The sequence below is a fragment of the Schistocerca cancellata genome, chromosome 4, assembly GCF_023864275.1.
Source record: "Schistocerca cancellata isolate TAMUIC-IGC-003103 chromosome 4, iqSchCanc2.1, whole genome shotgun sequence".
Taxonomy (NCBI): Eukaryota; Metazoa; Arthropoda; class Insecta; order Orthoptera; family Acrididae; genus Schistocerca; species Schistocerca cancellata.
Window position 1 is genome coordinate 131,003,992 of NC_064629.1, and position 1,153,433 is coordinate 132,157,424.

The 1,153,433-nt window shown below is 43.0% G+C and overlaps 1 protein-coding gene, 1 non-coding gene and 2 pseudogenes across 2 annotated transcripts; 2 read left to right on the forward strand and 2 right to left on the reverse strand.

Moving 5' to 3' along the window:
* Positions 1–13,971: 13,971 nt before the first annotated feature.
* LOC126183923 (dystrophin, isoforms A/C/F/G/H-like) lies at positions 13,972–941,067 on the forward strand (the record flags this gene model as incomplete). The annotated part of the gene is made up of 54 exons (XM_049926269.1): positions 13,972–14,037; positions 56,879–56,971; positions 57,096–57,173; positions 67,303–67,395; positions 69,426–69,515; positions 92,721–92,919; positions 95,429–95,577; positions 98,997–99,188; positions 104,152–104,333; positions 104,932–105,167; positions 116,289–116,527; positions 116,815–116,982; positions 118,576–118,698; positions 118,877–119,159; positions 120,690–120,919; positions 124,261–124,418; positions 124,517–124,694; positions 127,478–127,667; positions 131,329–131,471; positions 131,562–131,768; positions 131,863–132,037; positions 138,432–138,587; positions 138,905–139,008; positions 140,521–140,673; positions 150,063–150,224; positions 150,843–150,971; positions 152,353–152,532; positions 153,031–153,174; positions 153,360–153,536; positions 153,617–153,802; positions 153,889–154,044; positions 156,165–156,317; positions 160,102–161,865; positions 168,593–168,871; positions 169,315–169,488; positions 171,302–171,436; positions 171,617–171,817; positions 175,371–175,517; positions 175,603–175,775; positions 176,011–176,187; positions 177,901–178,044; positions 179,669–179,825; positions 180,817–180,927; positions 181,593–181,769; positions 182,187–182,294; positions 183,451–183,583; positions 599,176–599,363; positions 660,725–660,823; positions 785,916–786,021; positions 921,775–921,831; positions 929,653–929,864; positions 937,041–937,195; positions 940,733–940,922; positions 940,969–941,067. Coding segments are annotated over 54 exons (10,158 nt in total), but the record flags the coding sequence as incomplete, so codon positions are not given.
* Positions 634,012–634,129, reverse strand: LOC126186040 (5S ribosomal RNA; annotated as a pseudogene).
* Trnat-ugu (transfer RNA threonine (anticodon UGU)) lies at positions 732,306–732,380 on the forward strand. Its single transcript has one exon. It is a non-coding gene; the product is annotated as a tRNA-Thr (tRNA).
* A 144,320-nt stretch (positions 941,068–1,085,387) lies between the features above and the next one.
* LOC126185685 (5S ribosomal RNA) lies at positions 1,085,388–1,085,505 on the reverse strand (annotated as a pseudogene).
* Between the last annotated feature and the right edge of the window lie 67,928 nt (positions 1,085,506–1,153,433).

The following is a 1,153,433-nucleotide window of genomic DNA, read 5'->3' on the forward strand; positions in this document are numbered from 1 at the left end:
CTTTGTATATTTTCCCAAGTGGAGTGGGCTTCATGCATCCTGTTGTTAGCCTGCATGTTTCATTAAGGACTGTAGTGACTTCTTTGGCATGTGTGGATCGAGACCATACAGGGCATACATATTCTGCCTTGGAGAAGCAAAGTGCTTGAGCAGTTGTTCGTAATACAGTCGCACTAGCTCCCCATTTACTATTCGTCAGTTTTCTTAAAATATTGTTCCTGGCAGCAACTTTTTGGCAGGTTTTTTCACAGTGATATCTGTACGTCAGTGATCTATCCAGCACGACACCAAGGTATGTTGGTTTGTCCGTATGGTCCAGTTTGTTGCCATTCCAGGTGACGTCCAGCTTCCTGTTTGCCTGTTTTGTGCGGAGGTGGAAAGCGCTAACCTGTGTCTTAGATGGATTTGGTTTGGGGGAGTTCTCTTTATAGTACTCAGACATTACGTATAGCAGACATTACGTGTAGCGAGCTTTCTAATTTCCCTTCTACTTCCTCGAAGCTATTTCCTTGCGCTGTAATGGCCAGATCATCGGCATACAAGAAATGGGTAGTACGTTCCGGTGTTGGTTGATCATTGGTGTATAGGTTAATGCACGGACAGAAAAAAAATCGCAGCGCCAAGAGGGAGTTTCGTGACATAAACGAAAGTTGTAAGGTATGTTTCTACATCTGAAAGAGGATGTCTATTCATATTTCCCGCCGGTCGCATCAGAATGGCGCCAGTAGCGCCACTCTGAGGATGCAAGTCAAATTTGCTTTAAATACGCGCTGTAACGGTCGTGAGCGTTAGTTACCTTTGAGAGTTGACGTGGCGAGTTGATGTCAGTCAAGAATGCCGTTAAGGCGATAAGAACGCCATTATCAACACCTCACTGAGTTGGAACGAGGTCGTGTAATAGAGCTACGAGAAGCTGGATGTTCTCTCTGCGATACTGCAGAAAGAAGTGGCAAGAATCTAGCCACTGTTCATGATTGACGAGAATGTACGGTCGCAAGAAGACCGGGCTCCGGACGGTCACGTGTCACTACCGAGAGGGAAGGCCATTGTGTTCGGCGTTTGGCTCTGGCGCATCGTACTGCATATGCAGCATCAAACTGGGCAGCAACTGGCACCTCAGTGACAACGAACTGTTGACGAATCAGTTATTTTAAGGACAGCTCCGAGCTAGACGCCCTGTAGCGTGCTTTCCACTGTCCGCAAACCACCGCCATTTGTGGCTTCAGTGGTGTCAAGCGAGAGCTCATTGTGATTTCCCTAAATCGCTCCAGGCAAATGCCGGGATGGTTCCTTTCAAAGGGCACGGCCGACTTCCTTCCCCGTCCTTCCCTAATTCGATGAGACCGATGACCTCGCTGTCTGGTCTCCTTCCCCGAACCAACCAACCAACCAACCGAGAGCTCATTGGAGGGCAGAGTGAAGGTCTGTTGTGTTTTCTGATGAAAGCTGGTTGTGCCTCGGCGCCAGTGATGGCCGTGTGTTGGCCAGAAGGTGACCAGCTAACGGCCTACAACCAAACTGTCTGCGTGCTAGACTCGCTGGACGTACACCTGGAGTTACGGTTTCGTCTGAGAGCAGGAGCTTTCTCGTGGTTAGCCCACGCACCATAACTGAAAGTCTGGTGATTCGACCTGTTGTGCAGCCATTCGTGAACATCATTCCAGTGAGTGTTTTCCTAAAGGATGACACTCGCCCACATACCGCTGTTGTAAAGCAACATGTTCTACAGTGTGTTGACATATAGCCTTGGCTTGCTCGATCACCAGTTCTGTCTTCAATCGAGGCGTATGGAGCATCGTGCGACGACGACTCCAGCGTCATCCACAATGCTGTATTGACCGACCAAGTGCAAAAGGCATGGAACTCCAGCCCACAAACTGACTTCCGGCACATGTACTACCCAATGCATGCACGTTTGCATGCTTGCATTCAACATTCTGGCGGTTACACCGATTATTAATATACCATCATGTCACATTTTCAATGACTTATCTCGTGCTTACGTTAACCAATGATCTTGCAATGTTAATCATTTAAATGTGTTACCTAGACAAATGTATCCCCGACATTTCATCACTATACATTTATTGGCGATGGCGATGCAATTTTTTTCCGTCGGCGTAGTAACATAGACTTTTTGGTTATCTTTTTTTTTTTTAATAATCTGGGAACAGAGGACGAAACATTATATTGTAGGAGCATCTGACCGAACATCTACAATTAATGGATGCTTGTATTGCATTCAGGGTAGGTAAATAGTAACCTAAATATTTCTCAATTATTCCAGGCTCCTTTTTGTAATCGTGTCGACACTACACACGTCACATTTCATAAACATCTTTATACAGAGATTGAGATATGCTTCCAGCAGTGGAGATTTAAAAAAACAATGATGAATACGTCAACATGGTCACTGGAAAAAATATTATTCGCCTCAAAAGCGCACACAGGTCGCTTTGGAGCGTTGTGGATGTTGAAGACCTGGTACCAGTGGGACACGGCACCCTTCACCGTTGATGCAAGTCACGGCAATCAAATAACATGTGCCAGTCACTTGCATGGAGTCAGCACTGTAAGATGGGTCGAGATGGGGATCTGCAGAATCGGAGGAAGGATGCATTGTGTTTGGAAGCGCCCATGACCATGCGGTAAATTCCGTTACCAGGTTTGTTGGTGTATTATCGCAGACTGTACAATGTGTCTTAAAGGAATGGTGTACCACATGCAGCTATGTAATACGGCGCAAGAACAATGGTCGTAAAAAATCCTAACAGAGACAGGAGACGAATTTCACGCCTTGGCGATGAAAATCCGTTCCGAACCCGATATGGGTTGCTTCTGTCAGTTAATGCAGGAACCAGTTTCAGAGCGAACATTGCTAAGGGAACTCCGTGCAGTTTGACACATGAAGTCGGGTAACTCCGAAAAGGCCATTATCACAATTATACATAAAGCTCCGTACTCTGAAATGGGACAAAAAAACATAGAAACTGGACAATAGCTGACTGGTGGCTTGTAGTACGAGTCTCGATTTTTGCCTCTGACCAAATGATGAGAGACGTAGAGTTCATCGCTGACCGGAGGTGTTTCTTTGATGTTTTGTGTCTGTTTTTCGTATCACGATTTCGACCCACTCATTCATGTCGTCACGAACATGGCTCAGCACCTCCGTTGCTACATGTTCCGTGATCAAGCGTTGCCCTCTTTTCCACATCTTCATGACGCGTCTGCTTTGGACACTCATATCTTTCAAGATGGTAACTGCTTCGTTCACAGGGTTGCACCCGTACGTTCCTGGTTTGATAAACACTCATCCACCCTGTATCACCTCGACTAGCCCGCTAAGTCACCTGATCTTAATCCCAAAGAAAATATGTGGGACTTTTCGGAATAGTGGTTGAAATGTAGCATTTAACACGGCCTAAGTTGGATAGGTCTACTGGATTTAATCGTCAACAAGTGGTTTCAGGTGAATATACCATACCTGAAGAAGCTTATAGACTCTCTTTGAGATCATTATCAAGGCTAGATGCTGTGTTCCACTGTATTAGCGCGATGTCTCATGAGGGTGACCAACTTTTTGTCCGTTGGGTTCTAAACGCGCCTGTGTGTGTGCGTCTGCTTTACATTAATAAAGGTGACGACCCATTGTGCACGAAACCTGTGAGATATCGACAGCGACTGGGATCCATCCTGATCCCATGCCTCGCAGCAGTACGCCAGGATAGGGCCGGCCGGACCAGGGTAATGAAGGCGGGCTCTTTGGTAGATTTTTTCCACCTTCTAAGTATTCTGCCAATAGAATGCAGTCTTTGGTGCACCTTCCCAACAGCATTTTCAATGTTATGGTTCCAATTTAAGTTGTTCGTCATTATTATCTCTAGATATTTAGCTGGACCGATATTTTTAAATTTGTATGATTCGTCGTTTAACCGAAATTTAACAATTTTTAATACTCTTGTACAAGACCTCCCACTTTTTATATTTCTGGGTCAGTTGCCACTTTTCGCAGCATGTAGATCTTCTTTGCCCTGGCCCTTTCCCTTCTCTTTACGGAATTTACTTGTTAATTTGGATTTAAAAAAGTTACTGGTATAGGGTGACCAGATGCTTTTCTATCGTGACAAAAAATAAAAACACCTACAGCCGACCTATTGATTTTAATTTATTTTGTCGCTGCCAGTTTCTACGCTTCATTGCATCATCTTCAGGCTGTCTTTGATCCGGTACAGGTTGAGATGATCCCCACGCATAACCCATCAGTTGCCAGCATTACTGGATACGCAGAAATGTGGCAGCACTCCAACCATCAACTGCGACATTTCTGCGTATCCAGTGATGCTGGCAACTGATGGGTTATGCGTGGGGATCGTATCAACCCGTAACGGGTCAAAAACAGCCTGAAGATGTTACCTCTGATGAGAAAACATCATGGTGCCATTTTGCAATAGGATATTGCTCGTTCACACGGTACGTATCTACGTGAAGTGCTTGCGTGATGAAGTAACCCCGTGTTGAGCAGGTTCCCCAAATCTGTCCCTGATATAACATTTGTGGAACCAACTCAGACGTCCAGTGCGAGTATCCAGGATATCAGCACCAGTTGGCCCGCATCTCGTGGTCGTGCGGTAGCGTTCTCGCTTCCCACGCCCGGGTTCCCGGGTTCGATTCCCGGTGGGGTCAGGGATTTTCTCTGCCTCGTGATGGCTGGGTGTTGTGTGATGCCCTTAGGTTAGTTAGGTTTAAGTAGTTCTAAGTTCTAGGGGACTGATGACCATAGATGTTAAGTCCCATAGTGCTCAGAGCCATTTGAACCATTTCAGCACCAGTTAGAATATTTGTGAGCTAGATTGCCTCAAGGAAGGATACGCCGGCTTCATGACCCCCTTCCGAACCAAATACGAGTAAGTGCATGCATTCTGGCCAGAGAGGAGCAACTAAATATGAATAAGTGAGCTCATAGTGCCAAGTTCTTTGTTAATTTTACTCGATACTGTAATCGCTGCAATGACATCACATATCCTCTCCACCGAGAAGTTTCATGTCGTTTCGTCCGCCCTTCTTGGTGCTCCTCTGCTGTTTGTGCTTTCTTGGTCTGGCAGTGTACCTTCATTTGTCATCTCTCCTGGTGTTCCAATTCTGATTATCGCCATTGCTCTTGAACACTGTTTTACTCAGAGTAGTATTATTATGCGGAATTCCATCTCTAACATAAAGGTTGTGTTTAGTTAGAAAAAGTAAACGATTTCAAGACTTAGTTCTTACGACGCAGTATCTGAAACTATACGACGAGGAAGTGGTCTTTAATTCGTTGTTGTCTTAATTGACCTGTGGTTGACGTTGTTTCATTGTTTGAAAATTAATCGCGTCACTAGCGACATACCATCTGTTCAAAGGTATCGACGTGGCGGAAATAAACAGAAATTGGCGTGTGGTGACATCGTCGGCATTTGTTTGAGCCTTCTCGAATCATGCAGAGGGATTGCCGATGCTAATGTTGACTTGATTATATGAGTGTCCACTGCTATCGCACCGCGAATCAGATTGTGATCCCATCTCGTTCGCATTACAAATAGGTGTTTCATTGAAGAAGTGCAGATTATGCTAATGAGGTCCACTTCACAGAATCCATCAGTGTAAATAATTAACAAAGCACAGCTCTGTTCACTAACTATAGATGTCCAGAGCAGATAACTGAATGAAAGAAAAGCGTGAAGCGAAAAATGGCAGCTCTTTCAAATTCAAAATTTTCGTTTCTTTTTGATGTGTTGTTTCCATTTGAAGTGTGATATTTTTCAATTAATCTTCCGTTTATAATAATCCTGCGAGGTATTAAACTAACCTACATATTTTGAAACGTAATTAAGTTTTATTTTTCTTCAGAGTTATTTATCACTGGCTCTGGCTGCTTTCTGTTTTGTGTGTGTTCGAAACCGGTACTGTATCGGTTGTACGTGATAGGTAAATACTGATCAGAATTAAGCTAGAAAAGGAATATTCCTCATAAAGACTTCTTCCGCAGCTTTTTACGTATTCAGGAATATTAATTACCTTTTTGTTACATTGAAACGATTTCTCACATCGTTTATTTCATCTTACAAGGCAGCAGATTTTGTGCACCCCGCTTTTCTCCATGTTCTCAATACTCATTTTCACTCTCAGAGGAATTCCAGATTCTTTTTAAACCAAATTTCTCCTGCTATTTGCCTGGTGAGAGCTTTCCATATCCTAAAATGTAATTTGTCCTGCTGCTGACTCTATCATCACTTTCTTTTACCTTTGAGGTGACCCTAGTTTATTTTTCCTCATACATTAGTCGACGGACATAGTTCAGTGACATGCAGTAGGTCCTTCAACTGTAAGAAGTGATGACCATATCAGAACATTCTGTATTTGTCTTTTTTCAACACTAGTGCTTTGCACTTTATACCCATGACAGTGCTAACTGATACAAGTCGATCGCAGATAGCCCGAGATAATGTGCCTTGTGTCGTTTGTAAAAATTTTGATTAGATGTACTATTACCGTTGTATCAACTACCCCGCAGATAAAACGCAACAACAGCAGAAAAGAAAGAGATGTACACGATATTAGTGACGTAGCTGTATGCTTTGTATGCTTTGAAGTATATAGCAGTCGGTGGTGGTGTGTTGTAGATGACTACTCGTCCAAGTGGATAAATTAGGATGCTGTGTCGTATGAATAAATGTTGTAATCGGTTCAACGCTAATCATGAATGTTGCTGAAGGTGTATAAAGCATTTGTTCCTTTATTTGAAACTTTAGAGTTGATTGACTGAATTCAAATATGATCGTACGTGTTTTTTTTCTCAAGTTTTGGACGAGTTACAAAATCAGGCGATCGACATTGAAGAACGCTGATACCATAGGTTTATCACAGGAAAGAATATGGTAGATTTTACGTAAGGAATTAACTATGAGAAACGACTGTGCAAGGTAGATGTAGCATGTTTGAACGCTGGCCAAAATCAAACACGTAATGGAATTTCCCAGGAATGTTTGGACAATTTTTAAAACGAATCCAACTGAGTTTGGTTGGCGATTCCTTACTCAGGATGGGAGGTAGCTCCACACCAGCAGCGAAACAGTGATCAAAGCAACGAGTGGCCCAACATCAAAATACTGACATACAGAAAGGTATGGTCAGTGTTTTTCGGGATCTGGAAAAAGAATTCATGGTATTGGCTACACTTATAGCGAATAAAAAAGTAATTGGAGAAAGCTACGTAAATCGTATGTACTAAAACTGTCGGAACAATACGCAGCAGGTGGTGTGGCTCGTAAAAGAGAAAACAAAAGAAAAAAAAAAGTTCATCAGGAATTGTGGCAATGGGGAAACTGAGGGATCAGAAGTACGAGTTGCTGGGGAAAATGCCTTGTTCTCCCGTTTTGGCATCGTTTAACACCGACCTGTTACCGCATCTGAAAAAGTCTCCATTTGCCCGGCATAGAGCAGCAACTTGGCGTGGCATGGACTCCACAAGTTGTTGGAAGTCCCCTGCAGAAATATTGAGCCATGCTACATTTACATAATCGCGAAAGTGTTGCCGGTGCAGGATTTTGTGCCCGAACTGACCTCTCGACTATGCCCCATATGTGTTCGATGGGATTAATGTCGTCCAATCTGGGTGGCCAGGTCATTCCCTCGAATTTTCCAGAATGTTCTCAAACCAGTCGCGAGCAGTTGTGCCCGGGTGACATAGCCCATTGTCATCCATAAAAATTCCACCGTTGTTTGGGGGCATGAAGTCCACGAATGACTGCAAATGGACTCCAAGTAGCCGAACATAACCATTTCCAGTCTATGACCGGTTCACTTGGTCATGAGGACCCAGTCTATACCACGTAAACACAGCCCACACCGTTACTGAGCCACCACTAGCTTACAACTTGTAGGGTCCATGGCTTCTTGGGGTCTGCGCCACATTCGAACACCACCATCAGCTCTTACAAATTGAAATCGGGACTCGCCTGACCCAGTCACGGTGTTCATCGTCTAGGATCCAATCAATACGGTCACGAGTACAGTAGAGGCGCTGTAGGGGATGCGCTGTTATCAAAGGCACTCGCGATGGTCTCTACTGCAATAGCCCATTAACGCCAAATTGCATCGCACTGTCCTAACGGATACTTTCGTCGCACGTCCCATTTGATTTCTGTTGTTACTTCACGCAGTATTGCTTGTCTTCAGCAGTGAAAACTCTAAGCAAACACCGAAGCTCGCGGTCGGTAAATACAGGCCATCGTTCCCTGCGTTGTCCGTGGTGTGAGGTAATGCCTGAAATTTGGGATTCTCGGCACTTAATTGACACTGTGAATCTCTGAATATTGAATTCCCTAACGATTGCCGAAATAGAATGCCCCATGCTTCTAGCTCCAGCTACCATTCCGAGTGTGTCAATTTCCGTCGTGCGACCATAACCACAAAAATCTCGTGAGTACAAATAACAGCTCTGCCAATGCACTGTGCTTTTCTTTCTTGCGTACGCAATACTACCGGCATCTGTAAGTGTACATCGCTATCCGATGACTTCTGTCACCTCAGTGTAATGTTTATTCTCTAGTTAGTTGTCAACTGTCTGTCGGATTTCTAGGCTATCCTCAGACAACTTAACATTTAAGAGAGAGTCGACACATGAGCGAGAGTTTCTAATTGTACAAGGATCGCTTTTCCAAAGCTACGGCTATGTATGTATACAAAAAAACACGAATCGAATAAATATAGAAAGCAGGTATGGACGTTATACTTGAAGATTAGAAGTATAAGCATGTACAGGCTAAAGGCAGTGCAAAAGTGAATAGTAGCACAGACTGCTATGTTATATAGACAAAATAATTAGTGAATGTGTTGAATGGTTCAAATGGCTCTGAGCACTATGAGACTTAACATCTGAGGTCATCAGTCCCCTAGAACTTAGAACTACTTAAACCTAACTAACCTAAGGACATCACACACACCCATGCCCGAAGCAGGATTCGAACCTGCGACCGTAGCAGTCGCGCGGTTCCGGACTGAAGTGCCACCGCGGGGAGGAAGAACTGTGGGTGGGAAACAGTTATACTGTTTACAAAAAACATGTTAACCTAAGGTGAACAAATTTTAACTGGGGCTATTACTTTAGGAAGTGTGAATAATGGAACTGTATTTGATCCTTCAGGGCTAAGTGAGGAATACGTTATTTGTGTTTACTCATTGGCAGACAACGATCAAATACCATTCCTTCAATCACTCTAGCTAAAGTAACAGCAGCCAGTTAAAATTTCGTCACCGTAAGGTAGTATGCTTTTTGTAAATAGTATAAGTGTCCCCCACTGATTATACTTCTGATCTTTAAGTATAATGCTCATATCTTCTTCATGTATTTAATATGCTTGTGTTTTTATTTAGATATGTAGTTGTAAAGGTCATATAACGTTGGTAAAACGATATTTGTACAGCTGTAAACCCTCAGTGAAGTTTATCTGTTTACCCTTAAGTTGAATAAGCTTGGCCTAGAAAGCGACAATTCACAACAAAGTATAAAATAAATATCATTGTAGAACATCAACACTCAGTCTTTCAGGTTTTAATGTCTGTGTTGTTCTAAGTACCGACAGAATATTCGGTAAATGTTCATCTGTTACAATTGACAAGTCTTCCCTATCGGCATATCCCAGCTGTCTTTATTCCAGCAAGCCGCGAACTAGCATCTGTACTGTTGCTAATATGTGTCTCGGTTTTTTTTTTTTTTTTTCATTCCCGTATCGTCCTCTTTCTTTTTTTCTTTTACTTCCATTTCATTCTTTCTCTTTATCTCTTTGCTAACTTTTAACTAGTCTTCTTCACTCTTCTTCAGCCTAATTAACTCCTTGTCTTAGATTACTTCTATGCTGCTGTCATTTATTATGTACCATTACTCCTAGTTAACGTAACTATTACAATATGAAAATGTTAAAGGGCTGACATTATTGTAATGATTACATCAGTTATGGTTATTTTTTTTCTTTTCCTTCTCCTTATCATTATTTGTGTCTCTTGCTGTTTTATCGTGGCACAGAAACTGTGGAATATATGTAATAAAATGCGTCATCTTGCTGTATTTTCGTCACGTATTGAAGGCGGATGCATTTACGAACTAGAGCGTCACTGATTTTAATTCGGGCTCTCCCTCTCCATCGTGGCCTTTCGAAGCACTCATTCTTTTATTTTACGAAAATTTACTGCATAATCCCTCGGTACAGAATTTGCTCTACACTGTCTCATCTATACAGTACACATTATGTAAAATCTTCGGTCAGTGTTTTCTTCCCTCAATTTTTTGTGAACATGGATGCAGACGACGAGTCAGTGAAAACAATTCGGTTGTGTTTGTGTTGTTTATTATAGGCGTCACAGAAGTAAAGCTGTAAAGCTGACGTCGAATTAAACCCTAGTTCAACACGAATCGGATGGAAAGATCTTCATCACTGTCAGAAGCGTATTGCACTGTTTCATCAGTTCGACTTTAGCGCTGAAGCAGCTGATCGGGAGTCACACGTCCCTTTCCAACCGGTGTTGTTACCACCTTACGGATTCAAACTAACCACTCCTCCACAAAAACTGCCGCCATTTAGTAAACTAATCGACAAAGGTTCGTGCCTTTTTGGCAGCGTAATGGGTTTCAACTGCACAGATGGCATAACGGTCACATGTTGGCGTCAAATACCTCTTCAACGTTCAGGTCTTTCGAGTTGGAGCACTAGTTCAGATGGGAAAGGATGATTAGTGATTGAGCTATGGTCTTGTTGAAGGAACTTGCCTGGATCACGACTGGAATGATTTAGATACGCCACGGGAAATTAAAATGACGATGACAGCTCTTGGTTGATCTTAGTACAGTACTTTCGCTAGTGCGCTTTGCGCCACTTCGCTGGTGGCGTACGTCGAAGTAGTAGTTGTCTGAACCAGCGCCCCCCCCCCCCCCCTCGGGTTAAGACTGCATGACTTGTTTTACCGCCAGCCGCAGGGTAACGCTAATAAGAGGCAACCTGGCTGTGGCCGAGCCGCCGGCGTGCAGGCTGTTTGCTGCGGCCACCCACCATATATAGTCCGCCGCTGCCTGCACCAGGATCCGGTTCTGCCTTTCTTCTGTCTCGCCTGAGACGCGCGTTGATTTCGTATCAGCTGCTATATAGCTGTCGCTGCTCCCATCTCGCCGACGCGTCCCCAGCTCACATCTACAGCGAGGAAGGACGCGCCGCTACTGAGCACGATGGACTCGAATCGACAAAGACTTACAGTCGGATGACCAGTGCTCTTCGTTCGACTAACCTTGACGAGAAGCTTCAACAGTCGGAGGAAACAATATTAATTGATATTTTATATAATCTAGGGACATCTGTGACTCCCGAAATAGCCTGAATAACTTTGATGATGGTTAATGACGGTAAATGGTGTATTGGAACGTTACTATCAGAGGAAATAACTTCTGGGAGGATGCAGGAGAAACATTTCGTGCGAAATATTGTTTTCTCACTGTAGACCACAGAAGCGTCCCTAATATCAGGGAAGTGGGTTATGAACGTGTATAAAGAAGGGCAGCACGGACGGATACAGGTTCATCTGACTCACAGGAGAGTGGCACGGAAATCCTGAAAAATCTGAACTGGCAGACACTTAATGATAGACGCCAATTATCCCACGAAAATTTACTTCCGAACTTTAAACAGCCAGGTTTAAATGAAGAAGAAACTTGTCTCAGCCCCCACGCACCACTCCCGCAGGGACCACGAAGACAAGATGAGAGTAATTACGGCGTACACGGGGGCATGTAAGCAGTCACTCTTCCCGCACTCTATGTGACATTCTGACGGGAAGGAACACCCAGCACTTAGTACAGTGTTAAGTACCCTCTGCCACGAACATCACAGTGGTTCACAGAGTATGTATGTAGATATACAAGGAAGAAAAATTAAGGTTTAACATCCGTACCTAACAGCTGGACGTCTATTCGCCTGCTCCGTAGCCGTAGTTCTCCCCTATCATCTATGGCCCGTGGTGCACCACAGTTGCTTGGGCGCAGGTTGTGCATAGTTTCATTTAGTCATGCACGGTATACTTTAACCACGGCGGTTCGCAAACTGCTTAAAACAACCCACGGCCCGACAGCCGAAGATCTTGCCCTTTTGGATGTCAGATTAATCGCTCCGTTTCCACTTTACGACAACGACAGCTGTGTTTTCCGCGTCCCCCCCCCCCCCCACCCATCATTTATGTACCTACCACTGCTGGTGCTGCCATCTGCCGTCCGTAAGTAGTTATTGCACGTTGACGTCCAACACAGCTGGTGGTCACATTAATGTGAATGGACTGTGTAATACCAGTCGTCAGAAGTATTACAGCTGATGACAGACTGTATAAAAGTACCGGTAGTACTACAGGAGTCACGTAGCAACATAAGAAACAAAAAGTGCTTATAAGTTTTGTGTAGTAAAATCTGATAGTTTGACAGAAAACTACGTCAGTTGTTCTGCGAAATCGTGTAACCCGTCAAATACAGCCGTGCTTCATCAAAATGAAAACAGCATTCCAGGACCGGACTCGGCATCGTGTGGAAACTACTGTAAGTAGGTGCAGTATAGATGTTGACCAGCAGCATCTGCATTGGTACTCGCCTCCGTAGCAGAGTCCCAACGCACGCCTGCGCGGTGGCGCTCGACTCGGAGGTACGCCAGTTCGAATCCCGACGCTAGATGAAATTTTCAATGCCACTATTTGGCCAACAAGGGGAGGAGAGGTGGTGGCGTGAAGTTCCTGGCCACCGGTTCCTGCACCATTGCCTTGGATTCAGTTCCTAGTCTCTCCACAGTATCTCGTGAAGCGAGGGCATGTGACTCTGTTGATCGTGATCTGTCCGTCGATAGGGGACAATAAGCTCGGCGGCGTCCGTGGTGCTATTCGAGAGGAGTAGGGTATATGCCGGCATAGAGTTTCACTTTCTTCCTTCTCTCCATCATCATCAGCCAACAAAAATATCACACTGCACTGCACACGCATCCGTTGCATTAACCTAAACGCCACAAACACACATACGACGTAACTCTCACATACCCGCAAAAAATGGTTCAAATGGCTCTGAGCACTATGAGACTTAACTTCTGAGGTCATCAGTCACCTAGAACTTAGAACAACTTAAACCTAACTAACCTAAGGACATCACACACATCCACGCCCGAGCCAGGATTCGAACCTGCGACCGTAGCGGTCACGCGGTTCCAGACTGAAGCGCCTAGAACCGCTCGGCCACACCGGCCGGCAGCGCTTGCATTCTACGTGGAAAACTCTGGAAATCTGTAAAGTTCGACATGTCATCGTGCGTAATTTAAAACAGATTTTTGTGGCGGAAGACAGAATTTATGTATACATTCTCCTCAATTTAGTGCCACCGGCGCTTGGTTTGACTAACGGAAACATAAATCTAGCTATAGCGAGAATTTTGCCATTATCATTGGTGGTATCGTTTTAAAAAACACTCGAAATGTAGATAGGTAATAAAATTAATCATATTTTCAGTTCTGTTGTTACTCATTCTATGCTGAAGTGATTCTGCACAATTTTCTCTTTCTTTTGTTACATGTGAAGAAGAAAATTGTGCGTAAACTCAAGCGTGCGGTTTGCAAATACAAAATTGGACTGAAGTTAATTATTAATCTAGATACACGAGATAAAAAATCTGTCTGTTACTTTCTCAGTTGTAGATGTCCCCTCTTCGAGGACTGTGATTAATGGATTTCTGAGAAAGAAACCCAAGTAATGTTGGTGAAACTCCCGGAGAGACAAATGAATTTTTCTACATCAATACGAACTTACAAATTTCTTAAGTTGCTACCGACAAAGTCGCCGTACTTGATACCTTAATTTTTGCGGCGCTTTGTTATTTTCAGTATTCGTACGCTGAAAGCTAGTTACTAATTTGCCTGTTTTACATTTGTTTCAGATGAACGTGAAGATGTACAGAAAAAGACATTTGCCAAATGGATCAACTCACAATTGATAAAGGTGAGTCTACTGTGAAAGTATGTTCATCTATCACAAGCAGTTGAGCGGTTTCAAGCAGGAATTTGTTCTTTTTTATGCACAACATTGTCCAAATGATCTGACTGAGTGTGAAAATTTAACTTATTTATCGCTGACTGTTAATAGCAAACGCAGGTGCTAGTGTATAAATCAGCGAGTATTTCCAGTTTCTACTCTACATGAATAATTGAAAATTAAAGGCTACAGTTACTATTACTGATTTTCTCACAATTAGTGTCGGAAGAGCTGTTTTCATTGTGCCCATGCCTTACTTGTCAGTTTCTTGTTCAAGTCTTGCTGTTTTATAGTCGAAACTACCGCAGATGGCTGTTTTTATATCATATTATCTCAGCTGTCAGCGTTCCGTAGTTGCCTGTGCTCTTCGCCTCCATCGTCTGTCTAGTCTTCCACTGTCTTTTACTTGGCTACACCACTCTGCTGCAACCGTTCCAAGTGGTTAGACACTGGACTCGCATTCGGGAGGACGACGGTTCAATCCCGCGTCCGGCCATCCTTATTTAGGTTTTCCGTGATTTCCCTAAATCACTCCAGGCAAATGCTGGGATGGGTCCTCTGAAAGGGCACGGCCGACTTCCTTCCCTAATCCGATGAGACCGATGACCACGCTGTCTGGTCTCCTTCCCCAAACAACCAACCAACCAACCGTTCCATCTTCGAGAAATGTCTTTAATACTCTGTCCGGATAACATTTTAGTTGCTATTTGTTAGAAAATAAAAAAGAAGGAAGATAAGAATGTGACGCCTCGACAGTGACGAGATATTTACAGGTGAGACACAAGCTGAAATTGGTCTCGGATGGAGATCGGAAATGGCCGCGTCCTTTTCAGAGCACCCATTAGTGCATTAAAGTGGTGAAGGCAGATTCCTGAAACCCTACAACGAGATCATCTGCCAGGGATTTGAAGGCCACTCCTCCAGAATACGAGTCCAGTGCCTTGCCACTGCGCACCTCTGCCGGACGCTAAACCGTAGTCTTCTTTCTTCTCTCGTGAGTCACAATTTCAGGCGCGGGAGCACTCGAGTACCCTGCATGTTCAGTGCCTTCCGTGTTGTACACGGTATGTTGGGCCCAGCAGCAACTCCGAGTGTGACGACCTCCAGGTGTTTTACTTGGAGCTCTGTTCGGCAGGGTGTAGAAGATGAACTTAGTGGCGTGGAACCAAAGAGGGCCACGATATGTGCATAAGGAATCATATCCATGCATTGCGCATTTTGCAGGTTGCGCCACCAGTTGTCATGTGTTTCCTGGAGAACTTCAACCACTGCGACATCTCACTTGTTCCTCCTTCATCGACCCATTTCGTCAATATTTTCTGATATTTCGTGGGTCAATTCACTATCAGCTGTGAACGTCGATCTTGGCTTTGTACAATAATACAAGTGCAGTTATAGAATGAACTGCGAATACTTCTTTACAATTCTGATTGCCTCACACATATACAGGGTGTTACAAAAAGGTACGGCCAAACTTTCAGGAAACATTCCTCACACACAAAGAAAGAAAATATGTTATGTCGACATGTGTCCGGAAACGCTTACTTTCCATGTTAGAGCTCATTTTATTACTTCTCTTCAAATCACATTAATCATGGAATGGAAACACACAGCAACAGAACGTGCCAGCGTGACTTCAAACACTTTGTTACAGGAAATGTTCAAAATGTCCTCCGTTAGCGAGGATACATGCATCCACCCTCCGTCGCATGGAATCCCTGATGCGCTGATGCAGCCCTGGAGAACGGCGTATTGTATCACAGCCGTCCACAATACGAGCACGAAGAGTCTCTACATTTGGTACCGGGTTGCGTAGACAAGAGCTTTCAAATGCCCCCATAAATGAAAGTCAAGAGGGTTGAGGTCAGGAGAGCGTGGAGGCCATCGAATTGGTCCGCCTCTACCAATCCATCGGCCACCGAGTCTGTTGTTGAGAAGCGTACGAACACTTCGACTGAAATGTGCAGGAGCTCCATCGTGCATGAACCACATGTTGTGTCGCACTTGTAAAGGCACATGTTCTAGCAGCACAGGTAGAGTATCCCGTATGAAATCATGATAACGTGCTCCATTGAGCGTAGGTGGAAGAACATGGGGCCCAATAAAGACATCACCAACAATGCTTGCCCAAACGTTCACAGAAAATCTGTGTTGATGACGTGTTTGCACAATTGCGTACGGATTCTCGTCAGCCCACACATGTTGATAGTGAAAATTTACAATTTGATCACGTTGGAATGAAGCCTCATCCGTAAAGAGAACATTTGCTCTGATATGAGGATTGACACATTGTTGGATGAATCATTGGCAGAAGTGTACCCGGGGAGGCCAATCAGCTGCTGATAGGTCTTCCCCAGTCACGAGTCATAGGCTGGAATGTTCCTAAGACGCCGATCAATTGCTTCGAACGTCTTCCTGTCGGGACACCTTCGTTCTGGAAATATGTCTCGATACAAACGTACCGCGCCACGGCTTTGCCCCGTGCTAATCCATACATAAAATGGGCATCTGCCAACTCCGCATTTGTAAACATTGCACTGACTACAAAACCACGTTCGTGATGAACACTAACCTGTTGATGCTACGTACTAAAGTGCTTGATGCTAGTACTGTAGAGCAATGAGTCGCATGTCAGCACAAGCACCGAAGTCAACATTACCTTCCTTCAATTGGGCCAGCTGGCGGTGAATCGAGGAAGTACAGTACATACTGACGAAACTAAAATGAGCTCTAACATGGAAATTAAGCGTTTCCGGACACATGTCCACATAACATCTTTTCTTTATTTGTGTGTGAGGAATGTTTCCTGAAAATTTGGCCGTACCTTTTTGTAACACCCTGTAGATCAATCGTCGATGCATAAACTGTATGTGGCGCTTGGCTAGGTCGCAGCTACTGACTTAGCTGAAGGCTATGCTAAATGGCGTATCTGCAGATGAGATCTCTGAAGCTATAACAAGTGAACCATTCCTATTAAAGTCGGCTGTAGAACTGGCCAGTGCTGTAGCTTGTCTCGTAAGACCAGCCGAGTGGCGGCGCTCGGTCTGCTAGCGTCGACAGTGGCGACTTGCGGGTCCGATGTGTACTGACGGACCGCGGCCGATTTGAAGCCTACAACCTAACAAGTGTGGTGCCTTGCGGTGACACCACGCTACTCATCTCTGTTCTTTTCATCGTCATCTATAGCATTTAATAATCTTAATTCTTCAATCTGGCAGTACTGGCATGTTCTTATCTGTCTGGGCCCTATCTATCTCTCTCGACAACAGCAGTTTAGAAGTACTGTGTCAGCATTTGCATACCTTTCTTTCTTCTGCGTATTTGTCACTGTATTCACTTCCTTACTGTCACATTCTTAGGAGTCACTGTTACCCGTAGCTATCGCTCGGTTTTCGTTTTGCTTTACAGGTCATTCTGTTTCAGTGGAAAGAGAAAAGAATGGGAAACATGATCCTTTTAACCTACCTATTAGTAGTGACCCATTTCTTTTCTGAAGCTCGTAGCATTTCTTTCTAAAATGCTTAAATTTTCATATTACACTTGATCCTCCGCAGAAATAAAAAACGTAGTTGTGCTACCTACACATGTGCAAGGCATTTAAGCAAGAATGATCAGAAATCTTGCTAAAAGTCCATCATTTTCCGGAGGTGGATTTCCGAACTGAGCGTTATTTATGAGGGTTGGAACTTACATAGTGACAACTATTTGTTCACAACCGATACAAAAGAGTTACATGTTTGCACCTGTCCTTCAAAGTAGTCACCAGCGTTTTGTAGAACCCGTTGCCAGCTATGTGGATGGCGTAGTATACCGTTAGCAGAGCCTGTTCTGTTGATTGCGCGAATGGAGCGGTGTAAAGTTATGGTGATTCTCGTGTACAACTGTGATGGTGTTATCCTAACGCATTACGTGCCTCCACGGCAGACCTTCAGTGCACAGTATTACTGTTCGTTTTTGGAGCGTCATCTGCGACAAGCTTTGCGAAAGAAGCGGCGACACTTTCTGCGCAACCCACCATAATTTTGCACGACAATGCGCGGACGCATACAGCGCAAGGTGTGGCTGCTCTGTTCGGTCGATGGGACTGGGGAGTACTGTACCATCCACCATACTCCTCGGACTTAACTCCTTGTGACGTTGATTTGATTCCGAAGATGAAGGAACCACTTCGTGGCATTCGCTTCAGAACTGTTCCAGAGATTCGGCAGGCAGTAGAGCGCTCCAATCGCACCATCAACAGAACAGGCTCTGTTAACGGTATACTACACCTTCCACATCGCTGGCAACGAGTTCTAAACAACGATGGTGACTACTTTGAAGGACAGTAACAGGGGCAAACATGTAACTCTTTTGTATCGTTTGTGAATAAATAGTTGTCACTATTTAAGTTCCAACGCTCGTATGAGGATTCCTAGCACATAATGCGATAGTTTCCGAACAATTTTACCTGCAGAATAATTAGATTAAGGCCGCCTGAGAATAATCAGAGCGCAAAGTTTCCAATGATTACGATGGATGGATGTTAGTGTCAAGTAAACTGAACTCTGTAAACAGAAACTGAATTCAATTTCTTGGATACAGTGCCCGTATATGTGCTAAAAACACATTTGCATTTTTTGTGACAGAAATGATGTTGACCGATGCATTACTTGCCTAACGATGCATGATTACGACTGACTGCAGATGTTACTTAGCTGTGGCATGCCCAAGCCTTCAAGCTCCGGTACTGTCAAGGCACAGGCCTCTGCAGAGTGCGGCAACTGATAGAACAGCACGGTTGTGGCTGATGTCACCCACCGAGAAATCGCAAGCGATGGCGGGTATGCCACCAGTCCTGCTCGTAACAAAAAATGGTTCAAATGGCTCTGAGCACTATGGGACTTAACATCTATGGTCATCAGTCCCCTAGAACTTAGAACTACTTAAACCTAACTAACCTAAGGACATCACACAACACCCAGTCATCACGAGGCAGAGAAAATCCCTAACCCCGCCGGGAATCGAACCCGGGAACCCGGGCGTGGGAAGCGAGAACGCTACCGCACGACCACGAGCTGCGGACCTGCTCGTAGCAGATGGCGTAGACTTGTCAAACAGGTCCACATGAACGGCGGTGTTTCAGCATCTAGCGAACACTGGACGCGGCTGTATGGATCACTACGAGCATGCAGAATGATGACTGTGCTCACTTAGTAAGATCCAGTATGCGCTAGTAGCTGGTTATGACGGCAGTCTTATATCCGTCGGTTTTACACGCGCATTACTGTTATAGCAGTGTGCAGTTCGTGATCTGAAATGTCAGTTAATGGCCGAACATTGTGCTGTGTTTGAATTCACACACACGGATGTTGCAGCATTTGACGTCAACGAGGCATACTGCAGTTGGTTGTTAGTTTCTGTTTCGCTTCACGGCTCAACACTGAATGAGCTCAGCGTGCTATTGGCCTGTCCAACTGCACAAAGAGCTCTCTTCTGTTGCGTATATGTACGCCGTCTCTTTGCAGCTGTAACCACTGTTTGCCGGCACACTGTTATCTGCATCCTCAGAGTACGCATTATTTCATGTCATTCTTTGAGTGCTGCAATTTCCATTAACATTAATGTAGTACATTTGTGGAAGATAGTATTTTGAGCGTATTCGTTAACCTTGTGAGGGTACAAGATTTTCTCAAAGGTATATGGGTCTATTTCACTTTTGCAGAAGCACAGGTGTAACACGCAGGTGGGTTATGTCACGATTGATTGGAAAGAAAGAAGATTAAGGTTTAAAGCTCTGTCAATGAAGAGGTCATTAGAGACGGAGCACACGTTCGTATCGGTGAAGTTAATTGTTCCTGCTCTTCCAGAGAAACCATTCCGGCGTTTGCCCTAAATGATTTAGGGAAATCATGGAAAACGCTTACATGGATGGCTGGACGAAGATTTCATTCACCGTTCTCCCGAATGCGAGTTCGGTGACTTACCGCTGTGCTCAGCAATGTCTCAGTTATTCTTTGAGCGGTTCGTATTATAATAATTTTCCAGATCATTGAGTTCTGTTTAGTGTTTCATTTCCGTTACCACCAAAGTTGTAGCATGTCGAACGAGTGCTGTGTCATTCGCGTAGATGAAAGATTCTTAACTTCGTTCTTGCAAATTTTATGCGTTAACATGGCCATCTCATTGCTCTAAGAGATACATATTGTTCGGAGCTTAATGTGCAACACACATAGGATATTTGTCAAGTCGTAATCTATTCAGTAGTATATACACTATATGATCAAAAGTATCCGGACAACTGGCTGAAAATGACTTAAGGATTCGTGACGCCCTCCATCGGTAATGCTGAAATTAGATATGGTGTTGGCCCACCCTCAACCTTGGTGAATGCTTCCACTCTCGCAGGCATACGTTCAATCAGGTGCTGGAAGGTTTCTTGGGGAATGGCAGCCCCTTCTTCACGGAGTGCTGCAGTGAGGAGAGGTATCGCTGTCGATGGGTGAGGCCCGGCACGAAGTCGACGTTCCAAAACATCCCAAAGGTGTGCTATAGGATTCAGGTCAGGACTCTGTGCAGGCTAGACAATTAGAGGGATGTTATTATCGTGTAACCACTCCGCCACAGGCCGTGCATTATGAACAGGTGCTCGAACGCGTTGAAAGATGCAAATCACCATCCCCGAATTGCTCTTCAACAGTGGGAAGCAAGAAGGTGCTTCAAACTTCAATGTAGGCCTGTGCTGTGATAGCGCCACGCAAAACAACAAACCCCTCTCCATGAGAAACACGACTACATCATAACACCACCGCCCCCGAATTTTACTGTTGCCACTACACACGCTCGCAGATGACGTTCACCGGGCATTCGCCATATCCACACCCTGCCATCGGGTCGCCACATTGTATACCGTGATTCGTCACTCCACACAACGTTCTTTCACCGTTCAATCGTCCAATGTTTACGCTCCTTACATCAAGTGAGACGTCGTTTGGCATTTACTCGCCTAATGTGTGGCTTATGAGCAGCCTCTCAACCATGAAATCCAAGTTTTCGTACCTCCTACCTAACTGTCATAGTACTCGGAGTGGATCCTGTTGGTGGTCTTGATAGACATTTTCCTATTACATATTACGACCCTCTTCAACTGTCGGCATCTCTGACAGTCAACACACGCGGTTGGCCTGTACGCTTTTGTGCTGTACGTGTCCCTTCACGTTTCCACTTCACCAATACATCGGAAACAGTGGACCTAGGGATGTTTAGGAGTATGGAAATTCCACGTACCGACGTACGGCACAAGTGACACCCAATCACCTGACCACGTTCGAAGTCCGTGAGTTTTGCGGAGCGCCCCATTCTGCTCTCTCACGATGTCTAATGACTACTGAGGTTGCTGATATGGAGTACCTGGCAGTAGGTGGCAGCACAATGCACCTAATATGAAAAATGAATGTTTCTGGAGGCGTCCTGATTCTTTTTATGACATAATGTATGTTCCCAACCAACTTACCACGTGTAACTGTGTCATATGTTAGATCAGCGAATATCACATGTGTCGTCTTATCTCCTTCAGATCCGTGGTCAGTGTGTTGGATCACATGGGGACTCTGGCAGATCGTGACTTATAGGTAGAATCCACACTGCTGTAACAGCTGGACAAACATATTCCGAGATTTTTCCGTTCTCTCCAAGAATTGACGGGAATCAAACAGGTCATACGCTTTCTAGGATTGACGGCTTCTTTCCAGACTAAAGTAAGGCTTCTCTTGTGTTCTGGTCTTACACATCTGATTATTAGGGCTTTCAATTGCGGGTGAGCTATAATCTGTCGTGAGGTCGAGCCCTCACCACCGGCAGCGCCGCCATTATCCACGCTGGTCACTCTGGCCGCAGTCTGTAGGTGAAGCAATACCTCACCGGCTCGACCACCTGACCACCCCAGTCATTTCGAAACGTCTCTCTTCTCTACCCGAATTAACATGCCGCTAGTGTGTGTCTGACCTCGACTTTCTAACTGCTACTATTTAGGCTAATGCAGGTATAGGAGCTGACGTCTGTACAATTTCCTGCTGACGCGCCACGGACCTCAGAGCTTTACGAAGGCGTGTCTGCTGCTGGTTAAGCTGCTGCTTACTTAGTAACAGGTTTGTGCGACGTAGTCCTGGCGTGTCAGCTAGAAAAGTTGAATTTATAACTTCGTACCCCATATATATATTCATTTGTGAGACGCACCTATTGATTATGTCTTACAAGGGGAGACCACGACGTTGGGAACACGGATCTATTTCAGACTTTGTACACCTTTAGTAGGCCAATAAAAAACAAGGTGTACAGGTAGTAAGGTGCACTACTCTGATAACTGCGAGAAAATCGCAAGACAAGGTTTACGCGTCTATTATGCAACTGATGTATCAGTGCGAAGAAGCTGGCCGCAAGAAGTTGTTCTGGCCAAGTGATTAGCGTTCACGCGTTGCACGAGGGTCGTCGACAAGACGACTGTTCGAATCCTGATAACACTTATTTTTTAATCTATATTTTTTTCATAACTGGTCTCATTATTTAATTTCTGTGACGTTTGAGAGGTTCATTTTTCATAAAGTTGTAGTGAATTTGATATGTTATTTGACCATTTACTATTTGTAATTAAATTTTCGAGGAGGAGGGACAGACTTTGGAAACCGAAGTCAAACCTCATAAATAAAGATGCGAATGATGTTATTCCTAATCAGTAATATTGTAAATCATAATGTCTCAGACCACAAGAGTAATGTACAGTTTCTCGTCCAATGTCCTCTTGACATCACACGTTACACGATAGTATTTGTCATACATGGAAAACATGAATTGAAACTTCATTCAAATCCACTTACATTATCTCTCTAGTCACATACAAATTAAATAATATGATCAGTGACGAAAAAAAGATTAATATTAAGTATGATCGGGAGACGAACCGTCACCTCATACACGTTCGTCCTACGAAGCTCTAACGCTAATGGCTTGACCATCACGAACTCTGAGAAAAAATGTTCAGATGTGTGTGAAATCTAATGGGACTCAACTGCTAAGGTCACTAGTCCCTAAGCTTACACACTACTTAACCTAAATTACCCTAAGGACAACACACACACCCATGCCCGAGGGAGCATTCGAACCTCCGCCGGGACCAGCCGCACAGTCCATGACTGCAGCGCCTTAAGTTACGTTGTGCAAGACGCGACAGTTGGCTGCGACTGCGACGCTGCCCCCTCCTCTTTTCCCACCCTGGCAGACGGCGACACGGCCGCAAGACGACTGGAGTCGTCGCCGTTTCCCAAGCTGCGGCCGGCGGCGGCGGATTCAAATACATAAGAAAAATAAGAATTCCGATTTTCTTGCTGTAAAAAATACTGTATGTTAATGCAACAATGTTACATCGGCTCCCAGAGTTAGTTTTTCGATACAGATTCTCCTTTTACTTTAAAAAATTGAAAAGTATCTCTTCCGGTTTTGCGTGTTTGTTTCGCTGTATATTACTTCTCTATCAATTGTGAGGAAAGTAAAAGGCACAAAAAATTGATGTTTGCGTATCTTACAGTTTCACATCACAGCTTGATAATGAGGTGTCTATTTTTCCGATATTCGTCACAGTTATCCCGATACTTAATTTACAAGTAACCTACTGCATAAAATTTGAATTGTGTACAGTGAAAAATGTGGTCGCTGGCTACTTTACGTATGGTTTACGTTAGGTCATACATCGTTACCGATGAAAAGAAGCTAACATATTGAAATTATTTTTAAAGTTGAGATCAGAATGATATCGAACTCCGTTACCGAGATTTGGGCTCATATATCTCCGGGAGCGTCGCGACTAGCCGCCAGTTCTATCGACGCGCAACGAGAATCGTGTGGTCATCACACGATAGAGAATGCATTTGTTTTGTTTCGCTGACACATTTGGACCTAATGAAACCATTTTATGTCATATTTCTCCGGTATGAGTTACTAATATTTCTCCATATGCTCTTGACAATTTCATTTAAAATGCCACGAAATGTAGGTTTCTTAAACCCAAGTGATCAAGCAGAACCCATTTTCGTGGTTTTGCTGAGGCATCTGAACCTGTTCCAAGCTTTCTTTCTCGTTTATTTCTCTGATACGAGTCCCGAATATTCCTCCATCTGTTTTTGCACATTTCACCTAAAATTCCAATGAAAGATAAGTTTACTAACAATAACTGCACGCTTGCGTCATTGCATTGTTTCAAGTTCCTGACAACAAGATAGGGTTACACCTTAAACATCTCTAGAATTTTCATTCTGAACGTCTACAGTATACACTGGCAGAAATGTGGAAGAAATAATGTCCGTGCTTGTTCACAAAATTTCCCCAAATTATACTTGTCAGTTTCTCCCATGCAGAAACTTTTGGAACAAGCTAAGGCAACTTTCATAGCCGACTGAGTCTTTATTCCCATCCAAATGAACTTCCATATTCTTATATTCTGACAGCATACATCGTTATGGATGACATGAACATTTAATCTTGCCAAGCTGCACTCAAAAGATGACTCCAGGATTTACAAAAGACGAATTTCAATTGTGAACTGTGTCAGACCAGAAGGGCCTTGTAAAACAGTAGTGCACTTTTGGCACAATTTTTTTGAGCACCATCTTCTGCCAATGAATTGAAGCGAATGTGACAAATTACTTATTGCAGCATACTGTTTGCGCAATCTGTTGAGAAACGCCTTCCTCAAAAACGAGCATCTATTGATTACAGAAAGCTGTACAACAATCTGGTGGTGGTTTTTCACAACTAGAAGGTATCATCAAGACACCAATCTACCGTTTACTTTCAAAGTGAAGGTATTGTAAAATGTAACTTTCTCGTTGTTCTTTAGATTGTTCATTTTATAATGTACTTGACGTTTTCAATTTTTATCGTCACAAAAAAGAGTAATGCGAAAATTGACCTTCAAGTTCATTTTCATCATTCTAATTCTACATCTGCATGGATTATACTGATTTTCATAACAGGCCTGAAAAATTTGCATTAATGGGAAAATATTATATATTTCACTCACCTGCCAGTTTCAACTGTGCACCAATTTCTTCGCAAATTCTGTCTCTGAACATAGTGTCTCTATATTTAGGGTTCTTCAAATCGTAAAGGCAAGGATGTCGCGAGACCAGCTCACAGAGCATCACATCCTGTGGGTGGCTCATTTCAGTTTTCCTTGACTGGCTCGACATCTTTCTGGCAGCCGTACGTCTTTGTGTCGTGCGACTCCCGTCGCAACACTGCTCACAGGTGCAGTGCTGCGGCAGCTGTCGCAACAGCCGCGCGTCGCATCCCAAACTCGAACTGCGCATGCGCCAGCAAGCAACTTCTGACGTCACGTAGCGACCCGTCGCAGTCGCTAGTGTGCGTCGCGTCTTGGACAACGTACCTTTAGACCGCTCGGCTTATCCCGCGCGGCACGAACTCTGACGTCTGGCACCTACGCACAGAAACATAAGCCACGTAATTCACACATAAAACTTATCTCGCTATTTTCGAGGAATTGCCAGAGTAGTGCAACTTATTACTTGCACATTATGTCGTTTTAATGGCCTACTGAATGTGTACAAAGTTTGAAGTAAGTCTGCGAGCCCAACGTCGTGGGCTCCCCTTGTTAGTTGCAGGTTCAAATGTTTTGTGTGTTTCACTTGCACGTAATATGAAACCTCAACCTTGTTTGTTCTGACAGGATGACAGTTTCTTCTAGTTGAAAGGAGTTTCAGGATATTCTATCTTCTTCTGTTTCGAAGTCCCGTTCCGCAGTAACTAATGAGCTACTCGTCTGACCTGTCACTTGGGAGATCTTCTGACACTCGTTTTTGATCCTGTCTAGCAGCTACATGGCCAAATGTATTCCTAGTACGCACCCAGAAAGAAAACATGAGTTTTTCACCAGTCTGAAGAGTTCTAATTGAAAACCAATCTTAAGTATAAAGACATTCATACTTCTTAAAATTGTTTCGAGCGTTACCATGCTTGGAATACAGTATCTCATGCTTATTATATTTTTTGTGACGGCTCCCAAACCCAAGGTCCTCGGAGGTACTTTTGGGGCAGCCACCACAAATTGTATAAATCGTGGGTAGTGATCAGGATGTAGCTATGTTTGTCTGCCGAAAAATAATTAATGACAAGAATTGCGCCAGGCTAGAATGAAGAGATAACTTATCTTTATTTCTGACGAAACGTGCGCCAGCAATACGAGTCCAAGTAATATCCAATAGTAATCCGTGTACTGAGCCTAGTCGAATACAATAGCTAATATCACACTGCAATGGCTCCGCTATAAACTCCACGAAAGGCTAGCAATAGACAATAGATTGTCCGTCTCGGGGCCAGCGCTCGTCCTTATATGCAAAAGGCAGAGGGCGCTGCGGACCCGAGCTCAGCCATGGCGCGACCTCTTCCGTCGGCGGTTACGCCCTGAGACGCCGACGGCCGCGACAGGAACTGTGGCCAGCGATGTCACGGTCAGGGCGCGCGTGCGCGAGTTGGTTGGTTGGTTGGTTGGTTGGTCGGGTCCGTGGATACAACAGTATTAGCCTTCTTTTCTCGAAAACTGTTCGTCCAAGCTTTGTCGGATAAAATGTATCTTTGGCAAACCATCAAGGACGAATGTGTGTCTCGCATCGCCATGAGCCTGTTGGAAAGCGGTGGAAAAGATACCAACAGCAGAACAGCTAGTGCGAAAAATCGTACTGTATTCATTGAATAGTGTTCTCATAACATTAACATTATTTTTACTGGAAATTGTGTGGTACTTTGACCGATCTGATAATACCTCAAAACAATATTTCTAGCACTAAAGGAATGAATAAAACATAAGGACGGAATCATGAATAAATGTATTATCTTTCCCTTCTAAAAGTAACCAGAAACCAAAACATATAAATTGCAAATAATCTCCTTGAGTATTGTTAATTGGAAAAAAAGAACGACACAGTTAAACCAGTGAACCGACTGTGTGGAATGCATACATAGTTATTGTTTTTAGGAATAGTTGATTCTCCGTACATGGTTATTTTTTTTTTAGGAATAGTTGATTCTCCGTAGAGTCAGGAAATTATTGGTATTCAGACATTATCAGAAAGTTTCTTAAAAAACCAAGTTGACTGCACAGTTCGTTCAAAACAAAGCATAAATTAACATAAAACTTGAAATTTCCTGGCAGATTAAAATTGTGTGCCGGACCGAGACTCGAACTCGGGACCTTTGCCTTTCGCGGGCAAGTGCTCTACCGACTGAGCTACCCAAGCACGACTCACGCCCCGTCCTCACAGCTTTAATTCCGCCAGTACCTCGTCTCCTACCTTCCAAACTTCACAGAAGTTCTCCTGCGAACCTTGCAGAACTAGGACTCCTGGAAGAAAGGATATTCTAGAAACATAAAACTTGCTTATAAATTTTGTGAATTATTTTCAGTGCCAAAATTACGAATATTCTTGAGTTCCTTAGATAGCAGGCACCTAAATCTGCTTGCACAGAGGTCTACAAGCATACCCTTGAAAGGATCGGGAAGAAATAGTAATGGCACTATAAAACATACCCTCTGCCGAGCACATTACATGTAGATGTAGCTGTAGATGTTCTGATCACGTTCTGCTAGGTTCATTGTGTTCAAATGGCTCTGGGCACTATGGGACTTAACATCTGAGGTTATCAGTCCCCTAGAACTTAGAACTACCTAAACCTAACTAACCTAAGGACATCACACACATTCATGCTCGAGGCAGGATTCGACCCTGCGACCGTAGCAGTCGCGCGGTTCCGGACTGCAGCACCTAGAACCGCTCGGTCACCAGGGCCGGCGTTCTTTGTGTCTTTGAGGTCAGACGTAAAGCCTACTTAAAATAAAATGTGCCATGGTCAATGGAGTGAGATACGTGCACCAGAATTAGTTCGCATTGCTTGTGGTTTTTCTGGGACGCCTCAGAAATGCAGTATAAGATAATGACGATTTTGCTTTTAAAATTCCTAGCAAACACGCGAAGAGAGCCGCCGGACATACCGCGAGAAAGTGCTAATAAAACCCGGTACTTCGCATGCTCCGGTTTCGAGAAAAAGGACAGTTACGACAGGTAGTGTCACCCTATGTTTCATCCTACAGCCTCTGGAAGTAACTTTCATTAATCCGATAAAAATTGTGATTCTTCTGAACAAAGGCAAGATTTAATGTTATGGGACATTGCTCAGTACCGTTATAAAACCCTGAAAGTGCCTTTCGTTAAATTTGTTTTTGAACACATCCACTATCGTACAAAATTTCTCTTTCATTTCATATGTGTTGCTTGACTTCCAAAAAGACTTGAAAGGTTCTTTCGATGATATTCATGTGACCTCGGGGCCAGACATTCCAGATCCTCCCCTTTGATGATGTATGCTTTCTCCCACCCCGTGATCCAAGCATCAAGCTTCGCTCAGTGACTGCTTCTGCTGACCAAGTGCTACTGGTCGAAACGAAAGAAATTGCTGCGTTGAGCTCCACAGTGTGACACCTGTCGAATGCATTCATCCGTTTTCTTGTTAAAAACAGTGTCTAAGAAACTGTCTTGTGCACAGGTACATCGTGGTTTACATATTCAGCATATCTAATGAAATCATGTGACTTTAGGTTGTTAAGTTCAGCGTATTAATAGGTATCTTTCTGTTGGGAGAGCTGCACTACTGTTTGTAAAGAGCGAAACACTCTGAATCAATTATCTGCAACACGCCACGATAAGAGGACGTGTAGAACAGCGAAATAATAATAAGTGATTTAATTGGCAGGGGTGGCATGCACGTAGGACCAACAGCGCTCCCTTTTGTGTGACCGGACAGGTGAGCGTTACGCAACGCTCAGACGGCGTGGAGCAGTCATACGAAGTAGAAATGTGTAACCAAGTGCTACTATACTCACCGGCATCACAGGGTGGAATATCGACATGTGAGTGCATTCGAACGGGGCAGAATGATTGGTCTCGGTGAGGCGTATGTGTAACCAGTAGAGAGAAGAGGGCCGTACACAGCGCCGACACAGTGTGATCACACCATGAGATGAGATGTCCGCTTGTCCGTAACGGACAGAACAGCTCCTCCACAGTGTTGGCGCGAAGCTGGAGCTCTGCAACGGACGTGAACATGTTTGCGCCGACGCTTCGACGCCGTCTTCTGCGGGTTGGACAGGTAGCATGCATGCTATTGCGTCGGCTTCCATGACCGGAACCCACAAACGCTGCAGACTGCAATGGACACGTGAACGCTGCCACTAGCGCGCTGAGTGGCAAAATTCAGTGTTTTCGAACGAATCCCGCTTCAGCTTGTCCTACAGTGATGGCCACTTACGCTTTCGAAGCGAACATGGTGAACAAAATCCGGCAGACTACACTGAAGCGCCAAAGAAACTCGTATAGGAGCGCGTATTCGAATACAGAGATATGTAAACAAGCAGAGTACGGCACTACGGTCGGCAACGCCTATATAAGACAAGTGTCTGGCGCAGTTGTTGGATCGGTTACTGCTGCTACAATGGCAGATTATCCAGATTTAAGTGAGTTAAACGTGGAGTTATAGTCTGCGCGAGAGCGATGGGATATATCTCCGAGTTAGCGATGGAGTGGGGATTTCCCCATACGACCGTTTCAGGAGTGTACCGTGAATATCAGGAATCTGGTAAAACATCAAAACTTAGACATCGCTGCGGCCGGAAAATGATCCTGCAAGAATGGGACCAACGATGACTGAAGAGAATCGTTCAACGTGACAGAAGTGCAACCCTTCCGCACATTGCTGCAGATTTCAGTGCTGGGCCATCAACCAGTGTCAGCGTGAGAACTATTCGACGAAACATCATCGATGTGGGCTTTCTGAACCAAAGGCCCACTCGTGTACCCTTAATGACTGCACGACACAAAGCTTTACGCCTCGCCTGGGCCCGTCGATGCCGACATTGGACTGTTAATGACTAGAAACATGTTTCCTGGTCGGACGAGTCTCGTTTCAAATTGTCTCGAGCGGATGGACGTGTGCGGGTATGGAGACAACCTCTTGAATCCATAGACCTTGCATGTCAGCAAGGGACTGTTCAAGCTGGTGGATGCTGTGTAATGGTGTGGGACGTGTGCAGTTGGAGTGATATGGGACCCCTGATACGTCTAGAGACAACTCTGACAAGTGAGACGTACGTAAGCATCCTGCCTGATCAGCTGCATCCATTCATGTCCATTGTGCATTCCGACGGATCCAGCAGGACAGTGCGACACCCCATACATCCAGAATTGTTACAGAGTGGCTCCAGGAACTCACTTTTGAGTTTAATCAGTTTCGCTGGCCACCAAACTCGTCAGACATAAATATTATGAGTATATCTGGGATGCCTTGTAACCGTGCTGTTTGGATGAGACCTCCACCCCTCATACTCTTACGGATTTATGGACAGTCCTGCAGGATTCATGGTGTCAACTCCCTCCAGCACTTCTGCAGTCATTAGTCGAGTCCATGCCACATCGTTTTGCGGCACTTCTGCGTTCTCGCGGGAGCCCTAAACGGTAATAGGCAGGTGTACCAGTTTCTTTGCCTCCTCAGTACGTATTGTTGAGCGGCATAGCCGACGGACGCCACGTGTGATGGTTTGGGGTGCCAATGCCATATTTCAGCAGGACAAAGTCCAGCCGCGAGTGGCGGGGAATGTGCAAGCATTGCTCGAAGAATGATGGGTACCACTGCTTCCCTGGTCTGCCCGGTCGCCTGACAAGTCGCCCATCGGACATGTCTGGGATATGGCCGGACGGCAAGTTGTTCGTTCAGGTCTACCACAGTTTATGCGTTGTGGACGGGCCTGCAAACCATGTGGCAGAGTATTCCCCAGCAGCATATTCAGGCGCTTATTTATTCCACGCCACGACGTCTAGCGGCTCAGACTGCAGCACGTGATGGCGCAACTCCGTACTGAATTTCCACAGTCACAGTGCACGTACACGTCTCTAATGCTAATCAGTGGAATAAATTTCGTTGTGATGACATCTCTCGGTGTTGGTGTTTCACTTTTTCCAAATACTATTATATTAACACGATCTGCGTGAAGTTTGTGCAGTATTTGTTTTTTTAAAGTGTAGCTGTCAAGATATTGTGACTTTTTTGCATTGAAGACCAGTTCCCACCACGAGATTAAAAGCCGCCTGGTGGAGTTGCTGGCCCGTGTTTCTGTAAGGGAAGTACACACCTGCTCATAAAGTAAGGATAATTGCAGAATTTGGTGCCACACAACGTGGCACTACACAAAACTGGTGCTAATAGCATAGGCACATAGGGAACACACGTGACACAGATCTGTAAGTCCACGGTATTGGTGATAAGTTGAGAAAACCGTCCAGAAACACATGTGCTACAAAACGCCACTGTTTCCTGCGCATGTACCCCGACATCAATATGGGATATGATCACCATGCACACGTACACAGGCCGCAGAACAGGTTGGCATACTCTGGATCAGGTGGTCGAGCAGCTACTGGGGTATAGCCTCCTATTCTTGCACCATAGCCTGTCGGAGCTCCTGAAGTGTCCTAGGGGTGTGAAGATGTGCAGCGATAGCTCGACCGAGAGCATCCCAGACGTGCTCGATGGAGTTTAGATGTGGAGAACAGGCAGGCCACTCCATTCTCCTGATATCTTCTGTTTCAAGGTACTACTCCACCATGGCAGCTCGGTGGGGTAGTGCGTTATCATCCATTAGGAGGAAGGTGGGACCCACTGCACCCCTGAAAAGGCGGACATACTGGTGCAAATAAGGTCCCGATACACCTAACCTGTTACAGTTCCTCTGTTAAAGACATGCACGGGTGTACGTGCACCAATCATAATCCCACCCCACACCATCAAGCCACGATATCCATACAGATCCCTTTCAAGGACATTAAGGGGTTGGTATCTGGTTCCTGGTTCATGCCAGATGAAAACCCGGCGAGGGCTAACATGTTCAGAGTATATCAGGACTCGTCCGTGAACATAATCTGGGACCACTGTTCCAATGAGCAATATTTTGTGATCAACGCAATCAAACGCCTTAGTTAAGTCAGAAAATATGCCTAGCGTTCGAAACCTTTTGTTTGACCCATCCAGTACCTCACAGCGAAAAGAGAATATAGCGTTTTCAGTTGTTAAACGACTTCGAAGCCGAACTGTACATTTGATACCAAATCGTGTGCTATAAAATGATCAATTATTCTTATACACACAGCCTTTTCAATAACTTCAGCAAACACTGATGCCATATAAATAGGTCTAAAATTGTCTACAATATCCCTTTCTCCCTTTTTATAAAGCGGCTTTACTACTAAGTACTTCAATCGTTCAGGAAACTGACTAAAGAAAAAATTACAAATATGGCTAAATACAGGGCTAACATGTGCATCATAGTACTTTAATATTCCTCTAGGAACTCCATCATAACCATGAGAGTCCTTAGTCTTCAGTGATTTAATTATTGACTCAATCCACTCCTTGTCAGTATCACAGAGGAGTATTTCAGACAACAATCCCGGTAAGGCATTTGCCAGGAAAGTTATATGATTCCCTGTAGAAACTAAATTTTTATTTAATTGAACAGCAATGCTAAGAAAATGATTGTTAAATACTGTACATGTATCGGATCTATCAGTAACAGAAATATTTTTACTACCAACTGACTTTATATCGTCGACCTTGTGCTGATGACCAGACACTTCCTTCACAACTGACCATATGGTTTTAATTTTATCCTGTGAATTAGCTATTCTATTTGCATACCACATACTGTTTGCCTTCCTAATAACATTTTTAAGCACCTTACAATACTGTTTGTAATGGGCTACTGCAGATTGATTGTGACTACTTCTGACATTTTGATACAATTTTCGCTTCGTTCTACATGACATCCTTACCCCACTAGTCAGCTGCCTATTGCTGCTAGTATTCCGTTTAAATGACGTGAAGATGTCAAGTAGGACAATAGTAAATTGTATCCGAACATTACAGGTTTGATCTTCCTACTCATTCTCATTAACATACATTTTTCCACATTTAGGGCTAGCTGCCATTCATCACACCAGCTGGAAATTTTCTCTAAGTCGTCTTCTGTCTTCCTACAGTCACACAAGTTAGACACCTTATCGGACACGACGGCATCGTCAGCAAACAACCGCAGACTGCTGCCCTTCCTGTCAGCCAAATCATTTCTGTATGTAGAGAACAATAGCGGTTCTGCCACATTACTCTGGGGCACTTCTGACGGTACCCTTGTCTTTGATTAACACTCGCCGCCGAGGACAACGTACTGTGTTCTAGTATTTAAGAAGTCTTCGAACCACTGATGTATCTGTGGACTTATTCCATATGAAATATTAGCTTGACAGTGCACCCAGTCATAAACCAACATGTGTGAGGCAATGGTTTGTGGACAAAACATTCTTGAAATGGACTGGCCTGCCCAGAATTCTAATCTGAACCCAGTGGAATATCTCTGGGATGGGTTATAACGGCGGCTTCGCTACAAACCCCAGTGTCCAACTTCGCTATCTTCTCTGGTTTCCGCTTTCGAGGATGAATGGGTGTTTCTCCTCCGCAAAAGTTCAGACACCTCGTGCAAAGTGTCCCCAACAGAATCCAATCCGTCATAAAGGCAATGGATGGACACACCCCATAGTAACGCCCACTAACAAGTGGCCGAATATTTGTGATGAAATAGTGTAACTGTTCTATTACAAAAAATGGCTCTGAGCACTATGGGACTTAACATCTGTGGTCATCAGTCCCCTAGAACTTAGAACTACTTAAACCTAACTAACCTAAGGACATCACACACATCCATGCCCGAGGCAGGATTCGAACCTACGGCCGTAGCGGTCACGCGGTTCCAGACTGACGCGCCTAGAACCGCACGGCCACACCGGCCGGCTGTATTGTTCTATTACATCTTCAGTCTTCATCAACATATTGTCTGATCCTACACTGTATAAGAATAATTCTGCAGTTAGCGAAAATTCATATATTATCATGCAGCGTAGGAGCAGGCACTGATACACACAAACAATTCTAGCCTTTTGAAAATCGACGTTGTTGCCCTGAATCGATAGTGTGATGAAATAATGGGTTTTTGGAAATATTTGTCTCTGATTGTGGTATCTCTCAAAAATTGTTTAATTGAGCAGTGGCCGCGTAGTTCAAAAACATCCATCGTGGATAAAGTAACAAAAAACAGTCCCTATTCGTGAGAAATTCTTTATAGTTATTTATAATGACTGCTCACTTCTTTGCGTTTTTCTCATTTACCTTTATGCTGAACTTTTGGAGGCAAGTCAAGAGCAAAATTGAACGAGCTAGCGGAAAAGGCCATACAGCTCTACAGGTGGCGGGACAACGTGGCTCGCAGGGCGAGATGGAACAGGTTCACGAACGACAGATCTGAACTCTGCTAACTGACAAGCTGCCTTCAGACTTTTTGTCTGGTAACACTTGCTGGATTCTGTGTAGTTTATGAGTGTCGCCACCTCTGAATAACCTTCTGGGCAATGCGGTTTAGATTATCATTACAGTGATTATTTATAAATAGAATGAGTGTTACCATTTAATGCACTGTCTCATTAGAGGCGGAGCAATAGCTCAACTGAACGAGAGAGAGAAAGAAAGGAAAGATCGATCGTAGCTTTGTTGAACAGACTGTCCTACTATTACCCTACAGTGATTTAAGAAAACTACGGGAAATTATAAACAGGGCGTCTGACTGAGATTTTCACCCAATTTGTTGGGAATACGGAACCGTTACTGTATTGCGTGGTCCTGAAATATGTGCAGCACTGCCAAATTTTGTCAAATTTTGTTTTAAACAGTCGAACAGCAGCTTAAGTTCTTTCCAATAATAAATAAACATGTGCCAGAAGCACAGGAGTAGTTCCTTCGTATCGACTATGAAATCTATAAATGCTTTGAAACTGTTTCATAATATTCACATCAAGGCTTGTATCTCGTTCCGCTAACACCATTGCGTGAACGCAGTAGTGAAGGCTCTAGAGTGGGTTTTAAGAGTGCGTCGGAATCAACGTCTGCTCGTTCTTATTTCGTAGTTCCCGAAAGCACTTAACGCGAATATCAGCAGTGTTTTTCAAAATAACCACGACCTATTCCATGAAATCACTCATTTCCACTTTCCTGATGCTCTTAGTGTCGACATATCGGTAAACTGTGGCATATTGTCACCATTGCCAGAATCGGATAGAGAATATCAAACCCCGACAGCGTAGGTCTGTATTTAGAGCGTAATTATACAATCAGCTATTCTACATGTACCTGTAACGTACATGTAAAAATGAAATGTAGGGAAGGGAAAGCGTGGGTGGGAGATGGTAATGCGATTGCGAAAGTTAAAAACGTTGTGTCGGACTGGGCCTCGAAACTTGATTTACCGCTTCTCATGAGCGGTTCCCTCAGCCGCTTCGGCCGTCCAGACACGTTTGCTGATTCACTCTGGTTTTCAACTTATCTTTCGTCCCTCGTTCATTAAACTCACTGCCTTCCTCCCAAATCGCCGCGACTCCCTCCCGTCTTCCGACACAGAGACACGAACACGCAAACAACGTTCACCTAAAAGGCGCAAGAGGAGGCGCCTTACGACCTCTGAACCAGGCAGATCACTTCCTCCTGAGGCTCTAGACACCGTCCGGCCCGACAAGGCCTCGGAGAACCTGCACGACGATCTGGCTTTGCCGGTGCCTACTCTGTTGGCTCACTCAGGTGCACCTGAACCAGTAGACTCCACTGCTGCGACTGCCGCCGAGACGTCCTCCCCTCCTACGAACGAAGTGGAACGTAAGAACATAACAACGACAGCGCCTTCAATGGCGTGGAGTGACATCGTGGACGATGGCCCTAACCACACGCTGGGGACGGGGTTACCCCAGACGGAGACCTAGTTACGCCACCAACGCCGTCAGGTGGCGTACGGCACGAGTCGTCGCTGCCTCGCCCCTCTTCAACCACTGCTGATGGAGTTCCCCTCCACGGCGGGGCACGACTCCAAACCTATCGAGTAGCTATGATCAACACTAACAACATTAGGTCCCACGTGAAAATTCAACTGCTGCGAGAGATGATATGGGCATCGGACGTAGACATCGCACTACTACAGAAAGTACATTTGGCCACACTTCCATATGTCGCGGGCTATAATACTTATCCTTGTGACCACCTAGGACGTGGCGTAGCAATCTACGCCCGAGAAGGCATTCCGGTGACTGATATCACATGCTTTCCATCCGGCAGAGGCGTGGCCGTCACCGTCAAGGGGACACGTATTGTCAACATTTGCGCTCCGTCAGGCTCCACCCGCAGACGCGACAGGGCACAATTCTATTCAGAAGAAATCGCCTCTTTGTTTCTTGGAACCTGTGACCATTACTCGCTTAAGGGCGATTTTAATTGTGTCCTGCACCTTAAGGATCATATGCTCCACTACAACACCTGTGAAGAACTACGCCTCGTCGTCCGTGACACTTGGGAAGTTCGGCACGGCGACGCACCTGGACATACGAGACGAATCACTCCGCGAGCCGCCTTGATAGGATTTACGTGTCTGCCGGCCGAAGTGGCCGCGCGGTTCTGGCGCTGCAGTCTGGAACCGCGAGACCGCTACGGTCGCAGGTTCGAATCCTGCCTCTGGCATGGATGTGTGTGATGTCCTTAGGTTAGTTAGGTTTAACTGGTTCTAAGTTCTAGGGGACTGATGACCTCAGCAGTTGAGTCCCATAGTGCTCAGAGCCATTTGAACCATTTACGTGTCTCGGGAACTCTCACCTGCAGAACTTTGGCCCTTAGTCTTTTCGGACCACTGTGCCTACGTCTGCAACATTCTCCCCCCGCAACAATTGGTCTGGCGTAGTCGTGCACCGTGGAAGCTAAACACCTCCCGTATTCACGATCCCGAATGTCTTCTACGCGTTACCGACACATGGGCTACCTGTGAACGTCGATTACTGCACAACTTTGATTTGGCGGCTGGAATGTGCCACACCTACCATTCGACGTACCTTGATTCAGTATGGCAAGGAGGTAGCTGCATGACTCCGGCACACTTCAAACTATTTCTACGCCGTTCTCCGCAGCCTGGACGCCCAGCCGCCCACCCCTGAAACTCAGAAGGAACGCAGCTGGATTAAGGCACCAACTTTAACGCTGACACGCCGTAGACTGCAGGGGGCGATGGTGTGGACCCGACGTCAAGATTTGGCGGAACAGGAACACCCCACCATGCATTATATCACCACCGATAAGAAACATCGACGACAACGACTCATCACCGAGATCTACACCCGTCGCGCCCAATAAGTCACTTGCCAGGTCGTAATCGTCAACGCCTTTGTGGACCACTACCGCACAATGTACCAGGGAGAGACTACCAACAACCGCGCTGAGGAGTTTGAGTTAACACACGTAACTTGCAGCCTCACCGGCGTCGAGGCGGACGAGCTGATGGAGCCGGTTACGTGCGACCAAGTCCACGATGCAGTCAACAAATGTGCTCTGAAGAAGTCACCTGGCGTCGTCGGATTGCCGATAGAATTTTATAGCCCTTTTCTTGCGTTAATGGCGCACGGTGGACGACAGTGATTCATGAACTGTTGACGATGGGGAACGCCGTACCGCCGTCCTTTGTCACGGGAAGTATTATACCCATCCATAAACCGACACCGGGAGTGACAACAGCACGTTACCGTCCCCTAGCTATGCTTAACACAAACTATAAATTTTTTGCACTACTCCTGGCGACGCGATGCCACAAGATTCTGGCCAGCATTCTAATTCCAGAACAGACATCCTGGGTGGCTCAGTTAATATACAAACGGCCACAGGAGAATGTCGCGATTTAACTGCACTGGCAGCGGCGTGCAGACTCCGAGCCGCGGTGGTTGCCATTCATTTTGACAGCGCATTTGACAAGGTGCGGCGTCGTTTTCTGTTCTCAGTAATCAGCCAAATGGGTTTTCCACCAGCCTTTGTCGATGTCTTCCGGCGCCTGTACGGCAGCGCCGAATCACTAATTCAGGTCGTGTGGCGGGACCAGTGACGATCCGTCATTCCATAAGGCAAGGTTGTCCACTTTCGACACTAATCTATGCCATAAATCTGGAGTCACTCATTGGGAATCTGACGAGCCACCTTTCTGGTCTCATTTTGCGACAGCACACTTTCCGGTGTCGAGTGTATGCGGACGACCTCCTACTCTTGGTCCGCTCACGGAATGAAACACAATTGGTTTTTGATTTGATAGCAACGTACGGAACTGCAGCGGGCAGTAACATGAATGTGGCTAAACCCACGACGATGTTCATTGGACGCGGCCTCTCACGCGACGGCTTAGCACTTCTCCCGTATGTACAGAAACTACGATACCTTGGTCTCATTTTCACCTCCACCGTGCGCTGCTCCGCTGCCATCAATTTTCGACGTACTCTCCAAATTATCCTCACGGCGGTGCAACAAAATCTCCTCCGCCGACTCGATTCTTCACAGCGTGTCGAATACCTCAATCAACATGTGGCGTCCAGAATGGTGCACATCGAACAGGTAGTCGCACTACCACCAACTATTGTACGCAGCTTTCTGGCTGCGTTCAAATACTTTCTTATTGCCGGTACGCTTTTTAAGGCCCTCCTTGTCAGTGTGCGACTCCGAGCCGCGTCTTTGTGCATGTCCACCACGCACAAGCAGTGGAACGGGGGCCCTCCCTTACGCGCAGCTTGCTTGAAATTCTTATGCCCGCGACCACAACGCCACCAGTACCGGTCGGACACATTAAGCACCATCTGTCGCACATTTATGATTTCATCGTCGACTTCAGTTATGCTCATACTCGTCTTCCTCGAAATTTTTACGCCCCATTGGTTCGTTACATATCCAGCAACAACATCGAACACAGAAATCCATCGACGCGGTGGCCCACGGTTTGGCGTCATATCCACCAGCGCTTCCTTCCCACCAACTTCTGGGCAACATGGTACCACGTCGCATGTGGAAAATTGGCCATCTTACAAACGGACACTCCACTTTGTTCAGTTTGCCACCTCATGGATGACGATGCCCACGAACTGACTTGTGCTGCCACTAGTGACGTTTAGAAACTAGGTCGACAGTTCGTTGCCCATTACCTCCGCATTCCGCCGGATTCGATTGACCCGTGAACTTTTATCCACCCTGAGGATGTTTATTTCCTCGCCACCAAAAATAATGCATTTGTATGGGTCATGGGGTGGACGATCACCTACGTGTATAATGCTGGCGACAAATCACGTCTTGACTTCTGGCAGTACTTACAAACCGCCCACAGTGAAGTGGAGCACCGACCGTGCTACCGCGCCTCCTTCGCTAATTACCTACACGCGATCTTTACGTCACCCCCTCCCACCCCCCCCCCCCCTCCCACCGCCCCTCCCCACACTCCTGACATCTGAGACTCTTCGCGCTACGTTTCTATATCGTAACCCGCATGGACAAGCGTCCCCTTTCTTTTATGCACTATACCAGATCACGTAGGGGGAGACCAAGAGATCAATACACTAAGCAGATTCAGAAGGATGTAGGTTGCAGTAGGTACTGGGAGATGAAGAAGCTTGCACAGGATAGAGTAGCATGGAGAGCGGCATCAAACCAGTCTCACGACTGAAGACCACAACAACAACAACACCAGATCACGCTGGTCATTCTCCCAACTCTGTTCTCTCTTCCTCCTTGGATTCTACCCTCCTTTCGGTCGCTTCTTCCCGGTGGTGGTGCCGGGGAGATGTGGCCAAGCCTCGCATGTTGACCCCTGCCCACTCTGCCTCCACGCTCCATCTGCCAGGCAGTTGCCCGCAAGTCTTATCATACCCCCGCACCTTTTTCCCTTTTTGTCTATGGTGTCACACCTCTTAGCTTACTTCAGTATTATTATTATTATTATTATTATTTCCCACGCCTTGTTAATGAAGACTTTTGCTCGCCTTGTTCGAGTGTAATGTCTCGTGTTGATTCCCCCGGAAGGATGGCCTTTCTGTTGTCTTTATGCTTGTACAAAAAGGATACTTTGTTTACTTACCCTGTTTCTGGTGAAAAAAATCCCACTAACACTTATATTTCAATCTATATTTTTTTTCGTCACTGTTCACGTTGTTTGACTTACATGACATTTGGGGGAAAGAAAGCTGTTAAAGCAGCTGCTCATGAGAAGCGTTAAATCCGGGTTCGAGGCCCGGTCCGCCATTGCATTACCAGACTGCCCTGTGCTGCTAACCGTCACGATTCCCCACCCAGCCTTTCCCTTCTGTTTCATAACGTCATGTTTGCACGTATGTGCCAGCTGCCTACCAGACGCTACTCAAATATATATATATATCCGCTTGCATCCATATGTGTGGCTAATTATTTCTACATTTTTTTCTGTAAATAGGCTACCATCTATTCCAAAACGCAGCTTTGATTTTTCTCTGATTCCTATTTTGTGAATATTTTCTTGCTTTTGACTGAATTAAAGAGAATCGAAAAAAGAAGAAAGAAACGGGAAAATTTACAAGCGCGGCATTGCAGCCAGCGAACCTTTGTGTTTAATGCCGAGCGAGGTGGCGCAGCGGTCAGCACACTGGACTCGCATTCGGGTGGACGACGGTTCAAATACCCGTTAGGCCATCCTGATTTATGTTTTTCGTGATTTTCCTAAATCGCCGTGCACGGCCTATTTCCTTCTCCATCCTTTATTAATACAAGCTTGTGCTGCGTCCCTAATAATCTCGATGTCGACGGATCGTTAAACACTAATCTTCCTTCCCTGATTCCTTGTTGAACAGGCGTTACACAAGGTTCCTATCCCAAAAATTCAGTAAATATATACTGGTCAGAATGAACAAAAAATAGTGTTTCGTTCTAGAAAAAGCGTCCCGATCGTGACACTTGAAATAATTTCTTGGTCAGGATTTCACACATTGTACCTTGTTGGCATGCTGCGTGTTGAAGTTTAATTTAATTCAAAATACGCATAGTTGGTTAGCCCTTGAGCAAAGCGAATTCGCAAAAAAAAACACGTTTCTGCTGAAGAGTGGTTATATGCTTAATTTTTGGAAACGCGAATCAAGGAAAGGGAAGAAAATGAGGAACATGGGCAAAGCGGGAGAAATTTGTCCGAGAAGATGACACGTCTTTTGTGTTAAACTGGCAGCTAACTTGGAACAAGTAGAAGTGCACCTTGATAATATCAAAAGCCCGTTATCTTTTTGTTTGATTTATTCTACAGTTGCAGTTCTATATTGTTAAACGACTGCTGGTCTCAGTGGCAAGTACCATCACCAGACCATGCTCTGGCGAGTAATCGTAAAACTCGTTAACCCAAATCTGTGTGTCGTCATATGGATGCTAAATGAACAATTGAATTTTGTTAGACATCGTCATTTTAGTAACTATAGCCTTTTCTCACCTCACAGCGTTTCATACAGAATTTATGTAACCCAATAACAATACAAAAGCCAGCTTAACTTTGACATTGAATAGGAGCTTCAATTTCTCCTGAATTTTTATTTACCATACTTACGGACTGGTCTGCTCTGTAAATAAACAAGGGAGGGGGGAGGGAGTGGGCGTGAGTGAAGTGATGTGCTGTGGAGAAATGCCGTTCTCCACGCAAGAGACTATATCGTCAAGAAAAGTTTCTGTTATCATCTCTCGTACATTTCACGCGCTTCACCCGTATTCGTCTTTTCTATCATTTCTTTGATTCGCGTTTTTCGAAAGCTGACACACAACACTTTCATATAAGAACATACATCTCTTCGAAGTCATTTCGCCGGCCGTTGGTGGCCGAGCGGTTCTAGGCGCTTCAGTCTGGAACCGTGAGACCCCTACGGTCGCAGGTTCGAATCCTGCCTCGGGCATGGATGTGTGTGATGTCCTTAGGTTAGTTAGGTTTAAGTAGTTCTAAGTTCTAGGGGACTGATGACCTCAGATGTTAAGTCCCATAGTGCTCAGAGCCAGTTTTTGAAGTAATTTCACTCAAGAGCAGGGGAATTAGTAAAACATTGACGTACGGACCCCGACGTGCGTATTAAAACGCGAATATTTGTCACTAAGGCCAACGTAATTATACTTCAGTTGTTAGAGTATCGTAAGTTGTCCGTCTTGAGTATTACAGCGCTATAGATTGTAACGGTTGGATGAAACCGGCGCTAGTGCTTCTAAGACGTCAATACCATGGCGCAGTCCTGTCTTACTCGCGAGCTATTCCCGTACCTTGTACACAAACGGCCCGCTCATGAAACAGACTGATGTTCTCATCTGTAAAGTGCAGAACCCGCTGAATAGGAGGCGTTAAAACAATCCAGATATATTCGGGTGACACTAAAGCACAAGTGAGACAAATTACATTTTCTGTTTATTCCCTTCGCTTGTGGCCTTAGACAAATAGAGTGACCGAATTTTTAAGTTTTGAGAGCCACTGGCAATTACGATAGATATTTAATTACAGTTCTACTCACTCGATCAGTCTAAGAAGCTGTTAGAAAGGATTTCTATTGGTAATAAAGTTAACACAAATTGTTTGTTAAAATCTCTGCAAATTTTAAAATATACACTGGTAACTAAAATTAAAGCAGCAAACTGCTGTTTCACGTCCTGGGTCTAATTCACGATATAATCATATAACCTGTCAACAGATGTCGTTACGATCGTGTTCTGAACGGATAATGGCATTCCGCGCCAACAGTGACATCACGGCACCTGTCAACATGCCACCTGGACAGTCGAACAGTGGGTCAATGTTCTTTTCACAGATGAGTCCCGATTTGGTCTGGTGAGTGATTCTCGACTCATTCGGATCTAGAGTGTAACACGATTATGGGCCCAAACATTATGGAAAGAGACTGATATCGAGGAGGATCCCTAATGGTATGGGCAAGGATTATGTTGACCACTGCAACACCTCTTCGTGAAATCGTACAGTTAAATTGGCAAGGTTTAACTGCTGACAGGTGTCGTAACGAGATCTGGGGATCTCATGTGCAGTTGTTGCGAAGTGCTGCGGTCCCAGACTTCGTATTGCTGGACAATAATGCTCGACCTCATAGAGCACAGGCGGTTGATACTTTTGGAAACGGAAGATATTGCACGCATGGCGTGGCCTGATCGCTCTCCCGATTTGAATCCCGTAGAGTATGTCCGGGATGCACTAGCGAGGCGGGCTGCAAATGGTTCAGATGGCTCTGAGCACTATGGGACTTAACATCTGAGGTCATCAGTCCCCTAGAACTTAGAACTACTTAAACCTAACTAACCTAAGGACATCACACACATTCATGCCCGAGGCAGGATCCGAACCTGTGACCGTAGCAGTCGCGCGGTTCCGGACTGCAGCGCCTAGAACCGCTCAGCCACCGCGGCCGGCGAGACGGGTTGCATCACGTCAGCATCTACCAACCACTCTCCAAGATTTATGGGCAGCTCTGCAGGAAGAATAGGCGTCATTGCTTCAACATGAGATTGATGACGTCATTCACAACATGTCTGGTCGTTGTCAGGGCTGTATTGGTGCCAGAGATGGACCTTAAAAAGCGTACCGGCAGTAAGAAAGTATTTGAACGCAGCCTGGAAGCTGCGTACAATAGTTGGTGGTAGTGCCAGTACCTGTTCGATGTGCACCATTCTGGACGCCACATGTTGATTGAGGTATTCGACACGCTGTGAAGAATCTGAGAACATTAACCAGTTGTTAGAATGTGTGCAAATCCGTTAACTTAGAAAAAAAGACGAAGGACATGTTGGTCTACTGTTACGCATGTTGCATTTGACTATTTTCTGTATTCTTCACATTAGTTCTTGTTTACTATCACCTGTTTATGCTGTTTTGTGCCAGAATAAACGTAGCCTTGCAAAATTACCGTTTGTTGCTTTAATTTTGGACGCCAGTGTACATAACATTTATTTACCACAAGAAATTTCCGTCTTGTTCATGTGCATCGTATACCACACTTGAAGTTGGAAGCTAACGTAGATTGTGAAATCTGTTCCAATGCATAAATAGGATAGTGCGCATTAACATCACAGATAAAACTCACACCCGTGCCCGAGGCGAGATTCGAGCCCGCGACCTATGCAGCGATGCTACCGCACGCAGTTGTAGCTCTTGCGAAGGTCTGTAGATACATGCCAGGCACTGTAAAAACGAAGCTTTGTATCAGTATACCGGAATGCGCTTGCAGCGACGTTCTGCTGAGCAACGCATCGTCCTCTTCTCCATTCGAGTCGCATAATGGTGACCTCGGACACAAAGTAGTCTTGAATATAAATTGTGCGTTGATGCAGTGCCCTATTCTCTAGATTGAATTTCAGTCACATGGTTGATATTTCTTCCATAGCCGTTACCGTCGGCCACATATTGTTCCGTGTTGCTAATTGGAGCCTTTTGACATCGAAGTCTCAATTTCTAACGTGGGATAATTAGAGAGAGAATATATCTGCTGATTGTGATGATCCATTGATTAACAGTGGAAGGCGATATAAATTCGTCACTTGACCAATTTACACCTCATACGCAGAGTATGCTGATGGTCTTTTGATTTTCAGTTGTCGTTTCAGTAAAAAAAAATGTCAGCCTAATTAATTTGAAATCGTTAAATTTTCTGTAAAACAATATCGGTCGAAAAATCATAGTGATGCTGTTGGATTTCAAAATAGCACAATTAGATGGCAATATGTAGTATAACAGATATATGTAGGATACAAACATACGTCAAACAGCAGTATCAATGCGTAGGAAGTAAGTTGAAATAGATTTCTAAATTCAGGTTGACGTTTTCTGCAGCTGTCCGTGTGAACAGCTTACGAGGTAGGAGGGACAATGGCCCACCACCTTTAATATAAACGTGACTGGTGGAACAAGGTAACAGTGTCTTAGAGTCCCTCTAAAGTATTTACAACTCTGGCTACATCATCGACGAACAGCCGTGCATTTATTACTTTCAGGTCAGTTTTCCTGCAGCTTCAGAGCTTTTTAAAACTGAAAAGACTTTCATCAGCCCTGTGTCTTACGTGGATACCGTCATTATACTTGAGCTCATCATTTGTAACGGCACTGAAGTAGAATAGGTTCCACAAATCATGCAGCATATTATGTCCCAAAATCAGAATGATAAAAAACTGAAATGAAAGCCTGTGAAGTTTTCTCTTAAGGTGATAAACTTATAGGTAAGATACTTACGTTCACGGGTTAATTGGTGCACCTGGGTAGCGTTATGACGTCACAAAACCAGGTTTTCGTTGGCGCCAACAGCCGCATCGGTGCAGAAACTGCTGCGTTTGGTAAACTGACTTGGAATGTCTCTCTGTTCTGTGATCTGCAAGCTCTCTGCGTACAAATCTAATGTCGTCCCTACGCTTCTGTACGCCTCAGAAAGTAGCTCTTCTTGGAGTTACATCAAGATAATCAACCGATTTCATCTAAGACTTTACACCTAAAGTGGAATGATAGTGTGAAAAATTCCATGTACCAAAGACGCCAAAACTTACAGGTTTTCAGACTATCTTGCTGAATAAACAGCTCATGTGGATGGGACATCACTTGTCGAAGATTATGTTCTGTTGTGTGCTACGACATGACCGGCCGGTGTGGCCGAGCGGTTCTAGGCGCTTCAGTCTGGAACCGCGCGACTGCTACGGTCGCAGGTTCGAACTCAGCTTCGGCCATGGATGTGTGTGATGTCCTTAGGTTAGTTAGGTTTAAGTAGTCCTAAGTTCTGGGGGACTGATGACCTCAGAAGTTTAGTCCCATAGTGCTCAGAGCCATTTGAACCAGCCTATGATGCGGTGAAAATTGCAAACGCTGAACGACGAGAAAGCTCCAATAATAAAATAGGCCCAAAGCGATAGTACACCTAGAAATACAACGCGAATAACATCCTCGAATGTAAATGCTGTCAAGGCGTCTTCAAGAACATAACTATATTCACTTGCCATAGAACATTACTGACTTGTCATAGAACATTACTGGATTCACTTGCTATGCACAACACTATGACAGGATTAGGTTCCGGTATAAACTACTTGTTGGAGCCGATCATAGCAAGAATTGTGCATAGAAACATGCAAAATAAAGCACTTTGATATTCAAACCATCTTTCAACGTGAAAAGAGATTACGATCTAATTTGTTCTACTCCAGACAAAAAAAAAGTATAAGTCTGGAAACAGGAAAAAATAAGGTGTATGACCCTCTTAGAGGGAACAGTGCAAACTTTATTTGAGCAAAGGGGTATTAGCCTAACTGAATTCTTTAACATTAAGGTTTTATTTTGTGTGTGTGTGTGTGTGTGTGTGTGTGTGTGTGTGTGTGTGTGTGTGTTTCAGGTTAACATGCACGGATATGAATAACATTAGGGAAGAAGGATATAACTGTCTGCTGTCAAATTGTCGAAATTGGACGTCTGCCGAAAGGCGAGCGAATGCATCGGACAGTTCATAGTAAAATCAAACGCTTGGAGAATTTCTAAAACACTGTGCAATGTTTCAAAGAGGGGAATGGTGTTTCTGTGTGGCACGCGGGTAAATGCAGAAGAGGATAGTGGCAGCAGCAGCGTTACCGTATACAAGATAATGGGATTAAAGCGGTGGCCACGCTGGCGTGATTGAGAGCGGCTGCCGTCCATGGAGACCATGTCGCACACGCGCCCTTTGTCGCACACTCACCTGGTCCGTTCGAGATAAAACGCTCTGTTCAGCTGTCTCCCACATTTCACCCAGTCCAACTTCACACGCTTACGAAGTGTAGTCCTCCCACCCATATATGCACATAGACATTGTTCCTCAACATAAACCATCGTGAAGAAAACCCATGTTACACCGAAATTAATACTCGGCTTACCTTAACACATCCGTATCGTGTACCAGCTGACAATGTTCCCACATCCTACCAAACACATGGAATAACTTCACCAGTCCAATGTTTCCACATCTACTTAAACAGCTACATCTGTAGTCTGCAAACCACTGTGAAGCGCATGGCAGAGGGTAAATCCCATTGTTCCAGTTATTGAGTTTCCGCAAAATCGAATCCCAGCGCCCCGCGGTGTCCCTCGTCCTTGAGAATAGTGTCCTATTGACGTGCCTGTGTCATCATGTCTCATCCTACTGACCTCTCCACACACTCCGTGTCCTTTCCCAGGGAAGTTTCAACCACCTTTCCTTCCAAGACCTGCAATTCAACCATCCTGTCAGCTATAAACTATGCTGTCTCTTCTTTTACAAAAGAAAACTCCACCTTATCGTTTCCCTTCATAATTGTGTCTCCTTCCAACTACATTCCGCTTCTGGACCCTTCTCAGTACTTATTCTATATCCTTTTCATATCGCTTTCCCTCAGATGCCATCTCCACCCATATTCCCTAGCCGGCCGCTGTGGCCGAGCGGTTCGAGGCGCTTCAGTCCGGAACCGCGCGATTGCTACGGTCGCAGGTTCGAATCCTGCCTCGGGAATGGATGTGTGTGATGTCCTTAGGTTAGTTACATTTAAGTAGTTTTAAGTCTTGGGGACTGATGACCTCAGATGTTAAGTCCCATTGTGCTTTGAACCATATTCCCTAACTAGAAAATATCAGTAGCAGCCCACAACTTCATCAGACTCTCCGGACTCAAGACCACACACATCACTTACATCTCTTCAGGCTTCAGATCATCGTTATATTTCTTAGCAATATATTTTCATTTATTCTTATTGTTTATTCAAACGCTGAGTTCGCCTCCGTGGTTGAGCGTTCGGCGAGTCTGACTACAGTACGAAGGATGTGTTTTCAATTCCCACTACTGTCAGGGATTTTTTTCGCGGCGGTGGGACTAGAAGGCGGTGCGATCAGCCTCGTGACGCCAATTGCAGAACTACTTGACTTAGAAATATCAACTCCATGGTATGGAAAGCTGACAGCGACCGAGCGAGCAGTGTGCTGACTGACCCCATGCACCTCTGCACTGCTTCCAAATGACGCCATGTTGCCGAGGATGACACGGCGGCTGGCCGGCGTCCTATTATCAACTATACCGGATCGCAGAATTGCTTGTTTATTATCATTATTTTTATGATGATGATTATTATTATTATTATTATTGTTAAGACTGGTATAGCAGCAATTATACATATCAGTGTGCAAGCAATTCGGCCAAATGATTTTGAATCCAGAGTTCCATTTTGTCAGTGGGATTACCCAACACAGTACTGCAGTTCCGAAAGTCATAAAGTTCTTATTGTTCTTTAAACTGTACTGGCGTTTACAAGTGTCTCAACAGCCATGACTGGAGTGAAGAAATCCATAACATACACCAGTCTCAGATCATTATCAACGACTTTATTAACTAGTGGTTCAAATGGCTCTGAGCACTATGGGACTTAACATCTATGGTCATCAGTCCCCTAGAACTTAGAACTACTTAAACCTAACTAACCTAAGGACATCACACAACACCCAGTCATCACGAGGCAGAGAAAATCCCTGACCCCGTCGGGAATCGAACCCGGGCGCGGGAAGCGAGAACGCTACCGCACGACCACGAGCTGCGGACTATTAACTAGTGGTCTGGCATATTACAATAACAGCTAATAGGACCTTATTTATTGCCACCCAATCTGAATGCTGCACGTTACATACCTGTAGTTTAATTTTGAGATGCATCGGCGATTGTACTTCTTGTTGTCCGCGACAGGATGTGGTTTCAGCTGGACTTGTTATTTATGTCTGTCGGTACATGAACGAGAGACCCGCCATCGTTGGTTTTAAGGGGGAGGGGTTCTGTCTCATGGACAGCACAATCACTGGATCTGACTGCCACGGATGTACTCTCATTTGAGTTACACGAAGTAGTTGGTATATGAAACTCTTCTAGAAACTGAAGAGGAACACTGGTAAAATAGCTGTTGCCCGCCTCATTTTACAGTAGACAGTAGCGATATTTGAGAGAGTTCGGCAAAATTTTATGCCCCTGTGAAATGTATGCAATGCGACTGGCGGTAGTCACTTTGAACAGAAAAAAATTAAATACGCACTACCTACCACTCGTTACTTATCTCAAAGTACCCAGTGTATAACCCTCTGCCCTCTTCATAATTTTGACTCCAACGACTGGGACACTGTATAGACGTGGTTCAAATGGTTCAAATGGCTCTGGGCACTATGGGACTTAACATCTATGGTCATCAGTCCCCTAGAACTTAGAACTACTTAATCCTAACTAACCTAAGGACAGCACACAACACCCAGCCATCACGAGGCAGAGAAAATCCCTGACCCCGCCGGGAATCGAACCCGGGAACCCGGGCGTGGGAAGCGAGAACGCTACCGCACGACTACGAGATGCGGGCTGTATAGACGTGGGACACTTGCTGATTCTGTACGTCCTTATGCAGTAAGTGATTACTGTGTACTTGAAGACGACAGTCACGACTAGGCTGGGAGGGGAATTATATCGCCTATTTAGGAGGCTGGTCACCAGATTGTTGTTCGACTAATTCTAGTGTACAGTTTGTCGGTCTGGGACACTCAATATATTGGATTAACGGAAGAGATACAGAAGATTCTGAGAAGAACTGCACAGTTCTTACTGCAGTTTTTTAGCGACAGCGAAAGCGTCGCAGAAAAGCGAGAGATGTCGCAAGAAAAGGATTACACATTTTTGCAATTTTCAGAAGTTCGGGAACCCACATTTCAATGCGAGTTATAAGGATATTACTTACTACAACATGAATCTCTCGTGATGACCATGAGGGTAAAATTACAGTAATTCAACCTTAGCCGGCCTTGGTGGCCGAGCGGTTCTAGGCGCTACAGTCTGGAACCGGCGACCGCTACGGTCGCAGGTTCGAATCCTGCCTCGGGCATGGATGTGTGTAATGTCCTTAGGTTAGTTAGGTTTAAGTAGTTCTAAGTTCTAGGGGACTGATGACCTTAGAAGTTAAGTCCCATAGTGCTCAGAGCCATTTGAACCAATCCAACCTTAAAAGGAAGAGGTATCAACAGTCTTTGTTCGCGTGTACCGTCCGCAAATGGAGCAGGAAGAGAGGAAGATGCTTGTGGTACTCTTATGTTCTGTACCCTGGATTTCGTGCTGGAGACCTAGACGTAGAGGAAACTGGTGGCGGTGTTGTTGAAAGAGAAGCTGACGCTTTGCGGAAGAAGGTACAGATATTAAATGTTTACCTGCAGGGCAAAAGAAGTCAAAGCAGGAGGTGATTATATATTCCTAAGATTTTTATTCTCTATTTGTGTAAGTTCTTCGCATAATTTCAGTATCGCAGCATCAACATCTACGTCAAGACGGCAGAATATTCTCGGGTTTCATGTCGCGCCAATTGCATGTGTGTCATCGATGTTTCGAAAAACGTTGAGAGCGCATGCCTTCCGAAATGTCACGGACACTCAGCAAATTAATGCGGTAATTTACCCGAGAATATTCGACTGCACTAATTTGCCGTGAAAACCTACGTATGGATCCTAGCTATCCATGTATACAAACACACAAATGCAAACACACACACACACACACACACACACACACACACACACACAACTAAAGTTTTGTATCACCCATTTATTTCGAAATTCATGGCATGGAAAACAAAAATTGGTTCTGAGGAATGCGTATATATTCATTTCCAATGTGTCCAAATCATTTCTATAACGATAAACCGTCTGTTTCCCCTGCAAAGTTTCTCGCAGCACGCCTGAGCAACGCCAGTACATTGTGCAACGTCCCCTTGCTCGGATGCAGGCTTCATTCAGTCGTTGCATATCATCGATCAGATTATCAAGCCAGCTCTGATCCGAATTATCTCTCATCATTGGCGATTCTGTGATAAGTGGCGCAGAGTACGTGGCCGTTGTCGACGTCCCAAAACAGCTCGCTTCAAAAAAATGGCTCAAATGCCTCTGACCACTATCAGACTTAACATCGGAGGTCATCAGTCCCCTAGACTTAGAACTACTTGAACCTAACTAACCTAAGGACATCACACACATCCATGGCCGAAGCAGAATTCGAACCTGCGACCGTAGCAGTCGCGCGGTTCCGTACTGAAGTGCCTAGAACCGCTCGGCCACCGCGGCCGGCCAGCTCGCTTCAGTCGATCCCACACATGTTTCACTGGGTGCATGACCGTGGAACAGGCAGGCCTCTCCATATTAGTGATCGTAGCATGCTGAAGGAACATATTCACAAGTACAGCACGATGAACACAAGAGTTGTCATCCGTCCATATGGAACGTGCCACCATAATTCTGTCGATACCATTCCACTACTGGTTGCAGAATCTCGTCCCTGTACAGTAGGGCAGTGAGGTTGCCCTCACCAACTCCGAGAGCTGCAGTTGATCGGTCGAATGTAATGCTAGCCCAGAACGTCGCTCCACAACCGCGTTGTGGCACACGTGGGACACAGCGTAGGAGGCGTTCGATATTACCGGGCTGTATCCAGAGAAGTTATCTGCGATTATCAGGGTACAAACAGATCAGAGTTTCGTCCGTAAACAAGAACCGACGCCAATCTCCGGGCGTCCATTCTGCATGATGTCTCGCCCATCTGTAACGGAGTCCACGGTGTTCTGATGCACGACGTGGTACTCACAGTGTCATCGGGAATGTCGATCCACATCTCGTAACAGTATGATGCGGTACATGACGTCCTGCAGTCTCTTCCAACGCCGAATTCACTTCTGGAGCACTTAGCCCACAGTTCCTTTGACTCAAAATTCGCAGATATAGTTTATCTTTTTCACTTGTCGGACGTGACGGGCTGTGCGGTGTAAATCCGCAACACTGTTCACCAATTAGAATCTATTCCATGTCTGCACCACATCATCTTCCTTGGTTGACAAGCCTTCTGCGCGTAACGTGATGATGCGGACCCCATCATTAGTCGCGATTGTCCTTCGTGGCATAATGGATGTTCGCTACTGTTCCACAGACGTCTTCGGTGCGTCACGACTGGTGCCTTACTTTCACAGAAAATTCTGCAATCCATTCGAGTGCAGTAGGTAGCACTCCTGGTAGCTGTGTGTATGTTTACAAACAACGTCAGAGGTGACCTTCCGGTCAGTACATGAACAGTCACAATAACAACACACTTACACAACCCTTCGGAGTGATGTACTAGCTTCCCGGTAATTTCGACTTTGGAGTTTGTGCTTACAGCTGGTAGAGAGAGAGCTGGGATGGGATGTGAGAACTGAGTATGCACTGCCTGAAGGGGAAGAGAAAACGAAATGAAATGTCACGGTCCGAGGTGATATGTGATGTTATTTCAGTGACTACAGTATCGATTGAAATTTGCAAAGAACATGGCTTTATGAGCCCAATTTTAAGGATGATGTTGCGTCCCCCTCTGGCCTGGATACATGCGCCGATTCGCTCAAGAATTGTGTCATAAAGCTGGCCCACAACTGTTGTAACTGGTCTCTGATATCCCGTACACCGACATTGGGACAGAGTTGATGTCTTAGCTGTTCTCACACATGTTCTGTCGGGGACAGATCTAGGGCTTTTCCTTTCCACGGGAGTACCTCATAGTCCCGCAGGAACTTCATAGAAACACGTAAAAAGTTCGGAAGAATATGGTCATATTGAAACATGGCCCCGATATTGTTGTGGGGACACAAGATGTGGTGTCACCGCCAGACACCACACTTGCTAGGTGGTAGCTTTTAAATCGGCCGCGGTCCGCTAGTATACGACGGACCCGCGTGTCGCCACTGTCAGTAATTGCAGACCGAGCGCCACTACACGGCAGGTCTAGAGAGACGTACTAGCACTCGCCCCAGTTGTATAGCCGACTTAGCGAGCAATGGTTCACTGACAAATACGCTCTCATTTGCCGAGACGATAGTTAGCATAGCCTTCAGCTACGTCTGTTGCTACGACCGAGCAAGGCGCCATTACCAGTATCAGTTAATATTTATCTATGGGTGCCTGTATAATCAAGACCTATGTTCTCCAATTATGGAATAAAGTTGAGTATTACTTCAACGACGTACTTTAATTGCTACATTAAATTACATTGACCTGTTCCAGACCTCACGCCATCCTGCGTGAGCTTAGCGTGCATTTCGGCCTCCTCAAAATACAAGGTGTTGGCACTTCTGCCAACACTTCACAAGATGCCAGTGACGTACCGTTGTGTACCCAGAGTTGCCTCAATCACTATCACCCGTGACCTGGTCATATCTGATGGCTCTCCATACAACGACACCAGGAGTAACAGCACCGCGCCTCCATAAAACATGAGGACATCACCAGGTCGCCCCCATACTCGCCGCCGATGATCATCCGGAGTAGTATAGAAACGTGATTAGTCGTTGAAGACAATATGACGCGTTCATCACCAGCCAGTCCTTACCAATTACGGCAGCCTACACATGGTTCGGTAATTTCCTAGTCTGGCTGCCGCTAGTCTCCAACCAATGATGCGATATGGCACAGAGTGTTGCAGGGAGCCCATTACTTGTTCTCGGACGGCAAGTACAGGCGTGTAGGGGTTACGATGTATCTGGTGCATAGTATGGCGATCTTCCCTTGTGGCGGTCAGACGTGGTCGAATGGAACCTTGATGACGAGTGTGCCTGCCCCCAAGTTCCCACTTAGTACAGCATCGTGCCACTGTTACGCCCGAATGTTCCACAAATCTAAATATTGCTCTGTTCGACAAGCCGGCCGATTGGACACCCATAATGGCGCCCTCACAAATTCTGCGGGGTGCTGATAACGCTGTCTTAAACGTGTATCCGGAATCTCCGTGCCCTTCAGTGATCAATCAACATCTGACGGTCTTCACACCCATTATACATTGAAGCACCACAGAAACTAGTATAGGTATTCGTATTCAAGTACAGAGATATGCAAACAGGCAGAATACAGCGCTGCGGTTGACAACGCCTATATAAGACAAGTGTCTGACACAGTTGTTAGATCGGTTGCTGCTGCTACAATGGTAGGTAATCAAGATTTAAGTGAGTTTGAACGTAGTGTTACAGTCGGCGCACGAGCGATTGGACACAGCATCTCCTAGGTAGCGATGAAGTGGGGATTTTCCCGTACGACCATTTCACCAGAGTACCGTGAATATCAGGAATCCGGCAAAACATCGAATCTCTGACATCGCTGCGGCCGGAAAAAGATCCTGAAAGAACGGGACTAACGATGACTGAAGAGAAGCGTCCAACGTGACAGAAGTGCAACACTTCCGCAAATTGCTGCCGATTTCAATGCCGAGCCATCAAGTAGAGTCAGCGTACGAACCATTCAACGAAACCAATATGGGCCTTCGGAGCCGAAGGCCCACTCGTGTACCCTTGATCACTGGACGACACAAAGCTTTATGCCTCGCCTGGACCCATCAATACTGACTTTGTACTGTTGAAGACTGGAAACATGTTGCCTGCTCGGACGGGTCTCGTTTCAAATTGTATCTAGCGGATGGACGTTTACGGGTATGGAGATAACTTCATGAATCCATAGACCTTGCATGTCTTCAGGGGACTGTTCAAGCTGGTGAAGGCTCTGTAATGGTGTCGGCGTGTATAGTTGGAGTGGTATGAGATCCCTGATACGTCTAGATACGACTGTAACAGGTAACACGTACGTAAGCATCCTGTCTGATGACCTCATTCATGTCCATTGTGAATTCCGACGGGCTTGGTCAATTCCATCAGGATAATGCGACACCTCATATGTCCAAAATAGCTGCAGAGTAGCTCCAGGAACATTCTTCCGAGTTTAAAGACTTCCACTGGCCACCAAACTCCCCAGACATGAACATTATTGAGGATATGTAGAAGGCCTTGCAACGTGCTGTTCATAAGAAATCTCCATTCCCTCGTACTCTTACGGATTTATGGACAGTTCTGCGGGATTCACGGTGTCATTTGCCTCCAGAACTGCTTCAGACATTAGTCGAGTCCATGCAATGTCGTGTTGCGGCACTTCTGCGTGCTCGCGTGGGGCCTACACGATATTAGGCAGGTGTATCAGTTTATTTGGCTAGTCAGTGTATATCCTACTACGTCTGGTAACAACGCTAAACACATACAACACTAATGCACTCTACCGATGGTGAGTTACATTGACAGCTGACCATGTGTTTTGGTTGCTTCACTTTTTTTCTTTTTTCAAGGAGTGTATTCCGTAACCGCTGCCATTAACACCATCATCGTTGTGTGTGTTGTATTGATACGTGTCTTGGGTCGGCCGAGAGGTAGTTGCCAAGGAATCCTGTGATACAGAGCAAAACTAAAGAGAAACACACGTAATATATACATAACTCTGGTTTACTAAACTTCAGTTGAGCAAGTTCAACTATAGTCGAAACTATTCCGCGAGACAGGCAGATTCGTCATATACAGAAGCTGACTAGTAAGGCATCGAATGCGCAGATAGAACGCTACGAACAGACGGAGCGCCGTCTTCTTTAATCGGTTGCATGGTGGCGCTAGACACGCGTTCTGTGTTGTGAATTGGCAGGAGCCAATTCACGGGGTTTGGAGGAAGCCGAAAGGCACGCGTTTAAGCTCACGCAGGCTGGCGTGAGGTCTGGAACAGGTCAGAGAAATAAGACTAGCAAAACAGGAGGTAACTGGTAGAATACTTAACTTTAATCCATAATTGGAGAACATCACTCTTGTTGATACATTAATAACAATCTCAATATAAACTGGTAATGGCGCCTTGCTAGGTCGTCGCAAATGACGTAGCTGAAGGCTATGCTAACTATCGTCTCGGCAAATGAGAGCGTATTTGTCAGTGTAGCATCGCCAGCAATGTCGGTTGTACAACTGGGACGAGTGCTAGGACGTCTCTCTAGACCTGTCGTGTGGCGGCGCTTGGTCTGCAGCCACTGACAGTGGCGACACGCGGGTCCGTCGTATACTATCGGACCGCGGCCGATTTAAAGGCTACCACCTAGCAAGTGTGGTGTCTGGCGTTGACACCACGTTCTGCATAGGGTGTCTCGGAGCCGGCCGCAGATTGGTACTGCCAACTTCTCGACGTGGAGTACCTCGCATGGCATCGATAGCATACGACACCATGTATTAACGATACTTACACCCCGTATTAACAACACTAAAGCTGTATCAATCTGACACATCCCTTGTGCACACTGCAGACGCGTTATAACTATGAACATAAATTATTTATCTTAAACACTTCATTCACGCCGTGTCATGGGTTTTGCTCTAAAATAACATTTCGTCAGATTCAGCACACGGCGTTATAAATTTCGCTGTATTTGAGATATGGAAACCACTGCGCTGCGTAACAAAGTCTTAGCGTATAAACAGCACACCACGATACTCGAACTGAGCAGAATTATGAGATTGTTTCTAAGTAATCGCTTTCTTCGTGAAGTCTTTCTTGCTCTGTGTAGTGCACTTGTGTAATAATTACAATTCTGTTGAATGGACTTCTTGTGGGGTTAAAAATGCGGTTCACATGGAAAGGGGTACGCAGTGAGGGGCAGAGTGGTCCCCAGCCCCTCTCCAAACCCTCCCCCAAGCCTTCACAACAAACTCGCATCCTGCCCGCCAGACAGACAGACGTGTCTGTTCAGAATCACTTTAAAGAAAACTAGAACATGTAAGGGACGTTGACTAGTAGGACGTGTACCCGTTGCTCGTGAGCCCTCAAATGTATGCCGTTACTCACCACGAAACTAGCTCATATTCTGGTTACGCTCTTGCTCAGCTGTAGAAACTTGATTTAATGTGACAAGTGTTTGTAAATAATTTTTGTTTGCTTGTGTTTCAGAGCACGCAACCACCGATCACAGACTTATTTGTCGACCTCCAGGATGGCAACAGGTTGCTGGCTCTGCTCGAAGTGCTCACGGGCAAACAATATGCAAGTATCCAATTGCCATATACATCAGTAGTTGCTCTGTTTATGCTCTGAAATGCAGTTTTGATCCTGAAATACAATTCTCTCCACTGATACATTTTTCTTTTTCTTTTCTTTTTCCTATCAGAAACGGGAAAAAGGTCGAATGAGGGTGCACCATCTAAACAATGTGAACAAGGCACTGCAGATCTTGGAGCAAAACAATGTAAGTAACGGCTATTAAAACTTCCAGTAGATTTGCTTTGCACGGAGTTCTTCAGGAGCTCTAATTCTAAAATATAATATAGTATTTATTATTATTATTATTTCTTTCCTTTCTCAGACGTTATGTCTGGTTAAAAATGGAAAGTGACGCGGACCTTGATCAAGCGTCACTTCCTCTTAACTGTACGGTATATGTTACATTGCATTTAGGAACTTTCAGGTAATTGAACATGTATCAATAATTACATATTTCTGTAGTTGCGTTGATGTACTGGTGGATATTTTTGTGGCGGCGTTCGTAGCGACAAACACTTCGCTGTAGAAACGGCTTACGAAGTCACCGCCACACTTTTAATAGCGGACCGACCGGTCCGCTGGAACAGTGAACAGAAAGATGAAAACCCAAACACTCTGATTAAATAAAAGTCGGTACTAATCTTTATTAACGAAGATACAGAAACACAGTAGTGAACTCCGTGTCTACAGAAATCTGTCTAGTTCGAGTCGGAGCGGCTAGGTCAGCGTCGGCTGACGACAAACAACAACTTTGCTGCGATGAACACACAACTGACTAGCAAGTACACAAATCGGTGGCGAGTATACAACTGAGCGGCGAATACAGAACTGTCCTAGCGCTCGCGACTCCAGCGCTTAAGAAGCCAGAAGCCAGCGGTGGCGCGCGCAGACTTGCGGCGATTTCTTGTATCGCTGGCGCAGCTTATGCGGACGGCGTCCGGAATTTGATGCTGCCAACCTTTTGGCAGCGGGCTCGGTTGGCATTACTGGCTAGGATATAACAGATATTGTGTGGTATGACTCCTGTAGTTGATAGTATAATTGGTATAATGTCAACTTTATTATTATTATTATTATTATTATTGATGGAAACCTCTCGGGTTTCCAGCCGGGTGGCAGTGTGTCTGACTCATGTTCACCAGAAGGCCTGGCCGATTATTGACATTAATTGTTACAGAGTTGTCTTCTGCAATTCAGTTTAGAATATCGGGACAAGATTGCCATTTTAACCAATCAACCTCCTGAAACAGAATAACATTATGTATTTCAGACTGGTATCCGCCAAATCCGCATCCTAGTTCTCATCCGAAGACGACGTGACTTCACAGCATTCATTCTGTTCCACCGGTGGTTCATACCTTGTGTTATGTGACAATCTCTCTTAGCAATACGCAACCTGCTAACCATTGTCTCGCCGCCAATAATAAACTCCTCACAGACAAATATTACTAATTCCCTGTGAACAGTAATAAGGCCGGCCTGATGCTTAACATACCATAATATGTAACGAAATGCGACGGTGATAGAAGATAACAACTCTACTGTAATGTTACTATTTTAGCCATAATACATGTTTTACTTCCTTCTTAGATTCTGTACGATTAACACCAACACCTGCATGCAGTTGTATTCAGTCTCTATATAGCGAGTGTTGCAACATTTCCATTTTACGAACGGCTACCGGGCTGTGTCGCTCCCAGAAGTAACTCCGGTTCTGACGTCTCCAGTGCAGGAGAAGAGTACAACTAGTGTAGTCAAGCTGTTGGCGAAGCGAGCGACGGTTATCAGACCAATGTTGCATATTCGCCAGAAGATGAAGAGTATGACACTATTGGAAACTTCGTGCTATTTTAACACTGCCATTCGAGAGCTTTTCATCAGTAGTAGACGCTGGGAAAGTCAACATTGACACACATTACTATTATTACAGGGTTATTACAAATGATTGAAGCAATTTCACAGCTCTACAATAACTTTATTATTTGAGATATTTTCACAATGCTTTGCACACACATACAACAACTCAAAAAGATTTTTAGGCATTCACAAATGTTCGATATGTGCCCCTTTAGTGATTCGGCAGACATCAAGCCGATAATCAAGTTCCTCCCACACTCGGCGCAGCATGTCCCCATAAGTGAGTTCGAAAGCATCGTTGATGCGAGCTTGCAGTTCTGGCACGTTTCTTGGTAGAGGAGGTTTAAACACTGAATCTTTCACATAACCCCACAGAAAGAAATCGCATGGGGTTAAGCCGGGAGAGCGTGGAGGCCATGACATGAATTGCTGATCATGATCTCCACCACGACCGATCCATCGGTTTTCCAATCTCCTGTTTAAGAAATGCCGAACATCATGATGGAAGTGCGGTGGAGCACCATCCTGTTGAAAGATGAAGTCGGCGCTGTCGGTCTCCAGTTGTGGCATGAGCCAATTTTCCGCGGGCTACGCGTGAAACTTGCCCGCACGCGTTCAACCGTTTCTTCGCTCACTGCAGGCCGACCCGTTGATTTCCCCTTACAGAGGCATCCAGAACCTTTAAACTGCGCATACCTTCGCCGAATGGAGTTAGCAGTTGGTGGATCTTTGTTGAACTTCGTCCTGAAGTGTCGTTGCACTGTTATGACTGACTGATGTGAGTGCATTTCAAGCACGACATACGCTTTCTCGGCTCCTGTCGCCATTTTGTCTCACTGCGCTCTCGAGCGCTCTGACGGCAGAAACCTGAAGTGCGGCTTCAGCCGAACAAAACTTTATGAGTTTTTCTACGTATCTGTAGTGTGTCGTGACCATATGTCAGTGAATGGAGCTACGGTGAATTTATGAAATCGCTTCAATCATTTGTAATAGCCCTGTATTGTTGTTGTTGTTGTTGAATTCCTTATCATGCACCAGTCCATTGTTAACAGAGAAACCCTGTATTTGAATTGTATTCACCCTTAAAGTTTGTCATAGCCAAAGTGAGAACTGGTATAGCAGGCTAATCGTAAACTTTCGTTTTCAGACACGTGGGAACATATTTTTAATTTTGAAAGCTCTGTTTAGTATACTAAAAGCACTTTATTCTTTTCTGTTTCTTTTCTTGTCCATATGGGCATTGTCGTCATTTCTCCAGATTAAAAAAAAACTCACCTCATTATTATTTCTTTCATTATTATTTCTTTTTGATATGTTGCTTGTTTTTTATCGTACTCTTATTTTAATTGATTTTCAAGCCTACTTTCAAACTTACCGTATGAAGTTCTTCCGTTCGTTTTTCAAGTTTATCTGCAGGAGACGTAGACAGTATAGTGTCCCAACAAAATTTAACTGCATCAGATGTGCTCTACTATCAGATATTTCTCCTTAGTTTTAAAAGTTTCTCGCGGGCTGTTAGTGCAGATTTTGTTAAAACTGTGGCACAAGCTTTCTCAGTGTCCGTGTACCTCCAACAAGTGATAATTCATACTTGTGACTTTGTTCCAAAATTTTGCTCTTGAAATGCAAATGGTCCTATACTACTTATCTACTTATAGAACAAGTTGGTTTCTTTTCCTGGTTAAAACCAAATGGTTGTTCTACTCGACTGGCTATAGTAATAAAAACAATTTTCTGATTATTACGGACTTCTAGATACATTGCATGCATCAGGCGGAGAAATGCCGAATGACTACGTAGAAGGCTGTTGGTGGGAGACGGGTGTTTAACTTTCTGCCGACGCAGACGATGTCATTGTCTGGGCATAGGCTCATTATCACAAGGCATAGGGAAGAACTCACCTGCACAACTTACGGTATGGATTAGCCCAGCATTCGCCTGAAGCGATGCAAGGAAATCATCGAAATCATACGTCATGTAATGGGTTTGAACTTCCACATTCCTAGATACGAACCCAGTGCCTTTTAACACTGTGCCATCTAACTCAGAAAATCTGCTAGATGGTGGAAGGTATACAGGGTGTTAAAAATCAGCGTCCAATATTTTGAGAGGTGGTAGTTCTCATCAAAACAGGAAAGAAAGTCCAGGACACATGGACTCTAACGCGTATACCTTAAGAGCTATGAACACTTGTTCAATAGAATAGATGTATTTCACAGTATCCAAAAGTAACAAGAGTTCATATCTCTTAAGGTATGCATTTTAAAGCCATGTTTTCTAGGCTTTCTTTCTTGTTTTGGTGAGTACTACCGCCTCTCAAAATATTGGACACTTTTTTTTAACTCTCTGTATTTAGTGAGACAGATACGAAATATCTTAGTTTCTTACAGCCGAAGAAAACTTAAAATTTCTGCATTAGCTCATGGCCGGCCGGGGTGGCGGAGCGGTTCTAGGCGCTACAGTCTGGAACCGGGCGACCGCTACGGTCGCAGGTTCGAATCCTGCCTCGGGCATGGATGTGTGTGATGTCCTTAGGTTAGTTAGGTTGAAGTAGTTCTAAGTTCTAGGGGACTGATGACCTCAGATGTTAAGTCCTATAGTGCTCAGAGCCATTTGAACCATTTTGAACCATTAGCTCATGAAGGTATGGGAATTAGTAACGGAAAAATGGCAGAGGCAGGAGGAGACAACTTGCTTAGAGAAATTTGGTTTCATGGATGAGATAGGATAAGCACATACCGTACTGATCTTACGGTCAGAAATGGAAAAACGTGTGAGGAAAATAGCAAAAATTAAGTGGCATGAAATGTCACAAGACTAATGGCATGGACAGAAAAAACCACAGTCGTGAGGGAAGATGGGACACCAAGCCTTTCCCCGTTTGTAGCAGTGATTACGAACCGAGCGACGTGGCACCGTGACTAAAGGCACTGGACTCTCTTTTTTTTTATGGCCGGGGGGGGGGGGGGGGGCCTACGGGGGTTTTCAGATCCCTGGCCAGCCATCCAGTACGTTTTCTGTAGCTCCCTAAATCACTTAAGGTGCATAACGAGATGCCTTCATAAATGGTTGGTTGGTTGGTTGATTTGGCTGAGGAGACCAAACAGCGAGGTTATCGGTCCCATACCTTTATACAAGATACAATTATTGAACTATATGAAATAAAGTTGTCATAACTTCTGAACGGTTTGCGTTAGGACGTTCAAACTGCGCAGTTGGCCGCGAGACGTGATGGGTATGAGTATGCGCTGACGCGCCTTATTGTTGTCGGCCATTTGCACGTGAAAATGTCTGAGCGTATAGCGCTTTTGAAGGCCTGCTATGCGAGCAATAACAGCACAACTGCGCCTCAAGGGAAGTTTGCGACCGAGTTCAAGCTGAAGACAATCAGCCCAAGTGTGCTTACAACCAAGAATTTGATTCGCAGGTTTGAGAGAACCGGCAGTGTTCGTGATGACAGTGTTGGCAATGTCGGTCGCACTAAAAGGGTGAAAACGGCTGAAAACACCGGGAAGACACGCGCTGTGATTCAAACCACGCCCACGAAATCGATCAGAAGGGCAGCACAACAGGTGGGAATCAACCGGGAGACACTGCGATAAATTGTTGTTGAAGACCTGCATCTCTTCCATACAAAATTCAAACCTATCAGCCATTTAGCCCCAGGGCCATGGAACAGCGGTTGTGTTTCTCCAACACTATTGTCCACAGAATTGACGAACAGGACTTTGATGTGAATATGGTGTGGTTTAGCAACGAAGCCCACTTTCATTTGGATGGGTTCGTCAATAAGCAAAACTGGCGCATCTGAGGGACAGAGAATCCGCATTTTGCGATCGAGAAGTCTTTTCACCCTCAAGGGGTAACTGTGTGGTATGCGATGTCCAGTCACGGAGCAATCGGTGCGATATTCCTTGATGGCATGGTGACTATACGAGGGTTTAGATAATGACGTCATCAAAAATGGTTCAAATGGCTCTGAGCACTATGGGTCATCAGTCCCCTAGAACTTAGAACTACTTAAACCTAACCAACCTAAGGACATCACACACATCCATGCCCGAGGCAGGATTCGAACCTGCGACCGTAGCAGTCGCGCGGTTCCGGACTGAGCGCCTAGAACCGCACGGCCACTTCGGCCGGCTTTTATCTGTTTCCTCATCCCTTTCTGTAATATTGTCTTGCAGTTCGTTTCCCTTGTATAGCCCCTCTATACATTCCTTTCACCTTTCAGCCTTCCCTTCTTAGCGTAATACTGGCTTGCCCTGTGAGGTTTAGATGTTCGTATAGCTGCTTTCCCCTCTTCGAAAGGTCTGTTGTATGCGGCATCTATCTTTTTCGGACTTTGTTGTTTGCCTATTTGATCCCACGATGCCTCCACAATTTTGTTTCTCAAAGCAACAATCTATACATTATCTGCTGTATTCCTATCTCCCGTTTGACAGTCAATTGTTGGTGGCTGATGATCCCTTTGAAACTGTTCAAATCAGTAGTTCTTTCAATTTATCCAAGTCTGATATCCTAAATTTCCTACTTTTCTGCAGCTTCTTTTGTTTTAATTTGCAGTTCACAACCAATAGATCATGGTCAGAGCCTACATTTGCCCTAAAAGACGTTTTGCAGTTTAAAATCTGGTTTCGAAATCTGTTTCTTTCCAGTATACAGTATTTCTGTACGAAAACTGCAAGACATACAGAACAATTTGGCGTATTAATGGATAGAGCACATCCACAAGTTTCGATTCGTAATACGCGCCGATCATGAGTCCAGCAGGGGAAGGGCGTGTCAGAACATGTAGACAAACCATCCTCCCCGTACTGTAGCATCGAATTAGTTCACGCTTCCAGGTAGGCAATCCAATCAACAGATTTGGAAAGCGGGCCGCCGTCGCTGTTGCCGGCCAATTCGTGTCACTGACTTCATTGAACTACACACGCGTATCGATATGTGAAGTGTCACCTACGATGCCCATATTGAGCACTGGAGTTAACGTTGTAGAGATGCCCTGTCCACTTATATGAGTCTATTTTCTGTATATCTTGTAGGTTTCAGGCACTCGTCTTCTGAAACCTTGCATAATAAGTCTCAAATTTTCCAGTGTGCCCATGTCAGTTCCACGTACACAAGCTTTTCATATGATTCTTCACCCTAGTTTCTGCAGTTAATAAGTTGTGCTCTGTGTAAAATTCTACCAGTCAGGTCCTTCCTCCGTCCCCCAAATCCTTACCTTTCCACAATCCAGGTTTTCCTATTATTTTTCCTTCGCTTCCTTTCCCTACACTGGAATTTTGGTCCCTTGCCACAGATTAAATTTTTGTTCCCTTAGCTACCCGAATAATTTCTTTCATCTGATCATATAGTCTTTCAATACCTTCGTCATCTGCGGAGCTATCTTGGCAACTACCGGGTGGTGATAATTAAACTTTCCCTATTTAACACGTTATAACACGTAAACTAATTCCCGTACGAGTACCAAACTTGGTAGCATTAATGTCCAGAGTATGGGTGCTTGATTTCCATGCGTCACAGCGCCACCGTCCAGTTCCAACTATGGCCACGAGGTGCCGTGATCACTCATCGTGATTCATAGTATCAAACACCTCACCAGCCGCAATACACTTGTTGACGTGTCAACATGAGTTCGGACAAAACGAGCAGGATGTTATTGGTGAAGCACTATTATCAAAACAACAGTGATGCTGCAGCTGCATTTCCGGAATATAGCCGGTTGAAAGGATTACGGAAGGGTCCTCTTCCTCCACATGCTGAGCGGAGCATGATGAAGTTTGAATCAACTTGAGAACTGGGGAAGAGGCCGATGACCGGTTGCACAGAGGTGGTTGATGAAATCGCTGTTGCTATGACAACGCTGCGCGCAGTTCCCGATGGTCAGACAGTTCAACATCCCGTGGTCCATTGTACGGAAGGTGCTTGGAACCACTCTCAAATGGTATCCATACAAGATCTATATCGTACAGCAGCTTGCACGACAAGACGCACATCGACGTGTTGACTTCGCTCTCCGCTTTCTCGCAAGGATTGAAGTTGACGAGGGCTGGCCTTTGACCATCCTATGGACGGACAAAGCTCATTTTTCTCTGATGGGTGAGGTGAGCATACAGAACTGCCGAGTATGGGGATCCTCACCTCCAGTCACTGTGCATGGAGTTCCTCTGTATGGTGAACGTGTCACCGTGTGGTGTGGCTTCACGGCTACGTTCATCATTGGCCCATTCTTTTTCGAACAGGTTGGCGCTCGAGGGCCAAAGACGTGCAGTGTGACTGGCCAGCGTTACTGCGATATGTTTCGCCAGCATGTCATACCCGCCCTAAGGGAGAGAGACGCATTGCACTCAACAGTTTTCAAACAAGATGGGGCCCCACCGCACATCTATCGTGAAGTTCACCTGCTTCTCCGAAATACATTTGAAAACGGTCGAATTATCAATCGATCGTTTTCAAATGCTTGGTCGGCACGATCACCTGATCTCACTCCCTGTGATTTCTGGTTGTGGGGATACCTTAAGGACAGGCTTTACCAGGGGAACATTCATGCATGTACTGATCTGAAGCGCAACATATCAAGAGAGGTTCAAATGGCTCTGAGCACTATGGGACTTAACATCGGAGGTCATCAGTCCCCTAGAACTTAGAATTACTTAAACCTAACTAACCTAAGGACATCACACACATCCATGCCCGAGGCAGGATTCGAACCTGCGACCGTAGCGATCGCGCGGTTCCAGACTGAAGCGCCTAGAACCGCTCGGCCACAGCGGCCGGCTCAAGGGAGATAGCCAGCATACCTACGGACGTGCTTCGTTCTGATGGGCACCATATTGAGCCCCTGTTGTAGTATAATGTACCGTAGCAGTACATTAAAAGTGTTTCAATCGAAATGATTCTGCATTATTTCATTTCCCTATGTCCTTGACATTAATGCTACCAAGTTATTTTCCGTGTTATAACGTGTTAAACAAGGGAAGTTTAATTATAACCGCCCAGTATAATGCATTCACTATACTTATAGTAGCTAACCCGTATTCTGTTTTGCCATTCATCATTGGAACTACTCCTGCATTACTTGTATTTCGTTTCTTATTCATAACCCCGTACTCACCTGATGAGAAGTCCTGTTCTCCCTGCCATCACACTTCACTAGTTCAAACTACATCTAACATTAACCTATCCATATCTCTTTTTAAATTCTCTAGCCGCCCTATCCGGTTAATGGACTCAACGTCCCACGCTCCAACCAATAGAATGACAGTCTTGTTTCTTCTGACGACAAAATCCTTTTGCCAGATCCCCGCACGGAGATCCGAATTGGGGACTAGTTTATCTCCGGAATATGTTACCCAAGAGAACGGCTTGATCATTAACCGTAACAGAAGAGCTGCAAGTCCTCGCGTTAAGTATCGGTTGTAGTTCGCCCTTGTTTTCAGACGATCCCAGTACCAACATAGCCAAGACACTTTTGGTTAATATTACAGGGTGAAATCAGTCATTCAGACTCTTCCCCCTACAGCTACTGAAAAGGCTGTTGCCCCTCTTCAGAAACCACTTGTTTTTCTCTCCTCTCCGCAGATACCCCTCCAGTGTGGTTGGACCTATGGTACGGGCAGCTGTATCGTAGAGGAACGCAGTCTACCCCTTCTCGGCGAGGTACATGGTTCGCTGGGGTGTGGGGAGAGGGGAGCGGGAGGGTCCACTCTCGATAGAGTAATTTCTCAAGAAACGGTTTAGCTGTGTTGGGTCGAAGGCCTAAAAGTCGCCAGAGGCTGTATGTTTTACAGCATTAAAATGTTACAAACTTTCTACTTTCATCATTTTATTACAATTTGTAGCGTTACAGAAACTTACCATTTTTGAAATAATGAAATGTGACAGTAAGATGTACTAAGAATCAATACATCGAGTATGTACATCATTATTTTAATTACAAACATTATTTTATTCGAAATTCAAAGAGGTGGCTACAATATTTATTGTCACTGTTTACTCCATTCGTCAGAAGCACTTTAAAATTTTTTGTAGCATGCGACTGGCCTTGTTCCTAATTGTAGTCTCGTTGTTCGGGATGTAAATTTCAAGCTGGAGATGTGTATTCAACTGAAGCTTCATAACTTAATACAGATACCGCTATACGCCGTGGCCGAGTGAGGTGACGTAGTTACGGAACAACGAGATTCCAATCCCCGTCCACCAATTCAGATTAAGGTTTTCCGTAACCTGAATGTAAATCACGTGAGGCGAATTCTGAAATGGTTCCTCCAATTAGGCCACCACTGCGTCCCTCCTCAGGTCTTGCCCATTTCGAGCTTGCTCTCTTCTCAGAGATCGGCCTGACATTAAAATAAAAATCTCGTTTCTTCTCTATCTTTAGTCCCGTTGCTGGATGTCTTACTAGTTCCTCCTTAATAGTAGGAAGACAGGATTCACATTTACGGTGGTAATTTTTCATATTTATTTTTCAGGTGAAACTCGTCAATATTAGCAACAATGACATTGTGGATGGCAACCCGAAGTTGACCCTCGGCCTAGTATGGAGCATAATTCTTCATTGGCAGGTAAATAAGTGTAGAGCTTTGACATTGTGTGTGTGTGTGTGTGTGTGTGTGTGTGTGTTTTCTACAGCTACTGAAGAATACAATGGGAACATTTTCGAAATATTTTTGTATCAGCTTTTCGACAGATTTTTTACGTGTTATTGACGCTGAGGGTATATCAGAGGTAGAATATCGATATTTTCGAAATACCAAAACAGTGATTCTTTCTTGAAAAATGTATTAGCTTTGGGACAAGAAGCTGTTTTTATTTACATTTGTTATTTGAGAAGTCTGTCTGACTTACGTACAAGTTTTGGTCAAGAAATTATAAGTTTCTTGGCAACAATTTTAACGTTTTTATTTTTTAGCCATAGAACATTTGTAGAGCTGGTTAATTACATTAAACATATATTAATATAGATATCGGAGACAGAATAGTTCTTTAATTTGCAAATTAACTTTTTAAAGTTGTTTTAGCACGTTAGTTTTATGTTAGCTTAATGGAATGTTAATAATTAGTGGTCTCAATACAATTGCTAACATGAAATTATAAATTCAGATATAAGATCACTCTTTAAGAAAACTAAAATGTCCGAAAAATCACGAAGGCCTTTCTAAAACTGAGAATTTTTTGTTTTCCACGGAAGGTCTTTTTCTCTATTTAAACGTGACAGTAACACCATTTGTTAAGCATGTATAGTGACTTACACTAACATATGGCATCGCACACCTCCAATATTTTTGAGACAGTCCAAAAATTAAAAAAAAGTGCTTGCCACATAGTCTGTTTCTGTTTTCACACATGGTGTTGAGAACCTCGTAAATTAGCCTCTCAGATGCACCAGAAATCACAAAAAACATCAAATACCATGCGACTGATTCAGCCTGTCCCAGAACACTCACCATTATGCATCTGCATCTACATGGCTACTTTGCAGGTCACACTTGAAGTGTCTGGCAGGGGTTCATCAAACCACTTTCACACTATTACTCCTCCGTACCACTTTCTAAGAGCATGGGAGAAACTGAAAAGATCTCGTCGCAACGAAAAACGCTTTTGTTTTCATGATGGCCATCCCAACTCGCGTATCGATCCATGACACTATCTCCCCTATTTCTCTCTTCTTTGAACTTCTGCAGTGTCCTCTGTCAACCTAATATAGTACGGATCCCACACTGCCCACTGCTTGAATACTGCTCAGCAGTGTGGGATCCGTACCAGATAGGGTTGATACAAGACATAGAGAAGATCCAACGGAGAGCAGCGCGCTTCGTTACAGGATCATTTAGTAATCGCGAAAGCGTTACGGAGATGATAGATAAACTCCAGTGGAAGACTCTGCAGGAGAGACGCTCAGTGGCTCGGTACGGGCTTTTGTCAAAGTTTCGAGAACATACCTTCACCGAAGAGTCAAGCAGTATATTGCTCCCTCCTACGTATATCTCGCGAAGAGACCATGACGATAAAATCAGAGAGATTAGAGCCCACACAGAGGCATACCGACAATCCTTCTTTCCACGAACAATACGAGACTGGAATAGAAGGGAGAACCGATAGAGGTACTGAAGGTACCCTCCGCCAGACACCGTCAGGTGGCTTGCGGAGTATAGATGTAGATGCAGATGTAGAACAGCCGCTGCGAAATGTTAAAATTGCTACTGAGTAAGCGGTTGCCGAGCTAGTTGGCCACCCATGTACATGCAGAAGTGCTGCAAACCTGTTCCATTTTAGGCACCATTGTATTGTTTAACTTTTGATGGTTGTGAAGTAAATGGATAAAATCGGGTATCTCAGCTATTAGTGTTCAATTGTTTTCTGTGCGTTTTTAACTTCAGTGCTGACAGAAAAGTTATTGTGTCCTTGACGTACGTTACGCCAACACGTGCTAATTATATACAGTAGAAACAATGACGTGAACCATGCGGGCAGGAACCAACGAAATAAAAGTTATTCCAATAAGAACAGAAGCAGTTTAGCATGTCTAACTACTTTTTCAATTCAAGGGTGCCTGTGTGTACAGAAACAAGTCAATTTTGTGGTTCTGTTTCAGGTCCATTACCATCTGAAGGATCTCATGTCCGATCTGCAGCAGACTAACCTGGAGAAGACGCTACTCGCCTGGTGCCGACAAAACACGAAAGTAAGTTTCGTATTACTTTACCCTTCTTTTCACAATTACTTCCACTGTAACAGTTGTCCTAATCCCAGGTGACAGGCTATGAATTTTTGTTAATAAATTTATCACTTGCCACACTGAAGTTTTAAGTTCTGAGTTTTAAATCCCAGAGAACGGGCACAGTGCTTTCACATTGATACGAATAGAGCACGTGAACCTCCAATTCATTTTAACAAGAATCATTGAGCTGAAGTTCAACTTTGAGTAACGAGAGAGAATGTATTCGTCTACTACATTGCTAAATTTCAATCACTTTTTTTAAACAAACTGTCATCTCAGTGGCCAGCTACGATGATTTACTCATAGAAGTGGTTTCGTCTCAGTTACGAGTCATTTTCAAGTGTGTCAAGTGTTTATGTCGCGGATAGCACGGTCACGTAATGAAAGGTATACATTCAGACGTCTTTGTCAGCTCCACCCCTATTACTTTTACTTCCTTCGGTGGTTTATTTCGGTAGCTATGTCATCCCTCTTCAAACCTACCACATTAATAGCATCTCTCTCTCTCTCTCTCTCTCTCTCTCTCTCTCTCTCTCTTTTCCAAGCTGAGATAGGGGAAGCAAACCCACAATGTTACAGACCAATATACCTTACACCGGTTTGATGCACAATCCTTGAACATATTCTCAGTTCCAATGTAATAAATTTTCTTAAGACTGAGGGACTTACGTCCACGAATCAGCACGGTTTTAGAAAGCATCGCTCATGCAAAACTCAGCTCGTCCTTTTCTCACACGATATACTGCGAACTATGGATGATGGAGAACGGGCAGATTCCATATCTCCAGATTTTCGGAAAGCATTTGTCGCGGTGCCTCATTGCAGGCTGTTAACGAAGGTACGAGCACGTGGAATAAGTTGACATACGTGAATGGTTCGAAGACTTCTTAAATAATAGAATGTTTTCTTCGACGACGAGTGTTCATCAGAGACAAGGGTATTGTCAGGAGTGCCCCACGGCTCTTATTTTCTGTGAAATAAATGATCTGGTGGACAAGGTGGGTTGCAATCTGCGGTTGTTTTGTCGAAGTTGAGCGAATGTAGGGCGATATAAGATGATTTAGACAAAATTTCTAGTTGGTGGAATGAATGACAGCTAGTTCTAATTCTGGAAAAATGTGAGTTAATGCGTATGAATAGGAAAAACAGCCCCACGATGTTCGGATAAAGCATCAGTAATGTCCTGCTGGACACAGTCACGTTGTTCAAATATCTGGGTACAACGTTGCAAAGCGATATGAAATAGAACGAGCATGTGAGGACTGTGGTAGAGAAGTCTTCAGTTTATTGGGAGAATTTTGGGGAAGTGTGGATCATCTGTAAAGGGACAGCATGTAGGACGCTAGTGCGTCCTATTCTTGAGTTCTGCTCGAGAGTTTTGGATCTGCACCAGGTCAGACTAAAGGAAGACATCGAAGCAATTAAGGGGCGACCTTCTAGATTTGTTACCTGTAGGTTCGAACAAAACGCAAGTGTTAAGGAGATGTTCGGGAACTCAAACGGGAATCCCTGGAGGAAAGACGAGGTTCTTTTCGAGGAATATTGTTGAGAAAATTTAGGCATTTGAAGCTGACTGCAGAACGATCCTACTGCCGTCAACATATATTTACATTTCGCGCTAGGACCACGACGATAAGATAGGAGAAATTAGGGCTCATACGGAGGCATATAGATAGTCATTTTTCCCTCTCTCTATTCGTGAGTGGAACACTGGCAGTGGCACAGGGTATCCTCCGCCACGCCTTGTACGGCGGCTTGCGGAGAATGTACATACACTACTGGCCATTAAAATTGCTACACCACGAAGATGACGTGCTACAGACGCGAAATTTAACCGGCAGGAAGAAGATGCTGTGATACGCAAATGATTAGCTTTTCAGAGCATTCACGCAAGGTTGGCGCCGGTGGCCATACCTACAACGTGCTGACATGCGGAAAGTTTCCAAACCATTTCTCATACATTAACAGCAGTTGACCGGCGTTGCATGGTGAAACGTCGTTGTGATGCCTCGTGTAAGGAGGAGAAATGCGTACCATCACGTTTCCGACTTTGATAAAGGTCGCATTGTAGCCTGTCGCGATTGCGGTTTATCGTATCGCGACATTGCTGCTCGCGTTGGTCGAGATCCAATGACTGTTAGCAGAATATGGAATCGGTGGGTTCAGGAGGGCAATACGGAACGCCGTGCTGGATCCCAACGGCCTCGTATCACTAGCAGTCGGGATGACAGGCATCTTATCCGCATGGCTGTAGCGGATCGTCCAGCCACGTCTCGATCCCTGAGTCAATAGATGGGGACGTTTGCAACACAACAACCATCTGCACGAACAGTTCGACGACGTTTGCAGCAGCATGGCCTATCAGCTCGTAGGCCATGGCTGTGGTTACCCTTGACGCTGCATCACAGACAGGAGCGCCTGCGATGGTGTACTCAACGACGAACCTGGGTGCACGAATGGCAAAACGTCATTTTTTCGGATGAATCCAGGTTCTGTTTACAGCATCATGATGGTCGCATCCGTGTTTGGCGACATCGCGATGAACGCACATTGGAAGCGTGTATTCTTCATCGCCGTACTGGCGTATCATCCGGCGTGATGGTATGGGGTGCTATTGGTTACACGTCTCGGTCACCTCTTGTTCGCATTGACGGCACTCTGAACAGTGGACGTTACATTTCAGATGTGTTACGACCCGTGGCTCTACCCTTCATTCGATCCCTGCGAAACCCTACATTTCAGCAGGATAATGCACGACCGCATGTTGCAGGTCCTGTACGGGCCCTTCTGGATACAGAAAATGTTCGACTGCTGCCCTGGCCAGCACATTCTGCAGGTCTCTCACCAATTGAAAACGTCCGGTCAATGGTGGCCGAGCAACTGGCTCGTCACAATACACCAGTCACTACTCTTGATGAAGTGTGGTATCGCGTTGAAGCTGCATGGGCAGCTGTACCTGTACACGCCATCCAAGCTCTGTCTGACTCAATGCCCAGGCGTATCAAGGCCTTATTACGGCCAGAGGTGGTAGTTCTGGATACTGATTTCTCAGGATCTATGCACCCAAATTGCGTGAACATGTAATCACACGTTAGTTCTAGTATAATATATTTGTCCAATGAATACCGGTTTAACATCTGCATTTCTTCTTGGTGTAGCAATTTTAATGGCCAGTAGTGTATATGTAGATATGGTGTCGAAATAACCACTCTGGCATTCGCCTGAAGTCAACCAGGGAAAACGCAGAAAATCTAAATCGGAATGGGTGAATGGGGACTTGAACCACAGTCTTACCGAGTGCGCAACTGATGATACCACAGAATTAAAATAGATCGTAAGAGTGCCAGTGAGTGTCGTCTCGTAGGACTGCTTTTGTACGTAGAAGTCTGCCATCTTGTGATGTGATGGGTTAAATCCCTGCGAGTTCTGCTCCCAGGGCGGCTAGCGCCTCCCAACTCGACCTTTCAGGTATTTCCGCTGCCTACGTGCTGCTATTGTCTTGCGAGGAGGGACAGAGTGGGAGATGAATAGAATCGATCACGATAGCCAAGTTTTGCAGTAGCGCAATAAAAGATCTGAGCACTTGGACATCGCCAAAGCAGTTTAACTAGTTTTCTGCACAAGGCTCGTACAGTACCAAGAGGCAGCGCACAAGCGCGTCTCTCTCTTTTTTCGGCCTTAACATGGCGGGGACGGTGCACTCAATCAGACTTGACAGTTGCTGGGGACAGAACCGGTCCCAGTGTTTTATGCTGGGGCGACGCTGCGTCTGCCGTGCAGCACCCTATTCTCCCTGCACCAGCTGTTGCGTACGCCAATCTACTCTTACCGACGCACAGGGATGAATAATTTATCTTGTGTCACTGTTTTGTATCCATTGTACGTTATTATACTATGCAGTAAATTCAGTACAGCTTACAGTTTAAGCAAACGTCAGAATGAAGCTTTGAGACTAAAGAAGCTAAAACTGTGCATCGGACTTAAAAGGGAAGCATACCCCCAACGAGTCATCAATTTAGTTGATCGTTGGCACAGTTGAAGTAAATAGTAGATTTAACGCATGTTGTTACAGTACGATACGCTTTTCAAGCGTTTTCGAGAAATAGAGATTCAAATTTTTACATGTTTATTGGATACAATACGAAAACGCCAGTTGCTTAGCTGCGGCCTAAGCACAACCGGTTAAGGCTGCAGCCTGCACCTTAGCTCATACTGCGTAGGAATATTCATTTTCTTTTCTTTTTGTCTTCCTCATCTTCCACTAAACACATGTATCCTTACGATGTATTATATCTTTTCGGAAGCGAATAACAGTAGTAGTAGTAGTAGTAGTAGTAGTAGTAGTATATTCGTGAGGAGATGCAGTCAATATATGTATAATAAAGAATCGTGGTAGCACATTCAGCAGTACATTGATACATGTATCGCAGTGAAGTCACACACCTGCTTTACATATACACTGTGGAACTTCCTGGCAGATTAAAACTGCGTGATGGATCGAGACTTGAGCTCGGGACCTTTGCTTTTCCCTGTCAAGTGATCTACTAACTGAGCTAGACATGCGCGACTGCCCTATATCCTTTCTTCCAGGAGTGCTAACCCCACAAGTTCCGCAGAACTTCTCTGAAGTGTGAAGGATAGGAGATGAGGTACTGACGGAAGAAAATATGTGTGGACAATAAAGCAGTCTGAAATACAGCCTGGTGGAACAATGTTGTTCTTCATATTTATTGAGGTTGTAGTGCCTACACAGAAGAAAATGATCGATGTTTTTGACGCGGCTGACATTCTAAGTCTATATCAATTCACCGCAACCTACCGATGATGTGTGGAAGAGGGTCTTCTTGTGGTGTCACCGCCAGACACCACACTTGCTAGGTGGTAGCCTTTAAATCGACCGCAGTCCGTTAGTATACGTCGGACCCGCGTGTCGCCACTATCAGTGATTGCAGACCGAGCGCCGCCACACGGCAGGTCTAGAGAGACTTCCTAGCACTCGCCCCAGTTGTTCAACCGACTTTGCTAGCGATGGTTCACTGACAAAATACGCTCTCATTTGCCGAGACGATAGTTAGCATAGCCTTCGGCTACGTCATTTGCTACGACCTAGCAAGGCGCCATTACCAGTTACTATTGATGCTGTAAAACATGTACCGTCAAGAGCGATGTTCACCTATTATGGATTAAAGTTAAGTATTCCAACAGATACGTACTATTTTTGCTAGTCTCAAGTCCTTGTCATGTTCCAGACCTCACGCCAGCCTGCGTAAGCTTAAACGCGTGCCTTTCGGCTTCCTGTCATAGTGAATTGGCTGTTTTGCCAATCCACAACACTTCTGGTATCACTAATTGATCGCCATGCCCCTTATCCATTCGCGGATGGCGCATGGGAAGGGTGGTTGTCGGTAAGCCTCTTTATTAGCTCTAATTGCTCGAATTTTCTCGCCGGCCATTGTGTGGCCGAGTCGCAGCCACGGTAGCTCGGCGTGTTCGGTCAGAGGGCCGCTTGTCCTCTGTAATAAAAAAACTGACAAGGGAACCTCCCCATCGCACCCCCCTCAGATTTAGTTATAAGTTGGCACAGAGGATAGGCCTTGAAAAACTGAACACAGATCAATTGAGAAAACAGGAAGAAGTTGTGTGGAACTGTGAAAAAATAAGCAAAATATACAAACTGAGTAGTTCATGGGAAGATAGGCAACATCAAGGACAATGGGACCGCAGGAGCGCCGTGGTCTCGTGGTAACGTGAGCAGCTGCGGAGCGAAAGGTCCTTGGTTCAAATCTTCCATCGAGTGAAAACTTTAATTTTTTAATTTCAGTTTATGTGGTAACGTGGTAACGTGAGCAGCTGCGGAGCGAAAGGTCCTTGGTTCAAATCTTCCATCGAGTGAAAACTTTAATTTTTTAATTTCAGTTTATGTGACAAACTCTTATGTATTCATCACTTTTTTGGGAGTGATTATCACATCCACAAGAAAACCTAAATCGGGCAAGGTAGAAGAATCTTTTTACCCATTCGCCAAGTGTACAAGTTAGGTGGGTCGACAACATATTTCTGTCATGTGACGCACATGCCGTCACCAGTGTCGTATAGAATATATCAGATGTGTTTTCCTGTGGGGGAATCGGTTGACCTATGACCTTGCGATCAAATGTTTTCGGTTCCGATTGGAGAGGCACGTCCTTTCGCCAACTAATCGCACGGTTTTGCGATGCGGTCGCAAAACACAGACACTAAACTTATCACAGTGAACAGAGACGTCAATGAGCGAACGGACAGATAATAACTATGCAAAAGTAAAGAAAGTAAAATTTTCACTCGTGGGAAGGCTTGAACCAAGGACCTCTTCTTCTGCAGCTGCTCACGCTACCACAGGACCACGGCGCTCCTGAACTCACATTCTCCTTGATGTTGCCTATGTGGCCCATGGACTACTCAGTTTGTATATTTTGCTTATTTTTTCATAGTTCCACAGAACTTCTTCCTGTTTTCTCAATCGATCTGTGTTCAGTTTATCAAGGCCTATCCACTGTGCCAAGTTATAACTAAATCTGAGGGGGGTGCGATGGGGAGGTTCCCTTGTGAGTAAAGGAATCAACGATCAACCGGAACGAAAGTCATGTGACGTCCGCCCAGACCAAACGAAAACGAAGAATACGGAAAAAAAGCTGGTCTAGGCGGTTCAGTCTGGAACCGCGCAGGTTCGAATCCTGCCTTGGGCATGGATGTGTGTGATGTCCTTAGGTTAGTTAGGTTTAAGTGGTTCTAAGTTCTAGGGGACTGATGACCTCAGAAGTTAAGTCCCATAGTGCTCTGAGCCATTTGAATATTTTCGAATTTTCTCGTCGTGGTCATTTCCCGAAATGTATGTGGGAAGAAGTAATACCTGTATGTTGTCCGACTCTTCTCGGAAAGAGCTCCATCGCAAATTCAATAGTACAGCTCTCCGCGATGCGCAACGCCGCTCTTGTGGAGTCTGCTGCTGGAGTTCGTAGAGCATATCTGTAACGGTCTCGCGCCGACTAAACGATCCTGTGACGAAATGCGCCACTCGCCCTTGCATCTTCTCTAGCTCTTCTATCTGTCCAACCTGGTAATGGTCCCATATTGGTGAACAATACGAGGGTTTTCAGTAAAAATGCTGCTGAAACTGTTTTAATATTAAAAACAGCCTACCAAGATGACACTATGGGAAAAGCTCAGGTATATGAGTGGTTTGCTCGATTTAAAAATGGTGAAATGTCGATTGACGACAAACCTCGTTCTGGACGTCCGTGGACTGCCCGAATCGGCGAATATATTGAAAAAACTCGAGAGTTTGTGCTCACAGATCGCCAGCAGACAATTCATCAACTGTCAGAGATTAGTGGGTTATGTCGGAGTTCGGTTCAGCGAATTTTAAAAGGTTTGCTACCAAGTTTGTTTCTCGGGTTCTAACTGACAGTCAAAAGCGTGTTGTGCTTTGAAACAACAGCTTGAAACTGATCCAGATTTTCTGTCGAAGGTCATTACTGGTGATGAGTCATGGTTACGACCTAGAAACAAAGCAACAGTCAAGCCAATGAAAGACGTCGTCGTCACGCCGCCCAAAAAAAGTCTTCAAGTCAACTCAAACATCAGAACGATGCTGATTTGCTTTTTTGATGCTGATGGCATAGTTCATTCAGAGTTTGTTACCCCAGGCCAGACCGACAATCAAATCTTTCATTTGGGAGTTTTAAGAAGATTGGCAGTAGTGTTCGTCAAAAAAGACCCGATTTGTAGCTGACAGAAGACTGGTTCTTCCACGATGGAAACGCACCTGCACACACAGTCATCTCTGTTACACAGTTTTTGGCTAAAAATGGCACGGTTCCACTGCCCACGCACCTTACTCGCCTGACCTGGTTCCGTGCGCTTTTTTTTTATTTCTACACATGAAAAGGGGCATTAAAGGACACCAATTTGACAACACTGAAGAAGTCGAAAAAAAACTAAGTCGTAACTGTCAGGCATGTCTGAAGATGACTACAGATAATGGTTCGAGCAGTGGAATCACCGGTGGGACAAATGTATTAGTTGTAATGGAGAATACTTTGAAAGAGATAAGGTTATTTTGTAAACAGTTTAAAAATTTATAGCTTTTAAAAAATAATTTCGGTTTTTTGGGTACCCTCTCGCACTCAAGAATCGGTTGAACAACTGCCTTATAAGGCAGTTCCCTCGTAGATGTGTTACATTTCCTTAAGATTCTTCGTATGAATCTGTCTGGCATCTGCTTTTTCCTACTATTTGTTTTGTTTCCACTTACGATCGTTCCTAGATATTTTACAGATGCTGTTTCCAGCAGTTTGTCATCAGTAGTGTAGTTGCACAGTAGTGGATTCTGTTCCTATTTATGTGCAACATGCTACACTTATTTACTTTCAGGGTGAGCTGCCAGTCGCTGCACCATTCATGAATCCTCTGCAGCTCATTCTGCAAATCGATTCTGTCTTCTGGTGTTGTTACTTTCTTAGAGACAACCGCATCATCTGCGAACAGTCTTACAGATTCCGACACAATCTATTAGATCATTCATATACATTGTAAACAGTAACGGTCCTATCACACTTCCTTGGGTAACTCCGAAATTACCTTTTCATCTGTCGTTTTCTTCCGTTAAGAGCGACGAATTCTGCAAGCAAGCCTTGAATACAGCCACAAATCTGTTTCGATACTCAGTAAGCTCGTATTTTTTCACTAACCGACAGTGCGGGACAGTGTCGAATGCCTTCCTGAAGTCAAGGAACACGACATTCGAGGAAACAGATCGCCATACCTATGCTTCACAAAATTTTTACCTATGTCCACATGTCAGTACAGCTACACAAAAACACATTTTGTACACAAAATGGCCGACCGGTTGTAGACGCTTCAGTCCGGAACCGCGCGACTGCTACGGTCGCAGGTTCGAAGCCTGCCTCGGGCATGGATGTGTGTGATGTCCGTAGGTTAGTTAGGTTTAAGTAGTTCTAAGTTGTAGGGGACTGATTACCTCAGATGTTACGTCCCATAGTGCTCACAGCCATTTGAACCATTTTGTACACAAAACAAATCTTTTACAGCTCAGGACAAGCCAAATACTACAATGTTAAGGCCCAAGACTGGCGTATAACACGATTTTTACCTTATAATACATTTTAAAGATTGGATAGTAAACAAAAGTGCGACGTAGACGATATCCTAACATCCCTCATGTTTGCAGAAGACATGGTGTACTGACTTACAATTAGACATATGGCTGATTTCGGTTGGCAGACACAGAACACACACAGTGCAAAATAAAGGGTAAAAAGCATTAGTAATGTAAATAACAACAAAATCCAATGTAACCATATTTCCTAACTTAAACATAGCAACATTTTGGAATTGTGTGGTTAAGTTCCTATGGGACCAAACTGCAGAGGTCATCGGTCGCTAGGCTGACACACTACTTAATCTAACTTACGCTAAGGACCACACACACACACACACACACACACACACACACACACACACACACACACGCAGGAGGACTGGAACATCCGACGGGGAGAGCCGCGCGAACCGTGGCAAGGCGCCTAGACCACGCGGCCTAAACATAGCCTGTAAATATGTATTTCAGAAAAATAAAAGAAAAAACTCACTGAGGATAGCACAACTGTGATGAAACATCTGTGGGTGTCGAAGCAAAATAATAATTTGTGTACCTGAATAAGTCGGACCTATCCTTAATTCATTATTAATTAAATAATACTGAAAATTTGTTTCGTTTTGTGGTCTGAGTTGTTGAGAAATGTGCAAAGTAATATGAAACCGAGTTGTATGCAGTGCAACTGCATTGCCATGTAAGTACGGTCCCCTCTTAGCCCATCTGCCCCTCGTGCGACTCGGGCAGCGTGGCAGTGGGGGAAGTGTGCACCCAGGCCGACTGCTACGCCTCGCGATCGAGGCACGGCCGCCCCTCTCCCAACTAGTCCTCACTCCTGCGTAGCTTTCTTGTGAAAGAAAAAAGAACATCCATTTCTGCATTTTGGTCCAAAAATAATTGTAAACCACCACGAAGGTTCGGTTTGACATACGTGTGATTTTTATTTTTTTCAGTACCAAGTCGATTCTTTGATCCTGCTGGAATGCGTATTTCACATAAAAGAGACGTGTAGTGTACGTTGCTCTAGTTTTCGAAAATAATGAGGAGTTCACCTGTCACTTGCTGTAAACGTGATGCGAGAACTGACTTCAGATGCGGGAATCCACTAGGCACTTATTAGGTACTTGTAGGAAAGCAGAGCTAAGATGTGGAAAAAAAATTTGATTATTTATTATTACTAAAACTATTGGTGCTTTCCTCAAAGTATACACGGAGGTTTAGTTTGCAAAAATGTATCGGCGTTATCGGAGTATTATTACTGTAGATACAGGCGCAGCAAAGTTTAAGCCCAGGTGTTTACTATTTAAGGCCCTTACGTTAATATCGACTCGATGCTAAGAACCTACAGAACACAGGTGGCAAGTGGTTAGCACACTGGACTCTCATTCGGGAGGACGACAGTTCAAACGTACGTCCGGCCTTCCAGATTTAGGTTTCCCGTGATTTCCCTAAATCAAATGGTTCAAATGGCTCTGAGCACTATGGGACTTAACATCTGAGGTCATCAGTCCCCTAGAACTTAGAACTACTTCAACCTAACTAACCTAAGGACATGACACACATCCATGCCCGAGGCAGGATTCGAACCTGCGACCGTAGCGGTCGCGCGGTTCCAGACTGAAGCGCCTAGAACCACTCGGCCACAACGTCCGGCTTCCCTAAATCGCTCCAGACAAATGCTGGGATGGTTCCTTTGAAAGGGTGCGGCCGATTTCCTTCCTCATCGCTGACACAATCCGAGCTTGTGCTCCGTCTCTAATTACCACGATGTCGACGGGACGTTAAACCCAATCTTCCTTCCTCCTTCCAACAATATCAGAATAATATGAGTTTCACAGTTTTGTGAGGTATTTTAGATTGTGTTACTTGTGATACAACGGCAGCTGCCGCCATAAGACAATCCAACAACGTTCACGGACGATGTGTACACGCACGCTGAAATACACATTCTTGGCTATGCTCCGATACGTGGGATGAGGGAAGTCCGGATTAGCAAGCACGACTTATGAGGCCAGCATAGTTATAGTAACAAGTTAACAGAAAACGTGGCTAACAGCCTTAACGACGTATGAGGTTGTGCGGTGTGTTCTGAGAGTCTGTCCTCACACACCTCCGGAAGCGCTCCACCGACTGCTAAGTCTCGGCGCCACAGGAGCAATGGCCCGACACTTCCGCAACGCCTCCTTGTCTGTCCGCTTTAAGCTCGTGCCTCTGGCTGCTGTCACTTCGGCTGTTTGCCGCACCTGTCTATATCCATTCAAGAAAGTAACACGGAAGTGTGCCCACGACAAGAGCCGAAACTGCACTCCAGCCACGTCGTTGGGCTTCCGGTTATTGGAGTCGCTGTTTCGTTGGCACTTGCTCCCTTTTACTGACTGACTGCTGATTCGCTATCCAAGTTGCATGTATTCGTGCCAGAATGAGATCTTTCTGCCTACGTGCATTACTATGCTTGTGTGCGCCTTTCTCACTGTTCTTAACTTGATATTACAGTATATGTACTGCTTGTTCACAAAGAGGAGCTAATTCTGAGGGGGGGGGGGGGGGGCAGGAGGGGTGCAGGGTATAGAGGAGGTAAGCTCCGCCCACCGGCACACAGCGTATTGGCGGGGTAATAAGTCGCGCTAACGTTACGCAGTACTGGCAACACTCTGGCGTCCACATAAAAGTTGTGCTCCAAGCGGTATACACAGTGCCATCTATTAACCGCAGCAGCAACTGTTAATGTTGCGCATATACTAGCGCAAAAGCGGACAGCGGCATAATAAAAGATTGCAGGATACGTGGAATTATTTATGTGTAAAACCCAATATTGCAGTTTCGACGGTTGGCCGTTATGAAGTGAAATCTAAAGTCTCATATTGAATGATACTGCCTATTGCTACTAATTTCGTAAGAATTCTCTAGGACAATTTGGAAGTGTACAGAACTAGTAGAAAAACTTACATTGTGGCAATAAAAAGAGAAGGAATAAATTTGGAAAATTTATTGACAATTGTTACGCTATATTGTACTCTCAAATACATCACTCAGAATCACTTTCATTGTACTCCTCTTCTGTGTGTGCTTCGTGTTCGTCGCTATTGTCGGTTTCGGCAGTGTTAATAATGATATCGTCTATTGCTAGTTCAACTTCACCATCGCGCCTCCAATATTCTTCTTCTAGTTGTTGGACCTTCCTGCAGTACTCTTCCCAGTCATCGGCAGTTACAGACAAAAGGGATTCACTTGCTGTCGCAAAAAGGTTAACTTTCGAAATGTCCCCTGAAATTTTGCGTCTCCTAAACAACCGTTTTAATTTCGCCCATGCCAGTTCTACTTCACTCAAACCACAATTGTAGGGAGGCTAGCGTACAACCATGTGGCCTTCCTCTTTCGCCATTTCGTCAATAACATATGGTTTTTTACCAGGTCTATGATCTTGTATTAAAGCGAAAAGAACCTGCTTTCTCATGCTCTCATTACAGGTGACACGCCTATTTTGAAGCCATTCCAACATCCTCACTTTGGTGTCATGCCGTGTGGGTGTTTTCTCATCCTGTCTGTTATGGTATGGAGCGTTGTCCATCACAATTACCGACTTCGGAGGAAGTTTCGGAAGCACCATGCTTGAAAACCACTTTTCAATATTTCCTGAATTCATCTGACCATGGTAGTCACCATTAGTTGATTTAGCCCAAAATTTTAGTTCGGCTTCCCTGACAAATCCCTTCCTTGATCCAACGCTTCCAATAATCAGTCTTTTGGAGGACGTTCCCCAACCCACAACGCTGACAGTATCACTAACTAACCTAAGGACATCATCACACACATCCATGCCCGAGGCAGGATTCGAACCTGCGACTGTAGCGGTCGCGCGGTTTCGGACTGAAGCACCTCGAACCGCTCGGTCACAGCGGCCGGCTCCGGAAGTCTTAATGAAGTAGTATTTTATATAATAATGATCACAAATATTGCCACAGTAATTGTATCACTCGCTGGCACGGTGAAATATCGGTCCTGACGGTGATAACAGCTGTGACTCAAAATAGTGTACAGGCTGTGCATGGCTGCGAACACCGATCAGTCGGATTTTGCTGCGAGTGATTTACATGCCTAGTGTAGTGAATGTCCCGTGATTGAATGGGTAAACGTTGACTGCAAATAATAAAAAAAATCGAGATTTCGTTCTCCGTTCGGTCTTAAATACACTCCTGGAAATGGAAAATAGAACACATTGACACCGGTGTGTCAGACCCACCATACTAGCTCCGGACACTGCGAGAGGGCTGTACAAGCAATGATCACATGCAAGGCACAGCGGACACACCAGGAACCGCGGTGTTGGCCGTCGAATGGCGCTAGCTGCGCAGCATTTGTGCACCGCCGCCGTCAGTGTCAGCCAGTTTGCCGTGGCATACGGAGCTCCATCGCAGTCTTTAACACTGGTAGCATGCCGCGACAGCGTGGACGTGAACCGTATGTGCAGTTGACGGACTTTGAGCGAGGGCGTATAGTGGGCATGCGGGAGGCCGGGTGGACGTACCGCCGAATTGCTCAACACGTGGGGCGTGAGGTCTCCACAGTACATCGATGTTGTCGCCAGTGGTCGGCGGAAGGTGCACGTGCCCGTCGACCCGGGACCGGACCGCAGCGACGCACGGATGCACGCCAAGACCGTAGGATCCTACGCAGTGCCGTAGGGGACCGCACCGCCACTTCCCAACAAATTAGGGACACTGTTGCTCCTGGGGTATCGGCGAGGACCATTCGCAACCGTCTCCATGAAGCTGGGCTACGGTCCCGCACACCGTTAGGCCGTCTTCCGCTCACGCCCCAACATCGTGCAGCCCGCCTCCAGTGGTGTCGCGACAGGCGTGAATGGAGGGACGAATGGAGACGTGTCGTCTTCAGCGATGAGAGTCGCTTCTACCTTGGTGCCAATGATGGTCGTGTGCGTGTTTGGCGCCGTGCAGGTGAGCGCCACAATCAGGACTGCATACGACCGAGGCACACAGGGCCAACACCCGGCATCATGGTGTGGGGAGCGATCTCCTACACTGGCCGTACACCACTGGTGATCGTCGAGGGGACACTGAATAGTGCACGGTACATCCAAACCGTCATCGAACCCATCGTTCTACCATTCCTAGACCGGCAAGGGAACTTGCTGTTCCAACAGGACAATGCACGTCCGCATGTATCCCGTGCCACCCAACGTGCTCTAGAAGGTGTAAGTCAACTACCCTGGCCAGCAAGATCTCCGGATCTGTCCCCCATTGAGCATGTTTGGGACTGGATGAAGCGTCGTCTCACGCGGTCTGCACGTCCAGCACGAACGCTGGTCCAACTGAGGCGCCAGGTGGAAATGGCATGGCAAGCCGTTCCACAGGACTACATCCAGCATCTCTACGACCGTCTCCATGGGAGAATAGCAGCCTGCATTGCTGCGAAAGGTGGATATACACTGTACTAGTGCCGACATTGTGCATGCTCTGTTGCCTGTGTCTATGTGCCTGTGGTTCTGTCAGTGTGATCATGTGATGTATCTGACCCCAGGAATGTGTCAATAAAGTTTCCCCTTCCTGGGACAATGAATTCACGGTGTTCTTATTTCAATTTCCAGGAGTGTATGTTTTGTCGCCTGTCGATTCTTTCGTCTCTGGCAATCATGTATATGTGAGAAAGTCCCCATTCCGTTTCAGATTGAACGTTGAACTGGTATCGGCATGCGTATTCAAATACAGAGATACGTAACCAGGCAGTATATGGCGATGTGGCCGGCAACGCCTATATAAGACAAGTGTCTGGCGCAGTTGTTAGATCGGTTAATGTTGCTTCAATGGAGGTTATCAAGATTTAAGTGAGTTCGAACGTGGTGTTATTGTCGGTGCACGAGCGATGGGACACGGCATCTTTGAGGTAGCGATGAAGTAAGGATTTTCCCGTACGACCATTTCACGAGTGTACCATGAATATCAGGAAATCGGTAAAACATCAAATCTCCGACATCACTGCGGCCGGAAAAAGATCCTGAAAGAACGGGACTAACGATGACTGAAGAGAATCGTCCAACGTGACAGAAGTGCAACACTTCCGCAAATTGCTGCAGATTTCAATGCTGGGCCATCAATAAGTGTCAGCGTGCCAACCATTCAACGAAACATCGTCGATATGGCATTTTGGAGCCGAAGGCCCACACGTGTACCCCTTATGACTGCAACACGCAAAGCTTTACGCCTCGGTTTGGCCTGTCAACACCGACTTTGGACTGTTGATGACTGGAAATATGTTATCTGGTCGGATGGGTCTCGTTTCAAACTGTATCGAGCGGGTGGATGTGTATGGGTATGGAGACAAACTCATGAATCCATGGACCCTGCAGGTCAGCAGGGAACTGTTCAAGCTGGTGGAGGCTCTGTAATGGTGTGGGACGTGTGCAGTTGGAGTGATAGGGGACCCCTGATACTTCTGTATACGACTTGACAGGTGACTCGTACATAAGCATCCTGTCTGATCACCTTCATCCATTCATGTCCATTGTGCATTCCGACGGACTTGGGCAATTCTAGCAGGACAATGTGACACCCCACACGTCCAGAATTACTACAGAATTGCTCCAGGAACACTCTTCTGAGTTTGAGCACTTCTGCTGGCCACCAGACTCTCCATACATTAACATTATTGAGCATATTTGGGTTCCCTTGCAACGTGCTGTTCAGAAGAGATCTCCACCCCCTCATACACTTACGGATTTATGGACAGCCTTGCGAGATCCATGGTATCAGTTCCCTCCAGCACTACTTCAGACGTTAGTCGAGCCCATGCCACGTCGTGTTCCGGCACTTGAGCGTGCTCACCGGGGCCCTACACGACACGAGGCAGGTGTGCCAGTTTCTTTGGCTTTTCAGTGTATAAAGTTCTGTGATTGGTTTGACGACAGCCTTAGTGAATTCTGAAAATAATATTCGTACGCTGAGTTTTTCACGTTCTGTTTAGGAGGAGCATGTTATCGTTACGAGATAAAGCTCGTTTATTAAAACTGTATAATCAGAACGTCGAATATATAACTGTTGCTTTGATCTCATTTCGTTCGTCGGTATTGGAACTGTGGATGGCCGCTATCTCACTAGCAAGTGAAAATTATCTGGAGAAGTTCATAGACACGGGCTGTTATGAAGTATCTGTAAAAATCATTAGACTCCCCCCTCCCACCGTGTGCAGGAGTGTCGAGTTTGCTTGTGGTCACTCATTGGTGACAGTGTGGCAGAGGTACGAAATCGCTTATTATTGATCACTTTGTCTACGGAGAATTCCGCAACAGTACGTTACCAAACGTCTGTGTGCCAGGTGAGACGTTTTAAGAGAGAGAGACATCATTATTTCCTGTTTGCAAGAGAGAGAGAGAGAGAGAGAGAGAGAGAGAGAGAGAGAGAGAGAGACAAGTGCTTAGAGAATTCCTTTTGATGGAGCGCCTTCTCACATTGCACAAAGTACTGTGCATCTGCTGCGATCGAAATGAGGCGATAACCGTGCCCCCAATCGGGCTTCCTTGCACGAATGATCTCAGATGGCTCCAGGCCTGGCCTTAACAACGTTTAGCTAGAGCGCTATTTGGCGTCACAGACCTACAGACGTGGTGATGTTGGAAGACCTCTTGGTCGTCATATATCTCGGAAATAACAGTAGGTACTGACAAGGGAAACTCTCCATCGCAACTCCACTCAGATGTAGTGGTAAGAGGATCCACTGGACAGCCCGTCAAAAACTTAACACAGATCAGGCTGTTAAAAGATAGCAAAATAGAAACAGTGAACGGTTCTAGCACAAGAAGTGCAACAGGCCAGCATCGTGGGGCTACGGCGTCGTGGGTAAGTTTTGTCTTTGTGTCGGTGTAACGTCCGCTTGCAACAGCGAGGTGTAAGGAATGGACCTATAATGAAAGCTGATTCTACGTAACTAATCTGTTAGCAGCCGAAAGGAAGTGGCTTACGAATGGGAGCCGCAAACGTTTGATGACAAGGCGATATGTCAACCGAATCCTCCACAGTAAAACACGTCTGGTGTGTCATACACGGCATTAGTGACAGTGTGTGTGTGTCATATGATAGGAATCTCTTACCGATGCACCTAATTTGCACGCGTGGTGAGTGAGTGAGTGAGTGAGTGAGTGAGGTATGCCTCCTTGCGCAATTCAGGTATTCGTGCCGGCCAGAGTGGCAGAGCGGTTCTAGGCGCTTCAGTTTGGAACCGCTCGACCTCAGAAGTTAAGTCCCATAGTGCTCAGAGCCATTTGAACATAAACTGCAACATATGAACGCAACAGTTTCACAATCGTACAGTTTCCCTTTTCTCTGTCAAAACATATGTTTTTGACGTTTTTGAAGTTGCGTTCGGTTTTGGAAGTTTTAACTCCTGAATTCCTTTGTTGTAACGTAGTTCACACCCGTTTACTTGCTGTTTTCATTTCTATGAGACTTCTTAGTGGTAGCTCGCCTGCTCTCACTATTCATCACATTTACTTGCGGTGGTAATGTATTCTTACCACATGACTCATTCTACAACCAGTGTATATTACGACAACTGCCAAGGCTATAGAAAGAGAACAAACATTTCAGTGACCGGTCAGACAGTTCATAATGTTGTGGAAAAAAAGTAAATGCCACGAGTGAGTTTTGAACCAGACTCGTTTCCTTTGCAGTCAAAACACTGTGACCACTTACTCACGACGGCGCTGCTCTTCCATTTCACTGTTTCTATTCCCTTTTTTTTTTTTTTTTTTTTTTTTTTTTTTTTTTTTTTTTTTTTTTTTTTTTTTTTTTTGCAGTTCAGTACACCTTCTTCCTGTTTTCGTGCTTGATCTGAGTTCGGTTTATGACGGGTTATTCCCTGGGCCATCTTACCACAAAATCTGAGGGGTAATGGCATGCTTAGTGTTGACGGCTGTTCTCACTGTTGAGGCCTATCACCTTGTATATCTATAATCGCGAAGATCTTGTGCTAACTATACTTTGTCACCACAGACAGTGAATGTCTGGATCATTTCTGCAGCTGCCCTCTTCGGGATGCGCTGAAGAGGACAGTTACAAAGAAAGTGAAAACGTCAGCCTAACACCCAAAATTATTTTATTCGCATTCCATGGTTTATTTCTTAATCCACAGAGCTTCCTGCAAGGCAAGGTACCAATCCGATAGACAATACACACCGTCCGTCCAAAACGTTCCGAGGCTGATTTTACTTGTATTCCTGGCGTGTAAGCGACGTTAGCACAGCAACTACGATGGCAACTTGAATTAACAACTGTAAACAACAGTGAGTCGTGACCAGACAAGCGGCTGTAGGTCTGATGGAGGAACATCACTAAATCACGCTTTTATGACAGTCTCCAGAATGTTTAGATAAAGAGAAAAGTCTGTGCAAAGTTTGTTGTGCACACCCTAACGCTCGGACGAAAACGACAACACGTGAACTCAAGCCGCGACGACATAATCGTCATTCGAGCCAACATAACGCACCAGTTGAACAACATCCCAAAAAAGGACTTTCGTTAAAGTTTCGCGTGGTTGTATGCTATGTCAACTATTCCCTGTTTTTTATTAATCCAGTATCGCAACTTTATTGGACTGATTGCGTATGTTGTAAACTAAGAGAGCGAGCGAGATTTTGACACTACCTGGCAGGTAATATTAATGGTTACTTCAGACTTACTGCAGCTGATGCAGTTACCTGTAACGACTTACTGTCTGAAAAAAGCTGTACAAACATCTAGTGAAATTTAGAAATGGTGCAAAGAGTGGCATCTTGCTTTAAATGTCCATAAATGTCCAATTGTACACGTCACAACACGAAAAAACACAGTATCCTATGATTGCCATATCAGTGAGTCCCTATTGGAAATAGGGTGTAACGACTTGCAGGGACCATGAAATAGAATCGTAGGTAAAAAGGTGGCTGACGTCGGTTCAGTGGTAGGTTACTTGGAAAATGTTATGAGTCTGTAAAGGAGACAGCTTACAGAACACTCGTGCGACCCATCCTAGAATATTCCGTAAGTGTTTACGGCTCGTACTAATTAGGACTAACAGGCGGTATTGGACGTATAGAGAGAAGGGTAGCACGGGTGGCCCATGCTTTTCTCAGTCCATGGGTGAGCGCCACGGAGATGCTGAAAACTTTGAACTGGCAAATGCTTGAGTATAGACACCAACTACGACGCGAAATGCTGCCGACAAAGTTTAAAAATCCAATATGAATTGGGAACTCAAGAAACTACTGACGTCTCGCTTCCTTATGGACTGTGAAGACAAGATTAGACTAATTACGGCATTCAGAGAAGCATTTAAGCATTCATTCTTCTCGCATTCCATACACAAACAGAACGGGAATGGTACAATGGGAAATACCATCTACTATGCACTTCAGTGATTTGCCGACTGTGGGTGTAGATTCGCCAGTTATTGTTTCATCCTTTGAAGGTAATCAGTAGAAAACAATACCATTTGCATTTCTGGAAACATTGGCCATTGCGTTTCCGGCATTTTAAATCGACGTCACCTTTTTTTGATGTGGTGCCACCGGTCTTCACCTACTGTTTGGATTATTGTTTAGTTTCTGGCATGAACTGAATGGAACTACGTATCATTCACAGCTCCACATTGGCGCACAAAATCTGTTTGTTGCATTTTTTTTTTAAACAGTCAAAACACTATTTGCTTTCAGTACTCAACAAATGCGGTGCTCATCTAGATGCACATATGTATGGCGCAAGCCACCTTCGGTACGTGTCGGAGGGTACTTGGTGTAACAACATCACTTGCCCCATTCCTATTCCTGTAACGAACGGTAAGCGGAAAGAATAACCGTTGGTGAGCCTCCTTATAGCCTTGTATCTTGAATCTATCTATTCTTACATTCACGGATATTCCCCAGATATAAGTGGGAAGAAGCAATATCGGTTAACTTTTCTAGGAATTTTGTGAATACGTATACTTCTCCGTGTTGCACAATACGTTTCTTTCTGATACTTGAGTTGGATGAACATATCGAACTCATCCTCCACACAGAATTTTCATAGTTAATTCTTCATGTAAAAAGTAGTGTACTGTTTCTTTTGAAATGACTGTGGTGTCAGTTATCTGACCATGGTGGAATTCAATAGTTCATTTCTTGATCGTTCAAAATGATGCAGAGTCCTTATTAACCTCCACAAACTTTGGTTGGTGCTAAATCATCCGAAACAAAGAACTCTATGGGTACACAATACAGTATTTCAGTTCATCTGTACATGCATAAACAAGGCTGTTCTAAAAGCCGTACAAAGAAAGCAGTTCGGCAGATGAAGATAACCCTTGACTTCCACTTTGGCGCTACGTGTGCCAGACGCGAATCCAGGATTTGGTTTTGGGGAAGGGGTCACAGTTTTTTAAGCCTACTATCCCCCCCCCCAATTAAATACATAAAAATTTAATATAGTAGTTTGTTTACATCGGTGTTTACTGGCGTAACTTAAAGGGAAATGGAGTGCAGAGAAGCATTTGAAAAGCATATGTTCAAAAATAAAATTAATTTTTAGCTCTCACAACTTCGACAACCTTGTAATTTACTCGATTTAAAATTGAACTGTACATTCATCATTACCACCACCACCACCACCACCACCACCACCATCATCAGTATTTCACTTACCACTGCAACTGTGAACACGGGTGCGCAGACTGCGACTATGCGAGCGTGTAATTGCGGAGAATACTATTTCTTTCCGCCTACATTTGGGATAGTCTATCTGTTACAGTTTTCTTAGTGGAAGCTATTTCTCTTTCTGTCTGCTGTGCATTGCCCAACTCCTTGTGGGTTGCCGGTTCCCCATATGGTTAGCTTGTGTATGGGCACCCTTACCTCGTAGGAATGTTTCTTGCTGTAAGCCATCCGTGGGGCAATCCCTCAGGCAAGCAACTGAAAAGTATCTGATGTGTTGGCAGAAGCGCCAACACCGTGTTGCTAGAGGAGGCCGAAATGCACGCGTTTAAGCTCACGCAGGCTGGCGTGAGGTCTGGAACAGGTCAATGTAATTAATATAGCCAATAAGGTACGTTGCTGCTGGAATACTGAACTTTAATCCATAATTGGTGTACATCGCTCTTGACGGTACATTAATAATCTCAATGTAAATTGGTTATGGCGCCTTGCTAGGTCGTAGCAAATGACGTAGCCGAAGGCTACGCTAACTATCGTCTCGGCAAATGAGAGCGTATTTGTCAGTGAACCATTGCTCGCTTAGTCGGCTGTACAACTGGTCCGAGTGCTAGGACGTCTCTCTAGACCTGCCGTGTGGCGGCGCTCGGTCTGCAATCACTGACAGTGGCGACACGCGGGTCTGACGTATACTAATGGACCGCGGCCGATTTAAAGGCTACCACCTAGCAAGTGTGGTGTCTGGCGGTGACACCACAGTATCTTACGATAAATATAGGTTTTAATTTTCTAGGATTCCTCGCCATTTTGATGATACTTAATTTTTATACTAGTTCATTCTCTGAAAGTTACCGGAGAAATTCGGAAATTGGTATACACTGGTAAGCCAGAACATTATGATCATGTACCGGCACCTAATAGTCGGTATGTTCACCTTTGGCACGGATAACTGTGATGACACTTCGTGGCATGGAAGCAGTGAGATCTTGGTAGATCGCTAGAGTGAGTTGGCACCACAGCTGCACTCACAAGTCACCTAATTCTCGTAAATTCAGGGGAGGGGCAATGAGCTCTGACGCCACATTCAGTCACATCCCCGATGTGTTCGATCGGGTTCAGATCTGGATAGTTGGAGAGGGGGATCCTGCACATCAATTGGAACTCGGCATTGTGTTCCTCAAACCACTCCATGACACTCCTGGTGTTGTGACATTTCCCATTATCATGTTGAAAAATGCCACAGCCGTTAGGAAACATGATCATCTTAAAGGGTTGTACATGGTCTGCAACCAGTATAAAATACTCCTTGGCCATCATGGTCCCTTGTACGAGTTGCACTGGACCCATAGATGTCCTCGTAAATGTTCCCCAGAGGATAATTGAGCTGCCACCAGATTGTCTCCATCCCACAGTACAGGTGTCAAGGAGATTTTCGTCTGGAAGATGATGGATTCGCGCCCTCCCATAGGCGTGATGAACAAGGTATTGGGATTCATCAGTTTGTGCACTGTTCTGCCACTGTGCCAGTGTCCAGTGCCAGTGGTCACATGGCCATTTCAGTCATAGTTGACGATGTTGTGGTGTTAACATTGGCACATGCACGGGTCGTCGACTGCGGAGTCCCGTTGTTAGAAGTCTTTGGTGCACTGTGTGTTGAGACACACGTGTACTGTGCCCAGAATTAAAGTCTGATGTTAGTTCCACCACAGTTCACAGCTTGTTCTGTTTTATGAGCCTGTCCAGCCCACGACGGCGGACATCTGTAATGACGGGTTGCCGCCCAACCTCATGACGTCTGGACATGGTTTCACCTTGGTTTTGCCACTTGGTGAAGACACTCGGCACAGAACTCCTCGTACACCCGACAAATCGTGCTGTTTCCAAAATGATTGTACCGAGCCTCCAGGCCGTCACAGTCTACCTTTGGTTAAACTCAGATAGATTGAATGCCTTCCACATTGTACACATGGACAGCACACTTACTGATACTACATGTATCATGTGCTTGTCAGACAAACAGTCAGTCCTCACCAAATACCACTGCTGTTGCCTGGACGGGTTTATGCTGATACTAGGCTGGTGGTTATAATGTTCAGGCTGATCAGTGTATGTAAAAATATAAAAGAGTTTTGTCCTTTGGAGGTGGTTATGATCCCTCCCTCTCCACGTGCCCCCTCTCCCTCCCACTGTATCCATGTAAGATGTACAGCAATATAATAAAAGCAAAACTCCTGTGATTTTAATTCCGTATCTCTGTCAAGTCGAGAACTGTAATCCTTCCCCTCTGACAATAAGATCTGACATAGTAGCAGCAGCCGTGTTAGTGATATCCTTGGTGTCGCAGGACTACCAGGGAGTGGATGTGAAGAACTTCACGACATCATGGTCAGATGGGCTGGCGTTCAATGCGCTGATCCACCACTGGCGGCCGCAGCTGTTCGACTTCAACAACATTGCACGCAAACATCCGAATGCACGCCTGGAGCATGCCTTCCGCATTGCGCAGGAGCACCTACACATCGACAGGCTGCTGGACCCCGAGGGTATGTGTCCTTTAGCCTTTGCTCTCTGTGCTCTCAAGTCTTATCCCTGCTACCACTTTCTTTCCTTTTTTCCGGAATACACTAACTCAATAAGCCAATAAAAAGAAAATGATCAGACAGTGACAAAACTGCAACACAATAATTCCGCTTACTGTTGGTAAAATTGTTGTTTTATAGATGCAAAACCAGTTTCATGGCCTAAAGCCACATCATCAGGTGCAGTCTACAGGGTAAAGAGTAATATACTGTGCTTCAACTTTTTGGATATTAAAATTGATAAAAGTAATATCTTAAATATACTCAAAATATATTTACCCATCACTATTAGTCAAGATATACACTCCTGGAAATGGAAAAAAGAACACATTGACACCGGTGTGTCAGACCCACCATACTTGCTCCGGACACTGCGAGAGGGCTGTACAAGCAATGATCACACGCACGGCACAGCGGACACACCAGGAACCGCGGTGTTGGCCGTCGAATGGCGCTAGCTGCGCAGCATTTGTGCACCGCCGCCGTCAGTGTCAGCCAGTTTGCCGTGGCATACGGAGCTCCATCGCAGTCTTTAACGCTGGTAGCATGCCGCGACAGCGTGGACGTGAACCGTATGTGCAGTTGACGGACTTTGAGCGAGGGCGTATAGTGGGCATGCGGGAGGCCGGGTGGACGTACCGCCGAATTGCTCAACACGTGGGGCATGAGGTCTCCACAGTACATCGATGTTGTCGCCAGTGGTCGGCGGAAGGTGCACGTGCCCGTCGACCTGGGACCGGACCGCAGCGACGCACGGATGCACGCCAAGACCGTAGGATCCTACGCAGTGCCGTAGGGGACCGCACCGCCACTTCCCAGCAAATTAGGGACACTGTTGCTCCTGGGGTATCGGCGAGGACCATTCGCAACCGTCTCCATGAAGCTGGGCTACGGTCCCGCACACCGTTAGGCCGTCTTCCGCTCACGGCCCAACATCGTGCATCCCGCCTCCAGTGGTGTCGCGACAGGCGTGAATCGAGGGACGAATGGAGACGTGTCGTCTTCAGCGATGAGAGTCGCTTCTGCCTTGGTGCCAATGATGGTCGTATGCGTGTTTGGCGCCGTGCAGGTGAGCGCCACAATCAGGACTGCATACGACCGAGGCACACAGGGCCAACACCCGGCATCATGGTGTGGGGAGCGATCTCCTACACTGGCCGTACACCACTGGTGATCGTCGAGGGGACACTGAATAGTGCACGGTACATCCAAACCGTCATCGAACCCATCGTTCTACCATTCCTAGACCGGCAAGGGAACTTGCTGTTCCAACAGGACAATGCACGTCCGCATGTATCCCGTGCCACCCAACGTGCTCTAGAAGGTGTAAGTCAACTACCCTGGCCAGCAAGATCTCCGGATCTGTCCCCCATTGAGCATGTTTGGGAGTGGATGAAGCGTCGTCTCACGCGGTCTGCACGTCCAGCACGAACGCTGGTCCAACTGAGGCGCCAGGTGGAAATGGCATGGCACGCCATTCCACAGGACTACATCCACCATCTCTACGATCGTCTCCATGGGAGAATAGCAGCCTGCATTGCTGTGAAAGGTGGATATACACTGTACTAGTGCCGACATTGTGCATGCTCTGTTGCCTGTGTCTATGTGCCTGTGGTTCTGTCAGTGTGATCATGTGATGTATCTGACCCCAGGAATGTGTCAATAAAGTTTCCCCTTCCTGGGACAATGAATTCACGGTGTTCTTATTTCAATTTCCAGGAGTGTATTATTCAGTGAATATTGTTTTCATTACATTGGTGAATGATGGGTGACAAAGATGTGATATGTTAATTTTATAAAAATTGCTGGTGCATAGATCATGAGTTTAGATGTTACCTTTATTAATTTAAACAGACAAAAACTTGAGATACTGTATATTACTCCTTACCATGAGGGTTGTACCTGATGATGAGGCTTTAGGCTGCAAAACCAGTTGTTCATAATAAAAGAACCATTTTTATCAGCAGAATTCTTCTTAATATCATGCCTTCAGCTACGGATACCAAGATGAGAAAATATTTTGTGACATACACAATTTTGTTGTACAAGATAACCAGAGCGTTTGAGATTTACAAAAGAAAGTAAGTTAGCGGATGTTTCAGATGCAATTATGTAGCTGGCATAGTAGTGTGCAGGCACGTGACTATGATGTTGGAATCTCGCTGTCATAGTCCCTCGTTTGTCAATTACATCGTACAATGACAAAAAGCTAGACACCTATGTACTAGTTTTTAGATTTTCTTTTATAACAATGTCTGTTTTGAAACTTTTAAATGTCAAGCTCTGAACTCTTAGCTATCTTTATTGACTTATACACCTAAAGCTGCAATAAAATGATTTCTTAGCAAAAGAATGTGCATTTATTTCCATTGTAAATCTTTTGGTGCATTTCATTACAGCCATACTTGTATGACATATGTTATTGGTAGTGTAGTGGCCGTTATTCCTATTTATTTTCGTATTTTGTTTGCAGATGTAAACACTTCAGTACCTGACAAGAAATCCATCATGATGTATGTAATGTGTTTATTTCAATCACTACCTCATTCAGAAGTGGATGCAAGCACTCTTGAATCTTCAATTAATCCAGAAACTGGTTCTCTGATGTCTCCAGCGGCAGAGGTAAATGAAAATAGACATGAAAATTTCATTAGTCTTGTCTCTTGGCCTAATAAGAAAAGCAAGTTAGCAGATCAGTCATACACAGTTTCTGTATGAAATAAATTAAATAATATTGTGTGACAATAGCTTCTCAGTGTAATGTCAGAGCAGTTTACATATAAAACAAGAAAGCGTGTTGTGGAAATTGAAAATATAAATATTGATCGGCTAAAGTAATTTTAATTATTAGCAGGAAGTACAGATCCTGAAATGGTCAGTGGACACACATTTGTGTAGGTAGTTGTAGCTCCATATTTTGGTCAACATAGGGGACAAAAACAAAAACGGTAAAAAGACACTGTAGCTAACATGCAGGAAGTGTTTGGAGGTAGGTGATCATGTGCTAAATCAGATGTCACTCATCCTACAACTTGAAAACATTTGTTTGTTAAGAAAATGAGCTTTTCTGCCTTACATAATCTTATGTGTGAACAGGAACTGCAACTGATAATACTGTGATGAGTGTTTTACTCCATTTTGATTATGTAGTATATGGAGAGCATGTGTCACATCCACAGTACTAAAATATGAGGATGCTGAGGAGTCAGTTTCAAATATAAATTTTAAAATTACTTTAAGAACTATTTTTTGTTGTCTTTTGAGTATATAGATTGTATGGATTTCATGTGATCAGGTCCACAGGTTTCCTTGATAATGTAATATGAATAAACATACTTCATATACAGCTGTTCTGTAGTCTGCCTCCATAGCTGAGTGGTAAGTGGGTATGATTGATTGCCATGTGGCGGAACAGTGTTCAATTTCCAATACTGCCAGGGATTTTTCCTTTGTGGGAGGACTGGAATGGGGTCCACTCAGCCTTCTGATGCCAACTGAGGAGTCAACTGAAAGAAAAGAAGTGGCACAAAGGTCCACATACTGGTGTGAAGCCAGGGTTTCAATTGTGGGGGGTTACTGTTTGTTACTACATCCTTCTCCCCCTTGCCCCCCCCCCCCCCACTATCCCCCCCCCCTCATGCACCCCCATCCTCCGCAAATATGTGTGTACAATTTTTAAAATGTATGAAATGTTTTAATGTAATAATAATAATAATAATAAAAAAGAGTAAAATTTTCTTAAAGTGTTTTAATGTAATAATCATGGCAGTGATGTGTGTAGATCAGTAAACAGTACACTGCTTATGCATAATAACCAAGATATTTCAATTCAGAAAAATATAGCCTATGAATAACATGCATCTGAAAATTTGAGAAGTAATGTACATGCGTTGCATAATTAATTTAAGAACTGTAATAAGAACAGGCTCAAAAATTTGATTACATTGTAATTGACTCAATATAAAATAAAAGAGTGCTTTCACAAGCTTAGTATTTCACTGAGCACAAAGGCTGTGAACAATGGTCTGCAAACTATGACTGTATGAGTGGGTAAATGAGGGGAATGCGATTTCTTTCAGTCATTTCTCCTACATTCAGGAATTTAGTTTATCTCCCTTCTTTAGTGGAGGGTCTTTTCATTTCTTCCTTCCCTTACACAGCTTTCTATGGTCTGCTGGCTGTATCTATGGACTCACGTAACATGCCACTTTGTTTTTTACAGCAGGTAGGTCAGCATTTGCTTATGTGACTTAACTGGACTGGAACATGAGCGGGCTCTCACACGAGCAACTGAAAAATATCCAGTGTTCAGCATAGCTATACTCAAGTGCCAAAGAAACTGGTAAAGGCATGTGTATTCAAATACAGATATATGTAAGCAGGTATAATATGGCTCTGTGGTCAGCAACGACTTAGTAAGACAACAAGTGTCTGGCACAGTTGTTAGATCGGTTGCTGCTGCTACAGTGGAAGGTTATCAAGATTTAAGTGAGTTTGAATATGGTGTTATAGTTGGTGCACAAGTGGTGGAACGAAGCATCTCCGAGGTAGCAATGAAGTGGGAATTTTCCCATATGACCATTTCATGGGACCGACGACAACTGAAGAGAATCGTTCAATGTGACAGAAGTGCAACCCTTCCACAAATTGCTGCAGATTTCAATGCTGGGCCATCAGCAAGGGTCAGCATGTGAACCATTCAACGAATCATCATCGATATGGGATTTCAGAGCCGGAGACCTGCTCGTGTATCCTTGATGACTGCACAACACAAAGCTTTACACCTCGCCTGGGCCTGATAACAATAATATTTGACTGTTGATGACTGGAAACATGTTGCCTCATCAGATGAGTCTAATTTCATATTGTATCGAGCAGATGGATGTGTATGGGTATGGAGACAATCTTATGAATCCATGGACCTTGCATGCCAGCAGAGAACTGTTCAAGCTGGTGGAGACTCTGTAAGGGTGTGGGGTATGTGCAGTTGGAGTGATATGGGACCCTTGACACATCTACATACAACTCTGACAGGTGACGTGTACGTAAGCATCCTGTCTGATTACCTGCATCCACTGTGCATTCCGATGGACTTAGGCGATTCCAGCAGGACAATGTGACACACCACACATCCAGAATTGCTACAGAGTGCCTCCAGGCACCCTTCTGAGTATAAACACTTCTGCTGTCCACCATACCCCCAAGACATGAAAATTATTGAGCATACATGGGATGCCTTGCAACATGCTGTTCAGAAGAGATCTTCACCCACTCATACTCTTATGCATTTATGGATAGCCCCGAAGGATTCATGGTGTCAATTCCCGCCAGCACTACTTCAGATGTTAGTCGAGTCCATGCCACGTCGTGTTGCGGCACTTGTGCATGCTCACGGGGGCCCTACACTATAGTCAGGTGTACCAGTTTCTTTGTCTCTTCAGTGTAGTAAGTTCTAGAATAACTTGCCATTTTTGAGAGTCATAGCTTATATGCTATTTTGTTTTCACAAAATTATCTGAGTATTTTGGAAACTGAAATGTGTAAAAATATATATGCATCTACTAAAATTTACTTTTAGGGGTTGTGGCCCCCTTCTTGGATCCACACCTAATGCTGTGTAGCAGAGAATAATTAAAATTTTTATGTGGCTCAGTGCTCAAATGCAAATCTTTCAATTGGATGCCACATTGATGAATTGTGTGTCCCTAATCTACTCCAGTTATTGAACTGGGCAAAGGGGACCTACTGTTTAACTTGGAGTCTAAACCATGTGTCCTTCCTGGCAAGTTCTCACTGAGAAGTAAAGGTAAATTGATGGTAGACTGAAAATATTTGTGGTCCAATCAGGATTTGATCCCATGACCTCGATGGTTCTAGGCACGCAATTCACCACTTGACAACACAGCACAAGATGATGCGGTGGCAAGTCGGCAAATGTTGAATTTAGTTTAGTATTTATAGTTCTTGTGTTGGTATGTTTCAGCATTATTTTACACAGACTAATATTTCACTGTCCCTGTTTCTTATTTTTTTATTACCAGGCCCTACCATTTAGTGCTCCACCATCCCGACCTATCAGCCTCGCAACAAATGTGTCTGTCGAATTGGGAGGTTACCAAGTTGCCCTGGAAGAAGTTCTTACATGGCTGCTAGAAGCTGAGGATAAGCTTAGCCAGTCACCTGTGTTGGCTGGTGATTTAGAAACAGTCAAATCCCAGTTTCATGCACATGAGGTGAGTTTACTGACTAGTATACAAGATGAATTTACTCATATTTTTTAATCTTGTTGAGTCAAGTGTAGAATAATATTCCTATTAACTGTACTGTGACATCATCATGTGATATTAACACACGTGCCATCACATAATAAGTGAAAGAAGGAAAATAAAATTTGTATTGTCTGGATATTTCACTTAAATACTTTCATCTTCTGTACTCTTCCAACACATTTTCTTTTGTGATCGTTTTCTTCCCTTTCATGTATAAAATATCCCATTACTTTCTTTATTACTGCTTGGTTATATAATTTTTATTGGACATTCCTTGTAAGTACTTGCCAAGACAAAACTATTTATTTTCTCTGGTTTTAAGGAGTTCAGCTAAAAAAATTGATATGCGGGAATTGGAATGCTGGTCTCTCAGGCTGCTTCAGAAGACATTGCAGTCGTATTGAGTGACTTGAAAATCTGTTGTAATACATCACAGATGTATAACAGTGAAAAAGAATCGTATGTAGCCAACTGTCTGGTTCATTGTCACCAAAGCAAAAATGAGCTAATAATGCTCTGACAGTAAAACAAAAGCAGCAAATTCTACATAAATGTGGTCAAAGTGGTGAGAAGACTAAAACACAGGTTGCAGAACACTTTCAGATCCCAAAGTCTGCTCTTTCATCACAAATAAGTCCAAGACAGATAATAGAGCCAAGTTTGGCAAGATGTTAATTTAGCAGCAATAGCAAATGCATGAGTCCAGCCAAACATGAAGTGAAGGATTTGCTGTTTGAACAGTTTGAACATGTCCACTCATAGCATATTCCATTGGCTATGCCATTCTTCAAGAAAAGGCTCATGAAAGTGTCCACAGAAAAGGGCATTTCTCAGTTTTTGTAAAGATATATGACAATTGAGTTCATTTTTTCTCTTTTCATGGAGACCAGTAAAAGAGAATACTCTATTTTCATCAACAAATAAAATTAACTACACTGTATATGTGGCATTTCAGAAGAGGCATAAAATAAGTGCTCTCAGTGTCTGGGGGAAGGCATTTAGTGTGAAAGAGAAAGATGCCAATGAGTTGGTGTGGGGATTTCAATCCAAGCTCTCTCAGTCATATCACCCAAGATATGTGTTTAATATTGGACAAGCCACCAGTTTTCATAAGCTGATGTCTGAAAAACACATGTCTTGGGTGAAAAATTTCATGGAGAAAAGTGCAGCAAAGAGAGACTGATAGTGGTCTTGTGTTTTAATTCAGATTGTTCTAAGAGGCTTAAACCATTAATGATAGGAAAATACAAAAATCCACATTGTTTTAAAAGTGTGAACCTGTTCAGTCTGTCATGCCGCTACGAGAATAACAATAAAGCCTGGAATACCAAATTTCTCTTCGATAGCTGTCCCTTGAAGGTTCAACAAAAAAATTCTTGCAAGGAAGAGAAATATTTTTCTAGCATTGGATCACTGTGTGGCACATCAGTTTGATGACCTGTGACTTCTGAACATAGAAGTTGTCTTCTTACTAGCTGACACCATGAGTCATCTGGAGCTATTGGATCAACGAATTATCACTTCAATGAAATGAAATTACAGATGCTAACGTGTTAAGGCTGTCATCCTTGCAATCGAACTACAGGCAACGGTTTCACATCGGAATGTACTGCAAGCTATCTGCAACTTACCTGCTACTTGGAATGAAGTTACAACAGACGTCATAACTAACTATTTTAAGAAGATCTGGACAGCAACTGATAATGCTGCTGGAACTGAAGAGAAAACCAACAATCCAACATATGAACTATCTCATAATGTGGATACAACTTTGTATTGTGATGCTGCACTTCTACAGGCTTATATCTGGTTGGCTCACTCCTTGTATCAACATTATGGAAGAATGGAAGCAGGCAGACAACATCTGTGCTCCTGAAGAACTAGTCATCAGTTCTGCTGATGAAGTAGAAGAGAATGATAATGCTTTACTGCCATCTTCTGAGGAGGGACATGAAGATATGACACTGCCACACCGTGCTGACATTGCAGCTGCATTTGCCGTTCATGAGAGAGATGCAACAATTTCTGACACTTCCATGGCATTTAAGGCTGATCTGGATGTTGTATCTTCAGAGAATGCCGTAAGATTATGAACAACAGTCTGACAAGAATTTTTTTTTTTTTTATTAATGTATAGAAGTAAAATGTGTAATGGATATGTTGTGAACAGAACGTGTTCTGGATAGTCTGCTAAAGTGTGCTAAAGAACAGTATATTAAGGGGTTTCTTAAGATTACTTTTTATTGTATTACATGACACACTAATTCAATGGGTACAGTACTGTCTCACAATATGCCTGTAATTGTATGGTCTTCAAAAAAATGATGACAAGCATTTCACAAATACTTCATCAGCTAAAAAAATGCCAGAAATAATGTTGTACATATACAGTGTAGTTAATTTTATTTGTTGATGAAAATAGAGCATTCTATTTTATTGGTACCCATAACGAGAGAAAAAATAAACTCAATAGTCATATATTTTTACAAAAAAGCTCATTAATTCAAATTGTGTTAAACCAAATTGGCCATTCTTCTGTGCCTTGAAAGATGGTTAAACGAGAATCTACTATAACTGGTTGATAAAAATGTGACATGATTATTCAATAATGTTGAAAACTGACAGTTGTTACAGATTAAGTTTGTGGTGCCCAGATATTCTTGGTATGCATAATCACAGATTGTAGAGAGAGATAAGTAATTATGCTGAGAACATTGCTCTTCTGGAGTTGGCATGTATTAATGGTTAGTTTACATGGAAATAGGTAGCTATATTTTTGCCTGTGTTCAATAACTTTCACCATTTGTACGTTATTGATCAGTACAACTGATAAACAGATTTAAGTATCAACAGTATTATGAAAAGAACAGATTACTACTGACCATAAAGATGACATTTTGAGTTGCAGACAGGCACAACAAGGAGACTATTACACATTGGTTTTTTGGGCAAAACCTTCTTCAGAAAGGGGGAAACACCAAGTGGCCAGAGACAGCAGTCATGTGTGTGTGTGAGGTATGCTTGCTTGGGTGAAAATAAAAGAGAGAGAGAGAGAGAGAGAGAGAGAGAGAGAGAGAGAGTGTGTGTGTGTGTGTGTGTGTGTGTGTGTGTTTCCTTTCTGAAGAAGGCTTTGGCCAAAAGCTCGATGTGTAACAGTCTTTTCATTGTACCTGTCTGCAACACATTGTATCATCTTGAAAGTGAGCCGCTATCTATCCTTTTTATAATATTGTTGGATAACAGGTTCTGTGGGTACCCAACACTTTACCCAGGGTCCAGCTATTTGTAGCAACAGGTGTAAAAACTACAATAATCGGTGTACTTCATTCTTCTCATTCATTTTAGAGCCGTAAGTCTCTGGTTTCATGAAAGAGATACTTTTTTTCTTGTTGTCTATTACTACATTGCATCAACTAGTCCTATGTGAACTACATGTTTAATGAGAGTCTAACTTCTACCATCTCTTCCTGCAGTTGTCCCTTTTACATTTATGTCCTTACCAAACTGTACTATTCCTTATCTTTCTTACACATTTAGTAACTAATTTTATATGCCAGAGTAACTTTTTTTCTGGCTTTTTAATAATACAAAACTGTCAACAGATGTCTGTACAATTGTGTCCTGCACAGATGATGACATTCTGGTCAATGGAAAACCATGCCAACGATGACATCAGGGCACCTACCAAATGGAATGGTGTTTACCGGGTAGTCTTACATCCACAATCGCTGTGTACACAGTCACAGACAGTGCAGTATGGCACAGAGAAGATGCCTGTTAGGCTTTCTGTGGATGAGGGCCATGGGAAGAATGGAAGCAGGACAGTTGCACACTGAGGGTGGCCTGATGGCTTAATGTGAATTGTTCTGTTGTTTTTTTGGATGTGGCAATGATTTATGAAGAGTGAAACTGTATCCCAAAGACCAGGATGGAGCTGACCACATGTAACATCAATCTATGAAGTGTCTTCACAGAAGGGAACTTCTAGAGTGGACCCGTCAACATGCCACCTGTTTGGTTGAACAGAGGGTCAGTGTTCTTTTCATAGATGAGTCCTGATTTGGTTTGGATCGCATCTGGAGTGAACATGGAACATGATTTCTGGACCCAACCATTGTGGAAAGAGACTGAAATGAGGAAGATTCCTAATGGTGTGGGCAGGGATTATGTTGACCACTCAAGCACCTCTTTCTGAAATTGTATGGTTAAATTAGCAAGGTTTAACTTCTGTCAGATATCATGTTGAGATCTTGGGACCTAATGTGCAGTTGTTGCGAGTGCTGTGGGTCCAGACTTCGTATTGCTGGACGATAATGCTCAACCTCATAGAGCGCGGGTGGTTGATGTTTTCCTGGAAATGGAAGATATTGCACGCATGGCATGGCCTGCTCGCTCTCCTGATTTGAATCTTCTAGAGCATGTTTGGGATGCACTAGGGACACAGGTTGCATCACGTCAGCCCTCACCAACCACTCTCAAAGATGTGCGAGCAGTGCTCCAATATGAGATTTATGGCATCATTTACAGCATCCTCCATCATTTGTCAGGCTTGTATTGGTGCCAGAGGTAGTCACACCCCATAGAGTGAGCACATTAATGAGTTGTCAGAATGTGTGTGTAAATCTGTTAAGTTGGAGAAAATGAAGAACATCTTTGTCTACCATTATGCATGTTGCAGTTGTTTATGTTGTGTATTATTTATATTGTTTCTACTTTACTATCACCAGATTATACTGTTTTGTGGCAAAATAAATGCAGCCTTGCAAAATTTTAGTTTGTTGCTTTAATTTTGTACACCAGTGTAATTGAATCAATTGACGATAAGTTTGTCATTAGAGAAAGCTTAATATTACCACTGAAAATTCATTGGAAAGAAAACTTCGATTCACCCCAGTAAAAAAGACTAAAAAGAAATTAATGTATACAGGAATTTCTGCATGAACTGGCTGGCCATCAGGAAGGTGTGCGAGCAGTCCTAGAAGAAGGAGCCCATATGGTTTCTGAAGGTGGTTTGTCTCATGACGAAGAAGATGAAGTGAGGGTACAAATGAGACTACTTAATTCCCGTTGGGAGGATCTAAGGATCAAAGCTATGGAACGTCAAACAAGGTTTGTTTTGTGTTTACTCTTGTTATTATCATCTTATATTTACCAAAGATGCATTCTTTTTTTTTAAGACATTAAATTTAGCTTACCTGAAAAATAATAATGATACTAAAAAGAAAGTAAGGGAGAATAGGGTCCGACACACCTTTGACAATGGGGTCAGTACAGGTGGAGCCAAAGTTCAGATTGAGACAACAAGAGGAAATAAACTGACCATATTCGATTCCAAAGAACCATCTCAGCATCTGTGTGAAGTGATTTAATGAAACCGTGTTAAACCTAAATATGGGTGCCTAAATAGGAAATTAACCACAGCTCTCCCCTCTCCGTGCGACTCCGCCCTCTTGAACAAAAAACTTTGTCATGTATTCTTAAGGCTTTTCTTTTCATTTAGTTGTTTTGTGCACTAGGACAAAGAAAGTTAATTAATTTTGTCTACACTCTACCAATGTGAAAATATGCTGCCTACAGTCGCATCTTATTTTTACTTAGTATATATGACTCAGTTTATAAAGTATAAGTGATAACACACGAGTTGTGGAGTGACTAACGAGTTTCAAATTGTTTGCTGTATCCTAACAAAGAGGTTTCTGATTTACAGGATCCATGAACTCTTGATGTCACTGCAGCAGCAACAGTTAGATCAACTGAGACAATGGTTGACAGACACAGAAGATCGCATTTCACACATGGCTGAAGTTGCAAATGATCCTGAAACTCTGCAGGAGCAGATAGAACGTCATCGTGAACTGCAGAACGATTTGTGTGCACAGCAGAAGGTGGTTGATGCACTGTCACACATGGTGGTGGTTGTTGACGACAATAGTCCTGAGAGTGGTAAGCTTAGACAGTCAGTAAAGCAGCATATAAATATAAAATAAAATAAAGTGTACTGACAGTTATTTAGAAAGATGACTTGTATTCTTCTTGTCTCTACATAACTCATTTAGAAATCATATTATTAGTAATATTCAAATTCTTTTATGTGAACTATGTTATTGGCAGAATTCCTTCATAGAAATAACAGGAAATTAAAAGGAATTCAGAGTTTTATTATAATTTTTTCTTATACTGTATCAGAAATAGTGTCCTGGTTCTCCAGTTGTAGGCTCTAATTAGCACCAGAAGCACTGAAAGTAATTTCAATAATTATTTTGTATATCTTAGTTTAGTTGATTATGTGCTTCTTGGTGGAAGAGATGAGAAGTAGTTCGTTAGTACTTACTTTATGGAGTAGATGACTGCTCCCCACAGTCAGCTGCAGGCTATGTTCACAACAGTTGATTGGCTTCATATGTATACTGCAACTTGCACTGGTAGACTAATAGCAAGGTGACCTTCTGTTGTCACCAAAGCATAGCAGAGTTTGCCAATTTCTCTTCTTGCCTGCATGGATGACAGAGAACCCTGATCCTGTATCAAGAAGCCACATGAAGGTGGCTGACAGGTTATGCCCCAATCTGGAACTGTTTTATGGGAAAAGATAAATGTGACAGATGGCTTAATGAAGATATTTGAAGCACTGCACCCTGCTGATCAAGATACTGAGAATGGGTTGCAGGCAGCTGCAGACTGTGAACCTACTGTAACCAACAACATCTGTCAACTGCGATCTGGGACCATTAATGATTATTTTCATATACTGTCAGAACTCCTGAAGACAACTATCCTACTTACAGTGTTCCAGCACAGCTTTTGCTTTGCAGTATCATTTCAAGGATGGAGGGTGAAGGAGTGTATGAAGCAGAAGCATTATCAGTTTTGTGGTGATCTTATCTTCATCTTCCTCAAATTGTGACGCAGGGTGGAGGCTTGTAGAATCAGCCTGGTTAAGTCAGGCATGCACAGTACATCAGAAGCAGTCATCAGCAAAGCAGAATATGTGTGGAATACACTTTTATTATTATTATTATTATTATTATTATTATTATTATTCTGCAAAACTTTGGGATTGCCAGATGAAAAATGGCCATCTAGGAAACAATTTGGATATCAAATTTTGAGATTAAAAATTCACCACTCTCCAAGAAAGTGATCACCCTCAAATAATACTAGAAACTGAGAGAGCTAGCTGAAATGCAAGGTGGAAAGTAGAAATATTCAGCAACACATGGAATGCATATCACAAAGATAATTAGGCCCCCTGTGAAAAAAGTTTTGTGATAACAACCAGAGGGGTTAAATCTAGCAAGGTTCAAAATTAACCTGACTGTGAACTTACATGGACAAGTGTGACAAGCAATTATTGACTCCCATAACTTGTATTAATAATCAAATTTCCCACTGGCCTCCAGATTCAGATATATTGGTCATTGAGTCATTCAAAGATTGCCTAAATTAGATAGCACTGAAATAATCAAACTACTTAGTGAGTGTAATCAACATGAAAAACTATACATTCATTACTTATATATGGAAAACAGTCTTGAGAAGTAATGCTGAACACCAACTTGTGCATCAGTAAGAAGGGCTGTCTAGCTTACAACTTACCAGTCAGCCCCAGGTAGAATAACTATCAGAAAAATCCCAGAAAAATTTGAACTTCTGAAAGGTCAACAAATTTATCAAAATTCTGAAAGGTCAACTAATCTATCAAAACTATCCATTCAGGCTCTTGTGAACTGGTCTGTATGGAAACTGAAGACAACTGAGAAAAAGCTGAAATATTTAATTCCACATTTAGAAATGTATTCATACATGGAGGTGCTGCCACTGTGCCAATGCTTGACTGTTACGTACACTTACAAATGAGAGGCATTGAAATGATAATTCCCAGTAAATATGTAAAAAATGTTAAGATACATGAGGCACCAGGTCCTTATGAAATTTGTGTTAGGCTTTACATTGAATAAATCGCAAAATTGGCCCCCTTCCTTGCTCATATTTAATGAGAATCTCTTGTATAAAAAATAGTCTTGCACAACTGGAAGGAGAAAGTCACTCCTGCTTATAAGAAGGGTATGCAAACAGATGCAAAGAATTACATACCCCTGTATCTGATGATGTTCCTTGAAGCAAATTATCTTATCTCAAAGAATTAACACATCTACATCCACATAAATACTCTGCAGGTCACCGTATTGTGCATGGCGGAGGGTACCCTGTACCATTACTTGTTGTTTCCCTTACTGTTCCAGTCACAAATAGAGCGAGGGAAAAATGACTGCCCGTATGCCTTCATATGAGCCCTAATTTCTTGTACTTTATCTTCTTGGTCCTTATGCTCAGAGTATGTTGGCAGCAGTAGAATCGTTTAGCAGTCAGCTTCAAATGCCGGTTCTCTAAATTTTCTCAATAGTGTTTCTTGAAAAGAACATCACCTCCCCTGCAGGGATTCCCATTTAAGTTCCAGTAGCATCTTCATAATACTTGCATTTTGTTCAAATCTATTAATAACAAAATTTAGCAGCTTGCCTCTAAATTGCTGTATTGTCTTCCTTTAATCTGACCTGGTACAGATCCCAAACATTTAAGCAATACTCCAGAATAGGTGGTCGCAGCAGCATCCCGCATGCAGTCTCCTTTACAGGTGTACCACTCTTTACTAAAATTCTTCCAGTAAACTGAAGTTGACCATTTGCCTTCTCTACTACAGTTCTCACATGCTAGTTCCACCTCGTATCACTTTGCAATGTTATGTCCAGATATTTTAACAATTTGACTGTGTCTAGCAAGACACTAATATTACTGTATCTGAACATGAAAGGTTTGATCTTCCTACTCATCCACATTAAGCTACAGTTTTCCACATTTGGTGCTTGCTGCCATTCATCACACCAACTGGAAATTTTGTCCATATTATCTTGAATCTTCCTACAGTCACTCAACTTCGACAACTTACTGTACACCATGGCATCATCACCAAACAGCTGAAGATTGCTGCCCGCCCTATCCACCAAATCATTTACGTACATAGAGAACAACAACCTGTCCTATCTCACTTCCCTGAGGCACTCCTGGCGATACCCTCATCTCTGATGAGCACTCACCTTTGAGGACAACATACTGGGTTCTATTGTTTAAGAAGTCTTCCAGCTATTCACATATCTGTGAACTTATTTCATATGTTCATGCCTCTGTTAACAGCCTGCAATGGGGCACTGTGTCAAATGCTTTCCAGAAATCTAGAAATATGGAATCTATCTGTTGCCCTTTATCTGTAGTTCTCAGTATATCATGTAAGAAAATGGCAAGCTGAGTTTCGCCCGACCAATGCTTTCTAAAACCATGCTGATTTGTGGACATAAGGTTCTCAGTCTCAAGAAAGTTTGAACTACAACCAAAATGTGGTTGTACTGCCTATCTTCATAAATATGTGATGGTCTCAAAAGTTTGTTAACTTATAGAACCCACTGCAGTACAATGAATGGTGTAAGCTCAAAAACCTGCTTATGTTCTCAAGGTAAATACACAATTTTTCAGTCAGTTGCCACTCAAACTCTTTGCTGACAATACTGTTGTCAGAAGGAAAGTATAATTAGTAGATGGCTGTAAGGAAATGTTGAATGAATCCAACAGTATTTCCACTTTGTGTACTGAGTAGCAGTTTTCCCTTTGAATGTGAGTAATTGTAAGATAATGCCCATTAACAAACAGAAAGTACCTCAAAGTATCCAATTACAAGTGGTAAACTTCTGGTGCATGTCACATTGTCTATAACTTTAAGAGTAATACTATAGCTGAATGAGCACTTGAAGGCAAATATAAGACCTGATTATGGAAAAGTGCAGTCCATCTGTAAAAGAAACTGCCGATAGGATACTGATGTGACACTAATGTGACCTATTCTACAGTACTGCTCTGCGGTTTGGAGTCCTTTCAAATAGGCATGAAAACAGACATCAAAAAATTCAGAGGCATTCTGCAAAGATTAAAAAGTTCAGTACTGCCTGCATGAAAGTGTAATGGAAATAATTGTGGAACTGAAATGAGTGTCTTTGGAAGAATGGCAACATCATTCTCATGAAACACAAATGGATGAATTTGTAGAACTGGTGTTTAAGAAAGACTGAGCAACAATTCTGATGCCTCCACCTCATATTGGGGGGTTGTGATGCCTCCAACTCATATTGGGGGGGGGGGGGGGTCGTAACACAAAGAACTGTTGTGTAACATAAGCATAAGGTGGTAGGCATTGGTAGGCATGTTCCTACATCTAAAAGGTGATGTTTTTTCAAATTTCACACCAGTTACATAATAGTGTTATTAATAGTGCCACTGTGAGGATGAAAATCTAGTTCACTTTAAATAAATGCTGTAATGGTTGTGAGTCTTAGATACCTTTGAGACTGGACTTGGTGAGTTGGTGTTAGTCAAGGATGCCTTTGCAGTGACAAAGACGCCATTATCAGCTCTTCGTTGAGCTTGAATGAGGTCAGTTAATAGGGCTATGAGGAGCCGGATGTTTCTTTGGAGATACTGCAGAAAGATTTGGCAGGAATGTAGCCACTGTACATGATTGCTGACAGCAATGGTTACAAGAATATACAGTCTCAAGAAGACTGGGCTCCAAAAATCCATGTGGCACTGTCGAGAAAAAAGACCATTGTATTCGGTGTATGGCTCTGGTGCATCATATTGCACCAGAAGCAGCAATCTGAGCAGCAGTTGGCACTATAGTGACACAATGAACTTACTTAGGGACAGATCTGAGCCGGACGCCCTGTAGCATGCATTTCGTTGACCCCAAATCACCGTCATTTGTGACTTCAATGGTGTCAAGCGAGAGCTCATTGGAGGGCAGGTTGGAGGTCTATTTTGTGTTCTGATGAAAGCTGGTTTTGCCTTGGTGCCTATGATGGCTATGTGTTGGTTAGGAGGAGGCCAGTTGAGGGCCTGCAACCAACCTGTCTGTGTGCAAGACACGGGGACCAACACATACAGTTATGGGCTGACGCGTGATTTCTTATGACAGCAGGAACAATCTCGTGACTATCCCATGCATTCTGACTGCAGATTTGTATGTCAATCTCGTGATTCTGCCTGTTGTGATGCCATTTGTGAGCAGCATTCCAAGGGATATTTCCCAACAGGGTAACACTCAGTCACATACTGATGTTGTAACCCAACATGCTGTACAGTGTGTTGACATGTTGCCTTGATCTGCTTAATGAGCAAATTTGGAACATCAGATGGCAACTACAGCATCATCCACAACCAGCACTCGCTGTCCATGTATTAACCAAAAAAGTGCATCAGGCATGGAAATCCAGCCCCTGAACCGATAACGAGTACCTGTACAACACAATGCATGCATGTTTGCATGCTTGCATTCAGCTTTCTGGCAGTTACATCAGTTATGAAGGTACCAGCATTTCAAATTTGCAGTGGCTTATCTCATGCTGACGTTATCCTGTGACCTTGCAATGTTAATCACTTACATATGTTACCTAGACAAATGTATTCTGAAATTTCATTGCTCTAAATTAATTATTTTTTGGCAGTGCAAGTTTTCTGCATCAGTCTATGTATAATGAGAAAAACATAAGAGAGAGTAAGGTGCATCCTGAGGCATGTAAATAGTAATTTTCCCTTCACTCCATGCATAAATTCCAATAAGACAGAAGATTGCTGATATTGGTATGAAGTACCATCCACTGTTTGTACAGTTTGTTGTGAAACATGTACGTAGATTTAGAAATACCTAACTCCCCTCTTGATGACTATTATACAGTGATAAACACTTGCATGATAATATTGTTTGCTGCCACCAGAAATATTTAAGTAAAAAAATTGGGATGTTGGTTTGAACTCCTCTCTGCTTTATTAGGCTTTTTGAGGAGATATATCCTTGCTTTTCTTTGTCCAATTGCTGCTAGACATGCTTCTATGATGGGCTTAGAACTAATGTTCAGCTTTGTTGTTTTCGCACATAAAATACAAATCATTATCAGAGGAGAATGATGTGCTAATTGATAGGAGAAAGCTCTTATAACCATGTGAGTATCAAACTATGAACCTTTGAATTTTTACTCTGATGCTTACCTACACAGCCATCAAGCTAATTCAGTAATACATATACTATTCAGTTGTTTCCACTCTATTATCCATAAACATTATACTTCCAATTTTTATGGCCATCTTAACCTATTGCATATTCTTAAATGAAGCATTGCAATATCTATATCTGTCACAAAAGGGTTTGTTTTTGTGTTATTTTACTCACTATGTGTTTAGGTGGTCTCACTGTCATCATTAAGTGGATGACCTGTTTTTACACAACAGTTTCTAGAAAAAATCACTGGTAGATTTTTAAATTATTGTGCGAGGTGGCCAATAATCTATTTTTCATCTTGCAATGGTAGTAACAGGTTAAGCTGGACATAGTATTTGTAGATGTGATACAATGAATAACTGTTCCGATATGAAAAGTGATATACAACTATTTTTCTTTTAATGGTAAAATTTATAGATTGAATAGTTGAATTTCAATGACTGCAAGTACATCAGGGACCATGTTGGTGGATATTTCTCAAACAGCTTGACAACAAATTATTAGAGAAAAATCCCCCATTCTTAGAATGTGTTAATATTTCTATGGGGGATGCATGGATGACACATTCCTCATCAGTGAAATGGTTGTTGAAGATATACACTGCATTCTTCAGTAGTATATGTGGCTACTATTTACAGAATTAAACTGTTAGCTTGATACACAAAACATTTTCTTAAGAGATAATACCTCTTCTGGTTCTCAGTTCCTAAATGGAAAGACAAAGAAAGAAATAAAAATTCCACCCACAGACAAATTTGATGGCACTTTGGGACATGCAGTATGTCGAAAACTGGCCCATATGGATTTATATTTATGTGCAAATAGCTGCAACCATCCCATGCAAACTATGAATGTACTCAGAACCCTGGCACACACAACACACATCATTGCCAACGAGAGAAGTCTGGAGGAAGAGCTTCTACACCTGAGAAGAGTTTTTGAAGCCAACGGGTACACTCCACAGCAGATATGTAAGGCACTATAAATGAAACCAACAGTGGGTATAAAAAATGCAGAAGAAGACACGGAAAGTTTTAAATCCATAGATTTTCTGTCATATGTGGGAAGCCTATCACCAAAATGGGAAGGATCCTCAGTAAATACAAAGTGAAAGTGATTTTTTGCCCTCCACCAAACACAGCAGCACTCCTGGGTTCTGTTAAAGATGATTTTGGTGCTTCAGAAGCCTGGGGTTTACAAGATCCCCTGTGAGTGTGTCCGTTCATACATTGGAAAGACGACACGTATAGCCAGTAGAGATGCACAGAGTACCGCAGGTACAGCCGGCTCTTACAGCCTAATAAATCTGTGGTGGCAGAGCATTGTAGTGACACTGGCACTCTATGATGTATGATAGTGTCAAAATTTTGGCCTCAACTTCATCTTTCTCAGACTCAGTAGTGAAATGAGCAATTGAAATTTGGTTGGTGATGAATTTAATTAAGAGACATAGCAGCTTCAGCTTGAATAAATCATGGAATCTGGCAGTTTCTGTAGTAAACTCACAAAGATGCCGCAACGGTGCAGCTGACAGTGATACATCTATATCACTGTGTGGATCGGCAGTGCAGTCATAGATTTAATTCCATGCATATGTCATACCTCTTTGCCACTGATCAACCTCTCTGGCACCTTTTTTATCTGTGGCACACGCACAGTGGTGCGGTCCATGGGTTTAAAAGGATGGAGCTAGTACTGGAGCATCAGTCACCTCAGCTCACTCTGATGATGGCTGGACAGTATTCAGCCAAAACATTAGAAGAAGAAATCAAATTTATGTGGCTGCATGCTTGAAATTTTATGGGACAAAAGGAGATTATCGACACTAGCAACAGGTTCTACATATCCATTACTTTTCAGTGTTTTGCTTTAGAGATAGTTTTACTTTTGTCTTTGTTCATAATTTTATTTTACTGATATTGGTATTCTTTCCCTGGATGGTTGCCCATTATGCAACCAAAAATATAAGTGTATACTGTGGGATGCCACAGCTGCAGTTTGCAGGCAACACTACTGCAGGAGATTGTATATAACATGACAATAACATAACTAGACTACTTCATTTTCAACCAATCTTCCAGCTGCCATCACAGCAAGAGATGGCACCAGCCTCACAGCTGGCAGCATGCCTGTAACAGTACACAGAGCTGCAATCATGGGCACCTGTTACCTTCTGCAAGATCAGGTGCCTGCTGTATGCACACCTATATCCTTTTGCCAGACGGGTATTAAGGCACCATTTGGCCAATCTATGGCAGTGTGCTTGGTGTGCATTCACCGTGTACATCGCCAAGCTGGTCGAGGATCAGTTACCACCTCATCCAAGTCATCAGGCCACCACTGGGTGCCTCCTCTGTGCCATCTTGCTGGACTTTACCTTCAGCCCATCCTCCAGCTCACCACTGACCATCCAGGGCTGTCGCATCATTGGACATCACTTCTGAGCATCCGTGGCCTGCCTCACTGGATGTCATCTCTGACCTTATAAGGCTCTCGCTTCACTGGATGTCATTGCCAACTGTCCAAGCCTCCCACTGCTCTGGATTTCAACCCTGATCATCTAGGGCTCCCATCTTGCCATCTCTGTACTTATGCCATCTCTGGCCATTCAGGACTGCCATCTCACTGAACGCCATCTCTGAATATCCAGGGCTACCACCTCACTGGAAGCCATCTCAGACCATCCAGGGCTACTAAATCGCAGAACTTTGACTGTTACTTGTCATTGAGTGTGCTGCCACTTCAGCTGACCACAGCCTCATCAGATTGTACCTGTGCCATTGTGATTCTGTTCATTATTGTCAATAAAAGTATAGTTTTTCTCTGCTAACTGTGCGCCTCATTTGCAGTGCACCACTCCCTTTGATCGTGAACACAAAACTTGGCTTTGTGGTTAAGGATCAAAGTAAAAATATAAATGATGACTGAAGAAAACTTCAGAAACCAAGATCACCAAAAAACCATTTTATCGGATGAAAAGTTTAGACAGAGCTATGCTGACATTATTGGATCTGCAAGAGGATGAACAGTAGTTGATAGGAAATGGAATTATAACATAGCTCTACTTTAAAATTTCTACCATGTACTGTCCATTGTTGTTGCAAGTCATTTCACACTGCACATGCACTTTTAACTACCATGGAGATCACTAAACATCAGCACATCAAAAACTTACCTAAAAACCTAATTATATTGTGCTGACTGTAAGTGTTAATGTTCGGTACCAGCTGGCAACTGACACAATCATCACAATGTATGTCCACTGGCACTGTGGCAGTTGACCAGATTATTATCTTGTGAATAACATAAAACAGATACATAATATGATTTTAACCCCCGGGCAGAGCTTTGCACATATTAAGCATGTACAGTTGGACCATGGTTCAGATCCCCTAATACTAGCTGGATGAGACAGTTATCATGTTGAAGGAAAGAAAATGCATACCATTTTCAATAGGAGAGTAATTAATTAAGTTCTATGATGGTCCAATCAACCTCCAGGTTGATAACTTTTATTTTGACAATAATAGATGACTTCATTTTACGAGGGCTATCCAGAAAGCAAGGGATGTTTTGAAGTAAAAAATTAACAGTGTGGAAAAATTTTTTTACATACATTTTATAGATACTCTGAAGCTATTGTTCCACATAATCGCCATTCAAATTGAGGCACTTATCATACCGTGGAACAAGTTTTTTAGTACTCTCTCTGTAGAAATCTGCCACCTGTGATGGTAACAACTGGTTTGTACTGGCATGCAGTTTAGTGTCAGTATCAGGGCCTTGTGTAGTGATTCATATCTTCATTGCTGGCAAGATGTGGTAGTTACTCAGTGCCAAATCCGAGCTGTCTGGTGCATGATCAAACACTTTCCATCCAAAACCCCATAGGAGCTCTTGGGTGTGACTGGCCATTTGTTGATGTGCATTGTTTTGAGAAAAGAAAACTTTAATGCTAAGTTTTCCTCAATACTTGTTTTGTATCACCTGCCATAATTTTGTCAGTATTTAACAATACCTCTCTGAGTTAACTGTTGTGCCACGTTCAAGGAAATCAATGAGAATCACTCTCTTGGAGTCCCAAAATGCAGTATCCATAATCTTCCTTGTCAACAGTGTTTGCAAACACTTCAGTGGTTTCTTAGGATTATTTGTGTCTCGCCATTCCATTGACTGCCTTTTTGTTTCACGATCAACATGCTTCACACAAGTCTCTTCTCCAGTTGTGATAGAGTCAGTAACTTTGTTACCATTTTTCTCATAATCATCTAGGAAGGTCAGTGCTGCAGTCTGTCTCTATTTTTTGTGGTCTTCCATTAGAATTTTGGGAACCAACCTAGCACAAAATTTGTGGTAATCACACTTCTCTGCCACAGTTTCATGCACCAACCGCCATTAAATTTGGGGAAAGTGTTGAAAAAATTCCATAATTGTGAAATAAGAGTTTTCATGAATTTTTTCATTGATTTTCATAACCAGTTCATCAGTCTCAAGGCTACGCCTACCACTGCAGTCTTCATCGTGAACATTGGTATGGCCATTTTTAAAATCACTCAGCTTTTGTTCATTATTCCTTTTCCATACACATCACAGTTGCAATAAATTTCAGTTGGTTGGCAGCTTCCTCCCCCCCCCCCCAAAAAAAAAAAAAACAAAAAAAAACCCTGATCACAGAATAGAATGCGTCTCCCAAGTGGCAGGATTTTCTATTAACACATCACAGAAAACAAAGTAGCAGAGAGAAAAAACACACACTACCACTGCTGGATGTGTATAGAGTGTAGGAATGTTACGGTCCCAAGATGGCAGCTGTAGCTCACCCACCACCGCAATAGAACAAAATGTCTGTTACTTTCAGGATATCCCTCGCAGTTTTAATCACTATAATAGTTATTTCTTCTACATACCCATATTTCCAATGTGAATTTGAGTTCCCATTTTAAGTTTGAGATTAACTGTTTCAGCATATGCTCAGATGGAGGACCAGCTGACAGCTTTGGGAGAGCGCTGGGCGCATATATGCCAATGGACAGAAGATCGATGGGCGCAGCTGCAACATCAAGCAACAGTATGGGGTCCAGTTACAAAGAAGCTACAGTTTGTGCAGTCAGCACTTGATACCTGTGAAACACAGCTTAAAACAATGGAGGCTACACCATTAGAGGAGATGGGCCAGGTTATGGAAAGAGTTCGCACACTGCAGGTACATGCTATTTTTGGAACATTGTTGGAATGCATTAATTTATTGGACTATAGCTTGACCATAATTGTAAGAAACTGAACTGTTATATGTTTTTTTCATAATAAAAACATTTGAGAAAATTTGGAGTTGATTTTGGCTTGTCTGAAATTATGTTGTTTTGTGTGCATACACACTTTTGTGTGTGTATGAAGTACCTAAATTGTAGCATAAAATAGAATTGGCCTTAAATTAACAATTTTAGATCTCTTTTTCTGTTTATATTCACAGTTACATGTTTTCCTTTGTAGACAATCCGAGTTGAAATGGATGATCACCAGAAAAAAATCATTGCCCTTCAGGATTTAGCTCAAAAGCTGCAGGCCGGTTCTGCTACTGACAAAATTCTTGAAAAGATAGAAATGCTGCAGGACCGATGGGATGCTCTGATACAAATAATGGAAGTTCAAGGTCAACGTGTAAGTCTAATTTTGTGTACAAACTTCTTCAGTGTATGTATAGAAAAGCCAGTGTTAAATGATTTCCTTAAGAATATAGCAGTTGACTAACATATGGCTGTTAGTTGCAGAAATATTTATTACCCTACAGTAATTGCAAATCCTGTTCAATGTGGAAAATTGTTGTCTTGACACAGTTACATTAAAGTGTTTGAACAGTGTGTGTCATGAGTATACCATGTTAAATGATTCTTCTATTGCTGCTTAGTAAAACAACTTCATGTTTATAAGTGAAAACCACAAATATTTGGATGTTCCATAGTATTAACTTATTCAGTTAACTGGTTTTCGTTGTGCAAACTCTTCGAACCACGATGTCACATTTGACCATGCAATTACACAAGATGTCTACAGTAGGGTACATGGATTCCTGTGGGGAGGGGGGAGAGGGAGTGCTGTTAGTGCGGTAACCCCCTTGTAATAATAGTCTATGTACAGGTGTGGTTGGTTCTCCTAGAAATTGGATAAGTACTACACCATTCATGACCTTACACTGGCTGAATAAAGGGCACCAGAAGGAAGAACGGGTGTTTGCATGATGGTAGCATTGTAAGCCAAAAACCAGTAAACTAAATAAATTAATATTGTAAAATATCCACTTTTGGTGCTTTTCTTTTGTAATTTGTAGGTGTATGTGGTCCTCTAAGCTCTGAAGATATATGTTATTCATGTTTCTTGTTTGTGTATCTGTCCACTACACAAAACCACCACATTATGGTGAATGATTAGCTTTACCCATTCCATTCATCCAAAAATATTTATAGAACACTCTGAATTCCTCGCTGCAGAAAGTGCCAAAATATTTACCACGAATATTGTATCCCACTACACCGATATCAGGGACGTGCCTACCTTCTTTGTATTTCAGTGTCTTGTAGAAGATTTTCGCAGTTATTTATATTTTTTCTTTAGATGAATTTCTCACGAAACAAACTAGAGCATCAGCCTAACAGCTACATAATTATCATACAAGCTACACTGATATTTTAAAATGATATAACTTCCTCAGAAAAATAAAATGGAAACAATGCTAGCCTAGACAAAACAAGCAATTAGAAGATGTCATTTAGGAAAACTACATTTTATTTGTCTGTGTGAATGAATGAAACTTGAGAGAAAATAACAAGTGGCTACATATTGTTAAATAAGAGAACTTCTGCTTATTTCTCTGATTTTCTTCATTCAATTTTATTTTCTTCAGAAGAAAAAGTATTGAGATATTTGCATTGTTTTCTGATGAAAATTCATCACCCTACCTTCCAATCTGCACAATAATGCATTACATTTTTATTCATTATTTCTCCCCGATCTGCTCCCACCACTCCCTTTTTGCATAGTTTGGCTAGAAACCGGTACCATTATTCTGCTGCTTACTCAAAAAATGTATCAGTAAGGTTGATACATGTGTTTCTTATACATTGATATTTGATTAGTAAGGTATAATAATAATCAATCAAGTGGATTCACATTGTAGTATAATAATTCCTTGGTACTGATAAAACCTGAAATGTTAGGGTGTACCTTATTCATGCAGTTTTGTTTCCTTTCAAACAGATAAATAGCTCCGGATTTGAATTTAGCATAAAACCAATTGCTACTGAAAACAGGTCGGAAGTATCCTCTCAAGATGATGAATGGAGCAGGAGTTCTAATTTTACTTTGCAGTCTAGTCAAGAGGTAATGGTTTTACACAATTAAAATTTATATAAGTTTTGATTGATGCTGTTATTTTCAATAAATGCATATTGTTTGTTGGTGAATTTGTTGCTGGTTTCGTCATTCACCAACTAACATTAATGTCTGCAGAGTTCAGAAGATCCAACATGAATTAAAAAAATATGTAATGTGTTTCCAGATTCTACAACATGCAAGTCCAAAGAAACGTCGTCTCGCAACTGTTAATCGGCTTGAGTTTGATACAAAACTTGCACTTTTTCAAAAATGGTTGGACCATATTGAATCAAGGTTAGATACCTGTAAAGAAGGAAGTAGTTCTGAAGGCAGCACATTTAACAACTACAGTTTGGAAGAACAAATAGCAATTTATGAAGAAAGTCAGTCAGATATAGAGATTCATGAGGAAGATTATAAGCAGCTTGTAAGCCTTGCCAAAGTGATGATAAGGGAGCTGCAGATCCGTAAGTTACAAACTTTGCCTGAGGTTTCTCTCTTCTACAGTTTGACACCTTAAGAGTTAAAACCTTATTCATTCATTTGCATTTTTGACTGCTTGTCACCCCTATATCAACACATTTATAATAATATGAAAACCTACTTAACAATTGTCATCTTAAACTTGTGCAATGATATGAACATGATGATTATTGATATTTCCAAAGTTGTCTTTTCTATACTGTAATATCAGTTAAGTGATAACTGTACAAACATTAAAATATCTTAAGGATCATCAGCTGATTGGCCAGAAACAATCGTAGAACTTACACAATAATTAGGCATAATACAGTATTGCCACCATCTGGTGTAATGATACATTGACCTCTGGATTGGTAATGTTAGTGTTTCCAGCATAAAATAAACTTGGTACAGAGAAGAAACAACATAGCTGCTTCTTGTTTAACAACAACAGAGTGCATTTGTTACGTCTGATTCTGGTAGTGCCATAAGCTTCCAAAACATCATGTTGTGAGGTCTATTAAGGTCTCTGACCAAGCAACCTACAACTTTCCAGGAATTCATTACTTAAGAAAAAATTTATGATCCAATACAATTTCAGTTTACTTACATTCCAGTAATCATTGTTTCAATCATTAGCTTTTTCATGTGTTGGTGAAAATTATGTTTTTTATATTTTTAATTGTACTAATTATTTCTCACATAATTTAATGGAACAATTATCACCTTTTCATTGTAAGAATTTAGTTCAGCTGATATTTGTATGTAGAAGCAAATATTTACATGTTCTCACTATGCATCTGAAGCCTCTGCAGGCACTGACATGGGACCAGTTTATTTATGTTTCTGTCTCCTCCTCAGTTTTAGCATCTTGAAGGCAACACAATCATGATGTATACATTATCCTGTTGTACAGAATAAAGAATCTGTGGGACATGAGAACATGTTCTAAGGCCATATGAAACATCAGATTTATGCACAGTCATGTCTCGTGAGCAAATTCCGGTGCGTCCTCCATGTACCCATTCCACTCCCTTCTAATAACTAATTTCCATTTAGTGTAGGGAGGGCACTAGGAAAGTCCAGAAAGGCATTGAAGTTGGTCTCATAACCAGCATAATAGGCCAGGAAGCTATAGGATTCCAGTCAACCACTTACATGTAATACATCAGAGGCAGTCATATGGTTAGTTATGTGTATGAGAAAGGCTCATAATTAATTTTCTCCTTGAACTATTCTACATCCAGATCAAGTATTCATTTCCATGTTCAGTGCAGAGCCACAGGATGTTTGTTGTCAATTATCATAAAAGTGACAATTCAGTGGAATCTGCGTGGGTGTTTTAACCAGGATCATAAGATTCTACCAGAATCATTTGGGGGAGTTTACACTGCCTAATTCAGAACAGTAGGCCCTACTTTTTGCCTTAGTTTTGAATTCATAATTTATTATTATTATTATTGTTGTTGTTGTTGTTGTTGTTGTTCTTGTTGTTGTATTTCGTAGATGTATTATTTTTATTATTATTATTGTAGAAAATGAACAAACTGATGCAGAAGAAAAAATTGTAAATGACTTGGAAACAAGATGGCATGGTGTACAACAGTTACTACAACACCACAGGCAAACTATAGATTTTATGAACGATAGAAAACTCTTTTATAATGAAGTTCTCAGTTTAGAATTGCTGTTGGAAGGTTATGAGAAATGGCTCGAATCTCCAAAAATGTCAGTGAGTCTTGCGCATCAGCTTGAACAATGCAGGGTGAGTAACAGCTACAGAAACACAAATATTTGTGTTATATTGTATTACTATTTTTCCCAGTTGCATATAATTTAAAATTGTACTTACATCTTATCACTTTTAAAAGTCAAAAGTTTGACTAACTAAAACTTTTCAATCGAGGATGATATTATATTTTCGAGTATTATCACTCAAATAGTCCTTGGTGTATTTTCCTGTAATCTCAAAATTCTTTCATTGATTCTGTGTGTTATTTGATTCTCTCCAACTTGTAGCAAAATAATTTATCTCAATGGTAGACAGTTGCTTGCTAACATCATTGTGAGCTCTTAGTTTATGGCACTAAAATCAGAATGTGAAACAACCACAGTCCAAATTACTGGCAACAGTAGTCATTATTATAGAGCATGCAGGTGTTAAGAGAAAGAAATTATGTAGTCTTATGTCATTATCTTGTTTTGGATTTCTCTGTGTTCTCTAGGGTAGCCGATGGCTTGCAGGGAAGCAGCAAGTCTATGGGGAGAGGAATGTGGGATGGAGAAACAGCTGGCATATGGGATAGAAATGTGACACACAGGCACCAGAGCTGATGATTTATTTAATTTATAGGTTCTTCCATTATGTCTTGGCAGAAAAAATCCATATTTAAATTTGAGTAACAAGTACACTTTTTTTTCCTATTAACTTTTGTCTATTTCAAACTAGTTTTTAGCTTATTAGGCCATCTTCAGGAAACAACTGTCTAGCATCTGAAAGGGACACAAGTTCTTAGGTAATCAAACTGTGGTGTCACCGCCAGACACCACAATTGCTAGGTGGTAGCCTTTAAATCGGCCACGGTCCATTAGTATACGTCGGACCCGGGTGTTGCCACTATCAGTGATTGCAGACCGAGCGCCGCCACACGGCAGGTCTAGAGACACTTCCTAGCACTCGCCCCAGTTGTACAGGCGACTTTGCTAGTGATGGTTCACTGACAAAATACACTCTCACTTGCCGAGACGATAGTTAGCATAGCCTTCAGCTACGCCATTTGCTACGACCTAGCAAGGCGCCATTACCAGTTACTATTGATGCTGTAAAACATGTACCGTCAAGAGCGATGTTCACCATTTATGGATTAAGGTTAAGTATTCCACAGCTACGTCCTTGTTTGCTAGTCTAATTTCCTTGACCTGTTCCAGACCTCACGCCAGCCTGCGTGAGCTAAAACGCGTGCCTTTCGGCTTCCTCTCATAGTGGGTTGGCTCTCTTGCCAATCTACAACACAAACATTGTACGCAAAGATATAATCACTTGCATAGAGTGTTGTGCATCAAACTTGTTTTTTAATGTTGAAATGCACTTTACATGATGGACAATGTTAAGCATAATAAATAATTAGACAACATTGTATTACAGGTTAAATGGTTATAATATTAAATTTTGTGAGGTCAGACATTGGCTGATTAACTGTTAAACTGAGCACTCTTCATTTATGTTGTGCGACAAACATGTTTTTTAACATTGTAAACTAAACTTTAGGCAATGGACACTGCCTAAAGTTTAGTTTACAATGTAAGAAAAACATGTTTGTTGCACATTAATGAGGAGTGCTCAGTTTAAGAGTTAATCAGCCAGTGTCAAGACATCCCAAAATTAAACATTGTAACCATTTAACCTGTAATATTGTGTCGTTTAATTATTTATTGTGTTTAACAGTGTCCATTGTGTAAAGTGTAATTTCAATGTTAAGAAACAAGTTTGATGCACATCACTCTATGCAAGTGATTGTTTCTTTGTCTATAATCTTTGATTACCTAAAAACTAGTGCTGTGTCAGAAGCTAGTGACTTGCTTCTTGAAAAGGGCCTAATAAGCCAAAAACTAGTTTCAAAATAACAAAAATCAGTAGAACAAAAACAGTGTACATGTTATTCAACCTTAAATAGAGCTAATGAATTTGTGGAGAGTATGATGACAATCACATGGAGTGGGTTGAGAGGGAGTGGCAGGACACAGGAAGAGGGGCTGTAGGGTAGAGGGTGTTACTATGGTAGATTTTTGGAGATTGAGATAGGAGGATTACAGGAGCATTGTATATGTTGCAAGGATGACTCCAATTTGCATAGTTCAGAGAAGCTGGTGCTGGGGGAAAGGATCCTGATGGCACAGATTTCGGTGCAGCCATTGAATTTGAGCATGTTGTGCTCATAGCATGTTCTGCCAACGGGTGGTCAACTCTGCTCTCAGCCACAGTTTGGTGGTGGCTATTCATTCTGATGGATAGCTAGTTGGTGGTCATGCTCACATAAAATGCTGTGCAGAAATTGCAATAGAGCTGCTATATGACATGGCTGTTTTCACATGTGACACAACCTCTTATGTGTGGCATAAGCTTGTGATGGAACTACAATAGGATGTGATGGGTGGGTGAATTGGGCAGGTATTGCACCTAGGTCTTGCACAGAAATATGACCCCTGAGGCAAGGGATTGGGGTAGGTTCGGTGCAGAGATGGTCCAAGATGGTGTGTAGGTTGGGTGGATGGTGGAATACTGCTTTAGGAGGGATGGGAAGGATTGTGGGTAGGATGGCGCTCATTGCGTTGACTATCTATTATTATGCACTGAAAAGAGTAACAACCTACTCATGAGGCTTTACATCTTGCCAAAAATGGTATTTTGCCACCTACCCATCCTACACAATGTCCTGGTCCATCCCTATGCCACTCCCACATCCAGCCCTTGCCACAGGCAGACCCTTCTGCAAGACCTGCCCAATTTTCCCACCCAGCGTGTGCTACTCTAGTCCTGTCACAGGCTTATCCTATCCTATCAGAGGCAATGCCTCATGTGAAAGCAGCCTTGTCATACACCAACTCTACTGCCATTTCTGCACAGCATTTTGTCTGTGCATTACCATTAACCAGCTGTCCACCAGACTGAATGGCCACCACCAAATTGTGGCCAAGAGCACAAACAAACTCCCTCACTCTGGTGGTTGCCTGTCATATTCCTATCTTGTGTGTCTGCTGTCTCCCTCAAAGCCATCAGTTACTCTTCCCGAAACACTCCCCTCACTTCCTGTCACATTCTCCATCTATTTACCCCATCATACACAACCTCTCACCTCAACCTACTTGCTGAAGTCACAAATACAGTCAGTGGAATGTGCAAATGACTAGTTCAAAGTGCTGTATATGACTGAGACTGGCACACATTTTGGAGCAAGATGGAAACCCTGAATACTCGACATCTCCAGCCTTCTTAATAATTAACACAAAGTGAAAAGTCTATGACAGTCCTCCATATTTTTTGATGTATTTGATCAACAGAGTTTTTTTTTTTTTTTTGTAATTTATAATTATTAAAATTTGCTCCAGGCTAAACTCAAAACTCTAAAGTCCAATGAAGAGCGCTTCACAAAGTTGAAAAAGAGATCAGCTGAGCTCTCTGCAAATGAAACTGCAGGACCTTATGCTGAAGATATTGATGCTGATGCAGACAAAGTTCTTCAGAGATGGAACAGTTTATTGTTGAGGTAATGGAAGAGAGCTTTTAATTCTATAAAAAGAAAAAGTGTGCACATTTCAGTATTTTGACTTGTGTTGCTGATTTCCAACATGCATTATTATTTAGGCTGACTGAAAAACAGACTGAACTAACCAGCGCCATTGATAGAACACCACCCAAGAAGTATCTTGAAGCAAAAGAAGCACTGATGAAATGGGTGCACAATGTTGAAGGTGTGCTGCTTTCAGAACATGCTGTTGTGTCTGATATTACCACAATGGAGGACCAGCTTCAGAAGTTCAGGGTAACATATTTCTACATTCTATTTTTATTAATGTAATTTTCATCCAAACAGCATTGCTTGGAACAGTCTTACACCTTCTTTTAAATTTGTACTACTACACACCTCTATTATAACACACACTCATAGCAAATGGCAATTCAGGAACATGGTCCGCATGAAGTTTTTTTGTCTGTTTCTAATATTATCTTCAAAATTTAGTCCAGAAACAAACAATAGTGACTGTTTTGTTTATATAACGGCAGCTGAGTTGTAACTAACTTGACCTGGAACTGCATTTTGGAAGTCTTGTAACATTTCTTCTTTGATCATCCTCTTGCTACTGATGGATTTGATGAACATTTTTAAAATAAAGTACACAGCTTTGCAACTATCCATTATTGATCTCTGCATGTTTATTGACTCACAGTGTTCACCTGTTCTCTGATTATCTTTGTAACATGTGAGAAATCAATGTTGGACACAGATCAGTAAGTAACACTAATTAACAAACATTTTCAATGTTCACTAGTGGTGGTCTAAAATATTACTTTACCTAGCTCTGGCATAATATCTTTACTGTTTGAATGTTGAAACATAGATTATGCAAAAGTTCACAGCTAGGTCCTTACTGACACACGCAAAGAAACTGTACATTTTTTACTTCATGGTGGTTAAACACAAACTGACTGAAATTTGCATGATGAAGCATAAACCAAAAACTACATGATGTTTACAATGTCACTAGCAGACCCACATAGTACAAACTAAACTGAAAACTACATAATGGGATGTAGACCGTTCGCATAATAACTGTTAGATTCTGATGGACTTGATAACATATTGTCAAATAGATAGATAGTTACATTTTGATACTTAAACACAGAGTGACACAGGCTTTGTGTACTTGCACCTACTTACAGGTGTGCATGATATGGAAAAATACAATTGTTTGAATTATATATGTACTACATTGTAAGTATTTACATACAGATCTAGAAATTTAAAAGGGACGAAGACACAATAGACAGTGATGTAAGTTTGTTCAACTAACAGCAGTACAATTAGAAAATGACAAAATAGTGCAGTTCATTGTTAAAGGAGATTCCCACAATTTGCTAGAAATTCTTGAGAAAGTGAAATTTTCTGATTGGAATAATGAACAAATTAACAAGCCGATTTAATGAAAACTGGTAACTTTTGGAAACAAAAAAATTGAGGGTATAAAACTATGCTACTAAATTTTGAATAAATTACATTTTAAGATGTGACCATTCTAGAACATGAAAATTTTGAGTATGCATATCTGTTAAAATTAATAGTTTTCGGAAAAAATGAAATGTTTTTGAAAAAAATTTCATCATCCCTTGGTTTGCATGTATAGCAAATCACAAATATTTCTCTGAATAAAATATTTGCTGGTGAACTAACTATAGTACAGTCATCAGTAATTTGAAAATTATACAGTGAATAATAAAGTTTTACACATCACTGCTTGAATAAGAAATTCTATACTGTTGTACACGTATTATTAATAAAATGAGATCAGAAGAGGAAAAAATGTTAACATTAGGAGTGGTATATGAATAAGTAAGATATTCCAACATTGCTCTGTAACACAATTCCATTATTGTTACCTATAATGAACACTATGAGAAGAGGAGAGCAGTTACCAAATGTACAATATCTCAACAATTGTAGCTAAATGTTCAATGCATACTCAGAAAAAGTGTGACTGATTAGCAGTCATGTCAAGTGGTACACTTCTGTTTCTCATGTGAATCCCACACTGTTTGCCTTCATATGTGTAAATTACTAGAACAACTGTTGCTGGATTGTCATTACTTGCATGTTTCTTTTACAACCACAATTGGGGCACTTTACCTATCAGACCACCAGTATTGGCTGAAAAAAATGGATTTTTTGGAAAAATTTGCTTGTTTTGGTTAGCTGTAGTCAAATTTTGAACATTCTTTCTCATTATGCACATTGGAATATATATTCTACACATAAGTTTAACATAATCTGCAAATAATTTATGTTGTACATGTAAGTGTGTTCTTGACATGCAGAATATACTGTTTACTGTATACAGTTGAAACATATACCATTGTAAATGATGTGTGTTATAAAATGAAAACCACTGCACTCTTCTATTTGAAGTAATCTCCTGTGGGGCACACTAGAAAAATAAGAAAGTGTAACAAAGTTTCTAGGAAATTTGTAAAGGCGTCAGTTTGAGAATAGTTTCATACGTATAGATATGTCATGCAGTTACAGTTACAGTGAAATGACAGAATTTGTGTGTAGTGAATATGCTACACTCTCTCAGGAATCTGCCTTTTTATTATCTTATTGGACAAAATATTTGTTTCACGTGGGTATGAACATTTAAGTCAGAATACAAGACTGACTGTGGAGAGCAAAGTGAGAGGCTGTGAAATGTGACTGCATATTTGGTGTAAAGCAATATTGAAGCAACTAATAAATGTATAATGATGGTGATAATATTTGATAATGATGATGAAATGAAAAAGAATTGTTATTTGCTGGGTACCATATGTAGCAAATTTCATGATGAGAACATTCAAAAATTGATTTAATGTTATAAGGTGTTGTACTGGATAGAAGTAGTAGATACATACTTGCATGGACATTAAGAAACATCGTGTTAAAAAAAGCATAACTTGCTTATGGAATGACCTTCATAATTGCACCGAAATTAAGTCCTGTGTGGAACCTTAGGTAATATAATATGGAATGCTAAACGGAACTCATTATTAGTAAAAAAAATATTTATCATACAGGAACTACAAAACACCATTGATGAACAGCAAGACAGTTTCGAGTACGTGAACAAAACTGGGCAAGAGCTGATACAGCATGCTGGTTCAGAAGCACAGAGTCAAAGATTAAGGGAAGAGCTCCAAGACCTAAATACACGGTGGAGTGATATCCCAGCCATCTTAGAGGAAAGGCAGTGCAGACTTACGAAAGGTAAGTAATTCATTATTATTATTAATATTATCATCTGAGACACTCAAAAAATATGACCCATGCAAACCACACTTAGGTTGACAAAAAAACGTAGCTTTCCATTACTTTTACAGTGAAAATAAGCTGAGGAAAAATCAAAAGTTTGAAAGCAATGTACTAAAAAAAATTACAAGAACTATGCCAGAAATGAAAAAAAACTAACACTGATAATGGTACAGACAAACCAGGTGCCACATTAAAGTAAAGTAGGAAGAAAGGGAAGAAATTATTTCTCCAAAATAAAACCGTTAATTTGTTGGAAGATTTGTCAACATACACTGCCGGGGGGGGGGATTTGGTACACCTGGAAAGATGACATCGATTTTCATCTGATGATGGCATATGCCAACTGGAGGATAGTAGATGTACTGATAATGGTTTCAATGTCACCTGCAAACAGATAGCATAGCTACCATAGCATCATCTGTGTCAATCCTTTAATAGGAAATGCTCACAGCCAGAAGGCAGAAGGCTCAGTATGGTGTAAACTTGTGAAGCAAGTGGGCAACCATGCCACGGAGAAACACTTGTGCTCCTTACAGCCAACTGAGCGAGTTTGAAAGGGGTGAAATTGTGGCCTTCCAAGTGGCAGAGTGGTCCTTTTGGAGAATTAATACCAAAGTTGGATGTGCTCTGTGAGTTGTTCAAAGATACTGGTATCAGTGATCATGTGAACATTCTCATACCCTCAGATGAGGTTCTGGATGTCCATGCAGCACAGATGCCCACCAGGATGCCCCCAGGCAGCAGTGGCAGATCATACAGCTACCACAGCACAGGTAAGAGGGCTTGTGAGCCTAAACATGTCTACACAAACTGTTGTGAAGTGGTTATTAGTAGTGGGACTACAGACACACACAACTCTAGCTCATCTTCCACTCACGCCATGGCATTGACATTGCATGACTCAACTGGTGCCATCAGAGGATCACTTGGAAGATGGAATGATGTGCCACAGTTTTCAGCAATGAAGGTAGATTCTGCCTGCATGCAAGTGACAGTCATTTGCACATACAATGTAGACTTGGTGAGTGCTGTATTGGAAAGTGTATTTTTCCAAGACATACTGGTCACACCCAGGCTATCTGGTCTGGGGAGCGCTAAGCTACAACTCTTGTTCACCTTTGGTGTTTCTGGTGGGGACAGTAACCAGCACTAGTTACATGTCTTGTTCACCTTTGGTGTTTCTGGTGGGGACAGTAACCAGCACTAGTTACATGTAGAATGTTTTTGGACCCATTATTTTGTTGTTCTTGCAACAGGAGGGTGGTGTGTTGTTCCAACAGGATAATACTTGCCCACACACTACCTGTGAAACTCAATGTGCTCTTTAAGATGTGCAGCAACTTTCCTGGCCATAAAAATATCCAGACTTGTCTCCAATTGAGCATGTGTGAGATATGATGGGATGAGAAGTGACTTGTGCTACTGGTCAACAAACAACTCTTACAGATTTATGTGAATAGGTCAAGCAGGCACGATATAACGTATCCCAGGATGGTATTCACCATCTGTATGATTAACTGGATGCCCGAGTCAGCACCTACACTGTGTACTAATTTGGGTGTTTCACCTGTGCAGTAGCCACCAGAAAGATCGCGGGAGGCGCACATTGGCACGGCACGTCACGGACGGTAGTTGCCGCAAGTAGAGTCCCGTCCACTGTCCTCCAGCAGCACGGGCCGGGCCCAATCAGTGAACATCGGGCAGGCCTAGGACACAGTCCCGGTCTACGCTAAGAGTAGTGCGACGTAAACATGAACAGTGTTACTACAACCTGTGTTCTTGATCTGTAAATGTAACCATTTCACGTACCCCATATGCACTGTTGCAACAATAAATCTTGAGTGACTTGAAAACCCTGAAAAGGGTGTCTTCACTTTTATTCCAGCAATGTTTATTACAAGAGACAAAATCAATAAGAGTAGTTGAAGTTTGTATAATTTTAGATTAACAGAATTTATGCGGGTAAAAGACATAGAATATTAATTGGTCACTATTTATCTAGAAGATAAGTGCATAATTCAGTCTGTCACAGCACTAAAGAACATCACTGCTCATGCTGTTTGTGCACTCATACCTGCTTTGCCCTTTAGTCTACAATTTCCCACTACTGTTTCCATGCAGATGAGACTTGAAGCATTTGGTTGATGAGAAAGATACAAGAGGATGCATATGAAAAAATGAAAAGTAGGTCTGTTGAGATAATATGTCATTGTATTTTATTACACAAAAATTTTGTGTAAAGAAAAAGCTTGATGGAGAAATATTCTTTTAGGATTCATACATTTTTGTATTAGGAACTAATGATGAAATATAGAGACATAGAATATGTAGCAATGTGGGAGAGCAGTCACAAATTTGAGCCAAGAGAATGAGTAAGTGAATGAGTGAGTGAGATTATGTAATAGGAATGTACCAAGCAGTATGTTGAATGATTCAGAAGCTAAACTCTCATTTAACAGAAGTTAAGTTCATATTCCACACAAGCCATTTTGACTCACGTTATCAATGGCTTCTTTAAATTATTTGAGGGAATGTCACAATTACTTTTTCAGTGTCTCATGGCTAATTTTTCTCTAGGTCCTTCAATATTTAGCTAACATTGCCGCTCATTTGGTGGGACCAGAAGGTGTACAGATACAGCATTAAAGAACTGGAGACAATATAAAGGTGTAGTGGCTTTTAGACACAAAAAGCTTGTTCTAATATAGTGTGAAATCAGTTACAGTGTAGTGCATATGAATGAAGACATTGAAGACATAACTGTACTTGAACGAACAGTGGCAAATAAATAGATGAAAACTACTGAAAGTTCATAAGTGGAAAATTAAGGAAAGTTCAAAGTAAGTATAATAAATAAATAGAGAGGAAAGTGCCAGGCAGAAAAAAACAACAAAAAAAGCAGTGCGCAAATAGATGGTTAGTTACATTTTCCAAAGTAATTTCTATGATGTACCATAGTGACTCAGAATGATTCAGTTTACTCATCTTTCTAGTGTGAGACATCAGCACGGAAAACACAGGACTGGACAGAAAATATAAAGGAAAAGGTGGAAAGAAGACATTGAATGAAATAAAATTTTTATCACTTACTAATTTCACTTCTGCTAAAACTTTGTGTGTGGCATGTAAAAATGATGTATCACAAAGTGATTCAGAGTATGTGATGAACTACAAGTATCCCCATAACTAAATACATATCACGGTACTCAAATGAAATGAGTTTACACAGTCCCCCTCCCCAATTAGGTCCCTACTTAATGAAGTCCTCTGGTGCTCAGATCAGCCTCATTATTACCTTGTTATCAGCAAATTTGTTACTGACTGGTAACACATAATTGAAGGAGTGAGTATAATCTCTCATTGTTGAATGGGTGAGGCATTGGGATGTCAAGAGACACATACAAGACTGAAATAGTCCCATTGTTTTTGGGCAATGATTTTTCTCAGAGCTAATAGACAACAAAAAGAACATGCATATGGTGACATTTTCCTGGCTGGATACATTAGATACACACCCAGATGTTAATTACCTGAACTGGCCATTTCAGTCATAAAACTCACTTTGTATTAAATTAATATTCTAAATATTATGTAACTTGTTTCTCATTTGTTTAAGATGTTGAAACATTGCGCCAGTTTAATGATGAGATGGATGGTCTCAATTCGTGGCTGCAAGAAGTTGAAACTTTTCTACAAGCAGATGATGCCATACCAATTGGTGAATTAGAGACATTAGAAGCCCAACTGGAACAGTCCAATGTAAGTTAATATACTGTGATAGCCCTATGAAAATTCCAGTATACTTCTGAGTCAAAGATTGTAACTAGTTTAATGAATCTCTTGTAACAGGCTCTTCAGGATGATGTGGAAACACTTCAGCCAAATTTCAACAAAATAAAAACCACAGCAGAGAAGCTTTTGGACAATGCAGAACCTGCCTTTGCAGAACAACTGAAATTACAATTAGAAGCCTTAAGCAAGAAATGGGAGAAAGTAACCGGAGACTCAAAACAACAAAATACTGCACTGAAAGAGGCATTAGAAAAGACCAGAAAGGTATATGCTTTTAACGTTTTACATGCTTCACATGCAGTTAATCTCTCAACACATTCATAAGCTTGAAGATCTGTATGTATATTTTTTCTACTAGGTGATCAGTGGTGTTGAAGATTTCAAGGCTTGGCTTTGCAAACTTGAGACTGAAATACCACCATCACCTTTAGTCAACTCCTCAACAGAACTTTACCAGATGAAAGGAAGATACCAACTTCTTAAAGATAAGGTTGATAGCAGGACAGAAGATTTTCGCAACCTGAATGAAATGGGTATGTGATTATAAGTCATTTCTTTATCTCTTGCAGCTTTGTTCTGTGTGAAAGTCTTGAAATGTATGTGTTAGTGTCAGATTGTGCTCATGTGCTTCAAAGGAGATTGCGTAAATTTGTTTTAACATCACATCCAGAATGTCTTATAATGCAGTAACTTACCTTCTCAGTGCATAACATTACAATAGCTACAAGATATGCAAGTCCGCCTTCATAGCTGAGTGGTGAGTGAAGATGGCTGCTGTGAGAAGGACCTGGGTTCAATTGCGGGTACTACCAAGAATTTTTTGTCAGTGGGAGGACTGGTATGGGATGCACTCAGCTTTGTGATACCAATTGAGAAGCTGCTTGACATAGAGGTAGTGGCTCAACGGTCTGGAAAGTTTTTAAAGGGACTGGGAGAGCAGTGTGCTGACCACTAGCCCCCCATACCACATCCACATGACACCACAAGGTAGAGGAAGGCACAGCCTTCACAGCCAGAACTCATATGTATACATACTAGATGTGCAACACCTGCATCTATCCATTGTTACAATTAATCACTCTTTAGCAGTTCAGCTTTCATATACAGTAATACATAAAATAAATCACCTGAAGATGAAACCACAAAATTTTATGTGCAGTGCAAATTTCAAAAGTGTAACAACATATTGCAAAGATAATTACATGTGGTTAATAAAAAAACTGAAATATAATTTGTTCATAACAGTGTCATCCCAAAAATGAACCAGTATGTGTAAATTGTTATTTATGCATTTTTTCTCTCTGAACTTGCAGTAAAATGTGACAATCATCCACTTATTTAACAGTTGTGTGTGTAATAATCTAACCCTCCAATTCCATTCTCGATAGCAGAGATTTAGCCACTACTGGCTTGCTGGACCTGACGTAGTTTCATCAGAGCCCCATTCGCCATCACTTTTCATGGTTCCTGTAGGACCTCCACAGTTACTTCAGGGCATATACAGTCCCCACTGTACTTTGCCCCAACAGGCAATCCTCTAATTCATGCCACCGTCAATCATCCATGATGTGGCCAAGGGGTTGGACTGATATATGTCTCAGAGATCTGAGTAATGAAAGGAAGAGAGAAGCAAAATACAAGCTACTGAGATGAAATTCTAGAGAAACTTTTGGAATGACAAAGATGGACAGGTTAAAAAATGAAAGGGTCAGAGACTTGCTGAAAGAAGAACCATTACAGGATAGGATAGCGGAATCCAGGCTTAGATGATATGGGTATGTTAACTGAATGGAGGGGAAGATGACACCCAGGAGCATACACAAGATGAAAGGGAAGGGGAAAAGACCAAGAGACAGTTGGCTGGAAGGAGTCAAGGACAGTGTGTAAAAGAAAGGACAAGACTGGATCAGGGTAGGGACAGAAATATGGTGGGAAGACAGAAAATCATGAAGAGGCTTAGGTTCCAAATGGACCCATTCAGCAGCTGAAAACTGTACATAATTACGATGTGCAATAATGGATTCATATAACAAAAAAAACTTGAAACTGGTAACACAGACTAATACAAAGTGTGTATGGAGAGAAGTACAATAATTATTTTTGGACTCCTATTGGTTCCAACCTGTTAGGACCAGTTGGTTTTTTGTGTGGGTGGGAGAGGATGATGCTCTTAGCTTTCTTGTGCTCTCTGGCTCAGTCTGCTTCAGTCTCTTGGGAGCATAAATATCACTACTCCTTCAAATATTTTGATAGTACATGTCCCTGTCTTGCAATTTGCAATGAGTGTTAACACTCGAACAATGGTGTACGATCAAGTTCTCTAATAAACGCAACAAAAGTCTTGTCAACAACAAGCTGGCAGTTAATTAGTAGACATCTCTGGGGTTTGTTCCATGGCCATTCCTAAAATTTTTATTGTCAGTTACCATTTCCTTCACCTATGGCAGTCTTTGTTTAGTGAAAAGTGGGGGTTTTGATTTTGGTTCAGAGACAACTATAACTGATTGGGTAAGTCAGTTCAGAGGCTGGATGAAAGCAAGAGCATACCACCAGTGAAAGGAATGTGCCTAGTAAAAAAAGAAACCTTTAGGTTGATGTCAAAATTATTACACTATGTGATCAAATGTATCCGGACACCTGGCTGAAAATTACTTACAAGTTTGTGGCACCCACCATTGATAATGCTGGAATTCAGTATGCTGTTGGCCGACCATTAGCCTTAATGACAGCTTCCACTCTCGCAGGCATACATTCAGTCAGGTGCTGGAAGGTTTCTTGGGGAATGGCAGCCCATTCTTCACGGAGTGCTGCGATGAGGAGAGGTGTTGCCTAGCATGAAGTCAGCATTCCAAAACATCCCAAAGGTGTTCTATAGGATTCAGGTCAGGACTCTTTGCAGGCCAGTCCATTACAGGAATGTTATTTTCGTGTAACCACTCCATCAGGCCGTGAATTATGAACAGGTGTTCAGTTGTGTTGAAAGATGCAATCGCCATCCCGGAATTTCTCTTCAACAGTGGGAAGCAAGAAGGTTCTTAAAAACATCAATGTGGGCTTGTGCTGTGATAGTGCCATGCAAAACAACCAGGGGTGCAAGCCCCCTCCATGAGAAACACGATCACACCATAACACCACCAGTTCCGAATTTTACTATTGGCACTACACATGCTGGCAGATGACGTTCATCGGGTATATGTCATACCCATATCTTGCCATCAATTCACCACATTGTGTACTGTGATTCATCATTCCACACAATGTTTTTCCACTGTTCAGTTGTCCGATTTTTATGCCCCTTACACCACGTGAGGTGTCGTTTGGCATTTACCGGCATGATGTGTGGCATATGAGCAGCTGCTCGACCATGAAATCCAAGTTTTCTCACCTCCCGCCTAACTATCATATTAATTGCAGTGGATCCTGATGCAATTTGAAATTTCTGTGTGATGCTCTGGATAGATGTCTGCCTATTACACATTACGACCCTCTTCAAGTGTTGCAGTCTCTGTCAGTTATCAGATGAGGTCGGCCTGTACGCTTTTGTGCTGTACATATCCCTTCACATTTCCACTTCACTATCATTGGAAACAGTGGACCTAGGGATGTTTAGGAGTGTGGAAATATCATGTACAGACATATGACACAAGTGACACCCTATCACCTGACTATGTTAGAAGTCCCTGAGTTCCGTGGAGTGCCCCATTCTGCTATCTCACAATGTCTAATGATTACTGAGGTTTCTGATATGGAGTAACCTAGCAGTAGGTGGCAGCACAATACACCTAATATGAAAAGCTATGTTTTTGGGGGTGTCTGGATACTTTTGATCATGTATTGTATTTGTTTATTTACTTACTACAAATTCCATGAATCCACATTGTGATGAGTCCCAAAGGTGTGGAACAAGTCAGGTTTACATGATTAAAGAGACACAGTAAACAACTGTACAATACTGGAAATGTAGCAAATAGATATATAAACTTAACAGTTGAAGTAAAATTAATAATGTACGGTTCAACTAAACATGACATAAATTACTCAGAATAACCTAAGGATCATAAAAAGGAGTATTTATATATTGATCATCTTAAACAAGGAAGACAGATTATGGCTAACACATTATAACTACAAAGTCTCAAAACATAAATACAAATGACAATACAAATTTACAAAAACTATCATTGATTAATTTGCATGTTCTCATCAAGAGAGCAGAACAAGTTATCCAGAACATAGTTTCTTCATTTAGTTTTAAATGTAGGTAGGACATTAATGTGGACTTTAATTTCTGATGGAAGTGAATTGAAAATTTCATGGCAGGATAGTGAACACCATTTTTTACAAGGCTTAGACATTTTGGATGTGTATGTAAATCATTGTTAGACTTTGAATTGTGATCGTGGTATGCACTATTAGATGTAAAATGAGAATGGTTATTAGATATGAAAAAGCATCGAAGAAAATAGTTTTGAGATATGGAGGTTAATATTTGCAGCTTGTGGAATAGGCTGGTGCAAGAATAACTTAATGACATCTATGACTGTAACTGCTCTCTTATGTGCAATAAAGATTTGTGTGGCTAAAGGATGATTACTCCAAACAATTATACCATATGACACAATAGAGTGAAAATAGCCAAAATAAACAACCTTGATATCATGGATATAGCCAAGAGGAGTAATTACACACCATACTGAGTCTTTTCGAAAGTCTAGAATATGCTCATACCAGTTTAACGTGGCATCCATTACAATTCCTGGTAATTTGGAGGATTGACAATGTAAAGTATTTTCATTGTAACAGTTCAAGTGGATTACATCATTTACTTGTTGAGTTGCATGAAACTGCATGTATTGCGTTTCTTCAATATTTAGCATTAATCCGTTAGCTGTAAACCAGCATAGGATGTCTGCTGGTACAGAATTATGTTTATTTTGTAGTTCACTAACTGTTTGGCTTTCAGGCAGAATAGTAGTGTCATAATCAAAAAGAGTAAATTTGCTCTCAGTGTTTGTACGAAGTGGGAGATCATTCACAAAGATAAGGAACGGTAATGGCCCCAGATTTGATCCTTGTGGCACTACACAATTCAGTGTGCTCCAGTCATATGAAGCAGGACAGCCATCAGTACCATTACCTTCTACTTTCTGTTGTGTAGATATGAGTCAATCCACTTACTGGTGCTAACTGGCATTAAGAGAATATTGTGCTTGACACAGTGAAAGGCCTTTGACGAGTCACAGAAAATTCTGATAGGTGGCCCATTGTTATTTATTGACATAAGAATTTCTTTTGTGAGAGAGGAAATAGCTAACTCCGTTAATCTGTTTTTAATGACATTGGTTTCTACTGAAACTGGTCTCTCTTCTTTTTCTAATGAAATTGGTTTCCATTGAGGATGTTCTGAATGTTGAGGTGTTCTAGAGTTCTTTTATACATTAGGTTCTCCGATATTTCTCAGAAGCAACTTAGCAGGCATGCTAAACAGTAGTTGGATAAATTAGTTTTCTCACCCTTCTTGAAAATTTGTCTTACAGTAACAAACTTTAAGCTCTCTGGGGCAACACATTGTTGCAAAGGTTCATTGAAAATGTGGCAGAGAACTTGATATATACCATCACTACAGTGCTTCATAACTTTAGATGAAATGTTGTCAATACCTGTGGTATTTTTCTTTTTTAAGGCCTTGATTTTTATTTTTAAGTGCATTAATAGTGACTGGAGCTATACAAATTGGATCATATATTTTGTAGTCAGGTCACTGTAATAAAATTGTGGCTGTATTTAGGGAGCCCTTACAACCTACGTGTCCTGCTGCAATTAAGAAGTGATTGTCAAATATGTTAGAAATTGTTACAGGCTTATGTACCAAATTATCATTATACCTTATCTATATAGACTTATAATTCTTGCTGCTATGGCCACACTCTGTCTTTATGATATTCAAACTGATTTTATTTTGTTATTAGAGTTATCCATTTCAGATTGAGTAGATAAGGTTCTGGATTTGTTTATCATTGATTTTAAAACTTTGTGGTACAATTAATAATAAGATCTTTCAAGAGGATGATTTGATACTCTTAATGAGGCACATAATTCCCTCTTAGCCCTGCAAGAAATTTTAATTCCCTACATAATCCATGGATTGCTGGATGAAATGTCAATGCTCTTCCTGGGTAGATGAATTCATTTAAGAACATATTACATTTATCATTTACATTAGTTATTTTATACACTGGATCCCAATCAGTTTGTAAGCAATGGTAATTAAAAGCAGAAAGAGGTTCAGCATTTACACATATAAAGGTAGGATAAGTGTGGGAAAATTTCCTACACAAATTTAGTTAGCTGATTATGTAAATGATTTATCACTGCTAAACACCAAGACATTTCATGTAGAAATTATTTTGAAATGTGTTCTTTTTCATTTGTAGTAGTAGTAGTACACATATAGAGTAAACAGCATTTAAGTCAGACGGAATTTCATTACGTGCAGTTTAAATGAATTCTAGTACATTAAACTAGTACTAGAAGTTGTGGAACTATGAAAATTGGAGTTTCAATCTTATCATTCAAGACCATGTTTTGGTTTTGACAGGTAAGTGTCTATTTATTTGTAGTGTGTCTTCTGGCATATCTAACATGTTACTGCTACTGGACATAATGCGGTAAGTACAGATGAGGCATACAGATCTTAGGAAGGGATGCGAAAGTTTATCACAATTTTTCCCTTGAAAAACAGTGTATTCCCAACCCATTTTTTAAGTTTTGGTCTCTGGTTTTGGTAGTTCAGGGTTAGCTGTGGAGACAGGTACTGCAGAGATTATTGTTGCATTTACTTATGAGAACTAACTGTTTCCAAAAGCCATGTTTAACTGAATACAGTTCAGATTTTCATCTTTATTACCAATTAAGTTTTTTCCCTAGGTAATGACATGATGCTGAGCAGTGAAGGGAGTTCTGTTCAGGAACTGGCAAGAAGGTTCACCCAGCTGAATGCCAAGTGGAGTGAAGTTACTGACCACATTTATGACAGACATAGAATACTGAAGGATGCCTCACATGAATATGGAGAGTTCAGAGGTACTAAATAACTTTCTTGAAGTATTTGAAATACATTACTATTATGGAAGCAGTATCATTGCATGTAGAAAGTTGTGATTGATTATAGTTGGTAATTAAGTTGTTTTGATAAATGAGGGAGGTTGGTGCCAGTTGATTACATTATAACATATATTCAGCAGGAAGAATTATGAGGCTCTGGAAGACTTGGTGCACAGGATAAGTAATTCATTTGCTGGTTGCATTTTTTATCATGCAGAAAAATGTAGAGTTCACGAATGGTTCAAAGTTACGTACTGGATTAACCTATAATATTAAAAATATCATGTGATTTTCAGCTCTTGTTGCACAAGAAATGGACTGGCTGGATAAACTGGAGAAACGACTTCGAAAGTCTCCCAAATCAGCTGCAGATGCTGAGGAGATATCAGAGGAGCTTGATGTAAGAAATGAAATTATTTCCTCATTTATTTATGAGAAAATAACCCTTGATTTTAGTTTTAATCTGATTTTATGTGTGTGTGTGTGGGGGGGGGGGGGGGGGGTGTCATTTGCATATGTGCGTGGGCACGCGCACCCTAATAATTTCTTGTAAATCAGTTATAGTGATATTTAGAATCCCTGTTTCACATTGCATATTTAGCAGAATATGCAGTAGTTGTTGTTGTTGTGGTCTTCAGTCCTGATACTGATTTGATGCAGCTCTCCATGCTACTCTATCCTGTGCAAGCTTCTTCACCTCCCAGTACCTACCACAACTTACATCCTTCTGAATCTGCTTAGTGTATTCATCTCTTGGTCTCCCTCTACGATTTTTTACCCTCCACACTGCCCTCCTATACTAAAGTGGTGATCCCTTGATGCCTCAGAACATGTCCTACCACCCGATCCCTACTTCTAGTCAAGTTGTGCCACAAACTCCTCTTCTCCCCAATTCTATTCAATAAGCAGTAAATCTAAAAATATGGAGTAAAAAGATTAAAACGTGATGAAGCTGCACGTATATTTCAGTTCAATCCTTATTTGTTAATAATGTTTCCAGTTACATATGCCTATCATAAGATTAGGCTATAATAACATGCAAATGTGATATATTTTATTCATCCATTATCAGGCATACAGAATGGGGAATGAATACATTTGCTCTAATGCACTGATATTGTTTGGGAGAAAAGTGAGGTTTAAGTGTTTCGTTCTTACTGATGTTAGTATTATGCCTGTGCTTCCTGTTTCAGTAGTGTGATCCTGTAGTCCTGTAACAGTGGTGGTGAAGTACTAGCATAGAAATATTAATAATGTCAGTGAAGTCCCTAAACTAGTGAGACAAACAATCAACTATGTCTCAGGTACAATATTAAGTGATTTTTAACATAATCCAGCATGAAGTTTATGTACATAATTCCTTACTACTAGAGACCTGCTGCAACTTGTATAGGTTGATAGGATTGCATTATAGAAACCAGGAAACAGACCTGCTAGTAAACACCAGGAAATGTTAATCTCTAAAGCCCCCTAACTCAACAAATTCGTATTTGTATAGGGCACATATGTAAACTAAGCTATAGGCTGGGTTAAGGGGAGATGTACTAATTGTGTATGCTATATGAGTGACGATGAATAGAGAACAATGATGTTAACAACAATGTTGGAACCAACATGATATTATAAATAAAAAAAAAGTAGAAAAGTGAATGGATCAATGGGTAGAGAAGTGAATAACACTAAAGCACAGAGCAATTACATGTAATTTTCCTCAATTCATATCTCTCCAACAGTAGCATATTCATTGGATCAATGTAGGAAATACATCATTGTAAGTTCTGCACTGTAAAGTTATGAGTCTGATCAGTTTTTCACACTCCATATTCCAGCAAACACTTTAAGAATGAATATTCTAATGCAATTATTTTTTCACCTGTACATTAATTGGTGTAAATGGGTTTCTAATTTACAGGATCTAGAAAATTACATTCGGAACCATCCAGAAGCAAGGCTTGCTAAATTGCAAAACATTGGCCGAAAACTAGTTGAAGCCCTTGTTATGCCACAGTCAGTTCAAGGTGATGTGGAAAAAATTACAGAGAGGTGGAGTTTGCTTAGTCAAAAGGTCAGTCCTATTACCCTTCCTATTGCAGAAAATGCCTATGATTGTTTTTCAGGTTGTATTTACAATACAAGGTCATTTGTTAATCATTTATAGAACATTAATAGGAATAATATAAATGCATTGTGTCTGTTCTTTCAGACAGGTCCAAAAGGACAGACATCATGCGGAATCTGCAACTGTTTTAGGAACTGTAACTTTCTGCATTGTTTTGCATATTTAATTATGTGTATGAATACCTTATTGAGGTGAAAGCAAATACAGTGCAAAATTTGAGGTATTAATTAATGCATACTCTTTTGCAGAAGAAGCACTGGCAGAATTCATTAAGTTTATAAGAAAGGGCTAACGTGTTATAGAACAAAAAAGTAAATTTTAACTTTTCTCCCTTGCACTTGTTTCCCATTATCTCAGATACTTACTCATGTATCACTGCAGCACAGCTATGAACTCACCATAGTGTGTCACACTGCTACTCTTTGATTTGCAATTCATGTGTCTAATTGTGGTGTATGTCATCACACCATTACCCCCTTGGAACACTTTTCATATACCATTTGATTTACAATCAACAACGACCACTTTTCAGAACTTACATTTCCTTGAATATTATCTCTGGTCATAATTGGGTTTATTTTTGATAGAATGAGGGGGACTTCATAAATGAGCATGAATGAAAGTAGGTTGGAGAGCATTACAGTGATGCATTTGGGATTAAGTTTTTCTGATACTTTAGTCTTATTTGATGGATGAGTTCAATGTTGAATATACTTCACTGTGTTTGGCAACCACAACATAAGGTCATCCTTCAGGTGAGTAATGATCCACCAACCTTTCCCAGAAACTAAGCTTTAGACATTGATTTGACCTAACAGCTTTGTGGTTTACAGCCTTTAAAAGGAAAGTCAACTTGGTGAAATTTTTGGGACAGCGGTTGTAAAAGATTGAAAGTAATTTCTGTTGTGGGCTTCTGAAGCACAGCGAAAAGGATAAATTTTCAATTAATGCCAGAGTCCCTGGGTGCATATTTGTTCCAATAAAAATGTCTAAGGTGGTACTCAAGTTAATCAATTTAAGGGAATTATGGCTGGGTCACAGACTTCTCGTGTCACGACTTTTAAAATCATTCAGTTTTAGCATTTTGAACATTCTTGTTTAGGGACATTCAACTGAAGATTATTTTCTGCACATATTGTGTGACTATATTCAGTTAATACCAGTTCTCTACCATTGTTCTTTTTGAGTGTATAAAAAAGTCCATTCAATTCTTCAGACACGTTCAAATGCTCAGCTGTGATGCCCATGCTAGAAAATAGTTGTAATTAAACAAACATACACCTTTGAACATTTTTATAACATGAAAGTACTGTAGGTCTTTCACACAGCTACACACACAAGAAACAGGAAACATAGCTACACACACAAGTAGCAAGAAATGGAATAATCTTCAACCTTGGTTTTCATGTTCCTCTCTACTAAATGTAAATGTATGGTTGTTGTAACTGGCTCAACTTACATGTTTTAAATGAATGGTGTGTGGAAAATTGTGTAAGTTCAGGTTTTGGCTTGAGCATAAAAGAAATTTCAAGCTTCTGTCACAAATATAATTTACTAAATCAACTGTTAGAACATCACCATCCTTCAGTTTTTTAATGCATTATATCTAACACATTATGAAACTAATTTGTCCAGTTGTAACAATGGTGTCTGTGTCTGTGGTTCATGTAATGCATGATATTTAATTGTCCTCTAGTAACAGTAATAGTAAGCATATGAACCTAAGCTGTGAGTTTGTGAACTAAAACACATAACTTTATTAAAAATTTTGTTGCATGTATCATAACAGACAGACTTTGTTAAGGAGCCACGATGGTCTTCTCTGTTGCTATAATAATCTCCTTGTAAAACAGTACACAGAAAACACACAATGATGCTATAAAGACAGAGCAAACATCCTAATAGTGATGCGTGCCCCCCTCCTCTCTCTCTCCCTCTCTCCCCCCCTTCTCCCCCTCTCCCTCCCTTCCCTACAACCCCTCCCCCCTGCCCCACAACAACAACAGTAACAACAACAATAACAACCACCAACACCACTACCACCTTCCTTTCTCAAGTATCTTCATTAAAAACAATTTATCCATTGGAAATAAGTGTATATATCCTAATCTACTTCGTGGTTTTCTGTTCATTGAGTGTGAAGAATGAAATCAGTATACTTGTTTTCTGTGCTGTATACAAAAAACATTTTTGGACAATGTTTGCACTTTTCTAGAGTGCGTGATTTCTGAAAAAAAGAAAAGAGGTTCTGGTACTGTGACCTTCTGGGAGGGGGCAGGGAGTAGGAGGGTGGGGGGTTCTTTAAAGTTATTTAAATGCTTTCCTGCACATTTTAAAAATGCAGATACAAAATTTGTGCTGGTAAAAAAAATAAAGTTCAATCATATCACACCACAAAATATGCAGTTCTGGTTTTTTTCCAAAGAGGTAAGAGTACCGGTGCATACTGCCACAAATCAAGCACTGCTTCTCTTTGTCACTATGTTACATCATATCATTCCTTTGTCTTTGGAATGTAATGAACAATAAACACAATGTCATAGTGAAATATATAACTAAGTTACAACATAAACCAAGGTACTTATACAGGGTGTTTCAAAAATGACCGGTATATTTGAAACGGCAATAAAAACTAAACGAGCAGTGATAGAAATACACCGTTTGTTGCAATATGCTTGGGACAACAGTACATTTTCAGGCGGACAAACTTTCGAAATTACAGTAATTACAATTTTCAACAACAGATGGCGCTGCAAGTGATGTGAAAGATATAGAAGACAACACAGTCTGTGGGTGCGCCATTCTGTACATCGTCTTTCTGCTGTAAGCGTGTGCTGTTCACAACGTGCAAGTGTGCTGTAGACAACATGGTTTATTCCTTAGAACAGAGGATTTTTCTGGTGCTGGAATTCCACCGCCTAGAACACAGTGTTGTTGCAACAAGACGAAGTTTTCAACGGAGGTTTAATGTAACCAAAGGACCGAAAAGCGATACAATAAAGGATCTGTTTGAAAAATTTCAACGGACTGGGAACGTGACGGATGAACGTGCTGGAAAGGTAGGGCGACTGCGTACGGCAACCACAGAGGGCAACGCGCAGCTAGTGCAGCAGGTGATCCAACAGCGGCCTCGGGTTTCCATTCGCCGTGTTGCAGCTGCGGCCCAAATGACGCCAACGTCCACGTATCATCTCATTCGCCAGAGTTTACACCTCTATCCATACAAAATTCAAACGCGGCAACCCCTCAGCGCCGCTACCATTGCTGCATGAGAGACATTCACTAACGATATAGTGCACAGGATTGATGACGGCGATATGCATGTGGGCAGCATTTGGTTTACTGACGAAGCTTATTTTTACCTGGACGGCTTCGTCAATAAACAGAACTGGCGCATATGGGGAACCGAAAAGCCCCATGTTGCAGTCCCATCGTCCCTGCATCCTCAAAAAGTACTGGTCTGGGCCGCCATTTCTTCCAAAGGAATCATTGGCCCATTTTTCAGATCCAAAACGATTACTGCATCACGCTATCTGGACATTCTTCGTGAATTTGTGGCAGTGCAAACTGCCTTAGACGACAGTGCGAACACCTCGTGGTTTGTGCAAGATGTAATTTCCTGAATGAATATTTCGATGATCATGTGATTGCTTTGGGCTATCCGAAACATACAGGAGGCGGCGTGGATTGGCCTCCCTATTCGCCAGACATGAACCCCTGTGACTTCTTTCTGTGGGGACACTTGAAAGACCAGGTGTACCACCAGAATCCAGAAACAATTGAACAGCTGAAGCAGTACATCTCATCTGCATGTGAAGCCATTCCGCCAGACACGTTGTCAAAGGTTTCGGGTAATTTCATTCAGAGACTATGCCATATTATTGCTACGCATGGTGGATATGTGGAAAATATCGTACTATAGAGTTTCCCAGACCGCAGCGCCATCTGTTGTCGAAAATTGTAACTACTGTAATTTCGAAAGTTTGTCTGCCTGAAAATGTACTGTTGTCCCAAGCATATTGCAACAAACTGTGTATTTCTATCGCTGCTCGTTTAGTTTTTATTGCCGTTTCAAATATACCGGTCATTTTTGAAACACCCTGTACCTGCAAATGGACTTAATAATTTTTTTTTACTCTTCAAGGAAGTTCAATGCTGCAGTGTTGCAGCTCTGTTTTTTTGTGGTCTTCCATTAGAATTTTGGGAACCAACCTTGCACAAAATTGGTGGTAACCAAGCCTCTCCACCAAAAATTTGTGCACCAAACCCCATGAAATTTGGAAAAAGTGTTGCAAAAATTCCATAATTGTGAAATGATTTTCATAAATTTTGTCATTGATTTTAATCACTGGTTCGTCAGTCCTTCACTCATTCTTCTTTTTCTGTACACATCACAGAGGTCATGATAAATTTCAATTGATTTACAGTTTTTGCCAACAAATACCTAATCACAGAACACACCTCACAAGTGGTGGGATTTTCTATTGCAGCACACATTTTAAAATGTCACAGAAAGCAAAGTAGCAGAGACACGGACCACATGCTACCACCACAAGATGCAGACTGAGTCCAGGAACATTACGGAACCATGATGGCAGCTGTATGCCCGCCCACTGTTGTGATAGATCGAAATGTCTGTTATTTTCTAGATAGCCCTTGTACATTAGCAATATTGCAAGCAAATAAAATGTGCCAGATTCCATTACATGGTGGCACATCAGCTATTAGTGACAACAGAAAATTGTGGTATTTGAAATCTGTCACTTGTATTGGGAGATTTAAGTTAGCATATTCTTTTCTTTCATCAGTTATAGTTGTTTCTGCCATTATGAAATTGGATATGGCCATTGTTGTTTGCTTGTAATATTGCTAATGTATGCCAGAACATTTTATATGGATGCAACAAAACTGGAATCACAACAAATATATAAACTAACAGCCATAAACAGTATTTATTGTGTTCTGAAATTTTAAACGTGTCATGGACCTTTGCTTCTAAAAGTATTAATAATAATCTTACTGAGTAGATGACCTATAATTTTGTATCAGGGAGACTTTAACAAAACTAAACAGTAGCCATACTAAACTGGAAATGAGAAGAATGCAAATAGAAAAGGTTTTACATTATTCCATGTACACAATAAAAGTTAATATTAGATTTATTAAAGTGCGCAGTATAATTGTTAGTACAAAATGGTTGAGAATGCTGCTCCTTTTTCTGGAGAAATTACTACCTTAAATGTGAAGCAGGTTGAAGAGACATTTTTACCCTATACACAGTCGGTTCCAGTCCTTCTGCAGACAGGAATTTAGTTTTTTATGCCAATCTTATGAAATGAAATGATTGTATGGCATTGTTGGCCAGGAGGCCCCATGCGGGGAAGTTTGGCCACCGTATTGCAAGTCCTCTTTAGTTGACGCCACTTCGGCAACTTGCGAGTCAATGATGATGAAATTTTTACCCTATACACAGTCGGTTCCAGTCCTTCTGCAGACAGGAATTTAGTTTTTTATGCCAATCTTATGAAATGAAATGATTGTATGGCATTGTTGGCCAGGAGGCCCCATGCGGGGAAGTTTGGCCACCGTATTGCAAGTCCTCTTTAGTTGACGCCACTTCGGCAACTTGCGAGTCAATGATGATGAAATTATGATGAAAGACACACAAAACCCAGTCATCATGAGGCAGAGAAAATCCCTGACCCCACCGGGAATCGAACCCGGGACCCCGTGCACAGGAAGCGAGAATGCTACCGCAAGACCATGAGCTGCGGGCTGCCAATCTTAAATAATACATAATAAACAATCTTGAAAAAGATGCTCATGTTCTATTATTTATATTATTTTTTTATAATTGATCTTACTTTTCTAAAACACTGCTGTCACATCAGTCAGAGCTCTGTAGGTCAGTTTGTGATTAATAGACTTAGTAGTTTGAAATGAAACGTCCATTTGACAGTCATGTACCCCACTGAAACACAAATATCCCTTGTGCAATTCATTTCTTGTTCAATTTATAGAATTCCTCATACAGTTTTGTTTAAATCAAAATACCTGTCAGTTTGTCTTGGATAACAGTAACAAGGCACTGTTTCTGAGTTATCACCTTAGATGACAAGCAACTCTGTGAATGAAGCAAAATAATATATTGCATTATATATGCTAGAGGGATCTATGGATTGAATAATTAATCTAATCTAATCTAATTCTTTTTGCTACCTATTTCACTTTTTTTTTCATCAGTGCATATATTCCCTTTAACACAGTAAATCACAAATGGATCAAACAATTTAACCAAATTAAAAGACCTCAGTTCTATGTTTTAGTATCATACATAATTTGCAGATTAACTGAGAAGTTAAATAACATTATCTTCCTTTTTTGTGAGAATGAAGCTATATGTGGTTGTAAAACACGTTACATAAAATTACACTCTCAAATTTTCTGACAACTATTTTGAAGGAAATAGTAGTTGATTGGTAGTTTAATACAGAAAATTACACTGTCAATTTTGACAGTGATAGTTTAAGTAGGGCACCATCTTTTTCACTTCTGTAAAAATAAATGAATGTGTAAATAGAGTGTATACTCTTACATGATAAAAAAATTAAATAAGAATTTTGCACTACTTTAGCATAAATAATGCACATCATAGATAAATGAATCATTTATGGTTAAATGAGAGAGAGGCTCTGAAATGGGCAGCTTACTTTAATGTATCATCAGTGTTTTTTTTATTTTTATTACTTTCTTTTATTCATCTAGATATTTCGGTACAGTCAATAAATTCACAGCTAAAAATTACAGAAAGTACTATGTATCACATCAGTGACACTCATATTTAGAATTCAGAGTGTACAGAATGGTGTATTTTCTACTGCTCACACTTATCAAAGTATTTTGGGCTATTACACTGAGGTGCCAAAAGTCATGGGATACCTCATAATATTGTGTCAGGCCTCCTTTCACCTGGCATAGTGCAGAAACTTCATGTGGCATGAACTCGACAACTTACTGGAAGTCCTCTGCAGAAATACTGAGGTGTGCTGCCTCTATAGCCATCCATAAATGTGAAAATGTGGCCGATGCTGGATTTTGTGCACGAACCGACCACTCAGTTTTGTCCCATAACTGTTTGATGGGATTCATGTTGGATGATCTGGGTGGCTAAATCATTTGCTTGATCTGTCCCAAAATGTTCTTCAAACCAGTTGCAAACAATTGTCGCCTTGTGACGCAGCAAACTTGTCATCCGTAAACATTCCTTCATTGTGTGGGAACATGAAGTCCATGAATGGTTGCAAATGGTCTCCAAGTAGTCAAACATAACCATTTCCAGTAAATTATTGGTTCATTTAGACCAGAGGGTCCAGAAAATTCTATGTAAAGACAGCCCACATCATGATGGAGTCACCACCAGCTTACACAGTATCTTGTTGACAACGTGGGTCTACAGCTTTGTGGGACCTGCACCACACTCAAACCGTACTGTCAGCTCTTACCAACTTAACTCGGGACTTATGTGACCGTGACACAGTTTTCCAGACCGAGCGATGTGGCGCAGTGGTTAGCACACTGGACTCGCGTTCGGGAGGACGACGGTTCAATCCCGTCTCCGGCCATCCTGATTTAGGTTTTCCATGATTTCCCTAAATCGCTTCAGGCAAATGCTGGGATGGTTCCTTTGAAAGGGCATGGCCGATTTCCTTCCTCATCCTTCCCTCACCCTTCCTTCACCCGAGCTTGCGCTCCGTCTCTAATGACCTCGTTGTCGACGGGACGTTAAACACTAATCTCCTCCTCCTCCACAGTTTTCCAGTCATCTAGGGTCCAGCCGATACGGTCACAAGCCCAAGCTGGCAATGTCATGCTGTTAGCAAAGGCACTTGTCCTAACAAATATCTTCATTGCCTGTCACACATTGATTTCTGTGGTTATTTCATGTGGTGTTGCTCATCCGTTAAAATACACACCTCTATGCAAACACCACTGGTCTTAATTGTGGGCCTCAGAATATTGAATTCTGTAATGATTTCCAAAATGAAATGTCCTATACATCTAGCTCCAACTACCATTTCACATTCAAAATCTGTTAATTCCCATCATGCAGCCATAATCACATCAGACACCTCTTCATATGAAACACCTGAGTACATATGACAGTTCTGCCAGAGAACTGCCCTTTCATACCTTGTGTATGCGATACTACCACCATCTGCATATGTTGCATATCTCAATCCCATTACTTCTGTCACCTCATTGTACATAAGCTGTGGTCAAATGAATTCCTTGCTGAAAGCTAACATTTTGTCCTTACCCATAGAGGACATTTTCAAGGGGGCTTGTAGTTTTTTCGGAGGTCTGACGCATAACCTGGCTTCCTTACTGGTTTGAAGGCGTCCTGTGCAGGTGGGGATGAAACATTGGGTTTCAACAAAAAATTCATCTGACCACAGCATAATAATCCAGAATATTTTAATAAATGTGATATTTTTGGCCATGAAAGTTCACAACATTTTACAATTTTCTACTGCTGCAAACTTGTTAAAACCTCCAGTCACTCAAAAACCCATGACTGCAGATGAATTTAATTGCATGTTACATATTTATACCCAGAGACTTCACATTCTTCCTCAAAGGCTTTCATGTGTTGAATTATTTTAATTAGCCATCAATAACAATACCTGTTTAAGAAGTTCCTGTGTTCTTTATTTGTAATTTTCCTTATCTCAGAAACTAATGCATTTTTATTAAAGTATTTGAAAAATTATGATTACTTGCTTACTGTCTTTGTTCTCTTTATTAGAAAGCTTCTGCCTCTTTCGCACTGAAACTTCTATGCTTTTATCAGTCACAAAGTGAGACATTTGAATGTGTTAAATTCAGCTTAATGTTTCATGAGTTTAGTTTCTTGACTCAATTTGATAACAACATGTGGGTTAAAGTTCTTCCACTGGATCATTTGAACAAATAGGAACCAATTACAGCCTCAGTATATGAATAATGTTCTTGACCTGTGTTCAAGTTATGTTATTGTACGCCTCAGTATATGAATAATGTTCTTGACCTGTGTTCAAGTTATGTTAACTTGAACACAGGTCAAGATCATTATTCATATACTGAGGCGTACAATAACTGCACTTGAACTTGATGCACGATCAAATAACATTTCTATCGCATTAGATTTTATGCAGTATAGCTGACATGATGGAAGAATAATATTATAACTTAACTCATGAACATAAGGTTGAGTTAATATTAATTAATACTACTGTGCACTACTCTATGCAACGGCATCTGAGCCAAGTCAGGGCTTATTGCATCTTGCTTTGTAGGCTAGGGATCGAACCATATTGCTTGAAGGCTCTGTCCAAGAAGCTCAGGAGTCAGAAAGCCATATCCTAGAGTTTCAAGAATGGGTAACTCAAGTAGACAGACTACTAACTGCACGTGTTGAAAACGACGTCACCGCAGATGATTTGCCGGACGATGACCAGGTGTGTGTTGTAGCTTGGTGGTTTATGGCTCTCGTAATTCTATTTTTATCAAATAAGTTGTCCTGGGAAACATTACCTTCATCAACTATTTGTGTGAAATTACATAAGTGATGTTTAAAGTTGTGTTTTTACTCATTCTATTTTATTTTATTGGTGGCATCAAAAAGTTTTGTTAGAATTTCATAAGCATGTAATCATAAAACTGTGTCTGTAATATAAGACATAAGTTAATCAGACCATGCATGTGCTTTATTGAAAAAATATGAATGTTGTAAAAAAAAAAAAAAATGAAACACACACACACACACACACACACACACACACACACACAGCCTTTTTTCATGTTAGTAATGCAGTGATCCAACAGCATCTTTTATTTATAAGGAAAGGTGGTTTATTTAAACAATGAACTTTAATTCCTTTCATATTATTGAAAAGAAAGTAAATGGTCTGCTTGATCCTCTTTTTAAGCCATTTTGTGCTGTCAATATTTTTTGCTACATTCAGAAATATTCATCATTTTCTTGAAATTTCATTTTTCTTGTAGTCTGTCCTAGGTAAGCAATGAGTGTTTATATTCATAAGTAACACAAAATACATTTCTTTCGTTTGATACAGCGTCTAGTTGAAGAATTTGAGACACAGGAAAGTACACTGAAAGAAATGGAAGAGCAAGTGAGAACTTACCATGAAGCTGGAAAACATGAAGCTGCTGCCAGGTTGCAGGAACAGATGCTCCTTCTGCAGGTAGTGGAACATGTTACTTAAGAGTTTGGAGTTCTTGAAAGGTGACTGTTATACACTGAAGAACCAAAGAAACTGGTACACCTGCCTAATATTGTGTAGGGTTCCCATGAACATGCAGAAGTGTCACAGCAAAACGTGGCATGGACTTCACTAATGTCTAAAGTAGTGCTCGAGAGAATTGACACCATGAATCCCACAGGGCTGTCCATAAATCTGTAAGAGTACGAAGGGGGTGGAAATCTGTTCTGAACAGGATGTTGCTATGCATCCCATATATGCTCAATAATGTTCATGTTTGGGGAGTTTGGTGGCCAGCGGAAGTGTTTAAACTCAGAAGAGTGTTCCTGGAGACACTCTGTAGCAATTCTGAATGTGTGAGATATCACATTGTCCTGCTGGAATTCCCCAAGTCTGTTGGAATGCACAATGGACATGAATGGATGCAAGTGATCAGAGTGCTTACATATGTGTCACCTGTCAGTCATATCTAGACATATCAGGGGTCTCATATCACTCCAACTGCACATGCCCCACACCATTACAGACCCTCCCCTGCTGACCTGCAGGGTCCATGGATTCATGAGGTTGTCTCCATACCCATACACGTCCATTCAATACAATTTGAAATGAGTCTTGTCTGACCAGGCAACATGTTTCCAGTCATCAACAGTCCAATGTTGGTGTTGAGGAACCCAGGTGAGGTGTAAAGCTTTGTGTCATGTAGTCATCAAGGGTACACGAGTGGACTGCTCGAAAAGCCTATATCACTGATGTTTCTTTGGATGGTTTGCGTGCTGACACTTACTAATGGCCCAGCATTGAAATCTGCAGCAATTTGCAGAAGGGTTGCACTTCTGTCACATTGAATGATTCTCTTCAGTCGTCATTGGTCCCGTTCTAGCAGGGTCTTTTTCCGGTCGCAGCGATGTCAGAGATTTTATGTTTTACTGGATTCCTGATATTCACAGTACACTTGTGAAATGGCCATATGGAAAAATCCTCACTTCATCCCTACCTCAGAGATGCTGCATCCCATCGCTCATGAGCTGACTGTAACTCCATGTTCAAACCCACTTAAATATTGATAACCTGCTATTGTAGCAGCCGTAACCAATCTAACAAATGCACCAGACACTTGTCATCTCATGTAGGTGTTGCCGACTGCAGTGCCATATACTGCATGTTTACATTTCCCTGTATTTGCACATGCATGCCTATACCAGCTTCTCTGGTGCTTCAGTGTGTGAACTATAACACAGACTTACTTGGTTCTTTCTATGCCTATGTCACAGAAATGGTATCACAGAGAGAGACAATTTTATTGCAGATGAATGGTATATCCTTTGGCAGACACTGGTATATTTAAAATAATTTGTTACAGCAACGATTTGCTGAAGTCCAGAAGAAATTTCAACGATTTCGGTCACCCCCTCATTCACATTTGGAACCACGTTTATCAAGAGCACTTCGAGAACTGCGTGGTGTTGAAGAAGCCACTTGTTTACTTGAACTTGCCTCTGATGATCCTGAGGGTATTGAGGGACAACTAAAACACTGCATGGTTAGTTACACATACATACTGATAGTAATTGTCAGAAACACACTGCTGAAATGGAATTGATAATAGTGATGATGATGATAATAATAACAATAAACTGTCAAATCCAGCAACAAGTTACATTATTTGAAAAATTTTGTGAGCATGCCATAGAAAAGTAAATAGTCACATTAGAACTGTGACATGTAAGGTATGGTAAATTTACCTTAAATTTAATAACAAAATGTTTATTAGCTATTCTTGTACTACACAACTTGTATTAATGTTGCTTTTTATTAATTGCTCTTTCTCATAAATTAGTCCACTATACAGTTTCAGAGATATTAAAAACTGTACCATTTGCTCCATAATATGCAATAGTTGTTTTCTTTTGATGTACCCTTCTTTCTTCTGTTTTGGCTGGTAGGGTGATGTATACTGTGGGTACATTTTCAGACTTACTTGTTTCTTTAGGGTGCCATTTTATCCATATTTATGTATGTTTGTTCAATTTTGTAACAGAGGTTTTATCACAAACTGAGTGAAATCAAAGCTGAAGTGGAAAGCATCATAAAAGCTGGTCGTAAACTGGTTGAGGAGAAAGCTGTTTCTGAACCTCAGAAATTTTCTGTGCGATTAGACACCCTTAAGGAGTTATATAATAAGGTAGGTATCTAGTCATTGCCTGTCACTTCTTTCTGTACCAGAAACTTTCAGTACAAATATGAGTAACTGCCTACTGTTCGCCTCGCAGTAATGGCAATGTAGACTATTTAAATAATCATTGCTTGCTTAGAAGTATTGTTTGGACAGCAAAAATATTTAAAGCTTTTTTGCAATCCATTTTCCAGCTTGGACTGCAAATAACAGAGGCCAAAACAGCTTTAGACTCAGCCCTGGAACTGTCAAAAAGTTTACATTCAAATATTCCACTTTTAAATGAATATATAGATAATTTAGAAAGGAAGTTGACTGATAATGAGAAACATGGAAATTTTAATAACAAAACTTACATTCAGCTTATAAAGGTATGTTGTCTCTAATAAATAGCTCAATATGTTTCAAAAACATTATTTTTTTCCATTAATGTTTTTGTCCAACATTACAGAGAGCAGTGAATGACGACTTCCCAGTATATATTAAAGTTAAAGACAACATAAAAACCAACTTTAAGGCATTTTCAGCACTGTGTGATCCTGTTTATTTAGAAGTACTGAAAGATCGAATCAATGACACTTTAAGCAAGTGGGATAAACTATATGACCGTGTTACAAATATTGATAAACGTCACCAGGTAAAGTGATATCCAAAGATTTCTGGGGATTTGTAACTATATGGATTGTATTCCAAATTTAATTTTTCTAATTGATTTGATTTCAGGAAATTTCCATAAAGGATTGTGAAACAAAACTTACTGATATCAGTAAGACAGCAGATGAAATCAATAGGTGGTTTTTGGAAACTGAAGAGAAACTGAACCTTCATTTCAGTCTACCAGGAGATAAAATGTCAGAGAAGCAAGTTTTAGATTACAAAGTAAGTAATTATTATGATCATGATATTATCTGTTATTCATGTTCTCTACTCTGTTGTAACTTCTTTATATTAATGTATAGTTTTTCTTAGTTGACCTTCTTACTTCTGTGAGCATTTATAGGGGAAGTCTTTAAACTGTACAATTTTTTCATTGGTTGTGTTCCACAGTTTTGACACATTGTAAAAATGACATCATATAACACTGTAAGCCACAGTTTAATTTATTCTGTATTGTGAGACCTATCTTCATCAAAGACCATTAGCCACGCATCCACTTCTGCATGATTAAACATTATTTAAAATATTGTGTTTCTGATATTGTTTTTATGTATATATGCAGCTGTTTCCATTAACAAAAATCTATCCTAGATAATGAACTTTGACCAGAACCAAGCGCACAATAAAGAATAAATTAAGCAGCAGCTTAAGGTGCTACTTGATGTCATTTCTACAATATCATCAAATTGTAGTTTCACCATATGATTTGCCTGGATTGAAATAATTTCATGTTTTCTAATTGAAAGCATTTTCACCATACATATTTGCCTAACAGAGGAGGACAGATGATGTAGTTCCTTTTGCTAATCACTGCTGGGTGTACATTTCCCATCGGTTAAAACTGAAATCTCTGCACATTATTTGGTAGTATTAGTAAATAATACATTCATAACCAAATGTCATCCACCAACTGGGGATGTGAAGCCAACAGCCTATGTGTTTCTTCAGTACTTCTTTAAACTCAAAAAGCAGTGTAATTCACCTCATGCATTAATCTTTAGGTCGTTTCATAACTGTCCAGGTGAAGTAATTATCTTGCAAGAAGAAGACACGTGCATACACCATCCAGTAGGATCATTCTTGGCAACACACTGTGTTGTGAAAAATTAAGCTTATGGTTGATGAAGCTTTACTTTTTTATGACTTTTTATATATTGAGATCTTGTATCACTGGTCCCCTTCTGGAGTTTAGATAATTAGCCATCAAAGCAACAGGCATAACACTAGATTTGAAGCATCCTTCCCATAGTCAACAGCTTTGCTCAACTTCACTTGAAGCAAGGGGTATAAATGCTTGTGCAAGGGTTTCATTAATTTCTCAACATGTGGGCCTATATCTCCAGTGGCATAATAAACAGGAACCACAATTTATAAAGTTCTTCACAGTGCAGAATGAGACGAGTCCCATATTGCTGTTGTTAACTGAGAATGGATTGTGCTATGGCACTTTGGCAGTTTGTAACATCTGTTTATTTCATCCATTGTCTTGTGCAGCTATTTATTTTCACTTCTGGTCCAGGTCTACGAGTTACCAAACTTGTCTGTAATTCCTAACATAACTCATAGAGCTTCTTCATGTGATTCTCGTAACATCCATATGTCTTCTAAAAAGGAATTCTGGAGAAGTATGGTAAACCTTCATCTGACCATCTAGAACTGGGTTCTCAAATGATTTCCCAAAATTGTTTGAGCATCTGCTGGACTAGTTCCTTCAGTAACCCCACAACCGTTATTGGTGGTGTTCTGGTAAGACCCAGCTCTCACGTTTGGGAGGATGGCATTTCAAATCCCTGACCAGTCAGTCAGATTCAGGTTTTCTATGGTTTCCCTAAATTGTTTAGGAAAAATGTTGGGAGTGTTTCTCTGGGCTCCTGCTATTCTTCCTTGACTATTAGTACATTCACATTACCTTTCACAAACATAATGTGTCTTCTTTCACCATGCAGTTTCTCAACTGTTCCGTGTAACACCATTTTTGCAATAGTGTAAAAAAATGTCTAAATGAGTTTGGGATTTCAGTATAAAATTCCTTACAAATTAAAACTGTTAGTCAGATAGAGAGTTGTCTATGCAACCCCGTCTTTTATGGGTAATGGAGATTTGGAAAGCAGGATAGGGATAGGCAGAACAGAATTGAAGCTGTATGGGCGAGTCATAAATCATGCTTGGATAACTTAGCAGATATCGTCATTGCCCATGAAAGGCAAAATTCCAAGTTTGAGCTCTGGTTAGGTACACAGTTTTAATCTTTCAGGAGGTTTCAACACAACAGATACCACTGCAAAATGAAATATATGTTTCAGATTTTAATGTATTTTAATAAACTGTTTCCATTTTAATAGGAACTGCAAAAACTTTTGACTGTGAAGAAGACAAAGATTAATGACCTGCATGAACTTGCAGATAGCTTGGGCACTTTTCCAGGAACTGTAATTGTAAATCTCAAACTTGATCAGCTGGATTCAATGTGGTCAAGAATAATGAGTAAACTTGATGTGAGTAGTATGCATTGTTTGAAATATCTTTTTGTTTACAGTATAAACTGCAACTGCACTTTATTTATGCTACAATATTATTTTCACTTCCAATTTGTTTCCATTTTATCTAAGAACTGAGCTGCTTAAACTGTAAAGCCTCAATTCAGCTGCAACCATTTTTATTTACCTCTTCTGGTCAGTTCACACCACTGCACATCAAATTTTATTATAGGCCATCTAATTTATTTCTATTTTTACTTGGTCATATTTGCTCTTAAGTTATTTGGTAGAAATACAGGAAGTTCAGTATGTTCTTAGCATGCCTGAAAATTGAGACTGATATGTCAGACAAAGTGATTTTCATTACACACAACACAAGTAGTTTTCATTCAGTCTCTCTTACTGTTTCTTTTCTTCTTTACAGTATTTTCCCACAGGTGATGAACATTCACTCTATTTATTATTCTGCATTTATGTACATTATTTTTGTATCATCTTCCATTCTACATACATAAATTCTACATACATAAACAGTGAAACATCAACAGTGAAACTTCTTAAAGAACAACTTGGTTCAAGGATATACATGAAGGATATTCTGAAGCCACAAAATTATTTTTTATGATTATTATACATAAACTGCTTATGAAGTCTATTCTTATGTGAGTTTTCATGTACATTATTGTGCAGGTAAATATAATTTTTCTGTGGGGTTTACTCTATTGTTTTCATTGACCATTGTAGTGTCTCTCATATTTGTTTTCCAGTTTATAAATCTGACGGAAAAAATCTGTGCTGTAAGTGTCATAGTTTGTGTGTCCAGATCCAATGCTGTCATTTTTGTGTATAGTGGGAGAAATTTTTTAGATTTTTTTAAAATTTAAAACTTAAATGGGTCATCCTTGTGACTCAGAGAATCTCTAACATGAAAATTACTTGAGTTGCCCCAATAGTGTTCAAGCTAGATGTGAATTGTTTCCATTCAATTTAATTTTAATAGCCATTTAAGTTTATTGGTTCCAAATTATTCACACAAGACACACACAAATTGTTATAATAGCATGTCTTTGACATTTGGGCAACATGCTGCCACACTTTTCTTTCTGTGTGTATATGACACATTATGTAAATTAATTAGTGGCTATTATGCAGAATAATAATTTTCCTTCTGTCAGATTTGCTACCTGAAAATTTTTTCCATTTTATTTGTAGCATCAGGAAAATAAAAGTTTGGTCCTTGCATTTAATAAAAGATACTTTTATGAATGCTGATGTTCTCAGCTATGTCTGCTACTTAACTACTAATAGCAATAATTGCTTCTAGTACAGATGATGTATCATATGGGACAATGTCATGAAATCAAGCTTCTTCTGGCATAAAGACAGTCTGAATAGCTCATGGGATTGTGGCATGGTAAAATTTTTGTCATTATTATCGGCGACATGTTGGTGGTAGATATCTTTAGTTTGTGCATGAAACAAGTGTTTACTGTGTGTGTAATTTTACCATTTTTCACAGTCATATATTACCATGCTGCCACAGTTCCAAGCACTGTGAATTTAAATTTCACAGTCATATATTACCATGCTGCCACAGTTCCAAGCACTGTGAATTTAAATTTCAGAACACAAGAAGGTTGTGCTGTGCTTCGTGCTTTGTGAATGATAGAAGTTACTTGTCGAAATATCAGCAATGTTTGACTGTACCTGCACCATTCTCAATAGCTATTCAAACTGGGACCATTTAATTAACATATGAAAACTACATTTTCCATACATGTGAACTGTATCTTGCTTATTGCACTTGTTTTGTTGTGTTTTGCCATACGCATTGGTGGAGGTGGATGTTGTGCTTTCTTTTAAATGTGGTATTAATGGTAGCTGGTAATACTTGGTACTTGTAAAATGCAAACTGTCATGGTTAAACAGTTTTAATAAGTTCAATAAATAGCTTTTGTAAGTTGGAAAATAGGTCTTCTTTTTACTTTAGAAAGGAGAAGTTAAAATACTTTATATGGGACGAATGTAACAGTCATTTATTTTGTTTTGTGTGTTCATTATAATATCATATAAGGAAAGTAAAAGATGGTTCAAAACAAAAGCTCAAATAAATTTCAAATGGGTGAAATGCATTCATTTACTAAAACAGCTTGTGATGATAAAGCTGACAGTATCTGTTTTTGCTGTTGTCTTTACTGTTGCATTCTTTAATAGGTTCAGCCTGCTTCTTGTTTTAGGGAGGGTTGATCACTATACATTGTAATATGGCTGTGTCAATATAAAGTAAAGAACCACAGGGTAAAGGTTATGTTGATTAAATATTGCTACCATATTAACTATCATAAATTTTAATCATACACACTTTCACTGTTTTTGGAAAAGTTCATCTCTTTTATTCTGTTGTGTTTAATTCATCTTGGGATTCATTATCTGAAATGACAGTAACTTACTCAGTTTTTACATCTAATTTGAGTCTTTAGAAAAAAGTAAAATAACTTATGTACATGATAAACAGAGGTTTTCTACATGTAATATTATTAGCCTTTGATATGCTTTACTGCTTGATGTATGTTTTTGTTGTATGATATTTTGACTGTTAATTAGAAATTGTATCTGTAAATATATCTGTAATACATTAACAAAAATAGCTATTCACTAATCGGATACTAATTTATGTTCTGCAAAAATAATTCTCCCCCTTAGTGCACATAATAACCTGATATTACTACACAAGTTTCTGTCACATACTGATTTATGGCTGTAAAAACTTAACAAGCTCTCAGTCAATAGGCAACCCAAATTATTCATATAACTTGTCTGTTGTAGAAGAAAATTAGCTGGAGCTGCTGATATTATGAACTGTAACAAACTATCATTAAGTGTCAAAGAAAATTAATTGAAGATAATTGTTCCTATTTGTGATTGATGCTTGCTGTTTGTGCAGTGTTTGTATTAATATGTCAATGTTCATGGAATGAGTGCATTTATGTTCTTTATTTTGTGATGCAAAAGGATTCATGTGAAACTTTTAAATAAAAAAAAAGAAGTTTGCTTAATGTTGGTGAAGTGGTTGCTTGTGGTTTTATTTGCAATATAGATTTGAATATGTAGAAGTGCTGTAAATCTGTGTTACATTTTATGGGAACTGGTGATTCAGTGGTGCAGGTGTTCTGTTAAATGAACTGTAAAAATGTGAAAACGGTTTATTGTCATCAGTTAGCAGTTCATTAAAGTGAATAATATGCCTGGATTTGGTCTCTCTCCCCCTGTCTCCAAAGCTGCTGTAATCTTCATTGCTTGGTTTCTTAACTAGCTGCACGTATAGAAAAAAATAACACATAGTTTTCCTACTGACCGTGTAAAAATTGAAGAAGAATGTGACTTTCAATGTTGTCTGTTGGCTTCACTTACATGTAAAATGTTCTCATTGCTCCCACGAAGAGCATTGCTGCATTACATGGTAGTTGATGTAATGAATATTTTATGCACTTTCTGCTGTGCTATGCATCACGTTGCACGAACGGTGATGGTTTCTTTTAGAAACTCGGAGCAGAACTTTCAAACTGCATGACATCTGTCATATTTAAACTGCACTACTATTATTAACAGACAAATAATAATTCATAATAAAACTAATATCAGATATTTTTAAGGCTCAGTTATTGCGTTACATCATCAGACACAAGATTCAAATATTTTGCACTTAACATTTACTTTCAAAACTTTTTTTTTTTTTTCACAAAGAAAGTGCACATATGTTAATGAGTTACTCCAAAAATCTTAAAAGCCCTTGTTTTTCCAGGGCTGGACACAAAAAGTCAATAATTCGAACAAGAACGAAACAGCCAATCCTGGTGATAATTCGCTAGCTGCAGAACCAACAAGTGGAGACTCTAGGGGGAGAGAGCCACAAGAAATGTATCATAAAATTCATGAGGCTTCTCCTTTGGTTTCTGTAAAGGGAACTGAAGGGCAAGTAGTAGCAGATGAACCTGCAGCATTCCAGGAATTGCTTGTTGAACCTCCCACAACTAATTCAGATGCATCATCATCACCAGTTGTCAGTGACTTTTCTAACAAATTTGAAGGAACACATTTTGATGTGGGCGTTGGTTACCTGAACCCAGCGTTTGAAGACACAGCAACATTAGAAGAGTCAGTGAAGGTTAATAATCATCATTATAATGCAGTTCCAACAAATAACAAAGAGACAGTGTCTGCAGTGGATACTGGAGGCCCTGTTATGGAAGAAGATGTGGTAAATGAAACAGCAGTAAAGGGCCTGGTTGTGAATAAAATGGTTATTCCAGATGTTATACAAATGACAGAGCCAAAAATTGCCAGTGGTAGCACCAAAACATCTACTAGTGAATTAGAGGATAGTGTCAGAGACGGTTCGTCAAATGACGACAGTGATACGTTCCGTTTAGCAAAAGACAGTGTTCTATTCTCACAGGTGTCAAACAATACTCTGATTAGTTCCTCTCCAGACACTAATTTCAGTGATATCTCCCAGCATCAGGCAGCAGATCCATGTCAAATGGTTGAAGTAAAAGCAATTGAAATAGTGAAACATGTCATGTATCCAAGTAGGAATGTGGAAACATCAATGCATTATGGGCCCCAGGCTGTTGAAATGGTTGAAATTGTTGAAGACACTGAAGAAGAACCAGAAGAATCTGCTGCAGAAACAGATAATGAAGACAAAGGTCAAACTGAAGATACAACAGTTACTGATACTGGAGTGCAAGAAAATGACAAAGATGGATTATTTGACACTGTGATATCGAATAAAAAACTTGCCAAGCAAGAGACTGTACAGGGCTCACCCAAAGTGCAGAGGAAAGAGACTGATGAAGAAATCATCAGGGTGAGTCCCAAGAACAGCATGATCAGTGTGTCAAATGCATGTACTCAACCCCTAGATCAACTTTTAACTGAAACTGCACATTCCCTGAATATATCACCAACTCCTAAACTTTCTATCCCAGGTTATGAAGTAGAAGTGCATGTGACACCCACCCCACCTCCTACACCATTAGCAGTACCCACTGAAACTCCACCTGAACTTTGCCTCCAAATAACCGATAGAGTTAATAAAACTGAGCGGACGACAGTGACTGCATGGCGTGAACCAGAGTGTGCCGAGTACTTAATAATAGACACTGACAATGAACAGTTTGTGCCTGAACTTACTAACAATAAGGCTCTACCTGCATCACAAAAAGATGGAAAAATATTGGAGAAGAATACATCATCAGCTCTCAAAGAAGTAATACTGAAGAAGGAAATAGAAGTTTCAAAAACTTATAAAATTACTGGGAGCTTCTGTAACCCTGAAATATCATCAGCCATAGATGACATTCCTAAAGAAAATGTAACTTTGCCATTGACCACTTTAGAGGCTGAAGAGTATGACAGTTTTTATGGAAGTGACAAAGAAACTGATGATGTTGTGGAGTTTTCAGATGATGGCGTATCTCCTCTTGAGCTGAATAACAGCTCAAGTTCAGATGATGATGAAAGTGCATCGTTTGGTCACCTTATTTCTCAGCATCTGGACAAGGTGGGTTAAGCATCGCTCTAAAAATAAGGTAAATAATGGGTCTCTGAGTGATAAAATTGATACCAATCTATTTTTGTTTTGATTGTATAAGTAAACTGTTGTATTGTTTTACATGTACATACATACTTAATAAAATTATTTATTATTGTCTGTAAAATACATTTTAAAGTTTACAGCTGCATAAACTCATGTGTTGTTTAGTTAATATTATCGTTTCAAATGTTAATGATTGCTACTCAGTTTCTTAAGACTGTTACTGAAGTGTGTGAGCCAAATATCTAGGATGATATAATATTTTAGCTGTATATTTATAAGTGTGCTTGGCTACTAGAATACTAACATTTTGTTCCACATCTTTTGCCACCTCATAGAAGGGTGCCTCACTACTTGTGGGATAAAAAATCTAAAGATGATGATGTTCTTTTTATTGTCACCAGAGATGACGTCTCTTGTTTTTGAACTTTTTTCATCCGTAGACCAGAAACAAAAGTGGCTAACCATTTTCATCACCAACATAAAAATACAAACCACAAGTGTAACAGTATGTTCTACTGACATTAAATCTCACTAACAAGATAAATGCAATAACTTTGGGATTTTCTCTCCTGACCTAAAGTATCTGCACGCACCAAATCTACCATTTAAGAATTTTTTATACTAAACGTATGTCTTTTTGCATTGTATCACATCAGTGTGTTCCCTATTGATAAGTGTAACTTTCTATTCCATACTGCAAACTTTCTAAACTGACATATACCTTCTTTGCTACCTTGAACTGCCTGTGCTGTGTTTTAGGCTCACTGTCACTCTCTTGGCTTCACTGACAACAAATTCATGTACTTCTGTCTAACACACTGAAAACTTGGTTCTTCAATTGTGCTGCAGTCAGAAAATGGATTAGTTCAAAATCATGGGATGTCAACTTTGTTATAAAATTACTACTGTTGACATTATTATGTTTTGTAAAGTCTTGCTGATACAGCAGTATAACTGCACTGAAAATAACATTGTAATTATCAAAGTAGACATTAACTCAGGTGTTAAAAATTTAAGTGGACAGTGAGTGGATTCCAAGAAAAGCCTTTATGTTTCATTACATGTTACTATCTAGATAAAGGGACAGGACAGAAGCTGCTGGTTGTGTGGTGAGCAGCAATGAAATGCCATGTGAAGCAAAGTAACTTCAGCATTTTTTAAAAGTAGTAATTGTTATCCCTTTATATCATCTGGATTAATTATATAATTAAAGTCATGTTGCTAAAGTGTAGAAGTACAGTTTTAACTATGGTTATTAATTTGGTAACAACTATTTTCTGCTGTGTAAACTAATTTGTTTAGCTATGTCTATTCTGAAATGCAAGACTTTATTAACTTGGGATTTATAAGTGCCATTTACATGTATAATTGAATTTCAAGATGTGTTGATGGAGTTGTATATGAAATAATGTATTTATATGGTCTTTCCTGTTGCTGTTCATATTTATCATGATTGAGATATTACAAAGTATGTGTTACCATGAGAGATAACAATATTCATTTGCTATAGGATCAGATGGGGAAAAACTGTTGCAGATTAATGGAAGTTAATGCAAGTGATAGCACCTGGCAAAGTGTTATTAACTGAGATTGTAGGGGAAGGAAGATAAATGGAATCAGTTCATTTAAGAGCTATGAGAAGTTGAGTGGTGATCATAATTGTGAAAATAAAAAGAGAAGACCTAATATTTTCAAAACATGAATTAAATTTTCTCTTTATTTGAGTCAGAAGTTTATACAGATCAAACCAAATTATCTATATAAATTGCTTAAAGATAAAAGAAGTGTTCAAACTAAGTTTAAGATAAAGCAACCTATATTATTTAAAACTAATTAATGGGCAGTCACACAAAAAATTTGAAGAGTTTTGCTTAACTATCAAATTTCCCTTGTCCACCATTTTCCCCTTGCATTTTCATTCCTGTGTGCTTAATTTTCTAGTTGACTTGTAATTGCACCTAATAATAATTGTTAATTACGTAGAATGAGGTTTCCTATGCCCTTTCTATTATTGGAAAGATGAAATAATTTCAAACTTTTAAGACTAGGGTTTTTTCTGTCCAGGGAAAAACAGGTGAGAGTGTAAAAGAATAGGGATTTTATTTATCTAGAATTGATCAGACATTAACCCAGGATTGTGTGCAAAAAAGTGATTGAACAGGACAAGATATAAATGAACAGTAGACAACAACTGCCATTGATTTTTTTATTGAAATTCTGCCTGACAGAAAAAGTGAAGCACCCAGAAGACATGGTCAGATGTCAATGTGACATATTACATTTACACACCATTGGTGGTGGTGGTGGTTGGGGTGGGGGGTGGGGTGTATGTAAATACGAATTGAATTAGAACTATCTGTGACAGATAGAATGGTCAACAGAGTGCATTAGTGTTGTTCATATTTAGTGTTATTATAGTGTCTGGTAGGACATAAAAGGGGCCTGAACAGTGATGGATGTTGTGTGATCACTGCAAAGGACACGGGGTTGCTGTCTACTTGCATGAGACAGCGTTTTCAGTAACTGATGAAGTTTGAACTTAACCTCATTCTGGGCCTCCATTTGGTTGGCTGACCAAATTGTGCAGTATCCAAATTTTTGGGGCATTCAAATATGGCAGTGGCCTGATATTGGACTGCATTGGGACATGAGAACAGGTGTACTCATTGTCAAGGTTCCAGTCAACCATGCAACATTGTGTCATCCCACACCATTTGGCATCAGACACCTGCAGCAGCCAGACTAGGCAATTTCCGTCACATGAATAAGCTGCTGTTAACACAACAACACAAAAAGCTCCATTTGTATTGTGCTGTGACCAGGAAGCATGGACTGCTGATGAACGGCATTGCATTTTGTTCAGCAATAAATCACGGTTTTTGCACTACCCTGGATGACCGTCATCAGTGAGTATGGCAGCAACCTGGAGAGAGGTTCCATTCTTCCAATGTTTTGGAAAGGCACAGCAATGTTACTTTTGGTTTTGTGGTGTGGGCAGCGATTGGGTATGATTTCTGGTCATGACTGGTAGTGATTGAAGGAATTTGACAGCACAGTGGTATGTCATGATTTTCCTCTGTGCTCATGTGTCACCTCTCATGTGACAGTATTGTGGTGTCAGAGTTCTACAAAACAATGATTGTCCATACCTGCCTTCATGAACTGTCTGCATGATGCTGATGTACTCCTGTGGCCAGCCATATCCCCAGATCTGTCCCTAGTAGAAAATGTGGGACTAGCTCGAATGTCATTTCTGTCCAGTTGCTAGTATACAAGATATCAGGAACCAGTTACAACAGTTGTGAGCCACTTTGCCTCTGGAGAGGACACAATGCCTTTATAACCTTCTCAACCAAATTAATGCATGCATCCAGGCCAGAGGGGTTGCACCATCATATTGGTAAGTGTGCCCATACTGCCAAGTCCTTTGTAAATTTGACTTGATGTTGTAACCACTTAAATAACATACCATTACATAACCTCTCAACCCTTGAAATCTCATTGTGTTTCTTCTTCTCATTTGGGTGGTTAACTTTTTATATCGGATAGTGTAAATTGTCATTGATCCAATTAGCAGAAGTGAATACAGTAACTGAAAATCCTGGATGAAATTGCATGAAAAGGCAACTAACCACATCATAAAACATATATCTTCCCCAGTACTTAAATGTGTCTCTGATGTTCTGTTCTGTATTACTTCTATCTTATATTCTCCCCATCATTTTATTATGTACCTAGTTTACTTCATCTACTCATCAAAGTTCTTTGTAACCTACATGGAGTTAATTATAACATACATGTGCTGTTAATTATGTGAGTGCACATACACATTTTTGTGCTGATGCCTTTTCAAGTGGGCTTGGTGATGCATTTTTATCACAGATTTACATGTCTCAGTAGTTCACAAAATTTCTATCATGTCTGGGAAAAATGTAAAATATCTTGATGGAACATGCAAATACTTTTGGATTAAAGGAGGCTGTCCACCAAAAAGCAGAAGTGTTGAGATTTCTGCAGCCGGTTTGCCGACTAGAATTGCAGGAGGGTGGGGTGGCAGGTATGTGGGCCGAGTATGTAATGCACAGTTGTGGGGGCCAATAGGAAACAGAGCACATAGAAAGTGATGTGAGGACATTGTTTGGAAGGGGTAACAGGAGGAATGGGAAATAATGTTACTTAAAATCCGTCTTGATTGCAAAAATTTTTTTTATTATTCATATGACCTGTTTCGGTTCATTCAGAACCATCTTCAGATCTGATATTTCAGTTACAGGAGTAACCCGTCCAAATCCAGCACCTTTCACATGCTACGTCACTGGATTTGGACGGGTTACTCCTGTAACTGAAATATCAGATCTGAAGATGATTCTGAATGAACCGAAACCGGTCATATGAATAATAAAAAAAATTTTTGCAATCAAGACGGATTTTAAGTAACATTATAGAATCACGGATTGCTGTTGTCCCATAAGACATTATGTCTGTTTTTGCAAAGGAATGGGAAATATTGGGTGGAGGTTGCAGGTCAGCAGGTTATCTGAGATTTCGGTCTGGACAATCATGGGAGCAGATGATGTGCTTTTGATGTATGAGGATATGGCATGGGAAATCTGTTTGTGGACTAGGACTCAGAGCTGCTAGCCACACAACCGCAGTCCACCTCCTTGCCTCTTTCCTGCCTCTCCCTCTATGCACCGTACCTGACACTACCTCCATCACAACCAGTCCACCTGCTTGAATACAGCATTGGTACTGTTAGTGCAGCCAGCCCAATGTTGAGGCATTTTTGAAGGATAACTCTGTAAGCTAGCAAGTTTTCTGTCTTTTGTGTGTGTCTAACATCAACTCAGTGCCTCTGCTTTTCAGTGATTGGTCTCCTTTAATCCAAAAGTATTTATATTCTGCAAGAAATTTCCTACAACATTTAATGGAATATGTGTCAGATGCTAGATTCATTTAATCATTCCACAGACCTTGTAGTATTTATAGTGTATTCTAATAGCACTTACATTGGTGGCCTTTAATGCACTTTTTTGTGTCCATCACACATTTTAAAACTCTGTTCCTGGCAGTCTTGTGTTGCACAAAATGCACTATGCAATATATTTGGGGCAATAACTGTAACTGCATCCCAAATATGACTTATCAGACCCTGTAGATTATTCACTTCACCTACACAAAACTTTAATTTCATGGAGCCATGTGCTAAAAATGAGTCTTCTGGTGTCTATGATAAGGTCATTAGAAATTAAGCTCAAACACAGAGTGGACAAGGCTGGGAAAGGAAATTGGCCGGGGGAACTTTCCCATCTTTTATGTTGAGCAATTTACAGAAACCTTGGAAAATGTAAATCTGGATGGGCGGGGGTGTGAATAAAATCTGCTTAGGGGGATGTTGTATCCAGAAACAAGTGGAAATTGTAACAATCCACTCACATGCTGGGGAAAATGGTATTTCTGTAGTACTCCATGACAGTGGCAAGAGGGAGAGGTTCTATGCATTGTTGTAATATTGTGATGACTGCAATGCCATCCTTCAAATTTGAAAATGTAATGAGTGCAATTACATGTAACAGTAATTTGTGCTGGAGAATGTCGTTTCTTTAAAACAGAGGGCTGATTGCTGTTGTACCTAATCTGTTATTTACTTTTGAGGTTCCCACTCCTCAACCACATGTTGCTGTTCATCTGTATGTTTGTGATGATTATATGTGGAGTGTTACTTTGTTGTTGGACATCATGTGTTGCATCAACTGGTCATCACTGGCACCTTTCAGGAGCTGTAGATACAGTGACTTGTGAACAGCATTGTGTTTACCTACTTACTTAAATAGGATTTATAGATGTCAGTCTATTAATGTTAAAAACAGAACTTCCCATACTGGTATGGTTTATGTTGTACTTAAATATGATGCAATTGTTCAACACTTGTAATGTAATTCAGTCACCTCTAGAGTCAACTGTGCAGTGTCAGCAGACATGGATGATCTCACGATGTCTTACATCATGGAAACTTTCTATTTGATTAAATATAATCATATTTGATTATATTCATTCATGATCAGCTGGAAAGAGATGTGTTTTGTGTTGGGTTTTGGAACTGTTAGGCACCAAAGACTTGTCCCTAGGTCAGCTCACATGAGCATAAACTCCCAGTGGTTATTGTTTTCTTTTTCATCAATATAGGGACTCATATCTCCTGCAACAAGGGAACAAAGTATTAACTATTTTCAGTAATGTAGACATATTACAAGCACAGTGTATACCATCGTTTTATAAAAATCCCTGTATTACTGGCAGTGCAAGTATAGTATGTGTAAATATAATGGTCACTATTTGTCTCTGTATCTGTGTTTAGTAATGCACTGCTAATATTTTTAACTAAGATTGTTTTCTGTAACTAAATAGTGTAAATTACTGTAAAGAAGTGAGATTTTTATATAATTTTCATTTTTAGAAACTGGTTTTCTTGTAGTGTTTTGATTCTGTCATTTCAGAGACTGAGAATGTTTGAACTCCAATCTGGGCTGTAGTTATTTCTCTTACATACTTCAAAGAAATGTATTTTCTCAGGGAAGTATGATTGTCAGTTCATCTGAAATCTGTTGTAGTCCTAATTATGTCTCTTTTATATAAATGAACATTTTACTTGTAAGAACTGTCTTTAACACTATATCTACAATACTTTCAGGCCATTCTTTCTTCGCGAAAGGAAGCCAGTGTCCGAAAGGCTGAGAAGCTTCCTCCCAGCTCCACAACTGCAGTTACAGTGAAATCTGAACGTAGCTTTCCATCACAGCTGAAACACTCAGGAACACCACCAGTAGCACAAGCATTACTCAGCCAATCACTTGTTACTGAGATTGCTGAATTTGAGGATGAAGCACAGCATATGCTATGCAGAATGGATGCTATGCTGGAAACTGTACGAGCTGTTACAAATGAAAAAGATCCCATAAAAAGGCTCGAGGTGAGATAATATGTCTCCCTCTCAAATCCATAGTATTACTTCTTTCATTTGTAATATGTTAAACTGTTTGAAATTGATCTTCAGTGGGATATTAGTGAAACATTATTGTGTGCTGTCATAGCATCAACTATGAACGAAAATTTTATTTCACAGTGAAAACTAATAAGAAACAGATTTTTTTTTTCAAAATGCTCATTTATAACACTGTTTCATTGTATACCTCTAGAAGAATCTGTGTATTGCTTCATGTGATCTGTCAAGAAACTAACAGAGAGGTAGGATTGAGTTGCCTTAAATGTGGTTGTTTTCTCTCTCTCTCTCTCTCTCTCTCTCTCTCTCTCTATCAGCAATATTTTTTTCTTATCTCTTGATTACCTGATGTAGATGTATCATAGCATCAACTTAGTAGTCACTGCTATTATGACATCAGAAGGAAATTTCAGGTACTTGAGCGAGAATTCAGTTTGCTTGCTCCTGATGCTGCTACATTGATAAGCAGAGGAGATGGACTTGTACTTACAGTCCACTCTAGTGATCCTTCAAGAGCTGAACAGCTTAAAGAATCTTCCCAAGACAAACTTCGTGATAAGTGGCATCAAGTGAAGTCAGAAACTGAGGTACATAGTTTCTTTTGAAATCATTTTATTTATCATAACCTGTACATAATACTTTAATTTGGAAGATTCCCTTGAATGCCTCTTACTTTACAGTTCTCTAGATGGGAAACTGTTAAAAATATAGACATCCACAATTTCTCATCTTGCAGAATACCTATAAGAATTAAATGTAGTGTATAAAGTTATCTGAAAGTTATTTACAAGTTACTGGAAACACTAACAATGCATAAAAACTATACGTTTGTAATTATAATCTCACCAGTCATTTAGAAATAAAAATAAAGTTTTGCTCACTTTTAAGATGTTTTCATTGTCATATCAATACACATTCAAGAGTTAAATTTTACAACATATCTCAAAATTGAAAACAGTCTTCACCCAAATACTAATGTAGGTGTAACCTAGAAGTGTTGTCTGGTTTACTACTTACTATGTCGCACTTTCAACATAGGCATGATTTCTGGATTAATCTCTTGACTCATTAATTAATCATTTCATCAAACACTGTCATTTCTTTATTTGTAAAGGTCCATTTTGAACACACAGTTTGTACCAAACAAAAAAAATTCTTACAAAGAAGGCCCCAGGTAGCACCACTACAATTCCACACCACATGTGTCATTGTCTATCAAGATTTTAGTTAATAGTCCCATCTTTTAAATTATCTTACTCTTACATTTATGTTTAATAGTTTTGTCAAGCTGAAAGGTTTCGATTCATAAGTGTGTAGTAACTTTTAAACTTTTTATTCTGCCTCTTACGTGATTATGTGTTGTATACTTTGACAGGTTAAGAGCTTACAAATTATTATACTTTACACATTTTATGTTGATTTTAAGTATGGGTTTTATTTCCACATATTGTATGTCAGTTCATGTTTTATTAGCAGATGCTTATTTATGACACTAATTACTCATGTACCCTAGCATTAATGCCCTTTACAGGCCCTCAGTAGCACTTACTATGTACCTAGATATACAGAATGATCAGAAGCAGTATGAAGAGCTTGTGAGGGTGTTGTGGCGTAGTTTTTGCTGAGAAATAATTGTTAATAAAAATTCAGTACATTGTGCCATTTTTGAGTTAATAAGCTTTGAAGTTAGCCAGTCAGGCCATAGTGCATGCAAATTCCAGTGGCCTGCCAGATGTGGTTAGTGTCAGTTGTTCTTATAGTGTGGATGATAGCACATGAGGCTGCTCAACCTTCAGCTCAAGTTCAAACTTTACTACCATCTCATGTCCAATTTTTGTATCACTCTCTTGCTTAGTTTTGGGAAACCAAAACAACACATTTTGAGGCACCATCTCTGGTGGACCACTTGAATCTGATCATGCAATGTATTGAATTTTTTTCTTAACAATTATTTCTCAGCACAACCTACACTACAATAGCCTTACAAACTTTACAGACTGTTTCTGACCACCCAGTATAGATATTGATGGTGATAATTACATCAGAATATGTTTATGGTGCATATGGCTGTTATGCATGGTTGTTAACCATATTAATATTTCTTATTTTCTTATGTATCACTAGGCCTGTTACATATTTTACTTCAGCTAATTGAACTTAGGTTGCTACACCACTCTTTGTAACAGATCCAAAGATGGCAATGGCTGAAAGTGGTAATTGTGAATTATACAATTTATGTGATTAAGGTGGACCTAATAAAATGCTATAACACAATCACAAACTTATTTACAGACATTGCTCTCAATTGATAAAATTGTCATTTCTTGGTGTAATACTCTATAACTGAAAGAGCTCTTCACCATACATGAATCAAAATTTTTATTGTACAAAATTTTACAGTTCCAGAAATCTCAAGCCCAACAAGCAGAACAGAAATTTAAAGCCTTTAGCAAATTAGTAGATGAGCTGGAGGTTTGGTTAAGAGATGCCAGACGAAAAATTGACCTGGCAAATAATGATGAAGGACAGTTGCAGGTAGGTGGATCTATATTTTAAATTGGGTTGTACTAATTGTACATTTTGTGTAATAATGGAACAATAGGTAATGTTAAAAATATTTGTTTTAGCTATATCCTCAACATTCTTTTGATATAACTGTAGAGGTTTGTGACTCATATAACTGTAGAGGTTTGTGACTCAAAAGTGTGTTTCTAGGGTGTAAAAGCTGCATTTGATAAGAAGCATCTGGAGTTCTCAAGACTGAATGACATGTCCAATGAATTAACTAAATTAAATGTTGGTCATGGTGAAGGTACAGTGGCAAAGATAAATGATACATGGACTGACATACAGGAAAAATTCTGTCAGCTACATAAGGGATCCAAAGAGAAGGAAAAAGTGCTTCCAGAGAGCAAGGTAGTATTTGTAATTAGTTAATGTATTAAATGTATAAGTTGCAAAATTTTCATAGTTAAATTAATTAGTTTTTTGTACAGCATGGAATGTAAGGGTTTACAAATGTCACCAAGCCAACTGGTGTTTTGTGCACAAATCGTCTGCTATTTAAGCTTGTAATTTCAGACATAATTTGGAAAATGATGCTTAAAAAATGAAAAAAATTTCAGAGTGCTTTGTATGAATTCACCAACAAAAACAAAACAAAAAACATTGGTTTGCAGTTCTGAACTAATATTGCCTTTACATTGATCAAAATTGCCTGATGATACAGATTGTGTGTTAAATAAGGCTCTTGAACCATTTTCCTACTGCATTGTTCACCTGTCTGACTATCCCATCTAAAAAAAAATCAGTATAAACACTTACCACAACCTACCTAAAAGTGGCAAGATGTGTTTCATCGAGATAGAAATATTTTATACCACTACATTTTACTTAAATACCAGCACTCTGCATATTCTAAACTGGCCTGATCATTGTAAAGCTTCTGATACAAATAAATGCTCATGAATTAGGGCTCTGTGCTACCAAAGAACAAAGTATTATTAGAAAATGTGCTCCATGATGCAGTTGCATGGACATGGTTGGTTATTTCCATGCCTTGCTTCTTTAGATATCTCTTGTTAACATTCTTCTTTCCTTTGCATACCAGCCCATATTTCTCTTGTTTCCCATCTCTTCTCTCATTCCCTCAATTGAGTCTATCTGAAAAAAGACTTTTGGGCTTTAATTGTGTATTGCACCACAATACATATTATTTATCAATTTTGTACTTTGATCACTTAATTTTATTTCTTTCCCTTGACATATTTTTAGCCTTCTCTTGATATTCCAACAGTTATTTTAAATTTACATATATTTTTTAGTCCAAGCTTTCTTTTTACTTAACAAATCTGTAATTTTAACTTTATTTCTGTGTTCATTTACTTTCTCTTTAATGTTATTTATTTATTTGCATTGTCTCATTCTGCGTATGACATTCAGTGTAAATGGACCTTCACTTTTGCATCAATTCACTCATTTGTATTTTCTTTTTCTTTCCTTTTTCTCTTCATTCTCAGAAACAAAATATTTTGTTCCTGAAACATGATATTGTTTTTCAGTTCTTATGATTATTCCTCTAAATTTGTAATTGCAATATTGAAGAAAGATTGGAGTTGTGAGTTTGAGATCATCAGTGCATGATTGGTTCTGATGTAGTTTAGCTCAAAATGTCCATATTGAAGCAAAAGGAATGGTGTAACGTGGGCTGTAAGAAACTTCCTGTCAGATTAAAACTGTGTGCTGGACCGAGACTCAAACTTGGGACCTTTGCCCATGAAAGGCAAAGGTCCCGAGTTCAAAATCTCTGTCTGGCACACAGTTTTAATGATGTTTCATATCAGTGCACACTCTGCTTGTGAGTGAAAATTTTTTTATGTTTTTCAATTGGTATTTCATGTGGAAAACACATTCAGTTGTCAATGTTGAACTCATGATGAAAAATTTGTATACTATTTAGCATATTTTTTCAGATTTGAACAGATGGATTATATTACCTCCAGCTTGCTATGTGTGTATGATTAACTCACCACACAGCACCACACAGCAATGTGTTTGTGTTGCTAGTGGTTCATGAGCATGTGGCAGATCCTCAAAATTTGCATAACTCTTGCAGGATGAACACTTTTGCAACATGGCGACAATCTCTACTTTTGTCACGTAAACCCCATCAAGACAGTCACATAATTTGAGTACTGCTACAGAGAATATTCACAACAAGTGTTAGTAATGTTCTTCTGTTATTGCTCCAATTATTTTTGATGTCCCTGTCCTCTATTAGAAGCTCTCCACAGGCATATTAATACTCAGATTGGGAACAAGCTTATTCCTATAGAAATATTATTTCATATTATTCTGTTGCACCATTGCGTGTGTTCAACCATTTGTATACCAGCCTAGTACCTGGCATAACAAACTAAGAAAGTAAAGACCTGATTGTTTTTTCATGGATCATCATCAAATGATTTTCAGAAGGAAATGTGGTGTGTTGATGTGTTGGGAAGTCCTTGCATAACACAGCTAAGATTTGAGATAGGTAAATAGTGTACAGTTTATGGAGTATAGTACAGGTTGTTAATATTACTAATGAATTCATTTGAAACTGCATTTGACAAATGGGTAAAGGCTACAAGTATGATTTTTGAAGTTGTGGAGAAATAGTCAAACTAGATCTTAATGAAAATATGTTATAATTTCTCTTCTGGTGTCAGTGTGACTCAGCACACAGTTCTGTCATATTTCGCAACCACAATTTTATACATGACTTCTGTGAACTCCATGATGGATACATAAGAAAAAGATTTCTGACCATAAAGAAGAACATTGGTTTCTTCCTCTGTTCTTGCAATGTTCCACATCAGTCATATATTCACAAGCTATAACATGCTCATAGATTAAAACAGTGATCCAGGAAATGTAGAACAAATTTATTTCCTGTCAATAAGCACAAAACATTTTGATCATTAGGTTACCGGTTTTAGTCAACACTGACCATCTTACAATCTGTTTTACAACATGTCTTATTATAATTAAGCCACAGTGGCATCATCAAGAAATCCACACAAAATCAGCTTAACTTCATCACACATAATTAAAATATGGTGTACACTAGGCCACAGTGGCAGCAGAGTCATCCTGTTAACAGTACTACTGTTCAAAATAAAGCTTATTTTACACCATATTTTCAAAATAAAGTTTATTTAGATGAGCAGTGCTGTTAACAGGATGACTCTGCTGGCACTGTGGCCTAGTTTACACCATACTGTAAGTATGTAAGACGAAGCTGAGCTGATTTTGTGTTTATTTCTTGATGGTGCCACTACAGCTTCATTATATTAGGATGTGTTGTAAAACAGATCTGTAGATGTTCAGCACTGACTGAAACTGGTAGTCTTAATGACCAAAAGATTTTGTGATCATTGACAGAAATAAAAGAAATTTATTCAGTTATATATGTTTGCAAGAAGTCTTTGGCAAGGCATACATTTCATTCCTACTTTCATTGATATATTTTTCTGTAACCTCAAATTAAAAATACATAGAAAATCCTTGTCCTCCATCTACACCACATACCACCTGTGTTAGTTGCTGACAATGAAACAGTGGCTCACAAGGAAGAAAACTGGTAAATTAATTCATTTTCAAGGACTGACCCAGAACGTGTTTCATAGAAGTTCCTTCTTTGCAACAAAGTTTAATCATCATTCCTTTTTTTGTCATGACTGCTAGTTCCATAGATATCATAGATATATAATTAAATCAGTTTCATGCTGCTTATATCAGTCTCATAATTTATGGTGTTAATTGCAAAAAGAAACAGAAAAATAAAACAGAAAGAAAAAGAAAACAGCTGCACATATGTCCTAAAGAAATAGGGCCATGTGGCTACACTTATGAGTATAGTTCCAAATAATTGAATTTTTACATGATTCAAGAATGTTGAAAAAAAACTCTTCTTCAATTTTTTCAGAGCAGTGCAGCAGTTCAGGCTGCAGATTTTGTTACTCATGTAAACAAAGTAAGGGAAGTTGTCTCTTCTGTATCCAGACAACTCAATTCATATCCTCTCAATGGTAAAGATTATGATACATTCCCAGCACAAGAAGAAACTTTAAAGGTTCGTGAATTGCTGTAATGATGGTGTAAACACAGTAATCATTTTCCCTTGAATTGTGTGATTAATTTATAATTCACTCTTGCAGATAGTCAAAGAAGGGCTGCTTTCATTAAAGCCTAGGATTGATGAAATTGAACAGCAGAGAGATGCTGTGATGAGACACATTAGGCGAGACCATTCTGAGCAAGTGAGACGGGTTGTCGATAAACTCAGAGAAGAATGGTCACTTGTCAATCGTGGCTATACAGAAAGACATAGGTAAGAGGAAAATATTTTTGCACTGTATTTTCTTTCTCTGCCTTTTATATTAGTTTGAACAATTATTTTTAATACATAATATGATGCATAGCTATGCAGAATCTTTTTGTGTAAACTTCTTTTTATGAAACTTGCATAACAGTAGAACTCTAGTTATAAGCCTTTTATACTATAAGTAAATGTGTGAACATGCATAAGAACATTTTTTATCAGTCCTATGTTTCCTTTTTTCCAGTCGTTGGTTGAAATGTACAGAAATTTGGAGAGGAATGCATAATAATTGTGACACATTCTCAGAATGGCTTTGCTCTGCAGAGGCAATGATTAGTGAGTGGAATACCAAAACTTTAACTCTGCAAGAGGCAAAGTCAAAGTTAAAAGAACTAGAAAAACAAATCACTATGAAGCACAGGTACAAATTCCATTATTAAATAAAGTGTTTAACAATAACTGAATTTTCCATCGGTGCTTAGCAGAATATGATACCAGTATTAAATAGAAAACACTTCCTAATGTTCTGCAAAATTATAATTATTTGATCATGAACCAGTGGTCAGCTACTTAGGGCACTGTCAGATGATAACTTGTCTCCTGATGATGACCTAAGAAGTTGAAAGGTGTGTTGTGACCAAATAAATATAATTTTGCAGAATATTAAGAAGTTCTTCCCATTTCATATTAATAAAGTGTTAAATAGTTTAATTTTATGGACTGTCATTTTTAATTAGACCCCCTCTATACCAAAGTGATACTGATGCTGACTACCATGCAGCAGGAATTCTGCTCTGGTTCTGCCACTAATTTGTTTTCTTTGGTTTAAAGACTTGAATGGGGTGGGGGTGCACTTGGCCTTGCAAGGAAAACTGAGTAGCTATTCTAAGAAGAACCATCAGCTTTTAATTGAAAGTTGGCTCTAACTGTCATGAGATAGATATGCTAAAATGTGCCCCTCTGGGTTGGCATTAAATTATGCCATTGACAATTAATGGTCCAGTAGCTGGTAGGAAAAGGGTGATCTTCTGGAACTGATCATGAATTTATATCCATAGGGACTTCAGAAAGTAAGATACACATATTGTCCCATGCTAAGACCATTACACAGCAATAGTGGCACATTTTCAGATTACAGTACATGTTCAGGATTTCACACAGACATTTCTGCTGTGGCAGGGATAACAGGCGCAATGTAAGTTGTGAGTGAAATTGCAAGGCAACTGCAAATGTACTCAAAAGTTGAAGTATATGGGACAACATGATTTATGTGGGCAAAATCTCTAAACTGACACAGATTCACAATGAAATTCTGGCAGAATATGAACAGGCTGCAATTTTGCATCAAGCCATAGTGAAATGGTGACAACAGTTTGAGAAAAGCTGCACAGGCATTGGTGATGTTGATCTGGAAGGAAGGCCACCACAGAGGGCAATGTCTAGGCAATGGAGAAAAGACATATAGGGGAAAGAAATGTTCCAATAATTAGGACATTCATACAGCAGTTCTTGAATTTGTTTGCGGAGACTTAGTGGCTATGTTGGAAAATAGTTTCATGTATCTGTGTCACTACGAAGTATAGTGCAGCACTGAGTAGAAGTTATTCTGCCTGCTAAATAATGCATAATTTGCTTTTCAAACTCCCCACATATGTCATTTTGTGAATAATCAAGACTGCAGTAAATCCGAAGACTGCAAAAATATCTTTGTTTCATATCATTTCAAATTAGCTGAATCCATCCTCAGGTGTTGCAATATCACAGAAACTTCTGTCGGCATGCATAATGATGTGTACACATTTATTAGCCTTTCAGACAATCCATCACCTTAAGATAAAGTTAAAAATTAAGATTATCGTTGTGCAAAATTTAAATTAGATACATTTGTGAATGAAATGGTATTTTTGTGCCTCTTGCAATATATATTTCATAATTTAATGTTTAAATCAGCAGCTGAAGGCTGTAACATTTAGAGCTAGATATTCAGTGTGTAATGCATGTCAGTGATAAACTGCCTCCCTATTGTGAGCTATTAGCATAGTTGCTCCTGTCATGTAGAATGTTACTTCTGTTGCAGATGATTAAGTTGTACCTATTTTTATCATCTGAAATATACCAGTTGTTTTGTTTTCAGGATGATGAATAATATTAGCTCATCGTGCCGTATCATACTGAGCCAGTCCCAGCCACCGGAGAGCACTATAATACAGGAGAAGGTTGAAAGGCTTCGGAAACGGTGGCAGTTTGTGCTTTCTGAACTTACAGCACGGAGAGACAAGTAAGCCACATATGTCGTGCCTATTTATTTATTCACTTATGGTGGACTCACTTTTTGTATTGTGATATGTGCAAAACTTTTGTGGTATCATTCAACTTATGTGATATCATTCAACTATGGATATACAGGGTGGTCAGAAACAGTCTGAGAATCTTGTAAGGGTGTTGCAGAGAAAGTTGTGCTGGGAAATAATTGTACTGTTTGTGTGTTACTTAGCTTTGAAGTTAGTCAACCAGCTCATTGTGTGTGCAAATTCAAGCAAATGCACTCGCTAAAATGCAGTAATGCACTGATATCTGTGGATCTGTGAGTTACTACTTATTCAGATGCTCATTACCAGTTAAAATGTACCTTTTTATGAATTGATGAATTTAAGTTAGGTGAGCAACATGTTTGTTCAGTTTGCATTTGGTGACACTCACTCTCTTGGGCTGCACGGATGTGCATGCACAATAGCCTGACTAGCTGACTTCGATGTTAAATAACTCAGAAATGGTACCACATATCGAATTTTTGTCTTAACAGCTATTTCTCAGCTCACCATTATCTACAACACCCTTACAGGCTTTTCAGAGAGTCTCTGACCACTCTGTATACAATGAACACCTTGTTCTGGGACAGTTTACACTCTGGTAAAGTTGTGTAACCAAATACGGCCATTTCACATTTTCAGGATAATTTCTAGAAAATATTCCAGAATAAGAAATCAGTACCAGTAGTGGCTTTAGAACTGTAATAAAATTACTGAGAGGCAGTTTGAAATTGTCCATTTACTTGTATTCAATGTACAGCTTTTATCTAGTGATCTAGTTGGAAAACTAATGTATATAAATAGAATATAATTCATTACCAGAAAATTTAGTTCCTGTTTGATCTTGTTAATATAACAACATGAAAACTGTTGATGTGGAAAGATACGGAGTGTTACTTCATGCGTGATATTTGAGTTGACAGTTTTCCTGACATCGCAAGACAATTGGTAATAAGCTGCATCCAGCCGAACAAATGCACTGTACTCTGTGACTTGAGTTATGAAATAACCTTTACTTACATGAGTGGTTCCATGTTATGGATTTACAAATGTCATACTGGTATCTGAATCTCTTCTGTAGTGATTATCTCTACTGTGTTTGCATTTTTTCTTTTGTTTCCTTTCTGCTACATACCATAGTTGTACCTGTGGCAGCAGCAGAAGCTATGCTTCAGCTTGTAAGTGTCATAGTTGTATTCACCACCATTTCTCAGTGCACCAAAGCAAACAACATTCAAAAGTGTAGAACTGTCTTTTGCCTTCCATTCCACTAAATAAATAGGTTTGTATATCAACAACCATAATAACCTATTACAGCACTTTCGTACTTCCAGTGTTCACAGGGCTATTAAATCATACTTTAACATATGTAATGTATTTACAACATACTACATACTTTGCTCTGTAACATAAATACTATTACTACAAGCTGTGTGTGCTTCTCAGTACTTCAGATCTCTATCTGTAATACACAGCTAAACACTCAGATAAGAAATTTCAATTTAATTTTATTGCTTTATTCAATGTGTTCAACGGCATCCAGACGAAAGGAAAATGATCCAACGAAGTCCTCTATGTGATTTTTTTTTAAAGAATTGCTGCAATGGAAGTGAGTAATTTACCGAAGAGTGATCCATCATCCTTTATAACTGCTGCATCAGCTACTTTGGATCAAGTAAGAATTCTCCTTGCTTCAAGTGCAAACCCATCAGATGACACTTCACTGGCTGTTAGGCTTAGCATGGTTAAGGTAAGGGCAATTAGTGGAATAATCACATCTGTTATGGCAATCTGTTGTTGAAACTAGTAATGTGAACATAGTAAATTATTATTTAATAACATTTATAAAGTCCCATTCTTGCATGTGGCAACATGGCAATTCTGGATAAATTATAATGATAAAGAAGAAAGTATTAAACTGTGTTGTAAATGATTCTTATTATTTTGGAGTGTTAAAAATGGTGGCTGATTTAAGAAAATACATTTTATTATATTGTTTAAGTTAGTGTGTGTGAGATGGAAAATAACACTTGTAGGCAATATTCCGTGTTTCATAAAGGAGCAATTGCATGTTTGATCCTGCTGCTTAATGTAGTAACAACTGAGTGTGTGTTACTATAGTGAAAACTAAATTCCTTCCATATTTGTATTTATAAAAAAATTATCACATAAGCAATGCTATAAAACATGAAAACATACGAAAGTTTGGAGAGAGGAGAGAGAGAGAGAGAGAGAGAGAGAGAGAGAGAGAGAGTGAGTGAGTGAGTGAGTGTTTTTCTCTCTTAGCTTACACTATCACTGACACAATGTGGCCTACCTCAAGTGCTAGAGAGCTTCCAACCCAAACAGTAACCACACTCAAACTAACGAAAATGTTAAAGTTTTACCAGCATGAGACACTTAGCAGTGAGACAGAAGCCTGAGCCAAGTTTTATAAATAGAACGATGAGCTGAATGGGCTAGCTAGGTTTTTTGATTGTTTTGTTTTGAATCACAACCAGATTGTGGCTTGGTGTGAAGTATAACTCACTGGATTATTTCAGGATTAAAAATTTTTTTTTTTTTTTTTTTGCTTTGTGACACACGCAACTGAAATGCTGAGAATGTAGTTCTGTTAACTAAGCATGGAACAAACTGTTTGAACAAGATATTTTAGTATTTTGTTTGACACTATAGACACATTGTATGCAGCAACCCCATGAAGAGTAATAAAACCTCTAATGCTTGTATTTGATCATTAGGCTAGAGAGGAAGAACTATTGGGTAGGAAACAAGAAATGGAGGCTTTAAATAAATCAAAACAGTTACCTGCCACAGACCAAGTCAAAAGTTTGAGTGCAGCTTTGGAAAAGGTGAGTGTGCTTGTGTATTTTGATTTAAATGAGTTCATTTTATATAATCAATGTCAGTTCATATTTATTCAAAATGTATCCATATTGTTGCAGACAGAATTGCTGAAGGTAAATTGTAGGAGTTACGTATAGAATTTTTGTAGTTTTGGATTTAGTAAACAGAGTGTGTATTAATAGGCAGAAAAGTGGCTAAATTTAAACTATCTGTTGAATCTAACACATTTACATAATATAATAAGAGTTTTGTTGTTTCACTGACAATATCATTACTGAAAGTTTAAAATTGAATATAGTAAATGCATGAAGGAGTGTCAAGAAAGGAACTCTAGACATAAAACAAAGTACTTAGTTTTGAATCTACAAGAGTAGTATTTGACATCATTAATGCATGAACATTTATGTTCAAGTAGAATGAATGTTTGTAATAAACTCCAACACACTTTTAAATGATGCACATACATCATAGACTCCATTTTTGTTTTTGAAATTTCATTTGGAGCATTTTAGTCCGTGTACTAAAATTCTCATGTATAACATAAAACAGTGTAATATTGCTTTGTGAAACAAGTATAATGTTTTGAATGATGTAAATTTCAAATCAAGATACCATTTCTATAACATTGTTCAATTCATACTGTCTTTGACTGCGTTTGTGTATTTTGCAGGCATCATATGATATGGCAGCTCATCGAGAATATGTAGACTGCAAATTAGTGACATTGAAGAAGTATACATCAAATGTGGACTCTGTACTTGCTTGGATAATGGAAACGAAAACGAGAATAAATATTAGCAAAGAACTTCCTGAAAAAGAAAAGAGAAGAGTGATTGACAACATCTTGGTTAGTTCATACTCCATAATATTAGAAGTAGGTGTTGTGTGCACATGTACAGGCAGATGTGCGTGCACGCCATCGTGCTCTCTCTCTCTCTCTCTCTCTCTCTCTCTCTCTCTCTCTCTCTCTCTCACGCACACACGCACACACACACACACACACACACACACACACACACACAAAAAATCACAATTTATATGTATAGTTGGGCAGGAAGGCAGGGGAACAGCAGTCAAAAGCTCATAAATAAAGATTTTACTCTGTGTGTGTGTGTGTGTGTGTGTGTGTTTGTTTGTTTTGGTTATGGTGGAGGTGGTAGTAATAGTCGTAGTAGTGGTAATAGTAATAGCAACAATAGTAGTTGTAGTAGTAGTAACTAGAAACTGTAACTGAATCATAAATGCATTAACTTTTCTTTTACAGGCATCTGTTCTTAGTCGTGAAGGAGAGGTAACTGAAGTCCTTGACAATTTCTCAAATTTGGAGGAGGAGTGTGAGACAGCTAAACAACCAGTGTCTGTAGAACTTCAGGTATTTGTTTTCACGAGGAAATTATCTATTTACTAGTGAACTAATTACTTGATTTTATGATGACATACATCATTCCTATAGGCTGAAACTTGATAATTCATACTTAGTGGTATTTTTAGAGATTGTTGTCATTTTTTTCTTTGCAGTTGATATTTCCCTATTTATTTCCCTTATTTTGGATATTGTTGACCTTACATTTTACTTTCCTTTTGGTGAACAATAAGTAAAAATCCAATGAGTCATTTATTTTTTAATGTTAGAGCCGGTGTTGATTGCATATTTTGATTCACTTTCTCTAAAAAGAACATCACTTTTTTTCTTTAACTTTAGGATGAAAGCCAGCATTGTTGCTTAAGAAGGGTCATTGATTTGCTGTCTTGCTCTTCAGCAATTGAGTTATTGCTCTGTCTTTTACGGTTTTGCAGTCAAAGAGAACTTAAACTCTGATCTTTCTTTTTTAGTGTTATCATATTGCACCAGAAAATGTTCTTCCACCAGTTAAAAAAAAAATCTGGAATGATTGACAAACCATACTTTCCTTGTATTAAGCATGCTCTCTATGCTCTACATCTAACTATGATGTCAAGAAGACAGTGAACACTAATGCAAGGAGCACATTCTGCTGTTATAGCAAAATGTCTCGAATTATAAAAGTATTGTTGTTCTTGGTAATAAATTTATAGTTAAGAATGAGACAACTCTTACTAATAACATTCACATCTACATGCAAGGCATGTGAGAAATTACACACAACTAAAAATAAGGTCTTTCCTTTGCAGTATGTTTGTAATCATATGTACCATTCACAATCTCCTTATCCTATATTCATGTTAACATGAGATAATTTTCCATCCTTCTGATATTTATTGTCATTTACAAAGAACCAGGGAGTAATTATTTGAATAAAATGAATACAAACACGTCTCCTCCTTTCTAACATAAAGTAGAAATTGGTGACAACAGACTGATATGTTTTACATACTTGCAGGTAAATGTTACTGTCACAGTGCAACTATGCATTTAGACGATATAGTCTGTAGTATTTTCTTTGAAAGGAAAATTGAGTATGTTATTGACATAAGAAACACATTGATAATTTACGTATGAAAGTAAACACAAATTAATATTTTTTATTTATTATTATTTTTGTTAACAGGAGAAAATTAAGAAGTTGATTGAAGATTGGCAGTATGTAAAGTGCCGAGGTGAAGTTGCTGTAGTTGATGGTGTAGAAAATGCTGCTTCAGTAGCCAGTACACTGAGTCAGGTTCCCAGGATTCGAACAACAGGTAGGTGAAAAACTGTACCATTCTACTGATAGCCGGTGTGTGTGTGTGTATGTGTGTGTGTGTGTGTGTGTGTGTGTGAGAGAGAGAGAGAGAGAGAGAGAGAGAGAGATGTCAAAGTAATTTATATTTGTAGTAAGTTGTTGGTTTACTGGCACCAAGGCGAATACTGTGAGAGACTGTTTTTACAGAAAAATGCCTGTTTCCTTCTGCCAGCCTTATCCAGCAAAACTAGTAGTCCATCTTTAATTAACATAGTGGCCACAATAGTTCAAATACTTCTAAAGAAACTGATACACTCATTTTTGTTTCTATAAAGATATTGTTTTTGCAGACATATTTGCCACAAACTTCTCACATTTCTCTGCTGAACATAAAACATTGTTAGCAGTCTCATGTTTGTGTGAAAAATCTCTTTCTGGGCAGTAACATTACGATTTTTATGTTCTCTTTACTGTCTTCATAAATAATTTGACTACCTGTCATAATGTGTTCCTGCACAGTTTCTTTTATATCTGTGAGCCAATTTCATTATAATATTACTAACTAAAGGGCCAACAGCCTTGCCACAGTGTTAATACCGGTTCCTGTCAGATAATCAGAGTTAAGCTCTCTCGGGCTGGGCTAGCACTTGGATAGGTCTTGTAAACTGACATACAGCTGGGAGAGTGGTGTGCTGACCACATGGCCCTCCATATCCACATCCAGTGACTCCTGTGGGCTGCGGATGATATGGCGGCTGGTTGATAATGTTGGGCCTTTGTGGCCTGTTCTGGTGAAGTTTTTTTTTTTTTACTATCTAAAGACTCCCTCAGTGAAAATGAGAACTTTTATTCTGCTCTTTCATTCTCTCTGGATGGTTCCTTGATGATTTTGCCCTGTTATTTTAGATTACTCCATGAATTTAGTAACTGTTGAAAGCACCTTACACTATTCCTACAATATGTCCTATAGCTCTAAATTGATGAATCTATTCATCTACACATCTCAGCACACAATGTTGAATGGTACACTGAACTTTACAGGAAGAGTACAATTGCCCGTATGAACACTTGACAATTTGTGGATCCATGTGTGTTTAGTGGGTAATGATGTTAATGTGGAAAAGGTAGCGCATATCTAGAGGGTGATGCATATCTTGGCTTAGTGTTCTGCCTTCCTCCTTAATAAGTTCAAAATATATTCCTTTACCCAGTTAAATATTGCCACCAATACCTTTGGTCATTAAAATTTGATTATATTTTATGCACGTCAGTTACCATTGTGAAGGTAGCAACAAAAAAGGCATCCAGACACAAACTTAAAATACAATCATTTGCTAAATCTTAAAAAATGCAGACCCTGTATGATGGGATAGGTGCTAGGAAAAAGTATGTTACATTAATTCATAATTATATGATTGAACACGTGAGTAGAAGTTATGTGAAAGACACAGATTTACTAACCAGTGAAAAATTCACACCTTCTCTGGAGAGTAAGGGTGTAATACATTTCACACAGGAATGCAGTACAGTGTCTATACAGTACAGTGCTTGCATGTGATCCATGATGTACACTAAAATATTGGCAGAGATTTTCTTAATATATCATGTGTCATAGAGGGAAATCTTTCTCAGATTTTTCTTTTCCCTGGTGAAAATGGGGATAAGATTTATTTTGTTTTCAAATCCTTCTCTTTGTGTTACTCCCAAGTGACTTCTTACCCTTCCACTTCTCATTATCATCCATATTGTTATGATATACTGTCACTCATTTTTAATCATTTAAATGATAAGTTTTTTGTGGCTTTTTGAGAGCACACTAGTGGGGGCTGATGATATTTAATGTTAAGATAATGGCATACAAGAAAGATTAGGGTTTGATGTCCCACAGAGGTCATGACGGATGGAGCACAGATTCAGTCTAATGGTAGATGGGGAAGGAAATTGGCTGTACCATTTCAAAGGAACCATCTCATCATTTGCCTCAACTGATTTTGAAAACTAAAGAAAAAATTAATTATTCTTACATGTCAGTATTAGACATTGTCCAATATGTGCACATCATTTCAGCAGCTATATTTGGTCATTATCATACATTCTTTCAGATGTAATGTAAATGTTTGACTAGGGAAGCGGCAAGCAATTAAGCAGGCCAGCAGAAGTGTTGAACCTCATCCACAAATTTATCAGACTGTGATAAATTGTCCTAACAGCTGACTCTGACTTTACTATCTTGGAAGATGGCTTATTGTGAACTATATGCACTATGTGATACAACTGTTGCCCAAAAATGTCCACAACTTACCCAAAAATGTCCACAACTTGTGTTAGTTTTCCAGTGAATGTCAAAACACTTTGGAGATTTCACAGTAAATGTGCTACTGTTCAATACCCATTACATATTTTTTTCTTACTTCAAACTATTACTGAATTACCCCATATTCTGGAAGGTCTTTGAAGATATTTATGGATGATGATGATGATGATGATGATGATGGTTATGATGATACTGTAAATAGTAACAGTAGCAAAATATCTAAGAGTGACTGTCAAGAGCAACATAAAGTGTAGGCACCTCATACAACGAGTTTTAGCAACAGCATACGTCAGGCTAACAAGGGGAGGTTGTGGGATGGGACTCTATATTTTGGCTCAATCTGTATGAGTAGAAGCAGGTAGATGCCCTTTCCAAGTTCCTAGTATATACCACCTGATTGGGTCATTGTTAAAGACAAAATGCTCTGTGAAGATTTTTGAGCAGAATATGATGGATTCTCTCCCCCTGTCCCTCAAAGTAAGTCAGTCGTGGGTCATGTTGCGCCATTGATCAAGTGCACTGTCTGACAACCCACTGGCTCAGATTTGGTTCTTGCTGCTACTATTTTATTCCCCCAATTTTATTTTACTCCTTGCAGTGTTAAACTGTTAATTATAAAATTTAAATATATGCAGCCAGTCAAATTTATATACATAAAATTAATATATTCAATTTACTTAGGATTAATTTCATTAATTAATATATTTAAACAGTTAATTTAAATGATTTGGCAAAGTTCTGAAACTTTATTTATCTATTATTAAAAGATACATTACCTTTTTTTAAGGTGATAATTATCAGAGAAACATTTAAAACAAAAATTGTTCACACCTGCACACTTTACAAAGGCACTTTGTGAGCAAGAACATTTTTTGAAATATGTTTCATTGGAAAGTATACTTCAAGTTTTCAAATGAAGATAATTTCGTTGTTAGTAGTAATGCATACCAAGCACACTGAAACATTGAAGCGAAAACTGAAGCACTGAATTGATGCTGCATGATAATATATATTTTAATTGCAAGTTCTCATGACAATAATTATTGCTGTTGTTGTTGTACTTCAGGAGCACTTTGTAGTCTTTTAATTAGATTTAGGACTTGGTGATAGAAATAGACACCATGAAGTTAAATGAGAAGAGTATAGTTTGGTGGATTGATCTCCACAGTACACATTACTTTGCCTTCCTCATTGATGACTGTTGCATCATACATAGTCAAATCTGATTTTCCATTTCAAAAATTCACCAACAGAAGGAATCTATCATTATTTTCAAGAATTTGGCATATAGCTCTTTTGTTAGTTCCCCGACTTGGAGCAAGTAACGACAACAGTTTTATTTTCTTCTTCCAATTTCTTAACAGTACCAACAACTCTAGGGACAAATTTATTAGTGGTCTCTTGCATACATAAAAATATAATGGCTAACAGTTTCCCTGAAGTGGTTAAACTGTGTTGTGCTGTGTGAGAGTGGGTAATGGTGGAGAGATTGAGTTTTTTCTCCAAAACTGTCTTTGCACCATTGTAATTCAGTGACTTGTTATATGTTGATTCATACTGGCACCCAGTTAGGTGAATGTTATTTATACAATCAAGGCTGAAGCCTGCTGTTATACATCTTGTCTGTGTACAAAACTTCTCTGTTGTTTCCACCGTTTCGTTCAAAGGTGCAACATGATTTTTGCTGAAAAATTTGGTGATTATTTGCTAGCTTATTGAATGTTTAGGTTTGAAGCTTTTTACCCAGGTGTCAGTGGAAATAAATTGAAATTTTTCTGACAAATATGGGAATGATACTGTCATTGCCCACTGTTATAATGTTCCCATCTTCACTTGTTCATAACAGCTTCATTTTCCATGTCTTGGAGTTGATGATTGCAGTTTTTTCATTTCTAGTGCTGCCTATTTCTATTTCTTTTCTCCAAATTTGAAGATATATATTTCCAATTTGGATGAGCATCAGCAAAATCAGTGGCTCTTCTTATCAGCCAAGAACACCAAAGTACAAGAGGTACTTCCTAAGTTATATTCTGTAACATCATAATCATCATCATCATTCATGTCTGTTCTTTAAGAAGAAATCTGGACTGTGTATACTAAAAATGCGTCTGGGCAGAAAAAGAGAGAGAGAGAGAGAGAGAGAGAGAGAGAGAGAGATTTAGAGAAATGGTGAGAAAAATCCAAGGACCTGTTCACAAAGATTTTGTTCGTCAGGTTTGGTGTATAATAACAATCATCATCATTTACTATGGAATTTATCATTCATAATTCAATAGCGTTCCCTGCAATTACTTGGCCCATAGCTCTTGCTACAGGACTCACAGACATGGGAGGAGTGTCAATGACCATGTTTTTTCTTTGTAAATTGAAAAAGGCTTATGAAGAACAATGGTGAAATATTTTAAAGAAATCTTCGTCAAAAGCCTCGATTTTTTTCACCAGTCAACCGGGTAGAAAATTCTCATTGGGTTCCCCTTTTCCAATAAAATAATAAGTTTATATGTAAAATAACTGGAGACATGTAGTGAGTTGCTGTTCACAGCTGCAGAAAGCATCACAAATTGTTGGAAAAAAGGTATAGTAAGGGACAACTACAGGGGATTTTAAACAGCTGCCCAAGTCCTGTGCTTTGAATACATCAAAGAGAACAAAGAAAAAGGACAGTGTGTGTATATGATAACAACAGAATGTTGCTACTGAAGGGCAGTTGAAATCACAAACCATGCTCTACAGTAAATACACTTTAGAAATGTCTGCATCTACATCTACATCTATATGCTGCAAACCACCATGAAGTGCATGACAGAGGTTAAGTTCCATTATTCCATTTACTAGGGTTTCTTCCAATTCCATTCTTATATGGAGTGCAGGAAGAATGATTGCTTCAATACCTCTGTGCGTGCTTTAATTATTCTAATCTTATCCTGACAATCCCTATGTGAGCAATACATAGGGGGTTGTAGCATATTCCCAGATTCATCATTTAAAGCCTGTTCTTGAAACTTTTTAGTAGACTTTCTCGGGATAGTTTATATTTGTCTTCAAGGGTCCACCAGTTCGGTTTCTTCAGTATCTCTGTGACACTCTCCCATGGATCAAACAAACTTGTGCTGACTTTTGCTGTATACATTCAACATCCCCAGTGAGTCCCAATTTGGTATGGGTCTCACACACTTGAGCAATATTCTAGAACTGGTCGCACAAGTGATTTGTAAGCAATCTCCTTTGTAGACTGATTGCATTTCTACTAGTAAGCGGAAGTCTTCCACCTGCTTTATCCACAACTGAGCCAGTGTGGTCATTACATTTTATATCCCTACAATGTGTTACACCCAGGTATTTGTAAGAGTTGGCCAATTACAGCAGGGACTCATTGATATTATAGTCATAGGATACTATGTTTTTATGTTTTCTGAATTGCACAATTTTACATTTTTTAACATTTAAAGCAAGTTGCCAATCTTTGTGCCACTTTCAGATCTTTTCAAGATGTGCCGAAATATTTATGCAGCTTCTTTCAGACAGTACTCCATTATAGATAACTGCATCATCTGCAAAAGTCTGAGGCTACTATTAATATTGCCTGCAAGGTCATTAATCTAAAACGTGAACAGCAAGGGCCACAACACATATCCGGCACATCTTTTCAAGATGTGCCAGAATATTTATGCAGCTTCTTTCAGACAGTACTTCATTATAGATAATTGCATCATCTGCAAAAGTCTGAGGCTACTATTAATATTGCCTGCAAGGTCATTAATCTAAAATGTGAACAGCAAGGGTCACAACACATTTCCCTGGGGGCACACTCGAAGTTACTTCTACATCTGATGATGACTCACCATCCAAGATAACAAGCTGTGTCCTCCCTACCAGAAAATCCTTAATCTAGTCACAAATTTCACTTGATACACCATGTGAATAAGCATAGATATGGTACTGAGTCAAATGTTTTTCAGAAATCAATAAATACTGCATCTACCCACCTGCCTTGATCCAAAGCTTTCAGTACGTTGTGTGGGAAAAGTGCGAGTTTAGTTTCACATGATCGATGTTTTTGTAGTACATGCTGGTTGGCATGGAGGAGGTCATTCTGTTTGAGATACTTCACTATGTTTGAGCTCAGAATATGTTCTAAGGTTCTACAACAAACTGGTGTCAAGGACACTGTATGGTAGTTAAGTAGATCACCCCTACTATCCTTCTTGTAGACCAGTGTGACCTGTGCTTTTTGCCTAGAACTGTGCATGGTTTTTTGTCAGAGGGATCTACATTATAGTCGGAAGAGGGGCTAACTCAGCCTCAAATTCAGTGTAGAACTTGATAGGGATTCCATCAGGCTGTGGAGTTTTAATGACATCAGTTGTTTCTCAATACCACTAATACTAAAACTTGTTTCACTCTTCTTTCCAGTAGTATGAGGATTAAATTAGGGAAATTCTCCTGGGTTTTCCTTTGTAAAGGAACATTTGAAAATGGAGTTAAGCATGTCATCTTTTGCTTTGCTACCCTCAGTTTCAGTTCCTGTTTCATTCACTACGGGCTGGACACCAACTTTGGTGCCACTAACAGTCTTTACAAATGACCAGAACTTCTTTGGGTTTTGTGAAAGATCATTTGATAATATTCTGCTTTGGTAGTCACTGAAGGCTTCAAGTATTGCTCTCTTGACAGTCAAACATGTTTCATTCAGCATCTCTCTATCTATAGCCCTGTGCTTTGATTTAACCTATTATGCAGTAGTCTTTGTTCCCTTAGATGTATAACATGGAGGACCCTCCAATTACATACTGTTCTATTAGGTTAATATCTGCCCAGTGCATGGTCAATTATTCTTTTAAACTTGAGCCATTATTCCTCTACATGCTCCTGACCAGTGCTGAAAGTTTCAAGTTCCTCATTGAGTTATGATGCTACTTAATTTTTATCTGGTTTACTGAACATATGTATCTTTCTGCTAGTATGTTGTTTTTGTCATTGTCTGCAATACAAAGACTGGTTTGGTGTACCTCTCCACAGTACTCTGTCCTGTGCAAGCCTCTTCATCTATGACAACCTACATCCTTCTGAATCTGCTTACTGCATTCATCTCTTGGTCTCTCTCAATGATTTTTATCCCCTGCAGCTCTCTCCAGTACTAAATTTGTTATCCCTTGATGTCTCAGACTGTGTCCTATCAACCAATCCTTTCTTTTAGGCAATTTGCGACATGAAATTCATTTCTCTCCAATTATATTTAGTGCCACCTCATTAGTTATGTGATCTACCCATCTAATCTTCAACACTCTTCTGTAGTACTACATTCCAAAAGCTTCTATTCTCTTCTTGTGTAAACAGTTTATAACCTTTGTTTCACTTCCATGCACATCTAATATAAGACAATTCATGTTTACACATATTAATTAATTAATTACTCTTAATTAAATTGAAAATACAAATTTTGAGTATATAAATTTAACTGTTTAAGTATATTTAAATTTTGTGATTAATATTTTTAACATTGCAAGCAGTAAATTAAAGTGGAAAAAATATTATTATCAAGAATCAAACCTGAGCCAGCAAGTTGCCATAAAGTGCTCTTGATCCATAAATTATTGGAATAAAAACCCCCCTCACACTCTACTTGAAAATTTTTTAAGTGTGTTTTACCCTCTCCTGTGGCTCACTCAGGTGAAATATGCTAGGAATTCAAAAGTCATCTACTTGCTTCTACTCGCACAGTTTGAGCCAAGTTGGTGAGTTCCATTCTGCACCCTCCACTTGTAAGATTCATCCATTAAATTATGGAACTCATCCATGACCGTACTTCATTTTATGCTAATATTTTAGCTGTAAAACATTTAGCCATCTTTTCAGTGAGTCAGACAGGCTGATGGCTCCCATCTGTCTTATACACTAGTACTGTGGACTTGGCGTGTAGAAGTACACAGCAAGTCATGTTGAAAGAAAACCACACATTGACATGTGCCACTGTGACTCCTCTATCAAGGATATTGTTGAACAACTTTTGGTCAGCAGTCCCAGTGCTATTGTGTTTGAGAGCTAACTATTGCCCGTGCCCAGTTCCACATTTTATCAAGTTTAAAACCATCACCATTATTAATTAAATCATTCATCAAACATAGTTCAATAATTTCCCTGAAATCTGAATCCCAGAATGATGAAACAGATGTTTATATCTGGAAGTTATCATAGTCCAAAGTGTGACTTTACTGTGTGCAGTGCTCAGCTATGGCAGATTTATCAGGCTGTAGCAGGCAGGAACAGTGTCAGTGTTCCACGCAACATTACTGAATTTTACATGAAGTATATCTGATGCATGACAAACCATATTGATGGGGAGTCTTATATGTGCATATTTTCTGTAAAATCAAGTCATCTTTAACTTAGCCATTGAGCATGGCTGTCTGTGACGTTAGCAGAAAAATGATGTTGGCTTTATGTTCAGAGCAAATGTGAATTATTTTAGAAGAAAGACTCCATGCAAATGGTAGGGAGGCCATGGACTTTAATCTTTCCTCTTCAGATTCTTGAGGTAGGGTACACATCTTTAGTTTGAATTGTAAAGCTTTGCAGATCTCCCATAGTGGACAGGCATTATTTCCAAAAACTTTGTTTGAAATGTTCAGGTTCATCCTGTTGATGGTCCTTACCAGCAGTCATATGTGCCCCAAGACCAGGTGTACTCAGGACACCACTGGTTTGTGCAGCATGATGACAGCTGCCTGCTCACAGGTACAAGTGTCAGTTTGTGGCAGACACTGTGCCCCAAGGTGCTGTTGGTTTTCTGAGGAACTGTAATGTCCAAAAAAAGGTAGCTATCAATCCTTTCCCAACTCCATGGGGAATTGCATGTTCCCATGAATGGAATTTGTATGGTTCCAGACCTGATTAAGTTTCTCATCACCATGGGGCCACAGTACAAAATGTCATTCACAAGACTCCAAAAGATAACAGGCTTATAACTTGCAGAGACCAACATCTTCTCCTCAAAGCCCGGGTTCGATTCCCGGCGGGGTCAGGGATTTTCTCTGCCTCGTGATGACTGGGTGTTGTGTGATGTCCTTAGGTTAGTTAGGTTTAAGTAGTTCTAAGTTCTAGGGGGCTGATGACCATAGATGTTAAGTCCCATAGTGCTCAGAGCCATTTGAACCATTTTTTTCTCCTCAAAATCTTCCACAAAAAAGTTGGCCATGAAAAGAGGCAAGAGGCTTCCTATGGCAACTCTCTCAATTTGTTCGTAAATTTGTTATTAAATAAACAGTTGAGGAGAGCACGTGTCAAGGGATAACCTTTTTGGTTAAAATGTTTTGCAATCAGGAATAAAGACTCTGCAAGTGGAACTTTGGTAAATAATGACACAACATCCAAACCAACCATAAAACATAAAGTCGAGGTTATTTTTCTGCCAGTAACAGAGGTAGCCACATTCATTGATTGTGTCAAGTATGACTTGATTCTACGCATAGCAGGCGTGTATAAGATTCCCTTTCTTTTTCCTTGCGTGTCGTTACTGTTATTTCATCACTCGTGCATCATATGGGCTGGTTGGGCTGTCAGTAGTACAAAAATTTTGCCCAAAGCTTTAAAAATACAAATAAAGGTGAAACAAATACAGTTAAAAGTTGAAAATGTTTTTAAAATGTGTAAAAGAATTAATTTTGTTGGCCTTTACATAACACTAAAACCTATCAATTTCCCTTGTTGTTCGAATTAAAATTTACATTATGAAAAATAAAGATAAAACAAACATATATGTTTAAAAAATGTTACAGAAAACGTTGATAGCCTTCCTAAAACTAAGAGCAATGCACTTGCACTAAGAAACTGAACGAGCTCTGCTAGGGAAAAAAGGGATATGTCGAGGGCAAAATATACTCAGTAGCTTTGAAACAGGTGTGTATAAATAAAGGGGTCTGTCAGGTATTATCTTTGGAGACAAAGATAGGTGTTAAGGTGGATAGTGTGAGGTCAGGAAGCGAGGAGGAAAATGGAGGGGAAGGAGGGAGGGGGAGCCCTGATATGGTGTTGGATAGCTGGGAAATAGTTTAGTAAGACAGATGAATATCAGGACAGATTTCATTCTGGGAGAGGGAGTGAGCTGAAGTTGCATTGGGATAGGATACAGCGGCATACCAATATTGGTGATCGGAAGGGAAACTGTGGGGTTCTCAGAGTCTAGTTGGTGTATAATGTAGGATAAATAACAGTGTTTAGTATTGGTGAGGAAGGGTGGGATTAGAGAATCCACAAAGAGGAAGGTAAATGAGTGCAAAAAGCGAGACGGAGTGTGTGGTACTCGAAGATTCAGAGTGATTTATGAAACTCGGGTGGAGTGGATATCTGGACATTACAGTAGGAGAGGATAGGGTAGATCAACATTCTGTTGGTGTGAATCACATTTTCTACATTTCAGGTAGTCACCAAACCCACGAAATGACAGTCTGTACTGAAAATGTGGTCATTTTGCCCAGCTATAAAGCGTCTGAAGATAGTGCCCTGCAAAACGGGCTCGAAATGGCAACTTCATGACATTATGTTGTGAAGTTCACCAAGAGTCTACGAGGGGTGGTAATAAAGTTTTAATTATCACCTTGCAAAAATCAAGCTGTGATTACAAAACTTGTCGGTGGTGTTAGTCCTCCTCTGCGTATCTACCCATCAATGTGACGCATTTTTCCTGACACTTAATGACTTAGTGGAGACCTAGCTCCTATAAATCCACATTTTGGTTGTTCATGAAATGTTCCATCTCTAAAATCACCTCATTAATGGTTTCTTTGTCTGAGGAATGAGGAAGAAGTCACTGAGTGCCATGTCAGGAGAATACTGGGCTGAGACAAAATTTGACAGCTCAGAGCTGCACCATGTGTGACAGCACGTGAATGATCTGGGGTGTTGTCACAGAACAAAAACATTCCCTCGGACAGCTTCCCACGAGGGTTCATCTTGACAGTCTCCTGTAACCTCACCAGGACATTTCAGTAGTATGATACACTCACGGTTTGCTACTAAGACAGTGATCTGCGAGTACCACACAGAGTTGCACTCTACCAAAACCACGGTTCAAAAGTTTTGATACAGTACATAAATGATGCAGTAAAAGATAGGATTACCGGTAGTACTGGTTGCATTGATAAGGGAAGAAACATACCTGAAAGTGTGAGAGAGAAACTGGGAGGTGATGACTTCTCTTTGTTTTTTGTTTGTTTGTTTTCCATATAATTGGAACCAAATTTAGCATTAGTCCATTGTGTATCTCATATCCTTACAAAACATAAAGTGCTTTTTATAAGTAATAAAAATTATATATGCTGTTTATTGTTAAGTAACACACAGGAAGATAACCATGTAGAAGAAAAGATTTCCATATAGTACGTGGTCCTTCATGTATCCTCACTCAGTTTCTATATGGCTCACAGCTTAAGATTTCTAGGGGAATCTAGTAAGACACTGATAGCATACGGAAACAAAGGGATTGAAAAGAGTTAATGCCCAATAGGTACGCAACACACCCAACACACAGATAAAGCAGTTACAATCTTATTTGAGTGAGGCTGCTAGTAAAACTACCACATTGTACAATTACATATGACGGTCTGCAGTAGCCTGTGGTAGTTTTACAACTCAAATAGTTACAGTCCAAAAATGCACACAGCATCACCTTGCCCTATGACGGTTGCACCTTCAGGTTTTTTGCCTCGGTGTCATAGTGATACACCCAACTCATTCAAAGTGATTAAGTGGTTAACGTAGTAATTTGTAATACCCTGACAGCTGCCTCTGTTCGTGGCCTTTTTAGGTGGATGTGAGAAGTCGTGGAACTCAGTGGCCTGTGACCTCTGTCTCATTCAAAATGTTGTGCGAAATGTCAAAAACAGATCCACGAGTGATTTTCACCTTTTCCACTATCGTCTCAAATGTTATTCATCGGTCTCGGGACACTGACACCTTCATTTCTCTTGCAATTCTCGATTCTTCACAGAATGATGATGTGCCACTTCATTCTTCGTCACTTAGACTTGCTCGACCACGCTGGAAGCATCTGCAGCACCTAACTGCTGAGTAGTGTGATGGTGCATTGTCGTCATACACTTTCATCAACTCGGCACGGATTGTTGCAGCATTGTTGCCCTTCAAATACAGAAAATGAATTGCCGCACGATATTCCACTTTGTCATTGGGCTGTGGCGTTTTGTTGTGGCTACTCTTGCAGCGTGCTGTTTTACTGTGGTGCAGGGACTGTAGTGTTTTCCAGGTCTGCAGACATGTTGTTCCAGACAAAAAAATTGAAGTCGAATAACTTTGGTGCCTTTGAAATGCTAATCAGAATTTTATGACTAGCCCTAGTACACTCTGAGTACACGGAAAGTTAAACACGTTGGTAAATAATGAGGCTACTGTCCTACTTTTTTTTAACCGAGAGTCTATCTTAAGGTGGCCATCGCAGCATATGCGAGAAACTGTAACCTCCGAAGCTCGTCCTTGGTTATAGCCAGTTGATTGATATTGGGTGGTTATAATTAAAGTGCTGCTTCTCACTGAGGAGTGTGTGGGCTGTAATTTTTGAATTTTTGTATGGCAGCAAAACTTGGAAGATCCAAATCCAGCACTAAACAGCATCTCGTCGACGTCTCCGATGCTCGTATTGAACAAATTGTATAAGCAACTTTTAATAATGCAATCAGTCTTTCTCATTTGTTTGATGTTTGCTACCCACGTCTCGCTCCTAATCCATTACATACGGAAATATTTGTATGCGGCTTTTTTGCGTTCACAGCACCAGATTTGTATCTTATGGCCAAAATTAGAACTTTTAGCAGCGTAAATCGGTTGCGCATTAACGCATTAGAATATCTAGAAAGTTTCGCTGCTATACGACAGTTACAGCCTGTATTGGACCTCCGCGAGGGACCTCTGTGAGTAGGTGTATTTTAATTACAACCCTCCGATACGGACGTGCGGAGAAGAGCCGTGTTGCGGGCAATACCGTGAGGTTAGATTTTTGCACAGCGGAAGCGCCTGGAGAGGCAGTAGAACGCCAGTGACTGGTGATTCCCTGCCGCCGGCCGGCAATTATAGAAAATCAATGGAATGCTAGTAGAGTAATTAGACGCGCGCGTTTATCCCAGTTAGGACGCCGTCGTGCGACCGCCATTTCAAACCCCAGTCTGCGAATCCCAGCTTACACCAAACCCCCCCCCCCCCCCCCACCACCACCACCACACACACACACACACCATTCGTGTGAATGTGTTTGCTCTGCGTGCTTAATGGCTGATCCTTCTGAACGATAAATAGGTGAATAGGCTGTTCAGTAACGCTGGATTAGTAAGTTTGTACTACAACGTCGACCTCAATTTGTGGTACATATTTCTTGGTCGCATAGAGCTTGCCTGTATAACGTAACGCGAAAACCGCTACGTAGAGCTACAGGGAATGTCGGCCAAACTTGGATCGAATCCAAACCAACACATTTTATGGGAGTATCTTTGCTAAACTTATGTTCACTGTGCGAGAATCAGCTCTCTTCGACAAAAAGTGTGAAGTTTTCTCTCATTTAGCTCCTCTTTATATTTTTTATAATACCGCAGAAATTAATACCATCTAGAGCATTTATGTATAATCAACGGAATACTTACTTTGTTTCCCCTTGAAGCAAATCCTGAAACCCAGTTCCTCGTGATCGAGTTTCACTGCCCGTAATCAGCAAACCATCGAGCCATGTTCAGCGCTTACCGCGCACGTTCTGTCGCCTTCTCTACCTGCACTGTCACCAGTTTCCCCAACTCATCGTCAATAAATTATCTGACTTGAAAAACACAAGCCTGTCAGACAAGATGTTTCACGCAATCGCTTCCAGTTGCACTTCGGTATAATATTGCGTACAGCTTTGGCCTGTACCTAGGTACACTACTAAGTAATTTCAAGTTTCCTTTTTCTTCTTTATTGGTCATTTCATTGCGGGGCGAGCTGGATAACTTAAAGATATGACAGTGATATGTGGAAGATGCTGCCGTGTGGCGAGTCTTTTGAGGTCAGCTCCTAGTTAAGTATTGTGAGGGTAAGAAAGGAGGCTAGCAGGAAGCAGCGAGGGCTGGTCAAGAGGTGGGAAGGGTGATTGGAACCTTAATCTAAGGAAAGAATATGGGGGGATGGGGCTATAACTGGTGTGGTGGGTACGTGCGTGGACGTGTTTCTGGATCAGGAAGGGAGAGCCGGTTGAAGTTGCCTTGTGATAGGATATGAATGGAGTGGAAGACGAGACAAAGTGTAATTCGTTCACGCTACAGTGAGGTAACGGAAAGGGAAAAAAAAACGAGACTTCTGCATTCCTTAAAAGGATAAGAAACAGAGAGGCCCTAGTCGCACAGTGGTGCTCTCTTCCCAGTTAGGCTGTTTGCTTGGTCACGACATAACTGACCTAATTTTATCCTGTCAAAAGGTACGTAAGTGTCTTGAGCAGCCTTGGGCATGATTAGAAAGAGCCTTTCACTTTGCAACGGAAGGAAGGAGGATTACGGTTTGTTGTTCCGTCGCGACGAGATCATTAGAGATGGAGGACAAGCTCGGATTGTGAAATTGTGGAAGGGTAGGGAGGGAAATCGTCCGTACCCTTTTCAAAGGAATCAAGCCAGAATTTGCCTTTAGCGATGTAGGGAAACCGCGGAAAAGTTAAACCTGGATGGCGAGTTCAGTGTATTGACCACTGCGCCACCTCGCTCGGTCACGCTGTCAAGAGTGTACGCTGTTACAAAAATTCTTGACCAGATTGAAACTCTGTGCCGAACCGGAACCCTTGCTTTCGGAGGACAGTACCCTGATCAATAAAAAGTGTGTTGGACAGTTGGAAAGTAAGCGAGTGGGACTGTGGGGCGGACTGTCAGCCTGGGCGGTAAGAAAGCTAGGAAAGAAGACTATGATTTCGATGACGAGGTTAATAGAAACAGCTAGGTAGTCAGTAATAGCTGTGCCAAGAGTCAGGGTTCGCATTTCAGTCCGATGCATATTCCTAATTTCTCGTGACGTTTCAGCACATAGCTGGTCTCAAATTCGTTGGTTTCTGTTTTCCTACTCGTGGAGTCCAACCGATTCATGACTCGGCTTCTAGTTTCCGCGTATTCGTTGCTCACATTTCTGATAAGACAGTAGCCGGCCGCTGTGACCGAGCGGTTTTAGGCGCTTCAGTCTGGAACCGCGGGACCGCTACGGTCGCAGATTCGAATTGTGCTTCGGGCATGGATGTGTGTGATGCCCTCAGGTTAGTTAGGTTTAAGTAGTTGTATGTTCTAGGGGACTGATTACCTCAGATGTTAAGTCCCATAGTACTCAGAGCCATTTGAACCATCTGATAAGACACTTAACAAGTATTTGAGTCTGTAATCAGATCAACACAGCTATGTGCTGTATTTGTATTTGTTCCAGCATTTGCCCAGGTCTCTACTGATACACCTACAGAAGCTGCGAATCATATCAACGATAATACCACTGACAGATTTGTCCTTTACATTGATCCATTGAATCAGAGCAATACTTTTTGTTGGTATGCCAGGTGAATAAAATTAAATAGATCGATAAGGTTCAGTGTTCACATCTACACAGCGCAATAAAACTAAAGGGAGCCCTTTTTCGAAACAGTGTCATTTTCTCCCGTTGCGACGCAGGAGTTCGAAATTTGCCTACAACCTTTCTCTATAATGGTGTAAAGGCGTGGCAGCCGTCACTCGGGACTCATCTGACCTGGCCGCAGTTTTCCAGACGTCTAGGGTCCAACCGATATGGTCACGAGCTCAGGCGAGGCGCTGAAGGCGATGTCGTGCTGTTACCAAAGGCACACGCGGCGTTTGTCTGCTGCCGTAGGTCATTAACTCCACATTTCGCCGCACTTACGGATACATTCCTCATACGCCCCACTTTGATTTGTGCGTTTATTTGATGCGGTTTTCCTTGCCTGTTAGCACAGATAACTCTGAGCAAACGCCGCTGCCCTCGCTCGTTAAGTGACGGCCATTGGTCACTGCATTTGCATTGTCCTTGGTGATAGGTACTGCCTGACATTTGATGTTCTCAGCACACTCTTGACACTGTAGATCTCGGAATATTGAATTCCCTAACAATTTCCGAACTGGAAAACGCATGCGTCTAGCTCTAACTACCTTTGCGCGTTCTAAGTCTGTTAGTTTACGTCGTGCGGCCATAATCACGTCTGAAACCATTTCACACGAATCACCCGAGTATAAATGACAACTCCGCCAGTACACTGCTCTTTTATACCTTATGTACGCGATACTACCACCATCTGTATTATGTGCATATCAGTTTCCCAAGATATTTGTCACCTCAGTGTAATAACGAGTTAAAGGAGGGCGACGTCCCGTCCACGACAGTCATCACATGGAGCACTAGCTCTACAGGAAAAACTTGTGGTGTATAAAAACACTTCTGTTTCATCTTGCAAGATTTTAGTTGGTGTGTAAAAACAAGTAAGTGCGTCCAGTCACTTATGTAAAATTTGTTTATTTCCATAAACTAGTTTTCGAACCTTTTCGGACACATCTTTAAATGCGGAATTTAGAAGTTACATATTTATTTTCGTCGCGTGATGCTGGGCACTGGGTCGCGGCAGCGTTTGTAGCGAACAGTGATTACTTCGTGGCCATTTTGCAACAAAAATGGAAGCTGTCATGTAGGCATTAACAGCCAGCGGAAAAATGCTTCATTTGGAGCACAAAAAAGCCAACATGTTCCTCTTTAAACGACAGTGACAGGAAAGTGGGGAACCAGCTGCCCCCACGAAAAATTTATTGCATGCGAACATATTCACGCACTTTCAACGCGAAACATTTCAAATCCTTTCACCTAGTCTGTATTTGTGGTTAGGCCTACATACTCACCATCTCCACTGCACTGACACTATATATATATATATACATATATATAAAATCACTGTCTCCGTGTTCTCCCACTGATTCACAATATATCCTACCGCCACTGTCTTCACCATATATCGGCAGCTCAAAAAAAATTTTCCCCTGTAGTCACGTGTTTCGAATTTTGGTCCATACGCGCTCTCCCGTGTAGCTACATGTTATAGTTCGTCGGCCTGGGAGAGTCCTGCCAGCAAAGCCTAAGGATGATCTCCACTCGTCTGTATTTTTCATTTCCGCTGTCTACTGTCTCTTTCGCTCCCACTGTTTCTATCTGCATCCGTATCTCTTTCTCTTTTGCTGCCACTGCCTTTCACTTACCGCGACTATCTCATTTCTCTTTGGCTCCAACTGCTAGTGTCTTTATCTATGTCTCTTTCTTTTTCACTGCGTTTTCTTCTCTCTCTTTCTCTCCCACTGGCACTGTCTCCTCTCTCTGCTTCTATCACTGTCTGCCTCTTCCACTGTCATGTCTCTCTGTTACTCCCTTTCAGCAGAGAAAAAGTGCAAATATGTTGCACACCAAAATTTTTTGGTGAGCAAGGTGGAATGTAGAGTGAGCTAGCTGGTTTCATACTTTTCTCTCAGAGTCTTTTACAGAAGAGAATATTCGCATTTTTTATGCTCCAACAGGAGCATTTTTCCGCTTGTTCCGTTCCTTTCCCTGCTATAGCAGAGCTTGTTCAGTAAACTTTTTACAATTTTTTTATATACACCGACAGAAAAAATTTCAACTACGAGAAGTAATTAATGTACAGTTATGAATTTTCGGGATTACATTTGTCCTGGTAACATATTTAAGTATTTAATGTTGCAAAATCACAGGGTAGTGTAAGCGCGAGACAAAACACTGCAAATATGAAATGCTGGAACATTAATAACCGGTGTAAGCGCCAAAATGTTGAATGCAAGCATGAAAACGTGTACGCATTGTTTCGTACAGGTGCCGTATGTTTGTGTTGTACTTGATCGGTCAATACAGGATTCTCGTGGTCGTGCGGTAGCGTTCTCGCTTCCCACGCCCGGGTTCCCGGGTTCGATTCCCGGCGGGGTCAGGGATTTCCTCTGCCTCGTGATGGCTGGGTGTTGTGTGCTGTCCTTAGGTTAGTTAGGTTTAAGTAGTTCTATGTTCTAGGGGACTGATGACCATAGATGTTAAGTCCCATAGTGCTCAGAGCCATTTGGTCAATACAGGGAAGATTAATGCTGGTTGTGGATGACGCTGGAGCTCTCTTGCGATGGAGTTCAGCACATGCCCGATTGGAGACAGATCTGATGATGGAGCAGACAAAGCAACAAGTCGACGTATTGGGTTGGGTTGGAGCATGTCGGGTTTCAACAGCAGTATCTGAGCAAGCATTATACTGTTGGAAAGCACCACCTGAAAGCTGTTTGTGAATGACAGCACAATAGATCGAATCGCCAGACTGATTTACAAATTCGCAGTCAGGGTGCATGGGATAATCACGGGAGTGCTTCTGCTGTCATACGAAATCGTAGGCCAGACCACAACTCCAGGTGTGTCTAGGCTGCAGACAGCTTGTTTGCAGGTGCTCATCTGACCTCCCAATCGACACACAGCCATCACTGGCACCGAGACAGAACAGAAAAACAACAGACCTCCAGTCCGCCATCCATTGAGCTCTCTCTTTACACCACAGAACTCAAAATGACAGTGGTTTGTGTTCATCGCAATGCACGCTACAGGGCGTCTGGCTAGGAGCTGTCTTTTAAGTATCCTATTTGTAATGCTTCGGTGTGTCACTGTTGTACCAGCTGCTTCTCGAATTGCAGCTACAGACGTAGTACGACACGCCACAGACGTAAGCCGAACACGACGGCCTTCCCTCTCGGTGAATCATATACAGTGGCTACACCATGTGATCAAAAGTATCAGGACACCCCCAGAAACATACGTTTTTCATATTAAGTGCATTGTGCTGCCACCTACTGCCAGGTACTCCATACCAGCGACCTCACTAGTCATTAGACATCGTGAGGGAGCAGAATGGGACCCTCCGTGGAACTCACGGACTTCGAACGTGGTCAGGTGATACGATCGTGTGTCACTTGCGTCATACGTCTGTACGCGAGATTTCCACACTCCTAAACACCCCTAGCTCCACTATTTCCGATGTGATAGTGAAGTGGAAACGTGAAGGGACACATACAGCATAAAAGCATACAGGCCGACCTCGTCTGCTGACTGACAGAGACCGCCGACAGTTTAAGAGGGTCGTAATGTGTAATAGGCCGACATGTATCCACACCATCACGCGGGAATTCCAAACTGCATCGGGATCCACTGCAAGTACTATGACAGTTAGGCGGGAGCTGAGAAAACTTGGATTTCATGGTCGAGCTGCTGCTCATAAGCCACACATCACGCCGGTAAATGCCAAACGACACCTCGCTTGGTGTAAGGAGAGCATTGGACAACTGAACAGTCGAGAAACGTTGTGTGGTACACAATGTGGCGACCCGGTGGCAGGGCGTCGGTACGGCGAATGCCCGGTGAACATCATCTGCCAGCGTGTGTAGTGCCAACAGTATAACTCGGAGGCGGTGGTGTTATGGTGTGGTCGTGTTTTTCAAGGAGGGGGCTTGCACCCTTGTTGTTTTGTGTGGCACTATCACAGTACTGGCCTACATTCGTGTTTTGAGCACCTTCTTGCTTCCCACTATTTAAGAGCAATTCAGGGATGGCGATTGCATCTTTCAACACGATCGAATACCTGTTCATAATGCACGGCCTGTGATGGAGTGGTTACACGAAAATAACATCCCTGTAATGGACTGGCCTGCAAAGAGTTTCTGACCTGAATCCTATAGCACACCTTTGGTATGTTTTGGAACGCCGACTTCGTGCCAGGCCTCACCGACCGACAGCGATACCTCTCCTTTGCAGCACTCCGTGAAGAATGGGCTGCCACTCCTCAAGAAACCTTCTAGCACCTGATTGAACGTATGCCTGCGAGAGTGGAAGTTGTCATCAATGCTAAGTGTGAGCCAACACCATATTGAATTCCAGCATTACCGATGGAGGGCGTCACGAACTTGTAAGTCATATTGAGCCAGATGTCCGGATACGTTTGATCACATAGCGTATATCCGTGCCACGTCTTTCTCCAGATCGCGCAAGGAACATCCAGCTCGTAGCCCTAATATACAACCTCGTTTAAACTCAGTGAGCGGTTAGTACTGGCATCTTCGTTGTCTTCAAGTCATTCTTGATTACAACTCACTACGTCTAGTCCCGTAAGTAACTAATGCTCACGACATTACAGCGCTTATTTAAAGCAAACTTGATTTACATTCTCATAGTGGCGCTACTAACGCCACTCATATGCGCCTGGCACTATATATGAATAGACTTCATCTTTCATATGTATAGATATGCCTGTCAACTTTCTCTTATTTCGCACAACTGCTTCTTCGTGTTGGTATTATTGCTTCCATCAGTATACTTCGAGATATATATCAACTTATGTCCTTTAACACACATTAACAACAAACAAGTACCCCTAATTCCAGCTTAACACAGAATCGTTTCCTTTGCATTTTTTTCTGGATACGTTGTTCATCGATCGCAATTCACAGAAAACGCCCGCCTTATGATTTGTATCTTTAAATAATAAAAATGTTGATAGAATTCTTTTACTGGATTTGCAGTTTTTCTGGTCTTATATAATTTTTGGCAGTCATTTTAAGATCTTTTCAGGCATGCTAAGACCCTTTTTAGTCCCTTTTTTTTCCAGCGAAGTACCACTTTCGCCATATTTCTGTAGGTGCGAGGGTCCCATTTTACAGACACCGTGTCATAAAGTTTTGATGGTGAAAAAATTCTGCCTAAAAACGTAGTTCGATGATCTCAGAACCCCTGGGATGACTCTAGAACCCTTGCCATGTGTTCATTATGGCCCTTAAAACTACAGACCATCAAGCGAGGTGGCACAGTGGTTAGAACACTGGACTCGCATTCGGAAGGATGACGATTCAAACCAGCGCCCGGCCATCCTGATTTAGGTTTTCCGTGATTTCCCTTAATCGCTTCAGGAAAATGCCGGGATGGTTCCTTCGAATGGTCACGGACGATTTCCTTCTCCTGTACTTCCCTAATCCGAGCTTGTGCTCCGTCTCCAATGACCTTGTTATCGACAGGACGTTAAACACTAATCTCTTCCTCCAACGTCTCAGACCATATATTACGTTGATATTTTATGTGTCAGATTGCGGTAATTTTGAATGGTTCAAATGGCTCTGAGCACTATGGGACTTAACATCTGAGGTCATCAGTCCCCTAGACCTAGAACTACTTAAACCTAACTAACCTAAGGACATCACAGACATCCATGCGCGAGGCAGGATTCGAACCTGCGACCGTAGCTGTCATGTGGTTCCGGACTGAAGCGTCTAGAACCGCTCAGCCACAGCGGCCGGCGGTAACTTTGAACCTTTGGATCCTGTCTAACGGATGATATCTAAAAAGAATGTCGATATTTCGTAAGATAGTCATCTTAAGAACATACGGCAAAAATTTCAACAATCTGCCATGAATAGAAATTATAGACGTGGCCTTTCCCACAATTGCTACTTTTCATATGCAAAAATCGTGGTATTACGGGGTTTTCTCAGAAACTGCCGTGAATAATTGGTGGTCGTATAAGCCGCCTAAGGCCCACCCTAGACCACACGTAATGCAAAAGAAGGAACCGATTTGCTGGAGGAAGTGTGTAATATTTAAATTATGAATGTTGACCGTAGGATAGCTTCAGTATGCGCGTTCTCCCGATGGATAAACAAATGGTCGCTAGGCCAAGGGTTGTCCAAAACACTTGACCACTTATCTCTGTGACCAATACGACCCGAGATATGACCTTCGCGCGCGGCTTTTTGGGTCATACAGTTCCCGTGCACTGTCATGCACGGACCGATAATACCGTCCACATTACCGCAAGTCCCCGTTAACACCCGCTTCTGGATGCCGCGTTTCAAGATGAACCTGAAAAGATTCGAAAACTTGTTTCTGATACAAAGACATCTCTCTCTCTTTCTCTCTTTCGCTCCCTCTCCCTCTCCCTCTGTCTCCACCCGTGCCCCCACACCCTCACTCTCTCTCTCTCTCTCTCTCTCTCTCTCTCTCTCTCTCCCCCCGCCCCATTGATTTTATTGAAAGACTTTCACATATTCCATTCAGTCGACAATAGACATGTATTTCGTTGGATTAATGCCTTCAGATCACAGAGTTCGACCATAAATATTTTAAGAACTCATCAGGTGGCAAAAAGTTTGTCAACCACTTGACGGCAACAGTATTTCTAAATGACTGAATTTAAATCAATTTTGGGGGAACTTTCGAGAGGACATTTGCAGTTACCACATGTGCCTAACAACCTCTCATATAATTGGTTGGAATCTGGGGACTGAGACTGATTTTAGTGTAAACCTGAGACGAGTTTGCAAAGTCAAGAATATGTAAGCTAAGTGTGTGCGCGCGTGTTTTTATGTGTGTATCGCTCAGTGCGTTAATTCGATAACCAATTCGATATATATGTAAGTACACTTGCCACAAATTTGCGATTGACGTTCATGAATCTGATTTCACGTATGGAATGCTGTTCTTGCGTCCGACGGACTTTGCTGTCGTCCTCGACAGGTAGCAAGTGAGTGAGTGGAAACTACGCTTTATTCACTCGTGAATCAAAATATAAAGTGTGAATGTTTATTGCAGCAACTGAGGAATCCATTATTACGCTTTATTAATTGAATAATAAAAGTTAGACTGAAACATTGTGTCGACGTGAAAGCAATGAGCGACATAATAGTATTTCAGTTGGACAAAGCATCGAGAAGAATCTAGCGCTGGTCTTGTCGGAGGAACCATTTCGATGTTCGTTTGAAGGGACTGACAGCAACCACAGAAAAATTAATCAATAGTACCAGAGGTACGAACCCCGCCAACCTAAGTACTCTGTTACGAGTCTGTCGTTCCAGTCACTGTGTCACTTCGCTGAATAATTTAATTAAAAAAAAATTTTTTTTTGCTTAACTCCTTCAAAAGTACACATATCTCCATACACTACTGGCCATTAAAATTGCTACACCACGAAGATGACGTGCTACAGACGCGAAATTTAACCGACAGGAAGAAGATGCTGTGATATGCAAATGATTAGCTTTTCAGAGCATTCACACGAGGTTGGCGCCGGTGACGACACCTACAACGTGCTGACATGAGGAAAGTTTCCCACCGATTTCTCGTACACAAACAGTAGTTGACCGGCGTTGCCTGATGAAACGTTGTTGTGATGCCTCGTGTAAGGAGGAGAAATGCGTACCATCACGTTTCCGACTTTGATAAAGGTAGGATTGTAGCCTATAGCGATTGCTGCTCGCATTGGTCGAGATCCAGTGACTGTTAGCAGAATATGGAATCGGTGGGTTCAGGAGGGTAATACGGAACGCCGTGCAGGATCCCAACGGCCTCGCATCACTAGCAGTCGAGATGACAGGCATCTTATCCGCATGGCTGTAACAGATCCCGGAGTCAACAGATGGGGACGTTTGCAAGACAACATGCATCTGCACGAACAGTTCGACGACGTTTGCAGCAGCGTGGACTATCAGCACGGAGACCATGGCTGCGGTTACCCTTGACGCTGCATCTCAGACAGGAGCGCCTGCGATGGTGTACTCAACGTCGAACCCGGGTGCACGAATGGCAAAATGTCATTATTTCGGACGAATCCAGGTTATATGTACAGCATCATGATGGTCGCATCCGTGTTTGGCGACATCGCGGTGAACGCACATCGGAAGCGTGTATTCGTCATCGCCATACTGGTGTATCACCCGGCGTGATGGAATGGGGTGCCATTGGTTACACGTCTCGGTCACCTCTTGTTCGCATTGACGGCACTTTGAACAGTGGACGTTACATTTCAGATGTGTTACGACCCGTGGCTCCACCCTTCATTGGATCCCTGCGAAACCCTACATTTCAGCAGGATAATGCACGACCGCATGTTGCAGGTCCTGTACGGGCCTTTCTGGATACAGAAAATATTCGACTGCTGCCCTGGCCAGCGCATTCTCCAGATCTCTCACCAACTGAAAACGTCTGGTCAGTGGTGGCCGAGCAACTGGCTCGTCGCAATACGCCGGTCACTACTCTTGATGAACTGTGGTATCGTGTTGAAGCTGCATGGGCAGCTGTGCCTGTACACGCCATGCAAGCTCTGTTTGACTCAATGCCCAGGCGTATCAAGGCCGTTATTACTGCCAGAGGTGGTTGTTCTGGGTACTGATTTCTCAGGATCTATGCACCCAAATTGCGTGAAAATGTAATCACATGTCATTTCTAGTATAATATATTTGTCCAATGAATACCCGTTTATCATCTGCATTTCTTCTTGGTGTAGCAGTTTTAATGGCCAGCAGTGTACCATAATGTAGATAACGACATTGTAACTATTTCCACTTTGATTGCAGGCAAGTACGCCGACTTATAAGAATGTTTTTAATTTTGTATCTTTGTAGCTAATGACTACGATTTTACATGAACTTGTGGCAACAGATGAATATGAAACTGTACTGAAAGTAAAGTATAATTTTCTGCTCAAACGTCAGTCTTAACTTCGGTGTCCTTTAAAGTCTTACTGCTTACTAGAACAAGGCACCGCTGCATTCTTCGTGCAACGGTAACAGTCGGAAGATAGTGGTGTATCTTTGATCTTGCAGAGAAACTCGGGGAGAGAGTTTTGGCGCGGTAAGGCTGCGTGAAAGTGATGCGTATCGGAAAGCGGCATCGGAAGCTTTTTCTCTTTAAATTTCCTCTGGCGGCTCAGATTTAGGGGAGGACAATAAAAACTCTTTATTGACGCGTTACGGCGCTATCTGTAGAGGTAGCCTTCCCTTCTCATCGATCAAACGCGGGCCCCGGAGTAAAGAGTGCTTGCGCAGTTCACAGCCGCCAACTCGACAGCGTGTGAAACGTTATTTGCCTTCTTGCAACGCTGCAAATATTTATTGGACCTTCTCAGCGATGCTATATTCAGTCAGGGATTTTGCTTGATTTGTTTACAGCCGAAATAATCTGTATGCGTTTCATCGAGATGTTAGTGTGTAAAGACGCACGTTACGTCTAAACAGTCTCGAGAAATATTTGAATAAAATCCTTTCTGGTATTTGGGCGCACCTTTATTTGACGCTAACACAACATTAAAGCTGACTTTTGACCGCCCTCTTCAGGGCGACTAAACAGCAAAGACAGTTCAAACGTCGGCTTTATGGTTGCTTAGAGTTTCATAATGACGTGGAGTAACACCCAAAAGTATTTAATTTAAATTGACACTGTCCGTGGATGGCTATGCGCTTAGATCTCGACAACAGCTTTCCAAACGTTAATCATATGGTATAGATGCGAGTAAATATGAGAATTAGGAGCCCACAGTTCATAATAAGTTAACATTTTCTTGAAGTTTCCTGCAGCGATGCGAGATCAAAATTGCGGCGAAATAAAAATGTGAGGGTTAATGATCAACAAGTACCAGTAGTATGTACGACCATAATACAGGGTGTATCAAAAAGAATCATCCGATTTTAAATAATCATAACTATTATGTTATTTGAGATGTGTGCGTGAACAACGTACTGATGGAAAGAGCAAACTCGAGAGTTTTACGTGGTTCCCGCTAGGCAGCAGCAGTGTGCGCCCACCTCAGTTCTAGTAAAGCGTTTTGTGTTCTACGTTTTATGCAGTACGGGGTCAGTAATACCTATTCAGTGTGAATTTCGTACTACGTATGGAGTGGATTCTCCTAGAGCACAGAGCATTAGACAATGGCCTAAACAATTCCGAGAAACGGATTGTCTGTGGAAAGGCAAATCGCCGGGCCGTCCGCGAGTGTCTGATACAGACGTCGAACGCACCTGCCATAGTTTCACGAGGAGTCCGCAGAAATCCGTTCGCTGTGAAGCACGACAGCTCAACATGGTCCCGGTGTCCGATGATGATGATGATGATGATTGGTTTGTGGGGCGCTCAACTGCGTGGTTATCAGCGCCCGTACAATTTCCCAACCTTTGCTCAGTCCAATTTCGCCACTTTCCTGGATGATGATGAAATGAGGAGGACAACACAAACACCCAGTCATCTCGAGGCAGGTGAAAATCCCTGACCCCGCCGGAAATCGAACCCGGGACCCCGTGCTCGGGAAGCGAGAACGCTACCGCGAGACCACGAGCGGCGGAGTCCCGGTGTCCGTCTGACGTGCGTTGCGTCGACATTTACACATGAAACCATATAAAATTCAGCTACTGCAAACTCTTCGTGAAGGTGACAAACAACAACTTGTAAAGTTCTGTAATATCGTTCTTGGCAAGATAGAGGATGACAGTTTTCTTCCACGCTTAGTGTTTAGTGACGAGGCGACATTCCATTTAATGGAAAGCGAACAGTCGTAATGTGAGTACGACATGACCATATGAAGTTGTACAACATGAGAGGGACTCTCCAGATTTTAATGTGTTTTGTGCAGTTTCTCGGGAAAAGGTGTATGGTCCATTTTTCTTTGCCGAGAACACTGTTACATGAAGCACATATCTTGATATGCTTTAGAACTTTCTTATCCCACAGTTGGAGACTGATTCGAAAGACTTTACCATTTACCATTAGGATGGGGCACCACCATACATCTGCCCCCGGTAGCTGAGTGGCCACCGCGACAAAATGTTAATCCTTAGGGCCCGGGTTCGATTCCCGGCTGGATCGGAAATTCTTTGCGCTCAGGGACTCGGTGTTGTGTTGTCATCATCATCATCATCATTTCATCCCCATCGACGTGCAAGTCGCCGAAGTGGCGTCAAATCGAAAGACTTGCATCCGGCGAACGGTCTACCCGACGGGAGGCCCTAGTCACGCGACCGCCATACTGGCATCTGGAATTGCGGGAATTTTTAAATCAAAGAATTACTGAACGATGGACCGGTCACACTGGACCAAATGATTCAGCGTTACATTACTGGCCTCCAAGGTCACCAGGCCTGACTATGTGATTATTTCTTGTGGGGGCTTATAAAACACTCTGTTTATGTGCCTCCGTTACAACAACAATGAATGAACTGAGACATCACACAACAGCAACTGTGGGAGCTGTAACTCGAGCCATGCTTGCTGCAGTGTTGGAACAACTTGAATACCGCATTGACATTTGCCGCACACCTTAAGGCGGGGGGGGGGGTCATATTGAACACCTATGAAACGGTATGAAAAAAAACTTTTTGAGTTTCCCGCTCATCAAACAACAAAATTCATTTTATATGTTTATTAGTTTCAGTAATGTAGACGTGCCAAATCGGATGATTCTTTTTGGTACACCCTGTATTACTAGCAAAAAGAATGGTTAGAGTTTAATGCCCTACCTTGGTCGAGATTATCATTCTCAGTTGGAGGAGAATCGTGGAAGGAACCATCCGTGGCCTGGGTGTGAAGCTCTTGCGTTCGGCTACAATGATTTGAGGACACTACGTGTAGCGTGAACCAGGATGGCCAGACGGGAGTTGAGCGTGATACTCCCGAATACGAAACCAGCTTTTTAACCTCTGCGCCACATCACTCGGTGTGCTTAATACACTCCTGGAAATTGAAATAAGAACACCGTGAATTCATTGTCCCAGGAAGGGGAAACTTTATTGACACATTCCTGGGGTCAGATACATCACATGATCACACTGACAGAACCACAGGCACATAGACACAGGCAACAGAGCATGCACAATGTCGGCACTAGTACAGTGTATATCCACCTTTCGCAGCAATGCAGGCTGCTATTCTCCCATGGAGACGATCGTAGAGATGCTGGATGTAGTCCTGTAGAACGGCTTGCCATGCCGTTTCCACCTGGCGCCTCAGTTGGACCAGCGTTCGTGCTGGACGTGCAGACCGCGTGAGACGACGCTTCATCCAGTCCCAAACATGCTCAATGGGGGACAGATCCGGAGATCTTGCTGGCCAGGGTAGTTGACTTACACCTTCTAGAGCACGTTGGGTGGCACGGGATACATGCGGACGTGCATTGTCCTGTTGGAACAGCAAGTTCCCTTGCCGGTCTAGGAATGGTAGAACGATGGGTTCGATGACGGTTTGGATGTACCGTGCACTATTCAGTGTCCCCTCGACGATCACCAGTGTGTACGGCCAGTGTAGGAGATCGCTCCCCACACCATGATGCCGGGTGTTGGCCCTGTGTGCCTCGGTCGTATGCAGTCCTGATTGTGGCGCTCACCTGCACGGCGCCAAACACGCATACGACCATCATTGGCACCAAGGCAGAAGCGACTCTCATCGCTGAAGACGACACGTCTCCATTCGTCCCTCCATTCACGCCTGTCGCGACACCACTGGAGGCGGGCTGCACGATGTTGGGGCGTGAGCGGAAGACGGCCTAACGGTGTGCGGGACCGTAGCCCAGCTTCATGGAGACGGTTGCGAATGGTCCTCGCCGATACCCCAGGAGCAACAGTGTCCCTAATTTGCTGGGAAGTGGCGGTGCGGTCCCCTACGGCACTGCGTAGGATCCTACGGTCTTGGCGTGCATCCGTGCGTCGCTGCGGTCCGGTCCCAGGTCGACGGGCACGTGCACCTTCCGCCGACCACTGGCGACAACATCGATGTACTGTGGAGACCTCACGCCCCACGTGTTGAGCAATTCGGCGGTACGTCCACCCGGCCTCCCGCACGCCCACTATACGCCCTCGCTCAAAGTCCGTCAACTGCACATACGGTTCACGTCCACGCTGTCGCGGCATGCTACCAGTGTTAAAGACTGCGATGGAGCTCCGTATGCCACGGCAAACTGGCTGACACTGACGGCGGCGGTGCACAAATGCTGCGCAGCTAGCGCCATTCGACGGCCAACACCGCGGTTCCTGGTGTGTCCGTTGTGCCGTGCGTGTGATCATTGCTTGTACAGCCCTCTCGCAGTGTCCGGAGCAAGTATGGTGGGTCTGACACACCGGTGTCAATGTGTTCTTTTTTCCATTTCCAGGAGTGTATTAATCGGCCAGCTTCGAGAATATTACAACAGGTCTTTACACAGCAGGTCATGTGTCCTGAACACAGATCTGTTATTTTAGTTGTACGTTCTAGTAATAGGGTGCCTTGAGGAAGGGGGAGGGGTGGGCTACGTAACTGAAGGTTTCTCGTTTGCTTCCTGCAACCAGATGTGAAGAGTCTGTAGTTTTCTGTGTCCTGTGCTTGTGCAAGATAGTGTTGTGGGTTTGTTGTTGTCTATAAAAGGTGAGATCTAGTGGCAGCAAATAAACTGCTCCTCATGAAAAGATGCTAGGGGGCCCCTAAGCGCCGAGATTAATTTATGTATCCGGCTGACAGATCATCATCTACAGCGTTATCTGCTCTCGCATCACTCTATGACTCAATAAAGTGTGTTTTTTTTTTTCAGTTTAACCTCGGTTCAAACCAGGTATCTCATAGTTGAGCATCATCGCACAGTAGCTGATTAGCAGTGGCCACTACGAAGGCGCATTCTTTCGATAATCTGGGCCAAGTTTCGCCTATCTATTTCTGGATCACGGGTCTGAGAGCCTGTGACTGCAGATACATTTCATTTTATGTCATAATAATCTGGGTTACCGGTTCCTTTTATAGTACTTAATTGCCGTAAGACGTTATCTTCGGCTGGAGAAGTAGTGCAGACAATGTCGTGCTGTTAGCAAAGGCTCTCGCGGCGATCGTTTGCTGCGATGGCCCATTAATGCCCCATTTTGTGGCACTGTCCTAAGGTATATGTTCGACGTACGTCCCACATTGATTTCTGAGATTATTTCACACAGTGTTGCTTGTCTGTTAACACTGCCAATTCTACGCAGACGCCGGTGCTCTACCGGCCGCTGTGGCCGAGCGGTTCTAGGCGCCACAGTCTGGCACCGCGCGACCGCTACGGTCGCAGGTTCGAATCCTGCCTCGGGCATGGATGTGTGCGATGTCCTTAGGTTATTAAGGTTTAAGTAGTTCTAAGTCTAGGGGACTGATGTCCTCAGATGTTTAGTCTCAAAAGTGCTTAGAGCCATTTGAACCATTTGAGCCGGTTCTCTCGCTCGTTAAGCGAAAGCCGTCGGCGACTGCGTTGTCTGTGGTGAGATGTAATGCCTGCACACTCTTGACGCTGTGGATCTCGGAATACTGAATTTCCTAGCGATTCCCGAAAGGGAATGTCCCATGTCCAAGTACCTTTCCGCGTTCAAAGTGTGTTAAATCCCGTCGTGCGGCCATAACACGTCGGAAACCTTTTCACGTGAATCATCTGAGTACAAATGACAGCCCGCCAAGGCACTGCCCCTTTATACCTTGTGTACGCTATACTACCGCCATCTGTATATGTGCATATCGCTATCACCTCAGTGTATAACACCCAGGCTTCGTCCCGCAATGCGTTATTGTTCATCAGAACTCAATCAAACCAATGTACATTTTGTTTGAAAATTGATAGACCTGATGTAGTATTTGTTGGAGTATTGGTCTCTGCAAGTTTTAAGCCTGTTATCTTTTGGAGACTTGTGAATGACATTTTGTACTGTGGCCCCATGGTGATGAGAAACTTAATCAGGTCTGGAACCATACCCCAAAGCCAATAATCGCACGGACTGAGGTCTGGGGACCTGGGAGGGCAAGCATGACGAAAGTGGCGGCTAAGCACACGATCATCACCAAACGACGCGCATCTGTCGGACATTTTGTGAACTTTGTTTTTTTTCTGTTCTAATAAAACCACATGTCATTCCAAGCACGTGTGCCAATTTTTACCTCTCTATCTACATTATTCCGTGGTTTATTAAGTTTTCAAATTTATACTGACTTTTTGATCACCCGGTATGTTTGAGACTTGAAAAGGTCTCTGGAGCCATATAGTTTCATTTGTTTTTTGTTTTTATGGATCTCGTAAAGAGTACCTAGTATGATATTCGTAAAAAAAGATGGGCATTTCTGTAATAGATGGTACCACTTGTGTAGATATGTAGGCACGCTCCATACTACTTATGTATTTACAACTGTAGAACTACTGGTTAATAATCGTATAAACTGCAGTAAAGAATTCTTAACAACTACTCCCTACTCATATGAGATGAGTTTTACTCATTCGACGCTTACATGACTGTCTACTCACACGTTGTTAAAATGTTCTCGCTGACACGGTACTTACCTTTAAAAACTGCTCTACAGACCTGCAAAGAGGTAAGCGTATTCTGCACCGGAGGGAATGCATCACTCTTCGGACAGCGTGCTCCACAAGAATGAGATATAGTTATTTATTTACACGTTTTTTTGCCCGTAAGTCGTTAGCGATACGAGCGACTACAAGTGATTTACGCGTTGCGCCAGCTGCCGGCGCTTGCAACCAACCAACTTCTCATTTGTTCCCCATCGCTACGCTCCCTCGTTCCCCCCTTCCCGCCCCTTCCATCCCCTCCCTCCACGCCCCCCCTCCCCCCCCCCCCACAATATCCATTCACTTTTGTCCGGCTGCAGCTCATATTCCGGCGAGCTGTTGACTGCGGCACAGTGTGACGCCCGGCACAATTTATCGGCTCGCGTCACACTGCGTCGACCCACGTACTGCTCGAAGCTGTCGAGACACGCGTAATGTATTCACGTTCGTAATAACCACTGTTTCTCGACGCAGTATTACTGTTGAATAGATACACTTACGGCTACGCCGTATGCATCCATCACTTCAACCTAAACGAACTTTTAAAAACCTCTAAACCAAAATATGAATGTTGCCAAACCAGAACTAAGAGAATGGTGCATCTACAGGGGACAGGCAAAATAATGTGAACAGTGTTAGTAATGGAATGGTTGTGTTTGACGGTTAACATCGCAGGTAATACACGTGTCGTGCTGGACTGTGCGTGTTCGGTACGGACTAGGCATCAGTGCAGGTTGTTTACGAGTACTGCACACTTCGTATTTTCATTCAGTGGCCTAGTTCGACGTGCAATGAAAGACCTAACAGAGTTCCAAAGAGAGCAGCTTATGGGGGCCCGATTAGCTGGAGCATCAGTAACCAAGACAGCCAACTTATTGAATGTTTCAAGAGCAACTGTTCCGACAGTCATGACAGTCTACACAAAACATGGAAAGGCATCGTCGTGTAAATGTAATAGTGGGCGCAAATCAAAACTAAATGACAGAGATCGTCGTACACTAACACGAACTGTGTCAAAACAACACAAAATTACGGCGGATAAAGTGACTGCAGAGCTCAATAGCCATCTTCGAGACTGTCCGCCGAGAACTCCATAAGGCGAATATTCGTGGACGAGCTGCTATACCGAATTGGTGAAGACAATCAACGCAAAGAAGCGTAAAACGTGGTGTCAGGAGCATGAATCCTGAACGGCTGATTAGTGGAAACACGTCATATGGTCCGACGAGTCAACGTTTTCGTTATTTCCAACATCGGGCCAGGTTTACGTCTGGACAACGCCAAAAGAAGCCTACAGTCCTACGATCAAGCATGGAGGTGGAAATGTGATGGTGTGGGCAGCCATATCATGGTATTCTGTAGGTCCCATCATTACTCTCAAAGGCCGAGTTGCAGCCAACGATTAGGTGAACATTTTAGGCGATCAGGTGCTCACCATAATTCAAATGATGTTCCCAACAATGATGCCATATTTCAGGAGGATAAAGCACCCACTCACACAGCCACGACAGTACAGTCGTGGTATGAGGAGCATGCAACTGAACTGCAGCGTCTTCCCTGGCCAGCACAGTCCCCAAACTTGAACATCATCGAACCCTTGTGGGCGGTATTGAAGCGCAGATTCCAAAGCAGATTTCCGTCTCCTTCGTCGCTACGGGAGTTAGAAGAGGTTCTGATCGAAGAGTGGCATAACATTCCACTGGAGACTATACAGTCATTATATGCCAGTATTCCAAGAAGAATCTTAGCTGTATTGCGGGCAAATGATGATCTAACCCCTTATTAATAAATCATTGCCAAGTAAGTACCGGTATTCACATTGTTTTGCCTATCTTCAGTACACTCGCGTCCAAAATTAAAGCAACAAATGGAAATTTTTCAAGGCTGCGTTTATTTTGACACTAAAGGTGTAAACAGTGAAACGTCCCCTTAGAATAATTTTACATATGAAATGTCCACTTAGAACAATTGTACAAGACTGTGCTTAACCTGGCACACAATAATTTTAGCGCAACGCAATCTGACTATCTAAAAATCCCTGCAAAAGAATGGCCCTGACAAACATTAAACTATACCTTTCACAAATCACTTACCTCACAAAAATCTTCGCTGCTCGAACTACTGCAATACGGCGCGCGACACTACTGCCAGCTAAATAAAAGATTCAAACTACTGAAGGCACTAACTACTGATAGGGATAGTTAGCAAATAAAAGATTTTAATAGAGAACAAACACTGTATTTACCTTAATATTCATAATTAACATCCAGTATTACAAAACTCCGCCATCTCTCTCCCCACATCCACCACTGCTGGCGGCTCACCTCCAACTGCCCAACGCTACGCGCTGTTCACATCCAGCTGTAGCAGTTCATGACAACAATGGCAGACAACAATGCAAACTAGCCACATACTGCACACAGCACAGCCAGTGATTTTCATACAGAGAGCGCTACGTAACGTTGCCAATAAGAAAACATAAACAGCAAACTTACATAAAGAAAACATAAACAGCCTACTTAAAAAACATAAACAGCCTACTTACATAGCCCCCATGCTCCCCACAAAAAATTTTACAAATGTTTTTGGCCAGTGGCCAATACAGATTTGAAAAATTTTTTCATAATTACAGTAAGAAAGATATCAAATGCGCACACTTATTAATACAATGTTGGTCAACAGCTAAAATTTTCTCACAGTCAATAAAGACAGTCCTGATCATTCACCACAGTAAAACTGCCATTTCTTTTATCAAAGTCTGAGCAATAAAAGGCAATGCACACGGAAGTAGTGGATGTCCATGCAGTCTTGAAGAAGTAGTATTGTCCTTCCAACGGTAAGATAGTGCTGACTCTTGACATGCTGACATGTAATGGGCCACAACAGAGCAAACCCACAGCAGAGTCATTCGACATTTTGAAGAAGATTGGTAGGTAGGTCATCACAGAGCAGACCCTCTGCAGTCCTGGTAGAGAGTGTGGACAGGCCCACTGTAGTCCTGGTAGAGATTGTGGTATTGGTGGGCCACCAGAGATGCAGACCCACTGTAGTCCTTGTAGAGACGGCCAGCAGCCATCTGCTGCGACTGTGCAGGTGCACAATCACCATCGAAGAGTCTTGCAGAGAAGATAGCAAGTCCATAAACAACCACTTGTGCACTCACAAAGTTTGTGGAATTGTCCTTAGAACCAGCAATGCTGTTATCCAGTCCCTTGCTGAATTATTAACACACGTGCAAACACTAGCAGTCCCAACTTCTCACATATTGTCCATATACTATGACCAACAGAAAAGTGTGCAGTGAAATGTAACTAACAAGTTAATAATATGATGAACTGGTGTCAATTACAATTTTATAACATAAGAATACAATTACAAAGATACAAAATACAACATTAAAGACATAACAATACAGATAATATTTGTAGTAATAGGGGCTTTACAAAAGAATAGAAATAAACATATACATCAGTGTTACAGGAATGATAACATGAGTACATACATAAAAGATCAGAATCACTTTTGAAACGTCAACTTCACACATGAGCATGAAAACAACACAGAATAAATAATGTCTAAGCATCTTTACAAAGTAAATAACATATTATTAGAAAAAGTCTACAACAGAGCTCTCATCAGCTAAACACATAAAGACAGGAAAAACACAAATACACAAGGGTACACAAACACATAGTGGGATAACACCAAAAGGAAAGGACAACACACAATTACATATTTGGAAAAAGCAGCAAAGAGGAAAGGACAGGGTTTGGTTTACTGCAGTATTTTGCTTGGAGATCTCCCTTCATTCCATAGATCGTTCGTCTTATTTCAACCTTTGCTTCCACCAAAAAAAATCCTATCCAAGCATGCTTTCTGTATTTATGTGTTCACATATTTCTTACCTCATTATTTATTTCCAAGATAATCCTACCTATACCTCCTTCCTGTATTCTATTCATATTTCTTTCAAAATAATTATTTCTGATTGTACAATACTCATTGGGGCCCAAATCTTTCTTCGCAATGCATTCTTTACCTATTCTCCATAGTCAGTTTCTTATATAGTCTACCCCCTCTTAAGCTAACTTAAATCTACTGAGCTCAGATATATATACCAAGGGACGAGGCAATGCAGCATCACAACAAATCAACACAAACAAAAATGACAAAAAATGCAAATTGGCAAAGCTAGCAGCATAAATTAGCAAAGCAAGTGCAATATTACAACTAATATAAGGCAATGCAGGAAACAAGAAAAACTAGCTTAGAAGAGTAACACAAAGTCAAATTCAGTAACACTATGCCTGACAAACAGCAGCAACTTATACCTAAACATGACATAGCTCAAGCAGAAAAAATATTACAGGAAAAACAACAATGCAGACAAGGGAAATGCATATTCACATCTTAATGTCTATGTAATTAAAGTGGTGCACCATAACAACTGATTGTAAAAAAATATTACCATGTACCTGAAAAGAAAATTAAGTGTTACTGTTATTAGTTACTTCTTATTGTTCTTTCCTTTCCAAGTGCTCCTTTTTTAAAGAATGTGGATTACAAAATTATCATTTAATAGATCTGTTGACAGAAAGATTTCACATTAGCAAATGCATCTCATTTTATAAAAGCAATGCTGCAACACAGCTGGAAACCAGATATCAAATGAAATAAGCAATTACGCAAACCAAAGCATAAAAATGTCATTCAGTAGTCATGTGACATTTTATTTCATAAGTTAATTGCTCTCAACTCTCGTACAAAGACTCTTGTCATAATCAGGTGTGCAGATGTAAAAATATTTCTTGTCAATTCATAAGCATTTCAATAATTAGCACAAAGTGCGAGTAATCATATGTTTTTTTTAAGTAACGAGGGTGTCGCATTAGCGATGAAAGGCACGCCCTAATGGCTTGTTCTCCAGGTGTTTGACACAGCTGTGTGCCCACAACGCATTACAAAAATCATATGTTTTCAAGTAACGAGCGTGTCGCATTAGCGATGCCCTCTACAAAGGAATGTCATAAACAGGGGTATAGGCCTCTCTTTGTCCTTCTCTTCCACCTGTGCCTCTGGCACACCCTAATGGCTTTCTTTTCTACCTGAGCGTCTGAAAAGGCTTGTTCTCCAGGTGTCTGACACACCTGGGTGCCCACGTCGCATTATGTGCAGGAGGTCACTTAACTTTCTTACGGAAACATTTACGACAGCAGTTTTCGCTACAGTGACAGTCTCATATACAAAATTTCACAGGTCAAGAATTAGCGTTGCAAATCTGTAGAAACAAAATGCTATTGATATGACAGTGTCCAAAATATTTTCGCTTGCATTGTGATACATTCACGCATGTACACACACATTTCATAACTCTTAAAGTACGATTCTTGGTTTCCAACATCCTATTTCACAAGTCAAGAGTCCCTAACTTCTATTCATTACACCTTACCTTATTCGTCGACACTTTTTCCATTTTTCATCATGGCAGATACATAGCATAATCAAATAACTCATATGGCATCAGCTTATGGATCATAAACTTACCGCAACAGCATAATACACATCGTCGTCGTAAAAATAACATCATAACACCTCAGTCAAATGTCAAAAACGTTGTAGCTTCCTCCAATGATTTCAAAACCTAAAGAAAATTCTCTGCTCATTTCAGTAGTGTCATCTACCTCAAACGTACTTTAAAAATTATGATCTCATACCAAAATACATCATTCAAAGCTCTCATAGTATCACAATGGTACCAAAAAAATATGAAGAGTTCACACAGTACAGACAAAATACAATTTCTTAAGTGTGAAATAATCCAATTCTGTAATTACGTAAACATGTGTCACTGACGTAGTAAAAAGATGTTTGTTTCTCTGTTAAATGATCAGATAGCTGTGTAATTTATGTGTTAGAGAAATATGGTACCGATGTGTTAAATTGTATAAGCAAATACCATATTAGCTAGGGCTCCTTGTGCTTGCCAAACACATGGTACACAAAGTAGGCGTGTACCCCCCTGAGGTTTATTGTAATTGTATCCTCAGGTATAATAGCTTACAGCAATGGAATGAAATGTATCACAAAAAACTTCTTTGTAATTCAAAAATCTTTAAAAATAAATGTTTTAAGTACAAAATTAATCACTCAAATACGTGTCCTGTAGCGCTAAATATGCGTCTTTCTGTCAAATAATCTCTGGGAAGTGTCGTAGTTATTGTCCTCCGAAAGCTAAGTTCTGCAGAAGTCAATGTACTTACCTCATGATAAACAAAGTGAAATGCTTTGCGTATAGGTAACTTAGTTATTACGCTTATTGCCGTGATGAGGAAAGTACTGTGCTGTAACGTATTGTTGTCCTACGGAAAAGGCTGTCTCCTTGTAGCAATAGCACAAAAGTCACCACTAAAACATGTCTCACTTTATAGAAGAATTCAGAAAAAACTGTGCAGATATAAAACAGATACACCGCAAAAGCAACATTGTAAATTGTCACTCATTAGTAACGTCGTGATAAAATCGTGCAACTAACAAGGAAGAATGTATAAATAACAACACTGTGTCGTCTGTTCGCAATAACAATGCATTCGCAATTACTTGTCTAAGTTAGCTATGTTCTTGACTGGATAGTTAGTTAGCTTTAAAACATAGTTGCATGTTAACAGTTTCTCAGTGTGACAAATTGTACAAGTAGCGTGAAGTGAAAATTGCAAAGACTAAGTTAAAAAGCAGATTATCTGTCAATAAATGGTTTTACATGAGAAATGTGGTGTAAACCTTTACTCTTCCTAGTACGCAGAGTTTCAACTTCAACGCAATTATCATGTGGCATACGTCGGATTCTGTAAGGTCCATTGTAAACTAGAAAGAATTTGTGACTCAAGTGTTTCTTCTTATGTGACAATGAATGAGCTTTAATGAGAACTTTCTGACCAATATATAATTTCTTTGCATTTGCTTTACCGTGTAGTTTTCTCCTTTTGTCTGCTGCAGATTTTATATTTTTAAGAGCCAAATCAATTATGTCTTTGTGGCGAAGTTTACGTGTATTCGGGAAAGGTACAAGCTCTCTGATTCTGTTCGGAGGTTCTACATTCTTCAGTACAAGAGTAGGTGGTAAAGCAGTGGAATCATGAGGCATTTCATTCAGCACATTTTGAAATAAGTGTAAATATCTGTCCCAATGCTGATGCTTTCTGTGACAATAAAGTCTGCAAAGCTTATTGATTTCTTTCATAATCCGTTCAGACGGGTTACAATGTGGTGAATACAATGAAATAAAAACAGGTTTGATTTTATGATTCCGAAGCATGCGTGACCAAACAGCAGATCTGAATTGCGGTCCGTTATCTGAAATGACTTTACTAACGTGTCCAACTTCACGTAAGAAATTTTTAACAAAGGCGTTGGATACAGACCGTCCAGTGGCTTTACGTAACGGAGTGAAAGAAACAAATTTTGAAGTAAGTTCAACAGCGACTAGAACGTACGAAAATCCATTCGATGTTCTGACAAGGGGTCCCAAAAGATCAACAGCAGCAAATTCTTTTAATTTAGAAGGAATGATAGGAAACAGCGGAGCACGATGTGAGATAGTAGACGGTTTCGCCTTTTGACAAAGTTTACAAATAGACAAGACTCTTCGAATTCGCTTTTCCATATTGTTAAAATAACAAGTCGTTCGAAGAATATGAAAACATTTTCGTGGGCCAAAATGTGCATAGCTGAAATGAATGTACCAAATGAGCTTATTAACAAAATCGTCTGGAATGCAAAGTACCCATAGCTTGTCATCAACAGTGCAGCGTTTGAAGAGTATGTTGTTTCTAACCAGGTAATAATGCCGAATCTGAGTGTGTGTCTTTTCATGCCATTTACCTTTGATGTCTTTCCAAATCGGATCTTTATCTTGTTCATGAGCAATGTCCTTTAAAGATGTGGTGATGAAGTTTTCAAAGGCGACTTTCTGAATGTAAAGAATACTGAAATTTTTCTCGAGGTTGCCTTCTGTGTTACTTTTCTCAAGCCCAGCCGGTGCGCGTGACAGCGCGTCCGCAACAATGTTCTCCTTGCCGGGTATGTAGACTATTGTGAAGCGGAATTCTTGCAGAAACAATGCCCAACGTTTTAACCTATCATGATTTAATTTTGAAGACATAAGAAATTGTAATGCACGATGATCACTGTATACTTTTACGTGCTTACCAGAAAGAAAGAAACGGAATTTGTTAAATGCCCAAACGATAGCTAAAGCTTCTAATTCAGTAACGGAATAATTTTTTTCAGATTTTGTTAGCACTCGGCTAGCAAAAGCAATGGTTTTCTGAACAGTAGTGTCATTTTCTATGGCTTCTTGAAATAAGTGGGCACCAAGACCGACTTTAGAAGAATCCGTGCTAAGGCAGAAATCTTGTGACAGATCTGGATGAGCTAGTATTGGCGCGTGAAGTAACGCTTCTTTCAAAGAATTGAATTCCAACTGTGCTTGTTCGTCCCAGTTCCAAGTAGTATTTTTTCCAGTGAGAGAACAAAGTTTTGGTGTAACTAGAATTTGCATATTCAGAAAACGACGGTAAAAATTTACGAGACCTAGAAAACTGCGGACTTGTCTTTTTGTGGATGGAACTGGAATGGCTCTGATTGCTTCTAACTTTTCAGGATCCGGCTGAATGCCTTCAGAAGAAATAATATGTCCCAAAAACTTCACCTTTGACCTACCGAATTCAGACTTTTCCAAGTTAACTGTAATTCCAGACTCTGCAAAAATACGTAACAAACTGTTGAGGATGCGGTTATGTTGTTCCCATGAAGCTTCTGCTATTAGAATATCGTCCACATATAAGGTGATGTGACGTTTTAAGAACTCAGGTAATATGGAATTTAACCCACGAATGAATGCTGCCGAAGAAATGTTCAAACCAAAAGGAAGTTTCCGAAACTGATAACAAACGCCGAAACAAAGGAAAGCTGTGTATTTTCTACATTCTGGATGAAGTTCGATCTGATAAAAGCTGGATCTGAGATCAATGGAAGATAACACTTTTACACCATTAAAATTTTGAAGAAGTTCTTCCATCGTCTGCGGCCTGTCTGTTTCAGGAATGATGATAGTATTGATTTGTCTCGAATCTAAGACAAGTCTGATCGATCCATTTTTCTTCTCAACAACATGTAACGGATTGTTGTATGAGCTTACTGCAGGCTCAATAATGCCCTCGTCAAGCATAGATTGTATTTCTGTTCTAACACGGTCCCTATAATGCGCCGGAATTACGTATGGTCTAACACAAAATTTAGTATGCTCACGAACACGAAATTGGTATTGAAATCCCTTGATTGTTCCTGTTTTGTGAGTAAAAACTGTGGAATGTGCTTGTAAAATCTCAAAAAGTTCCTGCCTATCAGTGTCATTACAATTCTCAATTGTTTGAATTTTATTCTGAATTAACTCATTAATTTCAAATATGCCGTCGATGTCATCCCTGTCAGTACTTGCAGAGTGATTGTTAGTGTCTAGTTCCGTAGAAAATTCCGAACTGTTATCTAACAGAAGGTAAAGCCGATTAATTTCCACATCATGGTTTGAGAGCCAGTCTTCAAATTTCAAAGCTATTGACATACCTTCTTTCTCTAAACTTATTTCAGCATCGTGAAAGCTTAAAATTGCTTTGTATTCATTCAAAAAGTCTACTCCCAGTATAATTTCCGTCGACAATAATGGAACAATAAGGAAGTTCATAGAGAAGCTGTGGCTTTGACAAAAGAATTCTAAGTTGGTTTGTTGGCGTACATCTACACTTTTTCCAAAGATTGCACCTTGTAATTTAATCTTACGTAACGGAAGTGTGGGGCAATCGTTCGGTTTGTTGCATTTGCTAAAAGCTGTTTCGCTAATTACTGAAATGGGACTGCCAGAGTCAAGTACTGCCGGAAATTTTACGTCATTTACAGTAATATGAATCACAGGATATGCAATGTTGTTATGTTTTACGTCGTGTTCCTGGAGTAAGATGTCCCTAATGTCTTCCATTTTTACGTAATTACTAGCTACGGCAGCTGCGTCGTCAGTTTCATAAGTACGTCTTGTGGCTGCCAGTGGTGTGAGTCATCGCCTATTGTCTCTTTGTTGGCGCGCGTCGTTATTGGGATTTGGAGACCTAACTTCTACAAATTCATCGTGACGAGAGTGCTCTGCTCTATTTAAATCTCGCCAGTTCTGATGCAATTCAGGTCTGTCGTTACGATCATATCGTCTGTCGTCATGTCGGTAGTTTCCATAGTTTCTTTCTTGTCGGTCACATGGTGGAGAATTTCTCCTTGAATCGTAACTACGCGCTGGACCGTTGCGTCTAAAGTTATTCTGTCTCCCTTGATAATAGTTATTTTGGTTCCCATATTGTCTGTTTCTCTGATTGTCTCTGTGATAGTCATTACCGCGGAAAGGTGATCTTTCCCTGTAACTATTACTCTGCCAGTGGTTATCATATGGGTGGTGTCTGTTTTGGTCACGATTTACGTTGTAAGAATAGGTTTGTCGTGGCCATTTATTGTTTCTGTCGTCACGGAATTGTGACGGATGTGACCTGTAATGATTGTTTTCCTGTTTTCGCATCCCACGACTGTCTGTGTCAATTTCCAGTTCTTGTAACAGTCCCTGAAAAGCTTCAATGTCGTCTTTGCAACGTCCTGCCAAAATAATGTGTCGTAAATGTTCAGGCAGTTTGATTAAGCAAATGCGGATGAGTTCTGAGGGGCTGTATGGGTTTGATAGGTACTGATTCTTGTGCAACATGTCTTCAAAATATTTGCCAAGACTCGAAAATTCAGATTGTTCAAAGTGTTTCATCATCATGATGCTATGTTTTACGCGGTCTTGTGTAGCTTGAGACCAATATGCTGAGAGGAAGGCGTGGTAAAATTCTCCTTCACTGTGACAATCGTGAATGACCGATCGCATTCTTACAGCTGGTTCATTCTCCAAGTAGCCACACATAAATTCTAATCTGTGTTCTAATGACCAGTTGGGAGGAAAACAATGAGAGAATTGATGGAGCCACGCTTGTGGATGAATGTCGTTGCCAGAATTCTTAAATGTTTTGAATTTACGTGTAGTAATGAACAGCTTATAGTCAAAATCATCATGTCGGCGAGTCACATATCGGTCATTGTTACGTCGTGTCGGCGGTTCCATCTCAAAATTCGGTGCACCTTGCCAATTTCTTTCATAATTACCGAAATGCTCTGTGTTATTATATTGTGGCTTTTCCGTATTTCTATGTCCCTCTTCCAGTATTGGGGCGCGAGTGTCCTCTGAAATACGTAATTCTTGTATCACCTGCGTCAACTGATCTTGTACTTCCCGGATTTCTCTTTTATACTGTGTATTAATTTGATTTTGATTTTGTTTGAATTTTCTTATTTGTTCATAGTCTTCTGTGTCAGTGAAGGCTACGGCTCTTGTGTCATTCAGATCATCATCTACCTTTGTAGATAAATTAGTGACCTGATTCGAAAGTTCAGCTACTTTCTCCGATAGTGAACACATTTCCTCAGTGTGTTTTTCTGAACCAAGTTTCAGAGTGTCCATTTGTGTTGAAATCGAATCTACTGTGTTCTTTAAGTTTTCCTGAGTTTTTGCCAGTTGCGTAACCGAATCGGTAGATGCAACTGAGTCAATTTTAGCCCACAAGGTCTCATGATTTTCATGAACAATGGTTTGCAGCTCTTTTATGGCTGCTTCGTGATTCTGTAATACATTCTCATGACGCGAAAAAATAGGTTGGAAATGCTCACAAATTTGTGTTTTTACGTCATTACAGACTTTCTGACATTTCGATTCTATTTTATGTAACTCAGTAGTTAAATCTTCACGTGTTTGTTCAAGCATATGTTCCACTGAGTCTAACTTTTGAAGCTTTTGTTCCATTGTGTCTAACTTTTGAAGCTTTTGCTGTGTTTGTCTCTGATTTTGTTCCATTGTGTCTAACTTTTGAAGATTTTGTCCCATCTGTCTCTGATTTTGTTCCATTTGTTGCATTAATTGCAATAATAATGTATTAGTGTCTGGAATCTGTTTCTCTACGCTTTTTAGCAGTGCATTTTCACCGGCAACATTCACATTTTGACAAGCAGAAAATGTGTCTTGACTCATTTGAGAAAAAGGTGAGGACCCAAAACCGAAGTCTACAGTATTTGCAGTATTGTGTTCTGTCATTTCGGATTCCTGAGGCGAGCTGTTGCCGACCGATCGATCGATAATGCTTCCTTGTTCACTACCTGTTTGACTGTCTACGCCATTGTTTGACGCCCGCTCCATTTCCCTATGCACAGTTACCAAATTACTACTTTGAACATTAGTTAACTCATTACACAGTGGCGCTAACACATTGCTTTCGTCTTCACTGTCGTTTCTTAGTTTACTTTGGAGCCGAGTGTTACGTTTTTCACACGCCATTATTGTCACAATATTTCACACGATAACACAGAAAAGCACAATTTGAATAGCAAAAATAAGAGAACACATTAACATAGCACTGAAAATAATATCTAGTTAATTGCAGCTGCGAAATACTTGCTGCAAATCTACATGCATGCCACAACTGTTTTACAGTACAACAATGAAAGGCTGCAACTACAAAGGAGATTCCCTCTACAATTACGCGCTAGCAATAAACAAAAGCTACACTAAATACACAAACTACAAGAAAAAATCAGAAGATTCCAGTGAGGTATCCTAGGCTAAGGGTCGACATATGAAACGTCCCCTTAGAATAATTTTACATATGAAACGTCCACTTAGAACAATTATACAAGCCTGTGCTTGACCTGACACACAATATTATTTAGCGCAACGCAATCTGACTTTCAATAACCCCTACAAAACAATGGCCCTGACTAACATTAAACTATACCTTTCACAAATCACTTACCTCACAAAAATCTTCGCTGCTCGAACTACTGCAATACGGCGCGCGACACTACTGCCAGCTAAATAAAAGATTCAAACTACTGAAGGCACTAACTACTGATAGGGATAGTTAGCAAATAAAAGATTTTAATAGAGAACAAACACTGTATTTACCTTAATATTCATAATTAACATCCAGTATTACAAAACTCCGCCATCTCTCTCCCCACATCCACCACTGCTGGCGGCTCACCTCCAACTGCCCAACGCTACGCGCTGTTCACATCCAGCTGTAGCAGTTCATGACAACAATGGCAGACAACAATGCAAACTAGCCACATACTGCACACAGCACAGCCAGTGATTTTCATACAGAGAGCGCTACGTAACGTTGCCAATAAGAAAACATAAACAGCAAACTTACATAAAGAAAACATAAACAGCCTACTTAAAAAACATAAACAGCCTACTTACAACAGGTGATAGTAATGTAGAAACAGTGTAAACAACACAGAACGTAAACCACTGTTATATGCATAACGGTAGACAAAAATGTTCTTAGTTTTTTCCAACTTAACTGATTTGCACACACATGCCGACAATGGTCAGTGTGCACAGCATGGGGTGTTACCACGTCAGGCTGCAATACAGGCCTGACGACGACGAAGCATTTTGTGAGTGATGTCATCCGTCTCATGTTGAGTTAATAGCGCCCATTCTTCCTGCAGAGCTGCTCGCAAGTCTTGGAGAGTGGATGCTGACTGTCTCCTTAGTGCATCCCTGCCCTGCTCTATGGAATTCAAATCGGGAGAACGACCGGGCCACGCCATGCATGCAGTATCTTCCGTTTCCAATAAAACATCAACCACCCGTGTTCTATGAGGTTGAGCGCTATCATCCATCAATACGAAGTGTGGGCCCACACCACCTCGCGACAGCCGCACATACGGCCCCAAGAACTCGTCGCGGTACCTGACAGCAGTTAAACCTTGCCGATTCACTCGTACAACTTAATGAACAGGTGTTGCAGTGGTCAACATGCCCACACCATTAAGGATCCTCCTCGATATCGGTCTTTTTCCACAATGTTTGGGTCCCGAAATCGTGTTCCACGTTTCCTCCAGATGCGAATACGTCGAGAATCACTCACCAGACCAAATCGGGAGTGATCTGCGGAAAGAACATTGGCCCACTGTTCGACCGTCTAGGCGGCATGTTGACGACTCCACTCTAGACGTTCCCTTCTCTGAAGACGCATCAGAGGTACACATACAAAAGGTAGACGACAATAAAGGCTACTCTGGCGGAGCCTTCTGTACAGCTTTTGTATCGATACAATACGTCCAGTGGATGCTGCGAGGTCAGATGCCAGTTGTCGTGCAGTACTAAGGCAGTACCGTCGTGCCCTTACGGCCAAATAGTGGTCCTCCCTTTTTGATATCACGCATGGTCGGTCCTACCCTGGTACTGGGATACTGTTTCGGTCTCTATACATTGTCGCCACATCCGAGAAACAACAGAGCGATTCACATTAAGCCTTCGGGCCACATCAGCTTGCGACTGTCGTGCTTCCAATCTTCCTATGGCCCTCCACTGCAGAGAGTCTGGTAGGTACCTTGTTTGTACCATACTGCACCGTCTGTGACTATACACAGCGATTGTGGATGTGGGACTACCTGCCACGTTACCCCGTTTGAAAGGTGCCCTGACGTCATCGTTGTCGTGGTTGTCCGTTAACTGGCATGTCATCCTTCGTGCAGAACACGATTGTTCAGACATTTGTTGATATTTTGCATAATTATACCGCGAATTAGACACAAGACTGGGAAATAGCGGTTTGTTGCTTTAATTTTGGACACCAGTGTATATCCCTGCTTTGACATCATATTAACTATTACTTAAACTACCCTTCTCAGGTTAGGATTCCATCCCACCTTCCTTCTGTCTACGTGGAATATTGCCCACCTCAAGACACCGACATCCTGTTTGTTTCGTCAATGGTTGTCAGCGTTTTCGAGTTCATGGCTCCCTTCTAGGATACCTTGTGAAAATTGAAGTAATTAGTAAAAAAATGTTACGTATAAAATACCACTCACCTCAGTGCTACGCTTGAGCTAGTGCTTCTTGTTACGCAACTTGTCAAATCTTTGACTAGCTTCTTGTTACGCAACTTTTTGTCAAATCTTTGTAGCAAGTGAGATAAAGCTACTCTCATTTCCTTCTACACACCAAGTCTTGATATGTACTTGGTTTTAATGATAGCTAATGCCGAAAGCACACACTCGCAAAGATAGGAGGTTGAGGAAGGAATTAATGAATATCGTCAGTGCTTCCTTGCTCAATCTTGCAAACTATTTCATTACTGAATAGCAAAATGGTGACAATGTGACTGATCAAAACTCCACTTTTAGTGAAGAACCTGATGAAATTTATACCAGCTCTTCCTCTTCTACAGTACTGAAATCAGAAGGAGAATCATTACTGAAGGGATTTTGAATCCACTGAGACCTACCACAGTTTTCAGAAAAGTATTTTTCAAAATGAACGTGAAGTTCAGATAAATGTCCTTCAGTTACACAAAAAATACCTGCTGTAAGACGTATCTCATTGTCGTATATAAAATGCTGCAAACATCGTCTTTTTGAAAGCCGAAACTTCAGCAATATGCTGAATGAAATGAGTTGCACTTCCTTGCACAGACTCATTCAGTTACTTTAACTTCTCAAATTTACTACATAATTGTGCAACCTTTAATAGAAAGTCAGTGTCTTAGAAAGCACGTAGCAGTGATATGATTTTGTTCTTCCACGTAAGAACAGCCTTCTCGCCTAAGTTAATGCCCCTGAAAAAACAAACGAGTGCTGTTATAAAATTAATCCCTCCTCCTAATTTTTTCCGTCATTTGTTCATGACGTTCCGCTCCTAAACCTTGAATTCGACAACTAATGTAATGTCAGGCAAAGGAATGGGCAAAAGCTGTTTTGCCATGAACTGTCAACACACAATGGATATCATGTCAATACCACACGGTAGAGTTTGTTCTCGTGCGCTGCAGTCATGGGCTGTGCGACTGGTCCCGGCGGAGTTTCGAGTCCTCCCTCGGGTATGGGTGTGTGTGTTTGTCCTCAGGATAATTTAAGTTAAGTAGTGTGTAGGCTTAGGGACTGCTGATCTTAGCAGTTAAGTCCCATAAGATTTCACACACATTTGAACATTTTTTTGTTCTCGTGCAGTCGTATGTGCTTTTTTACATTTTGCTACTCAGAAAACTGCATTGTAGGACGTTAGAAGTGATTTGTTAGTGTGTTTCGCCTGCTTAGAAATTATGATTTTTGTTTTTTCATTTGACTCAGTTTTCTAGAAAAATACTATCTTGGTTTTACCACGTCATTCTTGTAAACACTTTCTAAATGACGCCTAAATTTGCTTGGTATTATACATTCAACAAAAATACTGTCAAACCCAGCTGTCGATGCTAATCATTGTTCACAACAGTGTTCGTGATACTGAAATTTAAATGACTATGGTCGTATCTTTAGTACTTGAGTTTCCTATCTTCATTACCACTTTCCTTGTTGTCCTCAGAAAGTTCTCCATCTTCACTTCCACTTAACAAATTTGAAGATTTTTCCAATGTTTATCTCCTTTATCAACGTTATAACAAAGTCACAATATAGTGAAAACTGGATAACAACAGAATAATCGCTGCCGGTGCCGTGTGTGACGCGCGCTAATTCAGCTTCGAGGTTATGACTGCTTACGCAGGCTGGCCAATTACTAAAGTGAAATTCTCCGAGGCACCTGCGGCACCTTGTGTGAACTCAGGCCAACGGCAACTGCATACTTGCAAAGAGGTCACGCATGTTTTCTATATCTATCTAATGGTTTACATATAGGCCAAGAAGCAGTGGGTAACTTCAGTGACGTTTAAATTACAAGCGTGTATACTCTACAGTTTAAAGTAAAATACGGTAATATTTTAGATTTACGAGGGCGTACTGGAAAGTAATGCTTCCGATTCTTTTGTATCAAAACTCTTTAAAATGTTTTAAAAATAAAATAAACATTGATAGCATTCTACATCTTTGTTCTTCGTGTATACATACATTTTTTCTCTCAGCTGAGTCACTTTGGTGACGAACGCATTTCTCCCTGCGAGGGACCAGTTTTTGATACGGTGTTTGACCTTGTTGACGGAACCACAACCTCACTTCTACTTGGCATCGCTTCATCACTATCAAAGTGAAATCATAAAAAGTTTTCCTTAAGTTTTGAAAACGTAAAAATCGGATGGGGCAAGTCGGGACTGTATGAAGGATGGATGGTCGATAACAGTGAATCCAGGGCGTCGGATTGTTGCAAACGTCGCAGCGCTCGTATGTGGTCTGGCATTGTCATACTCAAGGGGAGAGATCTCCATGTGGGGATGAACTCTTCGAATTCGAAACTCGCTTACAGCGGTTCTAGGCGCTTCAGTCCGGAACCGCGCTACTGCTACGGTCTCAGGCTCGAATCCTGCCTCCGGCATGGATGTGCCTGATGTCCTTAGATTGGTTAGATTTAAGTAGTTCTAAGTTCTAGGGGACTGATGACGTCAGCAGTTGAGTCCCATAGTACTTAGAGCTATTTGAACCATTTGAAGAATGTAATAGTAGACATAAAAGCTTTATAAGTGTGGTACCGTGTTATAATGTAAAAAATTGTAGTGGGGAAGCCAACGTTGGTTTCCCTGATGTTATTTAATCTGTACATTTAACAAGTAGTTAAGGGAAAGAAAAGAAAAATTTGGGAAAGGAATTAAAGTTCAAGAAGAAGAAACAAAAACCGCGAGGTTTGCGGTTGACATTGTAATTCTGTCAGAGACTGCAAAGGACTTCGAAGAGCAGCTGAACGAAGTGGAAAGGGTCTTGAAAAGTAGATGTATAAGAAAAACAACAAGAAAATAAAAATATGGATGATGGACTGCAGTCTAATTAAATCGGGCGATACTCAAGGAACTAGATTAGGAAACGATACACTGGAATTAATAGATGAGTATTGCTATTTGGGCAGTAAAATAACTGATTATGCCGAATTACAGAAGATAGAAAATGTAGACTGCAAACGGCAAGAAAAGTGTTCAAAAAAATGGTTCAAATGGCTCTGAGCACTATGGGACACAACTGCTGCGGTCATAAGTCCCCTAGAACTTAGAACTACTTAAACCTAACTAACCTAAGGACATCACACACATCCATGCCCGAGGCAGGATTCGAACCTGCGACCGTAGCGGTCGTGCGGTTCCAGACTGTAGCGCCTTTAACCGCTCGGCCACTCTGGCCGGCAAGAAAAGTGTTCGACAAGAAGAGAAATGTGTATGGACATCGAATACAGATTTCAGTATTAGGAAGTCGCTTTTGAAGGCATTTTTCTGAGTGTAGGCCTCTATGGACGTGAAACGTGGGCAATAAACAGTCCAGACAAGAAGAGAATAGAGGCTTTTGAATCGTGGTGCTACAGAAGACTGCTGAAGATTACGAGGGCGTGCTGTAAAGCAAAGCCTCCGATTTTTTTTGTGAAAACTCTTAAAATTTTGTAAATAAAACTAATGTTATTCACATTCTACAGAGATTTTCACTTTGCAGCGGAGTGTGCGCTGATAGTAAACTTCCTGACAGATTAAAACTGTGTGCCGGACCGAGACTCGAACTCGGGACCTTTGCCTTTCGCGGGCAAGTGCTCTACCGTCTGAGCTACCCAAGCACGACTCACGCCCAGTCCTCACAGCTTTACTTCTGCCAGTATCTCGTCTCCTACCTTCCAAACTGCACAGAAGTTCTTCTGCGAACCTAGGTAGAGCACTTGCCCGCGAAAGGCAAAGGTCCGAGTTCGAGTCTCGGTCCGGTACACAGTTTTAATATGTCAGGAAGTTTTACATCTTTGTTGTTCACGACTACATATTTGCAGCTCTCTTCCGCTAGAGGGCTCCGAATTCTATCGTGTAACGTGGTGGAGTGTAACGCAACTGTGTAAGTGCGTGAAAAGCAGCGTGCCGTAACCGAGTTTCGAATTCGATGAGTTCATCCACCCACGGAGCACCGTGTTCTTCCGCACTACAAAGCCAGACCACACATGAGCGCCGCGACGCCTGCAACGATTCGACACTTCGGGTTCACTGTGATCGATCATCATCAGTACATTCCCAATTTGGCGCCAAACGATTTTCATCTGTTTCCAAAACCTAAAGAACACATCGTAGGACTTTACTTTGACAGTGATGAAGCGGTGAAAGAATAGGTGAGGTTGCTGTTTCATCAACAACGTCAAACATTCTACAGTGACGGTATCAACAAACTGATCTCTCGTTGGGAGAAATGTGAAGTCAGGTCTGTGTTAAGAAACAATATTTAGACTCGAAGAATAAAGATATAGAATGTTAATAACGTTTGTTTTATGTATAAAGCTTAAGAGTTTTCACAAAACAACTAGGAGACATTACTTTTCAGCACGCCCTCATAGATGGGTAGATTATGTAACTAACGAGGAGGTACTGAACAGAATTGGGGAGAAAAGAAGTTTCTGGTTTAACTCGACTATAAGATGGGAGACATTCTGACACATCAACGGGGGTAGAGGGGCAGGGAATTGTAGAGGGAAACTAACAATGAATATAGTATGTAGGATAAAAATGATGTAGGCCGCAGAAGTTATGAAGAGGCTTGCACAGACTAGAGCAGTATGGAGAGCTGCATCAAACCAATCTTCGGACTGAAGGCCAGAACAACAACAACATGTACGTAATCTGAATTTCGTGTTCCATTTACCTGCCACTGTCCTGTAGAATAATTGCGTAGTTTCCTGTACGTCTGTTAGGCTTTCATTCGCGCGTTTTCTTCGTAGTAGTGGTTGTGGCGCGTAGACGAAATCGCGGAACATAAATACTTGTTCTGCTTTAATAAAGCAAAAACACGACGAACTCTATCCGCCTCTCTTGCTGGCGCCCTCTTCTCCATTACAGCTTATCATTTATTTTCGACGGGAAAGTTCGACAAAGCGTCCTCGAAATAACTAATCTTCCCTCAGCGTTAATTAAATCCTTTTGCTGCACTAGCCCGTAACGCTCCGTATACACAGTCGAGAACTTAGTGCCGTGGATCGAAAGTGGGACGCAGTTCTTCACCACGACCTCTTTTAGATAGTAATCTACAGTCTGTATGATAGTATCGAAAGGGAAATCCTGTCAGTTCAGTTCTATGACTCTCACGAATTTCAGCTTTTTAAAAAATAACTTTTAGTTGTTAAATCTTATTTTCTACATTAAACCTCATTGCTTACTCTTTCATTAGTCGTTTTTCATCTTTCCTGACATCGCAAGAAAATTATATTTCCACAGTCACTGCATTACGGCGTGTTTCCACTAATCACTGTAGCAGTCGTTATTTTTATTCGGAAACATGTGACCCCTTGTTTCTGTAAGTAGTCATTAACGTTGCACATGGCTCTAGATATATCATTTCTGAAGCATGAATGATTCGTATCAGAGTCGCTGCCAGTCGCTGCTTACTCAAACGAAAGATTCAAAAACTGTCAATGTACGCTTTCACGTATCCGGAACCATTAATTAACGCTCGCTGATAAACTTCTCGGACGTTTCTAATATTTCCAGTTATTAACATTTTCATAACATTCACTAATGTTCCCAGTATATTCATAGCAAATCTGTGAAAGCATATTTGACCAACGGAGATACTTAAGCAGTAATCCAGAAGTACTTTCGTGAACATTGTAGTGCACGGTCTCAAATCATGGGAGAGGGAAGGCAGAGATGTGAGAAAATGTATTCAAATTGCTGTTCTTCCATTTTTTCCGTTTCTAAAAGATTATTATGTAGTAATATTTGTTACTTCCCATTGAGAATAAACTTTACCGTTACAAGTATTTTTTTCTTTTCAAATCTTGTTCCTGATGTTAAATGAAAATTATTTTGAGCCAAACGAGGTGCCCAAGCGCTTACTGGACTCTCATTTAGGAAGACTGTTGTCTAAATTCCACTTCAACTATTGAGATTTAGTGTTTCCGCCCTCTCCGAATGTTTACAGAAAATTCCGGTACTGTTGCTTCGAAAGTGGCAAGCCCACTTTCCTCCTCCATCCATGTAAAATCCGAACTATTGTTTCGCTTTCAATACTGGAATTTGAACCCTAATCTTAATTCTCTTTTGCCTATTCGTAATATGCTGAAATGTTTCGAAGACTGGCTGACAATCTGCAGTTTATCACGTGCATGTTTGTGCGTTTAACTGAAAAACTGTATCCACACGATCTCTTTCTGCAAAGTGAATCCAACAATGCTCGACTCCTAGCCCCAACCCTACTCCCATCAGTAGAAGGCCACACCAACCGACAAGACGCAGTTATCTGCCCGCTGGCTGTTATAGCGACTCCTTAACATCATCTGAAAGAGTTCTGCTAGAGTCACAAGTTATGTTGATGAAACTTTCGTGCTACACTCTTCTATGGCAGCAATGAACTCATCAGCCTTCTTTTTTATGTCTATCTTTGTGCAACGAGGAGTTAGAGGTGGAGTGTTACACGTACCGACAAAGAAGAACATCTGGCCTAGTTTTTCTCCCGATTCTTACTGTTCGACAGTGATGCAGAACATTGTCAGTTGGATTCCATTGTGGCTGTAGTCCATCTTTTGACGACTTTGGTCGACATTTGCCTGGGCAGACTTTTACACTGAAACGTGGAATCTCGATAGAAGCTGCTGTCGGTTGGCTCAGAGACCGCTGATTTGTAGAGGAATTGAGGAATTACCTTCCTCTTTCAATTGGTTGCTCCATAGTTCCTAGAAAAATACCTTGAACTGAGGTCACCCCGAATTAATAAATGCCGGCCGGGGTGGCCGAGCGGTTCTAGGCGCTACAGTGTGGAACCGCACGACCGCTGCGGTCGCAGGTTCGAATCCTGCCTCGGGCATGGATGTGTGTGATGTCCTTAGGTTAGTTGGGTTTAAGTAGTTCTAAGTTCTAGGGGACTGATGACCTTAGAAGTTAAGTCCCATAGCGGTCAGAGCCATTTGAGCCAATTAATAAATGCTGATATAGGCTGGTCCATCAACTGCATCTTGTGTGCCGTTGACGTGAGCAGTAGTTCTGGTCATTTGAGTTTCAGTGATTGCTGTCTATTCAAATGGTTCTAAGCACTATGGGACTTAACATCTGAGGCCATCCGTCCCCTAAACTTAGAACTACTTAAACCTAACTAACCTAAGGACATCACACGCATCCATGCCCGAGACAGGATTCGAACATGCCACCGTAGCAGACGCGTGGTTCCGGACTGAAGCGCCTAGAACCGGTCGGCCACAGCGGCCGGCCTGATGCCTATTCTCTGATGAGTTATGGGGAATTGTCTACGGCGAGCAAGACAGCTTTTTAATGAGAAAAGTAGACGTGGTAATTCATGTTTTTATTTGCCTAGACAGTATGTAAGTGGGTCATGCATTAACGAGGCACTAGCCATTGTATAGGAATTGAGGAAATCTCTCTAATGGAGCCAAATGGCATTCCAGTCAAAACTACGAACTATTTGCTTCTCATCTGAATGGCCCAGTAGAATTTCCGGCTATTTCATATGGCTCCTCCCTTTTGTCAGGCGTCGTTTTTATGTGCGCCTGCCGCATAATCTATGTATTGTGCAGGGAGCTATTCGTGGACCGAAATCTTTTCGCCGCATACAGCACCCAAGAGTTGTCTGGTAGAATTATTTTTTGTCTCGGTTCTTTCCACAACGTTCTGTTTTTTTCCTAACATTGCACGAAGGGGGGGGGGGGGTGAGAGAGGCGATGCTGACATGTGATGCGGATATAGTTTATGAACTGTGGCTGATGCGGCGAATTCTGTGGCTACCATCGCGATGTCCTTCAGTGCAAACCGTTTACTATCGTTCCGTGTGACGGAGCATCCAACATTGGAAAAACGTACACCACGATAGATAAACCAAAGTTGAAAATCTAAATGAACGCGGTTCAGGCTCCTCATCCAGGCCATATTCATATCTTACATCTTTGCCGACAAATTCTCGCAATGGAATTAGACAGCAAAGCACAATCCATTGTCGTATCCAAGTATTTGGGCAGTGGCAATGGTTCGCTTCTCGTTGTCACATTCAACTGCCTCCCAATCCACCTTTTGCAAGTCCATCTTGCACGGTGAACGACAAAGTGAAGATAAGTCTTACTGTATTCAAGCTTTCGTCTCCCTCTTCAAGTTATCGCCGCCCTCACAGTTTCCCTCAATTACAAAATAAACTATTCCTTGATGACTTGGGATGTGGTCGCTCAACCAATCCCATCTATTAGTCAAGTTTTCTCATTAAGCTCTTTCCTCCCCGATTCGATTCCGTAGCTCTTCACTAGTTATCCGAGCGACGCTTCTAAACTTCAACAATCTCCTGAAGCATCACATCTGGAAAGCTTCTCTTCTTGCCTGAACTGTTTATCGTCCACGTTTCCCTTCTGTACAAGGCTACATTCAAGGAAAATACCTTAAGAAAAGGCTTCATGACATTTAAATTGATATTCCATGGTAATGAATTTATCCTTCAGAAAAGCTTCCATGCTGTTGCCACTCTTCATTTAATATCGTAATTACTTCGGTCATCGTAATTTACTTTGTTGCCTTATTTCGGCTTAGGTCTTTCAGTTGTTAACATAATTATATTTGTTGACAGTAGAAATGGGTGAAAGTCGACTGAGGGACACGATACAGAGGTACTTTAAATAAGTCATCTACCACAACAAGCAACATTCTTACAATAAGTGTTCTATATAAATATGCTATCAGGCAGCAATTTATACGATACTACCATTTGTTACAAGGGTTCGGACGCGGATGCTTTGTTTGGACAGCAACTAAACTCTCGTAAATTAGTTACGAAAAAAATATGCCAAAGTTGCTATGAACGAGTAGGCTTATCGAAGAAAATTGTCGATCAACACTCACCTGTTGCGAAATGTACAATGAAGCACCAGAGAAACTAGTATAGGCAGGCGTATTCAAATATACAGATATGTAAACAGGCAGAATACGGCTTTGCGATTGGCAACGACTATGTAAGACAACAAGTACATGGCGCAGTTGTTAGATCGGTTACTGCACCTACAATGGCAGGTTATCAAGATTTAAGTGAGTTTTAACGTGGTGTTATAGCCGACGCATCTCCGAGGTAGCGATGAAAGGGGGATTTTCCCGTACGACCATTTCACGAGTGTACCGTGAATATCAGGAATCCGGCAAAATATCAAATCTCCGACATCGCTGCGGCCGGAAAAAGATACTGCAAGAATGGGACCAACGACGGCTGAACAGAATCGTTCAACGTGATAGAAGTGCAACCCTTCCACAAATTGCTGCAGATTTCAATGCTGGGCCACCATCAAGTGTCAGCGCGAACCATTCAGCGGAGCATCATGGACATGGACTTTCGGAGCCGAAGACTCACTCGTGTACCCTTGATGGCTGCACGACACAAGGCTTTACGCCTCGCCTGGACCCGTCAACACCAATATTTGACTGTTGATGACTGGAAACGGGTCTCGTTTCAAATTGTCAAATTGTGACGAGAGAAAGGACGTTTACGAGTATGGAGACAACCGCATGAATCCATGGACCCTGAATGTCGGCAGGTGACTGTTCAAGCTGGTGGAGGCTCTGTAATGGTGTGGGGCGTGTGCAGTTGGAGTGATATAGGACCCCTGATAGGTCTAGATACGACTCTGACAGGTGACACGTATCCTGTCTGATCATCCGCGTCCATTCATGTCCACTGTGCATTCCGACAGAGTTGGGCAATTCCAGGAGGACAATGCGACACCCCACACGTCTGTAATTGCTAGAGAGTGGCTCCAGGAATACTCTTCTGGGTTTAAACACTTCCGCTGGCCACCAACCTCCCCAGACATGAACATTATTGAGCATATCTGGGATGCCTTGCAATGTGCTGTTCAGAAGAGATCTCCACCCCCTGGTACTCTTACGGATTTATGGACAACCCTGCAGGATTCATGATTTCATTTCCCTCCAGCACAGCTTCAGGCATTAGTCGAGTCCATGCCACGTCATGTTGCGGCACTACTTCCTGCTCTCTGGGACCCTACACGATATTAGGCATGTACCAGTTTCTTTTGCTCTTCAATGTATAACGCGTGACAGCGCCCCTTTCGTGCGCTGTTGCTACCCCTCTCTCTTTCTTCCTCGGGATTAAACACGAAGTAGCTGCCATTGGCCGGGACTTAAATTCTTCTCAGGTAATACGCTTCTACGGATTTCTCGGTTTTCACACCAGTTACACTGCCCAGCAGAGACTTTGGCAGCTGTGCGTCGTTTAACAAGGGCTTAACATGGAAAGAGCTGAGGTGGATATTGCTTTCGCTGTGGTTGAGATCGTAAGATTTATTATAGGGAGCGAACGTTTCCAAGGCCGGAGTTACTTTCAGGATCCCAGTTCTTCTGAATTCACACGGGAGTAAACTATACGCACAATTTTGATCGTCGTTATATTTTAGGCTTTTCCTCATTATGGTGGAACGCGCTGGGCCTGCAGTTGCGATTTGTACTGTACAAGGAAAATATTTCATTACGCATGTACTAAATATCTTTATTTTGCATACCGGTTTGAGAGAATTATATTTCCGTTTTCAATACAACCAATCCATTTAATCCATGTCAGTATGTCTACGTACTGTCTTTGTCTTTGTGATGGTCAACAGGATACTTGAACTTCGTGTATTGTTGAGACGTGCTCCAGCGTTTGAAACTTTTGAAATTGGCCATCTTTCCACTTTGGTTTTCTTATATACATAGGGCAACGAACATGTAGTAGTATGTTGATTGTTATTAAAAAGCGTCTATTTATACAAAATCAGAGTTTAGCATTTCTGTTTGATTTACGCAGTCACTTAAGAAAAAATTACATCATCCAAGAGGCGGCCATTCTCTGTAGAACAATTTTCATCTCACTCCCAGAAGTTACAACTTAGGCCAACAGGCTTTGGTCGATCCAATCCACACTATTTTTGATGACCTTATTAAACTTTGTTAACGTAGATTCAGTCTTTCAATACCGTCACAAGAAATAGTCTCTGATGATGGTGACTTGATCACATCACCGAAACGAGAAATGAGAGTTCACGGGAACATGTTCCAGACAACTGCCATGCAGACATTTGCAGTGTGTAATGTTGCACCATCCGGTTGAAAATAAACACTCCTCCTGTTTAACCGTCGTCTCCGCAGTTCTGGAAGAAAGAATGCCCTAAGCATGTGAACGTAAAATTTGGAGTTCGCTGCCACTATTACGCCGTCCCCCTCAAAAAATAATGCGCGATTACACCAAAGGTAGCTACAGCGCACCACACAGTCACTCGTGGGGAGTGAAGAGATCTTTTATGCACTATGAAATGTCGATGAGGGATCCACAATCGATAATTCAGTTTAACTGATCCATTTAAGTGAAAATGCATGTTATCGCTCATAAACATACTGCACAAAAGAATTAAAAAGTCATTTTTTTGAATAGCCACATTGCAATGACTAAGTGTGAAATTGGGCTCAAAGTTTCGTAAGACATTCCTCTGGCATGCTGCAAAGGCAATGAGTCGACACATGCCAGAGTTGAGAAGTTCGAGTTATGTGGGTTAATGGTGTGACATAGGTACCAAATTCCACCACAGCTCTGCCAATGCCACCGTCGACGTGTCACACAATGCCAAGGTCGTCACACCCACCCCCACCCCCACGCACACACATCTCACCCCTTCTTTTGACGCCTCTGCGATGAAGGTTGTAGTATCCTCGTCGCCACTGTAGTATCCTTGTACTGTAAGGAAGCAAGGGAGAGGATGTTGTTATGGGTGTCCGGAATCCTCTTTCTGCAACACAAATGCACACGTGGATTAATACGGTTCTTCATTTGCTAGAACAGGCAGTTTTACTTAACTGAAATGGAGTCCATGTTCTGTGGTACAGGCTCATAAGCAATATTCCTCTTGCAAAAAGTAACGGTAATCTTGCTATTACAAGCTCTAGTCTCGCTGCTAGTCCCGCTCCGCACGTATACTAACAGAAGCCATCTGGAAGAGTGAGTCAGTGCGGCTATCTGGTCAGCGGCGGCGGCCTAAATACCTGCTTTCGAGAGGGCGTTGGCGGCATTTTGCTTGTCAGTGTGTCTCTGGCCCCTCTCGTGATACGCGCACTCGATCTAGCGCCTTCTATCGATCTTCGCGCAATATCTGTGCCGACCGGTGTGCTGGCGACAGCACAGAGGTCACTATTGAAATCACGCTGTTTGCTTATGAGTAGCCAATGCCGGCCATGGTGGCCGAGCTGTTCTAGGTGCTTCAGTCTGGAACCACGCAGCTGCTACAGTCGCAGGTTCGAATCCTGCCTCGGGCATGGATGTGAATGATGTCCTTAGGTTTGTTAGGTTTATGTAGTTCTAAGTCTAGGGGACTGATGACCTTAGATGTTAAGTCACATAGTGCTTAGAGACATTTGAACCGTTTTTGAGTTGCCGAGGAAAACATTTCAGATATGTCAGTGCTCAGAATTGACTTCAGGAGGTGGCACGAATCACGTCAATGAAATCACCCCTTCATTTGGGAGCATTAATTTACACATATTTCGTGGTCGAAAACGACAGTTTAGAGAGCGAGGTGCATCAGGTGCCACTGCTGACATACTCCGGACAGTTCAACCCTTTTCTAAGGACACTGTTGGGCTGGAACTACATTGAACGTAATCTAACTATTTGGAGTGCAGCACAACCACAATTTGTGCTCTTGCGTACTGGGTGGAGCCACTAAGGACCGATCAAAACCTTTCGACGAAATTTGAACGTGATACGAATAAGTAAAGAGTGTTTGTGCTTTTTCAACCCTGCTGCTTCGCACCCTCCCGTGACGTGCTCTCGGGGAGGTGCGACACTGTCATGTGCGTGAATAAAATGGCAAAGGGTCCCCTTTGCTGAACACTTTAAAAATATACCCGTACAGAGAGAACCCTCGACCGATTCGAGGTTGCCTGCGGGTAGGAAACCTCATCGACACCGTACAGCACAGTGGTGCTACACTGCTGCTGTAGCACCTAGGAATCAGTGAAGGGTTCTCTCTGTACCGGTAAATACTGAAAGTGCTCAACAAAGGTGTGCAGGCGGCGCCGAATGTATTATCGAAGTGGGGGGAGGGGGTCTTCAAATGGTTCAAATGGCTCTGAGCACTATGCGACTTAACTTCTGAAGTCATCAGTCCCCTACACGTAGAACTACTTAAACCTAACTAACATAAGGACATCACACACATCCATGCCCGAGGCAGGATTCGAACCTGCGACCGTAGCAGTCACGCGGTTCAAGACTGAAGCGCCTAGAACCGCACGGGCACAAAAGGCCGGCGGAGGGGGTCTCATAGGGCCTATTCCATTTTATTCGTGCAAGTGTCAGTGCACCTCCCCGTGATCACGCTACAGGAGTCTGCGAAATAGGAGAGCTGAAAAAGCATGAACACCCTTTGCTGCTTCTTATGACATTAAAATTTCGTCGAATGGTTGTGAAGAGTCCTTATTGGTTCCACTGCGTATACCAGAGCAAAAGTTGTTGCGCTACATTTCAAAGCGGTCAGATCACGCTCATTGGGGTTACAGTCCCACGATGTCCTGAAAGAAGGCTTAGATCGTCCGGGGAGAGGGGGGGGGGGGGTGTATCAACAGCGTCAAAGGTTGTCAAGAACGTCATCCCACTGCTTATCGCAGTACAAACTGTCGTTTTAGACCGGGAAATTTATGTAAATAAACACCCCAAGAGAACGGCTGGTTTTATTGGCGCTCATTATGCCACTTCCTGAGGGCTTTTGGTGTCGATTCTGAACAGCCTGCGATGTGTCTGAAATGTTTGTCCTTGGGCACCCATAACAGCGTGATTGCAACGCTGGACGTCGCGACTCTGACGTCCATCGCAGAGGCCTCGAGAGAACGGGTGAAATGTGGATGAGGGAGGTGGGGACACACTTCTGATCGTGTGACAAGTCCAGGGTGGTGATGTGCGGAAGTGTGGTGAGATTCGGTGCCAACGTGATATCATTAACCCAACTTAAACGCCACACGAACTTCTGAGCTCTGGCTTGTTTTCCTCAGTTGTTGACAAGTTGCTGTCTGAAGCGTCGCCGAGTCCGAGGGTGACGTCGCAGGGTGCCACGCCGCGGGATTACAAGTGTGACGAAATTAGCGCCGTGTTTCAACGACAGCCTCAGCATTTAGCACAAAGGTATCGTACAAGATCATGCGATGCTCTATCGCCCACTGTTTCCCCGAAAGGAATGGCATATGCGCCATCTCCTTCCCACCTCTGACAGCGTTGTACTAGCCAATCTAAAAACTTGCGCTTGCCGTAGGTCACACTATACTTTAATGAACACGTGCCGTTTTCGAGGGCGCACGTACCTGTTTGACTTCGGATAAGACATTTCTCTCACGCGACGCTGGACAGTACTTGCAAAAACCCGAACGGTTTGTTTCCGCTGAAAGTAGAGCTATAATCTCCGAAACCGGTCATGAAAAAAATGGGGACTGTATGGTGAAATATTTTCCCCTCATACACGGTCGAAGTATTATCAAGAGAGGTACAGTTGTCTCGGAGACAAGAAACGGAAATTTGTATACCCCGTGTTACGGATACCTTATGATGAGAACCACGTGTAGGTAGTGCAAGCTCCGAGATGAGGAAGCGGGCGCATCGGAAGGCAGGTAGTTCTAATACGGGAGCGGTGGCCACGACGCACCGGTAATTACTTGTTCCCGGGCAGGGCGCCAGGACCGGGGGAGAAGGGACCGAAAAAATGGCCGCGACCGGACAGCGGGGGACAGAGGAATTCATTTGTCTCGTCAGCCGGCGCCATTGTCTGCTGCCGATAAGCTCGACCCATATTTTATGCACTTTGAGCTTCGCGGCAGTCATTTCCCGGACGCGTGGAAACTTCCCCCTCTTTAAATTCACGTCCTGCACCGCACGCTTTTCAGACCTTTATCGAAATCCCCCTCAAGGCGGTCTGTGTATTGCAGGGAATGCGATTCGGATCCAGCACAGTGTCTTCGAGAGCACATAGGTGGGGTTAAGTGTTGTTATGTTGGTATTTGTTGCTTGGTGTCAACTTTACATGTGAATATTCAATTCCTATGGCTTTCTAAAGGAGGCTGTGTTTCGTTCGAATGGACAAACCGAAATATTGTGTCCTCATCAGATTATTTCTTCTGAATGATATTGCGAACGGACATTTATTCAAAAATGGTCAAGGTTTTGAAGGAACTAGGGTGCTCATTTTCAGTAGTAAATATTTGCGTAGCCCAAGTCAAATGCTATCGTACTCGTCTTGGTGGTGAACCACATGAAGAACGTCCGAGAACTTCAGCCACAGTTGAATATTTTGAGAAAGTGCACAGTGTGGTATTAGATATTTAAATATGTGTGAAACACATAGACAAAATTTTACAGTGCATTTTACTTCGATACAATAAAGTGAGAATGTGGAACAAGCTCAAATGTGTAAAGAAGTAAGAGGAACTTTATGAAAGAACCACATCGTAATTCTCGTGAAGTTATTTATGGAAACCCCACGAATCGAAATCAGGATGACAAGAAGAGGGTTCTTGCCGAATACGAGTCGTGTGCGTTAATCACTGTACCAGTTCACTGAGTGTTTGTCGTCCCCTTCCATCAGCACTGTAGATTTCGTTAATATTCAGATGTTACTTGAGTAACAAGCCCTGTCCGTTCTCACTGGTTCCCATATCAAGGGAGGTTTAACATCAGTCTTCTTATATTTACGAGAGCGGGATGAAAAGTTTCAGTGTGGGAGTTTCATCACTGATGTTCGATTTGGCAAAGTTTGCAAAATACCCATGCAGAGCATTGCAGCAATCGATAATCCAAGTTCCGTACTCAGATGACATTATTATGAACATTGCTTTTCCTTGGCTCAGTAACGTATCATACAGGGTTCTTTACTGTACGTTTTGCGTTTCAATATAAGATATAGAAAGCTGGAAAATTCTGGCTGAAAAGCATAAGGATTTGGACGCTAACAAAGCAGAAGCACCGATAAAACTGTGTACAGAACTTGTTTACCTGACAAACTAAGTATGAACTCATTAGTTGCACTTAATTGTATAGATAATAAGGTTGCACAAATTTGGTAATTCTAAGTCTAGAGGACTGATGATCTCAGATGTTAAGTCCCATGTGCTTAGAGCCATTTGAGCCAATTGTATGTGTTAGGAAAATGTGACTTGTGTGGAAAGTGCTGTGCGGTCGAGGTACGTGGATGCTAACTGGATGGTTTCATGGATGCTGTTCGGTTCCTCTTCAGTATAGCAGACGACAGATCTGGATTCCTCTAATTATGATATGGAAGAACTTGTGAGATTGCCAGACGACTGATTGTAAGTTTTGCTCTCTGTGGCTTCAGTATTTTGTTGAGCGGGGAAATCACAGTACGCTTTTACATTACACATAACTCACGCAGATAAAACATGCTGTGTTTGCATTAGGATTTTAAGCTGCTCGTACTCCATCGTAACTCACGCTTTTCAACTGATCAGTTGTGAAACGCATAGTGTTTCATTCTTCTTAAAAAATCTTGCTAAATGGAATTTAAAGTTATACTGTTCCCCTGCTTTTCATTACTTATGTGAGCCGCTTTATACAGTGATATAAATGAAAAAACACCGTCTGGATTGTTATTTCTTGTATTAATGATTACCTGTATTGATCTGCCCAGCAAACGATCTTCTGATCTGGTACCCCAAAGTGCAGTTTGTCAACGATGGTGTGAATGACACACTGTATCATTCACACCATTGGTGAGAAACTGCTCCCTGCGGCACCAGAGCTGAACACGATCTGCTGGGCAAATCGAAACCCATAATCATTAATAAAAGAAATAGTGATCCAGATGGGATTCGTTCATTCATTATAACAACGGACATCACGGTTCCTGATACATAGCGTCAATTATGAAACGTTTGCTGGGAATGTGTCGTTTTATTGGTCGGCTATATTGCGTCTACGCTACAGTAGTAGTCTAGTCATTGCCTGGCGCAGACCCATCTGCAAGGAGGGCAGCGCATCCCTTTAAGTTACATCCGCAAGTAAGGCAAAATGAGAGTTGCGAGGCTCCAGCACAAACGGTCCGAACAATCACAGAGCGTGATGTGCGTTCTGCGCGAATGAGGTTCCAGTGAGGTAGAAACAAACGAGGAGGAATACATAACACAATATTTACTTACGTGTTAGCTTAAGATAAACAGAGTATAGACGAAAGCGTCAGCTGTTGCAACTGCTGACCTGTAGGAGATGAGGACTGATTTCTAAACTCGCTGCCCTGTGTCTAACGATAGGAACCATGCACATTATTATGGAACGAAGTAAAGAACGAAATTACCGCCGGCCGTTGTGGCCGAGCGGTTCTAGGCGCTTCAGTCCGGAACCGCGGTGCTGCTACGGTCGCGGGTTCGAATCCTGCCTCGAGCGTGGATGTGTGCGATCTCCTTAGGTTAATTAGGTTTAAGTAGTTCTAAGTCTAGAGGACTGATGAACTCAGATGTTAAGTCATATAGTGCTTAGAGCCATTTTTGAACGAAATTACCGCTGTCGCAAGAAATGTTTCAACACCATGTTGATAGCTGTGTAAGAACTGAGGCAATAGACACACCTTGCGGTTCGCCTGGAAATCAGTACTCCTGCCTCGTCTGTTTTCCCTTTGATTTCTTCAGCTAAACACACATCTCAGCGCGATGTTCCAAACCTAGAGCTGGTTGTAGATCTCCTTCGGGGTCCTATTCCAGTACACTAATCGCGTAACACTGGGGTTCAGCAGCAGAGGAGACGAATCCTCGCGGCACGTTGTTACTGCATCAACATTCTCTAAACCTCTCGAGTTCTGTCGACAACGAGAAGCATGCGGGGATCTGGCTGGCGCTGCTTGTAAAGCATGCTTGCTAGCGGAGCCCTTAATCGTGGCTGTTGGGATGCCAGCGTGATGAGTTTAATATCGTGCGTGCTAGGGGAGCTCAGTGCGTGATTCACGTTGCGCACGTTGCCGTCTCGCTGCCACACACACACACAGTGGAGGGTGGTGCTGGCTGTTTGCGCTTTGCCGTGCGGCGTGTCGCGGACCGGAAACTGTGGAGAGGTTTGCTAACGCGCGACGAGGTGGCAAAAGGCAGCTGCAATTGGAAATACCTGGCCAGTGAAACGCGTTCCGCCCAACCCAACAGCACTGTGTGCTGCTGCTGCCGCCTGTACCGGATTTACCACTGCACTGAAAATTTCTTTGCACACCGACTGTAGAGATATCCACCGGCACAGTAATAATATTCCGTGTGCCCTAGACTGTGCATTAGTGGTTTAGCGAATATTATTTATCGTAATGTCAGACTTTCCACGGATAATGCTGTTATACATGACTTTTATCTGATAAAAACAGTTGTGAAGTTCAGTTCAATATTGACAAAAGAAACAGTGACTGCGCAGTATAGAGAAACGTGAAGTTCTGCTGCATACGATGAACGAGTCAAGGTTCCAGTCATCTTAGTATAAAAATCCGTTATGGCAAGATAAGCCTCTGACCTCTGCCGAACCGGCCGGTGTGGCCGAGCGGTTATAGGCGATTCAGTCTGGAACCGCGCGACCGCTACGGTCGCAGATTCGAATCCTGTCTCGGGCATAGATGTGTGTGATGTCCTTAGGTTAGTTAGGTTTAAGTAGTTCTAAGTTATAGGGGACTGATGACCTCAGATGTTGTCCCATAGTGCTCAGAGCCATTTGAACCATTTTTTTTTACCTCTGCCAACTCCGTTCCTCCCCCTCCCCCCCCCCCCCCTTACCCACCCTATGAGGCTCTTCTCACATACCCTGTCGGAGGACCTATGGCAGCATTGTTCGTAAATCATAGTTTGAAACATTGATAACGATGGAATTTTGAGTCGGACCTGGAGGCGTGAAGAGCAGGAATTCTGGGTTGCAGTCTTCGTCTAGCACAAATTTTCGTTAGTCGCGACGTCTTCGAATTCCTTGTAGAGACACTGTGTTCAGATGTTATCACGTAAGCAGAGATGTGCGTAAAGCAAGCGGTGCAACAATCTGAGACTGTTTGCTCATGACGATCGTTGTGTACGGGAAAGTGTCGTTGTTCAATGACCATAGTGAAATTCACGATGGCTTGGCTGGATTTTCTGCCTGGTGAGATGACTGACAATTTGTCTTAAATTTGGGTAAATACAGGGTGAGTCACCTAACGTTACCGCTGGATATATTTCGTAAACCACATCAAATACTGACGAATCGATTCCACAGACCGAACGTGAGGAGAGGGGCTAGTGTAACTGGTTAATACAAATCATAAAAAAATGCACGGAAGTATGTTTTTTAACACAAACCTACGTTTTTTTTAAATGGAACCCCGTTAGTTTTGTTAGCACATCTGAACATATAAACAAATACGTAATCAGTGCCGTTTGTTGAATTGTAAAATGTTAATTACATCCGGAGATATTGTAACCTAAAGTTGACGCTTGAGTACCACTCGTCCGCTGTTCGATCGTGTTTATCGGAGAGCACCGAATTACGTAGGGAGCCAAAGGAACGGTGATGGACCTTAGGTACAGAAGAGACTGGAACAGCACATTACGTCCACATGCTAACACCTTTTTACTGGTCTTTTTCACTGACGCACATGTACATTACCATGAGGGGTGAGGTACACGTACACACGTGGTTTCCGTTTTCAATTACGGAGTGGATGATTCTGCGATATTAACTCCACAATACTTCTCCAAACGCCTGGGGTGGTTCCTTTGAAAAGGATACAGCTGAAGAATCAACACAATATACAACGCACTATAACCCACCGCCATTAAACTAGAAAGACTCTAGTCGTATCCTGTTCTTTCGTCAGTAAGATTTGAGAAGCATCCATACGCCACACTGCATTTCAGTTTACAACTTACAAACTCGGACATTAAATGATCGCTGGGCAGGTAACGGAGTGAATAGTAGTCAATTTGTAGAGAGGTACCGTCCCGTGAAACAGAAACGAAACTATTGATTTAATGGAATTACATTTACGAGTACCTGGCGACATATTGAGTCTCAACGTTATAATCGATAAGGATAAAAGATGAAGTGCCACGGCTGGGCCTTGAACCTGGATCTGCTGCTTACTAAGTAGATAGCTATAGAGAAAAAGAAAATTTTTCAGCACGTTCATGATTTAGAAGACCAACGAAATATTTCATTCTTTCAATGAAAGGATAAAGTTAATAAAAGAAATCGTTTAGAAATTTGTTTATGAAAGAATCTTGATCGTGTCGATTCCAGCTAACTTCAGATTGTTGATAACGTATATTTGCACATACAGCACTGAGAAAGGAACCAGTAATTGTTTTGTAGTGTTTGAAATGCCTCTCCTGTGGACAGTGTGAGTTGTAAGCGGCTCGTTGTGCACGCGAAGCTTTTCGGAGGCACCGCACAGCGATTGAAATTCTCGTTATTGTTCAGTTCCATAAACAGGGCACGCGTTGTGTTGAGCCCTTATATATATGCAACAGGAACAGGCAATCCAGAGTCTTTTTATCGCTGTGAAAGCAGCGCGTGTACACTGGTCTTTTACATTCACCTGAGAGAACGATTTACTCTCTACACAATGTACCCGCAGTCGATTTAGTACCACTGTTATTCCAGCAGCCTTTCTCTACAGTTCAGAACGATTTTTTTAACGCCCCCTTTCTGCCATTCGATCAGCGTTACTTTGGAGATGTATTTACTGGCACTGGGCTACGAAGGTATATGGGAGGTATAAAGACGCCGTGGGAGGTGTTTTATGGCAGCAGAATGCTAAATCTGTATTGTAAGTCGAATAAATTTCCAACAGTGACAGTTGTTTGAAGTTCAAACTTGTGTATCGTGTTATTGCTATAAATCCGGGGGCATTGCTCTAAGCTGGTTTATATTAGGTAATAAAACTGTTGTTGACTGTATTACTTGAAAGCCCGCCGCCGTAACAGGGTGATCAGCGTGGCAGACTGTCATGTGGAGGATGCCAGTTCGATTCCCGGTACTGCCATGGATTTTTGCTTGGTGAGAGGGCTGGAACGGGGTCCAGTCTGCCTCGTGATGCCAACTGGTAAGCTACTTGAGTGAGATGTAGCGGCGTAAAGGTCAAGAAAGCTCACAACGACCGAGAAGTGTATGCTCCAGACAGCATACAATGACGCCACTGACAAAGGACGACACGGCGGCCGGTCGATCCCCATTGTCCCGTCTGAGGTCAGAACGGAGTAGCTTTATCGTTTGTTTTGAAAAAAAAAAACAAGATTAGCGTCTAGGTACTTTATAGATGGATGGAGCAGTAGTGGGGAAAGAAATAGATCGTGTCCTTTTCAAAAGAATAATCACCAGCATTTGTCAAGCAACTTGCGGAAACCACAGAAAAAATATAAATATAGGTAGACGGACGAAAATTTTAACGCAGCTACACCCGAATGCAAGCTCAGTTTGTTAACCACTGCTCCAAGACAGTATTTATCTTCGCGTCAACTCTGTCACTTTACCTTCTTCGGTTTTAATTTGTTTGTAGTTTGCCGTTCTTTCGTGAAAGCTTAACCATGGGCTGCAGTGAATATTAACCTCTTCAGTCCCGCGGGTACACATATATGGAAACTGAGGTTTCATTTCGTAAAATTAATTTAAAGGGTACAGTACCGCCCGACATTGAAAATAGGTACAGCATTATTCGTTATTCTTGTCAGTACAACATATTTTTTCTAATAATAACTCAATTTCAATTAATATAGCGAAGCCGGATACCAGTGTGGGAAAAAATGACAATTTATTTATTTAATTGATCACATGTGCACTCTCATAAAATAAATCCCTACATCCAGTTTGGTGAGATCTGTGAAATGAATGAATGTATGGTCGTCTGCTAACCGCAGATAGTGAATGTGTATATATGATCATCTTTGAGACGATCTTTTGGTCCCCTTTGGTGGAACCAAAGGGATGAAATTTACCGGAGCTTTGAGCGCCTGAAATGTGGCTGACCAATGGGTAGCATGGTCTTCCCCCAACTCGATGGAGGTGCGAGATAACCTGAAGAACGGCCATGTTTCAGCCCTCTGCCGCTGGATCTAGTGTTGGTAAGACCTGTCTTAGGTGTGCTCCGTAAAGACAAAAGAGTGGACACATGGTATGCATGTGGAATACTTAAGAGTAGTTTGAAATAATAATTTCTCTATATCAGGAACTTTTGTGGGGAGAATTAAATGTCAGGCAGGTAATATTAATGGGATCGTAGTAATCTTCGGAAGTGACCAACGGTCACAATGAAACCACGTGTAGCAATAAGTTGAAATACTTCCGTGTGCTTAAGTTAAGCTGAATTACTAGCGTGTGTACTATAAGCTGAAATATTTAAGAAATGGCGTGTGCAGGACTTGAAATTAGAGATGAGTACTTCCACGTGGTGAGTACTGTGTGAGTCTCAATCTGTATATGAGGCAAAGGATAAAGAGAAGTACTCGTCCATGGTATCAGTTGAGGACTCGCGTGTGTGATGAATATTTTCTTAATATTACTTTGCGTGTTATGTTTCCGTGTGACGCTTGATTCAAACTATAATACTCTGAGAGAGAAGCAAGGTGAGACAGCCGTCTATCCAGCAACGCCACTTGGCTTGCATTGCACAGGAAGACGTGCATATATCCTCCAGAGTTCAGAGTAGGAAAGAAAAGTTACGAAGTGGGGCAGTGTCGTGTGAAACTGGGATAAATACTAATTGAACTGGGAAAGCTGAAAGTGATGTGATTATAACGTTGTGACTATTCTTTGTATTGTATGTTGCCAGTGTTATGTAGTTCATGAAATTTAAGTATGTGTGGCCGGCCGGTGTGGCCGTGCGGTTCTAAGCGCTTCAGTTTGGAACCGCGTGCCGCTATGGTCGCAGGTTCGAATCCTGCCTCGGGCATGGATGTGTGTGATGTCCTTAGGTTAGTAAGGTTTAAGTAGTTCTAAGTTCTAGGGGACTGATGACCTCAGTAGTTAAGTCCCATAGTGCTCAGAGCCATTTGAACGATTTTTGAAGTATGTGTGGTTGGCATGGGAGAGTAACAAGATAGTTTCAGAGGCAGTGGGTTATGCATGTTCCTTTTTGTGCCGCTCGGTCTGGAGTAAATTTTCGTGATGATGGGTGTGAGAGTCGAAGTGTGAGATATAGCAAAAGATCCACCATCCTATCCAGAGAGTGCACTGCAGCGTTCAATAATTACGAGACCATAAGATAGAGAATCACCAATGTAAAGCCATGCCCACTGGGCGGAATTTCTCATGTGTTATTGTTGTAGGTTATAGAATTGCCAGTGCGTAGTGAACGGTCAGAGTTGTGTAAATTACTAATAGTCAGATGTGCGTTTCCGTTGCGTAATATCCAAACAGGAGAATAACTTTTAACTTAATTGTGAGTACTAGAGTTCATGTTACTCGATAAATAAGAATGAGTCCACTCGCTTGGCAGACCACTCATCTTGCAGGCCTGACTGCTTGATGCCACAGTATGAGCAAGGCATGTGGGTGCCTCTCATAATAAACGGTTTTTACGATCTCAAGACCTCTAGTACACGTTCGTGTAGGTTGCACAGGTTTAGTTTTTGCCGCTAGACCGCGCCACATGAGTTGGTAAAAACCGTTTACTAATTTTACGAAGTGGAGCCTCGAAGTCCCCATAGCGCAACCCGGAAAGAACTATTGAATGCTGTAAGCTTCCTTTAATTTTCACGTAACTATTGTTAGCAATAAATTCCATTATATTTTTCCTGCGTGTTAGGATACTCCACATGTATTTTTCAGTTACGGACTAAAAATGGCCGTTTTTCGACTTGGACAACTTTCCTTGCCTGGGTACGATGTGGATATCCACGGACTGAAGATACTGACTCTGTGGGCGTTCTATGCTAGATGAAGCGGTGGAAACATAATTGTCAAATAAGTAATGACACGGATATCTTGATTTTAATTAAGTATAGAAAAGAGAAAAATGAGAAAACTGTGACGGTTAATTTACTTCCCCAACCTTCATCATTGTGTGCTGGTGACCTGTGTCAAATGACGTCTTTGCCGACGGGTGTTAGACCTTAACCTTCCATCCTTGCTACATAGCGAAAACAAATCTGTAAGGCAAGAACACTGATTTTTTGAAGCAATGATGGTTCAAATGGCTCTGAGCTCTATGGGACTTAACTTCTGAGGTCATCAGTCGCCTAGAACGTAGAACTACTTAAACCTAACTAACCTAAGGACATCACACACATTCATGCCCGAGGCAGGATTCGAACCTGCGACCGTAGCGGTCCCGCGGTTCCAGACTGTAGTGCCTAGAACCGCACGGCCACCGCGGCCGGCTGAAGCAATGAGAAAGAAAGGCTGATTACAATGCTAACTCAGCTGGAAAAGGATACAGACCACGATAACCCTAATTCATAATGGCCGAACTAGTATTTTAACCCCGTCCTTGCCGTCCTTGCCGAATAATAATATTTCTGTGCCTGCTGAGGCACACCACTCATTCTGTGGTCGACAATGCTGTCTAGTGCGCCGAACTTAATAGCCACGCCATCAAAGGTCCTATTACAAGTTACATACTATTGATCCTTATTGTCTAAGAATCGCAACACAGAAATGGCAGGTAAATATTCCTTTGTGAATGATATTGCATGTCAAACTTTTAAAATGGCACTATACCGTACCTATCTTGTATATGACACAGCAAATCCGGTATCTTTAGAAGTAGGTTACTACCCTGCCACTATATTGTTGCTCTTGGCCTCCCGTGGCCGTTATCGGGAAAACGCGTTGACATAACTGTAAACAAAAACATTAGCAAGTTGGCTGGTCGTTAAAAGAGCTGAGCACATTCTGATTGACTTCCAAGTGCACAGGTAAACTCGCGGGCCGACAGAGGTACCCTCACTCCTAGGTGCAGTGCTATTGTGGTCGACTAATAGGAGTATGTGCATGTAGTGGTACACAATTGAAATATATCACTTTGTGATCTGTCAACGAAATAATGAACCTGTGACTAGTTCAGCCGATTGGAAAAGTATGAAAGGATGATCTTTCGCTAGAGTGGTTACATAGACATGGGGCATCTGCCCATTTGGTTCAAATGGCTCTGAGCACTACGCGACGTAACTTCTGAGGTCATCAGTCGCCTAGAACTTGGAACTAATTAAACCTAACTAACCTAAGGACATCACACACATCCATGCCCGAGGCAGGATTCGAACCTGCGACCGTAGCGGTCGCTCGGTTCCAGACTGCAGCGCCTAGAACCGCACGGCCACTCCGGCCGGCCTGCCCATTTGGACAAGAAGTAAAGGAAGACGTGAGCAGTGAGTATGTACAAATGAAGGATATGTTCTGGCATTTCTCTCAAGTTGGTAGAGGAATCTTAACGATAACGCAGATCGCTATCATCAGACGTGGATCCGAACCTGCCTCTCCTGGAGTCCAGTATGTTAACACATGACGCACTTAGCATGATGCAAGCAATTTCTGATTATCTTATCGGAACTGTAATTTTCTGCAATGACAAGAAAGGGTTTCCAGGAAGTCAGTTTCCTGACAGCTGTATTTTTTATGAAGAAACAAACAGTCAGTCTTGGTTGCAGAGCTGTATTTATCATTTATTTACCAATGACTGATTTCGCCGTTTTTTAGGCCAATCTGAAGATACCTGAATCAGGTGAAACGCGTTATTGGTAAATAAATACATTCCTGCATCCAAGACTGTTCGTTTCTTCACCGTGTATTACTGGTTACTGTTCCATCCCTGCCATGTGTTAGAAAGCGTTTGTACTTTTTATGTTTGTCTCATGTACGTATAAACGATTTGAAGACAATATTGTCCCATCTTCAGATACCTGTTAGGCGTGCTTCATAAATCAAATCCCGTAAGTACTGTAACTGTCTTCTATCAGTGGAGGCGCATATAATACGAAGTTGACCTCCCTTGATGCAATGGCATTTACAGCACTTATGGCATTCGATTCACGAAGCACGCCTAACAGGTGCCTGAAGATGAGACTATATTGTTTTGATATGGCTTGGACATAAATTAAATAAACATTAAAGTAAAATAAAAATCGGTCTAAGGCGCTGTAGTCATGGACTGTGCGGCTGGTCCCAGCGGAGGTTCGAGTCCTCCCTCGGGCATGGGTGTGTGTGTGTTTGTCCTTAGGATAATTTAGGTTTGTGTAAGCTTGGGAACTGATGACCTTAGCAGTTAGGTCTCATAATACTTCACACAAATTTGAACATTTTTAAAATAAAAATACAGCTGCAAGGAAACTGACTTTATTGAAATAAATAACAACTGAAAGAACTACGGATGTATGCACGGATTTTAAGTTCCATGTGTCTAACCTTGGATTTTTAATTCCAGGATGTGCTAAAAGTGTTCGACGTGAAAGTCTGAAAAGAAAGTCCCAGTAATGGAAAAGTACGTAATTGAGAAGAAAATTAATGTGCCAGGTTGTCGGCGTTGCGTAGGACTGTCCGATTGACTAATACGTGTTTTGACTTGAGTGATAAAATGATGCCTCATCAACACACAGTGGACGCAAGCTCTGATTAGCGTTTGAGGGAAGAGCACATCATTAAACCGCATCACAAGGAACATTCATTGTGCACTCTCAGCTGTCGAAAGCGAGAACAGGACGTACTGCTTAGTCCTGGCTTTTGCCTCTAATTATCTGGCGAGCCTAATTTTCGTTTGCTTACTTTGTCATGTTTTTTTCTCTTTTCATCGCTTTACTCTCGGCCTCTTCTTTCTCTCATCTCTCCCCCTAATTGACTTGTCTTGCTTAGCTTTCGCAGTGGTATAGGAGCTGTCGTTCCTTTTCGATGTATCTTCCAGTTTTTGCCTATATTCCTTCTATCTTCGCTCCACTAATGATTTCGTGTCCTTCATTCATTTCGTAACTGGCTATTCAGAATTTCTGAACCGAACTTACATGTCTCCTTAGCTCAGTCTGCACTGTGCGCGCGGGGAAACAATGCTGTTCGGGTAAATAAGTGTAGTTCATAAAAACAGAAGGATGGAAGATAAGTTTAACGTCCCGTCGACAACACGGTCGTTACAGACTGAGCACAAGTTATGAATAGAAATGAATGGGAAAGAAAATTTGTCATTTCCAGCAAAATTACCCTCTCATTCGCTTTAAGTGATTCAGGGAAACCAGCGGGTGGGAACTTGAAGCCCGCTTCTCCACAGTGCCAGTTCAGTATCTTAACTATTGCGCTGCTATCACTCGGTGTGGAATTCACATAAAAAAAGCTCAAATTTACACTGAAGCCTGTTAATAATTTTGAGTTCCTCTCTTTTTCTATACTTTAACGTTTGCGAAAACTCAAGTACGAACTCATTCTCCGAGGCTGTGTACATACATACATACATACATACATACATCCTTGTTCCATAGATCATGAGTACGACATTTCGTGATGATGAGGAACGTCTCACTTTAACATACGATTTCTTTACAAAATATATATATATATATTTTTACTGTTACTACTTCATAACTAAAAATTCATCTATTGAGTAGAAGCAGTTGTCATTCAGAAATTCTTTTAATTTGCTTTTAAATGTGGGTTGGCTATCTATCAGACTTTTAAAATTATTTGACAAATGACCAAAGATTTTTGTGGCAGCATAATTCACCCCTTTCTGTGCCAAAGTGAGATTTAATCCACGATAGTGAAGATCATCCTTTCATGTGGTGTTGTAGCTATTCACTTCGCCGTTATTTTTGAATTGTGATGGGTTAATAATGACAAATTTCATAAGTGAGTATATGTATTGCGAAGGTACTGTGAATATCCCGAGTTCCATAAATAAATGTCTGCAAGATGATGTTGGGTAGGCTCCAGCTATTATTCTGATTACACGCTTTTGGCAATGAATATTTTCTCTCTGAATGTTGAATTGCCCCAAATTCCTGGTCGTTGTTCTTGGACGTTCTCTGCAAGACGTCTCAGTTGATGAAAATAAATGTCGACAATGATTCTTACACCTCGGGGAAGCAATTCTTAGTACACCACACCGTCGCTGTTACATTCCTTTCTTTTGGTTATGTTAGCATAAATACACAATTTCTCGTCAACAGTAACAATACAGAATAGGAGTGGTCCGTGTTGTTCACGATCCAGTTGATGACCAGCAGGCAGAGATGCACATACGGCCAACAGCTGATTCTTGTGATTCCTGCTAAATATGCGCTACCCATTCACCCGATTTTTGAACCTTTCCCGTTGCGTGCAATTGTCACACTATGGTTGAATGATCACATTTCATCACATTCGCCAGTCCTCGAGTACATTGACATGGATCATTGTGGAGTAATGCCTTTAAAGATCTTCATTAAACCCACGGATCTTCCTGAACGTGGAGAGTCACTAACGTCAAAACGATCCTCCTTAAAACGAGAAAACCATTTTCTTCAAAAATGGTTCAAATGGCTCTGAGCACTATAGGACTTAACATCTGAGGTCATCAGTCCCCTAGAACTTAGAACTACTTAAACCTAACAAACCTAAGGACATCACACACCTCCATGCCCGAGGCAGGATTCGAACCTGCGACCGTAGCGGTTTCGCGGTTCCAGAATGAAGCGCCTAGAACCGCTCTGCCACACTAAACCATTTTCTTGTCGTGCTGTGTCCAATGGCGTTATCCCCATATACGGCGCAAATTTTTCTGTCCGACTCCGCTGTTGTCACCCGTCTGTTGAATTCAAACAGTTGAATATCTCGGAAATGTTCAGATTTCTGCATTTGGCACTCAATTTTCTAGCGTTCACAGCTACCAATCACTCTCTCCAAATGACAATATGTAAACTCAGGTAGCAACAGTGAACTACAAATAGTGACAATCGATAAACTAATCCGTAGCAACCGGAACATCGACATACAAAACAAAAACGTTACGAACTAATGCACCAGTCTAATAGTTGTGGACGTGTTTGATATCCAGCAGACAAACCTCGTTTGAATGGACGTTGGAACTGAGTGGGTAGGTGGCGCGGCATGCCCGCGGTAAGGACTGCGGCCGGCAGGTCCGGCTGCGGCTGCGGCTGGCATTTTATGCCTCGGCTGCTCGTTTCCCTGGCGCTATTCATTTGGCCGCCTTGCTGCCGGCTTTATTTAGCCGCCGCCGTTGTACTGCCAGTGCCGAGTCGAGATAGCGGGCCTCCGCCGAATTAATTTGAGGACGCCCTGCTGCGGGGGTCGCCTTACCGGAAAAGGTGCGCTCTAATTAATATTCGCCAGCTCCTCACAGCCCTGCTGCTGCACGCTCCTCAGAGTTTCATCGACAGCGCCGAGGGTTCACCGCATGGGCAAGAGGAATTTACTGTCGCGTATACAGTGCAACAGGTCGTACGAACAATTATATTTCCATTCTGGACCCGAATTCTCATTTATACTACAACGTGTTGTCATTCACAGCCCCGAAGTTCTGGTTGGAGTTCAACGATTCAAGAATGGTTCAAATGACTGAGCACTATGGGACTCAACTTCTGAGGTCATTAGTCCCCTAGAACTTAGAACTAGTTAAACCTAACTAACCTAAGGACATCACACACATCGAACCTGCGACCGTAGCGGTCTTGCGGTTCCAGACTGCAGCGCCTAGAACCGCACGGCCACTTCGGCCGGCGGAGTTCAACGATCCTCTCAATAATTCTCGAGCGACATAAAAAGTCAAAATTTGAAAGCTAGTTCAACGGTAAATAGCTTGAACTAAGAAAGGAGAAACGGACGTGGAGGCAAGTAGACGGTCAAGAATAATTGCTGAGAGGTGTCGTGCTATACGAAGAAATGAGTGCCTTGTATTTGTAGTTCTGGTAAATACGAGGGTTGGAACTTTAATAGTGGCAACTATTAATTTACAGCTCGTACAAAATAGATACGTGTTTCCAAGTTTTACTGACCTTCAGAGTAGTCACCAGTGTTGTGTATAACCCGTTACCAGCGATGTGGAAGTCGTAGGATACCCTTAGCAGTGCCAATCGTGTTGACAGTTCGAGCGGCGCGGTCTTTATCGTTCACTATTCACTGGCACGAATACGAATAACGTTCCCGTACAGAGACCGCCATTCACTGAGTCGTACACGCTAGCGTGACAGGCATCCCTTACGACACCCCTTAGATTTCACATACGGGCAGAGGGCGCCAATTCAGTGACGTCTGCCACTCCGCTGAGGTGTGTCGAAATGAAATCCTCTTAGTCTACTCGTGCCATCCATTTCTTTATTAAATGATATTATTTTGTAAATATGAAATAATAATTGCTTTGTAAACACACAAATGACAAAGATCGCTTCCGAATAGATAAGAAATATATTGTTTTCGCCTCTTCATATTGAAATCGTCATGAAATTTTAGATCAGCCTGATTTTGGCATACATTTAGGAGTAAAGCACATTGATCGAAATGATGAAATATTAGCGTTCTTTATAGAGGACGAAAGTTCCAATACCACTGCGGCTATTTCACATAGGTTTACAGTTGTTGTTGTTGTTCTGAAAATGATTCTGGAAAGTGTGGAATGATTATTTAAACGGAGAAACAGTCCTCCCTGTCCGTTACTTTTAAATACATGCATAAACATTATCAAATTATTGCACATTGCATCAGGCTTATGGCAAAATATAATCTCGCAGACTACCAAAAATCTTATTGATTCCGTGCCAAATAGGTTAAAAGGAGTGACACTTAGAAGAGGAATGCGTACAAAGTATTAACATTGTCATTATATTACGTACATTGTATTTTTCTTTGTTCGTGTGAGTACTTTTTCCCCCATTGTGCGAAGCCAGCAGACACAGAATTATTTACTTTTTCCAGAAGGGTAGTTTAGTTAATCCTTGTATATTTACAGATTACGAAGGAAACCTCTTACTGTTAGTCTACTAATAACATCTCTGGTTGTGAGCTTCAGTTCTAATAAATAAAGTTATTTTGCATGACCAGCGGTATATGAATATATTTTTCCACGACTGTAGATTGTGCGCGGTCGAGTTCTCGGCTATCGAATTTATGTTCGATTACCTTTGATTCTCTAGAACAGAGTTCTCTATTCTACCGGACGTAGCCCTGCTGTCTTATAAATGTCCGCTTTGCTCATATGTCTGAAGTATCAGGTAGCGGCAAGCTGGCGGCATGAGGCTTCGGCTAGCCAGCCAGGTATTGACATTTCGCAGTCCACCTATCCGACGTGGAATCTGCGCCGGCCGTCTGAATCCCAAGTTGACGAGTAGGCTTGTGCTGGGCTTCCATCTGTTTAAGTAGGCGCGGCTTTATTGTGGGGGGCCGGCATTGTGGCGGTGAAGCAGCGCGTGCCATCCGCCACCTCTTTGTTCAGAGGCCGGCTTCCGGCGCTCCGGCCAGCCCGCACTAATTTCTGCTCGGAGGGACCCAGGTATCTGCACCACGACAATCTGGCCTGAAAGCCAGTGTCTCTGCCATACTCTGTCAAACGTTTGACACACTATTACGGATAACAGATACGCGAGATACTGGGTTGTTTAATTGAAGTGCAGTCCTGTGTGGGCTGTCATTATCGTATGCGGCGAAACCTGGTAGAAAAGCTCAAGTACTCTTGGGTCCTCTGCTGTTCTTAATATATATTAATGACTTACCATTCTATATTCACCAAGATGCAAAGCTGGTACCTTTTGCCGATGATACAAGTATAACTATCACACCCAATAGACAAGAATTAACTGGTGAAATTGTAAACGATGTTTTTCAGAAGATCATTAAGTGATTCTCTGCAAACGGGCTCTCATTAAACTTTGACAAAACGGAGTATATAGTAAATGGAACGACACCATTAATAATTATAGACTTCGATTAGAAATCGGTAGCTAAGGTAGAATATTCAAAATTCCTAGGTGTATACATTGATGAGGGATTAAACTGGAAGAAACACACTGAAGATCTGCTGAAACTTATGCTATTTGGGTCATTGCAAATTTTGGCAATATACGTCTCAGTAAATTAGCTTACCACGCCTATTTTCATTCTCTGCTTTCGTATGGCGTCATATTCTGGGGTAACTCATCATTGAGTAAAACAGTGTTCATTGCACAAAAGCGTTTAATCTGAATAATTGCTGGAGCTCATCCAAGATCATCCTGCAGACACTTATTTAAAGAGCTAGAGATCTTCACTGTAGCCTCACAATATATATATTCACTTATGAAATTTGTTATTAACAATCCCAACGAATTGAAAAGTAATAGCAGTGTACATGGCTACAACACTAGGAGAAAGGATGATCTTCACTACTCAAGGTTAAATCTAACTTTGGCTCAGAAGGGGGTAAATTATGCAGCCACAAAAGTCTTTGGTCACTTACCTAGTAGCATCAGAAGTCTGACAGATAGCCATATAGCATTTAAAAGAAAATTAAAAGAATTTCTTAATGACAACTCCTTCTACTCATTAGATGAATTTTTGGATATAGTAAGTGGGTAATTTCCCCAACCCCCACAAAAAAATTAAATATTAAGTATCGTGTAATATTTTTTGTAATGTAATATCTTGTATAGACACCTTTTATTAACCTTACAGGTTCCACATCATTACAGAGTGTCGTATTCATGATCTATGGAACAAGTACTAATCTAATCTAATGTACTAATGCGTTAATGCGGAACCGATTTACGCTGGAAAGAATTAGCTCCAATAATGGCCACCACGTGCAAATCTGGCGCTGTACAGCATCACGCCGACATCTCCGGTATTCATATTGAACAAACTGTGTAAGCGGCGGCTAGTAATAAAATCAATATTACGCCTTTCTCACTTGTTTGATCTTTTCTGCCCACGTCCCGTTCCTAATCCGTTAAATACGGAAAATTTCTAAATGTCATTCTTGCATCACAGCGCCAGATTTGCACCTGGTGGCCAAAACTGGAACTACTTCTTTTCAGTGTAAATCGGTTCCGCGTTAAGGCATAAAATATCTACCCACGTTACGCTTCCGTGCGACAATGACAGCCAACATTGATCCTTCGTGAGTAGCTGCACTTCAGTTACAACCATCCCATGGAAGCACATATGGTCACAGAGAATGGGAGTTCCTAAACATATAAGGGCTATCGCAATTATTAGTAATAGCTGACAGGGGTGAAAACATGCGATAATAATTTAAATTATCATGCTTTCGGCATTTCACGTATTTATTTCCTTCTGGATATGCTATTATAATATAGGCAGTTGCAGCTGTTGTCAAGTGATTCATTATTGTCCTTACATTGCATGTCCTAGTACATTTCAAGAACGTCATATTCACTATTTGACAATACTTGAAGTGTCATATTAATGCCAATTACGTGGTGTGTTACTGTACGAAGCGAAAGTGTCATTTAAGTTGTTAAAACTTTTACACAAGAGACTTGGTTAACATTGTTGACAACCTACGTGATACTTTTACTCTGACATACCCCTTAAGTAGCATTGATACGGGTTAAACGCCAGGTATATGTTGGTCGATTCGCATCTGGGGCAGGTGTTACTATAATCCTCCACTCTGCGTTTGTGTGCACAGGCTTCCTGAGAGATTAAAACGGTATATTGGACCAGGACTTTCATTTCATTTATTGCACTGTTTAAAAACAGGTATTGCGTTTTACAGTTTTCGTTGTAATAACATACATTGTTCCACATTACTAGCAGATAGTTTTTTCAACAATGAACAAACAGATAATAATAATGAGCTACAAAGAAAATTAAGTTAATTAAAGGAAACGGAGACTGTTAATTAAATAATCATACGCAACCAAATCAGGACTTTAATCTTGACCCGAATCTTTCACAATAAATGCAGTTACCATCTGAGTTATCCAATCAGGTGCAATAATGGTAGGCCCGGAAATAGTCGGTCTAATCCCGTTCGTGGAGGAAGAATGCCGATAACACGAGGTGACGGGGGGTGAGGGTGGTGGCATCGTCTAGTTCATCATCACTAGTACTGCACCAGTGACGTGGGTTAAATTACGAACGTGTTCCCCGTCTCGCGTGTAATAAAGGTATGTGGCATGTCGATGGTTATGCATTCGTCGGATGAGGACATTGAATGCGGCAGCTCTCTCTGTGCTGTTGGAGACTAACAGCCAATGTGTAGGCGGCACAATGGGTTTCACTCTCTCGTGTATTTCACCCGTAACAACACAAATACTGCACTGCCCAAGGACTCGTCACAGTAATCTACGCTGTGGACGTATACATCTGACACCGAGGTGAGACGGAGAGTTCCGCTCAGAACTTCGCGCAAACACCAATGAAAACGGGTCGAAACTGTGAAAGACTTGCTGGCCGGGCATCCATTCACCACAGTTTGTTATCTCATCGTCGGCGACAGCGCTGCAGCTGTATTTTAACTAGTTCTGTTAATTTAAGGCGGTTGTTGACATTCCCTGTAATCTATTGTTGCCAGTGGAGCTTCTTGGTGACCAGTGAGGTGCTGCATTGGATGCTCTGTACGTGGCTTAAATACAAAGCGTACACAGAGAACAGAAGAAGAGTAGTTTTTGTCTTTGTCTTGAAAATATCATTCATCGATTCTTGCACTTCTAGCGCATTTGAGCACGATGCTTTCAGGCTGATCATCTGAAACTGTAAGGCAGTTATATACACTATTTGATCGAGAGTATCCGGACACCTATTAGTGGACATTGAGTGCTATTGACAAGGAATTTCAGGTCGATTCCGTATTCCTGGATTTCTGGAAGGTTGTTGACACTATGCCACACAAGCGGCTCGCAGTAAAATTGCGTGCTTATGGAATATCGTCCGAGTTATGTGACTGGATTTGCGATTTCCTGTCAGAGAGGTCACAGTTTGTAGTAATTGACGGAAAGTCATCGAGTAAAACAGAAGTGATTTCAGGCGCTCCCCCAAGGTAGTGTTATAGGCCCTTTGCTGTTCCTTTTCTATATAAACGATTTGGGAGACAATCTGGGCAGCCGTCTTCGGTTGTTTGCAGATGACGCTGTCGTTTATCGACTAATAAAGTCATCAGAAGATCAAAACAAACTGCAAAACTATTCAGAAGAAATATCTGAATGGTGTGAAAAGTGGCAGTTGACCCTAAATAACGAAAAGTGTGAGGTCATCCACATGAGTGCTAAAAGGAGCTTGTTAAACTTCGGTTACCCGATAAATCAGTCTAATGTAAAAGCCGTAAATTCGACTAAATACCTTGGTATTACAATTACGAACATCTTAAATTGGAAGGAACACATAGGAAATGTTGTGGGGGAAGGCTAACCGAAGGCTGCGTTTTATTCGCAGGACTCTTAGAAAATGTAACAGACCTACTAAGGAAACTGCCTACACTACGCTTGTCCGTCCTCTTTTAGAATAGTGCTGCGCGGTGTGGTGTCCTTACCAGGTAGGACTGACGGAGTACATCGAAAAAGTTCAAAGAAAGGGAGCACGTTTTGTATTATCGAGAAATATGGAGAGAGTGTCACAGAAATGATACAGGATTTGGGCTGTAAATCATTAAAAGAAAGCCATTTTTCGTTGCGACGGAATCTTCTCACGAAATTCCAGTCACCAACTTTCTCCTCCGAATGCGAAAATATTTTGTTGACACAGACCTACATAGGGCGGAACGATCACCACGATAAAATAAGGGAAATCAGAGCTCGTACGGAAAGATATAGGTGTTCATTATTTCCGCGCGCTATACGAGAGTGGAATAATAGAGAATTGTGAAGGTGGTTCGATGAACCCATCTGCCAGGCACTTAAATGTGATTTGCAGAGGATCGATGCAGATGCAGACGTTAATATGGGGATGGCCTTAATTCTGCTGGAGACACTTTAGTAGACATCAGCATGGGGATGGCCTAAATTCTGCTGGAGACACTTTAATTGAGGTGTCTAATGTCTGTGGAGAAATGGCAGCTGAGTTTTCCTCAATAGCGTAAGCCAAAGTAGGTAGCGATGTTGGACACAGCGGTCTGGAGCGAAGTCCACGTTCTAATTCATCCCAAAGGTGTTTCATTGGATTCAGGTCAGAACTCTGGGCACGGCAGTCAGTTTCAGGTACGCTTCTGTCCACACAAGCTGTTGCCTCACAGAGATGGTTTATGACAGGTCGCATTGTCGCGTTGGTACAATCGTCGCCTCCGAACGGTTCCTCCTTGTATGCAGTACACGACACTGTAAAATGCGTTCATATCCTTCCACATCCAGCATTTTGTGAAGCGCAATATGGGGACCAGACCCTAACCGTGACAAACCCCTCCGTACTGTAACCACTTCTCCGTACTTCACTGTTGGCAGGTAACATTCTCTACGCATTCGCCAAATCCCAACACTTCCATCGGATTGCCAGAGGGCATAGCGTGATTCGTCACTCCAATTTACACGTTCCCAGTCAACCACTATCCAGTGGCGTCGCTTAGCATTGATTACAGAAACGCGTGGCTTATGAGGAGCTGCCCGACCAATGCTCCCCATGCTTTTCATCTCACCTATGCAATGCTCTTATGCTAGGTGGACTGCTGATAATACTTCAGAGCTCACAAGTGATTCCTTCCACTGGTTGTTACAACCATCCTCCGCAATGCTCGACGACCCCTCCCCGTCACTACATGAGGCTTGCCTCAGCTTAATTGTGGTTTTTCCTTCGCGTTTCCACTTCACAGTCGAGCTGGGCAGGCTCAGGATTGAAATGTCACTAATGGATTTGTTACTAGGAAGATACCCGATGAGTAGTACACGATCCAAGTCACTGAGCTCTCCTGACCGACGCGTTCTGCCATTTCTGCCTCTCTGCTGATAACAGAATTCACCTCACACTGGCTGGTCCGCCTGTCGTCACATCTATTGGTCATTTCCGCATTATATAGGGACGTCTGGATTATTTTGGTCGCGTGGTGTATAATAATGAAAGCATATAAAATCCAGGCTAGGGGCCCGCACCAAAAAAATTTAAAATAAAAAGGTGTTTGTTTTCATAGTGTACAAAAGAGGTTCACGTAATTACTTTGTAAGGAGGTGTTCAGCAAATTTTTTCAGTGCACAGCTGATACGAATAATTAAAACCCGCGTTCGCTCTAGCCAAATTCACGGTGGTGCCCAGGCAAACGCACAGGCTTTGAGTTGTCAAAATCGCTAAACCTTTAAACACGATGGGTAACGGAATTTGGCAGCCGACACTAAGTTACATTTCGTGGAGGGTCGACTTCTTCCAAATTAGAATCTGTAAGCTGTTTTTAAATGCTGTCACCAGATGCGAATTTTTGAGCTCTTGAAGCTTGGGATAACCATGCTCAGATATATCCATTTTTTATAGAGATATTATGGGAAACCTACAAAATGCTTCAAGGCGCATACCATCTTTCAGACAGGATGGTCAAGTGAAGACCGCGGTCGTTTTGCTTTGAATAAATTATAAGTAACTCCCGTGTATGTTACATTCCTTTCATTATTTTCGATTGTGTGTCAAAAAATAATGCTTCCTGTGCCAAAAAAATAAAGAACATTTAAAAGCGAAGTTAGCCAACACTAGCGTTCAACATAGTCACCATGCATGTGTAAACATTTGCGCCATCGTTGAATCCAGGCATCAAAAGCATTTTGGAAAAATTCAGTGTTTTGCTTCTTGACCCATGATTTTAAAAAACCCAGGTGTCGGCGCCCATTGTGAACTGTAACGCCTCTCTCTCCACGAATCACTTCATAAGGACGTCCTCGATTGGCATCCACGACAAAACTAATGTTGTCCGCCGGCCGCTGCGCGATTGATCTGCAATGTCCGTTTCTCCGTTACCAAACTTGTCCATGCAACGCCGCACATTGTGTTGTCCATTACAGTGACCCTATAATTTTCTTCGTGGATCAGGTTGAAATAGCTAAAAGAACGTGGATCAAGAAGCAAAACCCTGAAGTTTTCAGAACTGGTTTTGATGCCTGGATTAACGATGGCGTAAATATGTACGAATGCTTGCTGACTACGTTGAACGGTGATGTTCTGTGGAGTACAATTCCGCTGTTATACTCTCATTATTAAATTTCTCATGACACAGGAGGAATTACTTTTTGATCAACCCTCGTAGCATTTGGCTAACAAGGATGTATGCTTATACAAGAAACGTGTATGGGGATGCGTATTCAAATACAGAGAGATGTAAACAAGCGGAATAGATCGCTGGGGTCGGCAACGCCTATATAAGACAACAAGTGTCTGGCACAGATGTTAGGTCGGTTACTGCTGCTACAATGGCAGGTTATCAAGATTTAAGTGAGTTTGAACGTGGTGTTATAGTCGGCGCACGAGCGATGGGACACACGCGAGGTAGGAGTGAAGTGGGAATTTTCCCTTACGATCATTTCGCGAGTGTACCGTGAATATCAGGAATCTGACAAAACATCAGATCTCCGACATAGCTGCTGCCAGAAAAAGATACTGCAAGAACGGGGCCAACGACGACTGAACAGAATAGTTCAACGTGGCAGAAGTGCAACCCTTCCGCATATTGCTGCAGATTTCAGTGCTGGGCCATCAACAAGTGTCAGCGCGCGAAACATTCAACGAAACATCATCGACATGTGCTTTCGGAGCCGAGGGCCCACTCGTGTACCGTTGATGACTGCACGAGACAAAGCTTTACACCTCGCATGGGCCCGTCGACACTGACATTGGACTGTTGATGACCGGAAACATGTTGCCTGGTCGGACGAGTCTCGTTTCAGATTGTATCGAGCAGCTGATCGTATACGGTTATGGAGACAACCTCATGAATCCATAGACCCTGTATGTCAGCAAGGGACTGTTCAAGCTGGTAGAGGCTCTGTAATGGTGTGGGGCGTGTGCAGTTGGAGGGTTATGGGACCCCTGATACGTCTAGATATGACTCTGACAGGTGACACGTAGGTAAGCATCCTGTCTGATCACCTGCATCCATTTATGTCCATTATGCATTCCGATGGACTTGGGCAATTCCAACAGGGCAATGCGACACCCCACACGTCCAGAATTGCTACAGAGTGGCTCCAGGAACACTCTTTTGAGGTTAGACACATCTGCTGGCCACCAGACTCCCCAGACATGAACATTATGGAGGATATCGGGAATGCCTTGCAACGTGCTCTTCAGAAGAGATCTCCACCCCTCGTACTCTTACGGATTTATGGACAGCCCTGCAGGATTTATGATGTCAGTTCTCTGCAGCACTTCTTCAGGCATTAGTCGAGTCCATGTCACGCCGTGTTGCAGCACTTCTACGTGCTCGCGGGGGCCCTACACGATATTATGCTGGTGTACCAGTTTCTTTGGCTCTTCAGTGTAGGTAGAATATGTTATTTTTAAACTTGAAATATTGATTTTTGCAACGAAAACATTTTGTTCTATTTAAAAATGTATAGTCATTCACAGCGACGTTATAAACTGTGCTGAATCCCTAAATCATGAAATTGTTTCACTATTTTATCTCATCGATTCATTAACTTATAAATTTTTCAGTCAAATGGTGTGCAGTCTAATAATGAAGATTTAAGTGTTGCGTTATGGCTTCAATACGAAAATAAGTCTCAAACGCTATATTTGCGGTTTAATGACCGCCCCCTTACCTGAGAGCGTTCAGTTCGTCTGACATCCATTCACTGGTCCCGGGTGTGATTCCCGGCCTGAGTGTTGTGTTGTGCTCATCATCATCGACACACAAGTCGCCTAATGTGGCGTTAATTGAAGAGACTTGCAACTCGCCCCCCCCCCCCCCCCTGGGTGGCGACTCGCGGCCGTCAGTGTCATACAATCACTTCATATAATTTGCTGTTTAATTATCACAAAATTTCCTCTGGTAGGGCCCATGTCACAGGTTCAGCCTAGATTTCTATAGATCATATGGTCCTGATCAGGACAACATGTCTAGTATGACCAGCGAAGTGTGTGCGTTTCGTAACTACATGTTGTGTAATATCTGAAGATCTTTAGTGTCGTACTCTATTTTTATCATTCACGTAGAAAAGATCTGTAAAAGGTTAACCGTTGTTTTCAAATTAGTGACGAATAGCGTTGTTTCCATCGTAAGCGTAAGAGGATTCAGTGCCCTCACTCGGCTCCGTCGAGCAGTAAGCTAGAGAACGAAAGGACGCGTGGGAGGGGGCTAAACAGGTGGTCTGCCGTTCTTGCTACACGTTGTCCCGTAATCCCGTAGCTAAGGGAAAACAGGGCAGCCCGTCAGGTCTACTGAAGTGCAAGTGAAACGCGACAAGAGGAATAAGAGGCTTAGGGACGTGTCGCGGGTGGCGGACTGGCCATTTAGCACCGCTTCTGGTCAAAGCTAATTACTCCCCCTTCCTGAGCGGGTTACTTCGCGGAATTCCTCTTCATGCCGGCCCACGCTCCATCGCTCTCAAAGCCCGGCCAAACGAGCCTCGCCAACACTCTGCGGTCTGACTTCCCGCAAACTCTCCCCCCAGACGCTTTACGTAACTGTGCACCTGGCTTTCGTGCTTTCGTATGTACGTTGGACGTATCTTTACGAACGTTCTTACTAGAAATCAGTAGTCTCGAACGTTTCAAAAGTAATAGAAAACTGAAATTACGTCTGAATTCACAGTGAGTTTCAGGACGAGTAATAAATATTTTAGGAAGTGATAGTGAAGACTAATAACAATAAAGCATTCTACACATGTGAACAAGTTTTATTCGTTACAGAGATACAGCTGTTTACAGAGATAAGATTTAATTTCCTGTGTTGATACTCCTCTGCTATGGATTTATTTATCGATTGCCCCTTTTTTTTTTGGAAGCTGAAGTTGTGCTTTGTTGTGTACATAGTTCCGCATAGTCAGCGCCTACACAACTTTCCCGCTACAGCAAGCTCCGCTAAGCACAACAGCGCAGGCGCAGCGCTCGTCCGTCTCCGCACTACGAGATGGCGCTGTCTTAGAGACGGACTAAATTCTGCTTCCGCCGATCCGCGTATTAATATCCAAGGCAGCCAATGAGATTGCTGCTAACGTAGAACCTTTTCTCCTCGCGGATCACACTCGCGCAGTGATACCTGAACGCTCGAGGTATTATAACGAGTGTACAGACCGCCGATTAGTCAGTCTGCATTAGTCTATAGTCAAGTTTCAGTCTGCGCCTAATAAGATTATCATATTCCTGTACATAGTCATGAAGAGAAATGTATAGACACTTTGTCAAGTATCAGAGATATATGTGAGAATAAGATTATCGTATCAAGACCAAAGGAACTTTAGACTGTCAATTTTAAATCCAGAATCAAGTTAAGTAAGGTTTATGATTGTTATTATTTTAATAAATGTGTGTGAAAATTATTCAAGTTCTGTTTAAAGTTGGTCACCGTCAATCTGATACTCTAAGCGTGCAAGTGGCATTTCTATCGTCTGACCTAACGGCAAAAAATAAACACGCCACGATAAGACCACGAGACATATTGCTGACACTCGCCTACTTCGCTAGAGCGACAAGTCAAATAATCTGATGGTGTGTGTACCGAAAGTCTTACAGTACGCACAACACATGCTTGATATTACATATTTAAATATTTCGTGAATAACTGTGATCTTTTGACGAATTCCGCTGTATCGTTTAAGCGTGAGGCACATTTTAACAAATACTGACAAGGGAAACTCCCAATCACCCCTCCCCCCCCCCCTCTTCTCTCAGGTTAAGTTGTAAGATGGCCCAGTGGATAGCCCGTCGAAAATTGAACACAGATCAAGCATAAAAAGAGGAAGCAGGTGTACTGAACTGTGATAAAAGATACAAACTACAAACAGTGAACGGTCCAAGCTCAAGATGTGTAACATCGAGTGAATTTCCGTAGTCACGGCGTTGGATTGCGGAGGGGGAGATCTGTGTTCAAATCTCCCTCGAGCCACCTTTTTTTCTTTTTTTTTCTTTTTTCAACAATATTATGAACCGTCCGTCCTGTCACTGACGTGTCTCTTCACTGTGTTCAGATTTGTGTCTGTGTCGCGATGTAACGTCCGTCTGCAACAGCGAGGTGTAAGGAAGGGACATCCAGACGTACGTACCTCCTATTTGTTCTACACAAGTACCACATGGTATTAGTGTTGCGTTTTGTTTTGGAAGTCTTGACTCTTGAATTGCTTTGTTGTAACATAGTTCACACCAGTTTATTTGCTGTATTTCATTTCTATGAGAGGTCTATGCGGCATCTCGCTGGCTCTCTCACTATTCATCACGTTTACTTGCGATGGTAATATATTCTTGCCACATGACTCACAGTCTATAATAAATGTATAGTATGACAATTAGCAAGACTACAGAAGGAGAACAGAAAAAATGGTTCAAATGGCTCTGAGCACTATGGGACTTAACAGCGATGGTCATCAGTCCCTTAGAACTTAGAACTACTTAAACCTAACTAACCTAAGGACAGCACACAACACCCAGCCATCACGAGGCAGAGAAAATCCCAGACCCCGCCGGGAATCGAACCCGGGAACCCGGGCGTGGGAAGCGAGAACGCTACCGCACGACCACGAGATGCGGGCGAAGGAGAACAGACACGTCAGAGAGCGGACGAAAAGTTAATAATTTGGGGAAAAAACGGGGACGAGGGAGATTTGAAAACCGATCTCCCGCTTTGCAGTTGAACACCATGGCCACACAACCACTTCTCCGCCGTTGCACTTCGCTCGATGTTGCACGTCTTGAGTTCGGATCGTTTCCTGTTTGTATTTTGCTTCATTTTTCACAGTTCAGTAGACCTTGTTTGTGTTTTCGTGCTTGATCTGATGGGCTATCCATTGAGCCACCTTAGCACTAAATCTGAGGGGGAGATTCCCTTGTGAGTATGCCGATATGCTTGTAGAAAATACGGTAGACTTTTTCCCAACCGCTGAGTACAAGAGCGTTACCCGTGTTTTCACTGAACGGCCTGAGACTGGTGCAGACGCAGCAGTTATATATAATCTGAACGGCAAACGAACAGAGTGTGGATGAAGTAGAAGGATTATTCTGTTAGTAGAACCTTGTCCTTCAACAAAGACACGCAGTATTTTTAGACTTATCGGTGTTCCGCATACAGTAACAGGCAGATATTGCATGTTCACTGTCTCTGCCCTTATCATGTACAACGGATTCAACACCTCCGGGAAAGGGATGGAGGTAGACGGTTGCAGTTTTACCGTTTGATAATTGCAAATGGCCATCACTAATTAAGCCACTTTCACTCATGACGGTTTCAATAACACTCGGCACTCATACCAGTCGTCCGAAGGAAACCCATATGCCTTCGCGCAGATACATCTACACTCCTGGAAATGGAAAAAAGAACACATTGACACCGGTGTGTCAGACCCACCATACTTGCTCCGGACACTGCGAGAGGGCTGTACAAGCAATGATCACACGCACGGCACAGCGGACACACCAGGAACCGCGGTGTTGGCCGTCGAATGGCGCTAGCTGCGCAGCATTTGTGCACCGCCGCCGTCAGTGTCAGCCAGTTTGCCGTGGCATACGGAGCTCCATCGCAGTCTTTAACACTGGTAGCATGCCGCGACAGCGTGGACGTGAACCGTATGTGCAGTTGACGGACTTTGAGCGAGGGCGTATAGTGGGCATGCGGGAGGCCGGGCGGACGTACCGCCGAATTGCTCAACACGTGGGGCGTGAGGTCTCCACAGTACATCGATGTTGTCGCCAGTGGTCGGCGGAAGGTGCACGTACCCGTCGACCTGGGACCGGACCGCAGCGACGCACGGATGCACGCCAAGACCGTAGTGCCGTAGGGGACCGCACCGCCACTTCCCAGCAAATTAGGGACACTGTTGCTCCTGGGGTATCGGCGAGGACCATTCGCAACCGTCTCCATGAAGCTGGGCTACGGTCCCGCACACCGTTAGGCCGTCTTCCGATCACGCCCCAACATCGTGCAGCCCGCCTCCAGTGGTGTCGCGACAGGCGTGAATGGAGGGACGAATGGAGACGTGTCGTCTTCAGCGATGAGAGTCGCTTCTGCCTTGGTGCCAATGATGGTCGTATGCGTGTTTGGCGCCGTGCAGGTGAGCGCCACAATCAGGACTGCATACGACCGAGGCACACAGGGCCAACACCCGGCATCATGGTGTGGGGAGCGATCTCCTACACTGGCCGTACACCACTGGTGATCGTCGAGGGGACACTGAATAGTGCACGGTACATCCAAACCGTCATCGAACCCATCGTTCTACCATTCCTAGACCGGCAAGGGAACTTGCTGTTCCAACAGGACAATGCACGTCCGCATGTATCCCGTGCCACCCAACGTGCTCTAGAAGGTGTAAGTCAACTACCCTGGCCAGCAAGATCTCCGGATCTGTCCCCCATTGAGCATGTTTGGGACTGGATGAAGCGTCGTCTCACGCGGTCTGCACGTCCAGCACGAGCGCTGGTCCAACTGAGGCGCCAGGTGGAAATGGCATGGCAAGCCGTTCCACAGGACTACATCCAGCATCTCTACGATCGTCTCCATGGGAGAATAGCAGCCTGCATTGCTGCGAAAGGCGGATATACACTGTACTAGTGCCGACATTGTGCATGCTCTGTTGCCTGTGTCTATGTGACTGTGGTTCTGTCAGTGTGATCATGTGATGTATCTGACCCCAGGAATGTGTCAATAAAGTTTCCCCTTCCTGGGACAATGAATTCACGGTGTTCTTATTTCAATTTCCAGGAGTGTACAAGAACGCGTCTCTGTAAATGTGTGGTGTGGTATGACAGACATTCAGTGCTGGGCCTGCTGTGTTACCGTATCGTCTTACAGAGAGACTCGTTATCTAGACTGACTTTTGAAAACGAGCTTCCAGCATTATTGGAAGATATTCATTTAGCTGCACGGATAAGTATGTTTTTCAAGCATAACGGGGCATCTGCACATTCCAATTGTCTGTTGACACATCACCTGAACCTAACATTCCCCGAAAGACTGACCAGCAGAAGTGTTCACGTTTCTTGGCCACTAAGGTCCCCGGTTCTTACCTCTTTGATTTTTTTCCTGTGGGGATAGCTTAAAGGTGAAGTCTACCTATGACGCAAATGGTTTTGTAACATTTTTCGAATATTTTTGGTAGGTGATGATCCACAACTTCCAGATACGTTACTACCAATTTCAGTTAACAAATGGCTCTGAGCACTATGGGACTTAACATCTGAGGCCATCGGTCCCCTAGAACTTAGAACTACTTAAGCCTAACTAACCTAAGGACATCACACACATCCATGCCCGAGGCAGGATTCGAACCTGCGACCGTAGCAGTCGCGTGGTTCCGGACTGAAGTGCCTAGAACCGCTCGGCCATCGCGGCTGGCTTCAGTTAACACTAATAATAATAATAATAATAATAGTAATAGTAATAATAATAATAACGCGTCAATTAAACAATCAGAGGAAAACGAAATCTTAAGACAGCCACCAGAACAAGCACAAATAGAACACGAAGTGACACACATGTTAGATACAGAAGAAAAATTTCAGCTGACATATATAGAATACAAAGTCACAAATACAGACATTAGACCATTCTTGCATAGACCACCAAATAACCCACAAGTCGAAACAACAATAACAACTATCAACACAATCATACACAACAAAATAAATGAAAATACAACTATGGAAGAGTTACAACTACTGGTTTATGTAGGAGCACTCACTACTCTAAATATACACACTAGGCAGAGATCAGAACCAACCAACACGCAAAAGAAACCCACAAAACCAGCATGGCAACACAGGCTACAAATCAGAATAGAAAAACTGAGAAAAGACGTCGGACAGCTAACACAATTTATATGAAATGAAATGTCAGACAAAAAACGAAAAAGGTTAGGTAAAATCTCACAACAAGAAGCGATAGAGCAATTAGATGAAAAGAAGCAGAAATTACAAGCATTGGCCAAACGACTTAGAAGATACAAAAAAAGTGAAAATAGAAGGAAACAAAACCAGACATGCAACACAAACCAAAAGAAATTTTACCAGACAATAGATAACACACACATTAAAATAGACAGTCCACCAAACATAACAGACATGGAACACTTCTGGAGCAACATATGGTCAAACCCGGTACAGCATAACAGGCACGCACAGTGGATACAAGCAGAAACGGACGCATACAAGATGATACCAGAAATGCCTGAAGTCATAATTTTGCAACATGAAGTCACCCAAGCAATTAATTCTACTCACAATTGGAAAGCCCCTGTAAATGATAAAATAGCAAATTTCTGGCTAAAGAAGTTCTCCTCAACACATTCACATCTAACTAAATTATTTAACAGTTACATTGCAGACCCATACACATTTCCCGATACACTTACACAAGGAATAACTTATCTGAAACCTAAAGATCAAGCAGACACAGCAAACCCAGGTAAATATCGCCCCATAACATGCCTACCAGCAATATACAAAATATTAACTTCAGTCATTACACAGAAATTAATGACACATGCAACACAGAACAAAATTATAAATTAAGAACAAAAAGCCTGTTGCAAAGGAGCACGAGGATGTAAAGAGCAACTGATAATAGATGCAGAGGTGACATATCAAGCTAAAACTAAACAAAGGTCGCTACACTACGCATACATTGATTGATTACCAAAAAGCTTTTGATAGTGTACCCCACTCATGGTTACTACAAATATTGGAAATATACAAAGTAGATCCTAAATTGATACAGTTCCTAAACATAGTAATGAAAAATTGGAAAACCACACTTAATATCCAAACAAATTCAAATAATATCACATCACAGCCAATACAGATTAAGCGTGGAATATACCAAGGAAGCTCATTAAGTCCTTTCTGGTTCTGCCTTGCTCTGAACTCACTATCCAACCTGCTATATAATACAAATTATGGATACAATATTACTGGAACATACCAACACAAAATCACACTTTTGCTATACATGGATGATCTAAAACTACTGGCAGCAACAAATCAACAACTCAACCAATTACTAAAGATAACAGAAGTATTCAGCAATGATATAAGTATGGCTTTTGGAACAGACAAATGTAAGAAAAATAGCATAGTCAAGGGCAAACACACTAAACAAGAAGATTACATATTGGATAACCACAGCGACTGCATAGAAGCGATGGAAAAAACAGATGCCTATAAATACCTAGGATACAGACAAAAAATAGGAATAGATACTACAAATATTAAAGAAGAACTAAAAGAAAAATATAGACAAAGACTAACAAAAATACTGAAAACAGAATTGACAGCAAGAAACAAGACAAAAGCTATAAATACTTATGCTATACCAATATTGACGTTCTCATTTGGAGTAGTGAAATGGAGTAACACAGACCTAAAAGCACTCAATACACTTACACGATCATAAGACCACAAATATAGAATACATCACATACACTCAGCAACAGAAAGATTCACACTAAGCAGAAAGGAAGGAGGAAGGGGATTTATCGACATAAAAACCTACATTATGGACAGGTAGACAATTTAAGAAAATTCTCTCTAGAACGAGCAGAAACTAGCAAAATACACAAAGCAATCACTCATAAAAATACATCGGCTACACCACTGCAATTTCATAACCACTTCTACAACCCTTTAGTTCACATAACATCAACAGATACGGAGACAGGAAATTGGAAAAAGAAAACACTACATGGCAAGCACCCGTATCATCTAACACAGCCACACATCGATCAAGACGCATCCAACACATGGCTAAGAAGAGGCAATATATACAGTGAGACGGAAGGATTCATGATTGCAATACAGGATCAAACAATAAACACCAGATATTACAGCAAGCGTATTATTAAAGATCCCAATACCACAACAGATAAATGCAGACTTTGCAAACAACAAATAGAAACAGTAGATGACATCACAAGCGGATGTACAATACTAGCAAATACAGAATACCCCAGAAGACATGACAATGTAGCAAAAATAATACATCAACAACTTGCCATACAACATAAACTAATAAAACAACACGCTCCCACATACAAGTATGCACCACAAAATGTACTGGAGAATGATGAATACAAATTATACTGGAACAGAACCATTATAACAGATAAAACACCACCACATAACAAACCTAACATCAAACTCACCAATAAAAAGAAGAAATTAACACAACTAATCGAAATATCAATACCCAACTCTACAAATATACAGAAGAAAACAGGAGAAAAAATTGAAAAATACATCCGACTGGCTGAGGAAGTCAAGGACATGTGGCATCAGGATAAAGTTGACATTATACCAATTGTACTATGAACTATAGGAGTCATACCACGCAATATCCACCAGTACATCAACGCAATACAGCTACATCCAAACGTATATATACAACTACAGAAATCTGTACTTATTGATACATGTTCAATTACCCGAAAGTTCCTAAATGCAATGTAACATATACCGTACAGTTAAAAGGAAGTGACGCTTGATCAAGGTCCGCGTCACTTTCCATTTTTAACCAGACTGAACGTCTGAGAAACTAAAGAAATAATAATAATAATAATAATAATAATAATAATAATAGTCCTCATCGTCGTCTTCAGTATTAAGAAGATGGTTGCGTTACACTGTTTTAATAATGTCCACATTTGATCTTCTGCACAATGTTCAGATTTTATGATACCTGATTCCAATTTTCAGTTTACGTTTTCTACCGTACACAGTATGTCTCTCAAAGTCTTTTACGTTTTCACACAAATACCATGATTGTAAACCTGTCTTTGTCAGATGGTTATTTGTGATAATCGAAACTGATGGCAATAATAAACGTATTTTATAGCAGCTGATGATTTCACAATATTATTTTCGATTTTTCCGACAAACTTCCAAATAAATACAAATATTAAATATGGTTACACCATACTTCCGTTTTCGTTCACAAATTACGCTTTTCTCGTATATTGTAAAAGTAAATAAACACACAAAAATAGTGTAAGACAACAAAGAGAACAAAAATGTAGTCCACTGTAATACCGATATATGGCTAACTTCCATTGATAAATTAAAATGTCGCAAAACGGCAATAAAACTGGTTTTCAGTATCGTATTTTATATTCTGCTGTTGGTTTTCTTTCTTCTAAGCGTTCTTGCATGTTTCTCATTGCCTTTGGTTGATGTTACAGATGAGTACTAGGGAATTCATCCCTCATTCTTGTTTGTAGACATTACAATGACAAAACACTAATTTGCCTTGCTCTTCCATGAAAAAACGGTTTGAGTGTTGAAAACAGGCCCAGTTTTTATACCATGGGTGTTAACTTCCATTTGTCACTGATTGAAATTTGTCTGCCATTTTGCCGGCCGGAGTGGCCGAGCGGTTCTGGGCGCTACAGTCTGGAACCGAGCGACCGCTACGGTCGCAGGTTCGAATGCTGCCTCGGGCATGGATGTGTGTGATGTCCTTAGGTTAGTTAGGTTTAAATAGTTCTAAGTTCTAGGGGACTGATGACCCCAGAAGTTGAGTCCCATAGTGGTCAGAGCCATTTTTGTCTGCCATTTTTCCGCAGTATCAAGTGATGATTTGTTTCAACTGCAACTTTACAACCAAGAACCTAAATCATATGTTTTATGTCAAGATTTCGCGACAGTGAAGTTGTCGCTTGAAATGTCCGTACGTAATGGACCTAATAACAGTCAGAGCGTGGGGGAGTCTTCAGCAACTTGTCATTTCACAAAATCAGTGATTTCGTATTACGTGCTCAGTATTGTGTCTCACTGTTTAGAGGCACAAAACGCGTGGGTGTTTTCAGCTCGTTACTAAATGCAAATAAGTAGAGGCAGAGTTGATAGGAGCTGAAGGAGTCTAGGTTGCAATAATATGTGGTACGGCACACTGTTAGAGAGAAGGATTATTATTCAAGAAACACATAGTACAATGAAAATTACTTATCTTCAGTCGTTTGTAGGACTGCAGCTACGGCTATAACTAACACAACATATTCTCAGGGACTAAGCCTGATGGGCCCTCCTCAGAGAATCAATGCAAACAGAACTGGGTGAGGGCCGATTATGAAAGTGCGTCTGCCTAGGTTGAAATCTAGCTAAGAAGTGACCGAGGCACACTCCAGTTCCGTCGAGCTGCACAGCCCGTTAGAGTGCGCTGTGCTCGGCAGACGACGGGCTGCCAACCGTGTGTTGGCGCGGCGTTGTAGTAGTATCTGTGGCAATGATACTACAATCAGAATTGTGTAGCAGCGATTCTCTTGCTGAGTGGAGCTACTCTTCGTACTATTACGGCACTCTTCAGTGTGTTGTAATCATTCGTATCAGTCACGAACGCAGAATTTGAGATGATTTAGATATTACACCGTGAAGTAGCAAAGCAGTGGTAATGGCGAATGTAAGTCGTAAGCAGAAGTGGCAAATGGTTCTGAAGTGATGATCCAACATCTATGAACAGTAACAGGCAGCTGAAGTGGATATGAAACTTCCTGAAAGACTAAGCTACGAGACGATGAACGTTCGTGCTCTGCTACAATGTACAACGCGCAGAGTTCGTAACATTCGAGGCAGAGAACGTTGCACCAGGCACTTGGTGCACACAGGAGAAAACTTGGTGTCATTAGCAGAGTTTCTAAGGTTTGAAGAAATGAATGGCACGAGGAAATGAATGGTATTAGAGTAGATGGGAGGACTACGTTTACAGTGTGGATAGTCGAGAATTATGGCTACATCTAGTCAGGAAGGGTATCGAGATGTGGAAGTGGAGGGTGGCATCATGTCCTGAAAATAAATGTGAGAGAGGAGCAAAGAATTGATGGCAGTCTGTGGGGGAGGAGGAGGAGAAGAGTGTTTAACATCCCGTGGACGAGGTCATTTGAGACGGAGCAGAAGCTCGGATACAGAAAGGATGGGGAAGGAAATCGGCCGCGCCCTTTCAAAGAAACCATCCCAACATTTGCCTCAAGTTATTTAGGAAAATCACGGAAAACCTAAAACAGGAAAACAGGACACGGGTTCGAACCGTCTTCCTCTGAATGAGAGTCCAATGTGCTTATCACTGCGCCACCTCGCTTGGTGACGGCAGTCTGATTCAGTTACGTATTGTCTTCACTGTGGTCTGCAGTCTTGTCCCTAACTTCTCATCCCAGAATCTCCGCAGTATATCCCGCTTTTGTTTTCTTTGTTCATTTTCCCCCCTTCCTCTTTCCGCTCTCTTGCACGCCATAATGGGTCGTCACGAGAACTTAAAATTAAAACAAGTGTCCGGGCCTGGAATTGAAACAGTGTGAAGGAGTCACTGGAACACACTGGAATGACCGAATCAACACTTCAGCCTTCCTCTTATATTTCTGAACCCTACATACGATCCCCTGTATGCTCAGCGTCATTTTTTTCCAATTCATGTACTTTCAGGCCTTGCGCATTCAGCCTTCTCAATAGTAATGTCAATTATGACGACAGGAAAGTAAGGACAACACAAGACGCAGCCCCCGAGCGGAGAACATCTCCGACCTGGCCGGGAATCGAACCCGAGCCCCTTCGCTTAGCCATCCACCGCGCTGTTACTTTCAGCGTTATTTCGGTTCACCTCATCTGATTTCCAAATATCAGTCGCGAATCACGCCACGCCAGGTCAGGTCCCGGTGGCATTCGATGTGGCTCGGGTTAACCCATTTGCCCGAGATCCCTTGCGTGTTTATTTGTGTCAATTTCGGAATATCATTTCCTTTTCATAGATCTCTGATGCTGAGGTCGGCTAATTCACTCCGTGTATTCCACGACCATTGTATCGGATTCCTAGGAATAACAATGCCTGACAGCCTTTGGAACCGCTTAATAATGAGATCCTTCCACATTTAATTACGACTTGCACAACTGCACCATGGATTTCCTGCTTTTATGTCGAGACACCACCCGAGGATGGTTGGATGTTGAGCTATGATCCGTCTCTCATAGTTCAAATAGCCTGAAATAAAGTTACCTATAATAAATTCTATTATATTGAACAGAAACATGTCATTTTCTTTCTTAAAAATGTATAAATCTGCTTTCAGTATGGAGTTTCTTACGGATCGTCCTGTGTATATTTCAATTAGAGATGTAACTACTGAAGATGTTAAAAATATTTGAAAAAGGCCGATGTCATCTCCTTGGGTTATCAGCTGACATCATCGCCTTGATGAAACGATAACATAATTTTCCTTCTTGTCATATTCAGAGGAAGTGTCCTTCTAATGACAACGATTAAGAAACTTACCATAATAATGAATCAAAGCGACTCTGTTATTCCACTGATAAATAGAGGTGATCTCATCAGTTTGATTCGTCGAGAAAGCCCGAGTATCGCAAAAAACAGCGACATTTCTAAAGTAATGCAGTGTGACGTCACCTGAACCATTGTTAGAGTTTGTGTTCCCGCTGCCAGAGTATTCGCTCACACTTACTGAAACTATGCGGGCTGCATGTTGGCTGCGACGCCCACAATATGCCTTTGCCGTGCGCCGAAGAGACCGTTGGAATTCGGTACGAATGGGATTCCAGTTCGCTTTGCTTGATCTGTGACATGCCGCTCACAAAGCTCTCTAGCCACCGTGAACTGGAACCTAGCTCTGGTCTGGTCCGATTGTTTTCTGCTCAAGGACGCGGCATTGATGACAGCGTCGTATCAGTATCTGAATTACCAACAACTGAGTGGATTATTTGCTATAGCTGTTTAGGGTCGTAAGTTTTAATACCACCTCAGACGTTTTATACTCAAATAAAACTTCGTACAATAAATGAACAGAATGTTGAGGGAAGTGGAGTAATATTTAGTCCGGCTGTTAGGTATTGCCGGCCGGGGTGGCCGAGCGGTTCTAGGCGCTACAGTCTGGAACAGCGCGACCGCTACGGTCGCAGGTTCGAATCCTGCCTCGGGCATGGGTGTGTGTGATGTCCTTAGGTTAGTTAGGTTTAAGTAGTTCTAAGTTCTAGGGGACTGATGACCTCAGAAGTTAAGTCCCATAGTGCTCAGAGCCATTTGAACCATTTTTTGTTAGGTATTGTATCTGTAAATTTACGAAGGACGACAGCGCATATACTAAAGCATGGATATTTGTGAAAATTTTGCCGTATTTCATCTTTGAATTTCTTGCCGCTGTTTATTTTGAAAGACCGAAATTCGTGTGCAAGTTGGAATTGATGTCAAATTGCAAAAAGCAACGTCCGTAAGCCTGCAGTGCAGCATGTACAGACCACATTGCAATAAAAGAAGAGTGATCAGACACAGCAGTAACAGATCTTCCTGACAGCTCAAAAATTTCAGGAAATCGCAAACAATCCGAATTTTATTGTAGATCCATTTCAACTATAGAATGGTCATTAAAAACAGTACAAAGAACAAAAAATCAGTAACGTTACAAAAGATACAGCCCGTGGAACCAAAATGGCCGAAGTCTAATACAAAACTGAAAGCTGTGGCGTACAGAAGACTGTAACGGCCTCTCATTTCGTCATATCCGAACATTCACACCCTTTGTACGGGAATACCATTAATTGCGTTAGACCAAACCATTTTTTCGCAAATAAATTACAAAAATCAATGGAAATATACTTCAGGTGTATAATACAGTGCAACTTTTTTATGTATTTTTAATTTACGCAATGAGAGGCCGTTGCAGTCTTTCCTTGCAGTCACCGCTTCCTTGGTTTTGCATCTCCACATATACAGGGTGTAAACGGTATATGGCGCCAAAATTATGCAGATGGTACATCTCGGTGTGCTTGACAAAAAAGTCTAATGACATTTTCTTGTATCATGTACTTTATTTTTGTAATATTAAAACCAAATGTTCGTAGGATGGATAGTATACACATTTCTGTTTACGTAGCCAACCGACAGTTCACGGCGTACCGAGCTTATTGCCTACAATGACGGGGCGGCCAGAGAAAGGCAACGAGCCGACCGGAGGATTGAAATCATTAGACGTGTACAACGACGTGGTGTGATAATCAGGTTGTACCGAAAAAAGGAATGTAAACGGTTTTTGGGTTGTCAAGAATGTGTAATTCGCTTTACGTGAACTGAATACAACCAGTCTGTTTCTCAACAAGTCGATAACGAAGGTCGTACTAGTAATGACAAGCTAATATCAAACACATTGTATTTCCATTAGAACAAATTCAATCAATCACCAAGTAGATACGATGTTTAGGAACCAAGTAGATAGGTTTGCATTAGTTACAATCAATTGTTTCACCTTTTTACGGCAATGTCATAACGAATACTAAATTCACATTATTTTTCTTCTGTACAACAACATCGTAACGAAAAGAAAACCCATCACTTCGTTTCCTCTTACACCAATACTACAATAAATGTTCGAAATGACCACCATTCGCTTCTACACATGCTTCATTACGGCGAACCCAGCTTCGTCGCACTCGTTCACACACATGCACATTGGCCTTTATGGTATTGGCAGCATCTAAAATCTTCTGCGTCAATTCGTCCACATTATTTACTGGCTCAGCATAAACAAGTTCCTTCATATGGCCCCAAAAGTAAAAATCCAGTGGATTTAAATCAGGGCTGCGTGCTGGCCATCGACGTGGACCCGAACGCCCGATCCATCGTCCTGGAAATCGACTATCCAAAAATCTGCGTACTCTGTGACCAATGTGGGGTGGAGCACCATCGTGGATTAACCACATGTTATGACGTATGCCTAACGGAATGTCTTCTAACGACGTTGGTAACAATATTTCCTCTAGAAACGTTCGGTAATAGTTACCAGTCAAACGTGTAGGTAAAACATATTGCCCAATAGTGTAATTATCGAGCATACCCGCCCACAAATTTACGGAAAATCGTCGCTGAAAATGTGTTGCCACTACGTGGCGAGGATTGTGTACACTCCACATGTGCGTGTGTCCGCCGCTCGTGGTAGCGTTCTCGCTTCCCGAACACGGGCACGGGTCCCGGGTTCGATTCCCGGCGGGGTCAGGGATTTTCACCTGCCTCGAGATGACTGGGTGTTTGTGTTGTCCTCATCATTTCATCATCATCCAGGAAAGTGGCGAAATTGGACTGAACAAAGACTGGGTAATTGTAGGGGCGCTGATAACCACGCAATTGAGCGCCCCACAAACCAAACATCATCATCATCACTCCACATGTGCATGTTATGGAAATTAGTTATTCCGTCGGGAGTGAAACACGCTTCATCTGTGACGAGTTTTGTTGGCAAAATCATGCTGCGCACTGTGTAACAAAAACCACTCTGAGAATTCACGTCGTGGAGGGAAATCTTGTTCTTCCAATGCTTGTACGCGTTGAATGTGGTAAGGCCGCAGACGCTCCTCTTGCAAAGTGCGATGAACGACAGAGTGCGACATTCCCACGTGGCGGGCGATGCTTCTAGTACTCTGAGAAGGATCCTCCTGGATGCGGTCCAGAATTCTTTCCTCAGCTTCCAATGTACGATCGGCGCGTTGTGGGCCTCTGCCTTCTGCGCGGGGCAGTAAATATCCAGTATCTCCCAGTCTAAGGAAATTAAATACGTACTCGTCAGTTGTATTCCGTCATGATGTAACAAAAACGGAAAGCATATCAGAACAGAAGATACGTTTCGCATACGGACGAAAACTTACAAAGGTGCAGATAACTACTGTACTTTATTAAGATGTAAATGCATAATAATCGCATACAAGTAGAGAATTACAATGACACAAACTTTTGGTGCACAGCAGCAAATGTCTTTCGTGCAGGAAGTCGTCGTTGTGGGAAGCGTTCTCGATAAATTCGTACAGCTGCCCTCGCAACACCTTTTGCCTCGCCATAAATTAAATGCATATCGCATAGTTCAGCTATAGTAAATCTCCTTTCCATCCTAACAGTTAACAGAGTTGCAATAACATCTACACAGGTTACTCGCCTACTGTCGTCGCTCGGTGTATTACGATGACGCAGCCACTCAGGCCGCAGTTGCCTATATGTTTACGATTTACGCTCGCGATGTCAATACGCGCAGCGGGCAATAACAGGAACCGATTGCTTACGTACGTGCACGGCCAAGTATCAAGTTTTCCAAAAACCATTATTCTGGGACGAACTGTTTTTTTCTGGGACAACCGTAGGAAATACGCAAACATGTTACTAGACTTTTTTGTCAAGCATTCCGAGATGTGCCATCTGTATATAAAAATTGTTGATCTTATTAACACATCTACGGGGCATGAAAGTAGCTTTGATTCCACACATTAATTCAGAAATACAGAATTTAGCACTCTGGTAGACAAGCAATCTCAGACAGAAACAAAATACTGACGTAATACGACGCGGAGCACTGCGCACACCGATTGATGCACAGTTCTGAGAATGTGCTGAAGGCCGTCGCCTCGCATTACAACGTTCGTATGTTATAACTGCGTGAAACACAACACTCATGTGTGATTTGAGTGGCACACCTGGTATAACAAGAAAACGAGAGGAAAAAAGGAAATGAGGACGTAGAGAACTTCGTACAGCACTAAAACGGGACATAAAGAATAAAAATTGTCTTTTTCGAATTCATCATACCAACATCTGTAAAGATCGGGTGTTTTTTCTTTATGTAAAAATTTCATTGTTGAACAGTTAAATTGGAGCCAATGACTGGAAATGATCAGAACCGTAAAATAGGAAAGTGCCTCCGGAGTGTTTAAAAATCGAACGTCTACATTAGAGAGGCTGAGAACATTCTGAGGATGTGTAATTGACCGAGGTGTCTTACTAAGCCCATTTAGACCGATTAGTGGTTAATGTTCGTCACTCTGGCGCCCGTAGCAGATAGTGGTAATATAGGAGGAAAGTGAGAGTTTTTAACGAAGAGCAGAATCTTTCATCACTGGCTCATTTAGTCGGCGCAAGAGCGTCGTAGAGATGTTCCCTAAGTCCAGTAGCAGACGAACTTATTGTTATGTAGGAAAAATAAAAAGAAATCAACCGAATTTTCTTGTTCATGTCACCAGTTCCGAATTACAAACTTTTGGTAGTAACGGCAGAACTATAAACGTTACGAGCACCTGTAAAGACATTTTATGAAATGCTTTGCAAAGTGGAGGAAGGCACATCATCGGTCAGCAGAGGCCGTTCTTTTACGGCGCCGTTACTGTAGACCGACAGCTGTGAGGGCAGTTCTTCGCAGATGTCATATGTGAGGCTGCCCCACTCTGGATTTTTTCTCGGCCGCTCTTTAGCAAACATCTTAATAGGAAAACTCAATCCACCGGAAGTTGTAGTTTTTCTACGTTTCTTGAAAAGTCCTCGGCCAGGCTCAGTGACTGAACGGCTGACACAACGTAAATTTCAGACTAGAGAAAATAAATATGTAGTCGACCTCCATAGAAGTGAAACCAGTGGCGTCAGCTCGCTGGCGTATTTCAGAATGGCGCCTCGGCAGTTGGCAGGGCAGTGCCGGAACCGTTCATTAAAAGTGCCACGGCCAGTTAACCCCTTGTTCCGAACGTGAGAGGTTGTAAAAGGCATTCCGTGTTCAGTGACCTTTTCGTTTGAAAAGGCTTTTTTTGCTGTTTGAATACCTGCGATGAGACCAGTATTGTAAAGCAAGGTGATTCGGCTACTAAGACCTGGATTTGTAACTGGAAGAATGTGAATCCTTTCCTAATGGCACCCTTGATAAAACTTACGTAAACCGTAAATGTGTGAGACACGTCATACAATGTCCATAAAGCGAGTAACGGAAACAAAAAATGTTCAAATGTGTGTGAAATATTATGGGGCTTAACTGCTAAGGTCATCAGTCCCTAAGCTTACACACTACTTAAACTAAATTATCCTAAGGACAAACATACACACCCATGCCCGAGGGAGGACTCGAACCCTGGGATCAGCCGCACAGTCCACGACTGCAGCGCCTTAGACCGCACGGCAACGGGAACCGTGAGAAAGGACGTGGGGGTAAGGATCGAAATAAAAATGCAGTCGGTTGTTCGATTCGGATAAATTTGCAAAAAAAGGATCATCCTAATATTGATTATGTTTGTGTTACAACACATGTATGAATTCTGCTGAAGTTTCGTTAAGAGCATAACCTGTGTTAAATATCAGAAAACATGGTCGAATTGGTGTTATTCTGTTGTTTCGGCGGGCTAGTGTTGCCCACGTGGATGAAGAGACCTGCATTTAAGCAGCAGAGATGACGTACTAGTAATACTGTTTTAGAAACGAGATTATATCGCGTTCTCGAAATTGTAATTATCATGTTTAGCAGCTCACTAAAGCGAGTTGCAATGAGCAGAGGGTACTAGTTTAGATTCATGTCACGAACAGGAGTCCTGGGTTTTAAACTATATCTTCTCTGACGATATCTGTTGGCTGCATTACTTGCCTGTAATTACTCTGCTTGTGTGTGTGCGCCTGGCATATTCTGAAAAAAAAATTAAATTATAAGACGAAATGCTTTACTGCTTGTAGTTAACGAGATTTCGCACACACACACACACACACACACACACACACACACACACACACCACATTTAAAGTGCGTAGTGTTGCTGGAGGTACCAAAAGTTTTGTAATCCACGTGCATACCCGAATGGCTTAGAGATTTCAGTTTAAAAGTTTCCGGTATCAAAACGTGCAAAATACACTATGTGATCAAAAGTATGTGGACACCCCAAAAACATACGTTTTTCATACTATGTGCATTGTGCTGCCACCTGCTGCCAGGTCCTCCATATCAGCGACCTCACTAGTCATTAGACATCGTGAGAGAGCAGAATGGGGCGCTCCGCGGAACTCACGGACTTCGAACGTTGTCAGGTGATTGGGTGTCACTTGTGTCATATGTCTGTACGCGAGATTTCCACACTCCTAAACATCCCTAGGTCCACTGTTTCCGATGTGACAGTGAAGTGGGAACGTGAAGGGACACGTACAGCACAAAAGCTTACAGCCCGACCTCGTCTGTTGACTGACAAAGAGCGCCGACAATTGAAGAGGATCATAATGTGTAATAGACAGACATCTATCGAGACCATCACACAGGAATTCCAAACTGCATCAAGATCCACTGTAAGTACTATGACTGTTTGGCGGGAGGTGAGAAAACTTGGATTTCATGGTCGAGCGGCTGCTCATAAGAGCACATCACGCCGGTAAGTGCCAAACGACGCCTTGGTTGGTGTAAGAAACGTAAACATTGGACGACTGAACAGTGGAACAACGTTGAGTGACGAATCACGATACACAATGTGGCGATCCGATGGCAGGGTGTGGGTATGGCGAATGCCCGGTGAACGTCATCTGCCAGCGAGTGTATGGCCAACAGTAAAATTCGGAGGCGGTGGTGTTATGGTGTGGTCGTGTTTTTCAAGGAGGGGGCTTGCACCACTTGTTGTTTTGCGTGGCACGATCACAGCACAGGCCTACATTGATGTCTTATGCACCTTCTTGCTTCCCACTGTTGAAGAGCAATTCTGGGATGGCTATTGCATCTTTCAAGACGAGCGGAGTGGTTATACGACAATAACATCCCTGTAATGGAGTGGCCTGCACTGAGTCCTGACCTGAATCCTATAGGACACCTTTTGGATGTTCTGGAACGCCGACTTCATGCCAGGCCTCACCGACAGACATCGATACCTCTCTGCAGTTCAGCACTCCGTGAAGCATGGGCTGCCACTCCCCAAGAAACCTTCCAGCACCTAACTGAACGAATGCCTGCGAGAGTGGAAACTGTCATCAAGTCTAAGGATGGGTCAGCACCATATCGAATTCCAGCATTACCGATGGAGGGCGCCCTAACTTGTAAGTCATTTTCAGCCTGGTGTCCGAATACTTTTGATCATATAGTGTACATAGCAATAAGTGAATCTAATACAGTTGTTGAATTGGCGTCCAAAAGAAATTGAGTATACTATTAGCTTCTCTAATCTTACACTTTACATTGTTCTGTAAAGCCGTATTTTTATCAGTGTCAGGTGGATGTTCTCTATCTAAAGATATTGGCTGCTGTTTCACGAAGTCTCAGTTATCACGAACCTTGGTTTCCGTTCCTGATAACTTTTGCATGTCTGTGCGCTTGATGGGAGTTCATTGCTGAGTTAGGAGACAGACTGCTATGTAGTCACGGTGTACGTACTGTCGTTCGGATGAATGTGTGTCATTAATGATAACCTGGTTAAATATTCGCAGGCTAACCTTTGTATTCAGAGACTCACACAGACAAACAGCTGACCGTGATATTTCCAAAATACGCAGCCTAGCTGTCCCAAGTGTTTAGTGCCAAATTTAGAGACGGTTGAGGATCCTACGCAACGTATTTTGAGGTGACGAACCAACTATCAAAAGTTAATATTTCAGGCGTTCCGTGTACTTGAATGAGCAATAAGAGTGCGGTACGTAGTTATAAACTGATCATATTTCATAACAAACAAGTGCGTGCACCATTGGTGGTCGAAAACGTAGAAGAAATAGAATCGTTCAATTCACAAAGACCTGGTTAAGGTTCTCCCCAAGAATAGTTTGCGCAGTTGATTTTGAGGCGATGGTGTTAAAACATGTAGCCTCTGTCAAGTTACCAGCGAAATGCACACTTGTTAGAAGACAGTCCGGAGCGCACTGGTGGAGTAGCAATTACGGCCACGTCATAAACTACGGGTGCGAGCATTAGGACCAAATGATTCGGAACTCGCAATTGAGTTGTGTCACATAATTGTCCAACTTAATACTGCACTGTCGAACATCCTGTGGTTTATGCTGTTCAAAGACGAGGCTTCTTCCAATCTTACCGTTTTTTCAACTGTCGTAACACCCACGTTCGCCTCAGATCACTAGCAGCGATTGTCTGTCATCTTGTATACTTGATTTGTGTATAAACCTTCTGCCACGTTGCATGAGAAGAGCATATTCTCTGGTTTCATATCGACGTTCTGCTACATTTTTCTGAGACTGCGCCTCTGGTTGTGTCTGTGTGGATGTTGTTTCAACACTATGGTGCACCATCCTACTTCTGTATTAATATCCGTGAGCAACTAAACGACAGAATTCCTTGTGGTTGGATTGGAAGGAGATGTCCTGTGGCATGGCCTACGCTACCGTCGGACCTCCGTAATTTTTTTCATGGTACTACATGAATTCTTTGGTGTATAAAACGCCTGGTACGATGTCTGTGTCATTATATAACAGGCAACACAGATAGCGCGAAGAAATTTTGTGCGCTGCTGCAAAGCTTGCACTGTGACAGGCCGTTGTTGCTTCGAACAGCTGCTATGAGCTTAAGTTGTTAATATAAGATATAAGTCGTTAATGCCAATAAAAAACTAGTTATTTCCGACTAGTATTTCCTTATCTCAAAGTACTGTGCAATACGTTTAAATTGAACGTTGGGGACACTGTAGTAAGCCGGCCGCTGGGGTCGAGTGGTTCTAGGCGCTTCAGTTCGGAACCACGCAGCTGCTACGGTCGCAGGTTCGAATCCTGTCTCGGGCATGGATGTGTGTGATGTCCTTAGGTTAGTTAGGTTTAGGTAGTTCTAAGTTCTAGGGCACTGATGACCTCAGATGTTAAGTCCCATAGTGCTTAGAGCCATTTGAACCATTTGGACACTGTAGTAATATGACTCGTCATGTGCTACAAAGACCACGCTGCTACTCTGGACCTCGACGTAAATGGTTTACTGTTTGGATCGATTGATACTCTGGTTACAATGACCAAGGCCATTTTTCACGGATTCCGTGGTAGCCCCATTTGAAAATTAATTATTTTGCACAATACAACTCCGAAGTACTGTATAACGATTTTATCAGTGTAAATTGTTCCCAAACAGTTTTCTGCAATTATAATAAAATCTTTGTATATTATGGCACATAAGGGCAATTAGTTAGTTTAATGAAGTGGAACGAGACATTTTACGTTCACATTGCAAATTAATTTACAAATATGACTGCATGTCAAACATTTCTAAGTCCTTTTTATTTTTTTTTAAATATAGAGATGTGAGTTAGTAATTCCTACACACAACCTTTTGCACATTACAATAATATAAATTCTTCTAAAGACTAGCACTAGTTGTCAAGGAGAAACTTTCTCACTTTGTCTTCAAATTTTGCTTTTCTGTCTGTCAGACATCTTATATCACTAGGTAAATGATGAAAACTTTTTGTTGTAGCATTATGCACCCCTTTTCGTGCCAAAGACAACCTTAACATGGAGTAATGAATACCCTTTTACGCCGGCCGGAGTGGCCGAGCGGTTCTGGGCTCTATATTCTGGAACCGCGCGACCGTTACGGTCGCAGGTTCGAATCCTGCCTCGGGCATGGATGTGTGTGATGTTTTTAGGTTGGTTAGGTTTAAGTAATTCTAAGTTCTAGCGGACTGATGACCTCAGATGTTAAGTCCCATAGTGCTCAGAGCCATTTGAACCATTTTTTTGCCATTTTTCCCTCTGGTATTGTAATTGTGTGAATCATTGTTCCCTTTTGACTGGAGTGGATTTTTTACAACAAACTTCATGAGGGAATAAATAAACTATGAAGCAATAGTCAGAATGCCCAACTTCTTAAACAGACGTCTACAATATTCTTACAATACGTTTTTGAGTAATGAAGACTTTCTTTCTTAAATATGAGTTACCCCAGAACATTATTGCATGAAAAGAGGATATCAGCTTACTGATTTGACTCTCCTCAAGATCTGCAATCATTCTAAGTGCAAATTTGGCTGAACTAAGTTGTTTTAGGAGTTCCAAAATGTGCTTTTCCAGTTTAATTTCCCATCATTATGGACACCTTAGGATTTTGAAGTTTCCACACTGTTTATTATTTCCCCACCATATGTTACACTTATCATTGGTGTAGTACCACTAGATGCGCAGAACTCAATATTTTGTGTCTTTTTTTCAAGATTGATTGTGAGACTATTTGCAGAAAACCAGTCAGTGATACTTTTAAGAACAGTGTTCATATTTCTTCTGTTTCTGTATTTCTGCTTGGATTCTTTGCAATACTTGAGTCACATGCAAAAAGAACTAACTTTGTTTGTTGTGTATTAGGCGGAACGTCTTTTACGTATATGAGGAACAATAGCGGACTTAAGACTGAGCCAGGGGGAACGCCGAACGTGATTTTTCCCCAGTCAGAATTACATTCCCGGATTATATTGGTTGAATGTCTAAGAACAGATTTTTGCGTTCTTTTGGCTAGATACGACATCCATTGGTAGGCTAAACCATCAGTCCCATAAAACTTCAATTTATCTAAGAGAATGCTGTGAGTCATACAAAATGGTTCAAATGGCTCTGAGCACTATGGGACTTAACATCTGTGGTCATCAGTCCCCTAGAACTTAGAACTACTTAAACCTAACTAACCTAAGGACATCACACACATCCATGCCCGAGGCAGGATTCGAACCTGCGACCGTAGCAATCGCGCGGTTCCGGACTGCGCGCCTAGAACCGCTAGACCACCGCGGCCGGCCTGTGATTCATGCACTCAAATGTCTTAGGTAGGTGGCAGAAAATACCAAATGGCGCTATATTATTATTTAATGCTCATAAAATTTGGTAAGTGAACTTGCAAATGGCATTCTCAGTAGAGAAACTCTATTGAAACCCAAATTGTGATTTTATGAGGAGATTATTTTTCCTAAGGCGAGACACTAAACCAAAATACATCACCCTCTTAAAGATTTTGGAAAATGATGTCAGCAGTGAAACAGGTCGGCAGTTGTTGACATCTCTCTCATCACTTTCCACAAAGAGAGGTTTAACAGCAGCATATTTCAGTCTCTGTGGAAAACTGTCTTGAGTTATTGATGTATTACATATTTCAGATTTGATTGGGCGTATTATATGGGAACAAACCTACAGGACTCTATTGGAAACGCTATCAAAACCAGATGAGCTTTTATTTTTGAGAGAGTGTGTAATTTTCTTAATTTCACAAGAAGTTGTTGTTACATTCATATGATTGAACATTATGGGAGTTACTTTTTGCACATACTGCTGCGGTTTTTCTCTTCAGCTGTTTGTGCCTATGCTTTCTACTGGACTTAAGAAATAATTATTAAATGTATTTGCTAACTGTGACTCATAATTTATAGCCTTTCCATTTAGGTCAATAGTGATGTTACGCCGCCCGGGTTTAGCCGAGCGGTCTCAGGCGCTGCAGTCGTGGACTGTGCGGCTGATCCCGGTGGAGGTTCGAGTCCTCCCTCGGGCATGGGTGTGTGTGTTTGTCCTTAGGATAATTTACGTTAAGTAGTGTGTAAGCTTAGGGACTGATGACCTTAGCAGTTAAGTCCCATAAGATTTCACGCAGATTTGAACATTTTTTGAGTGATGTTATCCTGTTGTGTGGCTAGTTGTCCTGTCTCTCGTTTCACTACATTCCGTATAACCATCAGTATGTTGTTGTAATTACTGATTTCTGACATGTACATGTTCCTTGAGTTTTTAGTTGCCTTTCGTAGTAATTTTGAGTAATTTCGAGTAATTTCTGTGTTGCGATACTAGAGCAGGATCTCTGCTTGTTCTTGGCGATAGATACATTTCCGTTTTCCTATCACATGATATTTTAATGCCTCTAGTTATCCATGGTTTAAAAAACCATGTCTGTTTAATGTCCTTTCTGAGCAACTTACGTGGAAAAGCAAATAATGATGTGGATCTATAATGGAGTAGATTAAATTTTATATTAGCATTTGGTTCATTATAAATTTCATCCCAGGTCATCTCTTCTAAACTGTTCGCAAAAATATTTGTCTTTGTGTCATCAATTATTCTGACTGATTTCCACTGAGGAGTACAAGTACTGTACGGCATTATGTTATTTATCCTAACTAACTGTGCATCATGATCAGAGAGAGTCTTTGTTACTGGGTAAACAGTCTCTTTCTTGCTTTTAGTTTCACCAAGGAAAACATCAATTAGAGTCCTACTGTCTTTATCCACCTGTGTTGGAAAGTTAATTAGTGAAATCAGTTTGTAGGATCTAAATGAGTTTTTCAGATCGTTTGCCTTATCAGAATCCTTTAGAACATCTACACTGAAGTCATCACAGACTATTAATTGCTTGTTGCTGTGTAATAGATAGCTCAATAAGGAATCAAGATTCTTCATAAACAGTTCAAAATTTCCCAGGGGGTATCCATATGAAATTACAATTAAAAGATAACTGTTTTCTAGTATTCACAAGCGCGCACCTGTACGTATTGATCGCAACAAAATCTACTTCTCTCAGCATTTTTTAACTTATGTTCTATCTTAATATATGTAACATTCCTCCTTTTCCCATAATAGTTCTGCATAAGTAAGCTCCTAGGATGTAAACTTTTTTATGTAACTTACTAATCCTGTGGTTATGTGGTGCTCAGATAGGCACACGACGTCTGTCGTTTCAGAGCTCGCTAATTTTTCAAACAGACACGGAGCTCGTCTACCTTATTACTATATCCTGTAATATTTTTTTGAAATAAGCTAACCTCATTTTTCTGTGCATACTGAAATATTTTGTGGTTTTCTTCTGTTATTTTGGCTTCATTCGAAACAGGGTACCTGAATGCTGAATCTAACCTTAAAAAGAAGACGCCTCTTTGACACCAGTAACCACAGGGGTCTTGCTTTCTGTGATGGTTCCCCATACATTATGTGCAACAAGCTCAACCAACCCACCTTTCCCTCTCCAATTAAGGTGTAGCAACAGGCACTGCACCCATATGAGATTTAATTTCAGTCTGCAGCAGCCTGCTCAACTCAGTGTTCGCATTGGTAACCCAGGGCTGGTCATGGTGCTGCAGGACCTCCACAAAACTCACATTGTGTATGTGCTTGCTACTCCTGTTCCATCCAGATCTCCCCTAATGCCGCAGTTACTGTCCCTAGCCAAACTGAGCCCTGCTCCACTAATAACGCGATGCTCTTTGCTGCCGAAAGCTTTGCCCAAATCCCTATGTCATCTGTCACCTGGATAAGGATCGTACTTTGTGACCTGATACTCTCCCTAAGCTGTCCTGTACCATCTGGCCAACACCGCTCCCGTGGCTACTACCTAGCAGAAGATCTTTTCTTCCAACTCTCTTTGGTTACCGACCTACACTGAGTTTCTTTGCTAGCAGTCTGCTGCACCCTACTGTGACGAACAGCTGGATGAGGCTCTTCTCCACCTGCACCAGGTAACAAATCAAACTTATTCGATACTGTAAGCTGAAATGTAGATGAAGTTGAAGATCTCTGTTCCCCTTTCGCCTGTTACTTGTTACTTTCACCCAATTCCCATGGTCTTCTTTCTCCCTCAACCCATTTAGCTCAAATTTCGCATCTTTCAATTCAGCCTTAAGTGCACAAATCTTTACCTCTTGCTCAGTGATTTTTTTTATTTTTTATTTCTTTTCGCAAACCCTACAGTTCCGTAGGAGAGAGTCGTTGTCTACACATACTACTACCCTCCAACTATCCTACGGCAACATCCACACCTGTGACGCATTTCATCACCGATTAACGCCTGAAAATAAAATTAAATCACTTAACACACTTTATAGTACACAAAGTTTCGTTATTTACGAGCCGCAAAAGTTAGGCTTACAAGTTAGCACTTCAGGTGTATGATACGATGTAAAAAGTTAATTGTTTCCATAAGAACTCAGCACTCAGTTAACTCTAGTATCTGTTAAATACCTTAATCACAATAGACTGTAGCTTCTAATGCAACTTAAATGTACAAAAACTGTATGTAACAAACTACTAGTGCAAATGTTGCTAAACCAAACAACTTAAGATTTACATTACTTTCCGGAAACATGGACGTAATGATGAATGGGCCCACTCTGCTTACATTGCTGGAAAGGAAAACGGAGAAGTTAAACGGGATTCTCTACGTTAAGTTTGCCAGACATAAACAAAAATACGACTACATCCCGATTTTACGATATTTTCGTATTTTATTGAGTAATACGTTAAGAAAAGTGATATTTTTAATAGCAGTCTTAAACATGTACCAATACACGTATTTAAATGTATAACACCGTCGATAAGTGGCGAATGACTTCAGATATTGCATACGGTGAAAGTGAAGGTCTCAAGCTATGCAATTAGACTACAGATACCGCCTGTACCAGGGCAGACTTAACATACCGGACGTCGATATACGTGTTCCCCTAATTCTTTTGATCAGCGTGTAAATTATCCATAACAACATTAATACAAGCTCTTGGCTCTGAGCACTATGGGACTTAACATCTGATGTCATCAGTCCCCTAGAACTTAGAACTACTTAAACCTAACTAACCTAAGGACATCACACACATCCATGCCCGAGGCAGGATTCGAACCTGCGACCGTAGCAGTCGCGCGGTTCCGGACTGAAGCGCCTAGAACCGCTTGCCCACCGCGGCCGGCTACAAGCTCTTATCACAGCCTTTAAGCACCATACGGATACACACGTAACATAAGAGAGTGATGCAAGAAGACGGACTCAGCGTTTCATGATTTCCCAAGAGCACCCAATAAAAGAAGTAAGAGCGTTCTGCAGTTAATTTAGATATAATATGTTCTGGTTGAAATCGTGAAGCACTTGCCAGAGTACTTGACAATAACGTTTTATCAGTTATTTTTTCCGGTCGTGGCTGTCTATATTGAAAGATATGGAAGCTATTAATACAAGTCGTTAATATTGAAGTAAATGTATGCGGAATCTGTCACACAGACCCGTGTCACCCAAGTGACGCACATGGGTTTCATCAATTCACACATTAGCCACAAGTTAACCGTTGTCGTAGTCTTCGTAATTTCTGAAACGTCTTGTCAAGACACTGATGTGTCTTCAGAGCCATGAAATGTGACCTAGAACCTTGGCGAGCAAACGTAGCGAGCTCTATGCGGCTTGCGGCTGTGCATTCGAAACATTGTGACAACTACTCTGGCGATCACTTTGTCACCTGTAGTGAGATAGAATTATAAGGCAGATAAAGTTACCTTGCGGATAATCACGTTGCTCCTTTTCGTAATAAGTTGGCGGCCTTCGCGAAAGTGTTCGCTGTCGCACTCAGATTTTACATTTAATTTCTACAGGAACATTGCATTTTGGTGGATGCCAGAGTTGTGAAATACTGCTAGAAAGTAAACTGTTGGTAACTGTGAATGTGAACAGATATAATTAAATTATTGCCCGAAAAAAGTGTATTGTGACCCTGTCGGAGTGGAAGCCCCTTCGCTTTTACGTCCGTGAAATAGTCGGAGATAGGAATAGGATAAGCTTCTTGTTGTTGCAAGCGGTGCGCCGTCACTAGCTACCTCTGAATAAGTGCGCAGTTGGAATAAGAGCAGCCAGGTGGGTAGGAACAGGTGTTAACGCGACGGAGAGGTACGCCGGCTCGGAATCGGATCTGCCCGATGGATTAACGACGAGGGATCAGTGTGCCGCCCAGCCTGGATGTGTTCTCTTTTTTTTCTCTCTCACACATACTAATAGGTGAATATCGACTTCCTTTCCATGTTCCGCTTGAGACACATGCTACGCAAACGTTTAGAACAGGTTCTCATACTTTCACACAGAATTTACTCTATACGCACACAGATTGGGTACACTGCTTCTGTCAAAAATGGTTCAAATGGCTCTGAGCACTATGGGACCCAACATCTTAGGTCATAAGTCCCCTAGAACTTAGAACTACTTAAACCTAACTAACCTAAGGACATCACACACACCCATGCCCGAGGCAGGATTCGAACCTGCGACCGTAGCAGTCCCGCGGTTCCGGACTGCAGCGCCAGAACCGCTAGACCACCGCGGCCGGCACACTGCTTCTGTCCCGCAGAGTGAATAGGAAACTGATGATCGTCACTGTTCAGTCTCATTAAACACTTAGTCAGCATCAGCACAAGAACATAAACACAGCCTGTAATGTTTCCTTAGATTTTTGTTTCGTAATTTATACCAGGCCATGCCTCTGTTTGACTTTGTAGTGAACTAGAAAAGGGTGGGTCAGTTCCTGTTTGTCATAAGGAGCTTCGTCTAAGACGACTGTACTTCTAAGAGACAGACCAGTCTCTACGTTTTCTTCATATTTTTTACAATACTTTTCGGAATGGTGGTATAACGTTTTTTAGTATGAGGTGTGAATCCCGATTGAAACCCATGACATATACATGAGCAACAATTAAACATGGATGGCACTAGGGTGCAGTACTCCCTGCACGCTGTCGCGCTACCAGCCTTTATTCATAATTTATTGTTTATAAATTCACATCTCGTGTAAATACTCTACTAGTGGGCTAAATTCTAATGCTACATTTTTTACTTTTTGTAGAGGTCTAATTTAGTGTCTGTTATTGGCAACTGTGCCCCTTCGATCATACAGAATCACTCTGTTACTCTGATACCATGTAACTTCGAGTCCTGTGTAACTCTGCCGTTCTGACCTAAGGCAGTCTAGTCGGGACCGACTGGCTGCCGTATCAACCTCAGTGGTATGGAGGGGCATAGGTTCAGTACACCGGTCTCCCGGCCGATGTCGGCTTTGCAGGCCGTGAAACCTCTACTTCTCATTCAAGCCTCATCACGAGGCTGACTGGAGCCCCTTCCAGTCTTCCCACAAAGGGAAAATCCCTGGCAGTACCGGGAACTGAACCAGGGCCCTTTATATGGCAGTCAGTCGCGCTGACCCCTTAGCTACAGAAGGCGGGGGTGGGGGGGGGGGGGGCGTCTGTACCCGCAGCATCTGTCTAGCAGCATCCCTTCTAGCCTGTAGGGTTCACCACTGCATATAATATTTCCTTACAGTGTTCATTCAGAAACAAGCCCTTGCGTGTTTATAGGCTGCTTCTCGGATTCGGACAGGCTCGCCGTCCCGGATCGAATGCGCCCGCGGATAAACGACGAGAGCTGTCGAGCCAGCCAGTCTGGACACGGCTTTTACACGGTTCCCACATCCGACTAGGTACCCACGTCCCACCTCAGATACACGATTCACAACATTTAGAAAACGCCCACACACTTTCACATGGACACACAGACACTTAAGGTACACAGATTCCGTCCCAGCAGGTGTAGGGGTGGCGAGAGACAGGGCATCCGGCCATCATCTTGTATTGGAATGACATGAAGTCCCATGCTTCTTGACAGAGCGTAGGGGAACGATGCGGGATGAATGATGATCATGGAGACGACACAAGACCATCCAGTCATCTCGGGGCATGTGAAAATCTCTGACCCCGCCAGGAATCGAACCCGGGACCCCGTGCTCGGGAAGCGAGAACGCTTCCACGAGACCACGACCTGCGCACACCATCTTATATTAACAGTGCCAAATCCAGTAATAACCACTCTGACCCCTTGTAGGTACGGGATAATGGCAAAAGAAAATAAAGTTCAGTCGGAATACCTGCGCTGTAGCACATTTTTCTCTGTTACCATTGGAACGGATATAAAATGTAGACTGGTACTGGCAAGGAAAGGGTTTCAGAAGGAGAGGAATTTGTTGATATCGAGTACAGATGTGTCAGGAAGTCGTTTCTGAAAGTATTTGTATGGAATGTAGCCATGTATGGAAGTGAAACGTGGACGATAAATAGTTTGGACAAGAAGAGAATAGAAACTTTCGAAATGTGGTGCTACAGAAGAATGCTGAAGATTAGATGGGTAGATATTGAATAGAATTGGGGAGAAAAGGAGTTCGTGGCACAACTTGACTAGAAGACGGGATCGGTTGGTAGGACATGTTCTGAGGCATCAAGGGATCACCAATTTAGTATTGGAGGGCAGCGTGGAGGGTAAAAATCGTGGTAGAGGGGGACCAAGACATGAATACATTAAGCAGATTCAGAAGGATGTAGGTTGCAGTAGGTACTGGGAGATGAAGCAGCTTGCACAGGATAGAGTAGCAAGGAGAGCTGCATCAAACCAGTCTCAGGACTGAAGACCACAACAACAACAACAACAACAACAACAACAATGGAACACTTTTTTGGGAGCATGCATCTTTTTCTTTGTGACAAATAATTGAATTCTAATCCTCATGTTGTTGTGTCTGTCCTACAATAATTTGCACGCCTTCACCCGCAACTTAGTCACTTCAACCTCTTGCAAGCATGTTCCTTCACCTGCTTCAGCTGTATTCTTACTCGTTTCTCCTCATTAATGTCAAATAAGCTAAATGATAATTTAATTACGTTGTTATCACATTTGTAGAAGACGAATGTAGAAGACAGATGAGCTGTAGGTCTAAATAAACTATGGATTTGGCTCTCTTAATCATATTTTAGTTTATTTGAATCATCAGATCTTTAGAAAAGCACCATACAGAGGACAAGTTTACGCCAGCGCGTCCGTCTTGTCGTTCCCTTGTTGATACCTGGTAATGGCCGTAGAACCGCAACCAGTCATCGATTCAAAAAAATTAAAAGACCAACTCTGCGAATTCTGCTTATTAAAATTTAATAACCCTAGCAAACTGTAGAGCTTTTCCGCGAAGAAATGTACCGTAGTTTGTTTTTACGACTTCGCTGCGAGGTAACTACGCGCTCTGCTTTGAACTCGAACGTGACTAAATTAGGTCCTGCTGTGGTTGGGCGCTTAACGCTGCTATGTCGTGAACATCTAGAGAAATGGTTCTCATATATTTTAGCTTCGTGGTAAACCGTTGAGTCACACTGACTAAACGTTTGACGTTGGGGGGGGGGGGGGGGTGAGGTGTCAGGGAAAATTACCTAAAATGAAATGACCGCGTGAATTTCGCAGTTGGTACAGCATAATCCAGACTGCGTTGCATTTCGGGTCTTGTGAGCTAGTACACATTATCTGCAGAAGAGAGCGCTGTTCTTGATGTTCGCTCCTTTACTGTCATATTTGTACTTCACAAGCCACCTTGGTGTGTGAAGAGGAGGTACACAGTATACGATTATTCATCCCTCATCCTTTCGACACTACAACTCTTTTCCTTTTTTCTTGTTGCCTTCACGGAAACGACAAATGTCGATATGATTTTGAATAAAACTCTGTGTACCAGGACTGTTCTTCGAACGCATGCTTTACGAATGTTAACGCTGAACTTCTATATCGCGGTGCGCAACACCTCTTGTAGCGACTGCGACTTGATTGTATAAGCCTCCTCGTGGCACCCTGGTGCTACCGAAACGAATACGTGGCGGTGCCTTACCCGGTCGGAATGACTTGCGACGTGGAGAGAGTTTAAAGGAAAGCTACAAAAGACACAGCTGTTTCAGGTACTCACGATGACAACGTTATTGAGCCCCTCGGTGAACTCTATTGCGACACACACCACAAGAAACGCGTCTTTTAAGACTACTGGTATGGATGTGTCGCTACAAGTCGGTGAAAGTGGTTGAGGACGTCGAAGACGAAACTAGAGAAGAATGCTACAAAGTGCTTTGCGGGTCAGAAATGTAGCGGTGGGTGTAGGTAGTGAACTGAATGTAAAATTGTGAGTGACGAGAGGAATGGGTTCGTAAACGCAGGTATCTTGTGTGTGGAGGGCTGTGTGGCGCGTGAGTGGTGGGCAATGCATGCTAATTGCGCAGTGGGCAGTGACGGGGGAGGACAGGCGCCGCCGCCCACGCCGGCAGGGTGGGGCCGTGATACACGGCGGAAGCCCGGCTCTTAGCAGCGCCTATTACGCGACACTGCTCCACGAGCTTAGTAGCCGACCAACAGTCTTCTGTCATAATTACGCTTTTTCGCCAATATACAGGTCTTAACTATTTAGGCACGCGCCTGATTAAACGATTTTTCCCGAGGGCATGCAGCTCTGTTGTATGGTTAAATGATAATGGCATCCTCTCGGGTAAAATATTCCGGAGGTAAAATAGTCACCCATTCGTATCTCCGGGCCGGGACTAATCAGGAGGGCGTTGTTATCAGGAGAAAGAAAACTGGCGTTCTTCGTATCGGAGCGTGGAATGTCAGATCCCTTAATCGGGTAAGTAGGTTAGAAAATTTAAAAGGGGAAATGGATAGGTCGAAGTTGAATATTGTGGGAATTAGTGAAGTTCTGTGGCAGGAGGAACAAGACTTCTGGTCAAGTGAATATATGGTTATAAATACAAAATCAAATAGGGGTAATGCAGGAGTAGGTTCAATAATCAATAAAAACAAATAGGAGTGCAGCTAAGCTACTACGTACAGCATAGCGAACGCATTATTGTAGCCAAGATAAACACGAAGCCCACGCGTACCACAGTAGTACAAGTTTATATGCCAACTAGCTCCGCAGATGAAGATATAGAAGAAATGTGTGATGAGATAAAAGAAATTATTCAGATAGTGAAGGGAGACGAAAATTTAATAGTCATGGGGAACTGGAATTCGGTAGTAGAAAAAGGAAGAGAAGGAAATGTAGTAGGAGGATATGGAATGGGGGTAAGGGATGAAAGAGGAAGCCGCCTGGTAGAATTTTGCACAGAGCATAACTTAATCATAGCTAACACTTGGGTTAAGAATCATGAAAGGAGGTTGTATACGTGGAAGTGTCCTGGAGACGCTAGAAGGTTTCAGGTAGATTACATAATGCTAAGGCAGAGATTTAGGAACCAGTTCTTAAACTGAGCACAATCTATTAGTTATGAAATGTAGATTAAAATTGAATAAATTGCAAAAAGGTGGGGATTTAAGGAGATGGCACCTGGATAAACCGAAAGAACCAGAGGTTGTAGAGAGTTTCAGAGAGAGCATTATTGAACGATTGACAAGAATGGGGGAAAGAAATACAGTAGAAGAATAATGGGTAGCTTTGAGAGGTGAAATAGTGAAGCAAAGAGGATAAAGTAGGTAAAAGGACAAGGGCTAGTAGAAATCCTTGGGTAACAGAAGAGATACTGAATTTAATTGATGAAAGGAGAAAATGTAAAAATGCAGTAAATGAAGGAGGCGAAAACGAATACAAATATCTCAAAAGTGAGATCGACATGAAGTGCAAAATGGCTAGCAGGTATGGCTAGAGGAGAAATGTAAGGATGTAGATGCATATATGATCGATACTGCCTACAGGAAAATTAAAAAGATCTTTGGAGAAAAGAGAACCATTTGCATGAATATTAAGAGCTCAGATGGAAACCCAGTTTTAAGCCAAGAAGGGAAAGCAGAAAAGTGGAAGGAATATACAGAGGGTCTGTACAAGGGCGATGTACTTGAGGGCAATGTTATGGAAATGGAAGAGGACGTAGATGAAATGGAGATATGATACTGCGTGAAGAATTTGACATGGCACTGAAAGACCTAAGTTGAAACAAGGCCCCGTGAGTAGACAACATTCCATTAGAACTACTGATGGCCTTGGGAGAGCCAGTCCTGACAAAACTCTACCATCCGGTGTGCGAGATGTATGAGACAGGCGAAATACCCTCAGCCTTCAAGAAGAATGTAATAATTCCAGTTCCAAAGAAAGCAGGTGTTGACAGGTGTGAAAATTACCGAATTATCAGTTTAATAAGTCACGGCTGCAAAATACTAACCCGAATTCTTTACAGACGAATGGAAAAACTGGTAGAAACAGACCTCGGGGAAGACCAGTTTGGATTCCGTAGAAATTTTGGAACACGTGAGGCAATACTGACGCTACGACTTATCTTCGAAGATAGTTTAAGGAAAGGGCAAACCTACGTTTTTAGCATTGTAGACTTAGAGAAAGCTTTTGACAATGTTGGTTGGAGTTTAGGGAGCGAAAGGCTATTTACAATTTGTACAGAAACCGGAGAGTTAGAAGAGTCGAGGGGCGCGAAAGGGTAGCAGTGATTGAAATGGGAGTGAGACAGCGTTGTAGCCTATCACCGATGTTATTCAGTCTGTATATTGAGCAAGCAGTAAAGAAAACAAAAAAATTGGGAGTAGAAATTAAAATCCATGGAGAAGAAAGAAAAACTTCCAGGATTGCTGCCGGCCGGAGTGGCCGTGCGGTTCTAGGCGCTACAGTCTGGAACCGAGCGACCGGTACGGTCGCAGGTTCGAATCCTGCCTCGGGCATGGATGTGTGTGATTTCCTTAGGTTAGTTAGGTTTAATTAGTTCTAAGTTCTAGGAGACTGATGACCTCAGAAGTTAAGTCGCATAGTGCTCAGACCCATTTGAACCAGGATTGCCGATGACATTGTAATTCTGTCAGGGACAGCAAAGGACCTGGAAGAGTAGTTGATCGGAATGGACAGTGTCTTGAAGGGAGGATATAAGATGAACATCAAGAAAAGCAAAACGAAGGTAATAAAATGTAGTCGAATTAAATCAGGTGACGCTGAGGGAATTAGGTTAGGAAATGAGACACTTAAAGTAATAGATGAGTTTTGCTATTTGGGGTGCAAAATAACTGATGATGGTCGAAGTGGAGAGGATATAAAATGTAGACTGGCAATGGCAAGAAAAGCGTTTCTGAAGAAAAGTTTTTTAACATCGAGTATAGATTTAAGTGTCAGGCAGTTTCTTCTGAAAGCATTTGTATGGATTGCAGCCGTGTATGGAAGTGAAACATGGACGATAAATATTTTAGACAAGAAGAGAATAGAAGCTACAGAAGAATGCTGAAGATTAGATGGGTAAATCACGTAACTAATGAAGAGGTACTTAATAGACTAGGGGAGAACAGAAATTTGTTCAGATGGTTCAAATGGCTCTGAGCACTATGGGACTTAACATCGGAGGTCATCAGTCCCCTAGAACTTAGAACTACTTAAACCTAACTAACCTAAGGACATCACACACATCCATGTCCGAAGCAGGATTCGAACCTGCGACCGTAGCGTTCGCGCGGTTCCAGACCGAAGCGCCTAGAAACGCGTGGCCACACTGGCCGGCTAGGAATTTGTGGCACACCTTGACTAGAAGAAGGGATCGGTTGGTAGGAGTCGTTCTGTGGCGTCAAGGGGAAATGTGGGGGGGAGGGGGGGTAAAATCGTAGAGGGAGACCAAGGGATGAATATACTAAGCGCATTCAGAAGGATGTAGGTTGCAGAAGTTACTTGGAGATGAAGAAGCTTGCACAGGATAGAGTAGCATGAAGAGCTGCATCTAACCAGTCTCTGGACTGGAGACAACAGCAGCAACAACAGCAACAAGAGGTATGAGCATTTCTTTGTCTTCGATACTGGGAAGGAAATCTCTTCCACTGCTAGCTCTTTGCTTGCCATATTTAGGAGGGGATAGTATGGATCAAAAGAAGAAAAAAAGTCAAGTACACATGGGCTCAACCGTGCGTGCCGTAGGAGCTACGTGCATTTATTGATCTTTGCTGCTGTGAAGTACTTCTCTTCTACTGAACAAATTCTCACAGCTCTTAAGGTATGCATTTACAGCCAATGTTTATTAGACTGTTTTTGCATCGAATGATCGTTCCTGTCATATCATTGAAGACTGACCATTCTTCCTGGGACACTGTGTACGGGTTTGGTACAAAGTTATGGAAACAACATTCTATTCCATGACGTGGTAGAAACTGTGTTACTAACTTTCGAAGACACCATCTTGAATGCGGATCGTAATTTTAAATGTAGACGGAGGCATTTGAACTCAGAGGAGTAGAGAATTACACGATAAAACTAATGATATCTTTCATATGAGCAAAGCTTTATTTTTTTAAAAAAGTAAAGTTCTATGGCATGTTGGCTGGGGGCCACCTAACCGAAAAGGTTTTTCCGCCCTTCGCGCACAGTGATAACTTTGTGGGATTTGTGTATAAGTGTATGTGGTGAGTGTAGGGGTGTGTGAAGCGTGGTGTTATGTTATTGTGTTGGACGATGATGAGAGAAGGGGAAGGGCGAGATCCGGTGCCGACACACAGGGGCCGCCGAACTTAACGTCCCTAGTCGACGGACGAATCGATTACCAAAGTGTCACATGCCGTCACTCCGTGAGACACTGTGGAAAAGTTTGGCATTTAATCCAGGACTTCGGCACAAAGTCTGGTGATCAGGAACTTTACGCCACCACTTCCCCTTTAAGGTAAAGGGAAAGCAGCCAACAGCACGTGGCGCATCCAAGCGGTTACCCGTCCAGCTATTGGCCAAGTCCGATGCAGCTTACCTTCGGTGGTCTGGCGAGAACCGGTGTATTCTACGAAGCAAGGCGGTTGGTTTAGCTTTATTCGTCCTCGAGTTACGTCGTATCTTGTACAGAACGAGGAAAATGCTGACGATAACTCAAGAAAGCTAGAGGCTATGTACGACGTGTTGTCAAGCACGTTGTACGTTTGTTGTAATCTGCTTCACCCATTCCTCGTGGAGTCTATTAATGAACGATGCTTCGCCATCAGTATCCGTTTGCAATCGTCCAAATTTTGGTTTGTCTGTGGCAGAACCATTTTGACGGATTTTCTCGAGAAATTTCATCATCCTGTTACGGGTAATAGGTGGTCTGTGTTGGTGACGTTGGCTGAAATCCTCTCGCGATAAGACGAGTGTTCATCTCTTCTGGAGTCAGGAGTTCGGCTAGCGTTAACGCCATCAGTTTTCACGTCACCTTCGAGGAAGAAATGCCAGTCGTAACGCCAAAATGACAGGTATGCTCAAATGAGTCACCATTGTTTATCTCGTGTAATCCTTTATCCGTCTCACGTGTCATTTTACATTTGAAGACTGCGAGTTGTGCCCAATATGGTGGCTTTCAAAATGGCCGCCATGCTGGTAAGATAGCCTTGCCTTAAAATTTCTTATTCTCAAGCTGCTGTTTGTCTTTGAAGATTGGGCCCCTCACCTGTGGACCACAGGGTGAGCTACAACCATTGTTCCAGGCGTGAAAGACACAAAGATACCGATTTGCATATTGTTTTTTATGTTTCGAGGAAATGCCGTTCGACGTATTTCGTCGCCGCCGTCGTTCTTCTAGTTACAAGGATTTAAAATACAGTTCGAATCTTTAAATGGAGCCCCGTGCTAATTTTTGACGCATCAGAATGACCCGAGGGAGACTGTTTCAGATATGTGCCTTGGTATTCATGGGAACAGTGCGTTTAGAAACAAGGTTTTCTTGTGTCATTGTTTCATAGTAGTAGTATCGAGACGTGAGGCCGTTTCCTTGCCTTGTTGCCTGACTTCCACCTTCTTACAAACGACGCGAGGGCTTATTAAAAAAAAGTACCTGTTTCCACAAGAGATGTTGTTTAAACGCGAAGATATACATATTTCGAGACATCGACTTACGATCGTTCCAATAAACCTAAACATACATTGCGGCTTTATTTTTAAAAGTGTCACTTGATCTGGTATCTTTGAAATATATGTGCAGATACGAAATATTTACTGTCTTTCTCCTCTCTTCCGCCCTTTCGCTCTCCCCTAATCAGTAACAGCGATACAAACGGCATCTTTACGTCTTAAGCAGTGAAAATCGATAGCCTTTATGTTTTAAATTCACAATTCATTTATTTTGTATGTATAAAGCTTCTGTTGCTCCTGAAAGTTCTGTATAAACACTGAACCTTTTTTAAATTTTGATATGTAAACGCCTCTGGGTATAGTTGCCTGTTCACCTCACATTTGCGAGGTCGCTGTTCATCTTTTGTCTTTGGCCTGCAGGTGTTATTTACAAAGTTACGAAGTTTCCTAAGGGCGATATTTTTTTTATCTTGAACATTAGTGTACACTAGACCAGCTAGTAACAGCGTTGTGCTCGAAAGACAAAGCACCAGTTTCGATTACTTGAGCTGTCACCCAGTATTAAGCTCTGATGGAATTTAGTTGCGCTATACACTTCACTGCTAGTTCCACACTGATAATACTATATCTTACGTAAAACGAATTGCTTTTGTTTGAATATTGGAGAAATAAGGCGCGATTCCTGACAATCTTACAGCCTCGTAATAGATGGAAAAGCCGGCCGGAGTGGCCGAGCGGTTCTAGGTGCTTCAGTCTGGAACCACGCGACCGCTACGGTCGCAGGTTCCAATCCTGCCTCGGGCATGGATGTGTGTGATGTCCTTAGGTTAGTTAGGTTTAAGTAGTTCTAAGTTGTAGGGGACTGATGACCTCAGATGTTAAGTCCCACAGTGCTCAGAGCCATTTGAACCATTTTTTAGATGGAAAAATAAGTTCTCATTTCCCCAAGTCTCGATATTTCTGAAAGATCTGCTTTTCTTTTAAAACCGTGTATTTTTTCTAATGAAGTGTGACAGTCTTAAAATGTTGAACCCTTATGAAGAAGGAGACCGGTCCATTTCCCAGCCCGAATACCCTAATTCAAATTTTCCGTCTCCTATCGTGTGTACTCGAACTATTGAGAAGCGTCATCTGTACAGCTCCCACCCCCTCCTTCCCCCAATTGGCCATACATTACTACCTCCTATCAAACAGATATGAAGAGCGAATTAGGATAATTTTTTTTTTGGAAATGATGTATTCCATGCAGAAAAACGTATCGTTTTTGGTGAGATAGGGCATTTCAGATTTAGAGATTTCTCAGGCCCTGGTACAGCATACATGTACAACTCCTGTTGCTGCCCGAGGTAGACATACAGTCGAAACTACAGTGTTTCCAAACTGTAGAAATCGTTATTAAAATTCCCCAACGAACAGAAAGTGATTACCATTGCCAGCCATCGTTTCCATTTCCAAATATGGAGAGGAACGAAGGGAAGGAGGGAAGGGAAGATAAATGTTTAACGTCCCGTCAACACTAAGGTCGTTAAAGATTGGTCACGAATCCCGATTGGAGACGGATGTGGAAGAAATTCAGCCGTGTCCTTTTCAAAGGCACCAAACCGGAATTTGCCTTAGTGATTTCGGAAATTCACGATAAATGTGTGTATGGCCGGACGGGAATTTGAATTTCCACCCACTCGAATTTGACTCCCCGTGTCTTGGCTCTGCGCCATCACTGTTAATCGCTGGTACGGGACCCGTGCCTGTGTAAAGAGGACTACTGTGGTCGTAATTCTTGTTGAGAAACCATTGTCATTGCTTCCTCACATGTACATGAGGTTGTGTTTTGTCCTGCCTCGGTGGACAAACTGTGAGGTACATCCAGCGATATTGGCCTATGTTTCTGTTACATGCGTTACTCTGAATACAAAGTGTGGTGTGCGTACTGTAAGACCTTCGGTACACACACCATCAGATTATTTGAATTGTCGCTCTAACGATGTAGGCGAGTGTCAGCAATATGTCTCGTGGTCTTATCGTGGCGTGTTTATCTTCTGCCGCTAGGTCAGACGATAGAAATGCCACTTGCACGCTTAGAGTAGTAGATTGACGGTGACCAACTTTAAATAGAACTTGATTAATTTTCACACACATTTATTAAAATAATAAAAAGTATAGATATTACGTAACTTGATTCTGGATGCTGTTTACAATTGACAATCTGAAGTTCCTTTGGTCTTGGTATGTTAATCTTATTCTCACATATCTCTGATACTTGACAAAGTGTCTATACATTTCTCTTCATGGCTATGTATAGGAATATGATAATCTTATTAGGCGCAGACTGAAACTTCGACTATAGACTGGTACAGACTAATGCAGACTGACTGATCGGAGGTCTGTACACTCGTTATAATACCTCGCGCGTTCAAGTATCACTGCGCGAGTGTGATCCGCGAGGAGAAAAGGTTCTACGTTAGCAGCAATCTCATTGGCTGCGTTACATATTAATACGCGGATCGGCGGGAGCAGAACTTGGTCCGTCTCTAAGGCAGCGCCATCTCGTAGTGCGGAGACGGACGGGCGCTGCGCTTGGCGGGGCGCGCTCTAGTGGGAAAGTTGTGTACGCGCTGACTACGCGGAACTGTGTACACAGCACAGTCATAGTGACTTGAGACAGGCTGGGACGTCAAATGCCTAACGTTTTCATTTTCACCCCCCCCCCCCCGCCCCCCTCCGATCACACCACTGAGAAAACTCCGCTTTCGTTTTGTATTTGTATTGGAATCGCCCTCCCCCTTTCTCTCTCTCTCTTCTTCTTTTTTCTTTTTTTAAAGGAAGTGACGACCAATTTCCTTCCCCCATTCATCACTTTCGACACATGGATTGACTTCGGCATGGCTGGCGGGCCGAAGGCGCAATCACAGCAGAGGCAGTCATCTTGTGGCCGAGGGGGCATCAGCCTTTGTAGCAGAGGTTCTCGCGCGCCTGGGGGCAGCCCTGCACGGCTTGTTCGTTTATCGACGCTGCTTTCCCCGGCGGGGGAAGTGTCAACCCTCCCCTGCACTTCGTTTCTGCATTCTCGCAGGGACGCGGCGCCAGGCGCGTTGCCAACACACCTGCTACGCGAGAATTCCTTCTCTCTCGTCTCCTGTTTTCTGATTAAAGTCTGGCAAGTGTTGGCTGTAACTTGTAAGGGAGGCTTAAAATGTTGAAACCACGCGCTTACTTCATTTCCCAGGACCATCAAAAAAGTAATGCTTGGCGCTTTCGCACGAGAATTAAAAGGGATAGGAGGTGCTTCACACTGTGCGAGATGGCGCCATCGGGAGGAGCGAGACTCAGTTACTCGTTGCGACATCAAGATTTGAAATATCTGTGATTTTCCACAATTTCTTTCAAAAGCACACGGCCGATTTACTTCCACATCCTTGTCCAATCCGAGCTTGTGTTCCGTCTGTAAGAATTTTGCTTACGCCAGGAATTAAACAGTAGCGTAATAGTTTTCAACGCTATTACCCACTTTATCTACGCAGACTTTCCATTGATGAACAAATTCTCGCGTGCCGAGTTTCTAAACAGTGGTAGAAACAGAATCCCACATCTGTTCGGATGCTGCTATGATAACGTCGTTGGTGAAGAAGAGTTTCCTCCACAAATTCTATTTCTGCATTGATTTTCACTGTCGTCTGTTACCTGGTACTCGTCGCGTTTCATATTCTCATCACACATTATTTTTATTCGTTGAGATAGTTTCACTGAAATGAATTGAACATATCCTGGTCCTGGAACCAGATGAAATGACATGAAATTATATCAGTGGCACCATTATAGAATTTAGAGCACCATAATATAACTTTGGGTTCATTAGTGTCTTGTACCCATTCATTGCATACAAACCATGTTAAAACATGCTTGCACATATTTTTCTTGAACGTCTCTTCACAAGAGTTATCGGCGTACTCTGTTACACATACTATCACTTTATTACTTTGCTGCACTAAAGTCAAATTCACCATCGGGCTCAGTAGTCCTCCGACTGGTAAACACTCCGGGATAACTGAGTTACAATAGACAGTTTTTCGTAAATGAAAAACGTGTTGTAACAATACCGTCGTGAAGCAACTTAATCTATAACGTCTGTGTTAAAACCTTCATAAGACAGTTCCGCTGATTCTTGGGAATTCCTAACCTCTATTTTGACAGATTTGCAACATGATAGAAGCGATTGATAGATTTCCAGAAAATCCGTGTTTAGCGGTTTCCTGTTTATAGGGATCATCGCAAGAAAGCGCTAACTTTCAGTTTAATAAAGATGAGACTGAGCACATTATCTGTTCTGTTTTCGAATGCACCACACGGTAGTACTTGGTTTTCCATACGTGCCGCTAGAAAGACCTGTCTGTTATGTAATTTGCTTTTTCTTGCTGAATTTATGTTTTCGTCTTTGTGGGTTAGCTCTTTCTTTCGCAGACACTTTCATTTCAAAGTGCAATGTGGATAGCTTTATCTCTGATGGTTGATTCATGTATCGTCACTCTTTTGTCTGCCTCTTCTACTTCAGCACCTGCTACTAACGGCACATTTCTCCACCGGTCTTGGCCTACCTCAGAAAATTATCGTTATTGTGATCGTATGGGTCCAGTAGTTCGTCACAAAATCCTTATGAACTCGTACAATTTTTTTCTTGGGAGAAGTGGAATTAAACTGTTCCTGGAAATTTAAACGACACGTACAAAGTGTGTGAGCTTAATAGTTCTGTAGGTATGCTGCTATGCGGCACAGCGAAGAGGGAAAAGACATTTGGATGTACACTTCGATAATCACTAAAATAACATAGTTACCTGTTCTTTAACTTAAAGGAGAAAAGTATTTATTACTACGAGTTGATTATTTTCGTGATCTCTTCGAAAGTGATTTTCGCCTTTATGTTCGCATTAAACATGCTACGACCGAACTTTCTAGCGGATTAAAATTGTGTGCCGGACCGCGGTGAAAAATCATTTACTATACGAGCGATCTAACGTTCGCCTAAAGGACTCCTTTCATTCTAGTCTACTAAAGTAGTGAACAGATATTAGCTTTACGTAGCTGTGCTGGGCGGTTTTACGCAGCTTTCCTATGATCGTTTTGCTATACTCCACGTGTAATTCAGCAGTATAGATGGGTATAGTGGGTGCTTGCAATGTTTAGCGTTGTATCTAAACACCGCAGTTCTGTAGAATACCTCATTGTTAACATCCACATCAACATCACTCGCCGGCCGAAGTGGCCGTGCGGTTAAAGGCGCTGCAGTCTGGAACCGCAAGACCGCTACGGTCGCAGGTTCGAATCCTGCCTCGGGCATGGATGTTTGTGATGTCCTTAGGCTAGTTAGGTTTAACTAGTTCTAAGTTCTAGGGGACTAATGACCTCAGCAGTTGAGTCCCATAGTGCTCAGAGCCATTTGAACCAACATCACTCCATAAGATAGTGTTGTGACAGGGGATTACAAAAAGTTAATTCTTTATTCTAGTGCAAAAAAAAAAATAGTTTGTCAGTCTCAGTTTATTACTAACAACCACGACGTGTCTCGACGAGATGTACCCACACTGTAGCGCGAATGTAGATAACGTCTAAATGTGTGTTTATACTGCATTTAACTAGTCATCTGCTTACGGTTTCATTTTACAATAAAATAGTTGTGTCTTACTGTGTTCAGCACGTGGCACCAAAGTCATACCGCATGAAAAGTCGTTACATCACTCGCAAATAGTGACGGTGGCAGCATGCTCTTTGCTGGAATACCTGGTGAGAAATTTTACATCCGTTGAGAATGTATGAATTCTCTGAAGCAGACGATTAGTTGCACCTAGGAGGAATACGAATGCAAAGATCAAACGTGTGTGCCCGAAGACTTGGGGTAAAGAACATGGAAACGCATCGTGGATGTTAATGGAATAGAATGACTGACACACAAAACTGTTTTGTTTTATTATTTTTTATTTATCAGTTTTCGTAAGATCATGAGAGCCAAAGCTATTTGGAGATAGAATGCGTCAGTACATAGTTTACAGAATGATAATTTAAAAATGTATAAACTATAGAATTAAAGAATTAATAAAACACAAAAAACTGGGAGCTTGTAAATAAGTAACACATTAAACAGGGAAGCACTGAACTTCTGTGAGGAATTCCTGTTCAGATAAGTGAGCTACAAGGAAGCATTCAACATGGATTTGAATACATGGGAGTTACCTTTTTTTTTTTTTCAATTCTGCTGGAAGCCTGTTGGAAGTGAAACCTGTTGAACAGTGAACATCTTTCTGTAAAGTGCTTAAGGAAGTGCTAGCCCAGTGCTTATCGTTTTTCCGTCCAGTGTTCTCTGAATGAATGTTGCAGTTTCTTACAAATGAGTCATTGTTGTGAACAAAAAATAGCGAATATGTAGAGGATGCCAGAGTTAGAATTCCGAGACACCTGACAGCGACCTACAACACAGATCAGTCCTTTTCTGGGATAAAGTCGGATTTTCCGAGGAGCAGGAATTTTGCGTCGCGTAGTACTAATGCGCCCGGCGTATTTCGCCGTCCCCTCGACTGTGAGAAAATACTGAAGATGTTCCCGACACAGCGCCTTGCGTAGTACGCCAACGCTTTAAGTAAGGCGTGACAGGCCAGCTGTGTCTAATGTGTCGTACGCTGCGTTCTAGTGAAGCAACTTCTGCAAGTCAGGTGAAGTTTGTGTACAGAATGGCTGAAAAATGTGCTAAAACACTCAAAGTGCGCTTTAGTGCTGAGAAAGATGAACTGTTAATTGACACAGTGTCAGAAACATATTGCTGACCGTTTTTCCGCACACCGCATAAGTCCGGAGCAAACAGTCCTTTTCTTCGTCGTCCTTTATATGTTTAGCTATGAGAAAACGCGAGAGTTACCTTTCCTCTACTCCCATGTGACGCGTCAATGCTGTACAGTATGTTAGCACTTTGGTTAAGGAACAAAACTTCAAAATGTTCAAATGTGTGTGAAATCTTATGGGACTTAACTGTTAGGGTCATCAGTCCCTAAAGTTACACACTACTTAACCTAAATTACCCTAAGAACAAACACACACACCCATGCACGGTAGAGGACTCGAACCTCCGCCGGGACCAAACAAAACTTCCTTGGAATACTTTCCTAGATAGCTGGTGTGGACTGAATTGGTTTCAATTTATGGGAAAAAACAAATCCGCCACACACACTGCGTGACAATTTCCAAGGAATAACTACCCATTGAAATGGAACTGCCGAATATTATTACGGAACACCCGGCCAATGATCGTAAAAGGTAACATAGGGGGCGGGACGTGTTGACTGCAGCGAAGACTGTGTACAAACGCTCTGTAAGCGTTCGACAGTTCACGCTGTACGGTGTTTGACGAAGGTTGCTGTGGAACCGATTAGAGTGACATTCCGTTCTGTGTCTCAACATGGCTGCTTCCTATCGTGGACGAGTGTGGCTAACGTGACCACAGAAATGGGTGTGTCCAAAAGTGTTATCTCGCTACTAAAGAAAGGCCGCTGAAGGCTTAAATGCTATGCGAAAGCATGCCGGTGGTCACAGACGGACCACCACACCGCAAGAGGATCGATACGTAGCTCTAGTAGTGAAAAGGAACAGACATCTCACTCCTAGGCACATTGCTGCAGTCCTTGCAACGGTTACCGGTTCACGTATCTGTGCCAGAACCATTTCACAGCGATTAAATCAGGCTGGTTTGTATGATCGGAGGCCTGTTACATGCATCTCACTTCAACCACGCCATCGTCGAGAAAGAGTTCGTTGTTGTAGGGAGCATGTTGGCTGGTGTCAGTAACAGTGGTCCAGAGTGATGTTCTCCGACGAACCACGCTTCGCTGTGGCAAGTGAGTGGTCACCAGTTAGTGTGGAGAGAGAGAGGGGACCACGTTACACGTCACAGAATGTTCATGAAGGTCATCAGTATTGCCTAGGCGTTATGGTGTGGGCAAACATTATGCAGGATGGCCGAACACCGCTGAATATCTTTGGGCGTAGTGCCGTTACAGCACAGTGGTTTTGCAGGGAGATTATTCTGGATGATATCCGTCTGTTTAGAGGTGCAGTAGTTCCCAACTTTCCGTTGATGGACGACGATGCCCGGCCATCCAGGACCGCTGGCGTGTGGGACACACTGGAAAGTGAAGATATTGAACGCATAGAATGGCCTGCGTATTCCGAAACTTTATAATGCTACCAGTTCCCAAATTAGAGCTATGCGAAATAATGTTATTGAAATGAATATCATCACAGATCCAGCATCTGGAGAAATCTCTCACACCCCGTGTTCCGTTGATCCCAACCGATTTAGTTATTGATTTTAAGCGACTTCAGTTTCCAATCAAGATTTCGTTTGCGGCAACAATAAACAAGCCCCAAGACCAGACATTCAGATAAGTTGGAGTTGATTTACGATCAGAGTTTTTTTGCGTGGTCACTTGTATGTTGCTCTTTCACGAACTGGTGGTTCAGAAAACCAGTTCATACTCCTACCACGAAGTTCAAAAGAACGAAAAAAACGACAACTAAGGAGTCTTAATTATTCGTAATCTATACGATTTATTATAATTTCGGGTTCAGTGCCTTCAATGCGGAGGAAGTCGCTACGAGAAGCCAAAATTTGCATTCTGATACAATTTCCAGGGGTACCCAGCCCAGATTACAACATCTAACAGTTTTCGTACGTATGTAACAATTGCGAAACATTATCGCGTTACGTATAAGTATTATAAATCGAAATTTCTTCTGCGTATTTCTCGAACCACTTAATATGCCCTTTTAGTTTCCACTCAGTCACGCTATGCATTAGTCAATACATTAGAATAGTAAGTGGAGGGATAGACGTTCGTATATGTGCTGGCTGGCGTTACTGGTAAATATTAAATCCACTAAGGGAATCCTGTCGTAATCCCGTCAACAAAGCGTGAGCGGATTCCATGACCTTTCATAGTTTATCTGATGTCGTGTTCCATTTCTAATGACCTCTATATCGACGGGGTGTTAAACTGGGCTGCCCCTCTTCTCTCGAATGCCAACACAAATCCGTGATGTTACGACCGCGGATCAGGTTCACTGTGGCTTGGAGAGTCCTGAGGGGCTGAGAAGGCAGTTGTTTTATTTGCGTCGGTGTGCTGGCAATCTCGTAGCCCTGACGGCACACCTGGATATTGCCACAAGCTCCCCTCCCCACCGACTCCTTCCCTTTTCTCGCGTCCTCACGAGGCGCCACCCGGATGCCGCAGCATTGCGACATCCCCTTTCGCCTTTCCTTCAAATCCTCCGCTCCTCGCCACCTCCTTGCTCCGCGTTTGTCGGCAATATCGAGATCGGAATGCTGTTTTGGGTACGAAAGAAGTTACCCTGCCTTCTGCAGCGCTTCCAGCGATCGCTGTTCACATATGATGCCCGCACGTTGGAATCTTTCGTTGTTACACCCAGCAGATATTGTCGTTGCAGTTCAGTGTGCTTTCCATCCGGCATGCACGTGTTATTTGTTGACTTCTTTGAAAGAACCTGCAAACGAGCCGGTACAACTTAAACGCAGCCCTATAATACATAATTGGCAAATGCTGATACAGCTTTGTAAAGTGATCGATCATTAACTAATTTTTTCGTATACTCCGAAAAGCGTGTCCAGTTGCAAAATATTCATTGCGAATTCGTAAGTGTCTCAACAGCAATCATAGTTCCACAGGTAGAGCAATGGCCTTTCCTTAACGCTGGAATGTTGTAATTTTTGTTTGTTGCTACCTTTTATTCTGTCAGATTACGGCACCATCGTGCTGCAGCCTTTGCACTGATCAGCAGGTTCCACATATCGACGATAGATGATAGCATTAGTCATTTCATGGGCTGCTAACAAGAGGAAAATTTCTGCGTTGCTGAGAAGACTTATTGATGTGTTCATCAAAAATTAAGCTTTAAAAAACCTCATTGTTTTATTTTTCTACATACTGTTATAGCTGCACTTCCTGCCAGTCCAACATAGACCATCAATGGGCAGTTCGTGGATTCGTAGGTATTATTGCAGGAACGATGTGTGGTTGCGAAAGTAATGTCTTAAACATCCCAGAACCTAGTACGTTTGAAAATTAGTGTCCAAGATGCCCAAATCGTTGACAAATTACTCCATTTGGTGAGAGTATTCGTTTGCTGGCGCAAAGACAACTCCAATATTACTACAATTAAACTGAAAAGTGCTGTTCCTCTTATTAGTTGCATATCGACATATATTACTGAAAAATTGAAAATCGTCCTCTCTTTGCATGTGTGATACTTAAATGTGTGATACAGCAATGATTAATTAATGATTAATGTGTGTGAAATCTTATGGGACTTAACTGCTAAGGTCATCAGTCCCTAAGCTTACACACTATTTAACCTAAATTATGCTAAGGACAAACACACACACCCATGCCCGAGGGAGGACTCGAACCTCCGCCGGAACCAGCCGCACAGTCTACGACTGCAGCGCCTGAGACCGCGATACAGCAATGAAGCCGGGTTCTTCAGCAATAGAAACCTCAGTGATTGAAATATTCACGTTTGTGTTTGTGTAAATCTCAGTGCCAGAGTTATGAAGGCAACTAAGAAAACTCTACAGTGAACGTTGATGATGCGTTGGTGTGGACACGCGGCAACCTGGTCTCGAGCGTCCATTCTAGAATCCTTTATGTGACGAGCGTGGTTAAAAATAACGAATGTTGGAACACATGGTTCTATTCTTGAGCCATTGCTTCCACCTGCAATATCGCTCGATTTTTTTTTTCCCCCGTATGGATTCATGTGAGAAGCCTTGCCACGGGACACCCGGAGAGAACAAAGAACAGAAACTGATTGCTCCAGTATGCCAATATCGATACGTTTAAGAATCGGTACATATGAGGTCCACAAGGGGCCTGAAGATGACATACTGAATTGCTAAAACTGCTTGTCAAAAGAAAATAACTTCTCAAATTGCACGGCTGTTTAGCGATTTTCCTTGTTAAATACACATCTAGCTTCCATTAGCCCGTGACTAACTTGTAAGTTACCCATACGCGGAAGGAGGCAGTGCATCGGTTGGATATAGCGTCAGCTGCACAGGGAGTGTGCTAGTAATTGTGTGCTGTTTCGAGGTCTGACGCATACATCTATCCATGCATTTGCAACAATCTATTACGAATGGAACATATTTTCGTAAACATAGATGTCGAATTAGTAAACCACAAATCGAGGCGCAATAGAGCCTACGAGGTTGAAAATTTGAGATATAAATCGATTTGGAGCACAGCTATCTGTATACCGACAACGGGAATACGCTATACTGCAAAATATGTGCAGAACGGCCTGATGCTCGTGAATTGAAGCAGTTCTCTTTCTTGTCATCATCACTCCCTAGCGTTCAGTCTCTCTCTCTCTCTCTCTCTCTCTCTCTCTCTCTCTCTCTCTCTCTCTCTCTCTCTATTACGTGCAAGAACGAGTTTCCTATTACTGTCACCCAGAAAGCAGAATGATGGCGAGCGAGGCAATGCTACAAAACAAAAGGAGCAAACGGTAACACAAAATAAACTTTGAGGGTAGTTTACATATTCATGAGAATGGGAAGTTACTAGGCGCACAGCAGAATATGAGACACAGAGTCCCACGAGTAAAGCAGTGTGGTTACAAGCAGTGACAGTTGGATGTCTGCACCGAACCCCATTAGTCAGGACATTATTCGCTCTCTCACTGTTCAGTAGTCTTTGAACCAGCGGTTATGCCACATTTCTTACCTTTTATTTTCTCCGCTTCCACGCCACGCCCTAGCTTCCATTCTGCAAGCTCGGGTTAATGGTGAGGCTGTTAACGGATGTTCGACGAAGGGCTTTGATTTTCTAGTACGGTTGTACAAGTGCATTGATGAGAATTTAGGGTTTCTGAAAAATGGGTGTGAGGCTGTCGCAAATTCGCATCCGTGTAACTTCCGTAATTACATTGAAGAACAGTTTAATCATTATTTAAGTTCTTTCCTTCTCTCGTGGTATAAATTGAATTGCATTTTACGTTGCAAATAAAGTATCTCATTTACTATTGGAAGTAAACCCATAATCGGAATGATAGGATAATTTTAGCAGAAACAGGGAAAGTCGCGATATTGTCTATCCGAAAAGTAAATATATCCACGAACAAGTTTCAAAGTTTCGAGAAACTCGTCTACAGTACGATACGTCGTAAAGAGTGGGCAGATCAGAGTTCAAGTTTTATCGGAGGGGAAAAGATACACTGAGGTGACAAAAGTTACTGGATGCCTAGTGATACCGTGTCGGACCTCTCTTTTTTCCTGACGTAGTGCAGGAGTTCGACGTGGTATGGACTCAACAAGTCTTTTGATGTCCCCTGCAGAAATACTGAGCCACGCTGCCTCGATACCCGCTCATAATTGCGGAAGTTTTGTCGCTGCAGAATTTTGAGCACAATCTGGCCTCTCGATCATGTCCCATAAATGTTTGATGGGATTAATGTCGGACGATCTGGGTGACCAAATCATTCTCTCGAATTCCATAATGTTTTTTCAAACCAATCGCGAACAATTGTGGCCTGGTGATATAGCGCAATGTCATCCATAAATATTCTCCATCGTTGTTTGGGAACATGACGTCCATGAATGTCTGCAAATGGCTTCAGAGTAGCCGAACAGTACCATTTCCAGTCAGTGATCGGTTCAGTTGGACCAGAAGACCCAATTCATTCCATAAAACACAGCCCAAGCCATTATGGAGCCACCACCAGCTTACACAGTTCTTTTTTTTGCCAATTTGGGTTCGTAGCTTCGTGGGTTCTGCGTCACACTCTCATCCTACCATCAGCTCTTACCAACTGAAATTGGGACTCATCTGACCAGGCTACGGTATTCCTGTCGTCTAGGGTCCGACCGACACGGTCACGAGCCCAGGCGAGGCGCTGTAGGCGTTTTTTGCTATTAGCGAAGGAACTCGCGTCGGTCGTCTGCGGCCATAGCCCATGAACGCCACACTTCGCCGCCCGGTCCTATCGGGTACGTTCGTCGTACGTCCCACATTAATTTTTGCGATTATTTCACAGCGTTGCTTGTCTGTTAGCAATTTCTGCTTTCGGTGGTTAAGTGAAGGCCGTCGCCCACTGCGTTGTTCGTGGCGACGCATAATACCTGAAATTTGGTATTCTCGGCACACTCTTGACACTGCGGATCTCAGAATATTTAATTTCTAAAGATTTTAGAAATGGAATGTCTGATGCGTCTACCTGCAACTACCGTTCCGCGTTCAAAGTCTGTTAATTCACATCGTGCGGCCGTAATCACGCCGGACACCTTTTCACACGAATCACCTGAGTACAAATGACAACTCCTCCAGTGCACTGCCCATTTTTATCTTGCGTATGCGTTGCTGTAATCATCTGTGTATGTGTATATTGCTATCGCATGATCTCTGTAACCTTAGTGCATGTAAGAAGCGATCAGAAAGTTTCTCGCCGCGCGGGATTAGCCGAGCAGTCTATGGCGCTGCAGTCATGGACTGTGCGGTTGATCCCGGCGGAGGTTCGAGTCCTCCCGCGGGCATGAGTGTGTGTGTTTGTCCTTAGGATAATTTAGGTTAAGTAGTGTGTAAGCTTAGGGACTGATGACCTTAGCAGTTAAGTCCCGTTGGATTTCACACACATTTGAACATTTTTTTGAAAGTTTCCGTTCGACAGCTTTCATGCAGCATAAAGGGAAGTAGCGTGACTCCGACGGGGGTATATAAGCGCGGACATGTAGGCAAGGGATCAGTCTGGCATTCTTGTCCTTATGAAGTCCGTGCGGTGAACGCAAAATCGTGAACTATAGCGACGTTATTACCAAATACGTCCAAAGAGAGCCAATGTCTGTTATTATTTTCTTGGCTGCCGGAGGGCAAACACCGGTTCACATCCATTGGAGGATGAATGACTTGTAGGGTCAGAATGTCAGTCAAAGACGACCATTGTGGAAAGGTGAGCCAGGTTCCGTGCTGCTTCGTGACAACGCTCGTCCTCAAATCGCAAATGTCGTAACAGAGAAGTTACGTCAACTAATGTGAGAGACACTTCAGCACCGGCCTTATGGGCTTCATCTCTCCCCATGCGATTATCATTCCTTCGGTCCCTTCAAAAAAGTTCTTGGAAGGCAGAGAATTCCTGTCAGAGGAGGCTGTGCAGTAGGCAGTTAACACGTTTCCACCAGCAGGACATGGCATTTTACCAAACGTGTATCTTCGATGGGATGATTGCCTCAATGCTCACGGCGGTTTTGCCTGATTTGCATATCGATTCTGAACTGTACGGACATGGAAAATGAACGTTTTGCTCGCCCCTTATATATAAGGACTGAATCTGATATTAAATAAACAAAGAAATTTTTGGATCTGCATAGTTATTACTACGTACGAGTTGTAACAAAAGTTCTGATGCAAAGAGTACCTGACGAAAACTGTGTGGAATTTGTTCTTGGGCTCATTTAAAGAATGGACGCCTGTGTTGAAGTGCCGGGGTGTTGACATTGATGAAGATTTTTAAAGTTGCAATATGTTCCTTCTTCGATTCTTTCTGTTACCAAAAATATTCTTATACTGATCGCTGTTGCTGTACTGAAAGTGTTTTATTATTTAGGTGACAAAATACAACGATGCAACTATTCTATGATCAGTTAACTTAATTTGTTCTGTTTTCACAACCTCGCTAAATTTTATAAAGGACAATAGGTTCGCCTTAGACTATTTCTGTTGTATTCTTAAAAAACACACAGTTCGTCTTGTTAAACCTAGTCTACGAAATATGAGTGTTTATTCAAAATTACAGAGTACTAAGTAAATTAGCAGGATTTTTAATAGATGATTGAGACAGACTATTATATACTCATATGCAACCCCCATATCTTCACTTGTTTAATCCACTAATGATGTTTTCCTTCTCTTATTTCAGGTAAGCACTGGAATTTCAGCCACGACAAAAGGTAGGAATGCGGTGTCCTTAATTGTGTGAACTACGGCATGGCTTTATAAGCAAAAGTTCTGATTAGATTTCAGACTGTTCGGCATCATTTTAGTACTCTGAGTACGCTGTTATTTGCAAACAAAACTTTATTACTTTTTCGCTTTTACTCAGACTTTTTGCTTTTGTTGCATAATCATCAGTGTCTCTGTTTTAGATAGCGTATAAATGTAGTGTAAAATGTATTTTATATTGGAATTCAAGTATGGCTGTCGACATCAAATTCCACTGTAGGTCTTTGCAAAATATTTACTCTTGATTAACTACAGCTTATCTCTAACTATAAATGAAACTAATCAATCGAAAAATAAGAAATATCACCGAAACATACGTACCTTGTGAAAGCGAATGATATACACTACTGGGCATTAAAATTGCTACACCTAGAAGAAATGCAGATGATAAACGGGTATTCATTGGATAAATATATCATACTAGAACTGACATGTGATAACATTTTCACGCAATTTGGGTGCATAGATCCTTAGAAATCAGTACCCAGAACAACCACCTCTGGCCGTAATAACAGCCTTGATACGCCTGGGCATTGAGCCAAACAGAGCTTGGATGACGTGTACAGGTACAGCTGCCCATGCAGCTTCAACACGATACCACAGTTCATCAAGAGTAGTGACTGGCGTATTGTGACGAGCCAGTTGCTCGACCACCATTGACCAGACGTTTTCAGTTGGTGAGAGATCTGCAGAATGCGCTGGCCAGGGCAGCAGTCGAACATTTTCTGTATCCAGAAAGGCCCGTACATGATCTGCAACATGCGGTCGTGCATTATCCTGCTGAAATGTAGGGTTTCGCAGGGATCGAATGAAGGGTAGAACCACGGGTCGTAACACATCTGATATGTAACGTCCACCGTTCAAAGTGCCTTCAATGTGAACAAGACCTGACCGAGACGTGTAACCAATGGCACCCCATACCATCACGCCGGGTAATACGTCAGTATAGCGATGACGAATACACGCTTCCAATGTGCTTTCATCGCGATGTCGCCAAACACGGATGCGATCATCATGATGCTGTAAACAGAACCTGGATTCATCTGAAAAAATGACGTTTTGCCATTCGTGCACCCAGGTCCGTCGTTGAGTACACCATCGCAGCCGCTCCTGTCTGTGATGCAGCGTCAAAGGTAACCGCAGCTATGGTCTCCGAGCTGATAGTCCATGCTGCTGCAAACGTCTTCGAACTGTTCATGCAGATGGCTGTTGTCTTGCAAACGTCCCCATCTGTTGACTCAGGGATCGAGACGTTGCTCCATGATCCGTTACAGCCATGCGGATAAGATGCCTGTCATCTCGACCGATAGTGATACGAGGCCGTTGGGATCCAGCACGGCGTTCCGTATTACCCTCCTGAACCCACCGATTCCATATTCTGCTAACAGTCAGTGTATCTCGGCCAACGAGAGCAGGAATGTCGCGATACGATAAACCGCAATCGCTATAGGCTACAATCCGACCTTTATCAAAGTCAGAAACGTGATGGTACGCATTTCTCCTCCTTACACGAGGCATCACAACAACGTTTCACAAGGCAACCGCGGTCAACTGCTGTTTGTGTATGAGAAATCGGTTGGAAACTTTCCTCATGTCAGCACGTTGTAGGTGTCGCCACCGGCGCCAACCTTGTGTGAATGCTCTGAAAAGCTAATCATTTGCATATCACAGCATCTTCTTCCTGTCGGTTAAATTTCGCGTCTGTAACACGTCATCTTCGTGGTGTAGCAATTTTAATGGCCAGTAGTGTATAAAACTGTCTCCTGCTCGACGCGGCATCCTAAACTGAGTTGTTAGGCCAACAGACGTAAGTACTTAGCTTCAAACAACCGAAGATGGTCATATCGTCAACTGACTTGCGCTTTGTTAGTATTCTGCAATAGCATTGTTGAGAGTACATTTCAAGTCTAAAACAATGCGCTAAAATCTCTAGCAAGTAAACAACACTGGTGTCCAAAATTAAAGCAACAAACGGAAATTTTTCAAGATTACGTTTGTTGTGCCACAAAATGGCATAAACATTTGATAGCAAAGTAGAAACAATGTAAATAATACAGAACGTAAACAAATACAACGTGCGAAACGGTAGAAAAATGTTTTTCTTATTTCCCCAACTTAACGGATTTGCACCCACATTCCGACAACCGGTTGATGTGCTCAGGATGGGGTGTGGCCACCTGTGGGAGCAGTTCAGGCCTGACCACGGTGGAACATGCTGTGAATGTAACCATCAATCTCATATTGAGGCAGTAGTGCCCATTCTTCCTGCAGAGCTGGATGCTGGATGCTGGCGTGACGCAATTTGTCTCTCTAGTGCATTCCAGACATGCTCTATCGGATTCAAATCGACAGAACGAGTAGGCCTCTCTGTGCGTGTAATATCTTACGTTTCCAAGAAAACGTAAACCACCGGTGCGCTATGAGATCGAGCATTATCATCCATCAGTATGAAGTCCGGACCCAGAGCACCTCGCAGCAACCGCACATGAGCTCGTCTCACGATACCTGGCAGCAGTTTAACCTTGCCGATTCCATACAATTTCATAAAGAGATGTTAGAGTGGTCAACATAATCATTGTCCACACTAGTAGGGATCCTCGGTCTCTTTCCACGATATTTGGATCCCGAAATCCTGTTCCACGTTGCCTCCAGATGGGAATCCGTTGCCGGCTGGCGTGACCGAGTAGTTCTAGGCGCTACAGTCTGGAACCGCGCGACCGCTACGGTCGCAGGTTCGAATCCTGTCTCGGGCATGGATGTGGGTGATGTCCTTAGGTTAGTTAGGTTTAAGTAGTTCTAAGTTCTAGGGGACTGATGACCTCAGTAATTAAGTCCCATAGTGCTCAAAGCAACATATCTCCGACAATTAAGGCCACTCTGCCTAAGCTTCCTGTACATCTTTTGTCTCGATACAACACATCCAGTGGATGCTACAAGGTCAGATGCCTGTTGCAGTGCAGTATTAAGGCTGTACCGTCGTGCCCTTACAACCAAATAACGGTCCTCTTTTTGTGATGCCACGCGTGGTCGGCCTTGACTTGGTCTTTGGGATCTACTTTTGATCTCTGTAACCTGTCTCCACATCGAAGAAACAACAGAACGGTTCACATTAAGCCGTAGAGCCACATCAGTTTGCGACTGTCCTGCTTCCGTATTTTTCTATAGCAGTCTACCGCAGAGAGTCTGGTAGGCAAGTTCTCTGTGTCATATTGCACCGTCTGTGACTATGTACATAGCGATTGTGGGTGTGGAACTCTCGGTAAACACTACCCCGTTTGATAGGTGCCCTGGCATCATTATTGACTTGGTTGCCTGTTGACCGGAATGCCCTCTTTTTCAGAATACGATCGTACTGACATATGTTGGGTTCGTATGATTATATCGTGAATTAGACACAGGAAGGGAAGTAGTGATTTGTTGCTTTAATTTTGAACACCTGTGTAATTAAAATATTTTCATATGGTAGGGTAACGGCTGTACTGTGGCCCACTACAGTGTGTAAAAACTGTTTTATCGCGTGCGTCTCTTTTTGTGGCTCCCGTTCTCAGTTGTGGCCATACACAACTTGACGCGAAATTTTATCTACTTCCTGTTTGACAGTACTTGCATATTGTAGCTTTGTCAAACTGGGGAGGGTGCTGGAAGTACTCTGGGTGATTAGCATTGACGGGCTCGGCTTTCTAAAGCCGTGTGAAGAAGAGCATCCAGTGAAGTTAGTAAGCATTGAGGCTTTTATATGACTGTCATTCACGTAAGCTAAACACGTTGTTTATATGAAGAGACGAGCAGTGCTAAAATGAATGTTGAGCCCCTTTCTGTTGAAGTTCTTCCTTAGTGTCTGGGAAAGAGCCGTCAAATGTAGTGACGAGAGAGAGAGAGAGAGAGAGAGAGAGAGAGAGAGAGAGAGAGAGAGACTGGAAGTAGGCTTCAGGCCGGGTGTTGGCCTTTCAGATTGTGAGCCATTTGTTCCCCCGTCTGTACACTCCAATGGCTTCTCGCATGCAGCGACGACTATTGTTTGGCTCCGAACACAGCCCGGCAGTGCGCATAAAGCCAATCCCTCAAGGCGCTGCCTCGTCCCGGCACACGCCACAGCGATCGCTTCCCAACACATCAGCTCGCAGCTGGCAGTTATGAAATCGAAACCACCAACAAATATTATCACTGATAGTGGAGTTTTCTGCTTCAGGGTTAATTAATAAGATGATTACAGTCTTCTCACTGGTGTTAGTACCTCTACTTTAGAGGCATGGAAATTACAGTTTCGTTCTGACGTCTTTCGGTTAATTTCTTAGGGTGTTGGGAATCACATGTTTAGGGGAACAGCGGATTTCTCTCCAAATTCTGTCAAATGTATAAAACGCATGAAAGGTTAGATTAGATTCATTATCTGTACTGTAAACCAATAGCGAGAATATCCTCGTAAATGTGAAGCGCATCAAAAGACGTAATACAAAATATATATTTTGCAAAAAAAAAAAAAAAAAAAAAAAATGTTGAAATGTTGTTTACAGTTAATGTTCATCTACCTACCGAAGTGGTCCGGAAGACTTTTGAACGAGTAAAAACAAATTAAATATAATTTTCATTCACAAAATAATAGAAAATGTGTACCTTTTGTAATCTGCTATTTTTATCCACTTGACATCTTGTGCGTGAGGTCAGCGGAAAAAGAACATGTTTTACAACAAAAAGGTTTTAAGACCTAAAGATGAAAACACGGTCTGTTGAAACCGGTTGTCTTACATAAAGAAATGTTTTATGTGATCTCGGCTGTTCAATACTCTGTAACAATGAAGCAGATCGCCCTTCAGTTGTCTCAAAATGAGAAAATTCTATTAAAATGAAAAGAATTTTAGATCATTATATAACGTACTTGGGATATGCAGTAGTCAAATATTTAGTAGCACTCAGGTTTTTGATATTGTTAATACTGCGTATATTAGTTGGCGCTCTTTAGAAATTCTTAGATGGATCGAAATGAGCTGGCCATGTATGGTCTTCGGAAAGTTACTGAAGTATTTCGGCTAGAAGTTGGCTGATAGTCTACCGTATAGGAAAGTACATGTGTGTCTTCTGATGTGACGAATTAAAGCAGACAGTTTTTGTAGAAGTTATTGTACACAGTAGTACAAGAAAGTTTGGTTTCGTACGTTCAGGTAAACTGGTAGCTTCAGAAGGAATAAACAAACCGGAGGATTAAGCGCCACTGAAAACGTCGAACATATGCTACAGCGAAGCATTCGAAACTCATAAAAAATCTGTCCTTTATTAGTTAAAATTTCCGGTCTGAGGGGCCATGGTCAGTCTGTAAAACTACTTCTTCGTGACATTTCGTTGCCAACTGCGCGCAACATCTTCCGAGGCGAGTCAGCGACTGACTGCCAGGCCTTCTTCTTCTTCTTATTCTTTTTTTTTCATGTTGTGTCCAACGACTAATCGCATTTTGGCGAGTTTTTTCCTTCTGGAGTGGCAAGGTGTGTGAAGTAGTTTCACTTTATTGTGTATTTGCTTGCAAAGGGACTTGGGCTCTCTGTGGGTCCTTGAGTCGTTGGAAGGTGTTGGTTAAGTAGTTGTACGATTGATTGACAGTAACTATTTACATGTAAAATACCGAATAACTGAGGATTACATCATCTCTGATGGTCCTGTGGCAGTGCCTTTTATTTGTGCCATTGTCGTGGTAGGGCCTGGCCTACATTCCTAAGTTGGCGGAATTTCCCCGATACTCGTCTGATTTGTGAAACAGACGAGTAGCCAGGTATTTATCTACTCAGTGACGTATTTTTCTCCAGTCAGCTCGTGTATTTCTCTCGTCTTGGCTCACCTCGGGGCGCCCAGACTCCACTTCAAACACCTGTTTTGTAGTGGTTGCAAACTGCGTATATTAGTCACATGTTGTTCCCCAAGACGTAGAGCCGTACAGCAGGGAGGGTTGTACCATTGCTCTGTAAAGTTTTAATTTCGTTGACGGGTTTAGATTCCTGCTCGTGAAAAACGGCGTGAGTGCCTGGATCTTCTTCATAGTATTCAATTTTCTGTCTCGTATGTGTGGGGTAAAAGTCATCCCTTTGTCCAGTGGGTATTTCGTCCTCGTAGTCCAAGGTATTGGCAGTCCATTGATGGAAAGTCGTTTCCTCAGTTCTGACCGTTTCTTCGTGAACAGTATTGCTGCAGTTTTCGTAGGGTTTAGGGTGATTTTATTGCTCTTTTCCCATTGTTCGGTGATGACAAGTTGTCGCTGCATCCTGTTGACAAGTTGGTCGATGTTCCTTCCAGAGGCTAGGAAGGCCGTGTCATCGGCGTACAGACTGGCGGTGACGTGTTGAATGGTGGGAATGTCGTTAATATACAAATTAAACAGGCATTGTGATATCACCGCTCCCTGTGGGATTTCTTCCCATCTATTTGTACAAACAGACGCCTGTCTTGCAGAAAGCTATCAATTAGCTTCATGTAACAGTCGGTGAGACGGGTTTGATCGACTAGGTTGACTATAAGCTTGTCACGTCACGCCCGATCATATGCCTTTTCGATATTTAGGAACCTCCAGCTGTGGAGTTCCCTCTATTCTGGTTGAGTTGTATGAATTCTATGATCCGAAGCAGCTGAAGCTCTGCCGATAACAGTGGCTGGAAGCCAAACTGTTCGTGTCTGATGATGTTATTTTCTTCCAGATAGTCTTTGAGACGCTGTAGCAGCACCCGTTCCAATATTTCCTCGAGTGTGGCAACAGACTAATATGGAGGTAGCTGTTTGGCAGCGTTGGGTTTTTTCCTCTTTTGGGAATAGGGATTGCCTTCACCGTGTTCCAGTCTGCAGGGAAGTAGCCGTTGAGTAAGCAGCTGTTGACAATTCGAGTTAAGGGAACGACAGTTTTTCTCGGAAGATGCTTAAGATCGGCGTTGGTCACAGAGTCCTTGCCAGGCGCCGAGTTGTTTGTCTTCCTGATGAGTTGTCTAACTTCAGCGGGAGTGCTAAGAACATGCCTCTGTTGTGTAGGGAGTTGGCGGAAGTCGGCGATTCGCTGTCGGATATGGTCCTCTTCTCTTGCGTCCTCTGCATCCTGTGGGGGCGGACCTGTCGTGTGGTGTTCATATACGTCGGCATACAGTTCAGCTTGGCCAAGAGAGTCGTATATGAGACCATCGGGGCCGCGTATTACTCTCTTTGGTGGTTTCGGTTGACGTAGTGCCCTGACAAGTTGTCACTCTTCCCTAGTGTGGAGAAACATGTCGTCCATCCTCGTTTCCCAGAGGTCTTGCCGCCATTCTTCAGCTCGGCGGCGTAGCTCCCGGGACAAAAGATGCATCAGCCGTCTGTCTTTTGGATGTCTGTATCGTTGCCGTCGTTTTCTGTGAGTATTCCGGCGATGCTTGACGTCGGTGGGATGAGGCAATGTTTCAAATTGATGTACATGACGAAAGATATCAGACGCTGCACGTCTTGTTGCCCGTTGGATTTTAGCTGTCAAAGTTGCCACAGCGATGTCAATTTCCGGAATTGTAGGGACTGTTTTGGTCAGTAGGACATTATTGTTGAGGTATGTCTCAAAGAGATCCCAGTTAACAGCTCTGGAGCTTGGAGGCGGTACTGGGAGGCCGCCAACCTCGAGAAGTCCGAGAACTGGTAGATGATCAGAGGATAGGTCTGGATGGTCTTGAGCTGTAGATTTGCAGCGATATTGTTACCAGCCGCTATATCGAGAACGTAAGCCTCCTGGACAGCGACCTCAGGGATGCGTGTCGGCTCCCTTGGCCCATAGATGGTGACTTGAAGATCGTTCTCTAGATCGTAGTGGAGCCGTCCCTTTCGGTTGGCCCTTCTTTAATGCCAAGCTCCACGTTTGGATTAAGGTCTCCTCCCAGCAAGACCTTATTAAAACTGACAAAGACAGCATGAAGATCTCTGGCCACCCACTGTTTCTTAGGGCTGAGATCCTCTTGATGATGTCGTATAGTGTTTTTGACGAACAGTGAAGTTCCACCACCTTGTTGTCCAACCCAGTCCGTCCTGTAAGCAAGTATCTTGCGTGATTTGAAACTAGCCATCTCCGTCAGATGCGTTTCCGGTATCAGAACAATGTCCAACCTGTGCCAACTAACAAATCCGTTCAGTTCAGTTTGTTTACGTCTTTCTCCATTGGCATTCCAGATGCAGAGTCGGAGGTGTCTTGTTCTGCGGCCGTTGTCCATTTCTTAAAGAGCGGTAAACGCCTTGATTATTCCCTCCACCAGGTGAGGATTCCTGTCAGTTTTTGTTGAAGTTATACAAGGTGGGCTGTGATGTCCGATATGGCTGGTTTCAAGGTGCCTAGGATGGCTGCAGTAGACGCAGATGTTGAAGGTTGGTCTCTCCTAGGCGACTGTGTGTCGGCATGGGATCGTGAAATCCGTCGCCTTGGAGTCCTCTGTAGGGTAGCTGATATTTGGGGCTGGCCAGATGGTTGTTGTTCTGGTGCCTCACAGTCCATCTAGCTAGTCGTCGCTGGCGTTGTCGATTGTTGAACGATCTTCACCGTCGGGTTCTTGGCCCGCTGTTGCGGCTGGACTTTATATTTCCGGAGGAGTGCTTGGTATTTTTCGCATCCGCGCCATGAGGCGCAGTGGTCTTTGTCACAGTTAGCACATTTTGCTTTGGAGGTGCAGGGCAGACTGCAGTCTTTGGTTCGATGGTCTCGCTTTAGGCAGCGGGGTGGCATCCGGCAATAATTTGCCGTATGCTCGAAGCGTTGACAATTTTTGCACTGTTTCGGCCCATCCTTGGACCCATAATCTTTAATGCGCACCTTCGTGTAGAGAAGGTACCGGATGTCGTAGATTTTATGGTTGTCTTTTGCCTTAGGAAGGCTGACACAGTACGTTGACAGCCTAACTAATTCACCATTGACTTGATCTCCTCCTCTCCTTTTATACTGATGTACCCTGGCGTGGGGGAATCCTTTATCACTTAATGCTTCCTGGAGTTGACGTTCTGTGACCTGTGCAGGCAATTGTTTGATCGCCGTGGTTGATGTGTGAAGTTTGGCAAGTCGTAGGTCTCAAAAAATTCGAGCCTTTCTTTGATCCTCAAATGACTCGAAGTGGTATTTAATCCGGTCCTTCTGGAAGATGGCCTTCAGGGTTCCGGAGAGTTGCTGTTTTAGCGCATTATTCAGTTCCACATACTGGCCAGTATAATAAATCGTTACTGGTGGAAGACGTTTTTGTTTTGCTGCGTCAGATGCAGCAGCTGCTTGTTGTCGCGACGTTCCTATTTCGCGGTTTCGTGTCTGCGTGCAGTCGTCTTTGTCATCTCTGGGGGTAATAGGTGTGAACCTATTGGTAGTCTCAGTCATCTCAGCTCGTCGTTTCTGAGGCTTCGCGTCTTCTTTCGAGCTTGTCCGATAGTGACGTTTGTGTCGCACTAGGACGAAATCATCCGTTTCTGCAAAGCTGTCGTCTCTTTCCAGTGGTTCTTGGTCCATCAATTCCATGTTCTCGCCCAATTCCAGCGGTGTTGTCCTCTCCTGGTGCACATCAGGTTCGTCGCGAAGGACGCTACCCTGCGGGGGGTACGAGTTTTCTTCGTCCGTGAAGGTTTCAGTTTTGCGCGGCGCCGACGGCTTCCGCTAACGTTTTTGTTTAGCGATAGAAGCGGCTGTTGGTGTCAGTCTAACGCGTTGTTCTGTTGTCGTTGCGGCGCCAGGTGGTTGCATAGCTCCGCCCGAGTGAAACGTTGAACTCTGACAAACCATTTCCATAGCCTGTGTCGTCCCCCTCCGATGTCCATCTGCCAGTGCCGAAGTCGTCGTAAGTGGAGTGGCCGATGGGGCCTGCGCCGGGGCAGCCCGGCGATCGACGCCCTCCTATGCGCGCGCTGCACGGTTTGCTGGCGTTGACATCGCGCTCTCGACTGTGATTGTCAGGCCATGGGATGGGGCCCCTCCACGCCCACAACAACGTGGTGACCAAACCAAAAGTTCTACTGTCACCTTCGTATAACATGTTAGTTTTTGAATCAGGAGTCACAGGATCTGGACTGTGATGTTATCCATGCGTCTGGGTAAGATTACTCATTTACATGGTCCATCAGGAGATAGAAAGTGGACGAAAGCGATCGAAGCGTAGCGGTTGTAAGGGTAGAGGAAAAAAAGTGCCAAGGCAAGCGCCAAGGGAAAAAAACTTCTGCGACAGTAGGGCGGGTAGTAAGGGCAGTAGCGGCTTGCTAGCTGCGACAGTGCATGCAAGGTGTGGTTATATGAGGTGCGAGGTATCGTGCGTCGTTACCTTGTCGTTGCGTAAGCTCGTTGTAGGGCTTGTTGCAGCTGCTGCGTCCCTGTACACAGTTCGAGGTCGTCATACATTAGTGGGTGATCGGACAGAGATCAGCTCACAGTGTAGGGGGTGTGTGTGTCTGGTTTGCGTGCTGTGTACAGTACGTTTTCCCTGGGATTGCCTGTTTTTCGGCGGGTCGAGCATCTGGGGTTACCAGTAGTAGTTGTGTTGCAGGGGATCGCCAGTACTGTCGTGTTAGCGTGCTATGGACCATAGATGTTTACTTTCTTGCTAATATTGACTTTAGTCTGTTATGTTTCCATCTATGTTTGTGGTCGTAGTTACCCAGAGAAAGGATAAACGGGTTACGCGTGTGTAGTGCGGAGCGTTGCTTATGATTCTGAGTACTTTGTTCTGTATGAGCTGCAGACGGCGCAGTCGTGTGGGCGCATCGTATCCCCAGACAGGGGCTCCGTACATTATCAGGGGTCGAATAAGTATCATGTACATGGACCTGGACACCCTCCTATTCAGTGTGTTACGTCTCTTAAGCATAGGGTAGTGTTTGCTTTGTTGGTCACGTGTTGAATGTTGTCCTCCCCAGAGTAGTTTCCGGTCCAGCCAGACACCGAGGTATTTGACCTTCTCGCGGAAACGTATTGGGCGCGCATGTAGTGTTCTTGGGTTGTAGTGCTGATGTTTGCGCAGTAGTTTCGGTCTTGTGGTGAACAGAATGGCTTCGCACTTGTCGACGTTTACTCTTACACGCCCTTTCACCAGCCAAGGCTCTGCCGCTCTGAGTGCAGTTTGTAGTCGTGAGTTAATGTTCGACGGCTTCCAATCTTGCGCAAGGATGGCAGTGTCATCAGCGTTGATTGCCACCGTCGTGTCGTGTGTAGCTGGGAGGTCGTTAATGTAGAGGTTAAACAGTAAGGGCCCTAGGATGCTTTCTTGGGGTACTCCTGCCTGGATACCATGTCGTGTCGATTTTTTGCCCTGCACGTCGGTGTTGAAACTCCTATCCGTGAGATATGAGTGTATGAGACGTACGAGCCTGTCGGGGAACCTTGCGCCGCTGAGTTTGCGTATAAGGCTGTTGTGCCATAGACGATGGAAAGCCTTTTCGATGTCCAGGAACACCGCCCCAGTTGCTTTGTTTGTGTTGTATCCGTGTGTTATGTATTCAGCGACGCGGAGGAGTAGTTGTGTTGTCGAGTGTGATTCCTGAAACCGAATTGCTCCGGTCTCAGGGTGTAGTTTGTGATGCAGTGCCTAGTGAGTCGTTTTAGTATTACCTTCTCAACTATCTTGCTGAGCGCGCTCAGCAGGCTGATGGGTTGGTAATTTTGTGGGAGGGAGTAGTCTTTCCCCGGCTTCCTGAACATCGAAAAGGCGGGGAAATGTTGGTGTTTAAGTATGGCATTCGTGATGTGTGTGTATTCTACTCACTACTGCTTTATCCGTGAACTCCTGTAGAAGTTCAATCGAGAATAATGACATTAGCCAGAGATAGACTTACAGTCAGCCCCATGTGATGCCCTGTACGCGCTCTATATAAACGGGACCTCCACGGCCTGGCAGCCAGTTGTTGACTCACCTCGGAAGATGTTGCCCGCAGTTGGCAACGAAACGTCAGGAAGAAGAAGTTTTACAGATCGACCACGGTCTCTCAGCCCGGATGTTTTAAGTAATGAAGACGCCGGCAGTGAAAGCCTACACGTCATGATTAATCTGTCCTTTGTCGTAGTAGTTTTCAGCTTGAAACACTGACTTGTGTTTACGTGATGCTATGTAGAGAGATCCCTATTCTATGAATACTGATTTCCACCATGTCCCGCAATCTAAAAAACGAACTGTCTTAAATGTGTCGAATTTGCAAACGTTACGCCAGCGAAGATCTTTCACGAGTGAAAGTTATTTATGAGTATGGTTTTCACAAATGAGTATTTTCGTCATAACGTATGCGTATATTGGCCGGCCGGGGTGGCCGAGCGGTTCTAGGCGCTTCAGTCTGGAGCCGCGCGACCGCTACGGTCGCAGGTTCGAATCCTGCCTCGGGCATGGATGTGTGTGATGTCCTTAGGTTAGTTAGGTATATGTAGTTCTAAGTTCTAGGGGACTGATGACCTCAGAAGTTAAGTCCCATAGTGCTCAGAGCCATTTGAGCCATATGGGTATATTGCAACTAAATTAATATTTGTTGGCAGTGCAGCGGTTGTGTGGGATAAGTTACCCAGAAGTTGTAGCTTACTTTTCGTCATTGAAAATTCGTACAGGAGAGCCGAAAATTTCGAAATATGCTCAATGGATGGAGGTTAGCCTACAGCGGGAGCACTTTTGAAGTGTAATTGAGACGTGGGCTCTAGTTAGTGCAGTCCGTGTAGCATCTCCAGGAGCAACTTCCAGGGTATATCTTCTGCTGTAAAACAATACGGAAAAGATGCAATCGCAGCTCAGGCGGCTTCACTGAATACAGATTTCGTCTGCAAATTGTAGTTCGTTTTTAGGAAATGCATGTATCTGCCACTCGTATTTATCTACGAAAACGGTACCCGACAACATATCATCGAATATTTCACGTCGTACCCTACTTACTTTGATTTTTGTCACACATCAAATGTTTTTGTAATTAAAAGTTAAGCAAATAATTGATCCTAATTTGACCGCTCTTAGGTTGGACAATTAATCCTCTTACATGTTTTGTACATTCAGTAGTCTTCCCGAATAAAACACACACACACACACACACACACACACACACACACACACACTATAATTTCAAAAGTCAACTATACGGCCGTGGAATCGTGCCCTAAAAGTCGTTATTTCTGATAAAGTCGCTCCGTGCCACTAGGGAAACGCAATCCTTGCAGCGAATGTATTTGTCGATACATCGCGTGCTGCGCATGTGTTGCAGTGACAGTGCTACAGATATAAATCACTTACATTGTGCGCTGCACAAAGCACACGAAACTGCTAACGGGGCACTATTTGGAAACAGGTCTACACTGCCATATGTATTCGTTGCATGGGCTTTTGGAAACACATTCTGCGCATATACCTAACACGCATTCGTGTAATGTTTGTTGTGAATTGCTTTCCTTGTCGACAAACAGGTAGTGTCAGCAAGAGGACGAAAAACCGCTTCTCGTGAATCACTGCTCTGCGTACAGTGCTCTGTAGTAAAGGGCGTTAATTGTGCACTGCCGTTGAATAATGTTTATAACCAATTGGACTTTTTTTATTATTTACTCTATTTTCTATCTGGATAATTGTTTGCGTTAGTACGTCTTGTATGCGCTGTTAAATTACGGTGACCCGTGAATCGCGCGTAACAAAGCGTTGATGAGATCAACAGGTCCGGAAACCGCTGATTGCAGTGCTGTCGAAAATGGTTCCGTACTTCAAGCTGTGATGTGGGATTCGCTGAGAACATAATTTGCCTGGCGATCAGATCCATTTTCTTTTTATTGCTTTATATTTTTGCGAGGATATACTTCTGGCAGTGAAATCTTATCAATTGTTACTACAGCTTTAATTTGTCTGAGCGATTCCTTTCATCACTAGGTGCTTACTTGCAGTGGTTCATGCACAACTGCCTCAAACATTGGACGACAGCTGTAACACAGCGTGCCATGTTGCTGTTTGTGGTGTAATATCAGGCAGTGGTTTAATTTGCTGCACAAGGGACAGTGCGTTTTCATTCCTTATGGAAAACAAAAACAGATTGCGTTGCCACAATAGGAAAATCAGTGGATGATTCTAAGCAAACAGCTTAGATTATGTGTGTCCTGGAAGACAGCTCTTTTTACGTGTGAATGAATGCACGATAATTCCCTTAACAAAAGAAAAAATGCGATGGCATTTGATTATAAGATTCATGGTATGCTCTGGAGTTTACATTTCGTTTGAACGGCAAGAGGTAATACCACGAAGATAAATGAAATGGAACGAAAACGTGAAATATGTTACAAGGAAGACAACAAAAAGAGAAATTTGCTGGGAGGGTTCCGTGGAAAAATTACGTGCATCTGTTGTGCGAATGGCACAGTGGCGGATACAGAAAAACCTCAAGGAGGGAGCGCTGAAGATACCATGCGCTACCTTTACTTTTACCGTAACAAAAAATAATCAAGTCATATGAAAAGTTTAAGAACGTTTTATTTGAACTGATTATACACATATACAAGACAATGCCATCTTATGATATAAAAAAGTTACAGTTGTGGTTCTCTTCGTCCGCAGCTCGTGGTCGTGCGGTAGCGTTCTCGCTTCCCGCGCCCGGGTTCCCGGGTTCGATTCCCGGCGGGGTCAGGGATTTTCTCTGCCTCGTGATGACTGGGTGTTGTGTGATGTCCTTAGGTTAGTTAGGTTTAAGTAGTTCTAAGTTCTAGGGGACTGATGACCATAGCTGTTAAGTCCCATAGTGCTCAGAGCCATTTTTTGAACCATAGATGTTAAGTCCCATAGTGCTCAGAACCATTTGAACCATTTTGTGGTTCTCTTCCTTAAATGATGAATTCTATGCGCCTATTCTTCCGGGCAACATGGTAAATTACATCGTGAATAGGTCAGTCAATGTCAGGGTGTGTTCAACAGAGCTAAGACATTAAGTCGATCCTGACCTCTTCCACTCTTGACTAATCTTCACACTTGCAGTTGCTACAACTAGGACTTTTTACTTATTCATTTTTCAGTCTTAATATTTCTGCTTATTAATGTAAACTAGCTTCCTATTCGGTGAATGGTCCGTATTTATAACGCTACGTATCAAAGGTTCTCGGTACAAGGAAGCAGTAGAATATTCGCGACTTTTCTCGAACAATCGCCAGACAGAATAACGTATCTAGATCACTGGAATGGCCGCGACTTTTCTCGTAGGTGTGTGTTAGCTATCGATGTGCCAGACACAAACGTATCAAATACGATGACGCCGACACGCGTGCTACATAGGAAAGTACAACTACTCGATAACTCGATTCAGTCGAGTCGACTGACGAAAGAAACAACCAATAGCGTGGAGGCTGAATGGCGGGGGCGGCGCGGGTGGCAATGCGGGCTGCCCCGCAAGGGGGAGGGGGTTGGGGGGAATGGTATTTATGGTATTTATATAACATTAGTGCAACCTGTTACGGGGTGTTGATGCAGTAACATGCACTGAACACGTCTAAGGGATCCATAGATGCACTAAAAATACTGTATCATAATAGGTCGAAATGAACGTGGAACAGGTTATTTACGACGAGCTTATTGATGTTCTGCATCAACATTAGAAGACAGCTACAAACCCGAAACTAGTTGCATACGTGACGCGACCAAAACGAGATTCTAATAAATGTTTCAATTTGAGTGGTAAAATGCCGTTCTCATTTAACAAATTTATGACTGGTGCGCACTATGAAGAAAATGGACATCGTCTGCATCTACAACTGAATCTATGCTCCGCAGGGGTATTTCGTGTACCATTGTCACCGCCCACTTATCCTGCTGCTGTCAGGAATAGTGCCCAGGTAGAACGATTGTTAGTAAGAATGCGTGAGAGCTGGAATCTCTCTGTTTACTTTCATGGTCTCGTCAAGAGAACTACGTGGGAAGAAGCGTTGGAGAAAAATTCCGCCTAATGCAGTACACTGTTTAATTAGTTACGTTTTACCCAAACACGTTCCAGAACTTCGTTTGCTGTCTTCAGTGGAATTTTATCTTCTTTCTCGTATGACGCTATCAGTTATGTATGTTGTTAGTTTTAAGTCTTCCGTGTACGTATGTCGTAGCTTCTTGATGTCGCGACCTTGCTTCCTTTGTTTATGGCGTGTTAAAACACTTAAAACGAAAGGTGAAATGGCGGCAAAAGCCTTGTGTTTTGGTGATACAATATATCAAGTACGTGTATAATGGATAAATCGATAATAGGAAAAGCACAGCATCAACACAGAACAAGAGACAGAATGGAGGGAAAGAGTTTATTTGGAATACTGTTGTAGGATTCCCACTCCACAGGTACGGGGCTAAAAGCTTTTAGTTTTATTAGAAATGGGGCGGAGTAACGAGGCGAAGGCAGACGTACATGACACGTTAGCCGGCGCCTTCGCTCCCCCGACAGCTCCGAGCACTTCCGGGTCGCGCCTTCTCCTCTGTGGGGAGTCAAGGGTTCGAGTGTTGGTGTACCGTGCGCTGACTCACGCCCTCCGTCGAGCACGGGGCGCCGCCGGTGACAGCAACCTCTTCATACACCGCGTGCGCTCAATACTAAACAACATTATGCTATTGGAGGGCTTCACACTACGTTCCGAATCTGTGCTAGTTACGTGGATTGTATCTGATATTTCTTTGTTAGGGTGGCGATTTTGTTTCATCAAAGGATTTTCCTGGGATTTCCGGGTTATCCCAGGTTGAAGTTCCAAATTTACCAGAAACAATATTTTGTTGTTTTAGAGAGGGACCCAGTTTCGGACAAACATGAACTTTTTTGTTGCTACGTGACTTGTTGGTAGTTATCCCAGGTACCGCTAGCATTTACAGTTTTATCAGCAATGCTGAAAGTTAGCCATTTTTTCGGCCGCGGGACGTACTTGTGTTATTGTCGTACGTCACCATTCCGTGCCATGCCGTGTCATTGTACGATAACTTCGAGAATGTGAGAAATCGTCGCAGGAACGCTGGAATGGTGTACGAATAGTACATGATACCAGCGGTGCATCATTTCTGAAATCAGACGCTCTTCACACTATGATCATCAACTTGAAGCATGACATCCCGAGAACGTCGGCAAAGTATCGCCACCCATTGAAATTACTAAAACAGAGACGAAATCTCAATATTCCGTCCTCATTTACAAAATATGCGTTTTCATATTGGATCCGTATTTATATATAAACCCAAAAAATAAAAAGAAATACCGTTGGAAGCGACAAACATTGCAGTTGTTCAACACCCTTCTTTAAGTTCCTGTACACGACTCCACAAAATATTGTTTCCGAAGCACATTCTCAGAGTGATTTTTAACAAAAAAATTGCTCTCAATATATCTTTCCGTATGTGGGCAGTTAGACTCCATCTACAGTCTCTCAGTCTCTCTTCGCTGATAATTGTCGATTTTCCAGACAAGGAGCCACTCTACTTACGAGGAAGTTAGTAGTTTGACGAAAAGCAAAATGACAGATAGCGAAGAAAGTAATTGCGGGATATAACGTGATGTTCATCGTAGATCCGAAATAACTGAAATCGATCACTGCGAAAGAGGTGTAAACGCCTGAAGTTTGCTGGTTTCTTGTTGTGCTGTCCAATGTGCACAGCGTTGGTATCCGTATCAGTTTTATTAATTCATTCGACAGTTATTTCGGGGATGACCTCGTATGTGATTGGAGAAACAGCGCGACGATCAATCGAGGCGTCTGGTATTGAAGTTAAAATGCTTACTTGTGTTCTATGGTAATTTCTCAGACATGTGCAAAACATTATGATGGTGGTGGTGATGATTTTGTCTCATAAGTACGTGTAAGTAACATACAGGGTCAGAAACGACGTGAAGAGTGTCTAAGGGTGTTGCAGCGTACGTTGTTATGAGAAATAATTGTTAAGGAAAAAATTCGATACGTTGCGCTATTTTCGAGTTAATTAGCGTTGAAGTTAGCCCATTGGGCTGTTGCGCGCACAAACTGAATCGTGCCACCAGATACAATTAGTATCATTTGCTCTCATAGCGTACATAATAGCGAAGGAGACTGCGCAGTCTTTGGCTCGCGTTCCATCCATACTACCATCCCATGTCCAATTTTTGTATCGCTCTCTTGTCCAGTTTTAGAAAACCAAAGGAAAAACACGTTTGGCGACAACGACTCGGGCGGGCAGCTTGAATTTTCACGCGCAACGGCATGATTGGCTAACTGCAATGTTAGTTAACCGGAAATGGCGCACAATATAGAATATATAAAGCTTATGTTGACTAGCTTAGATCACAGGCCAAAAAATAAAGATAAGACACCTAGAAGCGTTAGAAAAATAAATTTTTGGAATCAAAGCGTTACAAATGGGAGTATTCCACGGTAAGAAGCAGAGAAAAACAAATCTAAGAAGGCAAGATAAAGAACAGACTGGACAAGGAAAGTGGAGAATGCTGGAGACGACGAAGGAAACAACAGAGGATGAAGCTATGAAGTTGTCGGTGATACTTAACCCAAACGGAAAATGAATGAATGATGGTAATACTGACAGCGAATGTAGAACATGCTAATTTAAACACGATGAAAAATACAAAATAAGTCTGTTAATTCATTAACGATATCTAACGAAGAGAAATTCATGTGGACTTTTCAGCGAGGGGTTTTAGAGTAGGGTATGTTTACCGCGGTCAGATTCCCATATTTTGAAGTGTTGGAAAAATCCAGGAGATGAAGCGCTCTCTCCGTGCGTACCGTGAGGAAGAGAAATCCTGTCATATGCACGTGGTGCTTCGCGACTACGAATTTAACTTTTTAAAAGAACTGCTCGTTAATAGAAAAGAGTCCGCGAGGAAGGACTCAGTCGCATGTTTCGTCGCAGCCGCTTAATGGCAGCTAGTCGGTCTTTGTCACGTGTCACGAGTGGTACACGAATGGGAAAAGAAAAAATGCGATAGCAGTTACGCCGTAACTGCGAGGCGTGCGACGCAGCGCTGACGCTGGAATCCGTAATCGGGAACTATTTGGTTCTGCTAACGGCACCCAATTGTGAGGCGCGAGTGCTTCCACGTATCTCTGAAGCGGAGCAATCGATGTGTCGTCGCGGGCGCGTCGTTAGCGCGCGACACACCTGCCGGCTGTGCGCGACTCGTAAGCAGCTTACGCCGAGTTTGCTGAATGCCCACCGCCGCTTCCGCCTCCGCCACCGCCGAGCCGCCTGACAACTTCCTTCCTCGCCTCTCGTGTCACGGCGCAGGCCCAGCGTTAAATGCTTCTTAAATATTCTCGCCACCTTGCTCTTACGCCGTAGAGCATTTTCATTTTTATTATTTTATGAGTTCCATCAGTAGGTACTTCGTGACTACCAGCCGTGCTCCACGAAGCTGCAAGAAAAAGCGAAATAACGCGCAGCGCGGTGCAACGCTGAAAGACCACGACTCGCGGGTCGATACGGGTTACAGTTCGTTGTGCGGAAATGTAAGGCTCGTACGTGCCGAGGCTCGTTGAGTAACAACTAAGGATGCCGAATGAGAGAAATGTAACCAGTAGAACGAGGGAAAGCCGGCCGCGGTGGTCGTGCGGTTCTAGGCGCTCCAGTCCGGAGCCGCGCTGCTGCTACGTTCGCAGGTTCGAATCCTGCCTCGGGCATGGGTGTGTGTGATGCCCTTAGGTTAGTTAGGTTTAAGTAGTTCTAAGTTCTAGGGGACTGATGACCACAGCAGTTGAGTCCCATAGTGCTCAGAGCCATTTGAACCATTTTTGAGAACGAGGGAAACGAAACCGAGAGAAACAGAAATAGCGTTTGTGTTGCAAATAGGGTTGGATCGAACAAAACAAAACTGTTAACCTTTATTTGGCAGTATCCACGACTCCATAACAGACTGCACGGTGCATGGTGCAGTGTATGTGGTACACCACAATTATTCATCATCCTCCTCTTCTATTCCAGCCGTGGATAGTGCTCACGAAGGAAGATTATTGGTATCTCTGTGTATACTCGAATCAGCAGGTGGGATCAGTTCCTCTTTGTATATGATACAAGCAGTATTGTTAAGCCAAGCAAAGAAAAATCAACACGTAAACCAGTATATGATACACTACTGGCCATTAAAATGCTACACCACGAAGATGACGTGCTACACACGCGAAATTTATCCGACAGGAAGAAGATGCAGTGATATGCAAATGACTATCTTTTCAGAGCATTCACACAAGGTTGGCGCCGGTGGCGACATCTACAACGTGCTGACAAGAGGAAAGTTTCCAAACGATTACTCATAAACAAACAGCAGTTGACCGGTGTTGCCTGGTGAAACGTTGTTGTGATGCCTCGTGTAAGGAGGAGAAATGCGTACCATCACGTTTCCGACTCTGATAAAGGTCGGATTGTAGCCTATCTCGATTCGATTTATCGTATCGTGACATTGCTGCCGGCGTTGGTCAAGATCCAATGACTGTTAGCAGAATATGGAATCGGTGGGTTCAGGAGGGTAATACGGAACGCAGTGCTGGATCGCAACGGCCTCGTATCACTAGCAGTCGGGATGACAGGTATCTTATCCGCATGGCTGTAACGGATCGTGCAGCCACGTCTCGCTCCCTGTGTCAACAGATGGAGACGTTTGCAAGACAACAGCCATCTGCACGAACAGTTCGAAGACGTTTGCAGCAGCATGGACTATAAGCTCGGAGACCATGGCTGCGGTTACCCTTGACGCTGCATCAGAGACAGGAGCGCCTGCAATGTCGTACTCAACGACGAACCTGGGTGCACGAACTGCAGAACGTCATTTTTTCGGACGAATCCAGGTTCTGTTTACAGCATCATGATGGTCGCATACGTGTTTGGCGACATCGCGGTGAATGCACTGGAAGCGTGTATTCGTCATAGCCATACTGGCGTATCACCCGGCGTGATGGATGGTATGGGGTGCCATTGGTTAAACGTCTGGGTCACCTCTTGTTCGCATTGAAGTCATTTTGAATAGTGGACGTTACATTTCAGATGTGTTACGACCCGTGGCTCTACCCTTCATTTGATCCCTGCGAAACCCTACATTTCAGCAGGATAATGCACGACCGCATGTTGCAGGTCCTGTACCGGCCTTTCTGGATACAGAAAATGTTCGGCTGCTGCCCTGGCCAGCACATTTTCCAGATCTCTCCCCAATTGAAAACGTCTGGTCAATGGTGGCCGAATACGCCAGTCACTACTCTTGATGAACTGTGGTATCGTGTTGAAGCTGCATGGGCAGCTGTACCTGTACACGCCATCCAAGCTCTGTTTGACTCAATGCCCAGGCGTATCAAGGCCGTTATTACAGCCAGAGGTGGTTGTCCTGGGTACTGATTTCTCAGGATCTATGCACTTAAATTTTGTGAAAATGTAATCACATGTCAGTTCTAGTATAATATATTTGTCCAATGAATACCCGTTTATCTCCTGCATTTCTTCTTTGTGTAGCAATTTTCACGGCCAGTAGTGTATTTCTGAATACTTTATTAACTGGTTTCGCAGAAATGGACTAGCTTTGAATTTTAAAGAAATGTACTGGCGTCGGACAAAAATACGGGAACACAGCGAGAAATGCATGCTTGAACATAAATGAAGATGCAAGCCAAGCCAGCAGGTTGCGCAGTTGTATGTGACCACGAACGGCACACCTGCCCTTTCCTTAGTGCGTTGCACGTGTCGGTCGTGGTAATAACATTGTCTGCGCAGTTGTGAGTTGTTCGAACGCGAAGTGTTGGTGGTCGTACGATGGCTGCTTCCGTAACCAAAGTAGCCGAAGTGCTCTGTGTTTCAAAAGGCACCATAGAGAGGATTTACACCGCATACAGAGAAAGCGGAGAAACATCACACGCTAAGTCACAACTAGGACGAGCGTGTGTGTTGAGTAATCGTGACGGACGGTCTTTAAAGAGGATTGTGACGAAAAATAAGAACGACAGCTGCAAAACTCACTGCAGAACTGAATGTCGCACTCGGCGAACCCTATCAGCGCCAAAACACGAGGGGAGCTCCGTAAGCTGGTAATTGCAACGTCGAGCTGGAATTCCGAAATGGCTCATCAGTGATGCAAGTGCCCTCAACAGGGAATAGATGGTTCAGAAACCATGAAACCTGGACTATACAGCAACGGAAGAAAGCCATTTGCTCGAATGAGTTTTGTTTCACACTGTTTCCAACGGCTGCTGATTTTGTCCCAAAAGCGAAACATGGCGCGGGTTCTATGATGATTCGGGCATCCATATCGTGGTATTTCATGGGCTCCAAGGATATTATGCAAGGTCGCATTAATACCAAGGGTTATGTGACCATTTTGCTGATCAGGTCCGTCCCATGTACGTTGTTTGTTTCCCAATGTTGATGATTGTTCCAAAACAATAGGGCCCTTGTTCACGTAAGTCGCATCGTCCACGACTGGATTTTGAGCCGGAATGTGAATTGTTTTGAGGGAAGGGTGCGTGATGGTTATGCAGCTCCATCTTCGTTTTTAGAACTTGCCACTATTTTTCAGGAACAGTGGTATAAGATTCCCTTGAAAACCATATAGAACCTGTATTCGGGATTCCGAAGCGACTGAAAATAGTTTTGAATGCCAACGAGCTTCCTACTCCGTACTAGACATGGCAGTGTATTGTATTTTTGCTGTTAATGTTTTTGTTCAACCACTGTAGCTCATTCAGCTTTGTACTGTCAAAAATACACCACCACCTAATAATGTAGAATATCAACAAAAATAATAAAGAAGGTAGAAAGATCTTAGTTGTGCGTATTGATGAAATCTTAAAATTGGAAAAAATATGCAGTAGACCTATTGAAATGTTTAGGTTCAGCTACTTTTGCCAAAGAATAATTGCCAAGTTTGGGATCATGGAAACCAGTACGTTAACGTATTTTACGTTTTTTCATTCACTGATATTCTATGGGATAATATTCTAGGGTAACTTCTCACCTAGGCAAGCAATACTCACTACACGAAAGAAAGTAATTGAAACTGTTTGTGAAGTTTACAGACGGTCATCTTGCAGGCGATTATTCAAGCAATTGGGAATATTTATCACTGCCATGCAGTACATTTATTCACTGGTGAATTTTTTGTCAAAAATAGAGATATTCATCAATACAGTACTAGAATGAAAGATGACTGAATTTCCCACTAGTGAACCAAACTTCGTAACTTCGGTTCAGAAAGAAAGAAGTGAACTACATAGCTATAAGACTCTTTGACAATCTGACCATAGAAACAATCTAATATAAAGTCCTGTCTACAGAATCGAGAAGGAGAACTCTACCGGTTGAGAGAGGAAAGACAAGGCATTTGTTAATTGGTCGTTTAATGCGCCTAGGAAAGTTGCCTAAAATTGAGTTTACGTTGGCAAACAGAGAAACAACTTTAGGCAGTTTAGAATAACTGAACATTTGACGAACGAACGACAGGGATGGAGAAAGAAATCGGTCGTCTCCCTTTCTAAGGAACCATATACGCCAGTGGTTTCCAACCCTTGAGTGTAATCAGTTGTTAACTAGTACCTCCCTTTCTCCCCTCACCATCATCATCATTAGCAGTTAACTAAATCTTAGAATGGAAAATAATTTTTGTTGAACTCTTTCTTTTTTAAAATTACGGAAGAGAAATAATAATTAGTTTTTGTGGGTGTTTTATTAAACCACGAACTGATTAAGCAATGAAGTAATAATTGATACAGCTTATTTCTAGCAACTTTTTTTTTAAAATGATGAAGCGGTTCTCACTGAATCGCGAGTGCTACTTACAGCACTTCTCCTCCGAAAAGAAAGCTAACTGTCCACACTGGAGGTAGACACTTGTTACAGAACATGGTTCTTCTGCACCACTCCTCTCCCTAGCTACGCTTGCTTCACCCACACCCTGCAACCCCATCTAAATACACCAAATACAAACGTGGGCTATTCCTACTATTTGTAAATTGTTCGATTATGGACATCTTACTCCTGGATTGGCAGAAATTAGAAGACTTCTAGCCGCCAGTGCTTTATGTCTGACCACTACCGCCAATAATAACGATAATAATAATACTGTATAGGTCCCGCAGTGTATAGCCATTACGTAGTTACTGTTGTGTTGTACTATCAGTTTAGTTCGTTTATAGTTGGGAAAAGAATAATGAAGCAATTTCTGTTTCTATGACAAGATCTACCTAGAACTCGGAGAATTTAATTTCATGATGTATTTAAGCATATACGATGTATATGTCTCAATTTTTCTGTCAAAGATGCATAGTACAAAGTGTAAAGTATGTGTGTAGTGTGCGGACAATGTGAGGACTGTGTTGTTCATACATGCGTCTCACAAACTGTAACCTTCACGACATAGCGTCACACGATAATGCAATTGTTTGAAAAAGAAACGTGTAACTATTGGTAATCAGTGTTACAAAATAGTGATAATAGTAATGATTTTTTTATATTTATTTAGTTTCGTGACCGAAACTCAACTGAAGCCTTTAGTTTTTATACTCAGAAAATTGCGTTTTGCCTTTCAGGGAGCAATTAACTCCAGGTTGGGAACCATCGATCCAGGCATTACTGCCAGTGCTTTAGGAAAGCCACGGAAAGCTTGAATCTGTATAGGCGAAATGAAATTCGAACCGAGATCCTCCCGTCTAGCGAATCCACTTTTCTTCCAAGTGTGTTAACGCAACTAATGTACTATTTGGCAGTATGACGTTTATCAAATGCCAGTACGGCCTTTGTGACAGGCGTCCTCACTCTAGCTCCACCGATGACGCCTTCCAGTGTGTGAATACTGGGCATCTTGTCTGTACACAAATGCAAGGGTCAGCTTAACGTATCCGTAAGTAGAAAATGAGGCCGAACGTTAATTTGAGTACCACAGCACTCTGCTAGCCGTGTTTCAGTTGGTAGCAATCTACCCTTGGATTTTTCCGATCAGAAACGTGTCCTACACAATCAATTCTAGCAGGAGAGACAGGTTACAACGGAATCGAAACCACTATCCGCATAGCATGTGAAACATAAACGGTGACGTTTCAGATGCGCTAACCGACAGGAGAAAAAAAATCTTGGATGGATATTTAGCCCGATAATTACCTACTCTGCCTCCGAGACCGACTAACTTCAGGGTGGCGGAAATAGTGAGTCGAAACTGAGCACGTGTGAAGAATCAGGTATCAGTCTACATGTATAATACTGCGGTAAGGTCTAACTAATGCGGTAAAACTACCAATCTGAATCTAAGCATGTCACACAAAATAGCCTACAGGTATGAGAACCTGAAACAAGAGTGGCTTGTACAGTCTGAGGCGTCTAATTTCTTAACCTCTGAAATATTTTTTCGCTTATGACAATGGTGATCAGGGTTCATAAAAGTAAGAACGAATCACCTTCACAACATGATTCGACCGTCATTCAGCGATCAACCCCATTTTTAATGGAGCTGCGGTTGTTGCGACATACAGCAAATATTTGCGAGAGAAATTCAGTGAAATAACTCTCTTTGAAGTCTGACCAGGAATCACGGAGGCAAAGTGGCTTAAGCATGAGGAGTTTTTGCGTTGTTTTTGTGGCCTTTTGACTGCCGGGGCGCTCGAAACTTCATTCCACTCTTCGTCGATGAGAGTTGCGTAAGTATCGCATTTCGCTTGCTTTGGCAGGCTAGTTTCCATGTAGAGTGACGTAAATTTCCGAGTCGCGCCATACGAACGACCGCAAAGCGGCACATCGATCCCCATATTCATGATATGCCTTCAAAAGAACTACACCACTGAACTTTTCTGATACAGGTCTGTTATTCCCATTTAAAAGAAGTAAAATGAGTTCCTATATGTCGACGATTAATGAAGCTGTGACATACAGTGTATCTTCGTTTCATGAGGCCCTGATCCTTTTTCATCTAGTGAAAAGAGATGATAAATACGTTTAATGGGATAAAAGATACTTACGTTACTTGAAGTGAAAGTCAAGCACTTCACCACACAAATGCACAATAGCTGTCACTGACGAACCACTGCTGTATATCAAATGCAACGTCAAAATATTATGTACACTGATAAGCCAAAACATTATGATCACTGCCGTGGTGGCGTTGCAGGCACGTGACGTGATAACAAGAGTATGTAAACGGAGCAGACACGGAAGGGGGATCGCCCTAGCGAAGATATGGGCTGCAAATGGAGAAATCATTGCGATAAGTGACTTTCACAGAGGATAGATTATTATTCTTATTATGCAGAGCCTGTGAACGAGTATCTCGAAAACGGCAATGCTGGTCGAATGTTCACGTGCTGCTGTCGTGAGCATCTACGGAAAGAGGTAGGAGGACGGTGAAACTACCAATAGGCGCTAAATGGTTGGAGGTCCACGAGTCTTCACAGAAGGTGGGGTTCGGAGGCTCGTCTGCTCTGTAAAGTAGGACAGATGGTGATCTGTGGCATCTCCGCCGACGGACCAAAATGCTGGTGCACGCACAAGTATTTCGGAGCACACCGGTCCTCGTACACAGACATCCACAGCATATTGTCCATACGTGTTCATATGTTGGCTCAACGACACCGTCAATAACGATTGCAGTGGGCACGACACCATCGGGATTCGACAATCGATCAATGAAAACGTGTCGGCTCTTCGGGTGGATCGCATTTTATTACACTTGGCCGTCTTCACTAACAACATTACGAGGTGAACGGCGGCCCGAAACGTGCAGCGCGCCACGGACGCAGGCTTGTGGGAGCAGTATCATGTTATGGGAGACATTCCCCTGCGCTTGCGTGGTATTTGTGGTAGTAAGCGAAGACACGCTCACAGCTGCGAACCACCTACGTCCCTTCAAGCTTGATGTCTTCCCCGATGACGATGTCATCTTTCAGCAGTATAACTGGCCGGTTCTTGGAGCCCGAACCGTGCTACAGTAGTTCGACGATCGTTATAATGAACTCATGTTGATGTGTCGGCGACGAAATTCGCCCGATGTAAATTCTATGGAACCCATCTGAGTCGCTATCGGGCGCCATCACCGCGTATGCTGATCAGCGGCCCGTTATTTACGCGAATTACGACCTTTATGTAGACATGTAATGCAACTTACCTCCGCAAACTTACCGACAAACTGTCGGATTCCCGATGCGCAGAATCGGTGATGTATTTCGTTCCAAAGACGGACAAACAAGCTATTAACTAGGTGGTCGCATCGTTTTGGGTCATCAGTGTATACACGCCGATCAAGTAGCTGAACTGCGATTCGAGAAATGTTTGCTGCGCGTACAGTTTGAGAGGGAAGGAAGGAAATACACAGCGACTAGCTGGTGATGGGCCCTTGTGTACAGGTGTCGGGTAGCCGAGATGCTGAGGTGGTTAGCTCCTTTACCCTGCCTTACGCCCTGATACGTAATCCTGCAGTGGCTCGTCCAATCCATCAGCGGCAGTTTAGCACGGTAATTAAACTAGCGCCGCGTCTCTCAGCCTCAGTAACCGCAAGTTGGATGACTCACCCTAAGGACGAAGCTCTCTCGCTCCCCCCGCCCCCCCTCTTTTAAAATTTGAATACCTATAGTTTACAAAACAATAGCTCCGTAGCAGTAGGCGACTGTTGCACAGCTGCTGGCGGAGAACCTCCTCACAAAGCGTGTTTGGAGGCCCAACACTCAACATTACAACCGACGCATTCGCCGCCACAGTACTCAAATGAAGAATTGGTGTGGATATTAAACTTATTTTTTGTGTTTTGTTTTAGTAACGAGTAATTAAAACAAACTTCTCTAACACACTGCTGTTAGAAAAGTCTTAGACAAAAACGGAATTTCTATTAGCATTGTGTACGCAGGATAAACCCGTAATCCACAGATAAAATTTTCGAGATTGATCGGGGATATTTTCTTAATATTTTCACCCGTGGTCTTCGTTGACTCATAACAAAGTAATAATGTAATTACGATTTATTCACTTTGTTTACTCAGTTACCTTCGTTTCTGTGAAAGTAACTTCAAAACAGCGAAATGGCCTATAATATGCAGTCGGTGATACGTGCAACACAAAAATCAGCGTAATGCAACAACCCTGGGATGCAGATGTACTGTGCTTTGCGACTTAGCGTCGTTGTGCTGCTCTCCCATTGCACTCAGTGAACCCGCACAGGAGGTGCGCACCGATCCGTATTGCTATGTACAACTAACACAACCGGAGAAACAAATCCAAGTGAGAACCGAGCAGTACTGAATGCAAGCTTGAGGGCGAAGAGTAATGTGGCATTACTGTTGTCAACAGCAACAACCGTGAGTGAATGGGACAAGCTTGTTTCTGAACAAGACACGCAGTGCATACCGTTTACATTTGCACTGTTGTGCAGATCTCTCTGTGCATTCCAGATACAGAGATAAATGAGGGGGAAAAAAAAACGAAATGTGATTAGTCTGTAACGTACCACCACAGGACTGTCTTATCGAAATAATCAGGAAATGTCGTTGAAAAATATCCGAGACGGTGAAATATGGGTTCATCCTCCATACTCCTTTTAATTTTCCGTTATCAAGGTGGGGAGGTAACTAGCTTCTGTGTCCACTCTGTGATGTTCCCTGATCTATTTTGCTTAAGGTCCTCCATACCTACTCTTCCTTCTGAGGCGCCACTGCACCCAACTGGGGAGCTATTGCAGGCAGTTCACCATTCGACGCCAGTATTAGGAGAAGTAGGTCGAATCACCTCTGCCACACTAAGTTCCATCTGGGAGATCGAGCCGGCCGGGTGGCCGAGCGGTTCTAGGCGCTACAGTCTGGAACCGCGCGACCACTACGGTCGCAGGTTCGAATCCTGCCTCGGGCATGGATGTGTGTGATGTCCTTAGGTTAGTTAGGTTTAAGTAGTTCTAAGTTCCAGGGGACTGATGACCTCAGAAGTTAAGTCCCATAGTGCTCAGAGCCATTTGAACCATTTGGAAGATCGAGCTTTCTCCTTCTGTCTTTCTATATTAGTACTCGAGAGTTTTCTTGCTTAGCGTATGTTGATATACCCTCTCGCATTTTTGCAGATATAAAAATTACTTCGGAATTTCCTAATATTGGATTAACATTATTGGTAGTAATTGAGTGCCTCTACGTGCAGACAACCCTCACGTATGTTGGACAGTCGTATGCTGTGTGTTGAGACACACGTTTTCTAGCGCCACAGCTGCTTTCTGTGTTTGGTTTTCTTCCTACACAGTGGAAATATTCCTGTGAGATGGTGTATGAATCCTCTTCGGATTGGAGGGCTTAATTCAGCCTCCACGTTGCTACACGAGTGTTTCATGTAAATGTATATTTTGGGTGTGGTTTCTACGTTTATCTTACCGGAATTGGCATTAACATCTCGCAATGTCTGACAATGACAATGTGTCGAAATTGCGATCGTAATAAATGTTTTTAAAAGCCAGATGCAGAATGAGGAGATCCGAATGGGGGACTATTTTACCTCCGGAATATTTTACCCAAGAAGACACCATCATCATTTAACCATAGCTGCATGCCCTCGGGAAAAATTACGGCTGTAGTTTCCCCTTGCTTTCAGCCGTTCGCAGTACCAGCACAGCAAGGCCGTTTTGGTTAATGTTACAAGGCCAGATCAGTCAATCATCCAGACTGTTGCCCCTGCAACTACTGAAGAGGCTGCTGCTCCTCTTCAGGAATCACACGTTTGTCTGGCCTCTCAACAGATACCCCTCCGTTGTAGTTTAACCTACGGTACAGCTATCTGTGTCGCTAAGACACGCAAGCCTTCCCACCAACGGCTAAGTCCATGGTCCATGGGGAGGGGGGGAGGACGCTCTTTGTATAGGCAATAAAAAATATACCAAGTATTGTGGTTTGGAAAGCAGCGTCCCCACCAGTATATCTTTTACCCGGCAGTCACGGAATTGCGATGAAGAAGTAATTATGTCCACAGAGATTAAATCCTTTTAAGTAGCTACGAAAGTGATCCATCTGGTTTCCACGTCAGTAAGTGTGAACTTCTTTGAAGTTGAGATATTATAGGTCTTTATAACAGAGTCTAATAATGAAGTGGTCCTACAGACGAGTTCTTGCCACCGGGTTAGCTCTATTGCACCGTTAGCCAAGTTTCGATATTGGTCTGCAGAGATCATCAGAAATACGTTATATTAACCCAAATAATGCTGCAATAGTTTTTTCATGGGTTCACTGCTTCCAGTAAACAAGCCAGGAAATGATCCCACTTTCTGTTTTTACTGCGAAAGCTAACATTATCTGATCTTGATCAAAACCATTACTTTCGTATGCTGTCGACACTGCACCATTGCCTACTAGGTTCCAGACATTTCCCGCCTTCTGCCTATGAACTAGGCCTTCGAAAGTAAAAAAAGGTGATTCTGGTTAATCTAGAAGCGTTAAATTCTTTTGTCAAAATTATTTCTATAATTGTGTGCATTTGCAGATGATACACTGTAACAAGGAAAAATTTAAAGAGAAGAACTACGTTGTGTCCCATAAGCATTATGGAAGAGGAGAATTTTTCTATCCTACTCAGCTTGCATGAACACTCTTCATGATCACTCGCCTTGACACAGAGGCCGTTGGACCAAACAGGCTGTTCGTCTGGTCTATGACGGCGGAGTTCACAAAGTGAACAACCAGCCAGAAGCAAAGTCCAGAACGTAGCTAAGGTCATTGCAAGTGTACGTGTGGAAACAGTCCGACGGGCGATCGGAATCGAAAAAGTTAAATGCGGGCATGGTCAATCATACTTAGAGTTGTGAGACTACTGTAGGCTGCCATAAGTAATAGTAGGGTACAATAGTTTTCCTAGCAGCTTTGTTTGGTTAAGATCATAACCGCGTTACGTGTACGTTAGGTGTGTTGCGTACGTATAGGGCGTTACCTCATTTCGATCCCTTTGTTTTTCATATGCGATCGGTGTCTTGCTAGATTTCTCTAGAAACCAGAAGCGGTTAACTGTCTAGAAACTGAGTGAGGATATATAAAGGACTGCTGCGTAACCCACAGAATATTTTTTCTCTATATAGTTATCCTCCTGTTTGTTACTTAAAGATAAACAATATTTATAGAAAAAGTGAAATTGTAAATGTGTAATTCAGGTTTTATTCTAAAATTGTTGATTTGTAACGTGAAGAGAGGGATCAAATAGTTCAAATGGCTCTGAGCACTATGGGACTTAACATCTATGGTCATCAGTCCCCTAGAACTTCGAACTACTTAAACCTAACTAACCTAAGGACATCACACACATCCATGCCCGAGGCAGGATTCGAACCTGCGACCGTAGCGGTCTCGCGGTTCTAGACGGAAGCTCCTAGAACCTCTCGGCCACACCGGCCGGCCAAAAATAAAGAGAGACTATTTCATGGCATAGCGCAAGAAGACACAATTTCCTAAAAAAAAAAAGTAAAATTAAAAAAAAACACACATCAACATTGCTTCAATGCTTTGTCGAGCATTTATAAAACATGTGTTTGTTATTCATGAAGAACTTTTGCTCTTATCAGTAATAACAGGAAACTTTTGCCTGTCATCAAGAACATCCTATTGAGTATAAAACAACAACAATAACTATACAGACTTTTTTTATATTTGTGCTTGTGAAGTGTACTTGCACCAAAAGTGCAGAGTTACATAAAAGTACAGAAGTTAAACGTTTAACTAATTTTTATTACTTATAAATTCAATTTATATTTTGTAAGAATATAAAACACTCAATGGACAAACAAACAAAAAACAGAAAGAAGTCCTCGGCTCCCAGTTTCCCTCTCACACATTCAGTTATGTTTCCCTCCCTACCAGTGATACCACGGCTGCCGGTAATCCTACGATTTACTGCGTCATTAACGTACTATACCAAAACTACTGTACTGCAGTTTTGGTAGAGCGCAACTGTAATCACACTGCTGTCAATGGTGTGTTCCGAAGATTTCGTCCGCAGCTCGTGGTCTAGTGGCTAGCGTTGCTGCCTCTGAATCACAGGGTCGCGGGCCCGATTCCCGGCCGGCTTGGAGATTTTCTCTGCCCGGGGACTGGATGTTTGTGGTGTCCTCATCATTCGTGAAAGTGGCTGGATTGGACTGTGTACAGGTTGGGAATTTGTACTGGCGCTGATGACCGCGCAGTTGAGCGCCCCACAAGCCAATAATCATCATCATCATCATCGAAGATTTGAGAGAGTAGCGAGAACTGCCGGACGAGTGCGGTGCCGTGGTATTTGTGGACTGTGTAGGGTCCGCGGATGGCCACGTGTGACGTGCCCGCAGCGGCGCACCGCCCTCTGAGGAAGCGCGGCCGTCGTCTCTCTTTCCTTCGTGAAGTAGCACCGTAGTTTAAAACCAAAGTATTTTTCGCCTCATAAACAATGCCCGAACAAAATTTCAACCGATTAAAAAAATGAGCGCCCACTTAAAATCATTAAACTGCGTTGAAATATGTTTGGGATGTAAACACATATTGAATATTTTGCAAAGACAGTCGTCTATAAAGATTTGTTGGTTCCAAGATTTGAAGAAAAATTAGCAGAAGAATATGTGGTCCTCCTAATATATTTTTGATCTGCTTCTTCTCGAATATTTTCTAGACTATTAGGAATTTCTTTGAAGACGTGCCTGTAACTGTACTGACAGTTTGTGACGACTGCTGACCTTTTTCTTATTGAATGCTAGATCATGGTATGACTCTTGTCACCTTAATGTCAAACAGTGAATGTAAAAGGAGTCTGCGCCTATTGGTTGCTCCTTGGTCGTTTTTGTTTGTGTCGAGTAAGGCGGTGTAGTGGCTAACGCATTGACCAAATTTATTCTTCGGAATTTACAACCTGTTATTTTGATAGCCAATACAGGCCGTATAATTCCATACATGTGTGAGAAGTGATTGCTCCAACTTGCTACATCAAATGGTTCAAATGGCTCTGAGCACTATGGGACTTAACATCTGAGGTCATCAGTCCCCTAGAACTAAGAACTACTTAAACCTAACTAACTTAAGGACATCACAGACATCCATGCCCGAGGCAGGATTCGAACATGCGACCGTAGCGGTCACGCGGTTCCAGACTGAAGTGCCTAGAACCGCTCGACCACACCGGCCGGCTGGTGGTAGGGACTTTGTGATATGAATACCAGCACACTGATTGACCATCAGCTGACAAAAGACGCTCTTTCTTTACGGCTGTTTCGATTCTGGATACAGCTCCGAACAAAAATGGAAAATTCCTTAATTCGTATAAGGCCTGGCTGGTTCTTGTTAGAAGGACACAGACCATTTGCTTCAAAATTTTTGTCCTGTCAAAGCTTATGCTCTGTCAATAATGATATTAATCCGGACGAAGTGGCCCGGTGGTAGGGTACTGCACATTCATTTGGAAGGACGGAGGTTCACATCCCACGGTAAGTGCCGGGATGGTTTTAAAAAGCTCCGTCTGTAATGACCTCGACGTCGACGAGATATGAAACCCGAATCGGCCGTCCTTCCTGTTTGTAATCTCAACGATGATACACCACTGAAGCTCGGTTTAGCTTACTCTCTTGCCGCCATATCGTTATTTTTAAGCCAGCACAGATTTGTGTGTACCCGTCGCCTAAAAAAGAAATAAAATAAACACTTCCGCTGCCGACAGTTTAATGAGCTGAAACAGTGTTTCCTTCCAGGTGTGCTGGCGCGCTGCCGATGAGGGATTAGTTTGTCCGAGGTTCCGTGTCTATTGCAGTACGCGTTGCAGGTGAGGGGGAAGTGGGTCACTATTTTGAGGCCGCGCGCCGGGGTATTTTGATCCGGTTGTTGTCGGAAGCGGTCCGGCGGCTGACCGGGGTCGCAGCCCCCGTGCGCCGGAGAAAGTGAAATTGTCCTGAAAGGGAAAGTGGCGACTCACGTGCGAGTGCCGGTCGGGCCGCAGCACCTTTTCGCCCTCGGTCCTTTCCTTTTTTCGCACACGAGCCTAGTGCCGCATCTGTTGCTTTTAGTGTGGGACTGTGGGTCGGGCAGGCCCGAAGTGCGCCGGTTTGGGCCGAGCGTGGCCCGAGATCGATGCGGAGTTCCCCAGGGGTGCGTCGCGCCGCCCAGACAACGTGTCTGTAGCGAGTGTGCCGCGGCGCGCTCGCCACAGCCGTGCCCGCGCGCCTGCTCGTCGCCCGCTTCTCCGCTCTCTCATGGCACCTCTAAGGTACGCACTTTTCACCACTACCTTCCTCTCCTCGCCCGCCGTACAATTTTCTAATTTTAATTTTTACCGCTTTTCCGAAACTGGCACCCGGAAAAAAATAGCGTCTTTTTTTTTTTCTTCTTTGGCGCTTCTGCTCTCGTAGATTACGTAGTCCTTTTTATTTTTGGTGCCATAAGCTTGAAATGATTTTTGAAGGTCACTAGGGCGCATTTTGCTATCGAGTTGTGACTGTTGTAACCACGTTTATAGCACGAGTTGTTTATTTGCATTTTCCTGTTTTTTATATTGTTTTTTATTTCGAAAACGAAGACTGCGCGGAGATATAACGCTTCGCACTTCAATTTTCCTGTCTTACACGATTTTTTGTAAATTTTTGCTCCGGTTTAAGTATTCGGGGACATATTTTCGTGCTCGTAACGCGAATCGTTTATCTACGCTATATTGCAGATCGTCGGTCTCAGTTATTCGGTAGTTATCTTAAGTATCCTCTCCCGGCATTAACTGCTAATCATCGTAATTGCTGACACTAGAGACTCGGCGAATGCTCACGTGTACACGAGAAAGTTTGGCAGGCATGCCGGCGTATACTGTTGCTGTGTCCGTTAAATAGTGCAATCAGCTGGTAACGTGCCGGTTCGGGCGTAATTCGCGGAAGCACCACTCACCACTCGTGCGTCGGAGCGGCGGTGGCATGTGGCCAGCGGGGAAATAATTTGTGCTCTCTCTCGTGCGCCGGAGTGAGGTGTAAGGTTTAGTGGAGAGCCGGTCAGCGAGCTGTAATGCGGTTCGGGAAAAACGCGCGCGGCAGCCTGTGAATGGGGGGCGCTGCGTATTCTACGGCAGGGGGAGCGGCGCGCTCCACGCGGCCGGCGTTGCTATGGAGATGCCCGCTGCCGCTGCCGCTAGCGCTCTGCCTTCCTGGAAGTCGCTCTCGGAAGCGGATTGTCGGATAATGCAGCCACCGCCACGCCACTCCCATTCATCCCTCTCCACGCTCACCGGAAAAAAGCGTACTCGCTCCTCCCACCCACACTGGCTACACCTATACTCTGTAAATTACTCTAAAATGCGCCCCGAACGCTTCGTTTTAATGCACCGTATATTAACGTGTCTTTTCGTCCCATTCACGGATGGAGCGGTGAAAGCATGCGTATCTCACTCGAAAACGCTGCTACTGGTACAATTTTACGTTTACGGTCTCTAATGGAACTATGCGTCGTTCCGAGAACATTGTATACCAGAGGGCCCGTGTCAAAGTTTCGCAGTTTAATAGTTTCAAATAATGACACGATTTGAAATAAGCATAGTCGTTGGGATAAGGGTCGCTGTGGGAACGATGAGGAAACATCTCAAAAATGAAACGAACGACGTGAAATTTAATGCTCTTGACGATATTTGACTGTCATCGGTTGCTTGTAATTTTTGACTTTCGACAGTAATATTTATATTTGTCTGTTGTTGGAAGAGAAGTTTAGTGAGAAATAAGAATATGAAATACAAACAAGTAAATAAATGTGGAATGTATAGGATAGAACGTTACTATCTGGTATATCACTAAGGTCACAATAACCTGCAACTGTGTTTTGAGATTTTAGTTGCATTTCGTACTTTATGTAAGCACGTTAGGCCGTAGTAGCAATAGGTAAATCACAATTCAAGGTGACAAGGACAAATATGTCTGTCGTTCCGGAAAGTGTATTCGCGTAGAAAAGTCAGCTTTTACGACAAGTAGAGATAATGAACTACCGCAGTTGTCAGGGTTATTACCTATGACAATACTGCATACAAATTATCCAGTGAATAAAGTACTTTAAGACGAATAAAATGGTGTTTGTAATAAGAAAATATGAAAAAGAAATCAATTATTCGTGGTTAATAAGTTAGCTTCTTACAGTACACTGGGCATCCATGATGTCCTTTTGCCTATGATAGAAGTGTTCCATGTTAAAATTTTTCACATATAGTAAGTTTTAGCGGAAAAGGGGTACGAAATGTCAGAAGATGGTCAAAAACATTTATGATACGTCAGTCATCCGTCTACGATCAGTATGTGTATACAAAAAGGGATGTTGACTTGAGAAATAATATACAGCACATGAACAGCTTCTTTTCTGTAAATTGATTTGTAGTTTTTCCTAATTAGATTTGAAGGAGACATTAGACGAATTTTTTTCATCTTTCTGACATTTGAAAACTTAATTACTTCTATTATTCTTGAAACCAAGCCTTTGACTATCCGTATTGGCCTACTCGTAACCAAATCTTACAAATAGGGTGTACCATACATACGGAATGGCCTTTATATCGAAAACGGTACACCCGAGTTTTTTCGAGTAATACGCAGCCCACGCACATAATTAAGAATAAATAGAAAGAAAAACCTCACATTGCTTCGAATTTGCAGCTAACTGGATGTTAGGAGGTCACCTTCATAATCTGAAATTGGAAGATGGCAGAAAAGATATTATTATTGAATATAACTCGTAAAACTGACTGTCAGTTTTTTTCAGTGTGTATCGTTCATTCAGTTATAAAATCCAAACAATCTTCCTAGTACTCTTGAGTCGAGCAACACTTAAAAGATAAAAAAATATTGCAGGATGAAAAGTATTTAAAAATTATCTTATTCTTTTGGCGAGAAAAATGCTCTCTACTTTTTTTAAAAAAAGAGTAAAATTACGACTTCTAAATTGGAAGTAATGTTTTTAGTAGGAAATTATTACAAAAGAGCTCTCCATTTTCTATCTCATTTCAGGCAAGGTTAGGCTTGCTTTTTAATACGTTCTTAACCCATTATCTCAAATGCATTTTATCCCAAAAAACTTCGCAGTCACCATTTTAGAGAAAAAGGGTTTGTATTGTATATTTGCGACCACTTGGAGATAATATACACCTCAGCAATATCCTAGTTTAGACTGCACAGTTTTATATATATATATATATATATATATATATATATATATATATATATATATATATATATATATATAAAGGTCGACTGAAATTATCGCTGTATCATACTTCTTTGATCAATACGTTGCTACTGCCAGTTATTTGGAGGACTATTGACTGACTCTAATTGCGACTCATAAATTGTGCGTTAGAGTTCTATGACATTGGCACGTTTATTATATTGCACAAATTTACATTTTTGTTCATGAAGTGCTAGTTGCCAATCTTTACGCCAGGCTGATAGTTTTTAATTGTTTCCCTAGATATTACCGATTATTTATCGGATAATATTTCCGCAAAGAGTGTCCTTAATACTACTCACTGAGACATCACACGCAAAATCGTGGCCTCGTCACACTTCTCTGAGACACAATGAGAATTAACTGGTCTGTTGACTTGACGGCCACGACAATGCTCCGCCCACTGCCTGTGCCTCAGGTGCATAGATACACAACTAATACTAACTTATTTTATTTAGCAGGCGGTGATGTAGTACAGGATCGAAATGTTTTCGAATAATAGAAGCAACGAATCTGCCTGATTACCTCTATCAATGATTTTCAGAGTACTATGACGAGCACGTGTTGGGTTTCGCATCACCGATTTATTTTTTTATTTCGGAAACTTGGTTAGTCGCCAATAAATAATAGAGGTGGTCACATTCCACTTCTGAGTATGGCATTATAGTTCAATTAATTTGCAACTATGTATATTAATGCTAAAAAGGTCAAGCGCGGAAACAACGAAAGTGTGGTGTACAGAACTTCAATTGTAATTTAGATAACGGAAGTGACCGGGATTGATGATGTTCCAAAACCTCGGGGAAAAAGAGTAACGTTTCCTACTTCCTCTTTATTTGCGTTTTAGTGGTAACTGTTGTTTTTATATCTTATGTGGATTTCTCGATAACTACAGTATCTGCATGTGGCTCCGTAATCTTTCCCGGCGTAGTAACTGATGATATTCATATCGGGTCTCCACTGGAACATAACGTCATCTCGTGTCAAGATGACGTTCTGTTCCGGCTGGAGACCCGATATGAATATCATTCTTACTGTATCTGCATCTCAACCAATAATTTTCTTGAACTTTGGATCACTTTTACAGGCCACACCGCAAGGAGAAAAGTAAGATCGAAATTGGTAATCAGTACAGTAAATTAGCGAAAGTAGAAGACCTTCTGAAGAGGTTCACACTTCCGTCGCTTCATATGAGAGGGTAAAGGGGCGTGGTTGCTGGTCTAGTATGACGTATGAAAAGGGTGTGCCGCGCGCCAGTGTGGCTCCGTGAAAATAATTTCTGATTGAGAAAGTGCGTGGTTAAAGGAAGACCAGGCGGTTAAGTACTAATTAATTTCACATTTGCGCATCCTCTATTTTTCACAGTCTTCTTGTGACATGTATAGAATGAAAACCAGAATTTCAAATAATGGTGACAAAGTGACGGTTACGACCTTTATAACGATAATGTTGCCTACAGCTGTTTTTTATGATCAGTCCGTTGATTTGAGTATATGCAAATAAGCCTCTTTCATCTCCTCGATACCAGGAATTTTCCATCGGATCTCTTCATTTCGGAGGCCCATTTCTTTCACTAGTTGCAGATTCGTATCACCTACCATGTAATACTCACTCTCAGAACACGATTAGTGCACGTTCATAACAATTCACTGTTCATTGAATTCTATAAATGTATATTTCGTACGTACTACAAGTTTTAGCGTCTTTCCTCGGTTCTGATGCTACCATGAATATAGCAGAAAGTACGCGGTCAGTATGGTTCCCTGTACTGGTTTCAGTCATCGTCATCGACACATCTGTTTTGGTTCTGAGGACAGCTTTCTTCTTTTTTTCTCCAACTTCGCTACAAAAGAGCAAAATAAGTTAGAACAGTGGCGACACAACATTAAGCTGTGCTGTCTCCGGGAAATACAGTTCCATGTGAATGCAGAGACAGCGAATGCGGTTACACTTGACAAAACGGGAATTAGTTTCGTGACTGAGACAGAACGTGACCACGTAGGTTGGCTGAAACGACGGCAGAGTTTGCGGTTTGCTGTCACCGTTGTGAAATGACATCGGCTCTCCCTTTCTCGTTGCAACGTCGCCGCCCTAGCAGGTCTACTCAGTTTTATTGTAACGCTAGCTGATTCGTCCTTGGTGTACAGCGTGGTACGAGTTCCTCCTAATCTCACGTTGAGGACATAGTTTGAATATATGAAATTTTATTTATGAATTTCATTATTACAGTTACGCTACGCCACCAGGGCTCATACCTCCGCCAAACCCATGATGGATGATTGAGAGGTTAAGCTTATGCAGTTTTCAGTGATGAACGTGGAGCGGTATTTCCTCTTGTGTCCGTTATTTTATTTACTTTTAGGCGGGATATTCGTCGACAGTTTGCTTTTCATTTGTAATTAATTTTGTTTCGATTTCGGGGCATGTTCGCGATTGCGGCAGTCGGAAGCCCACCAAAAACTTTAAGCTAATTGAGGGGAATCATGCCAAGATAATGGAATTTCCGTAGGCAGCATTAATTCCTGGTTGTTAGCAAATATCGTTGTATGTTGGTGAGATAGATCAGTGTTCTCTAGTTTGGCGCAAAATGTTCTATTGTTATTGCTTATCAGTTGTACTGATGATTTTATTCTCATTGGAGCTTCACTGAGTTTTGTGTACTCAGTTTTAATTCATTTGAGCACCTGTGTCACAACATACGCAGAAACTGTTGAAGGAAAACACGAAGCGATGTCGCTGCGAGGTTAAGACACTAGACTCGTATTCGGGAGGACGACGGCGTGGATTTCCACTCGGCATCCCAGATTTAAATCACATAAGGCAAGTGCCGGTGTGATTCGTTTGAAAACAATACGGACGATTTCCTCTCCATCCTTCCCTGCTCCGAACTTGTGCTCTACCTCTAATGATTTCGTTGTCAGGACGGTCACCCAGATTTTTTTGCCTTTGAATGAAAACGAAACCTAAAAATGAAGGTACAATGAAAAGTAAAAATAATTTAAGGTTGAAAAACAAAATGGATTTTTGTTCTACTAATATAAATCTTCTACAAACAGGCTTTGCGCCATGACCAAGTAGGCCAAAAACTGGAAAAAAATCAGATACTGGTAGAACAAACATACAGTTCGTTTGTTTTTCAACCCTGAAAATGAAATTGTTCTACCAACTAACGACGGTTGAGACCATTAGTATGAATATGAATAATAATAATAATACAAAGTTGGACATAAAACGTATTTCATTTTGCAAGGTTCACTCGTTAAACCAAAATATTGCACAATATTTCTTAACGCGTAGACTAATACTACGAAATACAAAACAGCCCAGCAAGACATATGGAAATCAATTTGGAAGAACGTAATTAACCTGTTGACAAGCTGCAGTCACGTCCACATGGTGCAGAGCAGTTCGTGGCAACGAAGAAAAAAAAAAAAAAAAACTTGATCCTTCAGTCGTATCTTATTAGTAAAACGTCCGTAGCACTTCGCAGCACAGTCTGCAGTGGCCCTCCACGGCAGCGTAGCTGCTTGACTTTGCTTGAGAGAAGAGCTAGCACGTATGAGGACAGTTATCCACATATAGTCTCCCTCATGCTTTCTAAGTACAAGTGTCCTCTTATAAGCAGAGGTGGAGAGACCAGCCCTGAGAACGTGCATCTACGTTCACGCTCTACAAGCCACATTGCATGGCGAGGGTACTTTGTACCATCACGGGGTTCCAGGTTCGATTCCCGGCCGGGTCGGGGCATTTCTTCGCCCGCGGACTGGATGTTTGTGTTGTCCTCATCGTTTTATCATCATTCAGCAAAGTGGCGAGACTGTACAGTGGAAAGATTGGGAATCGGTACGGGCGCTGATAACCACGCAGTTCAGTGCCTCACAAACCAAATGTCATCATCTTCGCGGTACTACGTATCATTGAGAGTCATTCTCTTTCCTGTTTCACTTGCAAATGGAGCGAGGGAAAAACAGTTGCCTCTGTACGAACCCTAATCTTTCCAAACCGATTTAAAATACCTTTTATAATTTCCGTTTATTTTCACGGAGTACTTCCGGAATAGTGTCGCACGAATAGACAAAAACAATGAGTCTTTGCGTCCAGTCAACATCTAGGTCATTAGAGGCGGAGCACAAGCTCGAACTGATTCAAGCATCCACAAATGTTACGTCATTCTGCCGCTAAAGTCTTTTTTCAGATGCTCTTCCCACACTCACGTAAAAATGTATACCGTTTCATTAAAAAAGGAAGTGTTGTGTTTTGGCAGCTATAAACGTTGAAAATTAATTGAATTCCGTAGAAAATTCTAACATTTTCGTATACAACTTAGCGAAAACCGATGATGGGCCAAAGTATGATAGCCATCTTCTTAACAGTTTGTTGGAACACTTACGGAACGCTCTACAGCAGCGATTCTGTGTGGCATGGGTTCGAGAAGTCGTTGGTATGTCTTCGGAGGTTTAAGGATTCAGACGTCTACGAACGAGTCACACAGTTTCTGTAACCACGGTTCGGTGGTATGTGGACTCGGAGATGGATCACGATACCGCCCCCTATATTTTCCATTGGATTCAGAGAAGACGAATTCGGTGGGTGGACATCAACTTGAGTTCACTAGCACGCTCCTCAAACCACTGTAGCACGTCTGTGTCCTTGCCACGTGGATAGTTATCCTGCTGGAAGATGTCATCGCCGTCGGTGAAGGCATCAGGCGTGAAAGGATGTATGTGGTCCGAAAAAAATGTTCAAGTTGTCCACAGCTGTTATGGTGCTGATGTCACTACCACAAGTCCCGTGAAAGCCCAGGTGGACGTCGCCAGTAGCATAATACGGGCTCCAACAGCCTGTATTCGTGGCTCGATGCGTGTTACATGCAGCCGTTTACCTGGATGACGACGTATTGGAACACGACCATCGATCTACTATAACAAGAAACGCGCTTCATCTAACCAGGCGTCACGTTTCCACTGATCCACGGTGCCATCTCGATGATCCCTTGCCTACTGAAATCTCAACTGACGATGTCGTTGACTGGACATGGGAACACATAGCGAGCCGGCCGGGGTGGCCAAGCGGTTAAAGGCGCTACAGTCTGGAACCGCGCGACCGCTACGGTCGCAGGTTCGAATCCTGCCTCGGGCATGGATGTCTGTGATGTCCTTAGGTTAGTTAGGTTTAAGTAGTTCTAAGTTCTAGGGGACTGATGACCTTAGAAGTTAAGTCCCATAGTGCTCAGAGCGATTTGAACCATTTTGGAACACATAGTGGTCATCTGCAGCGGAACCCGATATTCAGCAGAGCGTGCTTAATGGTGTGCTCTGAACCACTTGTGGCTGTGCCAGCATTGTACTCTCAGATATGCCGTCCTGTTTTATAGAACGGGCAAGGCTCCGACTTCAGTGATGAGGCGTGGAATTCCAGCACCTTGTCGCCTACTCGTGGTTTCACAACTCCTCAACCACTTTTCATTGGCGCTCACGACTAACAGCGCGCCAACAGCCTATCAGCTTTGCCGTCTCCGAGATGTTCGTTCACGGCTCTGGCGTTGAGTTGGTGAAATGAATGATACACACAGTGCTCTCATTGTTCGCAACCGGTTTGGATCGTGGACCATGTTCACACTGGAAAAGTGCACAGGACCATTGTGCCCAAGCAGTGGTGCTCTGCCCTTACTGCTGTTACATGTTTTCAGTGTTTTCTGCTCGCTAAAGCCCGTATTATGGCGTTGAGTAATATTTTCTGACGTTTTCAGGTCAGCAATAGAGTATACTTTTCTGGCTAAATAGCATGTATGACGTGTGAAGTTGTCACAATAGATATTTTTTACTGTGAAGATGATCCATGATCGAAACCGGTTGTGAATAAATATAAGACAGCATAATGTTTATCGTGCATTTCTCCAAGTATATCGCTGCTGTTGATAGTCGCCTGAAAAATATTTTAATCTATCGTTTGCCAAAGTCGCTTATGTCAGTGGATTTCCCCATGTGCCGCGCGTAAAAACACTAGTATGATTCCCCATTCGCCTCTGCTCGTCTTACATACTTTCGTTACAGCGCCACGTGTTCGCAGCTCCACCATACGGCATTCGCGATTCGTGATATTGATGTTTTGGTTCACTAGTGTGTTCACTTGTTCGGGATTTTGTTTGGGGTTGCCTGAATAAGCTGAATCACTTTGTATCTTCTTTTCTGTAGAAGCTTTCTGTCCCACTGAAGATCTGAATCAGTTACGATACATTTAAAAATAACACTATGGCCTACCTGGGTCTCGAACTGACGACCTCCGCTTTTCGAATTAGAAATGTTATCCCGCAATAGATGAGACCGTGTAAAAATGACACACTAAGGCGTTGCAGCGTTATTAATTGTCGTCACATCTGGCCTAATAGCAATAATCATAGGCACGTCCTAAAGTGGATGAAATAGCCTTGGCTCACATTATCTGAAGATGCATTCCCACTGTCTTCTGAAGTGCCCAAGAAGTATCTCCAGTAAAGCCAACACTGACTACTTGCACACAATTCTCTTCCGAAATCAGGTATTATCTCGTGTCTAATGACCATCTAGTCAACTGGATATTACGCTTTAGCACAAAAGTGTGGAGAAGAGAGGTCCGTCGTCATCGACATTAAGATAAACGAAAACAGAAAATGGGAAAAAATTATTCTTCTTGAAGAAGACATCCGAGAATTCATGTAAAATGACTTTGGGAACAGCGATGTGCAGCTACTCTGGAATCTTTGCTAGCCGTGCCTTTGTCCCTGCCCTTCCGCGAACAATCACCATTTTATTTTGAATGCCTCAGTCGCGAGTACGTTATCTGTTTTTGTATTTTACAACATAATACCATCTTCTCTCTTTACATTTGCCGAAGCTGTGCTGACACGTAATTACTGTTGCCGAGAGAGAATTGACGCTTAGCTCTCAGTTCGATCACGTCAACTGTACGCTTTTTCTGATTGCCCACTAAAAGGATTTTGCACTATTGCGTCAGTGTACACCAAATAGATTTGCGGCAGTTATTAGATTTCAATCGGATAACGCGTCAAAGACTATCCAATTACAAGCCTCTATGAAGTTCGTTTGTGTTCGTTACGGGCGCAGCGCAGTGTGTCGATTGTGACCGTCAGTTGATGTTAGGCGAGCAATATAGATAACGGGTTTCACCGGAACAACGTTAACGTGTGCCCACAGCAACAAATCGCATTAGAGACGAGTTTCTGCTGTTCGTTGTCGGTGTCCTGGCAACCCTTTGCAGTTTTTAGGCGCACACAAACGTGTAGGTGAAGAGCAACGCCTCAGTTTAAACATAAATCATTACTATGAGCGATTAGTTAGCATGCACCCTGCAGCCCATCTTCCGGTCTCCTTCCCACCATATTGCTTCCCCCTTTCCCTCACGACGCACTACTCGCAGTAATGCACTTGCTGAGACACTGGACTCGTAGTCGGGACGACAGCAGGTGAATTATCCGTCCAGGTGTTCGGTGATGTCCCTAAATCACTCAAGTCAAATGTGGGGTGGTTCCTTTGAAAAGGGCACAGTCGATTTCCTTCCCCATTTCTCTCGTCCTCGTCGGGAAGTTAAATCCTAAATTGACGTTCTTGCCGTGGTTCTCTCAACGAAGTCACAACAGATTTCCTTTGTTTCTAATATTCGTTCAGTTGAGCCTCCGATCATATCAATGTCGTATGTGATTCTATTGAGTTTGGCCTTAGTGAGTGTATCTCCTTGTTTTTCATGTTATATGTTTGCTCTTCATCACCTTAAACTGGTACAAATTTACTTCTTACGCGTCTTGTCCGTATTTTACAGAATAGCTTCATATTTACGATACTTACCCAGTTGAAGTGTGTAGAGACGCTTATCGTATCTTTCTCATATCATACTACAGGATTGGTATACAAGCCTGTTCTTAATACGTAATACTTAGTAAGTTACATTAGAGTTACGGAACGTTTCACGTGACCTAATATACAAGGAAACAAAGTGTAGACTTCAGCGTCCCGTCAACGACGAAGTCATTACAGAGGAAATGCAAGATTGGTCTGAGAAGGGATGGAGAAAGAAACCGCCCGTTTCCTTTTCAAAGGAACCGTATTGGCATTTCCCTTAAGCGATGTAGTGAAACTACAGAAAACCTAAATTTGGTTGGTGAGACGTGGATTTCAACAGTAAAAGCGAAGGAATTTATCGTTTAGTATGCGACTGGAATATCGTTTAGCTCAAACGTGTATTCGTATAAAAATCCATCCTTTGTTTGGGGTGGTGAATATTTGCATTTTATCACACTCCAGTCAAAGATACTGTATTAATAATGGGCGTTAGGCACCGTGGGCAAATTCTGTACACCGAAAATAGGCCGCCGAAAAGTCTTTTCCCTCAAAGTCCTATTACTTAAACTAGGCACCGCCAGCAGTAAAAATCACAGTATTGTGGTCTAGCTGTATGATACCTAGACGAAAACAGTCTATACGAATGGATGGACTCGACTCATCCAAAATATCCCCACATTCCTTGACAGTGACCCGATATTGCTAGATGACGACGTGGTCGACGTATTGCCACGTTGTGGCTGCCCAAATCGTGACGGATTGTACGCAGTGCTTCAGCCATGAATTGCGGTAGTCTGGGCGTTCGCTTTGGCAAATGGCTACCAGTTGCTGTAAACTGCGTGAAGAACGATTCTTAGGGCCAAATTTCAATTTTACTTCGGCAGGCACCACTTTGCAGCAGGTTCGCCGCTCTGCACAATTGTGTAAATTGAACAGTTTGGCAGCTGGCTCGCTGATGAATAATTATTTTAATTCGTCACCCATGCTTCGTTTGTCGGACACGGGGTTTCAGGTACTTACATGTGGTGTCGCAAACCGTCAGGGTCAAAATTCCACAGCTCAACGAGAGTCTTAAACTGAGTACTTTGTTATGAAAAACTAAGGGTTTGAAACGAATGATTAGTTTTTTTATTGACATGGACAGCATTAATCTTAAGAAAACAACTGAAGTTCATAGCGACTGTTGAAAGCGACGACCGCCAGTCGCAGTGCTTGCATTACAAGATAATACATTAGCAGAATTGAGCTCAGGTTTAGAAACAATTGTCCCCAGTGCTTGCACACGTTGTTTACTATTGGAATGCAATTTATGCTGTATCGGTCCTCTCCACGCGTTTAATCGAAGTGAGAATTTCATCAACAAGCTGTCAGGTGTTTACTGAGGTGTCCTCTCCCACCCAATCCGATGGCGTTTCCTCACAATTCCGATGTTCCAACAATTATTTGCCGATAACCTCGGCCAATTCTCTTTGCTTTGAACAGTCCAGTTTCTGGAAGGTTTCTACTCACATTTCTTGCGGTTACGTTGGCGCCTTTCGAGAGACTTTTCTGTGCACATTCGTTTGGATTTATGGGCTCTCCACGGCTGCATCACGCTACTTGTCTGTAAGATACTGTTATTATTAATGCTTTGTCTTCGATAGCCAGTCATTACGATGGTGTATTGTTTCTCACTGTAGCACCTTAACGTCGATGCTGTAGGCAACTTATGATGATGGGACTCACGAACTTTAGTTATTCATGTCATCTCATAAACATTTGTGAGCGTTGTTTCTTAATATCAATATTGCCCGTTTATAGTCGTCTGCTTTGTGTACAGGGTGGTCCATTGATCGTGACCGAGCCAAATATCTCACGAAATAAGTATCAAACGAAAAACTTACAAAGAACGAAACTTGTCTAGCTTGAAGGGGGAAACCAGATGGCGCTATGGTTGGCCCGCTAGATGGCGCTGCCATAGGTCAAACTCATATCAACTGCGTTTTTTTAAAATAGGAACCCCATTTTTATTACATATTCGTGTAGTACGTAAAGAAATATGAATGTTTTAGTTGGACCACTTTTTTGGCTTTTTGATAGGTGGCGCTGTAATAGTCAAAAACATATGGCTCACAATTTTAGACGAACAGTTGGCAACAGGTAGGTTTTTTAAATTAAAATACAGAACGTAGGTATGTTTGAACATTTTATTTCGGTTGTTCTAATGTGATACACGTACCTTTGTGAACTTATCATTTCTGAGAACGCATGCTGTTAGAGCGTGATTACCTGTAAATACCACATTAATGCAATAAATGCTCAAAATGATGTCCGTCAACCTCAATGTATTTGGCAATACGTGTAACGACATCCCTCTCAACAGCGAGTAGTTCGCCTTCCGAAATGTTCGCACATGCATTGACAATGCGCTGACGCATGTTGTTAGGCGTTGTTGGTGGATCACGATAGCAAATATCCTTCAACTTTCCCCACAGAAAGAAATCCGGGGACGTCAAATCCGGTGAAAGTGCGGGCCATGGTATGGTGCTTCGACGACCAATACACCTGTCATGAAATGTGCTATTCAGTACAGCTTCAACCGCACGCGAGCTATGTGCCAGACATCCATCATGTTGGAAGTACGTCGCCATTCTGTGATGCAGTGAAACATCTTGTAGTAACATCGGTAGAACATTACGTAGGAAATCAGCATACATTGCACCATTTAGATTGCCATCGATAAAATGGGGGCCAATTATCCTTCCTCCCATAATGCTGCACCATACATTAACCCGAGAAGGTCGCTGATGTTTCACTTGTCGCCGCCATCGTGGCTTTTCCGTTGCCAAATAGTGCATATTATGCCGGTTTACGTTACCGCTGTAGGTGAATGACGCTTCGTCGCTAAATAGAACGCGTGCAAAAAATTTGTCATCGTCCCGTAATTTCTCTTGTGCCCAGTGGCAGAACTGTACACAACGTTCAATGTCGTCGCCATGCAGTTCCTGGTGCATAGAAATATGGTACGGGTGCAATCGATGTTGATGTAGCATTCTCAACACCGACGTTTTTGAGATTCCCGATTCTCGTACAGTTTGTCTGCTACTGATGTTCGGATTAGCCGCGACAGCAGTTAAAACACCTACTTGGGCATCATCATTTGTTGCAGGTCGTGGTTAACGTTTCACATGTGGCTGAACACTTCCTGTTTCCTTAAATAACGCAACTATCCGGGGAACGGTCCGGACAGTTGGATGATGTCGTCCAGGATACCGAGTAGCATACATAGCACACGCCCGTTGGGCATTTTGATCACAATAGTCATACATCAACACGATATCGACCTTTTCCGCAATTGGTAAACGGTCCATTTTAACACTGGTAATGTATAACGAAGCAAATACCGTCCTCACTGACGGAGTGTTACGTGATACCACGTACTTATACATTTGTGACTATTACAGCGCCATCTATCACAAAGCGAAAAAGTGGTCCAACTAAAACATTCATATTTCTTTACGTACTACACGAATATGTAATAAAAATGGGGGTTCCTGTTTAAAAAAAGAAAAAAAAACGCTGTTGATATCCGTTTGACCTATCGCAGCGCCATGCAGCGGGCCAACCATAGCGCCATCTGGTTTCCCCCTTCAAGCTAGACGAGTTTCGTTCTTTGTAGTTTTTTCGTTTTATGCTTATTTCGTGAGATATTTGGCGCGGTCACTATCAATGGACCACCCTGTAAAATTTTGTCCCAATGTATGCTATGCATCTCCCCCTAAAAAGCATCTCGGTGACTCGGTTGTGAAGCGCTATATTAAAGTTACCAACTTCTCGGGTTCGATCCCTGGTAAGTCCTAGGAATTTAATGTCTCTTTTTTTTTAACTTCTTTTAACTCTGGCAATGTTTGTTAATGTGAAAAATACAGAATTTTGGAATCCATGTTAAATCGTATGTCGCCGTATTACTGGACGAGTGAGTTGGTTCAAAAGTCGGAGGAGACCACGGTATGCCGCCTGTAATAAGTAAGGTCTTCAGAAAATAAGTTACGTACGTCGTCCCACTGCTAAGACTATTACGCAACGTGGGGGGCGCGGTGTTCCGGATGTGCTGCAAACACAGTTCTTCTGCGGTACGGATAACAGTTAAATCACAGATTGCGAGTGAAATGGTCGGTAGCTGGAAACGTACTCCAAAGCTGAAGTACGCGGGACAGTACTACGGTTCTAATAGGCAAAACATCTGAACTACACAGAGATCTACCGTAAAATTATGACGGTATATGGACCTAATACAGTGTCACATCCAGCCGTAGTGAAATGGTGTCAGCAGTTTGTCCAGGGTCGCACAGGCATTGGTGACACTGATCGGGAAGTCCAGATCTTGCACCATGCGCTTTCCGTCATTTCGGCGAGCTGAAAGAACATCTGTTGTGAAAGATATTAACCAACGAAGAGGGCGTTCTCACAGCTGTGGAGCAGCATTCAGTAACAGTTACTTCCCCTGCCATGATAATCTGTAATGGATTGTTTGAAATCCTCTCGTGTCAACATACCTAGTAAAGCACTGTGTGCTCAAACCAGTTGACAGTTCGGGTTGACGACAGCTTCATTTTACAAGTAAATGCGACATTATGCCCGATATGTTGTATGGTATGTCATGATCTCGGGTACAGTATCTTGCGAAACTCCAGTAGCAGACGCTAGAGCAGAGGCGTTGCGCATCACAGAGAAATGTAACAGTAAAAATTAGGAGTGCATACTTTCCCACATCAGTCAGGTAACATATTACTTCCTCCCTCATTAATGTCGCAAAATGCGAACGACGAGAAAATCAGAAAAATTGAAAGTTTATCGACGGTTGTTTTTACCACGCACTACTCACTTTCGGCCGATGTGGCCGAGTGGTTCTAGGCGCTACAGTCTGGAAACGCGCGACCACTACGGTCGCAGGTTCGAATCCTGCCTCGGGCATGGATGTGTGTGATGTCCTTAGGTTAGTTAGGTTTAGGTAGTTCTAAGTTCTAGGGGACTGGTGACCTCAGATGTTAAGTCCCATAATGGTCAGAGCCATTTTAACCATTCACGTACGAAACAGGAAAGAAGGGAAAATGACAACGATACCACAACCATCTTCCGGGACACACCGTTGGTTGGTTGATTTGAGGGAGAGCACCGAACAGCGAGGCCCTCGGTCCCATTGGATTAGGGAAGGATGGGGCAGGAAATCGGCCGTGCCTTTCCAAAGGAATCATCCCGACATTTGTCTGAAGCGATTTAGGGAAATCAAGAAAAATCTAAATCATGGTGGTCGGACACGGGTTTGAACTGTCGTCCTTCCGATTGCGAGTCCAGTGTGGTATCCACTGCGCCGCCTCGCTCGGTCTACATACCTTACGATGGCATTCAGAGTATAGCTATTGCTGTAGAAATTAAAATGAATCAAAGTCAGGAAAATCAGAGTTCAATAACTTGTCGACCTTCAGATCGTAAAATAAAAATCCTGATTAAGTCTGAGAAACGACAAGGCCACTGCCGTACCTCAACCTTGGCTTCGTCTGTAGCGTCTCGTCGACTTACAGTGTACTGAACTAAAATCACATTTTTCCTAATTGTTTGGAAATGTGGATCGTAGATAAATCAAGCTGGTGCTCACAACAGGCCGCCTCCTGTCGAAGAAAATTCTGTGCTTGTCTGTACAATACGTCCTCTGCCTGCGTAATATGAACTCAGAAATATTAATACAGTATTAGCACCACATCCTGTTTAAAGTGTAAAACTCGGACCCGTGAGATTCCACGGTGTTTTCGTTAAGGTCCTGTAGAGTGTGTTCGCTTTGCCGAAGTACGTTCAGTGTGTGTACAGGGTCAGTCTCTGAAGCAGACAACCGCGATGAGATCACTAAACGCACTGAAAGCTCTTTACATAAACTTTTTTTTCAGATTAGAATTTCTTAACCCACTAATGGCTCAAATGGCTCTGAGCACTATGGGACTCAACATCTTAGGTCATAAGTCCCCTAGAACTTAGAACTACTTAAACCTAACTAACCTAAGGACATCACACACACCCATGCCCGAGGCAGGATTCGAACCTGCGACCGTAGCAGTCCCGGACTGCAGCGCCAGAACCGCTAGACCACCGCGGCCGGCAACCCACTAATGACTTTAATTGAAGAAAATAGGTAAGTAGACGCTAAACTGGGCTCTGCGGTTAATGGTCAGTCGAGAGTCGCTGGAAGCCTGCCGGGGAAGGGCTACGGTCGTTTTCTCACTGTGCGTAATTTATTTGCGAGCGACTGCGCGCAAATAGCAACTTAGAGGCGGAACATTAAAAGCTGAAAATATAAGTCGACGCTACTCGATCTTACGTTTTCCCCAACAACCTGCTGCGGTTGCAAGACAAGGAGGAACTAATTTTTGAGATGATTAATGTAACTAGCAATTCATTAGAGTTACCACTGAAGTGCAGCAGCCACCTCGTACTCTCGGTCTTGATAAAGTTAATTAACTCATTATACTTTCTCTATTTATTAACACGCTTTGTTAATTTTACTCTGAAATTTTCTTCCTTGCACCTGAAAAAATACAAGAGTATTTTTCGTACGCAAAGATAACCCATTTCTACCTTGTGCAGTGCAACTACTAAATTTCATGTTACCGTGAACTGCAACTACTAAAATTCACGTTATAGTCGTTTTCAATTCCATTACACTGCGTGTTCACAGTTTTTGGACTTTTCGACAGCTAAAGCTACGGTCACAGGCTCCAGTCGTCTCATTATTCTTTCGAGATTGTACCACATTATCGACTAACAATCAAGGTACCATCACAGGAAATGTCTTCTGAATTATGTGAGTGGTTAGAACAGTACTGACGAGCGATAATGTTGTGTCCGCAGCTCGTGGTCGTGCGGTAGCGTTCTCGCTTCCCACGCCCGAGTTTCCTGGTTCGATTCCCGGCGGGGTCACATATTTTCTCTGCCTCGTGCTGACTGGGTGTTGTGTGCTGTCCTTAGGTTAGTTACGTTTAAGTAGTTCTAAGTTCTAGGGGACTGATGACCATAGATGTTAAGTCCCATAGTGCTCAGAGCCATTTGAACCATTTTTGATAATGTTGTGTACGGGAAGTCCTCGGATGATGTTGAGAAACTGCCGAATCCATGTACTACAGGGAAGCTTTTATTAAATGTGGATAAATAAATACACTGCTCACAGTCAGCGAAGATGTAAACCTCTGGAGCCTGTCGTATCGTTTAAGTGAGTAGGGCTAATATTACGAAGCAACATGAAGCGAGTAGTAGGGAAGGAGGTTTCTTATGCTGGAAGCAGTCTGGGAAAATGCGTCGTAACTGGTAGGAAAACGACCAACAAGACCCCAAGTAGACCAGTTGTAGAATATACCTCCATTTCTAGGAATCCTTATGACATTCACAATATACATAAATGACCTTGTGGGTAACATTGGAAGTTCACTGAGGCTTTTTGCGGATGATGCTGTGGTATATCGCGAGGTTGTAACAATGGAAAATTGTACGGAAATGCAGGAGAATCTGCAACGAATTGACGCATGGTGCAGGGAATGGCAATTGAATCTCAATGTAGACAAGTGTAATGTGCTGCGAATACATAGAAAAAAGATCCTTTATCATTTAGCTACAGTATAACAGTTCAGCAACTGGAAGCAGTTAATTCCGTGAATTATCTGGGAGTCGGTATTAGGAGTGATTTAAAATGGAATGATCATATAATGTTGATCGTCGGTAAAGCAGATGCCAGGCTGAGATTCATTGGAAGAATCCTAAGGAAATGCAATCCGAAAACAAAGGAAGTAGGTTACAGTACGCTTGTTCGCCCACTGCTTGAATACTGCTCAGCAGTGTGGGATCCGTACCAGATAGGGTTGATAGAAGATATAGAGAAGATCCAACGGAGAGCAGCGCGCTTCGTTACAGGATCATTTAGTAATCGCGAAAGCGTTACGGAGATGATAGATAAACTCCAGTGGAAGACTCTGCAGGAGAGACGCTCAGTAGCTCGGCACGGGCTTTTGTTGAAGTTTCGAAAACATACCTTCACCGAGGAGTCAAGCAGTATATTGCTCCCTCCTACGTATATCTCGCGAAGAGACCATGACGATAAAATCAGAGAGATTAGAGTCCAGACAGAGGCATACCGACAATCTTTATTTCCACGAACAATACGAGACTGGAATAGAAGGGAGAACCGATAGAGGTACTCAAGGTATCCTCCGCCACACGCCGTCAGGTGGCTTGTGGAGTATGGATGTAGATGTAGATTAACCTGACTGCAGACTATAGTGACCCACTACGTCTAAGTTGCGCTTTTAGTTAGAACTAAAGTTAGCCAGGTGGGATTGACCGGTGTGTATTTGAGTAAAGTCTTCAGAGATGAGAAAGAGTGAAGAATCTCCTCTGTTGCTGAAATGCGGGGTTTTATTAGGTAAAATAATTGGAGGCTGTATATTCTATACATATTCAGGGGAATCCTGACACCTTAATTCACTACTTCCTCTCTCCTACTTTCATCGACTCCTCAGAGCAACTGTCACTGTATTGCTGCTCTATTACTGACGTGTACTACACAGACAGGCCCCAGTGTCCTTCTTTCCCCTCCCTTTGTCCATTTCATCCTCCCACAATAGTCTGTGGTAATGTGTGAACACCTTCGTTGCTCTTGCTTCAGAGATCATTGTTACTTGCTGAACAGCCAAATTTGGCTTCACTCAGTTCAGACAGAACGGTCTTATCTGGAGTTCTATGTATTAAAATTTACATGGTTTTGGCAGTATCATCACCTCTTATTTTCTTTGGACCTCGGTATCGGCTCACTTGTCAAGTCAGTAGAGCTGGCGTGACTTCCTTACTGTGAGACAGAGGGAAATTTGTTATGATCAAAATTTTCTCTTAGCTGTGATTACTAGGCATCGAAGTAAATCAGAGCTGCAGTGTTTTGTATTCTCACAGGTCTGCACACTTCGTAGGACAACGTAACAAGGGGATGATTAGGGTACTTCGATTAGGCTCCTTGGAGGAAAGGGGCGTTGTTCTCTTAAAGTGCTTTTGGGTGGGTAGATGCGCAATTCTTCGGCCTTTGTAGTATATGTCCTGTAGGAATCATTTTGTAAGCTATATTTAGGCGTTTATGGAGGCATGTGGTGTCACGATCCCTTCCCCTCTAAACGCGCAAAAGTGAAGAAAATGGCTAATATTACTATGAAATTCGTCATGTATTGTATAGTGGCTTATGCAATGCATAAACGTCTCAAAGTAAGATTTGCACCAGCCGCATATCTGCGTAGTGTGGATATAGAGTCCGAGGAAGTAGGCAATTATAGGAAAAGCTTTACCAATCTTAAGGTAAACTATAAAAGGCTACAACAGCCAAATAAAGGCAATCAGTTCGAAAGTGCCCGTTTTACGCAGCTATGAAATCAAAATTTGCTGTTGGGTGACATTCAGTGCCGTGTTGTTCTTTCCCGTACCGTGTAAGACGCCTGGATCCTCCTCGGAATGCTGTCGACATGCCTGTCACGACGTTGTTGCTCAAGCATGTCCCTCCGCAGGTCATCCAGTGTGTGAGGACGCTTCTCGCAGTTCTGCTGGTACCGCAGAGCATTCCATTAACTTGTGCCATATATCCTGCCATACGTCGGTGACGTTTTCTCTGGCTCATTACTCGCTACCAGCGGATAGTCTGCTCCTCTTCCCCAGGCTCTCCTGCACCGGAGACAGCACGCGCCGAGTGTTTGGGGAACATTGCTGCTGACAAAGAATAACAAGCGAGTTGATACGCTCACCTTCAGCAGACACCACCGGAGGCGTCAGCCTCGACCACAAGCAAGCGGCTCTGCAATCGCAGGGAGTATACAGGGTGTTACAAAAAGGTACGGCCAAACTTTCAGGAAACATTCCTCACACACAAATAAAGAAAAGATGTTATGTGGACATGTGTTCGGAAACGTTTAATTTCCATGTTAGAGCTCATTTTAGTTTCGTCAGTATGTACTGTACTTCCTCGATTCACCGCCAGTTGGCCCAATTGAAGGAAGGTAATGTTGACTTCGGTGCTTGTGTTGACATGCGACTCATTGCTCTACAGTACTAGCATCAAGCACATCAGTACGTAGCATCAACAGATTAGTGTTCATCACGAACGTGGTTTTGCAGTCAGTGCAATGTTTACAAATGCGGAGTTGGCAGATGCCCATTTGATGTATGGATTAGCACAGGGCAATAGCCGTGGCGCGGTACGTTTGTATCGAGACAGATTTCCAGAACGAAGGTGTCCCGACAGGAAGACGTTCGAAGCAATTGATCGGCGTCTTAGGGAGCACGGAACATCCCAGCCTATAACTCGCGACTGGAGAAGACCTAGAACGACGAGGACACCTGCAATGGACGAGGCAATTCTTCGTGCAGTTGACGATAACCCTAATGTCAGCGTCAGAAAGTTGCTGCTGTACAAGGTAACGTTGACCACGTCACTGTATGGAGAGTGCTACGGGAGAACCAGTTGTTTCCGTACCATGTACAGCGTGTGCAGGCACTATCAGCAGCTGATTGGCCTCCACGGGTACACTTCTTCGAATGGTTCATCCAACAATGTGTCAATCCTCATTTCAGTGCAAATGTTCTCTTTACGGATGAGGCTTCATTCCAACGTGATCAAATTGTAAATTTTCACTATCAACATGTGTGGGCTGACGAGAATCCGCACGCAATTGTGCAATCACGTCATCAACACAGATTTTCTGTGAACGTTTGGGCAGGCATTGTTGGTGATGTCTTGATTGGGCCCCATGTTCTCCCACCTACGCTCAATGGAGCACGTTATCATGATTTCATACGGGATACTCTACCTGTGCTGCTAGAACATGTACCTTTACAAGTACGACACAACATGTGGTTCATGCACGATGGAGCTCCTGTACATTTCAGTGGAAGTGTTCGTACGCTTCTCAACAACAGATTCGGTGACCGATGGATCGGTAGAGGCGGACCAATTCCATGGCCTCCATGCTCTCCTGACCTCAACACTCTTGACTATCATTTATGCGGGCATTTGAAAGCTCTTGTTTACGCAACCCCGGTACCAAATGTAGAGACTTTTCGTGCTCGTATTGTGGACGGCTGTGATACAATACGCCATTCTCCAGGGCTGCATCAGCGCATCAGGGATTCCATGCGACGGAGGGTGGATGCATGTATCCTCGCTAACGGAGGACATTTTGAACATTTCCTGTAACAAAGTGTTTGAAGTCACGCTGGTACTTTCCTTTGCTCTGTTGCTGTGTGTATCCATTCCATGATTAATGTGATTTGAAGAGAAGTAATAAAATGAGCTCTAACATGGAAAGTAAGCGTTTCCGGACACATGTTCACATAATATATTTTCTTTCTTTGTGTGTGAGGAATGTTTCCTGCAAGTTTGGCCTTACGTTTTTGTAACACCCTGTATAGCATCACTAGGTCACGTGTTGGCCGGGTGATGGGTGATACCCTTCCACCTGCGGCCTACTTTAGCCACGGCTCGATCGTGGTCGAACTTAGCGGCTTGTTTAAGAGGGTCATAATCGCCCGCCTTTTGGAGTCCATTATCGCGGAAGGCACGATTCGAACAGAGCAGTATGGTTCCATCGTAAGCTCTCTGCGGAGTTAACAACTTCTATGCTTGGCGGAAATCGTGACACGAAGTCTGAATGGGACTAAAGCCACTGCTGCAGTATGTTTCTATATCGCTAACGTCTACGAACCGCGAACTACATGAGAATACGTCAATTCCTGATTATTACGTTAAGCTCATTGCTAGTTTTCTTGTGGGCAGGAAGATGGTAGTCACTATAGAGAATCAATCGTCTGACTCACAGGCGGCGAGTACGTCACTGCCTCAGGGATCCGTGTTGTCCCCGATCCTATTTAAACTACATTAATGACATGCCGACTGTTTAAGGGGTCCAAATAACGTGATTTGCTGAAGACACAACCTTTGTCAGCAGCGAACGGCATGTACAGGTCAGTATCAGACGCCTCCAGACCCAATTCGACACCACGGCTGCTTGGCGAACGACTAAAAAGGTGCAACCTAATCCGGCTGAGACGGCGGCTATCTACTTTAGTAGGAAACTGCCTTTACTTACTGCTAATTTGACGTTACATGGGTAAAATATCCCGTGGAGTTAGACTGTAAAGTATCTGGGGGTCACCTTGGATAAACATTTTTTTCTCCGTAAACACACTAAAGAACTTAGGAATAATGCTTATGGCATGGCCAAACAACTCGTCCCGCTTTTTTATGAATACTGAATTGAGCATCACAGCGAAATTTCGGCTGTACAAAGCGACGGTTCTCTTCACGATTCTCTATGGCAGCTCGATCTGGAGGTTAGTCAGCGCAAATCAAATCGACTACCTTCAGGTTCTCCAAAATAAGGTCCTTAGATGCTGGGTGCCAGACGGTACGTTCGCATTGTCGACTTGCGTCCAGAACTCCATCTGGACACGGTCATGGAAACAGTACGTTAATGGACTTGAAATTGCACCACATGACTGATGTCCTGCGAGATTCCGTACATAACAAACTCTAGGCTGGACTATTCCTCTCCCATGGCACAGGTATAAGGTGCCGCTTTCCCTGCTACAATAGCAATATGACGCCATTACACAGGTTGGAGGTATCTTACGGGCCGACATATGGACCCTGATTAGCTGACCCCAAAAGTATATTAATAAAGTGATTCCCTACATCTCCTCTGTTGTATCCTGCCTACTCGTCAAATATGGGGTGTCTCGGAAACCTGCTCTCTCGGATCGCTAGACAAAAATTCAAGCAAATCGTATTAATGAAATTTATTACAAAAGAAAATGAGTTCAGTGCTTGACTTTGTGAGAGACAGACGTGTCACGAGCAAAGGGCGACAGACAATCAAGAAATCCCTTTAGTATATACAATTCGTAATGCAAGTAATACAGTTCCTAAGTCTCCTATACAAGTGCCTATTTTTGATGCCGCTGTGGAAGTCGTAGAGCTGCTAGTCTTGAACTGGACCGCGGCCAGGAGGCGCGGTGCTTATGTCCTCGGGTTGTCGTCCTAGAGAGCGGTCGGTCCGCGTGCAGTTGGCTGACGTCTTCTTGACAGCCCTCTCTGCTCTAACGTTCCCGACCGGCGTGCCGGCGCTTGAATTTACGCCGGAACATGCTCACCTATCACTTTGAAGTCGGAACTTGGACGTATACCATGATTCTGCTGTTTAACGCCAGCCCTCGCGGCCCGTCACTTGGAGCTCACACCTGCCGCGCCACGCCAATCTGCCAGCCGTCGCCCTTCCGACCCTGGCCTTCACCGCATTCGTAGCTCCGACTTCCTCCGCGGTATACGCAAGAGCATACGTACCAGTCCGCCACCTGTCACTCTCGGAGTCTTCACATTTTTTCTGACGCTGACGTCGCCGGATTCGGTGTCCCAGGAACTGGTGTTGTATGTGAACCTGCACCAAGTAGTTATCGTCATCACCTACGTCACTATATCGTTACGTCCGACGTCACGACAGACTCTTCGTTTCGTCACATTCGTAGTAGATCAGAAGGATCTCTTTCAGTTGCATCTGTTGTATGTTACATTATGTTCTATGCTGTGTAATGAAGTGTTACTTTACGCGTTGCTTGGGAACTTTTTTATTGCTTGCAGCCTACCACTCAGGACACATCCGGTTGATCGCTGTTCACGAGGAGAGCGCGATCTACTCCTGCATTATTGTTTTGAAAGCCGAATCTATCGCCGATACGTTAAGTATGTGGATGGGCGGTAGGTAGACGATCCTGCCCCGATACTGCACAGTTAATTACTCTCGACACCAGTGAGAGCCGTCAGACGTCTGTACATGACAGACCAGCTTTCTTGCTGAGCCCATACATGCCTGAGACGTGCGTTGGTACATGACCGCCTCCACACTCGTGTACTTCGATCAACAGACGTCGGGCAAATTCTGTCGCCATCGACGAACAGAATCCGACGCCGCTGATTCACGTTCCATTCTAGATGTTCGCTCACCCACCCTGTTGGTGCACCACGCCGCCGGAGGTTTTGTGCTGTTGTTGTTGTAGTAGCGGTTGAGTACTGTCTGCGACGACTCAAACCCCCCAGTTGTCTCCAGAATGTCACGTGTAGTTCTGTTGCATTCTTTTCGGGCAAGTTCCGAGTGAGTATTTGTAGGTAGCGATCGCCAGATGGTTGTGCTGATTGCGGGCGATCACCATGAGGCATATCCTCAGTGTCTTCTGTCTCACGATAACGGTTAATTTTTCGAATAGCTTCGATGTGGTGTACTTCAGTAAGCCGGGAGATTTATTTACTTTAAACCCTTCTTGTCACAAAGTGACAATGCGTCCGGAATCTAAGCATGAAACTGCCCTTCGATAAATGTTGTCACATACACTGAAGCGCCAAAAAAGCTGGTACAGGCATGCGTAAACAGGAAGAATACGGCGCTGTGGTCGGCAACGCCTATATAAGACAACAAGTGCCTGGCGCAGTAGTTAGATCGGTTACTGTAGCTACAATGGCAGGTTGTCAAGATTGAAATCAGTTTGAACCTTGTGTTATAGTCGGCGCACGAGCGATAGGACACAGCATCTCGGCGGTAGCGATGAAGTGGGGATTTTCGCGCACGACCATTTCACGAATGTACCTTGTATATCAGGGATCCGTTAAAGCATCAAATCCCTGACATCGCTGCGGCCGGAAAAAAATGCTGCAAGAACGGGGCCAACGACGACTGAAGAGAATCGTTCAATGTGATAGAAGTGCAAATGGTTCAAATGGCTCTGAGCACTATGGGACTCAATATCTGTGGTCATCAGTCCCCTAGAACTTAGAACTACTTAAACCTAACTAACCTAAGGACATCACACACATCCATGCCCGAGGCAGGATTCGAAGCTGCGACCGTAGCGGTCGCGCGGTTCCGGACTGAAGTGCCTAGAACCGCTAGACCACCGCGGCCGGCATAGAAGTGCAGCCCTTCCACAAATTGGTGCAGATTTCAATGCTGGGCCATCAACAAGTGTCAGCGTGCGAACCATTCAACGACATGGGCTTTCGGACGGAAGGGCAACTCGTGTGCCCTTGATGACTGCACGAGACAAAGTTTTACCCTTCGCCTGGGCCCGTCAACATCGACACTGGACTGTTGATGACTGGAAACATGTTGCCTAGTCGGACGAGTCTCGTTTCAAATTTCATCAAGCGGATGGACGTGTACGAGTATATAGACAACCTCATGAATCCATGGACCCTGCATGTCAGCATGGGACTGTTCAAGCGGGTGGAGGTTCTGTAATGGTATGGGGTGTGTGCAGTTGGAGTGAACTGGGGCCACTGATACGTGTAGACACGACTCTGACAGGTGACATCTACGTTAGCATCCTGTCTGATCACCTGAATACATTCAAGTCCATTGTTCTTTCCGACGGACCTGGGCAATTTCAGCAGGACAATGCGATACCTCAAACGTCCAGAATTGCTACAGAGTGGCTCCAGGAACACTCTTCTGAGTTTAAACACTTCCGCTGGCCACCAAACTCGCCAGATATGAATATTATTGAGCATATCCGGGATGCCCAGCAACTTGCTCTTCAGAGGAGATCTCCATGCCCTTGTACTCTTATGGATTTATGGACAACCCTGCAGGATTCATGGTGTCAGTTCACTCCAGCATTACTTTAGACGTTAGTCGAGTCCATGCACGTCGTGTTGTGACACTTCTGCGTGCTCGCGGGGGCCATACTTGATTTAGGCAGATGTACCAGTTTCCTGGGTTCTTCAGTGTAGAAGGGTGTGTCCCGTTCCCTATTGGAGGCACAGTGCACTCCCCTGAACTGCGCTGAGAATGCATGGTTGCTTCCACCACTGTTGCTCAGGAGGCTGTTAGTAGCGGTTTCCTCCGGTCGAAAGAGTGTTGAGATGGGTTCCGATAAAAAAAAAGTACTAACAAAGCAAGCGATGAAGGTCTTGGGGAAACTCCATTGAGTACTTTATTTATTTACATCGTTTACGCCCACATTGGAGCACTAAAATCAAACATAATACAACAGAGACTACAATGATTAAGTTTAGGTCTTAGCAGTCAGCAATTTCTTCGCTTCCCAAAATTTCTTCATTCGGTGTGATCAGACTGCTCGTTCTTCTGCAGATACGACATATTACTTCTGTTCTGATGGTTTGAATGTCAGACGTGTGTATTTATTTTTCAGAAGCGGTTTCTCATCTCTGTGTTGAATTGGGTGTGTGGTGATGTTCAATTCATCCAGATCACTTTGTACTTCTTTAAACCAGATGTTTTTGGTTTTAGTGCTCCAGAAGTATTCAAAAAGTTGCTTCAGAATTCTAGTATTTGGTAGGCAAGATATGTGGCCGAAAAATGCAATCCTTCTTTTCCGCCTTGTGTCAATAATGGACTCACTTTCTTTATACACTACTGAATTGGGCAAAAGTCTCCACTACCCATTAACTTGATGTTTTTTACCGATAATTGTTCGGAGTATTCTTCTATCAACATTCTGCAATTTTTCAGTTGTTGCTTGAGTATTTAGTTTGAATAGTGTTTCACTTGCATATGTTGCTTCCGGTTTAACGACGGGGAAGTAATGTCGAAATTTAGCATTTATTGAGAGAGATCGTTTTTTGTAGGTTGGCCATGTGGTTCTTTGCGCTCGCTGTAGTTTTAATGTTCTACTATCTATTGATGCTCTTTCGTTAGCATTCCAGGCAATAATCTCACCAAGATATTTAAACTTTTTTACTACTTTAATTTTATGATCATTATGGAGTATGATATGGGATGTATCAACTGGGAAGCTGGGCATCATTTCTGTTTTCTCAAACGAAATTTGCAATCCAGCCTTTGCCGCTAATCGTTCTGGTTGTTCTATCTGAACCTGTGCTTCATCAGTATTGTTTGCTAACAGCGCCAAATCATCTGCAAATGCAAGACAGTTAAGTCGAATCTTAAGCACATGGTGGGCATATCTTGTTCCATTCACGCATGATTTTCTCCAGCACACAATTGAACAATAATGGAGACAATCTATCACCTTGTCGAAGGCCAGTTTGAATCTCAAGAAATTCAGAGAATTCATATTTGCCGGCCGGAGTGGCCGAGCGGTTCTAGGCGCTACAGTCTGGAATCACGCGACCGCTACAGTCGCAGGTTCGAATCCTGCCTCGGGCATGGATGTGTGTGATGTCCATACGTTAGTTAGGTTTAGGTAGTTCTAATTTCTAGGGGACTGATGACCTCAGAAGTTAAGTCCCATAGCGCTCAGAGCCATTTGAATTCATATCTGAACCTTACTCTAACTTTGGTATTTCGAAGGGTGACTGCAACGAGGTTGACAAGTTTCTGATGGAAACTGAGAACTTTGTATATGATGTTGATTATGTTTTCGTGATATGTTTATCCGGCTTTCAGATAGCAGTGGACGCTCAGAATCTTGCTAAAAAGATTTTGTGTATTGACGTGAGAACGACAGTACAAGAGAAGACTTAGTTTTGGGAGCATGTGTTTGTCTTACACATGAATTGTCGGAGTTATTATGTAAATTACAGATTTTTATGTACTGACAGATGGTGCTACTGTATCAAAAACTGATTGATGTGATGGTTAGCGTCTTTGGTAGCAGATATTTTCCACACGTCACACAGTGATGTTCTGTATCACGACAATGGTATATTTCATATGGTTAACAGCACCAGCTTGCTTGCATGGTGCTGACAGTTTTATTAGTTCCTGTGTGGTAAGTCTGTTTCTATTACTGTGGAAGCAAGATGCTGATTATCCCAGTACAATTACATTAACAGCTGCGCAGCTATTGTTGTAGCACTTCGCTCGAATTCGTGTTGGTTAGGAAAATTAGCACTTTGCATAGTCTCCTGTATCGCAGGTATTTTTCATACCTGTTGTATCTCTGAGGGAGATGGCAGGCTGGGGCAGGATGGAGCCTTTTTCAACTGTTTGTAGCTAATGCTGTTGTGGCACTGTTAAATTTTTAGGGGATTCTTATTCGGTTAAGACATAGTATCTAATGAAACGTCCTGGCAAATGGCAGATTAAAACTGTGTTCCTGACCGAGACTCGAACTCGAGACCTTTGCTGAAGTGTGATGCCGACCGTTGTTAGTAGAGCAGCGGTCATGTACCAAATAGTTTTATCTTGTGACTTCGGTTTTTCATATCTGATGGAAAAGAATGAGCATGAGAGCAGTTGTTTTTATTTTTTGTGACAGTGATTTTATATCAGCTGGTCTGCCTCACGTATAATTATATCCAAATTGGTTTTGAATGTTAAGCTACATTCAGATCCGATGATGGCACCTTAAGTGTGTTGAAACCGGTTATCCAGTAAACAGTATTTAAGCGATCTTGGCTTTTGAATTATTTCTACAACAAAGTGATCGCCCCACTACGTACTATGTGTTCACTGAAAAACCTTCCTTCGTGTTCTTTGAAGTAGAACCAGCGGCATTCCCTCATTGATTTTTAGAGCTGTTCCGTTCCTGGGGTGGGGTGGTGGACCGATATACTTCTTCAGTGACAAGTTGGCTCACAAAATCAGTTGAATTCTTTTCAAAATTTTACTGAGAAATTTATGTTTGCTTTGCTTTTTGTCTGCATATACACTCCTGGAAATGGAAAAAAGAACACATTGACACCGGTGTGTCAGACCCACAATACTTGCTCTGGACACTGCGAGAGGGCTGTACAAGCAATGATCACACGCACGGCACAGCGGACACACCAGGAACCGCGGTGTTGGCCGTCGAATGGCGCTAGCTGCGCAGCATTTGTGCACTGCCGGCGTCAGTGTCAGCCAGTTTGCCGTGGCATACGGAGCTCCATCGCAGTCTTTAACACTGGTAGCATGCCGCGACAGCGTGGACGTGAACCGTATGTGCAGTTGACGGACTTTGAGCGAGGGCGTATAGTGGGCATGCGGGAGGCCGGGTGGACGTACCGCCGAATTGCTCAACACGTGGGGCGTGAGGTCTCCACAGTACATCGATGTTGTCGCCAGTGGTCGGCGGAAGGTGCACGTGCCCGTCGACCTGGGACCGGACCGCAGCGACGCACGGATGCACGCCAAGACCGTAGGATCCTACGCAGTGCCGTAGGGGACCGCACCGCCACTTCCCAGCAAATTAGGGACACTGTTGCTCCTGGGGTATCGGCGAGGACCATTCGCAACGGTCTCCATGAAGCTGGGCTACGGTCCCGCACACCGTTAGGCCGTCTTCCGCTCACGCCCCAACATCGTGCAGCCCGCCTCCAGTGGTGTCGCGACAGGCGTGAATCGAGGGACGAATGGAGTCGTGTTGTCTTCAGCGATGAGAGTCGCTTCTGCCTTGGTGCCAATGATGGTCGTATGCGTGTTTGGCGCCGTGCAGGTGAGCGCCACAATCAGGACTGCATACGACCGAGGCACGCAGGGCCAACACCCGTCATCATGGTGTGGGGAGCGATCTCCTACACTGGCCGTACACCACTGGTGATCGTCGAGGGGACACTGAATAGTGCACGGTACATCCAAACCGTCATCGAACCCATCGTGCTACCATTCCTAGACCGGCAAGGGAACTTGCTGTTCCAACAGGACAATGCACGTCCGCATGTATCCCGTGCCACCCAACGTGCTCTAGAAGGTGTAAGTCAACTACCCTGGCGGCACCAATCTTATACAGAGCTTTCTCGCAGTTAAGGTTTGATGTACCGTGCTCTTTCTTCTGATATTGTGTGAGATCCAGTTATTTCACAATCGTATAATCATCGGTCGTCAAATACCCTGATGTGCGCTTCCCTTTTTCTCCTCCGCTGTTGCAGTTTTGGGATTTCTTTCACACGGATCATTTAAAGAGCAAAATGCATCACCCTATTTCTGAAAAGTTAAAAATAAAGGCGTAACCCTCTTTATAAACCTTTACCAGATTTGCATTAATTTCTTTGACGGTAAAACGCCCACAGCAAAATATTGTGACGACACGGTAATCTAATCCATTCATTTGAAGGAAACAAGCACACAACACGGCAACTGTAAAAATACGTTTAGTCGAAACTGTTCTGTAGATAAAGTTGACGTATAAAATTCGTTAGTGCACAACATATGCCAACATAAGAAAACAAACATTCATCTTGCTCTCGCTCGCTGCCAGCGTTACATAAATATAATGTGTGTGTGTGTGTGTGTGTGTGTGTGTGTGTGTGTGTGTGTGTGTGTGAGTACACTTACCCATCATGTACGTTATCACTCAATATGAAAAGGTTTGAAGCAACATATCCATTGTAGCGGAGAAAGAACAAGAACGCTGTGTTTCGTTTCCTCGCCAATAGAGCGGTGAAGCTCGACGCTGCGAAAGCTGGCTGCTCCTCTTTCGATTAGTTTTCGTTAGATTTCGCTGTTTGCGGAGCAGTCACTTGCAGTGCATGCCGCGAAATGAACCGTGAGAAAATTTCATCACGCAAATGGGATATGCTGGTCCATTCTCTGAATTAACCAATCAACGGGAAGTGACGCTGGCAGCGAGACTGCAGCTTATGGAACTCGGAAGCAGGCGAGTCGGCGCGACCAATCTCGTACCCGCTTATTTTGCGTAACATAGTACCTGATGATTATCTATGAATTTAAAGCAGTTTCTTTCCCTTAAAGATCACATGCTATGCTATAACCCCTCGCAAACAGCTATTGTCTTAGTCCTTTTTCTAAAATCGTTTTCTTCTCTTTTTTACTTTTACGTTATTGCTCGGCTGTCTTCACATCCAAACGATATAATTTACATCAAATATTATCACGAACCTTTCTGTGCTGTGTTAATAACTTGAATACTCAGTATTAATGTTCAACAATTATTTATTTAATAGTTCGTTACGAACCGGCTATCGGCTTCTTAGGCCTTCATCACATCACATAACAAATGGTTCAAATGGCTCTGAGCACTATGGGACTTAACAGCTGAGGTCATCAGTCCCCTAGAACTTAGAACTACTTAAACCTAACTAACCTAAGGACATCACACACATCCATGCCCGAGGCAGAATTCGAACCTGCGACCGTAGCGGTCGCGCGGATCCAGACTGAAGCGCCTATAACCGCTCGGCCACCAAGGCCGGCATCACATAACATAATACTAAACAGATAGTCCACACAACGTCAGTGGAAATTCACAGCTGTACAAAGATGGTTGTACAAAGAATGTGACATTCTACGATTATAAATTTCTTTTATTTCACGTCAAACTTGTAGATCCTGGGACTATCGGTTTGGGTCAGCAATGACCATCTTCAGATCTGCAGCAAAATATGGGAAAAGACAAATCCAAATAGCAGATTGTTTACAGCTTGAAACAATAAAATAGGCCGTGATGCAAAGTATTACTGACATATATGTGAATTTAAGCGCTTTAAATATGATGAGATGTCTGTTCTATAAAAACATGTCCCAATATACTGGAGCCATAGCGACATAGTCAAATGCTAAACACAAAATCAGCTCTAGCATCCTCACACATATATAAATGATAGTATACCCATGAATCATCTTGTCAGCAGCACTACTGTTCAAAACAAACTGCCGTGCAGTAGCCACAAAATGTTTCTGTCGCAAGTTCGCCAGATGTTGCTACTGTAGGCGTCCACACATTCTTGAATTATAATTGGACGATGTAGAATAAAAAGAGGGATACAATTAGTAAAGTCTGTAGTGGGTTTATAAGGTGTAAAAGTCATTACAGTAATAAAATACAATGAAATAAAACACGACAAATGTTAGATCGTTAGCCCGCATCTCGTGGTCGTGCGGTAGCGTTCTCGCTTCCCACGCCCGGGTTCCCGGGTTCGATTCCCGGCGGGGTCAGGGATTTTCTCTGCCTCGTGATGGCTGGGTGTTGTGTGCTGTCCTTAGGTTAGTTAGGTTTAAGTAGTTCTAAGTTCTAGGGGACTTATGACCACAGCAGTTGAGTCCCATAGTGCTCAGAGCCATTTGAACCATTTTGTTAGATCGTTAAAATGGAAAACGTTACGAGACAGTAATTGATATACGCTCTAGTGGCGATATTTTAGACAGTGATACAAATAAAAAACAGTTTCCCGAATACACAGAATAATATAAATATTACCAGACAAACAGCTATAGAAGCCCAATGACGACTTTATCGATACAAAAGACAAGCATAATATAATATCTAAAGTGACTCTGAAGAAATAAACCTTCTATTACAGTATGTTCAAATATTAAACGTATATGAATATACAAGCCAGAAACTTTGTACAAATGAGTAATGGCACAGGCTACTATGTCATATGGACAAACTGGTGAATGTGATGAATTGACTGAAAAAGGGAGGGGGCGGAGGGGGGGCAGAAAGAAGTCTATAGAATGTAGATCAGTTACAACAAGCTTGTTACCTAATAGTGAGAGAAATAATAACTGGCTGCTGCTTTTATGCGGGTGAGTAATGGAAATGTGTTTGGTCATTAAGGACCAGGTCAGGATTCTCTGACTGGTGTTTATTAATGGCCAGAATTTCAAGTAATGTTAGTTTTCTGCCTGTAGTACCCTTGTGGTTGGGTGGTTGATTTATTTGGGGGAGGGAACCAAACAGCGAGGTCACCGGTCTCATCGGATTAGGGAAGGAAGTCGGCCGTGCCCTTTCACAGGAACCGTCCCGGCATTTGCCTGAAGTGATTTAGGGAAATCACGGAAAATCGTTGTCCTCCCGAATTCGAGTCCAGTGAGGTAAGCACTGGGCCACCTCGCCCGGTGTTCCTTTCTGGAGAAAATCACATTTCGCATCATATAAGTGATATTCATTCTGAGCATGTTCAGCATAGTGGAATCTTTCGTTTTTAATCTCCAGCTCCTTTCATGTTCAATCAGCCTAGCAGTTATAGTCCTACCTGATCGACCTACTTATAATTTGCCACACTGGTTGCACGAAATTCTGTAAGTTTCACGCTGTTCTAAAGGTGAATCTTGTCTTCATAGTTGAAGCAGAAGGTTGGCAACAGTATTCCTAGTGTAATAAACTGGAGTATATTTCCTGGATTTTACTTTCCTGGCAAGAATCTGTGAAGTCCTACCCACGTAAAGCATGACGGACCATTTGTCATCAGTGTGGTTGTTTGCTGTCTGAGGTGGATAAAGGAGTACAGTTATCCTCTGTCTCTTCTGTTTGCAGAGTATTTTGTCAACGAGGGTAGGACTATAACCATTGTTGTATGCTATTTCTTAATTATTTTCAATTCATTTTCAGAATCCGGTTTGGTTTGTGGTATAGATAGTAGGTGGTGTACCATGTAGTGGAAGGCTGCATGTTTGTATGCTACGGGATGCTGGAAACTGGCTGGTATTACTGTCTGTTGAATTTACTTTCCTATATATTTTAATAAATGCCGATGCTTACTGTTGTCAATGGTGAGGTCTAAAAAGTAGATGAAGTCTGCTCCCAGCTCCATTGTAAATTTCATTTTGCTGTAGTGTGAATTCAGAAGTTAAAAAAGGGAGCAAAGATCATTGTACATATTAAAGAAAAAACTGTCGTATCCAGATGTGATTGCCACCAAGGGGGACAAAGGGAACAACATAGTGTTACTTAACAAGTCAGAATATATTGAAAATTTGTCGTTTAAATCTTACTGAATGAGTCACGCAATGAAACTGAAATATCAAGGGAAGTTGTTTGGGCATATCGGTTTATAGCTTTTGACGTGGGCAAAGTCCGAGGCAGATTAATGTTGAATATTGCAGCTGAGGCTCACAATGTCGTTACTACCTATATTTTGTTTCATGAAGTTAATGTAGATTTTGATAACTGCAGACCACGTTTTGTGTAAGAAGTGATGACACATATGTTAGACGTCGGCCCCGTTAGTCACGTTATGCAATATGTTGTTGTTGTTGTCTTCAGTCCTGAGACTGGTTTGATGCAGCTCTCCATGCTACTCTATCCTGTGCAAGCTTCTTCATCTCCCAGTACCTATTGCAACCTACATCCTTCTGAATCTGCTTAGTGTATTCATCTCTTGGTCTCCCTCTACGATTTTTACCCTCCACACTGCCCTCCAATGCTAAATTTGTGATCCCTTGATGCCTCAAAACATGTCCTACCAACCGATCCCTTCTTCTAGTCAAGTTGTGCCACAAACTTCTCTTCTCCCCAATCCTATTCAATACCTCCTCATTAGTTACGTGATCTACCCACCTTATCTTCAGCATTCTTCTGTAGCACCACATTTCGAAAGCTTCTATTCTCTTCTTGTCCAAACTAGTTATCGTCCATGTTTCACTTCCATACATGGCTACACTCCATACAATTACTTTCAGAAACGACTTCCTGACACTTAAATCTATACTCGATGTTAACAAATTCCTCTTCTTGAGAAACGCTTTCCTTGCCATTGCCAGTCTACATTTTATATCCTCTCTACTTCGACCATCATCGGTTATTTTACTCCCTAAATAGCAAAACTCCTTTACAACTTTAAGTGTCTCATTTCCTAATCTAATTCCCTCAGCATCACCCGACTTAATTCGACTACATTCCATTATCCTCGTTTTCCTTTTGTTGATGTTCATCTTATATCCTCCTTTCAAGACACTGTCCATTCCATTCAACTGCTCTTCCAAGTCCTTTGCTGTCTCTGACAGAATTACAATGTCATCAGCGAACCTCAAAGTTTTTACTTCTTCTCCATGAATTTTAATACCTACTCCGAATTTTTCTTTTGTTTCCTTTACTGCTTGCTCAATATACAGATTGAATAACATCGGGGAGAGGCTACAACCCTGTCTTACTCCTTTCCCAACCACTGCTTCCCTTTCATGCCCCTCGACTCTTATAACTGCCATCTGGTTTCTGTACAAACTGTAAATAGCCTTTCGCTCCCTGTATTTTACCCCTGCCACCTTCAGAAATTGAAAGAGAGTATTCCAGTTAACATTGTCAAAAGCTTTCTCTAAGTCTACAAATGCTAGAAACGTAGGTTTGCCTTTTCTTAATCTTTCTTCTAAGATAAGTCGTAAGGTCAGTATTGCCTCACGTGTTCCAACATTTCTACGGAATCCAAACTGATCTTCCCCGAGGTCGGCTTCTACCAGTTTTTCCATTCGTCTGTAAAGAATTCGCGTTAGTATTTTGCAGCTGTGACTTATTAAACTGATAGTTCGGTAATTTTCACATCTGTCAACACCTGCTTTCTTTGGGATTGGAATTATTATATTCTTCTTGAAGTCTGAGGGTATTTCGCCTGTCTCATACATCGTGCTCACCAGATGGTAGAGTTTTGTCATGACTGGCTCTCCCGAGGCCATCAGTAGTTCTAATGGAATGTTGTCTACTCCCGGGGCCTTGTTTCGACTCAGGTCTTTCAGTGCTCGGTCAAACTCTTCACGCAATATCTTATCTCCCATTTCGTCTTCATCTACATCCTCTTCCATTTCCATAATATTGTCCTCAAGTACATCGCCCTTGTATAAACCCTCTATATACTCCTTCCACCTTTCTGCCTTCCCTTCTTTGCTTAGAACTGGGTTGCCATCTGAGCTATTGATATTCATACAAGTGGTTCTCTTCTCTCCAAATGTCTCTTTAATTTTCCTGTAGGCAGTATCTATCTTACCCCTAGTGAGACAAGCCTCTACATCCTTACATTTGTCCTCTAGCCATCCCTGCTTAGCCATTTTGCACTTCCTGTCAATCTCATTTTTGAGACATCTGTATTCCTTTTTGCCTGCTTCATTTACTGCACTTTTGTATTTTCTCCTTTCATCAATTAAATTCAATATTTCTTCTGTTACCCAAGGATTTCTATTAGCCCTCGTCTTTTTACCTACTTGATCCTCTGCTGCCTTCACTACTTCATCCCTCAGAGCTACCCATTCTTCTTCTACTGTATTTCTTTCCCCCATTCCTGTCAATTGTTCCCTTATGCTCTCCCTGAAACTCTCTACAACCTCTGGTTCTTTCAGTTTATCCAGGTCCCATCTCCTTAAATTCCCACCTTTCTGCAGTTTCTTCAGTTTCAATCTGCAGTTCATAACCAATAGATTGTGGTCAGAATCCACATCTGCCCCAGGAAATGTCTTACAATTTAAAACCTGGTTCCTAAATCTCTGTCTGACCATTATATAATCTATCTGATACCTACTAGTATCTCCAGGATTCTTCCAGGTATACAACCTTCTTTTATGATTCTTGAACCAAGTGTTGGCTATGATTAAGTTATGCTCTGTGCAAAATTCTACAAGGCGGCTTCCTCTTTCATTCCTTCCCCCCAATCCATATTCACCTACTATGTTTCCTTCTCTCCCTTTTCCTACTGACGAATTCCAATCACCCATGACTATTAAATTTTCGTCTCCTTTCACTGCCTGAATAATTTCTTTTATCTCGTCATACATTTCATCTATTTCTTCATCATCTGCAGAGGTAGTTGGCATATAAACTTGTACTACTGTAGTAGGCATGGGCTTTGTGTCTATCTTGGCCACAATAATGCGTTCACTATGCTGTTTGTAGTAGCTAACCCGCACTCCTATTTTTTTATTCATTATTAAACCTACTCCTGCATTACCCCTATTTGATTTTGTATTTATAACCCTGTAATCACCTGACCAAAAGTCTTGTTCCTCCTGCCACCGAACTTCACTAATTCCCACTATATCTAACTTTAACGTATCCATTTCCCTTTTTAAATTTTCTAACCTACCTGCCCGATTAAGGGATCTGACATTCCACGCTCCGATCCGTAGAACGCCAGTTTTCTTTCTCCTGATAACGACGTCCTCCTGAGTAGTCCCCGCCCGGAGATCCGAATGGGGGACTATTTTACCTCCGGAATATTTTACCCAAGAGGACGACATCACCATTTAATCATACAGTAGAGCTGCATGTCCTCGGGAAAAATTACGGCTGTAGTTTCCCCTTGCTTTCAGCCGTTCGCAGTACCAGCACAGCAAGGCCGTTTTGGTTAATGTTACAAGGCCAGATCAGTCAATCATCCAGACTGTTGCCCCTGCAACTACTGAAAAGGCTGCTGCCCCTCTTCAGGAACCACATGTTTGTCTGGCCTCTCAACAGATACCCCTCCGTTGTGGTTGCACCTACGGTACGGCCATCTGTATCGCTGAGGCACGCAAGCCTCCCCACCAGCGGCAAGGTCCATGGTTCATGGGGGTTATGCAATAAACTCAAAATATTGGAACTTAATTCCGAAATATTTACGTCAGCTATTGTCTCCGTGGAATAGTCTCTTTCACGGTTACTTCACACCTAAAAGAAAGCAATGCTGTAATTCGTCAGGCATTTAACGGAAACGACGATGAAAGAAATAAGTTCGAATTATTGTGCATCTGCCAGCCGTTATCGGCTCATGACATGTAACCCGACCATGTGAAATGCATATTTACAAGGAGATCAATGCATCTTGGAACTAAGCGCGATATAGTAAGCCAAGGGAGTTTTTCTTTTTGCTATTCCAAAACTACGCGAGAAACGACAGTAATAAGAATTGTAAAAATTTATAGTAAATTCATGACATCGACGAGGTGTTAAAATTTCAATATTCATTTTTACTTTCAGGTATAATGTATATAATACATTACAGAACTCAATAAAAGGTGCAATGAGCAAAAAATGTAAGACGAAAGCCAAGAAAAGGCCTCTGACGTAAAAGTACCTTGGGTCCTGCTGCCGTATTACTGTTCTGTTTCTAGCCATCTACACCCCGCTACTAATTTCTGACAGTTGAATTAGTGAGATTCAGCAATGTATTTGTGAATAATAACAATGAAATACTTCTCTAGATTTACCTATTAAATTATGGGAAGCGTATTTGGAAGCCAGTTTGCCGTTGCAATCCACATATTTTTTTTCTCCTCTCATGTTATGTTGCTTACAGAAGGAATTTCAGGTGATGCAGAATGGCTCGCCGTTTTATCGAGTAGGGCATTGGCGCGTAACCTGGGACGCAGGTGACCGATACATACGCGGTTGCGCTCCATTAAACAGACACGCAACATCAAACTGCTGCACGCACATATTGTGGATGCCATTGGCCGTCCTGCTTCCACAAGCACCTTGATGTAGGTGTAACCTGTACAGAGAGGCCAATAGTATGTGTCCATAGGGCCACAGAGTGAGTCCGTATTGGGCTAGAAAATATTTCAGTCTGACCTATGAGTAGTGGCGTTCAGCAATGTTCACTGACCAGAAATTCACGTGCTCTTGGCAGGCGACCTGTTACAAACCATCCGCCGGCCGGAGTGGCCGAGCGGTTCTAAGCGCTACAGACTGGCACCGCGCGACCGCTACGCTCGCAGGTCTGAATCCTGCCTCGGGCATGGATGTGTGTGATGTCCTTAGGATAGCTAGGTTTAAGTATTTCAAAGTTCTAGGGGACTGATGACCTCAGATGTTAAGTCCCATAGTGTTCAGAGCCATTTTTGAACAAACCATCCAGTACTTGCCTCTGTAGCCTAATCGCTAATTCACGCAAACGGAGGCCCATTCGATCCGGGCACCGTGGAAGGAACTCTCATCATCAGTGTTAAGACAGTAAAGGAGAGAGAGATGGGCTAATGCACCAGCGTCCTGGCTTCTATCCGAAGTTGGCACGCCCCATGCCTACATGGCGTAAGGGCATGCTGCACTGTTGGTTGTGATCAGCCATAGGTTGGAATGCTGGTATCAGCAGCCTCCTACATACAAAAACACAACGATAAAAGCTACACGCTAATGAAGATTTATTATCTACACATTAGAAGCTGTTCTCTCGGCTGGCAAAGAACGCATTGAGGTGCAACACACGTGGGTGGACCCAGCGACGGCAGGCGAGGCCTGCAACCCACGCCTCCCGCAAATGAACTCGCGCGTCCTGCCATCCAAACAGAGTCGCATTAATCAAGAATCAGTTTGAAGGAAGCATACTGTCCAACAACGGATCTACACAGAAATCTGAAACCTGTTTCACTACGAAATTAATGAGTTGCCTACCTTCCCCCCTGTCCCAACTATTACTGGATGTCCTTGGTACGCGCTTGGCTGCAAGTAAGGAAGGCGTTTCACTTGAAGCGACTGTATCCTCGTTGTTATTACAACCAACAATGACCTAGTCAGTATTCGCGGACTGCAGATATCCATTTGAGACGTGCATTTGAGATTTTATTGTGGACTTTGTCTTGGAAGACACACAGTACAAGGTGTGCTCTTGTTTGGAATAGCGTGTGCTTGGATATTCAAGGATGTACACTATGTGATCAAAAGTATCCGAACACCTGGCTGAAAATGACTTAGAAGTTCGTGACGCCATCCATTGGTAATGTTGGAATTCAATATGGTATTGGCCCACTCTTAGCCTTGATGACAGCTCCTACTCTCGCAGGCATGTCCAATCAGGTGGTGGAATGTTTCTTGGGGAATGGCAGCCCATTCTTTATGGAGTGCTACACTGAGGAGAGGTATCGATATTGGTCAGTGAGGCCTGGCGTCCTAAAACATCCCAAAGATGTTCTATAGAATACAGGTCAGGACTCTGTGCAGGCCAGTCTATTACACGGATGTTATTATCCTGCATTATGAACAGGTGCTCGATCGTGTTGAAAGATGCAATCGTCATCCCCGAATTGCTCTTCAACAGTGGGGAGCAAGAGAGTGCCTAAAACATCAATGTAGGCCTGTGCTGTGATAGTGCCACGCAAAACAAGGGGTGCAAGCCCCCTCCATGAAAAACACGACCACACCATAACGCCACCGCCCCCGAATTTTACTGTTGGCACTACACACGCTGGCAGATGACGTTCACCGGGCATTCGCCATACCCACACCCTGCCATCGGACCGCGACATTGTGTACCGTGATTCGTCACTCCGCCGGCCGGTGTGGCCAAGCGGTTCTAGGTGCTTCAGTCTGGAACAGCGCGTCCGCTACGGTCGCAGGTTCGATTCCTGCCTAGGGCGTGGATGTGTGTGATGTCCTTTGGTTAGTTAGGTTCAATTAGTTCTAACTTCTAGGGGACTGATGACATCAGATGTTAAGTCCCATAGTGCTCAGAGCCATTTGAACCATTTTGATTCGTCACTCCACAGAACGTTTTTCCACTGTTCAGTCGTCAAATGTTTACACTCCTTACACCAAGCGAGGCGTCGTTTGGCATTTACCGGTGTGATGTGTGGATTATGTGCAGCCGCTCGACCATGAAAACAAAGTATTCTCACCTCCCGCCTAACTGTCACAGTACTTTCAGTGGATCCTGATGCAGTTTGGAATTCTTGTGTGATGGTCTGGATAGATGTCTGGCTATTACACATAACGACCCTCATCAACTGTCGGCAGTCTCTGTTAGTCAACAGACAAGGTCGGTCTGTACGCTTTTGTGCTGTACGTGTCCCTTCACGCTTGCACTCCACTATCATATCGGAAACAGTGGACATATGGATGTTTAGGAGTGTGGAGATCTCGTGTATCGACGTATGACACAAGTGACACCCAATCATCTGACCACGTTCGAAGTCCGTGAGTTCCGCGGAGCGCCCCATTCTGCTCTCTCACGATGTCTACTACTGAGGTCGCCGGTATGGAGTACCTGCCAGTAGGTGGCAGCACAATGCACCTAATATGAAAAACGTATGTCTTTGGGGGTGTCTCGATACTTTTGATCACATAGTGTATTTTTATGTGCAACGAAAGCATTCATAAACTCCAAAGTTTGATTTGTGTGACACACTGATTCACGAAGCATTTTTCTTGTTTACGGTAGTATGCCAGTTCCTCCTCTAATCTGTAATCTCACCGCGATTATGGTTGACTTTTTTGCCCATATGCTGTTTTCTCCCTTGGCGAAAGTTGTGTTAAAAACGAAGAAAAAAATGGTTCAAATGGCTCTGCGCACTATGGGACTTAACATCGATGGTCATCAGTCCCCTAGAACTTAGAACTACTTAAACCTAAGGACAGCACACACATCCATGCCCGAGGCAGGATTCGAACGTGCGACCGTAGCAGTCGCGCGGCTCCGGACTGAGCACCTAGAACCGCTAGACCACCGCGGCCGGCCCTAAAAACGAAGAAAAAATTGTAAGTCCACTTTGTGGTAGAAAACTGTACCGTTTAACCGGTAGTGTGAAACATTTATTCAGCCACAATGCTGCACGATAATACAACGTCGTATTACAAAATTCTCACATACAGGAATAATTTTCCAAGCTGAAAATTCGCTTACTCATGGCGCACGTGCAGTCGCCTAGTGCCTGGAAGAGCGCAGTGTGAGAAAGTGGAGTGGTCGGCAAATTCCCCGGACCTTAATTCTCTCGAGTGCATCTGAGCGAGCGCGTTTCTGGCTGCCATTCTTCCACGATACCTAAATGAACTGCTGAGCTGCTCTTCACAAACAAGGAACAAGGATATAAACACTGGTGTTTCACTCGCTTACCGAGTGCGTTTATCCTTTATAAAAAGAAAAAAACAATATTTCTGTCACCTGATGGGATTTGTTATGAGATCTTGGTTGCAACATTCTTGTAATATTGCAGACTGAAAAATCTCTAAGATTGTCTTCGCATGAGATAAAACTTTGAAAAACGCTATTTAACCACAATTATTTCGTCAGTGCGTTATGTTATTCCTAACATTTGTATTCTTTATTATATGGCAAAGGAAGCAACAAGTTGAAAAATACTTGCAAAATAACGGGTCCAGATAAGTTACGGTGTTAAACATATGAGAGTAGTATTCCATGTGATAGCTGAAACATAAAATCCAGGTAATACAAAAATTGTATCTCAGCAGAACTGTCGAGGGAAGTCAGTTGGGTGCGTCATTAATTAACTTGATTTGTGATGCTTCATACTAGCACATAGATCAGACAGACGCGGGCTCAAAGTCATTCTCTTGGGAGAAACAAATTTTCAAATAAATTACAAAAGGAAGTCATTCGTGGTTTCCCTAATTCACCTAGGGCTAATTTCGGGATATTTCCTCCAAACGAAAAGGCCCGTTCACTGTCACGTCAAAGTCGAGTACGATCTTGTGTTCAGTTTCTAATAATCTCATATATGGCGAGAACGGACGTCAAACCGTATTTTTCCATCCTTGCAAGTAATAAAGCATAACATTCTGTCTTACATTTTGACGGAAGTATATATCACATTTATTATAAAACTATGATAAACCCAGTGGTATATGAAGAAACATGTAATTGTGGACATGAATTTGCCTGAGAACAAAGAATATTTTTAGTGTCATATTTTTCAGAGACGAGACCTGTTAGGACGGAGTTAAGAGGAGGAATCAAAAATAAGTATCAAGGGCCTATTGTAAAATCGACGAATGAACACCCAATATATATCCTGCTTATTAAGTTGAGGATATTTTTTTGGTTTCCTAACTGTGTAACATGTTAACAGTACTTGGCACACACAAGTTTTCGGTGATACTACTCGCGTGGTAGCCAGAGCAACACCCCGAGTAAACATCCATATTTTGTGGGTTTTAATATACGTGTTCCGTCTTGGCGTTCTTCTCAGCTTCTTCGGCCGAGAATTCTTTGATTGTTTTTCTGACGTTTCGCCAGAGCGAGCGGCTGGCGTTGTGAAGGATTCACCCTCCGTTACTGGTAGTGAACTGTATGGGGACGGAGAATGAATATTTCAGAATAGAGCCACCATTTAGGCGAAACTTCAGAAATTCAATCGAACAACCGTCAGCCAAAGTATCCGAAAAGACAGCAAACAGACAGTGCATGAAGAACATTTCGTTGTTAAGAAAAATTGATATCGAACGTATACGAAAAATTACGTTAAAGGAGACTATAGTAAAGATTATGTAAGTCTGGGCGTAATATGGCGTCTTTTCCAGAATACCGAATTTTGCTAATGCCTTTCCCTGGACGATTTGCGAACAAAGGATACATAATAGAAGTCACTACTGTCTCAGAGATCACAAGTGCTTGATTTAAGTATTGGCGTGAGGAATCCAACAGCTGAAAATATGTTCCAGTTTAGGAAGTTGCGGAGCACATTAATGGCGAACGCGGTGACAAATTCGAGATTAATTGGGAATTTGGCGCGGGCCAGCTTATTGCGCTGTAGGGGGCCGGACGCGGCGCGCGGTAATAACGCGCACGAGAAACTGCGTTCGTTTAATATTCAGAGGAAGCGGCGGCGCCAGCATTCGATTGCTCGCCGCGCCGGTAGGGGCGCTGCGATCCGAGTCATCAACGGGCGCCGCGCCGTATTGAGAGGCGAGGGAGCAGGGAGCAAGGATATTCGCAGGAGGCGCAGGGGCGGCTGAAATAGTGATATGGCTTGAAAGCGTCCTCCCCCTGCGCTGTAAATAGCTGCCGCTACGTTTCCTCTCCAGAGACGCGCAAGCTGCTGCTGCCTTCCTACGAGCACTCCGCCAATCCCGGCCGCCATTATTTGCAGCCTTACTGCGTACACTGGCGTCCCTAAGTTGAGGAAACTACGAAATAACATGAGCCATGGAGATAATGTGAACAGTGTGACACGTCGCACAGCATTACCGAGACAACATATATTCGGAAACATGCACGTGGGCACGTTTATGGATCGCGTCTCCCCGCCGGTCGTTCACAGAATATCGTCACGGCTCAGACGCTGTGGTACGGCAATGCAAAATGCTCATATTCTCCCGATACTGTGGCTCATACAATCCTCCACCCTTTGCTGGATACTTAGTGATGGCACTGTTAATGCTGTAATCCTTCTGTCTAGAAAAGTGATTTCAAACTTTTCACCAACCATTGATCCTTACCGAGAACAGATACCAGCCAGTACTCCCAATAACTTTAGCACTTCTCTAAACTATAGATAAAAAGGCCACAGTTTTTCAATTTAACGGAAGATAAACTTAACGTCCAAAGAGCTGAAACTCGCATGTTATTATAGTTTTTTTTTTACGAAAAACGGTTTTGAAATTATAGGTACTGCTTATTTCTAACAATTCATGTTATATTCTGCTTGGTGTTAATCAGTGTGCATCGTACTTGACGTTCAAAGTTTATTTAGCTCCTCGCTTTTGACGCTTATTGCTACCACCATCGACAATCCAGATGAACTTTTTGTTTATCAGTGTTCCTCAGACTTGGTCCGATTATAATGGATACTCTTCACCAATCTTCCGCTAAAATGGTCCTATTTCTGAGTTATCAACATCTATTTTTGGTATATTACGAGGGCGTGCTGAAAAGTAATACCTACAAAATTTTTATGTGAGAACTGTTCAAACTTTTTTAATAAAACTAACGTTAGTAACATTCAGCATCTTTGTTCTTCATGCCTACATACTTATTTCTCCACACAATCACTCTGGCGACGAACACGTCTCCCAGCGAGAGACCAGTTTGTTGATAACGTCACTGTAGAACGTTTGTCTTCGTTGTCGGAGCTACAACCTCGCCTACGCTTGCACAGGTTCATCGCTATCAAAGTGAAGTGCTCGAAGGTATTCTTAAGTTTTGGGAACAGACGAAAATCGGGTGGGGCCAAGTGTTGCTGGAGGGGCGAATGCTCCATGTGTGGACTAACTCTTCGAATTCGAAACTCGATTGCAGCACTCTGTTTCTCACCCACTGATATAGTTATGTCACACACCGCCACGTTACACGCTACAATTCGGAGCCCTCTAGAAGCACAAGGCTTGCAAATATGTAGACACGAAGAATAAAGATGTTAAAGTTAATGTCTGGAACCTAGCGACTGCTACGGTCGCAGGTTAGAATCCTGCCTCGGGCATGGATGTGTGTGATGTCCTTAGGTTAGTTAGGTTTAATTAGTTCTAAGTTCTAGGCGACTGATGACCTCAGAAGTTAAGTCGCATAGTGCTCAGAGCCATTTTAAAGTTAATAGCGTTTGTTTTGTTTAGAGCTGCATTACTTATTCAACGCCCATGCTCCTATTTGTCGTAGTTACAAAAATATTTCATTTAAGTTGTACAGATGATTAAATATTATTGCTCCTCACACGTGACGTTCCGTATCGCAAAACATTTACCAGTTGCTGAGTACACTGAAGCGTCTGATTTGTGTAAAGTGTTCACTATCCTGGAGGGTAACTGGATGTTGTTAAATATTATTGCAGCGTACGGTTTCCTTCTTTGCTCTGTACGTAATGACTGTAAAGCTCGAAAAAGTAAGCTGAATAAATCTGGATTTCCTATTCTTTACACTTCGTCTTGCTCACTACCAGTAGTTTACAATTTAATTTTGCTGTGCGTCTATGTAAATAACAATTCGGCCTTGGCTGATGGTTTTCTCACATGTTTTTAAATAAATCTCGAATATGCGAAAATTACAATGTTGTGATCTAGATTTATGCCAAAAGGTGCCCACCACGTTATGGCTAAAATTTCTGTTATATAAATACTAATTTCCACGGGAAGGGAGATTTTTGTCTTAGTACCCGATTATTGAACAGAAAATTAACTCATACTTGTCGCGGCTTTGAACGCGTCTGTCCAAACATGTAAATAGTCTCGCGGAAGATCCACGAGCAAATTCCCCCATTCTCTTCCAGCTGAATTAGTCTTATGTGTCTAATGAATTAGCTGTCAACGAAACATTAAAACTATGAATTAAATTTACATTGCTTCGTGCTGTGGGAGGAAATTACAAGCTTCACGCACCCTGCCTCCGTGAGCCAGCAAACAGGAGACCAACTGAAAATACTGTCTATCCACAGTTCTTCCATAGACATCAACAAATTCCAGACAGTGCTTTTCGCACGGATGAAGCGATGTTATACACTATGTGATCAAAAGTATCCGGACACCTCCAAAAACACACGGTTTCCATATTAGCTGCATTGTGCTGCCACCTACTGCCAGGTACTCCGTATCAGCGACCTCAGTAGTCATTAGACATCGTGAGAGAGCAGAAGGGGGCACTTCGCGGAACTCACGGACTTCGAACGTGGTCAGGTGATTGGGTGTCACTTGCGTTATGAGTCTGTACGCGAGACTTCCACACTCCTAAACATCCCTATGTCCACTGTTTCCGATCTGACAGTGAAGTGGAAACGTGAAGGGACACGTACAGCACAAAAGCGTACAGGCCGACCTCGTCTGTTGACTGACAGAGACCGCCGACAATTGAAGAGGATCATAATGTGTAATTGGCAGACATCTATCCAGACCATCACACTGGAATTTGAAACTGCATCACGATCCACTGCAAGTACTGTGACAGTTACGCGGGATGTGAGAAAACTTGGATTTCATGGTCGAGCGGCTGCTCGTAAGCCACACATTACACGGGTAGATGACAAACGACGACTCGCTTGGTGTAAGGAGCGTAAACATTAGACTATTGAACAGTGGAAAATTGTTGTGTGGTGTGACAAATCACGGTGGACAATGTGGCGATCGGATAGCAGAGTGTGGGTATTCGCGAATGACCGGTGTACGTCATCTGCCAACGTGTGTAGTGCCAAAAGTAGGGGGCAATGGTGTTATGGGGTGGTCGTTTTTTTCATGGAGGGAGCTTGCACCCCTTGTTGTTTTGCAAGGCACTATCACAGCACAGGCCTACATTGATGTTTTAAGCACTTTCTTGCTACTGAAGAGGAATTCGGGGATGGGAAATGCATCTTTTAACACGATCAAGAGCCTCTTCATAATGCATAGCCTGTAGCGCAGTTGTTACATGACAATAATATCTCTGTAAAGGACTAGACTGCACAGAGTCTTGTCCTGAATCCTATAGAACACCTTTGGGATATGTGGCAACAAGGGTTGTGCAAACTAGTAGCGCTGCTACAGACAACATTTTTATAGACACGTCGAGACTGCAACGCCTTAGTGTAAATACTTGTAGCTAAACCTCAAGACTTGAGGACTTCAAGGCGCTCTTGTGAAATGCAGTTTGGAAACATGTACACAACACAGCCGGCCGAAGTGGCCGAGCGGCTCTAGGCGCTACAGTCTGGAACCGCGCGACCGCTACGGACGCAGGTTCGAATCCTGCCTCGGGCATGGATGTGTGTGATGTCCTTAGGTCAGTTAGGTTTAAGTAGTTCTAAGTTTTAAGGGACTGATGACCTTAGCAGTTAAGTTTCATAGTGCTAAGTGCCATACTCACCTGGCACCAATAAAAATGTAATTTATTCGGTTGCATAGCCTTGAAATATAACACGTGGAAATCAGTTGTCACTGCTACCAAACATGGAAATTAATTTTTCGTTGGAAGGAGACGGAGACTTGACTTGAGCAACCAGGTTCTAATAGACGTACGTTGCAGCGTTATGCATTGGCGAACACGTGTTCACGGGATAGACAAGCGGAGCAGCTGCATTATATCCGTCTTCGGACTGAAGGCAACAACAATAACGACAGAATCTTATGACACAGTGCGTTCGAAAAACTGGTTGAAATCGTTTGGTGAATCGTTCGTGTGTGATGGGGTCGAAGCTAGAGATCTGTTGCAGGCAAAATTGCTGCCGAGATTACCAACAATATATCGATCGTTAATGTGGCCCTTTTAGATGAACAGCGGCATTCTCTTTAAGGGAAATAACCACGGAATTACGCGAAGGCGACTGGGGGTCGGTTCATTCCTCGAACGTTCAGTCGCACAAGAACGTCTCATTTTGGACGTATTCGGACATCTGCTGTTCAAAAATGTGTGGTGAGTATTGTGTTGGCAGAAGAGCCAACACCGTGTTGCTAGAGGAGGCCGAAATGCACGCTTTTAAGCTCACGCAGGCTGGCGTGAGGTCTGGAAAATGAAATGTAATTAATATAGTAGCCAAAAATAGTACATAGCTTCTGGAATACTTAACTTTAATTCATAATTGGTGAACATCGGTCTGACGGTACAGGCATCCATAGATAAATAACAAATGTGAATGGCGCCTTGCTAGGTCGTAGCAAATGACGTAGCTGAAGGCTATGCTAACTATCGTCTCGGCAGATGAGAGCGTATTTGTCAGTTTAGGTTCGCTAGCAAAGTCGGCTGTACAACTGGGGCGAGTGCTAGGACGTCTCACTAGACCTGCCGTGTGGCGGCGCTGGGTCTGCAATCACTGACAGTGGCGACACGCGGGTCCGACGTATACTAGCGGACCGCGGCTGATTTAAAGGCTGCCACCTAGCAAGTGTGGTGTCTGGCGGTGACACCACAGTGAGATGAATGCAACACGGTAATTTAGGAAAATTCCTAGCGACCGGCAGAGGACGATTTGCGTATCTCCAGCACTAACCAGATCGGCACTATTCCGTCCTAACAGGCGACATGGCATCTCGGTTCAACGTTAACGGGTTCTGTGGTATGCGGCTGCCACGTCGACTATAATGTAAGCGATACAATGGGAGAAATCGAAGCGAAGAGGTCCGCATTGCAGCAGGCCCGGAAATGCGCTCGCTCCCCTGTTGCGCGTAGGAATGCGATAAAATTTGTGCTGTGTAATTTCCTTCCCCGTAAACTCGCTGCTTTTATTGGATTCCTCGCGTTGTCGCCCAGCCGCAAATAACTGTCCAACACACCTCTTCCGAGGTAATTACATCGGTACAGAACATTATCTGGCGGGAAGTGTGCGTGTGACGTAAGATAAGAGACATTCGTTGCTCTTGTACAGCTCATTGGTCTCTTAACCGGGCAACAATTTTCAGCAGCGCGTAGGTATAGGCAACGCTGTGTAGTGCAAGACAAAGATTTACAACAGCCACACTAGGCCACTGCGCCACTATGCCATATTGTTCGGGTGACGTAAACTACTGTCATCTGTGCGTTATCTTGCTTTAAAGCACCTATAATAAGAGCAGTCGTGTAATTACTTAGTCATTGTGGTCTCAGAGAGACTCTGTATGGTCTAAAAACTGCTTCTTTATTTAAGAGAAAAGTTTTCTTTAGTAAAGACACTCACTAAGTTGTGCAATAAAATATTTTCGATTTGTATCAGGACTTTTTTTCGAAATGGAAAACTACTATCAGTTCGCATGTGTTATCCCATTTTTCGTCGGCAATGCTGTAGTTGACGAGCTGGATTGAATTTCAAATCATCACTGACAACATTTCTGGGTAATTTCTGTTTGCGACGAGATCGAATTACGGCCGATATCTGAGTGCGTTATATCGGCAAATTTCTGCATCGTATGATTCATACATTACCACTGACCAACAAGATAATCCAGCGGCGCCATCCTTAGAAATTAAGGAGATAATTATACTCCTGAGGGACATTCGTGAACTAAACTCATTCTTAGTCAAAACAGACTTATGAGCTGGAAAAATAATTAGATTCATACTGAAGTTGTATTAAATAAATCTGTAAAATTTGACCATCGAAGGGAATACGTCATCCAAGAATCGCGAACGAAATGTGGGCAACTGTAGCTGGAACGTGCAGGACGGTGTTGTTAGAGAAGCGGTCGAGCCAGTGAGTCAGAATATAGCATCCTTCCACCCACGTCAGTGATATCATGGCTGTAATTTCGTTCAAAATGATTTCATTCTGTTTCCTTAACGCTCTGCATACACGATACACAGTAATAACATAGTGGGAGTATTACAGTTATCAAACCGCCAGGGTAGCCGAGAGCGCTAACGCGCTGCTTCCTGGCCTCGGGTAGGCGCGCCGGGCCCGGATCGAATCCGCCCAGCGGATTAACGACGGGGGCCGGTGTGCCGGCCAGCCTGGATGTGGTTTTTAGGCGGTTTTCCACAGCCTGCTAGGTGAATACCGCGCCGGTCCCCACGTTCCGCCTCAGTTACACGCATAGCAGACATTTGAAACACCTCCTCACTATTTCACGATTTACACTAGACGCAGACAGTTGGGGTACACTGATTTCGTCCTGGGGGCTACGGGGTGGCGGCATGAAGGGCATCCGGTCATCCCTAAAACTAACATTGCCAAATCCGTTGTAACCGCGCCGACCCTGCGATCGCTGCGGAACTATGGCGTAAGCGAAAGAAAGAACAGTATTACGTTATCAGCTGCAGAGGGTATCGACACTTCGCTCCAAGCGAGTCCTATTGTGGCCAGCAACGCGAACGATAGTCTCTTACAAACATTAGCGACGGTGGGGCGCGGGGCAGTTAGTTTCAGTTCCTGTGGTGTATGCGCGCAAACAATTGATAATTGAATGTGAGGCAGACTAGTGACGTTGGTTGCGACGGTCACTACTAGACCTAAGTACACAGTTTAGGTACCACGGAAGCATTACTAGTCTCCTGGCACCGACGAGTTGCGGGAAGACCAGCATCGGAGTAGCCGAAGGCTACGAGGGAGACGGCTGGCGGCTCGGCGTGGTTGCTGGAGGGCCATCGTAGTGCGGTGTGGCTGCGGGCCGGGACTGGGCTCGGTAAGAGCGCCGACGGATGGGCCTCGGGACATGGCCGGCGTTAAGCCCGACGCTGCCGTATGCTGAGTAGGCCACAGGCGGAGGAGGGATGACGCACATCACTCGGCGAAAATGTGACTTACAGATGGAACTAGTCCAGCCGACTGCAGCGCCGCTGTCGACGATGCGCGAGCTGCTCGTGGACGAGGCTGGCTCCTGCTAGACACTAGCATGTCAGCAGGCGCGTTGTTGTTCGTCTGCTCTAAAGTTTCAAAACACGTGGAGTACTAGAGCTTGGCGTATAACTTTCTTCGGAGGAGCGTCTGCAGCGCTATAGCAGACTACCTGCTGGTCGCGGGCGTTGTGCTAGAAGCAGAAGTGGCAGGCGAGCGGCCAGTTACAAGAGGTATTGAGTCCATACCACTATATTCGTCACACTACCGTAGGCTACCGTAAACAAGCGTACACAACGGTAGTTTTGGTTAGTTAAGGTCGTACCCGCGTTACCTGTACGTTAGGTGTGTTCCATACCTATCGGGAGTTACCTCGTAACGATCGCTTTCATTGCGTATGCGATCAGTGTCTACTGGAATCCCCTAAAAACGGGAAGCTGTGAACCGTATAGAAACAGAGTGAGGATATAAACTGACGAGCCAAAACATTATGACTACCTGCTCAGTAGATTGTATGACCGACTTTGGAATGAAATACATCAATGATACCGTTTGCCAGTTTATTTATTTAATCGTATGGCTAGGGCTCCCCGTCGGGCAGACCTTCCCCGTGTGCCGGTCTTTCAATTTGACGCCACTTTGGCGACCTGCAGTCGGTGAGGATGATAGGATGATGATGAGGACAGCACAACACCCAGTCCCTGGACGGAGAAAATTCCTCGACCCAGCTGGGAGTCGAACCCGGGCCCAGAGGACTGACAATCCGCCACGCTGACCATTCAGCTACCGGGGGCGGACGTGTTTGCCACTGGTCTGACAGTTTATTGCTAGGTTTGTGGAGGTATGTGGCATTAGATGTCTACGCCAAGGTCATGTAATTCGTGGAAATAACGGGCCGCTGATCTACGTACACGGTGATGGCACCCGATAGTGACCTAGATGGCTTCCATAGGATTTACATCAGGCGAATTTGGTCGCCGACACATCAATGTGAGTTCACTATAACGCTCCTGAAACCACTGTAGCATGTCAGCAGGCGCGTTGTTGTTTGTCTGCTCTAAAGTTTCAAAACACGCGGAGTACTTGAGATCCGAGACACGGACAGTCCTGCTTAAAGATGACACCGTCATCAGGGAAGGGATACAGGCTCACACCATCGGGAGGTATGTAAGTGATTCGAGCTGTGACAGGTAGAACGGGCACAATAGTGCATAAGTGTTGTTGGTATTTAGTGTTGTTACCAGGGATTAAACTTCCCTATTTAACACGATATAACAGGGAAACTAATTACCATGCGAGTACCAAACATTGATAGCATTAATGTGAAGGACATGGGGAAGAGAAATAATGCTGAATCAATTCATTTGAAGCACTCTTAATATGCTGCTGCGGTACATCATACCATTCATACCTGTACCATTACTGCTACAAAAGTGGCTCAGTATGGCGCCCATCAGTGTCCACAAGAGTCTGAAAGTGTAGGGTTGCATTCTGCACAGCAGAACGAAGCATGTCCGTACATACCATGGCTTCCTCTCTTGATATGCTGCGCTTCAGATCAGCACGTGGGTGAAAGCTCCCCTGGTAAACTCTGTCCTTCAGATAGACCCAGAACCAGAAATCACAGGGAGTGAGATCAGGTGGTAGTGCCGGACAAGCATTTGGAGACGATCGGTTGGTAATTCGAGCGTTTCCAAATCTGTTTCGGGGAAGCAGGTGAACTTCACGAGCGATGTGCGGTGGGGCCCCATCTTGCATGAAAATGGTCTCTTTCCTGTAGGGCTAGCATCACTTGTTGGCGAAGCATACCGCAGGAACATTGGCCAGTCACACTGCACGTCTTTGGTACTAGAGCGCCAACCTGTTCAAAACATAATGGGGCAATTATGCACATAGCCGTGAAGCCACACCATACGGTCACACCTTCACCATACGGAGGAACTTCATGCTCAGTGACTAGTGGTGAAAATCCCCACACTGGGCAATTCTGTGTGCTCACCTCACGCGTCAGACAAAAATCGGCTTCGTCTGTCCATAGGATGGTCCCGGGCCAGCCCTCATCAACTTCAGTCCTCGCGAGAAAGCGGAGAGCGAATTCAACACGTCGTTGTGCGCCGTGTGGTGCAAGCTGCTGTACGATGTGGACCTTGTATGGGTACCATTTGAGAATTGTTCGAAGCACCTTCCGTACAGTGGGCCACGGGATGTTCGACCGTCGTGACACAGCACGCGCACTGACTGATGATCGGGAACTGTGCACAGCGTTGTCATAGCAACAGTGATTTCATCAGCCATCTGTGGTGGAACCGCTCGTCGGCCTCTTTCGGAGCGACGCCCAGTTCTCCAGTTGATTCGAACTTCATCATGCTCCGCACAGCAGGTGGAGAAAGAGGACCCTTCCGTAATCCTTTCAGCCGGCGATATTCTCCAAGTGGAGCTGCTATATTACTGTTGTTTTATCCGCAGCTCGTGGTCTAGTGGCTAGCGTTGCTGGCTCTGGATCCCGGGATCCCGGGTTCGATTCCCGACCGGGTTGGGGATTTTCTCTGGGTGTTTGTGTTGTCTTCATCATCATCATCATCATTCGTGGCAGTGGCTCGATTGGACTGTGTAAAAAATTGAACTGTGAAAAAAGTTGGGACTTTGTACGGGCGCTGATGTCCGTGCAGTTGAGGGCCTTACAAACCAAACATCATCATTACTGTTGTTTCGATAGTAGAGCTTCACCAATAATGCCCTGTTCCTGTTGTCCAAGCTCATGTTGACACGTCAAGAAATGCACTGCGACTGGTCAGGTGTGTGAGACTAAGAATCATGATGACTGATCACTGCACGTGGTGACCATAGTAGAAACTGGATGGTGGCGCTGTGACGCTTGGAAATCATGCACACCATACTCTGGACATTAATTCTATCAAGTTTGGTACTCGTACGGTAATTAGTTTCCGTGCTATAACGTGTTAAATAGGGAAAGTTTAATTATAACCACGCGGTATATAAAGGGCGTGTGCAGATCCGGGTGTTGAGTGATCACGGAGTTGCTGCGTACTCTGTGAGCCGGCGTTTTCAGTGCCTGACAGAGTTTGAAACGAGCCTCATTGTGGTCCTCGATTTGGAAGGCTGGACGAATCGTCCCATATCCACATGTATGGGGCTTTCGGATGTGACAGAGAGCCGACGTTCGACTGCGTGGGAACGTGAGGGCACACATACTAGTCAAGGTTCCAGTCGACCACCACGAGCAGAATGTAACCCGCTCGCATAATATCGTATACACACTGTAACGGCTTAAACAAGACATCCGGGACCGCAGCCCAGCAACCGAAACCGGCCAATGCCCTGACAGCGTAGCAGCGTCAGCAGACACGGCTTCCGCAGCCAGTGCTTCACGTGAGGGACGTCACGCGGACTCCTGTCACACGAGCGATGACGCCACACCGTGCCGTCGACCCCGCTCCAGATGTTTCGAGGCAGCCTGGATACGGGCAAGTCGTCACTTAGGGCCCGTCCGATGACACAGAGACTGTGCCGGTCGTCGCCGCATCTGTGACACTGCCCCCGCCGGGCCGCGAACCGACGAGCGCTTCCTGAGTGTCCGGGCGCCGCCTTGCTGCAGCTCCGTCACGCCGCAGCCGGCAGCATGCTGTGCTAGCCGTCCACGGGAAACGCCTGGGTCGGCACTCCCGTAGTCTGTGAGCTGAGGTCCGAGGAACACCTCCCGTCGTCTGCAGTCTGTATGTTGCAGATGTGTTGGAGCGTGTTGTTTGTGTTCATCGATAAAGTATTCTATCAACTGACTGGCTGCCGTCTTCGCTCGCTCCATCCCCAGCCTCCAGGAGAGACTCGATCGCCCACTCCTAGCGTACAGTAAACCGAGCTACACCTCTCAACCCGCCAAGTTTCATTTCGTCTCCTCCTCCGCTTCTGAGAGCTTCGTCATTTTTGCCAGGCATTACATGAACAATGGTGTCAGCTTATGTGTCGACGAAAAATAAATACCGCGTCGAGATCGTGAGAATTCAGCTTCCAACAATAAAGTCGAATGATAGATATACCTGTAAAATAAGAACCGGTACCACTCACCTCATTAACATTTAAATGTCATGTTTGATTATGGTAGCATAGATTTAAATTACGTAAAGAACTTTTGGCTTAATTTTGTAATTGATTTTTTGACTGAATTAATATAAATGTCATTTTTGACGAAAATAATCTATTTACAGAATGTTGCATTAAAAACAAGCTGTGGCAAAAATGCAGAGGTTTCGCGAAAAACTAGGTATTAAAAAGGGTCCCACTTATCCATAACATTAAGAAACACTGCTGTGGGGTATGCTCTTGACTCATACACGTGCGTGTCGGATGAGCAACCTGTGTAAAACAATGATGGAGACTAAGGCTATTAAATCGTTTAAAGAAATTCAAGGTAATTGAAATTCGTTCATTTAAATTCTTTATATAGATGTCCAAAATTTCTTAGTGCTTCAAGCTTTGGCCGACGATATAAGAAACGCAAAGAATTCAAACACACCCGTAGCTGCCAGTGTCGCAAGATTCGTCGAATTTAGGCAGTGTAATTGTCAAATAACCAATACCGTGACGAGAGTTCTCACGAAAGAGATTATGTGACGGGTACAATATTAGTAACGTTAGAAGGAATTCACGCTTTCCATAAATTTTAATGTTCCGTTTTATCGGAAAAACCACCATTAGGGCGTCGTGGTAAAAAGCCACGTACCTGAAATTCAGTTCTGGAGAATAAGTTTTGAAAACATCGAAATATCCATGGTTGTTTGTAGTAAATTCGTTCTGTAAATCTATAACTACACCATTTGTACTGTCAAATGACCATTTGCGTACGTATGGAATTGCAAATGATAAAGTTAACTGTGGTGGAGAACCTTATTTCTGACACGGCACAGTTAACGTTAGAACTCAGCCAGCATGGCGAATAACTTGTACGGCAATCGCGTGCCTTTGCGAGCGTCACGATTTGCTGTGGGTCAATTTCCGAACGTCTGGTAAGCAAGAAGAGTGCGTTATCCGGTAACGAAGCATTAAGTGTCGACCAACAGCGAATGCTTTTCTTCACTGTGTTGAAGGTTATCTGCTTAGTTTTTAATGGAGCTGAAACGTTGGGTAGCCGGATGTAATCCGTTAAGCAGAGCTGCGTGTCAGCGCACACGGTGCACGTCTACCACCAGCCTGCGGGTATCGCTGAAAATCTTTGGGAAGCATTTCTTCCACGTTTCAACAGAAATACCTCACTAAAACGACGAGTCCTCGATTAAGCGTCAGCGAAGATGAAGGCACACGCTAACAGAAAATTCAGCTAACGTGAAACGGATGAATACATAAGACTATCAACGGCGTCTTATTAAAGGGAAGCACAAACGTCTAGTGCGACTGTAAGGCCATCACTGTGCGTCGTGTATTAAACTATTGTTTGCACACTTGCACGACAGTACGAGTATACCAAAAAAATGTGCAAATGTGTGTGAAATCTTATGGGACTTAACTGCTAAGGTCATCAGTCCCTAAGCTTACACACTACTTAACCTAAATTATCCTAACGACAAACACACACACACCCATGCCCTGCCCGAGGGAGGACTCGAACCTCCGCCGGGACCAGCCGCTCAGTCCACGAATATACCGATAATCATGTCAGTAGAGCTGTGGACCATTAAATTGTAAGTTTGAAACTGTTAATGATAAAATATTATTTTTCACAAGATTTCATTAAGTAGCGAGAAGATAAAAATGAAGTTAGCTTTTTGGGAATATGAATATTCCAGAGTCCATCATTCTTTCCTTCTCAAAAATATTTATGCTTGCACATGCATCATTTATGTTCGTACAGTAATACATGTAGAGGGTGCTAAAGTGCTATACTTGTAGATACTTGATAGAAAGGTAGCATTTAGGTTTGTTAAGGTTCTAATAACTTTAAAAATCCAAAACATGGACCCAAGAGTCACACACAAATACGTGACATCATCAAATTTTTTTCTCGGTATCTATAACATTAAGTTTCAACGTGTCAGTAAATAGATGATCTGAGAAAACGGTACGGCTAGCAGAAGCAATGTTTGGTTGCTCTGGTTGACCTCCCTGGAGCGAACTCCATCAGAATTGTAGATGCATGTCGGAAACTATTATTTTCAGACATGCTCACGTTCGAAGCTATAGTATTCACATTCTCGTAAACAAAAACACAGAAAGGAAATACATACTCCATCCACTGGGTGCGCTGAAGGTACCGCTGACTCCGAAAAGACCAAACAGTGCCTCGAACCAACCAGGAATCAGTATCTGGACACGTATCTGTGAAGCCACACTTTTTTAAAAATTTTGTTCAGTCTGATTCCGCGAATACGACTTACAAACATATGCTTTTTCTTATCATACGCATTTCGCTGGAAAAAATTGGAGTGTTCCGAAAAAATATACATTTTCTTCATTTTGTTTGTTATAAATCTGAAACAGTTCTCTTCGAGTCTCGGTCTGGCACACAGTTTTAATCTGCCAGGAAGTTTCAGTTCTCTTTTGAGGCTGAAACCGGGCTTCTTTACTCACAATCAGTGCTTTACTTTGCCTCATCTTGGCTCATCTGCGTCTGAAGGTGTTTGTTTGCACGTATTTCAAAAGTCTGTTAAATAATGATCTTTCTTCCTCGCCGCAAACAATTTATGCGTCGAAGACTGAGGAATGTTTAGTTCTGCTAATGGCAGATAGTGGCTAAGGGATGACGAAAAGATTGTATTTGCTGCCACTTAAAGAGCTAAATTTCTATTGATTCAGGATGATATCCTCATCTAGTAATAACGTTTACCATTTTGTTTTTTCCAGGTCTCTATAACTAAAAAAAAGAAAAAATAGAGTTTAATGGAGAGTGTTGCAAAACTAAAATCGCACAGTTGTTGTAAATGGAGAATACCGTGCCTGAGTTACTAAGAGATGTCCTCCATCTCCTTCTCCGGCAAAGAAGTGAAGAGTCAAATAGCGGCGGTTGACGTCACTTATTAAGATGTGTGGGGATAAAATATACGCGTGGAAATGACCGCTGCATTGAAACTTGAAAATATCGACAATCGATCGTGCGACAATGAAAGCACAGTGTGAAGCTGTAATGCGAATGTTGTGGAACTGCTGCCTGGTTGCGGCGAGTAAGGAGGCAGGGGAAGGGGGGGGGGGGCGCAGTTGCTGTGTATTCCCAGTAGCCGCCTGGCGCTGAGTGCAGAACGGAATCAGCGTTCGCCTGCTGATTGGTATGGTAGCCCCGAGAGTATTGTGCGCTCTTTGGAGCGTGCCAAATTCGTGCTATTTGAAGTTCCCAACTGCTGACTGCTGTTGTCGGTCTCTGGTACGTATTCCAGTGACGATATTTAAACTATCGTTCCAGTTTGCTGTTACATCCGTGACTGATTCACTTGTTGGTGTGACGGCCCACGGATCAGTATGTCCGTATATCGTATCGGTAGGCCGTCTTTCTGCTATAGAAGATATTGCAATGTGGCTTGGTTCGAATTAGTTCCGAGCGGTCTAAAGCGCTGCAGTCATGGACCGTGCGGCTGGTCCCGGCGGAGGTTTGAGTCCTCCCTCGGGCATGGGTGTGAGTGTTTGTCCTTAGGATAATTTAGATTAAGTTCAAAATGGTTCAAATGGCTCTGAGCACTATGGGACTTAACATCTATGGTCATCAGTCCCCTAGAACTTAGAACTACTTAAACGTAACAAACCTAATGACATCACACAACACCCAATCATCACGAGGCAGAGAAAATCGATGACCCCGTCAGGAATCGAACCCGGGCGTGGGAAGCGAGAACGCTACCGCACGACCACGAGCTGCGGACACTTAGATTAAGTAGTGTGTAAGCTTCAACTTAACAGTTAAGTCCCATAAGATTTCATACACATCTGAACATTCGAATTAGTTACTCGAAGAAGCATTTATGCAGAACAACGTGAACTATTCGTTTCCTGTGATGTCTACTGTTGCAGATTTGGCTGTAACGCACATATACTGTACTCATGATACTACCGTTAGCGTGGATGCATGATTCGTTTGCTGTGTAGACTACGTTGTCATGAAATGCCGAGAACACTTGTCGGATCAGTTTTATTTTCGCTATCCTGTACACTCGATGTTGGGAGCACGTACCTAGTGTCCAGTCTTGACATAGCTTAGTAGGTTGTTTCACGTTCATGATAGCTTTTCCTGACAAACGTTGCTATCAAGCAAACAAAAATTGGTCCATACGAAAATTGTGTTTTCGGGACTTTTCACGGTAATACAGTTTCTGAAAAATCTGTACACTTATTGTAACCACAAAAGTTTCTTATCGATGGGTAAGTCCCGTGACTGCCAATAATCGTCGAGCAAACTATGTAACACGGAGGTGAACATCTCTAAATAAATAAGTAAATAAAAAAGACTGCATGAGCAGCTACTATGAATTCCTCATTCAAGTCATTCAGTGGCAGCCACGGTTATGTGAAAAGACGATTTAGCGAATCCTCATACGTATTTTGATATGAAGCAAAACGGCCATCACTACACCTTTGCTATAAACAGATGCACGTTGGCATGTCGGCGATAAATAGCGAACACACACAGTGCAGGCATTGTTTCAATTACTCGTGTCACTGTCAGCAGATTTTGTTAAGTGAAGAATATCTTAATTGCTGTCGCAGCTACCATGTACGCATGCAGAAGGCAGTCTTGTTTGCACTTCTTTTAAAGTTCCTTCTGTAATGAAAATAAGACAGGCAACACTGATACTGATTGTGTGCGTGTGTGTGTGCGTGCGTGCGTCCGTGCGTGCCCGTGGCTTGGAGGCTACGATCAGAGGCTGTTCGACGCTGTGTGTTTTACGTGCACCGTTAACTGTACAAAACAGTACCAGGCTGAAAGATGCTAGTTGTATGAACTGCGCGGAGACGGAAAATAAAGTCGCAAAATTGGATTGTGCAAGCTTGTGGGGTAGAAGGGACACTTAACTGCGCAGTTTTGACTCTGTTGGCTTGCTGCTCCGTTGCAGTACTGACGGTTGGTTTTGATACAGAAGTAGCGTAGTATGATTTAAATTTTTCAAAGTTTCAATGTTAGTACAAAAATGGTTCAAATGGCTCTGAGCACTATGGGACTTAACATTTGAGGTCGTCAGTCCCGCCCGCATCTCGTGGTCGTGCGGTAGCGTTCTCGCTTCCCACGCCCGGGTTCCCGGGTTCGATTCCCGGCGGGGTCAGGGATTTTCTCTGCCTCGTGATGGCTGGGTGTTGTGTGATGTCCTTAGGTTAGTTCGGTTTAAGTAGTTCTAAGTTCTAGGGGACTGATGACCATAGATGTTAAGTCCCATAGTGCTCAGAGCCAGCCTCGTCAGTCCCCTAGAACTTAGAACTACTCAAACCTAACTAACCTAAGGACATCACACACATCCATGCCCGAGCCTGGATTCGAACCTGCAACCGTAGCGGTCGTGCAGTTCCAGACTGAAGCGCGTAGAACCCCTCTGCCACACCGGCCGGCCAATGTTAGTAGTTTGTGTGTCATGGAAACCATCAATACATAGAAGAGTTTCATCCGAATTCATTCTGTTAAAAAAAAAAAAAAATTGTTTGAAATCTTATGGTACTTAACTGCTAAGGTCATCAGTCCCTAAGCTTACGCACTACTTAACCTAAATTATCCTGACGACAAACACACACACCCATGCCCGAGGGAGGACTCGAACCTCCGCTGGGACCAGCCGCACAGTCCATGACTGCACCGCCCTAGACCATTCGGCTAATCCCGCGCGTCCGAATTCATTCCGTTGTGTAGAAGCATCTGTATGTGTGTTGAGTAAAATGAAGAGCGTGAAGTGATCGCGATAAAGAGGCTGCAACATATTAATACTTTATAGAGGTATGAAAGAGTATGAAACCGTGTGTCAATATGTCAGTGCTTCAACTGAGATTCGTAGGTCAATTTGCTCATATTCATATTCATCGTTTGAATTTTTTATAATAAGTTGCATATATTAGTCGCAGCAGTTGTTTCTCTTTGATGAAGTGTGTGAACAAATAATTCCTTACGGCGGCATCGTGTGTCTCAGGAAAGCAAAACGTAGTGGAGTAAAGCGCAGGAAAGTTTCAGAAATGTTAAATATTGCTTTTAGTGAGGGGTTGGGTTGTTTGAGGAAGAAGACCAGACAGCGAGGTCATCGGTCTCACCGGATTAGGGAAGGATGGGGAAGGAAGTCGGCGGTGCGCTTTCAAAGGAACCATCCCGGCATTTGCCGGGAGAGATTTAGGGAAATCACGGAAAACCTAAATCAGAATGGCCGGACGCGGGATTGAACCGTCTTCCTCCCGAATGCGAATCCAGTGTCTAACCACTGCGCCACCTCGCTCGGTTCTCTTTTAGTGAGGCTTCAGAAGTTCAGGCACGATCCTTACGGCATTGATTCCCCGGATCCCATATAGGGGATCACGTCGCTCGTCGTTTTGGTGTGTAAACTCCCCTCCTGGCTGCCTGCCGTGGCCTACACTGCAGACAGAACGCTCCAGATTCCCTTGACATCCTGCCACCGTCTTACTTTAGGATATATTATACCGCACAAAGCAGTCGGCTTGTTATTATCGTTGGATAATTGTGCAAAAAATGCGTAACGACTTGGAAATAATGTTGGAATGACTAGCATATCACTGTAAATGCATGATAATATCCATAAACAACAGAAAGAACCTGCTAGTGTCCCATTATTATGAGATCAGTGAAACATTTCTGGAGCCTGCCGCATCTGTAGTAACACTACGACGCAGTATAAAATGGGCAAACATAAATAACCAGCAGTAAAGATGCTGAATTCAAGAATTACTGGTAAAATTGTAGAAATCTGCGGTGCACCTGTAAAGGAATGTACGACACGACGTAGAATACTGTTACAGTGTTTGGAATTCGTATAAAGTACGAGGTTTGTTCAAATAACGGTAATTTGTCATATTCGTGACATTTTTTGGTTGTTTTGTGACGAAATATGCCTGACATGTATTTGTACCGTAGTAAGGATATCAGCTATTTGGTGTGTTGTCATCTGTCTGTAAGGTTAAGTGTGCTTCTGTAGTGTCAATGATTAATCTGGTGTGACACTGGATGAGAGGATTTGTATTAAATTTCGATATAAGAGGGGAATAAAGTGTAGGAAAGTTTCAGAAATGTTAAATATTGCTTTTAATGAGGCTTCTATGTGTAAAACAAAAGTTTACGAGTGGTGTAAGCGTTTCGAAGAAGGCCGCAAAGATGTTGAAGATGAGGCGCGCCCTGGAGGCCTACCACATCGTGCGAAAAGGAAAAGAAATGATTATGAACGATCACCGAATCACGATCAGAGGAGTCTCTGAGATAGCATGTTAACTGGCTCGTTCTATGAACTTTTTCCGATTTTTCACCTATTAAACGTGCGACAGCAAAATTAATTCCTCAATTGTATAGTGCCGAACAAAAACATCGGCGAATGCAAGTTGCTCGGGAGTCGCTACATGAAATCAGCAAAGATGCACACAGTGTAGGCGCGTTGGATCTTACAGGATAAAATGCATTGCTAGCAGTGAATTGTGTTTGAAAATCAGGTATATTGTGAGGTACGTCTTGTATGTATTTAAATAACTGTGTATATCTGAACCACGGCGTAACAGTTGTCGAAACATAACTTACGGTTACGATGCCGAAACTAAGGTCAATCACCCGTGGAAGCCTTTTTGATCGCCAAGTCCGAAAACAGCTGACGTATGCGATAAGTTTAGTCTCTCTGTTTTCGATTTTAACGGAATTGCGCAGCAAATGTGATTTACTTTTCTTAACACACATATCTTTCCTCTACGGTAAGAGCATAACGCGCAGTGTGAGACAGGGAGAAAAACTGCGGAAAAAGAAAGCACATTTGCTGAGTTCTTCGGTATTTTTACAACGCTGCTGGGACAAGGAGTTAATTCTTCGCTTTGATGTAGTCAAGCAGCACATTCAAACTTCTGCAGTGGACAGAATTTTGAAGAGGACTAGTCATCCGCTGAGACAGCAGATACGACAGACAGGGAATGAGCGTGGACTTCATGCCAGGAATCTGTTTGTCATCAACCTTGTCACCATTCGATTGGAAGTGGGTGGCGGTAGCCACGTCGACACAACAGCAAGCAACTTTGTAAAAGACAACATCTAAGCAGTGTGACAAGTTTGACCCCTTAATTCACCGAGGAACTGAAGTGGAATGATAATGCCCATAGAACAGTTATTCATCTCTCCAACCAAGAACTGGACGACTGCCCTATGTTAGCGCTGAATAGAGGTCTTTATTTTTCTCCAGCCCCGCGACGTCCACCAATATTGGACATTGTTTGTGGAACAGAGCAGTGCATTTGGGATCTCCCGCGCGACCTAGCTGAGGGCGTCAGGCTAACCACCAGCCGTATTCTGAAGAAAGCTGAGCCACCGATATTTAACATTAGCCACGAGGAACGTCGTGACTTTTGCGTATTACGTGTAAGCGGGGTCTCGGTTGTTTTGCCAGCCGACAGAGTAAATGCCACTGAACACCGAAGACTACCACCTTAAGGTGCTACATTTGTTAGAAGATGATGTGTTCCGGAAGTTTAGTCGTAATCCGGCACAGGCCATCGTCAGAAAGACAGGAAGGTAATTAAAGCACTCTGGTTTACCAGACGAAGTGGTGAACAAATTATTGCCTCGTGCCAACAGACCTCCCAGGCTTTATGGGTTGCCGAAGACACACAAAGAAAATGTCCCTCTTAGGACCATTGCTAGTGCAATCAGTTCGCCAACATAGAGACTGGCAAAACATCCAGCTGGGTTGCTAGCACCAAAACTGAGACATTGTGAACACCATGCCGTTAACTCGCAGACTTTTGTTGAAACACTTAAGAAAATAAGAATAGACCGAAACGACGTAATGATTAGTCCGGACGTAGTGTCACTTTTTACGAGGGTGCCAGACGAGACACGCTGGACCTTTGGCCGAACAGTTCCAACTGGAATCGTCAAGTTGTTCCATCATTTCCTAACGACAGCGTATTTCTTGTACCACGACGAATATTATGAAATAACGAATGGCACAGCGATGGGGTCACCACTGCCCCAACAAGTAGCGAATTTCTTCGTGGAGCACTTTGAGGAACAAGCTCTAAACACTGCAGCGATGCGTCCGTCTTGCTTCCTAAGTACCTTCCTACATGGCCTGACGGCAAAAATTCACTGCAGCAGTTCGTCGATCATATGAACGGTGTCCATCCCAAAATTAAATTTACTATCGAAATGGAGAAGGATGGCAAGCTACCGTTTTTGGGTGATTCAGTTGCGCGGAAGGCGGGAGGCCGGCTCGATCAATCAGTGTACAGGAAGCGAATCCGCACTCATCGATACTTGAACACCGGTAGTTTTGGCAATCCGGCACACAAGAAAGCGGTCGTGAACACGCTAGTACATAGAAAAATGATTATTCCTGGCGACGTCCAACAGAGGAACAACACCAAAAATGGAACAGCAGCGTAATATGTACAAAATCGTCCACGCAACCTGTAAGTACAGTTCAAAATAATACTACATAACAACAAAACACCAACCACCAGAACTGTGCCGGCCGGTGTGGCCGAGCGGTTCTAGGCGCTACAGTCTGGAACCGCGCGACCGCTACAGTCGCAGGTTCGAATCCTGCCTCGGGCATGGGTGTGTGTGATGTCCTTAGGTTAGTTATATTTAAGTAGTTCTAAGTTCTAGGGGACTGATGACTTCAGAAGTTGAGTCCCATAGTGCTCAGAGCCATTTGAACCATTTTTTGAGCCAGAACTGTTTATAACCTATAGGTACATTGACCAAAATGTAAACTAAATAGCAAAAATATGTACTTCTACCAGGCCACTGAAGATGCCTTGCAGAAAAAAAGGAGAAACGCGTATGGCACGAAAATTTTGTTTCATTCAGTTATAGTCAGACGGTCCATAAAGTAAAAATTATCCATGTACCGTAATGTATCTGAAGCATGAAGTATACTGAAATCATCTCTCACCGCTAAGAGGTAACAGTAATGATGGAGCTGCGTCGTTGTGACTGTTCTGCATGTGTCCACCCCCGGTAGGTGAGTTGTCAGCGCGACAGAATGTCAGTCCTAAGGGCCCGGGTTCCGTTCCCGGCTGCGTCGGAGATTTTCTCCACTCAGGGACTGGGTGTTGTGTTGTCCTAATCATCATCATTTCGTCCCCATCGACGCGCAAGTCGCCGAAGTGGCGTCAGATCGAAAGACTTGCCTCCTGCGAACGGTCTACCCGACGGGAGGCCCTAGTCACACGACGGCAACAACTTCAATATGTGAGTTACCTACAGTCCACCCAGTCACAACACGGCCAAAACAACGGACAGCACATTGGATCAAAATGCGGCTTCAAGTAAGATATTGTAGTAAGCTGCACCAGTTCTTGTAGAGTAGATGACAAAATCAAAATTGCCTGGTGGTAGTCTGTTATCATCGATTAAAAACAGCAGCCACCACACACAGTGTAGGCGCGTTGGATCTTCCAGGATAAAATCCATTGCTAGCAGTGAATTGTGTTTGAAAATCAGGTATATTGTGAGTTACGTCTTGTATGTATTTAAATAACTGTGTATATCAAGCATTGCTTGGAAAGTAACCATTATTTCCCTGCAACAAGTTCTGTTGACTTTGCTCTGTATACGATGTTGTAATGCGTTATCAGAATCTACACTGTCCAGTCACATTAATGTGACCACCCGTGAAAAGCCTGAATAACCACCGTTTGCAGCGCGGATCGCCGCGAGACGTGCAGGAAGGGAGCCTATGAGGTTCAGGACGGTGCTGACAGGGATGTGGAGCCATGCCGTGGCCAGCTGCACTAGGTTTCTCGGTTGAGGATCCATGGCGGGTACAGCCCGATGAGGTGGTCCCACAGGTTCGCGATTGGATTTAAATCCGGGGAGTTTCGTGGCCAGGGGAGTACGGTAAACTCACCCTGTTGCTCGTAGAACCAGGCGCGTGCACTGCGAGTTGTGTGATACGTTGCATTGTCCTGCAGATAGAGGCCATCGTGCCGAGGAAAACAACAAACCGTACGTGTGGTTAGACATGGTCCCCAATGATAGATGCACGCTTGTGCAGATCCATTGTGCCTTCCGGAATGACGAGATCGCCCAGTTCCGCACTGTCGCCTGATAAACAAAGTAAGAGCCTACGGAATATCAGACCAGCTGTGTGGCTGGATTGAAGAGTTTTTAGCAAACAGAACACAGCATGTTATTGTCGTCAATGGAGAGACGTCTACAGACGTTAAACTAACCTCTGGCGTGCCACAGGGGAGTGTTATGAGACCATTGCTTTTCACAATACATATAAATGACCTAGTAGATAGTGTCGGAAGTTCCATGCGGCTTTACGCGGATGATGCTTTAGTATACAGAGAAGTTGCAGCATTAGAAAATTGGAGCGAAATGCAGGAAGATCTGCAGCGGATAGGCACTTGGTACAGGGAGTGGCAACTGACCCTTGACGAAGACAAATCTAATGTATTGCGAATTCATAGAAACAAGGATCCTTTATTGTATGATTATATGATAGCGGAACAAACACTGGTAGCAGTTACTTCTGTAAAATATCTGGGAGTATGTGTGCGGAACGATTTGAAGTGGAATGATCATATGAAATTAATTGTTGGTAAGGCGGGTACCAGGTTGAGATTCATTGGGAGAGTCCTTAGAAATTGTAGTCCATCAACAAAGGAGGTGGCTTACCAAACACTCGTTCGACCTATACTTGAGTATTGTTCATCAGTGTGGGATCCGTACCAGATCGGGTTGACGGAGGAGATAGAGAAGATCCAAAGAAGAGCGGCGCGTTTCGTCACAGGGTTATTTGGTAAGCGTGATAGCGTTACGGAGATGTTTAGCAAAGTCGAGTGGCAGACATTGCAAGAGAGGCGCTCTGCATCGCGGTGTAGCTTGCTGTCCAGGTTTCGAGAGGGTGCGTTTCTGGATGAGGTATCGAATATATTGCTTCCCCCTACTTATACCTCCCGAGGAGATCACGAATGTAGAATTACAGAGATTCGAGCGCGCACGGAGACTTTCCGGCAGTCGTTCTTCCCGCGAACCATACGCGACTGGAACAGGAAAGGGAGGCAATGACCGTGCCACGTAAAGTGCCCTCCGTCGCACATCGTTGGGTGCCTTGCGGAGTATAGATGTAGATGTAGATGGAACGCCACGACAACATTCCACAGACCATACCGCTCTCTCCTCCAGCCTGGACCCTTCCGACAATTGTTGAAGGCTGTTCGGTTTCGTACGTTTCACGCCGTACACGCAAACGGCCATCTGCCCTATGGAGCATAAAACGTGGTTCACCTGGCAAGGCCACCTCTCGACTCTCAGTGGACGCCCAGTTGCGGTACTGACGTGCAAACTCCAGCCTTTATCGCCGACGAACAGCAGTCAGCGTGGGTGCATGAACTAGGCTTGCTGTGGAGGCACGTACGCAGCAACGTTCGCTGAACGGTCGTTGGGGGGGACACTGTTGCTAGCCACCTCGTTCGGTCAGTTGCTCATAGTTGCTGCAGTCGTTGTCCACTCTGTCATCTATGGGCCGGGGTGCACCACAGGTGGCTCAACGCCGGTTTTGGATAGCCCTTTTGCCATGCACGGTACACTGTAATCACGGCGGTATTTGATCAGTTTACATGCTGAGCCGTTTCGAAAATTCTTCCAATTTTGGCCCGGAAGCCAATGATCGTGCCCTCTTGGACGTCCGATAAATCGCTCCGCTTCGCATTACGACAATGACTGCACTGTTTGTCCGCGACCCCCTCGAGACGCTTTATACACCCTCCATTGCTAGTGCTGCCACCTGCCGTCTGTGAGCAGCTACTGCGCGTTGACGTCGAACATAAGCGGTGGTCGCATTAATGTGACTAGACGGTGTACAATGCAGAGGCCAGCGTGAGTTGGTGCAGCTCCCGCAGGAGGTTGCTGTCTTCCTTCCATATGAGACACCTGCCCTTTGTGACGCGTGCCCCCGGACTCCAATTGCGTGCTGATGTAGTCGACGCTTTAGAGCTGCTACTGCCACAGCTCTCGCGGCAGAGTAGAGACACGATGCGATATAACGTCAGTCCCCGTAGTTTAACGGGAGAAAAAAAAAAACCTGAAAAACTTCCGAAAAGGCGTTCCTCGCGTAGTCGTTGTATCTCAATTACAAGTCCGCGGCGTTTCCACTTATACGAACTCGTATAATTGATGCTTTTTATTATTAATATTGTATTGTTAATTGCCCGGATTTGCAGTAGTTATTAATTCTTCTCTCGTTCGCATAGCACACACCACTGATCGCGAGGAAATATTTTACTTAACAGTTTTTTCTTACGCTCTTGTCTCGTTGGTATGGAATTGTTGTGCTGGTATGCAGCGAGATCCAGAGATACTCTTTGATTCAATCTTTGTAAGATTGCGTCGCAATACGAAAACATTTTAAAGTTCACTTCTCAACTAATGACGTGAATATTTGCACTTCAATGAAATAGTCTTTCATGAGTAGTCGTTGATTTAGTCATTTATCAAACTATTTAATGATGTAGTCCACACCGGGTATTTAACTGGTAACGATCAGTTTATTGTTATTTTGTTACTAAATACTTATAACTCCCGCACCACACGCACACGGAATAGTTTAGTTAAGTCAGTCCGATTGAGTTATAGTTTCTTCGCAATTACCACAACTCAACACTTTAGCGTACTTGTCTTATCTTCATGATGTCGTGTACTTGGGTCCTACTCAAGACTAATTGCGTGTATTCTTTCATAGAATGTTCACTTCTCCTTAAGGTCCAACTAATTTAAAGTCAAGTCCAATGTTCACTAATTCCGTTATTAGATTTCAATTAACCCGTAGTGCGCGGTTAAATGAGTCTTTTCTGTTCCTGTCTCAGTTCATAAATCAGTTTCTTAAGCCGTGAATCCCGTCACGCAACAAACACGCAACTCGAAAACAATCTCGTCACGATTCGCAATCTCAATAATTCAGATTAGAACTGCTCTCGTACGTCTGCACTGGATGAGTTCTAGCAAGCTACTTCTTCTGGGGAATAGCATTGTAGGCGCATTGAATTTCTTCGTTGCGCTTACAACTCTCTTCCACATAAAAATTATCTCTGATGACATTACTTTGGACTTAACTTTTGAGATATTAATTTCACATTTGTCACATGGATATTTGTCCATTGCTGAAATAAGATGTTTCTTCTTTCTCTTTTGCTAACAAATATGCTCAGTGGTGTACAATGTAGTCGTTGACAAAACTCTTTCGTGTTAGCTCATCGGCAAAGATTTCGTAACTGCCAAGATAACTTTCCCTACTTCATGTTCTTTCTTAATTGACTTTAAGGTGGTCGTTGGGACGTTACACCTTGCATTTTTAACAATATAGACTACTGCCACGAATATCGCCCGAGCTAAACTGAAGTGAAACAAATGTTAGAGTATTGTCAACTTATCTAATATTTTTCAGGTAGTTCTTAATATAGTCATTATTCTGCTCTATGGTGTTTTGGAGCTCTTCACAAACTTCTAAGTTAACCTTTACCTTGAGACTACACACTAAGTGAAATGCCACTGAAATACCCTGCAAACAACCCTGCACAGCGATGTACACACGTTTCGTCCATATCATCAACACTGTGTTTTTACAGTTCATTATCTTTAGGGAAAGGCGGACAGAGCAATATGTTTTTGGAAGTTTAGCCGGCCGCGGTGGTCTCGCGGTTCTAGGCGCTCAGTCCGGAACCGCGCGACTGCTGCGGTTGCAGGTTCGAATCCTGCCTCGGGCATGGATGTGTGTGATGTCCTTAGGTTAGTTAGGTTTAAGTAGTTCTAAGTTCTAGGGGACTGATGACCACAGATGTTGAGTCCCATAGTGCTCAGAGCCATTTGAACCATTTTTTTGGAAGTTTATGTAGTTTTCTTGCACTGATAACTTGATAGTGATAAAGTAGGTTAAATGGTACACAAAGTCGTTGTCTTGCACTGACTGTTGCCCCTGAGCATTGAATCTGTCTTCTCTGCGATTGCGCCGATCTTCTTTACCTTGCTGAAGTGAAAGTTATGGTCTTTAGTCTCTTTGGCTGGCAATTCTACTTCTTCTTCTTCTTCTTCTTCTTCTTCTTCTTCTTCTTCTGTGACACGTTCCAATGACGTGGAACGCCCTCTGGCTGGAGGTCATCCTCGCAGTTTACATGTTGTGACCACTGGCATCGTGGAAATTTGACATACAGAAGAAAAGAGTTAGCAGACATTCAACAGTATTATGCTTGCTTAAAGGAAGTAAACAACTCTAACCTGTGCTGTGCATAATAGTAAAATTATATTGTCAATAGATGTCACCTTTTCTATAAAAAAGTTTTCTAAATAATTTTTTTTACGAAACAGTAACTTTAAACTTTTGTGTATTTTCGTCACTAGCGGTGAACGAAATCTTGAAAATTACGATTTAAGTACTAATTTTATTAAGTAATACGGGACATATGACGGACAGACATAAAGAGAGAGAGAGAGAGAGAGAGAGAGAGAGATGATGATGATGTGGCTTGTAGTAAGTTATTGCGCGTCAGATAGTTCTGTTTCTGATTGCTGGGTTGGGTTGTTTGTGGGAAGAGACCAAACTGCGAGGTCATCGGTCTCGTCGGATCGGGAAGGGACGGGGAAGGCCGTGCCCTTTCAGAGGAACCATCCCGGCATTTGCCTGGAGCGATGTAGGGAAATCACGGAAAACCTAAATCAGGATGGCCGGACGCGGGATTGAATCGTCGCCCTCCCGAATGCGTCTGATTGCTGGTTCCGATCATACCTAGCAGGTAGTGTACAATGAGTGGAGATAATAACATACCTCAAATGAGGCTACGATTCTAGAGAGACAGATACGAGCACCAAGATACATCAATATACGCATTCCTCAGGGTAGAATATTATGACCAATACAATTCCTCATAAACACCAATGTCTTTCACACTAGTGCTAATCATGGGTAATATATCCTCTTTGCTGGAAACAAAAACATTATAGTCACTCAGAAAGCAACATAGCTCCTTTCAGAGAAAACAACTGGAACACCCAAGGAAGTTTACAGTTGATCAATATACAATAATGTGACATTAAGAAAAGAAAACAAATGGCATGAATTTCAGTTTGAAGTGGGAAACTAACACCATTAAATTAAACGTTGATGGCATCCATGTGGACTCTCCGTAAGAAACACTACATCTTTATGAATGAATACTGGTTCTCAGTTGAAGCGGTGTGAACACACAATGATACCTGCAAAAACGGAAAGTCATCAGCACGTTAAGTCCTTAGAGTCCTGTCATCAGTGTGTAACAGTCAGTGTAGTTTAGTTACTTTTTCTTCATATGTACACTTGGTTCTTAGCTACAGAGTTCTTTTCTGGAAAACAAATGCCCAAAATGTAAATACAGTTTTCTAACTACAGGAAGGGCCGTAATAATAATAATGATCATAATGAATAACAGTAAAGATCTTACAAAAATACAGGGGATTTAAACTACACCATATAATTACATTACCTAAGCTGGTCTAACAGTCTCTGTTAAGATATTCATCTATAGAGTAGGACGAGTTGCCAATAAAAAAATCTTTCAAACTCTGTTTAAACTGTGCTTTATCTGAAACCGATTTTTAATGGTTGCTGCAATTTATTGAAAATATATGTTCCTGTATATTGGACCCCTTTTTGGACCAAGGTAAGGTATTTTAGGTCTTTGTGTAGATTATTTTTATTCCCAGTGTTTATATATATTGAGCTATTGGTTGGAAATAGAGACATATTATTTGCAATAAATTTCATTAAGGAATAAATATAATGAGAAGCAGTGGTTCAAATACCCAATTCCTTGAACAAGTTTCTACATGGTGGTCTTGAATTTACACCACGAATGAGTCCTATTACACGCGTTTTGCACTATAAAATCTTTGGCTCGGTTTGACGAGTTCCCCAGAGTGAGATAATAGAATGAAAGTAGGCAAAGTATGCAAGTTTTTTATGTTTATATCTCCTACATTTGACATCATTCACATTGCAAATATAGACTTGTTTAGCTTCAGCAATTCTATTGTGTGCCCTTCCCAACTGAATTTACTATCGAGCTGTAATCCCAAAAATTTAACACTGTCAACCTCTTCGATGCACACGTCCTCATATGTTATACGCATCCTGAAAGTAAATCTGTAACAGGCTCAGAACTGCATATAGTGGGTCTTTTCATAGTTTAATGACAGTGAATTAACTTTAAACCATTTATTAATGTTGGTGGAAATTTGAAGGGCAGCCATTTCTGAATCTGTACTTGACTTGCTGCTTATTGCGATGTTTGTATCTTATCAAACAAAACATAACAGAACGAATAAACATAAAACTCAAAGCAGCCTTTTCTTCCAAGGGATAAAACTGTACAATAATTTGTCCAAGGATGTTACAGTGATTAGCAAACCGAAAAAGGCAGTTACGAAGTACATGTTAAGCAGTATGTTCTATACGGAGAAGGAATACTTATTTAGATAACACAAGGTAGAGGTTTGGTAAAAAGCGTAATCCAAGTAATTAATAGTAACGTTATCATAATACATACCACTTTCATATTATTTTTTTATTTTCAGGAAATTTTGCTCCCAAAGTTGTACAGTGCATAATGCTAACACGTCATCCCATTTCTGAGCCTAATATCTCACTCATTATTGAGGGATGATGACTCATTTTTTCTGGCTAGTAAATGGGCATTTGCGCCACAAAAAATTGAAACCAAACATCGACACTATGGGCTTGACGTCCGTTAACAATATGTGTAATGCTTCTTTGTGTGACTGAGAGTGAGAAATGAATGGACAGTATTGCATTAGCCTTTTGCATTATTAAATAACTTCTTTGCAAAACACTATTGTAGACTATGGATAAACCAGATGAGATAGCACTGTTTTAAACAGACTGGCGTCGTTTTCGGGAGGATGGAGACTCCAGTCTTCTTCATGCCGGGATGGTTCCTGCTTTAAGGCAACGGCCGACTACTTGTCCTGTCCTTGTCAGACCGTACCTGAAAGTGTGTAAACGCTTGTGTATATGAATTATATTATTTTTGTTGTTCTAAAATTATAATATCACGACATGTCCGTATCCTTGTAAAACTGATCTTCGGATGAATGAAGCTACTATTACTACTACTGCTACTGAGACGTCGTGTGTACTCGAGCGTTTGCCGATGAAGCCTAGGTGCGCTAGTTGCTCAGTATCTACAATAGCGTGGCAGTGCGGCTGAAGTGAGGAGCGGCGTTGTGCTTCCGGCGGCCGCATTGACCTATCCGGCGCAAAAGGCGCGCTGCTGAAACAGTGCCGTGCCCCATGAATCAATATGAGGCTGAGGCTGCAGCCGCCCGTTTAGACAACTGCACAGTCAAGCGCGCCCGCTCGCTACACGCCCCATCTTCGGATCCAGTCTCGCCGCAATTTCATTCCTTCCAGCATTTTTTGTAGCCGCCTGTCGGAGTGCAAATGCCCAGAAGCGAGGTAAATCTCGAAGCCACACTCATTTAAAAAAAATTGTAAATGGTACGTAATCAGAATGGTTCATTTCTTTGCAGCAAGAAACAATCAATGCCAGTTCTCTTAACGAAAAAGGGCTATAAATCTAAAAATACTTAACTGTTCTTTGTTTGAAAAATTTATTTCATTATTGTATTTCAGCAAAATACGGATGTAAAGCGTCAAAATACGTTCTCTCTTCAAGCGTATGACATTCCTCATCCAAGTTGAACAAATTTTAGGTCTCGTTAGAAAATTATAAGTTTTTTAGTTACTTATTAAAAATAAATATATCTAAATTAATTACCTGATATATACAGGGGATTTTCTACCCTAATTCGTCATTAAGCGGCAGCTAATGAAGACTTTTGAAACTGGAGTCACCATCATTCTTTCGTATGGCTCCTCAAATGACTTTTTAAGGCTGTGTAGGCTCATGCCATTTTCTGCTGTGTAGGCTCATGTCATTTTCTGGCAGGTATCGAACACTAGTGCTTTGAGTGGTGTTTATTCTTTATTCGTGTTAGTAGCAAGGGTAATCAAGGAAAATAAAGGTAGTAATAATAAAATGTTGTGCAGTTGAAGACAAGAGAAAAATAAAACCTAGTGTTTCGCAAGATGAGTAATACTAAAATTTTAAAAGAAACTTGTTTATGTAAGACAGATAATGAATGAATACGTCTCAGAATACCTACAGAAAGCACGATTGTTTTCAACTGTGACCACCAAATCGCATATTGCATGTGATAATTATTGGTAGTATTGTGTCTTGTTGTGTGCAGTTTCGTTTGGTTTTCAAAAATAATATTTCCTACTACTGCTACTACTTCTAATAATAATAATAATAATAATAATAATAATAATAATCATTATTATTATTATTTCTTTACTTTCTCAGACGTTAAGTCTGGTTAAAAATGGAAAGTGACGCGGACCTTGATCAAGCGTCACTTACTTTTAATTGTACAGTATATGTTATATTGCATTTAATTGCATTATTATTATTATTATTATTATTATTATTATTATTTTATAACAATAACAGTAATAATTTCCTACTACTACTACTACTACTTCTAATAATAATAATAATAATAATAATAATAATAATAATAATCATTATTATTATTATTTCTTTCCTTTCTCAGACTTTAAGTCTGGTTAAAAATGGAAAGTGACGCGGACCTTGATCAAGCGTCACTTCCTTTTAATTGTGTATGTTATATTGCATTTAATTGCATTATTATTATTATTATTATTATTATTATTATTATTATTATTATTATAACAATAACAGTAATAATACGGAAAATGTCACTCCACTTCATGTAGGATATTTTCCTTTGGTTTCTTGGGATGTATTTACTTTGCCTCTTCACAACCTGTACTTCTAACGTCTCAAACGTACAACTGTATCATGTAAATGGTTTGTATGGGAGCCTGCGAAATACACAAATTTGAATGTGGTGTTGCGGATGGAGGTAACCTAAAGGACATAATTAAACCCAACTCCAGCACATAGCCTATCGTCCTGAAAAGTGTTTAAGAGACCACAGATGCTATTCCTCACCCTCTCCCTGTAGAATTTCAATCTTGGGTTTATTTTTGAGCAGATGGATCGAGATGAATCTAGTGATATGTGGTCTCATTCTATAGGAAACTGTGAAGACTTCAACATCTGCGAGTCGGCTAGAAATATGATCTCTCACCTTCCATTGTGTTGTCGCGGTGTTTCAGAGATATCGATAGACAGCACCAATGCGTTTTCTTAACTTAGCGACTTCGAGTGCAGAGGTGAATTTACGATAAATACATAACAACTAAAGTATTTTTTTCTACTTGACGCCTTATAATTTGCAAAATAACTTACTTAGTGAATGCCTTATGTATTTTTATGACTGTTCAGTTCAGACTAAGTAGTCGAGTGCTGGACATGTGATACCTTACATTATATTGCATCGCAAATCCGTGGGAAACCTTAATTATGATTTCTGTCTTATTAGTAAATAATAAGTTTTAAAATGTTTATTGCATGAAATACATCTACTAAAAATTTTTATCAAAATTTCATCAGCTTGGATTTTTCGTGAGGTAATCAGTTCGAGGTATTCTCTATGTGATTCACCAGTCAGTACAGAATCAACATTGAAATGGTCGTCACGAATGAACTCACGTGACTGCACCAAGTGGGTGACACACAAATCGTCAGGACAATTGTTTTCGTTGAAAAAGAAAAAAAGAAAAAAATTCAAAACGAAGTTCGTATGCGTTTTGTTGCTGTGGAAAAACAATCTCACGAAACCATTTCAAACTGTTCTAAATAACCGGTTGCCACGAAAGATTGTAGTTTAATCCCGTTATATTTTCTACTTTATGCGCTTCAAAATGATCAAATATTGCAGCACGCATATTTTTTTCTGTTCTGTTGCTCTCAACAAATGAACCTATTATGTTGCATGGTAGTCCAGATAAACCCGTAATTCGTAATTGCCAGAGTATTGCTAATGAGAAACTCCCCGGAGCGTATCAAATACGATTAAAAATGTGACTCTCGTTTATTTTAACAGGAAATGAAAATACATAAATCTATTTGCCCTTAATTGTAATTAGTATTACTTAAGTGCAGGTGACGCACTGGGTAAATTTGAAAAATGAAAGGAAGTTACAGTGTAACGTATCGTGGACATCTTGACCAGTAGTGGCGGAGATGTTCCTCATGTGGAGGTGCGAAGGGTTAAAAAAACATTCAAATGTGTGTGAATTCCTAAGGGACAAAACTGCTGAGGTCATCGGTCGTTGCGAAGGGGTAGTGACCCCTGTTAGGAACCGCATCAGCGATTTAGAGGAGTGATATGGAAAGAATGGAAATCTAGATCAGTACACGTGCCGGCCGGGGTGGCCGAGCGGTTCTAGGCACTGCAGTCTGGAACCGCGAGACCGCTACGGTCGCAGGTTCGAATCCGGCCTCGGGCATGGACGTGTGTGATGTCCTTAGGTTAGTTAGGTTTAGTTAGTTCTAAGTTCTAGGGGACTGATGACGTCAGATGTTAAGTCCCGTAGTGCTCAGTGCCTTCAGTACACGTGGGTTGACATTCGTTCAGAGAATCAGTCACTGCTCTACCTTCCCAAGTACAGGCTTTGCATTCACTCACACTTTAGTATTTTATGTTGTGACCTTAGGTATTAGTGAACCTGTAATCTCGGGCATCTGCGTTGATAACCCTGGCGACATGTGATTTAGGTTTCCCATGGCAAACTTGAATTAGTCAACGGAGATACGGGAATAATTGAGTACTGCAGTTTTCTACTTTTCTCCTTTTACAACTATCGTAGTGGCCAGTCTGTCACGGACTAGTTGTAAGATACATATAAGGAAATGAGTCCTTCTCTTGAACGTCAGAGGCTCATTGTCAACAAAACTGGTTGCCATGATCACCTACACTAATAAGCCAAAACATTATGACCACTTGATAAATAGCGTGTTTGTCCAGATTTAGAACGCAATACGGCTGCGATTCTGCGTGGCATGGATTTGACAAGTCGTGTTAGATTTCCACAGGTATGTCGGGCCATATATCTACGCACCGGTCACACATTTCCCGTAAATGGGCTGGTAGTTCACACTGATTCCCCTTGCAGCGACTGTCGCAAGCAACATCGGAATTTCAGTTCAGGTATTCTGAGCCCGTGTTTCCATCCTTTCTATGAACCGCTGAGATGAACGTCAGCGTGGGTGCTGCAAGTTACAGAAGATACCTTCCCGTCTTTTCGATAACTGAGATAGTTTTCTGCCCCATTTGATCTCACAGCTAAAGTGGCAGTTAACGCTGTACGGGAAAGAATCTCTAAACTGAAAGCTTCTTTGTATTTTAACGAGAATGCAAAGACATAAAATTATTTGAAACACGGGTAAAGAATAAGCAACAAAGTTTTTCGGTTTTCATTTTTCGTACTAGTACCAATGAAGTGCAACGTACGGACAGAAATAATTTTGGTTATCGTGTGAATTCAGAAATGATGCCAGATTAAAGTACTGACAGTGATGTTTGAGGAAAGAAAGGAAGATTAGTGTTTGAAATCCTGGCGAGGGCGAGGTCATTAGAGACGGAGTACAAGCTCGGGTTTGTGAAGGACGGCGAAGGAAATTTGCCGTGCCCTATCAAAGGAACCATCCCGGCATTTGCTTTAAGTGATTCGAGGAAATTACGAAAAACTTAAATCTGGATTGCGGAACGCCGATCTGAACCGTCGCCCACCCGAACTCAAGTCCAGTGTGCTAACTATTGCGTCACCTCGCTCGGTATTCGTCTTTGGACTGGGGTGTATACAGTATATGCGCCACTGGTTGTCCCGATTAAGTAAGTGCCAAAGTATAAGCCTGTAGAAAGAAAAATAGAGACTTATATTCTCAATGCTATCGTCCCTGGACGCTCTGTTATACGAGCGAACGTAGTAATCACAAATTAGACAAGTAAGAAACGATTGAAACCTCGCATATCGAGTTCGGTTGAAGCGTAGTCGATAATTGACACGGTTGTTCATTGCCTAAAGGTCGATTCACACTGGATGTCACGTCACGTCAGTGTGTCCTTCGATGTGTCTCAAATGGCGTTATTGATACCAGTGTTACGTCACGAATTGTCTGGAAGATTGTTTTGAAGTTGCGACGGTTATGTTACGTGAATGTCTCGTTTAGCGAAGTCCGTCGCCTGCCAGCACTGAAAGATAATCTGTTATCGCCATGCTAAATCGTGCTGTTGTAGTATAGTGTGTGCTTTTGTGGCTTCCAAATACTTATTTTATTGCGTGCTTTGTTCTCATGACATATTTCGTAGATTGCACGAGGACTTAATATCTCCCCTCTGGCCGAGCGGTTAAAGGCGCTACAGTCTGGAACCGCACGACCGCTACGGTCGCAGGTTCGAATCCTGCCTCGGGCATGGATGTGTGTGATGTCTTTAGGTTAGTTAGGTTTAAGTAGTTCTAAGTTCTAGGGGACTTATGACCACAGCAGTTGAGTCCCATAGTGCTCAGAGCCATTTGAACCATTTTTATCTCCCCTCTAAACGTTCTCCCGCGAAAAATATCCAGTATCTGAAAGTGAAACAATACACGGGGATTAAAATTCAACTTCTGCTGCATGAGCCATTGTAGACAGTAAACTACACTACTGGCCATTAAAACTGCTACAACAAGAAGAAATGCAGATGATAAAAGGGTACTCATTGGACAAATATATTATACTAGAACTGACATGTGATTACATTTTCACGCAATTTGGGTGCATAGTTCCTGAAAAATCAGTACCCAGAACGACCACCTCTGGCAGTAATAACAGCCTTGATACGCCTGGGCATTGATTCAAACAGAGCTTGGATGGCGTGTACAGGTACAGCTGCCCATGCAGCTTGAACACGATACCACAGTTCATGAAGAATAGTGAATGGTCTATTGTGACGAGCCAGTTACTCGGCCACCATTGACCAGACGTTTTTAATTGGTCAGAGATCTGGAGAATATGCTGGCCAGGGCAGCAGTCGAACATTTTCTGTATCCACAAAGGCCCGTACAGGACCTGCAACATGCGGTCGTGCATTATCCTGCTGAAATGTTGGGTTTTGCAGGGATCGAATGAAGGGTAGAGCCACGGTTCGTAAGACATCTGAAATGTAACGTGCACTGTTCAAAGTGCCGTCAATGCGAACAAGAGGTGACCGAGACGTGTAACCAATGGCACCCCATACCATCACGCCGGGTGATACGCCAGTATGGCGATGACGAATACACGCTTCCAATGTGCGTTCACCGCGATGTAGCCAAACACGGATGCGACCAATATGATGCTGTAAACAGAACCTGGATTCATCCGAAAAAATGACATTTTGCCATTCGTGGATCCAGGTTCGTCGGTGAGTACACCATCGCAGGCGCTCCTGTCTGTGATGCAGCGCCGGCCGCGGTGGCCGTGCGGTTCTGGCGCTGCAGTCCGGAACCGCGGGACTGCTAAGGTCGCAGGTTCGAATCCTGCCTCGGGCATGGGTGTGTGTGATGTCCTTAGGTTAGTTAGGTTTAAATAGTTCTAAGTTCTAGGGGACTTATGACCTAAGATGTTGAGTCCCATAGTGCTCAGAGCCATCTGAACCATTTATGTGATGCAGCGTCAAGGGTAACCGCAGCCATGATCTCCGAGCTGATAGTCCACGCTGCTGCAAACGTCGTCGAACTGTTCGTGCAGATGGTTGTTGTCTTGCAAACGCCCCCATCTGTTGACTCAGGGATCAAGACGTGGATGCACGATCCGTTACAGCCATGCAGATAAGATGCCTGTCATCTCGACTGCTAGTGATACGAGGTCGTTGGGATCCAGCACGGTGTTCCTTATTACCCTCCTGAACCCACCTATTCCATATTCTGCTAACAGTCATTGGATCTCGACCAACGCGAACAGCAATGTCGCGATGCGATAAACCGCAATCGCTATAGGCTACAATCCGACCTTTATCAAAGTCGGAAACGTGATGGTACGCCTTTCTCCTCCTTACACGAGGCATCACAACAAAGTTTCACCAGGCAACGCCGGTAAACTGCTATTTGTGTATGAGAAATCGGTTGGAAACTTTCCTCATGTCAGCACGTTTTAGGTGACGTCACCGGCGCCAGCCTTGTGTGAATGCTCTGAAAAGCTAATCATTTGCATATCACAGCATCTTCTTCCTGTCGGTTAAATTTCGCGTCTGTAGCACGTCATCTTCGTGGAGTAGCAATTTTAATGGCCAGTAGTGTATTTACCATATGGGTATCTAACTTTACAGGAATGATGTTCAGACTGTGTGCTACAGGATTTGGGTTGTTAGTAGTGTTAGTATCGTGACTAACTAACTGTTAGGCACCAGTACTGGTACGGCGACGTAAGGTTGAAAATCAGTGTTAATTACAGTTGTAGACAGTCAGCGTGGGTCTGGACGAGGTGTCCAGGCGTTACTCGTAAAGTTGCTTTTTCAAAACAGTATTAATAGTGCTGCTGCTCTTCGCGAGTTACTAACGCATTGAAAGAATACGATGAGGTCCTCTTTTCGAAACGGGATTTAAAAACACCAGTCGGAAATTCGAATTAATTGGAGATTTGGGAATAGCTCCTAGGAAAGGCCGACGCCGATTGCTCCACAAATTGTTGAAGAAGGTACTGTTGCCGTGGCTGGGAATACTGGACACAGTGTGCCATCTTCAAGCAGTGCGCGAGTTGTGTCATGGAAACTTAACATTTCATGCTCCATCGGTTTTCGGGCAGCAATAGACAAATCTCTTCTGCCGTTCCAGGCTGTTGTGGGTGCAGATGCTCTTCACACTGAACACTGTTTGTAATCTGGAACGTAACCATGGTTCGCAGTTAACAAATATTACCATCTCATGTTGAAATTAAAATGTGTTTCTTTCAATGGGTTATTCGTTTTTTTTTTTTCCAGATGTCCTTACAAATATTTCCACTAAGTATCATTGCCCTACAAACAATCGTTTTACATGGGGGCCCACTCATGTAGCGAACGTCTAGTTATAGCCACCCTGTATGTCCGTTTTACAATACACGCACAAAATAAACACTATATCGCGCATAAATAAGAAGATAAATAGACTTTCTGTAAAGCTATTTTGCAATTAGAAAACAAGGCGTGATGTATAGTATTTTCTAACCAGTAATGTTGTGTGTGTTTATATTCTAGGACAAATAAAGTCGATTTTCGTATGTTCTAAAATGCAATTCCTTATTCTTCCAACTTACAGCAATGTACACTATTTGTCACACGAGCTATGTCAAGAACATCCATTACTAATATATCTAAATTATTTCAGCTACTACCGTTGCTAGTTCCTTAACTATTTACGCACTTCTTGAAAGATGGATATCCCTCATTTTTAACTTTCACCGTTCAGTATCGGGTCTATTCGGCGAAGGAAGGAAGGACTAAGTGCAGACTAGGGTTTAAAATTTCGTCGACGGCGCTGTCATCAGAGAGGTAGCAGAAGCTGGGGCAGAGAAGGAAACGACGATGTCCCTCTCGTTTTAAGGGAACCGTTCCTCCATTTGTCTTTAGCTATTGAGGGAACCACGGAAACTTAAGTCTCTAAAGCCAGAGTGGTATGTGAACCGCCGCGCGGGATTAGCCGAATGGTCTCGGGCGGTGCAGTCATGGACTGTGTGGCTGGTCCCAGCGGAGGTTCGAGTCCTCCCTCGCGCATGGGTGTGTGTGTGTTTGTCCTTAGGATAATTTAGGTTAAGTAGTGTGTAAGCTTAGGGACTGATGACCTTAGCAGTTAAGTACCATAAGATTTCACACACATTTGAACATTTTTTGGTATGTGAACCGCCGTCCTCCCATATGTGAGACCAGTGTGTTAACTACTGCACCATCTCCCTCGGGTAGCGTTGCGACAAGACGTGATGTTGATTTCCTTCTAGTGCGAACACACAATCTTTTGCGGGAACCGAGCGAGGTGGCGCAGTGCTTAGCACACTGGACTCGCATTCGGGAGGACGACGGTTTAAACCCGCGTCCGGCCATCCTGATTAAGGTTTTCCGTGATTTCCCTAAATCGCTTCAGGCAAATGCCGGGATGGTTCCTGTGAAAGGGCACGGCGTATTTCCTTCCCCGTGTTTCCGTAATTCGAGCGTGTGCTCCGTCTCTAATGAGCTCGTTGTCGACGGGACGTTAAACACTAATCCGCCGGCCTGGGTGGCCGAGCTGTTCTAGGCGTTACAGTCTGGAACCGCGCGACCGCTACGGTCGCAGGTTCAAATCCTGCCTCGGGCATGGATGTGTGTGATGTCCTTAGGTTAGTTAGGTTTAAGTAGTTCTAAGTTCTAGGGGACTGATGACCTGAGAATTTAAGTCCCATAGTGCTCAGAGCCATTTGAACCAACCTAACACTAATCTCCTCCGCAAATGCCGGGACAATTCCTTTGAAAAGGCACGGCTGATTTCTTCCCCATCCTCGAAACAATCCGAGCTAGTGCTCAATCTTTTACGGGAACTTCGCCATGAGGCAACGAACACATCGTGCCGATGACGTCCGGTGTGAATTGTCTTTAATAAGTCCTTGAAGATCAAAAGGAATCATTGTTTTAGGTGCATAAAAGCAGATGGAACGAAAGAGAGTCCTACCTTGGAAAGCGTCTCACTTGCTGCGCTCAGCTGAAGCGGCTGTATAGGCACAGTTTGCTGTGAGTGGCCTCCTCCTCCTCCTCCTCCTCCAATGCTGCGGCTGCCCATAACGACGTTATGACCCTGAACGATATTGCTTTATAAAATCTGCCTGCGGGCCAGTACCTCCGGTGTTCCGTTATGAGGAAGCGCTCGGTTAACGGACGAAATTGCGTTCAGCTGAGGCGTCAGGAGGTGGCTGGCCCAGCGGTTGCTGTCAAATGGGGGCGCGGTCTGTCTACTTAGGTCTTAAGGGTCTTTATTGGCTGGCAGCACTTTCTCTGCGCTACAGCGTGTTTCAAAATGTTTTGACGGTGTCAAATTTGAATAACACACAAACTATTCGTGAAACAAAGATGAACATTTTACACAAGGTTCAAAATTTATTTTAGTAACTTGTGAAATACTTTGTCAGACAAATAACGACTATTCGCGGCTACACAATATTCCAATCGTTTCACCCAGTTTTTTTAACACATCTTTCATAACTGCTGGCGGAATTCTGGATGTTTCATTGTCAATTCGATCTTCTGACTGCTGCAAGCTTCTCGGCAGATTGGAATACACCCTCACCTACAAATAACGCCATAGGTAAATATTGGGCACTATTAAATCAGGCGAGGGAGGCGGCAATTCGACATACGAAATGTGTAGCCTTTGCCCACGTTTTCGTAACGAACGGCAAGGGCTTGCCTGTAAACTGGTACGCACACTTTCGATGTTTTTGGGATTTTCGAACCGTTTTCCGAGGGCCGTTTGGCTTTCGATTCATCGCACTGGCAGTTGCACAGAAGTTTCTTAACTAATTCGGTATTGTTCCAGGAGCGGGAATTGGATGTCGCAGCTGAATGAATCTTGAAATTCTTACGAAAGGCACGTTGTACGCGCACGACAGATTCGCCGTAGCGAAAATAACACTTCACTGCGAACTTCGATGTTGCTTAGACCAGTACAACATAATTACTGACCTGTATATGGGATGAAGCTTGACACTCCGCACTACTAATATTCGGTACCACCGTCGCTGTATCTTGTCTTAGGCGCGCTTTATCAAATTTGAAATCGACAAACTATTGTGAATCACCCTGTTCGATGACGGCTCCTGTTTATCTCATATTCTTAATGTTTCCAGATTTTCAATTATTCTGCAACTGCGTTTTCGTTCTGCTCAATGACTTGGGTGCCTGAGGTGGTAGAAATGCTGCAACGAAATTAGACAAATATGTGATCTCCCAAATGAACGAAAGGGTAACCTAGTCACTTTATATCAGAAACGAGCCCCCCAATACAGGGATCAGAACGGACGTATATGTAAGCTTATAGTACCAAGGCAGAAGTTTCAAGTCAAATACCGAGGACAACCCATACCGTCAACGTATTTCCGCTGTTAATACGGAATGTGGCCTAATTAGGTTAGTATTAGAGCACACGGGCCCAGTCCATCTTGAGCCAAGTCAAACAAGTACAGAATTTGAAGCACTGGGTGTCGGATTCAAAGGATCGTAGAAGAAACCAATATCAGCGTTATTACAAATGTCGTTCGACTTAATGTATGGCTGCCATACTTACAAATGAAAAAACCCGGGGGGGGGGGTATTAAAATTAATTTTTATGTGAACCACAATTGCTTACTTTTTTACAAAGGCTTTCAAATATGTTCAAATGTGTGTGAAATCCTATGGGACTTAACTGCTAAGGTCAAACTGCTAAGGTCATCAGTCCCTAAGCTTACACACTACTTAACCTAAATTATCCTAAGGACAAACACACACACACACACACACACACACACACACACACACACACACACACACACACACCCATGCCCAAGGGAGGACTCGAACCTCCGCCGGGACCAGCCGCACAGTCCATGACTGCAGCGCCTTGACCGCTCGGTGCAAAGGCGTATTTCTCGCTTCATCGCACCTTCTTAAGTAACTCTTTCTTGAATCTGATGTTATCACAGTATTGAGACCAAGTTAGACCTTTATAGTTCTAAGTGACGATCAACAAACTCTTTACGTATTGTACAGAAACTCTTGTTTCTTTCCTCAGTCGCCGGCCGGGGTGGCCGAGCGGTTCTAGGCACTACAGTCTGGAACCGCGGGACCGCAGGTTCGAATCCTGCCTCGGACATGGATGTGTGTGATGTCCTTAGGTTGGTTAGGTTTAAGTAGTTCTAAGTTCTAGGGGACTGATGACCTCAGATGTTGAGTCCCATGGTGCTCAGAGCCATTTTTTTCCTCAGTCCAATGCATATTTAAAAAGGAAAATATCTTCTCCGCAACTGCACTGCGAGAAGGGATTGCAAAAAAGTATTCCACAATTTTCAGAAGTCCTGAACATTCATATCCAGAACGATTGTTCATGAAACAACACCATCTATCAGATACAGTTTTCTCTAAAAATGTGAATATGGTTTACGATTTGAACTGTTCACTTAGGAACATTTTAGGCGATTTACTTCATCAATCTTTAGGCGTATCCGAAACGTTCTGTACAATGACAACACCTAATATCAATGACGACGTCACGATGTGACGTACAGTACTGGGGAGGAGCTAAGCTGAACAAGTCGCCGTGCCACTACAGTCGACTACTGCCTGAAATGTTGCCAACCTGATTTTATCTCTCCCAGTATATGTCCAGTTTCGATTTCAGTCCGTCAGATTACACTTGACACGGAAGTCCAAAAATCGGGAGTTATGTTATCGTTTTATAAATTATAACCAGGGATTGAAATAAAGCATTTAAAACCGGGTGGAATCGGAGTAAATTGAGTGATTTGGTAACGCTAACTTAATGAAAACAGTTACAAGCACGATGCTTACTAAGACTGACAGCTCAGCTAGGGTAGGCAGATTATTTAGGGAGACTGTTAGAAGCATTTTGTACCAATCAAAAAATTCATCAGCTTTCCGTAAATTAACCATCCCTAGCCTACGGTCCCCATAAAATCGCCATCCCATAATCCATACTAAGCTTTTTTCAAATTGACTGAGTTGAATACCGAGATGGTTCAAATGGCTCTGAGCACTATGGGACTTAACATCTGTGGTCATCAGTCCCCTAGAACTTAGAACTACTTAAACCTAACTAACCTAAGGACATCACACACATCCATGCCCGAGGCAGGGTGCGAACCTGCGACCGTAGCAGTCGCGCGGCTCCGGACTGAGCGCCCAGAACCGCTAGAGCACCGCGGCCGGCTACCGACATGGTTCCTTTGAAATGGACACGGCACAATTCCTACCCATCCTTACGGAATCCAACCATTTGCTGCGTCACTTACAGACGGGATGTGAAATCTTAGCCGTCTGTTTAGAAGTTTTAATAGAAAGGAAGTTTTAAGGAGAGTATGAGGGCAGACTTTATGCTCCATCTATCGTTAGTAAGTCATTCCATAAATTAATCATACTCATTTAATAAAATTGTGTTACACGGTTGTGGGTGGGTGCACCACCTAACACTCTGGTACATAGATTTACAGAGATACCGGCAATGCTGTGTGTCATCTTAGTGGAGCACAAAGACTCCAGAGGGAAACAATTTAAGGCGTTTGAGCAGAAAACACAGCCCACAATCCTGCTTGTCGGAAATACAGTCTCCGTAAAATATGTGTAACCTGTCATCTAGTCGAACATTTGTTATATTTAACAATAAATAAATAAAACAGAGAAGGAAATGGAATGTTTCGCTATATTTCATAATAAATGCAGAGCCGATAAACCCTCCTAAATTGTTTGGAAAATTTTCGTAACGGTATTCATGTTGCCTGCATCAGTGATTTATCGTTGAATTGTTACATCAAACAGCACTCATTTCCAGCATTGCACATGAAAACAAACTTCGGGTATAACTCTGCCTGTTCAGTAATGCTTTATTCTCCCTTCTGAAAGGCAGATACCAGTTCATAATAGGACAGTTACTAGGAAACATTTTGGTTTACAAGAGGCAAAGATAATGGTTACAATCCGTGCCTTCGCCAGTTCCTTTCAGTGCAAAGTGCTACAGAGCATCAGTCTCTGGAGCATTTCTGGTTATTGTATTGCAGTAAATGGTAGCCGTGTAACGTGTGTGAAATTCGAAATAGCTAGATTATGAATAGCTTTCTGGCAAAGCCGAAAGTGGATATTTGGATCACAATACACTATGGATATAATGGTTCACAGAAACGAATTTGACACATCTGTAATGGTATACTCTTATCAGTTCGCTAATGCTCGGCAGAGATGCACGCAGACATAGCAGAAGAAATATTGTGTTCCGTAATTTAGCCATCTAGGGAAGTTACGTGACTGAGTGCTTTCGCTAGTTGCAGGTGGTGCATCAAACCTGTGTTAAATCCGAAACCTCTGCACAGTGTCTTATGGACAGAAAGCAGAAGATTCTGTTGGTTGTTTCTCTTTCCCTTCAGATTAAAATAGACGGCATTCTTGGTGCTTTTAGTGGTTTTAGAGTGGAATGAGTAATGTCACACACACGCACACACACACACACACACACACACACACACACACACACACAAAATCCTGTTGCCACAAGGGTTTATTTTCTAGTAACAAAACGAAAATTAAGTTTCATAAAATTATTTTAACCTCTCAACAAGAAACTTTTTTTTTCATTTTAGTTGTACTTTAATTTGAGTTACAAGTGGTCCACATCGTTTGTGAGGTAATAAAAAGAAATGCCAAAATTTCCGACCGAGCGATGTGAAGCACTTGTCAGACACTGAACTTGTTTATGGGAGTTCGGCCATCTATATTTAATATTTCCGTGTTTTCCCTGATTCGCTAAAAGCAAATGCCTGGATAGTTTGGTTTGAAAAGGACGCGGCTGATTTATTTCTCCATCCTTACACAGTTATCTTCCATCTCTAATGACCTCGTAGTCGACGGGACGTAAAACCGTAATATTTTTACCTTATTTGCTAATTTCCCTTCTTTGGAGAAGCAGTTACGTGATTTTTTTTTTGCGAAATGTGTTTTCTCATATGTGGTGTTCGTCATATTAGTGAAGTCCATAGTGCGGCGTAGTTTCGGGGTTTACCTTGGACGAAGGCTTTATTCATCGGTAGAAGAGAGGTGAAACCCTCCAAGCGCGCTTCGTTTACCCGCGTCAACAAGCGAAGGGGAACTGCGCTGGATATATTGCAGCGCAAATGAGATTGCGATAAGTGGATTTATGAAATTACGAGAACAACCTAAGTTAATATTCCCCGAAACGGCAAACGAGCATTTAGCCTGTCGAGTTGGTGACTATGCGTGAAGAGCAGGTAGCGATTAAACATGAGAACGATTCTGTTCCTCACTTACGCGAAGCGCGCAGCCAACGGTTGTAATAGCACTCTGTAAAAATATCGCTCACAGATAAATTCGTTCTGTGTGGCGAATGTAACTGAAAGAGCAGACGTAGAGCAAACGCATTCGTGGAATTCGTGTTCAGCTGACTTGTCGTGTCTTCACTGCTAAGCAGTTATAGCGCTGCTGTTTGTTGACGTAGAAATGGGACGACTGCTGAGATTTGAAGTATCAGAATACTTACCAAATATTTGTCAGTAGTACCTACGTATAGTATACTATGGAACCTTGTGATTTAGCACTGTACGTAGCCTTAAATTCTTTAGTAAAAAGTAGCTATGTTAAATAGTGGCATGGCTTAGTGTATAAGAGCCAGGCTACAAGTCCCAAGGTTCGCAGCTCGATCACCAGTCAGTACTAGCATTTTTCTTTATCTGTCATCTCCTCTTGGACCACTGGAAATGCTTTGTTTATGCAGAAAAACGCAGTGTTGCTTCGTGGTTCGGAGTGAACGTCAAACTTTACATTTTCCTGCCACTGTCTGAATAAGCCAGTTCAGAGGTCTTCGGAACGCAGTGACATATCACCAGTTAACAAAGTGCCTATACAATGAATGAAACAGGTTTACAGAGATATTTTGTTCAGTTCGTCATCCAGAGCACACCATATTGAGGAAGGCGTTAACTTGCACCTAATTTCCCAGTATGAAACTGATCATAGATGCTCTAAAATGTCCAATTTGGGTTTTGGGGTGGGCTGCAAGTTAGGTGTGTGTGTGTGTGTGTGTGTGTGTGTGTGTGTGTGTGAGAGAGAGAGAGAGAGAGAGAGAGAGAGAGACAGAGACAGAGACAGAGACAGAGACAATGGAGAACATAATGTAAATTATCCTGCAGAAGACTCTTCGGGTCGCTAGGAACGCCATCTGGGGTTGCCCCCAAGTGGCAACCAGGAAATGCCATTTTTGTATCACCATCCCCATTGCGGGAATGGAGGTAAAAATAGAGAAAACGAAAGATAACCATCCGACGTACTGCTAGGAATGTTCCTAAATGTCGTATCAGAGCTTGGCTACTGCAGTATATTTAAGGCTGTCAGTATATTTCTGACACCTGGTATAAGACTACTTCAGATTGCGTGGAAATTTGGTTATAATTTCCAGATGTAGCATTGGGATAGTAGCGCTGAAACATCTACGTTACATTCTCCGGATCTGCAGAAATTACTTTTTTTGTTTTTCTTTATGTTAATACCGAGTGAGGGAAAGATCCCTGTCAGCGTTGTGACAAGCTGAGTCAGTCGCGCTTGTAGTTAAAAAAGCTTGCACTGAGATGTAAGCCAGTTGTTATTGGTGGGGGGTACCAAGCGGGTGACAGGCATTCACATGTAATAGATGGCCTCGTCCATTATTTTGGCTTGCGGCTAGTAGCTTGCCAGCATTACAATAGAAAGCCTGTAATACTGCAATCACGGAGTCTCTATTGTGTGCCGTGGTTCGTTAATGAACGGGGTACAAAAAATGCGACTGATCTCCTTAATTAGCGCTCGCGCGAAATTCTGCACAAACGAGCGAACTGCTGAAATGAAGGTCGTGGCTAACACGCATACGTTGGGGTGTAGGGGTTCCAGCAGCTCGGGTGGTGCGGTTACTGCGTGGTCGGGCACATAGTATAGTCTGCGTTGTGTACGTACTTCTGATGGCTACTAAATTATAATTAAGGCTACCGTTTTCAGTCTCTTTACCTATTTTACGCCGCGCCTCAAAAAAAAAAAAAAAATGAGATAACAAGGCGTGCGAAAACGAATTTCATGTTCGTTTTTCTTTTTCTAATACCAGCCGTGAGATACTGGTTGTGTAGCATATACTGATACCTTGTAGTATAGTATTTCGCCTATTATTCGGTTTCTGACCTGATTAATAACAATCGTAGCTAACAGTCACGGAATTTTAGTATGACTGTGGTTTTTAGGGTTCCATACCTCAAACGAAACCCTTTTAGGATGGCTTTCTTACCAGTCTGTCTGTCAGTCTGTCCCACTGTCAAGAATCCTTTTCTGAGGAATTGGAAGGCTTATCAAGTTGAGATATGTCACATACTAATTCCTACGGTCCCTTTGGTGTAGAAACATGCAATTTGGCAAGAAGTAGATTTCACAGTACAAGCAAAGGGGGGAAAAACAGGAAATTGTTAATTTGTAATTGTATCACACGTAAAAATTACTTCTTTTGCCATTTGTTTTCCAGCATCAAACTTGGAATTAAACCATTGCTGAAAGTTTTGGAATCACTGGTACCGATATATCGTCAGTATCAATGTCGATAACAGGCAAAACTAGCCGAAATTCTCGATTCCCGGAATGTACTGTCTATATAAATAATGAAGTTTGTGTGCAACCCTCAGTGCGCTAGTACTGTTCGCACATGCCCAATTTTTTTTATACTTCTCACTGGGATATTGTATCCGTTTTAGTGCTAGACGTTGTTGCAACTATGTGATCCTGGCGGTAAGACAATTTTTCATCTGCGATATTTGGCAGCATGGGGAGAATAGGTGGCGGTGGCGTGATTATGTGGTAATGGTCAGGTAGTGCACCACTCTTTTCATTAATTTTCGTCCTTTCCGGATTGTCAGTCGTAGTTGCATCATTGGGCGACGTTGAATTGATGACGTGTCCGTCAGATGTAGGTAGTGAACTAGATCGGTTGGACAAGGATGTGGAGGAAAGGTGGGAAGAAATCCGCCATTCGCCTGAAGTGATACAGCAGATCTTACGGCGATATGAACACGACTGCTGCCAAGTAGCAATCAGACTGTTAGCAGTGAGCGAGGTGGCGTACTGGTAAGACACTGGCTCGTATTCGCCTATTCAGTTCCCCGTGCGACGTCAGTTCCCCGTGCGACGATTCAGATTCGGGTTTTCTGTGATTTTTCTAAATCGATTGAGCCCAATGCCTGGACGGTTCCTTTGAAAAGGCACTGGCGATTTTTTTACCCATCCTTCTTTAGTATGAGGCTGTGCTCCGCCGCTAATGACCTCGTAGCTGACGGGACGTCAAACCTTATTCTTTTTCCCGTCCTTCCTTCCTTCCAGTTTGTTAACAATGTGCTGCCTTGCTCAACCGCCGATCATATACACTTCAAACACATTGACACGAGAAATTTTGAAATATTGAGAACAATGAAGGAACATTTAAAAAAGCTTTGAGGTTCAAAATATGTCGTACAGGACTAGAAATTGCATTAGGCATAATTTCTGAAAAATTAATCAAATGCAGTTTGTTTCGCTACACGCATTCAGTAAGTAGTAGTTGGGGGTTTTCCATAGCGCACCGCAAAATGTCGCCTGGGGTGTTGGCGATTTCCTTTTCAATCTGTGTGCTGAGCTGAGCTATGGTTCTTGGTCTAATCTGGCACAAGACGCTTTTCAGAAGTTCCCATAAAAATAAGTCACTTTTGAAAAGTGTCGACAGCGGTGCCTAAGTAATTTTAGCATTTCTCGAAATTACGTGATCCCCGAACAAAAGTTTCACAGAAACCAGGTGCGCTTAATGTGAAGGTTTGAAAAGACATGGAGTCAGAGAGCGAGACCCGTATCTAACATACAGGCGCAACGTTCAGCCACCCCAGTAATAGCTGCGCCTCGTTCACCCTCAATAAGGTAAGGAAAGTAACACTGCACACCTTAGGATAATTTCGATACTGTGTAGAGGGCGTCGGTGAAACTGTCTTGTAACGGAAGTTCTGCGTATTCGCGTAACCACGTAAGTTAAATTGGGCTTTTCGGTTATCTGAAGCACAAAAATGGCTCTGAGCACTATGCGACTTAACTTCTGAGGTCATTAGTGACCTAGAACTTAGAACTAATTAAACCTAACTAACCTTAGGACATCACACACATCCATGCCCGAGGCAGGATTCGAACCTGCGACCGTAGCGGTCGCTCGGTTCCAGACTGTAGCGCCTAGAACCGCTCGGCCACTCCGGCCGGCCTATCTGAAGCACAATGGACTCACATTCGGGAGGATGACGGTTCAAAGCTGCGCCCGGTCATCGTAATTAAGGTTTTCCGTGATTTCGCTAAATTGCTTTAAAGAAATGCCGGGATGGTTCCTTCGGAAGGGTACGGCCGCTTTCCTTCTCCATCCTTCCTTAATTAGAGCTTGTGCTCCGTCTCTAATGACCTCGTTGTCGACGGGACGTTGAACATTTATTACCACCACCACAAGTTATCTAAAGAAATTGAAGTTTGTATCCTCACTTTCAGCTAATTATTAGTCACAAATTTTCAGATGCAGAAGATATTCATTCGAAATCAACTGTTACAGAATATGAAGTTTTTACCCGCACGACATTATTGTTTTCATGGATATGAACCCACGCTGCAATAGCGTGTAGCGGTGGAACTTGACCGCGAGACGGGGTCTGATAGTGGCCCGAAGCTGTCGTTGTGCGGCTGTCAAACGTACGCCACGTACGGCGACTTCATGCTCTGCACCGCTCCATTGCTCCATAATAACGAAATGCCCATTACATTGCATTTTCCCTGCTTCTGTTACCACTTCTTTTCAACCAACATCAGTTTCTAACTTTCCCGTTTCTCTGCGCCACCCTACTTTGTTTGGAGCCTAGTAATGGCGAAGCACCACCACTTCTCGTATAACCTGTACAGGAATGTCGGATTCTTACATTAACATAAAGCCGAGTAACTAAACAGAGGCCGGCCGTTTGTGGCCGAGCGGTTCTAGGCGCTACAGTCTGGAACCGCGCGACCGCTCCGATCGCAGGTTCGAATCCTGCCTCGGGCATGGACGTGTGTAATGTCCTTAGGTTAGTTAGGTTTAAGTAGTTCAAAGTTCTAGGGGACTGATGACCTCAGAAGTTAAGTCCCATAGTGCTCAGAGCCAAACCAAACCAACTAAACAGAGCAAGGTGGAATACTCTATAACAAGAACTAATCCGCCATGTGGAATCGACCACGATCGCTACGTTACGTATGCGCCAGGTAACGTTTTTTTCGATATTCTTGGCTGCAGTATAACCACCTGTCCGTACAGAAAATATGCTGCAATGTTCAAGGCGCTGGACTCACATTCAGCAAACCGGGAAATTTCTTAATAAGGCTATCCTTATGTCGCTTTTGAGTAATTTCACAACTAACGAAAGGACGAGACATTTCGTGCAAAAAGTCAGTGGTCGAGTCCTGCATACTTCCTTATCCCATTCGGCCATGGTGCGTCTCTAATGATTACGTTAGTGATCACGAAAAGAAAAGGGGAAAATCTGCGGAAGTCGTTATGTGAGAAGATAAGGAACTAATGTGGTCAACAAACTCAAATGAACAGACGTTCGTAATGCGTGATTCACGTGCTAGAGACCGCCGTGGAACATTCTCTACAGTACATTTAAATTGTAAGAGGAAGTTTTTATTCGCATGATGGAAATGGTATTGTTTATTATACTTTATTGAGAAACCTTGTTGTGGAAATTTAGAAACTAGAATTCGAGGAGCATTCCAACAGTTTTGCTTCTGTCGTACATTATCCGTAGTTGTCATAAGAATACAATATGACAGATTAGAGTGAGCACTGCAGAAAATAGTCATTTTACGGTCTGGCAGTATTCAAATGAAGTGGGAAAGGAAACCACCTATACTGTTACGAAGTTCATTACGTCATGCACTTTAAGGGGTTTGCGGGCTGTATATTTAGATGCAGATATGTTCCTTATTCTCTCGAGATTCGCCTGTCGCAGCCAGTCCCAGTTGTGCAAAATCGCCGTGTAGGATATACGTTGCTCTACTGTTGTGCCTTTCGAGGCCAGTGCGTGTTGAAACGTGAGGTGCGTGCCGATACTCAGACTACCTCCGCTAACTCGGCGCACTCCATCTGTTGTTCTCGTATTCCACGAAAACATTTATTCCGGACCACGGCTTAGCCTCCGCTATCGACCCGTTTACGGCTTTCAGCAGAACACGCTTCAGAGATAAATAGTCGTAGATAAAAAAGGCGGTATATTGCTCGAGAGCACGAATGAAATATCCCGAGTATTGACAAATCAACGGTCACATGTTGAGCTTTTGTGCGAAACTGCACCCAGCTCACGTTATATCTGTGAAGTAGGTGGGAACTGCTAACTTATTTAAAGAAAATAGGTAGTGTTTATTATAGGTCGTATAACAACTAAGAGAGTGATTCATTACTAATAAAACTGAATGAGTGAACGTAGTGCGTAGCGCACTTGACTCACATTCGAAAAGAGCCGAGTTGAAATTCGGGTCCAGTCATTCTGATTTTAGTTTTGATGGTTGAACTTAATCATTTAAGTGAATACTGGGGTTTTTCCTTTGAAAATGACATGACTTATTTCCTGTTCATAGTTAGTGACTAAATCTTGAAGAATAACGGTAGGAAGTGGTCAGTCAGCCTCGCGGTAATTTCATATAGCCCAGTTACGAAATGCCAAATGGGAACACTAGCTATTTGAGCTGGATAGATATAATTTGATTTATTTGTGTTACTTCCAGTGTGTACGCTAAGGGAAGAGAAAAGACGCACCACGAAGGTTCAAATGGCTCTGAGCACTATGGGACTCAACTTCTGAGGTCATCAGTCCCCTAGAACTTAGAACTACTTCAACCTAACTAACCTAAGGACATCACATAAATCCGTGCCCTAAACAGGATTCGAACCTGCGACCGTAGCGGTCTCCCGGTTCCAGACTGTAGCGCCCAAAACCGCACGGCCACTCCGTCCGGCCACCACGAAGGAATTATCCGTATGGGACGAAAATTGCTAGATGTGATGTACATGTACAGACAAACAAATTACAATTTCCGAAAAACTGAATGATGTATTCAAAAGAAAGACCTTAACAAATTGAACAAATCAATAACGCTCTGGTCTGCTTCTAGCACATACGAAAGCAGCTATTTGGCAAAGTATTGCTTAATAGAGTTGTTAGATGTCCTCCTGAGGGATACCGTGCCAAATTCTGTCCAATTGGCGTTTTAGATGGTCATAACGCCGAGCTGGTTGAAGGACCCTGTCCACAATGCTCCAAACGTTCTCAGTTGGAGAGAGACCCGGCGACCTTGCTGATCAAGGTAGGGTTTGGCAAGCACGAAGACCAGCCGTACAAACTGTCGCCGTGTCTGCGCTGGCGTTAGCATGCTGAAATGTTAGCCCAGGATGGCTTGCCGTGAAGGGCAACGAAACGGGGCGTGGAATATCGTCGACGTACTGCTGTGCTGTAAGGATGCCGCGTCTGACAACCAAAGGGGTCCTGCTACGAAAAGAAATAGCACACCAGACCACCACTCTTTGTTGTCGGGCCGTTCGTGGGGCGACATTCGGGTCGGTATCCCACCACTGTCCGGTGCGTCTCCAAACACGCCTTCTCTGGTCATCGGGGCTCAGTTGGAACTGGGATTCATCACAGAAGATAATTCTATTCCAGTCAATGACATTCCACGTCGAATGTGCGCGACACCACTACGAGTGGGCTTGTTGGTGTACAGAAGCCAATGGTAGTCGGCGCAAGGGGCGCCCTCAGACCAGTCCCCTTTCTGTGAGTCGCTTATTAATGGTCTTTGTGGCCACTGAAGCACAAATTGCACATCGGATCGATTATAATGACGAATCCGGGGCTCTGAGTGGCTCTCTCACGACCGTTTATTCCTCTTGTTCGCCGCACGGAGTGGCCCCGCGGTTTGAGGCGCTATGTCACGAATTGCGCGGCCCTTCCCGCCGGATGTTCCAGTGCTCCCTTGGGAATGGGTGTGTCTGTTGTTCTTAGCATCAATTAGTTTAAGTAGTGTGTAAGTCTAGGGACCGATGACGTCAACAGTTTGGCCCCTTAGGAATTCACACACATTTGAACATTTTCCTGTCGTTCTGTCGTCTCTCTAGGTCGACTTCCGCCTTCTTGACGCTGTATTCGGCCTCGGTGTACCCATTCCTGCCAACATCGTCCAATAGTGGCGTAGCCCCTCTTCAAATGTTGAGCGATTCACTTCTTTGTGCCCAAGTACACGTCCTGTAGCATTTGCTGATACCTGAGTGTATTGTTCACGCATCTGTCTGCGAGGCATAGTTACTTTCCAGCTGAGTACTCGGAATGAAATTCGTAGCCTTTATGCCCTGGTATCGACATGTCCTCTGTCCTTGCCAGCTGCGCGGTGAAATTGTTGTGCTGAAGCGCCACACATTATCCATAGGCCTCCGAAGTTCACCATTTTGAATTTTCCGTCGATACTCATATGAATATTAATTTGTGACCAATTTGCATACCTCTTTCGTGTGCAACGTTCTTTTGTCTTTGAACATATTTTACCGTGATCAGATTTGGCGTAGCTAAACGCATTTCAGGAAAGTTTCATGGTTATACTAGACTACAGACAAAGGCAGTAATTATGATAGTAGCAGGAATATAGCTCCAGCGTAACGTCCTGTCGACGTTGAGGATGTTACACGCGTAAAACCAATGTCACTATTCATCTCACCATAAATAGATTTTTACTGTAAGTAAGTGTCGTGCTACAAATGGACCGTTCCACTAAATTAATGGGCGCTGCAACTGTTGTGTCATTCCCGTCTAAGAAATTGCTACTTGCTAAGAAGAGGGACAAGGGACATTTGGTGCTGTAATATTGTAACTGCTGTTCCGCAGCGCTTTTTATCCAGTCATAGAGGTTTGAGAATGAGAACATAGCTGTTAGTATCCCCCCACCCCCAAATCCCATAACTGGTAGTGTGCATGAGACAATCACAGCATGCTTGAGACAGATAGAGAGGAACGCGTAAAGAGGGAAGATTCGTACGGTCTTTTGCCTAGTTTAAGTTAACACACAGCAGCAGGGTAGGATATTTGCAATGGGTTTTCTGCCTGTTACGTTGTTTAAGCCGCGTGATTTGACAGTTCACTGTATTTTCTAAATTTTGTCCACATTTTCTTCAGATCACACGTAAACAGAATAACAGTGGAAGAGTCATACTCTCTTCTTTGGAGACTACATTAACCTAGGGATTATCTTACGCGCTTTAGTATATACGTAAACATTTTTGTGATAGTAATTTCTAAAAAAAAAACATTATGTTAAGAATTATTTCACTTGTTCCACATCGTTGAGGACTGCCTTAATTGGGATCTGCGGAAGAGAAATTAACATATTAGATCTTTTGCAAATATTAATTTCTGTTTTTATTGCTTGTCCTACATATCTGACGATATTCTCGCTATGAGTCTATGGAACGACCATTACATTGATTGAGGGCATGCAGTTGATGGTGATCCGCTTGTCAGATAGGGACGTTAAGTTTGATGACCTCTGTGTTGCTGTTTGTTGTCACCACGTCTTACCCTCTCCCGTCCATTCGTCCTCAACAACAACTCAGACAACTAAACTGCACAATCACTCGTCACAATTATCCATACGATGCTAATAAAAACTTGGCATGCCATAACATGTGAGAAGAATGCAACGATAAACTACCTACGCTGCGAATTTGCGTGTCAATGTAAAGATTCCCGTACTGTCTCGATTGCCATTGGCTTAAAGTATACAACAGAGGTTGAGTAGTGTGTCTAATTAGCGGACCACTGTCGTTATCAGCTAACTAGCAGAGGCCGAAGTTTGTCAGCTCTCACCACCATATCAGATCACTGAGAATTTACAAGGGTAACCTATTTCTGTCGAGGTCCGACAGTTCTCTCTCTCCTCGCTTGTTTCCCACTATCTCGTGCTTCTCTGTGGAACTGCCCCAGGAACACAGATGGTATTGTTTGTAGCTTAGGAACGCCATCACCACGACATCACCCGTGATGTGTTCGACATGGCGGAAAAGAGGAAAGAAGCAGGGAGTCGGAAGTGGCTGCTAGCTATCCGACAGGAACTGCAAGCTGTGTCCAGTACCCGTGAAGGTGGCGTGGTCATCGAGCCACTAGTCTCGTTTTAGACAGAAAAAAAAAAACCAGAGCCCAGATGCTCTTCTCACCAGCCGGATTTGAATTTCTGGTTTTTTCCTAAATGACCTCAAACTAACAATTGTATGGTTCTTTCTACATGGCTGGGTGCTTATAAGGAAACACAGAACAACTTTCATTCGGTGTACTGAGTAGCAATTATTTCTGAATGAGGAAAAATGCAACGTAACGCTTATACAAATTTCACTTTCGGACCCTGAGGTGTAAGCGACGCCGACAGGCTCGGCCAGTGGTGTCGTGGTGTCACTTGGTTGCGGTATGTAAGGCACGGGGTGAGCGCCCGTTTTTTCCAGCGCTTGACAGCTTTCCAGACCTAGGAACCGCTCTCATTCCAGCAGATCCTCACTGGTATCAGGAAATGAACCCGGCTCTCCCGCGTGCTAGTCAGACACGCTGACCGCCGAGCATCGGATGCACGCTGAAAACAAACCGATACCGTCCAATCACAAGATGCGTCGTGCGAGATATGTCATGTCGTTCAAACACTCGGAAGTAATAACACGAACTGATATGATAATGAAACGAACACGTGAAGTCCGTATCAGTTTTGTTGAGAGGATATTGAGAAGTGTTAGTGCATTTGTTAGGGTAACTGCGTGTACGAACCTAGTGCCATCTATTTCAGATTACCAGTCGTTTCGAGTCGTTACACAGTAGGACTGACCGTAGACGTAGAAGCAATTCAGAGATGAGTTGACAGCCTCGTAATATGTCGTTGCATATCATGTGAAAGTGCAGAAGAGATGCCGAGAGAAGTTACGTGGGAACCGTTCGAACAAATACAACTTTGTTCTTGCGAATTGCTTTCGGATAAATGTTGATAACCGATATTCGAAGAAGACTGCACTCCAGTTCTGCTGTTTTAATCGATTATCTCGCGTGGGTTCCGTGAGCAAAAGACAAGATACGAGTATATTATGACGGAGGCATAAAGACCTTTTTCCTCTCGTTTCGTACACAAGTGGAGTGGGATATGGAGTTGTCGTTATTAGTACTCTAGAAATGGCGGCTTGCGGATCGTATTTGTAGATGCAGATGGAGGCCGCCTGCGGAGTTGAAGATAACTGACGATGCGGTTCTGCACGATCGCAACATTTTCCGTTGTCAAGAGTTAATGCAATAGCGATCCCGCCCGCATGCAGCCTGTGGAATGAGCGTTGCTGACGAAGCGTATCCCGCTTCCTGCCAGCGGCCCATGGATGACGTCACTTCTCTGAATGGGAATCATCACGCCCTCCGTTACAGCTTGGGGCAACAGATGGGCTGGCTGAGATATTTTCTCTGCGTGGTCTGCCAGATTTCCTGATTAAAATCTGTTAGATTCTTTAGGAGTGGATGGAAGCCTACTTCGTACAAACCAGTATCTTTGCCATCACACTGTGCAGTTCGTGTCACTGGTAGTAAGTGAAATTCTGAGACCTCTAGGCGTGTCGCAGTGATTAATACACTTGGTAATAACCTTCTCCTCTTGTCTGGAAGTCACGAAAGTAACAACTGCTGGTGCACTCCCGCACGCGACACTGCTGCGTCACAATTACGCCTCCGATGTAGAAGGAAAGTTTTTATTTGACGACCCGGAGAAACCTACACTCGTAAAAGTGTTTTAACAAGTTTTGCAATTTACGGGTCAGTTTTCTTTTGGTCGCCTTGCAGAAAAATCGAGCGTTCGTAGAGTTGCGCTCTACCATAACTACCTTTCGGTAGTTTTGGTACAGTACATAGGTGCCGTAGTTAATGGTAGGATTAGCGGCAGCAGTGGTAGGGGAAGACACGTAAATGAATGTGTGAGAGAGAAACTGCGAGCTGGCGACTTCTCATAGTTTTTTGTTTGTTTGTTTTGCATATAATTGCAGTATTAATCCACTGTGTATTTCAAATCCTTATGAAATGTAAACAACGTTTAAAAAGGAAAAGAATTAGTTAATTTCGTAACTTCTGCGCTTTTATGTAATCAAAGCAATTACTTTTGATGTAGTTACAATTTACATGCAGAAAAATAAAAAAAATATAATTATTTTTGTTTTTTTGTGCTCAATAGTAAGTAACAGACAGGAGGATGACTGTGCAGAAAAAAAAAATATTCCGTATGTTACATGTCCCTTTAGATATCCATACTCAATTTCTAGAGTGTTCACAGCTTCCGGTCTCAATGGAGTCTAGCAAAACACCGATCGCCTACCGAAACAAAGGTATCGAAATGAGGTAACGCCCAGTAGATATGCAACACACCTAGAGTACAAGTAACGCGGCTAAGATCTTAATTGATGTAGGCTACATGGAAAACTTACGATAGTCTACGGTAACTTAGGGTAGTTTTTCATCTGTAGTCATACTGTGAAACAGCGATGAGAATTTAGAGCTCAAGTATAAAACTGTGCAAATATTAAATCGAAAATACTTTGACTATTTACGGTCACTGGCGGTATTCACCTCATTATCATGATGACATATATGTGGATAACAAGCTTAACCTTAGTGCCGATGCTGTTTACGATTACGGTTGTTAGTTGGCGCTAAAGCTTTACACCAGTGGTATGACGTTATGACGCAGTTACGTGCTGTTGAACACGAACATCTCGTTTACACGTATCTGGGATTATAAAACGACACTGCGCTGCTGTTATTAATTTTGCTGCTTGATGACTGGTAGCCGATCGCGCTTAACTGCCAGCAACTCCTCCATTCGGAGAAGTTACGTAACAACTATTCCAAAATGCGATATTTAAAAATCTCGTTCAAACGGAGTTCTCTTGGAGAGATTTCGTCAGTTTACTTGCAGAACGACGTAACTAATTTCCGGTTGAGGTAGGTGTGTGGCCTATTAAGCTTTGGCGCACTTGCTGATTTGCGTTATAGCCCCGCAAGTAAGTATACAAGACACAATGAATTTTATGTGTCGAAAAAGTAATTTGAAGGTTTCGATATATATTGAATGTGACCGCGAGGTGTGACTGTCACTCGGTATAATTTTCCATGACTAAACACTGTTGCAAATTAAGAGGTGTAATGACTTCTCTTTTTTTCCCTCCAAATATTTTTCCCCTCGCGTAGCTAATTATTTACGGAATATTTTAATTTCGTAACATAAATCAAGTCGCTACATCTAAGGTTTTGTATCTCGTCGACTGATAAAGCAACAGAACTATACGTTTCTCACACTAAATGGATTGGTCATATCTTTTTAATTACCTAGATGTTGATATATTTTAAATGGGGTGCTTTGACAAAATTTGGAAATTATAATTCGGTTGATAACACAATCTTTGTGTGCCACTCATGACGCGGGACGTTAACACCGTTCTTTCTCATTACTTTCTTTTTTTTTTGCAGGACCAACGCAGTTTTACATGTTTCGAGTTTCATTGGCGTCGCAAGAGATTTGAGCGGCGTATCTAAGGAAACACTTTCTTGTATTGAGTGTTTGTTCCAAACGTCGTCTGCACACGTCTCTATCTCTGCTACAGAACGGGTGGGAAACAGCTGTGTGGGACAGCACTAAGAATAAACTGACCCTCCACCTCGCTAAGCCGACAGATCTCTCTTCCTCCGCTTCCTCCCCCTCAGCGCCCCAGAACGACGACAGTCACAGGCGATTGTACGACTTGTCTCCCCCTCCGTGATGTTCGTCGGTAGCAGCGAGCACCGCATTTTCTTTCTGCGCGTGCGCAGACGGGGTCAGAAAGCGGCGTGTGCCGCAAATTGGTCGCGCTTTGCTTGCGTGATCAACCACACACTGTGTCACTCACAGAAAGTGGTATTCAAGTGAACGAGATGGACGTGAGATTAATTTATTTATACTAAATAAAGTGAGATTTGTATCTAGCTGTATCTTGTCCTACAGTTAGTTACCTGTGCGCTAACTCTTCTCTCCTTTGCAACGACTGGGTGAATGAAAAATGAAATACTTGTTTTGTAGGAAAAATGAAATATTCTCCTCTCTTTCCTGCTGGCGCTTCCTGGCTTCACAGTAAACGTAGTTTTCAGTCCCAACTAATTTGCCACTCTTTCTGTAGCCCAGAGCCAAACATACACTCGTCTTTGTAGCCAACGATTACGACAAACCTGTTTAGCTTTCCCGAGGAGATGCAGGCTTTGCTCCGCATGTAATTTCCTGGTGAATTATCTTTAAGAGTCGAACACTGCGAGAAGTGAAGTCCCGTTCTTTGTGGCACCACCTTCGTGTTTAGGCCCCAGAAAGAGAGACGGAGGTAACAACAGTGTAGCTCCAGCGTTGTCTTTCTTTTTTACAAAATTGTATTTCACAAGTTATAACAGTTCACACAGTTACATCACAGAGGCAACAAACTCAATTTGTAAATATTGTACATTGTAACGTATTCATACTTCAGTGTTCAGTCCGTGAATTGAGGGAGTACGCCTTCCATTTGGTTTGAGACTTGTTTGACTTCCTTGGGGTCGGACTTTATAAACCACGCTTCCTTTGTGGCACATGTATCTTTGTATCATCTTCTCTCGGCTGTGACCGTTCTCTTTTCTTTTGCGCTGCACTTGTTTACGGCTTGACCATCTAGTACCGCATAATTACCGTCAAGATGGTTGCATTTCTAATGTTTCTGTTTTTCGTTAAGTTTCATAGAAATGTGTCACCAGTAACCCTTCAGGCTTGTCTCGTCTTCTACGATGTAACGCAGCTGGCCAATAACCAGCAGAATGCATTCATTTTCATGTACTTGTTTGGTGGGTGTCCAGAAGTGGTATCTTTTGTGGTGGGGATCCTCGTTATAACCGAGAATTTTTCTATCATCCAGCTCCATTTTTCCATTGTTTCATCTTTCATAAGTTAGTTCTCTTACTGTGTCTTTCCAGTTGCATGGCGGACACGTGGATCAAGGACTAGCTCGTATTTGGAATACTTTGTCCATGTGTTATGATCTTCCTACACACCGCTCTGTACCAGAGCTAGCGGGTATTGACAGCTAATCGATGGTTTGTGTGTATTTAACCGGATTTGCTTCCACTTTCTGTGTCAGTTTATATTTTGAATTTTGTCTGGTATTTGTTTGTACCACATTTTTTTCGTTCCGACATTTCGGTTTGTGGATACAGCACAACGGGTCTTGAGTAGGCACACATGGGCTCTCGTTTCTAACACACGCGCCTGTCGGAAAGGGCAGTGATGGTCCAGCTCAGGGGGCGGTTTTTAAGTGGGCCTTTTTTGTCTGTCTCGGTTACGGTCTGGATAACAGCAGCGATGGAGAGAGATCTTTGTGCGGTGTATCGGCCGTACTGTGTGTGAAAGATTATAAATTTACGCTATGTGCTGAATGCTATCTTAATTCATCATTCACGGGTGATAACTGTTTGCAGACTGTGAGAACTTTAACTTTCTATAGGTGTTAGATACTGAAGATAGCTGAAACGATACGTTTTGCAGTGTGTCGCGATGTGGTGCAGTGAACTAAAGCCTGTTTGAATTAATATAGCCCGCAGGTTGTTCCTTTTTCCCCTCTGTAGTACTATTTCTCCAGTTAAATAGCCTGTAAGTGTGAGAACACGAAGTTGGTGGTCTGCTTATTGACTAGCCTCATGTCCAGCGCAGTAATAGCGGGAGCACACGGAGAACGCTGACCAGCCCGCTGGTCAAGCTCCAGCAGTACCGCTACGAGTTCAACTTCCTCCTCAGCTGCTAGCGACTTGTTTCCTCGATATCTTCGTTTATTTCCCTTCCATCACTTTTCTGCTGAAGTGATTTCGGTCCCCTTATGTAATCGGCCTCCATTTTCAAAATTTTTTTCTGTAGTGTGGACTGAAGAGACGACAACGCCTTTAATAACATTCATTGATTTCATACAGTTTTGACGACCCTCTGTGCACAATAACTGCTTAGACTCATATCTGGGCTTAAAAGCCAACACGGTAGCCCGTCTGACGTGGTGGGGTCGTTACGTACTCTTTCGGTAGATCACCCTGACAACAAGAGGATAACGCTTCTGATGCCTGAGCTTCTAGTTCCCCACGCATGCCATGTAGTCGATGCACGTCTCCCTGGGGCATCAGGCCTCCGGCAATGGCCGTCGTGCTAGACGACCTTTACTGCGGGCGCTTGATCACAGTAGGTGGCATTCTGGTCGCACGTTTCGTACAAGAAACGTATCAAATTGAAGGAACACAATGGGCGTTCCGATTCGCCCGTCTGAAGAGGCAGGTCTAAATATTTCAACATGTACAACTGCAATCTTACAAATTTGCCTAGCTTGGCTGCCCCGTGAGAAGAGGGACAAACCAGACGAGTTGGAGCGAAACAGTTTAGTTAATACCTGGTGTCTACTAGACCAGATGTAGATTCTTTTACGGTGACAAAACCTTTATTTTTTGTGGAAAACATGGAAGACAAATTTGGTGAAACTTCCTGGCAGATTAAAACTGTGTGCCGGACCGAGACTCGAACTCAGGACCTTTGCCTTTCGCGGGCAAGTGCTCTACCATCTGAGCTACCCAAGCACGACTCACACCCCGTCCTCACAGCTTTACTTCCGCCAGTACCTCGTCTCCTACTTTCCAAACTTCAAAGAAGCTCTCCTGCGAACCTTGCAGAACTAGCACTCCTGGAAGAAAAACTTCTGTGAGATTTGGAAAGTAGGAGACGAGGTACTGGCTGAAGTAAAGCTGTGAGGACGGGGCGTGAGTCGTGCTTGGGTAGCTCAGATGGTAGAGCACTTGCCCGCGAAAGGCAAAGGTACCGAGTTCGAGTATCGGTCCGGCACACAGTTTTAATCTGCCACGAAGTTTCATATCAGCGCACACTCCGATGCAGAGTGAAAATCTCATTCTGGAAATTTGGTGAAGATGACTAATTGGAAAAATGCCCAGTGGATCACTACTGATTAATACCGCCTCTGCTGTGTAATCTCAAGCTCTTCAGGCGTGTGAATGGCTGGGTGACATACCAGTGATTACTGCTTCCACAAATAACTTTGAATATGTTGCACAGAGTTGTCTTTCACAGAGACCTTACACTCCAGATAGGCGGGCGACGAGCTAATATCGAAAGGCGAGGTGTATGTTTTGTCCGACAAGTAAAAAAGAAAAGGTCCCAAAAATAATTGAACAGGTACAGGAGATTTCATCCTAGCCTCCGAAGAAGATTCCCTCCCAGAGCAATTTAAAACCGTTGTGTAAAAGTGTGATGTGAAACCGTGTGTCCCACCATCCATGAGGATGCGGAAACTGCAGACAGTCACTCCACCCAAGTTGTCCAAGTGAAGACCTGCCTTTGTGTGTCAGATACACAGAAGACCATCCTTCACCTTCGCCATATTCTTCAGTATTTAAAAAAGTAAAGAAAATGCCAACTACACAAAAGTCTCTGCTGTCACCACCCCACCCCAACTCAGTTTTTTCCAAACCATATCTACCGCCGCCATCACTCTCGCGGTTCCTGTGATACTATCTTCCTTCCCACAGCTGACTGGAGAAGCAGCTTCCACCTCTAGCATCTACCAGAGACAGGACTCCCCATCAGTACCCCTGTCGCCGGAACCTATCGATCATAGGTCTGACGTCGGCAGTGTGCTACCACAAATGATGTAACAATTTCATTTTCATAATTTGTAATATCTGTTACGTATCTGTATGAGTAACACCTCTGTACTTCTTTGGCCGTAATTTCTGTTTTCTAAACGTTCAATGTTGTGAGATCTTGTCTTTCTTGAGTTACTAACATCTAAAATGCCACTACTTTATCAAAGGCATAATATGGAAGCACCAATAATTACCATGGTGACTAATATGCAGTTAACGTGTAAAAAACGAAACATTTTTGTAAAAAATGTCGTAAATATAATGTGAAAAAGGTTCGGATACACCAACTGTATGTAAGTACTATAATATCCAGCAACACATGTCGCTCAGACACTTCCGAAAGTTTCATTTGTGTCTATGTAGCCATCGTCACACTATTTGTTTTTGATTTAAATAGTGGTCTCCATCAGTGACTATAGTAACATGTACATGGATGTAAACCACATGAAGATCTACAACAGCTCGAAACTGGTCGTATGTTAAATAAAATCACCTTCTACTGTGACTGGCAGCGGTTACTAGTCTACGCCCGACAGAAAAGGTATTTACAGCAACGTTTGAATGAATTCAGATGTTCAAATGTGTGTGTGTTCCTAAGGCACCAAACTGCTGAGGCCATCGGTCACTAGACGTACATACTACTTAAACTATCTTACGCTAAGAACAACACTCACACCCATTCCCGAGGGAGGACTCGAACCTCCGGCGAGAGGGGCCGCACGACTAGTGACATGTCGCCTCTAACCACGCGGCTTTCAAAGACTTGTTCCGTTCTTGTAGCGTTGTGCCTTGTTCTGCCGTATGGACGCTACTATCTAACAAGGCGAGGCCACAGCGTTGGGATCACTGAGTTACTTCAAACTTAGTACCAAAACAACGTGCCGGCCTGTGTGGCCGAGCGGTTCTAGGCGCTTCAGTCTGGAACCGCGCGACCGCTACGGTCGAAGGTTCGAATCCTGCCTCGGGCATGGATGTGTGTGATGTCCTTAGGTTCTAGGGGACTGATGACCACAGCTGTTAAGTCCCATAGTGCTCAGAGCCATTTGAACCATTTTGAACCAAAACAGCGTAATGAGCAAGTAGTAAGGTGCTCTATTGTGGCTATTCCGAGAAAATCGCAGTTTTATATGTCTGTTGTGTAAATCATGTATCTGTGCAAAGGGGCTACCCGCAACAATTCATGCAGGCACGGTAGCTCAGCGTGTTAGCTCAGAGATCTGGTTGGTCTATGTAATAAGAAAAACTGAGTGAAGAGATCAACAACGAACTTCAACGGATGTCATGTGACGTCGCTACGACCAAATACAACGAAGTATAACGAACAAAATGCATAAAAAAGAAAAAAAAGTGGTCATTTGCAAAAAAAGTGGTCATTTGCTTAGCGTTCGCGCATGGCAAGAGTGTCATGGACGCGGATCCGGTTCGAATCCCGCAAACACTTATTTCTTAATCTGTTTTCATAATGACTGGTCCCATTATTTTATTTATACGTATTTTTAGAGTTGTAGTGAATTTCATATGTTATTTGTCTATTTACTATTTGTAATTAAATTTTCAAGGGCGAGGGTGAGGCTTGGAGAGCCCAAGTCAAACGCCGATAAATAATGATGGGAATGACGTTATTCACAATCAGTAATATAGTAAGTTACAATGTGCCAGACCACAACAGTAATATATAGTTATTTGTCGGATGCGCTCTCGACATCACACGTTGCAGGATGGTATTTGCCATACAGACATGAAAAACACAAATTGAAGCTTCATAAAGATGCACGTGTTTTTTGCATTATATTACCTCTCAAATGTCATATAGCAAAATAATAATGTAATGAGAACTGTGATGAAAAAACATAGATTAAAAAATAAGTGTAAGCGGGATTCGAAACGTCGCCTCGTCCACGACCCTCTTACCATGCGCAAACGCTAACCACACGACCACAATGAATTCTTACGGTCCCACCCCATGCCCTCACCCCCCTTTGTGCAGATACATGATTTTCATAATAGACCCGTGAAACTTCTCTCGCGATTTTCTCATTATGTTGTTTCAATGGCCTACTAAAGGTGTACAGAGTGTGAAGTAAATCCGTGATCCCAACATCGTGGCCTCCGCTTGTAAGTGTCGAATTGCTCGGACTGTACTCATCACAATAAGAAACACGCAGTCCGAAAATGTGCGATTCTCGCCACAGACGCGTCGTGCTGCCTCCAACATATGCATTTACGTTTGACAGAGAGAGAGAAGTTGCCTAAATGCTACAAAAGTTTGTTTACAAGAAAACAAACATTTGTAACGCTGCCGCCGTACAGAAGGGAGGTAGGCGCAGAGGCAGCGCACTCACGGGTAGCAGTCCAGGGCGCGGCAGGTGCCCGTCGCAGCAAATGTTTTCATGACGCAAGTGCTATTGAGCGACGCTTTAACGGATTACCAGCTGGCAGGTGTGGCCTGCGGCGGCCGGTGCGTGTTCGCTTAATTACGGACATTTGCCGAGAACGCGCCAATTACTACGCGGGCACACCTGTTTCTGCCTCCTGTCCCTTCCGTTCGAGCCACCAGCCTGATTAAATACGAGCCTCCCTCACTCCTCGCTCGTACGGCAAAATAATCAAATATCCTGTCTCGTGTAGACCCTGGATGTTTTCACTTACAGACGCGCGGAAAGCGGAAGGGAAAAGTGTTGAGGCGCGTGTTGCAGCTGAGGTCGAGTTGCGTTTACGGGATATGAGTACGGTAGGATTTAAGCCATCAGACATACGAAACATTTTGCACTGTTCCCAGTACTTCTCCATGTGTGTCGCGAATACAGGTTGTTACAAAAAGGTACGGCCAAACTTTCAGGAAACATTCCTCACACACAAATAAAGAAAAGATGTTATGTGGACATGTGTCCGGAAACGCTTAATTTCCATGTTAGAGCTCATTTTAGTTTCGTCAGTATGTACTGTACTTCCTCGATTCACCGCCAGTTGGCCCAATTGAAGGAAGTTAATGTTGACTTCGGTGCTTGTGTTGACATGCGACTCATTGCTCTACTCTGCTAGCATCAAACACATCAGTATGTAGCATCAACAGGTTAGTGTTCATCACGAACGTGGTTTTGCAGTCAGTGCAATGTTTACAAATGTGGAGTTGGCAGATTCCCATTTTATGTATGGATTAGCACGGGGCAATAGCCGTGGCGCGGTACGTTTGTATCGAGACTGATATCCTGATGAACGAAGGTGTCCCGACAGGAAGACGTTCGAAACAATTGATCGGCGTCTTAGGGAGCACGGAACATTCCAGCCTATGACTCGCGACTGGGGAAGACCTAGAACGTCGAGGACACCTGCAATGGACGACGCAATTCTTCGTCCAGTTGACGATAACCCTAATGTCAGCGTCAGAGAAGTTGCTGCTGTACAAGGTAACGTTGACCACGTCACTGTATGGAGAGTGCTACGGGAGAACCAGTTGTTTCCGTACCATGTACAGCGTGTACAGGCACTATCAGCAGCTGATCGGCCTCCACGGGTACATTTCTGCGAATGGTTCATCCAACAATGTGTCAGTCCTCATTTCAGTGCAAATGTTCTCTTTGAGATGAGGCTTCATTCCAACGTGATAAAATTGTAAATTTTCACAATCACCATGTGTGGGCTGACGAGAATCCGCACGCAATTGGGGAATCACGTCATCAACACAGATTTTCTGTGAACGTTTGGGCAGGCATTGTTGGTGATGTCTTGATTGGGCCCCATGTTCTTCCACCTGCGCTCAATGGAGCACATTATCATGATTTCATACTACCTGTGCTGCTAGAACATGTGCCTTTACAAGTACGACACAACATGAGGTTCATGCACGATGGAGCTCCTGCACATTTCAGTCGAAGTGTTAGTACGCTTCTCAACAACAGATTCGGTGACCGATGGATTGGTAGAGGCGGACCAATTCCATGGCCTTCACGCTCTCCTGACCTCAACCCTCTTGACTTTCATTTTTGGGGGCATTTGAAAGCTCTTGTCTACGCAACCCCGGTACCAAATGTAGAGACTCTTCGTGCTCGTATTGTGGACGGCTGTGATACAATACACCATTCTCCAGGGCTTCATCAGCGCATCAGGGATTCCATGCGACGGAGGGTGGATGCATGTATCCTCGCTAACGGAGGACATTTTGAACATTTCCTGTAACAAAGTGTTTGAAGTCACGCTGGTACGTTCTGTTGCTGTGTGTTTCCATTCCATGATTAATGTGATTTGAAGAGAAGTAATAAAATGAGCTCTAACACGGAAAGTAAGCGTTTCCGGACACACGTCTTCGTAACATATTTTCTTTCTTTGTGTGTGAGGAATGTTTCCTGAAAGTTTGGCAGTACCTTTTTGTAACACCCTGTATAAGGGCCCGCCAAATGAAAACGAGGTACACAGAAGAAAAGTAAGTAAATTGTTTATTATTTCAAAAGTAATCGCCATTACTGTTAATACATTCATCCCTCTGTAAGAGTAGAGGGTCTACGCCTTCGTGGAAAAATGCTTGTGGTTGTTTACGGAACCGTGATGGTACCTTGCCGGCCGCTGTGGCCGAGCGGTTCTAGGCGCTTCAGTCAGGAACCGCGCTGCTGCTACGGTCGCAGGTTCGAATCCTGCCTCGGGCATGGATGTGTGTGTCGTCCTTAGGTTAGTTAGGTTTAAGTAGTTCTAAGTTCTAGGGGACTGATGGCCTCAGATGTTAAGTCCCAGAGTGCTTAAAGCCATTTGAAAAAAATGGCTCTGAGCATTATGGGACTCAACTGCTGAGGTCATTAGTCCCCTAGAACTTAGAACTAGTTAAACCTAACTAACCTAAGGACATCACAAACAGCCATGCCCGAGGCAGGATTCGAACCTGCGGCCGTAGCGGTCTTGCGGTTCCAGACTGCAGCGCCTTTAACCGCACGGCCACTTCGGCCGGCAAAGCCATTTGAACCATTTGTTTGTACCTAGTCGTGCACCTCTTCGTCCGAAGCAAATCAGCGGCCACGAATTTGTTTCTTAAGGGCTCGAAAAATATGAAAATCGCATGGGGAGAGAGAGTGAAAAAAAAGTGTGTGTGAATTCCTAACGGACCAAACTGCTGAGGACATCGGTTCACACCAACGTAAACTAACTTATGCTAAGAACAAGACACACACACCGATGCCCTAGGGGTGTACTTCTGGCGGGAGGGGCCGCGCAACCCGTAACATGCCATGGCACCTCGAACCGCGCGGCCACTCCGTGCGGCTAGGGATCAGGATTCTGGAGGATGTGTAAGGGCGTCCCAACGAAATCTCTGCTGCGTCATGAAACGACCTTGGTAAAACGTGGTCGGGCAGTATCCTGTAACGGGTATGATGTCATCCTTCAACATTCCTGGGCGTTGGGACTTCTCATGCTTCTGTTTTTTCAAAGTGTCCACGTACAACTGTGCGTTAATCGTCGCGCTGTGTTCCAGAAAGTCAATGAACAGCGGGGCTTTGCAGTCAAAGAAAGAGGTCGGCATGACTTACCCTGAGCTGACGTCTTTGTTGTTTCGAATACGCTGCAGAAATTTTGCCGGAAAGCCCTTATACATCTTCCATACAGTCCCGATCTCTGCCCATGCGATTTCAATCTTTTTGGAGCCCTGATAAAAACACTCGTGGTCTCAACGCCTGGGTACAATCGTGGTTCCGTAGGCAACCGCAAAAATCTTTCCATTAAGGCACTAACCACCTTGTGTCACAGTGGCGTAAATGTTTTATCAGTTATGGCGGTTATTTTTGAAATGATAAAAACAGTACTTACTTTATGCCAATTGTATTGTCATTTGACTGCACCTTATAATATAGAGTGGGAAGGAAATTTTAAATCTTTGACACAGTAACTGATATTGACATTACTTAATTCTTTCCCGTCTTCTCCGTGTTAGTGGCATGTGCCTACACATATATGAAATTTCTAAGTACTCTAATACCCATTTACTTTCAGAAAGACGCGTAGTATGACTTTCACAAGACCAGATTTCGAAAACAGATCTTTGTGACCGTGTGTTTGTGAAGATGCTGTTCCTAACTCCTCGGATTTTTCTCTGAGCACTGGACTCACATTGAGATGGACTGAGATTCAGATGCCATCCGGCTGTATTGATTTAGGCATTCCATTGTTTCTCCACATGGACTAACGTAGTTGTCGTGGTGTTTCCTTTGAAATAGACAGTGCCAATGTGTTTCCCCCGTCAATCCTCAATTGCACCTTGTGCTCCATCTCTGATTCTCTGATGACTTTTTCGTCGACGGAACTTAAAACCCCTTACAGAAACAGTTTGCTGGCACATCAGTTTCACAGCTCCTGGTCAGTGAATAAAAGTTGTGATATTTGCCTCGAGAAATGGACTTTAATCAGAACAGGCGAAGGCAGCCATATGTTAAACGACTTGGCAGGTACCCCAGCGACGGCTACGGACTTCGTAATCACCCGCGCTCGCAGCCGAGAGCATAAATCTTTGTTAATTGTCGGAACGGACTCACCTTTATATAACGGTCTACGCACGCGAAGTGGACCAACTTACTTAACGGCAGAGTAGCTGCGTACAATTCGAGCACAACAGATACTGCCGGGAACTGAAAGAGACCTCGTAGTATAGAGAAAGCGTTTTATGCCTGTCATACATCATTAAAGGAGAGTTTAATCCTTAATCGAATAAAGGCTTGCTTTCCTTCTGCTTTCTGAATACCATCACAATAAAAATAAGGACCCTGCTTAAGTTGGTGTCCATTTGCTTCGTTGCATTCATGGAATTATTTTGTTTTGGAAACTTACCCACTTTTCATTTTTGTTTTATATTTTGTTCTGTTTTGAGTTTCTTGTCCATTTATGCGCTTACACTATATCTTCATTCAGGTACGTTTGCCTTTCAATTTTTCAAAATGTTATACTTTTTTCTTGTTAGCTTCCAAGGATTCATTCTGTAAATGGGCACCCATAGAACCTTGATAATGCTTTTCTAATTTCATCTATAATTTTTCCACCTATTAAAATAGTTCTGTGCTATTTCTTAGTTTAAATGTTAGTGCTTTTTCTTTATTGCACGATATTCTCAAAATCTTTCTCGTGTCCCTACTTCTCTCTTTTTATCGACCTCAGACGTACTGGTTTTGATACACATGTGCATTCCATCTGAATCACTGTCGTATAATAATTAGTTTTCCTATCTTGCGAGAGTGATTTTTAAATAACTTTTGGTGAGTGGAATATTAAGTCCATCTTTCATAATTTTAATTAGATTGATTTTCTTTCGTCTTAATTAGGCCGAATAATTTTTCCTAGGTACTTGAACTTACTTATTTTCCACATTTTCCCACATTTTGCGCTTCATTTTGATGATACACTCCTCCTCCTTTGATCCCGGCGGAGGTTCGAGTCCTCCCTCGGGCATGGGTGTGTGTATTTGTCCTTAGGATAACTTAGGTTAAGGAGGGTGTAAGCTTAGGGACTGATGACTTTAGCAGTTAAGTCCCATAAGATTTCACACACACTCACTTTCCTCTTTCCTTTTGCAGCAAAGCAGGCTGCAATTCTCCCATGGAGATGATCGGAGAGGTGACGAATGTAGTCTTGCTGAAAGGCTTGCCATGCAATTTCCACCTGGTGCCTCAACTGGGTAGACTGCACAAGATGATGTTTCGTCCGGCCTCATGCGTGCTAAATGGGCATCAGATCTGAGGATCGTTCTGACCACAGTAGTTGGTATACACCTTGGTTGGCGCAGGATACATGTAGAAGTGCACTGGAGAAACACGTAGCCTTGTTTGTGCATGAGCGGAAGCACAACAGGCTGAATGATGTTTTGGATGTACTGTGCACTGTTCAATGTCCCCTTTACATTCAGCAGAAGAGAACAGTCATTGCAAGATATGGTTCCCTACACCATGATGCTGGGTGTTGGCCCTTCATGCCACTGTCGTAGACACTCCAGAGTTGGTGTGTTACAAGTACGAACCTACCATAAAACGACCAGGTGCACAAATTACATTAAAGCCTATGTAATGAGTGAGTTGAAAAACATCACCGGCTGGTCCCGGTGGGGGTTCGAGTCCTCCCTCGGGCGCGTGTGTGTGTGTGTGTGTGTGTGTGTGTGTGTGTTTGTCCTTAGGATAATTTAGGTTAAGTAGGGTATAACCTTAGGGACTGATGACCTTAGCAGTTAAGTCCCATAAGATTTCACACACATTTGAACATGTTCCTCCTTTAATGGTAATCGACTCAGAGAAAATAATTTCTGTCTTGCTGCAAAGCGTTTAAGTCTTCAAATGTTAACTCATACTTACGAAGATTGTCTGTGTAATGGCTTGTGTAGGTCTAATATTTACAGTACTTCATTCACATGACTTACTTAAATTTCTTTTTACTACAGACAAAATCACATCATTTGATGACAGTTATAACAGCCATATGTTCACCGTCTTACGGATTCTAAAATAGGGAAAGAAAAAGGTTTACATTAAAAACTTAAAATCCGTAAAAGTTTTGCCAGTTACATTGCATGCAGCTTATACCTATACGTCATGGGCGGAAGATTGTGGGTGAAGCTTTCACAACATGCGACAGAGAGGCAAAATACACATATCAAAAAAAAATTTGCATCACCTCGGTTCCGAGAGTTCCGGAACCTGTACAGACAATTGAAACAGATATCAAAATAAACATCATTTCCACCCTTTTTTATTACTCATGAAATCCATACATTGCGTGTTGTACCACCATACAGCGAGACCTTCGGAAGTGGTGCTCCAAATTGCTGTACACACCGGTACCTCTGATACCCAGTAGCATGTCCTCTTGAATTGATGCATGCCTGTATTCGTCGAGGCATACTATCCACAAGTTCATCAAGGCACTGTTGGTCCAAATTATCCCACTCCTCAACGGCGATTCGCGCGTAGATCCCTCAGAGTGGTTGGTGGGGTCACGTCGTCCATAAACAGCCCTTTTCAATCTATCCCAGGCATATTTGATAGGGTTCATGTCTGGAGAACATGCTGGTCACTCTAGTCGAGCGATGTCGTTACCCTGAAGGAAGTCATTCACAAGATGTGCACGGTTGGGGGGGGGGGGGGGGAGGGCGCGAATTGTCCCCCATGAAGACGAATGCCTCGCCAATATGCTACCGATATAGTTGCACTATCGGTCGGAGGATGGTATTCACGTATCGTACAGCCGTTACGGCGCCTTCCATGACCACAAGTGGCATACGTCGGCCCCACATAATGCCACCCCAAAACGCCATGGAACCTCCACCTTGCTGCACTCGCTGGACAGTGTGTGTAAGGCGTTCAGCCTGACCGGGTTGCCTCCAAACACGGCTCCGATGATTGTGTGGTTGAAGGAGTATGCGACACTGATCGGTGAAGAGAACGTGATGCCAATCCTGAATGGCCCATTCGGCATGTTGTTGGCTCCATGTGTACCGCGCTGCATGGTGTCGTGGTTGCAAAGATGGACCTCGCCATGGACGTCTGGAGTGTAGCTGCACATCTTGCTGCCTATTGCGCACAGTTTGAGTCGTAACACGACGTCCTGTGGCTGCACGAAAAGCATTATTCAACATGGTGGCATTGCTGTCAGGGTTCCTCCGAGCCATAATCCGTAGGCAGCGGTCATCCACTGCAGTAGTAGCCCTTCGGCGTCCTGAGCGAGGCATGTCATCGACATTTCCTGTCTCTTCTATATCTCCTCCATATCCGAACAACATATACGATTGGGTTTAAATGCGGGAAGTTTGGTGGCCAGGGCTGTACTATAAACTCATCCTGGTGCTCTTCGAACCACGGACGTACACTGCTATCTGTGTGACACGTTGCATTGTCCTGCTGGTAGATGCCGTCGTGCCGAGGAGAAACAAGCTGCATGTAGAAGTGGACATGGTGTCCAAGGATAGATGCCTATTTGTGTTGATCCATTGTGCTTTCCAGAACGACAAGATCACCAAGGGCATAACGCTTTTTCCCCCGTCCTGGACCCTTCAGACGATCCTCCGTCCATCTGTGTTAGGCAGCACAAAACGTAATTCACCATAAAGGGCCACCTGTCACCACTCAGTGGGGGTGCAGTCGAGGTATTGGTGTCCAAATTCTATTGTTCGTCGCCGATATACAGGGCTATTACAAATGATTGAAGCGATTTCATAAATTCACTGTAGCTCCATTCATTGACATATGGTCACGACACACTACAGATACGTAGGAAAAACTCATAAAGTTTTGTTCGGGTTAAGCCGCACTTCAGGTTTCTGCCGCCAGAGCGCTCGAGAGCGCAGTGAGACAAAATGGCGACAGGAGCCGAGAAAGCGTATGTCGTGCTTGAAATGCACTCACATCAGTCAGTCATAACTGTGCAACGACACTTCAGGACAAAGTTCAACAAAGATCCACCAACTGCTAACTCCATTCGGCGATGGTATGCGCAGTTTAAAGCTTCTGGATGCCTCTGTAAGGGGTAATCAACGGGTCGGCCTGCAGTGAGCGAAGAAACGGTTGAACGCGTGCGGGCAAGTTTCACGCGTAGCCTGCGGAAGTCGACGAATAAAGCAAGCAGGGAACTAAAAGTACCGCAGCCGACGGTTTGGAAAATCTTAGGGAAAAGGCTAAAGCAGAAGCCTTACCGTTTACAATTGCTACAAGCCCTGACACCCGATGACAAAGTCAAACGCTTTGAATTTTCGGCGCGGTTGCTACAGCTCATGGAAGAGGATGCGTTCAGTGCGAAACTTGTTTTCAGTGATGAAGCAACATTTTTTCTTAATGGTGAAGTGAACAGACAATGTGCGAATCTGGGCGGTAGCGAATCCTCACGCATTCGTGCAGCAAATTCGCAATTCACCAAAAGTTAACGTGTTTTGTGCAATCTCACGTTTTAAAGTTTACGGCCCCTTTTTCTTCTGCGAAAAAAACGTTACAGGACACGTGTATCTGGACACGCTGGAAAATTGGCTCATGCCACAACTGGAGACCGACAGCGCCGACTTCATCTTTCAATAGGATGGTGCTCCACCGCACTTCCATCATGATATTCGGCATTTCTTAAACAGGAGATTGGAAAACCGATGGATCGGTCGTGGTGGAGATCATGATCAGCAATTCATGTCATGGCCTCCACGTTCTCCCGACTTAACCCCATGCGATTTCTTTCTGTGGGGTTATGTGAAAGATTCAGTGTTTAAACCTCCTCTACCAAGAAACGTGCCAGAACTGCGAGCTCGCATCAACGATGCTTTTGAACTCATTGATGGGGACATGCTGCGCCGAGTGTGGGAGGAACTTGATTATCGGCTTGATGTCTGCCGAATCACTAAAGGGGCACATATCGAACATTTGTGAATGCCTAAAAAACTTTTTGAGTTTTTGTATGTGTGTGCAAAGCATTGTGAAAATATCTCAAATAATAAAGTTATTGTAGAGCTGTGAAATCGCTTCAATCATTTGTAATAACCCTGTACAGCAGTTAGCATGGGTGCGTGACCCAGGCGCCTGCTGCGGAAACGCGTACACAGCAACGTTCGCCGAACGATCGTTGAGGAGACACAGTTGGTAGACCCTTGGCTCATCTGGCTGGCCCGCTGCTCAGCAGTTGAGCGTCAACTCGGCCGCACTCATCTCCGCAGCCGTCGTTCTTCCCTGCTATCTGTTGCTCGTGGTGACCGCACCAGCCTCGCCGCCTGTTTTGGATAGCGCAGTTTTGTCATATACGGTATATTGTAACCACGGCGGCACACGAACAGTTTACAGTATTTGCCATTTCGGAAATGCTTCCATCCTTGGCCCGAAATCCTGTAATCGTGCCCTACTGGACGTCAGGTAACTCGCTCAGTTTCATCTTTACGATAACGACTGTACTGTTTGCCGCGTTCCCCTGACGCTCTTTATATACATTCCACTGCTAGTACTGCCACGTGCTCTCTGTGAGAGATGTCGCACGTTGACGTCGAACATAGGCAGTCTTCACATTAATCTGAGTGGACCGTTTATTTACAAATGATTCAGCTGGAGCACATGTTTCCTTCCACGTCAGCGTCTTTTTTGACACTATTTTTTTTATTGGTTATGACGAGCGCCGTACAAAAATGCGTTTACACGCACTAAATGAAATAACCTTTAGTTTTCTTCAAATATTTGTCACACTTGCCAGCCGCGATCTGGTCCTCTGTAAAATCCCAAACTGCCCTCAGCCCGCAGTAGAAGAGGGCGGTGCAGCTCCCATTTGATCCGGACGGTGTCACAGCGTGCAGAACAGACACCACGTGGTCTGCGGCCGCTGCCCGTTCTCCTGTTTTCTGATCATTCGGATTTAATATGACATGCTGTCTAGAGGGATGTGCACGCCACGAATCTTGCCCAAACCAATTTGTGTGGCTTGTGGGACAATCGTTGAGAGGCATCTCAAACTTTGCAATTGCTGCTTGAAGTACGTGACAACAGGTTGCCGCTGCCGCCATTGGGAAAGGGTGCAGTATCCTGTTTGAGAAAATGAGTGTGGTTCAAGTACCGACGTAACTCTCTAGAGGACTTGTTTTTGGCTTCCTAGTAGTGTGTGTGTGTGTGTGTGTGTGTGTGTGTGTGTGTGTCTGCTGAAAATTAGTATAGTTGGTTATCATTACTAAATTAGCTAAAATTCATTCCAGAAGAAACCAGAAAAATGTTCCTTGATAAGAATATGACACTTCCTTAGCACATGCGTTTATGTCAGAGTGGTGTTCCTTCTATTATGTACACTTTTTCTCTGTTAAACCCCAACAAATCAGAGAAACGGGAAATTTGGACACAATAGTGTTATTGCATTACATAATTTATAGAAATTGATAAAATGGTACCTATGTTTCTCCATGTATTTGCAGCCAGCTCTATGATAGACATGAGTCGAAGGGAACTGGTTCTTGTACTGAAACATTTTCATACAATGTATAAAGCAGCGTTCAGAATAATTGATACTTTATTTCATAAGTGTTACATTTTTATTGATTAAAGTGTTAAAAAGTGCTTATGCTAAAGACAACTCCAGCGGGGATCTGTTAGTGGAATCTGCCCTCCAGCTCTTTTCTGTATTCGGAGATAAGTGGCAAGATCGCTGACAATGCTGTAAACTATGTCGTTTCCTCCTTCGTCTCTGGTGATACTTTGAAATGAAAAAAAAAAAACCAGAAATTTATAATAACCAGCGGGTTGTTAATCAGACGCACAGTCCCTGCGCTGAAGTACTGCTACCAAATTTATATACGTATCGAAAGAAGTACAGCACTCAGATTCAAAATTTGTTGCCAGGAAACGAAAAAATAACCAACTCTGACGTTATCCTTTACTTGTGGCAGAAGAGATGCACTCACAGCAATTTTGTATTTTCCCGCTTTTCAGAAAATTCCTCAAAGCTCAGCATACATATCTGCGGTGCGGAAGTCTCAGAAAAGGTAGTTTAAAAGTTTTTTGCGAGTGACAGAGCCATAGTCTGTAGTGTAAGTACCACTCAGGTGATGCTGCTATTGATAAAGTTTACAGCGTTGCCTCACAGATGCGCAAATATCCTAAACTGGCAGCTGGTACTGGGAACGACGATACTGGGACGAGCGCACTAACAAGCGCGTAGCCTCACTTCTAATGATGCGGCTGCTCACGGCCCTCTAAGCTCCGCAAGAAAGAAGAAGGGCTAATCCGCTTCGTTATGCTTAAATGAAAGTCCCGAGCCAAGGACGGACTCCACCAAATGAAAGTCTTTGCGTACACAGCAATTATGCTCGGGCAGGGATGCTCTTGGAGGTGACCTCGATGTACTGCGTCGCGCCAGAGAAAAACGTGAATGTTTGTGGTTGAAATGAAATTTTATAGACTTTCATGACATTTAATTTGATGCTATCTCATTTGTTCATATATTTCAAAAAATACATAACCAGTTTGGACGGTGTGTGTATGAGGCGAATAAAGGTACTTACTAACAATAACGTTGAAGAGAGATCATCTTGTAGCCTCTGACACCTCTTCCCGCTTCCACATAAACTTCTGCGTCTAGCGCTGTGTCATTAACGATCTTCTCTTATGATGATATTGATTAGTCTGTATTAACTCGTTTAAAAATCGCGCTGACGAGAATACGCCAATCTGTTCAAAAATGGTTCAAATGGCTCTGAGCACTATGGGACTTAACTTCTGTGGTCATCAGTCCCCTAGAACTTAAAACCTACTTATACTCAACTAACCTAAGGACATCACACACATCCATGCCCGAGGCAGGATTCGAACCTGCGACCGTAGCGGTCACGCGGTTCCAGACTGAAGCGCCTAGAACCGCACGGCCACACCGGCCGGCTCGCCAATCTGTACTTCTTTTTTAATAGGGAAGGTTGTTAACAGCTGGAGAACTAAGTCAGACGTTAAAACAAAAATTAAAAGCAACATTGAAAGGTTTTGGTGAATTATGCCCTCTTCTTGACATGCAAAGATCTCCGGTCACGTTAGTGCCTCGTATAACATCTATGGCAATCAGAAGGGTCTGAACTTGGTCGGCAGATGACGGCATTAGCTTTCGAACAAGCGTAGAATATTCTGGGAGATAACTGGCTATCCTGGACAGATCGCTTCCAACTGGAACAATTCGCCAGCCTTTCCATTCTTACCGGGTTCCAGTTCGCGTCCGTCAGATAGTTTTAATTCGCTACAAGTGATCAGCAAAGCGTACCGTACAGGTGCAGAACGGACCTGGTCAGGGTCGGCAAGGTGTGGGCATCCTCTAGGAGCCGTTGAATTATATGATGTACAGTTTCACAAACAAAAAGGAACTTTATTCCTTGTTTGAAATAAAAATGGGCTCGACGAGGTTGGTTTGTGAGGCCATTAGCCAGTCCTGGCTGTCATAAGAAGACGTTAATGTCGGTGGCGGAACGAAGTCGGAGAAAAAGAGTAGGAAAGGAATCACGTCATTGCTAGCAAAAAACCGGGATGAGAGGGAGCGTTCAGCGTGCAGCCGACGCTCCGAGTGCGGCGAGAAGTTAACGCCTGAGTTCCCACCCACGCTCGGTATTGGCTACCCACTGTGAATGTACAGTCGGCATGTTGTCAGCAGATCAAGCTTCAGAGGTACAAACCACCTTTGCTGAAGCGACGATCTTAATCGGCACGTAGGCCACGATGAATTGTATTTGAACATTACAGAAAATATTAAAATTAAAAATTTAAAATAAAATATTTTAAACAGCAATAGAATTAGTTAGACGATATGGACAGTACAAATGGTTCAAATGGCTCTGAGCACTATGGGACTTAACAGCTGTGGTTATCAGTCCCCTAGAACTTAGAACTACTTAAACCTAACTAACCTAAGGACATCACACACATCCATGCCCGAGGCAGGATTCGAACCTGTGACTGGGTGCCTAGAACCGCGAGACCACCGCGGCCGGCTATGGACAGTACAGTCAGCTAGAGTAAAACAGTTTCATCTGTAAGAAACTTCTGTCTTTTCCAATTTCATTTAGCTCAATTTCCAAAAACTTGTGCACCATTTACCGTAGACATAGGTGGTGTACGAAAGAAGACACCAGGAAATTGAAGATTTAATTTTGCACTCTAAGCTGTAATATTTATTAAGTCTTCTTTATGGTGACGTCATACATGCAACTCGTTGCCCTTTTTACAGGATGGAGAAAAACAACCGAATAATTTCAGCGCACAGTAGGCGTCATCTAGTAGAGCAAAATTTTCCGATAGCCATAAGTCTGAAATGCCCCGTAGTGAAACTACAATCGTAAAACAGACCGCTAATCGGCGAAGAGCGCGCGGAAGTTTGTCCGGTAAGCAAACGTGTTTTTGTGCGTCTACTGTCTGGTAGCGCGGTTTTGTGCGACTAATCACTGTGCTGCTGATGTGCTGTACATGTTATCTTTACAAATTAATGCCATTGCGGTACATTTAGCGTAGTTGATTTAGTAGTCAAGCTTCAGTCAGTAAATATCACAGGACATTCGCGTCTAACTTAAACAACCATTGATGGGAATTTAGTTTGCCTAGCTTTGACTGCTCAGCTGAAACGATTCTGTTCAGGAAATTTAATTTGTGATTGGCTCTTTTATCAGAACAGGTGTCAGCTGGGGTAAGCTAGTTTAAATGCATACGCTGGCGCACTCTCCTCATTGAGTGGTTGTCGTTTTATGGCTGTAGCTCCACATCGGTGCGTTTCCGACCTATGGTTATCAGATTTATTTGGTTCGTTTCGGTATTGCCTACCCTATTAACAATTTGTTATTCTGCACCCTCTATAACTGTACTCAGATGTTTTCTTTCATCAATAGTAACTATGTAAATAATAAAAATAGCTCTGAGCACTATGGAACTCACCATCTGAGGTCATCAGTCCTCTAGAACTTAGAACTACTTAAACCTAACTAACCTAAGGACATCACACACATCCATGCCCGAGGCTGGATTCGAACCTGCGACCGTAGCGGTCACGCGGTTCCAGACTGAAGCGCCTAGAACCGCTCAGCCACACTGGCCGGCTGTAAATAATAAGTTACAGGTTCACTACATCTGTCTTAATGAGCGCCAAAAGTTTAAGTCTGCAATCACGTTGACAATATTACTCGTATATTCTAGTGCCAGTGTTGTTGCGCGGTCCCTCTTTTTTTTTTCCTTAATATACAGTGAAGCGTCGAAGAAACTGGTATAGGTATGCGTATTCAAAGACAGGGATATGTAAACAGGCAGAATACGGCGCTGCGGCGAGGTAGCGATGAAGTGGGGATTTTCCCGTACGACCATTTCACTAATGACTGTGAATGTCAGGAATCTCGTAAAACATCAAATCTTCGACATCGCTGCGGCCGGAAAAGATGCTGCAAGAACGGGACCAACGACGACTGAAGAGAAGCGTTCAGCGTGCCAGAAGTACAACCCTTCCACAAATTACTGCAGATTTCAGTGACTGACCATCAACAAGTGTCAGCGTGCGTAAAATTCAACGGAACATCATCGATATGGGCTTTTGGAGCTGAATGCCCACGCATGTACCCTCTATGACTGCACGACAAGCCGGCCGATGTGGCCGAGCGGTTCTAGGTGCTTCAGTCTGGAACCGCGCGACCGCTACGGTCGCAGGTTCGAATGATGCCTCGGGCATGGATGTGTGTGATGTCCTTAGGTTAGTTAGGTTTAAGTAGTTCTAAGTTCTAGGGGAATGATGACCTCAGATGTTAAGTCCCATAGTGCTCAGAGTCATTTGAATCATTTGAACTGTACTACACAAAGCTTTACGCCTCTCTTGGTCCCGTCAACACTCACATTGCACTTTTGATGACTGGAAATACGTTGCCTGGTCGGATAAGTCTCATTTCAAATTGTATCGACCGGATGGGCGTGTGTGGGTATGGAGAAAACCTCATGAAACCATGGACTCTGCATGTCAGCAGGGGACTGTTCGAGCTGGTGGAGATTCTGTAATGGTGCGGGGCGTGTGCAGTTGGAGTGATATGGGAACACTGATACGCCTAGGTACGACTCTGACAGGTGACACGTAAGCAAGCATCCTGTTTGATCACCTGCATCCATTCATGTCCATTGTGCATTCCGACGCACTTGGGCAATTCTAGCAGGAGAATACGACACCTCACACGTCCAGAATTGCTACAGAGTGGTTCCAGGAACACTCTCCTGAGTTTAGACACTCCGCTGGCCACCAAACTGACCAAACATGAACATTATTGAGCATATCCGGGATCCTTGCAACGTGATGTTCAGAAGAGATCTCCACCCCCTCGTACTCTTACGAATTTGTGCACAGCCCTGCAGGATTCATGGAGTCAGATCCCTCCAGCACTACTTCAGACATTAATCGAGTCCATGCCACGTCGTGTTGCGGCACTTCTGTGTGCTCGCGTAGGCCCTACACGATATTAGGCAGTTGTACCAGTTTGTCTGGCTCTTCAGTGAATAATGTTATATAAATTTAGTATGCAATTGTTGGCTGGAATATCCCACGGGCTGGGTTCAACCGCTTAGCGAAAAGGATGTTCTTTCTCCGCGCGCACAGGCCTCTTCTGTTGCAGATATATGAGAGCTGCCTCTTACGTGAATTTGTAGAATGTAGGTGAATGTAATGGATGAGTGTGTTGTGTAGTGCTATGTTCTACTTGTATGATGTTGGTTACATTGATATTGATGATGATGATGAGGATGATGATGAGAGATGGGAGAGGGTGAAATTCCGTGCCGGTACATAACCTACTCCTCTCGAATGGCACCAATGGAGTGGCCGAGCTTAACGCGCCCATCCGACGGACGGTTCACCATGAACAGTGTCACGTGCCGTCATATCTTGAGACACTGCGGAGAGGATCGGAGTCGACTTACCTCTGAGTCGGGCGCCAGCGCATAGGCGTGCATGGGCGACATTCTTTTTTTTTTTAAATCGAAACCGGACACTGAGTTTCTCTAGAACGGTTGCCCGAACTGCCTTTTTTTGTGGAGAAAGAAGGCAGGTTAAAGAAACAATGTTTGTTCGTACAGTTGCGCACTTCTAGGGGGAAAGAAAGTATCTGAACAGCAAAAACAAAATCAAAACTTAAGTACAAAGTAAAGGCCTCCCTTCCGGTGGAACCAAAATTAGACACTACCCCAACGGCTGGTAGCGACAAGATGTCTGCGAATATTTCTAACCCGCCATTGGGTCCGGGCTCGTCTTAACAAAGATGGGGGTCTGTATGGTGCTATCACTTGTTCCGGTCCGTAAAACTGACTCGCTGCTAAGGTTAACTTTTCACATGCGGTACACCGCAATTGCGGGGAGTGTCCAAGAAGACCTGGCCAGGTAATTAGCGAAGTAGTGGCGCTAGCGCGGGTGCCGAATCGTCCAAATACGAAGGTCCAAACATTGAGAAAGTGCTTAAAAACTTCGGCTACGGAGACTCGTATATAATCTTTCAGTAGCATGGCAATGTCACGACATTACATTATTTGTTGACAATTTTACGTACGCAGCGCGACAGTAAATATGTAGTACGCAATTACATAAATCTATTTGATAAAGAAACAAATTGTTTGCGAGGCAGTATTTTGAAACCGAGTCAGATGTCGATAACGCAAAAGCTGAATTATTCTCGGTCAGTAGATAGTGTGGCATTCATTTTGAGCTAATAAGGAACGACGCGTATTTTGTTTGTGTTTTACCTCTTTCTGAGGGGCGCTCTTTGCGGAGTGGTATTTCCATCCGAGCTGAGGCAGGTTGTTCAGCACGCTGCACTCGGCTTTTGATCTCCCGAGAGAGCCCCTTTGTCGATGTCGGCTAATGGACCTTACCCAGGAAGTCTCTGTAACAGCTTCTACCTGTTCTAAAGCTATCACTGCCCCACATATGACGGCTTCCTCTCGACTCGTGATTCTGTTCGCCAAGAAAGTACTACTTGTGAGAGTTTCGTAAACGAGTCAAACCGTGTGTAGGGTTGCTTCCTCGGCTCACTTTCCGAACGTTGTAGTTTGTTGTTAAAAAATAAAAAAAAGACTAGAATACACTTGTGCGGGGACCCACGTTGCCTGTTACGAATACCAAAATTGTGCCAATAATTTACATTTAATGTACAATTTGATGCTAACAGTTCCATTTATTACTTTACATGACGGATACAGATTCGGTTACGGAGTTCGACTACTGGAATCGTCACTCGCCTATATGCAATCTGTTCACTCTTTTCATATGTTGCAAGTGCTATATAACTAGCGGACCCGGTGTGCTTGGCAACTGACAAATGTGTGTGGAAATTGGGCCTTTTCTTTTTCTCCTCAGCTCCTTATCATTCTCGTGATCTCCTCTTTCCCCTTATCTGTGTCCATTGCCTCCACCCTCTCTGTCCATCTCCTCTCTCACCTCCAACCTTGTTTATTGCTTTTGCAAATTCAGATTTTGTAGCAATTTTCTAATGATAAGCCGAAGCCCGACTGTAAGGGGCGATAACAAAATATCCCGTTGTTGTATATTCAGTTTTTGTTTACAATATATGTAACGAGAAGTAATGTATGTGTGAAAAACAATTTCTGTAGTGGTTTGGGAGCACAGTTCCCAACTATCGCAGTTAAAACTCAGTGCAAGAAGAAAGCAAAACCCCTCATTTTCACTCCAGAGCACAGCACATCAGGTTCTTTCTCGCAGTTCGTTTTAATATAAAACATGTAGAGTGCTTAAAAAAACATAGCCTTCATCCAGTTAATGTTAATTAGAGTGCCGTCAAAAAAATTTGAAGTAAATCGGACCGTGCCTTTTTCAGATTTTTGATAAATATGTTTCCCCATGTATAGCCCATGTCTATTTCAACATTTATTAGAGTTACCTGTAAAAATTTGCGAGGTTTTTGGTAACACCGTTAAACAGCGACTTGTCTATATACAGGGTATTACAAAAAGGTACGGCTAAACTTTCAGGAAACATTCCTCACACACAAATAAAGAAAAGATGTTATGTGGACATGTGTCCGGAAACGCTTAGTTTCCATGTTAGAGCTCATTTTAGTTTCGTCACCTACGCTTCCACCTACGCTCAATGGAGCACGTTATCATGATTTCATACGGGATACTCTACCTGTGCTGCTAGAACATGTACCTTTACAAGTACGACACAACATGTGGTTCATGCACGAAGGAGCTCCTGCACATTTCAGTCGAATTGTTCGTACGCTTCTCAACAACATATTCGGTGACCGATGCATTGGTAGAGGCGGACCAATTCCATGGCCTCCACGCTCTCCTGACCTCAACCCTCTTGACTTTCATTTATGGGGGCATTTGAAAGTTCTTGTCTACGCAACCCCGGTACCAAATGTAGAGACTCTTCGTGCTCGTAATGTGGACGGCTGTGATACAATACGCCATTCTCCAGGGCTGCATCAGCGCATCAGGGATTCCATGCGACGGAGGGTGCATGCATGTATCCTCACTAACGGAGGACATTTTGAACATTTCCTGTAACAAAGTGTTTGAAGCCACGCTGGTACGTTCTGTTGCTGTGTGTTTCCATTCCATGATTAATGTGATTTGAAGAGAAGTAATAAAATGAGCTCTAACATGGAAAGTAAGCTTTCCGGACACATGTCCACATAACATATTTTCTTTCTTTGTGTGTGAAGAATGTTTCCTGAAAGTTTGGCCGTACCTTTTTGTAACAACCTGTATAGTAGTGTAGATTTCATTTGACCCTTAAAAGAACACGTCGAACTGCATGGCTTTTGCCTTAATGTTCCTCTTATCTTCTTAAAACTATTTCCTCTTGTCATTTTGGATCTGTCAATGCCCATGCGTTTTGTAGTTCCACACATTTTTTTCTGTTAGTTGCTAGGGCGTGGACATTCGACTGTCGGTCGTCCGTGTACTTGCCAGTGGACCAACAGCGACTCCCTTGAGGTCCATACATTAAACGTATTCGTAGTTGGGAATAAGGACAACCATCGGCTGTAGAATGGAATGACGACAGTGAAAATTTGTACCGGACCAGTATTCGAACCCGGATTTCCCTCTTATCGCGAGCGGTCGCCTTACCATTTGGCTATCCATGCACGACTCGTTGCTAGAGCCAAACTTCCGTATGTCGTCAACCATGCGCCTACGACCTGTACTCGTACATCCGCTATGTATATTCCCGTACAGGTCAGACGTTGCACTTGAGATAGTGCACTGCAGTATCATATTTCTCTGCCGATACCGGGCAAGTGACTTTCGTGTAAAAGTCTGACCTTTACAGCAATATACGTCGTACATGTACAGGTCGTAGACGCATGGTTGACGACATATGGAAGTTTGAGTCTAACCCTGACTTGTGCACGGATAGCCAGACGGTAAGGCGGCCGCTCGCGATAAGCGGGAAATCCGGGTTCGACTCCCCGTCCGGTCCAAATTTTCAATTTCGTCATTCCGTTCTACAGCTGATGGTTGTCCTTATTCGCAAATGCAAATACATTTAATGTCTTTCATAATGGCTGTAGCCGCCGCACTGCCTGTTCCTGTGGACATGCAAGCATGTTCGAAGGAACTTTGCGTTGCAATCAGAATAACACAGGCACTGCAATATTGTATCCTTGAGGTACTTCTGGGTGTCAGCTAGTGATTGTAGTTTTTTTTTCGGGTCTCGTTTATGATGTTGATGGTTTTCTTGGATAACAGCAAAGTGACCATATTCGTGCTATATGTCCATAAAATGCCTAACATCTTTTCCTTTCAATAAAACTAAATCCCCCCAATTCGAGGTGTCTGCAACGGATCGTAATATTATCTTATGGAAACGCATATGTGCAAATTGCTATCCCATGATCTGTCACCTGAGTGTACGTCTTCAGTTGATAAGTTTCTGCCTAGTCTGGCCAACAATGAGGTAAAATGTTTCTTAAAATAAAAACGCGCATTATGGAAGATATACTGAAAATAAGGTTAAATAAATTCTGTTTGGATGTGCGGATTGTTACTAAATGTGTTAATGTCGAAATTTAATAATCGTTCTGCAGGAGCGGTGCATGTGAAGCGCAGAAGTACAAATAAAATGCATTAAGGCCTAAAGCGGGTCTCAGACGGCAATGCAACATCGTGCTGCAGTAATCAAGGCACTGGATTTGTATTGGTGACTGAACGGACGAGGTGCCACGGTGATTTGGACACTGGAGGAAAGCGGTTCAAATTGGCATCCGGTTTAGAGTAACGTAATCCTGTCGCGATTCGAGTTTTTGCTGTGTCCGAGATGACCTCGCCCGTGACCTCCTTTACTTTGTTTACCTGGAAATAACAACGCTAAAATCGATATATGGCCAATCTACTTTCGTTTGCTTCACTGGAATTTGTATTTCCTTAATGATGCCCCGTCCAACGCCTTCCCGTTTCCATCTGAACTAGTGGTCTGTCTTTCACATCCTCGATGTCTACAGTATCCACAGTACCTACAGCATGAAATGTACTGGAGTAGAGAAACAATTATTCATGCAAAACCGAGATTTGAGTCAACGGTCAGTTTTCTGGAGGTACATATTAGGCTGTTGGTCATGTTCCGCTTCGAAGCCCGTGTTGGGAGCAGATAAGCCTGCCGGAGATACGAGAACTTAGCGTGACTCGCGCCGTAGGCAAAATTACGCGTGCGTGTCTTCTCTCGCGTGTCCTTGCGACCGGTCGTTTCTGAAGAGCGCTAGTCACCTGATAAGGGCGGCTGTGAAATATTGGGGTGTTCGCACTGCTTTATAAGATTATTCCTCAACCTGTATACAGTGGTAAAGTGAAATTTTGATAATAATTTTAAAAGCCGGCACTTCTCTTTCGTTAATTACGTCTGCCATCAGTTATTGTTCGTAGAAATAGAACCGATGGCGGACGTTTGTAGAGCGGGATGAGACTTAGTAGTGAGTAGACAAGTGTTGCTTTATCTCGTTTGATGTTATAAACCTTAAGCAGGCAGTTAATGTTTCAGTCGCGTGCGTCAATGCTGAAGTTTTTTTTCCTCTCTGAGACACATCTCACTTCATACTCGCAAACGTGGTAAACTAAACTGTGATTGTGTTACACGTGTTTGTGATGTTTTGAAGACGAGCTCAGTATTTGCTTAGGTGAGCTCATAAAGAAGTCTGAAAATTGAAATATTACCTTTCGCTATTTCGACATCTGGTCACTTATCACCAACACTCTTTGAATCTCAGAGCGTAACGGAAGAATGTGCACTTACGTCTGTTGACTGATTCTCTTACGTAGTATGTAAAGAAATGCATTTCCTTGTCAGTAAATAAAATACGTTAAATCTGCATTAGTTACTGGTAACTGTGAACTTGACAGCACCTAATGACGACGTGGAAATGGCGAGTGTAGAACTAAAATAAAGCACGTTGCGTAGTTCTTTCAAAGTCATGATCTGTTTATTCTTCTTTCCATAAACGGAAAAACTAACACATTTTTAGAACCATTGCGTTCAATTTTGTTTTTGCTAAATGGTTTTCTGCACTAATAGTCATTAATTTTGCGCGTCTTAAATTCATGGAAAATTTCATATAAATGATTTAGAATTGAACTGTAACACCATTACGAAGATATACGTTACGGTGAGCATTAATACAGTTAAAATTTCGCAAATAAAACGTTAAATTACCCTCGACGAAACTGAGTAGGTGATTATAAATTAAAGCATCCCAATTATGTCAGAAAATGTAAGTACATGTTATTAAAGAGATCCGCAGCTAAAACCTTGCAATGGAGATTTTAAGAACATCAAGAACGTGCTGGCCGTTTGCAACGTCCATTCGTTGACAGTTACAACTTGTTGATGACTTGGGTGACGAAATACAGTACGTTGAAATATCAAAAGTTATTGCGTCAGAGGCCTGTGGAACACTTTGATCTTCCGTCAACACATATCTCACGTCTACGCCGTCAGATGAAAATCATGTAGTGCGCACACTTCTCCGAGAGAAAGTTCTGTATGCTTTCCCTGTGTGGCACGTGGCAGCGGCGATGAAAGGCGTCTGCCTGTGTCCAATCGCTGCGGCCTGCCCTTAGTAATCTTGTCTGCTGACTTTATTCCGCTCTTCATCTTCCACGGTAGCCGTTGCGCACTTTTATTAATAGTGGAAAATCTCGCGCGATTGTAAGGTGGTTCTCTGCGCGTTTACATCGTGCACTGTTACACAAAAATAGTAAAACAAAACTGAAATTTACGTCTTAACTCTCACATAAAAAGTAGAAGTTGGAAAAGTTGATATTTTTTTATTGTTTCGCCTCCACTTTGTGTTATCAACCTGACAGAGCGGCATCGTACAGCAAGTACTATAGTAGTTCACGGAAATAGTTTGGAGACGACGCTGTTGCAGAGAGGATCATGAAGTCGTTGGGAATTTGTTCCGAAATTCACGAAGACCAACACATCTAAAACTACTGACAACCTACGTGTAACTCTGACTTCGTACTGTGACGATCCATATATGTATCATTGTATCCGTGGTCAATTAATGTTAATAATGTTCGTGACATACACTACGACATGTAATGTCACCAATTTCGGAAGGACAGTACAGAATATCTGCAAAATGACTTCAAAGCCGAAATTGAAATACTGTAGCTAGAAGGAAATAAAAAAGTCATGTGACGAAAACACTATCATCTAAACATTTCTTCCTGACCGAGACTCCTAATACTCAGAAAATTAACTATTCCCTTATTCACCAGTAGACACATGCACAGGACATCGCTCCTCGCGCGCAAATAGATTCACTCAGATGGCAAAATTTTCTGACGAATTGCTAAATCGTCATTTTATATCTGAGTAATATCAATACTGCCGATAATCGGATGCAAACTATCTATAATCGGATGCAAACTATCGATTTTATACAGGCTGTCGCTCGTAGAAGACACAGGTGCATTTGTTCTGGTGTTTCGGCAGGTATTTGCACTTTCGTTTCTGCTATCTGTAGCTCAAAAAATTCAGCTCATCATAACTTTCACGCGACGCGCAGTGTCGACGACACCCTCAGTTTGTTTCCCCTTACAAATAAAATGACTTTTAAATCGGGGTTTTACGTGCCCATTCGATAAAGCGGCTCCAACTTATTCTACTGCGATCTAGGAGAGGCACTCTGTACTCACGATTTTGGATATATTGAAAAGGTTTTGAAAAAAGTTGTACACTTTGAAATAGGAAGCTAGTAATAATTGAATTTGTTCTATGAGTGACAGGTCCGAAGGAACATTGCACCGAATTACACAGACACAGTCAAATAGACACACTACACTAATGCAGTTCATACCAAAGCCAAGGCAACCTGACGTGAAACATAAGCAAGTCTCGCTGTGCGGGAATCACGTAACAGTGCGTGCACTGTGGGGAAACAGGCACGGGGTCATACGAAAATTTGGCTCAGTCCTGGAGGCGTCCTCGGATAGCCGAAGTGGTTAATACGACGAACGGGAAATCCGGGTTCGAGTTCCGGTCTGGCACACATTTTCATACGTTTCAAGTAAATTGTATAGCTACTGTGGTATCTTATTTGCATATTTGCGAATACATTTCTTGATAGCTCTTTACACAACCTCAAGCGTTGCTTATTGCTATGTACAGAAATGTGTAGCTTACGAGGAGCTGCTCGACTATTGTAGCCCACGCTTTTTAACTCCCTACAAACAGTCATTGTGATGGCTGGACAGCTGGTAAAATTTTGGAGCTCTACAGTGATTTCTTCCGCAGATTTCATGCGGTTTTTACAACCACCTTGCGCAATGCTCGACGATCCCTCTCCGTCTATAGACAGGTTGATTTTTTCCACCGTGTACAACTCTGGGGATTGACCGATAAGAGAATACAGAACAAAAAAGGTCTAATGAATTTATGTCCGGAAATGCGTAGTTTCCATGCTGGAGACCATTTGTTCAGTCATACTTTATTACGGAGACTGTGGTCTAATAGGCGCTGTACCATGCAGCCACAGTTAAAGTATACATACTTTCCTCCTAGAGCAGGGCTTCACAACATACGTGCTCGCGGAGCAAGCTGTGAGCAGCCAGGCGCGAGCACGGAGCAGCGCGAGCACGCTACCCACTACCGAACCAGAGCGGAGAGTGGGGAGAGTCACGTGGGGCACACAACAGCTGCCGCCAGTCAATGTAAATCCGCGGCCACCTGCAGGGATATCACTCATGAATTATTACTGCGACAAATGAAACAAATAAAGGGGAATGTACATGTGCCACTTAATTTTATTAGCTTAGTGTATGCCTCTACATTCGTATAAATTTGTGAACTGTTAGACAATAAAAGGTGTCACTGAAGTGTGGGATTCTCGGTTATCTTGTACTTTTTGCCCTTTACAATTGCGTCTATGTTCGGAGTAATTGTTCTTGTGCGCTGTAGGCGCAGCGTGCAGTTTAAATTTCGATCAGACAATGCGTTTCTCAGGCGCATATTGTTACATTTCATTCCAGAGAACAGTTGTTCACAAACATACGTGGAACCCAACATTGATATTATTGTAACCGCCAGTTTGTGCAAACGAGGAAATCTATCCTGAGGGAAGTGTCTGCAGAAATCCAAAATGTTTTTCTTGTTCTGAAATTTGTCTCTGTATTCTGTCACACTGCAGGTCAATAAGTTCTAGTTGCAGCCCAGGACGAATCTCTTCAATATTCGCTGAATATGGAGAGGAGAACAGATCAAAATCACTGTCTAGTGCTGTCAGATCTTGAAAGCGTTGATCAAATTCTTCCTTAAGGGCAACTAAACTATGTGAATCACGTTCACAGCCTTTGTGAACATATTGCATGGATGATAATTTAGGAAAATGAGCTAGATTTTGCCGGCCGGAGTGGCCGAGCGGTTCTAGGCGCTACAGTCTGGAACCGCGCGACCGCTTCGGTCGCAGGTTCGAATCCTGCATCGGGCATGGATGTGTGTGATGTCCTTATGTTAGTTAGGTTTAAGTAGTTCTGAGTTCTAGGGGACTGATGACCTAAGATGTTAAGTCCCATAGTGCTCAGAGCCATTTGAACCATTTTGAGCTAGATTTCCTGTTTCCAGCTGACTCACCCGAAGTGTCAATTTCATTTTAAAAGCTCGTATTCGATCTATGAAATGAGTAATTAGCAGATCTTTACCTTGCAGTGAAATGTTCAAAGCATTCAGATGGCTAGTTAAATCTGCTAAGAACGCGAGATCACATTTCCATGAAGGCTCTTTCAATTCAGGAACACACATGTTATTTATTTCCATGAACATATTTGTCTTATCTAATAGGGAAAAAAAATCGATTTAATAATTCGCCACGACTAAGCCAGCGGACCTCGCTGTAATAAGGCAGGCTACCATACTGGCTTTCTACATCCTCAAGAAAGCTTTTAAATTGCCTGTGTTGTAGCCCATGCTTCCTTATATAATTGGTTGTACGAACAACAACACTCATCACATTTTTTAGAGTGATACTCTTTGCACATACGTTTTCCTGGTGGATCACTCAGTGAACGCCCCTTATTTCATTCGGCACGGTCAGTTTTTTCATTTTCTCCTTCAACAGCGCAACATCGCTGGTGCACCGTCTGTAGACAATGAAACTAAGGAATTCCACGAAAATCCTATATTTTCAACACTTTCTTCAACACTACTTAAAATATTACCTCCGGTTGTAATGTTCTTCATGGCTACTACATCGAGGAGCTCCCTCACCTGAAGATCTCTATTAACACCTCTAATAAATATGGCAAGCTGCGCTGTTCCAGTGATATCAAAACTTTCGTCCAGAGCTAGAGAATACGCCATAAAATCTTTACAGATATTTGCTAGCTGGCTCTGGACGTCGTCTGCCTTGTCCTGTATGCGACGCATAATGGTCGTGTTAGATAATGGCACAATCCGAAACTGTTCAAGTTGAGATGGGCACAAATGTTCCGCTGCAACTACTAAACATTCTTTTATTAAATCGCCATCAGTGAAGGGGCGCAGGGATTTTGCTAAAAGCAAAGCAATTTTCTAACTCACTCTGAGAGCTGCCTCAGTTGATTTTTCTTCGTCGTCCAGATGATCTTCGGATAGCTTCCTTTTAAGTTTAATAACTTCCTGTGCACGATCTGGTCCATCACATTTTCCACTTCCGTAGTCTTTCGCGCGGTACGACATATAATGTCGCTGCAAATTAAATTTCCTAAAAGAATTCAGCGTTTTGTGACGTACTAAACATTTTGCAACACCATCTTTTACTGTAAACGGATACAATTCCTCCCAATGGGGGTTGAACTGCGAAAATATGGTTGGGGTTACACAACGGCGACTTGACATGATTCTTAACCTGCGAAGTGACTGTTAGAGCTGATCGTAGTACTTTAAACGTTACACAGTCGGCGCGAATTCAATAGGCATGCTGCGGCCCTATTCAAACGTGCGCGCGCATTTCCCTTCCCTACCCTCCTGCCCTACTCCGCGACCGTGCACCTGCTCGCGAGTACGTGCCTGAGCAGACGCGAGTACTCGCTCTCAAAACCGGCCAGTTGTTAAGCCCTGTCCTAGAGGGTAGCGCCGTCTCCTGCCATAGTAATTGGTAATGTTGTGTCCCATTCACTTCTGTTGGTGTCTTGCCCTGTAGTGGATGTGATACAGCGTTGTACACAATGATTCCACCCGTATTAGAATTGAGAGCTTGCCGACATGGTGTTTACCTACGGGAAGTCAAATGGCAACTGGCGGCGGGCAGCAAAGCTGATCAGGAGACCTATCCTCGCCGACAACAACCACAGCATTCAATGTATGCAACAGTGTTTCGCCGTTTGTCTGAGACAGGGTCGTTTCAGGAAGCAGGACATCATGAAGGACGTATCCGAAATGTTCGGACACCACACTGGGAGGAAAATGTGATTAACACTGTGGATGGCGACCGCCGTGTCATTACCAGGCAGTTGGCCCGCCAGTACAGGGTAAGCCAGACGACAGTGAGGAACATTTTCTATGACAGTTGTTACTACCCTTGTCACTTATAACTTGTGCAGGGCTTACTAGCGACAGACTTTCCTCAACGGGCGCAATTTTATCACTGGTTTCTTCACCAGGCAACCTCGATTCCAGAATTTGTGTCATCCATCCATGCTATTTAGAGATGAGGCCACCTTAATGCGGAGTCTTATCTTCAACTTTGATAACAGTCATTTGTGGGACAATATGCAGAATCCCCGTGGTGTGTTGACAAGCGGATCATCAGCATCGGTGCAGCCGGAATGTGTGGACCGGGGTAATTTGCGACCGTATTTTGGGGCCAGTCTTCCTTCCACATCACCAAACAGGTCGAGCCTATCGGCGTTTCTTGAGGGTGACTTTACCTCCCCTTCAGTCCACTTTGCCGTTAGCGTGCGGACGCATCTCAGTCGTGTCTGGTCGATGGATCGGACGAGGGGTTCAGTTACGTGGCCCGATCGTTCACCGGATCTCAACCCGTGCGATTTCTGATTATGGGGCCATCTCAAAAGTATCGTGTATCGAGATGTGGAGAGACTGGAGCAGCATATTCGTGCTGCCTTTGACACTGTTCTGATGCAGCCTAGCCGATGTGCACGTGTGAGACAGAACATACCGCGGTGCTACACGCATGCATTGATGCACGTGGAAACTATTTTCAACACATGTTGTAACTGTGGTTGCGTGGTACAGCGCGTATTTTTCTACAGCATTCTCTGTAACAATGTGTGATTGAATAAATGGTTTCTAGCATGGAAACCATGCATTTCCGGACACAAGTTCATTAGACCTTTTTTCTCCCGTATCCTCTCATCGGTCAATCCCTAGAGTTTGTACACGGCGGGTTTGTGCACCGCGGGAAAAAAAATCACCCTTCAGCTCTGCCTGTCCTTGGTTTTCCTGCGGTTGTTCCACGTTACAGTCACACTACCAGCTGGAGACTTGGACAGCTTTAGAATTGTTGACATGTGCCTGACGAATTTATTTCATCGAATAGGCAGTCCACTGATCTCTGGTAACCACCCCATTCTGGTGTTGTTGTTTGTCCACCGACAATACAGTGCTCCCCGTTTCCTTTTATAGAGGGACTTCGCGTCTCATCACATCTACTAGTCAATTTCGCATTACATTCTGGGTCGGGATACTTTTGGTTAGATAGTGTACATACGCGTGGGATGAGGTGTCATACAGAATGTAATACTTGAAATACATTATTAATCTACGTTCGGTAGTATTTTTCCAACGTATCGATATTTACGATACATCGTTATCGTCTGTGTATGCATCTAGCACGATAAAAGTCAGAGCCACTGTTGCTTGTCTCCGTAAGAGGAAAAAATCGTGCGCCCTCTTTAAATTGTAAATGTCCCAGCGGTCCAACTTTCTCACCTTTTGTACGAACACTGTTATAGACTTATACCCAACGTGACGACGTTGCAGTGTTGTTAACCAGTGATATCTTTCATTCGGACAGCAAGGTAAGTACAACAAAAAAAAGTGATGGTTGTTCGGAAAAATGTCTGTATGTATCGTGCCTTTATCAGCATGAAGAGCCCACAAGCAATACTACTTCTTTGTTACCAGCTCTCCCTGGAGCTACTTTAAATTTTTCCATATTCATAATATGCAAATTGCGGTACCTCCAGTGTAGAAATTTTAGTGGACAGGACTGACTCACTTCATTCACTACTGCTCATTTTCCCTGCGTGTTATTTTGCAGTTCGCGTAATGAATTTTCTGTCAAGTTGGAGAACCCATAATTTCAGAAATGCGCAGGATTTCAGCTCCCATAAAAGCTCAGATAATTTCATGATCATAAGTACGAAGAAACTTGGCTTCAGCTCTCACTGTTGCACTAGAAGACAATAGGGTGTTTGCTCGAATAACGCTGTGGCATGTGAAAAGTAAATGTATGTGCTCTATCAGCGGTGATATCGTTGTTAGAAGTTCTGGATTCTTCATTACTGTTCTCCTAAGGGGAGAAACGCTCTGCAGGAGAGAAATTCATATAGGGATGACTAGCAACGGTCTCGAGGTGATTGAGGCGTACATAAAGATTTAAAAAATCGAGCCGGCCGGAGTGGCTGAGCGGTTCTAGGCGCTACAGTCTGGAGCCGCGCGACCGCTACGGTCGCAGGTTCGAATCCTGCCTCGGGCATGGATGTGTGTGTTGTCCTCAGTTTAGTTAGGTTTAAGTAGTTCTACGTTCTAGGGGACTGATGACCACAGCAGTTAAGTCCCATAGTGCTCAGAGCCATTTGAGCCTTTTTTTTTTTTTTTTTTTTTAATCGAATAGAAATTTTCAGTTTAAAGACTTAAGGGCGACTGGTGCTTCGCCAGTGCCTGACGTTGCTGTGTCACGTATATGACCTGTACCGAAACACCGTTCGAGCCCTTCGTATCGAAAACGTTACGGTCAAGGCCAACCATTAAGGACTGCTGAGTCTCAAGTCGGCTAGAAACTGGAGGAAACGAGAGCACAATGACGAATGAGTTGATTGTCTAAAATTGGTCTAGTCGAATAACGCTCTCACTCCTAAAGTTATTTTTCTGGAAGGTTTTTCTGCTACTTTGTGGCAGTTTCAAAACAATCTTGCTGACGCTGAATGGTTGAACAACGCGCAAGGAAAAATAAGAACTGCTTAATGTTTGGTGAGGAAAAGAAAATCTCCTCGAACTGTATCGTTTTTAAATTGCAAATAACTGCTTCTCTTACTCCTGCTTCAAATTTCCTGAATAATTTGACTTATCTTCATATAAACGCTTTGGTCAGTAAGTTTGTCGAGGGGGAACAACTTAACTCGTTTTGATTAATTTTGTCTGTCAAGATGACAGACGATATTCAGAAACCGTGCCGAACTTTGAAAGTTGCCAATACAATATACCTTGGGGTTCCGAGTCAGTACAGAGACGGAGCACGAACGTGCTTGCAACAAGAAGAAAAGCGTTTTGTATTTGTGCGTGGGGCAAGGGCCTCCCGTCAGGTAGAACGGTCGCCTGGTGCAAGTCCTTTTAGTTGACAGCACTTAGGCAACTTGGATTTCGATGAGGATGATATGAGGATGAAGAGAACACGACACCCTGTCGCCGAGCGGAGTAAATCTCCGACCTGGCCGGGAGTCAAACGTGGGCCCCTCCCTTGGGATTCTGCCGCGCTAACCACTCAGATGATAAGGCGAACTTCTCCCGGTAATTTGTATACGGATTATTTAAGTGCATCCATTATGAAGGCCGGTTCGGGTACATTTTCCCATCCGAGCGACTTATCATTTGCCCCCCCTCCCTCCCACATGCCTCCTTTCCCTCGTACCCTTCGACACCTGTCAGTTGTGGCTGCTAATTGTAATACGTACTGTATACAACTCTTGCACTTGCGTACCGTTGGATTCCTCGCAGCTGGGCGGCGCACGGCGCTTGGAGCTTAAAGCGGCCTTGTCCATTTTCCTGTTTCTTTCTCCTACGTTTCAGCGCCAGGACGGTTGTTTTGATGATTTTGTCTAATCGGGTAAAGTATAAGGTCCGATCAAAAAGTTTCCGTTTGAGGGTTTTGCTGCAGCATATATGCAACGCATCGTGACTCTGATGCGGCTCAAATTTACTGCAGGGAAAGATAAATAACGGATGAACAACATATACACTCCTGGAAATTGAAATAAGAACACCGTGAATTCATTGTCCCAGGAAGGGGAAACTTTATTGGCACATTCCTGGGGTCAGATACATCACATGATCACACTGATAGAACCACGGGCACATAGACACAGGCAACAGAGCATGCACAATGTCGGCACTAGTACAGTGTATATCCACCTTTCGCAGCAATGCAGGCTGCTATTCTCCCATGGAGACGATCGTAGAGATGCTGGATGTAGTCCTGTGGAACGGCTTGCCATGCCATTTCCACCTGGCGCCTCAGTTGGACCAGCGTTCGTGCTGGACGTGCAGACCGCGTGAGACGACGCTTCATCCAGTCCCAAACATGCTCAATGGGGGACAGATCCGGAGATCTTGCTGGCCAGGGTAGTTGACTTACACCTTCTAGAGCACGTTGGGTGGCACGGGATACATGCGGAGGTGCATTGTCCTGTTGGAACAGCAAGTTCCCTTGCCGGTCTAGGAATGGTAGAACGATGGGTTGGATGACGGTTTGGATGTACCGTGCACTATTCAGTGTCCCCTCGACGATCACCAGTGGAGTACGGCCAGTGTAAGAGATCGCTCCCCACACCATGATGCCGGGTGTTGGCCCTGTGTGCCTCGGTCGTATGCAGTCCTGATTGTGGCGCTCACCTGCACGGCGCCAAACACGCATACGACCATCATTGGCACCAAGGCAGAAGCGACTCTCATCGCTGAAGACGATACGTCTCCATTCGTCCCTCCATTCACGCCTGTAGCGACACCACTGGAGGCGGGCTGCACGATGTTGGGGCGTGAGCGGAAGACGGCCTAACGGTGTGCGGGACCGTAGCCCAGCTTCATGGAGACGGTTGCGAATGGTCCTCGCCGATACCCCAGCAGCAACAGTGTCCCTAATTTGCTGGGAAGTGGCGGTGCGGTCCCCTACGGCACTGCGTAGGATCCTATGGTCTTGGCGTGCATCCGTGCGTCGCTGCGGTCCGGTCCCAGGTCGACGGGCACGTGCACCTTCCGCCGACCACTGGCGACAACATCGATGTACTGTGGAGACCTCACGCCCCACGTGTTGAGCAATTCGGCGGTACGTCCACCCGGCCTCCCGCATGCCCCCTATACGTTCTCGCTCAAAGTCCGTCAACTGCACATACGGTTCACGTCCACGCTGTCGTGGCATGCTACCAGTGTTAAAGACTGCGATGGAGCTCCGTATGCCACGGCAAACTGGCTGACACTGACGACGGCGGTGCACAAATGCTGCGCAGCTAGCGCCATTCGACGGCCAACACCGCGGTTCGTGGTGTGTCCGCTGTGCCGTGCGTGTGATCATTGCTTGTACAGCCCTCTCGCAGTGTCCGGAGCAAGTATGGTGGGTCTGACACACCGGTGTCAATGTGTTCTTTTTTCCATTTCCAGGAGTGTATGAACTATAAGAACTAATTGCTGTAGATTTAAATTATATGTAGCATAACTCAACGTTATGTAATATACGGTTATAACCCATACCTTGGCGTAAAAGCCGACAGTCCATGGGTCACAACCGGACAGTGGTAAATTTTCCGTCTGAGACATGGTGCACGCCGATACTCGCGCGGGTAATCTTCGTTGCACTCCGTACAACCCTCGTGGGTCCACGTCTTACACTTTTAACGCTTTGATCAACTATCTGCTTTTCTTGTTGACGAGTAAGTTTCTTTGCAAAGACGAAAAGGCTTCCCGTTTACTTCTTCACAAGAGCTATTTGCTTGACACGTCTTCTGACTCGTTTTTGATGGTCTAGATCCGGGGTCCTTCAACAGATTTCTTTTCACCTGCCGGGAAGATGCTGTGGTTGCATTGAGTTAAATTTTCGTAAGGAGGCTGCGTGATTACAGTGCGTTTTCTTCTTCCCCTGGTTGCTGTCGCTCTTTCGTAATGACGAATTGGCTTTACACTCTGTGGTGATACAATGAATGAAGACTGTGTTTGCACGTCGCTCGACAGACCAGGTTTTGGCGAAGAAGCAGTAGCTGACTATTGTGTAATCTAGTATTATTCTTTGTGTTGTATCTGATGGCACAAATTCGTCTTCGCCAAATGCATTTGCATTAAGCATCAAATTCCTGTCTCGGTAAATCTAGATATGACATTTTGTATTGTTGCTGCTGTAGCATATGCAAGTCCGAACAACTGAGTTATTTCGTACCGGGTTGCCACAGTTCCCGGATGGTTGCCAAGCCACATATTAATTTCCTGACCGTAGAACGTGCTTAACTGTTCCATACAACTGTGATCTAGCGGTTGCAACTTACGGGTGCACTGTTGTGGGAAGCAGTAAACTACCTCACCGTGTTTTCTTGTAAGGTCGATAGCCTCCAGTGTTTTCACATCAGTTGCATGGCCATCAAGCAGCAGAAGAACTGGTCCACTCTTGGAAGGCTTCGTGTGAGATCTGAAGTGATGCAGCCACAGGACGCTTGCATCCACCCACTCGCATGACACACTGGTACTGTTTCTGGCGGTGCTCCATCTAAAAGTTCCTCTTTGATTCTAAATCTTGAAAATACTATAAGTGGCCTGCTGCAGAAAGACAAATTGCCCTCGCCCAGCTGATGACAAGACTCCCACCCTCCGTCTTCCCTTTTGCTCTCTAATCTTAATTGCGACTTCGTACTGTTGTCAGCCCCGCTTCATCAGCGTTATAAACTTTGTTGTGTGGGAATTTGTACTTTTCGAAGCAGTTGGATAATATTTCAAAAAAAGTTTGCAACAGCTGTTTGGTTAAAACACATTACACGCGATTGCGAAGGTGGCTCAGGTTTCCAGAGTCTGAAAGAGTGGAGCATAGGGAAGTTACTTAGCCAGTTTAGGCCGGCAATTTTCTCTTCCATATTGGAATTGTGCTTGAGATTATTCTTCTCCGCCAGTTCATACGCCAAACGGATGATGTCTTTCGTTGGTAGTCCAAATAAACGGTATTTCATTAATTTGATGTAGAACACCAGTTCACATTCGTGATCCGCTGTCAACATGATCCGCTGTCAAGATGATTAAAGGATTTGGTTGTTCTATCTACCCAGCTATTTTCAGCATTTTTCGTCAGCACAACATTTTAAATGCTTCTGTTTCATTCTTGTTTAGGAGTGGTATATGTGGGATAATGATATAATATTTCAGTGACAAGGCCTCGTGTATCTCGTTCTTTCGGTCGAGCGCTGAATCATCTTGTACCATTTGCATCTTTTTGGTGAGGCACGTATTTAGAACACGGCTTTCTCGTCGTTGATGTCTTCATTCCTATCCCGCAGTCGCTGCTTCTTCATTAACGTCTTAGTAGTCCTCATGAGGCTGCGCATTCACACTGAAGTAAATTATTGTCAGCACTAGAAACCAAACGTAAGTCCTCCAGGGGAAGTCAGACGCTGAGTGCACACCTAAGGAGACGGTCGTATATGGAATGCTGTTGATTGATTCCTCATTTAGCTAGAATTCCAGTTTCTTACGGATCAGCTGTTAAAGACTTTTTTGCCACAATGTAGAATATAAGCTCTAATACCAAAGAATTTACATATCCGCCGTGTTCTAATGGAGAGTAAAAACTGTCTCTTGGGCGGTAAAATGGTTTACACAGTCGTTGGTGCCACGTGAAGGGAATGCAGACGATTTACATTTAACGCTTTCTGTGATATGTCTTTAGTATCAAGTTTCCGGTTAGGAACGTTGCCGCGTATAAAACCGTGTCTAAACGAGATGTAATACATTTAATTGAAAAATCTGACGGCTTTAATCGGCAGACCGATATTGGTTTTTGTCATATGATATTTACTCCGCTTCGCACTTCACTGTACGGGCGAAAAAATAGAAGGCCTGTTACTGACTGACAGCTGAATCGCGTTAGCGTGTCGGTGTGAAAACGCTCATGAGCGTAGTTCCGTCTGACGCGGCTGTCATCAGTTGCCACAAAGACAGACACACACACACACACACACACACACGTCAAAAAATTAAATCCAGTCTTTTCAAAACGAACGCTGATCTGTCAGTTGGGTTTTATCAGCTCACACAATACGAAGTTTTACTTTTTCGCTTTTCTCTCGTTTCTTCTTTCTTTACGAAGATCACCTTAGTGTGTGGTTTTAGTATTCAGAGGAACATACTTCACCTCTTTTGCCGGTCGTTGTCGCCGAGCGGTTCTAGGCGCTTCAGTCCGGAACCGCGCTGCTGCTACGGTCGCAGGTTCGAATCCCGCCTCGGGCATGGATGTGTGTGATGTCCGTAGGTCAGTTAGGTGTAAGTAGTTGTAAGTGTAGGGGACTGATGACCTCCCATAGTGCTTAGAGCCATTTTCACCCCTTTTCATTGGTCTGTAAGCTATTTCTGCATACACTGGGATAGTGAGCCGAAATGGAATAGAGTTATTTTTTTTAATACCTCGCACGTATACCTGAAATAATGTCTAAGACTTTGTGCGATTTACATTACTGTTCAGTCGAAAAATTTTCCGAAATAGTTGGGTCGTTCTGTAAATAACTGTATCTTGATGTATCTGTGGCATAGTCGAGAGGTCAGTGAAATCTGTTCGCCCACGAGGAAGTAAGATTCCCGGTACTTTTAAGGATTTATAATAAGCGGGGGTTCTGTAATTGGGTTCGCTCAGCAACGTGAGGATCAATAGGCAGCTATCTGAAGGATGCGTGGGCTTTCCTCAAATTCGCACCCTTACTTTTAAGATCGGGACAATTAGGCTTAACTCTCCACACTGACGCCTTTGGCAGTGGATGGCAGCGGTCAGTCGCAGCGCATTGTCTACTTGCCCGGAATATGGAGTTGATATTTAAGCCCACACGATAAAAAAAAATTCACCATTTCGTATCATCAAGATTTTTTGACGTCTGGAGGTGTAAATGCAGCTATTTTTGTCGTTTGAGTACAAGTCCTACACATTCTCCCTTTCTCCAACAAGCCGGAGGTAGAGACATGCTACCTAATTTTCAGAAATTGTTGTATCACCTAGAGGACTGAAAATCTCCGATGGTTTTCCGAGACTATACTCATGGCCCTCCCGCTCCTCAGGAAATATTACTACCTTTATTTTGTGTAAGCAATTTTGTACTGCCTATGATGTTGAACGTGTTTAGTGTTGATCGAAGTAAGTGGTTCAAATGGCTCTGAGCACTATGGGTCTTAACATCCGTGGTCATCAGTCCCCTAGACCTAGAACTACTTAAACCTAACTAACCTAAGGACATCACACACATCCACGCCCGAGGCAGGATTCGAACCTGCGACCGTATCAGCCGCGTGGTTCCGGACTGAAGCGTCTAGAACCGCTCGGCCACCGCGGCCGGCTTTTCAGCAAGGTGATTCGAGATTTAAGTTCGGAAAGAATGATGTTAAATGTGTCTCCCGATAGGAGGGCATCTTTTATAGCTTCCAAGATGACTGTAAACTTTGTGATAATGATTATTTAGTTTGCATCTGGCATCGTGCCGTCGTACTGGCTCCAAATATGTACTAAGACTAGAGTTACGTACAGAAAGTGCCGAGATGTTGGACGTAGCAGATCTTGCACTGTAGTTACAGAACGATGATACTTAATTGTTTTTCGAGGAGTGAGCATTTTTGCCACTGCTCGGCACCTCGTGCGAACGTGAATGTGGGATTGCAGGCTGTCGGCTGGAACGCTGCTAAAAATACTGCTTTTTGCTGGAAGGTACGACGCGGGGGTTTTGAAGTGCTGTGCGTAAACTTAGGCCGAGTTGGCAGCTGTAGAGGCGGCCTGGCAGTATTGATTTCCGCTGTAAATCCGCATTACCGTTTGCATTCGGGGTCGCGCACATGGGACCTGCGGCCGCGACGCGCTGCTTGTTTACTCGCAAACTGAAACGCAACGCTCCTCTCGGTTTACTCTGTCCGTTTGATCCCCTGACCGTGACTTTCTAGCGTCGGCGCCGACGGCGGCTGTTTGAACTGCCGCGCCGCCCCCGCGGACACGTCTCAACTCCACGGCTATATGTCACAGCGCTCTCGACCTGCGCGTTTCTGTAAGTTCCAAAAAATTCACACTGTGTTTGTCAGATAAAATCTCACTGTTCGAGCCTTGCGTAAGGTGTACGAAAGAAAAAAAGACACGAAGATGCTTCCAAACAACAATTTATTTCTTTATTTAAACTATACATCGCTAATGGGAGTACGAGGAACGCGTTTGTACAATTAATTAGAAAAAATTATCGCACTTCAGTTAAATGCTCGTCATTTTATTATACCGTGATCAATATTGAGGCATCTAGTCTCACCATCTGATACACCTGTTCACAGTAGACGTACAGTATTTCATTCCAGTCGTGAGATTAATTATCGGTCATTACGTTAATACCTAGAATGTTGACCTGCATAAATTATAAATATGTGTAGTAACTGACAAGCCACATGTATGGCGAAAATGGTTCAAATGGCTCTGAGCACTATGGGACTTCACATCTGAGGTCCTCAGTCCCCTAGAACTCAGAACTACTTAAACCTAACCAACCTAAGGACATCACACACATCCATGCCCGAGGCAGGATTCGAACCTGCGACCGTACCAGTCGCGCGGTTCCGGACTGAAGCGCCTACAACCGCTCGACCACCGCGGCCGGCGCCACATGTATACGATGATGATGTCTGACTTAATTATTTCAGACTATCTTGTTGGTGTTAGCAGTTTGTTTATACTTTAACTTCACAAGAATTGGAGAAGAGGGTGTGCGGCATATTCCCTTGAATATGACGTTTTTGCACTACAATCAAAATCAGTACAGTGGGACCAATGAGTAAATTATTATAAAACAAATTACCGTTCTGTAAAAAATGGAACACGGTTAAAAAGTCAGTTCTAATCAATTTAAAGGTGACCATGGTAAACCACATACTGTTATGGTATCCGGGATTTTTACCCAATCACATTACGGACTAAATTGTGTACATGCCCTTTTTATCAGATGCTATTACATCACATAGAGACACGATATTTGTAGATGGCTCCAGGCTGGTGGAGACATCCTTGAAAGGGACAAATCTGCTACCATTCTATATTAAGTCACCTGAATGGTCATAGTGTTAATTAGAAATTTGTGGTAATGTCTTATGGGACCAAACTGCTGAGGTCATCGGTCCCTAAGCTTACGCACGACTTAATCTAATTGAAACTAACTTGCGCTAAGGACGACACACATACTAACGCCCGAAGGAGGACTCGAAACTCCGACGGAGGGAGCCACGCGGGCCGTGACAAGACGCCCCCTAGACCGCGCGGCCATAGTGCTAAAATTAAAAGTGTTATTCTCCTGTGAGAACGGTTACACGTAGTATAAAACAGTTAATAAAACCAAACATGGGCTATCATGTTTCTATACATGACATATTATCCCGTTCTCATATGTGGTTAGAAGCAGCTCATTGAAAGTATTGGATTTGTACAAAATGCGAACGCATCAATTGTAGGAACGTGCAGTCACCTAAATTGCCATTGCCAACAGGTTATTCTAAAATACCTAAGTTACACAACATCATTGTATCCACGTGGATCATCTGTTACTATACACAGTTGAAATTTATGTATAATTTCGATAGTAATGTAAAGGACATTAGTTAATCTCACGACCGAGGAAGTTCACTAACTTTATGAATGAAACACACAAAACGCTGGTGTAATATTCTACAATATTTATTATTTGTTACACGAACCGGTTTTCGGCTGTTACGCCATCGTCAGGTACGTGGTGCAGTGAAATTTTGTTAGATCGAAGATTGCAAACTAGTGCATGTGCAGAGTATATCCATTTCCAGAGATGTAAAATGTTAATGTTAGAATTGGGAATAAAACAAGATGGATTATTTCAGTGTAAATGCGATGTAAGATATTTAACTAAGATAAAATATGTGACACATTAATTTAAAAACTATAGACAAATTACAACAGTCGTAGTTAGAAGAAACTAATAGAACAATAAAATTTGGTTACACATTCCAAAGAGGTGGCTGAAAAAAATAATCTTGACTCTAAAAGGTCCTAAATTACAAACATATAAGATATAATAGTGGTATTAAGCTTCGTGTAACAAATAATAAATACTGTAGAATATTACGCCAGTGTAGTATGTATTTCATTCATAATATATAAAGTATTCTACCAAGAAACGACGGAACAGTTAATCAATGCAATAACTTTGTTAGCTCATACACAATGTTTAATATAGTTGTATTATATATTGCACTGGTTTTTATATCTCTCTGCTTTTGACGTTTACGTCTGATGATGAAGCTCGTGGCCTCGAAGTCGAGTATAATAAAAGAGTATTAATTGCACTCTGCAACAGTTTTATCTTCGTTAATTATTTATTTGTCGATAACGCCTAGGAATAATTATTTTTGTTATTACGCCTAGCTGTCATCTTGGCAACCATTCGTATAAATTCGGGGTAACCTAACTTAGAGCGTTGTCTAAAATATCGCACTGTTGATGCAGGCGAGGAGGGAGGACGAGATGTCTGCCGTACTACAGTCGCGAAAGCGTAGTTTTTCTGTAATATTATAGTGCATGTTATGAGCAGACTCATAGGCGGAGTCCGGTGTTAAGTCAGTTCGTGGTTGAGTTGATACGCCATTTCCTGAGAAGCGCGGGAGCCTGGGTTTCTGAAATTTGTTTTCATGTTCAGCATACCGAATACTTCGGAACGAGCAAACTTTTTACAGTCTAATCTCCCTTATCGTCTACGTGATGGCCAGCTCACCCATTCAGTACTGAAAACAGCCACTATGTAAAGAGAAAATTCCCAATATGTTGAACCTAACAATACCGAACGTCGGATTTTGCCCGTGATGCGGCGTGTGAAATCATAGGTGCACAAACATAGATAGAACGCTGTACTGTTGGTACTTGTATTCCTTTTATTTTTCTTTAAAGAATGTAAGCTGTCGTGACTGACTGAACTGTACTTTACACTGACAAGTGTAGTTGACAATTTTGTTGCAAGTTGACGAAGCCAAGAAATGCAATGTCACGAGAACAGCTATATTATTATTATGGCGCTTATTTTACCTGTATTGTATTTCGATGAAAGTTTTATTTCCATCATTATTATGATTTGATTTGTCAAAGCACATGTGTAGTATCTGTGATTTCAGCATTTCCGCTCTGATTTTACTTCACTTTCGCCGTTGCATCCTCCTCCTCCTCCTCCAAGCGTGTCTTCCGTTTCTCGTATCTGTTGCTAATTTATGTGTTTAAACTCTGTCCCTGCCATGCTATAGCTCGGCCAAGCGAAGTTTGGGAAGTCAGCGATGCAATATCCCACAGCGTCTTTTGTATTCTTTCTCGGGGAGGAGAGTAACAGCGGACTGTAACGACACGCCCTGATACTGTCATTTTTAATACGCCGTGAGTACACGAATAACTCCGTTTCTTGCCAGAGCATTCCACAGCCTTCATTTCCAGATGCAGTTTCTTGGTCAGTGTATACATATAACCTTCACAAGATACTAATCATTTATGTTTGGTTCTTTCCACACATGCACCAAAAATTGTAACTGTCATATCTTTTCAGACTGGGGAAAGTACACCATGAGGGGAGCTTAAATTAAATTTTCTTACGGGTAATACCATTCCTGACGACAACTTTTATTTCATTAGGCTCTAATATTCGTCAGATCATCATCATTAAGTCCTTGACATCCACTGCTGGATAAAGGTTTCATCTAGACTTTTCCATCGATTGCGGTCTTCAGGTACGCGTATCTATGCTGCATGTGCGTGTTGTGTAGTGTGATCTAGCCATCTTTCGTAGTTCGCCGCTTGCGTCTTGTCGTGTCTCTTGCAATCCAACAAACACCTTTCTTGGCCCAGCTGTAATCCATCCACCTGACCTCACACAAAACGCACCTTCATTTCACGCTCATTACAATCATAACTTCGTCTTTTCACTCCAGTCTCTTCCCTCGTTCATTGATTATTTTTTTCCAACGTTTATGGCATTCTCCCACTTTCACGCTGCACAACCCTTAGTTTTTGAATGGTTTTTGCATTTCAAGTCATTGTCTTACTGCCATAATGCAGAACTGATGATACATGGCGTGCTTTCGAGACTCATAGGAAGCATCGTTTTGAAATCTCTGTTGAGTTAACTAAAAGTGCACCATGCCATTTTTGCAGATCAGTTTATTTCTTTTGCTGTACATTACCTACAGCAGTCAGCACTTGTCATCTGTAGTAAATTCTGCTTTCCTGACTTGGGAACACGACAAGCAATTGGCTAGGTCCTAAAGCCATTTTCATTGAATGAAGCTACATTTTTAATTAGGGAATTTTGAGCTGAAATTGAATCTCTACGACTCCGCGAAGACAAAACCCAAAGTAGACTCTGATAAAACATAAATGGCAATATGTTCGAAGAAGTCGGTGACTAGTATCCATTACTATTAGAAAAAGCCTTAAAAATGATGATTCTGTTTGCCACAATGTGTAGATACGAATGTAGACTTTCAGATATGGTAGCAGTTAAAACAAAAGCTAGTTTCTGAATAAAATTTGAGTTCTACTTACGATGTGCATTATTTGACACCTAAATAAGTATTTGAAAAAAAAATGTTAGAAATTAGCATTAACAATAGTGGCATTTACTTGCTTAGTGGTGCGATAAAACGCCTGGAAAAACCTAAGTTTTAAGTTTTTTAATTTTAACTAAATATTATTTAGCTCTCGCCATTTGAAAGAAAGGAGGGTCATTTTCTGAAGTTTTGTAATGTCCTAAACGTTGTTGTAGGTATTGGTTGATAATTGATGATGTTTAACGGGGTTAATGTTCTCAGAAGAATTAGGAACCGCTATTGTAAATGCGTCATCAAAACGTTTTTGCGCTTCATTAGCTGCGAAGCAGTGTCTAGAGACTAACTGTATTTTAGTGATTGTGATAGAATTCTGTTTAAGTGAGTTTTCTCTCTCTGTTTCAGGTAAATACATGATCGACACCAAGTTTTCGGCGGTAATGCAGTGACATGTATGTATACGCATATTGCAAGCTCAGCATTATCATGGATGATGCTCGTAGGGCGAATCTAAAACAGTGAATATAATAGATATCATTATGCACTGTTACTCCTGTTTTCCAGCAACATGCATCAAAAAGTAATGAGAGCACAGTACAATACTCAGCAATGCTGGCAATATCATTTTCACGTGTTAAAGTTGCTCGGTATAGAACTAACTAGAAAGCAATATTAACGTAGAGCTGCATGTTTGGAAATTCACTCTGTCGTCACTTACCTGTCTATGTTTATCCTGAATAAATATAACGATTGAGTAATGATCACTCTATCGGCTCTGTAAGGTGGATAATATTGAAACATTTCTTTTTATTCCAGATGCAAACGTACGTTAATAATGTGACTACATCCATATTAAAATGTTTAGAATAGATTGGAAGTGTAGTATACTATATTCCAATACTGAATAGAAGGTGAAGCTCTCATTGATCCAGAGGTTGGTTTGAACACCCTAGTGTTTAGTACTTGAGGTGGTTTGCCGTTGTCTTCCTCTGACTTTTGAACGGACTTGCCTACTCAGTTCTATGGGCCAATACATTTTATCGTGTACACCAAACCACGTGCTATTCGAGATTATTCGCATTAACGAATATTTGGCACTATACCACAGAGGCACCGAGCCAGCAGAATTTAAGAAACGCATGTTGTTATTACGTAATACGTAGTTGTGGAAAGTCGATGTGACAAAAGCATTCTCGAAGAATTTCAGCGACAAAGCTCTAGTATTAAGAACCGAATACAGGCTTGAACTAGATGGCGATTCGGATATAAAAACGTTGAGGAATCGCAGCACGATGCTGCTGCTGTGTTCAGAACCCAGGTTTCCTCAAAAAGAGTGTTTGTTGTGTGCAAATATACCGCGCTCCACAATCAGAATCAAGATATGAGTTCGAAAGCTCTTAGTAACATGCTATTTGTGTCAATGAGCCATACTCGGTAATATTTGCCCATTTTGTATAGATCAATCATTCAGGAGAAGCACGTGAATCATCAAGAGCAGAGATATCACATTTCGGCCGTACGGCGTGTCATCGGTGTTGAGTGGCTGTCTACCCTACAACCAATTTTTATCATTCCATAGGAGAGTCGTAGATGATATTCGCAGTTCCCCTGTGATTCTGCATCAGCTGATGTACTCACTGAATGCGCCATCGGAAACTCCAGCTGTGCGATAATTTCTACAAAAAAAAAAAAAAAAATGGCTCTGAGCACTATGGGACTTAACATCTATGGTCATTAGTCCCCTAGAACTTAGAACTACTTAAACCTAACTAACCTAAGGACATCACACAACACTCAGTCATCACGAGGCAGAGAAAATCCCTGACCCCGCCGGGAATCGAACCCGGGAACCCGGGCGCGGGATAATTTCTACATCAGGACAGTAAGTCAGTTTCTCGTTTTAACACTAGTGCTCGAACCACCTTGTCGCGGCGGCTAGGTACGGCAATTAATCCAGCCAAGGTGTCAGATAGGAATGTTCAATTTTGGTTCACTACAGAATGTACGCAGTTAGTCTGTTGAATATTAGAGTCGCGCTACCTCTGTTCTTCAGTAAAAAAACACATTTTGCACTTACAGCTGCATCTGCACCTCATAAGCCACTGTGAACTGTGTGTTGGAGCGTTCTTAGTTACCAAATTCATTTGTCCGCGTTCCTATTCCATTTTCGGATGGTAGGTCGGAAGACTGCGGTCCTGAGTGCGCGCTAAACTGTAGATTATCATAGAGTTATAGCTGGCTGGGTAAGACATTTCAAAGGGCGTATAAAGGCAAGAGCCATAGGACCAGCACTGTGCTATTCAATCCTAACTTCAAATTGAACACAGCGTTTCTTTTTATATATATTTGAAGGGAGAAAGTTCGTCGGGCTCCCGTCGTGTTGTTTTTGTGCTCTTCTTTCGGAAGGCCGGTTTGATACAGCTCTCTTGCAAGTCCCATCTCCCTCATATACAGGCTGACTCACCTAAAACTTACAACCCGTTGCAGGGATTGTTGAAAATAGAAATATATGCTAACTTTTATCATATTAGAAGGGGTATACGAAAAATATTTGAAAATTGTGTACATACTCAGGTGGAGGTGTACAACTTTTGTTCAAACAAGTAATGTCGAAAGACACTATTCGATGGCGGAGTCTGTCATTAGGCCTCACTTATGGGAGTTCGTACGGCAGTTGTCTATTCTGGCCGCTTTTCCTTTCGTCGTTAGCACATTTCGCGGATGCTGTTGCGAGTAGTTCGAACCCCAACGACAACGAGCGTTCTGTCACTTCACTCGAATTCGCGAGATCTTTCGAATGCCGTCAATAAAGTACGAGGGGCGACCAATAAGTAATTCAACTTTTTTTCTGTAAGCAGGTTGGTTTCAATCAGGATTCCAATACATCATATCATTCCCGACTCTTTTGGCTACAAAACACTGTTTTTTCAACATAATCTCCGTTCAATGCAACGGACTTCCGCCGCCTTACTCGGAGAGCCTGTATGCCTAGATGGTACCACTCTACTGGTTGTCGTCAGAGTCGTTTCTTCAATTTCCTGGGGGTAACACAGTACACTTCAGAGTTAATCGTTGCACCATGAGAGAGGACGTCAAACAGAATACCTCCTTTTTGAGTCTCAGAAGACCGTCGGCATGACTTTACTGGCTAAAGGCGCGGCTTTGAACTTTTTCTTCGGAGGGAGGTGGTGTGGCGCCACCCCGTGAGTTGCCGTTTTGTTTACCGGTTCGAAGTGATGAACCCATGTTGCATCGCCTGTGACGATGTTCGACAAAAATTGTCACGATCAACGTCGTAACGCGCAAGCATTTCCGCACAGATGATCCTTCGTTGGCCTTCGTGGCCTTGTTAAACTCCGAGTGACCCAGCGTCCACCCTCCTTTGAGTACCCCAACAAGTGGTCGAGTGTATAAGCGTTATCAACAGAGACGTCCAGTTGAATAGCGATGTTTTTGATTGTGATCCGCCTATCACCTCGAATGAGAGTGTCCGCACGTCTCAACACTGCTCAAGTCACAGCTGTGTTAGGTCGGACGGCACGTGGGAGATCTGACAGGTTTGCGCTACCTTGCTGCGGTGATGAGAGACGCTTCGGCCAACGACTCACCGTGCTTTTGTTCACTGCCAGGTCTCCGTAGACATTTTGTAATCACCTGTGAATGTCTACGATGAACTGATTTTCCGCCAAGAGAGACTCAGTGACAGCTCTCTGCTTGGAACGCACCTCCGTTACAGACGCGGTTTTGAAGGCTACGTATAGCGCTGCCACCTATCAAAACTTCATGACACAGTTGTGGGTTACCAACACAAGTACAAGGATAGCGTACCAATAGGGACAAGAAAGGAGGCATGAAGGGCGCCAACAGAAATAACAATCATCCATTTATTGCACCATTATACACGCACATCATGATATATGAGACATTATGACAAACAGTGTGCATGATGAAGGCCACACAATTTTACCAATGTAATAAATTAAAATAATACTAGCACAAAATTAAGTAAAGTGTCTTGAAGGAAATGTTTATAAGAAGAACACGACGGGGCCGCAAGGGAGGAAGCAACACAGTACTTAACTCAGGTGCACCAAAACAAACAACGGACACCAGGCCGCGCCAACAACGGACACGGAAGGCACGCAACTACTCTCTCTGCGCATTCCACCCAAGTAATAGCTACCTGAAACATTTTAATACTTGGAACAGTACACCAGTGATCAGCAAATTTAAAAAAAACAATAACATGTCATAAAAATACAATAATTTAAGAAAATCACATCGTATGAGTATGAGCTTAAGGTCTTTCGGTAATTAACAGATTACGAAAGGTAAAGGGGCATGTGCCACTATTAAATCTTGCATAATTATACTACTAAATTTTTCAGTACCCAAGTTGCAATTAACGCAACAAAAATTAAATTATTTAAGTGATAATGTTACTTTAAAATAATAATAAAATTATTTCATACAAAGAAAAGCAAGAATGGCCCGAGCAGTACTCCCCAGTGAAGCAGTTCAGACAAATTGTACTCCACGGCTCCGAGCACACAGCCCCATACAAAATGCAACACAACCACAGCGACCCGGCGAACTACCAGAACCACCAGGCAGTAAACTAAAATCGTACTAAGCCAAAACAAGGACCGGCCTTCAAAATAACGAGACCTAGCTCGGGCCGGACAACAGACCAAATCCCGGGAAATCCATAAGGAACCTCAGCCAACTTGATACCAAAACAACAATTTATGAACAATATGCAAAACACAAGACCTCTCAGTCCAAAGGCTTCCGTTTAGTCGCGAAGGTGGCTCCAACCCGCCTGCTGAGGTGCCAAGCGTCGTACGGAGTGCCGAATCAAGCTTAACCTTCGTTGACGGAAAGCGGAAGCACCACAAGACAAAATAAACTCCAATCTAACTCCGCAAGGCAAACTCTAAGGTGTGTCACTCGAAGAATATGCACTTGAAGATCAAACATAAAGCACCCAGACTAACGTGCCGCTGAACGACGCACTTCCATCACCAGCGTCTAGATGAGTACGGAGAGCAGCGTAGCCCATCGATATACATCCATGGGACGGTAAACGAGGATAGCAATCCCAGCGACGGAGAGACAGGAGGACGAAATGACATCCCGCCGCACATAGAAGGTATTTCAAACTCGGGCTCGACAAACTACAAGAGGCGAGATTTTGCTCCCCTTGCGAATCAAGTTAAACGGCACACGACGGCGCTGTCCACACTATTAATCGTAAAATCACGGTCCGGTCTTCCCATCGGGCCCTACTCGGCGTCCAGACACAAACCACCCCAGCCGAGCCGACTGTCTTCACGCCGAGGCAGCCACCTCTCACCTCCTCACACGCCTCCAGCTAACTCCGGCCAGCGATCACACACGGGAACGACCGCCTGACGCCAAAGCGCCATCTGAGTGAAAACTCAGCACTAAGATCGATATGGACCTGGAAATAAACGAGCACCGTAACAGACACTATAGGGCTGAAGGGGGAATATTCTATGATGTCACACAACAAATTCCGCATTTTTTCAACCAAAACTGGTCGACAATAAATGTGTTGTATTACTTATTGAACGCCCCTCGTATATCGTTACAGTCAAAGAAATCACGTAATCAATGTCTCGGTTAAATTAAAGATTATTACCATGCAAAAGACATACGTGGCACCCGGTCTACTATGAGCTGCGAAAACCTCACTTCGATATCTTGATTCATTTATGAAATAAAATTACTGTAAATACTTGGTGATTCGCCTAAATATATATATGCCCGAATAGCTTTAATTGCGCGAGCTGTATGTTGCAGGAAGTGATACATTTCTTGTCTCGTTTTTAAACTTGGGATCGTATTGTGGTCGTAAATCTCACGGCAGTCGACAACACCATTCTCGTAACGTGCCCTTGCAAATTTCTGAAAGTTTCAGTGACGATTTCACACTCATTAAGCGAACTCGAGACGCAGCGCGCGGCTCTTGTTGCACTGAACTGTATCGGACATCGGACACATTACGGTTTTAATGTGCCATCTGCTCCACACCAACTCTACGACGAGTGTCTTAGTCATGTTGTATTGGCCATCGAACATCAAATGCCCAGGAATTATACATGTTCATCATTCGCTGCTAAGACATTAGCAGTTATAGTGGTAAAGCCGTTACAAATCGAAAAGTTGCCCTGTACCCCCAACTTGTTTCTCTAGACGTTGGGCTACTAAAGACGATTTTGGCTTTCTCCGACCTATAAACGGCAAACCCAGCAACAAAACATGAAATGTCAGTCATCGTGTAAGTTTATTTTTTCACATTCTTAACGCACTGACAGACGCGAAAGTCACGATAAGAAATTATTTCGAACCTAGTGGTGACAGAGGCCCAGATCTCTGAATTTTTACCTACCAACGGCAAGAAGATCAAGCTCCAAAATTATATAAAACCTTAGAGGTCGCACGAAGATAACTTCACAAACGATTCCACGATTCGCTGGCGATGAGGAGTATTGCTAGCTCCAGTTTTTGTCTTCTAGTTCGGAATCGCTATGGGCTCTCTTCCGGTCATTATAGTGCGTCATCAGCAATAAAGCTTAAAGGAGTAACGCAAAAAGGAAATTTGGTTGAGCAGCGCCTAGCCCTTTCTCTGATGAATAGCCATGGCTTAACGAACGGGCTGCGTAATCCTTTGAAGCTCATTTCTGCATAAAACTGATTCAATTTACGCGCACGTTTCGCCGTAAAATAAATGAAGCGGGACTCTCTAATGCGTCTAGAATCCTGGCCATAAAAAGGAAAAGATAAGTTAAACCTATTTTCACACTTAATATATTGTAGACACTACGTCTCGGAAAAACTTTATAATTTTTTGATAAAATGTCACTGGTAGTATTTGCCGTGAAAAGCGGCGATGTATTGATGGTAGAGTAATGAAAATACCTCAGCGTGTGCGATATTCCCGCACTGGACTACCTTCGGCCTTCGATAGCGCTGTGATGGTGAATGCGTGTCAGTAGTTCCTGGTCTTGTATTGGCGTTGCTGAGTCTCGATGACAGGGCCCCGCGTTAGATTCCCGCCCGGATCGGGGATTTTCTCTGCTTGGGACTGGTGTGTGTTTTGTCCTCATTATCATTTCATCATCATCGATGCGCAAGTCGCCAAAGTGGCTTCAAATAAAAAGACTTGCACCAGGCGGCTGAAGGGGACTTCGGCCCAAAATAACCATACGCACGCACATTTTTGGAATGGATGCAGCGAACGTTTGAACTGAAAGCCGTGCGTCTTCTAGTGGCGTGATGACGGTTAAAAAAGTTCCACCTTCGACCCCTCGTGACTGGTTCGTCGTCTGTAGGGTGGAAGGGTTCATCAGTAGACCTCAGCATTGATAGAGACTTCTCGAGACAGAAGTTGATGAGAAATAAACTGACAGAATAAAAGTCGCAGCACCAAGAATGAGTTGTGCGACATAAAGAAAAGTTGGTGGGCGTGTTTCTACATCTGAAAGATTATGACTGTTCCAATAGCGCACCAATAGTACAATAGGAGGTTGCAAGTAAAATTTGTTTTAAATAAACGCAGTAACGGTCGTCAGCGTTAGTTACTTTGATGTGGTGAACTGATCGTACTTCAGAATGCCTTTAAGGCAGTATCAAACACCTCATTCAGTTTGAACAGGGCTACGAGAAGTTGGATGTCCCATCTGAAGTACTGTAGGAAGTCTTCACACGAATGTAGACACTGTACGTGATAGATGGCAAAGTACGATCGCAAGAAGACCGGGCTCCGGACGGCCACGTTGCACAACCGAGAGGGAAGACCATCGTGTTCGATAAATAGCTCTGGCGCATAGTACTGCAGTCAGAGCAGCAGTTGGCACCACAGTGAGACAACGAACTGTTACAAATGGGTTACTTCAACGACAGCTCCGAGCCAGACGTCCTATAGCGTGCTTTCCACTGACCCCAAACCACCGCCATTCGCGACTTCAGTGGTGTGAAGCTGGAGCTCATTGGAGGGCAGTGTGGAGATCTGTTGTTTTCTAATGAAAGCTGGTTCTGCCTCGGTGCCAGTGATGGCTGTGTTTTGGTTAGAAGGAGGCCAGTTGAGGTCCTGTAACCAACCTGTCAGCGTGCCAGACACAACGGACCTACACCTGGAGTGTTGGTCTGGAGTGTGATTGTGAAAGACAGAGGGGGCGCTCTCGTCGTTATCCCACGCACCCTGCCTGCAAATTTATACGTCAGTCTGGTGATTCGACCTGTTGTGCTACCATTTATTAACAGCATTCCATGGGGGTGTTTTCCAACAAGATAATGCTTGCCCTCATACCGCTGTTGTAACCCAACATTCTCTAGTGTTGCCTTGGCCTGCTCTATCACCAGATCCTTTTATAATCGAGCACATATGGGACACCATCGGACTACAGCTGCAGCGTCATACACAACCAGAATTAACCGTCCCTGTATTGACCGATCAAGTGCAGCAACCGTGGAACTCCGAACCACAAACTGACGTCCGGCTCCTGTACAACACAATGCATTCTGTCGGTAGTTAATGAACCAGCGTTTCACATTTTCACTGGCTTATCTCTCGCTTACACTAAATTGTGATCTTGTGACGTTAATGAGTTACATATGTTTCCCAGACAAATTTATTCCCGAAATTTCATTACTCTTCATTAATTAATTTTTGCTGTTGTAATGTTTTTCCGTCAGTGTATATTATTCTGTCCATAAAAATTACTGCTATGCTTCTTCCGCGTTAAGTTAAAATTACCAACAGTTTCGTTGAAGAAGAATGTGTGTGCGCCCCAGAAATTCATCTCGTTTTCTGTTCAATCACAGACTGCACCGTGTTAGCCGGCCGCGGTGGTCTAGCGGTTCTAGGCGCTCAGTCCGGAATCGCGCGACTGCTACGGTCGCAGGTTCGAATCCTGCCTCGGGCACGGATGTGTGTGATGTCCTTAGGTTGGTTAGGTTTACGTAGTTCTAAGTTCTAGGGGACTGATGACCACAGATGTTAAGTCCCATAGTGCTCAGAGCCATTTGAACCATTTTGCACCAGGTTAGAGTCGGAATCGACCCGGCAAATGTGAATGCCATTTGAAACACAATTGAGCTGTGCTGAGTTACCGCAGTCACACGGACAATAAATGATACTCCAATGCCTGAGAACGATGAAAGAATAACTTTCGTAACGTTGTTATTAGACTGGTGTTAACCTTGTAGATAACTTTCGAGTTGAAAGTGATTCTGTCACATGCTTTAGGTCTTCGCGAGTATCTGGAGCTCTCTGCGGCTCTTCCCACAGCTACTTAATAACGCGTGATGGAGAATTAGAATGCGTCGCGGAGGATTTCAAAAGCGAACATGACGTTCGGGTTGGTCCTATGTGCATTCCTTTGATTTAGGATACTGTGAAATTTTGATCATCCTCCTCAGACATTTCTTGAATGTTTCAGCGGAACGAAAACATAGGAATGATAGTGAGGACTTGTGCTATTGATGTAATGAAACCCCTGGTGCTGTATCCTTCCTGTTGCGTCAGAGGGCTGGGTCATCGGCCATTGTAGTCCCTCAGCTCGAGCACGGTACCTGAGGGACACTTAAATGGTTCAAATGGCTCTGAGCACTATGGGACTTAACTACTGAGGTCATCAGTCCCCTAGAACTCAGAACTACTTAAACCTAACTAACCTAAGGACATCACACACATCCATGCCCGAGGCAGGATTCGAACCTGCGACCGTAGCGGTCACGCGGTTCCAAACTGACGCGCTTAGAACCGCACGGCCACACCGGCCGGCTGAGGGACACTTACCTTTGTCAAACATGGATCCATCTAAAGTGGCTGTGATCGGAGCAAACTATGATGGCATAAGCGCTAGTACTTCTTCATGACGGCACCTATCGGAAATAAACTTTGAACAGCCTTAGCAGAAAGCTCTTTGAGGAAGACTGATGTTAGCGGAATCAAGAAATGGCCAGTGCAATTGTTCGATATGTGCCCCTGAATCTGATTGACTGAAAGGCCTGGACGTAAAATAACTTCGTTAGTCCACGTATTATGATGGCCGTTTCGGTATTGTAATGTTCATTAACAGCACCATTAAGCAAATAATCCGAATATTAATAGCCAGTACACTGCTGTCTTATACCGTTACAGCTTGTCAGTCCTGTCATATTATCAACTTGATCAGTGCACACTGAGGCATACGTGTCGCGAGCTATGCTCTGTAGACGATACGTTTAAGGTGGCGGCAATTAAAATGGACTCGAATAATAAATGTCGGTTTAAAAATCTGACAACAGTGCTTGGAGTTCGTTGTTTAGAACTCCGTATTTGGTTGTATTAAATTCCGGTCGGAGTCTGTAGTGATTTGCTGTACGCACCGTTTCGGAAGGCCGGCAATTTCAGAAAGCAGCAAATGGGAGCCTTTGTTAAGCGCGCTGGGCCGCCAATACGTGGCCGGTGAATAGCGAGTGGCTGCCGATAGAAAGGGCCCCATTAAGCGGCCGGCTAATGCGTGTACCGTGGCCTCTGTACGCAGGTGCGCGTCACTGCCGTACGCACTTGGTCGCTAATGGCCAGCAGGTCCACCTGTAACTGCCAGCTATGCACTGGCGCGGTATCGGCTTAGCGTGCCTTGCTGTCGCTAAGTATCGAGACCGCAGGCTCTGCTCCCTTGTGATGTCCAGCGCTACGGCGCGTTCACAGTCCGCTCGCATCCCCTCTGCGAAGCCAGGTTCTGTAGTCTTTATGACCCTTTGTAATTAGCATTTTAGTCAAAATTTCTTTGCAGATAGAAGAAGTACGGATTAGGAATACGCCAGTGCAAAACGAGAATGTTTCTGTCCACAGTCTGGAAAATCCACCTGCGGTGGTGTATCTTGGCAGAAAACATCGACACTGATTTCCACATTATGAATTGGGTTGACAAGATTAATCACCCGCATGATGTTTTCGGAACGGCAGTTGCGCGGTAAATCCACGCACTGCTACGGCGCACAGGGTAGATACAGCAGTCCACTTGTGGCGGAAAGTCTGCGGCTGCGGAATTTCGCCGCCTCCTGCCACACCGCCCATAGCGTGACGGATCGCGCGACGGCAGCGGCAATGCAATTAGCCCGCTCATCGAAGAAGAAAAAAAATGTTTGTACAGTGGAAACAGGTAGTGCTATGAACAACATATCAAAATTCTTGACCGGTAGGTTGTGAGTGTGAAGATGGTGGGTGGGAGCATTTAAAGGTCACTTTTTTTTACGTTTCTCTTCAGTAATTCGAAAACGGCGTCATCTAGTGAAAATAATCCTCAGTACAAAATTAAATTGCATTAAATTTCCTACAAAAAAGTGATGTCCATTTTTTCTCTAGGACTAACAGTTTATACGTTAAGGGGGATGAAAATATCGCAAGTTATTAAAATAGTGTTGTAATTGATTAAAATTAATGTTTATTATTAAAATGAAGTAGATTAATAGCAAATATTATATGTGGGTAACACATCTAACTTCAGTAGAGGTGCAATAAGGGATATACTGTATTGTGCGGTGTAACAGGTTGGAAAGGGAGGGGGGTTAGGTCGCCAGATAGTGGTCATGTTCTTCCCTCTTTACTGGACCTGCAAGTTGAAGAGCGAGCAGGCGACTGCCCACTTTCTCTACCGCACTGTCACAAGTTCTGCAGCTTGCCTTACGAATTACTTTGCCCTCTCCGCGCGGGATTAGCCGAGCTGTTTGAGGCGCTGCAGTCATGGACTGTGCGGCTGATGCCGGCGGAAGTTCCTCCCTCGGACACGGGTGTGTGTGTGTTTGTACTTAAGATAATTTAGGTTACGTAGTGTGTAAACTTAGGGACTGATGACCTTAGCAATTAAGTCCCATACGCTTTCACACACATTTTAACAATTTTTTTTTTAACTTTGTCTTCACCAACTCAGCACGCGCTGAAAGGAACCGAGGATGGACTCAGAACCCAAGCGGCAGGCGTTATTCGCGCCGACATGTGTCACTATTTGCAGCCAGCATGATAACAATCAGGTGACTTACCTTACCTCACGCTTCTTCCTTCCATCACATTACAGCCCCAAACTCAATTTATCTATTAATACGGTTGTACTGCGTTTAGATGATACACCAGCTTTTCCATCCTCGGCAACGCGGAAACTATTTGTCCTAGAGAAAAAATGAATAGGACAGTTTTTGTAGGGAATTTAATGTAATTCAATTCTGTACTGGGAAACATTTTCGCTAGAAGCTGAGGTTTTCGACTTGCTGAAAAAAAAATATTAAAAAATGACTTTAAAACGCTCACCAGCTTTTAATTTCGACTTGCACAGTCGGAGTTTTCTGCAGCCTTTCTGTCACTTGAACATTGTTTACAGGTTGGAATAGTTTCAGATAGTGTTGTCATGCTACCTGTGGTGTTTAGATTCCTTTTGCAAAATGCCGGAAACACTTCAGACCAGTTTTTATTTTATTTATTTGTTTATTTATTTATTTTTTTGGCCAACAAGAAGATACTCGTAGTTTCCTAAAAGAGAGGCTCTCACCTTGAAAACGTATGTTTGGTGTTATTACATTGCCTTAGATCGCAAAATAAACATTGCTTTTTAAATTTTCATTGCTTCTATGCTCATGTAGGACATTATTCAACGCACACAATATGAAGGTCTGTGCCTCACGTCCACAGGTTTCTTCACACCGGAAATTGAGAGATCTGAAACTACAAAGTTTGCTTTTTCTTTTTAGCCAGGTTCTGCCGATACTAAAATAGAAAAGAAGTTTGCTAAGACATATAAACAGTGACGGACACGTCATTTGTTTGATTACCTTTATTCACCATGGGAATAGGGGCTTATGATGTTTATTCTATTTTTCATCGCTTAAGTTGTATACGAACCTGACACTCCATTATCTCTTAAGGCGTATCAGAAACTCCACACTCGTATTTCATTTTTTTTTAACCGAACTAACGGCGAGACTTTAAACCATTAAAAAAAATCTATGTTAGTTTCTCGACGGACTGTAAAAGCGTTAGTGAGAAAGACAAAACGTAATACAGCTTCACCGATGAAGTAGGAAAACAACCAGTATTTGCTAATGTCGTTTGAATTAAGTGGTAATCCATAGTTTACTCATACGAACTGATTCTATTTTCCTTGAAGAAGTTGATCAAGGCAAAAAGTTGGAGTTTCTTGATGAACTGACGTCCCACAGTTTTCTCGCTCTTGCTCGTAATGGATGGCAAGTTAGAAGTTGTGGATGTTCTGTGCTGGCCTTGTTCTGGCAGTGATTTATTACCTCTGCGACGCCTCATTCGCAGCCTTGTCCAGAAGAAGCAAACGTAAGGTCGAATTGTTAACTGGACTAAAATTTTTTCAAAGTCAATGTTCGTAGCAGTTCATACCATTTCCAATCTACGAGCTTTGCTTTTATCTAGACTTTTAGAGAAATACAGCTGGAAACCAAATAATTTCTAATTACACGCTAACAAGGAACCCCTTGAATGCGAGGTCGCAAAAGGCCTATAGTATTTACAGAATTCGACGTCCCACATATTGTCTAATATGCAACCACAATATTGGCTACCAATGGCAACACTGCTTAGTCGACAACTAACTCCAGTAATGTTAAAGTGATAGTGATGTTGATACAAAGCAGAGCAATGGAAAAGATAAACAAAACAGACATTGCGTTATATCTCAGCAATAGTTGCCGAAGTTGACATTTCGTCAGAAAGAAAACCAAGGAATTTCGCAGAGTGAGTAAGAAGTGAAGATGAAATATTTGCGTTTCTTCAAGACGATTCAGCGGTGTGTGTGTGGTATCGTATACGTTCGACTGTTCGGACAATGTTCATGAGGAGTACAATGATGACGATACGTGAAAGTGATACTGAAACAGGTGTCGCGCCATGTAGTTCATTATCCTCGTCGGGCAGGGAGCCACAAATCCCATCTTCCGTGAAACGTGGTAAAGAACAATCGTTCTCCAGCGAGAGGGTACTAAACATAGTTACGTACATGGAAGGTCAACCGCACCAGAGTAAAAAAGACAATTACGAGCAGATTTCGAATAAGTCCGCAGTAATATGACTGTGTAGCGCATAAGAAAAACTACGGATATTCAGGGGAGGACAAGGCTCACGTGTCACAAAAACTGGCGTTTGCACGTTTCGAGGATGCTCGATACAATTTGCTGGATGTACGTGATAATTTCCTATTACGTTATGTACGTCAAATTGCGCGCGGCGTAGATTACAATGATTTCAAGGGAAGCAGTGGATGATTGCATAACTTTAAATAATGCTACAGAACTGGAAGGCGTAAGGTAACAAAATTTTAAACAAAGCGTTCAAATGTGTGTATGAAATCTTATGGGACTTAACTGCTAAGGTCATCAGTCCCTAAGCTTACACACTACTTAACCTAAATTATCCTAAGGACAAACACACACACACCCATGCCCGAGGGAGGACTCGAAATTCCGCCGGGACCAGCCGCATAGTAAAACAAAGCGTCAACTTGACGATATACAGCAAACCGCGGAATCGATCCGAAAATATGTAGATGAGATAAACAAACGTATCCCATCGTTCAGTAAGGACTTTATTTTCAACTCTGATCAGTCGGGGTTTGAAGAGGAAATGCATATGAAAGGTATTGTGTTGGCAGAAGAGCCACCGTGTTGCTAGAGGAGGCCGAAATGCACGGCTTTAAGCTCACGCAGGCTGGCGTGAGGTCTGGAAAATGACAATGTAATTAATATAGCCAATGAGGTACGTTGCTGCTGGAATACTTAACTTTAATCCATAATTGGTGTACATCGCCCTTGACTGTACATGTTTTATAATCTCAATATAAACTGGTAATGGCGCCTTGCTAGGTCATAGCAAATGCCGTAGCTGAAGGCTATGCTAGCTATCGTCTCGGCAAATGAGAGCGTAGTTGTCAGCGTAGCATCGCTAGCAAAGTCGTCTGTACAACTGGGGCGAGTGCTAGGACGTCTCTCTAGACCTGCCGTGTGGCGGCGCTCGGTCTGCAATCACTGACAGTGGCGACACGCGGGTCCGACGTATACTAGCGGACCGCGGCCGATTTAAAGGCTACCACCTAGCAAGTGTGGTGTCTGGCGGTGACACCACAAAAGGAACCCTGGAAATTAGGAGTACCAAGAAAGTCGTCTCAAGATCAACTAACATCAGTGCCTTTACACATTCGTATACAAGTATGACGACTGTTAATCAGGATGGCAAATTGGATGGAAAGTTATATGTTGTGCTGCGAGAAGTTGGTGTTCTGCCCCCTACGATTCTTTCTCGTGTGCGTAATCTTGCAAGGACAGCAGGGAATATTAACGTCACAGCAAGAAAGAGTGAGAAAATGGGCGTAAGAGCACTACAACTACGGTATGAGGACTGCTTTTGGCCAATATCAAGTCAAAATAACTTGCTTTTGCATGATTCGTAGTCTGCATATAAAATTCATACACATTTAGAGTGAATTGTCCCTCTTGAAAAGTGTTTGACATTGTAGATCATACCACTTGCAACGAATAGACAAATTCACCCTCTGGATATGTTTTTTCCCGTACCCATAAAATCTATCATCGCAGTATCTGCAGCTACGCCTCATAGGATTGGCAGTTTCACGATAATCTCCACGACATACTGTTGCGCATTCGATTGCATGCCATCACATTTTATCAGTTCTCATCACCTCTTACACCAGTGTGATTCTATACGCATTCTTTTAAGAGTGAATACCTAGCTGAGCGTCCTGCACGGTTTGTAACTCTCAAGAAGTTCGCCTTCGATCTTGATGGTGCGAATCTTTCTGATCACTGTGGCGCACAATTTTTCATTCGATGTTCAGGGTGCGAGTTAATAGTTTGTTTGGACATTTCTTGAATGTCGACGATGTCCATTTTTTGAAATGTAATACATACATCCCATAAAAGGTTGGTCTCTGCACTTTCCGGACACTAATTTTCTGACGGCCTCCACATGCACGTGTTGAGACATTAGCAGCTATTATTTCTCCAGTCCTAATAGTTAACACAACACTTTCAGATGGACCTTACTAAAAACTTGAGCAACTCAATAACGCGTTGGTCCTCCTCTGGCCCTTAGGCGAACTGCTATTCGGCTTAGCATTGATTAATAGAGTTGTTGGATGTCCTCTTGTCCAACTGGCGCGTTATATCGTCAAAATCCTGAGACAGAGAGAGTGCTACGGGCAAGATACGTGAATTAGCGTGGCAATAATTGAAACAAAGGCCTTTCTCCTTGCGGCACGATCTTCTCTTGAAATGTCAACCACGAATTTTATTCTCCGACTGCGAAAATATTCTGTTGGTGCTCACCTATATCGGGAGAAATGATCATCATGATAAAATAAGAGAAATCAGAGCTCGCACAGAAAGATTTAAGTCTCGTTTCTCCCGCACGCCGTTCGAGAGTGGAACGGCAGAGAAACAGCTTGAAGGTGGTTCGATGAACGCTCTTCCAGGCACTTAATTGTGAATTTGCAGACTAATCATGTAGATGTAGATGGTTGGAGGGACCTGCCCATTATGCTCCAGACGTTCGCCATTGGGGAGAAATTCAGCGACCCCTGCTGGCGAAGGTAGGTTTTGGCAAGCATGAAGATAAGCAGTAGAAACTCTCGCAGTATGTGGGCGGGCATTATCTTGCTGAAATGTAAACCCAGGATGGCTTGCCATGAAGAGCAGCTAAACGGAGCGTAGAGTATGGTCGACATAATGCTGTGCTGTAAGAGTGCCGCGTATAATAACAAAGGGTCCCGTTATGAAAAGAAGTGGCACCCCGGACGGTCACTCCTGATTATCTGGCCGTATGGCGGGGAACAACCAGATCGGTATCCCAACGCTATCTGTAGCGTCTCCAGGCACATCTTCGGCATGGAATATCATTTACTGGAGTAGATCTGTGTTGAGTGATGACTCCTGCTTCGAACTGAGCCCCGATGACCAGCAAAGACGTGTCTGGAGGCGCCCCGGACAGTGGTGGGGTGCCATCCTGACTGTCGTCTGCCATGCGGCCTGACAACTAGAAGTGGTGGTCTGGGGTGCCATTTCATTTAATAGCAGGATCCCTTCGGTTGTGCCCGCATCTCGTGGTCGTGCGGTAGCGTTCTCGCTTCCCACGCCCGGGTTCCCGGGTTCGATTCCCGGCGGGGTCAGGGATTTTCTCTGCCTCGTGATGGCTGGGTGTTGTGTGCTGTCCTTAGGTTAGTTAGGTTTAAGTAGTTCTACGTTCTAGGGGACTGATGACCATAGCTGTTAAGTCCCATAGTGCTCAGAGCCATTTTGAACTTTCGGTTGTCATCCGCGGCACCCTGACGGCACAGCGGTACGTCGACGATTTACTACTCCCCGTTTTGTTCTCCTTCATGGCAAGCCATCCTGGGCTTACATGTCAGCAAGACAATGGCCGCCCGCACACGGAAAGAGTTTTTACTGCTTCTCTTCGTGCTTGACAAACCCTACCTTGGCCAGCAACGTCACTGGATCTCTCCTCAGTTGAGAGCTTTTGGAGGGTCCTCCAAGAAGCTCGGGATCTTGACGATCTAACACGCCAATCTGACAAAATTTCCACAATGTCCCTCAGGAGGACTGGGTAGTCGAACCCGGAAACTTGCCTTTCGTGTCCAGTAGTTATGCAGCAAGAATATCGGCCGCGGAAGGAAAGATTCAAAACAACATACGCTCCGCTGAAGAGTGAAAGGCCGGCCACTGTGACCGAGCAGTTCTAGGCGCTTCAGTCCGGAACAGCGTGGCTGCTACGGTCGCAGGCTCGAATCCTGCCTCGGGCATGGATGTGTGTGATGTCCTTAGGGTAGTTAGGTTTAAGTAGTTCTAAGTTCTAGGGGACTGATGTCCTCAGATGTTGAGTCCCATAGTGCTCAGAACCATTTGAAGAGTGGAAGATTCATTGTAGACTGGATAATGTGTCACATATTTACATGAAAAGCGTTTGACCTTTTACAGTTGTCTTGCGTTTCTGTTCTTAAGGATGAATTGAAAATAATATCTAGGGCGAAATGAAGTCACTGGCTTAACACTTGACGAGAGCTAGGCTAAAATTTACGTGCAGCATTAAAACTACGTAGGTTTCCCTAAATGATGTGAGGCCGGCCACGACCCTAGTGCTTTGTTGTTAGTGACTTACGCGCAGTCGTAACACACTGGATTCGCTTTTAGGAGGACGTCGTTTCAAATCCCCGTCGTGCCATCGAGATTTACGTATTCCGTGGTTTTTCTTAACCGATTACAGACGATGCTAGGACATTTCCACTGTAAAACAACACCAACGATTTCTTTACCAATTCTTACCCACTCCGAGTTAGTGCTTCGCCCCAAAGACGAAAAACGCTAATGATGCTTCGTTCTATAATCCTCTGCCACCTGTTCCTCGTCCAGAAGATCAAAAATGTGGTCGCTGAACTTACTGTGCACATTGGTACTATCTTGCGAAAAAGTTTGCAATCCAGCGCACGATACTGGTACACAGGTCGGTAAAAAAACAAGTGTACTTCACCGTATTTCCGACCAAGTTCTGATGAAAATTTGGCCCACCATTACCAGTCAAGCCAGGGAACCGCGTCTCATTTTACTTGATTGTTTATTTACATGTTCCATTATTTCATAATATTAATCGTGATGTCTTGGAAAGAATCACTTTACAGAGTTGTTAATTAAATATGGCTATTTGCTGACTGTTTACTGATGAGTTCACATAAGAGAAAAATATTTAATCACACAAGTGAGTATGTAGTATTTTTACTTAGAGAACTGCATTTTTATCCATCAGCTACATAAGCAAACATTTATTCTGTACTGGTTTCCGTATCTCAGACCATCATCAGTGTAAGGCTATCAACGGAATGATCAAAAACGTAATGTACGCATTTTGTCCAGCAAGTGACGTTAACACGAAGGTTAAAGAGAAATATAAATGGACTTATGAAGGGAAATACATTGGATGGAAAAGCAGTTCATCTTTCTCTTAGGTGTTTCGAAGGTTCTCAACGTTGTAACGATTGTACATGCCCATCTATTATGTAACCTTAAATAGCAACTTTAGCATGACGACCAAATGTAAAAGAACTATCACGAAGACGGATCCTAGTGGATTCGAGAATAACACAAATCACATTGTTAGTAAGAACTCCAAGGAACTCGATGCAGACTGTGTCTTACCATATTCAGCGTCGACTGTCAACAAACCTTTAATATACTACCAGCAATAAAAAAGCGTAGAAACAAAATATATCTTTGAAATCATCATATTTACGGTGTGATTACGTTGTCAATATGGGGAGAGCAATAGTATAAATTAAACTAAGCTAACTCGTTACTCAAGTAGTGCTACATACAAGTAAAGAAACATGAGAAGTGGAACTACCTGTTGTCTGAATCCTAAGTTATCGATATAACAAATACCTCCAGAAAATACGTCGTTTATATAAGTTTCAGCTACAAAGTTATGTCGGAAATAAAATAAACAGGCTCCAAACACTTTTAAGTACAATTTCTTTAAATCCTAAGTTGTATACGCTATCATGTATGAATATGCATACGTATGTGTCAGTTGGTACATAAGGAGTCACATTGTTGACAGTCAGCATCTAAACTGAGGTGACAAAAGTCGTGGGATAGCGATATGCAGATATAGAAATGACGCTAGTATCGCGTACACAAGGTATAAAAGAGCAGTTCATTGGCGGAGGTGTCACTTGTACTCACCTGATTCATGTGAAAACGTTTCCGACGTTATTACAGCCGTGCGACGGGAATTACCAGAATGGTACTTGGGGCTAGACACTTGGGACATTCCATTTCGGAAATCGATACGGAATTCAACATTCCGAGATCCACAGTGTCAAAAGTGTACCGAGAATACCAAAATTCAGGCACTACCTCTCACCACAGACGAGGCAGTGGTCGACGACATTCACTTAACGACCGAGGGCAACGGCGTTTGCTTAAGTTGGTAGTGTTGAGAGACAAGCAACAGTTAGTGAAGTAATCGTAGAAAATGGAAATGAGCGTAGGGCATCGTTGGCCGGAAGGCCCCTTTTCGGGGAAGTTCGGACGCCAAGTGCAAGTCTTATTTCATTCGACGCCACACTGGGCGACTTGTGCGCCGGTGATGAGGATGAAATGATGATGAGGACAACACAACACCCAGTCCCCGAGCGGAGAAAATCTCCAACACGACCGGGCATCGAACCCGGGCCCGCTTGCATGGGAGGCGAGCACGTTACCACCCAGCTAAGCAGGCGGACCGTAACCGTGGAAATCAATGTGGGATGTACGACGAACGTATCCATTAGGACGGTGCGGCGAAATTTGGAGTTGATGGGCTACGGCAGCAGGCGACCAACGCTAGTGCTTTTGCCAGCAGCACTACATCTCCTGCAGCGCCTCTCCTGAGCTCGTGACCATATCGGTTGAACCCTAGGCTGTTGGAAAACTGTTGCCTGGTCGGATGAGTCCCGATTTCAGTTGGTAAGAACTGATGGTACGGTTCGAGTGTGGCGCAGACCCCACGAAGCTGTGGACCAAAGTTGTCAACAAGCCACTGTGCAAGCTGCTGGTGGCTCCATAATTGTGTGGGTTGAGTTTACATGGAGGGAACTGGATCCTCTGGTCCATCTAGACCGTTCATTGGCTGGAAATGTTTATGTTCGGTTACCTGGAGACCATCTGCATCCACGGACCTCATGTTCCCAAACAACTTTGTCTCCGGTCCACAATTATTCGCGATTGGTTTGAGGAACGTTCTGGAGAATTGGAGTTAATGATTTGGCCAGCCAGATCGCCCGACATGAATCCCATCGAACATTTGTGGGAATAATCGAGGCGTCAGTTATAGCACATAATACTGCACTGGCAACGCTTCCACAGTTATGGACGGCCATAGACGCAGTATGGCGCAATATTTGTGCAGGGGACTTCCAAAGACTTGTTGAGTGTGTGCCACGTCCAGCTACCGCACTACGCCGGGCAAAAGGTTGTCCGACACGATATTACAAGGTAGCCCAGTGTATCAACCAATTGTATCGTTAAAAAACGCAAATCACAAGTGCTGGGGCGTAAATGTCTGATAGTCTTTCGACCATAAAGATTTTGAGTCATACATTCTGATTAACCAAGGTCTCGATCATCAGGTAACTTAGATCACGGTTACTATGTATCATAAGAAGGGTAATACACAGAACCTCTTGCATGTATTACAATATTTTGAAGCCCTTGTGCCATATATCCGTGGGTCTGGGGCACTGCAATAACGTCATAAACCTCAATAGCTGAGATTTAGGTATATAGCTTATACACACAGTCGTATAATATAACATCAACAAAAGGTACATGCGTTATAAGATGCAACGACATACTGTAAAATAAATACCATTGGATAAAAGCGATGTTTTGGTCACGATTCAGTGACCCTGCTCCGGGTGTAAAGGACCACAGCAGCCATGCCCGAAACAACGTTATATTCAAAAAATGGTTCAATTGGCTCTAAGCAATATGAGACTTAACATCTGAGGTCATCAGTCCCTTAGACTTAGAACTACTTAGACCTAACTAACCTAAGGACATCACACACATCCGTGCCCGAGGCAGGATTCGAATCTACGACCGTAGCAGCAGCGCGGTTCCGGGCTGAAGCGCCTAGAACCGCTTGGTCACAGCGGCCGGCACGTTTTATTCGTTGGAAGTTATTTTATAATATGACGGAGCACCGTAAACAGAAAACTTTTACATTAACTTTTTCAGCTTCCTTTCACATTTAACTTTGTTTTCTGTCATTGTCCACTGGATGATTTCATAACAGCTATTAATGACTTCAAGCAGAAGTGTGCGCCTCGAATGTGTAAATATTTTATTAAAGTATCTCGAGAATATCACAGCCGATTACTAGGACGAGGATTTTGAGGTAAAAAGAGAAATTGTCTATTCTTGTGATTTATATAAGCGTGTAAGTATGTTAATTCCTGTAGAGGATTGTAATAAAAGCATCCAGTTCATATTCAGGGGTGGGGGTGGGGAACGTGTAATATCATCATTAGATAACTAGTTGCTTTAATAAACAGGGTCATTAAGCTGCCCCTACCGATCCGTTTTATGCGACTTGCACTACGTCTATATCAGGAACGGCGACCAGATAGGCGACAGCCACGCAGTCGATGTAAGTTCCATCTCATATCGTTGGGCGACTGTTCGTGAACGTAATCGTATTGTAAAAAATGCAAGTGAGGGTTGGTCATGAGTAACGCGGTATTTTTCAACCAAGATATACCTTACTTCTGCCATTTTTATCCAAGTGTCTCCAACCTTTCTTTGTGTAATTAGCGGTTTAGTCATACAAGTTTCGGATGTCCCTGGAACTTTATTCCGTTTATAGTACTTAATCTTTTGCAAATAGTTCAGAAATGTTGCATTATAAAGTGTGTTTCACCATGGGAAACAACGAAATTACCACGAGATATTAAAACGGGAAGTGTGAAAGTTACAGATTTCTGGTATATAACACAATGAACAGATTAATACACAGGATGATTCCGCTGCCCCTATCGATGTCGTTTTATGCAACCCCACATAACGGAACAATGTTGTTGGCCATTTCAGTCAGGAGATGTGAAGCACATTATCAGAATGTCGCAGAATAACTGGTAAGGTATACGAACACATCTTAGACCTATTGTACACATTTTGTTTGTGAAACTACCTTACAACCTAAGCGCTGCGAGTCATACAGCAATTTTTTCAGTGGGTTACACAGCGGAAAGTTGTTACCTTCCGCGTTTGCTTTTGATATCGCCTGTTAATTTCGTTATTTCCTATGGTGAAACATACTTTACAAGGCAACGTTTCTCAACAAATTACAAAAGATTAAGTACTGTGAACGGAGCAAACTCAAAGAGACATCCAAGACCTGTATGATTACAACCCTAACTGAACAAAGAAAGTTTGGAGACACTTGTATAAGTGTGGAAGAAGTAAGGTATATCTGAGTCCATTCATAACTCGGTCCCAAGCGAGCTATAGTTAAAAGTGTTCAAAAACACGAGACACCAAAAGCAAGGTTTACAAGTAAAACGGTGTATATGTTGTCGCATGAGTAATAATTTTAACTTCTAATATCCACCGTGATGCTCAAATATCAATGTTTTCTTTTAAACGACGTTAGACAGATCGTGAATATAATGCAACATACTTACCTGTTTGCGGTGAGGTCTTCCTAAAATAGCTGGTAAGTGTACTAAGCGTTGCCCACCCAAGCAGCACCGGTTCATGTTAGCCGCTGTCAAACGATAGCATAAAGGGATCGAAATTGATCTTTGTTTGCCAGATTTCTGCTTCACATTTAGAATATTGCACGGTGATATTTGTCAAACCTTTCAATGCAAGCCTTAATGCATATTATACTGCTCGTTATATAGGCTACTGAATGCTGTCAGTAAATCATTCTTTTATTTGGTAAAAAAAGGAGCCTTAGTGCCTAAACTATCGCTGTAGATATGAGTTACTATAGTTCAATTCTTTTATCTTGGCGGTTCGCGCATGCCCGCCCAGACGCGGGAGATTGCTGCGTTGCCAGTTGCAAAACGACGCACGTGGCAAGAGAAGCAGCGCCATAGTATAGTATAGTTCGCAAACTTACGTTCAGGGGGGAGCGCGCAGTTTATGAAGCAAAGCCACCACGGCCGCGTTAACCCTTTCGCTGCTACAGAGACGTGCTCCCCGCATTCCGCGCTGTGCACGATTTTGTCATCACTGCACTGCCCGCCTGTGCAGAGACACGGTGTTCCGACTGCTTTGACACACTTTATCATTCGATTTCACAAAAACTATTTGGCCCAAAAATTTGATTTTTACACATCTTCTTGGCTGATACCTTCCCCCCATAAATGACTTAATTTTGTTTCGATGTCCAATGCAGTTATTGTGCAGCATTAAATGTAGTAAACCATTGCACGAAATTTTGAAGAATTTTATAGCGTATACTTTCCGTATGGTCGATTTTAGTTGCCACAATGTTGAGAATGAAATGTGGACATGATACCTAAATGTCATATAAAATTTACTGTATAACAACATCTCATTTAATGTAAGTACCAGATAGGTGTGACACTGGACTCGCATTCGGAAGGACGACGGTTCAATCCCGCGTCCGGCCATCCTGATTTAGGTTTTCCGTGATTTCCCTAAATCACTCCAGGCAAATGCCGGGATGGTTCCTCTGAAAGGGCACGGCCGACTTCCTTCCCCATCCTTCCCTAATCCGATGAGACCGATGACGACGCTGTCTGGTCTCCTTCCCCAAACCAACCAACCAACCAACCAGATAGGTGTCGTATGTAATACTGAGAAATATTCTGTCTTTCGCGAGTGTAATAAAAGTTTTATTTACACCGTGCGCGTTTGGCTTTATTTTAAAGCATTTCAATCAATGAAAAGGAAGTAGACAAAAAACATTAATCAAAACTGTGGTCTAACAAAAGCATATCCCCAGTTAAAATGAACACCCTTTATAACATAAACAGTGTTCACAAATTGGGAAATATTCCATCTTTAACGACTGTAGTAAAACTTTTATTTATAATAGAGTCATTTCACTTTTTTCCAAAACGTTCTGATGAAAACAAAGTTGGCGAACTACACAAAACTGAATTGTGGACGTAATAAAATATAGAAACTAAAATATATTGTTAGTGAGGCGCAGTGCGCAAACAGTATGTGTTTGTCACAACGGGCAGCAAATACTTGCCAAAACATAGGTCAGTCGACGAAAATATTGAATATGATGTTGCCAAAGCATCGAAGCAAGGAATTGCGTCAGACAATGAAGTAGCTCGGCAACGTACGAGCCGAAATTCTGCTCTAAATAATACTTTTAAGACTGCCGCAAAAGAATATACCTCAATATGAATAGTAAAACAGCGACTGCGGAAGAGAAGATGTACAAACAAAACAGATAACATGAATATTGTAGGTGTGCCTTTTCATTGTTTTTAATTGCTGTGAAAAGAAGTATTGGAGGAGAAAATTAGAAAAACCGAGAACTTATTATGATTATAATGAAGAGACAAAGCACTAGAAATTTCAGAAAATTACATTCAAACGAATAAAATTAATGAAGTAAGACGCTTCGATATTGTTTTTAAATAAAGAAAATATTAAGCTCCGAAAGAGGTTTGAACAAAGAACCTTTTCCCTAGCAGCCAAACACCTTAACCATTACGCTATCGCAGGTCGCTGTTGAATAGAATTCCTGGAGGACTATAAAATGTCACGCAAAATACCTACAAACACTGTTGGTATGACTATGAATTACTCACGTTTCGTCGAAGTACAATAGGAAATAAACAATTACCGCTGTTCTTTATTGCGAAAAAGCGGTTCGTGAGAATGATAGAAACACCTTTCCTTGCTATCGCCTGAATTAGGAGGCTTATTGCTTGTTTGGTTTAATTAATTAATAGAATATGAAGCAATTGGTATAAAGAATGCTTTTTCCAAACTTTCTATAAAAGAAAGTCTGCTATCAAGACATTGCTTTTGTTCAATTGCTTTGTTTATGATGAACGTTTCTAAAACTGAAGACACTCGTCCGTGCTCTGCACTGCAGTCGAGCTCTGGCAACGTCGTTCTCTGTTCATTGGCTGACTGTGTTTTGTGACGTCAGATGCGCAGAACGAACCTAAACTCGGCCGCCATCGTAAATGACGCGCACTATAGTATCGTTGCACTTTCCACTATTTGAATCATTTCTGATATAGAAGGGATTTACATTTTAAGTGCTGTACTAGTTGTGTAACTGCGTTCTGTCTTCGTTCTGTATTCGTTAATCGGTCTAAATGAATAGTTTCAGATGTAATCCGTAGGGATTCTGTAAAATGGAATCGTTTGGGAGTGGAACACGGCATCATCAGTAACTGTGGAAACGTATTGTCGATTAGACGGCGGCAAACAGCTACCAGCGCGGAGCGCTGCCGCTGTCCGTTGCACAAACACCACGGCAAGCGCTTAAAGCCGTTAGCTAGACAGCGACGTGTGCTGTTACTACCGAGAGACTAGTGGCACAGCCGTTTTAAATGGGGTGCGTGATGGGTTCATTATTTCTGATGCATGCGTTGGAGTGTGAGGGGGGGAGGGGGGAAGTGGGAGGGAGGGAGGGAGGGAGGGAGAGAGAGAGAGAGAGAGAGAGAGAGGCTGCTGACAGCTGCGTAGTGGCCCCGTCTACTGAACCCGCTGCACTGCAAGCGACAGAGCGTGCGGTGGTAAGCGGCGGGCAATCAATAGAGATTTGCGGGCGGTATGTCGCCTCCTTTGAGCGCATGGGGTGCTTTCCGCCGGAGAATGGGGTGGGATGGGAGGGAGGGGGCTGCGAAGGCTTCCTTTGTGCCCAAGTCTCTGTGGGCGTCTCCGCCTTGCCACCCGTGGTCCCCACAGGCACGCACTTGGAGGAACATTGTCGGAAATAGTTTCCTGTTCGCAGCGTCAATGGGCAGTCTCCCTCCGCTAATAGCCGAATGGCGTGTCAGCCGTAAATAAAGCACTGCGTCACTTCGGCGCCGAGTTCCTTTTACTACGAAAGAACGCTTTAATTCTTATTTTTCCTTGCAAGTGGAACGGTGTTCTTGACTTGTGTTCACATACTGACGAAGGAAAAACTGTAGCCAGTGCATTTTGTTACCATGTAAATTCAGTGTATCCCGACCTCCAGATATTTGACGAAGTACTCTGCTGCAAAAATAGCAGTTCTGACGAATTTTGTCTTGAAGAAAACGGTTGACAATTTACGACTACTTGTCAGACATCAGTTACCCTAATAGATGTAGTGTTCTTTCCACTTAAGAGGCTGTCAGTGTTGTTGTAGCGAACTTGAATACAGAGACACGCCTCTTCAGCAACATTTATTTATGAGTACTATATGGGCCCTTTTGTGTGCCCAACTAAGCGGAGCTGTGTCTTTTACATTCTATTGTCGACCCTGAATTATGTCTCGTAGGCTTCTCAGCAAATTTATGTTTCTGAATTAGGGTTCTAAGTTTCTTCTGAAAATCTTGAATGATTTCGTCATAGATGCCAATTTATTTTTGGTCTTCATCAACCACTGTTAGTCAGTTGTAAGTTATCGTCGATAATGCTATGTTTAGAACTTACGTTGTGAGTATATCGTGCGTTCTGTATGCAGTGCTGTGTAGGTAGCTGTAATCGCCCTTTCCTGATGGTATCTCTGAGTTTTTTCTGTAACATGATAGATCTCCTGTGATTTCTGGTTTTTATTAAACACCTGCCAATTGTCATGGTTCCAGAGGCGTAAAGAGCTTCAACTTTAACAACTGTGTTCTGTAATTTCTATATTTTCCCATTTGTGATATTTTCTTTCCTTTTTTATTGTGTCTCTTGCAGGTGAGTTAGTATTCTCTTTGTAATTTTGCAATTTTTTCTTTGTTAGCTTTCCAATATAGCTCCGCCTTTTCAGTAATTTCTGTCATCGTCCTTAAATTTATCTACTTGCCTGACTTTGCTGAATTTGGTGATTAAAGATTGATTGCTGATCTGATCCCTTACACATAGTGCGACTTCGCATGTAAAATTTAGAGCCCAGTTTTTGCTGCTGTTTCGCGGAATTTCTCTAGATATTAGATTTAGTCTGGTCTGTTATTCGAGAGAAATGGAATGTCGTCTGCAAATACTAGACAGCGAAAGTGAGTTTTCTTTCGGATACTTCTGCCATTATTTATAGGTTTAGTTGCATTTTGCACACTTCATGATCACTTTTTTCCGGAACTAACTTGCGACAAAGCGATAGATCGTAGGCTTAGAACATGCCGACTCCGGATGTCTCAAAACCAGAAAGCACTTGGCAAGGATTCCTCGAAATTCAGAACCATTCGTTAAAATGGTATTATTATTATTATTATTATTTTCGATTATTCCCATTTAAGAGAGCGTTTGAACTTGAATTCCTTTATGATGATTGTTTATGTTTTTTCTGAGCCCAAATTTTCTTCATGTGTTCACTGTGTTGTTTCTTTCGCTCCGCTGTCCATTTGCATCCTGGTCTCTTCTGTATTGTGGTGTCAAATTTATGTTTTTTGATTATGTTCCTGAATTCAGTTCTATTTTCTGCATCGTTTACTGTTATGTGTGGTTGTCTGAGGTCCTCGTCAACTTCTTTTATCCATTTTTTTTTCCCCTGCCTGAGTTGATGACTTTAAGAATTCGCTTTGAAATTCTGTTTTCATTCATCCTGTGGATATGTCCGTAGAACTGCATTCTTCTTTTCCTTATTGTATCCGTAATCTTGTCTGTGTATTTATATAATTCTGACGTTGGTCTCTTCTTCCAGATTCCTTGCTCTTGTATCGGGCAAAAAATTTTCCTGAGAATTTTCCTTTCTTGTTTCTCTATTTCTTTGATTTTTGTTTACCCACCTATTTGTGTTCTTTCAGATGCATACAGTGCCTCCCGAAGTACGACAGTGTTGTAGTGCCTTAATTTTGCGTTAATGGATATGGACTTTTTGTTATAATAGTTCCACGTGAGTTTATATGCTTTCTGTAGTTTTTTTATTCTTTCCTCATTGGCCTTTAGGTTGATCCCTGATGGCTGGATGATTTCTCCCAGGTACTTAAAATGTGGTACTTGTATGATTTTCCCATGGGTTGTCACAATAGGCAATTTGTCTTATTATTATTATTGCTCCCACGAATTCTTGGGGAAAACTTGTGTTCCCTCCATTCACATGCTCCAGGCGAAATGTAAGTGACCGTAATTTCTACACGCGACTTACTTAATTCATCATTTGGCGGAGGTATAGTTTTATGCGTGACACAGATCAGTGTTCTACACACTTACACTCGTAAAATCATTTATATAAAGGTGGATTGCGTCGCTTTGACTCGGGAAACAGGATTAAAAAAGCGCAACCCCGCCACCGCTGATAAAGAGTCTTACATTTGTCTGACGACATTCACACAGGATAACGAACAGGTTAATTTACCAGATATGTTGCACGAACAGTTTACCACCCAAGTAGTTGCTTGAGGCCCCCGCGTAATCTCAGGATAGTATTTCAGGAGAACTAGGGCCCAAACAGTGACTCGAATTTACACTACTGGCCATTAAAATTGCTACACGCGGAAGATGACGTGCTACAGACGCGAAATTTAACCGACAAGAAGAAGATGCTGTGATACGCAAATGATTAGTTTTTGAGAGCATTCACACAAGGTTGGCGCCGGTGGCGAAACCTACAACGTGCTGACATGAGGAAAGTTTCCAACCGATTTCTCATACACAAACAGCAGTTGACCAGCGTTGCCTGGTGAAACGTTGTTGTGATGCCTCGTGTAAGGAAGAGAAATACGCACCATCTCGTTTCCGACTTTGATAACGGTCGGATTGTAGCCTATCGCGATTGCGGTTTATTCTATCTCGACATTGCTGCTCGCGTTGGTCGAGATCCAATGACTGTTAGCAGAATATCGAATCGGTGGGTTCAGGAGGGTAGTACGGAACGCCGTGCTGGATCCCAACGGCCTCGTATCACTAGCAGTCGAGATACAGGCACCTTATCCGCATGGCTGTAACGGATCGTGCAGCCACGTCTCGATCCCTGAGTCAACAGATGGGGACGTTTGCAACACAACCACCATCTGCACGAAAAGTTCGACGACGTTGGCAGCAGCATGGACTATCAGCTAGCCGGCCGGAGTGGCCGAGCGGTTAAAGGCGCTACAGTTTGGAACCGCACGACCGCTACGGTCGCAGGTTCGAATCCTGCCTCGGGCATGGATGTGTGTGATGTCCTTAGGTTAGTTAGGTTTAAGTAGTTCTAAGTTCTAGGGGACTTACGACCACAGCAGTTGAGTCCCATAGTGCTCAGAGCCATTTGAACCCATTTGACTATCAGCTCGGAGACCATGGCTGCGGTTACACTTGACGCTACATCGCAGACAGGAGCGCCTGCGATGGTGTACTCAACGACGAACCTGGGTGCACGAACGGCAGAACGTCATTTTTTCGGACGAATCCAGGTTCTGTTTACAGCGTCATGATGGTCGCATCCGTGTTTGGCGACATCGCGGTGAACGCACATTGGAAGCGTGTATTCGTCATAGCCATACTGGCGTATCACCCGGCGTGATGGTATGGGGTGCCATTGGTTACACGTCTCGGTCCCCTCTTGTTCGCATCAACAGCACTTTGAACAGTGGACGTTACATTTCAGATGTGTTACGACCCGTGGCTCTACCCTTCATTCGATCCCTGCGAAACCCTACATTTCAGCAGGATAATGCACGACCGCATATTGCAGGTCCTGTGCGGTCCTTTCTGGGTACAGAAAATGTTCGACTGCTGCCCTGGCCAGCTCATTCCCCAGATCTCTCACCAACTGAAAACGTCTGGTCAATGGTGGCCGAGCAACTGGCTCGTCACAATATGTCAGTCATTACTCTTGATGAACTGTGGTATCGTGTTGAAGCTGCATAGGCAGCTGTACCTGTACACGCCATCCAAGCTCTGTTCGACTCAATGGCCAGGCGTATCAAGGCCGTTATTACATCCAGAAGTGGTTGTCCTGGGTACTGATTTCTCAGGATCTATGCACCCAAACTGCGTGAAAATGTAATCACATGTCAGTTCTAGTATAATATATTTGTCCAATGAATACCCGTTTATCATCTGCATTTCTTCTTGCTGTAGCAATTTTAATGGCCAGTAGTGTATTAACACTTATACTCAGTACTTACTGGCGAAAGCCATATGCCTTCATTTCTCCGGGTTTTTATCGTTACACACCAGTTACTCATGCGTGCTTTGTCCCACGTAGCTGGGTGGTGGCATAAATACTCGAAGTAAATAAAGAATCCGCCTACGTTCAGTGTAGGTTGCCTTCGATATTTGTGAGTGTTCGCCTAATAATTGTACACTGATAAAGCAAATCATTATGACTTTTTTTTCTACTGCCAATCGCGACGCTGGATGTTGCCTGGTGGTGTAGTGGGGACTTGACGCGGTGACAGAAGTATGTAAGCGTAGTAGACACGGGCGGAGTATCACCTTAGCGAAGACTTGGACTTCAAATGGGGAAATCACTTGAGATAAGCGACTTTGACGAAGGGTAGATTATTATCACACAGAGCCCGTGAACGAGTATCTAGAAAACGGCGAAACTGGTCGAATGTTCCATGATTCTGTCGTAAGCATCTACGGAAAGAGGTAGGACAGTGAAACCACTAGGTGCTAAATGGTTGGACGTCCACGATTATTCACAGAACGTGGGCTCCGGAGGCTTGGAGGAGATTAGTGTTTAACGTCCCGTAGACAACGAGGTCATTGGAGACGGGGCACAAGCTCGGATTAGGGAGGGACAGGGAAGGAAATCGGCCGTGCCCTTCTCGAAGAAGAAATCTCGGCATTTGCCTGAAGCGAATTAGGAAAATCACGGAAAACTTAAATCCGGATGGCCGGACGCGGGTCTGAACCGTCGTCCTCCCGAATGCGAGGCCACCTCGCTCGGTCCGGAGGCTTGTCTGCCCTGTGAAGTAGCATAGATGGTGATCTGTGACATCTCTGACGAAAGAGAAAAGTGCTGGTGCACGCACAAGTGCTTCGGAGCACACCGTTCATTGTACAATGTTGAACATGGAGCTCAGCAGCGGACCATCCCTCCGTGTTCACATGTTGACCCAACGACATCCTCAGTTGCGATTGCAGTGGGCACGGAACCATCGGGATTCTACCGTCGATCAATGGAAACGTTTTGGCTTTTCGGGTGAATCACATTTTTGCCACACTAGGTTGACGGTCGTCTACACACCTGCCGTCATCGAGGTGAACGGCGGCTCGAAACGTGCAGCACGCCACGGACGCAGGCTGGTTGGAACACAGTTGTGCTGTGGGAGACATTCCTCTGCTCTTGCAGGGGACATGTGGTAGTAATCGAAGACACGCTGACAGCTGCGAACCGCCTTAACCCCTTCGTGCTTGACGCCTTCCCCGACGGCGATGCTGTCTTTTAGCACTCTAACTGTCCGTGGCTCGGCGAGGGTCATTATAGTGAACGCACGTAGGTGTCTCGGAGACCAAATTCGCCTGTTGTAAATCCTATGGAACCCATCTGGGTCGCTAACGGGCGCTATTACCGCGTACGCAAATTTTCAGTCCGTTATTTACCCGAATTACATGATCTGTGCGTAGACACATACATTATGTGATCAAAAGTGTATGGGCACCCCCAAAAACATATGTTTTTCATATTATGTGCAGTGTGCTGTCACCTATTGCCAGAATGACATCGTGAGAGAGCAGGATGGGGTGCTTCGCGGAACTCACGGACTTCGAACGTGGTCAGGTGATTGGTGTCACTTGTGTCATACGTCTGTAAGCGAGATTTCCACAGTCCTAAACATCCGTAGGTCCACTGTTTCCGATGTGATAGTGAAGTGGAAACGTGAAGGGACAGGTACAGCACAAAAGCGTACAAGCCGACCTCGTCTGTAGACTAACACAGAACGCCGACAGTTGAAAGGGTCGTAATGTGTAATAAGCAGACGTCTATCCAGACCATCACATATGAATTCCAGACTGCATCAGGATCCACGGCAAGTACAGTTAGGCTGCTCGTAAGCCACACATCATGCCGGTAAATGCGAAACGACGCCTCACTTGGTGTAAGGAGCGCAAACATTGGACGATTGAACAGTGGAAAAACAAGATCGAGCACCTGTTTATAATGCACAGCCTGTGGCGGAGTAGTTACACGACAATAACATCGCTGTAATGGACTGGGCTACAGAGAGTCCTGACGTGAATCCTATAGAACACCTTTGGGATATTTTGGAACGCCGACTTCGTGCCAGGCCTCACCGACCGACATCGATACCTCTCCTCAGTGCAGCACTCCATGAAGAATGGGCTGCCATTCCACAATAAACCTTTCAACACCTGATTGAACGTATACCTGCGACAGTGGAAGCTGTCATCACGGCTAAGGGTGGGCCAACACCAATTTGAATTCCAGCGTTACTGATGGAGGGCGCCACGAACTTGTAAGCCATTTTCAGCCTGGTGCCCGTATACTTTTGATCACATGGTGTACCTTCACAAACCTAGCGACAAACTATCGGTCCCTGATACGCAGAATCAGAGATGTATTTCGTTCCAAAGACGGACAAACAAGCTATTAAACAGATGATTATAATGTTTTGGCTCGTCAGTGTACATTTCTCGGCTTGAGGAAGTAATTTAGACTTGACCTGAGTTCAATTTCCGCTGTTGCCAGGGTCTCTTCCTTGGGGGGGGGGGGGGGGGGTATTTAAATGAGAGGTAGCACCTTCAAGATCTGGAAAGCCAACAATCGCCGTGAGAGCGGTGTGGTAATGGCTTCCACACCTCTGCATACCTCATCCAAATGACGAAATTGACAAAGGATGACAAGGCAGCCGGTCGTTATTGGATGCTCTTCAGGTCCGGAAAGCGGAGTTTACGCCATCAAACTGTGGCGCTGGAACGAATTCACAACAGAAGAGCACCATAAAATCACTAAAATTTTCTAAACTCGTTCTTTTTTTCCAGTCATTACCTACGTGATGTTAATATTCCACTGCTTTCGCGAACGATTTGAATGTGGCGTTAGGATGGATGTGTGCTTTTGTACGTGTGAATTATGATACTATTTTTTTAACGTGCTTTTATTTAAGAGAAAGTTTATGATAATCGCTCCCGCAATTTTATTGCTGTTGTCGCCTTTATCATGAATGCTTTTTGATGCGACTGTTCACCTTAGTCTCTTTTCTGGAAGTCGCTTCCTCTCTGTATAGTTGCTGGAGGCTACATCCACTCGAACCTGGTTGTTGTATTCAAGATAGAAACTTTGAATTTGCAAAAATTATTGGCTCTCTCCTATACTAGCTTCGTTTTTTGGTACCTGGTGCTTGCTGAGTTTGCGGATTCATCGTTAGCTTCTATTATTCGTCAAACAGATTGAATGCGCAAAAAGTTTGAGGCAGATTTTTAATTTGATGTGAATGTTAGTGTACATGATATAAGCACCCTTGTAAAGGCAGAGCGTGATCTTTTTCTGTACCTGGCGTATTGCACGGGTAATGAAATCGATGCTGACAATCTGTAACCACGAAACCGCTATTAATATTGCAGGACCGCCATTCCGCGATTGGAGATTGAACCCCCTCCATCTCGCCGGGCTACAACGGCTATAGGAAAAGGACTGTGTGTTTGTGTGGATGTATACCTGTGCGTGTGATGTGGCTTTGGGAAATTGAGAATGAGAGAGGAGAGAGGATAATGAAATTGTAAGTAAGTTTGTACTCTCTTAAAAGTTACATGATTTACAGTTTAATTAATATGCGAAATTAATTAGAATCATTTACGCATTGAAAATTGTGGTCTTACCATCTCTTCCCGTTCTTTCAAATACGGCTCATTTCGCATTTGTAAAAAAAAAAAGGAAAAGTTTATTGATTGGTTTTCTATTACGCTTCTGGATAGGAAAGCGATATTCATTTGATGACTTTCCGCTAAGGACGAAATATACAGCGGAAGATTCCAGTGTAGATATTTATTTTTAGCGTCTAAAGACAGCGAGGAATAGGTGTCGCCGGCCGCGGTGGTCTAGCGGTTCTAGGCGCGCAGTTCGGAACCGCGCGACTGCTACGGTCGCAGGTTCGAATCCTGCCTCGGGCATGGATGTGTGTGATGTCCTTAGGTTAGTTAGGTTTAAGTAGTTCTAAGTTCTAGGGGACTGATGACCTCAGAAGTTAAGTCCCATAGCGGTCAGAGCAATTTGAACCATTTAGTACCTCCCACCAAACACTACGACATTTGAGGTGGTGGTTCCATATGTGCTAATGATTTCCACAAGTTCTGCAGCAACTTTCTGCTCGGGAATTCCTTTGTTGTATCAGCGACGCAGTATAACTTTGAAATCTTGAGAACGATCTAAGGAAATGCACTGTTTTTTCCACGATGGCACGCGGTGAGTTCCATCACTGTTATTTCGTCAAAGATTACTGTAATTTTTTATTTATTTATTTATTTATTTATTTTTTTTTTTTTTTGCCAGTACTAGTATCGAACAGTATTCAAGTCTTCACGCCGCTACATTTACGCTGACTACATAATCGAGGTTGTCAGCTAGTCATCTGTTAGTTTCAACTTCTTGAATTTCTCATCGTTTGTGGCATTTGTGCGTAAATTGTCACTTAAACTACCTTTTATATAAGGTCGCCCTGTGCGTTAACTATTTCTCCAGTTTAATGTTGATGTAAGATAGGTCATACCTGCCGACGATCGATCCAGGCTGCGCATTTGGAAGGAATGAGGTTCGAATCCTCGGCCGGTCACCTACATCAAGTTTTTCCGGGGCGGAACTAATCTAATCTTAAGGCTAATGGAGGGGGGGGGGAGGGCGTTCGTTTGAGAAGGACGTGGCCGATTCTTTCCATATCGTCCTCATGGCGCAGCTTGTGTTCTGTCCCTCCTGAGCTGAGCAGCGACTCAGGTTGAATCCTAATCTTTTTTCCTTCTTCTTTCCTGCGTCTTAATGCAACGTTTACTGCACGCGCAATAGATATAAGTCATTCCTATTCCACAAATAATTGAATGGAAAAGTAACATGGTCATGAATGGCAGACGAGTGAGAACCTCCTGCGGAACAGCTACAAAAAATGGTTCAAATGGCTCTGAGCAGCATGGGACTTAACATCTGAGGTCATCAGTCCCCTAGAACGTAGAACTACTTAAACCTAACCAACCTAAGGACATCACACACATCTATGCCCCAGGCAGGATTCGAACCTGCGACCGTAGCGGTCACGCGGTTCCAGACTGAAGCGCCTAGAACCGCTCGGCCACACAGGCCGGCAGAACAGCAACAAAAGTTTCCTCTGAAAAATACTTAGAGCATATGGTTTGACAACCTATCTATGACGGAAACAAAATACACTTGGCAACGACCAGAACCGACTCGGATAATGTTCACGTACACTGGTGGATTTTGTGGTGCAATTGTTGCAACACTGGGCACCAAAATACAGAAGGCTGGTCAACATATCGAGAAAGTGTGTCTCAAGTAAAAAACGAAGATGCGACCTTAGTCTCTAAAAATAAGTTCCCAGAATACTGGTTGAGAATGGTGGGGGCCCGCCTTCATATACAGGGTGTTACGAAAAGGTACGGCCAAACTTTCAGGAAACAATCTTCACACACAAAAAAAGAAAATATGTTATGTGGACATGTGTCCGGAAACGCTTCTCTTCCATGTTAGAGCTCATTTTATTACTTCTCTTCAAATCACATTAATCATGGAATGGAAACGCACAACAACAGTACGTACCAGCGTGACTTCAAACACTTTGTTACAGGAAATGTTCAAAATGTCCTCCGTTAGCGAGGATACATGCATCCACCCTCCGTCGCATGGAATCCCTGATGCGCTGATGCAGCCCTGGAGAATGGCGTATTGTATCACAGCCGTCCACAATACGAACACGAAGAGTGTCTACATTCGGTACCGGGTTGCGTAGACAAGAGCTTTCAAATGCCCCCATAAATGAAAGTCAAGAGGGTTGAGGTCAGGAGAGCGTGGAGGCCATAGAAGTGGTGCGCTTCTACCAATCCATCGGTCACCGAATCTGTTGTTGAGAAGCGTACGAACACTTCGACTGAAATGTGCAGGAGCTCCATAGTGCATGAACCACATGTTGTGTCGTACTTGTAAAGGCACATGTTCTAGCAGCACAGGTAGAGTATCCCGTATGAAATCATGCTAACGTGCTCCATTGAGCGTATGTGGAAGAACATGGGGCCCAATCAAGACATCACAAACAATGCCTGCCCAAACGTTCACAGAAAATCTGTGTTGATGACGTGATTGCACAATTGCGTGCGGATTCTCGTTAGCCCACACATGTTGATTGTGAAAATTTACGATTTGATCACGGTGGAATGAAGCCACATCCGTAAAGAGAACATTTGCACTGAAATGAGGACTGACACATTGTTGGATGAACCATTCGCAGAAGTGTACCCGTGGAGGCCAATCAGCTGCTGATACTGCCTGCACACGCTGTACATGGTACGGAAACAATTGGTTCTCCCGTAGCACTCTCCATACAGTGACGTGGTCAACGTTACCTTGTACAGCAGCTACTTCTCTGACGCTGACATTAGGGTTATCGTCAACTGCACGAAGAATTGCCTCGTCCATTGCAGGTGTCCTCGTTCTAGGTCTTCCCCAGTCGCGAGTCATAGGCTGGAATGTTCCGTGCTCCCTAAGACGCCGATCAATTGCTTCGAACGTCTTCCTGTCGGGACACCTTCGTTCTGGAAATCTGTCTCGATACAAACGTACCGCGCCACGGCTATAACCCCGTGCTAATCCATATATCAAATGGACATCTGCCAACTCCGCATTTGTAAACATTGCACCGAATGCAAAGCCACGTTCGCGATGAACACTAACCTGTTGATGCTACGTACTGATGTGCTTGATGCTAGTACTGCAGAGCAATGAGTCGCATGTCAACACAAGCACCGAAGTCAACATTACCTTCCTATAATTGGGCCAACTGGCGGTGAATCGAGGAAGTACAGAACATACTGATGAAACTAAAATGAGCTCTAACATGGAAAGTAAGCGTTTCCGGACACATGTCCACATAACATCTTTTCTTTATTTGTGTGTGAGAAATGTTTCCTGAAAGTTTGGCCGTACCTTTTTTAACATCCTGTATAGGCAATATCGTAAGGCATCTTACGAAACAGCACCTACTAACGAAACAGATTATAGGCGATCGGATACCAGAAGGGCAACACGAAAAGCCTTCAACAGCTACCGTACAAACATGTTATCACAGGAGCAGACCAAAATAGCCAAGAAATTTTGGCCATGTCCTGTAGCTGTCATTTTCACAAAAATCAGTGCCCAAAGACTTGTGGTTGCTATAAGTCATTTGAGCAGAGAGCTGTCTCCAGTGACTGGAAAAGAAGACAGGTCACACACATCTACAAAAATTGAAGTATGAGAATTCTGCAGAACTGCTGTCCTGTATCGCTCACACCTGTTTCTGTGAGAATCCTAGAACACAGTTTCAGCCCAGACATTATGACTTACTTAGAACAAAATAATCTCCTGCATGGAAGCCAGTATGGGTCCTGAAGGCATCGCTCAAGTGGAAGACAACTCCCATGTCCCACACAGAATATCGTCAGAACCGTGGGTAGAGGTAACCAGGTTAATTATGCTTTTCTAGGCATCCAAAAAAATTGATTGCTAGTCACATCGTTGCTTCTATAGGGAAAAAACCTTTCCTGTCAGGAAATCTAAGGAAGTCGGCGACTGTGTTTTTCTGACAGGCAGTAAGCAGCATATATTGACCATTTGCATCATTCACATGCGGACCATCGGCTACAGACAGAAGCGGAAGGATTTTTTTCTTGGTGTGTCAGAGGTAACTGTTGTCTCAGTAGTTTACAGTGATCGAGAAAAAACCGGTGAAAGCTCACATCATTGTAGCCGAATTAGGATTCATTCCGTAGATGAGTCCTCTGTCTTCACCAGTGCGCTGCAATCCTGGGTAGCCTCGAAACAGCAACGAAATGTAGTCAAGCTGCGTCATGTTACAAACTGGACAGAATACTTGAGTGGTGCCACATTGTGCTAACTGCCAATGCTCCATAGTGAGCTAGCCTATATACGCTACGTGATAAAAAGCATCCGGACACCTGGCTGAAAGTGACTTAACAACTTCGTGGCGTCCTCCAATCGATAATTCTGGAAATCAGTATGATGTTGGCTTACCCTTATCCTTGATGACATTTTCCACTCTCGCAGGCATACGTTCAGTCAGGTGCTGGAAGATTTCTTGGGGAATGGCAGTCCATTCTTCACGGAGTGCTGCACTGAGGAGAGGTATTGATGTCGGTCGGTGAGGCCTGGCACGAAGTCGGCGTTCCAAAACATCACAAAAGTGTTCTATAGGATTCAGGTCAGGACTCTCTGCAGGTCAGTCCATGACAGGGATGTTATTGTCGTGTAACCACTCCGCCACAGGCCGTACATTATGAACAGGTGCCCAATCGTGTTGGAAGATGCAACCACCATCCCTGAATTGCTCTTCAACAGTGGGAAGCAAGAGGGTGCTTAAAACATCAATGTAGGCCTGTGCTGTGATAGTGCCTTCCAAAACAACAAGGGGTGCAACCCACCTCCATGAGAAACACGACCACACCATAACAGCACCGTCTCCGAATTTTACTGTTGACAGTACACACGCTGGCAGATGACGTTCACCGGGCATTCGTCATACACACACCCTGCCATCGGACCGCCACATTGTGTACCGTGATTCGTCACTGCACACAACGTTTTTCCACTATTCAATCGTCCAATGTTTACACTCCTTACACCAAGTGAGGCGTCGTTTGGCATTTACCGGCGTGATATGTGGCTTATGAGCAGCCGCTCGACCATGAAATCCAACTTTTCCTCCCTTCCGCCTAACTGTCATAGTACTTGCAGTGGGTCCCTATGCAGTTTGGAATTCCTTTTTGATGGTCTGGATAGATTTCTGCCTATTACACATAACGACCATCTTCAACTGTCGGCGGTCTCTGTCAGTCAACAACGAGGTCGACCTGTACGCTTTTGTGCTGTACGTGTCCCTTCACGTTTCCACTTCACTATCAAATCGGAAACAGTAGACCGAGGGATGTTTAGGAGTGTGGAAATCTCGCGTACAGACGTATGACACAAGTGACACCCAATTACCTGACTTCGTTCGAAGTCCGTGAGTTCCGCGGAGCGCCCCATTCTGCTCTCGCACGACGTCTAATGACTACCGAGGTCGCTGAAAAGGATTACGTGGCAGTAGGTGGCAGCACAATGTATCTAATATGAAAAACGTATGTTTTTGGGGATGTCCGGATACTTTTGATCGCATAGTGTAGCGTAACAGTGTGAACCCCTTTATATTATGAGGCTCTCTCGGAAGTAAAAGGATGTTTTAGTATACAAAGGTGTGGTTACCAGCACAAAAAAAAACAAAAAAATATATATTTATATACGTAATATTTCTGCTGGTACTTACTTCGGTATATTTCTCTTCAAAGTCACATAAACATTGATGCATTTGTCTTATCTCGCCATTAGTTTACTTTGTTCCTCGTTATACCATGACACCAATTGTGTTATCATCCCAGAGGTCATTATTGGCCAAGAGCTTATAAGCGCAAGATATTCCTTCTCTAGTGAAAAGAGGTGAAAATTCGACGTTGCCTGTTCGTTATTCTACAGATAATTCAACGTCGAATATCGGAATTCGTAGCGCAGTGGGTTACCTTACAGAATGTGGGTGTGCGTTTCGTGGATGAAAACAATGTCATAAGAGGCGCAACCTCTGGATACGATTCTGCACAGACTTACCAACATTGTAATTATGTTAGCGAACACAGTTTTGTGTCCATGTCTGATACAAAAGTATAAACCGTAAACAGAGTAATAGTCTTCGTAAGCGGCGCACTGAACGTGCACCAATAGCGAAACCGAGGCAATCCTGGAAGTAAGCAAGGTCGTTGTAGTCGCAGCGGTATGACGATGAACTTTCAGCTTGTACAGTACGGGACAACAGTACGGCCTAGCTCCGCGGCCCATTTGACAAGCCGCTGCTTACCTACGGTTATACAGTTCTGAGTTTTTGAAGATTTTTGGACAATTTGGGAACATACATCGTGCAGATTGTGCTGTCATCAAGATGTTCATTGTCATTTTCACACTCAGCTGTACATGACCCATTTAGACATTGGTCTGGAATATCCCTGATCCTTAACGTCAATACATCTTGATGATGGAACCAGTCTGTCTTCGAGTTAATTTGTGAGACGACGAAGTGTTTCTCCGGTCTCACCGTGTTATGCAAATGTGTTTGCCTACAGTTAATTTTTGCGCGCCATACGCGCACTATGGCTGTATTCCTAACAACTCCGCCCTTTGACTGCAATCTCCTCTGATGAACAGCAAAAAATTAATATTTTTGCCTGGAAAACCTAAGACTCCTCACCTCGAAATTTACAATCACAACGTTGCCAGAATTCATTACGTACATCACCTGAGTAAGTTTCTGTCTAGAATGAACTAAAATTTATTTGTTCCTGCTTATTCGCTTTTCGTTGGGAGATAAGCTTAGTAGATGCTATGTTTTGTACTTTAACTCGAATGTGAATTTGTACGGTTCTTTCGCGAGAACTGTCTGGCAAATTGGAGCATTAACGGCAATTTGAAATTTTGAAACAGTCCATAGGGGCTGTTCGCATCACTCAGATGGAAGAAGCAAAGAACTGCCTCGCAGCCGGCCGGGGTGGTCGAGCGGTTCTAGGCGCTACAGTCTGGAACCGCGTGACCGCTACGGTCGCAGGTTCGAATCCTGCCTCGGACATGGATGTGTGTGATGTCCTTAGGTTAGTTAGGTTTAAGTAGTTCTAAGTTCTAGGGGACTGATGACCTCAGATGTTAAGTCCCATAGTGCTCAGAGCCATTTGAACTGCCTCGCAATGATACTAATCAAAAAACTACAATCCTGAAAGGAATTACATCCGGTTGTGATTTTCTTCGTGTACTGTAGCTGCTCTCTGTATGGTAAATTTACTGCGCCAGTTTTGTGGTTATCGTGAATGCCATATATCACAGCTACTTGTGTTTTTCGAACCTTAGAAATGCAATCGGATTTAGGTTTCACTCAGATTACTAGTGTAAAGCATGCACAACTATACACTTGTTAATGTTGTCTAATCTTATAATTACTTTATTTCGACGCGCAAGTCGCCAAAGTGGCGTCAAATCGAAAGACTTGCACCAGGCGAACGGTCTACCTGACGGGAGGCCCTCGTCACACGACATTTTTTTATTACTTTGTTTAATAATATTTGAAATTGGATTCAGTATTGAATACTCAGTTCAGTTTGTTGTAATATGTGAAATTCCTATCAATATTGAGGTTGCATGAAAGGAAAATAATATTTATACGCTAGAATGTGAGGAAATTACCGCGAAATGCTTAAAAAAATTAGCAATACGCTTCACGTGACGACTAATTGTTGCTTTAAACTGCAAAGAAATAAGAAGTCGTATGGTATATGTGAGTTATTCTTTCCTACTTCAACGAGTTTAGCTAGCTGCTATTTTGCATGTTGTGTCACTATGAAATTTATACCCAGCATGTGATGATGTGGGCTTTGTTGGAGCTATATTTCGAAATCAATCTTGTTAACGTTCAAGATGACGGTACAATATTTGCCGGAGTTACGTTATTCTGTCCCCAGTCAGATTATAGAGTGTACCGGACTGCCAACAAAGGTAAATAATGGTTAAAATTGTGTGTAGTGTAGTAAGAATTACATCTTCATGACCATCGACATAGTCATGCACCCTCTAAACACACATCATGAAACGTGGGTAGTCTGAGCCCTGCAGTTATAAATTTGGGAAAGAACGGAACAGGGATAAATGCCTCGATTCTGGAGTTGCTAATTTTAATTCTAAATTGCACTGAGGTAAAGCTAACTATTATGCGACGCAGTAATGAAGAAAAGTTTTAGGTGACTCAGTGAGATGAATATCGAATTCATTTTTCAGATACCTCTGCAAATTATTTACGGAATGTATTCAAAGTCTCCATCCAGGATATTTATTACACCGTCGTAGCAATTACTTTCGAACAATGTGAATGTTTGCGCTTTGTCTTGAATTATCTCGAATTCTATTAAAGGAAGTAAGTATTGGCAGAATCAGCTCCGCTCTAACTCCCAATGAGTGGTATAAACATTATTAATAGATTCCAAATATTATGGGATGCCTTTCAAACGGATGCATGCATCTAAATTTCTTTGTATTTTTCAAAAGTCTCCAGAATTAATAGTTGGAACATACATCCTTCTGTGGAAAAATAAATAAATAAGTGAATCCATGGTTTGCGTCTTTATTTTCGTTTAGTTGTGATCATCACGACTCAACTCTTTGCTTCAGAGTCTGGCAGTTTCATCGTTATAAAACGTGACTGGTTCGTGTCCCAAACTTTAGCTGCTCTTTTTACTTGTGGGAACTGCCCCTAATTTGCCACTGGATTGGAGTCTTAATATGCCCATAGTGGTTGCACCTGTAACGTGCGCTTTTCACAAATGGTTATTCCTTTGCATTCAGCATCTGTGTGCCCTTGTTCATCACAGCGATAGCAAAAATTCTGGAAGATCTTGACTTCTTCCTTCTTTGTGGGTGTCGCTACCCCTCGCGTTCGTCGTTGGCTTTCCACAGTCTCTATCTGTGTGACCACTCTGGCTACAGTTATAACATCTTCTTCCTGTGTTACTTCGAATTTCGTCTTCCTTACAAGCCATTCCGGGAACTGATTTTTCTCTCGCGGACAATAGTGTGCTTTCCTCGTCCGATGCGTCACCTAAGCCAATTTATTCACCGCAGCTTCGTAGAACTGTCTGGATCCGGTCATCTGCTACGCCCTGTATGAACCGAGCCTGTCCAAGGGCACATGCCGGTTGTGTATGCACCTTGTAGTTGTCGCCCCTGTCTCTCTGGTGACCACTCCTCTGAATGACTTTGGTTATACATCTATTCAGTGCCCTTATGATGCAACTGCTTGTGGTGTGAAATATCCTACAGGAGTAGTAGTCTATAGTGCAGATAGCTGAATAATTTTCTTCCAAGATTACCTTCACTTCATCACAATTGTTAACTCTGTCCTAGACACTTGATTTCACTCTAGCTTGTTCCATAATTTTAGACATGATGTATTGAAATACCATTACATTTGGCCTGCTTCGAACATTGCATTCACATTCTTGATGAACTCCTTAAATTCTGACTTAGCCCCATTAAGTGACTTATATCTTAATACAAGAGCATCCTTTGTACTGATGCCTCTAACATCTGAACGGCTAGCTTAAGTCATATTATGTTAATGCAATGTTATATACAGAGGCTTAAAACTGTTGGTGTTCTCACTAAACTGAAGTCTTTGTCTTGATAATGCTGTAGTTGTGCTGGTTTCCCTTGTAGTTTTTTCTACAAGTATTTCTCCATCTGCTGGGCTCTCGGAATTGTTTCTGCTTCTTTTGACCTGTTTCGGCGCCCTGGTCGTTCATCTTCTGGCTGTACATAGTTCCAGGGGCTGATTATGACGCTCTTCCTGCTTCCCCTCCAATATTCTGTCACCCAATTCCCTACTACGGAATGCTTCTACTCAGCACACCCCATACACCAGATGGCAGAAGTCATATGTCGCATCCCGGCATAGGTTTTATCTCCAGCTTTGGTGGAAGGTGTGGCCTGCACAGTGCACCCAGGATGTTGATAACAGTGTGGGCTGAAGTCTACAAAGTTACCTTTAACGGACAGAGAGGGGACAAGTCTACTAACATGCGTAGCGGAGGTGATTTAGAAATCGAGAGGAGAAGTAGTTGACTTCGTAGAAAGTGAGTAAGGTTGAAAACACTAAGCATTGAACTGAAGAACAATTAATTTCCCAATAGTTAAACCTTATTTGGAGAGGTGTCGTACTTGCAAACCAAGAACTACACCCTACGTCTCCATATGTTAGTCTCTTCCAGTAAGTCCCAGTTCCCGAGTTCTACCTTTCACTATCAGAGATGAGTGCTCTGCTTGCAACTTATCCAACACACAATCAACTACTTTTACCTCAGTGGGAGAGAAGTGCGGGACAGCACTTGTTCCGCTTTATACTGTGACACGCAGAAAGTATCAAATATGGTTCGTTGCTAATACTAGAGACAAACTCGACAGAATTTGTTCTTCATTTAAGGCGGGCCGGCCTCTGTGGCCGAGCGGTTCTAGGCGCTTCAGTTCGGAACCGTGCGGCTGATACGGTCTCAGGTTCGAATCCTGCCTCGGGCATGGATGTGTGTGATGTCCTTAGGTTCGTTAGGTTTAAGTAGTTCTAAGTTCTAGGGGACTGATGACTTCAGATGTTAAGTCCCATAGTGCTAAGAGCCATTTGAACTATTTGAACTTAAGATGGAAAACTGAAGATGATAACTGTTGCTGGATACTTACCAGAGACTAAGTTGTCTTTTCTCTAATGTGTACAGACTTCTCGTAATTTTTGCTTCGTCAGCTTCATAGTGTCGCTCTGCAGTGAGTACACCCATCGAAGGCCTTTTGTACTGCTCCTAAAGCCGCACGGAGTGGCCGCGCTGTTTGAGGCGCCATGTCACAAATTGCGCGGCCTCCTCCCTCTGGCATAGGTGTGTGCGTTGTTCTTAGCGTAAGTTAGTTTAAGTAGTGTGCAAGTCTAGGGACCGATGACCTCAGCAGTTTGGTTCCTTCGGAATTCACACACATTTGAACACTGCTCCTAAATTCTTTCTGGCAATCACTATCTTGACCTTACACAGTGGTCGTTTATATACTGGTATTAGAGTTTCTCCCGTAGAGATATTTTTCCTGACTCTTCCGAAGGTCTTGCTAAAGACGGTTCCAGAACATAGTGCCCGTATGCTCGTATGCCAGTACCTGCTAGTCCCCATGGTGCCCGAGTGTGTTGTCCTCGCCCAGCCACTACAGCACTGCTGCTTCCTCAGCAGGTTGTCAACAAGTCTGATTTCATACGGAGCACTGGCTCACTTTCTGGTTCGATGTATTAAATACTACTGTTGATAAAGTTTCTCTACTTTCCTTATAGCCATGCCACTTCTTAAATTAATAAAATTCTGTACCGTGACAGCTCTTAGTTGTAACTGTCTACAGTACACAGTGGATGTAATGACAATTTTTAGTATACAGTACAGTTGACGTAAGAAATATTTTCATTACACACCTAAATCTTTGTATGTGAGCTCCGATTTCTGTTAAAGTATCTGTGCACTGTGGCTCCATCTCACATGAGGGTGATGGACGAAGTATATGCTGTTTCTATGTACACATGTAGACGTGAGCCGGGATATTTAAGCCAGCCGCCGCCCAACGCGAGGGTGTGGCTGTCACCAGAGGGCGCAGTTGGCAGTGTGAAGCCAGTCCTGATTTTCTGTCTTAAATACTGTGTGCATTTGTGCCGGTCAGTGGTGATTACACTAAGGTATTTTTGAGGTTACATTGGGTTGAAAGCTAACAAAAGGTGTCAGAGATTCACCCTAAGCATCCCCCCCCTTTTTTCCTCTCCTCCCTCCTTGTTTCCCCCCTCATCTGCCCTAGGCTATGGTGTGTCCTCTTTGTGCTGACATTTTAGTGCAGTGTTTACAGTGAGTGTTCAGTGTTGCGAACGGCCATCATACTGTCGCTGGGTGTGATTTTATATCTCTTGCGAACGGAAACCAGACTGTCGCCATGTCTTTTTAATTGTGTGTCTACTATGTTACCTGTCTGCATCCTTTGTATTTTATTCGCTTTGCCAACCCTTTGCTTTATGCTTTAACTTCCCACAATTTTCCGCCGTTTTACAATGTAAGTCTCCGTTTTATCGCCTGCTTTTATTGTTCCTTAACTTCTTCTTACGTTTTACAAAGTCTGTAGGCTGCAGAGCAGCGTAATAAGCTGCTGCCAGCCCGCTCCCTTCGGGGGGAATCCAAATACAATAAAGGAAAAAAAAAAGAGAAAACACCCTAAGCACTGTCTACTTGCGCACATATGAGAGGACTTCAAAAAGTAAGTTACAAATGTCATTGGCGCTAAAACCGTTGCGCAACGAGAATTACACACTGTAAGAAGAGTGTACATGTTCTGGGTGACTTGTAGACACTGTTCTGCTGCCGGTCGGATAACATGTTCCTGACAGGGTGGGAGTGAAGTGTCGTGCCAACCGGAAACATATTCCATAGTTAAAGTACGTGGGACAGTACGATTCTTGTAGGGAAAACGTTTAAATTCCACAGATTCACCATGAAATTCTGGCGGTAAATGCACCCAGTGCAGTGATGCGTCCAGCCATAGCGAAATGGTGCCAACAACTTGACAAAGGCCGCACAGGCGTGGGTGATGCTCAGGCCATCGACTTCGACCACAAACGACGCTGTCCCGGAAATCGAGAAACTGATTTGCAGCAATCACGGACCTTCCGTCGATGAGAACGTTCTCAGAACGGTTCTCGAATACCTCCGTGGCTAAGGAGCGGACTTGTATCGTCTAGGAATTGAACAATTGGTAGAACTTTCCGAGTGTTGGTAGGTGAGGATACACTTCACATGGTCTGCACTTAAATAGGAAGGGGAAAGATAAGTTAGCTTCTCTATTAGCAGATACTGGAAGGGGGGGGGGCACAGTCATAGAAGCGATAATCCCTGTTGTTAATGGGATCAGGCAGACAGGTTTTTTAGGTTAAAGCCAAAGTCTTGGCAGACAATAATCAAGAAAAATAGCATAAAAAAGCTTCTTGTGCAGTAAACAGGGATAAAGCTAAGGTTAGTATCAATTTACTTCATCAAAATATTATCAGGGGGATAAAAGATAAAGTGGATGAGCTGTTAGTGTGTTTAGATGATCTCAAAAATAAGAATGAGATTTATATACTTTGTCTGTCTGAACACCATGTAACTGTGGGGATGGAAATTGTCAGTATAAATGGGTATAATTTAGCATCTTACGCTTGAAAATCTAGCATGGATAAAGGACGAGTTGCCATTTACACAAAACATGGGTATAAGTACAAAACTGTAGAGGTAAGAAAATTTTGTATCGATCAGCACTTTGAAGCTCGTGCATCTGAACTACAGCTAGATAATGTAGTGTTGATACTAGCAACTGTGTACATGTCCCCGTTAGGAGATTGGGAGCTATTCATAAAAAAGTTTGACTCCCTATTATACTGTCTATCAGACAAAAAGGAAAAGTTATTAATCTGTGGTTATTTCAACGTAAACTTTATAAGCATTTCTGATAGAGAAAGTGAACTCGAAGTGTTATTAATGTAATATAACTTAGAATCAGTGATCACGTATAGCTCAAGACAGTAGCACCCTAATAGATAATGTATTTGTGCAGCAAGGGGATGTAAAACTAACGCATGATTTCCCGTGGATAAATGGATTATCGGATAATGATGCACAAGTGATTAACTTGCAAAACTTAGCAATTTGTACTGTTCAGAAACCATTAAGTAAAAGTGTAAGGCTGTTCAACCCAGTATCTATAGAGCAATTTGGAGAAAGTTTAAAAAATGTTTACTGGGGAGATGTACATAATGAGCCAAATGCCAATCGTAAATGCAACATATTTTTTGATGAATTTATATCCCTTTTTGAACGCTGTTGCCCCCAAAAAACTACTAAAAGTAGCACCATACAGTTTTCAAAGAAACTGTGGATCACTACAGGTGTTAAAGTGTCTTCAGAAAGGAAAAGAAAAATGTGTGAGACAGCAAGAATTACTAAAGACAGAGTTGAAATTAACAACTCGGGCAATAAAATCAAATCAGTATGGATGTTGCTTGAAGAGCGACAGGAATAGTAATCACTGGGGAAAATAATACTACTATTAAGGAGCATGAGACCATCTTAACAAACAGTACACAAATAGCTAATATATTTAACAACCATTTCTTAAGTGTAGCTGAAAAAATTGGTGAGAATAGTTCAAAAGGAAAAGCCAAGCAGTACATGGAAGAGTCAGTTTTGAGAAATCCTAGTCAGATTAATTTTCATCTAACTGCCTCTTGTGAAATAAGGAAAATAATTAAATCTTTGAAAAATAAATGGTCTGCTGGAGTATATTACATCTCCAAAAAGATATTAAAACAATGTGGAGCAGTTACAGCTGATGTTCTGAGTCACAACTGTAATGTATCACTAAATCAAACTATTAGCCCAGGCAGGTTAAAATATACCATTGTCAAGTCTCTCTACAAAAAAGGGGACATCACAGATTACAATAATTACCGGCCAGTAGCTGTGCTCATATCATTTTCAAAAATTGTCAAGAAAGTAATGTACTCAAGAGCGTTTAACCATCTCAGCAGTAAGGGGTACTTAGTAAATCACAGTTTGGATTTCAAAAATGCTGTTACACTGAGACAGCAATATGAAATTTCACTGCTCACATACTAGAGTCTTCAAATGGTAAACTGTCACCAATAGGAATTTTCTGTGACGTATCCAAAGCGTTTGATTGTGTGAACCATGACAGTATGTTACAGAAATTAAAATTCTATGGTATAAATGGAACAGCGTATGAGTGGTTTAAGTCATATCTACAGAACAGGAAGAAAACGTTTCTTTATATGGTTTAAGTGATTTAAGTGACTTTCCTACTTCATCTAACTGGGGTGAAATTGCATTAGATGTTCCACAGGGTTCGATCATGTCCTTCATACGTTCTGTTCTTGATATATGTGACTTATCTCCCTTCTTATCTGAAACAAGAAGCTAAACTGACACTGTTTGCTGATGATACAAGCATCATCATGAATCCCGTAAAAGAAACTCCAATGGAAGATGATATAAATAATGTCTTTGGAAAAGTTTTTGATTGGTTTTCTGCGAATGGGCTTGCACTGAACTTTGATTTGAAAAAACACAGTACATCCAATTTTATACCCCAAGGAGTACAGTTCATTCAATAAATATAACATATCAACAGAAGTCAGTAGCCAGGGTAGAGCATAATAAGTTTTTGGGTGTACATATAGATGAGAATCTTAATTGGAAAATTCATCTTTTGGATTTCCTAAAGGGACTGGTTCAGCAACTTTTGCAATCAGAATAATTGCTAATTTTGAGGATATAGAAACTAGCAAGCTAACATACTTTACATACTTTCACTCTCTGATGTTACACGGAATAATATGTTGTGGTAAGTCAACATTTAGGCAAAAATTATTCACTGCTCAAAAGAAAGTGGTTAGAATAACTTGTGGGGTTCATAGTCGCACATCTTGTAGGTATCCTTTAAAAGGTTATGAATTTTTACAACAGCCTCACAGTACATTTACTTAGTAATGAAACTTGTTCTCAGCGGCATGGACCATTATAAAAAAAAAACAATGACATTCATGATTATAATACCAGAAGAAAGAAAGACTTACACTATTCTCTACTTAACCTATTTTTGGCACAGAGAGGGGTAAAATATGCTGCTGTAAAACCTTTCGATAAATTACCAGATGAAATAAAATGTCGGACAGACAGCAGTAACAGTTTTAAAAATAAATTGAAATCGTATCTCCTTGACAACTCCTTCTATAGCATAGTTGAATTCTTGAATAGGAATAAATAAATTTATAGGTATAATATACACATTTAGTGCCATTTAAGGGAATGGGGTGGGTAATAAAAATTTTAAGCTCTAAACAAAAATCTTGTGTGCATTTCTTATGCACTTTACTCGTTCCACATCATAACAGATACCGTGAGATCAATCAGTGGAGCACCTAACTGAATCATGGTGACTATACCGAGAAAGAGTAATACGTATCGGTGTCTCTTCAATAAAAGTTACATGGCCTGTCGTAATAATGAATAACTTACTTTCTAAAGTCTTCTCGCATATGAAATAATTCTTCAGTGTGGTAAAATGTAGTCTACATAGGAAAAACAATATGCAGTACACAAGGACGGTGCTTTGAACACCAGAGACACATCCGCCTTTTACAGACCAACAAATCTGCATTAGCTGGCATTGTATTTATGCTGGCCATTCCAATGATTACGCGAAAGTCATGATTATGGCCACAGCTTAATCCTGTTGCGATTCAGTGGTGAAGAAACTGTGGAAATACAATTAAGAGACAACCAGATCAACAGAAACGACGATTTTAAGGTTGACAACGAATAGAAACCACTGATTTCCCGTCTTCTTCCTCAGAGGAATTATTGTTCTGAGCCTTAATTGTTCGGTATTGTAACACATGTCATCCATTTTAATAGTTAACCACATAATTTGTAAGCACTGGGGATTTGCTGAGTCTACACTTGCTATGTTTCTTTGTGACTGACAATCTTGTTCCGACATTATCTCTGATAGATGCGCATTTACTCCACAGTATTGTGTCAAGTGGTTTTAATTCTGTCATCGACTCACTTTGAAGATGGCTGTACAGTTACCAGCCTAAATCTCGAAAGAAGAAGTAATGCACTATCCTGGACTAGTGTCCGAAGGACGGTGGACTATAAATGTCGACCCTTATGAGCGGTGTTCATTGCAGTGCGTTTGTGACCGATGGTTAACAAAAAAAAAAAAAAAAAAAAAAAAAAAAAAAAAAAAAAAAAAGAAAGGTTCAAATAGCTCTGAGCACTATGGGACTTAACTTCTGAGGTTATTAGTCCCCTATAACTTAGAACTACTGAAACCTAACTAACCTAAGGACATCACACACATCCATGCCCGAGGCAGGATTCGAACCTGCGACCGTAGCGGTTCCAGACTGTAGCTCCTAGAACCGATCGGCCACTACGGCCGGCGATGGTTAACAGATGCGGATCAATACAAAGACTTTGCATGGCCAAATGTATAATGTGGAATGTGTCTGACGTATTTTATCAGTGTCTTCGCAATCTCAGAGATCTCGCAAACTTTCAGTCGGCGATGAATTAGTGGCACAATATCTTCAAACATACCGTGTTTTTGACGTCTTGAGCGCTCATGATTTTTAATGACTTCCCGACCACTTTTCAACCATTTCTAGACCAAAGAAAACGAAAAGAGAGGATTCTTTAACGTCAAACCTTTAAAACGGAGCATGTTATCGTAGCTAGTAACTCAGTTATATCAACTTTTCGGTGGAAACTAATCGATACGTCTCCGAAACTCCATCGTCCCGTTGAAAGAGGCGTACTATCCAAAATTCACATAAAAGAAATAGAGCGAAGATTAGGATTTAAAATTCCGTCAACGGCGAGGTCATTAGAGACGGAGAACAAGGTCAGAAATCGATCGGGTCCTTTTTATTTGCCTTCATCGCTTTAGGAAAACCACAGGAAACCTAAATCTGGGTGATCAAATAGAGATTTGAACCTGCGTCCTCTTGAATACGAGTCCAGTGCGTAATCCAGGACGCCACGGCGACTGGTAAAATTCACAGAATTTCGTCTTCATTCATTCGTATTCTGTGTAGTCCGCCGCTCGTGGTCTCGCGGTAGCGTTCTCGCTTCCCGAGCACGGGGTCCCGGGTTCGATTCCCGGCGGGGTCAGGGATTTTCACCTGCCTCGAGATGACTGGGTGTTTGTGTTGTCCTCATCATTTCATCATCATCCAGGAAAGTGGCGAAATTGGACTGAGCAAAGGTTGGGAAATTGTACGGGCGCTGATAACCACGCAGTTGAGCGCCCCACAAACCAAACATCATCACAAACATCGTATTCTGTGCAAAACATCCCTTTCAGCTCTTCTTTCTGAGTGTTCCTAACAGTTCGCGCATTAAGAGGCTTGAGGTGAAACGTGGTGAAAAGAATGTAGGTGGAGAGGAGAGGAGAGAATGTAATGTAAAAGGAGTAGTAAAGTTAAGGAAACTTACTCGTGAACGGTGGGGGAACTAAAAGTTTTGGTACGACTTTTAGGGCGGAGTCGTCGCACTTGTCGGACATGTGACGTGAAACCGGCGGGAAGGACGCTGTTGGGCACGGAAGGAATGTAAGTGGTATGGGTGGTTCTTCTCACACAGGATGAGTATCTACGACGCAGACGCTCTCCCTCTCCCTCGCCCCCGGCCACGCTCCACACACACACACAGAACACAAGTTTGTTGGCTCTTGAGGCCCGCAGCCTGTGTTAATTAGAGTGGCGTTAGCGGTGTGGTGTCACCCCGCCCCGAGTTACGTACGGTTCGCGGTCTCCAGGCTGCCCGCAGTAAGCTTCGTCATTAGCGTCTCCCTGGCACTACTTGTCTACTCTAAAAGACACTACTGCCCGAGCTAATGCGCATTTCATTTACTACTAATTCTTACTTGTCCTGTGGGAAACGCCGAGGTTTGGCGGTCACTTTTACAACGCGAGAAAACTATTTGACCCAATCAAATGTGATGGGCGCTTCGTACTTAATAAGATCTTCGGCTGTAAAGCTGAGATTTGTCCATAGCTTGCGCATGGTGGCAAAACACTTTGACAATCGGAAAAATGATGCATGCTGCCATCTTAACAAGGTTTTAGGTAGACGACGTATTCTTTTAAATAATAATTAGTGTCGGCAGTAGATTGAATGGTATGAAGTAATTCATATTATTATCTGCATCAACTAGATGCTGCATCGAGAAAAAGGAAACAATGACAGAACGTTACAGTGTAACGTTCTGTAACGTTCCCTCGTTACGATTGTTGGATACATCAGTAGAAAGGAATGAAGGAAGAAGGAAGATTAGTGCTTAACGTCCTTTCGACAACGAGGTTATTAGAGCACAAGTTTGGAATGTTTGAAGGATGGGGGAGAAAATCGGCCGTTCGCTTTCAAAGGAACCATTCCGGCATTTACCTTAAGCGATTTAGGAAAACCTAAATAAGGACGGCCGGACGGGGAATTTAACTGTCGTCCTTCTGAATGCGATTCCGATCTGAAAGGAATGTACAGTGTGTTGGAAAGAGATTATAAAATGAATATCAACAGAAGTAAAATCAGAGTAATCGAACGCAGTGGAATTAAATTAGGCACTGCTGAGGGAATTAGATTAGGAAACGAGACGCTAATAGCATTAGCTGTCAAGATACAAAGGAATTAAAGACATTAACTGCCGGTGCGCATTGATGTATATCCGTGGGGCGAGTTGAATATTTGTGCCCTACTGGGTTCCGAACATGGATTTTCTGCTATGTAGGCAGATGCGCTGACCACTACGGCACAGTCGTCACCAAAACCGCACGGACTACCGTGCCTCCCCTCAGATCCAAATTCTCAACCTACACCACACACTACTCATGTAGTGCCCCTGCTAAACAGCCTCATGACTCGCGGGACCTCGCCGATTACCGTAAGAGTTCGAGCTTGGTACGCATCTGCACTGAACGGATCACTGGCCGCCATAGCCGTAATTATACATACATCAAAATGAGTTTTTCATCACCCAGTTTCCCAGAACTCCTGAAGACAGACGTTGACTGTGGATATTATATCACAGACAGAGTCCCTTTGACGGTTCAGAGATGTTACTAAACCCGCCCAAAGATGAGCAGCGCATATTAGACGGAGGGGGTCCGACAGCCGATCAGTTGCAGTTATTTCACCAGGAAGTAGGTACACGGTTCGTGTTGTCTGTAGTTCAACCATGCCTAGACGGTCAGTACCGCGGTTCGATCGCGTCCACATTGTTACTTTGTGCTAGGAAGGGCTCTCAACAAGGGAAGGGTGCAGGCGTCTCGGAGTGAACCAAAGCGATGTTGTTCGGAGACGGAGGAGACACTGAAGACAGGAACCGTCGATGACATGCCTCGCTCAGGCCGCCAAAGGGCTTCTGCTGCAGTGGATGACCGGCCCCTACGGATTATAGCTTGGAGGAATCCTGACACCAACGCCACTATGTTGAATAATACTTTTCGTGCAGCCACAGGACGTCGTGTTACGACTCAAACTGAGCGCAACAGGCTGCATGATACACAACTTCACTCCCGACGTCCATGGCGAGGTCCATCTTTGCAACCACGATACCATGCAGCGTGGTACAGATGGGTCCAACAACATGCCGAATGGACCGCTCAGGATTGGCATCACGTTCTCTTCGCCGATGAGTGTCGCATATTCCTTCAACCAGACAATCGTTGGAGACGTGTTTGGAGGCAACCCGGTCAGGCTGAACGCCTTACACACATTGTCCAGTGAGTGCAGCAAAAAATGTGGAGGTTCCCTGATGTTTTGAGGTAGCATTATGTGGGGCCAACGTATGTCGCTGGTGGTCATGGAAGGCGCCATAACTGCTGTACGATACGTGAATGCCATCCTCCGACCGATAGTTCAACTATATCGGTAGCATATGAGCGAGGCATTCGTCTTCGTGTAGGACAATTCGCGCCCCCATGTTGCACATCTTGTGATAACATCGCTCGACTCGAGTGGCCAGCATGTGCTCCAGACATGAACCCTATCGAACATGCCTGGGATAGATTGGAAAGGGCTGTTTATGGACGACGTGACCCACCAACCACTCTGATGGATCTACCCCGTATCGCCGTTGAGGAGTGGGGCAATCTGGACCAATAGTGACGTGATGGACTTGTGGATAGTATGCCACGATGAATACAGGCATGCATCAGTGCAAGAGGACGTGCTACTGGGTATTAGACGTACCTTTATGGAAAGCAATCTGGTCCAACACCTCTGAAGGTTTTGCTGTATGGTGGTACAACATGCAATGCGTGGTTTTCATGAGCAATAAAAAGGGCGGAAATGATGTTTATGTTGATCTCTCTTCCAGTTTTCTGTTTAGTTTCCGGAACTCTCGGAACCGAGGTGATTGCAAAACTCTTTTTGTTGTGTGTTTATGTGGTGGTTGTTCTTTTGGACATGTCCAAAACGGCCCTACATCAGTAGTATGTGGTACGAGTTGAAAATTTGGTCTGACGGGAGGCGTGCTTGAGTAGTCTGTGTTGTTGTAGTGACCACTGTGTTCGGACAGCATAGTGGTCAGCGCATCTGCCTAGTAACCGGGAGACCTAGGTTCAAATCCCGTTCGGGATTTGAATTTTCAACTTGCCCCATGGATATACATCAATGCACACTCCAATTATTGTCTTCAATTCTTTCGTGTCTTGTCTCGTAGTGGCTGCAGAATGAAAAAGGTCTCTGTCCTTTTGGTAATACTCGAAAAACCAGATACGACTTATATTGTAGTAGACGTGTCTGGCTATTTGGGCAGCAAATTAATTCTTCTGTGTTGTAGTAGATAGACTGTAAAATGGATATTGGAAATAGGAAGGAAATCGTTTCAGAAAAAGAAGAATGTGTTAAAGTCGAATAAAAACTGGAGTGTTAGGAAATACTCTCTGAAGGTGTCTGGAGTGTAGTCCTGTACGGTAATGAAACGTATACGATAAAAATCGCATACAAGAAGAAAGTGGAAGTTTCTGAAATGTGGTGCTATAGGAGAATGCTGAAGATTAGATGGGTAGATCGAATGACCTGCTCTTAGTCTGTTAAGAGTAAAAATTTATCTCACTAAATTCATGCAACAAATTGTTGCCACTCGTAGCCGCGCGTCCTCCGCTCTTTTAAGGTAGTCAATTGCCTCGTCACCAGACTAAACACATTAGCTGCCTCAAGGTCACACTACGCCTAGCGCGTAACCAAGCGCTAAAAGCGTACGTAAGTGAATATATGTATATTTCTTTTTTGGAAAGATGAGGAATTAGGAAAGGAGATAAGGAATTTTTGTTGTCCATAATACAACATACAGTCATCAGTAATCTTTATTTTACATTTGTTATTGCCTACTTTGGCCCAAATAAAGAGATATTCGTCAGCATTCAGCTTCTTCGTTCTTCTTCTAGACAAAGTAAAGGATTTGTCTGGAACCAATGTACCATAGGGAACCATAGCTACTAGGCCATAATCTGCATGGTTGCGCCGGTTGGTGTGGCCGAGCGGTTCTAGGCGCTTCAGTCTGGAACCGCGCGACCACTACGGTCGGAGGATCAAATCCTGCTTCCTGCATGGATGTGTGTGATGTCCTTAGGTTAGTTAGGTTTGTTAGGTTTAAGTAGTTGTAAGTTCTAGGGGACTGATGACCTCAGATGTTAAGTCCCAAAGTGCTCAGAGCCATTTGAACCATTTTTTGCATGGTTGCCCCATACAACAGCCAAGGTCAACCATATACTGCCTCCAAAGACATCTGATACATCACACGTGAATTGTGTTCTTAGTCCACGAGTAAACTGCTTCTTATCGAATTATCCAGCAAGGTCAAGGTCTATTGCCTTCAAAGACTTGTACACAGGAACACTGCGCCGCCAACGGCGACGATAGCCACGTCGCACAGGCACTGCAGTGGTACACGTTATGGTGGCCTTGATGCTTTCCCAGATGCAAACATTTTGTCTTCGAAGACGTGGAGTATAGCGGAGAGTACACGCCTACTAGCTAAGGTTCCCTATGGTACATTGGTTCCAGACAAACCCTTTTACTTTGAGTACAAAAAGAAAGAATAAGCTGAATGCTGACGAATACCTCTTTATTTGGGCCAAAGTAGGCAATAACAATCGTAAAATAAAGATTACTGGTGACTGTATGTTGCATTATAAACAATGAAAATTCCTTATCTCCTTTCCTAATTCCTTACCTTTCAAAAAAAAAAAAAAAAAAAAAAAACCAACTTCACTTATGTACGCTTTTAGCGCATGGTTACGCCCTAGGCGTAGTGTGACCTTGAGGCAGCTGATGTGCTTTGTCTGATGACGAGGCACTTGCCTACCTTTTTAATATTTTTTCTTTGAAGTAATTTGCTCTTGCAGACCCCACCGCTTTTTCTTTAAATATTAGTCGTAAATTTACTTGTTCCTGCACAAATTAAGGCCTACTCCTTGTGCAGGAAACTCTTCTTCCTAATATAAATACTATAGTAAAATCTCAGATTTGTCGTAGTTTCAATTAAATGACTTTAAAATTGAAAACAACGTTTGTTCTAATGATCTGCATTTGAATTTCTAAGTTTAGATACACTGAGAGGCAAAAGTATTACTACATAGTGGAGAAGAAGAAGACGATGCACTTGCTTTCGTGAAGAAAGATGGAAAAGGAATGGTTCATGGCCTTGTCCTTACAACTAGCCAGGCATTCGCATGCAACAGCTTCAGAAAAATTGGAAAAATCTTTAATGAGGAGCAGCAGAGAGGAATGGAAACCTCGCTGCTGCCGGGCGTGTTAATGCGTGATCCATTGGTTAGGACACAGAAATTCCATTTGGTATGAGTGGGGTTCAGATCCTCGTCCCGCCATTCTCACTTCCGTTTTCCGTCGTTTACCTAAATCGATTCCTGAGTATTTCGCGCTGGATCCTTCTACAAAACCTCAGTCGAATTTCAGAATACTTGGCGGTCTGAGCTAATGTTCTCTCTTTTCTGACTGAGTGACGACATAACTGTGAAGCGTAACGCATTGACTTAACCCCTGCAGGAATGCAAATAATCGCCGATACTAGGTCTCGTCTGGACAGTTAGTGGCTTTTCCCATGACTTCTCAAATTGGTTCAAATGGCTCTGAGCATTATGGGACTTAACATCTGAGGTCATCAGTCCCCTAGAACTTTGAACTACTTAAACCTAACTAACCTAAGGACATCACACACATCAATGCCCGAGGCAGGATTCGAACCTGCGACCGTAGTGGTCGCGCGGTTTCAGACTGAAGCGCCTAGAATCGCTCGGCCACAACGGCCGGCCATGACTTCCCATATACCATCGTATAGGATATTGTAAAAATGGTTCATTCGATCCCACAGTACTATATCTTCAACACTAATGAAGGCGAAAACTTCAGGTGAATTTTAACTTGTGCGTACAGCTATAAGTTTTTATTTTGAAAGGAATCAACCCATTGCGTAAGGGTTCATATTTTGCATATACAGCCTTGGTACTTTCCAAAATAAGGATCAAAGTTTTCATTTAGTTTTCACTGGTATTCAATGTGCCCTCCACTCGGTGCGCGACGAACATCCCGACGAGAATCGGATTCGCCCCATACTTTTGCGAGCGTGTCAGGAATCACTGCTGTCCCTATGCGGCATTGCAGTTCACCCAAAGTTGTTAGAAAGCGAAGCCCATCGACACTCTTTCATAAACCCCTGCAAAAAAATCACATACTCAGGGAAAAAAATCACATACTCAGAGACCAGGCGAGTTTTGAGGCCCTTGGTGCAATGCGACGTCCGTTCGCCCCTTACGTCCTGATCCGTCGTTGAGGCAACTCAGCGTTAAGAAATGCTCTTACATACAGGTGCCAGTGTAATGGTGCCCTGCTCTGTTTAAGAATTAAGATTTCGGCATGGTCTCGCAAATGGGCAAAAAGCCAGGTTTCCAACACACCCAGGTTCGCGATTTCTCGTAAGTCTTTTCCGAAGAAAGAACGGGCCACAATCTTGACGAAAATCAGGCGTCATAGTTGTAACTGAATTGCACGTCTAGAATCTGAGAGCACTAAACGCCTTTTGTTGCTATGTTGTCGCCGCTTGGACTCGATGCACAATGGTTAATTAACCAGGCAGGCTCGCAGGGCTAAAACATGAACCACCAATATCAACTTCCGTCGTGGTGCATTTTTGGATTCGATGCATAAATTAAAATTTACTTCAAGTTTCTATCTTAATTCATGTGGAAGATACAATCTGGTGTAATCGGATGAATCTTTCTGAAACACTCTTCCCTTGTTAAATAAATACAGGAGGTTATCTGCAGGTAAAATTAGCTGTTGTTGATAGTCTTGTGTAAAACATAGAGCTTGATGCATGGTGTGGACTACACGATTCACTGTTTACTGACTGCAGAGAGCATTGACACGGTTAAAACAATCTCTTGAATGTAACAGTTGAAGTATGATACAGCAGCGTCATTAGAAAGAGAATATCTAGTTTGACAGACAGTGCTCTAAATAAGTGGACCGAGAAGCTCTCAGAGCTTCGGTGCTGTCCCGGGGTCCTTGATTCGAGGCACTTACATCGTTGCTTCATTTATGGCAAAAAAACTGTTAGAGAAGAGCGGATCTCACAAGTATAAGCATCCGCTCGTAGAAGTTCATTTCGCGCAGTTTGTGTCGTACAAAAGAAAGCATCAAGTCCGATTCTTTGAGAAGACCAAAGTTTATGAATATTGCCTGGGAATGGGCTGCCAGCAGACGCTAAACTTTCCACCAAGACGTCGAGTAGCTCCATAACGGGATGCGGCCAACTTGAACGTACACGCTGGCTGAGGGGTTTGTAAAAGGCCCTCCCCTCCCCATTTCTCCAGCTATTATTCCGTTGCAGTGGTGGCTGTGCAAGCCTCACTATTTTCTTCCTTTTCTCGCTTGCAGATATTCAGCCGTTACTACATTTCGTAGCGGAAATGCGCTGCAATCCTGATTCCCACCGTGTCACTTTCATCCCTATTAGGTTTCCAGGGAGGAGACATTACTGATTTCTTATGTAGTACTTGCTGTTTTCAAGATTGCAGTAGCGCTCTGGAAGGCCAGTATGAATACATCGTCAGTAAATTTACTAAGAAATTGTGATTGAAAATACATCATTCGCTCTAAGAACATTGTTCCGCATCTAGCCTCAGTAATAGGCTATCTGTATGAAGGTTGTCCGCAGGTCGCGGTTTAGCGGCTAGCGTTTCTGCCTCTGGATCACAGGGTCGCGGGTTCGATTCCCGGCCGGGTTGAGGATTTTTCTCTGCACGGGGACTGGGTGTTTGTGTTGTCCTCCTCATTTCATCATCATCATTATTCGTGATAGTGGTTAGATTGAACTGCGTAAATCACTGGAGTGTGAAAAAATTGGGACTATGTAAGGGCGCTGATGAGGGCGCAGTTGAGCCCCCCACAAACCAAACATCATCATCTGTATGAAGGTTTCGCATCATCTTTGTGGTGTCCGATAAGAGCTGAATCTTCTGTGCTTCTTTTTGCAGTCAGCACTAACATTTCAAAAAAATGTATCTAGCGGCAGTATACTAATTTACCAACGTAATACGGCCCATACACGAAAAATACATGGTGAATTAGGAATTAGAATTGTAGATTTCATCTGCGTCTCTTCAGAAGTATTTCTCTCAAGTAGAAACATTCAGTTCACGAGCTGCCTTTGCACAATATTTTTCTATCCATACCACTTGTGTAGACGCTGCATCATTTCTATGAAATAATCCGTATCCATACATATATACATATGATAAAAACGGATGTACGTATATAACAATGAAAATCCAGATTGTAATATCAACAATATAAGGAGAAGTATAAATTGATACTCACCGTACAGCTGACACGTTGTGAATGTTTGCCGGCCGGAGTGGCCGAACGGTTCTAGGCGCTACGGTCGCAGGTTCGAATCCTGCCTCGGGCATGGATGTGTGTGATGTCCTTAGGTTAGTTAGGTTTAAGTAATTCTAAGTTCTAGGGGACTGATAACCTCAGAAGTTAAGTCCCATAGTGCTCAGAGCCATGTGAACCATTTGAAGAGCTCTTAGTAACTTGGAACAGACTTTAGACATAATTTCAAACCTTCACGAAACTATTTCTCGATGATAGCTCCCACAAAATGATGAAGGAAATAAGTTTATCGCTCACTGCATTTTCACTGTTCATGCAGTAAAAGTGCCGCATGAAACGTTACTTTTTAATTTACTGCTTCTTCACTGCTAACTGTATTCGCACCTGTTTTTGTGGGCAATAGCCAGATATACCACTGGATGTATCTGCTATATTATATCATTGTACAGTACATAGTTCAGGAGACACGACATCATAAACATTATGCTGAGTGTAAATGAAAGCGCGGGGCGAAATTTGCTAGTGTTACAGGATATATATGTACGAATACTTGTGAAATCCTCCCCCCAAGAACCATGGACCTTGCCGTTGGTGGGGAGGCTTGCGTGCCTCAGCGATACAGGTAGCCGTACCGTAGGTGAAACCACAACGGAGGGGTATCTGTTGAGAGGCTAGACAAACGTGTGGTTCCTGAAGAGGGGCAGCAGCCTTTTCAGTAGTTGCAAGGGCAACAGTCTGGATGATTGACTGATCTGGCCTTGTAACAATAACCAAAACGGCCTTGCTGTGCTGGTACTGCGAACGGCTGAAAGCAAGGGGAAACTACGGCCGTAATTTTTCCCGAGGGCATGCAGCTTTACTGTTAGGTTAAATGGTGATGGCGTCCTCTTGGGTAAAATATTCCGGAGGTAAAATAGTCCCCCATTCGGATCTCCGGGCGGGGACTACTCAGGAGGACGTCGTTATCAGGAGAAAGAAAACTGGCGTTCTACGGGTCGGAGCATGGAATGTCACATCCCTTACTTGGGCAGGTAGGTTAGAAAATTTAAAAATGGAAATGGATAGGTTAAAGTTAGATATAGTGGGAATTAGTGAAGTTCGGTGGCAGCAGGAACAAGACTTCTGGTCAGGTGAATACAGGGTTATAAATACAAAATCAAAGAGGGGTAATGCAGGAGTCGGTTTAATAATGAATAAAAAAAATAGGAGTGCGGGTAAGCTCCTACAAACACCATAGTGAACGCATTATTGTGGCCAAGATAGACACGAAGCCCACGCCTACTACAGTAGTACAAGTTTATATGCCAACTAGCTCTGCAGATGACGAAGTAATTGAAGAAATGTATAATGAAATAAAAGAAATTATTCAGATAGTGAAGGGAGACGAAAATTTAATAGTCATGGGTGACTGGAATTCGGTAGTAGGAAAACGGAGAGAAGGAAACGTAGTAGGTGAATATGGACCGGGGCTAAGAAATGAAAGAGGAAGCCGCCTGATAGAATTTTGCACAGAGCACAACTTAATCATAGCTAACACTTGGTTCAAGAATCATAAAAGAAGGTTGTATACATGGAAGAAGCCTGGAGATACTGACAGGTTTCAGATAGATTATATAATGGTAAGACAGAGATTTAGGAACCAGGTTTTAAATTGTAAGACATTTCCAGGGGCAGCTGTGGACCCTGATCACAATCTATTGGTTATGAAGTGTAGATTAAAACTGAAGAAACTGCAAAAAGGTGGGAATTTAAGGAGATGGAACCTGGATAAACTGAAAGAACCAGAGCCGGCCGGAGTGGCCGTGTGGTTCTGGGCGCTACAGTCTGGAGCCGAGCGACCGGTACGGTCGCAGGTTCGAATCCTGCCTCTGGCATGGATGTGTGTGATGTCCTTAGGTTAGTTAGGTTTAATTAGTTCTAAGTTCTAGGCGACTTATGACCTCAGAAGTTAATTCGCATAGTGCTCAGATCCACTTGAACCATTTGAAAGAACCAGAGGTTGTACAGAGTTTCAGGGAGAGCATAAGGGAAAAATTGACAGGAATGGGGGAAAGAAATACAGTAGAAGAGGAATGGGTAGCTCTGAGGGATGAAGTAGTGAAGGCAGCAGAGGACCTAGTATGTAAAAAGACGAGGGCTAGTAGAAATCCTGGGGTAACAGAAGAAATACTGAATTTAATGGATGAAAGGAGAAAATATAAAAATGCAGTAAATGAAGCAGGCAAAAAGGAATACAAATGTCTCAAAAACGAGATCGACAGGAATTGCAAAATGGCTAAACAGGGATGGCTAGAGGACAAATGTAAGGATGTAGAGGGTTATCTCACTAGGGGTAAGATAGATACTGCCTACAGGAAAATTAAAGAGACCTTTGGAGAACAGAGAACCACTTGTATGAATATCAAGAGCTCAGATGGAAACCCAGTTCTAAGAAAAGAAGGGAAAGCAGAAAGGTGGAGGGAGTATAAAGAGGGCCTATACATGGGCAATGTACTTGAGGGCAATATTATGGAAATGGAAGAGGATGTAGATGAAGATGAAATGGGAGATACGATACCGCGTGAAGAGTTTGACAGAGCATTGAAAGACCTAAGTCGAAACAAGGCCCCGGGAGTAGACAACATTCCATTAGAACTACTGACGGCCTTGGGAGAGCCAGTCCTGACAAAACTCTACCATCTGGTGAGCAAGATGTATGAAACAGGCGAAATACCCTCAGACTTCAAGAAGAACATAATAATTCCGATCCCAAAGAAAGCAGGTGCTGACAGATGTGAAAATTACCGAACAATCAGTTTAATAAGTCAGGGATGCAAAATACTAACGCGTATTCTCTACAGACGAATGGAAAAACTGGTAGGAGCTGACCTCGGGGAAGATCAGTTTGGATTCCGTAGAAATGTTGGAACACGTGAGGCAATACTGACCCTACGACTTATCTTAGAAGCTAGATTATGGAAAGGCAAACCTACGTTTCTAGCATTTGTAGACTTAGAGAAAGCTTTTGACAATGTTGACTGGAATACTCTCTTTCAAATTCTGAAGGTGGCAGGGGTAAAATACAGGGAGGGAAAGGCTATTTACAATTTGTACAGAAATCAGATGGCAGTTATAAGAGTCGAGGGGCACGAAAGGGAAGCAGTGGTTGGGAAAGGAGTGAGACAGGGTTGTAGCCTATCCCCGATGTTATTCAATCTGTATATTGAGCAAGCAGTGAAGGAAACAAAAGAAAAATTCGGAGTAGGTATTAAAATCCATGGAGAAGAAATAAAAACTTTGAGGTTCGCCGATGACATTGTAATTCTGTCAGAGACAGCAAAGGACTTGGAAGAGCAGTTGAACGGAATGGACAGTGTCATGAAAGGAGGGTGTACGATGAACATCAACAAAAGCAAAACGAGGATAATGGAATGTAGTCGAATTAAGTCGGGTGATGCTGAGGGAATTAGATTAGGAAATGAGACACTTAAAGTAGTAAAGGAGTTTTGCTATTTGGGGAGCAAAATAACTGATGATGGTCGAAGTAGAGAGGATATAAAATGTAGACTGGCAATGACAAGGAAAGCGTTTCTGAAGAAGAGAAATTTGTTAACATCGAGAATTGATTTAAGTGTCAGGAAGTCGTATCTGGAAGTATTTGTATGGAGCGTAGCCATGTATGGAAGTGAAACATGGACGAAAACTAGTTTGGACAAGAAGAGAATAGAAGCTTTCGAAATGTGGTGCTACAGAAGAATGCTGCAGATTAGATGGGTAGATTATATAACTAATTAGGAGGTATTGAATAGGATTGGGGAGAAGAGAAGTTGTGGCACAACTTAACTAGAAGAAGGGATCGGTTGGTAGGACATGTTCTGAGGCATCAAGGGATCACCAATTTAGTATTGGAGGGCAGCGTGGAGGGTAATTCTGTCAGAGACAGCAAAGGACTTGGAAGAGCAGTTGAACGGAATGGACAGTGTCATGAAAGGAGGGTGTACGATGAACATCAACAAAAGCAAAACGAGGATAATGGAATGTAGTCGAATTAAGTCGGGTGATGCTGAGGGAATTAGATTAGGAAATGAGACACTTAAAGTAGTAAAGGAGTTTTGCTATTTGGGGAGCAAAATAACTGATGATGGTCGAAGTAGAGAGGATATAAAATGTAGACTGGCAATGACAAGGAAAGCGTTTCTGAAGAAGAGAAATTTGTTAACATCGAGAATTGATTTAAGTGTCAGGAAGTCGTTTCTGGAAGTATTTGTATGGAGCGTAGCCATGTATGGAAGTGAAACATGGACGAAAACTAGTTTGGACAAGAAGAGAATAGAAGCTTTCGAAATGTGGTGCTACAGAAGAATGCTGCAGATTAGATGGGTAGATTATATAACTAATTAGGAGGTATTGAATAGGATTGGGGAGAAGAGAAGTTGTGGCACAACTTAACTAGAAGAAGGGATCGGTTGGTAGGACATGTTCTGAGGCATCAAGGGATCACCAATTTAGTATTGGAGGGCAGCGTGGAGGGTAAAAATCGTAGAGGGAGACCAAGAGATGAATACATTAAACAGATTCAGAAGGATGTAGGTTGCAGTAGGTACTGGAAGATGAAGAAGCTTGTACAGGATAGAGTAGCATGGAGAGCTGCATCAAACCAGTCTCAGGACTGAAGACCACAACAACAACAACAACGTGTGAAATAAGTTAAATATTCGTGAAATTTATTTGACATTGGTGTACGCGGATAAAACAACGAGTAAAAAGCTCATCCTAAAACCCAAGAACGATTTCAATCAAATATGGAACACACATTAGTTACTCTATGGAAAGAAAGACTCTGGGGGCAAGATCCACCACCGTCCTAATGGGGCGAGCGTGATGACGCGGAGAGAGAAGGGGGCAGGAGATGGATAGACAGCGAGGGGAATGGAGGAGATGGTCACAGACAAGGGGAGGAGAAGTTGGGTTGAGAGAGTGGGAGGGGCAAATGGACATAAAGAGAAGGAGATGGACAGAAAAAGGAAAGAGGAAGAGATTGGCAGAGAGGGGTGGTAGGAGAAGGTGAACAGAGAAAAGGAGAGGAGGAAATGCACAGAGTAAGGGAAGAGGAGTAGATAGACAGAGAGAGGGGAGAAGAGGAGATGGAGAGAGAGAAACGAGCAGGAGATGAACAAGAAGAGGGGGGAGAAGGAGGGTGGACAGGTAGAGAGAGGGGGGCAGAGTGAAGGGTGAGATGGACAGAGATAAGGGTAGGGGGAGATGGCTAATGAAAGACAGTAATAAATATATACCCGGGAAACGCCGGGTAATCAGCTAACTGTATAATAAACTGATAGAGAAGAAAATACCCATTCTAACGCTGTTTTTAATATATGATATAATTTAATTAGCTTCTCTCAACTTACGCCGTGTGCTGGTATTCGATGCTTGCCACTGTGTATTCGATATCGTTTCTAATTAAAAAGGTCGTATAAGCTGTCGGTCAAACGGGCACCGATACAGAAAACCAGACCATTGTCAACTACTGAGCATCTTCATTCTGTCTTATCCTTTCCCGTACCCGTATTCGTCAGCATAAAATTCAGTCAAATTCTGTGACAAATTTTGATGTACTTACAAAGGGTTACGGACCCAGTGTGGCCCACATTTGATTCGCAGGTAGAACTTGCGGAAGATCTAATTGTAGGTCGTGAAGGATTCACATCATGCTGAATTCTCTAAATCGAAAGCACAAGTTTTGTAATTCTAATCGCTTGTACATAACCTGTGATGTAAATTTCGTTCGAGTGAGGTGTGTTTCCTTCGATTTTGCAATTTTCATACAGGTCAGTGCATTTTGTGGTTCCCCTTCTGTTCGTTGTTTCTAAATCGTTTGATTATACTCCCAAGAGATTTCGTGCTTCATATATATTGTATTGTATTGTGTGTGTGTGTGTGTGTGTGTGTGTGTGTGTGTGTGTGTGAATTCCTAAGGGACCAAATTGCTTAGGTCAGCGGTCCCTAGACTTAAACACTAATTAAACTAACCTAACCTAACCTGTGATAAGAACAACACACACACCCATGCCCGAGGGAGGACTCGAACTGCGGCGGGAGGGGCCGCGCAGTCCGTGACATGGCGCCCCAAACCGCGCGGCGACACCGCGTGGCATATATATTGTTCTGTAGCAGTTTTTTCTTCAGTCTTTGTCATACTCACAATAAAACATGAACGCTGCCGGGCGTAAATCTGAAACTTATATCTTTTACCGTTTGTGTACATTTTTATTGGTATTGTGGCGTTTTTGCTAGTTGTATAAACGCTTTACTCTGAAGAACGCAGAAAGGACGCTATCTCATAAAATTAAATAGAAATAAATTTCCGTTACTACCTCGCAGCGGAGAATGTCTTTCGCAAGAAAGGAGAAATAATTTCGACCATATATCGTCTTCACCGAGACACAAGTAAGCGAAAAATCGTTTTCGGCCAGAGAGGCAGTGCTGGGTCGGTTCGCTGTTCCCTTGACATTCCTCTTTTCTCGTTCTCGGAAGCGTTTTTTCGTTTTGTAGCGCCTCGCTGGAGCGGATTTGCGGCCGAATCCAATAACGTTAGGAAAACACGACGGCCCTCGGGTTAAGCCCACCCACTCCTTCCGCCCGGCCTCGGTCAATTAACCCCTTAGACGGCACTTGTCGCTGCCACACCAGCTCAATGTCACCACTCGCCCCTAATCCGACCTTTCGTTGTCGCTTTTTATGTTTTTAGCTTTGCGTCTGCGCATGAGCTCGTGACCTGAAGACGGTCGTGATACTGTAGTTGGGTGCCGGACCGGGTTTTCTGTCATATTCCCTTCGCCTACTGAGCGAGGGAAAAATGTTTAAAAAAGCGACACGTATTCCTACAGGAGGTAGTATTGGTCAAAACTCGTTGAACAAAAGTTCCAGTTACGATATGGCCGGAAACCAATCTACATCTACATACAAACTCCGCAAGCCACCTTATGGAGCGTGGCGGAGGGTACCCTGCACAGCTACTAGTCATTTTCTTTCCTGTTCCACTTGCAAACAGAGCGAGGGAAAACCGACTGTCTACGTGCCTCTGCATGTGCTCTGATTTCTCGTATTTTATATTCGTGGTCCGTACTCGAAATTTATGCAGTTAGCTTCAGATTCCTGTTCTCTAAATTTTTTCGATAGTGTTCCTCGAAAACAACGTCGTCTTCGCTCCAGATATTCCCGTTTAAGTTCCCGAAGCGTATCCGCAATACTTCTGTGCCGGCCGTTGTGGCCGTGCGGTTCTAGGCGCTAAAGTCTGGAACCACGTGACCGCTGCGGTCGCAGGTGCGAATCCTACCTCGGGCATGGATGTGTGTGATGTCCTTAGGTTAGTTAGGTTTAAGTAGTTCTAAGTTCTAGGGGACTGATGACCTCAGAAGTTAAGTCCCATAGTGCTCAGAGCCATTTGAACCATTACACCACTACAAATCTAGCGGCCCGCCTTTGGACTTCTTAGAGCTCTTCCTTTGATTCGACCGGGTGCGGATCCCAAACACTCGAGCGGTACCCACGAACAGATCGCACTAGCGTCCTATTTTCGGTCTTCTTTTCAGATGAATCACACTTTCTCAAAATTGTTCCAGTGAATCCTAATCGACCATTCGCCTTCCCTACCACAACCCTCACTTGCTCGCTTTGCAGCGTTACTCCCAGATATCTGAACTACGTGGCTGTGTGATTCAGGACACTACTAACGCTTCATCGGAAGGCTACAGGTTTGTTTTCCTTACTCATCCGCAGTAACTCATATTTTTCTACATTTAGAGCCAGCTCCCATTCCTATAACCAACACGTATTGAGTCATGCGCCAATCTGTCCTCTAACAGCGACCTATGTGTTACGTAGAACCAGACACTATAAGCAGTGCCTCTCTCTGTCTATCTCCTCCTCTTCCCTTTCTCTGTGCATTTCTTCCTCACCTTCTCTCTGTTCACCTTCTCCTCCCGCCCCTCTCTGCCTATCTCTTCCTCCCCCTGTCACTGTCCATCTCTTCCTCTTTTCTTCAGCTCTTCTTCGCGGTGAATCACGCACTCTTTCAAATACGCCTGGCTCCATACGGACTGCGTCGCATGCATTGGTCACAGGCCCCTGTAACGTTTGCGCGTTGCCGATTGGTTGACCTCATAACCGGAAATCCAGCAACAGTGTCCTGCAAAGACATGCACAGTGAAATGCAACCGTAAGACGGCCAACACCACCAAATACTACACATTACTCGTCAAAAGTAAAACGTCCCATACCTGAGCATGTATTGGCTTCCGGATAAATAATGATATGACACTTTTTTTTCAAATACCCTGCATATGTCTCTGTACTTACCTTAATCTCTCTCGTCTTACTATCACATGCCTACGTGAGATATGAGATACTGGCAGCATAATGTCATCTAGTCTTCTCAGAACATGGCATTAACGAACATGGCTTCGAGAGAACTACTTCGCCTTTTTTTTTTTTTTTTTTAATGAATTCCTATTTAAATTCCTGGACCATTTCTGTTACAAGGATGTCTGTAGGCCTACGTTTGGTGCTCTGCAGCTTGTAGAAATTGTAAATATGTCAAATTATTAGTTAATTGTTCGAAAAAAGCTGCTTTGATGTAGTATTTTATTTCACCGGACTAGATTCGGGCGTTTCCCGTCATCGGCGGTATCTGTATTCCACAAAAGACATATTTTTATCATAAGTTACTTACAGTGGTTTTTCAGTTCATTGTAATTCGACTTGCCTTATATGTAATAGTACGATTACATGACTCATATATACATATATGTAATCAGAATAAAGATTTCCGGGTTCCCGGGTTCGATTCCCGGCGGGGTCAGGGGTTTTCTCTGCCTCGTGATGACTGGGTGTTGTGTGATGTCCTTAGGTTAGTTAGGTTTAAGTAGTTCTAAGTTCTAGGGGACTGATGACTATAGATGTTAAGTCCCATAGTGCTCAGAGCCATTTGAACGATTTTTGAATAAAGATTTTTTTTTACTAATTACACAGACGGAAAAAAATAAGAACACCATGGTGGATTTACGCGACATAAAAGAAAGTTGGCAGTTGGGTTTCTACATCTGTAAGGTGGTCATGTCGGTTGGTTTTTGTGTGTCAGCGACGTGCAAATCAAAGAGAGAGCAAGTTAAGTTACTGTTAAACAATCATTGGTCTTGTCGTGGTACAGTCTTTGCCTCTGCGCGGTCTATTACGTTCTTAGTAGGAGCAACTCAAATCGCTTGATACGGGCAAGTCTTCAGGTCCAGATTGTATACCGATTAGGTTCCTTTCAGATTACGCTGATACAATAGCTCCCTACTTAGCAATCATATACAACCACTCGCTCACCTATAGATCTGTACCTACAGATTGGAAAATTGCGCAGGTCGCACCAGTGTTTAAGAAGGGTAGTAGGAGTATTCCATCGAACCACAGACCTATATCATTCACTTCGGTTTGCAGTAGGGTTTTGGAGCATATACTGTATTCAAACATTATGAATCACCTCGAAGGGAACGATCTATTGATAAGTAGTCAACATGGTTTCAGAAAACATCGTTCTTGTGCAACGCAGCTAGCTCTATTCGCACGAAGTAATGGCCGCTATCGACAGGGGATCTCAGGTTCATTCTGTATTTCTTGATTTCCGGAAAGCTTTTGACACCGTTCCTCACAAGCGACTTCTAATCAAGCTACGGGCCTATGGGGTATCGTCTCAGTTGTGCGACTGGATTCGTGATTTCCTGTCAGGAAGGTCGCAGTTCGTAGTAATAGACGGCAAATCATCGAGTAAAACTGAAGTGATATCAGGTGTTCCCCAGGGAAGCGTCCTGGGACCTCTGATGTTCCTGTTCTATATAAATGACCTGGGTGACAATCTGAGCAGTTCTCTTAGGTTGTTCGCAGATGATGCTGTAATTTACCGTCTAGTAAGGTCATCCGAAGACCAGTATCAGTTGCAAAGCGATTTAGAAAAGATTGCTGTATGGTGTGGCAGGTGGCAGTTGACGCTAAATAACGAAAAGTGTGAGGTGATCCACATGAGTTCCAAAAGAAATCCGTTGGAATTCGATTACTCGATAAATGGTACAATTCTCAAGGCTGTCAATTCAACTAAGTACCTGGGTGTTAAAATTACGAACAACTTCAGTTGGAAAGACCACATAGATAATATTGTGGGGAAGGCGAGCCAAAGGTTGCGTTTCATTGGCAGGACACTTAGAAGATGCAAGTCGACTAAAGAGACAGCTTACACTACACTCGTTCGTCCTCTGTTAGAATATTGCTGCGGAGTGTGGGATCCTTACCAGGTGGGATTGACGGAGGACATCGAAAGGGTGCAAAAAAGGGCAGCTCGTTTTGTATTATCACGTAATAGGGAAGAGAGTGTGGCAGATATGATACGCGAGTTGGGATGGAAGTCATTAAAGCAAAGACGTTTTTCGTCGCGGCGAGATCTATTTACGAAATTTCAGTCGCCAAATTTCTCTTCCGAATGCGAAAATATTTTGTTGAGCCCAACCTACATAGGTAGCAATGATCATCAAAATAAAATAAGAGAAATCAGAGCTCGAACAGAAAGGTTTAGGTGTTCGTTATGCACGCGCGCTGTTCGGGAGTGTAATGGTAGAGAGATAGTATGATTGTGGTTCGATGAACCCTCTGCCAAGCACTTAAATGTGAATTGCAGAATAGTCATGTAGATGTAGATGTAGAAGTATGGGTATGTGATGGACCTATTCAGTAGTGCTGTGTTGATTTGTGATTATATCTGTCAGATGAGGACTATTGTAAAGGACAGCAAGAATGAATAAGATGGATATAATAGCAAATGAAAAGAATATAAATTTTTAATAACGTTATGTTTTGAGCAGGAGTTTGAGGTAAGGCCGCAGCACATTGCAGCTAGGAATGATTATTGTCAGCTACAGCTGAGAGAAAAAGCTCCCCACTTCCCTTAGTTATGCACTAACATATTAATTGATTAAGCTGTTTGATTTTCATAGAAATTTTCTATTAATACTGTACCCTCTTTAAATCACTGTTCACATTGTTAAGCATAGTATTGTCTAGACCTATGTTTTGTTAAAGATCATGCGAAGTATTACTCTTTCTTTTTGAATATATACTTCATTCTAAAATGTTGTCTTGGCATATCATTTCATAGGAATATTTACTCTCGCCAACCCACTGGCCGGCCGGTGTGGCCGAGCGGTTCTAGGCGCTTCAGTCTGGAACCGCGCAACCGCTACGGTCGCAGGTTCGAATCCTGCCTCGGGCATGGATGTGTGTGATGTCCGTAGGTTAGTTAGGTTTAAGTAGTTCTAAGTTCTAGGGGACTGATGACCTGAGATGTTAAGTCCCATAGTGCTCAGAGCCATTTTGAACCAACCCACTGTTTGTCATAACGCATTACCACTTGCAACAATTCGAATATGTATTTAGAAATGGAAATCTAGCTTAGCCGCTGCCTGATGGCTGTTCGCTGTCGTGATTTCGAGAAATCTGCAGCAATGTTGTCAAGACGCGAGGTAACGGGAAATTTTGATTAGGGCCAGATAACTGTGTTACTTTTTTTGCGCATTTAACATGAAGTCATGTTGCATTCAGATCAGTTACAGTTAAATTCATATCGGTTCTGTCTAGTGAAAGTTTAGCATACGACTTTAAGTTGTGTAACAGTTTGTGGGGCATGGTTTTTTGTAATACGTAGATTTTATAGAGTGGGAGGTAAATTTGGGCTAAATTTCATTTAAATTCTGTACAGTAACCAGATATATTGGGGAGGTTATATATCTGAAAGATGATGTACACTACGTGATCAAAAGTATCCGGACACCCCCAAAAACATATAGTTTTTCGTATTATGTGCATTGTGCTGCCACTTACTGCCAGGTACTCCGTATCAGCGACCTCAGTAGTCATTAGAGGTCGTGAGAGAGCAGAATGGGGCGTTACGCTGAACTCACGGACTTCGAACGTGGTCAGGTGATTGGGTGTCGCTTATGTCATACGTCTGTACGCGAGATTTCCACGCTCCTAAACATCCCTATGTCCTCTGTTTCCGATGTGATAGTGAAGTGGAAACGTGAAGCGTACAGGGCGACCTCGTATGTTGACTGACAGACCGCCGACAGTTGGAGAAGGTCGTAATGTGTAACAGGCAGACATTTATTCAGACAGTTACACAGGAATTCCAGACTGCATCAGGATCCACTGCAAGTACTATGACAGTTAGGCGGGAGGTGAGAAAACTTGGATTACATGGTCGAGCGGCTGCTCATAAGCCACAAATCACGCCCGTGTGCCAAACAACGCCTCTCTTGGTGTAAGGAGCGTAAACATTGGACGATTGAACAGTGGAAAAACTTTGTGTGCAGTGATGAATCACGGTACACAATGTGGCGACCCGATGGCAGTGTGAGGGTATGGCGAATGCCCGGTGCACGTCATCTGCCAGCGTGTGTACTGCCAACAGTAAAATTCGGAGACGGTGCTGTTATGGTGTGGCCGTGTTTTTCATGGAGGGGGCTTGCACCCCTTGTTGTTTTGGGGGGCACTATCACAGCACAGGCCTACATTGACGTTTTAAGCACCTTCTTGCTTCCCACTGTTGAAGAGCAATTCGGGGATGGCGATTGCATCTTTCATAATGCACGGTCTATGGCTGAGTGGTTACACGACAATAACATCCCTGTAATGGAATGGCCTGCACAGAGTCGTGACCTGAATCCTATACAAAACCTCTGAGATGTTTTGGAACGCGGACTTCGTGCCAGGCCTCACCGACCGATGTCGATACCTCACCTCAGTGCAGCACTCCGTGAAGAATGGACTGCCATTCCACAAGAAATCTTCCAGCACCTGACTGAACGTATGCCTGTGAGAGTGTAAGCTGTCACCAAGATTGAGGGCGGGCCAACATCATATTGAATTTCAGCATTATCGATGGTGGGGGCCACGAACTTGGAAGTCATTTTCAGCCAGGTGTCCTGATACTTCTGATTACATAGTGTAGGTCATGTAACCGTCTTATTAGATAAACATTAAGAAATATCTTCAATACGATAGACTAAAGAACGTTACATACAAAATTGAAAAATCGCATATTCATAAAACACTACAAGATGCACTGCAAGTAAGTAATTATAGGAAATATGTCTTTTGTGGAATGATGACCAAAGCCAGAAACTAATCCGTTGAAATAAAATTCTACCACAAGAGAGCTTTTGTCGAACTTTAGTACGGGCAGTGACGATTCTAGCAGAACGTCTCTGAATTCGTTGGGCTTCTTTTGTGATGCCTGCTTAGTTGTCTTTTGTGATGCGGAGGAATACTGTAGAATTTGTCCCACTGTCGTCATGTATACGATTTTCTTCATGGCTGCGTTACCCGTATCCAGAACCGTTCCAACAAATCTGCCTTCCATTCACTTTCCCTGATGGCGGTTTTGCATGATCGTCCCGTTTCATATCGCCTCCTAGTATTACCCCTAAATACTTATATGAAGTAACGTGTAGTACAAGTTATTCACGACTACTTTGTAACGGGCTGTCAGATATAACGAGACAGATAGAAAGAAGTAAGTAAACTGTTTATCATTTGAAAAGTAATCGCCATGACAGTTCATCCATTTATCACACAGTGAGACAATATCGTCAATGCCTAAGTGGAAAATGTTGTGAGGTCGCGTACGGAACCGTGGTTGTACCCAATCACACACCTATACGTCCGAAGCAAATCGACGACCACGAGTGTCTGTCTTGACGAGTCCAAAAATATGAAAATCACATGGGGAGAGATCGGGAGTGTATGGAGGATGTGTCAGGGCTTCCCAGCGACGCTTCTGCAGCGTAGTCCAAATAACCTTGGCAACATACAGGCGGGCATTCCTGGGCGTTCGGAGTTGATGACGTGCTTCAATTATTGCAAAGTGTCCACAACGTTGCTTCTCTCTCTCTGTTATAGAGATTTTTTTTACATTTATCCACATTTAGAGAGAGTTTGCTATTCATTATACCAAGTGAAAATTTTGTTCAAATCTTTCTACATTTCCTTACCATCGTTCTGTGACGATACTTTCCTGTAGAAAACATTGTCAGCTGATAAACTTATAGTGCAGCTGATTGTCTGATATTTTTTTTATGTAGTGAAAATATTAGAGGTCCTTTTTACGCCGCCATGTTCCACTCACGATGTCAGTTTTGCTTCTGTAGGACATTCGCGGTCATGTATAACGCTTAGGTTCTTTTAGCCAGATATATGGGCTTGTGTCTCATGCATTACTTATGGCAGAGGTGACAAGTAACGGATATGTGACGATCAGGGCTCAGGTCTTTATAAATAACATCTAATAAGGCATTTGGTGGTGTTATCCAGGCCAAGCATTGCTACGACCACATAATTTGATGATTTACTTCTTCCGTAGCTGATATCTATAATGCACTCTTGTGCGGTAGCTCTCGACTTGTGGGTAGCTAATGTGAATATTTGTAGTGAAAGAAATTTTTATGTCACATATATTTTGGGCGAAGAGAGTAGAAATGGGAAAGTTCGTGATCACCACACCGGGGTTAAACTTCCAAACTGTGCAGCAGGAGGTCGTGTGGCTCTACTGGTCATTTGTCCATTGGGAGAGAACGTTAGCATCGGCTTGCACGTTGATGGGCTCTGCATGTAACGTGCCAATACCGTGATTCACCGTAATTTGGGTTTCACCGTCTTCCTTGCTATCGTTCAATACTCATTCACAACAACTCAGTCACGTGAAACAGAGCGAGGGGGCGCAATGGTAAGAAACTGGACTCGCATGCTGGAGGACGACCGTTTAAGACATTTACCGGAAAGGTTCTTTTAAAACGACATATTCTTTTGTCTTTCCCACTCTGAACTTAAGCTCCCTCTCTAATAACCTCGTCGTCGATGATACTCTAAACCTTAATCGTCTTTCCATCCTGCAATCGTCACTCACTGCTCGAACACTAATCACTGCCCTTCAACGATACACATATACATTTGTCATTTCTTGTCAGATCAGAGGAAGGCAACTGAATCTTCTTGCAGTGCTGCTCTCGCTCGTTCTCTGTGTGAGTATGGGGCAGAATATGACTCCGCGTTATTACATTTTACACCTGTAGTTCCGTAGGACCAAATTGAGGAGCAAATCTGCATGTTGCTGAACTTCTTCTGAGTTTCATACCATTTGCGATGATTTTATCGTGACGTTACAGTTTTCTGCTTGTTCTCGAATTAGCCTGAAGCACTGTGCACTACTCAGCGCTGTTTGCGTCAGCAGCCAGCCGTAGTGTCGAATCGACAGGTTTATTTCCGGAGCGCGGTAAAATGTTCATTCGCTGCTCGCCGCCGGAGATGCTCGCGCTGCCACAGAAGTATTTGTTTTGCGGCGCTTTCGTTGTCCAGCTTGTCTATTTCGTAATGCGGATAGCTCAAAGATTTCATTCGCACTTTACGTGCAGACTGACAGAATTTTATTTATAGGGGCGCGGCATGTCCATCCAACAAGAGAGTGCAAGAATTGTTGCACCGGACGCAAGGAAGTGTATACGAAGAAAATTGGTAACGAGGGAAGCGAAGAATTATAACTAAAAGTAGAAATGTGGTCAGTGTCTCTAGGACAATCTCGTGTATCTCTGGTCTTATTTTGTATGCAGTCAGACTTCACTCATCATACGTACCTCGAACGTGAGTTACTATGTTCCTCATTCCTTACGAATTTCTGTGAAAAGAAAGTACTTTGTACGAAAAATAATTTTCCGCTGGAGAGGAGCATTTCAGGAACATATTAAATACGTAAAGCTCGGCTACATACTTTTTATACACTTCCAGCTAAATCATTTAGTGAGGTTCAGTGTCTGAGAAATATGGATATGGAACCATTGATAGAGTCCTGCAGTTGACTTAGATTTTTGTGCCGTGGAGTGTCTTGTGGTACGGATAGCACTGAAGGAACGCAGTTGCATTTTGGGCTACCTGTGTACAGCCAGATTGTAGGACGTGTATGTGGGGTGTAGGGTGCTAAACATTTGCTTCTGTGCTGATCAGATTTAAAGGAGATCAAATGTACGACTACGGGAAGAATACTTGGGCGTAGTGTGTCCCTAATATAACAAGGTTCCATTTTAAGCAGGTCGCAAACGGCTGTTTAGTGATACACACCACTCTGAAAATAGCTGTTGTGCTTAGTGAGGTGCGAAATTTGTTATGGCGCAGATTCTTCTTCGCTTTTAGTGTTGCTGTACATTATATCGTTTGCCGTTTCGTTAGGAGCAAAGAAACAACTAGGCTAACAAGAAAACAGTTCGCGTGGTGTGAGTGAAATGGAGCGAGCAGTGTGTTACGAAAGCCAATGCCACACCACAGCGGCGTTCGTAGTTAATTTTGTAATGGACGACCCGTCTGCTCCGTAACTGCTGGTAGTGAATAAACTCTCATTTCCAGTTCCAGAGTTTGCTTCCAAAAAGCCTCTTCACGGCGAGACTGATCCATGGAAGGACTCTCGACTTAGCGGTGGTGGTAGTGGTGGTAGTAGTAGTAGTATTAGTTAAAGCAATGGGAGCCCTAAGACGATTAACGCTGCATGAAGAGGAATTCAAAGAAAACAATCTGTGTAATGCTCTCTCTGTCTCTCTCCCTCTCTTCTTATTCTTCTTCTTCTTCTTCTTCTGCTGCTGCTGCTGCTGCTGCTGCTGATGTTGAGGATACGAAGTAGCGCAATGACGCGAAGATGTGCTATTTGAAGCTAACTGTAAGCTTTAATTTTTCTAACACCATTTGAGCCACTGCTAAGATAAAAAATGTTGCATATTGCTTCAGATTACTTCATAAAGACGCGATCAGTAGGGAAGCTAGTAATGTTTACACAGGAAACTGCGTAATGTGGTTAGCAATACATTTGATGGGAAGGGCTGATGTCTGCAGTGGCATTGATTTACTATTTAACATACTAAGCGCGAGTGAAGCGATACAGTGTAAATCGAAAGCAATACGGTTCGAATCGCCAAGTGCGCATCCTGAAGTGTTTTCTGCGCTTTCGTTTTCTTAGGCATGTGTTCCTTTTATGCTAGATCCGCTAATCACGATAATCCAAAGAGATTTACTTACATTACGTGGTTAAATGTTCGTTGTGTCACAGTATACCTCAGTTACTCTAACATGGGGGTCGCGCCAGTCGTCATCATTTATCTCCGAGATTTGTCGTATATGCAGAGCTTGGCCAGAAACGAAAATAACAGAAGCGGGAGCCCCAGATGGCCAATCGTTAAGAAAAAAATAACATTTTTGCCACGGGATGGGCGAGGCACGAGCTTTTTATGTTAGCATATTCACCATGCACAGCGGAAAGAGTGCTGAACGGTAATCCGGTAATCCGAGACTCGTTATGGTCAGCCCGTATTCTGTAACATTTCTGATTCTAACGTTTTACGTATTTGCGCTGCAACTAAACCGAAATAATGTTCAGTACATTGTACTTATTAATATTTTCCTAGAAGGCTTTCAGGAAAGGCAAAGGGAAGTTAGGGATTTCAAATAAATTTCCAGGGAGGGATTTTACCTCGTACAACAGAGCTTTGTATGTAAAATGAGATACTTTCATTAATTTATAGTTGATGTTTTACACGTGCTGCGATGATACTCGGCGAAGCAGGAAAAACAGTAATTGACTCGGAAACAAGCACACACCGTCAGGTGGCTTGCGGAGTATGGATGTAGATGTAGATGTTATAAACGCCACATTTTTACGATGACGTGGTTGTTTCAAATTTTCTATGACAAAACAAGCTTGGTTTACATTATTGAACGGTTCTCTCTCATCGCACAGTTTGACATCAGTTCGCCAAATATTGGCAAAGATTACTGGATAGTAATGTACAGTAGAATATATTTTGATGCAGTCTTCTTGGGATATGATTTCCTTAAGTCTCTCAATAGGTCGATTTTACCCGCACGGGGAACCTACTGTTTGCGTGCAGCTGCCGAGAATTGCTAAAAACTCAAAATGAAACTAACGCAGTACGAATTCGTCTTTACTTTAGTTACAATCCCTACTTGGAGAATTATTTCCAGAATCCTCGTGGACACTGTAATTACAGTGCTTCCTCGGAAATTTATTTGCCATTCCAGATGTTGCCATGTCTTTCCTTTTCATGTGTTTTATGAAAATATTAATAAATACAACATATATGGCATTTTTTCTGTTCATTTATAGTCTAAGTAACGTAAAAATTGAAAATAGAAGTTTAGAAACGTTTCCACCTATGGACTCGATTCCCCGACCCTCGGATTACCATTCTGCACTGTCCCGCTGCGCCACCGCTGCTTGGAAGCTACACTGTAGCTCATAACGCAGCTGACATGCGCCAAAAACAGCTTTTTTTTTCAAAATGATTGGCCATCTGAAGTACCCATTCCCGTCATTTTCATTTCTGGCAAGAAGCCCTACATGCAGCATATATTTGCACGAAGAGTCCGCAGCTCGTGGTCGTGCGGTAGCTTTCTCGCTTCCCACGCCCGGGTTCCCGGGTTCGATTCCCGGCGGGGTCAGGGATTTTCTCTGCCTCGTGATGACTGGGTGTTGTGTGCTGTCCTTAGGTTAGTTAGGTTTAAGTAGTTCTAAGTTCTAGGGGACTGATGACCATAGATGTTAAGTCCCATAGTGCTCAGAGCCATTTGAACTATTTGCACGAAGTCGGTGATGACGACTGGGCGTGGTTCCCTCGTAAGTGAGGAAAACTGTGTGCCAAACCCGTCTGTAAATAGCGTGAACTGGATGTGTTCGCATGTTAACGGTTTTTGCCTTGTCTTTATAAGACGGAAATGAGGAATGAACACGGCATTTGCCTAGACTAGCGTGGAAAACGGCCTAAAACTTAACTTTACCTATCTTCCGATGCGTGATGACAATGGTCGTTTATCCGGCCTGGGTCCGATCTGGCTATGGGTCGCCCTTCTCTTCCGTGTTTAACCGAGCGAGGTGGCGCAGTGGTTAGCACACTGGACTCGCATTCGGGGGGACGACGGTTCAATCCCGTCTCCGGCCATCCTGATTTAGGTTTTCCGTGATTTCCCTAAATCGTTTCAGGCAAATGCCGGGATGGTTCCTTTGAAAGGGCACGGCCGATTTCCTTCCCCATCCTTCCCTAACCCGAGCTTGCGCTCCGTCTCTAATGACCTCGTTGTCGACGGGACGTTAAACACCACTAACCTAACCATCTTCCGTGTTTAGCAAGCTAGTGTGCTGTGCGTTAAGCTTTATCAGCAGATTATCCGCGGCCTCAGGCGTCTCCAGTGGGGGTGAAGATAGGGGGCACTTATTCCCTCCTGGAATCTGTGTACATCGTTTTTATTTATTACGGAATTCCGTCGAGTTTCTAGCAAACTTTGTCTGCCACTCCACTAAACTGTAGCTTTAACGGTGTGAATCGCGGCAAGAAATATTGCGGCTTTAGCAGTCACTAAGTATCTCGGATTTTCTAATTTGTCACTATGTTCACGGGAAATTACGACGATTTCATGCTGCGGCTGTGGTTTCAGCGCTGACTGCAGTCAAGTTGGATACGAACCTTTACAGAACCGTGCCAAAATAATGTGTTATAGGAATGAGAGAGGAGAGACACTAATTGAGTTCTGTAACAAGTTTCAGCTAGTAATAGCAAATACTCTGTTCAAGAATCACAAGAGGAGGGGGTATACTTGGAAAAGGTCGGGTGGTACGGGAAGGTTTCAGTTAGATTACATCATGGTCAGAAAGAGGTTCTGAAATCAGGTACTGGATTGTAAGGCTTACCCAAGAGCAGACATAGACTCAGATCACAATATAGTAGTGATGAAGAATAGGCTGAAGTTTAAGGCGTTACTCAGGAATAATCAATACGCAAAGAAGTGGGATGCGGAAGTACTAAGGAATAATGAGATACGCTTGAAGTTCTCTAAGGCTATAGATACAGCAATAAGGAATAGCTCAGTAGGCAGTTGAAGAGGAATGGACGTCTCTAAAAAGGGCCATCATAGAAGTTGGGAAGAAAAACATAGGTACAAAGATGGTAACTTCGAAGAAACGATGGGTAAGAGAAGAAATACTTCAACTGATACACTACTGGCCACTAAAATTGCTACACCAAGAAGAAATGCAGATGATAAACGAATATTCATTGGACAAATATATTATCCTAGAACTGACATGTGATTACATTTTCACGCAATTGGGGTGCATAGATCCTGAGAAATCAGTACCCAGAACAACCACGTCTCGCCGTAATAACGGCCTTGATACGCCTGGGCATTGAGTCAAACAGAGCTTGGATGGCGTGTACAGGTACAGCTGCCCATGCAGCTTCAACACGATACCACAGTTCATCAAGAGTAGTGACTGGCGTACTGTGACGAGCCAGTTTCTCGGCCACCATTGACCAAACGTTTTCAATTGGTGAGAGATCTGGAGAATGTGCTGGCCAGGGCAGCGCTCGAACATTTTCTGTATCCAGAAAGGCCCATACAGGACCTGCAACATGCGGTACCCACGGGTCGTAACACATCTGAAATGTAACGTCCACTGTTCAAAGTGCCGTCAGTGCGAACCAGAGGTGACCGAGACGTGTAACCAATGGCACCCCATACCATCACGCCGGGTGATACGCCAGTATGGCAATGACGAAGACACGCTTCCAATGTGCGTTCACCGTGATGTCGCCAAACACGGATGCGACCATCATGATGCTGTAAACAGATCCTGGATTCATCCTAAAAAATAAGGTTTTGCCATTCCTGCACCCAGGTTCGTAGTTGAGTACACCATCGCAGGCGCTCCTGTCTGTGATGCAGCGTGAACAGTAACCGCAGATATGGTCTCCGAGCTGATAGTCCATGCTGCTGCAAACGTCGTCGAACTGTTCGTGCAGATGGTTGTCGTCTTGCAAACGTCCCCATCTGTTGACTCAAGGATCGAGACGTGGCTGCACGATCCGTTACAGCCATGCGTATAAGATGCCTGTCATCTCGACTGCTAGTGATACGAGGCCGTTGGGATCCAGCACGGCGTTCCGTATTACCCTCCTAAACCCACCGATCCCATATTCTGCTAACAGTCATTGGATCTCGACCAACGCGAGCAGCAGTGTCGTGATACGATAAACCGCAGTCGCGATATGCTACAATCCGACCTTAATCAAAGTCGGAAACGTGATGGTACGCATTTCTTCTCCTTACACGAGGCATCACAACAACGTTTCACCAGGCATTCGGTCAACTACTGTTTGTGTATGAGAAATCGGTTGGAAACTTTCCTCATGTCAGCACGTTGTAGGTGTCGGCACCGGCGCCAACCTTGTGTGAATGCTCTGAAAAACTGATCATTTGCATATCACAGCATCTTCTTGCTGTCGGTTAAATTTCGCGTCTGTAGCACGTCATCGACGTGGTGTTGCAATTTTAATGGCCAGTAGTGTAGATGAAAGGAGGAAGTACAAAAGTGTTCCGGGAAACTCAGGAATAGAGAAATAAATGTCGCTGAGGGATGAAATAAATAAGAAGTACAGGGAAGCTAAGACGAAATGGCTGCAGGGAAAATGTGAAGACATCGAAAAAGAAATGATTGCCGGAAGGATAGACTGAGCATACAGGAAAGTCAAAACAACCTTCGGTGACATTAAAAGCAAGGGCATAGAGTGCATCGGGAATTCCATTGTTAAATGTAGAGGAGAGAGTGGATAGGTGGAAAGAATGCATTGAATGCCTCTATGAGAGGGATGATTTGTCTAATGTGATAGAAGAAGAAATAGGGCCCGCATCTCGTGGTCGTGCGGTAGCGTTCTCGCTTCCCACGCCCGGGTTCCCGGGTTCGATTCCCGGCGGGGTCAGGGATTTTCTCTGCCTCGTGATGGCTGGGTGTTGTGTACTGTCCTTAGGTTAGTTAAGTTTAAGTAGTTCTATGTTCTAGGGGACTTATGACCACAACAGTTGATCCCATAGTGCTCAGAGCCATTTTTTGAAGAAATAGGAATCGATTTAGAAGAGACAGGGGATCCAGTATTAGAATCAGAATTTAAAAGAGCTTTGGAGGACTTAAGATCAAATAAGTCTGAAGGGATTCCATCAGAATTTCTAAAATCATTGGGGGAAGTGGTAACAAAAAGACTATTATTCACTTTGGTGTGCAGAATGTATGAGTCTGGCGACGTATCATCTGGCTTTCGGAAAAGCATCATCCACACTATTCCGAAGACAGCAAGAGCTGACAAGTGCGAGAATTGCCGCACAATTATCTCAACAGCTCATGCATCCAAGTTGCTTACAAGAATAGTATACGTAAGAATGGAAAAGAAAATTGAGGATGTGCTAGATGAGTTTGGCTTTAGGAAAGGTAAAGGCACGAGAGAGGCAGTTCTGACGTTGCGGTTAATAATGGAAGCAAGACCAAAGTAAAATCAAGACAGGTTCATAGGATTTGTCGACCTGGAAAAAGCGTTCGACAATGTAAAATGGTGCATGATTTTCGAAATTCTGAGAAAAGTAGGGATAAGCTGTAGGGAGAGACGGGTTATATACAATATGTACAACACCCACAAGGGAATAATCAGAGTGGACGACCAAGAACGAAGTGCTCGTATTAAAAAGGGTGTAAGTCAAGGATATAGCCTTTCGCCGCTACTGTTGAATCTCTACATCGAGAAAGGAATGATGGAAATGAAAGAAAGGTTCAGGAGTGGAATTAAAATTCAAGGTGAAAGGATATCAATGATAAGATTCGCTGATGATATTGCTATCCTGAGTGAAAGTGAGGAGCATTACATGATCTGCTGAACGAAATGAACAGTGTAATGAGTACAGAGTATGGATTAAGATTAACTCGAAGAAAGACGAAGTTAATGAGAAGTAGTAGAAATGAGAACAGCGAGAAACTTTAACATCAGGATTGATGGTCACGAAGTAGGTAAAGTTAAGAATTCTGCAACCTAGGCAGTAATATAACCAATGAACGACGGAGAAAGGAGGACTAGCAATAGGAAAAAGTCCATTCTTGGCCAACAGAAGTCTACTAATATCAAATATCGGCCTTAATTTGCAGAAAAAATTACTGAGAATGTACGTCTGGAGTACAGCATTGTATGGTAGTGAAACATGGACATTGGGAAAACCATAACAGAAAAGAATCGAAGCATTTGAGATGTAGTGCTAAGACGAATTTTGAAAATTAGGTGGACTGATAAGGTAAGGAGTGAGGAAGCTCTGCGCAGAATCGGAGAGGGAAGGAATATGTGGGAAACACTGATAAGGAGAAGGGACAGGATGATAGGACATCTGCTAAGACATGAGGGAATGACTTCCATGGCACTAGAGGGAGCTGTAGAGGGCAAAAACTGTAGAGGAAGACAGAGATCGGAATACATCCAGCAAATAATTGGGGACGTAGGTTGCATGTGCTACTCTGACATGAAGAGGTTAAAGAGGTTAGCACAGGAGAGGAATTTGTGGCGGGTCCCATCGAACCAGCCAGAAGACTGATGACGAATAAAAAAGTTTTTGTGTCGCTTTCTCGTTCAACACTTACGGAGCTGAAGAAAGGAGCCGGTATATCATCCTGGTGCACGGATTCCGTCGTCGATTCCGAACGAACAAGCATGGCAGCAGCATACATGCCATTCATCCGTCTCCAATTCCCGAGGAAGCCTCCTATCCTTGATGCAAAACGGAATCACAACAGTAGTTTACCATTACTCGTTGTAAAAGAAAACACAAAATGGCGTGTTGATTCTGCATTCAGTTTTACACGAGAGAGCTATTCTGCTACACTCGGAAGACACAGGTGTCTACATCCTCGTATACGTAATCTCAAACATATCAGAAGAAAAAAGAAAAGATCAGTCTTCGCGCTAGAAGAGATGGGAATCAAGTGTGAAATTTCAGGGTCGAAAAAAATGTGCTCTCCAGGATTGCGATTTTCTCAGAGTCTGGGAGCGCTGCACATTAATTGAAAATGTTGGCATGTGGATATTCGTTTGTAAATCGAAATTTTGCGAATTTAAACGCACGGTTTTTTTTTTCACCTTCGTCACCTGCAACGAAATGTGCGGGCCTCCAATCGCTTTTGTATTCTAAAAGTCACGCAGTATGGAAGTTTGGGCCACTTTACGCATGTGACTCTGCTCTCTACCAAAAAGAACCATTTCTACAGCAGTTAATTTCTCATGTAGAGTTAACCACACAGTAATCTGTTAAATCACAGAAAAAAGAGACCCGTTCCCAAAATAACCCTTAGCATGTTTGGTGTTATAAAACACAAGAGTTAATACCCGAAATTTGAAGAAATTGCGTCAGTGACGTAAGAAACATTAGTAATGTTTTTGTTTGGATCTTCTTACTTGCTGTATGTGGTGGTGATAGCGGCTATGAAAGACTATTCTGCAGCCTTTCTTCATGTTTCTTTTTGTTAATGATTCGGCGTTCATCCGCTTACTATACGATTTAAAAAATGTTAATATTTTAATCAGCCTATATTGAAGTTTTATACTTCAATCGTTCTCATCAGGTACATGAAATACGACACAGCATTCGTTCTCTCATTTAAGTGCGCTCAGTTACATACCTGTCTCTTTTACGGAAGTGTTTTCAAATGTTGTGTGGTGTCCCATTTAGTGTATTTAATTTTTTTATTTTTTTACGGTGTCCTAGGTCAGCGTCTTTCAACCGCCGTGTCGCTGTTCATTAGTGTGACGCGAATACATGTCAGGTGTGTCGCGAGATTTTCAGTGACTTCTAAACTTCCGCAGATAAAATATCTAGAAAACAAAAAATTCCCTGTAAAATCATTTCTTGGACTAATGAATTGGTAAAATATATATCTCACAGTCGTTCCTAAATTTTAAAAAGTGTGCTGTATGTACTCTGTGTGTTTGCTATTTTGCATCTAGGAGGAAAATCACAGGTAAGGGCGTTGCGAAAGATTGAAAAGTACTTTGGTGTCTCCAAAGGAAAAAGGTTCAGAACAAAGGCTCCGAGAACCACTGAAGTGCTCCCGCTCGACCGACCGCAAAAGTCGGAAGAACTTGATATCGTAAAAACAGTCCGGCGAGGAAATCCTAAACCTGGACAGTGAGCTAGGGTTGCGATATCCAAACCCCTTTATTACACAAGAAAACGGTTGACATTCAAGGACCCGGTTAAGGGGGATGAACTCAGTGTTGATGACTACAGAGAGTTAATACAGGCTGTCGTCTTGCAAATTGCTACGGATGTACTTTGGAGAAAACTGAAAGAAAATATGCTACCTGCTTGATACCTATTACTGTAATGCAAGAAAGTGGACCTGTGGCTATTTCGCCTTTAATATCAGTGGTACGGAAATAGAAAATTTCTTTTCTTTCAAACAAATAATACAGCTATGACGAACTTTCGAAATGTTGTATTCTCCTTTTTCACTTTTAGTTTTTTTAATGTCTAATTATTAGTATCGTTGTAACTTGGATATTTCAACTTCATGTATAAATCATAGATTCAACATATGTATGAGTGTGAAACTTCTTGACAGATTAAAACTTTGGGCCGGACCGAGACTCGAACACGGGACTTTGCCTGGTTCAAGTCTCGGTCCGGCACACAGCTTTAATCTGCCAGGAAGTTTCATATCAGCGCACACTCCGCTACAGAGTGAAAATTTAATTCTGGTGTGTATTTCTTTGTAACAAAAGCTTGCGAAGTCGACATGAAGTATTGATTGTGAAAATGTGGGAGCTGGTGGGTGCGCGTATGTGGCCGCTCGCGGATTTTGCGTTTTTCGTGATCGAATTAACATGTGGTTACCACTGGGTGAATCTAATTAGAAACGTGATTTCCCTAAATAGTTTCAGGCCAATGCTGGGATGGTTCCTCTGAAAGGGCACGGCCGATTTTCTTCCTAATCCTTCCCTATCCGAGCTTGTGCTCCGTCTCTAATGACCTCGTTGTCGACGGGACGTTAAACACTAGTTCCCTCCTCCTCCTCCAATTAGAAAGTACAGCCGGTGGACAGTGAAAAAGGGAAGACTACGACGTCAAAGTTTCTACAGTAATTAATACAGTAAGATATTGGTCGGAAAACCACCTAAAATGGATGAATAATTAACCACGAGCAATTAGCTGCAGTATGAGATCTACGAATACCAATACCAGCCACAGTCGACGTAAAATTTCAGAATTCATTCAATAAGCATTGTTTACTTAAATTTGAAGAGTAGTTCGTGTTGTAATCGTAAATTATTTGTATGCTCATTGTCGTATCTGGCGCGAACAAGCTCATCACTTATTTAGTATTCTTTCTCCATCAGTCGATTCATTCTTCGCATTAACTTTTATGATCTCAACTACAATTATTTTAAATTACTGAATGAATTTTCACAATTCAGCTGAGCGTGCGCTGATTTGTTACTTCGTGGCAGATTAAAACTTTTTTTTTACTATCCTTAATTGTTTAAGACAATGTCTTAAATTAGTAGACTCTAATTTTCGGCACAATAATTAATTCGAAGTGTGAAATGCTGAAAGTTTATGCCCGCAATTATTCGGCATGCGTGCAAATCTACTACAATCTATGCCTAATTTCTGGTTGTCCAAAAGCCGCTGACAGGGTTGTAAACAAACTGAACGTGTTGCTGTTGATGCATATATTATTCCACTTGTCTGTATTTAAATGTTTGCGTGGGAATGTGAGGTCCAATGCCATTGAACTGTTGGGTCTGTGAAATTGCTGTCAGTAGTTGTGCTAAAAGTTAATCGGTAACTAAATTTAATGTAATTTTCTAAACTGCTAAAAGTTAATCGGTAACTAAATTTAATGTAATTTTCTAAACTTTTAGTTTTCTATTTTCGTAAATAAGAAAGTGTTTCGGCTTTTGGAGAGAATAAATGGTCAATATTCCTGTAGTATAGAAATGAAATCCTCTTCATTGGTTATGTTACAAGGACTATGTAAATCACATAGTAATTAATAAATTTAGAAAATTACATTCAAGACAAATTCATGTCTACACACGCGCATATACGGTCAATTCTAATATTTAAAATAGTTGTACCAAATTCGCTTTTCAAACATTATCTAAATATAGAAGCTCATCCGTAAAAATTTGCAGTTTTCCAAGAGGATCTCACACAGTTTGGAGATCACGGCTATGAACTTCATCAACTTCCCAGAGCAGTTCAGTGTGACTTTGCCAGTATGATGCGTTTAAGAGATGCATTTGTGCCTATGTGAACCTGACATTGTCATGGTTATCAAGAGTAAGGCAGGCTTGCCTGTTGTGGTTCCTCTGTCCTTATTTCCTTTTCTCACCTAATATTTCCTCTCTCGTGTTGTGGATACTACAGATCGTAAAGTGTGTTGGTGGCCACTTCATATGAAGACATCATGTATATCATTCAAGTCAAATGTTCTTATACCGAGAGGGGTGATTTTCCATGATTATCCTCAATCATTTAAGGCGAATGCCAGGGTGGTTCCTTTGAAAAGTTAGGACCAATTATCTTTTCCATGCTTCCCCCATTAGAGTTGGTGCTCCGTATATAATGACCTCGTTGTCGACGGGGCATTAGACCATGCTGTCATTTCTTTTCAAATGTCTTCATTTCTTCTCGGATTGTGTCATTTTTCATGCCGTCTAATCTCGTAAATCTTCTAGTACATCTTAAGCATTTAAATAGCCTGACCGCTGCTTATGCACTTGGTTACTCATATCGGTGTTACGATATTACAAAGTCGCCCGTGGTGGTCTAGCGGTTCTAGGCGCTCAGTCCGGAGCCGCGCGACTGCTACGGTCGCAGGTTCGAATCCTGCCTCGGGCATGGATGTGTGTGATGTCCTTAGATTAGATAGGTTTAAGTAGTTCTAAGTTCTAGGGGACTGATGACCATAGATGTTAAGTCCCATAGTGCTCAGAGCCATTTGAACCATTTTTTTTTTTTTTGATATTACAGAAGTCTGATCAGATTCATCGCTGTATAAAATTTCTTTTATGAATATTTTCTCACAGTTGTCCTGGAAGTATAATAATTCTTTGGAGTATTCTTCAATTTTTCTATACTCCATGTGAACGTCACATTCGAGGGCATTCATGTAATACGCAACTTTCATCAGCGTACCGCTACGAACTGAAGACACAACTATGTCGAAAGTGCCGCACTTTTAGAGAAACAATTTCTAATTCTCTCGTTTGACCTTGTGATAGCGCAGTGCCTGTGTTATTCAGATTTACGATGCAAACTTCCGTTGGACATGCATAAGGAACAGGCACTGCGGCGACTACAGGCGTTATGAAGTGCATTAAATGTTTTCGCGATTGCGGATATGGACAACCATCAGCTGTAGAATGGAATGCCCACAGTGAAAATTTGTGCCTGACCGCGACTCAAACCCGGATTTCCCGCATATCGCGAGCGATCGCCTTACCATTTGGTCATCCGTGCACTACTTACGGCCAGACACAAGCTTCCACATGTCGTCAACCATGCGGCTACGACTTATACTCGTACATCCACTATGTATTTTCCCTTACAGGTAAGACAGTTTACTTGGAAGTTGCTTCCCGGTGTCATGCATGCATGTATGTCCAAAGGAACATCGCATTGTAATCCGGAATAAAACAGGCACCACAGTATCGTATTTATCAGCCGACATTGGTAAGCGGCTTTCAAATAAAATGCCTCGCCTGTACGGGAATATACATAATGGATGTACGACATATGAAAGTTTGGGTCGGGTCGTGAGGCGTGCACGGATGGGAAGGCGACCGCTCGTCATAAGCGGGAAATCCGGATTTGAGTCCCGGTCAGGCACAAATTTTCTGCAGCTGATGATTGTCTATATTCGCAATTGCAAATGCATTTAATGTACTCTTTCGACCAGGTTCTAGCTATAAATATTCGATTAACATACTCACAGATTACGAGTCTCAGTTAAGTTCAATGAAATGCTTGGTGTGTATACTTATTTTGTTGGTTTCGACAACTTTTCTGCACCATTTCAATGTTAATTGTGGTACACGATATTAATTGCCTCACTGCATAAATACCAGGAGTCAGTGTGAAGACCCGATGATATTTAATAATCTATACCAACTTATACCTCGCATTTTGTGTTAATGTTTATATTGTTCCAAAACATTCATACAATGCACATCTCAAATAAACTGACTTTACAGATCATGTACTGAAAGCAATGGCCGCTCTACTGCCACACCCCAGCTCTTCGGCTCACTGCTTGTATAGTTTAACAATACAAGTTCTTTGAAAGTATTGTTAAACAAAATCACATTAATTGAGTTACAATTAAACTCGGTTGTTTCATAAGAAATTACAGTTACAGTTTTCAAGATAATAAATGACTGGCTATAATAAAAGTGATTTCTAAAATTGCTCATCAAATTTTGCATCGAAATTCTGTTTGATAATTGTAACAATACTTGATAAAAAATGCTAACGTATTTTGAAGTACATCTCATTTCGACCAAATAATAGAAATAATTATTGGTTTATGACAGAAAATTCTAGAACTCGTAGTTACAGAATTAATTACAGTCAATCTTTTTTGAGTTTTTATAGAAATGTGATATCTTGAGAGTGAACATAACTTTCAGTGCATCAGTTAAATTTTCAAGTTTTATGAAATAATCAAATTTTGACAACTAATTTCCCATTTAATGGCTGAACTGATTTTAACAGTAATATTTTTACGTGTGATTATTGTCAGATAATTACACATATGAAATAATTACCTTTATTATAAATTTCGTAAAACTGATGATTATAGTAAGATACTTTTCCACTAATTAAAGATGCCTGTTAATTCTATTTAAAAGAGCTGTTGTTGACTAAATGGATATGTTACATTTTACATATCTCGTGTACAGTGCTGCTTGATACAATACACAGCACCAGAAGTTGTATTTAACATTTGCTGTGCCGTGAAATGTGTATCGTATAATACGTAAAGGCGTGCTACCGAATACTTCATATAAGGATCTTAATAGTATGTCCTATCACAAGTCTTCAACATACGTATCGGTATACTGTAGGATCATCTTTGCAGTCAACACGTCTCTGGTTGAGCAGCCGAGCCCGACGCTCCCGTACTCATCTCGAGCCTCGATACTGCGTCATATTGGACTGTTCTGCTCGCCTACAGGTCGTGTGAGCACAAGCACATATCCGAAACCTTCTCTTGCCGATGGAGACGATCTTCATCCTCAGAGGTCCTCCTACATTCGCGAAAGTATTTAAAATGTCTTACTGATAGTACAATAACGCAGTCTAGGTATAGCATCATATCTGCCAGAGGCCTCCTAATAGAGGCATCGTTTGACGCAGCGATAGCCCTTGAAATATTTATGAGTATTCACGGACATCTATGGATAATAACTAGTCAGTTGAAATCGGTTTAACCATCAACGAATTTGTGTGAACATTTGAACGAAATAATCCTTATTGTACAATCTTGTACGTCGTACAGGTTTTCAAACGACGTGACCGCTAGTCATATTGGGTGAGTTCATGGTCCACACGTACATTCAGTAGTCCATTTCTTTACACTGAAAGTAAAAGGGATTATTCATTCGACGTTGAATTGGACTTAATTATCCTTTACGCACTTTTTTCACAGAATATTAAGCTCGCTTGTATACATGAACGCGACAAACAAGCAACGTAAACGTATATCGTTTGACTACGCTATCGGCTTTTCATTACTGATTACTGGAAACAGATAGAACCTTCAAGTATTGAGGAATTTCTGTCCAGATACAATTAAAGCTGAATGGTCAAGTATTTTAGCGTGGCTAAGGCAGTTGCAAGAGTCCGGTTTATTGAATGAATCCTAAAAAGGTGTTACTCACGCACGGAAATTTGTCGCTTACGAAACCCATGTATCACTAATTATTGAGTGTTGTTCGTCGTTCTGGCACCCTTTGCACCTCGAATTAACGGTAGAGACAGACAAGATGCGAAAAGCTGCAGGATTCGTGTCAAGTTTGTTCAGTAAACGTGAGAGTGTCACAGAGCAGTTCGACATGTTGCAATGGAAAACGTTACAAGAAAGATGTTCAGCATCACACACAGACTTACTAAAAATTCTGAAATCTCGTTGCAAAATGAGTCAAAAGCTTATCATTTCCTCGAACTTCTATCTCACGTAATGAATACCACACAAGAAATTAGAGAGATCCGATGTAAAACAAAGTAGGCGCTCACGCGTGCCATGCGCTAATGGATTAGAAGGGTGGATAATGATACTGGTAGTGCCGTACGGTGCTCGCCGAACACAAATGCGTCTGCGACACTTAATAAAGACGAGTGAAAGAGTGGTACTTTTTGGTGTGGTTGCAGAGAGCAGTGGGGCGGTGAGTGCGGGGGAGCGCCCTCTGCGGTCAGTGCACGTGCAGACGCCCACGCCCACGCCGGCGGCAGCAGCCTCCGCCAGCGCCAGCGCCAGCGCCAGCGCCGCCCCCGCCACTAGCCACCACCGCTCCGCGTCTGCCGCGCTCGTCGCCAGCTTCGACAAGTCCATCCTGCAGGTCAGTACTCCCAGCCTCTACACTTCCCGCACGCAGCGTCTCCATCGCGCACAACCATTCTCCCACCGAGCTTGGTGTCGCAGTACTCATTTACATTGTCCAGCAAAAACGATTTGACGACTGGCCAGCGCGACGTTGCGGGAACTTGACACGGTAACAAAAGTGTGTAAGCGGAGCAGACACGGACGGGGGATCATCCTAGCGAAAACGTAGGCTGCAAATGGGGAAACCAATTGAGATAATGACTGGGTGTTGTGCTGTCCTCATCGTTTCATCATCATTCATGAAAGTGGCGAGATTGGGCTGAGAAAAGGTTGGGAATTTGTTCGGGCGCCCAAAAACCAATCGTCATCATCATCCATTGAGATAAGCGACTTTGACGAAGGGCTGATTATTATTATGCGAGCCTGTGACCGAGTATCTAGAAAACGGCGAATCTGTTCGAATGTTCACGTGCTTCTGTCGTGATCATCTACGAAAAGAGGTAGAAGGACAGTGAAAGTACCACTAGGCGCTAAATGGCTGGACGTCCACGACTCTGTACAGAACGTGGGTTTCGGAAGCTTGTCTACTATGTAACGTAGGATAGATGGTGATCTGAAGCGTCTATGACGAAAGAGCACAGTGCTGGTGCACGCGCAATTGTTTCGAAGCTCCGTTCATCGTACAATGCTGAACATGGAGTTTCGCAACATACCACCCCTATGTGTTCACATTTTGACCCAACGACATTATCAATTACGATTGCAGTGGGTACGGGGCAATCGGGATTTGATCGATGTAAACGTGTCGGCTCTTCCCGTGAATCACATTTTTGATAGACTAGGTCGATGATAAGTGTCCACAAACGCCGTCATCGACGTGAACGGCTGCTCGAAACGTGAAACGCTTCACTGAGGCAGGCTGGTGGGAGCAGTATTATGTTGTGGGAGACATTCTGTGGTGCTTGCATGGGACCTGCGGTTGTAGTCGAAGACACGCTAACAGTAGCGAACTACCTGCATACCTTCATGTTTGATGTCTTCCCCGAAGGCGATGTCATCTTTCAGCAGTAATATTATCCGTGGTTTGGAGCCAGAACCGTGCTACAGTCCTTTGAAGAGCATTACAGTGCACTCACGTTAATGTTTCGGTGACCAGATTCATCTGATGTAAATCCTATGGAACCCCTCTGGGTTGCTATCGGTAGCATCGGGTACGCAAATCAGCGGCCCGTTATTTACGCGAATTACATGACCTGTGCGTAGGCGTCTAATGCCACGTACTTCCACAAACGTAACAACAAACTGTTCGATCCTTGATACGCAGAATCAGTGATGTATAGCGGACAAATAAGCTATTAAGCAGGTGGTCATAATGTTTTGACTCATAAATGAATAGGCCTAAGTAAACACCCACCGCTCACGGATTAGGCTCTAGGCTGGTCCAACTGGCTGACTGCTCCCTAAAAGATAGTATCAAGAGCAGTCTGTGATAATGTGACAAGTGATAAGCATGTCGCCGATTCCTCCAGCAGTTATTGCCAGTAAATAATTCTTCATGACGTCACTGTTTCTCTTTTCAAGCAGCTCTTCGTTTTGCCTCACAAGGGCTGAGTGGACCATGTACCGGACCATATATTTTTATGATTATATTTTTATACCCTTTGCTACACACAGAGTGTCTTAAATCGTAACATACATAGAGTCAAGCTGCGACCATGAGACTTGGTGATGATTGTCCTTTACATATTCGCCTTTCAGTGCGACACTTTTTTTCAAACGGTCGATGACTTGGCCACACATTTTTGCAAACGATGGATGACTTGCCGGACACTTCTGTTTTAGAAGCCTGCATTTTGGTTGTTCGAGAAGCCTTCCACTTCAAAAATCGCCTCTTTCTCCTGGAAATGCCTGTCACGCAATTTCCATTCGAGGGAAGAGAAAGAAGTCACTGCATGCTGTGTCAGGAGAATGTGGGGATGAGGCAAAATTTGACAACCCAGAGAAATAGCAACGTGACTGTCCCCCGTGCACAATTTGTTGCGACGTTGTCGTGCAGAAAAAGTACCCCCTCGGAGAGCTTCGCACTGTAATGTGGTGGCGGTGCGAACCCCGATTTATTGCCAGGATGGCCGTCTCTTAACTCAGGATGCGGCGTGGTAGGTTTCGTAACACCGACTCGGCGGTTGTGGAATCAGCAGACCTCAAGTGGAAGTACACTCTTTATTTAGCAAAGTGGTATTAGGTTGAAGGCGACGACTCGAAGGCGTGCATTGACCCCAGGCGGCAAAGTTTGTCTCAGCAAAGCACAAGGCGACGTGTTTGGCAGCGACGTCGCGTGGTCGACGGCCAAGCAAGCGGTCTCGGCGAAGTAACAGCGGTAGCGGCCCTGACGGTTGCGAGACCAGCGTCAGGCGCTTCTGCGCCAGCAGGACGCGTCTGTTCCGGAGAGTCAGATGGTCAACCGCGGTGGAGTGCAGGCTTGAAATCTGAGACTCCTTGGAGACGCCCAGAGACCAACCGAAGTCCCCCTGGAGGTGATCCCATCGTGGTGGCTCCGGCTCGGGCTCCGGAATCGCCAGGTGAAGCGGCGCCACGTAGACCAGCAGCTAACAGAGAAACAGATGTAGACCGAGCTGGTTGGCCCCCATGGGACTGTCGGCTGACATGGAGTATGTCTCGGTGTCGGCAGTAGTCGAAGCCAAGATACTAATAGGTCCGAGAACTGAGTATTTTTGTAGATATGCCCAGCTTCGTTATGACCGTGCCCTGCTTCGGTCTCGCAAGGAACCGAGCATTGCAGTATCAGCCCACATCAAGAGGTACCGTAATTCAGCTCGCTACTGCGTGAGACTAGTGACCCGTATCATGCCACTTTAACAATAATCCGGCCCTGCCAGCGGAATTTCACAGACAGCTGCCTGTCCGCCTCGTCACAGCTTGTGAAGTCTGCTCGGTTGTTGCTGCAGCATTGCCATGCTTCATCTTGACATTCTCTAGTAACCTTCCCAGGAGATTTTGATACTTTTCGCCTGTGACGGCTTGTTCTTTGCGAGCTCTGTCTGTTTCCACCACGCTTTGGCAGTCCTAAAAAACTCGTAACATCACTCTTACCGGTGATGGTTGGGTTTTCGCTCTTTTCTGTGACAGTGAATCCACATGTTTCCACTGCTCGCTCTGCTCCTTTGTATCAGGGTTACAGTGATACGTCCAGCACGCGTCCCTGCTGTTTAGGGGGGCAAAGGAGTCATCTCGAATGTCCTGACGTTGCTGCAATATTTCCGCTGCCACCTCTGTTCGATGGAGTTTTTGAATGAGTATGAGCAGTCGTGTGATTCAGGGGGCAGCGACTTGTGAAATACTCCAAATGTTGCGCAACATGTTGAAAATAGATCCATGACTTATTTTAAGATTTTCCAGTATCGCCTCAAGTTGGTCTTGCAGCACCAGCGGCTCCAGTTCTCTTACAAATCCTGGTTCCTTGCAGAGAGATGGTTTGCCGCTTCGTTTGATACACACTGGAAGCGTCTGCACAACCGAACCACTGTTGTCATCTTATGATGGCGCATTGTTGCCGGACACTTACACGAACCCAGCACGAACTGATGCAGCGTTGTTCCTCTTCAAATGCATAAAACGAGGCACCCCACGATACTCCACTGTACCATTTTATTTTGACGCCTCCCGCGTGGTACGGTACTGTTGATCGGGTATTTCACTGTATGACATAACCGCAACCAAACCAAAAAAATAAATAAAAAAGTATTTAGTACTTTTTTGGATGTGATAATTAAAACTTAACGACTACTCTTTGGATTAATAGGAGAAATAGACCCATGAAACGTAGAATTAAAATATTACTGTTAATATTTCCCGCATCCATAGCTGAGGACGCTTGCGCGATGCCACTCGATTCCTGGGTAACTAGTTCGAGTCCTGGTGCTGGAACAAATTTTCATCTCTAGAATTTGGCCCCCCAACGGGAGGGGAGCTGCTGGCGTACAGTTACTTACCGCTGCAATCTGCGCCAGCGGCCTGTGTTAAATTCAAAAACTAGCTACAGTGTCTATCATTTGATGACAATCAGTTCGCCCGACGGGGATTAAACTCAGCGGCTCACTTGGAGGCATTCAAGAGGGTTAGGCTTCCCTTCAGTGCGATATTAAGGAGAGGAATTAGCGACGAGTTACAGCATTGAGATGAGCCGTAATTGTTGTCCGGTAGCGCAACTGGTAGTGTAGTACTTGCTGAGGAAAGAGGTCAGGATGCCAAACCCTCTTCCGCACAATGTATGACTTGTCACAAGTGTCATCATAAGTTGGATAATAGAAACTGACGTTTCCATTTGTTTCTTAATCGAATTCTTGAGAACTGTTATGGACAATCCTGAACACTATTGACACCAATCTTTCGTGGAATTTTCCTCGGCGCTCTGTTGATGCACAAGAGTCAGCGGTTCGCTGATATTGTTTGAGGGCAGAAGTGGGAGAAACGAATTCGTTGTAGTAGTGGGTAAGCTCGCCAGTTTACCGTCATGAGTCTGACGACTTCCTTTCAGTGCTCCCATCAATTCGTTTAGGTACCAGAAGGAAGTCAGTGAGAGTCTAAGTCTTCTACACAGCGACTGTATTTTGGAAAAAGATAATCGTAGCTGTGTTAAAATTCTGGCCCATTCGAACATAACTGAGTACCTGAAAAGTAAATGGTCGTATACCAAAACCACAACTTTCTTCAACGCCGCAACTTCGGTCACATGAGTCGTCTTTTTTTCCCCCCAGAAACCATATCAAAGTGTAGTACCCTGCAATCGGAGTGTTTGCTTGTGCACCAAATTGTTTTACTCGACTTAGCTCTGTTGCGGCTTATGGTTCTCTTGTTTCCATCCTCAGTCGGTCCCGGAATTTTTCTGTCGCTTGTCACTTTTTCTACTTCGGATAGTTATTTGTTAATGGAAAAAGTGACACAGTTAAAAGATTTTCGGAGTCCACGGTAAATTGTAGGACACCCTACAACCGGCTGGTTGTCATTTCAAAGGTCATATTAAGGGCGAGGATATGACGGACCTTTCGAGTGACCATTCTTTGAGACCAAACAAGTACTCACTAGAGTTTACCTGAGGAACTTGGAAGTCACTTACATGAAAATCGTGAAATCGGTACTGTTCTCTTTGAACTAGTAACGTACAGTTAGCGTCCACTGGCTAAGATGGCTGCTGCATTGTGACATGCACTTGGTCAACACGCAGATTGCAATAACGAAAACCAATTAAATGTTTTTACTTTAAATGCGAACATTTTAGGTTAGGCTTTACCGTGACTGTTACTGACATTGAATGTTACCAGTCACCGTTTCATTTATTTCCACGACGCGTTTCAGAGGTTTAAACCTCCATCATCGGGTGGATTTACATTAGCTAGTATGACATTTGTGTGTGTGTTGTGTTACGATGATGGAGGCTTTAACCTTTGAAACGCGTCGTGGAAGCAAATAAAACGGTTACTGGTAACAGTAAACTTGTTGTTTCATTTAATGTCAATTAAATGTTCCTTTACGGGCACCAGAAGCATCTCCCACACCATACTCCCCACGCCCTAAGCCTATTCTGAGCGTTTCACGCAGAGTCTTTACTCTTAACACGCACTAGCTATAATCGTGACCAGGCGCTTCAGTATGGAACCGCACGACCGCTCCGGTCCCAGGTTCGAATGCTGTCTCGGGCATAGATGTGTGTGTTGTCCTTAGGTTAGTTAGGTTTAAGTAGTTCTAAGTCTAGGGGACTGATGACCTCAGAAGTTAAGTCCCATAGTGCTCAGAGCCATTTTCTATAATCGTGACTAACAGATTTTTCCCACACGTAAATTATACAACTGGCTTACTCATTGAACCAAATAAGTCGTTTTCGCCTACACTCGAGGCGTAGATGAAGTAGTAGATCTCTCTAGATGAGGGTATCCAAGGCGCCGTCATTCAGGGTGTGTTTATAGTTAGGACACATTTGTATCGTGTCTACCAGCACGCAGAATTTGCCAATTCTGGTGCTCGCGTTGGCTATCAATCTTCCGCTGTCGTCCACAGTTGCACCGACGGCACTTTGTTTCCAGCGTTGACAAATATCTCGACACGTCTTAATGAAACTGTTCTCCACACACCACGATTGTAGTCGGCTACTGTGACTGGCTCTTTATGGAACCATGATAAATCCTTTCCTCATCACGCTAGAGCGATCACTACGCAGTTACTGACAACGTCCCTTTTCCTCCGCGCTGCAAATGACACCGTGATTTGTCAGAACCCTCACATGACTACACAGCCGAGTGTACAGTTGGGTGAGAAGATTATACCTCCGTTTATATGTAATGGGCAATGGCAGTAACAGAACCAGGTACCAGAAAGAGTTCATTTGATACCGCAAACATGGTGCCAAATATATCTGTGTAAATCAACGAGATAGCTGTTGACCGTCGTGTTCTGCGTTCCTAACTGCTTCCCTTTGGAATGATAAGGTTTTTTCATCTTAAAGCTGGTAGAATAGGCTTTGATTCAAACTTCAAAATTTTTACATAGGCAAAAATATGCCAGGAGCTAATATTCGCCAGTTTGGTTTAGAAACTGCAGTCCTTAACCAATTGTCATGTAAAAATAAGATTGCTACCTTAATAGTAAATCATTCAGTTTTGCCATCTAAGCTTTTCTTCAACATTTATCGCATAATAAAAATTAATTATCAAACTGTCGTAAGAAGTTATGTAATACATTTTATTTCGTTTAAGGTTTGTGAAAACATTTCACTACCATTGTAAACTCATAATCTTGTAATTATGGAGATAGATAATGTCGATAATTAATTTCAGTCACAATATGTGCTCATGTTACGAATGGCATCATATGTGATGAAACGCATCGTGTACCCTTTTGATGGGGTTTGTGAATAGAAAACGAACATATTGAAATTCTTCGGGATATTATTAGTAGCACACGACATAGAAAATGACGTTAAGATTACCATAGATCTTCCGAAATCTTTTACGGTTCTCAGAATTACAAGCCCATCGACGATGGCGAAATCTCGCTGAAAATAATTTGGGCAAACTACGAAAAAGAAATTGTTTCGCATCAAGGCGGAGCCAAGACTCAACTGTTTAAATGCACAACCACCGTTACTGCATCATAGTCAGCCGTAATTCTCGACAATAGGCGAGATGACAGTGCAACACAAAGCCGACTGTTTTCTTCGCGAAGCCAAGTATGATGATAGGAGGCCAACTCATCATTGGTCTTCGAAGAAACCTAACTTCCTTATATTCGCCGTATAAACTAGTTTCCCGATTTTATTTTCAGCCAGGGCTTGTTTTGGCTAGGTAAGATTCGTTTCTCCTCATTATTGTTTCTGCATTTTGTTGTCTTGGGAGGACTTAGAGAATGATGACACACAGGCGTTTATACATTACTCCTTGGAGCTAGGGTTACGAGAAAAATGACTATACCGATCCTTGAAAACATAAATCGCGTCGTACACCTTTCCACTGAATAATAGGCATCAGTTTTAATGATAAACATTTACGTGTATGTGGGACATGCCACTGAAAATTTGTTCCAAAAGCTTTTACTGAGCAATAAAAATGCAAACAAACCCAACTTCGTAACTGCATTAGACAAACATTTTTCTTTTCTTTTTACGTAGGCTGCAAAATGTTCCTGTTTCGAAAACCTGATATCAGCACAATAAGTTTGTGGAAACAAACCATCTAAAGGCCCGTCCAAATTTTACATATTGTACGAAACACACAAATCGCAACAGGAGGTGATGTGAAGCTGAAATTTGGAAATAGATTAATAAGGCAGTAGAGAAATATTACCGCTTACAATGGCCCCATATATGGCGAAGATTTGGCGAAAATACGAAGAAATTTTTAATTTTCCACTAAATTTCGCATATGCGTAACATATCAGAAATGCAGTCTGCATCCTTTGAAAAAACGGTGAAGGAAAGAATGGTCGTTTAACTTGAACAAACGTAAAGTCTGTTATTTAAGAAAGGTCTATTACTTAAAATTTTCTACTCGTAATTTATGAATCTCAAGGAAAATATACAAGAAGAATAATAAGAAACATCAATTTTGATCCTGAAGCATAGAAAAATATTAAAACAGAATTCTGTCTGTAATAGTTTTTGAGTCACTGATTGAGAATATGCAACAAATTGCAAGAAAAGCTATTAAGCAAGAGAAAAACTTCCAAAACAAAACCGTAAGAGAATTTACCTGCTTTTAGATCTCATATATTTGGATTTTTTTTCGTTGCCTCCACGTTGTAGTTTCCTTTACTTATTACGTCTTACTTCCTCCGAGATGTTTAAACACCACATAAAAAAATGGTTCAAATGGCTCTGAGCACTATGGGACTCAACTGCTGTGATCATAAGTCCGCTAGAACTTAGAACTACTTAAACCTAACTAACCTAAGGACATCACACAAATCCATGTCCGAGGCAGGATTCGAACCTGCGACCGTAGCAGTCGCGCGGTTCTAGACTGTAGTGCCTAGAACCGCTCGGCCACTCCGGCCGGCTTAGATTTGCAGGTTCGGCATTTTACGGCGTGTCAAGGAAAATGTAATAGAATACGTCGGGTAGGGGTGACGACTGCAGTAAAGCTAGTGATATATCTGTCGTCAGTAGCATTTATTAAATCGCCACTGAGCGGCACAGAACTTCAGTATACGGTACAAAAATAACATCACATTCTTATCTTTTAAAGATGTCTTCAAATTCGTAATTTAGTTAACTTTTGTTGTACGACTCAAGCACATCTCTCCAGACTCCAACATATAATAGAAATTATAACTTGTTCTTACGACGAAATTAATTTCCGTCTTCTCCATAAAATTAAATACACGCAAATCCAGAGCAACTACTGCATTGGCTTTCCAGCTTTAGCAAACATTTATTTGTGTTATAAGCTTTCAGCAGTAGAATGAAAAACAGGGATAATATGAGGGCGTGCTAAAAGGTAATGCTTCCGAATTTTTTATGGGTAAACTTTTACAGATTTTTAAATAAAACAAACGTTATTAATATTCTATATATCTGTTCTTCAGTTCTACAAATTTGTAGTTCCCTGCCACTAGAGTGGTCCGAACTATAGCGTGCGACATGGCTGTGTGTAACGTAAAGCCGTCGGCCCACGGACCATGCATTGGAACGCTGTGTGTGCCGAGTTTCTGACGTCATAGCGTGCAAAAAGCGCGTTGAGGAGATTTCCTGAACGTGCTGGTCAATATTAGCATGTCAGATATAATGAACGTACTTTTGAACGTAGACCAGTGAGATAGAAGAACTCGAGCTACGTCAGATGAAGCAATTTCTCTTCAGTAGAGCCGGGATACGCTATTTTGGGTCTCCATAGACCCCAACTGTATACAAGGTGATTTTTTACACCGTGTAAAAACTCTAGCGATTGATCGATGAGAGGATACAGAAAAAAAGTTTAATGATCTTATGTCCGAAAATGCGGTCTATTACGCACGGTACCATACAGCTATAGTTACAGTATGCGGTGGAAATGGTTTCCATGTGCCTCAACGCTTGCGTGTACGCACCGTAGCATGTTCTGTCTCACATGTTCACATTAGCCAGGCTGCATCCGAACACTGTCAAAGGCAGCATGAATACGTTGCTCCAGTGTCTCCACATCTGGAATATGCTCTGCATACCCTGTACTTTCGAGATTTCCCCATAACCAGAAATCGCACGGATTGAGATACGGTGAACGAGTAGGTCATGCAACTGGAGCCCTTGTCCCATCTATCGACCAGGGAAGACACGACTGAGATGCTTCCGGACGTTAACGGCAGAGTGGACTGGAGCAATATCATGTAGCAGGACGCAGATCCTGGAATCGTGGTGGCCTGGTGAAAAAACCAGTGATAAAACAGCTCCCGCTGTGGAAAGTCTGTCGCTAGTAATCTGTAAGTGAGAAGGGTAATAACAATTGTCATGGAGAATGTTCCACATGGTCGTCTGGTATACCTGTACGAGGTGCATTCAAGTTCTAAGGCCTTCGATTTTTTTTCTCCAGACTGGAAAGAGATAGAAACATGGGCATTGTTTCAAAATGAGGCCGCGTTCATTGTCAATACGTCCCAGAGATAGCAGCACCATACGGCAGATGGAATTTTACCGCCAGCGGCGAGAATGAGAACTGTTTTAAATACTTAAAATGGCGATGTTTTCCTTACTTGAACAGCGTGCAATCATTCGTTTTCTGAATTTGCGTGGTGTGAAACCAATTGAAATTCATCGACAGTTAAAGGAGACATGTGGTGATGGAGTTATGGATGTTTCGAAAGTGCATTCGTGGCTGCAACAGTTTAATGAAGACAGAACATCGTGTGACAACAAACCGAAACAACGTCGGGCTCGCACAAGCTGGTCTGACGACATGATCGAGAAAGTGGAGAGAATTGTTTTGGGGGATCGCCGAATGACTGTTGAACAGATCGCCTCCAGAGTTGGCATTTCTGTGGGTTCTGTGCACACAATCCTGCATCACGACCTGAAAATGCAAAAAGTGTCATCCAGGTGGGTGCCACGAATGCTGACGGACGACCACATGGCTGCCCGTGTGGCATGTTGCCGAGCAATGTTGACGCGCAACGACAGCATGAATGGGACTTTCTTTTCGTCGATTGTGACAATAGATGAGACGTGGATGCCATTTTTCAATCCAGAAACAAAGCGCCAGTCAGCTCAATGGAAGCACACAGATTCACCGCCACCAAAAAAATTTCGGGTAACCGCCAGTGTTGAAAAAATGATGGTGTCCATGTTCTGGGACAGCGAGGGCGTAATCCTTACCCATTGCGTTCCAAAGGGCACTACGGTAACAGGTGCATCCTACGAAAATGTTTTGAAGAACAAATTCCTTCCTGCACTGCAACAATAACGTCCGGGAAGGGCTGCGCGTGTGCTGTTTCACCAAGACAACGCACCCGCACATCGAGCTAACGTTACGCAACAGTTTCTTCGTGATAACGACTTTGAAGTGATTCTTCATGCTCCCTGCTCGCCTGACCTGGCTCCTAGTGACTTTTGGCTTTTTCCAACAATGAACGACACTCACCGTGGCCGCATATTCACCAGCCGTGCTGCTATTGCCTCAGCGATTGTCCAGTGGTCAAAACAGACTCCTAAAGAAGCCTTCGCCGCTGCCATGGAATCATGGCGTCAGCGTTGTGAAAAATGTGTACGTCTGCAGGGCGATTACGTCGAGAAGTAACGCCAGTTTCATCGATTTCGGGTGAGTAGTTAATTAGAAAAAAAATCGGAGGCCTTAGAACTTGAATGCACCTCGTACTGACGGGCCAACTGCCTGGTACCTACACAGCGGTCGCCTTCCACAGTATGAATCATATTTTTCCGTAAGCCTGGTGTCCGAACATTTCCTGCTTCCTGAAACGACCCTGGCTCAGACAAACAGCCAACAGCGAAACACAGTTGCAGACATTGAATGTTGTGGTTGTTGTCGGCTGGGATAGGTCTTCTGATACAACCTTGCGGCCAGCCTCCGTTTCCATTTGCCTGGAAGTAAGTAAACACCATGTCGGCAAGCTCTCGATTCGGGTACGGAACCATTGTGTACAACGTTGTATTACATCCAATACAAGGTGAGTCAGCAAGAGAAGTGAATCGGACACAACGTTAACAATTACTATGGTAGGAGAGGGCGCTAGGGCATGACGTATGAGGAACAGTACCACCCTCTAGGAGGAAACAGTGCATACTGTAACTGTGGCTGCATGGTACAGCGCTTGTTAGACCGCAGTCTCTGTAACAAAGTATGATTGAATAAATGGTCTCTAGCATGAAACCATGAATTTCCGGGAACAATTTCATTAGACCTTTTTTGTTCCGCATCCTCTCATTAATCAGTTCCTAGAGTTTGTACACGGTGGAAAAAATCACCCTGTATATCCCGTTTCTAACCATCAGCAAACTGCGGATCTCTCGAAAACCAGTCGCTAAATTACGATTTCTTGTAATAAAATTACGGCAAACGTCATATCGGTTATTAACGAATTATTGTAGCTTGCGTAGCTTGCGTATTATGAAAGTACGCCGTTTCAAGGCAACGGAATATAGAGGATCCATCAAAAACACATTGTTCTTGGCACAATTTGTTATAATTAACTGTCCGTTAGTAACATACGTACGATTAAAACTTTCAGTAGATGGTAACATGCAAAGTACTGTCGAACATTGCTTCTGGTCGGTGTTGCGTAACGAGTAGAGAAGCAGATTAGTATTGTTGCACATGCCCCGTTGGTGGTTCGCATCCCACTCGCTTCAAATATTTGTTTTACTAACCTTTGCGTTTTCTGATAGGTTCTGATACTTTATTAGTTTAATAGAAGCGTATTCTGTAATATTCGATATTATGTAAATATAAGCGCGCTCTTCCTCAGGATTGGCTTTATCTACAAGACAGTTTGCACAACTTGCAGAAGATGTTTTGCACTTCCTTGTTACAAGCTTCTTATTTCACATGTTGTAAAGGTTCTGCTTCTCATTGGGAACATTGATCAAGTAAGAATGACGTTAGAGTTTTACTAAAAAACGGGAATGATGAAGTAATTTAGGCCTTATGTGCAGAACTATTGCAAATTTGTATCGAGCTATTTGTAATGGAACTTTTTTAAGCCAATGCCCTTACTGATTGGACACGGTAACGCCCGTCAAATTCGTAAACAGTCTGATTTGCGAGCCAGTTCCGGGCGACAACTTCCGCTGCAGCGCGCTGCATTCGCCTGTATCACGTCGAGGCAAACGTAACGTACGCACAAGGCCTGTAGTTTCTTAGCGTTCAGCAGCACGTTGAACTCAGCACGACAACGTGGGCGTTAGAAAGCACGGCCCGTGTGCCAAGCCCGCATCTCGTGGTCGTGCGGTAGCGTTCTCGCTTCCCACGCCCGAGTTACCGGGTTCGATTCCCGGAGGGGTCAGGGATTTTCTCTGCCTCGTGACGGCTGGGTGTTGTCTGATGTCCTTAGGTTACTTAGGTTTAAGTAGTTCTAAGTTCTAGGGGACTGATGACCATAGATGTTAAGTCCCATAGTGCTCAGAGCCATTTGAACCGTGTGCCAACGGCGTAACCACGTCGGTACGTGAGAAACAGCGGGCTGTAATTGAGTTTCGAATTGAAAAAGTTCGTCTACACATGGAGCATCCTGTCCTTCAGCATGACAATGCTAGACAACACACGAACGCTGCCACATCTACAACGTTTCGACGACTTGGTCTGTCATTGACCGACATCCACGCAGTCCCGACTTGGTCCACCCGATTTTTATCTAAAAAACTTAAAGAACGTCTTCGAGCACTTCACTTTGATAGAGATGAGGCGGTGCAAGCAGAGATGAGGTTGTGCCTCCGTCAACAAAGTTAGAGATTCTGCAGTGACGGTATCAGCAAACTGATCTCTCGTTGGGAGAAATGTGTTCGTCGCGAGGGTGACCATGTTGAGAAATAAATATGTGTGAGGTTCATTCAAATGAAACCTGGTCAGTGCGTCTACCTTTGCCTTACACGTAAGGTGGCACCACGTAACTGTGGGTATGGTTGCGTTATCTACTGGTAGGGAGACTGACGCGTGCGCACCATTTGATGTTGCATAGCGCCAATGTGGTTTCACGCCGAAGAGAAGGTGGTCACACAAGTTATCGTCTACTACCGAACATGCAGGCGAGTAAGCTGGAACAACGAGGAGTGATTCGATTTTTGGCGGCAGAGGGAGTTGGAGGCCGTGAAATGTGTCGACGGATGAAGGCTGTGTACGGTTCAAGTGTTGTGGAATGGCGCAAACGATTCCTTGAGGGGCGCGAGTGACTGGAAGACGATGCCCGTCCTGGACAGGCTCATCGTGTCATCAGACCGGAAATGGTTGCGGAAGTGAATGCTTTAGTCTTGGACAACCGCAGAATCACCGTGGAGGAGATCCATCGGTTACTGGGTATTAGTGTGGGCACCGCCCACACCGTAATGCATCAACACTTGAACTTTCGAGCTGGCCGGGGTGACCGAGCAGTTCTAGGCGCTACAGTCTGGAACCGCTCGACCGCCACGGTCGCAGGTTCGAGTCCTGCCTCGGCCATGGGTGTGTGTGATGTCCTTAGGTTAGTTAGGTTTAAGTAGTTCTAAGTTCTCGGGGACTGATGACCTCATATGTTAAGTCCCATAGTGCTCAGAGCCACTTGAACCATTTGAACTTTCGCAAAAATATGTACGCAGTGGGTTCCCCACCAACTGAACGCCGAACAGCGCAATACTCGAATAGGGCTGTCTTTCAGTCACCTGCAATGTTATCATGAGGAGGAATTCGGCTTTTTGTCGCGTCAGAGCAAGCAGTGGAAATATGCGGCTTCACCACCTCCAAAGAAATCAAAAGCTGTGCTCACCAGCTGTGGTAAGGTCATGATGTCCTCTTTTTTTTACCACTAGGGCCCACTGCTTGTTGAGTGCCTGGAACGGGGAACCACCATCAATGCCAAGTGTTAGCAAGCCACTTTCAGAACCTTAGATGAGCCATCAAGTCGAAACGCCGAGGCGTGTTGTCCAATGGTGTTATCCTCCTGCATGATAATGCCTACCCACACACGTCCATTGCGGTGAAGACGACATTGCAGCAGCTTCGGTGCGAAACGCTGGAACATACACCGTACAGTTCCGACCTTCCACCGTGTGACTTTCATGTGTTTGCACCACTAAACCAAGCTATTCGCAGAAACCGATTCGCAACGGACGACGAAGTGTGTGACAGGGTTCAGGCCTGGATGCGACAGCAGCCACCTAACTTCTTCAAGGATGGACTCGACCGGCTAGTGTCGCAACGGTATAAATGTGCCAACAGTTCTGGCGATTATTTTTGAGTATGTGTACTCTGTATAACTTCATTTTTGAGTTAATAAAATCCTTACCGTTACTTTACACTTGTGACCGGGTTTCGTTTGAATGCCCCTTATAGAGATGAAGAATAAAGATGCAGAATATTAATAACGTTTGTTTTGTTCAAAAAACCAGTATAGCTTTCATATAAAAAATTCGGAGGCATTACGTTTCAGCACGCCCTCGTATATATTTGCTAAAGCAATAGCGTAATATACCATTTTCAAGGAAAATCGCTGGTGGACTGGACTATCTCGACTGCCGTCTTTCATTATTTCAGATTTTATAATCTTTTGCGTAACTTTCTCTTCAAAAGTTCGTAGGTTCCCAGTTTGTATATCGTTTATATATTTTTATTACGCATGTCGATGTTCTCCGTATCGCTCGCGGAAGAATCACTCGTGAAGAAACAACTCCTTCGTTCCATTTGTGCGAACTTGATGTTAATCGTAGTATTTGACTTCACCAGCGACTTAAAAAACGGCAACATAGAGTTGCTGTAAAGCTGCGGTAGTTGACGTTTAAAGCATTGCTTCAGCCTCAGTTGAGCTCTGTAAGTTAGCTTCTTATTGAGAATCTTCATTTTAGTAGTTTTGGTCACGTTTTCGCAATTTGATAGAACCGCACGTAATCGAGTATTAAAACGTCGGATTCATATTTGGTTCCTTTGAGCCACCACAGTAAGGGTTCAGCCTTAACGAAATACTCCATCCTTAAAACAAATACAACCTTCACCATAAAATCCTGTAGCAGACCTAACGCTGACAAGAGAATAATTTACTCTCCGCTTTAGCGGCCACTGACAGGTCCATTAGTCCGTCGCGAGTTGATATCTCTTAATCGTAGGACTAGGGGAAAAACAGTACGACGCTGAACTAATCTGACTGCGATATCGACTAGTCAGAGTTCCCACATGCTCCATCTTGCAGAAATGAACTGGATTGGTTCTAGTTTGTGTACAGCTTCGTGTAATAGCAAAAAAAGTGAAGGAAAAGAATCTGGCCAATAAACGACATAAAATAGCTTTAACTAGATAAAAACAGTGACAGAAAACAATACAAAAAAAATGCTGTCGAAATTTGCGTGTAGGAACCAGGAAGGTAATCGATTTTTTAATGTATAGGATGCCACTAATGTGGCATGGATTTACGTTACTGATGCTGATCTGTAGCCAGTTCTAACACAACGTAGTGGTCACATTATGTTCAAGTGCCAAACTATCGTCCGTAAATTTTCTTTGACGCTAATAGCGAGCCTGTAAACCGCTAATGGAGTGTCATTTTCGGGAGCGTTGCCTGAAAAACACCTATTTATCTGCTTATTAACGGCAAATGGCTCCGCGCCTGTGACTGCTTTGCGCGGAGACTCTCCACAGTGCAACATTTGCAATATTCCATCTCTCTCTCTCTCTCTCTCTCTCTCTATCCCTTCTCCCTCCCGTCCCCTCTTTTCCATTTCCGCTCCCATTCCCTATTTCGTCACATTAAGGACCGGATATTTTTGTTGGGTCTTACTGCAGTAGCCGCGTATTGCGCGCTGCCTTGAGCTGCATGCGGCCGCACAACGGTAACTGTCTTTCAGGTTCTCTAATATCCGTTCGGTTCAGCCGTTTACTGTAGAAAACGCAATTTTTTTGGCTAGCTGTTTTGGTTTTGTGTTTTTGCGTGTGCATACGTATTTATATATCATCAACTCTGCATCGTATTTATTTTAAAATTTCAATGTTTTTACATAAAACGTTTCTCCACACTGCGTAACAATAATGTTGTACTGCGTAACAGCTTAGAGCCTATACACAAAATGGTTCAAATGGCTCTGAGCACTATGGGACTTAACTTCTGTGGTCATCAGTCCCCTAGAACTTAGAACTACTTAAACCTAACTAACCTAAGGACATCACACACATCCATGCCCGACGCAGGATTCGAATCTGCGACCGTAGCGATCACGCGGTTCCAGACTGAAGCGCCTAGAACCGCACGGTCACACCGGCCGGCCCTTATACACAAACAAAGGTTCCTAGTACGAGGGCATGCTGAAATGTAAGCCCTCTGAATTTTTTATGCGAAAACGCTTACAGGTTTTTAAATCAAACTAACGTTATTCACATTCTACATCTTTATTTATATCTACATATTTGCAGCTCTTTGCTGTCAGAGGGCTCCGAATTGTAGCGTGTAAGATGGCGGTCTGTAACGTAAATACGTCACTGTGTGAGAAACAGCATGCTGTAATCGAGAATTTGGAATTTGTTGAGTTCGTCTACACATGTAGCAGCCTCTCCTTCAGCATGACAATACCAGACCACACACGAGTACTGCGACATCTGCAACAATCTGACACCGTGTCTGCCCTGCTCGCTGTAATCGATCATCCTCCACAGACTCCTGACTTGGCCCCATCATATTATCATCTGTTTCCGAAACTTAAAGAACACCTTCGAGGCCTCGAATTTGATAGTGAAGAAACGGTTCAAGCAGATGTGAGTTCGTGGCTCCGTTAACAAAGTTATACATTCTACAGTGATTTTACGAACAAACTAGTCTCTCGTTGGGACAAATGTGTCCGGCGCCAGGGCAAAGAAAAATTATCTACGTCGCTGGTAGCTCGTCTTTCAGATAAATCGCTGTTTTATTTTATTTTGTCTTATTTCCCAATCTATTCCAGAAATTAGATGAACATTTTAAAATTAGCTGGCACATTCAGTTGTGGAAGTCAGTACACCTCTGATGAAATCCATGTCTTATCTGTTGTGTAGTTTGAGTTTATTTTTCAGACTAAAAGAAGTATCGGTTTGGTTTACTGCTATACTATTGCAGCTTCCATCGTATTGACGAATATCTGATTCCCTCTGTGATTACTTGTCTGTAGTGTCTGTAAGCTTTTAGCGTACTTCGGTCCAGTTCTACACCCATGGAACATCATTGGCAGTGACAGGCGCTACATTCTGGCCCTCCACGTAGTAGTCACACACGCTGACCCCTGAACCTGGTAGGCAAGATTGCATTAAACTGAGAAAAAGTAAACGCTGTAAATTAGTTAGTTTAGGATGATTAATGTTTTAGGTGTGGTGTTTCCCGTCTATAAATGACGCCTCCATACCTGTATCGACGGAAACAGAGGACAAATCAGACAACTTGGGGCAACTTCGAGCACTTGAATAGAAAAGTGGTGTTATTCCGCTGTATTTTTACGGCGGTGTTTTTACCTCGAGCGGTACAGAGCTGAATAAAGACGCTAGATTCTCTCATTGCTCGTAAAGTTCCCCCTTTGTTTGCATTATAGCCCTTTTTATATGACTGAAATCAAGATCAGTTGTCTTTACGTACTCTCGAATGTTGTTATTCAGGTTGTGAATACAGTACACGTTTGTTACTTCTGCGCTGGCCGGGGTGGCCGAGCGGTACAAGGCGCTACAGTCTGGAACCGCGCGACCACTACGGCCGCAGGTTCGAATCCTGCCTCGGGCATGAATGTGTGTGATGTCCTTAGGTTAGTTAGGTTTGAGTAGTTCTAAGTTCTAGGGGACTGATGACCTTAGAAGTCAAGCCCCATAGTGCTCAGAGCCGTTTGAACCATTGTTACTTCTGCCAGATAACACGGAGTTTAATGTTCGCTGCGCCGCGCGGGATTAGCCGAGCGGTCTCAGGCGCTGCAGTCATGGACTGTGCGGCTGGTCCCCACGGAGGTTCGAGTCCTCGCTCAGGCATGGGTGTGTGTGTTTGTCCTTAAAATAATTTAGGTTAACTAGTGTGTAAGCTTAGGGACTGATGACCTTAGCAGTTAAGTCCCATAAGATTTCACACACATTTGAACACATTTTTGAATGTTCGCTGCCAATAAGGAAGAAGGTCCCTATATGCGACGGTCCATTGTAGCATTCTCCATTTTAAGCTATGCACGGAATAAAACAGGTGTTTCCATACTGCAGTCGTTCGTTTTCAGTTAAATAGAATTCAAAAGCTGGATAAAACTCTGGCGTATAAGATGATCTGGTTTCTTGTGCTAGTGACAGTTAAGGAAACGATGAGCTGCATATTTTTGGCACAGTTGGACCAGAGGCCAAGAACTCGGCGAAAGAAGTGAAATAGTGTGCCACTCTACTGTGCAGTTGGAAAACACAACACTAAAAAATGACCGAAAGAAGTAATGTTACTCGGCTAATGCAATCGTACTGAAGACCATAGTGGATTGTATTGCCTGTTTACCGGGGCCCTAGAAACGACGCACGGCCTCCGTACCCGTCGCAGCCGCAGTAGTCCACAACCCCACGACGACTGCCGCAGTCCACTTCACCCGTCCGTCGCCCCACACCGAATCACTCTTTCAGGATTATTTTGCGGTTCGGTCCCCGGTGGGACCCCACAGGGAACGTCTCAAACCAGACGAGTGTAACCCCTATGTTTGCGTGGTAGAGTAATGGTGGTGTACGCGTACGTGGAGAACTTGTTTGCGCAGCAAAAAAAAAATGAAACAAGGCTCTGAGCACTATGGGACTTAACATCTATGGTCATCAGTCCCCTAGAACTTAGAACTACTTAAACCTAACTAACCTAAGGACATCACACACATCTATGCCCGAGACAGGATTCGAACCTGGGACCGGAGCGGCCGCGTGGTTCCAGACTGTAGCGCCTAGAACCGCTCGGCCACTCCGGCCGGCTGTTTGCGCAGCTGAGGCGGAGTAAGGGGAACCAGTCTGCATTCGCCGAGGCAGATGGAAAACCGCCTAAAAACCATACACATACTGGTCGGCTCACCGGACCCCGACCGGGCGGATTCGTGCCGGGGACCAGGCGCTCCTTCCCAATCCGTAAAGCCGTGCGTTAGACCGCACGGCTAACTGGGCGGGCCGACATAGTGGATGCTAACATGGTCACGTGGCTAGTTGAAGTTCAGAGCAGTACGCACTGTACCAGCAACAAAGTGATCGCGGAAGATGTCCTCTGCTACAGGAGCAATAGTGTCATATTGAAATCATTAAATTTATTAAATACTGGAAGCGAAATGAGTGACAGTGGCGACGGTTAAGGCGCCTGGAGTTCTTGCAAAGGAAGTCTACAGTGTGCAAATTACAGAAGAAAACAGGGTATCGAGAAGAATAGGATTCGAGTGTCTCTCCAAAAACAAAGAGATCTTAATAAATATTCTCTTGATGTGGTGCAGAAGAACGCAAATACACTACTAAAATTTTGTTGCATGGAATTAAAATTGTAGGGCTAGCGAAGAAACTTTCAGGTAAATTACAGTATTAAGGGGATTCAGTTTTAAAAGGGGGCTAGCACTTTGTTGCAAAAACCACATAGCACATTCTACATTTGAAAAATGAATGAAGCGACGTACTGCAAACATCCAGTATCGTGGATGCGCACTCATTAGGCTATGAATAAATGCTGTGAAAGTAACAGCGTACATGGAGAAGAGCATCTTTGCCAGACGTTGAGTGCTTAGCGTCCCACTTGTCAGCACATCTACACTCCTGGAAATGGAAAAAAGAACACTTTGACACCGGTGTGTCAGACCCACCATACTTGCTCCGGACACTGCGAGAGGGCTGTACAAGCAATGATCACACGCACGGCACAGCGGACACACCAGGAACCGCGGTGTTGGCCGTCGAATGGCGCTAGCTGCGCAGCATTTGTGCACCGCCGCCGTCAGTGTCAGCCAGTTTGCCGTGGCATACGGAGCTCCATCGCAGTCTTTAACACTGGTAGCATGCCGCGACAGCGTGGACGTGAACCGTATGTGCAGTTGACGGACTTTGAGCGAGGGCGTATAGTGGGCATGCGGGAGGCCGGGTGGACGTACCGCCGAATTGCTCAACACGTGGGGCGTGAGGTCTCCACAGCACATCGATGTTGTCGCCAGTGGTCGGCGGAAGGTGCACGTGCCCGTCGACCTGGGACCGGACCGCAACGACGCACGGATGCACGCCAAGACCGTAGGATCCTACGCAGTGCCGTAGGGGACCGCACCGCCACTTCCCAGCAAATTAGGGACACTGTTGCTCCTGGGGTATCGGCGAGGACCATTCGCAACCGTCTCCATGAAGCTGGGTTACGGTCCCGCACACCGTTAGGCCGTCTTCCGCTCACGCCCCAGCATCGTGCAGCCCGCCTCCAGTGGTGTCGCGACAGGCGTGAATGGAGGGACGAATGGAGACGTGTCGTCTTCAGCGATGAGAGTCGCTTCTGCCTTGGTGCCAATGATGGTCGTATGCGTGTTTGGCGCCGTGCAGGTGAGCGCCACAATCAGGACTGCATACGACAGAGGCACACAGGGCCAACACCCGGCATCATGGTGTGGGGAGCGATCTCCTACACTGGCCGTACACCACTGGTGATCGTCGAGGGGACACTGAATAGTGCACGGTACATCCAAACCGTCATCGAACCCATCGTTCTACCATTCCTAGACCGGCAAGGGAACTTGCTGTTCCAACAGGACAATGCACGTCCGCATGTATCCCGTGCTACCCAATGTGCTCTAGAAGGTGTAAGTCAACTACCCTGGCCAGCAAGGTCTCCGGATCTGTCCCCCATTGAGCATGTTTGGGACTGGATGAAGCGTCGTCTCACGCGGTCTGCACGTCCAGCACGAACGCTGGTCCAACTGAGGCGCCAGGTGGAAATGGCATGGCAAGCCGTTCCACAGGACTACATCCAGCATCTCTACGATCGTCTCCATGGGAGAATAGCAGCCTGCATTGCTGCGAAAGGTGGATATACACTGTACTAGTGCCGACATTGTGCATGCTCTGTTGCCTGTGTCTATGTGCCTGTGGTTCTGTCAGTGTGATCATGTGATGTATCTGACCCCAGGAATGTGCCAATAAAGTTTCCCCTTCCTGGGACAATGAATTCACGGTGTTCTTATTTCAATTTCCAGGAGTGTATTTCTGAGGCGTTGAAATGACTTTCCTAGACACACACTCCGGGACCTCTGTCTATTTTCAATAAAGCAAGAGTTTACCAAAGTTCACATTGTGTCTTCAGTTTTGATTTTTATGATTTTTGTCTTTTGCCTAACTTGGTGGGTTGTCGTAATTACTTTCATGGTCTGGACCTTATTCCCTTGCCGGTCACTAATGGCCGAGCAGTTCTAGGCGCTTCAGTCGGGAACCGCGCTGCTGCTACGGTCGCAGGGTCGAATCCTGCCTTGGGCATGGATATGTGTGATGTCCTTAGGTTAGTTAGATTTAAGTAGTTCTACATCTAGTGGACGGATGGCCTCAGATGTTGAGTCCCATAGTGCTTGGAGCCATTTGAACTTACTCCCATGTCGGGCAATATAGTGTAACATCTCGAGGATATAAATCTTTTATGACATATTCGACATGCAGTTTGCAGATGAATTTTGTGCGTTTGAGTGTAATTGATTAATCATATTAAAGAAGAATGAAGTCATTTTCTATGACGTATTTGAGAAATTGAAAACATTATCCGGATTAACAACATATCTGTGGCATATCCCTGTTTATTTTCCAAAAAAATTGCAGCTATTCCAAAGGATTTTGAGTACACATGGGGGAAATGAACGAAAAACTGATAAAATTTTAAATGTGAGTTGTGTGTTGTTATATTTGAGACTATAGTACGGGAAACTTGTATCACTCCTTAATTTCTAATTCGCTGCTGGCAGGTACAAAGAAATGCTGAATAAGATCAAAACTTGGACGTATCTCTTTCACATCTTCACGAATAACTAACGTATTTCCTGCCAAAGCACTGATGTGATACCTATTCTATTCTCTAACCAGTAGGGAATGAAATCAGTTTTCAAATTTCGATAAAGGTATCTGCTTCCGCAGAAAGACACATTCCCTGGCAGTCTTTAATGTCCTTGCAGTTCTGGCGCTGCAGTCCGGAACCGCGGGACTGCTACGGTCGCAGGTTCGAATCCTGCCTCGGGCATGGGTGTTTGTGATGTCCTTAGGTTAGTTAGGTTTAAGTAGTTCTAAGTTCTAGGGGACTTATGACCTAAGATGTTGAGTCCCATAGTGCTCAGAGCCATTTGAACCAGTTTTTTTGTCCTTGCAGTCAACAGGACATTAAATTGTTGACTTTACTGTCCTTTCGTAGTGCCGGCGACTCAAAATCAGACTCTCAGGACCTATGTCTTGTCGCTCAGTGTTTGCAACCCCTAATATTCTATAAAGATGAAAGAAGAACATTGAATTCGTTCACACGATTGAGAATCGTGACGGACATGACCTTCTGTTCATTCACGTACGTCGTAATATTTTCAGCTTACCGTGAACCATCTTACCGACATTTCGTATCTATATCGTCAGAATTCCTGTGCAGAATGCCGTTTTGGTAGTAATCCCGGCGTAATAGTAGGCCTAATCTGATAACTAAACGACAATCGGATTAATAAAATGGTTCAAATGGCTCTGAGCACTATGGGACTTAACTTCTAAGGTCATCAGTCCCCTAGAACTTAGAACTACTTAAACCTAACTAACCTAAGGACATCACACACATCCATGCCCGAGGCAGGATTCGAACCTGCGACCGTAGCGGTCACGCGGTTCCAGACTGAAGCGCCTAGAACCGCACGGCCACATCGGCCGGCCAATCGGATTAATAAAGACGGGTGTATTGAATGGTGGTCAAAACAAAAGAGAGACGAAAAGTGATTTCGGAATTTCGTGAGAATGTAATCTGAGCGGTTTGGATATCGTCAGCAAGACAGAGCAGCAGCACTCTCCATACATGCAACCTTTCCATGAGTCTTCCCTGAGGGGAAGGCAGCCAGCAAAGACAGTAAATACTCCTGGCCCCAATATCGCCTGATCTTTCTGCCTATGGGTTTTTACATGCGAGCCAAGCTGAAGAGGCACGTATAGTCAGATAAAAACCTCACACTGGGAAAGTTACAGCAGAAGATAGAGAACATTCTGAAGTGCAGGGCTGTTACGTGTGTCTCACTCCACTGCAGTGACGTCAACGGTGGCCACGTCTTGCGTGTTCGGTAAAGAGCAGGCCTCCTGTTCATTAAATAGGGTTACATATGCCATGTCCGTCTTAAAAATGTTTTCCGAATGTAAGTCATTTTCGCCTCGCTATAATAGATCAGTGGTTCAAAAATGGTTCAAATGGCTCTGAGCACTAAGGGACTCAACATCTTAGGTCATAAGTCCCCTAGAACTTAGAACTACTTAAACCTAACTAACCTAAGGACATCACACACACCCATGCCCGAGGCAGGATTCGAACCTGCGACCGTAGCAGTCCCGCGGTTCCGGACGGCAGCGCCAAGAGATCAGTGAAACAGTACACTTCTTACGACTGCACTATGGAAATCCTAGGTGAATTCTCCCCGAATGTAGTTACCATTAAAAAGTTTGCCTATAATTATATAAATTAGATTTCACTGCAATCAAGGCAATGCTGGTTCAGAGCTAGGCGACTTAATCATTGATACAAGTTACTAAATGAAAGGCCGGCCGCGGTGGTCTAGCGGTTCTAGGCGCTCAGTCCGGAACCGCGCGACCGCTACGGTCGCAGGTTCGAATCCTGCCTCGGGCATGGATGTGTGTGATGTCCTTAGGTTAGTTAGGTTTAGGTAGTTCTAAGTTCTAGGGGACTAATGACCACAGATGTTGAGTCCCATAGTGCTCAGAGCCATTTTTGTACTAAATGAAAATTAAGCATTGTCTCTCACATTCCTATCGACACACACATTCTACTCACATTTTCATGAACATAAAAATATTATTTAACATACAACATCAGTACCATGGCATTAATTAGAATAGCGTTGTCAATAAACTGTAATGAATAAGCCAATATATTTCAGTACGGCGATATGAATAACAATTAATCTTTTGTGACATATCTAGTCTAATATCATAAAGATACATGAAATTTAAAATTACTGAAAATATGTTGCTACATGTATTAACTAACAGTATTTCAACCATTGTCTCTCAGTAATGGCGCTTATTGTATCACTGATGCGGCTACAGGAGGAAATGCGACCATGACTACGGATATTAAAATTTCTGAACACTCATAAATAAAATGCGTCTGAAAATATTTCTTCAGATAAACATTTTATCCTGAGAGAGTGGTTCAGACTGGACAGTTCTATTCTCTCCCAAGCTGCAGCCGCGGAAACAATTATCCGTTAACAAGTACAGCATCATTGCTTCTCGTCCCTGTGCATTAAGCACACGCCTAATTTTTTCGGTGCTGGTATAATTCTTGGTGGCATCCCCTCCTCAACAGACTAGTGAGTGCTGTCATCACACCAATAATAATTTCATCTTTCCAGCCTAGCACTTTAAGTACAGAGTGCTCTCTTCTACCTCAAGTGGAAGTTTGCTGTGCAAGAGCGTGAACAACGCTTTTCGCGTTTTCTAACAGTACCTTCCCTGACCGCTGAAGTATAGAGAGTGAATCACCTAAAATTTGCACTGCAATTACTTCGGACATGGAAGGTGCTATCGATACACGGTTTTCACAGAACTGAATTGCAGGCGTTGGCCGGGGTGGCCGAGTGGTTCTAGGCGCTACAGTTTTGAACCGCGCGACCGCTACGTCGCAGGTTCGAATTCTGCCTCGGGCATGGATGTGTGTGATGTCCTTAGGTTAGTTAGGTTTAAGTAGGTCTAAGTTCTAGGGGACTGATGTCCTCAGAAGTTAAGTCCCATAATGGTCAGAGCCATTTGAACCATTTTATTTAATTCATTTTTTTTAAATTGCAGGCAAGGGCGCGTGTTGGCAGACACTACACAGATTTTGAGACTTCGACAAAAGTGTAGTTTTTCAATGGGACAGTGCCTGTTGACAGTAAAATCCTCAAAGTAGCGTAAATGAGAATGTCAGTAGTTTCTTTTGTAGGAAGCTAGCACATGTAGTTTACGAGTTATTGTAATGTGTACACTGTAAACACCGGCAGCTGTTTGTTCCATCCCTGTGCTTAGATGCTAGGCGACGATGTTATGTTTGTTTACATTGTGTTGTGTGTGCACTGCGATTGCATTGCGATAGTTCTGTCGCTTACTGTGTGAGAGTGGACGTAACAGGGCGTGCTTGGAAGATGGTATTTTCTTAATGGGATGATCAGGTGCGACAGACAGGTAGGTTCAAACGCTGCACGTGTGACGAGGCATGTCATCAGTTGAAGTCACGCGCTCAATATTTGTCATCCTATTTTGGTGTATTTCGCGATGTTTGTGGCCCCATGTGTCGTACATTAAATTACTTTTCTGAGCTTCATCTATGTCACTTCGGAGGTTCTTAAAAGTTAATGAGAATAACAGTGTATGATCAGCCAAAAACTGAAGACTCTAACAATGGATGAAGAGTCTGGAATCGGGCGCCGCGGAGGTTGAATGTTCGCCAGAGGCGATGCACTTGGATGGCCGTTAGGGGGCACCGCGGCCGAGCGGCGCAGTGCTCGCGCAGCTTTGCCCCTGGAGACGAGCAGTGGAAACAGCAGCGGCGCTCCCTCCCGCGTGGCCTGGTCCCCCACCACCAGGGAAAGAGCCGAAGGGTGGGGGGAGGGAGGGGGGCTGGCCCCGTGATGCAGAACTGAGGCAGACAGCGCCAGCTCGCTGAGAAGAGAAAGTCGTTGCAGTGGCAGAAGGTGACGCAACAACACATTGCGAGGCTGGCTGCTGGTGCGCCGTGGTGGACGCTGCTCTGCAGGAGGCGGAGTGCAGATATAGGGGACGCCCCACACACAGACGGAGGCTGCCTGTCTCCTGCTGAGTTAAACGTGTCACCGGTGGCTACAAGCAGTCGCGAGCGGTTCAAACTAGGCATTCCGGTTATCGCCCAAGCAACCGGTTTTCTGTTATACCCCTTTTTTTTCTTCTTCTTTCGACGCCTGTTAAATCGGACTGTTTAAACCGGTCAAAGTAACCGGCTTCTGAAATAACCGAATTTTTTTTTCTTTTTTTGTTGCTATTATTTCCTGTGCCGGCCGTGTGGCCGAGCGGTTCTAGGCGCTTCAGTCTGGAACCGCGCGACCACTACGTCGCAGGTTCGAATCCTACATCGGGCATGGATGTGTGTGATGTCCTTAGCTTAGTTATGTTTAAGTTATTCTAAGTTCTGGGGGACTCATGACCTCAGATGTTAAGTCGCATAGGTGGTCAGAGTCCGCAGCTCGTGGTCTTGCGGTAGCGTTCTCGCTTCCCGCGCACGGGGTCCCGGGTTCGATTCCCTGCGGCCTCGAGACGACTGGGTGTTGTGTGTCTTTCATCATCATTGACTCGCAAGTCGCCGAAGTGGCGTCAGCTAAAAAGGACTTGCACTTTCGGCGGCCGAACACCCCGCTTGGGTCTCCCGGCCAACAATGCCGTACGATCATTTCATTTCATAGTGCTCAGAGCCATTTGAACCATTTTTTATTTCCTGTAATTACCATAAAAATCGAAGAGAGATCAAAAAATTTTGACACTCTCAGTTTCAGGGCACATAGAATCAAAATATTGAACTAAATAGCCAAATAAAATAAAACTTAGACTGTCCACCGTTCGCCGCTTTTCCCGAAACTTCATAAGTGGTTGAATACTACAAAAAATCACCAGTAGTCTTCTAGTGATTCAAATTCTTTGTAACTCTACGCAAAAATCTTGTAATTTTAGATCATACCACTATTTAGGCACTACAAACAGCCAGTGCTAAAGGGTGAAAACTGAGGCTGAAGAACTATGTTTTTCGTGTCAGTTAGCCAGTTTTTAAGGGCTAAAAGACGATACAGGCATATTATATAGACACAGCCAGTAGATCAGATACTTTCAATTTTTATTGTAGACTATGAATAAGTTAAGTTGTTAAGTTTTTAATTTGTACTGTTACCATAATTTGCTTCCTCAAAAAATCGTTCAAATGGCTCTGAGCACTATGGGACTTAACATGTGAGGTCATCAGTCCCCTAGAACTTAGAACTACTTAAACCTAACAAACCTAACGACATCACAAACATCCATGCCCGAGGCAGCATTCGAACCCGCGACCGTAGCGGTCGCGCGGTTCCAGACTAAAGTGCCTAGAACCGCTCGGCACACCGGCCGGCTTTGCTTCCTCTTCAATGATTTCATAGAAATGGCAGACAAATCTTCGATCTTTTACAGCGAATGAAATATTGAACTTCATTGCTACGTCACTACCTAAAAATATTTTCAGACTGGATTGGTGCCATTCTGCAATACTACGGACGTCCGGCAATGACAGAGAGAAACTACCGTACAGATCAGGTGAGAGCAAGTGTTACACACTGCACGTACACATGTGCGTTCAGCCGCGACTCGCGGCAGCAGGGACATTATCATCTCAGCAATACTGTACCAGTTCTTATGCCGTGTATTTGTTGTTCGTTTCTGTCAGCATTGTTATAAGAATAGCATTGATCGCGTTTCCCATTTTGTATAATAACGTGGTATTTCAATTCAACGCAAATCTATTGAATAAAAATTATTCCTTTTTTAAAGAAGATTAATTTAAAAGCGAATAATTTTAGCACTGCTGCTATGGCTGATTGATATTACGTTTTTTTAATTCAGTTATTAGTAAAAAATTAAAATTACCTGTTATTACCGAGACGAAACAAATATCGAAAAATACGGGTTATTCAGAACTAAAATACCGGTATCAGTTTTAACTAGTCGGTTTTTCCATCCCTAGAACAAACCATCGAGCACACGATCACATCGATGTCCTGATAGACTGAGTAGCACCCAGAACAACGAAAGCACACGCAGTCACAGACGACACAAACGTCCGAGCAACTGAGCGGTACAGCCTTCTCGGACGAACGCAAGCAACGTGCAGAGATGATCAGCAAAAAATGCGCAGACCATCTTAGCCACTTACGGAAATAGGATCAAAACCATGACGATGAGGACAGAGTACGAAGAAAGTGTCATAGAATGGCGTGACGGAAGGACCTACTGCAGATGGTGAGAATCCAACCAAAAGGTGGAAAGACCAACAGCTCTAGCAAGAGTTTTCGGAGGTTTCCCCTCGGCCGTAAGACGAATGTCAGAACTGGGCCTTGCAACTTTACCTATAGTGCCGATTGGGATCCCCGCCTCAGTGCCCTAGAATCGAATGCAACGTTAATGAATAAAGATTCGAAACAGTATAACCTTGCCGCTTTGGTTCAAAAGGAGCACATTTGCAAGCTCTTGTAAAGCCCCCTCCGTTCTCAGAGGAGGGAATGAAACGTGCCAAAAAAAGAAAATAAAGCACAACTGGACAGTTCAGTGCTCGCGCTTGATATGTCTTCACTGTACTAGTACTTGATAACTACCTTGCTTGTCACCCGGTTACTCTCTTTGGTGGCGTCTTGGATTTCTCTCTCCGCTGCTCGTGGTCTTGTCATTGTTGTGACCCTTCATATGACTTGCTGCACTTTGACGTTTTCTGGTAGTCTCGTCTTGATAATACCATGTCTCGTCACCCCGTATGGTTTTTTCCATAAAAGAATTGTCCGCGTTTCGCATTTCATTCAGGTCATTGCAGGTGCCCACGCGTCTGTTATAGTTAGAGAGTCAAGGTGTACTGGAAGAAGTTTGTAACTATTCTCTTCTTCAAAATATTCCGGAGACTGTCTTGAACACTTCAAAATGGTTCAAATAGCTCTAAGCACTATGGGACTTAACATCTTAGGTCATCAGTCCCCTAGACTAAGAACTATATAAACCTAACTAACCTAAGGACATAACACGCAACCATGCCCGAGGCAGGATTCTAACCTGTGACGGTAGCAGCAGCGCGGTTCCGGACTGCAGCGCCTAGAACCGCTCGGCCAATGCGGCCGGCTTGAACACTTCATTTAGAGATATCGCTCCATGCGGTTTCTGACATAATAACGTTGTCACACTATGAACGAACATCCACTGCGTAACACTGCCTGCTCACAACTGACTGGTCGAGTACAGATCTTTTGTTTAGAGTTGTTAGTTCAGGCTACCACCGTAGTTTCTGCGCTGACGTCCCTTGTCCGCCAGGAAAAATATCAGTTTCGGAACTTTTTGGACGGAAGGTGTATAGTGTGTGAATCAGTATTAAGTACATACCAGAGGGTCCTTTTAATCGTGCCATTTATTAAAGTTCTTCTCGTTCCATTCACGAACTGAGCGTGGAAAAAATGACTGACTGTGCGCCTTTGTGCGACTGGATTGAGACAGATTTGGGAACAGGCTGCGGTTTGAAAGTGAGATGCGATTTCTGTGATTACCAAATGCGAAATCTTATGGTGCGCAACGGAACATCGCCTGCTGAGTAGCTTCGGGATGTTAAATTCAGCGTTAGGGAGAGGGAGCTTCTGCATAGATTCTGTATATGAATGTGAACTTCCATATTAGAGAAAGAAATTTAAAATTTTCTGCAGAATTGGTTGTGCTGAAAAGGTGAACTTAATGATTTTAGATGTGTTTTGTATAGTTTAGTTGCTGTCGTTAAGTATTTATTCCACTGAATTACCTTCACCCTCTTAATTTGTAATTTTACTTGCTTGGAACTTGATATAGTATTTTTTAGAAAGGTTTCACTGATTTTGAGACGCCATTAGGGAGTATCTCAGCAACGCACGTTTCTCCGTCCTGCTACGTTTCAGAAACAGCGTAGCCCTCACACGCAGTTTATAATTTTTTGGTCTGGATACCGTTATTTTATTATCCAATGAGTAGCGAATTGTTTTCAGACAAATTGTGTACCATATGGGGTCTCGTACCCGATGTTTGCATTTCACGTACATCGATTTACGGAATGGCCCATCCGAGTACTGAACGCATCCAAACACCGTGGAGGCTTCTTCGTACACGTTGCTGAACTAGAAGCTCCGAGAGATACCGGAAAAATCTGTTTTCGATTTCTTCTCGGACAAAAAGTTTCGATCAGTTCGGAAGTTCCATCGTAGCGTTCGCTGCGCTGCGGAGTGAAAGATTCCCACTAGATATGTTTTGATGTATTTAGTAATGTACAAGTGGCTATCTCAAACCAACGCCTTTTTCTTGACCTTCTTGTAGGAAGATATTCGTACACTCTCACCTGTTCTTAAGAATCCGGCATTCGCCTTTAAATGACCTTTTTTATCAGCTTCCTCTCTTAACGTTTACTTTTATTTTGTCATTTCGCTTTTTCTGCTTATTGCTTTTCCTGATCTCGCCTCCCTTTAACGTTTGTACACTTCTTACGTCAGTTCAGATACTCTACACACACGTGACGATTTCTCTGATTCTTTTCAGCACAATATCAATTGCTCTGGCCACATGCATAGTATTCAGTGTAAAAACATTCGACGACGTATTGTTAGTTATTTTTGTTATGAGTGGATGAAGTGAGATACAGATGTTATATCGGATTCCTTTGGGTTTTGTCAGTAATCCATGTACCTAACCACGTGAATTTAACTAATGGAAGAATTTTCTTAAACTTCTGCTACGAAAGAATGAAACGTAAATGACAGTAGAAGATGTTGGGGACTCAAGTATTTCCCCGTATCCCAAGTCTAAAGTTTAAGTGTAGGACGAGAAGTGCATGTTGTTGACCTTGTTATAAAGTCTGTGAAAGCAGAAATGTTTTACAAGTTCGTGACCAGGCGAGTTAATGGAAGAGCCGCGTTGCACTTACAGCTTATTTGGTCGTCGGATGTAATTAACTTGGCTAGTCACACACACATACACACACACACACACACACACACACACACACACAGAGAGAGAGAGAGAGAGAGAGAGAGAGAGAGAGAGAGAGAGAGAGAGATGTATAAATAAAGAAATTTATCAGTTACGGCGCAATTAATTAGAACCGTAAGATTACGCTAAAATAAATTCCCAAGACGTAACACAAATCATATATGCGTATACGCCTTTCTATTAAAATCTGTTATAAAATTTCATATTCTATATTGTCTTGTGCTGCAAGCGAAGTCTTGACACTTGTCGGGAGTCCAATAAAGGAAGAAACAAAGTCGGGATGACAGTTTCCTTTAAATCTTGAAGTCTTATACGAACACTTTATTTACCAAGTTTGGAATTACTTGTACAGTGATTACTAGTTTCGGCAAATTTGAAATGCTACTTTCAAATCACATTAGTTCAGACAGAAGCGTTTTCAACAACCATTTTAGATAGACTCTTCGTCGATAATAATGTCACTCATAGTAGAGGTGATACTATTTTACGTTCCGTGGCAATTGGAGAAATAAAATGTACATCAAGTATTGCATGTCATTGACAGCAATTAAATTTAGTCAGTACTATGTTAGATATCACGTCCGTGTTAATATCTGGAGGAAGACTCTTCGTCTAGGAAGACATCTATTTGGAAGAAATTTCCTAGACGCAGTCCCACATTTCGAAACTTCCCTGAACTAATAACCCCTAAAACAAGTAACAGTCCCAAATAACAAGCAAAAATGAGCCAAAAATTTAATAACTGTACACTGATCAGCCAGAACAGTGTGACCACCTACCTAACAGCCGGTATATCTACCTTTGGCACGGATAACAGCGGCGACGCGCTGTGGTATGGAAGCAGTGAGGTCTTAGTAGGTCGCTGGAGGGAGTTGGCACTGCATCTACACACACACACACACACGTCACCCAGTTCCCTAAATTCCGGGGACGGGGCGATGATCTCTGATGCCACATTCAAAGACATCCCAGACGTGTTTGATCGGGTTCAGTTCTGGCAAGTTGGGGGGCCAGCACATCAATTGGAACTCACTATTGTGTTCCTCGAACCACTCCATTGCACTGCTTGCCTTTTTACCTGGTGCATTATCTTGTTGAAAAATGTCACTGTCGTCGGGAAACATAAGCGTCATGAAGGGCCGTACGTCGTGTGCAATCTGTGTGCGATACTCTTTGGGCGTCATGGAGCCTTGCACGGGTTCCACTAAAGCCACGGATGCTCACGTGAATGTTCCCCACAACATAATGAAGCCACCGCAGCACAGGTGTTAAGGTGCTGTTCCCGTGGAAGATGACGGATTCACGCCCTCCCATTGGCATTATGAAGAAGGTATCGGGATTCAACAGACCATGCAACGTTCTGCCGCTGCGCCAGCGTCCAGTACCGATGGTCAGGCGCCCATTTCAGTCGTGGTTGCCGATGTCGTGGTGTTAACATTGGCCCATCCATGGGTCGTCGGCTGCGTAGGCCCATCGTTAGGAGTGTTCGCTGCACTGTGTGTTCAGGCTCACTTATACTCCGCCCAGCATTGGAGATTGAAGTCTGATGTTAGTTTCGCTGCCGCGCGGAGTAGTCGCGCGGTCTAGGCGCCTTGCCACGGTTCGCATGGCTCCCCCCCCCCCCCCCCCACCTGTCGGAAGATCGAGTCCTCCCTCGGGCATGAGTGTGTCGTGCCCTTAGTGTAAGTTAGTTTACGTTAGAGTAAGTGGTGTGTAAGCCAAGGGACCGATGACCTGAACAGTGTGGTCCCATAGGAACTTACCACAAATATCAATTAGTTCCGCCACAGTTCACCGCCTGTCCTGTTTCACCAGTCTGCCCAGTCTAGGACGCCCGACAGCTTCAATGAGGAGTGGCCGCCTAACCCCACGACGTCTGGACGTGGTTTGACCTTGTGTTGAAGACACTCACCTCGGCACTCCTCGAACACCCGACAAGTCTTGCAGTTTCCGAAATGCTCGTGCCGAGCCTCCTGGCCATCACAATCTGCCCTCGGTCAAACTCTGATAGATGGAGCGCCTTCTCCACTCTCATTGATACTACGTGCACCTTGCATGTGTCTTACCAGCAGTCACATTGCCTATTTAAATTTTTTTTCCATATGCCATCTGTAAATCTGTCTTTATTATTAATGTCACATAAATCCCTCTAGAATTTCTGTGTTTTCTGTCAAACAGTCTTCAAAGCTGTATCTGAATTCTGTTAGGAGTAACAGTTCCCTACATTTAACATTTGTGGGTGTTAAAAGCTTACTTATGCTCTTTAATATCTTTGTTACATTCTTCGTCGCATCACGTAGGCGGCGCTTACATCTAAGGATGGAGTGCACAGCTTAGTGGAAGTGATTTAGATGGCATTCTCTGAATAACATTAGTGAAAGCGTCTTACTCCACCGACAGAGACCTTCGGGTCCAGACCTTGATTGTCCTGTCAGTCACCCTTCCAATATTTCCCAAGTGGCAACATGTTTCGGCCTTATTGTAAACCGCCACAGTCTTATATTGCTTTGCTGCAAGTTCTCTAAGGGATGATGAAATTCGATTGAATGCAAACAAGCTGAAACGCTTGTCTAGGATAGTTTCAAGTTACGACCATTAGAATACATTTTCAGTCACCTTGTAAATGTCTGTGCAAGATAAATTTATGACTATTTTTAGAATCAGTTCGTCGACAGAATAATGAAGTTACTAGAATTCATTAAGATAGTTATTCTGGATGGTGTAAAGTCTGAAGTAGCTGTAATATACATTGTTAATGAACCATACAGGTGCATACAATATTATTCCCACTCGACCTCTGGACGAATTCTGCTATTTTTATCCAAGCTTTGTACTTCACGGTGTGGTATCCATAGACTGGACTAGCACTCCGTCTTCAGGCCACAAGTGGCCCATCGGAACCATCAGACCGCCGTGTCATCCTCAGCTGAGGATGCGGATAGGAGGGGCGTGTGGTCAGCACACCGCTCTCCCGGTCGTTATGATGGTTTTGTGTGACCGGAGCCGCAACTGTTCGGTAGGCCAGCTCCTCAGTTGGCATCACGAGGCTGAGTGCACCCCGAAAAATGGCAACAGCGCATGGCGGCCTGGATGGTCACCCATCCAAGTGCCGGCCCCGCCCGACAGCGCTTAACTTCGGTGATCTGACGGGAACCGGTGTATCCACTGCGGCAAGGCCCGTGCCTTCGTAGGCTGAATTGCCCACATGTAAATAAAGAAAGTTAGAGACCGCTTCGACCAATATGTCATCTAGCAGCAACGTAAATGACACTTGCAGTAGGAGGCGTATTGATGAACATCGGCAGCTGCTCTGCTCTGGATGCGGTGTGCCCCCGCCACTCCTGCTGTCGCTCACCGTAGACAGCTGACACGGGTAAAGACTCAACCGAATTCCCGCATATCGGCTGCCACTGGGTCACATGTCAGCGCATTTCGACCAATGGCGTCCGGGGTGCGTTTGGTACAGTTTTGTATGTAGTCTGCAGAAAGCCGTGTAGGTCGCGAGGTAATAAGTCATTCACTAAATACAAAATAAGTTTATTGATCCAGAATGACCCCTTTCGGCGTATGCCATCATCAGATAATCTGTCAAAAACAGAACATTACATGAAATGTAAGAACGGCTATAAAATCAATATACACAATTCTTATAAACGTGTAGACATAATGCACATACCCTGAATGTAACAATTGGGCCTGGTGGCTGCATGACATTAACGTAACCAACATGAACAGACTGGACAAGAATCCTGAGTTTCGTTCAAAGTAAATAAATTTTATCACCAGATGGCGTTACGTGAATAGATATTGAATATTACAGCGGCATCAAGCTAGGCGAAAACTTTATTATGACAATAACTCAGCACAGTATTTCAAATTGATAATAGGTAGATACAACAATATTTAGAAAAAGATTTTTTTAATAAAGTAGAGGCTGCTTACAGGTCATCATATGATTTCCGATAATAAAAGAGTAAGCATATGACGTCAAACAATTCAGTCCATCACTGAAAATGACGTTTATGGCTTGTGCTAGTGAGCGCACACGCACTGTACAATAACACAATTTCAGCAGACAAGGAACGACAAATTATTAAACCGTAAGCAGAGCAACACACAGCAGTCATGTGACACTGGTCAAGGAATGGAAATGAAGTACTATAGACCATTATACGGCAGTATGCTCAAAAATGAAATTCAATGTCAATAATAAAAAATGTGCGGGACAGGAAAAAATGATGAGGGGGGGGGGAGGGGGGTTGGGGAGGGTTGGAGAAAAGGAAGGGAGGAGGGGTTATGTCGTTTTTATACCTATAGTCAGTGAATGCTAATAACTGAAATACTCCAAAATTCTTAAATTTGAATCCATCCATCAGCCCGCGCTTTACTCCTTTTATTGTGATTTGTTTCAACTTTTATCCATTGATAGTTTCGTATGTATTAACAATTTGCCGTAAGTGTATTCTGTTACCTGTTTGTCTTAAATGTTTTTACTTATTATAACTTACGTATCACGTTTTTATGCTACATCTCGCGATGCCTTGGTCATATGCACTACTCACATGTCGGTATACACAGGATCAGTGATCTTGTAGTTTAAGTCACATGTATTACATCTTCTTTATGACAGAGCTTTTGTTTAGGTGATATGTGGGGCCACACAAGCACGCTAATGTCCGTGAAGTATACTGCACAACACAAGTAAGGATCACTTTTTCGAAAGGCCGTAATTGCCTCCGGTGCGACACATGAGTTTGAAATCAGGCAAAAAGATGCCTACTACCTTCCTCTGTAATGGTGCAAAAGCTTGGCTGCCTGGTTCGTCATCCAGGAGCTCGGCGATGCTACACGTGAGGTGTAATGTGTGTTAATGATCTCACATGGGCAACGAATTTCACTACAATTCTGATCAACGTCACCGTCAAAGTGTCACATCCACCTTCAACCACTTTTCACCCCCTTCTTTTGACGCCTCTGCCAGGGAGGTCGGAACTGCGACGCTCAGCGATGAAATCGCGCGATTTTCTTATGGGTGGCCGAGGAAAACGTTTAAGAGATATCGCCACTCATAATCGATACGGATAGGCCTTAGGGGATGGCATGAATGGCGTCATTGAAACTACACCTTTCTTTGGGGTGTTTATTACCACACCATTCGCAGTCGAAAACGACAGTTGAAGTACACAAGACAGTTTTGACATATGACCAAACCTGTGATGACAAAGCAGGATACGAGTATGAAGTGTGGTCTCTAAACGATAATTAATTATTGAAATTAGTTTACAGTAGTCTTCATAAAAGTTACTGATGTAGATGATAAGCTACACAACTCGCTATTAGTGTAAGTTGGCAGGACAAAAAGGATACATAACTAAAGCGTTTGTTGGTCGCAGAGACGTAGCAGTGACGTTGCTCTGTGCCCAGATTGCGTTTGACACTGCAAATACCTGTTCCATGGTGGAAGTGAAATAAACGAGACTAGAGCCGTTTTGTTTGCGTTGGACGAACTTTTTTCACGTTTTTAGTCTTAAGAGTGGACTATAAAATCGAACGTTTTCCAGACCTCACTCTTTTTCTAATGGATGACACTAACTGCATCACTTAATTTCCATCTTACACCCTCCACAGTCTCACAACACACAACTTCGTCAGAGCCCAACTGATCCGGACAAAGTGTCATTTCGCCCTGTTAGTGCTACTTCACAACAGCATGATCGTGCACTCAGCTTCTCGCATTCGGGAGGACGACGGTTCAATCCCGCGTCCGGCCATCCTGATTTAGGTTTTCCGTGATTTGCCTAAATCGCTCCAGGCAAATGCCGGGATGGTTCCTTTCAAAGGGCACGGCCGACTTCCTTCCCCGTCCTTCCCTAATCCGATGAGACCGATGACCTCGCTGTCTGGTCTCCTTCCCCAAAAACAACAACAACAACAACACTGAGCTTCTGTACCAACAAGGGAAACTACCCATCGTACTCTCCTCATGTTTAGTGGTAAGTTGGTGCAGTGGATAATCCTTCAAAAACTGAACACAGATCACACATGAAAACAGATAGAAGATATACTGAACTGCGAAAAAAAAAAGCAAAATAGAAGCAGTGAACGGTCCAAGAACAAGAAATGCAATAAAGAGCAGCCGCAAATAGCAACGGCGTCTCGGGTAAGTGGTTACGGACTGCCAAGCGGGCTAGGCGTGCTCGAAACTCCCTCGTGCCATTTACTATTATTTTTCACAACCTTGTGAACTGTCCGTCCGGTCATTGAAATGTTTGTCCTCTTTCTGCATTCTTGGCAGTCGTCATACTATACATTGGTTATAGAATATCAGTCGTGTGGTAAGAATACGTTACCGTCGCAAGCAAATGCGATGAATAGTCAGATCAGGCGAGACACCACATAGACGTCTCACAGAAATGAAAACAACAAATAAAGGGTGTGAACAATGTTACAACAAAGGCATTCAAGACTCAAGACTTCCAAAACGGGACGCGACTTCAAAAACATTAAAAACATATGTTTTCACAGAGTACAGAGAAACTGTGTGACCGTGGAACTGTCGCATTCATTTGTTGCAGCTTATGTGACAAACTATTACGTTTTCATCATTTCCATGGGAGAGGTCACATTCATACGAACACCTGTATCCTACAAGTAGGCATATCTCGTTCACTTACCAGTCGTACAGATTAGGTGCGTCGATAAGAGATTCCTATCAAATGGCGCGTACTGTCACTAATGCCGTGTATGACACACCAGACGTGTTTTCCGCTGGAGAACTCGGTTGACTTGTCGTCTTGTCATCAACCGTTTGCGGTTTGCATTCCAAAGCCACTTTCTTTCGGCTGCTAATAAAGTAGTTGTGCCGAGTCAACTGTCATTATAGCCCCGTACCTTACACATCGCTGTTGCAAACAGACGTTACACCACGACACAGACACAAATTTGAATAAAGCGAAAAGCGGAAAAAGAGTTGGCTCGATTGATGTTTTCTAGCGGTTCTAGGCGCTCAGTCCGGAACCGCGCGACTGCTACGGTCGCAGGTTCGAATCCTGTCTCGGGCATGGATGTGTGTGATGTCCTTAGGTTAGTTAGGTTTAAGTAGTTCTAAGTTCTAGGGGACTGATGACCACAGATGTTAAGTCCCATAGTGCTCAGAGCCATTTGAACCATTTTTTTATTATTGATGTTTGAACGCGGCTCGCCCACTTCGCAGTCCATTGCCGTAACCACTTAACCACGACGCCACTGCTCTTAGCGTCTTCTCTACATTGCACTTCTTGTTCACTGTTTGTATTTTGCTTTTTTTTTCACAGTTCAGTTCACTTTTTTCCTGTTTTCATGCTTAATCTGTGTTCAGTTTTTGACGGGCTGTCCACTGCCCTCTACTACCACTACATCTGATGGGGGTGCGCACTTCAGTAAGACAGAATGACTCGACGTGCAGGAGGCGACCTCAGCGCTAGTGTTGTCAGACTCATACAACTGGCGGAACTACAGCAGGAAGGTAGGAAGCTGACGTAAAAGTGGCGCCTTCATTACTGGTGTATGCGGTCTCAACATTAGACTGGTACTCACCCCTTTTCTGATCTCTACCACCTACCTGAACCGTGTCCTGGTGACAATCGTGATGAATCGCTTGATGCGGATTCAAACCAACTCGTACCACGTCATCGACGTGTACCAACTTTTCTCATAGAGCCCACACGTGCACTTTGGGTAATGGTAAATAAACTGTCAAATACTGGCCGTCAGATAATCGTGTGATCTCTTGGCCATAAGACACATTCTACGTATCTCAGGGAGCAACAGTGCTGTCAGACTACATTGTTCTTCTCGGGACCTATCGACCAGAAAACTGAAGCCCTCAGTTCGAATTTGTTTTCTCAAATGAGAAAAGATAAGATACTCCAAAAACCAGTACCTATCAAAAAGCGAAAATAATAATATCGACCTAGTCGCGATACAAGAAATGGGGGTAGGGGAAGGGAAGGGAAGGGAAGGGAAGGAGGTGGTTGTACCAGGAGTACCGTCGACAACACAGAGCAAGATAGCTTTCGGCTATAGAACAACATAACTCTGCTAGGAGGTCATCGGGACAGGTGGCTTTCCCTCTCTTCATCTCCTTCAGAGCAGCCTGAACTTTAGAAGTTAATAATTTCGTTGCTAAATATAAACATTTTTTATTTGGGTTTGCTATTAGAATCATACACTCCTGGAAATTGAAATAAGAACACCGTGAATTCATTGTCCCAGGAAGGGGAAACTTTATTGACACATTCCTGGGGTCAGATACATCACATGATCACACTGACAGAACCACAGGCACATAGACACAGGCAACAGAGCATGCACAATGTCGGCACTAGTACAGTGTATATCCACCTTTCGCAGCAATGCAGGCTGCTATTCTCCCATGGAGACGATCGTAGAGATGCTGGATGTAGTCCTGTGGAACGGCTTGCCATGCCATTTCCACCTGGCGCCTCAGTTGGACCAGCGTTCGTGCTGGACGTGCAGACCGCGTGAGACGACGCTTCATCCAGTCCCAAACATGCTCAATGGGGGACAGATCCGGAGATCTTGCTGGCCAGGGTAGTTGACTTACACCTTCTAGAGCACGTTGGGTGGCACGGGATACATGCGGACGTGCATTGTCCTGTTGGAACAGCAAGTTCCCTTGCCGATCTAGGAATGGTAGAACGATGGGTTCGATGATGGTTTGGATGTACCGTGCACTAATCAGTGTCCCCTCGACGATCACCAGTGGTGTACGGCCAGTGTAGGAGATCGCTCCCCACACCATGATGCCGGGTGTTGGCCCTGTGTGCCTCGGTCGTATGCAGTCCTGATTGTGGCGCTCACCTGCACGGCGCCAAACACGCATACGACCATCATTGGCACCAAGGCAGAAGCGACTCTCATCGCTGAAGACGACACGTCTCCATTCGTCCCTCCATTCACGCCTGTCGCGACACCACTGGAGGCGGGCTGCACGATGTTGGGGCGTGAGCGGAAGACGGCCTAACGGTGTGCGGAACCGTAGCCCAGCTTCATGGAGACGGTTGCGAATGGTCCTCGCCGATACCCCAGGAGCAACAGTGTCCCTAATTTTCTGGGAAGTGGCGGTGCGGTCCCCTACGGCACTGCATAGGATCCTACGGTGTTGGCGTGCATCCGTGCGTCGCTGCGGTCCGGTCCCAGGTCGACGGGCACGTGCACCTTCCGCCGACCACTGGCAACAACATCGATGTACTGTGGAGACCTCACGCCCCACGTGTTGAGCAATTCGCCGGTACGTCCACCCGGCCTCCCGCATGCCCACTGTACGCCCTCGCTCAAAGTCCGTCAACTGCACATACGGTTCACGTCCACGCTGTCGCGGCACGCTACCAGTGTTAAAGACTGCGATGGAGCTCCGTATGCCACGGCAAACTGGCTGACACTGACGGCGGCGGTGCACAAATGCTGCGCAGCTAGCGCCATTCGACGGCCAACACCGCGGTTCCTGGTGTGTCCGCTGTGCCGTGCGTGTGATCATTGCTTGTACAGCCCTCTCGCAGTGTCCGGAGCAAGTATGGTGGGTCTCACACACCGGTGTCAATGTGTTCTTTTTTCCATTTCCAGGAGTGTATATTATCTGCTAGCAACTTACTGCATGCTGGTTCATGCTGTAATTTTTTCGTAGTTAATCTGCGATATAGAAAAAGATCCACTAAAGTGTGCGATAAGCTTATGAAACACCGAAACATATCTCGTCCACAGTGTTTGGTTAGTGGCGTTAGGTATATTAGCGTTGAAAACTTCTAGAATTGTGTAAGGGACACTCAAATGAAAACGAAGCAGACAGAAAAAATTAAGTAAACTGTGTATTATTTCAAAAGTAATCGCCATAACTGTTAATACATTTGCATTATTCTAAAACATAAGGTGCTCCAGGAGTGCTTGCATATCTTTTTATTGACCACCCGTTTCTATAGATCTGTGCTATTATCATCGAATCTTGTAACACATTAACTAAAGTTCATGATCTTCAGAAACGTGCAAATGACATAGCGATGTTGCATAGTTTTACAGTGAAAGATTACAAAGAACATCAACATGCCAAACGTAAAACTCCACAAATAGAAAACATACGTGATGCTGTGTTGGTGTCTTAGCGCACGCGCTCGCTTAACACCGCATTTGTACTATCTCAGTCGCCATTGTGGTGTCAGGTGAACGAGCGCGCTGAGACATGAGCACAACGCGGTGTACGTTTTACGTTTGTGGTATTTTACGCTCGACAATCTGATGTTCCTTGCAGCCTTTCATTTTAAAACGACGCAACATCATTATGTGACTTGCGAGATCATGAACTTCTGTTAATGTGTTAAAAGATCTGACGATGTCACCACAGATCTGTCGAAACCGGTAATCAATAAAAAGATTTACAAGCTATCTTGGCGTACTTGATATTTCCGAATAATATAACAATTCAGATTAGTTGACACAGTGTCAAAGATACAGTTAATACATTCATCCCACTGTGAGGCAAGACGGTCAGTTCCTTCATGTAGAAAGGTATGCGGTTGCCTACGGAATCGTGATCATATCCAGGTGTGCACCTCTTCGTCTGAAGAAAATCGCCGGCCACGAATGTCTTTCTTCAGGATTGTAATAATAAGGAAACGGCATGCAGAGTAATGTCCAAGGTTGTTTGGAGTACGCGCAGAAGTTTCGCTGGAAAGCTGTAGGTGGAAACTGTACAAACTCTTCGGAATCGTACTTCATTTCTAGAATCTATCCAGTAGGCGAAACAAATGACAATTTTTGTTCTTTTTTGCCCCAAATAATATAGACATCGATAAGCTACTTTGAAGGTTACTTAAGACAGTTCAATTTGAAGTACAGAGTTATTTTATGCATGTGTAGACATACATACATTAGTATTTGATGTTTCAGAGATTTATGTCCGCTTCATGCAGATAACGTATTATTACATTCTTAATTTCGAAATTTTTATGGCTCATTAGTGTTTTAATAAACGATGACAGGGAAACCCATATGTTCACGTGTTACTGTCACAATTTATTTTGTTGTGCATGTCATTTAGGGGGAAAATGGTCAAAGGAAACTTACCTAGAAGGGAATACGTAAAAAAAAAAAAAAAACCTAAGCGCTATGTTTTACCCGAAATAAAAGCTCTACACTGCCAGGACTGGCAAAGTTATCCTCTCCCTGGAAAATGAGACCGGGGATGCGTGTCGCAGTATATTATCGCCCTATCCCGCAGTTTTTGTTACGGCGAAATGATGAGTAGCGCACTCATCTCAGTGGGATCATATTTACAGCGGGACTGTGGCGCGTGACATATTAATTAAAGTTGCATTGTAGGCGGAGGCGGGCAGGCAACGGCAGCAGGAAACCGGATTAGACGGAGCGTCGGCGAGCTACTTCTGAGAGGGCGGAATATGGGATGAGTTCATGAATTGGCGGAGGATATGGCGATGGCGCCCCGTATCGACAAGCCACGCAGGCGCCGCCACCGCCCGCTCAGCAAATACCAAACTTCCTGCGCCGCTATTTGCCTTCTCCTCTCTTCCCCAGTTCAAAATGCCATCCCACTTCTCGGAAGATACACCTCCGTCCTCCTTGCTCGCTACGTTTGCCACTCTTCTGTGATCGTCTGTTCAAACATTCGACTTGCTTTCATCCTTGAGTTCTTGTTAATGAATTATCCCACATTTACATCTATACTCTGAAAGGCACCTTACGGTATATTGCGGAAGGTAATTCGTGTGCCACAGTCTGTCCCCCTCTACTCTTTTTATCCAGTTCCAGTCGCAAGTGGTGCGAGGTAAGAACAACTAAGCCGGCCGCGGTGGTCTAGCGGTTCTGGCGCTGCAGTCCGGAACCGCGGGACTGCTACGGTCGCAGGTTCGAATTCTGCCTCGGGCATGACTGTGTGTGATGTCCTTAGGTTAGTTAGGTTTAAGTAGTTCTAAGTTCTAGGGGACTTATGACCTAAGATGTTGAGTCCCATAGTGCTCAGAGCCATTTGAACCATTTTTTAAGAACAACTGTTGATATTCTTCCGGCCGAGCTCGAATGTCTCTAATTTTATCTTTATGGTCATTTCGCAGGATACGCGTACGGGTCAGCAAATGTTTGTCTAGGAACGCATACTCTCGAAATTTGAAAAATAAACCGCACTGCGATGTACACTGTCTCTCATGTAATGTTTAACACTGGATTGGATGCACTCTCCGTAAGGCGGATTCCTCGAGCCTGCTCTGGGCGCAGGATGTCATTTCGTCTGAGACAACTGTTAATCATGATTTATTTTTAAATTATTTTTGGGAACGATGATCTACACTAGGTATTTCGGTGTTCTTATTACATTGAAGAGCCAAAGAAACTAGTTCACCTGCCTAATATCGTGTAGGGCCCCGCAGAGGTGTCGCAACAGGACGTGGAATGGACTAGACTAATGTCTGAGGTAGTGCTGGAGGGAATTCACACGATGAATCTTGCAGGTCCGTCTATAAATCCGTAAGAGCACGAGGCGCTGGAAATCTCTTCTGAACAGCACACCCCAGATATGCTCAATAATGCTCATGTATGAGGAGTTTGGTGACCAGCGGAGGTGTTTAAACTCAGAAGAGTGTTCCTGGAGCCACTCTGTAGCAATTCTGGACGTGTGGGATGTCGCATTGTACTGCTGGAACTGCCGAAGTCCACCAGAATGCCCAAATGGACATAAATGGATGCAGGTGATCAGACAGGATGCTTACGTACGTGTCACCCGTCAGAGTAGTATCTAGACGTATCAGGGGTCCCCTATCACTCCGACTGCACTTGTGCCACACCATCAAAGGGCCTCCACCAGCTTGCACAGTCCCCTGCTGGCATGCAGGGTCCATGGATCATGAGGTTGTCTCCATACCCGTAAATTTTAAACGAGACTCGTCCGACCAGGCAACGTGTTTCCAGTCATCAACAGTGCAATGTCGTGTTGACGGGCGCAGGCGAGGCAGTCATAAAGGGTACATGAATGATGATGTTTCGTTGAATGGGTCGCACGCTGACATTTGCTGATGGTCCAACAGTGAGATCTGCAGCAATTTGCGGAAGGGTTGCACTTCTGTCATGTTGAACGATTCTCTTCAGTCGTCGTTGGTCCCGTTCTTACAGGATCTTTATCCGGCAGCAGAGATGTCCGAGATTTGATGTTTTTCCGGATTCTGGATATTCACGGGTACTCGTGAAATGGTCGACGGGAAAATCGCCACTTCATCGTTATCTCGGAGATGCTGTGTCCCATCTGTCGTGCGCCGACTACAACACCACATTCAGTCTCACTTAAATCGTGATAACCTGCCATTGTAGGAGCAGTAACCGATCTAACAACCGCGATAGACACTTGCACCAGACACTTGTTGTCTTATATAGGCGTTTCCGACCTCAGCGCCGTATTCTGCCTGTTTACATATCTCTGTATTTGAATTCGCATGCCTATACCAGTTTCTTTGGTGCTTCAGTGTATGTCCTAGGACTTAACCATAGATATTCTATAATCCTGTTACGATTTTAGCATAGTGAAATTAATGACTCATCATTTCTGTGGAATACAAGAACCGTCGCTAATGTGTATTTGCTAAATAAACTACTCCAAAGAACATTTTACATCACTTCCATATCTGCGAATGTGTGTCGAATTACAGTCAACGGGAGCACGGAATGAAAGAATAAGCCGTAGAAACAAAAGAAAAAATATACTGTGAAATGAAAACAAAAAAATAATGGCACAAGGTACATGGATGAAATCAAAATCTGCTGCTACGTAGCATTCGAATATCCCGTACATACTGACGGTGATAGATCCCGATTGCCATGCTGGCCACAAGCAGCTCAAGTCCGCCCACTTGTTAGACAGGGGCTGACCTGAGGTCACTCAGTGTGTGAGGACGATTCCAGCGACGACCCACTGGGCCAAGGCATGCTCAGCCGGATTCATGTTTAGATGTACCGCAGGCCATTCCATTCGTTTGAATCGTACCTCCTGGGTGCGATTTACTCGTGGTTTAACGTCGCGAAAACGAACTTTTCACCGAAATAATTACTTAAGGACTGAAGAAAAGATTGGGAGGCCCTGTCCCGATAATGCGCAGACATCGAATTACCATCGACAGGAATGAGGGATATTTCGATCCAAGGCATGACTGGCCCACTTCGGTGCTGAACTTTGAAAACTATATGCTTGGGCCGTGTATTTGTACATTCATAGATGCCCATCAACAAGCGTCAAACATGTCTTTCACTCTTCGGTGAAGAGAACCTGACTGCTTTGGTCCAAGTTCGATTACAGACGTTTCCTCCATCATCTTTTACGCAGGTTTCTACTGTTTCACTGGGGCTTTATACTGTTACTCGTAGTGGACACCCAGAAACCAAAATTTTCGTGTGGAGGCGGCTGTGTGCTGTGTAGGTCGACACTGCCCTCTTTGGTTCCTCCTACAAGGCAACACGTTCTCCTCTGTGTACGTATGGGTGTTATATGTTACCGTCTGGTGGTGTTGACCATTAGCGGCTACAAGGTAGATCTTCTACGTCGTTTTTCTCACTACAGTGGCTTAATATTCGAATGGCGTCGCTGTGATGTGGGCAGCCTCATGTGCTGACAGTAGTTCTTCACGTAAAGTGATCCTATTCGCTCGGCCTAAGCAGGAAATGACCGTTCGAGTTACTTTGACAGACTCAACTGTGTACGTAAACCGCATTGTTCCGTCTTTATTGGCGATACAACTCGCTTTATTGAACTGCCCTGAGAATACAGGTTATCTTTTACAGGTGGCTGCAGGTACCGATTTCCTGTAGCCAGAAGAGTATTGAGAAAGAGGTTTCCGATAAAAGAACACAAACTATGCAACACATAAAGGTCTTATGTACAGTATAACTTCACGCTGTTGTTCTTTGCAAGCAGTATCTAGCATTATCTCGATCAGAAGTTTGCGTGACGATGGAGTGGCTGTTACGACCCAGCCGTTCGCCGTAACCGTTCGCCACATTTAAACCCGCTCGGTAGTTTGCTATGGGGGAACTTGAAGCACCTGATTTACGATACATAACAGAGCCAAATCAGTTGTTCTGTTGTAAAGTCTGTGCGAAAACTCAGAGGTAGTTGCAACATTTGATCTAACTGTATTTTTATAGCTGGCAATAAGACAATGTTCTTACCGACGTACTTTCTTATTCGAGGCCTACTACAAATCGTTTGTAAACTTGAGAAATTATGTATACGCAGTTTCACTCCCATAGCCCCTGCGGAATTGGAAACTTTGTCCCTCACGTACCCTAGGTCTCGAATAACATAAAAATAAAAGTTTCCCGATTTATGGTGACTCTTCTTTTCACTCATATTCAGCCGCACTCAAATAACCGGTTTAGAGCTATCGCATTAGTTTGTTTTTCAAACATAATTGTTTATTAGTATTATGGTTTTTCCTGACAACGAGAAACGATTACTAGTAGTATGTAAAGGAAAGAAACTCATCCTGTGGCAGCGATCTTGTTAGCTGCGACTGCGGCAGCTACTGCGACTATCTTTAGCCTCCAGCAATTCCTTCAGAAAACGTTTTATGACTACCTCACAGTTCAAAACAAACTACACAAAATTTGCAACTCCCACAACTTTTCACCCAGATGTTCCCACTTCCCCAAAACAAGTGAAAGTCACGTAAAGCAAGAGTTGGATTTGACGATAGATGCACATACAATTTCCTGTAGCTCCTACCCTCTTCTTCAATGCACGAATGTGTGGGTAACAAACTCCCTGCAACAATTTTGTTATGGTTAAAAAAAATGGCTCTGAGTACTATGGGACTTAACATCTGAGGTCATCAGTCCCCTAGAACTTAGAACTACTTAAACCTAACTAACCTAAAGACATCACACACATCCATGCCCGAGGCAGGATTCGAACCTGCGACCGTAGCAGTCGCGCGGTTCCGGACTGAAGCGCCTAGAACCGCTCGGCCACCGCGGCCGGCTCAATTTTGTTATGTCCGCACTATAACACAACAAATATTCCGTGATAACCAAATTTATTTGGCCTTCTGTCACTCAAAACAAAACTTAAGTTCGACTACACAACACTTCGCTGGCTGTAGCGCCGAGGAGAAATCAGAGTCACTAGTGGAGAATACAAGTCCAAACCACTGCGAACCAGTCGATACCGACGCATCGCAAGTTTCCAGCGAGGGAGGTCACAGTACGGTTCGGTCGTCGTGAATCCAGCAGCCGGGTAGTAACACAGTCATCGGCGAAGATTGAACTGGTTAAACGGGCTCAGGGAGCTCGCTTAAAGCCGCAGGTCCGGCCAATCAGTGTGTTGGTAGATGGCGCCCTTATACGGTTGCTCACTCTGGTGGCAAGGGCAGCGCCGCCAGGGTAATCCGTATCGATAGTGGTGTGTACGCTGGCGCTAACCCCGCGACGACGCGTTCACTGGCGCCAGTTGTTGACATCGTGTGCGGCGCCAGAGGTACTCGCTGTGTGCCTCGCGTGTTGTAGCACGGCGCGCCGAGTTGACGGCTGCTGTGCGGCGGCCGATGCGACGAATTTGTTTGCTGCTCATCAGTTTTAGAACGTGTAATAGCAAATATAACCATCGTTCTTGTATTTTCGAGGTTGTAGTCCGAGAATAAGTGGTGATCTCATGTGTTAAAAAACGGTTGCTATGATTCTTCTGTCTGAAACTGAGGAACTGGTATTATTTCCTAATTTGCAAGTAGGCGCAGCACCATTTCAGTAATCATTACTTACGCACTTACGTGTGGTAAGCTATCCTTCTTTCGTCACTCTCCCACGTTATGAGTTTAAACGCTAAAAAGACGACAACATTTCTAGATATTTTTTGTACCTCATCACACTTCATTTTAAAACTGTCTTTCCTTATTCATTGCAGTTGTCCTTTTCTTAATGTGTTGATCAACAGCTCGTTCTGAAAGCAGTTGGGCGGTCATGAATTTCGTTGGCAGATTTTAAATGCCAATACTACACTGAAGAGCCAAATAAACCGATATACCTGCCTAATACCGTGTAGGGAACCCGCGAGCACGCAGAAGTGTCGCAACACTACGTGGTGTGGACTCAATTAATGTTTGAAGTAATGCTGGAGGAAATGGACACCGTGAGTCCTGCAGAGCTGTCCATAAATCCGTAAGAGTACGAGGGGGTGTAAATCTCTTCTGAACATCACGTTGCAAGGCATCCCAGATATGCTCAATATTTTTCATGTCTGCGGAGTCTGGCGGCCAGCGGAAGTGTTTAAACTCAGAAGAGTGTTTCTGGAACCACTCTGTAGCAATTCTGGACGTGTGGGATGTCGCATTGAACTGCTGGAACTGTCCAAGTCCATCAGAATGCACAATGGACATGAATGGATGCAGGTGATCAGACAGGATGCTTACGTACGTCTCACCCGTCAGAGTCGTATCTAGACGTATCACGCGATTACAGAGCCCCAACTAGCTGTAACAGTCCCCTGCTGACATGGAGGATCCATGAATTCTTGATGTTGTCTCCATACCCGTACACGTCCATCCACTCGATACAGTTTGAAACGAGACTCGTCCGACCAGGCAACACGTTTCCAGCCATCAACAGTCCAATGTCAGTGTCAACGGGCCCAAGCGAGGCGTAAAACTCTGTGTCGTGCCCTCATCAAGGATACACGAGTGGGCCTTCGGCTTCGAAAGCCGATATCGATGATGTTTCGTTGAACGGTTCTCACGCTGACACTTTATGATGCTCCCTGCGGAAGGGTTGCACTTTTCTCTCGTTGAACGATTCTCTTCAGTCGTCGTTGGCCCCGTTCTTCCAGGATCTCTTTCCAGCGCAACGATGTCGGAGATTTTATGTTTTACCGGATTCCTGATATTCACAGTACCCTCGTCAAATGGTCGTTCGGGTAAATCCCTCGGAGGCGCTGTGCCTCATCGCTCGTGCGCCGATTATAACACAACTCACTTGAATCTTGATAACCTGCCATTGTAGCAGCAGTAACCGATCGAAAAACTGCGGCACACTTGTTGTCTAATATAGGCGTTGCCGACTGCGGCGCCGTGTTCTGCCTGTATACATATCTCTGTGTTTCAATACGCATACCTCTGCCAGTTTCTTTGGCGCTTCAGTGTATAAATAAACAAGTCTGTTCTCATCTCGGTGTCGTTGGAAAAAGCTTTGCCACTAAATAACAAGCACACCGTCGTATACAGGGTGAATCACCTAAAACTTGCACGTCAAATATTGCCTAAAGGGAAAGTGCTACTGATGTTCGGTTTTCATAGAATGGATAGGTAGTCAGGAGCTCGTGCTGTCAACCAATCAACATATTGTAATTATACTTAGAAGGTGTATTTCTGTGCAAACATACAGATTTTTAAATGGAACAATGCCTGTTCACATTAACAGACTAAAAGTAGGGTAAATTAGAGTGTCAGTGGTGTTCGTGCAGAATTGTTGTGCAAGTCGTTTACAAGATACGGTATGTTGAAAAGTTCTCACACCGACTCTTGTGCAATACCTGTGGTAGCACATACTAAAGAACAACGCCAAGTGCATACACTCGTTATGTGGATTCTGACCACCGGCAGCGGCACTACACGCTTCCAGTCTGGTACGGAACGACTGCTGCACAGGTGCTGCCATTTCAGTGGAGATGTCCCAGCAGCCTGCAGTAATACGTCTTTGCTTATCAGTGGGTGTAGTTGTTATGTCCTTGTAGACAGCGTCTTTCAGCTTTCGCCAAAGAAAAAAGTGTCTACAGGTGTCGAATCCGGGAAAAGGGCCGGCCAAGGTACAGGTCGTCTGCTTCCAATCCAATAATTGGGAACAGTTCGTGAAGACACGCTGTAGTGCTTCGTGCACTATGTGCTGGACAGCTACATGTTGCCATCACACGTTTCTCATAGTCTACAGAGGGAACGTCTTCTAGCTGATGACCTGTTAGGAGGTTGCGCTACTTGTGCGCGTTCAGTGTTCCATCTATGAAAAACGAGCCTGTGAGCTGATGGTTCACTTTCCCACACCAGACGTTTACACTCCATGAACGCAGACGTTCCACCTGACGAGGCCAACGGAAATTGTCAAAAGACCAAGAGAGTACATGTTTCTGGCGTCACTTGGTTCATCCTGTTACGTCGTGTACGTGCTTGCTACACTACCACTTTCACGCAACTGGTTGGGGAGACTGATAAATAAGTGCCGAGATGGTTGACGTCTGTTGGGATATCTTGCCGTATACACCGTACAAGAACGTACTGCATTCCACCTACACTCTCCATACACCATGAGCATGTTGGCCTTCTCTGCATTTGTAAGTACCATTGTCCACTCATGGCCTTCTGCTTGGACTGTCATACAAGAACTGACTAGTAAGTCGCAGTGCACTGAAAGAACACACAAGCACACTGTAAGCAAACACAACAAATCGCACCTAGCAACTACGCACGTTGAATGGCACAGACAAGCGTCGGTGTGGAAACTTTTCAAAATACGATATCTCGTAAACGACTCGCATTACACTCCTGCAACAAACACCACTGTCGTTCTAATTCAACCTACTTGTAGTCTGTTGATGTCAATAGCCATTGTTCCATTTAAAATGTGTGTGTTTGCGCAGAAAGTATACTTTATGTGTATTATTACAACCCGTTTATTGGCTAAAAATACGAGGCCCTCATCACCAATCTATTCTGTGAACCCCCGCACATAAATAGCACATTCCATTTCCGAAATATTTGCGGCGCAGGTTTTAAGTGATTAACCCTGTATATTCCATATATGTGTGTGCCAGTATTGTGTATTACATTACTTCTCTGCTTTCCGTGGCTGTCACGCAAGAAGAAAAGCAACTTGTATCGAATTGCACTTGCATGGAAGCAAAAAATTAGCCTGCGCCAGAGTGCAGCAGAAGTTATCGTCGCTTTGCCGTGTTCGATGCCATCAAATGTTCCGGCTACATTAATTGCCTCTGTTGTCGTTAACTTTCCAGTCACTGCTAAGTTTTGCTCCACCTCCCCCCGCCACCCAACCCCAAATATTGCCTGAGCTGTGTGCGTATTGTTTCGTCATTCCGATTTCCGTCTACTACACCAAAGTATGAAACCTCAAACCGCTATTTTACCGTGTAATCTTAGGCGATTTTCCATGAGGTAGCGCGTTCACATACTAGGAGCAAATGATGGCGGTCCATCCATGAGATGAGAGTGCTAAGAAATCTGTGACAGATCATTCATCTGACTGGAACATGTGGACATTACGGTGCCCGTTCTTTGTGGGTGAAACTAAGTTCAGTGAGCATTCAGTATTTATAACCGATTTTGGTGGCATCTCTTCGACATTCTAACATCATAAAACACCTGTAAGCGTTTCTGAAAGCGAGGGATTTGCTACGACTGAATCTAAATTGATGTGTTAGAGAGTCTTTCTGAAGGTAATCGACCTGAATGTAGCCTCGTAGGAAGTGAAGTTTGGTTGATGAACAGTTTAGAGAAGAAGAGAATAGAAGCTTTTGAAATATGTACTGTAGAAGCATGCCGAACATTAGAGTGGTTTTTCTTTTCCCATCTCTGTCTTCCTCTACAGTTGTTATCCTCTACAGCTCCCTCTGCTACCATGGAAGTTATTCCCTGATGTCTTAACAGACGTCCTATCATCCTGTCCCTTCTTCTTGTCAGTGTTTTCCATATATTCCTTTCCTCTCAGATTCTGCGCTGAACGTCCTCACTCCTTAACTTACAGTCCACTTAATTTTGAACATTCGTCTGTAGCACCGCATCTTAAATGCTTCGATTCTCTTCTGTTCCGGTTTGCTTTCACAAGGCCTATGTTCGATACTAGCAGACTTCTCTTGGCCAGTGCTAGTCTGTTTTGGATGTCCTTGCTCCGTCCGTCATGCGTCTTTTTTTTTTTTTGCATACGTAACAGAATTGCTTAACTTCATCTTCTTCGTGCCCATCCTGATGTTAAGTTTTTCACTGTTCTCGTTCTGCTACGTCTCATTTCTTCGTCTTTCTTAGATTTACTCTCAGTCCATATTCTGTACTCATTAGACCGTTCATTCCATTCGACAGATCCTGTAATCCTTCTTCACTTTTTTACGTGAGGATAGTAATGTCGTCAGAGAATCTTACCGCTGATATCCTTTTCTCTTGAATTTTAATTCCACTCTTGAACGCTTATTTTATTTCTATCATTTCTTCTTCGACGTATAGATTGAAAAGTAGAGGGGCAAGACTGCAACCCTGTGTTACACGCAATTTAATCCGAGCAATTCGTTCTTGGTCTTCCACTCTTATTATTCCCTTTTGGCTCTTGTGCATGTTGTATATCACCCGTCTATCTCTATAGTTTATCCCTAGTTTCCTCAGAATTTCGAACATCTTGCGCTAGTTGACATTGTGGAACGCTTTCTCCAGGTCGACAAATCCTATGAGGCGTAGATTGTATTATTAATCTGGTGGTACTGAATCTAACTGGGGAGAAAAGAAATTTATGGTGCAGATTGACTAAAGGTAGAGATCGCGTGATAGGACGTATTTTGAGGCATCAAGAAACTGTCAGTTTGATTTTGGAGGGAACTGTAGACGTATACGAAGTGATGATTCTGTTCGCAGGTTCAAATGGGTATGGGCCGCAGTAGTTAGGCAGAGGTGAAGAGGCCTGGCGGAGGTGAAGAGGCCTGCACAGAGCAGACTAGCGTGGCGAGCTGCATAAAACCAGTCTTTGGACTGAAAACCAGGACAACAAAAACACAAAATGCACCAGATTCTCGCGATTACTTATAAATAGCGATTAAACAACTGAGTAGTCTTTGGGTAATGTAAAATAATTTCCTAAAAAGCTGGATACCTTAAATCATTCAAAAATGTCTTCAACATTAATAATAGGCTCCTAGGAGTATAATTTGTCCTCCTTCGGTTGTGAATGTACTGCAGTGAAGTTGTTAGGACCAAGGTAGTACATTTTGATTAGCGAATAGTGGCGATGACTGGGACAAGTTGATCGTGACATACGTTTTATTGCAATTTAGAGCCAGCTGTAAACAATTCTTGACGTTCTCCAGTCACTATTGAGAACTACCTTGTGTAAATGCAATAAAGTAGAAAGATCCGTGCTCATTTTAACCGATAAGTTAATATTATCAGTTCTGAGCTGATTCGAGTTTTGTTTTGACTTTTAATAACCGCTTATTATGACTGCTGGTAGGCGTTCATGCTTTGGGGTGCGCTTCCATTTTCTATATGTCTACTACCACACTTGCCCGCTGTTTGTCGTAGTCATGAAACATCATGCTGCCGGAACCGTATACCACACGAAAACAACTCATTATGATTTAATCTGATGCCTCATTAATACTTACCGTCCATATCTTTTCTGCATGATATAGCGAGGAAACTAACTGATCCAAAGAAGAGGGCGAGGGTCGTAAATTCCCCATGCAGATCCTATGAAGTCATTTTGAAGACTTTAATATTCGACTTAAGGATCGCTCCTGGAAAACGGAGCCTCAGTATTGTCTGCAGGATTTTGAGGTCAATGGTAGCTGCGGTCGGAACTCGGGTGTGCTATTCCTCGCCCCATTGATATTAGCAATACCGAGTGTCTGGCCATGTTCGACCCTCCTGTTGCCCTTTAAATTTTTAAAATGCAACAGTTCTGCGCTGCTGGGTCACGTCCATTAGCATCCAGGGCGATTAGAACGAGGGTAGAACACTGTCTTAGCTTCTAGCAGGTAGTGGGTTTATTCACGATCAACTTCCACGAACGAGCTAACTTTGGGTTCTTGCTTTCATCTCATGTAACCCATATTAATATATAGCTTATGATACGGCCTCCAAGATGTTGTGCTTAACAGTAGTTTCTATAGGTATGGCGAATGTTCTATTGTCTTTCTCCAGTTAAAATTCAGTAAAAGGCTTGTCATTCTGAGGAGTAGTAATTCTGAAGCGAATGTCTCTCCTTTGTTCACTCTCTTCAGTGAAAGGTTAGAGGCTCCAACGCTACGTCCCGTCTATACCTTGACCCCAGACATAATAAATCCTATCAAATTGTATCGTTGTACCAGCTAGTTCTGAGCCGATATTGCCTAAATAGGGCCGCACATGATGGAATATTCCTTTTCGAAGGTCGATGCTTTTACTCTTTACTTCAACACATCTTTGTTTGAAAGTTATTTCTATCCACTGATCTAGCAGTCGAAAGACTTTTAAAACGACAGTTGACAACTTTTTTTGCGGTACCACATTAAATGACTAAATATACCCTATGTAACTGATAACAGGCATAACTATGGCGAAACAAAGAAGCAGACATATACAGGACAGGGCAAAGAAACAAATTTGCCTCACTTCAACTCCAAATTTACAGTTCTCTCCACATTTGCATAAAGACTTTCAAGTCGTGAGTAGTGGTCTGGCACTGCTCGGCTATAATATCTTAAGTTGCCTTATCGATGCACACTTACGCTTAGACAGGAAGATAATGTTTGCCGAAGCAATATGTGGCTTAGGATCTACATATACGACCACCCTTTCAGTGCGGATATCTCAGGAAGTTCGCAGTGGACCACACCCGTAAAAGCGAACTGAAGTTTTTCCTGTAGAAGTGGCGATGATCTATATCGGTCGTTTCGTTGATATTTGGAATTGCAGTCACCCTATACACTGATGCCCAACGTTAAGCATAATTAAGAAATTATATGGTAATTGTTGGGCAGGATTTCGAAAGAATTAGAGAGTAATGCAGAGAGCATCATCACAAGGCAGTGGACCTACAATATCGTCTAAGCTGTAGTTAGATACACGTAAAAACCCGGGAAAATCTCTTCTAGAAATCCATCCACCAAAGCATTGACTGAGACTGCTGCATAACTCGTAAGAAAGCAGTTTGGAACAACTCCAGCTCTGAAAAGTCATGTATGGGCTTACGGTGCCTCACGTGTCTACCTTAGAATGTTAACAGTATTCGTCTGACAGCCATCGAAGAAAACAATCTCAGTAGCACCCATTTAACGTGATGCTTTTCCACACCATGACACGAGTACCACATCTCTTTTCATAGTGGCGTCGTGATTGTACCACAACCGCTTCCTCTCCACAGTAAACTCTGTGTAAACAGAATCGAGATCCATTCTCGAAGAACATGTTTCTCTATTCCTTCGTGGTCCAGTCTCGATATTGTTGATTTCGCAATGCATAGGCCTTGATGATTGGGTCGTAGACCATCTACTTGGAGTATCAGACACGCAGTTTGTCGAGAAACTACGGCTCCAAAGGCAGCAGTAAGTTCTGCAGGCATTTATGTTGCAGATATTCCTGAATTTCTTTGTGCACTTAAGCTCAAATATCGGCCATGTTGGCGAGCTATTATTCTTGGGCCGGCCGTTGTGGCCGAGCAGTTCTAGGCGCTTCAGTCCGGAACCGCGCTCCTGCCACGGTCGCAGGTTCGAATCCTGCCTCGGGCATGGATGTGTGTGAAGTCCTTAGGTTAGTTAGGTTTAAGTAGTTCTAAGTCTAGGCGACTGATGACCTCAAGTGTTAAGTCCTATAGTGCTTAGAGCCATTTGAACCATTTGTTATCCGCGGTCTACCTTGTACTGACGTACGATAACAGTTTTGTGTTAATTGGAGCCGTCATGAAAGCATTCAAATGGCTCTTTGTAGCATACTAAATCCTGCTATGACTATCGTCTGTGTCTGACCTCCATCCTGGAATTCTGCACTGCAAAATCGTGTCATTTGCAGCAACGACCATAGCTTTCTCCTGAATGTTATATTATAGTTATCTATTAGTCCTGGTTCTAATCCGGTCCGAAGGAAAATTTTAATTTATTTTTAAACGACTCAGCAGTTCTCTCATACGAAAACCAAATCACACTTACAAAACTTCACAACACCGACCAGGAACATAGTATTGTTGACCTTTCCCTGCCATTTACATGCACTTACATTTGCAATCACTATTAATACGCGTGATCTTTTTATCTTCGCACTGTCCGACTCGGATCCTTGTTGTTTAAAGTTTCATCATCTGAGGTTAGAGTCCACTCACAAACATCCCACCACTTATGTTGGTGTTACCTGCATGTTTCACAGGCTTTGTACCTTTCCACGTACAAAAGCTGATCGTCCCCACACCTTATTGTACACTGGGCGTGTGTCAATACCTTTACCACTAGCAATGCTTTCCAAAATAGTGAGTAGTGTACACGCAAATTAAGTGGGTTGTTGTACTCGTCTCCGACTGAAATTAATGCAAAGCTATATACACTGAAGAGCTAAAGAAACTGGTACACCTGGCTAATATCGTGTAGGGCACCCGGGAGCACGTACAAGCGCCGCAACAAGACGTGTCATGAGCTCGACTAGTTTCTGAAGTAAAGCCAGAGGGAACTAACACCATGAATCCTGAAGGGCTGTCCATAAATCCGTAAGAGTTCGATCGGTTGCAGATCTCTTCTGAACAGCACGTTCCAAGGCATCCTAGATATGCTCAGTAATGTTCATGTCCGGGGAGTTTGTCGGCCAGCGAAATTCTTTAAACTCAGAGGAGTGTTCCTGGAGCCACTGTGTAGTTATTATGGACGTGTTGGGTGTCGCATTTTCCTGCTGGAATTGCCCAAGTGCGACGGAATGCAAAATTGACATGAATTGATGCACGTGATTGGACGTATATGTCACCTGTCAGAGTCGTATGTAGACGCATCGGGGGTCCCATATCGCTCCTACAGAGCCTCCACCAGCTTGAACAGTCCCCTGCTGACATGCAGGGTCCATGGATTCATGAGGTTGTCTCCATACCCGTACACGTCCATCTGCTCGATATAATTTGAAACGAGACTCGTCCGACCAGGCAACATGTTTCCAGTCATCAGCAGTCCAATGTCGGTGTTGGCGGACCCAGGCGAGGCGTAAAGCTTTGTGTCGTGCTGTCATCAAGGTACACGGGTGGGCCTTCGGCACCAAAGAAACATATCGATGATGTTTCGTTGAATGGTTCGCACGCTGACGTTTGTTGATGGCCCCGAATTGAAATCTGCAGCAATTTGTGGAAGGGTTGCACTTCTGTCACGTTGAACGATTCTCTTCAGTCGTCGTTGGTTCCGTTCTTGCAGGATCTTTTTCCGGCGGAGCGATGTCGGAGATATGTTTTACCGAAGTCCTGATATTCACGGTACATTTGTGAAATGAAACGGTCGTACGGGAAAATCTCCGCTTCATCGCTACGTCGGAGATGCGCCGACTATAACACCACGTTCAAATTCATTTAAATCTTGATAACCTGCCATTGTAGAAGCAGTAACCGATCTGAAAGCTGCGCCAGACACTTTTTGTCTTACATAGGCGTTGCCGACCGCAGTGCCGTCTTCTACTTGTTTACATCTCCCTGTATTTGAATACCCATGCCCATACCAGTTTCATTGGGACTTCGGTGTATAATGCATCTCACCATGACCTCAGATGTTAAGTCCCATAGTGCTCAGAGCCATTTGAACCATCACTTCTCCTGCACACACACACACACACACACACACACACACACACACACACACACACACCAGTTTACGCGCACCACCCTGGAACAGCCGCGCCATGTCACTTGACACTGACACTTTAGGGCAGTCCAATTGTAATGCCACTCGTCAGGCTTGCATACTTGTTAATAGAGATGTGAAATTCAACGAGTATCTTCGTCGACGTGTCGGAAGTGGTTGTAAGCGAGTGCAGGCAGCGCCGGGCTCGGATGGGGCTCTGCGTGGCAGGGAGGTCACGCCCGCCCCAGCTCCGCTGCGCGGCCATCGGCTGCATTAGTGATAGATTAAAGCTGCGTGCGGCTCGCCAACACAACTTCGATCTCCGGCGGCAACCGCAGGGTCTGCCTTCTCACCTTTACACGTCACGCTACTCACGTGGAACACCTGGAAGCACTTCGCAGCAAGGCTGGCGTTCACTGAGAATTTAACAACGGGGCGGACAGCGAAAGAAATAAAGAGTAAAATGGCCTTGAGTGATTTTGATAAACTAAGTAGGTAAACGGAGATTTAAAATTAGTATATATTACAGGATCACAATTATTGAACTATATGAAATAAAATCGTCCACACTTCTGAATGGTTTGCGTTAGGACGTTGAAACTGCGCGATAGGCCGCAGGGTATAATAGGAATTAGCATGATTTGGTTTACCGACGAAGCCCACTTTCATTTGGATGGGTTCGTCAATAAGCCAAATTGGCTCATTTGGGGAACTGAGAATCCGCATTTCGCGATCGAGAAGTCTCTTCGCCCTCAAAGGGTGACCGTGTGGTGTGCAGTGTCCAGTCACGGAATAATCAGTGCGATATTCCTTGATGGCATGGTCACTACCGAACGGTACGTGAAGGTTTTGGTAGATGATTTCATCCTCATTATCCAAAGTGACCCTAATTTTGACAAGATGTGGTTCATGCAAGACGGAGCTCGACACCATCGAAGCAGGAGAGTGTTTGATGTCCTGGAGGAGCACTTTGGGGACCGAATACTGGCTCTGGGGTACCCAGAGGCCACTGGCATGGGCCTCGATTGGCCGCCATATTCTCCGGATCTGAACACATGCGAATCCATTTTGTGGGGCTGTACTAAAGACAAGGTGTACAGCAATAACCCCAAAACCACTGCTGAGCTGAAAACGGCCATTCAGGAGGTCATGGATGTTCCGATACTTGAGCGGGTCATGCAGAATTTCGCTATTCGTATGCGCCACATCATCGCCAATGATGGCAGGCATATCGAACATGTCATAACCTAAATCCGAATGTCTGTAGTGACGTTTACATGTTGAATAAAGTGTGTGCACGCTGTAGTTTGTAACTAATTTACGGTTTCTTTTCATGTAGTTCAGTAATTGTCACCCTGTATCAGTTTGGACTTACGACAGTGGGACGTGGACTTTTAAAAATCATGATTTAGCACAATAGGTGCGTGTAAAATTATTAGAGATACCAATTTCAATCGAGCAAAGACTATCCTCAGGCATAATGTCGTTTTTTTATGATGTTCGACAGTAACATGTAGTTTCAATAAGATGACAAACAGTTATTGTACCAAATAATTATTTTTCAAAAATATTTAAAGGCTGTAGATTATCTCCTTCTTAAAATAAGATGCTATATCCACTCCCAAACTGAGAGCTGCTCTGCGGATAATGGACCGATGCATGATGGAAAATAATAGGAAAGATACTGACGTTATTATAACTGTCGGGAAAATGAAATGGAGGCGGTAGAATGTGGTGGATGGTAGACGGGTCAAGAAAGCCAGATTCGAAGTGATGAGAAGAATATGAGAAAACGACCAACTGGAAGACAGGAAGGTGGTGTTAGAAAATATGCAAATCACAATACATGGAAATCTGTGGAGGAGGCATTTATCAAGGCGGGTGGTAAATAACTGATGATAATGACATAGTAATAGTTGTTCCTCACTTAGAACGCTGGAGATCATGTGGTAATTCTTCTGTCCAGTAACAGCAGTAAAAATTCGTATTACAAATGTAATAACGAAACATAAGTGATATTAATTTTTGTATAACGTACCAAGGGAGTTCCAGATTTTTCTCTGTGCCCGTCACTTTCGGAACAACTCTTACGTCATTGTCTCCTAGAAAACTGATCAGTACGAACACCATGCTCGATGTACGTAATTTCTATCTTTTCTCTTTAATATAATTATGTATGCTGTGATGCTTCATGTTTGTAGGCAAATATAGACCACGCAATTATGAATTAATGAGTATACTACTTCTTTCTGGATGTAAATGGTCTGTAAACAAAATTTTTACAGCGTAATACGTAATGACAACTTTGCTTTAACTTGCATCGTAATATTACTTACGAAGTCTAAAATACAAGATTGGTGCGGGGACTAGAGGTTGAGCTTGAAAGTAAATATCTGTAGTGTATTTCGCGTAAACAGGCGGAAAGAACGATTACCGTAGGATTACCCTCCTGACGACAAATCGGCGATAAGAGGAACTGCCGTAAAATACCTACGAGTAAACATTCGGAGCAAGCTAAAGTGATATAATTCAGCAAATTAGTTGTGGCTTGAGAAATGTGGATGTAAATTTAGAATATATTCCTCATTTATGTACCGAGCGGGATAGCGCAGTGGTTAGCACACTTGCCTCGCATCCGAGAGGACGACGGTTCAAATCCGCTTCCGGCCATCCTGGTTTAAATTTTCCACGATTTCCCTAAATCGGTTAAGGAAATGCCGGGATGGTTCCTTCGAAAGGGCACGGCCGCTTACCCTCTCCATCCGTTCCTTATCCGAGCTTGTACTGTGTTTCTAATGACCTTGTTGTCGACGGGACGTTAAACACTAATCTCCCCCTCATCATCATCATCTGTGGCTTCTATTAAACACTGAATACCTGCGTGACTTAGAACACCAGCCTTATATCGATGTCACAATAAGTTAGTTATGTAGCTTCCCTCGCATATGTTCTGCTACTTATGACGCCGTATCTTAGAGACGCGTATAGAAACTCCTGAAATTTAAATCATTTCTTACACACTTCTTGCTTATTTGACTTTATGGCCACGGCAAACCATATACAACAAATGCACTCATAGGGAAATATTTTTGGTGTTGTCTTTCTGCTGTGCTGTTAACGCATGCGGGCTACTTACTTCAGGAACTAAATGAACTTGCTGTGAGCTTAACTGCGCTGACAAAGTGGTGTTTTTGTTTACAGATTCGTGACTCGTTGGCTGTAGAAGAAGAGATGCTACGTCAACAGACTGTCGTCGTTGGAGACGTGGAGGATATCCTCCAGGTCCTCGACAAGCAGAAGGTAGGTGACTCTTACCAAATCATATTAATGGTGATGACATCCTTATACTGTGTGGAATTTAATATTAGTTAAGGGGAAGGTCTGGTCGAACTAGGAGTACGGACTATGAAAGTACCTCCTCCCGTGACTCACATTCAGATGCAAATTGTTCTCTGGACCGCAGTTAACACTGCATTGTGCGATATTATATATTTTAAGAGTGAAGTTTTAATACAGCGACTGGGAATATGAATATTTAATACGAGCTGTTAACAAAAATATAGTAGTATTCGAATTGTGTTAGGAATCAGAGATTTCCACCTTGAGGAACGATGATTGTTATGAATATTGCACTCTAACTCTGCACCCACTAGGTACCGCTGGGAAGATTCATGCCGCAGTCACGATTCTAAATCCTCATCAGGACGCTTTCTTATGCTGTCTGAGGAAGACGATGGTAAATGATTTTGTGAGGGCAGTAGTCATGGTAGCATAGTAGGCGTAACGTCTTCAGTGATCTACTTACTACCTTTGTGGGTGGAGTACGGGGCCTTAGATATTAGTCTGTGATATTTCATTAACAGAGGCAATGAAATCTACACAAACGTCTTTCAGACCTAAATTTATTCCCTCTGGCGCCCCCCCCCCCCCACCTCACCCCGCCCCACGTTTTCCACTACTGAACTTGCCTACCGAAGATAATGATTGATATCAGTATGGTAAATGTATCCATCGGAAAGTAGTGATTATTATAAAAGGGACAATTATTTCGTGGAGGTCAATCCAGGTCATGCGTGCGAAAACTACTTGAGAAAATATCTTCTGCGTTTCTTTACTTTAAAATGGGTAAAATAATACGAAGATAAGTGTATCAAAGTATTGGTAGTACGTTTCTATGGTTAATAATCGACGCCTCAGAATGTCATTTTAAGAAGAATTCTCAGTCTCTCTGCTGCCCTCTGGGCTCTGCGTTTCGTGTACGAGCGCTACATGACAGTTCCTAGTGCACCTGTTATTTCGGTATTCGAGAGCGGGTCTTAAATTCCGTCCGATCGTCCTGATTTACGTTTTCCGCACGTTTTGTAAATCACTTCGACTCAGTGTCATGGTCCTTCCCATTCCGTGCACGTGCCTCTCGAGGCTAGTGTTACGCCTGTGATGAATCCGATTCGACGAGACACTAAAACCCTGACTTCCGGCGTAGCTGTGCTGCCTTGTAACGCGTAGGTTGCCTATCCGAGCCCAGCGTCTGGCTTAAATTACTGCGTGTTCATTAGAAAGCAGTTCATAAGTTACATTGGTTTCGAATTTGAATGAAAAATAAAACAAAAATTGAAAGTAATAAAATCAAGTGTGGGGAGCATAAATATATGTTCAACAGTGGCGTGCTGGCTTTAGTCACAGAACAGATTTCATCGTCATCAGTCATTGATCGGTCTTAGATCTGTTACACCCATCGTAGTTTCGGTTTACTCATTTTACGATACCTCTTAGGTCTTTAGTTCGTTAGCTGTGCTGGTAATCTGTTATTTTAAATCCGTTTCACGTGTGCCAATCATTTGCTATGTAATTCTTTAATAATGGTGGAACTTTATATATTTTGACACTTTCCACGAACTAAAAATTACGAGCTCCAATTTTCACTAGAAATCTATAAATAAATATACTTGGCAGGCAAGAGGACTAAGATGTCTGATTCCGTACGTCACCGCAAATTAAAAAACGAGGAAATCTGTTTTGAACAAATCAGACATAATTTCTTTCTTTCCTTCCTTTCTTTTCTTTCTTCTTTCGTTGTTGTTTGAGCTTTTCGCATACAGTTATGAGCGCCGGGGAATAGTTGTGGATGTTGTGTGTGTTGTGTGCGTAGCTGTTTTGAAACTGTAATAAAAGAAAAATGATAGACTTGAACGTCTCCTCGACACTGCAGTTATTCTAGACGCTTTTGGGTTCGTGTCCACATCGCAGAACTAATGCTGTCAGTGATGTTTAAGAGTATCTGTTTCTGGAGGTCTTTTTCAGTTGATAGGTGCTACTTGGCGTTTCTTAAATTATCAAATCGTGTAATTATGAGCACTAAAGAAGTGTTCCCTTCGTTGAACTCCACGGCATACAGTGAGAGCGTAGAAAGTAATGTGCTCCTACGGATGTTGAACACATCACAGAGGTAGTACTTACAAGTCTCATGGGGCTGTTTTATAACCACTTTTTCGCAGTATGACATGCCGTACTGCCTGGCGGAGAGATTCGATCTCGTCCCATTCGCTGCATGAAGGAAGTAGCATCTCTCAGTGTGTGTTATGGTCACGGAAAGATTCGAGACCGACCAGAGCTTTTTCACATGGATGAATAATTTCTTAGATCCTGCGAAAAAATTGTTTTCGTTCTGGTATGGCCCTGTTATTTAAAACGTATGCCGCTGATGGACTGTTCTTGTCACAAGGCAAGTGACAAGGCATTCGCTTCTAGATTCCATGCACAGCAGGGTTTTCTGAATTGTTATTTGTGACTCGCGCCTTGGTAGAAGAAATGTTGCCGCTGACTCATTTTGACTGTGAAGATTTGCTCATGCACCTCTGTAGCTGATAGTGATCCCTGATATCAGACACTCCTGAAGCACGTCAGTTCTTTGCAAAGGTGCTATTTGTATAGCCACTGTACATATCCACGGCAGCAGCACGCAAACAGTTCGTGCTGTTCCAGAAATAGCTCCACTCTTGTCTCTAAAGCCGATATGCATCCTTTTCTCAGCCCGCTTTTGTAGACGAGATCGCTTATCACGCAGTAAGTGGTACTGTGCCACCTGATCAGTATTTGGCCTACAAGAAGAGTTTAGGCGATTACATACTGATCATTATCATGTGACTGCGCCCTAATATCCCGGATTAATGGCAAACCTTTCTGAAAGTCTTAGTAGTGTGGGAGCATCAGCCACTATGGCTGAACATAGGTTCCGGAAGAGTAGACTGCCATACTGAAACGCACTACTTCACTCAACAAGTACATCATCTACAATTAATAGTTAGGCTTAAGACAACCATTTATACTTCGCAAGAAATTTCAGAGAATGTGCGAAACCTTCGTAATAAAAACCGCTCTGGGTTCTTTCTCTTCTTTATCTAATTCTTGTTATAACTCGAGATTTAGTCTCCTTCAAACCGTGGCAGAATTGAGTGATACATGTGCAAACGTCATTGGTATCCAGCAAGCCAGCTCATGGCATTTGACGAACATCAACGGGTTCGCAATCCACTATAGGCGACGATCGTAACAATGTTCTTTTTATGAGCATAATGAGGTGTCGTGATGAGCAACCGTCAAAAGCGCAGTGGCTGTAGTGGATGAGCAACTACACATCTGTCCTTGCCATAGGCTTTCCTCAAATAAAAAAAAATAAAAAAAAACTGTGAACGATTTCCGTGGCATACGTTATGGTGAAAATACAAATAATTAATACAAAAACATTTAATAGATTGAGTCAATCTTGAGTTAACATTGGTTCGAATATATTGCCTGTATTTTTTCTGTTATTGTAATATACTATTGGTTGTCCAGTAAATGGTCTATTAGCCGAGAATAATCTTCTGAATTACACATAGGTCCTCTAATTCTAAATGCGAATATCCTTAGAAAAGTACCTAAGTGACATTATGGAGCTTGGATGTCGATATCTCGTTCACCTAACAGTTTACAGTCTCCATTTTGTTTTTATATTCTTTTCTTTTTCAGTTGAAAGTGTTTTAAATGATGCGACATGTACGGCTTCTTCGAGCCCTGACAGGTTTCTAAAACTTGTTTAGTATCCAGCTTAGGTGTTTCCATTGATTTTCCTCCCTATGCTGCTGTGTGCATCCCTCTACTTGGAACTGCCACATAAAGAATTTTTCGTCACTTCTGTTTACATCATAATGAACAGCAAGATTTCAGCAGATTAACACTCTGACATTTAGACCAACCAATAAATTCTTGCAAGAATATACTGCTGTAACTATGAATTGTCGGCTGTGATGTTGGTGAGAAGAAATTAATCCCAAGTTACTGTGACCTTAGCGTCGTAATTAATGTACGTGGAACTGCCACCTAACCACCTCCCCCCCCCCCCCCACCCCCCACCCCAATAAAAATCAGATTTGATTGTTACTTGTATGATACGCCCGTTCCCTTTGGTATGTTAAATTTCATACATCTATGATTGTCAGCAAAAGGGCGTTTTTTTTAACTCATACCCATGATAAAGATAATTTGTATGAAATACTGTGTAGGTAATCCACATGAAAATACATGTGTTTGTAAATAGGCGTTGCACTGCATTCGTTCGATCAGCCATCCCGCAGAACAGCACCACAGGTATTACCAGCAACAAACAAGGACACCAGTACAACTGCCGGCTGGAGTGGCCGAGCGGTTCTAGGCGCTACAGTCTGGAACCGCTCGACCGCTACGGTCGCAGGTTCGAATCCTGCCTCGAGCATGGAGGTGTGTGATGTCCTTAGGTTACTTAGGTTTAAGTAGTTCTAAGTTCTAGACGACTCATGACCTCAGAAGTTAAGTCCCATAGTGCTCAGAGCCAGAGGCAATCTCCCGTTTCCGGGAATGTGGAACAGTTGCAGACAAGAAGAGAGCTGGGGGGACTATCAATTTTGTCGGGTGCTTAACTACGTGAGGTGAGGGACGTGATGCCGTGTTAACCCGCAAAAAGTTGGAAGGAGGCTATCTGTACAATATCAGATTTCGTATAATCGTGTTCAGAAAGCTATGTACACTCCTGGAAATGGAAAAAAGAACACATTGACACCGGTGTGTCAGACCCACCATACTTGCTCCGGACACTGCGAGAGGGCTGTACAAGCAATGATCACACGCACGGCACAGCGGACACACCAGGAACCGCGGTGTTGGCCGTCGAATGGCGCTAGCTGCGCAGCATTTGTGCACCGCCGCCGTCAGTGTCAGCCAGTTTGCCGTGGCATACGGAGCTCCATCGCAGTCTTTAACACTGGTGGCATGCCGCGACAGCGTGGACGTGAACCGTATGTGCAGCTGACGGACTTTGAGCGAGGGCGTATAGTGGGCACGCGGGAGGCCGGGTGGACGTACCGCCGAATTGCTCAACACGTGGGGCGTGAGGTCTCCACAGTACATCGATGTTGTCGCCAGTGGCCGGCGGAAGGTGCACGTGCCCGTCGACCTGGGACCGGACCGCAGCGACGCACGGATGCACGCCAAGACCGTAGGATCCTACGCAGTGCCGTAGGGGACCGCACCGCCACTTCCCAGCAAATTAGGGACACTGTTGCTCCTGGGGTATCGGCGAGGACCATTCGCAACCGTCTCCATGAAGCTGGGCTACGGTCCCGCACACCGTTAGGCCGTCTTCCGCTCACGCCCCAACATAGTGCAGCCCGCCTCCAGTGGTGTCGCGATAGGCGTGAATGGAGGGACGAATGGAGACGTGTCGTCTTCAGCGATGAGAGTCGCTTCTGCCTTGGTGCCAATGATGGTCGTATGCGTGTTTGGCGCCGTGCAGGTGAGCGCCACAATCAGGACTGCATACGACCGAGGCACACAGGGCCAACACCCGGCATCATGGTGTGGGGAGCGATCTCCTACACTGGCCGTACACCACTGGTGATCGTCGAGGGGACACTGAATAGTGCACGGTACATCCAAACCATCATCGAACCCATCGTTCTACCATTCCTAGACCGGCAAGGGAACTTGCTGTTCCAACAGGACAATGCACGTCCGCATGTATCCCGTGCCACCCAACGTGCTCTAGAAGGTGTAAGTCAACTACCCTGGCCAGCAAGATCTCCGGATCTGTCCCCCATTGAGCATGTTTGGGACTGGATGAAGCGTCGTCTCACGCGGTCTGCACGTCCAGCACGAACGCTGGTCCAACTGAGGCGCCAGGTGGAAATGGCATGGCAAGCCGTTCCACAGGACTACATCCAGCATCTCTACGATCGTCTCCATGGGAGAATAGCAGCCTGCATTGCTGCGAAAGGTGGATATACACTGTACTAGTGCCGACATTGTGCATGCTCTGTTGCCTGTGTCTATGTGCCTGTGGTTCTGTCAGTGTGATCATGTGATGTATCTGACCCCAGGAATGTGTCAATAAAGTTTCCCCTTCCTGGGACAATGAATTCACGGTGTTCTTATTTCAATTTCCAGGAGTGTATAAGTTTAAATTTCGTGCATATAATGTTCGTAGTGCACGGAAATTGAGGACGCCGAATAAAGAAAAGCGTACTGTACATAGTTTCGATCAGTTTCTGATGTCCATGATATCACAGAACTAGACCATGTTTTCTCCATTGATGAAGCGTAGTTTCACCTTAGTGGATACCTGAATAGTCAGAACACAAGAATTTGGTCAACCTTTTTCATGAAAACACCATTCACGGTCAGAAAATTGGAATGTGGTGTACCGTATGGCGTCGTGGAATAGTGGTCACTATTTTCTAAGCAACTACAGTCAATAGTGTTGTCTACCAAGACATCATTACACAATTTCTTTCGTTTTTTTTTTTTTGGCAGATGCTATTGTTGCTTTCAGCAAGACGGGGCAAATTGTCACACGTCTACTGAAAAATTCCAATTCTTACGTAAATTTTTTGGTGATCGAATCATCAGTAAAGGATTATGGCCACTACGTTTCTTATTTAACGTCTCCAAACTTCTTCCTATTGCGCTATCTTGAACGAAGAGCCTATAAAATCAGGGTGCACACAAATTGGAACTGAAGGTTAACAAAACTATGGACGTTAACATCAGTGTCAACGTGGTCCACGGGGTGGCATCAGAATGGTAAAACTAGTGAACGGGGCAACACTTTTGAGAATTTGTTATAAAAAACCTGATTGTGTAGGAGTGTGAGGTTGTGAAAGAAATGTAAGTACTTTTTGATATCCGGGACTTTGCCCAGTAATTTTCCGACGGTAGTCGGTTTCTTTCAGCATTCGGTGCAAGTATGATAGGACTGCGTTTATTCTGTATATGCATAAATGAACTGGTGGACACGTTGAGCAACAATCTGCGACTGTTCGCTGAGGACGATGAGATATACGGGAGGGTGTCGTCCTTTAGTGACTGTAGGAGGGTACAAGACGACTTAGATGAAATGTCTGGTTGGTGTGATGAATAACAGCTCCCTCAAAACGTGGTAAAATGTGAATTAATGCAAATGCCGTAATGTTCGAATACAGCATTGGTAGCGTGCTGCTTGACAAAGTCCCGTCGGTTAAAAATCTTGGCGTAACGTTGCAAAACCATATTACATGGACCGAGGACGGAAGTGTAGCTCCTCTGTAAAAGAGGACGCATATACAGGCGGAACACTTGTGCGACCATTCTACTGATCGAGCGTGTGGGATCTCCAGCAGGTCGGATGAAACGAACACATCGAAGCACTTCAGTGGCGAGCTACTAGGTTTGTTGCCGGTATTGTCGATCAACACTCCAGTGTTACGGAGGTGCTTCGTGAACTCAAATGGAAATCCCTGGAGGGAAGACGTTCTTTTCGTGGAACACAACTGAGAAAATATAGAGAACCGGCTTTTGAAGCTGACTGCAGAACTATTCCTTCGCCGCCAACATACCTTTCGCCTAAGGACGACGAAGGTAGGAGAAAATCGGGCTCGTACGCAAGCATAGAGACAGTTGTATTTCCCCCGCTCTATTTGTGAGAGGAAAAGGAAAGGAAATGACTAGTAGTGGTACAAAGTACTCTCCGGCATTCACCATACGGTGGCTTGCGTAATATATATGCGGATATAGATGTAGAAAAAACTTCTGAAGGTCTTGTTAGGAAGCAGCGACTTCTGGAGAAGTTCCGTTGGCAGGAACAGGAAATGGGAATTGGAAATGTCTGAATTCTGTTCTGGAGACTGATTGGCTGAATGGGCGGAAAAAAATTCGATAAGCGATCTGGATGTCGCGAAATGAGGAGTCGGCCTGCGGCTCTCGCGTGATTAGGGGAAGTCTTGCGGCTTCTAGTGTTTAAAGTGCTTAACTTTCTGAAGATGGGAGTTAGTTCAAAAATGGTTCAAATGGCTCTGAGCACTATGGGACTTAACATCTTAGGTCATCAGTCCCCTAGGACTTAGAACTACTTAAACGTAACTAACCTAAGGACATCACACACATCCATGCCCGAGGCAGGATTCGAACCTGCGACCGTAGCAGTCCCGCGGTTCCGGACTGCAGCGCGTAGAACCGCAAGACCACCGCGGCCGGCAATGGGAGTTAGTGATCCTTCGCGGTCGACAAAGTTAATTTTCAAATACGGTAAGACTACAACAATCTGAAGAGTGTTCCCGTACGCAGGCGTTGAATTCTGTTTAGTTCCTTTTTTTCTTTTTTTTATTGTTGTACAGCATAAATACGCAGAGGCGATGAACGAAGTAAACTTCGCGAGGTTTAATTGGAGTCAATAAATTGTATTGTTTCCGTGGAAATTTGAGTGTGGTATTTTTGTGTGACACTTTCCTATTGGCCTAAAACTTTATTCTTGTTTTGTTGCTGTGGAGAGTGTCGGTTGAAGTTGCTAGGGGCGAACTGGAAGCGTGTGTCAACTGTTTTGTATTGTTGTGATCTTTAATCTGAAAACTGGTTTGATGCAGCTGTCTATGCATCTCTATCCTTTGGAAGCCTCTTTATCTTCGAATAACTACTGCAACCTACATCCATCTGAACCTGCTTACTGCGTTCTTGTATTCAGTACCTCCTCATTAGTTTCGCATTCTACCCATATAATCCTCACCATGCTTCTGTAGCACCCCCTTTCAAAAGCTTCTACTCTGTCTTGTCTGAGCTGTTTATCGTCCACATCTCACTTCCGTACAAGGCTACACCTCAGACAAATACTTTCAGAAACGACTTCTTATTACTTAAATCTATATTCGATGTTAACAATCTTCTCTTCGAATGAAACGATTTTGTTGCCATTGCCGGTCTACATTTTATACCCTCTGTACTTCAGCCATCATCAGTTGTTTTACTGCTCAAATAACAAAATCATTTAATACTTTTAGTGCCTCATTTTGTAGTTTGATTCCGTCAACATCGGCTGATTTAATTCGACTTGTTTTGCTTTTGTTGATGTTCATCCTTTTCTCATTTCAAGATACTGCTCTTCCAACTCCTTTGCTGTCTCTGACAGAATTACAGTGTTATCGGCAAACTTCAAAGTTTTTATTTCTTCTTCCAGAAGTTTAATTCCATCTCCAAATTTTTCTTGCGATTCTTTCTGCCCAATGCACGGATAGGCTACAACCCTGTCTCGGTCTCTTCTGAACCACTGCTTCCATTTCATGTCCTTCGGCTATTATATCTGCCGTCGGGTTGCTGTACAAATTGTAAATAGCCTTTCACTTCCTGTATTTTATTCCTGCTACCTTCAAAATTTCAAAAGAGTGTACCTCAGTCGACAATGTGAAAAGCTTTCTCCAGAGCTACAAAGAGAAATCGTTGGGTCAGTACTTCTTCGCATGTTCCTATTTTTCTCCGAAATCGAAACTGGTCTTCCCCGATGTTGGCTTCTACCAGTTTTTACTTTCTTCTCTAAATAATTCGTGTTAGTGTTTCACAAACATGACTTACTAAGGAGATAGTTCAGTAATGTTCACACCTATCAGCACGTGTTTGCTTTGTTATATTTTTCTTGAAGGCTGAGGGTATGTCGCTTGTCTCTTACATTTTGCATACCACGTTGAATAGTGCTGTTATGGCTGGCTCATCCAACGATATCAGTAGTTCCGAGGCATTGTAGTCTGCTCCGGGGGCCTTGTTTCGACTTAGGTCTTTCAGTGCCTTGTCGAATTCTTCTCGCAGTATCGTATCTTCCAATTGATTTTCATCTATGTCCTCTTCTCTTTCTGTAAAACTGCGTTCAAGTACATTTACTTTGTATAGCCCTTCTACAGGGTGTTTCAGTAGAGCAGTTACAAACTTTCAGGAGAGGTAGGGTACACCTAGACGGTGGAAAATCACGTAGCAACGCATTATCGTAAACGATTTTATGGCGCGGTAGTGACGACACAAAACAACAGAAAGGAAGGACACGAATAGGGTGAGAAAACGTGTTTATTATGCTTAGCACAGCAGGAACCAAGAAATAAGAATAAAATCAGACAACGATCGTCGTCAAAGAAGTTGTTCGAAATTACGACCCCAGACCTGGTTGCAGGCCTCACATCTCCGGCGCCTAACCTTCTTTTCTATCCGCAGTGCTATAATGAGTCTACTTCCTTTCTCTTATTTCTTCATGTCTCACGTCGACGGCCAGAGTGGCCGAGCGGTTCTAGGCGCTACAGTCTGGAACCGCGCCGGTCGCAGGTTCGAATCCTGCCTCGGGCATGGATGTGTGTGATGTCCTTAGGTTAGTTAGCTTTAAGTAGTTCTAAGTTCTAGGGGACTGATGACCTCAGAAGTTAAGTCCCATGGTGCTCAGAGCCATTTGAACCATTTGTCTCACGTCCTCAAGTCGGTAAACTCTACATGCTCTTCTCAAGTGGTCCACTTCTAAAGCTCCAAGTTTCTTTTTATTTCTTTCTGTTAGTTCCCAACACTCACTCCCGTAGCTTATTACTGGTTCCACGATGGACTTGCGTAAACGCTTTTTAACCTTCAAACCAATTTTTGAGGACTGAAGTACAAGATTTATTTTTAACATAGGCTCCCTTCCCTGCCTGATCCGTTGTTGTATATCTCTGTCACATCTTCCATCACGTAATAGAATAATACTCAGATACATAAACACTTTTCACACTCTAATACGATATCCTCCAATGTCCAGGTTGCTTCTCTCCTCTTACGTAGATATTCCATCTTCTCATAATTAATTTTTAAACTCCATTTTTATACTCTTACAACAACTTTCTAAGCGTATAAGATATATACTCTTCATCGTTTGCTGTAACGACGTGATCATTATCATAAGAAAGTGTGTGCATACACTGGTCCTCTGCTTCAGTCCCCATGCTCATACTCTTCATACATCATAGATCCAGTGCCTTCTGAACGTACATGTTAAAGAGTGTAGGAGACAGATAACATCCTTGTTCCAGTCCTATAACTCAGAATCCCTACCTGCCCGGTGTCCACAAGTTAGCAACTTCACATGTATCGAATCAACGACAGCCGCTAGTTCACGCTGAACTGATCGATGAGATGATAAATCTTATTGTTATTATCATTCATCACACGCGACAAAACAGTGTTACGGATGATAACGACATCAGGCACCTAATAACAGGCATATTAAATTGCCTTCCAGGCTAAACGATAGAGCATGTAAAAGTACTGTAGTGGAATGCAAGATCTTCTAACAGAAGAAAGCTTGCAGAGAGAAGGACTCGTAAATCAGTCTGATACAGTCCTGGTAGGTGAATCATGGTTTCAGTACCGGCAGACTCTTTGCTTTAAAAATTGTTACGTAATAAGGAAGGACCGTCCCCATGAGAAAGGTGGTATCGTTATATTTGTGAAAAGAATTCGCTGCAACATAAAAACTACCCGCTCAATAGAACAAATAAAGAAGTCAAATTAGTCGCCGTGCAAATAAAATCAGCTCTCAAAACCTTTCACAGTTGCGTCAGTGTATAGAGCTGTTAAATATAACATCGTGGAAGACCTGTGGAGTCACTTAACAAGCAAACTTCGACCTCCCTTCATAACAAGTGGAGGCCAGAATTCCGGTCATGTAGCAAGGGAGGAGACATGACAGACAGGAACACTAGAGCTCTGATCAATGTTTTCCAAACAATAACCTTGTGATAACGATGGAGCCTGTAGTATGGTATATTCTCCTTTCAATAGAAGTTCTGCAACACGTGTAACGTTTTGCATCCCTTGTTCTACAGAACTTTCTAACTGGCAAGTTAAAACGGATTCAGTGGGGTCAGACCATCACCTATTAGATTTCTCCATTGACATAAACATTTGTGCTAAACAAAAATGTACTACGCAATTGCAGAATCCAATAGGGACAAATATAAGAAAACACTTCGAAGGAAACTCGAAATTATGAGGCATGACTTACAGGAAAAGACGAATACCAAGCTTTAACGAACGTTATGGAAGTAGCGGCGGATGTCGGCATTCCAAAGAAAAAAGATTTTACTATAGTGAAGAATTATTCCTTTCCTCGGTGGAATCTTGAGTGTTCTAGGGAAATTGCAATAGGCAGACTTGCTTTGGAAACTCATCACCAGAATTCTAACTTGGATAAATTTTTGGAAATGAAAACAAAAGAAGTAAATTATATTAAATTTTGTTCTTCGTTCAGTAAAGCAACCAATATGACAAGAATTAGGTACAAAATAAAGACTTTCTGAAACGACCGACTAGCATTCACTCTTCCAACTACACCTGCGTGGATTGAGGAATTGCCGGCCGTTGTGGCCAAGCGGTTCTAGGCCTTCAGTCCGGAACCGCGCTGCTGCTACGGTCGCAGGTTCGAATCCTGCCTCGGGCATGGATGTGTGTGATGTCCTTAGGTTAGTTTGGTTTAATTAATTCTAGGTTCTAGGGGACGGATGACCTCAGATGTTAAGTCCCATAGTGCTCAGAGCCATTTGAACCATTTTGATTGAGGAATTTATCGATACGCTCACTTCTCTCGCGGTCCCATTGCAAAATCATCCATCTCCTGTTTAAGATGACTATCGTCATATCCTGGTTCGTCCTTCTCAAAAGAAAAACTAAATGATGCTGTTACATCGTCGAGTGACGTAACTGGTGCTATTAAATCATTGAGTGATGTAAGTGATGCTATTAACTTATCGAGTGACAGCTGTCCTGTATATGATTTCATTTGTTTTTCTGACCTTGCAAATCTGCCCATGGAAGCAAAACAATTACTCCTCTTAATTTTTAATCAGTATTGAATGGAAAGAATCTAATGGAAACATGGAATAAGCCATTTATAATTCTAGTTCTGAAAAGTGGGAAACCAAATATCGCCGTTAACTACCGACCGGTCGAGTTGTCGTGTTGTTTAGAAAAACGGTGGCGCCGGCCGGAGTGGCCGAGCGGTTCTAGGTGCTTCAGTCTGGAACCGCGCGACCGCTACGGTCGCAGGTTCGAATCCTGCCTCGGGCATGGATATGTGTGATGTCCTTAGGTTAGTTAGGTTTAAGTAGTTCTAAGTTCTAGGGGACTGATGATCTCAGAAGTCAAGTCCCATAGTGCTCAGAGCCATTTGAACCAAAAACGATGGCGCCAATAGTAAACAGGAGAATGGAATGATGGCTTCAAAACAGTAAAATGATGCCTCGGAGGCAGTACGAATTCATAAAAGACAAAGGGACTATGGCCCATGGGTATTCACTTGCTACGGATATCATATCAACCTTCCAATCTAAAACAACGGTCGTCACCGCTTTTCTTGACGTTAAGGGGGCTTATGATGACGTTCAGATACCGATGCTTGTTGGCAAGCTGATGGAATTCGGAATTTCTTCGAGGATGGTATATGGTATCAGTACCCTGTTCGCTCATGGAGCAATCTGTGTCATATTCACCATGAAACTCGCCCAGAGCGCTGTTGTCTCCCAGGGTGCAATTTAAGCCGTCTCATTTGTTCACTGTATACTCATGATTTAGAACGAACCGTCAATCCAACGAAAAATATTACAGTAATCACAGACCATGTATACGTTTATCCAACTGCAGACTCGTGTATTCATTGTGGATACATAGTGTGAATAGCGTCTCGGGATGGCTTCGGTGGAGGAGGGAATTCGAATCTCAACTTTTGACTGAAGTATAAAATTCTGGCATCCTTCATCCAATGAATTAATTGCCACAGCAGGAGTTTTCCTGTCCTCGGGCGGTTAAGTAGCGGGTTAGATTAGATTAGATTAGTACTTGTTCCATAGATCATGAATACGACACTTCGTAAAGATGTGGAACGTGTCAGGGTAATAAAAGGTGTCTATATAAGATATTACATTACACAAAATATTACACGACACTTAATATTTAATTTTTTTCTGGGGATTGGGGAAATTACCCACTTACTATATCCAAAAATTCATCTAATGAGTAGAAGGAGTTGCCATTCAGAAAGTCTTTTAATTTCCTTTTAAATGATATATTGCATTTGTCAGACTTTTGATGCTATTAGGTGAGTGACCAAATACTTTTGTGGCAGCATAATTTACCGCTTTCTGAGTCAAAGTTAGATTTAACCGTGAGTAGTGAAGATCATCCTTTCTCCTAGTGTTGTAGCCATGTACACTGCTATTACTTTTCAATTCGTTCGTATTGTTAATAACAAATTTCATAAGTGAATATATATATATATATATATATATATATATATATATATATATAGTGAGATTACACACTTTAAATAAGTGTATGCAGGATAATCTTGGATGGGCTCCAGCAATTATTCTGATTACATGCTTTTGTGCAATGAACACTCTTTTACTCAATGATGAGTTACCTCAGAATATGATGCCATACGAAAGCAGAGAATGAAAAAGGTGCGGTAAGCTAATTTACTGAGATGTATATCGGCAAAATTTGCAGTGACCCTAATAGCATAAGTAGCTGAACTCAAACGTTTCAGCATATCTTCAGTGTGTTTTTTCCAGTTCAACCCCTCATCAGTACATACACATAGAAATTTTGAATATTCTACCTTAGCTACCGATTTCTGATCGAAGTCTGTAATTATTAATGGTGTCATTCCATTTACTGTGTGGAACTGTATATACTGTGTTTTGTCAAAGGTTAATGAGAGCCCATTTGTAGTGAACCACTTAATGATTTTCTGAAAAACATCGTTTACAATTTCATCCGTTAATTCTTGTCTGTTGGGTGTGATAGCTATACTTGTATCGTCGGCAAAAAGTACCAGCTTTGCATCTTCGTGAATACAGAATGCAAATCATTAATATACATTAAGAACAGCAGAGGACCCAAGACCGAACCTTGCGGCACCACATTCTTGATTGTTCCCCAGTTTGAGAAATCACCGGTTTTTTGCATATTATGTGAACTCCATATTTCAACTTTCTGCACTCTTCCAGTTAGGTATGATTTAAACCAATTGAGCGCTGTCCCATTCATACCACATTACTTGAGCTTATCTGGAAGTATTCCATGATTTACACAATCAAAAGCCTTTGAGAGATCACAAAAAATCCCAACGGGTCACTTCCGGTTATCCAGAGCATTTAATATTTCATTACTGAAAGTATATATAGCATTTTCCGTTGAGAAATCTTTCTGGAAACCATACTGACATTTTGTTAAAACTTTATTTTTACAAAGGTGTGAAGCTACTGTACAATACATTACTTTTTCAAGAATTTTGGATAAGGCAGTCAGAAGAGAGATTGGGCGGTAGTTATTGACATCAGACGTATCCCCTTTTTTATGCAGTGGTTTAACAATGGCACACTTCAGTCTATCTGGGAAAATACCCTGCTTCAGAGAGCCCACCACGTGGATGTTGGCAAACATGTATTTTGGAACGGAATAAATACTGTGAAATTATGACGCTGTTTATTGACAGCAGCATTATATCTAAGTTAACCGGGCGCCAATTTATTGATTTTTATATACTGAGCCCGGTATGACTACCACCCAGCGTCAGTTCGGAATGCGCATGTGTTCTACCATAGCTCGGAATCTACACGCACGTACACCATTGGTTCCCCATTAATGGCCTCTACGTCGACAGTTCGTTATGCTCTTCAAATTCACTCCGTTTTTGCGAATACTGCCAGCGTTCTAGTTTTGTCAGAGACCCGCCTATTGTTTCGTCAGCACAGATTGCTCTGAGCACTATGGTACTTAACTTCTGAGGTCATCAGTCCCCTAGGACTAGAACTACTTAAACCTAACTAACCTAAGGACATCACACACATCCATGCCCGAGGCAGGATTCGAACCTGCGACCGTAGCGGTCACGCAGTTCCAGACTGTAGCGCCTAGAACCGCTCGGCCACCTCGGCCGGCTCGTCAGCACACAGTACATTTGAATTTTCTTTATTATTTCGGTTGCTGTGCAAGTGTAGGGCACACATAGCAAGGGAACTTTCAAAACCGATAACCATTCCTGATGGTGTTTAGCCTACGACATCCATATTAGAAGACAGTGAACAGATATTACTCATTCCGCTAATAAAGCCCGCGAACACTTCTGATAGTTTAAGTGAGATTGTCTATCTTCTGTCTTTTCACCGATCAGAGGCCTTGTAGACCACGCGCTGCGTCAGCGCTCTGCTTCCATTTTCTTCTATCCCTCGCTCTCTGTCTCTCTCTCTCTCTCTCTCTCTCTCTCTCTCTCTCTCTCTCTCTCTCTCTCCACCCTGCGGGGATTCCATATGCTGCGACATTCTTCTTTTATCTTTCCACCGTGTGCGAGGTCGGCCCAATGTTCTTGTTGCTTAGAGAGTGCCCTCAAACATCTTAGGAATTTTGTTGCTTTCCATTCTAACCCATTGCAGTCTCCTCCTTTTTGTTTCTGGACGATAGTGGGGTTGCTTCATTAACTGATAAAATTTGATTGTTCTTTCGAACTCTACAGATGTCATCCTCCAGCGCAGGTCCCCAGACGTTTCTCATCATGTTTCTTTCGAAAACATTCAGTTTTTCTCTTTCTTTATGGTAAGCGTTCAGATTACCGAACCATGCAGTACTACTGGGACAGATGATGGTGGTATATATATCTTCATCTTTGTGGTGATTGACAAAGCTTTAATTTTGAGTGGGTTGCTTAGAGCGTACAGACATCTTGATCCTTAGTCTATTCTCTCATTTATCTCCAGTGTTACGATATTTTTGCTGCTGAAGCGCGATCTGACGTAGTTAAACTGATGAACTGTTCTAAATCTAAATTGGTGGTCAATCTCAAAGTGTGAATTTTGTTTTATGACTCGACCTATTGCAGTATATTGTGTTTTCTCTTGGTTTATCAAAAGTCCCATTTTTCTGGCACTGTGCCTCAGAACTCTTTACGTGTCTTTCAGTTCTTCTTCTATTTCATTGAGTAAGACATCATCTACGTATGCCAGGAGTTTTACTTCACCGAATTCGAATCGGTGACCATTGTATAGCTGTAAAATACTCTCTCGAACCACTTTCTCCAGTGCAAGGTTGAAGAGAACACATGAAAGAGCACATCCTTGTCGTAAGCTTGTTTAGTTTGGGAATTTGAGGGATATGGATCCTCTGAACTTAACTACTGCCTGTGAGCCATCCACGTACAGTTGCATCATCCTAAGGTTTTACTGGGTACTCTAAATTCTCGTAGTGTATTGTAGAGGCTATTTCTGTGGATGCTGTCATAGGCTCGCCGTTTGGTCGAAATCCAGTCTGGTATTCTTGAATACTGTTTTCTGTGTAAGGCTTAATTTTGTTGAGAATGATCACTAACAGAATTTTGTATGTTATGTTCAGCAAATTGATTCGTCTGTAATGTCCACATTCCATTTTGTTTTCTTTCTTGTGTATGGGGTAAATTATTGCAGTTTTCCACTCTTCAGGTAGTGTTTCAGTTTTCCAGATGATTGTGATAAGGTTTCTTTGTATAGTTTGTTTCCACTCTCTTTTAACACCTTTGCCGATATCTGGACCTCGCCTGCAGCCTTGTTGTTTTTCAGATTTTGGATGGTGTGTACCTGTTCTGTAATGCTGTATTCTTCAGTATTGCTGCTGTTACTCTCGATCATTGCGTAGTTGACTGTTATGTGAGTGTCAGTGCAATTTAACATTTCTGAGAAACACTCTTTCCCTCTTGCTAAAGACTGAATAATTGAAAAATGGGTTTAGTGTTTGGCATCGTAAGAGAAGGCAAGAGTGCAAAATATTAGTCATGTGTTTATAAAAGGAGGATTGCGGAGAGGAAGCTTCCGTGCTTCAGTCCATGTTAGATTTTATTTGTAATTCATTACGTGTCGTTCACAGCTTTCTGACGAAGTAAAAATTCTCGTAATTACGAAGGCTACTATTGTGAACAAGATATCATCTAGTTCAAGGTATCTTTCGTTACAAAGTATCTCACATCGCTCTTGAAAATATTTTATTTTTGCAATTTACATTAAGGTGATTATTAATTGCGATAGCCTCATCTCTTACTGCTTTCTCCAGATATGTCAAACGTTTAAAAGCATCCATCTTAACAGGCTTTTTCTGCGAGATGGTATTGAGAGTGCTAGGCATGTCGTTCAGGTAGGTGGCCAATTTCTTTTATTTCATCTCTGGGTGACACACAGTTTCAAACAGGTGACAGTCTACGAAGACTTCCAGGAAGTCATTTTCACCCAAGTACTGCGGAACAAGTAAGCACTGGTTGAGTATAATGAGTGAACACAGTGTTTCGTGTTGCCTAGGTTCTCTGGGTCAGTTTGGTTAATTGATTCTATAAAGATGAACCCTGTCATTTCCTATGTCCTCAGCGCTACAGACATAACTTCAGTAAGTAGCCTACTTTGAACAGTCGAATATCATACTAACACTGAATAATGAACCAGGCAATTGATTACGAATAAGTTAACATAGAGTAAGCTTTTAGAAATATGTGTAATGTATATAAAAATAAGTTTCTTATAAACTGCTGTTGTACATGATCCGACGAATACATTGTGATTTTCGTACACGTTATTAAATCCAAGTGAGAAGTAAAATCACTAAGATGAAGCCACTGTTCGAACTGTACCTGCTTTTTCTCTTTTGCATTAGTCAGAAGCGCCGTAATTCAGATGGAAGTAAGATTGTACGGTACTATTCATATGAACAGCGTTGGATTTTCAGTGTTATTCAGATATTATTGATAGATTGAGCACATAATAAATGTAAAGGGTAAACTACACTTGTTCCTCCGCGTATACAGGGCATAATCAGAAATGAAAGCAGTGTTTCGAAATACATGTAGAGTACTGGTGTTCTACAATTTACTGTGTTTGCGATATTACACATACGCAACCTTTCTGACTGTCACATGTCTAAGTTCTCCCTCCAGTAAAAGATACACATTACAAGTAGTGTGCTCACAATCGAATACGTTGTATTTAGTAATAACAGTTGTATTTTTATTTGTTTTACCTTTATGAAATTGTTGGTGTGAAGTAATTCGTTTCAGGGTGTTTCAAAACGCGTATTACGTTTGCGACGACCAGTGAAATGGCGCGTAAATTTGAATTTCTGTGTAGCCTTTCGTGAGGAGCGAATGAGACCGCAACGCCATCTGTTGGCGACGTTGGAGGTTGGTGGCAGCACTGTAGCGAACCGCACGCCACCTGCTGAACCCTGCGCTTGGTAGTGACGGGGAATACCGCTAGGTGGTGCGCGCCATCTCACAAGAGCTTCTACGTAGCGTGCATTACAAATCGTTGCCGCGTTTTATCCATTCATAAACGCGAGACAGCAGACACGTGCGAGGTTTGCGTACACGCTGCTCGCCCCCTGGAGCGCTGCTAAATAAAGACCAGCTGCTCTGTTGGCCGTGCTTAGCACTATAATTAGAAACAACGAAAGTCAGCATGGCCCGTTTGGAATGCTTCCCGTGGCGCGAGTTAGATTGTAAATATTTGCATTCGTATCACTTTTACATTCAAGTCTCGCTTATTAAGTCCCAGGCGTGCTCCCATGTTCTTCAAATAAGATTTATTCCTCTAATAAAGAAAAGTCGGTTGTTATTTTGTATAGAATCACGTCAAGTGCCTGATTTGTAAGCAAAATTTATTTCGAGTAGTTCAGAAACTTGCTCTGGGCTGTGTAATGATTAACACGCTCTTCAGCGTATATAGCACGTAGTACCAGACATTTACACAAACTATTATGAAAATTACACACTGAGGCGTACTTGTATATGTACGAAACCTCCCCGTCCATACAAACTGGAATGACACGCAAAGATTCAAACGACAGAGCGAAATTGCATTTGTAGCACTGTGTTATTGACCATGTTAGACCTGCACAGTATTTCCCACATAATGTGGAAAACCTCGATTTTTCATAGATGATCCAGCATATCAAAATGATTTACTGGCAAATGTTTATAAGCAAATAGGGACACATATTTCTACAGGGTTAATACACTTTAATTTTTTATCTACCTACAAATGGAAGCTTTTATAATAAATAGGTGTAAGAGGTCTCTTAAATAACCAAACTACTGTTTTAGGCTTCAGTTTCTTCGTGTCATCTGATTTTTAACCGAAAAACTGAACAAACATCGAGTAGATGCAAAGTTTGATGATCGAAGAGCAGAAGGAACATCGAGTGAACGTTGCAAGGAACTCCTTGAATTAGCTGATAATGATGAACCATTCATGCATATTGACGAAACAGGAAACGTGTGTTTATTTTACGGTTACGACATTGACACAAAAAGTCCTATTGCCAAATTTTTCGGTATCAGTGAAATTATGCATTTCGAATTTTTCTCCTAGTGGAACAGCCACCCGTCATTAATATGCAAATGTTTTGGAAACGTAGCTTGCGAAAATATGTAGAAAGACACCACGCCTGCGGGAAGACAGTTCCCGCTTCCTTCGATGCGACACCACGCCTGTCCAGTTATCTTAGTCCGTTCACGACCTTTGGGCTATGAACAGGTTTTCCGTGTTCCCCAGTCTGCTGACTGCCTATGCCTCGCTCTGTGTGAAATTTTTTATTGTTTAAGTGCTTAAAATCGGTGCAGGAGGAAGACATCTCGACGTCACTGGTGACATTAAGGAAAAAGTCTATTGAGGAGAATTTACAGAAACCGGAGCGCGTCTCCAAATAAGTTTTCCAGGACTTTACGCCGAAGTGGAAAGACCAATGGCAGAAGCGCGAAAAGAGGAGGGTGCTACTCGTACTTCGAAAGAGACAAGGACTAAACATCTGTCAAGTGAAGAAAGATATTATTAAAAACTTCAGTTATTTTTTAAACATGCCTCGAAGTTTTTAATTGCGTTCGAGGCCGCTTAAGAAGGGAAGTACAATGATACACTGTTTCTTGACGTTTGCGCTGCGCTTTTTCTTTTGCCCAAAATTAAATGCACCACATATAGGAACAACTTTATCGGAATGCGCAATTTCCGTCCTGTTGTTCTATATTTACCTGTAAATTTTTGGAACCTTTTTGGATAAAATTTTACGTAGAACATTAAGAAGTAGTATATCACTATACACTCTAATGTCGATAATGTTACGTCGTTCCATTAAACCTAAACTATATTTGTTCCGACATCTCGGTAGATAGAAAAATTACGAGTCGGACGTGTTCGTAGCATCATATGGGCAAACCATTTTTCCAATACCTAGAATTGTTTGTTTGATACTAGTGGTGTCTGTCACTTGTGACACCACGTATCTGAAGGGTAGGAGTAGGAAATATATCTGTCCCGTTAGGCTTGGGTATCTGTAAACGTCTTCTTAAATTAGCTGCTGTCTGGTGACATAAGGAAATACATGCAACTTAACAAAATCTAAGTACTGACGTATTAACTGTGCAGTAAAACATTGAAGTTAGTACACTTGCTTTCGAATACATTCATAAGCAGTTCTGATGCAGTGGAAAAGTCTTATTGTAGATAATACCAGATGATGTTTCCTTAACGCGAGGGTTTCAAAAGTTTTCTTTTTTATGTACGAGGGCCATCCAGAAAGAAAAGAACGTTTGCGCCTACAGTACGCGCACCTGTATTGTGGTAACCACTCATTGGTTTTTGGCGTTCAGACGCCGCATGTGGTTGTAGACTGAGGTGACAAAAGTCATGGGACAGTGATGTGAATATATACATATGGCGGTACTAACGCGTAAACAAGGTACAAAAGAGCAGTGCTTCACGTGAAAAGGTTTCCGATGTGATTATGGCCGCACAACAGGAATTAACAGACTTTGGCAGCAGGATGGTAGTTGGAGGTAGGCGCAAGCGGCATTCCATTTCGGAAATCGTCAGGGAATTCAGCATTCCGAGATCCACACGGCCAAGAATACAAAATATCAGGCATTATCTCTCGTCACGGACAACGCAGTGGCCGATGGCCTTCACATAACTACCGAGAGCAGCGGCGTTTACGTAGAGTTGCCGGTGCTAACAAACAAGCTGGAAGCCGATTAGGTATCGGGGATACGGGCTGCTCGAAATTTGAAGGCGCAATGACAGCTACATCAGGGAACCATAAAGGTTATGTGCTTCCCTTCCCATAACGCATCCCTGGACTCATATTCAGACAAGACAGTGTTATTCCAAATAATACTAAAGATGTTCAAGAGTTACTCTGCACGACTAATGAGCTTCTTCCCTGACTTCTCCATTTACCCGTCAACCCACCTATTCAGCATCATCCGGCCCTCGTATGACAACAACTCATTCGTCAGTGTGACTTACGATGCGTGTGTAAGCCCCCTTCGTTAGCATATGTGAAGCCTGTTTGATTAGTCGCTGCTAGGTATAGGCTGTTATCCCCATCCGTGGAGATTTTACAGAAAGGTCTTTTTAAGTACGTAATAGGATTTGGTCTACATGTTTAATCGTGTTTCATCTGACTGTAAGTGATTTATGAACAAAATTTTGTTAGTTAATAGCCATTTCGTACGGTTGTTACAACATAACTGAAGTGGCAAATCAAAGTTTGTGCCTGGGGCAACACACGTATTAGGATTTCGATGCTTTTCGCAAGAATTTCCTTATTATTCGGCTATCCAGGCATGCAGCAGGGAACGTACTGTGAAACTGAGAATTTGAGTAATATGATCAACGGGCGTGAACAGATATCCTAATGGTCAGACGACTGCCCGAGAAAAGCAGGAATTGCTGTTTTGGCGTAAGTTTTCACGTGACCATACTTAGGCGATTACTGTGATAAGAAACAGTTGTCATGTAAGTGATTTTGTGTTATATACGAGGCGTATTCGGAAAGTAATGTCCGATTAGGCGCGAAATGGAAACCACTGGGAAAATACGATGGAACTTTGCACAGACGTGTTGGGCCTGTCGATCGCTTCATGTCGCTCTTTTCAGTTTAGAGCGCAACGTGGTCACGTAGAAATGCCTAAAACAGCAATGTCTCCCGCCAAGTATGTGGATCTGGTGGGAGATTACGCCTGAAGCTATGCAGTCCACATAACATAAATGTCATGCGTTTCTTCCTCCAAGACAATTTTCAGCCGTTTCTGCAGGGGCAATGCAGACGCTCCTGCAGCGTTTTGGATGGGAAGTGTTTGCTCATCCACGATACAGCCCTTAATTGGCTCCCTTAGTTGTTTTTCTCTGCTCACATGAACCGCTGGCTACGAAGACAACATTTTGGCACAAACAACGAAAGGCAGACCAGCGTAAAGAATTGGCAGAAGGCACAGGGGGTGCTTTCTATGACGAGGGTACTGGAAAGTTTGTACAACGCCACGACAAACGTGTAAGTCGGAGCGGCGACTGTTTAGAGAGGTAGCTGGAAGGTGTGGCTAACTGTTGCGAATAAAAGAATTTTTGATATTCACTGTGGTATTCATTTCGCGACTGATTGAACCTTACTTTCCTAACAGTCCTCGTTTTACAGCGTGACTTTTTGACGTCCAGAAAAGATCACATAATACTGGAAGAAATCGAAAAGTTATGTACAATTTATGTAATTAGGGTTACTTTTGTATAGCTTGCAGACGACAATTTGATACGATGAAAGATCACGTAATAAAGGTCTCTATGGAGCTGATTCGTTTGCACGAAACACGTTGGTCGCAAAATTCACAACGAGCTACATTAGTGAATGAAGTGAAGGAGTGTCGTAACTTCACAAACACTGTACATCCTCCAGGTTCTGCTAAAAGAGCTAGTTGGGGAATGTTGTGGAGCGGTTCCAGCATACTTTTCCTTGTATACAGGGTGAACCAGAACGCCACCGACGAACTTTAAGAGGTGGACAAAAACAAGAAGAAAAGTGTAGTAAACTTGGTTGGTTCAAATGGCTGCGAGCACTATGGGACTTAACATCTGTGGTCATAAGTCCCCTAGAACTTAGAACTACTTAAACCTAACTAACTTAAGGACAGCACACACATTCATGCCCGAGGCAGGATTCGAACCTGTGACCGTAGCGGTCGCGCGGTTTCAGGCTGAAGCGCCTAGAACCTCTCGGCCACTGCGGCCGGCAGTAAACTTGGACTCTAAGGTACATACCCTAAGAGCTATCAGCACTTCTTCAGTAGAAGAGATGTGTTTTACTGTAGCGAAGATGAACAAGTGCTCACAGTTCTCAAGCTATGCATTTAGGAGCCCATGTTTACTAGAATTTTTTTGTTTTTTAATGCATACTACCACTCACGAACCGTCGTCGGCGGATTTCTGGTTTTCTCTGTATATCCAGCATGTATTATCGAGATGAACCTGGAAGTCTCATTGTCGGCTACTCGTCCCGTCATCGGTACGCGGCTGCAAGTTACAAACACAGTTCAAATGGTTCAAATGGCTCTAAGCACTATGGGACTTGAGGCCATCAGTCCCCTAGACTTAGAACTACTTAAACCTAACTAAACTAAGAACATCACACACACACACACGCCCGAGGCAGGATTTGAACCTGCGACCGTAACACCAGCGCGATTCCGGACTGAAGCGCTTAGAACCGCTCGGTCACAACGGCTGGCACAGACACAGTCAGTGGATGAAGGTCGTTTCTACAAACGAAAATCTTATAGTTATTTATTGTCTAAACTGTTGGCCAAACAAAGAAGTGGAAGACGGATTTTGTTCTACTAATTATCTGTACTTTCTGCAACGACTATTCCGTACACAGCGAAAAGTCATCCTGTATATGTTTCACAAACCCCAAAAAGCCCACTACAGCTAAGATTTGAAAAAGATTTTTGGCAAACAGTTGTATAGTATATGAGGAGTTGAAAAAGTTTACTACAAGCTGAAGTTGCATAAAAGGTAACAGACTAAGGCAATTTAAGAGAAAGAATCTACATCGATGAGCCAAAACAATATGTCCGTCTGCTTAATTGCGTGGTGGTCCTCGTTTGGGACGCAGTTCAACAGCGATTGTGCGTGGCACTGTTATAACAATTCCTTGACAGATTTCCGGAGGTATTCGGCATCAGATGTCTACCCCGGTGGTTTGTGGGCGCGCAGATGTTTTCCATTGGGTTCAGATCAGGCATATTTGCTTGCCAAGACAACAACTTGAATTCGCTATCATGCTACTTAAATCCTGCAGCACGACTGTGACCTTGTGGCACGGTCGGCTATTCTGCTGGAAGATGCCATCGTCGTCGGGGCAGATATCCAATGTGAAGGGATACGTGTGGTCCGCAATAATTTCCTTTATTTCACAAATGTCCTGATGTCTTCGAGTACTTCCACAAGTCACATGGAATCCCAGGCGAATGTCCCCCATAGCATTAGAAGTACTGCCCCCACCGAACTGCGTCCGTAACGCGAGGCACGTTTCGGTTAGCCGTTCGCCTGGGTGACAGCCTATACGGACATAACCATCGACGTGGTGTAACAAGAAACGTGATTCATCCGACCAGATGACACGCTTTCACTGATCTACTGTCCAGCCTCGATGATCTGGTGGCCATCCGTAACTGGCGATGTCGTTTGATCAACATGGGAACACATAGGGGTCAACTGCTACTCGACCTAGAGTTCAGTACCGTGCGTTGAACAGTATGCTTCAAAACAGTTATACTTGCACAGCAGTTTACTCTGTCATCAGACCTGCCACAGATCCCTCCAACCCTCCCCCTCCCCCCGTTCCCTATTCTGCTTTACAGAGCGGGCACGCTGGAGAGGGTAGAATGTTCGTGATATCTGTAAGGGCTAAAGATGGCGACCTACCCTCCTTCCTGCTTTAGCGCATAATTATACGTGCAGCATTTTTGCCTGTCCGTTTCACTGCCGATTCATTTACATTAACAGTTATAAGTTTTGCAATTACCGAAAACTGTCATAAAGCGACATGAGATGCGTTCTAGGACACTGCTTCGTGTCTAATCTTCTCTTCATGTTCTGATTCCTGTTTATGTTTCACATAAATAATGAACGGTATAAAATCAGTGAGCGTCTCTTAAATATTATTTAACACTAAACATTGAAAGGCTGATTACATTTGGAAATGTAGAACGTTAAGATACTTTATTGTCATAGTGCATTAACGTACATTTTATAAACGGACTACGTTACAAACATTTGGCTGTTTGCAATAAGTGACAATTGGTAACGACTTCACTTTCTTCATAATGCTGCGAAAATGTTTCGTAGAAAAATTTGTAAAATCGGTTTCAGTAATTACGACAAGAAACTGTAAATTATGGAACTTATGTAGAATATGATAATCAAATCAAAAGATATGGCTACAGAGACCTTTTCAAGTCTCAAACATCTATGATGTATATATGCAGCCGCGCGGGATTAGCCAAGCGGTCTTAGGCGCTGCAGTCGTGGACTGTGCGGCTGGTCCCGGCGGAGGTTCGAGTCCTCCCTCGGGCATGGGTGTGTGTGTGTGTTTGCCCTTAGGATACTTTAGGTTAAGTATGTGTAAGCTTAGGGACTGATGACCTTAGCAGTTAAGTCTCATAAGATTTCACACACATTTGAACATTTTTTGTATATATGCAGACTGAAGCGAAGAATGACACTTTGTTCCAGGGATGGAATTCGAACCAGGTATCCGCCTCACTAGGCAGCTGCGCTAACCACTACACCATCCTCGCACAGTGGCTTCGCACTAATGTGTGGACTACTTAACACGCTCCCCTCCTCAATCCAAATTCCCATTCGCGCCTCAGCCCACTTAGATGGTTCGCGCATATGACTAATGAACGGAAGACCTGGATTCGAATCGCGGCCTCGGTATAAATTTTCTTTCGTCGCTTCACTCTGCACATATTCATCGTAGGATGTGAGAAATTATGTTTTATTAAACTGTGATCATGATCCGCGTTTACGGAAGGTCTAAGGAATCTAAAACTAAGAGACCCGACTTCACTAGGCGAAAACACGGGCCACGCACAAGCTTGCCAACAGAGCCTGTGCTTACGAAAAGGAGTACCGTAATTTCCAGAACTTTAATATCCGCAGATGCGGTAAAGGGACTTCGGGATGCATGCTACCTGTAACCGGGAGGTGTTGTATGTATCCAGTGGATCACCGTGCTATATGAGGTTTCTCTCTCTCTCTTTCGCACGCTACCCCCTCTCCCCCCCCCCCCTTCCACACACACACACACACACACACACACACACACACACACACACACTTCCATGCCGACCGCGGTGAGCACATAGGGCAGTGATGAAAAACAGTTGTGTCGGGTGGTGATTAAAGCTACTTTGTGTTGCAGATGTGAGTTTCTTATGTTTCGGCAGTAGGTGAGACGGTAGCGCTAGCGTCCCTGTAGGCGACGGCAGGAGAGCAGAGAAAGCAATTTCCTGCAGACACGGACCGAGCCCCTAGGGGCCGGCGGCGCGCTGCTAGTGCTTGTCACCTGAGAGCCGTGTCTCTGCAGCCCGCGCCGCTCTTCATCCCTGCTTTTCTCTGCCCGAGTAATTGACTCAGCTGAATTCCCCCCTGAATCCTGTGAGCGTTTACGTGACACCAAATCCTAGGCATCACCGTTCTCCGGGTTTTCCGTCGGTGTGGATGCACGGCTGAGCTCATGGGCTTCACGCCCACCTCCCCTCCACCCCTTCACAAAACCTTTTGGGTAAGAGCACTTGTACTTTCACATAAATGAATCCCCAAATATCTAATTATACATTTGGAGATTAAAATAAAGTGGAAATTGGAGTCACGAAAATGGCAATGTATTTTAGAGATTTCAGACTAAGTTAACAATTTCAGTTTGTTGGCTTTCATCGTGACCGACTGCGAAGAACATTCCAGCCAGGTAATAGCTGAGTGTAACTGCTGCCGACAATTATTCCGAATCGGTTCGTGCGTCTGTGTGAGCAACCGACAAATCATATATAGTTGAGTAAAGGGAGGTAGAAAGAGAAAGACGTTCTACTAAGCAAAAATTTACAGAAGGTAGGCAGAAACGAGTAAGAGAAACAGCGGTACCTCATTTACACTCTCGCACAGCCACAGTCGGCACACCTGTGTTCAAAATCATAATGCTAAGCAACTAGAACACGGCAAGTGCCATAACCCGATTTCCCAGAAACTTCGCTCAGTGGAACAGGGGTCAAAATAAGCCAACACGTGTCTCAGCTTACCCGTAGATATTCGATTGCTTCTGAGAAAACTACGATCAAAGTTTTGGACGTAATTTAGATGTCTTTTAGCACGCGATGAAATCAGCCGAAATTGTGGCTCAGTGGCTAACGTGCGGCCCGTTACTATTGCGCTCTGTGTTCGAAACCCGATTATTGTTCTTGTTTATTTTTTTTTTTTCATTTATGTACCCATCTCCGTAAAAGTTTACTATACGAATGTTTCTTATCAAGTCAGGGGATACAAGGGCGTTATATTAATTGTAAAACTACAACTCAGTTTCACAGTAATAGTCATACATTCATTGTATAATACATGAGTGTGTGGTAGTTTCAGCTGTTACAAACTTTTTGGTGCATTCTGTTGGATGAAACCGATCGTAGAGACATTGTAAACATAAAAATTCGGAACACTAAGAGCATCGCGTGAAGGCAAGTTTGCCACAGCGACATTTCTTCGTATGAATTTCACTCGGGAAATAAGCGTCGTTAACACGCGTTGGCAATAATTTCGCTGGAAACCACGGACAATGGATCACTCTACCGAAAATTGGCGCTTGCAGTTAATCATGAATCAAGATACACTACAGGAATTTCATCGAAAACAATTTCAAGTAATTTTTTCATTCATTTATTGCTCCTTTTTTTTAAAAAAAATCATTCACCAATTAGTTCATACAGTTAGTAGACGGATAAGAACACCGTTATTTCACTATACATTGGAAACCATGCGTGTAGTAATTTTCTATGGACACGGGTAAGTAAACGAAAAACAAAAATAATAATCGGGTTTCGAACTCGGGTGATCCGTCGATTCGGTTGAACTATTTACATGTTAAAGGCACATTAAACTTCGAGCGTCTTTCTCAGAAACGATCGAACATCTACGGATAAGCCGAGGCACATGTTCACTTCTTTTGACCCCTCTTCAACTGAGCGAAGTTTTAGGGAAATTGGGTTATGGCACTTGCCGTGTTCTCCTCGTAAGTAAAATATTGATAATGGTGACTGCATATTTAGGTTTGATATTGTGTGAATTAAGACAATCAATTCCATGACACATGTACTTTTCAAATTTTCAGCCGCTTGCGTTTTAAGTGCTTTATGTCTGTCAACTGCAATTAGAAGCTATGCTAAAGCGATATATAAACCACTCATGTGAACTAATTATAATTCTTACATTAAAATATTTACTATATTACATTCTTATTATTGTTAAATCGTCGGCATCTATGGCACGTTACAATGGGAGTGACGGCAAAATATATTTGGGGAAGGGGGAGGGGAAAGAGATTGTAGTAAACTGTGGTTCTCCTCCCCCCCCCCCCTCCCGTATAACCGAACGCTGGATCCACGCTTGTACTTCCGTCGATAGCGTGGACCACTACTGCCTAATCTGAGGGTTGGTCACGTTTACTTATCTGTTTGGCAAGACGAAGCAACAAGTGTACGACCGACACTACCTTGTTACAACGAGAGCAAGTGGAAAATTTTTCAGTGGTGCCGAATTTCGTTGATTGCAATGAAATTTTTTACATCTTGAATGGTAAACATGATAGGTGGAGCAGTTTTGTTTATACGGCTTTCTAAAAATATGTGTGTGTGTGTGTGTGTGTGTGTGTGTGTGTGTGTGTGTGTGTGTGTTTCGTAGCGTTCAAATTGAGACACTGGAGTGCCGTCAAAAAATGTTTTCGTTTTTTACTCTTTATCGCCAAGAGAAAATCATTTGAAATTCTTGAAGGTTTTTGAATGTTCTGCTTAATTTTCAACAGTACTGAAAAGAGCGGTATTACTAGACAGAATGAACTGCGTTCATGCCGCAGCTGAAATTAGTGTTTTATGTAACGACGAGGAACAGGACAAGTTACAATACTTCCAGTAAACTAAAATCTTGAAACGTAAAATGGTCAGTAACTGATTAAATCAATCAAACCACTTTAACACAATGGCTGAGGGGATGATGTATGGCAACAAAAGGAAGAAAGCCACAAGAGGAGCACTTGGTTGAAGAAAAAAAGAAAGACAACTACGTATTAGTATTCATTTTGGCTCGTCTGCACCTGCTCCATTATTGTTCAATACATTGTGTGAGCCATAGATAGTTATCAGCAACAGCATACATCATCGTGCGATCATATATCTGTATCTGGAACTTGAACAGGGAATACGTCTGTATATGGTAGGATGTATGCTTGTACGTTGCTGTCCACTTCGGCTTTATCTGGCTTGTCATGTGTGGCTCTTAATTCTTTAGGCTTGATGCATGTGAATAACATTTGGTTTCCTTATACAGGGTGTTACAAAAAGGTACGGCCAAACTTTCAGGAAACCTTCTTCACACACAAAGGAAGAAAATATGTTATGTGGACATGTGTCCGGAAACGCTTACTTTCCATGTTAGAGCTCATTTTATTACTTCTCTTCAAATCACATTAATCATGGAATGGAAACACACAGCAACAGAACGTACCAGCGTGACTTCAAACACTTTGTTACAGGAAATGTTCAAAATGTCCTCCGTTAGCGAGGATACATGCATCCACCCTCCGTCGCATGGAATCCCTGATGCGCTGATGCAGCCCTGGAGAATGGCGTATTGTATCACAGCCGTCCACAATACGAGCACAAAGAGTCTCTACATTTGGTACCGGGGTTGCGTAGACAAGAGCTTTCAAATGCCCCCATAAATGAAAGTCAAGAGGGTTGAGGTCAGGAGAGCGTGGAGGCCAATCAAGACATCACCAACAATGCCTACCCAAACATTCACAGAAAATCTGTGTTGATGACGTGATTGCACAATCCTTCCTTCAATTGGGGCAACTGGCGGTGAATCGAGGAAGTACAGTACATACTGACGAAACTAAAATGAGCTCTAACATGAAAATTAAGCGTTTCCGGACACATGTCCACATAACATCTTTTCTTTGTTTGTGTGTGAGGAATGTTTCCTGAAAGCTTGGCCGTACCTTTTTGTAACACCCTGTATATTTAGCACCTATACATACAAGACCTCTACCAGGTTAGACAAATTTCGATTTTTATAGTAACATAGCCATTAACGAACAGCAAATCGTTGCACAAGTAAGTTCTTTTGTCTATTAGTGTTCGCGGATATCGACAGCGAAATATGAGACAAAAACAAAACGATGAATGGCGTATGCTGTAGTTTAGGACAGACCGACAGTTGAAAATTTATAACTATATTTGTACTGCATTTTCATCATAACAGATGTGATCAAAATTTTACAGTACTTTGAGCTGTGAATTTAGTTCTGCATATGTCTAGAATATTGAGCTAAAAACTATATTATTCTTTTGTGATATCACCCCATAATTATTGTTTCATTACTACAGCCTACACTTATATCAATAAGACTGGCTGTGTTGGAAGATAGTTGCACTAAATGTCTCTATATATTTCCTTAATGCAGTCTGAAACTTGGAATGCTGCGTAAAGTAGACTCCGAGGAAAAATTAAAATTACAACTTAGCAAAATGCTTGTTCAAGAGTAACATGCAAACTATCGCTTTTTATTTCCTCTGATTGTTCATCGTTTTAGAGTTTATGCTTACCTGTGTTAGTAATTATGAGAGAGAACTTGAAATTAGATCACGGTTTAGGGAGAAATTATGCTAGTTAAAAGATACAAGCGCACGTAATGGTAGATAATAAATTGTAAAAGGCGGAAAAACACAGTCATCCACCTAAATTCAGTTACTGAACTAAATCCAGTATTAATTAGAAATTAAATTGCAAATTTAGTACAGTTAGTGGCGAAATATATAGATGTAGAATATTTCAAATGTCTTATTCAGTCGAGCCGGCCTTCCATTTTCTGCTAAGGTTTATTGACCCACAATCATCAAATTTGTTTGAAATGGATCATGATTTTCCTGGAGTCTGTAACAATATACATATGCTTTCTTTCGGCTTCTTGATCGCCGTGAGGGGAAAAGAAGAAACGATAGTGGATTAAGACTGGGTGATGAACTGGGAGATAAAGGGATGAAATTGCAGACCTAAACGGCAGTGACGTGTACTTAGATCCCGTTATTTGATGTTCCCCATACCACTTTATGATTCCATATCGATTCTTTCCTTCTACATTGTGGAACTGAGTAACGTCTCACAGCCTAGTGTAAAACATTCAATATAAGATTGCTTGGGCGGCTTGCATGTTTTTATTGCTGCTTCTTTGAAGCAGCTTCTCATTTAGCATGACAAGGCAGACTGGGATCGTTCCATATTTTCACACCTAAGGTGACCACCGTGGTTCGGAACCGCGATTCTTCCATCAATAGCAAAGGCTGCTGAACCGCCAAGTCGGTCTCCCAGTATAATGGCGGTGTCTTAATCACTTGAAAAGTATGGAAAAGCGGTTGTAGGAAAATTTATCGTCCTAAAGAATGTTTTGAATTCGGAAGGACACTACCAATTTTTTTTAAGAACCATTAAAATAGTGAAAGATTTATAGAGACATCGTGTTCATAATTTCTGCTAGAAAACTAAATTTTCAGTGTCCACACTCATAAATTTTTGTTGCAGTACTGCATAAATTTGTAGTACGCATGAGATTTATTACTTTTAGCCGTTGTTACAAGTACTTTTGCTATCGCACGTGACGGTTTGTCACAGTTCTTTGCAGAATGGCACTACAGTTTATTTTGCAGAGAAATGTAACCGGCTTCAGTGTACGAAACAAGTACCAAAATGTTCGTAAATGCCAATAACTTGTAATCGGCAACATTAGTCAGCCTTGACAAGAGCTTAATAAATGTGATTAGCCATGTAATAAATGGGTATTTTGGAGAGTATTAGAGGTCGACTTTGCCATCAAAGGATGGGAACCCTCCTGCATGCAGAACAGCCATCAAACAAAAGTCATTTGCAATGCAGATGTAGCATTGCACGCCAATCGTAGTTGTCCAGCCGGCAGGTAATACAGCGAAATTCAGTACTCAGTATCCGAATTTAAGCATAAAGTACTAAAGACCACTTGTTAATAACAGCAGGAATAATCTACGATAATAGTAACAGTTACAGTGCAAATTCCATACATGTATGACAGAGAAAACTAGCTATCTGCTTCTGTGAAGAATTTCACATCCTCCTGCCTTTTTGTCGCAATGTACTTCATATTTCGCATTAGCCTCTGGTGAAATGCCAGGCCTCTTGTATTGGTATTTGCGCAGTTTTCTGCCTAAAGACAAGGGCGTCATACTGACGTAATTACAGCATTTTCAAATTCGCTGTCACGCCTACTATGACACTCGAACCCACGACCCTTTGGCTACTGTTAATTCGTGTTACCGATCACGGCTAATCAGACTTATGGAAGCCATCACATTATGTAATGTTAGCAACCAAAGTGTAACTGAGTAAACAGCGGTTCAGTATGCACGCGCTTCTTTATTCTCCCTTTCTTCAAATAGGGAGGCGACGAATTCGGAAAGATTATACAACTTGTTTGACGAATCTCCACCGTTGACATTGAGACAGATGGTCAGAAGGTATAATAGTTTTAAAGTGTGGCGGAAATATCATCATCATCATCATCAACTGTTCCATTGCGTTACGGTCGTCAGACACACGTATCCATGTTTTGTCACATGATCTGCCAACCTACTATCATATCGTCGACTCGGTTTTTTCTTACCTCTTTGAGTCCAGCAAAAAACTTCATAGTTGAATCTATCTTCCATTTGCCTAGTTATATGTCCCGATCACCTCCATTTCATTTTCGCCCGTCTCTCCATTCTGTCCCCCGATACATTGTTTCTTTTCCTGTCTCATATAGTAATTCCCACCATACCTCTCCCTAACTCTCTGGGCAAACATCAGTTTTGACAGTTTTCGCATTAAAACTTCGTGTCACTGTCATAAATCAAAACTGGTACTACACAAGTTGCAAACTTCCTACTTCTGACACACTAGAAGACCAATTTAGAAAACCCTATTTATCTTACCAAAATCATTCTAGGCCACTCCTACTTATACATTTATTTTTTTGTTGTCCATACATCTACTGTCTTTAGCTGCACTAAATATAAAATCTTGAACTGGTTGCATGACTATTACGTTGTACTGTTTTCTTCGATGCGTTGATTATACATTACTTTGCTTTTGCTGTAACTGATTTTCAAGCCTAGTTTCAAATTTCCTATATTAAACCCTTCCATTTCATAATGGATATTATCTACAATAGAGGCTAAAAGTACATTATTATCAGGAAAAGGAAGAGGATCCAGGATATCCTCCTTGCTCTTCCGGCTTAAGAATCGGAAAACTTCCTCTGGGATCGCTGAGAAAAGTTTTTGTGGTTTGGTATCCACTTGCCTACTTCACTCTCATTTCGGAGTTTCCCATTAGCCTAATAAAGTCTAATGGAAGCATAAGAATTGGCATGTGTATCCTTCAGTATACTGACATTGGTTAGAATAATGCCTTGTTTTTCAAGAGCTCTCAGTACTGTTTTTGTTAAAACAGACTGCAAGGCCTTCTTAGTACTTATATACTCCAGCCAAAGCCGTAATTCATACTCATTGCTACATTCTTAATTTCATTCAAGATTTGCAAGAGGTCCATCGTAATTTTTCCTCTTCTAAAGATAACTTGTTCCACTGGCTGACAAAATCTGATTTATTTTCATGCGGTCTATAATAATTTTAGTGAGTACCTTGTACACTGTGGATAGGAGGCTAATAAGGCTACAATTTTTTGCATATATCCTTCCACTTTCGACTGAAAAAGAATAAACACAGCGTTGTTCAAATATTGGGCAATATTCCTCTGTCACAAACATCGTGTAAATAATTTAGCAAGTTCCTTTCGTTAAACTTTTCCTCCAACCTTAGTCATTTCTAGTGAAACACTGCCTCTAGGCGCCTGCCCTATATTTACATAGGGCTTGGCTTTATACTTTCATTACTGTCTGTTTGTGTTACTGAGTCATCTCTTGAGCTATACAAACATTTAACGAAATCAAAGAATGACTTACAGTTTTCTTTCTACTGTTAGTTATGGTGTCATCCTAGCTGATGAAATGTTATGACTACTCAACATGAGTTTGAGTTTTGATTTCTATGTATAATAGGTTATTATTTTGAATTATTTCTCGTCAGAAAGTTTCATTGTATCTTCTTGTGTACGCATGTAGACACTTACGAGAATTCAAAAAGAAGATCCTGTTATTCACAAATGTCTTCATAGAAGTAAATCAGCAAAATTTTATTCCGCATCAACTAATAATTCTGTTTTGACGTAATGGGCGCTGCGGAGGTCTCCCGCCGATCCTCCTACAGTTCTATGTCATGCAAATACTTTTTAATGGTCCCACTGCTAATGATATGTCATACGAGTTATTCTTAGGGTTCCATTTTTCATTTGGCGTGACTATAAGAATACATCCGCACATCTCACTTTTAAACACAACACGACACTATGCGGCTCTGATTCCCTGGCACATAGTTAAAAAAAAAAATTTTTTTTAACTTACGAGTGTGCCGTAGTGAATGCTAAAACATATTTGTGGTGCACACAGAAGGATTTGGTTTTCCTCTTATGTGTTTAACGTAGCAACAACAGCGTTATTGCTTACGAATACATTTTAGTACGCTCAAAGCAAGATTTAAGATAATCAGTTGAACGTATTGCAGCCATCTATGTACAGGAATACGCCCACACATTGCAGTCATCATTGTGAAATAGTAATTTTATAATCAACCTTAGACTGAGAACTCTGAAGGGAAATGGAATCGTCGAGGCATTTACCCGGTAATTTGAGATAAAATAAACTAAATCTAATTCAGGCTGACCATTCATCCTAAACATGAGTCCACTGCCATAATCAATGTTCCACACCGCATCGGCTTATCGTCGAGCGCCACTTTCTCATTCGTTTTGAAAAACGTCAAATATTCTTTGTGATTTAAATAGCACAGTTATCTTTCCATGATTGATGGAGATGATGAACAGTCTTATATTTTGGCTCCATTCTTTGACATTTTTCTGTGGCCATTACTGCAACCCCTCAAAACTGACACAGTTTCGAGCTAGACAACAATATTTTATTAAGAGAAGTATAGCTAGTTTCCACGATTTCTGCTTGTCTGTGAAAGCACTGAGTACGACTGAATGATATTTAAAAACATGTTCCGTTTTGGTATTTATATAAGAAACATAATAAAACATAATACCGATAAACGAAATAATGTAAATAGAATTTAAAATGCAGACTGGCAATGAGCTTAATAGAAGTTAGAGAACGATAGGGTACATAAGAAAACAGTAAAGACGCAAACGACTAATGAACATACGTCCCATCGCGACCCTGATGCTTTCGAACATTTGCAGTGTATATGAATACTGAGAAAGAATTGCAAATTACTGTCTGGCTGGCAATGTAGTTTACTTTGCGTAGCGAGTCTCGTCCATTATACCCTCTGCTATGGAAGTAGCGGTAAGGGCGACCTCGGCGGCACTTAGTTTTTTCATACTCCATACACAGCAAGGATATTAGAGTAACAAGCTTTGTCCGACCATATGCCGCTGCATTAAGCAAAATATCTGTTCCCTGGCTATAGAAATGACACTAATTGCTTATAGACTACTTCTCTTAGTAAACTACCTTCGGCTGTATAGATGTTTCTTTGTTTTATCGCTCACCTTGATAAATCCAAGTGGGGCGAATAGGGACTTCGACGAAACAATAAAGTTGGTACACTTCTTGCTAGGTTTGACAACTTTTCAACTGAATTTAGCCCTAAGTGTAGCACGGAAAATTTTTAGTGATAGTGAAGTGAAAGGTGAAGTTTTTGACTCTGAGGAGAGCAGTGTTTATATCATTAGAGGAACGAAAAACGTATTTTGGGTTCTAAAATATGTTTGTATAACACCAGCGATTACGTTGCAGAATAATAAAGTTGATTTAAAATAAAACAATTTAATTGCAAAATTTATGTTCATTTTATTGTTATATGGTCCTCATTCACATAAAGAAAAGGCATTTGCTGTTTCGTTATGAGACTCTGCTGTTACATACCTTCTTTTAAATATTGCACACGCGAAAAATTAGATTTTTGCGTTCCTTACAGCGGCTGGCAGAAATTATTGGTGTTACTCGATGATAGTAAAATAGATAATATGTTTTGTCTAACCGGCTTCATAATTAAGGTAATCTGTTTCTACAGAGGTCTGGAATTTACTTTAGGCACGTGAGTTTGAAAGTTTGGTTTTACATGTTAGTCTTCCGTAATGCTCTCAAATTGTCTCAGGAAGATAGAACTGCATTTTGTGAAGACTATCGAGATCTACTCAAGTCAAGGAAAATTTCATAGTTAATGTTACCTTGCTTTAAGTTATGAGAATTGTAAGATGATATTACAAATGCAACGTTTTTTATGCAACTTTTCCTATATCCCTGTTCCCCTGTACACCATTCTGTTGAAAGTGTTGCAGCTCGTTCCTTTAGTCTTGTAACATGTGTGTTCTGTGTCTGCCTCTTGATATTCTTCCCAGAATTTTTCTTACGGTAATGGTCTCTACATAATCGTTGTATGAAATGAGGTGCCATTTAACTACAGTTTTCTTTTGTGTCTGATTTTAGTCAGCTATTTCTTATTCATTATTTTAGCTGTTTTGCTATAGCTTCTAATTTTTTCGTGTCCTTTTTTTTCACAATACACGATTCCCGACTACATCTTGTGACACTCCAAACTTTTTTTGCTCATTTCTATACCACTGTTGTGGTTTATAAAGCAGTTATATATATATAATAGATTGATTGATTCTTCTTTTAGTATCCATTAGTTTTCCACTGTCCATAGTTATTGTACTACCAAAAAATATAATTTTTTATTGCATCAGAGCTGCGTTAATGTTTGATCTCCCGTGTCTGTACAGTTTTTAGATTTGTTTGTGTTTATCCTTAGCGTCTTTGTTTCAGACAGTTACTCATTATTGTAACACATTAACTTATTACCAAATTTTCGTACGAAGTCTGCATGATAACCGATTGTATGTCAACAGTTCCGTCTTAATTTGTCGTGCAATCTTCAGTGTGCAAACAATATTGACATACTTGGGTTTCTATGGAAAGACACCACAAACAGCGATGCGCGTAACACTTGTTTTACTTCACACACTTCACACATTTTTCCCATTGTGTCTACACGCTGGGATGTTCTATTCGCTTAATAGGCGGATCGCTTCAGTATAGCCGGCCGCTGTGGACGAGCGGTTCTAGGCGCTTCAGTAGGGAACCGCGCGACTACTACGGTCGCAGGTTCGAATCCTGCCTCGGGCATGGATGTGTCTGATGTCCTTATGTAGTTCTAAGTCTAGGGGACTGATGACCTCAGATGTTAAGGCCCAAAGTGCTCAGAGCCATTTGAACCATCTTGTGTGCTAGAGGCAGCATGGGCGGCAAAACTTCCTCAGGAAAAGTGACATGGGCGCTGTTGTGCACGTTACACGAAAATGAATTTATCAGTCGTATCAACAGCAGAGAGGTGATTTCTGATAAAGACTGTTGGGACTTTCAGGAGGATGAGCGAAAGATCAGCGCTCGGTGCGACACTAGCTGCTACTTCTAAAAACGAGCAAATGCAGAGGTGGACGAAACACATTTGTATTGTTCCAGCAAAGGAATTGCGAAGTCCTGTCGATGTCGGTGACATAGTTCAAATACGGACCAGACCACAGGCAAAAGTTCTCCAGTTGCTGGTAATCGTTAGGTGCGAAATCCTGCACTCATTGCAGATGATATGGGTACACAGACTGCCCGTTACGTATCCTCAGTTTACAATAAAGTCTGCAGATGGTTAGCTTTTAGTACTGTCAGGGTCGTCGGAAACATGTTGCTCAATACATTCCCCCATGTGAGGTACATGGGCGATTCACGATCTCACTCGGTCCTTGATTCGCGGTCGTAAGCAACCTGTTACCTCAAGTCTCTAATAAACACTGTCGTTTTTTTCGTGATTTCACCGTCAGACGGCGTGGAGTGCTCATATATACAGCCGTGTTGTCCTCATTTACAGTCAGCATGACCGAACGTGGAAATCATGTCCACCTGATCGTGAAATCTATAACCCTCACGTGTTGCTGGAATGTGGCACAGCATAGGTTGCGGGTAGCGATAAGCTGATTTTCATCTAGTGTACTGATTGGGGATGAAAAATTGTGTTGCCACGACCTGAACGGATGACGCAGTTGCTTGACTCGACAAATCATTTGATTGAGGGAGGACTCGAACCTCCGACGACGGGAGCCGCGTGGACCGTGGCAAGGCGCATGAGACAGCACGGGTACCCCGCGAAAACCGGCATTACACGTGTTTCCGAACACTGGTTGTTTTAACATTTGTTAGTTATCTTGATGTGAATAATCTGTCCTCAAGTTTGTACTCATATTTTAGAAGGGGCAACACTTTCCTCCTGGACTGTTATTAAATGTACTTAAAAAATATAAATGTTATATAGAGCATTGTTGGCTGGGAAATCCTACGGGGTAGGTTGGAAAGCCTGTTCTCCGCACACATTGGACACTTCCCTCGCGAATAGGGACAGTTCCATTTCATTCTGCGCCACACAAAACCTTGCATTTTTTGTGGGAGTTCAATTTTCTGTCCTCTACAGTAGACGATAAGTTAATATCATCTGCAAACTCGCAACTCTGATGAAAATAGTGCTTCTGGTTTATTTTAAGGGTCAAAGTTGCCGTAATTTAATAAAATCACGCGGCTGTAAGACTCGTAGCTCACAAGGGAAACTCCACATCGCACCCCCTTCAGATTCAGTGATAAGAGGGCCAGTGAACAGCCCGTGAAAAGCTGAACACAGATCAAGCACGAAAACAGGAAGAAGTTGTACTGAACTGTAAAAAAAAAAAAAAAAAAAAAAATGTATATATATATATATATATATATATATATATATATATATATATATATATGTATATATATATATATATATATATGTATATATATTTATATATTTATTTCCATAGAAACAGTGAACAATCTAAGCACAAGAAGTGCAATATAGAGAAACGAAATACAGCAACGGCGTTCTGGTTACATGGTCACGGTGTTGAACTGGCAAGCGGGCGAGCCGTGTACAATACTTCCTCTCGCCAGTTTTTCCGCTGTTCGCTGTATTCAAATTTGGGTCTGTGTCGCGGTGTAACGTCCATTTGCAACAGAGAGGTATAAGAAAGGGACCTAAAATGACAGTTGACTCTGCACAACTACTCCATTAGAAGCCCAAAGGAAGTGGCTTTCGAACGGGAACCACAAACATTTGGTGACAAGGCGACAAGTTAACCGAATCAAATGGTTCAAATGGCTATAACTTAGAACTACTTAAACCTAACTAACCTATGGACATCACACACATCCATGCCCGAGGCAGGATTCGAACCTGCGACCGTAGCGGTCTCGCGGTTCCAGACTTCAGCGCCTAGAACTGCACGGCCACTTCGGCCGGCTAACCGAATCCTCCACCGCATAACACATCTGGTGTGTTATACACGGCATTAGTAACTCTGCGTGTGTGATGTGACGGGAATCTCTTATCGACGCACTTAATCTGTACGCCTGGTGGGCGAGGGAGATATGCCTCCTTGGCCGATTTATGTGTTCGTATGAATGTGAATGTGATCACTCTCAAGGAAATGATGAAAACATAATAGTTTGCCAAATAAGCTACAAGAAATGGGCGCAACAGTTTCACAATCATACAGTTTCCCTTTGCTCTGTCAAAGCATATGTTTTTAACGTTTTTGAAGTTGCTTTCCGTTTTGGAAGTATTGACTCTTTTTCTGTAACATAGTTCACACCAGTTTATTTGTTGTTTTCATTTCTGTGAAACAGCTATGTGGTATCTCACCTGCTCTCACTATTCATCACATTTACTTGCGATGGTAACGTATCCTTATCACATGACTCATATTCTATAACCAATGTACAGTACGACAAGTGCCAAGGCTACAGAAAGAGAACAAACTTTTCAATGGCCGGACGGACGGTTCATAATGTTGTGAAAAAAAGTAAATAAATAAAGTTAAATGGCACAGCGGGGTTTTGAACACGGCTCGTCCGGTTTACAGTCCCGCACCGTAACCACTCCCGCCGTGGCGGTTCAACTGTGCTTATTATTGCAGTTATTAAGGTTCAACCGTTCACCGTTTCTATTTTGCCTTTTTTTTCACAGTTCAGTACACCTTTTTCCTGTTTTCATGCTTGATCTGTGTTCGGTTTCTGACGGGCTATCCACTGGACCATCTTACCACTAAATCTGAGGGGGGTGTGGTGGAGAGTTTCCCTTTTCAGAAACTACTAAAAGTAAAATTCTCAAATAAAATTAAAAATATAGGTAATATGAATAGTTGGATGCAATATTCCCGCGAAACTATTGGAACTCTAAATTTAATGTTAATTTTAATTTTTTTCATATTTCTTGTAAAATACACCAGTTTCAATGGAATAAAAATTATGCCATATTGTTCAGCATTTCAGTTAAAACCGATGTTAGTAAACTTTCTTATGGTATCTTCAATGGAGGACTGTAGAAAAAGGAAATAGAAACAGCAGCAACACCCACGAATCATGACGAGGCCGACGTCGATCGCTTGCTGCATAAGCTTCACGGCAGCTCATCGCAGCCTACGTACAACGTGAGCCAAAATATTTTTTCCTTGTTTCACACAAGGGGCTCCATGAATCTTAAAACTGAAATGAGTGTGCAATGAAAAAGAGGTTCAGATCTATTGTAAGTTTAACCTTCATGGTTCAAATGGCTCTAAGCACTATGGGATTTAACATCTGAGGTCATCAGTCCCCTGGACTTAGAACTACTTAAAGCTAACTAACCTACGGACAGCACACACATCCATGCCTGAGGCAGGATTCGAACCTGCGACCGTAGCAGCAGCGCGGTTCCGGACTGAAGCGCCTAAAACCGCTCGGCCACAGCGGCCGACTTAATCTTCATGAAAATGGAAAAAAAGATTTTTTAAAATTATATTAATTATTGTTATATGCCACAAATAAGAACAAACATTCACCTTTTAAATTTATCGCCATTCACTAAAATCCGAAATAAGGTTCTTGAGGTACACGGAATCAAATTATCCCGGGCGGAAAATTAACGCAAAATTTATCGAATTTTAACTCGAAAACTAATAAACATTTATGAGTTAACTTCCTAAAAACCGTTTTCTTTAATAATAATTCGTGTCCGACGAAACAGATGGAAACGGTCGAGAGGCGACACGACTATACCACAACAAGTACCCTCACAGACACCACATTTGAAGCCCTATGCGGGCGTTTGTGTGATCATTGGCCCTTTCGGACAGACGAACGTGCAGGGAGGCGGCGGACCGTGCGTACACCAGATTTGGAGGACCACGCTCTACAGGATACTGAAACGAACCCTAGTGTAAGCTCCAGGCAAGTGGCCCGGCCACATGATGTAGCCAAAGTACGATTATGTATATTCTACATGACAACCGCTACTATCCATATCACCGCAAACGAGTGCGAGGATTATCTGCAGCGGATTTCCCTTTATGGGAAGGATTTTGTCGATGGTTTTTGCAACAGGCCCGCACAATTATGGGGTTTCAGTTAACAGTTCTCTTTACCAGAACTGGCATCATCAATGTGCGTAATCGTCATCTGTGGACTACAGACAATCCTCGGGGTATGGCGACGTGGATGCGATGCACTGTGTTCCGGGAAGATTCGATGACGTTGCACGCACGCCGTTCATTTCCGGACACATGTTCATATCACCTTTTTTCTTCCATTTCCAGTCAGGAATGTGTCCCTGCAGTTTGCCGATTTTATTGGTGTTCACCCTATATTGGAAGCCTAGTTCTTGACATATTAGAAAAATCCACACACTTTCAAATCTCTCTTTGATAATGGAGTCACTGGTTACTGGAATGACGAGGTTGTCATAGTCAGATGGAGTTACGAAGTTTTCATTGCCTGCCATCGATATGCTGAAATATTGGTTTCTCCATTATTTCGTATTTAAAACAGGCTTTGATGTACAAAATGAGAAGAAAAAAATCACTCCAGCAATAGAAATTAAAATGAGTGCACAATTAAGGGAAGGCGTTGTATGTTTCTTTCTAAAATATAAAGCTTCTGTTTATTCGAGCGTAGAGGAAAGGAGATACACATTTCACTAAGAAAAAATGAAAATAATGTGAGTGTGGCTGAGTACATAATCTCCTGCTAGCAATACTCTTGGAGTCGAGGTCATTTGTATTTAGCAACCTGACGAAAGAAACGTTGAACTTACTACTGTACATGCCATACTCCGGTGGTTGTACTAAGCAAAGGGGCTTTCTCTTCGTCACTAATCTAAACAAATTAAGAATGCTTAAAGCGGAAGCAGAAAAGGAGGTGTAGAGAGTCCCGTTGGTGATGTAAGAGGTGCGCAGTGTGGGAGCAAGAGCTAGGTAGTTTTTGCGCTCCGTGACTGATAGGAAGGGGGAAATGAGCAGCGATCCTCTACTAGGTGGACACGTGACCTGAGCCTCCTCTGCACCGCAGGCGGCGGTCGTAAATCGAAAATCGATGACTGGCGACCCGCGTTGGCTCCTCGACCTTCTGTATTCCCCGAGGTACGTTCAGGCCCTTCCCGTCGCTGCTCCAGCGGCTTTCTCAAAGCAAAACACTACGCCACTTAATAGAGTAATAAGATTGTATTCTTGTTCCATGTCGTATCAGGCTGTCTCACCTTCTGAATCCAACAAGTTCATAGGTGTCTAGATACTTCAGTGTTTCTCTAGAGAATACGGCGGAAAGTGTCTGGAACGTACAGGAGCAGTACGAGGCCTCACTGAAAAGTAATGCCTCCGAATTTTTTAATTAAAACTTTTAAAACTTTTAGAATGAAACTAACGTTGTTAACATTGACATCTTTATTTTTCATGTGAACATATTTATTGGTTAAAATAGTCACACTGGCGACTAACAAAAAAAAAAAAAATGGTTCAAATGGCTCTGAGCACTATGGGACTCAACTGCTGTGGTCATGTCTCCTAGAACTTAGAACTACTTAAACCTAACTAACCTAAGGACATCACACACATCCATGCCCGAGGCAGGATTCGAACCTGCGACCGTAGCGGTCGTGCGGTTCCAGACTGTAGCGCCTTTAACCGCTCGGCCACTCCGGCCGGCGGCGACTAACACATCAGTCCCAACGAGACACCAGTATGTTCATACCGCCACTGTAGAATATTTGACTTCGTTGACGGAACCACAACCTCACCACTGCTTGCACCGTTTGATCACTATCAAATTGGGAGTTGTGGAAGGTGTTCTTTAAGTGTTGGAAACAGATGAAAATCGGATTGGACTAAGTTGAGACTGTATAGAGGGGAATCGATTACAGTGAACCCAAGGCGTTGGATTCTTGCAAGGTCGCAGCGCTCGTGTGTGTTCTGCATTGTCGAGCTGACTGAGAGGGTGCGCCATATGTGAACGAACTGTTTGAGTTCGAAAATCGATTACAGCATGCCGTTTCTCACGCACCGACGTATTATTCGAACACAATATTAGTGCACGTGGGAGAACAGAGATCACCCATTCATATAATTGATTCGCCTATATGGGCAATGGATTCACCTTCAGTGTAAATGCACAAGTACGTCCGACTTTCTACGGGAATCTCAGAGTAGCGAGCGTGGAGGAAATGGACAGGGACTAAGTATAGGTGGCGCTCGGTGGGAATATGGGTCGGCCTGAGGCGTGCCGAGGTAGTCCATGCAGCTGCGATAACACCGTGTCCCGGATGGCGCAGTAGTTAACGCCCCTGCCTAGTAAGCAGGGGATCCTGCGTTCGAGTCCCGGTCCAGTACACATTTTCGCTCATCGCCGCCGATCCCGCGTAATGTCCTGATACAGATGGCATCAGTAATCCTTTCCTTTCCTCTCCCCTCCCCTCTAGACCTTCAACTTAAATGTAATCTATCGTGAGTTTTAATCGTGAGAATTCACGATGACACGTTCTTGTTATTGGTTGGGTTGTTTGGGGGAAGAGACCAAACAGCTAGGTCATCGGATTAGGGAAGGACTGGGAAGGAAGTCGGCCGTGCCCTTTCAAAGGAACCATCCTGGTTCAAATCAAATGGCTCTTAGCACTATGAGACTTCTGTGGTTATCATTCCCCTAGAACTTAGAACTACTTAAACCTAACTAACCTAAGCACATCACACACATCCATGCCGGAGGCAGGATTCGAACCTGCGACCGTAGCGGTCGCGCGGTTCCAGACTGTAGCGCCTAGAACCGCTCGGCCACCCCGGCCAGCGAACCATCCTGGCTTTTGCCTGGAGCGATGTAGGGAAATCACGGAAAGCCTAAATCAGGCTGGCCGGACGGGGGATTGAACCGATGTCCTCCCGAATGCGAGTCTAGTGTTCTAACCTCTAGAGTGGTCGAGCGGTTCTAGGCGCTACAGTCTGGAACCGCGCCACCGCTACGGTCGCAGGTTCCAGTCCTGCTCGGGCATGGATGTGTGTGATGTCCTTAGGTTAGTTAGGTTTAAGTAGTTCTAACTTCTAGTGGACTGATGATCTCAGAATTAAGTCCCATAGTGCTCAGAGCCATTTGTTCTAACCTCTGCGCCACCTCGCTCGGTCGTTGTTACTGGTTTTGGGGATGTACGGGCGCTCAACGACGAGGTTACCAGCGCCCAAAACAAGCGGAACAACTTGATAATAGATGCACAGCCACCTTGAAATCATTCACTGTGCGATGCGTTTTCCTCGGTCACCACGCATTTCCGATTACGGCCACGGGAGGCCAAGTGCAATAATAAAATGGCCGGCTTAAGGTGGTGTCACAGATTTCGGGGCCGGGTCAAGAGCGAGCGTCGAACGACTGACGCCCGTGTTCTGGCCCGTTCCAGTAGTAACCGCACATAACATAGGCTTATCCGCGTTTCTGTTGTTTCTTGTAGTGACTCGGATGTGGAGGCCTATGTTTCTGTTTGTGGAATTTACAAATATAATCACCAGTTTTCGAAATAGTGAATTAGGACTTACAGCACTTGCTTTAGAGGAAGAAGAAAAACAAGCAAGGGAAAAAAACAGAAGAAATATGTGGATCCACAGTGCCTGGAAAATAAGACCGGTACAGCGAGAATTTCGGACATCATTTTGTCATCTCATGGATGGTGAAACAAAGTTATATGAATATTTTAAGATAACGCAGCATACCTTCTGTCAACTTCTGTTTCGTTTGACTCGGGCAAGAAGGATGTCCGAAAACGCAGTCGGTATCTTGCTACAGGAATTTCGAATATTTAGAAGAATCCATCAGGGAGATCTTAAAAACCTTACAACGGTAGTGACGGCGGCATGTGTATTGTACAACTCTATTCGAAAAATGGAAGGTTATAGGGTGGCCGAATAAAGAATGGATCAAAAGGAAACCGCCTAAGGGTGCGAAGGGTCATCAGATCTTCGAAACGTACCTCGAATTCGTGGGAGATCAGCAGATGCTGCATTTGCTGTAAGAGACCAACTAAAAGGCTTTTTTAAATTCACCATAAGGGAGTGTGGAATGGCAAGAACGTAAAGTAAAAAGTAAATAAATATCATACTGGTATTAAAATTTGTATAATTTTTATCGTACTTCTGTTGCAGTTTTTTTTTCCCATATTCTGTCTTCTTACTCGGCATTCCAGTCGTAAAGCACAGGAAACTTACGAACTTATTCTGTTACTCTTTCTCAACCAATTCTTGTTCACAAAACTGTCTAGCACAGTTGCACAGCCTGCAGAACAGTCCCACCGTCGCGTCCACCGTTATTTGAAAAATTAAACAGAACAAATTCCACTCGGCACGCTCTCGACTCACTGAAGTTCATCGAGCACAGCCCGGTAATGTCTGGACCGCAACATTTATTTAATGATATATTTCGTCTTCTGGGTGACGGCCGACACTTTGGGGTGTCACGGCATGGACACAGCCCGGACATGTGTGACCGGATTCTTATAATTACGTTACACAACGCCACATTCCACGTCGCAATTCGGAGCCCTCTAGAGGCAGAGAGCAGCAAATATGCAGACACGAGGAATGAAGATGTAGAATGTTAATAACGTTTTATTTAAAAACCTTTAAGAGTTCTCACAAAAAAATTCTGGGGCATTACTTTTCAGCACGCCATCGTAATTTCCTCGGCACAAACAACGTTAACCTCTACTTTAAAGGATTGATTTGGTATCTCCGTGCGTTTTAAAATACACTATGTGATCAAAAGTATCTGGACTTAGATTTAGAAGTTCGCAGCGTCTTCCATCGGTAATGCTGGAATTCAGTATGGTGTTGGCCCACCCTTAGCCTTGATGACAGCTTTCACTCTCGCATGCATACGTTCAATCAGGTGCTGCAAGGTTTCCGGGGGAATGGCAGCTCATTTTTCACGGAGTGCTGCACTGAGGAGAGGTATCGATGTCGGTCGGTGAGGCCTGGCACGAAGTCGGCGTTCCGACACATCCCAAAGGTGTTCTATAGGATTCAGGTCAGGACTCTGTGTAGGCCAGTCCATTACAGAGATGCTATTGTCGTGTAACCGCCACAGGCAGTGCATTATGAACAGGTGCTCGATCGTCTAGAAAGATGCAATCGCCATCCCCGAATTGCTCTTCGACAGTGGGAAGCAAGAAGGTGCTTAAAACATCAATCTAGGCCTGTGCTGTGATAGTGCCACGCAAAACAACAAGGGGTGCAAGCCCCTCCATGAAAAACACGACCACGCCTTAACACCATCGCCTCCGAATTTTACTGTTGGCACTACACACTTTGGCAGATGACGTTCACCGGGCATTCGCCATACCCACACTCTGCCATCGGATCGCGACATTGTGGACCGTGATTCGTCACTCCACACAACGTTTTTCCACTGTTGAATCGTCCAATTCTTGCACCAAGCGAGGCGTCGTTTGGCATTTACCGGCGTGATGTGTGGCTTATGAGCAGCCGCTCGCCTAACTGTCATAGTACTTGCAGTGGATCCTGATGCAGTTTGATAGATGTCTGCCCATTACACATTACGACGCTCTTCAACTGTCGGCGGTCTTTGTCAGTCAACAGACAAGGTCGGCCTGTATGCTTTTGTGCTGTACGAGTCGCTTCACATTAGCACTTCACTCCCACATCGGAAACAGTGGACCTAGGGATGTTTAGGAGTGTGGAAAGCTCGCGTACAGACGAATGACATAAATGACACCCAGTCATCTGAACACGTTCGAAGTCACTGAGTTCCGCGGAGCGCCCCATTCTGCTATCTAATGATCTTTAATGACTACTGAGGTCTCTGATATGGAGTACCAGGCAGTAGGTGGCAGCACAATGCACCTAATGTGAAAAACGTATGTTTTTGATCACTTTGTGTATGTGATCGCTAATATCGAAATGTGTGGTGAACAAAAAAATCTGAAGATAATTGTATGATCTACGTGGTTAAAAATTGTCATGTGCATTGCACGGAATCATTGTGAAGCTGCTTAGGTTTATGAGGATAACCCTTCATTTTCGCCTCTAACTACACAGATCATTCAGAAGCCTCAACATGCGAAGGAGAGGGATTTGGAAACCACTACTTCGATTAACAGTCATTAACGTGACTAGTAGGCCGCCACTTGTGTGTCAGTCTGCGTTTTTCGGAGATTGTTTGATTTTTTCCTATTTCATCACGAAGACGAGCAACACATATTCCTTAACATGCCTAAGGCGAAAGTTGAGGTGTTGCTGGATTTCGCTAAGAGAACTGAAGCGATTCACTGTTCCCTAAACCTGTTGAAAATGAAGAATGAAGATTTCTAAAGATGTGATATGGAACCGACGTTTGTATGTGGCTCACTAATATCGGGCAGTAAAAAGGTAAAGTCTGTGGTATAAACCCGTGATCGGTCTATCTGCCTGACTGCAGGTAGAGTGAAGCCTTTCTATTCACCGCGGCGCATTGAAGAGCAGGTGAGGTGTCGGCGATGGGAGGGGGGAGATGGCGGCTCGCTCCGGCCGCATTTTACCCTTCTTCCTCCTCCCCTCTCCCCCACCAACCACCACCGCCACCGCGGAAAGATCCCAGGGACTCATATTGACAGCACGCAGGGCGGACCTGGAGCCGATCTGGAGTTTCTTGAACGTGGAAAAGTCCTATTTTTACTCGGGACTGAACCTGAGACCCGCTAGACCACCATGGTCACGATATCGTCAGTAAACGTAAAAATTCCAAGTGCTGTGCTGCTAACGTCGTAGGACCCAGTCAGTGTTCGTAACAATGCTGAGCGCTTATTAAATATACTTGACTTCCTCTAAGGATGGTTTATGTACAGTTTACGTAATATTAGCAATTATTATTACAATGTGGACACAATTACCTTGAGACACGTAAATGTGTATCAGTTCAGTCATGAAGTTTGTCTGTAACACATACCAAGAATTACATCCTTAAAAACTATTTTCAGAAATAACAGAGCAGTACCATTTCAGAATCAACACTGAATATGCGTAGTATACTGTGTGTCCCAGAAGTTTTGCTACAATCTTCAAGGAGTTGTAGAGCGCGTCTTGAGGAACAAATCTAGGAAGGAACCTGTGCTTGGAAGCATCATCCAATGACGCTACGGAGCGTCGAAGATAGGGATGCCGTCGTCTGCCACTAGGGAATTCATTCGGCAGCAAACGTGACTTTTTACGCTGACGGGCCGCAGGCGGAACGTGTCGCAGTGTTGATTGTTATTTATTGATCGTGACTGATTAACACGATCGCCAGTGGAGAAGATGGAGCAAGCTGCTGCGTAGAAATGCGTTGTTTCCTATGAATGCGATGCGCTGTTGCATTGGTGGATGACAACGTCGGACGTCGGTTTCCATCTGCATTTTACTTTTCTCCTGGAACCCCCTAAACTCTCCAAAAATTCGGTATACAGGAAAAAATAAACTGCAGATGGAAACCCGTTCCCGAAACCGTCATCCGCCTAAGCAACAGAGCATCGCATTCATAGGAGACGGGGCATTTCTATGCAGCAGCTAGCTCCATCTTCTCCACTAGCGATCTTGGCAGTCAGTCTCCATCACTGAATAATGAACAACATTGCGAAACGTTCCGCCTTCGGTTCGTCAGCGTACAAAATCACGTTTGCTGCCTAAGGCGGGGCCTAATGGCAGGATTCAGGGCCAATAACTTCGATGCTTTGCAGCGCCGTTGGATGAGTTTCCGAACGCAATTCATCAAAGGCTGAGACCAGACAAAAGAAGCTCAGGCAAATTTAGCAATGTTGGAAAATACCATCTTACCTGTAACTCCTGTCACGCCCAATACATAGAACAATGAAGCAGAAACTTCCGAACAGCGTACACAAGGGCACATGAGAGCTCTAAAGAGTGACAGCACACATTCCACTTTCGCAGAACACGTAATGAATGAAAACCATAACCCCACTAATATCGAAACTAAGCATCGTGCAACACAGCAACTGTTTACATAAATACAAAAGGCTATAGTGGAAACGAGAAAAACGTAATAAACGAAAACATAACACTTTGCAACAGTACAATCGTTACCGCTGCTAACCACTTCCGCATCACACACAGAGAAATAAACAAGGGACAGAAGTCGTCAGAACACCCTCTACAGTTTTCATAACCTTCACGCAATACGCGATGCATTTCTCGGGACGTGTGCGAACAGCAATATCGTGTGAAAGTTATGTTTTTCTGTGTCTAAAATCAGCTGCAGGCCGTCCAACGAACGTGAGTACATGACGCACTACGTAATAACCTAGTACACACCGGAACTGTATCCACAACACTACCGCAATGCCAGCTGTATAACGCTGGCATACATAATTGCCATTTTCGTATTTATTTACAAACTGGCACTCATACAGTTGCAGATGACTTGATGTATGCCGAGAAAATGGCGATATTGTCGCTGAAACTAATTTGAAAATAAAAGTGTTTTGCACCCACAATCCCATGTTATTGTGATAGGTATAGATATACTACCTTAAGTGACATACGAAAATTTGTGTCAGATCGGGACTCGAACGCGGATTTCCTGCTTATCGCGAGCTGTCGCCATAGTCTTCTGTGAGAAGAAATGGATAGATGGGTGACTTGTGGTTTGGGTCGGCCCGAGGAAAGTGCACGGATAACTTGCGTCGTAAGGCGACCGCCCGCGATAAGCACGAAATCCGGGTTCAAGTTACGGTCTGGCAAAACTTTTCATATGTCGCTTTAGGTAGTGCTTATATACCTATAATTTGAGGAATAAATTTCAAGATTTGAAACTGTAGTTCGTCTTCAAATATAAAAATTTTAGACGTGTGTTTGCACCATCTGAAAAGGTAAAGGAAAAAGCAGAAATATATTGTTTGATGTCAACTTACATCAAAAAATGAAGGGGCAGAACGAGACTCCATCGTATTCTGCCACGTTTCGTTCCGTCCCGAGAGCACATTACAGGTTGACAACTTTTATGGAGCATAATAACTAACGGATTTAAACGTATTACGTAACTAAGTAGAGCGAATAGAATGCACGTGAAGATTACATGTAATTTAATGACGTAGTATTAAGAATTAACGGCTTATCATTTGTAAAATTCACCGAAAGATACAAAAACATAACTGGAAACAAGAGGGACAACCGTTCACTTAAAAGTAGCACTCCAAACGAAGTCAAAATGGTTGGCGCGCCTTCCCTTCTATTGAGAGACATAGCTGCATAACACTGTAATAAGGTGCAACATTCTTCTCGCTAAAAAACAGCGCAATACCGTTGTGTCCAGCGTTCCCATACTTAATTCAGTTAACCATAATGTTGACAGTTTAGACAAAAAGAGAATAAAATCTTTTGAAATGTGGTGCTACAGAAGAATGCTGAAGATTAGTGAAGATTAGGTGGGTAGATCGCGTAACTAATGAGGAGGTACTGAACACAACTGGGGAGAAAAGAAATTTGTGGCAGAACCTGAGTAGAACAAAGAATCGGTTCGCAGGACACATTCTGAGACATCAAGGGATCACCAATTTAGTACTGGAGTGGAGCGTGGGGAATAAAAATCGTAGAGACAGACAAAGAGATGAATACAGTAAGCAGATTCAGAAGTATGTAGGTTGTGGTAGTTACTCGGAGATGAAGAGGCTTGCACAGGATAGAGTAGCACGGAGAGCTGCATCAGACCTGGATTCAGATTGAAGACCACAACAACAACAACATAGTGTTGACAGTGTCACATGATATTTACAGATGCCACATACAACAGGAAGCGGTATTCTTCTTCTTTGTGTTCTTAAGGTTGAAAACGCTCCTTTAAATTAATCTAAAAGTGTGATATTAAGGTTTATGGCCTTTTATTCTACCGTTGTAAAGTGAAGTAAACCATTCTGCTTTAGATTTAGTTACGCCACTTTCTTTCCTCTGTGTCAATCAGGACACTTTGTTTCAACACGGATGTTGTATCTCATGTTGTCATTCAGTTGCTGTCCACTGGTGCCGCATGCGCAAGTCTAGCTTTCAGACAAATGTGATGCAGTATCTTCAACCTTAAGGACGAAAAGAAAAGGTTTCGCTAAAGGTTCCATTTGGTACTGTCGATAAAAGGCAATATTTCCTCTTTGTAAGGAAACTCCAACTCTATTATTTTGATAGTTCTAAAGATAGTGTTTCCTTGCCTTAAACGGGCCATACATTATCATCAGCGTACCTCGACGCCAGATCACACGTCACGGGCATGAGATGTCCCACGTAGGAGTAACTGCGAATATAATTGAGTTTTGTAAAATAAATTTAAGCCTAATTTTAAGAACTTATCCAAAAACTATTTGCTTTTACAAGGAATAAAAGAAACCACATAAATGTATACGTAAATATGTGGTCAATCTGAAGATCGGTAGAGACACCACATAGCCACAGGGGGACCTACAGTTTACGTGGATTCCGAACCACGGAGCAGCTTGGCATTTTTCACTTCAGGAAACTTTGTCAGGCGTGAAAGAGCTTCACAACTGCTAAATAGGTATGGAAATTGTATATACATCGTAATCTCCTTCTGCCCCTTCTCCTTGTACATCTCGTCATCTTCCCCCTCTATTTGTCTCCTCCTCCTCCTCCTCCTCCTCCTCTCACTGTATATTCCCCCTCCTGCCCGAATCACTCTACACCCCACCTCATTCCACTCTCTGTCCATCCCCTTCCTCCTTCTCCTCCTCTCCCTGTCAATTTCCCCCCTTCCCCTCTCTGTCAATCTCCTCCTCTCCCCCCTCTCTTTGTCCATCTCCTCCTCCTCCTCCACCGAGCGAGGTGGCGCAGTGGTTAGCACACTGGACTCGCATTCGGGAGGACGACGGTTCAATCCCGTCTCCAGCCATCCTGATTTAGGTTTTCCGTGATTTCCCTAAATCGTTTCAGGCAAATGCCGGGATGGTTCCTTTGAAAGGGCACGGCCGATTTCCTTCCCAATCCTTCCCTAACCCGAGCTTGCGCTCCGTCTCTAATGACCTCGTTGTCGACGGGACGTTAAACACTAATCACCACCACCATCCTCCTCCTCCGCTCTCTCACTGTCCTCCTACCCCCAATCCCTCTCCATATCCACCTCGCTCCTCTCTCCATCCATCTCCTCCTCCTCCTCCTCCTCCCACCTCCCCCAACGCCTTCCCCCCCACCTCCCCCAACGCCTCCCCCCCCCTCTCTGTCCAACTCCTCTTTCCTTTCGACTTTGAGTTCTATTTATTGTTATTGCAAACGAAACTTCGACTAGGAAATAAAATAATTTCAAGTGAATGGGCAAATTAATGTAAGGGGAGCAGGAAAGACTTTTCCAGGTGCTGGATCCGCGATGATAACTAGCTTCAGTGACAGTATTTCTCATAGTTTCAATCTGTGGACGGAAAGGACTGCAAAGTTGCGGATGATTCACATTCCATAATAGTATTCTAATCATAAGTCGATAAGCCATAGATAACAACATTCCTCTTTCTTCATAAAACTGACTGCGACGAAGAATACAAAACAATACACTGTTGAAATACAATTTTTGTTTAAAATTATAAATAAGGAGAAAGAATATATGCGGAGAAAATAATTTGTCTAATGAGTCCAAAATGAGATTTTCGCTCTCCACCGGAGTGTGCGCTGTTATGAAACTTTCCTGGCAGATTAAAACTGTGTGCTAGACCGAGACTCGAACTCGGGACCTTCGCCTTTCGCGGGCAAATGCTCTACCATCTGAGCTACCCAAGCACGACTCACGCCCCGTCCTCACAGCTTCTTCTGCGAACCTAGCAGAGCTAGCACTCATGGAAGAAAGGATATTGCGGAGACATGGCTTAGCTACAGCCTGGGAGATGTTTCCAGAATGAGATTTTCACCCTACAGCGGAGTGTGCGCTGTTATTAAACTTCTGCGAACCCAGCAGAAGAGCTTCTGTGAAGTTTGGAAAGTAGGAGACGAGGTACTGGCGGTTGTAAAGCTGTGAGCACGGGGCGTGAGTCGTGCTTGGGTACCTCAGATGGTAGAGCACTTGTCCCCGAATGGCAAAAGTCCCGAGTTCGAGTCTCGGTCCGGCACACAGTTTTAATCTGCCAGGAAAGTTTTAATTTGTGTAATGGTTTAAATGTCCTGATATCTGAGTTACAACTGTCTGCGAGAGCAAAACGAAAACACATATTGTGACAGCACAGCATTTTCCTTCTCGTGGTCGATTTTAACAGGGAATCTGTAAATTGTTGATAAAAAAAGTATGTAGCTTATATGCGTCTGAATATTAGTAGAGTATCGTGTAACAATTTGAAACAAAACGACCAAGAAATTCCCGAGAATTTTACTAACCACGTTTCCCTTTGATATGTTAAATATATACTTATACAGTACATATATTTAAAAGACATTGTCTGAATGTTTATTACAGCAACATGTAAAAATTTGAAGTAAGTCCATCAAGAACTTTTTGAGATGTTCGTAAAAGCTTTAAGAAACTACTTGTCATTATATAGTAGTATAGATTTACATACCATATGTATTTAAAAAATATGCAACCTAGCTCTGTCTAAACGTTTATTACAGTATCACGTAGGAATTTGAAGTATATTGCTCTAGAACTTCCCGAGATTTTTTGCTAGAAACCTGTTGTCTTTATATATACACTGAAGAGCCAAAGAAACAGGTACACCTGCCTAATATCATGTAAGGCCCCGCGAGCACGCAGAAGTGCCGCAAAACGACATGGCATGAACTCGACTAATGTCTGAAGTAGTTCTGGTGGGAACTGACACCATGAATCCTGCAGGGCTGTCCAAAAATCTGTAAGAGTACGAGGGGGTGGAGATCTCTTCTGAACAGCACGTTGCAAGGCATCCCAGACGTGCTCAATAATGTTCATGTCTGGGGAGTCTGGTGAGCAGCGGAAGGGTTTAAACTCAGAAGCAGTGTTCCTGGAGCTACTCTGTAGCTATTCTGGACGTGTGCGGTGTCGCATTGTCCTGCTGGAATTGCCTAAGTCCATCGGAATGCACAATGGGCATGAATGCCGATGATCAGGCAGGATCCTTACGTACGTGTTACCCGTCAGAGTCGTATCACGACGTATCAGGGGTCCCATATCACTCCAACTGCACACGTCCCACAGCATTACAGAGCCTCCACCAGCGTGAACAGTATCCTGCTGACGTACAGGTTTCACGGATTCATGATGTTGTCTCCATACCCAAACACGTCCATCCGCTCTATACAATTCGAAACGAGACTCGTCCGACCAGGCAACATGTTTCCAGTCACCAACAGTCCAGTGTCGGTGTTAACGGGCCCTGGCGAGGCTTAAAGCTTTGTGTCGTGCCGTCATCAAGGGTACACGAGTAGGCTTTAGGCTCCGAAAGCCCATATCGATGGTGTTTCGTTGAATGGTTCGCACGCTGATACTTTTGATGGTTCAGCGTTGAAATCTACAGCAATCTGCGGAAGGGTTGCACTTCTGTCACATTGAACGATTTTCTTCAGTCGTCGTTGGTCCCGTTCTTGCAGGATCTTTTTCCGGCCACAGTTATGTCGGGGATTTGATGTTTTACCGGATTCCTGATATTCACGGTACACGCGTGAAATATTCGTGCGAGAAAATGCCCACTTCATCGCTACCTAGGAATGGAGTGTCCCATCGCTCGTGCGCCGATTATAACACCACGTTAAAAAGCACTTACATCTAGATAACCTGCCATTATACCTGCAGTAACCGATCTAACAATTGCACCAGACGCTTTGTTGTCTTATATAGGCGTTCCCGACCGCGGCGCCATATTCTGCCTGTTTACATATCTCAGTATTTGAATATGCATGCCTACACCAGTTTCTTTGGCTCTTCAGTGTATGTATATCGTGTAAAAATTTCAAGTAAGTCGGTGACTAACTTTTCGAAATTTTTGGCAACAAACTACAGGTTGTATTTATATGGTAGTAGAAATAAGTGAAGACATTTTTGTCTTGTGCTAAGTGGAATATAAGAAAACAGTTTCCTCTGCGAACCCGGAAGTCGTAGGAGCTAGAAAGACGATGACTGCAACAATGGTGCTTTCACACTAAAGCGCAAATAAACAATTCGTGTGCTAGTCGCTGTATAAGTGAAGACCTCAGAAATTCGTGGCTTTCTCACTTGAGTTCCTCGTGTCGTATCTCCTAGACATAAGGAACCTCTTGAGGTAGTCGGTGACACTTACTTAGAGAGAGGAATGATATATTTTGGCTGTCAGCTCATTGTTAGAATTTATTCTGCAAAGGACAGTTCCGACACATTACGAAGTCTTGATCGGTATTCACTCTGTGATGTTGAGGTTGCTGTAAACTACAGATGGCACGTTATTGTCGTTTGTTGATGAAGTGTATAACATAGCTCCATGAGCGAGTAGAACATTTTCCTGATGTAGTGTTTAACGTCCCTGGCTACAGACACAAATGTCCCACATTCTAATCCAGATAACCCCTCTGATAATTTTCTGTGTTCGAGAATCCGCGCAAAACATTGTCTCCGTGGGTAGCAGGAAAGTACACGGCCAAACCGACCATCTGAGTTAAAGCAATCATAAGCCTTCTAACTGCTTCAGGATAACACTGATGGAGCGAGGTGTGTGTGTAGTAAAATACTGAATTCGTATTTGAGAAGAGTCAGACTGACATACCCGTTCGCCTGTTATGAATCAGTATTTTTGTGTCTTTAAATTACTTTGAATGACTTCTGATAAAAGAATGAACCTTTTTTTTCTGCATGTAAAATGCATTTCATAATAGAACAACTGTTGAGATTAAAACTCTTGCCACACAGTAACGTGTGTTACGTGGAAAATGCTCTTACCAATTGAGCTATTTGATAACATTTCGTGGTCCTACTAACGACAATTCACCGACGAATACAAAGGGACCAGTTTTCATTTCCGTTCAAACGCTCAGGTTAAATCTGTCGGGAAGCTTTTTATAACGATATTCAACGTTAGATTTGCGCGGGAATACAATTAAAGTACACGAGGTTCAATTGTGATAACAAAATGGAAGTTCCAAATATACCGTGCTAACTCGCCTCCATTAGCAGCTAAATTCTCGACTGGCGTAAGCTACCATCGTTTCACGGCCCAATGAATACACTTAGTTAGCCCGGCAGCAACTGGCAACGTTTCATCGCAGGCTGAAGATGTGCCCGCACGTGAGCCGCACTAATTGCTTGTTAGCTACGGCGAGCGCTTGTTACTTTGTAGAGCAAATTAATGGCTCTTGCTTCAAACACAGCTGCTAATGTCGAATGACATTCTGCAGTATCGCTCAATCACGGTTGCTATTGTTACGATGATTGCTTTGTGGATAAATATCTTTTGTTCTCTTTAATATAATTTCTGTTGCTGAAATCTGTTCGGATGCTCTTTTTTTCTGTTCTCGGCCTATAAAGTCCACGTTCGTTCTCATAACATGACACGCAAGGCACATGCCGATCAACATCTATTGGTGTTTGAAGCGTATAGATTGAAACTAATAATTTTCCGGCAGCGCCAGCTATTTGCTCTTATGAACACAGCTCAGTAAGAAAGCCGTCCATTCAGAAGGCACGGTTACGGTGACGTGGACCGAGCAGTACAGAATGTGAGCTTGAGGATGAAGAGTGAAGTAGGCCTTACTGTTGTCAATAACAAATACCTTGAGTGAATGGAAGAAGTTTGTTTCCAAACAAGACACGCAGCACATATCGCTGACATTTGCACTGTTGTGTAGATATTTTCAAAGCAATACCGATGCAGGGGGTAAGAAATCAAACGAAATGTAATTACTGTGTAACGAAGCACGTGAGACAACGTGTAACTTATATCAAAATAGCCAGAAAATATCCCGGAACAACCATCGGTAGAGTTCTGGTTCATCCTGTACATTTCATGCCTTGAACGAACACATCAAACATTTGAAAGTTTTTTCGGGTACGTAACTGACAATATGGCTCTTTAGCGTGTGGTATAAGTGGAAAAATACCCATTTTGTTTCAAACGTAAGATAATTCGATGCAGTAGTTCGCCTCTTCGTGGACCAGTTTGTCTCCTGTGCGCACAGGATCGGATTGGTTTTGAAGTGCGTAATCGTGCCATTTGGCGGCACCTTTTGAATAATGAAACTGATTTCAGATTCTCCATCATGTGATTGTTGAAGTGACTGAGTCCACATGGAGACTGTAATTCTTAAACGGATAAAGTGCTAAAGTAAATTTGTTAATTCAGAGCGTCTGTTAGACGTGTTATTCCTCCAAATATAAGGCTGGTGCTGGAGTTATTGTATTCATTCACGACCCTTTGTGTACAAGTTTTAGGACGTAAGACCCCAGATAACGCGAAATTACAGTTTCAGATTTTTGTTTTCGCTCGTGACACGTTACCAAATCGCAATTTACAGGGTGAGTCACTAACTATTCCCACCAAGAATAACTTCGGATAGTATGATAGGAGCTGAAAAGTTTATGGAGAAAAAGTTTCATGGGACAACGGAGGCCATAATATGTCGTTGGTTCTTTGTTGCTTGGTGGAGTCGCTTCAGAGATATGAAGGTCAACTTTGTTTTTTTTTTTTTTTAAAAATGGAATGCTCTTGGCTTAAATGGCTCTGAGCACTATGGTACTTAACATCTGAGGTCATCAGTTCCCTAGAACTTAGACTTACTTAAACCTAACTAACCAAAGGACGTTACACACATCCATGCCCGAGGCAGGTTTCGAACCTGCGACCGTAGCGGTCGCGCGGTTCCAGACTGCAGCGTCTAGAACCGCTCGGTCACAGCGGCCGGCGGAATGCTCTAGTTTGGTACTTATTTTCTGATAGCGGCTATCGAGACGAATCCAATGATGTGTAACAGTAAGTTCTTTGAAGGTCAGCGAAGGTCACAAAGGTTGCATGAACGTCCATCTACAGGTGTTCGAAGTGATGACCATTGGTATCAATGCAGTGCTGCAATCTTCTTATCATGGACTGAGTGGTGTTCTTTATCACTTCGGCACTTATCGAATCACATGCTCTGACATTTCTCTCTCGCATATCTTCAAGTGTAGTTGGAACGTCTTTCTAAACAATGTCTTTTACGAATCCCCACAAGAAAAAATCCAGAGGCGTCATTTCTGGCGAACGAGCCATCGCCCGCAGCTCGTGGTCGTGCGGTAGCGTTCTCGCTTCCCGCGCCCGGGTTCCCGTGTTCGATTCCCGGCGGGGTCAGGGATTTTTCTCTGCCTAGTGATGGCTGGGTGTTGTGTGATGTCCTTAGGTTAGTTAGGTTTAATTGTTCTAAGTTCTAGGGGACTGATGACCATAGATGTTAAGTCCCATAGTGCTCAGAGCCATTTGAACCATTTGAACGAGCCATCTCCTCTGTGTCCAATCCAACGATTTGGGAATTGTCTCTGCTTCTCATTTCTAGCCATCAGCGAAAAATGTGCCGGACATCCACGTGTTGATATCACATTCTGTTCCTTGTTCCTAAAGGTATTTCTTCCATTAACAGACCTAATGTTTCTTGCAGGAATGTGGTGTACTTCCTACTATTCAGATTTCATTTGATGAAATAGGGGCCTATAATTCTGTCCTCCAGAATCTCACACCATACATTCGCCGACCACGGTTTTTTGGTGTGCAACTTCCAGCAGCCAACATATATTTTCAGTTGCCCACTAATGCATGTTATGCAATTAACATTTCCATGGTTCGTGAATGTAGCCTCGTCAGTAAATAAAATCAAATTAATAAATATGTCATCCCTCGGAATCTGAAGTTGAGCCCATCGGCAAAATTCAATACGACGCATACAATCCGTACCAGTTGATTCTTGGTGGAGACTGATATGGTAAGGATGATATTTATGGCGATGCAGAACACGAACAACACTACTCTGGCTCATGTCAGATTCCCTTGCGATTTGACGCGAACTAACACAAGGATCTCGACCACAGTGCAAGAGTACCAATTCCCGTTTCCTCGTTGGTAACTTTCCTTTGCCGGATGTGTTTGGTTCAAATGGCTCTGAGCACTATGGGACTTAACTTCTGAGGTGATCAGTCCCCTAGAACTTAGAACTACTTAAACCTAACTAACCTAAGGACATCACACACATCCATGCCCGATGCAGGATTCGAACCTGCGACCGTAGCGGTCGAGCGGTTCCAGACTGTAGCGCCTAGAACCGCTCGCCCACTCCGGCCGGCTCCGGATGTTTCCGATGCTTTAAAGATCCAGTTGTTCTCAATTTATCATACATATATTTAAATGTACGACGTGTAGGGTGAGTACGTTGAGGATATCTTTCAGCGTGTAGGTCTCTAGCTCTCACGGGATTTCGTTGGCATTCTCCATAAATGAGAAGCATATCGACTTGTTCTTCGAAGGAATACGTCATTCACATTCGCTTTATTCGACGACACTGGTCTTACCGTTCTTATTAGTGTTGCATTGCGAAACCATCGAATGTGTTTACACGTCAATGGCACGTTAGATGGATACGCCGTATTCGGCGAATATTTACACGATATTCGAGAGAGAAATGTCAGAGCATGTGCTTCGATAAGTGACGAAGTGATAAGGAATACCACTCACTTCATGGTAAGAAGATTGCAGCTCTGCATTGATACCAATGGTCATCAAAGACCTTACTGTTACACATCATTGGATTCGTCTCGATAGCCGCTGATATGGTACGTACTAAACTATAGCATCCAATTAAAAAAAAAAAAGTTGACCTTCATATCTCTGACGCAGCCCCACCACGTAAAAAAAAAAAGAAAAAAAAGGGTCATGTTATGACCCCCATTGTCCCATGTGTCCCCTGCAACATTTGTCCCACAAACTTTTCAGCTACTGTTATACTTTCTTCGGAGTTATTCTAGGTGGCAATAGTTAGTGACTCACCCTGTATATTTATACATGCACCTAGCACTGCTGGAAGTACTCTGAATTTCGGGGTTAATTTTGTTCCTTTTTTGTGTTGCATACACATTAATTACATTTTAAAAATATCTTCTCGATCAAATACGTGTATTTTATTGGATTAAAAAGATGGGTCAGCCAAAGAACAGAGATCTAATAGCATAAATATAAACAATCAGAATGAAGTAAAACAAATCCCAATTTATGCGAAGTGATCAAATGTATTTCGTTAGCTAAAGCTGTTAGAATAAGTAGAATAATTTTGACGATCATTCTTAAGTCATAGAATTTTAATACTGGAACGTAAAGCCAGCGTCAACATACATAAAAAACTGCTTTGCTTAAGTCGAAGTGGATTGTATTGGCTATATATGTATCCCAATATTCAGTATTACAGTTGCAAATACAAGAAATGTTTCCCATGTTTTCCCTGGTAATTTTTTTCACGCTTACCTTGTATTCTTTTCCTTTTAATTTTTAGCCAGTTATCAGTATCTTTCAAGACGTAATACATAACGTTTCGGATCAGGGGAACTTTTTCACGAACTTATTAAATAAAAAAGGACTTAGAATCGTTAAACGTGAAGAAGGAACGGCAGGGTACAGGCATGTACCGTGTGAGGCAGTAGTACTTTCTAAAACTTCGGTTAGGAGTTTATGCCCTCTGTTCCCTGCTGCGGCAGTTCTGGTTCGACGACATAGTAACAGGTAGTGGAGAAGCCAAGATGTGCGCCGTTAGGCGGGGTCCCCTCTTGCGGATGCCTCCTGCGGCTCGAGTGTCTTTCACTGTTGCGCTGCCCGGCCGCGTGCAACTTGAACTATTGACACTGGCAAGCCCCCCCTTACCCCTGTTCCTTTGTAACCGCCTTGTTCCGGCTATCGACCTTTTTGTGTCGCTTCGACTGAACAGCGCCGTGCTGTGGCGCAGGAGGGGTTTCGCGCGCCACGAGACACAGGCCGGCGAGAGGCCAGTAGCGGCAGTGAAAGAGATCGTGTTAGCTGGTAGTGGGAGGGGGCTGACAGCAGAGTGGCAATCACAGTAGCCGACACGTCAGGTATGGATCGCCGCGCCGCTCGCCAGTTCTGTGCTCGCCTCGCAGTGCCGTTACAGCACACAGTTTGGCATTCTCTTTCCCGTGCTTCTTTTCCGTTGTTATGTTTTGTTATCAACTCACTTTGGTAGCCGCGGTGCATAAAGTACGCTGGTTCAGTGGCCATTGACCAGAGGGTACCCGGCTGGTATCCTGGTTGTGGAAAAATTTTCATCATCATATAGCCGGCAGAAGGATAAGTGTGGCTTACGGTTCTTCATTACCAGGCTGAATTCCGAAGTCTCGGCAGGTTCTCGTGGTGTGAGAACGTATTATGTTGTTAATGGTGATTCTACGGATAGAGATATGGAGCGCTACGCTCCCGTTACTGCGATTTTATGATAGTAGGCTACGTCCGACGTCGAATTTTACTTCTCCCGTCGTCTCATTTTGATAATCACTTATTATAACACAAACTCTACATTACATTGTGCATAGAATTATAACAACGATATTCAATAGCTTTCATCAGCCGCGCGTCGTCCCGTGTGAAATCTAATTTCTCCGATTTTCCGTAATTTGACTAGATATATATGGGAGTAAATAATGTGCTGCTTGACTTTTCTTGGGACGTGCTTTTCTCGGAATGTTAACAATTGACCAAACTGCGATGCATAACACCCCTTTTGTTCACTTGAATCAAAGTAAGAAATTGATGGAAAGCTAATTGTTTTAGACGACAGCTACAACAAAAACAAATTCAGAGAATGACTATAACCAAGCCATCTGTTCACTGCGTCATTGTTGTATCGATCTACTACGTCGATTGCCGATTTCCACATTCAGTCGCGGAAGACAGTTACGACAGGTGATGTGTTTTTCGTGTGACATTTCTTTCTCTGTATGTTTATTTTACGCATTAGAATGTCAAATGGTAGTAGCGAAAGTGCGCAGAAAAATTAGGCTATTAGGATCCAGCCCAACGAACTCATTACTACACGCCAATGGAGAGAGTGTGATTGCATTCAGTGCAGAGCTGCACTGTCGCCGTCGCAGCCATATTTCATGTGTGGGTAGCAGCGATACGACAACGTTGGGCCCTTCTGCGCACAACTGTTCTCGAATGTCAATCATTTCGTTACTCTCATTCAGTTGTAGCTTCTTCAGCTGGAGTTGGATGACAATCTCCTGTGACGCTCTGCAACATATCGAATAAACCTGTGACGAAACGCGTCGCTCTTCTTTGGATTTTGCCTTATCTCCTGTATTAACCCCACTTTACATGGACCCAGACTAAAGCATTGCATCCGCGTGACCAAACTGCGTGAGTAGCACGCACACGTTGTGGGAGCATGCGACCGGCAGTTTCCGCACTCGGTACGACGCGGAACACTCTCGTCATCACGCGGCTGTGTCACTGAGAGCGGGGCAACAGGGTCACCCTGCCACCGGGTTCAGGAAACGTGGACTCTATACAACTTCGTCCTAACACAGCGGCACTAATGGGCCCGGAAAGCCTTCGAATTCATTTAGAATTAGAATTTCTTTTTGGCTTCCCATTTTCCATGTTTTCTACTGAGAATGCGTATTGTATATATCCGAGATTCATCTAATATTACCACTGCGACTGAATATGATGATGTATATTGAAACGTAATGTGATGATCGAATAATGAATGTTAGTGAAGGCCATTGACTTAACTGTGGAAGTCTAAACTTGTGTGAATTAAAGCTGCTAAAATAATGCTTCTGTTCAGTCTATAACTGACAATGAGACATAATTTGGACAGACCAAATTAAAAAGATATATGTCGATGAGCGTGACAAGCCATTATAATTGTCTACTTTGTTCATAATTTACATAACAACGTCAATCCAGCTACACTGTAGGTAGTCGTGATTAAATCCAGCAGACGAACTAACAGGACTCTTTCCAGCTGATAATATTAAACTGCAATGAAAAAAAAAAATGGTTCAAATGGCTCTGAGCACTATGAGACTTAACATCTTAGGTCATCAGTCGCCTAGAACTTAGAACTACTTAAACCTAACCTAACCTAAGGATATCACACACATCCATGCCCGAGGCAGGATTCGAACCTGCGACCGTAGCAGTCCCGCGGTTCCGGACTGCAGCGCCTAGAACCGCACGGACACCGCGGCCGGCAAACTGCAATGAGCGGAAAGAGGAAAGAAACGTTGGGTGTAATGGTAAGCAAAGAGGAGCATTATCCGAATAAATCTGTACCTGGATAATTAGTCGAAAAGTAGATCAATCAAGCAAATTTATTCGTGAATAAATTATTTGTAACTTAAATAACGAATAACTTAGTGGGGCATAGTATTCTTTTTGTTCACATCTTCTACAGAATTCGATAGCCAGCGTTTGTTTTCCTGGCTCCGTGCAGTCTCTGTTTGACAAATAACTTACTAAAAGTTTGTACAGTAATGTGCCTCGGTGGGTTAAGTTCCAGGCTACAAAACTAAAAGTTTGGGGTTCGGTATCTCGCTGGTCCTACGATGTTCTGTTGCTTATCGCTTATTTCACGCCTAACAGTGACAAAAACGCGAAGTCAGCTTGCACCAACTTTCGGTGTACATGTTGAAATGTAACTGGCTGTATAAGTCGGTTCAGAGGTTGGAGGAAGGCAAGGGCACACTACGATGCCTACTGTAGCACTGCAATGTTCAAACCAACCTTCGGGTTGAGCACAACTTTACTTGTATTACAGCGTAAAAAATGAAACTAAAATAGATGTAGGCCGACGGACGTAGCAGTTACATAACAGACGTGGCTCTATTCAACTGTCTCTGCACTTACCATTGTTTCCGCCCCCCTCCTCCCTGCCTTGCTAAGATTCGAAAGTACTTTACGGAAGTATCCAAAGATTAGGATGCAGCTGCCAAACACTCTTAATCTGCAACACCTTCCTTTGATTGCTAACACTGTCAGGTATGGATATCTCCTGGACACAATTACGCAATTCGTTCCTATTTATACTTCTACAAAATTAGTGAGCCAAGCAAGACCTTAATGGTAGCTAATGATTAACATCAACAGCCTTTTGATCTAAAGTCCTCTAAAACGTTTTTAGAATGCTGCTGAAAATTCATTCGAAAATGTTTCACAGTTAACTCAGAGTGAGTTTTCCGTTAGAAAATGGAATAGTATTTTGATGCTACAGGTTTCTATGCAGTTACACAGAACTTTTGAAACATGCCAGGAGGAGACATTGGGTTTGGATACGTAAGAGCTCATAATGTTGTAGCACGCTGCCAACTGCATATCGAAAAAGTGTCAAGAGACGATTGGAAGACTTCTTTCGCTTTTCAACACCAACAACAGTTATTGCTGCAAGTCATACAAAAGATTTAAAAACAGACGTGTTCATCTGCATTATTGTCACGACCAAGGGAGGCTCACAACATATTGCAGAATATACGCACATCAAAAAATGTTTTGCATCACCTCGGTTCCGAGAGTTCCGGAACCTGTACAGAAAATTGGAATAGAGATCAACATAAATATCATTCACGCACTTTTTATTGCTCATGAAAACCACACATTGCATGTTGTACCACCATACAGCGAGGCCTTCAGAGGTGGTGGTCCAAATTGCTGTACACACCGGTACCTTTAATACCCAGTATCACGTGGTCTTGCATTGATGCATGCCTGTATTCGTCGTGGCAGACTATCCACAAGTTCATCAAGGCACTATTGGTCCAGATTGTCCCATTTCTAAACGGCGATTCGGCGTAGATCCCTCAGAGTGGTTGGTGGGTCACGTCGTCCATAAACAGCCCTTTTCAATCTATCTCAGGCACGTTCGATAGGTTTCATGTCCGGAGAACATGCTGGCCACTCGAGTCGAGCGATGTCGTTATCCTGAAGGAAGTTATTCACAAGATGTGCACGATGTGGGCACACATTGTCGTCCACGAAGACGAATGCCTCGCCGATGTGCTGCCGATATGGTTGCACTATCGCTCGGAGGGAGGCATTCACGTATTGTACAGCTGTTACGGCGCCTTCCGTGACCACGTCGGTCCCACATAATGCCACCCTAAAACAGCAGGGTACCTCCCCCTTGGCGCACTCGCTGGACACTGTATCTAAGGCGTTCCGCCTGACCAGGTTGCCTAAAAACATGTCTCCGACGATTGTCTGGTTGAAGGCATATGCGACACACATCGGTGAAGAGAACGTGATGCCAATCCTGGGCGGTCCATTCGGTATGTTGCTGGGCCCATGTGTACCGCGCTGCATGGTGTCGTGGTTGCAAAGATGGACCTCGCCATGGACGTTGGGAGTGAAGTTGCGAACACGAAGTCCTTTGCCTGCACGAAAAGCATTATTCAACATGGTGACGTTGCTGTCAGGGTTCCTCCGAGCCATAATCCGTAGGTAGCGGTCATCCACTGCGGTAGTAGCCCTTGGGCGGCCTGAGCGAGGCATGTCATCAACAATTCCTGCCTCTCTGTGTCGTCTCCATGTCCGAATAACATCGCTTTGGTTCACTCCGACACGCCTTTGCACTTTCCTTGTTGAGAGCCCTTCCTGGAACAAGGTAACAATGTGGACGCGATCGGTATTGACCGTCTAGGCATGGTTGAACTACAGACAACACGAGCCGTGTACCTCCTTCCTGGTGGAATGACTGGAAATGATCGGCTGTCGGACCCCCTCCTTCTAATAGGCGCTGCTCATGCATGGTTGTTTACATCTTTGAGCAGGTTTAGTAACATTTCTGAACAGTCAAAGAGACTGTCTCTGTGATACAATACCCACAGTCAAAGTCTATATTCAAGATTTCAGGGGACCGAGGTGATGCAAAACTTTTTTTGATGTGTGTAATAGCCAAAGAAATATCAAGGAAATCGGAATGTTGCTATGACGTAAAAAGAAGATTTTGTTTGGAATGCGATTTGAGAAATGAAGCTATCGTGGAAGCACAACGAAACTGACGATTTCTCAATTTTTGCTGAAGACTACAATGAGTTGAAGTTTTCGTGAAATAAAGACTAATTCAGGAGATATAACACACAGATGTTCTATTTTCTTTAGTGTCGCATCGGTAAATCTTCGAAAATCAAATAAAGTTTCTGATGAGATGTTTGCGAACCCGATTTGTATTGAAAACTAATTTAAAAGAAACAAAAATTGCATTCGTTAAATAAATGACAAACTTTTGGAGCAGTAAATTTCAGATTTATGTATTAATTGTGGCCGCGCGGGATTAGACGAGCGGTCTCAGGCGCTGCAGTCATGGACTGTGCGGCTGGTCCCGGCGGAGGTTTAAGTCCTCCCTCGGGCATGGGTGTGTGTGTTTGTCCTTAGGATAATTTAGGTTATGTAGTGTGTAAGCTGAGGGACTGATGACCTTAGCAGTTAAATCAAATGGTTCAAATGGCTCTGAGCACTATGGGACTTAACTTCTGAGGTCATCAGTCCCCTAGAACTTAGAACTACTTAAACCTAACTAATCTAAGGACGTCACACACATCCATGCCCGAGGCAGGATTCGAACCTGCGACCGTAGCAGCAGCGCGGTTCTGGACTGAAGCGCCTAGAACCGCTTGGCCACTCCGGCCGGCGTAGCAGTTAAGTCCCATAAGATTTCACACACATTTCAACATTTGAACTACTGCGTATTCTCAGCTTCTGCTGAGATGGATGGTCAACGTGCAAACATATGTAATGGAAAAATAGGATCAAACGCTAAAGCCTTAACAAATAACGAAGATAAACTCTCATGAAGAAAAACGACAATGTTTTCTAACGCCCTTAGCGAGAACTATGGAGAGAGCAGTAGCAACGTTGGGAAGTAGTATAAGGATAGTTCGTAATGTGTTAATGAAGGTGCAGATTTAACTTTACGGGATAATGAAGAACTACCTGGAAAATTGTAAAGGAAATTGAGTTTCGTTTTAAACAAAATTTAAAAATAATAAAAGAACTTTACTGAGTTTTGTGTAGAAAATTCCAAGTGGGACTCACCACTGAGGACAGTTCTATTCCAGTCAATGAGATTCCAGGCGCCACCCCAGAGAGCAGCGTGATTCATTCCTGACTGTTGCCTGCCATACGGCCCGAAAACCGTGAATGATAGCCTGGGGTGCCATTTCTTTTCTTAGCAGGACACCTTTGGTTATCATCCGCACTCTTACAGACCAGCGATACGTCGGCGATATTCTATGTCTCGTTTTGTTGCCCTTCATGGCAAGTTATAGTGGGATTACGTTTCAGCAAGATAATGCCCGCCCGCACACTGCGAGAGTTTTTACTCCTTGTCTTTGTGCTTGCCAAACCGAACCCTGGCCAGCAAGTTCGCCGGATCTCTCCTCAGTTGAGAACGGTTGGAGCAGTATGCGCAGGGCCCTCCAACCAGCTCGGGAGTTTGACGATCTAACGCCCAATTGGACAAAAGATTTGCACGATATGCCTCAGAAAGATATAAAAAAAACTTCATCAATCAATGCCACGCAGCCGGCATTCGTGGTCGTGCGGTAGCGTTCTCGCTTCCCGCGCCCGGGTTCCCGGGTTCGATTCCCGGCGGGGTCAGGGATTTTCTCTGCCTCGTGATGGCTGGGTGTTGTGTGCTGTCCTTAGGTTAGTTAAGTTTAAGTAGTTCTAAGTTCTAGGGGACTGATGACCATAGATGTTAAGTCCCATAGTGCTCAGAGCCATTTGAACCATTTGAACCATCAATGCCACGCAGAATAACTGCTTACATAAGTTCAAATGGCTCTGAGTACCAATGGACTTAACATCTATGGTCATCAGTCCCCTAGAACTTATAATTACTTAAACCTAAGTAACCTAAGGACAGCACACAACACCCAGTCATCACGAGGCAGAGAAAATCCCTGACCACGGCGGGAATCGAACCCGGGAACCCGGGCGCGGGAAGCGAGAACGCTACCGCACGACCACGAGCTGCGGACTGCTTACATAAGTGCCAGAGGTGGACCAAAGCGTCATAGATTTGCTCAATTTGTGATGCTTTTTCTCTTTAATAATCTATTCTGTCCTTCTGAAATTGTAATCATTTGTTTGCCTGTACATGTACATCACATCTACCGATTCCCGTGCCATTCAGCTAATTCCTTCTTGTTGCGCCCCCCCCCTTTTATTGTCTTAAGAGTCTATTTAGAGAATGTGTGCTGTGAGTCACACTTTTTAGTCCAAAAAATAATCATATGAGATTTTGTCATCGTCATGCCACAGGTAAAATGAAAAAACTCTCGAAATATTTTGTGAGCGTAGGATGTCGTTAAATGTGGCACTCGATACACACATCTTTACCATAATTTTGATCCTATTGTGAGCCAATTTCTTACCTTATTAATTCATTGCATGTATATATATATATATATATATAATGTGTATTAGATTTAATAATGTGCAAAGTCTGCCGACGTAACTGTGTGTCGCTTTACTCCCAATATGTGTTTGACATATATCACATATATCGCTACAAGTCGGCAGTTTTTGCGACTTTGACGCCATGTTTTCCTCTGCTGCCAGAAGCTGCACAAAAACTATTGTGTTATTACATACAACTGCTCGGTGAATGCGTGCCCTGTAGTGCATAACAAAGCAATTAGCGATGAAGCTATTCCTGGCCCATTGGGGTAAAAATTCATGACTAAAAATTGGTATCACATTTGAAAATGATTCCCCCTATAATATACGTTCACGAAACGTTGTTACTTCAGGGTGCCATTTCTACCATAGCTGCTGATACATGGTGGCGCCTGAGTTCGTAGCAATGCAATACTAAGAGAAACACATCCCCTCCCCCCCCCCCACCCCTTTCACCGTTTGTCACAACGCAGCGACCATCTTTTACTTCCTCTTCACCCCACTCTCAAGAGAGGCATTTATGTCGACGAATTATAGGTACTTACGCAAAGAAGTAAAATATTATTATTTACTGATTATAGGTGCAATATATGGCCTTCGTACCTTTAATGTGTCAGGCCCAGGACCCAAGAGAGATGGAGGTATCAGGAAAGAATGGGTATGTGGTTCTGCAAAAAGAAAAGCTGAGGCAGTTCTATAGTATCTGGTTTATGAGTAGCTACCATGAAGTTTCTAAAAGAAAGTTCATCTGGTAGTACGGAATTACCTGAATCGATTGCTTAGACTTCCAAAAAAGAAAGAGTCACGTCCGATACTCCTCTGAATTTGGGAAGGACTCGGGAAGCACTGAGTAACGAACCACAGAAGTCGGAAATAGACGCAGAATCAAACTCTAGCCGATCAGAATCTGAAACACTTATGCTGAACAGCGAAACTCAAGAAGAACAGCTGTGTTAACTGTTAGTTAGCAGGGATGTCAGTGATGAAGTTAAAGAAGCATTTGTTGATTCGGATCTGGGAATGAGGACGTTTCCATAACGGATTCTCAGCATCATGATACTGTTCAAAGCGGCCCTACACATCCGTTAAATAACAGAGCTGAAGATTATCCCAAAGAGGATAATCATAAATACTTTTCTAATTTTCATTTCTCAAGAAAAGTAAATAACAGCGAAACTCAACATTGTCACTGGTTATACTTATATGGTTATGGTGTATGTTCTTTCTGATATGTCCGAAAGAACAGACACCATATCCATATTAGTATATAGTTTTGGCAACACCGGCCATGACCTCCTCCTTCTGTGCGGATGCACACATATTCCCCGAACTCTTACGGGACGTGGTAAGAATGTCTCCCACGAGCAATGAGTGTGTTGTTGGGGTGGGACGCTACGAATGTAGTGTGTGGACATATAAGGTGAGAATGTGGGTCCAGCGCGAGATAGTCCCTGAAGTCGCGCTATCCTCTGTGCCCTCGGTGGCTCAGATGGATAGAGCGTCTGCCATGTAAGCAGGAGATCCTGGGTTCGAGTCCCGGTCTGGGCACACATTTTCACCTGTCCCCGTAGATATATACCAACGCATGTTAGCAGCTGAAGGTATTAAGATACTTCTAATTTTGTCACTGGTTGGTTTAGTCAGATTCTCATAATAATGTTTTCCGTTTTCCATGCAGACTATTTGGCAGTTCACAAACTCATATAGTACAAGGAGGGTGCTGTGACTGGAAACATTTAATTAGTATTTTACAGAGACGTGAGAATACCAAAGAACATACAGCATTTACTATGTGTTCCAATGAATGGCATTAGCGAAAGGAATAAAGCATGGAAAAACAATAGACAAAAATGAAAGGCTAATTCTTGAATCCCATAAACATTGTCACCGTTTGTTTCAGAGATTAACTGGATATCGTTAATTTCTTAGCGCCTCAAATCTAGCATTCAGTAAAGGCGACGACAGTGGGAAGTCTGGTAATTTCATAGACTTGATTAAACTGATATCTAAATATTATGCTACATCACGGGAACACTTGACACGTATTAATGACAAGCAACTTACAAACCATTATCTAACACACGAATTCAGAATGCACTGATCATATTGCTGTCAAAAACAGTTACTGATCAAGTGAATCTTACGGTAAAAGAGGCAAAATATTCGATTTTACTCGACTGTAATCGAGTTGAACAAATGTCAGTTATCTTAAGATTTTATAATACACCAATTGGCACAATAGCAGAAAAACAAATTACCAGATTTCTAGCTGTCGCTGAAACGACTGTAGAATACATTGCTAATGCAATACTGGAAGAGCTAGAAAAAAATAGATTAGATATTCAAAACTGTCTTGTACAAGGATACGACAATAGAGCAAATAAGGCGGATGTAAATATTAGAATTAAAACAAAAAAAAAATATACACTCCTGGAAATTGAAATAAGAACACCGTGAATTCATTGTCCCAGGAAGGGAAAACTTTATTGACACATTCCTGGGGTCAGATACATCACATGATCACACTGACAGAACCACAGGCACATAGACACAGGCAACAGAGCATGCACAATGTCGGCACTAGTACAGTGTATATCCACCTTTCGCAGCAATGCAGGCTGCTATTCTCCCATGGAGACGATCGTAGGGATGCTGGATGTAGTCCTGTGGAACGGCTTGCATGCCATTTCCACCTGGCGCCTCAGTTGGACCAGCGTTCGTGCTGGACGTGCAGACCGCGTGAGACGACGCTTCATCCAGTCCCAAACATGCTCAATGGGGGACAGATCCGGAGATCTTGCTGGCCAGGGTAGTTGACTTACACCTTCTAGAGCACGTTGGGTGGCACGGGATACATGCGGACGTGCATTGTCCTGTTGGAACAGCAAGTTCCCTTGCCGGTCTAGGAATGGTAGAACGATGGGTTCGATGACGGTTTGGATGTACCGTGCACTATTCAGTGTCCCCTCGACGATCACCAGTGGTGTACGGCCAGTGTAGGAGATCGCTCCCCACACCATGATGCCGGGTGTTGGCCCTGTGTGCCTCGGTCGTATGCAGTCCTGATTGTGGCGCTCACCTGCACGGCGCCAAACACGCATACGACCATCATTGGCACCAAGGCAGAAGCGACTCTCATCGCTGAAGACGACACGTCTCCATTCGTCCCTCCATTCACGCCTGTCGCGACACCACTGGAGGCGGGCTGCACGATGTTGGGGCGTGAGCGGAAGACGGCCTAACGGTGTGCGGGACCGTAGCCCAGCTTCATGGAGACGGTTGCGAATGGTCCTCGCCGATACCCCAGGAGCAACAGTGTCCCTAATTTGCTGGGAAGTGGCGGTGCGGTCCCCTACGGCACTGCGTAGGATCCTACGGTCTTGGCGTGCATCCGTGCGTCGCTGCGGTCCGGTCCCAGGTCGACGGGCACGTGCACCTTCCGCCGACCACTGGCGACAACATCGATGTACTGTGGAGACCTCACGCCCCACGTGTTGAGCAATTCGGCGGTACGTCCACCCGGCCTCCCGCATGCCCACTATACGCCCTCGCTCAAAGTCCGTCAACTGCTCATACGGTTCACGTCCACGCTGTCGCGGCATGCTACCAGTGTTAAAGACTGCGATGGAGCTCCGTATGCCACGGCAAACTGGCTGACACTGACGGCGGCGGTGCACAAATGCTGCGCAGCTAGCGCCATTCGACGGCCAACACCGCGGTTCCTGGTGTGTCCGCTGTGCCGTGCGTGTGATCATTGCTTGTACAGCTCTCTCGCAGTGTCCGGAGCAAGTATGGTGGGTCTGACACACCGGTGTCAATGTGTTCTTTTTTCCATTTCCAGGAGTGTAAATCGCAGAGCATTTCTTACACCATGTGGGTGTCTTAGTTAGAATCTAGTGTTGGTGGACGCTGCTAATTCTTCAGCGCCTGCAAAAACAGTTTTTTGATTTTATTCGGAAAATTAATTTACTATTTCCAAGATCCAGCAAACGCTGGAAATTAATGACAGGTAAAGTATAGCTTATTATCAAATCTTTTCAGACATGAGGTGGGAAAGCGACTCGAGGCACTGAAGGAAATACCACTGCAGTTTGATGGAGTTGAATGCACTGAAAGTTTAAGAAAGTTACACGGAAGTATCAGACATACTCAGTGACAGTGATTCAGTTTTGAACGAAATAAACAGCGTAGAATATGTCAATTGCATTGATGGTTTGAGATATTATAGCGTGTTAAAATTAGGTCTATAAGTGAACTGCAGCAACCAGTACAAGTCTGTTTGAGTACTGCTCTTGAACGTTTGCGTACATTTTGTGATTGGTTCAAAGAATATCAAAAAACGGGATTCGAGCAATGCTTGTCTGACGCTCGTCAATTGATTGAGAAAAGCCGTTAAATAATGATCTGCAAAAGATTTTAAAAATAAAAGCTTAGCCAGAAAGGAAAGCAGTGATGAACCTATACAGCCTCCTAAAAGCCGCCACGAAACAGATTTTTTTATAAACCGTGATTGGTTCCGTATTGGGCAAAATGGAGTCAAAATTTATATACTCAAAACAACATTTTGAAAATTTTGTTTACTTCTGTGATCTAAATAAGTTCAAAGTTATTCCAAAAGAACATATATTAAAAATCTGTCAAGGTTTACTCACATTCCTGCGAGCGGGTGAGATCTGTGAATTCCAACTGTAGAAATTATATGAAGAATTTCAAATAACGAACCCATATTTACTTGACTTAATTAAAGATTAGAAATAGCTGCTGCAGTACATAACAGAAAATAACTTGAAAGAAATCTGCCCAAATATTTATATTGTCATTCGAATTATTTTGTTAACAATGCTAGTAACTGCAGTCACTGCAGAGAGGAGCTTTTCAAAACGAAAACTAACTCAAAATTACTTATGAAGTACAGTGAATCGGCAACAACAGCTTTTCCAGTTTTATCTATTGAAGCAGATAGAGCATCTAAACTGGGTTATGATACAATTTTTAAGGAGTTCAGTAAGGTTAAAAGTACGAAATTTTTGTTTCATTCATGTTTAACTGTTAGGTGTCAGTTATTGCTGAAATTACTGAACAATATTCCATAAAATGTAAATGTTTGACGACAGCTCTATGGCGCTATCTTGGGTTCGGCTGTACCTATTTTCATATCTTACGACCTCTACCGTTTAGAACTGCGTGTTAGAAACATTTGAATCCAATCCATACTAGTTAGATATTGCAGAAGCATCTATTTTGCAAGTAGGCTACAGAATGGAACTGTATCGAATGAGTGCGGGAAGTCAAAGCACATGACACAGAATCCGTCTACCATCGAATTGTAACACATAGTACCGTCATATTGGTTGCCTACCCTACTCAGGCGCGAACTGATGGCACCCAGTATTATCCCCTTACAAACTGTTTCAGAGAAAGTAGAACATCAGTCACAGGTGTCAAAGACGTCTTCAGCGGCTTTTGTCCGTGTTGCATCCTCGTCTTGTTGGTCAGTTAGTGCGACGCAGTTTGGGAAGAGATCCTCCACTCAGGCAAAAGTTTTTTAATAACATTGTTCTTACCATTCTCCTGGTATCAATCTCACAATGAGACCTCCCAGAAATTGGATTTTTGTAATTTTTTATATGAAGAGGTCGTGAAGTTAAGAACTCAGATACCAATGTCTGTATACTGTCAATGCAAGTCTCAAAAATTCTCGAGAAAATCGTCTTTAATGTTTTCCGAGAGGTTGAGGAACCTTAATTGCCTAAATTGAAGGCGATTTTCACGACGGGCTGTGTGGCTCAGTTGGTAGCCTTCGCAAGCAGTAATCGGGTAAACAGTGGATTGCTCGTTCGAATCTCGCTATGGTATTTTTTACATTTTTTTCGCTCATTTCGAATGCCTACACCATTTCATATGATATTGATTAAATATATGCTAATGAACACATATCTAATCGTCATTTTTAAGACAAATGCACTTCTTCTTGTTTCTAATTACGTATCGCAAGCAAAATTCTAGTTTTCATTGCAAATATAAATTCTTAACTATCGATAATATATAAAAGATGGTTAATTAAGATTGTTTAAATTTATTAACAATCTTTCATAAAATATCGACCATTGAGAAGTTATATATGCAATGAAAACCGGAATTTTGCGTGATATATACCCTGCTCAGTCACATTAATGTGAAAAGCCTGAGTAATCACCTTTTGCAGCCCATATCGCTGCAGGACGTGCGAGAAGAGATGAGGTTCTGGAAGGTATCAGTGGGGACGTGGAACCGTGCCGATTTCAGTGCCGCGGCCAGCCGCTCTGGATTTCTCAGTTGAAGATACGTGGCACGAATAGCCCGATCGAGGTGGTCCCACGGATTCTCGAGTGGCGAGTCTGGTTCCTAAGGGAGTACGGGAAACGCATTCTGATGCCCTTCGGACCACGAACGTACACTGCGAGCAGTGTGACACGCGGCATTTTCTGTTGGTAGATGCCATCGTGGCCAGGAAAACACGTAGGGGCGGACATAGTCCCCAAAATCGATGCATTGTGCCTTTCTGAATGACGAGATCACCCAGCGAATGCCTCGAAAACATTCCCCAGACCGTAACACTCCCTCCTCCGGACTAGAGGGTGTTTGCTTTCTGTCCGATGGAGCACAAAACGCGATTCATCTGAAAAGACCACCTGTCGCCGCTCAGTATACGTCCCACGTACGGTACTGGCGAGACAGTTCCAGCATTCGTGTCGGAACAACAGTAGTCTGCACGGATGCACGGACGAGCCGCCTAGCGCGGAGGCCAGTATACGAGGCACGCGAGCAGTTTACAAACTTTGGCGTATCGGAAATGCTTCCACCTCTGGCCCGAAAGCCAATGATCGTGCCCTCTTGGACGTCAGATAAATTGCTCCAGTTAGGCAGTATAACGATTGCGCTGTTTTCCATGTCCCACCAACACGCTTTATACCCCCTCCACTGCTAGTGCTGCCACGGGCCATCTTTCAGTGGTTATTGCACGTGGACGGCGAAAAATGGTGGTCATTAATGTGACTGAACCGTTTGCAATTAGAAACAAAAAATGAGCATTTTTCATAAAATTAATTATTAGATATGTGTTAATTAGCATATATTTGATGAATTTTGTTTTTAAGTGATGTAGGTATTCGAACTGAATGAAAAAATGAAATGAAAAAGACCGTAGCGACATACCAACCAGCGATCCATTCATTACCCGATTAGCATTCTCCGACGCTACCCAGTGAGCCACGCTGCCTGCCGTGAAAACCACCTTCGGTTTAGGGAAAACCTTAAAGTCAATTTTATGGCAAATTTTTGAGAGTTGCATCGCATTGCTTTAAGTTCTGAACTTCACGTGCCACAAATATAAAAAAATTACAAATATAAGTTTGTCAGGTAGCCTTGTCACACTGACTCACTCATTTTGTGGTCGTATTTGTTCAGTTGCTCGATACGGTTTCTCACGCCCTTTGACGTTCGATGCGAAGTGGGCGCACCGTCAATAATTTCCTTCTCCTCCTAAAAGCGTTTGAGCCAGTCGCACGGCATCTCTTCCGCACGCTAACACGAGCGTTCTAACAAACCTCAATGTTATTGCACCCGGCTTGTCGCTGCAGACTATTATGCTTCACCTTACTGCGTCGCGCCTATGATGCGCTTCTCGAAAATGCACGTTGCCGAATTCGTTCAGGGGAAATTTTTGAAAAAAATTTATTGCTATTTCGTATCCTGCACCTTATTATATGGGTAGTAAATCTGATGATTAAAAAATTGGACATGCAGAGAAATATACTGTTAAAATACGCCGTGGTAACTGAACTCTTAAGATTTACTAGTAGTCAGAAAAGATATATTTAAAGTTGTCAAACTGAATTAGTGATTCGCTTCTTTTATTGAAAATTTCGACGACTGACCCAGTATTTCTTAGATTCACTGACGACGAGCCAGTCTGAGGTTACGGTTAGCAGCAGCTGAAGAAGATGCCTACTTCAGTTGACATAACACAGTCGTCAAGCTAGCTGGACCCTGGGAAATGTGTGCAAAAATATCTGGACAAACGTTGAGGACTGGTTTCTCAAATGAATGTCATGTGAATTCGTGTCAATTAATACTTGGGTTTTGAATTGCTATAGGAAGTGAGCAGTAGAACAGCACATAATTTGGTTTTAACTTTCAGGGAAAGATGTTTTTAGAATCTCACCTCACAAAAATTCAAATAAAATGTCCATCCTGCTATATTCCTGGTACACTGTCACATCCTTTCTCATACTCAGGACAGTGTTAAAAGTTTATCGCAGGTTTACACGACACATTCATGAAGAGTGTCTCTATATGGAAGGTTCATTACAAAAACCTGTTGATTAATATGTTACCGGTATGTCGGAAGAATGGAAAATAATGTGACTGGCCCTTCTTTACTCATGACATGGTAGACACTGATCAGTGAATCTGGAACATTGTGGAATAAAACGCTAAATGCGAACAGATTACTCCGTTAGTTAAAATATTCTTTTAATAACAGCTCATTACGAGTAATTTCAAGATATGCGTAAACGTTTCTTTTTTCCCCCTTTGGTTTGTAGCGAATCCTCCTGCATAGTTTGTCTAACGAGGGGAAGACCTCTCACGCGGCCATCCGTTTCGGCTCATATTAGGCGGTGGCTTGTGCACAACCTGACATGAAAGACTCTAAGATATAGGCTGGTTATAATTAAAGTTTCGCTACTTGAGGCAGCGCCACGAAAGGCTAGTGATCGTAGGACAATGAAACTTTGTGAAAACATTTGTAAGGACATGCGGAAGAGAAGTAACAAATGGTTCAAATGGCTCTGAGCGCTATGGGACTTAACATCTGAGGTCATCAGTCCCTAAGCTTACACACTACGTAACCTAAATTATCCTAAGGACAAACACACACACACCCATGCCCGAGGGAGGACTCGAACCTCCGCCGGGTCTAGCGGCACAGCACATGACTGCAGCGCCCTAGACCGCTCGGCTAATCCTGCACGGCAGAGAAGTAACAAATAAAGCATTGAAACATATTTTAATTTCTACGTGAGAGGATAACATTCGTTAATTGCGTACCATGTTTACGATCCAGTTTACGAACGTTGGTCAATGTGACGACCGTCTGCATCCACGACAGTCTGAAACCGCACTATAGATACTATTCCACAATAGTGTTCGTCCAGCTGTCCCGACACAGCTCGTGCGCTGCTTGAGGATCACACAACGCGTCCACCATTCTGAGCCATGGCGACACTAACTTCTTCGGCAGTTGGTGGAGCAATCGGCTGTCGGCCTCTTCCAGTAGAAATTTCCAAATCACCGGATAATTCGAACTTCTGAATCATGTCCTTCAACCCCGTGCGAAAAGGGGACCTCTCCGTGTTCCTTTAATACATCGGTACTCATGTAGAGCAGCAGCATTTTTTCTGTTGTATTGATAATACAGCTTTACGAGTAAAGCCCTGCTCACCTTCTCCAGATCCACGTTGATTGTCTGCAACTATAATCCAATCTGATGCTTGTGTCTCAATGCTACATCGCCGTATCGACGTCTAACGGCATGTCATGACACTAATCCTACTAACAACGAAAGTCCTGCATCGCACTGTCCGAACATAATTCCTTTAAGTTGGGTATCCATACGGTAAATAGTCTTCCGTCTACCCTGACTCAAGCAGCGGAAGTTTAATTATAGCCACCCTGTATTTTGACTCAACCCCCCACTCCCCCTCCCCCTCCCTACCCACCATTTTTGAAAAGACCACCCCTAAAGTTCATGTCGCGCAATCGACTCAGAATTGACGAGGTCGATAGATAAATGAAAACCGAGCATTTTTCATTGTCATGTATGGGGTCTACGAACGCATAATTTCCAAAAAATCGAGGAAAGGAACTTTTTTCACTGCCGCTTACGTACCCCTAACGTAAACGCTATGCAACAAAAGCGCCGCTGGCGTAGCGACCAAGGCATCTGGCTGGCAAGCAGAGGAAGTGCGTTCATTTTTCTCATTTGTATTTTTTTCTGTTCCGAAATTGGTAGGAATAGGAGGGTTAATAAAGTAACTAAATCAGTAAGGAGTAACAACAAAGTAGGCAAATAAATATCTCAAACGACTTGGCTTATTAAGGAATTAAACATTCAGTGCTGGCCGCTTTACAGTGGCTCTTTCAATGACCGTGTTACATGTCCTCCAGTTGTTTCGAACAACTAGATGGATAGAATTTGTGATATAAACATTCAAAGCAAATATATTCGCGGCACCATAACAGGTAATGAATGCAATATTTGCACAATTACAGTATTCCTTTCGAATATTTGACGGAAAACAGACCTTGTTTACATTTAAAAATATTTCGTTTTCGGGAATTGATGATGATGCATATCACACATACGATAACATGGACTGAAAAATCGGCGCTAGAAGTTGGTCATAAATTGTTTCAATGATTATTATTATGTGAAATTCGTGCTGAATTTTCAAAAACAGACTGCAGTTATGAAGTCTCGAAATAAAGTTTTTAACTTGGCGATAAAAATAAACATCACATGGCTGGTACACAGGTGCGCAATTTGGCGGCATTCCACCGTGCAAATCGTCATCTACAAACATGCAGTCATACAAACGGTATTAGTATATCCACTCCATGAACCCAATATCAGACACAATGTGTTACAAGCAATGTACAGTTTCATAATGTTCTCTAGATATATTCTGTAAATTTAATTTGTCAGTTAACCGCACATGTAACAAGTGATGCAAACATTTTTAATGAATCTGTTAAACTAGTGAACTCTTCTGTAACCCGACGACCAAATTAATCATTAGATTCTTAGAAGCACAGGAGAACTTAAAGCAACAGTTTTTCAGACGCTGTGATAGAACATTGCGCCTTGTAAAAACGCTTATTTTTTGTATATTATCAGTTGCGACAAGCTTTTGATTTTCTCCCTTACGTGATAAGGTGCGTCGAATGCTCGTCTTTGCAGCTGTCTTACTCTGAATTTCTGACATACAACGAGGCCTTAAAGTTTAATTCTTTATTAATCCAAAACGATTGAGAAATTTATTTGCCTAACTTCTAATTGTTCCTTATCGATTTGCTTACCTTATTAACCCTCCTACTCTGACCAATTTCGAAACGGAAAAAATACAGCTGAAAAAAAAATGAATGCATATGATAATCGAACACAGGTTCTCTGCTCTTCAGCCAGGTGCCCGATTGCTACGGCAGCGGTGCTTTCGTTGCATAGCATTTACGTTACGGGTACGTAAGCGGCAGTGAAAAAAGTTCCTTTCCTCAATTTCTAGGCATATATGAATTTGCAGACGCTGTGTGTGACGATGAAAAATGCTCGGTTTTCTGTTATCAATTGATCTCATCAGTTGTAAATTGATTGCAAGTCGTGAACTTCAGGGGTGGTTTTATGAAAAAGGGAGAAGGGGGGGGGGGGGGGTTTGAGCAAAAGTCTCTCGCAGTATGCCATTTTAGCTTGCACACAAGCGACCTGTCAATTATTAGCCGAATCGGTTGGCCGCGTCTGACACCTTCCCCTTGTAAGTATCAGTCAAGCCGGAAAAATCTCATAAACTATATTTGCACGCACGTGTTCCGTCGTAATTCAGTGAAAACAGATGACAATATTTGTGCTAATTTGCTCTGGAATTCGGTGGAAGTTGACGTGTGCTTATGTTTTTGTACAACAGTCCGGTATAGCTTTGTCATTTAGCGTTATGACAATTTAAGAGCGAACTTATGTACTCCGATGGTAAGACTTTGCTGTTTGTGAAATCCATGTTATTAATTTTGGATTCATGCCCGAACTTGGTGGAGGACGTGGTAGTTGCGACTTTCTTTTAAGCGGCTTTGCTCCCATGTTTAGTGTTGCTGCACTGAAGTACCCAGGAAGCGTTTGCTACGTAAGCAATACGCTCCGCCGACATGCGTAGATGCTTGCCGCATCGCAAGGCGCAACCCGCGGAGCACATTTCGAAAACATCGGCTGTTGCAACTCCCATTAACTCTACCGTTCCATGCACCTGCGAGTGTGTTTGTTTTCCTCTACATTTTGTCATGCCTCTTTGTTCATTAAAAATCTGTTTTACATTCCGTCACGCGTCAATATTTACAGACATTCATATTTCATCCCGCAGTGGAATTTTGCCTAATGGGTAGCCTTGCGAAAGTGCTGTTGGTTTTTGTCTTCTAACACAGTGTTTTTCGGAAATTTGTGGTAAGGTCTTATGGGACCAAACTGCTGAGGTCATCGGACCCTAGGCTTACACACTACTTAATTTAACTTAAACTAACTTACGCTATGGACAACACACACACCCGAGGGAGGACTCGAACCTCCGACTGCGGGAGCCGCGCGGGCCGTGACAAGGCGCCTAGACCGCGCGGCTATCCCGCGCGGCACAATGTTTATTTTTCACTTCCTTAAGGCTTTTCACGATTGCTTTTGCTTCTCATTATTCCACATCGTCTTCTGTGTAATGAATTCAGCTAGTATATGAATGAATAATTTAATTTTATTGTTCGATATCTACCATTCCATGTTTATTTTCGTTTTTTCAAGTACTGTGTGACTTTTCGTTGTGATCTATCAGTTTGTATTATTATAAAGGATATTCTTCTGACTGGATTGTGTTTTACGATGCGATAAAGCGAAACGGATCTATATTTCAACGACAGCTTTGAAGAAGGATCGACAATATGGATGAATTTTGACATTGACTATACTCATAGCTCGAGGCAATGATTTGGAGGTTATTTATTAAGGTGAAGTAAACTGTCATTTTAATAATCTATAACTTCGACTAAGACCATCATTTAAGATTAGTAGGTGCTACGTCCTGGTTTCAGTGAATCAGTTCTTGTTATGGTTGTCCTAATTCAAAGGTCAAGTAGTATTAAAATGTTTTTCTTATTTAGCAAGAACGATAAGCGTTATCGTTTCAGTTCGACGGCTTAGGTGAGTATTGTAGTTGCATGTTAGCTGCTACTATGTTTTATTTGTGTACCCAGTGTCAAATTTTGAGTACCTTGTGTATTATTTCTTTGTTATTGGGTACTTTTGTCTGAAGATTGTTTTCGTGATGCACAGGGCCTCGTACGTATAGCGAAAAGATCGCAATTCTTAAAGAAATTTTTCTAACATTTTGACGTGAATATAAAGTTTAATGATTTGTAAAATGTTAATTTTGTAATATCTTGATTATTCATAAAGTTTTTGTTCAGGGACGGACGTAATAACCGCTTTATACAAATATGATAGTGAGATAAACTGATTTTTCATGGGACAAGCACGATGTGTGATTTCTTTCGTGCCCTTAATAAAGATTGTCAGAAGGCTGCAAAAAGCTACATTCGAGTAAACACCCACGCTAATAATAAGTTTAGAACGTGTATATCTGAGAAATGGGTAGTAATATCGTGACCCGCAATTTTGGTATAACGGAGAGTTTAGTAGTACGCACTGATTACTGGTTAGTGAGTGCCATATACTGACTGTGTAAAGTAGAGGCAAAGAGAAGATGGCTTGCGATCCTGTGACGGTGAGTTCCACGAATGGGAGCTAACGTGAGGGGAGTACGCGTTTCCGCGTTTACGCACGCGCGTGTCGGCGTCCGGCCAGCACGGAGCTGTGATCTCTTCGCGGTTGGAGCTCACAGGCGAAGCGCGCTGCCCGTTTTGATTGTGGTCTTAGCAGGGGCGGCTGTTTGTGTTGTACCGGCTGAGAGAACGGCGACATCTCATCATGTGGCAGGCTACTAATACTCTTCAGCACCGCTTCAACGTAAGCCCAGCTTGCAGACGTAGCCCGCGTGTCGCACGGCTTTCGTCGCATTACAGCACCGGCTTGCGATGTGCCATCCTTGCTCTCCCGCTTCGCGCATTTGCATGCTGTAGTTAGCCAACATTCGCCGCCTTTGCAAATAGAATTCTGATTATCACTTCATCAGAGAACTCCCAGTATCCTTTCAACAGCTAGTTAATTAAAGACGGTGCTGTGCTTGCGTTTCTAAAAATCATTAACATTACAAATGTTCGCCACGAATTTGTTACTCTCGCATATTAGTTTTGGAGTGCTTTAGAATTCTCACAGACTGCTAAAATTAAATATTACATCTGCTGATGTCAACGTGAACCTTAATGATGTATAAACAAAAGGGTGGTTAACGTCAGTTGCTTATATCTTTTTTATTTATTTTGAAAATTTGAGGAATGTCACAATGTGCTCCTATCATCTCTGTTGATTGCGGCAGTTGACCACGGAATGTCTGTTCGAATTGTGCGAATGTTGATAGTTTTGAAAGTTAACGTTACTAATAGACTGTAATTGGGTAGTATATGCAGTTGTTTTAAGGACTGTATTTGATTCACACGATCGATTTCGAAATAATACAGTGTGATTTTGAGAGGTGAGCCAAGCGCTGTAGTACATAAACTGATTTAAACGTAACCACATCGAAAAACGGTAGTACTTCCCAGCTATTTATGACTTAGTTTCCCTGGGCAGGTATGAAACTTCATTTACGCTTATTTCTATTTGACTTTCATATTGAGAAGCACTGTTTATTGTCCATGTGATTACATTTTGAATCACTTGATGTACTGCAACGTTTCGATTGAGATGGGCGTCTGAGGATGAAATTGTGTAGTTTCGAAAGCGATAATGTGAATTAAATTCCATCTATAAAACAGGTGAATGGATTGTGAATACATAAAACTGCAACCAGCCCCTTTTTTTAAAATAGTTATCTATTCATTCCATGAACCGGTCTTCGAATCTTTTGATGCTCATCTTCAGATGATTTTCCGGAAGGACATTATGCTTCAAATAGCTATGCAACTTCTGGAAAACCATCTGAAGATGAGGGTGAAAAGGTTCGAAAACCGGTTCGTGGAATGAATAAATAAATAACTATTTTAAAAAAGTTACTGGCTGCAGTTTTATGTATTTAAATAAACAGTTACGGGTTTTGAAACACCCGTAATGGATAAGCTTAATCAACTGAATGGATTATCCAGCAACAGTATGTTATTGAAATACAGCGAAACACCTCGAAGGTTCCATTCGTGCACATAAATCACACAAATGCAAACATTAATACTCTTACAGGTGGATTCTTACTGAATTACTGTTGATGTTACTGTTTCTACGTTCATCTGTTATTTTATAAAATCGCGTACCGTTCTTAGTACCTGGCGAGGTAAGCGGGATTCTGTTTTATTGTGTATTGACACAATGCGAACACGGATATGTGGAAAAGCAAGTGAATCGTTACTGAAAGCAGAAATAGAAATGACCATTTGTTTTAACGGCGGCCGTACGAATCCACATATTTTTAACACAGATGCGGGCTCATTAATTTACTTTGACAAAACAGCATGTTTCAATAGACGGACACAGTCGGTTCGGCATTGTGCGTGGGGCAGCGGCAACGAGTGTTGCAGGTCCCATTGATGCTGGCTGTAGGAGCCGCCCCAACCAGTAACGATGTGGGGAGAATCCCCCTTACAATGTTGCACTGCGCATGCCTTTCCGGCTTGCCATTCCGCGGAAATCAATTCCTATCCGGATTGTTAGTACACTTCGTTCGTTATGCACAGCCACGGGAGGTACAGCATTTTGCCCCAGGCTGTGTTAGCAGTCTGGATGGACCTTCCCGTAATTCGCAATAGTTTTTGATTAGATTGTTGACGATTTTATTGAATTCAGTTCAGACACTTAAGGATGATGACTTCGCCATTACTGTCCTAATGCTCTAAATATTATCGCTTCGAATGTAATTTTTCCTACTTTTTTACCAGGGAGTGCTGTGGGAGAGAAGTCTTCTTTTTTGGCATTTCATTAATGACTGTAGCCTTTTTAGAATTGTAATTTTAGATGCAACTGGTAGTACAATTCGTTGATGTTACTCTATATTTACACACAAACGCATTCACCACGTGTTGCATGTAAATTTGAAATTATACGTTCCTGACAATTGGGATGAAGAAAAAAATAGCGCTGTATTTGCGGCTGATGTATAGTCCATGAAATTTCCTCCGTGTCTGCAGATGTAACTTTTGTGGTTCTTCTCTTGTCATTGGTGGTAAACACAAGATCCGTACACCGCTGGTAACACATTACAGCGCCAAAAGAAAAATCATACGAACGCATGCGGTCGCAAAGGAGACTGAGAATAATACGTCGACAGAAAAATCAGTTCATCAGAACATTTAGAGCAGACAAGGCAGTGAACATATCCACACTATTTGAATTATTCAGTGGTAGCAACAATTTGATATGAAGAAGTTCAGTGTGAGAAATCAACTTCTTGAGTAAAGGCTCATCTGGGCACAAACACGTGTCTGGTACATGTGGCGCTCTGCAGTTTAACGCAGCACACTGCTTTATCCACCGACCAAACCAGTCACAGATTATCAGATAATTCAGGCTTACCAGATGACTATTTTCCAGTCTACAGAAATTTTCACATTTCTCTTAAGTCAAAAGTGTTACGCTAACAGAAAGCGTGGCTAGTTCCCTGCTGGGGGATATATGCAGGCTATCAGTTTCCATCACAATTCATGAAGCGAAGAAGCAGAGTGACAGTGTCAGGACTTCTGTTTTAGTTTAATGGAAAAAAAACAAAGCTGCCACAGTACCAGACGTGACAACATGAAAAATGATGGAGTTGGTTCGGCAGTGATAATGGAACAGGATCTAATTGTCCCGCAGCAGACCCAAGTTTATTTCTGTTTGTTTATTGGGAACTATTTTTATTCCTTTTGTTTCAGTAAGAAACATTAATTTTTAGCGCTTTTGTTCCTTTTTTGTTCCACCATAGAAAAACAATCTTGAAATTTCTGAACAAGTAGTTTAATTAGGTTTTAAATTTTTCTATTTGAGGGTCTTGAACATGGTAATCGTTATGCCAGAGTATATGGTTGGATGATCGAGAGATGATAAAATATTTCTGACCACAATGAAGTGGTGCATTTGGATGCAAATCAGATTATTCTCATTCCATACTTCATGGACAATATGATGGAAATGGAAGAGGATGTAGATGAAGATGAAATGGGAGATACGATATTGCGTGAAGAGTTTGACAGAGCACTGAAAGACCTGAGTCGAAAAAAGGCCCCGGGAGTAGACAACATTCCATTAGAACTACTGATGGTCTTGGGAGAGCCAGTCCTGACAAAACTCTACCATCTGGTGAGCAAGATGTATGAGACAGGCGAAATACCCTCAGACTTCAAGAAGAATATAATAATTCCAATCCCAAAGAAAGCAGATGTTGACAGATGTGAAAATTACCGAACTATCAGTTTAATAAGTCAAACCTGCAGAATACTAACGCGAATTCTTTACAGACGAATGGAAAAACTGGTAGAAGCCGACATCGGGGAAGATCAGTTTGGATTCCGTAGAAATATTGGAACACGTGAGGCAATACTGACCTTACGACTCGTCTTAGAAGAAAGATTAAGGAAAGGCAAACCTACGTTTCTAGCATTTGTAGACTTAGAGAAAGCTTTTGACAATGTTGACTGGAATACTCTCTTTCAAATTCTAAAGGTGGCAGGGGTAAATTACAGGGAGCGAAAGGCTATTTACAATTTGTACAGAAACCAGATGGCAGTTATAAGAGTCGAGGGGCATGAAAGGGAAGCAGTGGTTGGGAAGGGAGTGAGACAGGGTTGTAGCCTCTCCACGATGTTATTCAATCTGTATATTGAGCAAGCAGCAAAGGAAACAAAAGAAAAATTCGGAGTAGGTATTAAAATCCATGGAGAAGAAATAAAAACTTTGAGGTTCGCCGATGACATTGTAATTCCATCAGAGACAGCAAAGAACTAGGAAGAGCAGTTGAACGGAATGGACAGTGTCTTGAAAGGAGGATATAAGATGAACATCAACAAAAGCAAAACGAGGATAATGGAATGAGTTGAATTAAGTCGGGTGATGCTGAGGGAATTAGATTAGGAAATGAGACATTTAAAGTAGTAAAGGAGTTTTGCTATTTGGGGAGCAAAATAACTGATGATGGTCGAAGTAGAGAGGATATAAAATGTAGACTGGCAATGGCAAGGAAAGCGTTTCTGAAGAAGAGAAATTTGTTAACATCGAGTATAGATTTAAGTGTCAGGAAGTCATTTCTGAAAGTATTTGTATGGAGTGTAGCCATGTATGGAAGTGAAACATGGACGGTAAATAGTTTGGACAAGAAGAGAATAGAAGCTTTCGAAATGTGGTGCTAGAGAAGAATACTGAAGACTAGATGGGTAGATCACGTAACTAATGAGGAGGTATTGAATAGAATTTGGGAGAAGAGGAGTATGTGGCACAACTTGACAAAAAGAAGGGACCGGTTAGTAGGACATGTTCTGAGGCATCAAGGGATCACAAATTTAGCATTGGAGGGCAGCGTGGAGGGTAAAAATCGTAGAGGGAGATCAAGAGATGACTATACTAAGCATATTCAGAAGGATGTGGGTTGCAGTAAGTACTGGGAGATGAAGAAGCTTGCACAGGATAGGGTAGCATGGAGAGCTGCATCAAACCAGTCTCAGGACTGAAGACCACAACAACAACAACTCCATGGCGGGATCTAAAAAAAAAGCCAGTGACAAGTAAATCATCGTACGTGTTGGTGTTTCAAAGAATACTCTGTGCAGCTATCTTAAAAATAAACGAGTTCAATTACTTTAAGCTTTCATGCTTACGTGCTCTTGATGAGTTTCAGCTTTGCCATTAGATGGACTGCTTTTTTTCTAACTATTCAGGTTATATGTTTACTTACACGTGCTAGAAGTTGCAGAATATAAATACGATAATAGGAACGGTTAAAATAGTTAAATCCTTATAAATTGATGACATAATTAAAGAGCCATTAGCTGAGACATTAAACAGTCTCCACTTAAAATCTGCACAGGCTTCGTCTCAGAGCACCAACGCATCACCTTCTCATGACAACTCTTGTCCCCAGTCGTATTTTACTGTATCTTCGGAGAGTCCCGTTTCACAAGATTATCTTCGGTCCTTCCTTTTCTCGAGCCATTGAGCGTCCTCCTTGTGGACTAGTCGAAATTTTCTCTAGCTTGCATGCGTTCTTTTGGTTCTATCCATGCTGTGAAAAGGAACACTTCAGTAAATGTCAGGGAAATTTCTTAAACTTTCTCCAACTTTAAGGACACCAATTGGGATCGTACAAAATCCATTCGCTCTGTATCCATTTCGAAATCACCAAACACCACAGTCTTAAATAAAAACTAAATGAACTGAAGAGGTCAGTAAATATACATGCGTGCGAGGAATTTTCTTTGCTGCATCATAAAATAAGCTGATACCACCACGTGCTGTTGGATCACACTACTGTTATTACAACAGAGATGGCAACACCATAACTGCCTGCTTGTAAATATGGTTATGTTTATTTTTTGTATGAAAAAAGTGATACTTGTGGTCGAAACATGGTTTTCGAAAATAATTGTGTGGATTCGCTTAAAGTTACGTGCAGGCTGGTAGATACGTTGGCGAGTAACCATCTCCTGGCTCCTATCGTATAATTTACTTATTGCCGCCTGGAATTACAAATATAGAAAATATAGAAAGCTATGAAAAGTCCAAGAAAACATGTTATCAGTGTCTTTGTTATTCCTTCTAAATACCTACTACATGTGAAACTAAAGATGACATCATAGTGGTATTACAGGTACTAAAGTGGTTCACTGTGGTACAGAACTATGGACATCGTATGCTTCTGTCTGTAATAAGAGGTGATGAAGTTGTTATTCGTCAAATGTTCATTTAACTTGAGGCACAGTGTTCGTGGCAGGAAATAACTGTACTCCTGGAAGCACCTATTACCGTAATGTGTTAATATTTTAAATGGTAATAATTATTTATTTAAAGCCAGCAGTTTGGCTAGTAACCTGAAATTTTGTTGCGTTACACACCATCACAGATACTTGACGATTCTTTAAAAAAATTGAGGAAGCACCGAATATAACATTCGCTGGACGTTCTTCCTGTTGTCAAAAGCCATATGAAATATATTTACATCTAGCGATCGCATTGGTTTCAGTAATAAAATGTCGGGGCCTTGCAGTCTTTCCCTAGACGTTCGGCTTATCATCTACTCGACGAAACTCTGTCGAAGAACCAGATTCCATAGAAATATGTGAATGTGTGCAGCGAAATGTGATACATTACTATTTACGATTATTTGCAAGAGTGCTCTCTATTATTCTGTAATGTCTATCACTTACCCGTTATCTCCGGCCAGTCTCACCTTAACTGTTGTTTCTTCTCCTGTATTTGCGTAGACAGTCACTGGCTTACGCACTGAAACTGCGTAGTCAACGAATAACGTCATAGTTTTGGCAACTAATGCTTCTGTTTCAGTTGTACCATACGTCTGGTCTAGTCACACTCTGCATTCACCATTTCATACACCTTACGTAAGACTTTCTTCACAAAAGACTTCAAAATACAAGAGATTGAATACTGTGCATTGTACGAGAATATCGCATGGTAAATATGCAGTCATCGTATCGTCGATACCATTATCAGAAACTGCAGCAAGTATACTGGGTGCACATGTATTCCACTGCAAAATTTCAAATTTTGTTCGTGATATTTTCCGAGTATTTTGATATCAGGAACCCGTGGTCCCCGGTGGCTCGTTACACAGTAATAATGTAATTACGTTTTATTCGGTTTGTTGCCCCGATTACCTTCGTTTCTATGACAGTACAATACCTTATCAGTAGTTCAATACCCTGTGAGATATGGTCTCCAAAATCTGCGACACGAAACAGAGTAATAAAACGAAGCTCCAATGTACGATTAATGTGATGTGATGTCGTCGTTGCGGGAAAAGTTCAGCATAGCGTTGTCATGCCGTTCTTCCATTGCGTTCAGCGAAACCGTAGAAGAGATGAATATCGGCCGAATCTTCATCGGTAAATCTATCCATACTGCTGTGTATCACTGTTAACGTACAACCAACAATGGCAGAGAAACAAACCTATGACAGAGCCGAGCAGTATTGAATACAAGCAGGAGGTCGAGAGTGGACGTTCTTGGTGGCAACAAGCAAGTACCGTGAGCGACTGGAACACGTTCGTATCCAAACAAGACGCACAATGCATACCGCTGACATATCCACTGTTCTGCAAATATTTTCACTGCAATAGAGATGTACAGATAATCGAGGGTAAAAGATCAGTCGAACTGCAGTGAGTCTGTAGGGAGCCACCTGATACCAACAGTCCCTGATATGAAAGTACTCAGAAGATATCCCTGAACAACTTCCGAAAATTTGTCGTCAGAGTTGGGGTTTACCCTGAAGAAAAATGTGCTGTCGAACTGTAGAACAGATATTCCCCGCCCTTGCTTGAACACTGACTTGTTTGCTCGTAACTATTGAACTTCACGCTTCTCTGGATAGTGTTGTTTGGCGTCAACAATGATACGTTCGTTTAGTGCTCATCGTCGCTGCCTACAGACATGGAAGTCTCAGGTTTGATTCCCTGAGACATTTCCAGAGACCTGGTCAGATTTTCCAGGAGTAGAAACGTATATAAGGGCAAGATGAAAAAGTACTTGATTAAAACGGAGTTTTATAGGAAGGATTTCATCGGACCGTGAGCCATTCATTTATTTTTTTTATTCTGCTGACAAAATAGTGAGACAAAAGGTTCCTACGTGTGCTTTATCACTCGCTGTTTCCGTACTCACATGTACGTGAAAGCACAACAGACGCTTTGATACGGCAGGATAGTTTGTTCCTCCTGTTCCGTGACTATTTGGTTCGTTCGGAGTAGACATGCAGGTCCGCCTGTGATCGGCACGGGCCGTCACGGTTGCATTCAGAAAGCGCCGCGTGTATAGAACAATGTAACTGCCCAACTGTGGAACAGGTAGCAGTGCGTTCGAGAGCAGGCTTTGTGTGTTCTCTGCGAGCCGGACCAGGTGCCCGCCTGGCAGCTATGCAAGCACCAGTAATGGCCGCAGCATCGCTCAGCGTAATGCGCTTTCGTATGATTAAAACGACTGTTGTAAGCTGGGAAACCCGATCGGGAAACTACATAAAGAATGAAGTAACCGAATGGGACATACTAGTGAACGTAATGTTTTCCGTCTTTCTCTCTCTCTCTCTCTCTCTCTCTCTCTCACACACACACATACACACACACACACACACACACACACACCTTGTTTAAATTTTCCGCCTATTTTCTTCCAGTGTATAACTTTATTGCACGGTTTCACTTAAGCAAGTTTACGAAAGTTGAAATGATAAGTTTGTAACGGTTTAAGGACTCCGCTATAATCGTTTCAGTTAGTGGTAGCGTTAACTCTCAGCGTCGCTATTGCTCGTTTACCAGCTAAGGCGATGAGTGGAACAGCACGTACCAGATGCACTTCGGTGTTATTTCTTAGCAGCTGTGAACACATCCGTTTGTGTGCCTGAGGTTAATAATTTAAGGTGACGCTTGAGCTCGAGGTTGTTTGGCGGGAGAGAAGAAAAGTCACAGAGCAAATTTTTCATCACGAGTTGTTCTAGTGGCCAAGTCTGTAGTCCCAACTTCACAGCCGTGCCTTAGCGAAAGAAGGTGCATCACACTTTTGAAAGTGATCCCATCAAATGTTACGTAAATCCTGGTCAGTCTGTCGATGACTGTTTAAGTTATTGATCGTTATATCGTCGTCTTCCTTTTTATTTCTTGCTCGTCCATGGCATCACAGATCCAGCTTTACAGTGTGATATGGTTTCGTTTGCGTCATCCAACGGTACAGGCACACGTTGTCCTCAGTGAACCGGATGACACTCGTAAATTATCTTCTGCGTACATAAGCAAGGAAACAGTGTAAGAGTGTTAACGTTTTGTTTTAGACTGACCTTGAACCATATTTCATCTTCTCATTTTTCATTTGTATCTTTTACATTTCACGATAGCATGCTGAGTGTCGGTCTCCATATCATTTGCATGGGAGCGATAATAATAATACACGTAAAGGCTGCAAGTTCTTTTAAGGGTTATTACAATATTTTTCTTAGAACAGATGCTTGTGTTAGACAAGACACTTCATTAGTTTGAGGTCATTGTTAGTAGTCGTAAGCAAACTCTTATGCACAACCATGCAAGTCATTTTTGTTCCTGCACAAAAAGTAAAATACCATATTTTTTCGGAAGTATAATGCTTGCCTGTTACGTTTGTCATTTACTGAAAACTTACACTCCCATTCATTTTGTTCTTATTACTATTACTAGAATCCTGTCCGCCCCCGGTCAGCGCGACAGAATGTCAATCCTAAGGGCCTGGGTTCGATTCCGGGCTGGGTCGGAGATTTTTTCCGCTCAGAGTCTGGGTGTTGTGTTGTCCTGATCATCATCATTTCATCTCCATCGACGCGCAAGTGGCCGAAGTGGTGTCAGATCGAAAGACTTGCACCCGGAGAACGGTCTACCCGACGGGAGGCTTTATCCACACGACATTTTTAGAATCCTCAATTGAAACTGGAAGTAGCTTATCGCATGAAGTGGATCCATTCGTAATTCTATTCTCTGTAGTTATTTAATCATACTGTTGTTTACGTATTAGTCCCGTAATCATAGCGAGTACCCAACCGAAGAACAACTCCTTTCTTTTCGTGGCAAGTGACAGTCTTCGATCTACAGTAAATTCATCAGCTCGGTTGAGCTCAAATGTACGCAAATATTCAGCACTGCTAATTGTCGAGATACAAAGAGTTTCTAAATTTTCCGCATAAATTCCTAAACGTCTTAAGGATGCTTGATAGATAAGGATTTTAAGAGGAATCCATGTCAAAAGTCGTTCTATTTATGTGCTACAGTAACAAACATATCATTTTTGTGTCTAACTCTTTCGTGCCTCTCAGTTAAAAATTCACTGTTATTGCAGTGTGTATATATTTTGTAGCCAAATAATTGTGCAAATGTGCCTGATCATAACCTCGGTTGCCTGGATACATATCGTAAGTAGCTACACAAGGAGAGTTCTGGCACCAAATTGCGACACCGACGCCATCAACCTCCCCGGCTGTATGGCTACTTACAAAATTCTCCTGCATACTACTTCTGCTAACTCCAGTTCCTCGAATTCGCCGTGGAGTCGTGTCACCGTCCACCGGTGACAGCTTCGTGCACAGAGACGCCACACTCATAGTGTTGTTTCAGCAGCCTTATGAGAAGTGGAGGATAAAAGTTCTGATCTCCCCGCAGTAGTATGCTGTTTGTGTTAGCGATGCTGGTCCTAAGTTGAGGTCCACGTGTGCTGTGTTTAAAACAACTGCTGGGAATAGGACAGTAACAATTGCGTCTTCATTTAAACAAATGCAGTGGAGAACCCCTTCCGTGATGACAAAGCTCTTGATCGGCAGAATGCTTTAGAAGTCCGCAGTAGCACGCGAAAATAACCTATAACCCACACATAGGTTATGCTTGAAAACTGAAAAACTCGAGGGATGCAGATTTGTCCTCCTGGCAGTGGAGAGTTGTGCAAAAAAATCATAGCCAACCACCACAGAGCATCCAAACACACGAACTTCCATTGACGAGCCAAAACACTATGATCATTGCCTTCCTTGACATTGGCTGCCTCGTGGTGACGTTGCGGGCACGTGACGCGTTAACAAAAATATGTCCGCGGAGCAGTCACGGATGAGGGATCACCCTAGCGAAGATATGGGCAACAAATGGGGAAATTCATTGAGATTAGCGACTCTGACGAAGGGCAGATTAATATTACGCAGAGCCTGTGAACGAGCATCTCAAAAACGGCGAAGCTGATCGAATGTTCAGTGGTACTATCGTGAGCATCTACGGAAGGAGATAGAAGGACATTGAAACTACCACTTGGCGCTGAATGGTTGGATGGCCACGACTCTTCACAGAAAGTGAGTTTCGGAGGCTTGTCTGCTCTGTACAGGAGGGTAGATGGTGATCTGTGGCATCTCTGCCGAAAGAGCACATTGCTGGTGCATGCACAAGTGTTTTGGAGCACACCGATCTTCGTACGTTGTTGAACATGGAGTTCCGCAGCAGACTTCACGTGTTCACCAAACGACATCGTCAGTTACGATTCTTGTGGATACGTGAGCGTCGGGATTCGACCGTCAATGGAATCGTGTCGGCTCTCGGGTGAACCACATTTTTGCTAGACTAGGTAGATGGTCGTCTCCACAAACGCCGTCATCGAGATGAAACGCGGCTCGGAACGTGAAGCGCGCCACTGACGCAGGCTGGTGGGGGACATTCTGCGGCGCTTGCATGGGACCTGTGGTAGTAATCGAAGATAGCTGACACCTGCGAACCACTTCCAATCCCTTCATGATTGATGTCTTTCCCGACGGCGATGTCATCTTTCAGCAGTATAATTGTCCGTGTCTCGGAGCCAGAACCGTGCTACAGTGGTTTGAGGAGCATAGTGAACTCAGGCTGATATTTCAGCGACAAAATTCGGCTGATGTAAATCCTATGGAACCCATGTGGGTCACTATCGAGCGTCATCGCCGCGTAAGCAAATCAGCGGCCCGTTATTTACGCAAATTACATTACCTGTGCGTAGACATCTAATGCCACATACCTCCACAAACTTAAAAACGAACTGTCGTATCCATGATACGCAGATTGAATGATGTATTTCGTTCCAAAGATGGACCACCCAGAAATTAAGCAGGTTGTCATAATCTTTTGGCTCATCAGCGTATTTTGTGGATCGTTAGCATAAAAATCGTGGTAAACACATATGACGAGAAAGAACGACATTTTTAGAAGAATAGCGGTCTGTAATCATTTCGCGCGAAATATTTCATGACGAAAAAACTCTGTTACCTTCACTACAGATTGCAGAGTCAGCTGAGTGCAGATGACCGTAGCTATCGGCAGCGGCATAGCAGAAACCCACCTGTATCAAACGAAGACATCGACTGACTGATAATAGAGCCCTTCCATTCATAATCATTTCCAGGTATACTTCATTCGCCGCCCACGCCTTTCACAGGGCATAATCACCCGCCAACTGCCGGTGGCTGACGGGTGTTCAGGCCACTGCCTCCGTATGGTGGAGGGAATATAAACGTTATTCCTCGAAACTGCAACCAGAGATCTAACGGGAAATTAGTAGCGCGGTAGAGATATGCAACATGCGGGCTGGTGAACTGACGGCAGCACGCGGCGAGGACAATAGCGCAATTCAGCCAGGTACGGCACGTCCCGCTGCAGACACTCGACCGCTGATAGCTGATGTGGCTTCTCTCTGCAGGTCCGGTCCGCATCCCCCACCTGTCTCCCAACATGCAGCACGGCTATTGTGCCTTACGCCGCGCATATAACATCAGACGCCTACACAGAATTTCTGATTAGGACAGCCAGCATACGTACATCAAATCATCGAATTTTCATGTCAATTGTATGGTGATTTCAACGTATATTGTACCAAAAGCAATGAATTTTTCACTTAAAGATGAGTAAAACACACTACAGGTGTAGTGTTACTCTTTTTAAATGAATATTGTACCGAAAACACTGAATTTTGCGTAGTAACACTGTCAGCCACTAGCTGGCGATGAACTGAGTGAGCCGTGAGCGGTTTGTTTACCAATGGCAAATTGTTTACAAACTGAATCTCTTTGGATCTGTGGTTTGTCTCTGGCACTAGCTACGGTCGTCTTCCGTAATTTGGCGCTGCACCCTGCTGTGAAAGTAACTGAGGTCTGTCGTCATGAAATATCTCATGCAAAATGTTTACAGACCGTTACTCTCGTAAAAATGACGTTCTTTCCTGTCACATGTATTTACCGCAATTGTGATGGTTACGATTTACCTTCTCACTTCATATAAACACGTTGAGCTCTACAATGTTGCCGGCCGCGGTGGCCGAGCGGTTCTAGGCGCTACAATCTGGAACCGCGCGACCGTTACGGTCGCAGGTTCGAATCCTGCCTCGGGATGGATGTGTGTGATGTCCTTAGGTTAGTTAGGTTTAAGTAGTTCTAAGTTCTAGGGGACTGATGACCTCAGAAGTTAAGTCCCATAGTGCTCAGAGCCATTTGAACCATTTTCTCCAATGTTATTCCCACATGCCTGATCAGCCAGAACGTTATGACCACCTACCTAATAGCCAGCATGTCCACCTTTGGCACAATAACAGCAGTGACGCGTCGTGGCATGGAAGCAGTGGGGCCTTGGCACATCGCTGCCGGAAGTTGGCACCACATCTGCACACACATGTCACGTAATTTCCATACATTCCGGGGAGGGAAGCGATGAGATCTGACGCCTCGTTAAGTCACATCCCAGATGTCTTCGATCGGGGTCAGATCTGGCGAGCTGGGAGGGCAGCACATCAAGTGGAACTCGCCACTGTGTTCCTCAAACCACTCCATCACACTCCTGTCCTTGTGACATGGCGCATTATCTTGTTGAAAAATGCCACTGCCGTCGGGAAACATGATCGTCACGAAGGGGTGTACGTGGTGTGCAACCAGTGCACGATATTCCTTGGCCGTCATGGCGCCTTGCACGAGCTCCACTGGACCCATAGATGACCATGTGAATATTCCCTAGACCAGGGCTTTACAACATACGTGCTCGCGGAGCAAGCTGTGAGCAGCCAGGCGCGAGCACGGAGCAGCGCGAGCACGCTACCCCCACTACCGAACCAGAGCGGAGAGTGGGGAGAGTCACGTGGGGCACACAACAGCTGCCGCCAGTCAATGTAAATCCGCGGCCACCTGCAGGGATATCACTCACGAATTATTACTGCGACAAATGAAACAAATAAGGGAGAATGTACACCTGCCACATAATTTTATTAGCTTAGTGTATGCCTCTACATTCGTATTAATTTGTGAACTGTTACACAATAAAAGGTGTCACTGAAGTGTGGTATTCTCTGTTATCTTGTACTTTTTGCCCTTTACAATTGCGTCTATGTTCGGAGTAATTGTTCTTGTGCATCGTAGGCGCAGCGTGCAGTTTAAATTTCGATCAGACAATGCGTTTCTCAGGCGCATCTTGTTACATTTCATTGCAGAGAACAGTTATTCACAAACATACATAGAACCGAACATTGATATTATTGTAGCCGCCAGTTTGTGGAAATGAGGAAATCTATCCTGAGGGAAGTGTCTGTAAAATTCCAAAATGTTTTTCTTGTTCTGAAATTTGTCTCTGTATTCTCTGTCACACTGCAGGTCAATAATTTCTAGTTGCAGCTCAGGACGAATCTCTTCAATATTCGCTGAATATGGAGAGGAGAACAGATCAGAATCACTGTCTAGTGCTGTCAGATCTTGAAAGCGTTGATCAAATTCTTCCTTAAGGGCAACTAAACTATGTGAATAACGTTCACAGTCTTTGTGAACATCTTGCATGGATGATAATTTAGGAAAATGAGCTAGATTTCCTGTTTCCAGCTGACTCACCCAAAGTGTTAATTTCAGTTTAAAAGCTCGTATTCGATCTATGAAATGAGTAGCAAATCTTTTCCTTGTAGTGAAATGTTCAAAGCATTCAGATGGCTAGTTAAATCTGCTAAGAACGCGAGATCACATTTCCATGAAGGCTCTTTCAATTCAGGAACACACATGTTATTTATTTCCATGAACATATTTATCTCATCTAATAGGCAAAAATTCGATTTAATAATTCGCCACGACTAAGCCAGCGGACCTCGCTGTAATAAGGGAGGCTACCATACTGGCTTTCTACATCCTCAAGAAAGCTTTTAAATTGCCTATGTTGTAGCCCATGGTTCCTTATATAATTGGTTGTACGAACAACAACACTCATCACATTTTTTAGAGTGATACTCTTTGCACATAAGTTTTCCTGGTGGATCACACAGTGAACGCCCCTTATTTCATTCGGCACGGTCAGTTTTTGCATTTTCTCCTTCAACAGCGCGTTCCCTGTCATCGCTGGTGAACCGTCTGTAGACACTGAAACTAAAGAATTCCACGACAATCATACACTCCTGGAAATTGAAATAAGAACACCGTGAATTCATTGTCCCAGGAAGGGGAAACTTTATTGACACATTCCTGGGGTCAGATACATCACATGATCACACTGACAGAACCACAGGCACATAGACACAGGCAACAGAGCATGCACAATGTCGGCACTAGTACAGTGTATATCCACCTTTCGCAGCAATGCAGGCTGCTATTCTCCCATGGAGACGATCGTAGAGATGCTGGATGTAGTCCTGTGGAACGGCTTGCCATGCCATTTCCACCTGGCGCCTCAGTTGGACCAGCGTTCGTGCTGGACGTGCAGACCGCGTGAGACGACGCTTCATCCAGTCCCAAACATGCTCAATGGGGGACAGATCCGGAGATCTTGCTGGCCAGGGTAGTTGACTTACACCTTCTAGAGCACGTTGGGTGGCACGGGATACATGCGGACGTGCATTGTCCTGTTGGAACAGCAAGTTCCCTTGCCGGTCTAGGAATGGTAGAACGATGGGTTCGATGACGGTTTGGATGTACTGTGCACTATTCAGTGTCCCCTCGACGATCACCAGTGGTGTACGGCCAGTGTAGGAGATCGCTCCCCACACCATGATGCCGGGTGTTGGCCCTGTGTGCCTCGGTCGTATGCAGTCCTGATTGTGGCGCTCACCTGCACGGCGCCAAACACGCATACGACCATCATTGGCACCAAGGCAGAAGCGACTCTCATCGCTGAAGACGACACGTCTCCATTCGTCCCTCCATTCACGCCTGTCGCGACACCACTGGAGGCGGGCCGCACGATGTTGGGGCGTGAGCGGAAGACGGCCTAACGGTGTGCGGGACCGTAGCCCAGCTTCATGGAGACGGTTGCGAATGGTCCTCGCCGATACCCCAGGAGCAACAGTGTCCCTAATTTGCTGGGAAGTGGCGGTGCGGTCCCCTACGGCACTGCGTAGGATCCTACGGTCTTGGCGTGCATCCGTGCGTCGCTGCGGTCCGGTCCCAGGTCGACGGGCACGTGCACCTTCCGCCGACCACTGGCGACAACATCGATGTACTGTGGAGACCTCACGCCCCACGTGTTGAGCAATTCGGCGGTACGTCCACCCGGCCTCCCGCATGCCCACTATACGCCCTCGCTCAAAGTCCGTCAACTGCACATACGGTTCACGTCCACGCTGTCGCGGCATGCTACCAGTGTTAAAGACTGCGATGGAGCTCCGTATGCCACGGCAAACTGGCTGACACTGACGGCGGCGGTGCACAAATGCTGCGCAGCTAGCGCCATTCGACGGCCAACACCGCGGTTCCTGGTGTGTCCGCTGTGCCGTGCGTGTGATCATTGCTTGTACAGCCCTCTCGCAGTGTCCGGAGCAAGTATGGTGGGTCTGACACACCGGTGTCAATGTGTTCTTTTTTCCATTTCCAGGAGTGTATATTTTCAACACTTTCTTCAACACTACTTAAAGTAACACCTTCGGTTGTAGTGTTCTTCATGGCTACTACATCGAGGAGCTCCTCCATCACCTGAAGATCTCTATTAACACCTCTAATAAATATGGCAAGCTGCGCTGTTCCAGTGATATCAACACTTTCGTCCAGAGCTAGAGAATACGCCATAAAATCTTTATCGATATTTGCAAGCTGGCTGTGGACGTCGTCTGCCATGTCCTGTATGCGACGCATAATGGTCATGTCAGATAATGGCAGAATCCGAAACTGTTCGACTTGAGATGGACACAAATGTTCCGCTGCAACTACCAAACATTCTTTTATTAAATCGCCATCAATGAAGGGGCGCAAGGATTTTGTTAAAAGCAAAGCAATTTTGTAACTGAGAGCTGCCTCAGTTGATTTTTCTTCGTCGTCCAGATCTTCTTCGGATAGCTTCCTTTTAAGTTTAATAACTTCCTGTGTACGGTCTGGTCCATCACATTTTCCACTTCCGTAGTCTTTCGCGTGGTAGGACATATAATGTCGCTGCAAATTAAATTTCCTAAAAGAATTCAGCGTTTTGTGACATACTAAACATTCTGCAACACCATCTTTTTCTGTAAACAGATACAATTCCTCCCAATGGGGGTTGAACTGCGAAAGCATGGTTGGGGTTACACAATGGCGACTTTACATGATTCTTAACCAGCGAAGTGACTGTTAGAGCTGATCGTAGTACTTTAAACGTTACACAGTCGGCGCGAATTCAAGGGGCACGCTGCGGCCCTATTCAAAAGTGCGCGCGCTTTTCCCCTCCCTTCCTACTCCGCGACCTTGCACCTGCTCGCGAGCCCGTGCCTGAGCAGACGTGAGTACTCGCGCTCAAAACCGGCCAGTTGTTAAGCTCTGCCCTAGACCATAATGGAGCCACCGCCAGCTTGCCTCCGCCCCACAGAACAGGTGTCAAGGAGCTGTTCCCTCGCAAGACGACGGATTCGCGCCATCCCATCGGGATTCATCAAACCATGCAACGTTCTGCAACTGCACCAGCGTTCAGTGTCGATGGTCACGCACCCATTTCAGTCGTAGTTGCCGATGTCGCGTTGTTAACATTCGGCACAAGCATGGGGCGTCGGCCGCGGTCGCCCATCATTAGAAATGTTCGGTGCAGACACACTTGTACTCTGCCCAGCATTAAAGTCTGCTGTTAATTTCGCCACAGTTCGCCACATGTCTTGTTTCACCAGTCTGCCCAGTCTACGACGCCCGACAGCTTCAATGAGGAGTGGCCGCCTAACCCCACGACGTCTGGACGTGGTTTCACCTTGTGTTGAAGACACTCACCTCGGCACTCCTCGAACACCCGACAAGTCGTGCAGTTTTTGAAATGCTCGTGCCGAGCCTCCTGGCCATCACAGTTTGCCCTCGGTCAAACTCTGTTAGATTGCGCTTTCTCCGTTCAACACACCGACAACCCGCTCACTCGTACTGCATGCACGGTTCTTGTATCTAAGTGTCATCCCTCGCCAGGCGACGCTGCTATCGCCTGGACGGGTTTATAGCGATAGTAGGTCGGTTCTGGCTGATCAGTGTAGAAGTTCGTGTGGTTGGCAGCTTTGTGGTGGTTGGTTCTGTTACTGCCAGTGAAATAGCCACCATTCTTTCCAGGCATTTTTTTTTTTTTGTTAATTTCGCAAGCATGGTGCCTGAATCTATTTTTGCCTTTGAGACACGGCACAGATCTCCACTGCTGGGAGGGCATACCTGTATTTCCTAATTTTTCAATTTCTAAGGAGAAATTAGTTTCGGTTATAGGTTACGTTAGCGTGCTAATGTGAACTTCTCAACTGGCTTGGCCATCAAGAACGTAACTCAGCATAAAACGTAGCCTTATGATTATACCTCCTGTACTGGCCACTACGAAAAGAGGGGTCTCCGCGATGTTGGTTTGAATAAAGACGCAACTGTTACTATTCCCAGCAGTTGTCTTAAACATAGCACATGCGGACTCAAACTTAGGACAAGGGGCTGTGGCTGCAGCGCTAACGCAAACAGCATATTACTGGATGGAGAGCAGAACATCTTGACTGTACTGGTCACAACTTGGCTTCCGGTCCTCGTGAAACGAAATCCAATGAGATTCAAGCAAACGCGGAAGAATATATGGCGTAACGTTTACATCAGCTTTATTCTTATAATGGACAGAGTATAGAGCACTAGTATCAGATTTACTATAAAGATGTTACATCTACACTGAGAATTTCCTCGTCGAAATTCCTTTCTCATCATCGCAGTATCGTACCTTTTCCAAAGAACTAGCACAAACGTATGAAATATTGTATTTCCCGCTTCTGTGTCGATTATATGAAAGAGGGGCAATAAGGTGTTGTAACTGTGATAATTATTACTGTTTTAATCAACTGACTAATATGGGAAGGGGTAAACGAAATGTGACTCATCGGAAGGCGCACTGTAGGCTACATTCGGGGTATCTTCTTTCACAGATGATTCGCAGGCTGTTCTGCTAGTACAACAGTGGTTAGCACTGGAAGCTTTTTTATCACGTTCGGTTGCTGACTGCAAATAAAACTGCTAGAGTCACAATAAATTAATGTGGCTCCTTCAACCAGCAAATGAAAGGATCGATATATACACCGCCTGATAAAACACGTGTAGCACCCAGAAAACATGGTCGGAAGCAATATAAATTCGTACACGCACACACCATCGGCGGGTATATAAATTTGCAATTCTCTGTGACAACTAGAAAGGCCTTCGGAGTGCGTTAGTGCTGTTACCAGGCCCGGTACGGTGTATAAGGAGCGTGAACAGCGTCAGGTGTACAGTGACGACTCTGAAGGACAAGCAGTTGCTGCGTTCTCGTGTGAGACAGCTATCAGTTCCAACAAATGCAGTGGCCTAACAGCCGAAACTGCATAAACACGAATAAGGGTTAAAAATTCAGCCAATTCTGGTAGAATCTTGTTACTCAGATAAGTTGAACTGCTTAGCAAAACCTCCAGAACTGTGAAACAGTTTGAGCAGAGAGCATATGGCAGCGGCGCTGGGAAGGCACGACTGCACGCTGGCCACTACACCGCCGCCACGGCACTTGACTCGAGTAGAAGCGAATGCGGGGAGCAACAGGTACCCAACGCCACCAGTTCAGCATACCCCTACGCTCTGCTGCTGCTGCATAATCCTCATTCCTCGCAAATGCCTCCATCCACAAAATATTCCAATTCTCATTAGACCATTACTAGACAAGACTCTGGAAGCCTAAAACTTTTTTTACGGGCTAGTAAACGCACAATCCCTTACGACCTACAGGATTATTTTCAGTGTCCGAATCACTAAACAGGATACATATCGATAGACAAACGGTGCAGACCTTATATATATATATATCAGGATATCGGTCCGTTGCCAAGAAAAAAAGAAAAAAACACGGTCACAGTTCTGAAATATCAACTTCTGAGAAACACGTTCCAGGCGCATTCGTCGACAACGTTTGTAAGTAACAGAGGTTTCACATAGAAGTTTGTATCTGTTATCTCCTCCGTAGCGTAGGGAAATAATGTTTCACATCCAAATATGGCAATTCAGGTCGTCTCGTCCTCCGTCGTCTCTTGGTACTGTCCTGGTCTCATAAAACACAGATCACGAAATCGGGCAGCACGTTGGCCATGAATGAGTCAAAATATGCCTTTACTGTGTATGTCATTTATATATGCTTGGACACTGAAAAGATAAAGAAACTGGTACACCCACCCAATGTCGTGTAAGGCCCCCGCGAACACGCAGAAACGACGTAACATCGACTCGACTAATGTCTGAAGTAGTGCTGGAGGGAACTCACACCATGAATCTTGCAGGGTTGTCCATAAATCCGTAAGAGTACAAGGGGATGGAGATCTCTTCTGAACAGCACGTTACATGACATCCCAGATATGCTCAATAATGTTCATGTCTGGAGGCAGCGGAAATGTTTAAACTCAGAAGAGTGTTCTTGGAGCTACATGAATGGATGCAGGTGACCAGACAGGATGCTTAGGTATGTGACATCTGTCAGAGTCGTATCCAGACGTATCAGTGGTCCCGTATCATTCCAACTGCACACGCCGCACGTTATTCCAGAACCTCCACCAGCTTTCTTTTTCCACTTTGAGTCTAAATGTCCATATATAGTTCAGAAGTATCTGTCGACCTTTCAATAAAATGTAACTGTTTCTACTGATTAAAAAAAGTCGAGAAAAGGGAAGAGCTGAAGCATTCCACGTTCACCTGTTCATTTGTCACATATTGGACGGAGGAAAAAACTATTTTCAGGCAAACAACTTGTTGTACCATGTGCCCAGGTGTTATGAAACACTTTTAGGACAGACACAGACGCAATGTGCGAACTTGCAACATAATAATCGGGCTTTGCGGAAAAAGCGACGAGCTCCTAAAATGTGGAGTACATGCTACGTCAATTTTCAGCGTGGTAATGTGTCACACCCAAGATCATTCAGTTCTCGCTTCGCTCTTAAGGAAAACCTGAGTATACTACAAGAGAGATAGGACGAGCACAGGACACATGTAACCAAAAATGGAACATTCTCAAGACCTACGCGACCGAATTATGAAAACTGACAAAATCATTAGTAGTACACGCAGCTGTGGATGGAAACTGGACAGTAACTATGCTCATCTGGACAGTAACTATGCTCATATTATGCAAGTGTGTTACTCGCGCATATCTACGAATAAGTAAGAACTTTATTCAACAGCTCTACTCCACCTACCGAAATCGTACAGCTTTATACCTGAAATCCAGTCAAATACCATACACGCAAAAGTAATCCTTAATGACTGATTTATTTTATTTTAATGTCATAAATTATTTCCTTTGACCACTCTGACTAAAAGATAAATCTCTCACAAAAATAAAAATTTTAGCTACAAATGTGACACTCCATTTTATCGATTTTCGTAACGATATTATTATCCCACTGGAACTTTCTAAGACCCAGCGTTTTACCATCACTTTGAAAACATAAAGAACCACGAAACGCTCGTGTGACGAACTGGATGAATTCGAGAACTCAAGTGGCATCTCAAATTTTACGTCTCGTTTGTAAAGAGGACATTGGAGATGGACATTTACCTCACATATATAAGTATCGTGGCCCTGTTTCAGAAACCACTCCAGCATTTCTTAAAAGCAGTTTCTGTGATGCAGGAGCCAATATATAACTTAACACAATGTGTGATCGAATATCTTTCTTTGCTCACGCTTGCTTCATAATATGTAGTAAGGAAATGTAGTTCTGCCTTGAGTAAACACAATTTTTCTTGTTTTACTACTCATAAATGTTTCGGAGAAGTTTGTCCAAGTTCAGTGGGGTTTCTTTAGTATCTAATTATTACATATTGGCGTTCACAAGTCTTTGACATTTGCAGCGCAGCTGCAATTTCAGCCTTCCAGTACATCGTTTTTTTTTTTTTTTTTTATCTCGCATTTTCGTGGTTCTGCAGGGTGTTTGAGTGGAGCTTCCTAACAAATACTGTTTCACTGTTTGTGTGATGTTCCTTTGTTCAGAATACAGTGAAAAAGTGTGTATTAGGAAGCTCCAGTCAAACACCCTGCAAAACCACGAAGACGCAGATCTACAAAAAATGACTTTCGGGAAGCCAATAGTTGCAGCTGTTCTGAAAATACCAGGCAGACTTCTGAACACCAATAAATAATAATAAAATAATAAAGAAAATCCACTGAAGACGGAGAAACTTCTCCAAAACATATACGGGTATGAAAATGCGCAAAATTGTGTTTTCTCAAGGCAGAACCACATTATTAGATATTAATACACCGTGTTTGATCGATACATTCAATCGAGTCACTGGAGAGCGCTACCCGCTCTGAGTTCTTTGTATCTGAGGGACAATGGACTGCAGGCCACCCCTCCGAGGGCGCCTCAAACCGGCAGCACATGTAAGTGCATGACTGCGCAAGCAGGTTTGCGCAAGAATGCAGAGATTACTTGCGGCTCCGCACGGTTCAATAATGCAATGTGTTTAACAGAAAATATCGAGCTCAGACGACGATGAACTGACTCTGGAAGCCGTCTAGCTTGTGTTACGAAAAAAATAAAAAACAAAAAGAGGAAAGATAACATGTGGAGTAAAGAGTGGCTAAAGAAACGAAAATATTCTTCCCATATTAACTATTCGCCGTAGACACGCTATGGAACCTATCTCACATTTTGCTCTTTTTCTTCTCTTTTTCTCCAGGTAGTATTCTTCGACTTGTCCCACATTACAGCACAAACTTTGTACAAAATATAATTTAACGGGACCACTTAAAAATTAAATCATATAAAAATCACTGAAGAATGGTTGCACAAGCATCTCCATTGTTGGTACACACGATAAACAATGCACACGCTTGAACGGTTGCACAGGCTTGCATAATCGAAATTCGATCATCAACAGACCTGATGCTTGTACAAATGTATCCTACACACGCTCAATCATGATTATGCAAGCACTCCTGCGCTTGAGTGCTTGTCAAGCACGTAGTTACGTGTGTGGCCGCTTTAATGGTACACTCGCTCCAGAGGGGGTGATTACGGTAGTGAACAGACTCTCGGAAGGTCGGCTGTCCTAAGAGCGTGGCCTGCGTGTTATGTACGCTACACGGGGAGTATGTATATTTTAATTTGTGACTATTAACTTTATATGAATAATAAGAGGTTCTCTAACAGTCGTCATCATTCATTATAATCCGAATGGATCTGAACCATTACACAGTCCTATCAGTTTATACATCCACTTCCGGACGCAAACCCACTGTTCGACAACTAAAGTGAAGCATACAGAAGGGGAGGAGGAAACGAAATGAAATTTCAGGTGTTGAGAGAGGTAAATGATGTTTCCCCGTCATTACACAATCGAGTCAAATGTATAAAGAACTTGCCACTTATCAGAATAACTTTTCATCCCCTCGTAGGTTGGATGCATGCACAGATTCGGTTGGGAATTCTGTAGTACTCTCTCCCGAGGCATGCTGGTCCAGAAGTGTTGCAACTGGTACTCGATATCGTCGATACTGGCACTGGGGGTGAGTTGACATCCCAACTGGTCTCACACATGCTCTATCGACGACAGGTCTGCGGAGCCTGCTGGCTACGGGAGTATCGCCACATCACGCAAACAGTTCTTAGAGAAAAAAATGGGACTCAACTCTGAGGTCATCAGTCCCCTAGAACCTAGAACTACTTAAACCTAACTAACCTAAGGACATCACACACATCCATGCCCGAGGCAGGATTCGAACCTGCGACCGTAGCGGTCACGCGGTTCCAGACTGTAGCGCCTAGAACCGCTCGGCCACTCCGGCCGGCTAGTTCTTAGAGACACGCGCAATGTGTGGACGAGCGTTGTCCTGTTGAAATATGGTACCACGATACTGTTGTAGCAGATTTAATACATGAGAATGCAGGCTGTCCGTGTTGCACAGTTGTGCCGTCCAAACAGTAGCATCTGTGAGCTGAAGTTACACCCGATGCCTTCCCACACCATAAAGTCACCGTGCCTCTCCAGAACACTCGAAGAATGGGACCTCGCACCAGGTCGCCGCCACACTCGGTGATGGTCGTAGGATTAGTGCAAACCGCGATTCAGCGCAGAACGCCATTCATCAGCAGTCCATGCTTCCCGGTCAAGGCACCGCTCAAACTCACCCGTTTGTGTTGTGGTGTTAACGGCAACCTACGTAATTGCCTAGTCCCGATGCTTCTGGTCTCCGACCACTGCTACAAGATGACACAGGATGATGTAGAGTTCTCGGATAGCAGGCACAGTTGTGAAGGGGTTACGACGTGCTTGCTGCAAAATAGGGTGATCCTCTTTAGTGGTGGCCAGACGTGGTCGGTCGGAACTTTCACGAAAAGAGTGTCTACGCTCATATTCCCGTGCAGTCCAGCATCGGACCACTATCGTATTCGATCAGCCGGCCGAATGGAGACGCACAAGTAGACTCCTTCCGAACATAACGCGTTGTTTATGCTTTAAACCATAGTACTGTAAAGATGAAATTAAACCGAGTTGCAATACTGAGTAATTTTCGCAATCCTATGTGCCAGCGGAACTTGTTTTAGTTGAAGCCGAAATATCAGTAACGCTAATAAAGGTTACAAATTCAGCCATCTCATCATTTGGAAAATTCATAGTCACTGAGGACCCACAAACAACAAAATCAACTTACTTGGTGCCATATTAATGTCATCACACAGTGAGCACCTCATTACATTAGTTTAACAATTACTTAATACAGTTGACAACAACAACAAATAATAATAATAATAATAATAATAATATATGACTTCATAAATCGTCACGGTGACTGATAATGAGCAGTGAATGAGGAAGATGACGACCTTGACTTATTTGTGCCTCTTCAGTCTTAAACATATATTTAAAGTGCAAGTGGACTGCGTTTGTGTTATTTGCTTTGTGTTAATAATGAATTACCCTCAAAAAATTTTTAAACCGTAGTGAATTTTTTGTAGGTGGTATCATTCATCATACCTGGGACTCAACCAGTACAATTCTCGAGTTCATGTTGCTTTGTTGAAAGAAAGGGTGATTAACATAACAGATACTCCTCGTCTTTACTGTAGATTTCCACATGGGTCAAAACACAGACTTCGTATCAAAACTTTCAACAATAGTAAGTAAACAGTTCAAAATATTTCAACAAAGTTTTTCAGAGTGTTGTCAGTATTTTTATAATACAACAGGTATTAGAGTTAACATTACTTGTCCTTATTTAATTTTAGCTTTTGTGCAATGACTTAAAGTTCCTGTCGTTAGTGAAGGGAAGGAACACTTGTGCACTCCTCACATCGTACAGACGTGAGGTCTCTGCAGCCTTATGCTCGTCATTTTGACCTGTACTTGTGAATATGGTTCACCAGTTCGGTAAAATGAAGCATGCTTGCTTGGTTTATTGATTATAGTGGAGCATTTTGATCTTCTTCTTGTTTCTGAAAAAAAAATCTTCGTCTTTGGAGTCTAGCCACATGTGTTCAATTTGCAAACTTGAGCTTTGGTGAAAATATTTTACGTTTTCGGCAGTATCAAGCATGAACTGATAGTATAGCATAGTATGTTTCTTTGCAATACCATTTTGCGTTGCAGTCTCCATATACTCTAACCATGCAGCAGCACTTCACACCATCCTAACAGGTCCACACCTCCCATGTAGATGCTGTACGCCTTTACTGCACATAGACGGTGAACTTTACTGCACTTGTTTTTCTTTTTTAGCCAGCGAGTGCAGTATTCGTTTGGCTCAACACGAGATTCTGTTGAAGTCAAATAAAACGCCGCTATCAAACCATTTCACAGTTGCTAGTTTTCCGTCATTCTTTGCGACCTAATCATGGCTACGACTTGTTTTTCTCATTTTTGCATCTCCCTGAAACAGTATGCTTGTGTGCGGGTCAGCAGTCTTGTGCCAGCATCAGTAATGTTTCTGTAACTCAGTGATTCATTACCAGAGAAGTCATCAATTTACATTGACAGATATTTGACTTCTGTTCCACTCCTCGCAAGTTACTGAGTTTCAGTTATACTCCGCTTCTGAAAGTAAGCGTAACACAATACCCAGTCTGTGAGTGGAAAGAAAAGCTCGACTTTGCTGGGATTCGAACCTGTGACCCTTCAGGACGCAATCCGCCGCGTTGACCACGCAGCTACCCAGGCAAACGAAAGTTTGCTGAAAATTACTCTGGACATAACACAAAATTATTGCCCCTCTTTATATGAAAATGGTACCAATCAGATAAAAATACAGGTTTAATGACCTGAATTAAAAAGGCAATGCACTTTCATTTTACTTATTTTTGTGAGTGAATGGTGGGTGGTGAGTCATGAAAAAGATCTAGTTCATTCCAGTGAGTGTCCAGTTCTGATCCAGTCTCTCAAAAGACCAGTTTTGCTCATCTGTAGTCCAGAGCGTGCATTTTGGAAGGGACTGAGCAACAGATGTTCGTGCTACAGGGAATTCAGTCGGTTTGCCAAAGTGGAGGGAGACTTGATTCTCTGACGTAAATCCCCTCAGGTTTATTACGAATCTCTAGTTACAAAGTGGCTTTCCTTTCTGAGGTGCTATCACACTAAAACCAAGACGTTACACAACGACAGTGACTGTTTTCACTGCTATGTCTCCACCGCGCCTATACGACGTGTTGCTATTTGTCTGCCCAGCAGAGGTGAAAGAGTACGTAGGAAGTGACAGACGAGGGTGTCGTATGTAGGTGGTCTAACAATCTTAAAGAATGCCGTCAGGCATATAGCTTTTTCAGCTGTAATAGATTTTAATATCTCCTCGATATGCTTCCAACAATTGTTTTCACATTCTCATGAGGAAGAAATTTTTTTTTTTATTTTTTACCTTGTGATATGGGATGCTTACCCAAGAGAATCGTCAGAGGACATGGTACGGTACAATGAAGGGCGGCCTATTCGCTTCGGTAGCTGCGCGGCAGCTATGTAACCTAAGGATCCCGGGTTCGATTCCCGGCTAGGTCGAAGATTTTTCTCCGTTCGGGGACTGAATGCCCTATTGTCCTTACGTTCGTATCGTCATAATTGGCATTCTACAATTGAGATAGCTGTATGGTCTCGTCCCGAAAGCCAGTGGATAAAAAGAAAGGGCATCCCGATTTTTATTATAGCGAAATAGGAGAGGGCGTGTCACAATGTGATAAGAGAGTTGGTGAGACAATTACTGAAACAAAGGCGTTTTTGACCTTTCTTCTCTGAATGCCAAAATACTTTATTGACTCACGCCTGGCCGGCCAGTATGGCCGAGCGGTTCTAGGCACTACAGTCTCGAAGCGCGCGACCGCTACGGTCGCAGGTTCGAATCCTGCCTCGGGCATAGGTGTATGTGATGTCCTTAGGTTAGTTTCTTTTAAGTAGTTCTAAGTTCTAGGGGACTGATGACCTCAGAAGTTAAGTACCATAGTGCTCAGAGCCATTTGAACCATTTGACTCACGCCTGCACAGGGAGAAATCACAGTCGTAATAAAATAAGATAAATCAGATCTGGTACCGAAAGATTTAGGTTTTCTTTTATCCCACATGCTATTCGAGAGTGGAACGGCCGAGAAATAGTCTGAAAGTGGTTCTCTGAACCCTATGCTAAACATTTACGAGTGAATTGCAGAGCAATCATGGAGACGTGTATTCTGTATTGAAATGACTTGCTTTGATGATAACGTACCATCCCTTTGTGGACACGGACTATGACATGGGTGACGTAATGGTGGCTCCACTGTTAGGTCCTTTGGACCACGGGCGGTATTCACAGGGCAGCGGAGCTGTCAGCGACACGCGCGCTGCGAGAGGCCCTTGAATTTGCCCCAGTCCGCGGCTATGCTGTCAGGGTGCGCCACACCAAACCTCTCAACCGTGAGCTTGCGACTAGTGAGTCTCGTTCCGTCCTGGTTTTAAGTTGTTTTACTGTGCTCACAAATCACAGACGTACAAACTTTAACGAAAGCAAACAGTACTCATGTACATTGACCTATCGTAGATGCAAGACACGACGTATACGGAAGGCGTGATAAATTTTAAGAAGGGGAGACCACGACGTTAGTATCATAGATTTACTTCAAACTTTGTACACGTTTTGTAGACCATTGAAACAACTTAATGTGTAATTAGTAATGTGCACTGCTCTGGCAGTTCCGAGAAAATCGCAACAGAAGTTTTACGCGTCTTGCACCGTTCGTTTTCCTCAGAGCCTTCGGACACGAATAGGTCCATCGTGATGCTGTACACAGAAACTGCTCTCGTCCGAACAGACGAAATGGTGTCACTCATGTGTCCAGTGTTACACGTCGGGGCGCCCCTTCTTTCCTCCGTATCAAGGGAAGCTGCAACAATGTTTGCCTTTCTGACAGTCCCTAGTCCTTCAGACGACGACACACTGCCCTTGGTGCACTTTGACTCGAGATACGTGATGTGGCCGAGGAATCCTGTACGGACGAACGAACAGCATGTCTGTCCTCCCACTCGCTAGTTGCGAAGGGCCCTTGAGATCCTGTACGGCGTTAGTTATAGCTGACCTGAACCCATAGATTCAATATCTGCCTTCAATATCTGCCTGACGTGAGCAGCAATATAGCAGAACCGTTAAATGCAGTCCTGACGGGACACTATCTAGTCGCTGTCGAATTTAGACTTGTGCTGGAAGACGTTTCCTCTTCGCTAAGGATGTTTGATTACTCGAAAATTGGTGAGATACTTAAATTTGATGTGTATTTAGTGCTGCTGAATTGTTTCGATTAGTTTCTTAACCGGTTACGTTTTGCAGTTTCTGTTCAGTGTTCTTGGATTTTTAGTATGTTTCAGATAATTGCTATAATTTCAGGTATTAGATAAAAATGTAAGTAGACTTGTTATTAGGATGAAAAAATTGTGAAATACAATATATACGTGATATTTGTGGCTTCGATGTAATATCCGATATTTTTTGGGTTCCGTACCTCAATCGGTATAATGGAACATTTGTAGGACTGTTAAGATCCATTTTTCAAAGGAACTGAAGGGTGCGTCAAGCTGAAATTTATGTGACATACCAAGGACACTGGACTCGCATTCGGAAGGAAGACGGTTCAATCCCGCGTCCGGCCATCCTGATTTAGGTTTTCCGTGATTTCCCTAAATCGCTCCAGGCAAATGCCAGGATGGTTCCTTTGAAAGGGCACGGCCGACATCCTTTCCTAATCCGATGAGACCGATGACCTCGCTGTCTGGTCTCCTTCCCCAAAACAACCCCCCCAACATACCAAGTTACGGTCCCTTGGGGGTGTAAATAAATTAATCTGTGCAATCCAATGTACGGCCGTATATACCACATACTTTGATACTCGCAAACTCTTTCATCAAAACCTGTAGATGACCCACATATATACATATCGGGCCAGGTGTTCTAGCGGAATCATGAAAAAATAAAAAATTGGAGACTTGGATCCCTATCACCGTGGGCCAGTTTTTGAGAGTAATTAGAGGCAACGTCTGAAGAGGAATAATATATTTCTTTTGCGGTGTAAAAGTGGCGGTCCCAAGTAGAGTGGGTTTTGATTTATGTTTCATTTCTTTAAAGATTAAACAAAAAAAAAATGGAAAAGGGCGTCCTGGAAACAGAGACATTGCAGAATCGAATATCGGTCGGACCATGGATTTTTTAGTCTTTGTTTTAACCTTTCTTTCACCTGTCACCGATGTTAGGAGCCCCCAGAAATAACCCGCAGTTGGGATTCCACGTTAAACTGTAGGTAATCTTTTCCCCGGGTGGGTAATTGGGGTAGGTGTGGACACGGAAGACGCCGAAGTGGCGTCCAATAGTAAGACTTGCAGCAGGCCACTGAGTTACACGAAATTATTATTATTATTATTATTATTATTATTTAATACGTAATGAAGTCTGTACCGACACCTCAGAGCGCGAGCCCTAGTCGCAGTTGTCGGGTTTTTTAATTCCTAACTGCCCCTCCCTCCTTCCACACTCGTGTCCTCGAGTCTTGCACATTCACTACAACCATATACGTAAATTTCAAAATGCAAACACCCTTATTCATCGCGCATACTCGATATATGCACTATTTGATTATATGGACCTTGCCGTTATCTAATTACCATTTGTTTATGTTCAAATGGCGACTGGTTGGTCCCTAAAATCAGTTCACACTGAAAGAAGCCCCCCCTCCCTCCCCGGGAACATCTCATACCTGATGAGTTTAACCCCAAATATTGCGTGGTAGAGTGGTTATGGTGTACGCGTACGTGGAGACAGTGTTTGCGCAGCAATCGCCGACATAGTGTAACTGAGGCGGAATAAGGGGAACCATCCCGCATTCGCCGAGGCGGATGGAAATCCGCCTTGGAAACCATCCACACGCTGGCCGACACACCGGACCTTGACACTAAACCGCCGGGCGGATAGGCAATGTTGCAAGCACTTCTCGTGTGGTACAGGTTTCGCGAAAGTACTAGCTCAGCAAAACGGCTAAATACGAGCACCAACCCTTAAAATTGCTTAAAGTGAAAAGTTTACACCAAGCTGGGAATTCCCATGGTATTTATGTTCGTTAATCGTAAGAAAATTCAAATTATGGTACAGGAATGGTATGAAAACGTATGTATAAGCGTAATTGTTACGATGATTTACCAGATTGCCTAAATAATATCAGCTGATAGGACGTTATTAATTGCTGTAATTGCTGAGATTTAGTGTGTGTGTGTGTGTGTGTGTGTGTGTGTGTGTGTGTGTGTGTTTGTGTTTGTTTGTGTGTATTTGTGGGGAGGGGTTTACTGTGCAAATTGATTGATGTCAAGTCGTCTGTGCGGGTGCATCCCACCAGAATGGTGATGTGTGGTATTGGTACGACGTCGCTGGCTGTTTGCCGTGCCACGACTAAAGCCTGCTTAGCATAAGAATGCACAACTACCGGAGCGAAGCGCTGACGATGCGTGGAAACTCCGCCTTGACGGTCACAGCCTGCTAGTAAAAGTGTGCCCTCTCTGCAGTGTTTGGCTTTCACGCTGTCATATAGTTTCGCCCTGAAAAAATAATGGTCAGTGTTTTTTTTACCGAACTTCTGTTCAACTTGTGACAGGTAGTTTGTACAGCGAAGAAAAATTATCGTGTAACTTTTTAATGAAAGCGATATAAGAATTTGATTTTTAAACGTAGGTAATAAAGAGGTATCCTCTATTATGGAGTAATTAACTAAGCAGTTTCGCCGTTTTGGTGAGTTCGTTCGATGTTCAGAAGATTAGGACAGCACAGGCCTTCTGATTCTTCAGTTAATTTGTGGTCTGTCACGAAGCGAACGTATGCAAGATAAGAATTTCAAATGTTGTCTGCAGTGAGGATATGTTTAGGCATGGCACATTAATGCGGTTGGCATCAATGAAAGATGTGTTTTTGTCACGTTGATACATGTTAACCAGAAATGTAAGTTAAATGTCAAGTTGAACTGAACCAGCCTATGTGGCCGAGCGGTTCTAGGCGCTTCAGTCCGGAACCGCACTGGTGCTACGGTCGCAGGTTCGAATCCTGCCTCGGGCATGGATGTGTGTCATGTCCTTAGGTTTGCTAGGTTTAAGTAGTTCTATTTCAAGGGGACTGGTGATCTCAGATGTTAAGTCCCATAGTGCTCAGAGCCATTTGAATCATTTTCAAATTGAAGTGAGGAACAGTTAACGAATGCTCATCTCTTGAGAGTTTCGTTGCTTAAGAGGAAGCTGCTTAGCTTCATATGTTTGTTGTACTTATTTACAACAGGATTTTTCGTCATGTGGTTTGATTAGGTTTTTATGTAAAGAAACAGAAAGCAAACTGAAATTTAGCCGTGAGGTCATTAGATGTTACGTCCCAAACTAAAATAACTGACTAATGGAGAATCAGGATCGGGAGAAGACACATGCTATGAAAAGTAGGTGAGCCGTGAAAATAAAATAATTTATAAACTGCTGAACATAGAAAAAAAATCCTGAAATCTGCTTTTACAGAATTTTGACATATTATGGGCACATTTTCCGTACATGATGGTTTTCTTGGAGTGGACATTCCTCTGGCGCGACAAGTCTCTTCCCAGCTGTGTGTCAAGTTTGTGTTACGAGATTTCACGTGCAGCGACGTAGAGTACTAACAGCAATGGGAGTTAGTAGGCGCGTAAACAAGTGTGAAGCATAGACAGTGACACAAATACACTGCTGGCCACCGTAAATGCAACACCCCGAAGGAAGCATCCGAATCAAGTGAAATTTACGCCATGAGTTTGCAGCGATGAGATATGCAACTGATTAGAATTTCAGCGCAGACGCACATCACGCGCGCCTGTGGCGCCACCTCATAGCGCCATTTAAGGCTTGGCGATTTCGACGAGTGTACGTTCGGCACGTGTGTTTACCTTGTGTTTGTTTCACAAGACGATCAGTTATGCCTCGTAGAAAACAGCGAACATCGTTTGATCAAGTATCCGAGTTCGACAGAGGAAGGATAGTGGCTTACCGAGATTGTGGATTATCATACAGAGAAATCGCTAGTCGTGTTGGACGAAACCAAACAACTGTAATGCGGATATGTGACCGTTGGATGCAGGATGGTACGACGGACCGACGTGGTCGATCGCATTCACCTCGGTGCACCACTGCACGTGCTGATAGGCAAATTGTGCGCATGGCAGTGACGGATCGCTCAGTGACATCCCGAACCATAGCACAGCACATTGCGTCTGTAACGCATCATCCAGTGTCTGCGCGTATCATTCGACGCCGTTTACAGCAGAGTGGTCTGTCCGCAAGACGTCCATTGCTTCGTCTACCATTGACGCAGAACCACAGACGTCTCCGTCGCCAATGGTGTGATGACAGACGGATGTGGACGGCAGAATGGAATGACGTTGTCTTTACTGACGAGGCACGCTTCTGTCTGCAGCACCACAATGGTCGGATTCGAGTGTGGAGACACCGTGGAGAGAGGATGCTGGACAGCTGCATTATGCACCGCCACACTGGACTTGCACCGGGTATTATGGTATGGGGCGATATTGGATATTACTCTGGCACGCCTCTAGTACGCATTGCCGGTACTTTAAATAGCCGGCGCTACATATCCGAGGTGCTGGAGCCAGTTGTCCTTCCTTACCTTCAGGGCTCGGTCACAGCCATATTTCAACAGGATAATGCGCGACCACACGTGGCACGCATTGTCCAAAGGTTCTTCGTCAATAACCAGATTGAATTGCTTCCCTGGCGGCTCGCTCTCCGGATTTTTCGCTGATAGAAAATATGTGGTCCATGGTTGCTCAACGAGTGACCCAGATTACATCCCCAGCTACCACCCCAGATGATTTTTGGCAACGTGTGGAAGCTGCTTGGGCTGCTGTACCCTAGGAACACATCCCATGTCTCTTTGACTCAATGCCGAGACTTGTGGCAGCGGTGATCTCCAACAATGGCGGCTACTCTGGCTACTGATTCTGGCAGGAACCACATGTCACAGACGTCTGTAAACGTAATCATTTGATACTTGGTCAACATGTTATCTACAAAATAAATGTTGTTGTGCTACCTCTTGTCTTTCTTGGTGTTGCATTTACGGTGGCCAGCAGTGTACATTAAGACCGATCGTAAGGAATGTTTCACTAAGACACGCTAATGGGCGGTCCACTGTAAATCAGGATTTTGTCTCAAAACACATAATAAGTTTTGAACCTTACATAAATATTTAATACAGGTAATACTCTTCAACATTTAAATCACTTCAACGTGTGTGCTCCTGGTAATACACAGAATATCAAGCAAGTATTCAATCTCTTGCCACACATTCTGCGACACGTCTGGTGTGGTTATGCCAAAGGCATCTCTGAGACGTTGTTGCAATGTCACAATGTAAGGAACTGTTGTTTTGTACACATAGTCCCAAAGAAAGAAATCTAAGGAAGTAATGTCAGATGATTTCGAGGGCCGTGGAATTGGGTCGCCTCTGCTAATGGGGAAGGTTTTATGAAGAAAATTTCATACTTCTAGCCCCCAATGAGAGAGAACGCCATTTTGCTGGAAGATGATAGTGTCTTGTGTATCCTGCAGCTGAGGAACAGAGTATTTCACAAACATACCTAGGTAAACGTACCCACTTATACTGCTGTCAAGGAAGAAGAATGGGCCAATAACTCGATTACACATTAACCCCCACCACACAAAAACCTGTGGATTGTCCCGAATGTGTTCGCGCTCGACATGAGGTTTTTCTGATACCCAGATCCGGACATTATGGCGGTAAACTGAGCCACAAACATGATACGTAGCCTCATCGGAAAAGCACACACACTTCGAGAAATTACTGTCGTATCGAAACGGTTTAGCATGCCCGTTGCAAATTATTCGTGTTTTGGGCGATCATCTGGTTGTAACGCCTGAACAAGCTGGACCTCGCACGCATGCAGTTTAAGACGTTTGTGAACCAATTCATGCACTGTGCTCTTTGCCACTCGAAGCTCTCGCGAAGCTTGTCTAATCGATTTCTGTGGTGACCTCACAAATGCGGTTTGAACTGCCTGCACCGTCTCCTCCGAAACACCTGATTTGCCGCTGCTTGTACGTTTCTGAACCGACCCAGTTGCTAAAAATATTTCCATCCATGTTCTGATTAACTTGACATCAGGTGCTTTCTTTCCATAATGGGACACAAACTTTCGCTGCCCAATAATCGGTGATTTGATTTCTGCTAGCTACACAAGACACTGAGTTTTCTCCTGTGGGGAAGCCATTTTTATGACAGCTCACACAGTGCGTCTAGTGGCGAAAGTGTTGAATGAGACACAGCAGTATAGAAACTTCGTGGGTTCCCTTCTAGAAGTGTAACGAAAAAACAAACTTACCATAGTAAAATAATTAATATTTAATCTCGAAATGAGGATAAACATTTATGAAAACCATCTACAATGTGTTTAGACTAATCACATTTAAGCTGCGAATACTAACAGCCATAAAGTAGCATCCTTACGGAGACTGGAAAAGGGAAACTGTTATGACCAACTCTTTGGCCTCACTATGTGAGGTAAAGAGTGATGTACGTCATTTCCGAAGTAGTTAGTTAGTTAGTGGGTGTGTATCTTTGACGACCGAGCGTTAGAATTTAATATGCCGTCAAAGACGAACACATTAGTGACGGATGGTATCGTAGAATAGATAAAACGAAAAAATATTTGTAAGAATTGTCAAGCAGTTCGTTAGGGTCTTTCGTCTCATCAAAAGCTCTCTAATAACGTTAATATTCGTGCGATATCAAATAGGTCCAAGTTGTTACCTATAGTGCGGAAGGAATTGGCAGTCCGTAACTGATGGCAATTTTATTCTTTTTCTCGAAGTAATTAGGGTGTTACATTCACTTAAAATTGCTTTTTCATGAGGGCTCTGCTATCTTGGGTGTTTCATTCCTGTTTTCGTGCCGCGGACGTATCTTTGTTTCGATAGAACGGCTGTATTTTCGTAGAAACCAGCAATAAACGGACGGCCGCTTGCCGCAATTAGCGGAGTGTCCTAAGAACAATGGATGGCGCTCGTTGGAGACGGCGTGACGGCTTCCATTAGGCAAATCATTAGACCGGACCGACCACCAGAAAGAAACTGGGGAGTCGCAGCTGCGGGCCAGCAAGGGAAATGCGTTCGAGGTTGACAGCGCGGAACAAAAGCGAGATGTTGCGCAGTTGGATATGACAAGTCCTGCGCAGCTTCCTGTAATGTATCACTTCCAGTTTTCTTTGGATAAGAAAGAAAGCGTTTTATTCATGTATAGTTTTAAACTGAGATAGTTTTCAAAAAATAAGGAAAACTTAATTTTATAGTACCCATAATGTCTGTGTTTTGCTAAACTAAACAGTAAATGAGTGGAACATTAAATGAAAAAAAATCGTCCAACGGTTTATTTTATTTGCTAATTTACATTTAGAATCGCAGCTTCATGTTTAATACTTCATGGGGCTCTTTAAGGCTCTTCATTGCTATGTCATTGCCATGGAAACGGGTATCCCTGACATTTGCCTCCTAGCCTGTGACGTAAGATTATAGTTTCTGCTTCATGTTATTTACAGCTATTTTGTTTTCACTTGAGTACACTGAGTACGCTGTTACCGGAGATGAAATTGCACTGAAAATAAACTGAAGGCGAAATTAGAGCGTCATTTCGTACGACAGGAAACGACAACGTTCTTAGGTGCCTATTTCAGTCGCACTGATATCACAAAGGAGACTTTCCCAAAGGCAGCTGAACCGAAGCTGCGAAATTTATGTTGGTTGACTAGATAAGTTGATGTGAGACAGCAGATAGACTGCGCTATTTAATTTTCGATTCAAAAAAATGTTAAAGGCTCGTTAATTCAATAAATGATAATGATGATTCAAAAATAAATTCCCTTGTTGATGATTTAACTGTACCGAAAGTCGTTGGACACAGAAGCCAAGTAGTAGAAAGTACTGCAAACTTCATTATCTTTTTGATCTCAATATAATTTTTAAGGTCTGACTTAAATCTTTTGCTTTTCTGTACACTTCCACAAAACTTAAGTTCCCAGTATTGTTATGCTCCCAGTATTCCCAGTATTATTTGTTCGCTTCGTTGTGAGTATAACCTCCGTTATAACACCTGAGGGAAAGCGTAACTCTAAGAAGTAGTAAATGACGAGAACCAGGTCGTCAGCAATAATCGAATTATCTAAATGTAGCAGAATCATTAGTAGTGAGTGTTGTTTTTTTGTTCTCGTAGAATCATTTTCGTATACAGACGCTGAATGGTCCCAAGCCAAGTTCTCTGTCATGCACTTTGAGGAGTATGGCTCGGAGTTTTTAATGATAGCTTGTGGGGAAGTGCAACTGAACTCTCGTCTGTAGAGGAGACAGCAGCAGCTCATTAGTGTCGAAATGAGGGCGACGCAGGTGGCCAGAGAAGGAGTTCAAATTCTAGCCATTGCTCTTTAAACAGAACTACGATGTATCTTTACGTAAGTTTATATAATCCATAATGCTTCGGTGCGGATTAAATGACATAAAAATGAAGGTATTCATTATTTCACACGTTTTTTTCATTCAGAATTTTTCCTTGTTGAGCAATGGCAGTCGTGGCGGAGAATTTACTGAAAGTGCTCCTGAAATACCCAAAATGGTCAAGTATATTCTTGCGCATTCTTGTATTGCTTCAAAACACAGCGCTTATTCGCTAAGAAACAGATTTACTGCTTTTCTTAACGCTTCACAATGGACACGATGTGACGCGGTGCGGGGAGCGATGCGGGTGGCTGATAGAACATATGTAACACATTACTGCCCTAAAGTTTCTTCGCTTCATTCTCGTTCTTCAGAAGCTCCAGTTCTTTGATGTTGGTTTTCATCCAATCTCTCTTCGTTTTTGTTATGAGTCCTCGTTTCAGTCCTTTTCTTCTTCATAAACTTCCACCATTGCTACTGCAAAATTTCATTTCAGCGTTCTTACGTATATATTGTTCTTTTCCTCCGTTGCTATCTATTACTTAATATCAAACTGTGAAGAACTTTTGCGCCTTGTTTCAATTCCCAGTGTTTCATTTGCTGACATCTCCACTGCGCTCTTCATCACATCCGTGGTGTTAAAATGGTTCAAATGGCTGGTTCAAATGGCTCTGAGCACTATGCGACTCAACTTCTGAGGTCATTAGTCGCCTAGAACTTAGAACTAATTAAACCTAACTAACCTAAGGACATCACACACATCCATGCCCGAGGCAGGATTCGAACCTGCGACCGTAGCGGTCACGCGGTTCCAGACTGAAGCGCCTTTAACCGCACGGCCACACCGGCCGGATTCCGTGGTGTTATTTCACTCCTCAGCGCTCTGAAGAATCTGTGATATCTTTTCCATCTATTGTCCTCTAATTGCAGATGGTTTAGTGTTGTTTGTTTATGTGTATTGGTTCGGCTTCTTTCGGCTGAATTAGAGATTCTAGCCGTCATTCGTGACCACATCCACAAGTGATCCGAATGAACATTTGGGTCTCTGAGCCTCCTCACATCCAAGAGGTCCCACTTGCGTGTTTTATCGGTCAACACATGATACATTTAATTAAAAATGTTCCGATTTGGTAACTTCCCTTTGTGTATGTCTTTGTGTGGTAACAATGAGGAACCCAAGACAACGTTTCAGGATGATTTGAATAAGATGAAACTTGTTCCCTTATCGTTGATTTTTGTATGTTTCCTGTGGGGTCCATTTGTTGGTTTAAATGTCTGTTCCCTTCCCACCTAAGCATTTACATTTGCCATATACTGTACTAGCAATCCCAGCAATGCCCCGCAATTGCTCAATATGTATGAGAATGAGATATACGTCCTCGTCGTCTTTCCCACCCATCTTTGTCGATCTCCTCCTCTGTCTCCTCATCCTCCCCCCCCCCAAAAAATCACTGTCCATCACCTCCTCCCCCTCTCTCTGTCCATCTTCTCCTCCCCCCTTCCCTCCATTTGCCGGGCGGCGTGGCCGAGCGGTTCTAGGCGATACAGTCTGGAACCGCGCCACCGCTACGGTCGCAGGTTCGAATCCTGCCTCGGGCATGGATGTGTGTGATGTCCTTAGGTTAGTTAGGTTTAAGTACTTCTAAGTTCTAGAGGACTGATGACCTCAGAAGTTAAGTCCATGGTGCTCAGAGCCATTTGAACCACTTTTGAACCCTCCATTTCTTCCTGCTGACCCCTCTCTGTCCATCTCCTCCTTCCACCTCTCCACTTCCTACCTCCCCCCACCCCCTTTATATCTCCTCTTCCTCCCTCTCTCTGATCTTACGCCTTGATTATTTTTATTGCAAATTAAAGATGCCGTAGAATTATTCTAATTATATGCCGACAAGCTATAAATAAAATTTCTCTGTTTTTTGTGAAAACCATCTGCGAGGAAGAAAACGAAACTTGCTTACCTTCTAGCAGTAATTTATGGTAGATCGCTCAAGCAACGAAAGGTACCTAACGAAAAAAGGCGCATGTCATTCCCGTTTTTAAGAAAGGCTGTAAGACAGATCTACACAATTATGGACCTATATCGTTGACTTCAATCTGTTGTAGAATTATGGAAAGTGTTTTATGCTCAAGAATTATGTCATTCTTGGAAAATGAACATCTCTTCTATAAAAATCAACATCGATTCCGCAAACAGAGATCCTGCGAAACTCAGCTCGCCTTGTTCCTCCATGAGATCCACAGCGCAGTGGACAGCGGCGCTCAGGTTGATGCCGTGTTCCTTGATTTCAGTAAGGCATTTGACACCGTCCCGAATTGCCGTTTAATGAAAAAAATACGAGCTTACGGAGTATCTGAGCAGACCTGCGACTGGATTCTAGAATTCAACACGTCGCTCTTAACGGAACTAAATCGACAGATGTAAAGATAATATCCGGAGTACCACAGGGAAGTGTGATAGGACCGTTGCTGTTTAAAAATATTTTTAAATGATCTAGCAGAAAGCGTCGGATGCTCTTTAAGGCTATTCGTAGATGATGCAGTTGTCTATACCAAACTAGCAACGCAGTTGACCCTGAACGTAAATAAATGAACATTTGCGCATAAATAGGGAAAGAAGTCCACATCTGTACAGCTGCACTGTTGATGACAAACAGCTGGAGACAGCGTCTGCCGTAAAATATCTAGGAGTAACTATCCAGAGCGCCCTTAAGTGGAATGACTATATAAATTAGATAGTGGGAAAAGCAGACACCAGACTCAGATTCATCGGAAGAATCTTAAGGAAATGTATCTCATCCACGAAAGAAGTGTCTTATAAGGGGCTTGCTTGCCCGATTCTTGGGTATTGTTCATCTATCCAGGATCCCTATCAGATAGGACTGATAGAGAAGATAGAGAAGATCCAACGAAGAGTGGCGCGTTTCGTTACGCGATCGTTTAGCTGGCGACAGAGCGTTACGGAGATGTCAAACCAACTCCGCTGGCAGACGTTACAAGAAAGGCGCTGTGCATCACGAAGAGCTTTACTATTGAAATTTCGGGACAGCACTTTTCAGGAGGAGTCGAACAACATATTACATCCCTCCACATACATCTCGCGTATTGACAACGAGGAGAAAATTCGAGAAATTAGAGCCAATACAGAGACTTACCGACAATAATTTTTCCCACGCACTGTTCGGGAGTGGAACAGGCTTGGAGGGATTAGATAGCGGTACCGAAAGTACACCCCGCCACACACCATTAGGTGGCTTGCGGAGTATGATGTAGAGGTAGATAGTTGCGTACACAGTTTTTAAAGAATATGTGTGAGAAACAATTTTTCTCGTGCTGGGAATGTCCTGATATCGTATTAAAACTGAGTATGAGAAAGGATGCAAAATTGCACATTTTCTGAACAGTGTACAGCGCATCAGTTTCTTTCACGCAGACGGGACTAATAGATGACCTGTGCGTTGTTCTTAAAACGCCGGCGTGGAATGGCCGCGCGGTTAGAGGCACCATGTCACGGACTGCGCAGCCCCTCCCGCCGGAGGTTCGAGTCCTTCCTCGAGCATGGATGTTAGTTGTTCTTAGCATAAGTTAGTTGAAGTAATGTATTAGTCTAGGGACCGATGACCTCGGCAGGTTGGTCCCTTAGGAATTCTCTCTCTCTCTCTCTCTCTCTCTCTCTCTCTCTCTCTCTCACACACACACACACACACACACACACACACATATATATATATATATATATATGTTGTTAAAAAAATTTATGTCATATTTCTGTTTGAATCTTTATTAGAGTGTCGTGTATAAATTTGAAGCAAATCTGTTAACAACCTTTCGAGATTTTTGGTAACAACGTTAAACAATCACTTCTCCTTATATAGTAGTATAGATAACACATGAATGTTGCTGTCTGAAGCTTAGCATAGATGCTCAGAACCGGCCATGGCGGACATAAAAAAGAAATTTTGTGAAACTATGCAATTGTTTGCTCAAGATTATCACCACCACCACCACCACCACCACCATCAACATAGTTAATACTGTCACAAAACTTTGTTAAAAAGAATAACGTGACACTACTATTGGTATTTGTTTTTTGCAGAATGTCCTGCGTGAGCTGGAGCAGAAGAAGCCCCAGCTCGACGAGCTGGTTCACACGGCAGAAAACCTCAAAGCCGATTCCAACCGTCAACAGTTGCACGGCAAAGGTATGTCGCAATTTGTATTGTGTCTGGCGGGAAGGGGTATAACCACGTTGCTTCCTTCATGTCTTTTTAATAACTTCAAAATCTACCTATTCTTTCATTTTTCGCAAAGTATCATTCACACATTTTTGAAGTTGGAAATGTTTATTGTCATCCAAGTCTTACTTAATATAGGTACATCAATACAGTAAGTTGATCTTGTTGCTTTCGGACAGTGCTATCATTTTCACTCACAGAGGAACAGGTACAGCATATTTTAAAGCGCAGTACGCTGCAATGTATTTGATATATTTACACCTACTAATGCAAATTTACATTTTTTAAAGTACTCATAATACTGTGTGTGAACGTAGCGTTTCTGTTCTACGCCGTTGAAATGACGTTAAGGCAAAATCTTCATTTTATTGCTCTTTGCGCGTTGGGACGATACACGCCTACTTAAAAATATTAGAAGACACGGGATATTATTGACGAAATATAAGCTTTTGAAAGATACTAGACGGTGCTACATTTGCGGAGCGAGATCGGAACTAATTTCTCTGTCACATAAAGTACAGTTTAACTGCTGTAGCATCACGGGTTTCCCTCCCGTAAAAAAACAGTTAAGCTTTCAGAACTGTTCAGCACTGGAATGTTGGCACCGGATTTAGCTTTATTTTCGTAGTGTATTATCTGCAAGAGTTTTATTATTTTCTTTACGTATGTTTCCCCCCATGATCTAGGGGTTTGCCGGCACGGTTGCTCAGCGTGTTTGGTCAGACGGTTAGCTGTCCTCTGTAATAAAATCTGAGTGAAGGGATCAACGATGAACTTGAACAAGTTTCACGAGACGTCCCCCCTCCCCCCCACCCCTGACAAATCCAACGAACATTAAAGAACAAAATGAGATCAGGGCAAAAAAGGGGGTAACATATTTGAGTACTAATCAGAACGGCCTCGGTCCTGGGTTCGAAACCCGCCATTGCTTAAATTTTGAATCAAAAGTGTCAACAATGACGGCCGAAGACTTCCGGCATACGAAGTTACACTCATTCAGCCAGCGGCCTTGTCCAAGTGGGCAGAGGAGCGGGCACAGGCTCTGGGCAGTCTGTTGCCCGTCGTGTGGGAAACTGCCCCTAAAGGCGGAAGTATCGGCAGTGATCAACGGCATGAGGATGCGAAAGGAAATGGACACCATTGCATTAAAGGCCCACAGGACATGTGGCCTGTAATTGAAAAAGTGTCACGATGATCTCGCCATTGGCAAAAGATTCCGGACAAGTCCATCATTCGGATATCCGGGAGGGGACTGTCAAGGAGGAGGTGACCCTGAGAAGAAAGACTGAGTAATCAACGGAAGGATAAAGTTCTACGAGTTGGGGATAGAATTCCATATGTCTGAAAGTGGTAGGGAAACTAAACGTTTGAAAAGGGAAGTGCCAAGGCTCAATCTATACATAGTGGGGGTCAGTGAAGTGAAATTGAAAGAAGACAAGGATTACTGGTCAACTGAGTATAGGGTGTATCAACAACCGCAGAAAATGATATAACGGAAAGTGGATCAGGTATGAATAGGAGGGTAGAGCAGATAACAGTACACTGACAGCTTTATTCTCGTCACAATCGACAGCAAACTAACACCAACCACGATAGTTCAGGTATACGTGCCGACGTCGCATTCCGAAGATGAAGAGAGAGAGAAAATATATGAGGATACTGAACGGATAATTCGGTAAGTAAAGGGAGATGAAACTCTAATAGTCATGGGGGGATGGAATGTGGTTGTAGGGGAAGGAGAGAAGAAAGAATTGCTAGAGAATATGGGCTTAGTAGTAGGAATAAGAGAGGAGAAAGATTAATTGAGTTCTGCAATAAATTTTAGCTATTAATAGCGAATACTCTGTTCAATAATCATAAAAGGAGGAGGTATACTTGGAGAAGGCCAGCAGATACGGGAAGAGTTCAGTTAGATAACATCATGGTCAGGCAGAGATTCCAAAATCAGATACTGGATTGTTAGGCGTACCCAGGAGCAGATCACAATTTAGTAGTGATGAAGTTTAGGAGGCTAGTTAGGAGGAATCAGTGCGCAAAGAAGTGGGATACGGAAGTTCTACTGAAGGAATTTTCGCCCGTTATTGATACTGCGATAAGGAATAGCTCAGCGAGCAGTTCAGCTGAAGAAGAATGGACATCTCATTAAAGGCAATCATGGAAGTTGCAAAGGAAAACCGGTACAAAGAAGAGAAGTGAGAAGGAACCGTGGGTAACAGAAGAAATACGCCAGTTAATCGATGAAAGAAGGAAGTACAAAAATGTTCAGGGAGATTCAGGAATACAGAAGTACAAATCACTTAGAAACGAAAAAATGGGAAGTGCGGGGAAGCTAAGGTGAAATGATTGCATGAAAAATGTGAAGAAATCGAAAAAGATATGACTGTCGGAAGGACTGGGTCAGCATATAGAAAAGTCAAAACAGCCTTCGGTGAAATTAAAAGCAAGGGTGATAACATTAAGAGTGCAGTGGGAATTGCACTGTTAAATACAAAGGTTGAGAGCGGATACGTGGAAGAGTACATTGAAAGCCTCTATGAGGGAGGACTTGTCTCATGAGGTGATAGAAGAAAAAACGGGAGTCGATGTAAAAGAGAGAGGAGATCCAGTATTAGAATTGGAATTTAAAAGAGCTTTGGAAGACTTAAAAGTCAAGAAAGGCAGAAGGAATGTACAACATTCCATCAGAATTTCTTAAATCATTGGGGGAAGTAGCAACCAAACAACTATTCACGTTGGTGTGTAGAATGTATTGAGTCTGGCGATATACCATCCGACTTTTGGAAAAACGTCATCTACACAATTCCGAATTCTGCAAGAACTGACAAGTGTGAGAATTACCACACAATCAGCGGAAAAGAAAACTGAGGATGTGTTAGATAACGATCAGTTTGGCTTTAGGAAAGGTAAAGGCACCAAAGAGGCAATCCTGACGTTGCGGTTGATAATGGAAGCAGCACTAAAGAAAAATCCAGACACGTTCATTGTATTTGTCGATCTGGAAAAGCATTCGACAGTGTAAAATGTGCAAGATGTTCTAAATTCTGAGAAAAAATGGGGTAGGTTATAGGGAAATACGGGTAATGTACAATATGTACAAGCGCCAAGAGGGAACAATTAGAGTGGAAGACCAAGAGCGAAGTGCTCGGATTAAAAAGGGTGTAATACAATGATTTATTATTTCGTCCCTACTGTTTAATCTATACTTCGAAGAAGAAATGACGGAAATAAAAGGAAGGTTCATGAGTGATAAGATTCGCTGATGACATGGCTGTCCTCAGTAAATGTGAAGAAGAATTACAGCATGTGTTGAATGGAACGAACAGCGTAATGAATACAGAATATGGACTAAGAGTAATTTGAAGGAAGACGAAAGTAGTGAGAGAGAGAGCAGAAATGAGAACTGGGGGAAATTTAACATCGGGGTTGTTAATCATGAAGTAATGAAGTTAAGAAATTCTACTACCTAGGTAGCAAAATAATTCATGACAGTCGGAGCAATATGGACATAAAAAGCTGACTAGCACTGGCAAAAACGGCGTTCCTGGCTAAGAAAAGTTTACTGGAATCAAACATAGGTCTTAATTTGGGGAAGAAATTTCTGAGAATGTACGTTTGAAGGAGAGCATTGTATGGTAGTGAAACATGGACTGTGGGAAAATTGGGAAAGAAGAGAATCGAAGCATATGAAATATGGTTCTACAGAAGAATTTTGAAAATTAGATGGACTGATAAGGTAACGAATGAGGAGGTTCTCCAGAGAATCGGCGAAAAAAGGAATATATGGAAAACACTGACAAGCAGAAGGGATAGGATGGTAACATATCTGTTAAGACATCAGGAAATAACTTCCATTGTACTAGAGGGAGCTTTCGAGGGCAAAATCTACAGAGGAACGTAGAGATTGGAATATATCTCGCAAATAACTGAGGACGTAGATTGTAAGTGCTACTCCGAAATGATGAGGTTTGCACAGCAGAGGAATTCGTGGCGGGCCGCATCAAACCGATCAGAAGACTGATGACAGAAAAATATCCGGTATGAGTTGATTGTTCCATTGTGAAAGCACACTTCTTGGCACGTGAACTGTACTGATGTTGTTTTCAAGGGCTGACCTATTTTTTCTCTTTCTTTCGGATTAAGGCAGAAGACGTATGTAGTATTCGTAATTTATTATCCTGACATTTTCGATATAATCGTTGAGAAGAACATATTGTCCCTCCTACAATCCTACAAAACAGTGTCAATTATCCTTCTGCAGCTAAGTTTGACTTCGCCAATTTTTGGTGGGTGCGTCTCGGTTGTCAAAAACTGCTTTGGTTGCTGCTTGATCTCTGACGTGAAGTGGTGGAGTCACTCGTCTACAGCAACAAATCACCGCTCAAAATGTGCTATATTCTTCCTAAAGAGATGAAAAAACGTAGCTGGGAAATTCGTGAGCGTCTGTAAAAAGCAACTGGACAAAGAAACCACGAGGAAGCGACGAAGAGTTGAATGTTCACTCCTCACCAGAGAACGTGGAGTTCGGAGGCTTACCCGCTCTGCAAAGCAGAATAGGCGGCCATTTGTCGAATACATGACGACAGATTACATTACTGGTGCGGGAAAATGTTCCGGAGCACACTGTTGAATATGGGGCTATGCAGCAGAGCAGCGGTCGTGTCCAGATACGGCGTCACCTAGTACGGTCTTCGCCAGTGATGCAGGTGGGTAGGGCAGCATTCTGCTGTGGGGGACATTTATCTCGTTTTCCATGCGACATGTGGTTGTAATCGAAGGTACCGTGGCAGCGTGGACTACGTGAACATTATAGCGGACCAACAAGATAACTTCGCGTGTCACAAAGCTAGAATTGTGCTACAGTGGTCAGAAGAACTTCATAAAGAGCGGACTTTGAAATCTTGGTCACAAAATTCGCCTGATCTGAATCCAATGGCACACGTATGGTACGCTCGGTCCCTGATTTACGCGAACTGCGTGACCTGTGCATAAGTATTTGGTGTAACATGCCTCCGAAATATTCCGAGGACTTGTCACTGCTGTTTTGCGCTCGAGAGGTCGACTAACACGCTATTTACTTGTTTGTCTTAACATTTTAATGTAACTGGGTGTTGTTTGTTCTGTCGGCCCATCCGGGTTCGAGTCTTGGTCCAGCACTCATTTTCAACTTTCGCTATGGCAATACCGCCACGCCCTTTGCGCCGGGGAGTCGCGTTTTCCCACCTACCCCTTTCTGTTTCTTCCCCGTTCCTCTAATCTAGTTAATATCTTGGTTCATGAATGGAAGTTATCATAGTGTTCCAGGTTATCTATTTAACCAAACACACTCAGTACGAATGCTGTATGAAGAAAACTATTCCGTAATCAAGAAGTCACGCAACTACATTACAATGCAGTGTGGGCTAACATTAGAAATGCTTTATTTGAAACAAATCTTCGTGTCAAGCTGTGTAAATTTCTGCATGCGTTCAGAAATCACTGGAAATGATATAGAGAATCCATGAAAACCTAAATTCTGGATGGCCGGAAGGCGATTTGAACCACTATCCTTCTAAGTACGAGTCGAGTGTCTTACCACTGCCGCACCTTGCTCGGCGTCTGGAATAACAGTCGGTTGTCTTAAGCACTACCGCATATCAGCGATTGAATTACGGTTTCGGAAGCTGTCCAGTGTTCAGTACGATAATCAGATTAACCTTTGTCTGTGTGTAATTTCCAGAAAGATGGAGTGAATTCTGATTGAACGTCCCTCGCAGATTAAAATCGCGTGTCGTATAACGTTTTGCCGGAAACGTACAAGCTCTCCGACGCAAATGTTCAGTAAACCAGACATGTAAAATGCGCCATCAGTGTGTCATCTATTACATCACAGGCGTTCGGAACTTTTGCAAGAGTCTGCTGGCACTACTTTACTTTTTCTTAGATCTTTTCAGCTGTGCGCAACTTTTTCATCTTTGTTTCTTAATTTACGAGGCGCAGTATGGACGTGACACCGTCCGTCCGTGGAAACTTCAGAAGGCTGGGCGACACACTCCACGGCGGCGGGCATTTCAACATTCCGGCTGGCGCGCTCTTCTTGGCTGAAGTTGTTTCCGTGAGCGCCAAGTTCAACAAAGCCATCGGAATCTTTCTTTGCCGTTCGCGCAGGGCATATCTTATTTCGGCGCAATACTCTTCTTGTCAAAATAGCTTTTTTTTCTGTTGACATGTTTGAGGTGAAATCTCTCGAAAATATGTGGACTAAAACATCATGTACTACAAACGTAAGATTTTACGCCTTTAATAACGTATACAATAATTGTGCGCTGGCAGATTGCTTAATGGTTCGACACATGCTTCTGTCGATTCCGAGAAATTGAGAGAGAACCGTAAATGGATTATAGCACAAAGGGCCATGACTTAATCAAATTTTCTCGCTTCAGAAAGCCGAGTGAGACAGTGTTTGTGTTTCTGCGGTCTCTCCGCGCTTATATTAAGCGCAGTGCACCGACTGGGAACAAGGCAGGGCGAGTGCTACAGTGACACGCATTCACGCTCACCTCCCAGCAGAGCATCCGAATTAACGTCTAGTCTTTTGTGACAGCCTCGAATTCACATTCCTGGTATTTCGTCCTTGCTGTCGACATCGTAATCAGACGTGTGCTATTCGAGTAAATCTCCCATTCTCTGCAGCAGTTTTCATTATGAAAAGACCTGAGAATAGTGAAGTACCGTATTTTATTTTCGTAAAGAATGTATGTTTATCTAATGATTTAGCTCCAATCTAGAGGCGTTTTGAATACATACATCTCAATACAAAAGTGTTAACAGTTGAATTAGCAGTACCTACCAGATCGGAACGTTTTGAGAACACATTATCATATCTGTTTTATGCACTAGCTGCACATCACAAACATAGTTTTAGCTACTTTTTCCGATTTAGTTACAAAACTTAATATTTCACTGTTCTGTGTCACACAAGTTTCCAGATGTATGAGTGGCTGCAGTAACAGACACAGCTGCTTTATATTAGTTTGTTCTTTACTGCAAGACGTTTCTCTGCATCTCTGATGGTGTATTTACTTATTTTTAAGATATGTTGCCAGATATATATCAGTTAATTCACCGTACTGTTCTTGGAATCTGGTGTGTGCTATTGGGTTGGTGCATAAATTCCTAGCTTTTTTCTATAGTGTTAATATACGCTACAGATAAACATAAGACACTTTAGTCACCAATAATATATTCTCTTTCACTGTTTACAACAGTCTACCAACGCTGGGGTAATTTTTCGATTCCCTGACTGTAGAAATCACTTGGTTTTGAGGCGAAGAACTTGTCGAGCCGCTTTTGGAGCGCATTTTCACCCGGGAAGGAAATTCGTTGAATTTGTTCCATAAAGAGCGGAAAAGGTGAAAATCTGAGGGCACAACATCAGGTGAATAAGGTGGGTGGGGAATGACTTCCCGACACAGACCTTAATTTGAGGCAGAAATTTCTGAGGATGTATGTTTGGAGCACAGAATTCCATGGCAGTGAAACATCGAAACTCAGAAAAGAAGAGAATCGAAGCTTTTTGTCAGTCTTACAGAATGCAGGCGGGTATTATCGTGCAGTAGCATCACTTCACGCAGTCTTCCTGTTCGTTATTTTTGAACTGCGTATGGAATACGTCTCAGATATTGACGATAAATGCAGTAGTGATGGTAACACCTCGGGGAAGCAGTTGGTAGTGCACCACACCGTCGCTGATCCACCAGATGCATAACATTACTTTCTGTGGATGTGTGCAGGTCTTTCTGCGGGGTAGTTTCTACTTTGTTTGTACTCAACCATTTCTTTCTATTCCTTATGTTAGCATAAAGTCATTATTTCCCGTCAACAGTAACGATACAGAACAGGAATGGTTGGTGTTGTTCACGAGCCCATTGCTGACGAGCAAGCAGAGATACATATCTAACCACACGTTGATCTGTGTGATTTTGGCTTAGAGCATGCGATACCCGTACACCCTATTTTTGGACGTTTTAAATTGCATGAAAATGTTGCACGATGTTAGAATGATCACAGTTCCATCACATTTATCAGTTCTCGAGTACACTGATGTGGATCATTGTTTCCCGGCGGGGTCAGGGATTTTCTCTGCCTCGTGATGGCTGGGTGTTGTGTGCTGTCCTTAGGTTAGTTAGGTTTAAGTAGTTCTAAGTTCTAGGGGACTGATGACCATAGATGTTAAGTCCCATAGTGCTCAGAGCCATTTGAACCATTTTGGATCATTGTGTATTAATGTGTTTAAACGATCTTCATGAAACCCCAACAGTCTTCCTGAACGTAGAGAGTCATTAATGTATAAACGATCGTCTTTAAAACTAGAAAACCATTTTCTTGCCATGCTCTGTTTACTAGTATTATCCCATACACGGCGCAAATGTTTCTGCTGCCTCCGCTACTGTTACCCTTTTGTTGAACTCAGACAGGAGAATATGGCGCCCGCATCTCGTGGTCGTGCGGGTAGCGTTCTCGCTTCCCACGCCCGGGTTCCCGGGTTTGATTCCCGGCGGGGTCAGGGATTTTCTCTGCCTCGTGATGGCTGGGTGTTGTGTGCTGTCCTTAGGTTAGTTAGGTTTAAGTAGTTCTAAATTCTAGGGGACTGATGACCATGGAAGTTAAGTCCCATAGTGCTCAGAGCCATTTGAACCATTTTGAGAATATGGCTCTCCATTTTCTAGCGTCCACAGCTCCACCCACTGTCTCGAAATGAGAAAATGACAGTATGTAAACTCAAATAGCAAACTACAGACAAAAAAATGACAGTCGATAAATAAACCCATAGCAACTGGAATACCGGCATGCTCACCTTTAACGATGTGGTTTCCATTATACTGTAGCTTTTAAATGCTTAGCATTCATATAGTCTAGCTATATTGTTACTTCACTTTGTTGTCACCATTGGTGTTAAATTTACGTTCCATCCACTCCTCTACCTTTCCGTCGTTTATGTTCCCATACCAAGTGCACTGATTTCACGGCGAAACCAATATCCTATAAATCCGTTTTTCACTTCAAGCCACGAATTTTCGTAAGTGAAATACTTGCTCTGTTCTTCGTTCCAACAACCGGGAAAATCTGAAGCTTCACAAGTCACCACATCTGCTTCACCTACATCGTCACTATTCAGACACGTTGAACACTGAGTTATCAACGCACTGCTTTTTGCTTATAGTTTCAGCTGTCTCTTCTGTCGTTGGTCTTATCTGCAGCCAATTCACAAAATTCGTGATAGCATAATAAGAACACGATATAAAAGTAGTGTTACTCATTTTTTAATCAGAACATGGGCCACTTCGGAAATGCAAGTACTAATTCCGTTTCCACCCGCCAATGAAAATTGTGTTAAGACTTGCGCCACAAGTGTCGCTCTAGTGTAGCTGTAGACTGTAGCGTGGGAAAACAGACGTGTCCTTGTACTCAACGAATTTTGAGGTTGTTGATTGCAACAAAATTTATATAGATGCGGTTTGGGATACATACTTCCCGAAACGCCGTTCTCATCGAGCTAAAGCACTGAGTATATGTCACAGTATGAGCGTACATACCAACTATGTACGTAACTTAATCCATCCTGACGTTTACGTCCACCAAGCATGGTAGTATTCAGATTATTATGGTAAGACAAAAGTTATTATACAGAGTGGGGCAAATATAAGTAACCTGGAGAACAGAGTTCCAGGGTACAAAGAAACACAGCAGGGGAAGGAAATAGAGCACTAACATGACTATAGCAGATATTGAAAGTGACCACCATTTATCTCTTTGGCACTTTGATAATTTGAGCCACATAGACGTGCAGATTTTCAGAAATCTCAATCCTGAAAATTACACACATCAAAAAAAGTTTTGCTTTGCCCCGGTTCTCAAAACTCCTAAAGATATACGTTGTCTGTGGATATTGTATCACAGACGCAGTCCCTTTGACTGTTCAGAAATGTCACTAAACCCGTCGAAAGATGTAAACATCCATGCATGAGCAGCGCGTATTAGACGGAGGGGGTCCGACAGCCGTTCAGTTCCAGTCATTCCGCCAGGAAAGAGGTTCACCGCTCGTGTTCTCTGTAATTCAACCATACCTAGACGGTCAGTACCGCGGCTCGATCGCGTCCGCATTGTTACTTTGTGCCAGGAAGGGCTCTCAGCAAGGGAAGAAGTGTCCAGGCGTCTCGGAGTAAACCAAAGCGATGTTGTTCGGCCGTTGAGAAGACGCAGAGAGACAGGAACTGTCGATGACATGACTCGCTCAGGCCGCCCAAGGGTTACAACTGCAGTGGATGACCGCTACCTACGGATTATGGCTCGAAGGAACCCTGACAGCAACGCCATAATGTTAAACAATGCTTTTCGTGTAGCCACAGAACGTCGTGTTACGGCTCAAACTGTGCGCAATAGGCTGCATGATGCCCAGCTTCACTCCCGACGTCCATGGCGAGGTCCATCTTTGCAACCACGACATCATGCAGCGCGGTACAGATGGGCCCAACAACATGCCGAATGGACCGCCCAGGATTGGCGTCACGTTCTCTTCACCGATGTGTGTCGCATATACCTTCAACCCGTTTGGCGGCAACCCGGGCAGGCTGAACGCCTTAGACTAGTGGTCGTCAAAGCTGTTTGCTCAAGAGCCAGTATTAATATTGGGGGACGACACCGCGGGCCGCATGTGTACCAATCGTATTATTAAGTGGTAAACTATACAAATTGGTATGTTTCAAGCTGCAGTAGACTAGTTGTGGTAAAGGCGCGATAAGTTGGCAGCTGGCCCCCATGTAGTGGTCGTTAAAAATCGGTACCATTCAGACCACTTCGTGTCAGCTGTTTTCATTTCAGATTGTTGCACCCTCAGTGACCGCAAAGTCGTAGCACAGCTTTGCCTAACTAGGTCTAGTGTTGTCTGTGTGAACGGATGGTTCGTTAATAAAAGAAACTGTACTTACGTTTCAAAGCATTATTCAGTATGAGACACAATAATATATGATTTGAATGTCAGTTTTACTCTACTCATTGCACTGTGTTATAAGATATATTAAATGGTTCAAATGGCTCTGAGCACTATGGGACTCAACATCTTAGGTCATAAGTCCCCTAGAACTTAGAACTGCTTAAACCTAACTAACCTAAGGACATCACACACACCCATGCCCGAGGCAGGATTCGAACCTGCGACCGTAGCAGTCCCGCGGTTCCGGACTGCAGCGCCAGAACCGCTAGACCACCGCGGCCAGCTAAGATATATTATGTAATGGTCCTTACTGCAAGTAAATATCAGATTTGAAGATGGCCGTCTCTGTAACGTGCATTCATAAATCCATGTTACTTCCGTCTCAAAATTCATACCGTACCAGCTGATCGCTACGGAACCGAGGTGCTGCAAAACTTTTTTGATGCGTTTATTTACCGCTTTCAGATACAATTTTATGTAAAGTATTAAAGAATAGCTTATGCAAGGTGGCGTCGGTTTACCCCCGTCACTTCCGTAAATTTCGTTCTATGCTCCATTTAGTAATTACATCGCGCGTTTAATAAAGTGAGTCTCCGGCCAGCAGGATGTGAGGCGGCTCGTCGGCACGGCGGTCATTTTGCTCCCTGGCGGCGTACGTGCGCGGTGTGGAGTTAATATAAATTAACACGCGCCACGGCTCGTGGGGCGGAAAAGTGGCCATCGTTAAGCCGCGCGGCCGGAGGAGCGGTGTAGAGTGCGCTGTTACGCCACCCACTCGCTCTGCACGCCTTTGAGCGCAGCCAACAAGCCTCCTTCAGCTGTAAAAACAACGGCCAACACATGGCGCCTCCTCTGCCATCTTCTGCACAGATTTCGAAATTAGTGGCCACTGGATCTCAGGAATAGACGTTATCGATGCATCGCATGTGTTGTCTACATTTCACTTGGCACCTTTTATTAACAGGAGAGACGTATCACTGACAATTTACTCCAGACTAACAATTATGATTTGCGTCGAGACGTGAAGCATCGTGGCAGGAAGTTCAGATTCTAAAATCCGCCTCTTGTTCCCGTTCTACATCTACATCTACATCTACATTTATACTCCGCAAGCCACCCAACGGTGTGTGGCGGAGGGCACTTTACTTGCCACTGTCATTACCTCCCTTTCCTGTTCCAGTCGCGTATGGTTCGCGGGAAGAACGACTGCCGGAAAGCCTCCGTGCGCGCTCGAATCTTTCTAATTTTACATTCGTGGTCTCCTCGGGAGGTATAAGTAGGGGAAAGCAATATATTCGATACCTCATCCAGAAACGCACCCTCTCGAAACCTGGACAGCAAGCTACACCGCGCTGCAGAGCGCCTCTCTTGCAGAGTCTGCCATTTGAGTTTGCTTAACATCTCAGTAACGCTGTCACGCTTACTAAATAACCGTGTAACGAAACGCGCCGCTCTTCTTTGGATCTTCTGTATCTCCTCTGTGAACCCGACCTGGTACGGATCCCACACTGATGAGCAATACTCAAGTATAGGTCGAACGAGTGGTTTGTCAATCGCCTCCTTTGCTGATGCACTACATTTTCTAAGGACTCTCCCAATGAATATCAACCTGGCACCCGCCTTACCAACACTTAATTTTATATGATCATTCCACTTCAAATCATTCCGCACGCATACTCCCAGATATTTTACAGAAGTAACTGCTACCAATGTTTGTTCCACTATCATATAATCATACAATAAAGAATCCTTCTTTCTATGTATTCGCAATACATTACATTTGTCTATTTTAAGGGTCAGTTGCCATTCCCTACACAAAGTGCCTATCCACTGCAGATCTTTCTGCATTCCGCTGCAATTTTCTAATGCTGCAACTTCTCTGTATACTACAGCATCATCCGTGAAAAGCCGCATGGAACTTCCGACAATATCTACTAGGTCATTTATATACACTCCTGGAAATGGAAAAAAGAACACATTGACACCGGTGTGTCAGACCCACCATACTTGCTCCGGACACTGCGAGAGGGCTGTACAAGCAATGATCACACGCACGGCACAGCGGACACACCAGGAACCGCGGTGTTGGCCGTCGAATGGCGCTAGCTGCGCAGCATTTGTGCACCGCCGCCGTCAGTGTCAGCCAGTTTGCCGTGGCATACGGAGCTCCATCGCAGTCTTTAACACTGGTAGCATGCCACGACAGCGTGGACGTGAACCGTATGTGCAGTTGACGGACTTTGAGCGAGGGCGTATAGTGGGCATGCGGGAGGCCGGGTGGACGTACCGCCGAATTGCTCAACACGTGGGGCGTGAGGTCTCCACAGTACATCGATGTTGTCGCCAGTGGTCGGCGGAAGGTGCACGTGCCCGTCGACCTGGGACCGGACCGCAGCGACGCACGGATGCACGCCAAGACCGTAGGATCCTACGCAGTGCCGTAGGGGACCGCACCGCCACTTCCCAGCAAATTAGGGACACTGTTGCTCCTGGGGTATCGGCGAGGACCATTCGCAACCGTCTCCATGAAGCTGGGCTACGGTCCCGCACACCGTTAGGCCGTCTTCCGCTCACGCCCCAACATCGTGCAGCCCGCCTCCAGTGGTGTCGCGACAGGCGTGAATGGAGGGACGAATGGAGACGTGTCGTCTTCAGCGATGAGAGTCGCTTCTGCCTTGGTGCCAATGATGGTCGTATGCGTGTTTGGCGCCGTGCAGGTGAGCGCCACAATCAGGACTGCATACGACCGAGGCACACAGGGCCAACACCCGGCATCATGGTGTGGAGAGCGATCTCCTACACTGGCCGTACACCACTGGTGATCGTCGAGGGGACACTGAATAGTGCACGGTACATCCAAACCGTCATCGAACCCATCGTTCTACCATTCTTAGACCGGCAAGGGAACTTGCTGTTCCAATAGGACAATGCACGTCCGCATGTATCCCGTGCCACCCAACGTGCTCTAGAAGGTGTAAGTCAACGACCCTGGCCAGCAAGATCTCCGGATCTGTCCCCCATTGAGCATGTTTGGGACTGGATGAAGCGTCGTCTCACGCGGTCTGCACGTCCAGCACGAACGCTGGTCCAACTGAGGCGCCAGGTGGAAATGGCATGGCAAGCCGTTCCACAGGACTACATCCAGCATCTCTACGATCGTCTCCATGGGAGAATAGCAGCCTGCATTGCTGCGAAAGGTGGATATACACTGTACTAGTGCCGACATTGTGCATGCTCTGTTGCCTGTGTCTATGTGCCTGTGGTTCTGTCAGTGTGATCATGTGATGTATCTGACCCCAGGAATGTGTCAATAAAGTTTCCCCTTCCTGGGACAATGAATTCACGGTGTTCTTATTTCAATTTCCAGGAGTGTATATTGTGAAAAGCAATGGTCCCATAACACTCCCCTGTGGCACGCCAGAGGTTACTTTAACGTCTGTAGATGTTTCGCCATTGAGAACAACATGCTGTGTTCTGTTTGTTAAAAACTCTTCAATCCAGCCACACAGCTGGTCTGATATTCCGTAGGCGTGATAGTTATAGTTATAGGCGTTATAGTTAAAATATTAAACTTAAATACACATCATTGATGTTCCAAACTAATTGCTTTCCAGTTCGTTGTGAACCGGCTTTCTATGCCATCCTCCGACAATTTGATATTGTGTGGACTGTCTATTCAATCTTAAAGATAGATTATAGCTGTACAAAGATCGTTTTTGCAAATATTCTTGGTGATTCCGTGATAATGCCGCAAACTTCCAGGGATGAAATGAAATGCCGTGTGGCGAGGGCCTCCCGGCGGGTAGAGCTGATTCCCTGGTGCAAGTCTTTTGAGGTGGCGACACTTCGGCGTGATGAAGACGGGTAAATGTACCAATTTTATGTAAGCGACACTGGTCCGGAAACGACGGAGTCTTTAGATCGTAGAATGAAGGGCTTCACGTCCGGGTGACATAGCTGCTGGTAAACCTTCCTGAGGATGTCCAGCGCAGTCCTGCACGAAACGTCAGGCACAGAAGTGTTTCTTGGACCACGACCTCACATCCCGAAAGGTTTACCAGCATTTATTTCTCCTTTGGACACTGATAGTTGTAGTCTAATTTTTACTTGTTCTGCAGAACTTTACTTTTTATGTTTTACACAGCACACAGCAATGCATAGTTCTGCAGAGCAAGTAAAAATTATGCTACAACTATCAGTTTCTAAAGAAGAACAACATCAACGACGTGCTAGCAGACGTCATTTTCCGATGTAGGCGAGAAATCAAGCGGAAATCACCGTGAAAAAAAAAAAAAGAAAAAAAAAATTGTTCACGAACCGTTTTTCGATCTTAAAGCAAATCCAAATGTACATAACGTAATTACAGACCAGTGATGATGATTTACGTCAGTAAAGCGAAACGCGTCTGGTTAAAAAAAACACTCATTTTTGGTAGTTGCAACGACAGAACGAAAATGCCCTCAAGAATTGTAAAGCAGCTACGGACAATATGACCACACAAATGAAGAATTTAATTCATGCTATAAGGCTTTTCGTTTTTACTCATTGGGGCACGGAACCTAAAAACGTTTCAAATCGCCTTGCAGTCGAAGCAGTGAGATGCTCTCTGCAAAATTCTAATACCCTGACTGGGGCCGTATTTCTCTTTTGATGCTAGGAGCACGACACGGGACACAGAGATTCTTTACTGGAGTATTATCGCAGCTCATTCTTTGTAGTATTACTCCAATTACGGCGCCATCGTTGCGCTTCTCTTCACCTTTAATATCTCACGCTTTGAATCGTGCTTCTCTTTTTGCCTCAGTGTTCGAAGTCCTTTTTCCTGCTCTTCAGTAATAAAGTTATGGCTTCGTAATTAGATCAGTTTACACTCTGAATTATTTGCAGTTCTGTAATGGAGACAAAAGCGTCTGGCACTGTCGGCTACACGCAGTCTTCTCGGTTCATCCTTTTGTGGAGACTGCAGAAGCGTGGGGAAGCTTTCAGCATCAGTTGAGAAGACTGAACAGAATAAGTTATTTTAATGTTCGTCCATATTAATGCACTGCATATTTTCTCCACTACCAAGACGAGTCAATTAAGAATGTAACAGTAATAAAGCGTTTTCAGGGACACGCTGTAAGGAGGAGGCGCCGAGATCAATAAAGACGGAACACTTCCTTAGTTCGACGATTTTTAGGTTCCCATGCCTCAACCTGTAAAAACGGAAGCCTTGTAGCATCGCTTTGTTGTCTGTCTGTCCAACTGTTAAGAAACTGTTTCTCAGGAACGAGTAGACGTATCAACTTCAAATTTATGTCACATAGTAAGGTCTGTATCCCTTGGCAGTGTAAAAGTTTTAAGCTTCTAAGTCAATGCACTCGAGAGATTAAGCCATTTTAGTCACATATACTAGAAAACTCACTCATCAAAACCTTAGGGTGCTTCCCGTTGACGCAGAATCATGAAATTTGGCAAAAAGCGAGGTTTTACAGTAAAAGTAGACGGAAAAATCCTAACTTGTCGATTTGTAATTATGTCACCCGAAAAAAATGCGTATTCTATCATTTCTTATCATACCTCATACTTCAAATTAAAACATTCTCGAAAGTCTTGGAATTCCTGGGACCGATATCTTGTCAGTATCGATGTCGGTAAAGTCGTCAGTATCCTCGATTCCTGGATTGGATAAATTGCCTATATTCATAACTAAGTTTGTACTGAAACCTCACTGCGCGAGTCCTACTCGCATTTGGCCGATTTTTGAGGAAAGGAATCGATTGGTTTTTTTTAAAAGGAACCATGAACGTATTCACCACAAGCTATGATTAAGATTAGGATGGCCAGATGATTATTTAAACCATGTCCATCCCAATGGGATTCCATAGTTGCAGCCATTGTACCAATGTCTTGATTTGTGTGATAATGTACTGACGGACAAAAACATTTTGACTACTGCCCACCGCGAGATTGAATGTCGCCTGGTTGCGTTTCGGACAGGTGACGTGCTAAGGCAAGTACGAGTATATAAGCGGACCAGAGACGAATGGGGCTCATTCTAGTGACGATACGGACTGCAAGTGAGCAAATCTACTGACATAAGCGACTTTCACGGAGTTCAGGTTGTTAAGGCAGGCAATCTGGGAACGAGCACCTCGGAAACGGCGAAGCTGGTCGGTTGTTCGGGTACCACTATCGAGAGCATCTATGGAAAAGGTTTGAACGACGTTTAAACGACAAGTAGGCGACAGGCTGTTGGACGTCCACGCATAATAACACAACGGTAGAGGTCGGAGGTTTTCTCGCTCTGTAAATCAGGACAGGGGCGATCTGTGGCAGATGTGTCAACAGAATATAATGCTGGAGCAGGCACAAGCGTTTGGGAGCACATCGTGCAACACATCGCTGAACATGGCGCTGCGTAGTAGACGACTCGTACGCGTTCCCATGTTGACCCAACGATATTGCAAATTCCGATTGCAGTGGGCACGGGATCATCGATATTGGATCGTGTCGACTGGTCGGTTGGGTCACGTGTCTTGATACACCAGGTCGATGGTCTTGTTTGGATACGCCGTTCGCCAGGCGAACAACTGCTCGCTGGCCGGTGTGGCCGAGCAGTTCTAGGCGCTTCAGTCTGGAAACGGGCGACCGCTACGGTCGCAGGTTCGAATCGTGCCTCGGGCATGGATGTGTGTGATGTCCTTAGGTTAGTTAGGTTTAAGTAGTTCTAAGTTCTAGGGGACTGATGATCTCAGAGGTTACGTCCCATAGATCCCAGAGCCATTTGAACCATTTTTGTTTTGGGGATACATTGACCGGCCTATACTTCCACCACAACTGTCAACTACCATTCAATTACTATTCCATTTGCGGTCAGTATTTCAAAAACACAATGAAACTTGGACAACCCAGAAATAAATAGATTTATCTGAAGATTTTTGAGTGTTTTATTAGGCTTCATAAGTATCTGTAATCCTGAGTTAAAGGAACCTCAAACCGAAAAATCATGCCGTGACCTCAGAAATCGTAATATACTGGCAGATATATACATGTGAACAAAAAACTAATCAATGGTCGGTTTTGAGAAGGGCTCGAGTAACATGTACGATATAGCTGAAAACACCAGTGGTTTTGCAGTTAAATAATATAAGTGGCTTCTACACACTAGATTTTAACACACTTTTTCGTATAGAAATATGAGTCGCAACAGGTTCGCCAACTACTGCACAAGAAAATCGGTACTGCGTGGCGTTATACAGTGTAATTGATGGAGCCGTCAAACAGTGCAAACTAAACACTCAACTAAGATCCAGCAGAGAGCAATAAACTTTCGGTGTATGAGTGGTTAAAGTAACCACAGCAGTCAAAGTACACCCGGTTTACTGTACTTAATGTATTGTAGCTGATGTGTGGCTGGTCTATATCTTCGCTCTGCAGTCTACATTTTAGAACTTCTTTTTCTAATGACCATCTTATTTGTAATTGCTCATGCGATAAAGCAATGGGGATAATTATATTTTGTGTTAAAGAATAATGGGGTAAAGGAGCTAGATTGCTTTAGCACGTCGAGCACATGTACACGTGGGTACAGTAAACTACCAAGATCTTACAAACTGGATAGCCAGCACGCTGTCTGCTTTGAAATGTACAGATGGTAGCTATCTTGTGTCCTGGATAAAACAGAGATTTAATAAGTTCGTTGAACCAAATACTCTACAACAAGGACTGACTGAAGGTTAGAACTGGCGCCTTGAAGACGGGATCGTTAATTGAGATAGATTACTTACTCGGGTGAAGAAAGATGCGGGCGGTATCGACAGTGGTCTGCTGAGTGCAACTATGCTAACATTAGCCAGAAGCTATGTAGGAAAACCTCGAACTGGATGATGGAACGAAATTCGAACCACGCCCTTCCAGAACACGAGTACAGTATCTCAATTACTGCACCGCATTGTTCGATTTAAAACTATCTGGGAATAATGACAAGGGTTTCACTGCTGTCTCACCAATTCTACATCACTGCCAAGCTGGAAGATGAAATACACTTGGAAGGGTTGTTATTACTCATTTCAGCTGTCGATTATAGAGAAAAATTTATGACAATTTACTGGACTTCAGTTGATCTAGTAAAGATACAGATATACACATTACACTAATACATCGGAGCCAAGGTACCTAGGGGTCACGTTAGACAGAACCTAGCCATTTAAATCACACCTTACAAAAGCAGCTGCCAAGGTGAGAACAAGAAATAACCTCATCCATAAACTCTGCGGGACCATATGGGGATCAACGGCAACAACTCTGAGGACGCCTGCGCTGAGCCTCGTATACTCTGTGGCTAAACAGTAGTCATGTGATTCACATGATGTGAACAAAGTCGATGTCAAACTTAACAACACCATGCGCATTATTTCAGGAACCGTTAGGTCTACCCCTAACATATGGCTACCTGTCCTGAGTCATATACCACCGCCAAAAATATGACGTGAAGCACGCTTGGTCAGGGAATACAACAAGATCGAAGCAAATCCTGAACTACCGGTACACACCGATATACCTGATCTGAGTATTAAGAGGCTTCGTTCTAGACGTCCTCCTCTTGCTCTCGACAGCCTCACTAGGTCTGACATCAACTCTTGGAGAAGAGAATGGCTCTAGAATGCTCCAACAACTTGCCACCTAATGCCTTGTATTACTGACAAGGGAACCTCCCCATCGCACCCTCCTCAGATTTAGTTATAAGTTGGCCCAGTGGATAGGCCTTGAAAAACTGAACACAGGTCAATGGAGAAAACAGGAAGAAGTTGTGTGGAACTATAAAAAAAATAAGCAAAATATACAAACTGAGTAGTCCATGTGCAAGATAGGCAACATCAAGGACAACGTGACTTCAGGAGCGCCGTGGTCTCGTGGTTAGCGTGAGCAACAGCAGAACGAAAGGTCCTTGGTTCAAATCTTCCCTTGAGTGAAAATTTTAATTTTTTATCTTCAGACAATTATGTGACGTACATACCGTCACCAGTGTCGTATAGAATATATCAAACGTGTTTTCCTGTGGAGGAATCGGTTGACTTATGACCTTGCTATCAAATGTTATCGGTTCCCATTGGAGAGGCACGTCCTTTCGCCTACTAATCGCACGGTTTTGCGGTGCGGTCGCAAAACACACACACTAAACTTATTACAGTGAACAGAGACGTCAATGAACGAACGGACAGATCATAACTTTGCGGAAAAAAAGAAGTAAATTTTTCACTCGAGGGAAGACTTGAACCTAGGACCTCTCGATCCGCAGCTGCTCACGCTAACCACGGGACCACGGCGCTTCTTAACCTGGTACCACAACCATGAGGTTGCTTATTATGCGCATGGACTACTCAGTTTGTATACTTTGCTTTTTTTTTCATAGTTCCACACAACTTCTTCCTGTTTTATCGATTGATCTGTGTTCAGTTTTTCAAGGCCTATCCACTGTGCCAACTTATAACTAAATATGAGGGGGGTGCGATGGGGAAGTTCCCTTGTGAGGCAGTTCCTGGGTTTGATCAGCCCCGCAAGATTTGGTTAACTCGGAAACGACTAAGAACTGGGCATAGAAGATGTGCTGACTCACTCTTCAAATGGGGACTCCTGTCTTCGCCAGCATGTGACTGCGGCGCGCCTAACCAAACCATCCAACACATCAGAGAAGAATGCAGTGCTAAAAAACACTATCTGTATGACTCCGTATCAGCCCTAATTATCTTCGTGGTCCTTAAGTGAAATGTATGCTGGCGACAATTCTGCAGTCAGCTTCAAATGCCGGTTTTCTGAATTTTCTCAATAGCGTTCCTCGAAAAGAACTTGCCCTTCCCTCCAGGGATTTTCGTTTGTGTTCCCGAAGCATCTCCTTAATACTTGCGTGTCGTTCAGACTTACCAGTAACAAATCTAACTGCCCACCTCTTAACTGTTTCGATGTCTTCCTTTAATCTCAAACAGTCGAGCAGTATTGAAGAATGGGTCGCACTAGCCTCCTGTATGCGATTTTCTTTACAGATGGATCACAGTTTCCAAAAATTCTCCCGATAAATCGAAGTCGACCATTTGCCTTCGCTATCACAATCCACACTTTAAACGTCGAGACTGTGTCAAGCAGGACACTACTAATGCTGTATCCGAATATTGCAGGTTTGTCTTACCTCCTCATCCACAGTAACTTACGTTATTCTGAATTTAGAACTAGCTGTCATTCATTACACCAACTAGAAATTTGCTTGTGTGTCGTCTTGTATCCTCGCAACTTCGACACTTTCCTGTATACCAAAGCATCATCAACAAACAACCACAGAATGCTGCCCACCCTGTTCGCCAGGCCATTTATGTGTACAGAAAATAATAGCAGTCTTATCATACTTCCCTGGGGCACTCCGAACGATAGTCTTGTCTCTGATGAACACTCGCCGTCCAGGACAACATACTGCGTTCTACTGCTTAAGAAGTCTGCGAGCCACTCATATATTTGGAAAAAAATGCCACATCACGTCAAGGTATACATGTTAATCGTGCGGAGTCTTTCGTCTGTGACGAGGAATGAATGCGGGTTAAAGTTTCTTGCAAGAGGTTTATTCGAAATTAGCCTGTGGCATTTCGGCATCTACTGTCTAAAGTCAGCCGTGGATGAAAAATAATTTTTCAAGTGTTAAACACACGGCCGGCCGGGGTGGCCGAGCGGTTCTAGGCGCTACAGTCTGGAACCGCGCGAGCGCTACAGTCGCAGGTTCGAATCCTGCCTCGGGCATGGGTGTGTGTGATGTCCTTAGGTTAATTAGGTTTAAGTAATTCTAAGTTCTAGGGGACTGGTTATCTCAGAGGTTAAGTCCCATAGATCCCAGAGCCATTTGAACCATTTTTAAAACACACGGATCAAAGGTTAGTACGAAGCGAGTTGGCGCAGTGATCAAAATACTGAACTGAAATTCCGGTGGATAACAGTTAAAATCCCCAATATAGCGAAATTATTAGGTTTCCTATAGCTTTCCATTAACCATTAAGGCGAATGGCTCGATAGTTCATTCGATAAATCCACGTCCGCTTGCTTCCTCTAGACATCTCCTGCTGAGCTAGAATTACAGGTGCGTCACTTATGGTCTCGTTGTTGACAGGAAATTACACCTTAATCTTCTTTGCATTGCAGATTATCTGTATATTAAAGGAAGTCATGTAGCATTCGTGGTCTATACACATATTTAGAGAGTGACGTTCTCGTTGACAGCTGGAGGTATTAAGAGACACTAGTAAACCAGGAATCCATTTTAATTGCTAGGAACAGTGTGGCCGGGTGAACGTAGGAAGCAAAAAATTGCAATTTGATACCATAATTTTCGACGATAATAATAGGTAATTTGAACGTATGTCCGCGGCTTCAGATAATTGATTGCGAGCGTTGCCGTTCATCCGCAGAAACACAGAGCAAAATTATTACAGCATTTAGCGTGATTCGCGTTCGAATTTTTTGTACTGTGCCCTGCCGTAATTTGAATCCCAATAAATGGGCTCAAATGTCAGAATTTCGTTTGGGAGATCAAGTTTCAGTCGGTGGCGACTGACAGGAGAGAAACCAGATTCCGTATAATGGCCGTTTTAATGGCCGGCATAGCAGCATTGACAACCACGCGCAGTGTCCGGCTGGACGCATTTTGTTTATTTCACAAATTACTGCTTTGCGCTTCACTCACTGGTGGCATCTGCCGAACGATGGAGGCCGTGATCGCGTCGCAGCGTTGACAAACAATCGGCAGCTTCCCGTTGTATATGAAATGCTACACCTCATGCTAAGACATATGCGGGCAACACCGTGCTATTGTAATTAGTTTCTCAGTTTATATCGAAGCTTTATCTACATTTTTGTTTCCCGTCGACAGTGAGAGCAATAGAAATATGACAGTATTACAGTTTTAACGGGGGAGAAGGAAGAATTAGTATCCACCTCTTGCCAAATACAAATGTGGCCTTTTATTGTTTCGCTCTGTATATGTATTGCGTTTCGCTGGATAGTTCCATGCCAGAGTGGAACCTGAACTGGAAGAAATCGTACATTTCCTGCGGAAGAGCTACAGTTAAACCACGTCAACGGTAAGTCGACTGGTCGTAGAACGAAGTCAGCAATCGTAATTCATCCCCGTGTTGTTTATTGGAATTATGATTTGTCATTTTATTTCTGGATCGTCCGCCCAGAAGCCGTCTGCGGCAAGTAACGTTCCCACGAAGTATTTACAGTGCAATGAATATTCACCTGTAAACCGTATATAAAAATGCTTAGTGCATTAGTAGCTTCATCACAGGACGAATAAGTCTGGTTAAATCATCTGCATGTGGTAGTGTTACCATCTCCGAGTTTCAGTATTGCAGTTCCTTGCTGTTATTCCGCAAATCGTCACTAGAGTGATTCCTCGGTCGTCGCCCAAAACTTGCGTCGCAAATATTGCGGAAATGGAAAGTGCTGTTGATGTACGGTTTTCACAGAATGGATAAGTAGTCAGGAACTCTCATTATTAGCCAACAGTGAGATTGTAATGATACTTAGAAAGCGTTCTTTTTATGCTAACATGCTCTTTTTTTAAATGGAACAGCGCCTACTGAAACTAACAAACTTAAAGTAGGATAAATTAAAGCGTTAGTCGCAGGATTCTAGTGCGAGTCGTTTACGAGATATCGAATTTGACAGTTCCCACATCAACACTGGTGCAATACCTGAAGCAGCACGCGCTAAAGAACAACACAAGTGCATACACTAGTTATATCGATTCTGACCAGTAACAAGACAACTGACCAACACAGGTTGTGTTCAAAATGACCACCGGCAGCGACAATACACGCATCCAGTCTGGCATGCAATGACTGCTGCACACATAGTAGCATTTCAGATGAGGTGTCGAGCAGGCTTTAGTAACACGTCGTTGATTATCATGTGGCGTAGCTGGTATGTCCTTGCAGACAGCGTGTTTCAGCTTTCCCAGTAGAAAAATTGTCTACAGGCATGAAATCCGAGGAAAGGGCCGGCCAAGGTGCGGGTCTTGTGCGTCTAGTCAACGACTTGGACGCAATTCGTGAAGACATGCTGTAGTGCGTCGTGCCATATTTGGGGTGGACACCCATCATGTTGGTACCTTAGATTCCTCCTAGTCTGCAGAGGAACGTCTTCTAGCATCTGTAGAAGATGCTTTGTTATGAGGCTGCGATACTTGTGCGCGTTCAGTGCTTCGCCAATGAAAACCGGGCCTGTGAGCTGATGGTTTACTATCCCACACCACAAGTTTACACTCCATGGATGCTGACGTTCTGCCTGACGAAGCCAACGGTGATTGTCAACAGACCAATAGTGCATGTTTCGGTGGTTTACCTGGCCATGATTGGTATCTGTGACTTCATCACCAAACAAGACATGATACATCTGGATTATCCTGTCTTAATGCCCATGTGTAGAAGTTAATACGATTCTCATTATAGTTTCCATGCAGCTCTTGATAGAGAGAGATGTTTTAGGGATGGAACCTATGTCGGCGGAAAATGCGTAGGGCACTTGCCTGACTTACGCTACTTTTTAGTGCGATTTCGCGGGAACTAACGTGCGGATTAACTGCAACAGCAGCAAAAAAATTAATTTCCCCCTCTTCTGTCATCACATGTTTCTTTCTGTTACGTTGTGTAGGTGTTACACTACCACGTTCACGCAAGTGGCTAAAGAAGTTGATAAATAACTTTCCAGATAGTTGACGTCTATTGGGAAAAAAAAAATGGTTCAAATGGCTCTGAGCACTATGGGACTCAACTGCTGTGGTCATAGGTCCCCTAGAACTTAGAACTACTTAAACCTAACTAACCTAAGGACAGCACACAACACCCAGCCATCACGAGGCAGAGAAAATCCCTGACCCCGCCGGGAATCGAACCCGGGAACCCGGGCGTGGGAAGCGAGAACGCTACCGCACGACCACGAGATGCGGGCTGTATATTGGGATATCTTGTTACATACACCGTACAAGAACGTACTGCATTCTTCCTACACTCTCCACACAAAATGAGCATGTCGGCTATTTCTGCATTGGTAAATCCCATCGGTCACTCACAACTTTCTGCTTGGGCTGTCAAACACTAACTGACTAGCAAGCCACAATGCATTTAAGGAACACACAAGCACACTGTAAGCAAACACAACAACATCGCACCCACCAGCTACGCACGTTGAATGGCGCAAACAAGTGACAGTGTGAAAACTTTTCAAAATACGGTACCTTGTGAACGACTCAACTAGAATACTGCAATAAACCCCACCTATGATGACTGGGTGTTGTGTGATGTCCTTAGGTTAGTTAGGTTTAAGTAGTTCTAAGTTCTAGGGGACTTATGACCATAGATGTTAAGTCCCATAGTGCTCAGAGCCAAACCCCACCGACATTCTAATTTACTGTAATTTTGGTATGTCAGTAGGCATTGTTCCAATTAAAAAAGTGTATGTTTATACTTAGAGGGTATTCTTCAGGGAGCTTGGTGGTATAGAAAAAGGCATAAAAGTTGATGGATGCTTCAATAAAAACATTCGTTATGCTGGTTACACAGTATTAACTGCTGATAGTTTATATGGACATCAACAACTCGTGAACATAGTAGGAGATAACAGCAGTAATCTAGATCTAAATATTAACAACAAAAAGACGCATTTTATGATTGTCACACGACAGCACGAGTCCTTTATAGATGCGTATCTACCATTCAGTCGCTCGTTAATACAAAGAGTAGACAAATTTAAGTACCTTGAAGCTTGGCCCTGTGAAGCGTGAGACCAGACTTGGAGATAAAACTTCGTTCATAAATTTAAGAAAATTCTCACAATTGGAGACCTAGACCTAAAACCTTAGAGTGCGAATTAAAAGGTGTTTCGTCTGCTCTGTACTTCTACAGAGTTTTGAAAGTTAGTTGCTAAATATGAAACTGCAAGGAAGATCGAGGCTTTTGAAATGTGGATTTACCGCAAAATGCTTAAAATACCGGAGAATGCAAGCGTAACTAACACAGAAGTATTACGAAGAATACACAAACAGTAAGCAATGTTAACAACGTTTAAAAGAAGAAAAGCTGCATATTTGGGACATATGTTATGGAACACCAAATATATGCTTCTACAGTTGGTGATTGAAGGGAAAAAGAAGAAAAGGGCGAAAAAGACTATGTTGGCTAGGTAACATAAAGCAGTGGACAGGATTTAACAAGTGCTTATGAATTACTACATGCTGCGGTTCATAGAATACAGATGCATCGTGTGGTCGTCAACACCCATTAATGGATAAGCGGAAGAAGCAAGAGAAATTTTAAAAAGCTTATTAAGTTGGTTGTGTTGTTTGCCTTTATCTCAATAGATAAACTGGAATACTGTGTCATCATAAAAGTGTATGTTGCGGACGATGGAACTTATCACGGACAGGAGTTGGTGGAGATTTAAAAGGATCCTACCCCTTAATTTTCATTATATGAAATCATCAGGTATATAGTACTGGAAGATCAGTGATAATGCTTTATGACATAGCTGACGCGATAAGCAAGTCAAAACAAAAAGAGACAGGTACATTTTACGTTGATACTTATCTGTAGTGTTTGCTCGTTTGTAGCAAATGGGATAACGGATATTTTAGAAATGTTTGCCCGAATTATTGCCGTGGGTGAATCGACGATCGGCCATTTGAAGTCAACATGAAGTAGTAATCAAAGCGGTGGAAGGAAGCTGGAGGCCATACTTCAAAAACGTTTAAGTCGGTTTCATCTTCTGGAAAAGTGTTTTATTTTTGTGTTTTTGTAGTTCAAAAGGATTACTCTTATTATCACCTTGCAGTGGATAAAATAACAGTTCCTTACCATTGCACTAGTTTTCTGGATCAAGGGATCAAAACACAGGCGAGAAGCGACATGGATTTGGAAAACAAGAAAACTGTTTCAACCAGGCACAGGAAGCTTTATGGCAGTGGGAAAATTGATGAGCATAATTGAAGACATGAGGTCTTTGGGAAACCGTGACTACTGTTAGTACAATTAAAAAACACCGTGTTGAGTCACTCATATTTTTTGTATTGTTTTTCCTTTGTTCTCCGGGTATTCTGCCTTCCGAAGCTTAACTGCCACTTGATGTTGATCTCCTTGATGAGAAAGGGTCCAACGGACGTACGTCAAATAATGTACACCAGACTGCAGTAATTAACTTTCCGTTTCTTCGTGTTTCTGTATAACCAATATTCACGGTCTGATGGTCATTTTTGTCACAGGCAACAGCACAAATATATGAACCAGGCGAACAGTTACGTTCACAGACACTATATTACAGTTATTTGGTGGCATATTTATATTTAGATTTACATTATTTGAAGACGAAATGTACATTCTTGACGATTAAATCATAAAAAAGTTAACTTATTTGTATTTTGAAGCGAAATGACTAATGTCGATTCTCAGACGTTGATAGTTTAACTACTCATAACACTTTGGCTGTACACTGTTGAGATGAATCCCGACTAACGACTGACTATGAATATACACTTCAACTGATACCTAAACAGGGTGCTCGCTTAATGACTGTAATCACTGTAGGACTCGCATACTTGTAGGCGCGCGTAATATTATAAAAAAATTTATTCTTATATTTTGAATGTTAACATAAAAGATAGGAAAATTGAAGACACACAATTACAACAAGCAAAAGAGCAATTCTGTTTAACTATGAGACGTATAACCAAAGATAGACAAAGTTACAGGTATTTCCATTTCCATTTTCGAGGGAGGGGGCTTCCCAAAACTCTCCAAAAGTTTCGAGAAAATAAAATTTTCCAAATTGAATAATTAACTAAAAATTAATCTAGTGAAAGTGGACATTTTTTGGATCAGAAAAATTGGTGTTACAAATCTATGGTAGTGAATTTTGGTAATAACCACTATTTTAAGATACTAACTTCTTGTAACAAGAAAATTTTGAAAATGAATAACTTTTTAAATAGGGAGTTTTTGGGAAATGTAAAACGTTTATTGAAAAGAGAAGAACAAGGGTTTTTAAACGAGTTATATCAATTTAGAAATAACTATCTGTTCACTAAGAACTTCACCTTCGCCAGGTTTGTGTGTATCGTAAATCATGGATATTTTGTTTAGAAAAAATAATTCCAGGTGATCTAACTACAACATTAGCAGCAGTAATTGAGAAACTATACGGTGAATAATAAAGTTAGTTGAAATAAAATGTGAATAAGAAAATAGCTATTGTATGTTATTATGGTACATATGCTATTAACAAAATTAGATCAGTTAAAGGGAGAAAAACTGCATTGACGCCATGATAGGTATAAGAGTACGAAAGATAGTCCCAGATTTGTTCTGTTAGATAGTCAGTCTCCACCAAACGCGGGGGTAATCTTCAGATTCAAAATGGAATTGAAAATGGTTATGAAAATAAAAAGAAATGCTACTAAGAAATCCTGATTGTGTTATGTCATAGAAGTAGTTGATTTGAAGCACAAGAAATTGTAGGCTCGGCCAACTGTTCGGCAGATTAGATATTTATTTCCTCACGTAAAGGAATTTGTGTTTCGAGTCCAACGAAATGGACCTTTCCCCGCTGTTGAATGCCTCAGCGTTATGGCCGTATCGGGTGAGGGGAGGGGGACAGCGGTTGAAAACGGGGGGAAACTACAGCTGTTTATTTTCCGAGGACATGCAGCTCTTCTGCACAATTTAATTATATGACGTCTTCTTTGGTAAAATATTGAGATATGAAGAGGCTTGTATTGAATGGGACAGCGGGGACAGCTGCATAAAATTTGTCGGATTGAATACCACAACAACAACAGCAGGTTGGTATTTTGTAGGCGTTCAGACTTCTCGCTTATGGCACGGTGCCTACTCTCTGGAAGAACATGGACGATGTACATTGTGCTGGAAAGGTCTTCGGCGAAGCAAACAAGATCGTTTTTATTCTAAATGCAACATCTTTCACTGCGTGTTCGAAAATTTGTGCTTTGACCCGTAAATAAGTTGGTCTCCTCTTCCAGGAGAATAATTACAAAAGATGCTAAACGTTGACGAGGAAATGACTGTGAGAGAAGTTGGCGGTTTGGCAGCATCTGCAGCTGGAGAGCGTGTCGTTTGTGGTGGGGGTGGGTGTGGGTGTGGGGGGAGTGGTTGGCCAGACGGCGCGCCGCCCTGATGGGGGCCGGGTTTTCCTTACGCATCCCCAACCCTATTACCCCTACACGCGAGTCCCGCCCCCGACCTCAGACAGGCGCGGGCCCCCGCCGATCGATAAGAGACCAGCGTTGCCGAAACTGCGGGCTGGCTAGGCGCGCGGCGCCCGCGCCGCCGGCGGTCGCCTGCAGCTTGCCTAATTACAGGGGCGCGCCTGCCACCAAGCAATGCCCCCTCCCCCAGCACCGCGCGCCGCTCCTTTCACCGGCCCTCACTGTCCTCCTTACCTTCGCTTTCATTTTCTCGTCTAATTCTTTTCCCTCTTGGAAATACGTAGGACTTTGTTATTTCGGTGTTCTCTGCCTCTTTATCTAATACTTTCTACCGTGATTTTAGAACGTTTCACGACAGGAAAAAAGCCGAAGCAGTCCACATATCATCAGTGTCTGTCAGGCTCGGTTTACATCGCTCCGAACCAAACGCAGCTATTTTCATCGATTAACACTAGAGAAGTGCATCAACGTAGCGCGCCAGGGAGAGAGAAATTTTGTCACCAATTACGAAGCCAAATATTTCCCAGCCTTCCTTCCACCAAGACTGTAGGTTCAGATTCTGGAAGAGCAGGATTCAAATGCAAGTCCTCCCTTCTTAATTTAACTTTTCAGACGCTTCTCTGAATCAAATCACTGTAGGTGATAATGGCGGAATGGCTTCTCAAGATTACGACAGCCGCTTCCTTCCCCAATCCACCAAGTAATGCTGCCTTTCTAGGCAACGGGACGTTCGAGATTAATCTCCCTTCTCTCTAGTTATGCCCCCTCCCCCTCCAAGACAATATCTCCTCTCCCCCTCACCTCTCTCTCTCTCTCTCTCTCTCTCTCTCTCTCTCTCTCTTTCTCTCTCTCTATCTCTCTCCCTTCTCCCCTCCCCTTTCAGCGAGCGAGGTGGCGCTGTGGTTAGCACACTGGACTCGCATTCGGGAGGACGACGGTTGAGACCCGCGTCCGGCCATCCTGGTTCAAGTTTTACGTGATTTCCCTAAGTCGCGTCAGGAAAATGCCGGAATGGTTCCTTTGAAAGGGCACGGCCGATTTCCTTCCTCGTATTTTCCTAATCCGAGCTATTGCGCCACCTCTAATAACCTCATCGTCGAGAGGACGTTAAACACTAATCTCTTGCTCCTCCTGCTCCCTTCTGCTTCCGTCCTCTGTTCTATCGCTCTCACAGGTAAATGCTGAAAATAGAGCAGAGTCTAATTTCTTTTCTTGCGCTCGCGGGTTCGAGAGACATTGTGTAACGTAAGTCACCTCCACTTTGAGCGCTCGGTGGCTTCTTAGAAAATTGCACTCCAATCTGCACGCAAGGCGATAGGGGACATACACCTACCCCAGAGACGGTTGCTATCGCCGTTCACTATATCGTTCCACCACAATGCTGGGTAGTAAATTTTTAGCCCCAAAACGATAGGATGTACACTTGATAAGGAAAAAACGTGATGTGGACCACTTTCTGACATGTTTCATGATGTTTTGATGAAACACGTTTTGTTTGTTAAAGCCATCATAAAGGCGAAGGGTGGACACTAACAAGTGTTCGGATACTTTTGATCAGATAGTGCACCACATAAATTCGCTGGCACATGGAACTTCCAATTACAGCAACTTCTATCGACGCTTACAACCGTGCGCCATTCATACGTAGGTAGGCTTCAACGGATGGGTAAATATTATAACCGAAAACGAAGGAGAAAATAGTTAGTGTTTAACGTTTCACCGATGACGAGATCGTTAGAGAATAAACTCAAGTTACCATCAAGGAAATCTACGACAGCCCTTTTAAAGAAAGAACCTATTTACTGATTTAGGGAGTTAATGGAAATCTGAAACCTACAAGGCCGTGCGGGTATTTGAGCCTCACTCTTTCCGAACACGAATCCTCTGGCTTAACCACTTCCCTCGGTAGATGTTATAGCTGTTATTCGCAATTATTTTCTGCAATAGAGGGTGTCCCAAAGATATTGCTACAAATTTCGAGGTGTTGTGTAGGGTGTCGATGATAGGATCATGTGTTCAGAAACGCTGTCCAATGACGCTGCAGTGTGTTGAATTTATAAGAATTACTTTCTGGGGAGCACTAGGCCATGAATGCGTTTGTCATTGAAGAGAGGTAAAACAAAACTACCCACACTGATTTTCTCAGATCTTCAATGCTACTAACGTTTTGCATGACCATTCGCTTTTGCGCATTATGTATGCACTCCTGCCTAGTGACAGTTACGTTTTCTCTGTATGGCTTCCGTTCTTCAACTCCTTTGAAAGCTTTTGAACCCTCATCTCCTAAATAATTTTCCTCAGAGTAGGGGGATTTAAAAAATCAAATTTCAGTCTGAGCACTAATGTAGTACATGATCACACACGCACAGTAATTTTTTTAAATATGAATAAATGAGAAATAAAGCAATAATATGTATGTGATACGTATTATTGGAAAGGAGGAATTCCTTAGATTATGATCAATGAAAAAAACTGAAAAATTCCAGATTTCTACTCGTCCGTTGCCCTTTAAGATTAGGTTAAGAAACGTATTATCATTGTAGTGCGACTAGGCCGCCCCGTCGGGAGCAAAAGTGACTCTGCACTCTGACGGGTCGTTGCGCAACGTCTCGCACTGTTGTTTGATATTCAGTGATCGTGACTGATTTCCACGATCACCAGTGCAGAAGATGGAGCTAGCTCCTGCGTAAAAAGGCCTTGTCTCCTATGATTGCGATTCTCTTCTGCCTCGGTGGAGGACGGTTTCGAACACGGGTTTAAATCCACAGTTTATTTTTCTCACGGAATCTTCCCAAAACTCCATTGTTTTTCTGTACACATGAAGAAAATAAACTGCAGATTGAAACCCGTGTCCGAAACTGTCATTCACCCAAGTAACAGAGCATCGCATTTGAAGGAGGCAGGACCTCTCTACGCAGCAACGAGCTCCATCTTCTCCACTGGCGATCGTGGCAATCAGTCGCGAGACGTTCCGCCCACGGTCCGTCAGCGTACAAAGTCACGTTTGCCACCGAAGGGGTGGTCTAGTGACATCTTTAACTTTTGACACTCTGTAGCGTTGTTGGATGACGTTTCCTAACACAGGTTTCTGTCCCCGATTTGTTCCTCATGACACCCTCAAGACAACCCCTGTCACAACATTTCTGGGACCTCTTCTACGTGGACTAAATTTTTTATCTGTCGACCAGGTTCTCACTTCGTTTTATTAATTTATAAAATGGACTCAGTATTGTTGAAACAGAAAATGATAGCGAGAGTAGCCGGCCGCTGTGGTCGAGCGGTTGTAGGCGCTTCAGTCGGAAACCACGAGGCTCCTATGGTCGCAGGTTCGAATCCTGCCTCTGGCATGGATGTGTGTGATGGCTTTAGGTTAGTTAGGTTTACGTAGTTCTAAGTCTAGGGGACTGATGACCTCAGATGTTAAGTTCCATAGTGCTTCGAGCCATTTCTTGATAGGGAGAGTGCGAAACAAAAATCTTATATGTTGTCTCTTTAAAATGATTACTTTTCTTTAGGATGCAACATCAAAGTTACAAAGCCTATATGTTCATCATCAAATTATTCCATAGATTACTCTAGAACTAGTGGATTGATGTCAACTTCACTCGCTCGGACTTATTTTCTTACATATGTAGATTATTATATTTTTTATGTTTGGAAATCGTAAGATTACGTAAAAGTCTTTGTACTATATTGGAACGAAAATTTAATTATTTTGTGAAAATGCCACAAATTTTATCATAGTTTCTGATTAATAAATTTTCAATAAATTTTGATATAAACTGTGCGTCTTTTGCGAATATGGAGAATGAACTCAGTATTTCTCTAAGGTGTGGATCCCTAAAGAATGCAGGTGCAATTTTACTGAAAAATACCAGATGTCGAAGATGTTAAATGAGATAACAGTAGCTAAAGGTAGAAAGCGGGAGCCACTTTACTGAAAAACACCAGCTGTCAAAGATGGTAAATAATAGGTACAGATTCTCGCGGTACTAAAACTGTGTCCGCAGCTCGTGGTCGTGCGGTAGCATTCTCGCTTCCCGCGCGCAGGTTCCCGGGTTCGATTCCCGGCGGGGTCAGGGATTTTCTCTGCCTCGTGATGACTGGGTGTTGTGTGATGTACTTAGGTTAGTTAGGTTTAAGTAGTTCTAAGTTCTAGGGGACTTTCCAGAATGAAATTTTCACTCTGCAGCGGAGTGTGCGCTGATATGAAACTTCCTTCCAGATTAAAACTGTGTGCCCGACCGAGACTCGAACTCGGGACCTTTGCCTTTCGCGGGCATGTGCTCTACCAACTGAGCTACCGAAGCACGACTCACGTCTGGTACTCACAGCTTTACTTCCGCTAGTATCTCGTCTCCTACCTTCCAAACTTTACAGAAGCTCTCCTGCGAACCTTGCAGAACTAGCACTCCTGAAAGAAAGGATATTGCGGAGACATGGCTTAGCCACAGCCTGGGGCATGTTTCCAGAATGAAATTTTCACTCTGCAGCGGAGTGTGCGCTGTTATGAAACTTTCTAGGGGACTGATGACCATAGATGTTAAGTCCCATAGTGCTCAGAGCCATTTGAACCATTTTTTACTAAAACTGTATTTTGTTACCTCACCATCCCGCGTAACAACAAAAACCTTACTCTTCGTACGTATTTGTGCCTAAGAAATGAATAGGGAAGCTCAGATAGTAAAATGATAGAGAGTGCGCCAGAGGACAGTGTCTAAACGAAGTTTTGGCATCTTATCGTGGGGGAGCCGTGCAGCTGACATAGCTGTCTGTATTAAAACATCGTGCATTAAGTCTGTGGATACAGCCCCGAGGGAGCGAGGCGCTGGAGCAGGTGTATAAATCCCCCTTAAAGTTCTTGTGATTTCTCTGATTCAGTGAAGTCGAATGCTGGAATGGTTCAGTTGAAAAGAGCATAACCGATTTCCTTATCCATTCCCTTCCTATGCGAGGTTCTGCTTCATCTGTAACTCCCACGTAATCAACGGGAGTTAAACTATAATGTTCTTTCCATTCTAGACACGGCGTTGCGCTACTCTGCTGTATTTTTTAAAATTTTCATGTGGCTCTAAGCACTATGGAACTTAACATCTAAGGTCATCAGTCCCCTAGACTTAGAACTACTTAAACCTAACTAACCTAAGGACATCGCACACATCCATGCCCGAGGCAGGATTCGAACCTGTGACCATAGCAGCAGCGCAGTACCGGACTGAAGCTCCTGGAACCGCTCGGCCACAGCGGCCGGCTTCTAAATTTTCTTCAGTTGTACTTGTTTCGATTAGAAGTACAGTTTTGTTTCTGAACTATGTTGCGTAAATAACTGTAGAGGTCTTCAACTGAATTATGAGTGGTTAGATGTGAAAGATATTTCGCAGCCACTTTAAGAAGTGCGGTTCCTATTGTTAAATTCTTCAACAGGTATAAGACAAGTAGCAACCGTTACTTTTCCAGTAATGTTCTCGGGCGAAGACGTGCTGTTTCCATGAACCACAAGTGGACTTCTGTTCCTAACCTCAGTCTCTGTGATGATGCCACCGTTGCATAAATTTATATAAGAATAGTGATAGTTGTACGCAAAAGCGAAAATGTTGATAGATTTATCGTTCGGTCATATCGTCAATGTGTCGTGCTTGATGGAGCCACATAATTTATATGAGAGACTTTATTTAATGAACTGAGAACATCCGTGTTCGTGTAGAAAGTAAGTAGAGAGGTTGAACTATACATCTATTAAAAGAACAAAATTTATTGAGAACTTAAGTTATGAATATGTCTGCCTGGAAAACAAACTGCATATTTCAGTTTTAACAGGAAACTAGCCATGTATTCTCCTATCATATGAAGTACAATAATACACTACCTTCCAAAAACATTCGAGTCCCAAGAAGAAGAGGAGAAAACGAAATGAAACTTCAGGAGATAGGAGGATAGGTTGTACTAATTCAGTGATTACAAAATCGACTCGTATTTACAAGAAACGTGGCAGTATAGGCTCACTTATCAGTATGACCTGGCACCGCCTCTGGCCTGGATGCATGCACTGATTTGGTTGATAACTGCGTCATAAAACCGTTGTATCCTCTGCTGAGGCAAGATGGTCCAAAACTGCTGTAACTGGTCCTCGATATCTCGGACACTGCTACTGGAACGGAATTGACATCTGAGCCGGTCGCACACTTGCTCTGTCGGGGCCAGACGTAGGGATCGTGGTGACGACGGGAGTACCTCAGCATCAAGAAACTCAGTTTATAGACACACGTACTATGTGTGGACGAGCATTGTGCTGTTGAGAACGGCACCAAGATACTGTTCGTGAGGTATTACACACGAAGACGCAGGATGCCTGAGATATACTGTTGTGCCGTCGCAGTTCCCTCACAAACCCTGACCTGGAGTCATACCCTATGGCTCCCGACAGCATAGTGCCAGCAGTGACACCGCTGTGCCTCTCCAAAACATTGGAAGAATGGGGTCTCAGCCCTAGTCGGCGGCATGCTCACCGAAGATGATTGTTCGGGTTAGTGCAGAAACGTCGTTCTTCGCTGGCGCCATTCGTCAGCTTCCCGCTGACCGTACCACCCCAAACGCAGCTGTTTATGTTGTGATATCAATGGCAGCCTACTCGAGGGCCGATATTTCCCTAGTACGGCTGCTGCTTGCCTCGGACCAATGGCGCAGCATGACACAAATACTGCAGCGAGTCCATTACTTGTTCTCGAACGGCAGACGCAGACGTAAAAGGGTTACGATTTGCTCGGTGCGCAATAGGGCGATCCTCCCTTGTGGTGGCCAGACGTGCTCGAACGGAACCTTGACGATCAGTATGACAGCCCTCACATTCCCACGTAGTTCAATCTCGGGCCACTGACACATCCTAATGTCCCCAAATCTGAATATTGCACGAGTCGACCAGCTGTTTAAACTGAGATCCACAACGAAGCCGCCGGCCGAGGTGGCCGAGTGGTTCTAGGCGCTACAGTCTGGAACCGAGCGACCGCTACGGTCGCAGGTTCGAATCCTGCCTCGAGCATGGATGTGTGTGATGTCCTTGGGTTAGTTAGGTTTAAGTAGTTCTACGTTCTAGGGGACTGATGACCTCAAAAGTTAAGTCCCATAGTGCTCACTTGTCAGAGCCATTTGAACCATAACGAGGCCGATTTCAAACTTTGTCAGGTGCTGATAACGCTGTCTCATACGAGTAGGTTGCATCTGCGTGTCCTTTGCAGTGATCGCGCAACATTTAACGGTATTCACACCTCGTATGTACCACATCAGACTAGGTAACATCACTAAACAGGAACGGCACAATGCGTGTACACTGACAGGCGCTCGTATCTTCTAAGTGCTTCACTTCTTTGCCAGGCAGTGCATGTTTAAATGTTTATGTAAACGAAATATTTCGAATAGTTATTATCACCCATATGTACTTTACGTTTCGTCCTTCACGGAGTAAGGACCACGGATTCATTTATTCTGCTACGGTTATTATCCAGTAATGATACTGCCTGGTTATTAGCGAGTAATAGCTGTGACTGCCGTCGACATTTCTCATTTGCTTCCCTTGTTCCGTAGGGACGAGATCGGGTTCATTATATGATAGGTAACTGAATTTTTTCTGCAAAGCTATATAAGAGCGATAAATCAGTTTGCTGCTTGCTACTGGAAAAACATACAATCTATCTTTAAGTATAGAGCTTGAGAGCTTGTTGTATTCGTTTGTGGACACAAAGAACATGTCAGCTGCGTAGTGCTGGTATAGACGGCTGTGGAAGGTCTCAAAGAAAACTAATATATGTCGGAACAGAGCTTTTTTTCCGTAAAGTTGTAGTACTGAAACGTGCGATATTTCGTCGATCTAGAATATTTTTATCTCTCTTAATGGTGCGCTGTGGCATTTCCTCTTGTGCGTCGTATGTGTCATTTAGAAGATGTAAAATTGGTGTAGTCATTTCCTTATATTTTCTCTTTTGTTGTGAATCATAGTGATAGAATGTATATCATCGTTATTGGTGGATAGTACCACGTACTCCTATTTAACAGTAGTGCTATGACACCTAACACCTATCATATGACACAACAGAGCAGCGGACACACGAAATCTCTGAAGCCGTTCTACTAACGGGCTACACAGTAGGGAGATAATTAACGGAGACAATAAGGCTCTCTGGCTGCTGCAGGAGCTCCTACTGAGAGCGCATGAATTGTGGTGTAACGGTCAGTGGAGGACAAAGCATTAGGCAACCATGCCGTATTCAGGGACGTAAACGCTCAACAACCAACGAAAACTAAATGCTCTCCCGTACCTGGCAGACAGTTGTTCTGACTAACAAGTGTGTACCTTTTTCAAGCAGTTGATCGTTACATAAAATGTTTTTTATTGAATGACGTATTAAAATAGAGTGGTTCACCAGCCTGGTATAAACAGCTCATCACAAGAGTTTATTTTACACCTAACCTTGTAACTCAAAGGCGTAGGTTTCTGTTCTCGAAATATATTGTGACACCCTTAGAAATTTTCAGGCCTCGAGTTCGTTTATAATCCCTGTGTTGATTACAACCACCCCCATGTTGATTCTTTGCGACGAGGATGGGGCATCTGTGAAGAGAGCAGTTTCTACCGCTACTGTATGTATTATTCTGTCAGAACTTCTTCCGCTAAAAACGATAGTGAAAGAAGAAAAAAATGAAACTTTGCTGATGGACAGGAAGGTGTTCAATACTACAAAAGTAATATCTGTGGTAAACATGCATCTAGAGGAAGCCCATTAATTGTAATTGCACCTTGTAAGGCAGGTGATTGGAAATAGAGGTTTCGGTGGTGCAAAGGGAATAAACGTGGACTACCAACTAAGAGCAACGTAAGCAAAATCTACTTTTACATTGTTGCCTACCAAAGTAGCTGTTAACATTTGGGGAACGCTGTGGGCAGTGTAAAATTCAAATATTTTCCCTCGACTGTTCTGTAAGGTTTAATGCAGAGACTTTCGGTGGGTTCAATGATCACAGTTTATGGCAAGGTGACAGATCAGGTCAGTGAACCTATTTGCGATGACCTTGCTCATTCATGTACTTCGGTCATACGACATCTTAAGGAGACACGACTGGAAGTATATAATATAGATTTGATCAACATGTGAGTGGAATAACACTTCTTCTCTCATCATTTACGTTGAATGGAATGAACTACTCTTTAGTACTATTAATAGTAATGTAAATAACCATCGATTTCCTGGAAGATTTAGGCTTGTGGATAACAAAGGTGGCTCCAAAAAATATTAGATTTATGTTAATACTATTTATCCAATCCCTCCATTACTCTGTAGAGTGTATAATTATCATCTTTATTCTGTTGTCGCCAACAGATTGAAGTTTATGGATAATGTTAGCCCAATCAGTGAAGTGGTATTGTCTCAGTGTAGGATGTCGTTCAGCATCTATGTTTTATGGAAATTAGCATGGTTTTTCCTAAAACAGAAACGTATCTAGCACCAACATACCGTGGACCTAAAGTGTTCAGATTCATCTTTCTGAAACCTTTGAGCCGCCAAAGACAGGCTTAGAATGTTATTTATGTCTGCACACGCCATGAATCGGCCACTGCTACGTTAGGACTTCTGTTTACCTCGATCTTACCTAATGTAAAGATGTCGTTTGACTGGTCCGAGAATAAGCCGATATCCGTTACTAAACAAAACACGGTACCACGGAGTATTATCGGAACCACTGTATTTCCCGCCCAATGCCTTCTGTGTGTCATTGCTAATAGAACATGTACCATAGATTTATCGGCGTAAAAGCCATCTTCAAAAAAGCAGTTGCTGTTAGAGAGAGGAAACATCCTTGAATTTGCTTTAAGCGATTTATTTAAATTAAGCATAATCAAAATTTGGACCGCTGAAAGTGTATTTGAATTGCGTCCTCACGAATTAATGTCCGGTGGACCACCTCCCTCGTCTCTGATTACTGCTGCTAATCAGTCGTAATGTCCTGCTGCTGTTTGAATGGGTAACATTCATTTTACAACACTTCCCGCATACGTGACGTCATTTTGACGCTATGCGCAATATCGACGACTGTGCAAACTCCTACTGACTTTCGTTAACGTTCGATACGGACCTCTCACAAGAATTCATGTAATATATCCGATATTTATAAAACAAGCCATTCCTGAAATTATTTATTGTAATTATTGTTATAACTAAACGCCACATAATTATTTATCTACGGTTAATGACTTCATATAAGACTGCTCACTCAGGAGTGACTTGTTATCGTCAACAATTTACAAAGCAACTATGAAACACGCTTGTATTATAATTTGCAATATGTCGTTTCAAGGTAAAGGAGCGTTGAAAATTTATCAAAAACACGCCACCATTATAATTAAGTGTCAGTTAATAACGCATCAACCATATAACCCTTTAAGAGGAACTATGATAACCGAGACAGGAGACTAATTCCAGTTTAATGAACAACGCCGTGGTTTCTGGAGTCGAAAGATGCAAATTTACATCCCGCTACATGTAATTTTATTTTTCATTTTAGCGTTGTCAACACATTATGAAAATTCATCACGAACGATGTTATTTACATTTCTGTCTGATTAGAGAACGAAGAATGAAATAAATATTTGGCGATTTCCGAGTGTGTGGTTAGACAGGAACCGAAGAGGACAGTTTAAATTGCTGCGAGTGAAACGAGGAGCAATAAAATTCATATTATTTCTCGTCACAAAGTCGACAGCAGTTCCTGCGGTCGTCGATATTGCGCGTGACGTCAAAAGACGTAACGTTGCGGGAAGTGTTGTGAACAGTGTCTAACCTCTTTGAAGCTCCCCCGTTGGTTGGAAACGAGTAGTGGCATTACACTTTAGAACAAATGGGATTCATTGTCTCCTGCTGTTGTTGACCAACAAGGACACACATTTCGGTAAAGCATTATAGTGAGAATTTGTACCAACAAACTACGAGTGAAAGATGGAACGTTCTCTGCTCGGTGCAGAAAGACTGTAATAATTGGATAAAAATGCACTTCCTTTCAATACACTCGCCTTTTAGGTGAATGCGCTTATTAAACGTAACTTGGGGAATAAAGTAACGAAAGTACTATCCCCCAAGATCGTAAAAATACCTATCCAGGGTTGCTAAAATCATTTCACGGGGTTCACAACTTTGAATGAGAACGTACACTGAATACAGAGGGTGCTAAATCGGGCAAATAAATTTCGAATAATTCGTTATTCAAATCTCCCAGTTTTCTCATCACAAAAGGCCACCAGCTTCCGGGCATTGCTGTCCTAGCTGGTCACGTTTTAGAGTGAAGTAGTAGACCGATGGCTCATTCCAATTAACTTTCTGAGCATAAAATGTTTTTTTTCTTTTTCAAACAGTCCAAAATATGCAGAGAAATACGTTTTCACTTTTGTGTATGTGCATCTATAATGCAGTCATCTTGCACAAAGCTTTTGGATAGTTAGTTTTTGTCGTAAAATATACCGTACTCTTTCTTCTGATATACATATGCCGTCACCATTTCTCACATTTTTCAGCACTGTTCGTCTGTGCAGTTTCGGGACGGCATTTACGGATGCTACTCATTTCTTAACTATCGGAATTTAAGGAGCAGACTCCTTATAAATTTTCCCCAAATTTCGTTGAATTTCTTTTGATGGTAAACCGTTCAAAATAGAATTCAATGTCAACATTGTATTCTGATTTTCATATTTGACCAAACACATGCAGCACAACTATGTATAAATGCCGTACGAACAAATGTAGTCCTTTGATCAAGAGTCATACTGTATCGCAACATGTACCATCATGAAGTTCAGCAGCCACACAATTCCTCCAGACCAAGAACCGTTCGCATTACTCTCGTATCACGTAGGAGCGACCACCTGTGGATTACCCGTATTTGAGCACTTATCCTCTCAGTCACGAGTTTATAGCAGGTATTTAGGTGAGCGGAAGAGCATTTTCCGCGATACCATAGAAACACTAAGCGACTGCACTGCAAACCGTTTCACGTTCAACGAGAAATCTTATCTCATACCGCAACCGGCATAAACCATCGCTTTAACTTCAAATTCATTTATTTCATGAACGTTGGGAGTCAATCTAGGTAGGTGTCAACTTTTTCCTCGGCTTCATAGCACATAAGCATGCAGTTAGTAATCTAGTGCATTTCCATTTACTACTTGCACTGAAACATTTATTCGAATTCTGAGTTACAAGGAAAGGGAGAAAGAGAAGATATTGAATATTCAGTCGATACATTGCATTGTACACGCTGCAACAATAGCCAGGCAGCCAGTTGGCCTACAAGAGACGAAGTACCCCATTACTCTCAACGCTTAGAAGTTCTGCTAGCCTTCGCCGCACTTGCGAAGCTTTAACTGCCACATTACCACGTCAGAAACTTTCTAAATACTTTGTTCAAAATTTTTGTGCATAGCATTTGACCGTCTGTCTCTCGAAACTGTTAGAACGTTAGGCGACACTGAATGTGAGGATTCACCTGTTTTACGTTATGAAACAAATTTCGTTTTTTAGGGTTCTGTACCTCAATCGGTAAAAATGGAACACTTATAACAGCACTTTGCTGCCCTCTGTCTGTCTGTCCGTCCGTCCGTATGTCCGTGCATCCGACTACTAAAACCCATTTTTCTCCGGAACTGGTAGTGACGTTAAAGTTAAAATTTATGTGACATACTGAGGTTTACAGCGATGTGACAAATGTAACCTTCTAAGGCAGTGCAATCAAAAGATTGAGCCATTTGTCACATATTTCAATTCTCGCAAACTCACTTCTCAAAACCTATAGGGTACTTCCCGTTGACCAATAATCATGAAATTTGACAAGAAGCAAAGTTTTCACAGAACAACTAAAGAAAAAAATCCGTAGATATGCCCTTTGTTGTCTGTTTGCCTGTTTGTCAACACCCTCACCCCCCCTCTTTTTCTTTCTTTTTTTTAAAAAAATTCATTGACAGGTAGAGATATAAACTGGGAATTTATGTCAGGTACCGAGATCTGCGCCGGCTGTTGTGACCGTGCGGTTCTAGGCGCTTCAGTTTGGAACCGCGTGACCGCTACGGTCGCAGGTTCGAATCCTGCCTCGGGCATGGATGTGTGTGATGTCCTTAGGTTAGTTAGGTTTAAGTAGTTCTAAGTTCTAGGGGACTGATGACCTCAGTAGTTAAGTCCCATAGTGCGCAGAGCCATTTGAACCATTTTTTGAACCATTGAACAGAGATCTACGGTCCCTTCGCGCTGTAAACAGTTTAAGCTTCTAAGTTAATGCAAACAGCGATACAGCCAATCAAGACATATATTTTGATACTAGCAAACTAATTCATCACAACCTGTAGCTGTCTTGGTGGTCTAGCAGCACAGTCACCGTGGTGTAGTGGTTATGATACTAGACTGTTGCATGGAGGGTCGTGAGTTCAAAACTCACCTGAACTGTAAAATTCAGCCGGCACGGTAGCTCAGCGTGCTCGGTCAGAGGGGTAGATGGCCTCTGTAATCAAAAAAAAAAAAAAAAAAAACTGAGTTATTCGCTCAACGATGAACTTGAACAAGCGTAATCGGTCGTCTGCCCCGAACAAATAAAATGAACGAAAACGAACAAAATGAGATAAAAAAAGCAGTAAAGCGCGTGCGTGGTAAGCGAGAGGTCACGGGATCGAATCTCGGTCGGACAACGGATTTTTCAGTCTTCGTTTTAACCTGCTTTTTACCTCTCAACAATGTTAGGAGTCGCCAGAAACAACACGTGGTCGGATTCCACGTTAAACTATAGGTCCTCTTTCCATAGTTGGATAACTGGAGTACTCTGGGACACGTAGTCGCCGATGTGGCGTCTGGTAAAAATACGTACATCAGGCTAATGATGTACACGAAATTATTATTATTTCTTTACTTTCTCAGACGTTACGTCTGGTTAAAAATGGAAAGTGACGCGGACCTTGATCAAGCGTCACTTCCTTTTAACTGTACGGTATATGTTGCATTATATTTAGGAACTGTCGGGTAATTGAACATGTATCAATAATTACGGATTTCTGTAGTTGTATATATAAGTTTGGATGTAGCTGTATTGCATTGAAGTACTGGTGGATATTGTGTGGTATGACTCCTGTAGTTGATAGTATAATTGGTATAATGTCAACTTTATCCTGATGCCACATGTCCTTGACTTCCTCAGCCAGTTGGATGTATTTTTCAATTTTTCTTTTGTATATTTGTTGTATTGGGTATGGATATTTCGATTAGTTGTGTTAATTCCTTCTTTTTATTGGTGAGTATGATGTCAGGTTTGTTATGTGGTGTTGTTTTATCTGTTATAATGGTTCTGTTCCAGTATAATTTGTATTCATCATTCTCCAGTACATTTTGTGGTGCATACTTGTATGTGGGAACGTGTTGTTTTATTAGTTTGTATTGTATGGCAAGTTGTTGGTGAATTATTTTTGCTACATTGTCATGTCTTCTGGGGTATTCTGTATTTGCTAATATTGTACATCCGCTTGTGATGTGATCTACTGTTTCTATTTGTTGTTCGCAAAGTCTGCATTTATCTGTTGTGGTATTGGGATCTTTAATACACTCCTGGAAATGGAAAAAAGAACACATTGACACCGGTGTGTCAGACCCACCATACTTGCTCCGGACACTGCGAGAGGGCTGTACAAGCAATGATCACACGCACGGCACAGCGGACACACCAGGAACCGCGGTGTTGGCCGTCGAATGGCGCTAGCTGCGCAGCATTTGTGCACCGCCGCCGTCAGTGTCAGCCAGTTTGCCGTGGCATACGGAGCTCCATCGCAGTCTTTAACACTGGTAGCATGCCGCGACAGCGTGGACGTGAACCGTATGTGCAGTTGACGGACTTTGAGCGAGGGCGTATAGTGGGCATGCGGGAGGCCGGGTGGACGTACCGCCGAATTGCTCAACACGTGGGGCGTGAGGTCTCCACAGTACATCGATGTTGTCGCCAGTGGTCGGCGGAAGGTGCACGTGCCCGTCGACCTGGGACCGGACCGCAGCGACGCACGGATGCACGCCAAGACCGTAGGATCCTACGCAGTGCCGTAGGGGACCGCACCGCCACTTCCCAGCAAATTAGGGACACTGTTGCTCCTGGGGTATCGGCGAGGACCATTCGCAACCGTCTCCATGAAGCTGGGCTACGGTCCCGCACACCGTTAGGCCGTCTTCCGCTCACGCCCCAACATCGTGCAGCCCGCCTCCAGTGGTGTCGCGACAGGCGTGAATGGAGGGACGAATGGAGGCGTGTCGTCTTCAGCGATGAGAGTCGCTTCTGCCTTGGTGCCAATGATGGTCGTATGCGTGTTTGGCGCCGTGCAGGTGAGCGCCACAATCAGGACTGCATACGACCAAGGCACACAGGGCCAACACCCGGCATCATGGTGTGGGGAGCGATCTCCTACACTGGCCGTACACCACTGGTGATCGTCGAGGGGACACTGAATAGTGCACGGTACATCCAAACCGTCATCGAACCCATCGTTCTACCATTCCTAGACCGGCAAGGGAACTTGCTGTTCCAACAGGACAATGCACGTCCGCATGTATCCCGTGCCACCCAACGTGCTCTAGAAGGTGTAAGTCAACTACCCTGGCCAGCAAGATCTCCGGATCTGTCCCCCATTGAGCATGTTTGGGACTGGATGAAGCGTCGTCTCACGCGGTCTGCACGTCCAGCACGAACGCTGGTCCAACTGAGGCGCCAGGTGGAAATGGCATGGCAAGCCGTTCCACAGGGCTACATCCAGCATCTCTACGATCGTCTCCATGGGAGAATAGCAGCCTGCATTGCTGCGAAAGGTGGGTATACACTGTACTAGTGCCGACATTGTGCATGCTGTGTTGCCTGTGTCTATGTGCCTGTGGTTCTGTCAGTGTGATCATGTGATGTATCTGACCCCAGGAATGTGTCAATAAAGTTTCCCCTTCCTGGGACAATGAATTCACGGTGTTCTTATTTCAATTTCCAGGAGTGTAATATGCTTGCTGTAATATCTGGTGTTTATTGTTTGATCCTATATTGCAATCATGAATCCTTCCGTCTCACTGTATATATTGCCTTTTCTTAGCCATGTGTTGGATGCGTCTTGATCGATGTGTGGCTGTGTTAGATGATACGGGTGCTTGGCATGTAGTGTTTTCTTTTTCCAATTTACTTTCTTCGTATCTGTTGATGTTATGTGATCTAAAGGGTTGTAGTTGTGGTTATGAAGTTGCAGTGGTGTAGCCGATGTTTTTATATGAGTGATTGCTTTGTGTATTTTGCTAGTTTCTGCTCGTTCTAGAAAGAATTTTCTTAAATTATTATTATTATTATTGTTATTATTATTATTATTACCATTACCTATACGTATACGTGACTGTGTTTTTAGGGAACCCCTGAGAGCGCGAGTCCTACGCTCAGTTGTCCGTTTTTTTATATGGAGGCATATGAAGGCACGCTGTTAGCACATCACGTGAGCACACTGAAAAAATGAAACACAAAATAACGTACAGCTTGTGATTTGCGTCATACTGACAGTCATTCGTGCTTACTATAAGGCTGGTGCGTACTTTGTGTTGAGTGTAGCCTTACTTTCTCCTTTCATCTTAACTTAATTCACATACACTGCTCGACTAGCGTCAAATTACAGTAAAATCCCGGCCGACGACAAACTCCATTGTCGTCGTCAGGACCAAGTGACTGTCGTAAGGCCATCAAAGTGCCATTTACTCCTGACTGAGATGATAGATTGTCGTCGAAAGCCGAAGTTACGCGCCGGGAAGACCGAGAGAAAATACCGTTGCGAGAAACTTCATTTCCATTTTACAACAATCTACGTAGCAGCATGATACTGCGCATATAGCACACAGAAAGCCTGAAATCGTCTGGGCGTCAATTCTAAAAGTACTTGTTATATTGTTGAATGCAGATGGTACTGGATTCCCGCCGCACTTACTACTCACATTCGATAAAATACCAAGAGGTATGCTCTGTTCTCTTATGAAGTACGACATACATTCGACAGAGATGGTATCGGGTAAATGTGGAAATAAAAATATGAAATGGAATAAAAATATGAAATGGATCTCATGCGCTTCACTTGCATGTTACGTAATGTTATTATTGGAGTTACCTTGCAAAGTGCAGGTCAAGGCAAAGAGTGAACTGCCAAACACGTCGAATAGGCTGTTTTGATGGCAGACGTATCTAAGCCTATATTTTTATCGGTGACCGCATGTTACATCTTTCAAAACATACGTAGCGTGCGAGACGGCTCATTGGTTAAAAGATACTGGACAGGTATGAAACCTCTGCCAAGTTTCTGTCATTACGGTTTCTGTTTTCTCAAAATCTTGTGCGGCTATGCTGGTACGATTGGTTAAAAGGACGTGGCCGTTTTCTCCTTCTGTCCGCCTCTAAGAGAGGTTGTCCTCTTTTTCGAATTGCCTCAGTATCGAAGTGACTTCAACCCTGGTCTCTGAAGTGTTAAGTTGAATTTTCTGTTTTCCCCGCTTCATTACGACGTCAGTGTTTAAAGTAACAACTGTGCAAAACGTGTACAGAAGATAAACCCTAGCAAATTAATAATTAATTCTATCTTCGTAGACTTTCAGGCCAGAGTTAGTTTCCGCATTATTCTTTTGGATTGTAAAATGGACTGATATTTTGGCCAGATGTACCTTAGTACCTGTGTATGGTTCAAATGGCTCTGAGCACTATGGGACTTAACATCTGTGGTCATCAGTCCCCTAGAACTTCGAACTACTTAAACCTAACTAACCTAAGGTCATCACACACATCCATGCCCGAGGCAGGATTCGAACCTGCGACCGTAGCAGTCGCGTGGTTACGGAATGAGCGCCTAGAACCGCTAGACCACCGAGGCCGGATACCTGTGTATGTATGATGCCTCAGATGAGATTAATCATTCCTTCCGTAACATGTCAGCAGTGACTATTCTGGCATAAGCATTCGGAATGTGTTGTTTTATTGTGCTAATCAGATCAGGCGTGTTTCTGGGCCTCTGTTATTCCGTGAGAATTGGGAATATGAAAAAAAATACCTGGGTCGTTTTGTGAAAATCAGTAATTTTTCTGAATTACGATGAGCCGTAAAGTAAAATACATTAGATACCCTTAGTTTAGAGGCATTATACGTACGATTTTCTGTGTGATGATTCAGTATGACGATGATAGCAAGATTCAGCAGCATTCTTGTTCGTAACTTGTATTTTATACCACGTCTCCCGTGTATCATTTCGGTTTAGTCTGGCTGGTGGCAGTGAAATGCTTGCACGAAGTTTTGGATTATATTCGGTGATACTCTCACGAAGTTCTGGAATGAGCCTGTGGGGAATGGCCATTCCAGATAGCAAATGGTCGCAGCGAGGTTGGCATCTAACGTGCCACGAGAATGGTGCCATTACCGAAGGGCCCGTTCTGTGCTCGGCCCGCACCACAGTTTCTCCACAAATCGATAATGAACTGAAGACTTCTTTCTGACTGGAAGAGAATGTGTCACGTCCGTCAGAGTTGGCAAATTGGTAGGTGGCGCCTCCGTACTTGAATAAATCCGAATTACCATAGATTCGACAGCCTCTTCATTTACATTCACGTTCCGTACGGTACTATTCTATTCGTGAATATGAATATTGGGTTGATGCACAAGTTCGTACCTTTTTTCCATAAGTGTAATAAACACAACAGAAACAAATAACAGAGACTTTTGTCATAAATAATTTATTCTCCTTCACTATTTACAACAGTCTGCCAACTCTTGGGTAACATTTCGATTCCACGACTGCAGAAATCACGTGGTTTTTGAACTCGTAAAGGTATGTACGGAACGCATTTTCCTCCGGAAACGAAGTTCCTTGTACGTTGTTCAGTAGAAAGCAGGAAATGTGAAAAATCTGAGGGCGCAAGATCAGGTGAATAAGGTGGATGCGGAATGACTTCACAAGTATTTCTTGTCAGTCTAGCAGAATGCAGGCGGGCGTTATCTTGAAGTAGCATCACTTCACGCAGTCTTCCTGGTCGTTGTTATTGGATTTCGTCTGCAAAAAGTCTCAGTTCTTAACAGTAAATGACAATAGTGATGGTTACAAGTCGGGGGAGCAATTAGTTGTACACCACATAGTCGCTGTTCCAGCAGATGAATGACATTATCTTTTGTGGATGCGCGTAGGTCTTTCTGCGGGAAGTGGCAGCTTTGTTTGGGCTCAATCATTCTTTTCTCTTTCATTATTTTAGCATGAAGACACCATTTTTCGCCACCAGTAACCATACAGGATAGGAATAGTCGGTGTTGTTCACGAGCCAATTGATAACGAGCAAGCAGAGACTCACGTCTAGTTACCCGCAGATTTTTTTGATTTTGTCTTAGAACATGCGATACCCATACGCCCGATTTTTGAACCTTTCCGATTACATGCAAATGTCATACGATGGTGTAAATGTGATGAACCGTGATATTCCCAGTTCTCGAGTACAGTGACGTGAATCATTGAGGATTAATACGTTTAAGCAATCTTTATCAAACCCCGATGGTATTCCTGAACGTGGAGAGTAACTAACGTCAAAGCGATCCTTCTCAAAACGAGAAAACTGTTTACTTGCCGTGCTCTGTTCATTGGCATTATCCCTACAACGGGTCAAATGTCCGCTACTGCCACTCCTCTGTTGAACTCAAACAGATGAATATGTCGGAAATGTTCCGAGTTCTCCACTTGGCACTCTATCTTCTAGCGTCCACAGCTCCACTCACTGTTTCCAAATGAGAAAGTGATAATATGTAAACTCAAATAGCAACAATTAACTACAAATAAAAAATGACAGTCGATAAATAAATCCATAGCAACCGGAATGCCAACATGCAAAACATATGTTCCATGTATAACAGAGAATACTTGGTGTTAACACGACTCTTGTCCCTCGTCTTGTAGCTTTGGTGTCTCGTTCGAGATACAAACGATTGTTGGAATTCCGCTGTACGCAACGTTCACTTCTCGTTGCGTTTTGATCCTTAGGCGAAAGGTGATTTGGAGAAGCGCTAGCGTTTATGAGACATGAGGAATCGTCGCTGTGTTTGTAACAGGAGAAGTTACATGTCATTTGTTTGGCACTGTTCTAGTTCGTTTATCACAAATAAAAGCATAGGCTAATGTGCATATACAGGGTGTTTCACGTACGACACAAGCGCTGTGTCCAGCTTTGTGTGTGAACCAATTCCCGCGTATGGAGGGCCCGATCGACGCATGACACACCAGCTCGTTGTTCAGAAAGAAGTCCTAGAAAATCGTGTTGCTGTTTACCACTGCAAACAATTGTTTCATTAGCGTCTGCTGAACCTCAAACTTAAACCGCACAAAGTAATGAAAGTGCATCGACAGAGATATTCAGACACAAATCGTCGACGTCTGTATTCCAACTGGCTATTGAAGTCTGTGCGTGATGGATGCTGGGTTTCATTCTCAAATGCTCTTTCCTTTTGATGAATACGGTTGCAGGTTCAAATCCTGCCTCGGGCATGGATGTGTGTGATTTCCTTAGGTTAGCTAGGTTTAAGTAGTTCTAATTTCTAGGGGACTGATGACCTCAGCAGTTAAGTTCTATAGTGTTCAGAGCCACTTGAACCTTTTGATGAAGCATGGCTGGGTACGTGCATCTGTAGAAGAATCGATTCTGGAGTTTTAAAATCCTTATCAGTTGCATCAAGAGCCTCTGCAGGTTGTGCAAACAGGAGAGTGGTGTGCAGTTAGTGTGACACGAATCATTGGACCTATCTTTTTGCACCAAATCATGACTTCTGACAGGTAAAACCTCTTTCTAAGATTGCTCCTGAGTCGTCTAGTATGCAACTATCAGGTCCTGCACTGGTTCCCAGACAACGTGCCGTCCAGAGCGCTGGTGTCTTGCGTGAAACACCCTGCACTTCGTGTACCTTCTGCGATTGATATTGTCCCATTACAAGAATTTCACCTTCTCGTCCGACAGTGCCTCGTGTTCACGCCTATGTTGGTGAACCTGTGGATGCAATTCAGACTAAGGGTAGCCCTCCTCTTCACCCGTCCTGAACATATCGGTTTCTCTGAACTGCTTTAGAATGGGAAATGCAGTTCCAGTATCCTCCTCATCATACCTGAGGAAAGCAAGTGCCCTTCTATAAGGAAGACACGGCAAGTGCCGTAACCCGATTTCCCAGAAACGTCGCACTGTGGAAGAGTGGTTAATAGAGTGAACACTTGTTTCACCTTATCCGTATACACTCGACTATTCTGACAAAATGATAGGTAAAATTTTCGAATCAAATTAGATGCCTTTTATCACGCGATACGTTCAAATGAAGCGTTGGCGCAGTGGCTAGCGTCGCGACTTCACGTTTTTGCGCCGCGTGTTCGAATCCCCATTATTGTCCGTAGAACGTTACTACACGAATGTTTCTGGTCAAGTATGGGGATGCGAGGGCGTTATATTAATTGTAAAATTAATAAGTGTTGTTAATTTATTATGTAATATATGTGTGTGTGTATTGTCGATTGTTGTCTGCTCACTTTTAGAAATAATTCGGTAATGATGTGTTTCCATTACTGATTCTCTCAAGAGGGCAAAATCAGTTGGACAGATCAAAATCGACTGAATACAAGACACTCATTGCGAGCTGCACGAATATATGGGTATAGCTGCTGGCCGACGAAACCCACTTCTCGGTAACAAGTAAACAACACACAACAGGAATTTCACTGAAAACAAAATTTTTTCTCTTCCATTAATTGTTTTCCACATTCGTGTAGTAATCTACAGATGCTTATGGATAAATGAAAAAAATGTAAACAATAATCGGGTTTCCAACACGTGGCACAAAGCCGTGAAGCCACAACGCTAACCATTGTGCTACCGCTTAGTTTGAACTAGGTACTTCCGAAAAGGCACATAAAGTACCTCGAAAACTTTGACTTTCGTTTTCTCAGAAACAGTTGAGTAGCTACGGATAAGCTGAGACACATGTTCGCTTATTTTGACACCTCTTCAACTGAGGCGACGTTCCTCAGAAATCAGTTTATGGTACCTGCCATGTTCTTCTCGTGAGTATCGAACAATACGTAATTGTCTGTAAACAATTAAAACGTTTTATGTATGAACTCCGTGACGAAGCACAATGTCTCACAGGCTGCCATTGTATGAGAGCTGGTTCTGCTGCCTCTGTCATTTTGATTCGCTATTATACGTAGTGACGTTGTCACTTTGAAATAGCCTGAGAGATTTCGGACCATACTTCTGTTTTCTTATTGAGATTGACGAGGAGACATTCAGGCATCTGTTGGTGAGATATGTCTAATCTAGGATTGGGACGGGTAATCCACACAGTTGTAGTTATGTTCTGAAACAAACAGTGAGAGGGCGTCGGTATACGAATACCAGGATATGCTACAGGCTTGCAGTTGTTTGAGCGAGCTTAAAGTATTGATTTGTGTGTAGGGTTGTTGACTATTAAAATAAACGTTTTTCCTCTTTTGGCAGCTTTGAAAATTAAATTCTATAACTGCATAGTAGCCACAACCCTTTTACCTTTTTCAGGTTATTTCTTGTATAACACGAGTTAGATGGTTGTGTAAGTAGCTGTTAGAAACTGTGAAGCAGCTGCTATGTCAGCGAGTTTGAACTGCTCACCGCATCACTCTGGAGCTAGATGCACGATCGATTATTCCCTGCGGTTACTCTCAGATTAAGCGGTAACGACGTGCTGCAGATTGGAGAACAGGTATTCGATGAAATTCCCCTCACTTGTCGTCACCGCGTGTTACATTACCAGCTCCAAGTGTATACATGAAAGTTCCTGTGTGCCTGTTCACAGGCTCAAAGGCAGGGCATATCTCAGTGTACGTATATCTGACGTATTAGCGTGTGTGTATATTTTTATTCCCATTAGCAAATTTATTCCAAGTGGAGCGTGACTCTAGTCCGTTGATGTTGCCATTCTTTGCAATACAGCGTCCAACACCAGCGTTACAAGTGTCACACATACACGCACATTTTATGAGTATTTTGGTATAATTACGCGTCATGTCCGGTAACTCGTTACGGAGCAATAATTTAACTATGACTTATTCGGGTTCTTACGACAGTTACCTTCGTTTCTGTGAAAATACCTTAATAGCACTAACATAGCCTGAGTATACAATCACTGGAACGTACAACTCAAAACAAAATAGTTTGACACTCTCAGATACCGTCGCTGTAGGAACAGCTAAGCAAAGCGTCATTGTGCCGCTTTTCCACTGCACTCAGTGAAGCCATGCAAGAGATCCATATCGGCCAACTCTTCATCAGGTCGGTTTTACTAAAATACTCAGAAAATATCCGTGAACGGCCTCGGAAATTTATTCGGTAGAGTTCTGGTTCACCCTATATACACATCTTGGCAAAAGAAAAGAAAAAAAATGGGAGGAGGAAAAGAAATAAAATTTCACGGGTTGAGAGGTTATGCGAGGATGCAGTGATTACAAAATCGAGTCACATTTTCAAAGAACTTGTACTATGAGCTCACTTATCAGATGACGGTGCACCCTTCCCTGGCCTTGATGCATGCACAGGTTCGTTTGGGAAGGGAGTCATGAAAATATTGTATCCTCTCTTGACGCAAGCTGACCTTCAACTGTTGCATCTGATCCTCGATATACTGGCACTGGGGAGGAGTTAACGTCCGATCCGGTCCTACAAATGTTCCATCGGGGCGATATCTGGGGGGGATCTTACTGGTCACGGGAGTACCGCAACATCACGTTGAACCGAGCGAGGTGGCGCAGTGGCTAGCACACTGGACTCGCATTCGGGAGGACTACGGTTCAACCTCGCGTCCGGCCATCCTGATTTAGGTTTTCCGTGATTTCCCTAAATCGTTCTAGACAAATGCCGTAATGGTTGCTTTGAAAGGGCACGGCCGGCTTCCTTCTCCGTCCTTCCCTAATCCGATGAGACCGATGACCTCGCTGTCTGGTCTCCTCCTCCAAACAATCCAATCCAATCCAATCCATCACGTTGACATTTCGTAAAGACAGGTGACTTGTGTACACGAGCATTGTCCTGCTAAAAAAATGGTGCTATGGTGCTGTCGCATGAGACATTACAGATGAGGATGCACGATGTCTGTGACACATCGTTGTTCCCTTATAGTTACCTCAGTCACTACCACCACGATGGCTCCCTACATAATGACGCTAGGAGAAGCAGCGCTGTGCCTCTCCAAAACATTGGAAGCATGGGAACCCTTCCCAGGTCGTTCCCATACATACCAACGACGGTCATCTGGGGCAATACAGAGCCGTGATTTACTGTTGAACACAATACGACGCCATTCAGCAACAGTCCATGTTTCCACGTCACGGCACCACTTCAACCTGAAGCCGTTATTGTTCTGATGTTAAAATCAGCCTACTGAAAGAAAGGTCAGGTGTCTATTAGTCTCCCACCCGTGGTGCAAAATGACACAGAACATTGTAGGGGGTTTTCCAATGTCAGGAGCATATATTGAAGGTTTACGATGTGCTTAATACACAGTGCAGCGATTCGCCCTAGTGATTGTTAGATATGATCACCCGGAACCTTTACGAAGAGTATGTCTGCCCCCCCACGCTGTCTAACGTTGGGCCACTGTCACATTCAAATGCCCCACAAATGTGGATACCACGCGTTTCGACTAGCTGGCGAAATGGAGACCTACAATGAGTTCCCTGTCAAACTCGGTCAGATGCTGATAACGCACATGTATATACTATGATTCAACTGCTCCTACCTAAATGTTTTATGCAACCTCCAATGCCTTCAAATACTACGCGCAAGATTTTCCGTATTCTCTCGCTCGCTACGCGCAAACTGTTAGTCCTACAGAAAAAAAAAAAAAAAAATCGACGGGATTCTTTTGTAGGAAATTTATTATAGTTTAACTTTGTACTGGGAAACGTTTTTGCTAGAGAAACTATTCGAAAAAAGTCGTACAAAAGCGAGCTTTAGACGCGTTCTTCTCGAATGACTCGCAAACCTCGGCTTCCAGCGATAACGTATCTGAGTATAAAATTTAACTATATTAAATTTCCGAGAAAAAATACTATTCATTTTTTCTTTCTGCACGTAGCGAGCGAGAGAACATGAAAATCTAGCGCGTGGTTTTTCAGGGCATTGCGGAATGCATAAAAGCCATAGCTTCCTGCCTTTCCTGTCCCAGTCGTTAATGGTGCAAGGGAGGAAATGTTGTCCGTTGTCCTCCGTGTAAGCTCGAATCTCTAATTTTACGTACTTAGTCTTTTCGCGAAACACACGTAGTAGGAAACACTATATTGGTTGACTCTGCTAGGAATGTACGCTCACCGAAATTTAGTTATAAACGACAACGTGATGCACAACGCCTCTCTTGTACCATCTGACAATGGAATTGGATGAACATCTCCATGACGTTTTCGCTCTTAGTACGAGAACACGGTGCTCTTTGGATGTCCTCTGTTTCCTCTGCCAATCCTATCTGATACTGGCCAGAAATACTCGAGTAACGGTCGAACGATGGTTCTGAGAAGAATAAATAAGTGACGAAATAAAAATACGAAATTTAATAACTAGCCAGGTATTCACTTTATAAACTCGGCAGATAACTTTTCCTGAAGACTACACCTTAACTCGTTCTTAGAGTAAGCATCTGACAGAAGGCTGAAAATACACACAAATTGTTCGAAATATGTGACACCGACATGCCATTGTTACATCAAATAGGAAGCATGTTTTGAGTTAATTTGAAAGTTACTCCGTATTGGACGGAACTGTTTCGGCTAAAATACAAAGTACTGAATACGTAGTGAATCCTGTTGACTGTGTGTGCGTATATGGAGTGCTGACACTGGAGTGGCAAGCTGCCTGGTAGTGTGAGATGCATTGATTTCTGCGAACAACTTGTAAGGCGCTATCCCATCAGTGAAGTTGTTGGTTCACCGGAGACGCGGAGAAGGTAACTGAAGGTTATTTTCGTATTACCAGCCTGTTGATGTATGACAATTATAGAACATTTCTCGTTGCAAAATTCTCTACTTACATGGCCGGTTTGCACTAATGATTAGCAATCATCAGCTTTGTTATCGCGCCTCGAGGCCAAGTGGTAAAGCACATGCCTGGAAACCTATTGGTCGCAAGATGGAATCCCGATCTGACCAGGGAAGTTTTCTGCCTGCCTTTGGTCTAACCTTTACCTCTCAATGACGTGAAGAGCAGCCAGGAACGACACGTAGTTCGGATTTCACGTTATTCTTTAGGTCCCTTTTCACCGGTTTGATAACTGTTAGGTTAGGGACATGCAATTCGCCGAAGTTGCGTCCAGTTGGAAGACTTCCACTTGGCCATTGAGCCACACGAAATTTTATTAGTATCAGCTTTCCTTTCAGCATTCTGTATTTAATTAGATTATGAGGAATTAGTTCCTACGCGAATAGTAGTTTCTGATGTATGTAATAACATGTAAACGCATTTTGAAATATACAGAATTTCTTTCTTGTAATATATCATAGTTTCGATATGTTCTCAGGATTTCACCAAAATTACTTTCGTTTTATTTGTACTAGCGATACTTTTATGTAAATATATTACACTGTTTCTCTCAATGGTTAGAAATACGTTATACTTATGTGTTAGTGCCACTCATTTAAAGTAACTTAGCTCTGTTGTATATCGTTATTACGGCTACATTCTCAGGATTGGTATCTATTTAACTCGTGTCCACGTATTATTTTTATCTCTATTTCCGACCAGTTAAGAGTAGGGTTTACTCTTCTGTTTATGTTGTTTGGTGCCAACAGTTTTATGAGCTGAAGACAAGAAGAAAAAAATTAACTAGTGTCTGGTGACCATTTGTGTGTATTCCACTTCTCAGTTTGAGGTAATACGCTAGTGCTGTTATTCATAGAAGTACCAAACTGTTAGCAGGACAACTCATTCGAGGCTAGATGGTTTCTTACAATCGTCGAGACGAGTGGATGCCTCAAGGAAGAGGACTGTTATGTAACAGTATTTTCACACTTTAGTCCAGAAATATATAAGCGCGCTACGCCAGAAGCATATTACTGTCTCTTATAAAACACCTCTGCTGCAGTAGCAAATTGCTGCTCTCTGGCGGCTAACGATTTCACCACCGTCGTGGAGCAGTTTCACTGGAGATTCCGTCAGCTGCTAAGCCGTTTATACGACGCTGTTAAGTTTAACAGAGAACCGTTGTGAGGGCGATTGTAGGTAGTGGAGTGAAGTTGCGGGCCTGTTAAACGCTGCTCTCGTATTACGGCGAACTGAGGCCCAAGTCTGGTCCTTCCATTGTTCCTACCTTTACGTCACGAGTCCGCTACCGAGACTGTCCTCACTTTTGTACGCACGTTCTGTGACTTTACTGTGTACAACATTAAGAGTGTTAGTTATTAATCAGTGCAGTAAACAATTAAACGTAGTGCAAAAAGAAGTGACCAGAACGAAGATCACAACGTTTAGTGAATGAGACATGAACACCGGCTCATAATTTCTTGCACCAGAAACTGAATATTTAGATTTTAAAGTGATGATGATTATGTTCTCATTCATTATGAACTCCACCAGTAGGGAACGATGAATTGTATATACGTGTGTTGGATCCCAATAATACCTACGACAGCAGGTTAACGTTTTCCAGAAAATCAATGACAAAATGGGTTCGTTTCAATCGTTGCTTAACCTGGTTGTCTTATATCTCTTGCATCTGGAACATACGATTTTTTAAACACTTTTTCTATAAAATGAAAAATAACGCATAGAGCAAAAAACAATGCGTCATTAATCTTAAAATGTAATGCTGTCACTAGTCTAAAATGCTAATGTTCTACTGGTTCTGCATCTAAGGCACGGAATAACAATTTCTTAAATGTTGATACTACTGCAGTATTAAGTTATCTTCCATTTCCGTTTGCTTGTTAGGCTCTAACTTCCTGCAACGGCAGAGTCATTGGAAAGGACTATACATTTGTTATGAATAGTTGCAGGAACCATCCCAGTATTAGCAGTTGCAGGCATCATCCCGTTGTTAACATTACATTAATGGAAACTTCGTTGTATTTAAGAAAAGGATGGTGGTTAGGGGATGAAACTGACTAGGCCCAAGTGTAAGTATGCATTTTTACCGCCTTGACATCGCGATTTCTAACCATAATATCGATCACCAGATGTATTATTTCTGATATCGCTGTATTTTCTTGATATTCATTTAATATAGCATCAGACATTGCACGAGGCACTTTTAACGTCCATTTCACTCTTAAATACAAAACTTCTTCTTTTGATAACGAGTTACTTGCTAACATTTTCGAGAGCCGATCTAGATTGGTTAATGACCGCTACCGTCATTCATTTACTCTCCCGCACAGGGCGCATTTTCGTCAAAGATCCGACATCTTCGCCGTCATTCGTCATATCATTTTGTTTCGTTTATTCTTAATAAATAATGTTGCAAATATGAAACGTCAGTGTGGGTAAGGAATCCAATAAGGTCACCTCGGTTTTTTAGCAAGTTACTTATTATTACTCGAATTTATGCTTATTTCCACCAATTTAGCACGAGATTTTCTACTGTCTGCCTTAGCTCAACGAGAAAGTTTGCTGCAGACTGAAAATTAACCACCCTGCGGGTCCAAGTGCCATAATGGAGTTCGTAGCGCACCTATCTATTCTGACATCTACAACCGTAGCCTTGAATGCAACTCATTCTTTTTCCTGACCCTGTCTTGTGTCCGCACGGGCCAGCATGTTAATCTGGATTTGGCAATGTTAGTGACAAAAGAGGGCCGAATACCCTTATTGTGGCCACCTCTCGTCCCCTCCCTTTTATCCGGGACGGGATTTGTGTTTGCCATCTGTCTCCGTCTACTATTATCCAGTGTGAAAGTTTGAGACGTTTTCGGAATGTTCGCGAACGGAGGCGGAGCGTGTATACCAGCCCGGTATTCACCTAATCTGATGTGGGAAACTGCATAAACACCCGGGCTCAGCGAACTTCCCCGAATCCCGGAAGCAGGGTGCTAACACGCGCGGCTATCCATGTGGATTACGGGAAATGTCATGGGAAAAAACAGAAACAATAAACTTGTGTACCCCTTCGCACAAGAAGAAATTAGGCAAATAATTTTAAGACTGAAAAAGAAAAAATCTCCAGGACCGGGCGGGATCCCTGCCAAAGCAATACAAGTCCTATGTTACCAAATAGATAGATACTTGTGGGATCTGTACAATGAATGTTTCTTGCAAGGAAGGGTCCTTGCACCGTGGAAGAACGCTGAAGTGGTAGTAATTAGCAAAGGGCGAGATAAGGATCCAGTGATACCCAAAACCTATAGACCAGTTTCTCTTTTGAACGTTCTCGGCAAGCTATTGAAAACTATTATGCAAAACATTATAAGATCACAGACTGCTACATGGGATGAGCACTTACCATTACGGGCCTAGAGGAGGCAACTCAGCTGAAGATGCAATTAATAAGGCGATCTCGCTAGCTATAGATACACTACGTACGCTCCTGTGATGATAACTGATATTTCTGGCTCTTTCGATAACTTATGGTAGCCGATTTGGAGTGTCTAGAAGCTCTAATTGCCTGAGAGATTAGTGGCATGGGCGACGTTCTTCTTTAACATGCCCTGGAAAGAAAGTAATGAAGACTGACAAAAGGCTGTCCGCAGGGGTCAGTGTTTGTCCGGAGGTTTGGGCTGTAGCACTGGAGCCCATACTACAGGGTATACATGACAGCGGTAATATAATGGACTGGTGGCATTTGCAGATGACGTGCTGTTCGTTGTACGCGGTGACTGCAGAAGAATTATAGAAGACAAATGTAATGTGGCCCTCCACGAACTTGAGGGCTGGTGTCGATTTGTTAAATTGTCACTAGGACCTTACAAAACAACGGACCTCCTGCTGTTTAGGGAACCTAATAAGAAACCCAAAAATAAAATTAAATGCCGTAACGATTACGAGAAGCGTAGTAGCGAGATATCTAGGGGTATTTCTGGACGAACGTCGTAACTTCGCATATCATGTAGACGAAGCAGGCAGAAAAGGTACAAACCTGATGAATAAAATTATAATCATTGCAAAGAGGCAATTTCGGTTTCTCTTGAAGACAGAGTATACCACCAGTCTATATTAGCGTCATTTTTAGGATATGGTGCGAGCGTTTGGGCTCGTAGAGTACAGTTCTTGAAACCAGCCTCAGTAATGGGAAGAGTTCATCGAGGCATGCTACTATGATTAACGGGCGCCTACTGCACTACCTCGAATGATGCTTTGCTAGTAATTCTAGGAATAATCTCACAGGACTTGGAAATTAGAAGGGGAGCCTTTTACTGGCTAAAGAAAGGCAATCAAATGGAAGTACGAAGGGTGCTTGGAACTGAAGCCAATCCGAAAAAGGCAATAAAAGATCGCATATTACAGCTGTGGCAAAGTGAGTAGGACATTTCAGGCACAGGCAGGAGAACGTATGAATTTCTCCCAAACGTCAGGGAAAGACTAAAAATGAGATTACTTAATCTGTCGAGTGGACTGATACATTACTTGACTGGCCATGGCCCTTATGCCACGTATCTATACAGAATCGGAAGGCAGATGAGTAATAGCTACGCCTGCGGCAGTTTGGGCACACCAGAACACACATTGTGGGTCTGCGCGCTGTATGAAGATGCAGCAGCTAATGGACGTAAGGTGGTATCAGAAATAAATAATTAATACATAATTTATTACAGTCCAAGGAAATGTAATTTGTATGGCCCGTTTTAGCTTTTCAGATAATAGGCTGTAATTATAAAGATTAAATAAATAAAGATAAATATCCAGTCGGGTCTTAGCAGCGAATGTGACTGTATTGAAATTAAATCACGCAACGTGGCATAAACGTCAGAACGTGTCGAGATTAAGATTGGCGTCTACTAGATCTGCAAACTATGTCCCTGTTCATGGTTACACTCTTTCCTTCGCTCCGTGTCTATCAGCAACAGCGTAACAACAAACTTCACCTCAAGTGCGGTCGTCGTAGTTTCTTACCGTCAGAATTACACTGTACGCACATCTCGCCTTCGGTGCAGCAGGATGGCAGTTATTGTTCCGTGACCAAACTACTCCGAGCGGTCCCTCCAGCAGTCATGTCATTATGACGTAGTCTACTCAGTATAGAGAATACGAATTACTACCAAATACTATGAAATGTGCCTGACGTTGTGAAAACTGGATTACAACTCACTGGCGAAAGAGGTCAGTTTCGTGATAGGTGGAGTGTTGTCTCGGCGGCCTCGAGTACCATTAATTCACGTAGAAAGCACTCGCGAGATAACGGCTAGAGGTTTCCGATTTCGTGGCTCCTAACCACCGAGGAAGTAACTAGCAGACAGCACCGTACGGGAAATGTAAAAAGTATCAAGAATCCACCTAGGCTGCACTATAATATACTATTACAGTGTGGATAGAGTTCAGTTTTTTTACGGTATGGGTAAAGGCGCATGTTTTTGTTGAAACATTTTGTTTATTCTCCCCAAACGTGTTGCATAGTACGGATGAAATGTAGGTTGTTACATAATGGAACTTCGTTAATGTTCAAATTTTGTTTCTTCTTTCCTTGCTTACATACAAAAATAAAATGTTCCATTGCGTAATAATTTATACTTCATGTGTTTTGCAATAAAAAACTCGCTGATTGTCACTGAAATAATTCTGAGGTGCCGGCCGGAGTGGCCAAGCGGTTAAAGGCGCTACAGTCTGGAACCGCGCGAATGCTGCGGTCGCAGGTTTGAATCCTGCCTCGGGCATGGATGTGTGTGATGTCCTTAGGTTAGTTAGGTTGAAGTAGTTCTAAGTTCTAGGGGACTGATGACCTTAGAAGTTAAGTCCCATAGTGCTCAGAGCCAACCAATTCTGAGGTGAATAAACAAAACGATTGTATCAAGGCGGACCAACAGTTCCTCAGCTATTTCTTCTCCTGACCGGATGAATAATGAGAGGAATTGATACGAGGTTCGTTCAGCAAGTAACATAACACATGTTTTTTCTCGGCCAATTTCCTTGCAAAAATGCTGAATTTCTTGTGGGAAATCGTGGAATATAACCACTTCAGCCCTTACAGTTTCACGAAATTCCGATGGGTGGTGGCCCTGTACGTAGCCTTCAAAATGGCGTCTGTAACAGAGGTACGTTCCAAGCAGAGAGTTGTCATTGAGTTTCCTTAGGCGGAAAACCAGAGCGTCATTTATGTTCATAGGCGCTTGCAGAAAGTCTACTGAGACCTGGCAATAAACAAAAGTGGGATGAGTCGTTGGGTGAGGCGTCTTTCATCATCGCAACAAGGACGCGCAGATCTGTCCGATCACACACGTGCCGTCCGGCTGCACACAATTGTGACTTCTGCAATGTTGGAACATACGGACACTGTCAATCAAACACGTCACTCCTCATCTGGACGTCTCTGTTGGTTGTGCTGACCCACTCGTCCGCCAGTTGGCTGAGTTCATCGCCGCCAAACAGAAGCCCATATACAACAACGAACATCTCTGTACGTAACTGCTTCCGCATTGCGAGGCTGATGGTGACAATTTTTTGTCGAACATCGTCACAGGCGATGAAACATGGGTTCATCACTTCGAACCGCAAACAAAAAGGCAATCCATGCAGTGGCGCCACACCACCTGTCGTACTAAGAAAAAGTTGAAAGCCGCACCCTCAGCCGGTAAAGTCATGGAGAGGGTTATTCTGTTTCATTTTCTCTGTCATGGTTCAGCGGTCAACTCTGAAGTGTACTGTGCTACCATCATGAAGTTGAAGAAGCGACCGCAGCATGTTCATCGCCACAAAAGTGCAAACGATTTTCTCCAGGACAACACAAGGCGTCACACAAGTCTGCGAATCGAGAGGAGCTCACAGAACTGCATTGGACTGTTCTTGCTCATCCTCCCTATAGCCAGGATCTCGTACCTTCCGACTTCCATCTGTTTGACCTAATCAAGGATGCTTTCCGCGGGAAACAGTGCGTGGATGACTGGGAACTTTTTGATACAGTAAGACGTCGGCTCCAACGTCGACCAATAAAGTGGTACCACGTGGAAGTAAAGGCCCTTTTAGTAAGGTGGAGTAAGGTCGTAGTATTGGCCGAGTTTATGTTGAGAACTAGGGTTTTGTAGTCAAAAGAGTGGGGAATCATTGGTGTATTGTAATCCTGAATAAAACCAAATCGCTGTAAAAAAAAAGTATTACTTTTTGACCGCCCCTCATAGTTTTATTTGTGATTTGTTTTGGTAATACCCCATTCACTGGCTCTCTGCGGAATTTTTACCCACAATTGCTCCGCCTCATATCGAACACTTATTTGTTACAGCTACATCGATATTCGACCGCTTTCATCCACCTGTACCGTATACAGTAGATGCGGGAAAATCTCCGCCGTAGGGATCGAAACTTGTTGAAGCAGAAGAAAAAGGATAGAAGCTGAAATAATGAACTAAAATCTGTGCCAATACCGAACCTCCTGCTTACTAGGCAGATGTGTTATCCATTACTCCACTCTGGCATTGTGACTAACTCACCAGATAAGAAAAAAAATTATTGGGCCTAATCATCCAGAAAGCTGTACTTACATCTTTACCTCATTACTTGTTTGGTTTGCAATCTTATCTTGGAGGCACACTGACCCGTTTATGATTATGATCTACCATAGGGGCCACGCAATCACTGAGAAACATAATGCTTCGTAGTTTGGTTGAAATGGCTCTGAGCGCTATGGGAAGGTCATCTGACCTCTAGAACTTAGAACTACTTAAACCTATCTAACCTAAGGATATCACACACATCCATGCCCGAGGCAGGATTCGAACCTGCGACCGTAGCAGTCACGCGGTTCCGGACTGAAGCGCCTAGAACCGCTCGGCCACCGCGGCCGCCGCTTCGTAGCTAAAAGTGTCAGTAAACAGCTAGGAGAGCTCCAGCGTGGTGTCAAATTAATTCACTGCCTCCAAAACTCCTCAGGTTCTAACACAAATGAAGTCCGTGATACTAGCACGCTCGTCGTTCTTGTTGTTTGTATCTTTCTTTCACGCACGCATCAACCGTTGTGAGGAAGACAGTTAACATGGTTCCGAGCAAAGACGAAGATCTATCAGCACGAAAAAATTGCTCCTAACTGGTGCGACAGAGATGTCAACTGTATGTTCGATCGGCTGGTAATACCAGGGACATATCATAAATAATACACAAGTTGGTATTACTGTGGATTATATGATGCAACAAGACTTAAAATTATGTCAGACATTGTTGGGAGCTTCAGGAGGAACGACGTGTTTTTGTTTTTTCGCTGTGTAGTCTAATATAAAATTGGCGAGAGGTAGAAATGAACCCTGCAGGGACTCGGGTATTTTGACTATTGAAGTCTGGAGGTCGTACATCGACATCGAAACTTCACGCGGCAGAAACCAGACAGAAACCCCCAGTGCGTTAAGTGAAGTATGTGGTGAGTTTACAGGGGGCTTTAGTGAAGTTTCACGTTGTGTTAATCGTTTTAGTGGTGATGGTATGAACATCGACGATAATCCAAGATCCGGAAGGTCAAAAACGACAGCAAATGAACGGAGTGTGAAACTTTTGGCAGATTATCTTGAAGATCGCAGTTCGACTTGTGAGGAAATCTCTGAGGCCACATGAATATCCCCAACATCAGTATTCCGTGTTTTGATAAATGATTTGAATAAGAAAAAAAATTCTGCGAGAAGGGTCCCACATTCTTTGACTGCCGAAAAGAAACAGAAACGCCTGGGTCTTGCAACCTTGCTCAAACAGGAATTCGACCGTGAAGGTCAAGGATTCTTATGGTGAATTGTCACTATTGATGAAATGTGGATTAGAGACTTTGTACTGGAGTTGAACTCACAGTCCGATTCTCCACGTCTAAAAAAAATTTGACGCGCTCATTCAAAGATCAAGCAGATGATGATTTTCGGTTATAATGACCAAGTAATTATAACATGTGAAACAGCTGTCACAGACAGCAGTGTATTATCATAACTTCGTGCAAAACCTGCGCAGAAAGAATGCACAAAACCCGACCTCAGTGTATGTGTGAGTTCCTAAGGGACCAAACTGCTGAGGTCATCGGACCGTAGACTTCGCACTACTTAAACTAACTTAAACGAGGAACAACACACACACCCATGCCCGAGGGAGGACTCGAACCTCCGGCGGGAGGGGCCGCGCAATCTGTGACATGGCGCCTCAAATCTCGCGGTCATTTAGCGCGGCCCGACCTCAATACAATTCTCGCCCGCATATCGGCAATGTGGTAGCCCAAAAACTGCGCGAATACAGATGGGAAGTCTCTGTATGTACATCTTTATATCGATGGTTGCAGGACGTCGACTCTTCAGTACAGAATCTCGAATCAAAACGCCTCTCAACCGCCTAAATTTCCAGTTTTGGTGATGTGCACTGTAGCGCCAAACTGGTATAGGCATACGTGTTCAAATACAGAGATATGTAAACTGGCGGAATATGGCACTGCGGTGGGCAACGCCTATATAAGACAAAAAAGTGTCTGGCGCAGTTGTTAGATCGGTTACAGCTCGAGGGGTCTAAGGCGCTGCAGTCATGGACTGTGCGGCTGGTCCCGGCGGAGGTTCGAGTCCTCCCTCGGGGATGGGTGTGTGTGTTTGTCCTTAAGATAATTTAGGTTAAGTAGTGTGTAAGCTTAGGGACTGATGACCTTAGCAGTTAAGTCGCGTAAGATTTCACACACATTTGAATATTCATTACAGTTGCTTCAATGGCACGTTATCAATATTTAAGTGAGTTTGAACGTGGTGTTACAGTCGGTGCACGAACGATGAGACACAGCATCTGCGAGGTAGCGATGAAGTGGGGGCTATCCCGTACGACCATTTCACGAGTGTACCGTGAATATCAGGAATCCGGTAAAACATCAAATCTCCGACATCGCTGTGGCCGGAAAATGATTCTGCAAGAACGGGGCTAACGACGACTGAAGAGAATTGTTCAGCGTGACAGAAGTGCAACCCTTCCGCAAATTGCTGCAGATTTAAGTGCTGGGCCATCGACAAGTGTTAGCGTGCGAACCATTCAAAGAAACATCATCGATATGGGCTTTCGGAGCCGAAGGTCCACTAGTGTACCCTTGATGACAGCAAGCCAGCCGAAGTGGCCGAGCGGTTCTAGACGCTACAATCTGAAACCGCGCGACCGCTACGGTCGCAGGTTCGAATCCTGCCTCGGGCGTGGATGTTTGTGATATCCTTAGATTAATTAGGTTTAAGTAGTTCTAAGTTCTAGGGGACTGATGACCGCAGCAGTTAAGTCCCGTAGTGCTCAGAGCCATTTGAACCATTTGATGACAGCACGACACACAGCTTTACGCCTCGCCTAGGCCCGTCAACACAGACAATGGATTTTGATGACCGGAAACATGTTACCTGATCGGACATTCCTCGTTTCAAATTGTGTCGAGAGGATCCGTTCATGCTGACGGCCTTGGGCAATTCCAGCAGAACAATGCGACACCCCACACGTCCAGAATTGCTACAGTGTGGCTCCAGGAATACTCTTCTGAGTTTGAACACTTTGGATGGCCACCAAACTTCCCAGACATGAGCATTATTGAGCATATCTGGGATGCCTTGCAACGTGCTGTTCATAAGAAATTATGAAACATCCCCCTTAGAAAATTTTTATAAATGACAGTGCTGGAAAACCTCTACGTTATTTGATTTTCAAACAGCTGAGCAAAACTGAACGTACTCAGACATTCACTAAACTGACACACAATATTTATAGCACAACGCAGTCTGACTTACAATAATCCCTACAAAAGAATGGCCCTTACGAAGAATAACCTATACCTTTCATGAATCACATTACCTCACAAAAATCTTCGTTACCCAAACTACTGCAATACAGCGAGCGCCAATACTGCTGCTAAATAAAAGATTCTAACTACTGAAGGCACTAACTACGGAGAGGCATATTTAGCAAATGAAAGATTTTAATAGAGAACAAACAATGTATTTACCTTAATAGTGTTCAAAAATCAAGATAACAAAAAGGTACGGCCAAACTTTCAGGAAACATTCCTCACACACAAAGAATGAAAATATGTTATGTGGACATGTGTCCGGAAACGCTTACTTTCCATGTTAGAGCTCATTTTATTACTTCTCTTCAAATCACATTAATCATGGAATGGAAACACACAGCAACAGAACGTACCAACGTGACTTCAAACACTTTGCTACAGGAAATGTTCAAAATGTCCTCCGTTAGCGAGGATACATGCATCCACCCTCCGTCGCATGGAATCCCTGATGCGCTGATGCAGCCCTGGAGAATGGCGTATTGTATCACAGCCGTCCACAATACGAGCACGAAGAGTCTTTACATTTGGTACCGGGGTTGCGTAGACAAGAGCTTTCAAATGCCCCCATAAATGAAAGTCAAGAGGGTTGAGGTCAGGAGAGCGTGGAGGCCATGGAATTGGTCCGCCTCTACCAATCCATCGGTCACCGAATCAGTTGTTGAGAAGCGTACGAACACTTCGACTGAAATGTGCAGGAGCTCCATCGTGCATGAACCACATGTTGTGTCGTACTTACAAAGGCACATGCTCTAGAAGCGCAGGTAGAGTATCCCGTAGGAAATCATGATAACGTGCTCCATTGAGCGTAGGTGGAAAAAACTAAAATGAGCTCTAACATGGAAATTAAGCGTTTCCGAACACATGTCCACATCACATCTTTTCTTTATTTGTGTGTGAGGAATGTTTGCTGAAGGTTTGGCCGTACCTTTTTGTAACACCCTGTATATATATATCAGTTCATGACATCCAGTCTTACAAATTTACTCTTTCTGATGGACACACGTCCAGACCATCCGCTTTCAAAACTCCGCCATCTCTCTCCCCCACATCCAACACTGCTAGCGGCTCACCTCCAACTGCGCAGCGCTATGCGCTGTTCACATCCAACTGCCCAACACTACAGTGGCAAATGTTCCAGCAATGCAAACCAGCCACAGACTGCACACAACACAGTCAGTGATTTTCGTACAGAGCGCTACGTGACGTTACCAACATAAAAACGTAAACAGCCTACTTACAAAATATCCATCCCCTCGTACTCTTACGGATTTATGGAGAGCCCTGCGGGATTTACGATGTCATTTGCCTCCAGCTCTACTTCAGACGTTAGTCGAGTCCATGCAATGTCGTGTTGCGGCACTCGTGCGTGCTCACGGGGGCCCTACACGATATTAGGTAGGTGTGGCAGTTTCTACATCTACATCTACATGACTACTCTGCAATTCACATTTAAGGGCTTGGCAGAGGATTCATCGAACCACAATCATACTATCTCTCTACCATTCCACTCCCGAACAGCGCGCGGGAAAAACGAACACCTAAACCTTTCTGTTCGAGCTCTGATTTCTCTTATTTTATTTTGATGATGATTCCTGCCTGTGTAGGTTGGGCTCAACAAAATATTTTCGCATTCGGAAGAGAAAGTTGGTGACTGAAATTTCGTTAATAGATCTCGCCGCCACGAAAAACGTGTTTGCTTTAATGACTTCCATCCCAACTCGCGTATCATATCTGACACACTCTCTCCCCTATTACGTAATAACACAAAACGAGCTGCCCTTTTTTGCACCCTTTCGATGTCCTCCGTCAGTCCCACCTGGTAAGGATCCCACACCCAGCAGCAGTATTCTAACAGAGGACGAACGAGTGTATTGTAAGCTGTCTCTTTAGTGGACTGCCAATAAAACGCAACCTTTGGCTCACCTTCCCCACAATATTATCTACGAGTATGTGGTCTTTCCAACTGAAGTTGTTCGTAATTTTAACACCCAGGTACTTAGTTGAATTGACAGCCTTGAGTATTATACCATTTATCGAGTAATCGAATTCCGACGGATTTCTTTTGGAACTCATGTGGATCACTTCACACTTTTCGTTATTTAGCGTCAACTGCCACCTGCCACCTGCCACACCATACAGCAATCTTTTCTAAATCGCTTTGCAACTGATACTTGTCTTCGGATGACCTTACTAGACGGTAAATTACAGCATCATCTGCGAACAACCTAAGAGAACTGCTCAGATTGTCACCCAGGTCATTTATATAAATCAGGAATAGCAGAGGTCCCAGGACGCTTCCCTGGGGAACACCTGATATCACTTCAGTTTTACTCGACGATTTGCCGTCTATTACTACGAACTGCGACCTTCCTGACAGGAAATCACGAATCCAGTCGCACAACTGAGACGATACCCCATAGGCCCGTAGCTTGATTAGAAGTCGTTTGTGAGGAACGGTGTCAAAAGCTTTCCGGAAACCTAGAAGTACGGAATCAGCTTGAGATCCCCTGTCGATAGCGGCCATTACTTCGTGCGAATAAAGAGCTAGCTGCGTTGCACAAGAACGATGTTTTCTGAAACCATGGTGATTGCGTATCAATAGATCGTTCCCTTCGAGGTGATTCATAATGTTTGAATACAGTATATGCTCCAAAACCCTGCTGCAAACCGACGTCAATGATATAGGTCTGTAGTTCGATGGATTACTCCTAATAGCCTTCTTAAACACTGGTGCGACCTGCGCAATTTTCCAATCTGTTGGTACAGATCTATCGGTGAGCAATCGGTTGTATATGATTGCTAAGTAGGGAGCTATCGTATCAGCGTAATCTGAAAGGAACGTAATCGGTATACAATCTGGACCTGAAGACTTGCCCGTATCAAGCGATTTGAGTTGTTTCGAAACCCCTAAGGTATCTACTTCTAAGAAACTCATGCTAGCAGCTGTTCGTGTTTCAAATTCTGGAATATTCCATTCGTCTTCTTTGGCTCTTCAGTGTATTACGCCATCTTGAGGCCTCCTTACTGACGTGTAGGAAGATTCTCACCTCTGGTCCAGTCAAAATAGGTACCAGCACTCAGTGACTGGTACCAGTAGATTTTTGACACAGCGATCACTCCGATCATCAGTTGATGTTTGTGTAACAGTCGGGGAAAAAGGTGTAAGTAAAAAAAAATTAGTGAGCGTTATTTAGGAAATGTCCGACGTACTGGGTGCGTAATCGGGGCAGAGAAGGGCGTGCGCGTGTGCGTCGCGACGGCAGGGCTGCGTGGCGTCGGCGTCGGCGTCGCGCGGTGGAGGGGCGTGCGGGCGGCAGCGGCGGCCGCGGCCGCGGCGCCAGTAAGTAGGCGACCGCCCGCCATGGAGCAGCAGCGCCAGTACGAGGCCGCGGGCGCGCGCCCCCGCTCCCGCCTGCTGCCGCCGCCGCTGCACGCCTCCCCGCTGCCCGGTAAGGCACTCCTCCCACCTGTCAAACGAGTTGCTGTTTGTACACAGTACACGTCTTCTCACGCAACTACGTGTTGTGTGTTTGGCGATACGTTTTCACAAATAAATCGACACTGTAGCAGTAGCCTTTTATATTATTAAATAACTTACTTGCATAGTAGTGTTGTACATCTACATCTACATCTGCATGGATACTCTGCAGGTCACACATAAGTGCCAGGCAGGGGGGTCATCGAACCACCTCCATAATAATTCTCTATTATTTCACTCTCGAACAGCGCGCGGAAAAAACGAATACCTATAACTTTCTCTGCGATCTCTGATTTCCCTTATGTTATTATTATGGCCGTTTCTCCTTATGTAAGTCGGTGTCAGCAAAATATTTTAGCATTCGGAGGAGAAAGTGGGTGACTAATTTCGTGAGAAGATCCCGTAGCATCGAGGAACGCCTGTGTTTTAATAATGTCCGTCACACTCTCTCCTCTATTTTGCGCCAATACAGTATGTGCTGCCCATCTTTGAACTTGCTCGATGCACTCTGTTAACCCTCTATGATAAGGATCCCACACCACGCAGCAGTACTCCAAAAGACGGGGGACAAGCGTTGTGTGGTCAGTCTCTTTAGTAGATCTATTGCATCTTATAAGTGTTCTGATAGTAAAAGGTAGTCCTTGATTCGCCTTCACCACAGCATTTTCTGTGTGCCCTTTCCAATTTAAACTGCTCATAATTGTAATTCATAGGTATCCAGTTGAATTTACGGCCTTTAGGTTTGACTGATTCATCGTGTAACCGAAGTTTGATTCCTTTTAGCAGTCACGTGGACGATCTCACACTTTTCATTATTTATGACCAACTACCAATTTTCGCAACATACAGGTATGTTTTCTAAATCGTTTTGCAATTTGTTTTGATCTCCATTACTTAACTAGACGATAACGACAGCATCATCGCCGGCCAAAGTGGCCGAGCCGTTCTAGGCGCTTCAGTCTGGAACCTCGTGACCGCTACGGTCGCAGGTTCTAATCCTGCCTCGGACATGGATGTGTGTGAGGTCCTTTGGTTAGTTAGGTTTAAGTAGTTCTAAGGTATAGGGGACTGATGACCTCAGATGTTAAGTCCCATAGTGCTCAGATGCATTTGAAAAAATTTTTTGACAGCATCATCTACAAACAGCCTAAGACGGCTGCTCAAATTGTGTCCTAAATCGTTGATATAGATAAAGAACAGCAGATGGCCTATAACAATACCTTGGGAAACGCCTAGAAATTAGTTCTGTTTTACTCTATGACTTTCCGTCAATTACTACCAACCGTGACCCCTCTGACAGGAAATTACGAATCCATTCACATAACTGAGATGATATTCCATAAGCACGCAATTGGATTACAAGCCGCTTGTGAGATACTGTGTCGAAAGCCTCCTGGAAATCTAAAAATACGCAATCAGTATGAAATCCGTAGTCGATAGCACTCAGCATTTATTGTTAGTGAGAGCAAAGAGGTAGTTGTGGTTCACAAGAACGATGTGCACCAGGAATAAACCGATTGAGGTTGTGCAGTATTAAACAGACTTGCCTTGTATTTGGCAGGATGGGGGCTCCAGGTTCCCGTCCCGATTCGTCGATCCTGATTTAGGTTTTCCATCGTTTCCTAAATTACGTCAGGCAAACGCTGGAATGGTTCCTGCTGTAAGCCGGGCCGACTACTTATTCCTGCCCCATGATTTCCAAACTAAACCTCTAAGTGTGTATCTACCTGTACATACAATTTTTTGTATTAGACCGTAATACCGTGACATTAACAATATATTTGTCAAAGTGATCCAGGAATAAATAAAACTACTGCTACGTCACTTTATACTTTTTGTAGTCTTTTTTTAACGGCTTTTGAGTACTCTCCGACAGGGGAGAACATTGCTAGGAGGCTTTTAATAGATTAAGAGAAGTGTGCAAAGTCATACTCGTAAATTTTTATTTATCTTTAATTTCTTTATTGCAAATTTAAAGACATGTTACCTGATATTTTAAAAAAAAAGGTCGTACACATTAGAGTTTTCGTTTGTTATCTTTATGGCAGTCTTTTTGTTTCATTTTTATTTGCAACATTTGACAACGAATAATACTTTTTTAAAGTAACAATAATTTGAGGTTGTAATATAAATATTTTTTTGTTTTGAGAAGAATGTGAAAATACGATAAATAGAGTAGAGATTTGTCAGTGGCATCACCAATTGTGACTGGCGGTGAATAGCGGAATAGTTTTTTTGAGTTGTTGACCGCCAGTCATTACAAAATACTTAATAGTTAGTAGTGTAGAGAAATAGTACCGTTAAATCTAATAGTTAGTAGTAGAAAATAGTACCGCTAAATCTATGCATCAGTATCAGGTATTCATCCATGTACAACACTGGGTGCTTTCTCGGCTAGAATGTCAGCATCTTACACTACATTTGCTCTAGTATTCACTATCATATTCTACTCGTAAATTTGAAGGTGGAGGATACTGATAAGAAGGAAGATTTCGTGCGGTGTATGCTGTTTACATGTCGAAGTTCGTGAATCTACACCGACGCCGATCTTGAGGTTCATTTTTAGTACCTTTACAGCGTCTTTTTGGGGCAGATTCGCTGGAGATCATAACAAGCGTCATACCATTATGTTGCTCAGACACTGCTTGTACATTCTGTATAAGACAAGAGGTATAATCAATAAACATAGAACACGGCGGAAACGAAATACATGAAACTTATTGTGTAAAATTGCTGGATGTGGATATTGATCAGAACTTGAGTTACAATTCACATAATACAGATCCTGTCAAATGACGGAGTTCAGCAGCATTTGATCTACACGTAAGAGCTGTTGAGGTGTTCAGGGCTTAATGATGAAATATTTGAAATTGTGTTGTCTACGATTTCATCCTGAAACATTTTTGAGCATTCTGCATACATTACTCAAGATTTCAAACTACAGGTTCCTAGATGAATGTACTTCAAACCTATTATCAGGTTTTTCTAGCAACCTAAGATTTTCGCTCCGCTCATTACGCGCGCATTTCGGAATTTAGTATGTCGAAATATTATAGCCGTTCTCAGTCTAGGATGAACATCCCGCCCAGAATGCCATATCTTTCTGTAGCAGTCTTTGAATATAATTTAGGGAATCTGTTGCTCCAATAATTAGCTGGGGTTTGAAGGTCGTTTGCGTTATTTCTGAAAGTGAAATGAGCTGCCAAATGTGGAAACAGTACACCTTTTTAACATTAATGGAACACATTAGGTTCTTTGTAATCATATAATATCTTTTTGTACAACAACAAAAAAGTGACGTATTCATATATCTACTGCCCTATGGTCTGGACACTGCCGGTAAAAAAAAAAAAAAAAAAAAAAAAAACTACTACTAAATTTATCACAAACAGTGAAATTTCTTCGTGCACGTGCATCCGAACAGTTTCAAGAACTGCTGAGAAAAATTTTAATACAGCAAAGAATTATTTTACTAGCTACCACATGACATTAACAGCAAGGTACAGATATTTATCTTGTTTCAAGGTCTAGTCAATGATTGTTTACAGAAAAGAGAAAGATCGTAAAACAGTTTCAATCCTCTTCTGATTTTTTTTCTGTGTGGTTAATTTTCTTGAGAGATAGAAGTAAAAACATTAGGAGACAGAGAAAGACCTGCTAACCCTTAATACAGTAAAACCTGAGAGACTAAAGCGTCAGTAGGAGCTTTTGGGTAACAATAGTTATTTTCTCTGACGTAATTTTCAAACAAACAAAATCATTTCAGTTCTTCGGTCCATTTGCCTCATGTCGCCATGGCATTTTGATTCTGCCGTTCCACTGCAAAGTTAGCTTGGTCTTTAGGCGATTATCAGTAGCTACTTGTTGCACCTGTCGGATTAATCTGAGTTTCGAACTTCGCAGGAGGAATGTGGCATCAGTTTTGTATGGTATCTGCATAAAAGTACTGTGTCTAACTTTTTTAAACATTAAGCTACATCTACATAGAAAGTTTACAAAAGGCAGTGAAGTGCATGACAGTTAGTACTTAGTATGATGAGGGTATTTTCCAGTTTTCAGCCGCGTATGAAGCGCGGGAAGAAGACTGCTCAAGATCATCTGTGCGCAGTGTAATTAGTCTAACCTCGTCTTGACGGTTTCTCCGGGAGAGATGTATAAGGAGCTGAAGCATACTGCTTGATTTTTCATCTTATACTAGTTCCTGATGTTTTGTAAGTAGGCTTTCGCGGGATAATTTGCGTCTCTCTTCCAGCGTCTGCCAATTCGGGATTTTCGGCATTTCCTTCGCGCTCTTTCTTTAGTCAAACAAACCTATGACCATCGTACTGCTCTTCTTTTAACAAGTTCAGTACGCCCTATTAGTCTTATTTGGTATGGGTTTAGTAATGGTTTTTCGACAGTATTTAGACTAATTCAAAGTTTTATTATTTATGTACACTAATAATTTGTCTTGTTTTGTTTTAAAAGAACTGCCAATTGAGCGCAGTTACAAGTGGGAAAAGAGCTGCTAATTATTCCTGGTAAAAAAAAATTCGGAATTAAATACGCTGCAAGCATAATTTCAGTTTATTATGAGGCTCTCCAAATATGAAATTTTCTCTCTCTCTCTCTCTCTCTCTCTCTCTCTCTCTCTCTCTCCATTAAAGCACTTTTTATATTATCACTGTTTCCAGAAGTTTGTCCATAGTCGTTTGTCTCATAAGAAGGAAAGCACCTACTGTATCTTACGGAGGCATTCGTTACAGTACGATTATTTGTGGCTTAAAGTAAATGGTAAAAATTAAAACGGATAAAAATTTAAATTTAAGTTGTTTGTGTGATTTTCTTGGCTTGACTATGGAAGAAATATTTATGGATATATAGCGACATCGTGATAATTTCTCCTCCACGGCATGTCGGCGACTGACAGTGTCTGCATGTTCGGATGACCTTTGATCAGGCAGATTGATTTCCAGACGGCGAGTACGTCTAAGAGCACCGTTCGCAGTTGATTCCATCCAGTCTATGGTTGCCACAAACTCTGCGTTGGATTCAAGCCTTTTCTCACCCGCAGTTTTCTTGTGTGTGGGAATAGTTGACAAATCTGATGGATATTCAAACAATCCGTATTTTTTATCCCTTGGTTTTCTCATTGAAAACATTCGTTAGTGAGCCGATACCGTGTCTGACGAGGAGGAGGAGGAGGAGGAGGAGGAGATGTGTTCAAAAAATGGTTCAAATGGCTCTGAGCACTATGGGACTTAACAGCTGAGGTCATCAGTCCCCTAGAACTTAGAACTACTTAAACCTAACTAACCTAAGGACATCACACACATCCATGCCCGAGGCAGGATTCGAACCTGCGACCGTAGCGGTCGCGCGGTTCCACACTGAGGCGCCTAGAACCACTCGGCCTCACCGGCCGGCTGAGAAGATGTGTGTTTAACGTCCTGTCGACAACGAGGTCATTAGAGACGGGTATCTTACGAAGAGTGGTTTTAGTTTTATTTTGTAGTTCGAGCAGCTTCTCATTATTTTTTTATCCGGTTTTTCATAAGCCTTGCGTTAAATTCAGAAATTACAACTTTTTTATCCTTTGGGAGGTATATGAAAACTCCCTGTTACATCCAAACAAATCCCTGGTCATAATCTTCAGCATTTTCTGGTGCAGGGACCCAGAATTCCACCCACTCCTTTGACTGATACTTCATATCTGGTGTGAAGTGATGGACTGACGTGTATCCAGAGAAGTAAATCGTGGCACAAATCAGGTGGATTATATTCAAAACAGTTCATCCTTACGGTTCCGCATTTGCGTTTTCCATCGCACTCAACAAATGCCGTACTCACGTTACGAAAACGTTTCTCTGAACTAATTCGCTATGAAAAATGTACCAGTCTCTTCCTTCTGAAATTCCTGTGGCGACAACAATTTCAGACATCGTCATTCTCGAATTGTCTAATACCATACTGTGTGAATATTTCGTCCATAAAGGACGGCATTATGAGGGCTGCGACCGTTGATCAATACAAATGAAACAGTTTCGGCGACAGTCTCGTGTTTATTTTGCCACTACGCGTTTAGATCGTTCACACCATTATCTTGAGGTGGAGAATTGTTTATTTACATAGCTGGTGTTGGTGAAGAGTACAGACGTCCTTTCACAGTCGCGCACCAAGGGCAGTGTAGGTTATTTTGCGGTTTTTGAGGGTTGCAAAAGATCTGCATATTGTCGCCTGATGTATGTCCTCTCCGCTGCACAATAATTTACACTGTCGTTTCAAAGATGGTAACATGTACAACTTCTTTGAAACTACAGTGTAGAGATAGCGTGCAGTGAAGAGAACACACATCAAGCAACAGTATGCAGATCTTATACAACTCTACCGTCCCTCAAGAGACGCAAAATAATCTACACTACCCTTGGTCTGTGACTTTGAAAAGACGTTTTTACTCTTCACCAACACCAGCCATGTAAGTAAACAATTATCCACCTGAAGGTAATGGTGTGAACCATCTAAACGCGTAGTGACAAAATAAATAAGTGATTGACGCAGAAACTGTCTTATTTGTACCATATTGTGTACGAATCGAACTTTTCGTTTGTTGGAGGAGTTTTGTGCGACCTTCACGTCGTTCATTAGTAGCAGAAGTACGACATTTTAAAATGTTACACCCGCTTATTAACTGTTAATATTAAAGAAGCAGATTCTTTATCGTAATTCACCAGAAACAAAGAATTATATTTATTAAAGATATTTGAAATCTATCTTTGAAACTACTAAAAATCCGTATTTTCTTTAGCATTTTTATTTATTTTTTTACTTTTGAAACTTTCTGAATGGTCTGGAATGAAACATATTTACCGCATAGATTTGCTTCTAGATCTGAGAACAGTTGGCTATAAAAATATATAAGTGTATGATTTTTGCTTCCAGCATTTTTGTCCGATTTCCGCTTACATTTGGAAGTGTTGTCTGTTTGTATACTTGCCTGGTTTTGGCTCTGATGCACACTGCCTAATTTCGTATTGACTTGGAGCACTGCGCAAAATTATGCAGAAAACATCAGTGTGTCTGTAGCGAACACTTTTTAGATCTGTAAGCAAACAAAAACTGTAAATATGTTTCTTTGTAGATCACTGACGATGTTTTAATTCAAGAAATAAAACGCATATTGTCAAATAAATACACAGTTCCAGTAACTGCAAAGACAGAATTCAAAGACCTTTAAGAGTTTTAAAGCAATTGTGGGCAGTATGGCCAGACAAGTGAATAAATAATTTTATGACGGCACCTTATTCCAGCGTGTCCACTGGAATGAAAACATACGACAGGAATTTGTCACTCGAAGTTTTCCGGGTGTCTAGAAAATTCCACCATTTTTTGTGCCTGATTCCGGGACATTATTATTTCCTCTTCGGGTATTTCGAATGTTAACAGTACAGCCATATTGAAGGAAAGTCGGCGACAAAATTGAAACTACTTGACACAATAGCCGTACAGATAAAACTGTCACTCGTATGAAGCTGACATTTGTCAGGTTATTACGCAACTCGTACCGACGAACAAAAACTAAATTTCAGTCATTTCTGTAATAGGTAAAGAACATTTATCGCTGGCCTGGTTTAGCAGCAACGAACGTAAATGATGGTGTTCAGACAGAGGTTAAGTTATAAGCGAAACAAAGCTCGGGGCGCTCTCCGGCCGCGGCGCGGTAATTAGAGTACAGGCTGGCGCGGGACAAGTGCTGTGAAGAGCGGCCGCACCGCCATCCACCTGTTGGCTGGCCCGCCAGCTCGCGTCAGTTTGCGGTCGCACCGCCGGACGGGGATTTGCGCTAATCGCGTGTGTGCACCGCCGATACATCGCTCTGCCTCGCCGCCCTTCCTAGCTCCCTCTGTTGCACAGGGCAGGCAGAATACTCACCGCCTCTGCGGATCTCGACACCAGCATATCATCTAATCATTGTTGTTTGTATTTACCATAGTTCGCAGCTGTTTTGCATTCCACATGTAAACGTGAATACTGGTTACAGCTTTTATTTGCACTGCTCCCTACGTCGTGAGTGGCTGATGTTAGGAATAAATCATTGCTTGAACGATGTGGTATTTGACCGAAGTTTGGTAACTGTTTTGTTATGTTACACATTCTGTGTTCATTATTATAGTTATTATTCGCTTTCGGGAGGTGCCCATTCAGTTAGTTCAACAGTGAAATGTCGGTTACAACGATACGAACGTAAGGACAACGCAGCAGCCAGTCCCCGAGCGGAAAAATCTCCGGCCCGGCCGGGAATCGAACCCAGACCACTTCGCTCGGCACTCAACCGCGCACTGTTTGTCCGATGTACTTCTGGCCACACTCACAAGGTATTTCGTAGACTCCATGTCTTCTGAGACCTACTGCGTCTTTGACTGGTCTCAGTAATTGACGGATTTTCGTTGGAGGCCTGGAGATTGATTTTATCTTGTGTCTTTTCAACAGGCGGCTTATCTTGCCCAACAAACGGTGCGCACTGTGGAACAACGCAGGAAAGAATATGAGAGGTATTATCGCCTACGCTATCCAGAGAAATCTGCGTTAGCTGAGCATGCGTTAGAAAACGGTCTCCACAAAAAATTTGACGATACCTTTGCCGTGGCTCGCACTAATGGCTTCTGGGACAGTTTAATAAAGGAAGCTATTGAAATAAAAATTACCACAAACACCCTGAATGGAGACGGTGGCTTACAGCTCAGCGCTGTGTGGGATCCAGCGACCGCGCGGTTGAAGAGGGCACATCGAACGCCGACTCAAAACATGCCCATATATGGCAATGTCAGTCACGAGCACCAGTGACGTCACAGCCGGCAGCTAGCGTATATAAGGGCGCACCAACAGCCCACTGGCGGTCATATCACTTGACGATGGCCAAGAAGTGCTTGGCCGAAAGCTCGTGTAGTTTTAAGCAATTGACGCTGTTGGAAACCCGAGAACATTTTATTCAGTTACTTAAAAAGTGTTCTTCAGCACGTGATACGTAAAGAAAAACTTCTCGGAACTTAACCATCAGGCTGTCAGAGGACGACTGCAGGCATGCGGCTGTGACTTAACCTGCCATAAGGGATGTTATGTACACTCACGTTCAGAAAAAAACAGAACAGTTTGAATGACTAGAGACGGGGCGTTCATATTGACAGGACATGTACGAGTATATTAGTGTGTTCTGCAGAAATGATTAGCATTTAAGTCACCTAGGCACAGGGACGCCATGAACCGTGAGAACTTGTTGCATGCGTGATGGCATCCTATGGCGTCCTATCGTATAGCTATCTTTGCTGCATTCACCTGGTTCCGAAGCTCGTGAGGTGGTTGGCATTGGATCACAGCGCTGCACTCATCGATTCTCCATATCCTACAGATCACAAGTCTGTTGATCTGGTGGGCCATGGTAAAAGGCTGACATGCTGTGATCTCAAGAAGACACGTGTTCGTACTGCAACATGTGGTCGTGCATTTTCTTGCTGAAAAATGGCGTCTGGGATGATGTGCAGAAAGGGTATGGTTTCAGGTCCCAGGATATCACACTGATCACAGTGCCCTGGATACACAACAACTGTGATTTCTGGTTGTACTTAATAGCACCCCACATTATAAAGCCTTTAATTGATTCTGTATGTCTTGTGGGAATACAGTCACTGTGATGCCGCTTCCGCTGTCTGTGGCAACCGAAAATGCGGCCATCATTTTCAAACAAGCGGAATCTGGATTAGTACGAAAACACTGTCTGATGGCATTCCTGTCCCCAGTGACGACTTTCCATTCGCTATTACCATCTAGCATGTTTCTGCACATTCGTCGAAGGTATGCGGTAAAGTGGGAGTTGCGCGCGTGACTCATGCAATAATAAACGGTGACAGACCGCCACCTCTGATAGTGTACAATGTGTTCCACTGTTCCACTATGGCACTAGAGGTGAGGAGGATACAGACCTGTCCTGCGATGCCATTCGGATGAGGCGTCGATCTCCTCGAGCATTGATCTGGTTGGTGTAGTCTGACCCATCTCGTCCTGTTCTACGGCCTTCCGTGAACCATTCTGCACACACCCTTTGCACTGCCGATATACTTCGTCCCACGTGAGCAGCAATATCCCAGATGGATGCATCACATTCCCTCATACCAGTAATGCGCCCTCCTTCTAACTCACTGATTCGATGCTACGGTTCAAACATACATCCGCGAGGCATTCTGCACGTCTGCTCAAGTCGCACTCGTCCGTTACATTCAGTTTATAGCGACAACGAGAGCCGCAAGCACGTTTTACCGGTAGGTGGTGTTGCACCGTGATATGGATGTGTACCTTCAATCCAAGGGCCGACATGGTTGAAATGGTATTCATTTCTGCAGAACGTACTAATGTACATGTCCTGTGAATATGAACATCCTATCAATAGTCAACCAAGGTGTTCTGTTTTTGCTGAACATGAGTGTACTTTGAACGTGTTCTTGAGACACAGTCACAAATGGTTCAAATGGCTCTGAGCACTATGGGACTCAACTGCTGTGGTCATAAGTCCCCTAGAACTTAGAACTACTTAAACCTAACTAACCTAAGGACAGCACACAACACCCAGCCATCACGAGGCAGAGAAAATCCCTGACCCCGCCGGTAATCGAACCCGGGAACCCGGGCGTGGGAAGCGAGAACGCTACCGCACGACCACGAGATGCGGGCAGACACAGTCACATTTTACGACAAAATCTGTTTCCAATGGCCACCTTAACGTGCATTTCTGCTAAAGTGAAATCCTCCTCGTTATCCGCACTTATTCACATCTCAGCAATAAACCGTAATAATCAGATATCTTTTGTTATTTTACCAAAAAAAATGGTTCAAATGGCTCTGAGCACTATGGGACTTAACTACTCAGGTCATCAGTCCCCTAGAACTTAGAACTACTTAAACCTAACTAACCTAAGGACATCACACACATCCATGCCCGAGGCAGGATTCGAACCTGCAACCGTAGCGGTCTCGCGGTTCCAAACTGAAGCGCTTAGAACCGCACGGCCACACCGGCCGGCGTTATTTTACCACTTTAGCGGAAATGCATCTCCAGATCGCCAATGGACGCCAAAACCGATTGTGTCATAGAATGTTGCTGTGTCTAAAGTAAAGGGAAATTCATTGATTATAGGTGGATACATTAATGACAATGAAAATTTCAGTCAGAATTTGAGGTGTGCTGAGATAGAAAACAAGAAACACGGTTTCGGTCTGGTATAAATTTCGGTTGTCACGACAAATTCAGAATGTTATAGGTTCAGCATTTCTGGACGGTCTACATTGATACCATTACACGTCACTGCATCTTCATCGAATTCATCCCCAACGTTCCATCCATTTAATTGAATTTACTGAAATGAAATATCAGTTATTTTGGAGAATTTCGATAAAAATAATTTGTTATTTACATTAATAAGGAATATTCGCACAAATATAAACGAGACTTCCCTCTTGTGAAAAGAATCCACGCGGTGTAAATATGAGGGAGACGCTGAGCAGTGCATTACGTCGCCAAGTTCCAACAGTGATCTGCCATAGTAATTTGTGCAGTGATGCGTAGAGTATTTTCTCTTTGGCGACTTCCTTTTTAGCGGGAGTGTATAAAAGCAGCGCGGCTAGCCTTTTTAAGCTGCGCTGGAACAGCGTTCCTCCGGAGCGCGCGTGTGTTTGCGGCGCTGGCGCTTTCGCGTGGTGGTGCTTAACAGACCGTTCAGCTGCTTTGCGCCGGCTTTGTTGTCAGGTGTGACAAAGCGAGGCGCCGCGCCTTTGACATCGGTGCAGCATAACCAGACCAGGGCAGTTAGCGCTCGCGTAGGACTAGGCGCCCAGTGTAAACTCGGACCAGCAACACCTCGCCACTGCCCACATCAAACGTCTGTCACTCCACAGGGCAACACCAAATTTGCGTAGGCCCTGGGAGGAGACCTTTACAGCTCTTTGTGACAAGCAAGTGAAGCGTGTTATTATCCAGTTTATTGAGGACGTGCAGGACCACTCAAGTCAGAGTAATATTGGACGTTGTTTCCCCGTTGCCTTCCTGCGTGTGACTGATCAGATGTGTAACTGTTGAGCGTTTATGAAGTGGTTATTGTATAAAAACTTCACATCTCGCTTAATAGAGAACTGAATAAAGCAACAGAAAGAAAAAATACGAAAAATTCGGAAGGATTGAGACAGAATCGAGTGGGTTCTCCTTTGGTATGAGGTTATATCCTAAACTTTCAGAAATTAGAAATTTTGCGTCTAAATAGTAGGTTGGTGCATAAGTTCGTAGCGTTTTTGCATTTAATTTGGTATTCCCGTTCCAATGGGTTTATTTATCGAGTGTTGTTTTTATTTGTAGTTCACTGTTGCTATTTGAGTGTACATAATGTCATTTTGACGTAGTGTGTGGAGCTGTGGAAGCTGGAAAGTGGAGTGCCAAGTGGAGAAATCGGAACATTTCTGACAAGTTCTTCTGTTGGAGTTCAGTAGAGGGGTGACAGCAGCGGAGGCAGCCAGAAATTTTTGCTTCGTGTATAGGGATAATGCAGCTGGACAGAGCACGACAAGAAAATGGTTCCCTCGTTTTAATGGCTCTGAGCACTATGGGACTTAACTACTGCTGTCGTCAGTCCCCTAGAACTTAGAACTACTTAAACCTAACTAACCTAAGGGCGTCACACACATCCATGCCCGAGACAGGATTCGAACCTGCGACCGTAGCGGTCGCACGGTTCCAGATTGTAGCGCTTAGAACCGCGCGGCTACTCCGGCCGGCCCTCGTTTTAAGGAGGATCGTTTTGACATTAGTGACTCTCCACGTTCAGGAAGACCTTCAGAGTTTGATGAAGATCGTTTAAAGGCATTAATCCACAATTATCCGTGTCAGTGTAGTCGAGAAGTGGCAAATGTGATGAACTGTGATCATTCCACCATCGTGCGACATTTGCATGCAATGGGGAAGGTTCAAAAATCGGGAGCTTTGAAGCCAAAATCACAAAAATGAGCGGGTGGTTATATGTGCAGCTCTGCTTGCTCTTCATCGTGAATAATACCAACCATTCCTACCTATCCTGTATCGTTACCGTTGACGATAAATGGTATGTTTCTGCTAACGTTAGGAAAAGGAAGGAATGGCTGGGCCGAAACGAAGCTCCAGCTTCTTGTACAAAGACCTGCGCGCATCCACAAAAGATAGTGTTATGCATCTGGTGGAACAGCGACAGCGTGGAGTACTACGAATTGCTTCCCCGTGGTGTAACCATCACTGCTGACATTTATTGTCAACAATTGAGACGTCTTGCAGAGTCAGTCCAAGAACAGCGACCAGGAAGACGTGAGGTGCTGCTACTCCATGATAACGCCCGCCTGCATTTTGCTAGACTGACAAAAAACACTATACAGGAGTTGGCTTATTCACGTGATCTCAGGCCCTCACATTTTCACCTTTTCCGCTCTCTATCGAACAATCTTCAAGGAAGTTCCTTTCCAGATGAAAATGCACTCTGAAGACGGCTCGACGAAATGTTCACCTCAAAACCAAGTGATTTCTACAGTCGCGGAATTGAAAACTTATCGCAGCGTTGGCAGACTTGTAAATAGTGAAGGAGAATATGTTATTGATGACTAAAGTCTCTGTTATGTGTATATTTTATGTTTATTAAACGTGTGGAAAGACGCTACGAACTTACGCACCAACCCAATAGATAAGAGAACCCACAAATACCAGTAGGTGTCTCACCGTGTTCTTGAATCAGTGTGGTAAGAGACTGCGAACTGAGTGGTTTGGTTGGTTGTTGGTGAGCATATTTCCACTGTCGTGCACCCGTGAGTTTGCGATTTTGCGGTGGCTGATTTGAGAGGGCTGCATGTATTAAACTGGGGAAAACTGCTGTAGAACGGATGAAATTTTCAAGCAATCTTTTGTAAACACCGCTTTAGGTCAAACACAAAATTGGCTCTGAGCACTATGCGACATAACTTCTGAAGTCATCAGTCGCCTAAAACTTAGAACTAATTATACCTAACCAACCTAAGGACATCACAAGCATCCATGCCCGAGGCAGGATTCGAACCTGCGACCGTAGCGGTCGCTCGGCTCCAGACTGTACCGCCTAGGCCGGCCGGAGTGGCCGCGCGGTTCTAGGCGCTACAGTCTGGAGCCGCGCGACCGCTACGGTCGCAGGTTCGAATCCTGCCTCGGGCATGGATGCTTGTGATGTCCTCAGGTTAGTTAGGTTTAAGTAGTTCTAAGTTCTAGGGGACTGATGACCACAGCAGTTAAGTCCCATAGTGCTCAGAGCCATTTGAACCATTTTGTAGCGCCTAGAACCGCACGACCGCTCCGGCCGGCTGTCAAACACAAATTTACGACTTTTATAACCATTTCACAAACGAGTGAACATCGACCGGTAACGACCCTTCCGGTCTGCCGTCAACTGGCATTACACGAGAAAATGTTCAGGAAATTAGGGCTCTGATGTTAAAAGATCATCTATCCGTGCAACATCTTGGGCACAAGTTATGGTACAAACGAACGTATTATGTAAGAAGAGTTGAACATAAGAAGGGCTGTGGCAGAGTTGTTGCCACGACTGCTTCAAGATGATCTGACGCAACATCGCGCTGGAGTCTACGAGGATGCCAAACAGCAGCTTCAGGACATTCGAAACAGTCTTTCAAAGACTGTCATTCGTGACGAAAGTTTGCTTGCTGGGTATAACAGTGAAACTGAGCAACAATCTGCGCAATGAAAGTGTCGCCTCTTGCTTCGTCCAAAAAAAGCGTGACAGATACGACCACATACGGCAAACATTATTCAAGAATTTTTGACTTAAAACAAGGTGTCGGCTGTTCCCTACCTGCCGTACATGGACAGAATTAGCTGCGTGTGGCTTCTTCCTCTCTCACACCTCACACGATTAAAATCAAGGGGAAGGGACGAAGATCTGGTACAACGGAGGAGATTCAATAGCAGAGGGTAGTAAACAGCTTCCTAAGCTTTAATGGAATTGGCAAGAATCTCGTGTTTTTATTATTATTATTAGTAGTAGTAGTAGTCATCAAACCTCTGAGTGGTCCGATGTGACCGGCACACATTCGACGGTCGTGGTGACCGAGCGGTTCTAGGCGCTATAGTCTGGAACCGCGTGACCGCTACGGTCGCAGGTTCGAATCCTGCCTCGGGCATGGGTGTATCTGATATCCTCAGACGTCAAGTCCCATAGTGCTCAGAGCCATTGAACCATTTCTTGGCGCGAATTCCTCTCTTGTTGCAACCGCTTTATCTGAGAGTAGCAAGTACTTGCACTCGCCACCATCAAGTATTTGTTAAGTGTATTCCAGTCTCTGTCTTCTCCTATAATTTTTTTACCATCTACAGTTCCCTCCAGTATCATGGAAAATATTCCCTGATGTCGTAACACGTGTCCCTTTTTTCTTTATGTTCCTTTCTTCGATGATTCCTTGGATATTTTGACTGTTGTAGGTAAAACGTCACACACTGCAATCTTACGTTACGAAAACGGAATAGCGCTTTAGGTGACGTTTGCCGGGAGCCAGCACTGATCTGTAGTGCAGGTTCTGGTATACAGAGCCTGAAATTTATGAAAGATGCTTATGGAGATGGTCTTACGTCACGTGAGGAGGTTTCTGAGCCTACAGGGAATTCACGACCCTTTGTAGTAATAATTTTTACAAATGACTCGAACGAGAGAGGACTGTCGACACGCTGGGTCATTTACAGTTTGATGATTGACAGAATCTAGGAACAATAGGTGAAACGAAGATTCAACGTTAGCCACTTCGAACAAGTGTGATACCAGCGATATGTAAGGGGACTTCCTTTAATTTGTAGATGTATCCCCATGCGCTCAGTCCGTGGAATACTGCAGAGAGCTTTTTAATTTAATTAGAATTTTAGCTGGGTTTTCAGTGCTTCGTGTATTTCGTCCCACAGCTTTCCGTAATCAGCAGTTTGTTCGCGTTTATTTGATGAAGTCATAAATTGCATTTTCACAAGTAGAACTACCTCTTTCGTCACAGTTTACACAAATAGCATAGGGAGGGGGGGGGGGGGGGGTGGTGAGAGAAATGAGAGTGAAATTTGTGTGTGTGTGTGTGTGTGTGTGTGTGTGTGTGTGTGTGTGTGTGTGTGACGAAACTCCAGTGTAGATAAGAGTGTCCCTGTTCCACTAGACAGTGCCGAATCTCGTTACAACACAAAGTTATTGCGATTTAACGAAGTAGGTTCGTGCGAATTCTGGATGATTTCTTGTTGGAAAGTACAGTCAGAAACTTCACTAAACTTGTCGTATTAGATATTATATTCTAATTTTAATGACGTACTGTGCTGCAGTCATACGCATAATGAAAACGTTAATGTTAACACAGTGGTTTGAGACAGTAAGCTGCGTATATAATGAAAGCGTGCAAAAAATTACAAGGCACTCAGTTGCAAAAAAGATACCTGAACAGTTGATTAATAAATGCATGAAAGAAATTTATTATGTTTTTGTATTCGGTTGCAGTTCATACATTGCACATAATTTCCTGTAGGAATTTTGATAAAGTGTTTTGTTTTTTTGTTCGAGAAAACAGAGTTAATTCGATAAAGTGTCGGAATAACAGAATAAAAATTTCGGGATATAATTTTTTTTAAATAACTTATTGGGTTTCCTATGGCTTCGTACTGTTTTAAGATCGTAATAGGAAAAACAAAAAAAAATTGAAACCATTACACCAAAAGAATCTTTAGCCGACCTCTCTTACACGAATTTACAAAAAAAACTTAGATCGGGCAACGCAGGCGAAAGCTCTTAAAAACGAAATTCATTTTCTTTTCTAGATAGAAGGGTAAAAACTCTCGTAAGGGAACCTCGGCTTAGGGGTTTCGTAGTTCCCTAATTCACTCAAGGAGAATATAAGATTGGTTTCTTAGTCAATACTTCTACCGAATTCCTTTTCCATCTCTTTTTTTTTCAATTGAAGCACACGTTTCTTCTCTTATGACCTTAAAAATCCTTCCTTTAAGTGTCCTGTATGATCAAACAGTACTAAATGACGTTTCTTTTTTCACTGTTTGTTTGCTGTCTACATATTTTCTTATACCTCAGTTATTTGTGCCATATGTATGTTTTTTATGGGCATGTGCTGGTAAAATTTATTCTATGATTGTCGGTACTAAACCAACTCGGGAAAGAGTTGAGTCACGTAAGTACCAACATTAATAGTATTCTTTAGGCGCTAACGGAAATATATGCACCCGCTTAAGCAAGACAGAATTGTCGTCCATAACAGTCAGATGCAGTACTATTTTACAAAAAGTATCGACAGTCATTGGGAATAGACTGTTGTATTTGCTTCCTATTCTTCATATTCAGAGAGCATATGGTCTTAGAAACTTTTGTCCAGGAGGTACAAAAAATGGTTCAAATGGCTCTGAGCACTATGGGACTTAACATCTATGGTCATCAGTCCCCTAGAACTTAGAACTACTTAAACCTAACTAACCTAAGGACAGCACACAACACCCAGTCATCACGAGGCAGAGAAAATCCCTGCCCCGCCGGGAATCGAACCCGGGAACCCGGGCGCGGGAAGCGAGAACGCTACCGCACGACCACGAGCTGCGGACTTTGTCCAGGAGGAAGAACATTAATTTGCCGTTGTATAAAACTGGATCATCGTTTTTCATTATTCTAATCACTACCCGTTTGTGTGAGTCTGCCGCTATAAAAGCTACAGAAATAAGGCCCCCCTTCTTCAGTACCAAACAATTTCCATAATAAATTCTTAGTAATTAATATAATGTAGCGAGTACTACTTATGCACATGACTGCTTTGCGTATACCCAGTAGACGTTCGAAATATCGTATCGGCATCGTTTAAAAGATTACAGTTTCCATTCACCAAAGAAATGAGCATGAAACTAGATATTTCAAATTTTATTAAAGGACAGCGAATTTCTTCTGCGCTCCCTGCAGCAGTCGTCAGTTAGTAGAAAGTGTCTTACAACCACGTTCATACGACTATCGTAATGAAATGGATTATGTCTTAGATAAAATTCTGCTATCGCCACTTTGATTAATATCTGATGTCATTGTTTTCATAAGTGAATCAAATAAAAAAAAAATGTTTTATGTACGCTCAAAACGATTTCATTCAAGTTGACAGTGAATGTGAATACCGCATACTAACTCATACCTTAATTTAATTTATGTTATCTGCGCAATGATTTTTTTTTTCGTGGACTGTAGTGAAAACACCGTCGAGTCGACAACATTTCTGTAAGGTGTGTACGTTGTTTAGTTGCCAAACATGCTCTAATAGGCAAAGGCAAATTTGTGTATAGTCTCTGGATCAGAGGCGCTGATACTAGAAATAAACGAAGAACTTACGAAATAAATTAGAGCATCTGCTTTTCATCTTCGCTCGTAAGTAGTTGTTTACGCACAGACAAAATTGATCTATTCTCAACAGTGTTTGAGGTACAGCTGTTTGAGAATTGTGATAATGGAGATGCTGCTGATGTGAGTAATTTATTAGATGGTTCGTTGTCGATTTTATTACAAATTTACGTTTGTAGGTCATGTTGTAAAGCTTCACTGGATTTTGTGGGTCATGTAGACATGTACTGTGTAGTATACTCCGTGGGGGATGATAACAAAGGTAATATACAAAGCTCTAGTTACAATGTGTTTGATACGGCCGGTTTCGACCCTAGTTTGGGTCATCCAACGACATGTACGACAAGACTGCCACTGTTGGTCCTGCAACAACACTACCGATCCAACGACGTGGATAGGTTATACTGAGCGACTGTGTCACTGGTAGTGAGGAAGTTCATTACAGCCGTAGTGCTACCAAAAGAACATCCTGTAAGTAATTCACCAGCATGTTCTCCTGAAACTGCCACGTTAAGACTTTTGTGTACAAGACGTACACCAGTTATATAACTGGAAAACAACACTGAAATTCAGTCTACACGAAAGTGCTATGATTTTCATCTGCTCATGTTTGAAAGTTGCGACAGATATTTGCTACGTCACTGATTTATCAACAAACATATTCTGTAAAATCAATACGTCAGTGGTACTTTGTCAGTCATAAAATTCCTTCCAGCTTGCACCTCGAAGTGCTGTGTATGGTGGCGGTATATGGATACTGTCCCGCGTAACATAAGCGCCGGCACGTTGGCATGGACCGTAACCACAGAGAAGGCTGTGAGACGACGTCAGCCAATAGTACGCTGACTAGGACCGCACCACGACTGGAGCGGCCTCTAGCCGAAGAGAATATAAGTGCCGCTTCAGCCAACCTCGGCCACACTGGAAGACCGGCACCAGAAGACGCACTAGAAGAACACCACTAGAAGACGATCCGTCATCCTAACTGTTTACCTGAGACTTGTGCATATATTAATTGCTTGCATGGAAATTATATACAGGGTGGTCCATTGATCGCGACCGGGCCAAATATCTCACGAAATAAGCGTCAAACGAAAAAAACTACAAAGAATGAAACTTGTCTAGCTTGAAGGGGGAAACCAGATGGCACTATGGTTGGCCCGCTAGATGGCGCTGCCATAGGTCAAACGGATATCAACTGCGTTTTTTAAAAATAGGAATCCTCATTTTTTATCACATATTCGTGTAGTACGTAACTATTTAAAAAAACACAGTTGATATCCGTTTGACCTACGGCAGTGCCATCTAGCGGGCCAACCATAGAGCCATCTGGTTTCCCCCTTCAAGTTATACGAGTTTCGTTCTTTGTAGTTTTTTCATTTGATGCTTATTTCGTGAGATATTTGGCCCGGTCACTATCAATGGACCACCCTGTATAGCGAAGGACATTGATTATTTGTATGCCGCCAATAGCTTCAGTGTTATATGTATTGTCAATTAACTTTATTGTAATAAACTCCTTTAATATGATTTGCTTGTATGTTGTTTAGCTATCCGACAAAACAGCTCCCTAGGCGTCCTATATTACACGAGTGGGCGGGATCCCTCTGATAAAAAGCACCGGAAGTGAATCGCGCATCACACTCCTGTTTCGTAGAAATTCTCCTTCAGTCGTTGACTGAGCTGTGTTTTAATTTAGTGGTTTCGATACAACAGGGATATCGTGAAAGGAGACGTGTATTTATTTATTTATTTTGCTTTTAGGTGCGCAGTTTACAATTTCTCTCTCTTGCTTGCGCATTGTGCCTCCCCCCCCCCCCCTCTCTCTCTCTCTCTCTCTCTCTCTCTCTCTCTCTCTCTCTCTCTCACACACACACACACACACACACACACACACGTTAACAGGTAAAGCAAAACACTCTGTCCAGTGATAGCAGAATGTCAACAATGTCGGTGCTCGAGGCAGGGAAAGTAGTACTAGGAAGACATGATGAACAAATGTTTACCGATGCAACAAGTGCCGGAGGGTATTGGTTGTTTTTCTATACCAGAGCGTAGCAAAATATAACAAATTTTTTCATGCTAGGGATATTTAAACTGAAGTTTCAGAACTTCTACGTGTTACGATAAACGTAATACTGTACGGAGCTATGTTAGTATTGTGGCAACGTGATTTGCTCTCAAACAGTCTGTCTTGTAGTCGATAATTGTACGGACTCCGAAAGATGGGTAAACATTTGTTCGACACACATTCCTTACCCGAATCATGAGCTCGCACGCGTCCGGTATTTAAATTAGAAGCCTGCCAGAAATCGTAGAGAATGGAGCACGTGACAGTAATGTTTACCTTCAAAATGATTAGTATTACGGCATGTTACGATATGTCTTTCTTCCTCTTTTAACACTTGTATACAACTAACATTTGCTAATAGTTTTTCTTAGTAATTATATCTATTTCTAAATCTATTGTACTGTTCGAGTGCTACTTACTGCGAAGCACATGTTCGTGCGCACTGACACTCTGAGAATATCTGTGTGTCAGCAGATTGATGAATTATCCGTGGTGTGCTTGAGACATTCCGCAAATAATGGTGAACGCTTGGCGGTATTACGTCGGCGTGTCCAGTTCATCAGGAATTCCCCCGATGCGGCACGGGCCCTTGCTTAATACACGGCACGCTTGCCTCGCCCGATGATTACGCGCGGACTCAAATTACAGCGTTGGACGTCCAGGCTCGCACCCTGCCTCTTCCTAGCTGCCACAAGACGTCGCTGGCTTCGTCAAAGCCTCCCACCGGCCGAGCCAATTCTTACTTCGTTCGAGGCACCACAACGAAGCGACCGCAACAAAGGTCTTTAAAGTAACGTGCCGAAATTCTCCGAGCTACTGACCGCCGAAGAACGCGAGGGCTCCGTCGGCACGTTCCACTAGCAAACAGTGTTCTCGAGTGGTCACCGTGGTCCAGGTGGTTTATTTGCTAGTTTGAAGTTAAACTTAGCGTCTAAGACGATCTGTTCGACGTTTGAAGTGGGCGGCAGGACTATTACTTCATAACGCTGGTTGATTTCAGGTCGAAATGTAAAAGCAGAATTCCGATGCGTATCCGAGTGGATTAATATTCGCCTAGTTAGGAAACGTACGGAAATCAAATGTGGATCGATTTTTTAAACACAATTACTTTTTCAACTTCACCTGATGAGCTTATTATCTTGCCCATAATCCTACGATATGTCACAAAAGTAGTACCAACGTGAATGTAGCAATCGCTCGCAGAAATAGTAAATAGGTTTCTTGTCTCAACGATATTCCTACGAATTCTGCCCCAGATGGAAATGTCCTTCTTGGAATGTGGTTTAATTTGGCATAAATGGCGTAATACTCGGACCCTGGGCAAAAAAGGATTATCTTTGCTCGTAAATTTCTCTCGTAACATACTCTAATAAATTATAAACCTCCGTTTAATTCTCATTGCGGCACGTTCGTTGGAAGATGGGACATTACGTAGGACAAATCCATGACGCTTAGTTATGAAAAACTGAGAATATTCAGGTTCCAGGGTTGTAATTCACTTTATAATTCGATGTGAAAGGTATCTCAAAAAATTTGTTACCGTACAGTGTCAAAAATCGCCAAAGAAGTACTCTAACGAACGGTGGAGATATCATTGAACCCTGAAAGGGTGGATTTCACTTGAACCAATTATCCGTAAATGCGCATCCTCTGAGAGTCTTTCAAATATTTAGGAACTGCTGCTCTCTGGAAAGTAGTGGCTAGTTAAAGGAACTGTAGATGTAAAAATACTTCTCTATATTTCTCTTCATATTCTTTCCAGACTTGTCTTCCTTCATTTTCTTATATTATCCGTTCCTACAAGTTTTAATACCTACAACTGACAACTGGAAACAAATCCTGCAAGCGTGTTACATTTCTTCCTGCGTGAGTAGAATGTTCTCTAAAGAAAAGAAGAGTGAGAATCTTCGTGACGGTTGGAGCTGAATTACAAATCTAAGGTTCAATTGTATTGGTATCTTTTTGCGATAGCATTTTCGACAGAACTTTTATGTCCATTTGTCTGTAGCAATTAGTTGGTACCACACCTTCTCGGCAGCCCGTATAGGACAACATACAGGGTGATAATTATTGAACTATATGAAATCAAATCGTCCTAGCTTGTGAACGGTTTGCGTTAAGACGTTCAAAGTGCACGGTTGGCTGTGGGGCATGATGGGAAGTAGTATGTTGGTTTAGCGACGAAGCCCACTTTCATTTGGATGGGTTCGTCAGTAAGCAAAATGGCGCATTTGGGGGACTGAGAATCCGCATTTCGCGATCGAGAAGTCTCTTCACCCTCAACGGGTGACTGTGGTGTACAATGTCCAGTCACGGAATAATTGGTGCGATATTCCTTGATGGCACGTTGACTACGATTGGTTGACATACTTTCCGGATCAGAACACATGCGTCTCCTTTTTGTGGGGCTATATTAAAGACAAGGTGTACAGCAATAACCTCAAAAGCGTTGCTGAGCTGAAAACAGCCATTCAGGAGGTCATCGATAGCATCAATCATCAGACGCTTCAGCGGTTCATGAAGAATTTCGCTATTCGTCTGCGCCACATCATCGCCAATGATATCAGACGTATCAAACGTCATAACCTGAATCCGAATATCTTTAGTGACGTTTACATTTTGAATTAAGTGTGCGCACGCCGTAGTTTGTAACTAGTTTACGTTCTTTTTTCATATACTTCAATAATTGTCGCCCTGTAAATGCATAATCTGTCAAGCCTGTGTGAGGAGGTAAATTTTTAAACCGTTGCAAGGAATCGAAGCACTGATACTGAACCTTTTATAATTCAACATTGGATAGCGAAGAAGACAAAAAATACCGTACCAATAAGTACAGAGATAGAGACAGGTTAATCTCAGCAATTTGTTGGAATCAGTTGAGAACGATGTTTGTGATTATTCTTTTGTTAGAACCTAATTCTTCCCTATACTGTTTTCTGCGACAATCGAGGTTGCTTAAACTGGTAGTTACACTTAGAGATAAATTCATTTCTTTCTCAATCTAAACACTGTCTAGTTGTTGCACTAGTTTCCATTATAATTAAATAACCTACAAAAACTAGTCAACTAAAAAGATAAATTCCTGTAAATGAGGTAAATGTGTAATAACGACTACTTATTGTTACGCGTAGCATTGGCTCAAGTTTTACATAGTTAGTGTTCGCTACCTTTGAAAATATAAATAATCGATACGAAAGAAGAGCAAAGAGAGAATTTTAATATAAACAACTTGTTGCAATATTCTTTTAAGTCAACCATGCTAAATAAAAATACGTCTAACTTAATGTCGAGTGATAAGAGATGTAGCCTAAGAAAACAAGCTTGGAAACACTCATTAACGACAATTAAAATTACAGAGTACTGGGACGCCAGGATGAAATTAACACTTCAGTCCTATGAAATTCCACACCAGCTTACTTGGATTACGCGCGTCATTTAGCGAGTAGTTAGTGCAGGAAGGATAACGTCCCGCATTACTGGTGCTGGCGGCGGTAGTAGCCATGTGTACGACTCTGAAAGCCGAGACACCAGCTAGCGCACGGAGATTGTATTACCCCGAAATTATGCCTTCACCTGCTGAATGCTTCGTTACATCGCAAATGAACGCCACAGAACTACGTGGCCCCGATGCAGTTGGAACCACTGCCACGGACTGTCATTAATCAAATCGCCAGCCTGCATCATATTTGGTTAACTGTTCGCTATCCTCGTGCCGTCCTACGGCCCACAGTTCCACGCCAGTAGTCGCTGCCTTCCCTGCGATCACAGTGTTCATAATTCCTCGTCGTTCAGTCAAAATAAATTTCTTCGATTTTTAGGTATTGTAATAATTACAGAACTCGATGTGATTTACGCGAATTTGTTAATGATTTCGACCTGTTCACTCTGCAACATGGAATGTGCTTCGTCGTGGCGACCCATATACCGGGTGTCTATCCTACGGGTCGTCAGCACATTTTCTCTGGTGTTCCGAGAGATGTTTTCAATTTAGTTTTTGCTAGATATAGCTGGAGTCCACCCAAACAAATACTGCTCGTCATGTCATTCGTGTGAGGCGCGGCGTCAACGGAGAGCGCCGGTTTGTTTTAAATCGGAATTTTGTGTGTCCATTCGATTGAGCGGTACTAGATTAGCGTAGTGCGTCGATATGTCGGGAACAGTAAAACACGAAGAATAATCAGTACACCAGCAGCGAATTAGCAGCGCTTCTGCACGGCTGTAGCAGTCAGCGTGAGCCAGGGCGGCGTTGCGTTGTATTTGCGGGAGTACTGGTTATTCACGTTATACTGCCCCTGTTAATATTCATCGATAAAATTAATACTGCACAAGACTTGTTCGGGACGTTTCCGTCGAATGGGCTCGTAAGATTCCACTTTAAAAGTACGAGGGTCACTCCAAAAGAAATGCACACTATTTTTTTTAAAAAATACATCTTTTATTCTACATGTTTGAAAGTTTTACAGTATGTAGATACATCCTTTAGAAACAACATTTTCATTTCTCCACATAATTTCCATCCCTCTCAACTGTCTGGAACCAGCGCCTGTATACCCGCACGGTAAAATTCTGGACCAACCTGTTGGAGCCACTGTTTGTCAGCGTGCCAAAGGAGTCATCATCTTCAAACCTTGTTCCACGAAGAGAGTTTTTGATTTTCCCAAAGAGATGATATTCACATGGAGTCAGGTCAGGACCGTAAGGCGGGTGTTTCAGTGTTGTCCATCCGAGTTTTGTGATCGCTTCCGTGGTTTTTTGGCTGACATGTGGCCGTGCATTGTCGTGCAACAGCAAAACACCCTGCGTTAGCCGATGTGGTCGAACACGACTCAGTCGAGGTTGAAGTTTCTTCAGTGTCGTCACATATGCATCAGAATTTATGGTGGTTCCACTTGGCATGATGTGCACAAGCAAGAGTCTTTCGGAATCGAAAAAACACCGTAGCCATAACCTTTCCAGCAGAAGGTGTGGTTTTTAATTTTTTTCTTGGATGACTTTGCATGATGACACTCCATTGATTGCCTCTTCGTCTCTGGTGAAAAATGATGGAGCCATGTTTCATCACCTGTCACAATTCTTCCAAGAAATTCATCTCCACCATTCTCGTACTGTTCCAAAATTTCGCTGCATACAGTTTTTCTTGTTTCTTTGTGAGCCACTTTCAACATCCTGGGAAACCACCTGCACAAACCTTTTTTAACGCCAACAATTTCAGTATTCTGCAAACACCTCCTTCCCCTATCCCAATGTAGCGTGACAATTCGTTCACTGTGATGCGTCTGTCAGCAGTTACCAATTCGTTAACATTCTGCACATTGTCGGGACTGTGTGCAGTACGAGGCCTGCCGCTGCGAGGACAATCCTCAATATTGCCGTGCCCACTTTCATCATGTAACCTGCTTGCTCACCGACTAACTGTACTGCGATCGACAGCAGCATCTCCATACACCTTTTTCAACCTCTTGTGGATGTTTTCACAGCACAGGAATTCTATGACAGCACGTTGCTTCTGACGAACGTCAAGTGTAGCAGCCATCTTGAAGACATGCTGTGACGGCGCCACTCACGGGAACAGGTTGAACTAAGATTGAAACAAGCGGGAAGGATGTATCTACACACCGTAAAACTTTCACACATGCAAAATGAAAACTGTATTTTTACAAAAATAGTGTGCATTTCTTTTGGAGTGACCCTCGTAATTTTGCTTGTTGTGAGAAACAAACCGATGCTTTCCACCGACACTGGGCGTCGCATCTACATCTTCATCTACATGTGCATTCACATACATACTCCGCAAGCCACCGTACGGTGCGTGGCGGAGGGTACACTGCTCCACAACTAGTCGTTTCTTTACTTGTTCCACTCGCAGATAAAACGAGGGAGAAAAGACGCTCTACTCCGTGTGAGCCCTAATTTCTCGTATCTTTTCTTCGTGGTCCTTATGCGAAATGTATGTTGGCGGTGTTACGGCGTAAAGTCAAGCGCCAGCATGACAGTCGGGAACGATAGAGCAGAGACGGCTGTGAGAAGTCAGCCACTATCACGCTGACTGACCCCCTTCCAGGACGACAACGCGACAGCAGCGGCCCAATGTGAAGAGGACATAAGCGCCGCGCCCGACTGGTCGCGGCCCAGTTCAGTTGTAGCTTCAAGATGAGCGATTTGGATGGAAGCGTCAACGATAGTTACTTCGCTTGTACTGTGTATGTAGCACCGACTTGTAATTGTTTATACTGAAGATGATTACTTATTTTGTATATCGCCCTTTGCTTGCGACACTTCTGTGTAATTGCAAAGTATTCTTTCTTTTCATTTTGTAATAAAACTCATTAATACGACTTGTTTGTTTGAATGTTGTCTAGCGATCCGAGTAAGCAGGTTTCCTAGACACCCTATATTTGACGACAAGGCTGGAAACATAATAGGCGGGTTGGTTGGTTGGTTGGTTTGGGGAAGGAGACCAGACAGCGTGGTCATCGGTCTCATCGGATTAGGGAAGGATTGGGAAGGAAGTCGGCCGTGCCCTTTCAAAGGAACCATCCCGGCATTTGCCTGGAGTGATTTAGGGAAATCACGGAAAACCTAAATCAGGACGGCCGGACGCGGGATTGAACCGTCGTCCTCCCGAATGCGAGTCCAGTGTCTAACCACTGCGCCACCCCGCTCGGTATATAATAGGCGGGAGCAGGATCGTTCTGCGGTCAGCATTAAATGCCGGTTCTCTAAATTTTTTGAGTAGTTTTCCTCGAAAAGAATGTCGCCTTCTCTGCAGGGATTCCGATTTGAATTCCCGAAGCATCTCCGTATTACTTGCGTGTCGTTCCAACCTACCGGTAACAAATCTAGCTGCCCACCTCTGAATTGCTTCGATATCTTCCTTTAATCCGACTTGTTGCGGATCTCAAACACACGGGCAGTACTCAAAAATAGATCACACTAACGTCCTAACATTCTCCCAGTAAACCGAAGTCGACTGTTCGCCTTCCCTACCACAATCTTCACATGCTCGTTCCATTTTATATCGATTTGCAGCCTTACGCCTAGATACTTAAATGATGCGGCTGTGTCAAACAGGAGACTACTAATACTATACCCGAACATTACGGTTTTGTTTTTCCTCCTACTCATACGCATTAACATATGTGAAAGAGGTGACGAGCAGTATTTGTTTGGACTGAATGCAGCTATACGCTGCAAAAACGAAATTGCAAATATCTTCCGGAACACCAGGGGAAATCCGCCTGAAAACTCTTAGGAAAGACTCCCTGTATAACGTCGACAATAATAGAGTATCTTAACATCAACTACAGACGGTACTTCTATAATACGAAAAATATAGTCTGAACATGAGCATCAGCTACATAGAAATCGGTAACAGAGTAGTGCAACCTAATTTATGATGTTACTTGATTGAAGTACACAAGCACGCTCGACAAACCTAAGAATATATCACGCTAATAGCGTATAACCTTAATAACGGCCTCAGTTCGGTAAGGAAGAGAGTTCACGAGTTTCTTCCGGTATGCCATACCCAGCTGAACCCACTCTTTGACGATTAGATGCCGTTAAGCTACTAGATAGTGGAGATATTCACTGCTATCTTTTACCCGCCATTTCACAAAGTCGCAGATGTTTTATGTGGAAGTAAGATCGGCCAACTTACGAGGAGTATACGGCAGCTGCCGTAACCCGATTTCCCAGAAACTTTGCTGAGAGGAAGAGGAGTCAAAATAAGCGAACATGTGTCTCGGCTTAACTTTACATATTCGACCGTTTCTAAGAAAACGGCGGTCAAAGTTTTCGATGTAATTTAGGTGCTTTTTAGCGGGCGACAATAGTAGCAGAGTGGCTAGCGCCGCGGCCTATCACTCTTGTGCCCCGCCTTCAAAAGCCGAATATTATTTTTGTTTTATTTTATGTTTCATTTTATCAACACATTTCCATAGAAAGTTACAGTGCGAATATTTCCTATGACGTTATGAGTTACAAGGGCGTTATATTAATTGTAAAATTACAACTGGGTTTCACAATAAGTGTTCTACATTTATTATACAATATAGGTGTGTGTAGTATTTTCATGGGTTAAAATCTTTTTAAATTCTCATGTTCTTATATTTCATTCTCATATCAATTTCTATATTTTGGTTGGTTCAAATGGCTCTGAGCACTGTGGGACTTAACATCTGAGGTCATCAGTCCCCTAAAACTTAGAACTACTTAAACCTAACTAACCTAAGGACATCACACACATCCATGCCCGAGGCAGGATTCGAACCTGCGACCGTAGCAGTCACGCGGTTCCAGACTGAAGCGCCTAGAACTGCTCGGCCACACCGGCCGGCTTCTATATTTTATTCTTATGTTTATTCTTTAGGAAGATTTGCTGAATTCCTTTAGACGATAGCGATCGTAGAAACACGACGAGGTTTGCTACAGTGAAATTACTTCGTATGAATCTCACTCAGGAGAGAAACGGCGTTAACGTGTTGGCAATAATTTTGCGACAAACCACGCATAACGTATCACTTCACCGAAAACTGGTGGTTGCAAAAGATTATAAATAAAATACGATACAGAAATTTCACCCAAATCAATTTCAAAGAATTTTCTTATTAATTTTGTTCTTTTTTATTTCTTTCCCCAGACATACAATTAGTAGACGAATAGGGACAACGGTACTCAATATTCATTAAAAACATTCGTGTAGCAATCTTCTACGGACAGTAGTAGATAAATGGAAAAAAATAATAATCCAGTTTCGAATATGGGGCGCAAAAATGCGAAGCCGCAATGCTAGCCACTGTGCCACCGCTTCGATTGAACTATTTATTGTCTAAGAGGCACATAAAATATTTCGAAAATGTTGACCGTCGTTGTCTCAGAAACGGTAGAGTATCTACGGATAAGCCGAGACAAGTCTTCGCTTCCAGAATGAGATTTTCACTCTGCAGCGGAGAGTGCGCTGATATGAAACTTATATGGTAGAGCACTTGCCCGCGAAAGGCAAAGGTCCCGAGTTCGAGTTTCGGTCCGGCACACATTTTTAATCTGCCAGGATGTTTCAAGTCTTCGCTTATTTTGACACCCTTTTCCATTGAGCAAAGTTTCTGAAGAGTCACGTTACGGCACTTGCCGTGTTCTCCTCGTTAGCGGACCAGTAGAGATGCGAGTGGGAGCCTGACTGTTCGTCTAAACAGGAGCGAATACCTGCAGCCCTCTGAACACGATGTTGCCACCTTGTGAGCCGGGATTCTCCCACTGCATGCTCTTCATCAAGATGCAGAACAAAGGGCAACACTTGCACTCTAAGAATGTTGAAATCAACTTCTAGGTTCATTTTCGCCGTAACCTGAATTGGTTAGTCCAAGTCATGGAACGAAAAATAGTCCCCAAAACCGTACATAAACACCTCCGGGCTGAACAACATGTGCCACGCACCGTAGATTAAATGCCTCATTGGTCCGTCGATACACTCGACGCCTTGCATCAGTTGATCAAAGTCGCGGAACAAAGGACCACGCCACACCCTTCCAATCAGAGAGGGTTCAATTTCTGCGTGTTTTGCCCACTAAAGACGTGCTGCTTTATGTGCCGCGGAGCGCAATGACGTTTCCCGAAGTTCCCGGCTGCGAATGTCCATTGCATGCAGTCGATCGCTATGATCACTCGGAGACTGGTTGAAATGGATCTGCATTCACTAACAGGTAACGGTCTGACACCGACTGTCATTGACAAGGCGTGACATTGGTCTCCCCTGTTGGCCAGGTTCAGTTTTACAACTGATGTTCTTCCGTCGAATCACCGGGCTGCGAGTGGTACACTATTCCTTGTTGGCGACATTCACTGTGTGGACATAGTCACGTATAAACACAAGAACTTGTTTCTGCCGTGTCGCCACAATGATTCATCTTATTACTCTGATTCCATACAAATGATTGAGACATACACATCATTTCATTGCCATGACTTTCGTCAGCGGTAAAGAGTCATGTCACTGCGCGCTTCAAGTTCTAAACCACCTACAGTAATCAGTTTGCACTTTGTAGAGAGTGACCAATATAATATACAGTTGTTTTTCTACATAAGACGTTAAGTCTAAATGTATTACCCTCTCGTCCAAAAAAAAAAAAAAAAATGGTTCAAATGGCTCTGAGCACTATGGCACTTAACTGCTGAGGTCATCAGTCCCCTAGAACTTAGAACTCCTTAAACCTAACTAACCTAAGGACATCACACACATCCATGCCCGAGGCAGGATTCGAACCTGGGACCGTAGCGGTCACGCGGTTCCAGACTGTAGCGCCTAGAACTGCTCGGCCTCTCGTCAACGTTAGTGAACTTAACAGTCGTTTAGGGGGGAGTAGGATTTCCATGGTTTCCCTAAATCAGTTGTGGCGAATGCTGGGATGGTACTTTCAACAAGGGCGTGGCTTCGTGTCTTGCCTGTCATCCGCCAACTGAGCTAGTGCTCCTTCTCAAATGTCCTTAAAATCGACGGAACGTTAATCTTTTTTTTTTCTAATTCTCTAATAATGTGAGACATTAATATGTTTTAGAATGTATAAAATGTTTCTCTCGCAGTATCTCTACTTTGTTCTTACTCGATTAGCCTATTCTTTAATATGGAGTATGTCTCCATTACCAGCGACCTCTCAGTTTACGTGAAAATGCCTTCGATAAGCATAATCACCACGCTCTTGTAACTGCGAAATAACGTCTTTAGTCAGGATCAGAAGTCAACATGTAAATGACAAAGCAGGTGGCAGTTAAAGAATTTATCAAATGTGAAAGAAACAGGATTCTCAATTATAGGTCAGCATCAGTATTGTTTAATAGTATGATGGGAGAAAGGGAAAAGTTTACTGGACGTAACTTCGACAGTGAGCAATCATAACATTACTTTCTTTTCCAGTCACGTGCTGATTACGTCTGGTGTCCAATATCAATTGGGCACGGTTATGTAAAAGCGTAGGTCCTTCCTGTGATGTGAGACGAATCTATACACTATAATCCGGAAGCTTACGTGAAGTTGATCTAGGTCATAAGAGGACGTACAGATATTAAAACATCAAGAGTTCGAGACCAGAAAAGTTTTACGTTTCGTGTTATGATGGTTGTGGCCTACTTCTTACAAACATCTGTCTCAACTGACGGAAAAATGACACCATTGGAACCTTGAATCAACAGTTATTAAAGATCTTGTAAAGTTTTCTACTGCGTCTCATACTTCAGCCGTCCGTAAGGGTAATAACTAATTAGAATCACGGAGAATATGTGGGGCGCCATTGTATGGAGGTTCTTTTACCACTATTAAGTTACTCCTTTTCACCGGGAATGATATATAAGTTAGAAAACTTGTGTGTGCAAAACTTTCGTGAACAAACGTATACTTCCCGAGTTTGTGTTACAACGGTTTGACTTTGTTCCACCGCTGCGTATTGATGCCGAAGAAATTCTTTCCAAACTGCATCTTCTCGTGAAGTACAAGGGAGAAATGAGACTCACAAAAAAGTGTCCTTTAGTTTTTTCTCCGTCGAGGTGAAGAACGAGGAGGACAACTTTCCGTGTCAGGTATATTTTACAATACACTATTAATATAAGACTACAATGTACGACAGCAATATGTGCCGTAAATTGCTCTTTAAGCTGCCTTTTACGGTTAATGGGAGTCCTTTTGCAGCCAGATGCATTGTTTTCGTGTTGTAGGTAACAAGACTTTTGCTTAAGTTTACCGTAGTCAGTAATGCAAGCACATGGAAAACTTTCCGTTCTCAGCTGTTATGTTAAGACAATCCGTTCGCTCGCCGCTAGAACAAGAAAGTCCTGTTACGCTACATAAGTAACATCTTGATGGCGAATGATGCTCGATGATTGCAGGAAAAAGGACTGAAAGAATGGGAAAAAGGAAATTCATGTATTAGTAACTACCTACAGGGCATTGTACGTCTGTAGAAACAGGTGACACAAATTTGGTCCGTTCATTTTTGTAGCCCCCATTCACGGTTGTCTGAAATTAGCCAGATGACGTGTTGAAGGAGTTTAAAGTGTGAAATACATCAAATTTGTCGCTCATTATGTTCATTACAGTTGAAAGCTCGTGAAACAATGTCGTTCAAAATTACTCCATTAACCGTAGTATACGTTTTAGCAAAGTTTATTAAGCTGTTGGAATTTGTCAGTCAAGGGGTCTTTGGAATCGATGTAACATTAAAGCCAAACGTCATTCTATGTGCACCGAAATGTGATGGACACAGCTGCGTATTGTGATCGAGAGGATTGACATCCTACTATATTGCGAACTCTTGAAACGAGATGGCGTTCCGTGCAATGATGATTTATAAAAATTATGGATTTCAGTCATATCCCAGATAAATATAAGCGGTTTCTATTCAAGTTGCCTTAACTCGTCAGACACCTCGGGTGCTGAAAGTCGAAAATAGATCTTCAGTTTACGGCATTAACGCGGTAAATGCTAATCCCTAGTTCCATGTATATCAGTTTCAGCGAAATTTATCTATTTTTTCAGAGTTTGTCGCTCTTGCTTCATATTGTGTGTCGTTAGGTTTATTGACGGTTTATATCATCGCGGCACATCATCATCATCATCATCATCATCATCATCATCATCACCATCATCATCATCATCATCATCATCGGTTTCCCTTCCGCCACGAAAGAAGTTGAATCAATCGCTGTAACTAATCATGGTCTTTCTACACTGATCCGTTTCATTGTAATTGTAACCTTTACACTCGGTGCGTGCGACTAGCCGCAGGAGAATAATTTCTGCAGCCTAGTTTCTTCGCTGCTTCTCTAATTGTTCTAATTGTCACTCAGTGTCCACTTGCGCAATTATGATACACGCTGCCATGTGGGTATTGGTCCATTCACAGAACGTTTTAGATGCACGTTTTGATTTTAAGGTTACTGAAAAGTCATTACCAGTATAAACCATTGTCTCGCACCAATGTGGGACTGCGGCTCCGAGCTCTACATGCATGTATCTCTTTCCGCCGCGCTGGCGTAACTGATAAAATAGAATTGAACTATTTGTCCAGCCCGCCGTCTGTTCTGTTTTATCAATCCCATCCTCAGATTTAAAGGCTCACAGTCGGGTCGTTAGGTATGACATTCCGTCGCGCTGACCTCTCAGCTACCAGGGGCGGACATCATTAGAAATGCAAAATTAGTATTTAAAATGGTTCAGATTTAAGAAACTTTTTGCCTGATTTTAACTTTTTATCTAATACTGTTAAATAAATGGAGATTAGTAATTACGTACAGTCGACACTACTGGTACGGGCTAGAGCGTTTATGAGCCACAAGGCCAAGGTAGATGTGGCCAACGCATGTGTGATGGATGTGGTTGTTACATGATATGTATATCGAAAACGCAGATGCTTCTCTCGAATATAGTGGTTGTGTTACTATTTCTACTTCGTGGTTGTATAAACTCTCCAAACACAGTTCCGAGTGCCGATACTGCAACACATAATGCCAGATTTAGGCTTTTTATTTTTACATTCCAGAAGCTGCTTAGAGCAGAGGCTTTCTAATTTTAATAGTCATTATCTTCAGATTTTTTTGGTCTGCGTCTGCTGGTATTTCATGTCTGCGGATATTTAAAGCAGTATTTCAGAATTACATTTTTTTTGCCTTTTTCCTTATAATTGGTATTTATCAGTTGTTCAAAAATGGTTCAAATGGCTCAAAGCACTATGGGACTTAACATCTGAGGTCATCATCCCCCTTGACTTAGAACTACTTAAACCTAACTAACCTAAGGATATCACACACATCCATGCCCGAGTCAGGATTCGAACCTGCGACCGTGTCAGCAACGCGTTTCTGGACTGAAGCGCCTAGAACCGCTCGGCCATAGCAGCCGGCTTATCAATTGCACTGGAAAAAGTAACTTACTGCTCACACCAGCTTTGATTCTTTTTAACAGTGAACATATCCTCGGTCGATAGCAGAACACAGATTTTGAATAATAACGGCTTTCTTCAGTGTCAAAATCAATTGAAGAAGAGGAGACCGCGGGAGTTTGCAAAACCATAATTTTTTTTTCTTAATGTACTGATAATGCACTTCTAACTAAGAAACCAAAAATCGAGTACCAGGAGTGTCGCTAAAGCTTCTTTGTCAGTAAATAAAGAAAGCTTCCTTTGAGGAGCCTAAAAAATGAAATTTTGGAAAGATTGTCTCATAAAGGTAGAATTTTACCATTATAACGAAACACCCCTATACGGGAAAATGCTCGTTAGAGGAAATGCAAGAGCTCGAAGATGCTGGAAGGTAGAACACCAAGTACTGACGAGAAGCCTTCCAGAAGATACAACCCAATTATGAGCCACCTACGCGTCATGTAATTGGAGAAGGCCTTCTAGACGCTGGTTAACAACGTGTGCAGGCAGCTGTAATGCAGAAGACCTAGAAGTTACATACGTTAGCATTAATTGTGGATGGCTGGAAGGATGTGTGGGCCTCAGTGTCGTTAATTTCATAACAAGCACTTTGGATTCAGTATTTTACAAGAGCAAAAGGAAACTGCGCAACATTGTGCGAACACTATCACCGACGTTATCGCTGACATAGCCAACGAAAAGTTTGCCACTGTTGTCACAGACAATGCTCGAAACAGCTACCTGCAGGCAAAATTTTACACCAACGAGATCCCCGTGTCGCTAGCATTTGCAGCACAGCGAGCGTTATCGACCTACTGGTACAAGACATGATGTCTCTAGAAGTACTTCATGAACTTAACCGTGTAGCAAAAAAATTCTTCGAAGTATAGCCCTGTACCGAATGTAGTATTGCACTTCACCAGTCACACTTAAACTTCCATCTCGAACGTGATGGGCTGCTGCAGCAGTATTTTTAATAGATTGTTAAAGAACATGGTAGATACATTGGAAACAACCGTTTGTTCCAATGTGCAGTCGGAGAAGTGCCGTGAAGACCACCGCGCTAAAGGATGTGACATGACAGGAAATGGGACAGGATTTTCGGTTCCTGAAACCTATGTACAACGTGGGAATAAGCAGACAATACTGTACTGTGCAGACAATACCGTACTGTCGGAAGTACATGACCTTTTTACCGTGATTTCAGTTTACGTAGAGGCAATGCGGAACGAGACTAAAATATTTTCTGCAGAGAGACCAATCAGTTACAGAAGTTGCAGCGAAACTCGGGAAAGAATTTACATGCAAAACGATCCACACAGTAGCAAACCTTCTGAGCCCACAGGAAAAAGCGAGGAGCTCTTACTACAAATGAGAAAAGTCAAGCAAAGGAGTATTTAGCAACACTAACTAATTTGCTTCAGTCTGGACAGTAGCTCTGCAGAATCACTAGACAGTTTTATCTTTGACAAGACGACAATCGATGGTTAAGTTTCATCTCGGGCAAGGATTATCTCTGCTCATCACGTTTTACTTTGACCACGCACCCTTCCTATCCTTGGTAAGTGTCCGGAGGTTTGTAGCACAAGACGTCAATTGTATACTCAGTGGTCACGAAATTCCTGTAAATTAAGGGTCGATTGTTTTTGCGCGCGGAGCCGGCGACCAGAAACATCCCAGATGTTTGTTTTCCATCGGGTTCAGATCAGGCGAATTTGGTTGTTGAAACATCAACACGAGTTCCTGTCATGCCCCTAACGACTGCGGCGCGGTTTTAGCCTTGTGACAAGTAAAATTATATTGCTGGAATATAGCATCGTCGTCTCGGAAGACGCCATTATGAAGGGATGCAGGTGTTTCGCAGTAGTGTCCACGTAGAACACAGCCGACAGGGTGCCCCCGATAACTACCAGAGGTTCCGTGGAAGACCGGATGAATGTCCCATATATCACAATACTGCCCTTACCTGCCTGGGGCCGGCTGGGATGGCCGAGCGGTTCTAGGCGCTACAGTCTGGAACCGCGCGACCGTTACGGTCGCAGGTTCGAATCCATTTTTGGAAAGAGATGGATAATTTCAACGAATTTTACATTGTAGCTGAAAGTGTGTGTTATATTACATCAGAACTAACGTGTATTAGCCGTACATGTAGGTCGCTGTGAACGAAGGGCTTTGCATATGGAGCAGTCGCGGAGGTATAGGCCGAGTGGTCGCTACCGATATTTGATTGACGGAAAGAGGAGATAATTCAGTAGAGTTGTATGACACCACCACGAGGAGTAAGATGAGAGTTAGCATTACTTTTACCTTCCTTCGTGTTGTTGGTTTGTTTCTGTTCATATCGAATACTGTCCCATTACTATTAAACGCCACTAGCAACGCTCCAAATGATTCATATTGTTTTCAACACGATGAGGTACTGCTAGTCACTGCTACAGAGAAGATAATCGCCTCTCTTCCAGTGCGGATAAATAAGCACTAGACCGCTGAGCCGTTTTAATTCGTCCTCCTTCGGAGGAGAGTTCGATGAGAGTCGTCAGGAATTGCAGGCAGTGAAACAGAAGAGGATGTAGCAGTGTCTGCCGGGCCACGAGTGTTTGTGGCAGCCTGTGCATTCTTGCGGAGCGAGGAAATTGCTCCGGCTGTGTGTACGTTTGCGTGCGCGGGGCAGAAATAGTGCGTGTGTTTATTGCGTGGCTGGCTGACGCCGCACGCAGCCTGGTCCGCTCGCCCCACCTCACTTTTACTACCGAGCTGGCATCGCCAGCAAGCCTGCTTTTTTTCAATACCTGGGTGACTTTGCACCTATACTGCACTAGTTCGCCGAATTGTGTTCACGACGCCATCGATTTCGTTAGGCGCGAGAGGCATCTTTGTTGTGGCACACGCCACGTTATTTCGAACCAGTGTTTCAAGAGTGGCACCCTTAAGGCTAGAATAAGTATATATTCCATCCACTCCATTATCCTGATAGTAAACAACCTTTCAAATATATAATGTATTTAATTATCATGTTATTGAGATTATGTTGTATTTGTGCAAATGAAATGTTTGTGTGAGGGGAACATGGGTATTACTACAGTTATATCTGTAGTTTGCGATTACTGCTAGCCGGCCGCTGTGACCGAGCAGTTCTAGGCGTTTCAGTCCGGAAACGTGCTGCTGCTACGGCTGCAGGTTGGAATCCTGCCTCGGGCATGGATGTGTGTGATGTCCTTAGGTTAGTTAGGTTTAAGTAGTTTAAGTCTAGGGGACTGATGACCTCAGATGTTAAGTCCCATAGTGCTTAGAACCATTTGAACCATTTCTGATTACTGCTAATTTTCTTGAGTAACTTGAGCACAATTTCTTCTGTTTGTGTGATAATGAATAATATTGTCCCAGTATTACATCAGACCCCATCCTAGCAAAACACTATATTTTAATTCAATTACACGTGGGTCATAGGTAAACGCTTTTCTCGTTTGTTCTCTCTCCTCGAAAACACAGCTTTTTGCTTTGCCTACAGTAGTAACAGTTTATTAGAACACGTACAGCCACTAAATTATTATCACTATTATTATTCAACATCGTGGTTGACAATCTAAAATACCAGATATTTAAAAATGTCAGTCGTCAAAGTTTTTCTCATCAGTCACAAACGCACCCTCCAACTTGAATGTCAGTACATATACAACGAATTTTTAAATCAAATAAAAACGGATCACTCGTTGAAGTGTTACTGAAGGTCGGTTAGAACAAAAATAATTTTCATAACTTTCAAGAAATGTGCCCTTTAGGAGAAATACTATCAATTATCCTCCGTAAGTCTGCAGGCAGCTGACGGCACCACAGTCAGGGATGGCTGCTAACGAATTTCTTCCAATCTTCAGAACTTGGGATTTCGCTTGATACGTTAGAGGTGTAGAACGGGTGCTGAAGTGTATTCCTGGTCGGTTTGTAAATGTGTTCTTGGTCGTGGAGGACAGCACTCCAGGACATCTCGAGACAAGCGACCACCTTATAGTCCAGATTGTTCCAAGTCAGACTGACGTATTTGCGCCGTTTTTCAGAACGAGTTTGGTGGAGACATGTCAAAGAAATATCATGTACACTAGAACTTATGATAGTAATTCAGTGAGAAGGAAATTAACTGTTTTGTGTTACGTTTGGGTATTAGTCTTAACCGTTACTTCGGTAACGAGGCATTGGAGTAACTGACACACTTCCCCTTCATTGCACCAATACATTAGTGCATTCGAAATGATCGATGTGCGATTAAGGATGATACTATGAGACTGGAGGATTACGAGGATCACTTGACCGTGTATTTGCAGTTACGAAGCGCCGAAGGTGCAATTTGATTTCAAATTTCACTTTGCGTTTCCATCATAACATTAATATTGTTAAATACAAGTTGTACTCTTATGTGTAACGCCAATCAGCATAATACATCATAGATCTGTTAACTGTTCGCATTGTGACACACATCGTATTTTACAAAAACAATACTGAGATATACCTGCAATGTCCAATCAGAGCTAGCTTATTCAAATGTTTAAAAAGGCCGACACTGATTCCTCTCTGTTCACGACTCTCAAGTAACAACCAGCAATAAACAAAAAATGTCTATTGGGTATTAAACAGGTCCTTTTTCGGATCTATTGGGTCAGCTTAGTACGTATTTCATGCTATATTTTTCTCATTAAGCCTCTGTTTTCCCCGAACGGTAGCCAACCTCCCAGTGTTGATGGCGTTGTTGGCTTCTGGGAAGCGCAGCGATGTGTGTTCACAGAGCTCTCACAGCGCTCTTAGCGCTGATTGTGGGCGATTGAAAACTTCCGCTCATCGGTTACAGCCTCCAGTAGAGGACATTCGACGGGCCTGTGAAGACAGTGTCTGCTGGCTATGCCTGGCATAAGAGGTAGTAACGTTGAGAGCGCTTGCTCTGCTGCCGACCCTGCAAGAAAGTGCTCATCGTTCTAACACAAGATTGTTGGCGTTGTGATATACATCGAGGCTTCGGATAAAGTTTTGAGAAGTACTTCATATGCACAGTTAGGCTCACAGTGTTTCATTTAGTACTTATATGATGCCAGGTTACATTTACCTACTGATGTGGCTAGTTGCAATTGTTCAAATGAAAACTTTTTCTGTTTGTGTCATAGGACAGCTTTGAGCTTTGTCCTTGGCAAAGACAAAATTCATACGATGCCATTCTAATTTTTTTTCCTTTTGAGGACTTATTTGCATTCCCATTGCAGTTTGTCAAATTGTGTAGAAATAAGTTTTAACACCGAGAGAATACAGATGTCAGATCGACGCAGTAAAAGATAAAATCGCCGTCTTTACTGCGTATCTGTAGAGCGCATGTTAGTAGTAACTGGAACATGGCGTACATGTTAGGGTAATGGATTAGAAACACTGTAGAAAGCGACACGTGCTGTGTCTGAATAGTAAACGTCGTGTGTCAAGGTATAACTGGCACCAGAACAACCTAGACGCCACGTCTTAGCCACCATTTAGAATTAATATGCGTTCTTCGCTAACAGTTTTTGCAAGACAATATGAAAATTCAAAAATGGTTCAAATGGCTCTGAGCACTATGGGACTCAACATCTGTGGTCATCAGTCCCCTAGAACGTAGAACTACTTAAACCTAACTAACCTGAGGACATCACATACATCCATGCCCGAAGCAGGATTCGAACCTGCGACCGTAGCAGTCGCGCGGTTCCGGACTGAGCGCCTAGAACCGCTAGACCACCGCGGCCGGCCAATATGAAAATTAAACAGTCATTTTGAAGTCGTTTCTATGCTAAATTTAATCAAATTCGTTGGGTGTACAATGTGCCAAACCAGTGTACAAATAATATAAGTCATCAGTCATTATATATAGGTCATCAGTCCCTAAGCTTACACACTATTTAACCTAAATTATCCTAAGGACAAACACACACATCTATGTCCGAGGGAGGACTCGAACCTCCGCCGGGACCAGCCGCACAGTCCATGACTGCAGCGCCCCTGACCTCTCGGCTAATCCCGCGCGGTATATGTCATTTATCGGCGACTGTTGTGCACTTTGTGTCTCGATCCGGTGTGTTTGTCTCAGTGTTGTGCATTTGACGCGATGATTGATACCCTTCTTGTCATTCTGGTAAACTGATAATATGAAAACCGCCGAAATCTCACGTCTAGAATAGCTGATGTGGTGGATCATCAGCTAGGAATGGGAAGACAGGGAATGGGGTTACGAAGGTACTGATAAAAGCGCAAAAAACTCATTGCGCTCGCGAGCAGCGTCAAGACAAGGACGTAACCAGCGAGGGGCACGGGAGGGTAGAAATCGAAATCGCGTCCTACCTCACTGAACAAACAGACGTAGGCCTGTCAGTACAGTATAAGTTAGAAGGAAGCCAGAACATGTAATATACACAGGGTGGTCCATTGATAGTGACCGGGCCAAATATCTCACGAAATAAGCATCAAACGAAAATACTACAAAGAACGAAACTTATCTAGCTTGAAGGGGGAAACCAGATGGCGCTATGTCTGGTCCGCTAGATGGCGCTGCCATAGGTCAAACGGATATCAACTGCGTTTTTTAAACTAAGAACCCCAATTTTTATTACATTTTCGTGTAGTACGTTAAGAAATGTGTATGTTTTAGTTGGACCACTTATTCGCTTTGTGATAGATGGCGCTGTAATAGTCACAAACGTATAAGTATGTAGTATCACGTAACATTCCGCCAGTGCGGACGGTATTTGCCTCGTGATAAATTACCCGTGTTAAAATGGACCGTTTACCAATTGCGGAAAACGTCGATATCGTGTTGATAATTGCTGTTGTGATCAAAATGCGCAACGGGTGTGTGCTATGTATGCTCCTCGGTATCCTGAACGACATCACACAAGTGTCCGGACCGTTCGCCGGATAGTTACGTTATTTAAGGAAACAGGAAGTGTTCAGCCACACGTGAAACGTCAACCACGACCTGCAACAAATGATGATGCCCAAGTAGGTGTTTTAGCTGCTGTCGCGGCTAATCTGCACATCAATTGCAGACAAATTGTGCCAGAATCGGGAATCTCAAAAACGTCGGTGTTGAGAATGCTACATCAACATCGATTGCACCCGTACCATATTTCTATGCAACGGGAATTGCATGGCGACGACTTTGAACGTCGTGTATAGTTCTGTCACTGGGCACAAGAGAAATTACGGGACGATGACAAATTTTTTGCACGCGTTCTATTTAGCGACGAAGCGTCATTCACCTACAGCGGTAACGTAAACCGGCATAAGATGCACTATTGGGCTACGGAAAATCCACGATAGCTGCGACAAGTGGAACATCAGCGACTTTGGCGGGTTAATGTATGGTGCGGCATTATGGGAGGAAGGATAATTGGCCCCCATTTTATCGATGGCAATCTAAATGGTGCCATGTACTTCCAACATGATGGATGTCCGGCACACAGTTCGCGTGCGGTTGAAGCGGTACTGAATAGCATATTTCATGACAGATGGATTGGTCGTCGAAGCACCATGGCCCGCACGTTCACCGGATCTGACGTCCCCGGATTTCTTTCTGTGGGGAAAGTTGAAGGATTTTTTCAATCGTGATCCACCAACAACTATTTTAAAAAACTCAGTTGATATCCGTTTTACCTATGGCAGCGCCATCTAGCGGGCCAACCGTAGCGCCATCTGGTTTCCCCCTTCAAGCTAGACGAGTTTCGTTCTTTGTAGTTTTTCCGTTTGATGCTTATTTCGTGAGATATTTGGCCCGGTCACGATCTATGGACCACCCTGTATATTGACTAGTAGAAAGTGTATTCAGACATCTCTCGTGAAATCTCAAAAATGCTGTGTATCAACTGAAGTTGGAGAGGGGAGAAAGGAAAGGTAAGTGAAGGGATTATTAGTGTCAGCTGTATCGGGATATTACGCGGCGACGAGTGAAAATGTATGCCGGACCGGGAATTGAACGCGGGATCTCCTACTTACTAAAGCAAGTGCGTTAACCACTGCTCCATCCGGCGTACAGTATTATCGCAACTGCGCGGACTATCTCGGCACGCCTCACGGCCGACTCACACGCCCACCGAGCGCCACCTATCCGCAGTCCCTGCCCATTTCCTCCACGCTCGCTTCTCTGAGATTCCCGCTGGAGGTCGGACGTACTTGTGCATCCGCATTGAAGAACGTGGATTGGTTGATTGGTTGGTTGATTTGGTGGAAGAGACCAAACAGCGATGTCATCGGTCTGGTCGGATTAGGGAAGGAGTGAGGAGGAAGTCGGCCGTGCCCTTTCAAAGGAACTATCGCGGCATTTGCCTGAGGCGATTTAGGGAAATCACGGAAAACCTAAATGAGGTTGGCCGGACGCGGGATTGAACCGTCGTCATCCCGAATGCGAAGAACGTGGACCCATTGCCCATTTAGGCGAATCAGTTAGACGAATGCGTGGTGTCTGTTCTGAAGGACATGCCCGAAAGACCGTGGAGTATAATGGACAGGGACTGTGCGGATAAATGGCGCTGGGTGGGAATGTGGGTCGGCCGTGAAGCGTGCCTAGATAGTGTGCGCAGTTACGATAATACCGAACTCCGGATCGCGCAGTGGTTAACGTACCTCTCTTAGTAAGCAGGCGATCCCGGGTTCGAATCCCGGTCCGGCATACATTTTCACTCGTCACCATTGATTCCACATAATGTCCCGATACAGCTGACACTAGTAATACCTGTCCTTTCCTTTCTCTCCCTCCGTCTTCCATTTACATACAATGTATCACAGCTGCGAATTCCGCGTGGTGTCTGTTCTTTCGGACATGTCCGAAAGAGCAGCTACCGAGCACTCGTTTAAAAAGATATACCATTTACGGTGAAACTAACACGTGGTCGAGTTCAGATTCTGGGTACGTTCGTGATCCAGGCATCATCTGCGGGACATACTGTTCTTCGACGGTGTCACATTCACTTGATGGGACACATCATTCTGGCGTCAGGGACATCTTTGACTACATAACCAAGCGCTTATGTGCGGTGCGCTGTTACGAAAGTCCCGGAGTTGATAATTATTACAACTTTGCCTAATAACTAACGAAAACGTTATTAAATATTGGCGGAATTGTGTATAGACGGTGCCCGTAAAATGCCTTGCAAGACACACTATACTGAAATAAAATCATTAAAAACACAGTTTACGACCTATGTTCCATCGCACTGCATGATTTTCGTAGTGCAGTTGTTTCTTATGTCGATTCAGAGAGCCCAGCATTGACGTTTCCTCGAGAGTCGAGCGAAAACTAATCCCATCCGAGTAACCCACAGTTAAATATGAAGTGATGGTCAGATAATTTCAGTGTTTTGTTCCGTCCGCCATATGCACTGTGTATTAATCCTACCAGAAGCAAATATAAATTACTGTAATCTAATAATGTGTCATTTCCCTCATGGAATAACAAATTGGCATATGTTTGACTTTATTATCATCATTCATAATTTCAAGTACTGAAGTTAGCACAGGTAAGCGGCCGAAGTCGTTCGGGCCCCTTCCCTCCTTTCCATATCTCTGTACGTGTGACTTTCCATTGTATCGACACAGGAAGAATAGTTGAGGAGGATCGGTTTTACTATAAATCCAACTGTTTAGGACCTTCGATTACAAATGAGCCCAGTTACCCAAAGAAACGTCTAAAAATTTTAGCTGTCTATTATTTTGGAAGGTTACTCGCAGCTTGCGATAAAAAAATGCATTCCGAAATGAAAAATAAGCTACAAAGATTCTAGTATAGTTCTTAGACTTTGAAAAATGTTCGTTTGTTGCGCAAGATGTAGATAGTAGAAAGTTGACAGTTAGCATCTCAGACATAACTGCCTACTTCTCATATATTTCTGTACTGTTTCACTTAGCAGAATTTAGGTTCTTATTACGTATATCAAATAAAAGCCCTTACTAAATTTTCCTTAGCATTTGTCATTTCAAAATCAACTAGCAGTCGGAAAGAAAATAAGTTTTCATCGAAAGCATCGCACTCAAATCGGACCTCAGTGACTGATGTACTCTCTCTGCACCTATTGAAGGTGGTGCTAGAGCACATGACGTCAGTCAGACTCGTGTTTGACGAGGGATTTGCCTGATGTAGTTAGTTGTTATCCTCTCGGAAGTAAAATTCAGAAAAGGGGACGTAAAGTTCTAGCAAACAAAATAAAAATCGTAGTGATCGAAACCAAAATTATTATTACCTCTCCCCTTTCCCCGTTTGGTTCACCTCGTTCATTTGCTTTCATAATATTTTCGATCACTGAAAATCAACATAAGGCATGCATTTTGGTGCACATTATACCGATCTCTTGGAGGCTACCGTATTTTCCACTAGACTATCACACGACCTGTATTGGTATACGCTAGTATACAGTTTGGCAGGAGGGAACAGTATTTGGATTTGTAAGGCACCGCTCTCAGGTGGCATTTCAGACAGCTCGTACTGTTAAACATTGAATCAGCAGCGAATATAAACACTGTTACACTGAGCGCAGCATTCGACTACAAATGATTTTGTGTCGGATCAAGAAACACTCGTCTTAGACGATGGTACAGTGAATTTTATTTCGCCATTTGGAAAGTGCTGCTTTAATTGTTCGGGGCCTTCGGAGAGAGTCATTGACAAAGTTTGGGATTGTTTCTGCGGACGTCTGGGCCGCGTGGAGGCGACTCAATTGAGATGTCAGATGCATAAGTCCTACACAGCTCGCTGTCCTGTCTGGCTGACCGGCTGAATCCGACGACTTGGCCCTGTTTTAGTTCTGCGTCGCGTTGCATCAACTGGAACTATGAGTATAGCAATCTAAATCCTGCTGTTGAGTTTGTAAATGAAATTTTTAACGAACATTGATGCAGTCTTCTTCGTGCTGTAAATATACGTGGATTTAGTTTAGTTTTATACGAAAACTCTGTACTTGATCGTCTACTGACAGTATGAATAACTTCTTCACTGTTGACACTAGTTTGTTGTGTTTATGGAACTGATTGTTTTTAATGCTAAACTTTCTTGATAATATTTTATGCTGTTTTTACTAAAAATACATGATGCTTATAGTCCCGCTAGAACGTCATCTTTGCGAAGGCGTGGAGCCGCAAGTAAAGATAACAGATATCATTTCTCCTGTTGTTTGTCCATTTGTTTTCAGTTGTACTAGCAAGGGAGGTATCAGATATTTACGGCTTGTTATGGGAGCTGTCGTGGCATAACTGTTACAGTACATTGGCTGTATCTCTGTAGGCTGTAAACATGCTTTAATAGCCGGCCGAAGTAGCCGTGCGGTTCTAGGCGCTTTAGTCTGGAACCGCGAGACCGCTACGGTCGCAGGTTCGAATCCTGCCTCGGGCATGGATGTGTGTGACGTCCTTAGGTTAGTTAGGTTTAACTAGTTCTAAGTTCTAGTGGACTAATTACCTCAGAAGTTGAGTCCCATAGTGCTCATCGCCATGTGAACCATGCTTTAATATTTGATTTACTCTATTGGTTTAAGAATTATAAGCCGACAGCTAGCACAATTTTTTTCTCTTGACCATGAAAACTGGTTTATTAATGTCAGCACAGTCTCGTACCGGTCAAATAACTACTGTGTTGAGTTACGTAAACTGTCGTTAAAAAGTATATAGTTCTATTTTTTAAAAACTGTACTTGCCTGTTAAATATGTCAGTTGATACAAGAGTTAAGAGGATCAAACATACAACAAAATTACACGCTCTTCTCCGTCTATCATTTTCTCAAAACTTCGTTTCGATATTTTAAACAATTCAAGAAATAAAAAGGTTATTTTTTCTAACGCGACGATGTAGCTCGCTGAGCTAATTTTGGAAGTTGACTCGCATTTGGTTTTGTTGAGTGCTGACATAACTTTTACTTAAAGTAGGTGGTGCTGCGACCGATGTAAATTCAGAGACGTAGGTTAATTAATTGTAATGCTGTCAAGATGGAAAAAGAGTTTCTTTAAGAATTTGTCAAATTTTAGCTATTACGGAACGTTTTATATTGAGAGTTCACACTGTCTTCTTCAACTGACACCTCAGGTTTCGTCTGACGCAGCAACAAGTCTAAGAATCATTTTTCCGCTTCTTTATAGACTCTAAAAAGAAGATACCAAGTTTAGCCCCTTGTGTACCCCATAATTATTTTCGTATTATCCGAAAAGACACAGGTAAGTGTTAACGTTATTCATAAGCACACTTTCTACATCTACATCTACAGCCATACTCCGCAAGCCACCTGACGGTGTGTGGCGGAGGATACCCTTAGTACCTCTATCGGTTCTCCCTTCTATTCCAGTCTCGTATTGTTCGTGGAAAGAATGATTGTCGGTATGCTTCTGTGTGGGCTCTAATCTCTCTGATTTTATCCTCATGGTCTCTTCGCGAGATATACGTAGGAGGGAGCAATATACTGCTTGACTCTTCGGTGAAGGTATGTTCTCGAAACTTTAACAAAAGCCACTGAGCGACTCTCCCGCAGAGTCTTCCACTGGAGTTCATCTGTCATCTCCGTAACGCTTTCGCGATTACTAAATGATCCTGTAACGATGCGCGCTGCTCTCCGTTGGATCTCCTCTGTCTCTTCTATCAACCCTATCTGGTATGGATCCCACACTGCTGAGCAGTATTCAAGCAGTGGGCGAACAAGCGTACTGTAACCTACTTCCTTTGTTTTCGGATTGCATTTCCTTAGGATACTTCGAATGAATCTCAGTCTGGCATCTGCTTTACCGACGATCAACTTTATATGATCATTCCATTATAAATCACTCCTAATGCGTACTCCCAGATAATTTATGGAATTAACTGCTTCCAGTTGCTGACCTGCTATTTTGTAGCTAAATGATAAGGGAACTATCTTTCTATGTATTCGCAGCACATTACACTTGTCTACATTGAGATTCAATTGGCATTCCCTGCACCATGCGTCAATTCGCTGCAGATCCTCCTGCATTTCAGTACAATTTTCAATTGTTACAACTTCTCGATGCACCACAGCATCATCCGCAAAAAGCCTCAGTGAACTTCCGATGTGATCCCCGTCGCTCAGGTGTCAGCTAGGCTTAAAGCGTCACTACGTCGATATTAAAGGGCATCCGCGACAGAAATAAATCCTGAATCCACAGTGAGCGAGTGCTTGACACCTAGCAGGGAATAGACATGGAAATACAAAGTTTGTCACTACGTCTTGAACTTCGGCTGTGCTCTAACAGTGTGATGCTGTTTTATCGTTTATTGGCAAAAGCATCCATTTACAAGGTCATAGTGAACTTTAGTTCCTATTTTTACGCCATACTGTAATGGAAGGACGTGGCACAGTGGTTAAGGCATTGGATTTCCAGTCACGAGGCCCGTAAATCAAATTTATGTCCAGTCACCCAGATTTAATTTTTCCTTGACTTCCATAAATCATAGAATGTGAATGACAGAAGAGTATAAAAAAGTGCTCGATAATTTCATGTCAGTTCACCGACAGGACATTAAACCGTAACTTTCCTCTCTACGCCGGAGCATCAATACGCAAGCACTATATTTGTGAGCCGACATTAGGTGCTTTCGGTACCCAGTACTCAGAACCAACGCAACGGACGCGATTATTCAGATAGCAAACTGACGATTATCCGTGATCTGAGGAGAGGACGTGTCAGTCTGGTCTCGGAAATGGGTAGGATGTCGGAATGAGGATGTGGAGGGTACCCTTTGACGGTGACCAGACACTATTGTTCTACTCCCTTCTTGAAAGAAAGTGGTCGGTTATTCCCCCGCGGATCTCTGTGGTCTCCTCATTGTATTCAGCCGTGATGCGTCTGCAGATGGTCTTGTTGGAAACAAGTTATAATCCCAGGAGCGGACTCGTTCCCCGCCGGCCCGCGGCGCTCTTGCCGGCTAAGCCTCTCCTCTGCTCAGCACATCGCCTAATCGACCCGCTCTAAGGGTTTGCTACTACGGTGTTCTTGCCACGTAGATTATGTCTGGACTCCCAGTTACGTTGCGGCTCCTGTTTCATCTCTAATGTGGAAAGCAGCCGCAAGAGTAAAGCGAGGAGATAATGGTTGCTCGTTATATGCGACGAAACTGATACTTTCCCAGATAGAGGAGTGCCTGTAAATCTTTAAGAAACTTTTTATATTTATATCTCTTGAAATATCTCTGTCTTCCATTAATCTTTTAGACCTTTTCCAATAGAGTCGGTAAACAAGGTTAGTTTCCGCGTACGTCTGGCGACCTGGGAAGTAGGTTACAGCTGTGAATTCACCAAAGAAAAACGCAAGAGCACAATTTCCACTATTCGTATGGATAGTTCAGTGAATTGATATCAGGCTTATGCCGTAACCCACCGTACAATCTACTGCGCTTATCGAGCTAAAGAAAATGTCTATCTGGAGGCCCATATTCACGCCTTGATATCTCTTATCTTATGTTCACAGTACCTAAGCGAGATGTACAGTGGAGATCGTAGAACTGTTACACATTCTCCCTCGAACATTGTTTTTCTGTCTGTCTCGGTTTTATGAGAATAAAGTCACCTCTCTTCTAAAGGATTTCTGTTACACTTTTGTAATTGCTGTAATGAACTCTTACGATCCTAGCAGTATGTCTTTGAATTGGTTTGATTCCTGCCAAAAGATAGGGACTGTAAACGATGGATCAAAATTCTTTGAATTTGTCGCACCTGCATCTTGTACGCAGTTTCTTTTACAGATGCACTGCAATTTCCTGGAACTCTCCTTAGACTTCTAAGTTTTCCATTCGCTTTACCTACTGCTGATATTAGATATTCGTTTCATTTCATATCGACTCGTTGTATTACCGCTACGTATACCTAAATGAAATGATATTATAGCAGTGATGGCCGGAAATCCCCACCTGGGGAAGTTCGGCCGCCGAGTTGCAAGTCTTTGCAGTTGATGATACCACACTGGGCGACTTGTGTGTCGGTTATGATGAAGTGATGATGAGGAAACCACAATCCCCAGTCCCGGAACGGCGAAAATCTCCGACCTGACCTGTGTGAACGCTACATGTACTGAAATGACATCACACACTCCACAATCAGTTGCTCCAGTTTCTCTTAATGCGTTACGTGCGTCATGTTCAACTGAAATCAGGCAATGCCTAAAGGTAGTATTTCCAACTCTTCAAGATACGTGTGAATTCAATTGCATATCGCGGGGATAATGCTGACAATTACATTAAATGCAAGAAAAAATAATTACATTTCTTTCGACCTTATACTGTATTTCTGACATATTAATGAAAGCATCTGATTCCTATACTGCATGTCAAACAAAGCAGCCTTTTTGTACGAATGCAGAATGGCGTAGTCATAATGCCGTAATGCAATTATAGATATACACTTGTTGAACTTTGATAAGTATAACTAAAAATAAACAAGTATCAGAGGAGATATGTTTTCTTTTGATTACTATTTTTTGTGAAGTATCAGTAGGGCCAGTACATTCTCCATTAATTTCACAACCTTCTTCATCGCTAATTTCAGCTAGAGCGTTACACAGTTTTTATGTCTGAAATACATAGATGAGGCTTTACATGTTTCTTTCCTTATTCGCGCAATCTACATTTGCCACTAAAAAATAATCAATACAGTTATAAAGCTTTTCCCTTGTCAATGGTCTATTTCGAAAAGACACATTTTAGAAATCTTCTATAATAATCGTCATTCCTTCATATTTCCTTTGCGACTGTTATCATTAATTCTTGACAGGCATATGACCTTCGTGGTTTACCAATTCTGTGCAATTACCATTGCTCAGAGAACAGGAATGAAATGTTAGTGAAGAGCACCTATTTTGCATACGAGTTCCATGTTAACAACAACACTGTCTTGTGAAATCACTGTTTTGACACCAACACCTTTCGAGGATGCTATACGTGTAAAGTGGTGCATAGTACGTAACCTTTTTTTTTTGGTAGAGGTGATAAGCGATATGTAGTGCATGGTTATTCACAGGGATGAGCCTGCTACGAAATTTAAGTCTCCATAACTTATGGTGTTAAGATATAACGTATATTTCTGGTACAGCGATCATCCGTTAAGACTATAGGACAAATCTCCATCATTCAGTTGTTACCCCTAATTCAAGTGCAAACCTTTCTTGAAGAGACTCTGTGCAGCTTCAAGTAGCAGGTTTGTGTGACATTGAAAATTTTACCAATACGTGCTGACCAAACGTATGGTTCCTGAAACGTTTCTAGTTCGCTTTATTATCCTACTTATGTGACTTCTTTTGTACCTGTACATAATATTTGCTGTTTACTTCAATGTCATTACTAGCGACTGCTGCGAAAAATGGTAGCGAACTTCCTGTAATATCTGCAGTAAGTGGAGATGTTAAACTATATTTTCATCCGCGAACTGAATATATACCTCGTTTATTGATACAATTAGATTCAATAAAAACATACAGAGTTAGTATTCTGTATCATGAATATAATCCTACTAATAACGACTACAGAGTCAGCTATGGTAACTTATCAGCGCGTTGCGGATAGCGAGATAATAAGAGCTGGAAGCACGACCTAAGTCTTAGAAATCAGAGAATATTTGTGATTTATGATTTTTTTAATCCTTCCTTCAGGCATTAAATTAATACGATGAATAAAGTAAATCAAGATATATGTCTGGAATTTGAACCCATCTCATCACAAATAACACTCCTGATTTATCTCTGTCGGCAAGGAATTTCTGGTTTTATTTGCTTTTTAGGAGCGACGAATTTAAGATCTGACCTCCTCCGCCTGTAACTCCCAAGTTAATGAAAGTCATAGCAACGGGGAACGGAAAACCATCGCCTCTGGAAACCTGGTGTAGGTGACTCGGCTGCTTTTAGTGAAGGGAACGGCGGCGGTGTGAGACCCTTATTGGAAAATTTCTGCACTCATTAAGAGCCCTATAAAGTTTAATCTTAGGAGTTCTGGAGGCGAATAAATCTCTTTATGGCAGACAACTTCAACTTCACAGGAACTTGTCGAGGTGTACGTTCTGCACAGGACACAATCTCATAAGGGAAATGCTATGAGGTGCTTTCCTCAATGTGAAACGGATGCGAACGTTTTACAGGGAGCATCGTATTGGTTCCGTGCAAGGGCCACGATCCATGGACACATGAGGAGGTGCCTCATCAGTCTCCTCATCTAATCTTCGGAAGCAATGTGCCGCATCGTTACAGGGCCGCCACGCTTCGGTACAACTGAATCAAATGTTTCTCGTTGAATAGATTCCAGTTTCGTTGAGTCCGTTGCAGAAGTACTTCAGTTTGCAGTATTGCTTGTGCGATATAACGAAACCATTTTCCACCGTTAATCAGAAATTCATAGGCGGTATGATTTCCATTACCGCTCCAGCCTTAAAAGGATGATGCTGGCCTACGAAATCACACAATACATGTGCTTGTATAAAATCATCCAAGTAGTATGATGGTGGTGGCCACTACGATGTGAACACTTCGTAAGTGATCCTTCAGAAGGGAAATAGCTCCATTCACAAAACGTGGCTCTATTTTAGTTTATGTGAATGACTGAGATTGTGTGGTAGTGATCCATGAAATTATTTTTTTATTTTCGTTTTGAATAAACACTGAGGTGAAAAAAGTCATGCGATAGCGATCTGCACATTTACAAATGGCTGTAGTATCGCGTACACAGGGTATAAAAGGAGTGCATTGGCGGAGCTCTCTTTTGAATTCAGGTCATTCACGTGAAAATAAGGTTTCTGACGTGATCTCACGACTGGAAGTAACGGACTTCGAACGCGGAATGGTTCTTGGAACTAGACGCATGCACATTCAGTTTAGGAAATCGTTAAGGAATCGAGTACTCTGTGAACCACAGTGTAAAGACAGTGCCGAGAATACCACATTTCGGGCATTGCCTCTCACCGCGGACAACACAGCCGCCGACCGAGAGCAGCGGTGTTTGCGTAGAGTTTTCAGTGCTAATGGACAAGCAACACTGCATGAAATAACCACAGAAATCAATGTGGGACGTACGACGAACATGTCCATTAGGACTATGTGGCAAAACTTGCCGTCAGTGGGCTACGACAGACTTCCTGGGCTCGAGACCGTATCGGTTGGATCCTAGACGACTGGGAAGCCGTGACCTGGTCAGCTGAGTTCCGATATCAGTTGGTAAGAGCTGATGGTAGGGCTCGAGTGTGGCTCACGCCCCACGAAGCCATGGAACTAAGTTGTCAGTAAGGCACTGTACAAGCTGGTGGTGGCTGCATAACGGTTTGGACGGTGTTTACATGGTCCAACTGAACCGATCAATAACTGGAAATTGTTAGATTCGGTTACTTGGAGACCATTCGCAGCCATTCATGACTTCATGTTCCCATGATAATGCCCCCTATCATCGGTCCACAACTGTTCGTGACTGGTTTGAAATCTCTCTTGGTAATTCAAGTGCATGGTTTGGTCACCCAGATCGCCCGACATCGAACATTTATGGGACATAATCGAGAGGCCAGTTTGTGCGCAAAATTCCGCACAGGCAACACTTCCGCAGTTTTGGATGGCTATAGAGGAAGCATGGCTCAGTATCTCTGTAAGGGCCTTCCAATGATTTGTTGAGTCCGTGCCACGTCAAGTTTCTGCACTACGCCGGTAGGAGGAGGTTCGACACGATATTAGAAGGTATCCCATGACTTTTGTCCCCTTATTGTACATTCATATGGCCTCTCATGGTGTGTGATGTCCGGCTGCTTCGGATACCACTATAGTTTTCCCGCCTTTGCAATTCCATTTGTGAATGGTGTGCAAGACGATCACCTGTTGGTAACCTTACGTGTAGGTTTGAATTCATAGCGTTTTTCCGTCATAATCATTTCACGTGATGTGTGTAATTTCTTTCTTGAGACTTCTTGGAAGATACACTCTCGGAATTGCAACAGGAACCTCTCTGTGATGACGCACAACCCCTTTCTTGAATTGTTTGCCTCCGAATTTTGTCGATCGTGTTCATAATGCCCTCACGCTTACTAAATTAACCCTTCAAGGAATGTGGTGCTTTTATTGGGAGTTATTTATTCCCTATACTAGCCCCACCTGAATGAGCTACAGATCAACGAGCAGCACTTGTTGCTTCTGTCACAGCTGAATTATGTTGCCTCAGGATTCTTTCAGTGGAACTCAGCCTGGAATACTCCTTCCCTGCAACTGATTTTGTGTGGTCCTTCCAGTTTAGGAGGTAGTTTACGACGTGTAGTCCTACATTTTTTTACTGTCAAGTACCAGTGATTGACAACCACACGAGACAGAACAGTAACGGATATTTCCACTTATTTATACGAAATACTTTTTTTGTGTTGAGGATCAGCTATCAGTCCGTGCATCATGATAGTCAAGTGTTCAAGAATGATTCGGAAATTTTCTGTCGTTTGAAGTTCCCTATACACAGACATCATCATCGCTCATCCTCATGCATTTCCGATCTTATCCTATCATTTCAATGTTACATTGTGAACAGCGACGGCAGTATAACTGTACCCTGGAGCACGTCCGAAGCTACTTTCACAGCTGACGAATTCTTATCGTTAAGAACGACGCGCTGACCTCTGCCTGTGAGTGGGTTCCCATCCAGTCACGAAGCTCTTTTTCACTAAGCAGCAGTGAGTTACTGCATCGAACCCCCTTTCGCAGGTTCCTATGTCCTCGCCTCTGGATTTCATGGACGACAAAGTTAGCCGAGATTCACAAGATCGTAAATATGGATCGGTGTTGATTGGTGCGCGGTAGTTTTTCAGTCTCCAAAAAGTTATAAAACGCGAACGTAAAACGTGTTCTACAAATCTGCAAGATATTTACGTAAGCGATATATGTTTATAGGTATTCATATCACTCCGAAGACTCTTCTTGAAGGCCGGCCGGAGTGGCATTCCCGTGCTGTCACGTATTGTTTATTTAAGTCAGGGAATGACAATGAATGACAGTGAAGATCTCCTCACAAACCGAAACTATGCGTTGTGTAGCAGAAAGGTACGTCTCGCTTCGCATAGCCATGTGATTAAAAAATAAAAGGAGTATTTTGAGCCGTTCTCACACGATACGTCACCGCGAATGTGGTACGTGACGTGAAAGTGATTGCTGAGCGCTCAAAAACGATTACGTAGGACGTATACACCAATTTGATTGCTCTCACCACTGGTCAGCCACGATTTTCGGCTGTTTCTTTTGCGTGAACGACAGATTTTACTTCCGAATGCGGGCACACTTGAAACAGCTGCCGTTAAGTTTGTTAATGCTGTTCGAAGATGAGTAGAGACGTTTTGAATTCAAGGGCACTTACTATGTTGAAAATGAGAGTTTCAGAAATTTTGCGTATCCTCTTACAAGAAAACAGTACCTACTTGACGTCATATTTTAAGAAGGGAGAAAGCACACTTGCAAGATATCAGCCCCAGAAATCTACCCGCACAAAAATTCGGGCTAGAATTCTGATAGTACGCAGCTGGGACCTTCTGAAAATACAGCTTTTAAACTTCCGCTCGCACCACTTTTTTGTCACCTGCTCCGTCCCACTGCAGCCGCCTGACGCTTGAACGTGCATACAGGAGGTGGACACATCTGCCAAACGCGTTTTGCTAATTTTGTTAGAGAACACATGCTTTTCTACGAGAAAAATAGTAAGTAATATGAGTACGTGCCAACCTCATAATTATATAAGTTCAGTATTATTTTAACAATATTCTCGTAACGAGTTTCTTCAGCAATATATACCCCCCAAAATCAGAATGAATAAACCTAAGCGACTGAAGGATTATTATGAAATGAAGTTAATGATTTTCGATTTACAATTTAATCATGCCAGTCACGTTGAAGAATAGCGGATCTCCTGCATACATGCAATATTGCACCTTAACATTGTTAGCGCTTTAAAACCCGAGGCAAATAACGCAAAACAGCAATTTAATAATTAGATAGCGCTATGTTACTTCTTTAACTACGCAAAAAATCGTTTCATCCATTTACAAATGATTCAAATGGCTCTGAACACTATGGGACTTAACATCTGAGGTCATCAGTCCCCTAGAACTTAGAACTACTGAAACCTAAGTAATGTAAGGACATCACACACATCCATGCCCGAGGCAGGATTCGAACCTGCGACCGCAGCGGTCGCGCGGTTCCAGACTGTAGCGCCTAGAACCGCTCGGCCACTCTGGCCGGTTTGAGTTGAAGTCTATAGGAAGTACAATAGTACTATTCACCACCCATTTACACTGCATTTGTGAATCTCAACATAAAAGTGTTCAAAGCAGAGAGGTCGTTGGCGCGTTAGAAACCGCGCTCTTTGGCGCGATGGACAAAGCATGTTAACAATGTGTAAACAAAACTCTCGCTCAACCCACTGTACAGCACTTGGCGCTCGGGCATTAAGCAGTTCCAGTGGGGCGAAGCGAATGGAAAATTGATGCGCATGAAAGTTTACAAGCTGTATTCTCAAAAAGTCGTAACTGTATATTATCAGAATTATTGCCCAAATTTTCGAGCGGGAGCTGTTGCTAGGGCTACTGTCTTGCAAGTGTGCTTTTTCCTCCTCAACCCTATAACAACAAGGGTTAGGGAGGAGGGGGGGATTTTACATTGTTACTAAGCCGTCGTAAATTTTAGTACTCCTTATTTTATTCAAAGGAAGCCACAATTTATAGTTTATGCAATAGCTAATTACAATAATAAGTTGCCAGTGGTATGTCACATACAAAATTTCCTATTTTACACCCTATACTGACAATATCAGATTTGCAGCAATCGCGAACTGGTACCAACTGTAGTCGTAAATTTCACGAGGGTTTAGTAATTATGGATTAAAATCTGAGGTCAAGTTGGTGGTGTTTCCTTGTTAGTCAGTGCATATTTTTACAGAAAAATAATTCAGATATTTTTCTGGAGTTAATATCAGATTCTCTATAGTAATAAAATTCATATCAGTGACTTTTGAAACACAGTACGCAAAAATGCGCAGTTTCGTTATTTATTATTATTAACTTCGGTTTGTGCATACGTTATTGATATCCTCGTAGTTTGTATTTCTAATTTTTTGAACACTATACCTGCCACGATGGTCTTAACAAAAAAGTTTTCAGTTCTGCCTAATCTGTGGAGATGAACAGAACCATTGGCTAAATTAAACGCCTAGGGAACTTAACGTTCCAATGCAGATCTTTGCAATTACAGCTATCATATCACTTCCAGCTACTTAACTACCATATCCAGCTATTTAATATAGCGAACATTATCAGCAACAACGCGTTCTTCTTAGGTCTTTATTTCATCAAAGCCTTGAAATAGCATATTTCCATAGCACACATAACACCAAATATGGCACAGTTATATTTCAATATGGTGTATGTTCAGTCTTAGTTTGCATTTCGCAATACGTTGATACGTTGAGGTATGTATACTGCAGAGAAATAGCTTAACCGCAGCTTAGGTCTAGAGAATTGTTTCCAAAATTAATTTTCACTCTGTCGCCGTCTCGAATGCGAAATTTTGTCAGCGAAAGGGCATATTCTTTCTGTAAGGTATGATACTCCCGCAAAGTAATCAGGGGAACTCCTATGAAGTTTGGAAAGTATGAGAGAGGGCCGGCAGAAGTGAGGGAGGATGAGTCGTGCCCGGATAGAACAATCGGTAATAATGTTGCCAGAGAAGACAAGGATACGGATTCGAATCCCGGTCCGGCACGTAGTTTTAATCTGCCAGGAAGTTACATACCAGATTCGGTAGTGTATTTCCCTCTCAACGCAGCGCACCGGTGGGTCCGCTTAGTGTGGAGTAAGTAACATTGCCAATGGAACATAAATGAATCCTGGAATTTGCTCTTCACAGATGATTGCTGCATCTGGTTGCAGAGCGAGAGTTGTCGCAGATAGGAATAGAGAAAAAATGATAACCAGTACGATCACAAGAACATCTTGAAAAGAGATTTACGTGGTGCTTCTGAAGGCGTGGTGTAGAGTAATATAGTGTTGGATATGCATAGAGAACCACACCTATTCCTTGTTGGTCAACGAAATACCGTTAACACACTGACGTACAATAATAGGCAATGTAACGAACAACGTACGTTACTTGTCAGGAGGACACTTTGTTGGGAGAGCCTCCTCATGGATGACGATGCCTACCTGAATGCAGCTACTCGTCTGGACGGAATCATCACAGGTCAAGGTATGATTACCACAGGGCCTTTTCAATAAGCTCTCCAGGTCTGAATCCTGGACAGCATGTCTGTGATGCTTTGGGCAGACGAATTGCATCTCGTCAGCCGACAACCAGATCTGTTCCAGATATTGGTGCTGTAGTGCACACATAAAATTCACGAGAAACTGTCGCCTGCCAACGAAAGTACAAACGTTAATATCTGCTGTAAAGTGTGTTATTCGTAGAAGTCTAGAGATAATGAAATACATTTGTTTACACCATCGACTCGACTCTATGTAAATTGTGGAATACAGTGGGGAGAGTCTACAGTAAAGTAATACGGAATTTCAAATCGTTAAGTTGGGGACCATGAAATCTGTGCTGTGATTATTTTTCTACTTCAGTAGTATTATTTGAAATTGTAGGGTCATTTAATCGTCTTTTTAACAACTCATGAATATCCTCCCTCGTCCCCCCGTCAGTTAACATCCTAACACTTCTACACATGCAAATCCAATTCCTCATCATCTTGTACTACCCTGACAAGTCACCTTCGTCTCCGTCGATCCAAAACCACATACTTCGGATCTCCTCAGACAACCAGCAGGTTTTCTATCTTAACCAGCTAAGCGATTTTGATCTGTCAATACGTTGCGTTTGTTGACGCTATTTCCTCTGCTGATACTACTAAATCCGTCCTTGTACCACTTACAGTTCTAATTTATTGTAAATTTTGTTGTTGTTATTCTGCTGGTACCACTTTTTAAATCATTAACAGGTCCAAGGTTTCTCCTTGTAACCTTTCTTTTGAAGCTATTAGGGCTGTTTTTATCAGCCGTAATAGCGTCCGCATTTCGGAGCTGCAGCGTACAGTTAGTTGAAATTTGAATTATATTTTTCTTTATCGTAATTTTATATTTAATGTATGATAAGATCACAAGTGAGATCAGGCGACAGCAACACACTTTGCACTCGTGTTTGAAAAGACTATGTTTAAATTTCACTCTAATAAATCATACGAACATAATGCTGAGGTCACTTCTTCACCACGTCAGCAGTTAATACTACCTGCAGTACTTCTCGTATTTGAACCAGTGCTCCATTTCTGACCTTACTACGTTACGCAATAAAGGTGCCCCCATGCCATCCACTGGTCGGCAGTGTCGGCGTCCAGTCCCTTCTGCGCCACGGCTACAAAAATCGTCTTTGAAATAAGAAGGGTTACATTTCCGTCAGGCTACCGTCACTAAGTCTTTCTGTGTATCCCTTAAACAAATAAATCCGTTCCTGGGTTTACAGAAAACTACAGCTGATTTCCTTCTCACCCTTTTCCAATCTAAGCTAACGCTCCGTCCTACTGAAATTAACGTCATTCTAACTCTTAACATCACTTCCTTCCATCCTTTGTTGCCCCCTTCCTCTCCAGCCCTTTAGGCATTCTTGAATGTTTCCTCGTTTACCAGTAAAGTCAATCGCATTTTCTCGCTAGGAAACAAAGAAAATAGTCTCTCGTTTTGGAAAACTCGTCACTTGATAAGTGCCTGTAAAACTGCTCCCATCTACACTACCGAATAAAAATGGTGTCTACAGGTGCTTATAAAACTCTCTTCTCTCTTGCTTAAGAATTTCTAATTTTCCTTTTAGCAGTGATATTTTCGGAGAAAACACACTGATGTTACCATGTAGTAATTAAAATGAAAGAAGGGAAAATACAACTTCAATTTGATCCATAATGTACCTAAATCAGATCACTCTTGTGAGACGCTTCACATAGTTTACTATTCCTGTAGAGCATCTGTATTGTATTTATTACTGCCTTATAATTCATAAAAAAAGTCGTTGCGTAGTGTAATAATGCATTAGGGCGCGTCTTGGGTTTCGCTAGCTGAGGTGCGGTGACCGCGAATGAACCTTGCCGAGGACGATTGCTGAAGCAGCTTTTTCCGCTTCTCTCATTACGCCTGCCTTTGTTTGCAACAGTGGCAGCAGCAATGAGAGTTTTCGGCGAAGCTCGGTCCGATTTCGCCGCCACCGACTTCGGCTCAACTGAAACAAATATAAGGGGTGATCAAAAAGTTTCAGTTTGAGGGCGGTGCTGCAGCGTATATGCAACGAAGCCCCACTCCGATGCGGGTATATAAGAACCGACATGTGGGCAAGGTATTAGTGCGGTGAATGCGGAATAGTTATTACCAAATGCGTCCAAGCAGGACCAAAGTGCAGTTATTGTTTTCCCGGCTGCCTAAGGACAAGTACCGGTAATATCCTTCGGAGAATGAAGAAGGTGTACGGGACAGCATGTGTGCGGAATTCCACAGTTGTGGAATGGTGCGCCAAGTTCCATGCTTCTTCGTGATAATGAACGTCCCCATATCGCAAATGTCATAACGCAGAAGTTACGCCAACTCAAGTGAGAGATCCCGCCCTATTGTCTTGATCCCTCCCCACGCGATTATCGTGCCGTCGGTCAGTTAAAAAAAGACTCCTATCGGAGGAGGCTGCTCAGCAGACACTTACGACTTCGTCACGCAGCAGGAGACGGTGTTTTACCAAAAGGCTATATTCTACCTGGTGCTTCGGTACGATGATTGTATCAACGCTCACATCGATTTTGCCTGATTGGCATACTGACTCTTGACTGTATGACCTTCAAACGGAAACTTTTTGATCGCCCTTTGTACTTCTGTCACTTCATGCGCACCACATACGCTTCTTCCACTACTATATCTTTGAGCATAATGATATACTAAACCGTATAGACGAACGCTGTGGATCGACAGCTATTTGATTCCCCCATTTCGTAATTTAATACGACTTCCAATCCTTTTAATGCTGCAACGAGGAGCAAGATTTTAATCTCTGTTCATCCTTCCTTACTAAATTTTTCTGTGATTTGTTTAATTTACTTCGTGCCAACGCCGTCAATGTTCTACAGTCCATTCTCAATGAAACCCCTTCCTGTCAGTTTTCAGATGGAGCAGAGTTCATTCTCTAGTGATGATAACATCGGAAAAGATGAAACTGTAAGCTTCCTTTCTTATTTTCGTGTTAAAAGTGGTTTTCCTTACCGCACAAGATAAGTTCTCAATTAGACACACAGAGAAAAAAAAGTATTGATGAAATACTCCAGAGTGGTGACTCTGGATAGAAAGTTCGTCGTATTTGTTGATGTGAAAGAATATCACGTCGTTTTGAGATATGTCAACGAATCGAGGATAACAAGTTCCAGTGTTAGGAATAAAGGAATTACTGTTGTAACAAAGCCAGGGTTACACATTTTAACCGACTTCCCTGTGATTTTTAACCCATCAAATTGTCGAGCTGTCTATAATACGACTCTGTCTCGACGATGACTTCCCCATTTGAGTTTAATTCTGTACACATGAGCTATTTCTTAATAACGCAAATGAACATGCTATCACGTTTTCGTGGTGAAACGATACTCTCTTCTTCGCCTAATGAGACCGTGTTTACGACAATATCTTGTCGAAGCGGTCAATTACCTCATGATAATATTGTCCAGTGATGGCTAAGTGTCCAACTTAATTTTTATCTCGTTACGTGTTTTCTCATCCAACAGCAAAAAGCGAATCACTAAACGGTACTGTACTATTGCCAGATCGATGAAAGCCACTTCTCGTACCTTACTATAATGCCTGCCATAATACAAACAAACCTATGAATGAGTGTTATTTTCGCTTTTGTGTCACCTAACAGATGGCGGCATTTGGTGTTAACACCCACAAGCGTTAGCAACATTTTTCTCTGAGGGCGGGTACTTTGACATACTGTTGTTGTACATATACTGCCCAAGTCAGCTCGTGTGGCAGCCATCATGAGTTGAAGTTCAAAAAATGGTTCAAATGGCTCTGAGCACTATGGGACTTAACATCTGAGGTCATCAGTCCCCTAGAACTTAGAACTACTTAAACCTAACTAACCTAAGGACATGACAAACACCCATGCCCGAGGCAGGATTCGAACCTGCGACCGCAGCGGTCGCGCGGTTCCAGACTGTAGCGCCTAGAACCGCTCGGCCACTCTGGCCTACTTGAGTTGAAGTCTATAGGAAGTACAGTAGTACTATTCAGTTCTACCAAGAAATAAGCTTCACAGATAATGCTAGATCCTAATGCATTATTAACCTGACAAAGATAACAAAAATTAGTTTATTTTTTCAGTCATGATTGTTCCAGTTACAAAATTCAGGAGGATAGATGTTGCAGGTCTACCGTCTCCCATGATGTGGCGTTACTAAATGCACGCTGGTGAATCTCCTGCTGCCGTTTAACATAAATGCCACTGGACGCCTGGTATTGAGTTGGATAAACGTCTTATAGTTCTAAATTTAATTTCTGATGTCACGTTTGGCAGCGTGTGTTGATGACTGCTTCGTTTAATTGGTGTAGTCACTGGTCATGAGCACGAAATAGCCGTAGGCTAACCGTGCGAAGTACACGGCCCACGGTTAAGTCTTGCGTGCAGTGCTGCCGCCACATGCATGACTCACTGTGCGAAGTAATGTCAGATGTCCTCACAGCTTCTGAAACTGGAGTAAAGCAACCATCGTGCATCCGATGTAACAGCCGGTACCAAGTACGTTAAGCAGTTTCCACCAGCTGATGTAATTCTACGGGCGTACAAGTTTTTCATGGTGCACGCTTTTGCCACACTTACAGAATACCTTTTCTCCAGTTAGTGTGGAACTGTGGGTACTTACTCACACATGGTGTTTGGGTAAGAGCGCGCAAAAATGTAACAAGACATAGAGATTGCTCCACTGAACTATTTGAGGTAGGGAACCTGGGGTCGGAGAAGCCAGCTAAAACAGATGTGGAAGTAAACTTCGATGCCGCTTTGTCTAGCGTTACTGTTTTCCAGATTATTTACAACTAACATACGTACAAGTTTACACGTACTGTGTTGTTTATTTACACGTACATTCTTTATTTTCTGCAAGGAAACAAGGAGGACCAGCCTGATTACTAGAAAGTCACGATGCAGGTTTTGTTTACTGTTGTATTGTATTTACATTGTCCCATGACAGAACGTGCTATGGATCAGCGACAGACCCATTCATTAGTCAGTGCTATTCAGAAACGTACAGTACAATACGATGGAGCTGTACCGGTATAGTATTTCCTTGTCGCTGAATTGGAACGGCAAGTCCTATTCCATGGCCTGCGAGCTCACCTGACCGGAATCCCCTTGATTATGTCTTATGGTTGTATCTAAAATCACTTGTGTATGAGACCCCAGTTATTTCGGATATGGAATTAGTTGCCAAAATTGTAGCTGCCTGTGATGTGATTCGAAACACACAAGGGATATTTGTCAAGATGCGTCAGAATCTTGTTCGCCGATGTCATGCTTGCATTGAGGTTGATGGCCGTCCGTTTCACCACATTTTGTAAGATACAGTAAAAATGGTACGTTCATAGTGTCAACGATGGTATTTGCAGTTAATTGTAACGAATGTAAATAAAAAGTACACATAAAGTGATTTAATTCCTATTATCTCCTGAAACTGGCTTCTCCGACCACAGGTTCCCTGCCTCAAGTTGTTCAGTGGAGCATCCTTTATGTCTTGTTGGATTTTTGCACGCTCTTGCGGAAACACCCTGTATAGCTTAACACGTAACGCTTGACAGGGAAGTGAGCCAGATCCACATCGATCCCACGCGATGGATTAACGATCAGTCATTTGGTACACGCGAGTACGATGTTTAGACGTTTTCCAAATGCCGGGCTGATTATCCATTTCATTTTCGGAAACAGAACACACATACGTCAAACACAAAAACAGGCATTCACAAATCCGTATCCACTTCAAAATAAACGACAATAATCTACGTTGTACAAGAGCCCGTGACACGCAGACGTCAGGAAAAAAGATCAACTGTATATCTGTGCGTAATGTTTGGAAAGAGATTGCAGTCAGGTAAGAAAAAATTCAGTTTATTAGTGACGGCTGCTGTTGATTCGAATTAGTGGTTATCACTACGTCATGCGGTGGTATGTATCTTCCAGACTGAAGATAAACTGATGACATTTGGGTTTTAAGATTTGGGGGACGGCAGTAAATGTGCTTGCGCGGTGTGTGGAAGAAGAACGTGCGAACGCTGTTCGCGCAAGCCAGGAGATGTCGTGCCGCTAATCCGCTTTGGCAAAGGAACTTAGCCAATTTTTGGGCAAGCTGATATGATTTCCGAGCGAGAGAAGTTGGGCGCCGAGCGTTGCGGAAGTGGGATGGAGAGGCGGCAAAGCACGTTACAGCTATAAATTGCAGGCTCGAAGACGGTTTCTGTCGCGGCGCCGAGTTCTGCCTCGCTGGTAAACCAAACTGCACAGTAATTCTGATTTATGGCGTCTCCTTCCCTTTTTACACCTCCTGCTACGCGTCCAAACAGCTGCGAAGCGATGGAAGTATTCATATTGTGTTGTATTATTTTATTGAATACAAGGAACCCACTCAGTCACATTCGTGATACCAAATGTTAGCGGATTACTCCCTCCCCCTTCTTTTTTTCTTTTTAGGAAACGCATAAAGCGACAGCTTGCTTCACAGGGAGAGAACAGCGTCCTTCCTGATAGAGTAAGCACGACGGTGTAGCGTCCGTACAAAATTCAGCATAGGTGCGATTTTGAGTTTCTATTTATTGAATGTCTATTTATTGAGGCATCTTTTTAATTAAACTACTAGTTTCAACATTAAAAACCATTTTAGAGTCTACCCCTAACGGGCGCCATACCCATGAAAATGTCAGCGAATTCGCACGGTAGGTTACCATTTGTGATGGATTACGAAGTAAAGTGATCGTGATGGTTTTGCAATGGGTGCAGTTAAGGCGGGAAAACAGCTTTTCCCGACAAGGGCAGCACTCACCATCTGTCAAGATTTTTTCCCACTGTAAGTGCACGGATTGTCTATCAAGCCATCACGTACGGTAAAACATTGTGTGAATTCGCTTCGATTTTCATGGTAATGGCACCTAATTCTGGGTAAACATTCGAAAATGACGTAAGCCGTAACTAGGTGTATAATTGAGATGCCGTCGTAATAAATATACAGCCTAAGCAGGAAAATGTCCCCTTCATTTCACTAATTTATTGCTGTGATGGCCACTACGCGGAAGATCCCCAGTCACAAGCTCCCATGTACAGCGAAATTTCGTTCCCAGCTTCCGTGGAACGTTACGGAGTGCCGACAAGAAAATTATCCGGTCAAAGGAACAAATGCAAAGTCCTGATTAATGCTCCTGATGTGTAATAATGTGGCAGCTAGCATCTAAGAAGATTTTAACTGAAAATTCCCGGTAAAATGTGTTTTAAACACAGTTGCAAGGTGGCGCGGTTTGGAGTTCACATCCGAGGAAATCGAAACGTAACATTCGGGGAAAGAGGGTAGTCTAAGTGGACAACATGTCTCATTTACACTCTTTCTTGTGGAGATACATGTGGACTTTCGTTTGCTGCATCCTCTAGTGCCGGGAAAGGACCTGCTTGCTTACAACACGTGGCGTGTTTGAAGGAACAGTCGCGAAATTCGTCTGGAGGTACAGAAATCCTTTGAATGTTTTACAGGATACCTAGCCCAGCTTCTGAAATACAAATTCAGTGCCTAAAACAATGCTCCAGTTCCGTTGTTCTGCTAAAGTCATCGTTTCCATTCATCTAAGAATTCCCGCATCAGAGCTCATTCTCTCTACGCCAAACACTGATGTCTGAGTTTCCATTTGTCATTTCCGGTTTAGATTCGTTACGTTTTTTGGCATTAGCACGTCGCAGAGAAGAATAAGATTATAATAATAGACCTTTTAGTCTCATTTTTCTGCTTAGATGGACCTGGACTATTTAAGGAAATCAAGGCTACACCAGTTCTGGAAACTACGATGATTTCATTTGTTTTCTTCCTAGCTCGCAATGTTTGCAGTATAACAGTAAAAGAAAATGAGTATACTTGTTTCTATACTAACATGTCACATGATGAATATCTTACATCACTTAATACAAAACAGCTGCTGAATGCTTGTGATGTGTTCAGATACGCAGGATATGAAACAAAGTTGAATGATTAGTCCTCTCACCAGTTGTTGCATTTCACAGTAGTTCTTGACTTACAGAGCTGCATTATTGATAACTTCTACATTTTTTATTTTTTCATTGCCTTCAGTATTTTGAATGCTTACTGTATGTTTGAACGCAGTAACTTGATTGTGTTCTTTATTTTTTTATACGATTGTTCTGTTTTTAATACACGTCTAATTGCCGTGTGTGCGTGGGACATACGTGTGAACGTTCTCTTGTACTTTTCTAATTATTTTTAGAGGTAACAATATATGCATTTTATCACTGTATTTATCTCATTTTCTGTCTCAAAATATTTTTTTTAATTTTTCGCAGTTTTTGAATATTTTTGATGTTAATTGTTGCTTTTGTTTTACTTTGTGACGAGCGTTTCTGTTGTCTGCAGCTCTGTGCGATTCACTGTGTTCGCCAATCTTGTACCACCTTCGGACGTATCTGAAAGGTAACCAGTAACCAACGTAACGTCTGTGTTCTTTTTTCACATTACCTTGTTCTGAGATCACCTCCTTTGTGCTCCCACTGGCCACCGTGAGCTCCTGGCGTTGTTCTCAAGTAGGGGCTTCCACTGTAACTAATCCGCAAGCTGTGTGGCTCTGCGCTATAGCTAAGTGTGCTTCGTGACGACTCAATAGCTCTGCGGCAGACAAAAAGTTGTCGTGTAACAGCTATACCGTTCAGGTCCCGTCTTTTGAAGTTATATTTTAATTGCTAGATCTGCGGTTCTTCGTTTGATTCGCCCCAAGTTGGTAAGCTCACTGGAAATTCAGCGAGAAGTGTTAACATCTGAAAAGTGTAATCGCAAAAGTCAGAAAATTACTGTTTCGCCATTGTGCTCCTATGGGCTGTGCTATGGAATGGAGGAAAACCGATACATTGGTTGGTAGGCATATGGGTAACGGGATACGTCAGAGTTAGGCGTGTCGTCAATAGCGAAGCCATTAAGCACAGAATATTAGCCTATTAGAGAATAGGCGCAAAACTAGGGCGTGGCCTCGCTGAAGGAGTATTCGCAGCATTCTGCTGACGTGGCTTAGGGAAAGTACAGCAGACGCAAGTCAGCGCGCACAAACGGGAAATACAAGTCCAGTGCAATTACCACTACACTACAGTGTGTGATCACTGAATTATTGCCACCTATATAATACCGTGTAGCTCCAATAAGGTGAACATTCACCATTACACGGTTTTAATGAGAATCTTGTTTCTTGCTTTTGCAATGCGACCTTTTGTCAGTTGGATTGTGGGACGTACTGAGCGAACAGAAGTGTCACGAATGCTCAGTAGGACACGAAACTGATTAGTTTGTGAAACACTGAAAATTATGAAAGAAAGAGTTATTTTCTTTGAATGGACGCTAGAGATTCAAGTTGTACTTACGCAAACATGTTACACATCTTACCGGCGTCCCCTTTGCACACAAGCACAGTAGATCTAATCCTCATGCTGAAACACTTACGTCCAGACGGGGAATGAACGGACCCATACTGATCATGATAGCTGAACGTTTTCGTGTCTAAATTAGCAAAATCTGTATACGATGAGTATCGAATATGCTGATGAAACAGTATGGCATTTGGTAGAGACAGAGAGCGTTGTTGAAATAGTTTACCTGCGAGTGTGCATTACATGATGGAGATGGTATAATATTGAGCACTGATATGTTGGATCGTCAGATGTTACAAAGTGATGTGTCTGGCAGTGTGTACCAGTTGCCGAAGTGGACGCGATAGCCATGGCTTTGAAGGTTTCTGTCGCCTCCACGGCTGTCTCCGCAGTTCGTCTTTTCGTCGTGTTCAGAGCAGCCTCCATACTCCACAGAATGTAACTACTGCAGCTCTCTAACACTTTTTTGCAGTGTTGAGACACCGTACCCGCAGGATTTCATCGTCATGCCAGAACATTAATTACCAGATGCCTTTCTTGTTTTATCGCTGTGCATTATAAAGTTTTGCGATGAAAGAAGGACGGAAATATAGGAGTTTAATGAACACCGTATCGATGGACTCCAGAGAACCAGAAACATCTAGGACTTTCACTAGGATGAGGAAGGAAATGGGCCATTGCCTTCTCCAACGGATCAGCCAAACTTTGAAATGAATGTATTTCGAGACATATCAGTAAATCTAAATGTGGATTGCCGGACGAAGATTGTATTCCTCTCGAGTCCACTATTTCGCTATACCTCGCCATTAATGTCGCACGGCTACACGGTCGAGTTTATCGATTAGCGATGTGGTCGTAATGCAGTGATCACTCTTTGTAAACCATATTTATTTTTAAATAACCGTTAAATAATAAGTATACTCAATCGAAAAGAAGTTTCCTGCCAGTGCGTACGAGCACAAGAGTAGGATCCACTTCATGGTGTTTCAGCCGTGTCGTGCCAAAATTAAATTTTTACGTGACATCTGTCCGCATTCATTGCTTTAAGACAGACGGTAAAGTTGAAAGCGTTTGAAAAAATTCCTCAGATTTCTATTCAAATTCAAAGAGACGATAATTCGAGCATCACATGAAACTTGTTTTTGGAGGGGCGTGGTGTTGTTAATATGTGGGTCATTGTTTCCGTGTATCGTGAACTTCTACCAAACTCCTTGTATCAGTGATAGTGTATAGTTAACCTAGGAGTCTGAGGTGGCCAGGTTCATCACTACCACGTGCATTTTAACAGACACAGACCTTCTACCCGAGATTCATTTCAGCAGCACAATTTCCAGCACATAACGTTTTCACCACGTAGCGTAGTCGAACTACTTTCCTTGTTTTGAGGGGTTGGGTTTGTGATAATTAATATAATAAATTTGTAAATATTAATCGTCGAACTTCTCTGCGGATATCAGAAACGTAGCAAGGATACTATGCTGAAACAATGTCTAAGGAATAGCAATTTAGCAGGTAAAAAGGTGAATGAAAACAATAGTACTGCGTTAAAAACAATACAGGAAGCAAGAAATCTGCAGTCCTATAAGCTTCCTACGTTGATATCGCTGTAGCGGAAACTTCGAAACGAAATGACACTTGCTCTGGTTGCTGGCAGTAGTCTAACAAGTAAAAGATTAAAACTGTCTATCGTTTAATCTACCGTTAATTCTGATAGCATTTAATACTAACAGTTTACAATTACATTGCTGCACAGCACCCAGTGATTTCATTTCACTGTGTAGTCTGCCATTGCAACCACAGATTCTTGTGAAAAAAAATGCTCACTTTTTATAGCAGGCATACTGGGTACCGTAGACATGTTGTCATGGGCGGTGTTGCCCTCCCAGCTAGATCCGTTCGATACAATGATAATAGTGCATAACAAGGCCATCGGCAACATCTTGGGTAATATGCAGGCGTTACGCTGCTGGCTGTGATCCGGGTGAGGAAAAGACATAAAACGAAATATTTTGAACGCTTCCAACCTGTACCAACGAGAGCCAAGGACAATGCTTTCCACCTCATTATGCCTCCACTACCGCCAGTATCTTGCTCAGCAGCTAAGACTGTATTTCTGCAATGTACGGGCTCTTTATGTACCATCGTGTGGTAGTCTTAACCACACTGCAGCCTAAGTTCATATAATTTGAGTGTGGATTGTAGCTGTCGGAAGAGAGATTGCAAATCCACTTACGCCACCTCTGCGTTAATTGTTATGGAAGCACTGAAGTGGAGAAAAGGGAGGAAATTATTCGAATTCGCCTCTTTGCTAAGATAGAATCGTTGTCCGTTGTTTCCTGTGTGACACTCAGTCCCACAAACATTCTGCTTTCATTGTTATCGTGTTCTACCTAAGGCCACTCACGTTAGCTCGATTGTAGAATTGATGAATCTGCTTGCAGCCGAGTTAAAAATAGTTGCTGTCTTACCCTTGATGAGACTATATTTGAATTTTACGTCTGTATGATTACTTAACCGTCAAGATTGATTGTGGCAAGCTTGTATTTTGTTACCGAAATATAGAATTTCAGAAAACAGTAAAGTTTATCACTAACAAGTGTGGAGAGCATGTCTGTTATGAACTGACCTAGAAATATTGGGGAATTACCGCTAAATGAGTCACTGATGTTTACATCAAACTACTCCTTTATTCATATACACTGATAAGCCAAAACATTATGACCTCTCCCCACCGCAAGGTTGAACGTCACCTGGTGGGGTAGCGGGCGCATGACGCAGTAGAGAAAGTGTGTAAGCGGAGCAGACAAGGACAGGGGATCACCATGGCGAAGACAAGGGCGGCAAATGGGGAAATCCATTGCGATAACCATCTTTGACAAAGGGTGGATTATTATTACGCAGAGCCTTTGAACGACGAAGCAAGTCAAGTGTTCGCGTGCTACTGTCGTGAGCATCTACGAAAAGAGATAGGGCAGTGAAATTACCACTAGGCGCCAAATGGTTGGACGTCCGCGGCTCGTCACATAACGTGGGGTTCGGAGGCTTGTCTGCTCTGTGGAGTAGGATATATAGTGATGTACGGCATCTCTGCCGAAAGAGCGCACTGCTGGTGTTGCACGCACAAGTATTTGGGTGCGCACCGTTGATCGCACGTTGTTGAACATGGAGCGCCATAGCAGACCACGAGTTCACGAGTTAACCCAACGTCATTGTCAATTACGATTACAGTGGCCACAGGACCATCGAGATTCGACCATCGATCAATTGCTCTTCGGGTGAATCACATTTTTGCTACTCTAGTTCGCTGGTCGTCTCCGCAGTCGCCGTCATCGAGGTGAACGGCGGTTCGAGACGTTATCCTGCAGTTGCATAGGACATGTAGTAATCGAAGACACGCTGACAGCTACAAAACACCTTCATCCTTTCATGCTTAATGCCTTCCCCGACGGCGATGTTATCTTTCTACAGTATAATGTCTAAGTCTCGGAGCCAGAACCTTGCTACAGTGTTTTGAGAAGCATCATAGTGAACTCACGTTGATGTCCCAGCGACCAAATTCGCCTGATGTAAATCCTATGGAACCCATCTGGATCTCTGACGGGTGCCGTCACCGCGTCCACGAATCAGTGGCCCGTTAATTACGCTAATCACATGATCTTTGCGTAGACATCTAATGCCACATACCTCAACAAACCTATTAAAAAACTGTCCAATCCCTGATACGCAGAATCAATTATGTATTTCGTTCCAAAGACGGACAATAAAGCTATTAAGCAGGTGGTCATAAGGTTTTGGCTCACCAGTGTAATGGAATATCTACGATCTTGGGAAATTTTCAGATTACCCATCAGTATCAGTGGTCTCAGTTATTACGAGTGTTAATATTTGCATTGCTGCTTTCTAAGACGTTGGCGTAAACGGAGAGGTACAATTGCATTTCAAGCTTGCTGTTTCGTAGAACGAATTGGAGAGATGTAGCATGCAAAATATCAAGAAATTTCTCTCCACTTTTTAGGCAATGAGACGGAATACTATTCGTGACTAACAGGACTGAATGTGTGTATTAACTGAGTAAGCTCTGCTAAGTGCACCTCTTATTAACAGCATGCGGTGATTTACAGGGATCTGTCTTCTCTTCAAATTTCCTGTGCACCTGGTGTTAATGCAGTCCCTTTCGCTAACGCACTGCAGCTTTTCTGAGTATTTTTTCCCTTACAAGCACCGAGGAATCAGTGGCAAAATGGTCTTAAAACTCTCTGAGGCGTGTTGCTGACACTCGCTTAAACTGACATGTGCTGAATTTAGAATATGTGCAATTCCTCTGAGAATTGGGCTGCGTGTTGTAGCTTAACAGTTTACCTTACAGCAGATAATATTTATCCTGTTATTTAAGCTGTGTAGTAGCGTAGAGCTGTTATGCCAGACGAGTGAGGCAAATAAACGCAAAAACCCTTGTCGTAAAGGCTATTAGAAGACAGCACGCGCCAGGCATAGTAGGCTTGCTACAAAGTGTGTTGTGTTTTTTGTTGAACTGTGTGTATACAAGTCTGTTTGTGTCTTTGTACCTTTCCCTTCTTCCCTAGGTCATGGGTATTATGTATGCAAAGAGTAACTAACGAAACTGCACGTGATACATCTATCCAGTGGTGGAAGGTTTGTAGCTACATTCCTCACATCAGACTGTGTGTTTTGCATTTCGTGTGATTGCCCTTTCCCTGCCAGGATCGTAACTCCCCTGTGAGATAAGACATCTCCCTCAGTAGAAACGTAGTGCATATTTAAGTTACTGCTGGGATAACAAGCGACACAGTTTACATGGCCAAGAACCGCCTGCGCGTGTGAGATAGTGCTGTTCTTGCTCTCACACAGAGTGACAGTGTTTGCAGTCGTTTGTCTTCGTTCCAAAGTAGGATGTGTCCAAAACCATTTCTAGCAAGATGCGAAGCTTGCTTTGATAGGATATGGTCAAAGAAGATGGCACTCTTAAGTTTGCAGCCCTGTTAAATTCATCTAGGCGAATTAGCATTCCGCTGGAAACCATTAATGTGAAACATGAAATATCAAGTAACACGTTTTCATTTTACACAGCATTTAATCCCAGAAACAAAAGTCAAATCTGGCAAGCGTTATTCATTTTAAGTGTAACCGAATAAATGAGACTACTGTCCTTTCAAGCTTTCTCTGTTACTTTGCCCGTGGACAAATACCATGGTAGTTGTCGTCCGATCATACCGAAAAAGAACGATTTGTTTTGTCTAATACGGGTTTTATGAATTAATGGAGCAAACATACTGTTTAAATTAGATCCGTACGCTCACGACTGACAGTTTTCGTGCAACTTTGAAGTATAAGTGAATGCTCGTAAATCTATATTAAATGAAATCTCGCCTATAACTTTAGTAACTTCTGTCTTATTAGGACTGCTGCATTCAAAGTGGAATGTTCCGAAAAGTCCGCAGCTCGTGGTCGTGCGGTAGCGTTCTCGCTTCCCACGCTCGGGTTCGATTCCCGGCGGGGTCAGGGATTTTCTCTGCCTCGTGATGACTGGGTGTTGTGTGATGTCCTTAGGTTAGTTAGGTTTAAGTAGTTCTAAGTTCTAGGGGACTGATGAACATAGATGTTAAGTCCCATAGTGCTCAGAGCCATTTCAACCATTTGTTCCGAAAATACTGTTTCATCCGGAATGCTGATTCACTTAACAACTGTCGAGTTAGATTTTAAAGGGAATATGATGTGTATTTTTACACCCGCCAGGTTAGCCAAGAGCGCTAATGTGCTGCTTCCTGGACTCGGGTAGGCGCGCTGGCCCCGGATCGAATCCACCCGCCAGATTAACGACGAGGGCCGATGTGCCCGCCAGCCTGGATGTGGTTTTTAGGCGGTTTTCCACATCCCTCTAGGTGAATACCGGGATGGTCCCCCCGTCCCGCCTCAGTTCCACGACTCAAAGACATTTGACACACATCCGCACTTATCCATGATTTACACTAGATGCAGACAGATGGGGTACTCCAGCAGGAAGGGCATCCGGCCACCCCTTCAAATTAAAATGCCACATCCGATTTAACCACGCCAATCCCGCGCACAATACGGGACAAAGGCGCAAGCGATAGATAGAATGATGTGTATTTTTACGTACTTTTGTGTTAACTTGCAAAATTCTGTTAGTAAATTGATTCAGAATCTTTCATTACCTCGAAGTATTTCACACGTACGCTTTCCATGCGACGCTTTAGTCAAGTCCATGAGCCCGAGGTGGAAGGGGTAGAGGGTGGAGGGTGCCGGCGACTGAGTACGAGATGTAAGTTCTTCGTGATCAATTAAATTAAAGGGTCAAGAAACAAATCACGTAAACGCGTTAGAAAACTTGCGAATCTTTATCAGCATTCTAAGATACGGAGCAGCTACTGTCAGTTGGCCGGCCGGAGTGGCCGAGCGGTTCTAGGCGCTACAGTCTGGAACCGCGCGACCGCTACGGTCGCAGGTTCGAATCCTGCCTCGGGCATGGATGTGTGTGATGTCCTTAGGTTAGTTAGGTTTAAGTAGTTCTAAGTTCTAGGGGACTGACCGAATCGACGAATATTTATCTCTATCACTGAAGGAAAAAAATAGTTCAGGAATCATCACCGTTAGTGTTCAGTACACAATGAAAGCGTTTCTTGGCCATACTTTCTGCTGTCGTTTGATGAACAGCTCTTATTTTACTAGCATTTTTTGATATTAGCTCTAGGTTTGTAATTGTGACGTGCATAATATCGCAGATTTGACACGCACTTTCACAATCACTGTAGCTCGTGCTAGTGTTACGCGTAAAATGTTGCTATCGTATGCTATATAAAAAAAATAGTGTGGATGCGTAACAGGAAATGTTTGTCGACAGTGACGAAGCTGCGGGAGCACTGGGACGAGACGAATGCCAAGGTGATGCAGCGGAAGTCTCAGCTGGACGCGATGCTGTCGGACAGTCAGCGCTACGAGGGCAAGCGCCTCGAGGTGGAGGCGTGGCTGACGCGCATGGAGACGCGGCTCGAGCGCATGGCCGCCGTCGGCCACACGGCGGACGTGCTCGAGGCCCAGCTGCGCGAGCAGAAGGTACGTTCTTCTGCAACCTGCTCACACCTCTCCCTCACACTGGCCTCCATTATCCAGCTGACGGTTCCTTACTGGCTCACGATGTCTACTCTTTTAGTCAAGTTATGACATACATTTCTTTTATGCCCAGTTCCATTCAGTATCTCATAATCTGCAGCATTCTCGAATAGCACTCACATTTCGAAAGTGTCTATTATGTTTTTATGAGAACTGCTTGTTGATCACCTTTCACCCTTTGATTGTCTATGTGATCTCTGCCTACCTTTCTATAGAGTATTTTATCGTTTCATGTTGCGCTTGTCGGACAGAAAACTCACGTTTATTGTAATAGAATGGTAGAAGATAATTTAGCGAAGGTAGTGTCCTTCGGCAGCTACAACCATCCCCCCAACTTTTGGTCTACCAAATGCATTCCTTTATAAAAACAGCTCAGTTTCTCTTGAGCTGATCTACTCATGGAACCAGTTTTCAAGAGCGTTTAAAGATGTGGTGTACAGAAAGACCATGCTGCATGGACCGAAACAAATGCTACACTGAAGCGCCAAAGTAACTGATACAGGCATGAGTATTCAGATACAGAGATAGGTAAATAGGCGGAATACGACGCTGCGGTCGGCAGCGACTATATAAGACAACAAGTCTCTGGCGCAGTTGATATATCGGTTCTGCTGCTACAATGGCAGGTTATCAAGATTTAAGTGAGTTTCAACGTGGTGTTATAATCGGCGCATGAGCGGTGGGACGCAGCATCTCCGAGGCAGCGATGAAGTGGGGATTTTCCCGTACGACCATACCACTAGTGTACCGTGAATATCAGGAATCCAGTAAAACATCAAATACCCGACATCGCTGTGGCCGGAAAAAGATCCTGCCAGAACAGGACCAACGAAGACCGAAGACAATCGTTCAACGTGACAGAAGTGCAACCCTTCCGCAAATTACTGTAGATTTCAGTGCTGGGCTATCAACAACTGTCAGCGTGCGAACCATTCAACGGAACGTCATCGATATGGACTTTTGGAGCCGAAGGCGCTCTCGTGTACCCTTGATGACTACACGACACAAAGCTTTACGCCTCGCCTTGGCCCGTCAACACCGACATTGGATTGTTGATGACTGGAAACATGTTTCCTGGACAGACGAGTCTTGTTTCAAATTGTACCGAGTGGATGGACGTGTACGGGTATGGAGACAACCTCATGAATCCATGGACCCTGCATGTCAGCAGGGGACGGTTCAAGCTGGTGGAGGTTCTGTAATAGTGTGGGGCGTGTGCAATTGGAGTGATGTGGGACCCCTGATACGTCTAGGTACGACTCTGACAGGTGACACGTACACAAGCATCCTGTCTGATCACCTGCATTCATTCATGTCTGTTGTGCATTCCAACGGACTTGGGCAATTCCAGCAGGACAGTGCGACACCCCACACGTTCAGAATTGCTTCAGAGTGGCTTCAGGAACACTGTTCTGAGTTTAAACACTTCCGCTGGCCACCAAACGCTACAGACATGAACATTGTTGAGCATATCTTGGATGCCATGCAACGTCCTGTTCAGAAGAGATCTCAACACCCTTGTACTCTTACGATTTTATAGACAGCCATGCAAGATTCATGGAGTCACTTCCCTCCAACACTACTTCAGACATTAATCGAGTCCATGCCACGTCGTGTTGCGGCACTTCTGCGTGTTCTCCGGGGCCCTACACGATATTAGGCAAGTATATCAGTTTCTTTGGCTCTTTGTTGTAATAGGCGAATATGGCTGGGCGACGGTTGGGTGTGTAATACATCCTATCGAAGTCCCTTCAAGGATTCCTTCACTTGATATGCAGTGTGTGGTTGGGCGTTATCATGAATCAGAATGTCATGTCTCTGAGTATATTGTGGACGTCCTTTTAAGTACGCAATTCGAATTGATTAACGGCACTTCGTAGAATTCAGTCTTCACCGTTAGACTTGGTTGCAGCAGCTCATAGCACGCCACATCGACCAGACGCATTTTGGCAATCACCTTAACCTTGTTGTCTCTGACTTGTCGAAATCTATCTCTCTACGTTGTTTTCGATACAACATGCTCTCCATACACTTCCACTAGCAAACGATGACTTTCCGCAGCAGAATTCTTGAGACGAAAAGCAGTAGAGCACACTTCCCGTAAATGCTGTTTTGTAGTTAGAAAACGCGACATATTCAATGTACTATATAGGTATGTTCTTTTCACTTCACTCGAAAGTCATTAGCAGATCTGAAACTCTAAAGTTTCTGCTGTTAAACAGATCTCGCGTAGCTGTCCGCTATGCTGCACTCTTACAGCTTCTGTCTTCTCTTTTTCAACAGCGAGAAGTGATTCAAGCTCCAACAACTGACCGCACCTCACTGCCTCTTTCGTAATTCGTTCCGTCTTCTTTACTGCAAGAATGACTTGTAAATGTTCTGCCTGCTTGCCCAATTTAATATAATTTTATTTTACTGGTCACATATTGACGCCAAGTGCTTTATTTGATATTTCATTCATATGTGGTTGGTCAATAAGATTTTAATTTTCACACCATAGCCATTAAATACTCCGAGTATCTTCCTTCTTGTCTTAAAACTCCTTTCATTTTTTGCGTTGAGGACGGACTTGTATCTCGCAATCCTTTGTTTATCATGTTGGGATATGACTCAGCCTTGCTTTCTTGTACTGGCAGTGCTTGTGTGTCACGATCCGACAGCAGAATATTCATTTTTGTAACGCTTTGCCCTTAACCAAAGGCCGTTCTATGAGGGCGTTAACTGTGACTGATACTGTTGCTCCACACTGTGATGTATACCGTCTATTTCAAATTAGCGTTTAATTCAGTGGTAGTGATAGGTAAAATGACTTCTTAGTCAACACGACATGTGGCTTTGTGGTGAATGAGGCGGTCGAAGGCGCAGCTTGACCCGTGGCACACCTTCGGATAAAGAAGAAAATGAATCAGTAACATCCATTTCCTTGAAGAGCCAATCAAAAAGTTAATACTGAATTCCCCGCTCAAAAGTGAACTCTGCTTGTTGTTTCCAGTTCATAGTGTGAGGTTATGAAATGCCATAATTCGTCATCACATTATCAGTTAGTCGAATATTACAAGCAAATAAGCGGATATGTAAGTACTCTTCATTTCGTGATCCGCCAAGACAATAAGACGTTTTGTGGCTTCATCTACGAAGTGAAGAGATTAGTCAGATTTCAGTTGTGATAGTTAGTTACCGCGCTTCAGTCTTCTACAAAACGCTTTGGTTAAATGTGAGCACGGTTTCTTTGTTGATGTATAAATTTCTTAACGAGGAAGTTCAGTTTAATAAACGCAGTTAAAACGAATAATTTGAGTCGTAATTGCAGTTCTTGTCTAAGATAAACATGCAGAACTAAAAACAGACGTTGAACACCCTGTTCTACTATGTAGCGTCGTAGAGGTGGAACAGATATGAATTTATGACTTGGAGATTTTTCGGTTTCGTTTGTCACGTCACTTCGACGCTTGTGTCCAGTCCTAGCGAAGAAGTACGTGACGTCGCTATTGCCGCCGTCGGTGGGGTGCGGCATTTAACTTCGACGTTTTGAATATTTCTCGGGTATATAGTCAGCGCCAACGTCTGAAGATTGCTTGTTGCAGTATTACGTCTTCTGGACGATGTCACTCGGCTAAATACCCGAGGAATATTCAAAATTTTCCTACGTCGGGAAAACCTAAAATCACATACCTTCGATGTATCGTACATATGTGATTCAGGCCTCTAGGTGGACTTGGCCTTGTTTAATCTTTTGCAAAAAAAAAAAAAAAAACATTATTCCATGACTCCCTCATCCGCAGGATGAAAGTTCATAATCGTATCATATCTATGACATACCAAGAGATGATTTACTGAAATTGGACAGTCTGGTTTTCAGAAACGCTCAGAACTATTTTCCGCTTAAATTTAATTATACTTTTACGATTTCTTTACTGTCTTTCAAACTCTGTGGTTAAAGTGGGTGTTTTTCAATATTCATGAACAGTCGAACCTACCTGCTGATAATAAGAGTACCAGTAACAATGCTTTTAAGTAATACGCTTTATATGTTATAGTATTTTCCTCCTGAAAGGCAAAGGGTGTATCTGTAAATAGATTCCATGGAAAATAATTTTATAAATGCTTTGTCTATGAATTAAATAAAACATTTATATTGCTCATAGACTGTAGTTGCCCTAACATGTGGTTTGGCCAGTGTTCAGTAAGCATTCGAAATTCATGTATTATCCAATGAACAAAACTTTATAGGAAATTCAATTTCGTGACAAGTACCGAAAAATCTCTAATTTACAACCTAAATATGGCGAATTCATTTTGTCATCGAGCATCATGCTGTCAGTTTGTAATCCATGTGAGTCATTTGTTTCTAGATATTTCTAACAATAAACCCATATCTTCCTTTCCCTCAGAACATTTCTCACGATTTGGTCGCATACACGACAAAAAGTCGTGTAAGATCTTTTTTCGCACAATTTGTTCCCCTCGTCCTTTCCAGTCTCTCAATAGGCTACATCAATTTCGACTACAAAAAAAAAAAAAAAAAAAAAAAACCGTAATCATTCTTAGCGGCTGCAGTTTCCCGATAAATAAAGCATTCATAACGCGCGTACATCATTTTTGAAGTCGCTGCAAGAAAATATCCACGATAATTAGTTTCTGTCATAAAAATCAATATTATACATATCTACTCGGAGAAGCGTATCAGCTTCAGCCTTCTGAATAAAGCCTGCCAATTCGAAAAAGTCCCTCTTGTTTTCTTTTTAAATATTGTCACAGGACATTCATACTTACAGCGTATTATCGTGCTGACTTTTTTGACATGTGAGGAATGCGAAAGTCACTCTGTTCTCTTTTCTCAAGGTTGGAGATGAAATAAAACTAACATTCTGTAGTTTGCACGGCAGTGCTAATGCGTGGTCGTGTAGGCCACGACAGAGTACGGCGTTGCGGAGTACAACATGGCTCCAGAATAAGCAAGTGTCTGTTTTCTTTTCTGGGCTGGCATCAGAGAAAGGACGCGCTGTCTTTCTGTTATAGCTCTCTCTGTTGATACAACCCTCACCATACCACCACGTTCACGCTGTGTGTACGAAACCTTGCAGAAAAATCAAGGTCTCCATCTCGAAAAACTATTCTGATGTGACTGTCTGTCTTGACACGGAGCTACGAACGAGTCTTACGCAGACAACGTCGCAAAGGGGAATGCCGTATGTTTTTCTCTTCGGTTCGTTTCCGATATACTGCCGTATTTTATGACGCCACGCGTTCTAGTCAAAGAATGAGTGCCTATTGTTGGCAGTGTTAATATGACTCGGTGTCGAAATAGCAGTCTTGTATCTTGTAACTCATATCTGTGAAGGTTGTTAACATAATCATTATTCATCGAATTATATCGTGACTAACGCACAACTAGGCATCAGGTTATGGACGGCGGTAAGTTTTCGATTTCCAATAAAGATTTAATACCGAGTAATTTTTTCTGTCGTATTTCTGTACTGTGTCTTGTTTCTTCATGTGCGAGTTGTTGGTACTCCACTTGATCCTTAGAAATATGATATAATGTAAGCTTACGTATACAAATATCTCTCATAATAATAAAAATAATAATAATGGAAAATAAAATAAAATTAAGTTGAAGAGAACACATACACACATCAAAAAAAATTCGGCATCACCCAGGTTCCCAGAACTCCTGAAGATAGACGTTGACTGTGGCTATTGTATCACAGACACAGTCCCTTTCACTATTCAGAAGTATCACTAAACCCACCCAAAGATGTAAACAACCGTGCATAAGCAGCGCCTATGAGACGGAGAGGGTTCGACATCCGATCAGTGCCAGTCATTCCACCAGAAAGGAGGTACACGGCTCGTGTTATCTGTAGTTCAATCATGCCTAGACTGTCAGTACCGCGGTTCGATCGCGTCCTCATTGTTACTTTGTGCCAGGAAGGGCTCTCAACAAGGTAAGTGTCCAGGCGTCTCGGAGTGAACCAAAGCGATGTTGATCGGATAATGGAGGAGATACAGAGAGACAGGAACTGTCGATGATATGCCTCACTCAGGCCGCCCAAGGGCTACTACTGGAGTGGATGACCGCTACCTACGGATTATGGCTCGAAGGAACACTGACAGCAACGCCACCATGTTGAATAATGCTTTTCGTGCAGCCACAGGGCGTCGTGTTACGACTCGTCCATGGCGAGGTCCCTCTTTGCAACCACGACACCATGCAGTGCGGTACAGATGGGCCCAACAACATGCCGAATGGACCGCTCAGGATTGGCATCACATTTTCTTCACCGATGAGTGTCGCAAATGCTTTCAACCAGACTATCGTAGGAGACGTGTTTGGAGGCAACCCGTTCAGGCTGAACGCCTTAAACACATTGTCTAGAGAGTGCAGCAAGGTGGAGGTAACCTGCTGTTTTGGGGTGGCATTATGTGGGGCCGACGTGGTCATGGAAGGCGCAGTAATGGCGGTACGATACCTGAATGCCATCCTCCGACCGATAGTGCAACCATATCGACAGCATATTGGCTAGGCATTCGTCTTCATGGACGACAATTTGCGCCCCCATCGTGCGCATCTTGTGAATGACTTCCTTCAGGAAAACGACATCGCTCGACTAGAGTGGCCAGCATGTTCTCCAGACATGAACCCTATCGAACATGCCTGGGATAGATTGAAAAGTTCTGTTTATGGACGACGTGACCCACCAACCTTTCTGAGGGATCTACGCCGAAAAACTTTTTTTGATGTGTGTGTATATAAAACATGATGTCCCTATTTTTGATCGATACTGTCTTTGATGACGTTTTATGATTACCTTCATGGTACTGGTTTTGGCTGATGCCTATCCTTCGAGATACTGTGTAATAAAATTGCTGAAAACAGATAAATGGCTATTTACTTTTGATAATGGAAAGAAAACAGTATAAAAATGTGTCAACTAAACTTAAGCTTATCCGAGATCGTTTCCTGTTTAACAAGTATTGGAAGGTGTATGTACTTAGCAACCAGTCTTTCAACATACTAAATCTTTGCATTGAAAAAAATTCTCTCCCTGGTTAACAACAGAAATTAATTATGTGTAATTGTTAGCTATAACTAAAGCTTTTTTCTTTTCTTTACAGTCATACCACGCCGAACTTCATCAGTACAAACATCACATCGAAATATTCAATCAGCTGACTCAGAAACTAATTGCTGTTTACCAGCAAGATGACACGAGTCGTGTCAAGAAAATGACAGAGGCGGTCAACCAAAGATATGGAAATTTGAATTCAAGGTTAGTAAACTTCTTTTGTATAATTATGTGATATTTTCATAAGGTCGGAACATCCATTCCTTTTTAGGCTACTCTTTTCTTTCCATACTGAGAATGACCTTTCTGTTGTTCCTTTTTCTGTACAATGTCTTCCTGGGCACACAGTTTGACCCGAAATGATTTTATAACTTCATATACTTTCGACCTGGAGTAATTTGATAAGGGTCTCTCTCCAGAAAGTGCTATACGAAGATCTGGTAACCTGCTGATTCACTATGACTGTTCTTCGTGTCATCGGTTTCTCGCTGTATAGTTTGGCAACTCATTGTATGTTCTTCAATTGCAGCGACACGCGAAAAATTTAAAAACCGTTCTGTTTCAAATTTACAGCCACTGATCACTTGATGGTCTTTAATAGTTCTTATTTTCAAATCTGATAATTGTCCCCACGACACTTGACATCAGTTATTTATACGAGTGAACACAACCCCTCTCCAACTCAACATAACCGTGAGCCGAATGATTTCGTAAGTTACACCTTACAGCTTTTACATTAGCACCGCGCTCTCAGTACTACAATATTATGACGTTTTATAATATCAGATGTCTCTTACATCTTTAGGCTATCCAAAATCCAAATCGAAGAGAAAATTATTTTTATTAGGTGCTAAATGGTCGATTGTAAAGCTACCCCATTTAATAGTATTGTAAATTTCCTAACCCTGTCGCTCGCAACTAATTAACCATCGATCTTGCCTACGAATTCCACAGTTTTTTCGTGAAGTATGCCGGCTAAGGAACCTCTGCCTGCTGATGGCACGTGATAAAAACATACTTCCAGAATCCTGCTTCCGAGGTATGGGATCGGGGTATAGGTTTCTCTGATTGCTGAAATCCGTCGTCCTGCACCTGATTTCTGAATATTACCTGCTTCGTGTGTTTGTAGGGTAAACCGAACGGATATATTTCGAAATAACAGTTCGTATCCAGAAACGTAGAGTTTCCTCTGAAAAAAAAGAAAGTATTCCGCCCTCTTCTTTCAGCTGTGAAAAGCGGTTATATTTTATTATGACGTAATTGTTAAACTTATAAGCAGCTAATTTGTAACAGTGCTCAACGTTAACCACTGAAATTGGATTCAGGCTGTCATTCGAATGCTAGATATAGAATGAGAAAGGTGGCTAATGGTTGAGGCACTGGACTCGGATTTTGGAAAATCAGATTTGAAACCCAGTTTGACCACCCAGATTAGGCTTGCCGTTGTTTCCCTAAGACGACTGAGGTGAAAGTGATGAAGGTTCCCCTGAATAAGACACGACCGTTCACCTACCTTATCGTTAACCTTATCCATCCGAGCTGTTGCTCCGTATCTAATAACCTCCTCGTCGACGAGACGTTAAACCTTATTCTTCTGTACCTTTTCTTTAAGGGACATATAGTATAAGAGCGAAATAACCACGATGAGAAAATTCGAGAAATTAGAGCTGATACAGAGGCTTACTGACAGTCATTTTTTCCACGTGCCATTCGCGAGTGGAATAGGGGAGGAGTGATCGGATAGTGGTACCAGAAATACCCTGCATCACACACCGTCAGGTGGCTTGCGTTGAATTGATGTAGATGTAAAGACCTCAGATCTGCATACTGTATGTTTCTTTTCCCCTTTGCATTGTGTGACACTACCATTTGAATAATTAATGAATTTGTAGTCAATATAGACGCGGTGAAATACAATCTTTCTTTCCCTCAGCAGATATAGGAAAATGGAAACACACTAAGTTTTGATAAAATTGCTAGAAAGGATGAATCAGAAGGCAGGTGATGGCAGGGCGACCCATAGGGCAATGTGGAACTTGTAACATAATGAAAATTTATTTTAATTTCAGTTTACGTATCCAGAACTCTTAATACCAAGTCTATGGCGACAGGAATTCAGGAATTTTGGAATTCGCCTGTCGAAAATAAGGAATTTCTGTTCACTATTTAAGAGACCCATATTTAATACATATTTTGTACAAAGTACTCACCGAACCTCGTTTGCAGGGGATAGACTACGCAATAACTGACAAAAGGAATTTCTGGTTTACTAAAATATGTAGGAATCAACGTGCACAAAGTGTATCAATCATTTTTTTTCCCGATCGTAATTTTTTTCAGAAAATGAATTCATATGCTTGACACATGAACATGATCAGTAGTTCAGTACATGACTCATATTTGTAATATTTAAACAACTAAGAAAATCAATGGAGTCAGTAGATGGGAGGATATTACGCTCGTAAGTCCTCGAACTGATAACTGTTGTACAATAAATAATTCTTAAAAGCGACTACATACTGCAGTTTTCTCCAGAAATTTAATACCTATTTGATGAGCTTGCACGGTGCAGGTTTCGCAAATGAAACATCTTAAAAGTGGGTTTGGCTGTATTTTATGGAAATGCGTAATTATAAACGAAAATTAGCGTCCACTGAGCAAGATTTTTGTTGATGTGAAATTTAAAATTTTCCCGGTGAATTAAATGTTCGAAGAGATTACGGGATTGTAGCCGGTCGTCGAAAACTTAACTCCACGATATTTCAACTGGGCACCTGCCAGTCATCTTCAGGTGAGCCGTCGAAGATTGGCGAAGACTTCGATGGCAGATATATCATCTTAAGATGACTGGCAGGTGCCCAGTTGAAATATCGTGGCCGGCCGGGGTGGCCGAGCGGTTATAGGCGCTACAGTCTGGAACCACGCGACCGTTACGGTCGCAGGTTCAAATCCTGCCTCGGGCATGGATGTGTGTGATGTCCTTAGGTTGGTTAGGTTTAAGTAGTTCTATGTTCTAGGGGACTGATGACCGCAGATGTTAAGTCCCACAGTACTCAGAGCCATTTGAACCATTTTGAAATATCGTGGAGTGAAGTTTTTGACGACGGGCTACAATCCCGAAATCTCTTCGAACAAAATTTTCCTTATTGTTTCAATATATATTAAAGTACTGACAACAATAGTCCTTTTTAAGGGAAGAAAGTGACTAACCATCGCGAAGAAGTGGTGAAAAGAATAAATATTAAAAAATTATAAACTAAAAACAAGTTGAATTTTTCTCCTGTTTATAATGAAACCTCGAATCATCATTAACCAGAAGTGTTCTGGCGCTCGATATATGAGAATCACTACATTCTTTTGCGATTTATTTTATTTATTTTTAAGCGAATTATTTTTTCAATACGACCTATCGGGAGATAGCATTCCCACCTACCAATAGTTCGTCTTCTAGTTACTTCAGACATTAGAAGAAACTAATGTATTTCTCGGCCTGATATTGGCCATGAATCGTATTCAAAGGCTGTTTTATCGAAGATTAACTCGAGTGAACTCCATTCCGCAAGAATGTTTACTGTTATTTCAGACTTTTCCAGATATCACCTGTCTGTGTTTCCTTCCCAAAATAAGCATAAGTTGGGTAAATACGACTGGAAGAAACAAATGTATTGTGAAGGTTTAACTCCGGTGATACTTGATTTTATGTCAAGATGAATTGTCAGCAAACTTTTTCTCTGGTTGCAGCATCATCAACAGGGGCAAGTTGCTGCATTCGGCGATGAGCTCGCTGCACAACTTCGACCGTTCGCTGGACAAGTTTCTGGCCTGGCTGTCGGAAGCGGAATCCTCCATGGAGTGCGTGGAATCGGACGCCGACCGCCTGGGCAGTCGGCGCGACGCAGGGGCGATCCGGCAGCCGCTGCACCAGCTCAAGGTAGGTGCTCTGGAACTGTCAGTACTGCGTGTCTCTTTGTGTACAGAGTAAGGAAGACTGCAATCTGGAGCAGTTACGTAAAAACCCCATTTCTGTAGTTCCGTACACAGTACCTGTATTAAGAAATTATTGGTACAGCAGCTAGGTACTGATGCTGTGTACACACAAATGGAGAATTTGACTGAAGCATCAGTGCATTGAAGAGACGAGACGATTTAATGTACAGGGCTATTCGAAAAGAAGGAACTGATTTTAAACATTTATTGTTTCCAAACTACAGAAGAAAGAAACACAATTCTAACGTTCCAGAAAAGACGAAAGTCCAAATTTTAAAGCGTTCGGCGTGAGTACCATGTGTTACACGACAAATATGAAAACGGTGCCTCATTTCCTACCACACACGAGGCAGCTGGTCTCTCGTTATCGAATTCACAGCTTCAACAATGCGATGTCGCAAACTTCAACCCCACACATAAAAGTCACAAGATGTGAGGTATGGAGACGTGGGATGCCACTGTCGCTAAAGTTCATTTCCGCTCCTCCTCCTCTTCCAATCCAACGTCGTGGAATGGCGTCATTCAGGTAACGTCGGACGTTCCTTCCGTGGACATTTTTCCCACCTGAGGGGTGGGAGGGATGAAATTTTCTGAGGATTAAAAACAAAAAGGGGTCGTTTATAGTTCAATAAGGAATCAAAATTATTTTAAGGGTCATATTTATTATTACTATTTCGCTGGACGCCAATATTTTTAGCTCAAATTTTCAGACGCTCGCAATAAGAGGGAGCCTCAGCTTGTGAAATGCCTTTACAAACGGCTAATTTAACGTTCGAGTCACTCACGGAAATTACCACAGTCGGTATTTTGTCTAGCGTGGCGCGTCCTGTGGTCACACCGATTTGTAACGTTGCTTGTCGTTCAGTGTTGCGCCAGTTAGTTGTTCGCTCGTCGACTGAGCCGTAAGAACAGAGAATGTATTTACACCCAGACTGGTATAAGATGTGGGCTTCTTTCGAAAGAGAAAAAAAAATTACAAAACAGAGGACAAACAGAATGTGTAAACGTGTTAGAAATAAACACCATCAACAGTTTCTTCGTTCGTTATTCTCTGGAGTGACAAAATACCTGAACAACTCTTAATTTTTGTTTCGTTAAAAGTTAACTAAACAATATTTCTCTTTCGTTATTTTAAACATTGGTGTTCTTTTTCTTGTGCGAAGGGATAACCATGACGGCAGTAGCAATTGACCTCAGTACTTGAAACAATGAGGCTAAATTTGTGATTAAACGCACGATATAGATGCACACGCTGTTAATGAGAGAACTTGTGTTGTCTCCCCCACTTCTCCCTCTTACTCTTTGTCCCCCCCGAATCCGGATGGTGAGAAGTTCTTCCACGACGAGGATTCAAACCGCATATCTGCAAGCTGCACAGTAGAATTTTGCACAGAGCATAATTAAATCATCACTAACATTTAGTTGAAGTATCTTGAAAGAAAATTCTATGTGTGGGGAAGACCTGGAGGTATCGGAAGGTTTCAGATTGATATAAAATGATAATCAGAACTTTCTGAATCACAATTTAGATTTCAATATATTTCCACCGGCAGTTGTGGCTTCAGAGTTTAATGTTTGGTTGTGAACTGTAGATTAAAACTGGAGCATTTGCAAGAAAGTAGGAAAGTAGGGAGATGAAATTTGGTTAAGTTGAAAGTACCATAAGTTGTGAGAGTTTCAAAGGGAGCATTAGGCAACGATTGACTGAAACGGGGGAAAGGATACAGTATAAGATGAATGGGTAACTTTGAAAGATGATATACACTCCTGGAAATTGAAATAAGAACACCGTGAATTCATTGTCCCAGGAAGGGGAAACTTTATTGACACATTCCTGGGGTCAGATACATCACATGATCACACTGACAGAACCACAGGCACATAGACACAGGCAACAGAGCATGCACAATGTCGGCACTAGTACAGTGTATATCCACCTTTCGCAGCAATGCAGGCTGCTATTCTCCCATGGAGACGATCGTAGAGATGCTGGATGTAGTCCTGTGGAACGGCTTGCCATGCCATTTCCACCTGGCGCCTCAGTTGGGCCAGCGTTCGTGCTGGACGTGCAGACCGCGTGAGACGACGCTTCATCCAGTCCCAAACATGCTCAATGGGGGACAGATCCGGAGATCTTGCTGGCCAGGGTAATTGACTTACACCTTCTAGAGCACGTTGGGTGGCACGGGATACATGCGGACGTGCATTGTCCTGTTGGAACAGCAAGTTCCCTTGCCGGTCTAGGAATGGTAGAACGATGGGTTCGATGACGGTTTGGATGTACCGTGCACTATTCAGTGTCCCCTCGACGATCACCAGTGGTGTACGGCCAGTGTAGGAGATCGCTCCCCACACCATGATGCCGGGTGTTGGCCCTGTGTGCCTCGGTCGTATGCAGTCCTGATTGTGGCGCTCACCTGCACGGCGCCAAACACGCATACGACCATCATTGGCACCAAGGCAGAAGCGACTCTCATCGCTGAAGACGACACGTCTCCATTCGTCCCTCCATTCACGCCTGTCGCGACACCACTGGAGGCGGGCTGCACGATGTTGGGGCGTGAGCGGAAGACGGCCTAACAGTGTGCGGGACCGTAGCCCAGCTTCATGGAGACGGTTGCGAATGGTCCTCGCCGATACCCCAGGAGCAACAGTGTCCCTAATCTGCTGGGAAGTGGCGGTGCGGTCCCCTACGGCACTGCGTAGAATCCTACGGTCTTGGCGTGCATCCGTGCGTCGCTGCGGTCCGGTCCCAGGTCGACGGGCACGTGCACCTTCCGCCGACCACTGGCGACAACATCGATGTACTGTGGAGACCTCACGCCCCACGTGTTGAGCAATTCGGCGGTACGTCCACCCGGCCTCCCGCATGCCCACTATACGCCCTCGCTCAAAGTCCGTCAACTGCACATACGGTTCACGTCCACGCTGTCGCGGCATGCTACCAGTGTTAAAGACTGCGATGGAGCTCCGTATGCCACGGCAAACTGGCTGACACTGACGGCGGCGGTGCACAAATGCTGCGCAGCTAGCGCCATTCGACGGCCAACACCGCGGTTCCTGGTGTGTCCGCTGTGCCGTGCGTGTGATCATTGCTTGTACAGCCCTCTCGCAGTGTCCGGAGCAAGTATGGTGGGTCTGACACACCGGTGTCAATGTGTTCTTTTTTCCATTTCCAGGAGTGTAGTAAAGGGAGCAAGGGATCAAATAGGCCTAGGAGAAATCCATGGATATCACAGAAGATATTCAGTTTAACTGATTAAAGGAGAAAATATAAGAATGAAACGAATGAAGCAAGCGAAAGGGAATATTAATGCCTAAAAATGAGATTGACAGAAAGAGCAAAATGGCTAAGTAGTAATGGCGAGAGCACAAATGGAAGTCTATAGAAGCATTTATATCTAGGGAAAATTAGAAGGTAATTAAAGATAAGAGTAGCAGCTGTATGAATATCAAGATTTCAGATGGAAAACAAGTACTAAACAAAGAAGAGAAAACAGAAAGGTGGAAGGAATATATGAAGGGACTCTGAAAGGGAAATGAACTTGAAGGCAGTATTAAAGAAAGGGAAGAAGTAGTAGATAAAGACGAGATGGGAGATATGATACTGCGAGAAGAATTTGACAAAGCACTGAAAGACTTAAGTCGAAACAAGGCCCTGCGAGTTGACGACATTCCGTTAGAACTACTGACAACCTTGGGAGAGCCAGCCGTGACAAAACTGTTCCATCTGGTGTGCAAGATGTATGAGACAGCCGAAGTACCCTCAGACTTAACGTAGAATGTAATAATTCCAATTCCAAAGAAAGAAGGTGCAGACAGGCGTGAATATTACCGAACTGTCAGTTTAACAAGTCACGCTTATAAAATACTGACACAAAATATTTTGTGGTAGAAGTCAACTTCGGAGATCATTTTGGGTTCCAGAGAAATGTTGGAAAGTGGTAGGCAGTACTGACCCTACGACTTATTTTGGGAGATAGGTTAAAGAAAGGCAAACGTGTATAGCTTTTATAAAATTGGAGAAAGCTTTTAACAATATTTACTGGAGTAGACTCTTTGAAATTCTGAATGTAGGAGGAGTAAAATACAAGAAGTGAAAGGTTATACACAAGTTGTATAGAAATTAGAGGGATGATTTAAGAGTCTGAGGACATGAAAGGGAAACAGTGGTTGAGAAGGGAATGTGACAGGGCTGTAGCCTATCCACAATGTTCATAAATCTATACATTGAGCAAGCAGTAAAGGAAGCCAAAGAAAAATTTGGAGAAGGAATTAAAGTTCATGGAGAAATAAAACTGAGTATTACCGATGACTCTGTAATTCTGTCAGAGACAGCAAAGTACTTGGAAGTGCAGCTGAACGGAAAGAACTTCGTTTTGAAAGGTGGATTAATGTGATCATTAACAAAGGCAAAAGAACGGTAATGGAATGTATTCGAATTAAATCAGGTGATGCTGAGAGAATTACTTCAGTATCTCATTTCCTAATGCAATAGAGGACTTTCGCTATTTGCGCAGTGAAATAACTGATAATGACCGAGGTGGAGAGGATATAAAATGTAGACTGGCAATGGCAAGAAGAGAAATTTTGGCAAGAAGAGAAATTCGTCAGCATCGAATTTAAAGCAAAGTATTAAGAAGTCTTTTCTGATGGCATTTCTCTGGAGTGTAGCTTTGAACGGAAATTAAACGTGGACGATATAGCCCAGGCAACGAACAGGGGAAAAATTCGTGTAGTCGCAAATACAGGGTGTTTCAAAAATGACCGGTATATTTGAAACGGCAATAAAAACTAAACGAGCAGCGATAGAAATACATCGTTTGTTGCAATATGCTTGGGACAACAGTACATTTTCAGGCGGACAAACTTTCGAAATTACAGTAGTTAGAATTTTCAACAACAGATGGCGCTGCAAGTGATGTGAAAGATATAGAAGACAACGCAGTCTGTGGGTGCGCCATTCTGTACGTCGTCTTTCTGCTGTAAGCGTGTGCTGTTCACAGCGTGCAAGTGTGCTGTAGACAACATGGTTTATTCCTTAGAACAGAGGATTTTTCTGATGTTGGAATTCCACCGCCTAGAACACAGTGTTGTTGCAACAAGACGAAGTTTTCAACGGAGGTTTAATGTAACCAAAGGACCGAAAAGCGATACAAACAAGGATCTGTTTGAAAAATTTCAACGGACTGGGAACGTGACGGATAGGTAGGGCGACCGCGTACGGCAACCACAGAGGGCAACGCGCAGCTAGTGCAGCAGGTGATCCAACAGCGGCCTCGGGTTTCCGTTCGCCGTGTTGCAGCTGCGGTCCAAATGACGCCAACGTCCACGTATCGTCTCATGCGCCAGAGTTTACACCTCTATCCATACAAAATTCAAACGCGGCAACCCCTCATCGCCGCTACCATTGCTGCACAAGAGACATTCGCTAACGATATAGTGCACAGGATTGATGACGGCGATATGCATGTGGGCAGCATTTGGTTTACTGACGAAGCTCATTTTTACCTGGACGGCTTCGTCAATAAACAGAACTGGCGCATATGGGGAACCGAAAAGCCCCATGTTGCAGTCCCATCGTCCCTGCATCCTCAAAAAGTACTGGTCTGGGCCGCCATTTCTTCCAAAAGAATCATTGGCCCATTTTTCAGATCCGAAACGATTACTGCATCACGCTATCTGGACATTCTTCGTGAATTTGTGGCGGTACAAACTTTCTTAGACGACACTGCGAACACCTCGTGGCTTATGCAAGATGGTGCCCGGCCACATCGCACGGCCGACGTCTTTAATTTCCTGAATGAATATTTCGATGATCGTGTGATTGCTTTGGGCTATCCGAAACATACAGGAGGCGGCGTGGATTGGCCTCCCTATTCGCCAGACATGAACCCCTGTGACTTCTTTCTGTGGGGACACTTGAAAGACCAGGTGTACCGCCAGAATCCAGAAACAATTGAACAGCTGAAGCAGTACATCTCATCTACATGTGAAGCCATTCCGCCAGACACGTTGTCAAAGGTTTCGGGTAATTTCATTCAGAGACTACGCCATATTATTGCTACGCATGGTGGATATGTGGAAAATATCGTACTATAGAGTTTCCCAGACCGCAGCGCCATCTGTTGTTGAAAATTGTAACTACTGTAATTTAGAAAGTTTGTCCGCCTGAAAATGTACTGTTGTCCCAAGCATATTGCAACAAACGGTGTATTTCTATCGCTGCTCGTTTAGTTTTTATTGCCGTTTCAAATATACCGGTCATTTTTGAAACACCCTGTATTTGTACGGTGATAAGAGGCTGTGTCATGAACAACATACAAAAAATTCCCATCTGTGGGGTATGAGTGTGAGTGTGGGGTTGAAGGTGTTTAAAAGATCACTTTTTCACGTTTTCCTTGAATAATTCGAAAATCGCGGCTTATAGCGAAAATGTTTCCCGGCAAAAAATTAAACTACATTAAATTTAGTACAAAAAAGTTCCTTCTCCATTTTTCTGTAGGACTAATATTGTCCGCGCAGCAGGGCATGCAATATTCGCAAACTGAAAAACATAGTGTTTTAATGGTATAAAATTACTGTTTACTGTTAAATGAAGTGGATTAAGAACGAATATTAAATTTGTGTACTACGACTTTATTGCAGTAGAACCGTATTAAGGGATAATTGTTTTCGGGGGGGGGGGGGGGGGCGGGTGTGTAGAAGAAGTGTCAGGGCAAGTAGGTCGTCGTATTATGGTCATACACTTCCGTCCTTCTTGTGTGTCCAAACTTGCAGGCGAGCAGATGAATCCCCACTCTATCTACCCCAGTAGTATCAACTACAGGATGTTTCACGAAATTACACTGACCCTCTGTAGGGCACCTTAAGAATCACTGGCGACTCAGTGCATAGACTAGCCCACGGAGGACGCTGAGGGAGGGTGTTTATGTGCCACAAAGTGCATTAACACTATATGGAATACAGATATGAGGTGCTAACGGTACTAACTCTAGAAACGCAAATGGACAGAAACTACGGAAATGTGTGCACACTATTCTACATTGCTAGAGGGGAAATTTATTCTGAGTCATCCAGTACAGCAGCTGTAGCATTCTTTCACGAAAGGCAATTTGGAGCGCTGCTCGCTCTTCATTTCCTGTCTAGTTCTCGTATATGAGTAGACAATACGAATTCTCTTAGCTTTTGTTTATATAGTGGAGTTATTTTTAGTTTATTAAATGAATACCTATTTACAGTTGTTATGTGAGCGATTATGTTACGACAAACAGGGAGGGAGATCAAGAGACGAGTGCATTAAGCAGGTTCCAATCAATGTGGTTTGCAGTAATTCTTCGGAAATGAAGAGGCTTGCACTGGATAGAGTAGCACGGAGAGTTGCATGAAACCAATCTTTGGACTGAAGACTACAACAATAGCCACCTTCTCTTCTAAAATCACTGGCGACCTCACCATAACGTTATGGCTTACGAAGGCGGTTTGAACGTCTATAAATCACGAATTTTTGGCAGTTTTTATGAAATATTTGTGTACAAAATCAGCCATGTGGCGGAGGTTGGTAAGACTTCCCGAGGCCATAGCAGCGATTTTTATTAACTGTTGAAGTTTAGGACAAATTAAAGAATAATTTAAAACTCCATACATCACGGAATTAAGCGTAATTTATGGGCAGCGTTTCTAGAGATTCGATATAAACACATTTGTTGGAAATGTCGCTGTTGAACAGCACTCTTTTAGTGGTGATTAAGGCTTGACGCCGCTAAGCAGGAAATGAAGCGGAATTTTCATTTGTGGCTAAAAATCCCATGTTTTATGTTATGTGTTTATCGTCCCGTCCGGTCATCACAGAGAAAGTCCTGAGGCAGCCGAGGACCGGGCGAGGAATTGGTTGCTGGCTCTTTCATTTAATCTAGGTGTTAATTGCTTCGTGTGGATCATACACAACCTTTTGCCACAAAACTTCCTCGTTGAGACTGATGACACAGCAGCTAAGAAACTGAGAACGTGTTTTGGAAGGATCTGGATTTAATTCCCCTTTCGGTCATTCTGATTCAGATTTCGGTACTTCCCCTAAATCATTTCATCAGAATGAAAGGATAGGCCTTTCTCAAAACGTCACAACCGTGTTTTCCTGTTGCATCTCCAGCGCCCTTTTCGTTGACTGCACATTAGAACCTAATTTTGTCTCCCTCCGTCCTTATTGGATCATGTCTCGTAATACATTAATCGAAATATGTGTACACATTACATGCTTTTGCTTGCCAGGTAAGTCTAATTTAGGGAATCGTGGCCAAGTTGTTGAACGACACAGTTATATTTGCTGGCTTATAGCCACAGCCAACAGTTGTAAAGGGATTTTTATGTAACGGAAAGTTAAGTTTTTTAAAAAATTCGTAACTCACGTCGTTTCACTGTTATGACTGTGTAGCTACCTCGACTACACATTCGTGTTAACAGTAAACAGCAACTACACAAGGTCTGGATCTTCTTCAGTGCTTTTTAATATGACTCTTTATATTTGACTGTAAAAAATGCGTGTCTCAAATTGAAGATATAATCTGTGTATGACAGAGAAAAATTAACCTCAGTAAGTGTCAATGCGTGTTTCCATAACGGATCCATCCTTTCAAATGCTATAAGATAAATACCGCCGTGTCCAGTTGTGTCCTTACGACGTCGTTATGATGACCTGCAGACGAAAACTCTGCAGAGGCAACGAATTTTAATCACTGTACGCTTCGAAAAGTCGTTTCGTACCACTAATAGCGACTCCTAACAATTGATTTCCATTTCAAGCTTCCGTTGTATACTGTTGGAAAGTAAACAAACTTGTCGCATACCAGATTGTTGATTTATCAGCAGTAACTGTTTGAACCGACGGTTTGTGTTGTGGTGTTCGTGGAAAGATCACTTGTATTTAAATTGCAGTTGTTTCAAAGAAAATGCCTTTTTTGCATGCTGCACATCGAAATTTTTATTTTTATTTATGCACCCAGACTCGTTTCGCCTTTTTTTACAAGGCATCTTCAGTAGGTTCCTGAAATATTACATGATTTGTCCATTTTTACACATAGATTATGGTTTCACATCTAGGTTACAGATTTAAAAACAGTTCCTTAAATTTTTTTTTAAGAAATGGAAAGGTACTTGTGTTTAAATACGTCAGTTTGGCAACGATCTACATTTTCTGTATGTTGCTTCAAAATATATAGTCTGATATTTCCTTAGTCTACAATCTGCACCATACGTCGTATGTTTTGGTCTGCGCAGAGTATATGTTTACGTCCGAGGCCAATGTAGGAGCGGATATAAAATCCTCGTGTGCCTAACATGATTTATATTTTCTATGCTTTTCCTCTATCAGTTCGACGAATGCCGGTATAGTTCCTTAAAAAGGAAATGTCTGCTTTCTTCACTCCCTCTCTCTCAAGTTGTGATACAGATTCTTTTATAATAACCTCGCTGCTGACGAGACGTTAAACTCGTAGTACATTGATGATTTAGCTACAAACTTAGGTGCTTTGTCTGTCTGCTCAGATGACATTCAGCTGTAATTTTTGACAGAATTATTATTTATTTATTTCTGTGGTAACTTACGGCTCTACTGGATTTCTAAATATTAAATTGTTGTTGTAGTCCATATGGCTAAGTTTTTGCTGTGTTAATGGAGAAGACGGTACCCAGAGAACGGATATTACTCTGTACCCACTAGAACGTGATAAGCAAACTGTAAACTTCGGAACTGTATTATCGTTTGTTTTCCATTTTGTTGTGACATATACGTTTCAGAGACGGAAAGTTTAATTTCGCCAAATTATTGTGCATTGATCAGTTTCATATTTCAAATAAACTTGGAAAGGCCACTGTATACGAAGCCAGGAGCTTTCTGCGCACACGTTAAACAATACTCAGGTTTCACACGGGCAACGAAAGGTGCCGGTTTGAATGGCGGCCGTAAACCACGTACCTCCGTTACAAAACAGACGATATTATGACCTCGGTGCTGTGCAGTAATGAACAACGCCGGATTACAACGACTGCTCCCGTGCGGTAAATGTTTCTTCCGTTTTTACAGCCGGGAAGCTCATAAAATTGCCTAGCGGAAAATTTAAAATCCAGCGCGTCCCTCGTAATTGGACGGAAGGCAGTTAGCTCCGTTGGTTGCAGGTCAGGATGAGGATCGTCATAATCCTTCCTAGCGTCGCGTGACAAGCAACTCCAGCCGCAACTCGGTTTCGGTGCTAACAGCGGCTGCCAAATAAAAATACCCTCGAAGCAGTTGTTCGGATAGAATCTAGTAAACTACACTGGTGTGCAAAACTAGGGGATGAAAGTAACTTTCGCGTGATGTGTCGCTGCCAAGTAACATAGCTCGTTGAAACTTGGACCGTACACAGAAGGAACTGTTACAGTTTAGTACAGAAGGTAACTGAAAGAAATAAGCAATGAGGCGAACATAAATTACACTTTTCTCAATTGTAAGTGACCACGATTAATGATAGTACCCCGGACATTACAAAGAGCAGGACATGCTTCTCAACCCTAACCTCGTAAAATTTACGGTTGCAGTTGGTACCAACTCGCGGTTCCCGCCAATCTGGTGTTGTCAGTACAGTGTGTAAAAGAGGGCATTCTGTACTTAATTTGGTATGTGACTTATCACTGGATAACTTATAATTGTGCTTAACTGGTGCATAACCCATAAATGACGACTTCCTTTGAAAAAAAAAATGAAGTAAGAAGGTTTAGCAACAATATAACATCCCCCCCCCTTTATTGTTGACTGCAGACGCCAATGCATGCTGACCATAAGGTCCTTGTGGGAGAGCTTTCCATTCCTCCACCAGCGTAACTGACAACGGCTGGATGGACGCTGATGTATGTGGTCATCCCCCCCCCCCCCAACGCATTCAAGTCTCGGAAACGGCACACTAAAACATTCGCATATTATCCTCTCGTTGTAAGACCTCATTCACCTGCGCTGTTCGATGCGGTCGCGCATTTTCATCCATAAAAGTCGATTCAGGGTCAAATGCACCCCTGAAAAGACGCACGTGGAGAAGGAATACAGTGCCACAGCCGGCCGGAGTGGCCGAGGAGTTCTAGGCGCTACAGTCCGGAACCGCGCGACCGCTAAGTTCTAGCGGACTGATGACCTCAGAAGTTAAGTCCCATAGTGCTCAGAGCCATTTGAACAGTGCCACAATTGTGTTGCGCCGGTGGCTGTACCGTATTCAAAGATTTGGAGGACAGTTCGCTCATACAACAGTATCCTCCCCACACAATGAAACCTGGGCCACCAAAACGATCGTGTTCGACAGTGCCGTAGCTACCCTCATATGGCGAGAGGTGGGAACGCGTGATGCACCCAGGAACCTTATTCGATGTGTGTTCTATTTTGGTTTCCCATGTTCGAATTTCACTCCAATAAAACGAGTTTTTCTATTTAGGAGTCTAACATGTGCCTACACCAACACTTCTGAAAACGTTTTCTCAGTATGCATCAAATGCCTGTAGTGAAGCCGGCAGGGGTAGCCGAGCGGTTCTAGGCGCTACAGTCTGGAACCGCGCGACCCCTACGGTCGCATGTTCAAATCCTGCCTCGGGCATGGATGTGTGTGTGTGATGTCCTTAGGTTAGTTAGGTTTAAGTAGTTCTAAGTTCCAGGGGAGTGATGACCACAGCAGTTAAGTCCCATAGTGCTCAGAACCATTTGAACCTGTAGTGAAGACACGCGACGTATTACTTGTCCATTTGATTTGCTACAGCGTTTCATTATATGTTAAAACGAGGAGTTTAATCCATACTGATGTACATTTCTGTTTTTCGCGGTTTCATTCATATCTGTTACTATCACGTTATAGAGAGTTACAGAGATCCCTATGTATAGCTTATTTTTGACTCTGTGATTTCTCCAGCGTTATGCAAAAATCAGTAGGAAGTACTAATTTGTTGAAAAATCTCATTTCCTGAAAGATCTGAATTTGCGGATTTTCAGCAGCGCATAATACTTGTTACTGAACCTATAGGGTACTCAATTTTCAAAGTTGCTCTGAGAAACATTTCTTCCACCGCAGTGTGACGTATGTGCAGGGAAGAATCCACCGTTGGATGTAGTACCCCACGTTCTGCTTCATGTTAATTAACGATGGAGAACAGGAATTCTGTAGGGAGCCTGATAAGTGACGTCGGTTAATGTGGCATTATGCAGGAGCTACATGTAATCGACAGGGTAATGAATGTTCATTAGCTTAAACAACAGCGGAACTTATCAGATAATGAGGTGATCATTAGCTTATATGAGAGCAGAGTGACCACCAATGTGTGTGTGTGTGTGTGTGTGTGTGTGTGTGTGTGTGTGTGTGTGTGTGTGTATGAAACAGCTTATTCTCAAACAGATAGTGGAACCGAGGCGCGGTGTGACGGGATGAAGGCAGTGGTTGTTTGGAATTGGTGGGGCATTTTATAGCGTAGACTGCAAGAAGCAATGCTTTAGTGCTTTCAAAGATGCAGACTTAATCCAAATATCGTCCTATACATGTGAGTGGACGGGTCGAGTTTTAGTCGGCTTGGAGACTACACTCCTGGAAATGGAAAAAAGAACACATTGACACCGGTGTGTCAGACCCACCATACTTGCTCCGGACACTGCGAGAGGGCTGTACAAGCAATGATCACACGCACGGCACAGCGGACACACCAGGAACCGCGGTGTTGGCCGTCGAATGGCGCTAGCTGCGCAGCATTTGTGCACCGCCGCCGTCAGTGTCAGCCAGTTTGCCGTGGCATACGGAGCTCCATCGCAGTCTTTAACACTGGTAGCATGCCGCGACAGCGTGGACGTGAACCGTATGTGCAGTTGACGGACTTTGAGCGAGGGCGTATAGTGGGCATGCGGGAGGCCGGGTGGACGTACCGCCGAATTGCTCAACACGTGGGGCGTGAGGTCTCCACAGTACATCGATGTTGTCGCCAGTGGTCGGCGGAAGGTGCACGTGCCCGTCGACCTGGGACCGGACCGCAGCGACGCACGGATGCACGCCAAGACCGTAGGATCCTACGCAGTGCCGTAGGGGACCGCACCGCCACTTCCCAGCAAATTAGGGACACTGTTGCTCCTGGGGTATCGGCGAGGACCATTCGCAACCGTCTCCATGAAGCTGGGCTACGGTCCCGCACACCGTTAGGCCGTCTTCCGCTCACGCCCCAACATCGTGCAGCCCGCCTCCAGTGGTGTCGCGACAGGCGTGAATGGAGGGACGAATGGAGACGTGTCGTCTTCAGCGATGAGAGTCGCTTCTGCCTTGGTGCCAATGATGGTCGTATGCGTGTTTGGCGCCGTGCAGGTGAGCGCCACAATCAGGACTGCATACGACCGAGGCACACAGGGCCAACACCCGGCATCATGGTGTGGGGAGCGATCTCCTACACTGGCCGTACACCACTGGTGATCGTCGAGGGGACACTGAATAGTGCACGGTACATCCAAACCGTCATCGAACCCATCGTTCTACCATTCCTAGACCGGCAAGGGAACTTGCTGTTCCAACAGGACAATGCACGTCCGCATGTATCCCGTGCCACCCAACGTGCTCTAGAAGGTGTAAGTCAACTACCCTGGCCAGCAAGATCTCCGGATCTGTCCCCCATTGAGCATGTTTGGGACTGGATGAAGCGTCGTCTCACGCGGTCTGCACGTCCAGCACGAACGCTGGTCCAACTGAGGCGCCAGGTGGAAATGGCATGGCAAGCTGTTCCACAGGACTACATCCAGCATCTCTACGATCGTCTCCATGGGAGAATAGCAGCCTGCATTGCTGCGAAAGGTGGATATACACTGTACTAGTGCCGACATTGTGCATGCTCTGTTGCCTGTGTCTATGTGCCTGTGGTTCTGTCAGTGTGATCATGTGATGTATCTGACCCCAGGAATGTGTCAATAAAGTTTCCCCTTCCTGGGACAATGAATTCACGGTGTTCTTATTTCAATTTCCAGGAGTGTATTTTGACCTCGTCTTGCGAGTCACATAGCACAAGCAAAAGAAAATTTGAAGGAGTCAGTGGAAGGAAGTGCTAACCTACAAGAGCATATTTTGAGCTGCTGCGTCTTGTAAGCTTGGCTAAAGTCAGTGACTAGCACATGAATACCGTAAGACAAAAAGTGTTACATAGTAGACAGTGCTATCTAGAAATACACGTTACGAGCGTGTGGTGTACTCGGAAACACAACAGTTAGTATACTACCCGAAAACAGTTATCTTTCGTTATGATCGTAACGCAACGTCTGACTTACCTAATATCCTGGCTTTACCGATACATAGACAAAACATTGCCCTGCCCCTGCATTATAATGAATACATCGCGACAAATGATGATGTGTGCCATACTGGGATTGGAACTTTGATGGTTGATTGACTGGTTTTGACTGTCCAATCAGATTAGGGAAGAAGGTGGGCCGTGGCCTTTCGAAGGAACCATCCCGACATTTGCCTGAATCGATTTAGGGAAATCACACCAACATTGATCTTCCACTTACCGCGAGCAGTCAAATTACGGCAGCCAAGCATGCCTCCAGGAAGGATATAAACATTCAGTGTCACTCTTGTTTTGCTACTATTTTTCCTAAAAAAAAAACAAGATGTCATCCTTTGGGAATAGCCCCACTATAAGAGCGGCGGATATGACATTGGACCATGTCTTTCCTCAACATTAAGATAATTCGAAAATGTTGGTGTGAGAATGTTGCGATCGGACATTTGGCGCACTGGGATGATCCAACCGATTAAGATGACTGATAAAGATAAGCAGGAGATCCACTTTTAAATCCCATTATGGCACAGATTTCCTTGTGGCACGACATATTCATTACATAGCAGATTTGGAATTTGCGAATAAATATCACTTGTATTGTTTCGATTGAGGCATTTCACCGAATTCATCCGTTTAATTTTAGTGATTGTAATTCAGTTTGCTACGGTCGCAGGTTCGAATCCTGCCTCGGGCATGGGTGTGTGTGATGTCCTTAGGTTATTTAGATTTAAGTAGTTCTAAGTTCTAGGGGACTTATGACCTAAGATGTTGAGTCCCATAGTGCTCAGAGCCAATTTTTTTTTTTTTTTTTTTTTTTTTTTTTTTGTAATTCAGTTTTTCCTTCTTCATTGTTTCGGTCTGCCTCTGTAAGAAAGTACCCTGCAGTCTTCGATAAATTATACACTAAGAGCATATACGGAAATAAAACCAAAAAAACAGATTTGCTTCATTTTCTCATTTTACTAAGACCTCTCTTAAAAACTAATAATGGCAATTTTTGTATACCAACGGTTTAGCACATACTCATTTCTTCTTCGGGTACACTTATTTTCATTCCTGATTCGCTGTCCTGATCCTCTTATACACCACATCCTTTCTTTACGTCTACTGACGCCGAATTCCACAGCTTCGATCTACCTACTTATGTTATTATCCACATTATTCTCATGTTACTAGAGGAGAAGATTAGAGTTTAACGTCCTGTCGACGGCGAGGTCAATAGAGACGGAGCAGAAGCTCGGATTATGGAAGAATGGGGAGGGAGAGAAATCGGCCGTGCCCTTTTAGAGGAACCATCCGGGCATTTGCCTGGAGCGATTTAGGTAAATCGCGGGAAACCGAAATCTAAATGACCGGTCGCGGATTTGAACCGTCGTCCTCCCGAATGCGAGTCCAGTGCGCCACCTCGCACGAGCTAATGTTCCCACACAAGTATTATTTCTGTTGTGTGAGTTGCTGTTGTTCCACTGTCTAAATATTAGATCAGATATTAAATATAAGACGTACTATGTCTCATGTATTGTGTGTATGATGACTGTACTGTTAAAATATGAAGAATTCCTGATGTAATGTAAGAGAGACCCTTGAGCTTTACAGTATAAATTAAGCCACAAATCTCTTGTTGTCTCTCTGTGTCGCAACATGTGTTCGAATAACAGCAGCAGCAAGAACGACGTTTTCGTTTTACAGCTTCTTGAAGTGAAAGAGGTAGAAACCCGAAGGTTGGTCACAACAGCATATTGCTATTTTAGGCTCGGTGGTATCGTTGTCGGTACTGAGCGATTTTCCTGTTGTGACCTCTTCACTAACTTATGATTTACAGTATACACGCCGCCTGAAGTATGATACAATTTAGGACACAACGTGTACACATAACATTGCCAGAGGTGATTGAAACGATAAGTGACAGAACAAACCGCGTAGTCGATCCTCCAAGCGTTAGTTTAGTAGTTTGACACTAACCCACAGAGTCAGCGAACCACTAACAACTCTAATTTAACCTTCACGCCGTAGAACGTTGATCAGAAATTGAACAATGCTACACACTGTTGATATGATTACAGGCATGTCAGCGAATCGGGAAATAAACACGTCCCGAGAAGCATTGTAAATGTGTCTGCTCAGAGTCTTTCAGCACGTTTTAGTTATAATATCAGTAGTTATGACTGAAGTCGAAATACTGAGGAAGAGAATAACACAACTTTTTTCATTGTCGGCATTAAGTGCTTGAGATATACTGCAGACGCTCCCGTTCACAGAAAACCAAATTATGCAACGCCTCTAATGCAAAAGGAAGGCTGATTTACTCGTACATCGCACTGCCTTAGGCGAGGTTATCTGGCAGCGCTGTATGCAAACATTCGAGTCACGTTTTTCGATAATCATTTTTCAGATACTCAGATACGCTTACCTCGTCTCGTAAGCGCGTCCACCACTGTCCCTACGCAATATTGTGGCTCTGAATCAATGAAACGCTCGTCTTCCAGCTATCAGAGCTCTGTTTTTTTTTTAAACTATTTGGCCATTTGACTTGTGAACATAATCTAACAGCCGGCAATGTATATATACCTAAGCCAGTATACTACATATAATCTCTCTCTCTCTCTCTCTCTCTCTCTCTCTCTCTCTCTCTTTCCCCTGCGCGCGCGCACACACACACACACACACACACACACAAACACCACCTCGCGCGCTTAATTACGCATATGTAATAACGATGTAGATTAACATGTAGAGAAAAAGCATGACAATCATTGTAAGAAGCGACCTCTGCTTTCAATAATAAAGAGGCTGCTGTTACCGAAGACGCTGACCAAATTTCGTATTCCTTTTACTGTCGTGTTAATTCGGACAGTCAAAGATGTAGTTCACTAACACGTTTTATCACAGTTGCCAACATATAACACAATGAATGCGCCGTAAATTAAATGATACAAGGAACCTATCAATATGAATGTAATTCGTACTTCCTCCTGAGCTAAGTGAGGACTCTAGAAAAAGCATTCAAAGTGTATTCAACCACGTTCTAATCATTTTACTTCTGTGACCAAGCTCGGCTGTTGTAAAAGTCTGTGCCTGCGCAAACAAAAAGCCTGATGTGTGTTAAAATGTTGTGAGTTTTCACAGCATGTTTGTACTGAAGATGTTATGCAAATTCTTTTTTTGCTTAGTTAGAGAGCTTGTGAAACTTACAAAGCAAGCACTGGATATAATTTAGTTCATAAACATGAGTTCCTCATTCCATTTATTTGTATGAAAAAATATTATTCGATAGTCATTGGATCTAACATATTGTAGTTGCTTGTAGGTTTTTTGCATTTAGTGACCGATAGTTGTACTGTGTTTAATTCTATCATTTACCTGCAGTCAAAATTCTCTTTAACCTGAATTACAAGACCACTGTCCCATTTCACCGCTTTTATTTTACTGTCAAACTTAATAATTCTGGATGCATTCCATGTCTCGCCGTGCCGTAACAGTTTCTAGTGCAAACAAATCCATAGATTTCTTGTTGCCTACGTTCTATCAGTAACTTCATGTTTCGTATTCTGTCTAAGGCTTTTTTCTCTGCTGGAGAACCACACTTTACATGCCTTCGAATGCTTTTGTTTTCTACGTCGACAACTGTTTCCGTTTGACGCCTGTATTCGTAATTAAAAAAGTTTTACTTTTGCTTTACCTGTTACTGGTTTTCTATTTTGAAGAAAGATACAGGCCTGTAGAAGTTTATCTTACATACGTTCTCTGTCTCTACCGTCTGCTGTTGTTTCTAATCTTCACTAGCTGAATGTTTTCGCCTGTTATTTCCTAGCTTACGTGGTTAGCAGATTCTTACTTTAACTCCTCCCGTCATGTCATTCTTGCCAACGATTTGAGAATTGTTAAACTGAGTTGCTCATGAAGTGGCCCGTCCGTTCCACCCAGTTTTTGTTCTTGTGTGTGTGTGTGTGTGTGTGTGTGTGGGTGGGGGGGGGGGGGGGCAGGGGCGAGGTTCCGCCCTGTAACCGTAGTTTCAACCGTTGAGTATTGTTAGAAGTATCATTGGCTTTGTTTATGCTGATTTTCAAAGTTTCCTCTAATTTCATTCCAACAGCCAAAGTCGTACACCGTATCTTCCTCTCGGCTTAACAAGAAATTACCCCCCTTTTAAAACTCGACTTTTATTACTGGCACTTGCTGTTTGCAAATGCAGTGGATGTCTTGTCGCTCTTCGTACGTCAACTATTATTCTTCTGACTTAAAATATATTATTTTTTCCCAGAAAAAGTCTCCACATTTACAAATGCTCTAAATGCATATTGTCTATCCGTAAACATGTCTCTTATTTCAAGTGAGTAATATTTCGTTAATAATATTTAAATCAGCTTTAGTGATCGTGAACATATCTAACACACGAAGCAATTTTCGAATACGATTTTCTGTCGTTGTGACTACTAATGCAAGTTAATAAGGTGGTGGAAAGATGGAATCATTTCTGAATAATCCTGACTTTACGTCCCCAAATATGTCCAGGGACCTATAATAGCTTTCAATCAAACAGTGATTTTTAACTGACGACAAAGATTAATTTATTTATGGTGGTAACAGCATCAAAGATATTATATATATTTTTGGTGTCTTTGTTTCTATGGGTATTAACCAATATTTACTTTATCAACATATATTGGGAGAAGAGTATTATTTGTATTCATAAAATCAATTACCGTCGCTCTAGGTGAGACATTCAAGAGACGTCGTATTACTTACTGGTTAGTATGAGCACTGAGAGTAGCGACGCAGGATTCAAAGCTTTGGACTCTCACGCTTGTGGAAGAAATGTCAAATCCCCTTCCTGTCATCCAAACAAAGTATATCCAAAAGTCACGTCACGGGAATGCTGGGATAGTTCATTTGAAAAGCTCACGACCAAGTCCCAGATTGTGCTCTGCCTCTAGTTTGTGATAAATAATAATAATAATAATAATAATAATAATACGTTTTTATAATAATTCTGGCCACATAAAAGTTGTATGTTTACATGATCGCCCGCAGTAAGTAGCAGATCTCGCTCTGCGTCTACCGCAACTAAATCGCTAATTGTGTAGAGGGCTGGATACACAACGAAGTGCTAATTGCAGAATAATTTTCTCCCATGAGAAACGTATGCGTGCAGAAACTCCTGGAGTCATGTAGAAATGAAATGAATGGGCTTAAAGCTTTAAAGCTGAACACGCCTAGTTATGGCTTCATCAAACTCTCAGAAATTAGAGCTTCAAACAACTCAGTTGTAATAAATGTCTTGAACGTTGTCACCATTTTAAGATGTAGCGTGTGCCGACCACCAGCACATCTAGTGTAACTAAGCGTAGAAGGATTGTAATTTTGTCATATAATGGGAGGGTAGTAATTTTTAAAATGTGTACTTTTTCTGCTGCCTTAATGAAGGGCTTAGTACGCGTAAAATTAGCATTTAAAAAGTTTTATAAGTGTGATTCGCGTAGTTGCTGGATAGTACGAGTACTGAAAGATCTCAGCTTTTAACGTGAAGCACATTGCACTTTAATCATTCTTATCCTGTCTCGCGTATTTCCTCTACGTCATTGCTTGCTAGTAAAACCTTCCGGTTGAAAAGCCTTTATTTCGGATTTGGAAGTATCTTTGTTTCGGAGAATGGTTGATATACGAAGGAGAGGTCAAAGTTGGTGGGTAGCGCTGTTGTAGGATTTTCTAGTTAAAAGTCCCAGGAAAATAATTAATGTATAAGCAGGGGATTATGTTAAAATATCATATTCATTTTTATGAGTTAGACGGACAGACTGAACCGCCACGCTTCCACAACTGAGTAAAGTAAGAGTTTCGGCATCTTATGGAAAATGACATGCAATAATCAGGAGTTTAACGTAAAAAGTATACAACGTAGTACGTACTTAGCCATGTAATAACTTTCTCCAAAATAGATCTTTATAATATTGACACACTAGTATCCATGTAGTGCTGCTATGTCAAAGTAGATAGTGCATTGTTTATCTTGGCTTCACCCCTAGCAATACGAAGTATCAGTTGTTTTCCCACCAAGGCGACGACGATTACACATTATCCGTAGTTTATTTTTCCGATATTATGTACACTTTTAAAAAATTCACGTGATTCAAAGTGTGTAAGAACGCAATTTTTATTGTACAGCTCACGAAAAAAAAATTGTGCATTTTATCCTATTCCTAAATTTAAATTTGCTCTGTCTCCATCATGAATTCTTTGAGACAACGGCGACAACAATTTAAAGTTGCCCAAACTTACCTTATCCGGCTGTATATGCGATCTAATAGTATACATGAAATTTTTTATGTCATTTTAGATTTTGTTGTTTGTTGTGGTCTTCAGTCCTGAGACTGATTTGATGCAGCTCTCCATGCTACTGTATCCTGTGCAAGCTGTTCGTCTCCCAGTACCTACATCCTTCTGAATCTGCTTAGTGTATTCATCATTTTAGATTTAAGAGATTCCATTTTTTATTGCACAGCTCGTAAAAGCAAAATTTTGTATCTGTTGTCTTTTTTCTGCATATACAATGTTTGCTGAATTACCACTACCTTAGAGTTCGGACTCTGAAAGTGTTCATTTGAAAATTAATAAAATTTTACGGGCTATTATGCCGTGGTCGAACGGATTTCACATTAAAACCCAACGTTTCGCGCATAACTGCGGAGGACATTTTCAGGGGGGATCTTAGTTCTTTGAATGTCCGATTCACACCCTGGCTCGCTACTGGCTGCTGCAAAATTCTACTCCTGCGTTGTGGCGTGACGTAACATGTTTTGAATACCCAAACGCAATTGGCCGTTGTCGACTGCCGTCTTTCGCTGTTGGTTGCTTGGTTAATTTGGGGAGGGGACCAAACAGCGAGGTCATGGGTCCCATTGGATCAGGGAAGGACGGGGAAGGAGGTCGTTCGTGACCTTTCTAAGGAACTATCCCGGCATTTGCCTGAAGCGGTTTAGAGAAATCACGGAAAACCTAAATCAGGATGGCCAACGCGGGTTTGAACCGTAGTCAAAAAATGGTTCAAATGGCTCTGAGCGCTATGGGTCATCAGTCCCCTAGAACTTAGAACTACTTAAACCTAACTAACCTAAGGACATCACACAACGCCCAGTCATCACGAGGCAGAGAAAATCCCTGACCCCGCCGGGAATCGAACCCGGGAACCCGGGCGCGGGAAGCGAGAACGCTACCGCACGGAACCGTAGTCCCCCCGAATACGAGTCCAGTGTGCTAACGACTGCGCCACCTCGCTCCGCATCTGCTGTTGCTATCATCCCATGGTAGAAGACTGGTACACATCTTCTTCGGCATCGGGATCCAGATGTTATTCAGTTTCACACCCTCCTCTTTTCTCCAGAAATTCCTGGGGTTCTTTACAAACGATATGGCCTCTCCGTTTAGTCTTTCATGGTAACTGCTTTTGGCTGCCAGTACTTGAGTCCTATCAAAATTAATGTTGTGGTCTTCTGCCTGCAATGCATATTCTGCAACAGCTGATCTGCCAGTCTCCACTCTCCTGCAATTGCCCTTGTGCTCTTCTAGCCATTTTTTGACAGTTCTTTTTGTAGTACCCACGTATACCTACCCACAATTAAACGGAATCCTATAAATTTCAGCTTTTTCCACCGGTTGGTGAGCATCCTCGGCCGATTTTAGGTGATCTTGTATCTGCGGGGTGGGTCTGTAGATTACCACGATGTTCCGCTTTTTGAAGATTTTTCCTACGCGGTTAATATCGTGCTTAATGAAATGCAGGAACACTTTCGATTTCACCGGCGCTTGAGCATCGCTATGAATTCTACGCGTTGATCTCAGTGCTCTTTTCACCTTAGCGAAGGAATAACCATTCCATTGGTGAGATGTTTTAATTTTGCTTCAAGTACTTCTGGTTCGTAGATTTTCCTAGCACTATCCGTCATTTGACAATGTATGAATATGGTGAGCATAACATACCACTGTTAAATGCTGAAAGCAACGGTGGGAAACGGAAGATTTATGAATAGCTTCCCCGTGGACGACGAGTGTATTACATAAGGAGCACAACCTTTGAATAGACAAGGACGGGAAAGGATAGCGCCCACGATATTTGAAAGAAACTATTGTGAAATTCGCTTGAAACGTTCCAGGGAAACCACGGAAATGCAATTTTGGGTGACGGGAGGTAATTTCTATCACCTCTCTCGGTCACATGTGGATATCTCGTTTGAACTTGTAATTGGTTAGCACGAACTGTCCAGTGTCAGACCTTACTAGCGTTGCTAGCGGTCTGAGAGTTGTGCACTCTGGAAGACGTGATTAAACCGATCGAATATTGGTTTGGGAGTAAGCAGCGCACAAAGCTGGCGATCTCGGACGCGACCCGTGTCCGCGCTTAATTAGTCTGGCTGGAAATTAAATTGTGCGAATGACGCGCCGATGGTGCGGCCGTTGCAGGCGCACCAGATGGACGCTCCACTTATGAAATACGCCGCTTTGTATCGTCGTGGCCAGGGCGTTTAAAGGAATTTTCGGAACGCGCAGCAATTGCGTCATCTTTGTCAACGGCTTCCCGCGAATCACTTTCATTATTTATCGTACTTGCTATAGCAGGAAACACAGCAGCAATGTCAGGTCACAGTCCTGTCTATAAACACTAATAGCGTTATTGATGACGACAGTGATCGTTCAAAGCGGTTAACTGGAACGCACGATGAGCATCTGAATGAACCACGCGGTTTATACAGGGTGGTCCATTGATAGTGACCGGGCCAAATATCTCACGAAATAAGCATTAAACGAAAATACTACAAAGAACGAAACTCGTCTAGCTTGAAGCGGGAAACCAGATGGCGCTATGGTTGGCCCGCTAGATGGCGCTGCCATAGGTCAAACGGATATCAACTGCGTTTTTTTAAAATAGGAACCCCCATTTTCGTGTAGTACGTAAAGAAATATGAATGTTTTAGTTGGCCCACTTTATTATTTAAGAAAATGACATGTAGTAGAATTATTACTCGGACATGTCGTTATCGCAATCTACTAACGGTACTTACAGCATAATTTTTGAGTCCAAAAGAAATGTAGTACAATTGAGTCAAGTATGTACCCCAGTATTTTCAAGGTGATGAAAGTTTACAAGGCAGTGTGTTTCTTGGAGGAGGCAGAGAGCTGCTTGTGCAATTTAGAGTCCGTTCCGTGCATTACTTGATGTCCATGTGGTTGCTTTGTCCCCAGAGGCATAGTAATGCAAGAAAACGCTCCATTTGTCTGAGTAAATCGCAGAGCGACAACGACAGTTTGTCATGCTGAAGAGATACGTTAAATAACTACGATTCATGGAGCCGCGCCACGGTAGCCGTATAAGCCGCGGAGGGCACATGTAAAAGGTGTTTCTGAATTCCATTGAGAGTTTGTAGTCGTTACGAAGAAAAGTATTCCTGAAAAAGAGAAATTCATCAACTAAAAATTTTATGGTTGGGAAGTCTTTCCTGGAAGTTTGTCTTGTGTGGGGGTGAAACGTGGACTGAAATGTGGTACTACAGAAGAGTGATTTAGGTTATATGGGTAGATAGTATAACTAATGGGGAGTTACTGAATCGAATCGGGAAGACAATACGCTGCCTGCTTACATAAAAAAAAGCCAGAAAACATGGTCGGATGTCGATTTAACTTCGTACACGTGCACACCATCGGCGGGTATATTAGAACTGCAATTCTCTGTGACAGTACAACGGTCACCAGAGTACATTAGTATATTAGGTGTTAGTGTTGTTAACAGCCCTGGTAGGATATATAAGCGTGAACAGTGTCAGATGCTGAGCGATGACTGTGAGAGATACGGAGATGCCACATATTCGTGGGAGACAGCGTTATCACCACCTGGCAGAGTCTGAAAGGGTCATCATTATGGGTCTCCATTTGGCCGGCTGGTCCAGTCGTGCAATATCCAGATTTGTAGGGCATTCGGATGTGACAGTGGCCCGATATTGGACTTGATGGGAACATGATGGCAGGCATACTCGTGAACAACGTTCCGGCCGACCACGTCGGGGTCGGAGACTAGCAGCAGTCGGTCTGGGGAATTATCGCCCAGTGCCGCTAACACCACAGCTTGGACTGGTGCTGCGATCGGGAAGCATTGACTGTTGATGAAAGGTCTCAAGTTCTGTTCAGAGATGTATCGCGGCACTGTCTCTACTGCCCTAGATGTATGGCGTCGGTCTGGGGAGATTCATTCTTCGCCCTTTTTTGGAAGGCGCAGCGGTATTACTCCTGGCGTAATGGTGTGGGGAACCATTGGGTATGACTTCAGATCACGCTGTTAGTGACTGAGTAAATTCGTACGGCGTAATTGTGTCCTTCCCACTCTTGCGACAGTATCGTGGTGACATTTTTCAGCAGGACAATGCTTGTCCACACGCGGAACTTGTAGCTGTACGTGATGCTGAGGTACACCCGCGACCAGCAAGATCGCTAGATCTGTCCCCCATAGGACATGTATGGGACCGCCTCGGTCGTCCACCTCACCCCAGTGCCAGTATCCGCGATATCGAGGACCATTTATAGTAGTAGTGAGCGAATTTGCCTCAGGAGAAGTGGGTTTATACTGCCAAATTTGTTACAAATTTGACTCCATTTTGTAATCACTGGAGTAACTTTACATACCCACTCAATCCGTGAGGTTACATTTCCTTTCGTCTTCCTGTTCTGGGTGCTTCCCTTTATATCCGACAGTGTAAATTGTAGGGCACAACTTCACTAAAGACGGAGAAATTGTGGGTACAACACGTCTTGAGGCACCGTGGAATAATCAGTTTGGTAATGGAGGGAAGTGGTAGGGGCTAAATTTGTGGAGGGAACCAAAGCTTCACTACAGTAAGCAGCTTGAAACGGACTAGCGACCGTGGTGAGCTGCATCAAGACCAGAAGGACAGCACGGAGTAGGTGTCAAACTGATAGGGAACTCGAAATCGGAAGCGTACCGTGTTCTTGCTACTTACAAAACAATGTAAATGCACACTCGCGAATACGCTAGGTGAAAGAGGCATAGAAGTTTGCTGTGAATATGGTAAATATTGCATTTATAACCAAATTAGTGCTGTTTTAACAATACATAATCGTTTTTGTTGTGCTGAAACTACACTTAAATACACTATGTGATCAAAATTATCCGCACACCTCACTGAAAATGACTTAAAAGTTCGTGGCGCCCTCCATCTGTAATACTTGAATTCAATATGGTGTTGGCCCATCCTTACCCTTGATGACAGCTTCCACTCCCGCAGGCATACATTCAATCAGTGTTGGAAGGTTTCTTGGGGAATGGCAGCCCATTCTTCGCGGAGTGCTGCACTGAGGAGAGGTATCGACGTCGGTCGGTGAGGCCTGGCACGAAGTCGGCGTTCCAAAACATCCTAAAGGTGTTCTATAGGATTCACGTCTGGACTCTGTGCAGGCCAGTCCATTACAGGAATGTTATTGTCGTGTAATCACTCCGCCACAGGCCGTGGATTGTGAACAGGTGCTCGATCGTGTTGAAAGATGCAATCGCCATCCCCGAATTGCTCTTCAATAGTAGGAAGCAAGAAGGTGTGTTCAAAACATCAGTGTAGGCCTGTGCTGTGATAGTGCCATGCAAAACAACAAGGGGTGCAAGCCCCCTCCATTAAAAACACGACGACACCATAACACCGCCGCCTCCGAATTTTACTGTTTTCACTACACATGCTGGCGGATGACGTTCACCGGGTATCCGCCATACCCACACCCTGGCATCGGATCGCCACATTGTGTACCGTGATTCGTGACTCCACACAACTTTTTTCCACTGTTCAGTCGTTCAGTGTTGAAGCTCTTTACACCAAGCGAGGCGTCGTTTGGCATTTACTGTCGTGATGTGTGGTTTATGAGCAGCCGCTCGACCATGAAATCCAAGTATTCTCACCTCCCGCATAACAGCCATAGTACTTGCAGTGGATCCTGATGGAGTTTGGAATTCCTGTGTGATTGTGTGGATAGATTGCCTATTACACATTACGACCTTCTTCAACTGTCGGCGGTCTCTGTCAGTCAACAGACGAGGTCGCCCTGTATGCTTTTGTGCTGTACGTGTCCCTTCATATTTCCACTTCACTATCACATCGGAAACAGTGGAGCTAGGGATGTTTAGGAGTGTGGAAATCTCGCGTACAGACGTGTAACACAAGTGATACACAATCACCTGACCACGTTTGAAGTCCGTGAGTTTCGCGGATCTCCCCATTCTGCTCTCTCCCGATTTCTAATGACTACTGAGGTCGCTGATATGGAGTACGTGGCAGTAGGTGGCAGCACAGTGCACCTAATATGAAAAACGTATGTTTTTGGGGGTGTCCGGATACTTTTGATCACATAGAGTAACACATACTTGACTTACGTTCCGTTTGTCCCTCAGCATTGGTGTTCGTTATTACATGATGTAGCTAGTTGTGAAGTTACAGTGCGTTACTAACACTAGTTTTTCTATCACATGCCATAGAGTAGCATACTTAGTTTTACTTATTTGTTCCTGCAGAAGACAAACTCGAATTCCTGTCCAAAATAATAACTAATGAATTTTTACTACAAGCCCTTCAAGTGTATCATAGGGATACACTTCACCGGTAGACTCAAATGAAATCCGTTCGAATTAGAAATACATTCCCAGAATATAGATGTTTTAGACTTAACTATCTCATGTGTGATTCAGTTACTCGCATAAAGTTGAATGCCTTCTTTGTACTGAAGTGAGCTATTTATGCAACACGACGGGATTTATTTCCTGTATCTTTAACTTCTATTTTGTGATAGGAATACGATTGTTATGTGTGACTTCCACATTCTGAGGACTGAAGTGAGTAACAAAAGAACCACTGCCTGTTTTAACCTCGTCTGAGATTACGAAGTCAGTTTTTCTCAGTATAATTAACTCAATGTGGTGCATTTCTGCATCGCTATCACTTTCCAGGGTGTGGATTTCGTGAAATACTTCGGTAATTACGCGGATTTGATGACAACCACCGCGAAACTGCCTTTTTTTTTTCTCTGCGATGTGGTTAGCGGAGTGGTGAACGCGCCACACCGGCATGTAAAGTCGCCGTTTCGTGGGAACAAGTGTCTGAATCGATCGTGCCGCAAGCGCAATGGCGCAGTTTTGGCCGGTACGTGTGCTACGCGTCTCACTATAAATACCTCCATCCACTGAATGGCAGGGGACGGGTCTCTCCCGGCTTCACGACTGACGTGTTTAGCTTCAACATACAGTCTTCTTACTGAACTACTTGACAGCGGACAAAATTCGTAGTGCCTCTGTGAAGAAATGTCCAATCCGTCACTTTTATTGGGCATCCGAATGCAAAAATTTGAGGCTTTAAAGATATACGTGCGTCTGCAGCCGTGGTTACTAGCATACCCTGAGGTTCTAGCACAGTGATAATCAGCAACAGTTCGATAACAGTACAGGTTGTCTTGCGAGCAGAAATAGTAAACACGATTAATTAAAATTTTGGCTTCGTTACTAGCGTGCAATATAATTTCTTACACGTTATTATACGCCCCTTCTGACTCAATTTTATTGGAAATGTTCATAGTGATTGTGCTATTTATCTGACCGTTTCATCAGGTGTACAGCAGGTACCATTTTAACATTATTATGTCATGCGCTTCCCAGGTGTTGTATACGTTCATCCATTATAGAAGGCCGCTCGTAACGTTCACGTTGATCAATTTAGTTTTAATGAAGCAGATGCTTCGCACTGAGTGTAAGTTTTAGTTGTAAGTAAGCCGTATTTATTTTGCTGGCAATTGTGATAAGACAATGGAAATTATAACTTGACTGGCCTTCTTTCGCGTTGTGGGAAAATTGAGTGCTTTGGTGTTGTCGAGATCCTCCTGTCTGTGATCGGGTTCTGTTAGGCCACGCTGCAAATTACTCTTTAGCGACTCTGTTGTCATTTTTGATGGGTCGTCAGCAGTAATGATGCGCGACAGCCGACCGTTTCACTGAAGTGCATGCCAACTGCATCTAATTGACGAACGTGGGCCATCCTTTGGCAGCATTTGATGCTTACAGGCCTGTCGAGTGAATACGGTAAATTCATTGCTGCTCGTTCGCGCTGATGTTAATTACCGCTGTAGCACTATCCCTATAAATGGAGTGAGCAGCAAGGGAACATTAGTTAACTGCCGTCAGCTAAATGGCACATGAATTGCAATGTTGCCACCACAGAGATGTTGGAGTCCTCTTCTGCTGATGCCTGCGGGCAACTCGTCCTTTGTTCCGAATATTTTTCGCATGAACGACGTCCGTGAATGCAACTTCTCCTAGTCATAAAAGTAGCTACAGCTGCTTCCGGCAAGATAATGAGACTAGAAAGTTTTTTCTTTTTAAGCACTCTCTGTTTGGATGGTTCATCTGTAAATGCATATTGGCAAGTCCAGCATCTAGTAGTCAGAATTTTCTGAATCTAAAATATCGAAGTTTAACGATTTTCTCCTATATTCGTAACAAAATGTGTGATCTGTCATGAAACTTTCGTCTAATAATCTGTGTTTTCTTCGAAATGGTTTACCACAAAGCAGTTTTTGACATCTCCTTAATACTTATTTTACATAACGTTAGAAAGTTTCATCTGAATTACAGTTTATTTGTATTGAATGAAACAAAATTGGAAGAGAAGCAAATTGTAAATGGGGCGCAGTAGAATACGTACAACATGCGTACTGTACGAAGTGGACGCCATCGTGTAGGTTCTAATGCTTGTACGTTAAAACTATGGCCACTGTTATCATAAACGCTAAATTATTGTTAATCCTGTGAGGGGAACCTCAGTGCAGTTCAGACTGAACCGAACTGAATAGTCGAAGTATATTCTGTTATTTAATCAAATTACCGAAAACTGATCCGGAAATGATCCACTTAATTTTGAATTAGCATTTCTTTCAAAAAATTGAGCCTGTGTCAGTATTGTAATTTCTCACTTCCCCAGTGATGATTGTCAAATTGAAAGTTCGTAACGTTTACAACTGTGTGGTACGTCGAAAACTCAACACGTGCATTTAGGTCTCCTGAGGACGAATGGACATTATACGTGGATTGATAAAATAACTAGTTCCATCAAACGAAGAAAATGTAAACAGAGATATTATGTTTATGAACGTACTAACCTTTTCCGTGTATAGCTGCCACTTATTTTAAAATTATTGCTCTGCCTTTTTCTTACATTGTAATACCATATATCTCATAAGGCTAGTATTGGTAAACCACCATAATCGATGTCATATTAGAAAAGTATAGACAAAAATTTCTTTACCGTTTCCTTAATACAGCCCTGAAATAAAATAACCAAGAACAGCTTATTCCTTACAAGGGAACCTCCCCATCGCACCCCCCCTCAGATTTAGTTATAAGTTGGCACAGTGGATAGGCCTTGAAAAACTGAACACATATCAATCGAGAAAACAGGAAGAAATTGTGTGGAACTCTGAAAAAATAAGCAAAATATACAAACTGAGTAGTCCATGCGCAAGATAGGCAACGTCAAGGGCATTGTGAGCTCAGAAGCGCCGTGGTCCCGTGGCTAGCGTGAGCAGCTGCGGAACGAGAGGTCCTTGGTTCAAGTCTTCCCTCGAGTGAAAAGTTTAATCTCTTATTTTCAGTTTATGTGACAAACTCTTATTTTTTCATCACTTTTTTGGGAGTGATTATCACATCCACAAGAAAACCTAAATCGGGGAAGGTAGAAGAATCTTTTTAGCCATTCGCTAAGTGTACAAGTTAGGTGGGTCGACAACATATACCTGTCATGTGACGCACATGCCGTCACCAGTGTCGTATAGAATATATCAGACGTGTTTTCCTGTGGAGGAATCGGTTGACCTATGACCTTGCGATCAAATGTTTTCGGTTCCCATTGGAGAGGCACGTCCTTTCGTCTACTAATCGCACGGTTTTGCGGTGTAGTCGCAAAACACAGGCACTAAGCTTATTATAGTGATCAGCGACGTCAATGAACGAACGGACAGATCATAACTTTGCGAAAATAAAGAAAGTAAACTTTCCACTCGAGGGAAGACCTCTGGTTCCGCAACTGCTCACGCTAACCACGGGACCGCGGCGCTCCTGAGCTCACAGTACCCTTGATGTTGCATATCTTGCGCATGGACTACTGAGTTTGTATATTTTGCTTATTTTTTCAGAGTTCCACACAACTTCTTCCTGTTTTCTCGATTGATCTGTGTTCAGTTTTTCAAGGCCTATCCACTGTGCCAAGTTATAACTAAATCTCAGGGGGGTGCGATGGGGAGGTTCCCTTGTTAGTAACATTTCTGTGCAGAGGCATGGTACAGCAATATTGAGGAACTACTGATGGAGCCTGTGTGCGACTTACACATACATCGGGCCCATAATTTCCATTCTCAAATATCCTTTGCGCTTGCGTTTTGTGTACCTACTGAAAGCGCGAGCTTGGTACAATAATTTGCATAGGAGATGTCACTCTGGATCGAAAACCATTTGAAGTCTGCTAACTATTTGAATGGCTGTGTTTTCAAGTCTTCACACTGACTTACCACCATGACTAGAATGGCTTCCATACTTAAGTTTTCCGGTGTGCTAGATAACGAATATTTATCGATCGTATTATAACCACCAAGTTCTGTAGTATCGTGTAAACTATTCCGATAAAGTTCTATGTTTGTTGTACTAAGACAATTAGACATTTGTTTTTGAATTTTGTGACACGTGAAGTATCCTTATCATAAGCAGATTAGCTGTCAACCACAAGATTGATTTGACGTTCAAAATGCCGTAAATGCACCATTCTGTTGTGCTCCACTTTCTGTACCTTTATCGACGTTGGACTCAGAGTGTCCAACTCGATATCGAAGGTCATACAGTTAAACTTTATATTCGAACTGTTACGCAATTTCGTATAATTTTCACACGCATATTTTCGCCAGTGGCGAAAATCACGGTGAACTGAATAAAAGAAAAATAAGTTTGAGGTATAGATTTTTTGATAACTGTAATGTCACTTATCCTAAAGATTATATTTAAAGACAATTCATTTTCACTTACAAAGATGAGTCAGCTGACGGTGGTTATCTATTCGTGTTTCAATGAAACGACTTGTGCTTCTGACAAGAACAAACAGTCGTTCTGGAAGGCAGTCAGAGAAGTTGAGGAGGGAGACCGTTTATGGTTTCCGAGGTGGGGAGAGAAGAAGCGGTGGGAAAAGTATCGCCGGTGCTCGGCCGGATGAAACAGACGAATGGCGCGGAGCGAAGTGGCCGGCCCGGGGTCTCGGGACTCGGTTTTCCAGTTCTTGGGCTCGATGTGCATGCGGCGGCCCTGACAGGTGGATCCCAGGCGGTCGATATCGTCGGCCTTAGAGCTGCCGCTACCAGCAAACTCGCCGCTGAATTATTCACGAAAGCCACGCGCTCCGGCGCTCGTTACCAGCACTCGTCATCGCCCGCCTCTGCACTTCGTTTACGCCTGACCTTCCCCCACATTCCGCTACACCGAGCCTCAAGTGCCCCTACTTCTTCAAGAGCCTTCACGGTTACGACTGACGTGAGAAAATCGTAATAGGGGAGAGAAAATGAATTGTGTACAAGAGAGGAGGGAGGGCAAGGGAAAGAGAAAGAGAGAAAGAGAGAGAGAGAGAGGGCGGGGGGAAGGTTTACCTTTTTGTCTTGAAGGAGTTACTACAGGTGAGTTACACAGTAGACCGATGCCTGCATACAACACTGGTTTCAGATCCATTAGATGATGAAGGGAACACAGTCCGTTGTGGGTCTGAGGCAACTTCTCGCTCTCATATAGGTAAAGCCGAAGCTTCGGTTTCGACAGTTAGGTAACTACTGTATTCTCTTCCTCGTCCATAGACTAATGAAACCACGACTATGCTACGGTCTCGGCCTGATGTTTTTACTGGAAAGGAAATGGAACAGAAGAAGAAAGCCAAAGGTGAATAACAATAAAGTTTGCTTTATCCCGCTGATCTCCAGTTTTTTGAGAGGTGGATGTTTGCTCTTGTTCTGTATTTGTTTCAGTAAATCAAGGGAGAATCACAGAAATAAAGATGACTTAGTAAGTTATACAATACACATACGACATTGTTAAATACGAAGACACAGGTAGACAAAAAAACTGTACCTAGAACATGCTTGAAATGTACATAATGGGTGTGCCATTTTCGTGTAGTATAAGTCTGTGCGGAGTGTAACTCTCCCGATCAGAAATACTGCATATGCTATTCTCCTTGTGAAGGTCCTTTCAGCTTGTAGGGATCTGGAGAGGAGGGCTGGAAGGAGCAACACATCTATGGGACTGAGGTAGCTCAACCTGCGCTCATTGTTTATAGTTGAAGATAGTGCTCACGAGACGCTCCGTGGTTAGTCGAGCCTTTCCCTCGTTTGGGATGAAATGAAGACCAGTTTAGTTGCGTAAGGACGTGCACAAATATAAGTAATGTTATATCTGTAATGCGATGAAGACACAGCTTCACGTAAAAACGTATACGATTACGTATAGAACAAAGAAAATCACCTCCCCCATACGAATACACAGCCCCTCACCGGTGTTTAGTATACGTTACCAGTTCCTCTTCAAACTGAAGCACACCTGCTGTCATTTGGCAAAACGAACTGAGAGTCATCCGTGACGAGAACGGTCTTCTATCCGTCTGCAGTCCAGTGTACCAGATAGTGAAGCGATTGCAAACGCTCTATCCTGCGACAGTCGCTGAGCTGTTTTCAATTGGCTGATCGTCTCGTCAGGTGGTGGAGATGATGACGATGATGATGGTTGGTTGGTTGATATGGGGGAGGGGACCAAACAGCGAGGTCATCGGTCTCATCGGATGAGAGAAGGATGGGGAAGGAAATCAGTCATGCCCTTTCAAAGGAACCATCCCAGCATTTGCCCGAAGCGATTTAGTGAAATCACGGAAAACCTATATCAGGATGGCCGGACGCGGGTTTGAACAGTCGTCCTCCCGAATACGAGTCGAGTGTGCTAATCACTGCGCCACCTCGCTCGGTAGTGATGATGATGATGATGATGATGATGATGATGATAACTGTGATTGCGTAGGTAGCAGACTGCTAGGTCATTATTCTCTACGATCTACGTGAACTCTGATGTTAATGGTGATAACGAAAAGTATGAAAAGCGACCTTTCGCAGTGTCAGATCCCTTTGCTGTGGCACTTTATCGTAGTCCATTACTTAAGTAAAGGAGAGCAGTGTTCAGATAGCTAAAAAACTCTTGATTTATGGAGGCTAAAAGAAAAGTAATCCATTTAAGGAAGTTGGGAGAGTGTGAGAGCGTGTCGCTGCAGGGGAGGGCTCAGTTGGATTGCCCCCGGGGCCGATTACTGTGGCGTGGGGCACACCCACCACACGCAGCCTACGCCGACATCGGCGAGAGGAGTCCGATATTGTGTGTAAATCGTTGCTCATACTTTCGTTATTTGTATTAAGGAAGTTGGTGCATCAGTTAAATCCCTGCTAATTATGGTTCTGTTCGTTGTAAACCTGATAGTGCCTGGCATGTTTAAAACTGGGTTCGAAATAGGAGCTGCAAACATTGAATATTGACAATTCTAAATGTGATCTTGAGGCACATTGACGCGGGGGGTGTGACGCAACTGGCTTCTTACTGTGGCCGGGTTTACGGTGACAGACTCTCCTTCCACCTCTATATTGAAAACTGACATCGGAGTAGAAGGCTTTAAGAGGAAATACTAGCGCCACTTATGTCTGAGATGAGGAATTAGAACAGAGGAAATTTTTGGTGACTAATAGGATTGAATGTTTAATAACATAATTTGTTGGGACTATTGATGTGGAGATGGAACGCGCCTGGAAGCCCTCGAAGCTCCAGTTTCGGCGAGAGGCTCTCTCTCAGCATCCATTCCACACGACATCGTAAGACTGAGGAGACTGTAGGAAAACGCTATTGCCAGTTACGTCTAATGGTGTAAGAAGACAGACAATATTTATTGGGAGCATAGTTCGGCCGATCCGGAGTTCGCATAAAGTGACGGACTCTAACCTCTAAGTTTGGCAGGAAGCCCTCCATCCTGTAGTGGTTTCTTCAATCGTTCTTAATGTGTTAGGAGTTGTAATAGCTCTCCATATCCTAAACTTTCAGGATTAGGTGTTTTTTCTTGGATTGTACGTCGGTCCAGGTATGTTTGCAGTCATTCATTTGTAGTTGTTTCCCTAGCTAGTCGGTCGATGACCTCATTTCGTTGTACACACAACATGGCATGGCGTCCATATAAACTCGATGATGGTGCCAGCCTCTTAGGTTTCAAATAGTAAATGTGGAATGTTCGATTTCAGTGTGCCCTACGGTTAGCTGGAGTAGCTCAGTGAGTAGGAGCGCAGTAAGAATCCTTTACCGTTTTGAGTTCTGAGGATGTTAACTGTCATGTCTGCAGGGAACACACCGCATTCGTTTATCAGTGGCAGTACTCGTAGCCACCAGGGTAAGCAAACGCTTGCACTTTCCATTAGTTCTAGAGCTGTCTGTGTGGGTAGCTTCTGAATTAAGATATTCATCGAGGACCGAAAGAAACAACAGTGTGCTAAATCAAGGAGAAGTCCGAGGAAAGAATGTGTGCTAGCAGTCGAGCGGGCGAAGCTGAACATCATTCGTCTACACCAGTCGTAGTCCACCTGGTTTAATGGCTCTGTAATGGTTCATATGTAGTCTAGACTTTCTTTTCAAAGTGGACCGGGTTGGATGGATGCTTAGGCATCTGGCGAGCTGTTATTGCATAATCAGCAACAAAATTTCTGACGCCTGACGCTGCGGTGGCGTGCTCCATCCACCCAGAGGGCTGTCAATGCGACTCACGCGAGAGGCTGCGTTTGCCCGCCTCACGCCGCTATGCAGAACATGGTCTGGTACGCTTAATATCGACAGTGCTTATCGATAATGTAAACTGGATAAGTTTTAGGATTTATACAGGGCGGCCAGAAACAGTTTGACAAGCTTTTAAGAGTGTTGCAAGGTAGGTTGTGCTCAAAAATATTTGTTAAAGAAAAAATTCGATAAGTTGCGCCATTTCCAAATTAATTAACATTGAAGTTGGCCAATCAGGCTGCTGCGTGCGCAAATTCGAGCGGCCGCCACTGACGGTGTCGCCAAACGTGTTTGGTTTCCTGAAACCGAGCAAGAAAGCGATACAAAAATTGGAAGTGGGACGGCAGTAGCGATCTAACCGGAACGAAAGGCCGAGCAGTCTCGTGTGCCATCATCTACGCTGTGAGAACAATTGACACTAATTGTATCTGGCGGACCGTTCGAATTTTCGCGCGCAATAGCCTGATTGGCTGCTAATTAACTCGGGAACGGCACAACATAAATAATTTTACGCTTGACAGTTTTTTTCTCAGCCAGCCTACACTGCAGCACCCATACAATCTTCTCAGATTGTTTCTGACCACCCTGTAGAATCGTAAAAAAAATTTCACTGTCAGCTCCCCAGGAGGTGTCTTTGTGAAATCATACAATTAAAATTTAATTCGTGTATTTATAGTGAGCATAGAAGGTTCTCGTCTACAAGAAGACTTAGAAAGCGAAATTTTTCTGCCACTTGTAATACTTGAATATGTTGGTAAAATTTCGGAACGCTGGTGCGTATTTCAGAGTCTAAAGAAGTGTACGAAGCTAGTTCAGTAGGTGGTAGCACAATGCAACTTATATGAAAAACATGTTTTTGGGGGTGTCCGGATACTTTTGATCACATAGTGTACCTCCCAGAGTCGTTTCTGTATTGCGTTCCAGATGTAGTCCAACGGGCTGTTAGACAGGTGGTCATAATGTTGTGCCTGAGCAGTGTACCTGCCATTGTGATAGGACGTAATTTTGATCGTACTAACGAACCATCCCGGGATATTCGTTAAAGTAGCAAGTGAACGAATACATATGCATTTATTTCTCAGTAAATATTATTATTTCCCAAAACAGATTTTTTGAAATGCGAGGTATTATGAAACGTGTCATTAATAATCGACTGCAAAGACCACATTTCTGCTGTTAACTCTTTTACTCTCAGAACGAGCACTGCCGACAGTTCGTAGGATCTTACACTCTTTGTCCTGTATTAAGAAATAGTTTACTAGAAACAAAATTATATAGAAGTAACAGAGTATTTGGAGATTCATTTCGAGGAGGTCTTTCATTCTTGCTTGAGTGCAGCAGGTGATAAACTAATGTGTTGGTATTACGATACTTTAATGTTTTAGTTCGTTGTCTGTAGAAGTTTTTCCAACATTTATTATTTATTTTTGGAAGAGAAGGATGTAGGAATTTGGGCGTTTACCTTACCGTCGACATCAAGGTAATAGGCGGACGGATTTCTAAATCACATTTAGCAAGTACAGCAACAAGAAACGGCCATAGCCCTGTGCGGTAACCATGCCGACGACATTTCATTGGTTTACTGATGCGTCACTTTCTCGGCAATTCATTTTATCATTAACGTACAATATTCACAGTTATGAGTTCTTGGAGCCGGCCGCGGTGGTCTAGCGGTTCTAGGCGCACAGTCCGGAGCCGCGCGACTGCTACGGTCGCAGGTTCGAATCCTGCCTCGGGCATGTCTGTGTGTGATGTCCTTAGGTTAGTTAGGTTTAAGTAGTTCTAAGTTCTAGGGGACTGATGACCACAGATGTTAAGTCCCATAGTGCTCAGAGCCATGAGTTCTTGGAATCAACTGCAACATATCTCAAATTCTCCATTGCCTTTATGAATCAGCACCACTGAGCGAGTCTTAATTTTTCAAAAGCGGAAGGTCTCAGCCTGAGAGAATCTAATCCCTTTTCAAAACTACCACCCGCATTACTACGACTACTGCAACGGGAGGGGGGGGGGGGGGGGAAATTCAAAAAGTAAGTTACACATACATTATCATGGAAGGCAACGTATCTTTTATTGAATGCTGCACCGCACTTTAAAGTGACACAAATACATGAGACTGCTTTTCAGTACATTCATCAAGTATCCTGTAAAAAAAAAAAAAAAAAACGGTCGGGACGTTCTACCATTCGCTCAGTTCCTCGACAGAAATCCGTTCCTCGGTCGTGAAGCGATGCGATAAGCACTGTGTGTACGTCCACATCATTGAAAAATCACTTTCGCCCCAAATCTTCTTTCAGTTTGACGAAAATATGGAAATCGCATTGTGCAAGATATTCCTTCCTTCCCGAGCGGCATCATCCACGTCTGTGCGGCATTGGTCAAATTGTTGGCACCATTTTTGTACTGGTGGACATTGCTTTTGGTACATGTACCACCAGGATTTCCGAGTGAATAGGTATACAATTTAGATGTTTGATGCACAATAACCGTACTTTTCCGCGTACTTCGTTGAGTTCATTTCCAGTTCCCGCACCATTTCACTCGACACTGCGGTGCAGCACAGATTAGTACTGCTACATTTGCTGCGAGAAACGAAACTCCAGGTTCTCTCGAATTTACCTAGAATGAGACAGTTCGTCATTACCACGAGCTATAAAAGAATTTCATTATAAATTATACTTCGTATTGTTCTATCAGTGAATGCCGTACTAGAGCAAAAATGGGGAAGCTGTCTAGCTTTCGCCTTTATGGACATTACGTGAAAACGACACGGATGACAGATTTTTCGTTGCCCTTTCCTGATCATTTGTGGATTCCAAACACGTACACACGTGTCGAAGTGTTGGGTACTGCATGTAGAACAGCCTACTCTCTTCAAACTTTGCTCCCTACCCATTCATCTACGAACAGGTATTACAACGTTCGAGCACCTTCAAATTTATCATAGAAAAATATCACACGTTTAGGCAGCTTGTAATTCGGCGTTATGTATGCTGCGATTCAGTTTTTGATAAAATGGTTAAAATAATTTTAAAGCGATGCAAAATCTTTTTTCGTAAGGGTATGTTTGCCTTATCTGCTCAATAGCCCATGCTCAGAGATGTCTCAAACTGTAATGCAGCCTTTTTGGTGTTTAGTTGCGTGCTTCGTTTATTGCAATTCGCTTTGCAGGGAAAAGGTCAAAGGGCTTCGCGTGCAGTTTCCGCGGCGTTCCGTCAGGATTGCTCAGCCTGTGCCGCACTGCTGCTAACCACGACTCTGATCTTCCTCCCAGGGAGAAGACGTAGGACTCGTGTGCCGAGGGCACAGTGCACAGTTCTTAGAGAATTGCTCATCAAATTAGATGTAGTACGTGCTCAACTCACACGCGAACTCGTTTGAGTGAATTCACTGCAATCGAGAGACTCGGCGCAGTAGTTAATGATTCCGAAGAAACGCGGCTCTGACCCCCGTCTGGCCACCTAATCTCTTAATAGTGGCCATACTTACTACGTTTGGGAAACGTCACTGTATGGAGTAGTTATTTTTTTTTATTTTATGCTCCCAGTCTCTTTTATTTGTTTTATGTTTAATTTAGCATAATGCAGCGCGTTCCAAGTACATTCTGCTCATCTTCAGGCGTTAATGCATACGAAAAATTGTTACGTAAATATAATTTCTCTTAAACTAGATTAACATAAATTTTTGTTTAGTGGCGAGACTGTTGGGGTATTTGGAGGGAGAGGGAGGGGGAGGGGCAGTGGTTGACCAGAAACTGATGTCCGCTGATGTCTTCTGCTTGTGTGGAGCTGCGTCTCGTTGTTTATTGTAATTGACACCGAAGCCTATCCGCATCCCTCACAGGCTGTGAATAAAAAAGAAGTATAAATGATTCTCCTTGGGGGAGACTATTAGCCTTGCAAATTTCTGAAAACTGTTTTGATGCTGTGGTATTTATACTATGCATCATGATGTACGTGATCAATATTTCCAAAAAACTGTGTAATATATCTTAATATACAGACGACAATTTTTTCCGTCAAAACCTAGGTTAACAAAACTGAGATACCGTGTGGTTATAATTAAAACGCAGCTACTCACAGAGGTACAGTCTGGGCTCTAATTGTCGTTTGGCAGGGAAACTTGGTAAATATTCTTGTGGGATAAAGCAGAACCAATCTAGGCTGGAAAAATATAGTTTCGGTTTGGCCCACCAGGTGCATATTTGGCGCTGTGAATGCACATAAATGTTTTCGTATACTTTGGATTAGACCGAGAGAGGTGGCGAGTGGTTAGACACTGGACTCGCATTCGGGTGGACGACGGTTCAATCCCGCGTCCGGCCATCCTGATTTAGGTTTTGCGTGATTTCCCTAAATCGCTTCAGGCAAATGCCGGGATCGTTCCTTTCAAAGGGCACGGCCGACTTCCTTCCCCGTCCTTCCCTAATCCGATGAGACCGATGACCTCGCTGTCTGGTCTCCTTCCCCAAAATAACCAATACTTTGGATTAGGAATGGTATGCGGGCAGAGAATTTCAAACAAGTGAGCAAGGCGTAATGTTGATTTTATTATTAGTCACGGCTTACATCATTTGTTCAAAATGAGCACTGGAGGGCCGCGCGGGATCAGCCGAGCGGTCTAGGGCGCTGCAGTCATGGACTGTGCGCCTGCTCTCGGTGGAGGTTCGAGTCCTCCCGCGGGCCTGGGTGTGTGTGTGTTTGTCCTTAGGATAATTTAGGTTAAGTAGTGTGTCAGCTTAGGGACTGATGACCTTAGCAGTTAAGTCCCGTAAGATTTCACACACATTTTTTTAAGCACTGGAGACGTCGACGAGATGCTCTACAGCGCCAGATTTGCGCCTCGTAAATCGGTTGCATATTAACGCATTACCATATCTACCTAGTTTCACTGTCATACGATAATTACAGCCCATACTGGAACCCCATGAGTACAGCACTTCAATTATAACCACCCTGTACTAAATTTGTACGATTTCATTCAGTAATAGTTAGTAAGGAGTGATACGATCTTATTGTCGGCCTGAAATAGCAACAGTAAATACCAATATTAAAAATATGGTCGTCTAACTTCGATCATCTAATTCTGCGTACTTAACTCTACCTGCTTCACCGCAGTCGCTGTTACCACGAAAGGAAAATAATTGATGGTTTTCGTATAGTGTACGGTATTTAGAATACAAGTAAATGAGAAAATAAAAAAATGGCTCTGAGCACTATGGGACTCAACATCTGAGGTCATCAGTCCCGTAGAACTTAGAACTACTTAAACCTAACCAACCTAAGGACATAACACACATCCATGCGCGAGGCAGGATTCGAACCGGCGATCGTAGCGGTCGCGCGGTTCCAGACTAAACCGCCTAGAACCGCTCGATCACACTGGCCGGCATAAGAAAATAGGGAAAACGTATTTTTTTATTTTCCACTGTAATTATTACAGTGAAATTTAGTATAGGCCGGACGTGAGGTTTTGGTGGCTGCCAGGTCGTCCCTAAATTCTTATTCGACATCCGTGCGCACGACATTGACGAGAAGCATTCTGTAAACGTTGTCATTGTTATTGCAAACGTCTCGAAATTAACTCTGCGCCGTACGGGCAAGGCAATGACAAGAGCGGGCTACGCTATGTCTGCTATCGGAACTATTCGAATGCGACATGCTCTGCATTTCGGGCGCTGCGCTCGCGACTGGCAGCGGGCCGTGGATGCCATGCTGGCGGCGGGCTCTGCAGCTGCGCCACCAGCCTGTCTCACATCATGTGATCTTTAAACATCAAACGTACCGGCTAGATTTCACATCGGATGACATTTCGATGATACTAATCCTGCTTTGCTGGATGTTCTCACCATGTCTAGATGGACGATAAAAAAGTAACTGTTGTCCGGACTACTCGCCATTCTCTACAAACTCACCGTGAAAACCACTCTGAAATGGGGTACACCTTGGAAGATTGGTCTCTTGGGATGTGAATAACTGGATGCATTTGATTGGATCCTATTTTTAGCCGTATATGAACCTGGCTGGCCCCTCGATGCAACGCTCTACACGTGTGAGTTTTGCACGGTGTTTGAACAGTGGAGTGAAGACACGTAATATCGAACTGGAGTGCCTGGAAACTTGGGGAGATATCGCGTAGGAATTTTATACAGTAACAGGTCCTTCAGACATTACGGGAGTTCTGCGAAATTACAGTGCCAGAAACATGCGCGGAATAAAATAACTCCAATACATCAGTCAGCTTATACTGATTTTGGTGATATCACCGTTGTTAAGCGTTGAATATGAAACTTTCTTTTATCAATAAATATGTACAGGGCGTTTTCTACAACTTGGCGCCGGTCGGGGTGGCCGAGCAGTTCTAGGTGCTCCAGTCTGCGACCGCTACGGTCGCAGGTTCGAATCCTGCCTCGAGCATGGATGTGTGTGACGTCCTTAGGTTAGTTACGTTTAATTAGTTCTAAGTTCTAGGGGACTGATGACCTCAGAAGTTAAGTTCCATAGTGCTCAGAGCCATTTGAACCATTACAACTTGGCACACAACGGTAAGGAGAAGTGGGAAGCTGTCTTGAGAAAGCTGGACAGGAGCAGTAGTGATTAGCGAACAAGTTAACCACAGTACATAGAAGATATTTCTGCAAGTGAACGAAAACTCATTAAAAATAATGTGGCAAGAAACAGAGTCCGCCAGATCCCGCGCGACCGCTATAGGCATCAGACGGAAATTTGTCATTTCGTTACCAACCATGGGGGGAGGTTGTTCTGATTTGGGGGAAGAGACCAAACAGCGAGGTCATCGGTCTCATCGGATTAGGGAAGGAAGCTGGCCGTGCCCTGTCAAAGGAACCATCCCGGCATTTACCTGAAGAGATTTAGGGAAATCACGGAAAACCTGAATAAAAAAAATGGCTCTGAGCACTATGGGACTTAACTGCTGTGGTCATCAGTCCCATAGAACTTAGAACTACTTAAACCTAACTAACCTAAGGACATCACACACATCCATGCCCGAGGCAGGATTCGAACCTGCGACCGTAGCGGTGGCGCGATTTCATACTGTAGCGCCTAGAACCGCTCGGCCACTACGGCCGGCAAAACCTGAATCAGGATGTCCGGACGCGGGAATGAACAGTCGTCCTCCCGAATGCGAGTCTATTGTGCTAACCACTGCGCCACCTCGCTCGGTCGTTACCAACCGTGATACACCGTGGGATGGTATCGGACATTATACCACGCAGGATGATTCATCTGCCCCAATATATGGCTTTTATGCAACTTCCAACATTTTCAAAAACCACACGCAAGATTGTCATATTTACTCGCCCGGTTCGCAGAACCCATTAGTCCAACAAAAAATGGACAACATTTCCACTGCGACAGCCACAGGAAATACATCACAGATCAAAGCACTGTAATTGTGAACAAATACGTCGGTGGTGATGGACTCTCTAATCAAATTCGCTAAATGTAATGCGAACCATTCGTCGGTAATGATAGAGTCGATTTCGTATTGCGGATCATGGAAGCCTTTGGGTAATAGGTGTAATATGTTCTTTCGATTCACCGTGCTGTATTCGGAATAAACGTGTATATACTCAATCTGCTATACTTCGTATATACTATTCGATTTCAGTCATACGTTTCGTCTGCAAATTCCGGCCGCCTGTTTATGGGAGCGGTGATTACCGAATGAATAGTACGTGCACCTGTACGCACGTAATTGAAGTGCATGCATCATTAATGCATACCTATCCTATTGTTCGGCCGTCCATCACTTCCTCATCTTCGTGTTTCCTCCGAGCGATTCAATATCCACAGCCGCCCCGCCGCATGACGTGTGTTCGTGTAAACACGAAGCGGCCATGCGCGCGTGTGCAGAGGTTTTGGGTACACCGAGGTCGTCGTGCTCTCGTCGCCGCAGTATGGGTCGCAATGTGCATCTGGCCGAATAAGTCCATATCAATGCTTCCTACATGCTCTTAGTTACCGCAGCCTTTGTATTAATATAGAGTGTAGATTGGTCTTTCCCGTCTTCTGACGATCCATCCCTAATATATGGAATAAGGAAATACGGACGTACAATATATGACGATTCCTGCTGGAACAACCGGCATAATCCAGCCACTTCATGTTTACACATTCAGACCGCGGAAGAATTTTCTAAAACCGTTCTTTGATGTAATTCTTCTATGTAGCTATGTTGTAATTCTGTACCTGAGCAATAATATCCTGAAAATTCAATCGTTGATTTATAATCAGTTCTCATCCCCTCGATTTCTGAACATGTTTAGGTATAGAACTTCGTGGCAGATTAAAACTGTGTGCCCGACCGAGACTCGAACTCGGAACCTTTGCCTTTCGCGGGCAAGTTCTCTACCATCTGAGCTACCGAAGCACGACTCACGACCGGTCCTCACAGCTTTACTTCTGCCAGTATCTCGTCTCCTACCTTATACGTGGTTCAAGAGCGGATACATCACAGAAAAACCTGATAAATGTGAACATCCTATTAATTATTGCTTTAAAAATTGTGATACTTGCTGCAAACTGTGCAGTGACATTGCAATATGTGCGTGATGCACAATGTGTATGTGTATACAGCACTTCTTTGCAATGGATAATACGACGTCCCCTCATTATTGCACTGCCTATCAAAGATAATGCAACAAAACCTAAATACTTTAAAATAACAAAGTAAATGTCAAACGTATTACCATAAACCAGCCAAATAAAACTAAAACCACAAAAAAACAAAGCGGGAATAGTCTCTCGCCACCTCCACGTTGTTTATTCCGGGACTCGACAGAGAGCGATACATTATTGTTCCAATTAAATCCTTCAGGAGTCCGTCTTTTATGGTTGCACTTTCAAATTGCAAACAATACTACCGCCGTGTGTGACAGACGTCATACGTCGGCCGGAGAGTGCGTATATAGCGGTATAAAGGATACTTCCAACTTATATGTGACTTCTCTGACTTAATGTGACTTTATTATATATGGTTGAATTTGTTGTTAAATATACTATTACATTTAATACACATAAACTTTTTACCGTTTCAAAAATTGTGGGGTGAGGGGAGGATTTCGGAATCTATCAGAATGTTTAAAGATGTGATTGCACAGTTGTGAAGTACAGTAGCAGCTGTTTCATCTTTTTTGTTGTATTTCCTACTGTTTCGACGAAATGTGCTCAGAAAGATCACAACCGTGTTTACTTCGGTGGGCTACCCAGACGCACGGATAACATCACAGCCCAGCATCCTGTGATCCACTTACTAGATAACTATCATGTTGACGGAGGTGACAGTAGAACTTTTGGTTTGGTCACTACGTTGGTGCGGGCGTGGAGGGGCCCCATCTCTCTCTTTTCTTCGGTGGGTCTTTCACCACTTCAACGGCCGTATGGGCACGTATAAAAAAATACAAGTCTCATATTTTGGCCTAGTCTACAACATATTCGAAGTGTATCGGAATCGGTGAGTGGCAGTTGGGTAGTGTTACTTAATACTACATCCACCGCATTCAGAGTCTGATGTTCTAATAAAGAAAAACGCACTTGATTAAAAGTATAAGTTCCGTTAAACGACACTTCCCAACGATTCAATCGATCATCTCTAAAGGAACATGATGTTCAGTGTTCAAACTGACTCGACGCCATATGCAGGGTGGCCAGCAAAGGCGTCCCTGATTTTAAAATTAGATGTCTCGAAAACGAAGATCGGTAGACGAATGCAATAAAAGGTTTGTTTATTGTGAAAGCTGCAAGAATTTTATACAGAAGTGACACAGACGTTTCGAAATAGTTTGAAAAGCTGCTAACATACAACGCTGTACGTTGTGCAGCTTGTACACTATCAGCGTGTGTAATGAAACTCGTTCTCTGCAAGCAATCTACATCTACATCTACATTTATACTCCTCAAGCCACCCAACGGTGTGTGGTGGAGGGCACTTTACGTGCCAGTGTCATTACGTCCCTTTCCTGTTCCACTCGCGTATGGTTCGCGGGAAGAACGACTGTCTGAAAGCCTCCGTGCGCGCTCGAATCTCTCTAATTTTACATTCGTGATCTCCTCGGGAGGTATAAGTAGGGGGAAGCAATGTATTCGATACCTCATCCAGAAACGCACCCTCTCGAAACCTGGACAGCAAGCTACACCGCGATGCAGAGCGCCTCTCTTGCAGAGTCTGCCACTCGAGTTCGCTAAACATCTCCGTAACGCTATCACGCTTACCAAATAACCCTGTGACGAAACGCGCCGTTCTTCTGTGGATCTTCTCTATCTACTCTGTCAATGCGACCTGGTACGGATCCCACACTGATGAGCAATACTGAAGTATAGGTCGACCGAGTGTTTTTAAAGTCACCTGCTTTGTTGGTGTACTACATTTTCTAAGGACTTTCCCAATGAATCTCAACCTGGCACCCGCCTTACCAACAATTAATTTTATATGATCATTCAACTTCAAGTCGTTCCGTACTCATACTCCCAGATATTTTACAGAAGTAACTGCTACTAGTGTTTGTTCCGCTATCATATAATAAAGGATCCCTCTTTCTATGTTTTCACAGTACATTACATTTGTTTATGTTAAGGGTCAGTTGCCACTCCCTGCACCAAGTGCCTATCCGCTGCGAATCTTCCTGTATTTCGCTGCAATTTTCTAATGCTGCGACTTCTCTGTATATTACAGCATCATCTGCGAAAAGCCGCATGGAACTTCCGACACTATCTACTATGTCATTTATATATATTGTGAAAAGCAATGGTCCCATAACACTCCCCTGTGGCACGCCAGAGGTTACTTTAACGTCTGTAGACGTCTCTTCATTGAGAACAACATGCTGTGTTCTGTTTGCTAAAGACTCTTCAATCCAGCCACACAGCTGGTCTGATATTCCGTAGGCTCTTACTTTGTTTATCAGGCGACAGTGCGGAACTGTATCGAACGCCTTCCGGAAGTCAAAGAAAATGGGATCTACCTGGGAGACTGTATCTAATATTTTCTGGGTCTCATTAACAAATCAAGCGAGTTGGGTCTCAGACGATCGCTGTTTCCGGAATCGATGTTGGTTCCTACAGAGTAGATCCTAGGTTTCCAGAAATGACATGATACGCGAGCAAAAATCATGTTCTAAAATTATACAACAGATCGATGTCAAAGATATAGGCCTATAGTTTTGCGCATCGGCTCGACGACCTTTCTTGGAAACTGGAACTACCTGTGCTCTTTTCCAATCATTTGGAACATTCCGTTCCTCTAGAGACTTGCGGCACACGGCTGTTAGAAGGGTGGCAAGTTCTTTCGCGTACTCTGTAGAATTGTAATCATTGCAATCACATCACAACCTTTTGGAAATGTCCACCGTTCGCAGTACGGAGGTAGCGCAAAAGAGCAGTGAAATTTGCCATCACACCCTGTGATGTCTCAACGAAATAGATTCAGATGCCAACATATCACCGATTCAAGCTACTCTAGCGTGGTGGGATGATTCCGGCAGACAGTGTCTTTCAATGTGCTCCAGTTAAAGTAGTCACAAGGAGGCAGATTGGGCGAATATGGAAGCTAATCCATCCGTGCGGCAGTAAAATGTTAATGTTGTGTGACTAGGGCCTGCCGTCGGGTAGACCGTTCGCCGGGTGCAAGTCTTTCGATTTGACGCCACTTCGGCGACTTGCGCGTCGATGGGGATGAAATGATGATGATACGGACAACACAACACCCAGTCTCGCGGTGGTCTAGTGGTTCTAGGCGCGCAGTCCGGAACCGCGGGACTGCTACGGTCGCAGGTTCGAATCCTGCCTCAGGCATGGATGTGTGTGATGTCCTTAGGTTAGTTAGGTTTAAGCAGTTCTAAGTTCTAGGGAACTGATGACCACAGAAGTTGAGTCCCATAGTGCTCAGAGCACTACAGAGACACGGACGCGTGACACTCGCCGCAGCGGAAGGTAAACAGTAAACACTCGCGCGCGCGGTGCGCTAACAGGGGGACACGGCACGACGACCTTGTCCCACCGCTGCTAACAGCAGACTGCCCCTCAGATACCGGGAGCGTAGCCTGCGGCAGTAAATTTGCAGTAATCCAACGCAATAACTCTGTTCCGAAAATGTTAATCAAGAAAGTGAAATACCTTTTCGGTGTGACGTGATGTGGCCCCATCTTCCACGAACCGCTCGTTGCTTGGTCAATCCTCCAAATTGCTCCAAAATTGTATCGTAATGTTCACTAGTGATCGTTTCTCGCGTGAAAAAAAGGGGCCAGTAATGCCTCTGCTGCATACAACAGCCCGAACACATACTTTTGGAGAATACAGTGATTTCGCTTCAAACAAATGCTGATTTTCAGAACCCCAAAAATGGCCAATTTTGTTTATTCATGACTCCATTCAGAGGACGTTGCTTCATCTGTGTTCATTATCACCAACTGTGAGAATCTGGTACGCAAAGTCAGACTTCTGTCGCACAGCCTGGTGGCTCTTGGTTTTGAATGGAAACATGTATAGGCTCCGTCTCAGTATTTTGTGCCTGATGGAACGCTTGAAACCATTCTCTGCTGCAATTCCCCGAACGGACTTTCTTCATTTTGTTGAATATTTCCAAAAACCGTGACGACATTTTCAGGAGTAGCTACTGTTTACCTGGGGGCGAACATCCCCACTAGATCATCAGCCACGCTACCTTTCCATTGGAATTTGGCGAAGAGCAGGCGGATGGATTTTGCATGGGGTCCTTTTGGAACAATAAATCGTGTTTGAAAACAGCACCTAGTTGCCGTAGGACTGTGTTCTAACCTGTGGTCTCGCAGTACCAGAAAAACACGTTGTACAAATGAAAATATGATTTCAACCAGTTCCTTCGGCAAGCTGGCCTCCTTCCACATTCTACTGGTGGAACTGATCGCCTACACCTGCGGCGCACTATTTATAGGCACTACGTATTCCGAATACAGCGCCATCTTTTAGCAGCTTCTCGAACTATTTCGAAACTTCTGTAGAACTCCTGTATAAAGTTCTTACAGCTTTTACAATAAGCATACCTTTTGTTGCACTCGTCTATCGAGGTATTTAATTTTGAAATCTGAGACTCCTTCGCAGGACACCCTCTAAATCTTCAAAAAGATTGCTAAAATGTCATCACAAATCAGTTTTTTTAGCTTTTCCATATTGCGAAGATCACGCAGAACTGCCAGTTAGAAAACAGTGTAAGAAAGATAACAAAAATGTGTGATGTAGCGTACACGTTTATTGTCAAGCAACAGCATTTCCCGAATTCTCCATTAAGACATGGGCTTACGCTCACTCTGAATTTTACTGTGATTCTTTTTAATATTATCCAGCCTTCCCAAGAGGTGCAGTGTTTGCACGTCAGTCAGTAATATATATACACGGACTGTCGGTGTTTGGTGTTTAGTGATTAATCTCGTGTCTGTCTAGTCGGAGATGAGCCATATATTTACACGTATAGACAATGTACGTAACAGAAAATGATAAGGTTTCATATCGACAAACACGCTCGGCGAAGACCTGGTATCAAGACATGGAATGCAATTCCCAGAGATGCTACATTAATTGTGGTATTCAGGCCAAACTGTTCATCAGGAGGACGCTCTGTGAAGACTTAAAACAATGAGTTGCCATACCTTTCTCGACGTCGCCGCGATAGCAATTTCAGGGACCGTCTGCCAGTTATATGTACCATTCCAATGTCTGAGGCAACCAACCTCAGTTAATAAAAGAGTACGAGATGAAACCAGACGCACACAACGAAATGAACATACATTGGATAAATCACGTGCTGTGTGTAGCTTTTGATTTCACTTAGTTTCATAAGGCACACCTACAGTTACATTTAGAGGTTCTTTTAAAAATTTGAGCTACGAAGTATACTGAACACGGTTCCTCTTGTAATCAACGGCAAGATATGTTGGGCATTTCGCTGGAATTTTAATCTTTTCACGTCATCGACACCCTTGTCCCCATCTTGTACTCCAGTAATTAGAAAAAGTCCTCAGAGAAGCAAACGCATTTTTTAAACAGTGTATACAAAAAGATAAGGAAAGAACTGGAGAGTTTGGGTTGCAGGGCATCTGCAAAGGCGTCTTGGTGTAGACTGGCGAAGGAGCAGGGGATTTAGTTCCTCCTGATTCCAGCAAACTACGGAAAATATTGTGTTAGACAAAAAGGTGATTATTTCCTTACTAACAGTCGCAAAGTTGAATGTACGATACTCCCTAATGGACAGCGGCGGTGGTGGTGGTAGTGGTAGTAGTAGTAGTAGTAGTAGTAGTAGTATTCATATGGTATTAACAATAACAATTTGAAATTTCGTATAGAAATGCAGGTATAGAAGACTATTCTAAGTATTACTGTTCTTTAATATGGAAAAAAGTCATTTTCCGTGCAGAATCCTTAGCACACCTGATCTTTTCTATGTAATTCCTATGCAGTGTATCTCACATTCAAATTACAGGGACGTGTCAGCTTGTCACATGCAACGAACATTACATACGTAATTGCTCCAATTGACGTTCTCGTCCTCATAGGCTTACATAAGTTATTTCACTTCACTTCTAATGTAAGAAGGTATGGATGGACTTTGAAAGCTATAGTAAAGAGGGGAAAGTAATTTGTTGTCAGTCTTCTATTAAGCCATATAAATGTGAGAATGAAGAATAAAAGGGAGAAATAATTCTTCCTTGAAGGAAGGGAGATTAAGGTTTAACATTCTGTCGAGACCGTGGTAATTAGGAGCGGAAGTAAAACTCGTTGTGGATTAAGAGATCAGCATTGGTCCACTCACGTAAACCTTAGCGACATTTGCCATGAATGACTTAAGGGAAGCATGGGAAATGTGTATAAGAATGTTTGTTTTGGAATGTGAACCGTATGGATGAGATCCGTGACCTCTTACATCATTATATCAGTAGAGTCCCTGTAAAATAACAAGTCATAGATTAACTTTGTTCCCAAAAATCTCGAGAAATTGTTGACCGATTTACTTCAGATTTTTACACATTATTCTTGTAAACTTTGGGGCAGACACAGGTCATACATTTTTAATATGTATATATAAATCTCGGAAAGTTCTTGACCGCTTTACTTCAAATTTTTACACGACGCTAATAAACATTTGGATGGACATATGCTCTATATTTCTTTAACCTACACTGTACAGGTTTTGTGTTAAAACCGACTGTGAGGCAAAAATGCTGTGCTGTGAAAATCTGCCATTCAGTTTTCTTTCTCTAAATCTATTGTAACTACGATATCACGTCATTTAAAGCATTAGACAAATTGTTTCTCCGACATACAGGGTGAATCATCTAAAACATGCACCGCAGATATTGCGGAAATGGATAGTGCTATTGATTGGCGGTTTTCACAGAATGAATTGGTAGACAGTGGCTCGTGTCGTTAGTCAATGAATGGATTGTAATAATACTTAGGAAGCGTGGTTGTTGTGAAAACATGCACTTTTAAAAATGGAACAGTGCCTATTTGCATTAACAGACTGAAAATAGGGTAAATTAGAATGTCAGTGGCGTTTGTTGCAGCATTCTAGTGCGATTCGTTTGCAAAACATTGTGTTTTGAAAAGTTTCCGCACCGACACTTGTGTGCGCCATTCAACATAAAAATAAAATAAAAATAAACGCCGGGACCAGCCGCACAGTCCGTGACTGCAGCGCCTGAGACCCAACATGCATAGTTGCTAGGTACGATATTGTTATGTTTGCTTCCAGTGAGTCATGAGTGAACGAATGGATTTACCAATGCAGAAAAAACCGACATGCTCATGGTGTATGGAGAGTGTAGATAGAATGCAGTTCCTTGTTGTACGTTGTGTGTGGCAAGATATCCCGATAGGTGTCAACCATGTGGACAGACAGTTATTTATCAACATCTTCACCAGTTACGTGAAAGTGGTAGTGTAACATCTAGACGACGTAGCAGAAGGAAGCACATGACGACAGAAAAGGGGGAAATTAATGTTCCTGCTGCTGTTGCAGCTGATCCGCACAGTCGCATGAGGAAGTGGAATGAGTCAGGTATGTGTCCTAGGCATTCTCCATCGACATAGGTTCCATCCCTAACACATCTCTCTCCATCAAGAGCTGAATGGAAACGTTTAAGAGAATCGGGTTAACTTCTGTACATGGGCATTAAAGACAGGATACTCCAGATGTGTCGTGTTGGCCTGTATTGTTTGGTGATGAAGCCACATTTACCAGTCATGTCCAGGTAAACAGCCGAAACATGCACTACTAATCTGTTGCCAAGCCCCGTTGGCATCATCAGATGGAACGTCAGCGTCTATGGAGTGCAAACGTGCGGTTTGAGCTAGTGAACCATCAGCTCATATGCCCGTGTTTCATAGACGGAACACTGAACGCGCACAAGTATGACAGGCTCCTAACAGATGATCTTCCACGGACGCTAGAAGATGTTCCTCTTCAGACAGGGAGCAACCTGTGGCACCAACATGATGGCTGTCCAGCCCATAGTGCACTAAGTGCTACAGCATGTCTTTACAGATTGTTTCCAAATCGTTGGCTTGAACGCAGAAGACGTGTATCTTGGCCAGCCCGTTCCCTGAAGTTGACGCCTGTAGACTTTTTTCTGTGACAAAAGCCTATAAGGACTGACCAACTACACCCGATGATATGAAACGGCGTATTACTGCAGCCTGCTCCGCTGAAATGCTAGCATGTGTGCAGCAGTTGCTCCATACCAAACTGGAAGCTTGTATTTCCGCTCCCGTGGTCATTTTGAACACAAACTGCGATGGTCAACTGCCTCGTTTCTGGCCATAATCGACATAACTAGTGTGTGCACTTGTGTTGCTCTGTGCTATCTGCTACCACAGGTACTGTACAAGTGTTGGTGTGAGAACTTTACAGAATGCGATATCTCGTAAACGACTCGCACTAGAGGCCTGCAACGAACACCACTGACATTCTAAGTTACCCTAATCTGCTTAGCCGGGTGGTAACGTGCTTGACTCCCATACACTGGTCCCGGGTACGATTCCCGGCCGGGTTGGAGATTTTTTCCGGTCGTTGATTGGGTGTTGTGTTGTCCTCATCATCAATTCATCCTTATCATCGGCTGCAAGTCGTCCAATGTGGCGCCGACTGAAATAAGACTTGCACTTGGCGCCAGAACCCGAATGGGACCTCTCGGCCAACAATGCCATACGATCATATTATATCATATCAGTCTGTTAATGTAAATAAGCATTGTTCCATTTTAAAAAGTGTGCGTTTCACAACAAGTACACTTCCTAAATATTATTACATTCTGTTGATTGGCTAACAATACGAAACCCTGACTACCAATCCATTCTGTGAAAACTGCAGATCAGTAGCACATCCCATTTCCGCAGCATTTGCGGTGCATGTTACTGGTAATTCATCATGTACATTCTCTCAAATTATAAAAAACGTGAAACAACATTTGCATACACAACAGTGTGCTGTTTAGTTTTATTCCTCGCAGTGGTTTTAAGAGAAATCAGGATAGTTGTATTCGTGGCTTATCGGCTTGTGAGTGGAATACTGCTATGGAATTTTAATCGTCCGATACCTTGTAATCCTACCCGTTCGCAGATTAAAACTATACCATCGTTGAAGCTACTGTTCTCACAGACTCAGCAGTTGAAGAAATCTCTCTTGTACCACGTATAAAAATGATCCCAACAGATTTACCCATTCATTTCAAGCGACTTGGATTTCCGATCAAAGTTCCTTTGCAACATCAATAAAGAAGGCTCACAATCAGAGAGTACGGGAAGATGCGGTGGGCACAGAGGGAGAGGAAATGAACATAGCGAGAGGAAGTAGAAGATGAACGGAGGGGGAGGGGGATGGAGGAGGAAGCGGCAGAGAGAGGGAGGAGAAGGTGATGGACAGGTAAAGGGGGGAACTAACTTCTAAGGAAATGAGGCAGCCCGGTCGAATCGAGGGCCCCATTTTTTAGTATCGGGTTACGTAATTAGTGATTGAAACGCTTTTTAATTGATGGTTTTGTACAACACATTTTATTTGTTAATTTTATCTCCGCATTATTGTGTGAAATGCGTAATATATCACAAAGGCAAGGGGAATTTTTCTTTTAAGTGTAAGACCTACGCAGTACATTTCCCCGCCATTGTAAACGCGGAAATATTTAGTTTGTATTGTGCATGATCGCAGCCGCAATGTTTATCATAGGTTTAGTAATTTGAAATGGGTTTCACTCCAAATAACTTACGGGTTTGCTGCCGGGTGACGTCGTCGGTGTTAACCCGTAAGTTATTTGAACATTCGATTCGCCGGGAAAAGTGAAGGTCTCACATGATTTTCACTCATTTGAAGGGTTGGCCAATTCCACTGTAGTAATTAAAATTTACTGAAGCATCGGCAGTCCATGCTACATAATTGTGCTTATACCTTAAAATATTATTTACATTTTCTGGCCATAAAAAACGACGTTCCGAAATGTTTTATGGTTTTTTCTCTCCCAGATACATTGAATTAGTGTGTATTTATAACTTTTTCTTGAAATTTACGTCTCATCAACAACCCTCGGCCATTATTAAGAAAAGTAAAACCGACAACTTGTTTTTTTTTTCTTTTTGGCAAGATTTTGACATTTGCCTGTAGAATCGTAGCATGAAGATACGGTGAAAAGGGGCGTAATTAATACACTGCACTTCCGTTGAGGAGGAGGAAGTTACACTTACCTTTCAACCTCTCAGTTTTTCTCTCGTTTTACGAAGTGTGTTTAGGCGAACTAAGGACTTCATAACAAAAACAATCCTTCTCAGTTTGTTCCGTTTTCGAAATTTTCAGGGCACTGTAGCAGCCATCGCCGAGACTCAAGACTTGTTCTGATCTGATATGACAGAAATGACCCTTGTCTTGAGTTATTGCTGCCCGAAAATGTGATGGTTCTCCAAAAACAGCCTTTGTGAGAATAATCTCTGACAAAAAATGCCTTTGTTATTTGACAAGGCCTATTTTCGTGTAAAAGTAGGCGACAACCCAGTCTCAGTGTTCACTCTCGCCTTCGTTGTACTTGCTAGATTATTTGGCTCTGAGCACTATGGGACTTAACATCGGAGTTCATCAGTCCCCTAGAACTTAGAACTACTTAAACCTAACTAAACTAAGACATCACACACATCCATGCGCGAGGCAGGATTCGAACCTGCGACCGTAGCTGTCGCGCGGTTCCAGACTGTAGCGCCTAGAACCGCTCGGCCACGCTGGATTATTTCAGTCTACTCTTTGGCAAGAGGCGGTCTGTGATTCTGTAGTGCATTCCAAAAACAGTGGTCAGTGGCTTAAAAAGCGGAAACGTCAAGAAAAAAAGGAAAAAGTAATAAAGAAGAAAAGCTGATGAGGGAGGAACACATGAATTACGTCGGCAAAAGTGTTCCTGCCAAGTGGGATAACGAAGCCACCTCTTTATTGTTCCAGTACTTGAAAAGTAGGCAACATCTGGACATAAATTCAGTTCGGATGGAAACGCTGGTGATGTTTTTTCTGTATATGCTAGTGCACAGTCTGAAAATGTTCAATAGAAAAACTTACATCTTTCCCATGGGAGGGAATTCTTTATTGATCAATGATCAAGATTTCTCTTTAATTTTCCTTACGGAACAGAATCAGGTCACTGAAGGCCCTGATGATTGGGACACACACATTACCTCTTCTCGAAAACATTCAACATCTTTCCTCACTTGCAAAGTAGACCAGTCAGTGATATTCAACATAACAGAAGCTGTTTGAAAGGATTTATAAAATTGAAACACCCACGAGCTAAGTTTCAGTGCAGGGCAAGTACACAGGACCCTGGCGTACGGTTGCACTTCTGAACAACGTGAAGCTTCCACATGAGTTAATTTTTATTCAGATTTGCAACAATGTACTCAAGATTAAGAAGTCGAAAGTCAAGACCTCTAGGCGCTATTTCCTTGTTTGAGGAGTGACAGCTAAAACGTCTCAAAAACACTAATTGCCTGAGGAGAGGAAGAAGATGGGGCGACCTTTGATGTGTCTGAATCTCACGACTGTAGTGGAGAGGACCAGTGAACGTTTATTTGATCAATTCTGTGTATCGGTTACGTAAATTAGTATTTTTGAGGTTTATGAAGTATAATTAATGCAGCTGTAGAGTCATGCCTTCTTACTCCAGCTGCATTTTCTGATAAATACAGCCTATGTCAGTGAGGACTCTAATTTGAAAGAAAAAAAAAAGAGGCACACTGACAGGTAAGTTAATACAGTGTCATGAAAATGATTTAGACATTTCCAAGTGACGGCAAGACGTTATACAACTACAGGGTGACGCACGAAATGTGTTACCATTTGTTTCTTTCACAATTTACGACGCACATTAGATATCCCGCTGGGATCTCTACAGCAGTACCAGCAGAGCTTGGAAAAACAAATGAGTTACGAAACGACGTGTAATTCACGATACTGACGCTAGAAGACTAGTAAACAGCAATGGCTGACAATGGAAGACTGACGACACAGCAACGATCGGCAATTGTGTTACTTTTTCATGAAACGAAAAGCGTTTTCGATAACAGTTTAACACACGATGGGTCCCTTGCAAGAAGACCATCCTCAGGTTGTATGATAAATTTGTACAGGAAGGAACAGTATTGGAAGCGAAGCGACCTCGGCCTAAGCCTGTTTGTTCGCCGGAGAATATTGAAGCGGTACGAGTTGCTGTACAGAGAAGTCCCGGGAAATCGTGTAGAAATGCAGCAGTGCAACTGGGAATATCCAGACGCTCCGTTCAACGCATTCCTAAAAGTGACCTCCATATGTACCCATACAAGATGACCTGTGCACAGAAGCTCACTGAAGAACACAAGCAGCAGAGACTCCTGTTTGCTCAGTGGGCGGAGGACAGTAAAGAAACTCTCATCAACGTTTGGTTTTCAGACGAGGCGCATTTTTATTTAGACAGTGTGGTTAACAAACAAAATGTACGCTTTTGGGCCACTGAAAACCCACAAGTGCTTCATGAGCGACAACATTATGCTCCGAGGATTACAGCGTGGGCAGCAATTTCCAGTCACGGAGTTATAGGACCCTTTTTCTTTGAGGAAACTGTGAACAGCGTGCGTTATTTGAGCATGCTTCGCAATAGCTTCATTCCACAGCTTCTTGCTACCGCCTTGCCCTTCAACACGCAGTGGTTCATGCAAGATGGAGCAAGGCCACATACTGCAAACACTGTGTTGGGAGTTTTTACACGAGCATTTCGACATGCGGATCATTTCACTCAGGTTTCCAGGTTGCTTTAATGACGGACAAAATTGGCCTCCCAGTAGTCCAGACCTCAGTCCATGTGACTTTTTTCTTTGGGGGTACCTAAAGGAAAAAATTTTCCCGAAACTTCCACGTGATTTAATGGAGCTCAGAAGACTTATTCTTCAAGCTTGCAGTGAAATTACGGAAGACATGTGCCGTAGGGTAATCACTAACTTCAGTATTCGTTTGAAGGAAGTTAGGAAACGAAATGGTGGACATAGTGAGCATGTGCTGAGTTAGAACAGATCTCCGTGGACGGTTCTTCATTGTAGTATATGTTCCTTTCAGATCGTATTGACAATAAAGTTTATATTCAAAAACAAAATGGTAACACATTTCGTGCGCCACCCTGTATTTAGAAAGTTTTTGCGCTTTCCTGAAAAATGTAAATTTTTGACAAGCGTCGTGTTTTTGTTATGAAGTCTTCCGTGGCTCTCTGCAGCGGTATTGTAATGTTGCGATTCGAACGAAAACGTCGGGGAAGTACTTGCGTAATTTTGTTGATTTCGATTTGGTTTTGGAATAGGTGGTTATTTTCCTTGCCATTATGGACGTACAACTTTCCAGATCGTGAAGGGCTGAAGGATTGCGTAATGTCACCAGCAGCCTCCGTCTGACCGGCGAGTAACGCCGCCTACACTCGTCTAACTCAATTATAGTTAAGGACGCTCCAGCACATTCGCTGCCACTAATATAGTTCACGCTTGGGCTGTAATTGTCCACTACTCCATTCCCCAGTGACCCCATCTCGCGGGTGTATAGCCTCCTATGGCAGCTCGTTGGACCGTAAATCCTGTAAACAGAAGGACACGGTATCTACACTGCAGAGCTTGTTTTTCTGTAAGTGCAAATAAAGTCGTTCGAAAATACTACAGGTAACCATTCACGCCACTTAGCAGGATCAAATCTGATACTAAATAACTTATTACATACAGCTACAGCATTATGGCATTTGTCATACACGTGCTTGGATTACAAGCTGAGCAGAACTGTGTACAGATCTCTTGCCCATTCTTTGTCTGGGAGATAGCACGGGGGTAACACATCGAAGTCGCATTCTGGAAGACGGCAGCCGCGGTCCCTCGTCCTACCATCCATATTTGGGTTTTCCGTGCTTTCATTATATCGCTTCAGACTGGATCCTTTGAAAACGACACAGACGCCTTCCTTCCTCATTCTTTCCAAATACAAGCATCATGGTAATCGACAACATTTTAAACCGTAACATTCCATCTTCACTACTGCGTCACGTAACGTGAGAATTACGTGATAGACTTCTCACTATAAGATAGTGACGTTAAGTTCACATTCATCTGCTATGACCAACTGACGCAAAAGAAATAGAACTGTGGTAGCCATTGACAGAAGTGCTTCATATTGTACAGGCGATGTGATCAGGTACATTATCTTCGTGCGAACAAACTGCTGTGTAAGCCTTATGAATATTTCGAACATGAGTGCGTTTCAACAACAGTTAGGGATCAGTAAATGAAACCAAAGCACCGAACCAGTTGCAACAAAGGGTGGCTTTATTTATCTAAGGCTGCTTCTAAACACGTGGGCATGAAATTGAAAACAGTCAAAACAGAGTACATGTATTTCTGATAAGGACAGGTTTACATCCGTCGAAACCATTGTCAAACATTGAATAAAACCACCTTTTGTTGCAACTGGTTGGCTGTTTTGGATTAATTTACTCATAGTATTTTCGTAACGTCAGTGATTGGCGCTGTTTGTTTTCAATTCCGATTTCCTACTATCGGCAAGACAGGAAGAAACCTGTGTGGTCTAAAAAAGTCTGTTTTAAAACACAAATGTATAAAATAGCCTTTTCCATAATGTTTTCCGCTGTGCATTTTTAGCTCTAGAGAAGCAGCGTATTATTGCTATACTTAGTAATGATTTTGAAATGTTTCGTAAGTCATACGCTGCAGTGTTCATTGAGCTCGTCCTTGATATTATCTTCATGATACCTAACTACTAACCCACGTTGGCTAAAACGACAAACCATACATGAACCGTAAGGATTACAGAGGAGGATGGGACAATTTATCAGTAGAGATGAAGGCGTATTCTTTCATCTCCTCCTCCCATCGAATATAAGCCCAAACATGTTCCCAGATATGCAGGTGATGCAAAACATTTTTTTAGCAGTTTCGTGGCCGTGCGGTTCTAGGCGCTGCAGTTTGGAACCGCGAGACCGCTACGGTCGCAGGATCGAATTCTGCCTCGGGGCATGGATGTGTGTGATGTCCTTAGGTTAGTTAGGTTTAACTAGTTCTAAGTTCTAGGGGACTAATGACCTCAGAAGTTGAGTCCTATAGTGCTCAGAGCCATTTGAACCATTTTTTAGCAGTTTCTATATGAGTGTAAATAGATTTGACAGGTTTTTATGCGCCGGGATGACCAAGTAAATGTCATTCAGCTCTGTGGTGTATAATTTTCATTTTGAAACACTCGAGAATCATGTGTTCATCCGCTGTTTTATTTCAAATTCCTGAATAGATCTTGGTACAAATGCTATCCTAGGAGTAGTATTTCTAACGTCTCAGGTGTGAAACGGAGTTATGTTGTACTGAAATATCTCGTCAAATAATACACCAGTTGTTTATATCTTTTCCGAGTTTGCACCGATCTGGTGTTGCTTATAGTGCATGATGTTTCTGGTTTCACCAGAGATTGCGAAAACATGAAATTGTCATTTAAAGTAAGTCCCAACTGATGTCCATCATTGCTTAGTAGCATGATGTACTCGAAAATATCTCGACGTTTAGCATACAGCGTAGATGAACGTCCCAGTTTGCTCTTGACGTGACTTCTTATCTTGTTTGTTTGGAGACCGTAGGCACTTTTAATGATAGCTCCTGACAACCGATTTTCGATTGTTTGTCAGTGATCGAACTGTAGAAGGTCGACAAATGGAGTATTACTTTCGTATTGCTGTATTTCGTTGGATGTCCTATTACTGCTCGGAAAATGTGAACGTTTTAGGCTACAAAGTGATTGTGTGTTCTGTTGGTGCGTAACGTAGCAATTTTTCATGCTTTGATGGCTTGTTCCCTATTTAAAATAATAAACGAAATTTTCATGGTGGTGTTATAGCGCCTGCCGCAGTCAGAAATATAGTTTAGAGAAATATTTTGCACTTATATTCGGCAATTGAAATCCAGAAAATACTGTAATTGATATGGCTGTAGCTTGTGGTTTTGAATATTATTATCGTTTACTAGATTTTTGCAAATCATAGATCATTTAATTTTGGCAAGACAAATTTTGCATTGTTCGTAGCCCTACTTCATGCGTTAAAATTTGCGAATGGAAAAAGAGAGCGAAAACAATGCAACTGGAGGCCTTACTAACAGACATGACAGCTTCTGCTTCCTACGCCATGACAGCGAGTTGGTTTCAGAACCTGACCTGAGTACAGTTGAAATTTATAATATCTAGCACAAGTCTAAGTAAGTGTCTTCTTCTACTTCTCATATTTATTACTATTATTATTATTATTATTATTATTACTACTACATGTCTTTCCTTTCTCAGACGTTATGTCTGATTAAAAATGGAAAGTGACCCGGACCTTGATCAAGCGTGACTTCCTTTTAACTGTACGGTATATGTTGCATTATATTTAGGAACTTTCGGGTAATTGAACATGGATCAATAAATACAGATTTCTGTTGTTATATATATACGTTTGGATGTAGCTGTATTGCTTTGATGTACTGGTGGATATTGTGTGGTATGACTCCTGTAGTTGATAGTATAATTGGTATAATGTCAACTTTATCCTGATGCCACATGTCCTTGACTTCCTCAGCCAGTTGAATGTATTTTTAAATTTTTTCTCCTGTTTTCTTCTGTATATTTGTTCTATTGGGTATGGATATTTCGATTAGTTGTGTTAATTTCTTCTTTTTATTGGTGAGTATGATGTCAGGTTTGTTATGTGGTGTTGTTTTATCTGTTATAATGGTTCTGTTCCAGTATAATTTGTATTCATCATTCTCCAGTACATTTTGTGGTGCATACTTGTATGTGGGAACGTGTTGTTTTATAAGTTTATGTTGTAAGGCAAGCTGTTGATGTATTATTTTTGCTACATTGTCATGTCTTCTGGGGTATTCTGTATTTGCTAGTATTGTACATCCGCTTGTGATGTGATCTACTGTTTCTATTTGTTGTTTGCAAAGTCTGCATTTATCTGTTGTGGTATTGGGATCTTTAATAATATGCTTGCTGTAATATCTGGTGTTTATTGTTTGATCCTGCATTGCAATCATGAATCCTTCCGTCTCACTGTATATATTGCCTTTTCTTAGCCATGTGTTGGATGCGTCTTGATCGATGTGTGGCTGTGTTAGATGATATGGGTGCTTGCCATGTAGCGTTTTCTTTTCCCAATTTACTTTCTTCGTATCCGTTGGTGTTATGTGATCTAAAGGGTTGTAGAAGTGGTTATGAAATTGCAGTGGTGTAGCCGATGTATTTATATGAGTGACTGCTTTGTGTATTTTGCTAGTTTCTGCTCGTTCTAGAAAGAATTTTCTTAAATTATCTACCTATCCATAATGTAGGTTTTTTTATGTCGATAAATCCCCTTCCTCCTTCCTTTCTGCTTAATGTGAATCTTTCTGTTGCTGAATGTATGTGATGTGTTCTATACTTGTGGCATTGTGATGGTGTAAGTGTATTGAGTGCTTCTAGGTCTGTGTTACTCCATTTCACTACTCCAAATGAGAAGGTCAATATTGGTATAGCATAAGTATTAATAGCTTTTGTCTTGTTTCTTGCTGTCAGTTCTGTTTTCAGTATTTTTGTTCGTCTTTGTCTGTATTTTTCTTTTAGTTCTTCTTTAATATTTGTATTATCTATTCCTATTTTTTGTCTGTATCCTAGATATTTATAGGCATCTGTTATTATTATTATTATTATTATTATTATTATTATTATTATTATTACTGTTATAAACATCATATAGCCATTCTCTGGAACACGCAGAAAAGAGCTCTCAGAAATTCAATAAAGTAAAAATAATAAAAGCATATAAATCCTATGAATTTTGCCATTACTTTTTCGAGTCATAGATAAAACTGCGACGTTTTAGTACTACTGGAACCACGCTGGATGTTCGAACACAGGTGACTGCATTCGGGAGCACTTAGCTTTGACATTTCATGCGGAGAAAAAGTTGCGTAGTGTACCAGAAGCCGTGTTTCGTCCCGATGAGAAACTACGTTAGCTGTTTCTTTGCGTTTGGAGTAATATCCGGTAGCCGGGCTGCTGGAAGCCTCCCAGTGTACGGACATGCGAGAATGAGTCGTAGTTTCCGGCATCCGGCGATGAGGCGCGAAAGTTCGTTTCTCAGCAATCGCGGGCGTAATCGCGGCGATATGACAGCTCTATCACGCGTTAAGATGAATGCTCTTGTTACAACTATCGATTACCCGATCTGAGCCAGAGGCGTGGCCCATCTGCAAGGCAGATGAGGTCGCTAGGGGTGGCCACGGGCCTCTTCCCGCAGTTTCTTTGGCTGGCCCGGTTCTCCTGCCGACCGAATTCCCGTTTTCATTACCTCATCCTCTCGGTGTCACACTCAAAACAAATAATTATCAGCGTGTTGGTGCGTAGACTAGAGATATTCGAAACTGTTTGCTAGCCGCAGTACTTGGGTCGCCTGGCCAGCGGTTACGTGGCGCCTACTCTCCACGCGTTTCGAATGTTTTAGCTCGCTAAATTGGGTGTACTGTAAAATTAATGAATACAGACACGCCGAAGATCGATGCATTATTCATAGTGCACCGTGTCCACTGAATCTGCATGATAATGACGCTCGGAAGCTGCACGGTGTGCTGGCAAGTTGGTCTAAAGTAGTGACACCCGCAGTGTAATTTCGTGCATATTCATATTGTTAAGCGCGCTCTGATAGGTATAGCAAATTTTTCTTTTTGTACTTACTAGTGGACTGCGTGTGTGTTATCCTTTGTTGTGTGGTTTGTTAAATGGAATATTGTTTCCGGCCTTAAAACGTCCAAATGCTTAGTTTATTATTTTTGCGTCCTGCTAAAATTAATAAGAAACTTTTTTTTCAGTTTTCGAACGAACTCTTGATTGAAACGATCAAGTCACATTCTCCACTTTCGTTTCGTATTGACGAGAAGGGACGAACAAGAAAAAGGAGTGAGAACGTATCTAACGCTTATGATTTTCTCCTTAAAACTGTTTTTATAACAATCACACGAAAAATTAAACAATCTTCACTCCCTTCCCCATCATCTCTCTCTCTCTCTCTCTCTCTCTCTCTCTCTCTCTCTCTCATAATCTCTTGCACGACCGGGAGCCATTTTGTTTGTTGCGCACGTTGTAACAATCGAAGAATGAGTTAGATGCACAGGAGCTTAATCCTAGTTTCCATCCAGTGTCGGACTTACAGGTAGCTCACTTAAGAGTAATGTATAAGGGAATCTGCAACGAATCATCTGTTTAAAAACCGACCAAAGAAGCTCATTAATATTCACGTCGGGTGATTGTGCGGCCTGGAGAGTGTTTTAGGTGTCTTCTTATAGTCGGCATTCTACTCCTGACGTCAGTCCATCAAAATCGCTTTCATATTGAACAGTAGAATGTCGGCACTCAGAAGCAAAGCGTTGTTATAGCGCGCACAGATATCGCTCGGTTCAAATATCTTGGTTTTGTCGTCATAGACATGCGTCACGTTAAAGTAGTTGTAATACTGTGCGTGGCTATTTGCATAATGAGCTGCAGAGTAAACTTACATTACCATAACAACAAAAACAGTTCAAGAGCACAAATGATAAGGCAGATGGGTGCGTTGTAAAATGTCGCTGTTCGTATTTTTGTCGTAGCCGTTCCTGTGTTGTGCCCTCAGGAAATACGAATCGTCAAAAATATACGCAGGTAGTTTGTTATAAGTGCAGGTGTGAATGAACAGTTAGACACTGTCGGACTTGGTAGGAACTTTAAGCGATCTTAATTCAATGAAAATCAACTTATAAACCATGTTACGCGGCCCTGAAAATTGGTTCAAAATGGTTCAAATGGCTCTGAGCACTATGCGACTTAACTTCTGAGGTCATCAGTCCCCTAGAACCTAGAATTACTTAAACCTAACTAAGCTAAGGACATCACACACATCCATGCCCGAGGCAGGAGTCGAACCTGCGACCGTAGCGGTCGCTCGGTTCCAGACTGTAGCGCCTAGAACCGCACGGCCACTCTGGCCGGTCATGAAAATTATCAAACAGGTATTAGTACAGGGGATCATACAATGTTATGAAATATGCTAGTAAGCAATAGGTTCTTGTCTTCTGTGAACAGGCAGCGGCATTTTGTAGGATGTAACAAAAAGCTACGGCCAAACTTTAGCGGCACATTCGTCACACGTATAAGAACATGGGTTTACTTTCATGTCAGAGCTGCTGTTTCCCACCTCTTCATAGGTTACATCCAGGTTCAACGGACGAACATACTGTACTTTCTTAGAGAATACTCTACCTGATCTCCTAGAAGATTAGTGCAACGAAATATATACTTCCTGCACACTTGATCTTCTTCTCATTCCTATGTTAACGGCCGTTGGATTTTAAATAATAGGTAAGATGGCTGACGGATAGAAGATGCGAACCAATTACGTGGCTACCGCGCACTTCGGACCTAAACACAACAGCATTTTATTTGTGGGGACATTTGGAAATTCTTTTTTGTCGCTGCTGAGTACAAGATTCGGTGAGTCTTCGTGCTAGTATTGTGAAAGATAAGGAAACAATACTTCAGCGTATCCGGGATTCTGTGGGACGGCATGTATCAGTGCTGACATTTCCTGCTGTAGCGCCTCACCCTGGTTTTACAGTAATGTTGGTCCTCGAATACTGGCTTCATTGGTATGGTGACGTATTGGTTTATCTTGACCGCAGTGGCTGGCATCGTTATTCCCAAAGTACCCTATCACAATCGATGAAGTTACCTACCATATGAAACTCCTACTCTCACTATTTTACGTAATTAAGGCAGTGACACTCAAAGAATGATGAGAAAGGTGTCTTTAAGTCCGAAAATTTTGTACTAGACATTGAAGATACTATATTTTAAGTCTATAGAAAATTCCCCTACGGTATCTAAAGCACATTCACACAGTTCAACATCTCCATTCAAGCTAGCCATTGCTGCTCTGATTCAGTCCGGTCGCCGTAAAATTTAACATGTTGTCTCATATAATACAGAACGAACGTGCATCAATAGTTATTATCACGCTTACTTTCCACCCTCCGAAGTGTCATTGTGCACACCACGCTCTCACGCGATTCACCCTGCAGACACACTCAAGCCAAAACTGCCGCACGCCAAGGCGTCAGCTGTCAAATGATCGTGTGACGGGGCATCCCCGCGCTTCCTGCGGGATCAAAAAAAATGGTTCAAATGGCTCTGAGCACTATGGGACTCAACTTCTGAGGTCATTAGTCCCCTAGAACTTAGAACTAGTTAAACCTAACTAACCTAAGGACATCACAAACATCCATGCCCGAGGCAGGATTCGAACCTGCGACCGTAGCGGTCTTGCGGTTCCAGACTGCAGCGCCTTTAACCGCACGGCCACTTCGGCCGGCTCCTGCGGGATCAGTAAGTACAAGATTCGGTAATATAGGGAGACACCTTTACCCTGAAAATGTGAACCCAACCTCCTCCAGATTGGTGAATTATTGAAGTGTTCGTATTGCAATTCTGATCTTCATTTTCACTTACAACAGAAAGAAAACGTGCGGCCGTTTTGTAGCGAAGTACACCATGCTCGACGAGTGAGAAATGGCGTTAAAAATTGAGTTTTGAACTGTTGATGATGAGTGTTCATCCAAGAAAGTGTATTGTTTAGCCGGCCGGTGTGGCCGTGCGGTTCTAGGCGCTTCAGTCTGGAACCGCGTGACCGCTACGGTCGCAGGTTCGAATCCTGCCTCGGGCATGGATGTGTGTGATGTCCTTAAGTTAGTTAGGTTTAAGTAGTTCTAAGTTCTAGGGGATTGATGACCACAGATGTTAAGTCCCATAGTGCTCAGAGCCATTTGAACCATTTTTTTTTGTATTGTTTAAAAGTACATGCTCGGAACTGTCAGTTCAACGCATTAACGCGAAGAGGGTGGATTTATCACATGGCTTTAACACAGAAACAAGACTTTCGAGACTCGCCGAGATGGCGGACAGGCTTCATCTGACATATGTGCTCGATATATATATATAACGCCATCTCCCGCTTACTCTAACCTCCGTGGATACGTAGGCAGTCTATCAATATCTGTATGCTTACATCCTCCCACTAAACCTTTTCCAAAATGCGAGAAACGAATATTTTCAAATAAAATAAAAAGTAGTAATGGTACTGTCTTAAGTCGACTATCTTCTTTTTCTTGCGCCTTTGTACCGCATCGTCGCAAGGTCTGTGTGCTTAGGAACTGATTTGGCATTGTTAGTTTAATGAGTTACTGGATGCCCTTATGCCCTTCCTGTCACCATCCCGTTACCGCCCGCCCCCTCCTCCCCTCCCACCTGGGTAGGGATACAATTCCCCCAACTGCCTGGAAGTAGTGTATTTCATTTTTTAAATGTTTGCCAATCGTGTGACTAAGGTGGGACATGGTGTCAGCCCGGCATTAATCTAATGGGGTTTGGGAAACCACCTAAAAACCACTTCCAGGCTGACCGGCACATCGACCCTCGCCGTTAATCCGCTGAGCTTCCCGGAAACGACGTTTTAACTCGCACGTCTATATGGGCGGGTTCTCTTAATTCAACCCTAGTACAGAAAATTTTGATATTGAAGTAGAAAACACATTCGCAGTATATCTTACAAGTTCTGATATGAGAGCCGAATTATGTATATACATATAGCGATATGCAAAGCAGACATCAAAACTTTACAATTTCATACACATAGACCTAGTTGGCATTTGCAAAAACCCGTTGTATCAATATAATTCTCAAATATGGATATATACTCCAGTCCAGTCCAGTCCAGTCTGCTTCGTTAGTTCAAATTTCCAGTAAGACTTTCAAGGTTCACTATATCGGTTTTTATCCATTTAAGTTACGCACTCATTTACATATGTATTAAAATGTAGAATAGTTACCATAATATTAAATACTTGCAAAAATTAATCAAATATAAAGTTAGCACAGATGTTATGAAAATTCTCAGAATACTTTAAATAGTTTTTTTAGAGAAATATTTATTTGTCGTAAGTCTGTTTAATCGTGAGGAAGCCTTTAGTTAGTCAACATTCTGCAGATGTGATAGAAGTATTCGGTCGCCACACTTGGTATTTTCCTTCGCGCATACCATGCCCTTCTTCTCTCCTGGACGTCGCGATGTCAAAAACGGTATTTACGGCGTCTGTAACCTCTCCTTGTCCACTGATTGTTATTTGTTTGTCTGCAGTAGTGGAGGCCACTATCGTTACTCGTTGCTGTATCATGTCGTATACCCTGTTGCTGTTCCCGTCTGCCGATGTGTCCTCTTTGCTCATCTGCCTGCTCTCTTCGTTACGCGAAGATTATTCGAGCGTGTTTGTTTATATTATCGTGCCTGTCATGCGGCACCGTATATCGTACGGAAGTCTCTGCACTCTTTCCAGTTTTTTCTCTAAAAGCTCTCTGCACGTTTCGCTATGCCTTCGATTATAGGAGCGACTGCATACTGAAATTGATATGTCGTCCTGTTTGCTCTTTCGGTCAATATTTATTCAAGAACAGTTTTTCAGATCGGACTATGTACAATGTGCGTGTACCCCAATCGTATCCTTCGTCATCCATTTAGTTGATGACATGATCAATTTTCGTCTCGTTGTCCCATACTTCTGGTAATAAGCCGTGAGAATTCGTAATAAAGGCCACAAAAAACAATTTTTCTTTTGGATTGAACTTGTCAAATTTACAGGTGTGTGTGATTTCCACCTGAGGGTCATTTTTAGCAATCATTGCCAGATGCCCGCCAACTAAACCTCCTTCCAATCGAAATTTCACCATTTACTGCCTGTTCTAAGCGTTCTTGCAACGTCTGTTGTACTTCTCGTAACGGTGGCTAATTTCCGTTCTACCTGATCACCTTTTTGTTCTGTATATTTACCTGCGCCTCTATTTCTAAATTGTCTACTCCCTTCAGTATTGTATCATTCTCTTTTTCTTTCTTTTTCTCTGATTTTCTGCATTTATGTTTCATTTTTCCTACCTGTGACTTTATTTCATCGTTAGTCTTCTGTTGTTCTACTTGTACTGATTTTATTTCCTCATTTGCTGCTATTTTGGGCAACGGCCTTACCGCAGTGGATACCCCGGTTCCCGTGGTATCACCAAAGTTAAGCGCAGTTGGGCGTGGCCGGCACTTGGATGGGCGACCATCCAGCAGCCATGCGCTGTTGCCATTTTTCGGGGTGCACTCAGCCTCGTGATGCCAGTTGAGGAGCTACTCGACCGAATAGTAGCGGCTTCCGTCAAGAATACCATAACGACCGGGAGAGCGGTGTGCTGACCCCACGCCCCTCCTATCCGCATCCTCCACTGAGGATGACACGGCGGTCGGATGGTCCCGGTAGGCCACTCGTGGCCCGACGACGGAGTGCATTTGCTGCTATTTTCTGTATGTGGAGCAGTTCCTCACAGCGTAGCCTCTATTTTTCCTGAGTATCCTATATTGCTTGAATTTCCGATTTCAAGTCATTTTTAATTCTTTAGTTTTTATCATTAATGGTGACCGTGCCTTTGTCTGTGCAGTAGCAGCGTTTATTACAGTAACAGTGTCCTTCAGACGTGCATGCTTGCACGAATGCTGAAATGACAGTACAAAATAACATTTGTCTTCCTATGCTTAACTTCACGAAAGTGCGGGCATTTGGATTGTGACTGTGAGACATACGGACGCTTGGACGGGCTCTGAGGGCGTACTCTCGTAGCCGACATGGTCAAGGCAACCGCTCATGACAAGCAGGAAATCCGAATTAGAGTCCCGGTGTGGCACAAATTTTCATTTGTCACAAGTAGCTGACGCTATTACACACTCACAATATGTGAATCCTTTTCATATCTTGAGGTTTTCTCTCGAGACTTTTTTTTGACATTTTCATTTATTTCGTGTTCCTTTGTAGCATGTTGTTTATCAGTTTTATTTCTTTTGTGTCATATGCTTGCCTTTCAAATCTTTCTTCAGTTAATGATTTAAGTGCTGCCGTCATATTTATTAAATCAAATTGTTTCCCAACACTGCCTTTGGATGATGGCACTGTCATCTTGTCTTCTCCTTACTGTTCGCCGGCCGGAGAGGCCGAGCGGTTCTAGGCGCTACAGTCTGGAACCGCGCGACCGCTACGGTCGCAGGTTCGAATCCTGCCTCGGGAATGGATGTGTGTGATGTCCTTAGGTTAGTTAGGTTTAAGTAGTTCTAAGTTCTAGGGGACTGATGACCTCAGAAGTTAAGTCCTATAATGCTCAGAGCCATTTTTGAACCTTACTGTTCGCCGTCTTACAGTCTGGGTTGTTGTCACGTTTCCCACGCTTTTGTCTAAGCTACTATCTGCTAGGAAGGAAGATTCAGTTTAACGTCCTGTCGACAATTAGGTCATTAAACACGGAATCTGCAAGCAGAAATCCCGTATTACTTAAATTGCTCATGTGATACTCCTCCCAGTCTGATACGTCATGTTTAATTTTGTTTATTGGTATTAATCGCTCTATTTTACTGTCTAATCCTCACAAATACTTGGCCGAAATGGCTTTACTATACCAAGTTTCGTCACACGCAATTAAGCAGTGTTGTCGCGTGCTGCAGCAATTCTAAATAATACTCTGCTACTACAGTGAATCTAATCACTCGCCTACAGCACTTGCGATACTCACTTTTGTCGTTTTCTGCTACTGGTGGCTGCTGCGCGCTTACAGTGTTGAAGCTGCTTGTTCTGTGTGTGTTCGTTGTACGGTCCAGCCACTTCCCTCTTCCTTCTTCCTTTGCTGCATCTACGAACTCTTTTTTTTGTAGTAGTCCACTTATGATGTTCGTTCTTCTTGTAGCTTTGGCATACGAAGATTGAAACACTTTCGTACTGTGCAAGGACGTTCACTGTAATCATGTCTTCGTAGTGGTTGCATCTGACGAGCCACAGAACTAGTTCTTGAAAACCGGTTTCGTTAGTTTGCTGTCGTATTGGTTTCGCATCGGAATCTTGGTCTTGACAGCAACGGTGGGTAGATTTACTCCAAAGTGACACGTGTCCTATCAAACTACTACTGTCACTTCTCACATAATCGGTTCAATAATACACAAAAAACGTAAGAACTCTTGCGATGAGAAGCAGTTTGTAATAGACACTGTATTTACTATACACTAAGTTCACAGAAATTGTCGCCACGATGGTCAGAGGTGATTCACAGTGCATTAGCATTCACACGATTCCACATCTCCAGACGAGTTAGTGATTGCTTTTCCGATTCAGGCTCGTCGCCGTAATTTATTATTTGTTGTCTTATTTCATACAAAGCTGTCGCGAATGAACAGTTATTAATGTAAGGTATTATTTTTTTATTTTTGGCACAATTACTTTTTTACCGGTATCGGGCCTTCGAAGGCCATCTTCAGATGCTGCGGGCAGCATTTGATGACCAGGTGTTAATGCGTTGGCAACGCGCAATTGACAACGCAAGAACGCCTGTTATCAAATGCCGCCAAATAGCATCTGAAGATGGCCTTTGGAGGAAGCGTGGTATGATTGTCAAAAATAAAAAATAAATAAAAATGCCTTACAATAAGTGAATCACCGTCTCCGCAAACGAAATGTCGTTTTTCCACAATTATTGATGTTAACGCTTACGTTTCGCCCTCCAATGCGTGACAGCGCGCGGCGCTCGCCTGCAATTCACTTTGCAGACTCCCTCACGCCAAAACTGCCGCGCGGCAAGTCGGCCGGCGTAAATACTCGGATGATGTGGCATGCCCGCGCCACCTGCGGCCTCCAGTCCGCCAGAGATGATAATAGTCAATATTCGACACGTGGAAACTGTGCCGATATCTGTTCCCTGACAATGTAGAAACGAGTTTCTTTGGGTGTCTCGCCTTCACTGCGGGAGATCGGGTGTTCGGTTCAGAACTGTGGCGGTATTGGCGGCCGTAGCGGGACTGAAACCCCGTGCAATCGATACCGGTAAGCGTAACCGCATATTTTGCTCGATGGCGTGCGCATAACTAACTTTAGGGGTGGGGAGGGTCACTCACGCGGGGACGATGTTGTTCGGTGTCCACCGCGCTCGTCTTTTGTTGCAAGCAACGACACTTCCCGAGAGCGTGCCAGGCTGCCACAAACCAAGCGGTGATGCCGCTTGCCAGCTTTCAGTCCTTTCATTCTCGTCCAGTCTCTGTGAACGTCGTGTTTCTATTGTTTCCATCCGCCCCACTATATAAAAAAAAGACAATATATGTATTACTGTAACAGTCTGAAGGAGACATAGAGTTCTGAGTCACAGTTCCCTCGCTAGGAAAAGTGTCTTCTCTATTACTGCTGGCATTGAAATCTGTTACGAAATTATTAGGTCTACAACTCCGCTTTTGTCGTTTTTCAATAGATGGCACTAGCGGCAACCGATGGTTAAGGTGGTAGATCGTCGGCATCATACAATAAGCTTAGGAATTTGTAAACATGAAAGCATCAAAATATTACTAAATTCCTGATTCTATCATAAATCGAAGCTGCTGAAACCGACGGAAACAATCACAGATCTTTATTGAAAGCAACTGATGCGTTTGAGTTGAGCACTGAAAGACAAATAGCCACAATACAGCGGATAGACATAGACAGCGGTTTTTCAGCATGACACTGCTTGACCCCTGTCGCAAAACTCGTCAAAATATACGTGGAAGCGTTGAAATCGGAAGTCCTACTGCACCCGCCGTATTCTCCAGAAATTGCTCCCTCTCAGTGCCACATTTTTTCGATCAGCGGCACACGGCCTGCCTGACCAGCATCTCCGGTCATACGAACAAGTGAAAAATTGGATTCATTCGTGGATGTCCTCAAAAAACGCCCAGTTCTTCCGCCACAGGATTCGTATGCTGCCCGAAAGAATGGAGAAAGTAGAGGCCAGTGATGGGCTATAATTTAAATTCCAAGTTTTTTGTAAATTTTTCGCAATAAAACCTCGAACTTCGAGAAAAAACTGCGGAAGCAAAGTTGTAGACCTAATAACAATGAATATACCAACCGGTAATAAATTTCTGTTCCGACGTTATACAGCTAGTAGTTCCCACTGAGCACATAACGACTTGGAAGGTCCGCAGCTCGTGGTCGTGCGGTAGCGTTCTTGCTGCCTGGGTTCCCGGCTTCGATTCCCGGCGGGGTCAGGGATTTTCTCTGCCTCGTGATGACTGGGTGTTGTGTGATGTCCTTAGGTTAGTTAGGTTTAAGTAGTTCTAAGTTCTAGGGGACTGATGACCATAGATGTTAAGTCCCACAGTCCTCAGAGCCATTTGACCCATTTTTTCGACTTGAAAGTTACATACATCAGCTGGTGTTCAGTCTTACCTAATCTTAAGTTTCTAATAGTCGGAAGACGTAGAAAGAAGGGCGTGGCCGAGTGCAGACTCGGAGGATGTGCCGAACAGCGTATAACAAACCTCATCTGTTGTGAGGGGTGTTACACGACTCTCATTCGGTGTAAAGCTGTCAGATGAAATGGAAACAAGAAGCACGTGTCAGTAGATGTAAAATAACTCAACATTATCGTACGAGTTAGACAGGACGGAACTATCAGTTTGTAGGAAATGGCTTTATCACACTACAGCAGACCGAGCGAGGTGGCGCAGTGGTTAGCACACCGGACTCGCATTCGGGAGGACGACGACTCAAACCCGCGTCCGCACATCCTGATTTAGGTTTTCCGTGATTTCCCTTAACAGCTGCAGGCAAATCCCGGGATGGTTCCTTTGAAAGGGCACGACCGACTTCCTTCCTCACTCTTCCCTAATCCGATGGGACCGTTGACCTCGCTGTTTGGTCTCCTACCCCAACCAACACTACAGCATTTACCTCTATATTCACATCTACACTCCACAGGCCGCTGTAAGATGTGCAGCGGAGAATAAATCGTGTACAATAATCATTTTTCCTTTTTCCTGTAGACGGGAAGAAATATCGTCGGTGTCCATTCATAAGAGGGGCGTTCAATATAATGCAACACGTATTTTTTTCTCCGGCCAATTTCGGTTGAAAAACTGCGGAATTTGTTGTGAGAAATTGTTGAATATTCTCGTGCCCGCTGGGTTCCTCGCCACCTGTAGGAAGACAACAAAGAGCAACGAAGGACCACCTGTGCGGTGTTGCTTGCACGTTACGGGGATGGTACGGAGGTTATTCAGGCAGCAAGACGTGTTCTCCGACACCGATCAGTGTAGAGTGGTATCGTGAGGCCCTCTCAGAAAGGTGGCGTAAGGCCTTCACACTGAATGGACACTATGTTGCAAAAGAGGATTTTGTAGCCAAAAGAGTGGGCAGTACCTTGGTGTACTGGAATCCTGAATAAAACTAACCTGCTTCCAGAAAAAAAGTGTTGCATTACGTATTGATAGCCTGAAAACGTTTTAAACTGATCTTATTAAATTTTTGTCTTGCTACTAGTACTTCCTCTACCGCTCGTGCTCATATGCGTCAGCTACTGTATTTTTTTAGTAATTGTAATTTTGGCTCTGCATTGAAAAGTAACCCCATGGCGTTGCACGTAATTCATATCCTCGTATGTGACGCAGAAGGAAAGGAAAGGAAAGCTGGGTGAAGCCCGTGGAATGGCTGTAAGGAAGCTGGCGAGAGCGATCATTCAAGTCAGCTGGCGGGTCGCCACTGACGATGTCTCGTGCCCTCTGTGCTTGAGACTGTGGAGAGACGTGCGATTTAGCCCTGCTCCTGACACTCAGTATTATGATCAGCAATTCCACTCTGCTGTATGTTCTCCTGTTACTCCAAAGTATTTCTTCTGCCACATGGATTCGATCCCACTCCATCAGGGCCATAACATTGGGTACTCGTATTACTGGCACAAAACGAATATCGAGTGAGACCACCACGTGTCGTGGGGAGTTAAAGTGTTATATATTTATTTTTTGTTACTAAACCCCGGCCTGCCTTCGAATTCATAACTGTTGTACGGTGCTGACTGCAAGAGACTATTTCTGAGCCTCTTTCTTCGTTACCGTATAGCATTTGTCTTCATTCATTGAACGGTAAACATAGGAAAGAATTGGGGTGGCTGCAGTATTACGAATGTGGGAATATCTGGTCCGACGCCAATAATGTGCTGAATGATCGGTATGACTCCAGGTACTAATATCCTTGGTACAAGCGTCACGCCGGCCGCGGTGGTCTAGCGGTTCTGGCGCTGCAGTCCGGAACTGCGGGACTGCTACGGTCGCAGGTTCGAATCCTGCCTCGGGCATGGGTGTGTGTGATGTCCTTAGGTTAGTTAGGTTTAAGTAGTTCTAAGTTCTAGGGGACTTATGACCTAAGATGTTGAGTCCCATAGTGCTCAGAGCCATTTGAACCATTTGAACAAGCGTCACAAGAGGAGAACGGCAGAACGCCGACGGTACACAATGGTCATCAAACTATCCAAAAATGTCGTCCTCCTAAACTGATCCGCAAATAGGCGCTGTAGAACATAATTCTGACCACAGAACCGTCAGATCAGTGTGTGGCCAAGTTTACGTGTGACTCTGCTGGAAATAAAACGTGTTGTCATGTCATAGGCAGTTAGCCCGGCATTACACCATCAGATTTCTTTGTCAAAGATTTGATCAAAGATGTGATGAAATATTCGTCAAATATATTTGACAAAGATCTTTGAAGTGGCGCTAAAAAATGGGTATTACACTGTCATCATATTTTTCGTCAAAGTTCAAGATGGCTGGCAACAACAACAACTTGTTATTAACCGCAGCAGTTGCATGTACCACAATTGCACTGTGTGCACATGCAGAAGAGAAGCGGGGGAAAAAAAGGAAACGTACCTAGGTAAAGCCGTGGGTTTCACGACGACACGATAAAAGCATTCAACATAACTTGTTACGTGAGCTTATAGTGAAGGACGTCAAGTCGTACATCAATTACTTAAGAATGGATGAGCATAGATTTCTGTATGTGCTCAGTGAAGTGTATCCTCATATCACAAAGCACAATACTCACTTAAGAACTGATATATCTGCAAAAGACAGGCTCACTATAACACTCCGATTTCTTGCTACAGGGGAGGGTTAGGTTAGGTTAGGTTAGGTTAGGTTAGGTCTCCAATCTTCTTAATCTATTTTTGTGTTCAGGGTGCCTCACGTTGTAAGGAACCTCATCAGCTTCATACATCTGTATTAATTTTGTAGTTGTCGGTACACACCAATTGTATTTACCGGCAATGTTTATAAAAACACTACAGATGACAGAAGGCTGCAGCGATGCTAGCGCTCCATGTGGTAACATGTCACATTGCAGTGAACAGAAGACAAGCGACTTCTTTGATCAAATCTCCAGCGAGGCCCTAGATTTGATCAAATATTTGACGACATTTGACAAAGTTCCCTATTACACCATCAAATTTCTGTGACAAATATATTTGATAGTGTAATACCGGCCTTACGAGAGGCATCCAATTAGTAATGCAACACATTTTCTTCTCGGCCAGATTCGGTTGAAGAATGTGGAATATGTTGTGTGGTATAGTGGAATATTCCTGTTTCAAACACTATAGTTTTATGAATTCCGACAGGTTGCGGCGATATACGTAGCTTTCAAAGTAACTAAGGTGCGTTCCAAGCCGAGAACTGTCATTGAAGTTCCTTTGGAGGAAAACTAGAGCATTACACTTATTCGTAAGTGCTGTCAGTGAACAAAAGCACTGTGACTCGTAGGGCGAGTCGTCTGTCATCATCGTAGTAAGGTCTCACAAAGTTGTCTGATCTCCCGCGTGCTGGCCGGCCGCACAGTGACGCCTGCAGTGTTGCAACATGCGGACAGTCTCATTCGAGGTGCTCGACGGAACACAATCACAGGCCTCGCTGCACCACTGCACGACTCCGTTGGCAGTGTTGACACGCTCGTGCACCAGTTAGGATACTCTTTAGGGTTGTGGCCGCTGGGTCTCGTCCGGCCTAACAAAAAACCATACACTGATTTGACAAAAGTCATGGGATAGCGATATGCGCATACAACAGACGGCGGTAGTACCGCGTTCACAGGGTATAAACGGGCAGTGCATTGGAACAGCTGTCATTTGTACCCAGGTGATTCACTTGAAAAAGTTTCCGACGTGATTATGGCCGGATGCCAGGAATTAACGGACTTTGGACGCGGAATGGTAGTTGGAGTCAGACGCATGGGACATTCCATTTCGGAAATAGAGAATTCAGTATTCCGAGATCCACAATTTTGAGAGTGTGCCGAGAACACCACGTGTCCGGCAGTGCCCCTCACCACGGAGAACGCAGTGGCCGACGGCCTGCACTTAACGACCGAGACCAGAGGCGTTTGTGTGGAGTTATCAGAGCTGACAGACAAGCTACACTGCGTGAAATAAACGCAGAAATCAGTGTGGGTCGTACGACGAACTTATCCGTTAGGAGAATATAGTGAAATTTGGAATTGATGGGCTGTGGCAGCAGACGACCAACGCGAGTGCCTGTGCTAACAGCACGGTATCACCTGCAGCGACTCTCCTAGGCTCGTGACCATATCGGTTGGAGCCTAGACAACTGGAAAACCGTGTCTGGTCAGATGAGTCCCGATTTCAGTTGGTAAGAGCTGGTGGTAGGGTTCGAGTGTGGCGCACATCCCACGAAGCCATGGACCCAAGTTGTCAGCAAGGCACTGTGCAAGCTGCTGGTGGCTTCATAATGTTGTGAAATGTGTTTACATGGAATGGACAGGGTTCTCTAGTCCAACTGAACCGATCATCGAGTGGAAATGGTTATGTCCGGCCACTTTGATTTTGGGTCGCAAACAACGATGGTATTTTTGTGGATGACAATGCGTCGTATCACCGGTTTGAAGAACATTGTGAACAGTTCGAACGAGCCGGCCGGAGTGGCCGAGCGGTTCTAGGCGCTTTAGTCTGGAACCGTGCGACCGCTACGGTAGCAGATTCGAATCCTGCCTCGGGCATGGATGTGTGTGATGTCCTTAGGTTAATCATAACATGTAAGCTTTCACGGCCGGCGTCTTCATTAATTAAAACTTCCGGGATGAATTGCCGTGGTCCATATATAAAACTGCTTCTCCTTCCTGACGTTTCGTTGCTTAGCAGCCAGTCGCCGACTCACCTCAGAAGATGTTACCCGCAGGAGGCAATGAAACATCAGGAAGGGGAAACAGTTTTATATATGGACCACGGCAATTCAGCCCTGAACTTTTAATTAATGTCCTTAGGTTAGTTAGGTTTAAGTAGTTCTAGGGGACTGATGACCTCAGATGTCAAGTCACATAGTGCTCAGAGCCATTTGATTTTAATTCCAACGAATGATTTGGCCACCCAGATCGTCCGACGTGAGTCCCACCGAACTTCTATGGGACGTAATCGAGAGGTCCGTTCGTGCACAAACTCCTGCGTAGGCAACACTTCGCAACTATGAACGGATATAAAGACAGCTTGGATCAATAGATATGCAGGGACTTCCAACGACACGATATTAGGAAGTATTCCATGAGTGTTGTCACCTCAGTGTACGTATCGCTACATTTGCATTGCTATAAGTGGTCCTTCCGACTGTTAAGGGTGAGGAAAAGATAATCGTTGCTAGTACACGGTCCAGTCATATTAGTGTGACCACCACCTATGTTAGCTGGCCGTTTTGGCCGAGCTGTTCTAGGCTTTTCAGTCCGGAACCGCGCGACTGGTACGGTCGCAGGTTCGCATCCTGTGTCACGGTCATGGATGTATGTGATGTCCTTAGGTTAGTTAGGTTTAAGTAGTTCTAAGTTTTAGGGGACTGATGACCTCAGATGTTAAGTCCCATAGTGCTCAGAGCCGTTTAAACCATTTGAACCTATGGTAGACGTCAACGTGCAGGTAACAGTCACAGACGGCCGCTGGCAACACTAGCAGTGGAGGGTGAATAAGGCATGTCGGACGGACGTGGAAAACAGTCCAATCGTTGACGTAATGCGGAAACGGAGCAATTTGTCTGTCATCCAAAAGGGTGTGTTCATTTTCTTTCGAGCCAAGGGTGGAAGCGTTGACGAAACTGCTAAGAGTGTAGACAGTTCGCGTGCTGCCGTGGTTAAAATACACTACTGGCCATTAAAATTGCTACACCATGAAGATAAATCCATGTTCTGTTTACAGCATCATGATGGTCGCATCCGTGTTTGGCGTCATCGCGGTGAACGCACATTGGAAGCGTGTATTCGTCATCGCTATACTGGGGTATCACCCGGCGTGATGTTATGGGGTGCGATTGGTTACACGTCTCGGTCACCTCTTGTTCGCATTGACGGCACTTTGATCAGTGGACGTTACATTTCAGATGTGTTACGACCCGTCGCTCTACCCTTCATTCGATCCCTGCGAAACCCTACATTTCAGCAGGATAATGCACGACCGCATGTTGCAGGTCCTGTACGGGCCTTTCTGGATACAGAACAAGTTCGACTGCTGCCCTGGCCAGCCCATTCTCCACATCTCTCACCAATTGAAAACGTCTGGCCAATGGTGGCCGAGCAACTGGCTCGCCAAATGGTTCAAATAGCTCTGAGCACTATGGGACTTAACTGCTGTGGTGATCAGTCCCGCCGGCCGGAGTGGCCGTGCGGTTCTGGGCGCTACAGTCTGGAGCCGAGTGGCCGCTACGGTCGCAGGTTCGAATCCTGCCTCGGGCATGGGTGTGTGTGATGTCCTTAGGTTAGTTAGGTTTAATTAGTTCTAAGTTCTAGGCGACTGATGACCTCCGAAGTTAAGTCGCATAGTACTCAGAGCCATTTGAACCATTCATCAGTCCCCTAGAACTTAGAACTACTTAAACCTAACTAACCTAAGGACATCACACACATCCATGCCCGAGGCACGATTCGAACCTGCGACCATAGCGGTCACGCGGTTCCAGACTGTAGTGCCTAGAACCGCACGGGCCACTCCGGCCGGCCTGGCTCGTCACCATACGCCAGTCACTACTCTTGATGAACTGTGATATCGTGTTGAAGCTGCACTGGCAGCTGTACCTGTAAACGCCATCCAAGCTCTGTTTGACTCAATGCCCAGGCGTATCAAGGCCGTTATTACGGCCGGAGGTGGTTGTTCTGGGTACTGATTTCTCAGGATCTATGCACCCAAACTGCATGATAATGTAATCCCATGTCAGTTCTAGTTAATATATTTGTCCAATGCATACCCGTTTATCATCTGCATTTCTTCTTGGTGTAGCAATTTTAATGGCCAGTAGTGTATACCTTGCATAGTAAAATTTCGGTATCCAAATCCAACGCCAAGGCAGCTGTGGGCCGTAGATGACAGAGGTGAACGACGGCTGCTTACGGGTGAATGGACCTGCAACCGTTCAGAAACTGATCGCCCAAATGAACGAAACAGCTGCAAACAGTGTCTCCTCAACGACCGTTCAGCTAACATTGCTGCGTATGCGCTTCCTCGGCAGGCGCCTGGTTCATGCAGCCCTAATGATAGCTCTTCATCGGTGACGAAGGCTGGAACTTGCACGTCAGTAACTGTCGTCGGAAGGGTCCCGGTAGGAGGCAGGAGGGCTATGGTCTGAGGAATGTTTTCGTGACGTTCCATGGGTGATCTCGTCGTTCTGGAAGGTACAACGGAGCGACACAAGTATGCATCCAATCTCTGGGACCGTGTCCACCCCTACATGAAGTTTGTTTTTCCTCGGCACGTGGCTCACAGTGTACGTGCACGGTTCGAAGAGCACCAGGATGAGATAACCGCACTCCTGCGGCTACCGTACTCCCCGGTTTTTAACCCAATCGAGAGTCTATGTGACCACCTCAATGGTGATGTACGCGCCGTAGATCGGCAACCGATAAACCTAGCGCACTGGCCTCGGCAGTGGAATCGGCACGGCTCCACATTTCTGTCGGTATGTTCCGGAAAGTCATTGGCTGTCTTCCTGCACTTCTCGCAGTGGTGCGCGCTTCAAAAATTGGTTATGCCGGCCTTTGACAGGTGGTCATATTAATGTCACTGGACAGTGTAGTACAGCGCTCGCACTGTCGGTGTGGTAATGTGACGTTCCTAGTTCTTGTACCCGCTGTCACTGTACATACACGGAATGTTACTCATTATTTGGAGTTTTTGTAGCTTTGGGAAACCTGACTTTTTCGTCTCATTGTCATAATGAAAATAAGACTGTGGTTTGCCAACACGACCAGCTCCAGATCTCTTTTGCTTCCTTCTTGCAGTTTAGGAACTAGACTGCCTTATGTTGACTATGGTGTGTGGTAGTTGCCTCTGGATTATAATAAAAAAGACGTGTGAAAAAAAAGAACCACTAAATGTAAATTTGTTACCATGTTTTGTAAATACGGGCCGCCCCTTGTGGCCGAGCGGTTCTAGGCGCTTCAGTCTGGAACCGCGCGACCGCTACGGTCGCAGGTTCGAATCCTGTCTCGGGCATGGATGTGTGTGATGTCCTTAGGTTAGCTAGGTTTAAGTAGTTCTACGTTCTAGGGGACTGATGACCTCAGATGTTAAGTCCCATGGTGCTCAGAGCCATTTGTAAATACGGCTCTGTTACTTGAGACTAATTCTACTCCCTCACTACGTGGATGAAAGCTTACATTCAACACATTTTTATGACACCTGTGGTACATCGCTGGTGTTAACACCATGGTGTGCGATCTTAGGTAAGGTTCTTTTATTTTTGCTGTTGTACGAGAAGTACGCACTACCCGGTATGAGAAGTACGCACTTCCGTCTGTGAGTAACCTGAAGGAATTCGGCTACCTAAGTTTAAGTTGTAGGATTCCCGAGAAATACATATAAGAAACTGCATTTTCTAATGATTGCATTAATTTTAATTGACAAGAAAACTGTTTTGTGAGTCCTAACGATCTTTGAAAGAGAGCGCCCCTTTAAGTGACGTCGTCGGCGTTGGCGCATGCGCTGTAACCGGTGTCATATTACCAGAAGCGCGTTAGATGGCAGCACAAGACGACGCTGGGTCTGTAGTTCCAGCGGTGGACACTAGATGGTGCAAGCGGCAGCTAATCATGTTGTTTAGTAATGGTAACGAGTTTTTCGTGACATGAGTACTTCTGTATCCGCTGAGAAATTTAGCCAGTGATGTTTGATGTTGCTCTTCGTACGGAATACATGTCAGCAGTTGTTAAACTGCATGTCGTATGTAATAAGTATTGTTAGTAGTACGAGGTACAAGTCAACGATGGATGTTATTATTGGTCTGAACCCCTCGGTGACTTATTTTGTCGCTACGCGAACCGGTACTTGTTGCTCTTTCAGTTTAAGTTTACAAATGTAATCCCAAGATTGACTTTCATGTAAAGACCACGAAAATAATTAACACATACCTGTTTTAAGGCTGTGCTTACTGAATTCCTTTTTATTTCGTTACCATACTACCTTACACGCTGTCTGCCACCGGTGACTGCTCGTGTGATTGTTATGGCTGATTTATTGAATGTCTCTGGCTCTAATTTTAACGTGTGAAGAATTATAGTTCTCATTTTTACTGTTTTACTTTTCCACATTAATTTAGTATTGAGGATAGCAAGTACCAAAATATTGTTACAACGCACAAAGAAGTGCTAAATGATAGATAGTGAAGATGATGATAGTAGAGGTGGTGCTGATGACGATGACGATGTCGTTACCAAGTAACTGATTTGCCTAGTTTTACCTGCATCTGTGAGTGCCATATTGCCATAATGAAAAAGTATGTTACTGTGACTTTTGTGCAATAAATGTTCGAGAATCTGTAGAAACGTAATTTGAATATGCCGCCTTGGGAATTCCATGGTTGCTCGTATTGCCGCGTTTTGCATTGGGGCTTGTAGATGGCTCTGCGCGTCAGGAACGCGGCTTCTCGATGTTGTGTCGCCCTGCCATCTAGCGGCGACTTGTGCAACGAAGTTCTTCCACAATGTAATTCCTTGCGTTTATGCCGATCGTGAATAGAAGTAAAGCCACGTGCTGTTAGTTTGTACCGAAACAACAGAATAGACAAGACATAACGAAAAAAAGTTTAATGTGTAGAATTCAGGTTTGAGAGCTGTACGCGCTAATGCTGTATGAATCGCGAAGCAGATTACATCCACACGTTTCCATTATGAATTACGATCGCCGAGTGTTTTCTCTTTTTTTGTTGAAAGTGAAAATATTCCCAATATAATTTGCACAGCGCAGAACGTTAGATGTAACTCGGCAACAATCAAATATGCGAATGGTATCCAGCAAACGAAATATGCGGACTGCATATTCGGTCAAATTCCTTTAATTGATCAGAATTAAATCGCAGCTACTGGCGTTTACATGAAGTCTTGTAATGAATGTTCATAACAGCTAACGACTTTTGTATCTGCCTGCCGCTGAAATAGTGGCTACGTAATTACACTGGGAGAATTTCATATATGTTACTCTGTGTATAATGAGAGCAAATCCAATACTGTACGTAAAGTTTATTCGAAAGGATATAAGTAATTTAATTTTAATCAGAACAAGATAATTTTCTTATCTAGAAGATTCAGAGCTCTTCTGCAAAAATAGAGACCTAACGATAAAATATGGACTGGCTGGAACAGTATTCCATAAAATTATATTGCAGTTTGATTAGTTATGGAAATCAGAACAGAAAACAAAGAACAGGCTGAACATCTCGGTGTGTACAAGTTAGAAGGCAAATGAATAAGAATTTGGAGGACTTTATTAATTTGGTCTTCGTTACTTCATTGCTTATTTTCCACATCATGAGCGTGTACTGTTATCATTACGTTGCGAGAATGCATTTTTGTTTCATCTGAATACTCGCTCACCGTAGTGGGTGCTTCCAAGAGACCAGAATATTGTTCCTTTTCAGATCGTAGTATTCCGAGAGAAGTATTCGTCTGATATCGTTCTTCTTTCATAGAGCTCATGATAGATTTTCGTTCCGAGTTAGTAGTATGTATATGCGCCTGTAACACGTGACATTGTGCTATTTTGTACGCTGTTGAGTTCCGTTTAAAAGTATAAGATCAGTTGCTTGCAATGGTTATACCAGATCAAGATGCACTATTTGATACGCTCCGCCACCATTTGTTATTTGTTGTCTGAGGAGTTTGTAATCCGTTTGCAAACATTCACGAAAATGGATGTCAACAATAACGACTACATTCTTAATTATTAACGCAATGACAATTTATGTATTAGCTGCAACTGTAGTAAGCGTCGGACATATTTTAGTACATCTCGGTTAATTCATATTTAATGTGGTAGTTGTTCTAAAAGTACTGAATAGACAAAAATTCTTTTTCGTCCTCCAAAGTAAATTATAAAATTTTCGAGGTCATTCTTATCGATTACATTCATGTAAATGAAGTCCAACATAACCTTACGGATATCGTCATGGTATACAAGATGTATCTGAGTGTCTCTTCTTACAATACATTACGTCCTTCCCAACGCTGAAAAACGTATTGTATGAGAAGTGTAGAGAACTGTTAAACGATAGATGATGAAGATGGTGGTGGTGATGCCGAGGTTATTGTTCGCAAATAACTGGTTAGTCTAGTTTTACCTACATCTACCACTACTATATTGGCATTCTGTATCTGCATCAATACTAACAACTTATTCTGTCAAATAATATATTTTATACAATTATTAACGCTGGAAAGAAATGTATGAAATTTGAGACCCATCTACCGAAAAGTACATGTAATCAGGAACTCCTGTTACTTCTTGTAGGGATAGAAACGTGAAATTTGGTGCGTGTGTCCACGCCTACGTTATACGTAACGGTAAAAAGACATAAGAAATTATGAATTTCACAAATTATTTTCAGTTAACAGACCTTCTCTCAGCGCTTTAGAGTTGCCAGATACCATGTTGGTATGAACATAGATTCCAAGTCTCAAGTAAACAGTAGGTAATGGTGATTTTATCGTTATTCCATCACCCATTTTCTTATTTAGGTACTGTAGCTACTTAATAAGAGCGGTCGTGGACTGTTCATCACATGTAGAGTATAGATTTTTCGATTCTCACAGGTCTACAGTACACACAGCTATCGACGTTCTTGCAGAAGTATGGTTGCTTGAGAGCAGTTTGCTTCAGTACCTTCCCTAGCAGTGTTGTATCACACCCTCTGATTGCCGTGTTGACCACGTGGTCGTGCGAAATGCATTTTAAAATAAATCAGGCTTCTTATCTGGCGGCTTTCATGCCATGAACCGATAACGATGTATCAGTTTTTATACAGGCTGATAACATGCTTTCAACATGAACAATAATCTGCGTGCGAAGTTTTGAAAGAGTGGAGCACGGAAAAGGTTGTGCAGTGTTTTCAAGTTCGACATTAGTCTCCAGAGTACCGCTATATACAATGTTTCTTACATGAAGTGTTACAGGAATCGAAAGAAGAATTCTGACTAGTGATCCTATACAACGAAGTTTATGCCATGGGTAAAATTTCCAACATTGTCTACTGGGATAGCCCGCCCGCATTGGCCGTGCGGTGCTAGGCGCTTCAGTCTGGAACCGCGCGACCGCTACGGGCGCAGGTTCGAATCCTGCCTCGGGCATGGATGTGCGTGTTGTCCTTAGGTTAGTTAGGTGTAAGTAGTTCTAAGTTACAGGTGACTGATGACCTCAGATGTTAAGTCCCATACTGCTCAGAGCCATCTGAACCATTTCTACTGGAATATGCTGTAAATCACGCTTTTCTTGTTAATACAGTGATGACATTTTGTCATTCGAAAACAAACCCAAATAAACATACGGATGTAACACTGCCTGTGTTTGCAGAAAACTGTTCGCAGAAATAATCGGTAAGCGTTTGAAAGATAAATCCCGATACATCCAGCGTGGTAGAGTATCAACTTTCATATTTGATCACTGCTGTTCAACTGTGTGTGAAATCTTACGGGACTTAACTGCTAAGGTCACCAGTCCCTAAGCTTACACACTACTTAACGAAATTATCCTAAGTACAAACACACACACCCATGCCCGGGGGAGGACTCGAACTTCCGCCGGGACCAGCCGCACAGTCCATGACTGCAGCGCCCTGCCGGCCGGAGTGGCCGTGCGGTTCTAGGCGCTGCATTCTGGAACCGAGCGACCGCTCCGGTCGCAGGTTCGAATCCTGCCTCGGGCATGGATGTGTGTGATGTCCTTAGGTTAGTTAGGTTTAATTGGTTCTAAGTTCTAGGCGACTGATGACCTCAGAAGTTAAGTCGCATAGTGCTCAGAGCCATTTGAACAATTTTTTTGCAGCGCCCCAGACCGCACGGCTAATCCCGCGCTGCGATCACTGCTGTAGAGATGAAACTGTAATGTACAGTGTGGGGCTAATAAAAGTTCCAGGGTACAAAGATACACCCTGCCCTGGTCTGCAAGTTGCTGAGGGCAGATCAAAGCTGGGCTGCTGTAACTGCTGCAGTCTCATCCGTAATGTTCTGCTGCAGCTCTTGAAGAGTACGAGGCTTGTTCCGATACACCTTAGACTTGAGGGCTCCCTACACAAAGCAGTCGCACACTGACCGTTCAGGTGACGTCGGTGGCCAGCTAGGGCCGCTGCCAGACTGACCTCTGCTAACAATTTTGTCACGCATGAAGATTGTGTAAATGTGCTCCAAGGTTCGGCCTGCTCTATGGGCAGTTGCTTTATCATGTTGAAAGTAACTGTAGGTCTTTTCCTCCTCCGTTAATTCTGCCACAAATGGTTTCAAAATGTTGGAAATGTAACGCGCAGAAGTCGGCATTTGATTAAAGAACATGGGACCAATAATGCAGCGTGCAGACACTGCACACCAAACCCCAACAGTCTGATCGTGCAATAGTGTTTCGTGAAATTACACTGATTCTCCGCTGGCCAGAACCCATGATTCTGTGAGTTGACACAACCACTCAGATGAAACCATGCTTGATCAGACATAAAAAAGTGATGCATGTCCGAGCCATTCATTGTTATTTTAGTGAACAGCCATTCACAGAACTGGAGGCGCTGAGGCGCATGTGCTGGGTTCTAATGCATCAACAACAGACACTCGGCAGGCATACATATACATATGCAGGTGCAGGTTCTAACAACCCTACCACAAGAAAGGTCAAAAATTAATTGTAATTGAAGTGTTGCTCACGCTGCTAAATATTGCATTTTCGGGCAACAACAAAGTTATATTATGTGGCAGGTGTCATTAGAGCACAGTTAATAAAGTCATTTCTTGAAATAATGGATAAACTAGGCACTCATCGTCGAAAATCTAGGTAGTGATGATTCCAAGCTCGGATGCAAAGAGGCCTAGGTGTTATTCTGCAATACTCAGAAGTTTAATACATGTGTTTCATAAACCATTCTTGAAGATTAAACTTTTGCAAGTTAGGACAATGGTGATGTAAAAAAGTAATCAGCACTCCGAATTTAACTTACACTTCTTTTTTATTACTTTTGTTGCAATATCACGTAACTCGTCCCAAAACATCACTTCACAATATAAAACATACTTGAAAATATCTTCCTCACTGTTAAAGTTCACATTTCATAAACTGACTACAATTTGGGTCTTTTTAACATGACGACAAAAACTTGACTCTCTAATAACCGCTTACGCGCCCAAAAATCAGAGTTACAAGTACGTCAAAGATCATAGTGACAAAAGAAAGAATACACATAAGAATAATATCATTGCGATATATACATATCGACGTATCGAAGTACCTCTACATTAATTAAATCAAATCTGAACGTTGTCACAGAAATATGTTAACTATTTTACAGAAACACAGTAGAATATTGCTGGTATCGAGAGGTAGAGGTGAGGTGCCGTAATGGTTACGCAATTCAAGTACCAGTACAAGGTGGAGGTGGAGTATTCGTCCGCATGATGTACGAGATATGCCGATATCTTGCGACAGGCGCCGGGTTGATTTGGTAGGACTCAGAAGCATTTTCTGGTGAACTGCAGCCACATTTTCTGGAGTGCAGGGACGTTTCGGAATGTTTTTTGACTTGTTCAAAAGAGATTGTGTCTGAAGCCATTCGGACTAAGCGTTGCATGGCACTCTTTGCTGGCGCTTTGACACCATTAAACTTCTCAGCAAACAACTGATCACACCGTTTCCACGACTATGTTGTCACGAAGCTTTGCACGATCACCCGTTGCTCCACTGTGAGTACCATCATCCCCTTTGCACTGCTGTACTCATACTGACACAGCCCGCACTACGATCTGAACCGGTGTAGATCACGTGGCGGGTGTACACGTGGTGTGCGCTTCACGGGATGTGTTTATATGCAGACATTCACGTCCAATTCTATCCACTCGTCCGGCCCACTTTTATTTGCCCCACCCTTTACACCGCAAATATACTACTGGCCATTAAAATTGCTACACCACGAACATGACGTGCTACAGACGCGAAATTTAACCGACAGGAAGAAGATTCTGTGATATGCAAATGATTAGTTTTCAGAGCATTGGCGCCGGTGGCGACACCTACAGCGTGCTGACACGAGGAAAGTTTCCAACCGATTTCTCATACACAAACAACAGTTGACCGGCGTTGCCTGGTGAAACGTTGTTGTGATGCCTCGTGTAAGGAGGGGAAATGAGTACCATCACGTTTCCGAGTTTGATAAAGGTCGGATTGTAGCCTATCGCGATTGCGGTTTATCGTATCGCGACATTGCTGCTCGCGTTGGTCGAGATCCAATGAATGTTAGCAGAATATGGAATCGGTGGGTTCAGCAGGGTAATACGGAACGCCGTGCTGGATCCCAACGGCCTCGTATCCCTAGCAGTCGAGATGACAGGCATCTTATCTGCATGGCTGTAACGGATCGTGCATCCACGTCTTGATCCCTGAGTCAACAGATGGGGACGTTTGCAAGACAACAACCATCTGCACGAACAGTTCGATGTCGTTTGCAGCAGCGTGGACTATCAGCTCGGAGACAATGTCTGCGGTTACCCTTGACACTGCATCACGGACAGGAGCGCCTGCGACGGTCTACTCAACAACGAACCTGGGTGCACGAATGGCAAAACGTCATTTTTTCCGATGAATCCATGTTCTGTTTACAGTATCACGATGGTCGCGTCCGTCTTTGGCGACATCGCGATGAACGCACGTTGGAAGCGTGTATTCGCCATCGCCATACTGGCGTATCACCCGGCGTGATGGTATGGGTTGCCATTGGTTACATGTCTCGGTCACCTCTTGTTCGCATTGACGTTACATTTCAGATGTGTTGCGACCCGTGGCTCTACTCTTCATTCGATCCCTGCGAAACCCTACATTTCAGCAGGATAATGCACAACCGCCTGTTGCAGATCATGTACGGGCCTTTCTGGATACAGAAAATGTTCGACTGCTGCCCTGGCCAGCACATTCTCCAGAACTCTCACCAATTGAAAACGTCTGGTCAATGGTGGCCGAGCAATTGGCTCGTCACAATAAGCCAGTCTCTACTCTTGATGAACTGTGGTATCGTGTTAAAGCTGCATGCAGCTGTACCTGAACACGCCATCCAAGCTCTGTTTGACTCAATGCCCAGGCGTATCAAAAAATGGTTCAAATGGCTCTGAGCACTATGGGACTCAACATCTTAGGTCATAAGTCCCCTAGAACTTAGAACTACTTAAACCTAACTAACCTAAGGACATCACACACACCCATGCCCGAGGCAGGATTCGAACCTGCGACCGCAGCATTCCCGCGGTTCCGGACTGCAGCGCCAGAACCGCTAGACCACCGCGGCCGGCCCAGGCGCATCAATGCCGTTATTACGGCCAGATGTGGTTGTTCTGGGTAATGATTTCTCAAGATCTATGCACTCAAATTGTGTGAAAATGTAATCACATGTCTGTTGTAGTATAATATATTTGTCCAATGAATAGCCGTTTATCATCTACATTTCTTCTTGGTGTAGCAATTTTAATGGCCAGTAGTGTAAATATACATCTTATGAGGCGCAAGAAGCATCATTTTTATGTTGACTTACACGGTGAACGAGGCGGCACAGCCCTTAAGGCGCTGGTTATGCACTGTGGAGGGGCGATTCCTAAATCGTCTTATGACTATCGAGATGTTGGTTTTCGATACTTTCCCTACATAATTTCAAGCTAATGCTCGAATTGTTCCTTTGATAAGTGCACGATCGATTCATTTTCCAATCCTTTTCTAATTTGTGTCTGACGACCTCGTCATCGTCTTTGCGTTAAACTCTAATCATACTTCGTTCTGGATTCTTGTTTTCTTCTATATGTTTCGTGATAGATAATGATCAGTTCAGTAGTAAGGAGTGGATAACTTTTAAACTAAAGGTCGATATGCACACTGCAGCGCGGGAAATTTAATTATAAAAATGGGGGACCACTCTTCCTGACACTGCCTCCCAAAGCTGAGGTTAAACAAACAAGCAGGAACGGTTGCGCCATAGCCGGTAGGTCGACTGGAGCGATTGCAGTCATTAGGACGGTGCTCGCCTTCCGCGCTGGAGGCTCCAGTATTGTACTACGGCAAGGGCGCTGCGAGCGCCCAACGAGGACGCGCATAAAGACTTACAAAATCGATGGCGGTCGCAAAAAAAAGGTCTCTTTGTCTCTCTGCATTCAACTAAAGACACAGTCATAGGCGGAAGCGTTTTGATTTTCCATGTCTTTCGGCTGTAAGGCATGAGGTATCGTTTTTTTTATTTTTTTTATTTTTTATTTTTTTTAAACGATAGGATGAAAGCAGGGGTTAGCGTGCGAGTGCTCTGTGAGAAACGAAAGGTTTAATTTTAAATTCGTCCTAACTTCTTAGGCTTAGCCTTACTAAATACTCCACCGTTAATTGGTGAGTAATAATGAGTAGATGTAAGGTAATTTCGTTATCGCTGCCAAACCTAGTAAAATAACTCAGAAGCTGACAATGTCGTAAATGAGAAATGTTGTTCTCGGAGCTAAATTGTTTGACTCGTCCTGGGAAATTACGTGAAATTAAGAAACAGAATCTTGTCATTTCGCTCGTTACTTTTTTTCCCTACGTAGGTTATCTTCTTATTTCGCAGTGCATCAGTAATGACTGTCTCATTTTGAATTAACAATAAGAAGTAAACGAAAGACAGCATATTAACAATTCTTCTCTGTGTGAAAGTTAATTTCATTGAATCATTTTCGTCCTTTTTTAATTAAATACTCCTTAAAATGGCGATGTTTGTTGATTCCGGTCTTCTGATCGCATTAGTTGCCGACGACCGCCGGCTCTGCAGATAACCTGAATGGACCTCATATGCTTTTCTGCTGAGGATGCCTAAAAGCTGTACCAGGCCGAATAGCCGCGAGTGTTAGACTGAGCTTGTGGGATTCGAGGAGGCGCTGGACCGAATATCGAATCCACCGTGGTCATTAACAAAGAGGGCCGGCGTCCCGGTCAGCCTCGATGTGGTTTTTGAGCGGTTTCCCACATCCGATTACGTACCCACGTCCCACCTCAGTTAACATAATTCGCAAATACTTCTAAAAAAGTTCTCGCACTTACATATGGATTACAATAGAGAGATGGGAAACAATATCCGTGCAGAGTGATGAGGAGGGGGAAGGGGTGATGGATAGGTGGCGACAGGAACGGCATCTGGCCACCCTATACTACTAACGTTGACAAATTCAGATTAACACGCGGACATCCCTGAAGATAGGGAATAAAGGCCAGGGAGAAGAATAAGAGGATATCTAAACGCCGGAACTATTAAACTAGACTTGACCCACAAAGCACTGACTCTTTCCGTGAACGGCTCCAGCAGTGCCTCATCAATAATAGTAATTTGAGTAATTTTATACTGAAAAAAGGGATAAAGTAAAATCCACCATTTGCTTATGTAAATAACTAAGTTAGCTCTGCTGTTGTCTGGTCTATGTTCTAACGGCCCTTCAGATTGAATGTGTAGTCTTTCTAATCACTATTTACGTCTGAATTATGCTGTACATTCTTTGTAGCGTTGGAAGTGTTGATACGGTTGCAGTTAGCGTGCGCTTAAACCTGTTGTCGGCACTCTACCGTACTGTTAATTACTGATCGTAGCAATTCTTCGTTCGGTGTGTGCGTATCTCAGGTAAATGGCAAAAACTAATTATGTAGTCATAAACTACGTTTGCAGCTAGAGTGGTCATGGCACAACGCAATCATATTTGGTACAAAAGTGGTAAGTTCGAATGGCACCTCCTCTTCCGTCCAAAAGGTTTACTTCTTTTACTGAAACCTTTGCAGGCACATAAGCATCATCCGTTTGAGCAAGAAAGAGTATTCATATGTACCTGTCAATAAATATTATATAGTTAAATACTATTCATTTAGCTGCTAATTAAAGTAATGCATCAAGAATCACTGCGTTATGTCGCATTACTACCGTAAAGCTATTGCTTGCGTCATCGTAATCTGCGTTGTGAATAGGATCGTACTAAGCTAACTCTAAAAATTTTTCAGCATTAAAACTCGGCTACGATAGACACACGTTTCTATGCAGATAAACGAGCTGTCGACCGCTAGATGGTCTGGCAGGAAGTTTTAACATCTTTCACGGCAACAGTTTAAATTCTGCTATAAAATGCCCTCGTTGCTAACAGTGGCAATTCCTAGGGTATCAGCGACGTTTCTGGAGCACATTTATGGATCCCTTCTTCTACCAAAGACGTCGAAACAACACAAAACCTGTAATTGCATGTCAGTCGTAGTTCAGGAAACGTGTCTGGAAAGACAGGAATTCAAATCTCTGTCCATCCGTTCTCCTTTAAGTTTTCCAGCGTGTCTAACGTAATGACAGGCTGTTGCTACGATGGTTTATTCAACAGTACCATCACTTAGTTTTCAGTTCCATTCTGGTGTAAATAAAATTTTGATGTCAACGAGACATTAATTCCTTCCTTCCATCCTTACCTACTTCACGTCGTTAGTTCCTAATTATGGTAGCGTTGCCTGTGGTTCAGTTCCTATGTGGTGGTATCTGTTGAGTCTATTGCCTCAGAATCGTAATGAATTACGTATTTCCTGTCGGATTTCACGTGACATTTTTTCACTGTCTGCACTGGTGTTCTGAAAAATCCCCGAAAGTTTACATCGCTGCAGACGTAAATAAAGTGTTAATTGCATTTGTTTAGTATAATTAACTGTTTCTGATTTGACTTATCTACGCAGTCTGTGCTTACTGTGTTGAAAAAATGGAATCCTGATAACACAATTAGCATTGCTCTAGCTCATATGGTGTCACAAGTTCCTGTATAATGTCTCGTCACACACCTCAGAGTTTAATACACATCACCTCGTGATGAGAAAAGCCTCAAACCTGTAGCGTAAAAAAGTTAGCAACGTTAATGAATCCAATTTTAAAGTGATTTATTCATTAATTCAGTTGCATGTGCTCTTCTAAACATTGCCCTTGCGTACGAGTATATCTAAGTTTGTGTTAGGTTATCGTTCTCAAAGGATGGACATGCAGCCTCACTGCATAAGAAATGTGTTTTAGTTGCTTGGTAATACTGGAAGACTTATTTCATGTCTAGAAGCACGCATGTCCCTTCCCGCGACGTTTTTTAGCTGACTTTTGCGAAAGCCCAACTCGGTATATGCGCTCATATTTCGTCCGTCCCTGCAAAAAGTTATGTTACGTCTTACGAGAAGAGAGTTTCAGGGTCGCATTTCTCATTTCGGTCTTTCGACGACTCCACCAGAATACCTTCGCTATAAAAGCGCGCCCCGGGTTTTGAGAATGTGTACCAGAATGGGAACGCCGACAGTGAATATATTTCGTAGCACTCTTTCCCAACGTCAAGATATGATACATGGGCAACATGCTGGACACAAATGTATCAAGACGTTACAACCACCTCAAAGATCGTGAAGCTTACGAACTTCACATAAATGATGATTAAATACTTGCTGACAAGTTGGCCTATAGAAATAATCGTATTACCGCCGTATGGTACGGCCACTTGTAAATGTGGGAGTCTTGTAGACTGACAGTTCACTGGCATCTGATAAAAATCCAACATGTATTCAGTTATTTACCAGTCCCGTATCTAATCTCCAATCTGACAGTACTTATTTTCATAAATATTTGCGGACATTTTCTTAAAGTTTCGATTTGTATAATAATAGAAAGAGAAAAGAATTTACACTGAATCAGTTTAGATTCGTTACTGGCAACCGCGGTCTCCGTATCGTTGCTGTCGTAAAAAGTGGAATTCATCGTTTAGAATCCGGCCACGAGTGTGGGTGTGGGTTTTAAATGTGCTGTTACTGCGTATGTCCTATACAAATTCGGTATGAAAATTGAGGAACGAGGAAATCCGTAGTTACAACTAAATACTGTGTCCTGAATTGAGTCAGTTAAAGCGTCAGGTCTCAAGAATTACCTTTCAGAAATTATATTATATTTATTTTTAATGGTTATTGAAGTAAATATTACTGTATAGAATTTAGATCGCAATCGATTGGGATGTTAGAAAAAGGGAATAACAAAAACTACAGGTTACAACCTAATTATTGTCTCTGAAAGAGCAGTTCTGTAACCATCCATTTTTATTTTCGTCTTTTTTCACGATTCGTAAACACAGTCATGCGACTATCGGATTAGCTTTCTTGAACAAGTGTAATCCAAGTGTCATCCTGACCGTCCGAGCTCAAATGAGACAAAAATCCATACAACCTTGAGCGGACACGAAGTCTTTCATTTCATGCACTTTTTGTCTATTACACAACTCCTTACCTGGCCAGCTGAAAAAAAAACAAAGGCGAAAAGGAAAATGTGAAGAGGTTGGACAGGACCAGGGACATGTCACCAAACAAAGTTATTCATAGGCGGCAAATCGGACTTCAACGAATTAAGGCAGAGGAGAGAAGTATCTTCAGACATTTGAGACGCTTACTGCAAAAGCTTGTCTTACAGTGGATAGCTTGGTTGCGATGTATATCCACACACAAATCTTGTTCTGCGAAACGATTTGAGGCATTCATCTTTGGCGGCCTACTGCGCGCTAGTATCTAATGAGCGTTTCATATATTTACCGCTCGAGGCAAAATTCGGGTAAGATATCGACGCTTCGTCGAGGTTTCGTTGAATAGAGTGTTAGGTAATACGCAGCCTGCACTGTCTACTGGAGAAGTGTTTCAGATTGGAAAGCTGCTGATGAGAGATTTCCCAGTAAGCTGTTACACAATGATGCATGTAATTTTACTGGGAACCTCCCCAGAGTCGACTGCAGTGCAGTACCTGTGTTAGGTGACTGTATTTCTGGAACATTTGAATGTCAGGCGTACGGCGTGCTGAGTTACCTTTCATGAGACTCACCATAACAACAATGCTCAAAACGGCTGTGAACTTCTGGGAACAGAACCTGCATAGAAACAGGTTTGGGTACCCAAAAATGACCTCCTTCCTAATGTAATCAAATTGCTTGCTTGTGGACTATCGTCTCAGTTGTGCGATTGGGTTCATCATTTCTTGTCAGAAAGGTCACAGTTCGTAGTAACTGACGGAAAGTCATCGAGTAAAACAAAAGTAGTATCCGGCGTTCCCCAAGGAAGTGTTATAGGTGCTCTCCTGTTCCTCATCCACATGAACGATACAGGAGACGGTCTGAGTAGCACTCTTAGATTATTTGCAGATGATGCTGTCATTTACCGTCTTATAAAGTCATCAGATGATCAAAATAAATTGAAAACGATTTAGACAAAATATTTATATGGCGGGAACAGTGGCAGTTGACTCTAAATAATGAAAAGTGTGAAGTCATCCACATGAGTACCAAAAGGAATCCGCTAAATTTCGGTTACACGATGAAGCACACAAATCTGAAGGCTATAAATTCAACTAAAATTTTAGGGATTACAATTACGAATAACTTAAGTTCGATCGGTCACATAGGTAATGTTGTGGGTAAATCAAACCAAAGACTACGATTTATTGGCAGAACAATGAAAGATGCAACAGATATACTAAGGGACCTAAACTATACTTGTATATCCTCGTCTGAAGTATTGTTGTGCGGTGTGGGACCCGCATCAGATAGGATCGACGGAGGACATGGAAAAAGTTCAAAGAAGGGCAGCTCGTTTTGTACTATCGCGAAGTAGGGGAGAGACTGCCATGGATATGGCAAGTGAATTGGTGCGGTAATCATTCAAAAAAGGGTTTTTATGTTGCGGCAGGATCTCACCATGAAATTTCAATCACCAACTTTCTCCTCAGAGTGTGAAAATACTTTGTTGTCTCCTACCTACATAGGAAGGAAAGATCACCATCATAAAATAAGAGAATTCAGAGCTCACACAGAAATATTTATGTGTTCGTTTTTCCCAAACGCTGTTGAGAACGGAACGATAGAGAAATAGCGTGAGGGTAGTTCGATGAATCCTCTGCAGGCACTTAATTGTGACTTACAGAATAATGATGTAGATGCTGAGGCTTTGAAATCGACATGTTGAAGATTGATGTAGCTGATTATGTGTTATGAGAGATTGAATTATGAAATGATCTTTATTGTGATATGTAGAACGAATTTAGAGTTTTTCTTTGTTTCATAAACGTGAGCAAAGCGAACACGTAGCGAATCAGTTAATTTTCATTTATCTCTATTCAGCACTTAAATTGCTTTAGAGTTGCACGAACAGTCTAATGCACATAGAAGTTTCCCCATGCCCTTTGTTAGGGACTCTATTTCAGCGTTTGGAAAAAGAAAGCAACAAATTCATGTGTACTGGAAAAAGCCATGGGCAGTTCCAGCCGTTGCAGGAGCTAAACTTGGTCGTGTGACTAGGTACAGCCACCTTCAAGTGTCGCAGCTTACGTTTTGTAGTATATGCGTGATTAGAGATTACAGAATAAGCGTGCACAGGCAAGTGCGAGGGCTTCCCGTTAACATCGTAACGAGTACCGGAGGAAGAGAAACATCGTCTCGCTAAAGCCAACTGAGTGCGTTTGCAAGACGTTACATTATCAGTGGGCGACTTTATGTAAAACACGTAATTAAGGATACCACGTTGTCGTGAGTGACACTTCAGCAGGTTCAGAGGAAACATTAAAAGGAACTGCTTCTATGAATGATATAAAAAAGTACCATGTGATACTTGTTATTCTGCACTGTGATCAATTGTGCATAGAAGCTAATTCGGTAATGTTGAGGTGTTTATAATATCCGTTTTATGTATTATCTCTAGTGGAACGTGAGAATACAGTGCAGAGCTGCAACAGAATGGGAGAATGATATGTGTGGTTTGAACAATAATCTTGTCATTCGCCTGAACTGATACAAGAAAACCACGGAAAGTCTAAATGAGTCTGACGGGAGAGGGATTGAAATCCCTTTTCCGCCAAGTTCGTGTCGTAACATGCCGCTCTCAATAATGTCCATACATTAACTTACCCACAGTACGGATGTTAGCTATTTTAAATAAAAAGTGAAAAGACGTGCACACAGTATTAACCTGTTGAAATAGTACTTAGCTGGCTCTCTCGATGCTGACTTCGTTGTCTCTCCACAAAGGTGTGACAATGTCCGCAGGTTTTGGTTGTACAAAGAAATGGTACTATTTCCAGGATTATAACGTTCGAGGATTTACTAACTACCAAATAAATACAGGTTCTTCATTATCTCTTCTGTATTCTGAATTACTTCGATGAGTAGTTCACAAAATATATGTGCTACAAAGTTGTAATTGTTTGTTACGTCTGCACAAAACATATCTACTTCCCACAAAGAGATCCACAAGACTGCCTCTACGACTACTAAAACGTAACTACTTCTTCCAGTAACTCAAACATTACTGCCACTTAGAAATATTCTCGCCAGTCGCGAACAAGAAGAGAGATTAGATTTGAGGCAAAGAAGTTTAAATCATTTACACCGCTGACAAAGACATAGTTTCGATTGACCGATACATGATTCACCAAACTTAGTGAAAATGATTTTACGTATTTTTGTGTTAAGACTTCAAAATTATTATAATCCTGAAACTTAGTTATGTGAGCTCCTTCGTTTATAAATGCACATATCGATACCAACAGGCATCAAAAAGTTAATAATGTGTATTAGACTTGATTACGTCACAGTGTCCAGTGACTTGATCAATATGCGAGAATCAGTATCGATACAGACTGTAGAGCTTTTGTAATAGTTACCTCGAATATTTTACATAGGGATTTTAAGAACAAAATCTGGAAAATTGTGGTGAATAAGACGGCCGGTGTTGGCCATATTGTGGCCGATTGGTATACTTCACAGTGCGTAGGTAAAGGCTGTTGAATATATAGGATGTCCGAGCGATGGTATACTTGCCCAAATGGAAGGAAAGCCGCTTGAGTGCGCTGTGTGGCGGGCCACGGCATACGTCTCCGCTGTAACATTGCGCGCAGCCTTGTGAGTGCCTTTCGAGACAGGAGTCAGATCTGCATTAATTATGTAACCAGACGCGAAAGCAGTTTCGGCAGCATCGTTAATACTTGATGCAAGTCGAGGTGCTGTGCGAAAATACAGCGTTTCCTGCTACCCCTCCTTGCTCCGTCCAACAAAATTTGGTGCCGTTCGTAGCCCCGCGCGTTAAGAAATGAATGCAAAGCAACTTGTTCCCCGTGCCACTTGTCTTCGGTGGTGGAGGTACGACCCGAAGTTGGGAATTCGGGAAAGATATTCTTCAAATTTTTTTCTCTCTTTTTCGTGGAGAGTGGATGAAACTGATTGTTTTCTTTTTGAAAGCACTGCTAATGACGTGCTGTTTCCTAGACGGTGATTCATGTTTCTTTCGTATTCATTTCAACTGTTCTCTGTGAGTTTATTGTAGACATTCTAATTAAAACACCTTTTATCCTCCTATGCAGGTGTAACAGTTTGACTTCGTATTGTTAACCTTTGTTTACGTACATTTAAATTCTAGTAGTAATGTAATAATTCCGTTTTCCATCATTTAATAGGGCAAGTTACTTACTTCACATACGAACATTTAGCTACCGTATTGTGTTTTTGTCTATCGTTCCGAAAATAAAGCCTACGCCATTTTACACGACGAGTAAGAAAATTTGCTATCGAAGAAATAATTTCTTGCATCATATATTAGAAAATACTGTCAAGTTAGATATTTTTCACGTTCATATACAAAGATCATATTATGGTATGAAGTTTTATTACTGAAGAGCTATGTATTGCCGACAACGTATAGTCCTGCTACCACTGAAGAAGCAAAATGGGAAGCGAGCTCAAAATTTCTGAATGACATATCATTTTTTAAAAGTGTTTCCAGTTGCCTGAGAATCACTTTTAACTTGATAATTACGAATTTGTTTTTAGAAAACGTACCAGATATTTAACAAAAGAAGTTTCATGATCGAGAGTTGAGCTGAAACTTCAAAACGTGTTATCGCCAAAAAATTTCCAAGAGTGATCCGAAACAATATATTCTTTTTACAGTTGGTTAGTTCTAAAAAGCGTCATCGCTTTCCCCAATTTTATCTCGTTATCATCCTCAGCAGTTTAATAAAAACGTTTAATGTCATCAGATATTGGTATGAAATATTTAAGTGGCTAAATCGATTTCGACTTATCGGTCTTTTCAAATGGCTCATGTATAATTCTTGACCGAAGGCTGCGACTATGTGTGTCAAGAGTCATTATTTCCGTGGGGCTTCTGGTAGGATCGTCATACAAATGGTGTCTCGTAACATATTTTGCCAGTCCTTTTTGATAGTCCTTGAATGCAATAAATTTAATTGTTAGAAGTAATGTGGTCGTCGCTTCTCTCCGCCACAGCATAGCAAATATGATCATAAACAATTTTTAGGTATTGATTTGTTCCGTTTTCAGTAGTTGGCCGTTTTGTGGATTTGCCCGTCGTATTCAGCAGGTTAATGGGCAAAAGCGCTATCAACTATTTTATGCTGATTTTGATCACTCTATGCAACTCGACGTGATCTTTTTGGCACGCCTGTTGTGGCTAATGACGATCTTTAATGCCTTCTTGCTGTATACTCGGCATGTCTAGTGTGCTCCGCATTTAACGACTTTCTCAAACACAGAAGGTGCCAAACATCGCCTTAGTTGTATGCACATAAGACATGTAGCTTTCGCAGCGTCGCAGAACTAGTGAATTATCTAGCATTTGGCACGGGAGCGGGAGGGAAAGTGGTGGTGGCGCCAGAGCTGTTTTGCAGATGGCGGCTCTGGAGAGCATTTTTGCTCAGCCATATGCTGCGTTCACCTGACACTGAAGAAGCGGAAAGAGCAGGATGCTGTAGAATCCAAAAGTGGCCACGTGACGGATGATGATCCCTCTGCTTCTTGTCCGTCGCCCGGAGATCGCCTCCGTCCGGCGTACGTGTTCTGCGGTAAGTTTTTGCTTCCTCAGCCTCCTAACCCACCAAATAAATCCCTCACCGAATTGGTAGCTGCACATCAGGAATCCTATGGAAACTGGTAAGAGGTTTCCCTTGTTCAGCGTAATGTCAACAACACCTAGCGACTTTAAACGTAGTCTGTTTTTTTTTTTCACTCAAAACCAAAATGTGTAAAACTGGTGCTATCAGTGGAAGAGGGAGGTCGCAAAATAATTCCAGCGCTGCCACAGATTTCAAGTGATCTTTCGGCATATTCTGAGCATATGCTATTCTAATGACGAGATTGTGTTCTAACATCTTTTTTCGCATATGGTTTGTACGAATTCTCTCTTCAAACATAGGAGGGAGATTTTCTCTCCATGACATAAGGAGAACAATGTAAAAGGCTTATTACTATAAACATAACTAGGTCTACTCTGGGTCTTCGGATCGATACCACAATGCCAGGTTTTGTAGGCGATGACATCTCGGTCGGCGAGAGATTCAAGTTCAGGAAGGGAAGCGTTTTCACAACGAACTATGGCTAGGGTAAACCAACCACTACCAGAATTTCCAGTAGCGACGTCCAGAGTAAAATTAACCCCGCACCCACGGAAGAATATAGGTTCATTTAATATAACTGCTTGGGATGTTCAATTTCCTCCAAGTTTATTCTCGAGGCTAATAATATGTTTGTAGACAGGCATGCGGTGGCGGCGTTGACGATAAACACGTCGACGAGGCATAGTGCTTCAGTGCTGATGCAGACAGAGCTCACAGCGGAATGTTTCCGCTGGCGTGCACTGCCCACTTATATAGGAGACGAGTGAACTTGATTACGTAATGCGCTGATAACGGACTTAGACTCTGCAGGCACCAGCAGGCGACCGAGATGTCATCGCCTACAAAACCTGGAATTGTGGTATCGACCCGAAGACCCAGAGTACACCTAGTTATGTTTATAGTAATATGCCTTTTACATTGTATACCCGTTCCTGTAGAAAAGTTAGTAATGATGAAAAAATTCTGTATGGATGAAAGGAGTTGGCGTACTTGGCTCTGTAACTCAAAACTGACTTAATTTTTTGTACTGGGAATATTTGATGCATATTTCTACGTCCCTGAAATAAGGTGTATATGTCTTGCTGCAGTTTCATTAATTGTGCTAAGTACTTTGTTTTGCTACATGAAACCTGATTGCGTCCTAGCAAGAGCCCTATAGGTTAAAATCATCAAGTAAACTAGCACGAATAAATACATTATACGAGATAAAATTGATTATACTAAAATATTGTCGTGTATAAAACAAGAACGTTGCTTTATATAGTTAGGAGTATTGTATGACTTAGAATGCTCCACGGCAACCTGTAATCCGTGTATGATAGTAATATTGTCAAGGAGAGAAAGGCAAATTATTTATGTTGTGTTGTGGTGTAGAACAACATCGTTGCGGTACAAACAACTATCTTTACGCTTTATTTTTCCTCTGCTGTATACCTAAATCGCAGCCAGCTGCACCGGTTTGCAGTATACTGAAGAAGAGGAAATTTTTTCATTACAGAATCTTCGAGTGACGGAGCACAAATATTACATTCAACTACTAGCAGTTTGTAGTCACACCATGTTATCAGCTAGAGTCAGTTCATGCAAGAGCATGAGAGGTTATTAACCTTACTGCCATCTCACAACTACGTAGTCATAACATTTTGCTACATATTATACGAATTTAAATTGTAATTTTTTGACGGCCTTTCAATCAGTTTTTATTAGTTGGCTAGTGTTCACGACGTTTGATACAAGAAATGTGAAACATCGTCTGGGCGCGAATGAAAAGACTAGTTGAAATGCGGGCCGAGACCGTGGCCCGTTCTACGGTCTACCTGGGCACGTCGGGCGTGCCATCTACTCTCTTGTGTGCTTTTTCTGTGTTGTTCCAATCTTCTGGTCGACCGGCGGGACTAGAGAACCCGGGGACAAAGGATGTAGTGGAGGGTCCGGAGAGATGGAAGATCTCCCCACCACCTGAGCGAGGGCTTTGACGAGGTCAGCGTGGAGGACACATCCTTACCGTGCGGCATCTACTGTGGAGCACTTTTCCTCGCCTCGACGAAGTAGCTGCGTTTTAAATTTGTATTTTCGACAAAATAGCATAACCAGATCCAATGTAATATAGAGTCGTATATCACTGAGGATTTTTTCTTTCGTTGCATACTGAGGAGAGGTTGTGTGTTGTTAAAGGCTTCTGTAAATACAGATTCCTGCTTCACGCGCTGCACGCCATTCTTCTCGTAGTATTTTCCATTGTAGCTTACTTAATGTATGTATAACGCTGTGCTACCGGCTAACTAAACCTGTCAGAAATACCACTGTCCGTCTCTGTAGCCGTGCTGCGACTGAAAAAAGAGCGTGTCGCATCGGGTTGTAAAGCTTTCAATTCTTCCATAGCTCAGAGATTTGAGTTACTTCCGCAGCTAGAGCATTGTGTGGTATAAGCTGTCTATTTGATCTGCGAGACAGTTGTACGTCATTTTAATGGAGAAGGCCTTTTCGTATGATATCAGGTTGTCAAGTGAATGCGTACCTCAATTTATACGATTTTAAACTGTGCTACTTACATGCTGAAAATAAGCAATGAATGCCTCCAGTACTGTGACGCTGAAACGTCATATTTACATGATGAACCAACAGAAGCCAGTAAAGGCAATGATTCGAAGACCCTACTATGGACTGAGTAACGTACTAGGAATCAAAATGTCGAGCGCATAATAACAATCTCTGCCTTATTGACAGAGAATTTCCCTTTTTTATTATTTGACTGGTGTAACGTTGCAGGGATGCTAGGATGGGTCGAAGAGCATAATTCGTGCTATTACATGTAGTTTAGGTAACAGTGTAAGCCTGCGTAAGACTGAGGGCTCTTTCCTGGAAATTCAGTTGTGTATTAGTGTCTAGAGAAGATATGTCATTGTTTTGGTGCCCATGTGTGTCGCTCTCAGATTCGCACATCTAACGCCGCCACTGCAGATCTGACGGCAAGTGTAACACGAATTAGGACCAAGGTTTCACTCAGAATGGCAATTAAAAACTTTTTTGCAACCTGTGCTAGGAACAAGAACACTTCGCGGGCATCTTCTCATCATCGTCTCCGTCTGCGACGACGGATCGAAAACCGCAGATGGAAGGATGAAGTTCTGCGTAGTACAGAGACAAGGTCAGGTCAGTTCTGACCGCATCAGGAGATTGACAGCGGCCGATCGATCACGGTAATATCCGTGCGCACACCACTTCCGTTACACAACGAGGTCCTAGAGATGGTCAACTCCCCTGACCAGCGTAATAGTACGACCTATCCCACACTGAGTGTGTGTGGAGCGTTATGTGGCCAATTGTGGATTGGTCTGCATTACCGCCAACAAGCATTGACCAGTTTAGAAGAAAGGAAAGAAACATAAATAAGAGAGGGATATTCCAGCAGTATTGTTGATAATACTCTGAACTCTGTATCGTCCATTCATTATGTAAGAATAAAAAATTTGGCGATAGGAAGCAAAAAATTGGTTCTAGATAGGTTGAATAGAAGAATAGCGACTGCTTAGTACATTACATAGTATTGGATGTAAATACAAATGGAAAACCAGCCTGTGGCCACTGAATGAAGATGCTTCAGGTTACTCAAAAGTGATACATACAGTACATCAATGCCTTAAAAATTGACATTTTCTGTAATTAGTGTTGCACAGCTGCAATGCAACTGGAGAACGGGGTCACGAAACCACCAAAAGCTACTATGATTTGTATTTATTTAGGCCAACCAATGTCGGTCAAGCGACCGTCTTCAAGTCACCTATAACTTACGTATTCACCCACTGTCTTAGACACTTTTCTATTAGCCACTAACTTCACAGATTGGCAGTCATTGCCTTCTTGAGCAGACTGTCTCACTGAAGTCGTATAGTAAACTCAAGTTTAATAAATATGACCCCCTGCAACAATTTCCATTTTCAACTGACTGTCGATTCTATTGTTCGTTTTTAGTAATGCCCGCAAACATTGTTGCGTAAATTCCTACTATAAAGACGTGTGAATAAAGGTGACAACCGTCATTTTCACCAAACAGGTGTTCACAGTATTGTCAAAAAAATGGCTCTGAGCACTATGGGACTTCACAGCTATGGTCATCAGTCCCATAGAACTTAGAACTACTGAAACCTAACTAACCTAAGGACATCACACAACACCCAGCAATCACGAGGCAGAGAAAAACCTGCCGGGAATCGAACCCGCGAACCCGGGCGCGGGAAGCGAGAACGCTACCACACGACCACAAGCTGCGGACAATGGAATAAGGTCTAATAAAATTTCGATACGAAATGCTGCGGACACAGTATTGTCGAATCTAATTTGTTACTTACTTCCAACTGCAAACAACTCTCTTTCTTCTAGTCATTTATCCTGATCACATTCTTGCGCGAGCAGTCTCCGTCGTCGTTACGTGAATTGTTTCAGATCCTGAGTTTACATACCGTGTTAGCGTACATTTTTACTTCCACCTGTTGTTCGTTATTTGGCTCTGATACATGGGATACAAAAGCATATGCTTTTAAGATATTTTAGGACGTCTTCTCCGACTTGTCTGCGAATTCGTCAGTCACTGTCACGTTTGTCTTGTTCTTGCAAGAGCAATAAATATTTCATATGTCTCTCCTTGTTTTCTTGGGACTTCCATTATCTGCTCTCGCCTTCTTGTAGGTAAAAGTCACCATGAAATTAATTTATGCATTGAAGAGAGTAGATAGGTTCCATTACATGTAAACTGTCATATTAAAGAGTTGAATGAAACTTTAAAAGTAATTTAAATAGGTAGACAGCAATCATTATTAATATAAATACAGAAAACGGCGACGTGTCGCTTTTTTTAGTACTTATTTGTTCCATAAACCGGTTTTGGAACCTTTGGAGGCCCATTTTGAGATGGTGCACAGGAGATTACACTGGTTGCTGCCTTCTGGCTTTTCCCTTTGTTCTGATTTCCCAATTCTAAAACTGTTGTCTTAAAAATGGCTCTAAACATTATGGGACTTAACATCTGAGGTCATCAGTCCCCTAGACTTAGAACTACTTAAACCTAAGGACATCACACACATTCATGCCCGAGGCAGGATTCGAACCTGCGACCGTAGCAGCCGCGTGGTTCCGGACTGAAGCGCTTAGAACTGCTCGGCCACCCCGGCCGGTGTTTCCGTATTATTTATTTATTTATTTATTTATTTATTTCATTAATAGTACAGAGTAACGCACAGCCTTGAAATGTAAGGTGGGTCGTATGCTTCTGAATCTAATAGCAAAGACTTCTCATTGTTACAATCTTATTGGTATACAGTTGTTAATGCTTTTTTAAAAATAATTTAAAGAACATAATATATAAAGATTTCTCTGAGGTTACAGCGAACTGAATGCTTAACAATTGTTAAAATGGTTCCGTATAATTTGTTACTACATAGTTGATGAGAATATAATTTATAAAATGAAAATGTCAAAGGAAAAAAATGTAACACAATGAGCGTGGTTAAGAATAATTTGTAATGTATAGAGCGACTTGTCTCCCTGTAGCGGTACAAGTGTTTGCTGGAAAAGAAAGTGATGTGATTCGAACGCAGTACGGACAAAGTTCTAGGCGGCTGTCTCAGCCCGACGCGCTAACGCCGCTGTTCAATAATATTCAGCTAGTTCGCAGAACATTGAACCTCGCTTTATTGAAAATGCACGAGAATCGCGTCGTAATAGAGCAGCATTTGTTACCTTTGAGTATTTACTACAACCGTGCGAAAAATAAACAAAATGTGGGACCCTTTAGGTATATACGTCCCTTGTGAGTTGTAAGGCGAGTTGGACGTAGTATCCAAGTTTTCATCTAGATACAAACGGACAATTTTGTCCGTAAGTCGTGCGGTGCGAGAACGCAGTGGGTAAGGCGTGACCGACACATCGTGACGTATATTTCATCCGTCCGAAAACCAATAGCACAGACGCGCGCGAGACAGCAGCCTGTCATTTACTAGATTTTGGTCGCTTGTACTTTATTTATGTCAACCACAGTACCGAGCTTGCCAGCAAGATTGCTTTTCTCCGACTGCGTGCAGCGCGAGTTGCTATCGGAGCCGTGGTTTCCTCTTTTTTTTTCTGCCTTGGAGAAAAGGGTGATACCTCGAAAAGGCGCACCACCAGTCTCAGATATGTGAAAGTATTTTGTTATACATACATAAGACTTCTCGCGATATCATTAAATTACTCGTATCGTATGGTAAGTTTGATAGTAATCATTACGTCTCATTAGCGGTTTGTTATATTGGGATTATGTATCGAGTGGAAACACGAAACAGGCTTTACGGAAGATGACGAACCTGAGCGAAATCGTAGTTGTAACCTTTTCGTGTAATTTCGATAACTGACTGACAAAAAATTTAAAGTAATTGTTTACGCTTTAATGAGTTTTCGGAACATAATTTGAACATAAATGTTGGACAATTACCGTAAAAGTGGGCAACTTCTTGACACTTTTAGCAGTTTTTGTAACATAACCCGATAAAAATAGTTACTAACACATTTAATTCTCACGTATATGGAATTTTGTTAGCTTTATCCTTTACTTTTGATATCAGTAAAGTTTCCTGTACGATGAGCCCCCAGCTCAGAGCAACATTATAACATGGAGTCGATAAGTCAGGCAGAGTAGAGGTCAATTCGCCTTTCATAAAGCTAAGCTGACTTTGTATTTCTTTACGACACACGGTTGTAGCTGTGTTGCAGATTTGCACAGTTTTATGAGTTCTGCTTTATCCATACGCAACAAGCCATTTTTCACAAAGTTTGCTAATTTGCCGAGATTTGTTTTGCTAATCTGCTAAAAATTCATATAAATATAGACAAAAAAATTGATCTGAATTAAGCAAATTAGTTAAACAAAGCCGTTACACACTTATTTACTCGTCTGTTCGGTGGAAGCGTATGAAAAAAAAAAATGTCACGGCCCTTACAGTTAACGCAGTAATCTGTAAGGAAGATAATGACATCAAACAATTAGACACTTACAAGATTAGTGGTAGGGGAGAAAACGAAATCATGACACATTTAACGCAGTATTCTGAGCCACTGTATACGATATTTAGAAACAAAAGTTAATGGGAATTTAGACGTTAGTTTCTTAATAAACCATTTATAAATGCCCATAATTTCATTAATGAGATTTGTTGTCTACGATTTCAGTTTTACTTTAACCTCTGTAACATAAAATATCGTTTTCCTTGCCTTTTGAGGATTTATTCTGGAAATTATCTCCTTATTTGTGTATCAACTCTCATCATTTTCTTTTGGCCGTTTCCAGTTAATGCCAGATGAGGGCATGCCATTGAGAAGGGCTCCTGTTTCTCGGGTTATGTAACGAATGCTGGATAATATGTCCCCTATAGACAGGCAATTATGTGTTAGCTAACTTCTTTTTTTCACATCTAACGATTGTATCTATGTGGTTTCAGTGCAGTCTGATTCTAATTCCTCATTCCAGCTGTTATCTGGTTCTGCATAAATCACAGAGTCAGGAAAGCTGTCACTCGTTTCGCCGTTGTGCTTATTCTTTTTGCTGGAATCACTTGTGCCAGGAGGTGTGGTGCCACCTAAGTCCATTGTGTTATCTAAACAAGCAACTGTCTCAAGTGTTCCTGCAGGTACGTTGACTTTTCTTCTTCTTTTTCTTTCTTTTTCACTTCCACGACAGGCTCGTGATTGACTGTTCGAGTACACAGACGGTCTAGTACTTCTCCTCGGTTCAGTGGATGTATGCCGCATATCTTGAAACCCGATCTTACATTGGCTGCTCCATTCTCTAGAATCTTATTCATAAGTTTCTTCAGCAAGTAGGGAATTCTTGTTTCTGTATTATTCCACGTCTGCTTCCGTGTACAGCTTCTTTTCGCGCAGAAATTACATTTTTCTAAATCATTTTTAGAGCTCCAAAAAACGACATTTCCATAGGTTGCCGTTAATGCGTCGCCTTTGGAGGTTAGTCAGTAAATTTAATGACACTTTTCTCACAACGTCGAAACACTTTCGTAATTATATGGGAGCTACGATTGTCTGCGATGATAGATTTCCTCCCGTCCTGATGTTTTAGAATTGGGAGCATCGCATTCATGAGCCAGTCGTCAAATGTAGCACGGTGGAACCACACAGGCTTTGTGCGTTTGTATCTGGATTTTTAGGACCTGCATCCGTCAAGGTACTTCATAAATTTGTGGAATTGTAGGCCAAATACACTGGAGCAAACTGTCCATTAGTAGTGCCTCAGAAAATCACAACTGTACTGGCTTTTTGGAGTTTTGAATCCTCTCGGGGCACTTAATACCTCGCTTTGAAATTGCTTTCGAAGAACCAGGATCATCGACTAGTTTGATTTCTTGATAGTTCCAAATATTGGAATTTGAAAATCCATCAATTCTTTCCTGCAAATGTTAATTTTGTCCTCGTCAGTTGATGCTCTAAGGACAGAAATGTTTTGAGGAATTCTTCGTGTTAAGATTGGATGCCATCTCACAAATGCCTTAAGCCATTCAACGCCAGGGAAATTATTTTTAAAACTGGAGACTTTACGACCTTATCTGGCAAGAACAGATTTTGCCACGTACCTCAGATAGCTTTCTGTTGCTGGAAACCTGTCATTTGATAAATAAATGGAGTAGGATGTCAAGATCTGTTCTTCGATTTGGGTAGAGAGTGTTGAATGACGTGGTGAACCTTCATGTTTCGCTTTTAGTTACAGCCAGAGGGTGTTCCGATGAATCTCATACGTAGAGTTTTCGGTAAATGTAATTTATTATTTTTACAGTTTTCAATCTTTTACGCACACTTAGAAGAAAACAGACTTTCTTATCCGCAGCATTTCGTATCGAAATTTTATTAGACCTTATTCCATTGTCCGCAGCTTGTGGTCGTGTGGTAGCGTTCTCGCTTCCCACGCCCGGGTTCCCGGGTTCGATTCCCGGCGGGATCAGGGATTTTCTCTGCCTCGTGATGACTGGGTGTTGTGTGCTGTCCTTAGGTTAGTTAGGTTTAAGTAGTTCTAAGTTCTAGGGGACTGATGACCATAGATGTTAAGTCCCATAGTGCTCAGAGCCATTTGAACCATTTGAACCTTATTTCATTCAGTGTTTCAGTTAATCTTTCATCCTATACAGACGTGATTCAGTCTTCCTGCTTTTTCCATTTATAGACATATTTTTGAAGTATCAACCTGCGACTATTGCACGGTAGGTTACAAAGTGCAACTTTGTGACCCTGACAAGCTGTCATAAAGTTACCCTTTTAATCTACGAAAATAACCTATTTCGATTCCAGTGGCTGAAGAAAATTTTAGTAAAATTTAACTCTTTTACAGAATGGTCAGCACATACTACTTATTTATATCGACATACCTTCAGTCAGTCAGTTCTTCAAAATTACAGACAGTAGGAGATATTTTCCGAGAAATCCAAAGGCACGTTTATCCACCGACAAACAAAAGAGCCTTCTCACTAGATAAAGTATAAAACACGTACATGTAAAGTCAATAATTAATGGGAGGACTGTGCAAGAACCCACTCCTGCAGAGCTATCTGTTCCGTGTTAACCCGTTTTACGGTATTTGAGAATAAAAATCTAGAGTGAGTTGTTTTCACAAAGTAATACCTTAGTCACAAAGCTGCCCACATTTTACGGTATGTCCCAAACACCACGAGTGCATTTTATTTTGCGACGTTTAACACAAGAGAAACTCACTATGATTTTACTGTTGTTATTCATTGGTTCACCCTAATTTTTTCTCCTCACAACGTTAATCTGTGCGTGCCTCAAAATGACATTCTGCTGCTCTGCAACATATACTACTTGACATTTTATGATTATGTGCTCGTTCGTGACTTCAGAAAGTGCAGTCGTACAAATATCGCGCAGTCATTCTGTTGGTAATACGAGTGCGAGGTGTACCCGTGTTCTTAGCTGGAAGTCTCTCTCTCTCTCTCTCTCTCTCTCTCTCTCTCTCTCTCTGTCTCTCTCTCTCCTCTCTCACTCTCCCTCTTCCTCTCCCTCTCCCTCTCTCCCTCTGTGTCGAAACACTGAAGTTCACAGTGAAAATGAGATTCATGGTATTAGCTCTGTTTAGGTGAGCATTCTCAATATGAACTGGGCCCGAAAGTATTTGGTATGTCCACAATGGTTCTTCCAAATGAGTATACCACATTTTTACATGTAAAGCTCTGCAACTGTCCAACGTTGGTAATACAGTAATAACATTTGTTTTGCCAATGGGCGCCGTTAAGGTTTAATCAACGTATGGCTGCAGCAGTAACATTAGACTTCCATTGAGGCAATAAGATGATAAATTAAAAATGAACGTGTGGAAAAGTCTTTTTTAACGATGGTGATAGTCATAGCAAACTAGTTTCAATTCTAAGGTTCCCAACACTTCTTTCTTCTCTCATCTAAGGAAAAGATAAACACTTTAAGGTGCGTGTGATCCATTGTAAATACATTATAGCCGTAATTACAAAATTAGGTACTTTTAAAGGCAATATGCTCTTAAATGAGGTAGAAATTCGTTTCAGAATCATATTCGCAGCTGAGGCATATGGAATTCAATAATATGGTAAGTTCGTACAGAATAAAAGTAAACTAACTGCACGTGTTACAACTGAACCGAAACATATTTGGACAGTAGATAAAAAAATAAAAAAGGTCAAATTTTTGTGATATGATTTGTCTAAAAGTAAGGCATAACATAGATTACAGAAACATTTGACGTGTCCTTGAATGATGATCGAAATCATATGCAACAAATGAAGAACGACAAATGTTTCTCTATTTTATATATTACTTTTAGACAAATCATTTCACAAAACATTTGACTAGTTTTTTTTCAGTTTCTTTTAATTTTCATGTTTTGTTCAGAAAGTATGTAATATTACTTAAACGTCTATCAGTAGTCTCTTATTATTACTGGCGTGTAGATCAAGAGAATTCAGAGAAGTTTCAGTTTATGCTGTAGTTCGATATTTATTTTATTTTTTCAACACGAAACAAATAATTCCACAATTTCTATTGCAGTGTAGCTTATTACGCTCAAAGTAGCTAAGCTTTGAAGGGATGGACGTGACGCTTCATTTAGGTAGCTATCAACAGTTAGTCTTGAAATATTTCAGTTCTTTCGCAAATTGCTAATTATGTTTTTCTTAATTACCCTATTAATTTCGAGCAATTAAATCTTTCTTTGCAAAACTAGACCTCGCGCTGGTCAGTTTTATACCTCATTTGTCAGTTTCCCACTCTTCGTGACGCTGTGAAAATTCCGACAAAAATCCATTGTGTAATTTCTAGGGAGTCCTGTTTTCACTCCTCTGAAACATTTGACCAGACAGACGACGGTTTGTTTTTGTGAAGATAACCTCCTCAATCAAGTCATTAGTAGATTATGGTTTGAGTCCAAGTGCGACATGACTAGTCTGGTTCGCCACTGGGCGATCTTCACTTTGTAGGGTGCTGCACTTAGCGGCTTTATCAAAGTCACCATGCATAAATGATGGGCAGCTCGTTAGTGGTAGCATCAACCTAAGCTGCTTTGGGAGCCGTCTCTCAGGAACTCCACCGAGACTACCGTGCCACCGTCCATATTTGATCCACACAGCACAACAAGCTCCTTAGCGCGAGCGGTGTTGTTTTCACTTGCTCTTACCGTTCTCCTTCTTAAACGACTCCATTGACTGAATAAAAACAGAAATCACCCTTGTCACTTCCGTTAAAAGTGCAGATCATTGAAGGCATCTCAGTGAAAAAATTAAAGCGATTATCATTTTTTTTTTACCCTCGCATTTCACTCCATTGTATTTAAAAATGTGCTGTTTATGAATGTATCACAGCATACGAGATTTTGCTTTTGTAATGGTGATACAGAGCTTAACTGTTACGTGATTTTACTAACAATATATTCGAAACAATAGACTCATTGCTTGACGACGTTTAATGTGAAGTTATTCATTCTACGAATTCAGAAATGGAATTTTTTAAATAATTAATGTGACTTTCTTAGAGAAACCGCACTGATGAAGCTAGCTCGTTGAAGAAGACGTAATTTCTATCGTCTTTGTTTCAGTGTCTTTTATTAACTAAGAGTTTGAACCGTAGACGTTTATCTGGATTTACATCAATGAGTCGAGGAGGATAAATTTTTGTTTACCCACTACGAAAATGGTTCGAAACGAATGAGGAACCGAAGTAATATATAAATAAGCCATTGCAGTATAGAAATAGCATGTAGCACTCTTATTTCGCACTGATGGCAACGACACATCGTAGTAATAACTTCACTAGACACCGAACGCGTTGAGGAGACATCTTAATATACTACCCATTAAACTCAATCCACAACTCGAGTTGATGGGTTGGAGCATGTCTAAGAAGCGCACTAGGGTTGCTCTTATTTTGCAAGTTTGACATTTTTTTTCTGTAGTGCCACCTTCTCCTCCCTCGCCCCCCTCTCCCTGCCCATCTTCCCCTTCTCACCACTTATCTTGGAAGAAAAATGGTTGTGTGTAGTTTCGAAGCAAAGAAAAAGGGTAAGGGATGCGGCTCTGCGCTTAACTTTGAAGGGAAAAGGGGAATAAAATCACTAAAATCGTATAAAATGCTCTGTTATTTTTTATGTCAGAAAAATCGTAAAGAAATAGTCGACTAACCAAAAACTTTATTACTTTCAATATAGTTATTCGTATTGCTGCATTAGCTATACCGTTGAGCCAAAACATTATGACCACCTGTTTAATGGGGTGTTGATCCACTTTTCAGACACAATACAACAGAGATTCCGTTTGGCACGGATAATACACGTCTCTGACAGGATTATGTGGCACCAGATGTTTACGCACATGTCAACCAGTTCCCGCAAATTACGGTGTGGTGATTTACTTGAACCCAGCTGGCGACCGATGTGTGTTCCAATGGGTACAGATGAGGCACATTTTCTGGCCAAGACATCAATGTGAGTTCACTATAATGCCCCTCAAATCACAGTAGCACGGGTCTTCAATTGCAACACGGACGGTTATCCTGCTGGAGGATGTCATCGCCGTAGGGGGAGATTTCAAGCATGAAGCGATGCAGTTGGTCCGCATTAATGTTCTCGTAGTTCACTGCTTCGATTACCACCACGTATCCCATGAACGCTCAGATCAAAGTTCTCGATAACATAATTCTGTCCACACTGGTCTGCATTTGTGACGCGGTGCATATTTCTTGCAGCCATTCGTCTGGACGACGGCGTGTAAAGATCCAGTCGTCGACCTGGTGTAACAGTAAATGCGGTCCATGCGACAGGCGACACGTTTCTGTTGATCCACGGTGAAAACTCAGTGGTTCTGTGTCCAGTGCAATCATAACTGACGATGTCGTTGGGTCCACACAGTACCACGTAGGAGTCGCGTGATACTGACCTCCATGCTCAACAATGGTCTTCGGACGGTGTGCTCGAAAACACTTGCGCCTGCACCAGCACTGTACTCTATCGTCAGATCTGCCACAGATCACTGCCAATCCTGAATTACACAGTGGGGAAACCGCTGACCTTTTCGTTTTGTGATGAGACGTGGTCGTCCAATACCACACAGCCTACTCGTTATTACATACGGCCTACTGGTTATTCCACCATCCTTCAACCACTTTCTATAGGTGCTCATGACAGTAGTACGCCAACAGGTGGCCAGCTTCGCCGCTGATTCTCAAAGCGATGTGCCCTTTGTCAAAATCGCTTATATCAGTGGATTTCCGCATTTGCGCCGTATCTTCGTCTCTCTGCCGCTTATATTCTTCCCTTACTGCGTCACGTGCTCACAACACCACCAGGAGGCATTCAGCCTCGCGGTGGGCAGCAGTCATAATGTTTTACCTCATCAGTGTGGTCCGCAGTTCGTGGTCTGTCTTGTGGCTAGCGTTGCTGCCTCTGGATCACGGTGTCCCCGGTTCGATTCCCGGCCTGGTTGGGGATTTTCTGTGCCCGGAGACTGGGTGTTTGTGTTGTTCTCATCATTTCATCATCATTCGTGACAGAGGCTGTGTAACAAATTGGGCTGGGTAAAAGTTAGGACTTTGTACGGGCGCTGATGACCGCGCAGTTAACATCATCAACCTCATCAGTGTGTAACACTACGCTAAATTTTCCCGATGTAAATACGATAAGAAAATCACATGTTGTATTAAAATGGTTATCCGTTGAGAAATTTTCTCTTCTATGCAAAAGAAACTGATGATGATGTTAAGATGCAACCTAATGAGATATTGCTCCTTTTTACCGTTTTTTATAAAAAATAATTTAGTGTAGTCCTCGATGAGATTGACTACACTTTCAGCCGGGTTATTTTAACTAGATGTAGATAGCTGATGAGATTTTAATTTTCGTGCCACTGTCCAGGATACGTCAAGAGGAACTCGTCCCCCTTATTAAATCAAGAAAAAAGTAGTCTTGTCTCGAAGAAACAAACAATTCAGTCCTATTGTAAATAATTTGTGAGACTTGGATAAATTCGTACTGCAATTCTTGTAACATCTTCGTCTGATTCCTCCTCACAATTCAATGCATGCATCATTTTTATTTTTGTTTCAGAAGTCAGATTAGCTGCATGGCCAAGAACGTTTGCTGTTTTTATAATTGCCTTCATTGTCGATACAAAGATTATCAGCTTCTGCGTCGGAATTCGTGCTCTTCCCGACAATACATCACTGCTTAATGAGCTAGAGTGACACACTGACACACAGTTGATTTACACGCCCGCGAAGTCTTAAAGGAAACAATTAACGTTTCTTTGTCAGATGACAGCTTGTTTCCAGTTATTTCATTTGAGTAATACTGAAAAAAATAAAGTTTCCACGTAAACTAACAGGAAACGAAGGAGTTGTACTCCTATGATTGCCACCGTACCTCGAAAGAGAAAAACAACAGTTTGACTCGTTCTCTGGCTACGTGCCTTGGATGACTGATCCATGACGTCATTTGACCAATGCACTCTGTGAAATGCGAAAGCATTCAGTTAAGGAGACTGTAGTAAATAATGTTAGGTAATTTATAAATACATCATTCAGAAGTAATATTTTGTGACGTTGATAGTTTTACCCCTTGGATTTTTTTTTATTTTCAAGGCCAGGGGCACCTCTTTCACTTATCGTACTGTTCCCAAATCTCACATAGCTGATTCTTATATTGAATCAAATCAAGTGGCATTCATCTGAAGAAAAATAATAAAAATTTGGGGAAGTACTAAATAAAAGGCACGCTGGTTCTCACATTTCGGCTGACGGCGTTCCAGATTCTTTCAATAGGGCTGAGGTGAGATGCTTCAGAGGCCACACAAGCACGCTCACGTCTGTAGAGTGGACAGTTGCGATAAATTTCGTGAGTGGTGACTGGTTTGTGGGATGATGGAGGAGCACGATCGGACAGTAGTTCTATCATCTGCCAGAACGGTACCCTATTGGCAAGTGGCCCAAAATATAGATTCTGCTCTATTCGCGGTCTGCCTTTGACTCGTACCAATACGTAAGGTGTCTGGCCAGTTCCCGCGGCTTTTTCGATGCTTCGACCAGTGGCGGTGTCCCTGCACAGGTATTAATGTCCGTGCACTGAATCGCTGTTGTATCCGTTGACGCATTAAATGTGAGCTGAACGGCTAAAAATAGGCTCGCATCCGGCCTATGCAGAAGTGACCCACAACAGGTTTTCTGGCGTCCTTTCGCCTTCTTCGTTAGAGTAGTGAGGTTTCCTGCTGTATTGGCGTGCAGCTTGCGGGAATCTATTGAATGCGTGCCTGGCGCGGAATGTTTTTGTGCCTCGGTTCTTTCGGCCAGCATTTTCCAATTATATTTACATACACCCCCGGCTGTGAGACAAAACAGATAACTGGATATTTGTGGATCACATTCGCATTACATTCAGAATAACGCTTTTTCTAATTTTTGTCAGTTTTCCTTCACTGCAGTTCAGTCGTTGATAATTATCGAATGTCGTCGAAGTAAAATTACAGTTTCTCACATCTGCGCACAGGTTCTGCCACTAACAAATCTGTCACGCATTCGTCATTAATTATTCTGTCATTGACATAGCACTCTATGCTTCCCCGCGTTGCCGTTTGTTTTTGAGACACATTTTTCTAGTTTTAATCTGTACTCTGCAGGTCACTATAAATGAGCGGCAGAGAATAATTTGCCTTACGCCACACATGAAGGTGTTATCCTGTGCCATTCACCGATGGTGGTTGGGACGAATAATAGTTTGTAATCGATTACGCGAACAGTTACTGATCTAATTGTTCAAGACATCTGATGGAGTGATGTGTAGGAATCTTTAGAGAGCGCCCGGAAAAGCTGTTATTGGAATTTGTACAGTAGGCCTTAACGAGGTACTGCGCGTCATTCTTTGAGTGTTTCCTATTTCAGTTTATGTAGTTATTTGTTACGCGGCATTCAAAGAAGCCTGTGGCTATACGTGCTGCGCTTTTTATAAGCTCAAATTGCTTTGTTAGGCTAAGGACGCATTATACTTGCACAGTATTCCAGTATAGGCCGTACATACCTTTTGCGTCCTAATTCTTTCGCAGAGAAACTGCAATTCCCAAGAATTCTACTTGTAACGAGAAGCTTGTCGTTTGCTTTACCTGCAAGTGAAGTGGCATGTTCGTTCCACTCTGTATCCCCACGCGTTATTACCCCTGTGTATGTTTAGGACATTACCGTTTCTACAATCAGTGCTTCCAACACGTTACGTTTCATGACCTGCACAATTTTTAGGGCAATGAACCTGATAGTGAAATTACAGAAAAGGAAGAGGACTTAGATGATAATGAGATAGGAGATACGATTCTGCGAGAAGAATTTGACAGAGCGCTGAAAGACTTAAGTCGAACCAAGGCCCCTGAAGTAGACACATTCCTTCAGAGCTACTGATATCCTTGGGAGAGCCAGCCACGAGAAAACTAAATCACCTAGTTTGCAAGATGTATGAGACAGGTGAAATGTACTATGACTTCAACAAGAATGTAATAATTCCAATTCGAAATCAAGCGGGTGGTGGCAGATGTGAATATTACCGAACTATCAGTTTCATAATTCGTTTTTGCAAAATAATAACTCGAATTTCTTGCCGCAGACTGGAAAAACTGGTAGCTGCCGACCTTGGGGAAGTTTAGTTTCGATTCCGAAGAAATATAGGAACACGTAGGGAAATACTGACCCCCTACAACTTATCTTAGAGGATAGGAGTTCTGAAGGTAGCAGTGGTAAAATACAGAGAGCGTAAGATTTATACAACTTGGACAGAAAACAGATGGCAGTTACAAGAGTCGAGGGGCATGAAAGGGAAGCAGTAGTTGAGAAAGGAGAGAGACAGGGTTGTAGCCTATCCCGTATGTTATTCAGTCTGTATGCTGAGCAAGCAGTAAAGAAAACAAAGGAAAAATTTGGAGAAGGAACAAGGATTCAGGGAGAAGAAATAAAAACCTCGAGGTTTGCTGATGACATTGTAAGTCTGTAATAGGCAGCTAAGAACAAGATGAACATTAACAAAATCAAAACAAGGGTAATGGACTGCAGTGGAATTAAATTAGGGAACCAGATTCGGAAACGATACACTAAATATATTAGGGAACGTTTGCCATTTTAGCAATAAAATAACTGATGATTGCATAAGTAGAGAAGACATAAAATGTGGACTCGAAATATCAAGAAATGTAGTTCTGAAGAAGAAAAATTCGTTAACATCGAATATAGATTTAAATGTTAAGAAGTCTCTTCTGGAAAATTTCTTTGCGCACACTCTGAATTAATTCCGTGATTACGTGTACCTCAGATATCAGTGTTGAAAAGTTTGACAGTATTAAGATGGACCAGTTGATTGTTGCTTCCTTGTAAGGCCTTAGTGCTTAAGGTTTCCTTCATTGATTAATTAAGTTGGAGGAAGAAACTTGATACCTTACGCAGCAAAACCCCTTGTTTACTTAGACTTAACAGTAATTTGGCGAACACGTTAGTATCATGCTTACGATCTGTGTGTTGCAAGAAGCTACGAAGATTAGTCGACAACAGCGCAATTTTCTTCTTAAATGTAATATTCAGGATTGTACGTAAAATTTCTTCTGAGACGGTTAAGGTCGGATATGATGACCCACGTAAAATGGGTGACCCTAATTTTTCATAAACAGATCGAACCACCGAACCACGTTTTCTGGTATAGTTACTAAGAGGCGAACTTTTTGTTTAGTGGTTGACCATTGCAACTGTTTTTTTCTATGAGATATAGAAGTTGGCTCTGAGCACTATGGGACTCAACTGCTGAGGTCATTAGTCCCCTAGAACTTAGAACTAGTTAAACCTAACTAACCTAAGGACATCACAAACATCCACGCCCGAGGCAGGATTCAAACCTGCGACCGTAGCGGTCTTGCGGTTCCAGACTGCAGCGCCTTTAACCGCACGGCCACTTCGGCCGGCTGAGATATAGAAGTTATTAAATTTAAGTTTACTTTTTAAACGACATTCATTGGTTCTCGGAGTGAAGAGCACAGTGATATCGGGCATAGCACTGCTTGCAGTGGAAATTTCGAAGGAAAATTTGAATTAAATTTCGGCCGTACTCTACCGGCTCTACACTGTTTCATCTCCATTTCCTTGTAAATATAGTCTAACAGGGATTGTCTACAGTCTTTGGCGTAGTATATGTCACACTAGTTTCACAGTGAACGTCGTAGGGTGTCTCATTGTACTTCTGGTTTCACAAATTAACGAACCTTTAGGAAGAGTAGGTCCTACACCATTCAATTTAAAAAGGAAAGTTTCTTCAGTATGTGGTAGATAACACTTTATACATTTATGCGGTACTTAGTGCAATCGTGCACCTCTGCAGTTTTGGTCCCATAGGAACTTACCACCACCTACCGCAATCGTGACGTTGCGGAAAACATTTAAACCATGAGAGATGAATTTAACAGCTCGAGTTTTGCAACGCGTATTTTATAACTATACTACAATATAAAGTCGTCGTTTAACGTTGTTAGCAAAAATCTCGAAAAGCTCGTGTCCGATTTACTTCAGATTTTTACACGATACTCTAATAAACATTACGCTGCAGATATTTTTAATATATATATATATATATATATATATATATATATATATATATATATATATATATATATATATGTATGTATATATATATATATACATGTATACATATATATGGTATATACATGTATATTTAGTGTATAAGCGGGAAACGTTTTTAGCGAAAATCTCAACAAAGAAAACTCGTATAGCGAAAGCCTGGAAGCTCATAGCCAATAGACATGCGCATTGCAGTCGTCCATTGTTCGGTTCAAAATGGTTCAAATGGCTCTGAGCACTATGGGACTTAACTGCTGAGGTCATCAGTCCCCTAGAACTTAGAACTACTTAAACCTAACTAATCGAAGGACATCACACATATCCATGCCCGAGGCAGGATTCGAACCTGAGACCGTAATGGTCGCGCAGTTCCAGACTGTAGCGCCTAGAACCGCTCGGCCACCTCGGCCGGCCATTGATCGGCAGTTGATAGATTTTGCGGGTACGTCATCACACGGCAATAGTACTAAATGGAGACAACAATAAAATAATGCGTATCCCATATGGTACAGTGTTTTAATGAATAGCAACCTTCATAAAAGCACACACCCTGCTACAGAAAGTGAAATTTATTTTTGGATAGTTAATTTAAATCTAATGGCATGTTATTCGACATAAATTCGCTGACTGCGAATACTTGGCATCATCTGTGCTAGGTACAGATGTGCTATCTGTTACTGATGATGATGATGATGATGATGATGATGATGATGATGATGATGTCCCATACTCCGGGGTGCGTAGGGGACGATGCGGGAGATCCGCACCGCTGTACTAGGCAAGGTCCTAGCGGAGGTGGTTTGCCATTGCCTTCCTCCGACCGTGATGGGGATGAATGATGATGATGAAGCCGACACAACAACACCCAGTCATCTCGAGACAGGAAACATCCCTGACCCTACCGAAAATCGAATCCAAGACTTCGTGCGCGGGAAACGAGAACACTGCCGCAAGACCACGAGCTGCGGACACTACCTATTAATGACTAATGAAAATTTGTGCTGGCCCGGGACTCGAAGCCGGATTTCCCACTTACAGCGAGCGGTCGGCTTAACCACTTCCGCTATCCGTGTTCGCCTACCGAACCGACCCAAACGTCCACATATCACACTGTCTGCATCCGAGTACCATAGCCCCCTAGACCGTGTGACATGAGGAAATTTTGTCGGTCCGGGAGACGCACACGGATAGACGAAGTGGTTAAGGCGACCGCTCGCGATAAGGAATATATCTGGGTTCGAGTCCCGGCCCGTTACAAATTTTCATATGTCACTGTTAGGCAGCATATCTAAGCCAACAGAGCTGACGCCAATATACTGGCAGTCAGCGATTGTATTTCGAACTAATTTCGAATGGCTGTAAATCGTCCAGACATGCAAGTAAACTAATAAAACGTTTTTTAATTTTAGAATGCGCTCATTTTACCTAAAATATATACAGATGCACATGTAAGACTTTTCCGTAAGAAGCAGGCCAATCACACAGCGCAGCATTTTTGAGCAAATGATATGGTGATACAGTGTGTCACCAATGGCGTGCACGGCCTATCTCAGTTACGATTGCATCAAAGCAAGAAGCGAAAGTAGTTTAATCATCGTTATTATCTGTTACACATTAATGAATATCTAGTGATTTGCATACGTGTATTACTTTAGTGTAATGTCACTGTACTTCTGTACTTGAAGAAATCCGTAGAACGTGTAACTGAACTTATTAACTAATTAAAGAACGCATGAAAATTCTTTCTGTGCCTGTTATCGTATCTACCAGCCGACCTTCAGCTCATTATTTTTGAACATTTGGACGTTCAGAAGAAATGTATCTACTGTACAGTACTCCTTTACGGAGCTTTTTTAAAACGACTGATAAACACTCTTCTCCATTATTGTGATTTTTTGAAACGACGGATAAACACTCTTTGATTGTGACAGTTTATGGTCAGAAAACTGTACATGGTACTCTTAACGAACAGCAACAATATCGTTACCCAGAATTCGTAAAGAGAACCATGATATTATCGGGGACATTTTTATCATCACCCGAGGAAATGTTAATAATAAAGTAAAACAAATTGTCTAGGTACTGCCAACCAGTTACGGACTTGCGCAACCATAGTAATTCCATTCGCGAACTTCTAACAGCATTAGCGCCAGCTCAAATGAAAACTGCACTATTTCACGAACGTTTTATTCGTAACTGTTAATATTATGTCATCATTAAATATTTCCTCTTCCTAAAAAAGCATTCTATTCTTGCTTGCATATATACACACACAGTAGGAGACGTTTCATTTGTAAATTAATTCAGACACAGTAATGCGCTAAAGGAGATGGATAAAACAAAAAGTGTCAGTGTTGGAAAGCGATACATAATTTAAAAGAGAAGACAATGAACGTTTAGGATTTATTAGCTGTTTTTTATGCAGATATCACAATAGAGCTTTCATGGAGGCGAAGAGAAAGTGATGTACACCTGTACTGGCGGGGGTATATGATTGTATACGCCGCTGGTTAATCGGGGCAGGTAATAAATGTTGACTGTAGTCACGAGGAACATAGAGGGACGTTTAATAAACGTAAAAAAGTTGGAGCTGGGTCCTACACGCCAGTCATCACTGTAAGCTGCCACAAAGATTGAACATTAAGGTATACTTCTTCCCCATCCTCCCTCTCTTTCCAACGACCCCATATTGCCCTCCTTGCTTTAGCTTATAAAATATTCCCAAATTGTTTCTATTTTGGCTGTATACCATGAACGTAAAACAGTGAAACGTTCGTTTTTAACATAAGATACGGTTATAATGCCCTCTTAAAGTCACTCGGGCGCATAATGTTGTAAACATAACCCTTAAATACTTCCAGTTTCAGGTTTATGGTGGTGGCCATTTTTTCGCAAAAGCTATACATAAACTGCAGCATTACACATGTGCAGCATGCAAACAGGCGTTTTCTTGTGAACTGCTGCAATTTACTCGAATTTTTATTTGTCTTTAGTCTATAAAAGAGCGATGTTTCGCAGTTTTCACGATACTGGACACGTGTTCGGGAGAAGTGGAGTTCAAAATCGCCTCGTTTAGTTTCCGTAGCATTTCGAGGAAGAATGCAGTTCAGGAAGATTTGCGTTTACATCCCGTCAACATCGAGGTCAAGAGAGGACATAAATCACTCCGAGCGGATTCCGAGATATTTCGTTCAAAAAGGTCACGATCGGTTTTTTTCCCTCATTCTTCTTCTTCCTCCGTCTCTAATGACCACGATATCTACGAGACAGGCAACTCGAACCCTTCTCAGCTCATGTTGCATTTGTGCTTCTCGTAACATTTTCAGTAGTCTGCAGGTTCTGCACTTCGTTTACAGAGCTCTGAATGCAAACTGCTATACTGGCCAGTGAACAATACAGCAACTGCGCCTTTCCACCGTATCTGATAACTTAAAGTTTACTTTCTCGCGAATTCTAATGTCGTAGACTACTTATCCTGAAGAAATGTCACCGTTTGTAACACACTACACAGAATGCAGTCTTTCGTATTTATCCTGCCTTTTGTTTTTTGTTTCAGTCATATTTGCTTATATCACAGACGAAGACGATACCCAGCTCTATCGATAAATTAGAAACTCGGTGTATCACAGTTGTAAGAAGTAAGTGCGCAAGTGAGGCCCAAATAATAAAATTATATTGTCTTTAATTTGATATTCTGTAACAGTCTAACTGTATTTTTTCTGAAGTAACGGTGATAATGAGCATATACTTTATGGACATTTTTGTAAATAAATAACGAATAAATGTATAGTACTAGTCAAAGAATGTCATGAAACGTTTATATTTTAGCAGTTCTGTGAAGGTCTCATATTGATCTGTGATGACACCATTGGAAACAAAGTATTAAATTGACTTGTGTGTATGTTATGACGACGTATGATAATTTGGCATTAATACGAAACAAGGTTACGCCTTTTGTTGTGTGTAGATGTTGGAAGTATCCCAGTGATAAGAGTTGTAAATGTGCTACAGTTCTTAATTTTGAATATTCTGTCTGTATTCGTAGGAAACAAGAACAATTCAATACATAGTGAAAGGTAAATCGTACATTAGTAGCCCTCGTGTCATTGCGGCGTTGCAGATGAAGGGTAAACACTCATGAATAGTTGGAGGCAGGCACCCACATCTACCGAACGGCTGGCGCCTGACTAGTAATGTAGCCATTCGTCTTCATTACTTGCTGAATTAACGGACCGATGTGTCATAGCTCCAGGATTGTAACGGCGTAGTAAGCAATACATCGATCCTACACCATGCTCCACCATAGTGACCTAGGCTTCTTGCAAAGCATCGAAAACATTGATTGACTAACACAGCAAAATACGTTTCCTGGTACTTTTTTTATTTTCATTTTCATGTACATCATATCACAGCTACATTAAATTATCTCTTTTGGTGAGATATTAACTAGATATTTAAGACCAGAATGCATGGGAAATGTAAGATGTACCGTTATCATACCAAACGAGTTTACGTCAGTTGCAACACTGAAATCCCGTTGTTAACCTGTTTGTTTTACGGTTCTTCGTCTTAGTGTTTGGTTCAAATGGCTCTGACCACTGTGGGACTTAACATCTGAGATCATCAGTCCCCTAGAACGTAGAACTACTTGAACCTAACTAACCTAAGGACATCATATACAACCATACCCGCAGCAGGATTCGAACCTGCGACCGTAGCGGTCGCGCGGTTCCAGACTGAAGCGCCTAGGACCGTTCGGTCACAACGGCCGGCTCTTAGTGTTTGGATGGTAAGTGCGGCATGGGTTGAAACTAATTTCTGCTTTCCCTTCTTTGAGTGCATCCGCAGTCAAGCCTATGTAAAACTTATGTGAAGAGGACATAGTGAACCAGCCTAGCTTAGGCCGTAATGGCTTTGGAAGAATTGCATGCACTTATATAAGAACTACATTCAGGTTGACTGCTTTTCCGTGTCTGAGTCGGCGTAACAAGACTATTAATGAAACTTTCCTGGGACATGCACCGTTATGTTATGGCATTTGGCCACCAATGTGTGGATAGGCTAGCGTAGTCACGGCGTTTTAAGTTTATTGCTGAAGAATTTGAGTAGGGTATTAGTGGCACGTCACGAGGTTCCTGTAATTCATTATATACATGCTACATATACTTTTGTTCCCATCATTAACAGGCAAGTCGAGAAGTGGCGACCTCGGTTTGGGAATACGGAAATTGGTAGTCGGAAAAATGTTGTGCTAACCAGATGCTCATCAATAATGGCATCGACGTAACCATGAGTTGACACAACAGTCGGGGTCGTATCATGGGCCATAGGCTCTGATACTAGGTACTAAGTGATGTCGAGCATAGCATATGTAAACGTAAACCTTTCGTGATTAGAACTTTGAGTGAGCGCTTATGTACAAGCAATAATGGTTACTATCGTAACACACGTATCTGTGAATCTTTCTATGTGATGCATATAGCGACATAATGTCCACTTCCCGCCCGACTAAGGGAAACACGTGGCTGCACGTCCTACGCTCGACATTGCTACCACGTTGGACATAACCGATTATTAATGGATTGCGTAAGCTAATTCTTCGGTAGTAAACTTGAGAATGTTAAACAACACGTTTTATTCCATACTTTTAAATAACGTGTCAACCGAAATTACGAATAGAGTTTGCTTAGAATGGCAAATAAATTGTGTGTGTCTCTCGCGCGCTTCCTCTTATTTCATTTCCTTATAACCAAACGATATCTTATTTATATATAATTTGCGTCTTGATACAAAGATATTTTACTAGGTGTTTTCAGAAAATTCTTGTTTATTTTTGCAGAATTTTTCCACACACACCTTTCCAGTCTGAGGGAGGTTGTCGGACACGTATTTATCTTAATATGTAGAAGACACATGATACAACAGATGGAGAAATATTGGGTCAAATGGCTCTGAGCACTATGGGACTTGACATCTGAGGTCATCAGTCCCCTAGGACTTAAGAACTACTTAAACCTAACTAACCTAAGGACATCACACACAGCCATGCCCGAGGCAGGATTCGAACCTGCGACCGTAGCGGTCGCGCGGTTCCAGACTGAAGCGCCTAGAACCGTTCGGCCACATCGGCCGGCTGGAGAAATATTATCCGACGCAGATTTTGCTATATATAGGACAATGTTTTGATATTACAGAAGCAGTAAGAGTAGCTGAGCTTGGTGACTAGGAACAACAGCGTGTAAAACGCGCCTCTGTTTTGTAGTAAATGCCTAGACAGCCAAGAAAGAAATACCTGACGTCCTTAGCAAACTGTCATTCAAAATTATAAGAACTGAAAAAAAATGGCTCTGAGCACTATGGGACTTAACTGCGACGGTCATCAGTCCCCTAGAACTTAGAACTACTTAAACCTAACTAACCTAAGGACAGCACACAACACCCAGCCATCACGAGGCAGAGAAAATCCCTGACCCCGCCGGGAATCGAACCCGGGAACCCGGGCGTGGGAAGCGAGAACGCTACCGCACGACCACGAGAAGCGGGCTATAAGAACTGACTCGGAAGAAATGACACACCTACAAAATCGGGAAAATTACTTTAAAAAAGAAAAGCTTGTACGACCAGTTTGTCTTTGCTAGACTTATTTCAGATCACTCTGTACTCTGGTCCAAGACCTAGTTGTCACTTGAAAGCAGAAGTGGATTTCTACGAGAGAGATTAAAGGACGCTGAACCGTGGCAGTTCATAGTGTGCAAAGATCAGATGAAAAAACAATGGCATACACATGTCTCATAAGTGTCACTGACGTCGGTTGGCTTTTAAATCGGAACGTATTTGTAACATAGCACATGGTATGCCAGTCGTAGCTGTCAGTTTGTTTTTAATGAAACACGATTCCGAAGTGATCATCAACATCCACTGTTCGTGTGATAGCGAAAACTAATGGTTTTATTAACGGATTTTTCCTGCGTCAGGGAATAAATTAATTCTGCTGCAGAGGGTGAAATTGTAATCACGGAACCAAATCAGCAAAGCCATTCAAGGCCTTCCCCCTGATGCACCTCCACTGGCACGGATTTAGCAAACTATTCGTCAGCACGACACGGCCGTATGCAAATAAGGCAGTTACAGCGCTTTCATGTAAAAAGCACTAACTTCCATGGCTATAAATTTTAATGAATGTATTTAAACGGCAGCCATAAAACAATTATTATGACGATGAAACGAAACACTCTTGCAGTGGCGTAGTGATGGCGTTCATATCACAGAGAGAGAGTGCGGCCAGAAGAATTCGTAAAAAAAATTCAGATGCAAATGAGGGAGCAAGAGAGTGACAAAAAAACGGTAATCCTGGAACGAGTAACATGATATCTTAAAAACTTGCCGTTGTCAGGCTTAGAACAATTACAGAGAATAAAACGCAAAATAAACAAAAATAAAACTCCCTACACAGCAACGCATTGTATGTGTGCGTGTATGTTTGTTTGTTTGCCTTTGGTTTAAGCGCGAGCGCGCGCGAACGCACACGCGCGCGCGCGCGCGCGCGCCTCTGTGTGTCTGTGTGTGTGTGTGTGTGTGTGTGTGTGTGTGTGTGAGAACCGCATTCGAAATCTTTTCTCTACAAATTCATTGCGTAACATTTACTTTTATAAAGGGTTAGGAACCTGTAACGAAAATCAGTTGACCGTGTCAAGCAGAGCATAACATTCGATACGGAAGCTTATGGAGGAATCAGAGAAATGTTTTCCTTCAACCTTCTGGCACCTGCTAACCCTTTGGTACAGATATTTCGTAAGTATATACCAACTATATGGGACAACAAACATTCTTTGCACAAATACAAATGCGATTACCAATATGGTACTCGCCCATTTACATCCTTGAAGCCTTTCATTGAACGGCAACGACTCGTCACAACTGATATTTTAATACTGCCATATGAATTCACCACATACGAATTCTGAAATTAAAGTACATCTCTTATTAAAATTTATAGCCATGGAAGTTAGTGCTTTTTACATGAAAGCGTTGTAACTGCCTTATTTGCATACGGCCGTGTCGTGCTGACGAATAGTTTCCTTTACTTCGGTCAATGTCTTTGCACAAGTGATTACGTATTCTTTGTTTATAATGAAAAATCGAATATGACTGCCCACTTGCATTGCATATCGCACAATGCGATTTGATTATCTTCACCAAGTGGTGTGTCTGTGTGAGTCACTTTAGGTCGCGAACTATTTTGTACTTGGCAGTTGTATTTGAGTCAGTCGTTCCGTGCTTCCGTTTCCGTTCTAAGTTGTAGCCCACATGAGAAATGAGACGATAAATTGGTGCGTGTGTGTGTGTGTGTGTGAGAGAGAGAGAGAGAGAGAGAGAGAGAGAGAGAGAGAGAGCGAGAGCGTGTACTTCCCTTTAGACCGCATCGGCTGTTCAGAGAAATTTATGTTGTGTTGTTTGCATTGGAACCAAGAACATACGACTTATCTAACGTCCAGAAGGAATGATCATTTGGTTTCGGGCCAAGGCTAGAAGCATTTCCCAACTGGATAAGTTTGTTAACTTTTCGCGTGCTTCCGTGGCTCCGATGCATCTGTATGCATGGGCCATAGCTGATAGGGATGGACAACGGTTGCGGAGATGAGTTCGGCCGAATAGACATGCTATCGTTGAGCAAATGGATGCCCAGATCAACGAAGAGGCTGCAAACTACGTCTCCACAGCCACTGTTCAGAGAACGTCGCTGCGTATGGGCCCTTGAAGCAGGCACCTGGGTCCTGCAACCATGCTAAATGCTGTTCGTCAGCGACGAATGTTCGAATCTGCACGCCAGTGCCGCAACTGAACCTCCGACGGTCTTTTTAGATGAACCGCGTTTCATGCCCCATCGGACAGAAAGCAAACACCCAGCAACAATCGTCGGACGGGTTCAGACCGGAGGAGGGAATGTCATGGCAATCTCTGGGTGATCTCGTCATTCTGGAAGGCAAGTTCGTTTTCCCTTTGGCACGATGGCATCTGCCAACAGTACAGTGCAACGAGTCACACAGCTCGCAGTATTCGTGCGTGGTTCGAAAAGCCCGAGGCTGAGTTTGACGTACTCCCCTGGAAACCAAACTCACCGGGCCTAGGTGAAGTAGAGAATATGTGGGACATCGTCTATCGGGCTGCTGGTGCCATGAATCCTCAACCAAGAAATCCGGCGTAGCTAGCCACTGCAGTGGAGTCGAAACACTTTCACTCTTCGTTCATCTGGGCATCCATTTGCTCAACGATAGCATGTCTATTCGGCCGAACTCATGAGACTCTCTCTACTGATGATGCCATACGGTTGTTCTTTTAGTCCGGCGGTCTGTCTAAGAGCCTTTATAAAAACGAGGCAACTACACCCAAACCTCCCCGTGCATTATACCAGTCATGATGTACGAGTGTGGTGTGATGCACTATGCAGCTGTGATTCATTTACTTGTCTCGCAAACATCTTTGCTTATAAGATCATTTTCAGAATCATCTTCGTGTTAATAAACCGAGTCATCTATATTTAGTGCTTTGTTTTTAAAATCACTAGTGGTTTTATGGCTCTTCAGGCGAACGTATAACTTAAAAAACATTAGAGCTAGAAAGTTCGCAACTTGGTACCCAACATTCGTTGTCCGCAAAATAAAACAGTAAGAGAGAGTACGCAGTCGCGTACCCTATTCCGCGACTGCGTATGTACCGGAGAAGCGGCCCCATATACTGTATTTAATTGGAATCCATGCATCCGCCAGTTTTATTCAATGACATACGGTCTTTTAGGAATGTTTTATTTTGACTGACAGCGAATGGTGGTTAGCAGGTTCCGAGCTCTATATTTCTAATGTTTTAGTTACCTGAGGATGTGGTTCTTAGTGGCATGGAATCGATACTGACGTAAAAACAAAGGAAGCTGTTTATTAATACCAAGTCATAGCTGTGTCTGCCCTATCTACAAGGTTGCTTGCCTTCTCAGATTGAGTCCGTTGTGTAATCTTCCTCGTCGACCTACTGTCTTACTTCTACATCTACATCGACATGGATACTGTGCAAATCACACCTAGGTGCGTGGCAGAGGATTCATCGAATCACCTTCACAATAATTCTCTATTATTCCAATCTCGATCAGCGCTCGGAAAAAAAACAATCTTGTATCTTTCCGTGCTAGGTCTGATTTCCCTTACTTTATTACGATGATAGCTTCTTCCTACGTAGGTCGGCGTCCACAAAATATTTTAAGTTCGGAGTAGAAAGTTGGTGATTGAAATTTTGTGAGAAGATTTCGCCGCAACGTAGAACGCATTTGGTTTAATGATGTCCATCCCAATACCTGTAATCATGTCAGTGACACTTCTCCCCCATTTCTCAATAATAAAAAACATGATCCTCTTCTTTGAACTTTCTCGATGTACTCCGTTAATCCTATCTGATAAGGATCCCACACCGCGCTGCAGTACTCCAGACGGGGACGGACAAGCGTAGTGTTGGCAGTCTCTTTAGTAGGTCTGTTGCATCTTTTAAGCGTTCTTCCAATAAATCGCAGTCTTTGGTTCGCCTTCCCCACAATATTTTCTGTGTGTTCTTTTCAGTTTAAGTTGTTCGTAATCGTAATTCCTAGGTATTTAGTTCAACTTAAGCCTTTAGGTTTGACTGATTTATCGTGTAACCGAAGTATAACGGATACCTTTTAGCACTCACGTGAATGAACTCACATTTTTCGTTATTTATGGTCATTTGCTAATTTTCTTACCATACAGATATATTGTCTAAATCGTTTTGCAATTTGTTTTGATCTTCTGATGACTTTAGGAGACGATAAACGATAGCCTCATCTGCAAACAACCTAAGAGGGCTGCTCAAATTGTCTCTTAAATCGTTTATATAGATAAGGAACGGCAGATGATCTATAACACTACCTTGGGGAGCGCCAGAAATCACTGTTTTACTCGATGACTGTCCGTCAGTTACTACGAACTGTGACCTCTCTGACAGGAAATCACTAATCCAGTCACATAACTGATACAATATTCCATAAGCAAGCAATTTGATTACAAGCCGCTTGTGAGGTACAGTGTCAAAAGCTTTCTGGAAATTTAGAGACCCGGAATCAATTTGAAATACCTTCTCAATAGCACTGAACGATCCGTGCGAGTAAAGAGACAATTGTGTTTCACAAGAACGATGTTTTCTAAATCCGTGTTGACTGTGTATGAATAGACCGTTCTCTTCGAGTTAATTCATAATGTTCGAACACAGTATATGTTCCTAAATCCTGCTGCATATCGACGTTCATGGTACGGGCCTGCAATTTAGTGGATTACGCCTACTGCCTTTCTTGAATACTGATGTGACTTGTGCAACTTTCCAGTCTTTGAGCACGGATCTTTCATCGAGCGAGCGGTTCTGTATGATAGATAGGATCGAGATATTCCATCAGCATACTCTGAAAGGAACCTAATTGGTGTACAGTCTGCATCAGAACACTTGCTTTTATTAAGTGATTTATGTTGCTACGCTATTCCGAGGATATCTACTTGTAGCGTACTTACGTTGGCAACTGTTCTTGATTCAAGTTCTGGAAAATTTACTTCGTCTTCTTTGGTGAAGGTTTTTTGAAAGGCTGTGTTTAGTAACTCTGTTTTCGCAGCACTGTCGTCGATAGTATTTCCATTGCTATGGCGTGGAGAAGATACTGATTGTGTCTCGCCGATAGCGTACTTTGCATACGACCAGAATCTCTTTGGATTCCTTCCACGTTTCGAGATGAAGTTTCGCATTGAAAACTATTATAAGCATCTGCATTGATGTCCGCGCTAAATTTCGAATTTCTGTAAAATATAGCCAGTCTTCGAATTTTGCGTTCGTTTGAATTTGGTTTGAATTTCTCGTTGTTTCTGCAACAGCGTTCTGACCAGGTTTGTGTACCATGGGGGATCAGGTCCGTCGTTTGTTAATTTTGTTTGGTATGAATCTCTCAATTGCTATCGATACTATTTCTTTGAATTCAAGCCACATCTGGTCTAAACTTCCCGGTACATTGTTAATTTGGAAGGAGTGGACATTCTCTCAGAACTGCGTCAAGTCAATTTTTATCTGCTTTTTTAAATAGGTATATTTTTCGTTTCTTTTTGGAATATTTGGGAGTTAAAAATGTTAAGTCTCGCTACGACAACCCTATGTTCACTATTCTCTGTATCCTGTTTGATGCTCGTTGTTAGCTCAGGATTATTTATAGCTTAGAGGTCAAGTGTGTCTTCACAGCCGGTTACTATTCTAGTGGGTTCCTGAACTAACTGCTCGAAATAATTTTCAGAGAACGCGATTAGTACAATTTCGGATGATGTTTTATGCGTACCTCCGGACTTAAACATGTATTTTCGCCAACATATCGAGGGAAAATTTTGGAAATTTGCGGGAAGATCTTATGGGACCATTGCTGAGGTCATCGATCCCTGAGATTACACACTACTTAATCTAACTCAAACTAACTTACGCTAAGGACGACAAACACACACACACACACACACACACACACACACACACACACACACCACCCATGGCCGAGGGAGGACTCGTACCTCCGACGGGGGGAAGCCGCGCGGACCATCACAAGACGCCTCAGACCGCGCGGCATCCAACATATCGAGGGAAAATTGAAGTCACCACCAACTATAATCGTATGAGTCGGTTACGTAGTTGAAAGTAGACTCAAGTTTTCTGTGAACCTTCCAGCAATTGTATCATCTGAGTTGGGAGGTCGATAAAAGGATCCAGTTATTATTTCATTGCGGTTGACAGGAATGACCTCTACCCGTACTAACTCGCAGGAACTACCTACTTCAACTTCGCTACAAGGTAAGCTACTTCTAACAGCAACAAACACGCCACCGCCAACTGCAATAGCCTATCCTTTCTGAACACCTGAGGTCCATCGCAAAGGTTTCGGCTGAACTTATCTCCAGCTTTAGCCAGCTTTCAGTGCCTATAACGATTTGAGGATCAGTACTTTCTATTACGCTTGGAGCTGTGGTACTTTTCCAACACAGCTACGACAATTGACAACTGTTATACCAGTGGTTCCTAGATCTACGTTCTTCCTGTCTTCGACTTGCGTCCTTTGACACTGAAGCCCTTTTCTGTGTTCCCCCGAGACCCGAGACCCTCTAACCTAAAAAAGCTCAATACACGCCACACTGCCCCTGCTGCACGTCAAGCCGCCTTCTGCGTGTAGTGGACTGCTGACATATTTAGCGGAACCCGAAACCCAACCACTCTTTAGCGCAAGCCGAAGAATCTGCAGCCTACAAGGTCGCAGAATCTCTGTACCAGAGGTCTGGAATCGGTCCTGTCAACTATGCTGCTTTCATCTCGCAAGTAAGACTGGCAACCTTTACCACTTCTGATAGTCGCTCGAAACCAGAACCACTTCTGATAGCCGCTCGAAACCAGAGGGAATCTCAGCGACACACATCACTGGTACAGACCTGAGCCACCATCTGCAGTTGGCTGCACTCTGTGCTCTTTATGGCATCCAGTAGGACCCGTTCCACCCGGTATGCACACGGAGTGCACATTGGCTTTCTTCCCCTCCTTGGCAACCATATCACTAAGAGGCCCCTACGAATTTACTGTTACACAAGACGATCGTACTTTTCTTGGATTTTGCATTTTTTTATGTGGAAGAAATTAATTTCGTATCTTTTGCAGACAAATAAGAAAGCAGAATATAGAAATGGCAACAGTCCTCTCTTCCTACCGCCTAGTTAAAACGATCACATACTCTTAAGAATGCGGAAAAAACTGGCATTTTCGTCGCTTCCTATGCTTATTTTGAATGCGAGACGGCAACAGCGTAATTCTGACAAAGTTTCAAATTAAATTAGCTCTGTCATTGAATTGGAACACTGCATTACTTGGTACTGCACAGCGTTGTATAAAAGGTAGTAGGATACGATTACGGTAATTCAATAACTATTGATCTCGATTAAAATAATATTGGGAAAGTTAAGGCTTGCTCCATTGATGACGTATTTTGAAATAGTGTGTCTGCAGTGACTTTCAGAGTCGTCGAAAAGAAATCTGGATACGAGTGTGCAGCGTGCCAAGTCTCCTCCAACCGTCAAAAATAAACTTTGTAAGTAATGCAAAATCGACAGCAGTTATGTTATTAACAATCTTTGTCACTGATTCATATTATTACTTTAACTAATATGTTAAATAAATATTTTAATCAGTAGTGCTAAAAACTCATTGTAGAAAGTTAGTCTTTTATGCTTTTATAAATGAGTATTGTTAACAAAAATCAAAGGTGTTTCTGTTACGTCTATAAGTGGAATCGATAACCATGACAGTGATTGGCAAAGCGAAATTTATTAGAGGAGAAAAATGAAATATGTCCTAAATACAGACCATTTAAAATGAGGCGAAATGTGTCAGTCTCTGAAAAGGTTTGCCAAGAGCCATTAAATAGATGACTAAAATACTCTTACGCGGATTGTATCAGATTTCTCTGCGTCTTTACTAATTCGGCCGTATGGAGGAAATATGATTAGGGTGCGGTGTTTGAAGGAGTCAGCGCGGCGTTGGCCTCTTAAAGGTCTTGGAAATCACAGTTAAACTAAATGTAGATGGCCGCACAAGTATTTGAACGTCATTCTTTCTGATTGCTACTCCTTAGTTGCTTCATTGACCTCGAGGAATACATGTCATGCGTGATAAATGCGCTGGATTTGCGTTATTACTAATGTACAGAGGTTAGAGAAACATATAGGCACAAATGGAATTTCATATGCCGCGCGACCTTCTTTAGACTTATTGTGCAACAGATTTCGAAATACAGTACTATTCATAGGATACCACGTTTTAGAGTTACTGTATTGCATACAGGTACGTGAAGGGGAAATGAAAATTCCGGCTGAAATGGTAAGACGTAGAATAAAAGAAAATAATAGACTTGGGCTTTGTTACTATATGTGTAAATTTAGGGCAGAACGGCCTTAATAAGAGAGACTAAAATCATGCAAATGTTACGAGGTAAGAGATGAGAGACGATAATTACAAAGCTTGGACTTAAAATGACAATGGTCAACAGATGCAACCTCCGTAATTTTTCCGGCTTTTTACTAAGGCGTGCCGTTGCACGCAAGTGTATTGGGCAAGTGAAGTACTTCAAGGGTACAGCATATACTTCCTGGAGAGTTTAACGTTTCACCAAAGAGAGGTCATGACATACATACTTAGATTTCTGTATAATTTTCTCTGTGTCCCAGAGCGATGCTGCTTACTTCCCCTGCTTACTGCGACTACTTTATAGCTCCCTCCATTTTTGTTAAACGAGATTGCTTTAAGTTACTTGGACTGAATGGCGCTTGAGTTTATACTATTTGTGACGGATTACCTCTCCGTAAGCACAACGTAAAACTTGACTGTTAATAAATATGTTGTGTAAAATAGGCTTCGTGTGTACAGAGCCAAAAATAGCGTATGCCGTAGACAGTTCAATATTGTGTCTAAGTGGATTTAAAAGTCGTACGAATTGTTGTATCAGACGTTGCAAATTATGGCTTTCAATATTTCTGATTATTTGTTTTCCACTTTTCGAATTATGCAGGTTCGGCTTATTCGATCGTAAATAAAGTTGCAGAAAGGAAGAAACTTTTTTAAAAGTTTCGGTAAACGTCGTAATATCAGCTTTTTATCGCCGGTGTCCTGACAAGCACCGATAATGTATGAGCTACACGTTCAAGCCTATCAGTGTTCTAACTTCTTCACCAGAAATAAAGTTTTCTCGTAAAACATTTAAACAAAGTAGCTTCAATTTATCTGTAGTACACACTTTTCATCAGACTAGAATGCAGGGTAATGTCTTTTCTTCTGATGAACTCACCCTATGCTTTAGTTAATTTAAGTCGTCGTAATATTTTTGGATGAAGGTATATGTTACATTTTTGATAACCTTCAAGTAAATTAACTTGTGCTCAGAATATTAAAGCAAATATTATCCCTCCATTAATCACAGTAAAATAAACATGTCTTTTTTACGTGTGGGAATGAAATGACACTCATACACCCGTTGATCAATTTTGAATAAAACACATGGACATCATTTACACATAGTATTTCGCACATGCATTTGGTTTCATAATAAAGGGAAAAAACTGTCAATTTCTAAAGGTCCTAGAGTAGATTTCACACAATAAACTTCTTTACAGTACAGAACTTCAAACAAGACTGAATACAATTTTGCATTCATGCATTGTGTTCTGTATCAAGTCATTTGTCGTAATGTCAGACCACAACGGCCGAGAGATTTGGACTTCTTGCGGTTGATGGCTGTCGACCAACTACAATTTGTATCCGGTGACGAAAGATGCTCGAGCTGCACGAAGATTAGCCGTCCGCTCTCCCCCAGATTCGCCGGCGTACATGAAACAAATAACACAAACACTTTGTAATACAGATCAGACAAAGTACGGTACTACAGTCATACCCAGTGATATTGATAATGTACTGTAACATATATCGTGAAGGAGGACACATTCTTGGTGATGGACTTTGGCGCTATAGCATTACAATAACTCGTATTCGGGAGGACGACGGTTCAATCCCGCGTCCGGCCATCCTGATTTAAGTTTTCCGTGATTTCCCTAAATCGCTCCAGGAAAATGCCGGGATGGTTCCTTTGAAAGGGCACGGCCGACTTCCTTCCCCGTCCTTCCCTAATCCATGAGACCGATGACCTCGCTGTTTGGTCTCTTCCCCAAACAACCCAACCCAACCCATTACAATAAGCAGCACTACAGTATTTACCCGTGACACACGAATACCTTCGTTCTCAGTCATATATAGCGTTGAAGGGGCTCCCTCACTTCGCGACATAAACAACGGAACGGTGTGGTTCACGAAATTAGTATCCTGTTATTTTATCGACAGTTGCCTTTGCAGCGTTATATTCAAATCGAAATGACTGTGGCCTTTGTGTACAGCTCTCTTACGGCATCGTTTTAATAAATCATGCAGTGAGTCTGGGCTTCACGTGTATCACCAGCCTGTAAGGAAAAGGTTGTGTTGTGTTATGCGATATACTCTTTATTCGCAAATGGAATGTCATCAGACATTCAGAAGTGCCGTTCAGTTAATCCCGCGTGACAACATCTCTGTTGTTCACGCTTTTCCTCAATGGTTCAGTAAACAATCTCCATTTACCCACTGATAATTCCACTGAGTTACCGCAACACAGTTGATCACATACGAGGGTTGGAACTTTAATAGTGGCAACTATTTATTTACAGCTCGTACAAAATAGATACGTGTTTCAAAGTTGTAATTACCTTCAAAGTAGTCAACAGCATTGTGTAGAACCCGTCGCCAGCGATGTGGAAGTCGTAGGATACTCTTAGCAGTGCCAGTTCTGCTGATAGTTCGAGCGGCGCGGTCTGTTGCCCGACGGATTTGTAGCAGTTCTCCAGTTTATAAATCGAGTTGAACTTACGAGGGCTTAAGTCAGGGGAGTGCAGTAGGTGGTATAGTACTTAGCAGCCCCATCAGTCAAACATAAAAATGAGTGTGCTGTTCATCACCAGAGGATCCAGAATATGTAACGAGGTTTCATGAATAATGATTCCTCTTAGTTTCATTCTTTGTTTGATAGCCTAGGGTGGGTGCACACGCGCGTGCAAATCCTGATACGTGTCGTTACACATTGAGAACGAAAGGCCGTGATTTTTGTCCGAGTTCTATCTTGTCAGGCGGTAAATATGACTGAATATATTCCTGGCGAGTGAAAATTACATTTCAGAAGGCCCTTATTATTTATTTGATCATAACTGTTTACTAAATATGAACATCGATTGTTTCACACATTAAGCCGGGTCTACTGTGGAATATTAATTTTCTGTGGAACTCTGTCGCTCAACAGTTGATGCATTGCGCTGAAATCGCAAAGTCACATAATATCGTAGTCGCATCGACTTGCCATTTTGCTCTGGAGTCGCAGTGTACTAAAACCGCACACTTGGTCCTTTCCACATCGGAATTACAATCAGCGGCTAGCGAGGAAACTATCGGTGACACGCCGTTTCTGAAGGCTTCTGTTGGCCTCAGCAGGGGCAACAAAGTCATTAGAACAGGCAGTTCACACAGGTTAGACTTCAATAACCCTTTTCTCGCGACTCTCCAGAGTTAATCGCAAATTAAAAGAAATCCATCTTCGATACTTGGCCGACTACAACTCTCGCGAAGAAGACGGAGCAACCAAACACCGGGAAAACGAACCTGACCCTGCAAGATGAGCCTTTCATTATCGTATGTCATTGACTGTGCGCGACAATATGAATGGTCTACGGGTGTCTTACCTCCTTGGATGTAGACTGTCCTGTACGGATGACAAATCTGCAAGTTAGCGTCCGCCTTTGTGTCATTGCTCCTTTCAGTAGGAAATGGTTTGCGAGCTTCAGTAGGGGACTGGTAATGTTGTTCTGATCGACACCGCTTCATTGGCACCGTAATTTCACGGTTTATTTACCGCGATGGCGCCTAACGCAGACTCTAATGAAGGCTCTTGTGCCGCACTGGTTTCTTGAGCAGGCTCTTTTTCTGACAGTATTCACGGGTGTGGCAGCAACGAAACGCTGTGGCAAGTAAAATTTAATAAGTTCTGATAACAATACCTATATTCTGTGCGATGCAGCGAGTGCAGAAGGAAAATTCATTGTTTTTACGCGGAATGGAAAATGGCAGAGCGACCTCGACCCGGTCCTCTGTTCCGGCCTCCTCTCTGGCCCTCTTTTTCTTTTGCAGCGCGACTGTTGTGGCACGCCGAGTGCGCAGCGCCTGAAAGGGAAGGCTTGCGCGCCCTCAATCCCTTTCTTTCAGAGTCGAGTTTGTCGCTCATTACGGGGCTCCCTGTGCCGCTGCAGTCGGCCGCCGCTGCCGCTGTCGATGTTTGCAAAGATTTCGCAGTCAGCCGGATTCGGCAACGCTACTGCACTGCAGCTTCGCTAGTCGCGCTTTCATTAGCTCCCGTGACCGCAAAAAATTTGCATGCCAGTCGTGGAGCGCCCGCCCCCTCCTCTCTCTCTCTCTCTCTCTCTCTCTCTCTCTCTCTCTCTCTCCCCCTCTCCCCCTCCCCCCTCCCTCCTACGGCCGCCCTCTCCCTCCCCCGGTCCCCCGCTGATAACCCGTAGTAACACGTGTGCTGTACCATCCCGTGAGCGCGTAGTGTGTGCCAATCACTTGGCGAAAATACACGAATGTGAGCTCCCAGGGTAAAGTGTGCGGCTACCTCCCTTGCAGGAGGGAAATTGATTCCTTTGCCGAAGCTCCGACACGGCCGCTTTCGACGGCGCTCTCTGCGCGTTAGAACTCTGCGGCAGTTTGCGAGGAACACTTAAATCTTTGCTATGGTTATCCTGGGGGGGCCCAAACACAAACAAACGCGGCAGAGCAAGCTTACGCCACGTAAACAAGGAGGGTGTTTCGAAATGACGACTTACGTCACCGCTCGCAGAGAAGTCTTGCGAAACTGCACTCTCTCGTTTCAAACTTCTAGGTGTGTCGTCGACGTGCTAGTCTTGTAGGGAAAAAATAAAGAAGAAATGTAGCTGTTATACGAGGCAACAAAATTACCTATACTAAATGTCGCAATTTATATGGGCACATTTTAGTTCCAAAAATGACTCGTGGTACTCAAACAATGGTTTCCACAAGTCTGTCTTATTTTGTTCGTTTTCATACTAAGGTATTAATGGAAGATAGGCGCTTCAGTCCGGAACCGTGCGACTGCTACGGTCGCAGGTTCGAATCCTGCCTCGGGCATGGATGTGTGTGATGTCCTTAGGATAGTTAGGTTTCAGTAGTTCTAATTTCTAGGGGACTGATGACCTCAGATGTTAAGTCCCATAGTGCTTAGAGCCATTTGAACCATTTTGAGCATAACTCGTGAAACATAGGCAGCATAGGTAAAATGTAATGTAAAAATCAGTGAATTATTTACTATTAAAATAAACATTGCAACTAAGAAAAGAGGAGCGGCTCCTAAAACACGATAGGCCAATATCTAACACAGTCACGACCCATCTGTGTTGCGTAAAACAGGTCCTCCATGATACAATATCGAGTGCATAAAGTGAAATTTAACAGGCGAGCCGTGCTTTGATCAATATCGTATCTGATCCCGATGACCGTCAGTCATCCTCATATCGTTTTCAGTTTCATCTTAACAGACTGTTTTTATGGCACGAGTTCTACATGGTGATTACCAAGCTCTGGTGTCACTGGAACTACGCTAGTGTCACAGGTCTTACCAAGTCACAGTGCGGAGTTTTACAGGCACTAGACTCAAATTCACTTTCAGAATTTCCGCGTTGCTCCTGCTTCTTCATGCATGCACCGGAAGCTTTCGAATAGAGCCACCCATCCCAAGAGCTTGGAAGCATCCATCCTTCTAAAATGCCATTTCTGTGGTGGTGAAGACCCACGTACGTTTTAAGCCATACGTATGAATACTCGACTGATCTTCGGTTCTAGAGTCCTTTTGAGCAGACTGATATTCATATGGTGCGTGTAACTGCGATATATCCGCCTTAGCTTTTAAAGAGAGTTGTTTGTCATATACTTATTGTTTGTTACTTTAAAATTAACAGAGACAGTGAAGTACCTGCGGCATTAGCTTTTTTAAATGGAGCACTGAATTTTTTTACGGCATTCCTCACGAAAAGGTGCTGGTATGCACGTCATTGTTCGAGGCACCCATGCAAAGCAATTTCACCTCCACTGCCACCTAAGAATCCCGTAACAGTGAACAGTTTCGCTATTTCAACAGATTTATGCATTACATTCAGAACATTTCGAGGTTTAATTTGAGAAACATTTCGCTGAAAACATGAACCAGCGTTACGTAACTGCACCACCGTTTCCAAGAACTTTCAAATGCCTAAAAAAGTACCAAACTCTGTTAAGAATCCGCTTAACTGCTTCAATACCTCTCTAGTTACGAAATGTACCAGTAGTGTAATGTAGAAAAATGTGTTCCTCTTTGTGTAGTATATTTCACGAAATTTTGTTTCGGTATGTTTAATAGTTTACAAAGAACTAAGGTTTATAGTATGTGGGAGGCGTTGTATAAAAAAAAGTTCAAATGTGTGTGAAATCTTGTGGGACTTAACTGCTAAGGTCATCAGTCCCTAAGCTTACACACTACTTACTCTAAATTATCCTAAGGACAAACACACACACTAATGCCCGAGGGAGGACTCGAACCTCCGCCGGGACCAGCCGCACAGTCCGTGACTGCAGCGCCCCATACCGCTCGGCTAATCCCGCGCGGCGGCGTTGTATAATAACAAAATTTTATGGTTGGTACATAAGTGAAACGACGAATTATGACACAAAGTAAGTACTGAGTATTTAATATCGCGTCACCACGACCCGTATAGTTCAGATGCATGCATCCTCAGTAACTATATTATATTTCAGTACCTATCTTTTTACGATGTACTCTGCAATGTCCTTCAGACGTGCTTGCGTGTCTGCATGTCTGAAATAACAGGCACTGCTGCGATCGACAGCTGTATGAAATACAAGAAATGTACACGCAGTTGCGAATATGATCAGACTCCAGTTGCACAATGTATTGATGTTAATGAAAATTTGTGCCGGACTGGGATTCGAACCCCAATTTCCCGCTTTACGGGAGTGGTCGCCTTAACCGCTTTGGCCATTCGCGCATGCGGGAATGACAGCAGTTTTGCGAACACAGGACGTAAGACACGAGGTGACATATGGAAGTTTGAGACAGTTCTGGAGGCGTGGTCGGATGGCCGAGGCGATGGCTCGCATAGAGCGGGAAATCCGGGTTCAGTCCCGGTCTGGCACAAATTGTCACTGTCACCAACATATTGTGCAGCAGGAGTCTGATCATATTCGCAACTACGAATACATTTCTTGTATCGTTGGTAACGCCATAATAATATCGCGCCGACCTACCCCTACTCTGTGCTTTTGTTACTTGATTTCGCGTCGTGCGTGTTCGCTTGCAGAAGACAAGGAGACATTCTGCTCTATTTCTGATAGTTCACAAATTTACAGTCTGTTCAAAATTCGCAGCAAAAAACGAAAACGGATTACACGTAAAGGAGGAATCTATTTATTTATTTTATCTGATCAGATTAGGTTCAAAAATGGTTCAAATGGCTCTCAGCACTATGGGACTTCTGAGGTCATCAGCCCCTAGAACTTCGAACTACTTAAACCTAACTAACATAAGGACATCACACACATCCATGCCCGAGGCAGGATTCGAAACTGCGACCTAGCGGTCGCGTGGTTACAGACTGTAGCGCCTAGAACCGCTTGGCCACTCCGGCCGGATGATCAGTTTAGGGTTTTCAGTCTCTTTCCTACACTGGACCAGGAATTCATGCATACAACGCTTTGTACATCACAGTTTATTTAAATAATTTTAATATTGCAAACAATAATAAAACGGTAGCAATAGTATCAAAAGCATGTTTTGAAACAAGATTTGCCGTCATTGGGACCTTAGCGCTGACTGAGTTGCAAAGTTCTATTACTATTCCTTGAAGACACTAAGTCTGAGAAGAGTTTGCGATCGTGTTTGGCTCTCCGCCTTGATCACATATGTTATACAACTTACATTACCGGTTTCGGCTTACTGCCTTCATCTGATTATTAACAGTATTCAGATACAAATATCATCGTCAGATAATCTGTACACATGGGCACTTAAAAATCTACTAGTTCGTCGTAAACCTTTATCATATAGCGTGTAAAACAGTCTGAAGATTTCCAGCGAACTGTAGGTGGGCTCCGTTTCCATTTAGCAGGTATGTTTTACTATCAACAACAGTAGTCTCGGTGCCCAATTTCAGGTATATTTCCGTGCTCTAGTTACTGGGCGAGTATAAGTTCAGTTTAAAACGTGAACGACATGAAACTTGTACAGTACTAAATGAAGAGTTCAAAAAAATGGTTCAAATGGCTCTGAGCACTATGGGACTCAACATCTGAGGTCATCAGTCCCCTAGACTTAGAACTACTTAAACCTAACTAACCTAAGGACATCACACACATCCATGCCCGAGGCAGGATTCAAACCTGCGACCGAAGCGGTCGCGCGGTTCCAGACTGAAGCGCCTAGAACAGCTCGGCCACATCGGCCGGCGAGAAGGAAGAGTTAAAAGAGATGGGACAAGCGAAGAGACAAATGCTCTCTACTCGAACAATCCAATGTGAATCATTGGACACCAATATAATTTGTAAAATAGTTTGTAGATTCCTGACTTCCATGAAGACTTGACACGATTGCAAGCTGTTGTCGCACTTGTCTTTATGTTGATTAGCGTCTTCGTTGAAATACTCAGAGTAATTGTAGAGCAACCGGACAGTTATGTGTGCTGTATGCAGCCTCCACAAGTTACAAATGTGTGTCTATTACAAAGTAAGGTATTACAGAAGAATGTGCGCAAGCATGTTAGGAGGTATCGCCCTGTGTTGATGAGGTATAACAAGATTAGCTACGCCCCGCGTTGTTACCCGCGGTTAACAGTAATACATAAGAAAATGTCAACGCCGAAACTCAGTATCCACCCCTATGCGCCATCACAAATGTTATCTCTATGAAGTCTTGGGCCGCTAGCCACTTGTGGCCTAGCAAACCACGGGACATCGGAAAAAACCTATCATATTTAGAGGCGGTTGGGAAAGCTGACAGAACTCAAGTCGCTCACAACTCACTAATTTATTTCAGTGAAAACATTTTCACACCGAGCAGCGATTACAAAATATGTCAGAAAAGGGAGTAAATAACTTCACGAGTGTTTGCGGCATACTTAGCACGGGAATGAAAGTGACAGTCTTGGTGTGTATGAAGAGCCAGAAATGTACTGCATTACGTTTCAGTGAACAACGTTCCGCTACTTGTTGCTCTCTCCGTATATAGATAGCTACCCATCTTCTCCTGCCACCCTTCTGCCTGTATCCCCCTGCCCCCCTCCCTGTCCAACTCCTGCCTCTCTCCCCGTCCATCTCCTCTACCCCCTCCTCAGACTTTGTCCATCTCCTCCTCCTTCCTTTCTCTGTCCATCTTACCCTGCCCGCTCTCTGTCCACTTCCATCCTCTTGTGTGTCCATCTTCTCCTGCCCCAACCGTCTGTTTGTCCGTCTCCTTCTCCCAATTCTCTCTCCACGTTATCACCCCCATCCCAATTGGAGACTGGTGGCTCTAACCCACACAGTACTGTTTTTCCAGATCGTAACTAAAGTACCAACCAAATTTGGTTGAAATAGTTCCAGGGGTTTAGGATGAGCTTTTTACCCGTGGCTTTGGCCACGTACGCACGTGTCAAATTCATTTCACATATATTTAAAATATTGTACACGTATTTGTACAGACATCCCACCTTTATCTCTAGCGAATTTCGACCTGCAGTTCCATTTTCATGCCGTTCAATATTTATGAACTCATATTTCCTGAACTATCTGTCCTACAGCGATATGTTATTCTATGTACATCCAGCGATATATGTAGATACTGTCTGCGAAATGTGTTGCGGATAGAGTTAGTAGCAACAAAGTAATTTAAACATCATACACGACGCGGCAGTTTTCCCGCATCTCATTGTTTATGAAGTCATATCGCCTTAACTGTGTGTCGTACAACGATATAATTTTACCGGTAAATTTTTTTAGTATATGTGTTGCGAATACAGTTAGTAATAAAGAGGTAGTAAATGAAAACGTCATCCTTCTAGCAGTAGTTTTACTGCTTGAACAGCGAAAATGTAGTAAGCGATGAGCTTTTTTCCTTTCATCATTTTGTATGGGCTGTCAGCGAGAAAATGTTTCGTGAACGTTTGATACTACGGGTAAAGCTTGTTGCAAGTCACTAAGTGCTCTCATTCCCAACTGCTGGATGAATAAAGTACGGGTTCAACAATGGCTCTAAGCACTATGGGACTTAACATCTCAGTCCCCTAGACTTAGAACTACTGAAACCTAACTCACCTAAGGACATCACACACATCCATGTCCGAGGCAGGATTCCAACCTGCGACCGTACCAGCCGCGTGGTTCCAGACAAAGTAGGGTATTCGAACATCGTGGGATGCACTTGTTTTTCACCCCCATCCCTTTGATATATATGTTAATTCAGGCTAGAAGCTGTCTCCATTCTAGATGTCTTCCAAATCCGTCGAGCCGTTACAGCGCGAAGATAAAACAAAATTGTGGTCAGTGTATAGTACGGAAACTAGAATGGAAAAGAATGTCAAAAATAAAATTGTGGTCGGTGTATGGTACAGCAACTAGAATGGAAGAGAATGTCACAGTTCACACTACGAAAGTATTTTCTTCACACTTGCACATTCTTGTGCATCTTTTGCGAGTCTTCCAGCAGAGTGCATTGTTATTCGTTTCTCGGCAACATGTACAGTTCAAATCCTCTGCTGGGCTTATCTGCCGCCGCCAGTAACGTCCCACCGGCCAGTGTAAACACCGTTACGGCTTCCATGTCCGTACCACGTTATAATTACGGACTTTGTAATGCATGTACCAAGTGGTTATAAATAAAGTGCAGCTGCTCACGAATTCCAGTGTGAGCTGTAATTATCATATGGCAGAGAAACTTGGCGGATATGCTAATGCATTAATGCGGTACCGGTAATTACTGGAAAAAAATTAGTTTCAGTGTTGGTTACCAGGTGCGTACTGTTTGTACGACGGTATGACATCCACGCTGTCATTTGACAAGCCATTACGTGGGTGAACAGTATTGCTATCGAGAAGGGAGAACTTGCGCTCTTGGTGAAAGTGTTTTATGTGAATGGCTGCAATTACACGGCTGAACTGAGAGAATACCGTCGACTGATAGGTCTGACGAGTGGTCCAATTTAATTATATGGTTTAAGGCACTCCGTCATCAGGCCACATGTGGCCCACCGGGACCATCCGACCGCCGTGTCATCCTCAATGAGGATGCTGATAGGAGGGGCGTGTGGTCAGCGCACCGCTCTCCCGGTCGTTATGATGGTTTTCTTTGAACGGAGCCGCTACTATTCGGTCGAGTAGCTCCTCAATTGGCATCACGAGGCTGAGTGCACCCCGAAAAATGGCAACAGCGCATGGCGGCCCGGAAGGTCACCCATCCAAGTGCCGACCACGCCCGACAGCGCCTAACTTCGGTGATCTCACGGGAACCGGTGTATCCACTGCGGCAAGGCCGTTGCCCATCTGGTTTAGAGAAGCTGATAAACTGAAGTTCGGAAACATGGGTGGAAGAGAAAGGTGTCCTATCCCGGTGGAAGTTATTTACGAAACTGCTGTTGCTGCAACAGAATTTGCTCTTCGGTTTCTGGCACGAATCGTAGACGATGACGTGTTACAAATTTATATTATAGGGTGCAGTGAGTACACAGAACAACCGAATTTGGCATGCTGTTAAACCATGTTCTGTGCAAGAAGAGCCATTACACTCGCCGTATATGACTGTGTAGTGTTGATTCTCGATCCGTTCTTCTTTGAAGAGGACACTCCCAAGAGCCTATCAGGTGCACGTGAAGTGTGGACATTGTCGAGACAACCTTGTGCTGCACGTGGCTCCTGCAACTGTGTGGCAGCCACTGTTTTCATGTAAGTTGGGGCAACACCTCATGTCGCACGCCCATTGAAAGATCTGCTCAATGCAGCCTTCCACGAACTTGTTCTCTCCAGAGGTTTTCTAGATACGTGGCCTGCAAGATCACCTGATCTGAATCCATGTGACTCATGGTTGTGGGGATTGTGGTGTCACCGCCAGACACCACACTTGCTAGGTGGTAGCCTTTAAATCGGCCGCGGTCCGCTAGTATACGTCGGACCCGCGTGTCGCCACTGTCAGTGATTGCAGACCGAGCGCCGCCACACGGCAGGTCTAGAGAGACGTCCTAGCACTCGCCCCAGTTGTACAGCCGACTTTGCGAGCAATGGTTCACTGACAAATTACACTCTCATTTGCCGAGACGATAGTTAGCATAGCCTTCAGCTACGTCATTTGCTACTACCTAGCAAGGCGCCATTTATCCTTTGCTATGTATCTTGTGAAGCATGTACCATCAGACCGATGTACACCAATTATGGATTAAAGTTAAGTATTCCAGCAGCAACGTACCTTATTGGCTATATTAATTACATTGTCCTGTTCCAGACCTCACGCCAGCCTGCGTGAGCTTAAACGCGTGCCTTCCGGTATCCTCGCATAGTGACTTGGCTGTCTTGCCAAGTCACAACAGGGATAACTAAAAGAACGCGTTTACCGCGGACACTTTCGGTCCCTACCTGATCGGAAGGCCAGTATACAGGAAGCCATTGCTGAGATCCCACTGGAACTGCTGCGAGCAACTGCTGATGACGTAGTTTCACAGACGCAGCATTTCGTCGACGTATCCGGTGCGCATATTGAACGAACTATGTAAGCAACGGTTTATAATAAAATCACCATTACGCCTTTCTCACTTGTTTGACGTTTTCTGCCCACGTCCCGTTTCTGATCCTTTATATATGGAAACGTGTCTTTCTTGCATTCACAGCGCCAGACTTGCACCTGGTAGTCGAAATTGGAACAATCTTTTTTCCAGAGTAAATCGGTTTTGCATTAACGCATTAAAATATCTACCAAGTTTCGCTGCCATACGATAATTACAGCCCTCTCTGGACCTCTGTGAGTATCTGCAATATAATTATAACGACCCGGTACTTTTAGTGACTTCTGGAGGGTTCAGGCTGCAGGTTACTCTATAACTACTCTTGGTATCGTACACACTTTCATATTTGTTATATGTGTGTTTCACGTTAGTTATGTAAGATCAGACTTAGAATTCCTTTATCTGTTTTAACAGAACTGGAATTAGTACGAAACCGGTAATCATTATAGATGCAAATGTGACAATGAACTGCGATACAAAATATTAGCAAATTAGTGATTGGTGTCCTTTCTGTGTTATCCTCAGGAAAACCACCCGTTGTTGCATAGATATTTATAACATTCCTTGGTCCTTTGAGATGAAATGTGTACGTGCGCTTCTCTTCATTCGATAATTTATTTTGCAGAACACATAAATATCTGCTTACATTCGCGGGAATTCTAACAGCAAGTAAGTGAATTGTAGATTTCAGAAGCGTTGGTCACGTTCTTAATTCTAATCGGATGTCTACCGAGTGAAAGTTTTTAATTAAAAATTCACTTCCCGCCTGCGTGACACCGAAGATTAATGAAGGTGCACCAGCTTTGCCGGCTACTGTGTATTGATCAGGGGACTATCAATCTTGTGAATGGAATCGCCGGGTAGAGTACGAGTACCCTCGCTAGTGTATAGTCCATTATTCTGCGAATAATTGCACCCATTTCAGCCGATATCTAGAGGCGTGGTATAGTACTTCACGCGATGTTGTTCCAGCACTATATTACAGATCCATAACGAGGCTTTCAAAGTGAGCAAGAGATGGTCACTGATACATGTAATTCATTATCGCGCGAGCTCTGGTGAGGTCAATATTCATTTTGTACGAACACAAACGCATTCCTCATTGTGACATATTTTTCGAAGACCTGTTGACAGTCTCACTCACTAAAGTGTTCTCCGGAAGAGTGTTCTTCCGTTTCCACTGTTCACTAACTTAATGGTACTAAACATCAGTTTGCAGACATTCCACTTTCATTCCTGTTTACTGCAGCAGCCTCGGATCGTTTTTGGACAACAGATGGAGTGAGGATAGAAATGGGTTCCATTTAAAGATGTGGCTACAAGATCAAACCGTGTTTTAGATATCAGTCATGTGTTTTCGTAATAATAGTGGATATAGCAAGCGCCTCTCATCATTCTCGTTGTTGACTAGTAATTCCACAAGAAAAGCTTTACTCCATCTACAAGGAAGTACTACGAGTATGGTACACGTTACAGCCGACACCCACATGTGTACTCCGTTAGCCACATTACGGTCTATTGCGGACCGTACTCCAGGTATCACTATCAAATCCACCTTTTTTTTATTGGCTTCAGGCCTAGTTCATCGCGCTGGATATAGTTGTTTCACTTATGATACGAACAGGACGTTTGTCTGACATAATTACAAAATGTAAGTTATATAGAAGTAAACCAACAGTTACGCGAGATAATCAGCCCGAAACGTTCTTTAGTCTGAGTACGTCTTTACAATCAGGGACACAAATTGTAATATAAAATCTTATTACCAGAAACTGTAAGTTACGATATTATAAACCATTAAAATAGACAGGAAAAAAGGCATTGGTTCAAATGGCTCTGAGCACTATGGGACTCAACAGCTTAGGTCGTAAGTCCCCTAAAACTTAGAACTACTTAAACCTAACTAACCTAATGACATCACACACACCCATGCCCGAGGCAGGATTCGAACCTGCGACCGTAGCAGTCCCGCGGTTCCGGACTGCAGCGCCAGAACAGCACGGCCACCGCGGCCGGCAAAAAAGGCATTAAAATGCCTAAAGTGGACAACAAGAGGCAATATAGCAAACCTTGCATTATGCCTCTTTATTTACTAGATTTAATTATGCAGACAGTCACACAGTCACAATATTTATGTCAACATCGTGTTGTATTTTATTTTAAAACTAACTTCAAAGATTTACACAAAGTGCCAGTTGTATTCACAGAAAAATTAAAATATTTCTTGAAAGCCTATATATTACAATGCCTAATCGACTTTTTGGTTGCACATGTCAGCCAACTTCTTTCTGAAATTTTCTGGAGTCATATTGTGTCTCGTGTCAGACAATACATTTCTCATGTGAGAAAATAAGCTCTCAACAACTGCAGAGGCCAATTTCCCTTCTTGTAGTTGGTTTGATTTTCTCACAATGCTGAGTGAACGCCTCTCCAGACGTCATTGTGAGGAAAATTCCTAGGAAGTGCAAGGTATTGAAGATATGTTCTCCGTGTGGCTGTTAGAAATGCTGGTCGTTCTGACTGAGTGCCACTTACAGTGAAACCAGAAACAGATCGTTCTTTTTCATTGTACATTAATTCTGCCTCTTTTATAATAATCTAGTATACGGTGTCCTTTCATCCATTCGTATGCATAGTAGTGTGTAATTCGAAGCATTTTCCAAGGAAGGGCCCCCAAAATAGGTATTCATATAACGTACAAAAAATAAAAAGGATTGCAGCGAACTTCATGACAATCTATAGTTGAAATCCAAATGTGGGAATATTTTACAGTTATTCCACAAAGTCCACCGACAGCGATGGAATAGTTTTCCAGAAGTAGATCTTTTTTTATTTATTTTTCTCCAGTGTAAGAAACTCTTAGTGGCTTGCAGCTTATGTTCGAGTAAACTAGTGATGATAGTAATGATGTTCTAAAATTTATAAATATCCATGGGGATTGGTAATACTTCCCAAAAAACAACGTTATTAATAAATGAATTGTTTTATTTGTAGTCTCTCAGATCAGAACGTCGATTACTGTACATGGGATCACCCCAGCCCGTAACCTTGAATATTGTGTAGAAAGTCGATATGACATTGGTTGATATTTCATATAGCTCCTGTGCAGAGTAATTAATTAATTAGTTAATTAATTTATAATGATTTTCTTTGTATCTTACTGGGTGTCACACGCTGCACGGGGTAAGAGGCATAATAAATTTAACACGTCACTGTCAAACAATTAATTTACCGTAACACAACGTCCCTGAAGCAGCCATCTTCGCTCTCCCGAGGCTTAAGTCAGAATGCGCTTTCATCTATAGTAGATTATACATGAGCTAAACTTGTTATCAAAGTGAATGAGATTAAAAACTCCAGGTTTAAAATTATGGAAGCAGACAGTTTAATTAATCTTCGCTTTTGGAGAAAATTTCGCTGAATTTATCTTATCCGGAATTATCGTGGGTTATCTTTGTCCATTTTGACGACTCTGTTTTATTTATAGAACAGAAATTTTCTGTCAAAGTTGATTCTGATAAGTAGAGAGATATTATTCCTACACATACTCATTTCTCGTATGGCTGTGATTACTGCCGAGCAATGATAGATAAAATAATACAATAATAGTTAAAATAATAATAAACCTAGATTTATCTGTTGGAACAGTTATCTCGTAAGCAATCTATTGTCAGTTGCTTGTAAACAGTTTCATTTACACATTTTATTGCTGAGACTTGCATATGTCATCATCAGTACACTTTTATTTTGATGTGAAACGAGAATCTTGTTGCTATATACACATTTTCACTAAGTGCCATTGCATTTCGTCTTTAAGCGTAGACAGTTGGCATCAGACACTATTAATTTTAGATACGTATTTAAGTATATGCCAAACTGAAGTCATAAATACAATATTACTACATTTGGTAAAAATGTTGTCCTTACCATGTCGATATTCTTATGAAATGGTTTGGGCTAAACTGTGATTTGAACATTGCATCTGTAGATTGCGACTTCAGAATGCTGAAAGCTGCGCCAAATCATTTTCTTTGCATGTCTGAGCCTCCATTTGTTTTATTCTCGTGTGATTAGTTTTCCCCCCGCTCGTACATGTTGCGTGCGCCATTTGCTGAGCCCGGATGTAGTGGCTCCATCGAGCAGCCGAGCAGAGTTGCGTCTGCTGTTCGTGCATTATCAGCGGCTGCTCCTGCAGCAGCTGCTGCCCTTAATAATAGACGGTCCCGCTCACACTTGTCACGGACCAAAATAAACAGCAAGTCGCTTCCATTGTCAGGAGAATCAGCGGCCGGCGTAGGTAAGACGCGAGTTACCCAGTGCTCTAATTAGCAACACGCTCCGAGCTGGCGTTCCGTCCTACGTTCACATATCAACTGACTACAATGAACAATTTCCCTCGGAAACTGCTTTCAGCCTGAAACGTTCTCGCCTGTGACCTGATACCTCGGGTAATTGAGGAATTTCTATTGATCTATGAAGAAACCGAGCGAGCAGGCGCAGTGGTCAGTGCACTGAACTCGCAATCGGGGAACGACGGTTCACAGCCGCGTCCAGCCATCTTGTTTTGGGTTTTCCGTCATTTCCCTAAATCGCTCTAGGCAAATGCCGTTAGGTTCCTTTGAAAAGGCACGACCGTTTTCCTTCCCCATCCTTTGAACAACGCGACCTTGTGCTCCGTCTATAATAACCTCGATGTTGACGGGACGTTAAACTCTGATACTCCCTCCTTCTTTTCCTCCTTCCTTCCTTCCTTCCTTCCTTCCATGAGGAAGGCGGTGCCGATTAAAGCACTCACAGAGTGATACAAGCAGTGTCTACGATCAAAATACCGTTTTACCTAGGAAGGAGTCATCAGAGATGTCAAAAACGCCATGGAATGAAAAACTACACAGCATACGAAGAACACTGCCTAATGCGCATTGCGTTTGGCTAGGCACACTGAAACAGAGAACAGAATAGAAACGCAGGACCATAATCTACATAATACACTAAATGTATTCGCATTTTCTAATACGGACAAACGTCGGCTGTGTAATGGAATGACGGCAGTGAAAATTTGTGCCTGATCAGGATTCGAACCCAGATTTCCTGCTTTACGCGAGCGATTCCCTTAACCGCTTCGGTTATCCCTGCACGACTCACTGCCAGACACAAACTTCCATATGTCGTAGTTTTTGCCTCACAACATACACTCGTACACATTACGTAATACCTGGACAGGGAGAGGATATTTTAATTGTTAAGTCGCTGCCTGGTATCACTGTATAAATATGATATTGCAGTACCTATGTTGTTAAGAAGTACTATGCAATATTTCTTCGGACCCTAATAATAAATGTGTCATTCTTTGACGAGGTATACGTAACGTACGAGTGCATGTTGTGACACATGGACGACGACATGGAAGTTTGTATATCGCCGTGAGTCTTGAACGGACAGTCAAAGCGGTTAAGGCGACCGCTCGCGTAAACCGGGAAATCCGGGATCCTGTCCCGCTCGGGCACAAGTTTTCAGTGTCGTCGTTCTCTTATACAACTGACGGTTGTTCGTACTTGCAACTGCGAATATATTTCATATAATATTGCTTTGTTACAGATACGGCATTGTCTTTGAAAGGTCATCCATTTTCATGCAGCATTACTGCAGTTTCAGAACCGTGCAGACCCATCGTTCCGCCACATTTTGTTCTTGTATGGAACAAGAGTGAAGTCAAATGCCCTTGACCTCAAACGCCGTCCAACGTGCAGATTTCGCAGTACAAGTATTTCAGTTAAGGGTTGGAAACGATGGAGTATCGGCGTGTTCCAAAGAGAGAGAGAGAGAGAGAGAGAGAGAGAGAGAGAGAGAGAGAGAGAGAGGGAGGGGGAGGGGGCGAAGAGTTACTTCCGTTTCAGGAAATGTTTATAGGTGTTTGGTATGGAACACATTTTACTCTTCCGTATGATCGTTACCAAAGACAGTGAACATTTCTTCGTAAAAATTAGCATTGATTTTGGAAACAACGGGTGTACGGACGGGTACTTCGCTAATACAGGCCAAATGACTGTAGGTGTCTTCTATTTGATACCCAGTAGAGTTCTGTCTTTTGGTTTTTACAGAACTATTATCTGAACCAATATATAAAGGGGAAGCTCTGTTATAAAAATTCTGGATACGTCGATTTACTTTAGATTTTTACACGAACTCTAATAAACATTTTTTAAACACTATACAGGTTTTCTGTTAAAACTCACTGCCAGAAAGAAAATATTGTGCTGTGCTGTGAAGGTGCGCGATTTTGTTTTCTTTCTCGCAGGCGATTTTGACTGAAAACCTATGTATTAACAGAGATGGGCTGGCGTATGATTAGAATACTAATAGGCAATCTGAATCGTCGAAATTCTGTAATGATACCTGTTCCCAGATTAAAACTCGGCGAAATAATGTCACTATCCTCATAGATCCACCATCGGGAGAGGTGTCTGTGATATCCCATATATAAATAATCCCAATCGATTTATCTGTTCATTTTAAGCGAATCAAGGTTTCTGAGCACGACTCACGTCCGAATCCAAACTTTCATATGTCGTCGGTCCTGCGTCACAACCAGTACTCCTACACACATTTTGATTGAAAGTCGCTGCCTGGTATTGTCGGATAAATATGATACTGCACTGCCTGTCTTGTTAAGAAGAACGATGTAATGTTCCGCCGGACATGCATGCACGAATTACATGATGTGTATACGAGTACACGTTGTGACGCAGGAACGACGAATTATGGAATTTTGGGTCTGACTGTCAATGGTGCATGGATAGCCACAACGTTTCAGGCGACGCTCACGTAGTACGGGAAATCCGGGTTCGAGTCCCAGTCCGGCAGAAATTTTCACTGGTCGTCACTCCAGTATACAGGCGCTTCCCGAGCACGGGGTCCCGGGTTAGATTCCCGGTGGGGTCAGTGATTTTCACATGCCTCGAGATGAATGGGTGTTTGTGTTGTCCTCATCATTTCATCATCATTCATGAAAGTGGCGAGACTGGGCTGAGCAACGGTTGGGACTTTGTACGGGCGATGATAACTGCGCAGTTAAGCGCCCCACAAACCAATCATCAGCATCATCACATCATCATCATCATCATCATCAACGGTTGCATGTCCAAAGCAACATAGTACAGTACTTCCTAACAGCACAAGCACTGCAATCCCGTATAATCTCCGTAGACGTTTTATATGTACACTCCTGGAAATTGAAATAAGAACACCGTGAATTCATTGTCCCAGGAAGGGGAAACTTTATTGACACATTCCTGGGGTCAGATACATCACATGATCACACTGACAGAACCACAGGCACATAGACACAGGCAACAGAGCATGCACAATGTCGGCACTAGTACAGTGTATATCCATCTTTCGCAACAATGCAGGCTGCTATTCTCCCATGGAGACGATCGTAGAGATGCTGGATGTAGTCCTGTCGAACGGCTTGCCATGCCATTTCCACCTGGCGCCTCAATTGGACCAGTGTTCGTGCTGGACGTGCAGACCGCGTGAGACGACGCTTCATCCAGTCCCAAACATGCTCAATGGGGGACAGATCCGGAGATCTTGCTGGCCAGGGTAGTTGACTTACACCTTCTAGAGCACGTTGGGTGGCACGGGATACATGCGGACGTGCATTGTCCTGTTGGAACAGCAAGTTCCCTTGCCGGTCTAGGAATGGTAGAACGATGGGTTCGATGACGGTTTGGATGTACCGTGCACTATTCAGTGTCCCCTCGACGATCACCAGTGGTGTACGGCCAGTGTAGGAGATCGCTCCCCACACCATGATGCCGGGTGTTGGCCCTGTGTGCCTCGGTCGTATGCAGTCCTGATTGTGGCGCTCACCTGCACGGCGCCAAACACGCATACGACCATCATTGGCACCAAGGCAGAAGCGACTCTCATCGCTGAAGACGACACGTCTCCATTCGTCCCTCCATTCACGCCTGTCGCGACACCACTGGAGGCGGGCTGCACGATGTTGGGGCGTGAGCGGAAGACGGCCTAACGGTGTGCGGGACCGTAGCCCAGCTTCATGGAGACGGTTGCGAATGGTCCCCGCCGATACCCCAGGAGCAACAGTGTCCCTAATTTGCTGGGAAGTGGCGGTGCGGTCCCCTACGGCACTGCGTAGGATCCTACGGTCTTGGCGTACATCCGTGCGTCGCTGCGGTCCGGTCCCAGGTCGACGGGCACGTGCACCTTCCGCCGACCACTGGCGACAACATCGATGTACTGTGGAGACCTCACGCCCCACGTGTTGAGCAATTCGGCGGTACGTCCACCCGGCCTCGCGCATGCCCACTATACGCCCTCGCTCAAAGTCCGTCAACTGCACATACGGTTCACATCCACGCTGACGTGGCATGCTACCAGTGTTAAAGACTGCGATGGAGCTCCGTATGCCACGGCAAACTGGCTGACACTGACGGCGGCGGTGCACAAATGCTGCGCAGCTAGCGCCATTCGACGGCCAACACCGCGGTTCCTGGTGTGTCCGCTGTGCCGTGCGTGTGATCATTGCTTGTACAGCCCTCTCGCAGTGTCCGGAGCAAGTATGGTGGGTCTGACACACCGGTGTCAATGTGTTCTTTTTTCCATTTCCAGGAGTGTATTTTGGACGACACATTTTTCTCTTTGCGGAAATAATCTTAGTCCGCGAACCATCATGCCCATTTTCCTTCGTGTAAAGTAATCGGCGTGTTTGATACTCTAGCGTAGGTTGAAGACGTGAGAAATCTATTCTTCATAAATTAATGATTTCAGTTGTTCCCATAAAATAACTCGAGGGAAATACAGTATAGTCATATGGCCAGCGACGATTTAGGGCTTCCACGTCGAAAGAAAATATCGAATTTGAAAAATGCTGGTACTTCATCAGCTGACTCGTCATTGTACTCGTATTACGGCAGCGACAGTTGCACCCTCTGCGTGTGAAAGTAAGCGATAGGAATATACTCCCACGCTGGTGCTTTGTCACATTGTGGTGCAGTGTCCAGCGACTGTAATACGTGCTCATTGTGTTGTCGATGGTCGATCCCAGTAACTAAATCCTACTAATGCCATAAATGTTCCATTGTCCTTTGGAGTTTAGTTGCTGAGTAAAATCTATTTGCTCATGTGAGCGATCGTTGGAAAATTTTTCTTGATATACTTTGTTGAAACTTCTGCTTCTCAACTGTTACCTCATACTCAAATTTCACGTTGCACCAGGCGTTATGTTGCGCAGATGGTACAGAGTAGTTTCTCGCTTCCAAAAATGTGATTTTGCACATATCTTAAAGTAACTGGCCCAAGCAAATCAAACAGTGGAGTACTATGAATATCGTATGTGAGGGGCTTATCGTGTCAAAATGTTGACTTTATTTAAAGTTCTGTTAGGTGGTTAGATATTTTCTTTGTTTTATGAATATATTCGAGGAAGTGTGAAGGAGTGGTTCAATAAATAGGGTGCAACTAATATGTCATGGAAGGCATTTTTCCGTTTCTAAAGTTCCACAGGACCTAACTGAAAGCCCAGCAATTATTGTTAGGTGCTGTAATACAAACGGCAAGAAGAGACATACGCCGTCTCTCAGTACACACTCTTAAAATGCTTGTGAACCCTCCATCTATAAGAGGATCGTTATTGAGTTGACAAACCCCGATAAAGATAATCCTTCACTTTCACTCTTTCATTGTCAGGTTAGGAATCGGAATAATTACATTATGTAGGTTATTGTCTCTGTTCCCTGGTAACTTCCCTGAGGAAATACTGTGTCCGTCCGATTCCTCGCTGTTGAGAATAACGGTAGCGACCGAGAGCGATTAAAGGCACCAGTAGGTAATCCTGTAGCTTAACGGTATAGAGTTATGTACTTGGGGCATACATAGGAACAATTTCCTGTCGCCCTCTGGGTAGCGCACTCCAGAGGTGTTTTTTTGGAAAAAGCTTTTGGCGGGCGGACAGGCATTTTCTCCCGCCTGCTATCCCTCGAGAGGAGAGAGATTTTCAAATCGACAGCGTAATGAAGGGCCGGACCATTGCGCCAATTCGTGGGTACTAAAATTACAACTACTGATTTACAGTTCTATGAATGATGGAGTATTGTTATGTATGTGCGTGGTCGGCTGGCGGCTGTGGAGGCAATGACCTTGCTTCCCCTATAGAGACATTTGTTGCTTCTTGGGAAGGAAAAGTGAGCAGGTAGTTACTTTCATCGTCACGGACAGACGTAATAGTCCCTTTATCTCTCTGTTTCGCCAAGTCGACTAGAACTCAGCGACAGGAAACCAACTGGCTATTTAATAAAACTGTTGGCAGTTTGCAGTCGGATCCATTACTTACTTACAGGCATGAGGATTTTGTTCTAGGCTATGACCTTGGCTGGGATGGATGCACGGAAGGAAAGAAGGGATCATGATTATAGCGGTTCAACAAAATAACGTAATGCACGTAAGTAGCCAAACACGTGAGAAACAACACGGTAGTATTCTTCGATAAAGAACGAGACTGGCAAAATATAGTACCGTTTACTGTACGAAATAAGTGTTGCACCTAAGGAATCGTGGGAATATTTTAACAGAAAATTTAATCGTAAATTAAAAATATGGTCTGTCACTATTGCTAGCAAGGTAGTAAGCACAACGTTCCTTTCACACTATTGTGAAGTAAACACGCTGCAACTGTAATCCTAAAGGCCGAAATTTGACAAGTGGTTGGAAAGAGCACTGGTATGTGATTGGTAAAGTTAATGTTTCGTAAATCGTGGCCTAATGCGTAGAGGATCGCCCGCCGTCAGTTGATAGACGTGCGCATCAGTCTGCAGTGGGAAATAGACCAAGATGGATGCCCTAGACCAGCGGATCCCAACTTTTCTAAGACCGTTACCGTTGAGTGGCGTCAGATATTAATTAGTACTCCCCTTCCATCTCGCTCCTATCAGCATTGGCGTCTAACTAAAGTTTAGAATGAAAAAGAATCCTCGAACACTTTCATTTTTAAGATAGCGAAAGGTAAATGATATTTAGTGTTTGTGGGTGTTCTATTAAACCAAGAACTAATGAGTCAACTGGTACTGATTGTTCCTTTCAACTTGTTTTTATAAAATGGTGAAGCATTTCCCAGTGCACTCCTGGTTCTACCTACAACTCCTCCTCAAAGAAGAAAGCTAACTATCGACAGCCAGGGTAGACATTTGTTGCAAAGCATGCTCCCCCTCCACCACTCCTCTCCCTAACGACACTTGCTTCACTCACAGCCTGCCAATAACGAAGGAGTTTGTGGTCTATTGCTGGAACTACCTACAACTCGGAGGAGACGTTATCGTGAGATATTTAAGCCTACGTGATGTATATGTTTCAACGTTAGTCTCATCGATGCATGGTACAAACTACGAAGTGTGTGTGTATTGGGTGGGCTGAATGGAAAACGATATTCACACATTCGTTTCAAAAGCTCTAACCTCCCGACATTGTGTCATGCGTTAATATTAGTGTTCGGAAAAAAATGTAGTTATTGGTAACTTATATAATTAGAATTACAATCTTACGAAACACTAATGCTCCTTGCAAAATAAACTTTGTTTCGTGACCGAAACAAAAATGAACACTTTCGTTTTTACCCCGACAGAAAATTAATGTTGCCACTCAGTGGGTAATTACCACAGGTTGGAATCCACTCCCGTAGACCAACGGCTCTTCTACTAACAGTATGTTTTCGTCGTCCTATGGTAGAAGACTCATCTCACCCTCTAACTCGAACGATGCGCAGCCTCCGAGTGAGAGCAATGCGGGGTATGCACGATGTTTGTTTAGCTCGGTTTCTAAAAAATACAGAAGATTGCTACCAACTATCAACGATGGCGCCAGCACCTATAGCCACCTACTGCAGCCAGGAGGTACGGTGGGAAACGTATCCGGTTGGCAGCCACTGTGTGTAGGAGAGGGAACCCTCAGCTAATTAACCACGTTCGAATGAACAACTACTGCTTCTCATTAGCCGCCGTCTTCTAGATTTTAATTAATGATTGCGCTCATAAAACCGAAACTTTGGGTACAATTACTCCTGTATCTGGGAATGTTACTGATAGCTTTCTTTGCTCACTCCAATGGATTCAACGAAATTAAATATGTGAAACTCGGCCATAACGTTTCTTGAGTCTAAAACTAGTTCACATATCAAAATTTAAATTGTACGACTACTTCTCTTTAATTTTTATTAATTAAATGACACTATTATTTAGGGGAAAGCTCTCGATATTTGAGGTGTTCCGCAAGTAATTAGCACAGTGAACCATCTGGTTTCGTTAAAAAGGACTTTTATTGAACGAAGACGTATGTCTCTAGTTAAAAATAATAAAATGTTGTTGTTTTGCAACAAGGGGAAGACACCTGATTTGTGATGGGGATTTTACGAATACATGTTCGCTGAGTTCAGAATCGAGCGAGTCTGCGGAAAACCGTGGCCCAGGACTTCAGTCTTGGCTGCGAGTTGGTAGACGATGGACGTGCCCAGGGGCTGCACGGTATCGTCTGAGTAGTGTGCGGTGACGCACATTACTAAGTAACTTGTGTCTTCTTAAAGTAATGAAAATGTATTTCGTTCCCTTGTAACAAATGTTTTACTCTGCCTCACGGTACAACCATCATCATAAAATGTTAGTGGATGAGCAGCTTCACTATTAGAGCTTTGACCTGAAGATCACCCAATTTCCTTTCATTCTTTTCTCGCTAAGAAAGCCTAGTGCCGCCCCTCTTATTCAGTAGTTAATTTGTTGATATTACATTTCAGATTCACCACCTGACTTGCTACATGGCCATAATTAACTCGTACGCTGCCAACCTGTGGGGCAGTGTACAAGTTAATTGAAAGTGCTCAGCCGAACAGGGGCTGTTACAGAGAAGAAATAGTTTACTGCCCCCCCCCCCCCCCCCCCCTCGTACACGACAAGCAACCTCACAAGGCGTCTGAGGAAGCATTTAAACGTGATAATTTTGGTAATAGGCTGGGGCGGAATATCCGGGCACGCAACTGGCGGCGTCTTCTGCAGTCCGCCGGAGCGACACGTCCATTACTGCCGTTATGTATAAAGGCTATTAATTAATGCTCGTTCATCTGGCTCTTAATGTGGCCGGATCGAAGAGGTTATCGACTGGGCGAGCGTGTGCGCGAACACAGACGCAGGCGAGCCAACAGTATTGTTCTCCATTAAACAATTAGTGTAGTCCATTAGCCGGGCGATAGCCGGCACATGTCGCGCGCAGCCCGCGCCACCGCCCTGTAGCTTGCTTCGTTACTCAAATGGCTTAACGGCTCGTCGCTACCGATGGAACCTCTTTTTTTCCCTCTCTTCGTGTTTTCCAGATTTTGTTTTCGCCCTCCCGAGCTCTTTGTGTCGACGAAATCCTGCTCGTTTCCCGTAGAACTCTACAATGCCGAAAGAGGATTGTCGCGTGCTGTAAAAACTCCATTCTCTGTTGCCAACGCAGGAAACAGGACAATATTGTATGGACATTGAGGCCGCATCTCCTAACAACATAAATGACGGTAGTTCTGACAACAATGTAAAGGATCGCAATACAGCGACTAAAGGTAGCTCATAGTCGAAGCTTTTGTTCGAAATTCTTAGCACTCTGCGCAGCGTTATCCTACAACAGAGCACTGCTGTTAATTCCCGAATAAAATAAATTCACTTTCAACTTCTTTTCAGTACATTTATGTGATGAATTTCACTTAATTAGACAGCAGTCGCAGTGATTTTGATAATGGGTTCCTTTCCATAGCGTGACGCGGAATCCCCTGAATCTCTGGGCCCACTCTTTGTCGCTTGTTAACATCGCTAAAAAAAAAAAAAAAAAAAAAAAAAAAAAAAAAAAAAAAAAAAAAAAAAAAAAAGCAGGAAACAAAAATAACTATTGTTTTAAGCAAATAACATTACGTATATCCTTTAGAAATACATTGAGCAACATTATTGAAGGATCATCTTTTCTAAACGCCGTAATTGCGTCGTAGAAGTTTAAAATGTGGCTCAAAGGTGTTCCGATCATCCTACGTAACGGTGCAAAAGCGTGGCGCGCTGCTACGTCAGCTTGGGGTTTAGTGACGCTTCAAACACAAGGTGGCAACATACTTGTAACAAGGCCAGAGCCCAGAAGTTCGTCTAAGGTGTAAGGTGGGTTGATGATGGCACGTTGGCAACAAATTTTATCACAATTCTGCCCAATGCCACGGTGAGCGTGTCACACGATCGGAACGTCGGCACGCTCCTCTTCTTTTGACGCCTCGGCGATGGAGGTCAGAACTGCAACGCCCAGCACTGAAATCACGCGGCTATCTTATGGGTGGCCAAGAACAATATTTCAGACGCACTGCCGCTCACAGTCGACACGAAAAGGCTCAGAGGTGACATAAGGGGCGTTGTTTCCACACAGTTCGACAGTTTTAAGTGTGATGAGTATCAGGACGACGTTCTTAACAACCTTCCACACTGCTGACTCCCCCCTCCCTTACCCGGACCATCAACCCTTTTCTAACCCCCAGCCGGCCGGAGTGGTCGAGCGGTTCTAGGCGCTTCAGTCTGAAATCGAGCGCCCGCTACGGTCGCAGGTTTGAATCCTGCCTCGGGCATGGATTTGTGTGACGTCCTTAGGTTAGTTAGGTTTAAGTAGTTCTAAGTTCTAGGGGACTGATGTCCTCAGCTGTTGTCCCATAGTGCTCAGAGCCATTTTCTAACCCCACTGAAAGTAACTGCACACCGCTGGAGTGCAGTGGGTTCAAAAATGGTTCAAATGGCTCTGAGCACTATGGGACTTAACTTCTGAGGTCATCAGTCCCCTAGAACTTAGAACTACTTAAACCTAACTAACCTAAGGACATCACACACATCCATGCCCGAGGCAGGATTCGAACCTGCGACCCTAGCGGTCGCGCGGTTCCGGACTGATGCGCCTAGAACCGCTTGACCACCGCGGCCGGCGGAGTACAGTGAGAGTGCAGATTTTGCTGTGGTGACAGGGTGGAACCGCTAGACACCGTTCAAAACCATTGGACGAAGAAGCACATAGCGAGTATTTGTATTCTGTTACGCGGTAAGTACTGTTTCTACATTCCTGTAGAAAGAGGTTAGACGCGTTTTAGTGTTTTAACTAAAAGTAGTGTGCCACCGCTGTAGTCCGTTTAAAATTACTTGGTGGCTGACGCCTGTCACTTTACGCTACGATGTTCCCACATCGGCCGCCGGCTGCCGCTCGGTTACCGTAACACACAAATACGGCGAGGCGCTTCACAAACGCTGTTACTGTGTAACGCGGGGAATGTTGGAAGCGGTCGCCGTGAGGTATGTCGGAAATGTGAGATGCTCTGTCGGAAGCTGCTTTTACACTACTGGCCATTAAAATTGGTGCACCAAGAAGAAATGCAGATGCTCGGCCACCATTGACCAGACGTTTTCAATTGGTGAGAGTTCTGGAGAATGTGCTGGCCAGGCAGCAGTCGAACATTTTCTGCATCCAGGAAGTCCCGTACAGGACCTGCAACATGCGGTCGTGCATTATCCTGCTGAAATGTAGGGTTTCGCAGGGATCGAACGAAGGGTAGAGCCACGGGTCGTAACACATCTGAAATGTAACGTCCACTGTTCAAAGTGCCGTCAATGCGAACAAGAGGTGACCGAGACGTGTAACCAATGGCACCCCATACCATCACGCCGGGTGATACGCCAGTATGGCGATGACGAATACACGCTTCCAATGTGCGTTCACCGCGATGTCGCCAAACACGGATGCGACCATAAAGATGCTGTAAACAGAACCTGGACTCATCCGAAAAAATGACGTTTTGTCATTCGTGCACCCAGATCTGTAGCACGTCATCTTCGTGGTGTAGCAATTTTAATGGCCAGTAGTGTAAGTAACAAATGACTGAGCTGAGACAGACAACTCGTTTTATAGCCCTGGATTTAAATTCGTGTCCTAACCTAACAACAACCTCGTGATGTGTAATGTTATCCGTAATAGCGGTGGTGAACAATCCGCGACAGAACTAAAATGGTTGGTTGATACGGGGGAGGGGACCAAACAGCGAGGTCGTCGGTCCTATCGGATTAGGGAAGGAAGTCGGCTTTGCCCTTTCAAAGGAACCATCCCGTCACTTGCCTGAAGCGATTTAGGGAAATCACGGAAAACCTAAATCAGGATGGCCGGACGCGGGTTTGAACCGTCGACCTGCCGAATGCGAGTCCAGTGTATGCTAACCACTGCACCACCTCGCTCGGTCAGAACTAAAGTAACGTTCGCTTTGCTCACAGCTATTAAAGCTAGCCTCTACGAGCAAATTCGAGACAGAAAAAGTTAAGTTTCAGCGCTAAAAGCAAGTAGGAATTTCTTGCTATCATTGGTTATCTGAAATTATCTTCTCACCGGCTACAGGAGCTGCGGTGTTACCAACCGATGAACAGTCTTCGTTGGCACTGGGTCGCAGATTATAGAAGACAAAGGCAAAGTCAGACGAAAAAGAACGATAAATCAAAAATGTGTGTGAAATCTAATGGGACTCAACTGCTAAGGTCATCAGTCCCTAAGCTTACACACTACTTAACCTAAATTATCCTAAGGACAAACACACACACCCATGCTCGAGGGAGGACTCGAACCTCCGCCGGGACCAGCCGCACAGTCCATGACTGCAGCGCCTGAGACCGCTCGGCTAATCCCGCGCGGCAAAAGAACTATAGCTAGAACAATAGGAACAAATGAAAAAGTCAGTACAATGATGAAAAGACGTGGAAAATAATTAGAAATAAAAAATACGCTTAACCCAATTAATTGAATAAAAATGATAATCAAACTCTTTTGATTAATTTAGAAATTAAAAAAATTCACGACACGTGACGAGAGTCGAAGCTACGACCTTCAACTTGGCAGTTTAATACGTCAACCATTACGCTAAAATACCCTCTTGAGTCAAGTTGTTATATTTTTATTGTGATTACAGCGATGTCATAGGTCCAATCGGATTAGGGGAGGAAGTCGCAGTGATGACTTGCAACCTTCAAAAACTCGATTTCAAGCAATTTCGTGCGAAGCTTACCTAATGTAAGCCGATCTCTGTAATTATGAATCACCGCATATGTGACGCTGAATCGCGTCTTGTGCCGAAGTATCCACTAGTGTCTAGTTAGTGCAGTGTATGAAAGGTGTGTATTTCATTAGCATCGTTATGTGTGTGTGTCGTTTGTAGTGTGGGTATCGTGTATGATGAACTACGAAATAAAAGTGGCAGACTCATGATTTCGGCATGAAGAATGAATGCCAGACGAAGTTAACTGACCAGTTGTGGCAGTTTGGCAACGGCCAACGGTTCTGGCGTGACGTTGAGCGCTCTGATAGGAGGGCACCCACCAGCTTCGACGCGTGAAGTGTCAACTATCAAGTAATTTTAATTAGACTATAGTAGATGGTGTCACAGAGCCTTCTTGTTCCATCACCGCGTGGCGAAAAGAGTAAAATGTAGATTCCACATAGGCTATCAACTTTATAAACGGAACAAAATCCACCTGATGTTGATAGCACGGCCATTGAAACGCGCGGCCGGGAGCCGCCCGGATGGTAGGCGAGTCGGGCCACAAGCACCTGCTGACTCACAGACAAGTTGGCACGGCGCCCGGCTGAGTGCGCTTCGCCGTGTTGGAGGAGGGAGGCGGTGCGCGAGCAGTCCGCCAGACCGGCCTGCTTGTGAATGGGCAGCCAGAGATATCCAACCTACCGCCAGCTGCACTCCTCTTCTACTTCTCGACCTACTGACTACCAAGTTGTCTGCGGACATGGGCAACTGTAACAAATTGTTTGATAGTGTATACCAATGAGGACGAGGGTAATGACAAGAAACGGTAGTGGATCGTATAGAAACACAGATTGGCAGACGTATAGGATTCTGATGTTATGAGATACCTGTAAACAAAGAGAAAATGTAATGATATCGACCATTGATTCTTATTAAAACCTGAAGATAGATTTCAAAGCCAAAGTATCTGTAACTGCAAACAAATAGACGATCATTCTGCAAAGAGTAGCGGGCTTCGAGTATCCATACGGACATGCAAATCTGTGTTTTCCGTGGTTTACGCAAATCGTGTCTTACGAATGACGGAAGTTCTTTTGAAAATGCCGCCGTCGCTGCCTTTTGTCGTCCTTGTCGAATCCGGGCGTATGAGCCATCTGCAATAGTCTCATCGTTGGCGGGACTCTAAATTGTAACCTTTCTTTTTGTTTTCGTTGCAGGTTAGATGTCTTGCACGATTTTAGTTCCAATTTTTTTCTGCGTACACAGCAGGACACGTTCCTTTTACTTGCCACCTCATTAATATCCACCATCTTGAGGTAAATGTGTCGGCAGAAACGTGGCAGTAGAAACACCCGTAAACAAAGTACATTATACGATGATTGTCGCTGTCGCTCACCGATCTGGAAGGGCGTCGCGGATCGCCAACCGACTGATACGTCATCCTGTGTGTACGACTTGCTTGGGCGCCAGTGTGGAGGCTATGTGATTATTGTACCCCTTTCCTGGTCGTAAATTTCAGCTTTTCCAAGCCGAAGTTCTTGCTTGAAGTAGCTCCTCAGTTATACTGGCGAATCGGAATGCATCCCATTCCAGACCTCCAACAAAGATAAATACTTGGTGGCTCAAGTGGCTCTGAGCACTATGGGACTTAACTTCTGAGGTCATCAGTCCCCTAGAACTTAGAACTACTTAAACCTAGCCCGCATCTCGTGGTCGTGCGGTAGCGTTCTCGCTTCCCACGCCCGGGTCCCCGGGTTCGATTCCCGGCGGGGTCAGGGATTTTCTCTGCCTCGTGATTGCTGGGTGTTGTGTGCTGTCCTTAGGTTAGTTAGGTTTAAGTAGTTCTAAGTTCTAGGGGACTGATGACCATAGCTGTTAAATCCCATAGTGCTCAGAGCCATTTGAACCATTTTTTACTTAAACCTAACTAACCTAAGGACATCACAAACATCCATGCCCGAGGCAGGATTCGAACCTTCGACCGTAGCCGTCGGGCGGTTCCGGACTGAAGCGCCTAGAACCGCTCGGCCACCCCGGCCGGCAAATACTTGGTACAACCACTAATCTTATCAGGTTACTCCACGTGATAAATAGTAATTGATCAGATTCAGAGACAGATCAAACAATTCTGCGAGGTGCTGATTAATAAATAATGTATGTATTGAATTCGTGTGTAACAGACTGAAAAGGGGGGACAGCCGCGCGGGATTAGCCGAGCGGTCTTGGGCGCTGCACTCATGGACTGTGCGGCTGGTCCCGGCGGAGGTTCGAGTCCTCTCTCGGGCATGGGTTTGTGTGTTTGTCCTTAGGATAATTTAGGTTAAGTAGTGTGTAAGCTTAGTTAGGGACTGATGACCTTAGCAGTTAAGTCCCATAAGATTTCACACACATTTGAACATTTTGAAAAGGGACACTTGATGTAATGAGATGTTACAAGGTTCTACACTGAGATGATAAACGTCACGGGATAGCGAAATGCACATATACACATGGCGGAAGTAACGCGTACACAAGGTATAAAAGGGCAGTGTATCGGCCGGGTTGTCATTTCTAATCAGGTGATTCACGTGAAAAAGTTTCCGGCGTTATTATGGCCGGACGACGGGATCAAATGGCTCTGAGCACTATGGGACTTAACATCTGAGGTCATCAGTCCCCTAGAACTAAGAACTACTTAAACCTAACTAACCTAAGGACATCACAAACATCCATGCCCGAGGCAGGATTCGAACCTTCGACCGTAGCCGTCGCGCGGTTCCGGACTGAAGCGCCTAGAACCGCTCGGCCATCGCGGCCGGCGGACGACGGGAGTTAACGGACTTTGAACACGGATTGGTAGTTGAAGCTAGGCTCGTGGCACGTTCGTGACGGAATTCAGTATTTCGAGACCGACAGTGTCAAGAGTGTGCCGAGAACAACAAGTCTTAGGCATTACCTCTCACCACGGACAACGCAGTGGCCGACGGCCTTCACTTAACATCCGATAGCAGCGTTTCCGTAGAGTTGTCACTGCTAACAGACAAGCAACTCTGCGCGAAATAGCCGCAGAAATCAATGTGCGGCCTACGACGAACGTAACCGTTAGAACAGACAGTGAAATTAGGCGTTAGCGGACTGCGGCAGCAGACGACTGACGCGAATGCCTTTGCTAGCGGCACGACATCTGCTGCAGCGCCTTTCCTGAGCTCGTGGCCATATCGGTTGGACTCTAGACAATTGGAAAACTGTGGCCTGGTCGGATGAGTCCCAATTTCAGTTGGTAAGAGCCGATGGTAGGTTTCGAGTGTGGCGCAGACCCCACGAAGCCATTTACCGAAGTTGTCAACAATGCACTGTGCAAGCTGATGTTGGCTCCATAACGGTGTATGCTGTGGTTACATGGAATGGACTGAGTCCTCTGGTCCAACTGAAACGATCAGTGACAGGAAATGTTTATGTTAGACAACTTGGAGACCAATTTCAGTCATTCATGGACTTCATGTTGCCAAACGACGATGGAGTATTCATACACCCATCAAAAAAGTATTGCTTCACCTCGGTTCCGAGAGTTCCGGAATCTGTACAAAAAATTGGAATAGAGATCAACATAAACATCATTTCCGCCATTTTTAAAACTCATGAAAACCACACATTGGTCGTTGGTTGTGTTGCAAAAATGAACAGCATAGAGACAGAAGTGATGACACTTTCTGCAGGACCTGACCATCATTTTGCAGGATAGTGCTCAAACACGTACAGTGCAAGCTGTTACTGATTTGTTTGACTGATGGGGCTGCTAAGTGCTATACCACCTACTGCACTCGCCTGACGTAGGCCCTCGTGAGTTCAACTGGATTTCTAAACTGAAGCAAACTCCTCGCGGCATTCACTTCAGAACTGCTACAAATTCGTCGGGCAATAGACAGCGCCACTCGAACTGTCAACACAACTGGCATTGCTAAGAGTATCCTACGACTCCAAATCGCTGGCAATGGGTTATACACAATGCTGGTGACTATTTGAAGGTTAGTAAAACTTTGAAACTCGTATCTATTTTGTACGAGCTGTAAATAAATATTTGCCACTATTAAAGTTTCAACCCTCGTATGACTACAGAGTAATGTTGTATTGAAGAACGATAGTGTCACTATCGCAATATATCTGTAACAGTCATTTTCTTCTTTTTATCTTTATTTATAGCGAGTGCTGAAAAGTAATTTTTTATGTGAAAACTCGTAAAGCTTTTGAAACGAAACAAACGTTATTAACGTTCTACGACTTTATTTTTCATGCCTACGTATTTGAACCCCTCTGTCGCTGGGGGGCTCAGAATTGTAGCATGTAACATAGCAGTGCGTAACGACGGTGCGTGAGAGGGCGCGAGCTGTAACCGAGTTTCGAATTCAAAAAGTGCTTCCACACATGGGGCGCCCTCAACTTCAGCATGACAGTGCCAGACCACACACGAGCGCTGCGACATCTGCAGCAATCTGACGCGGTGGGCGTCACTTTGGTAGTGATGGAGCAGTGCAAGCAGAGGTGAGGTTGGGGCTTTGTCGACGAAGTCGGACATTCTACAGTGACGGCATCAACAAACGGGCCTCTTCTTGGGAGAAATGTGAAGTTGCCAGGGTGACTATGTTAAGAAGTAAATATGTGGTTATGAAGAATATACACTGAAGAGCCAAAAAAAACTGGTACACTTACCAACAATCGTGTAGGGCCCCCGCGAGCACGCGACACTACGTCGCATGGACGCGACTAATGTCTGAAGTAGTGCTGCAGGGAATTGACACCAAGAATCTTGCAGGGCTGTCTATAAATCCGTGCCGACCGCTGTGGCCGAGCGTTTCTGGGCGCTTCAGTCTGGAACCGCGCGACCGCTACGGTCGCAGGTTCGAATCCTGCCTCGGGCATGGATGTGTGTGATGTACTTAGGTTAGTTAGGTTTAAGTAGTTCTAAGTTCTAGGGGACTGATGACCTCAGATGTTAAGTCCCATAGCGCTCAGAGCCATTTGAACCATAAATCCGTAAGACCACGAGGTGGTGGTGGAGATCTCTTCAGAACAGCACGTTGGACGCCATCCCGGATATGCTCAACAGTGTTCATGTCTGGGGAGTTTGATGACCAGCGGAAGTGTTTAAACTCAGAAGAGTGTTTCTGGAGCCACTCTTTAGCAATTCTGGACGTGTGGTGTGTCGCATTGTCGTGCTGGAATCGCCCAAGTCCGTCGGAATACACAAGGGAGACGAATGGATGCAGGTGATCAGACAGGATGCTTATGTACGTGTCGCCTGTCACTGTCGATCTAGACGTTCAGAGGTCCCATATCGCTCCAACTGCACACGACCCACACCATAACAGAGCCCTGCTGACATACAAGGTCCATGGATTCGTGAGGTTGTCTCCATACCCGTACACGTCCATCCGCTCGATACAATTCGAAACGAGACTCGTCCGACCAGGCAACATGTTTCCAGTCACCAACAGTCCAGTGACGGTGTTAACGGTTCCTGGCGAGGCGTAAAGCTTTGTGTCGTTCGGTCATCAACGGTACACGAGTAGGCTTTGGGCTCCGAAAGCCCATATCGATGGTGTTTCGTTGAAAGGTTCGCAGGCTGACGCTTGTTGATGGTCCAGCATTAAAATCTGCAGCAATTTGCGGAAGGGTTGCACTTCAGTCACGTTCATAGATTCTCTTCAGTCGTCGTTGGTCCCGTTCTTGCAGGATCTTTTTCTGGCTGCAGCTATGTCGGAGATTTGATGTTTTACCGTATTCCTGATTTTCGCGGTACACTCGTGAAATGATCATGCCCGAAAAAACCCACTACATCGCTACCTCGGAGATGCAGTGTCCCATTGCTCGTGCGCCTGCTATAGCACCACGTTCAGACTCCCTTAAATCTTGATAACCTGCCATTGTAGCAGCAATAACCGATCTAACAACTGCGCCAGACACTTTTTGTCTTATATGGGCATTGCCTGTGTATTTGAATACGCATGCCTATACCAGTTTCTGTGGCGTTTCAGTGTAGATTTTTAATTAGGTTCGTTTTATTTAAAAAGTCTTTCGAGTTTTCACTTAAAAACCTGTGTCATTACTTTTCAGCACGTCCTTGTTGATTGTAGTTAGCAGATTTTATAGATTCTGTAACCATTCTTTTGCTCTTCTTATGTGTTGATAGTCTGAAAATTATTAAGAGTGGTCCACATGGTTACGGTACTGGGAAATGGTCTTGTGAGTGTGTCGTATAAAATATAGAAAATAAAAGAAAGTACTTTGTTACAGGTATTGATAACTACCTTTTAAAACATAATTTTTAAACAGTTCGGAAATGGGTTACACATAATAGTAGATTAAAATTGTATCCCAAGTTCTTAAAATGAGATTGTCTTTTTCTTTATTCACTTTTATTCACATTTATATCACCAGAGGTAACATGAATCTACTTCGATTTTTGTGGTAAGTGCGTAATATAGTACGTACTGTGAGTTCTGTTTTGGGAATTAAGTGCATGAAATTCTTTAGTAGATATCGACAATATGCGGCAGTAGATAAACAGGTACGGTAATGTATAATGCTGTATCGTTACCGAAATAATGTATTTGTACGGCTCGTTTTCGTGTAACAAAAAGTACTCGGTTCGAATGAAGGATGGAGCGTGGAAGCGAGTCATTTTCACAGCTCCTTAGGAGCGTCACTGAGAGGTGTCTGAGCCGTAGCGAGGACAAGGATGGGTCCTCCGCTAGATGGCCGGCACTTAGCGCCGGAAGCTGCAGCCGGGCTCCCCGTTTAGTGCTGGCGGCTAGCGGCCGCTGGCCGGGGCTCTTGTTTCGGCCCGAGTGGCTGCCCGGCCTTCTCCGAGGATGTGCCACATTCCAGAGGGTGTGTCGAAGAGCCTCTGGACGTCTACTGCATTTCTGTCGCCTTTCATATTTAAACAACGGACACTTAGGTTGTTATTCATGGATCCGTAGATCCGTAGATCTCTAGAAATATACCCATTTTTTGTATTTTCATGAGCTTTTCGTTATGACTTATTACAGACTTTCTTCGTGATTTACACTGTACGAAGAACAAAGTGAACATCTGAGTGGTAGTAATAAAGATATTGTAGAAGTACTTGTTTATTGGCAATTAACATTAAAGGTCAGGAAAAAGCACTTCGAATCGTATACGTTGCCGTAATTATTTTCTCGTAAACCTTCACGAGAGAATCGTGTATCTTTGATTTACTCTAGAGTTGTAAAACTACCGTAGACTATCATAGACTATCGTAAGTAAGAGTAGACTACGGTAGTTTCCGTAGTAGAATTGGTCATTTAAGATCGTAACAGCTTTATCTGTACCTGTGTGGTTTTTTCCCCCTACCAATGTTACCAGTACTACCGGTAATCCTACCATATACTACCTCGTTTGTGCAGTGTACCAAAGCTACCAAACCTTAGTTTTGTAGACCGTTACTTTAGTTCGCCGTGATTCAGAGATTTCTCGAGCCCTGTTTTACTTGGTTCTAAATAGTTCAAATGGCTCTGAGCACTATCGGACTTTACTTCTGAGGTCATCAGTCCCCTAGAACTTAGAACTACTTAACCCGAACTAACCTAAGGACATCACACAAATCCATGCCCGAGGCAGGATTCGAACCTGCAACCGAAGAAAATATGGTTGGTTCAGTATCTCGACATATAAAAACAGTTAAAGTACTGACCGTACATCAAAATATTTGACGCTTTGCGTACTATTACTTGGAGAAAATTCTGTATTTGTATCTAGAAGCGCTTATGGGATAATATCTCTGTGCTTCACGGAGGACACACTAAATAATCGGCACGTTTATTTATTAGCTGAATCGTTCGTAGCTGTCACATTCCCAGTCCACTAATCACTCTGTCTCAGGCCCTTACATTATGTTTACGACGTTACCTTCAGGAGGCGATAATCATGGTTAAAGGGATACAAGTGAGTAATTGATCGTTGACTTAATGATTTGTGTTGCGCGAGTAATCGGTGTGATGGAGACTGAGGCACCGTATTCTGCTTGCAGTTGTCCGTGCTCTATCTTAGGTTTAAAAATTTATTGCGGCTCTCGTATGCTACAAGCTCTGTTTCTCTTCTAAACCTCGTAGTGCAGGTTTCCTCCATTGCAGCTACAGGCGGTGTTTGCGATACTTGCAACAGTCTGCGTGGGTCGCGGAATCCGATCGTAGTACACCAAGTAAGCTGCATAGCAAACTCAGAAAACTGAGTGAATGGGTTCTTAGCTGCAAACCAAAGTTACGAGTTGGAAAAAGTTGTTCTTCGCTACAGGAAATTGACGAAGCCGGAATCTCACTTCTATAACGCATGCGACGCAGCTGAAATAAGGAACTCGAGCAAGTTTCTCGGTGCTTACTGAATGGAGTACAAAGAAAGTCACTTACCGATCGTTGCGCGTAAATTAATAAAGATGTTCATGCAGGGAACCTCGTTATTACTTTTAGTAATTAAAACTTCGCAAACAATAAACAGCAATTATGTCAAGGTTTATGACGAAACAGACTAAGTCAAAATTTGCATCTTAACTCGCTCACAAATTTATAAAACTTTCCGTATAGGAAAAGTTATGACTGCCAGTAATTAATTCTCTGCACGAATAGCAAAAAGCAATTATGTCGTGTTTTATCACAGAACGGTAACTTAGACGAGAGCTACAAATGAGTGTACTCGCAACTGTATAACAACTGCTATTGAAAAACTGTCAGTGATGCATAATAATAGCCTATCGCCAGCCACTGTAGAATCAGTATCATCCATACATTTATTAAACACACTAGAGCTCTATTGGTTCAAACTCTTTTTACGTTTTTGTATGCAAGGACGTCAGTTACTGATAACTGCGATCTGTGGATGCACTTTGCGATTAAGATGCAGGACTTTCTCATAAAACACTTATCACCGACATGTCGGGAAGCAGGCAAGTGTTTTCTGGCAACGTATCAAATTCGTTCGTTTACTTACAAGTATTTCATCTCTACTCCGTTCGCGTAGGACTGTAAGATGAAACTAGTTGTAACATAATCTTCTTGGTTTCAGTAATACGTACCGTGTTCTGCAGGTCTTCGAATGCAATTTGGATTCAGGCCTTCTTATCTAGACCTTCAATGTCTTAGCCGTTGATGGGACGCTGACTCCAATTCAGAATCGTGCGAGTTGTTTCAGTGGTTAATTTACAAGACTACCATTCGCGAGGACAGCCATTAATATCTCCATCGCACCATCGGTGGCCTCCCTAAATCAGTTTAGGTAAATGCTGGAATCATTTCTTCAGTTCAGCCCTATTCCATTGTTGTCCAGTCCGGCCTGGTGTTCGATCACTGATGAGATCGATGGGACGTTAAACTCGAGAGACAGACACACTAACGGACAGATAGAGAGATAGATAGATAGCTAGGTAGAGGGAGGGAGGGAGGGAGATGGTAAATGGATGAAATAATTTCAGGTTTAAGTATTCTTAGTTTTGTAAAGGGAAAAAGTAGTTGCATGCCTATATTCGAGGAGGAGACCTTTCTAATAAGCAATACTTATGAATTCCAAAGCTCTATATAATGCAGGTAAGAAATGCGTGAGATCTGTGCTGGATTTGGCGGCAACTGTGTGCCAGAAGTACGACAGTGGTTTGTGTGAAGAAAGGAAACAAACACCACGTTTTACCATCAGCGAGGTTTGTTTCGCTGGCCAGCAGTTAACTGAATTTTCTCGATGTTTGCATTTTTAGCCGTTTGTGGTGTAGTATTTTATTCTCTCGCATTTAATTAAGAAATGAACTTTAACAGCGTAAGTCACAGATCCGCAATTATTAGAGTTGGCCCATTACATCGTCTCGCTGTAATGCTTTACTTTGAGGAAGCCCAGGAAAGCGCACAGATGCTGCGTTGCAACCGTTGTTATTAAATTTGTGCCGTAGTAATATTTTTGTAACAAACTACTGGTTACGGGTCAGCAGAAAAATGGACATTTTAAGTTATCAGCTCAGCAATTTCCTTGGGTCATGAAGGGTGCGGGCTTCTCTTAACGTGCTTCACCAGATATTCATGAAAACCAGTCTAGACTCATTGCATACAGTATGTGAGCTTAGCGGGCGGAGAAAGGAACTTGACAAATTTATTATAGTTAATTCTTTTTCATTTAAGTTTAGTTGTGTACTGTAGGCAGTTTAGAATCTATGAATGTTTATAAAACTGAAACATTACAATAAGCTCGCACTGCATTTTTTTCAGTGGAAATTTCTTTGTGTCCAGACAAAATCTTGAATTCAGCACAATAGAGAATCGGGCATTTTCAGACTGTGCTGAGTTTCGGATCCAGTTGCAAAATTGAATCGCAAAGTGTTCTTTGACAATGATAAACCACATACATGTAAGTCCAACTGTTATGCCGACTTATAAGCAACTTTTAAGTATTAGTTTGCAATTTGGAAGCAATTATTTGACGTTGTTTAAGAATATACTAATAAAATGTAATTTCGTGGATTATGTTTAAGGCAACCGCTACTGTTTGTATAATATTATTGTCCTGATTTTCTTGCTCTTTTCGAAGTTTTCAACTTCTGGCATGTGTACGGACGGTTGTAGGTCTGTAAGAGAGTCGAAACATTGTACGAGGGTAATTCAATAAGTATTTTGACTCTCATTGTAATCGTCTTTAGTGTGCTCGCCAGCCGATAAAGGGACCCGTTCTCTTTGTTGTGGCAGGTTTCAGCATTGTCATATTAGTTCGCGTTGCGCTCTTGCGAAATAAATGTGGTCGTGCCACTCCCCGTTGGAACGAATGAAGAACAGCGTTCTGTAATCTTTTTTTTTTTGTGGACCAAAGATGTACCAGTCACTTAAACCCATAAAAAAAAGCTTTCAGCAAATTCGAGGCCCATGTTTTACCTCTGTTTACCAGTGGATTAAAAATTCAAAAGCGGACGAATAAACGTGAAAGACAAGGAAAGGGCAGTAAGTTCTATCACAGTCACAATCACACTCTCTAGTGAAACCAACACTGACCAAGTCCGTAACCTGATACTGGATAACCGATGAGTGACTGTTGATAAAGGGGGAAGTCAATTTTTATCAGTTATGGTTCTCCGCGTGATATCATCCTTAACAGGTTCAACTTCCGCAACGTCTGTGCAAGATGAGTCCCAAAGCAACTAAATGAAGAACACTAGTTCAATCGTGTGAGAATCTGTTTGTAGCTACTGGACCGTCGTGCTAATGAAAATGAAAGGTTTTTGAAAAGAATAATCGGTGGAGATTAAACGTGCGTTCATCACTTTGAACGAGAGAGGAAAGGCCAGAGGAAACATTACGGATCTCTAGCCAAAGAGAAATTCAGGAGTAAACTCTCTACAGCTAAAGGGATGCTCACAGTTTTCGGGACATGCAGGGGCCAGTTCGAGCAATTTATCGAAAAGGGAACAACAATAAACAGTCAACATTTTGAAGCCTGCAACTGAGAACAAACGACCGTTCAAAACCTATAGAATTTGCATTTCGAGGTGTTGGAGTGTCGTACATAGCTCGGAGCTTGCCTTATTCGATCTGGTCCACTGAAATATGGTTTAAAAAACCGTTGGTTCACCTCCGGCCAAGAGGTCAGGGAAGCGATGCTTGTTGCTCAACCTAACACCTTTGTTTTCTGATGGTATTAGAGAGCTTGTGGACCAATTGCATTGTAATTTAGAGTCACTTTGTTGATAAATGATGTCATCGTAATTTTTGTACTGTTTTTATAAATAAGAAATATGTCGTGCAGGTATTTTTTGACTTACACTCGTACTTGCATTCTCACTTTCGTTTTAGGGATAACACAGGTCTTGAACGGACAGGCTCTGCGCAGTCTTGACCCTCCTATTCAAAGATAGGCGACGGTTAAATAGAACACTACAGATTAGGCAGTGTCCAAAAAACGTGGAGCGAACAATTTTGCAGTTCGGATCTCATCGATTTCACTCGCCAGTGTGGGTTAACTTGCCAAACACGGCATCCCGACGAGTCTGTAAACCGCATAAACAGCCTGCTGTAGTATCACGCACTCATGCTTCACGTATAGTTTGATCATAGTAACTTATCTCTCCGCATCGTGGGTATTACAATCTTACTTCAGTTGGGCTACATCCGAACTCTGATGTACATACTTTCTTCGTAAGTAAGGGTTTTGTATCATCTAACAATACTATGCAAGAATCTTACAGTGTGCAAGCTCCGTAGTACACTGTTGAGAACTCGCCGTTTTCATAAATACCGTAGGTACTGAAAGAAGGTAAATTGTAGACAATCTAAGGTCTCTAAATTAAGAATATAACTTCGAGTTGCTACACCAGTTTCTAGCGTTACGGAACTAGAGAAAAATTGTATACATTTTCGACCGATGTGATTTTCCATGTATGAGAATTTCAACCATCATGAGAGAGAGAGAGAGAGAGAGAGAGAGAGAGAGAGAGAGAGAGAGAGAGAGAGAAAGTGGGGGGGGGGGGGGGGGAGGAAACTTGTACTTCTAGATTTTTGCAGTGATGAGACTTGTTAGAGAATACAGAGTATTTACTGTCAGATTGAGGCCTCTCACATCCGTCCTAGTACAGTTTGTCGTCAAATGAGTCCACCTTTCTTACAGATGGAGGTATTTAGTTGCAACCGCTTTCCCAAGGATGGTTGGAACGGCACGCGACTACTGGACTGAGCTGGTGTGGGCTCCTGTTGGGTGCGCATTTTCAGCGTTTCCACTGTACCGTGCATTTTCTCTAATATTTTGGTCGCTCTTCCTTCCTATAGCCGCAATATCCGTCCATATCTTCGAAAGCGTAACTTATAACGTGTTAATATGTATGGTTCGAAGCAAAAAGAATCACGAATGGAATTTACAACCGTCTTACTTAATTATATCTTCAAAAGTGTACTGAAAAATCTCACTTTCATTTGACTGATATTGTGTTAATGGCTAGGGGATGAAGGAATATTTATAGTGTAACAATTCGAACACGTTGACGACAGGACACCATTTCACGGTCTACCACTCAAATGAAAAGATCTCTTCTTCCAGTAGCAGCGTCTTTCTGATGTATAGTCCTAACTGTTCTATTAATCATTGCTTTATATATTTGATAGAAACCTATGTGCCAGTACGTGACCAGTAATGTCACTATAAATTAATGTGTTTCCAATCTCAACTGATGTCTGATGAATCTGCTCGTAAAATGGATGGAGTGGCATAACCCCCTCCCGTACCCTCTATGCGTCGTAAAATTGCCTTCAATCTAGGTCAAGTAGAGACTCCATCTCCCCCTGTCATTCACTAATCTTATATACTGTACACCAAACGTCATCGATGATCTGTAAAACATATTCTAACCTTTGCCTGTCCCAAAAAAATTTCCCTCCTGTTGTTTCTTTCGGCGCCAAGTTAACTACTCCAGGATTTTATACTTACACGTACTCACGACAAGGGCCTTCCGCAGACGTCTACTCTTGTCTGTTTTCTTCTTTTTTTTCATTACCTCGCGTTTTGTGTATTCTCGACCTGTGATATGACAAAGAATAAAGTTAGTAATTTGTTGTCTTCATAACGTACGTTATGGGATCACTATTAGCCAAGTACACAGCATTCTGCTTTCTCTCGTGGGATGAATCTTGTGCAGGCGCCAATAAAAACAATCCTCAACAGCCTTTCAGTAGGCTTTTAGTGTTGATGGCAGTATTACAAACAATTTATACCGAATGTCTCATTTAGAACTGGTGGAAGATGTTAAATCTGGCCGCTTAAGTTTTCCGCGTTTTTATTTAGAAACTGCCTGTAAAACATTAAAATTTTAATTGGATCAACGGCGTTTCAAATGCTGGTCTGGCATTTTATTATTATTTCATCTCCCTTACTTTGCTGTTTTTATCCATTTTGAGTAGACACATTAGTTACTGTGGAATCTCTATCAAAGTACAATGAGTAAACGCTCATTTCAGTTTGCATCGTTATTACGATAGCTGTTACGCCTCATCGTATCACACTGTATTTGTAATTTTATGGATGGCTTACGCGACAGGGAAGTGAGCCAAATCCGGACCGAATCTGCATATTGGATTCACGACCGTTGATCTGGATCACCGACTAACGTGTGTATCGTTCAGAATGGCTACACGTCCCTGCCTCGTAAAACAGAAAAAAAGAGTCTAATACGAATGCACACTGAACAAAATCTACACTGTTCACAGACAGATAACGGACACGACTATCCTCCATTATAGTAAGCGACGTTCGTGGCGACTGGTGACGAGAAAGGCACGCAGCAAAAAATTTAAGTAAAAAATTAATGCTAAATTGTGACTGGTTGATTGTACGTAGCAGTCTCTGCCACAGGCGGGAGAAACACTTGAGATAAAGAAGAGAGAGAAGATGCACTGCGATTGGAGATTTGACGCCAGAATACAAAACTATTAAACTTTTTTCGTTACTGTAATTTTCATGTAAAAGAGGAGTGTAAATTAGTTAAGAAATTCAAGCCTCCATTGTATTTATTAAACTGAAGCAAAGTATTAAGGAAACGGAAAGCAAAAGCCACTGCAAACAAGTCGAGAAACAGAAAATAATTCGCGTTCGGAAGTGGTTTCGTGTTGAACTGACACACTGGTGTAAACGTGTACTATACCTTGATCCCAGTTTAAGCACTACTGAATGAGACCATTCCTTCTCAGTTTCTCGTCTGTGATTTGTGTCGTGGATGGTCACGAATGCCGAGATGTGTTTATGCTTGCCACATCGGAGAACATTCAATGCTGAATCGTTGTTCAGAGTCTAATGTAGCTTTGGCCATTTAGGCATACCACAGAAGTCATTATGTTTGTCGGTTTTCGCACCGTCAGGAATCGTACGAAGTAATTTAATATTGTGGATGAAGGAACGTATGAAGCCTGTGGGTCTGAGGATAGGGTTTAGATGCGGGCGTTGCAAGCACCTGTATCGATCAATCCGGAAATTAAGCAGATTTCTGCAAGGTCATTTAGTCAACGGATGAAGTGGTGTAATCTGTGTGGTTAATTAGGTGCATGCACACTTGCGGTCTGCCACAGAATAGTCAAAGTTAACTCATCCTCTACATTTCTAACACGGTGGGTATTTCCCATCCCTTAAGACCTTGCTCGGAACATATAAGTCCAAGTCATTTTGATCAATTCTTTTGCATTGTTTCCATTTTCATTCCACATATTTGTCGCCAGCATTGAATATTTCATACCGAATACTCCTGTTACTCTTTTTAAGCAAAAATATTTTCACACCTTTCTTGACATTACTTGTAATATCAGTAGTGAAGTGTGATCACGGATATCCTCCTCTACGTTCACTGTTTCGAGAAGTTCGGGTCTGTTTGCTGCTAGGAGGTCTAGGATGTTGCCTTCGCTAGGTGGTTCCCTTATCTGCTAGAAGTAATTTGCGGGCAAGGTATTCAGAATAATTACCAGTTTTGATAGCATGACTCTCTCAATCTATACCTAGAAAATTGAAGTTACCCCCTATTACAGCAACACGATCCGGAAACTTATTCGCGATATTAAGCAGGTGACGTCCTCCATGGAGATATTACCAAAAAAGATTTTCACATTTTAACGCTTCGGCATTACTAAGGTTTGAGTTGCTCCTTTAGAGAGCGATGGCCTGAAACGATTTGAGGCAGTCATGCAAAATCTAATTCAACGTGGCCGGACGAGGATTTGAACACCGCTTTTTCTGTATATTAGGATGCGTTTGACAAATCAAGGGAATTTTTACTAAATAGTAAGAAAATTTTGTCAAAAGGTATGGCTGACGGCAAGGCTGAGTATGATACTTGTTGCTCTGTTACTCAAACTTTCAGTGCTATGTCCAGTTATGTGTTGACAGTTATCTTAAAAGATAGCTGTCGGTCGTTTTGTAGAAATAAATGCATTCTAAAATCGTTCAAAAGCAAAACATTTTTATTTATAAAAAAAGTGGACTAGCGTCCTTATACAAACTAAGTAGTGGGAAGAATTTAGGACCTACACCAATGCTCAAGACTATTCAGTATTGGATGAAGGAATTTAAACATGGCCGTACTGTTATTACGATGTGACATTTTCCTGACGCAGTAATGTAAGGTTCCTTCAGAATTAATATCGACAAATTTGACGGTAGAGTGATAGAAGACCGATGCATCAAGATTACTAGTGTAAATTGTTTGGATGATATGCGTTTCATGTAAATGAATGCATAATATCCTGGATGAATATAGTGTGCTTTCGTTGGATCAAGAGGTAAAATTTAAGGGAGAGGACATTTCAGAATCGCGTTTGAAAGAGTGAGAGCATTATAAGAAGAGCCTCTGGCATAGTTACATGAGTGGGATGGAAACGCGGATGCACCTTACATACCGAAGACCAGATTTCGTCGAAACAGTGGGCTGACGAAGAACAAGAAAAGCGAAATCCGATTTGTCGTAAGGAAAGTCTGAATTCTGGTAGTTACAGTTTACCTCAAGGTGTGGATAGTGGAGGCTATTATTAGTGTTACATTTTTGAATGCTACTGTTGTTTGAAAATCGTGACTAGCTATTTGCAACGAACTTTATAAAGGAGTAAATATATTGCTTACCGAATATCAGGATATCTAGTTCAAATTGGTTCAAATGGAGCTGAGCACTATGGGACTTAACATCTATGGTCATCAGTCCCCTAGAACTTAGAACTACTTAAACCTAGCTAACCTAAGGACAGCACACAACACCCAGTCATCACGAGGCAGAGAAAATCCCTGACCCCGCCGGGAATCGAACACGATATCTAGTTTTTTAAAAAAAAATACTTGCCTGCAGCACGTTCTTGTACAATAAATACTTTCTCCGTACACCGGGTGATTGTTATTAACGTTTAAAAACCTCAGGAACGACGTAGATAATGCTGAGACAAATAATTTAATATAAGAAACATGGGATCGCAGCCGTATGGGGTAGCCGCGCGGTCTGTGGCGCGTTCCCGCGGTTTGCGCGGCACCCCTGTCGGAGGTTCGAGTCCTCCCTCGGGCATGGGTGTAGGTGTTGTCCTTAGCGTGAGTTAGTTTAAGTTAGATTCAGTAGTGTGTAAGCCTAGAGACCGATGACCTCAGCGGTTTGCTCCCATAGGAAGTTACCACAGAATTCCAAATTTTCCATGGGATCGCAAATGACGGGAAATAGCCCAAAAGTGGATTACAAATGAACATGGGAGCCACCAGATCTGTCGCGCTTGATGATCCCAACCGAAGTCAAGTATTCACGTTGGTGTGTCTCCGGGCCGACGTTCGCGACTTTAGCGATTGGGGCTCAGGGTTCGAATCTTGCGTGTAGCACACTGTATTTTTTCACTGTGTTCTTGGTACGTATTTACACTGATGTAAGATTCATTGTTCTATTTACCGGTCTCGCGGTCTCTGCCGGTTTATTGCAAAGTACAGTACATCAAAATCCTATCATTTTGCGTCACAACTACACGAGAATAAGCTTCCGAATTTCGTCGTTGCCAGTGAATGACCGACATTTGCTCTACTAAATGTCTGCAAACAAAAAAGAAGGGACAAAAGGAAAGAAACACAAAATAACACTACTTTTGCTTGGTCACGGCGAGGAAACTAATTTTGTAACTCCTATGTTACAACAGATCACAGTTACAAAAGAAGTTCGAAATTTGTAAAGGTGTGCGGCAGTGTGTAGCAGTGCCCCTACGAGCGAGTGTAGGATCAACAAGCCCAAGCCCAACCGCTGCACTCGCGGCTAGTTACGTCATCTGGTGACGTCACATGTTCATGAGATTTGCGGCCTCATGTGTCTTATATTAAATTACTTACCGTAGCGGTGTCTACGTCGCTTCGGGTGGTTTTAAGCGTTAAAAAGAATCACCCTGTATATGGAATTGTCTGTATTTGAGTGGGTTATCCCAGATTCTCACGGATGCGAACAGGATTTAACTCAGGACTTTAACACTTTCCGGTAAATAGATACTGTATATAGTGCCACCTCCCCCTCCCATGTCAGCCAAATACAGTAGTGGAAATCAGTATAAAGGTATGGTTACTACGAAAGTAGTTTACAATGTGTGAAGCGTACATGTACCTAATTGATTATGAAAGTAGTAGAGACATACATGCCATAAGCAGCCATGACGGAATTACATAGTTTCTTTCATAACACAAGTAACAAAATAAGGTATGTGCTTTTCCTGGATGTAAATTGGTACAAAGGCGCCCAATGTACATTGTTCAACCTTCGTTATTCCTAATTACCTCAGAAATTTTCTTCGGCGTTGATTTTGTTAGGGATTGTGGTTCTTGCAGTGAAATTATCATCCCCTCTTCTTGTATCGCTCTTTTCAGCTCACATACGGCCTTAAATTGCCTTCCATTGCGATAAACACGCCTTGCACGTATTCCCCAAAGGTTTTCCACGGGTGCAAATCCAGGCTACTTGCAGGCCAAGGCGAGACTCCGATGCGTTATCTTGTTGAAACATTAACCTTCGTCCCCTAGGTTCTCAAACATTCTAATCATACTGTCTATAGCATCTCAGTGTAGATACTAGAGTTCAAATGGCTCTGAGCACTATGGGACTCAACATCTTAGGTCATAAGTCCCCTAGAACTTAGAACTACTTAAACCTAACTAACCTAAGGACATCACATACACCCATGCCCGAGGCAGGATTCGAACCTGCGACCGTAGCAGTCCCGCGGTTCCGGACTGCAGCGCCAGAACCGCTAGACCACCGCGGCCGGCAATATACTAGAGTTCATTCTAAGTTTTACCGAAGCAATTCGTGATTTACCTTTACTGCAGAACGCTGTCTAAATCGTAACACTTCTACCACCAAAACTTCTGCTCATTCTTACCTGCTGCTCTGTTATCAGATCATGCCAATCATACTGAGATCTATCCGGAGCATCTAAATTAAACCTCTTGTCATCACTGATGATCACTTAAGTCCATTCTGAAGTCCATGACGTATGTTTTTCAGCAAACTTCAGTCTGCCTGCCGGAATGGCCGTGCGGTTCTAGGCGCTACAGTCTGGAACCGCGAGACCGCTTCGGTCGCAGGTTCGAATCCTGCCTCGGGCATGGATGTGTGTGATGTCCTTAGGTTAGTTAGGTTTAAGTAGTTCTAAGTTCTAGGGGACTGATGACCTCAGATGTTAAGTCCCATAGTGCTGAGAGCCATTTGAACCATTTGATTCAAAAATGGTTCAAATGGCTCTCAGCACTGTGGGACTTAACATCTATGGTCATCAGTCCCCTAGAACTTAGAACTACTTAAACCTAACTAACCTAAGGACAGCACACAACACCCAGCCATCACGAGGCAGAGAAAATCCCTGACCCCACCGGGAATCGAACCCGGGAACCCGGGCGTGGGAAGCGAGAACGTTACCGCACGACGAACCATTTGAACTTCAGTCTAGCCTGTTTATGTTCGGGTGTTAGAGCAGATTTCAGCAGTCATTTCTTGAATGCAAAGATGTTTATCATTTGACAAAATTCGTCGTACACGTCGGTCAGTTACTGGCAACTGTAAATAAGCAACAAATTGAGAAGAATAACGGTTTGGGGCCGTTTTTCGAACGAAAGTAAAGATTTAGATGTCTCAGATAATTTTCTGTTTTGCCTACATTTTCCGTTCTGCGCATATTGTGCGTCTAATCTAACGAAATTATGAATAACTGTGCTTGAACTTCTTAGCTATTTGACGATTAGAGAGTCGCATTTCCTTCTGCGCACCGATTTTTGCTTTTTCATCACGCGACAACTGTTTTCCGCGTGACAGTGTCACAATTGTGGTTTATTTACGCAATACGCACTGTCACTAATGGTGTCTGTTTCCTATCGACAGCAAAGGCACTTACGCATACACAACAACGTAGAGAGTCGATTACGTTTATACCGAATTCCGCCCTCTACCACTTGAATCGTTTTTGTCTTGTTGTACACTGTACTACTGACATTAAATGCGATACCACTTAATTGCGTTTGATAGTATAGTGGATCACTATTGCATATACACTCTGCACAACTATTCCAACGGATAATATTAATTTTCCTACAAATATTCGTGCCTTTATACTGATTTCCACTACTTTAGTAATGACGAACAACTCTTCCAGCCTTCCACAGCGTATGCACACGGCAAATCGCACTGTCCTTTCCGCTTTGCATTCCGACAGCAGTGTTAACTCGCATCTATTGTAGCATAGCGTCGTTCGTCGCTCTCAGTTCTCAAAGCATTGCTTACTAGCTCTGTGATAGTGGACGTTATACCTGCCCACGTACTGTGGAAAAGGTGTGTTTTGTGCTTTCTGGTCGGGGGTCCGCTGTAATCCGGGTAAGCCGCGGCGTGTTTGTGGAGCGGCGCGGTAACATTCCGCCACAGCGGTATCTGCCTGCCAGATTATAGCCTCGCTCTGACGGCCGTCTTTACTCTGGCTTGTGAAGTATTTACATTCCGCGCTGCCTACAGAACTTCAGCTTCCTGCCTGTGTATTTTGCCACAGGCATTTCGGCTTGCCTTGCTGCGTTAAAACAGTTGAAAATATTGCCCCGTGTGTCGAACTGTCAGGAAGCGACCGTCAAGCTTCTTCAAAAACTAATGATTAGCGTTTTATTAGTATTGTGTTATTGTTCGGCGGTATATAACACGGTCCCGTATTCGTAACGAGGAAATTTGCAGACTCCGTGTAGGTGGGTCGAAACAGTTGATCTTGACGAAAACATAGAAACGTACTCCCCTAACAAGGGAGAGTAGGGAAAAGTTAATTGCAAAGTTACTACACTCACTGTAAATAGGATTTACGATCCCTTTTCCCCCCCTTTTAGGCTTTTCTTTTTTACCGAGTGAGGTGGCGCAGTGGTTAGCACACTGGATTCGCATGCGGGAGGATGACGGTTCAAACCCGCGTCAGGCCATACAGATTTAGATTCCCCGTGATTTCCCTAAATCACTTCCGGCAAATACCGGGGTGGTTCCTTTGAAAGGGCACGGCCGATTTCCTTCCCCATCTTTGATATAATACGAGCTTGTGCTCCGTCTCTAATGACCTCGAATGTCGATGGGACGTTAATCTCAGTCTTCCTTCCTTAGCTTTTTCTTTCCTTCGCCATCAGATTCTTTCTTATCTTAACGAACAGCTGAATGTGTGACACATAGCTGCTTTTACATTTAATGCTCGTTAAACAGTCAACCTGTTCGTAACACCTCGGATTGTATTCATGTAGAATCCCAAGGGCAGCCAAATGGAAACAAGACAAATGAAAAAAGTAAGTAAACTGTTTACTATTTGCATTGATTGATTGGCTGTTCCCTCGTTTCTTGGTAGAATATTGTGTACATAATGAATGAAACATTCATAATAATATTGTATAATCTTTATTATTTGTTACACGAACTCGTTTACAGCTGTTAACGCCATCATCAGGTACAAAGATTGAACCAAATATATTGACCAGCTAATTTCAAAAATAATCGCCACAATTGTTAATACATTTATCCCACCGTGAGACAAGATGCTTAGTGCTTACATGGAAAATTTTTTGAGGGTGCCTATGAAACCATGATACTATCCAAGCGTGCACCTCTTCTATATCTACAGAGGGTTCATCGAACCACCTTAACAATAGTCTGTTACAGGGCGTGGAAAAAACGAACGCCTATGTCTTTCGGTGCGAGCTTTGACTTCCCTCGTTTTATTATGGTTATCGTTTCTCCCTATGTAGGTCGGCGTCAATAAAATATTTTCTCATTCGGTGTAGAAAGATGGTGATTGAAATTTCGTGAGAAGATCCTGCCGCAACGAAAAACGTCTTCGTTTTAATGATGTCCACCCCAAATCCTGTATCATTTCAGTGACACTCTCTCTCCTATTTCGCGATAATACAAAACCTGCCCTTCTTTGAACTTTCTCGAAGTATTCTGTCAATCGTATCTGGTAAGGATCCCACACCACGCAGCAATATTCTAAAAGGGGACGGACAAGCGTAGTGCAGGCAGTCTCTTTAGTAGATCTGTTACATTTTCTAAGTGTCCTGCCAATAAAACGCAGTCTTTGGTTAGCCTCCCTCACAACATTTTCTATCTGTTCCTTCCAATTTAAGTTGTTCGCAATTGTAATTCTTAGGTATTTGTTTGAATTTACGGCCATTAGACTCTACTGATTTATCGCTTAACCGAAGTTTAACGGATTCCTTTTAGCACCTATGTGGATGACCTCACACTTTTCGTTACTTGGGGTCAATTGCGAAGTTTCGCACCATACAGAAATCTATTCTAAATAATTTTGCAATTTGTTTTGATCTTTTGATGACTTAACTAATCGATAAATGACAGCGTCGTTTACTTCGTTCGAAGTAAAGCGACGGCCACGAATGTCTATCTGCAAGGCACCAAAATTATGGAAATCACATGTGGCCAGGGTAGTTGCGAGTATGCTCCAGAAGTTTCGCTGGGAAGCCCTTACACATCGGTCATACAGTCCCAATCTCTCTCCATGCGATTTCCATATTTTTGGAGCCCTGACGAAAGACAATGGCGGCCGACGATTTGCTTGGGACGAAGAGGTGCACACATGGGTAAAATCAGTTCCTTAGGCAACTGCAAACATTTTCCCATGAAGGCACTGACCATTTTGTCTCACAGTGGGATAAATGTATTAACAGCTATAAACAGATTACTTAGTCTTTTTCCATTTGCTTCGTTTTCATTTGACTGCCCCTCATACTCTAGTTTCCATAAATGGGGAAAATAAAAAATATATACGCAGTTCCAGATAAGTATTTATGTCCGAATTTGGAACATGTTTGAAGTGTACCAAATTGACGTGTCGTGTTGGTATGTCGGTCTTGGCTTACCCTACTGTCACCGGATGCCATTTTGAAGCGCGAAGCAATGATTTTGTGGCATCTGACGTCATACATGCGAGATTAAACAGAACTGACAATATTAATTTAGCGTCTATATTATTTTTTGGAATGTAGTTTGCGGTTCTGTTGCTCGAGGTCTAGGTTGGTATTAAAGATGGCAGTTTGGTTATTAACTGACGAGTTCAAGGGATGTTATGTTATGAAAATAACTACAATTCCTATTATAACGCGTGTGTTGAGTTCCGAAACGGCTTCTGTGGTCTCCTTCTCTTGAGTTCGTGCTCCGTCGTTCAGTACTTCGCTGCTGGCTAGATCTTAAATGGTAGCCTTGAAAGCTTATTTCATTTCTGGAGTGCACAGTCGTATAACAATTATTCTTATATTTCTTATTACTCTTCGTATGGATTCTATAACTGCAGCTGTGTTGAATCATTGTGATATATGCAATATTATTTCAGTATGCAGCCTCGAAATTTTGTCTTTTATCTACATTTAAATCAATTTCTATGAATGTGACAGTGTTACAAGCGCATAAAAATCACATTACAACCCTTTTTTCGTATGTTTTATTTGTGGATTTATTTATTAGCCTGTACAGTGCTGTACTGAATTCATATACACTCCTGGAAATTGAAATAAGAACACCGTGAATTCATTGTCCCAGGAAGGGGAAACTTTATTGACACATTCCTGGGGTCAGATACATCACATGATCACACTGACAGAACCACAGGCACATAGACACAGGCAACAAAGCATGCACAATGTCGGCACTAGTACAGTGTATATCCACCTTTCGCAGCAATGCAGGCTGCTATTCTCCCATGGAGACGATCGTAGAGATGCTGGTTGTAGTCCTGTGGAACGGCTTGCCATGCCATTTCCACCTGGCGCCTCAGTTGGACCAGCGTTCGTGCTGGACGTGCAGACCGCGTGAGACGACGCTTCATCCAGTCCCAAACATGCTCAATGGGGGACAGATCCGGAGATCTTGCTGGCCAGGGTAGTTGACTTACACCTTCTAGAGCACGTTGGGTGGCACGGGATACATGCGGACGTGCATTGTCCTGTTGGAACAGCAAGTTCCCTTGCCGGTCTAGGAATGGTAGAACGATGGGTTCGATGACGGTTTGGATGTACCGTGCACTATTCAGTGTCCCCTCGACGATCACCAGTGGTGTACGGCCAGTGTAGGAGATCGCTCCCCACACCATGATGCCGGGTGTTGGCCCTGTGTGCCTCGGTCGTATGCAGTCCTGATTGTGGCGCTCACCTGCACGGCGCCAAACACGCATACGACCATCATTGGCACCAAGGCAGAAGCGACTCTCATCGCTGAAGACGACACGTCTCCATTCGTCCCTCCATTCACGCCTGTCGCGACACCACTGGAGGCGGGCTGCACGATGTTGGGGCGTGAGCGGAAGACGGCCTAACGGTGTGCGGGACCGTAGCCCAGCTTCATGGAGACGGTTGCGAATGGTCCTCGCCGATACCCCAGGAGCAACAGTGTCCCTAATTTGCTGGGAAGTGGCGGTGCGGTCCCCTACGGCACTGCGTAGGATCCTACGGTCTTGGCGTGCATCCGTGCGTCGCTGCGGTCCGGTCCCAGGTCGACGGGCACGTGCACCTTCCGCCGACCACTGGCGACAACATCGATGTACTGTGGAGACCTCACGCCCCACGTGTTGAGCAATTCGGCGGTACGTCCACCCCGCCTCCCGCATGCCCACTATACGCCCTCGCTCAAAGTCCGTCAACTGCACATACGGTTCACGTCCACGCTGTCGCGGCATGCTACCAGTGTTAAAGACTGCGATGGAGCTCCGTATGCCACGGCAAACTGGCTGACACTGACGGCGGCGGTGCACAAATGCTGCGCAGCTAGCGCCATTCGACGGCCAACACCGCGGTTCCTGGTGTGTCCGCTGTGCCGTGCGTGTGATCATTGCTTGTACAGCCCTCTCGCAGTGTCCGGAGCAAGTATGGTGGGTCTGACACACCGGTGTCAATGTGTTCTTTTTTCCATTTCCAGGAGTGTATATATATCAAACTTTCCGAAGAACCAAAAGAGCGAGCATTAACTTGTAAGAAATGGAAAACTTTGTCGAATGAAGCCTGTCGTATTTTTGGATGCTTTACTCCTTGATTATCCAGTAAACTGTGCTCCAGAAACACCGAATACATACTCACACACTTCATAGAAAAGAAACGCTAATGTCTTACACCAGTCGTTTACGTGAGTGAACGATAATATTTTCTTTCCGTTATTACCGTATGTGACTTGTAACTATGATACGCTTTTTATTACCAAGCCCCACTAATTCTAATTTTTATTTTTGTTCCTCAGGTATGTTTCACTTACTTCTTCTGCCCGTTTGGCTACAAATAAGACACAGGTATGTATAATCCCACAGACATTGCTGCTTTTATCTGGAAAACAAGTACACATATGACAGCATGCGCTACCTATGTTCCAAAACGCCGCCCATAAAAACGGGATTTTTCCTGGGCTTATACCTCGGGTTCTATTAGTGATAGAAACTAGGGTCAAGTGTTTGGGACAGCTCTTGTATACTCAACAGAAGATCGACTTACTGTAGGCACTCTGCAGCACAGGTTTAAAGTTTGAACATTACACACTTCCTCCAGCTTACGCAACTGGAGATAATCGGTTGTATCTTTTTGAAATTACGTGTGGTCTCCTATGCTTCTTAAGGGGCTTATGGAGGCACCATTTAGTTAATGGGTGGTTCCCGAGAAAACCTGAAAACCAAAACAGAGCCGTTGATTCCAGTATGGCTATGTACAGCAAATGGTTGAAATTTTTACGTTGTATTCCCAAGATCCTGCTCTCGAACAATCTTGAAAAGTTTTTGTATACCTTTATCCGTTTCCGAGATACAGATGTTCAAAGCCACCGTCCTTGGCCAAGTAAAATAGGCACGTAATATCTCGTGTGAGGCGAAAAGGTAGTTTATAAAGTGACGTAACACCGTAAAGTGTGCACATAAAATTCGATCTGAGGTGTGAAATTAGTTTTGCGACATTTCAGTTTCACGTAAGTAAACTATCAAAATTTTACTGACCCATAAAGCTCTTTCCACATGTGTGACGTGGCCTGCTGTAGCAGCGAAGTGAAGGGGACCAACGAAAAAACGCTCCTATCGGAGCAGAGAAAAAGACTAATATACACCTTTTTTAAAAAACCCTGGGAAGTGCGGTACAAGCTGCCTTCTCCTACCTTCCTCAGCACGTATAAAATTTTCCCCAGAAATTTTGGCATGCGAATAGATTCGTGCTTTTTTATGCCGAGAGAGAATGAGACTGTGGCATTGGGAAAGAGACGGTAAAGTAATAATACCGGTTAGCAGTAGACTGTGGTAGCGGTATAGAAAGAGCGAAGGAGACCATGGCAGTGTGAGAGAAAGAGAGGGACAGAGTAGCAGTGGAACACAGTTGACAGTGACAGAACAGTGCTACGAAAAGAGTGAAGGACACAGTGCCAGGGGGGAGGGGGAGTGATAAAGAGAAGGAGAAAGTGGAAGAGAGTGAGAATCAGTGATAATGAAACACAGAATCTATAACAATGACAGTGAGGAAGAGAAGTTAGTGACAGTAAGAAGAGACAGCAGTAATGGGAAGGGATGAATGAGATAGTAGCAGTAAGGCCACGTCCTACGTAATCTTGATATCTTTGCTCGATAAAAGTCTGAATTTATTTTCGTTATTCGTCATAGTTACTGTGCTGCACGAAACTGAGTACATGGCTGCACGAAATTTTTAAGAGTTTGCAGAGGTAAAATCACATTGCGTAAACTTTCCGTATAGTTCGTTTGAAGCCATACATTATTCGTTATGAAATGTAACCAATGTACCTAAATTGTACACTACTGGCCATTAAAATTGCTACACCACGAAGATGACGTGCTACAGACGCGAAATTTAACCGACAGGAAGAAGTTGCTGTGATATGCAAATGATTAGCTTTTCAGAGCATTCACCTAAGGTTGGCGCCGGTGGCGACACCGACAACGTGCTGCCATGAGGAATGTTTCCAACCGATTTCTCATACACAAACAGCAGTTGACCGGCGTTGCCTGGTGAAACGTTGTTGTGATGACTCGTGTAAGGAGGAGAAATGCGTACCATCACGTTTCCGACTTTGATAGAGGTCGGATTGTAGCCTATCGCGATTGCGGCTTATCGTATCGCGACATTGCTGCTCGCGTTGGTCGAGATTCAATGACTGTTCGCAGAATATGGAATCGGTGGGTTCAGGAGGGTAATATGGGGCGCGTTTGTGGATCCCAACGGCCTCTTATCACTAGCAGTCGAGATGACAGGCATCTTATCCGCATGGCTGTAACGCATCGTGCAGCCACGTCTCGGTCCCTGAGTCAACAGATGGGGACGTTTGCAAGACGAACAGTTCGACGACGTTTGCAGCAGCATGGACTATCAGCTCGGAGATCATGGCTGCGGTTACCCTTGACGCTGCATCACAGACAGGAACGCCTGCGATGGTGTACTCAACGACAAACCTGGGTGTACGAATGGCAAAACGTCATTTTTTCGGTTGAATCCAGATTCTGTTTACAGCATGATGATGGTCGCATCCGTGTTTGACGACATCGCGGTGAACGCACATTGGAAGCGTGTATTCGTCATCGCCATACTGGCGTATAACCCGGCGTGATGGTATGGGGTGCCACTGGTTACACGTCTCGCTCACCTGTTGTTCGCATTGACGGCACTTTGAACAGTGGAAGTTACATTTCAGATGTATTACGACCCGTGGCTCTACCCTTCATTCGATCCCTGCGAAACCCTACATTTCAACAGCATAATGCACGACCGCATGTTGCAGGTCCTGTACGGGCCTTTCTGATACAGGACAAAGTTCGACTGCTACCCTGGCCAGCCCATTCTCCAGATCTCTCACCAATTGAAAACGTCTGGTCAATGGTGGCCGAGCAACTGGCTGACCTCGTCTCACAGCCTTCTCTGCTCTTGCGTTCATCATCTTCGTGCCGGTGCTTGTCTATACGCCGGAACATACTTAGCGATGCAGTGTAAACAGTGTACATAAAACTTAGTATACAGAATTATAGCCGAGTAGTTAAAATATAAGAAATATGAGGGACCGAACCCAGGTCCTTTAATGTGTCGTCATTTCGAACACTTAACGCTACTGTTGCACCACAGCTAGTTCTTAGGTTCTAGGCCAATTCTTTTGTATTTAAAGTAGCCAGCCATTCTTCCGCATTTACCGACTGTTAAAAGTTCTTGATCAAGTAAAAAACATTCGTCTTTAATTTATTGACAAGATAGTCGAACACTCCTCCGCTCATTCACTTGTATTCGAAGAATTTGTCTGGTGATCTCTAATTTATGTGATTTCCATGTGAAGATTCCTCCCTTTGTAAATTTCATACACAGCATTCCTTTTCGCTTTATTTTCCTAAGTACAGCTACTTTTGTAACCTTACTCTCTTCTTCGGCTACAGTATTCTATAGTGGTCGACTCTAAGCAGCCATCTTGTAGCGGGAGATGGTCGCTCGCACGCAGGACACCCCACCTTTTCGCCCGATGCTGCTGCTTGTCGCTGGAGTGTCGCGTATTCAGACGTCGCTCGCTGTCGTTCGCTTTTGACGCTTACGTAGGACACGGCCTAACAGAGAGAAAGAGGGGGACATTGACAGTGAGAGGAAACAGTATTATCAGAATAGTAGGACAGAAGGAAGGAGACTGTGGCTGAGAGGCAGGAGACAGTGGCAGAGAGACAGAGAGGGTTAATGGCATGAGTTGGGCTGAATGAGTGAGTGGGAATGGGCAAGTGGGTGTGGATGAGTATGAGCGACTTACAGTTAGGGGAGCTTGTGGGAGTAAGATGTGAGCTGCGTGTTAACAAAAGCGCGAATATCATCGCAGGCCAAAATTTTTTGGAAGAGGCTGAGGAAAGTAGAATGAAGCAGCTGGTACCCCACGTTTCAGTCTGTGTCGTTTCAAATAGGGGCATAATAGCATTTCTTGTGTCCCGTAAAGAGCATTTGTCCGCACACACACAAAGTCAGTCTGTACTCCGTTTTTCCATTTAATTTTATACTTACTAGGAATTTTTTGTCTTCCGGTAGAGATAACTAATAACAGACGCAGTCTTACAGACAAACTATACAGAGGTTGGATGCATCAGGGGATTTGGAGCGGTGTCAGTGAGTTTTTTTGTTGTTATATAATTAAAATGCCGCAGTAACGGTGACAACTGAGAATGTGACTCGCAGAAGGTAATGTTATCCATACTCATTTCTAATTTGATGTTTGGTCTAAAGACTGAGGTCTTTCATGCCGTGATGAGAGTGGTTTTTATACGCTGTTCGACATAAACTAAGCAAACGTTAACTTCCAGTCCATGACGTTATAACATGTGAAACCTTTAAAAGTAGGTAATTAAATATATCAAGATGTATTCCTTTGCTACCCTCAACACGTAGTTTAGTCACCAAACAGGGTAGGAGAGGGGATGGTGGTGGGTGTGGCTGAAAGGACAATCAGTGTCCTCAGGCGATATTTCAGCTATGAAAACCGATTACAGAAAAACACCGTGTACAAACATCTGTTCATTTTTTCCGTAACTATAGTCTTGCATGTTGCTCGCCGTTTTTGACAGGAAAGCGGAAGTTGCTCAGAGACAAAAAAAAAAAAAAGAGAGAGAGTATTCCAGCTTCCCAATTGTCGTTCTATATAAAAAGGAGTGAATTTACGTGTACCAGCAAAAGGCGAATATCTCTGTGCCTTATCATTGGTCGTCGGAAGTATGGTGAAAGACGACTCCGACCTGTCGAATTAACGCGATTTGTGTCTGAAAGTGGTACGGTTTCGATGCAAGAGTTGGTGGATGATGCTGACACTGGACATTCCTTACCACTGAACACGGGAAACTGCGTAGGGAGAATATTAACGAGGAATGCGACATGCAAGACGCCTTATCTGTTTTCTGCTTGCTAAGTTTTGCACTTACAGGCATTGCAGAGAGAGAGAGAAATAGAAATGGAAATGAGCGTTTGGCGTCATTGGCCGGGAGCAAGGCAGGTCCGGCTGCCTTGGTGCAAGTCTTATTACATTCGACGCCACATTGGGCGACCTGCGCGCCGTATAGGGATGAAACGATGATGAAGACAACACAACACCCAGTCCCTGAGCGGAGAAAATCTCCGACCCAGCTGGGAATCGAAGCCGGGCCCGTAGGACGACAATCCGTCACGCTGACCACTCAGAATTACATTACAACTTCAACTTGTATTTGAATGACTCTGAGGGTCTTGCGTACAATAGAACTCAGGGAAAGCCAAGGATGTAGTCTGCAAGAGAGGTATGGTGAAAGTTCTGTGGCGTTCTCTACGTTTTTAAACGTGCAGACTTGTGTACTCTGGTGACAATGAGTACATATCCTTAACTGCTGTCAGTTTTCTTTATTTTTTGCCGCTCGTCTTTCTTGTTGAATAGAAGCTGTACGGATATTAGCCATTTGTTACGTACGCTGAGCCTTGTAGAGACTGGCGTAGTCAGCATTATGAAGCACTCATTGTACTGACCACAGAGTTTCCAGATGTGAAGCCATCGTAAAGTTGCCGAGGCGTGCTGCGCTGTGCATCTTTTATCAGCGTCCTCATCCACACATTCTGACCAGCATGCACAAGCCTTTGGTGACAGACTGATTCATTAGTGATCTCTGGTCAAGCATATTTCTGAGCAATCTATGTTACGTTAGGAGAAACTACTTTTGTGTCAATGGGATCCTCGTCCCACGTGGGAAGCTTTTAGCGACATTTATATTTAGACATTTTATTCCCGGTTTAGCTTCCATCACTTAGTTGACTTACTAAGTACAAACTAAAGAACACACATTTCTAGAAATTGGGTCTTTTTTACATGTTTCGCCACTCTGGCAGCATCTTTTTCTGTTTTGCAATCAATTGCATGTATTCTGTAATTAATTTTAATACCTGTTAGAATTATTGCTCTACTTGTTTTTAAATTTGCACGTTTTTCTAGCTGTTCTCGGCTATTATGCCAGTGTGTGGTAAGAAGAACATGTTACAGATTTTGAACTTAAATGTGTTAGGTACTTCATATCATCTGTATAATAAGTATGCTTTTTATCAAGGGTGTTCGTAATTTTGACACATACTTTCGTTCTAAAAATTGTACTAGTGGAATATGTGGTACACCGTGTGACAGTGTTACTACTCCAAACAATGCCTATCTTATATCCATCGTTTGTTATATGTAAATTGAGTAGACACGGGCTAAACTACCCCGCACACTGGACTCAAGAGCAGGTCGAAGGACGTAATTTAGCGAATCGCGTATCTCGTAAGGGCAGGACTTTAGTTTCGGTTCTGATGCTATAAATTTTAAATTTTATGTGGTACGTAATTTAGTAGTTCAAGATGACGATCGTCACATCCTTTTGCGTCGAAATTGTGTGTTTGGTGACAGTGGTACACGACATCTATATTTTCGTATTAACGTGGTTTTCCTTCCTCCAAGCATCATTTTGATTATAGCACGCGCAGGGGGGGGGGGGGGGGGAGAGGAAGAGGGAGGGGGGAGAGCGGTTGGAATCGCGTAGATAGCTCAAATCCCATTGGCAGTGCCACGGCTGTGGGGAAACATGTTTCGGTGAAGAAAAACAAAACTATGTTTTGCGTAAAGGGAACCTGCGTAAAAAACGTTGGTGCGCAAATACGGGAAAACTGAATGCTTCTACAGCGACTCGAGGTACTTGGACTGTTAATTAATTAATTAATTTATTTATTTATTGTTCCGTGGGTCCAAATTAAGGAGAAGTCTCCATGGTCATGGAACGAGTCAATACATGAAATTATAACACGATAGTAGAAACAGATAAAATGAAACACAAGAAACGTATTCAGGCGACAATTCGTAAGTTTAAATAAAGAAAATCAACAATGTAACACTGGAATTTGCTTAATTTTTCAGCTCTTTCAGGAGCCCCTCGACAGAATAGGAGGAGTGAGCCATGAGGAAACTCTTCAGTTTGGACTTAAAAGCGTTTGGGCTACTGCTAAGATTTTTGAGTTCTTGTGGTAGCTTATTGAAAATGGATGCAGCAGAATAGTGCACTCCTTTCTGCACAAGAGTCAAGGAAGTGCATTCCACATGCAGATTTGATTTCTGCCTAGTATTAACTGAGTGAAAGTTGCTAACTCTTGGGAATAAGCTAATATTGTTAACAACAAGCGACATTAAAGAAAATATATACTGTGAGGGCAATGTCAGAATTCCCAGACTATTGAATAGGGGTCGACAAGAGGTTCTCGAACTTACACCACATATATCTCGAACAGCTCGTTTTTGAGCCAAAAATACCCTTTTTGAATCAGAAGAATTACGCCAAAAAATAATACCATATGACATTAGCGTATGAAAATATGCGAAGTAGACTACTTTTCGTGTTGAACTGTCACTTATTTCAGATACTGTTCTAATGGTAAATAAAGCAGAATTTAGTTTCTGAACAAGATCCTGAACATGGGATTTCCAAAACAGATTACTATCTATCCGAACGCCTAGAAACTTGAACTGTTCCGTCTCACTTATAATATGCCCATTCTGTCTGATCAAAATATCAGTTCTTGTTGAATTGTGAGTTAGAAACTGTAAAAACTGGGTCTTACTGTGATTTAGCATCAAATTATTTTCCACAAGCCACGAACTTATTTCATGAACTGTCAGAATCGAAATGTTTGTCTCATCTCATGAGTATAACGTTTAGGATCTTGCACAAGCTAACAAAGTTTGCTCATTACTTATATTGGTTGCTTATCTAAGGTATTGATTATTTGCCTCTTTCTCTCGTTGTTGAGAAACTGCTTATTGCAAAAGAACGAGCAGAGGGAAAATCACACACATCGATATCTTCACGAACACGATTTTGTTTTTATTTTCACACAGCATATGAATTACATAAATTACAGGTACCTGAAGTGGCACTAAATTTTAACAGAGTCGAAAAGATTTGCAAGTGAGGAATATGGAGTCGACTAGGAGATAGTGACGCGTCGGCAATATGAACATATACTTCTTATGATAGATCTCTGATTTAGGGGTCTGGAATACGATATCAGGAAAAGGCAGAGAAAGAGAAATAACAGAACGTGGACTGGGGGAAAGGAATGAATGAAGAAGCCGCCTGGTAGAGTCTTGCACAGAGCATAATTGAATCATCGCTAAAACTTGGTTTAAGAATCATATAAAAAGTCTGTATACACGGAAGAGACCTGGAGACGCTGGAAGGTTTCAAACTGATTATGTGACGTTAAGACAGAGATTAATGAACAGTATTTTGAACTGCAAGACCTTTTCTGAGGTAGATGTAGACTCTGACCATAAAACTGAAGAAATTGCTAAAACGTAGCAAATTAATGATATTGTGTCTGGATAAATTGGAAAAACAAGAGGTTCTTGAGCGTTTCACTATGATAATTAGGCAGCGATTGACAAACACTGAAAAGGAATACAGTAGTAGACGAAAGAGTACCTTTGAGAAATTTGGAAATTTGTGGTAAGCACTGTGGGACCAAACTGCTGAGGTGTTCGGTCCGTAGGCTTACACACTAATTAATCTAAGCGACCTTACGCTAAGGACAACACACACACACTCACATGCCCGAGGGAGGACGAGAACCTCCGACGGGGGGAGCCACGCGAACCGTGACAAGACGCCCTAAACCGCGCGGCTAGCATTGAGAGATGAAGTACTAAAAGCAGCATGGGATTAAATAGGTAAAAAGACAACGCCCAGTCTAAATCCTTAGATATCACAGGAGACACTGAATTTAACTAAAAAAAGGATAAAATACAAAAAGGCGTGAAATGAAGCAGGGGGAAGTTTAAAAAATTAGGGTTACACAAAGAGCAAACTAGCTAAGCCGGAATGGATAGAGGGCAAATTCAAGGCTTTATAAACCTGTATAACTAGAGAAAAGGTGCATACCGCCTATAGGAAAATTAGAGAGAACTTCCGAGGAAAGAGAAGCAGCCGTATGACTATCAAGAACTCAGATGGAAAGCCAGTACTAAGCAAAGAAGGGAAAGCTGAAAGTGGAAGGGATACATATGGGGGCTGTGCAAGGGAAGCCCACACCCGTAGCTGAGTGCTAATACACTGAAGCGCCAAAGAAACAGGTATGGTCGTCGGTATTCAAATACAGACATATGTAAACAGGCAGAATACGGCGCCGCGGTCGGCAACGCCTATATAAGACAACAGGTGTCTGGCGCAGTTGTTGGATCGAGACTGCTGCTACAGTGGCAGGTTATCAAGATTTAAGCGAGTTTGAAGGGGGGTGTTATAGTCGGCGCACGTGCGATGGGACATACCATCTCCGAGGTAGCAATGAAGTGGGGCTTGTCCCGTGCGACCATTTCACGAGTGTACCGTAAATATCAGGAATCCGGTAAGACATCAAATCTCCGACACCACTGTTGCCGGAAAAAGATCCAGCAAGTTGCAAGAACGGGACCAGTGAAGACTGAACAGAATCGTTCACGTGACTGACGTGCAATCGTTCCACAGATTTCAGTGATGGGCCATCAACAAGTGTCAGCGTGCGAACCATTCAACGAAACATCATCGATATATTCTTTTGGAGCCGAAGGCACACTCGTGTACCCTTGATGACAACACGACACAAAGTTTACGCTTCGCCTGGGCCCGTGAACACCGACATTGGACTGTCGATGCTTGGAAACATGTTGCCTGATCGGACGAGCCTCGTTTCAGATGGTTTCTAGCGGGTTGGACGTGTACGGGTATGGACACAACCTCTTGAATCCATCGACCCTGCATGTGAGCAAGAGACTGTTCAAGCTGGTAGAGGCTCTGTAACAGTGTGGAGCGTGTGCAGTTGCAGTGATATGGGACCCCTGATATCCCTAAATACGGCTCTCATAGGTGACACGTACATAAGCATCTTGTCTGATCACCTGCGTCCATTTATGTCCATTGTGCATTCCGACGGACTTGGGCAATTCCAGCAGGACAATGCGACACCCCACACGTACCGAATCGCTACTGAGTGGCTCCAGGAACACTCTTATGAGTTTAAACACCTCCGATGCCACCAAACTCCCCAGACGTGAACATTATTGAGCATATCTGGAATGCCTTGCAACGTGCTGTTGTGAAGAGATCTCCACCGCCTCGTACTGTTACGAATTTATGCTCATGGTGCCAATTCCCTCCAGCCCTGCTGCAGACATTGGTCGAGTCCATGCCACGTCGTGTTGCGGCACTTCTGCCTGCTCGCGGGGGCTCTACATGATATCAGGCAAATGTACCCGTTTCTTTGGCTCTTCAGTGTAGTAACTGGCTGCCATACACAGGACCTGGGTTGGTTCCCGGTACTGCCAGGGGAAGACTTTGTCGGAGGACTGGTACGGGGTACACTGACCCTCGTGATACCAACTGAAGAGGCCGGCCGCGGTGGTCTAGTGGTTCTGGCGCTGCAGTCCGGAACCGCGGGACTGCTACGGTCGCAGGTTCGAATCCTGCCTCGGGCATGGGTGTGTGTGATGTCCTTAGGTTAGTTAGGTTTAAGTAGTTCTAAGTTCTAAGGGACTTATGACCTAAGATGTTGAGTCGCATAGTGCTCAGAGCCATTTGAACCATTTTGAACCAACTGAAGATCTACTTGGGCGACTACTAGCGGTTCCACGGTCTGGGGAGTCGTTCGACGACCCCATGTCCCTCCATACTGCATTCGCATGACGCCGCAAGGCAGAGGATGATACGGCGGCTGGTAGACGTTCCATGAGCCTTTCACGGCCCGGTCTAGGAGCTCGTTTTATACAAGGTAAATGAACTTGAAGATAATATTATAGAAGGGGAAGTAGATGATGATGATGCTGGAGATATGATATTGCGAAAAGTATTTGACAAAGCACTCAAAGGTCTAAGTCCAAACAAGACCCCTGCAACTAGACGAAAATCTGTTTGCATTCCGGAGAAATGTAGGAACAGGCGACACAACACTTACTCTATAACTTACCTTAGAAGGTAGGTTAAAGAAAGGCGAACCTACGTTTCCAGCATTTGTAGTTTTAGAGAAACTTTTTGGTAATGTTGACTACAATACACTATTTGCAGTTCTAGATGGTAGCAGGGTTAAAATACAGGGAGCGGGTCGAAGGGCATCAAAGGGATGCAGTCGTTGAGAAGGGAGTGAGACAGGGTTGCAGCCTATTCTCGATCTTATTCAATTTTTACGCTGAGCAAGCACTAAAAGGTACGAAAGAAAAATTTGGAGAAAAAATGAAGTTTAGAGAGAAGAAATAAAAATTTTGAGGTTTGCCGATGACGTTGTAATTCTGTGAGAGGTAGCACATGACTCAGAAAAGCAGTATCTTGAAAGAGGACTGTAAGATTAACGTCATCAAAAGCTAAACAAGGCTAATTGAGTGTAGCTGAATTAAATCAGACGACGCTGAGGGATATATTAGAAAATGATGTAATGAAAGTACTAGATGAGTTTTCAAATTGTTCAAATGGTTCTGAGCACTATGCGACTTAACTTCTGATGTCATCAGTCGCCTAGAACTTAGAACTAATTAAACCTAACTAACCTAAGGACATCACACACATCCATGCCCGAGGCAGGATTCGAACATGCGACCGTAGCGGTCGTTCGGTTCCAGACTGTAGCGCCTAGAACCGCACGGCCACTCCGGCCGGTAGATGAGTCTTCCTTTTCGGTAGTAAATAACTGATGACGACCGAAGAAGAGAGAATATAAAATGTAGATTGGCTAGACCAAGGCCGGCCACTGTTGCTGAGTGGTTCTAGGTGCTTCAGTCCGGAACCGCACTGCTGCTGCGGTCGCAGGTTCGAATCCTGCCTCGGGCATGGATGTGTGTGATGTCCTTAGGTTAGTTAGGTTTAAGAAGTTCTAAGTCTAGGGGACTGATGACCTCGGATGTTAAGTCCCATAGTGCTTAGAGCCATTTGAACCATTTGGCTACGCCAAGGAAAGCATTTCTGAAAAACACGTTTTTGTTAACATCTAAATTTAAATGTTTGGACGTCTTACCTGAAGGTATGTATATGGAGTGTAGCCTTGCCTGCAAGAAAAACGTGGGCGATAAATAGTTCTGACACGAAGAGAATAGAAGCTATTGAAATGATGTGTTACAGAAGAAAGCTGAAGTTTGAATGGGTTGATGGAATGATTACTGATGAGGTACGGAATCGAAATGAGGAAAAAATAAATTAATGGCAAAACTTAAATGACAGAAGAAATCGGTTGAGAGGATACGTTTTGAGTTGAAGGAATCTTCAGTTTGATTCTGGAGGAAAATGGGAGGGAGGGGGAGGGGGGGGGGGGAGAGCCAAAAACTGTGTAGGGAGACCCAGTGATAAATGCAGTAACCACGGTAAAATGGACATAGGTTTTGGTAGTTATTCGGAGACAAAGATGCCTGCGCAGGATGGACTAGCGTGGAGAGATGTATGAAAAAATTTTTCTCACGGAAGACAACGAGAGCAACAATGAAGAAGAAAAATGGTACTTTTAGTGTGAACGGAAAGTGATATTACTCATTCGCAGTGTTCATAGCTTCTCGGTGCTCTTTCTAAAGGAACGACGTTCCCTTTTAACCTCATCCGCAGCTTCGACGGCTGTCTTTTCGGAGACAACCTTTAAGTTAATCTATACATGTACTACGATTTCAACGACATTTCTTTGCTATGTTAATAGTACGCTTTGAGGGCAGAAGTATATTTAAGATAAGTTCTTTTATTTAATAGTTTGAGACATGAAGTTTAACAAAGATAAAACAAGGAATGTATGAAAACTGTCGACGCACATCCCAGAAAGAATACCTTTTTCGTTCAATATTCATCAAATGTTTGACTATATATTCTGTTTAAAAGTAGTTTTTATAAAAATGATCTCGGAAGCAATGGAGTAGACTGAAATAACGCATTTCTTGTGTCGATTGTACAATGCGTTTTCACTTCATCATTTCACTTTGTTAGTATTTATATGGATAATACCCATAAAATTTTACAGACAACAGTACGCTGTTTTTACGGACAATCGTCCACAGAAATGAATATAATTTCCAATCTCCTCCACTGAAATGTGATACAGTCGCCACTGTACTAAATATTCAAATGTGAACCCGGTAGAGTGACTGGCAGTTAACTCTCAAATTGAGTAAGTGTCGCATTACGCAATGTGTAAAATTTCATGTCTATGAAAAAGATAGTTTTACCGAAAATAAAAGCTTTCAGAGCGGTAAGAACGGATGTTTTTGAATCCTTGGCATACCACTATTGTACGGCGATTGAGACGAACAATAGTTCGCACAGAGGAATGTAAGCTGTCACCCATGAATGCAACAGAATCAGACATTAAAAGTACAATTACCACGCCATTTACAGTGGCTGGTGGCATAGATGCAACCCATGGTTCTTGCAGTAAGGTAATAAACTTCTTTAGCGATGCAGAGGCACAGTGTAAAGTATTAGCAGGAAAATATTCTCTTCTGTAGCATCTTTCATCGTCAAACAATAGTCTAGTGGAAATACTAGTGGCATTAGGTTTTTTTTATTTCTGTCGTGGAAAGAGTTCGTCTACGTTAAGTAGATGATAAATAACATTAAAAGTGTAATAAAATTCCTCGTAACACACATTTTTTGTTGAGCTAGTGGTTTGGCATTGTATTGGAGACAGGTTACTCTGCATTCCTGCGCGCGGTACTGGTGTAGCATTCGTAGCTGGCATTTACCTGTGGATGCCTGCGGGACGGTAGCCTTTAAAACTCTCTTACATGCGGTGAAAAGTTACGAGAACAGATAAATAATAAGCACGTACAAGTTAAAACAGTTTCGACATCGTAGAGTCATGGGCAGATACAACGTCTGTTTGTCCTATACAGAAGCAGCGTTACCAGTATTACATCCTACTTTATTGTCTCGTGTTAATAGAGTTGTTCTCCTGAGACAGAAGAACTTGAGTGTCCTCACGCGTCCGTCTAAATAACTGAAAGAGCCGCATCTTGGCTATAATCTGTACAGCTACCCCGTACAATGTAGCTTTACCAAGTCACCAAATTGCCCATTTAGTGATCGTAGTTTTTGTTATCTTAACTGATACGGTGTGGCGTTGATCTGCTTCTGCTTTTGACTGCCTTGTGAGATTTAACTGTTTTGTAGCTAGCCAAACTGACGTGAAATGTGGTTTTGGCACTCAGTTTGTTAGCACAAACAACTCAGTACATACATTACAAACCGCTGTAGAAATAACACCACTGGTCAGAAGGACGTCAAATTGCAACAGAATATATCGGAAAGGGGGGAAAACGTATGGCAGAAGAAAAATAGATAGTTACAAAATGTTGCAATAGATGGCGCTGTAAGCATCATAATTTAATAGTGGTCGACTACAAATGAACCATACAACAATGTCTAAGGTGTACGTTTGACGTTGAACAAACCGTGCTACTCAGTGTGCATGGGTGCACAGGTGTGATACTGTTAGTTACGCAAAAAATGGTTCAAATGGCTCTGAGCACTATGGGACTTAACTTCTGTGGTCATCAGTCCCCTAGAACTCTGAACTACTTAAACCTAACTAACCTAAGGACATCACACACATCCATGCCCGAGGCAAGATTCGAACCTGCGACCGTAGCAGTCCCGCGGTTCCGGACTGCCCGCCTAGAACCACTAGACCACCGCGGCCGCCGTTAGTTACGTAAGTCCATCCACTACGGCAAGGTCACATCACATCGGATGGTAAAAATCGGTTTTTAATTGTCCTGAGGCCGAAAACCGCATAAAAAGCATCAATCACCTCGGTTTTTAATTGTCCGGAGGCAAAAATTGCATAAAAAGCATCAATCAAAACAAAATCGGATTATTAGTTTCCGTGTGACTGGCGCAAAACATGTCCAGTATACTGTCAACTGTTTTCTGCAACAAACTGAAATCGAGAAACAGCATGTTCCACAACTGATCGAAGTGTTTCCGGGGTCACGTTCAGAATGTGCTGCGCAATGCATGCCTTCAATACAGCTGCGTTTGCAGTGGGAACACTGAAGACAACATCTTTCAGATAGCCCTACAGCCAGAAGTCACACGGATTAAGATCAGGTGATCGGGACGACCAGGTTGTACCGAAATGGCGGCTGGTAATTCTAGCATTTCCGAAAGGGCGCTTCCGCAGCTGCTTAACTGAATTTGCAATGTGCGAAGGTGCGCCATGCTGTTAGATGGCTGGAATGACGTGGTTGCGCAAAAGACACTCATAGCGCGTACCAGTGACAGTACAGCTAACAGGACCGGAAGCACCTGTCTACTCGATAAAATACGGCCCTATGATAAATGCTGCCGTAAACCAGCACCACACAGCTACCTTTCCATGATGAAGTTGTACTGGTTCATCTGCTTGTGGATTTTCTGTTGCCTATATTCGACAATTCTGTGTATTGACATATCCTGTCAAATGGGAGTGGGCTTCGTCTGTACACAAAATCTTCCACGGCAAATCAGTTTCTTCTCCCATCTGAACAAGAAATTCTAAAGCAAAGGACTCTGTTGCTGGCAGGTCAACAGGAAGCAAGTCGTGCACATGGGTAATTCTAAATGGATAGCAAAGAATGATGGTTCAAATGGCTCTGAGCACTATGGGACTTAACATCCATAGTCACCAGTCCCCTAGAACTTAGAACTACTTAAACCTAACTAACCTAAGGACATCACACAACACCCAGTCATCACGAGGCAGAGAAAGCAAAGAAGGATGTTTCGTAAGATTTTACGCACCGTACTCACGGGTATGTCCAATTTCCGGGCAATTCTCCGTGCACTACACGTTTGCACACCACCACTCTTCTCCTCCTGCTTTGCTGTGGCCACTGCTTCCGCTGACGTCGAATCAATTCGCTTCCTTCCTCTACCAGGTTGCACACCAAAAGAACCCGTCATTTTGAATTTCCGAATCATTTCCTACAGACCCAAGGCAGTCATCGGACCAACGCCTTTTTTCAAATCGTTCAGTGTCCGGAACTTCTGCAGAGCGACGTGTGCACAGTCATTCTTGTAAGACAGCGCCGCGCCTGGTAGCCGCGCGGCACCCCCCGTCGGAGGTTCGAGTCCTCCCTGGGCACGGGTGTGTGTGTTGTCCATAGCGTAAGTGACTTTAAGTTAGATTAAGTAGTGTGTAGGATGACCCCAGCAGTTTGGTCACATAAGACCTTACCACAAATTTCCAATTTTTTTGTAATACAGCTTTACAAGCAGTGCGTGGTCCTGCGTTGAGACAGTCATGGCGAACGTCGCAGACGCGAAAGGAGGAAAAGCCGTGTAACTGGCGTGTTTATACCAACTTCAATGGGTCGTGCGCATGGCAGGTGTTTTACTCTGACACATACAGCGCTATCTATTGATCAATTATCACACTATTTTTTTCTTCTGCCATACGTTTTCTCCCTTCTCCGATAATATTCTGTTGCAATTTGACGTCATTCTGACCAGTGGTGTTATTTCCACAGTGTTTTGAAAGTTTAATTATAATCATCCTGTATATATCAGTATAAATATATACACAACGGTAGAGGAGTAAATTTTTCACAAGACATTTTCTTTCTGAAGCACTTACATAATAATCGTCTTGGAGAACGTAGACTCATTAATTATGTATTAATCGTAAGCAATCACCATCTAAGTCGACATACACAGTACATTTTCTCTTAAACCCTTTACTGTCTCGAATTATCCAAACGATTTATAGTGCAACTTTAATAACATTTCATGATCCATTACTTGAGGTAGTGCACTTTGCGAAGCACTAAATTAATGTTTATAAATATTCGGCAACCTTACGTACCGTAACCATTCAGCTGCTATCATAAATTAATCTATGCCACTGTTGGGATGTTTCATCCTGGTAGACTATGTCTACTTTTTTCACTGATGTTTGGGAGTAGTCAATGAGCGATATTTTCTCCAACAAACGACACTGAAAATAACTGAATAAGTCTAGAAAAATGCTGTTATTGCCATTAAATTACAAGAAACTTCACTGAAACGACAGGCGTAAAAGTGAATAAGACAGTTTTTTACTCACTGGACTATTATCGTCACCGGAAAGACGCTAATATTTTGAGACGGAGGACGAAACTGATATTTAACGTTCCGTCGACAACGCGATCATTAGAGACGGAGTACAAGCTCGGATTACGGAAGGATGGAGAAGAAATTGGCCATTCCCTTTTTCAGAGGAACCATTCAAGCATTTGCTTGAAGCGACTTGGGAAAATTACTGAAAACTTAAATCAGTATGGCCGGACCTGGGCTTGAACCGTCGTCCACCCGAATGCGAGTTTAGTATGCTAACCACTGCACCACCTCGCTCGCTGCTATTATTTTGAATCTGGAAAGGTTGATATTCTCCTGAAATTACTGAGTATGTTTGCGGAAGAAGACAGTTTCCTAAAACTGGAAAATTGTTTTAACTGGTCTGTTTCACTAGAAAAGGAGGCAGAATAGAAATAAAAAGAAAACAAAATAGAAAATTTAAGATCTATAAGTTGGGAATTCTTAAAGAGACGGAATGGACATGGGGAGGGATGTAGCAGTGTGAATGCATAGAAAGTGGACCAAGAAATGAGGTGATAGGAAAAAGCAGCAACAGCAGTATTGATTGTAAAGCACAGAAACGTCTAGAAGAGGTCCTTATCCAGTGATAGATATCAAATGGCTGGTGGTGACGGTTAGTGTTAGGGTACTTTAGCCCCCAGAATAGCACTGTCAACTGAAAAGTCTCTCCATCTTTTTTAGTGTTGTAAGGTGAAAGATGTTTGTTATACAAATTTTCCATTGACAAGATGTTATTTAGTAACAGAAATAGTGAGTTCTAGACTGGGGTTGATACAGGAAGGAGTTTACTTGCGCCGCTTTGCAGTGTTAACAGCTGTGCTTGCTAGATGTGAGACTATTCTCGCAAGCATATACGACGCGTTGCTGAAGAAGAACAAACCCAAGTCTGCTGCGTATACATGGCACTAAGTCCTGTCATATCTCTGATGATGTTGACAGACATCTAACATTTCTGAGCAACATATTTTGTGTGGATCTTCTATATTGGTCTATGGTCAATGAAGAGTTCGATGTATTTGACTACCAGCTTCGAAGGAAAACGGTATGGGCCTAGTACTAATAGCACTGGCATATTCATAAGTCAGTGGTGTAGATATTAAAGAGAAGAGGTGGCGAAACAGATCTTTACGGAACCCTGTACTTGTAGTTCGTGGTTCTATTATACATCCTTCATGTACAATTAGTAGCAACCAATCATAGAAAAGATAACAGGTGTTCTGTGGCTGGGTGGAGTATGCATTGTTCTTTCGTTTTGTTACTGCCACTAGGAATACTATGTTACTGTGGGCGCTGCTTACGTCCGGAACTGAAGACACATACAGTGAAGGCAGGGCTTCCAGTTTCCTTTGAGAAAATGAAGGTAAGAGCATATGGAATAGGGTCCCATATACATGAGTGGCTTGAAGACTTCTTAATTAGTAGAATCCAGTATTTTGTCGTCGATAGTGTGCGTTCATCAGAGACAAGGATATTGTCAGAAGTCCGACAGGACTGCATTTATCTTCTATATACGTAAATGGTCTGGCGGACAAGGTGCGCGGCAATCTGCGATAGTTTGCCTATGATGCTGTGCTGTACAGGAACGTGCAGAAGTTGAGTACCTGTAGGAGGATACAGGATGATTTGGACAAATTTCTAGTTGGTGTGTGAACAGCAATTAGTTCTGAATATACAAAAATGTAAATTAATGCAGATGAGCAGGAAAAACAAACCCATAATATTCTAATACAGTGTTGGTAGTGTCCTCCTTGTCACGTTGTTTAAATATCTGGGCAAAATGTTGCAAAGTGATATGAAATCGAACGAGCGTGTGAGAATTGTGGTAGGAAAGGTAAATGTTCGACTTCGGTTTGTTGGGAGAATTTTGGAAAAGTGTGGTTCATCTGTAAAAGAGACCGCATATAGGACGCTAGTACGACGCATTCTTGACTTCTGCTTGAGTATTTGGGATCTGCACCAGTTTGGGTTAAAGGAAGACATCGAAGCAATACAGAGGTGGACTGCTAAATTTGTTTCCGGTAGGTTCGAACAACATACAGGTATTACGGAGATGCTTCGGTAGCTCAAATGGGAACCCCTAGTGTGAAGGTTAAGTTTTTTTTGAAGAATACTATTGAGAAAATTTAGGTAACTGGCATTTAAAGCTGACTGCAGAACAATTCTGCTGTCGCCAACGTACATTTTGCGTAAGAACCACGAAAATAAGATACCAGAAATTAGAGCTTGTACGGAGGCATATAGTCAGTCTCTTTCCCTCACTCTATTTGCGAGTGGTACAGGAAAGGAAATGACTATCAGTGGTGCGGAATCCCCTCCGCCATGCACCGTACAGAGGCTTGCGGGGTATGTATGTAGACGTAAACTGACAATATTTTGAAGGATTCCAGTTCGAGACAACAAAGTAGAATGTTAACTGCAAAAACAACCAAAAATTGTGGTATTAAAGAAGCAGAAGCATCCGTCGTAAAAAAGGAGGTATCTGCATGTCTGTCAGTACCAAAATACGAGGAACGTCTCATAACTAAACGTTTATTAGGTAGAAAGACTCACAAATACTGATCAGAATTTACCATCGCACTCATATGTAAACTTGTTCAATTTCCTACTTTCTCGTCACTGTCCTCCAAGCATACTTTGTGCCCTGGAATAAGCAAATCTAAAATCTGCACAAAATTCCTTCATCAGTGAAAAATTTAAGTTGACGTACTGTATCGTTCATTAAAATGTTGATTTACTTCTTATTTGCTGTCACGTAGGTCAATATTTGAACATAATTGAGTGCGAAATTTAGTAAAGGGAAAATTCAAATTTTTCCCATCTGATTTTTCAGATTGAAAGTCTGAGTGAGGAAGCACCTGAACCCGCTTTCTGGAGGATCAGAAATTCTCTCCCGTCATTCAGATTTAGTTTACTAATGGTTTCCTTAAATAGCTGCAAGTAAGTGCCAGGATGGTTTTGTGGCAGTAAGGGACGCAGTAGAATGTAAACTCTGTAAAATTTATGGGTATGCATTGGAGTCTTTTGTATATCTCTGCTTATCGTTTCCATTGCAGCTGTTATATACACAGTGTAATGCGTATAAGTGCGGATATTTTTATATCTGATACCTTAATATGTACACTCATCAGTGTATTGGTTGCTTCTTCTGTGCGTACAACCGTCTTGCCACGAACAGGTTACGGAATTTACTGCCTGATGTTTTTTTGCACGGTCAACTGCACCTCCAAGTGGGCTACACCTATCAGTATAGGTTATCCGATTTGCGGCGATGTGTCCAGAGTACAACACCTGACCTGCTGGCCAGGATAAAATAAACACATGACCTTGGAGGTAATGACCAATCTAAAAACATACTACTCCTAATAGCTGCAATTATTAGTCCTCAAATGAAGTAACTACTGATGAAATGTTGTTCAGTGCACTGTTCTCAGTCACCAATACAAAAACTGCACTTACATCCGTTACACCCCGTATATGAGCAGTCTTGGTAGTTTCCTCTGTGTGGTGCGAAATCGTAATTATACTCAGGTGACAAATCTCATGGAATACGTTCTAATATAGTGTCAGGTCTCTTCACATGTATTAATAAGACACAATGCACAGAGAAAACCTCTAGAACATATCTGTGAGAGAGAATGTCTGGTACATTCACGCTCTGAAAACACTTCGTTACTGAAACACGCCAGAACGCCATCTCCATCGACAGTTTCAAGTCGGTCTTCCTCCTGAAGAATATAGATTGTGGGTTACCTCTGTAAACAACCAGCGCCATTCGCCAAAATTCTGAAGTGTCATCAGCTAACCCAAAAAGAGCTTCGTTCTGGACGTATGGTACACTTCTCAAAGAATCACCTCAGCGTTATCACTGGGGAGGGAGTGATACATGGCTGCAAGGAACTCGGTGAAATACAGACTGTAAAATTTGTAGATACACACTGGAGTAATTAGCCTTTCGTTTATCTCTGTTTTTTCCTTGCAACTGATATTAAAAACGTTATATTATATGTACATTTTTGGTAGTTTCCTTTGCGTGGTGCGAAATAAGTAATTGTTTTTATTAGAACCCACAGTTCCATTGAAGGAACAAGGCAGTTTTCCTTCCCCACCCTTCTGTAATCCGATCCTGTGATTCGTTCGTGCCCTAATGATCTATTTGGCAGATATTAAACTGTAATCTTTCTTGTTCGTATTTTCCCAATAGATGGGACACTTTAGGAGACGCGCAATGTCGTGAATCGAGACAGTTCTGTATCTCTCATGTGTATATTCCACTTTTTGAATCGTGTGTCTCAGTTTCAGTAGTGTCTGACAGTAAATTTCATATTTTTATTAATGTTTCGAATCCGATAAAATCCACCAAAATCACACTTTCTTATCAGAAAACACAGTTGTCACTACTTCATACGCGGACAGTGTTTATTTCGTGTTTTAGAGTCGTTGAGTTAAATGTAAGGGTAAAAAATCCTTGCTATCCTTCCGATATCTGTACAAGATTTCGTATGGAAGTGTTACGAAAGCATGTCTACATTTAGACCCATCTTGCACAAGCTTTCTAATGATTCATTTCCGTGGTAATAGTTCGACACTGGGACACCTCAAGAAATCTTGCAGCAAATAGATCGCTAAGCGACAATTTTGTAGTACTTAAACACTCAGCAGACTTCTGCTGTGACACTTGGACCATTCCCCTGTTTGTCGTGCTCGTGCGCTCAGCATTCCCTATGTGCACAGCACTGCTGCCTTACTTTTACTTTTCTCTTTACTGAAGGCTTATAAGTATCACCCAGCTCACGGTGGATTCCAACCTCACTATTCCCTTTTTCGTTGGTAATTCCAATTAGTAATTCCTTTTACCACGCGACGTGATTATTCATTTTCAAAGTCAATTTACTTTGCTGTCACGTGAAGAGGAAGAGTCAACAAAGTTAGGAAATTCGATTAGTCGGACACGGAGAATCAACATACAAGTCCAAGTTGAACTTGATCACTGCCGGTTGTAATACAAAGTTCATTTTGAAATGTCGGTGAATGGGTCAGTATTTAAATGGCATTGTGTGTTAGAAATTGTTTCTATGTACATACATATCAAAACACCACGCTGAAAACGTAAAGCCGCAGACGATTTGTCCAGTGCAATCGTTCACATCTAATGAGTGTGAACAGTCCACTCACAATGTAATTTTAACAATGCATAAACGTCATGTGTAGTTAGAAATTGCGAAAAATGCAATCCGAAATGCGTGCCATGTTTATGCAGATCTAAGGATCGTAAAAACGACTAAAATTTTTGGAACTAGTGGTTCAAACAAATTTTTGGCGTAAATGGAGTTGTTGAAGTGACACACCCGAGGCAGCAGTCTACAAGAATAAAGTCGAATACACAGTAAACACAGTAAGAGGGGTAAATGGTATTATAAAATCACAGGAATGTCTATAAAATCTATTTTTGAGAGCTGATGAATAGCGGAGACTGTGTTTCACTAACAGTAACAAAAATTTGTGCAGACAGTATCTCTGTCCTCTGTTACATAGGCTGACTGAAAATCAAAAGCCAGACAGACCGAAAGTGTTACTTCAACACGTGCGACAGAAACCGCCATCGTCTGTGGGGAGGGGGGGGGGGGGGGAGACCTGTTGTTATTAATTAGATCCGGAGTAGTGTAGTTATGCATCGCAGTCATAGTACGAAGCTGTCTGTATCACACTGAGACATACAGCTAAAAACGAGTGACATCAGTGCTTTAATCTATCTCTAAAGAAGCTTCCTCTGACATTTTCCAGCAGCTCTAGAAACTTCGCCAAAAGTGTATTGCGAATAATGAGATTACTTTGTACGATAATCCGGGTATTTTACCTGTGTTCCATATTGTCTTTGTTTTATGATGCTATTCGCTCAACTCTTTGTCGCTGTTTGTATATTCTAGCAGTCAGCTCCTATTTCCGGACTCATTTTGTCTGATTAAGTAATTACGACATTCGTCTACAGTGTTCTTAGGTTAAGCGGTGTGCGCTGTTGTGCTACCTACAGGCTTAACAATTGGGTAGAAATGAAGCCGTGAAGAAAGCAAATGAGGTATAGTTAAAAATAAAACACACTGACGGAGCCATCAGGTAGGTGGTTACCGAGAGAGTACCTGGAAGCGGAAGCGGAGGCGGAGACGAAGGCCAACACGGTTTTTCAGGGAGGCATTTCCTGCGCCCGTGAGGTTAGCGCCTCTCAGACGGTAATCACTGCAAATCCCATTAGCATCAGGCTCTGCGAAGCCGGCATTCCTGAGAGGTCCCAGCAGGCAGCGCCACAACACCTCCAGATTACAGTTTTGCTTCATTAAGGGCGATCCGCGCGCCACTTAACTGCGGCTATGCGCCTCATCCCGCGCTCCTGCTCTGATTACCAACTCTCCCCGCGTCCGTGTCACCAGCATGCGACGACGTTCCTCAAACTGTTATTAGTTACGGCTGTTTTAGGGAGGAAGTAACGTCGGAATAGCTACACAATACTGGAAGATACAGCCTTAAATTTCTGGTTTCCTTACTGCAAACATCTTGACGTATGTGAGATGTGAGCACTTTATCGGTTTTTTTGCGTAATAGTCTATGCGCACTGGGTCGTGTGCTACCATCCTACGCTCTTCATCTGCCCACAACACGGCTATTACCTGTACAGACAATTCCCATTTTATAGGCGAAGTGGGAGCAGTTGTGCATAAGTAGCTGACATCCAAATCCAGTATTCTCCGAGTACTTAGTTGGCATTATACAGGGTGGTCCATTGATAGTGACCGGTCCAAATATCTCACGAAATAAGCATCAAATGCAAAAACTACAAAGAACGAAAGTCGTCTAGCTTGAAGGGGGAAACCAGATGGCGCTATGGTTGGCCCGCTAGATGGCGCTGCCATAGGTCAAACGGATATCAACTGCGTTTTTTAAAATAGGAACCCCCATTTTTATTACATATTCGCGTAGTACATAAAGAAATATGAATGTTTTAGTTGGACCATTTTTTTCACTTTGTGATAATGGCGCTGTAGTAGTCACAAACGTATAAGTACGTGGTATCACATAACATTCCGCTAGTGCGGACGGTATTTGCTTCGTGATACATTACCCGTGTTAAAATGGACCGTTTACCAATTGCGGAAAACGTCAATATCGTGTTGATGAATGGCTATTGTGATCAAAATGCCCAACGGGCGTGTGCTATTTATGCTGCTCGGTATCCTGGACGACATCATCCAAGTGTCCAGACCGTTCGCCGGATAGTTACGTTATTTAAGGAAACAGCCACATGTGAAACGTCAACCACGACCTGTAACAAATAATGATGCCCAAGTATGTGTTTTAGCTGCTGTCGCGGCTAATCCACACATCAGTAGCAGACAAACTGCGCGAGAATCGGGAATCTCAAAAACGTCGGTGTTGAAAATGCTACATCAACACCGATTGCACCCGTACCATATTTCTGTGCACCAGGAATTGCATGGCGACGACTTTGAACGTCGTGTACACTTCTGCCACTGGGCACAAGAGAAATTATGGGACGATGAC